General features: G+C 52.7%; 36 protein-coding genes and 2 long non-coding RNA genes across 50 annotated transcripts; 18 read left to right on the plus strand and 20 right to left on the minus strand.

Annotated features, from left to right (window-relative positions):
* Positions 1-1,285: 1,285 nt before the first annotated feature.
* Positions 1,286-3,611, minus strand: LOC309680161. Its single transcript, XR_014269885.1, has 3 exons — positions 3,560-3,611; positions 3,312-3,437; positions 1,286-1,309 (listed from the first exon to the last, which is right to left on the minus strand). It is a non-coding gene; the product is annotated as an uncharacterized lncRNA (long non-coding RNA).
* TPRG1L (tumor protein p63 regulated 1 like) lies at positions 2,601-7,693 on the plus strand. Its single transcript, XM_082493674.1, has 5 exons — positions 2,601-2,805; positions 2,880-2,971; positions 4,322-4,498; positions 5,099-5,252; positions 5,962-7,693. The coding sequence occupies exons 1-5, from the start codon at positions 2,629-2,631 to the stop codon at positions 6,154-6,156; spliced, it is 795 nt and encodes a 264-aa protein (XP_082349800.1). The 5' UTR covers positions 2,601-2,628; the 3' UTR covers positions 6,157-7,693.
* A 312-nt stretch (positions 7,694-8,005) lies between these two features.
* Positions 8,006-25,469, minus strand: WRAP73 (WD repeat containing, antisense to TP73). Of its 3 annotated transcripts, XM_082493360.1 has the most exons (12): positions 25,319-25,469; positions 24,440-24,592; positions 23,633-23,749; positions 16,227-16,299; positions 15,188-15,291; positions 14,213-14,299; positions 13,245-13,379; positions 13,077-13,154; positions 11,600-11,705; positions 10,443-10,568; positions 9,477-9,668; positions 8,006-8,541 (listed from the first exon to the last, which is right to left on the minus strand). In XM_082493360.1, the coding sequence occupies exons 1-12, from the start codon at positions 25,385-25,387 to the stop codon at positions 8,432-8,434; spliced, it is 1,350 nt and encodes a 449-aa protein (XP_082349486.1). In that variant the 5' UTR covers positions 25,388-25,469; the 3' UTR covers positions 8,006-8,431. The 3 variants fall into 3 exon arrangements, with proteins under 3 accessions (XP_082349486.1, XP_082349485.1, XP_082349484.1); XM_082493359.1 differs by lacking the exon at positions 23,633-23,749 and having other exon boundaries at positions 11,606-11,705; XM_082493358.1 differs by lacking the exon at positions 23,633-23,749.
* A 6,635-nt stretch (positions 25,470-32,104) lies between these two features.
* TP73 (tumor protein p73) lies at positions 32,105-59,683 on the plus strand (the record flags this gene model as incomplete). The annotated part of the gene is made up of 13 exons (XM_082493470.1): positions 32,105-32,163; positions 33,599-33,722; positions 39,941-40,186; positions 53,221-53,407; positions 53,548-53,663; positions 54,234-54,343; positions 54,793-54,935; positions 55,400-55,488; positions 55,799-55,923; positions 56,235-56,389; positions 56,643-56,775; positions 57,615-57,708; positions 59,363-59,683. 13 exons carry the CDS (start codon positions 32,105-32,107, stop codon positions 59,681-59,683), a joined length of 1,902 nt encoding a protein of 633 aa, XP_082349596.1.
* Positions 59,684-62,222: 2,539 nt separating this feature from the next.
* Positions 62,223-71,524, minus strand: LOC309680037 (myo-inositol 2-dehydrogenase-like; the record flags this gene model as incomplete). Its single annotated transcript, XM_082493525.1, has 9 exons — positions 62,223-63,816; positions 64,633-64,789; positions 65,529-65,647; positions 66,660-66,767; positions 67,059-67,189; positions 68,871-68,979; positions 69,485-69,555; positions 70,580-71,119; positions 71,280-71,524. The coding sequence occupies 9 exons, from the start codon at positions 71,522-71,524 to the stop codon at positions 63,668-63,670; spliced, it is 1,629 nt and encodes a 542-aa protein (XP_082349651.1). The 3' UTR covers positions 62,223-63,667.
* Positions 71,525-71,769: 245 nt separating this feature from the next.
* On the plus strand, positions 71,770-74,407 carry CCDC27 (coiled-coil domain containing 27; the record flags this gene model as incomplete). The annotated part of the gene is made up of 6 exons (XM_082493526.1): positions 71,770-71,944; positions 72,473-72,603; positions 72,748-72,825; positions 73,138-73,350; positions 73,981-74,085; positions 74,209-74,407. 6 exons carry the CDS (start codon positions 71,770-71,772, stop codon positions 74,374-74,376), a joined length of 870 nt encoding a protein of 289 aa, XP_082349652.1. The 3' UTR covers positions 74,377-74,407.
* Positions 74,408-74,716: 309 nt separating this feature from the next.
* Positions 74,717-81,760, minus strand: LRRC47 (leucine rich repeat containing 47; the record flags this gene model as incomplete). The annotated part of the gene is made up of 7 exons (XM_082493702.1): positions 74,717-76,085; positions 77,029-77,118; positions 77,550-77,652; positions 78,526-78,641; positions 79,701-79,817; positions 80,586-81,032; positions 81,113-81,760. 7 exons carry the CDS (start codon positions 81,758-81,760, stop codon positions 75,846-75,848), a joined length of 1,761 nt encoding a protein of 586 aa, XP_082349828.1. The 3' UTR covers positions 74,717-75,845.
* Positions 81,761-86,763: 5,003 nt separating this feature from the next.
* CEP104 (centrosomal protein 104) lies at positions 86,764-101,582 on the minus strand (the record flags this gene model as incomplete). The annotated part of the gene is made up of 21 exons (XM_082493539.1): positions 101,422-101,582; positions 100,724-100,897; positions 100,265-100,403; positions 99,517-99,582; positions 99,064-99,140; positions 98,727-98,895; positions 98,349-98,507; positions 97,470-97,715; positions 96,393-96,596; positions 95,673-95,840; positions 94,813-94,986; positions 93,097-93,273; positions 92,592-92,798; positions 91,972-92,088; positions 91,307-91,343; positions 90,737-90,818; positions 90,009-90,117; positions 89,563-89,701; positions 89,044-89,111; positions 87,712-87,802; positions 86,764-86,900 (listed from the first exon to the last, which is right to left on the minus strand). The coding sequence occupies exons 1-21, from the start codon at positions 101,532-101,534 to the stop codon at positions 86,764-86,766; spliced, it is 2,853 nt and encodes a 950-aa protein (XP_082349665.1). The 5' UTR covers positions 101,535-101,582.
* An 843-nt stretch (positions 101,583-102,425) lies between these two features.
* DFFB (DNA fragmentation factor subunit beta) lies at positions 102,426-106,182 on the plus strand (the record flags this gene model as incomplete). Its single annotated transcript, XM_082493557.1, is given in 7 exon segments — positions 102,426-102,605; positions 102,608-102,740; positions 102,872-103,060; positions 103,549-103,628; positions 103,795-103,965; positions 104,200-104,300; positions 104,789-106,182. Coding segments are annotated over 7 exon segments (1,071 nt in total). The 3' UTR covers positions 105,006-106,182.
* Positions 103,012-110,245, minus strand: LOC309680069 (UPF0688 protein C1orf174; the record flags this gene model as incomplete). 2 transcript variants are annotated; one of them, XM_082493559.1, is made up of 4 exons in its annotated part: positions 103,012-103,131; positions 107,925-108,047; positions 108,875-109,366; positions 109,982-110,245. In XM_082493559.1, the coding sequence occupies 3 exons, from the start codon at positions 110,243-110,245 to the stop codon at positions 107,934-107,936; spliced, it is 870 nt and encodes a 289-aa protein (XP_082349685.1). In that variant the 3' UTR covers positions 103,012-103,131; positions 107,925-107,933. The 2 variants fall into 2 exon arrangements, with proteins under 2 accessions (XP_082349685.1, XP_082349684.1); XM_082493558.1 differs by lacking the exon at positions 103,012-103,131 and having other exon boundaries at positions 107,623-108,047.
* A 114,340-nt stretch (positions 110,246-224,585) lies between these two features.
* On the plus strand, positions 224,586-264,093 carry AJAP1 (adherens junctions associated protein 1; the record flags this gene model as incomplete). Its single annotated transcript, XM_082493644.1, has 6 exons — positions 224,586-224,614; positions 242,233-242,909; positions 254,333-254,420; positions 256,428-256,670; positions 258,041-258,171; positions 263,625-264,093. 5 exons carry the CDS (start codon positions 224,586-224,588, stop codon positions 258,111-258,113), a joined length of 1,110 nt encoding a protein of 369 aa, XP_082349770.1. The 3' UTR covers positions 258,114-258,171; positions 263,625-264,093.
* A 129,724-nt stretch (positions 264,094-393,817) lies between these two features.
* On the minus strand, positions 393,818-415,781 carry NPHP4 (nephrocystin 4; the record flags this gene model as incomplete). Its single annotated transcript, XM_082493527.1, has 28 exons — positions 393,818-394,425; positions 394,649-394,792; positions 395,640-395,819; positions 396,375-396,546; positions 396,891-396,976; positions 397,924-398,009; positions 398,312-398,468; positions 398,573-398,656; positions 398,816-399,005; positions 399,109-399,335; positions 399,408-399,610; positions 399,817-399,945; positions 401,109-401,289; positions 401,694-401,854; positions 402,478-402,665; positions 403,300-403,491; positions 403,596-403,807; positions 404,538-404,584; positions 406,892-407,021; positions 407,752-407,934; positions 409,946-410,072; positions 410,151-410,317; positions 410,875-411,011; positions 411,953-412,108; positions 412,378-412,442; positions 412,755-412,927; positions 414,923-415,089; positions 415,565-415,781. The coding sequence occupies 28 exons, from the start codon at positions 415,779-415,781 to the stop codon at positions 394,285-394,287; spliced, it is 4,302 nt and encodes a 1,433-aa protein (XP_082349653.1). The 3' UTR covers positions 393,818-394,284.
* A 953-nt stretch (positions 415,782-416,734) lies between these two features.
* KCNAB2 (potassium voltage-gated channel subfamily A regulatory beta subunit 2) lies at positions 416,735-437,574 on the plus strand. 3 transcript variants are annotated; one of them, XM_082493434.1, is made up of 15 exons: positions 416,735-416,758; positions 422,593-422,711; positions 432,812-432,855; positions 433,242-433,279; positions 433,471-433,550; positions 433,639-433,683; positions 433,852-433,896; positions 433,969-434,012; positions 434,128-434,214; positions 435,370-435,455; positions 435,687-435,807; positions 435,968-436,062; positions 436,258-436,378; positions 436,467-436,555; positions 437,011-437,574. In XM_082493434.1, the coding sequence occupies exons 2-15, from the start codon at positions 422,635-422,637 to the stop codon at positions 437,098-437,100; spliced, it is 1,062 nt and encodes a 353-aa protein (XP_082349560.1). In that variant the 5' UTR covers positions 416,735-416,758; positions 422,593-422,634; the 3' UTR covers positions 437,101-437,574. The 3 variants fall into 3 exon arrangements, with proteins under 3 accessions (XP_082349560.1, XP_082349562.1, XP_082349561.1); XM_082493436.1 differs by having other exon boundaries at positions 435,690-435,807; XM_082493435.1 differs by lacking the exon at positions 416,735-416,758 and adding an exon at positions 419,010-419,034.
* A 2,442-nt stretch (positions 437,575-440,016) lies between these two features.
* On the minus strand, positions 440,017-471,539 carry CHD5 (chromodomain helicase DNA binding protein 5). Its single transcript, XM_082493440.1, has 41 exons — positions 471,401-471,539; positions 469,993-470,123; positions 466,824-467,003; positions 465,882-466,000; positions 465,084-465,322; positions 463,635-463,759; positions 461,178-461,301; positions 459,065-459,231; positions 458,766-458,984; positions 457,712-457,921; positions 457,416-457,627; positions 455,788-455,919; positions 455,106-455,214; positions 454,632-454,823; positions 454,346-454,546; positions 453,943-454,080; positions 453,253-453,374; positions 452,480-452,653; positions 451,580-451,721; positions 451,234-451,365; positions 450,625-450,742; positions 450,053-450,177; positions 448,978-449,209; positions 448,763-448,888; positions 448,453-448,625; positions 447,556-447,730; positions 446,842-446,934; positions 446,276-446,364; positions 445,953-446,086; positions 445,405-445,549; positions 445,059-445,218; positions 444,814-444,893; positions 444,562-444,691; positions 443,905-443,994; positions 443,377-443,514; positions 443,043-443,151; positions 442,717-442,849; positions 442,005-442,200; positions 441,559-441,722; positions 441,346-441,460; positions 440,017-440,838 (listed from the first exon to the last, which is right to left on the minus strand). The coding sequence occupies exons 1-41, from the start codon at positions 471,462-471,464 to the stop codon at positions 440,561-440,563; spliced, it is 6,135 nt and encodes a 2,044-aa protein (XP_082349566.1). The 5' UTR covers positions 471,465-471,539; the 3' UTR covers positions 440,017-440,560.
* A 224-nt stretch (positions 471,540-471,763) lies between these two features.
* Positions 471,764-474,558, minus strand: RPL22 (ribosomal protein L22). Its single transcript, XM_082493541.1, has 4 exons — positions 474,448-474,558; positions 473,944-474,048; positions 473,033-473,157; positions 471,764-471,982 (listed from the first exon to the last, which is right to left on the minus strand). Exons 1-4 carry the CDS (start codon positions 474,457-474,459, stop codon positions 471,838-471,840), a joined length of 387 nt encoding a protein of 128 aa, XP_082349667.1. The 5' UTR covers positions 474,460-474,558; the 3' UTR covers positions 471,764-471,837.
* Positions 474,559-475,373: 815 nt separating this feature from the next.
* RNF207 (ring finger protein 207) lies at positions 475,374-480,974 on the plus strand. The gene is made up of 18 exons (XM_082493361.1): positions 475,374-475,418; positions 475,937-476,127; positions 476,407-476,539; positions 476,618-476,762; positions 476,941-477,022; positions 477,093-477,168; positions 477,255-477,380; positions 477,545-477,591; positions 477,719-477,791; positions 477,863-477,931; positions 478,166-478,234; positions 478,350-478,471; positions 479,528-479,717; positions 479,803-479,988; positions 480,071-480,122; positions 480,214-480,331; positions 480,404-480,484; positions 480,572-480,974. Exons 2-18 carry the CDS (start codon positions 475,937-475,939, stop codon positions 480,732-480,734), a joined length of 1,923 nt encoding a protein of 640 aa, XP_082349487.1. The 5' UTR covers positions 475,374-475,418; the 3' UTR covers positions 480,735-480,974.
* A 1,214-nt stretch (positions 480,975-482,188) lies between these two features.
* On the minus strand, positions 482,189-486,190 carry ICMT (isoprenylcysteine carboxyl methyltransferase; the record flags this gene model as incomplete). Its single annotated transcript, XM_082493540.1, has 5 exons — positions 482,189-483,591; positions 484,406-484,623; positions 485,445-485,614; positions 485,692-485,780; positions 485,957-486,190. 5 exons carry the CDS (start codon positions 486,188-486,190, stop codon positions 483,409-483,411), a joined length of 894 nt encoding a protein of 297 aa, XP_082349666.1. The 3' UTR covers positions 482,189-483,408.
* Positions 486,191-486,887: 697 nt separating this feature from the next.
* Positions 486,888-493,271, minus strand: ACOT7 (acyl-CoA thioesterase 7). Of its 3 annotated transcripts, XM_082493677.1 has the most exons (11): positions 493,199-493,271; positions 492,650-492,752; positions 492,438-492,555; positions 491,810-491,966; positions 491,190-491,281; positions 490,941-491,055; positions 490,258-490,272; positions 489,583-489,669; positions 488,666-488,782; positions 488,248-488,432; positions 486,888-487,581 (listed from the first exon to the last, which is right to left on the minus strand). In XM_082493677.1, the coding sequence occupies exons 2-11, from the start codon at positions 492,667-492,669 to the stop codon at positions 487,477-487,479; spliced, it is 1,011 nt and encodes a 336-aa protein (XP_082349803.1). In that variant the 5' UTR covers positions 492,670-492,752; positions 493,199-493,271; the 3' UTR covers positions 486,888-487,476. The 3 variants fall into 3 exon arrangements, with proteins under 3 accessions (XP_082349803.1, XP_082349801.1, XP_082349802.1); XM_082493675.1 differs by lacking the exon at positions 492,650-492,752 and having other exon boundaries at positions 493,199-493,253; XM_082493676.1 differs by lacking the exons at positions 490,258-490,272; positions 492,650-492,752 and having other exon boundaries at positions 486,889-487,581; positions 493,199-493,253.
* A 1,400-nt stretch (positions 493,272-494,671) lies between these two features.
* Positions 494,672-506,256, plus strand: LOC309679967 (espin-like; the record flags this gene model as incomplete). Its single annotated transcript, XM_082493439.1, has 15 exons — positions 494,672-494,965; positions 495,708-495,901; positions 498,077-498,263; positions 498,353-498,535; positions 498,616-498,747; positions 498,821-499,040; positions 499,113-499,390; positions 501,007-501,168; positions 501,245-501,419; positions 501,707-501,733; positions 503,005-503,150; positions 503,246-503,527; positions 505,458-505,537; positions 505,627-505,638; positions 505,745-506,256. 15 exons carry the CDS (start codon positions 494,672-494,674, stop codon positions 505,890-505,892), a joined length of 2,520 nt encoding a protein of 839 aa, XP_082349565.1. The 3' UTR covers positions 505,893-506,256.
* Positions 503,791-504,969, plus strand: LOC309679907 (espin-like protein; the record flags this gene model as incomplete). Its single annotated transcript, XM_082493362.1, has 1 exon — positions 503,791-504,969. The coding sequence occupies one exon, from the start codon at positions 503,791-503,793 to the stop codon at positions 504,967-504,969; it is 1,179 nt and encodes a 392-aa protein (XP_082349488.1).
* Positions 506,257-506,540: 284 nt separating the features above from the next.
* On the minus strand, positions 506,541-510,268 carry TNFRSF25 (TNF receptor superfamily member 25). 2 transcript variants are annotated; one of them, XM_082493384.1, is made up of 7 exons: positions 510,134-510,268; positions 508,400-508,595; positions 508,179-508,310; positions 507,893-508,045; positions 507,718-507,799; positions 507,580-507,635; positions 506,541-507,493 (listed from the first exon to the last, which is right to left on the minus strand). In XM_082493384.1, the coding sequence occupies exons 1-7, from the start codon at positions 510,161-510,163 to the stop codon at positions 506,865-506,867; spliced, it is 1,278 nt and encodes a 425-aa protein (XP_082349510.1). In that variant the 5' UTR covers positions 510,164-510,268; the 3' UTR covers positions 506,541-506,864. The 2 variants fall into 2 exon arrangements, with proteins under 2 accessions (XP_082349510.1, XP_082349511.1); XM_082493385.1 differs by lacking the exons at positions 507,580-507,635; positions 507,718-507,799.
* Positions 510,269-511,352: 1,084 nt separating this feature from the next.
* On the minus strand, positions 511,353-517,585 carry PLEKHG5 (pleckstrin homology and RhoGEF domain containing G5; the record flags this gene model as incomplete). Of its 2 annotated transcripts, XM_082493472.1 has the most annotated exons (19): positions 517,472-517,585; positions 517,168-517,273; positions 517,027-517,087; positions 516,854-516,945; positions 516,639-516,775; positions 516,414-516,562; positions 514,767-514,952; positions 514,414-514,584; positions 514,244-514,339; positions 514,100-514,150; positions 513,831-513,980; positions 513,643-513,753; positions 513,423-513,572; positions 513,203-513,340; positions 512,847-512,966; positions 512,614-512,746; positions 512,427-512,542; positions 512,220-512,356; positions 511,353-512,145 (listed from the first exon to the last, which is right to left on the minus strand). In XM_082493472.1, the coding sequence occupies exons 1-19, from the start codon at positions 517,512-517,514 to the stop codon at positions 511,353-511,355; spliced, it is 2,940 nt and encodes a 979-aa protein (XP_082349598.1). In that variant the 5' UTR covers positions 517,515-517,585. The 2 variants fall into 2 exon arrangements, with proteins under 2 accessions (XP_082349598.1, XP_082349597.1); XM_082493471.1 differs by lacking the exons at positions 516,414-516,562; positions 516,639-516,775; positions 516,854-516,945; ... (1 more) ...; positions 517,168-517,273; positions 517,472-517,585 and adding an exon at positions 515,155-515,292.
* A 6,034-nt stretch (positions 517,586-523,619) lies between these two features.
* NOL9 (nucleolar protein 9) lies at positions 523,620-530,634 on the minus strand (the record flags this gene model as incomplete). The annotated part of the gene is made up of 12 exons (XM_082493413.1): positions 523,620-523,957; positions 524,279-524,412; positions 525,067-525,244; positions 525,612-525,723; positions 526,598-526,886; positions 527,074-527,235; positions 528,029-528,126; positions 528,866-528,962; positions 529,506-529,644; positions 529,832-529,959; positions 530,146-530,371; positions 530,443-530,634. 12 exons carry the CDS (start codon positions 530,632-530,634, stop codon positions 523,829-523,831), a joined length of 1,884 nt encoding a protein of 627 aa, XP_082349539.1. The 3' UTR covers positions 523,620-523,828.
* Positions 530,635-530,734: 100 nt separating this feature from the next.
* TAS1R1 (taste 1 receptor member 1) lies at positions 530,735-535,595 on the plus strand (the record flags this gene model as incomplete). The annotated part of the gene is made up of 6 exons (XM_082493414.1): positions 530,735-530,886; positions 530,968-531,274; positions 531,588-532,364; positions 532,771-532,983; positions 533,375-533,495; positions 534,534-535,595. The coding sequence occupies 6 exons, from the start codon at positions 530,735-530,737 to the stop codon at positions 535,463-535,465; spliced, it is 2,502 nt and encodes an 833-aa protein (XP_082349540.1). The 3' UTR covers positions 535,466-535,595.
* Positions 535,596-535,621: 26 nt separating this feature from the next.
* Positions 535,622-540,702, plus strand: ZBTB48 (zinc finger and BTB domain containing 48). Its single transcript, XM_082493416.1, is given in 10 exon segments — positions 535,622-536,168; positions 536,172-536,434; positions 537,181-537,292; positions 537,691-537,783; positions 538,146-538,232; positions 538,635-538,789; positions 539,347-539,483; positions 539,888-540,052; positions 540,184-540,272; positions 540,360-540,702. Coding segments are annotated over 10 exon segments (1,908 nt in total). The 5' UTR covers positions 535,622-535,655; the 3' UTR covers positions 540,654-540,702.
* Positions 540,703-541,533: 831 nt separating this feature from the next.
* Positions 541,534-551,724, minus strand: KLHL21 (kelch like family member 21). The gene is made up of 5 exons (XM_082493417.1): positions 551,712-551,724; positions 549,507-550,546; positions 547,671-548,076; positions 544,719-544,791; positions 541,534-544,342 (listed from the first exon to the last, which is right to left on the minus strand). The coding sequence occupies exons 2-5, from the start codon at positions 550,537-550,539 to the stop codon at positions 544,049-544,051; spliced, it is 1,806 nt and encodes a 601-aa protein (XP_082349543.1). The 5' UTR covers positions 550,540-550,546; positions 551,712-551,724; the 3' UTR covers positions 541,534-544,048.
* Positions 551,725-552,034: 310 nt separating this feature from the next.
* PHF13 (PHD finger protein 13) lies at positions 552,035-555,085 on the plus strand (the record flags this gene model as incomplete). The annotated part of the gene is made up of 4 exons (XM_082493528.1): positions 552,035-552,073; positions 552,530-552,631; positions 553,068-553,620; positions 554,039-555,085. 4 exons carry the CDS (start codon positions 552,035-552,037, stop codon positions 554,263-554,265), a joined length of 921 nt encoding a protein of 306 aa, XP_082349654.1. The 3' UTR covers positions 554,266-555,085.
* Positions 555,086-560,620: 5,535 nt separating this feature from the next.
* Positions 560,621-583,195, minus strand: DNAJC11 (DnaJ heat shock protein family (Hsp40) member C11). 2 transcript variants are annotated; one of them, XM_082493473.1, is made up of 16 exons: positions 583,058-583,195; positions 579,257-579,386; positions 577,056-577,129; positions 575,780-575,881; positions 570,891-571,019; positions 570,087-570,209; positions 568,701-568,774; positions 566,206-566,395; positions 565,731-565,816; positions 565,168-565,284; positions 564,043-564,198; positions 563,670-563,739; positions 563,489-563,546; positions 562,156-562,298; positions 561,546-561,675; positions 560,621-560,881 (listed from the first exon to the last, which is right to left on the minus strand). In XM_082493473.1, the coding sequence occupies exons 1-16, from the start codon at positions 583,127-583,129 to the stop codon at positions 560,856-560,858; spliced, it is 1,680 nt and encodes a 559-aa protein (XP_082349599.1). In that variant the 5' UTR covers positions 583,130-583,195; the 3' UTR covers positions 560,621-560,855. The 2 variants fall into 2 exon arrangements, with proteins under 2 accessions (XP_082349599.1, XP_082349600.1); XM_082493474.1 differs by lacking the exon at positions 583,058-583,195 and having other exon boundaries at positions 577,056-577,122; positions 579,257-579,297.
* A 150-nt stretch (positions 583,196-583,345) lies between these two features.
* CAMTA1 (calmodulin binding transcription activator 1) lies at positions 583,346-892,887 on the plus strand (the record flags this gene model as incomplete). Its single annotated transcript, XM_082493415.1, has 24 exons — positions 583,346-583,567; positions 587,508-587,601; positions 613,313-613,431; positions 661,753-661,820; positions 695,261-695,396; positions 763,015-763,086; positions 833,310-833,463; positions 843,554-843,694; positions 845,988-847,843; positions 850,858-850,984; positions 851,744-851,878; positions 868,677-868,816; positions 869,062-869,258; positions 869,605-869,683; positions 870,549-870,864; positions 871,254-871,777; positions 872,468-872,655; positions 873,071-873,317; positions 873,802-873,873; positions 874,852-874,872; positions 877,607-877,800; positions 877,992-878,066; positions 883,022-883,052; positions 892,855-892,887. Exons 2-24 carry the CDS (start codon positions 587,535-587,537, stop codon positions 892,885-892,887), a joined length of 4,992 nt encoding a protein of 1,663 aa, XP_082349541.1. The 5' UTR covers positions 583,346-583,567; positions 587,508-587,534.
* Positions 892,888-899,728: 6,841 nt separating this feature from the next.
* VAMP3 (vesicle associated membrane protein 3) lies at positions 899,729-904,197 on the plus strand. The gene is made up of 5 exons (XM_082493660.1): positions 899,729-899,814; positions 901,242-901,323; positions 902,042-902,200; positions 902,877-902,928; positions 903,698-904,197. Coding segments are annotated over exons 1-5 (315 nt in total). The 5' UTR covers positions 899,729-899,812; the 3' UTR covers positions 903,718-904,197.
* Positions 904,198-904,607: 410 nt separating this feature from the next.
* On the plus strand, positions 904,608-928,153 carry PER3 (period circadian regulator 3; the record flags this gene model as incomplete). Its single annotated transcript, XM_082493529.1, has 22 exons — positions 904,608-904,834; positions 905,980-906,131; positions 906,732-906,847; positions 907,726-907,927; positions 908,995-909,043; positions 910,655-910,797; positions 911,158-911,236; positions 911,975-912,081; positions 912,331-912,487; positions 913,444-913,549; positions 913,978-914,103; positions 914,875-915,001; positions 916,451-916,595; positions 917,152-917,279; positions 917,754-917,939; positions 919,524-919,775; positions 920,316-921,052; positions 922,143-922,320; positions 922,895-923,069; positions 923,617-923,767; positions 925,376-925,493; positions 928,008-928,153. The coding sequence occupies 21 exons, from the start codon at positions 904,608-904,610 to the stop codon at positions 925,475-925,477; spliced, it is 3,645 nt and encodes a 1,214-aa protein (XP_082349655.1). The 3' UTR covers positions 925,478-925,493; positions 928,008-928,153.
* A 4,827-nt stretch (positions 928,154-932,980) lies between these two features.
* UTS2 (urotensin 2) lies at positions 932,981-936,866 on the minus strand (the record flags this gene model as incomplete). The annotated part of the gene is made up of 4 exons (XM_082493542.1): positions 932,981-933,097; positions 933,730-933,773; positions 934,360-934,470; positions 936,764-936,866. The coding sequence occupies 4 exons, from the start codon at positions 936,864-936,866 to the stop codon at positions 932,981-932,983; spliced, it is 375 nt and encodes a 124-aa protein (XP_082349668.1).
* A 15,330-nt stretch (positions 936,867-952,196) lies between these two features.
* On the minus strand, positions 952,197-955,285 carry TNFRSF9 (TNF receptor superfamily member 9; the record flags this gene model as incomplete). The annotated part of the gene is made up of 7 exons (XM_082493560.1): positions 952,197-952,510; positions 953,448-953,582; positions 953,809-953,945; positions 954,043-954,109; positions 954,641-954,778; positions 954,975-955,091; positions 955,174-955,285. 7 exons carry the CDS (start codon positions 955,283-955,285, stop codon positions 952,383-952,385), a joined length of 834 nt encoding a protein of 277 aa, XP_082349686.1. The 3' UTR covers positions 952,197-952,382.
* PARK7 (Parkinsonism associated deglycase) lies at positions 954,993-964,200 on the plus strand. 3 transcript variants are annotated; one of them, XM_082493566.1, is made up of 7 exons: positions 954,993-955,087; positions 958,331-958,463; positions 959,550-959,651; positions 960,096-960,155; positions 961,001-961,070; positions 962,712-962,798; positions 963,738-964,200. In XM_082493566.1, exons 2-7 carry the CDS (start codon positions 958,374-958,376, stop codon positions 963,896-963,898), a joined length of 570 nt encoding a protein of 189 aa, XP_082349692.1. In that variant the 5' UTR covers positions 954,993-955,087; positions 958,331-958,373; the 3' UTR covers positions 963,899-964,200. The 3 variants fall into 3 exon arrangements, with proteins under 3 accessions (XP_082349692.1, XP_082349690.1, XP_082349691.1); XM_082493564.1 differs by lacking the exon at positions 954,993-955,087 and adding an exon at positions 956,033-956,116; XM_082493565.1 differs by lacking the exon at positions 954,993-955,087 and adding an exon at positions 956,131-956,242.
* Positions 964,201-976,802: 12,602 nt separating this feature from the next.
* On the minus strand, positions 976,803-980,588 carry ERRFI1 (ERBB receptor feedback inhibitor 1). The gene is made up of 3 exons (XM_082493678.1): positions 980,335-980,588; positions 980,140-980,216; positions 976,803-979,531 (listed from the first exon to the last, which is right to left on the minus strand). Exons 1-3 carry the CDS (start codon positions 980,454-980,456, stop codon positions 978,333-978,335), a joined length of 1,398 nt encoding a protein of 465 aa, XP_082349804.1. The 5' UTR covers positions 980,457-980,588; the 3' UTR covers positions 976,803-978,332.
* Positions 980,589-1,044,535: 63,947 nt separating this feature from the next.
* On the plus strand, positions 1,044,536-1,055,422 carry SLC45A1 (solute carrier family 45 member 1). The gene is given in 13 exon segments (XM_082493623.1): positions 1,044,536-1,044,552; positions 1,047,469-1,047,881; positions 1,048,868-1,048,960; positions 1,049,423-1,049,647; positions 1,050,713-1,051,452; positions 1,052,271-1,052,279; positions 1,052,283-1,052,306; positions 1,052,310-1,052,312; positions 1,052,316-1,052,379; positions 1,052,602-1,052,769; positions 1,053,914-1,054,090; positions 1,054,785-1,054,990; positions 1,055,058-1,055,422. Coding segments are annotated over 12 exon segments (2,394 nt in total). The 5' UTR covers positions 1,044,536-1,044,552; positions 1,047,469-1,047,478; the 3' UTR covers positions 1,055,340-1,055,422.
* Positions 1,055,423-1,057,072: 1,650 nt separating this feature from the next.
* On the plus strand, positions 1,057,073-1,061,603 carry LOC309680073. Its single transcript, XR_014269869.1, has 3 exons — positions 1,057,073-1,057,093; positions 1,057,935-1,058,044; positions 1,059,531-1,061,603. It is a non-coding gene; the product is annotated as an uncharacterized lncRNA (long non-coding RNA).
* A 364-nt stretch (positions 1,061,604-1,061,967) lies between these two features.
* On the minus strand, positions 1,061,968-1,062,665 carry MRPS16 (mitochondrial ribosomal protein S16; the record flags this gene model as incomplete). The annotated part of the gene is made up of 3 exons (XM_082493530.1): positions 1,062,626-1,062,665; positions 1,062,281-1,062,541; positions 1,061,968-1,062,203 (listed from the first exon to the last, which is right to left on the minus strand). Exons 1-3 carry the CDS (start codon positions 1,062,636-1,062,638, stop codon positions 1,061,968-1,061,970), a joined length of 510 nt encoding a protein of 169 aa, XP_082349656.1. The 5' UTR covers positions 1,062,639-1,062,665.
* Between the last annotated feature and the right edge of the window lie 59,767 nt (positions 1,062,666-1,122,432).

Below are 1,122,432 nucleotides of genomic sequence, written 5' to 3' on the forward strand. Positions count from 1 at the left end.
GTATTCCACCACTGAAAGACAGCCGTTGCATCAAGACTAAGGTCACTACGAGCCACGGCCCGAAGTTGGTACTTCTGGAAGAAAGCAGGGCAGCTGCTTTCTACACCTCATCCCGCCCAAAGTCACAGCAGTCGCATAAATCGCTCAGGTCAGGTCAAGGCGCAGGCAGGAGGGGCTAACGCCTTCCCTTGGAAGGATCTGCCAAGCCTAACCGGGGCAGACGGCATCTTTCATTGTTCCTGGGGAAGAAAGGCACCTACATAAAGACGCTTTATAATGATGGAGAGGGCTCTGGGATAGAATAGATTCAGACCTCCATTTTCCTGTCAGGACTTTAAAAGTTAATACTTTTCTCACAGTATAAGACTGGTCCCAGTTAGCCTTTCCGTGCTGCCTTACCGCTGCAGCCCAAAGCGTGCTTTCCCCTCGGCTGACCCTGGGTTTGGGCCCAGCTTTGGCAAACACAGAGCTGGCTACGCAGAACCTGGCCTCACACCACATGCGGGTGAAACTTCGGGGTACGGTTGGGCACCAGTGTGTCCCAGTCCCTCCGAGCGCCCGCTGGCAGGGCGGCAGGCAGGGAAGGGGAGCCGGCAGGCAGCGGCAGAGCCTGGACTGTGGCTCCCTCTCCAGGAGCTCGGGGCGAGAACTCACCCAGCGCGAAGGCAGCGCCACAAGGCTTCAGCAAGTCACCCCACAGCGAGCAACGAGGCTTCCATCTAAACCGGCTCCTGGGAGCGGGGGCTGCAGAGGGTGCAGCAGAGAAAGATGGATACCTAAAATCCAACGCTGTCTGTGAAGTCAGTTTAATATGTTTTCAATTTTGTAGCATTTCCCAGCACGACCGCCTGCCGAAGATGTCATCCTCTGGCTCAGGGTAAGACAGCGCTGGAAAGTGGTCAAAGAAACCATACGGTTCCCCAAATAGCGATGATGATATCTGCAATAACGCCAGAGACCACAGAAACACAAATAATAACTTGCCGTTCGTTCCCCAGCATCATTTAATCTTTGCTATCAAGTGTGCTGAACGTGGCACGGGCTGTAGGGCTCTCAACTCACAGTTTAATAGAACAAGATCAGAAAAGGAAAACAACAATAACAATAGCAACAACAGTAAATAATATACAAGAGGGAAGTCATTCTCACTACCTGGTAAATTGGTGAATTGGCACTGCCCGAGCAGTGATCACGAGTACCCGCCCCCGGCTCACCCCATTTATACACCGACCATGCCATCTGCGGTACGGAACATCCCACTGGCCATTCCATCCTCCTCTCTGTGCTCCTTCTCAGCTGCTATGGGAAGCTGAAAAAAAACATGAAAAATATCAAAGTCACCTGGTGTTATGGTCTGAGGAACCCACAACAATTTATTGTCATTTAGACAATTATTCTATCACCCAATGACCTCTCCCCACCTGGGAAGGGGAATCGGAAAAAACAAGGAAGCCCAAGGGTTGAAATATAACCAGATTTAATAGGATAAGACTAAATAACTAACATTAATAACACCAAAGAACCAATATTGATCCCGATATCAGTATAAAATATATGGGGATCATATCCAGCCCACTCTATCCATAGAAGCTGTGCATTCCCAGCAGAGGGACAGCAAATGCGGGACACTGCAGTGCTGTGGCTTCAGAAGGAAGGGAAGGGCTCAGGGCTCCGGCACTGGGCCAAGGAGTTCTCAGCATCACAGCCATCACAGGAGACAGAGAACTCCTCAGCAAACTTTCTTTTTGGGGCAATCTCAAGCACAAATCCAGGCAGGGCAGAGAATGGATTGAGAGCAGCCCTGAGGAGAAAGACTTGGTGGTGTTGATGGATGAGAAGCTCCCATGAGCTGGCACTGTGCGCTGGCAGCCCAGCGAGCCCCCGGCACCCCGGGCTGCATCCCCCGCAGCATGGCCAGTAGGGCGAGGGGGGACTGTGCCCCTCTGCTGCGCTCTGCTCTGCTCTGGGGAGACCCCCCGCAGTGCTGCCTCCAGCTCGGGGGCCTCAGCACAGGAGAGACATGGAGCTGGTGGAGCGGGGCCAGAGGGGGCCCCGGAGCTGCTGGGAGGGCTGGAGCCCCTCTGCTGGGAGGACAGGCTGGGAGAGGTGGGGGGGTCAGCCTGGAGAAGAGAAGGCTCCGGGGAGACCTCCGAGCCCCTTCCAGTGCCTAAAGGGGCTCCGGGAGAGCTGGGGGGGGGACTCTGGGTCAGGGAGGGGAGCCGTGGGACGAGGGGAGATTGAGACGAGATATTGGGAAGAAATTCTCTCCTGTGCGGTGGTGAGCCCCTGGCGCAGGGTGCCCCGAGGAGCTGTGGCTGCCCCATCCCTGGAGGTGCTCAAGGCCGGGTTGGACGGGGCTGGGAGCACCCTGGGCTGGGGGGGGTGGCCCTGCCCGGGGCGGGGGGTGGCACCGGGTGGCCTTTAAGGTCCCCCCCCACCCCCCAAACCCTTCCGTGGTTCCACGCGATCCGCCCGAAGCACCGCACCCGCGCCGAGGCCGCCGCGGCACCGCCCTCCGGGGCGGGGCGGGACTCGGCGGCGGTGCTCCGCCCCTCCCGGCTCCGCCCCGCCCCTCCCGGCCCCGCCCCGGAAGGCGGTGAGAGCGCGGCCCGGTCGGGCCCCGCCGCGATGCTGCAGCTCCGGGACGAGGAGGAGGGCGGCGCGGCCGACAGTCCCCCGGCGGGGGCGGCCGTGCTGGTGGCGGGGGACAGCGGACCGCCGTTCCCCCCCCGGCAGCGGCTGCGGCCGCTCAGCGTGCGCACTGCGGGCCGCGCCGGCCGCCTGCGGGAGTACTTCGTGTTCCGGGTACGGAGGAGGAGGAAGGGGGGGCCCCCGCCATCCCCCCCGCCCCCTGTAACCTGTTCCTTCTCCCCGCTCAGCCCGGCACCATCGAGCAGGCGGTCAGCGAGATCCGCGCCGTGGTGATGCCCGGGGAGGACGGGGAGGTGCAGAGCGTCTGGCTGCTCGCTGAGTAAGTGGGGCGGAGGGGGGACCTCGGGGAGGGGGGGGTCCCCGGGGGGATGGGGACACGCCGGGAGGTGCTCGACACCCCCCCCGGCATCGCTCACCCGCCTGTGCCAAACCCGCATCTTCCCGAGTCTCGTAACCGTCGGCGCTGGCAAAGCGCCTTGGTGGCCCAGGGCGGCGGGAGCGTGTCACTGGCTCTCCATAACCTCAGCTCGGCAGTTAACTCGCTACAAAACCCAGTGCAATACAGGATTCACGCGTACGCTAAACCCACTAACGCGGCTTTGCTGAACTCCTCCATCACAAGCTGTGCCCGTGCACTGACCCTTCACCCAGTAACTCACCAGTGCGCAAACGCTCAGCTCCCGTTTTGGCACGTGTCTGGACCAGGGCACAGGAGCAAAACACGAGGGGAGTACACCCACTTCTTCGGAACAGTGCTCGACCACACTCGCAAGCCCCGAGCGCTCCTGGGGCGAGCAGAAGGCGGGGGCAGGTTCGGTCCCTTCACCGTGGCACAAGTGGAACGGCAGAGAAGGGTTTGCGGGGGAGACACGCTGTCCCATGGCCTGATCCTGCTGTTCACACTTACCTTTACACAGCGAGAATGGCTTTAGCCTCATCAGCTTTACGTCAGTGTTCCTGTTGAAACTATAGGCAATTTTAAATTTTTGTAAGGAAAGGCAATTAAATCAGTTACACTAAAGTAAGCTGTAGCAGGTACCAAAGGCGCTAGTTTAAAAGCTGAGCCCATTACCCTTAGAGTGAAAATATGACTGCTCTTAGGTTGCCCTAAGGATGAAACACTATTACAGCTGTGATGGTTCAACAACGTAGTCTGGCAAAACACCCGGGGAAAGGTAAGGTCTTTTATTCATGAAATTTGAAGAAACCAACCAGTGTTTGAATGTACGGACCGTTCTTACAGAGGAAAATACTAAGTCAGACCACACAGTTAAAAGAAAACTATTTGTCCCCCCTGAACACGCTCAAATGCAATTAATAATTTATTAAATGTGGTAACACGCTAACAGCACAGTATTAAACACTTACGGGAAGAGTTGTTGGAGACTCATCTACCCCATTAAGTAGCATTTGGTCTCAAATAACAGGAGACAGCACTAAAGTGCTCTCAGGGTCTTCAAGACTTACTCTGATTATCTTAATATTATCCGTGTTGGGACATTCAGCCTCTTGCCAGACTTGCTGATTCAAAGCAAAGGTTGAAACGGAAAACACAGCGTTACTAAGACTTCAGATTTGTTCTCCTTAGCGACTCTTCTATCCGTCAAGCTGTGAAGGGTTTCTAGCCAGCAACCAAAACTGCTAGAGCTCAGTTGCATTGTCTTACCAGGATCGATCACTGGAACAATGAGAAGGAGCGTCTCGTTCTTATCACGGATTGGTCCCTCCTGGTCTGCAAATACAACTTCATCAGCCTGCAGTGTCAGCACGTCACGAGGATAGCCCTGAGCGCCGTCGATACCATCTCTGTAGGAGAGTTTGAGTTCCCACCCAAGTCTCTGAACAAGTAAGTTGACTCAGTAATACTGTCGTGTTGTTGTAGTTCTTGTATTGTTATAATTGTTGGGGCTGTCAGCCTTCGTCACTGACCATTGGACAAGTTTGAGGATTCTTCCTTTTGCTCCTGTGACTTTGTAAACAATTACCGGAGCCTCTTTAGACCCCACCTCAGAGCAGCTGCTGCTTTGCTGGAAGAGTTAGGAGTTACCTTAACAGGGAGTTGCTCAAGGACTTTCATGATAAGATGAATAGATCTGGGAGCAGAAGTTCATGGCCATCGTGTAATGCAGCGGCAGCACCTTAGCCCTACTGGAAAACCGCCTGTAACAGCCAGGTCATACGTAAACGCAGACTGTCACAGGCACTACAGTTGTGTCCGAGGTGTCTAATGAGCCTAACCTTTTTACACTCTGCTGAAAAGAACGTACCTTTGCCTATTTCTGGGGCTGAACTCTTCTGTTACTGTTCTAGAGGAAAAACTTACTGTCAAACTTATATTTCAGCTTCCAGTTTTAAGCAGGTCTTTTTCAGACAGTACATTTCTAATTAAACTCGCCTCAAAGACTCAAAAGTCTTACCATGTTAATTCTGCTGTCTCCAATATCAGGCGAGAAGGTTTTGGTATTCGAATTCAGTGGGACAAGCAAAGTCGTGCCTCCTTCATAAACAGATGGAACCCGTGGTCTACAAACATCCCATACGTCACCTTCACCGAACATCCCATGGCAGATGCTGATGAGAAGATCGCATCCCTCTGCCTAGTAAGGAAGTCGCCTCTCCTATTCTAGATGCCGCGTTGATCTCATAGGCTGGATACGACTTAGATTATTTTGAAAAGATGTAGCAGTTAATTCAAGTAGAAGCAGTTAAATCAAAGAGACAGAACTTTGAGCAGTAAGCCGCGTTTCCCCATTCTCCGAATTGTGAGTTGCCGGGCGGCCCAACCAGCTGGTTTGGGCAGCTCCCCATAAAGGAAGCCGAAACTTCCAAAGTGCGGAGTCCTGTAAAACCCAAAAGAAAATGAATCTCAGTGCTATTCCTACTGTTGCTTGCCCGACTTTTCATCCGGGCCTGCCAGCTGGTTAAACAAACGCTTTAATTGCTCGCTGTAAACCTTCGCTTAGGTGGCGCTCAGTTTTTCTTGCAATAGTTGCTTTCCTCTGAAGGTTTCCTTAAAAACAGAACACTACAGTAACTTAAGTTCAACACCTCAATGGTAAGGGCAGGAGAACTACAGTCAGAAATAAACAATATTAGTGATTGTTAGTCTTTACGCATGGAGCCCATGTATGAAATTACCTGTAGCATTAAGGTTCAACGTCAGAGTGTGAAGTTTCTCACGGCACGTGAGATCCACGACAACTACAGCTGTACTGTTAGTCCTTCACAACTCCACAGCAGCAGCTCTTAACCTAATAATGTTTAAAACAACGGAAAAACATCAAGGTGATCTTTTGTTTTTTCTTTCAGTTGGAAAACTTTAAAACTCAGCTAATTCAAGCTGTGAAGAAAGCCCACAAGGAGTGTCCGTTACCAGGAAGGGCTAACGGCGTGCTAGTGCTGGAGCGTCCTCTTCTGATCGAGACCTACCTGGGACTGATGTCCTTCATCAACAACGAGGCCAAGCTTGGCTACTCCATGACAAGAGGCAAAATTGGATTTTAAAATTCGTTGCATTTAATCTTTTCAAGAGAAAGCGATTTGCTATGGGGTCTCCTGGGGAGAGCACACTGCGTGACAGAATGCTCGATAATCACGGTGAAGCAGTTAGGGAACGAAGCGGGGCTGCAGATCAAACAGTTCGCGGGAGGCACTGGTTGTTACGGTCAGGTCAGATTAATCCGAAGCAGAGGCAAGGTAGTGTCATTCTTGCATTTTGTATCTAATTTACAGTTCCTACTGGTTCTTCTACAGGGCTAGCGAGCAGCGGTACGCGCCGTTTCTAACTGTGTCCTTCCCTGTTAATTAAGTGCAATTGGTGTCTGCTACGAACACCCCGCGCAAATATCCAAGGTAGAGTAGAACATTCATTCCGCATTACAGTTGTATCCCTGTATATGGTGTCAAATCACATAGTGTGCTTGGGATTGAGTTGTATTGTTCAAAGAGGTACTAGTGTTCACAATTACAGTAATCTTCGCGTTTTGATTAATGCCCGTTAAGAATTTTGAAAGCCGTGTCAGTCATTCTTTAGCAAAACAGAGTCAGCAGATTTTGTTAATGCTGTGCTGTTACGTCTGCTCAGAAGCGGTGTATGGCAACTATTATTCTGTAAACCGAAGTATACGGCTGAATGTGTGTTTATTGGCTTTTTGTGAAAATACCTCCCTCTTAAGAACTGAGTCTAACTTCCTCGTTTGTTATACGTGTTTTTGTGCTGCAGCCATAGAATAAAGACTCTTTTGAGAGAATATTGCCGAAAGCCTCACAAACACATTTGCCTTCCAAGCCGTTATTTATAAAACTGAAAAGGAATTCTATTTTGATGAGATTTATATTCTTCGCAATTTTTCTTAAATTACTCTAATTTGGGGCAGCAGCAGTGCAGGACTTTGTAAGGGAGAGAGATAAGACTTTAAGCACTGTACGTCAATCTTGATTTATACATTCTTGCAGTTAACCTCATACCAATGCCCAGTAATGAAATTCAGAAGCAGCATAAGAGACTACAACTGAAGCTGCTCAGGAGGCTGCTCTAACGAGCTTTTTCATGGTGTATGACCTTCTATACAGGCCGTTTTATCAGAGCATTTGCTTGCTCAACTACGATGCTGAATAAATGCTGTGCTGCAGTGGTGTTTTTTTGAACTTAAAGTAGATGTACAGTTATGAAACTTCTGTAAAGCTGAAGTGGTGATGGAATGCAACAAGTTGCATGCCCCTCAATGCATTTTCTAAGATATCTATTTAATTTTCATTAATCTTACAGTAAAGTTAAATTTCAACTCTATTCGTTCTTCATTCTTCATTTTGTGGAGACTGAGGCTGTGAAATTAAGTGGCAACAGTAAAGAGAGCCAATAAATTCCTAGACAATGGGCTCCCTTCCTTGGAAGAAAACAGTGGCTGGCTGCTCAGGTTAAGGATAAAGGATTGTCCAACTGCTCTTTGCTGCTGAACCGTGCGCTCCAATGTGGCACTAGATAGTCGGGTCAGCAGCTTCCGTTTCAGTTGCCTGTAATATATCGTTCCAAAGTCTCAGTTAACGATCCTTCTTGTAAAGACTCAGTATGATACATCTATGGGAGAGCAGGCACAGTCACTGTCACCTGTTAACATTTTAGTCTGGAAAAGCAAAATTATTATAGGTGACTTAATTTGATTTCTGAACAAAGAACTTGTTTTGCATTAACAGGAATTGATTTGCTAGGAAGTATCTTATTGATTTATCTACTTCTGCTACAATATTTAATTCTAATACACCAGAAAAATCTGTTGTCTTACAAGAGCAGATGTAAGTTGTACACAGTTGTGCGCAAATAACTGTTTCCTTGCGCCACATAAAGAGCCACAGGATCACATGACTGAAAATAGAGGAAAAGACTTCAGAATGGAGAAATGCAGGTTTATAGTTAGAGTCATACCAAGTTTGTAACTTATCAAAATATTTATTGGAAATTATAAAATTTAAATAATAGCTATACATTATATACACACGGCTACAATTTTAGAAAATAAAGTTTCATCATTGACAAAAGTTCAAGAAAAAGTTGAACTACATCAATACTGAAGTCTCCTTGAAATCAAGACTTCATTCTCTACACTTCAGTTGCTATGTCACTTCAATCAAACGCAATCACAGTACTTTACACATTGGGAGTTTGGGTGTGCTCCTTCAAATAAATAATTTATAAATACAAAAGCTTCAGATCGGGCAACAGGGTTTGACCCCGTTCCTCATTCCTCCTCAAACTTGCGAGCATTTTTAATGCAAATGATTATTATTTTACCTCTTCTCTTTCTAAGTAACACACACAAAAGTTGTCCTTACTCAGAAGTGCCATGGAGTCTCCACTAGAACGCCAGGAGAGAGAGACAATCTGGAAGTCACCTGCAGAAACAGATCAGTTTGTTAGCAAAGGCAGCCCGTCCTCTTGCTTTGGGAAGAGGTAGCTGGAACAAGTCACACACATTGCAAAAAATACCCTCCCCGCCTCGGAAGCCTTAACGGGGTGTTTGGGTTTGTTCCTGCTGCAGCAGAGCCAAGCTGTTCTCCAACGCAGCGGTGCAGATAAGCTGCATTACTGACTCTGTCCCCCAAGCCTACAGTTACTTTGTGCTCCATACACATGCACAGATTTTGTAGACTCATCATTTTAATGCAAACAGATGCCACAAGATTGTTCCCCGTGCAGAGCTGCATACCCTGAGGATATTGCTGCTCCTTGTGTAGAAAGGAAAAAGTTCAATCTTTGCAATTTCTTTTCTGTTTAATATTCAGAAAGGCTTTTATGTCATCTAGCTAATGGCCTTCTATCATTTACTGCCAGCCATAAAACTTGTCATCGGGCAGGCTGACTTTTTCAGGTTCACATATATTTTTCTGTCTTTCCACATCAGATTTACCATGCGTGTTTTTCTGCATTAGTGTTTTGTTGTAGTTTAGCTGTTGTCAGAATACCCAAAACCACTATAGGTGTTTCAGAGCCTTTACTTCAACACTTGGCATTCTGCACAATTACAGTTTCTCAGTAAATAAACTGATATGAATATAAATTGGAGAAAGAATTCAACATACCATGTGATTAAAGCAACAATTAAATCATTGTTGGCCCCTGTGCTCTTTCCTTGATATATTTTATCATGTTTGCTATGTCTCATTATGAACTCCTCTTTTTTGAAGATAGAAGTACCTGCTTTTGCAAAGCTCCAGGAACACATCTGAGCCATTCACATGATAATGCTCAGACCAGCTTGTAAGTGGAAAAGCATTTTGTAAATAAGAAGCTGCTGATGGTGTGTGGAAGCCCTTGCAGGCAGCCTTACCTTCCATGGGAACCTGCACGGACACACAGCCAGCCGGGGACCATAAGTAGACTTTGCTATTTCCTGTACATACAGCGAGTCGGGGTTGTCGGGGATCCCACTGGAAAGACTGGATGGCACACAGCTGCTCCAAGACTACAAACAGTTTCAGCTTTTGAATGTCCCAGATCCAGACAACGTTAGGAATGTTATCTGTCAGAAAAGGAAGAGGTAATCATGTAAACGCCTGAAGGATAAAGAGATCACATTTTATTTTAAAGAAACGAGCATTAGTTGAGGTCTAACACTACACAAACCGTTTAGGTACACCACGGGTTTAACACCACTAGAGTTTTGCCTAACAGTGCCTTCAATTTCACTTTGGAAAAATTGCAAAAAGGATAAAAGAAGTGACTTATAGTTTGTCTTCCAGTCCTTCACTGGCCTTTATCAAATTATTCACAATTATGCTACTGCTGATGGCTTTTGCCTCTGAACCACAGCCGTTGCACAAACAGCCCTTCAGGACCATCGAAGGGAAAGGCTAAACATTAATTCCATGACTTTCACTATTTGAGGTAATCAAAAGCCCCACTACTACAGGTTGTAAAGAAATCTGCCTTTCAAGAGACACTCTCTGTGAACGGCGGAAGAAGGATTTGTGTATTTCATTTTCTAACACACTGAGCTCATGTACATTTGAGGAAATAACGAAAAGCATACTATTTTCATTAAATACAAAGCCAAGACCAAGTTAATGCGCTGATAAGCAGTTCTGGCAGCTCACAATATTTTACGTATGCTAGAAGACATAGGCTGAATTTCCTCTGCAGGTACACGTCTGCACAACAGAGAGCTGATTTTACATAGGGCCAGTCTTCCCGTAGTGCAAAATAACTGACCAATTATTGTCCTCGTTTCTTTTTTGAAAACACACCACCACCAATGAGTAGCTTTCCCCTTTAATACAGGGCAGTAAGAACTCACCATTTTTGGTTGCCAGGAAACAGTTATCTGGACTGAATGCCAACATCCCAATTCCCATTTTGGGATTTGCCCTGTCAGCAACTGGTTTGATATACTGTAAAGAAACTGGCACCTGGGAAATGTCATCTGGAATTTGAAATGAAAGTACTTTACTAAGCAAGCCTGAACGGACAAAATATTTAAATTCCAACTGTTAAACCCCCCCTCATCTCTGAAGTGATACGACCATATTTTGCTCTTCTCCAAGATGTTCCAATCAAAAACTTCAATCGTTTTAAGATACTGCATCTTCATACAAACAGCTTACTACTCTTGCCCTTCGACAAAAAAAATAAAGGCTGGAAATCCAGGCAAGTCTGAGATTAAACTATGAAAAAAAGGAAAGATCAAGTTTTCTGCTACCTTTTAACTAGCGTTTCAAACAAACACCAATGCAAAACCAAAGGTGATTTACAATACCACAACCAATGCGACAGTTAAAAAAAAAAAAAATAAAATACCAATCATACATTGTCTGCCATCTCTTTAATATTTCAAAGCCTGTGGTCTGGAGCCAAGTTTAAAGTATTGCTACAACTACAGCTTCTCAGACAAAAGCCAAATGGCCTTTTTCATGCTCTGCTTTTATACATGACCTCATACCTATGGGATTAATTACTATGCTGTAACAGACAACAAGACTGTAACACCTTCTGATTATTTTTTAATTATTGAAACTGCCACACTCTATGATAAGATTCTTAATTGCTAGAATCAGATGAACTATTGCAATTATCTGCAACAGTTAAACTAAGTCGTGAAATAACATTGCATAGACTCAACAAATCAGAAAAAGAATCCACACAACGCTAAGACAACTTTTGCAAGCAACTCTGAGACTGAGATTTGGCTGCTGTTGCTACAGGCAAGGAATTACAGTTCTTTTCTACAATATCCCACTAGTCTTTAACCTGCCTTCAAACCACCATGCAGGCAGCATCCCCTCTAGCAGGGTGCTTACTGCCCTCGGAGCTCTTCCGTTAACTTGGGAGCCTTGAGCAGAGCATCCAGAGGACCCATTCCAGTATCAAAGAGGCAGAGTTCACCTATAGTGTTTATTTATAGAAAGACTTCACATGGCAAACTCAAGTGTCTCATTTTAGTAAACTTTGGCTTACATTTACTTTGTGTGCTGAAGCGAGAGCTAGCCAATGCTCTTGTTGGAGGGAAAGAAAGTCTCTCTGTTTCAACAGATGGGGATTTCTCCACTTCTTTATACACAATCTACAAAGAAACAAGTGAGAGTTCTACAGAAGGGCCTCGGAGAATTTGAACATGGGCTATTACCCAATCATTCACATCCCACTAACTCATTTTCAGGTGTATTATATCTCAGCATCCCCTGGTTCATCAGTCGAGGAAAGGGCTTCAGCAGGTAAATACTGAATCCAGCACTCTCAGTGAATCATTTGTTATTTGGAACCATGATCAGGAAAACACTCCTGTGACAAATAAACAAACTTTGAAGTCTACGAAGAATGAGTCTGCCAAAGTACACCTCATTCATTATTCCTAGAGCTAAATCTGGCAGTACATAAATCTTCATTGCAATGGGAACATAGATTCCTTTTTGCAAAAATGAAATCTTTAATCACATACTGCCATAAATAAATGCAAACAAAGTGCAACACTGAAGAAGGAAATAGCAAAAATATTTTAATACTGTGTATACAACGTATTATTCCCAAACACAAGCACCAGGATAAAATGCATTAACTGCAATTCCTGTCTGTATCATAGAGATTAACAGAGCTATTTCCATTTGTTTTCCATTACGTATTTTACACCTAACTGGAAGTAAGGGCATTTTTTGTCGTGAGAAACTTTGCTGAGGTGCATTTAATGGATCGTGCCTTGCTTCTGGTTAAGAGGCATCAACGCAGTCATGCGAATATTGCAGACTTACAGTCTACACATGTAAACGCTTACAGGATATCTGTCCAGACACAAGGCTAGTCCTTCCTCTGCCATGGCATGAAGCACTACTACACTGTGTGTTCTTTTTACCTTGACGAATGAGAACAGCTTGTGAGTTTTGGAACAAAAGCTACGGCTTTCCACCTGCTGCCAGCTACCCAGAATCTGCTGAGCCTTGCATATACGTGTATGCAAGGATACAAATAAATGACGACAGACGTTTAAAGGACACGCTCTTCAGGTGAGCTGGATGAGCTTGTACAAACAAGAAATAAATCTGATCACAATCCAGTTCCAACGCTGTTTAAAGTCACGAATTGTATAAAGCTGAGACAAATCTCTCCTGTTAAGTTTCCCATTGGTCATCATCTGCATACCTAAATTTGTAACGCAATCACCATCTACATCAAAATACACTGGCAGATGACAGAAGTCATCCGAGATCCATTCGTGCTAAAGCTGAGAGGATCATAGGTGCATATTCCATCAAATTTGAAAGGATTCCTCTATTTTTCTTACATCCCCAAATTTTCTTGCAATTTCCCAAGCCCTATTTACATATTAGGAGGGAAAAAAGCAAGGTGTCCTGAATGAAGAGGATTTACTACCATCTTTCAGATACAAATAGCAGTGTCAAAGCGCTTCTAACGATTCAGTGGGTTTTGGATCCATACTTACAGTCGTTTTGTTAACAATGGTTGCTGGATGCTCAAACTCTGTGATCTTCTTCCAAGTTACATGGTTCAAGATGCGCACCTAGTTCAAGAAAGCATCGCAAGACAGAACTGTTATGACAAAGTTCTACAAATGGTTTAGTTAAAGAGAGAAAATAAACCTATTTCTTACCTTTTCATCATAGCTGCCAATTGCCAAAAATTGACTGCTTGGACTCCAGGTGATTGATTTTATGCCTAGTGACCACTGATAAGCCTGATATGTGGATAGCAGTCTGCCATCAAGGGAGTACAGCAATATTTTATACTGAAACATAAATAGATTAATTCTAAGAATAACAATATTGTTAAAAGCCATAGATGGGCAAAACCGTTCCTTCCAAACTCTCCCTTCTTTAAATGCAGCAAGTTAAAAGACAAAGGTCTCTTATCTGTCACTTGAGACAAGAGGCTTCAGACTTCCCATTTGGCTCTCTTGGCACTCGCAGAACGTGTCCACCCTGTCCCCAAGAACACAAATGCCCCAGTGGGCCCAAACAACAGCCCATCCAGCCCAACACTCTTCCACAACATCCATAGCAGATGCCGTTATGGAAGACTGTCACGGTCCTTCAGCATCTGCGAGCCATCTGATTAGGGGTGTCCCCAAGGCAGTTAGTTTTGATCATACTGCCTATAACTTTACGGCCACAGGAGGACACTTTTCTGTCTCTAGGAATTCACCTACTCAGAGCAGAAAGGGCAGCAACGTATGTATTCCTTGCTAACTTTTTGGATGACTAGTTTTACTTAACTGTAAAATTACCATGGAATATAAAGTAAAGTGGCAGAAGAGTCTTACAGAATAATTCTTTCACTGTTCTTTCATTATTTCAATAGTGACTTCTGCAATGTTTACAATTTTTCCTGAGATAAATTAGAAAGAAAGTTAATAAGATGATTTCCTGTCATTAAAGATTCACAGAACAGTTTGACGCGTTCATTGCCAATACAAGTAAAATACTTAAGATGGTTTGAGTTCAGCTTTTGTTATGTTTAAAAGAAAAAAAAATGAAAACACTATTTTAGTTACTGCTTTATGAATGGTGTCTACAAACCAACTTGAATTCTCTGAGAAAATAATCTGCTGCTTCCTCATACCTCCAGACATGTATCCCACACTGCCAGAACACAGCCATTAGGAGCCCATTCAATCCCAAACAGATCTTGCGTTCCAGTGTCAAAATGCTGCCCCCGAAAGAGAAAAACCAAAACCATTTGAAATATTATACTGACAAATACTGTTGCATCCAACCTAACACAGTCCTCAGTTTTATCCTTTTAAGCACTACCACAACGGCAAAAGAACCTTTCGCATGCTAGCGTAGAAACAGAAATATTTTCTTTTGTGATAGTATGTTGCATTCACTGTTTCTTTGGTTTCCCTTTACAGAAAAGGCAAAAAGTTGCTCTACCTTAAAATGAACGGTATTTCATAAGAAAACAAAAGTAGTTACACTGAATCAGTCAAGAAATTTAGCTAGCCCAATTCCTTGCTTCAGAAAGGCCGGTACAGGATCATTAGGGAAGAGGCGGGAAATACCGTTAGGTGCTTGTCGTATTCCCCAAATTTTGCTATCAGCTTCTAATGAGACTCATAATTCCTGAACTAGAAGTGACACTATGTACAGACTAGTTCTTAATGGGTTTTAATTTCTCCGATCCATCCTGTCCTCTATGACATGCTAGTGGGCATCCTTCACACACTAGTCTCATTGTTAAACAGAAAATACAACAATTTATATTATACATTCCAAATGATCACTTAATCAAGCAGTTGATACTTTCATTATTATTAATGTAGCATAGTTTATTGTAAATAAACTCATGCAAGAATTTAAAGGTGAACTTTTGCATTCCATCAGAAATTCTTTGTGCACATATAGTACACATTGGCCTCCTGAAGAGGATACTGCTATGGAAGTATGTCTGCAGGGCAATGAAGGAGCCAGGTGCTGGATGAAAAACACACTGGCAAGTCTAAAACCAGACTATCAAAGTGGCTGAGCTTAAAGCAGTGTGCAACACGTGCTGGCAGTCTGTCCAGAAGCAGCGGAAGGCAAGGACATAGCTTACTCTCAGTAGCTGCCAGTCGCTGCATACAAAGATGCTAATGAAGTCCTTGCAGTCACGTCTTTCTGCTACTGCCATATAGCGTCCATCCCTCGTGAAAGCTATCCCTGCCAACGAGACAAAGTTAATTTAAAGAAAAAAAAAAAAAAAAAAGAGAGAGAAAACAAGACAGAATAGCTGATGGTTCTTCAATAAAAAGCAGTTGCTCCCAATTCAAAGAAGCAGTAAAAGGAGAAGGAAAAGTATCTTCACAGAAGATCACGTTAATCAAGGCAATGCATAGTTTTACTAGTTTGCTTGTGTTGGCTATTCTTAAACTTTGAATATACTACTTCTAAGGATGCAGGTTCACAGCTATTGCAGAACTTCAGCATGCTTCAAACACACATGTTTCATTACTGACAGACAGTGGTTATATAAACCCCACAGATTTCAAACAAACAGTTCATTTAGTCTAGCTAAACAGATTAGTCATGCAACCATCCGTACTCCCCCAACTTCCAGGCATTGGTCCCCATCCACTCGTATTTTATATGTAATACATAATTGTCTTTGTCATATATGGGCTATTACTACATGCAAGCCTCAGGCAGGAAACTGCTAACCACAGCCATGTGGCTAGACAGCCCTGACGTGAGCTTCCCTTTCAAATCTTCTCATGTGTAAAAGATGACAAAAAGCCACTTTGGATTAGTGTTTTTCATCACCAATACATCCGGCTTATTTTAATGTCTTAAAGGACCCTTGAGAGGCGGACACAACAGAAAGATGCATATTTGAAGAACAGGCACGTCGATCAGACGTAATCCTTGATTCACAGGGAGAACACGACAACCCCGGCGCACAGCTTCGTGCCTCGCGGCAGGTGGCACACAGGTACCGATCTCAGAGACGTGCATCCCTGACGGGGAGCGAACCCCTCAGCAGGGAGGGTGCCAGAGCCTGCTCCGAAACACGTGTTTCATCATTACACATCAAATTCATTTTCCCCTTTCTGCCCTATTAAAAAGTACCATTCCTCTGTTAGCTCGGCGGCGCTTACCTTGCTGACAAGCTTTGGGGTACTTGATGTAAGACACAGATTTCGTACACAAGGACCACACAGTTATCCGCAGCTGTCACAAAGAGAAAGAGACAAAGAAGTACTTATTTTTGTAGATAAACAAATTAAGTAAATAGAAACCCATAAGCCTAATTCAACAACACAAAGTAGATCAATATACCTTCCGCGGTTACCTAAACGCTGCAGCTATTCTCTGCAGCTCAAACACAAAGCCCTGAGAAGTAACTTCAAGGAATTATCTCCCAACTGCCTTCAGTTAGTAAGGCTACTTATCCCAAATCAACACGGCAGGCACACCGAATACTCCAGAGGGGTATGAGATGCAGAACAGCAATATGGAGAAAAGCTCTTCATTAACATTGAAGTTACTGATATTGGCATGATTCGAGCTACATCATTGCCAATGTATCACGCACAGACACTTTTCAGTTGGAAAAATCCAGTTTCATCACAGAATCTGGAACAGATATGGGAAGTTTCTTGCATTTATGAATGGATGAGACGTTACAGCAGCTCAAGAACGTGGTATGTCCTGGGACAAGGCTACCAAGTATGAAAATGTAGCTGTATTTTTCAACCTTTAGACACACTCAGCTTTGACAGCTAATTTGCATTTCGCTCTTCCCTCCTCAGCCACCCACAAGAAGGCAACATTGCGCAATTACTGAAAGAATTGGAAAAGAACCAAAACACGCTATGCAAAGCAAGGCATTAAACATCACGTTTGCAGTATTTCTGGAGGCTTGTGCATCCATAAGACACAAAAACTGCAGAGAAGGCAGTCAGCTGCAAAACAAGCCTCTCCGCAGCTCTTCAAGGTCACAGCCTGCATTCTGGAAGCTCTGCGTTGCCATCTGTAGATTATTCAATTAAAAACAAATACTTACTCTCCCTTGGCAACGGCAGCCACACCAGACATATGTGCATTAATCAGTATGTCATGTGAACCTTTGCATTTATATCTGGAGCGAGGAATGTCTCCAGCGCAATTTTTTTTCTCATGTTTTCCTACATTTTATTGCACCAAGGTAAGAGATTCTAGAAGAGACGCAGGTAAGGCTATTTTTGCAATAAAGCACCACAGTCACAAAGCTACCTTCCCCAGAACCACTGCACAACAAAATTCATTCCAATTCATGATATGTGTAAAACTTCAGCACTGTCTACCATCTCACCACCCTCCTGCATGAGACGCAGGCCAGTCCCCAGCAGGCCTGGGAGGAAGTTTCTGCTACACTTCTTCGCACATTTGTCCTCAACGCACATTTTCCTTCCCTGAAGAAGCTGGTACCATTCAATGGTGACAAAGGACCCCAAGGTAGCAGCACCCTATGCATCTGTTCTACCTGGCAATGCTAAAGGCTGTGCGTTGTAACAGAACCTGGAGGTTTCTTTCATCGCTGACAATCATTTTTGCCAGAAAGCACTATTCCAGTAATTGACGTGGTGTCCCAAGCAAGTTACAGAATTCCAGTAAGTCCCGCCTCCCTCCAGAGGTGTGTGCACTCCCAAAGCAGAAGAGCAGCGTGTGCTGCTCTGCTCTCCCTACTGCTTTTTACATACAGAAGAAAATTCTGAGGTTTGAAGAGACAACACAGAAATCAATTCTTTGTCTCCAATTTATTACAGGAAAGAGCACAACCAGACCAGATTCCAGTCTGCTTCTATCCAAAGTTTAAAAAAAGGTATCAGACCACTATTTAATGCAGCCTTTATTATTCTCTTCCTTTATTTTACAAGTATGCAATTATAACTAGACATCTACAATGCCGCCTTTAAGTTTAGCAGGTCCCAGAGGAATCCACTAGATGAACAACATTAATCAAGTTTTATCACTGCAACTGCTCACTTCCGGGCATACAAAAATACAGCATTGTTAGTCTGCTCTTCAGGCAAGATTTACTTTAAAAATACCAACACAATGCCTACTCACATTCTTCTACAGCAACTGCAATAGTGATATGCTGCTTGCTCCTATTAATTGCAGTGTTAAATGAACTCGCTGCTGTTCCTCCCCCGACCAAAACACGCAGCGTACACAACACACATGCTACAGCCACTAACACAAGCTTAGCAGCTGCAAGCTTTGAATGCTGAGGTCTGGATCATAATTTTTCCTGACAAAGGCATCCAAGTTTACATCTGTGTTGCTACTCACAGTCAACTCACCTGCCTGCCACGTGTCAAACGCACTTCCATCCTGGACCACATCGGCTGGCGCAGAGCCTCAGACCAAGGCTCACATCAAGCTCAAGTACATTGGAAGAGGAAAATCTCTAGAGGTGAGAAACAGCACATCACGTGCAGAGCTCTTACTGTCACCTCTGCCTTGCCCGAGACTCCTCCGCAGGCGAGAAAAGGCGAGTACGCCTTCATTTTGAAAAGTCTTTCTGCATCCATCTCTGCTTCATCCTGGGGTGCAGTCCTCTGTTTGGTGTTCAGACAGAAACTTCTCTAAACGGTTTGTAACTCCCCAGAGAAGACACTAATAATGTTTTCCCTGTTCACTCTTGTCATGTTGCGCTTAACTGCTGAGCGTGCACTTCACTGCCACTGAAAGTTTCAGTAACATTCAACAGTGACATTGTTGGAGCAGTACTGTATTGCCCCATGTACCTCCCCAACACATCATTTCTAGCACATATGGCATAAAATGCAACACCATTGCAGTACTGGGGAGAGACTATGGAACACGACCAACACACCCCCATGGGAGGATGTTTACACCCAGTCTACAAAAACCCCACAGAAATACTGCTTCAAACCCAAAGATCTATAATTATACTGGATGCCTACAACCCTTCGATAATCAAAGCACTTCATCTTCAGATTTAATCTAAATCAGTCACAACACGCTCACAACAGTAAGATCGTCTATTCAACTTCAGGATCTCTGTCCCGAAAAGGCTGCTCGGGAGTAAGCGGAGCACACAACTGCAAGTCGGAGACCACGTCTATGCTGTGCCAGAACTTCATTGCAACCTCTCGCCCAAGGCACACAACACACAACCTGAAGGCTCTGGCTCAGTGTCACAAACATGTAAAAGCAAACCATTTTGATTCCCAAAATCGGGATTCTTTTCAGTTGTGCTATTTGTGTACACTCAAACATTTTTATAAACTGAGAAAGTTACATTATGTGCTTAACATATGGACTTCACACCTATCTTACATGAATTAACAATACATTTACAATTAAATTGTGACAAAAAGGGAGAACCTTCATATTCCCAACTGGAAATGAAACATTATTCCACAGTCTTGCCCAAGCTGCCAATGTAAACTAGCCAAGAAAGATTTCACAGCTAGCAGATATGATTATGAGAGACAGAAACAAAATGTACAGAGGGTGAGAAAAAGAAAGCCAAACACTTAAAAAATGACAATAAATTGCATTGCTCTTATTTGCTTTTCTCAAAGACTTTGTGGGGAAAGGACAACTCCTTTTCCAGCAGAAGAATAGATGGTGGTCAATTAAGTCTGCAGCAAGCACTTCCTCAGTGATCATTTCAAGGGGTGCTTTCTCCTTAGTGTAGATGACTCGATGAAGCGGAGTTGTCAAACTCAAATCCTAATGATAATGGTGTCTGAGAAGTTTTCAGCTGTTGTTTTGCAGTGGAAAAACAAACCAAAAGCAGAAGCATTTTTAAAATAGCCTAAAAACAGCTGAGAAATAAAAAGTATTTAGATGGTAACGTGATAAACAGTCTCCAGTGCTGGGTTCAGGACTACGTCCCAATGTTGACAGCTATAGGCAGGTGTACGACTGGTGATTTTCAATAGATAAAAACACACTTTTAAACAACCTTGCATCTCAAATGACTGTCAACTTTTGTCCCAGACTTGACTGGGTCACAAGGCCTCCTTACATAGCAGTGTCTGTCAGCACCGGATTTCAGAAGATTATTCAGAGCACATTCCTCGACAGAAAGCATTTTTCAACCAATGTAGCCATTTACAGTTACTAAGGATTAGCGCCAATATACACAGAAACACACACTTTTTTCCCTGCTGCTGTAGTCTGAAAGAAGCTCCTTAATGCTTCAGTACCTAAAATGGAACTAGAGAAAATACATCTATTTTATAAGTATGGCTCTTAAAAGAAACACTCGAGAATAATGCTGCTGATCTTCAAACTATCACCAGACATGAGAGTCATGAGGAAGCAAAGGATCCCTCTGCCTTCTCCGTATCTTTCATCTGCAGCTCTTAAGCTCTACATATGCCTATAAATTCATGTGGAACGACAGCACTGTAAGAGGGGAGACACCTGGTACACCACCTTCCACAGGACAAACTGATAACGTGCAATCTTCTAGCAATCAGCCTGCTGCGTTACACGCCACATGCGTGCAGAACTGCCTCTCAGAGTGGATTTCAGCAGGAGAGGAAGCACCCACTACAAAATAAATAACAAACAATAGCTATGGGACAACAAGCTGCCTTCCAGTGCACTGCACAAATCAATGCAATTAACACTGTGTTCCAGCTTTTTCAGATTCTAGACAGATGTTGCATAGCAGGCTTTCAGAATGTGTTTTTCCAACTAATTTAGATTTGTTCTTCGTTAGTTAAATGAGAAAAAAGTACCTCCATTTTTTTTCCCCCCAAAAAACACCTGCTTTTCTAACAGAACTGTACTCTGGCTTGGTATAAACAACAAGGTGATGAAAAATTAAGTTGCAACTATTTTGACCACTTCTCACATATACCTGTAAGATATAAACAGACAATCAAAGAAAAAAAAAAATCCTTCTAATTTCAGAAGTACCTTTGAATATATCTGACTGCCCAGTATAACTATTTTTTGCCTGGCAAAACCTACCAAGTCTGTGTCTCACCTTGCAGTTTGCCAGTCTGGACAGCAGCGCTGACAGTCCCAGCAGAAGGAAATCCACCAATCCAGTGTAGCAAGATTTAAGGAACAAGCCTACATCTTTTCTATGCCTCAGCAGGACTTCCACCCCAGATGCTGACAGAACGGCCCCTCCACACTTAATGCTAAAGCTAACATACAGCACAAAGATGCTTTCAAAATTTTGGGGCAAGTAACCACTTACTACACACACTTTGGTAATTAAGCACGGTAAATTCCTCTGCATCTGCCAGTAATCCAATATTGTGCAAAACAATCTGCTAGCGAGTGAAAGGACAGGGTGTCTATATACTTCCCCCGATAAGACTGTACCATTTAGTTGCCTTGCATATCACACTGCTTATTGTATTAACTGTGTAAAGATTTAGACAGACACCTGTGCCCTTCAGTATTACTGTACATTGTGTAGCAATTCCAGGACCTAAAAACCTGCATGTTATTACAGACTCCTCTCCAATAAAATGATCACATCTGCAGAGTTATGTTAATATTAAGGGCATATAGATTGTTGCTGCCCATCTCAAAAGACTGAACAGAGTCAAAATGGATTTTGGACACATGTCAGAGTTCTGCTGCACTCACCTCAAGTTAGGAACTGCACACCAGTCACAACAAAACCCCTGCATTTTGCGGTCAGCATTAGAGTAAATAAAGAACATCACTGCAAGTTAGCCAATGAATAATTTTTCTGAGGGACTAGTAAGTATAGATTGCTAGAAATAAATTAGCACAACCCTACCCTTAAAAAAAAAATAAATATCTAGGAATAAGAAAGTTATTCGTGAGCTTACAGTGGAGCTCACATGTTGACCTGAAGAATTACAAGTATGAGTAATTAGTTGGTGCTGTTTGAAAATGTCAAGCTACCAAAGCCAAGCTGCAGTGGTTGACAGGGAACCCCTAAGCCCTCCAAGCAACCGCTGAATTTGATAACACACATAATACACCAATATTAGGTATCCTGACAGTTTCTGTCTCGAGCACTACTCACGTCTGTCCCACCAGACTGTGGATTTAGCAGAGCAAGAGTAAACACAACTCAGACATCGGCATAACCCGGGCAGCTGTCTGACAAAAGCTAATTTAGCAACCTGTTTACAGCTGGAAAGAAAACTTATCCCAACACAGATGCCAACTTGGCAAAGGCTTAATGAAATCCTCTAAGGTCAAACCAAGTTCTGTTGGGAGGCAATAAATACTTGCTAGTCCACCCCCACACGCACGTGCCACGAGATGCTCACTTGTAGCACATAGCACCAGCCTTCAGTTTGGGTTACTGACTGCAACACTTCTGCCTAACTAGCAGGGACATCCTTACTGACTTCAGGTTGAAATTCTGGACTCATTTTTTTATTTTAATCACCATCAGGGTGATTAATCCCTGGGAAAACTAAGGCCTAAATTCATCACTCCTCCAAACCCACTATCTAAAGGCATAGGGGAATGGAAAAGACTGCTGTATAGCCAGAAAACCTCTACCCCAGTCAGCACCAAAATTCCTTGCCAGCACGAAACATCCCTGCTGGAGAATTCCACCATGTGTGCACCAGGAACTACACTGTAGCTGTACACAAGTTTCTCCACAGGTTCCCTTGAGAGCACCAGCATCAGCACTAACTCCAGCCTGCACACACAGATGACAGTCGCCCATCTATATTCCATTGACATTGGTATTTGCACAAAAAAAGGAAAAATCTTCCAGTGTAACATTTGAATTCAGTGCTAGCAAGGGTTATGACACAATAACCCGTCATCTAAAATCCACCTACAGTTTCGAAAAGATGAAACACAGCAAAGAGAAAGATATCTTGCATGCAGTTCTTTGCTGACTGTTCGGCATTGTACTGAATAACATGAACCATCAGCTCTAATCTGAAGACTATAGAGGTGGAGAGTCAGACTTCCACATGGCTTCCAACAAGCCCAGTGTCCAGCATCCACAAACTGATTGGGATTCTACCTTAGTGCAGATTCCAGAATATGGCTCTCAATCAATAAGCATTTACAGGCGTTTTAATTTAGCAAGTGGTTCTATCAACAGCAGTCTGACTCCTATGTGTAAAATCAACCAATTATGTAAGTATTTCCAGGATCTCATCTCATAAATCAATAAACCTAAGACCATATTTTTTAATTCCATAGCCACTCTTGTTTATGGTTTGGGATTTTTTTTTTTTGCTAGAAATCCTGAGTCTTCCCTGAGCAAATAATGCATTTGATTTCTAAAATTGCTTTGATGAATGCCAGTTATCCCTACACTTTTCTCACATTTTACATTCAAAGCTAAGTGTCCGTTTTCTATCTTATCATCAGAAGCAAGAGGATAAAATGTTAACAGAAGAACTAACATCCAAACTGGAATTAACCTGGATTACATATATGAATATAGGAGAACTTTATCTGCGTTCTTAACACCACTACAGCTTTAAGAGCTTTAGGTTATTTTAAGAGGCAAAGGGCAGACAGCAACATCTGATACCGTCGAGAGCAATCATGACTTCACACTTACATGGAACTCGGTTGTATTGAGAATGTGACGACCATCCGGACTCCAGCATGAAGCCACCAAGCCTGCTGACCCCTCATCTATCTTACAGTGCCAGTCTGGCTGCTCCAAGGACCAGACCTAGGTCGGAGAGGAAACCAGACAGCGCACCAAACGAACAGCTCACCAAAACCTCTGCTTACAAGAGCACGCTACAGCTAAGAAAAGGTTCCTGCATTGCATACCAGGGAGGTCAGGAAACCTCTGAAAGCCCGTGGCCATGAAGGACTGGCGCTGGATCCCACTACAAAAGTAAGTCTCACACCTCTGTGTGTTAATACATATTGTAAAGTAAGGTGTGGTTTTTTTTTTTCCTGTGAAAACTATTCTGAACATCAACACTTTAAAAAAAAAAAGTTTTACTCAATTTAACAAGTTTGCATGTATTTATTTCCTATTGAACTAAGAAACTGGTAAGATAATCTCCAGCTTTGATTTGTTTTGATAAATATTTTTACTCTAAATTTGGTGGGTTGTTGGTTTTTGGTTTGTTTGGGTTTTTTTTTTTTGGTTTTTTTTTGTTTGTTTGTTTTTGTTTGTTTGCTTTTTGGGTTGGTTTTTTTTGTTTTTTGTTTTTTTTCAAACTAAGATGTTTGTCATGGTTTTAAAAATAATGGCATGCTAGGTTATCCTCAAACCACGTGTTACCAATGACAATGTCAGTACCTTTAGCAAAAGCACTGAACCAGTGCTCACCATTAAGAAATGCTCGCTCACACCACACACAAATCCCCAACAAAGAAACATATTTTGTCCTGCTTTTGTCCTTACCTGAACAATCCCACGCTTGTACATGGCACATAATATGAAGAGGGAATCAGAGGACCATTCTATGTACTGGATCTGATCCAGGCAAGTGTACAGCTGGAGGATCTGGAGGGTATTCACATCCCGGACCACCAGGCGGTACTGCACGCAGGAAGCCTGAACGAGAACAAACCCGAAGTTGAGCTGGTGCACCAACACCGGGCAAGAACCACCGTGCCGGGGCAAAGCGCTGTGCCGCTGGCCTGGCACACCTCGGACCCAGCTGGGATTTCTCATTTCAGAAAGGCTTGATGTGCACTGGGCTCTACTGCAAACTACAGCAAAAACAGTTACACCAGGAGGGAAGGGGGGGTTATGTTAATAAAAACAATCCTCGTTCATTCCGGTTAACTAATTCTACTTTTTAAAAAAATCTCCATTTGCCTCGTAACTGTTATTTTATTTGACTAACCTTGACCGGGTCTCCATTATAAACCCTTATTGACTAAAAGCCTCGCAGCGAGCAAGCCGTCCCGCATACGTAGATAAGTTTTTACGGGACCAACTGCGTTGTCGCCGCTTCTTCAGTGCCCGGCCCTGGCGGCCTGACGGCCGGCCCGGGGCGGGGGGGGGGGGGGGGGGCGGGCCCGGCGGGGCCTGTCCCGGCGGCCTGGGGGCGCCTGGCCCGGGGGGGAAGCTGGCCCGGGGGCCCGGCGCTGTACGACACGCACCGGACGTGCTCCACCGGCGAAGCCGTTGCTTGGCGATCGCCCGGCCCGAGCCGCGGGGCCCCGCGCTGCCGCTTCGCCCAACGGTCTCCTCAGGCCGCGGAGCCGCCGCGGGCGGGCGGGAGCGGCCCCGGTTACACGCGACGGCCCCCCGCAGGCGGCAGCCTCTACTCACCAGGCACTTGCCGTCCGGGGAGAACCTGCCGAGCAGCCCGGAGAGCTTGAACAGCTCCGAAAAATTCATGGCGGGGCCGGGGAGCAAGAAGAGGAACGGCCGCGCCGCAATTCAAACCCGCCCGCTCCGCCCGCCGCCCCGGCCCGCGGCCCGCGCCCCGCGGCGGAAGTGGGCGGAAGGGGCGGGAGCGGGTGGGGCCGGACGGCCAATGGGAGAGGGCGGGCGCCGCCCCGCGGCACGCCGGGAGCTGTAGTGCTGGGGCCGGGCGGGTCCCGCCGTGCCGCGCTGACGGGGGGCGGGCGGCGGCGGGAAGCGGGCGGGAAGCCGCCTCATGAAAGTAATTATTATGCAAATGAGACGTTTAATGAGACGCGGTGTGCCACTGTCTGCCTCCCTCGCGGCCCGCCGCAGCCCGCGGTCAGAGCGCTCCCCCGAAAGCGGCGCTGTGCCCCGCCCGGCCGCTCCGGCTAATTACTCCCCCTGGCTAATTACTCCCCCTGGCTAATTACTCCTGGCTAATTACTGACAGCAACGGGAGAACAGGCGGGATGTCCTGCAAGGTTCCCCTGGTAGGACAGAGGGACTGCAAACTGCAGTAGAAACACAGCAGCGCGCAGGATGCTGGTTGGATTAGAATGAATAAATAAATGAAGTTTGGGGAGGAGGATGAGCCCAGGGTGGCCGGCAAAGGGGCAGCAGCCTGGCTGTCCCCTCCTGGGGCACATATTCCCTTGGGAAAGAGCCCCCCAGTGTAACCGGCTGCCAGGCTGGGCGCAGGACCGAGCACCGTGACGGGAACGTCTGTGTCCTAAACGCGGTCCGGTTCTTCCGGCACTGAGCACAAAACCTGGAGGCCACTGTGTCCCTTCCCTCTACCCTGTCACCCCCCCTCCCCCCATGAGGTGTACACAGGTCTCCTCGCTGGGTCCTGCCAGCCTGTGGGCCCCCCGCCTCTGGGGTGGCCACCAGCCCTGCTCCTGTGGCTAGCGCGAGCGGCGCTCTGGTGGGAGCCCGCCTCCTTCTTTGGGGACTGCAGTCACCGTCATGTAAAAAAATAAACCTTGGGATCGGAGCAAACACTCGAGTCTTGTTTTCATTATGGATTAGTCATTTAGGCCCCAAAAAGTGGTTACAGCGACTGCGACGTGTTTAAGGGCTGGTAAAGGCATCTGTTTTCTGGCGCTGCCCATAAGGAGGGGACGGGACGTGACAGCTGCTCTGCGGCCACCGTCTGTCCTGGCCGGCCACCTGTGGGTGCCTGCGGGCAGGGGGTGGCTCTGAATGGAGCCGGGTGACCTAAATGCGCAGCCGATAGTTTCACAGTAATGAAACTACTCGCCGTTTTCCCCAAGTGACTGAGCACGGGCTACAGGGCAAGTGACCAGTGGAACGGTGGCTTTTGAAAACGGGTGGCAGTGAGAAGGTGTATCAGTGAGTCCATCAGCACAGAGAGAGTCTCCTGCCTGATGTTCTTTTATCAGAAATGTTCAGTCTTCATCCACTGCTGCTCCACGTGCATCTTGGCAAGCCATTTCTCCCAGTGCGGGGGACACGCGGTGAAACGCGGGGCCCTCACTGGCCCCCCAGGCAGGCTGCCCCGGTCCTCCGCACCCCGGGAGAGATGAGCTGGTCATTCTGACCAACACGAGCACAAAACCCACTCAGCCATCAGTCTTCGGAGCGGCGGTCTACGTCTCTCCACCGTGATTAACCCTCAGCAGCCGCCTCGGGCACAGCGCTGCTGGGGGGCTGCCGCTGCCGGAGCCCCGAGAGCCAGCTTGCCCCCGAGTCACTTTGGCACTGGTGACCAGCTTAAATCCCCGGCACGCTTGGCTGAGCATTCCCCACCCCCTTGCAACTGCCTCCTATTCCAGGAAGGAGCGCACAAGCCTTTGCCTCACTTTTCACATAGCTTTCACCAGCTCCAATGTCATTGCCTAGGCGACCGGGACGCTACTTGATTGTAGTGCAGTAAATAACATAGATCCTCAATCCCGGGCCGCTCCTGTCCGCGGGAGACCTCCGGGGGAACTCGAAACGCTTGGGGAGCCAGAGCAGGTAGGAGGAAAAAATGACAAAAGGAAACCCCTTGTTATTTGTGTGTGTGAGTTACTCAGCACGACCCTCTCTCCAGTGCTCGATAAGGCAGCTGGAAGATGATTTGCGGCCGCTTTGCTTTGTAGGCTAGTTACACAATGTTAAAGAGTCTTGGAAAGTTTGCTCCCAAGTGCCTTAGATCCGGAGTTAAAGCACTTGCGGAGGGAAAACCGGCCAAGCCTGGAGCGGGAAAAGCAGCGGTGGGGCTGGGGACCGGCAGGATGCTGGGGCTGGCCGCCCGCTGCCGCATCCCTGCGCAGCGCTGATGCTCGGCTGCCAGGGAGGGAGGGAGAGTTGCCTGCTTTAGCCTCCTGCCCCATCACGAGCTGCCTGTTGACGATTCTACCCGTCAGAGAGGATTTCTGGCAAACCTGCCCGCTCCTTGGAAAGAAAATTGTTAATAAGCTGCTGGACCCCAAGGAGGGCAGCTGAGATTCGTGTGCTGCAGGAAAGCTCGCTCGCTCTCGGTGGCTTTTACAAGCCGCGTTTCGCAGGTGTGAATTTAATAATCTGGGAGAAATGAGCAATAGCATGGGGTAGCATTGGCACCTTGGGATTTGTCCGCATTTTGCAAACATTAACTTATTTGCTGCGGGCTGGATGAGCCTGACGGTTCTTGTGCGGAGGAGGGGTGGGGAGAAGGTCCGGGGGCTGGTCACAAGCCATCAGGTGAAGAGCAGCAGCTTGGTGTGAGAGCTGGAAATGGCTCTCAAAAGTCTTTCTCTCTCAGGATGGGCCAAGAGTTTTGAGGGATTAGGAATAGCCCTGTTATACAAGTTTTGTGCAGTTATCTCCCTTTGCGGTGGCTGCAAAACACTGTCATGTTTCATTCTGGGCTGTTAGTGACTGGGTAGCGATGAATATGTTATTGCTCAGTGAAATAGCAACAGACATTTCTAAGTGCCTAAAAGTGAGGCTTAAAGTTAACGGTGAGATCAAAGATGCTCCTTCTAGAAAGTGCAGAAACTCAGCTGACAGGCACCACTCTCAGCCCCTCGTTATGCCCGCGGTGCCCTTCGCCTTATATCGATGAAAGAAAGAAGTTGACTGTATAATAATTCTAAGAATATATTCAGACTGTGGTTGAAACGCAAACCGCGGGCTGAATGAAGCACAGTTGGATACATGTGAGTTCATCTGCTCTCCTTCTCCAGAGAGTTGTTGTTGTCCCATCTCAGGATGGCTGTGGTGGACCTTGGTGCGTGCTCTTCACTCGCCTTGTGTCGCTGGGGCTGGGGGAGAAACAGCCGCTCCAGCTCAGCTGGGGCTGACCTGGCCTTTCGGGTACGGCCAAAACCACAGCACAGGGGAAAACACTAAGGACACCTCGGTGCTAAGCGGGCAGTGGGCTGAGCTCAGCCCCAGCGCAAGCGAAGGTGGCGGATTGCCTCTTGGCAGGCTTTGTCTCGGTATTCCTGGCCTTTTTTTTCCCGTGTGCGGATTCCCTGCAATGCCCTGACTAGCAACAGAGGGAAGCAGCAATCCAGGGAAGGACGGAGCCGGCTCGGGAAGCGGGCGGAGAGCAGCTCTCCCAGGTGAAAACAGGCAGATCGCACCGGCAGCCTTGGCCCTGCTTTGCACGTTTCGGTCTTTCTTCCTCCACAAGTCTGCAATAAGTCTGGTGCGTGTCCTCCCCCAGCCGCCCCAGTGCCAGCCCCGTCCCGCACAGCCACACCAAGCGTCCCCCATCGCCTTCCTGCAGCGTCGAGGCAGAAGGGACAGAGGACCCCTTGCTGCACCATTCCCTAGGCAAAGGCATCTTCCATTTAATTAGCAGGTTTGGGTCTCTGGGGGCGTTAAATCCTCCTGGTGGGCGTTTGGCTAGGGAACCCTTTCTGACAGAAGTCGGGGTGATACCGCAGGTCTTTCCTTCGGTGGTGGGAAGCGGGTGACATCAGGGAGCTGACACGGTTATGGCAGAGGTGAAGCTGCCTCCAAGCAGACCTGGGGGGCTGGAACCCGGGCTGTGGCTGATCTCCAGCTCGGCCACTGCTGGTGTGTTTAGCCCCAGGTTAGTCGCCTCCCAGTGCCATTTACATAGCCTGCAGGCACTGGGAAGGTGATTGCATCCAAGCCATCTAGTAATGCTTGTCTAGCAATGCAGAATTAGTCTCCAAGGCTCTTCCTAGTTCACCTTTAATTAAGCTGTGCCACAGGACCTCCGATGGGGTGTTTTTTCCTTCTGCTGGACCTCACCATCCGAACGCTTTCCTGACTTCCTTGGATGTGAGTGCCTCCACCGTTCATTGCACAATGGGACTCCAGATGGCACCTTGTTTTAGAGTCTATGACACTGTCACCGGCACCACTGCCCACCTTGGGGAACACTGTTTGCAAAGCCTTTTGTGGTTCTTTATCATCTTAGATGCCCGGCTGTCATTCTTGCTGCAGAGATGCTTCCCCAGGCTGCGCAATGCTCCCTGCGGCAGGGATGTGCCTTAACAGCACCGGCAGCCCGAGCTCCTCCGTGTGCCACGGAGTTTACGTCTCAAACGTGAGACGATACTGGCCTGGCTTTGCACGCGCCGGTTGTGCTTTGAAAGAGAAAGGGAACTTCCAAAACGCCCTTAAAATATTCAGATTTTTTTCCTTTCGAAAACGAGTGCAGCCACGTGGTTAGAGCTGGTGTCACCCATCATGACCACACAGCCGGGGCGGTGCGGAGGTGCTTTCTCTGCTGAAGGGAAAGGCCTGGCTCCTTCCGGAATCTGCCGCTGCCCTGGGCCAGGGGAAGCAGCTTGGAAGCAGGGTAAGGCCACCGGCAGTCGCCTGTCTCAGCTCTAGGCTTCTCCTTTCCTCCGAGCCGTGCCGTAGGTCCTTTCGTTTCTATGCGCATCACACGTGGGATGAGGAGGGATGGGAGGACACCAGGCTCTCGCTGCTAGCTGGTCTGTGATGAGACCCGCGGGGAAGGAGCCCTCCTCGGCGGTGGCAAACCCTCCTGGCAGAGCGTCGGCAGATGCCGTGTCTCGCAGATGCGGCAGAAAGCAGCCACCCCCCTGCTTTCGCTTTACCTCCCGGCCCCGCGGCCGCCCGGTCCCCAGCTGACTCAGCGGGGCCCGGGCGACCCTGAGCATCACTCAGTTCGAAAGCGGCTGCCCTCGCGCGCGGCGGCTCCAGCCCCCAAAGCAGGAAGTTTTCAGGCTTTCACTATTAGATGTCGGTACGGAGCTGAAATGAGATGCTAACGCCGGTGTGGGTAGAAGGGGTAGAATGGTGCCCTGGAGCACATCCATGTCAGCCCGGGCAGGGAAGAGGTCCTGCTGCTTCTGGGGAGCGGGTAAGGGAGGAGGAGGAGGAGGAGCGCGTGGCAGGGCTGCCAGCAGAGGAAGGCAGTGTGGGGCTCAAGATGGCTCCGCGACATGTGCCGCTCTCGCTGCCGGGGCCGGAGCGGTGCTGGGCACAAAGGGAGAGCCGAGGGATGCTGCGTGCTTCCTTCCGTGTTGGAAGAGGCTGAGAAACATTGCCAGGAGCAGCAGGAACAGACCACACTGAGGATGACTCTGGCTATGCCAATGCAGTTGTCTGCAGAAGGCTTTGGCTGAAGAATGGGTTTTCCCACAGACTTCCCGTAGGCAGTCCTGGGTAAATTGGTGTGCTTCATTAACGCTGTCCCGCCTGCAAAGCAGAGGCACCGTTCCTGCCTTGCGTTATCTGGGGGCACGATATTCCATTCAGTAATGTTTGCGAGCCGTGGCAAGGTCATTTTAATGTCTGAACAAGTAAGATTTAGGATATCCGCATGGCGGCTCCGCCATAAACTTCACTGTTCATCCGGGTGTCGGAGCTGTCTGTATGCCCTTGTGGCTTTGTGGGCATTCACAACTACAGCTTCCTGAGAAAAAGCCTGGTGGCAAATGATGCTCCTGGGTTAAAAACTTTCCCGTGCCTCAGATGGACAAACCAGGATCAGGGCTGAAGGGCTACGTCAAAACAGAGCACAGGCAGACGTCTTTTGAAGTCGTTTAAGCGGCCGCGGGCGCTGGGGGCCGCCTGAGCTCCTGCGGTGCCTTCCGCTCTGATTCTTGCTGTGAGATTATTATTTTATTTTTTTTTTTGGTTGCCACCTAGGTTGGGGTTTCAGTTTGATTCAGAGAGGCGATACTCGAGAGCTTGGTATTGCTGTGTCTAACCAGAGAGCTTCAGCTCTCTGCTGAATGAAGCTGGTCCAAAGCGATTACTGAGAAGAGTTGTGCGGAGCCTCCCCGGGGCTGGGGGAGGTGTTTGTAGCCGCGCTGGAGCACACCGTAAACATCTTGAAAGGGAGCCTTGAGTCACAGGATGAGTGCTTAGCAGAAATGGGCTGACATCCCAACACCCTGCCGCTTTGGCCCTTTCCAAAATACCCACGTACTCGTAAGAACAGTGGCCCGCGACGTCATCACCGGGAACGCCGCCCCTAGGGAGAGCCTGGCAGTCCTGTTCCGTTGTCTGCAGCCCCGGTCTGAGCCGTCTCAGTGCCGCAGGCTCCGGGGCAGGCGAAGCGTGGGTGGCCCCTCTGCCCTACGCGGGGGCGAGGGCACCGTGTCCCCCCCACGGGCCCTTCGGGGCTCCGCTCCCTGCCGTGCCGCTGGCGGCGAGGTGGGAAACTCCTCTCTGATGTGAGACGGCACTGGAGCGGCGCTAACCTCGCTGTTTCTCTTTGCCCCTAGAGTGATTTACCCTCTGTCCGACTCCCCCTCCGTGAAGATGTCCCAGTCGTCTCCAGCTGATGAAGGCGCAACGTTCGAGCACCTCTGGAGCACACTGTAAGTGGTGGTTGATCATTTGCCTCGAGGTTTACCCCGAGGTAGAAGTGGCTCTTTGCTCTGTAATGTCTGTTAGCACGTGTCATGACTGTGGCCCGAAAGGGAGACAAGTTTCTTTTTCATGCTCCAGTTTTCGCCTGTTCCTTCTCCACATTGAGAATTTTGCTCCCGGACTCCAGTCTCCCGGCTCACACCAGTTCTTTTGCCAGACCCCTTTGCCCCGGTGACGCCGGGCAGTTCAAAGCCCGTGGAGTGGGCAAACGCTGAAAGCAGAGCCCCCCCCCCCAACCTGGTTTCCAGGTGTTGGACACTGTTTCTGAAAAGGGGTTGCGCAGCCACCAGTGTTTCGGATGTGCCCGGGAACCGCAAAGGCTGCGAAGCGCGGCGTCCCCACAGCGCGTGGCGGGGCAGGGTCGGGGCTCTCGCGCGAGGAAGCAAAGGCGTTTAGGGAGCAGAAATGCCTCCACAGCAGCTGGGAAGTGCAGAGCCCCACTCATCCTCACGCAGAGGAGAGCAGCTGGGCCGTGTCCTGCGTGCCCTGCCTGCTGAGGGACCCCACCGCGGCCCCCGTCCCCGTGGGCGCAGCAGGAGCTCACGGCGCCAGCCCGGGCCAGACGCGGCTCAGTACCGGCACACCTGGATGGTTTTCCTGAGCCGTGGCCCTTAGCGCTGGCGTTGGTAGGTGGCACTGTCTGTCTCACACAGAGAAGAGGGCGGCAGAGCACTGGCACAGCTGCACAGAGAGGGGGGGAGTCTCCCCCTCTGGAGCCACTCCAAACCCGCCTGGACGTGTCCTGTGCCACTGCTGGAGGTGCCCCTGCTCTGGCGGGGGGTGGCACTGGGGGAGCTCCAGAGGGCCCTTCCAGCCCCGACCAGTCGGGGGTTCTGTGATTCTGTGAGATGGTGTCAGGGCCAGAGCAAAGGTCCCTTCTTGCCCGGGATGTGGCAGGGGACACTGGGACCAAGCCTGGGAGGATGCGCTCTCACTCGGCACTCTTCACTCATGAGGTCATAAGTCTTGGTGGCTGCCTAATTAAAATGGATCTTTTCTAAAATTAAACATCTTCTAGCCACACCAAGACTTTTGCAAGTCTTCTGGCCTTTGAGCCTCTCGCTCTAATCCAGCAAGGAAGAAGGACTGAGCCTCATTTCGTCCTCTTTCTTCCCTGGTGTCCTCTCACTCAAAGGCGTGCTGAGGGGACGGGGACGCTGCAGCAGTGGGGTAAACGAAAATTCCCAGGTCTCTGCTTGCTTTACCCACCAGGCAACAGTTTGCCTGAGCAAAGCCTGCTCTGCCACGTGACAATAAAAGCAGAGGATGGAGGGAGAAGGTGAGAAGGGAGCCTGGTCCAAGGGGATGCGAGTTGCTGGGTGGTGGAGGTGCAGGCTGCGCTGGAGAGCTGGCAGGCTGACTGCGCCATCCCCTTTTCCACAGGGAGCCAGACAGCACCTACTTCGACCTCCCTCCGTCCAACCATACGGGCAGCAATGAGGTCTCCAATCGCACAGAGGTCACGATGGACGTCTTCCAGATGAGAAGCATGAACGACTCGGTCATGGTGAGTGCGCTCAGACTGCACAGGCGGGAGCTGCGTCGAGTACAAGCCCGTTTTCCCCGCAGTGGGCCGGGGGCTGCGAGGTTGGGAGAGGGATGCTTGCTGCTTCATGAACCGAACACAACTGCTACAGGTGCAGTAGTCTGTGTGGGGTCTGACAACCTGTAATCGACCACTGCGCTGCAGGAGTGCAGCCGGGTGGTACAGTGCGCCGCAGAAGAGCGGCCGCTCGTTCACGGATACTATTGCTGCATGCGGCAGCGGGGCTCTGTGCTGCGGCGGTGGTGGAGCTCGAGTTCCTCGACAGGAGGAGAGTGTAATCTGCTCCAGTATAAACATGCTGCGTAGTAACAGCCGTTTGTAAGCTGCCGGCGAGGCAGAGCTGCTGGAGGGGCACGCTGCGCCCCCAACGCCCAGCTCTGCTCCCACCACAGCCCCCCCAGGCCATTGCCCGTCCCTCCAAGAAGCTGGCATCTCCCCATCTAAGGTGAAGGGTTTGAAAAGTGGCGTAGTGGCTGTGCGAGAGGTCCGGGTCGCTTGTGCATGTGCAGTGCCCGGAGCAGGGTGGCCTCCTGGGAGCATCCCTGAAGCGGCAGCGGCCGTTGGCAGCATCTCCCTCCAGAAAGCCGCCGTTTCCCTCCTCGCCAGCTTGCATCCCCTCCCCCAGCCCTTTTTTCCCTCGCTTTTCGCTTGCTTTCCCTCCCTTCCCTGGCCTTTGTCTGCAGCAGGCAGGAGCCTGGCGGAGGGATGAGGCGGGGGCGGCGGTGCTAATTGGGGAGCTGCCCCTCGCTGGGCTTGCTGTCGCATTTCTTCTTCTTCCCGCTGTCACCGACGCCAAGCCCGGCGGGAGTCGGTGCAGCCCGGGATGCTGCCGGGACCGGGCAAGCCCCGTCCTCGCCGGCTCCGAGCACAGCGGCTGCACACAGGGGCAGGGCAGAGCCGGCTGCTGGCCCTGGCTCGGGATAATGAGCCGGTAGTAAATATTTACATTGGCCCGATGGCACAACCCGGCGCTGCGCTGCTGAGCTCCCTGTGAGCCCCGGCCGGCGTCACCGCGGCGCATGGCGGGCTGACGTGCGTGAAAATAAACGCACAGATAAGGTGATGCTGCCGGCCTGAAAGGAAGGCAAGAGAGGGGAGCTGTGGCGGAGGGGCCGCTCCGTCCGCGCTGGGATGCCTGCTGCGCCTGCTGTGCGGCGGCACTGGCACGGACATGTGGGGAGCAGTGGGTGCTGCAGTGCCCAGTGCTGGTGCTGGTGCTCAGTGGTGCGAGCTGGGCACCCAAACGCCCTGTGACCTGCCCTCCAGACGGGCGTGATGCTCCCTCTCGGCATTGCATGGGCAGTGCATTGCTCCTAAAAGCCTGTTTCGGGGTCCTGTGAGAGGAATTGCTGTAATTAAAGATGTGAACAACCCCTCAGCCACCCTTTTTGCTTTGGACAACAACTCCAGGACTGGCAGTTTGTGCCATGCTTTAGGCTTTACATTCAATGCTGCCGCTGAACTACTTGTGTGTGGGTCCGTGCGTGCACAGCAGTGCTGGGAGGTGGGTGGTGCAGGCTGGTTCCACCCCTCCAAATACGCCATGCCTCATTTTCAACTGCTTATCTGCTTCAACATGCAGCCTTCCACGGCGGGGGCTGGCTAAGGAAACACCATTCCCCCCCCTGCCTCCAGTCAGAAGGACATCTGTCCAGTTGCGCCAGATATCTATCTACCCATCTATCCATCTATCCATCTACCCATCTATCCATCTATCCATCTATCCATCTATCCATCTAGATATCTATCCATATATGTCTGTCTAGATATCTGTTTAGCCATCTCTCCCCATTTATCCATATCTATCCATATCTATCCCTCTAGATGTCCATCTATCCCCATCTGTCCATCTAGGTATCCATCTATCCGTATCTATCCCTATCTATCCCTCTAGATATCCATCTATCCCCATCTATCCCCATCTCTCCATATCTATCCATCTAGATAAGCACCCGTCCCCATCTATCCATATCTATCTAGGGATAACTCCGTATCTCTGAGATATGGAGCTATCTCAGAGGCACTGCATCATGTGGTCGCTGCAGGAGCGGCCACCTCGGTCTGCTGCCAAAGGCTGACGGCCGAATGGGTTTCCAGCCCAGCGCGGCTGCAAGCAGCTTTCTGGAGTGGAATCCGGCTGGGTTTGATGATGGAGCTGGACCCCCGCTCTCCCTGCGGTGGGAATGGTTGGTATCGCCCAGTCCATCACTGGGCAAGCTGGGGCCTGCCCTGTGCGTTAATGAATAGTCATGAGGGACCGAAAGGGGTGGGCCCCGTTTTGTTGTTGGATGCAGCTCGTTGACAGAACTAAGGGAGATGAAAAAGGCAAAAGAGCCAACACACGGCGGCACACGGGTGGCCAGCGCAGCATCCCTGCCGCTGCCCGCCCCGGCCCTGCTCCCGCGCTGCCCCGTCCTGCCTGCCCTCCTGCCCCGGCCGTCCCTGCCCCGACCCCATGACTCCCGCGGCAGGACGCTTCCCAGCGCTCTGTGAATCCCGAGACGACTAAAATGCTGTACATTAGCGACCCGATGCAGCATTATACCACGGTAGGTGCTACTTGTTATTTACGGGTTCTACCTTGGTCCTTGTTATTTGGACTCGCCCCCCCCCCGCCGAGGCAGGATTTGGGTTCCAGGCTCTGGCTCTGCCTGCTGAGCATCCCTGCCCGGGACCCGCCAGGGGCTCGCTATGGCATGAGCCATCCTCCATCCCGCGGCTGCACCAGGAGCTGCGGCGTGGGATGCTGCAGCCTGGGCGCCTCGGTCGGCATTCCGCTCCGGCTTTGCCTGATCCGGCACTTGCACAGCCCTAGGTGTGATTTAAACCTTTGGTGCAAAGGGCCCGGACCCTCTCGCCCGCGTACGTGTGGACAGGATGGGTATTCACCGCAGCATCCACCCCAGGAACGCCCTGCGGTGCTGGGCACCACCAGCACCACTTTGTCTTCCACCAGGGACCCGCTCGGCCGAGCTCACGGCATGCACCCGCGGCCCCGGGCAGGCTTCCCTTCCCCGGGTTCACGTCTCCGGGAGGGTAGAGCGGATGAAACAGTAGCCGCGCTTGCAGCTTTGCATTTGCATCCCCATCCTGAAGCGCTGCGGTTGCTTTCGTAGTCGAAAGGATTTTGTGCCTACTCTCTGGCATTCAGGAAAGCGAGATACAGGCGTAGATGCTGCTGGAGACAGAAAGGTGCAGTGCTGCACTTCCCCACCAGAAATTACTTCACTCCTCTTTTTTTCTCTTGCGTGTGTTGGTGCAAAGCACATAGGTACCGGGGTCGATTTGTTCTGTAGTGCTGTTACTTGGGAGGTCGTTGCTGCAGTCATGTGAATATTTATAGACGTGTGGGGATAAACATCTGTGTGTATGTGTATATATTTACAGACTCACAAACACAAGGGCTGCCTTGGGTTTGTTGACACACACACACACACACAAACAGTCATGCTTTCGGTTTGTCTTTTAAGGGGATGTTTCCAAAATTTAGTCAATTTTTCAAAACAAGCTGTCATTTTTCCCCCTGCACCTGACTTTGGGTGTCTCAGCCAGCCCAGTTCCCAAGCCCCGGCACGGGGGGCGCTGCCTGTGGCTTTGTCCCGGCTCGGGGTGCCAGCAGAGGTGATGCTCTGGGTCTCTCTCGTGTCTCTGTGTGCGAAGAGGTCACCGTTTTCCCGGCGAGAAGGCTCTCTCCCGTGCAGGGGTCGGGATGCTCTTCTCAGTGGGTGGGTCCCGATTTACCTCCCCGTTAAGCTCCGCAGCCACCGGCTTCAGCTGCTCGCGGGGGTGGCTCTGAGCGCCGCGACCTCACACAGCCGTGCGGGGATGACTTTTGGGGAGGATTTTTTCCAGCCACTTCCAAGGGCCGCCTCACCCCTAGCCCACCCTGTGGCTCGGGGCTCCCGAGCAGCAGATATCGCCGGGAGGCGAAAGGCTTCCCGGTTCTTCCCCGTTTCCACAGGAGATGAGCAACCACGGGCTCTGCCAGGCGGTCCGGGCGTACGGAGCCTGCTTTTCCCGAGCACGCGTGTACGTGTGCAAGGGTAGCGCTGAAGTCTGTTGGCCCGTCAAGCGCAGAGCGTTTACTCCCCATTCATTGCTAAAAGAGGCGGGCGGCTGAGCCCGGGGCGCGTGTGCAGCCCCTTCCCCGGGGCCCTTCCCGTGTCCCGGGAGAAGAGGACAGCTCAGCCGCGATGCTCCTGGGTTGTTTGGGCCGTGGATCAGCCCCGACGAGCCGCAATCCCTTTCTCCCTTTGCTGTTCTCCTCCCGTCCGATGCCCGAGCTTTGCTTCTCACAGGTGACTCGTGCCGCACGCCGTCCAGCCGCTGTCGCCCGCCACCGAGGCTGCCCCGGCCCCGCCGACCCCGCCGGCAGCCGGGCAGGTTCCCGGCTGGGTGGCAAGTGCTTTCCACCCACAATTTTAAGGCCCGTTTTGCCGAAGTTTCTTGTAGCTTTTTCTCCAGGTGAAGCCCGGGATTGTGGAAAGCGTGGATGGGGTGGCTTGTCTTTGGCAGGGCTATTTATAGAGCGGCAGGAAGGAATAGAGGGGTTTACGCACATATTTTAGGGGAGAAAACGGCTGTATGTGTAAAAGCAAGCCAGGTCTTGTTCAGCATTCCTCCAGTTAGTCACAGGCTCCAACGACCTTGTGAGAGATGCAGACAACAGGAGAACTTCCCTGGAGAAGGCTGATTGCCTTTGAACCATTATACATCGTAGACGTTTGGGTGAGGTTGGGATCCCAAGTTAAAACACGTCTCCTGATTCCTAAGCTGTGAGCCTTGCAGCCCTGCCGAGGAGAAGGCGGATGGCTGGCCGTCCCCATGGCTGCCTCCCAGTAGCTCCCAGTTTCCCAACTGGTGCTGGTGGCGGGAGGGACAGTGCCCATCGGGGTGCGGGGGCTGGAGCTGGGTGAAGGGGGGAGCGCAGGCGGGCAGCCCCGTTCCTCCTCCGGGGCAGGGTGCTGCGGGCAGGAGGGGTGACAAGTGGCAATGGGACGGCCGGCACGCTGCTGGCTTGGCGATGCCGGGAGGGCTACCCTTGCACGATTCGGGAATTGCAGATTTCTGGGGAAAAAAACATCCCACGTGCTTTGAGAAACAGCTACGTTTGGGGTTTTATTTGTTGTTGTTTTTTTTTTTTATTAGTTTATTTCTCTACTATAGAAAAAAGTGATTTTTTTTTGGTCTGATTTTCAGCTGAAAGATTAAGGCCGCTTTAGCTTTTGAGAACGCAGCTTTGCTTAGGCTGCGCCTGCAGAGAAAAGAGCTGCCAGCTCTTACTGGAAGTATCTGACAGTAATTGTTCAGAAGAGGAATAAGAGAAAAAAAATTGTAAAAAGTCGGGATTTGGTCCCGACAGTCTGGAATAAGAGCCAGCACCTGCGTAAGTAGGTAGGTTTGCTCTGTGACCTTGCCGCAGTGCGCTGCATCACAGCTACGCGCTTTGTAGGTTTGAGGTTTGCCCCAAATTAGCCCTGCATCAGTGAAAGCCACTGAAAGCAAACATCCCGGCGAGGCAGTGAATTACGCAAACCACCATTCAGAGCAGGTTCCCCTATGAGAAACACTTCCAGAAGTGGTGTGCCTGTGAGCGTTCGCGACAAGCGACGGGGAAAGCGGGTCGGACGCTGAGCGGTGCGGCCGCGCTGGGAGCGATGCCTTCGCCGGAGCGCTGGCGGTCACCCGGCGCCGACTACCGGGGCGGCTTCCCCAAACCGCGATGCTCTGCCCGCTGGAAAGGCCACTGTGAGCAGAGCCCTGTGCGCAGGATGGGTCCGTGTCCCGTCCCCCCCCACCGGCCCTGCGGCGGGACGTCTCCCACACCTGAGCAAACCCCAGAAAATCCCTGCCGGTCCCCCGCCGGCGCAAGAGTGGCTCCGCACAGCCAGGCGCGCGGGAAACCCGGGGATGTCGGCACCGCGCTGCCTCCAGTGAGGACGGAGCTGGCAGAAGGGGCTGATTGAGGTGTTTGGGGTTTATCCCTTACACAAGTGGTGACCTGTTCAAACACCCCAGCGACCCGGAGCGGCTCTTTTGGCTGGCTTTCCCGCATGCGGGCCCTTTAAGGAGGCTGTAACAGGACACCTGGAGCCCTGCAGAAGTGTGGCTGAGGTTTCCATGTCTCTAAACTGGCTGGTGTTTTCTTTTTTCCCTCCTCCCCTTTTCCCTTCCTCCAGTCCCAGTTCAATTTGCTGAACAACAGCATGGATCAGAGCATCGGCAGCAGAGCAGCCTCCACCAGCCCCTACAGCTCCGAGCACACCTCCAATGTCCCAACGCATTCGCCCTACTCGCAGCCCAGCTCTACCTTCGACGCCATGTCCCCGGCTCCCGTCATCCCCTCCAACACCGACTACCCCGGTCCCCACCACTTTGAGGTGACCTTCCAGCAATCCAGCACCGCCAAGTCGGCCACCTGGACAGTAAGTTGCACGTCTTCTTGCCTTCGCTAGAGTGATGCTCGCCGCTGCGGGCGGTGTTTTCGGCACGCGCCCCAGTGCCGCGGTGGTGCTTTGCAGCGGGACGCAGAGGGCACGCTGGCGCGGGGGCTGCGGGACCCGGCCACCACCCGACGGGGACTTCGCCTGCACAGGTGGCCCTGGAAAACACAACGTGCAGGGGACATCAGTGCTGGCTTTTCAGGGATTTTCTCCGAAAGGGCTGTCAAGCACAGCAGTTTGAATGTAACTTCTCTCACCGCAATTCCCTAAACTGCGGGTACGTGTCCCTGAAAGTCACAAAGCTGGAGAAATGTCCTGGGGAAGTACCTGCCGTGGTCTCGTGGTGCTTCCCTGCACATTCCCCAGCGACCGCTGTCAGAGGCGAGGCAGCGGGCGAGATGGACGCTTGCTCGCATCTGCTGGGGCCGTTCTCAGCTTTGCTGTAGATTCTTGCTCGTCATTTACAATCCTTTTTCATGTGGTATCAGAAGAGTAACAACATCTAGAAGTCACGGCAAAATAGCAGAGTAGGCTTTTAATCGCAGAGGGGTGGCTGCAGGGCGTCGTGCAGGGGGATGCGGGCGCAGCAGCGTGGTCCTCGGGAGCAGAGATGCAGGGGGGACGCGCTGCCGCTCCGGCCGCTCGTCTGCAGCCCGGCAGAGGTGTCCTCTGCAGATCAGGGACCCGGGAACCGGGCAGAGCGTGTGATGGGCGCTTTGCTTTTTGGGGCAAAAGGTCCTAAATTCACATCCTGGCTGCTGGCTCAGGGCAGCACTCTCCCTCTTTTTAAGAAAAAGTGGCACTTGTGGCCAGTGTCAGAGGGATTTCTGCGGCGGACACCTCCCTGAGCACCCGGGAGAGCCGCTCACCCACATGCTCGAGGCAGGTGGGTTTTGTCCTCCGGGAAATGTTAGCAGAGCAGAAAGGGTGGGACGAGAGAACTGACACAACGGGGGAGCAACGGGGTTTCCTCCGGGGCAGCGGTTTGACATCAGCCCGACACAAGCAGAGCAGCCCAGGAGCGATGTATCAGCCCGAGGTGTGATAATGACTTTTATTTTTGGAAGCTGATGTGTTTAATTGCCAAGACAGTCCTTCCCGCGGCAGACAGAAAGCATCCTCGGATGCTTTCGTGCAGGCAGAGCCGTGGCTGGCGGTGCTGCTCCCGGTGCGCGGTGGCGAGAACGGGCAGGAGGGGACGGGCTACGGCAGCTGCCGCAGCGCCGGGTCTGTCTCCTGCGAAAGCCAACGGGCGCGTGGAGAGGGGAAACCAGCAGTGAGCCGGCGGTGGGATGGTGTTCGGATGCAGATGAATTCACGGCTGGGGCAGCGCAGCTGCTTCCCTGTGTGCGGTCACCGGAGCTTCACAGCTTCACTGCTGAGTGGCACTGAGCGGGGGCTCGGGACCAGCACCGCGGTTAAATACGACTTGCCCTGGTGGGAGCGGTTAAGTCTTCACCCTTTTCCTCTGTCTTTCCTTGCAAGATGACGCTAAAGGATGCCTTTCATCAGGCTTTCAATAAACTGAAGGTCCTCAGGGCAGGATGCGACTCCAGCCCAACCTGATCCCTGCTGGGGGATCGCTCACATCAGTTAAAGGTAAAGCTGCACAGGACCTGCGCGGGGAAGGAGACATTCCCCTGCCACAAAAGCATCCGAATGGAAACGGAACTCCTGCCGATGCAGAGTGTCTTGTCCGAGCTGTCCCGGCGCGGAGGGCCGGGAAGCGTCGGGTGCTTCGCTCGCCACTGTCCCCGGGGAGCGGTGCCCGAGGGACGGCTTTGGGCTGGAGCGGGCACAGCCGCGGGCAGGGCCGGGTGGGCGCTGCAGACACCCCCGGGCAGCGCCGCGGGCAGAGGGTATTCCGGCACCGGAGAGAGCAGCGACTACGGGTAGTTTCTGTGCTCGCTTTAATTAGCAGTAAGGGAATAGCCTTCCCTTGTCCCAGTTGGTGCGTGCTGCAGCTGCAGGGAGTAAATCGGAAAAGACTCTAAGGTGGTTTTGGCCGGTTGGCCCCAGAAGAGCAGAGGGAGCAGCAAGAGGCTCCCCGAGGCAGTCCCACGTGGTGAGGGAGCCGTGACACCCCCCTTCCCGCGCTGGGGCCACCCCAAACCCTGAACTGAGCCCGGACTCTCTCAGCATCACCCTGTGCTGACCGTGCTCCTGTAGCTGTCATGTCCTACTGGGATCTGCGCTAATCCGACCAGGATTGCTTTCTTTCCTCAAGCCTTTGTGTTAAGGTCGCCTTTGTCCATCGGAGCAGCCAGTGCCACACGGATGCTGCGAGAGCCCTCCCGGCCTCGGGGAGCGGCTGGGCTCGAGAGATGCCCGGCAAACATGCCGCGGGCACCGTAAGCACCTGCAGAGGATGCTCCCAGGGTGGGAGCTGAGGCTGCCGAGCTCACGGCTGCAAGGGGGGACCCTCCTGGGAGGTGGTGCGGAGCGGAGGAGTTAAACACCTGAACTGGCTTTAATACTTGGCAGGGCAGTGGGTGAGATGTGCGGCCATCTGACCCGCGCTGCTGGGGTGACCGTGCGTGCCCCGAAGGCAGGGTGGCCGCGGGACTGGCGCCCACCAGCCCAGATCTCACTGCGCTTGATGCTGAGCCTCACAGAGAGCAGAAGTGGGTGGGCAGTGTCTTGCGCCGTGGAGAGCGTGGGGGATGTCTCGTTCGGAACAGGGAGCGCCGAGGTGGGTGCGGACTGCCCAGCTCGCTGGGGCTGCCACACGAAGAGCAGTCCTGCTGTGGTGACAGCCAGAATTGCTCCATCTCCTCCCGGCCGATGGCCGTCGCAGCCACGCCGCTGTGTTTCGCGTGCTGGGAGACGGGGCTGCTGCCTTCCTCCCGCTCGCCTTGAGCTCCCCGTTGCCTCTGCCCCACTCAAAAGTCTGTCCTGGTTAAACATGGAAAGGAGTTCAGCAAAAAAAATACGTTGTATATTGCCAGTCAGTCAATGCACAAATTATGATGTCTGTACGCAGTGTGATTCTCTACATAAACTGTGAATGCGTATGTAGCAGTGTAGAAGACGAGGAAAGCTGTTGGGAAGGAACGCCGAACGTACGGCCAGTGGGGCTGGGGACAGGGACATCTGACAGCCCGGTGATGCTCCAGCCAAGGGGAGTGAGTTAACCATCGCGGTGCGCTGAAGGACACGCAGGGTTTGATTCAGCACTTTGAAAGGAACAACAGTAAAGCAGTGGTTTACACTGCCTGTTTCATCTGTAGCTAGGAGAGCCTCGTGGCCTCGGGATACTTCAAGATTAACTGCACCAACTGCTCCAACGCCGTTGGAGGCGTTGCGCACGAATTCGGCAGAGCATCTTGCCAGGCAGCGTTTTGGAGCAGCGGGAACCCCCCATCCCGCAGGAAGGCTCTGCCAGAGCCGCCGCTCCAGAGGCCTCCTGCAATCTGGGTCTGGATCTCGGAGAACCCGGCCAAGGAGGAGCTGACAGCTGGCGCACGGGCAATGCCAAACCAAATAGTTCGATGCGAGTCGTCTTCCCAAACCATTTGGCATAGTTGTTTTGATACAATTGTAAGCTGGGGTTGGTGGAAGTGTGCAGCCCGATAGACTCCTGGTTTTGAAGGGTTTTGACTGAATCCCTCTGGCTATGCTTCCGGGAGACGTGGCGTTGCCCATTCTCCCGCGCTCGGGAAAGGAGGCTTCTCCGGAGCCCAGGGCTCCGGGCCAAAGAGCGTGTGGAGGTGAGCTGTCTGCACGGGGGGCGGCGTGCTCCGCAGGGCTGGGCAGGCGAGCGTCACCTGGGCAGCGGGGGCAAGGTGCCACCGAGCCCACCGCCCTCCCGCGCACACGCGGCTCTGCTGTCCACACTTCAAACCCTCTGTTGACGAAACAGAGGAGGTTTGGGAGGGAGATCCAAAGAAGATGAAAGATTTGGAACAGATGCCTTGTGGGGCGATACCAGAGAAACCTTCTGCATGAACGGTCTCCATGAGAAGAGTAAGGGTGGCTCGATCGCAGCCTGCAAAGGAGATGGTTTCCGATAGCAGGCAGCTCTTTAATCTAATAGAAAAAGACATAATGAGATCCAGTGCTTGGAAGCTGAAGCCAGGCAAATTCAGACGAGAAACAAGGTGGAATTTTTTTAACAGTGAGGATAATTAACCATAGGAACAATTTACCAAGGAATGCGGTGGATTCTCCAACTCCTGAAGTATTCAAATGAAGAGTCTGCATATCTCTCGGAAGATAAGCTGTACTTCAAGCAGACACCGTTGGCTCCACGCAGAAGGAGCAGGCAGGGGGGCTTGGGCCAGCGGTGAAGGGAGTCAAACCAGAGGATCCTCCTCTGTTCTCGCGAGCTTTAAAATGCCACATTTCTAAATTTGGGCAATGGGTGAATGGAGAAGGGGCGAAGACGTAGGGCAGGGGTTTGGGACTCGCGTTCCCAGCCCCAGGTCTGTCCTTGCAGAGGGATGCCGGGCAGCGGGCGGGTGACGTCGGGTGTCCCCACTGCTGGCTGTGCACCACACCGCGCCGCAAACTCCCAGCCCAAGCGGCCGCGCTGCTCTGCGCTGCGGGACGCCCTCCAGGCTGCCGCCACCTCCCTTTTCATTTTTAATGGCCTTCTTATCAGCGGAGAGCAATGGCCAGATGCTGAAAATAAGGTTTTCCCTGTAGGTTCGAAGCCCCCCTCTGGCAGGCTGCTTTGGCGGGGCTGGGAGGAGGACGGGGAGCTGCGGCGCTGCAAGACGGGGCACGCCGGCAGCCTGCCTGTTTGTTGGAAGCTATCAGGACTCTCGGTTCCCCGGCGCTGCCCGTACATGCTACAGCCGCGAGCTGATCTCGGCTGTTTTCTCACCGGCAGCCCCTCGCCACGCCGGCCAGCTGGTAACTGATAGATAATTAGTATTTTTCTCAAGTTGGGTTTGCGGCGGAGCAGCGCTCCCTCCCCTCTAAAACGCTGTCACGTGCACCGGAGCCTGCAGAAGCGTTAATGGGGTCTTTGGCCTCCCGTGGCCTGGCTGCAAAAGGATGCGGGGGCTCAAGAAGCCCCCGGCGTGGGGCAGCTGCCCAGGCTCGCACACAGCCCCCGGCGCTGGGGGGAGACGGACAAACCTCCGAGCTAAGCCGGTGGGGGCTGCCCTCGCCCGGGTGCAGGCACAGGGGGGGTCTAGGCCACGTCCCGGGTCTTGCCTGCCGCTTCGGGGAGCAAACAGCCTGCGATGGAAGGGCTGGAGGGGTTCAAAGCCGAGGTGAGATGTTCCTGCTATGGTGGACGCTGGCCAGCAGTTACCCACAGCAAACCTGTCCTCCTCCCAGCGCTCGGCCAGTGGGAGGCTGATGCATTGAACTGGTTCCAGTTGTTCTGTAAACCTTGCAGCTGGAGTGTGGGCACTGGGGGAGCGGGGAGCTGAAATGGTTTGTCTGATGGGAACTGAATCACAGCATCCCAGACTGGTCGGGGCTGGCAGGGCCCTCTGGAGCTCCCCCAGTGCCACCCCCCGCCAGAGCAGGGGCACCTCCAGCAGTGGCACAGGACACCTCCAGGCGGGTTTGGAGTGGCTCCAGAGGGGGAGACTCCCCCCCTCTCTGGGCAGCTGTGCCAGTGCTCTGCCGCCCCCACAGGAGAGAAGTCCCTCCTCAGGTTGGGATGGAACTGCCCATGGTCACGTTTGTGCCCGTTCCCTCCTGTCCTGTCACTGGGCACCACTGGAAACAGACTGTTCCCATCTACCTGAGGATGGAAATAACTGGTGTGGCAGGAGATAGGTTCTCCCTTCCTCACTGCTGTCTGAAGCTCGTTGGGGTAAAGGCAGCTGGAAAAAGGAGGGAAAAACTTTCCGGAGCTTCTACAGAAAATGAGCCCCCTCTTCAAATGCTCTCTGGCACCTCACTGCATTTTGGGGAGGTACCTGCCCAACAGTGGCCGTCTGGGGGTGAGCAGGGGGCAGGCACGGCTCGGTACACTCTGCCTCTGAGCCGTAAACGTCTTTGTTTTTATCTGAGTAGCTGGGCAGAAGAGCATGGATATTTTGGCGTGCCAGGAGTAGGAAAGCAACCTCAGCATCAGCCTGCTCCAAAGCCCATTGAAGCCATCCCACTGGAGGCTTTCCACCAGCTTTCGCAGGGCGTGGATGAGGCTCCGGGAGCTCCAGACACAATGGAATTAAGAAAAAAAAGGGAAAGGAATTCAGTGTGCGATGTTCCAACACGATCCCGCTATCAGCTGCACTATCTCGAACGTGTATGGTATGCACAGGTCAAGGGAACGACTTACTGGGAACTGCCGCTCCAGCGGGAAGGCAGCGGGGACTGCTGCGGAGGTGGGCGAGGACACGCCGGGGAGATGCGGTTGCTCTGGCCATCTCCTCTGCGCCGAGATCTGAAACACATGGGGCAGGCGGGGACGGAGGGACCCGCTGGAGGAACCAGGATCGTGAATAGGCTGCAGAAGGAAACGCATCTCTGCGCTCTGGCCCAGTAGTGACTTCGGGCGCTGGGTCCAGCAGAGCCCCGGGGGAGGACGGCGGCTGCATCCCTCGGGAGCGGACACGGGGCCTGCTGCCGCACCGCCGGGAGCAGAGGGGTTTACCCCGTGGGGCTGCATCTCGCACCACGGGAAGCATGGCCAAAAGCATTCCTGGGACCCCCACCTCCAGCACCCAAAGGAGGGGGGGGCAGATGCTGGGTCTGCCCTTGGCAAACCATGTTCCCTGCCTGTGCCCACTCCAGGCAGACAGTGTAAGAACACAGGAGAAGCTGCCCCTTCCTGCCCGGCGCAGCCCCCGGGGATGCTGTGGGAGGCAGTGGTCTCGCCCCGAGTCCAGGTCTCGCGGCTCTGGGTTTTGTGTTTCGTTTCCAGCAGTGATGCGCGACCCCAGCTCGGCCTCTGCTCCCCTCCCCTCCCAGCTTGCTCCCCGTATCCAGTCTCGGTAATGCAGCATGAAACAACCGCATTGCTGGATTTTCAGCTTCCTTTCGGGATGAGGGGAGACTCCGGCGCTGGCTTGGTCGGAGGACCCGAGTACTCAGAGACACAGAAGGAGTCAGACCTACTAGAAGAGAATAAAACCAGCCCCGAGTGTGCCAGCGCTGGCTGGGGGAGCCTTGACTAAGAACGGCCGTGATCCTGGTTGGCAGTTATTTTAAGGATGTGCACAGCGGGGAAGGAAGGGAGAGGACTCCTTTGGGGATGAACCAAGGGAGTTTAATTAGCAGTAATGGCACAATAATAAAGGTGGAAGAATGCAGGCTGGAGCGCACGCAGCCTCTCTGCGCTGTGTCTGCTGCGGGGGCAGCCCCGAGACGTCGCTGGTGGTCCAGCGCTCGTGGGAGCGGTGCTGGGGGACCTACGGGTGAGGGGCGTCCCCCGCAGCCGCCGATGGCCGGACTGAGCAGAGGGGCTCTGCACAGTGGTAGGGGGGCTCCGCCAGGCACCTTGAGACCCCCTGTCCTGGGCATGGCTGGCGGTGCTCCAGCCATCACCCCAAAGCGTCCGCACCATGGGGCAGGGACTGCGGACACGGGGGGGCCGGTGTCGGGGCGTCCCTTACAGTCACCCCCGGGGCAGCGCCTCTGCCGGGCTGGCACACCCGTGTTCCTCGGGCACCGGCGATGCTCTCCTCTTGGGCACCGGCGATGCTCTCTCCTCTCACGCATCAGCGATGCACTGGACATACCCGAACCCAGCTCATAGTAAATGAGCAACAAAGTAGTTTTGGGAGGAATTTCCAGCTCAGTGAGAAGTTATATAGGCCGGTGATTAAAAAATGGTTATTAAAAAAAATTAGAAAGAAAAAATTAGCTCTGTAGTCGGCATGTCTTCCAGGATCTGTCGTAACAGATTCGTCCGAGCCGGTTAACGGTATTTGCGGTTTGCAAGATGCTACATGTCTGAGTAAGATGACAGACACATTATTATCACCTCTCGGCTGCGATCTGTCCGAACCTGTCCCAGGATGCAGCTCCGCAGCTGCTTGCTGGGGAGCGCGAGGAAATTAGCAGCCGGAGGCAGCGCTTTTCTTCTCCCTCTCTTGCCAGGCTAGTGGCTTTATTGGGATCCATTGACTGCAGTCCCGGACACGTCTTGAGTAGAGCTAATGAGGAGACTGGAATGTAGAGGAGGAGGAGGCTGGTAGGGAGGAGGGGGGAGGATTTGTGGAAAAAGTAATTGTTGAGCAAATCATTTCCTTCAAGAGAGAAAGGAGGACTTGGCTGCAGCCCTCCCGAAGCAGGCAAGTCTAGACGCTTCGGTGTCAACAGTTGAAGATAAATAAGATTTTATCAGCTCCGAATCTGTTGGGACACATCCTCCTAGCGGTTCTGCTGCCCAGGGAGGGCTGGGGGGAGATGGACTTTGCCAGTAGGTCCTTCCACGCAGAAGATTCAGGTTATTTTTCGTGCGAGGCTCTCAGCATCCACGGGGAAACCCACCTCTCCCCGCTCTCGCTTCTTGCGCAGGAGAGGCAGCGATGGGTCTGAGCAGTGCGGTGGCCTCTCCCAGAGCGGGTCCGGGTGCTTGCTCAGGGCGAGCAGCGGCGGAGGCTGAGGCTTAATTTCAGCGCTGCTTCCCAGCTGCAGCCGTATCAGTCGCCGTGAGTCAGTGTGGGGCATTAGCTCATTCGCATCTTGGGATGCGTAAAACATTTCCTTGGATACGGCGGCCGCGGTACCAAGATAACCCCGGCAAACCCCCGCCGGGGCCGATTGCACCACGGGGCTCTGTCGCTCCGGTGTGCTTGTTTCCCATTGTGTTCAGCAGCGATGTTGCGTGGTCTCTGTCTCACCCAAAAAGTAGCCACGTTTCAATGCAGAGGTGAAAGAAACCCCATGTAAAGACACTTCGGGGTACCGAGCCCCTAGAGAAACCGAGGTTAACGCTGATATACTGCTAGTGCTGAAATAATTTGGCTTTTCCAGTTATTCCTAGCGCTCTGGGCTTGCACTGCAGGACAGATCACAGTAGCGGGGAAGGGACGGTGACAGAGATGGCAGTATATGGGGGCTGACATCGAAAGCTGCACGACGACAGAAAACACCCGGAGGAATATACGTCCTGCAAGTTTACCTGAGCTTCAGGGACATCGCTCAGTGCCGTTACTGCTGTTTATACTGAACCAGCACCCACAAGCCACACCGACACGGGACCCTGTTGTGCTCTGCAAAGGCGCAAAACCAGACGCTCTCTGGCATTTTCTGTGAACAGAGACGGCTTTGGCGGTAACGCAGCCGGGGCGGCAGACACGACCGGCGCAAAGGGTAGAGCAGGAACTGGGTAGAAAGGCAGGAGGTGCCCAGGGGCAGAACGTACCCAGGCTCTTCTGTAGGTGTGAAAGAAATCCTGGGGCTGAGCTCTGGAGGCACCAGCGCTGGGGACGCGTTCAGGTGCCCCGAGATGCTGTTCCCGTGCCCGGGGGTGGCAGCGTGAGCTCTGGCTGTCACCCAGCTGCCATGTGTGCCCGGCTTCAAGAGGTCAGCTTGGCCAAGGAACCCAAGGAACAGGCAGGGTACGAGTGACAAGCCCGGGATTCACCCCCGGTACAGGTGGCAGAAACGCGGCCATGGCGAAAGAAGAGTTCTGAGCAGCGCGGCGGCTGCGCTGGTCTGTGTGATGGAATATCGGCATTTTGACCTCCCAGGTCCCATCGCAACTGTCCTGTCTCGCACTTGAGGAAAGCGCGGTGCCTTCGCGCTCGCTGCAAGCCGGGTGCGCACACTTCAGCTGCCGCTTGTAAAGGAGAAGTAAATCAGATTGTGTGGCACAGCCCTGCACAGAGACGCGCGTGCGGCGGATCGTTAGCGAGTCCAGATGACCACGTAGGAGCAGAGGCACCTACTCTGCGTGGCATCTGAGCGAGATGTGCCTTTTGCTGTCCCCTATGGAGAGCGTACACTGCCGCGGGCTCTTCCGGGCTGAAAACACAGCTGGGGATGGGGAACCTCCTGAGATCCTAAAACCCATAACGCTCGTTCGCCCGGTGGCCGGGAACGAGCTGTGCCTGCGGGACCGGCAGCGCTTTGCCCCACAGCGGCTGCGGACGGCTGCAGGATGCTGCGAGGAGCCAGGACCGCGGCCGCGCAGGGCACAGCCCTGACTTCTCTTGCCCAGAGTTATCAGCACGGAGTTCCTTAAAAGAATAGTTTGTTATTGTGGAAGGATCTTTGAAGGCAATCCTGGAGCTGTTAAGACACGATAAGGTTATCAGTGGAGGCATGCCTGTGTTGAGCAGCAGCCTTTCTCCCTGCGGGGCAATCGCTCTGCTATTTAACAGAGATTTATCCATGTCATAACATGGTATAATGAGAGAATTTGTTACCAAATAACTTGCCATAATGCACCTCTACTCTTCCAGAGCAGTTATATTTCCCAGGCATGTTGAGGACTGCCCGGGAATGTCTACATGAAAGGATCCTTTGACAGGAGTTGTCAGTATTTTAACACCTGGCAAGGAAGAGCCCCCCTCCAAATAACCCTTGTTTTGCCATGTTTTCTCCTCAAAAGGAGGGTGCAAAGCCCCATCGCACCGCGGGCGAGAGGGCTACGTGGGCCACGGCCGCGCGAGACCTTCCTCTTCCAGCCGGGCAGAGGGGAGTAACTGCGCTCCGAGCAGGACCGTGCTTCCAGCTTGGGCACAATCCCTGCAGGAGGTGCGGGATCGCACCCGGGAAGCTAACCTGGCCATAGAGTCAAGGTGTAGTCAGCATCAGCCGGTAGCAGTGCAAAATTTGGGGATTTCAGCGAAAGGTGGTGTTTCTGAGCATCCTCTCCCTCTGGGCAAGTCCCCACGCCCCCAATACTGAGGGTTAATTCTCGCTGCCGCATTGAGCTTCCCGTTACACCTCCCGATCACACCCTCTAAGGACCGCAGCATCTCCCTGCTCTCTCTAGCACAGAGCAGGCTCTGACCCCCGGGACACGTCCCCCGCCAGCCCACCGGCTCGCCTCTGCGGGGGCTGGTACCTGCCGCCGGCCAACCACGGGTCCAACGCCTCCTCACCCTGGCAGAGACCTCTCCCCTTTACGTCTTCCCTGAACTTCCCTAGAAACACCGCCTCAAAATGGTTTATCTTGTTCGCCTCTTTAGCTGTTCCTGGGTCGGTGGCCCTCCCGGTCCCGTGCTCGCTGCCGAGCGCTGCTGCCCCCCGGCATGGGGCAGCCGGGGCTCAGGACCCCCCCAGCACCGGGAGGGCAGAGCGGGCGGCGGGAGCCTCGCTGGCCCCTGCACCCCTCTATTCGGATGGCTGAGGACAAGCTTTAACGTCCTCGCAAACACTCTGCACGGTGGTATTTTTTTGGCATCAGGCGTTGTGTTGTGGGGATGAGATAAAATACTTTGAGCAGGAACATGCCCTGCCATGCAGGGACTGGCTGCTCTCCGTGCGGCAGGGGTGGGCTCCTGTATAGCAAACACATTCTTTGGGAGATGGAACACAGCGTGGCACTGGCGAGGTGGAAGGCAATTGCACGTCCCCGCACCTGGGAGCCGGCACGCGCCTTTGCTGGGAGGTGAAGGACAGGTTCTGCCTTCCCCCCCCGTCTTCTCGAAGCGGCGCACAGCCTCCTCCCGCCCGGCGCGCTGCCGGCCCTGCCGGGGCTTGTGGTGGGACGGGACCCGGCACCAGCACTGCCTCCCTGCCCCGAGCAGGGCCGACGGGCGCCGCGGCCGAGGGGCTCTGCCACGCTCCGGGCCGGTGCCGGGGGGCTGCCAGCAGGGCCGGCTCCCGGCACAGCGCTTTCTTCAGCCTGCCGGTCCCTTCCCGCCTTCAGTGCCCACCAGGAGCTTCCCCGGTGCTGAGCAGGCCCACGGTCCTTGCGAGAGGAGTTTGCCTCTCGCTCCTAACCCGGCAAATCCTGTTGTGCCCTCACAAGGAGTGTTTTAGTGGTCATAAACCGTTTTCTATTAACAAGCGGCGGCGGGCGCCGCCTTCGGCCACCTGCAGAGCATCCTCCTCCCCGCCACGGCCCCCCGCGCCCCACCGCTGTCACTGCGAGCGGCTGCAGAGGATCGAGTCGTGGTCAGGACAAGCCCTGTCTGTGTCACACGTGCCAGTCAGAATTAAACTCTGAGGTCTTGCATAATTAGCCGGGATTCTGTCCACGACGTTAAGCACGTTTTCCTTGGGCTGTGCTGCGTCGGCGCCCTGGGTGCTCCCAGCGCTGGGCTCGGCCAGGACCTGCGCGCGTTACTCAGGGTCACCTTTCCAAAACGGGCCGAGTGATGTATGAACGAGGGTTTACACTGGTTTTCAGCAAGTTTTCCTCTAAGTCAGAGTGTAGCGGGTGCACAGAGCACTCGGGCTGACGGGGAAACCCTTCCGACGGCCCTGGGCCCAGGAGGTGGATGTGTCTGGTTTATGGGGAAAGTGGATACGACGTAGTGTGTGTGGGTGAATTTCGTCATATTTACATATTTCCAGGGGAAAAACAAATATTGAGCCTAGAGAATAAACAGTTACCGCAAAGACAGGCTGAACTGCTTTGGGTCGTGTCCCCTCCAACGCGCTGGGACGGCGCAGCAGCAGTTTGCGGCGCTGCGATCCGTCGCGGAGCTGCCAGGGAGCCCCGGCGCCGCGGGGGCGATCCCCTCTGCCGGCACACGGAGCAGCTCTGCGCTGGCACAGTCCCTCCGGCGCAGGGCTGCGATACGGTGGGCGGTAATCGGTTTTATAACGAGTCACTATTTTAACTTGCTGCTTTACTGCCCCGCTGGCGTTTCGCGCGGAGTGGTGAGAAAGCAGCGGGTGGTGGATGCGAGGAGCCAAGGGAACAGAAACGCCTGTCCCGGCGCACGTGGGAGCATCAGCCCGAGCCCAGCACAAGCCCCCGAGCGGGGAAGGGAGCCCCACGTTTACCCTGCAACAGCTCTACACCACAAAAATCAGTGTTTTTCGGGTGGAGGCAAGCTTCGCACACGGCAGAGTTGAGTTTAATTGCGCGTACAGCGGCATTCCCTCCTCCGGTGGGGAAGCCGAGAGCGGGCAGGGGAGCCTCCACCGTCCCATCAGACCCGGTGGCATTCACCCGACGGGTGTCTCTTCTTTTCCAGTACTCCCCCCTGCTGAAGAAACTCTACTGCCAGATCGCAAAAACATGTCCCATCCAGATCAAGGTGTCCACCCCGCCGCCCCCGGGCACCATCATCCGCGCCATGCCCGTCTACAAGAAGGCCGAGCACGTCACCGAGGTGGTGAAACGCTGCCCCAACCACGAGCTCGGCCGCGACTTCAATGACGGTGAGTGCCGCTCTCCCCGCTCTGCCGGGGCTGCCCCATCAGCTGGGGGGCCGCGCGTGCCGCCCGGCGCTGCAGCCCTCGCCTGCGCAAGGACGAGCATCCCGAACGGCCACGTCCTAACGCGGCGGTTTGCCTTGCAGGCCAGTCAGCCCCGGCCAGCCACCTCATCCGGGTGGAAGGCAACAACCTCTCCCAGTACGTGGATGACCCCGTGACGGGAAGGCAGAGCGTGATGGTGCCCTACGAGCCCCCGCAGGTACCCGGGGAGGGGGGTAGGACCGGTGCTTGCCTCTAGCTGGGCTACAGTAGTCCTGCCCGTGCTGACGGCGAACCTACTGGTGACAGGGCTGCTTGGTGGGAGACACGCTTGTGTCCTGAGCAGGAGTCCTTCTGGCCCTGGCACGTCTAAGGGCACCCCCGCTTGCTCCCCGCATTGGTGGCCGCTGTGTTCGAGCATCCTCAGCTCCCAGCCCTGTCAGGCATCCCAGAGCATCCCGTTCCTGGGAAGCTGGGCGCAAAGGGAAATCTCCTCCAGTCCAGCCCTGGGGGGGCCCGGGGACCCCGCAATCCTTGTACAGTCCCCCCTTCCCAGCTGGGACCGCCCCCACACCACTCTTTCCCGGTGCTCCCAGGGAAGCATCCCCTCAGAGCTCCCCTGCTCGCCCTGCCACGACGCCAGCCCTGGGCCAGGAGCCGGGGGTCCCAGCCTGCCCTCCCCATCGCTCCCTGGGGGTCCCAGTCTGCCTCCCCCCGCCACTCGCAAGGGGTCCCAGCCTGCCTCCCCCCACCACTCCCCGCTCAGCGCCTGCTCTCCCCTCCCGGGCAGGTGGGGACCGAGTTCACCACCATCCTGTACAACTTCATGTGCAACAGCAGCTGCGTGGGAGGCATGAACAGGAGGCCCATCCTCATCATCATCACCCTGGAGACCAGAGAGTGAGTGGCTGCGGGAGCGGGGACAGGCATCCCTCCCCGCTGCGGGAGGGCTGGGGTCCCTCGGGAAGAAATCCTCCCCTGCAGGGAGCACCCCCGGGGGTGGGGACGTGGCGGCCCCCCGCAGCCCCAGCCCGCGGCCGGGGAAAGGCTCCTCTCTGCCGGCTCGGGAAAGGGCTGGCGCGGAGGGACCGGGGATTCAGCCCAACATTGGCCTCTCCCCCCGGCAGCGGGAGCCTTCCTCTGCCCCAGGAGCTCCTCTTCCCCAGGACACCGCTGCTGAGGGGGTCCCCGCGCTCGGGGCCGCGGGAGCTCGATGGCTTCCTGAGCCAACGGAGGGACGGGGAGGCACTTTGCTGCTCTGGTTGCTGAGCGGGATCGTAACGTGCTGGACTGAGCCACGATGAGCTTCCCAAGCAGAAATAGGGTCACCAACTTCTCTGTCCTCCCAGCGGCCAAGTCCTAGGGAGGAGATCGTTCGAGGGACGGATCTGCGCCTGTCCCGGCAGAGACCGGAAAGCGGATGAAGACCATTACCGAGAGCAGCAGGCCCTGAACGAGAGCGCAGCTAAAAACGGCAACGCCAACAAACGCAGTGAGTGCCCTTTGCTGGGAGAGGGAGGGGGCTCAGGGCACCGCTCCGCCGCAGCCCGGGCTCCTGGCCAGCACCCGCACCCCTCTGCCGCTCAAAGCCAACATGCTTCTGCCTCAGCTCCTTTCCCATCGCACCCGTCGCACTGCGCTCCAGATGTTCGGGCTCAAATCCACATCCAGGCACGATGCTTTGACTTTTCTCGACTAAATAGAAAGGCTCACAAACAGGACTCACTCCCTTTTCCCTCCAGAGTGCAAAGCTGTTTGCGCAGGGCTTTCATGTCCAGATATAGTTGTTCTTCATTATTATTACTAATAAAGGGACACCATCAATGCCAGCACCCCAGGGAACAGCTAGCACCCTGCGTGGCTTGAGCTTAAATCCTGCCGGGAGCCGAGGTGCTCCCAGCTGTGTCCTGCCCTCCCGAGGACAGCACGCTAACGCTCTTCCTCTCTCCTTTCCAGCGTTCAAGCAGAGCCCTCAGAGCATCCCAGCGCTGGGGACCGGCATTAAGAAGCGGAGGCACGGGGAGGAGGAGATGTATTACGTGCCTGTAAGTGTTGCTGAGCTGCACTGCTTGAGAGCTCCCCTCGGGACGGCGGTGGCGTTGTCCCCTCTGCGAGAAACGCAGGACGGGGTGGCACAGTCTCCTGCAGGGCAGCAGGCATGGGGGGTGAGCAGAGACCCGGAGAACAGGAGCAAAAGCGTCTGTGAATGCACGTGTGCAAGGGCGTCCTGGACATAGTGTCCCTGGCCACAGTGACCCTGCGCCTCGTGCGGCTGGGTGGAAAAATGGGACCACGAGGAGGGTGGCCAGGTGGGACGGGAACAGAGCGAAGCCCTGGGCTTGTTCCCTCCTCCAGGTGCGAGGCCGGGAGAACTTTGAGATCCTGATGAAGATAAAGGAGAGCCTGGAGCTGGTGGAGCTGGTCCCGCAGCAGCTGGTTGACTCCTACCGGCAGCAGCAGCAGCAGCTCCTGCAGAGGCAGTGAGTACGGCCGAGAGCATCCCCGAGGGGCTGGGAGCAGCCCTGGCCCTGCGTGGCTGCGGGAGCCCAGTCTGGGGCTGGTCCGCTGGCTCGCAGCACGTCTGCCAGACACCTCCTACGTACCAAGGGCTGGCAGCCGCTGCCGAGCCACTACCGCTGCAAAGCAGCTTTTCCATGCCGCGGTCCACATCGGTGCGGCTGCCTGGAGCCTCGGCAGAGGGGTGTGATGGAGGGCCGGAGGGGAGCTCGGGGCAGGGCGCCTCCATCCCCCCCCGCTGCAGGCTGACCGGCCACTCGCTTTCCCCGAGCAGGACTCAGCTGCAGACGCCTTCCTCCTACGGCCCCGTCCTTTCACCCATGAACAAGGTCCATGGCGGCGGAATCAACAAGCTGCCCTCCGTCAACCAGCTGGTGGGGCAGCCAGCGCAGCACAGCTCCAGCTCCGCGCCCAGCCTGGGGCCCATGGGTAAGGTCCGCACCTCGCCGGGCACCGCAGCGCGGGCAGCGCGAGCAGCGCAGGCAGCCCGGGCAGTGCGAGCAGCACCAGCAGCGCGAGCAGCACCAGCAGCGCGAGCAGCGCAGGCAGCGGTCCGTGCTCGCAGGGGCTCTCCCCGGGGGCCCGTCAGGCGGCAGGCTCCCTGCCGAGGGAGCGGGTGGTTGTCCCGGGTGGGGCGATGTCTAACGGATCTGTCTGTTGCATTGTCATTGCCGCTGCGTAGGACCCGGGATGCTAAACAGTCACCCCATGCAACCCAACGGAGAAATGAATGGGGGCCACTCGTCCCAGTCCATGGTCTCCGGATCCCACTGCACCCCCCCTCCACCCTACAACCCCGATCCCAGCCTCGTCAGGTAGGGAAGGCGGCCGATGCCCTGTCTGTCTTGTCCTCTGACGTTTCTTGCTGTGGTCCCTCAGTCTAACCTTCCGATCTGTCTGCAACTGGTCAACTGGCCACTGGTCCCCACTGAGAAATCACTGCTCACGAAATCACACAGACCATTCTTCTCATCTCGGAAACCAAAGCCCAGCCACCTCCCAGTTAGAGACACCCCGATTGCCCTCATATACCTCTATCTGGGCAATCCTTGCTGAAGTGAAAATTAAAAGCATCCAAACGAGCCTTTTCCTGCATGTCACACCGGCCCGTAGCTGCGGGAACCTCCCCCTGCCCCCTCCTCGCCAGCAGTGTCTGCAGAGCGGTGCCCGTGGCTCATTGCCACCAGGGACGCCTTAGCAGCTCTGCAGCCACTTTTTAACAGTTCAGTCTCTAAAAAGGCCACCGGCGTTCCGCCAGGCGCCGCGGCGAAGCGGTCTGAGGGGAGGCGCGTGGCTGCAGCCCGGGGCGACGCGCAAACCCCCCCTGCCCCACCAGGCTGCCCGCGCTCCGGCACGTCCCCCGCTCCCCCCGCTTATTCCCAGCAAGTTACTCAGCTGAAACCTCCGAGGAGCAGGAGAAAAAGTGTAGTTTTAGGAATGAGCTTCGTCCCACACTTCGCTTTGACGTTAATGGCAGCGGAGGTGACCCGTGGGACGGCAGCGGGCAGGGCCGGAACGCCCGGGGGGGAGCTCCCCGCAGCCCCCCGCCTTTGCCGTGACCCCAGACAGGGTCTGCCCCTGCGGCGATGGTTGCGAGCACAGCTTTTATTCATGAGAAGTTAACGCCACTTTATTTTCCAAATTTTTTCTGCAGTTTTTTGACAGGATTGGGGTGTCCAAACTGCATCGACTATTTCACCTCACAAGGGTTACAGAATATTTACCACCTGCAGAACCTATCCATAGAGGTAAATGCTTTGGGAAGATCTGTTCTTACCACTTGTTTCTATCAGCTGTTGATCTGAAAAGGACAAAAGCGTTTTAAAGGAAAGGGAAGACCGTGCACCAACCCGTCACACAGAACACGTGCTCCCCAGGATTTATCCTTTCCATTTACGCATCCTTTCTGGTCCCTCAGATTCAGCAGTAGCTCAGTCCCCGGTAGCAGCCACGGTAGTCTCCACTGGTTCTTCCAGACTGTCAGAAACAAAAGAGCTAAAAGATCCCCAGACCCGACCTCAGGTAGATTTTCCACCAGACACGGAAAACCCGGCTGAGGCGCTCAGCAAAATGCCCCAACGCCCGCTGAGCCCGCGGGAACACCTCCACTGCAGTTCAGGGAGGTCTAAATCTGATCCTACCTCTTCCCCTGTTAATCTTTAAGGCAAAAGAGGCTGAAATAAGGGAGTCAAGCCCAGGGCACTTGTATTAAGGGAACCCAGGTCAGGCAGAAGCTGGCGTGAAAAACGGTAGAGGGAATGCTAGAAACGCCTGAGCTTGCCCGGAGCGTCTGCTGCCGCCGTTCTCGGTTAAAGCGCAGTCTCTCGGTGGCGCTATCGAGGGTGGCACTGAGGCAGGGGCTTCCCCGGCCCGTCGGGGTGATGAGAAGGAGAAAAAATAAATCGTAAAGCCTTTGAGCCGTAGCAAGCCCTGTGAATCCCAGAGTCGGTGTTTCGGCTGAGCTGAAGCTCCCGCCCCGATGCCGTTGTGCCCCCAGGCGGTCTGTAGCGGCGGTCGCCTGCCTGGCCGGTACGGCGACCGCGAGGCCACGCGTTGGCGATGCAGCCGATGGAGACACGATGATTTTTCATGGGTAGCTGGGGCCAGTTGCGTAACCTTAGCCTGGTTTTGGACCATTTTCTGAACTAACTCCGTGACCGTCTGTGAGCTGTCAAAGGAACTGTTTGGTATGGCCAAAACTCGTACCAGGGCGCTGAGCTGTGTGTCCGAGTCGGCATTTGTAATTACTAATTGTGTACTCGCTGTCTGCTCTAGTTAACACTCCCGTGAGTCTCTGTGTTCAGCATTAACATGGATCTCCGGCAGCTCTCCACTACGAGGGTGACCGTTCTGGTGCAGGGCCCCCACTCCGGAGGTTATCGACCTCCTTTGGCTTTACGCCCACAGCCCGTAGCGTGGTACCCGCCCGCCATCGCCTGCACCGGTGCGTCACTGCGCAACACCGGTCCCCGGGGGCAGGCGCTGATCCAGCCTCCCGGTCCCGGAGCGGGGGAGAAGGCAGCGTGGCCGACGGGGAACAGACACGAGGACGCTTCTCATGGTGCTCTGCAACCTGCGTCCCAAGGGGAAAGGTCCCCTCCCTCCCATCGTCACATCAGTTTGATGTGAACCTACCCCAAAAATGAAAAAAAAAAATAAAAAAATTCTAATCTGCTAAGCTGTATTTGGGTAACTGGCCGATAGTTACGCATGAGGACTGGCCCGTGGGGGATGCACCCGTGGGCTCAGTGCCATGTCCCAGGGCAGGTCCAGCCCCGCCACCGCTGGGTGGCATCATGCTCACGTGCACCCCCTGAAGCACGAGCTCGGGGGTCCGGGGCTCACTCCCGCCGGTACAGCTGTGTCTCTGCCGGCCATGCCTCAGCGGCATTGTTCTTCCAGGATCTCGGAGCACTGAAGATCCCGGAGCAGTACAGGATGATCATCTGGAGAGGTCTGCAGGAGCTCAAACAGAGCCACGACTACGGGGCGCAGCAGCTCATCCGCTCCAGCAGCAACGCCTCCACCATCTCCATCGGCAGCTCGGGAGAGCTGCAGCGGCAGCGCGTCATGGAGGCCGTGCACTTCCGCGTGCGCCACACCATCACCATCCCCAACCGCGGCGGGGCCGACGAGTGGGCAGACTTTGGGTTTGACCTCCCGGACTGCAAATCTCGCAAACAGTCCATAAAGGAAGAATTCACGGAGGGAGAGATCAACTGAGGGTCTCCAGGAGGCAGCAGCCGGAGACCCGGGGGGAAATGAAACCCCCTCTGAAAAATATTTTCAGCCTTGGGTGTCTGGAAAAGTCTAATTTTGTTGTCTGGAGGGGAACTGCAAGCGATGTGAGAAAGTGCAGCCCCGAGCCGCACCGGAGGCAGCGAGGAAACCGCGGTGGCTTGGGCAGAGCCGAGGGGGCGGCCGAGCCGGGTCCCCCAACGCAGCGCGGATTTTCCACCTGCCGCTGCTTTACGCTGGTTTGTGTTTTAAGGGAGGATCCCCGCACCCGGCAGACGCGGCGTAAGGACGGCACACTCCTCTCCACGAGAGCAGCCTTCGTTACCGCTTTCCTACCCCCGTTCCGCGTTCTCCGTGGTGTCCAAAACCGACAGCTCTTCATCCCTGCACGGAGGACCAGCCCTCACCCCTTCCCTCCTCCGTGCAGACATCTGCCAGTGACTGATGCAAAGTGACACAAACTGCTTTCCTGACGGACTGCCAAAAAGTACCCGTTCCCTTCCGTTCTTCGTAGAGCAGAAAAGAACCTGTTTGTCAGTTCCTGATGTGTTCATGTACTTAAATATTTGTGTATATAAACAGAAGCAAATGTACATACAGTATACTCATTGTGCTGTAAGGAAAAAAAGATTTATTTTCATGTAAGCTATAAAAATTGATACTTACTCCTGAGACACTATAGTGTCAAGTAAATTAATTTCATGTTCTAGCATGTAAACATGCCGAAAATCATGTCTCCAGCCTTATCTATTCAAAATTCAATTTTTTTTCCTCCTTTGAATCTCTTTCGGGCAATTGCAGGGGAGGGGGTGAGCCGGTGGCTCCTCCTGGGGGGTCAGAGGTCTGGATAATCCCTCCCGGCTCCCACTGGGGGGGCTGCAGACAGGTGAGCAGGAAAACAGGAGGCATAAATTTGATCCCACTTTGGAACGAGGAGATGGACTGGGCGGCCACGTGAGGCCTTTCCAGTTTTGTTTTCTGTTTCTGGTCATTTTTTCCAGGCGCAATCTGTCTGTTGACTCAGGCTGGAAAAAAGCCTCAGCAGAAAGCAAGGACACAAGCAGGTGTGTTCCCTCCCTCCCCCCCCTACTACACGCTTTGAAAGGTGACATCCCACAACAGGTCTCCAAAAGGCACATGGCAGGGGCTGCCGCCGTGCGGAGGGAGGGCAGGAGGGCGGGCAGGGAGCTGCTTCATCTGCCCCCTCAACCCTGGGTCGCTGGAGATTTCAGGCAGCCTGAGGGGATCCATGCAGAAACAACGCTGCCCGGCACCGTTCCACTCCTGCATCTCCTCCCTGCGTTGCCAACCTCCAGAGGCAAACCTGCAACTATTTCCCCTCTTCCCTGGGCTGAGGAAAGAGCTTGGAGACCCTTGAGAAAGCCCCAGACACTCTAACCAGTAGATCCAGAGCTCAAGTCCCAGCTACGACATTCAGGGCTCGTCCCAGAGAGACGCCTTCTCCTCCTTCCAGGCCGGTGTCTGTCCCCACTCGAAGGGAGGATCATCGGGAAAACAAGTGTCAACTCCATACGTGCCGTAACAGCTGCCCCCGGGCCCAGGTCCTCCCTCCATCGCCTCCATCTGGGTGTCCACCAGCAGCTCCGAGCTGTGGGCACGCGGGAGGTGGTCTCCTCACCCTCTGGCGATGGGCTCCGTTCCGTGCTCCCGCCCGGGGTGAGCCCGGTGCACGCACACCTCCTCGGGCCATCACACCCCTCTACTCCACACTGGAGGAACCCGACTCCTTTGGCGCTGCTGAAATGTGAACCTATGTCTTAAGATAACGGCTAATTAAAGCACTTTAATGCTTTAAAGATTTCGAAACAATCATTCATGTTTTCAATGTTAACTAAGGCTTCTTCCGGCAGTATTAACTGATACACTCCAACCACGGTATGAATGGTATTTTTTGTAATGTTATCTTTGGAAAATGTGTTATTTTTATAGCTGTGGTTTTTGTTTTGGGTTTTTTTTTTTTTTTTGTAACACAATAAAAGCATATGTGGGAATTGTAACATCTGGCAACTAAAGTCTTGCTTATATTGTATGCAAAGTGTCCTCCCATTCCAGCGTAAGCCTTAAAGCGTAAGACCTTGAAGGGTCTGAAGCTGCTTTGCTTCACCAAGCACCCACGAAGCTACAACAAGACGGAGTTCGGCGCAGGAGCAGCTGCCAAAGCACAAGTGCTGCTAACAGGCCCTCTGCTCCTCACACACATCTGGCTGAGGGAGGGGGGAGCTTTCCCCAGCAACTGGGGTTACTGGTTTGGGAGAGCACCAGCAGTTTGCTCCCTGTGCACCAGCAGCCTCCCCCCACCTCAAAAGCTCCGCACTGCCGTCCCTTCCCAGCGCTGCTCCGAGGGGGGCGGACACCCCGCAGGAGTCACGCCTGCACACAGCCAGCCTGGAAACCCCAGCAGAAGGAAAAGAAACCCGCTTGCTGCTAATAAATTGCTGCAGCGATTACAAAGAGGCAAACAGCTACTTCTTCATAGCTAAAACTTTTGTTGTTTTTCAATAAATGACTAGAAAACAGAGAACGAAATTGATAGCAATCTATCGTTAAGACATAGCTTTTCTGAGTTTGAAAAATTACACCGTTAAAAACAATTTCCATGAAAAAACTGTCTTTAGTTACAAATGTCACCGCTATTTCTAGTTTTAGTAATATATATTGCATTTGTAGGAATTGGAAATTGATTGAAGTAAAGAATCTTGCAAGAAGTGTCGTTTATAAACTAACACCCAAGGCGAGAACATTATTTTAATACAATAAAAAAAGCTTTCAGCTATCTTGAAAACTGGCATGTGAGAAACGGACAAGAATAATCGGATCTATACATCTGCAATAAGCTCAACACGCAAATAAAAAGGAACAAAGAACCTGGTTGAAACGCAGACTCGCCTGTTGTTGAAGGCACTATCTTTTTCTGTGGTGTATATTCCAGATCTGCTGGACTGTAAAAAAAAATTACCTTTAAAACACATAATCGGATGTCCTTCCTACACTCAAAGAACACGATTATTAGTTCAGTTTTGCTACTAAAACGTTAACATACAGCATTTGTATTTAAGCAAGGAAAACAGCAGCCGCCTCCTCGCTGCTGCGGTGAGTAACGCGGCCACTGCTCAGCCCGGGCGCGCAATAACCCACCCGGCAGCCGCAGGTCCCAGTAACAGATGTTGTACAGGGCCCCTGTCCAAATTCACAGATTGCATTCTGAAAAACCCCTTTAATAACGCAGTGTTTATTACCGAAATGCCCAAGTGCGTTGTTCCTCCATGGAATAGCCTTAATTTATGGCCTTACTATGAAGTCTCTCATCTCTAATGTCGGGACGGTCGCAGCTCTCCCTCTCTGCTTTTTCATTTCTTTTCCTCACCCCTCAGGAAAGTTATGATCTAACTTCTTACCAAAAAGATTTAGAAAACCCAGTAAAAACAACAAACAAAACAATAAATAGGAGGCCCAGAGGCGAGTTCAGCACAGAAGTCATATTTCTGCACAGACTGAAGGGAAACAAGCATGGACCAGACAGATGCTCCCGTATTTTTTGGGAGCATTACGTCATCTCGCTTGTGAAGCTGCCAGGAAAGCCACTGATTTGCACCTTTCCCATCACGGCTGGTGGCGGTCTGCACCACCTTACCACAGCCTGAGGAGCATCGGTCTTCTCCCAGGGAAACAGAGCTCCACGGCCAGCAGAGCTCTCCAGGAGGAAAAGCCGCCTGGATGAAACTGCCCAGAATTTCTCCAGGGCTCTGGCCGACGTGTTAAGAAACATCCGCAGCCTCAGCGCTGAGCGCTTCTGGTTCAAAAGTGCCTCTGTCTTCTGGGCATTCCCAGGAGAAACATCAAAACCGCAAGTCTTATTATCAGGTTACAGTAGAGACATCACCGGGTGGAACGACTTCACTGTAGCAGAGCTTAACGGTTTTCCTTCACCTCAGGGCCCAGCAGCGTGCATCACATTATCTCCGTCTTGATTACAGATGAATCTAATGCTTCATTGCGCAAGTCAACAGCAGATCCGTTTCTCCAGGACTGTTCAGCAGCTGCAGCGACCTGAATTGTCCAGAGAAACTGCTCTTTGGTTATCACGGGGGGTTCCTTGCCTGCAGGGACAGGAACGAAGCACTGGATGAAACCCATATCATCACCTGCTCTGCCTTTCGGCGTATTGCTGCCCACCACGGCATCCTTCTTCAGCTCCTGGACCCGGGGCATCAGATCTTAGAAAGACAGTTTCAGCCTCCTCTCCTTCCTGTCCTATGACTAAAATCCTGTATTTTTGCCAATGCAGCCAGCAGAACCAAAATATTTGTATTCCTTCTAGGCAGCCAGGCCTCTAGACGAGGGTCTCCTTGCTGTTATAAACAGCTGCTTTCTTCACAAATGCCAGTAAGGTCCAACATAATTTTCCCTCCCAACTTTCATTTCTTTCCAGAACACAGTTTCAGACCAACACTCCGTCCCTCACCTGTCTCACTGACTTGAAAGTGAGAAAAGCAGCGCACTCCCCAACGAAGCCCAGTCAGTCCCGTTCATTTACCGAAACGAGGTTAGCTGTCTGCACTTCCACCCAGCCAGCAGCTCCGGCGGAGGCTCACCGCCCCATGCGGGTTCCACCGAGCTGCACACACCATCACGCTCTACAGGCACCTGCTGAGAACACCAGTGCTCGCCAGGGCGGCAGCCCAGCCCGTGAAACCCCGTGTCTGCTTACAGGGAGCTCGCTCGCCGCCTGCACAACACGGCCTTAAACTTAACCATGACAAATCTCATTCCTCGTTTTCACACCTACTCATTTCTTTTTGGGGTTTCAGGCACAAACACCAAGTTGCAACTGCTATTGGAACAGCTCCAAGGGCAGCTTTTGCCGAAAAGGAAATCCAAAGCAACACCAGCCATTAACGTAAGCTTCGTCCTACCTTTCAGGGTTCTCAGAAAGTGTCGGAAGAGCTCCCTGTGCGCATCTCTGTAGCGATCAGCTTGGGTCTGTGAATATATGGACACCGAAGTCCCATGCTCCGTAATTCCCAGAGGATTCTGATTATCCACCCGTAACGTTCCTTGAGAACCGTGAACCTGCAGAGAGGCAGCAAACAGGAAAGAGAACAACGTTTTTAAGTTAAGTGCTTTTGATCTTAAACGCCTGGCTAGTCTATAGAAGCCCCGGGTTGTACAACCAAGGAAAAAGTAGCTTTTAAAACTAGGAGTTGCAACTGGCATATCCCCTTGTATGGATCAGACACGACAGAAAACATCAGGTATGTGTTGTAGTAGAGTGGCTTCTGCTTATGCGATACCTCCACTTTTATTTTTCCACCTGAGCAAACCTCCTTGTGAAGTATTTAACAGACATTACTCCCCAAATGCAGCCCACGCATCTGTTATAATTCATCACTTTAGGAATTTACAGACAATTTGCCTCTGAGTTTATACTTTTCTTCCCCTTTAATATCCTTAACTCTTGGCTTGCCATAGACCTAAACACACCCTGGAAAGGCAAGAAATGAACTGTGAGAAAACATTTCAGCCTCAGGAGAGCTGACACCAATTCCTGCTCCAGTATGATTGCATGCAGCTTATCACCCCAGCAGAATACATGTAAACAGAGGCAAAATTCGGGTAACAAAAGAGAAAGCGGGTTGTGGATTAACAAGCACAAGCGATCCGCTGCTGCCACGGTACAGAGGTGTTTGTGAAACGCGCTTGCAGGCGTACGCACGGGGCAAAACACATCGTGCCCCATGTGAACACAGACGGGGCGAGACTCGTGCTAGCCTGCGGTGTCGCGACAGACGACTGAAAAGTAAGAACGCACCTCTAGTCTCTGATCACAGCTTTTAGTGCAGTGCTGACTGACGTCCAAAGTAACAATTGCTCCGCTAGGAAATTTCATGCTGACCGCTACAGTGTCTGCATCCTTCAAGTAGGCCATATCTGAGTGACAAAAAAGGCACTCGCTCACACCAGGAACAGCAAACCAGCAAGTACTATCACTACAAAGTGCTCTTCTTCCTTTAAGAGGCGACACTGGCTCTGCAATACCTTCAAACAGGAAGCGACAGCGACAGCAAAGCGCTCTCTGCAACGCACACCAGCGGGTTTACCTTTATCGGCACTGCCGACGGAGAACAAGCTCTGCAGAAACACACAGCCCCTGGGCCTGACCTCCACCTTCCCAGCCCGGGGCTCTCCCTAAAGGCGGCTTCCACTTCTTCCAAACGCATTTGCCTTTGCAGCTTATTACAACCAACATCAGGCAACTTCCAGCACGTAGCGAGAACGAGGCAGATGGTACGAAACCCTCCCCGGGGCACTTCGTTGCATTTCAGTGCTTTACCGCAGATGATAACACTGCATACTGCACCTTCTAACAACAGCCAGGCAAGGTCGGCGGCAGCTGCAGTTACCTTAATTAAAATTTTGCATTTCCATTTGAAAAATGGCAGCTTCCAGTTTTATGGCTAGTTTAAATTATTCTGGTAACCCAGAGCGTGCCCGTCAGTTTGACACGATCCAGAGTAAATTCACATCTTTAACTGTGCTGAGATCAACAGGAAAGTGCCAGAGCAATCGGAGAAAGCAAAGAACTGAAAGAGACTGCACTGGTGTTCCTGTAAGCACAAAGTTGGCTCATTATCTTCTGGACTCTGGTCTTCAAACGGCAAACTTGATATCCCTCAGCTGCCACACGGAGTAGAGTTCAGTGATACCTCTACAGCAACCGCTTCACCTCAGCAGGGAATTGGCAAAATTCAGAAATCATCGCTAAATACTTTGTCCACAACAACTTCTTGAGAAACTTGCCCTCTATTTCACTAGACTTTTTTTCCCAACTGTTCTATGATGGAACAATTATGTCATGGCTGCCGTGCTCTCGTACACTCTTCCCAATATTAGTACTTAAGTCCAGAAGTACACAATAATCTGTCAAAAGATTTATTCTTACCTGCACAAAATGCATGCCCCAGTGAAAATATTGTGTCTGGTGCACTCTCTCCCAACAACAAACTGATAATATCTATGTCGTGCACAGCAGCATTATAAAAAATTCCACCTGGAAGAAGGAAAACTGGGCATTAAGGTCTCCATGTTTAAAACCCACAGTCAATGCACATATCTGAACTGTGCTGAGATTGATATTAAGAGTCCCGTACACAGAAGAAACTAATACTAAAAGCAAACAGAAAAATGCAACAAAGATAAAAATTGGTAAACAAAACGCTCCTCATGCATCTCCATGCATCTTAAGGCTACGCAAATGTAGGGGACGTTCCACCAGAACACAGGGCAAGATACATTTCCAGTCCTTTGAGAATGAACTTTTCAGAAGGACGCTGCTCAGTACCTGATGTTTTAAGGAAGCTCAGAGATGCTGCTGGATAGATGCTGCTAATTGTCGATATCCGGTGGATCCTCCCCAGTGCACGGCTGTCCCGGACTTTCTTGTACAAGAACTGCAGCGCTGGGTCAAAGCGCCTTCAAAGAGAGAGAAGGACTGTGATACAGTGTTTGGAAGAGGAAGAGGTCACCCGGGCCACCATTACCGCTGTGGTGCATGAGGCCGACTCGATGGCAGACAGCGGCGAGCACGCAACACGAACCTCACCAGACAGACAGGGTTAGACACAGCTTTCTGAATTCAGCCACTTATTATGTATGAATTTTGTTTCTTGCAAGCGAGCCTAATATCTGCACTCGTGAAGACTTAAACTAACAGCTTTAATGAAGAAACTAAAGAATTTAAAGTTCCAGTAAGTTACCCACAGGTGTCCTTAGAGCCCTCCCTACAAGTTTATATGCAGTTGAGCGTTGACCAAAACCTCAGCTGAGGTCCATCCTTATGGCTGGGATCAGACCTGTACATACAGCACTCAGATGGAAAAGGAAACTCTACCTTCCTTCTGTTTCAATTATTTCATCTTAAGGGTCCAAATGTAGGGTAACAAGCGGAAATACCACTTTATAAAGACTGATAAATCTATTCCCATCAAATAGGCCAGCAAATTCTAATATCAAGCGGAATTTTCATGGCCATGTAGTTTGCAATCCTAAAGGTTAATAACCCTCAAGCACCATCCCTGCCAAAGGCATTAGAAAGAAGTCAGAGGTAAAACACAGCTCTATGCAGACCCCAGTGCTTGGAAATCCAATTTGAGTGGAAAGTTAAGCAGTGGATGGGGTCAATGTGTCCCAGAGATGGTGCTCTGAAAGGAACTTCGAAAGGTCACTTGTTGTTTTGTTGAAGAGTTACTCCAAGCTTTCACTAGCATTTGATAACACACGTACTTACATTTCACAGGATCAACATCATCTAAGTAAGTGCAGAATATAATTAGCAAATCAGTGAAAATACAAAAAAGTTACAAAAAAGAAAGTTTTCAATATTATGAAAAAATATTCAAGGAGCAGCCTTTTTCTCTGCTATTTTAAAGAACATAGCTAATTCACTACCATCCACCAATGTTAGTTCTCGTTTACCGCAACAAAGCTGCCAAACAGGGAAAGAAGGATAGATACCCTCAGATTCAGAAAAGGTATGGGCAGAAGTTTTGTACAAAAGTCTAATACGTGAGCAAAGTTTAATATGATAGGGCATTACCAGACTGAACAGGGTTGCAAGCTAAATGCTTTCAAACAGAGCAGTGAAAAGCAAATCTCAGTAGCTGCACACTTAATGAAATTACAGATCTACCTGACCTGGTGGTTGTACATGCACACTAAAACATGTCCTAAAACCACACACCAAGAAACTGCCTCAGTGAATGGCACAGCACCGGCAGAGTATTTCCTTCTCTGAAGCTCCAACTAGCTGTAGCGATTGCAAAACCTCCAAAGGACTGCAGAGATGCGGACCCCAACTGCCTTTGGCCATTCTAAAAACAAATGAAGCTTTCACATCTTGAAAGCTTCATCATTTGAGTTCCACTAGCATCTGTTCGAGTGAGCATTTATTTTAATCTCATGACAGCTAGATTTTATCTCCATTAAGCATGAAGAATTAATCCAATCCAGTTAACTCCCAGATGAACAACGTTAACAAGCAGCAGTGAAACTAAGTTTATTTGAGGACAAATTCAGGAAAGCCTGAGGAATCAAGGCTACTTTCAGACACACACTTCTTATCAAGTACAAATCAGAAGAAAAATGCTGATCTTACTTGTAGAATCCACACACCAATGGTCTTCCACATCTGTCAGCTTCATCGAAACAAGCTTCTGCCGTCTGCCTGTCAAAGCTGGGCAGCCTCTCGCAAAACACACCTTTTCCTGTGCAAAACAGTAGAGAACACAGGACTGAAGGCAAGACACGGTCTGCACAAAACGTTTTTATCTTACAATAATCTATAGACGTCATTACAGTCTAGAAAGTATGTTTGATGAGACTGGAGCATGCCTTTTTATTTGTTGATGCTACTAACTCTCTTTTGGCCTCCAGCTGCGGTTTTACTAGCTGGTTACGGACCCCAAGAGGTGTGACTGTTTTATAGACAGCTTTCCTTTGAGTCCGAGCAGTATTTCTAGGACCAGACATGCTGCACGGCCATACTGGGATCAGCACAGTCCAAACTCCATTGGTGTTAAGCCATTAGCATCAGCGTTATCAGTGGACTAATTTTTCTTTAATCATGCAATTAGATAGTCTGCACAACTCAAGGGACACTGCTGAAAGGAGAAAGCATTCACATTTAAAGTGTTTAGCAAGCATACAAGACCTGCCTCAATGTGTGCTACTGAATACAGATAAAAGCCAATTTGCAGCTGTTCTTCTTACCCGCTCGTAAAGCATCTATCACAATCTCAGAGGCTTCTTCAGGTGGCAAACAAATAATGGCTCCAGAGACCCTGCAGAAATCAAAAGAAAGATCTTCAGTGAAGACAGGGGTTTTAGTAGAATGAATAATGCTCAAAAGCTCCTTTCAGTTACAGTTATTTTTATGACAGCCACATGAAACTTTGAGGAAGAGTTAAAAAAAAAGACATAAAATCCCATTTCTCTGGAAAAGCATGTTATGTTATAAAAGGAACTCAATACCTGCTTGCAAGGATGAAATATGGGATGACATATATAGGTTAAAATCACAAGTGGCACAATGGAACTGCACTGCTTTTCCTACATCTTAAAGGAGGAAGTCTTTTAAAGTCGTCCTTTGAAAGCGAGTTAAATCCTGTTAGTTAACACATACAATGAAACTGAAAGTATTTATGCAGTAGAGCTGCTGAACCAGTGATCTGTACATCTTAGCTTATTATCATGCTTTAGTTTCTAATATCAAATCCATCTTTCCTAAAACCTCTGCCTTTCACTTTTGCAATATTTAGAATACCAGTTTCAGAACTGACTGTAACCACATCACTAGATGTCACTTGTTCAGTTTAACTGTAAAGCAAAACGCCACAGTCTTTCCTATTTGCAGCTATCCTCACTTATCTCAAACAGTTTCAAAAAAGCCACCTATGTCGACCAGCTGCTCCAAGGCAGAAAAACTGTCAGGCAGCAGGAAAGTGTTGTGTTTATCACTCTATGAGAATGGAAGAAAATAAGGTGTGTGGGGGGGGGGGTTATATTTCTTAACAAAGCTGCCTGCAACTAAACTCCTCCAAGTTTCCATCAGTTCTGGGCACAGGTCAAGCTAAGTTTCTCAGGGACTTCTGAAGCATCTATGACATACTACGTAAGGCTTAGCCTGTAACAGCCCCTCACTCTCGCTCTGTTCCCATATGCGAAGCCAGACAAGCACAGTATGGGTCTGCTACGGCGCAGTGGCATTTTCCAGAGGGGGGAAGCAAGCAAGCCTCGTGTGGAGACACTCGCCCCAAGCCTCACGGCAGGGAAGAAGCACGCACAGGAGTTAGTGGTGGACAGTACCGCTGATCGTTGAGCGCGATATCGGCGTCCTGCTGCCGCAGCACCCTAGTGCCAGCCAGGAACTCGGCACCGAAGGCATGCTCCACCTCCTCCAGCTGATCCTCCACAACATAAAGCAAGCAGCAGCCGTTTTCCTCCATCAGGGTTTGAAACAAGGCTTTATTAACGAGCCCTATGCCAAAGAGGGCGAGGCCGACACCGCTGCTGTGCCGTAGGGTGGGTGCCGGGCCATCGGAGGCCTCAGGCGCAGCCCCTCTTTGGGGGGCCTGCTTCGATGGGGCAGGCGCGATCCTCATGTGGAAGGCAGCAGGCGCCGAGGGGCGGCTGGCGGAGGTGGAGGGCGTCGGGTCTTCCCTGGGGACGGCCGCGCTCGCCGGGGAGGTGGCGGCGAGGGGGTGGTGGTGAACCAGCGGCTTGTGGTAGGAGGGCGGAGAGGGGACGATGGCGCTGGTGCCAGCGAGGATGAAGGAAGGCTGGGAGAGCAGGGAGGGCGCGTCGAGCTGCAGGGGCAGGCCGCTGCCGACGTCCGGACCTGCAGAGCTGGGCGAGACAGAGGATTCGGGGTGAGCCGCCGCTCTGCCTCGCCGAGCGAGGGGCGGAGGCCCCGCGGTTCCGCCCCGCGGTTCCACCCCGCTCCAACACCGGCGGCCAAACGGCCGAGCCCCGGGCAGGGAGCGGCCGGGCCGGGCCGGGCACTCACAGGAGCAGCGGGGCGCGCAGGCCGTGCTGGCGGAGGAGGCGGCGGTTGCGGTAGTGGCGGCCGGAGGAGAGGTGCTCGAGGATGCGGTCGCGGCGGACCCGCATGGGCAGCTGGCAGGAGGTGCAGTACAGCGTCTCCACCACCGCCGCCTCCCCGGCGGCGCCGCGCTCCAGGAGGTGCCGCTTCACCGCCAGCTCCGAGAACTCGGCCGCGTAGTCGTGCAGCGTCTTCTTCTTCCGCCCCATGGCGGCGGCCCGGCCCGGCCCCGCCCCCCCGACCCGGAAGCGGAAGGCGCGGCCCCGCCGCCGTTGCCTGGCAACCGGTCGCGGCCCTGCCCCGGCCCCGCCATGGCGGCGGCCGCCCGCTGCGTCCTGCCCGGCGCCTGACAGCGGCCGGCGGAGGGGAGGAATCGCCCTCCCGGGCGGCCGCCGCCACCTCCCACCCCAGCGCTCTCTCCACAGGAGCCCTCGCCCCTCTCTGCTGCGCGGCGATGGAAGGAGCGAGCGCGGGCGGTGCGGGCCCCGGCGGGGCTGCCAGCGGTGGCGGTGCCGGCGGGGTCCCGCGGGAGGAGGCGCGGGGGGCAAGGCGGACCGAGGGGCAGAACGCCAGCCCAGAGCTCCTTGAGGAGCTGCGGAAGGCAAAGGATGACTACAACATGGCCACAGGTAGCTGGGCAAGGCGCCCGACAACATGCTGTTATCCTCACTACCGAGTTTGTCTTCCTGCCATTCCGCTCCTTTTACCGAGAAAAAAAATTCTAGGTTAAGTTCTCATGAGGGCAAAACCTCCTGCTTTCAATTGCTGCTTACAGCCTGAGGCTGAAATGCCCCTTGTTTTGAAACCACTTTCCCTCTCCCCTTCCAAGTGAGGGGTGTGAGAAAGCCCCTGAGAAAGCCCTGAGCAGCATTCGGGGCATCCGCCACCACCTCAGCACTTTGCAACTGCCACTGCTAGTCCTCAGAGTAGCTCCTACCTCACACAGTGAAGTTAGTTAAGTTTATATATTTACCACAGCAAACTACTACAAAATGCATCACCAACCAGCGTCACTGTGGCTGCAGCATTAGCTCCCCCCAGGGTCCATACTCTGACAGTCACAACAGCAGCTCTGCTTATTCTTACCTGGAAAAAAGGAGCCAGGAAGCTTTTGGCAGGGATTCGGTTTGCCTAATAATGGTACTCCAACTTTACAGGCACCATCTCTTCCTTGCAAAGACAACTGGAGATCCAAGAATCCAAGCTTCGGAAAACCAAATCTGAAAAGGAAATGCTCCAAAAGAAGCTCAGAGAGCAAGAAAATCAGCTGCAAGACATGTCTACCAAGGTACTGCCATGAGAGCACAGTGACCTTCGGCGTTAGGAGAGCTGGCACTGGGGAATTTGGGGTTTACACAACAGTTCCCTTCCTCATAGACAGGAGGTGCGCTTGTAAACTGCAAGACTGAAGTGTAAAATATTTTCTCTTAAGTTTTGCAGTCTGAGAGACGAACAGAAACACGCAGAAATGATGGTAACAATAGACAAGGAGAACTGCAGTCTTCGACAGGTAAATTTGCTGCACAGCTGCTATAGAAAATTCTTGTATTAGCTGCTTAGTTGTGCTTGGTTTAGATTTGGGGGAGCTTGCCACATTAAAAAACAAAATAAAACAAAACAAAACAACAAAAACCAAACTATTCAATCCAGGAGTTTTAGAGAAAATGCCAAGTAATACTGGTTACCAGCACTGGCAAGGTTGTTAGTCTGTAGACTCTGCCCAGGAAATATAAGAAGCATTTGGACCAGATACTGGGAAGATGTGGCCAAGCCTGCTCACTTTCCTCCTCGCTAGAATGGCTTGATTTATGTACCTCCTCAGGTTGTTACAGAACAGGAATCCAAACTGGCTGAGCAGAACAAGCTGATCAGTGAGTTACAGGGGACAATCAGACAGCTACAGGCAGAGGTTCTGACCGGCCGACACCTCATCCACAAGCAGCAGCAGGCCCAAGAGGCCATTCAGAGCCAAGCCGAGACCCTTCAGCACAGGGAGCTGCAAACTAGAGTGGCACTGGAATGCATCACCAGCAGGGTAAGCGTAGCCTCCCTCGCTTCAGACTCCCACCTCCCTTTTGGGAGATGCTTCAACCACTTCAATCAGAGAATCTGAAAGCGCAGAGACATTCTTGGGCAGAAGCACAGTGGGAGATGCACCAGGGCACTGCAGTCCTTTGCTCTCAGGGCTCGGCTTCCCTTTGCAGCCACGGGACCAGAGGAGCAGGAAGCTCTGTCCATTTGATTCCAAATTTTTTAGCATGTACCTCTTATGTCACTGACAAAGCAAGCAGGCCCTAAATACCAGAAGCCCTTGAGAAACTCGAGTTCACAACAGTTACACCACCAGATTTCTAATATCCTGCCAGACTCAAAGTCACAGATATCACCTTAAAGCCATTTCCTACAGGCTTACGTGCCTGGTAGCAAGCACAGAGCCCAACACGTGGGTGAGGGACTCAGTCCACCCAGAAGCACATCATTATCACAGCACTTGCAAGGAAGTCCAGTCAAACTGCCTGTCATTTCACATAAACGGACTTTCCATTTCATCATTCACTAGTACTTTGTCCAAGTCTGACAGTGTAGTCTTTGTAAATACACGCAAATGCCAAAGATTTGTGTAAAAAGACTAAACACACCTGTTTCTTTCCTCTTTTATCAAAAGTTTGAAAGATATCGAAGCAAAATAATTCAGGCTACGTTCAGTACGGCAGGCAGCAAGGCTCCCCAGGCAGAGGTGACAGATGAGGAGCTGCTGGAGGCAATGCAGGTACGTGGCTCTTTCAAACTCTGCTTCCAGCAGCTGCCAAGGGGCTGATGGGATAAGAGAACACTTTCCAGTACTGCTGTCTGCCTAATGCTTTCCACCCCTTTACACATCCCTAATTTTCAGAAAATAATTAACGAACGGATGGAATTCCATCAGATGCTGAAACAGAAAGGTGTCAAGGTCCCATCGCTCCACAGCATCGACGTGTCCACTTCGTCACCTACCAGTGCCAAGGGACGGAGGAAGAGTCCTGCAAGGCAGCATCTTCTAACGCCTGAAAAGCAGCCCTAACAGCTGAGTCAGAATACGTCACCAACTTCAGGCTTCCGTTCCTTGGTTTTCAGATGGTGACTTACTAACAAATTAAACTCATTTTACTAAAATCAAGTGCTGAGGGAATATCTAATTCAATTGTTTCAACCAACTCAGAGCACAATTCACTGTAAATCGTTGGTCTGTAAAAAACATTTGACATCACAGGGAAGCCAGAAGCACTACTAAGGACTTCTTGCCTACAAGTAGCTAGAAAGCCTTAAGTTACCATTTTTGCAGTACACAATCGCTGCTTTGGCAAGTTTGTATGGTTACGTGACTGGAAAATTCACCAATGCCAAAACAAGTGACGGTGACATATGACAACAACAACTGTTTTATTTTCCCATTCAGTATGCAAGTCCCAACAGGTGGACGTATCTGACACAGTATCTGGAAGTTCAGTTAGAGCTCTATAGAATTTTTAACAGAAAAAAAAGTCAATCTGTAGGTCACCCTAGCTTGTGGAGAGGTCTGCATTCATACAGGTAGTAGCCTGGATGGAAAAGTCACCCGCAGACTGCAAAAATTAGAACCACTCTATTTGTATTTTGGAAGGTGCCCCCAACACTCTTCAAGTGGGAGCGTAACAAAAAGCACCAGGAGGGTGACGCTAGAGTGCTTGTACTCTGGGGAGACGGGGAGCTTTAGCAGTGTCCGTGTAAGGCAGCATTAGCCCTCTGAACGGAACTGAACCTCAGGAGCAAGAATAAATTCAGTGCTCGACCAACAGTAACTCAACAGGTACACAACACAGTCAGTACAACTGGTATTTCCACAAGGATGGATGATGGCTCTAAAATGCACTGGGACACACAAACCCCTGTAGTCAATTCAAATGACTTCACTTAAAAATGGAAGCTGTGTTACTGCCTGAATACAAAAACCATCACTTTAAAACTCATTCCTCAAGTTCTGACAGCAATTACATTTTCACCATTACTCCAGATAAAAAAATAAAATTATGCAGAATGAGATGTTAGCGAAGTAGTTTTGCATTCTGTCTTCAGTTTTGGTACACAGCACGTCACTTATCGGATTTCTCAGTTTAGCTGCCAAAATAATAATCCAGCTGAAACACAGCAGGAAGAAATAGTGATCTTGCAGGAAAGTATGACTGCACTCATTTTATAAACACTAAGATATCATAATGATTTTCCTGTACCAGTTAATGCATTCTGACTTCCAATGCCTTCTCTGCCTTTAAGTTTGCATTTGAAGATGCTGTTATCTCTCCCTTGTCAGAATACTGATGACTTTCTATTAAGGCTGAAAGAATGCAATACTCCTTGCTGTAGCATGATCAAACCTTGAAGTTTTTACATACCCAGGCAGGATGCACGGCATCTTTTCTTTAAAAAAAAAACAAACCACCTCACTGCATACAAGTTGCATTGTTGAATATGGAAAAAAAGAAAACGGAATAATTTTCTTAGCTTTGATAGCTGCTAACGTATTACAGTCAGAAGAGAGGAAACTGTAGTTAGGTCAGTTTTTGAAGGATAAAGTACTTTCAAGTTTCCATCTGTGTCCACGACTCGAACCTGCTCCACTACCAGCGGAAGATTCATTGGCTGTACATTTTGGCTGGGGTTCAAATTCACCGGTCCACAAAGAGCATCAGATTCGTTATCCGAGCCCGAGTCTTCCTTATTTTCCAAGGTAAATCTGTTCAGTTCTGCAATTTTCTGTTAAAAGCAAAATAACAGAAAACAAGATTAATTCTGCAGGTAACCCCTCTGAGCAACTCCAGGTTGCTTCCAAGGTGTGGATCTGGGCAGCCTCTGCAGGAACGTCTGCATGAAAACATTCTTCAGTGGGTTAGGATCTTTCAGGAAACCAAATGGGCTGTTGATGTTATCACTCCTGTGCTCTCCAGGAGGTCCTGCTCCTTCTGAGCAGTTTAATTTTTTGCATTGAATGCAGAACTCAGGCTTTGTCAAAGCACTGGAGTCAAAGGAAAAAGAGCCTGCTGTAGGGTCCCCACCGATGAGTTTGCTTTTGGTCCATTTAAAATTGTCTCTATTACCACCTTGTAGCAACTACACAAATCAGTCAGCCTTCAGCAGCGTGTTCTAAAGGTTATGTTAGCTGGACAAGGAAAAATACACTTCTCTTGCAAAATATTTAACAGCATACTCACCATATACCAAGCCTTTCCATAAGAAAGCTTTACTTAAAAGAAAGCATGTTGAATGGCATTTAATGAGGCTGTCCTGCTGCTAATACAGTATGTGAAGGATAATTCTGTAATAATGATAGGACCTAGCAAGCTAATTGTCAGGCAGGCTGAAGTGAGAAATCTCCCTAAAAGAATTTATTGGCATTAACTCAAGCCATAAGATCACTAACAAGGGCAAGGTGTTGAAAGTCAAACCATAAATTTCTAACTGTGGTAACACAACATTATTTACCCTGGTGAGTTTTGAGGTCTGCCAGTTAGTTGGGATACAAGAATATAAAATCCCTTTGTGATACAGCAAGAATGGAAGAGTAAGTGAAGGAGGGGGAAGAATAATAATACTAAAATACAAATCAACTTCTGTATTCTTCTCAACACATGTGAGCAATTAAACATTTTGTTAAGAAGCACACCAAGAACAGGCAGGATTATTTTACTGAACTACTTACCAGAATTAGTGTGTCCATGACATCTTTGCATATCTGTAAACTGGTATCACTTGTCACTTCCAGAAATAGATCATGGGTGTCTTTTCTAATCTGTAAAGATTTCACAGGTAAAGCAAGTAAGGAATCAGTGCATAATCACCCACAGTCACTTGGACACATGTCAATACGCAAACTGCGTGAAAGGCTTCCATTCAATTCAACCAGAGGCAAAGTACTGCCTTCCTCTAAAGTCAAAGACCATATTCTTGCCCTTCAGAAAAGCTATCTCTGCAAAGGCAGGCTGGTGCCTTTGGAACAGCTTGCCAGAGCCTTACAGATTTACGAAGGTAAAAATATAACTCCAAGATCCATCTCAATCTGACAGTCTAGCAGAGAAGGTTCAGGCTTTGAAGATTTACATTTGGAATGCAATCACGAGTTTCACAGAACTGCACATATTTTTGAATCTGGAGTTAAAGATGTCTCAGTAGAAAGAAACACCATTTAATTCTGATTAACGTATTTCCACTAACAGAGAGTACCTTTGTTTTCTCACTATTGGTTATTGGTGGGAAAGAAATAACAACGCCTTCGGCATCCACGAGACACGGATAGTTATCTTTGCCATCCAATAACTGGAGATACCTGCCAAGAAAAACAAAGCAGCAAAAAGTAAGCAACTGAAACAGCAGCTGGACACAATGGCAGAAAATAGTGTCAAAAATGAGTGAGTGTGTTCCTGATCTACCATGTAGCAATAACAAAAAGTCAGAGAAAAACCAGTATTGTGGTGATACAGCTGAGGAAAACCACCAGCTGCAGGGAATGATGGGCTAGAACCATAAAGTAACTCCCATTTTACTGTCTACATGGTTAAAGCAGATAGACACACTTCTAGTCCTTTCAGAGACCCCTGTGCTCAAACCGGAAAATCAGAGTCCGCTGTCTGCTTCTTCCAGACAGCTCACTTAATTTTCCCTCTTACATACTGTGGTGATACACAGTTGTCTCATCAAGTACTTGGCAAATTTCCCCGAGCTGTGTGAGCAGTGGATGTGGGCGGTGATCTCTATGTGAGCAGAACAGGGCAGTGACACACTCCACTTTACAGTTCCTCATGCTACATGCAGATTTACTGCACCTCTGATTTGCTTAGTTTACTGACTGTGCATGACGTACACTCCATTCCTCTTTGTTTCCCTTCTATTTGCTCTTGTCAATATTTGTTACCTCTAAGAATAACTCGTAAGACAATAATTTACTCTTGATGCAGCTAGAAGTAACAGAAGGCACTCATCATCCTCGTTTCACTCCAGGTTACTCTTTATGCATAAATTCAGCTCAGTGTTTTTCATCCCAACTCGTAAAAGCTCGCGCTGGGTTTGTTAGCCCCATCAGCGTTACAGAACGTGCTTCGTAATACATTCCAGCATGTTTTCTTCAGTGCTGTTTTTCCACACAAGTATGTGTTACCGAAATTCACCTGAGGAAAACCCAACAAGAGATCAGTCTACTGACTTGTGCAATCCAGAAACATTCTGACGCTTCTTCTGTTTCCTCTGCTCATCAGCTTCTGACTGCAGCTGGCGGAGAAGATCCTTTGCCTTGATCTCCTTTCGACCCAGGGGCGTTATCTACACCATACAAGGAAACAAACATTTGAATTTAAGAGTGACTCAAACACTGGGGTTATTAAAACTCTCCTGTAAGCAAGTCAATAACTAAACCCACACTTCTGTATGCCGTCATTCCCAACACCTTATTCAGTATGGAAATACACTTTCTATTTACCATGGACTGCTATGATCACACTGAGTTTAAACCTTTGTGTGAGCTACAACACCCACTTGGAAAACAGGCTCATTCGCTTGTAATAAACCAGGCAGGGACAGATTTCTTAGCTGGTTCCTTCACTGTCATTCCTCACGGAATAGCATGGAAACCTGCTGTCTCGTAACAGAAGCCGTGAAGGAAAGGCTCTGTTAGCCATCAGGAAAACAAGGAATTCATTGCCGAGGACCAGGCCAGGGGCACAGGACAGTTACAAACACAAAGTGTCCAGAGAGCAGAATGTAACAAAAACTTCAGGTCAGCCCCAAAGAGTCAGAGAATCCCGCCCGTCCAGTCCTTCAGCGAGATGGGTTTTGGGGCAGGATACTAACGCACACACTGAAGTAGGCTTAAATAGTAAGGATGATAAAGTCCAAGTATCATTTTTACATTCTGAAGTTACAAGTACAGTCTAAGAGCTTGTCACACAAAATATACTGCAAGCTTTTTCTTTTTTCCCCTCTTCTTTGAAAGCAACAACATAAACCACAAGACAGGAGAAAGGATCAACACTGAAACACCAACACCCCGGTCACCCTAAGCAGAGGCACACATTAAGCAACGTCAGAATGTTTGCAGAGGAAAAAAAAACTCTACGTCTGCTTTCCGTAATTACTTTAAGTCCTCGGACAGAAGCACTCATAACTAGTCCTGGAGCAACACTGGGGAGCTCTGTGAGGCTTGCTCAAGCAGGCTTCGTTACAGCAGGATAGCAAGAAAATTAGCACAGCTGCTAAACTAAAGTTCCTGGAGATAGTTTTCTGGGATCTACGGGGTAAGAATTGTATTTTTTTTCCATTCTATAGAGTTCCAGAAAACAATAGGAAAAAAATGAAAAGGGCCAGCGATGCCACTGGCCCTACCTTCAATTCCTCAGGAGGCTGAACGTCGTATGTCAGAGGACCTTTGATCAACTGCAAGTCGTGGGTGGCAATTGTGGCCGCTGTCCGCTTTTCACAGATGTCTTCATGCAGTTTAGTCTAAAACATAAAGAATACCATCAAAATATACCAAAACCATCAACGCGATTTATTCCTCCTAGGGTTCAGACTCTTTTATATTTGTTTGTAGCATTATCAGCTGGTCGAGTAACCTTTTGCAATAAATGGAGCCCTTCTCTTCACCTGCAAAACAGTTTTACCTGAATTAGAAACAAAACGTAAAGACAGTGAAGCCTAGCACACAATGTGTTCCTCAACTGGGAGATAAACAGTTTTAAATCAGAAAACAATCACAAATACGAGAGTCTCGTAACCTGAAAGAAGCTAACACCTGCCATCTAACGGACAGGCGAGCAGTATGCCAGGGGAAAGTCTGTGGTTACCATACCTCAGTTGGAAGGTTACTCATGGAGGACATTTTAGTTCAGATTAGGGAACCTAAGCTAAACCGGGGTACTTCTAACACGGACGCAGGTTTATTAGTAGTTCTCAACAGGTTCCACAGCACTAACAAGCTGCTGTTACAGAGGCAACACAAACGCATGTGCTTTCATCGCCCTCTCACGGTAATACCTATGCTCCCATTAGGTTCTTCACGAAAACCAGTTTTGCTTATTACAGGCCGACTAGGCAGCTGGCAGGGGCTGGGCTGCACCGCCATCCCGCACCGTGATCCCGCACCGCCTGCTAGGTGAAGAGCTCAGAAGGTTCAGAAGCTTATCTGCTGAAAGGAGTCTAGAATAGACCGTTTCCAAATCCACTAGCAACGTTCCCCTTGCAAATGCGTAACACGAGCGCAGCAGTTACCTGCGCAGACAGGAACCTCTTCAGAGCATTTCCCGGCTTCAAGTTCACTCCCTTCAGCACGCAGCACACGATGAAGGGTCGAACATCTTTGACGCCCGGGCTTGCTTTGACCACCAAGGGCGTCGGGTTTTCAGAGACGTGCAGAACCTTCACCAGCAGCTTGCTGGCCTCCTCCAGCTCATCCTGCTCTCCATCCCCACCATCCTTCTTCTGCTGCTTCTCTCTCTTCTTCTTCCTGGCCTCCTCTCTGGCGCTCTCGGCCTTCCCCTTCCCACGGCCCCCGGCCCGCAGGTACTCCAGGATGGCCTTCGTCTGGCAACCGTTGACCATCTTCTCCAGCCGCTTGTCCTTCAGCTGGTTGCCCCTGAAGTTGGCCTCCTTGAGCCGGGGGCAGTCGGCCAGCGCGGCGGGCAGCTCCCGCAGCTGGTTGTTGGCCACGTCCAGGCTCTGGAAGAGACAGCGACATGGGGGGTCAGCGCTGGCGGCGGGGTCCCGGCTGGGCGGCGGCGGGGGACGGGGGCTCCCACCTTGAGTGCCGGCAGGGCGGCGATGTCCGCGCCCAGCTCCGCCACCTCGTTGTCTGCCGCCTCCAACCGGCTGAGGAGCGGGAAGGGCCCACCGGGGAGGGCGGCCCCGGTGCCGGCGGGGGGCAGGAGCCCACCGGGCAGCGCCCGCAGCCGGTTCCCGGTGAGCAGCAGCGCCTGGAGCTGCGGGGCGGCGCGGGCCAGCCCCGGGCCCAGCTCCCGCAGCCGGTTCCCGCTCAGGTTGAGGCTGCGCAGCTGCGGGAAGGCCGGAACCGCCGCCGCCCCCGCCGGCCCCGCGCCCCCCAGCGCGGCGGGCAGCGCCTCCAGGCCGTTCCCGGAGAGGTCGAGGAGGCGGAGGGCCGGCAGCGGCCCGCCCAGCCCCTCTCCCAGCCCGGCGGGGCCCAGCGCGTTGTCCCGCAGCACCAGCGTGTGCAGGGCGGGCAGGGCGGCGGCCAGCCCCGGGCCCAGCTCCCGCAGCGCCGCGCAGCCGCTCAGCTCCAGCGACTGCAGCAGCGGCAGCGCCAGCAGCGCCGCCGGCAGCCGCCCGCCCCCCGCCGCCACCCGCTCCGCCACCGCCGCCCCGGGCAGCGCCAGCTCCCGCCGCCGCTCCCGCCCCGCCGCCTCCAGCTCCGGCCAGGCCACCGCCGCCATGGCGCTGCCCCGGCCCGCCCCGACGCCGCCGAAGGCCCGCCCCGACGCCGCGCTGCCCGGGGGTGGGGGGGAGCGCCCGCCGCACCGCGCCCCGACGGCAGCCGGGCTGCGGCGGGGAACGGCGACTCAGCGCCCCGCAAACCGGCTGCCGCTATCCCTCCCCGGGGCCGGACCGGCATCCGCTCTGCCCCTCGGCGCGGAGAGCCACAGCGCGACCCCACACCCCGGCGGGAGGAACGGGTAAACGTGGGGGGCTGCGCTTCCACCCCCCGCGCTGGGAGCTCTGCTGGAACAGCCTGAAAACGCAGAGGTACCACCCAAACCTGCCAAACCGTTTTATTTATTAAATAAGTGCAATAAAAATAACATACGTGCTTAACATAAGTAACTTTTTCTCTTGAAACGATAGCGATAAAATCTCTAGGATTTAAATACCTTCTCTGCTTATCCAGTACTTAGGAACCGCCTGAGCTATATAAACACTCCCTTGGGGTAGTGGCACTCCACGTGGTCGCTGGAGCCGAGATGCGCTGCGGCACATAGGGACGCCAGCTCTCCTCGGGCCTCTCTGCAGGTCAGATGGATGAAAACAACTTGGTTGACATTCAGGTACAGTATGCAAAAAGAGATGACAGAAAAAAGCCCATGAGATAGGGACGACAGTCCGTTCTTTCTTTAATAACGATGTACCGTCATTGCCGATTTAAGTTTTCCAGTCCAACAGTTCGGAGAACTTCTTTCCGTTCGCCAGACCTGCACCTGCACGACAGTTTAGCTCCAGAACATTTTACTTGTGAGTTCAACGCACAGGGACAGACTTCACTGTGTTTGTCACACCAGTGTTTGTTTCGCCACTGCAGAAAACACAGGTTGTTTATTAACTGAAAGGAAGCAGCCTGGCGAGCTCATCCTTTAAAGGTGACATCTGGTACCACTATGCTCAAAGATGGTCCTTCCACATCCTAAAAAAGTTTCCATTTTCTCACCTCTAAGTTGTTTCCAATTCGTACCATTGAGTAGTTAATATTATCTTTATACCTCACTTTAGAAGGGTGTTTTTTTAGTCTAAAGATACCCAGCAATCTCACTGAACGTTATGCACACTAAAATACTCCACTGATTCCTTCAAAATGCTGCTGAAAAGCTATTCTGGATTTGACAAAATAAATTACAAGGCCCTAAGATGCCATGTCGTGTGCCCAAGCCTATGATTTTTCTTTTAAAAGCTGTCCGACAAAAGGCTGTGTAACGCGCTTCCCTTGAGCGTATGGGCAGGGAGGAGGCAGGAATCTCCTACATGACAACTTCTTGCTGTGAAAAGGCTGCAGAGAGCTATTGCACAAGCCCCCGAGGCGCGATTCCTGCGCTCTGCACAGCAGCAAAGGGAAAAGCAGTTCCTGCGCTCACTGCGGAGCCCCAACAGCTGCACAGGGAGAGCGGCCGCCCGACCACAGAGCAGCGGGAAAGGTCCTCCTATACAAGTGTGAGCAGCAAGAGCTACCCCAGGGAAAATGCCTCCAAAGAGGAGGAGAGGAGAGAGGAGGTCTGAAACAGTGTCTTAACATGGCTCCCAAACTTGCTGCTGCTCAGATTGGTCAGCGCTGGGAAATACAACCCTCACGATAATTAACAGTGTTTGTGGGGTCTTGGTTTGGGGGTTTTTTTTGGTTGTTTGGTTTTTTGGTTTTTTTTTAATCAAGTGTTAATTCTTAAAAAAAAAAAAAAAAAAACCACAACATGTTTAAAAAGGTTGTCCCATAATGGTATAAAATAGAAAGCACACATCCTGCTCCATGCAGGATTTAACAGATTAAGTACACTTTGCTTGACGGGGTTTAAAAGCAATGGCTGAGGAGCAAAGGAGAGCTGTATTTACCAACTCAATACACATATGATATTGGCCAATCCAAAATACATGGAGGACCTTTGCAAACGGGGTTTTTTTTTTCATTAAAACTCGTGCAACGGAAAGCTCACAGTTTTATGTCCAAAAGGAAAAAATGCTCTGGGCAACAGCTTGTAAGCCTGCAGTCCATCGCATGTGCTGATCTCCGAGGAAAATCAACGGTTATTTTGCTTGCATAAGGAATCAGGTTCTCAAATAGGAACCTGTGTCACTAAAGTAGACATAAAAATACATATATATTTGATTTATATATACATTCCTAACATATGTATATTTATTAATACAGAGATTTGGAAGAGTTGAAGAAACAATTTATATAAAGACTTTCAAAACAGAAGTGCACCGGTCTACCTGTAAAATTCATAAGCTCATAGATTGGCTGCACGCAAACTATAAAACCTGCATATTAGAAAATGCTGTATATACAAAACAATCCTGCAAATTCACTCTGTGGTAGCAAAAAAACCCAACCCCCAAAACTTCTCCTTATATTACCATGATCCCTCATCCTTGTACCTGTGGTGGACATCAGCGTGGGACCAATTAATTCTACCCTGGGAAGCAATTGCCCGAACGGTACAAGTAGAAGCGTCAGGATTGTTGCTTTGGGCACAAAGCTTCACATACTGTGTCTTAATAGAATTTGTTCTCTTTGAAGCTATTAAATGGTCACATGCTGTAGTCTATGGATGTTTATTTTAACCAAGATCTAACTAGAGAAACTCAGTATTAGAGCTGAATTTAGAAGCGAGTGGGGAAAAAAGGTCTAAATTTATTAATTCAAGCCTTTCAGGGCCCCGCTAAGATTTTTGTCTTTTCTTTAAGGGGCCATATCTTGGGGATATACTTCAGAATTAACTGTGAGATTTTAAAGCACAACTTTAATTTCTTCAGCAGCTTCCATCGATACACGCTCTTGTTATGTACCAAATGGGACTCTGGCGGTTTAGCTCAATCCTCTTGTCATGTGGACTAATAAGGCACTTAGTGCACAGCGAGAGGCACCGCGGAGCAGCTATTTCATGTTACTGCCTATGTAGTGGCATGTAATATGGCAATATCCAACCAGCCCTTTAGCTTTTTTATTTGGTGCTAATTCTTGGTGTCGAGTAGCACTTTGGGTGCTGCTCTACAGCCTTTAAAACTCTAAACCTGAAGTATATGTAAAGGCCGGGTTTGCACTGCAAAACCGCCTCCCACCACATGTGGCTTGTGTTCCTCCTAGAGCCTCGGCGGACCCCTGGAAGAGACATCTATTTCACTCAACATTATTAACATGCTTGAACTCATAAAATTACAGACACCAGTACTAGAAAGGCGAGCAAAGTTATCTGTCAAAATAATGTTTCTGAGAGTTTTAAAAATGAGTGGAAACATTTTATAACAGCCCTGATCCAATTCTTTTCCCTGCAGGGTCAGCTGGAGCTCTCAGCCGACTTAGAAGGTGTTCAAGGATACCACTCAGTTTTAGAAAAAAGTACAGTTCTCATTTCCAACGAAGGAACTGAGAATTTTAGAGCCTAGCACAAACAAATGGACTTGTAAGCTTTCACAAACGCTGTAAATTTGCCCCATTTTAGCTGGCAAAATTTATCATGACAAATACAGGGAAGCAAAAGGCAGCTGCTTTAAACACACTAATAGCTTCTTACTGTCAGAATACACGGAATCCTGGCACAGCGGCTTAACTAATCGACAGAGAACAGCATGATTCTTTGACTCACTTCATTATACTCAAGGAGCAGACACCTGCAAAAGCTTTCCATTGCCTAGCCCCACTTGTAAACGTGCGCTAGCTGAAACAAATAAATCCACACTATAGGATCTGCAGCGGAACAAACCAACCTCACAGCTTTCCTCGTCTACCTTGCAATTGCTCCTTTTTTTTTTTTTCCTTCTAGCAAACACATGAGGAAGACTTTTGCTTTATGAAAATGTTATTTTACCCATTAATTGGTTCAAGAGTTTATACAGGATCATACAGGTCTTTCAGATATCGGAGATACACATTGCATACAGCCTGACATGTATTTCCTTCTACACGTGCTTGCATTTTTCGCTCCACCTTATGCCAGCTGCACATCATAGCAGATGGACGATGGTGTTGCGGAGGTACCAACCTCATCGTCATCACATCAAAGGAACCTGCACGACCGCAACAAGCCTTTTTTGTTCATTGTATATCCATATTTTAAACGGTGTTTCCTCAAGTCTGATTATGATGAATTCTCTGTAAATGCACTGATGTAATGCAGAAACACACACAGGCAGTGTATCTCCCAGCCAACCAGTATACACACTTTAACTTGCAACCTGTTTGTCTACCACGAGCGTCTGATGGTAAGACAAACAAAAATTTATGACACTATTACTTTCAGCATGTTATAAAGACAATTTTGGCAGAAAACTATTAGTGATATATTCTGCAATTATAACACTGAAGTGATCAGGTGGTAAAGTCAGCTAACACAGGTATTACTTCCCAAGCTTTCAGAATATGTAATTGCAAACAAGTGTCACACTTAGATCAAAAGAACAAATGCTTTTTAGCTCTGTCCTAAAAGTCTAGTACAATTTCTGCTTGGGAGGTTTCTTGGTCTTCCCCAAAAGAAAGCCAAAACACAAACGACTGTGGCTTTTAGATTTTAAGGAAATTCCTTACTGGATCTCAAACCCAGGCTGTTAAAACCACAGCCCCAGAGCAACCCTGCAACCAGGGCACAGCCTCTCTGCTCACTCTAACAGCAGCTACACAGTGTGCCCATGTTAACGCCATACTTGATGGGGAGTTTTTTCAACATGAAGAACAAGTCAAAGACCAATGCACAGCCCTCCTTCTGCCGTAGAGGGAATGTGGCAGGTCTGATCTGTCCCAGAACATTTGCGTATTTCTAACATGCACGTTTCTAGGAAGAAACCACAGTGCTGCACAAACAGGTAACACAAAAGTTATCAGACTAGGCAAGTACTGCTCGAGGTTGATAAACAGCCCCATGTCGTCAAACGAAAAAGATTATATGAGTTGCCCACCATTTTTAAATAACTATTAATAACTATACGCCCAGTTATTAAGACAAAGGAAAAAATACTTGTCCTGTCATCGCTTTGAGTATGTTTTGCCAGTGCTTTTATTTGTGCCCCCTCTTGGGGTTGGGATCTTGCTTCCTATAGAGGGAGGTCGAGCCTTTGCTCCTGAAGGACCCGGTTTCCTTAAATACTGGCCACCTGTTTTGCCTGTAAAGAGAAAATACAGATATAAGCAAAGCAATATCAGACAGAAGAGGTTAACTCTAGCAATGACCTGAACATGCAGCAGACTAAAGAACCCTCAAAAAAGTCTGAAGGAGGAAAGGTTTTGGATGTTACCGGCCAAAAGAGTTTTGGTGCTGCAGGCAGTGAAAATAGCTTGTTTGTTTAACTTCTGTGTTCAAGAAAGAAAAGGATTTTGCATGTGCTTCATAAATAAAGACTGTTAAAAAAAACACCTGACATCAGCATCAGTTTCTCTTTGTGGGTGAAGAAGCTGCACAATCATAAATTCTGCCTAGCTCCTGGGTCTTAATTGAAAAGGAAAAGCAGTACACGGCACTAACTATTCAATTCATCTTGTAATTAGGATTAAATTAGCATCCTCTGATTGGATGTTAAAAGCTAAATCAGGCTCTTGGTTCTCTGTGTCAGCATTCAGGAGCTTTCCAGAATGTTAACTGTTCAGTATCACTGCTGATTGTTCTATTCACGGTCACACTACTATGCAGAAACAAGGCTGAACTGATCAAATTGTCAAATATGTCACTTTCCCCAATCAACTGAGCTAATGCCCTCATTTTGGAATTATGGTTACTGAATGGTTTTGAGAATTTGCTCCCAAAGTATACTGTAGTCTATACCAGCAGAAGAAATATCAAGTCAGGTTACACAAATGTGGAGAGCACGTTGAACAAGCAATGAAGAGCCAGCTTGCTTTCAAGGATGAAATACTTTTCTTAAGTCAAGGCAACATAGTAAAAACCATAATCATCATTATCACAAAATAGTATCTTACCAGGCTGCACCAGAAGAGTTTTATTTATTGTGGATAACCTCCGTTGATTCATTTTACAGCCATCGTTGCCCATTAGGTGAGACTTCCAGGCCTAAAGTCAATTAAAAAAAAGTGATATTACAAAATTAGCAAAATTATCCGATCTTTTATCTAGTCACTATGTATGCACATATACTTTTTAAAACATGGGGAAGATGAGAGTTCTATACAGACTTTATGGCAATAGCATTTTAATTTGCTCACTCATAAAAGCATGAAAATCTTATGACTTAATAAGTGGAACAGAAATTAATATATCAATTTTTTAAACATAATTTGAAAGGTACAATACAATAAAAAAAAAATCTAGCCAGATGCTAGAAATTAAAAGCAAGTGACATTTGTTTTGTTTTTTAGATTTTCTTAATTAACAACTGAGTTCAAATCAGGACAAAACAATGTACAAATAACACGGAAAATCTGTTCATCTATGCATATTTTAAACTTAAAAAGTGTGGGCATAACTACAAGGTTATAATAACAGTTAAAGCATTCAGCAACCTGAAGGAGTAGGAGCTGCTATTACACCAAAACATGACAGCCTCTTCAAATTAGAGGCTATGTGAAGTCTCTGACTTACAAGAATAATTTGGGCAGAAACATGAAAAAAAATAATCCCCAAATCCAAACAACACATACATTTCTCAAGAAACGTTTCAGTTTCAGGCTTACAATATTTTCTGAGCTCCTCATGCTGGGCAAAGTCAACAGGATATGGAAAAAACTTCATTTTGAGAACAGAAGCACTACTCAACGGTTACATCCCATTGAAAGGGAGAAAATGACATAGAATACACATCAGCCATTGACATTGAACTGGATCTAATACCCAGTACAGAGTTGTTGGCTGCCTCCTGGTTAGGCTTTTTCAGAAAAGTAAATCATACACAGAACTACTTGAATATGATCATAATAAAGTGTTAGTTGATTCATATAAAAAGACTGAAACAGGTATTTTACGTATTTTTTTCAACAAATCACTTTTTGTTTAACACCAATATATATTTTCAATTGCTGAAAGCATATTTTGGAGCTGGCATGCCAGAGATTTCATAGGATTAGGCACTTACAGGGAACAGCATGTAGAAAGGAGAGAGAGACCACCTCAACTCTCTTGACAATTATAGCAGTTCTTGCTTACTTTCTTCATGTCAATTTTTTCTTGTACCCAAATCAACAACATCGTAATCCTGGATGCCCTCTTGGATGTGCTCAGTCTTGCTGCAGTATTTTAAGATGCATAATGTCACCAGCGACATAACAACATCAGGCCAATCTAGAAGGCTGACTTACCTCCTCTCCTGGGGGAAAGTTGTCATGGCACAACGGGCAATGGTTTGCCACGTTTTCTGGTCTGGCAGCTGAAATGATTAGAAAAGTAATGTAAGAATAGCAAAGACAGGCTAATTTCAAATACAAGAGGAGAACTTGCACAACAAAGAGCATAGAACTACCCCATGGGTAAACCAGCTCCTACCCTACTAACTGCTCTCAAAGAAGTCTCGTGTTTAACCATTTACATCGAAACAAGATACAAAGAAACGACAGGGCTTAATCCGCAAGGATGTGGCACAGGCTTTCTGTTCTCCTCACTCGTCTTCCCCACGTGCATTCATAGAAGCGAAGCATTTCAAGCATGGGAAACTCAAGCATTTATTCCAAAAGCGTCCCCTTCTGAGGATTTACTTAGATTTCTGAATCCACAGTGCAGTACCTCCATAGAAGTGGTCTGACTTGCCGAAGATACACCATATTTGGAAGTCTGACTGATTTGACTATTGAAGTTCAACCTTCCTGTTCAGAACTACTCACAATTGCAAGTCTTGCTCTTAATATGTTTGGGCAACTCATCTTTTGGAAGGGCCTCGCTGCATCGTTGACATTTCCCAAAGCTGTCCTTTTTATCACAATCAGTCAACAGGTGCTCTGTCAGGCTTGCTATTTCCACCACCTGCAACAGAGCAAGAGGTACCCAAGAAGGTTTGTACCATACTGAGTAAATAAGGATAGTATTTTAAAAACTGCTTATGTAATTTTTGGAAGTTAAATCTCACTTTACAAAATAACAAAGGGAACATGACATTTTAATCCCGTTATTAATACAATTTATAATGCTCCTCTTTTCAAAAAGCACTACCCGAGATCACGCAGTTGTGTTCAGAATTCATCTACGTTAGCGTTAAATATCTTATAGCACCTTAAAACCAGAATCACAACAGTTAATGTCTTGTAGTATCTCTAGTAAGTTTATGCCTAACCTGTTTGCAGTGCTCACATCTGGTCAACATAGGGCAGTGTTTCCAGTAATGGATATCTAATCCTTCCTCTGTGAAGGATTCGTCCCTTTCACCACAAAAAATACATAAACTAGGAAAAAAAAAAAAAACACAAACGTCAATAACATCACAGAGTGAAATGGATGAACCCTGTTTCTTCTGTTAGAAACTATTCTAAAAAATAGCTATCATCTTGGTACACCTTGTTTTCCCTATATAGTGCTGACCTTAGGATAGGGCATAAACAAATACTATTAAATAATTTATGGTAAATACCACTATAAAGCATTTGTTCATACAGAAAGACGCAACTCCACAAAAGCACTGAGAACAGCTCCTGGAAACTGGCTTTCATGGCTCCAGAATTTTCAAAAGCTTTCTCTGTGACCTTATCCTATAATACACACGAAAGCTGCAATATATCTTTGCCTTATTTTATACCGGCAGCTGAACATTAAACTCCGGCAATTTCTTATCCCGCAAGCAACTGCTCAGAAAACAAGTTCAAGGTCACACTATCCAAGAACTTAAAAAATCAACATCTAGGATCGCCTGGTGACAATTCCAAATCTGTTAGAAATGATTTTCTTTTTCATTGTTTAAATGCTGAAAGTATTGGCTTTGATTTACTGGAAAAATGCTATTAATGTTATTAGCTTGCAGGTTATACTAAGTGCTTAAGGTGATTAGAAGCTGCTCATCTAACTTACTTATCCAAGTAATTTGCAACAGAGCTATGATCATCTGGAATCTCTGCTGCTGCAGTCTGCGGGCTTTCATTTACCTGGTAACCTGTAAAAAAAGAACTATTAAAACCAAGATCACATTTTAATTAGTTTTTGTGCATGCCTAGAAACACTGCTTCCCTGGATCTTAACAGCAAAAAAAACCTAACAGAAGTATACCACATTGGTAAACAAGCACTGAAAGCCAACATACCTGTAGGCAGTTGGGAAACTATTGCTTTAATGATCTACAACAGTAAAATATTTTAGTGATTATTTTTACATGTAGATGATCTGCCTCAGGTTGGGGAGAAATCTAAGGTGCTTTCAAGCCAAGGCATACTCATTTCTTATAAGAAATTAATTGGTTATCTGATGGTAAATTTTCTTCGTGAACATAATGGTTACCTCTATGGTAGATTGAGGCTCAGCCAGTCTGAAGCACTCTGGTACGTCTTTAACTGAGCAAATTCAATAATCCATTAAGCATCTACAGCGTTTCAAAGACATCTTGAAATATCTCTACATTTCTTAATACTATTTGAAATTACCTACCGTGATACTTTGGCTTCTGAAAATCATATTCTTTCTCCTATTAAACAAAGAAATTTAAGTCAGAAATTTGCTTAATGATAGTTATGCTTGCCAGGGAGAAAGAGAACAGATTATATCCTGATTTTTCTCTGAAATTAAAAGCTTAGAAGCAGAGCCAATGCATTACATCGTTCGTGCCTCTGGTCCTACAGCAAATCTCTCGGGTATTGAGGCAGCGATCTTCTGAGGATGGAAAACAGTCCTACTTGCTGGCATTGGGGTACCTGACTACCTTTCTAAGGTTCAGATATAAACCTTAATGGAAGTGCAGTACAGCGTGCTTCTGGAGGGCCTTGACGCACTCAGTACAATTCCTATACTCTAGCTGACACAGAAACACTTAGAACTGTAGAAACACTCTCAAATTTACCATACAACAGACAATGTTATAAAAAAGAATCCAAACTTTATACTATGTTAGGAAAAGTAAGTCCCCAGATTTTATGCTGGACTGCTGAGGATGAAAGTCAGTTAGTGTACGTCATGGAGTCTCTCGCTCTCTCTTCCCCCCCCACCTACCCCCTTTTTTTAGTTTATAATGAGACAACGGTAATGTTAATTATCTAAGCCTGTAATAGCTGAGGAAAAAAAAGGATTAAAAAAAATCAAAACCAAAACACCATAACCTTTCCAGCTTGAACTTCTGCTTGTATCTCCTTTAGAGCTGCCAGCTGCCCTTGCAGAACTTTTATTTCTTGTTTCTTCTGTTTCTCTGCTTCTTCCGTTGCTGCCTTTCTCTGTGCCTGTCAAGAAATACTCTTTCAATTACAAAAGTTGTTGAACCATCTGTCATATAGAAGAGATTGCAAAACACGTCAGCATAGAACAAATGGTCAATGCAGCACAAGAAATATCCTGATGGGTTAAATGATTGGTCTGTTACAGTAAAACAATTCTCTCCTCCCAAATTCCTCTGTACTAATGTGAAAGAAACACACAGCATTTCCTCTGTGCTCGCCACTTCCAAGGCTAGCCAGCATAAAACAGTATATGTGCATTTTCCAAAATGATTGGGTGTTATTTCAGAAGTACCATCTCTGTACTCTTTGGAGGCTTTATTTGGAAGGGTGAGCATATAGAATAAACAAAACACCAGCTTTTTACACTAAGGGATGTTAACGACACACCTTAAGATACTCTGCTACGTGTGTCATTCAATGTCTCATACAGCAGTGAAATCAGTACATTGCTCAGTGGAATGTAATGTTTAAAGTAGCTACATATGCTCTACAATCTTATTACATACCCTAATTTCAGCTTCAGAAAGTTTACCATCTATTTTAGTAAATCCATCAAAGAGTGTTTTATAGAGAACAGTCTTGCGAATGCTTGCATCATCGGGCGGAAGATATTCCAATATAGCAGCCTTATGCTTCCTGTACATATCAAAGATAATCCGCAACGCTACATCACGAACTTCATAAACTCTGTGTTCCAAAGCTCCTGTTGCAAACTGAAAAATAAAAAAAATAATGCTTCTTTTCCCCACATGTTTTTTAAGGACTTGGTTATTAGTCTAATTATTTTACTGCAGTAGGAGAAATCTTCACATAGACAAGATTTTCCAAACGCTTTTTGACCCAATGATTCTTTTTTTTTTCTGTATTGGCATCTTGTTTCCTCACACGGTTGTGTGTTGCACCTCCAAGAGACTCATAAATTCTCTTTTGTAATTCACCAAGCACTCCAAAACAGACAGACAAGTACTAATAAAACAATGACGAAAAAAAGCTGTAAACTCAGACTCCTACCTTCATGACATTGCTGATGGTAAACCCAGAGTTTTCAGTTCCCATGTCTTTCAAGAGGCATTCCACTAATTCCACTTGACTCATTGCCAGATGTGTCGGGGAGTTTGGTTTTAATGGTTGAACCAAATGAACGGGAACAATCTGAAGAGGTTTAACTTCGCTACACAGTGCCATTTCCTATAAACAGAGAGTCAGTGTGCATTTAGGAATGCTAAATGAGGAAAATTAACTGTCATTGCAAAGTAGAGTTATTCTAAGTTACTTATAACAAGTTAAGTAAAATGAAATAAGCCTTCCATAAGAAGTAGCTGCTTATTTGCTACTTTAGTAGCCCGAAGTTGCTTGCAAAGGCTTTAAGGAGAAGATTATACAGACATTTGGTCTCGTTTTTGGCATCACAGAGCTATGGAAAAAACGATAAAATCTTAGACAGAGATGAGTTCTAGAACTGGCTTGTAAGAAAAATTTCAAGAACTCAATCTCACTCTGAAGTATATGAGGAGGAGATAGATGAGAAGTGTCACAAAGGATACAAAGTCTTGACGCATCAAGATGGATTTGAAGAATGCTTCATAAGACATATGCCACCTTAGAATTTCTCATTCTGTTTTGCAAAGAACCTTAAGGACAAAATTCTGCTGTTATTCAAAGCTCAATGTTTATTTCTTTGCGGGTAGTGGAACGTTTAATAACCAAAAGCAGCCCTCCTCCCCGTTCCTGTCAGCAGACAGACACTCCAGCAGATGATGGTGTCCCGCAGTCCCTCTTCCTGAGGGCCAGATGCAGTTGTCACTGGGCTGGCTGGGCTGGTGGGACACACCTATTTCTAGAAATATACAGCACCTTCCCTAGAGAACTGCTTATTCAGGCAGTGTATCATCTGTTAGCACTGATACAAAATAAACACATTTTCCTTCCCTGCAGGCCACGTCCTGCCTATGAAAATACATTTGTTACCTTATTCTCATTTCCTTTCTCATTCAACTACAAAATCTATTATAAACAAGCCAAGCAGTAGTAATAAAGTTCCAGTGACACACCAGACCACTGCACACAATAACGCTGCTAAAATTTTAGTTATGTCTACAGCAAAAGAAAAGTCTTTTCCCTCCATGTGTGGTTGCAAGCAAGGATAAGTAACCCAGAGGCAGTGACTCATTCCATGCCACTCCTGAGACTGAATTAACACATTTCCACACAGAACTACTGTTCTTTCATCTAAATTCTACTGGAAAATAGAGCCTGTACTCCTCTAGCAGCTATTCGCAGCTGCTCTTTGTCAGCATTGAGCAAGGAATGGACTGTGCCTTTTAAAATGGGCATCTTTTTTATGCTTTTGCCAAGTTGAATTTCAAAAGTTGACTGTCAAAAATGCAATCAAATCACAACGCAGTCCAAGGAGTACGCTGTGGCTTCTTGGTCTCATCTCTGTAGACCACTTGCAGCTAAGAAGACGAATACAAGAGTTACACCTGTCTTGTATCTGCAGCAGCTGCTATCTTCCCACACTGTCCCCACAAAGGTGACAATACACTGCTAGAAAAAACACCGCAAAGATATTAAGTTGGTGCTACCACTTTGCCTCCCATGTAAGGCATAATCCTTTACAGCAGCCAACTCTAGACTTGAAATCAAGCCTGATTAGATGTTATCCACCTGTAAGCTCTGTGACATTCCTAATGCAAACCAAAGCGCAATTTGAAGAGAAACACCTACCTGAATGAAGTTAGAACTCACAAGGCGAAGACGGGACGAAGAATCTCCCGTTCTAGAAAGTAAATTTGGAAGCGTTTTTTCCACACAGTGAGAAGTTTCTAGTTTTCCTAGTTTATGTTTTGGTATATATTGTGTAATGATCATTTTTAGAAGTTTCAGGGAAGCTTGAAAAACCTAAGTCAAAAAGAAAAAGGAAGCACTGAGCAAAAATACCACATAGATCCCTGTTTTCAGATAACATTGTAAAATCTTTTCTGTAGTTCTAAAGAACAGCAGCAACAGGAATCTAGAATTACAGTAACACTCTGACTGGAAGCTACTTTAGATATCTCTCTTCCAGAAAACATGTTGCTATGGCTCAGGCTTCAGAATTTGTTTTATGAAGACTAACACAGCTCTTGATTTTTTTCTTTTCTTCTTGTTTAAGGCATATTTGAAGCCTAAGGCTCCTTAGGCTAACTGTAGCCTCTCAAGTTGGAAACCAGAAGTTACTTCACTGCTGTATTTCAACTTTACAAAAAACCAAACCAAAACAAAAAAAAAAAACCACAAGGCCCAACCACACCACCCACTACTGCATCAGCAGTTGTTTCTCAAGCTCATTACTCAGCCCAGGACAGAATTTTCTATACTGCTGAATGCCAGACATTGTCCAGTCCTTGATCCTAACTAAGAGCTGACATTCCAGTTGTGTTAGGGTTCTGGGTATCATTTGGTGTTTTTTGTTTTTTGGTGTTTTTTTTAAACTTACTCAACAGTTTTACAAACTATTTGTTCAAAGTATCTTAAGCACATGGTTCTATGATTTTGGCTGCTAGTTCTTCACCGGAGCATTTCTTATTAAACATATCACAACTTACTGAAGACACTATGTCTTTGATGGCCCTTCTTACAAGAAAAATGGCAGCCCTCAGCATGTTCTTTAAATCATCCTTTGGAGTGTTTACTGACATTTCCATCAGCTTCTTATATACAGCTAGTAACGCATCTTCTCGGTATGACCAAGTTTTGGAATATGCTCCTGAAACCTGAACAAAGAACAAGTTTATCTCTTAAAGGGTCTACACTGACATTTCACTATTTATTCAACGTTTATATACAGAAACAGCTTCAAAAGAACACATGAACTTAAGCATGAAATCCCTAGGTGTTTCCTACAGGAATCTGGTATTTATTAAAAGAGGTGTTTCGGCACATATTTTTCAAAAGCAATGAGTAAAATCGATAAACAAGTCAGGCTCAAGGAACCATTTCAGACACAGTAATGGTTTCTCTCCCTACAACAGACTGTTCACAGTGGGCAAGTTATGGGTATTCTGGTAGGGTGTGTACACTAAAGCAGTCTACCAGACACTATCTGCTTAATAGCTCATCAAGTAATTAATCATAAAAGCTATAGCATCATTTAACCATTGAAAACAGGCACCCATATATCCAAGGTCGAATTTTAATCTCAGATTTTTAAGTAACAGTTCTGAACATGTAAAAATCATATCAGTAGGTCTTTGTTGACAAGGTGCATATCAAGTCAGCTCAACACAGACCACAATAATCTATGTGTTTATTTTGTTGTTCTTTACCAAAGCTTCTCCAAAAACTTCAATAGCAGGGCTGGCCTCCCTCAGTGCCTTCTCAGTCAGTGGTTCTGGTTCCCCAGTAATGCCACTTCTTGGAGTATCACTGATATCCTCTGCAGCCATCTGTGGCTCAAGGTACGCAACTGCTTCGTCAGGCTGTTTACAGATAGCTGGAAGAGGTCTCTCATCATAAGGTAAAAATTCAACCTAACAGAGAAGATAATATTTGTCATTTTAGAAATGACTTAAATGTGAAGATGTTTCATCATTAATTGGATTCAACTCAATACATTTTTCCCTGTCAAAGCAGTATCACTTTACAATTAAGTACAGCTGTTGAAGTTCCCATAATCACATCATGAAGAAATTGAACCAATGCCCATGAATAAAACTTATTTCTTGTCTATAGAATACAACCAAACACACACAAAATGCTTTTTGTGGAAGAGCACACATCTACAAAAGAAATCACCTGTTGATAGGAAGTCAGTAAGTCATAAAGCTTTATTTGTTAAATTATTTTATGTCAACATCCTGTCAAGAGAGAATACTACTGCTATTAGTGTCAATGAATTTCTTCTTTAGCTTTGCCAAAAGCTGGAGCAGCAAAACCTAAAGACCAAGCTAACAAGATACCATGATTTTCTTCCTCTCTTTCGACGTGAAACCAACTATTACCCTACAACCACATTCCAATAAATTCTCTTGCTGTTGTAGATTCATCCAACGTGGTCTCTAAGATTTATTAAGCCACTAATAGAGCAAGCAGAATTCAGCTTCCACCATAATGGCCGTGTGACACTCAATTAGTCATTTAAAGTCTATGTGCTTCCATTCAAGTATTTATAAATCAGGTATAATCCCCTTTTGCCTCAATCTCAATGAACATTTGTAAAAACTTCCAACAAAATTCAGGAAAGACCAATGCCAATTGGCATGGGCACTGCTCAGCAGCGCAGTCAATTTCAGATACTATACGAGCTATGAGAATAACTGCAAAAGACCTTGTTGTTTTGGAAGGTTGAATACAAGATCATTTGCTGTGATAGATTTCTGCAGTAACAGAGGTACACTACTCACATTTTCTTTGAGAAACACTTCCTTGGAGGTTGTGGGATGAGTCACCGGAGGAGGGGACTGATGGGGAACAACGGGCTCAGCAGAAGCGGGATCTGCTGACTTCTCTTCCAGCAAAGGCTCTGCTTTCCATGGCTCTCCTTTTTGCGGTTCTGTGTGCTCACAAGGAGGTGAATTTGTAGCTTTTGTGCACTGAGGATTGCCAGTATAAATCATAGACTGCAAAGGCAATTCAGGTGGTTTTCGGATCTGAGAAATGGAAGAAGATTTTGTAAAGCAAGGCTAACGACGTACTAAAATCACAGTTAACACAGCTAGAACTCTGACAATCAACAAGATTCTGCTGCTTTCAAGTAAATGTAAGACCTCATTTACAGACGTGTCATCATTTCCACTGGATGCAGCTTTATGAAACAATAGAAAAATAATTCTGTGTGGATATGTGTGTGGAGAGACTATAAAGCTTCCCTTTCTGAGAACAATACAAAACAGTATTTTATCACATTAATTCTGTATGGTTAGCCATGATGCCAGCATAAGCCTGTTATGCCCCTTCAAAATACGAGAAAGTACCCTATGAACCTCCATCGTGTGCCCTGAAATTAGGCAAAACATTCAGGATTCTAATGTCATTTGCTTGAGACCTTAACAGTTTAATGTAACGTAATTTATGGGGAACTAAGCACGTTCATAATGTGCCACGTGAAAGTCTTTGGTTGGGAAAATCCACAATCCAAACAGAAAACTTAAAATCCATATGTAATTGTGATAAAATACCTGTGTAACAACTCTTATTCCCTGAATTTATTTTGGTTTCTCTGCCATTTCTATTTACAACAACTGCACGATAAAGCATCTTGAATTAGGAATAACAGTACCCACCATCAGCTCTGCATCCAGAAGGTCGTGGAGCTCCAGTTGCTGATACACCTTCAGGCGATACGCTTCCATTTGCTGTTTCTTCTTTTTAGCAAGATCATAATCCTCTCTCTCTACAGCATAGCGCTTCTCTACCTCATACCGTCCAAGTCGTTCCCCTACCTAGAAGATGGTATAACAAGCTAGCTTGGAATCACATTACTGTATATACGCATACGTTTCAGTATTTCCAGCCAAGTTACTAAAACAAGCTATCAGATTTTAAAATTACTATTTTGAAAATATACTGGAAATCATTACGATTCCACATGAATGCTAGGGTCCCTGATGGACCACTGAAACACTGTTTGACTTAAGAGATAAACAGTCTTTCACCAATACCTTTTGCAAGTCTGCAATAGCTTGTTTGAGTTTCTTGGCATAATCATAGCGTTCATGATGGACAGCTTCGCGCTTCTTCTCATCCAGCCTACGTATTATCTGAGCAACTTCTGGATCCTGGTACATGTCAAAAGCCAAATCATCCAGAGGTGAAATGGAGTCAGGTTTCCTGAAGATATAAAATGGATAAAATAAACTTTCAGCTAATCCAAAATAGAGCAAGCTAAGCATACGTCTTCTCTTGTCACTAGCAGGGAACTTGCAAAATATAGAGACTGAGAACTACTTTAGACTGAGTAGATGTTTTGCCAGGGTATATGCAAAAGAACATCCTTACCCAAGGTAAGTTCCATCTAAGGCAGGGTCATCTGATTTAATTCCTAAGTAGTGGTCTATCAGCTTCTCTCTGGAAGGCTTTGTAAGGGAGAAAAAAAAGTCTTAACGCACATTCATCAATATCAAGTATGTGTTCAGGACAGATACTCTGACTTGCCACAATCAATATACACTACACAGTTTTGGGGCATATTGAAACAAGAGAATCCGGAGAGGTTGAAAACGTGAACATTCCAATTGATTATGTTTTGGGTTTTTTTGTATCTACAAATTAGGCTCAATTTTTGAGAGTTTTCTTGCTTCAAGATGACTTAAAAAATAAAATAAAAATCAATATATGGCAGCTCTGCTACAGCACAAAACTAGTAGAAGAAAGGTGCACTCCATTACCTCAAGAACACTGTAAGTGAACAGGTGTAGCAACAGTAAAAAGATAGGGATGCTTTGCACTTACAGTATTATTGCTGTCATTACTGTAGTCTGCTGGATCTCCAATAATATTTACAGCTACTAGGGCAACCTGGGATAGATTTAAAGAAAATGTAAATGCATAAGGTCATTACTTTTTCCATATCTTATAAAAACTGAAACAAACAAAAAAAATGGAACAAAAAACTGTACAAAAAAAAAAATAGGGCCTGTGGTCTCCAGTGTGGTATGGAAGCAGAGAAAAACACTAAGTGCTAAATGTACTTCATGCTTCATTAAAAATTTATTACCAAATCTACAGACCACTGTTCCCTTTTCTGGTCTGGGATGAAAGTGAAAAGAGCCACTGCAGAATGGAGACAGATATTTGCTTTTCCTGTATCTGGATGGCTGTACAACACCTCCACTTAATGCCACATCGGATCCTAAAGACCAAAAGTGGCTTTTGAGTGACCACAAAGCTGTTCTCAGAGGAAGTACTTTGTCTTCAGCACAGAGCCTGCTGTGCAGTCTAACACTCAGAATGAAAGGCAGTAAGAAAATGTGCACTTGACTGGTTTGTTCTGGATAAGTTGCATGCACTTGGTCATGATTGCAAGGCACTTATGAGCTCTTATTTGTATTTTCTGTTTTAAAAGAAACAAAAAATAAACCCAGGAACTTTCAATCAACATTTTTAGCTTCTACAAATCAAGGGAGCAGATTTCTATGCCTGTTCTGTACTACTGAAACTTCACCTAGCTTACCAAGTAAAGACTCTTAAGTCAACTTACCTGACCATACAAGTTGTATTTATTGACATAATTTTTATGGAAAATCAGCTTCAGGTACTGGCCAACTGCATCCATATACACAGATTTTAACTCTCGTGCTTTGAAATCAGTCTTTTCATTGTCCGAGAGAGGGACGTAACTGAGAAGGAAAATGTAACAAGTAAGCAGGGGAAATGTACGAATACATAGTTGTATTTTTGCTCCTCAGGTTAGTACTTTGATAAGGTTTAAAACCCCCTCATAACTGAAACAATGCATGCTGTCATCTGACAAGAGCGTTCATCCGCATCGCACCTCTCACACCTACGTCTTCAGCTTTGTTACAGACCTAAGCAAGTACAGAATCTTTTTACCGCTTGCAGCACAGCCTATCAATGTTGCATGCAAAGCATAACGATTATTTCTTCCTGAAGCCTTCCTGATTAAGGTAATAAAACCATTTAGAGCTTTTTGACTTACCCTAGTCTGTGAAACCTCTCTGACTGATAAGGAGAAAAGTATTCAGGCAAGCTTTCACTGATGTAGAACTCAATTTTGCTGGAAATCATGTATTGGTGAGCAAGCAACTGCAGTTTTCGTATTCGACATCTCTCCACCAACTGCAGAACAATTTCCTGTGGATACTGACAGAGTCTGAAAACATACACAATTTCTGAATCATCTTTTTAAAGATGATTTCACTTCCAACTTGAGTAACATTTAATTATGAAACTTTTCAAAGTTATTATAGTTTAATTCAGCATTACAAATATTGTAAAAAGAAACCAAAAAGTAGAGTAGAAACATTCTTCTCTCCATTGCATGCACGTGTATGTTAAAGTGCCCCATACATACCTAGAGGATGTGCTGAGAAGACTGGATTTTTAATACTAAGCCAAAGCAGTTGCAAATTACAGGAAGACTGACAAGAACATAAGTAGTTCTCCTTTTTTCTTTTTAAAGGACTTTATTTAAATGCAATGTGATGCCTTTAGGTGGTAACCAAGGTGCTTTTTTTTCACCATGATACGGATTCCACGGGATTAAAATAACTTCTTTGGTTTTATAATCAGTTTGGTCTGGGATGCTGTAAACTCCTCTGACCATGCGCGGTACATCTCCCGCTCATTTTACACTCAGTGTTTGAGAACTGCGTGCATTCCTCCCCCTCGCAGTACCTGGGTGATCGCCATCCATTCACTGTTGGGGCATGAACCATCAGCTCTTTTGCGCTGAAGCCATCTTCATGTCCCGAGGAACTAACAACTACAAAACCAATCTTGTGTGGCATCCTGCAGAAGTGAGCTAGTCAAAGCAATGATGTTTCAAGCTTCATCTTATTCCTGGAAGGACAATAAAAGAATGCTGAGACACTACTGTCAAAGAATTGAATCCTATGGTCCATCAAATCAGTAGATGATGACTACAAATCTACATTTTCTTTAAATAATGTTGGCAACATAAACCACACCATGTTCTCATGCTGAGCGTTTTATTAGTACTTAGTGAAATGAGGGTTTAGCTAATTTGTATAGCAGTTTGCCAAGAAACTCAATTAAATCTGCTAATCCGAGTCAGGGCGTGAAACTATTTGAGTTCTAAAACGCACACAGGAGCGACCGGTACTGTTCTCTGTGTCCTTGAGCCGAAGGAAAAAACCAAACAACCAAGAACAGGGTGAATATTGCTAAAAGCTACCTAGCACCTTTCCACAGCCCTGCATGCACCCGGACTGCTGGCAGGGATGGCAACGACGGGCAGGACGAGCGCAAGCCAAAGACCACCGCTAACCCCCCTCCCCCATGCCGTAGCGGTATATTATGGCACTAATTTCGGTCCCATCCCTCCTCCCCCGGGCCCGGGCCTTCGCCACAGGAGGCGGCAACAGGCCGCGGCGGCGTCCCGCAGGCCCCGGAGGGGTCACGGGGCTGGCTCGGGGGAACGGCCAGGCCGCGGACAGAGACGCCCTGGACGGCGGCGGCCCGGCGGGGGCCCAGGGGGAGGCTCGCCCTAGGCGGAGAGGAGGGAAGAGAGGGGAGAGCGCCGGGCCGGACGCCACTTGCCTCACTGCGGCCCCATCGCCGGGTCTCATGGCAACGCCGCGCCCGCCGCCGCGCATGCGCGCCCGCCCCGGCCGCCCCTGTAGCGCATGCGCGGCCGCGGCGGGAGAGCGGCCGGCGGCATGGCGGAGGCGCTGCGGCCCTTCCGCCTGCGCGGGTGCGGCGGCCCGCAGAAGTTCGGGGTGGCGGCCGGGAGCCTACGCGGGCTGCTGCGGAAGGGCTGCCGGCTGCTGCAGGTGCGAGCCGGCGACCGCGGAGAGGGACCGGCGGTGCGGTCCTCCCCAGTTGCTCACCCGCCCGCGGCGGGCAGCTTCCCTTGGCAGGCAGCCGGCTCTGCCTCTACGAGGACGGGACGGAGCTGACCGAGAGCTACTTCCGCGTCCTGCCGCCGCAGACGGAGCTGGTGCTGCTGGGCCCCGGAGAGACCTGGCGGGGCTGTGAGTGCGGCGGGGCCGGGCCGGGCCGAAGGCGGGGGGGGCGAGGGGGGGGTGTCCCGGTGAGGGGGTGGTGGGTGACGGGGCGCAGCGCCCGGGCCCGGCCGCGTCCCCTCAGCCCGCCCGAACCGCAGGTGCCAGCGACATCGAGCGGTTCTTGGCCGCCTTCTGCAGCCGCAGCGGTGCCGTGGTGGAGGCGGCGCGGAAGCTGCTCTCCGACGAGCGGGGCCCCAGGAGGCAGAAGCTGCTGGCGGATCTCATCCACAACCTGAGCGAAAACATCCTGGCGGAGGACAGGGAGGACGACAAGAAATGGTTCGAAGGTGCGTTGTGCCGCCCGCAGGGAGCGGCCGCGGGGCTCAACCCGCTCGCGGGAGTCGCTCCTTCAGTTTTGCTGTTATTGAAAGAAAAGCAGTTTTAAAATCTGGGATACAATCTGGATACAATCTTTTAACAACTCGCTAATAGTATATTGATAACTTCAACATATCAGCCAGCTAACCTTTCTTTATACTTTCTTTGCAAGTTCCTGTTCCCAAGTCATTGTTGCAGTTCTTACTGAACAATTCAGTTTTCTTTTTGAAATCTCTTAGAGTTTTGCATATGCATTTTAACGAGAAACATTTAACAACTATAATATCAGCTACTGCGTGCCCTGCATGGTCCTTCTAAGTGCTAAGAGCAGGGTAGTCTTGAACCAGTAAAATAAAAATGGGAAAGAAAAAAAATGTGTGCATACTGATTTTGTGAAAATAAGGTGGAGGCACAGCACTGAAAGTACTAAGTTACAACACAATCTAACTCCCTTTAGGTCTAGAGTCTCGTTTTAAGAACAAATCAAGCTACATGCGATACAGTTGTGAAAGCAGAATACGAAGCTACATGAAAGAGGTAAAAGTTTCTGTTAAGTAACTTATTTTCAAGCTTCTAGTAAAAATAATTCTGTTTCCACATGTATATAAGACGCATTTACAGTGCAACACACTGATTGTAGAAAAGAGCTTCGGGCTGCCACAGGCACCAAAGAGTGATCGTTGGGGTTTCTTTCTCCCTCTAGGTTAGTAGTTTTATTTCAAATGTTGATCCTACAGCAAGAGACGCATATAAAGCGATAATTGACCTGATGTCAGAGAAACTAAAATCTGTGAAGTATAATGGATGCTACTTTGATAGAAGAGAGGAGGAGGCGGTCCGCCTCTGCACTACGGAGGGATGGTTCTCTTGTCAGGTAAGTTCAGCCCTGCCTAAGGCAGACAGTCTTGGTTCCAACAAGCGGTGGCGTGGCTCGCAGTGACATTGGAGGAAGGAAATGGTTACTGGGATGCTTGTGTAGTGCAGCATCAGGCTTGGCAGGGTGATGTTATAGCACATGTGATCTGTCTTTGGTTGGTCATAGCAAGTGAAAGGACCGCACTGGGGTGACGAGCAGTACACCTTTCATTGTAGCCATCTTGTTTTACAGGGACCTTTCGACAGGGATGACTGCCCATGTAAGCACTCCATCAACCCCTACAGCAACAGGGAAAGCAGAATCCTCTTCAGTACCTGGAATCTCGATCACATGTATGTACAAAGCATTAATCCAAATTTGCCTGCATTGTGCGCTTCATCTTAGGCAGGAAAGGTACGGCCACTGAGTCTTTGCCCCCCCCCCCAGCCTGCAGTTAGCTCTGCTACAAATAGTGCATTGTGATAAAAGATGCCTGGATGCTGCAGCTGTTTCTGATAACAAAGTCCTGAAGACAGATTATAATGCCATCTCTCGTTAGCTGCTTTGCTTCTGTTCAGATTTTCTTTGTATGGAAACACACACCCCTCCTCACCACGTTATCCTTTGTGAAGGCTCCTCTCTGGCAAAAACCCATTTTCAGGCATTGTGCACTTGTGAAGCAAACAGGATTTACTAAACTAATTTCCTCAGGAAGGAAAAAAAAATCATAAACCTAGTTATGGTGAAAGAATTCAGATTCCACCTGGCTCTGAAAGGAAGATGGAGGCTTATTATGAAAAAACTTCTGATGGCAATATTTTTTCTCTTTTGTGTATTGAAGAATAGAGAAGAAACGTGCTGTTGTCCCAGAACTGGCAGAAGCTGTCAAAACGCGAGGTGGAAGAGAAGTGAACTGGGAATACTTCTATCAGCTGCTGTTTACCGTGGATAATTTAAAACTTGTACATATTGCTTGCCATAAGAAAACCCATCACAATCTCAGCTGTGACAAAACTAAAATTTACAGAAAAAGGAAGCAAAACCACAAGATTTCATAGTGCTGTCTCTGGAAGTGACTCCTGCTTTTCTCAAAATCATGTCACATGGTAGCATTTTTAAATAGCCCTAGTTTCTTAAAGAAAAACTTCTTTAGGAGTCCCTGGCAAAAGAGACTTGCTAAGTAATTCAACTGCAATCTCACAACACATACATTCATATCATGCCTAATTCTACTCTCCCGCCTTCTCGCTCACTACGAGCCTTCCTTCGATTGCACTGTGTGAAGTGAGATAAAATACAGCTGTGAGTCAGAGTATAAAAATAACACCAGAGGCTGATGATGCCCTACGATCTCTTTCTTGCTATGACAAATGTAGGCCCAAAATTCACAGTACACAGAAATGAAACTCAGGCAAAACATTTCTTAAAAACTAATCTCAGGGCATTTGTATATTCGTATTTCTCTGAATATTAGGCCAAAGACTACTGTAGGGCAGTTATTTTGCTCCGTGCCTTTTCCAGGTAGACGGGCACTGTATTGCAGGAATGCCAAAGGGTGGCAATTAAGTGGCAGAGCTGCTGGCTCTTCTGTGCCAAAATACCTGCGCTCACCCACGACCACTCCATTCGCTGCTGCTTTAGACCTGCATCTCTTAGAAGGAAGAGGAAGGCTATGGCATAGCTTTGCTTTTACCCTATTTGTTCTCTGTCAGCTTTCCCATTGATTTCCCTCTCCTTTCAAACAGTTTCTGCCTCTTTAGCTTGAGTTTGCTTGAAGCAATACAAGCAACGTTACCGTATAATAATCATGTTTACCTGCTGCTTTAGAGAATACTGCTTTTGTAAAACACTTCCTACCTCAGGTAACAAAATACAAATAGATCGATTTTTACTTGATTTTTTAAAAAAGTAACAGCTGATAAAAACTGAACTTTTAGGGACTGTCAGTGTGAATAATGTGATTTTTTTTAAAAATAAAAAAAATTACCACCATCTTCCTGTGTGTGTGTATGTGGAAGCAGAGGTGCACAACTGGTGAATCAGGTGTAATACAGCATGGCCAATACAGACTAGAAAGACTGAGCACAGGGAAACATGATTATGAATGAAGCGCTAGTCACATACTGCTAGGTAAAGAACATTGCTAGGGAAGAGCCCTGTTTTCCCTGCCCTTCCTTCCCTGGGCAAATCCAGCTAGTGCACACAGGATGCTGTGTGAGCTGTAACTTAGCTAGGTCTTGGGAATGCGGGAGCTTTGCTACAGAGAGTATTGATTTACTTTAAACAACAAAGTCGATTCCCCTCCCAAACATTTCAATGTGAAAAGTTAAGTAGGTGCACTTTAAATACAGGATTTCTAATACCAATGCACTGAATTGATCTTTCCAAATTGCCTTACTGAATTTACGTCGTCGGTAACTAAGATGGAAATGCACATTACACTGTTCCGTCCCTGTCTATGGCGGGGGGGATTGGAACTCAATGATCTTCAAGGTCCTTTCCAACCTAAACCATTCTATGATTCTGTGACATTGGGGAAGGCAGCACAGCTAAGATTCTGATGACAAACACAATGTCATCTGTATGGCACACTTCCTACAAACTGAAAATCACCATTTTGCACAGTGCTGAAACTAAAATGCATGTCTGTGTGAAGACGTATTTGCTAGAAAGAGACGGTAGCAAACACAGCATTTAAGGAAAGCTGGGAGAGCTACTTCAAGATGGAGTTGTGCTGAAAACCATGAATATGCTATTAAAAAATTAGATTTTTCTGTGTTACAGAATTAGAGTGAAAAGGAGCCAAGAAATATCGTTGACAGAAACAATGCATCAGCTGGAGTGGAAATGTGAATAAATTAACATGTCATGCATATACAATTTGTTTGGCTTACAACTTTTGAATGTTTAACAGACTATAGCTGTAGAAATTAATATTTATTTAAACCATCTGCTGATAACATTTTCTTTATATTTTTAGAAATGTAGAAGAAACTATTTATAACAATAAAGATCTGGAAGCTTATTGCATAATCACACTTTCAAAGAAGTATTATCATAAACATCGAGTGAGTTAACAATTCCTGAAATCATCTGAGGTTGCTTATTATTTTCGAAAAATGCAGGCCAAAATAACAAATGTGGTGGACTGACCCATATCCTTAGCAATCAATACTCATTCATCTACCGATCAAGTCCAACACTGAGAGATTCTTTATCACCACCAATGCATTTGTTTACAAAATTCCTACTCATAACCCATGGAAGTCAACTGAAAATACTGCACAAGCTGCATTACACAGCTATTACACAAGGCAATGCTTACGGCCGCTCTGGTGGAAGAGGGAAGCAGTCAGCTTTGCGTGGTGGTTTAGAGAACTGACACGCAATAAAAACGTACTAAACTTACAGAGGTTAACACCACTGAACTCACATTGACCTCCAGACATTTAGTTTTGCCAGCAGAACTGCATTTTAGAGGTGTTATCGGTTCTGGTTGAGATGTAATCAATGCAACGCAACTTACACAACAGAGGCCGGTGTGCTGCTTTGTACTGCATAGTCAACTGGCTGCGTTACTAACTGCACGCCACAATGGCAGACATCACAGAATTCGAAGAAAAAGGACAGTGTTCTTAAATGGTTTTCTTGGCTATTTTTAAAAAAGGAGTGAGACCAAATATTCACCCTAGATATGGGCTCAAATTATAAAAAAGCAGTAAGAACTTCTATTTTCCCTGTTTTTTTCCTAAATATTAATGGTAAAATGATAAATTACAATTTATTTCCAAATCACTGAAAATTCATTCAATCTTTGCCTCAGATACAGTATTCTCATGTGGTTATCTGCCAATTCTGGAAAAACAAACTCTACCAGTTCCCCCTCTGAGAAAAGGCAAACGCAGACACCTTATGGTAGTGACATAGCCAACCATCATTACGTGCAAAGAAAAAGAAAAAAGGTTTCATTTGTTTACTGTTTGTTGTTAGACAACATCCTCTTCCTCCTCCTCCTCCTCCTCTTCCTTTGCAATGAAATGTAGCCTTCTGAATTCTCGCCTGCTCATCGTCGTGCTTGGGAGTGCAACTGGTGGGAGATCCTTTAAAAAAAAAAAGATAAAATCATTAAGGAAAGTCTGTTGCAGCAAATGGCAGACCTCCTACCTTTTCAACAGTTCACGCACTTCCACATCTGACAGGAGGCACCAACACACACCTCTTCACTTGGAAGCGGTGGCATAAACCTGTAGCTAAAGCAGAGAAGCTTTGAGGGGAGCTTGCCTGAACCCGTCACAGCTCATGGTCAGAGGGCTGGAATTCTTTCCGCAGGCTTGCGGATTCAAAGAGGGTGAAGTGCTCCATGAACAAATCCTTGCTACTCCCGCTAAATACCAACTGTGACTCCTGCTAAATACTAATCGTCATGAAATGCCTGAAAGGAGGCGGCATTACTTGCCCAAAGTTATACAACATTAAAGGCAGACCTGGGATTTGAATTTTAAGTTCTGGCCTTTGATCAGTGCAAAAACAGAGGTGGCCAGAAAACAGGTTCCATTCCAAAGAATTACAGTAAGTACAATAATCACAATAAAGAACCAATGACCAGCAAAAAACTATTTTGACAGAATACCACTGTGTCTCCATAATACAGCTATGTATGTCTTCATGAGTAAAATAATCTATCTTACGGAATTGGACTAAACAATCTAAAAAAGATTTTACATCTGAAATTAACTTGGCTGAGCAATTAATTTCATCTCTGATTGAGACAATTCTATCCAGGGGACAGGGATAGACTCCAGATGTCTACCAATACTGGTCAAGTTTGCCTACAATTTTGCGGCTAGCCTAATTTTATTTAAAGATGCAAGACTAAAGTGGAACAGAGCTGAGTCTGGAAAGTGTGAACAGACTGTCCTCATCTTACCTTTATAAACTCAACATCTCCAAAGAACCGGGCTACTGGCATTGGCTGGTTGCTGTCTTCATCCAAGAAAGCGCTATTGTCTAGTTCTATCGGCTTCTTCGGGAGATCTCCATCCTCCAAGCTGGACCCATCTGAAAGTAAACTCTCACTGCTGCTCTCCTCTTCGCTGCAGACATGATTGTGCAGATTTTCATCACTGCCTGTTTCTGATGGAGCACTGCTTGATTTCACTGCATGTGGCTTGAGAGAAACATTATCCTCCTTTTTCTGTTTCTCTTTGTTAGTCTCTGGAATGCTTTCACCTTTTTCCTTTTGAATTATATTGCAGTCTCCTAGATCTTCTGAATGTCGATCTCCATCAGATGTTTTAGGCGTTTCCCCGAATCCAGTACTTCCACATATAAGTCCTTCTAGTTCTGATTTTACTAGACTGTTTTTTTCACATTTTAGCCTCTTTGAGGGTCCTCTGTCAGCCACTTTGTGTGAAGAAGGCTGTTAGAAAAAATATAAGATCCTAAAGCTTACTCGAAATAAATAAAATCACCATATCTCTTTAGTTGCAAGGTGGGATGTGGAACAAGGCGAGTGGCACCTTGATCCAAAGCTACATCGCTAACAAAAATAATTAGTAGAAAGTGCATATGTAAGGAACAGATAGCTTACATTAAACCACAATGTACAGTCCATCACCAGTGGAAAGCTACTTCTCAAAACATAAACTAGCACCGTATGTGGCTAATCACCATTTTCATATTTTCTTAGGGATGCTGTAGATGGCAATTAACGTAGCAGAACGAACTATCACCTGGTACAGCAAAGCGTCCCGCAGCTCGCTGGCGGCACAGCGCACCGGCTATCAGCCTGCCACCGGCTTTGAACAGCGAGGAATCCAAAAGCTGGCCCTGTAGCACACAAATATATCCCTGCATTGTATTTTTGCACGCAGGCGTCTAACACAGTGGTGGAAAGTCAGGAAAGGCGAAGAATTTACTTAAATTCCCTCATGGTGATGCTGGGTTTGTAGCTGTTAACGATTTAGCTGCACCCCCAGGCCGTTGCAGCCCCGCGGCCCTCTCCCCCAGCCCGCCCCGGCCCCGGCCCTCCTACCGGGCTCGGCTTCCGGGGGCCGCCCCGCTCCTGGCGGCGGACCGCCGGCGGCGCTTCCCCCGCGGGCTCGGCAGAGGCGGTTGCCGGGCGCCCGCCCTCCAGAGACCCCTTCGCACAGCGCCCGGGAGGCCGCCGCTGCCTCTGCCGCCCTGGGAGCTCCGGGCCGCGGGTCTCCGGGCGGCTCCGGCCCCCCGCACCGGCCGCCCGCCGCGCCGGGCCACCCGCCGCCATCTTGGGGAGGGCGCGGGAGCCCGCGCTCGCCATCTTGTGGAGCCTCTCGCTTCAGGGGCAGTCGAGCCTTGCTATCGCTTATCTCGCCGGGGTCCCGGGCGGGCAGGTGGCCCGTCCGGGTCGAAACACGGGCGAAGGGAGGCCTCGTCCCCGGTCGGTGATGGGGCGAGACGGGGCCTGGGCGGGGAGCTCGCCTCAGGGCCTGCCGCAAGCAGGGTGGGCAGCGCGGGCCCACCACACAGACCCAGACTCCAGGCTTGACCCACAGGCAGCCTTACGTTAAAATAAGCCTTAGCAAAGTGAAAACAGAGGAGCTTGCCTGCAGATCTCCCAGATGGGTGGCTGCCTGGGGAAAAATAACCCAAACAAATTCTGCCTGGTAGCTGTATAGGTTATAAACGTTTCAGAGCTTTTGCTTCCCATTGTGTCTTCCTTCTGGAGCAATGCTAGCTCTGGTTATAAGATGTGCGGTTGGGGAGTTATTATTCAGATATGCCTCTCAGTTCGTTTCTACAGCCCTGAGGGAACAAATTATGTCAGTAACTCAAATCCCTCTTTAACTTCAAGGACTCTGATGATAGCAGATGAATTTCTGTGTAGCAAAGCAGCCCGACACCTAGATTTAAGTATGTAATTATCTTCACTTATTTTATTGGGGGAGGTGAGGTAGCACGCTTGCCCGTTTCGAGAAATTGTAGGTGCCGCGTGCCCTGACGGTCTGTGCCAGAGGAGGGACGGCAACGCCCGCCGCCATGAAGCCCAGGGGCTCTATCCATCGCAGTAAAACACAGCTCTTTTGTCTGTTAATTCAGTGTTTTGAGGACGCTGTGGGGATTTTTATAATTCTGTCCAGCTGAGGGTACCGGGGCTTGGTTTTTTATAGCAGCCTTTAACGTCCTTGCTCATCACAGAGCCATACCACAAGTCTCGGTGGTTTGAGGATATTACCTGTGCTCCTCAACTCAAGTTAGCTGATAAAATGCTTGTCCGTTCATCCTGGCCTTAAAAAACATGAGGAACAACTTAAATAGCAGAAATAAGTGGCAAGAATGTACCTATGGGAATATTCAAGTAAGACGTTTTTTCTCAAAAGCATAAAGTCTCCCAGTTAAACGGCAGAGGTTCGGAGACATGCCTGATATGTTGTTCTGCAATTTCCCTTGGTGCTCAGGGGTCCTTCTGTGCTTTGTTCTCTGGCTGAGATAATTCATATTCTCCTCCAAAAGCTTCTCAACTTGCTCCGCTCTCTCACAGTGTTGTTGCTTGCAGCCATGGAATACAGATGATTGTTTTTATTAGGCAGTGAAAACTTATACTGTCTCGTAAACAGGAGAGGACTAGAACTGGCTGAAGAAAGCCTTTCTGCAGCTAGAAGACTTGGTGGTTGTTTTAATTTTGCCAACAAACTGGAAACAGTAAGAAAAATTTAATTCTGGAAATTTTAATACATACTTTTCATGACACTATATGTTTCTCATTCTTTATGCTGCTTTGTAAAATTGACATGTGTATTAAAGCGGTGAGGGCAGGGGTGGCTAAGCCCAAAGCCGCCTCGCATGCTTCGGTGACCCAGCGCAGCCGTGCGCTCGCAGACTGGGGGTGGAGATATACAGCCACAAGTGCAGGGCAGCCTCGGACACTTGCAAGGGACAAAGCACCATGTGCAGATGAAGCCAGGATGCTCCCTCGCAAAGCTCTTGTGTTACGGTCACCACATTCTCCTCTAGAACCATGTTACTGTGTGGGAAAATGGTGGCAATGTCACAGCTGCAGCTGTTGTTGCATTTTCTGAAATATGGCTGATCCCTCTCTGAGAAAACAGCTGTCACATAGCGCAGAGAGCACCCCAGGAGAGGCAAGCGAGAGCGCAGACCCCCTCCGCGATCAGCCCACGTCTCAGCAGCAGGCAGTGTCTCCTGAGCGACTTGAAAGGCTACGCAGGGACTGCTAACAGCCAAGCAGCCCTTAAAGAGAATCAGAGCAGCACAAACTATTTACATTAAAACCACATAAAAGAGGACTTATTTTCAACAATATTAAAAAGTGGGTTTTATTAGAATCTGTTGTCTAAGCAGGCAGGCAAAAAAAAAAAAAGATTTTGTGAGCTCCCTCATTTTTATGAAAGCTGGCTGGCGGGTATAAAGCAGCAGTTGATGAGCTTATTGAGCAGGAAGGGAGGTTCAGGCTGTGAAACTCGATGTGTAAATTAGCTTCTTGCAGCACTTGTCTCTGCGCCTGTCACTTGCACCAGTGTCCCTGTCTGTTATAATCCTCCCAGTTCATTTGGCTAAACATTAGTGACATGATAGGGACAGCAGCCAAAAAAAATGTTGCCTGTAAACATGCTGGCTGTTAACTGTTGAATGAGAGGTCTATCAAACTAAAGAGTCATCCGGCAGGAGCACTGGCTGGTCTTTTCCTGCTATAGGAAAGTTATTTTCAGTTAAGGCAGCTGCATTATTTCTCATTAGCAGCACCTGGGGAGGAAGCAGGAGGATCCACCACCTAATGGCTGGCACAGGGAGCCTCCCTCCCTGCCCGGACCACGCTGTGGCACCTTCCTCCCTCCCCGCTGCCTTCGCTGCCCCTTCGCAGAGCAAGCGCCAGCGGTACGGATTAGTCTTTATCTCAGAGTTGAACCTTTTAGCCATTGTTTTTTCCTGCCAAATGATGTTGTCATATCGACTCAGGTAATGACAGCGAATATTGAACTGCCGATTTTGGGCTCCCAGAGGCTGTGTCTCCTGGATGAATTCCTGATGAGTTGATATCCCGGCTAGAGCCGAAACATTCAGGGGGTCTGCAGACCTCTGATGTGGCTGTCCTGAACGCTGCTGTCTTTAGTACCTGCGCACCACTCAAATTGAATAACACCTTCATTTTCATTACTGAGGAGTATTCACACCAGGAACTAGAGAGCCCTGACACAGAAATAACAGGGAATTTATGATACATAATGAAACTTTATGCTTGCCATGTGAGAAATCTCTTTTTGAGTCTTATTTTAGATTTCTTTCTAGTATCTTATCAAGAACCAAATGTGGAAAGTCAGTATCTGAAGAAATTAATTAACACAACTGAGTGGAATACATAGGCTTTGCAAGAAAGAGCAGCAAAGAGAAAAACTCTGAAATTCATTAATAAAAAACCTTAAGGGACATCTGAGAAAGAACATAGAGAACCCGTCTCGAGTTGGATAGCTGTCGTACGCACCTGACTGAGGAGCTGTGTGGCACCGACCTCCCCATGACGGCTACGGCGGGGGACGCCAGACCCCTGCCCAGGCGGATCCTCCCCGCTATGGATGCACAGACCCCATTTTCCTAACGATCTCTAGTGTTTACGGGGCAAATCCTTTCCAAAGCACTCTGCAAACACAAAACAGTGAATTCAGGGCATCCGATTTGCCCAAGGTTTTCTGCCCTTCCAAAGACCTTAATTGCTATGAGCAGCATATTTTTAGTGTTTCGCAAAACGCAAGTAAATCTCTCCCAGCACAAAGCATCCCACTGAGACCGAATCATTACCAGTGCTCCAGGAATCTGATTACATGGACTGTGGAAACTTAGCCTTGCATTAAAAAGCAACAGCTTACAGAAGTCTTTTCCTGACTTAATTTAATAGTTGCTTTAACTGCAGTCATGCAAACAAGCATGCTCTGCCCACCGCTTCCTTCTTTTTCACATCGCTTTGCTACAGGGATTGTGGTTTAATTTACATCAAAGTTGACAGTCGCGGTATTTGCTGCCCGCTCAGCTCTCCCCCCACCGGCGGCGGGGCCGGGCAGAGCACCGGGGGGAGCCGGGCAGGGCACCGGGGGGAGCCGGGCAGGGCACCGGGGGGAACCGGGCACGACACCGGGAGGAGCCGGGCAGAGCACCGGGGGGAACGGGGCCCGGCACGGCAGCGGGGCTGAAGCGGCCGCCGGACGCTGGGGGTCGGTGTGAGACCGGCGATCGGAGCCCCGCCTGGGCAGCGGCTGCCGGGGCGGAGGGGCAGCGCTCGGGGGAGCTTGCGGGGCCGTCGGGGGCCGGGGAAGAGGCTCCCCCTCCCCGGCAGCCGCCCGGGTGCCCGTTCTTGGGCTGGTTTCTTTGCTGGGGAGCCCCCGGGAGCCGGTGTTCAGCCGTTCCGTGGGGGTCCCGGCTGGCGGGGGTGCGGAGCGGCTGCCCCCCGTTTCCCGCTGCCCTTCCTCCCCCCCGGCCGCAGGTGGCTGTGCCGCCCGGCCCGACATTGCCACCCTGCCCGGCTGGCAGCCCCGCAGACCCGCAACGCTGCGGTCGGCAAGGCTGAGCTCCAGCCAAAATTTGAGCCCAGGGCACTCTCAGCATCATTTGCCTGCTTAGATTACAAACAAACAGATCCGCTCTTCCTCTGCCCAGTAGAGGTGAGGCATGCCCAGCCCCGGCCAGATTTTCTACCCATGACAGGTAACATTTTGGTAAATGTTGTACATTATTTAACATCATTTCTTTGGGGAGATTAAAAACGCTCTGAGTAAATGCAACTCTTCCATACGCACCTGACACTGATAGAAGAGGCTGTTTTACACAAGGCTGATTAAAAATAAAACCACAATGTTGATTTCAGCAGCTTAAATTACTTGAGCCACTGTAATGGGATAAATATTTGATGGTGAAGCTTATTAAATTTCCACAACTATTATGTTGCTGCTAAAAATATAAAGGATTCTTTAAAGCCTGCTTGGTGGTCTCCGAAGGGAGGAGGTTGGAAACCTGTTCCAAACCCGCCTGCGGAGATTGCTTTTGGGATGGGAATGAACTATCTTCTTCCCTCTATTATCTGCAGGTGATAGCAGATTCTCTTGGCTCCCATCAGAATCAGTCAGTCCCCACTAGCAGTGCAAAAATAGCGTGGGCCATGCCTGCCGCTGCCGGGGAAGCGCACCGCACCGTGGCTGAGCTCTGCTGCACCGCTGCTCCCAGTCACGGGACAATGCTCAGGAGCAACGCAGGGGAGCATCTGCAGGAGGGTGACTTCAAGGTGGCCGCTCTCAGATGTTTATCGGTTTTGAAGTCTTTCTACCTGTTGGCATATGCAGATGCTTGGGATGGCGTTCCTCTCCTCTCCCCTGGCTCTTCCCTTCGCAGCGCTCGGTTTGGGTGCAGAAAGGAGTGGACACACATTGGGAGACTGCGTGCTGGGGAGCCACAGACTTGGGAAAGGAACACCTGCATGAACTACACACGCCCCCGAAATCTGGGCTTACAAGGCAGCAGTAAGCACTGCCTGAAGGTGACCAAGGTTCCCCTTGGAAGGGACATGGGGCACGTGCTCCCTCAGAGCCAGTGGCACAGTGCAATGGGGTGACTCAGGGTGGGGGTCATCTCTGCACGCCCTCGCAGCGGCACTGGTCGTCAGCGAGCGATACAGATGGGGAATTCTAAGGAGGGACTGAAAATGAAGATCCTCAGGATATTTTAAGTTCTGATTTGATCCCATTAGCACCTGCCTTTGAGCCTAGCTTGAGACGAGACTCACCTTTTAGCAGAACTGTGGCCCACATGACTGACAAAACCCCATCCTGAAGCGGTGCTCTGTGAGTCAATAGCACATCTCGTGTCAGAGCGCAGTGGCAAGTTTTGCGTCCCGTGTCTATAAATATTTCTATTTGCCTTTGAAATGATTGCTATGCAGTGGCACTCTCCCTCTCTGTCATATAATTAGCTCTTGCTCATTTTCTGTCACTTATCTTGTGATAATTCAATACATAAGGTTTATAAAGCCTCAACAATTTAATTCTCGGCTTGTAAGAGTCACCGATTGCCGGGCAGATGAATGCCATCTCCAAGGACAGAGCTGGCTCGAGCAGCGGCGCGGTCTCCGCTGGTGATCACCAGTCTGAGATGGAGAAGGTGGATGGGCCCTTCAGCACCTCCTGAGCAGAGCAAAAAGCCATCAGTGTTTTCCTGAACAGGCATCTTTTTCCCTGCTCTCTTACAGGAGTGGGAGTTTAAGCCGCTCCAGGAATGTTCTCACAGTTCAATAACTCCCCAAATTAAAAGAGGATAATTACAGTTGGAACACCCTAGAGCGGGCCCATGGAACAGGCCGCTGTGGTCAGTCTCTTGTCAAGTCTCACAGGCTCCTTCCAGAAAAGGAGCACGCTTCATCCACAAAGCACTTAAAATTTATTTTGTTTTTACCCTCCATTACCGATGCCAGAGGTTACGTGTAAAGAGCTGTAACTGTACCTCAGAGAAGACCTTCCACCAGTGGGGATCCGCAGACAGCATCTATCTCAAAAGAGCAGGAAAAAGCAATCAGAGGAGACATGTTCTGTTCATGCAACAGCAAGCAATATTGTACCATTGGCAGGATTCATGCTAAGACAACTGCTCCAGCATCCTGGAGCGCTGTGCGTTTGCGCATTCGCTCCAACCGGGGACTTCAGTGCAACAGGAGCGATTCAGTTATCAGCCCTACGAGGCTCCAGTAATGAAGGCAGATCTTCATTACAATCTGTTTAAGTATTTTCTACATGCGAGTGTGCCTCCATCAAGAACTCGCTGGTGGATCTCCTGTGTACTGACTCTGCTGAAGCAGTTTTTTTCTGGGAGTAGCTCTGTTAAACAACACCACAGCGCTGAAGCCATCTTCCACCTCTTGGCAGGGTCGGCCGCGTGCCCTGCTGTCTGCCCCGCTGCAGACCGGAAAGAAAACGCGGTGCGACTGTGCAGATGCCGTCCTGGTGCGCAATAGCTGCACTTCGCACAGATTAATCACGTGAGTGGACAAAGACTTCAGCTGCGAACTCCTCCACAAGCAGCGAGTTTCTGGGGCTCTGTGCGTGCGCTGATAGTGCTTCATACCTGAACAGAGTCAGAATTAAATAAAACCGAGGAAGAAGGCTTAGAGCTTAGGAGTGTTGTGGTAGCACAAACGCTGCCGTGTAGCTAGGAACCGGACCGCCGCATCTTTCTGTCCCCCTCCTTGACGCTTCCCGCACCCGGGGCAGGTGCGTGGTGACGCGGACTGTGTTCTCCTCCGGACACTGCTGTCTGGGCACACGGGGCCGAGCGCCCGGCCAGGCGCCGGGCTGTCACCAAAGGGGGGTGACCCTATCCAGGCGGTCACCTCACTCGCGGTGGCTCTGCTCCACAGAGATGCAGCAACCACAGGGACAGGTGGTATAATTCCAGTCCTCTCAGATTCTAGTAAAAGCTTGTGCATTAGTTTCTTCTTAGCGTGTGTCTTGGGTCGTCTGCTTCACTAACTAACCCTTGCTGGTTATACTTTTCAACTAAAAATATCTGTTCCTCAGGTACCGGTCCAGTGGCCAGGGGCTGTGGCTGGCACACTGTGGGTGTTATTTTGACACTTTGATTTGATGTGAGGACACACGAATAGAAAGCCACCAATGAATAGAAGAATAAATCTATATATTCCTTGCTGTCACTTCAAGTAGAAAGCAAAGCCGGCAGCTCGCGCTCTTTGGGGAATCTGAGATTATTTGGACAAAGGTTTCCCCATGGGTAGCACACCTGCAGGAACAAAGAAGTAGGGTTCACAGTACGAACAAGTGTCCTACAGCCAGCGCGATCAAAAGCGAGCCCTGAAACAGCTGTAAACCAGGTTAGGCAGGAAAGATTTAACAACGATCAGGCTGCACAAGGAATGTATTCAGATAGCAGGTTCTGAGAGAATTTAAACAAGCTCTGTCATTTCCAGGGACGACTAGTGCAGGCAGACAAACCGCTCCGTCTGCAGACAATAGCAATGTTTAAGGAGAAGCTGCTACAATGCGCGTGGCTGTGATTTTGTCATCCTGCTTAACAGGAGAAGAAATCGGGTTCCTAGGCAGCGCTCAAGGCGGCAGCTGGTAACTCACCCAGTCCCGCTGCCGCCACCATCTCCACGCCTGCCTATGCACTTGCCAAGGCTTGTCCTTGCTTCTTCACGTCCTGCAGAAATCCAGCCACAGCGTCACCAAGGACTTCTGCTCTCACGCTTAACTTGGTGCATTTGGATGTCGGAAGCGTTTGGGGACAGATGTTAGACTTGAAAGCAGCAAACGGCAGAGCTACGCTAAACCTCCGGCTCTGGCTGGTGCGGAGCATCCCGCACTCCTCCAGGAGCCGCACCACCCTCCGAGGTAGCCGCGCTGTTCCGCGGACCGCCTGTGCCATCCCCGGCGTGTTAGCCAACCCTGCTCCGCTGGCACCGCAGCGGCAGAGCTGCTCTGGCCCTGGGTGGGACCCTGCTGCTTTCCCACCCCGCATCCACGCCAGGGTGATCCTCTTGCTACTGGATTTCTTACTGCCAGTGACCGAAATGCAGTGCCCCTCATTGCTCAGCGCACAGCGAAACACCAGCTTCTCCTTCCCTCAGAGCTCTCCAGAGGCAAGCTTCTCTGGCCAAGGAGCCCAGTGGCACATCAGTAGCTACTCCAGCCCCCGGATCTCACCGTTCTCCAGGGAGCACGTTTTTTTTTACTGACATTTCCACCATGTCGTCAAGGTCCAGCTCCCTGCCCTTGGTGTGAAGCTTCCCCAGCACTTGACCCGTGGCAATGCTCTGCATTTCCAGCTACACATTTCTCACTGCTTTGTGCTTTCGGTCACGCTTCTTTGCAGGAAACATGCGAATTCCTCAATTTTGTCTCTACGCTCAATAACCAGGGAAGGAAAAACCCCTTAACAAGTGCCTAGGTTGCATCCTTGGCAAACAGCAATGTACAGGTGTGCACTTCCATAAATATTTCACAAAGGAGTTTATTAGATTCTACTAACACGGCAACTGCTGCATTACAGATGCCTGAGACTCTGGAAGGGAGCCAGCCACCAGTTTCCCCAAGAATATTTTTATCGCCATTGCGCTGTGCCGAGCAGGGATCCTTCTCCTCAAAGCATGGATAGCTGGTGGGGAGGATGAGAGGGGCCACCACAGTCAAGCTGAAGCAATTCTGTCTTCTGTAGTTTAATCCTCTTCCCTCCCCTTGATACGCAGTTTATTTAATTGCGGAGACAAGATGCATTCCTTTCTTGAGGGATTGTGGGAGAATATTTGTAATCCAGGGGCTGTAATTGAACTCAGTAATAATAATTATACTTCTCTTCATTAATGTGTCTTAGAGCTCATTACAAACTATTTTTCTGCCAGCATCTTCGCCAAATCCCTACAGGGTTGGAGATAACTTTTTATTCCGCTACAGCAGCAACTTTAAAGAGTGCTCCTGCAGTTGCCAGGTAGCAGCAAGAACCAAAACCATCCCCTTGCTGGTAAGGCTGCGGAAGCCCGGTCCCAAGCGGTACGAGGAACTGCCCGACACGCTGCAGCCACCGGGGGCTGGCCTAGGACGGGGGGTCCCCGGGCTCGCTGCCACCCAGCCCGCGGCACCCCCACTGCGCCCCAGTGGCCACCCGCTTACCCGAACCGGGGTTGTTCAGAGCAGGGACCTCTTTTAGACACCCATGCCGCGGGCTGGGAACAGCAACCCAAGCTATGCGGCGAATAACAGCACGAGATGGCTCCCTTGAATTTACCTGTCCATAGGAGGGGGCTCTGTCTGGGGCCGCGGGGCGTTCCTGAGCCTTTCTGGCTGGCTGAAGCGGCTCCTGCAATGCAAGCCACCGCCGGCGCAGGGCTGTGCGCGCCGCGGGCAGCGTGTGGGCAGCGGAGCCCGGGGACGCGCCTTGGTTGTCATATACCCTGAGGAACGGATCTAAGGGCGGGTGCTTTTCAGTACAAGAATGTCTATTGCAGATCACAAATCTGCGATTAAGATGAAAAATTCAAACTCATTTTACTTAGACAAGAGATATGAGGGGTGCAGCGCATTAAGATGTGTTCTACATATCCCACATATCCACAAATCCCATTAACGCTGAAGTGAGGTCCCCATGCAAATCCCAGCGTGCAGAGGGGAAAACATTCCCCAGATTTAAGATAATTTTAAGCCCCTCTGGGATGCAGGGATGCTGCTCTTTCAATATTTAAGCTCAGCCTGCGAAACACGCAAGTTATCTAACATTCATCATCCTGTTTGTGCCAGCGTCTTTGCCAAGTCCCCAGTGCGCTGGGGAGAACCATTTTCTCGCTCCGGCACCAGCACTAAGGTGTGCTACTGCAATTACAGGGGAATGTAAATTTATAGCTCTCCCCAAATCGCAGCACTCCTGTTAAAGCAGCCCACTGGCTATGTGCTAAATTTGCCCAGGTGGCGGCACGGCCAGACGATGAAAGCCTGTGGAGATCCTCCAGAACACACCAGGTGCCGCTGAGTTTGCTTTTGGATGACATGAAGTCCTCTTTCACTGGCTCGCCGGCTCGTATCGGTTTCAAGAGGAAAAAAAAAAAAAAAAAAAAAAAAAGGAGAAAGGAGCAGAACAAGTGACAGCAGCCACAATAGGCTTTCTTTGAAGCGATTCTTCCCGGTATATCTGCACTTGCTCCCTAGATCCGCAAGTATTTGTCAAATAAATTCAATTAATTTTCTCAAACAACCCTTACTGCTTTTCATGGGAAACTCTCCTGTCGAGCTCACCTGCGGCATTTCAAGCCCCTATTCCCCAGAGAGCTGCTGTAACAGCGGGGGCTGCGGAGCCCCAGGAGGGCTGCTGGCCACGCAGCCACCGCGCAGGGGACACCACAGCCGCGGAGCCATCACACCCGGCCGCAGGAGCTGAACTGAACCCGCAGCTCCGGGTGGAGTTTGCAGGGACAGAAGAAAAGCAGAGGAGGACGTGTTTAAAATGATGAAGGCAGGAGGTCTGAGTGGCAGGCACACACGCCAGGAAACATCTTCTCTGTGTCCTGTTTTGGAGCAGAGCAAAGCAGAAGACGCGTCGGTGGGCGTGCTGGCCCCAGGGAGACCGTTCCCTCCTCGCCATCGCTGCACCATCCTGAGCTCCAAAGAGAGCCTCAGATCACGCAAGGAACGTCGGAAAGCCGCAGCAGCAGTTCGTTTGGCTGAAGACAGCAGTGCACAGAGCAACAACTTGGAAGCAATTTTTGCCTGTGTTAGAGCTGCCTCCGCGCTGTGAGCGGCGAGAGCGGCACGGCCCTGTATGGGAGGCAGACGTCCGGGTTCAGCCAGGGACGGTGTCACCGAGCTGGTGCCTGTCGTTTCTCTCTGAAGGGGATGCGGAGGAGCACAAGCTGCACGCCTCCGCTCCCGCGGGAGACCCCTCTCCTGCGGGTGAAACACTGGCAAGCGCTCATCCGAGGGACACGCGCCCTCCGTCACCTCCCCTGTCCCAGCCCTGGCGGGAAGGGGCATCAAACCCGGCTCGAAATGGCTGTGCTCCCCACGTGTGTGTTCTCGCATCTTTCTTCCAAGCCAGTTACTTCTTAGAAGATTTTTGCCTCTCCATCTCATGTCTCCTTCCAAAACACCACATCTCCCTTAAACTGACTTGAATGCAAGCGATGCAAATGCAGGAAGAAGGTAATTAGTCTCTGGAGGCTACAGTTGGGATTTCAGCAATGAAATCATTTCGGATGTGTACGATTTCACCTAACTGAGAGAGGAAGGGATCCCTAAAGAGCAGATGGGTTTGGGGAGGTGCGGGGGGGTGCAGCCCAGCTATCGCTGCCCAAAGCGCCGCCCTTTTCTTGCGAGAACTGCTTTGGGTTCAAACTACCTTAAAGGCTTCGCTGCCCGGAGCGGGACAGGAGGACGGGCTGGAGCTCAGCAGCTCCCCGTGACTCACACCATTCCCACCGCCATCTGCTCGCCCCCATACAAACACACCGCCCCTCGAAAACACCCGAATGCTCATCTCCCGCACCCCGGCGTTTGCCCCCGGGGGCTCCGTGTTCCCGCGGCGCCCGATTGCCAGCGGCTATTTCTGCTCTTGGCCACGACTCACCGCCGCATCCCCGAAGTCATCTCCCACCCTGGACCAGGAGCTGCAGCTGCAATCAACTAGCTGGGCTCATATGCTTCAAATCACCCTAATGGCACTTCAGAAATGCAAATAAAAGTGAGATTATGATATTTTACGTAAATAAGCAATGTGGCAATCCCAGGCTGGCTTGGCCTGCCAGGGAAATCCGCTGGAGAGATATTAACATTGAAATATGTAAGCGTGCTTGCATGGAACATTTATTGTATAACGCTGGGCTCCAATAAAGGCTCGTATAAATTATTCATTTTGGAACTGAGATGAAATGCCAAAAACCCCACCCACCAAGGGACTGCTTTTATTACTACCAAAGATTGAGCCTTAGTTAGCAACTAAGCTATTAAGACAGCATGCAAGGTAATTACAAGTGGGAAATGAGCAGTTACCTCCCTGCTGACACATGCCCTACGCTCAGGGCAGCTCCTGGTCATCCCTACGCCGGGCTGTGCTCGGCCGATGCAGGTCCCTGCTTAACCAAGAGTGTAAGCCCCTGCCCGCTGTGCTCATCGCGGGCAGCCTGGGAGGCGAGCCTTTGCTGGAGGAAAGCACAGCTCATGCAAGAGCACGGAGTGCTCGGAGCTGCGGGTGATGAGCGGCCACCTCGGCTGCGGGACCCTCCGGGGCACGGGACCCCCAAGAGCAGCCACCGCAGATGTGCCCATGGAAGCGAGCGGGTGCTGCGGGATGCAGGGTGCCGCGGAGCAGAGCGGGCAGAGGAGCACGACTGCTGTGCCATGGCCGGGCACGCACAGCACAAGCATTTCCCTGTGCCGATTTGCAAAAAAATCCGGGTAGCAGTTACCATGGCAACTCCTCTTTTTAAACACTGCTGTTAAACAGTTGCTTTGAGCCCTCTGCGAGGAGCATCACGAGCCCTCAGTGAGCAGCATCACAGGAGCATCATCGTGGGAGCCGCAGCCGTGGCAGGGGCACCGTCCGGGCTGCTGCGTGGGCTTGTGCTGTTCCCTGCCCGGCTGGCCGCGTCCCAGTGCCGCGTGGCGAGGCGTTACAACAGGCTGCTGCGTTTTCTGGAACCGCAAAGCCAACATTAAAGACCCAGTTACCAATTTGCAGTTGAAAATTACTTTTTTTTTCCATCTCAAATGCCTGCAGCACCCACAGTCCCAAGGTGTAGCTGCAATTAGTCTTCCACATGCCCCCTCCTTCCTCCCACCTTACTCCTCCCCCTCTTGAGTTTCCGGCAGGCAAAACAAAGTGATGGATCCCGGACAAGAACTTGGAGGCTGCTGGCTTTGCTGATTGGAGTGGGGAGTGTTGCAGGGACTCCCTTTTCGAGCTGTGTGGAGCCTGCCCGGACCCCAGCTGCCCCCTGCCCAGCCTCAGCTCCAGCCCCCCCAAGATGGGCAGCAGGATGCGCCTTCAGCCTCTGCACCAGCACATCCCCATCCCCATCCCCATCCCCATCCCCATCCCCATCCCCATCCCCATCCCCATCCCCATCCCCATCCCCATCCCCATCCCCATCCCCATCCCCATCCCCATCCCCATCCCCATCCCCATCCCCATCCCCATCCCCATCCCCATCCCCATCCCCATCCCCATCCCCATCCCCATCCCCATCCCCCAGATCCCTTCCTCCCACCTGCAGCTTTTTATAACCCTGCACCTGAGGTTAATTAGGCTGTGGTGGTACCTGCATTCACCCTCCCCCGGCCGCAGGGTGGGGTGGAAAGGCTGCACGCTCGGCTGCTCAGGGACGTGGCCAGGTACAGCACTTGGGGGTCTCTCTTACACCTCCGTGCGCCAGCCCTTCCCTTGCGATAGAGCTCTTGTGCTGTGCCCACCACCTCACCAGCACCGGTCGCAGCGCGCAGCAGCCGTTAGCCAGCGCCCGGAGGGATGGCGAGGGAGCCAGAAAGCCACGGGTGCCGAGGCGGTCCTGAGACACCCATTTCTGCATCAGCAGCACGCCGCTTGCACAGTCACAGGCATCCCCTACAGCCGCAATAAGTTCTCTTTACCAACTGTAACTTTTTTATATCAGCAGCTGTCTGCCTCCAGCAGTGTTTTATGGATCATGAGAAAGGATAAGTGGAAGTTTTCCTCTTTTTTTTTTTTTTATTATTTTTTTTGGAAGCAGATCAAACAGCCGTAGTCGAACAGCTTCGTGTGGTCCGGAGCGGAGATCTGTGTGACAGCCGCAGGGGCAGCAGGCGGCGGGGGGAGCGCTGCTGGGTCCCTGCCGTGCTCCCCCCGGGAAAGGACACGTCCCCGGTGCCTCGTCGGGAAGCTGCACCGCGGCCCCGCACCGCCCTCCCGTGACACCGCTTTTGGTGTCATAGCAAGTGTGGATGACAAGAGCCGCAGAAAGGTGTCTGTAACATGATGATCTTGTGCACCAGCCTGCTCTTGGCTTGTTTCAGCTGTAGGATGGGGAATAATTTCATTGCAGGGAATGCTAATAAGAGGTTTGTATGAGAGAGAGAAATAGGGAGAGGTGAAGCTACCTATCACAATAGTGAATAATGGGATTAGGAGAGTAATAATTACCAGTGCATGAGATTCCAAGCAGAACAATTATCACAAGGGCTGTATCACTAACTGCCGCAGGTCTCCGCAGACGTCTCCCACCCCTCGGTTTGGTTTAACACCGCACAGCTGCGGGTGGCTCTGACGCTCCGCTACGGCTGCCAGCGGTGCCCTCCTGCACCCCGTGCATCCCGGGGACCGGCGCCGGTACGGCCAGCCAAGGGCTGGAAGAGCATTTTCTTGCCCAGCTGCTACTGCTCGGAGAAGAAGACATATTTTTTTCCTTTATAACCCCGGTTTAGAAGCTGAAGACAAACAAGCCCATGTCTGCTGTTGGATCTCAGTGGTGTAAGACCCCCTGGGCCGGGTTAGAAAGTCAGCCCGGCAACGCTGCCCGCTCCAGCGCTTTTACAACGCTTCCAAAGGCGTGGGCAGCACCCGGGCGGCACGTGCGGGCGAAGTCCGGCGCTGTTATTGCCTGTCCCCGCTCCCGGCGCCCGGGAGAGCGGCTGGCCCTGGGAACGGAGCCCCGCACCCCCGTGGCGTGAATACTTTAAAATAACAATGCATTCTGAATCCGTCTGAAAAATGCATCTTAGGCTTCAGGGGCCAAACCGTGCCACCTCACCGTGTAACGAGAGATGATATAATTCCAGATTGTGGCATCTTCAGTGGGGATTTTATTTCTTAGCCTGCAGCGGTGTGTCTTCGGGAGGGTTCAGTGTTTTGTTAGGGAGATGATCAAATGACTCTGAGGACCTGGAGACAGGCAGCGATGTCAGCCTCTCTTCACGGAGTTTATATTTAAAGCCTGTGCATTGTGCTGGAACACTAATTTGACATATTTCTGAGGACTGCCTCTCCTCGGCGTCAGCCGGGGCTCGCGGGCAGGCGCAGAAGGGACAGCTTTCGGCTGCCGGCGGGGCTGGGGCTGCCGCTCGCCTCTCCGGGCACAGTGGGGGCGCGGAAAGCAGGATCGGGACCTGCCCCTCCTGTGGGAGACAGCGAGCATCCCTCCGGCACCATGCGCTGGCGCAGGGCGCTGAGCTGTGCCCCCCGGCTCGTGGGGCGCATACGTCTGGCATTCAGGCTGGGGGGGAGCGTGTCCCATCACTCAACGCTACGTGGGGGACTTTGATGCCGCTTCCCAGCCAGATCGGGGCCAGCAAGCGCAGCCGTGTGCCCCCCATGTCCCCCATGCCCCCCTCCCTCCCGCCCCGGCCGTCAGAGGAGGGTCTCATCCTGCACAGGCCCCTTCCCACACAGTGCCGCGCAGCGTGCCGAGGACATTCAGCCCTGCAGAAATCCAAACAATGAGGGAAAGTGTCAATAAACATATATTTTTTACAGTCCATTATCTTACCCTTGCCAGCTTTTAGACTGTTATTGCACCAAGCCATTAAATCCCCTCCATGAGCGAAACATGCCATTTGTGTAACACAGCGTAATGGGACCGTTAATGCTTTCCCTCCCCCCGCCGCGGAGCGTTTCCAGGAGAGGCATTAATATCCACATTCACAAAAACAATCCCTTAGTTCCAGGTTATTTGCACTTAATGCAACGATATTGCTAAAATCCCCCCTAAAATTAGCACAGACGATTTTAACAAAACCAATAAGACATATTAATTAATAATCTCTGCGATGAATGCATGAATATAAATAGGTCATTATATCTGTCTAGAAGCTCTTTCAGGAGTGGAAGGCCTTATGATTTCTTGACGATGGTCATCAGAGGACATGAATAATTTGCAGCCTCGTGGCTACATCAAGTCACAGCTGACTTGCCCTGAGAACGGGGGACGCAGTTGTTGCCGTAGACTCGCAACGCCGTCTGTGTTCACTGGTATTTCCATTTACTGACCTCCCAGAGTCTATTTTCTATTTTTTAAAAAATAATTAAACGGCATTTCCAGTTCAATAATGTTTTGCTCTATTAGTGGTACAATCTAAGCTGCGGAATTAAAATAACGAAGCGAAGCCGTCGGCGCGCCCGCTCCCGTGGAACCAGCAGCCCCTCTCCGGGCTGCCGCCCCATCTCCGGGCTCGCTGCTCCCGTTCTCCCCGCTGAGGATGGCTGGTGGCGGCGGGGACGGTCCCTTTGCCGGGCTGCCCGTGGCGCTGAGCCCGTCCTTCTGCGCTGAGCAAACCACCGCCCTGCGCGGCGGCTCTGCCAGCTCCAGCCCCCGGCGGCCCCCGGCTCCCTTTGCGCGCTCCCCCTGTGCCCCAGCCCGCGGCTCGGCTCAGAGCACGCAGCTGAGACCGTTTTGGTCTTTTACTGCTTCTTACGCGGCGGCTGAGGCCGCTGGCAGGGTTTGCCAGCAGAGGAGAGCGGGAGAAGCAGCGTGCTGGCATTGTCACAGCCCCCTTCCGAAAGCGCCGTTATTGGCAGGGTGACACCGGGACAGCCACCGCCGTGCTGCGGGCACAGAGCTGGGACGTGCCGCGGGGCCGCTGGGCACGCAGCGAGCGGTGAGCACCGTCCGGCGCCAAAACCAGCTTGGGGACGCCATGGCTCAACACCGGCTGGCTCTGGCAGAAGCTGGAGTCACCGTGCAGAGCATCGAGCTGGCAGCGAGGCGGATCGACCCACACCACGTCCCTAACGCCGCTGGGCGCGAGGTGCCGCGGGACCAGCCGCCGGTGCCAGGCCTGTGCGCGCCAGCTCCGGCACTGCCGCTGCCGCGCTAACGCACGTTGGTAAATGTTTGGATGCTGCTGAGATATGTATTGACAGCAGCAATTAATCCCTCAATTTGTTTGCTGACCTGCTGCATAAGACGGGTCGTATTCAATTCAGCTACCGAAATGTGCCATTATTGATGGAGGCGGCAGCTCCGCTTCATGCCTGATGCCAGGTTTTAGATTTTATTCTTCTAAATCCTGGCACTAAAAAGCATAACCCCAGGCAGCACTCGAGGCTTGTGCCTGGTGGAGACGGCGAGAAGCTCTCGAGGGGAAGGTGCCCCCAGGACGGCCGGGGGTAACGACACCGCGTCCCTGCCAGCCCCGTGCCCGCAGCGCGCCCTGCGCGAGCGAGAATCAGCTTTACCCTCCTCCTCCTCCTCCACACAGACACGACTCCTCCTGGAGCAGCTTCGGGAAGGCATCCGCGGCGCGGGCACGCCTGCCGGCGGGCACGGCCACCACCCCAGCCCATGGATTTCCCTGCCTGCGAATGCAGTTTGGGGGGGAAAGAGGGAAATCGAACTCGTGTGCCACCACAGCCACACACTCACCGGTGGATCTCGGTCTTTTGAAGACCCGTTGTAGGGATGAGGAGCCGGGACCAGGGCTGGCAACTCCCAGCCGTCCCGGTTGGCTCTGGCCACCCCGAACAGCCCCTGGAGCTGCGGCATGGGCGGGCGGGGGTGTGGGTGGCACTGCCTGTGTCTCTGCAGGGATCCCCGTCCCCGTCCCCGCGAGAGGATTCGGACACCTCGCAGTGACGCTCAATTCGCCCCATCCTCCCCGCTGCGGAGCCCCGCGGCACGGTGGGGGCGCGTGGCCGGAGAGGCTGTGTGCCGGGGGGGGCCGGGCTGGGGGTGCTCCCGCTGCGCTGCCCACTCGGCCGCTGCCCGCGAAGTGCCGAGCGCATCCTGGGAGCGCGACCGCCCCCCCGGGCGGCTGGTCCCGGCTCTTTGCTGGCTTTTCCTTCCAGCGCCGTCACTTACACCTTTTCTATTATGAATTGATTCCTAATCTCCTTTCAGAGGAAGATCAAACGAGCCCTCGTGTCTTTGTTGGCTGCTCCCTTTACTTACTTTTAAGTCGTTACCGCCGCTTTGAAGTAGGACTGAAAGGGAAGCGGGGATCCCGAGCGTGGGGTGCGCAGCTGGGGGAAGCCGTAGTGGGTCGGAAGCACCAGACCCCAGAGACCCCGTGTCCCCACGGCACCGTCACCCCCTGCCCCAGGCGGGACCCTCCAGCCTGCTCACACCGTCCCTGCTGGGAAATCAACGCCCGCAGCCTCGGCTCTTTGCGCTCGTGTTTTATTTCTTGTGAGCCGGGCTCTGTCCTTAGCGTCTCTCCGCCGAGCCGCGCGGAGCAGCCCAGGCAGAGGAGGTCGGAATCCGTAGTGCCATGGTCCCGCATAACTCAGTTTTCGGTTCCAGTTCTGCTGCGGCAGCGTTGCGGCAGACGAGTCCTTTGTGCATCGCCCGGACATGGCACTATGTGTAAAACTACTCCGGCGGAGGCGGCGGTGGCGCCCGGTGCGCTGCCATGCCCGGGCGCGGGAGGGAAGGCTCTGCGCCCTCCAGCCGGTGGCCGGGGCTCCGCGCTGCCGCCGTCCCAAAGCCGGCGAAAAGCTGTGTCTGCAGCCGCAGAACCCTCTGCCGCCGTAGTCCATGGCAGCAAGCGCTTCGGGTTAGATAACAGCCGTGTTTTACCCCTTTATCCCTTACCGCATTGTTAAGGGCTGATTATTAAACAGCAAAGCTGAAACACGCTGGAATTTATGATTTTTATGTACACGCCGTCATCGTGAACAATTGACAGGAATTGGAGAAAGACGATGCTGCTTTTCTCCCGTGGCATCTTGAGGACGAGCCCAGAAAACGAATTGTCTCGTGGAAGACAATGCCCTTGATGCATAATAGCGGAGCCATCTCCGAACAATTGGGGGCTGATTTTTATTTTGGCTTTAACTCAGCTTTCTCAGCGCAGGTGTCCAATTTGTTCCTGCCCGTATAAATCCCACCATTTAAATGACTCAGCGGTTGGCACAAACCAACCCAGGAGATATTTCCCTGGCCGGGTTTGTGCCTGGTGAAGGCAGAGACATCGTGCCCGTAAACCAGACGGCTGTGATATACTCCCGCCCTGAAGGAGATTTACTGGAATAAATTGCACGTGAGGTTAAACCAGTAGCGCATTCCTCCACCGTGGCTTCCAGCCGCGGCTGTGGGTGCCGGGAGCTCAGAGTAAAGGTGCGGGCAGCGGCCGCCAATTTACTGCGGGGGCTGGCGGCGGGTTAAGTGCAATAATCTGAAACAGCATTTCTGTAACCTTACGACAAGGGTAATAAACCTGAATGAGATGCGCGTTCTTCCCTGGAATTTATCAAACCAGGATCGTCTTTCTCTTTCAGGAAAGGTCACCGCACGCCTTATTTTATGGCGTACAAAAGAACAAGGGCAGCTACCCTGGTGCGCGACCGAGTGTCTGCTTAGAAAACTTTTGGGTGAAAAGGCGTTGTTCATGGGAAGTTCGTAGTAAGATGATGGAGAGCGGAGCCGGGCGGCTCAGCCCCGCCGAGCCTCCTCCCGTGCAGTTTTAGCTGGGCGGGATGAACGCATCCCGCGGTTTTCCATCGCCGCTTAGCCAGAGGAAGGAGCGTGGAGCACCGGGGCAGCTCTTCCTCCCCGCTGACCTGGGCCGTTTCTTAAAAACCAGGTAAAAACCAGGTAAAAACCTGACCTGGCGTTTCTTAAAAACCGAGGTGAGGCGAAGGCAGCCTGCCCGCCCTCGCGAGCCCTTCACGGGGATTATTTGCCTGCGGGTGTTTGTGGTGGTGCTGCTCTCCCGGAGGCTGCAGGCACTGCCTGGCCGTGCGCTGGCCGTGCGCCAGCCGTGCCGTAAAGTTGGGGAAACTTGAAGAAACCTTCCCTAAAGGGAATCGTCTTCTCCTTTTGCCAGAGCTTTCTCTGGTGCTGTAGGTCAGCTGCGTTATGGGGGCGGCGGAGCCCCGCTCCCCCCGCGGGTGCGTGCAGCCGCGCGGCCCCGCGCCCGTCCCCTCCGCTGGGCGTTCAGAGGCGGCGTCAGGCCGCGTACCCGCAGAGCCGCCCCACCTGCTCGGAACGATTCCGGGTATCGGGGCGCACCGCTGTTTCTCTTTGCTCCATTGCACCGCGGGCATTTTCCTACCTTTCGCCTCCCGGCCCCGCTCCGCCACCGGCACGGCCGGGGGGATGTTGGCAGGGGCTGGGGGGAGCCGGGAGGTGCCGCCTTCCTCAGCCACCGTCCTCGGCTGCCGTGGGGGGCTCTGCCTGTTTGCTTTGCAAAGAAAGGTTCGACAGGTACCACCTGGGTGCTCCCCTCAGTGCTCCCCCCAGCCGGTCCCCCCAAATTCCTGAGCTGCCCTTCCCCAATTGCCACCCTCCAAGAGCCACCAAAGCCCCGTGAGCCTCAGCAGCTCCAGCAGGAACCGCAGCTGCCTCGAGCCTTGTGTTCTGGTGGAGATTCAGAGGATTTCTCATTGTTTGAGGCCGAGAAGCAAAGTCCGTATTGTGTAAAGTAATTAAATAAAGCCATCGGTCTTCCCTCTGAAGTGGCTGGTACTGCCTGTTTCATTACGGTTTTTACTCTTTGGAATGTGACCCGGGCAATGCTTACACCCTCAGAAGGTCCCACTTCAAGGGTCTTAAAAAGAAATCAATTATTTTTAGAAATATAAATATTTTATGAAGCCGCTTCTTTTTCTAATGATGGAATAAAGAGAAATACAGCCGTTTTGCTCTTTAGCGATAGAAAGCAACGCAGCAACCCAATCTCAAAGCCTGCAGCACTTCACCTGAGTCACCTTCTCCGGGCGTCGTAGGAAGGAGTCTGAAATGCAATATCCTCTGTTCAATTATGCATTCGGGAGCCGGCCGTTCTGCCGTCGGAGCGGAGCGGTCAGGCTCCGGTTGAAGCCTGCCGTGCCCTGGCTCTGCCGGGGGACCTCCCTCCTGCCCCGCTGGTCCCGGTGCCCGGGCAGGGGGATGCTGTTGGCACAAGCAGCCGAAATGCCATGGGGGACCTTCTCACCGTCGGGCGGCGATGGGCGCGCTGCGAGCAGCCGTCATTGGAAGGTGGGTGCCCTCCCGCCGGGGCAGCGCCGTGTCCCTCGCTGCCCGCGCCGTGGCTGAGCCGCCGCTGGGAAGCCGGGGGGTCCCCACTCCCGACAGGTTTTCTGCACCCCCGGCAGCGTGACGCGCGGCAGGGACGCGAGCGGCAGCAGTGGACAAAGGGCAGAGCTGGGGCACGCGTCAAAGACGCCGTCACAGCTACGTGTGAGCCCGAACTGCCCACCCACGGGGGGAACCAGCACTCGGGTGGGCTGCGGGCGCGAGCGGGCACCCAGCCCCCCTCCCCGCCGTAACCCGGGAACCCAGCGCGGCTGAGAAACGCAGGCATCTAGATTTTGGTATTATTATTGTTTATATCAAATGAGTGAATTCCCAGCCGCTTTGGTTGGCTCTTACATAATTCAGACCAATCAGTGCGCTTCCTAACGCAACATGCTCTTAACTTCGCCGAGCCCTAAGGCGTCGGATTTATATTCTGTTCTGCTGCTGCAAAAATGAATGGTGTGACGGTGACAAGGGGAAGAAGGAGCTTTAAAGAGGGAGAAGAAGCCAAAGAGAAAGAAAGATAGTTGAAAGAAGCAGAAAGACAGGGAGAGGAGAAGATACAGAGCAGCAAAGTGGTTTATAATGGAAGGACTGTAATTTATTTTGACACTAATCATGTATTATTCATTCGGAACAAAAATAAACCTTATTAACCAGGAAAAACAGATCTCCCATCTCCAGCCCACGTTGTGACGAGCGAGTCGCGGCGGTGAGGATCCTGACAGCCGCCAGGCGGGCTCTGTGCCGCATCCTGCACCGCGGGCGCCGGTCTTCGCCCGGCGGAGCAGCACCCGCAGGCGCCGTGGGCAGGAGGAGCGCGATGCTCCCGCAGCGGCGCGAGGAATTACTGCTCTTAGTCACGAAGAGGGAAGATGTACTTTGGCTGTCAGGGAGGCCAGATAATGCACTTGTATTGCTTTCATCCCCAGCCGATGTCCCTCGTCTCTGAGGCTCTCGACATCCTTTCCAGGCTATAAATAGCCGAGTCGCTCCGGCCGCCGCTCGGGCACGGCAGTGATGGGTCCGGCAGTAGCAGCACTCAGAAGCGCAGAGGAGAAGCGGAGTGTCCCTGTGAAGCCGCGGCTCAGCAGAAGGGCACGGCGACAGCCAGCGTGCAAACCGGGCCAGGCGCGTCTCTGCCGGGAGGGCACGGCCGTCTTCTGGGTGTCTCGAAGCAGCACCCCGCTGCCTGGGGCCAAGGCTGCCGAGGTGGGGGGATTAGTGAGGCAGAACCCAAAGTACCTCTGGAAACTTTGCCCTCGCCAGCCCGGGAATCGGGATCTGTGTACATATTCTGCATCTCACTGTCGGTACCCTCCTGCAGGTTTCTCCTCCCTGCGGGCGCTGGCTAGATGTCGCAGGGGGGAAGGGATGGAGGCTGAGACTCAGCGCGTCTTTACGAGGGTGTGAAGCTGAGTAACCTCTGCTGCTCCGGCTGTGGGGAAATCCATAGGTTTTCGGTGGAGCCAAAGGGGTCTGTGTGCCCGGACAATGCCGACAAGCACACACTGTTATTTTGCACGGCTGAAGAAGCCTTTCTCGCCGGTGGCACACAGCTGCATCCCACCCGGGCAGCGGGCGATGCTGCTGCTGCGGCACGAGCCCTGCAGCCGGCAGCTGCGGGCAGCCGGCGCGGTAACTTCTTGCTTCACCAGCTTGTTTGCTGCGAGGTTCACGGTGGAATCACCACTGTTATTTCAACTGGCAAAGCTCAGAGGATGAGCACTAAATAACTGTGTTGCTTCCCTGCTTTAGAAATGTGACTGACAAACCCGTAATCTTGCTCATGAGCTGCCTGGGCAATTATAGCCCAGAGTCCCTCTCCGCTGGACTAAGCCAGCCGTCCCCTCCCGCACACAGCGCTCCCGCATCCCATCCTCCACTCCTGCATCCCATCCTGCACTTCCACATCCCGTCCTGCGCTCCCGCATCCCATCCTCCACTCCTGCATCCCATCCTCCGCTCCGGCATCGAAAGTGCTGCACCTCTGGACCCTGCAGGCACTTCCCCTGGATTTTGCCCATTCTTCTTTTCCGGTGCAGCAGATGGGAACAGGCAGGAGAAACTAAAACCACGGCTAATTGGCTTTGAATGGCCCCTGCGAGGAAGGGCAAGCCAGCACAGGGAGCAGGCGAATCCTGGCTTACTGCTCACGCCGCTCCTAAAGCACATTGCAGTGCCACCACTGCAGGGCGCATTCGATGGCGGAGCGTGCCCGCCGTGTGCCGGGGGGACGGGACACACCACCCGGCGCCCCCGACCGGCGCGAGGGCAGCCCTTCCCGGGCAGCCGCTGGAGCTGCCTGTGGTTCCTCGGAGGTCTCTGCCTTCCCCGCCGCGGTGCGACCCACCACTGACGACCGTCTCTGCTTCCCGACCGTACCCCGGGCACAGCACGCCAGAGGTGGCTCCGCCGCTCCCGGCACCAAACCGCCCCTCCCTGGCTCCTGGCAAGAGCTAGAGCGGCTTTTAAAGCGTTATTACTGACTTATGAGGCTTTAAATAATATCGGGCTCTGCATATCTTTCAAACGTACTTCCTTTTAATATCCCTGATCAGGTTTTAAGGTCTAAGCCTGGAGATTTATGGGGCCGTCCCCTCTGCAAGCGTGCGGCTTGCGATGCCGGCGTTTATGTTCCTGGTTTTGAAGCAAGTTGTGCTTCACGCTTTGGGGCTTCTGTTTCAACATGAAAAGCAAACAGGCTTTCAGCAGTGCTTCCTTTCTGCCAGCGTAAGAAGAGCGCTGGAGAGGGAGCTGCGTGTCCCAACGATGCATCCCGAGCATCCCGAGATGGCGTTTCCCCCGCGGGATGCCGAGGCGCCGCGCTGTTCGGGTTTGCGGCGCCCGGTTTCCCACCCCGGGCTCAGCGGGGGCAGGTTGGGAAAGGACTGACCAGCTGCCATCCGGCAAGGCGAGGTTTTTAAAGAATCCAACGGGAGCGCTGGCTGTCGTTGACACCATTCCCTCCGCCGCGGCACTACAGCAGCGTCCCAGCCCGGCCCCGGCCGCAGCTCCGCTCCGACGCTGCGGCAGCACGCCGCGCCGCTGGGTTTTGTATTCACCCCCTCATCTCCACACACTCCGGATCACCGTCTGACATGTTTATTTACTTGTTATAACACAGAACAAATTAAGGTGGGGCTCCCTGAGACCCCTTTGGCAGCACCCGGCGCACGTGGGGAGAGAGCGGCGCCGATGGAGTGGTGGTGGGAGCAGGCAGCGAGCAACAGGACAACGCGCTTCGGGAAGCAACAAATTATAAACTGAGGTATTCAATCTCTAGAAAGCTTACACATTTAATTATCTAGCCAGACCTTCAGGGAAAAAAATTAGAACAATAATTATCAATTTGTTCTTTGTATCCAAGGGCAAATTTAGCATTTAGAGGACGGAGGTTTTGCTGGCTGCTTTTTTTTTTTTTTTTTTCCCCTGCTCTTTGTAATCCCGATTAGCAAAATGTACTTTAGTCTTTGAAAGGAATGATTCCTCCTCGCTGGCCAGCGGAGCTCCTTCCTTGGAAAACGTCCCGGGCGCCGGGGCGTTTGCTGGGGGCAGCGCTGAGGATGGAGCCGGGCTGGAAACGGGCAGGTTTGCCCAAGGGGAAAGGCTGGGGGGGGGGGGAGGGGGGGGTTGCTGCCTGGCCATCCCGCTGGTGCTTCCTCCACCGCTGGGCAAAGGGCTCCCGCATTTCGGAAGCCTTGGGGCAACACTCGGCCAGCGGGCAAGGCCGGGGAAGGGTGATGGGGTTTGCCTCCAAATAGCCCTTCCCGCAGCTTTGCCTGGAGCCCGGTGTCCCCTAACGCTTTCCAGCAGTGCCGTCTGCGGTTCTCGTAGTGCCTGAAGGGCATCGGGCGCAGGTGCGGGGCTGCCGTCGCCACGCAGAGCGTGCATGCCGTGCCGCCGCACCGCGCTGCGCCGGCCGTGTGAACCACCTTGCCGCGGCGGCGTTTCCATCGCACAAGCGTATTCCCTGCGCGTTGTCTCATTATTGATTCCATTTCGTGTTAATAGCCCCCTGTCATAAACCACATCGACAATAATGAGGCGGTTTATGGTGATTGTTGATCTATGGGAATTTCCAGAAACTGCATCCTTTATCTATTCAGCAGCGTAATGGCAATTCAATATTGTAGCTATGCAAATTAAGGGTCTCTTTTCTTTTTTTTTTTTTTTCTTCCGGGCTGGAAGCTGGGCGAGACGTGGTTTTCCAAAGCAGAATTGCTCCCGAGCAGAGCAATGAGACGAGTTGTGTCCATCCAAAGGGTCGTCGGTCCAGCGGTTTCCCTCTCCGTTTGACTCCCTCTCCCGTCGGCGGGTCAGAGCTTGCTCAGCTCGTCCTCCCAGGCGGAGGAAGGCTGCTCCTCCTCCTCTTCGTGACACACGCAGAGCAGTTTCCCCTCTCACCGGCTGTGTCACTGCCTCTCATCAAATCGTTATTGTTCGTTCAGGGTTTGTTTTTTAAGCTGCGTAAAGCATTTTAGAAGAAAACCCCGGCGTCGCCTGGACCTCGGGGGAGGTTGGGACCCCCACGTTCCCCAACCAAACGGGACTCCCCGGGTCTGCCCATGGGATGGGTGGGAGAGGCGGTGAAAGTCGGCACAGCGCAGGGCCCAAGGGCTGCCGGGGCGCCCGGCTGGGCGGTGCTGGGAGCATCCCTGCTGTTTCGCTCGGTATCAAGAAAAGGCTCCTCCTGCCAGGGTGGTCCTGCCGAAACGGCGAGGGCTGCAGGGGCGCACACAAACCAAGGACCTCAGACTGCAGTCCTTCGTGCCGCGCACTTACCCGCTCCTCATGGCTTTAATTTATAGATAATGGACGTTTTTTTTACAGTTATTATTTGAATACATCAGTTTCCACTTGACCTGTCTGAACAACTTCTTGATGGATATTCAACCTCTTTCATAAGCGGAGCTTATCCTTCAGCTCCAGGGGAGAATGAAACATTAACAAGAAATATAAAAATGCAATTTGGCCTCTTCACGAGCAGAATAATTCCCCGTCAGGGCTGGATGTAGCGCCCCCCCTGCGGGAGCATGGCGGGGAGCCGCTCTGCCCGGCGTGAGGGTCCCCGGGGACACGCGTCCCCCCCGGGCTGGCGCAGGCGGGCGAATGCAGCATCGCCCAGCACATCCCCTCCCGCCCGGGGCCGGGGGCGAGAGCAGCGTTGTGTGCATGCAAACACACGCTCTGCTGCGTCCGCTGCAACCGACCGGGCTTTCATGGCTTATTTCTTCCTTTCGGGTCATTTTTAAAAGTGTGAAAAGGATAAAGATGCCGAAGCTGGCATGGAAAGCCTCCCGGAACGAGCTACATTATTAAAAATGCTCAATTTAATTCAGATTGATAACTGCATTAAAGTAGCGGGTTTTCCCTTCCGTAATTGAGTTACACCTACAGCATTGAAGTCAAAATGATTTTAATCACCGCCAGTGTTAGGTGATGTATGCTAAATTCCTGGTGTCAATGCGAGTGCTTAGAAACATCAATTAGAGATGCCGCTTTCTGCTCCCTCCTCTCGTTGCTGTCAAACGCCGCGCGCTGGGGGAGCGCTCGGGCTCACCGGCAGCTCGCAACCCGCTCGCCCTGCCCTGGGCGAGCTCCTGCGACCGCTCCTCACTGCCCTCAACTGCTCCTCGCCTCCGGCAGCATCCCTGCCACCCCCAGCCCTTTCCCAGGGTCCGTGCCTGTACGGATTTGCCCGTCCCGCCAGCAGGTCCCTGGCAGCAGGGAGCGACCCTCGGGGGACGCCGGGGCTGCCCGTGCCGCCAGGAGGTGTGCCGGCCGCGTGGCAGCCCATGGCACCGCGCAGGGGTTGGGCCTCGCCGCAAACACACCGCCAGGGCTGGAGCCTGCAGCTGGAGGGGAGACGGCGCAGCCCCCTCCGCCGGGAGCTGGGCGCGAGGCCGGAGCTGGAGCACATCCCCGATGGTCCCTCCTGCCCCGGTCCCGGGGGGCTGCGGCAGCGTGGCCTCCGTTTTGCCTCTACCACGTGCGTTTGGTTCCCCGGTGTACGACGTGGACACACACAAACACACCGCATCCCCCAGCCAGTGAAAAAAGCCAGGCTCTCTTTCATTCTGACATCAGATAACCTTGATAAATTCTCTTATTAAATTTAATATCTTTGATCAATCACAGTAAAACTTGAGGAGATGAATTATTAAAATGAAGTATTGCTTTGTAGGGTTTATGGTTATTGTGCTACCTAAATTAAAAATGTAGGTGCTGTTATTTAAAAGAAAAAATATTCCCACTGTCCCTAAAGCCATGTATATAATTTTAGCTCCAGCCAGAGATCTCCGATAAGCAGAAATCACATCGCTCTCCTTGCACGCGCACTAATTAAGCACCCCCCTGTTTTCCTACGCCATGAGTTACGGGCGCGAGGCGGTGCGCGGGTCCCTCGCCACGTGGCACGGTGGAGCGGGTCACCTCCCCCTTGCTGGCGTGATTTCTGTGCCAGGGCACGGCTCCCCCGGGATGGGTGGAAGCAGGGACGTGGCTGGGTTCAGCCCCTCGGCTCGCGGCGGGCGAGCGGCTGGGTGGGCGGCTGGCCAGCAGACATGGCTTTGCGTCGGCTCCGCGGCCGCCCAGGCAGCTTTCACAGCAGCCTGTGCCACGCGTGCGGCAGTGAAACCAGCTCACGTTGTTCTGAACCTTCGCGGTTTCTCCACCCCACAAAACATACACAGCTCAGAGCTGAGGGCATTGTCCCTTCTGGTGCTGCGGCTGCTGAGCGCCAAAGGAGATGCGTGAACCTGAAGCCTGATGGCTGCTCCAGCTCCGGGGATGCGCCTGCGGCCACCGGCTCCGCTCAGGGGCTCCTGCAACACGTCCTGCACCCACGACATCCATGGGCAGCCGGCATCACCCGGGTTCTCGGCAGGAGCAGAAATAGCTGCAGCCGAATCCGTCCCCGGGTTGTCAGGGCAGGGAAAGGGCAAGAAGAGAGGTGGCCAAGAGAAGGGGGCGGCCACCCTGCGGCGCCCGGGCTGCCGTCCCCCCCGGTTATCTCGCTGCGCATCTGGTCCTCACCGCTGCTGCCGCCCCGGCGATGGCGCCCTGCGACGCTGCGGGTCCCACCTTCCCCCCATCCCCCACCCGCCCGGCGTTTCTACAAATCACTTACCACTTGCTTAGTTTTTTTCTGACAACCCTCTTGGTTTTCTTCTTCCTTGAATTGTTTTTCTCCACGCGCTTCAAGACATGATCAGTAAAAAGGGGCACTGGGGAATTATTATTAGATGCTGGGTTTCTTCAGTGCTGGGAGCCTCGGGCTTTTTTGGGACACAATTAAGGCACAATTCTCCCGTGCTGAAAGGCAAACCGTTTCTAAAGCCCTGCCTATTTCCGATGCAACACATATTCCCTGCGCCGCACGCGCTAAACAGCAAAAGGCTGGAGTGGGGCTCGCCCGGGGGGGGGGGAGAATTCCCATTTTCCATCTGCCGTTGTAGCGGGTGTTTCACAGCGCGGCGGGAGCGCCGAGCGGGGTGTTGGGGCTGGCAGCAGCCGGGAGACGCACCTCGCCTGGGGACGTCCACGTGCACGAGGGGGTCCCGGGGAGGGTCCCCCATAGCGCTGGGTGCTGCCCGGGTCCCGGGGGCTGCGCTGGCTCCCCGGGGCTGACACCCACCGCGGGGGATGTGGAGCCTGCAGGCGCTGGTGGCTGATTTCGGCTCCACCGGCGAGGTGACAGCACCCCGCGGGGCTTCCTGACATTGCCGGGGGAAGCGCCAGGGCTGTCAGGATCACGACTTACAAGCTTAACAGCTGCACGTACGCAGAAAACTTCAGGGCAGAGAGAGCAATTCCTCCACCCGGGGGACCTCGAAATGAGGTTTAATCTCTTCCAGACTTATTTCAGAGTTTGGAGATCCAGGACAAAACGTTGTGGGATTTTCTTGTGAAAAGACATAGAGCAACTTAGATTTCAGGGTCAGCGAGCAAAGAAATGTCCGGGATCTGGTGAGAGCTGCGCGCGGCTGACTGCGGTGGGGCGAGCGCCAGCGCCGGGGCTCCTGCTTTACCTGCCGCTGCCTGAGCAAGTGACATCGGCCACCGCCGGTGACCTCCCCGGCCGCAGCACCGGCGCTCTGCGGCACCTCGCGAGCGGTGCCGGGAGCTGCCGGGGCATCCAGCCGGGCTCTGCGCCCACGGGGACAGCGGGCGACGGGGACACGGCAGGCGGCGGGAGCCAGCGCGCCCCGGCAGCTCAGCTCTGCCCGCGCCCCTCCGGCTGTGCTGACACCTGAAGAAACGCCATCTGAATTCAGGGAGCTGGTGGAGATACAGCTCCTTAGGCTTAGAAGCTGTCAGCTTTACATTTATTCCCCCCTCCCCCCCCCCGCCCCAGATTGCAGGGAAAAAACAACTAGAAGAGATAAAATGATAAAATCAGATGTTTTTTTAAAAGAATGCGTTATTAGGCGCACGCGGTCCTGCCTCGTCAGGATGAGCTGCGAGGGACCAGCGGGGTTCGGGGTGGATTATGTGTTTAGAGGGATAAAGAGCAAATCCAAAGCTACAGTCCTGTGCGAGGGAGAACCTGCGAGGGTTTAAGTATGTGAGGGAAGAAGCCGAGGTGCAGGCGGGAAATCATAATTACCTGCTGCCGCCTTCCCTGAAACTTTGTCTGCGGCATCGGTTGCGGGTTATTTTGGGAGAGAAGACGCTGACTATGACGGGCTCGCTTCTGCCTTGGCTACCCTGCGGAGAGGCTCGGCAGGCACGTCTCGGGGTGGGAGATCTGTTCCCAGCATCTTTTCAGCTCAGGAAACATGGGCAATGTCATAAGAGATAACGATCAGCCCAGCTGCCAGAGCGAAGGAGCGCACTGAGCCTCAGTATTTCAGGCTACTTAATCAAAGTGAACTTCTACATTTCTCACCCATCACGAATTTTCTCTGTATCCTTAAAAACAGCTTTAAACTGCCAGGCTGCAGATATTTTCCTCCCACTGCTTCCTCTGTGTTGGTTCTTTCCATCACAGCCTGTCAGTCCTCCCGCTCGCAGCTCTTCAGCGGTGATGTACGAGCCTGCCTCCGGAGGACCTCCGGCTGGAGACAGGGCTGCCGTGATGGATGGGCTCGGCGCGGGTTCTCCTGTAGCACCGGCCTTGCCGGCAACTCTGCAGGAGGCCGGAGCTGCGCGGGGAGCCGCGCTTCCAAAGGCAGACCTTGGTGAGGGCTAGCAGGGCACCCGGCCGGGCTACGTGGCGACCGAGGGCAGGGCTGGCGCTCGCGGGAGGCAGCAGTCCCCCACAGCAGCTCCTCCCTGGAGCGGCGACGGCGGCTTTCCTCCTCCTGTGCAGCCTCCCAGCTTTACTGCTTGGGCTGCAACGGGACGGGAGCCACGGCCGTGGTCAGCATCCCCCCTCCGGTGCACCGGGCCGGCGCGTGGCGGTGCTGGGGCAGCGGGAGGAGGCAGTGCGGGAGAGCCCAGCTCCTGGCGGAGGTTTCCCACGTGCTCCCCGGGTAGCTTTGGGCAGATAACCAACCCCCCCCCCCCAAAACCGGGGTCACCTCCCGTCAGGTGGGCTGGGAACAGCGGCCGTGCAGCCAACCCCCAGGAAATATTACTGTTATATTGGCTCCTCCGTTCCTTTGGCACCTGAAATTAATTTTGTATTTGTTTGGACCGTGATGGGCTTTAACCTGTAGCAACAGCAAGCTTTTGCCAACCCCAGGCAGTTTAATAGCTAAAGTGTTTGATTAAAAAATTTAACAGCCCCGGAATGATGGAACAGCTTCTGTCCACCATATATTAAGCTTCTGGCATTCAGATTTATATGCAGTGTAAACTTCCTTTATATGAAAACATTTGTTTCCTTTCCTACATCCGCAGCAGAGCCGACTCTTCTCTTACTTCACTTCCAGCCACTGATCTAATCGCACGTTCCGTTGCAGGTGCCGCCTGCGGAAGGCAGGTTCCAGCTGTGCCCAAAGAGACACCAGCGCCGGCAGTCGCAGGCAGCCCGGTGCGTGGCTGTGTGGTGTGTGGGCTCCAGACGTGGGGCAGAAAGGGCTCTGCGGTACTGCAGGGTTTGCCAAGGAACCCCAAAGCGAGCGGCTTTCCGGTGGAAAAGCTACCGAGGAGTCTTGTGCCATCATTAATTTCTCATTGTGGCCAGTTCAGCTCTGGCTTCCAGGCTCGGCTGAGGGATGCGACCGGTCGCCTCTCTGCCATCCCGTCGAGTTACACGTCCGTACCCCTCTCTCAGGAGCGCTTTGTAGGAGCCTAAATAAACTCTTGCCACTGGCGGACCCCATAAATCTTCATTACTGTTTGCCTCAACCGATCTGCCCAACGTTCCTCCTCTCCCCACGAGTTCCCAAAGTGGCCATAACTCTTCTCCAGGTCAAGGCGTTAATCATGTTTTATAGCAGATGGATACATTCGGTTTATATTTTATTTCTCAGCCTCAAGTTTTTAGGCAAACGTCGTCACTTCGTACCAGAGGAGCAGCTTGGCCCGGCAGCCAAAGCCCAGAGGGAGGGGCGAAACCCGGGCAGGCTCGGGGAAGGGCCGAGGGATGGACCGAAGAGCGAGAGGGAAGGGGACAATTCGGGGCATGGCCTCAGGCTCCGCGTCTGAGGAAGGACATTTTCTCAGCCAGCGTCTCTCAGCATCGAGCCCTCGGCCGGGAGCGGCACCAGCAGAGTTCCCCTCCGCTCATCTGGAGGAACTGGCATTTAATTTCGCACTGCTCCTAATCCTCTTACTCCTGTGGACTTTGAAAGGGTGGATTTTGAGCCGTTTCCAGCTATATCATAATGTCAAGCAGAAACACGGGCTTTAGGCTCTGTTGTAGGACTTAATAGCGATTTTTGTCACCCCGGAGAAGCTCGGGAGGAAGGAGCAGTCCCCCCAGAAGCGCGGCGCAGGGGGCTGGAGGGGGGGCTGCGGCTGGCTCGGGTGGGACGAGGCAGAGGACTGGAAATACCAAGTCCACGTACACGCTCCACAGTAAATGAAACTGCCGATTATCTTCGGTGACGCTTTACGAGTGAAGAACAGTTTGTTCTTACGCTCTTCTGACTGTCTGCCTTTTGTTAGATGAGAAACTATATGAAATATGCTGTAAAATACTTAATGTGCCTTTTTGGGATAATAATTCATAGGCTGTGTTCATAAATTCACATTTTGCTGAAAAAGGGGGAAAAAAAAGAAGCAGGAGCTCTTGGGTAATTTATAACACTTACTCCGTGTTATTACTCCCCAGCTGTCCCGGTGCTGTTGCTCGGGGATTCGGATCCTGCACGGAGGCAGCAGTCGGTCTGCAGTCCTTCATTTCGGTTGTTCAGGCTACGGTAGGTTTTTCAAAGCTGAAGAACAATTTGGAAAACACATAAGCCCAGTTCTGAGAGCTGGAGGTAAGCGTCGCATCCCGGGAACGGAACTGCATTTTTACCTGTGTTGATAAACCGCCCAATTAAGGATTACCAACAGCACTGGGAAGTTCGCATCAAAATGTTGTTTCCATCATAACAAATAGGAGTTTCCTACCAGCGCCCTACCTAGAGGACAACCTCATTCCGTTTATATTTAGACTTTGTCACTGTGCGTATGACTTAAAGCATTACTCACCCAATGATAGAAAATGCATTTGTTTCTCCTAAGAAGATTTTGCTGCGAGCTGAGGCTGAGTCGCAGGTCTGTAACTGGGGACCCACCAGGAGACTCTTTGTTCATAGGTGACTTTTCTCAATTAATAGCTATTTCACCTGGGACTGCAAAAAATGCAACTAAAGAATGGCTGTTGTGCGAGTCCTCCACACAAAGGCGGTAAAAGAGAAGAGCCGCAGCAAGGGGCCGACGGCCGGGGCAGCCCTCGGGGAGAGCTGTGTGCCCCCAAACCAGTTGCCCGCTCCTGGCTGCCCCCGAGGATTAGATAACACAGTGATTTAAGCTCTCCGTTTCTGGGTTAAGAAGATCCGCTCTCGGGGCAGAGCCGGCCTCACCTCCGGGCTCCGCGAGGCTCTTCCTTTCCCAAGGCAAACAGCGGGACGGCTTCTTCTGTTTGCTTTCCCTCCGGCTGGCAAAATTGAATTATTATCCCCGCAATGATATTCTTAAGGCTAAGAACAAATACATATAAGAACACTGTGGAAAATTTTGTCCACTTCGGAGTCGACGGAACAGCTCAATATGTAAAGCCGTCTTAACAGTTCCTCTGTCTTAACAGAAACGTTTTTCATTTCGTTAGCGCCAAGTGCACTCGTCAAGCTGTTATCTTAAGATGAGGTTCTGTGTGAAACCTGAGGAGCCGCCACTTAAGGCCACGCGAGGAAGGCTGCGCCCGCGCGGCACAGCGGCATCCCTTGGCGCTCGCTCGCTCCGCAGGCCGCGGGGGTGCTGCCGCTGCCGGGGTGCCCCGGGCAGGCAAAGCAGGCGGCAGCCAAGCCGTGCCACCCCAACTGGCAGGGCCCCCTCCTAATAAAGCCATAATAAACCCAAATTAGGATTTATTGCGCCAGACAGACATTTCTTCAATACCTCGAGTCAATGACCTCAGTGTTGGTTTTGAGCTATTGTTCAATTTGCACTCATTGCAATCTGAAACTCAGCGCCGTGATTAATCATGGGCCCGGAACATCGCGGGGCTGCACAAACGGGGATATGGAGATTAATTAGCGAAGGGTATTTGAGTGCATGGTTCAGCATCTCAAGTAATCAGAGCTGCTGCATCCCGAATCCTGCCAGCACGTTCCTGACCTGCTGGAGAAGTGCTCCATCTCCTCCTTGGCTTTTTCTGCACCGGTGCTGAGCCGCAGGAGGGACGGGATTGAGTTCCTGGGAGGCAAACGGGGCCCGAGGACCTTCATGTCTGATAATGGCTTCAGGCAATCGCTGCCCCTGGTGAGCGACACCAGGGAACCCCATCAGAGGGGACTTTTCATCTCCTTCTTCGTTAGCGGAGTTACCCACCAAACCTGCCCCTACCCCCTACCTGAGAGCCTCTCAGCTGCGGCTCACAGCTGTCCTTCGTTCTGCCTATTACACTTCTTTAACGAGGAGATGCGTGGCGTTAGCATAAATTGCAGCTCTCCTTGTGTGGGGGCTGCCCAATCTCCTGGTCTTTGCCAGAAAGAAAAGACACAAGAACTGAGTTGTTACTTGTGCACCTCGAAATGAATGAGCCCGGCGATGTCCCTGTCAGAGCTCTCAGGGAGCTGTGTTCTCCGAGCAATTAGCTCAAATGACGAATTGAGAAGACGATGATTGTTTAAAAAAAAAAAAAAAAAAATTATCACAATATATTTGTCATTTGGATTTGCACTTGAAAGTTTGGAGCTTGTTCCAGATTTCTTCCGCCTGCGAACGAATCCCCCTCGCGCCGCCCGAGCCGCCGTGTTCCCTGCTGCTGTTGCCCGTGCTGCCGCTGCTCCCCCCCCCGGGACGCTCCTTTGAAGAGCGGCTCGAGCAGACGGGTGCTTTCCTCCCTCTCGACGCAAAACCTGGGGTTTGGGGTGGCTGGAGGGAGGAGGAGAGAAATGTAAACTCTTTGGTGGCTCGGGTGGGTAGAAAGAGGAGGCGTTCGGGGCTAAAATAGCCTTTGCTGGTGCTGCTTCCCCCTATAAATAAGTGTAAAGTGTCTTTTCATTCCTCCGTACGCAGCCGGTGGGCAGCGGTGCGGGGCAGGGAGCTGGGCTGGGGACTGGCCCTCACCCCGCCGCGGCTCTCGCCGGCCCCCGCCGACACGGAGGTGGTCGGGGGAGTCACCCCGGAGGTGCGGGGGATGAGGGTGTCGAGGGATATCAACGGCGGGGCTCCGCGTGGTGAACGTGAGCTCCCACTTAGCTTTTATTAACCAGATACATCATGTGCCGGCGCAGCCGAGCGGGCGGCAGAAAAATCAATAGTTGAGGGCCTGAGTTATGGGGAACACTCCGCCAGTGGGTGTTGCTTTCTGCCCCCTTCCTTAGCCACTGCTCGGGAGCTTTTATAGAATCACAGGATGGTTTGGGTTGGAGGGGACCTTGAAGATCATCCACTCTCCCCCCCTGCCCCGGGCAGGGCCACCCCCCCCAGCCCAGGTTGCTCCCAGCCCCGTCCAGCCCGGCCTTGAACCCCTCCAGGGATGGGGCAGCCACAGCTCCTCGGGGCACCCTGCGCCGGGGGCTCACCGCCCGCACAGGAGAGAATTTCTTCTGACTATCTCATCTAAATCTGCCCTCTTTCAGCTTAAAACTGCCACCCCTCATCCTATCGCTCCCCTCCCTGATGAAGAGTCCCTCCCCAGCTCTCCTGGACCCCCTTTATGTACCTTGTGTCCGTAGAGCGTGGACCTTCCCGCAGAAGCCCTGATTGATGAAAAGTGTTGACTTACAGGGATTTGTGGACACTTTTGGTGGGAGCGTGGAGCCTTTTCTCCGCTCGCAGCCCCGCAGCGGAGCGGCCCGGGGGAGGCTGACTCTGTTGGCAGCATCCCTGCATGGACACAGCTGCATCCCCATCCCCACCACCAGCGCCAGTTTCACTTCTGCCACTGCACCTCCGTCCTGGGACTGCCAATAACTACGCGAGAGCCTGATTTTTTTCCTCCCAGCCCACTACAGATCTCAAATTTTTTATAAAAATATAAATTATAATCAAAGGTAATGCACAGGCAAGATCAAAGCCCAGAGGTGGTGTCAGTCTTAACGGCTTTATTAAAGTTTTAATATTCTCTTCACCTCTAGCTAATCTTGCAGTCGTTAGGATTAGGAAGAGGAGAAAATGAGGCTGCGGAGATGGTCAGAGCTGTGCCTGGAGCGGGGGCTCACATCTCGGGTCCCCCGGCTTGGCCGCTGCCGTGCCCCCCGCTTTCAGCCGCGCTGTGTCACGCCGGGGCCGGGTCGGGCCACCGCAGCCCCGTCCATTGCTGCGAATGCCAACAATGACATTAAAAAAACCCAGTGCAACCAGAATGTATTGATTCGCTGAAAATGCCCACGCCTCCAGCAGCTCCTGCAAGGACGTACTGCAAAATGGAAATGAAACTCGGAGAAAAAACTAATTTGCTTAAAATAACCGTAGAAGTTGAATTGTTTTGTGCTGGAAGAGCAAATAAACAAATGGAAGTAACGGAGTTTGAGTAACGAGTGCAAGCTTCGTGTGACACTTTTTAATATAGAATTATGGATGGAATCATCGCAGGAGTACATCCTATTTGTATTGTAAAACATGTCAGCTCGTTTAAACAATTGCATCACAGCCCTGAGATCCAGCAGCCGACGCGGGATTATTAATGAGCGCTTCGGCATGACTTTCTTTTGCAGAATTTCTAATAACTGTTTAATAAATATGTAAATATGCCTCCGTCCGCTCTCGCAGCGCGTGCCGGTAAAGCCGAGCGCCGCAGAGGGTGGCTCTGCCCGCCGCCCTGCCTGGGGCCCTGCAGCCCCCCCTGCCCGGCTCTTCCCCCCGCGCCCGCGGGGAGCCCCCTGCGGGGAAAACGGGGCGGCAGCGCTGGGGCTGCCCCGACGCCACTCGCGGGGAGCTCCGGCCTCTCCGGCTGCGCCGGGGCATCGCCGGGGCCAGTCGATAGGTGACACAATTACCGTTTCACTGAATTGCTTTTTCACGGCCGCAGCTCCGGGCGGTAAGAGGCTGACAATAAAAATAATTTGTCGGAGGGCTGTTGATAAAACCCCGCTTATTGCGAGCTGTAAATTCGGCGCAGACACTTCCACCTTTACTTCTCACCCAGGGAACAATATCCCCTCGCACCAAGCCGGGAGGAGAGGGCAGGATATACTGCAATCATTCCGCTCCACCCGTCTGACCGAGGAGCTCGTAAAAATTAAGGAATGTTTTTTATTCAGCAAGATAAGGGCTCTACGGTTGCCAAAAACGAAGCACAAAATTGCTCCAGCCTGAGGAGACAATTGCAGCGTAGCGAGGCTTCCTTTTCCGTGTCCAATTTACCAAATTCTTGTAAACTACAATTAAAGAAGCGGCGGCAATTCCAGATGTCTCGTTAAGCTTTCCCTTAACCCTTAATTTTGTCCAAGGAAGGATAATTTGACATGAGCAATACACTGGCAGCGCGTGGGCTCCGCACAGGGCTCGGCAGCGGCTCCCACGCCTCCCTCCCAGCCGCTGGAGGGGCAGGAATGGGGGAAAACCAGCAAGTTCAGCTGGTTTTTGGTCTTGCTCGTTCTCTCTACTGTTCCAGTGCTTTGCTGAACGAGTCACCGGGCACTAACAGGGCGGGGGCTGGCGTTACTGTGCCCGAGGAGGAACTCAAAATGGGATTTTTGTGGTCCCTCCGGCTGGAAGATGCCTTTCAGCAGACACGTGGGACCCTGAGCGCCGGTGGGAAGCCGGGCGGGAGGCAGCGGTGGGGAAGCGTGCGCTGGCTTCGCCTTGGCGTTTCGGAGGAGTCCTGGCACACGTGGTCGAGAGCTCTTGGAGACTCCCTCACCCTGGCCTCCCTGCCTGGCCCGGAGCACGGGCTGGCTCCAGCCCCGGCTCCCTGTGAGCCTGCAGCGGTTTGGGATGCAGTGGTTTGGGATGCAGCAGTTTGGGATGCAGGGGTTGGGATGCAGAGGTTTGGGATGCAGGGGTTGGGATGCAGCAGTTTGGGATGCAGGGGTTGGGATGCAGAGGTTTGGGATGCAGCGGTTTGGGATGCAGTGGTTTGGGATACAGCATTTGGGTGCAGCAGTTTGGGATGCAGGGGGTTGGGATGCAGCGGTTTGGGATGCAGCAGTTTGGGAGCAGGGGGCTGCAGGAGCATCTCTCGTGTCCATGCAGGTGCAGGCAGGACGGCGGAGACACTCCTCTTCCCCAGCTCAGCCGGGTGAGCCAGCAGGGAGGTCGCGTTGAGGGAGAGACCTCATCAGTCCCATTACTGTTGCCGGGGGGTGAACACCCCCAGCAGGGAGGCTGCAGGGAGCAGAGGGAGCACAGTCCCCAGGCAGGGCAGCGCGAAGGCTCTGCGACGCGTTGGCTTCGCTCTGAGTGGGAGCCCACCCAAGCCCTGAGCTGCTGAGATCGCCGAGATCCCCTTCCCTTCCCTTCCCTTCCCTTCCCTTCCCTTCCCTTCCCTTCCCTTCCCTTCCCTTCCCTTCCCTTCCCTTCCCTTCCCTTCCCTTCCCTTCCCTTCCCTTCCCTTCCCTTCCCTTCCCTTCCCTTCCCTTCCCTTCCCTTCCCTTCCCTTCCCTTCCCTTCCCTTCCCTTCCCTTCCCTTCCCTTCCCTTCCCTTCCCTTCCCTTCCCTTCCCTTCCCTTCCCTTCCCTTCCCTTCCCTTCCCTTCCCTTCCCTTCCCTTCCCCGCCGGGGTCTGCGCTGCCGGGCGGTCCCTGGTGCCCGAGGGGGGGCTGAGATGGCGCAGGGTCTCCCGGCTCAGGGTCTCCCAGCCAGCCCCCCTCCCCCCCCGGCCCAAGGCTGGGCCGAACCTTTCGCCCCTGTGCTTTGCAGTGCTTCCAAATGGCTAATCAATTATTCTTGATTAGGTTTATTTCTTTCATTAGTCATTTCTTCAATGCTTTCAATGTTTCATTCGTCTCCTCTCAAGTTACAGTGGGTTTCCAGCACTGGGTGGAAGAGGATAATTCATTTTATTAGGTCATTTATTTTTCGGGTTCATTTTTAAAGGTCAATTAATCCATCTAAATGGAGGAGGAAGTATAGAATACCATATAGTGCTTCCTGCCACCGCCGCCCGAGAGAGCCCGCTATTAGTTTACTTGCCCAGGTAGGGAAGGATGCGTCCATAGGAGTGAGTGCCGCGTGCTGGCGTGACATATGAATTATGCGTTCACAAGCTGCTTTCGGGGGGGCGTTCACCGGCTCCTTCCTAAGGATGAAGAGCTCCTCTGCCCGAGGGAGGGCGGCCGGCGCCTGCCGCTCATTTTCAGCCCGAGAGCTGGTCAGCACACCCGTCCCGTCCCCCCCCCCCCTCACAGCATCTCCTGCCACTGGGCACCACTTGGATTTGCGCCGATGCACATGAAATCAGGACGGGGATGTCCTCGCGGTCGTGTTGGAAGGGGTTATATTCCGTCTGAGGCTTCGCTGGCTTCGCCCATCACTAACGCTGCCATCGATGAGACTAAATATTGTCGTGCAGGGATTCAAAACCATCATTTTATAAATATTCCCACCAAAGCAAGCGATTTATTCCGTTCTAGGGCCATGATCATTATGGAAATTTGGAAGCGGCAAGCCACTCGTCTCGCTCGTGTGAATCAGCCCATTAATTTCCGAGCGAGCGGCGCTGGCAGGGCGGCGCGCCGGGCCGGGGTGAGCGGGGCCGGGGAGCACGGAGGGACCCGAGCCCGTCCCCGCCGGGGCAAAGCGCTGCCGTGCGGGGCGCCGTCACCCCCTCACAGCTCCCCGGCAATAACCAGGGGTGCCCACGGCCCTGGAGGAGCTTTGGCAACGGCTCAGCTGCGGCGCTGGCCGGCCCCACTTAGACACTTCGTTATTATTCCTCACGGGGAACTGGGGACCTGCCAGTTCAGCCCGGGGAGCAAAAGCCTGAAAATCCATTGCTGCCGCTGCCTTTCCTGTTTGTATTTACATTTTTATTGATGCCCACGGTGTAAAACACCCATTATTTTAACTGGAAAATCCATCGAGTGGTCTAATAAAGCTTCCCTTAAAAAGGGCAGTGTGTGATGGAAAGCACAAACAGGTTGACACCTCCACTGAAACGTAAAAGGTGTGTTTTACTCCAACTGGGAAATACTTGGAAATCTTTGAAAAAATCAAACCCTCTGCCTTGCAGGAGCTGGAGAGGAGCCGGTGTCGCGTCTGGCGAAGGGAAGGCACGGGCTCCCACGCCTTTCGGGGGCACAACGGTGACACTGACCCCGGTGGGAAGATGCCAATTTGCCAGAAAAGCCCTGTTCTGGTGTCAACTCGGAAGCTTTGCAAACCGCCACAGCGCCGATGAGCTGCAGCCTTTGGGGGTCCCTGAAGAGCCAGGGAGATAAAGCAGGGGAAACTGAGGCACGCTGCGTCGCAGGGGTGCCGTCGGGCTGGGAAAGTAATAGTCCAAACACCCCGACGTGACATCACGAGATCGATTTGGAGACTGTTTCTTGGTTGCGTTGTCACAGCTTGGCAGAAGAATACTGACGAGGATGCATAATTAATCCCAATTCATACTAACGACCTGGCCCTGGCGCTTCGCTCAGCCCTTCGCAGGGCGGTGGGGAGCACCGGTGGCTCCGTCTCCCCCCGGGCGGACCCTCCAACAGACCAATATTTGAAGCATGCACAGCTGAGGGGGATGTTTCTGTAATTGAAAAAAAAAAAAAATAATTTTTTTTTTCTTCTTCTAGTGCAGGAACGATTTTAAAAACTCTCGTGATGCAAGGCAGGTTTCAAACCACTTATTAAATAATGCAGAGCAAGAGTTAAAAATTGATGCTAAACTTTATTTTCTTTGGCCTCCTGAGAGGCGCTCGGTGTGTTGCAGCCCGGCGTCTCTGCCGTTTATCAGGAGCAGTAGACTCGCAGCATGTTAATGCTTATCAAAGCTCGCGGTAAATCTCCTCTCTTTCATCTCCATCCCCATCCCCGACTTTTCCAGTGCGATGTCATGCTCGTTCCGGAGGAGCCCCGGGCTGCGGGCTGGAGGGGGCTGGCTCTGCGGCCGGTCAGCCCTGCCGGCCCCTGGGGCTTTTATTGGGAGTAGACGCCTAAAAATGGAAGGGGATAGATGGTGGAAAGCAGAGCTCGGCTCAGAACGGAGCTGCACCGGGGTGATTTATCCCGCCGGCGTTGCCACCGCACAGCTTCTGCCTGCGCCGCGCTGCGAGAAGCCTCCCGGATCCTCCTCAGGATGATTAGGCAGTTAGGCTTGCCCTTCTCTCTCTGCCAGCGCGGAGCTGATGCCTTCGTGGTTTACAGCCAGGCAGGCTTCCGCCAGCTGCGCCCCTGGCACGGGACCGCGGGGGCTCCAGAGGAGGCACTTCGAGAGGCAGCGCTGGCCTGGTGCGGGGGTGGCAGCATCTGCCGGAGGTGATGCTGAAGCCTTCGCTGCACCGGGGACACAGACCGAACCGGTCCCTCCGGCCCTTTCCCATCAAAGGACCCGCGAAGCGGCGGTGGCAGTGGGATGTCCGCGTGGTGCAGTCGCCTGGCAGGGAATTCCTCACGGGCCGTGATCCCTGTTGTCACCGGTGTTGCCATGCGATGCCTGGGAAGATGCGTGGGGTGAGAGGCTTCAGTGCAAGGGCAGCTCCCGTGCAGCCCTCGGGCTTCACCGCACCGGGTGCCTGACAGCTCAGAGGGAAAAACCCCTGGAAACACCCCGTTTGGCTCTCCGGGGGTGCCTGGGAGCAGCAGCGGCCGAGCTGGGAGATAATATCTTTGTAGATGTATCACAAGCCTGCTGCAACATGCTTAGGTTTTAAACAGGCTAAATAAATATTAATAAACCATAAAGAACATGGGCTCCGTTAGAGAAGTAGAGGGTAACAGATGGTCTGTAGTTAACCATAAAATTATTTTCATCTGAGGAGTCGGGCTGGTGTAAGAGACCGTGCGAGCAGCGCTCGAGCTCCTCTCAGAGCTCCTCGGACCATGAGATGCAAACGCTTTGATGAACTCAGCCCATCTGCCGCTCTCGGCCGCGGGCGGTGGGACGGGCGGGCGGCGGGAGGAGCCCCGGGCAAAGGCACCGCGCGCCCCTTCGCCGGGCGAACCCGGCGCTGCTGCCTCGCGTGGGCTGCTGCCACCGTCACTGCCGCTGCCACTGCCATGGCCACGGCCACCACCACTGCCGCCACCGCCACTGCCACCGCCTCTGCCACCGCTGCCACCACCACTGCCACTGCCACCGCCACTGCCACCACTGCCACCACCACTGCCACCGCCTCTGCCACTGCCACCGCCTCTGCCACCACCACTGCCACTGCCACCACCACTACCACCGTCACCGCCACCCAGGTCACCCAGCATCCACTTTGTCTGACAGCAGAGACCAGCGATAAGCAGGACGATCTTCAAAGAAGCTGTCGAAGCAAACGAGAGCAGAAAAAGCCGTTAAGCTTTTCAGTATTTTGTGCCAGGCTTGGAAGAAAAAACAGTAATGCACAAAAGCAGCATCACATCGCATCCTCTAAGCGAGCAGGGAGCCGGGGGGCTCTGGGGTGGTGACTCCCAGGGCTGGGGGGGGCTGTCCTGCGCCTGGTAAAGCGCTTCATGAACGCTGCGCCTGGTAAAGAGATGAAAAGGGAGGGAACGTGTTGAGGGTTTTCTGAATTTGTTTTCTGTTTTCTTTTAGCGGGGCAAATAATGCAAGAAAAATGGTCTGGCCACCTCCAATAATCATCAGAAGGAGATCAGGAGCCTCCCGGGTTCGCTGCCGGTGTGTAGGAGACAGGGAAAGAAGGGGAAAGGATGGCGTTTATAAATTGTGGCTGTTAAATCTAAAGGGGGGGGATGAAACAGGAGATAATTGAGCTAACCAGTCATTGCAAGAATAAGATTTAAATTTCAGCAGTCAGCAAGAAAGTTTTCATAAATAGAAATACCAACTGTTCAGGTGGAGAACTTAAAGATCTCTGCAGAAGTGAATGATAAAAGAATTGCTTGAATACATTCAGAGCCCATTGTTCGGGAAAAGAAAGCAGTAAAGAAAAGGAAAATAGGGCTCCTCAAAGTAATGAGTGGAGCAGATGAGGGAGAACAAAGGCCCGGCAGCTCCCGTATCCAGTTAATTTGTTCCTATCTCATTGAAGAGAGTGAGAAGCGGGCAAGGCGGCGGCGTGGCGGTTTGATGCCACGGAAAGGGGGCCGTTATTAAAGCTTAGATAAACAGCCGGAGAGGCACGAGTCGGGGGCTGATAAAGCAGATCAGGCTCTAGAAACGGAGTTCGGCGTGCAAGCGCTTCCTGAGAGGGTTTAACATCTCTGGTGTCTCCGTAATGATTCTAACGGCGCCCGATCCCGGTGCCTCCGGCAGCCCTGGCGCGGGGCCGCTCGCTCTCGGCGCCGCTCGGAGCTGTGCCGGCGGGGATGCGCCAGCGCCGGCACCCGCGTGGGGCAGCCAGCGAGCCCGCGCCGCGCTGCCCGGCGCTCCTGCCAGCTGCCCGTAACCGCTCCCGCCGCGCTGCGCGTGGTTCTGGGCTGCGCTTATTTCCAATTATCATTCAGTTTATCCCAATTAAATGCCACTTATACTTCAGTGTAGTTATCCAGTCCAATACTCTTAATTAGTTTGTAAAGTATTAGGAGTCAATTTTAATTGTTTCCAGTGGGTTTCAGGGAAATCTCAATTAGATTTTTTTGTGCTTTTACTCCAAGCAGCGGCTCTTCCTTCACCTCCCCAAGTGCCTTTTCCCTCCCCGCGTCTCCCCTCACTCACCGGCGGACCCCGGGCTGAGCCGTGGGGATCCGGCAGAGCCCAACCGGAGCTGTGGGGATCTGTTGGGCAGCCCTGGAAAGTGTGGCGGGGGGGGGGGGGGACCACCCGAAGCAAACCCCCCGGAGGGGCGGCTGGGCCAGGCCACCCACCGCCCCCCCAGCACAGCCCCCGCCGTGGCCGGACCGTCCCCATCGGTGGCTATGGGGCACCAGCGCCTCTGCCCACCACCTGGGGAGCCTCCGCACCCACCGTTATCTATAGTCGTACAGCGCCTTTTTTGGGTAATTGCTTCGCTTTGCGTGGAATTTAATTACAGAGATCCCCATGGGGAAATCGCTGCACGGTTCGATTTTATGTGGCTCGTTTGCCTCATGGCGCAGCCGCTGCCTGGGAGATGGGGCACAGTGTCCCTCTGCTTCAGGCAGCCCCGAATAGCCGCGACTCGCTGCGGAGAGGCGTTGGCCAGAGAGCGGGTGGCACGTGGTCCATCCGCGCTGGGGAGAGGGACCCTGTCCCGGCATCCCCTGCCCAGCTGGATCCCAAACCTCTTCGCATCCACTTTTTCTTACTCATCCCGTGCCAAGCCAAGGCGGATGTGATTTGCCCCAGCTCCTTCTCAGCGTGAGTGGCACTACCTAAAATGATTTTTGTGCGCAAAATCCCTCCATTAAACCCCTGCTTGCCAAAACAGGGTTCACCTCATCCTTAGCAGAGTGCAGCTCCCCCGTGGCTTTGGGCAGGAGCTCCTCGTGCCGCCCCCAACCCACTGCAAGGCCGAGACACGGGGACACTGGGACACGGGGACACTGGGACGCTGGGACGCTGGGACGCTGGGACGCTGCTTCGGACGGCCAGCCCAACGCGTGGCCCTGTGCAGCTCTGGCGCGGGATGGAGCGGACGGCACTGGCGCCTGGTGGAGATTAATGATGTTGGCAAAGCAGAGGAGCCGTGGCTTTGGGAAGGAGCGGATCAGCTTGGGCTTGTTCTGCAGCAAGGGACGCCTAAAGGTGGCTTCAGCCCAGGTCTGGTGCCGACTGGGGTCCCCATACTGTGCCATGCCGTGCCGTGCCATGCTGTGCCATGCCATGATGTGTCATGCCGTGCTGTGCCATGCCGTGCCGTGCCATACCATGCCATGCCACACTGTGCTGTGCCATGCTGTGCTATGCCATGCCGTGCTGTGCCATGCCATGATGTGTCATGCCGTGCTGTGCCACGCTGTGCCATGCCATACCATGCCATGCCACACTGTGCTGTGCCGTGCTGTGCCATGCCATGATGTGTCATGCCGTGCTGTGCCGTGCCGTGCCATGCGGTGCTGTGCTGTGCCATGCCATGATGTGTCATGCCGTGCTATACGGTGCCGTGCCGTGCCATGCCACACCGTGCTGTGCCATGCCGTGCCATGCCACACCGTGCCGTGCCATGCCACACCGTGCTGTGCCATGCCATCCCGGCCACCCCTGACCATAGCACAGGAAACATTTCATGACAGCGCTGAGTGTCAGCAGACGCTGCAGAAGCAGTTCCAAATGGCAATGAGGGGAAAAGACGACTCCTTAAAATGATGAGAAATGATCTCCCAGGTGCCCCGATGAGCGTTGCTCAGACGTAGCCGTGCTGAGCAACACCTCTGTGGATGTCCAGAGTCACCCGGGGGAGCGGCACGCTAGAAACCCTCCTGCCTCGGGTGCTGATGAGCAGCCGCCGGGCCCTCGCGCCTCTTCACGTGCAGATAAATGCTCCTCACTTGATCTTCAAGGGCTGGGAAAGCCGAGCAGCAGCAGAATCCCCCCTTTAGGGTAACAAAATAACAACACCAAAAAAGAGATAAAGCAATTCTCGGCTCCGACTGAAGATGAATCCTCCTTTCTGCTCATTATAAAATACCTATTATCTCCCTTTATCTCCTAGCCAACAGTGTTATTTCAATTTAACAGTGTATGAGAAATGCAAGGAAATATAATAAAAGAGCCATGGATGCACTATTTAATGTCAGAATGACAGATGCTTCAATTAGGCAGACAGGGCTATTTCTCCCCAAAATAGATAAAGATGAAATTTTTATAAGATTGCACTGTTTGTGTTTACGATACGGTACTGTTACAAGCTTTCATTACAATATAAATTAAAATAAAAGCTCCTATTTCAGTGGAAACCCAAACGGATTTGCCAATAATTTCACAAGTCGTCAGACCAGTCGTGCCCTCGGCGCAGCCGGGGCGGTGGGCAGCTGGACGGTCCACGCCGAGCCCTGCCGTCGCCCCGGCACAGCACCGCCGCGCTCTGCGCAGTGCCGGCGGGGCTTCCTCCCCCGTGTCCTCCACCAAAGCTACCGTGAGCGGCTCCCTCTGTAGCTCAGGTGGGTTCGTGGCCCCTCGGCCGTCTCGCCACGCCGCAGCGGTGACCTTCCTGAAGCCAGTGACACCGGCGCCAGGGCTCGCGGCAGCCGCCTCCGGCAATTTGCTGCTCCGGGACGCGCGCGGCTCCCTGCGAGCCCTTGAAATTTCTGAAGGTCTCATCTTTCCAGCGCCGCTAAATTCCGCGGCATATTTGTACAGTAACTGGGTCAAGGAAGAGTCAACAGAAAAGTTATGTCTGTGTTTACCCTGGAATTATATATATAGTTTGAATTATGCATGAATTAAAAAAAGTCAACACAAACGACACAGTAAACACGTTGGCTTTGCCCATGGTTTGAAGAGGGGGGATCAAGTGGGGGCATTGTGCCGGGAAGCTTCTCGCCGTGCTGGAGTCAGAGGTGGAGCGGTGCTGCGGGGTGCAGGGATGCAAGTACCGTGCCATGCTGTACCGTGCCGTGCCGTGCCGTGCCGTGCTGTGCCACACGGCCCAATGGAATGGTACCACCGGGGCCGGAACTGAACCGGGCACGGGACCGCGGAGCATCCCAGCCCACGCGGCAGCTTCGGCGCCCACAGTGCACCCCCGCAGTTGCACTTGTGCTGTTGAGCGTATTTCTGGCTGGAGCCTGGCTTTAATTGTTTCCGTCTTGTATGTTTTAGCCATTTAGCGTGTGTCTGATTTGTCACATAGCGCTGAAGATGTTTTGGTAACTAAGTGCTATAAACATTATTTATTATTATATTTCAGCCAAAACAAGCATTACTCTAATTTATTTATTAATCACTTTTCAAATTCAAAGGAAACATCTGTGCAGATTTGCAATTAAGTGGGTTTATGGCTCGAGCGAGATTTCCCTAGAATTTCTATAAATAGATGTGTTTATTCCTCATTGTGTTAATATTTCTGAACAATAATAATCATCACGACGATCCTTCCAGCCTGCCGTAACCCGTCCGTAGCCCCGTGACCCGGCTGCGTGCCGCTGGGAGGATGCGGTGATGCAGAAGCGCTGCTGCTCCTCTCCGAACGTGTCCCCGCCGGCGCTGGTCTCGCGGCAGACCGCCGGCAGGATGGAAACCTTCTCACGGGAGCTCGGGTGGCTCAAACAGCCCCGTCCCCGCGGCCACGTCTGGCCGCCCCAGTGATCCCACAGCATCACCGCCGCAGTCTGACCGCCGCTGGTCCGCGGGAGGAGTCTGCCGCTGCTCTACACGCCCTGAACAAGTGCCGAAGCCCAGAGCCCCCCGCGCCGTCGGCACACCAGGCATGTCCGTGTGAAACTGTTCGTACTCCTACCTGCCTGCTAATTAAGCCCCAGCGTGTCACTAATCCATCACAGCTTGAAGCCGCCTCTTCCCCGCTGCAGCGCTAAGCTTTGCCGAGCAGCGGCCCCGCTTCCCTGCGGCTTCGGGGCGCTCCGAGCTCCCCACCGCTCCTCACGGCCGCTGCTCTACCCAAAGTGCCAGGTGCCATTCGCCATTTGGTACGGGATATGTATAACCTGATGGCATCCTCGGGGAAAAAAAATATAAATGAGGTGTTACGACTCAGCAGTTTCATCGAGTTCTCAAACTTAATGGATTTGTTAATGATAAATATATTAATGCCATTAGCATTTGAGAGAACGAGAGGATGATGGAGCGCAGGAGAGACCTCAGGACATATAGCCGGCTTAATTGCAAGGCGATGACTTTTGATAGATGGCAACGCGCTGCCTGCACCTTCACTGCGAGTAAACACCTTGACCCGAAGGACATCGCTCCCAGGCCAAGAGTTTTTGTTCTCGCCCCTGCTCCAGCACGTGGGGAGCATCTCGTCTCGTCTCATCTCCTCTCCTCTCCCCGAGCGGTGGCTGCTGCCATCCCACACCACCGGCCACCGCAGCGCTGGCCACGGCACCGGCCACGCCGGCAGTGGGCAGTGCCGGCAGCCCCGGCTGCATCTTCACAGCTGCCTCTCCTGGGAGCTAACCTGCTTCTAAGGACTTTGGGAAAGAGGCTCCATATTTCACCAATTTCTTGCATTTCGCCTTTGGGTCCATAAATCACTGCCTTTTAGCAGGAATTTCCATACTCTGGGCGCGCTCTGCTCTGCCAGTCACCCCTCCGAGCCGGGCTCTAACCTGGTTTGCTCCCCGCAGACGCAACTAACACGTTTAACCTTTTTTTTATGAGGCATATTTATTGCTTTCGGGGGCTACCCCTTCCGAATCTCCTCCAGACAGACATTCGTCTTTTTGAGATTTCCAGCGCTTCCAGAGCAAAGCCTGAGAATCAATACAGCTCACGGCGTTTCAGCTTTCCCAACCGCCAGATCCAGATTGGATTTAAGCCGCGCTCCGGCCCCCGTTTACGCGCTAAGCATCCCACGACGGTGTGCGCTCACGCGGCTTTATTGACTGCGGCGCGGAAAGTGTGATTTATCCTCGCTGATCACCGGCTCAGTTTGCCCAAAGGAACCACTCCGAGGGATGGTTGTAAGTGGGACTATAAACGTATTTCATACTCTTCTCCTGCAGTGGAAGAGGTAAAATATAGAGTAGATGGCTCTATTATATCAGCTTCTGGTTATTCTCTCTAATATTTACTTCAGAAGTCCTGCGCAGAACCCACTTTGTGCGGGGAGGAGATAAACCCGCCTTCGAACTAATTGCAAATCACTTTCATGGGCAGAGGAGCTGTGCAGGGGAGACTCTACTCAAAGAGCGGTGGGGTTAAGCCAGCGTTTGCCGAGCGCTGGGGGAGGCCAGCACGGAGGGAGGCAGCGCCCGGCACAGAGCCGGGCTGAGCTGTGCGGGTGTCCTCCCTCCCCCCGCAGCAGGAGACCCCCCTCTGCCCCGGCTTTTCCCTCCCCGCGAGCTACCGCTGGAACCGTTTTGATGCCATCTCTTCGAAGCAAAGCCGAGAAGATCCTCCCGTCCGTGGGAGCTCGCGCTCCTCATCCGGAGAGTTCGGCAGCTGCTGCTCCAGCTGTCGGTGCCTCTCGCGGCACAGCTCCCGCGCCGTGCCGGTGGGTGGTGCGAGAGAAGCCATCTGCCCGGCGCGGGGCTATCAGAGCCGACGGCGGCTTGCCGAGCTTTGCCGCCGGGAAGCCTGGGGGAGAGCACTTTACCGGGGCGCTGCGTGCAGCTGCTGAGCTGTTTCGCCCTGACGAGCCTGCGCTGGAAAGAACCGGTGCCAGCGCTGGAACTGCAGAAGAGCTGGCAAAGGAGAGGAGGGATGTGGAAGGCAGGCAGGGGGTCCGGCAGCCGCAGCCTGGCACCCTGCTCTCGGCCGGCGGCCCAGCGATGCTCGGCCGGGGTGGTCCCTGGCTTGCGTGCAGCCACAGCGTGCAGCTTACATGCAGTGGCAGCGTGCATCTTGCGTGCAACCGCAGCGCGCAGATTGTGTGCAGTGGCAGTGGGAGCAGAGCGCCCGTGCGTGTCCGGAGCAGCAGGAGAAGCCGCGGCCGCTCGGGTCCCGCTCCCGTCAGGATGCACGCTCTTGCTGCGGCGGCGATGGCAGCACGCGCAGGGCAGAACGCAGCCCCTCCGGGGGCCGATGTGTGAGCCCGGGCTGCCCGATCGCAGGGGGATGGGGACCCCGTTCCATCAGGACCTGGGTTATTCATGGCACTTACTGCGTTTATTTGCCTGCAGATCATTTCTGCAGGAAGTTCTGTTTCCTCCCAGGAGAGGGCAATAACAGGCGACGCCGCGGCCGTCCTGCTGGAAAGGCTCATGGCTGACGGGCGCCGGAGACGCCTCCGGGAGCGGAGAGCAGAATGGGACGCGGCCGCCTGCGAGGCCGCAGCGCGCACTGGCAGCCCCGCCGCAGGCAAAGCGGTTTAAAAACCAAACTTTCGCTGGTCGCCGCTGAAGACGGCTGGAAAACCCCAGAACGGGTGTGCTTTATCAAATCGGTAGAAATTAAAAGAGCTTATTCTCAGGAAATCATCTGTTTGCCAGATAGTCGGGGGCGAGGGTTGCTGGCACCCAGCCAGCCCGCGGTTAACGAGCCAGCCCTGAGTACGTGGCAGCGAGCTCCGAGGCGAATTATTTGTGCAAAGCCAGAGGATTTCATCTCAGATGAGCTGCCAAAGCGGGAAGTTTTAATAAGTGAAATCCTCCAACATAATTAACCGGCGAAGAGACAGGCCCTGGAAGGTTTGAGCGCCGCGGGGCTGCTCGGAGCCGCAGGGCGAGGGCTGAGAGCGGGAGCGGGGACGGCGGCCGGTCCCCCGCCGGGAGGAGCCGGCGCTGTCCCCGAACCGGCCGGGAATACCGGGCTGCCCCGGCGCTGTCTGAAGGGGAGGGCAGGCTCTCCCGCGGGCACAGAGCACCACAAACAAACCGAATAATTCAATTATCTGCACGAGAACACAGGCAGAGGCTTGGCCTGTGGCAAAACTCATTTCCCGCGGCCGACAGCCGGCACCTTGCACCCTCCTCCCGATTTCGGGGCCGGGAAGGGAGCTGCCCCACCTGCGCTCTTTCAGTCGTTTCTCTTTCAGACCCCGTCCAAAGCCGCAGGAGCAGGTGAAGAGCTGTGGTGAGAGCAAATCCCCCCAAACCGTTCCCTGGAGGCGGAGGGGTCTGTGCTTTCCCCTGAAAATTTTGGTGGGCAGAAAGCCTCGAGCAAGGAAGAGGGCAGGTTTAGATTAAATATCGGGAAGAAATTTTTTGTTATAAGGGGGGTGAGCCCCCGGCGCAGGGTGCCCCGAGGAGCTGTGGCTGCCCCATCCCTGGAGGTGCTCAAGGCCGGGTTGGACGGGGCTGGGAGCACCCTGGGCTGGGGGGGGTGGCCCTGCCCGGGGCAGGGGGGGACTGGGTGGTCTTCAAGGTCCCTTCCAACCCAAACCATTCGGTGATTCTACACTAAGGCAAGCCTGAGATGGCCCTTCCAGAGCCGGGTCGGCGCAGACGGGTTCAGAAGCTGGTGAAGAGGAGCGCTGCCCAACGCTCTGATGTGGGATGAGCCCCCGGTCGGGCTCCCGTCGCTGGGCGCACGCGGGGGAGCCAGCGCAGTTCACCGGCGTCGCTGCCCTTCCAGCCCCGCGCCGCTTCCCAACAAGCAGAGTTTCTTAAAGACCCGTATTAAAGCAATCATGTTGTCTTCTCTCCTCTGCTCCGGTGACAGTTTCCCCCTGACACTGCCGTTATTGGAAACTATATTCATGTCACATCAGGAGTACGGATCGGCTCTCTGGAGAGTCCTTCTTTACTGGGAAGTGGCATCTCTGTCGTGTAGTCCAGAGAGAAATCAATGAGAAAACTAGTCAGGGATCAGCAGACGAGGCTGATAACTCTTTCCAGTTACACCGGCAAGCCTCATTTTGCCTTGTTTAAGGGGAGAAATGGCAGAGGCGCGGAGGAGACTGAAGGCGGAGACGAGGAACCGGGCGCCGGGCTTTCCCTCCTGCAGTGGGTCTCCTCTTTCCCATCCCACTTTCTCCCCCCTTGCCTTTCCCAGGCAGCTGCTTCCCCTGGGAACCGCAATATTTCCCGTCAGGAGGTCAGGTGTGCTTGGGGGGAATTTCTTCACGCTCAGCAGGTCTTTCCTGCAGCAAGCAGCAAGAAGGGAAATGGAAGAAAAATGATCAGCTTTTCTCCTTCATTGAAATGGTTGAATATCAGCTCCTGAAATATAAGACAAAGTGGGGGTAAAGGGTCACGTTTCCATTAGATCTTCTTAATTGGGCTTTTTCCTGAAAGCAGAAAATCAATATTTTCATCTCCGCGTACCCAATAAGCTCTTTGGGTCGCCTTTAATCGTGCAAATCTGTCCTTTGCGCGGGGTGTGGGCAGCCGCCAGCCGGGCGCTGGCAGGGTCCTGCCGGAGCCCAAGCCGAGGAGATGCCACAGCCGGCACGGCCCCACCGCACGCCGGAGAAACGCCGCGCGCCAGGAGCTGCCCGTGCCGCGCCGCAGGCACCGGGGCCGTGCCGGCTGCTGGGAGCCCAGCCAGGCACTGGTGGTGTGCGAGTGATCAAAGACTTCGGCGCCGGAGGAAAAACAGCCAATTCTGAGCCCAGCGTCCTCAGTCAATATCTGCCAATTCCTAAGAAACTGGCCACCTTGAAGTAACCGAAGTGACAAAATAGAGCCGATTAGAAAAATTAAACTCAGCCCGAGCTGGAAAAAAAGGTCGTTCAGCTCACTGAAAACATTATCTGCTCTAATTGGAAGCTTTGTTTAATTTGGCTTTGAAATTGAATTCCTTTTCCTTCTCGGAGAACTGTTATTACCTTAATTCTCCGATTTGAATAAGACCATTTATATGGTCAAATACGGCTCGTTCGCAGCACGGCAAACTCACCGAGGGAGACGAGGGAGGGCGATTGCCCTCTTCCGTGCCGGCCAGCGCCGGGCCGGCCACGTTTGCGTCATTCCCTCCTACCGATGCATTTTCACCCTTTTCATTTCGCCTTTGCTTGGTTATTATATCATTCACGAAAAGAGTGAAAGTTCTGGTTTAACTTCATAATTCTTCGGAGGCAGACGCGGGCACTCTCCACGCTCCCCGCCTGCATTCCGAGCAGCAGAAGGGGAGCAGGCTCGGGGGCGGGAGGATCTCCAGCCCGGGATGTCTTCGAGCAGGAGGCTGCAGCCCGTCCCTCCGCGGCCACCGCTCCGGACGGGGCTCCACAGGCTCCCGGGGAAAAGGAGCCCGTCCGAACGCACCCGAGGCTGCTGCTGGTTCAGGGTAGGAATGGCCAAGTGGGTTTTCCCATCTCCGTACCGGCTCCTTTCACCAATTTTAGCCAGCTCGCTGTAGTCTAGCTTATTTGCAGAACGGCAATAGAGGGAAGACAACAGCGTAATGAAGGCATTGCATCCCAATTTCCCAGTGTGGCCAACAAGATCAATCAGGCACTTTGGAAAAATGAAGAACTTTATCTCCAATCAGCCAGCTTTTATCTGCGTAGGGATAAACAAGGCTGAGGAAGCCAGTGATAGCAACAGCTGCATCGTAAATAAGCCTGAAGCCAGACCCTTCTGCTGGAAGTAAATAATTGATCTCAGAAAAATTCTGCTTAGGCGAAGCCATTTCAATTACCTGGCAGATGACGACGGGTGCTGGGAGAGGTTAATGGCTCTAAAATATTTAAAGAGGAGATGTTTGCCTGGGCGCACTGTAGTTTGTCTTTCATTTAGCCAATAGAGGGAGATTACTTGAGAAACTAAGCGGCAGGCAGGTGTGACCGTCCCGGCCCGCTCCGGTGCGATTTACTGGGGTGACCCACTCGCCGGGAGGGCAGTGAGGGGCACCCGCTGTAGGGGTGAAAGGCAGAGGTGGCTCTCACCCGGCAGCGTTCCCACCAGAGGTTTTAGGTGGTCGCACCGGTCTTAACTGGGATTTCTCGGGGCTGCCAGGGTGCACCAAGGGCTGGGCGCTTTCCTTGGGGATTTATCTCTAACGCAGCAGCAGTCAGGCGCTTTGCGGAGCCGGGGGGTGAGACACGAGAGGGAGTTACTGTGAGTGAGGAGCCGCCGTGCGCTATGCCCAGGGGCACCGAAACCCTGGACTTTTAGTTTAGCGCTGCAATATTTCTCTCTCGGCAGAGACAGCGGTCTCCCGAAACCGCCCGTGGCACCGCCGGAGCCGCTGCCCTTGGCATCGCGCGAAGCTGACCTTCTCCGGGGGGCGGGAGGGACCCCTCCTCTCCTTCCCGTTGAATTTCGAAGACAAGAAAGTTTATTGCGAGATGTATTAAATAAGGCATCAGTGAAACGGGGGCTCTCGATGAGCACTGCATGCCCGACTGGCCTCCGGGCGGGTTCCCGGGGGCGAGGTGCGTGCGGGAGGGGGGCGCCCCGTGCCCGGCCGCGCCGCGCCGCTTGCAGCGCGCTATCAAAGCCTGGGTGCTGATCACCGCGGCGGGCGGCTCAGCGATCGGCTTTGGTTTTGCGAGAGCTTTGATCATGATACCTCAGCTGTGGGAAATGTGTAGTTCCCTTTGTTTCGGTTAACTTTCCATTCTTCACTTTCATCCTCATAAATAATTTATTCTTGTTTGTTCTATTCACTTTCATATTTTTGTTTTCTTCCTCATTAAAATTCTGCTTCAGTGGCTTGCGGAGAAACTTTGAAGCTCTCCCTCCCCGTCCTCAACCTTTCTGGAGGAGCAAATTCCTCCCCAGTACGGTCATGGGGAGGGAGACGCTTAACTCCCTGGCTCCCGGCTGCTCTTTGCAAAGCCCCGGCGCTGCCCCAGCCCCGCTCCCCGTGCACCTCGGGGGTGGAGAGCATCCCTGGCCATGGGAGCAGCAAACACGCACGGGTGAGCGCTGGTGCGCTGGGTACCGGGCAGCAGCACAGCTCTGTCGAGGACCCGACCGTGAAGATGAAACTATTTCTGGCATTATAACATGTTCTGCTTTGGGTGTGCTGGGTCAACAAAAGCCTTCTCTAAGGAGGCGTTGCTTCTCTGATGTTAAAAAGATTTTAAATTTTCAAGATTTTAAATTTTCAAAGCAGAGCACATTTTCGGTGGACAAAAATGCCCTTATGCACAGCTGCTGAGGAGGTCTTTCAAAGCCACAGCATCGCTTGTCCTCCATCCTAACAACAGCCCTTAGATGGCTTTTCCTTTCTGCACAGCAGTTTCTTTTGCTGTTCTCTTTATTACAGAGCTCTATTTTTTACCTTTTGTCAATACTTTTTCCCCCATTGAAAGATGGATTTTATTGTATTCACCCTTAAATGAGTCCTCCAAAAATAAACAAGGTGCATCTGCCATTTCCCGTTGTATCTATTACACCCACGTGGCCGTTCCAAGGTTTAGTAACTCCACCTGTGTTTGCAGCAGCATCTGGGTGGGATGGGCTGGGTTGAGACTACCCCATGATGGCAGCAGGTTTTCCTTTTTTTGGCAATCAGACCTCAGGCTTTAAAACCCCTCCCCGGGCTCCAGGTGGGGTTGGTGGGTCCTTCCTGCAAAGGGCTCTGTCAGGGCTGGAGGTGAGGTCGTGGTGTCCAGCAAGTGGGAAAAGATGGTGTTTTCCTGAGGAGGTCAGACCTTTCCAGAGAGGGGATGTTTGTAGAACCGAGACAGCTGATGAAGTACAAATAACCCGGGAGTGGGTCCAGCTACGCTCTGTCGACGCGCTCGGGGAGCGGGGGACCCGTGTGCGGAGCAGAAGATGGGCCGTTTGCCCTCTTGGATAAACAGGTCATCTGCCGCCTCTTACAAGAATCGGAAAGGTAATTACTTGGAGGGGAAGCGAAATGCCTTCGCATTAGCAGGTATTATTTGTTCCAGGGTAGCAAATTGCACTGTCGTTGCTGTTATTGCTTTGACAGCAGCACCCAGGGCCCTGCTGAGCAGGGAGGGGCTGCTCCCGGCCTCGATGAGCGCCGTGTCTCCTGTCTCCTCTACTTACCGTCAATACCTGGAAGTGTGGTGCGGAGAGCCGGGCGCACCTTCCGCTCTGTGGAGGCTCAGTATGTGCCACCTCCGGCTACCCAGAGCAATAAAGGGGCATTTAACAATTATCAACAAATGTGTCGATGGCATGACTTACCCCAGAGGCTCTGGGAGCGCTCTCTCTAAGCCACTGTCCCCAGTCCTGTAGCCCACGGTAGAGGAAAGGGCCCATGAAAACTGACTGAGTCTCACTCCTTTGTATGCCACGGATTCACGCCTGCGAGGCTGCCTCTGGGGAGGTCTTGCTCTGACTGCAGCTCCTGTCTGAAATTTCTGGGTCAGGATTATTGATGGGGATCGTTAATTGGCCTGGGTTGGCGAGGGCTGGGGACGTGGGGCTCCGTGCCACCAAGGTGCCTTCGTAGGCAGATCTCTGCAGCGGCGGCCCCGGCTCTGCTGCTGTATGGGCCTCCTGGAAGATGCTGCTGGATCGTTGCCTTTTCTCTGTCCCTCTTCCACTGCTTATAACCACCGGGGTGAGGCCCCTTTCCTCACCTCCGTCTCCAGGGCTTGTCCCAGACCCTTGTGCCGTACCCAGCTCCCAGACTAACGCCTTGGGCGCAGGTGCCCGGCATCACTGGGGGTCCCTGGGGACACAGAGAGCTGGAGCACGAATATGAGATGCCATCACTGCTGTATGGGTGCAGGAGGTGTCAGCCTGCGCTCCTGAATAAAGCCGGTGTGGTTTTTACCTTCTCCCGCAGGAGAGAGGATGCAAACCCCACTGGTGGAGAGGCGTATTCACTTGTAGGGAAACTGCCTATCTCTGACTCTCATGGCAAATACATTTCGAGCTGAAGGGCTTATGGCAATAATAACACTTGGATATGTCTCTCTTTCTTTACCGCTGTGGGATTTATAACATCCGGAAAACAGTCAAGCCCAGGATAGCACCTTAACCAACACGTATTATGTCAGTTCACACCATGTTACCCTCCCTGCATATTTTCCGTAGTAATCGGATTTGACTACTTCCCTGCAAATTGACAGAGCTCACAGGTTGGCACATAGGCAGGCGCGACTCTTTGAATTAAAAATAGTTCTCTGTGTCAGGGCTCATCTCGGTAATCAGCACTGCCGGGCAGCTTTGATCCCCGTCCCATGCGACCGGCGATGCTCTCCCAGCCCCAGCCGGGCATGGACGCCGGGTGTGCGCACCCGCTGGCACGCATGGGGGGGTGCAGGGAGGGGTGGGCTGCGAAACCCGCCTGAGGGGACACGTTGCGAGTCCCCGTGCCTCTGCGATGTGCCAGAAGCTCCTGTTGATTTGCAGGCTGGGGATCCGGGCTTGAGACCTCCAGAGTCACGGGAGGCACCTGAATTTCCAGATCCCATTAAAAAGAGTGGGGTCGCTTAAAATGAGCCGTCTGAATCCTGGTGGGAGCCCGGAGCGATGAGAAAAGGGGGATAGTCACGGCAGGGCTGCGTCGCCCGCATCGCTGCGGCTGCAGGATCAGTCCTGGCTCTGGCAACGGTGTGTGCGAATTACTGGTGCACCAGGTCAGCTCGTGGCACGCAGGTTTCTGGGTGCTGCCGTAATTCTGCCGCTCATCCTGAGGAGAGCCTCGGCTACCTGGAGAGCAGGGAAGGTTCTCCCGAAAGAGTCCTCCTCGGCTGCCCACGGGGAGAGGCTCTGTGTCGGGGAGCAGCAGGGTATTTCTTGCATCCTGAGCTTTGGGCCTCTTTAGTTGTGACGGGGCAAAGAAAAGGCACTTCCAAGAACCAAACTCACAACAGCAATTTTTTTTTTTTTTTTTTTTTTTTCTTTTCAGAAGCAGTGGCTGGTTTGAAGGAAATTGGATTTTTTTTTAGCCTGGAGGAGGGAGGAAAGACAATAGATACAGTTCAGTTAAACAGTAATCACAGGTTGAGCAAAAGAGCTGAGAAATTTAAAGCTAATTAAAAGTATCTGAGGTTTTCTAAAACCACTTCTAAAGCAGACAAATGGAAATAACCCACTGGGTGATGATGAGCTTTGAGTTTTGTTAGCAATCGCAGAAGAATAAATTTAGCAAATCGCCAGGAAAGCCTAATGCAACATTGGAGCTACAGCACACAGTCGGCGCTGGTAATTCTCCAAATTCCTGACAATTATCCATTTCAGGAGACATTTCCACTTATCTTACCTCACCTTAAAACCTTCCTATTGAACTCTGCCTATGATTAATCCCCGTTCGTGCTCACCTTTCTCTGTTCTCCATTACTGCTTTCCTCCGTTTCTCCGCGATGTCCATCCTCACCTACCCGTCCTTTTTCCTGCTGTTGCTCCATTTAAGAAGGATTAAGCTTTTAATTGCAGGGTGGTGTTTTTTTTGTCTTATATTGCTGCGGCATCGCAGAGCTGCCTGACAGCTCTTTGAGGCTTCGGGGGCAGCTGGAAGCCTTTCCCGAAAGCTGCAGCCCCGTGGTGTCTTCTGGTGGTCCCCGATGGGTGGGATGCTCCCGCCGGCAGGTCCCTTCCAGGAGGGCAGAGCTCGGTCTTGACCCCGACCAGACCCACCGGTGGGGACAGCAGCTTTCGGCTCCGGGACCTGACGCGGGGGTGCTGATATCTTTTTCTGAAGGAATGTGGGAATGGGAATTTTCCAGAAACTGTTTTCTTTAAAGAAGGACAAACCCAGACAGAGAAAACGCGGCGTGAACAAGGACGCCAGCCTCAAGACACCCCGGCCTCCGCGGCGCGCGGGAGGTGTGGGAGGCTGGGGAACGGGGAGGAAAAAATGATGTGATGGCATAGTAAGGAAGAGGAGATAATAATAATAAAAAGGGAAATGAAATAAACGCAAGAAAAAAACCAAGCTGCATCTCAATAGACTGTAGGGTTCAATGAGCAGCTGGGACAAAAAAAAAAAAAAAAAAAAAAAAATGCAAACGCCGCTCTTCCTGAATAATAGAGAGATGGGAGTACAGGTGATAAGAAGGCGACCGAAGGAAGGAAGGAGGAAAAAATAGAAAGGAGAAATTACTGAAGGGAGAAACCTGCAGGTGATGTGCTATTTTGCTATGCTAATAAAGAGATGAAAGCAAATGGAACGGGAACAGAGACTGGCAAAAGTCTTACTTTTGTTGGAAAGAATAAGAGGATAAACGTTTTTAACATTTATGAAGTAGCAAAATAAAGCAAAGAAAGGCTCAGAACATCAAGCTTGTAGATGAGGAAATTAAAGTACATAAAATATTTATTCATTTGTGCTTAGTGGCTGTCAGCCATGCATGCATTGGAGAAATGGTATGTTTCTAGGCACAGTTTTATTCTTGCTCCTATGGTTTTTTTCTCCTCTCCCAGAGATGAACAGGAACAATTTGGTAAATAGTAGCTGAACGCTCAGCTCATTTTCTACATTCCGTTAATGTTTCATTTCTTAATACCCTCGAAACAAAAATGGGAAGTTGGTATAAAACATTATTCTCCTTTCAAATCATGGTAAAAAGGAGCGTGGTTCCAGGCCAGTCGTCAAGATTATAAACTGGCGTCTGTATAAAAATGGGAATGTAGTGCTGATATGTGCCAGATTGGAAGCGGCGCTTTAATGACCCACAGAAAGAGAGATGTAACACAGGTTTTTCGTGTCACCAGCTGTCTCTGTCCCGGCCCGAGAGGGTCGTTTCTGGGGGATGCTCTTGGCTTCTTGTCCTCTGAATGCTCCACCTGACATCCTCGCCGACACAGGCGGCGGATTCCTCTGTTCAGGTGACTTATTGGTTACTGCACTGAAAATTAAAGCATCTTCCGAATTACAGACGCGGGCATTGATGACTTGAAACAGCAGTGGAGCGCAGCGTGTTCCTGAGGTCTTCGTTAGATACTTCTCACAGCGGCACTATGGGACCAGTGCCACCAACGCCTGGCGCTGTGCTCCCGGACCCGGGGATGGGGCGGAGAGGGATGGGGAATTTGGAGGCTGTGGGGAATGCCCATCCCTCCTGTCCTGTGCCTTTCTGCAAGAAATCTGTCTGCACGCAGTGGGCGAGAGCGAAGCACAGGTCATGGCTGGGGGGGGTGGCTTGTCCCGTGGTCAGTGCCTTCACGCCCGGGCAGGGGCTGCCTCCGCAGGGCGCCCATCCGCAGCCCCCACCTCCTGGTGCCGCCCCCGGGGTGCGCAGCGCCACGCGGCTCAGCAGCTCTCCGCACCGGGGGCGCGTGTGTGCGGGGAGGGTTCGCTCGCCGGGAGCTCATCCTCATCATCTGCGCGGCAGCGCTGGCCCCGGGCACGTCAGCCTCCGGCCTCTTGCTAACTTTAATTCGTTTGATGGGGAGTCCCGGGTTGCTGCAGCGACTTGGCTGGCAGCGCCCGCTGCCTGTCACAGGCGTTTGTTCTCCAACAGCAGCACCTACAGCTTACCGACCCTGAGCTATCTTGCTGCTCCTCTTGTCCGGCAAATATTTCTTTCCAGTCGCCGGGCTGCCCTTACCTGTTTACCCACCCATTTGGGTCGTCTTTGGGAACACCGGGGTCCCGTATGGGGCAGCCGGAGCATCCCGGGGGCTGGGCGGGGTGGGATGCAGGGGGGACCAGCCGGGGTGGGGAAGTGCAGAGGCAGAGCGGGGCTCTGTCCCCCCGCGGTGAGTGGCCCGGCAGGTCCTTCTCCTGCAGCACGAGGACCTCCGGCTGGAATAGGCGGCCAGGTCTGGAGATGCTCCTTCACGGGCAGCGCTGTGCGGAGGGACCTGCTTTGTCCTTCCAGCTGAGTCGAGTCGCTGTCTGGTTTTTGCAGAGTTACAAGTGCTAACGTTACGTTACGTGTTCCCCCGGGTCTTTTGGGATTCATGGAAGAGTTGCTTGGTGGCCCAAGGGGTTTTCTAAATCCCCCCCTCCCAGGGGAGGTGTCGTGGGAGAGCTGTGAGTGAGCCTCGGGAAGGATGGGATGGCCCATCTTCTGCATCTTTTACAGCCTTCTGTAAAGCGCGGAGGCATCAATATTAATTTCATTATGAAGCACAAAAAACCTCCTGATCTTGGCTTTATCAGAAGTGATACATTCTTGGAGAATTTCTTAGCGTGGACATTATGGTTTCCAGTGAGATACTCGGATAATGTAAGCTAAAATCAATTCATTGACTTCAGTTGGGATCTGCCAACTCATACCAGCTGAAAAGATGATCTTTTTTTGTCTTCTGGTGACAGTTTTATCTAAGTAAAGCTGACCCAGCCTAAAGGAAATGAGGAGAAGCCGATAACCACAACAAGCAGTTTCCTGCTTACCCAGCTGATGCAACTTTCGTCTCTGATGCGGGTTCAGAATTTTCTCAGAGAGAGAGAAAAATAGAAGCAACAATTTCTCAGGATCACCGCTGAGAAATCACTTTAACAGCTTATAATGACACTTTATGGAAGGCGCACGCGAACTCCCACATCACCGCGATTACAGTATTTCCGAACCGCGGGCGCTGCAGCGCGCGTCCTCCCGCGGCCCGACGGGAAGCGGGGCTGCCCCGAGAGCGGCGAGCGGAGCCCCGGGGAAAGGCGCTGCGGGGGCCTCGCCGGCTGCGGGAAGCGAAGGAAACCCGCCTACGGGGATGGAGCTGACAAGTGCGGGGGGGGGGCAATGGAACCACCTATAGATTTATAGATTTCTGAGCAACTTGGTCCGGTGGGAGGTGTCCCGGCCCGTGGCAGCGGGTGGAACTGGGCGAGCTTTAAGCTCCCTTCCAACCCAAACCGTTCTATGATTTGAGATATACACGGCAAACAGGCTGGTTCGGAAGAAGTCTTCTGTAGGGTTTCCTCCAGATTCCCCGGTGTGACTCTGGCGGTGGTTGACAGCAGCGAGCCGTGTTTTGTGTGTTTGATGGGCTGTCGCGAGGTGCTGCAGGGGTGCGCGCGCGCAGCGGCGGGGCGAAGGCTGCGTGCTTTGCCTCCTGGCTGCGCTGACGCTGCCTGTCTCGCTCTCCGCTGCGGTGCGCGTCTCGTCTTCGCTGGGCTCCAAAGCCCTTCGTATTTCCCCCGTGGCCTTTCTTTGTCAACGTTCTGCATATAGACTCTCTCGCAAGCCCTCGCACTTGATTCAGTCACTGCTTAATTTAATCCTCTAATTTAATCAATACTTCATGAACCAGGTCTTTGTTTTTTAAAAAAAACAAACAAACAGAACACCTTCTAGTCTCTTTTTTTTTTTTTTTTGATTGCTTTATGCAGGTATGATTAGGTTAATGCAATCAGCGGTGATAAAGCTGCCCTCCGTTTAATGAGGGAGCAGCCTCGCTCTGCGTGGCCTGGAAGGGAGGGGAGTCTGGGGAGGAAAACCACACGCTGCCGACGGTGGGTACTTGAGACACAACTGCTGCCATCATCAGATTCACAGAGGTGACCCTTTCTGTTGCAGAAATGATGGGAGGCACGAGCCAGGACTCCACCTCCTCTCCAGATGCTCCCCAAGATGCGAGTGAGAGGCGGGACGCGCTGCGCTCCCCGGAGGCAAGGAAGGATGGAGGAAGGTAGGAGGATGGAGAGAGCGCGGCGCGGTGAGGAGCGCAGGTGGAGGCAGATGAAATGGTTCCCCAAGGCCATGCAGCGCTCATGGTGGGGAGTGCGGTCTCTGGTCACACAGTGCGAAGCTCCTCCTCGTTAGGGCTCCAGTTGTGCCGGGGCACTGGTGCAAGCCTCCCGGTCGCGGGCTCTGCCCTCCCCGTGCCCGCGGTAGCACCCATGGAGCACGTGCTCGGTGCTGGCTCTCCGCCTAAGGAGACGAGGCGTCTGCTCTTGATAAGCATGAATCCTGCAGCAGTTGTTCCATCTTTAATCAAATTTGTAGAGCCTCAGGCCATTCACGGGGAAAAAAAGTGTTTTCCATCTGTAATAAGGGGAAAGTTTGGCTGCCGAGGGGCGCAAATCCTGATAATGAAGTTATCCGTTCTTGTTGCATTCTACCATGAATTTCTTAAGACTACTCTCTGCAAAGTGACGATGCGCGTAGAAAATTTTTCAAGCTCTATGAGAGGGCTGGTAAACGGTAGCGGCAGCTTCCACTTCCCGGGCTTAGCGATGCGTTAGCGTCTCCCCCCAGCTTTCTAAATCACGCCGCGCAAGGCAGGCAGTGAAGCCTGCTCACACGGAACCCTTGTGTGGATGGGGTTTGTTTAAAGGCACCAACGTGCAGCGGGGAGCGGGAGAATTTCAAGCTGCCTCGTCACCCCCTGGCCACAGGCAGCCGGGGGATGCTGCGCAGACGGGACTGAGCTGGAGCGCGGTGGGTCCTGGTCCTGGTGTGGGGCTGAGATCGGGAGCTCCGTGCAAAGTGTGTGGAAGCAGAGCCGTGGCTCTGGCCCCTGCTTGCCGGGATTTTTCAGTCCGAGATTGCACGTTTGCGGATGGCCCTTGCCATCTCTGTCTTCGCCCACTTGGGACAGTCCTCCTATTTTGCCTGCAAGTTTTAGCGCTGTGGTTGCGTTGCTCCACTGAATAAAACAAGCCACAGTAACGCTAGCGAGGAAACAAGCACCCAGAGAAGCTACGGTAAGCACCAGGAGGGTGATAAAAAGCAACAGAAACATCTCTACCTTCTTGTTTTTTTGAGAAAGGTCAATTGACTCCCTGCCACCGTGGGGCCCATAACAAAATCGATGATACTTCATCTTTAATTTGATTTTTCCATTCAATAAGGGTGGTAAGCATTAGCGTCACTGTAATTTTACAGAGTACCGTTAGATAACAAGAGAATATCAAACGTGAAGATTATGAGCAGTATTGGTGGCAAAATATTATACCCAGCAATGATTTAGAAGAACATTAATGTCTCAGGCATGCTATAACACATGTCGGGAATTGCGCAATAAAATGTCTCATTCTTCAAAATAATTCCTCGCCGGCTGCCGTCTGGCTGTTGGGGAGGCGGGTGGGTGCCCATGGAACCGAATACCCCATCCGCAGCCGGTGGGTGACCCCCGTTCTCCTGCGGCCGATCCTGCGCGGCGGGGGGGGAGGCGGGGGGGTGACGGATGCCACACATTTTAAGCCGATCGATAACAGCACCGGTGTAGACCACGGTTATTTTTGTGTTTAATTCACTGAATAAAATGAAACAGGTAAATCACTCGGAGGGGATGTAGCTGATGTTAATAGGCACATTTGCGGCGCTATCTAGAAACGCGTTCTGCAATTACTGACTCACGCCGTCGTTTGCGCGCTGTGGGATGAAACCTCGGTGGCACGGCCCCCCGTGCCACCCCCCACTCCCCCCCCGGGGTGGGAGCAGCCCTTGGGGTGCTGCGGGGGCGACGCCGGACCCCGGCAATGCGCGGCCAGGACGCGCTGTCCCCGCAGAGGCGCAGGGCGCGCTCTGCCTTCCCGTGGCCTCGCGGGGATGGGGATGGGGCTGATCCAGCAGAAAGCGGCGGAGCTGAGCAGCTCCTCTAGCCACGGAGGAGGTCGCCCGCTCTTCTCGCCTTCCTCGGCCGAGGGCAGAGGAGGGAGCAGTGAGCGTGGCCGCGGCAGGGAGCCGGCGACCTGCTGGGCGCTCTCTGCTCCTCCAGCTTCCCCCCAAAGCTTTGCGCCGTGCGTGGCCCAGAGCGCTCAGCTAATCTGGCGCCGCCGCTGCCGAAGGAGCCCGTTCACCCGGGGCTAATAGCGGGTAGCAAAAAGCACAGCCGCTAAACAGCAACTGCGGCTGAGGGCGAGAGACTCTGGGATGAGCGTGAAATTGGATCGGCGCGGCCGTTCACCAGCCAGCCAGCGCTGCGAGAAGCCGTGGCGCTGCCCGGAGAGGAGGCTGAGCTGGCCCGGAGGGTTGCTCACGGGGGGACGTTTGCCTTGAACTGCCCTGGAGGAGCCCTCGTTAGAGCATCGGGCGGCTGTCCGGGATGACAGGAGAGATGAGAGAGACTATCAAATGATTACGGCTGCGTTTTGGCACCGTTGCTATCACCTCCGGCTGCGAGCGCGCCCGCCTGCGGTGCTGCCGGCTTCTGCCGGGCACGCTGCCGGCTCCCTTCGCCTGTGGGCTGCGCGCGGTTCGTGGGGGATGCAGCAACGCGGCTGAGCTGAAGGGGCTGTGGGCAACACCCGGGGGGGGGGGGCAGGTTCTGTATCCCTTCTGCTGACTGAACCACCTTGCAGCACCCCACGGCGCTCGGCGGAGGGGTGCCGGGGTGGGCAGCGTGGGCGGCAAGAGCTGCTGTCTCTGGCTTGCGGTGGGACTGGAGATACCCCCGGCGGTACGAGGCAGCCTGCGCCCCCGAACGCGTGTAAGGGCACAGAAGAGACGTATACACACCCGCACACCTACACTACTATATTTCAGGGTCTGTGCCAGCTCTGCGCCGCTGCCAGATCAGAGGCATGGGTTTGCTGTGACTAATCTTCATCCCGCTGCACTTCTGGCTGCGGCGCTGGAGGCGTTGCCGAGCTCTTCGGCTAGCTCCGCCGTAGAGGATGCAGCGCCTTTCTCCAAAGAACGCAGAAGCTCGGCCGCGGGCTGTGTTTCCTCTTTCTTCCACGGCTGGGGTGGGATGCGGGACCTCCTGAGCGTCCTCAGCCCCGACCCTTCCATGTCTCAGTGTGAGGACCAGCGGTGCCGGGGTGGACCAGGCGTTTGGATGGGTGCTGCGGAGTGCTCTGCCAGCTTCCCAAAATAGCATCCTACGCAAGGACGGATTAGTCCTCCAGGCTGGAGGGAGGGCACAGGGGATGGGTGGTGGGAAGCGCTCCCACCGGCACACAGCGTTCCCACCCCTGCAGGAGGAGAAGTGAGGGATCGGGGACCTGGATGACACAGCCATCAACCCTTTTATCGGGAAGGCGCAGAATTAATCGCTCGGATCAGCAGAGTCATTGTGGCTTACCGAAAACAAAACAAAGCCAATTATTATTCGAAACTTGTCGGGGGGCTGTGGCTAATCTCATTACGTGCAGAGCAGCAAGGCACCGGGGAAATCTCACGGTGCCGATAAAGCGCTCGGCAGCCGCACAAAGCAATTACGGCGAAACCTCAGGGCCGCTGGCGGGGACGTGCTGGGGGCTCAGCCCCTCCTTGGGAGCAGGCAGGGACCCGCGGGAGGGGCGTCCCCAGCTGAGCATCCCCTGCCTGCCTCCGCGGGGACCCCCTCTCGCCCTCAGCGGGGCCATGCCAGCAGGTACACGGCAAGGCGGGTGCTCTTCCTCGACTCCATCCCCAGGCGTTTTCCCCACGCAAACGTCAGTTTGCTGATGCCCGATCAATACGCAGCTCTGCAAAAAACTCTGCCCAGAAGCAAAGCAGTTTGGTGGGGGCTGCAGGACCGGCCCCTCCGGAGCCACCTCGAGCGGGCAACATCCTCCTCGCCGTCCCATGCCGGGGACGGTCATCCCAAAGGCATTGGGCACACAGACCTCTTAGCACTGCGGAACAAAGATGTCTTGTCCCAGAAGGCGGTAAAAGATATTTATGTGTAGCCGTGCAGGCTGTAATTGAATGGCATTAGAGTGGTGCTATTTATTTATTTTTTTTTATAAACCTTAAATCATTCCACAGCTCTCGCTACTGTTTTAAATTGTAACTTGGCTTTTTAAAAGTTTATCGTGCACTAATTCATTCCGCCCGTTCATTTACATTCTGCTGACAGGGTACAAAATTGCTTCTTCTTTCATCCCAGAGAATTCTAACTTTGGCAATTTATGGTGCCTTTTTGATTTAATCAGGATATTTCCTAAACTTCCATGGCAGTAATAATACTTTTTTCAAGAAGCACCTGAGCGGTGGCTGGGCGTTACATTGCCGGTGCACGCGGTATTTCTGAAGGACTTCCCAGGAGCTGCAGGCGCTCGTGCAGGGGCTGGAGGCTGCCGGTGGGGGCAGGGGTCCCTCCAGCATCGCTTGACCGTGCTCCCCAGCAGGACCCAGGGACCTCCTTTTTTGCCATTGTCAAATACGCCCACGTGTCGTTCTTCCCATCTTCCCACCCTGAAGGAGCCCAAAGCCTTCGGGGACCCCCCGGGGAGCGCCGTGGCAGTGTCCAGCTGAGGGACCGGCCACCGCCGGCACATCGCTCGGGTGCCGTGGATGGCGGCCCTTTGGCGCTGCTCTGTGGAGCCAGTATCATGCCGTTACGTGCCGAAACACTGTTATTTCACTCTTCCAAACACTGTCAGAGCAAGTCACAGGAGGGATTATTTTTGGCTCCGTTCAGCATAGTTACCTAGCAATTTGCAGGATGCTTGGTATTACTGGGTAGTTACCCGAGCCGTGCGAGCTGCTTTGCAGCGAGAGATTCATTTGTTGCATTTGGTTCCTTTTACTGCTCACAAATAGTCCAGACGCCAGCTTGGAGTCTTACAAATTTGTTCTCTGTTGGAAAGATTTCAGCCCCGTTGGTTGTTTGTGAAATATTTCCTCTGATCGTTGCTTTTGAGTGCTTGCCGCCTGTAATTCCCAAATCATGCCTGGGCTCGGTCCACCGGCGTGATGCAGTGCTTTTTCTCTGCCCTGTGAAAGGACGGGAAAAACGCAACTTATGCTGATATGAATATTCTGTAGGACATCGCTTGGAAGCATCTTCCGATATTTCGCTTTCATGTTTCTCAGGTCGAAAAGAAATAACGTGCAAACACCTTCCTCTTCCGGCTTCTCGCTGCGTGTGCTCCCATGCACGCACAGCATCACTGCTTTAACGAGCCATAAATACTGTTTATATTCGGCTTATTATCTCCGAGGTAATTTATGCTTTTTTGCTCATCCAGGGTGTTTAAAGGCCTTCTGTTCCCTACAGAACTTGAAGAATTGTAATGAGGAATTGTTATTATTCAGTTAATGGGCAATATTGATTGCTAAAAAGCAAACAAAGTCACCGCTTTCCATCCTCCCAGTGTCAAACTGGAGGGGAAAAGCCCCAGGGAAAATCCCAAGTGGTGCAGAACAGGGAAAATAACATCCAGGTGGCGAAGAGCCATGGCGCTGTGGTAAATTTTCAAGGACCTTAATTAGGAACAAATTAAAGATACTTCAGTTCCACGTATAGCATTACCCACATTGTTAAATTACAGCTAAAAAGAAAGAGAGAAAACCTGCTCTAGACATCTTCCTCTTACGGGCATCTCCTGTATCCGTCCCCAGTGCTGCGGATGCTCCCGGGTACCGGGTCTGCAGCCCAGCTTGGTGCCCGCCCCGGTGGGTGCCCGCCCGCTGCCCTGGCCACGTTTTGGCCAGGCTGGAGGAGGCGGCGATGCTTCTGGTCCCCGCGGGCTCTGCAGGTGCTGCTGCCGCAGCCATCCGCCCGCGCTTCCCCCTCGGCCGGCGGCTCGGGGCGCTCCAGCAGCAGCTTCACAAAGGCCACAGCGGCCGTTCCTTTCCCTTCGGTGTGGTGGCGAGCAGCAAACTGGCCCCATGTCCACATGGCACCGGGCGGTTCCTCGCCCGCCGGCCTGGCGGCTGTAGCTCCTGACAGCAGAGCCTCGGCGCGCGGGAGGCACTCGCATGCGTTGCAGCCCAGGTGCCTGCTCAGCCTCTCGCAGGCAGCAGCTTCCTATCCTGACGAAGCGTTTGGCGTGGGAATAGCTCGGAGCCAGTCTGGCTCACAAGCAGCTTTCGAACAAGGCACAGCCTCGGCGGGTGCCTGCGCCTCCCGCCAGCCCCGGCGTCCCACCGCCTCTGGTCCGGGTTTGCGGATGCAAAAGTGAGGTTTCACTGACTGCTCGGTTGGAGGCTTCTTGCCACTCGGTGCTCACCCAGGCCCAGCACTTGCTGGGTGCTGCTGGTACGTTGCCGGGAGGCTGAGCCCATCCCAGGGTGGCTGTGGTGGGTGGGAACATCCCCCGTGGGTGGGAGCATCCCTGGCGGGTGGGAGCATCACTGGCAGGTGGGAGCATCCCCAGTGAGTGGCGACATCCCTGGTGGGTGGGAACATCCCCCGTGGGTGGGAGCATCCCTGGCTGGTGGGAGCATCCCTGGCTGGTGGGAGCATCCCCAGTGGGTGGGAGCATCCCCGGCTCATGGCAGAAGCCTGGCAGCACGCACAAACTAATGAAGCAATGACCATAGCTGAAGGACACTCGCTTAATCTCCTCAATGTCGCGGCTGGTTTTGGCCTGCAGCGGGCAGCTTTTGTGCGTGATGTTGTTATCAGGTACGGCCGATGCTTTTCAGGGGAAACGTGTTTATGAAACTTTGCTCCCGCGGCACATAAATGTTTGTTAGCTCTATTATCCCGACCATTTTGTTCTCCGAGGTGTTGCAGAGAAGATGAAATGAGAGCGATGGTTCTTTCGGAGCTCCAGCGCGCGCTGGATGTTTGCTTTAAATAGAATTAACCATGCAAATTGAATCATGTGAGCGTAAATTAGCGCTCATTTCGCTGGTGCTCTCGGTATCGCTTAACCTACCATTTACCCCAAGACATCTGCTAAGTGCCATTCTTTCAAGTACTTAAACAGCACCTATTGCTACCAAAAAAGCCCCAGCCCCACGCAACAACAAAGCCGCCGGAAAGCCTGTAATTATCATTAAAGGACTATTGTGCTCCTGGCGCTGATAAAGCCGGCGGGTGAGGCTTTCCAGGCTGGCTCTCCCGCTTGCCAAGGGGAGGTGGAGCGGAGCAGGGGCGAAGCCTGCCTGCTCCTTCCCCGGGAGCAGCCGGGAAGGTCCCGGCACATGACTGCACCGATTTTGCCCAAATCGACAGGGCATCACCCAGCCCAAATCCGCGGGTGAAGCTCTGCAGCCTCGTAAGGGAGCAATTAACGGGGGGCGACCCAGCACAGCCCGCCTGGACGGGAGCTACCGGCTGTGCTGGGGTTTGGTAGAAAGAATCAGCGCTGTGTGGTGGGGGAAGGCTGGAGTGGGGCTGGGCTCCTGCCCGGTGAGCCTCGGGGGAGACCGTGCCTCTGCCCGGAGGCTCCAGCCTCCGCTGCCTCTTGCTGCCATCGCTTCCTCCGACGGCGATGGAGAGAGGGCCCAGGGCTGCAGCAAGCGCGGTGTCACTCCTCCAAGCCTCCTGCAGCATGATCTATTATTTACACGGTTATTTAAGCCTTTGTTGTCATAGCTGGGAGAATTAATGCATTAACCTCGCAGAGAAGATGGAGTGCCGGCGCTCTGCCCTTCAGCGCGGGTTTGCTTCTGCACATCAGATCGCAGCTGAAAGCATGACGGGTGGGGAGGGAGGCGGAGGGGGTGGCATCGCTGGTGCTTGAACGGCTCGAAGGGGTCTCACGGATGCTCAATCTGCTCCTCGGCCGGGCCCCTCGTGGGAAACGTCACTGTGATGCTCATCGGCTCCTCGCGCGATTCCTGCGCCCTTCCCGCAGCGTGAGAAGAGCCATTGTGGCTGGTATGAATAGAGTTGGACACAATTCCTCCAAAGCGGTTATGCAAATTCCCAGCCATAATGACACATTGTCTTGTGTGATCCTGCGAACAGATGGCCCAAAGACAGGCTCAAGATCTGAATTAGTCCTGGGCTCCTGCAACGTAGCCGGGAGCATATGGTCCTCGTAGATTCGTGGTTTAGCCTTAACAGCAAAGTGAACTATTTCAGATTAATAAAGGGAAAAGGAGAGGAGAAAAAACAATGTTGTGGTGATCCAGTAGTACTCAGACTCTTGTGAGAAGCTGTTTCCCTCATCAAACTCATGCTGCCTTCAAGCAACAGATGAAGTTTTGCTGTTGATGGTCCATAAAGACGTGAGCAGCTCTTCTCTGCAGAAATAGAGATCGCTCGGGCAGGAGCCTGTTCCTGGGCACGTCCCGGGACGGCCGTATCCCCTGGGAGAGGGAGGAAGGCCTCCGTTAACACCGGACGGTTAAGCTGGCTGTCAAGCTCACGTTGCCCACAAGCCTGGGTGTAGTGAGCCCGCCCCACGTGGCACACCGGTGGGAACTGGGTTTCACGTGGACGTGCCGGAGCTGGACTCTCACGGAGGCATTGCCTGGGTGTCACGGGCCACATGTGTGGTGGGCAAAGGCTGGAGGACCCCAGTCTCATCCTTACCATGAAAAGCAGGCTGCCGCCGCCTCCAGCACTGCCTTCCCCGCAACATGGAGAGGCTCAGAGGCAGGCAGGGATGCCGACAGGGATGCAGGCAGGCATGCCGGCAGGGATGCCAGCAGGGATGCCGGCAGCAGCACTGCCTTTTGGCCAGGGCAGCTCCTTCGACTCCCACCGCATCGCTCCTGCCACCGACAGACTGTGTGGACCCAGCTCAGAGCCTGCTTCAGACCTGTTATTTACGCTCCGGCTTCCCAGCCGGCTCCGAAAGTACCAGCAGTGGTTCATAATTCCATTTGGCACTTTGTTTTATTGCGAGGCTTTAGGAGCTGCTTTGATAGATAGCTTCTTTTCTCCTGTTTGTCACATCCGTGCTGCATGTTTCATCAGGTGCTGGTTTCCAACTTGGAGCCATCAAGAGGGGCACCTGTTTTGGAAAACGGGGCATCAGATGCTCATTTCTTATAGTTTTGTAAATCCATGAAGTGCTGGGTTTCTTCTAAAGGTATTTTTAAGGCGGCTCATCGATGCTGCTTGGGATTTCTCTGAGGACCAAATAGGAAACTAATACATATGGTGAAAGTGCTGAGCAACGATGATTAATTCTGTCAGTTAAATAGTATTAAACAACGTACGCTGCTGTAAATGCCTCCCCTCTGACATCAGAAGAAGGGTACCCTTCTCATCAGCCGCTGAGCTGTCACTTCAAGTCCAGAATGCAGCATCTGGATGAAAAGGGACTTTGTTTTATTGAAGCTATACTATTTCTAATCAGTTGCAGGTCTGGGTCCTAATATTTGCCTAGAGCAAATTCCTTCCGTGATCTGAGCAAGTGGTCCCCAAGGCTCGGAACTGTGCAAGCGTGCGGAAGGGATTTTGGTGCCTGCGCTGCTGCCGCGCGGTATCATGGTGCTGCAGACATGGCTGCGCCGGGACCGGGCTCTGCCGGCGGCCCCGCCGGGAGCGGAGTAGCGCTGGGGGGGCTGCCCCGCTGCTCCTGTGCTTTCTGCGGTGTTCCCCCCTTCAAAACTAATAAGCAGCAGCAGATGTTCCACCTGATTCAGTTTTTCGTTCCGATTTTTGCATTCGCGTGAGCCAGCTGGGCAGGTCTGCCGGGATTCCCCCAGGACGAGGACACTCTCACGCTGGGCGGGGGAGAAACCCAAAATTCAGCGTCTCCGTGAAAATGAACAGCTCCGGCCGTGGGGGGGACCCCCGGGAGGCTTCAGGAAAGGGCAGGCGAAGGCGCCAGAGGTTTCGGACTGAGCAGAGGGCTCCGTGGAGCGGGTCCGTCAGTCCTCGCTGCAGCTGTGTTTTGGTAATGGCACCTTTCTCTCGCGGGAGCAAAGGCAGAGCTGCGGTCCCCGGGTCAGTCCTTGGGACGCTCTCGGAGGTGGCTCAGGCTGTTACAAGGAACATGAGTCACCTTTCATATCCTTTTCATTACAAAGTGGATTTGTAATTGATTGATCCTGATACTTTCTTGAAGGGGCATGAAAACAAGAGGGCGATGCGGTTTCAAATCAGGACAGATGAAATACCAGGGCAGACGATATTTAATGGGGCAGCGCTGGGAGCCGCTTCCCCGGGCTCCAGGGGGACTCTTCCCCTGGTGCTGGCGAGACTGGTGGACGATGATGGGGAAACACCAACGGGGTTTGCACGTCCTCTTCTTCCGTGTCCTGCAAATACCTGGTAGAAGGGCTTTTCTGACACCCCCAGCCTCAAAGAGAGCCGGTCTGGGGCTCACCTCACCCCTCCCCTCTGTCTGAGCCTGGGCGACCTCTTCCAGCCCCGTCCGAGGGGCGCGAGCAGTGCTGTGCCGTGCCGTGCCGTGCCGGCATCACTGCCTCTCTCCCTGGCCTGCAGAAGGGGGCTCGGCAGAACCACCCCTCATCCCCGCTGCCTTCCCCCGGTCCTGCCGGAGCCATCGCTCCCCTGTCCCCCTGTCCCTCCTGCCCACCGCTGTGACCCGCCGGGCATGGCAGACCTCCGCCAGGACCGCCAGCTTGGCAGCACTGCCGGCATCTTTGGTTTCCATGGCAACGGCAGGATGCTGTGCCGTGGAGCTGGGTACCGGCACACGCCACGGCACCGCCAGCTTCTGCTGGTTCCTTTACGATGCGGGTGGCACGAGCTGCTGCGCAGCCGGAGGAGCCTGCGGGAACCCGGGCGCAGGGCACGGTGCGTGGCTGGCGCCGGCTGCGGGGGATTTATTTCATGGCAGAAAGAGAGCAGAACCTCTATGCTGGAAGGGAACACTTGCAACCCTGCAGAGAAGCACAACACACACACATAAATATATATATATATATATTTTTAGCAGGGCAGCAAGACAAATGAGCCCAGCTCTTGGAACCATTCATCTAACTCCTGTGCTCTGGACCCCTATTGCCACCACAACCTTTTCCAAGTAAATTAAGTCCTGCGCCTGGCACCATTTGCTCTCCCAAGCTGTTGCGCTCCGAGGCACAGCAGCCTGCGGTGGGGTTTTTGGGAGCCCACGGTGAGTCCCGGCTCTGTGCAGGGCCCTCGGCAGGTGGGGCGCGATGCCGAGCGTGGGGCGACAGCCGGTGGGTTTTGGTGTTCGACAACAGCCCGTCTCTCATCGCGGCTGGCGCAGGGCAGGTATGTGCCACAGTTGCTGGGAAAACAGCTTTCTCTGATGCCACCCTTGGAGCGAGAAGTTAGCATTTTGTCCCCTGCCTTAGCCACAGACACTCCGCTGGATGCTCGGGGTGGACCGTGCCCCGCAGTGACCGTGGCTGCCCGCGGTGCTGCCCACAGTCCCCACGCAGCACCGGCAACACCGCGACACCCCCCCCACCAGCGATGCCGCAGGCAGAGTGAGCTCGCGAGGGAACGCAAACTGTTAAAATCCAGCCCTGGTTTGGTTGGAAGAGCAGTCTCCTGGTGGGTGAGACTCCCCGCTGCCTTCCAATCGCTCTTTGCTGACACGCAGCAGAAAAGCCCGAGCAGTCCGGCTGCCGCTGCGGCTCCGAACGTGCTGCCTGTGCCCGTGGCGGGTGCTGCTGCCACCTCCCTTTCCCGGGCAGTACCTGGCTGTGCCGGCGCGGATTATTAATGCCTGGAGCCGAAGGGCAGCGAGAGGCGGGTTACACCTTTTCCACCGGTCTCGGGTAGTCTGCAGATGACTGATGCTTATCTGTTGCCTTAATTTTTGTGTTTCTTGCACCGGGGGCGAGGACAGGCAAAGGCAGTGCGACGCCGAGCACCCCCCGCTGCGGCCGGGGCCCCCCGGGCTCCTGCTGCCTTTGATAGATGCGCTTTCTGTAGATCGTATCTTTTATGTGCATTGTGACCCACCGCGCTTCGCGCTGGCTGTGGGCAGGTGGGATTAATGGACTGTGCGTCGTATTCTGGCGGCATCGCAACCCCCGACGGCGGGGCATCGCCTCCCTGCCCGTTCCCTCTCTTTCTCCTGCCGCCGGAGGTCGGATGCTCGCAGCAGGTCTCGGCGGCCTCCCCACCTCCCCTCCCGGCCCCAGCCAGGCACCGGCACCGCCGCAGATTCCCCGCGCGCACGATCGATGCACCTCGTTCCCTTTTTAACAACCCCACAGCCAATAAAAGGGAATAAAATGTGAAACGCCACACAAACGGCGTCCCCAAAGAGCGGTAAAGCACTAAACTGCTGCTCCGTGCAGCAATCGGATCAGATTTTTGTCTTTAAGCAGATAACCCTAGTTAACAAAGAAGAATATGAATTCTAAGAAGAATTCTATGATTCTATGAATATTCGAATTCCATAACAATGCATTGAAGGAATAGAGGCGACTCCTTGCAGGCGGCGGGATGTATCCTGCGCTCGGCAGCACCCACATCCCCGGGCAGCCGGAGCGCACGCTGCCGGGGGGGAGCGGGATGCGGCACACCGGCCCCGTTGTCCATCCGCTGCTGGAAACAGCTTTAATGTCCCCTACTGCCTTGTGTGAGGCAGCCCAGCACCCAGACCCGGCAGGCAGCGGGTGCTGGTGCCACTGTTGGCCCTGCACACGCACGCTTGCACGGCAGGAGAAACCCCGCGGCAGCGCTTCGCCGGGACTTCAGAACGCTTTATAAACCTTCTATGAAGGTGCGGTGCCCGTGCTGCGCCCCCGGGACCTTCCCGGCCTGGGTGGTGGAGATCGCCAGGAAAGGAGCCCTGCGGCGCGGCGCGGAGAAGAGAACGGGGAAGGCACGGCAGGGACAGGGACGGAGGTAATTTGGGACCATCCTGGCCTAAATGAAGTTGCCTGGTGGAGATGCCCAGCGCGGCGCGGCGGAGAGCTCGGTCTCCCTGGCAATGGTTGCCATGCGATAGCTGCTGTGGCACTGCGTCCGCCTGACTTCACTCAAACACATTTTTTCTTCCCGAGGGAACGCGCTTGTGTCGGAGCCCCCAGGGAGGCACCGGCACCGAGGAGCCCTGCGACGTGGCGCCTCGGGGCTGGGACGGACGGGCCCCGCTGACGGGGAGAGGGGACGAAGGGACAGAGCTGGGGGTCTGAACCCGCGGGTAAAGCTGCCCCCGTCCTGCGGCGGCGGCATCACGTGGATGTCGCGGCAGCAGCCAACAGCCCGGCGCCCGTACCCCGCCCCTCCAGCGGCCTCCCCAGCTACAAAGTCCCATCCTGATGGGGAACGTGACCGTCAGCCGCAGCTCTGCAGCAGATGCTGTTTTTCCAAACATAAGGTGGCCTGGAAGACATTTATAACCTGTTTTTCTGGTGGTTATTCAGTCTGTTCAGGTCGATGCCCAAGCTGCGGTTTGTCACTGTAGTCTCACACCCTCTTCCGTGCTCCAAATCCGATGGAGTAATGATTTTATAGCATTTTTTTCTGTCCCCCAACCAAACAATTAGAGTTACAACGTAAGTTAACTCTGCTTTTTTTAAAAAATAAACCCTCTATGGGAATGTAAGTTTCTTATTTTAAATCCAAATGTAAAAAAAAATATATATATAAAAATCACATTAAAAAAATATATATAAAAATCACATTAATGCAAGAAGGTAGTAGAAAAAGAGTGGGAAGAGGCAACACCCCCAGATGAACAAGCGCTTTGTCTTTTGACATCCCGTGAGTGGTTCGGCTGGGAGACGCGCGCTCATCCACGCTGCGCCACCACGGAACGCCACCAGCGCCGCGGCGAGCAGCGCCCGCAGCGCAGGGGGTGCTGAGGCTCCCACCAGCCCGGGTTTTAACAGGCATTGCGTGCGGAGGGGGACTGGCTTGGAAAAGCATCTGATCATGCATTGAAAGTAATCACATAAATGTTTAAAATGTGTCGAGCAGTACGCAGCAGCTGTTTAGAACAGGGCTGTAACCGCTGGCGTCCATCACCGGGTAGAGCCGGGTCCCGAAGAGCCGCCCGCGCTGGGGTTGTTGGCTTTATCCTTCTCGGCAGCGATTCGAGAGTTGTCCCAACAGAAATCGCCCGCTGTCTCATAAATTACTTGCATCTGATTTTTGTATCCGCTTTTTCGCATGAACAATAACGTGGAACCGAACGTCAGTCATCAGACAGACATAATTGGATTTGGAAAGTGTTATATTGTGAATTAAGTTGACTGATGGGGAAGTGTCAGTTTTATTAACAATCTTCCTTCAGATGATAATTTTATATCTGTAAGGATGAATTACAAAAGAGTACTTGAAGGCATCAGTTCAAAACGATGAAGTCATGTTAATAAAGGCTGACTTTCCCTTTCATATACTTGTTTTTAAATATTTTATCTCCTTGTGGGAAACTATCCAATTAGAAGCCAAAACTGGTTTAAAAAATGCCACGTAATCGAGCGATGAGTTTTGCACGCAGACGCTGGGCACGCGGAGCTGCCGCGCAGCAGCCGAGCAGGCGAGTGCTGCCCGGGGACCCGTTGCCGCCGGGCCGGGGTGACCTGGCTCCTGCAGGCGGTCGCTGCCTCTTTGCTTATTCACGGGAGCAGAGCGTGTTTTCATGTTTGCAGCCAAAATACTTTCATCCTCGGGGGAGCTCTCCGCTGGGCGCGGGGCAGGGAAAGGCAGAGGCGCCGGCCCCCAGCACGGCCCCGGCTCTGGGGTCTGCATCCCAGTTTCCCCCCGTGATGCTGTGGCCTCCAGAAATCTTTTGCTTCGTTTTTTCCCTTCTGAACAGCTTTTGAGGTTTGTTTTTCGCCTTATGCCTGTGGCTGCGGGGAAAAAACAAATGGGCTGAGTTCTCTGGGCAAGAAACGCTGGACAATGTGTTCTGCTTCCAAAAAATAGTCTTTAAGGGGAATTCGCTGCGATACAGCGCTTGAATAAATCCGGGGATTATACCAGTGTGAAAAAGCTGGAGTTTCGCAGTAGAAACCCGTTTCTGTTGTGTATTATGATAAACAGGCATGTCGCACGCAGATAAGGGCGAGCAGTGCTCCAGGACACAGATTTGGGATGTAGTTAACGTCTGAACTAAGCGGCACCAAGCCGGGGTTGGGCGGGAGGCGACGGCATCCCGTTGCACCCTCTCCCCGTGCGTGGGACGGAGCGGTCTCCCCGTGCCGCGCGCCTTCAGGAGCTGATACCGTCACCCCACCAGCGAGATGCGGGAGGGACCGTCTTCGGTCCCGAGTGCATCACCACCGCCTCGGGCAGCTGCCTCCCCCCAGCCCTGGCCGCATCCTCCTCCTGCCCTTATCCCGGCTCCGGGAGGGCGGGAGGCATCCCGAGCGGCGGCAGCCAAGGAGGAGCGGGGCCGCGGGAACCCCGTGCCCGGATGGAGGGGACGGTCCCCGGGGAACGCTGTCCGCCTCAGAGCAGGCTGTCCCGTCACCCCGATTTCCCCCTCACGTCGACGGCTGCCGATCCCTGTTCTCGGGGTGGCAATGCGAGTCTGAACATCGAAAAAATGGACTCCCTTTCGTTGTATTTTTCCAGAAGAAAGAAGCGGGAAACGCAGTAAGAAAACAAGAGGGACAAAACCAAATGCTTGGAAATGTCCCCGACTCCATTCCACTGAAGGAAGTTTATTACTGGCTTTGGGCCCCGTCTTTCGCAGCAAGGAGACGTTCTTCCCCTCATCGTCTCCAGTCACAGTACTGCTGAAGTCAAAAGGGTTTTGGGTTTACACATCAGTGCTCACGGGGTGGCTCAGAGCCCTCTTCTAAAGATGCAGGTCACCGCTTCATTTCCCTTTTCTGCTTAAGCTTATTCTAATTAAGAGTGCCTTAATAAATATTTGATGTGCATTTCAGTTGAGATGGAGGTTGTGAGCCATGCCTACTACAAACACTGGTCAATGCAGGCGGCAATCCAGGAGTCACCTTTGACCACTCATTTATCACCAGACAATGTCCACTTCATTACGTCTCTATTGATCAGTTAAATACTTTGTGCTTTATTTATCCCACCGACAGGAAGGAGTATTGCAGGAACAAAGAACAATCGGGTTAGACTAAAATCTAAGGAAGAAAAATGAGCTGATAAAAGCTGTGCTACGCCCGGCTTCTCTTCCAGAGAGGCTTTGCAGGATTTGGAGTGGGGTTTTGTTAGCTAATGAAAAAAATTGGCTGCAAATCAGTGGAAAAACCTCTTTGGCCAAAGTTTCGGTGTTCTGCAGAGTTGCAAACAATTATGCGCTGTCCCGGGGGAAGGAGAAGAAGGTCTGGGGGAAGTCCAAGGCACAGCCTTGGGTCTCTGGGCTCTTGTCCCCGGTGCTCTGCCTCAGTGGCACGCGGTGCCCTTGGCTGTTGTCGGGTGGCCTTGCTGGGCACGGAGGGGTTTGTAGCCTTGGGAGGTGCTGGGAGCCTCTTGGCCCCGCGGGGTGGCCCGATCCAGGCAGCGGCACGAGGTGATTTAAGTTAAGTGTGCGGGCTTAATCCAGAGATGGTGGCAGCACAGAATACCGGGTGGGAAGGGACCTCAAGGATCGTCTGGGCCAACTTTCTTAGCACAAGCATCTTAGATAAGATGGCCCAGCACCCTGTCCAGCCGAATCCTGAAAGTGGCCAATGTGGGAGAATCCCCCACTTCCCGGGGGAGATTATTCCAAAGGCTCATCGCTCTCTTTGTGAAAAATTTTCCTCTTGTGGGCAATCGGAATCTCCTCAGGAGCAACTTGTACCCATCACCCCTCATCGTTTCTGTGTGACTCCTTCTAAAATGGGAGTCTCCATCTTCTTTGTAGAATCGTTTCCAGAGGTGCCTTTGCCCTGCGCTGCGGAGCGGAGGAGAAGAGCGAAACCCACTCTCCTAAACTGCTGTTGTTCTAAAGTGGGTCATCGGAAAACAACAGGCACTGAGCAGAATCCTCCCTGGCGGCGTTTTTCCCGGCCGTTCATCTCCCTTCCCCCTGTGCTCCTTCTCCCACGAGAAGGCAGCGAGCCGCTCGCACCCAGGACCTGGGGACGGACCGATGGCCGGGACACCCCAGCCGGCTCCCAGCCCCGCGTGGTGGCGGCCGCAGGCAGGGCCGGGCAGCGGCGAGCACCGTGCCCGTGCCACCCCGGTGAGCACATTCACCGGCACAAAACCCCACTCCCAGCGTCACGGCCCCGCCAAGCAGATGGGACGGGTGACCCATTTATTTATATTTTCCTCGAGAGATGAAGGGAGAGAGCCAACTGCTGAGTTGGGCAGTAACGAGATTAAACACGCCTGCGTAGCGCCGAGCAGAAGGGCTCGGTGCTGAGACTGCTATCGCGCCTACTGCTGCTGCTGGGACACAAATTCCCGCCGTTGCGCAGACCTGCCCTGACCCGCCGTGACAGACAGAAGGGCGCTCCCTCGGAGGATGCTATCAGATATGCCCACCGCTTTTCCCCCCCTCACAAAAGGAATCCCAGGTTTCAAAGCAAAATTAGAATTCCGGATGTTCTTTGGTGAAGATCTGAATCTCTGTCTTCTGCTGAAACGGTTTTGTGCTGAAATGGTTTGAAGTCAGATGCTTTAGTGGCACCGAGAGCGTGAGGCCGGATTTGCATGTGAAATGAATCATGCCTGATGTGATTAAGAATGCCATAAAGGTTGAATTTAAGACTTTTTTTGTTACTTACTATTAAATTTTTTCAGTAATTTTCCACCCCCTCAGATGAGCGTCGTTCAGATGAACTGGAGAGAAACTTTCTCTGCGATTCATTACTGAGGGGTCTGAGGGGAATTCTTCATTTTTCAGTGAAAAAGCGAAGCTAAAAATAAAGGGGTTTAAATCAGATAAGTATTTTTGTAGAAGCTGAGATTCCGGGAAACACAAGGGCAGCGTTTTATCTTGTGAATTGTCGGTGGTAACTAATTAGGGAAGGGAGAGGGAGCGGCGTGCGATGGGCATGGCGAGCGCCGGGCACGGGGGATGAGCCGCTGCCATTCCCAGTGCCCTCCAGTGTAGGCAAGTTTGGCGCTGGCAATAGCGCTGACATATTTAGTCTGGAAGACACAGCGCAGAGCAGTGGAGAAGGGCCAGTTTCCCTGCCACGGGGCGGTTCCCTGCACAGCTCGGCGGCTGACCGACGGTGCTGTCGGGCTCTGCCACCGGCCGGAGCATCACACGCTTTATTTGCCCATTTGGCCCATCCTGGGGAAGTCCTGCTTCCATGGGATCCTAGAGATCACCATGGATTGCCGAGATGTACGTTTGGGGGTAATGCCCGGCTGGCCCGGTGAGTCACTGGGCTGCACCGTCACCCCTCGACCTCCTCCTCGGGCCGCCGGCGGCGTGAGCAGCACTCTGAGCACCGCAGCCCCCGGGAGACGGGACACGTTACCCGCGGGAGACGGGACGTGGTGCTCCCACAGCCGCTCTCTGCGCTGTGGGACACGAAGTTGGGACCCGCCTTCCAAGTTTGCTGAATTGGGGGACTTTGGCACAACAGAGGGTTGTGGTGCCCTGGCACGGGGAGGGGGGGCCACGCCGGATCCATGCAGGGGCTGTGCAGGGGCCGCGCAGAGTCCGTGCAGAGCGGCTCCGGGCACCGTGAGCGCGCAGGAGGCCGGGCTGGGTTTGCATTGCTCCAGGTCGACGTTACAGCACTTGAGCACTGCCCGCGCCACCGTTTGGAAAAGCAGCCCCCGGGCTCAGCCTCGGGGATGAAGAGCTGACGCGCTTTCCCAGCCCACTCCGGCACCATTAGCACAAGGCTGCTGCCAACCCTGGAGCCGAATGCAAACACACAAAGTTTGCACAGTGTCTGTCCGTCCCCGCACAACTGGCTGGCACAAATGTGCCTCAGGGCCCAGGAGCAGGTGCCGCCCACATCCCCATCCCTCCCGTATCATCCCCATCCCACTGCATCTCCATCCCACCACATCCCCATCCCACCGCATCTCCATCCCACCACTTCCCCATCCCTCCTGTATCTCCGTTCCACTGCATCCCCATCCCTCCTGTATCACCATCCCACCCATATCTCCATCCCTCCTGTATCTTCATCCCACCACATCTCCTTCCTACCACATCCCCATCCCACTGCATCCCCGTCCCACTGCATCCCCGTCCCACCCACATCCCCATTCCACCCTCATCCCCATGCCCACGGAAACAGCAGTTAGTCCCTGAGGAAAGATTATTTGCATGATTAAAAAAAAAAGGGGGGGAGGAACATCACAGGCAGCAAAGCACATTCCTTAACCGCGCTCTTATGAAACAGATGCGTGTCAGCATATGTCTTAATATGAGTGTCTATTCCAATGATAGCAGAATCAGTCAGTGGCTGGAAGGAAAAAGGAGATATCTCTCCATCTATGTAGATGCGGGGCTGAAAGCATATTTGTATGTAAATGTGGTTTTTCTAAATGCACGTTAACTTACCAGTTGCTACAGGAGATATTGCGTATTCATAGCAGGAGAGCTTTTTACCAGAACAGGAGTTTTCAAAAGTACTTTGCATGATTTTTTCCTTTTTCTCCAAGTGTCGGAGTTTGAGTAACACACTGAAAATTAAAAAATAATTGAAACAGATCATATGCAACTCAGCAGGGGCATTATTTTCCGGTGAGTGGCAAGGGAACGGTGGAGCGGTAATGCGCGGCTTTTGTAGCCTTGTCACTTTGATGAATTCTTTAGTACCATCAGAGGCAGCGCGGGGAGACTCGGGCTTTTCGCCGCCTCTCCCGGCGGGGAGACGCCAGCTGGAGCGGCAGCGCGGGCCGGAGTCGGGGAGCCTCGTGCCGGAGAGGAGCGTATGTGTTTTCCGCTAATCAGCGATATACTTTTTCCGTGTAAACACAAATTGGACATGGGGAAACGTCGTTAGAAGGAGCACCGGATCACGCCTGCGCTTTTCCCCGGGAGCCTTTGGCCGATTGCGGGGGAAATGCCGGGGAGAGGGTCCCCGCACCGCGGCCGGTCCCACCCGGCAAACCACGGCTCCGTGCAAAACCAAACCGCCCCAGAGCAGTGGCGTGTGGAGCATCTGAACAGGCGATCGATGCGAGCAAAGATTTACCTCCTCATTGACCAGGGATGCTGCCCCCCAGCCCGAACGCAACTGATTTATCGGCTCCTGGCACACCCTCAGCCAGGTTCACCTTAGGCGTTGAATTATTCAGCCTCTGTCGTGAAGTTCGGAGCCCCGCGACGGTCTGTGGGGCGAGCGCATCCCCGGCGGGCACCGGCTCCTCGCGGCGCCCGGCTTCACCCCGTCGTTCCGCGTGGGCGGCTGCGAGCGGCGGCTGCGGGCAGAGCTCGGCCGGGCCGGCGGCGCTGGCTGCTGCCCGCAGATTCCGCCAACCCAGACCCCCATCCTCGGGGGTGCAGAGCAAACAGCCACGGGGGCACGGGGGGGGCGGCCGGGCTGGGGCGGTCCCGGGGCTCCCGGTGGGCTCTGCAGAGGAGGGTCGGCTGGGGACGGCTTCCCAGGGAAAATAAAAACAAATCAAGGCTTGGAATCGTATCTGGCTGCGAACATTTCCATACCACATCTGCTGCTTTGAATTAGGACCTGAATATTCATCTCCAAAATGTATAATTTATACTTACAGCAGACAATTCATAATTTAAGTGTTATTGCTCTAAATTAAGTATAACATTTAAGCTGGCTGCGGACCAGATAGCTCAAACCAAGATACCACGAAGAAGGAAAGCCGCGCTCTCGGCGGCCCGCGCCGCAGGTACGGGCTGGGTGTCGATGCCCAAGCACGTGCCCAGGGCGGCCGGCGAGAGGATACCCTGTCCGGAGCGGGACTCGGCTGTGTGCCATGCCCCAGCCAGCACCTCTCCCTCCGACGGCAGTCGTTAGAGAAAGAAACAAAAACAAAACAAAGAGTCACAAATGAAAAAGGAAAATTAAACATGAAAATTTAATTAAATCACCCTTTGATCACTCTGTGTGGAATGGACTTAGTTCAGAGGAATGGACTTAGTTCAGAAGATTATTTGTTGGAGAGCAATAATAGCTTCTAATTAGGATAGGATTCAATGTGAAATGAGATTTTTATTATTACTTTTTTTAAATCAACCCATTTTTCCCCTACAGAAATCAACAAGGCTCCGTGCACGTTACCAGCTAAATATTATTAAAGTTGTATTTTATAGCCCGGTTCCTTGCCATTGTTTATCCATTGGAAAGTCCTGCTTTAACGTCAACACAGAAAGATAATCAAAGCGGTCGATGGAGAAGCGGTTTGCGCTCTGACAGCCGAGAGCGGGTGCCGGGCGCAGCTGTGCGCTGCTGCGGGGAGCGAGGGTGACGGGCAGCGGTTTTCCCCACCAAGTCACCCATCCTCTCCGCCGGCGCTGCTCTGCGGGGTGGCCGGCGCGGCGCGTGCACCCCGTCCCCACCATCCCCGGGGACCTGCCCGCCCAGCCGGGACGGGGGGACGGGGCGCTGGAAGAGCCGGGGCCGGCGGAGCGGGCGGCACGAGGGCCCCCGGCCTGGCGAGGAGCGGGGACGTTGGGCGGCAGTCATCCCCCTCTGCCCGACTGCGGCTCCCGAGCTGCAAATCCTCTGCAAGAGCGGCCGTGGCTGCCTCGGCTTTGTGAATGAGCCCCTTAAAGATTTGCATATATCATAATAAATGTGAGTCATAACCAGCCAGCATTTAAAATGCTCACCGAAAGAAAGAACCAAATATCCCCATTAGAGCTTTTATCCCCTGCTATTTCGTATCACAATAAAATGTCAAAAGGAAAAGAGAAGCAGATTTCTGATATTATTACTTTGAACTTTTCTTGGCTATACTCCCCTGAAGCATGACATTTACCGAGGAGAGGGAAAAAAGAAGAGGCTGGAATATCTCCTTAATCATCTTTATTTCGGCGCTGTGGCATCGAGCGGCTGGACCTCCTCTCCTGCCCCTACGGGAGCGGTGAGCTGGGGCGGCACCGCGGCGCCCTGCGTCCCCCCGGCACCCGCTGGCACCCGCCACCTCCGGGCTGCTCGGCTGGGGCGCAGCCGAAGAGGAGTGATGGGCAAAAATGATGTTATCATCATCATCACCACCACCAGCGTCAATGTCAATATTAATATAACAGCACACGGCATAGCAGAGCATAGTCAGGTAATACAATAACAACAACATTTAGCGTTTTCCAAGGCAGGAGCCGTTGCGCCCGCGGGAGCAGCAGCAGGCAGAGCCGTCCCCGGGCGCGCTGGCACTGCCACCCGGAGGGGTCCGTCCTGGCAGGGCCCCCGAGGTCCGGCTTGGCCACGGGATTGACACAGCGGTGTAAAGGTGTCTCCCGGGGCTTACAAATGAATTGGTTTGTAAAAAAATTTATAAGTCATTAAAAGTTCATAGTGGAAGGAAAAGTGTGAATAGATGTCATAAAAAAGTTAGAAGAATAAAGTGTTTCTCCCATCAAAAGGTTTTATGAGTCCACTTAAGAAATCCATTTTAACTGTATTTTAATTTCATTTATGGACCTAATAAAGTCGAATAGTGTCAGGGAGATTCACAAAGGTGGGGCACTAACACCCTGTACGACTTCCATTTCAGAAAAAAAAACGCTTTTAGCCGCGGCCTGAGTTAGCAGGGGCTTTGCCGGAGGGCAGCGGGGTGGCCAGGGGCATCCCACTGCCCCGGGACTGCAGGTGCCGGGGACACCGGGTGGCACCTACCGCCTTTGGCGGTCTGTGGTGGGCAGCTGAGGAAGAACTGAATAGCAAAGTTGAAACGTTCGTTGTGCAGAGTGGGGAGTGAGGAGCTTCTCGTGGGCTTGAAGGCACTCTGCAACAACCCCAAAGACAAAATCTTGACCGCTGCGTAGGGACGCCCGGAGCTTTGGCATCCCCGCCGGGTACCGGCGTCTCCTCCCGGCGCTCCCCGCAGAGCGGCTCCCAGGCGGAAGGCTCTTTTCCCATCAGCTCAGCGGGAATATTCAAGCCCGGGCTGCGCTGCCAGGATGCATAAATCACCGGAGCTCCTCGCCCTTCCCGGCGCCCCAGCCCACGGAGGCCGTCCACCGAAGGCTCAACTTCACGTCACGTTTTCATCCCAATTTTGCCGGGGTGCCAGTTAATTTTGCAAATCCGGGGGTGCGCCCGCCGAGCGTTCAGGCGCGAGAGAGCTCTTTCTGTGCTTCCACCTTCGCAACGGCCAAACCGCGGCGAGGTTCTCCGGACGGGAGTGCTGAGAGGGCGCGGGGCGGGATGAAGCGAGGCTGTTTAAAAAAGAATCCAACCTTTCGTGGTGAGAAGGAGTGGGAATTAACACGCAGGGGGCATTACTTGGCAGCGTTGGCTCTCTCCCTGCCCTCCCGGCAGCTTCTCTCCCCCACAGCCCGCAGGAGGGGGTCGGGGCTGTGCGGCCGGCGTGGATGGGTCCCACCGTGCCACCACCCCACTTGAGGCAGGGGGAGAATTTGGGGACCTGTTCCCTCGGGGAGCACACGGCACCGTAAATGGGGTTGGTTTTATTTCTGCCAAACTCCCTGACCGGCGGGCAGCGCGCGGCCGTCAGCCCGGGCGGGATGTTTGCAGGGACGGTCCCTCATTCCCCTTCCTGGGGGCTGCGCTCGCCCCCCCTTCCCCCTCCCCGATGTGCGGCTTTGCCTTTGGTCCTGGTGGTGATGCCGCTGGGGCGATTTGGATCCACGTAAGGGAATCTAATTTAGCGGCTTCATCTCTTGTGTTTAATTTTCATGTCAACAGAAACAGGTTCTGCCCTGGCACAGCACGGGCCCGGAGGCGGAGGGGGGTTCCAACAGGCAGCAGCAGCATTAACCACCCTACAGGAGGTACCCGGAGAAGGAGGTTCTCGGGGCGATGTTTTCCCTCTGCGGAGCTTTCAGGGTGATTTAAAAAAAAAAAAAAAAAAAATCAAAGCTCCCGGCATTGAAGAATCTCCTGCCGTGTGGGTTCAGCCGTAGGTGAGGACATTGCCGATGGACGTGTCGACCCGCTCCTTCCAAAGGCGGGAGCGGGCAGGAGCGCTGCCGGGGGGGTGCTGCACGTGGGGCTCCGGCTTCGCGCCGTGCCGGGGCGGTGCGAATCCTCCTCCCAAACTCAGGCCAAGAGCCGGACTGTCAAAGGGCCGCAGCAAACCCCGGCAGCCGTGGAGCCGCGGCAGCGCCGGGGGGTCCTGCCCGTGGCGGGGCCGGTGGGGTTCGCTGCCGGCGGCGGGGGCAAAGGCGGGAGGGGAGTGGTGGCTGCGGAGCGGGAGGAAAGGTGTTGTTATGGTAACAAATGACTTGTATTCTCCAAAGGACGCACGATTTCGGTTTAATAGGGGGAAAACGCGGGGAAGAAGAAAAGGATAATATTTCAAAAAAATTTAATGAGACATGAATTGTACATGCTCATTCTCTGGAGTGTGTAATGGTTCAAGAGGGAGGACGAGCGGCGTTTACAACCCGTCTCACGCGCCGCGCGGGGCTGCTGTGTGCTGCCAGCGCTGCGCCCGCCCAGAAGCCAAACTTCCAGGCGCCCGCTCCGCTCCTCCGACAGCAGCGAGCCGCCCCAGCCGGGATGCCCCGGGGCATTTTATTTGCCCCGAAGCCTCAGCCTCTCCCAAAAGGTGCTGTTCATCCAACAGCGCCATGGGGACGCCAGAGCCGAGGCACCCAGTGAAGGACAATCGGGCAAAGGGGAGCACCGCAGCAGTGCCGTGGAGAAGCTTCCCCGGGGGAAACGATGCTCTGCAGGCAGTGGGGTGGAGGCAGAGCTGCCCTCACCCTGCCTGCCCGCTCGCCTGCTCCAGGAGCATCCCTCCAGCGCGGCACAGCCGTGCCGGTGCGGCCGGCGCCAGCCTGGGCTGCCCGGGCTTCCCTTGCGGAGCGCCGCGCCGGCTCCTGCCTTCGTCTCTTCTACCCGGCAGCGCTGATTTGCCGAGGAAAGGCGGTGGTTGATAACGAACACAATAATTAGGAATGTGCCAGAAACCAGGTATTAATAGAAGCGCTATTAGAGAATTTATGGATGATTTAAGATGCAGCCCATTCTCCTAGTGAATGCCTCGTCTGTTTAAGAGCAGTAATTGCCTATTATCTAGCAGCTTCTGATGTGCTTGGCTCGTGCTGGCATGTCACGCGAAGATGCAGCACATATTTAAAGAGCTAATGCCAATTCAGAGGACCTGCTTGTAATTTTAAACACAAGAATCCAATAAAATCCAAATGGCAGCTGGGAGGTGAAAAAGCGACCGGCGCACAGCGGGCGCCAGATCAATAGGCAGGTGAGTGCCCGGCGGCAGGGAGGTGGGCACAGCCCCTGGTAGCGGCGTGAGCTGCAAACGGCGGTTCTGCTTATCTGTAACGCAGGCAAATTTTACCCCTCCCTTACTGTATGCCGCTTATTTTGTGCCCTGTAGCAAAGACAGTTTCATTGATCAAACAGAAGCCAGTTAATGGCTGAAGGAACGCGAAAAATAATGTAACACGGAGCAAGCCTGCGAGCGTCCTGCTTGTTTATCTGCACGTACGTCTTTTGAAATACACCAATTTGAGGTTTGGTTGGGTTTTGTTTTTGTTTTTTTCACAATATTGCGGAACCTTTTCGCTCTTTGAAGTGCCCCAATCCACCAGAGTAAGCCTTAATTTCTGGCTCGGGGGTGAGCATCCTCCCGCCCGCCGGCCCCTCGGTGCGCCCGGCCCCTCTTCCCAGCGGGAGGAGCGCGGTGCCGGTGCGGGCTGCCCCGCCGGGGCGATGCTCGGGGCGATACCCACCAGCAGCAGCGCTGAGCCAAGTTTTGGTCCCGCTCCGAAGCCCCGCAGCTGAGCCGACCTGCGAATGCCCATTACTTCCAGTGAGGATGGAGTGAAAGCAGCCGGCGACCATGCGGGAAGGAGCCGGACCCACGCGCACCCCGCACCAGCCGGCCCAGGACCTCCTCCTCCAAACCCTCCTCCGCCGTGCCCAGCGCCAATGCCGGGCCCAACGCCGCCGCCGGCGGGGAGCTCCGGTGCCTGCCCGCCTGCCGGCCGCCACCGCAGTGCACAGAGCGCCGCCGCAGAGGTTTTTCATATCTGCTGAAAGGGATCTTTTGGTGGCAAAAAGCTTTCTCGGCAGCGGAGGGAAAGTCCCCGCTGCTGCGCCCGCAGGGCTCCAGCGCGCTCCGCGAGGAAGAAACGCCGTTTGAAAAGGAGCCACCGCAGCCGGGCAGCGCGCTCGGCTGCCGTCTCGGAGGCTTTTAATTTATAGCGCCTGCACTTTGACGCCTTGATCTTGGTGATTGCACAAGGAATTGAATTTGATTCAGATTTATTTGTTCTAATTTGTGCCTCCTGTTACTCATGGCTGCAGCGTCGGAGGCTGTGGATGGGTTTTGCTCAGCCATCCCAATTAGAGCCTGCAAAGTGCAAATACACACAAGAGCAGCTGGAAAGAACAACGAGCAAAGAGCAAACAGGCAAACAAGCCAAACCCCACAGTGACTGCAGAGCCTGAGCCATTTCGGTGCGAGTTTCACGGGGAGGAATTTCGGCGGTAGAACCGGCTCCGTTAGTTTTCCAGGAGCCTCTCCTCCCGCCCCTCTGCCGGCGAGGATTTGCCTTCCCACCGCTCTGCCGCCTCGCTGCGAGCCCGCACGGGGCTGCCGGCAGCCCTGCCGATGCCGTGTCACGAGTGGAAAGTTATCGTGCGTGATCCAGCCCCGGCAAAGGCTTTTGCCGGTCAGGGCGGGCGGTGGGACCCCGCCGGCAGGGCGCAGCGGGGGGTTTGGCGGGGGTCCGGCGCCGCGACCCGTCCCTGCCCCGCTGAGGAGGACTGTGCCACGGGAGCGCTGGCGCTGCTGGCCACCACGGAACGCTGCGAGATGTTTCTCCTGAGCTGCAGCGTCCGCTCTGCTGCCCTGGGCATCTTCCCGCTCAGGCTATTATACGCTGCCTCCCTCCGTCCCCTGCAGTCTGGGTTATTTAAAGCCTCATTTTCGGAGGGCTGAGCACCGGCAATTCCAGCTGACTTCAATCTCCTTGTCTGCACAAAAAAAAAAAAAAAGGGGGACAATGAGAGCGACCTCCTTTATAGAGTACTTGGAGATTTGCTGATCAACAGCTGCATCCAGGAGGTCAGGATTAGCGATAATGATCCGGAGTAAAGATAAAAGGGCTCTGCAGCGTTCAGCCGCGGCCCCTTTCTGGCCAGTGTGTAGCTTCCCCCCTCTGAGCAGCACCCGCAGCTCCCGGGGCAGCGCCTTCCCGGCTCCCCCGGCTGAGCCCCCCGTCCCGCTGCGGTGCGCGCGTGGGGCGGCTCCGGCTGCTCCCTCGGGACAGCAGAAAGGGTCGTCCTCGGGCTGGGAATGAGTCCCTCATTTCTCTCGGTATCATTAATTGCCCACGGTGCTATCGGAGAAAAAGGGCTTCGATTTTAATTGGAGCGTGTCTGGCTTGAATTCCCGTCCTTTGGTTCTCGCAACACTCCTCTGTACCTGAGGCCCCGCGGTGCTGTCCCTCCCATGCAGACCCTCGTGCAAAGGGGCCGTGGCGTCCCTCAGGCTGCTTCTAATAAGCTCGATAGACTGAGCCCTTTAATTTCCTCTGGGGGAGAGATTTTTCCAGCCCTCAACGCGTTTGTGCCTGCCTTTTCTCCGGGAAGAAGCCTGCCTGCCTTTTGTGGAGCGTTTGCTCCACTTCTGCTGCCGTCAGGCGGGATTTTCTTTTCTCCTTTTTAAAAAAACCCCTCTGTGTTCTCCTTGCAGGTGGCACTGTAGAAACCCATAAATAAATAACAATACCGTTCAGTGGCTCTGGCGGGTCGCACCGCCGTACCCGGTTCTCCAGAGTTCAGGAGCTCTGGGGGTCGGCCCCCCCCGAGGCAGGCTGCGAGCGTCGAGCGGAGCATCGCGGGCTCTGCCCGTCCCGGGGAACCCGCGGGTCCCGCAGCTCCCGCAGCTCCCGCCGCGCGCCGGTTACTGCCGACAATGTAATCTCGCTCCCTCCGGCCTCCCGTTGTGCCCAGAAGTGACAATGACATGGCAATCAATGGCAATGATCTCCCAAGTAGCCCGGCTGATAAACACGCTCTCAAGGCTGCTGCGAGCACGTCTGAGCTGCTCGCTCTGAATAAATCGGGCTTGATGTATACAACGCGAGGTGTATATACTTTTAAATTCATTCCTTCAGTTCCCCTTGCTTCTGAACCCCGGCTGCTGCTGCGCGGGTGGGTGGGAAGCGCTGACGAGCTCCCTAACGAGCCGCCGGGGCATGCCCGTGCCTGGCAGCTCCCGCCGCAGGGACGAGAGGGACCCGGCCGCGGGAGCCAAGCGCCCACCTTCGCCACCGCGCATCACCGCGGCCGCCGGGGTTGTGCCTGCGCTCCCTGCGGCTCGGGGCCGAAGGAGTGGTACCCCCGTGCGCTCAGCGTGGGTTTGCCATGAGGACGCCTCTCCCCTCCACGGGCCGGGCGCCTGTGCAAGAGCTGCTGACAGCGGTTATCTCATCTATTTACAATCAGTCCTCGCAGGTCAAGCCCTTGCCTTCGCTCCCACTGAAAGGGTTCAGCAAAAATTGGGCTTTAATGGCTCCACCAAGGCTGCAGTACACAGCAGTGGGAGAGGTGGGGCTTTCCCCCACCAGCCGGGCTGCCGTGCCGGCTACCCAGGTGAACCCCCGCACCCAAGCGGTCCATGGGCCGGGGCGGCTGCAGGCGGCGTGCGAGGGGCTCTGGGGGCTCTGGGGGCTCTGGGGGCTGGAGCTGGGGCCAGGCTGCTTCCCGGCAGGCGGTGGTTGGGGCCAGGCACCGCACCGAGGCAGCGCCGCCGCCGGCCTCATTTGCCTGAATGGTTTGTTTGTGTTTGCTTCGTTTGCGGAGTATGTACGAAAAATTAGTATAAAGGTGCTATGCTAATCATATTTGGTTCTGAATATGAATCTGCCACAAGTATAAACTGAATGGCAAGTGGAGGGGAAGACTTTACTGAAAGACAGGTTTTTCACTTCACCCGGGGGGCTATAACTAAAGCTCGGGTCTGAGAACCTCAACGGGCTTCGTGGTCCAAAGCCTGATGGGGCGAAGCAGGCGTGCCGGGAGGGATGGGGCTGGGAGGCTGACGGGAGCCCAACCGGTGCCCCCGGTCCCCCCGGGGCTGTGTGCCGGGGCGCAGCTCCTCGGCAGTGCCCGAGCGCGGGACACGCTGCCGCAGCCTCCGGCAGTTTGTGTGCCGGTGTCCTGGTCCCCTCTGTCCTCATCCCGTGCAGCTTTATGTAAAAACACAGTGTTTGCACAGGGAAGGTGAGAAACCCCATCTCCCTGCCCCCCCCTCCGTCCCCCAGGTCCTTCCTGCAGGTATCCATCATCTCCTTTGTTTGGTTGCCTTAATTGAGCTTGCTATTTATAGCTGATTATTGGAACCAGGTCGGACTCATCTCGCTTCGATTTCCATAAGGAGAGAGGCAGTGAGTCACTCCGCGTCCCTCCCGCCCGTTGTCCCCGCGCTCGGCGGCCGCGCGCCATTTGGGGGCCGCGCACCGTGCCCCGCTGCTCCTCCGCTCAGCACCGTTACTGCCCTGCACCCCCGTGGCCAGAGTGCCGCTTGAACCCGGGGTTAGCCGCTGATTTACGGGTCTGTTCTGCAGAAAATATGCATTAGCCTTTTGATCCCCGAAGAGGGCTTCTGAGAAGGATCGCGGTAAAGTCTTCAGGATGCGAACACTGAGCTGCGTAATTATGCTCCCGGTAACATAATGAATGGCCGCAGCCAGCAGCTCTCGCTGGGTCTCCGCGTACTTCAGCTGCTGTTTAACACAATCATTTTCTTTTGCTGGCTATAAATATGTTTAAATTCTCTGACCCCGTGAGCCAGCATTATTCTCGGAGGCAGAATTATTTCTTACTCTGTGGCTCGTAGGTCAGCTTTGGCCTTGAAGCTCCCCGGCCCCTGACAAGCGCGTGGAGCCCAATTTACAAAGCAAACGAGACGCGGGCAGCGGAGCTTGGAAGGAGGCAGGGCAGCGGGGCAGAGCGCCCTTCCCACGCCAGCCCTCGCTGCCACCTTGGTTTTATGGTGACAATTAGCCCGTGGTCATCGCCGCCGCGACCGTGGTGCACGTGTGGGCGGTCGCGGTCCCCAGAGCCACGAGGAGGTCGTGGTCCCACGCGCCGGACCCCTGATGCGACGCAGATGTTCGCACACGCGTCGCTGCGCCGCTGCTTACGCTTTCCTGCGCTCCCCACAGCAGCGCGTGGTGAGTCCGTCTGTCCGTCTGTCCACCCCGGAGCAGCCCCAGAGATGCTCCCCACAGACACCCCTCGTCTGGGGCAGAATCCCGCCCTGCCTCGCGTGCGCTGCCCGCTCCTGCCTGCATCCAGCGCTGTGCTCTCCCTTCGCCCCCAGCAATCTGCTTGCATAAATAATTAAGACTACGGTCTCCTATGACTTGCTCCTCGTACTCACCGCTAATCCCAGCGTTTTGCCAAAAACCTGTTTCCTATTAATCGCTTCTGTTTTACAGTAGCTCTTATCTGTACAGTCACTTATTAGCGAACCTATTCCTGTCCCGATGTTCTGCTGACGGTGACCTTGTCCCTAAACCCCTCTCTACTGCTCTTCCCTGCGAAATCACCGCGCCGTAACAGTGCTGGAGTGGAAAGAATTTACTGCTTAAATAATTTATCTAGATTCAGTACAGAAAGTCTTTTGAGGAGATTCATCAGCTAATAAAGAAAATTGATTCTGGAAGCCAAAGTCAATATGGGGTTAGAGAAATGCCACCGCCCGCCATGGGCTCCCTTCCAGAAGCCTCCGCTGCCACATCTGGCTCCCGCTGCCACATCTGGCTCCCGCTGCCACATCTCCCCCCGGGCACTGCCGCCGTTCCCAGGTGGGATGGTACCTGCCTCCCCCCCTGCCAGCCCGGGGGCACCGGTTTCGTCCGCAGCGCTGTGTCTCTGGCCAGGCCGGGAGCTGCGCAGGGCACGGCTCAGCCTGCGGCAGTGGGCAGCGCGAGGGAGATTCACGTGGCCGAACGCAACGCCGCGGGGCGGCCACACCTCGGCACGGGGAACCCCCCCCTCCGCACGCGGTGCTCCTCGGGGCCAGCTGCTGCCTCTCCGATTTTGGAAGACGGTCCAGCACAAGCCGGATCCTTCTGCGCTCAGCGACGAGACTCTGCTCGTGCAAATCTGCTGCCTGGCACTGATTTTTTGCCTTTGCCAGGTCTGACAGGCAGGTGGGCTCCTGCCGCCCCTCTTCCCTCCCTGCCTGCGGAGGCTGCAGGCGAGAGCGACGCACGGCGCCGGGAGGGAGGTGGGAGCGATGCTGTAAATCCGAGCAAGCGGCAGAGGCGGCGCTGCCCCTTCCCCAGCCGGCTGCCTGGGCACCCTCTGCCCGACCCATCCACCCTTCTCACGTTTTTAGGGGATGTTTTTCCTCTGTGTAATCTGGAAGACAAATACGACAAAACTTAAGAAATGGAAGCATCCAGAAAATGGCCCAAAGGGGCCCTGAGGAAGGGAGGTGGGACGCGACGCTGGGTCTGGGAACACGGAGGAGACGGGCACCTTTCGCGGCAGCCCATGGAAGATGAAAAATAGCCAAAGGAAAGAGAGAGAAAAGAGAAAAATTGGCAGAAAGCATTTGGCCATATGGCTGATTTGTACTTCATGTGTGTTTCTCCATATGTTGCACGTACATGTGTTTGTTTACCCCCCGTGCACTCTGCATGCCAGCCATAGTCTCAAACCCATCAAAACCAACTCGTAATCAACTGGGGAGCTTTAGGTGTGCTTTCCTGCCTTCGGCTCTTCCTCAAAGCCCTTTATCCAAACCACCTTGATCTCCTTGAAAAATCAAAGCCGTCTTTGCCCTGAGGGGGCTTTTGCCCTCCCCGCAGGTGCCGTGAGGTGTGCAGAACCGCGGGCGCGCGGTGGGCTCAGCCGGTTAACGCGCTGCGGCCAGACGACGTTTGCTGGGAAGGGAACCGCTCTCGCCGTCTCCACTGCCGCTGCTGGAACCCATGTAGCCATCAATAATTCAGGTGCCCTTACGGCTACCACCAGCACGTCCCGACCTGCCTCCTTCGTGGGCAACCACGTTTCGGTGCCCGGCTCGGGGAGGGGACGGCTGTAGCCGAAGCATCGCTGTGGCGGCAGTGCCAGCGCCCGCGCGGCCCCTCCGGCCGGGGGCTCAGGGGGTGCTGCCCCCCCGCTGGGGAGATCAGGCCTGAAGGCAAAGTCGAGTGTAAAACACGGAAGGAAAAAAAATCCCACGTCATCGCAGTCATTACAAGTGAACGAACACGTCCACGTGCTGAGCCCGCGCTCTGAGCGCGACTCGAGCCGAAAATTCCGAACCGCTTCCTGGTAGAAATCATGCGAGCGGGATGAAACGATCGATGGGAGATACAATCTGCGGCTCCGCTCTGCAGCCAAAACCATCTCATCTGTGAACACAAACTCATTAGGAGCGTGATTAATGGGGTCTGAAGGCGGGAGTCGGGGGATAGCGGAGCCGCCTGCAAGCTCTGCCCTCCGCTCACCCCGCGCCAACGCCGCCACGGCCCCAGGGCAGCCAGGCTCGCTCCCGGAGCCCGCGGAGGGGTGGGGAGCTCTGCCCCGACGCTTTCGTTTCCCAACAGCTTTTTCTTCCCTTGCCGGAGGGAAAAAATTTGGCACTCACCGAGGGGAAGAGCCCGAGCGCTCCGTCAGCAGGAGAAGCCACCCTGGGCTCTTAAAGATAGAAAATACAACCACAGGTGTTCTCGGAGGAGCGGGACCAACTGTGGAAAGACACGCAAAGAGGAGGAATGTGACTGCAATTACCGGGTGAGAGATGCGGGGGCTCTGCCCGGGGCCGGTGTCCCTGCAGCGGCCGAGCGGGGAGCACAGGGTCGCCCTGTGCCGGGAGGTCCCCGGAGCACAGCCCGTCCTCAGCGTCGGTGAAATTGGTATTCAGGAGGGACCTGATTTGATTTCTCTTCTAAATTGCCTGCTTGATGAGATGCATCAAAAGTGCGCTTTAAGGAACAAAGCTCCTCTTGACGCTGTGACCCGGTGCCGGCGCGAGAAACGACCTGAAGCCTCTCGGTTTCCTCGCCCGGCGCTGATCCCGGCTCAGCAGCAGCCGGGGCTGCCTCGGGGCTGCCTCCCGGCACGGCGCGGCATTCAGCCTCCGCTCCGCTCAGCCGGCTCTGGCGCTCCTTTTCCCTCCCCATCTGCCGTGGGACACTCCCGGTACAAACCCTCCCGGGATGCAGGAGGGGAAGGCACAGCCCTGCTGCCCCCCTGCTGCCCCCCTGCTGCCCGCAGACCCCCGGCTCCATCCCCTGCCCGCTGCCCGTGGGTTGGCTGGGGCACGGCAGCGCTGAGCCGCGGGAGCCGTCAGGAGAGCGAGGACGGGACAAGTCAAGCGGGCTTAGAGAAGTGCAAAGCAGGGGGGAAGATTTTAGGGATCCGGTTCAAATAGCGAGGGAATTAATTCCGGAGATGCCACGGAAATGATGGCCCATAAAGTTAATGAGATATTGCAGAAGAAAGGGTAAACAATTAGGACTATTAGCTGCAAAGATAAACCAAGACCTATTGCCCTCAGAAACACTGAAACTAATTAAATTGAAAATTACAACATGGGAGTACAAAAACAAAAGCAAATAAATCGAGAGAAAGAATTAACTGGCTTAATATCATGATGATAATATTATTAGCAACAGGAATCAGGGACTGTATGACTAAAGCTGTTTATTCTCACGCTCCTTCGTGGAAAGCGGGGGGCGAGGGACTCGGGGCAGGCGGGAGGGGACCCACGGCCCCGGGGGGCTGCCTGGGGTCCCGGCCCCACGCGGTGGCCCCGGCGCGGGTGGTTGTGTGGTGCTGGTGCTCTCCCCGCTGCCAGCGCTGGTGCCGTCCCGCCGCACCGGGCAGGAGGTTGGGCTCATCTGCCGGCAAACCTTCCGGCGCCCTCGCCAGCCCCGGCCCGGCTGAGACCTCCAGGAGAGTCATTAGCACTCCGATAATTGGTTCCATTTAAAGGGATTAGAGCCAAATTAACTTTGTGGTTTGCCACCCAGAAATAATCCTATTTTAAGTGGACAGATTCTTCTGCAGTGTCCAAGGAGACTCTGAATGGGCGACGTACTGCCCGAGCGCATTCCCAGCAGCGAAGGGGGGCTCCTGGTCCTCCCTCGAGGGGACCTCTGGTGCGACCACAACTCGCCCGCTCGGGGTTGGCGAGGTGGGGGCTGACGCGTTAGCAGTGGTTTCAGCCGGCAGCCCAGCGCGGGTGACAAATCCGGGAAGAAAACCCAGGTGGAGAATGGCAAAAGGATGCTTTGGGCAGGCGTGTGCGTGCCGCGGAGGGAAAGGAGACAAAACCACGCCGGCTGTTGGCAGGGCACTCGCTCCCGCAGCCAGCCGGCCCTCCTGCCGTGCCCTGGAGGCACGAGCCGCTTCTGCCAGCCGCCGGCCACGAGAGCCAGCGGCACGGAGCCTCCCCGTCCCCAGGAACCACGAGGGGCTTCGCCCGCTCGACGGAGGGTCGCAGGGCAGATTTCCACGTGTCCGAGATGCTCTTTGAGGACACTGATAAAGCGGATGCGAAGGCAGCGACGGCCGCGATGCGGCTTTGCGTCACTCGCGGCTCCTGGCGGGGACGGGGCTGTGCCGCGGGCGCTGGGCTGAACGCCGGGGGTGGCGCGGGTCAGTGCACGGCCCCGGCCGGCAGCGCGGGCACTGCTCTGGTGGTTTTACCCCTTCTAGTACAGTTATCCTCCCCGTTGCACTGCAAACCCGGCGCTCAGGCACGTGTGGCTTCTCTGGAACATGATGCTTCCTCCCTCCCCTGGTCTGAGGGTTTAAAGCCACACGCGATGTCCCGAAGGCCCTTTCGCCCTTTCCAAGAGCAGCAATAAAGCCGAGCAAAGAGGCAGCCAATACGCTGGGAGTTAAACAAAAGGCAGAAAGGGTCCGCAAATTGGGCTCCGGTTTATCGCCTGGTTCCATCCAAACCCTTCAGCGGGCGCAGACAGTCCCGGCACAGGAGCGGCGGTGGGTGGGCTGGACGGGGAGGCGGCGCGAGCCGCTCCTGCCCCGCTGGGCTCGGTGCCCTTGCCCGTGCCTGCGGTATTTGTGATCTGGTGATGGAGAGCAAAGACTCTTTTCGTGGCCGTTTCATTATGACGCTTAATTTCTTCTGCAGAAGCAATTACGTTCCATGGGTGGAAAGCAATATCGGAGACGTATGATTGTTATTGCCATCCCACCGGCTCCTCGGCCGCCGCTGCCCGCGCTCCCGCTGCCGCTGGAATAGCAATCAGGGCTCGGGCTGCGCCAGGACAGATAAGGGATGTCGTGAACGGGCAGATAACCCCGTCCACCGGCCAAATATTTACCTGAGAGGGGGTGCGTATCGCATCCGAAGGATGGCCCGACAGGGGCTGATCAAACACTCGGCGGCCTCTGGGAGCAAACAAAATTGATAACGCGCCCCTGGGCTGAGCTCCTTTCTTCTCTGTTTTCATCAGCAAGTTCTCTAATTATTCAGGAGACACTGGAGCAACGCGTGTGGTTTGGGCTTTGTTTATTATCTCTTACAACATCTTCACCTAACAAAAGGGACTAACGCCCATACGCCTAATTTTCTATTTCTTACAGGCTAAAAAAAAAGTTACTTCTTCATCTGGCTAAATGAATCTGGTAGGAAATAGAATTTTTTCTCCAGCCAGTGGCCCGATCTGCACAGGTATTGAGAGGGTCTAATTGCAAGACGCCTGAACCAATTACGTCCCTTACGGCCATCAAACATTAGTTTGCTGTGAAGATTAGTCTACTTAACCATGTTTTCCCCATAATTAAAAGTAGCATATCAAGGGTTACAGTGCTGGAAAAGCAACTGCGAAGGCAAAGGCAAGAATTCCCTGAGGATTGGCATGGGCTCTGTGTGAGGATACCACCGCCCGAAGGAGCCGGGAAGGTGCTGAGCACATCCGGGACCCCGCAGCGTCCATGGGGGGGACACGCTGCTGCTCCCGGCCGCAGCTCCGGTGTGAGAGATCTCGGCAGGAGGCGGCGGAGAAAGCGGTGGCTGCTGCACGGACGGCGTCCGTCAGGGACCCTCCCGGCTTTGGCTCTCGGGGGCTGAAGGCCAGCGAGTGCGGCGATGGCGGGAGCCGGTGGGATGGGGACGGCTGCGCGGTGCAGGGGCTGGGCAGGACCGGGATGCTCGGTGGAGCCCGAACGGGCAGCAGGGCAGCCCCAAAGCTGACGCGTCGCAGCAGCTCATCGCAGTGTCGTGACATTCCCGGAGCCAAACGCCGAGAGGAGCCGTGGATGAGGATCTCCGAGCGCGTGTGGTGTGATATATGCTGCCCATCAAGAGGCAGCCGGCGCCGAGGTGCGCGCAGGGCTCGGCTTGCCATCCAGTTGTCTGCTTTTAATGGATATAAATGGTTAGTTTTAGCACTGAAAAAGCTGAATAGGTACAAATATTACCAATACCTTAAGGGTGCGCTGGGCCTCATTATCCTTGGGTAATCGAGGTTATGCGGAGCTCTTCTCCTTTATCTGTCACTGTCTCTCTTGGCAATGTGCTGAAGCAGAAAAACCTCGAGGATGAATTGCCCGGGAAGCTGGAGAAGGGCCGGGACCCCGAAACCCCCCTGGGTGGAGGGAGCCCCCGCATCCGGCCTCGCTGCCGGCACGGCTGGAGGGATGGAGGGAGCCCTCCTCCGCCGCTCCTGCATAACTGCTTCCACTTAAAGCTCTGCAAGTAGTTACTTATTCGGTACGTTCTGTTTCTCTCGGTCTTTACGAATCGCAGGCAAAAAGCCAGTGACATTCTCAAACGGATCCACAGTTATTTCTGACTTTCCCTGGGACACGCCGCCGTTTGCGCCGCGCGCACCGAGTCGGTGTCGCACGGGAGAGTTGCTTTTCCTTCCCCGGGTAAACATCTACCTACGTGCCACCCATCGCCGCACGCCAACGCTCTTCTGGAGAGCTACAGAAATATCCCCGCGGTAAACAAACCCAGCGCGACCGAGACTACCCCCGGCAGGGAATTTCAGGGGTTTATGGCTCTGGCGAAGCCGGCTGTGCTGGGGAATCCCATGAGCCACACGCGGCTCTTCCCATTTCTCAGTGGGAGTTATCTCGCAGCGCAAGTTGTGTGTGCTACAGCTGAATCTGTAACGCAGCGCTTGCGACCAAAGGCAGCAGCATTCACGCTGAGAATCTGCTTTCCGCAAGTATTCTTACTAAGGAAACCGAGGCCAAAAAATACTCCTGGAAAGCGCTCACCAAAGGCTTTCAAATACGTCAAATGATGTTTTTCATGTTATCTCAAATTTGCTTTCCGTTTCTAAGGAATGCGCAGACTTTCAGCTTCTCCCCTCCTTCCCCCCCAGCGTACAAGTTGGGTTCGGAAGGAGGGGTAAGGCGTTGTGCCGTACGTGTAATCACACAGCAGCGCACCCCCAGATCTCCTTACCAAAATCTCTCTGAAAACACTGAGCTGCATTTCTGCACTGGAACATGCAGCCAGATTCATACAGCTCCAACTCTATTTACTTCTTCATTAAAAAGGGGGAAAAAGCAGAGTTTCAAATAGTTCTCCTTCCATTGCCCCCTTGGCGGGGGAGATAAATAGTCCACGGAGGCCAAATCCCAGTCCCAAAGCGGCGGGTGACGTTTGCCGGGCAGGACTCCGGCCGCGGCCCCCCCGGGCCATGTGCACCCCGCACCCCCGCTGCCTCTTCTCCCGTCGCTCCCGAATTGCTGCCACGTTCGTCAAAAACCGCTTCTCTGCGGAAAAGCGATGCCATGGCGGAGTCAGTCCGAGCCCAGGGCCCCGGCTCCCTTTTTTACTGTAGGCAGGAAAACCATTAATATGATGAAAATGACCTCAAATTTCTGTTGCTGGATTATTTAATCTGGCCAGGCTCCGTTCGCCTCTCAGCCACCGTAAAAGAAGACAAATTGCCTGTCTGGCGTTTAAAGGTTCAGGAATATAGGACAGCATTGATTTTGTGTATCTGAAAAGGTGACGCTCCCCGGGCTTGCCAGCGAGCGGGGGCTTTGGTGACAAAGCATCCTTCGGGGCTGAAGACCCAAGACCCTGCATCGCCCCTCTGCTCCCAGCCGGGGGCTGGTGGCCTCGTGGCCAACCCAGGGAACAGGGAGAGAAGAGGTGGGATGAGACGATGGGGAGGAAAGCATCACCTCCCCGGGCTCTCTGCGGTCGCCCACCCTCGCTGCCCACCCTGCCCCGCTCCGACCCGGGCTGGCCAGGACCCAGCTTGGCTCCGCGGGTCCCCTCCGTGCCCGCGGCTCCTCCAGGCAGCCAACAGCCGCCCCTCCGTCTCCTTCCCGACGAGCCGAGCAGATGGAGCGCTTTGCCTCTCCCTGGGAAGCATTATTTCCAGTCCCTGACTCAAAGGGGATAAGCGCTCTCCCAATTTCAGGCGTTTACGGAGGCGGGAGGGCAGCCGGGTCCCCGCGGCGCTGGGCTCGCACCGGGGCTGCCTCCTGCCCTCCCAGCGCCGTGGCACTTCTCACCCCCGCCCCGCTGCCGCCCACACGGGTGGGAAAGTCTCCGTCACCCCCCGGCCAGCTGCTGGGCCACCAGCCCGGGGGAGAGCTGAAGTTGCCCTCCAGGACAGGGGGATGCGCACCCCGGCTGCCCCCCACTCGCCTCGCAGCGCGCCGGGGGGGTTCATGGCTTGCGCCTGCCGAGCCCCACTGTGTGCCCCCAAACCAGCGCAATTACACCCCCCATCTAGTTTGCACCCAAAATAAAACTCATTCCTTGTTCACGTTTCCTTCCACAAATTCCCAGGAATAGCCCAGAAAGGGGAAGCTACGAAGGAAAAAGCGATTAATTCTCAGTGGCACATTTAAACACCATTTTTATTACAATTCATCCTTTTCACACACTTTGCCCTTTTCTGATTCATTCTTGCTCTTTTGAGGTGGAAGAAGGCTGATGTTTTGCAGCTCCCCGTTCTCCGGAGGAGTTTTTAACTCTCGATTTGCCGTTGCGGCCGCAGGGGTGAGCGACAGCCGCTCCCTCTGCGCCCGCAGAAGCGGGGGTGCTCCCGGGACGCTCCCTGGGTGCGCTCTGCTCGCCCAGCACGGCGCTTTGCCGCCCTGCGGCATCCAGCCCGGGCATGGTGGGGTGCGGTGGGGTGCGGTGGGGTGCAGCCAGGGGCTTGTCCCCATCTGAGCCACCAGCCTCCCCCCGGGGTCCGCCGTGCCCGTGCTGCGGCGTTTTACGATGCAGCGCAACAAGACCTGAAATGTACTGGAAATAATTCCACTATCAAATGCATTCAGCTCTGTTTGTTTGCTTTTAAATTAACATTGGGGATGAAATAATTCACTGAACTACAAAGAGATGCCTCGACTTGACAAGAATCGCAGGCAGGATTTCTTCCACTCGCAGTTATCACAGGAAAAAACATTTCAACATCTTGTCTGCTCACTGCAAGAAAAATAGTTTTGTACTCCGTGCCTGGGAAACAAGGAGCTTATCAAACAATCTCAGGCATCAGAGGGACGAGATGGCAGAGGCGCCGCGGAGGCACCTTTACTCTCTGCTGTGCGTAACCGGGAGCTGCTGCGGGGAAGGACGGGTCTCCGAGGCAGCACAGGGACGCTCTGATTAACTGCCGGTGTCCCTCGTTAAGGGGATGGGTCCCGCCAGGGCCGGAGCAGGAGGAGCAGTGGCACTAACGGGGTGCTCGGGGCCAGCGCTGCAGCCCAGAGCTGAAGAAACGGGGGAAAAGGGACCGTTTCTCAGTGATTTTCCTGCAGAGAAAAGGGGGGAAATGGCCCGGCGATGCAGGAGCGGGCAGCGTGGCCCGTGCCCATCAGGGCTGCCGGTGCCCCCGTCACCCCGTGCCCTGTGTGCGGATCCCTCGGAGGTCGCTCACCCCTCCTCATCACACGGCATCCTCTCAGCCCGAGGGAGAAAAGCTTCGGATTAAACCCCGGCCATGAGCCCGCAGCAGGACTGCCCCGGGTGCCTCCGCTGCCCGCACACGAGGCACACACGCAGAGACGGCGGTAACGATCAGGAGCTGCTTTAGGTAATGCCCGGGAGCTGCAGCAAAGCAGGCACGGGGGGATAAGCCGGACTAGTCAAAGCGCACATAAGCCTGGAGTCATAATTAGACATGGGGAGAGGAGCCATGACCTTGAGAGTATTAGAGAAGAGGACTTCTAATTAGGAGGCAAAGGGGCCAGGCGCTGTTTAACCTGCTTCTAAAAGTCATTAAACTGCCCCAGATGACTTTATTGCCAAGAGGATTTGGAGGACGAGCTGACAAGCATTACCAAAGCTGACCGAGCGAGAGGAGAGGCCGGGCTGGGAAGGAGGACACGCTGCTCTACAGCCGACCCCGAGCCCTCGGGGCTGCCCCCGCCTCCGGCCCAGCATGCGGTTAACGGCGGATCAGGAACAGCTCCCAAAAATTGCCTGGCAGCGGGAGCGTCCAACAGCTCCGTTTGCAGGACTGACTCCTGCGCAGTAAATATTTCCGGGTGGATTAGGGCTGGAAAAGGCATTTAACTCAGGGAAGAGACTGGTGAGGTTTTGCTGCAGGGAAAACCAGAGACAGAAAGACGGATGTCAGGGAAAGGCTCCTGGAGCCACAAGTCATAAGTTTCCAAACCATTTCAGTGCACAAATCCCTTTGGTTTTGGCGCCTTGGGAGCAAACACGAAACAAAGCTGGGAGAATTAAATAAGCCAGAGGAACTAAAAATGTCCCCGGGTTGGTTGCCCTGTAGGTGGGACGCCCCAGCTGCCGCTTCTCCGGCCGTGCAGAGGACTTCCCGGAGTGCCCCGGCGTGTGATGGCATTTCTTGCATGACACCGACACGTCCCCTGTGGGTGGGCTTCGGGGGGAACCTGACGCTCGGAGACTCATCGACACGGGTGAGAAGCTGGGGGATGGGGAAGTTTAAGCTTTAGGTTGGTGTTTTGGTTTTTTTTTTTTTAATTGTGCTGGTTTGCTAATTCCGGTTTGCAAGCTTCTGACTGTTCCAGAGTCAACAAGGGTACTCGGCAATCAAGCTCTCCGCTTCCATCAGGTCTCTCCCACCCTCTTAATGAAAACAAATGCCACCGGGACAAGGGCCACCCTTCTTTGTCTTCTCAAGCCGTGAGAATGGGCTTGCTTTAGACTTCTTTTTATATATGTTATTTTAACAAATAAACCACATTATATCCCAGCCGCTCCCTGATACATCTAATTCCCAAACCATAATGGAGCTGTTTCTGGTCTCCGCTCATTAATCCTATTAGCGTCAGCCTTTGCGTCGGGTCCTGCGCCGCAAACCGCGGCACTCGGGGGGGCGCACAGTGGAAGCTTTGGGAAGCAGCTTCCCACGCCGGTGCTGCGAAGGGCGGGAGGGTGCTTAGCGGCCAATTAAGGGCGGCTAATTACGGCTGGCCTGCCCTTTGCCCGCACACCTGCCCCCCGCAGGGAGCTGAGGTTGCTGCAGGGCTGCCGGGGGGGGGGGTGGGAGGGATTAGTCCCCTTTATGAAGTTTGTGATCCCAGCTTTGTAAGGAAAGCCAGCGTTCCAGCCAGCGAAATGCAATTGCCTTTCAAAAGCGGAGAATTAAAGCTCCCTCGACAGCTTATGGCAGAGCCGGAGCAGGAGGAAAGCCCGGAGAAGGCAGACGGCGGGGGGGGGATGGGGGATGTGTGTGCAATAAGCCGGTCCTGAGCCGTTGCAGGCGAGCAAATAAGAGTTGATGAGAGTCAATTGGTTGCAGCAGGACCGCGGCTGCAGCAGCTCATATTTCCACAGCATCAAACTTCATTCGCTCTTAAGGACCTCCAAACTTTGAGACCATTTTCCCCCCTCGGTATTCAAGCGCCGGCAGAGGCTCGGGCTTGCCGGCCCCGCGGGTACCGGGGGCGACGAATGAGTGCGTCAGGAAACAAATTGGAAATAACAGCTTATTTTTATTGTGAGATAAAAAAAAAAAAAGAAAAGGAAGACGGGGGAGAGTGGGGAAGTGCTTAAATAAAACTCTGCAGCTCGGGCTGGAAGTAACAGAAAGTGGCAGAGACATCTGAAGCAGGTAACTGCGGGGGCGGCTGTCTCTGCCCCCCTCCGTGGCCGGCGCACGGATCCTGCGGCTGCTGGTCGGTCTGTCTGTCTGTCCGTGGTCCGTGCCCAAGCCCTACCGCGCGGTGTGCACACACACGCGGTCCACAGCGTGGGAATTCATCCTGTCCCGCAGAAGCGACGCTCACAGTAACTGGCAGAGCGGGTCCCCGTCCCCGGGGAAGAGCCGCCCCGCAGCGAGCGGGGGGACTGCCACCGCACCGCGCGGCCTCCCCCGCCTGCGCTGACTCCTGGTGCCCCCGCGCATCCCTCTGGGGACGGCCACGGGGCACCCCAGCCCTGCCCTGACAACAGCAGCAGGTGTGGCAGGAAAAGAGCATTTACTGCTTTGGTTGGGGCAGAGACCAAATATTTAGGTGTTTCTCCCAAACTTGTTATATTTGGCCCTTCTTCTGAGAGCGTTTCCTTCCTCCCTGGGCTGAAAACATGGAAATCCATCAAGCAGCAGCAGAGAGAGCACAAGTATATATCCAGAGGCTGGCAGGAGAACGTAAAGATGTTTTTCTGGCCGTTTTGGAGACGGGGAGCCAGGGTCCAGGGAGGCCCACGGAGGATGGGACGCTGGCTGTCACCCGGTGGGGGAAGGAGAGTGGGACCCTCACGGGGTGATGCGCTGGGACATCCCCTGCCCGGTGCCTCGCTGTGCTGGGGATGGCGCAGCCAGCCTGGGGACAAAGCCCCGTCCCTCGGCCGGAGGAGGGTGCCAGCGAGAGCGGCGGTGTGCCGGGGATGCTGCCCGCCGGGGGGGGACGCCGGGTGGGCACTGCCCTCGCCAGCACAGCGCTGCTCCGGGGCCACAGCGAGAGGGTTTTACCCTTGAGCACTTGTTTTGCTTTTGTTCTCTGGAGCAAGACACCTGCTTTTCCCACAAACAAAGCCATAAATTGTCGTGCAAGCAGGTTTCAAGGGGAAGAAAAAGCGGCGCTGGGATGACAGCGATGGGGAGTTGTGTGAGGAGGTGAATTACTTGAAATATTGCCGAAAACTTCCACGCCATAAATATATTTCTGATCACGGCTAATAAATCATCGTAATTATTCTATAAATAAGGGAAAGGCTGGCTGTACGGTACCTGACTCTTTTCTCCAGGCCTCTGGAGCAAATTTGTTAGCATCTTAAAATAAACTATTTGATCCAGATAGTTTGTTTGTACTCTCCAGGCTGAATTGTCTTCTCATTCATTTTTCATCGCCTTTGGTTTGGTCGTTGGGAATCTTTTTGTGCTTTTTTCCCTGTCTGGCTCTGACAAAGAGATACGGGGCGGGGGGGAGTGCATTTAGAAAACAAGCAGAAAGCGCTTGCTTGTCTTCTGTGCCGTGAGGGGCCCTGGCGGCAGAGATCAAAGTTTCCTTCCCCGTCCCCCCGGGACGGCGAACCGCCGCGTTTGCCTCTCGGATGGGGAAGGGACAAGCTGGGGCAGGGAACGTGCTGGATGGCGGTTATCCCGCGGCGCGGAGCCGTGCACCCGCGCATCCCAGCCCACCCTCCCCCAAACCGCAGACGTGCCCGTCGGCCGTCCCTGCGGAGTGACAGAGAGGACGAGGTAGGAGCCACAGACACGACGGGATGGGGCATAACGGGTAATTCTGCTTTCGTCCCGGCAGCTGCGGGAAGCCGTGTCGGGCTGCTGGGCGAGAGGGGACTCGGGAGGGGGGCAAAACCCACGCGGAGGGTTTCCCTCGACAGGGAAGTGCCGGATTTCACAACCGGTTGCCTCAATGTCCCCTCTTCGGGCAGCTGCTGTTTGTGCTGGAAGAAGCCTCTCCGGGAGGTGGGGAGGGCCGAGCGGTCGGCGATGCCGACGCCGAGCGCTGAGTGGGTCCTGAGCCACGTGCCAAACGTGCAGGAAAACACAGAAGGAAGAAAGGAGGTTTCCTTTCCTCATTTGCTCCATGTATTACTGGTGGAGACCAGAGCTCCTGACTGGCGAGAGCCGCAGCAGGCGCCCCGGTGCCGCGCCGTGATGGAGAACAGCAGGGGAGCACCGCTGCCTCAGATGTCAAATCCTATTTACTTCATTTCGGGTTTCTTCAGTGGGAAAATTATCAATCAACTCCACTTATATTTAAAGTGGCTATTACAGGGAAAGCTTGTACACACGCAGAAGTTCGTTCCCATAGCCCCCCCGGTTGCAGGGAAGGAGCCGCCGGGTTTATGAGTTGAATTTGAGGACAGGAGTCCCGCAGCCTCACGTCACCCAGCGCCTGCCACGAACCGACTTCTGTGGGAGAGTTTCATAAGCGATAAAGGCGATATCGGCCCGTGATGAGGGGAACTGCCTTGCAGCGGGGTTGAGCTCGGGCGGAGGTAGGGGATGCCGGACGCCCCCGCAGGCGGGGGTGAGCCCCGTTCCCCGCAGGTGCCCCCACAGCTCAGCCCCCCGCTCTCCCCAGAGCGCGCCGGGCTCAGGAGGCCCCTCTTTAATGTCCTTTCCACAGGGCTATAAACTCACAACACACCGTTTTTCCCCTTTTATAGATCGGCATTACTAATTTATTGGAAGTTTACTATTTGGAAATGTTCTCATATAAATTAATGGGAAGGTAATATTAAACCTGCGTCCCCGGGGGGAGGAGAAAGCCAAACAAAACCCACATTCCCCGCGCTCAAGGCAAGGCAGCCCGCTAAATCATCCCTCTCGCTCCGCAGAGGCTGTCGCTCCAAGGGCAGGAACGGCACGGAGGAGCGCCGGGGCTGCGGCTCCGGCAATGCCAGGGGTTCCTGCGGGTCCCGCGCGGAGGAGCCCGCCCGTGGCACGCAGGTCGGCACGTGCTGCTCTCTACAAGATTTGCTCCTCTCCAGCTCCCATCTCCCTTCTTCCTAACTCCGGCCGGGAAATACGCACCCTGCCTGTGGTTTCGGTAGTGCTTTCCAGGCGCGCAGACATCTCAAGACACTTCACCGAGCGTTTAATTATAGGCCCGGGGAAGAAGCGCCCGACTCGGCCCACTTCAGCTGCCGCCGCCGCAGTGTCCGGCAGCCCACGGCGCGCAGCGCCCAGAGATGCGCTTGTGTCGATTAAAAGGTATAATCGGTCTGCGCATTCCTTCGCTGAACGCAGACGAATCGGTACTGAGAAGAGGGGATAAGGAGCTGCTATGGCTGTGAGGAGGAGGAGGAGTGGTTTTCTCAGAGGCACGAGCCATTGCGAAAGACTGCTCCTCCACCTCATGCGCTTCAGGGAGCAAAAACGGGAGTTATCTGCCCCAAAACGAGCACCTCCCAGAACGTCCGGTCTGGTGCAAGGTTTCCCGGTCCTGGGGATGCCGCCCCCCGCGCAGGCTGGGATCTGGAGGAGGGATAACTCCACTGGTGCCGGGGCTCCCGCGGCATCCCGCGGCCGGGGCAGGGCTCGGCGCCGCGGAGCTGACGGGGAACGTTGTGTTAATTTACACGCACCTCCTTTCGTTTTACAAAACCATTGCCATTTATGAGAAAAGCTTATTGAGTTAAATCACTTCTCCTGCAGTAATATAAAAATGCCGCGGCTCAGGAATACTGACATGCATGAGAGTTGGGCTCACTTTTCTTGCTGAGCAGATGAGGAACAGGAATCATTATTTTGTATCACTTTACAAAAGAGACCTTACTGTAATATACCTGCTGCGCATTGATAAATAGCACCAGCAGATAATAAGGGCCTAAGGCAAGGAGCAAGGAAGAAAAAAGGCTTTCCAGCATGTGAACACAAATGCTTTAAATGTGAACTAAATTGGCCTGATCATTCCTCAGATTTGCAAAATTAAACTGTGCTCAATTGTCAACATCCCTGAGATTTATGAGACAAATGCAGCCAAAGCAAAGGGAATGGGTAGCAGCCCCGCCAGAGACGCTCGTAGGGCTGAGGCTGCACATACCGTTTATGAAACCAAACGGTTTACCAATGGTATAATCCCGCTATCCCCCGTACCACCTCCCGGCGACGGAGAGCTGGAAAAGTTCATCAGCCGGAGCCGTGAGAGGGACGCGTACAGCGGCACCAGAGCCAGGCGTAGCACCACGCCTCCGCTCTTAGGAAAACCTTTACGGGAGGAGCTGCGGAGCTGGACCCGTGCAAACCATGCACCACCGTCCAGGCGACAAAGGCGTAACGCAGCGTGAGTAAGCGTCCCAGGCAGCAGCCGCCGCGGACGTGCCTGAGAGCGGCGGCGAAGGCGGCACGGGCAGCCACAGCCCGGAGCCCGCTCCCTCCAGCTCTGCCAAGCGCCGGGTTTGCCAACACCCTCTCTTTGTGCCGGGGACAGAGTTTTAATGGAGCGAGTGCTCCGCACGATGCAGTTGCCGAGAGGTCACCGGGAACTGCAAGTGAGCGACGTCAGAATTATCTTCGCTATTGCGCCTTTTCCCAGAGCTCAGACTCCTGCTGGAGCTTCAACTCCTGCAGAGGTTCAGAGAGGACACCGGGTTCGCTGCATTCCTCTTCTCCGACATGTTTACCTTCTCCTGTTTAGCAAAACGGGACCAGATTGGCTTTTCTTTCCCTGCGAGGAGTGGTGCAAAGCACTGCACCCTGTGACGGTACCTCTCCTTTGCGAGACAGAGGAGACCTCTGCTTTAGTTCCACGTCTGCGGGTTGTTAATGTCTCCCAGACGACAGCCCCCGCGCGAAGGAGAGCCACCTTGCTTCACCTTGCAGCCGCGAGATGTAAAACCTGGGGAAACCATGGCAATGCTGAAGTCAGTGTCACCTTTCTAACGATGCCAAGGATTTCTCAGCAGAGTTATCAAAGGCAGGTCACCTCTCCAGCTGTTAAAAGCACAGTTTCCCGTCTCCCGCAAGCGCTGTTTCGGAGGCGTTTGCCTTTGACCGCAGCAGTTGCCCCCCGGCTCTGCGCCGCCCGCCGGCCCTGGGCTCGGGGCCGCAGCGGGGCGAGGGCTCGGGGCCGCGGGCGAAGCCGGCCCGGGGCTGACAGTCTCCTTCGAAACAAAAGGCAGCTGAGCAGCGAGCGCGGGGTGAGCAGGGGGGGTCCGGACGCCTGTGCTGAAGGCAATTAAGCTGCTGCGATACTGATCTGTCCACGGGGTCCTGCTTCAGAGCGAGGGCTGTGCCGCCCGGCCGGGAGGCGGGAGGGGGGATGCAGGCCAGGAAGAGAAAGACGATCGATCCCAGCTCATCCCTACCGGCCGTGCTGGAATAGAGGCAGAGCCGGAGGAGCCCCGTCTACACGGTACCGCCACTGCCTTCAGGATACCTGTGCCTGCAGGTACCTTGCCCGAGCAGCTCATCTCCATCCCGTCCCGTCTAGAGGCGCGCTGAGGATCACGCCATCCCACCCTACCCTAAGCTCCACCGGGGCCCAGGAATGTCAGAAGCGAGTGCTTGAAATAAGAATTCTAAGAGGTCCGGGGAGATCTTATTGCGGCCTTCCAGTCCCTAACGGGGGCCTACAGGAGAGCTGGGGAGGGACTTTTTACTGGGGCATGTAGTGATGGGACGAGGGGGAATGGCTTTAAACTGGAAGAGGGCGGGTTCAGATTGAACATTAGGAAGAAGTTTTTCACTCTGAGGGTGGTGAGGCACTGGCACAGGTTGCCCAGAGAGGCTGTTGAGGTCCCATCCCTGGAGGTGTTCAAGGCCAGGCTGGACGTGGCCGTGGGCAACCTGGGCTGGTGGGAGGTGTCCCTGCCTGTGGCAGGGGGGTTGGAACTCGACGATCTTCAAGGTCCTTTCCAACCTAAACCATTCTATGACCTCAGGGCTGTCGCTAAATATCGAGAAAGCACCGAGCTTCCCGCTCAGCTCCAAACCCAAACGCTCCCCAGCTCTGTCCCCACGCCACCCCCTGCCCAGCCCTCGCCAAACAGCCTGCGGTGGCCTTGGGGATGGCTTAGGAGAGACCCACAGGCGATAACACCGAGCGCCTGAGCCCGGGCAAACTCCGTGTCTGTCGGGCACTGGGGCTAGCGGGGCTCTGGCTTGCTCGGGGGCTGTGTGAAGGGTACAGAGAAGGTAGGCATTTTTCCTTCTTTCATTAATCTCTGAGGCTTTAGCTTAATTATGCTACTGGGCTGCTAAGTCAGGGCTTCGTGCTTTCTAATTTTTCCTTTTGTCTTGCATACACATATGAGACAGATTTTGCTTCCACAAGGGATATTTATAGGACATATGTTAGAGCTTGAAGAAGCTGATTAGCAGTGTTTAGCTTAGAAAAAGCAGGAACTGCAGGAGAGCAGCCTAGCCAGACGAGTACCGTGCGGGACGTGAGCTGCTGGGGAGCGACGCGCTGCCTCCTCTGCTGGTGCTGCGTACTGGGCAGGTCCCGCCGGGGGCACGGCGCCGGGCGCGCGAGGCTGCGCGGCACGGCCGGCCCTGGGCAGCGAAGGCAGGGTGCTCTGCCTCCGCTCCTTGGGGAAGGACGCTGGGGGACAGAAGTGGCTAAATAACGCGCTTCCCTGGCAAAGCGCGCTGTGGCTGGAAAGCTAAGGCGCACCGCCAGGCAGGCAGCCTGTGCCGCAGGGAGGCTCGGGGATGCTGCGGGGGCTCTTCCAGGCAACGGGCAGAAGGCAGATGTGCCCTGCTTAATACTGTCTACCTTTTTCGCATCTTCTGAGCCCCCCCCTCCAGCTCACCTGCCTCTTGACTCTTTCTTTCCAGGGGTCTGGTGTGCCGGAGCCGGCGCTGTGCGTCGCTATACGGTCCCATCACAACCATTAGAGGAGTTTGAGACCTTGGGGGACGCTTTCTTAAGTGAATACGAGTCTCAGAGTCCCCTAAGAGCTGCTCAGAGTATAAAACCTGCTAGGTGTTTTCCAGAATCCCATTGCCTGTCAGCACTGGTCTGAAAAACCAAAGTACGATGTTACAAGGAGGTAGAAATTGCATTATACTCCCCTCTTCTTCACAAGCTCTAAGTAACACTTCTGCTTTTTCCATATGAAAGGAAAATGGGTAATGACAACCTATTTCTATTGGAGAGACAATTTTCACTCCTCCTTGGCAAGTGTAGCCAGGGCAGCATCTTTCTTTCCACTCAGAGGCAAATTAACAGTTTTTGCCTCAAGAACTGAAGTGCAGTGCAGCTGGCGACGGTCACCCACCCCGGCTGGCAGCACCCTCGGGGTGCCCACACCTATTAAGGCTCACGGTGGGTGGGTGGGCGATAACGCAGGTGCTGTTATGGCAAACCTGGGAAGTGCCGTTTGGAAAATCCCTCTTTTCTTCCGGAATATGGGTCTGTGCGAGCATCTGCGACCCGCAGCGCGGCAGCCAGTTCCAGGCAGCGCTTACAGCTTTGCACCAGCGGCAGGAACTTTACTCTCTTGGAAAGATGACTCTGAGAAGAACAAGTTAGACAAATGAATTCGCTAATGACTTCCTTCCCTCCTACTTAAATGGTGGGATAATTCACAGTTCCTGCTCCCGCAGCGGGCTGCTCCATCGCCCGCCACCCGCTCCGTGCTAGGCAGCCCCGGCAGCGCTGCTGAGCAAACGAGCCAGACAAAGGGGGCCAAGATTGCCGATTGGCATCAATCTGCCTTTTAAACCGCCACTAAAAATGGTGCGCTGGCTATTTTAAGCCGGCGCAGAAGCGAGCGCCTCACGTGTCGCCTGGCCCCGCCGCGGGCAGGCAGCGGGCAGGGCTGTCCGCAGAGCAGCGAGGACGTGGCTCAGACGCCCGAACTCTGGCCAGGCATCTCCCTCCCCGCGAGGTTTACACCCCGAGCATCTCAAACCAGCCCTGAACCCAAATAATGGCCTATATATACAAGCTTTGTCTGCACGCTTCCTTTGGTACTGTTGAAAGCCTCAACTGTCCTTTGATACCTCTTTTTTTCTGGTTCAAAAATATTCCGGGAGCTTCTGGCTGGTGCCGTTTCAACGCGGGGCAGAGGCCAGAAGCTCTAGAAGATGCTCGGGGCCAGAGGACAGCTGGGGGCAGAGGCACAGGGCCCTTCAGCACTGGGGTTCACTGCCCTCGCTAACGTATATGGCGCTATAACAGATGGTTATAGCCAAATAAATACGGGCACAGATTCCTGTTGACTTCCAGCTCCCCTCTCAAGCTCGACTTGTGCGGGTCGAGCACGGGAGCCCCGGAGCTCCCCGGATGTGGTCTGCCCCCCCCCCCCCCCCCAGGATGGGTCCCCCAGCACGCAGTCCCCACGCCAGCTCCACGCATTTGGCACAAATGGGGAAATAATATTTTTTTAAGTGGGGCTGAGTTAAGAGGATTTGTTTCAGATACAAGATATCGCTCATTAATGTTTGCTCGTTTGGGTTTATTTAAGCCTTAATTGATTGTCTTCTACTTAACTGCGTTCCAGTATCTCCCAGGCTCCAGAGCAGACTCTTACAAGACTGACAATTGCACGCTCTTCTCTCTAAAGATCTTTCATGTGCGTTAGCCGGGTTTAATGGATGATAACGTCACTGGGCTTGCAGCAAAGCCGAGCTTTCTCTGTCGAGCCACTACACATACAGCCTCCAGAAACCTGCGTCCAGGTGAGCGCTGGGCTCCGATACCTCCTTTTGCCGCAGCTGCTGTCCTTTGCAGCTCTGAACACCACGCGTAGAATCATGCTTTCTCCTGGAATGAACGTCGCTGGGTGTCGTGGCTCCCTCCCTCCGGGCTGCGGGGGGACGAGAGCTCTGACCGGGCAGAGCTGTGGTCCAGTTCGTAACTGGCCTCATTGCGGGGAGGTGGAGAGGGGACTGTCGCCGACCTTGCAGTGTCACCGAATGCGCGCTGCTTGGCCTGCAATTCGGGATTTCATCGGTGGCTCTGAGCGAAGCGTGCCCAAACTGCCCCAGCAGGTCGGAAGCGTGCTTCAGGAGAAATCATTTAGGACACTTGTGTAGCCCTGGTTCTGTTTGGGCTGGAGCAGGAGAGGTCTGTCTCCCCAGCAGCCGAAATCTCACAGGATAAGCTGTTCCTCAGGCCAGCCCCTGAGACTTCATCCTTCCCAAAATAGGTTCCTTCCGACCAGGAATCCAACTCCAAATAACGTGGGGATTTGGATGCTGAACTACAGCACTTCTAGTGGCAGCTGGAGCTGATCCACCGGGAGCACACGTAAGGAGCGGGGACTTGCGAGGCGCCATGGGGACAATGCTGACCTTTCCTCGGGCTGCCGCGCTTAGAGGAGGCTCCTTCTGTTTCCAGAATAAGTTTATAGAGAGGCAGAAAAGAAACCCGGTGACTCAGAAAGGCAGCGGAGAGAGGCTCGTTCCTACTCAAGTCTTGCTTTCTGGCGTGATTGTCTGGAACAAAGCGAGCTGCGGCTGTTGAAATGCCCCTTCCGCGCCGGCCCTGCGCGGAGCTGAGCGCGTCGGAGGTTCGTTCCTGCGAGGGGACCGCCCAGGCAGTTCTGGCTCTGCAAACTGCACTCCTGTTCCTCACTCGTAGCCGGGAGCAGCTTCCAAGAGTCTGTCCCCAAATTCATACAAAAACTTCTTTTATTGCAGCAACTGAACAGAAGCCATCCAAAGCAGCTCGTCTTTTCAAGAGAGACGCTTTCCTTTCAATACACTAGCTATAGGAATAATTTAGCTTCTTACTGGCAGCACCCCTGGAAAGAGAGAAAACGTATCGGGCTCTGATGAAACACCTCTTAAAATAACCAAAGCCTTTCCCAACACGTTCACTTATCCTCTTTGTGCTCTATTGTCTTTAAACGAGCACAGAGGGAAAAAAGGCACGAACTTCCAGCTGAAGGAAATTCGGTGGCGGCAGCGGCGGCTGCAAAATCCCCCCCTGGTTGGGGAGTGTGAGCCGGGGGGGCTGCGCGGGAGATGCCGCTGGCCGGCGGGAGCCCACCGCTCGCACCGCTCCGCATCCTTCCTGCGGAACGGATGTGCGGGATCAGGAGTGGAAACTCTTTTTTAATTTTGGGGTTTGTTCCCCCCCCCCCTCCCCGGTGGGGAGCGGGATGCCGGCGGGCCCCGCTCTGCCCGCCCCACCGGGGCTCCCGGCGCTGCCCCGGCGGAGGGGTGCGGGGGGGGTCCCCGCGGGTTCCCAAGCGCGGATTAAAGCCGCGACCCCCCTCCCCCCCCGCGGGGCTCCGTCGGGAACCGCTTTCGGCGCGGGGGGCAGCGGCTCCGCGGGGGGGGGGGGGGGGGGGCGGAGAAGGAGCGCGGTGACCCCCCCGCTCCCGCCCCGCCGGGCTGCTGAAGGCGCGCACAACTGCGCGGGTTTGCGCAGGTGCGTGCGCATCGCGAAGAGCTACCGACCCCCGGAGCCGCGGACGAGGGGGTCATCCCCCTCCAAGCCCGGGTCCCCGTTCCCGCTGCCCGGGGGTGGTGGTGGTGGGTTCTTCGGCGCCCGGAGGATCCGCGCACAGCCCCGCTCCGTCCCCGCCCCTCCGCGGAGGGGCCGCGCTCCGCCCCCGCCTCCTCCCCGCGCAACTTCGCGGAGCCGCGGCCACCCCCCAACCCCCCCTCCTCCATCCCCATCCCCCCCTTCCCCCAACCCCCCGCCCCCGCCCCGCGGGTGCGCGCACAGGCGCGGGCGCGCCCAGCCCAGCCGAGCCCGTCCGCACCGCGCACCGCGCCCGCAGGGGCTCCGCCGCGCATGGGGCGCGCAACCTCCGCGGGCGCGCAGCAGCCCCGCCGGCGCTGAGGAGGAGGAAGAGGAGGAGGAGGTGGTAGGAGGAGGAGGAGGAGGCGGCGGCGGCGGCGGGGGGGCGGCCCGGGCAGCCGGAGCGCAGACCGCCGCCGGCCCCCGGGCATGCCCGCCCCGCGGGGCGCCGCCTGCCCCGCCGCTGAGCGCTGCCGCGGGCGCGGGGCGGCGCGGCCGCATGGAGAGCTGAGGCGGTGATCCCCGCCGGGCCGGGCCGGGCCGGGCGGACCGGGAGACGTGACGATGTGGATGCGACGGCTCCCGGGAAGCAGGTAGGGGCCGGGGCGCGGAGCGGCGCGGAACCCCCGCGGAACGAAGCAGCGCCCGCTGCCCGCCTCGCCGCCGCTGCGCTTGGGGGGGGGGGGGCTCCGGTTGGGCTCCGGTTGGCGGAGTTAAAATAATGAACTTCGGGGCAGCGGGGCGCGGGATGGGGCGGGAGGAGGCGGCGGCGGCTCTCGGTCCCCCGTTCCCGGCGCGGCGGCGGCCGCTCCGCCCGGGGCACACCGGCGCCCGCGTCCCTCTGCCCGCCGGTCCCCGCCGGGGCGGGGGGGGGACAGCCGGCGGGCGCCTCTCGGGGGATGGGGATGGGGGAGGGTGGATGCGTTTTGGGGGGGGGGGGAGATTAATCGGGAATTGCAAAGCGGAGGAGACGGAGGCAAAGTGTTACGTAACGCGTTTTCATTACCGCCGCGAAGTCATCTGAGCCCAAATCTTGTTATTCCCACGGTCCCGCGGCGGGAGGGCGGGGGTGCCCCCCCCCCCCACCCCCCTCCCGCCCCGCCCGCCCTCCGCCCCGGGGGCTCCGCGGCCGCAGCCCGTCCCGGGGGGACACAGTCACAGCGGCAGCAGCCGGTTAGACGGGGGACAACCTAAGGAAAACTGCGCTGCTGTGACATGCCCCGTCTGTCCCCCTCCCCACCCCCCCAACCCCATTTTGTATTTCACAAGTGCTGGTTTTGAGCCGGGGGGCGGTTGGCGTGGGGGTCAAGCCCTGCCGCCTGCCCCCCAGCATCCCGCCCCCCCGCCAGCGGGGCATCGGGCCAGGGGCGCTGGGTGCCCCCCGGCCGCGCCGAGGCTCTGCCCGCTGCAGAGAGGGGGGGGTCCCGAAACGCGGGGTCCCGAGCGGGTGGCCCCGCTCCCCCCGGTTGTCACCGGGCCCTGCGCCCGCTCCCCGGGGAGCGGGACTGGGCGCCCCGCAGCGCGGCGGGGTGAGCGGCCGGATGCGACCCCACCGGCAGAGCCCCCCGTGCCCCGCCGCGACACGGCCGCTGCTTGTGGGGAGCGCGGGAGGAGAGCGGGCAGGGACCCCCAACGCCGCGGGAGGAGAGCGGGCAGGGACCCCCAACGCCGCGGGAGGAGAGCGGGCAGGGACCCCCAACGCCACGGGCGACGCGAGAGGCCTTTGCCCATCACCCTCCGGAGCCGCTGGGGGGCTTTACCCCTCTGCCCGAGCTTTGGATGGAGTCCTGGAGGGTGAAACTTGAACTGAGGTTTTGCCTGTGCCGAGGGGCCGGGGAGGCCCTTGGTGTTTGTTTTACACTCGCCGGTACCGTGCGGCGTATTCCAGAGGCACGTGGCATACGGGCGCCCGATGCCCTCCAGCCTCGGCCCCTGCCCCCGGCCCAGCACACGAACACCTTCACGCTGCCGCCGGAGACGTCCGTCCATCCGTCCGTCCGCCAAGGATGCGCCGCTGCCTGGTGGGAAGGACAGAGTCTCCGGGGAGTCTGTGGTGATGTAGTGACCTTAGGAATTACTCCCAGGGAACGCACCCGAGGTGTTTTTTTTTGGGGTGCCTCACGTTTGGATTTATTCTGTGGCCGCTGACGAGCCCGGCGGAGCGGGAGAGCTGTGTCCCCGGGCTGGAGCCGGCAGAAGACTGTAATCTCGGAAACAGAGGACGCCCTCTGCTTTTTTATTTTTGTGAAGAGTTTAGCAATGAAAACAGGAGCCTTCCGGTCGCTTCTCTCCTCGGTTCGCCTTGCGAATTTCTTCGCTGTGTATCCCGGATCCTCAGCACCGGGCTGTCCTCTGTACCACCTCATCAGCTTCCAGTCCCTCCGTGTTTTATTTTTAATAAGAGATAACTTTACTGCTAACCTTGCCTGCTGCTCTCGCTTCTCTCCGACTCTAATTGCTTCTGGCTTTATTTCTGACATTTCCCATGTCATTTCCCCTCATTTTCTTGAAGACTGCTAGAAAAAAATAGCTCCGAGAGAAGCAGTAGACCTTTCCGGCACCCGTTTCGCCCGGCGCAGTCTCTGCCTGGAGCTGCCGGCTGCCGCGGGGAGATGGTACCTTATTGCTCCTTTCGAGTCGGATTCTCTGGCCGCGGGCGGCGGGAGCTGCCTGACCTTGCGGGCGAGCCGTGCTCTCGGCTGCGCAGGGCAGGACCTGCCAACCCGCATCGCTTGGCATCCTTCTGCCCTCGCTGTCGCGGAGGGGAGCCTGCCGCTCCCACGGTTGCGGGCGCCGCGGGGAGCAGCGCCGTCCCTTAGAGCCCCCGCGGGGTCCCGGGGATGCTCCGGGTCCCCTCGGCCCTTCGGCGGGCGCAGGCGTGGGTGCTGCAGGGCAAAGGGCTGTTATCTGGGGGGGACGGCAGCGACTCTGCCACGTCCTGAGTGTGCACCGACGTATGTGTGTGCACACGTCTGCGTCAGTGCCTGCGCCTGCCTGTAAGGGCACGGCAGCGTTCTGCAGCGTGCCGCCCGCCCGGCTTCTCGCTCTGGCCCAGGACTTGCCTTCCATCGCTACAAATACAGTATTTTAAACAATATGGCATGACTTTTTTTTTTTTTTTGCAGCGTTTAGCTCCGGAGTGATTTGCGGTGTGAGTAAAAATACTGTTTGCAATTTCTTCCCGATTGTATAAAGCAACTCATTAAAACCACACGTCCCCGCGCATTGGCTCCGGGGAAACTTTATGGGCCTTGTAGTTACTGCCAAAGCAAACATTTTCCATGAATTTCACTCATCAAGTTCACGCTGTCAAATGTAGATGCAGCCGCTCGTCAAAGCTGCAAGCCTTGCAGTCTGGGAAGTAATGAGAGCGGTGAGCAGTGGGAGTTAATGGCCTCCGCTGAGGAGCCCTTACTCATCCCGCAGCCGCGCAGGGGCTGAGCCGGCTGCTCCTGGGTGAATTGATTGCCACAGAAATTCATCTAGTGTCACCGGCTATGATACTTAACAGCCACAATAATGCTTGAATAAACTGCACTTTTATGCAGCGGTTCGTACCTCCTAACTGGCGGCGATCTCACAGATGAGGCAAAGGGAGCGGCGCTGGTCTTTAGCAGCCTCTTCCCCAGAGCATGGATAATTGGTGTAATAACGCCGTGGCCGCCGCCTTGCCTGCGTGGCATCTCCGGCGGGGGGGATGGATGGGAGCTGCCGCTGGCCCGGGATGCTCCGGGGGCTGCCCGGTGTGGCCGGCCGCCCTGCCCGCCCTCGGCAGCGGGACGCGGCACGTGGGAGCCCCTCCGGGCGTGAGGGTGGGGAGGAGGAGCTGCTCGTTTTCCTTCGAAGCCCGGGCTGCGAAGGGGAACCGCAGCGTGGTGGAGACCAGCTCTGCGGGTGGTCCAATAACCCGGTTCCTGCCTGTCCTCCCCCAAGGATGACGCACAACGTCTCCCGGCACCGCCGATTCCCCGTTGTGCCCATCCATACGTGCGCGGGGCGGCGGTGAGCGCCCGGACAACGGCTCCGTCGGGCGTGGATAATCCATATGGCTTCCGACGGGTCTGAGGTTCATTATGGAAATGTATGCACGCTTAAGCCTTTAAATATAGCTAATAGGAGAAGGACTGGGAGGAAAGATTATGGGAATCAATATGCTGAGCCGGAGGAGCGGGAGCTGCTCCGCTCCGGGTCGCAGTACCCGTTATCCTCGTTAGGGGCTGGTGATGACGAAGTGGGTTACGGTGATTCAAACCCGACAGAGTTTGGGTTTGAGACCAAAACTCTTCCCGCAGGGCGGCTCCCGGGAGCCGAGTGTGCTGGGCGGGATCGGTGGGGGATGGAGGGGCCTCCTTGGCGCCTTCGCCCCCGCGTTTAAAACAAAGACTTTTTCCTTCCTTCCCTCCCTGGCGGGGAGGGGGTTCCCCGGCCGAGCCCAGCGACCGCCGCGGGTTTTCGGGGGGACGCTCCCCCGGCTGCCGCTTGGGCCCTCCTGCGCCGTGGGTACACGGTTTTCATCAGGGTGATTTTTTTTTTTTTTTTTCTTTTTTTCCCCCTCACTGGAATAATGTAAAACTCTGGACCTGAACCGCCGCCTTAAAAATGGAATTTGAGTTGATGTGAATATTTCCTGTGGCTCTTCTTACCAGGACCTGCACCTACAGACTTTGATAGCTCACATAATTTCCTGTGATGGAGATGTACTTCATCTAATTTCACTTTGAAATGCGTTGATTAAATCAGAACTGCTGGGAGATTTAAACTGAGTCTCCGTGGCCTGAACTTAACCGGGGGAGGTTTACCTGCCTTCATCCTTCAACGTTAATTTGGTTTTATGAGGATTCCTCGTGAAATGAGGTTTTTGTCTGCCACTGAATTGCCACTGCTTCTCTGGGTTTATCAGTTCCTTCCTCTGGCCTCGGCGGCTCTGCGAGTGGAAGCGGTGCTGAAGACTCCTTTCGGGGCGGCGTCGGGTGCCTCCGCGTGCAGCGGCGCAGCGGGGACCCACGGGCGCTTCTGGCGAGGCGCCGGCTCCCTGCGGCGCTCCGGGGCAGGTTGTCCCAGCCGGAGGCAGCGGCACGGCCGGGCGATGCCGCAGCAAAGCTCTGGTCCAGGGCCGGGGCCGCGTGGTGCAGCGCTCCTGGAGCAGGATGGAGACGTGCAGCGGGAACCCCGAGCGCAGGGGGATGCGTCCTCCGGTCAGTGCCACGCGGTTCAGCCTCCCTGGTACGGAGGCACAGCGGTAAAAGGAAAAGACAGGCGGCTTGGCTGGAGGCGGATGAGCCCTTGGCGTGGAAAGAAGCAGGGACGGGGTCGGCGAGCGCCGGGGCAGGAGGCACAGCACCCGCTGGGGTCCATCCCGGCAGAGCGGCACGTCCCCAGCCAAGCCTTGGATCCGGCCTCCGCTTTTCCGTGCAAGACCACTGACCGCCTCTGGGCCAACCTCCCACCAAGGTTCAGTGGTGGAGGCTTCCCCAGCCCTCCCCCTTTGCTGGCTCTGCTGGAGAAATTAAGTGGACTCCAATAAAAAATAATATATATATATATATATAAAAAAAGAAAACTCATCATTCATAAAGTGTTCATTTTCAACTCTGATCTGCAAAATGTCTCATTGTGGCTTGGAAATGATGTGTAGGCAGGAGATACACTTCAACGCGCGATGATTTGCTCTGAAGCTCCTTCCCAGCAGCTCTGCCCTTCTGGAAGCACTGTTGTGTCCCCGGTGGCGCTGTGTCCATTCTGCCGGTGCGTCCCGGTGAGCGATGCCGCCGGTGCAGTCCAGCAGCATCCGGCTTTGCCCGGTCCTGCGCAGGGGAGCAAAAGCCGTTGCCGGGCGCCGCACCTCGCGGGAAGCCCCGGCTGCAGCGGTAACGAGAGCAAATTGCCGGTTCCTAATGAAGGTGGTGGCCGGCGGCAAGCCGCGGCTGCGGCCCCGCTGTCAACCCCGCGCCGAGCTGTCGGCGGGACGAGGCTCAGCGGCTGCGGAGCGGCAGAGCTTTCCCGTGCCTGGCTGGGGCACGAGCGCTGCGAACTGCGCTGGCTCCCGGATAACGGCCGAGTAAACGCTGCGTCAAGAACAGCGCGTTTTCTGGGAGCGGTGACGTCCTTCCTGCAAGAGAGCTGCGAGCCTGGACCCCTCTGGTGGAAAAACTGGAGTTTGTCGGCGCGCGCGTGCCCTAACGCGAGAGAAGCGAGGGGACGGCGATGTGCAGGCGCGGGGACCCGCGGCGAGGGGGTGACCGTGTGCCTCGGGGCGCCGGCAGCGCAGCACACACGGTCCGAGGGGCCGCACTGTTCCGTGCAGGGATGTGGTTTGGTGGAGTTTGGCTATGGGTCGGCTGCTCCCATCCCTAAGGGGCTTTGGCCGTGCCTCCCTTCCCGCGGCATCCCGGGATGCCGAGGAGAATCTCCGTGCCGTACCCGCTCCAGCCGTGCTTTGTGGCCCTATAAATAGGAGCGGTGGCTGCGTGACGCTCGGGAACCGCGACGGCTTTGGCGGTGCTGTGGGAGGGCTGAGGGCTCCCTGCTCAGCACACGCAGCATTTGAGGCGCCGTTCAGAGCGAGCGGCGTTAATTGATGTTGCCACTTGACTGTGTGTCATGCAGGTTAAAGACGTGGAAAGGTCGGGGGGGGCCCGGCGTTCCCCCCCCCGGGGTCTGCCTGCCCGCGAGCCGTCCCCGCCGCACGTGCGGCTCCCTCGGGGACGCGTTGCTCTAATTGCCGGCGTGCCGCGCGTGACCCCAGCCCCGCTCCCCGCGCCTGCGATAGCATCTCCGCCTCCGTCTGCAGGACCCGAGTAATGAAGCATCAGTTAATTGACATGGATTAGGACATCCACTTAAGTACCCACCGAAACGTGGGTGATTAATGCCGGCGGCCACGTGGCCGCCGTCCCCGCGGGAGCGCGGTCGGGCTCTGCGTTAGCCAAAGCCGGGCTGAGCCCGCCGCAGCTGGGCGTTACGCGGAGAGAGCGTTGCCATTTCGGGTGCTGGCAAGCGTTATTTTAAAAAGAGCTCCCAGGCAGAATAAACTCATCTTCTACAAGTAACTGCCTTTCATGGGTTTTCTTATCAAGTTTTCCTTGGGAAGGATGAGGATGAGTTACTCATCTTCTTGTTTCTTGGCTTTGGAAGAGGCTCTCTACTCCTTTAGCGTGCTGCAAAGTGAAATATCCAGGACTTATTCTGGGTTCCCATCACGGTGACATATTCCCTGGCAAAATCAATTTTGCTAATTTTGATAGATGAGGATGGAAACGTTTCTTATGGGCAGTGTCTCGGGGATGTTCTGCTCAGGCATCGGGTGAGAAGGGATATCACTCCATATCCTTCCCTTTCGTGCCCCCGGAGGTCCGGACCTGCGCGGCGCGAGGCTGCTGGCACGTGGACCCGGCGCGGGGGGCGTTTGCAGGAAGCTGAGATATCGCGAGATGTGCAATAAATGGCGGAGGTTTGCGAAAAGCGGGGAGGGATGCGGGAGGTCTCCTGTCACCGCTGATCTGCCCGGCAGAGACCTCCGTCTCCCCTTCGGAGATAACGCTCTGAAAAGTTTAATCACTCCCACAAAGGGGATTTTTTTTTTTTTTTTTAATTTTTTAAAATTTTTCTTATTTTTAAAGAGCTGCAAAGCACAGTGCTGTCTGACTCACTGGCAATTAGGCTCGGGAGGGTGTGTGCCCACAAACAGCGCAGTGTTTTCTCGGCGCTCCGAGCGCCTCTGGTGACTCATGTTCACCTTGATCCGGAGCGGGAGAGCCCGCGTGCCGCCCGCGTGCCGTAGGCGCGATGAAGTGGCCGTGGCAGGGAGAACCGCTCTTCTCCGTGGAAAAGAAATTGTTCGGTGCTAAAAGGGGATTTAAACCTCTGTATGAAAGGATCAAGAGTCTTTGCCCCGGATTTCATTCTCCCTGCCTCCGCTTACTATTTTTTTTTTTTTTTTTTTTTTTGGCTTGGCTTTTTCTCCATCTTTTTGGGCTGTTCTCCGTGTGTCACGCCGTGAGCCTCCTCCAGCGGCGGGGTGTCCCCGCTGCGGGGCCGGGCAGAGCGCCGGTGCCTGGCACGGGAGCTGGGGGGGACGGGAGCTGCCCGGCCTCGGCCGGGCCATGCGGCGCACTGCGCCGTGCTCCCCTCCCTCGCGCCCCGGCTCTCGTGCCTTTGCTTTCTCCAGGCTTTCCTATTGATGTTTCACACCTTCAAAGAGTGCTCTGCTGCTGCTGCTGCTTTTTTTTTTTTTTTTATTGCATTTCTTGCTCCATAAAAGCCATCTGTCTATCTCGCTGCTTTTAGAGGCTTTATTTCTCTCATCTTCTCCATTTCTGTAAGAGTTACTGGATCTTTTGAAATTCTTTACGCTTTCCCTGTGTTCGTTCCCATGTGCGGCCGCTGAGGTTTGAGGGTCAGCTGCGCATCCCAGGGCTGCCGGGAACCGCCCGCGGGAAAGCCGGCTTTGGATCTCGGATGCTCCCGTGGAATTGTGACCCGGGTCAGTTGGATTTCCCCGGGGGGGGACCGTGCCGCCCCGTGTGGACCTCCGTCCCTCGCCATGGGAAGGGCATGGCTTGGCCCGGTGCCAGTCATCCGGCCGTTTCCAACCGGCTCAGTGGGAAAGCGGAGCTGTTCGGGAGACCGTCATTAAACATCCCATTGGAAGATGCCTTCTCCTGGGGGGTTTTCCACGGCGGTGGTGTTCCCCATTGATGCGGATACCTCGGCGGGCAGACCGCTGGACTCCAGCGTGCAGCTCCTGCGGAGCCGTGTTGTGTTACAACAATGCAATGAACCTCTTTTAATTATTTTGTTCTAAAGCTCATTAAGCCGCTGCTTTATACGTACTGAGCTCACTTATCTCATTTTTTTAGATCAACGCGTTTCCTGCGTACGTTGTAATGACACGCTCGAGCACATTAATTTAGAAAACAAGATAAGCGCTGGGGTTATTTACTGTCGAAGCGGTGTTAAAAGGTGGTGTAAGCAGTAGCGTGTACCATAGTCTTCCTCCCTGTAGGTCCCTTCGGAGCCGGAGGGATGTGTTGAGGTAGTCTCTATCTCTTCAAATCACCGCACCTTTGCGGATATGGCCTTCAGCGGAGGAAAAACCCCTCGTAAGGCTCCTGCTCCAGCCCGGGGTCGGGCACGCTACCGCAGCGCTGGCAACTGTCCGCTCGGCGCCCGGTGGGGAGAGCGCTGCTCCCGCCGTCCCCTCCCGCCGCGCTGGGGCTGTGCGTCCCGCCGTACGCCCGGGGGTGTATGGAGGGCACTGGTCCTCCTGCAGAAACCCGCTTTGTCCACAGGTTGGATATACCGGGGGTGGGCGCATGGGAAGGGAAGAAAATTCCTGGGCGAAGCAGAGGAACGGGAACTCCTTCATTTGTGGCTACAGGGGAAGCGCATCTTCCTGAGCCCGTGGCCGCTTCGAGGAGCTGCTGAACCGGACCACTGTCCTTATTTATTCTGTAGAGCGTTAGGGATGATCTCTAAGCTCCCAGGTTTAGTGCTCTCTCACATATGTCACAGTCCCTTCGGCAGCACGGGTTTTTACAGGGATTTGGTAAAATGGGGCGGTGTTCTCCGCTCTCCTGGTGGTGATGGGAGAGGTGGTCCTGCGCGCCCGGGGACCTCCCGGGGTGGTGTTAGCGAGGAAGTGATTTTGTGGTGCGCACGAGGTGGTGGAATACGTGAGGAGCTGAGATAGGGGGGGAAACCCCCTAATTTCCTTAGGTTTATGGGATTTTTTTTAATATCACCAAGAATGGAGCTGAAGGCTGTGACTCTTCGACAAAATTTTCGGTGGATTTGGAAATCCGAGGGAAACTTGCCAGCGAGTTGTGTCTGAACTGGAGCTGTTGCTGCTGCCGGGTCCCGGCGCTGGTGCAGAATTCGGGGGGGACACACACGAGCGGGCTGCGTGGGCGCCAGGTGCGGGTTTGGGCTGGGAAGCCAGCGCTCACAGACCCCCTTTATCCGGCGGGACAAAAGCCGAGTGTTCTTCTCCGAGGGTTGGATGAAACGCCCCACTGTCCGGCCCTGCCACGCTAAATGCGCGCAGTGTTTGCCCGCCGGCTTTGCCGAGCGGCGGCGGGGGAAGCGGCGGCCGCGCCGTGCCCGTCGGAGGGGATGCTCAGGCGGTACCCGGGCCGCGGGGGCCGAGCGTGCGGCTGAGCCGTGTCCCCCGGCAAACGCTCGGGGCGGTTTGTCGCCCGGCCGGGGCGGGAGGCGGCGTGACCGCCGTCCCCTGCCCGCAGCACGCGGGCAGGCAGCGCAGGCAGCTCGCCCGGGCCCTGCGCGGTGACGGCTGGCAGATGAAACCGCAGCCCGCTGGGTCTTCCCGGGGGAGCCAGACCACGCGTGGAGCTCCTTCTGCCGGGGCGGCAGCGGGTGAATCACCCGGCGCCGGTTTTCGCACAGAAATTTGCCGAAGACGTTCCTCCGTGTGAAGGCGCATGCCGGCTGCTGGGCTTCCCACCCCCGGCGCTTTTCAAATCCTGTCTGAAATAGTGCCGCAGGACCGGGGAAAGCGCTCCGCAGTGTATGGTGGGTCCCTTTGAAAGTCGAACTGGGCTGGCAACCTTGGGCGGCGTTCGCCCGCTCGCTGCGTTAGCTGCGTTCTCTCACTCATCCTCAGACCGGCTGCGGGCGCTGAGCACCCCTTGGTCCTCTCGGTGTCCTTTTAGATGTTTAAAAATGGAAAACGGACTCGAAACTCGAGGTTGAAGTTTGGCTTGGCTTTGGGGGCGGCCGGGCGCCTGGCCACCGTGGAGCAAACCCGTTTGCCTTTGCAGCAATGCCACGTGCACCTCTTTTCTCCGTTTTCTCCTTTTTTTCCCCCCTCTTTCCCGCCTTGCTCTGACCCTGGGGCGCGTGCCGTGGGGTCCCGCACCGGTGGGCTCCGGCACCGCCCCCGGGCTGCTGCGCTCGGGGCTTTGCCCTTTCTGTGCCCGCGGCGAAGGACGGGGCCGGCGGGCGAGAGCGGGGATGCGCTGCGCCAGAGCTGCTCTCTGACAGCCTTGGCAGGGGCTGCGCCTACCGCATCAGCATATTGGCGATACCGCTGGGTATTAATTATGCCTTCCGCACTCGCGGCTATTCAGATGTTAAAATTGTTTATTTGCAGCTGGGTGAGCTCAAGACAGAGGCAGGAAAGCGAGCAGCTCCCCCTGGCCCGGCCGCCCTCCTGCCCCGCTCGGCTCGGCGGGACGCAGCTCCCCCAGCGCAGGCAGGGGCGGATCCGGGCGCCTCCATCGCCGCGGCTCTGTCCCGGGGAGCGCCCGCGGCTCCCCGGCCCCGGCCGACCTCTTTCTGCCCCGTTTTCCCGGGGAAACGGGGGCCGTCTGCCTGGCCGCGGAGGCGCGGGGGTGAGGGTTCAGCCCGGTTCAGCCTTTTGCTGATTCCCCTCCGTGATAAATCCCGTCCCCTCTGCCACGGGGAGCGGTGTCGGTTTAATTACTTGTGGGGAGAAGGGGGAGAGCAGAGGAACTTAGGACTTGTTTTAAATACCACTTTTATTAGTAGGTAATCCTGAAGCTCAGCGCTGTAATATAGATAGGTAGTGATGTGGCACATTTAATTTACCCAGGTGCTACTGTGTGTCAGCTTTTGTGCCTTAATTCCCAGTCCCGGCTTTAAAGAGCTTGGCAGCCATATTTCCTCAAATTTATAATTGTCTTGGAAGAAGTTGGGGCTGCAGACGGCGCAGTGAATAGTAAGTTCCCAGTTCCCCCGACTTGTCCCGGGGTAAAGCGGCGCTTCGGAGGGTGGTGGGTCGGTGGTTCCCGCGGCTCCGCTGCCAGCGGGGTGGGGTGCGGTGGGCGCTGTGCTGGGTGCCCCGCCGGAGCGGTCCATGGGGTCTCCTGCTGATCCCGCGGCGTCGCTCGCCACGTGCCTTTCGGCACCCGTCCATGCCGCCCTGGCACGGGAACGTGCAGATTCCTTCCTCCCAGCCCCTCCCGGTGAGGGTCCCCTTCCGGCGGGAGTGAAACGGTGATGCTCTTATTTCCATGGCGATGGCTGGTAGTGTCACAGCAAAGGACGGTCGCTGCACTGCAGGGATGGTCGGGCAGGAACGCGGGGCTGGAGAGGAGAGCAGCTGCGGCAGGCGCCGGGGCTGCAGTCCCCACCTCGGCGAGGACACGCGATCGCGGGCCAAGTATCTGCCACCGTCGCTGCAACTTTCCCCTCTTCCGCTTGCTCCAGCGTGAAAGTCACCCGCCGAGACGCAGCGGCCTCGTTCTCTCTCCGTCTGAAGCCAGCGAATTCCTGCAAACACGCCCGTAACGTGTCGTGCTCCGAACGCCTTTGTAGGACACGCAGCCGCGCCGCCACGGATGCTGTTCCTAGAGCGTGGCACCCACTTCCCTGCCGCGTCTCGCGGGGGACCAGTGAACATCGCCCCGTCCCTCCGACCACGGCTCCCGCTCGCGCTCGGGGCCTTCGCGGGAATACTTTTGTTCTGTCTCACTTTGTGTTTGGAGATACGAAACGCTCAGAGTTGGTAAATCATCCCAACAAGGACATAACCTCGATTCCCTGTGCGATACCAATAGATTACCTAACAGGAGGCATGAAATGGAAGAATGGCTCCATTTGTGTAATTCTGCATTAAAAATCAGCCTATTCTGCATTTAGCGCTGCCTCTGAAGTGCCTCTGCAGTCAGGGGAGAAAGGGGCCGGTGGCGGAGAGCGAACGAGCGCCTTATGAAAGGGACGCAAAGGGGCGCCTGCGGCCGGCGCTGCGCTGCCCGGGGAGCCGCGCTCGGGGCAGCCCTCGGAGCCCGCGGGGAAATGGGTTACGCGCAAACAGTTTGTGTTCTGCAGTTTGTCAGAGCCGCGCGGTGGCCGTGATCCCAGTTAATTGCTCGGACGGATGACCAGGCTGGGGGATCCCTGGGCGCGCAGCGGTCGCCCGGGTTTGTGGCCGCCGGATTAACCCGCATCCTGCCCGTGGCATCGGGGCTCACCGGCGGTGCCGCCGTCCCCCGCAGGTCTCCGGGACCGGGGCAGAGGCGTTCCCCTCCCGCACCGTGCACCTCCTCTTGGCGCTGGCTGTGCTGGACATTCCGCTTTCCCTTCCTGCGTGCGTGCCAGGGTCAGCAGCCGGTTCCCGCGGCAGCATCCCGCAGCGGCGCTGGGCTTCGCAGCCTTCAGAGCTGCCGTGAATTTAAATCCCAGGCACCGTAGCGAGGCGGCAGCTTCTCTGGAAGCTGCGGGGCATGGCAGAGCGGGCGTGAGAAGCAGCCTGGCGCAAGGGTGAGGTGGCACCGAGCCAGGGACCGGCACTGGGATGCTGCCAGCACTGGGCTTGGGGGGGTTCTCGCTCCCATGGTGCGGCTGGGCGCCGTGCTCCCACAGCCGCCTCTGCCTCTCTGGGTAGAAATGCAAAATGACACGCGGGGAGGGTGGCTGAAGAGGGGTTTTGCTCCGTCTGTCCTCACTGCTCTCAGCTTTTGTCTGTCCACTGCTTTTCCTATGGATTTCTGTCCGATTTCCCCACTGTGCTGGGTGCCGGCGCGCGCAGCTCCCTCGCTTCGAAAGCGCGAAGCGACCCTCAGCACTCCTTCTGGATTTGGAAACGCCGTGTCGTGGATGCGAGCAGCGCCTGTGCAGCCCCTGCATGTGCCTCGGAGCCGCGGCGGCGTTGCAGGAGCCGCGCTGCGAAGCGGTGTCCTTGGGGCGACGGGCCGGGCTGATGCCCCCGGGGGGCGGGTCCGGGTTCATGGCCGGGACGGGGGAGGAGGGGGGTCCGGGGCTGCGTTTCCCAAACTGCTGCTCCACGTGTTCATAAGGTGATCCCAGGACAGAGGTAATCTTGCATCTCCAGCTCTGCAGCGATCAAGATCGCTCGTTGCCAAAGCATTTCTCCTGCTTGTGCGTGTTCCTGAAACTGCTCGGGGGGGTTCTGGCCGTGCATGAGGCTTCGTGGAGGCGGGAGGGATTCGGTCGTCCCGACTTTCCTGGTGGGAAGGAGCTGAAGGCGCGTGGGGTTAGTGGGAAGAGCCGCGTTGTGGCTCCCGTGGGGGCGGTGGGGCCGGAGGAGCCGGGCTGCATCACTGCGTACCGGCCCCGGATGTGGAAGCGCCGTGGCAGCTTCTCCCCGACCAGCGGAGAGCACGGTGAGCTCGCGTCCTCCGGCCTCCTTGAAATGAATCCACCTCCTGGGTGCACCTTTCCTCCTCTTCAAAGCAAACGGCTGCATCCGACAGGGTTCGAGAAGGGCTGTTGGTACTGGGGAGGACGCTGAAATGCGTCGCCTACGGTGGGGCGGCTGCGATGGCTCCATCTGAAACACCTTCAAACGCCCGAAACTCCCATCGCCTTTCAAGCAGAGATTGGCTCGGTCGGGCTCGGCAGCGCGGCCCCGGAGCGCTTAACGCGCACCATCCCTGTAATTATCTGAGTAGGTTCCTTGAAATCTGCTTTTGTACTTCTCGCAAAGCGCAGGTAAATATTTGTGGGAGTTCCCTCCCTGTGCGAGAACACGGCCGCCTCTCCATCCATTAAGCCGTGGGAGCGGATTTGTGGTTTGCGGGAGCAAAGGCTTCGGTTGAGGAGGGCGAAGAAGGGATTTCATCTCCTCAGATACCTCCGCTCCTCGTTTCTTTTTTAACCCAGTTTCAGAGTTTTGTTGAATTTTCCCCTGAGTTTGAGAAATTATTTTGGGATAACGCTCCCATTCGCCCCCCAAGATGGGAAGAGGAACATGGTGAAGATTGCCCACACTCGCCCCATCTCTCTTTGCGATGGAAGAAAAAGTTGTGTGTGTGGAGGGGGAGCCCCGAATGATCAAAATCCCGGTTTGCGGAGGGGTCAGTGAGCGGCACGAGCGCAGCCCTGCGCCTCCCGTCCCACCGCCCCGTGACGTCCTGCTCGCGCCTCCCGAGGGGCAGATGCTCTCCCGCCTGTTTTGGCCATGGGGGACCCCCCGGCGACCGCGTGCCTTTCGGGGACCAGCCCGGGTCTGTGCGGGGGCAAGCACAAGGCGGTGAGACCTCCGGGCTGGACGTGCCCCCGCTCCCCGGGCTGCCCCTGGGACGCCTCTCCCTCGGCGCCGGCTTTGGCGGGGTGCTCGGGGGGAGCAGGGGGTGGCGGGGGGAGGGAAGGGGGGTCCTGCGGTGGAGCCAGGGCCCCTGGGTACCGCCGGCCCCGCCACGCGCTGCCGCATCCCCACCGCCGCCGCCGCGCCCGGCGCATCGCGCTGCGTTGCCAAGACAACGGCAACTCCTACACGCTGCTATTTATTCTGAAGGACACTTGCTCTTATCTGTCGTTGCAAAGCCCTCAAAAGATTGCATGCCACGCAAAAATTCCTCCGAGGTAGCCGGACTCGCCGCTCCCATCCCTAAAGCCGCCTCCGTGAGGACGTGCCAAGCCCGCGGGGTGGCCGGGAGGATGCTCCCTGGGTGACAGCCCCTGGGCTGGCATCGCTGGAAGGGACGCAGGCGGGAGGGTGACCCACGCCGTCCTTGGGGCAGGACGGGGGTGCCGCCGGGGGCTCTGCCCGCCTCGGGCTGCCCGGGACGAGCCGTGGGTGTCCCCGACCGCGTCCCTCCCCGTCACCGGAGGCTCTGACCTGGGGAGCGATGGCAGCAGTGAGGGACAGCCCTGCGCACGGCTGGTGCGGTGGCCCAAAGATGGGGGTTGTGTGTCGCGTTTTCCCCCCGCGTCCGCCCGGCGCTGCGGGGAGCGGGGCAGCGATGCTGCGGCAGGTCCCGGGCGGGGGCAGACCCCCATGAGCTCGGGGCTGCGGCTTGAGAACGGCGTGAGCGCGGGGGGGGGAACCGGAGGAGGGGAAAAGGTGATGAGGGCACTGCAGCATCTCTCTTACGAGGAGAGGCTGAGGGAATTGGGGCTGTTCAGTCTGGAGAGGAGAAGGCTGAGGGGGATCTTATCAACGCTTATCAGTGCTTAAAGGGCGGGTGCCGGGGGATGGGAACAGGCTTTTCCAGTGGTGCCCAGTGACGGGACAGGAGGGAACGGGCACAAACGTGACCATGGGCAGTTCCATCTCACCCTGAGGAGGGACTTCTCTCCTGTGGGGGCGGCAGAGCACTGGCACAGCTGCCCAGAGAGGGGGGGAGTCTCCCCCTCTGGAGCCACTCCAAACCCGCCTGGACGTGTCCTGTGCCACTGCTGGAGGTGCCCCTGCTCTGGCGGGGGGTGGCACTGGGGGAGCTCCAGAGGGCCCCTCCAACCCCGACCAGTCGGGGGTTCTGTGAAAAGTCTGTTTTTCCTGCTGGCTGCCCGTGCCAGGTAGCGAGGGCCGGCGTTTGGGCTTTCGGGAGCTTCCGCGCGGCAGCTGGGATTCAGCGAGCACCAAGTTTGGGCTGGGAGCATCTTCCCTCGCCTCCGGCGGTGGCCGTGGTGCGAGCGCCCCACGCACGGCGGGGGGCGGGGAGGGGGTTTGGGTGCACGAGGTGTCCCCCGGGGCGAGCGTCGCTCCGGGGAGGAGCCCGGCACCTCTCCTTCCTTGCACGGAGACATTTCGGATGGGGTCAGGGAGTCGGGCAGAGGCTGAAACGGAGCCTGACGTGCCGCTGCAGTGAGTAGGAGCATCACGAAGGTGAATCTGGGTTTGATGCTCTCGCTGGAAGCCCGAGCTCCCGACTTCTCGCCGGAGGGGAGCGGGTGGTGCCCGCGGCACGCGGGGGATGCTCTTCGTGCTGCCCCCGCGGCACTGCCACCGCTCTGCCAGCCTCTAAAAAAAAACCCCACCAACAACATGTTTTGGGTGGTTTCGTGTTTTTTGAAGCCTTGAAATCCTTCCTCCCCCAGCCTGAACTATTTCGGTTTATGTTGTCTGTTTCTGGCTCTTCCCTTTCTCCTTCTGCACGCTTTCCCTGCGTCGCCGTGTTCCTCCCCAAAATAAATGCTGTTACGCTTTGAAAAAATACCCAATTAAGGGAAAAAAAAAAAAAAAAAAGAAGAGATCCTCTGAGCAGAAAAAGACTATGCTGAGAGTATCCAGGTCAGCTCCTTTAGCTTCATTTGCTCACGCATGGAGGGAGTGTACAAATGCTTCTGTCAACCAGATGCACATTTTGTTGTGCTACCAAGGACTTTACGGGGCGCAGCGCTGCGGAGGATTAGTCTATTTAGCCATATAAAGCTCTCATTAACTCCTGCTGAGTCCAACAAAAGTCTTTCTTGTGTAAAAGCTGAACAAAATGGAGTAAAGATTTTGGGCTTTGGCCTAATGATTATTTTTTTTTCTGGGGAAAAAAAAAAATAAAGCAAACCAATAAAAATTTGCATAGTAGGCATTTTCTTACCACGAAAGGCCGTGCTTGGTGGGGGGTAGGAGCATCTTAGGGGAAGATGTGAGTGGAGCAGAACCTCGCAAGGTGCGGTGCTGCTGAGGAGGGGAGAGGGCTTTGACGTGCCCGGACCTGGTGGGGGCACGTTACACCAAAGCAAAATGTTAAATACTGAGCCTGCGGACAGCGCGGCGCGATTTCCGGCTATCCTGTGACCGAGAGAGCGGTGCGAGGGGCTGCTCGTCCTTCCCCGCTTGCTTAGGGGCTGCGCTGAGGAGACACCCGGCGCGGTGCCCGGCAAGTCCCCGTGCCGCGGGGTTCGTTCGGCGCCGGGTGCCGTGCCCGGCGGGGGGGGATGCTCCTGCTGCGGCGTGGGCGACCGCCTCAATAGGAGGTGGGTTACGCGTGCAAAGAGACCACGAACTCCTCTGCTTCGGCTCTTGGAGGGATTAATCCCTCTGCCCTCCGCAGGTTTGCTCCTGGTCCCTTGGCTTGGCCAGGCAGCAGGGGCCGGGCTCCCCAGCACCCCGCCGGCACAGAGCCCCCGGGGCGAAGGCTCTTGCTGCTGCCGCTCCGCTCGCGCCATCTGCTTTAGATAATCCACCTAAAAGGGCCGAGTTTGGGTAGCACAGACGCTGGCCGCTTCCTCGGGGCGTTTCGCGGTAAAACCCATTCTTGAGTCGTTCGTGGCATTCGCGCATCGGCTGAGAAGCAGCAAAGTCACGTTTTTTGGATGGGGGTCCTTCATCTGCCCCGTTGGTGGTGATGGGTCCTGCGGTGGGAGGCGGGTGGAGGGGGGGTGCAGGGCACCCTGCGATGCCGTTTTGGGGGGCCCTGTCGGGATCGTGGGGGGAATGATGATGGCAGCGCTCTCCCGCACTGTCGGGTGGGGGGTCGGGTGGCCGGGCTTGGGGAGCCGCTGGGATGCGCTCTGCCTTTCTAACACCGTCGCTGTCTGTCCGCAGGTCAGGTTGCCCGCTCGGAAGCCATGCTTGGATTTTAATAGCCATGTTCCACCTAGCCATGGACCTTGCCAGCTGTCAGCCCCCAGCCAGCGGCGCCGGGGGGAGGCTCTCGCCGCGGCCGGCGCTTCGGCACAGACTGTCCCGCGGCTCGCTGTGGGGCACGGGGAGCGGGGAGGAGCTGCGGCGCCCCGGCCCCCCCTGGACCTGCACCCCCGCACCCCCCCTGCAGAGACCCCGCTCCCGCCGGCCGCCCCCCGCCACTCCGCTGCCCGCCGGCCAATCCCCGCGCCGGCCACGCTCCCGCAGGGGACGGCGGCACTTGCGCGGCCGCGGCTTTGCCCCACGGGACGGGCGGCCCACGGCGCTGCCCGAGGTCATCGTCTGGGGCCCCACGGGCGAGGAGGACTCCCTGGAGAGCAGCACGCTGCCCAGCGCCTTCGCCACCACTGCCGCCACCACCGCCGCCACGACCACCACCACCACCACCGCCACCACTGCCGCCGCTGCCACCGCCGCCACACCACCCCGCGCGCCCCCCAGCACCCCCCCGGCTCCCGCGCCTGGCGGGGACGTGCCCCGCAGCAGCCCCGGCCGCACCAGCACCGCTGAGCCGGCCGCCGGCCACAGCAGCGGCGGCAAGGATGCTCGCCCGCCCCGCGGACTGGGAGACAGCACAGGTAGGGTCTGCCGGGGCGGTGAATCGGGAGGGCTGGGGGGTCCTGGGGCAGAGCGGTCACAATTTCCCCCGGTGGCAGCGCTGCCCGGGGCGGAAATAAGTGCGTGATGTTAAACAAGAGCATGCGCCAGGCAAGCGGCGGCTCTGATTCATTGCCTTTATCGGAGGCGTTCTCCAGTAGCCTGCTGTGTTTTTCCCATTAGCGGCATCCATCCACAGCCCATCTCCCGTAATCGTATTTAGCGCGGCGCTCGGGCAGGGCGATGCGTTCCCCCAGCGCTGTCTGCTGCGTGGACATGGATGGGAAAGCTGCTTCCCATTTATTTCAAATTATATTTGTTATTGCCAGTATTAAACTGTGGGGTACCGTTGTGTAGTTTACAGAATTTATTCACTGTGCATCGACTGCTTTTAGCCCACAGTGATTTTCTAGTTGAATCAAAAAAGAATTTTATGGCCTAATCTTAATCCCAATTAGTTTATCTAGCCTGCCCTGCCTGGCGGAGAGAGACAAGCAGCCGTAATGTTGTTCCTGACTTAAAGGAGTTATTTATAGCGGCGAAAAAGCTCCCAACCTACACACCTTTTAAAAAAATGCTGGAATGGGGTGGATAAATTAGCGAGGGAGTATCGATAACGACTGCCGGCGTGAGCTGCTCACTGCGTGATATGTGTGATGAGATCTTCAGCTTTACCTCCCCGGACCGGCCGCGGTCGGTGCCTCCGGCCTCGGTGGCGTGGCGGGGTGCGGTGGGTCCGTTTGCAGCACGTGGAGCGTGGCCCCGCGCACGCGCTCGTCGGCTGCCTCGTTCAGGCGAGGATGAGCCGGCGGTGCTGCCCGTGTTCCCGCCGGTGCTGTGCCACCGCTGCCCTCCCTGTCCGGCAAATGGGCAGAGAGCCGCGGCCGCGCGCCGCCGGCATCCCCGGCAGCCTCCCGAGGGACCGACTGCTTTAATCTGCCGGCTCTTAGCTCTCATTAGGGGCTTTTTCCAGGGTCGGAGTTTTTGCTAATTAACTTCTTTTTGCCGAGCGGTGAACACGATAAACTCCTTCCCGGGGCTAAAGGACCTATTTGATCTCAGCCCATCCACCCTAAATTGAAAAGCTCCTGAGCTCCAGATCTGCTTTTCCTCCCGCCGCCGGCGCTGAGCGCCCAGCGGAGCACCGGCAAACTGCCGGCGGGGAGCGCCGAGCCCCTGCAGCACCGCGGGACGAGCGTGCCGGCAGCCAGCGGCCAACGCCGGCCGCCTCGAAGCACCGGCCGTGCTCGCGCCGCTTTGGCTGGCGACGCGCCCGCCCGAGGCTGTGCGTTTCTCAAGCCCTGCTCCTCGCTGTTGTATAAGCTGTAGCGGCTGGAAGTGTTTGTTCTCTGCTGGGAAAAACATATGGCTACAAATTAGGATGAGGTAACTCGTCTGTACTTTTTATTTGCCTCAGCGAGCAATGCAAGTCCTGGTCCTGCGAGGCGCCGCGCGTGGCGATGGCGGGCAGGGAGGGATGCTGCTCTCGTGCCTTGCAGTCCTTCCGCTCGCTCTGGGGGTCGGGGTGGTCCCGCTCGCAGCACCCGAGGGAGCTGGGGCCACCCTGGGACCCGCCGAGCTGCCCCAGGGCTCCCGCAGCCGAGGGGACCCGTGCGCCCCGGCACACCAGCGGCACCCTCCTTCCCGCCGCGTCGGGTGCTGCGTTCCCTCCCGTGCCCGTCCTGTGCCATGCCCGTCCCGCGCCATGCCCTCGCTTCCCTGCGTGCATCGCTGGAAAGGGACATGCTCCTCTGCGCCGGGTGATGCTGCGGGACCGCGGGGGTCCCCGGGGCGGGGGCACGTCGGGGACGGCAGCAGCGCTGGCCTGGGTGAGCAGTTAGAGCAGTCGTGCTCCGTTAGATCCTCCTCTCGCCCCACTCCTCCGTGCTGGAGAAGTGAGAAGAAAAAAAAAAAAAAAAGCCTGGAACAATGTCTCCGTGACTCACCAGCAGCGAAAACAAGCTTAAAAAAATTCCCCTGGAATAGCAAATACTCTGCTTGTAGGTAGGAGAGAAGGCAGAGGAGTGATTACTTGTAATGTCCGTACAGAAACGCGGGGCTGGCACGTGCCGCTGTGGTTTGGTGGGTGCCGCCGGGCTGGGGGGGGGGGGGTGTTTCGGGTAACCCCCAGCTCAGGTGTGTTTGTCCCGGTGCCACCTCTGCCTGCGCGGCGCCTGGCAGAGCGCGGATGGCAGTCAGATGGGGATGCAATATGTTCACCCAGGCGGAGTTTATGCTTATGCTTTTCTAAAAAATGTGCTGCCTTTTTCGGGGGCTGTCATAATCGTTTTACGGTGGAGCACGGAAAGAGAGAAATAATTAAAATTCCGGCGTGCTGCTGGAGGCGAGGGCTGGAAGGCGCTCTGGCCGGGGCGGCCGCGCGGCCGCTCTCCGTGCGGGCAGGGCTCCGCCGCCCAGGCAGAGCATCCTCTGTACTGCGGGCTCAGCCAAAAAAAGGGAGAAAAAAGGAGAATGAATCAGAGACTGTCAGAGCGAAGGCATGAATTGCGCTCGCTGGGTTGTCTGAGGCTCTCCTTTCAGTATTATTAGAATAAAGCCGTCTTTAATTAAACCTTTAAGTGCTTTATAAGGCAGAAGACTTTATGTGTCGTCTGCTGCTCTTAATGGTGATTTGATCGCCGGTACGCGACGAGTTTGGCGTCGTGCTCTGCGAGCAGCGTGCTGGTGAGGGAGACGGTGCGTTGGGGCACCTCCCGGGACATCCCCTCCCCGGGACTGGGGCTGCGGTGGGGACGGGGTTCGCCGGCCGGGGGGGTTGTCCTGGGTGGAGGTGAGGGGCTGCCTGGGTGCTGGTGTGGGCACCCGCCGTGCCGGAAGCCCGAGCCGAGCTCTGCTCCCTCCCCGCCACCCGCTGGGAGCGTATCGGGAATAAATAACAATAGAGAGACATTGGTTTCCCCGCTGGGAGGTGACCCTGCCTTGGGAAGGGGTGCGGGAGAGGGGGCGCTGGGTGCGCGGAGATAGCGGATGCAAAAGGCTTCAAAGGAATTAATTAAAGATAAAATGTGTTGAAAAGAAGACCCTGGGCGGTGGGGATGGAGCCGCCTCTTTGATGCGCCGTGCAAGGGCGCGGGGAGCCGCTGCCGGGGGCTGGAGAGGAGGCGAAGGGGCAGGACGGCATCTCCGGGGCTGCCTGTCCCGGGAGGGTCCCGAAGGAGCCTTTGTAGGGCCGCGCATCAGCTGCAGTTTTCCGTAAGGATGGAGGACGATGGCTGAAGCCACACTCTCTCTGGCGAGGGAGAAGGGACTCGCTCCCTCCCCGGGATTAGCCGATGTCGTGCGTGCGTGTGCGCCTTCACCCACGTGGGTCTAAATGATCCAGAAACTCTCCTCTGCTGCTCTCAGAGGTATTTACTGCTCAGTGATATTTGCTGTAACACCTGAGAAGATAAGTCTCAGTGTCTTTAGCATAAGCCTCTAGGATCTTCGTTCTTGGCACGAATATTTCTCAGCAGCAGCAGCAGCAGGAGGAGGATATTCTCCTCCTTTCATCAGTCCAACCCAAAATACCAGCAGGTTTCCAGGAACCTTGGTGGTGGATTTGTTTTGTTTTGGTTTTTTTTTTGTGCTGAAGAGCTGCATTTTCACTCCAGGATGAGTAATGCTCACCGGGCTGGGTTCCGGAGCCGGTCGCCCCGTTTTCCCAGGTGGGGAACCAAAGGGCTTTGCCCAACCAAACTCGGGGCAGTTTGGAGGAGAAGCCCCACGGCGGTTTCCCAGCCGATAACCCGGCTTTGCCCCGGCACAGGGTTTGCCCAGAAGACTCCTCTCATATCTCCTCCCCTGTATCTAACCCTTGTGCTTTTTGTAAATTGGTTTTCTTACGAGCTATTAACCGGCGGTAGGGTTCGTGCTGGGGCAGAGTCCGGCCAATCGCCCCTGGGAAGGGCCCTTTGTGGCCGGGGCTGCAGCGGAACCCCCACGCAACGCTCCCGATGATTGAATTTTTCTGTCCGCAAGCAGCTGTATCGACAGGGTGAGGCTTTCGGGCATCAGATGTGTTTTCTGATGGCTGGAGGAGGTGTAATGCCTCCCGAGTCCAGCCGGGCCTCCCCGCCATGCTCGGGGGGAGGCGGAGGGGTCGGTGCCCAGGGCGCACGAGAGCAGAGGAAGGGGCCTCATGGGAGGGAGGGGGACGGCATGCCCAGCCCCCGAGAAGGCCCTTCGTCAGAGAGGGGCAGGCGGGGAGCCAGGCCACGCGCCGTGGGTAGTCGCTGGGCCGCCCGAGAGCAGTCCGGCGCTGGTACGGCAGTCTCGGGCAGCAGGGACTGGTGTGCCCGTCAGGTTGGGAGATGCGGCGTGACCGGCCGCCCCGCGCTGCGCCGCGCTGAGCCGAGCACAGTGGTGACAGCGCCAGTTGTGGGCTTCTGCGTGGGCTGTGATGCTCACAGTGGAAATTGCTTAGAAGGTTATTTTCATAGAATCACATAACCATAGAATGGTTTGACCTTAAAGCTCGTCCAGTGCCACCCCCCGCCCTGGGCAGGGACACCTCCCACCAGCCCAGGTTGCCCCAAGCCCTGTCCAGCCTGGCCTTGACCACCTCCAGCACTGCGGGGGGGTCTCCCCAGAGCAGAGCGCAGCAGAGGGGCACAGTCCCCCCTCGCCCCGCTGGCCACGCTGCGGGGGATGCAGCCCGGGGGGCCGGGGGCTCGCTGGGCTCCAGTGCACATTGCCGGCTCCTGGGGGGCTTCTCACCCACCCCCACCCCCAAGCCCTTCTCCTCAGGGCTGCCCTCCAGCCATCCTCCGCCCTGCCTGGATTTGCGCTGGGGATTGCCCCGACCCAGATGCAGGACCCGGCCCTTGGCCTTGTTGAACTCCGTGAGGTTGGCACGGGCCCACCTCTCGAGCCGGTCCAGGTCCCTCTGGATGGCATCCCTCCCCTCCAGCGTGTCGACTGCGCCACACAGCTTGGTGTCATCGGCAAACTTGCTGCGGGTGCCCTCGGTCCCACTGTCCATGTCCCCGACAAAGATGTTATACAGCACTGGTCCCAGTACCAACCCCTGAGGAACCCCACTCAGCACTGGTCACCACTTGGACATTGAGCTGTTGGGCACAACCATGGCCAGGAACAATTGCCACAGCACCGATTCCATCTGTGTTTTCATCTTTTACCTCTCTATACGCTCTTCAGCCACTCTCAGAAGCCAGTTTCTTTTCAGTGCTCGTTACTGGGAGCCCGTTTGGGATGGTCTCTGCCCGGCTGGAGGCCATGCTTTGGTTGAGGAGCGAGAGGCGTCAGGGCCTGACCCTGCACGTGTCGGTCCTACTGCCCTGGGCGTATTTAGGAGATTTACCCTCTTTTGGCATTTCGACTCAGTCTGGGAGCTGAAGGCGGCCCGTGTGCGGGCAGGGGCTGCGGTGCCCCATCGCCGCCCTCCCGGCCGGGGGGCAGCAGGATCGGGGGCATCTCTCGGGTTCCTACCACTAATGGTAACTCAGGAGTATACTCTGCAAAATGAAATGGAGCTGTTTTTTCCTTTTTTTAATTTTATGCAGCTTGAGAGGCCTTGACGAGGGTCTTCAAAGAGTTGCGGCTCGTAGCTGTTTTTATTGGGAAAATGAAAAATACGGTCTCCCTAACCAGAGCTGTTGAAATAAAGGCCTTGGGGGATAGAGGTTCTCTTTGTTTTTAATTAAGAGCTTATATCTCCTGTTCGCTGCCATTGCGCACTTCTGCAGTAGCAAGACATTAGTCTCGAATGGATTTTCTCATGGAATTAATTCTGTTGATGCAGAGCTGTCCGGGAGCCGTTTCAAAAGGTGGTCAGTAAGGCCAGAACTCAGTGCTTTCATCTCGGTGGCAAATATGTGGTCTTTAAAATAACATATGAAAAAAAAAAAAAAAAAGCCCTGGCGTTTGCTTGCTTTGAGAAGATTGGGGTTTTTGCCTGGACTCGGGGAATTTGGAGTTGCATTTTGCAGGTTGGTGCACGGCTGCCGCTCGCGGGGATGTTGATGCCGCGTCCCATCGCCGGAGGGGACGACAAGTCCCCGGTGAGAGCGGAGTGTGCTCGGACGGCAGGAGAGTGGAAAAACCCAGCAATATTTCAGCATTTCCAAGGGTTCAAAGAGCGCTTTTGAAGAGCTTTCCCTCCTGGCAGGCGACACATTAAATTCTGCTGCACTAGCAGAAGCGCAGGGGTTTGGACACACTTTCAATTCCATTAAATACTTCTCCTGTAATTACCCTCGAGTTAAATGGTCACTGCGTCAAATTGCCTGGTAAAAGCCTCGTAAGAGGGAGCCGCTCGCAGCCCCTCGCAGAGATGAGGCGTTTCCCGGCGCCGTGGCCGGGGCGGCAGCTCGCCGCATCCCTCCCCGGTCCCATACGCCGGCATCTGCCGCTTGTTTCTCCACTGGTTATTAATATGTAATTGAGTGCCCGCCGGGCTCTGTCACTTGCTGGGGTGGGAGCTTTGCCGGTTGAGATGTTTGCCACGGAGATGAGCAAACCGACCCCAAGCCGCCGTAATTCCGGCGCGCGGGAGCTTTCCTGCAGCCTGCCCCGCGGCGTGGGGCGCAGGCTTCCCCTCTCAGTTACGGGCTCGGCAGAAGGCTTCCCGCGCCGGAGGAGGAGGGTAGTTTTGCTTTATGAGCTATTGATTTTATCCTCCAGGTCCCGTTCTCCAGACAGGCTGGGCTCCTAGGGCCGTGGTTCAAATAATGCTTTGCTCTTCGCAGCCATCTCTCTTTCATCTCGCCTCACCCCCCCGGTGGTGTGTGTCCCTTACGGGATGTTCCCCTCTCCCGGGACGCCCCATCCATTAACACCTTCTCCTGCAGGTGGGATATTTCTGTTCGATTTTGCTTTGTGCGGTTCTATATATTTATTCGAAGGCCTGGAGGAAAGGATCTGATATATTTGCAAAGTAAGAATGAAGATGTATTAGTCTTTCTGGCAGTGGGTATTGCTGTAGGGCTTCCCCGGGAATCATCCCAGTTACCATCCAGTCCCCGTCCCTCTTCCCATCGCTGCCGTGGTTAAAGTGGGTGGGGAAAAACATTTCCCGTCCCCTTGAAATCCCCCCGGGCTCTGGTGCGGAATTAATATGCGATGCAAAGGAACTTTCTTCTATGCCGGTACATATGGCAACTTATGTATGTGATGGAGTCTAAAATTATCCAGCCCTTCTTAAAATCCATGTGTCCTGCTCCCAAGAGCTGCCATCCTTCCCAGTGCTCAGCCACCTGCAATCTGTTCCCATTATGTAAGTGCAAGGATTAATTGCATCGTTAGGTTCTCCCATGTCCCTGCCGCGGCTCCCGTCTTCGCAGAAGGTCGCGCTTCCGACGCCGCTTCTGTTTTCAAAGGCATCGGGCACTGGGCTGGTTTTATTTTATTTTTAGAGTCTTCCCTTTTATCTTTTTCGGCAGTGCCCCACTGGGAGCTGCTCCAAGATTGCCGCGAAGGATGGGGCCGGGCTGGCTGCGCCGGGGTGGGCGTCTCTCCGGACGCGGCACACGCAGGAGCGCCGAAGCACCGGGGCGGGCGCGAGCTGGGAGCGGGGAGCTGCCGCCTGCGCTCCTCGGGTCTGCCGGGACTTGGCTCCTGTCGCGACCATCCTCCGGGGACCCAAAGCATGGGGACACAAGTCTTTTCCCATGCCTTGCCCTCAGCCGGTGCGCTGCCGGTGGGAGGTGGGAAGCCCTGTGTCCAGCTCTGGGGCCGCCAGCGTAGGAAAGACACGGAGCTGTTGGAGCGGGGCCAGAGGGGGCCCCGGAGCTGCTGGGAGGGCTGGAGCCCCTCTGCTGGGAGGACAGGCAGGGAGAGGTGGGGGGGTCAGCCTGGAGAAGAGAAGGCTCCGCGGAGACCTCCGAGCCCCTTCCAGTGCCTAAAGGGGCTCCAGGAGAGCTGGGGGGGTACTGTGGGTCAGGGGGGGCAGCCGTGGGACGAGGGGGAACGGTTTGACACTGACAGAGGGGAGACTGAGATGAGATGTGATGAAGAAATTCCTTATTGTGCGGGCGGTGAGCCCCCGGCGCAGGGTGCCCCGAGGAGCTGTGGCTGCCCCATCCCTGGAGGTGGTCAAGGCCGGGTTGGACGGGGCTGGGAGTGACCTGGGCTGGGGGGGGTGGCCCTGCCCGGGGCGGGGGGTGGAACGAGGTGATCTTCAAAGTCACTTCCAACCCAAACCATTCTATGTTTTTTTCCCCGTGAATTCCCTTGGGAAAGGCAAGCCAGAGGCAGAGCAGCCGGGGAGCCATAATTTGGCTGTGGCTCCCCAGTGGCCCGGAGGTGGCCCATCTTCCCGGCTGGAGGGAGGACGACCCCACCAGCCCTCGCAGCTCCGGGCTCAGCAGCTCCCGAGCAATCCTGCCCACCCGGAGAGGTGTCCCCACGGGTGATGGCTGTCAGTTCGGAGCCCCCCCCTACCCCACAGAGCCACGAACGGGTTCTGCGATGCCCTGCGGGGTCTCCTCCTCGAGGGCACGAAGCCCCGGCGTCAGACCCCTCCGGAGCTGGAGCTGGTGCGGAGGAGGTGGGTACCGGGTCCCCCCGGTCCTCTGCCACCACCGTCCCCAGCGCTGGCGTCTGCTTCCCCTGACCCGCTGTGTGCTGTGGCAGCTGCTGGTGCCAGCCGCGCTCCCGAGGAGCCCTGTCACAGCGCCTTGGAGCCAATTGAAGTGTAATTGGGAGTAAACGGAGGAAATGGGTCATTTCCAAAATAGGTGCTTGAGTCGAGGGAGAAAAAGAACCCTGACGCATCCCATCCCTCCCCGCTTGGCTTCGCCGGGGCGCAGGGGCTGGCGAGCGGCCGTCCCTCTGTCCGGCCGGTGGCTCCCCGGGGAGGGAGCAGAGAGAGAGCCCCAAAGTCCGCGGGGTCTGCGGCACTGTGCACCTCTCTGCGTTATGGTGGGCTCCTGCCTTCTGCCGGCTCGGCACGGGGAGTGTGCCAGGACCCGGCATTTCCGAGGCGTTGGCCTTCGGGAAGTCACTCCTTCCGGGTCCCGCCTCTAGAAAACCCCTTCGCTGGGGATGTCCGTGGCATGGCTGACATCTGCCACCACCTCCCGCTCCGGACCACGTCCTGTCCTTAAAACCAGTTGGGATCCCTGCTCTTCTCCAGCTCTTCTCCCAGATCTCCGTAGCGCATCCACTGCCAAAGTGGAGTAATCACTGGAAGATTCTGGGTGCGTGCTTCCTTCCAGAAACCCTTCTGCTTTTATGCTGGAGGTGAGCGCGTTCGCTCTGCCGCGGCCAGGCCATCGCTGCCCTCCCCTTCGCGCCGCTCCTCCCCGAGCAGCTCTCTCCGCGGCACCCCGGTGTCGGTGGCCGCTGCCCGCCCTGCCGGCACGCCGGCTCCGGGGCTGGGAGCGAAGCCTCCCCTTCGAGCGATCGCTCCCCCGGTGCTTTGTACTGGGCATGTTTTGGTGAATCAGACTCACCGAAGGTGACCTTGGTTTTATTACATTAAACTGTCAAGACTCACATTTCCAAGCGTTTGATTTACGCCCGGGATGCGCCATGGCAGCAAAGTCCACAGCGTTTCCTAAAAAGGTGTCGCTGCCAGCTGGCCTCATTGCTCAAAAAGTGGGATTTTATGGGTCTCCGCATCCCAAGTGGGGATCCGCACCTCCTTCCTGAGGCAGCCAGTGGGGAAGCCTGGATCCTGCAGCATGGCCAGCGCGGCAACGCCAGCACGGGCGAGCTGGGGGTGGAATTCGAGCAAGGATGCTCAGCTGGATCTCCAGCAGGGATGCTTAGATGGATCTTGAGCAAGGATGCTTAGGAGGATCTTGAGTAAGGATGCTCAGGTGTATCTCGAGCGAGGATGCTTAGGTGGATTTCGAGCGAGGATGCTCAGCTGGATCTCGAGCAAGGATGCTCAGGTGGCGAAGTGTGGTGCTGAGGCAGGCGTGCCCACGGACAGGGCTAACAAAAGCCAGGGCAGCCCCTGGAGCCCTGGGTGGTGCCCGCTGGTGCTCCCGAAAGCTGGCAGGCTGCTGCGCTGCGTGCTGGGGGTGGCCATCCGAAGGTGAGTTACCTCTCTTTGTGCGCCCACCCCGAGCAGCTTCCGTCTCCCCTCGGGTGTCACCGTGGGTCTCGGCAGCCTCGCGCAGCTTTTCTCCTGCACTTCCCTGGGCCAGAAGCATTTTCCGTCGTGTTTCTGGGGGGACTGGAGTTGGGGGTGGGTGGGCTGGGGAGGGGGGGAGCGCTGCGCGCCCTGCAAGGTGGCGGCTTTGCCCGTGAGCTCCAGTGGCTTTTCTCCCTTGACGAGCGTCGTGGGCAGCGTGGGCAGGGACCCAAAACCCCCGGGGAGCGGGGATGAGCCGGCGGGGGTGGGGGGATGACGACGAGATAACAAATTTCAAGGGAGTCAAAACTTTTGTCCTTCGAGAGAAGGCAGCAGAGCAGCAAGCGTGATCCGCAGTTTAAAATACCACTGATAAATCTCGTCTGGCCTAATTACCCAGCCTGGTGCTCGGGCGGCTGCTCAGTCTCGTGTGTGCCCGTGTCAGGGTGTGCGTGCGTTCGGCTGCCGGCGCTGGGAGAGCTGCTGCGGCCGGTTCACCGCCGAGACCCGCGGCCATCGGCCCACCGCCTCTCCGTGCCCACAGCTGGCACGGCCGCACCGGCATCCCCGGCGCCGGCAGATGAGCCCATGCGCTCTTGGGTGGGAAGAAGCAGTGATTTCCTTGCCACGCACTCCCGCACGAGCGGGGAGTGCTATGTATGCATTGCACAGATGTGTGTGTGTGTATATATATATATATATATGTATATGAAACTTCTTGTTTTCCCATCATGCCAAGACTTATTTATTTATTAAAAATACCATCCATCAGGAGCTGCAACATCTGCTTGTGAAAAATAGCACATCCTTGGGCTGCAGCCAGGAAAATCATTTCATTACGAAATTGCAACTGTAAAGCGGCACAGAATCGCAAACATACTGTACATCGAGACGCTTTTGTTTCCAAACTGCTCATTAGGAGTGATACGCGAGCCCAAATTATACCCTGTGTAAGGTGAATTACGAGAAAATGAGCCCACCCGACCTTCTAAGTGAGCGGCAGTTAGTGCGGTAATTATTATCTCTGGTTAATCCTGCACCCACTGCAAGGCTGCGCTCAAGTTTCCCTTTCCGTCCCGGAGGGGATACGGCTTCACATCTCTTCCGTTCTTCGTGCCTAATTCGGGCTGACAAGGAACATACTTGAGAGGATAGGAAACGAGAAGCCTGGCTTAAAGATTATTTTATGTAAGGCAGGAGAGAGGATTGCGTCGCGCTGCCGGGGGCTGCGTGCGGCCCCGCGCCGGGACGGGGCTCGGGGGAGGCGGCGGGGGGGGGGCTGTGCGCGGCGGGGGCTCTGCTGGCCGGGGTCCCCCGTGGCTCCCGTCCCCACTCTCTCTCATTTCTTTTTCTCCGCAGGTCTGGCGGTTCATCAGATAATCACTATTACCGTGTCCCTCATCATGGTCATAGCCGCTCTGATAACAACTCTTGTCTTAAAAAATTGGTAAGGTCCCTCCTGGGTCTGTCTCACTGGGGGGGTGGCGCGGATGGGGACAGGGTGGCGACAGCGGGTGCCTTTCCAGCAGTAAAGCCCGTGGCATCCCCTGGGGTGGCTTTGGAAAGGGATTGTAGGAGAAAATGTTTTTTTTTTAATATGGAAAGCTCCAAGGGAGGCGGAAGCGCCTGGGTTCACCCGTGCCCCTGCGGCTCCCCCACCTCTCACCGCGTGGTGGGTGGCTTTGGGGGACCAGCACGTGGCCGGGGGCGGGTGGCCACATCCCACGTGGGACACGTGCTCATCGCTGCCGCGGGATCACCTCGCTGCCGCGTGATGCCACCTGCTGAGGGCACAGTCGCACGTTGGGCCGCGGGGGGTGTCCCCGCAAGGGTGCCGGGACCTGCCCTGCGCCGGGTGACATCTCCTCTGCCGCCTGCAGCGAGCAGCTTTGCTGCTGCTCCTTAAGTCGCCGCCCTGGCTCGGCGGGCAACGATTGCTTCTCCTGACCTTCCCCACGTCTCCGGGGGCTGAAGGGCATCTCCTGAGCCCCGCGGCTGCCGCCGGTGTGAAGCGTGCTCCATCCCCCGGAGTGCTGGTGCGCTCCTCCAGCTCCATTTGTCCCGTTTGCTCTCTCGGCGTGGCTGGGCGTATGGCAAAATAGGTTAGCTTTTCGCTTCAGGCGCTCGTGGCTTTACCTATTTTCCCAGGGAAACTGGCCTACTTTGAGGTCAGTGTTGCCGGCGTAGCGGTAGGGCTGCGGCTGCGGGCCGGCGGGAGAGCTGCCGCGGTGCTGCCGCGCTCGGCGGCGGTTCTCTCCTCCATCCCTCTCCTCCAGCCCGGCCGCCTCCTGCCCCTCTGCCCGCCCCAGCGCTCCCCGGGGGCGGCAGCAAATGTGTTGCCGTGCCCAGGAGGAGACCAGGCGATGAAGCAGCCTGTTCGCTCCCCGGGCTTAGAGGAAAACCTCTTTGCGGGGCTGCGGAGGCACCGGACTCTCGGCGGAGCTGTAGCGAAGCGTTGCGCTGGCCGAGAGCACCGCGTTGCTCGCCCCGCGGACGAGTTTGCTTTGCTGGGAGCGGGCCCGCGGGAGGCGCAGCCGGTGATGCTCGGTTTTGCGTCTCAGACAGGATCTACTTGACTAAACTTCCTTATTCGTAGCAGTGTTTCAATGAAAGAGCATGGAAAATACTTTCTAAAACATTTCTGGGGTTTTTCTCTCATAATGGTCATAAGCAGTATGTGCCATTGGTGCTCCTCGGCAGAACTGCTCGAGGAACCTCATGCTGAAGCCAGAAAGCGGGGAAAAAAATAGAGTGACCAGTGTAGAATAGAAATTGTTTATAATAAGTGAAATTGGGAAATCACTGGAGGAAACCTGCAGGCGAGCGGGGTCAGCAGTCAGACGTGTCCCTCTTGCCGTTACTCCTTCTGCAGCCGTGCCGTGGTGGAGCTGACGGTCGCTTTAGTGGCCGTCTCTGTTGGTCGCATCAGCCGGTGCAGAGCAGGCTGTGCCCCGCTGCTGGCGGGGGCTGCCACCCCGGCCGGGGCCGGGGCCGGGGGAGCCGCGCAGGTCCCCCTCCGCGGGCAGCGCGGGCAGCACCAGCATCCCCAGCTCCCGCTGCCCTCGGAGTTGCGATCTTCCGAAACTCCCGTATTATGACAGGCGCTGTCGATCCTGTTTGGAAAAAAGTGATATCTTAATTAATTCAGCGTCTAGACCCTTAAATAGGAGCAGCCCGATCTGGGGCAGGTTCCCGCCAGCTGCCGTCCTCCTTGTTTCGCACATACGGGACCAGAAGCGTTGCGGAGCCTGCGGTCCCGTGGGACCCCCAGGTGTCCCTCCCCAGGGCAGGGGGGGGACTGGGTGGGCTTTAAGGTCACTTCCAACTAAACCAGTCTGTGATTCTGTGAATTCTAATCTAATATTGAGCGATGTACAATTAATGGCCAGTAATGCGAGTTCCCCTTCCAACACATGACGTGTCCTGTCCCTTCTTCTCTCCCCCACCGCCCCAGCTGCGCGCAGAGCGGCCGCCCGCGGCGCAACAGCCACCAGCGCAAGCTGGACCAGCAAGAGGAGAGCTGCCAGAACCTGACCGACTTCGCCCCCGCCCGCGTGCCCAGCGCCCTCGACATCTTCACCGCCTACAACGAGACGCTGCAGTGCTCCCACGAGTGCGTCCGGACCCCCGTGCCCGTCTATGCGGAGGAGGCGTTGCACTCTCCCGGGGATTATAAAACGACCTTCAATGGAAACAGGTGAGGCGGCCGGCGCGGTTTCCCTGCGGGTCGGGGGGTCTGCGGCCCACTCTCTTCCCCGGGGAGGTGCCCCGGCAGCGTGTGGTTGGAGCTGCCTTCCTCCGGCTCTCCACGCTGCCGGCATGCTCGCGCGCGCCCCGGCTACACGCGGGCACGTCCCCTGCGCCGCTCACCGCGCCGATGCGGGTGGGCGGTGGGCTCAGCAAACCCTGTGCCAGCCTTCGGCCCCGCACGTCTTCCAGCTCCCGGCTGCTGCTGCCAGCACGTAAGTGCGGCTGGATCCGTCCTCCGGCACTCGTGCTGTCTCCCAAGTGGCATCGGAAGAGCTGCTGGGTTGCGAACGAGCAGGGTGATTAATGGGGGAGCGGGTGGCGAGAGCCAAATGAACCGTTTGTCTGGTGTGAAGTAATGATGCATTAACGAGGGGGCTTAATAGCAGCTGGCGGCGCGGGGTCAAAGACGCGAGCCCTGGCTCTGCGCGCCCCTTGCCTGCCTGGGGAGGGGGGGTGGGCGAGTGACCACCCCGCACCCAGGGTGGCTCCCGGAGCCCTTCACCGGGCGCTGGTGCAGAGCTTCGCCACGTGGTAAATGCGTGTCCCCCATCAAAAGCCAGAGGAAAAATCGGGAGGAGATGAGCAGCTAGTGCTCCGCGCAGCCCGGCTGGACCGTGGCGCGTGTGCCACCCGCACGGCGGACAGAAGCCTGGAAGCCAACGGCTTAATAGTCATCTTTTTAGCCATCACCTTCTGCGTGCGCGTGGGGTTTTGCTCGTGCGCATTGCCCAGGGCTTCCTCGGGTGGCGGAAGGCAGAGCGTCGGCAGGGATTTTCGAAGCATTTCGGTGAACGTATGCATGCGTTGATTTTGCTGTGAACCCCCGCCAAGCGATGTGGGGGTGCCCTTGTCGTGGCGGGAAGGGGTTTGTTGTCTTTCTGCCGTCGGGCGATGCGTTCTGGGACCCCGTTGCCCTCGGTGCGCCCGCGGTGCAGCCTGGCGGAGCCGGCGCAGGCGGTGGGCACGGCAGCCCCAGGCGGGACGCGCGGCGGGGGGTGGAGAGCCGGGGAGGCGGCAGGCGGGAGACGCCCCGCTGCCACGCACGGTCAGATACCCCCGGGGCAGATGGCTGCGTTAAAAGGTGCTCATGCACAGCGGTAAAAAAGTTCAGTATTGCCCTCCATCTTTTTCTTCTCTCTCTGCTGTGCACCACCGGGTTTCCGAGGCCAATAAGCCCATTCAAAGCATTACTTTAGAGATACTGTTGGTTTTTTTTTTTTTCCTCTAAAAAAGCTGATTTTTGCAGCAGGCCACCTCGGCTTGCTCCTTGTGTGTTATGTACCAGCACGTGCAAGCCCCTCTTTCTGCTCGCTGCAGACCCTCTTCTTCTGACCGGCATCTTATTCCCGTGGCCTTTGTGTCTGAGAAATGGTTTGAAATCTCCTGCTGACTGGCCGAAGCCTGTTTGACTCCTGGGGGCAGGGCAGACGCCATCGGGCTGTTTCCTGGTACGTATCGCGCTCCCGCCACCGCCCCCGTGTCCATCACCCCGTGCCCATCGTCCCCTGCCCGCCAGCGGCCGCTCTCTTCCCTGCCCGGTGCCATCCCCCCGCTTGCGCTTCTTCTGTGCCGTCGGACCCGAGCGGGGTGGCTCAGCCGGACGGGGTGGCCGGAGCCATCCCCCGCCGCGGAGGGGAGGTGGGGTACCAAAATGGCTTTTCCATGGAGGTGGATTACAGACTGGCTTGAGCTAAAAGGGAGGGACTGGGATGGATGTGGACTTGAGAGCAAAGTGTCCCCGGGGCAGCCTTGAACTTCAGCCTGACCCTGTGGTTCCAGCCCACCTCTCAACCTCGACAAGCGGTGGTAATTTCCGTGCCGTGAAATGGCCTGATCTGTAATTAACCTCTGGTTGCATGATGGACAGCCCGTCTCGTTCAAGAGTCACGCATCCGACATGCACGCTCCGTCGGTACCCGAAAGCTCATTTGGTGATGTTTGCTGTCATGAACGCTTCCATGCTCCCACTGTGAGGGTGCTGGGGTCCTCCTCCTCTTCCTCCTCCTCCTTATCCTCTGCCTCCTCCTCCTCCTCCTCCTCCTCATCCTCCTCGTGTGCCCTCCTTGCTCCATGGGAAGCCAAGCCTGCAAGCCCCCGTGCGCAGCGCCCAGCAGCCGGGTTCGTGCCTCGGATGCTGCTTCAACCAAAGGAATACCACAGTGCTGTACTGGTTTCAACAGTACCTCGTTTGAGGATGTTTTTTCATTTTTCTGAACTAGCTCGGGCCGCTTTCACCTCCTCGTGCTGCTGTCGGAGGTGGCAGGGCTGATAGCGGTGGCAGGGGAAGCAATCAGGGTTCACTGCGTGCCAGCTCACCGTGGGGCAGTGCTGCCCGTTCGAGCCACGCGCTCAGGTGAATTAATTGGTCTGTCCCAAGTCCCCGCTGTAATGAATCATATATTCGGCATAAATGAAATTTCCAGCCTTCCCTGACTGCAGCTTACTCGGAATAGCCTGTTCAACATTATGCTCAGCTATTGAACACAGAAATATAATTAGATTAGGATGGAAGGGAAAAAAACCAGTCCGTGGTCTCGGCTGTGCCGGGGGATGGCCGTGCCTGGGCAGGCTGGGCGGGGGTTCAGCCGTCTGCCCACTGGCGTTGCTGCCGGCAGGGTCCCGCTGGCCCCGCGGTGCTGCCGGGGCGGCTCTGCCCCCCGAGACCTCCCTGGCTGGAGGGGCTGCCCGGCTCCGTGGGAAAAGGCTCTTACTCCCCACCTCTTCGTGTTCTCGCGTTATTTCTCCGACTCTTTTGCTGTGGCTGCTGCCCGGGGGGCACAAAGCGCCGAGGTCCCTGGCTGGAGGGCTGGTGGCAGTGAGCAGGGATGGAGGATGGACGGGAGAGGTTCTGCAGGTCTTCCTCCGCAGCGCGCGCGGGCGCCAGCTTGGACAGCAAACAGCAATAATCCACTGTCCCTTTTCCACCGTGAGCGTTGCAGTTCGTCGTGTCTGTCTATTGGATTGAAATGATTTGGAAAAAAAAACAAAAAAACAACCAAACCATGAAAAAACCCCAGCACAAAACCCCAACGCAGTCATGCTTGGATGCCATCAGCCACTCTGGTGCCTGAAGCAGAGGGAAGGAGAATGAGCGGCTCTGAGCCGCCGCCGGCTGTGGGAAACCTGTGCGATTCCCACCGCTCCTGCCCGAGGCCCCATGAACCTCTGCCAAAGCCCGTGCCCTGGTCATCCCCATAGATTTCTTTAAATAGTCCAAAGCCGGTCCATTATGCCTTATTAAATCCTTGAAATTCTCATTGACCCGTTTTCATGGAATCCATAAAACGCGTATTGACGCGCTCTGGAAAAATCTATCCGAGTCGTACCTGCCGCATTAGCTCCTTAACAGTGTTTCAATTATTTATACAGTTCTGGAAGCTGACGTTTGGTTTCATTGACGTTAACAAAGTGAAATTAATCCAAAAACTGCTCTCTGCGTGTGTACCCGTGCATATTTGTATTTGCACCAGGCGATTGCCATAGATCCCCACTGTATGTGGGGAGTAATGCAGAGAATGTCACCGCGGCACAGACAGCGGGAGGAATTGCCCTCAGCCCAAAATGGGGTCAACCCCAAATCCTTTGGAAGTTCAAAAAAGGTCGCTTAGTATTTTTTTCCACACCGTACTATTCCCCACGCGCGTGTGCCTACACCCTCTGCCGGGGTGCGGTGGTTGGAGCGAGGAGCTGCCATGGTCACGGCGTGGGTGTCTCTGGCGCGGGCTCTGCTCTGTGCTGCGGTGCGGCGCTGCGCGGACGTCCCTGCAGCGCACGGGGCAGCCGGCGCGGCTCCTCGGAGCTTCCCAGGAGCCTGAGGTCGAAAGATGCGTCGCAGCCCCACGCAAAGAGCGTTTTGCATGAACGCGTGTGTGCCAGTTGGGACATCCCACCGACAAGATGAATATTTCAAGTTTCACATGTCACTGTGTAAGGTAAAACCTTCCGAGAGCAGATGGTGCTGAGATAAGCTCCCGGTAGACTGTCCCCTGTCACCACGGCTGCCGTGTACTGTCACCGGACAGATGCTGCTGGGCGCGGGAGGAGCGCTGGGACGGAGGATGCCTTTCCAGCGCTCATTTCTCGAGGAGAGTCTGGTGGGAAAGGGGATGCAGCTGCCTGGGGCTGCACCGCTTGTGGAGGGGCGGCCGCGTTCCGGGCTGGCTTTTACAGCAGCAGCAGCACAGCCTGAAGGTGACAGTAGATGTTGACCTTGGCAGAGGTGGAAGGATGCTCTAGAGCGCGCGGAGCCTCCTGGCTGGAGGGGTTACCTGGGGCTTTTCTCTTCCCAGCCCCTCTCCCTCGGCATATGGAGGGGGCAGGTGGGGCTGTCCCCGCTCCGCGGGCGCACGGCCACGCGCCGGCAGCGGTCAGACGCCGCACCACTCTCCGCGCCAGAACCCTCTCTCCTTGGAAAGCCTCAAAGCACTTGGCAAGTTTTAATTGATGGCACTTCACAGCTCTTAGCTGTCTAATAAGCAAATTAGTACTACCGAACGGGCAGAGCCGGAGCGGGAGGCGCAAGACTGACGATGCGGCCGGGGACAGGCAGGGCAGAGAGGGAGTGCGGGCATTTCGGCTAGACGAGCACCACGAGGCTGGTTGGAGTTTACCGTGGATTTTACGTGCTACAGTCCGTCAGCACTGTGCGAGTGCCGATGGTCGTGCTGCCCAAGTGGCAGCCCGGCCTTGGGGGTGCTGGTGGCCCCGCAAGGCTGCGCTGGGCGCTCGCAGGGAGCAGACGAGAGGCACGGCGCCGCGGAGCGGTCTCCAGCCTGGAGAGCTGCAGGCGGTGTCGGGAAACCTGCTGAGACTCATCTGGTTCCACGGCAAGCAGATGTCGAGGTTATTTCCCGGGGTCAGATTCATCCCCTGACGACAGGAGGGGTCCTGTGCCGCCGGTGCGGTCCCTGCCGGGGCACGGGCTCTGCGGGAGCGGGCGATGCCGCCCGTGGGCAGCAGCTGTTGGAGCTTCCCGGCAGATCGCCGGCGCGCTCGGGGCTGGCCGTCACCCCGCGGCAGAGGCAGCCCGGCGCGTGGGTGCCGCGGTGGCCGCCTGGCCCAGGGCGGATTTTGGGTGAAGAGCAGAGCAGCCAAGGACAGGATTTGTGCCGGGCAACTCGCGGGAGATTCGTCTGCACGGAGGGATAAGGAGCAAAACTCTCCGAGCCCTGACAGCGGCGGAGGACGGAGGGACGCGGCGCCGCGGCGGAGGACGGAGGGACGCGGCGCCGCGGCGGAGGACGGAGGGACGCGGCGCCGCGGCAGAGGCAGGAGCGGCCGCCGGTTTGTGAGGCGAAAGGTGGAATTTGCCGACGGCTCGAGCGGCTGTGGCCGGGCCCCCAGCGAACCGCGGCTGGTTTTGGTCTGATTGCACGCTGGCTTCGGGGCTTTCCGAAACGAAGTTTGAGATTTCGCATTATTCTTGCCCTTAATCCCACTCTCTTTGACTGAAAAAAAACCCCATGGAATGAGATTATACAAAAATCTGTAAGGTTGATCAAGTGCTGACCTACTTTGCACAAAGAGGCTGTTTGGAATACAATACGCATTTTACATTCCGCAGCGCATGCATTAAGCAGTATTCATCCGGAACTATGTAAATGTTGGGCATTGCTGATAGGGAAGTGGCGATTTGAGACCTGCGAACCGGACTGGTACGGTAACGCCGGCCCGACCCTCGCTTTTGCACAAGGCAGTTAAAATTTACGGCATTGTATGGTAATTCCCTGCTTGGAACATGGCGAGCAGCTGCTGTGATGGCCCCGTTCTGCCTAACAGCAGCAAATGGGTTGTATTAACATTAACAGATAATGAGTCATCATAAAAAATCCGGGCTTGTCTTCGGAGGAATAACAGCAGTCCCAACACAGCCCCGGTGCAGGAGATTAAGGACCCTGTAAAACCTGTCTCGCTAATTAAGGCCTCAGCGTTGTTCTTGGAGATGGTCTATATCGGGCGTCCCGCTTCAAAATAGTGTTGAAGAAGGAAGCCTTGGCCGTGGAGCGTATTGCGTCTCCAGGCACTAATACCCGGCTGGTCAGAGGTCACAGCGTAGATTAGGGCATATCTGTCATGAGCGCACTGAAGGCAGCGCTTCTGCGTGCGCTGCGTACAGTGCGCTGTGCGTAAAGCCGGCGGGGGGGGCTGCCCCGGGCGCGCTGGGCTGCGCCACGGCCTCTGTCGCTGTACGGACCGTCACGAACACGTGAAGCAAGTGGCCGCACGCCAGTGATGGGGAGTAATTGTCTTTGCATAAAGGTTTAAAGATTACGTAGGGGGAGGTATTTCAGAGGACGGCGAATAAATAGCTTAAGAAGAACCTCAATAGGGTCTCTGGGTTTGATGCTTAACCAGTTCTCTATTGATTTCTTTAGGGCATTTAACTTTAGAAAATCTTGTTAGTACTCATCATCGTCTTCTCATCTGCCAGAGCACTCGCTGCTCTGAGCCCGAGTATGAAAAGCTGCAGCACTCGAGGAGGCTCGGAAATAAATCGCCCTTTGCGAAAGGCCCCCGGGAGGTAGAGGTGTGCAGTAAGGCCCTCCCGACGCCCCTCAGTCGCTCCCCCTGCCCGCCAGAAGCGTCCCCGTCCCAGCGCCCGCGTCCCCTTTCGGGAGGCTGCCCCCCGCGGGGGCTGGCCCAGGCGGGGGCTTCCCCAGGGGGGCAGAGGAGCGGTCCCGGCGCCCCCCGGGGAGGGGGAGGTCGCTGGCATCCCGCTCCCCCCGCGCCCCGCGCCCCCGGGGCGCTCTGCCGCGGCCGTGGGCGTTCGCTGCCCTGAGCCCCGCGGGGAGGAGGGGGACGGACGCCGGCGGGCTGCTGGGGGGCTGCGAAGAAGCGACGCGAGTCGTGACGCGTGTCCCTGTCATGATTTAATCTTTGTTTTTCTTCTCGTCCTTAACAGGATTCCATTGGTGAACCTGTAAAAAATATAAAAAAATAATGGGTTACCTGTACCTACCATTTCTGTTTACCAGTAGGAGACTCAAAGAGCAGCGTTCTATGGGCCAAATATATTTTTATAAAAATGAACACGCCTATAGGTAACTGCGTTTTTCAAAGAGCGCGTTTTTTGGAGAAGAGAAAGGCAAATGTGTGAGCGAAGAATCCCGTGGAGGAAGAGGAGCCGGTGGGGGACCGAGAGGGACAGACGGACGGACGGAGCGCCTGGAGCCTGGACGTGGACTGTGACTCTGAACCTGTGCCAATAATACCATTATGTGCCATGTACCGATGCAAAGACTTCGCGAGAAGCCGAAGCTGAGTCGCTAACGCCGAGAAACGTTGTGGAGGACGAGTGGGGTGTCTCTTCTGGTGGGGTCATTCATTCCGGTCCATACGCATACATACATACGATATATGTAGAGAGGAAATATATATATACACACACAAACTCTTTTTGTACTGTAGCAATTTTTGAAGATCTTAAATACTCATTTTTAAAGAAGATGTCATGGGCTAAAAGTCTCATTTCTTTAACACGCATAAGACGAACTAGGTGAACCGATGTTTTCTACTTGGGCAGCTTGCCTTTCAAACCTATATGTGTATATATAGGTAGACATATATACATATATATACGTGTGTGTGTGTATGTATAAACATATATATGTATGTATACATATATATATATATATATATAGTTTTGGTTCTTTTTGGAAATGCGTTTCCAGTGGTGGTGACGTGACTGGACCGCGGCGGTGGGGGACAGCCGGGGCTGGCATCGGTGTGCACCGCGCTGCCAGCGCCGAGTGGAGCGGAGCCTGCCCGAAAAAGAGGAGGAGCGCGGCCGTGCTGCCCCGTGGTTCCTCCGGCTCTGGAAGGATCAGCGGAGCGCTCTGGAGGCTGGTCTGGAACGAAACGGGCATGGAAACGGGCTGGGATCGTAGCTAGAAGGATGCGTCGGGGCCAAGTTCACAACGTGCGTTCCCGCGGTCGGGGGGCAGAGGCAGCGTAACGGCGCGGTGAGAGGAGGCGCTGCGGGACCCCTTTCCCTGATGCGGAATGCCGCCTGTGCCGGGCGGATCCTGCTCACGGAGCCCGCGGCTGAGACGGCGCTCCTGCAGCGTGGCGTGCCCAGGAGCGGGGCAGCGGATTGCGGTGCGGGGCAGGGCGCGCGGGACGCGAGCGGGGAGCTCGCAGCAGGCAGGTCCCCTGGCTCCCGGCAGCTTGCGGCGGCTCGAGGCGGTGGGGAAGGGTGGATTTGGCAGGGTGAGGGGGAATGGCTTCAGGCTGGAAGAAGGTAGGTTTAGACGAGATATTAGGAAGAACTTCATTCCCGTGCGGGCGGTGAGCCCCCGGCGCAGGGTGCCCCGAGGAGCTGTGGCTGCCCCATCCCTGGAGGTGCTCAAGGCCGGGTTGGACGGGGCTGGGAGCAGCCTGGGCTGGGGGGGGTGGCCCTGCCCGGGGCAGGGGGCTTGGAATGAGGTGGTCTTCACGGTCCCTTCCAACCCAAACCATTCTGTGATTCTATGGTTCTATTTCCAGACTTTTGTAGCCCGATACATCATCGAGGTAGACAGGAGGAAGCCCAAAGCCCGTGTCTGCCCTTCGGTGCGCAGAGCTGTGGTCCCCGCTGCGCTGTGGGGGGCTGGCCGGGGACGGTTTTCAGCACGGACTTTCAAAGGATGGGCCTTAATTGGCACAAGAGACCGACTTCGGGAAGTGGAATGTGGGAGGTTTTTTTTGGAAAATGGTTCTAAGTCGGTCACAACACCAAAGCACGCTCAGCCCCTTGTGAGGAGCAGGAGAGGAGCGAGCCGGTCGCCTCCTGAGCCAGCCCAGGGCCAGCGGGCGCCGGGAGCCTCTTCCTTTGCTCTCGCGGTCTTGGCTGGGTCTGCCGTGGCAGGAGAAGGTGCAGCCCGCTGTCCACAAACACGGGGATCATTTAACAGCATTAAAAAGGGAATTTTGCCTCAAAAGTTTGCCAGAGACGTACGGTTCTGCTGGCTCCGGTTTGTTGTGTTGCTCTAGTGACACGTCCCATCGCCTCTCCGGCTCCTGCTGGCGTGGGTGGGTTTGGTGACAAACACACCGGCCTGCCCGCAGTTCCCCCTGTCCACGTCTTGCCACGGAGCGGGGTGCTGCCGCCGGTGCGGCTCTGTGTGCCGTGTGCCATGTGCCGTGTGCCGTGCCCCTCCGAGCGGTGCCGCTGGGAGAGCCGGGACGGAGGTGGGGGGATGGCAGCAGTGGGTTGGGGTCTCCCATCCTGCCCGGTGTCTCACCACGGTTCGCTTCTGCTCTTTGACACGTGCCCTGCTCCCGCGTGGGTCGTGCCCAGGCAGAGCGTGCGGAGGGCTCCCGGGCGACTGCGCCGTACGGCCTCGCGTGCGGCTCTGCCTCTGGTGGGCTCGGTTGGGTTGCTCCAGCGTTACGCAGGTGGGAACGACAGAGGAGTTCAGACCAAAGTCCTCCAGTTCTTTTTGTAAACCGCCCTTCGTAACTATTAGCGATTTTTTAGAACTGTCCAGATACACGTTTCTACTCATCTGCTAATTATTCAGCTCCATTTCTTTATTATAATGAGTCTGCAGTTAAAAAAAAAAGTAGAAACATTTGGTATTGCACACAGCCACGTGTGCAGTCTCGTGTTTCTGTACCTTTGCTCTCCTTTCCCGATGGAATTGCACAGTCTGGTTTATTTTTCCCAAATTTTTGGAAGCTGCCTTGAAGTCTTCCTTGCCGGACCTGACGATTACCGGTGGGCTTGAACCAAACATCTCCGAAGGCATCGGCAACGTTCCCTGCCGCTCCGCTGAGCCTCGAGCATCGCCTGGGGCGCGTTCTGCAGCGGGGTCACTGCAAGGGGCAGCCGGAGGGGAGGAGGGGGGTTCCCGTGGCTCTCGGTCAGGTTTTAGTCCGTGACCGAACCCGTTCCCTCTGCGGAGGTGGTTTCTCGTGAGCGCTGCGCTGGGCGGGCACAGGCGGCAGCGGGGATGGTGTCCCTGGGGCTGGGGTTTGGTGCGGGGGGTATGTAACGGTCCGTCAGCTCCGTATGCTGGGGCTTTTGTCTTCTGCTGATGGAAACGGTGCAGCCCCTGCGAATTGCCCTGCTGGCCCGGGGTTTGGATTCTCCTCCTTTGTTTGACTTCGCTGGCATCAGTCCGCTCCAGCTCCGGAGCCGCCTCTGCTGTGCTTCACCCATCGATCCCCCTGTTTGCCCGTCGGTGCTGGCTGCCCCCGGTAGTTCGTGTGGGTATTCCAGTGTGGTCTCCATAGCAATTTGATGTCATAAAATATATCTCAACTCCCTCGTTCCCGAGCGTTTGAAGCACCGTTCTGTATTGCTGTACGTCTGTATGGAACCCGCTGCCTGAAGGGGGGTCGCCGGGCGGAGCTGGGGCTGGCAGTGCCGCACGGGCAGCGCCGGTGATGGTGATGGTGGCGGTGATGGTGATGGTGATGGTGATGGAGAGGTGCCCTGCGCTGAGCCCAACACGCAGCTCCTGCAAAATCCCCCGTGGAGCTGGGGGCACGGAGGGGGATGTGTGTGTGTGTCTGTGCGCGGGTCAGGGAGAGAGAGAAAGGGCAAAGGACTTTGACCTCCGAGGACGGGAGCAGGTTCCTGGCGGCAGGACTTGCACGAGCTTTCCACATAGTCTGCAGAAGGACACGTCCCCGTCACCGCGAGCTGAGCGGTGAGCCGGGGAACAAACGTAGATGCACAATCTTCCCTTATTTATAAGGACCAACAGCACTTGCACTTTATCAGAGAAACCCTCCCATCCCTATGCATGCCAAGCACACCGACACGGGACAACTGCCGGGAGGAAGGGGAGGAGGACGGGAAGGCCGGAGCTGGAAAGGCTGGGGGGATTCACGAGGCAGGTTCCTGGCATCCCGGTGTCTTTTCTAGTAAGGAGAAGCGAACTGTGGTTATTTCATTCCCTACCATTGATGAAAGCCAAAAAAAAAAGAAAGAAGAACAAAAACATAAAGTCACTTTTTAGTGGAATAGGCGGATTGAGCAGATCTTTCACAGCGGGGTAAAAGCAGGCAAGCGCGGTGTTTGCAGGCGCGTTCCCGGGTGGGCTTTGCCACGTCACGGCCCCGCCGTCTCGCCCCGAGGTCTTTGGCTGCTGCAGCCGCAGGCGATGGCTCCAGAGGGGCTCCTTCCATCGCTGCCCTTCGCCGGACACGAAGCTTCATCCTGAGCTGGCAGGAGTGGTGCCGGTCCCGTTGGCTCGAGCTGTCCCAAAGCTTATTCAGCAATAACGGGGGAGGTTTTGCCAACGCTCGTGCCACCGGGTACTTTGACTCGTGTGGAGCCGCTCGCCCGGGCAGCGGGGTCTGTGCGGGGGCCCAAAGGTCTTGGGCACCTTTGGAGAATCAGCGATGTTTCTGTTGCCATCCAGTAGCCGAGCCCATTTTCCAGCCCGATGGTGCTGTGCGGGCAGTAGGAGATGTTCCACCGTGAAATACAGCCCCGTGCGCCGGGCGGCGGCGTTTGCCTTGCGCCGAGCGGAGGGGCGGCTGGCGAGGTGGCGCGCAGCCCTGGAGAAGGTCCCCGCTGTGTGCGCGGCGGCCACCGCGCTGTGGGCGCGCTGCGCTCTGCGACTCGAGGGAGGTACAGCGAACCCGGGGGAGCAGCCGCAGCGCGCGGGGGGGTCCGCCACCGCCTAGCGAAACCGTCCCTCCGGCGTGCCCTTTCCTTGGGAAAAAACGGAGCTTTTTACTGTGTTCTGTTTCATTGTGGATCTGGCAGCTTAAAAAAAGTAAAAAAAAAAAAAAAAAAAAAAGTTTTGCACCTTGCGTTGGCATAAACATCCGGCTGGCTGCTGCTTGGTTCTTTTCGGTTCATTTTACGGATCTCTTAGCCCCTCAGTCCTCACTAAGGGACGCGTCACGGCTGCCGAAAGGCTGCCAAATCCCCTGGTGTGCAGTGGTGTGGCTGTGCGGTGCTCGTGGCTCTGCCTTCGCGGGAGAACGGCTTGGGGCGAGCCCAGCTCCCCGCCTGCCTCTTGCCCGGAGCCGGCAAAGCTCTGCGGGACTCTCCTCTGCCAAAACTCCTCGCGAACGCCGAGCAGGAGCCGCAGGGCTCGCTGCTGCTGCCGAGCCGGGGACTCGGTGGCACTGCGGGCGCTGCGGGCGCTGCCGGTAGGGCTGCTCGCTGCCGCCGGCGCCGGCGGGCTCTTTTCTGCCCCAAACTGGGCTGATTTGGGGCTGCTGGTCCGGGCGTTCCTGGGTACGGCAGGCAGGTCGGTTGGGTTTGGTACTCAAGCCCCCGCTTCTTCCAAACCGGGGTGTCCCCAGGGCGGCGTTTGCCCGTAGCGTCCCCGGCAGAGCGGGTCCCGCGGCTGCCCATCTCCCCAGACCTCAGCGTTTACCTCCGCTCCGTCTTCCCGGCCGGGGAACGGGCAGCCCGGCGCGGCGGCGGGGCAGAGGCCGTGCCGGGGACGCGCTCCCCGGGGCTCTCTCTCAGCCCCCCGCGTCCTTCGCCGCGCCGTGGGGAGGTCGGAGCAGCAACAGCAAAGCCGGCGCGGGAGAGCGCGCAGGGGCGGATTTTGGGTTACCTCTTCTCCATTGGCAGCTTGTTGCGAAGGAAGGTAGTCCAGCTAAAATGGTAGTTAAATAGTAGATATTCTACACATATTATATATTTTGTAAAAAAAAAGAAAAAATTAAAATAAAATAGAACAAAAATATATATATACACACTATCTCAGCCCACCCATTTCAGGACGAATGTGGTTGGAATTTTCATTCAACCAGGTATAAAATCTCTAAGCGATTTTTTCAAAACCAGCAAGAAATCCCTCACCATTTCCGAAGTCCGTGGGTTTGGTCTCCAGATCTCATGTAACGCTTCTCACACATTTTTAAGAATTATTCTCAGCGTTTGTAGGTACATTTTTAATAGTGTCACGAGTGGAGATAATATTTACTTTGAGAAAAAGTATATGTTGCACAAAAATGTACACTAAGGGCACAGATTTCTGACCCAGATTCTTCTATTTTAGGTTCCGAGGGGTTTATTTTTTTGTTTGATAGGACATGTACAGTGAAGTTTACACTTTATTTTTATTTTGCCAAAAACCGTTTTCTAACATGAGACAGCTTTTACTTTGTAACCGGTTTTACATCACTGAGTACTTCTTTATTTTCCTGGGAAAATCCTGCCCGGCCAGACCTCCGGCACGGCCGTGTGCGATGCTCTTGCAGGCGCCGCTCGCACGTGCCGCCCTGGCAGCGGCGGCCGTCGCCCCTCGGCGTCGCGGTTGCCCCCGGCGCGGCCGTGGTGCGCGCCGGGGCGATGGCGGGTGCCGGGGCGATGGCGGGTGCCGGGGCGATGGCGGGGTGCCGGAGCGCCGGCTGCCCGTGGGGCGACGCAGGTGAGAACTGTTTTCTTCCCGAGTGGTTTTTAATTTGTCTCTGTACTTCGAAGCTGTGTATTTGGAAGCACTGTAAATGCCACCCTATACCGATTTCCCTGTGTATATTTAGTACTCTGATGTTGCTATTAAAACTGATATGACAACCGCGCAGCCGGGTGCTGACTGCGTTCCTCTGCGCGGCGGCGGCGGCGGGCTCTGGGGAGGGGATGGGGTGGTTTGGGGGGCCAAATGGGGAGGGGGTGGCCCCTCGGCGAGAAGGAGCCCAGGGGCTTCCCTGGAGAAACGTCCCTGGCTCCCCGGCTGCGCATCCCTCGGGCGAGTGGCTGAGAAATGACCGCCTTGGGGTCTCACGCATCCACTTGGGGTCTTCTGCATCCGCTCGGGGTCTCCTGCATCCCCTCGGGGTCTCGTGCATCCCCTCGAGGTCTCGCGCATCCCCTCGGGGTCTTGCACATCCCTTCAGGATCTCACGCACCCCCTGGGGGTCTCCCACATCCCCTCGGGCTCCCCACTACCACAACACCCACCTCCCGACACTGCGGCAGAGGCGGGAGCGCGCAGAGTCCCCATCTCGCCCAAGTGTCCCCCGGGGCTCGGGGGGGGGAGGGGGGGGGGCGACGCACACGTGCATCGGGACGAAGGGCTTGATAGAGGGAAGCCCTTTAATAGGATGGTTAGGGAGTTAATTAAACGTCACTAATGATGTTTTAAACAAACAGCTATGCAATAAGGTAAGCAGGCGTTACGGAGTTGCTTAACCTAGATACATGCTTCACATAAAGAGAAATTTTTTGCCGTGAGCAGTTGCCTATTAAAATGGTATTTCTTGTTTGCAAATTCGCTTTGAAATGGGTGATGATGGTGGACGCTGGGGCCATCGTGCTCCCTCCCCGGTGGGGCTGGCGCTGCCGCTGCACGGCCGCTCGCCGGACAGACGGACGGCCGTGGGGCCGCGGCACCGCACGGCGGGGGCTCTCGCGGAGTTTGCCGGGCAGCGGGGACAGCTTCCAGAGCCCCCCCGTGCTCCCGCCGGCGTCCTCCCCTTCCCCGCGGCACCGCGGGACGGCACGGCAGCGATTCTTCGAAACGCCATCTGACCCAGAAAGGGGGAAAAAAAGCCTTTTTCAGTCTCTGCGTCGGCTTTGAAGAGGGATGACCTGAGAAGACAGAGCTCGGCACAGCCGCCTGCTGCTTCCATTCCCCAGCGGTGGCAGCAGCCCGCCCGCGGCGCCCGGACCCTTCGCAGCTCTCCCTGCCGGCACAGCCGCCTGCCGGCACGCCGAAACGGCGGCCAGGGGTGCTGCCCGTCCCCAGCCTGGCCAGATCCTCCCCAAAAGCTCTCTTCTGGGGGAAAATATATGGGAAAATAGGGAGGGACAGCGTGAGATGCTCTTAATTTTAGGGCCAAATTGCCAGCTTAAATCACCGTGACTGTGTACAGGCTAACAGGGTGCGAAGGGCCCCGAAGCTGCATAGCTCAGCCGGAGAGCTCTGTTCGGTTCCAAATACGAGTGGGATTTCAGCGCACGAAATACAGTGGTGGGATCTCATTCCCCACTATTTATCACAGCCGGACGCGTCCTCGCCAGCCCGAGTTGTTGCGAGTGCCGCTGCGGCGAGCGAGGAGGAGCAATACCGCGCGGAGCCGCGGGGCGTGGGAGAGGGGACGCGGGGGGCGCGGCGGAGCCCAACGGGGCGGGTTGGCGGGTGGGCGCCGCGCGGCGCTGCCGGGGTTTGCATGGTTGGCTCAGGCGGATCGCGGCGGGCGGCCGGTGCGGCTGCAGGAGGAGGCGGCAGCTCGTCGCCGCGCTGCTGTTCGGGTGACTTCTTGTGCTCCGTGAAAGACCGTTGCCGCAGGAGCTCCTGCCCAGCCCGGCCAGCGCAGCTTTCTGCATTGCAGCCGAAGGGCAGGATGAGCCAACGCGGCGTTCCCGCAGAGCCGTTCCCGCAGAGCCGTTCCCACAGAGCCGTTCCCGCAGAGCCGCCCGTCCCTGTCCCCCTCCAGCACCGCTCGCCCCCGCCACGGAGCGGGGAGCATCCCCTCCTGCTGCTCGCCCGCCCGGCCGTGAGGACCAGCGCACAGCCGCCGTGTGCCGTGCCCCGGGGTAAACGGTGCCTCCAGCGGTCCGCGGGGCCGGAGGGGCCTCGGCTGGGTCACCGTCCCCTTTTCAGCGCCGGGGGCCGCGATCTCCGCGTCCCCCCGGGGCTGCCTCAGCCCAGCAGCCAGGCGGGACTGAAAAATGAGGCTGGAAACAAAACACCAGTGCGCTGATGCCGCAGCACACAGTTCTGTTAAAAAGTAGGACTAAGCATTATCCAAGTTTAATTATTATAATTATACCGGGGCAAAGTAATTGCTGGAGATATTTTAAGCATCAATCAACATGCTAATTTGAAAAACGAAGCCCTGATTTATCCAGGGCTAGGTAGTAACCATCGACAGGCAACAATGCTGCCTGCGGGAAGAGGAGCCCACCAAGAAAGGGCTTTGAAGCTGGTCATACCTTCTTACTTTGCAAATAGGGATTTGGGGCGGGGGTGAGGCAAGAAGGGGGAAGGGGGGAAGGGGTCCCCGGGGGACCGGGAACCGGTCGTGCCAGCATTCCCGTGTCCCGCGAGACGTGCGGGAGGAGCCAGGCTCCCGGTGCCGGGCCGGGCTGCGGGAGGAGCATCAGTTTCGGGGAGAGGATGCGGTGACCCCACCTCGGCGGTGGCTTTGAGGAGGGTTGGCTGGGGCTGGATGATTTAGCGATGCTGAAATCATTTAAGCTTGTTATTGTGGTTTCTATGGCTCTCTGGCTGGATGCAACAAATTGTCTGCATCATTTTCCAGATGGATCATTCTTAAATCATCCAGGACAGGCTTCGGGGCTCAGCACTGAAGCAGTAGAAGGCCCTTCAGTTCAATAAATGCTGGAAATGTGCTGTATTGGGTGCTATTTCTTATTAAAAGTACATCATCCGAGCTGATGGGTCTCACAGCCAAGATCTCTGTGCTTTGCACCCTTTCTACGTGCCATTAGTTCCCCGTGGGGGTGGGGGAGTGGGACGGGGCCGTGCGTGGGTGCCCGTGGCTGGAGGCAGGGCGGAGGGGACGCTGGCAGATGAGCTCGGCCGGCAGCTCGTCCCTACCCTCAGCATCCCCCTCCTCGGATGGGTACCAAACTCCGGCGGGTGGCGTGGCCCAAACGTGTCTGGACTTTGGGCTGAAGAAAACCTTTTATTGCGATTGGAATTATTTGATTCGTCAAAAAGTCCCGTTGCAAAACGGAGGGGTTTGTTACCGCCGTTATCAGGCGCTGAAGCAGACCGCGGGTCATCCACCTCGCGCCGAGCCCCGGCGGCAGCAGCCCTGCGGTGGGGCGTGCTGCGGGGCGGCAGGGCTCGCATCTCGGCATTTGGCCACGGCCATGCATGCCCAATGAATGACGAGCGCTGAGAGAGCGTTTTATTACTGCCAGGCAATTTGTGCTAATAAGCAGTTTGAAGCAGCAAAGCCTCTCAGCAGAGAGATGAGTTGTGGCAGGAGGGCGTTGGAAGGGAAGAGCCCCGAGGATGCCGCAGTGGAGGAGTCCTGCACGGAAAGCGCCGGCACAGCCTGCGGTGGGGTCAGCCCATGGTTGGGATCAACCTGCGGTGGGGTGAACCCATGGCTGGGGTCAGCCCATGCTTGGGGCCGGTCAGCAGTGGGAACAGCCCATGGCTGGGGTCAGCCCATGGTTGGGTCGGCCTGTGGTGGAGTCAGCCCATGGTTGAGGTCAATCCATGGTGGGATCAGCCCATGGTTGGGATCAGCCCGTGGTTGTGGTCAGCCCATGGTTGGGGTCGCTCCATGGTGGGGTCAGCCCATGGTTGGGGTCAGCCCGTGGTTCTCCTCCGCCTGCCCAGCTGGGATGGGGAGCACAGCGGCTGCCCACGGCTTGCACTGGGGACCTGCCCCCCGATGGGACTCGTGTCTTCTCCTGAAGACTTGGGAAGCACGTACGGATGCGATTTGCAGGATTCAAATGCCAGGCTGGTGTTAGATCTAATCTTGGGCTTTATTGACGCTGATATGACCTGAGCCCTGAGACTCCGGGACCTGCTCTGCTCTGCCAGGAGTGACATGTCTATATGTTTTTAATAAACTTACCAGAATGAAATCCTCGCTGTTCCTCTAGCTCTGTTCATCCTCCGAGCATGATATTAACTGAAAACTCACATTTATCTTAGTTCCTTGTCAGGCCAAAACAGGGACAGAGTTTCTTCGGGGTTATTATTATCTTTCCCTTGCAGATTTTCAAGCGCGAATAAGGGATGTGACTGGAGCGGAGGACGGGAGGCAGGAGCTGGTGGCGGGCGTCCTGGCAGCCATCTCCGCGCCTCTGCCGCGGCAGAGGACCGGCACGGGAGGAGCGTTAGCAGAAGCCCCGGTGGGACCTCAGGGCTCGGCAAGGCAGTGTCCCCGTGCGAAGCCCCGTGCGAAGCCCCGTGCGAAGCCGGGGTCGGCAGCAGGCTGGAGCGGGCGGCACGGGGTGCGGGTGCCCGAGCCGGGTGTCACTGCGGCAGCGGTGCCAGGGGAAGCACGTCCACCTCCGCGGGCGAGCGGTGTCCTCTCAGGTGCGGTATTTATTGACCTGTCAAAGGGCTTAGGCATGGCTGACCGCGCTTCCCCTGCAGCCATTCATTTCAGTCGGCTTAGATCAGGGAACAGTTGATTTCTTTGCCTGATACTCACTCTGGCCTTCGATAGCGCGAGTGTTTGGAAATACATCACCCGATTCCACTGGCTGGAGAGCATCGCCTGGTGTTTCCAATGGGCAACACTACCACGTATGGCCCGAGCGTGGCCTCGGGGCTTTACTTTCCCAGAAAAAGCCATAGTTCAGCAATGCTCATTCAGCCTCTGGTTGCCACTGAGTGCCTCCGAGTGCTCCGCGAACCCAGAGCACCGCTCTGTTCCTGATGGTGACGGGGGGGCCGACCCTCCCCCCATTTTTGCCTGAAAAGTGGGATCCGCTCCGTGACAGCTCAGCGCTTTCCCCCGAGCCTCCTCTCTCCGACCCGGCTGGCTGCGTGCCCGCCGCAGCCCCGGAGCGGCCCCTGCCCGGGCCGTGCTGGGAGGGACGCAGCCCCTTCGCTCTCCATTAGCGCGGCCCCATGCGGGGAGTCGCAGCGCAGAGCCCGGTCCAGGGCTGGCCAGGGGTCCCCATCGCCGGGTGGCGGCGGAGCCAGCGTGCCGTCCTCCCCCGGGCGCGTTTCCAATTACCAGCACATCTTTCTCTACCTCTCTGCGTTTAAAAGGCTGGCCGGCACTTTGCCCTCGGTCTATAAAAAGCACAGCTTGACATTTGTTTTTCCCTATCTATCTCTCGTTCGTGTTTTCCTTCTCCTTGCTGCAGACTGCGCTGACATCCAGACCAGCCGCGGTACACAGGGCGGTGGATTGCAGCCAGCGCCATTTATAAAATGGGTTTGTGAAGCCATGAGAAGAGCGATATCTGTGTAACACTCCATAAACCTGTACATCGAAGCAATTAGCCGTGATCGCAGTCCCTGGTACAGAAAAGCCCCACGTTCACCAATTTGCTTTCAATCAGCCCCGAGAGCCGCTCAGCTGGGAACCATCCCGCAGCCGGCGACATCCGTCACTGCTGCTAATGCTTTGGGCTGGTATGTTGGCACTGTCCCTCTCCCGGGGTTTTGGAAGGCAGGAGCCCTCAAAACGTGGCTGTCGTGGGCAGAGAAACGGGGACAATGTGGGCTTTCCTGTGGCCGTATGTCGCACCTCGCCCGGGCAGGAGCTGGCTCCTGCGTGCACAGAGGCGCTGCCCTTATCCCACCAACGTCTTTGCAAGTCAGGTGGAGCGCGCGGCTGAAAAGCAGGAGCCAGGGCTAATATTTAAAACGCAAATAAAACCTTTTCCCTCGGCGTTGGCAGGTTCTGGTGCTGTCTGCATTCAAATAATTGATTCCCAGAGCTGCCGAGGCTGCCTCTCCTCGGGCAGAGCAGCGGCCGCTTACCCTTGCCAGGGTCTCCTCCGCCCCGGGAGCCGCTCCGCGGGCGACGGGGGACGAAGCAGCCGAGAGCCCCACAAACCCTCTGCTGAGCCCGCATCCCTGCTCGGGGCCGCGAGCGTCCTGCGGGTCCCTTGTGCCAGGGAGACTGGGAATGGGAGCGAGCCGCTCGGAGCAGACCCCGTCCGGGGACACGGCATGCTGGCAGGGACAAAGCCCGGTGACAGCTGAGTGACAGCGAGCAGCGGCCGCCGGAGCCCAGGAGCATCCTTTGTCCAGGGGCTGGGAAGAGAGCGGACAGCGCGGCCTCGCCGGTGGCCGCCAGCCAGGAGCGCTCAGCGCATCGAATGAGCAGAGACAGTGGCGGGACAAAAGGCCCAAAAGACGCTGTGCTCACTGGAGCCCATCCGAGCGCGTTTCTAACCCCCTGAATTGATTTGGGACACTTTTCTGGCCGAGCGCAGCCCTGCAGTCACGCTGGGGCTATACAAGCGGAGTGTCAGCCCGAGCGAGGTTTGAGGGATGGAAAGAAAGAAAAGAAAAGAAAAAGTGACGGTTCACAGGCGCCATGAGATCCCTTCCCAGGGCCCAGCTGAGGCTCCCCGCGAGCGGGGGAAACGCAGCACCCCGGCAGCGGCAGGGCCGGCGACACGATCCCCAGGGCAGCGAGGAAACAGGGGCTGTGTTTTCAAGGAGAAAAAGATGAGAAAGGGGAAAGGAGGTGGAGAAAGAAAGGAGGAGAGGCGTCGGCGGGATGCGGCAGGAACGGCACCAAATGGGCCCTTCTCAACTTAAGCAAAGTTTGGAAGAGCTATTAAAGCAGGAGATCAGTGAAGGGGGAAATTGAAATGTTAGGGACTGGAACGGAAAATTAGGCACAGATAATGGCACAATAGCACTCGGGTTTAAAGCACCCTCCGATAATTTGTTGTGAAGAGCTGTAAAACGCTCCCATGTGAGATCGTCCCTCTAGCCCGGCACCCGCCGAGCAAAATCCCCAAAGCAGCGGCGTGACGGGCACGGCTGCCCCCGGCGTTACCCCTCGTGCTATAGAGAGCAGGATAAAACCCGGAGATGAGGAAGGGGCCGGAGCTGCTCGGGTGAAGCAGCAGCAGCAGCAGCAAGGTCTGAGGGAGCCGACTTCCACAGCCCTTTCCAAAAAGCAGCAGGAGGTGGTTTGGCCGCCTGAGGCTTTCTGGACTCTGCCCCTTTTGCCACGGCTCTGCCGGAGGAGACGGGGCCGCTGGTACCCGCGGGGGCTCACACGCTCTATCAGCGAATGCAGGCGGGTGGAGTGTGGATGTTAACACAGAGAGCGGCTGCAGAGCCTCTCCCCCCTCCTGCGGGCTATGGGAGGGAAGCGGAGGGAATCGTGGCCACAACACACGTAGAGGCTGCGCAGAGCACGTGGGAGCTGACGGAGCGACCGCGAGCGGTGGGGAGGGAGCGGCGGCGGGGCTGGACGGAGAGCCCATCCGTCACGCACGCGAGCAAGAAGGGCTTTGCCATGGCTACGAGGACTTGAAACACCATTCGGTCCACGAAGCCAGAAAATCCCCGCAAAAAAAACTGGCTGCAGCAGCCGGACACAGCTACAGCCGGACACAGCTACAGCCGGCCGTGCCGCGCCGCAGCCGAAGCAGCGCTCGCCGAAGGAGCAGCGCTCTCGGCAGCCCAAACCCGGGCGCTGCCTCGCGGGGGCTGGGGACCACCGGTGCCCGGGGCACGACCGTTTCAGAAAGAGCAGCTTTTGCGTGCCAGGGCTGGGCAAAGCCGGTGCCCGCGGTCCCCCGGCCGGGCTGGGTGCTGAGTCAGCCCTTTCCCAGGGGCGGGCAGGTGGGCAGGCGGGCAGGCAGGCAGGCAGGCAGCTGCCGGTGGGGAAGGCTTAATTGGGCTGGGGGAGAGGTTATTTAACACGCAGGTGAGCAACCAGCACTGCCTGGAGCTCAGCCCCTGCTCGTCCCCCGTGGGAGCAGGGTGAGAGCTTGTCCTCCCTGGGAGCAGCGTGTCCTGGGGGGTACCTGGGGCTGGGGGGGCATCGCCCGCCCTCAGAGGCTGCCATCGCCCGCTCTCCCTTCCAGCCCTCCAGCTGCCGGCGATACACCCGGTTTAGGGAGATGCGCTAATCCGGCAGTTGCTATGAGACCCACTTGATGTTTTTGATGCGGCGTGGAGGCAGGTGAGTCATTAAGAGGAATGTTGTGTTTTCTGGCACCCTTTGAGGAGCTGCAGAAGTTTCCCGGCGGATGGTGGGACGCAAACGCCGAGAGCCACGGCGGCCCCTCTGCGGCAAGGGCACGCGCCGCCCGGGGGAGCGGGGGGCTTCTCCCCGTCCCCATCTCTCTTTTCTGTGTGCCTTTCCAGACTGTCCATCTCCAGCAGCTGCTCGCTGCTTACAGGAGAATATTTCCCGGGGTTAACTCTGAGGAAGAGAGAGATGAATACGTGCTTGGCTCTGATTGCCGCGGCGGGCTCTGCCAGCAGAGCCTGCCTTCCTGGGCTGCGGCCCGGCGGCTCCCACTCTCCGTCAATCCCTACGGCTCCTCTCCCAGCCAAGCGCCGATGGAGAGCCGGCGTGGCCGTGGGCATGCCGCCAGGGCCAGGGGACACCGCGTCCCCCGGCAGCGGGAGCTGGGGCAGGGTGGGGGTCCCGGCCCCGGGCGGGAGGGGAGGGCAGAGGATGGCTCTGTCCTCACGGCTCTGGCTTTTACCGGAATGGGAATCATCACAGCGGGGTCTCGGGCTGCGGCACTCACCATGTGCAGCAACTTACGTAACGGGCGGAAGGAACCAGCGCAGCAGAAATTTTTAATTATGTATCTGACACTAATATTCTCGGTTTGAGTTCATGCAACGCTGGTTAGTTACCCCAGTTAATTAGAAATTTTACAGATGGATAAAAAGTTTATAAACCACTGAAAAGAGCAGGGCAGTCGAGATGGCGACGGTCCCTCCCTCTGTTTGTTCCGCAGAAGCGAACTGCTTCGGAGGAGCCGTGCCCGCGGCAGAGCCCCCGTTCCCGCTGCCCCCCCGAGATGGTTTTGCTGGAGGATGCGGTCCCGCTCCCCGCAGCGCGTGGGTTCGGGGCCCCTCGCAGGGCTCGGGGCGAGCTGCGGGGCCAGGCTCGGGCATCCCCTGGCGGGAACGTTAAATGAAGCACAATCCAGTGGTGATTCGCAGTCGCGCTAAATGTGATCGATGGGCCCCCGCGGTGGGGACGGGGCAGCCACCTTGGCAGCTGTGATTTAAGAGCGGTCCAAGGCCGGAGGACGGTCGATTCGGAGGTTGTGCAGGTCCCCCGGCGCTTATCGACACGCCCCAAAGCGCTAATTCAGGTTTAGAAAATAACTTTTTTTTCCTTCCTCGCTGGCATCCCTTTATTGAACTCTGATGGAGCAGAGGTTCAGGGAGGATATTAATGCTGACTGTGACGTTATCAGCGCATTGAGAAATGGGCGTTTGCTCCCTCGCTGCCCGGGCAGCGTGTGCCGGCGAACGCCGGCCCCTGGAGATGCTGATTCCGCTGTGCCGGCGGCGGCTGCTGCTCCGCCGAGGGCTTTCTGCGGCAGTAACGCATCCGCTCACAGCGTTCCGGTCCTCGGGGGAAGAGGGATTCAAGGAGGGAAACATAACAATACCGCCTATTGTAAAGGAGTCTAACAGCCCAGGCTATTATTTACATTTGAAGGAATAGCTCGGCGCTGCGGTGGCTCACGGCAGCGTGTGCGGCGTCCCCGGGCTGCGCGCGAGGAGTAACCCCGACGGATGCCCGCGCTTGGCCTGTGTGAGGCTCGGGATGGAGGGTGCTCCTGTGGCTCCGGCGGGCGCTGTGAGGCTGCCGCTCGCGGGGGCTGGAAACCCCGGGGCAAACACCCCGGGAGCCCCCGCCGAGGTTTGGGCCCCGTTGGAGCCCGGAGCTGCCCGGTGTGGTGCGTCTCCTCCTCCAGCCGGGCTGGGCTGGCATCCCTGCGGTCCGCGCAGCCGCTCATCGTCCCGGCTCGCGGCCGCAGCGGGAACGGTCCTCTCGGGGCGAACCTGCAGGAGATCCCTCTCCAGACAAACTCTCATCCCTAGAATTTTAATTTTTTATTTTTTTTTTAAAGCCTGGGTGATTTACAGATTTGGTGCCACTAATAAACAGGAGCAGTTAGCACAGATGAAGGTTTTAAAGTGGCTGGTGGTTCATGCGGATGCTAAAGTCTCCGGTGAAGTTTACAGCCTTGCGAATGGCATAAAAGTGTTTCTTCTTTTAAAGTATTTGAAATCAGTTTTATTTATGTAATCTGACAAGTTATTATGCACAGTCTGTATCTGACTTCATGATTTGGGGGAAAGATCCTTAAATCTATATTTAAAATTACTGTTAAACAGAACTTTTTGCCTCTTCAGCTGAGATAGAAGCACCATTAACAGTTGTTGCCCTAGAGCTCAAGTACTTCATTAGTTTAGGAAAATTAATTTTTTTTTTCCATTAAATCCCTGGGATTCTGATGCTATATTTGCTTGTAAACTTCCAAGAATAAAGAAAAAGTCTTCTGCTAGTGGTGATCTTTGGTTTCCTTGTGCCTTTAAGGTTTTGGCTATGTGCAACCTGTGGCTGCATCGTTTGGCGCTGGGTTGAGCACCGGGAAATCCCGCTGCCGTCAGGGGAGATGTCTGTAGGCAGAATCAGACCTTGTAGCTGAGGAGGGGGGAAAGAAAATCACCACCTGATGTAGAGAAGCTCACCTGGAACCGCTGCGTGTTTAGATTATTGCGCTGCTCTTTCAGAGGGTCTCTGGAAAAGCTGACGTTTCTGTGGCCGGGCTCCGAATTCAGTCTGGAAAGCCGAAGTGTGCTTCAGCAGCATCGTCACCCGCGTCCGCCGCTCGCCCTGGGACGCAGCGCCGCTCCTGTCGCCCCCTCGCCCAGCCTCCTCCCCGGCAGCGCCGGGGCCTCTTTGAGGGTCCCTTCGGGTCTCCCCTCTGCTCCTGCGCCCCCCCCCCCCGCCCCGGGGCGCACAGCGGTGCCTCCGTGCCCGGGCACCCGCGCCTCTCTGCGGCGCCCTGCCCGCGCCGTGGCGTGACGCAACGCCACGCCAGGCTGTGTGCTCCCGTTTCTGCTGGCTTTCGCTGCCGGAGTTCAAGTGCCTCTGCAAAGCAGGAGGAGGAGAAAGGAGAGCAGCCGCCCGAGAGCTGTGGGCGCAGGGCAGGGGTGTCCCAGCCCCCCCCCCAGCCCTGGGGGCGATGCCGCCCGCCCGAAGCGCCCGCGGGCAGGGCACGAGCAGGGGCTGCGGCCGCTCCGGCATCCTGCGACGCAGGCGGGCAGGGGTCGGGGTCGGGCACCGGAGCCCCTCGCACTGAGCGGAGCCCCTTTGGCTTTCCCAGCCCTCCCCCGGAGCAAAACCCCGGCTTCGCAGCGGGCCGCGCGTGGCCCTCGCGGTTAGCAGGGCGGCTTCACAGAGATGGGGGGGTTTATTTGACACTGAATAAAGAGTAAAGCAACCCAAGCGGAAGGGGGGTCAGACGAGAGGCGGTAGCTGTTTAAGATGAGCCGGTTGCCCAATGCCCCCGTGGTGCGCGTGAGCAAAGCATCACAAACCCGACGTGCCGGTTATGGCCTTTACCCTCTCTCCTCGCGGGCAGCAAGAAGGGGGCAGCGCCGAACCGCCGCCTGCCCCGGGGGAGAGGCGCGGCGCAGCGGGGGTGACCTGCCCTGGGGGGGCCGAGGGGCAGCGATGCCACGTGCCGGGGGGGCGCCTCGACCCACCCCCGCGCGGCGGTGGGCGGTTGCGCAGAGATGCTCTGTGGAGGCTCAGGAGGTCAATTCAGGTACCCAAAACTGATCGATCGCACTGAAAGAGGGCAGCGCCACGGGGTGAGGGTGGTGCGGTGCGGTTCCTGCCTCCAGGCCGTGCTGAAATAACCATCTCTCATACATATCCATGAAACTCATTTGAGCTGGGGAGCTGACGGAGGCGGCGGATGGGATGTTGTCACTGCAGGGCACCGGCCACCCGTCACCAGCAGCGGGTGGCAGTGGCGTTTGCCTGGTGCTGTGATGCCCAGGTGGTAGGAGATGCTCCAGGAGTGCTCTGTAAGATCACGGTGCTCCTCTTCTCCATCCATCTGCCACTCAGATCCTTCAGAGAGGTGGCTTTTCAAGTGAAGATTAATCTGAATTAATTTGGTGTTCTCTTCGTGAGCCCAGAGAAAACACCAAAGACTCTTCTCATGTGTACAGCTACTTCTGGCAGGTTCGAGGTCTTGTCAGAAGACGTGTTGCTGTGCTCGTGCTCCTCCGGCTTTGTAACAAAAGAGCTGATAGCGATCGTGCATATATACACGAGCGTATTACTCCTGGCCTGGAATATTAATTTATATTGAATTCTATCACATTTTCTTACATCTTTCTAGTTTGACTTTTTTCCTCTCCTACTTGGACGTTGTTCCTACATTTTGATTCAGAAGTCCAACACTTGCGTCTCTCCCAAGGATGCCTCCAGTGTTTTATCTGGAATCCCATAGGGACTGCGGAGGTGAGGACCGCCTCTGAAACAGAGCTGAGCAGGGAGGCAACGGTTGTGTTTCGGAGGGCCGACCTGTGCAGTAGGGTTTATGGAGAGACTCGGTGCTTTGTGGACAGCACAGTAAATTTCTTTTTAATAGAGCCTTAAATATTCACTCGCAATATTTACATAAGCATTGTAACAGCTGCAAAGGAGTCATTAAGGAATACTTACAGAGATAATCCTGATTTTAAAATTCCTGCAATGTGCATTTCCAGAGAGATTACAGCCGCATCTATCTGGTCAATAAACGGCACGTGCGCCTCCGCAGGGTTTGGGGGCAGACCAGGGAGGCGATCAAAAATAACTGGGCAAAACGGATCCGGATTAAGCCGTGTTTGTTTCTGGCTTCCCTTGGCTTAGTTTGCAGCCCAATGCCATTTCAAAGGAATACCACGTGCGCTAATTAGGTACCGAGCCTGAGAAATCAAATGCACGACTGATAAAATCAGTCAATGCCCCCGATCGAAGGTTTTCCTCATCCAGTTCCGTCCGCTGGAGTTACCCGTGCGGGCAGAGGAATGAAGGGTTTCCCGTCCTCTGTAACTAAGTTTTTCCACTTGTACTACGCGAGCCGGGACTGCTGTTGTGGGGAGTTACTGATCATTGGGTGTTTCTGGGGCCGTTTTGCTGTGGTTTATCCCGTTTCCAGTTTTATAACCTTCCCCAGCATCCCCTGGCCAGGACGGGGTTTGCCTGTGTCAGACTTCCGATGGCAGCACCGAGTTCTGCCAAAGCGCCGTGCTCGGGGCCGCGGCCAGGCTGCGGTGACTGCCGTCCCTTCTCCATCCCGTGTGGAGTTTAATCCCCGTGCGGAGCCCGCCCTGGGTCCCCTGCGCACGCGGGCTGTCCCCATGGCTGCTCCGACAGGAGCCGGGTTCCCATCCAAGAGGGGATGGAGACCGGAACACCTCCTCACCAATTCGGCAATAGCACCGTCTTTTAATGCAAGTCAAACAAAACGTAAGGATTTGAAGGTCCTGACTCCTTCCCCTCTTTCGACGTTTCACTTGGCCGTGTGTGGAAAGACGCTGATTCGAGCTGGCAGCAATTCGTGTTCACTCTTCAGGCCAACGCGGCATCAGAGAATAGGCAGGAGCGGCGCTGGGCTGAGGAGTCGCTGAGAGGCAGAGGGGAGGGACGCGCGGGGAGCTGCGCACAATGCATTCAGATGAAAAAAGCAAAACTTAGGCTGCCGGCCTCTGCCTCCCAGCACTCCTGGGCTCGGAAACGCTTTTGCAGAGATTTTTCGTGAGGTTTTGATTTTTGTTATCCCGGAGGGGCAGCAGAGCTGGGAGCTGGGGGGGGCAGGAGTCGGGGGCAGACGCCGGCGAGGGCAGCGTCTCCTCCGCGGGCACTTCGCTGTGCGGGCGGCGGAGCAAAGCGGAGAGCGGGGGCTGCTCCCAGACCCCACCTGCAATCCGCCGGCAGAGCCGGCAGCAGCAGCACGGACCTTTTTCCCCCTTCCCTTAAGCTTACAGAATGGGAAAATTTCACTTGGAATCGTGAAGAGATCATAAATATGGATCGTGGTGCTTTACGAGTTTCCTGCATGGAACAGCACTTTAAATTAAGCGCTGTAAAGCGCCACTGAATGTAACGGGAGAACAATTCTGGGTTGAACTGAACGCGTAATCGCCTCTCCTTTCCCTCTCTGTCCTTTCCTTCCCTCCCCACTCCTGTTAAAGCCTGGACCCCTCCCTGCTCCTGCTGCGGTCAGCACCGGCTGTGTCCCGGCAGAGCGGGCTGGTGCTGCGGGAATCGCTATTTCGGGGGTCAGTCTGAAGCCGGGGCGCCGGCGGTGCGTCCCGGTGCCGTGCCGCGATGAGATGTGCGTTTGGCGGCTGCAGGGGAGGGAGAGCAGCTCCCGGCGTGGGCGTAGGAGCAACACGGGGCACAGCAGGTTGGGGGCTGTGTAAGAGCCACTGATGCTCATCGGTTTAACGCGCCACCGTCCTTTCAGCCCACACGCGGTGTGTCATGCACGCGCTGTGCTCGCGCACCCGCTGTCCGTGGGAACCGTCGGCTCTGGGTGCCCGCCGTGGCAATCCCAGTTTCTCAAATTCCTTGACTCTGAACCTGAGACTCTGGAATGTCATCCCTATGACAGATGGGCTCAGACTGCTGTAGGCTTTCCCGGTCGCGGTCCCCCGAGCGAGCGGCGGCTTGCCAGGGAAGGTGGGGACGCACCGGCCTCGCCGTTCCCGCAGCGCCAGCGCGTTGCCTGTCAATTATTCATAGGTCGCAGCAAAGCCCGGCTTTGCCTTTCCATCGAAACCCTCATCCTGCAGGATTTGTACTTCTCCTGGTTATAAATATTTGATCGTGGCTGGGACGTCGGTACGCTATGAGCTGTGGGGACGCAGTCGGTAGTCGCCCCCCCCCGCCCCGTTCCCGTGTGATGCTCCCCGCGGGGTTGGGTTGAGGCAGTCGGGGCAGAGCTCAGCCCCAGCCGCTCACCTGAAACGATTACCTGGCGTTTTACACGGCAGCTCAGACCCAAATCTGCCCGGCGAGAGCGATTTCGGTAACTCTGCCCTGGCTCTGAACACGCAGAAGTTTACGGCAATAAACCTGTTCGGCGCTGGAGCTGATCTGAAATGGCTTCACTGAAGAGCCCGGGCTCCCTGAGCCGGCGGTGTTCGCTTCGAAACCTCTCCAGCCCCGTGAACTTCTCCTGCCTCCCAGGCCGGGGTCCGGGCCCGGCAAGCTGCCCCGCGGCGAGGGACCCGCTCCTGTCGGAACGAGCCCAGATTCAGAAAAACACGGGGCTTCCTCCCCCGCCAAACCTCGTTGGCTCTGTGCTGCGCTCCGTGCCCGCACGGGCTCGGGTTCCCGCCGGCGATGCCCCAGCACTGCTCCTCTGTGGCGCTCTGGTGGAAAGCTTTGGACTGGGAGGTTGCTCCCTTGAGCTGGTCCTGGTGGAGGGGGGCACAAACCATCCGGGGGGGGTTTCTCCGGGTGGTGCCGCAGAGACGCTGTGGGGGCCGTGCGGGGCTGGGGAGGAGGATGCTCTGCTCAGGGGCAGACCCGCAGGCGGCCGTCGGGATTCGGCTCCGTTTGCGGGGTCCGGGAGCAGTTTGGTTGGCGCGTCCTCTGCTGGACCAGTCCTGCGTCCTCTGCCCCGAGGAGATCGCCGCAGGCAGAGGTGAGGGCAGCGGGACCGCCCCAGCAGTGCCACGGCCCGCTGCAGAGACCCGCTCGTTCTCACGAGCCCGGCTTTCCGGCCCCCGGGTACGCTTCCCTCCAAGCCTAATTCTCATCCCTGGCGTAAGCAAACGGCACTCCGCAGAAACCGCGTCTCTCCTGCGCTGTCAAATATTGTTTTGCCTGTACTCCCGGAGGAGACAAATGAAAAATTTCAAAGTAAACACTTGGGAATAGGGGTAGGGGAGAGGAACCGGGATCCTCAGGATATTCTCCCTCTCTGCCGAGACTATACACGCTCCTTTTTAATTTCAAGAGGTATTTATAGCTCCTTCCTTCCTTCCTTTCCAATTATCGCCGGGAGAAGGCGGCGGAAAGGAGGAGGAAAGCGGGAGGCAACCGGCTCTGAAGCCCGCGGACGCGAGCGGGGGCTGCCTGCCGTTTCCCCCCTGCTTTGCCCACCGCCATCCCACCTGTAAATGCGGGATGCCGGACCCGCCGGTGCCGGGGAACGCATCGCCGCGCTCGGGAAGAGCCCGCGAGGTGCCGGCTCGGGCGCTGCCGTGTCCCCTGCGAGCGAGAGACCGCCGGGGGAGGGGGACAACGCAAAAGCCAGAAAACAAACTGCAATTCCAACTTGTAATTCTACTTGGTATGTAATAGCTGAAGCAATAATTGTATTTGCGGAGCTGAAAAGTGAAAGGAGATAAATGGTTTAATTTGGATCAATATTAATTTTATGCAATTTAACTTCTTACCACAGCAAATACAATTATCGTACTTGGGATCCATCAAGAGAGAAAAAAAGCCCTTTTTAGCTCAGAAAATGCTTAGCTAACTAGGCAGGCTGTCGGGGGCCGAGAGAATTGTGTCCCGCTTCAGCGTGGATGGGCTGCCCGCCCCTGTTCCGGGGGAGCGGGTCCCCGCGGGAGCGGGCAGCAGCGCGGCCAGGACGCGCAGGCAGCGCGGCGCCAAGCCCGGCTCGGCACGGCGGCGCAGCACCGCAGCCCGCGCTTCGCTGCCGCCTCTTCCCCGGCACTTGAGGCCGCCGTAATAAGGGAGGTGTCTGAAAATAAGAAATGAGACCTCTGGCATCGGCTGAGAAATAGGAAGCGAGAACCCGTGCCCGTTGTCGTCTTTCTGAAGAGGCCCCCGGGCAACAAGTGCTGCGGGAGCCTGGTTTGCGTCTCTCATCCCCCTCCTCGCCGGGACTCGGGCAGGAACACCCAAAGCACGCGAAATTTGCCATTGCCCAATACGGGACACCCGTCGCACACCTCACCGCAGCAGCCGTCGATGATAAAAGGCTTTTTAGCGATGGCATCCCCTATCCGTGCCGGGGATCAGAGCGGCTTTCACAGCCAAGCCGCGCTGTCGCTGCGCAGGCGCGTGGGGCAGAGGTGCCGAGCGGTGCCCGCGGTGCCCCTCTCGTGCCCGCGGGGACTGTCGGAGCAGTCTGGGGTGTGCGACCCGCCGGGTCAGAGCCGGCATCGCCGCTCTCAGCCCGCCTCGGCTGCCGGCGCCAGCGGACGCGAGATGGCAAATGCGTTTCTGGTTACACCCAAATAACGCCGTTTGTGAATCGTGTAACCGGAACCGAAGGAAGCACTGCGGCTCCGCTGTGAACCTGCATGTCTTGCGATCGCCTTTTAAAAATATCAAAAGGCTGCTTCGGACAAAAATGATCTTTTTCCCTTACAAGGCAAAGCTACCTGCTGCCCTTTTATTTTTTTTTTTTTTTTTTTTCCTCAAGTTTAAAGATGTGAGACGGTCACCAAAACTGGCCCAGGCTTGGCTGCAGCAGTGCCCCAGTGCCGTGCTGGTCCCAGCACAGGTCCTCTGAGGGGCTGCGGGGGCCGGGGGGGGACCAGGCAGCGTGTCCTTGGCGCGTCCTCGGGGCTCAGCAGTCTCCATGCGGCGTGGGAACCCAACTCCCCCTCCCGCGCCTCCCTGCATCCGTCCTGGGGAAACCCGGGCTCGGAAACCCGGAGTGGCGGCTGCGATGTGCAGTGTCGGCGTCCTGAAAAAGCGTCAGTGTAAACCGTTGTAAAGCGAGTCCTCGCCGGCGCCCGTTTCATCTCTTTCTAAAGTGTCGCTCCTCAAACCGCGCACCAGTCGAGGGGCTGCGTTACTAATGCAGAGGCATTAATTGGGAAACGCTGGTGCCGTCTCGTATACACCAAGGACAGCTTCTTGAACAATCATCGCTGCAAAGTATTAAACACAGCATTTATCTTTCTGAAAATTGGTACAGGCTTTGAACACTGATTTTTACCTTAGGGCTAACGCGTTACTTTGGGGAAATGGCTGTAGAATAAAGGATGTTTTGATCTGTTTTGCTTTAACCTTTTTAAATACATCTCGAGCACAAATGCTGACTGCTCGTTCATTACCCGGTTTTGATCGCCTGCAACGTTTGGTGGGAGAGAGAGGGGGGGAGATCAGAAGGACGGAGCGGTTATTGCTGCCGACAGCAGCTCGTGTCCGCAGGCTGCGGCACAGCCTGCCTCCCGCTTGCGCCAGGACGCTGCCGCTCGGACGCGCGTGCCGCGGGGACGGGCGCCGGGCAGACGCTCAGCCCGCGGCCGGCAGGACCAGCTGCGGCGCAGCGCGGCGTGTCGCCGGGGTACGGCTCTTTGTGCTGACTCGGGATTCATCTGCGTAACGTCAGGGGGGCGGAAGCCCGGCGCATCGCTGGGGCTCGGCTCCCCCAGCATCCCCTGCAGGGACCCAGGGATGCTCGCCGCGGGTTTCGGGTGAGCCGGCTACAAGCACCGGCGTGTCCTCCAGCACGTGCAAGACATCGCTGGTGTCCTTGGCTGCGCCCCAAAGCCTCGCCAGCGCAGAGCCCAGGGATGGGGCAAATCCGGAGTGCATAAAGTTGGGAGAAAGATCTCCCGTTTGGCTTCGCGGAGCTCTCGGATGGGCCCTCGCGGGTGGATGCGGAGCGGCAAAGGGCACTTCTTGACTCGCTGACAGAGGGATGCTCAGGCACTGACGTAGCCACGGGTTTTTGGCAGGAATAGCGGGACAGCCAGAATAACTCGTTCTTTTCGCACAGGCCTGGGGGAGGTCTGTCTCTGTTACTTCTTTCTGAGGACCAAAGAAAAACCCACTAGAGACAGATGTCCAAATCTTAAGGTCATTTTTTTCCCTTTTATATGGTAATGTATTAGCTGAGCAGAAGCAATCCTCAGTAAGTGCCTTAGGACAGAAGAGCTGTTTTTCGGGAATTGGCTGAGAGATACTATCTTTCACTTAAAGTGCAATAAATAAATATACTTTCCTCTTCAAAATACATGGGGAAGCTATGCCATGAATCTTTCAGAAAGTTAGAAGACCTTTGAAGCGTTCGGTTTTAGACATAATCAGTCATGTTATCCATTTAAAAAGCAAGCAAACTGGGAAACCAAACTGCGAACCTCTCTCTAACGCGCAAAAGTTTTGGCGAGTTCCATTTTTCACGGTGACGGATGGCTGAGCGGGCCCGGCCTCTTGCGGACATCTGCATAAAGATCGCATTATGGTAAAATTTATGATTTCTAAACATATCTTTCGCACGCTCTGCTAAATTCCTCGCTTTTTCCGCCACCTCCTTATCAGCGCCGGGCAGGTATTGTATAACACGGAGGCTCCGCGATGTTAACAGCCGACTGGACGAGCTCTGGTGCGCTCCACTGCTGTGCGCTGCCGCGCTGGGAGGGTTCGGTGCCGCGAGAGTGACGTACGGCCGCATATGGCACGGTCCACCATCCCTAACCCCCCAGCGAGGGGGCTTCGGCTGCTGCCGCCGGCGTCCCCACCGAGCTGTGTGACCCTCAAGGAGACGATGTCTGCGATGACATCTCACCACACCCCGTCCGGCAGCGCAAGTTGGCTCCTCCTTGAAAGCGAGAGGGTGACTCCATTTAGAGGACACATCTTTCCGTTGCGATGCTGCTCCTTCCTCTAACGAGTCAGTGGTTTGAGTCGCGTTCGGCCCGAGGAGCGGTGCCGGCTGCTGAGCAGCCTTTGGAAGAGCCGCACGATGTGGTGTCGCTCATCCCGGCGTGCGCCGGTCCAGACCACGGGCAGGGGCCGGGCAGGAGGGGCCGGGGCCGGCAGCCGGCGCAGGGTCCAGACCCCCCCACCGACACGCAGCCGGTGCCACGGCGGAGGCAGCGTTACGGGCTCTGAGCGCTACAGGCTCCTGCCGGGGCCGATTTTCACGGATGCCGTTTCCCTCGCAGGAGGTCACCAGAGTTCTACTGGGAGCAGAGGCAGGTCGGCACCGAGCCGCTCGGCGTGCCAGCGCCGGGGCCCGGGGGCAGCCTGGCGAAGGGGCTCACCCTCCAGCGCGGCGATCGCTAAATGACTGTATTCATCAGCGAACACAAAACAAGGGAGCGGAACCAACCAGGATTTTTTCAGGACAAAGCAAGCGGGTATAAAGGACCGTTTGGAAATAAAACTTATTTGGGATTCATTGTTCCCTTGGAGCAAATCTCACTTTTGAGGTAGAAAAGCCCTTTGACTAAGTGCAAACGCATGTACTGCGTTCTCCTGAAAAGGAAAATGTGTGATTTGCATCGCTTTTAGTGCAAAATCCTCCCAAACCTATATAGAAAGTCTGGGGCAGCGGCTCTGCTTGCGTGCCCCCGTCTCACCCAGGGATGCGGCGCAGGACGGCGGGTGCAGCATCTGCCCAAAGGTTCCCAAAAATGCTACTGGGGGAGACCAAGCGCTCCTGCCCAGCGTCTCTGCAGCCTTCCCGAGACCGGGGATCAGATAAAGGCTTCCCTTCACCTCCCTCTTTCTCCTCAATCTAATCACTCATTAGAGCGCGTCTGCATTCCTGCCACGGCGTTTTCGCTTCAAGTGCGGCTGAGGTCACGAATTCCAGGAGCAAACAGCCTGGCAGCTGTTTCCCATGAAATCTCCCCAAAAGGAGGCCAAGCGGCAAAGCATCCTAAACGTCTCCGTGAGCTTCCCGCGATGTGTGCGGTCTGTTCTCGGTCACTTTGTCCGAGCTCTGCCAGTGTCCCGTGGGGAGGGCGCCGCGCGTGCCCCGGTGTAACCTGCTCCTGGGTTTTAAGAAGGAAAGGGGAGCGGGGTGAAGGGGGGGGGGGGGGGAGAAAAGAAAAGGTGGTTTAAGGATTTAAGCAGAGGCTTCTCAGTGATGGAGGGAGCTGCCGGGGGCGGTGGCTTTGGCCGGGATGTCCTCGGGCTGATGGGTCTGGGTACCCACCGCTGCCCTTCTCTGCCCACCCGTCCGCAGCTCGAGGGGTGGGAGGGGGGTGAAGCCCCCCCGAGGAGGGCGAGCAGGGAGGGGGGTTCGGTGGTCTCTGCGCTGGCCGCTGCCTCCCCTGATAGCGTTCCCGTGCCTGGCGCGCCGCTCCAGCGTGCCGTCAGCCCCTGCCCTTGAAACTGCAATTAAAGCGAAGGGAAAAGGTACAATAACGTGGATGTATAATAAACACAATCCTGCATCCGCTCCCGCTGATAACCAGAGGTTTTCCAGCAGCGCTCCCCAGGCTGGCACCCACTGCCGGGGCGGTGGTGGAGGCAGGAGCGGGGCTGGACGGCTCCTCCTCGCCGGGACCGCGGCGGTGCTGCTCCCGTCCCGGGTGGCAAACCCCCGGGGAATTTGGTTCAGAGCTCATCAGCGCATGATGATTTGGTTCAAAGCTCATCTTCAGCCCGGAGAAGAGAAGGCTCTGGGGAGACTTTATAGCGGCCGTCCAGTACCTAAAGGGGCTCCAGGAGAGCTGGGGAGGGACTTTTTCCAAGGGCATGGAGTGATAGGATGAGGGGGAATGGCTTCAAACTGGAAGAAGGGAGATTTAGATGAGATATAGGGAAGAAATTCTTTGTTGTAGGGCGGTGAGCCCCCGGCACAGGGTGCCCCGAGGAGCTGTGGCTGCCCCATCCCTGGAGGTGCTCAAGGCCGGGTTGGACGGGGCTGGGAGCGACCTGGGCTGGGGGGGGTGGCCCTGCCCGGGGCAGGGGGGGTGGAATGAGATGAGCTTCAAGGACCCTTCCAACTGTAACCATCCTGTGACACCCGGGGAATCTCAAGCTGGGTTATAATGATGTTGGTAATTCAAGATAATGATGAAATACAACATGTTGTGTCAACAGCTATTGCTTTCTATGGCATTTGCTGTTCTAAGGCAGCAGAGTGCACAAAAACTCTGAAAGTTAAGTGGAATAAGGTGAAACGGCCCGTTTCCCGCAGCCGGTATTTCCCAGCAAGTTTCCCTGATGTCAGTAATGTAAAAACACTTCAGTATATTTCTGACATTTTCACATCAAAACATAATTATGTTTCGCTATTCAAATATTTAGAGGAAAGTTCTTAACCAATCCCTGCTACATTAATTATTCCTATTAATTATGTATACATTTATAAATAGCAATATAATTAATATTTAACAGTATTTTTATTAGAGAATTTCAAAAGTGTGTTAAAAATCTGCATAGCTGGAACACTACCTTTTAAATCAAAGGACAGTTTTCTTCTTCATCTTCTTCCTCACTGCCTTATCAGCTTAAACGCTGTCCACGCTTCTCCCCGGGGATGATATTTTTAGTTTGAGTTTGTTGTTTTTTTTTTTTTTTTAATCGTCATTTGCAGCAGGATGCATAAATTGGGTGCTGCTAATTAGAGCTGATCCCGTGCAGGCGTTACTCCCGGGCGGGCAGCGGGGTGAGGGCTGTGCCTCTGCCCCCTCCTGCCCGGGGGACCGCTGCACCTGCGGCTATTGCAGGGTAATTAATCACCGTGAGGCTGATTGATTTCCTCCCGGGAGGGCTCAGAGCAGCCGGGCGATGCCCTGCTGACGGCAGGTTTGTGGCGGAGCAGCGGCTTCCCTGCATGCAGCCGGGCTGGGTGGCCGCGAGGCTGAGATGCGCCTTTGGTTCCCGCCGGTGCGAGTCCTGCGCGTCCCGCTCCGCTCTCCAGGAGGGCTCTTCTCACCGGCACCGGCACCCGCTGAGGCTGAGCCACCGGGAAAGCCCCGCAGCTCCTCCGTGGGCTGCGCCATTCGGAGCCCGGCACGGAAAGCAGGGGCGGTGTCAGGCAGAGGGGTCTCAGTCCTACCAACCCAGCCGGCGAGCGCAGGCTGCCCGTCTTCGCCGCGACTTTAAAGGGGCTGTTGGTTTGCCGCGCGGGAAACAAAGATGACTCGGGATAGGGACAGAAAAACCCCAGAGGTTCCGTTTGTGACTCATAACCAGCCCGATGCTCTGGTCCCTGGCCCGCGGGCAGGGGACCCGGCTGCCCCTAGGGATGCGTCTCCAACCGGTCCTGTGCTCGGAGGAAGAGGAGCGAAGGCTCTCTCCCTGCGGAGGGGACAGGGCAGGAGGGTGGCACCTTCCCCAGGGAGGCAACGCACACCCGGCCACCACGTCCCCGGGGCTCTGCTCTCACCCCTGCACCGGCTGTGCTGCAAACACAGCCTGAAACCGGAGCGTGGTCCCTCCTGCCCACCGTCCTCCCTCGCCGGATGCGGGAGTGGGTGCCGGTGCCGGCGGTGCAGCCCCGCGGAGCCGTGCCAGCCAAGCACCCGGGCTGCGGTGGAGCCGCTTACACAAATCACCCGGCTCCTGGGACGCAGAAAAAACCAAATCAGCGCAAATCCTCCCCACCGCATCAGGTATGTGTATTTGCTCTATTAACATAATGCGATCCACCTGCCTGCAGCGCACGCATTTTATCTTGATTTGCGACGCCTTCTACTCTCCCGACGGCACCCCCCGCCACCCGGGCGCGGTATTTCTTGCCTCCGAACATCGGCGTGAACGTTTCTCAGCACGTGCGTTAGCTCAGCTCGGGGATGGGCCCGTTCTCGCTTGACTCATCGCTTTCTGCCTGTTGTCTGCAAAGAAATTCCAGGTTTTGTTGCTGATTTTATGCGGAGCGTAACATCCCGGGAGTAGCTGGCGTACCTCAAATGGGGCGTAGCATCTGCCTGGATCTCTAAATTACGGTGTTTAAGTCCCTGCGAGGGCCGGTCCCGTCCGCACGCTGCAGCTGCGCTCCCCGCAGCAGGGGGTCCCCGGCCGGGCAGTCCGGCGGGAGCAGCGCCCCAAGGTGCGATTTTGGTAAAACTGATGAAACTATCTTCTTAAGAGAATGCAGCTCTACCACAAGAGAAAATAATAGTCATCTTCTCCCCTGGCCTGTTCTGCAGACTAGAACAAATGAGGGGAATGACCCTCGAATGAACTAATGGAAAAACTCAGTGCGGTTTTCAGCTGAGGCGAAGGAAGCGGAGGCGACTCGCTGGTGTTTCAAGGCGGCGTTATCCCAGCGACGGTCCCCGGGAACGGGCCTCGGCGACCGGTTGCTGCGCTCCTGCCTCGCGTCTTGAATTGTTTCCAGTCTTCCATCACCTTGAAAAAATCTGCATATGGTGATGACACTTGGGTCATCAAGATTAATAACGATAGGCTTCTGCTGGTGTTCAGTCAGGGAAAAACACCTGGAGCTGCTCTTTTATGACTGATTAATTAGGGGGAAAAGAACGCCGTGGTTCTAATTGGCATTTGAGTTCTTTCTGAGTTTTAACATTCATGCTATGCAAATATATCAATTCCTAACAATGTCTAACAAGATCATTTGAAAATGAGTCTCCCTGGGGGATTGCAATCACGGCGTTGGGAAGGGCCTGAGCCTGGTTGCCTTCTGTCGTGTGCTGACGGAAACCCGCGGGACGGTCCGTATCTCCCGTTCAGGTCCCGCGCGCATCCATCGGGCGCTGCCGGGGGCGGCCCCCGGCCCCCACCTCTGCACCGCCCGCTCTGACGCTTGGGGAGGAGATGCCTTCCGTCTAACTCTGGTTTCCGCGCCCAGCGCTAAGAGCAAAGACGGGCTCTGGGCTTTTTTTGTCTTCATCTTCACACCTCCCCTTTGCTCCGTCCCCGCAGCCCGCCGCGGGAGCCGGCGATGCTGCTCTCGCAGCCCGGGCAGAGGGGGCTCCGGCCCCGCTCCTCCCTGCCTGGCACCAGATGTTTCGGCAGAGGGAACAGAATCGCCCATGATTAATTCATCCTCATGAAAAAGCCATGTCTGACTCCGGCTAATAGCTGGTTTTAAGGGTGTTGCGTAACTTGGCTCTGGAAGGGAGACCGCCGGGGCTGTCTCGGCGGTGGAAGGTGTTCCTGGGGGGGTCTTGTTTACATCAGAGCGATAAAACAAGTCCTCAACGTATTTTAATGTGCTAATTGGGGGTTATTACGGCCCTTTTTATTTACGATTATATTACAAATGTAATACTCCGTCTCATTTTGCTCTGCACTAAGAGCTTTGAAAGGATGATAATTACCTCTCATGTAAACCTATACTTATATAGAAAAAGTGACGTGTGAAATGAAAGGCCTGAAGAAACGGCATAATCTGTGTGTGCTCTGCGTAGACGTGCAGGATAGGCGCCCGCTCCGGGATGTATATCCACTATTCACACTGCAGCAGCTCGTTAGCGCCGCTGCCGCACTCGGGCACCGAAGGCGGCACGAGGGGACCCGCGTCCCTGCCACGTCCATCGGGTTCGCTTAATATTAAGGCAGCCCTCTGCCTGCAAGTGCTGCCTGGGAGGGGATGAATAATTCATCGCCGGCACACGGAGCAGACGGATTTTGCCTCATTTTCCTGCCTGGTTGAAATCCTGTGTGCAAAGGGCATCATTGCCCGCCCCGGAGCCTGTCGCAGCCTCCGGAGCAGAGCCGAGGTGTCGGGAGAGCATTGCCTCCCGCTCTTACTCCCCGCGGGATGCGGGCTCCGAAGCCGTCGGGGTTGGAGGCTTTGCTGGCGACGGTTTGCGCTGCTCCACGCTCAAGATTGCCTCTGCATCTGTTCGTCTGGTTACACGGAGCGCGTCGTGCCGCAGCGTGAGAGATTAGGCACGGATTTAAGGGGAAAAAAAAAAAAAAAGGGAAAAAAGCACCCGGGCAGGTTGCGACTCCCTCCCTCGGCAGCGCGTCCATTCCCTGTTCCCGCGGGAAAACCGCGTCAGCTCCCGGAGCTGGCGAGGGAGCTCGTTGCCGCAGCTCTTCTCTCTCGCCACCTTTTCTGTTCCTTTTCCCCTTTGTTTTTTTTTTATTTCCGAGGCCTCGGGGCAATAATTATTTTTTGACTGGAACAGTAAGCCAAAGCTCAGCGATGGGCAGGGATAAGTTCGGGCTGTTATTTATTTTAAATGTCTGAGCTGGTTTGCCTAACGCTCGTCGCTCAGCCGGGGATGCGGCAGGGGCGGCTCCGCTCCACCTCTCGCTTTGCTGCCGCGGAGGAAAGGTAAATATTTCCTCGGGCAGAAAGTTTCTCCGAGCCTTGCGAGACGTGGCAGCCGCCGCCGTCCCGCGCAGGGCGAACCTGCGGCCGGCTCGGATGCGCAAAGTAAATTTGATAGGGACTCTGGCCCCACCGCTGTCACCACTACCCCGGAGGTCCGTGCGAGGGTCTGGTACAGCACAAAAGCCTCAGAGGACGCGGGTGATCCAGGAGAGAGCTCAGGGCTCCCAACGGCGCCTTCGTCTTCCCCTGGGAATGATGGCAGAGAAGCAGAAGGATGAGATGGGCCCTCTCCATCCCCAGTGCCGGGATGCGAGCATCCCGCGGGCGAGGGAGGTCGGACCCCCGGTACCCACAGCCCATCTCCGGCAGTGCCGCCAGCAAGAGCGTGTCTCAGTTCCATCAAAATTCTAATGAAATTTGAATATTATTTTTTTTCCTTCTGTTTTTGAAGTTTGCCAGGAAGCTAGTTAAGAAGGCTAATACGGAGGTTGAAGCCTTCTCAGAGCGAAGCCAGCTGACCCAGTTAAGTCACCTGTCCCCCGGCGTAACAGGATCTCTGCTAAACCCTTCAGTGCCGCCGAGGAACCGCTGCAAATCCCCCCGACGGCGCGCTGGGGGGACAGGGGATCGCATCCCGTGGGCTCCATGATGTGTTATCCTGGAAGCAGGGGATGGGGAATGGGGCAAAGCATCCCGCAGGCTCCGTGCGTGTGTTTTGGTCCAGGGAAGGACTGAGATCATCCCTTCATCCTCAGGCTCGCCCAGCGCGATGGAAAGGGTTTGCCTTATGGAGGATGCAGCTCAGCTCTGCTGTCGCCCCGCTGCACGCTTGCCTCTTTTGGGTTTACTTTATTTTCCCAAAGCGTTCACAAATAAGCCGGTCTCCGCTTTACAACGCTGGCAGGCGGCAGCTTTGCCGCACGGCTGGCTGCTGCGGCTCCGCAGGGCCTCCCGCGCCGGCACCCGGCTCCAGCGGGCACGTCAAGGGCGCTTCATAAAAAAAACCAAAAAACAAAAAACAAAACAAAAAAAAACAACAACAACAAAAAAATGCACCCACCCAAACCATTTCTGTCTGCGGCGCGCGGCGCTGGTCTGCTCCTGGGGTGCCGCAGCGGACAGGGCCGTCCAGCCGCCGCGGGCTCGCCGAGCATCCCTGCGCGCTGCATCCCGCCGGCAGTCGGGGGAGATGCTGACAAACCAGGAGTGGATGTTTTACGCCTACGACTGGGCCGGGAAGCGGCTCCGGCACGAGCTGCCACAATCCTCCCAAATATTTGCATTGCAACAGATGTTACTTTATACATTTTTCCTTCCCTTAAGCCTGTGGTTATTGCGGAGAGGCAGTGACGCCAGGTGTGACTCTAACTACCAAAATCAGGACTCGTTCAGTGCTTTGATGACATCAATTAGCTCCGGGGCGCAAGTGCCAAGATTTCTCCAATTACGGCAGGTAAATCTCTCAGACTATAATAATCTCATCTGAAGTGGTTCAAATGAGTTCAGTTCCTGTTATACGGAGACATACATCCACGTGCACCTATATGTGGGAAGTAGAAAACTACTCGCTACCCCGTGAGTTTTGCCTACAAAGTCTGTGTTTACATATGCAATAATTTTTCTGAAAACAAAACTCCCTTTTTCCGCTGCCATCCGTGCGGCGCTCGAGGCCCCAGCGAGTCGCCAGCCCGGGGAGCGCTCTGCGAGAAGAGGGACGCCTTCCCAGAGCGAGCCGAGGCTTCCCCGGCGGCCGCTGGGAACTTGTTCCCAGATCAATGTGGGAAGAAACCTACAGAATTATAACTAAACCAAAAAAAGCACCGAATCAGTCAATTTTCAAGACCTGGAAGATGAATCTCAGACTGTCTGGGGAGTCTCTTCTTTCGAGGACTCCGTAGCTGGATGAATAATAATGCAGTTTTCAAGAGCTTTCGCGAGGAGGGGGCGGTCGGTGCTGCTGCCGTGGTCCGTGGTGGCCGAAGGGCATCGGGATGACGGATGGGCGTCCAAGGCGATGCCTCCGCGCCGGGCAAATTCCTCTTGAGCAGTTCAGCCCAAGCAGGAGAAGGAGGGAACTCCAGAGATCAGCTGCACAGAGGGAATAATTCATGGGGCGTTCTTGATCTGGGAAGTCCTTCATTTAAACGTGGTTGAGAAGTGGCCCCGCGTCACTGCCAGCGCTGGGCGCGGGGCGAGCAGGGGCGGCCGTCCCACGGAGCGGCCCTGTTGTCCTTGGTCTGACTGTTGGGGGGATAAACAGCCACGTTTAATCTGCACGGCTTTCGCTGAGACACCTTTCATCAGAACTGCATTAACTGCTTTTCTTTTTCTAATGGGCGAGTATTAAATCTGAGAGGATTTGCAGCAGAAGTGAGTTTCATATCCCAATTTCCGCACCCAGGAAATCAACTACTGAGTCCAATCGTTGTCAGAAACAGTTACCAAAAGAAAAAAAAAAAAAAAAAAAGAAGAAGAAGAAGAAACTCAAAGTCTGCACAGACGAAGAAACACAAAGTCTTTGGTGTGAAGGGAAGAGGCGTATCTCCCTGGAGAATATGATAATTTATAATGAAACATTATCTACAGACCCATATGTTACATTTTCTATTTCTGGCTAATTTGCTTAAGCATTTATAATGTGCACCCCAAGGGAGGACAATTTGTCTTTGGGCAGCTGGCTAGCCAGGGAGGGAGGAACCAGCGCGCTTGTTCATCTGAGCACGCCGGCGGCAGCAGCACCCGCCAGGCACGGTGCTGGGGGGCACCTTCGGGGAGGCAGCTCGCGCCCGGGGACGGCTCCCGCCCGGCTACCCACGGCGCAGCCGGGATGCTCGCCACGGCGGAGGGACCCCGCCGGGGTTGGGGGGGGGACGGGGACAAGGGGGGAGCCGGCCGCCCTGAGGGTCCCTCGGTCCCCGGGTCGCCGCCGCAGCCCCGGGACTGGTGATCCCTGAGCTGAGCCGCGGGCTGGGGGCTGCCCCCGGCACACCCGCGGGCTCCGGAAGGTGACCTCCCCCGCTTACAGTTTCTGGTGTAAAAAAAAATTAAATAAATTAGGAGGCAGCTTCTCCCGAGCCGCCGGGCATCCCTGGCATCTCCCACGAGCATCTCATCCCTCCTGGCTGGACCTGCTGAGGCTGAGGAGAGGTCTCCCCAGCGCGCCCGGTGCAAGCAGGTGGGAGCCGGGAGCGGCGCTGACTGAGAAAGCCCCGCAGCAGCCCAGAGAGCATGTGGGAAAATGATGAATGCTCCTCTCAGCCTTGCTACGAGGCTGAGGAGATCCTGGGATATAAACATGACAGTTTATACGCCGGGTATGACTGCTCCGCTCTTCCCGGATGATATTCAGCCACAAACATTTCAATCACATCCTCAGCGAGGGGTGGATAACCCAGATGACTCTCTGAATCACTCTCTGCATCACTAAAATATTTTCAGATCTGATCCTAGACGTCTCAACAAGATGTTCACAAATCAGCCCAGGAAGACGTCTCCCTGCCTCTGATGTTCAAATTTCGCCCTTGAGCTTTCAGAGGGAAAGAAAAAAAAAAAAAAAAAAAGGCTTCCGAGACTTCCTCCTGCTATTTGACCCAGATGGCTCCTCACGAGCACGCGGAGCTCGTCGGTGCGTGGGAGCCCGTCCGGAGCCCAGGGTGTGTTGCCCCCACGCTGTCGGCACCAACGGCCCCACCGCAGAGAGAACTCCGTGCTGTGGAGCCAGGTCTGCCTGCACGGCCACCGGCCGCGCACCGCAGCGGTGGGCTTTTCCCTCGGAGTGAGGTGATGGCTGTTGTGCTGCAGTGAGAGTTACGGGTGCTCTGCACCTGCGGGGCTGCGGCGGCGCGGCGGTCCCCGTTCTGCAATTCCTCCCGTGCCTGTGGCTGGTCACGCGAGGACGGAGTACGATCGTTACTTTATCGGCGCCGGGCGGTATCGGTAATAAGCTCGATCACGCTCTCCTTTTCAGGGAAAGGAAGATTACGAGTCTGGATGGCTGCTCTGATGACCATGTGTGGCGATGCACGGTTAGCTGGAATGTGGGTCCTTGGGGAAAGGCGCCGGTGTAGCGCTGGAGCTGTACCTAAGTGTACGTGCCCGGCAGTAACGTGCACTTCGGAAACGACACGGTGTGTCAGTCAGCTCCCGCTTTCCTCTGGCCCATTACATCCCCGTCCCGCTCAGCAGCAGGGGAGAGCCTCACCCTCCCCAGGTCCTCCGATGACGGTTTTGTGGCTACTTCGCGCCTCTGCGACATCGCTCCAGCGCTCAGCTTTGCCCGGGTTATCGATTAAAAGCATGTTAATGATGGATAGCTGGTCTAATTGCACAGCTGCTGTAATGGCCGCCTCTCGCATCTCTCCGTGCCCGCCACGGCCGCGATGCTCAGCAGCGGCGGCGGCGGCGGCAGCAGCAGCGTGCCATTCCCCCTCCCTCGTGCCCTGGAAGCTGTACAGCTCCGTGATGTGTGACCGGGGATCTCGCATCTCCCCGATACAATATCAGCCTCCTGGAGTTGATTTCAATAGAGGAAATCAAAGTGAACTATTAAAACTCATTACCATTTTTATCTCAAATGCTGCAGATTCTATTTGCTATAATTTTATTTGAATCTGAATGCACATTGTATTTGCATAGGCAAGAATACGCTCTCTTTCTCCCCCTCATTTTTGTTCTAAGGAACACTCGGTCGTAACCGTAAGGGAGAACAGCAGCCACACGCATCCCTTTCACAGCCGGGCCCCGCAGAGAAAAGCGGGTTTGAAGTGCTGGAGCTGGGGGGCTGCGGCGCCGCTGGGACGCCTGGATGGCGGAGGAGGAAGTTCAGTAATAGGGGCGGGCGTTTTAGCATGTTTAAGTATTTTGAACCAGTCAGCAGCCGTGCTCTTCTTCCGTGCTTCTCCCCATCCGAGTGCCTGTTGTCTCCGAGCTGCACGGGGACAAACAGACGGGCTCCGGTAGGCTGCGGCTGGGCTCTGGGACCCGCCGCCTTCCCCTGCCCTCCCTCGCACCGCCAGCCCGGGCGTCTTCTCCGGGCCACACTGAAAGCAGATGCCGGAGTCGCCTCCTTTTGCCAGGCGCCAAGTTTCGTGTCTGTGTTTAGAGCGCATCCCCAGGCCCCTTCCAGCGCGGTGCCTCGGCCGTGCTCCGAGACGGACGCAGCGGGGAGCCGGGCGCCGAGCAGCCGCCCCTGTCCCTCTGCGCCCCGTGAAGCGGAGGGACGGGACCCCCGCTGCGCTCCGGCTGCTTCCCCAGCCTTTGGCACGGCCTGGGACACGGGACGAGGGGGCTCGAGGGTGACATCGGCAAACTCGACGCATCCCACCGGGGCTGCTGAGAGCGACCGCCGGGAGTGCGACGGTCCAATTCCCTCCTGGGTAGAGCGATGCCGGCGTGTGCCGCCAGGAGCCAGCTTGGCAAGTCCCCGCCAGCGCGCCGCTGCGGGGGGGTCCTGCCGGGTGGCCCCGACATGGGCACGGCTGGGTGCCCCATAGCGGCCACCGGGGTCTCGCTTCCCCTCGCCCAGCCGGGGCGGACTCGTCTTCACACCCGCCTCCTCCCTGGGAGGAGCCGCACATTTTCCCTCACATCATGTGCGAACCGCCTTTCGCTGCAGCCCACATGCTCGTTAAAGTTAGAAACAGATTAACATGACGCTAGCACCGAGGCTTTGCGGCACGGAGAGGCACGGAGCACCGCGGCTCGGGGGCCGTGCTGAGCGGCGAGCTGCAGGGAGCCGGGGCGAGCCGGGGGGAGCCCCCCCCGAGCCCCCACAGTAGCCAGGGGCTGCCGGGCTGGGATGGGACCGGCAGCAGGAGCATCCTGTGGGATGCTGGAGCTCGGGGTCACCCCCATCCCTGGGCATCCCGCAGCGGCAGCAGCACCAGCGCCGCTTTTCCCGCGCTGCTAAAAAAGACCGTCAAGTGGCAGATTAACACACACCCGTAAAGGCGAAGAGCTCAGATCCTCCGCCAAGGCTGGGCTTTGATGTTTCACTCAAAAACACAAGGAGAAAGTGCCAGAAAGGGAGAGCCACACGCCGGTATTTTTAGAGCCCAGCGTGTGGCTGTTGCAGCTGCTGAAGCCGCGGTGCGTTTGGGCTTATTACAAACAGTTTGCGCGTCTCCGACGGCAGCCTGGCCACCAGGATGGAGCGACCGCGGCCGTGGGAGCAGCTCCCCGCGGCTCCCGCCCCGTGCCGCGAACACGAGCTGCTTCGTCCCCGCCGCTCCAGCGGGCTGCCGGCCCTGCTGCCGCCTGCGCCGGGGCTCGCAGCGTCCTCACCCACCGGCCGCCGCTTGATGAGAAAATGCTAATAGGGATTAAGATGCAAAGCCGTGAATCGTGAGGCGAAACGTCGCCTCGGTAATTTGAACATCAGAGAAAGGAGGCGAAGGAGTGGGGGCGGCCATCGCTTTTACCTCTTCCCGCCTGGATACGGAGCCAGAGCTCTGGGACCGTTTCCCTCCTGAATTAAATGATGCCCGGTTGTGTTCGCACTCTGTGCTCACCCGGTCGTTGGTACCAGCAACCAAAATGTGATAGTGGGGGGAAGAGCGATGTTGCCCCATCCTCCAAGCCTCCCGGGTGCAGAGGCAGCCGAAGGCAGTGATGGAGACGGGGCTGGGGGACGGCGCGGCAGGGAAATGGAGCGCTGATGCCACGGCCGGAGAGCGATGGCGCTGGCTGGCGGGGCAAAGCCTCTCTGCCCTCTTCTGAAGACGTGGAGGGTCCGGGAACCCTCATGGGGTGGGGGCGGGGGGTGTGCGGGCAGTGGGACAAACCCAGCCGGCACCAGGAGAGGGACACGACCACGGTGGGAGGTCACGTACACCTTCCCATCCCTTGGTCTCCTTCTCCTCTACCCAACGCCAGTGTGTTGCCATGATGGCTTTCATTGTGAAAACGATATATTTCATAGTTTGCCAAAAGAGAATAACAGTATCGATTTACCCACAGCAGCGCGTTTCATTTGCCATTAAATTTTTGCGGAGCATAACGAGCTGTGTGGTGGGTGTGATCGTTCCTGAGCATTAGTGTAACGCCTTGAGTAGATGGGAACATCACCGGTAAGAGCGTTCATACAGATCGGCTGCTCCGTGGCCGCCGGGTGCTGAAGGCTCTCCGGGAGCCTTTTTGCTGCTTCCCAGCGAAAATCCGGCAGCTCCGCACCCGGTCTCCGCTTCGCTGTCACGCTTCACAGGCGGACCGAAAACGGGAAAGGATTCAGAGCGGCAAAAAGAGGCTTATTCTCAAGGCGGGGAAGATGCTCTGGAGCAGCTCGCTCTCCGGCGCAGTGAACATTTAGTCTCTGAAACAGTTTTCCACCTTCCGGCTGTTTACGAGTTGCCCTGAGACACACTTCTGTCTGTCGGTGCACAAAGATTTGTTCTCTGCTACCGCACGTCGGGGCTTCGTCTCGCTGTGGTTAAGGCTCAGGGCGCCCGGGGGTTGTTTTTCCAGCACGGGCTGCTCAGAGCTTTTCGTCCCGTGTGCCCCAGATGTTAATTCCAGCTGTAGCCCGTCTGAGGGCGCAGGGAAGCGATTTACAGCCGGGAAAAGGCGGTCCAGCTGAACGCAGGTAACTTCCAAAATCTTTCCTAAGACGTATTAGGCAGCTTTCCGTGATTTCTCTGTATAATTTCTCACTGTTATGCCGCTGTAAATTCTGCCTGGCAATAGGTGCAGCAGATGGTCGGTGGCGATTTACATTTTAGGGCCCAGTCCGTGCATAAATGTGCCATATGTAAACCAGAGGTACAGGTACGCTCGGCCTCTTGCTGAAGACCAGGCTGGCTTTCTGGCCCGTGTCTCGCTCGCTGGCAATATCCTGTCTAATAAAAAAGTCCTGGCGTTTCTTAATTGGGCCGCGACCCTCCCGTGCAGCCGAAAGCCTCGGCCGTGTTAATTAGAGTTGCCCGTTCCTGCCAGCCCGGGAAGCTGAGCTGCAGCGGCGTTACACAGCTACCACGCCGGCACGTGGCAGAGTAATAAAAACTGTGTAGTGAAGTAATGAAATAAAAGAAAAAAGCTATCAAGCAATAAGCAAAGTAATTAAAAGTAAGGCATTGCACGTGGGACACAGCATAACGTGTCCCCTTCGTCTCACTGGGAGGCGCAGAGGCGCACCCTCAGTGCAGTGGGGTTACTGACGCGGAGGAGAAGAACCTGTAGGAGACTTCTGTGCCATTTTCCTACAGAAAGCAGCACTGCCCGTCGGGAGGGGGATTCCCGGAGTCGCTGCTGCCGGCGGCCTGGGACACGCGGTGCCTGGCCGGTCTTCACGACTCGTGCTCAGCCCGGCTCTGCCAAAAAACCCCGCGGACCGATGGGTGCAATGGGGAATGTGGGCCTCTCCGCAGGCAGGCGCCCGAGCCCAGCCTGCCCCCTCTGCCCTCTGCGTCCCGGCTGCCAGCCCTGCCCCCAGGACGCACCGTGTCCTCGTCCTCGCCGTTCCCCAGGCCCTCGCCCGGTAGGAAAAATCCTTCAAAAGCAAAGTTGTGCTACAGCACGCGTCGGGACGGCGTGCGGCGCCTCTGCTCTCCCCCGCGCAGGTACCTACAGGAGGACATGCGGGCTATCCCAAAATCGCCGTCCTTTCCGGTGAAATCCTATCCCCTCTCCAAGTTTTAGCACGGGAATCTCATCTTTTGCAGTGAGCAGAGGTTCTTTTTTGACAGCCAAATTAATATTCATTATTCATCAGGGAAGAAAATGCTGAGCTGTTTATCATTGCTTCATTAGATTTAGCCAAATACCAGCTAAACATAATTACTTGCATAAACTCCGGTGGCAAGGCTTGAAATTTGTAGTCAGAAAAGGAAATTTAAGGAAGGGTGGTGGAAATCGGCGTGGTGGGTCCGAGCAGGGGCCGGAGCTCGCTGCTGGTTCCCGAGCCGGACCGCTGCCGGAGGAGTGATAGAAAGTTATCTCCCCGTCTGTGCCATCTCCTTTTCTGTTTGCTTATAACCAGCGAGAAAAAATTCTAGCAGCAGGTCCCGGACCTGCTCTGGTGGCGCCTGTCCCTCTGCAGCCCCAGCAAGGGACGCTGCGGTGCGGCGGCAGCTCCAGTCCCGGCGGGAGGCAGGGGCAAGGCTGGGTGACACGGCAGCGCCCGCGCCTTCCCTGCCCCTGCCGGGGCCGCGCGCCTGCCGTTGTTGCCCCGAGGAGCTGTGGTGCCCCATCCCTGGAGGTGCTCAAGGCCGGGTTGGACGGGGCTGGGAGCAGCCTGGGCTGGGGGGGGTGGCCCTGCCCGGGGTGGGGGTGGCACTGGGTGGTCTTCAAGGTCCCTTCCAACCCAAACCAGTCTATGATTCTATGGAAAACCTATGACATTCCCCGGGTAGAGCTCAGCCCCTCGAGGAAAGCAGGGGGAGAAAAACATCCTCACTTGCTGTCTTCAGCTTCGGTTGTGTTTGGCTGTGGCTTATCACAGCTCTGCCCACGGGGGTGGCGGGGAGGCTGCACTCCCCCCAGGCAGGGGCCGGCAGCCCCCCCAGGTGCTCTGGTTTGGTTTTGTGGGTGGGGAAATGTGACCCCTTCTCCCATCCTACGCACTTAACCTAATCAAGCCTTCCCCCTGCCCCTCTGCCTCCCTGCCCATAAACGCAGTGGTGCCGTGTCCCACTGCAGCCCTGCTCCGTCCCAGCCCGCCCGGCGGAGCCCACCGGGGATGCCGTGGGATGCTCTGCAGCGCGTGTGTAAGTCAGGTCACCTCTCCGCCTGCCCCGGGCCCCGGCCAACGTTAAACACCTCTGACGGGCTCCCAGAGAAGAGCGAAGGCTCTTCCCTGCCTTCCAGATCCACTTGCTAATTACAAACTGCGTTCATTTTAGCACCCTGCTATCCCATAATTGATGTTGGATACCTCTCACAATGAGCCTGATTTAAATGTATACATGTTTCTCCTTCTCCTGAAACCCTGCTGGCTGTGAGACACCTAATTAACAGCAGAGCTTTCAAAGTCTCCCTAACAAATGCATCCCTGTGTTTCTTAGCACAAGGACTCTCATTAGCGAAGCTGTGCTTTGTGATTATTTATACCCCTTCTATAATTAAAAATTCTGAAAGCTAATTACAATTATCCATCAGTTTTTCAACATACCGGGACTAGAGATTTTAACCTCTTTTACCATTGTTTCTCTTTGTTAACCGACATCCCCTCGTCCTCAGGCTGTGCGCCGACCCCCTCCCCGGCTACCCCTCTCCGGGTCCCTCCCCGCGGCTCCAGCTCGCCTCCCCCGCGCGCTCCGTAGCCGCTGGTTATTTGCTTTTACGGCGTGCTTTGCTCCGTTGCGGCCGGCGATGGTGTTTGCTTTGGTATGTGCGAGTGGAAGCGAGCGGCACCGGTTGCTCCGGGCTGCCGAGAGCCGCGGGAGCGTGCCCGGTGCTCGCGGGAGCGCGCGAGGTGCTCGTGGGCGCCGGCCCTGCTGCCGCACCGAGGGATCGCGTGTGGCAGCAGTTGGGTTCCCCTCCCCGCACCGGTTGCCCACATGCCCCTTCTCTTTAGGTTTAGGCCAGTTATCCCCATTGCCATGGCAACCCACGAGCTGAGCTGGGGGCTGCATCCCCATCGCCGCCCGTGGGTGCGTCGCCCCCCCCACACACACACACTCTCCCCCATCGTGTCGTGACTGCCCATAGCACCTTTCGGGCTTTCAGAGCAGGACTGAAGAGGGACTGTGAAAAATGACTTTCGAATAGAGCGTGTTCCCTGCACGGGCTGAGTCTGGGAAGTCATAATCTTAATATGAACATCTTTAAATATCCTTACTAATGGGCTCATTCTTTAATTTCCTGAAGCGATGACAGTTTCAACAGACCCTATATCACAGCTAAGATGGGATCTGTCACTGAATGGCTGAATTATATTTCATCCTTTATTTTTATCAGCTCCGCTGACTTATTTATTACATTTAGAGTCTCGGCTGGCTTTTGTCTGGCCTGTACTTTGCTGCTGCTCATAGAGGAAAAAGCAATAGTTTATAAAGCCATTTTCACAGCGTCCCCATAATTTCAGGCCATGTCTGAGGCTTCATTTTGAATGAAACTCTGTAGATAAACTGTTATTCATGGTGATGCCTGTGAAGTCCTTGGCAGCCCCCAGAGAACGCCGCCTGCTTATAAAGGGCTTTCCCTCAGATTTATTTTTGAAGAACAAAGGGCAATTTTCCCATCTCCGCGGCAGCAGCCCACGTGGCAGATGCCGCTCAGGGTGTTATCTTGCAGCACTTTTTTTTTTTTTTTTTTTTTTTTTTTGGAAAACGTAATAAAATCCCGGGCTGCACGTGGCCGGAGAGCGAGCCCTGGGAATTGCCTCCCGTGCCGGAGCTGGCGTGTTTGCAGCCGGCGGCTGCTCCACGGGTCAGTGCCGGCGCCGGTTCCAGCCGGGCTCCGGGCAGGGTGGTGGGAAAGCCCCCGCGGGTTTCCCTGTGGGGCATCCCCCGGTGGTCCTGCCCCGCTGCCGGCTGTGGCAACCGCTGCCTTCCCACCCGAGCCCTCCTCCGAGAGCCTCGCTCCGCAGTTCCGCCTGAAACAGAATCCCCACCAGGATTTAAGCACCTGGCCCTGACGGATGCGGGGGTTGTGGAGCCAACACAGCATTTGGCCGCGTTGTCCTGGATGCGGTCCCCGTGCTCCCCGCTCCGCTCGTGTCTTGGCTCCGGTGTCGCGCCTGTCCCCGGCAGCGGTGAGCGTCTCCCAGCCCGGGCGCCGCCAGCACCGCGGCGGGCACAGCTGCTCCGCGGCGCCGGGACGGCTCAGCGCCATCTGGGAACCCCGCCGGCCCCTCGCGCTCGCCGAGCGTGTCGGGGCAGGGCCCCGCGGGGCGCAGAGACGAGCTGCCGGCAAACGTGGGTGACCCCCAGGCAGCCACAGCTTTGGGGACAGGGAACTTTTCCAGGCAGAAGAGGAGAGCAGAAAGGAGCCGGGGGAGCGGAGGTGAAGCACATGAGCAGCTCCGAGAGCTTCTCCCGAGACCCGGCAAGTGCCAAAGTTAATACATTTAATATATTTTGTACGCGCTATGCCAGCCATTAGAAATGCGCTTGTTCTGTCATTGCTCTGAGGCAATCACGGTGAAGCATTCGTCCTCTGAGTGCACCGGGAAAAATTAGAGTGCCCTGAGCTGAATTGGTCAGCTAAAAATAATGTACAGCTTCATCCTTGGAAGGAAATTGGGCATTGATTGGAGGACAGAAGTTCGGTGCAATACTTAAAGCAATGTGACATTTCCATACATTAGGGGAGCGCGCGCGGTAGGCGTAATTCAGGGCGTAAATCACTGGTTCCCGGTCACGCTCTTGCGCGTGCCTTCACCCGTGGCCGGGGGAGAGCGGCTCTGGCGGGGCGCCGTGTCCCGTCCCCGGCTCAGCACAGCATCCCACGGGAGCAGCCGTGATCCTGCCGCGGAGGTCGCGGCAGGGATCGGCGATTCAGCACCGCCATAAAACCTTGAGCGGGGGAACGACGGGAAAGCTGATACCGTCATTAGCACATAGTGGTTTGTCGGCGTTGGGGGGGAGGCGGGGGAGCAAATTAGCTTTGGTGTAAATGCAGGCAGCTGCCAACCTGGACCCGGCCTGACCCGCTGCCGTCCCTCCACCGCTGCTGTACAGCTCCGCAGGGGCAGGGTGGGGTGAGACACATACGGGGAACTGCTTCGGTTTTCAGGTGTATGGGTTTTGCATCACCGGCGTATTTCCAAGTCTTTTAGTATTATTCTTATTAAAAATCTCCTTAGCAAGTGTTTATATTCCTTCAGTTCCCATGCCAATGGATATTGAGAAGGGAAAAAAACAACTTCTGGCTTAGGTAATTGTGAGATTGCTTCTATTGCTGCCGGCACAACGGTGGGAGTATCCGAGCTCGATTGCTTCCCGGAGACAGGCTGAAGAAAGAGCCAGAAGAGAGCCTTTGCTAAAGCATCCTGCTAGCGCGAGGCGCTGGGCAGCTGCCTGCACGCTGCCTGCACACTGCCTGCACGCTGCCTGCGCAGGCTCGCGGCTGCTCAGCGAGTCCTGGCGTGCTGGAAGCGGCAAGCCAGGCGCATCCACTCTCCGCTCTGGGGAGCGTTTCCAGTCTCCTGGTGGGAGGGAGGAGGGAATGACCTGTTGCCGCTTGTGAATAAAAGGCCTATGGAAGAATTCAGCCTGCGGGTTTCCCTGGGAGCTTGTCCGAGGTGGCAGCTCCCACAGCCCTCAGCAGCCCCGCGGAGGCAATCTCAGTTCCCGTGCGTCAGCCTGTCTGGAGAGGTGGAAGTTCAGACTGGGCTGGCGCTCGCCGGAGGAAGTTCGCGGTCGTCTGAGCGGCAGCTGTGTCTGCGCAGTCGCAAAGCCCCTTTGGGAGCCCTCGGGGTTCGCTCCCGCGGCAGCGGTGCAAGCGAGCTCATGTGCACCAGGGCGAGACCGCACTCACCGTGGCCTTCCTCCGTCCCGCCTCACCGCAGCTAAAACCCGGAGCAGCCACAAAGCAGCGAAGGACCTGGAAAACCTGCCGAGGTGTCCACCTCCTGCTCTCCGGTGGACGGTCCCCCGATGGCGTGTTAGCTCCCAGTGCCGGGCTGGCGCTGCCACCGGAGCGGGCTGGCGAGCGCCGCGTGACCGGCACAGCGATGCCCAGGCTGGGATGCTCCTTCGGGGACCGGCGGCCGTGGGGGGAGAGGCTGCCCGGACCCTTCGGCCGGAGGTGCTTTCGCAGTCCAAACCATGAGAAATTTCTCTCAGCTCTATGAATATTTAAAGTAACTTGCAGGATCTCAAGGGCTCCCTATCTACCCTTCTCAGGGACGGTAATGACCTCTGAATATGAAATTAGGAATAATTATAATCCGTTCATCCCTTTAGTAATGAGTCAGATAATTCCAGTGCTCATCAGCAGAAGTTCTCTGGAAGTTTTCCGTCCTGCGTGAGCTGAAGCAGTTTCACTGCCAGATGAGTTAGCAGCTTTTCTCTTTGCGGCAGCTCAGGACAGTCCGGCCGGGCGACGTGTGTCCCGGCCGGGCGACGTGTGTCCCCGCCAGGGTGCGGTGCCTCTGCGCAGGCTGTGTGCCGCGGCTGCCGCACGCGCTCCGGCTCTGCCCCGCCGGCAGGGAGTTTCCAGTTCCTCTCCCTGCGTGGGAAAAAGGCATTGAGAAGTCTCCCGCTTTTCATTTAATTGATTTTGCTCTGTTTTTAATTAGCAAAAGGGGGATCAAGCTCCAACTCTCAGGTAACGAGGGCATTGTCTGTAGCTTATTTATGTTTTTCCATTTTAAGCGCCTTGGTTTTTATCTCATTGAGTTTTTCCCCTTCAAATAACTCACTCGTAATTAGCTGTTCTCATACGGGTAGGATGCTTCCAGTTTATCAGCTTGGTTTTTTAAAGGCTGCTAATAGCAGAAACGCCGGAGAGACTCGACACCGAGTGACAGACGTCGTGTCCTCTCCTGCACTGAGCTCCTCCGTCTGACGGGGCATCGTCGGGGTCGGCGGCTCAGGGGCACGAAGCGCCCGCGAGCAGCGGCTGTGAGGCCATCTGGAGAGGCAGAGTGCTTTTCTTTCAGAGCAAACTCTCCAGTTCCAGCAGTAACTTGAGGAATTCCCAGGCACGTCTGAGGACGGAAAGACAAGTCCTCCATTCCCAAAGCTAATATATATATAGACAACAAGAGAAAAAAGGAGCTTATGCCTAAACATTACAGTAGCCTGAAGAGCACAGCAGTATTTTAAGCTGCTGCCTGTTATCTTTGGACTGTGACTCTCTGATGAGTAACAAAATATTTGCTTTTTTTCCCTTTATGGGTCTGTCGTTTCACCGGCAGAATCTTGTCCTATTGACCTGAAGAACCTCAATTTCAAAGCTATTAAAACCTAATTTTCTGTACCAGGCTCCTGAGACAGGCACTAACTTTCATAGAATAATTCATTTCTTCCCTCTGAAAAAAAAAAAAAAAAAAGAAAAAAAGAAAAAAAAAAGAAAAAAAGAAAAAAGGAGAGCAGAGAAAGCCGTTTGAGTGCCTATTCAGAGGGAAGGCCGGGACGGAGCCGGGCAGCGCCTGCCTGTTTGCTGCTGATATTTCCCTCCGCAGTGTCCTTCCAGGAGAGGAGCAGAAACACTCCTCGGATAAATGCCCGTTTAGTAGCCACAGTGCATCAGCTGTATTTGCACAAGACAACTGCCGTCTGCTGATAAAAGCCAAAGCCCGTGCCGCCGCGCCGTGTCCTGCCGGCGGGCAGAGCCGGGCAGCCGAGGAGGAGCCGGAGACCTCCGGGTTCGCTTTACGCCAGGCGCTCGGTGCTGCTCTGTGGCCAAGCCTGAAGCTCTCCGTGGCCCCGTGCCACGCTGGTGCGGCCGCCACCGGGCTCCCGCTGCTCCGGGAGGAGGACTGGGGTCCTGGGGAGGTGTTGGAAGAGTTTGTAGGTTCTGGGTGAGTCGATCCCTCATCGGTGATGTTCTTTGCCAAAATATACACACAATGGAAGAGAAAGGCATGGCAGAATAAAGCCTAAAAAGCATTTCGGCACCTGGAGGAGGTTTTGCTGAAGAGCACAGCCATGGTTCCCACGGGGGACGCGTTTTCCTAATCCATCAGGGAGAAAGCAGATTTCGAAGGCTGAGGGCATCTGCGCTGCCAGGACCACACTCACGGGTTTAATCCCCGATCAAAGCACCTGAGGAGGGTGGGGATGGTCGCAGGGAAGGAAAACATGACTTTTTCTGGGGCTGGCACAGAACCATAGAATGGTTTGGGTTGGGAGGGACCTTGAAGGCCACCCAGTTCCACCCCCGCCCCGGGCAGGGCCACCCCCCCCAGCCCAGGTCGCTCCCAGCCCCGTCCAACCCGGCCTTGAGCACCTCCAGGGATGGGGCAGCCACAGCTTCTCAGGGCACACTGCGCCGGGGGTCACCGCCCGCACAGGGAAGAATTTCTTCCCCATATCTCATCTAAATCTCCCCTCTTCCAGTCTGAAGCCATTCCCCCTCTTCCTGTTACTCCATGGCCTTGGAAAAAGTCCCTCTCCGGCTTTCTTGTGGGCCCCTTTCAGCTACTGGAAGGGGCTCTGAGGTCTCACCGAAGTTGTCTCTTCTCCAGACGTCTCCTTTTGGTCAGTGGGTACCCGGTGGTTGAGCAAATGTCCCACTGCTCCTTCTGTGGGAGGACCAAAGGGAGCGCCTGGCTTGGGGAGGCGTACGAGGGGGAGGCGGGGGGCACGGGGAGTGCCGGGCGTTGTGTCCCGGCAGCAAACGGAGCAGAGTGAGTCGGGATCTTGGGGAGTCCCCACTCGGGTGTGAGGAAACCCGTGGGGGCGCGGTGGTGCTTCGCTGGGCTGTGCCGTAGCGGGGCCGCGGGGGCGCCCCGGCCCTCCCCTCCTGCCGCAGACCCCTCGCCGCGCTCCCTCGGGTGCCGGCAAACCCTGCAGCTGGCGGTTGTCCGCCGAGCCACCCTTTAATATTCTCAGTCGTGATAACACTTTGTTGGATAAGTGCTTTTTAAACCCTACAGATAGATAGAGTATCTGGAGTGGCATTTTAAAAGAGAAAATTGAGACAAGATTCATTACAGGCACCAGTAAATGTCAAACATTTTATCAACTGTGTAAAGTGCCGTGTTAAGCTGCCTTCTCCCCCCTCCCCCCCCCCCCGCGAAGCTTGATTAAAACTATAAATGCCTTTTTAATATTAATATTATTCTCTTCTCCGTGCTGCTTGTTTGGTTATTTGCAGTGGCAAGAAAGGGCGGGTGGTTCGGGGAGGAGGCAGGGCAGGCAGCGGCGCAGGCAGCGGCATCGCTCAGCCCCGGCCATGGGGGTGCCTGTCCCGGGCTGAGCCCTCCCGCTGCGGGACCCCCGTCCCGGGGCGGCCGTTCGGGCTCCGTCCTGCTGTGAAGCGCTCCTGCGCGCGTCCCCCGTACGCGGGGAGCTGTCTGTAACAGGTCCTTCTCGCTAAGCTGTGTTTAATTAAAAGCTGGCCCTTTGTTGCATGTGCTAATTGCCACTCCTTGCTTGGAGGCTCAGACTCAATCAATATCTGAATCCGTGGTCTAAACCTGGCGCATTAATAAATAGCCGTGCGGGCTGTTTCACGAGCATCCCAAAGCCGCTGTCGCCGTCGTCGTCTGCAGCGTGAGTTCAGTTCTGAGCGGGTCGGCCAGAGCCGACCCACGGGGCTCGCACAATTCCTCAGACTCCCTGAATTTGCAGGAAACATGCACTTTAATCTAGTTTTCCTCCAGACGTCGCCTGTGTTTCCAGGCGGGAGGGTAGCACGCCTTGGGCAGAGCCCTCCGGGTGTACCTTACCCGCAGGGCACTCGCCTCCCCCCTAAAGCACCCGCTGCGGTCCCCGCAGCATCCCTCCCGCCGCAGAGCAGAGCAAGCCAAACCCCGCTTCCTTCACCGGGACGATCCGAACCAGCCTTTCAAACAACTTATTATAAAAATTACTTCTGTTACAGATCCGTCTGATCTTCTTAAAGGGTGCGGTTTCTGATAGCGGAACGAACTCATGAAAAATACATGACCTGGAGCGTCTCTAGAATATTTATTTCTCCAGCAAGTCTCGCGCGGGGCGTCACGGCGCTGCTGAGGGTGCCCTGCGCTGTCGGGCACCGGCACCAGTGACTGCCGCCACCGGAGCCACCGGCTCTCGCCCGGCCAGACCTGGGTCTGGGGTTTGGGCACGGCCGGCGATGCCGTGTGCTGCCCGCCGGCGCGGCGCTGAGCAGCTCTGAGTCGCCTCTTGGGCACAGGATGAAGCAGGGCACGCGGAGCCCGCGCTGAACAGCCGGCGTCGGGTCTGCTAAGGAGGTTTCGGGGGAGGCGCGAAGCCGTGCTGGGAGGCAGCAGCCTCTGCCCCGCTCGGTTCCCCCGGCCTCGGGGGGGACCGCGGTTCCTCCTGCTGCTGGACAAGGCTGAGCCTGTGTTTTTCCTGCGTTTTCCTGTTATTTTCCCTGCGAGTCGCTCTCGCCAGTCCGGCAGCTTCAGCCTGGCTTGCTTTCCCTAATTGTGTTAATAATACCGCCATGCTGTCGGACGGACGTGCCGACACAATGAGTGACGCTGGGCTGTGGTGTAGCAACAAGGCGATCAATTAATTTCGTAGAGAGTGATAGGTAAAATAAATGACGGTAAATGAATTAACTCTGTTTGAGGATTAAGGCTGCCTGTGCGCAAATGGAAATGCTCGCGCTGGCCGGCGTTTCCCGCTTGCGCCGGCCCCGGTGAGGCGGGGGGAGGACGGCGCAGGCACCGGCAGCCGGCGTGGGAGCCGTGCCCCGGCTGCCCCGGGAGGGGGGGCACCGCGGGAGCCGTGCTGAGCCCCGAGCACAGGTCCCGTCACCTCATTCCAAAATTGTAAATGAATTTTAAGTTCACGCTGCTGTGTTAAATCTACAAACTCGTCCTTAAAGATCAGCGCTTTACCAAAAATGATGTGGTTTACTGGTAGAGATATCAAGTGATGCTCCCGAGCTGCCCCTCTCCGGTGCTTGTAGCCCTGGCTATGGGAACGCCATTTAGCAGAGCCACTTAAAAAGACGTGTAAATCGAGAGGAAAAAGGGATGCGGAGAGAAGCCCGGCGAGCGCTGGGGAGAGCCTGGAGGTTGCTCAGTTGTGCCAAAATAGGCATTTAACGATTCCGGGCAAGACTGATGTGTGCTCCGTGGGCAGGGTATGATTCAGTCCCGGTGACTTTGCCCTCAAGCGCTCACGCTTTATAAATGAGGTAGTTGGGAACTACTTTGTTGTCACTTAACAGCCTCGATGGGTTGGGGGCGCGGTGGCCTCCTGCCTGGCGCCGGGTGGGAGCGGGCACATCTCCCCGCGCACCCGAAGACGGTCCCCAAGTGATGTCCCCAAGGGAGAGACGCGGGATGGCAAACACTCTTCGGGGATAACTTCATCGCTGCATCAGCACTGATACTAACCCGCCCATTAAACTGGAATATCAGACTCTTAAATCCCAGACTGAGAGCACCACTGAAGTGGATTAGAGGCAGACATTTAATTACCAGTGCAAGGTTTTTATTTATTTTTTAGGTATGGGCTGGGAGCGGGAGGTTCACGCGAGCACAGAGAAAACGGATGGTTGGTAACTCCCATCTGTGCAGTCCTACAAATCACCCGTGATTCACAGTTACATAAAGCTTCTTATATAGTAAACAATCTTGTTAATAAAAGCAGAAGTACAAGGTCCAATGTAATCCAGTGAGTGTGACTAACTGGATTTATAGGCTCCCTCCCAGTGCAGAAGCAGAAAGATTCCTCAGATCTTACAGGAATTAATTTTTGCAAAGATCCTCAGCAGTGATTGTTCCCCCCCCCGGAGAAGGGGCAACGGAAATAGGTTAGCCTGATTTATTATTTCTTTTTAATTTGCTCTCCCAGGGTCACAGTTTGAACACCGCACCGGCACTGCCCACTCTCCGCCTACCGGGGCTCTGCATCTGGGGGGGGGCAGGTCCAGAGCCCAGCTCCCACCTCCCCCCAGAGCCGCCCCGGGGGGAGCCCCCTCCTGTGGGGCCGTTGGCGGACCACCGCCACTGCCCCCCCTCCTCCTGCGGCCCCTCCTTGTGCACCCTCGAGCCGCCGCGGGGACAGCCCTCGGTTGGCTCCAGAGGCGATGCTTCCCCCCCCCCCGATGCTGGTGCTGCCGCTCCGGTGCCCCCCAGCCTCGGCTCCATCCCTGGCGGACCCCCCACTGCCCGACCAGCCGCTGTGCTTTCTTGCTGGCTCGCTGTCAGGAGGGAAAGCTCTTTTTTCCTTTGACTGAAGCGGTGACTATGGGGTGGCTGTCGCCCCCCGGGGTGCTCTCGCAGAGATCGGTGTGTTCCCGTGATCCGCGGCGCTTCACGGCTTCCCCGTGGCCGGAGCTTTTGCAGCTTTCCGTCCCCGGCTCTGGGCCGTGATGAGTTGGGTCCTGGCGTGCCCGCGATGGTTTTTGTTCGTGCCGTTTGTCACCCCTGGAAGGAACAGCGAGCTTCGGTGCGCGGGCTGGAGGGAGGAGTGGGCTTTGGGGAGGGCTGTTGGGAAGGAGGCTTTGAGAACAGCCAACATTTATAGAATATTACAGCGATGGCATTTGCAGATAATTTTGGATATTAAGGGAAAATAGCAGCGTTTGCTTTCCCAGCTACGCAGGGTGTTTGTGCTGACAGCCGTCCCTGCGAAGGCACCGTTCCCATCACTCCCGTGAAACCTCTCACGACTTTTTGTTATTCTCAGAGACGGCAAATAGGAGAGTTTTATCCTCCCAGAGGCGCCGCCAGCCTCAGCGCTGCCTCCAGCCCTCCCGAACTGGAAGCCCCGCTCGGAGCCCGCCCTGGGCAACGGCACAGCCCCGCCACGGGGGTCTCGGCGCTGAGCCCCCGGCCCCACCGCCCTCCCCGAGCCCCTCGCTCAGACTGTGATGCCCTTTAGCGGAACAGAGAGTAAGTGGAAACAATCACATTAACTTAAGCACCTGCCAGACCTCCGCCTTCGCTCAAGTGGAATAAAATACTATAATTACACGAGTGCGCTTTAATTGCGTGTTTGAAGAACCAGAGGTTCAGCTTTGGCGTGGACAAGGGGGAACCTGTTAATTGGGTTATTTTATCGCCCGGTGCCGGGCGGCTGCGCCGGGGCGGCACGGGCAAGGCACAGCCGGCAGCATCCCGGTGGGAGCGGGCGCCCTCCCCGGGGAACGCCGCTCCGCTCTATTTTCCCCGGCCCCACCAGTGTCGATTACACCGTCGTAAGCTGAGGTGCCATATGCCATCTTTTCCTACAGCCTTTTTAAAGTGCGAAGAAAGAGACAACTGTGAGAGATGGCATTTCCACTCCCGGTACCGCAACATATGCTTTTCGTGAATGAACTCAGCCTATTATAATGCAGGCAACAGGTAGCGCGACATATTGCCGGGCTGTTCCGGAGGCGCGCAAAGCACGAGCCATGGCCTCCGAGCCGGCCCTTGCGACGGCGCCGCCTTCCCGCCGTGTGCTCGGGCTGGGGGCCGGCGGGAGGACAGCCATACCCCGGCTCCCGCCCGCCCCACGGCTGCGGGACGTTCGGGCTCCCCGTGCTTGCAGCGGCCGCTGTCGGTATGCCCTAGAATGCTGCAAGCCCAGAAATGCGGCTTAGCTCACCCACACAAACCATCTTGCCAGCTCATTTGGCTGCGATACCTCTTCGGGCCGCTGGCGTACGGGATCCAGCCGCCGGCCGCGGGCTCCCCGCTCGCCTAATTTCCCGTTTCTCTCTTTCCTTTCTTTAAAGTGCTGCTTAGCGCTCCCCGGGCGCAGGAGCCATCGCAGCATCCCCGGGCGGCCGTTGGGGCCGGCTGCCTTATGTAAGCGAGGGAGGGACCTCGCAAAACTTCCTCCGTTCCGAGGCTTAATTTAATTAATTAAGCCAGTTTTATGGTGCATGCGCTAATTATAACTTTTTAGACCAGAGGATCAAAATGAACTTGTTGCTTATAATTCTATAATTCAAATCTGCTGCAATTAGTTTGGAGGCTCAGAAATTTTCAAAATTATTCATCTATATAAATGCGCTTTGCAGAGATGATTTTTTTCTCCCTTGAACTTTTTTGGTACGCTTAGATGCAAAGGAAACTGCCTGAGGATATGTTTCTTGCAAAACTTGAAACTATTGTGCAGGCGAACAGTAATAATTATCCGTGTGTTTTTAACACCGCAGTGTAAGATACCGCGGGCAGCCGAGCATTGCAGAAGGGGAAACTGCCCTGGGGAAACACCGAGCCATTTCCTCTGGTGAGAACAGCAGTGATTTCCCATCAGGGTGAGCTCTTGAGACTTCAATTTGGTGTTTTCCTTGGAGGTACACAGGCTGCCGAAAAGCCGGACCCCGTCTGTGATGGAAGGGGAAAGGGTGGGAAAAGCCAGAGGCCGTTAGTCCCCTGTCAGCAACATGCAGGTACTTTCCCTCTCGGGCAGCTTGGGGGATCCGTGGCAGCAATAAAGGCGATTTCAGGGTTTGGCCCCAACACTTTCTGAGTAACAGACAGGATTTGGGGAGGTTTGAGGTGCCGGCTGGCAGAAGGGAGCCCCGCGAGTGCACGGCTGGTGCGGGGACAGCGATGCCGAGCGCCCGGGGCTCGGGTCCACAGGGATGCAGCGTGTTCTCCCTCTCTCCATGGCTGGAGGCGTTGGCTGTTGTCTGTGACAGTGACAACAGAGCCACCGGCCAGACGGCCGCTGCGGTCCCCTTTGCGGTGCCCTGTGCCTTTGCCGGTGTGGGTTTGGGGGTGGGTGTATCACAGCCCTTCCGTGCAGAGATCCCGTTGTCGGAGCGTGCGGTCCCTTTGCCGTAAGGCAATGATGATTCCAAATGACATCCGCATCCCTCCTGGTGTGTACGCTATGAATCGCAGTAATTCTGTGTCGTAATGAAGCCAATTAGCACCGCGGCTCTGCCGGCACGGGAGCCCCGGGAAGGCGTGCTGGGCAAGGATGCCCGCGCATCCCAGGAGCGACCTGCCGGGCACACGCCGTGCCGGTGCCGGAGCGTAACCCCACGCTCCCGGCATCTCCCCCCCACGCTGGCACGCTGCTGCCAGAAGCCACGAATCGCAGAGCCGCGGGGAACCGGAGGGGTCTTGCGAGACAGCAGCGCGTCACCTGCCCCGGCCGCGGGTAAGTCACAGCCCCCGTGGCACGTGCCGCGGCAAAAGCACCAACTTGCCCCGCGCGTGTTGAAAGAGCCATTCGTGGCCTCTGTATCAGTCCCTTTGGTCAGAGCAGGGAAGCTGAAAGGGAAAAAAATAGCCTAGTCTAATTCCGGAGTGGAAAAAGGGCAACACTGAATTTATTCTGGAGAGCGGAGCCGAGTCTCCCGAGTAGACGCAGCAGCTGTTTTTCCTGAACGCGCAGTGAAAGACCGGGGCAAACTCTCCCGGGAGTTTTCAATTTTCTCTCCAGTGATTTCGGAGCGGTTTCCATCCCGACGCGCGAGGCACGGCTGATGGCGCAGGAGCTGCCGGCAGCAGCGCTGGCTGTCCCCGCTGCGCCCCGCCGGCACTGCCGGCCCCGGCTGCTCCTTTCCCAGCGCACGGGTCGCACCCTCCGGCTCCCTCCAGGGGCAGCCCCATGACCAAAGGACGAGGAAGTGTTTCCCACCGAACTGCAGCCCCCCTGGGCTCCCCACCACGCACCGCGCCGAGGTGGTGGCAACCAGCTGGGCAGCCTGGGGACACCTCGCACCGGCAGCCCTTGCGCTTTCAAAATCACTTATTTTGATAAAACAGACCGCTCTGGGGGAGGAAACGGCCGTCTGGCCCTTTTCGGGCTGATTTGGAGGAAATCGGACACTGTTTTTTCCTGTAGCCCGGTGACTTAGGGATGCCCGTGCTGGTTTGCCGTGCATCCTGAGCCTTTGGGCAAAAGCCGAGTACAAAGTGCCGCAATGGGTCCCGTTGGCCATCGGTGAGCGGGCGCTCGAAGCTGGGCACCGGCTCCCAAACGCCACCAGCAGCGAGCCCGGGAGGGCGAGTCGCATACCACCGGTTTCTTATTCTGCCCTTCCAGGAGTACCTGCAAGGAGCCGCTTGCTCCGCTTCCGCTGGGGAAGACGATATTTTTGCTTCAGTTCATTATAAATAAGCATCCAGGGAAATATTAAGTCGGGCATTAAATTCCAGCTACTTATGGGATTGACAGGGGAGTACATCATCTTAGTCTGAGGGGTGAGGCGACAGAAGCTTATGTAAATGGAGCGGCTTACGCGGGGCTCCGGCTCCCGGCTCTGCGCGCACTCCCTCCGCCCCTGGATGGGGATGTGGGGGCACAGCCCACCCTCCCCAGCACCCTCCCGGTGGGCTCAGCCTCTCCTCGCTGCCGGCAGCACCGGTGTGCGGGGATGGAGCACGCGCTGGGGCCTGCCCGGTCCCACCCACGGAGGGGAGAGCAGAGGTTTGGGTCACGCGGCTCGTCCCCATCCTTCGACGTGTCCTTCCTTACGTCTTGTGCACGAGGAGTTTGCGTTCAAAGGGGGGAACCCAGTAAAGCTTGTTGAAAAGGTTGCAAACTGTTAATAAGTAAATTGCTCATTTAATTGTCTTAATTATGGTTTCACTGAGCTGATGTTATTGCCAATACAAAGGTAAAAAAAGGGAGAAAAGAAAAAAAAGTCTCCTGGGTTAGCAAAGCCTCAATTACGGGCAAGTGAGCAACATGTTTCTTTTTAAAGCCTCAGTCGCTCTCCGCTGCACTCGATGGGCACGGGCTGGTGGGAGCGGGACAGAAGGGGGGTCGGGCTGTGGGTAGCGCTGGTATCTGCCTCACCGCCGCGGGCTCCAGGCACGGCAGCAGCTGCTTTTGCACTTGGATTTTCACCGGCACAACATTCCCCAGCTTGGAAAAATCAGGGCAAATGCACTAACGATGGCTAGAGCCAAGGAGCGATGGACTGCCGCGCCTCGGCGCCTTTCGCCAGTGTGGTCACACAGACTCTTTAATTCCTCCGTGTTACGGTAAACTGATGCGGTGCTGCTACCAAACCCCATACGCGGTGCCTGGCGTGCCGCACGGGCGCTTGCTGGCGGATGGTGACTTTTCCAGTTCACTCTGCGGTTTCTCGGCTGCCATTAGACCTGCGTGTCCTCCTCCCTTGGCCGAGGAGGGGCAGTCGCGGAGCTCCAGCGGGAGATGCTCTCTCGGGGCAGCATCCACTCGGCACAGCCCAACACCCACAGCTCCGTCCTCCCCTTCCTCCAGCGTTCTGCCCCACGCAACCGTCTCCGCAGGAAGATGCGACTCTTTCAGTGGCTGAAACTCGCTCCGACTCCGCAGCGGTTGGGATCCCAATAACCGCCAGGTTTTCCAGGTGCACACGTGTCCGCCTTCCACCAGCACAAGGGGAACCGGGCAGGACACGGCCCCGTTCAGCCGCCTGCTGGCAGCCCTGGCAGAGCCCACCACCAACAGCGATGTGTTCAAGCATATGCTTAAATGTTGCACTAATTAGTGCTTGTGAGAACATGTGTGGTAATTACATTTTTTTGCCGTTAAAACCGCAGCTACTGTTATTGTATAAATAGACGGAGCAAAAGCAAATATGTTTGTTTCTACCTTACCTTGTGCGTTACAGAAAGAAGCACCAGCTGCCTTAAAAACCATATTTATTATTCACTCAGAACACACTTTAAAAAAAAAACAGGAATAAACAGCGAAGTCAAAATATTTGGTTTCCACAGCGAGCGGAGGCTGCCGTAGGACATCTCGCGGCGCGAAAGCCGAGGAGCCGTGTGCCGCTGAGCCGCGGCGTAGAACCGAGGGAAGAACGCTTTGAGATCAAAAAGTTCCCGTTCAGCCGGGTGTACTTTGGCATCGAGCTGTCGCGGCGCCGACTGCTGTCGTTCCAAGGGCGCAGATCCACCCCCCGCGACAGAGCTCACCGCCTCCACCGCTCCCGCGGGAACGAAGCTTTTCTGAAACCTTCCTGTTCGGTGGCTCTTCGCACCCAAAACACCCCAAGAGCCCCTTCCGTGGCTCAGTTCAGCAGCAGTCAAGGCACCGCCAGACCTTCCACCACCCTGTGACCACAGCGGCCACAATTCCTCAGCTGCTGCATCGCGTTGACTGTGCTGGTGGGATCGGAAGTCCTTGGCCGGTACCCACGTGGACACAAGGCACGTCACTGCGAGCATTTGCCGGAAGGGATGCACATATGGTAATACCGGCTATTTGATCTGGACACATTTAGGCATTTTCTCCTATCAAACTGGGGCCGTTTTCAGTTTAAACAATGATAATGGGCTTTGGAGAATGAGTCATGGGCAGCGGGGAAAGCAGGAGGCTCTGGAAAACCAGAGAAAAGGAGAACTTTGCCTCGCGGCAGGTGATGCACCACATCCCCCGTCCCTCCTCCTCTCTACGCGCTTCTCCCCTCCTCTGCTTGGCCTGTCCCCATCCCGGGGACATGAAACAATAGATAAATAAGAGATAAATCGTAAGTGCTGCGCCGGGTGCTCCCGGCAGTGGGGAACCGGGTCTCGGCACCATTTCGGAGCAGCAAGCCAATCTCCGTGACCCACTCGCCAGCCCAAAGTTGGCCAAACTTTGCTGCGCTTCAGAGGCCCATTAGCCGGGTGGGAGGTCTGGAGTGGCCGACGGGCACCCGTGGAGAGCTGAGGGGTGCGCGGTTCCCACCACCCACCTTTCGCACGCTGGGAAGCCGAATAATCCAGTTTTCCCCACCCCCAGACAGAACAAGCACGTCATAAATATTCATCTGCTCAAATGAAAGCATTAGCCCTTGTTTCCTCGAGTGGAACTAACTGAAAATTGATGACAGTTTTCTGAAAAATGCAAGATTATGTACACAGAAGCAATTATATATAAACTTATCAATTATTTAACAGCTTGTTAATGAGCAAGTTTCAGTCTCGTAGCTCGGGCCGTCCCGCCCGTTTGCTGCTGCGGGTGGCCGGGCACGGGGAGCCGAGGGACCGAGAGGCACTGCGTGTGGAGCGACGACCTGCGGAGGCGGCGCTGCGGGAGGGGCCGGCGGAGGGGCCGGCAGCGGGGCCAGGGTCCAGCGGCCCAGCAGAGCTCTTCATCTCCAGCTCCAGATGCCTGCTCGCAGCCTGGAAGCATTAGCTGCATTATACGCTCTTGAAATTCTCATTAAACATGTATAAATGGAAATAATTTGATTTTCTAATGCAAGCGAACAATTTGCATTGATAGAAAATGCGTGTTCCTTGAGCAGCACTGATGCGCCGGAGCGGCAGGCACCGCTGGCCGGGCTGCCGTCCCCGCTTCGAGCCTCTGGAATGGAGTTTCGCACTTTTATTGGAATTCCCAAACATCCCCGGCTCTGTTAGGAGCTGTCAGCGTTAACTGTTCCGAGCTGTTCGGCATGGGAGGTCTCGGTCAGGTCTGCAGTCACTGCGCGCTGCCGTCACTTTGGAGGCGACAGGGATGATAAAGTTTATTTCAGTATCTGCTGTGGTGCCGCTTTCAGAAATGTTTTTTACATCATTATGACCCATGCCAGAATTGAGATAATCAGTGCATGGCACGTGGGGACTTGGGGCGAGTGAAATCCAGCGAGCCAGCTTCCTTGAGCTTGGTGGGAGATTTGTGCGTAATAAAAGTGAAAACGAATAAACACTTGCAAATGCAAATAAGGGCAGATACATTACTTACGTTAAGCAGATTATGTGCATTACTTACAAATAGATTACTCATGTGCCAGTGGCCATGGAAAGCAAAATATTCCATGGAATTGTACATGTGGATTCCTTTACCTGCAGAAACGCCCCGGCCCCGCTCGCACCGTGGGACCCGCATCCCCCACAGCCGCAGCCGCGGCCTGGGCCTGGGCCGGGGCCTGGGCCTGGGCCAGGGCCGGGGCAGGGGCAGGGGCAGGGAGAGGGGCCTGGGCCGGGGCCTGGGCCTGGGCCTGGGCCTGGGCCTGGGCAGGGGCAGGGGCAGGGGCAGGGGCAGGGAGAGGGGCCTGGGCCGGGGCCTGGGCCTGGGCCTGGGCCTGGGCCTGGGCAGGGGCAGGGGCAGGGGCAGGGGCCTGGGTTGGGGCAGGGGCAGGGGCAGGGGCCGGGTGGGCACAGCGCTGGTGTGGGAAATTGAACTCAGCTGCAGAGGAGACTGCTTTGATGGCAGAGGGTGAAGCTATAAATTACCTCATCAGAGGGCAAAGTGCCTCTCAGCACCTCCACAGCCTCTTTCTTTCTCTCTGCCTTGTCCCAGAGCAGAAAAGCCTCCCTCTCTCTCGCGAAGGAAAACCTGCCAGCCCGGGGAAAGCTGCGTTTCCCTCCCGTTCTGCGTGGAATTGGCGTTCGGGGAGAAAGGCAGGAATCCGTCACAAAGTGAGCAATAACGGGGTGGCCTTCGGGCTTCCTCCTGTGGGCAAACCATGTCCTTTCTCCATGGCAGAAGGACGCCGGCTTTTCCCACCATGTGTGGTGCTTGGCCCGATGGTGGGGACGTCGCAGCCCTCGGGGACATCGCTGCCCGGGCCGGGGCCTGGGTGGCTCCCTGGGGAAGGCAGCTTGGGAAAAGGCAGGAGCAGGTCAGGAAGTGGCCTAAATGGTGAGCAAAGCACGAAATGGTGGGCCGTAGTGTGGCGGGACGGGCAGTGGCGTGGTGGCCGGGCACACACTTGCCCCTCTGCTGGGTCTGGCTGATGCTCGGTTGCGGAGAGGTCAGGCAAAGCCCATCTCTGCCAGGTGGCCCCTTGCAAGGCACCCATCAACGAGTTGGCACTTTAATTCTCTTTCCTCTTCAGACGAGAGGACATCTTAAAATTAAATGTAATCTAGATTATTCAAATGTAATGTAATCTGCGTCCAGATTTCAGAACCAGGCTGACAGCGATGTTTTTTCCCCCGTGAGCTAATTCGCCTATTCCTAAAGGAGGAGATGCAAGATCTCGTTAATGGAAGTCCGTAGACATTGTGTTTTCATTTTGGCAAACGGGAAAGCTGTCAGGCTGCACTGTGAGCAACGGGAAAATTATTAGGAGCGTTATTAGAGATGCATAAATCCCATTAGCATCAATGGAGGCAGACAGGCAGGGTTTCGGGTGTCCCGGTGACCATTACTGGGGAAGCGGGATTCCACGTCAGTCAGGAAAACGCATTCCCGTTACTTTATTGTTCGTTATGAACATGACGAGCACAGTGGCTGTGACTTCTTTGCATTTTAAACATTAAAACCCACTGTGGGTGCTCGCTGGGCCCCGGGCAGGGCAGGGATGCTCCGCAGGCAGCTGCCCACAGTCTGGCAGTGTCATTCCCACAGGCAGGAGTTCCCTCCCAAACCTTCATGGTTAAAAAGTTCTTTTAAAAGCTGCTGGCTGAAGCTGTTGGCAGCAGGTATTTAGGTGTCTCGGTGGTTAGACTTGCAGAAGACGTGTAGGCTTAGCGGGGGGGGGAGGGGAGAAGAAGTCCTATCACATTTTTGAATATGTATCGCTGATGAGGAGTTTCATTGCATTATTCATCCTGGAAACTGTGTAAACCAAGAAAGTTAAAAAGAGGGAAATCGCTGCTGTAAGCCGAGGCATTTTAAGATGCAAATGATGGCTTTTATTCCTAGCGCTAGAACTGCTAGGTTTTTAATTTTACACGCTATGCGCTCGGTTCGCTGTCTGTGCAGACACGGCCGTCCGTCAGCTCGGACTGGGGTCCCCCTTATTTCCATTGCTGTTGAGCAGCTCTCAGATCTGTGATAATTTAATTAACCTGCCCTATTCTGCCGCCTCTGTTGGAGCAGGGGAAAGGATCCGGGCACCCAGGGAGTTACCTCTTTGCCTGAGCACATACGTCTCTGATACAAAAGTGGCAGAACAGCAATTTCCCCACCTGGAGATCTCATTGTGGGTTTTTAAATTATACATCACTTTCACAGACATGTGCCAACTGCTCGGGGCAAGGAAGGAAGCAGTCTGTTAGATGGACTGAGCGCAGTCACGTCCGAGCTGGCCCCGCGGCGCGGCTCTGGGGGCCGCTGGCGGCCAGGGCTCACGGGACGCGCTGCGTGGCGTTACTTTTGATGGCCGCCTGGAAAACCAAGGTGCTTGCACAAGGGCAAAGGCGTTTCAGAAGTGTAAAGGTAAGCTTTGACCCCGCCGCTTGGCAGTGCGATGCTTCGGAGCTCTAAAAATAGAGCCCCTCCGACGGAGGAAAGGTATTTTGGGAAAAGCCGGTGACTGCGGCCAACCTTGCGTCGATACCGCAGCCCCGGCTCGGAGCCCGCTGCGATTTCCTTCTGCGCGTAAGTTTTGTGAAGTGCCAGGAAAGAGCTGACGCACGCCCTCCCGGCAGCGGGGGGGGGGGGCCGGGGGCCGTCCCCAGCCTGACGCGGCCGATGGGCTGTTTGCTGCTCTTAACGAACCCCCAGACCGTAAAGTATGGCTGGGGACATCCATCCAAGCTGGCCCAGCATCCCTCTCTGCCTCTGCCCGAAGGGTCGGAGAGCCGGGGAAGCTGGGGGGGTGGGGGGTGCAGGGTGCTGCCGGGGGAAGGGAGCCCACGGGGTGATGCGAAACGCCGTCTTCCCCCCCAGCCGGCCCTGCGCAGAGGTGAGGGGCGCCTGCTCGTTAGAAGCAGACTAATGAGCTGCTCGCAATCAGGTAGTAGGGCTGGGAAGTGGAGGGAGCCCCCAGAGATGCAATTAGTCATCGCTTCACTCAAGGCGCTACAGTGAAGCCTCATTTGAACCATCAGACAATCTGATCCCGTGGGTCGTGCACGTGCCCAGTAATGAACCGGAGGGAATGCCCCCGGCAGTTTATTTACCAAAATCACTGCTCAAAACGCGCTTTGAGAGGGGCTCTAAATACAGGGAAGTGGGTAGGAATGATGAACTCCAGCCAGAAGTCTGCTCAGAGGGAGCAGGCACGTGAGGTGTATTTTTCTTCTTGTAAATGAAAAAAGAAAAATATACTCTTCTTGCTCTTGGCTCCCGGCAGACAGCTCGTGCCAGTGCTGCCACGTCTCCCTGATAATGATGGAAACCGCCTCGGATGGCTCTTACAAGCGCTGAAATTAATACCGTTCTTCATTGGAAGTGGCACATCCAACTACTCCCCAAAAGGTGAACATTAATATTCTGATTTTCAGTGCTTAGACCCGTGCTCCAGCCTCGGAGCTGTGGAGATGGGGGAACGAGGGAGGAAAGTGCAGCTTTTTTTTTTGGGGGGGGGGGTACCCTGGCTCCATCCCCGCGGCATCGGTGGAGGGAAACGCCTCCGGTGAGGCCTGATCCCATTCGAATGGTTGTTTCGTGACAGCTCCTGCATCTCAGCGCTGTCTCGGGGTGTCTTCAGTGCACGAAAAGGAGAGATAAATCTTCACGGATGCAGCCTCATTATCTATGTGGCATTTAAACATAATTTATGCCCAACGTCTTGCCGCTTCTCTGGTAGAAAATTGCATTGTTGGTTCCCCAGCTCTCAGCTTCTGCGGCAGCTGTGTCAGAAATATTGAAATAAATCGATCCGACTTGAGTTCCCTGTGCATTTTTATTGCCGATTTGTCAATGCGGGCATGGCACTAAACAAGTTATGTTGGCAGGAGGAGGAGGAAGGTGAAGCTGTGGTGGCCTGGCTGCCTGCACCACCGTTAAAAAGAGGTTTGGGCGTCTCCGCAATCTCAGCAATCCCACTAGGGATGCAGCTGAACGTCGTACCTCAAGTTTTCCTTTTTTGCTTTTTTTCTTTTTAATTGCATCCTAATTGTGGCACTGGCAAAAGCTTTAAAAAAAAAAAAAAAAAAAAAAAAGGAAAACAAACAAACAAAATTAATGAGCAGCATCAGGGGAGGGGGGAAAAAAGCGTTTTCTGGCCGGAGTCCTTGGCACGGGTAGGAAATAGCTGCTCCTCTTGGAGAGCGTTTAGTCTGCTGTGAGCTGCCGCCAGCTGAGGAAGTCAAGTGCAAACCGAGTGCCTGGAAGCCGAGTTCGCTCGCTCAGCGCCTCAGCCCTCGCAGTGGGTACTTGGATGTTTATTCCCAGGCTAGATTGCTTTTGGAGCTCCGACCCCTTTGTCAGCGAGAGAGGAAACAAGCTGTCGTTCGGATGAACAGCCTCTCGCAGCTCCTTCTCCGGGTTGGCTGTGCTCACGGCAAGGAGCCACGCGGTGAGCGTCCGCAGCGGGGCCAGTGCCGTCCCCGTCATGAGCGCTGCTCGGGCTCTGCGGTCGAGGCGGGTGGTGAGCGGGGAGGAGCCCTTAGCATCTTACTGATTAAATCTCTCCGTAAAGACCCGGGTTAGCATCTGGCCCCAGGAGCTCTGGCGGGGCTGACTGTGCCACCCCTGTGCAGGAGTCCCCCCGAGCGTCCCGGGGAGCAGCCCGGGCTCCCCCCTGCTCCCGCCCAGCCGCGCTGCCCGGAGCTGTTTGGCACCAACGTTTGCCAGCATGGAGAGACGGGCTCCTGGCGCTGGCACCCGCGCCAGAGGCTGCTGCAGACGGGGTTGTGCAGCAAAGCCACACACTCTTGCGGGGAAAGTGTCACACATCTGAGAGATGTCGGAGTCTGTATCAGACCTCGGAGCTTCCCAGTTCCGCTGAGGGACTGGCTTTGCTCAAAACAAACCTCGCCAGGTGCTCACACAACCCGGAGGCTGTCTGGGACAGACTGCGAGAGAAGTAAGAGTTGATAAACCTCCTGCAGTTGTTTGTATATGCAGCTCCTGTTTGTATACGGTGTTGGGCAGCAGCGCGGGGTACGAACCTCCTTCATCTGCGTATCCCCCTGTACAATTCAGGGGTTGGTTTTCTTACTCTTGTGCTTGATTCTTTCTGGCCAGTGTGTATTTTGGGGTTGAATTTTTTTGCGTGTTCTCACTTTGGGGGTTTTTGGCTGGTTGCCCTCTCTTGCCCGTGGGGAGCTGGTCCCTCCGAACGCTGAGTCTTGCCTTGCCTTTGAGCATCACCCGACGGTGCAGACAGCCACGCTGCCGGGCTGCGGCCGAGGAAGCGTGTGACGGTGTATCAGTAAAATGCTGATGCTAGCGGGTATTTCTGGAGTTCCCAGAGTCATTTTCTGTGGCTTTAAGCCTCTCATTGTGAAGGTTGTCGCTATCATGGGCTACTTCTGCAGCCAGTGCTCCCTTACCCACGGCAGCGTTGCCTTTCATCCCAAGCAGCAAACGTCTTCCTCGCAGGCTGTGTGAAAAACTCATTACGGGGAAAAGATTCATAAAACCTTACCTTCATCCTCAAGGTCTGCTTCACAAAGGTAGCAGGAGGGAACTCACTGGTTTTCACTAACTCTGCCATGTATTGCCCCGTGGGCGTCCTTGCTCCAAGCAGAGCGCTCCTCATGCACCAGAGTTCTTCCCCTCTCTCCCCGTGGGCCGTCCCAGCTCTCCAGAGGAACCAGCAGGTCGTTTCTAGTCCGCGGGGAGGTGATGCTACGTTCCTTTTTTGGCAATGCTCCTTTTCACTAGAACTCTCGGTTTTGCCCCAAGTTTTGGGTAGGAAGAAGAACATAGTTTCCTTGCTTTGGCATGAAGTTAGGAACCCAAATGGAGATGTTTAATGCCTCACAGGGATTATTAGAAACAAAAAGCATCAGAAAGAAAGCACGCCGTAAATCCAAGCTTTTCTGTAAGCTCTAAATCTGTTACATGTTAGACCGTAGTCTTCTAAAACAAAAGTGACTGCACCAAATAGAGACTGTTATTGTTTAAATATTTCTGCTGGGAAATGCTGCACGAAGAGAAGACACAATAGCTGCCCTGACGCAGGATTTATTAGAGCAAGTTGGCACCAGCCTATTTGTAGGGAGCGGAATACGCTTGTAGAGATTATACCAGATTTACAATGATTAATAATGGATTGGACATGGCAGACTTCAAAGGGCTTGGCTCCCTGGCAGTTTGGTGGTAGGTTGAGTTGAAATCAAATTGCAGATTCGCTCCAGTGGTTCAAACGAGTTGGTTTTCTTTCTCGGAGAGCGAGGCTTTTGACCAGACAGCGTCAGCGAAGCCCCGCTCCTCCTGCCCTCGCTCCCCTCGGCTTTGCGCGAGCAGCGCGGCCAACGCGGCAGCACGCCGAGGTTGCCACTGCACTGGGCACGGGTCCCTGCGGAGACCTGCTCGCCACCGCGGCCGAGCCCGGCTCCGGTGCGGCATCCGGCCGGCTCCTGCACCCCGCGAGGTGCCCTGCTCCTGCGGGGGGGGGGGGGAGCAGCCCGAGGCCCCCGAGCCCGCGGCTGCTGGGGAAGGTGAAGCCCTTAATTACGGGAAGGGTTCTTCTCGGAGATGGAACGGGGAGCTCACCTAGCAGGAGGATGAGCGGGGATTTTGTCATCAGTCTGAGGGATTAAGCGAGCCGGGAAATGTAGGGCATCCCTCTCGCTCACAATGTCGTCTGTGCGCACACAGACCTCGAGCTATTTTTAAAGACCTTCCACGTACTCTGTGGCTGTAACTTTTAGCATTAAACACTCGGAATCTGCTCCTTGCAGCAGGAGCTCCTTCTCCCCCTTCCTCTGGAGGCTCCCAGCCATGCTGAGGACAGCACAACAAACAGAGGTCAAGACTTCTGAAACTAATAATAGTGTTATTAATTATGCATTGTTATAAATACGCCCTCATTTGATCTTTGTCAGGCAATTTAGGGGTGTCCCGCATGCAGCTGCGATCGCGCTCTGCCCAACCGCATCGCTTCTCCTTCTCCATCTGCTCGAGCACCGGGATGTGCGCCTTCAGGGAAGATCACTCAGGCGAGCGAGGAAAAGGCCAGGGCAGGCGTGAGTTCCCGAGGAGCCACAGACAAATGTATTTCATAAGTGATAAATACTTTGGCGTTAATCACGCGTTATTGTGCCTTATAGTTGGGAGGCATCTCCAGCTAATGAAGGCGTTTTCCCTCTATCTGCCGGTATCTGGGCGCCTGGAAGAGCTGCGGAAGAGCTCTCATCCTGCTCTAGGCAGAGCTGATGGGATTTGCACCGGTCCCAGTTGCCATGGAGAAAGTGTTAGATGGCTTTAATACATCTCTGCGAATTTCTCCCCGGAGTTTTCCCGTGACAAGCCGGACTGGAGGTAGAGTATAAGAAGCTATAATCTTCCAACTCTATGAAAAAATGATTGATGGAGCGTGAGGGGCGTAAACAGCTTACCGGGGCTCTGGCAGCACGTGGCGCAGCGCGGTGGGGACCGGCCGTGGTCCCCAGAGACTCCCCCGAGGGATGCACCCCTCGACCGGGGCTGCGCTGTGCAGCCCTGAGCCTCTCTGCCACCCAAACCCGTGTGTCGCCCTCACCCCACGCCTCTCGGGGGACACACAGACGCGTCGCCCCAGACCTTTGTGTGTGGGGCAGGATGGGGACGGCGCCGTCGGGCAGCCCCTCGCTGCCCTTCCTCATCGCCAGTCCTGCCGCGCCTCCCATTACCCCCGCTTCTGTCAGCAGAACACCTTCTCATTAACATGCGCTCGCCAGGAATTAAAGGAAAGGAAATCAAACCTCTATTTGCTTTCGCATCAATGTATTCCCATTTAAAAATCCTAATGTTTACATTTGCCTGTTTGCTTTTTAAGTTGATGAAAACATGAATGATTCATAAAAAAAAAAAAAAAGAGAAAAAAATAATAATTCCCAGCTCGGCATGCCACGAAGCGAGTCATTCGCCTGCCCGGATCGCCCGAGTTTTCATCTGGGGCTTTTTCCCCCCGGATTCATCAGTCTGCTCTGCCCTCACCTAAAAGAGTACCAGACGCAGACCGGGATGGGATCAGGTACACCTGAGCTGGATGTTTTCCAGGAGAACGGGGGCGGCAGGAGAAGCGGGAGGAGCAGAGGGAAGGGCTGGCACCCGGAGCCTGCAGGGACGAGCCGCGGGCCGGCGGGGTTGGGAGCCAGCCCTGGGGCCAGCAGGGAGCCGGCGGCCGGTTCGTCGGTGCCGCCTCCTTCCTCTCCCTTTTTGCCTTTTTATTTTATTATTTTTACCCCCCACGCATCCCCGGTGGTACTTCTGGCTGCTTTAGATTCTCTAAACATTTTCTCGTCGGCAGCTCATGGGCTTTTGAAATATGAAGTCCATCAATCACCGGTTAATGTCACCTCCGCAGCGGTTTCTGCTCCCGCGCAGCCTCCGCCGGGGCCGCGCACCGCACGGGGACAGATGTGGTGAGCGGCTGCTGCCGTAGCCGAAAATGAGGTTACCCGGCTGCTTGTTCTCTTCTTCCTTTGTTTTCCAGTGGTTTTGGTGAAATGCCCGGCAAACCCGGCCGCTCGGCTGGAGGCTGCCCGGGCGCTGGGCTCGGAGGACGATTCCCGTGGAGTGCCGTGGAGAGGAGAGGTTGCACGGCAAAGCGTGTGCTTCAGCTGATGTGCCGGGGTTAAAATGTAATTAATTAGCAAGTTTATGGTGTTTTCCCATCTGAAATTAAAAACAAAAATTATGCAGAACATACAAGGTAATTAGGAAGCAGCAAGCTACAACACACCTTTAAACGAGAGCTCTAAAAGGCATGTTGTTCGGCAGCGAGTTTTTAATGTAACAGCTAATAAAGGCTCATACCCTCCATCGCGTTCCTGGGAGCATTCATCACGCTTCGCCCTTCCCTTACCGATCCAGGTCGGGCCCCAGCAACACCCAAATTTTTAATATTCTCGGTGCTTATCCATGGTCAGGTTTCCCATTTAAAATCTATTAGCCAAGATGAGAAAATTGGTTCATATTTTATGTGCCTAGTTTAATTTTTTTTTTTCCCCTTGCATTTACAGCTGGCCCCTAGTGTTTCATCCACCCCCTAATGATTTAGCTCTGCAAGATGTTCCACCAATTTATTAGCGTGGCGTGCATGGAGCAGGTCGTGCATATTAAACGTGAAGTTTTTACTACAGTTGGATCAATAATGTGAAAGGAAAACTTTTTTTCCCCTCTTTTTTTTTTTTTTCCCCCCCTGTGTACCAGCTGCTGCTTTAGGCCGGGCGGTTTCTCAGCCTGGCGTCCGGCGATGCCCGTGCGCGTCCCGGGGGAGCGGTGCCCGGCGGGCACAGGGCATCCCCTCCCTTCCCGCTGCGGGAAACCCGCTCTGCTGCGCGAGCCGAGGTGACGAGGGCCGTGTGGACTTCACCGTCACCTTTCGGGAGGTGAGGCGACTCTTGATCCATACATCTCTCTCTCAGTGCTAAATCAAAGCTGGAAATTGAGCGTTTGCTCTATTTTTCCTGCCGGCCAGCTCCATCAATGCCGGCAGCAGAGGGGTTTGCACGGTGCCCCTCCCCCTTTGCCGCACTCGCCTGAACCCGTCCGTGTGGAGCCTTGAGAGTTTTCCTCCCGGCCACCTTCCCTTCTGCCGGCATTTCCAACGGCTCCTTGGTTTTCCACAGGAGGTAAAGGCTTCCACAGGAGGAAGGGGCTTCCCGGCCGGCGGGGCGATGGGTGGTGATGGCCAACGGCCACCCCAGGCAGGCGGCCGGAGCCACTCACCGAGCAGCAATATTTCCCCGTCTGGGAAGCGTCGGCATCCCCACAGCCCCACTGGTGTTCGGCCGCCGCTCAAATTTCCAATTGCACTTTTGTCACCTGTATCCATCATCGCCTGCTCCTACTCGCGGGCCCGGAGAAAAGCTTTGGTTAGACGGGGTTTGACTGAAATGATCTTGCTTAGGTTAGCCTGCGGGATGCTGAACGCCGGCCCGAGGCGGGGGAACCGGCGTGTCCGGCACGGCTCTGCAGCCCCGACCCCGCTCCCAGCCGGGCAGGCTCTCGGCTGCCGGGTCTGTTCCAACACCGCGAGCGCCATCGGGGCTAATATATTCCCGAGATAAGGCTGACTAATTAACGCACAGCCAATTGCTGCTGCTCTGCTTTCCCATTTCTTTTGCTTGTCAAGCTCAGAGTTGTATCGTAATAGGAAATTTTTAGGAACAATAATTTTACCTGAAATACTGCGTTTCCTTTTCCGGAGCAGCTCGTGGTCCCGCCGTGGCCGGTGGCTGCTGTTTGCTTCCCACCGGCACCGAAAACACCGTGGGGGTCGTGACTGGCAGCCGGCTTGAGCAATTAGCCATGGCGTGGCTGGCTCCCCTCCGAGCCGACTGAGGCAGCAGCGAAAGGGAAAGGGGAGCAAACAGCCCAAAATATGGTCCGAGCATCTTCTGCTGTGCTGGGCTTGTGGTCCGCTGGCCGCTGGTCAGCAGCAGTGGCTCATAGGGGACTCCTAAATGAAATTTCTGATTATTATGGGCAGTAATCGCATTGGTTAAATGATTTTAAAGAAAGACCATTCTTTTTATTGCATTTCTTAATGGTTTTCCCTGTTTTCCCCCCGTTTTCCAGCCTGTGCGGTTGAGCGCAACGCCCCTCGCAAAAGGGATGGGGGGGATCGGCATGAGAAATGGTGGCGACGTGAGCCGAGCCAAACGGACGGCGGAAGAAAAATCATCCTCACAAAAATGCCAGCGTCAACCCTGGCAGGGAGAGAAGGAGAAAGATGGTGTTTGAAGGAGGAAAACATAAAAGCCTCTGTGGGAACGGCACCTGTGCAGGAAATATTGCCCCAAACTACAGTGTTGGGGGATGTCAGAGGTAATGACTCCTCTCTGCTTCGTTAGCTGCACACACACGCTCTGGGTAACGACTGATCGTGTTTATACTGCTGTTTCCACAGTTTTCTCTGTATTTTCAGTTTCTATTTGCTTTCTCCCTGGGTTTCCCCTCTGCCTCTCTCTCTTTCTGCTCTTATCTCTCTTTTCCTTTGATTTTAGGCTGCTCCCTCCCAAAGAAGACAGGCGCATCTGTATTCCCCGCAGCAGCCGCCTTATCTCCCGCCCCCAGCGCACCCTCGCTCCTCGGGCGCTCCCGCAAGCTCGCCCGCGCTGCGCTACCTGCGGCGTCCGCTTATCCTTCCAGGTAATTCACTTAATAATAAGTTTTGGGTTTCGGGTGCGTTTTCCGAGGCTGCCCAGCCGTGCCGACCTTTGCGACACCGTTTGCTTGTCCCAACACACTTGACCTGCAGAAATAACGCGGGGGATCCCGCGTGCACCAGCTCAGGTGGGTGGGGGAGACTTTGTGTGATGAATTTGCTGCAGGCGAAGGCCTTTTATTTCTATCCCGGAGCTTGTGGGTGGAAAGGATTGGAGAAACGCAGTGAAATGCTGGTTTGCTCTCCTTTCTTCATGACAACGTGAGGGCCGGACTGGGGCGGCGTGGGGGGGAGGAGGAGGAGGAGGAGGAGGAGGAGAGACCTCGTGGTGGTGAAGTCGCTGAGGATGGTGGATGCAGAGCAGGCACCGTGTGCGCGTTATTAATTTGGTTCAGTGCCTGCAATCAATATGAGCTTGCTCGGGGTAATTTTTTTTTGTGTCTTTGGAACAGTTTATTTGGTTTCTGAAGTGCTGGTTTTCTAGGGTAATTTCTCAAGCCTTGTCCGAGCCTCTTGTCGTGTCTGCGCTAAGTGAGTTTGAGGGCTATTTTCTAGTCCGCTTTGTCATTTCTATTTTATTTTTTGGTCGGCTCTAAATTTACATTGAAGTGTAATTCTGTTTTGTTTTGCTGACTTGGCCGTGAAAAGAAACGCGTCACCATCACCCAGAAACCCCTACAAGGCGTTAATCTCTCGGGCAGCCTGCTGAGCTGCGGGGGTTCTGCTTTTCTCACCCCAAGCGCTTCTCCCCTCATTTCCCTTTCGTCGGGCTGGGGCAGTGCCCGGGGATGCGGGGACGGGGGGGATGCGGGGACGGGGGGAAAGCAGGGACGGGGGGGATGCGGGGACGGGGGGGATGCGGGGACGGGGGGATGCCGGGAGCCACACCAGCCCTGCTGCCCCAAGCCCCTCTAAAAATCAAGCAGTAAATTAAAGAATGGCCGATGAGCATGGAGGAGGGAAGAGAAAGCCTGATCTTTACAGATGACATTTAAGCTTGTGGAAGGACGATGTATTTTACCCACTGTCACATTTAAAAGGCACTGAATTCATTATACCATTGAATAAATCATTTTTTTTTAAAATGTATTTATCCAGAGAAGAGCCACTGCTTTCCAGTCAGGTGCACCTCTTGCCAGCACAAAAGCTTCCAGCGTGGGAGCGAAGAACCCCGCTCCCTCCTCTCCTGCGACGCCCGCGGCTGGCCTCGGGGGGACGAGGAGCCCAGGCTTTGCCTGGGGGAGCGACGGAGGGCTGACAAGGCGCCGGAGTGCTCGCGCTCCTCCACCGCCGACAGTCGCAAAGGGTTAATAAGTTGCTGAGACGGAGCTTGGTAAATCAGGCAGGAAAATAATCAGCTCCCAACTGAAGTGAGGAGATGCTTGATATTTTACAGCTCCTTTCATACACTTTACAGAAACTAATGGTTACACAAATAATACCTAGGGGATGATAACAGGCTATAAATAATTCAGGGTTCTCCGGCACAGAGCTGCCGTGCGCAGGTTTGAGGAGCGCGCGGGCGCCGGGGGATGACTCGGGGCCCGGTCCTCCCGAAGGAGGCACCACGGGGGAACGGTGCCCTCCCACCGGCCCCGCAGCCCTCTCGGTGGTGTCTCAGCCGTTTTCCCGGCCGTTCCGGACCGGCTCCGCTTCCTCTGCTCTGCCCCGACGACACCCGCTCCCCTGCCCGCTGCGGTGGTTGTCGGCGATGCCCTTCGCCGATGGGGCCGGGGGAAGCCGGAGGTTTCCCGTGCATGCTGGGACCGTGCAAACAGCTCACCAAACCCATCGCCTTCCACGCAGGTCTGTGCATAAGTTGCTCTGACGTCCGCCTGACCCAAAGGAAGGGATGTGTTCCCGCATCTGAGCTGAGCATCTCAGCAGAGCCACCGCCTCCCGCTCGCCGCGGGTCACGGCCGGGCACGCGTGGGGAAACGGCTCTGCACCGGCGCGGCAGCGTTCTTCGCGAGTGTTTGAGGGGTTTTTTTGAGAGCCATTGTGCAGAATTCCCCATCTGCGGGTGTAGTGGTTTCAGTTTAACTCTGCCGCTAAATATTTTGACAGCCTCTCTTCTTACAGCCTCACACAGCGTGTCATGTTGTACCGTAACAGTCCCCTCGGCTCCCCGCCGCGGCACGCCGGCACACCACGCGCTCCCTGATACCGGAATGGCTGTGCCGGGTGGCCACGACCCTCGGGGGGAAAAACGCTGCCGGCTCAAACCTCGGAGACAGGAAAGGGGATGAGGGATGAAGGAGAAAGCCGCTCCGCAGCCGGCAGCCTGGAAGCGGGGGCAGGCTGCCTGCCAAAAGGGGGGCCCAGCTCAGCTCCCCCAGAAGATTCTCAAACATCAGGCCCCCCAGCTGCCCCAACGGCTATTTTATTATTTAGGCCACGAACTTCTCGCTCTCTTAATGAGAACACGACCACAAAAGTTGGTGGCAGGACCCCCCAGCTCAATAAACCAGGAGAACAAAATCCTCCTACATCACGGTTTGGAAACGGGTTTTTTCTCAGCCCGTTTTGCGGGGAGGAATTGATCTGTCTAATCTCTTATCTGTGACTATGAAATTGTATTTCCCTCTTAATAGGCCTACAAATGTTACAGATGAATAGTTCGGGAGACATTGCGAACGGCAGGAATACTAAAAAGGGACGTCAGGTTTTGCTCACTTTGGGCTGCGGAAACCGGCACGCAGCAACGCCGGCGGCCTCGGCCCCGCTCCTCGGGATCCATCTCAACCCCCGACGTTTGCGCCCGGTCCCTGCTGAACTCGGGCCGGGGGGGTCTCTAAGAAGCCGTGTTTAGTTGAGGCACCACGAAGCTGCCCCGTCCCCTCCTCGCCTCGTGCCCGCATTGCGAAGGAAGAGGAGGCGGCGGCAGAGCCCTCTTGCTCTGCTGATCCCAGTTCCCATGTGGAAAGGTACCGAAGCCCCATTTTCCCGCGCTGGGACGGCCACCGAGTGCCTCGGGATGTAAGCCCCTCATCGGAGTGACAACCGCCCCCTTCAAGGGAGCGGAGGGGGCCCCTGCCGCCTCCCCCGCTGTCACCGCTGCGTCTTCGCCCTGCGCAGCTCCTCCGGCCGCGTTCCTCCCCAATCCCTCTTGCAAGTTCGCAGCCGCTGGCTCCGAGCTTCGATGTTTGGGCTGCAAAAATGAGAGCTGACGGGGAGAGAGGGGCTCTCGCTTGGCAGCCTCTCCGGCGTGGCTGCGATGAGTCCATGCGAAGCGCCCCCAGCGCTGCCCACCCCCTCCGCTCTCACCCCCGGGAGAGGTTCCCGGCACCCAAGAGCAGAGGTGGGAAATGTTTGCTCCAGCCCGGGAATTTGGGGCTGCAAGCAGCAATCCCAAAGCGCTGCGAACTGATTAAGAAAGAGGGGAGGGGAAAGTCATCCTCCCTCCCCCCTCGCTGCACAAGCAGGGAAAAGGAAAAGCAGGCGAGCCCCCGCCACGAAGCTGGGTGATGAATGAATTTGGAGCGGCCGAGACGACCTTTTCAGGAGGAGATGGATGCCGTGCCCATCCCTGCGCATCCCTCCTGCCTGCCCCGGGTACCCAGCCCTCGGCAGGGCACCGCGCGGCAAAGCCCCCACCTCCGCCGGGGCACCCGTCGCCCAACCGTCGTGGTATTTGCATACGTCAGGTTAATCACTTTATCATCCAAATACAGGTGGATTAATGCAGTCGCTTAATACTCTGTTTAAGCAGCTGATTTTCAAAAAAAAAAAAAAAAAGCTAAATAATTGAGGGAATTACTGTAAAATTAGAAAACTTAACAGTTTATTTGCTGCTTATTGTCAGAGCTGCTGGCCGAGCAAAGCCGGGAGAGGCACACTGCTGCCCCGGCTCGGGGGGGCAGCAGGGACGGGGGGGCTGCAGGGACCGGGGGGCAGCAGTGCCGTGCAGCCCCAACAGTGGAAACCAGAAATGCAAAAAGTGACATTCCTCTCTTTCCCTTCAGCCTCCAGTGAAGTCTTTGCAGTGATTGCTCCTGCTGGTGTAGCCGAGTCCTGTTATCTGAACGAAACTGAAAAGGTGAGGAAATAATTAAAAAAAAAAAAAAAAAAAAAGCTGAGGCACTGCTATTTTCTCCAGATAAAAATACTTCTTTTGGTAAAAGTGGTATCAGTAAGCTCTCGTTTCATCCCCTGCAGCCCACCTCTCTTCAAACAGCCCTTCTGTTAATACACATCTGTGCTTTGTTTGTCTTGACTGTGCCCAGGGCAGCTGAGCCGGCTCGGAGGCGTCGGGGTTTTCAGCCCCCTGTGTTGGCATTCGTTTATCAGCTGTGGGCAAAGGCATTTTTTTTTTAAGAGGTCTCTATGTTTTTCCAGTGAGAAGAGGCAGCTCCTCCAAAGCCGCTGTGGGTGGTGAAACCCCCGTACTCCCTTCTCAGGCGGCGAGAAGAGGGGGGTGCGGAAGGAAGTTTCTTGGTGGCTGCTTGCCCGCGGTGTGGGCTTCGTTGCCGCAGGCGAGCAGACGCTGGAGGCCATGGGCCAGGGCCAGCCCGGGCTCCAGAAGCCCTTTGGTCCCCCCAGAATTTGGCCGCAGAGCGGGAAGCGGCTCCTGGAGCTGTGGATCGGTCCCCTGCCCGGACCGCTGCGGCTGAGACTGAGCCGCGAGTGTGAAATAACTCTGTCGTGGGAAGAAACGAGCTTCATCTCCTCCTGTTTTAATACGGGAAATGTCACCTGCTCCTCCGGCTCCTCTCATAAACAGAGAATTTATCTGTCAGCAAGATAAACCAATATAAGTTGAATAATATTTGTTGATTAATGTAGTCGATGAATTTCATATTTTCTTTAAAATATTTGCTGCATATTTCTGTAAATTATTCATCCGGTTTATAAGGCAAAGCAAATATTTGTGAATAGATATGAATTATGTGATTTATAAAAATGAAATATTCATGAGTCATTTTCATTATTCACCTCGTCCCGGAATTGCTACATCAATCTGATCAAGCAAATAGATTTGGTGAAGCTCAGCCTGAATTTACAGATACCATGGAGCTGGCTGGCTCCCGCGGAGCGAACCAGGGCGGACTTGCACCAAACGTCCGGGTGCTGTGCTCGAGCTGCCGTCGTCCCGCGGCTTCCAGGAGAGGTGGGAAAGGAGGCGATGGCTGAGCCCGCTGCGTGCTCTGCTTCACGCAGGAGCCGGCTTTCGCCTGAGTTTCGGCAGAGGGAAGGGCAAGAGCAGCACACGAACGTGTTCCTGCCCTGACAAGGACGCCGAGGATGCCAGCGCTGCCGGGAGGTCGTGCAGCGCCGCGGGGAAGGGCGCCGGGGAGAGGTGTTTCCACTCGGAGGGACGACAGCGGGAGCATCCACCGTGCAAAATGAGTGAAAAACTGGATGAAAAGCCTTGCCGTTGGGCGGCTCTGAACCTGGCGCTGGCGGGTGTCCTTGGCCAGCCCTTGGCGAGCGCGGGGTCGGCGTGGGCGTGCTGTCGTGAGAAGTCCCACTGCTGGACGGCGAGAGCAGCGTCTGGTGAAGGACGTGTTTGAGCGAGGGGCACTTATCTCAGCCTGTGCTTTCCAGAGACCAAAAAGCGCCTGGGCGTTGTCGAGGACAAGTACGGAAAACGCTGACGGCAGAGCTGTGACTCCAAGGGAGAGCCCCCAGGACAGCGGGGGACCGCGGGAACCCCGGCCACAGCTGCCTCGCAGGGTCAGGGTGAGTCCGGGAACGAATCTGGCGCCAGTCTTGGTGTTAAAAATAAAAATAAAAAATTTAATGTTAAAAAACTCAGTTAAGCGGATGCTTAACTTTCAGGATGCGAGTAATGCCTCCGACTACGCTGGGACTGTGGGTCTGCTTAAAGTTATGCGCACGCTAAGTGCTGCTTGGAGCGGTGCCACCCGGCGCTCGCTGCTGCTCGGTAATGAACTCGGCTTCTTTGGAAGCTGCAAAATGAGCACTCAAAAATTCAGCTTTGGGGACCTTCATATTTTCCAAAGTGTTAAAGTGCTTTCTTTTTAAATAGCAAGCTTCCATTTAGAAAATAGACTGTTCCACAGATAGCATTATACATCTTCTGCCACCGGGGTGTTTTGCTCAACACTGCGCGGGGACATCATAAAAGCCATGTGCTTAGCCAAGTGGAATTGCTGACTCTATTACCCTGGTCAGAGAAAACCATCTGTCTTCATCCTCCCCCTTATCCATCACGAAGGGGACGGCGGTTCGGTGCCGGTACGTACTGTGCATCCCAGATCTGCAGCCGGAGCCGACCAAGCTGAATCTTTGAGGATGCAGAACCCGAAGCCGTGGCTCCTCTCCGCGTCTTGAAGAGGTTGGATGGACCGGTGCACCCCACTACCCCGGGTGGGCGTGCGGGGACCCCCGGGCACGGGGCACCCCGGGCAGCGGGGCCAGTGGCCGCACCAAGGAGGGACAAAGGAGCTTTGGATGCCAGGCAGCTCCCTCCAGGCGACTGGCATGCTTTCTGGCAGCCCCTCTGCCAAAGGGCACACTGCTGCCCGCAAGGCAAGAAACAGCGACGTTTTATTCTGGCCAAGGCAGTTCCTGAGTTTTCGCACTAAACTCCAGACCTGTTCAAGCGTGGGATGGCATTTTTCCCCTTCCGGCTCTGGGATAGCCACAGAGAAGCCATTTATCAGCACCGTGTGTGCATCCAATCTCCGGGGCTCTCTGCTTCGCCTCCCGTTATTGCCCGTCTCCGCGGCACTTAATGAAGCAGCTATTTTGAGGGGACGGCCTAATGAATTTGAAAAGTTTTTGACCCTTTTATTGCAACGTCTCAAATATCAGGTATCTGGAAAACAGTTTTAATGTTGCATAGACCATTATGAGCCAATGTATTTATTCTGGGTATTCTGCTCTGAGATGTTTCACGGAGCTTTGGGACCGCAGCCGGCAAACCGGAGCGGCGGGAGATTCGGCAGGCACGGCTTTCCCTTAGAGACATGTCTCCACTTACTGCTTTCCCCCCACATTCCTTCTCTCCCGTGCCTGGCAAGCACGTCGCTGCGTCGTGAGGCTGGAGGTCAAAGCAGACTCACGGTTGCCGTGGGAAGAGCCGGCATCGGCTTTGCGGTCACGCCGAGGCTGGCTGTTCCATGGCACAGCTGGCACCGAGGAGCTGCCGGCCCCGCTGGTCCTTTCCAAAGGGAAGGGTCTGTCCCTGCCCAAAATCCGCTGCCGCTGGACACCTGCAACTCAGCCGGAAACGAGCGGACTTACTCCGAAGTGTAAAGAAATAAAGTCTCCCTGGAGACGTTGGGGAGGAGCAGGAGATGCCCGTGGGCGCCTTTCCCCCCTGGAAGACGGGCTGCCCTGTCGAGCGCGGGGCGAGAGCGGGGAAGGCAGCGGGAAGCGGTAGCTCACCCCTCTGCCGGCCCGGCACGGCACGCTTCACGCCGGCACGGCAGCCCCGGGAGGGCAGGTCTGCTGCCGGCCACGGGGCACCGAGAAACACAGCCTCTCTTTTCCAGAACACCGGTGTTTCCGTAAATACGCCTTTCCCGTGGGAGGGCGCGGCGGGATGCTAAGCTGCCCAAGGCTGCCAGCCGCAGGCGCAGGTGACACGGCAGTGCCGGCAGCGGGACAGACGGCTCACCGGCGGTGTGTCCCCACGGGGTCTGGCCGCTCCTGGGTCTGCTCCTGAGCCTGTTCAACCCCCTTTGCGGTACCTGTGTGGCTGCGCAGAACGCGTTCCCTCAGAACGAGCTCGTCGTCGGGAAGCCCTCCCCGCACCAGCGGTGTTTCTGCGGGTTCTGAGGCAGCAACGAGAGCACAAAGCCCCGGGGAAACACTCTTGCCGAAAACGGAGCAGATTCTCCTGCATCTGCACCTTTGGCAGGAGAGCACGTCCGGCCCGTGTGCCCCGGGGGGTGCGCTGGGCACAGGCGGGACCATGCGGTGCTCGTGTCCCGCTGCGTCCCCATCACCCCTCTGCTCCTGGACCCGTCCCACGGGCACCTCTCCCACCCAGACGCGGCTTTGGGGGAGGTTGAGCCAACCTTTGCAGGTGGGTTGAAACCACACAATTGTTTTGTTTTTTTTTTTTTCCCAAAGCAGGAGGGAGGGGGTGCGGGGAGGTACCCGCTGCAGTGGGGCCACCGAAGGAGGGGACGGAGCTGGAAACCCCCCGGCACGACCTGGCCAGCGGCTGGGAGACGTCTCCATGCTTTGGCCCCATCTCAGTAACGAGTTTAGTGACACGGGTTTAGTAACGCAGAGAAATTGCAGCCCCGGGTTAGCGCAGGTAGAAACACGCCTGCCCGCATCGGCCCGCGCGCGTTTGGGCTTTTCCCTCCGAGCTCTACACGCTCTCCACGAAACGAAGCACAGCACGCGGGCGGGCGAGCCGAACTCGGGCAGCAGGCAGCGTGGTGGCTTTGCACAGTACAGAATTTTGCACAAGCGAGTCAAGAGTTGGGTGGCTCGGAGACAACCGGGGCTTTCGAGGACAAGGCAGTAAATTGTCCCTCGTCCACAGCACTGCTCCGCAGCGACTGGGGCTGCGTCTGAAGGGCATCGCGGGTCGGGGGCTGCTCACTGAGTTACCGCCAGCCGCCTCGGCGAACGCAGCAGCCCGCGTTCCCGGAGGCACGGCGCGGGCAGCGGCAGCCCCCTCGCCCGGCCGGGGGCACATCCCGCCCCGCCGCTTCCCCGGGTGCCGCAGCACCACAAGCAGCTGCCGCAGCCTCCGGGATTTCTGGTTTTGAGTTTCTCCTTTTCCCCCATCTGCTGTGTCGAAGGACTTTGTTCCTTAGTCATTCCTTCTTTAAAAGAAAAACAAGATAAAAATCTGCAGTCTTCCAAGGGACATTAATTGCTGCTACTTTAAAGCGTACAGGACTGGTAATTATATTTTTTGCTCAGCAGCCGATGGACTTGGAAACCGCTTTTAACCCTGAGGAGGAAGGGAGAGACGTGCCATCTCCCCGGTAAACCATGAACGCGTCTTCACGCGCTGGGACGATGCCCACCTTCTCCAGACAGCAGGGAATCCCACAGCACGGGCTGAGCGTGGTGGAATTAAAGCCCCAAAGGGGCCCTTAGAGGAGGGGGGGTCTCTCCCCACCTTCGCCTCCACAAGCGCTTCTGGCAGACCCCCCTGGCCGCCCCTCGCCGCCTCCTCGCGCCGGGCGGGGTGTTTGTGCGCACCAGGCAACAAACGCGGCCAAAGCTGTTGTTAGCTCATGGCAATATCGGCTATAATTTTAAGGTCTGTTAAATATGATTTAAATATTTTTTTACTCATTAGCAATAATTTAGAATGATTCTCTCTTTTTTTTTTTTTTTTTTTGGAAACTTCAAGTATGATTGTAATAGCTTTGTAATTTTGGGCTCTATCATTAAAATTAATGATATCCTAATGCTCTATGTGCACTAGAAAAGTCTGATCAGTTTTTTCCCCTTTATATATCATTACTAATAGAACATTTTAATGGCTGTAATTTCCAGCCCTGTAGATGGAAACCTAAAAATAGGAAGAAAGCCTATTTCATCACGCCACGCCAGCCCCTAAATAATTCAATTACATAGACCGGAATATCTGAAGCCGGGTGTGTTCCCAGCCGCAGATAACCAAAAGCGCTCGATATTACTTTTAGAGCAGGGCTGGTTATTACAAGGTCTCGCCCTCCGGCCCCCGCCGGGGACGGATGCCAGCGTGCGGCCGCCGGGACGCCAGCGTGCAACCGTCAGCAATGCCGGCGCGCAGCCGTGCCGCGGCAGCAGCTTCCCCTCCCCGAGGCGGGGGCTGGAGGCGCTGCCGGCGGATGCTGCGGCGGGGCAGGAATGGGGCTCCAGAAGTTCAGCCCCACTGGTGGTGAGTGCAAACCATCCATCACCGGAGAGCAACGCCTGCAGCCAGCGCCCGGCAAGGGCTCCTCCGCAGATCCCTTGGGCTCCTTACCGAGACGGTCCCTCAAACGGCCCGCGCTGCGTTTTCCCTGCAAGCAAAGTCTGTCTCTCCCAGCTCTGCTCTGTTTCGGGGAAGAGCGAGAGCATCACCATGACCAACGCCTAAAGCTTCCCTAAAACCGTGCTAAGCACCTGGTTTATTACTCCCCGTGGTCCTTCTCCTCCTTAGGTACTTCGAAAGCCTTTCATCATCCGGCATACGCCTACCTACAGCTAACTCGTTTCACATCTTTACCTTGCAGAGTTTATAAGATGGATTTCTGCTATTTATTGGTTTAAGCCTTGCCTCCACCAGCAAGAGTTCGAGATTAAATTCTCACTTTGGGTTGGTTTGGCTTTTTCTTCCTTTGGTTGTGGGGTTTTTTTTGCTAAGACGGTGAAAGATCGTTCTCACACGTTCATGTGCAGAGCTGATATCTCCCTTCGGCAGCCGGACCCAAGCGGGGGGGGGGGGAGGGGAGGGCAGCGCAGGTTGCTTTCCAGCCTACACCTTTTCTCACCTCGATAACACACCGTTTTGCTCCAGATCCGCCGTGTCGCCGCCGGTCCCTCGTGAGCAGAGCCGAGCCCCGGCTCGCTGAGGCTGCAGCAGAGGTGGTGGCCGTGCCATCGCGTGCCTTCGGTGCTGTGAACCCATCGGCCGTGCCTGCCGGCGGCTGCCCATCCCGCCAAACTCACCCGCGCCGCGGCTCCGGGGGCAGCACGTCGGCACCGGGCAGAGAGTGCTACCGGCCAAAAAGAAAGAGAGGTCCAGGACTTACCTATGGAGGAAAGAAAAGCAACTTTTATATGTCTTTTTATAACTTTTTATAACAGTTCAGATGTGCACTCCATCCCGCTGCAGCCACGTGAGCAGCCCCAGGCCAGGGAGGACTCTGCCAAGACCGAGGTTAGATGCTCACCTTTATGCTGAATATTTGGTTTACAATAATTGCCTACTCTGAGCTTTTCTGTGGGTCCCCCCCGAGTGCCAAACCCCAAACATCACCTTGTACCTCTGCGTAGGAAGGGAGGGTCGGCCTCTGGAGGGGACAGGGCAGCGCTGGGACCTGCCCTCCAGTGCCGGCAGCGAGCCCTCGCCAGCAGAGGGATGGCAAAGATAATTATTTAGTGGGATGGACCCAATTTCGCCCCCCTAAAAGCCAGCAGACTGCCACAGTTAACCCCCCTCCGCAGCTGCAGGTACATAGGCACGGGCAGCCTCGTAGTGTCTACTGGCAATTAAACACCACCTTTTTGTCTCTCCTGAAGGTCTCCTCAGGCTCCATCATCATTTACTGCCTAATAAGGAGAGCTTTTATATTTTGACATTTCTTTTCCCGTGGTGTTATCGGCGGTCGGGAGAAAAAAAGCCAAAGCAACGGAGAAAATCAGCGCAGCCACAAGTCCTTGGGCTCGAAGCAGGACTGAGCGTGGGAGCGCCCCCGGTGCGCGCTGCGGGAGCTCAGGCTGGGGGGCGGAATGGGCGCCAGGCGGGAGCGCGTGAATCCCAACCACCCCTCCAGCGCGGCCCTTCCCTCGGCCGTGGGGCCGATGAGGTTCACGGGGGTTGGAGCCTCGCCTGAGGCAGGAGAGCGGAGGAAGACGCTGGAGGCAATTAGGGAAACGTCAGAAATTGCCACATTCGAGATGAAAACCCTCCGAGCGCGGATCGGCGCGAGGCGGCTGGAGCGAGGAGCGGAGCCGGCCCCGGCGGGGTGGGGGTACGCCGCTGGGCGGGCGAGCGAGCCCTGCGCGTTTCCAACCCAGACCTCGCGCCTTCCCAGGCTGTCGCACACACCATCCTCTTCCCACAGGGAGCCACAGGCTCGGCTGCAGCTTTTCCCGCGTGCTCGGGGTCCCTTGCGGGCGGGCGGCAGCATCAGGACAGCCCATGTCCCCCTGTGAGAGCCATCCGGTTGCCCACAGGGTCACAGCATCCCCAGTCCAGCCGTTCCCAGGCTGGAAAGGTACAGCAAATTTACGCGGAATGTAGTCAGAGGGACCTCAGAGGGCTGTTAAATCAATTCAGCTGTTCTCAGGTATCCACGTCAGAGGGAAAAGAGGCTCCGCCGAGAAAGAAAAATCAAGGGAGGTTGGGGAAAATTGCATTTATTTTCAGGTGGGACGCAAGCGAGGGCAGCTGGTGGTGGCCTCAGCCTGGCAGTATTGCCTCAGGTCTCCAAATCAATGTTTACCACAGGATGAAACATTCAATGTAGACTATTCCGAGGAGCTAATATTGGCCAGCTGCTAGCTGTGTGTTCAGGAAAGAAAGAAAACACTTTCATTCCACCTCGTCTTTGGGTTCCCAGCGTGGCGATGCCGTAGAGCCAGTCCACGTTTCGGTCTGCCTTTTGTGTCAAAGTTTGGCTGCCAAAGGGAAGACGCGATTGCCCGCCGAGCAGCATCCGCAGCCACGAGCTGTAGAATAATACATCAATTTCAAATTGGCGAGAGCGGGCTGAGTAAAACAAGGTGCCGTTCCTGCCGAGACACTGATTTACAATGCATCAGCCCTGACCCCGCCGACACTTTCCGCACGAAAGGAAGTGATTATCTGCTTCCAGCCCTCCACCGAAACGCGGCGCGAGGAATTTTAGCTGCGATATTCTGTATTTCAATTACTCTGTACAAGTGGTTTGCCCGAGTTCCTAAATGACTCGGGATGTGTTTCGCTACAGAGCCGCCGGCGCTGGTCCAGCCCCGCGCGCCCGGCCCGGCCCCGGAGCCGGCAGGAGCAGGCAGAGGGGGTGCGGGCACTCGGATTTTCGGGGGGGACGAGGGGGTGGATGGAGCTGCTGCTCTGCTCCAGGCAGGTTGTACCGCGCCGTTCCCCCTGGGAGCCGGGCAGCAGAGTCAGCGAGAGGAAGGCTCTCCACCCTCTGCAACAGAGCAGAAAACCACAAAATCTAAACGTTTGGACTTGTTGTTCCCAACCTATTGCTGCGTTAAAATGTAATTAGTGCATTAAGGACACAGCTTTTAAAGGCACAGGTACCTGAAAACACCAGGGTTATCTCCTGAATGACACAGATCTGAAAATGTGATATTCTGGCTGTTGAAGGGGAAGGATTTCTTCTTTATTACGTTCACATTAGGGTACCCTGATGCTCCCTGCCTGCCTGTCCCCACCTTGGCTGCACTCCTTCCCGCAGTGCCCGCTTGTCCCCAGGCTCCTGCTGTCCCCACTGCTCCATGGCAAGGTCACGGGCTGCCATCGTAGCTCAGGGAGAAACCCAAAGCTGGGTCTTTTCAAGGCGTTTTAAGAGACTCTGTCATTCGGTTCACACAAGAGTACATTGCTTCCCACTTGGGAAAAAGCAAACTGGGTCCACAGGATAAAAAAAAAAAAAAAAATTAGAGAAAAATTCTGGCCAAATTACAGTATCACAGTATCACAGTATCACAGTATGCTAGGGATTGGAAGGGACCTCAAAAGATCATCTAATCCAATCCCCCTGCCGGAGCAGGAACACCTAGATGAGGTTGCACAGGAAAGCGTCCAGGACGCTTCCCAGGAGCAACGTCGATTCATCCAGCACGGGGCCCGCAGCGATGCCGTTCCCAGCCAGGAGCCGGGCTGTCCTGCGTCCCCCGGCGCTGCACACGCCTCTCGCCCAGGCCAGCGTCCCCCGGGATGCAGCTCATCCCGTCACCGCGCCGCAGCGACGGCGAGTGAAGCAGGTCCTCCTGCACTTCGCAGTATTTTCCCTGTGTAGAGGGATCAACGTTTTCTTAGAAAGTGAGACTTTACCATCACCCTTTTCCCCCTCCTTTCGGCAGCGGGAGGTTTTCCCGCCCAGCACGGGAGAGGGCAGAGAAGAGCACGTGAAATCGTGGTGTGGCCCTGCTGAGCTCCACGTGTGCCGTCAGCAGCCACGGGACGGTCAAGCTGTGAATATAATACCTTCCTACAGCGATATATTCAGCATCTGTGTTCAAAATTGATATGCTTTTCTATCTTAAATCTACTAATAGGTTTTTATCACTTGCATCAGACTCCTCCATGTGAGTACTGCCCAGCTATCAGCTATATGAGCATTACGGTGTGGTAAGAGATATTAGAATGTATTCAAAGCTGTATTTTGCTGCTCCTCTCCTCTTTGGAAACTCAGTTTCAAGTGGGTTCTCCAAACGCCGGTTCTCGGGTCCCCCACCCCTATGCTGGGAGCACGGCCCTGAGCCGCGGCCCCACAGGACCCGCCACCGCCGGCGCTGGGACACGGATCCGGCCACAGATCACCCACCGGCTCCGTCCGATTGCGCCCCGTTGCCTTTAGTGCATTCCCGGTTCTTGGCCAACGCTCTTTGAAGGAGACTCCCAAGTGCAGGAGAGGGGGACGGCTGTGCCCTGCAAGCAGCGGTCTCTGAGCCTGTAATTCTCGGCATAATTCTCCAAAACTTCTCTTCTCACAACCGGAGAAAGTGCTCAGGGCAGCTATTAAAGCGTAATCAATCAGTGTCAAATAAAAGTCATCAGAATATGACTAAGAGTCTGATTGCCTGTAACCAACATAATTAGACGGTGAGGATTTTCTTTCTTTTCCCTTTCTGCAAGAAGGCTAAAAGCCTCCAAAATTGGAGCTAATATCCTGTGTCTGGAGCGAGGTGAATTCACATTTGACCTATTGTTCAAATAAAAATTCTCCTCAAATCCAGCCCAACCTGGCGACGGCAATCAGGGCAGGGGCTTCCGCACAGACCTATCCGAAGAACAGTGGAGAAAAAAAAAAAAAAAACTAAAATCCCTGAAATTTGTTTCCGTTTAGTATGCGCAATCGGGCAGATTTCAAGGGTGACAGGGCAGGAGAGAAGGTCTTTGTCTCGCTCATAAATCACCACCGTGCGAGCAGCCTTCGTCCCAGCGTAGGCGGGCACCAGGCTGGAAGCATCGGCTAAATGAAGCCACGGCTGTGGCGGGGGCGCGGAGAGGGGGGCGCGGAGAGGGGGGACCCCCAGAATGAGCCCTCTCCCCATGGCCCCAGTGTGGCAACATCTCTGCTTGGGAAGGCTCCTTCCACGGGACAAAGGGCTCCTGCTGGGGGGTCCCTGGGATGGATCTGGGGTAGACCCGCTGCCTCCTGCCCGGGGGTCCCGGACTGGCACACGGAGCCCGGTGCCGCTGGGCTACGGCAGCGAGGGGGGTCTGCCTTGGCTGCGCCTCATGGGCTCTCCCTGAAGGGCTTTCCCTCTGTTCTCTGCAAAGGAAAAACTCTTTGCTGGGAAGAAGATGAGCCTTTAAACGCGACCCCACGGTGCTGTGGCGCTGCGGTCCCTGGCCGGGCTCCATCCCCGCACGGTGCCGGCGCGGCTGCCCGGGCTGGTCCCAGCCGGGGCGTCACGAGCCGCCCGTACCAAAGCAGTCATCTTTGCACCTCCGGTAACGCCGTACCCATTTCCTCAGGCTGACAAAAGTAGGCCGTGTTTCCATATTCCCTGTCACCGCTTATCTCTCTCCTCTCACTCTCCAAATCCTCTTTCCATTTATATTGGCTTTAATGAAGTGCTGCCGTCCCGCAGCGCCATCCCCCCTCGCCCGCCCGGCGCCGCCTCGCGTACCGGCACCCCGACACGTCCGGCCGAGCCCAAGGCCAAAGTTACGGCTCTTACGTGAAGCGCGAGGTTTTCCGCCTGGTTGGCCATGCTGTCTGGCTGACGTTTAGGTGGTTTGGGTTTTTTTTTCCCTCCAGCTATTTCTTTTTTATCAGATATTTGATTTTTTCCTCCTGTCATCCTGCCTTTAAGGCAACCTGCGAAGGAAGCAAACAAATGAGGCGCTCATTATTTTGCCCTTTTTCCTTCACTCCTTGAATGTTTTATTGATCCATTTCTTCCTCACCTCATTTGTGCGTGTTTTGGCATGGAGTTTGTTCGGGGACGTTTATGGTAGGAAAGGCCAATTCCTTTCCCGATGTAATTCAGCTTCTGCTGAAGCCCGGGGGCTGGCGGTGGCAGGATGCTCTGGAGGAGCCGGGTGTCGTGGTGGGCTCCCAGGACCAGGTCGCGGAGCCCTGGGGGTGCTGAGCAGTCCGAGCGCACCGGACAGACAGCCCCTGCCGCCGCGCTGCCGGACCCGCTGCCGGCTTCACCAGCCGTCCGGTCCTCAGCATCGCCCCGAAAGGTCCACGGCATCGCCCACAGCCTGTGCCGAGCATCACCGGGCCGCCACCACCAGCAACCAAACCCCCCGACTGATCTACTTTCCTAAGCACTGAGTAATTAAAAAAAACAGCAAATGGAAGTAATTCCCACTTACGAGAAAGGACCTGCTGGAATTCGTGATGGGAAGGAGACATTCAACAGATGCGCATTAGCATAATGTGGAAATGGCGTGAAGCACGGCGCTATTTTTCTCCCTGAGCCGCTTACAGTAAGCGGAGCTGCACCCCCTCCGCCTCAGGTTTTCCCAGCGAAAAGGAAAGTCAGAATAAATGGACCCAAGAAACGGTGTGGCTGGGAGTCCCGGCCAAGGGAGCAGCACCTTTCTGCCAGGACTCCAGCGCGGCTGCAAACCGGCGCAGCGTAAGCCCGGAGAGGTCTCCTTCGGAGGTGGAGGAGGTGGGCGAGCCGAGCCGGGGCAGTGGGAGCCCTCCCCGGGGCCCCCAGCCCCCTGCTCCCACCGCAGCCCCCCCCGGCTGCTGACATTTCTCCTCAGGCTCTGGCATTCATTTTAATCCGTCTTGGTTTTGCATTTCCCTCTCAGGATTAACAGGCAAAGCAGCGAGCCGTCCATACAGAAAGATTCATTCACCCGGCGTGGGAGTCCCTGCCGTCAGCCACAGCCCGCCGTGCGAGAGGGGAAACTGAGGCAGCCTCAGCATCCCCTCCGAGGGACGCGAAGCCCCCCAAAAACCCTGCGGGGCAGTTATTCGTGCCTCTGGAGTGCTGGCAGAAATCATCTGTGGTTAAAGGCTGTGCTTGCTGCTGGTTTACCTTGAGATGGCATCCCTGGACTCGTGCCCCGCTGGGCTGTCAGCTCGTTCGTGTGCTTAGGGCTGGAGGGCACACGCGTGTGCGCACACGTGCTCAGACACACGTGCACACACGCGCCCAAGGGCCGTGCCGGGTCCCCACGCAGCTTGCACTGCAAAGCACGACGAGCCACGCAGCCGCTCTCCACCCCTGTCCGGGCACCGCCTGGGAGATGGGCAGATGGACAGACAGACAGACAGACAGGCCGCTGTGCATCGCTCTCTGGGCAGTGCCTGGGCGACAGATGGATGGACAGACCACTGTGCGTCGGTTCGGACGGACGGACAGCCGCTTGCCATCCGGCACCCAACTGGCGGCACATCATCTGCCCGCAGGCTCCATCTTGTGGAAGATGCTCCCCAGAGGAGCCGGAGTGGGCGGCCGCCCCTCGGCGTGGGAGCCGGCGTGCGTGGGTCCGCTCGGCACCACCGGCGGGGCCGCGGGGTCCCCGGTGGGCTGGCGGTGCTGGCACCCAGCCGCACCCCGGCTCCCCCGCTCTGCCTCCGCGGATTTCATAATATATTACAGCCCCGTACAGTTAACCAGAGAAATACATGCGGTGGAATTTATTTCAACAGATGGAGGACAATTTTCTTCTCATCATTTACCCGGCACACCGAGCACCTCCTTCGCAGGGTCCCTGCGCAGCAGAGAACCGGTGCGGAGAGCAGGTGGATTACGCCGCGCTCATCCTGCTGCTCTGCTACGGGGAGAATTTATCTCTCCCTACTTAGGGGAGTTTAGACTCAGCAAACAAGAGGAAGGAATGAAAAATGGTGGCAAGTCCCGCCGTGCCATACCAGCTAGCAATTTCTCGGGTGCGGAGCGGCAGCACCGGGGCTTTGCTGGCAGCGGCACCGGGCAGCTCCCGCCGTCCCGGCCCCCGGCACCCCCCGCGGCAGCAGAGCAGCCTTTCCCTCGTGTACCTCTCAGCACTCCGCTGTGGGATAAAACCATGTGTTTTTCAGTCTGCGGGATGTTCTGCCTTCACTGAGGTTTATTTACCATATAATGTGACACAGTAATTTCACTGTATATAATTTAATGACGCATTAGGAAAGAATTAATTGTTGGAAGTGGCGGGGGCTCACGCCGGAATGCTTCGCCGAGGTCTGGCGAGAGGAGCCGCGCTCCCATCCCTCACCGCCCGGTCCCGCGCGGTGCGGCCCCTCGGGAGCGAGGGTTCGGTGGGCAGCACCGCAGCGGGCAGGCAGGAACGCTGCCGGCACCCTCGCTGCTGCCTTTCTCGCCCCGACCAGCCCCGGGTCCCTTTGCAATCCGGCGCCCCGAGGCTGGGGATGCGGCTGGAGGGAGGGACGCGGCTGGAGACGGCGCTTGGTAGGGAAACAGGATACGCAAACATCTCAAGAGCACATCTAATTTCCACTCATTAAGCCACAATTTCCATCATTTTAATTACATAAAAGGCAGATAAATAGCGAGTATGCTCCTACTTGTGCCTTTTCTCTTAATTATTAGTCCTTTGCACGGGCCAGTTTGCAATGAATCAGCCTTTAAACAGTGTTCAATCGGAACATGTTCTGCTTTATTTGAATTATCTTGTTGGCCGATCATTCCCCAGAACATAATAAAACAAACATTAATTACTACTTCAGCGGGTGTAATCTTCTTGAAAGCACTCAACGCCACTCAAATGCCATTGTAGCCTCATGCTCCGCACTTTAAGGCGCGCGGGTAAACAAACTCATCCGGCAGGTCGGGACACGCAAGCAGAGCTCACGCCTGCGGCTCACAACAGGCAGCTTCGGAAAAGTTTGGGAAACGCAGGGATACGCAAAGGAAAAAGCCAAACCTGTTGTCCAAAGAGGACGGAAGACCCGGTGGCTCGGTGGGATGCAGCGGGATGCAGCAGGGTCAGACCACGCCATGTGCCGCAGCACGCCGGGCTACCGGCGCTGGGACGGGAAAAAGCCGCAGATAGCCCTGCCGACGCTTGCGTTTCAGCTTGCACAGGGCTTATTTGGGTCTTGCTTCAGTCTATTTGGAACATTTTATGTACGTGTAAATGGCAACCTCTAATCTCCACTCAGTTTCCAATGGCATTTCCAGCCATTTTCCACTAAAACGCCCCAGGGGACACGGGAGATCCAGGTGCTCGGCATGCTCAAATGTCTGCTAAAACGCGAGCTGATGGCTCAGGATGGGATGGGATGGGATGGGATGGGATGGGATGGGATGCGCCTCGGGCTCGCCTGTCCGGCTCCTTTACCGGCGCCAGCAAGGTGGGTGCGGAGGCAGGAGGGCAGGAGGGCAGGAGGGGCAGGGGGTGGGATTGCCCCCTCCCTCCCCCCTGGGGATGCACACAGCTGGGGGCACTCAGCACTCGCCTACAAAGGGCTGCTGCAAGCCCTGGAGGGCTTTTGGGCTGGAAGGAGAGCTCTGTGGTGTTTGGGCTGCCCAGCTGGGGTCACTCCTCCTGCGCAGCTTTGCTTCGGAAAACCCCTGCCTGGTACAACCTGCCCAGGACACCTCCAACACCGGCTGCCGGTGGGGGTGCTGCGGGCTCCGTGTGTGGCCAGGCTTTGCGTCCCCGGGGCTTCCCTGCCCTCCAGGAAGGTTTCCCCACCAGCAAAGTGACGAGAGCGCCAGGAAAACACTGGTGTGGGGCAGGGAAGAGGATCCTCCAGGAGCAGCGAGCTTTGTCAAACGTGTGAAGCCTCTCCATGGTCACCCCAGGCCAGCTCTGCAGACACAAGGTGGGTCGGGGTTTGGGCTTTCCTGGTTAGGGAGCGCTGGCTCGAAGGTGGCGTGGGAGGTCTGGTGGTCTTAATTGCCAACACTGAGGTTTGAGGGGGTCCTGTCCCCCAGGGAAGAAATGTGGGGAGGCAGAGTGAAGGGGAAGGGAAGGGTGCAGCCCACAGCCATTGCAACGCCGGTCTGACTCGGGCAGTGCCGGGATGGTTTCTGTACTGGTAACTGGAGGGATTTGTTCTGTTGGGGACTTCCAAATGCAGAGGCGAGAGGAATAAATCTCAATTCTCGGCACCCTTCTGCCACACTGACTTACAGCAAAGCAGTGCGCATCCGCCTAAGTAGGAGCAATATTTCTGGCAGTCGAATTTCTTCCCTGACGAGATGAGTGGGATTCCTTCCCACCGGTGCACCTCAGACACCCCCTGCCAAGGGACCCCTCCGCGCTCCTGCGGATGGTGTAACCCCCCCCTTTCCTTGGCAGGTCCTGGCTGAGGAAGCACCTGAGTTGCTGTTGCCTCTTCCCACACCTCTGCCCTTGGGGCACGTTGCCCCTGGCCCGCCGCTGCCCCCGGGACAGGGATGGGCGCTGCCCCGGAGGGTGCCACCTCTCACCAGCCAGTTTGGGGATCCAGTATCGCCTCCGGCGTTTTGGCTGGTCTGCAGGCAGGGAGAGGTTTAGCTCGGTGCAATCCAGCCGTGTTTTAGCTGGGAGAGGGAAGAGACGGGTCTAAAGCCAGGCAGCAGCATGACATCTTTCCAGCAAGTTTAAGTTCAACATCATTAGACATTCCTCCTACACATATCGAGGCACGGGGAAGTTTTGGCGAGGTCTTTCCCTGGCGGGGCTGCCTTCTCTGAAGCCGCTCCCCACCTCCCTCCCGCTCCCCCACCCGCAGGAGCCCAGCCGTTCGCGTTTTCTCTTGGAGTTACTGAAAGATTTAAAAATAAGGGCAATTTTCCTCGCCCGTAGCCCCACTGCCAGCTGCAGCGCATTTCCAAGAGGATCTCTGCATTTCATTAGACGCAAAGCTTCTGTCTGAGAGAAATCAATTGCAGCCTGAATCTTAAAGACAAAAATCAATTGTAACTCCGCTTTCCAAGTGTGGGCTCATATGCATACATCGACTGAAGAGGCTCGGGCAGCCTCTGGGTCCGAAGGGACCCTTATGGACTGTCGTGTCAGGCATCTGCAGGAATAGAAATCAGATATGAATGCAAAGAAAGCACAGGCTCTTCTTTGGGGTACAGTGGTTTCAGGAGCAGCTGATTCTTGCGAGTGTGGGAACGTACCCAAAGGCAGTGAAAAACCCATTCTCCGTGCAGGTTTCCATGGAGATCTGCGTGGAATCAAAACTTACCCTGTGCTGCCGTGCTCAGGTGTGCCTATTCAAACACAGGTACATGCCGAAGAGAAAATATCTTTGAGTTTCCTAAATATTTGATACTGTAACTTTTAAAGTCTGGGTTTGCGTCTGTGTAAGAAAAAAGGAAATTAAGCATGGTTTTAAATAAGGCGGCTCTTTCAGGTCGTTTCGTTAACGTCCCACCCACCCCCGAGGGGCCGCGTGTTTCTTTCCCTCCGGCGTTTCCCCGAGCAGGGTGCCGGGAACGGGGGTGAAGGGGCAGAGGGCGGCCAGGGAGAGCCCTGGTCCAGCCCCGGCATCCTGCAGGGGAGGAGGAGATGCTCTGCGGATAGAGCCATATGTTGTCAAGTTAATAAAAGACCTTGGAAAGCATAAATCCTCTGTATGCTGGCTGCTAGCCCAGGTGCATAATTTCCTTGCCATCGGGGGGGAGCAGACAGCAGCTGTACAGCTCCTGTATTGTAAGCTAATGAAAAAGCCCACAATGAAACGCTCCATCCCCCAAGGACAGCGAGGGAACTCGGCGCTCTCCGTCAGAGCCATTATTTGTGTTGGAGGAGAGCCTGGCGGGCTCGAGCACGGCTTCCTCCCGCTGCCCGGCCCGGGGAAGGACTATTCCTGCTGCAAACCGCTCCCGGCGCAGGGGCGCGCGGCCGGGGGTGCGGGGAGGCACGGCGTGGCGAGCGGCACCTCCGCGGCGTGTCCCCCCCGGGGAGCGCACCGTGGGGGCAGTGAGCCAGGACCTCGCCTGGGGCAGGGAGGGAAAGGAGCCCCTCCTGCAAAAGGGGGAAAAGCCGGTTTTCCCCCTGCACGTAGCTGAGGTGCAGAACCCGTGGCTGCAGGAACCAGAAGTTTGGGATGCACTGGATGGGATGAGCGCGGAGGAGAGGAAGCAGCGAGGGCTGCGGCACCCCGAGACCTTCGCTCTGACCCAGTCAGGTGCGTTGTCAGGCAGCCCCAGGCCCTGCCGACTGCGGGATTTGTTCCAAGAAACTTTTTTTTTTTTTTAAATCAGTAAAACACATTGTCAATGACGCCCCTGAGGCTGAGAAGGAACAGGGAAGCTGTGGTGTATATGACTCAACCATAATGCAAAGCCATTTCCTTTCTCATTTGCCAACCTGAACCTTCAGACATACACAAATTAATGAGTATTATTATGAGCCTCATTAAAAGAACTGTTCTTTGGGGGGAACCATCTTCCCCAATTCAAGCACTGTGTTCTGTTTGCTCGGCTATTAATTGATGGCAAACTGTGAAATTCTCAATTTCTTCACGATAAACTTCTTGTGCAGCCTGTAACTTGTCGGCGGTTCGCCTGCCCGGTGCGCGCGGCGATGGTGCGGGGCACTGCGCGTGGTGGCGCAGGCAGAGCTGGCTTCAGGGACTGCGTCCCGCTGCGCTCGGCCGAGCGCGGTGCCGCTCCGAGGACAGCCCCGCACACCCGACACCCAGCAAATTCACTTTGCTTCCCGCAGCTCCGGCAAAGGCGCTGGACTTTTTAGGGAAATAAGTACCACGCTGGGATTCTTCTTCTCCTCATCCTCGTGTGGATTGATCTGACACAAGTGTTCATCCTCGCCTTAAGTAGGGAACCGGCGCCGCATCTCGAAGCCTCATTTTGCCTTTTGCCATTAAATTATATTAAAAGGGCTTTCATGTTATCCCTTAAGTAGGTGCTTTTCATTCCAGCCACACTTCCTCCCTTACCGCCAGTCTTCTCTCCTCAAGCAAGAGCTTTCCTTGCGTGTACAGAAATAGACGGCATCTCGGTTATTTCTCTCACGCAGATTTTAGGCACCTTAAACACCGCGGGGTGTTACGATTGGAGTGACCACCTCTTTCCCGTGGGCGTGCGAATAGGCGTGATCTGTTCCCACCCCCGCGCGTCAGCCCTGGGGCCCCCCCACCTCCCGGCGACCCCTCCGTCCCCCGGGGACTAAAAACGCTGGCGGTGATGAGCTGACCACCAGCGTGTCCGGAGCCGAACTCCCTCCCTGAGGTTGAGGGGGGGGTGTTCTGCTGCCTGCCCATCTCTTACAGAGGTGCTGCAAATCGGCAGCTGGATGTGGGTCCTTCTAATTACAAGTCATCAGCAATTCTCTGCCCATACGAGGCCGTGCTTTCCGTGCGGACCGGGCCCTGGGGAAGCAGAGGCGGTGCGGAAGGGGCTGCTCCTGCCCTCCCGCCGTGGTGGGTTTCCTTCAGACGCATTAATCGCCGTGAGAAACCGGGAGAACAGGCCGGCTTCCCCCGCACGCCTCCCGCAGCCTGCTGACCGCGCTAACGCGGTGCGGTGCTGCTGAGTTACCTCCCGGTTACCTGCTGCTCCCGGAGGACGGCGTCACCGGGGAGCGGGAGCCGGGACCATCTCTGACAAAGTCTGCAGGTGAACTGGTGGAGGAGGAGGAGGAGGAGGGATGGATGGCTCATGACCTCGGCCACCTCGCCGCTCCCTTGGATGCCCAGGATCCACTGACTAATTGGGAGCGATGCTTGGCCCGCGCCCCATTTGAAGTCTCAAGCAGATTCTTCTTTTACAATGGATGAAAAAACTCAATTTTCAAGAAGTGCATCAAGCCCTTAATTGGGATTTTAATTCCTAAATGGCAGCAGGCACAGCGAACCTGGCTCCCCAGGCTAATGCATCCTGGTTATTAGAGAGCAGATACCCCTCGAACGGAGGAGAGGCGGCAGCATTTGCATAGCAATGAGGCGCTCTGGCAGCCCCCAGAACCAAAGTTGATTTTCTTGTGCATCTAAAAGCAGACATGAGTGGTACTTATTAATTTGAGTCCACCTCTGAATGCACTTAACGATTCAAGTCCAATTAGTTTTCAGAGTGTCCAGGTAGGAAGTAATCATTAAAAACATGTAAATTAAGTTACTGGGGAGCTTAATAGATTAGTCATTGACTTTCTAGCTTATGTTGGCTCTTAACCTTCAGCTTCAATTAATCACCAACAATTTCTCTGAACTGGCTACAAAAGGTTAGAGCCCGGGGGCTGCGGCATCGCCGGAATGAGGGCTGACCTTGGTGGCGAGCGGGCAGGGACCGGGCAGCCGCACCGACCAGCGGAGCCCTCCCTCGGCATCTCCCTCGGGAAAAGGAGCCCGTGCCGGACGCCGAGCTGGAGATCCCCTCTCCTTCCAAAAACGAAGACCCTGGCTGCTGCAAGCGCTTCGTTTGCGGGTAACGAGCTGGTGCCCCCAAGCCGGGGGGCCGCCTGCTGGCGGGGGGATGCCCATGGCCATCAGACCACCCCAGAGGTCCCGCTCCTGGGATCCACCCAGATCCAGAGCCCAAAGCCATTTACTGCATCCTGAAATGATCATTTCATTAATGTGCGAGCGGCAATGTGTAACTCGAATCGGTGCCCCAGGGATGAACTACTTATAAGTGCAGGTCTCCGTCTAATTCTCCGGCTGGCATCTCTTTCGCCGGGCTACTTTCCCTCTGTGTATCACTAGTGCGTTTCCCACCCTGCAATAACTAAATCGCACTTGCAACTGGAATTAATAAGAGTTAATCTGAAGTTATTAAGGGACTCCTAATAGATGCCCTAACAGATTAGGAGGCGCCTAATGGAAAGATGGAGTCTCCTGGAGTGGCACAACCCTCTCAGCCTGTGAGAGGGGAGCACCCGCAGAGCCCCCGGGGCACCCCCGGCCCGCCTGCCTGGGGCACGTGCCACCGCCACCGTGGGCAGCAACTTTATCACGGAGGGGAAAATGAAGGAAATATCTTCTAAAAAGATATCAGGCTGTGAGCATTTGAAAAAGCTATTTCTAAAATTGCAATTACCAGGAAAGAGAACAAATTACCACTTCAGGGACCGTCACACATGGAGAATCAGAGCTTTGGGAAATAATCAGAAGAATATATTCACAGAAGTGCATTATTTATATTGAAACATTTTAAAGTAAAGGTCACAAGGAGAAGCTGAAGATTAGTAAATAGGAAAATGCAAGGATCACTTTACTGCCGTAATGATTACGGTCCATTTTGATTATGACTGCATTAGTCACCGAGACACACCAGTCACCGCCGACCGGCACCCAGGCACAGGCTTTCAGGAGTTAAGGGGATGATGGGTCCTCGCGCACCCCTCAGCACCGCCTTTGTTTCATCTCTAGAGGTCCCTTCCAACTCTGAAAATTCCGTGACTCCCGCTCCGGACCAAAGACTCGCGCCCTTGGCCTCCTCGGCAGGAGCCTTCTCAGCGGAGGGCAGGAGCTGCCCAGCGCTCTCCCCCTCGCGCCCTTCGGGAACCTTCGCCTCCGAGAAGCGGATTCCCCTGTCTCTGCAGACCCTGGACACGGTTCCCAGCACCTCTGGGGTCCCACAGCTCCTGCGCTCGCAGGTAACGCACATGGACCCTGCGCGCACCGCTCTTCTGCCGCTCACCTCGCGTTGCATCGAGGCCTTGGCGGTTATTGATGGTACCGACCACCTTTATCAAAAAATCCCGAGCACGGAGAGTTTCTCTCTCCCCAAACCCCACAGTGTGCGTGTGCGATACAGCGGATATGCTAATCCTGTTCCCTTCCATGCCTGTCAGAGGTGACTTCTTGCAAGACAGCGGTCTCTTTTGCCTCCCCTTTTATTATCATAGATCACTTTTAATGCTGCGCCAACCTGCCAAGCTTCCCCTGGCTCCATCCGAGCTATTCCGAAGCCCTTAAAACAGATATACAGAGACAGTTCTTCCTGGGTGGGGCAAAACCCCAAAGGAGGCAGGAGATCAGGGTGCTGGGCTGTCTCCCGAGCCCCCCTTGTGCATCCTCCGTGGGATGAAAGAGCCAGCTGACCCGGACCGCGAGGCCGACCCGGCTGCGCTCGGCTTTGCCAACAGCCCCCGGCTCCTCTCCTCCCCCCTCCCTGCCCCGAGAAAATATTTGCCATTTATACGCAGTGAAAATAGGATTGATTTACTGTAGCGACATCTCAAAGCATGAAGTGGCACTTTTACACTCGTATCACCCATTAGACATCTGAAGGCATCAGCACAGCCCATTTCATTTTTAAAGATGTACAAAATGCTCAGAGGAAAGCGTTTGACATCCCCATTCTGGGAGCTATGATAGCGTGCTGAAAATAATACAAATGCATCAGGAGTCTTACGTCTGCTCGTTTCAGTCCCCGTTTTCCCTTCGAGTTGTGTCAATACGCTGCTAAAGAGCTGGTAAATGTTGCTCTGTAATTTTTCTATATGTCACAGCTGTTGAAGAAGCCGCCCATGGACAGTGCACTTAAAATGAAGTGGCAGTCGCGTCCGCATCCGGTGGGGGCTCCAGCCCCGCGCGCAGGGAGCATCTCATGGGAGATGCCGCTGCACCTTCCATCGGAGCTGTTTCTGCGGGCTTTGTGTCTGAGCAGCCTCTGCTGCCCAAGAGGAGGAGAAAGGCACTTGGGGTGAGGAGTTTCCCTGCTCTTCCCTGAAGCTGCTCTGTGAAAGCCCCCGAAATTGCTGCCCCGCGTGGGGCATGCCACCCGTGTCCCCGTGCGGAGGAGCCCAGGGTGCGACACCCACAGCCTCGGGCACCCCGGCTGCGGGGGGGCTATTTCTCACCCTCCGGCTCCGGGGCTTTTCTCTCCGGACCTAAGCAGCAGCTCCGTGCTGGAAACACACTCAACTTTTAATGGTATTAATCTGTCACCAGGTGCCAAAGGGGAAAAAGCCTGACTGTGTTTCTGAACGGTAATAGCTGCGCACCGAATAGCGCCGGCCCTGATTTATTAACGAGGAGACTTCACAGGCTACTGACAAATGGCCCCAATTTTAACTGCCCCCCTCCCCCCCCTCCCAAAATCAATACCTTTTAATCAAATCCAATCACTCCAAATGAAATTAAGGAAAGTGTCCAAAGTAACCCCAAAGTGCTGGGGGTGCGGGTCTCGGCACAAGCCGGTGTAGGGAGCTGTGGGAATTCATCACCCCTGTGGTGCCGGCGAGAGGAGCCACGGGGGCCGGGCAGGGGAAGGAAAGGCAGGTTGTGCTGCTGCCCCTGTCACCGGCGTGGGGAGCCGCCCACTCCATGCAATGCCCAAATTTCCTTGCCTGAACTCCAGCAGCCTTCCTGAACGTACCCCGGACCTGGAGATGCTGGAAAGCCCATTTAATTACGAGGTTTCCTGTGGCCAAGGGCTGCTGGGGCAAAGGGTTTATACCACCCATGAAGCAACATGCCCAGGAAACAAAAGGACTAAATATGTATATATATATTGACCGTACAAAACTAAGGGTGCTGTTTCTCTGGTGTCCAACTTGGCGTAAGCAAATCCAAGGAGCTGCATCCTTCGGCCGTGCAGAAGGAGCTGGTGGGGAGGATGGGACCTTCCACCTCTTCCCAAGGCTTTCCTCACTCCCTCTGCAATCCCGAGCGATGGCACAACTTACAAGAACTATCTTGGAATATTTTTTATCGTTGCTTCTGTATCGCTCTCGCACTTCCGTCATGTTTGTGCAGTTTCCTTATTGTTCCTTGGGGTTTGCTCTATTTAGCTGCTCATGCTTCCACTAAGTTTTAGAGCTATTTCTGCGTATGAATTATTCTCTGACATAATTTTGCAGCACTGGTTATATTTAGAGAGCTCGTTCATTGGGTGAGGCTTTCTCATTTTCCGTTTCGTTGGGTGAGCTCCTCCGATTTCTGTATTCCGTATTTCAGGCTCCAGTTGATGTGCGTTAACTAATTACATTGTGGGATGCCAGATGAGGCCGAGCTTGTGCTTCCTCTGGTTTTCGTAGTGATATTTATTTGTGATAAAGCAGAAGACAGCCGTGGAGAGACACGTCCCCCTGTGTGCATGTTACAACTGTATCAGCCTGCGCTAGATCAGCTATGAAAGAAATTTTCGCCATGAAAAGAGAAAAGCTGTTGCAGTGGGACCCGGATTACTTCATTATGCTTTCTGTCTATTAGGGGCCCGGCTCTCCGCTGCCGTGGCTGCACTTCACGTCCTCAGCCAAGCACGGCTCTCTCCGGGGCTGTCCGGATGGCTTTGCGGGATGGCCAGAGCCTCCGGGCCCCCGGGGGGTGGGGTCCTTGGGGGCTGCGGCAGTTTGTCCGTCTGTCCTCACCCGGCTGGACGCTTCCCCTCCACCTAACACAGCTTCTCATCCGCCGCTCCTCGCACGGGCTCTCATTTCCCCAGCCACCTCTCTCACCTCGTTACCTTGATCTATTTTTAATGCTGCTCTTGTTTTTCCTCCTCATGCTTCTGCCTTCCGTAAAACACTTGACTTTTCACAACGTAATTGGCATTTCAGGGGTGCTCCTCTTGCCCGTGCCCTGGTTGCCCCGACGGCTGCTCCGTGGCTCTCAGGAGCATCCTGGCAGCGCCGCTGCTGCCTCCCCAGCCGCTCGCCCGGCTCTGGGCACCGCTGACGTGCCCCGGCGGGCGCTGCGGGCCCACCGCGTGCAGCGTGACCTTGCTCCTGCCAGGAGCCCGTGTCACCCAGCGGTGGCATCGGTGACCGGCCTCTCTCCCGGAGCTCCTCGTCCGGGCCCGTCATCCCAGCGCAGCCTTCGGAGGCGAGGGCTGGGCTGCTGGAGCTGCGCCAGCTGCGGCAGCTGGAGCCTGGCAGAATTAAAGTCTTAATTGCCTGTGATAATTAAAAATCTGAGGAAGTTTCCCCCAAAGCGCGAAGCTGTGTCCTGGCCCAATCCGAGCGTGCGCGGTTACGGGCGGTGGAAGGATGGGCTCGTTTGTGCCTCCAGATCAGCCCAGAGGCAGTTTGGGGACAGTCGGGGCTGTGTTTTTCGGGAGTCCTGCGGCGGGCGGTGAGGTGAAGCTGTCCGAGCCCTTTTCCCCAGGAGGGGGTTTGCTCCGAGCCCTGGGCCAGTGATATCGTACAGGCGGCTTCTGCAAACTGCGTCGGCATCCTGGCCAGCAGCTCCTGGCGAGGGGGCTAGCGGTGCTCATTAAGAGTGGTGCCAGCCTGTGGCTAATTAATGGCTCAGTGGGGATGGCAGCGCCAGGAGGAGCATAGGTACCCCAGCCCCCCAGCAGGCTCCAGCCCTTCGCCGGCAGTTTGGGATCCACGCGGGGTCGGCCCCACATGCCATGGGGAAGGTGCCTTTAGGGCGGCGTGCGGTGACAGACGGTGACGGCGCTGTAGCGCGGGCGCTGGCTCCGTGCTCGCCGCACACACCAGGACCAGTCGGGCCACCAGCGAGGGAGACCGTGCAGGAAAGACTTTAATAACCATCTTCAGTCCTGTGCATGTGGTTAACTGCGGCTGCAGATTTATGGTTCCAATTAATTGTGCGAGTAAATTAGAGGCACCCAGGTGAAACCACAGACAGAAGACGTTTTCTACGTGCTTTTCCTTCCTTGGCGCTTGCCCATCCCTGCCCGTCCCTTGGAGGGCAGGACAGGCTCCTGCAGAGCTCCGTCCTCCCCTTCCCGAGGAAGGCGTCGGGGACGCTGGTGTTTGTCCCCGAAGGCTGATGCTGCTGCCCGGGTGGGTCCGGCTGCCCCCACCCCCATCACCCCCCGCACTTCTCCCAGCCGGCTGCCCCCCGGGCTGGCCCGTTGCTGCCTGTCCCTCCTGCGTGACAATCGGCTGCACAGGGGCCAGGCGCTCCCAGGTCCATTCCAGGGGGCTGATCCTGTCTCTGTGTGGGTACAGGGCCCTGCGAGAGTGGTGCGCAGCGCTGCGGGGCAGCCCCTGTGCTGCAAACCCCTGTGCAGGGCCATCCCGGGAGGGGGGGTCATCTCTCGTGGTGGGGGCTCACAGGGTCAGACCGGTGTTTGCAGCAGCCCTGCGACCTCGCAGCTCTCCTCCCATTGCTGCTGGGGGAGGATGACCTTGCCGTCCCCGCTCCTCCGCTGCCTCTCCTCGCCAGCCCTCGCCGCCGCGGGTGAGCCGCCGCTTCCCGGGAGAGAGCTCCATCTTCCCCGTCGACAGTGCATCCCAACTCCCAGCCATCAAGCAGATCTCATCAAGCTCCCTCCTAACCTTTGCGCAAAGGTTGTGAGAAATGCCAGGGCCGTATTTCACAAGAAATATGAGTCCGAGCGGTCCCAGGCTCGTAAAGTCTCGGGCAGGGGGTTCAGCGGGGCGGCCGGGCTCTGCCTGCCGGCGGCGGGAATTGCTCAGCCCCTGACGAGTGCCACAGCCGCCACGTGGGGACGGTTTGTTTGGAAGGGGCCGACCCTCTGCGGCGCGCTGCGATGGATTAGGGGAGCCAGGCTTGCCTGTGCTGCCTTATCTGCCCAATAATTGAACGGAATAAGCTCTCTTATCTCTGCGGTCCGGCTTTTCCCTGGCAGCCCCCTTATCTCGCAGCCCTTGGAGATTGCGAGCAGCCGTCAAACCTCTCGCGAGGGTGCTGCATCCATCCGCTTCTGCCGGGCTCGGGCGTCCCGGCGCGGTGGGGGGCACGGCCCCTCCCCTGACCCTCATCCCGCCCCGGAGACACAGGTCCGGCCGGAGGGGCTGTCCCGGGGGATGCTGCAGGCGGTGGCTGGGGGAGCGAGGATGCTGCTGGGGCTGCAGGCCGCCAGGGAGCAGCGAGGGATGCACAGAAACCTCGTGTTTTCAACAGGACCAGCACTGGAAAGGCAGCGAGGGCCCTGCCTGAGTGCCCGACTGCCCAAGGTTTCTGCTGCTTTCACTGCCTATTTTTCATCCGCGCTGTACTCTGCTGCACGGTTTGCTCGTTGCCTGGGAAATACAGAATACAGGGGGAAACTGAGTCTGCTGCTGGTTACGGCTGCGGTTCTGGGGGCTGTGCGGGAGGCTGGATGCCTCTCCGCTCGGGCAAGGGCAGAATAGAACTCGGAAACCAATCCAGAGAACCGGTGCATCCTTTTTGTCACAGACCACCTCTTTGCTCTGCCTTTGGTCGGCACCTTTCGTTGCAGGCGCCCCAGGCCCTGTCCCTCAAGCATCTTCTTGCAAAGATTGCACAGAAAATGTTGAATATTTGGGTTTAGTTATTTTATTATCAGTTATTGTCGATTGTATGAGAAAATGGAGGATAGAAAGCAGCTGTGAGTGACTCCCACTAGATGGCAATTAAAATGTCAATGGGTCTTGACACAGGCAGCCTGGCAGGGCTGGTGGCCCTGGGCTGCCAGCGGCTCTCTGGGGACATCCCAGCTGCTCAGGGCCCCCCAGGAGTGAGCTCAGCCCCGGGGCCGGGGTACCCCTGCGCCCCCGCAGCCTCCTGCCCATCCCCCGGCCCTCCTGGGGAACCCAACAAAGCAGAACAGAAACAGTTCTGCTCTTCATTTTTTTCACCCAAAGCCTTGAAATTGTTCCCCTGCCATACATGGTGCCGGAGGAAACCTTTGCCGCGGCCGAAGCGGCTGGCGGCGGGGTTTATTTGCAATGTTCAGAGTCAGCCCGCTCGGAGGAAAGCACGTAATTGGGTCTCTTAGGTAAACTGCGCCGGATTGAAGGCGGCTGCAGCTGTACGGAGCTGATGGACCACTGAGGAGACATTAGCATGTGAAATGATGACCATTAACTTGATTAAAGAAAGGACACAACACGCATTTTGTTCTTGTATCGAAGCGGCTTCTTCCCATGAATTGTTGGTTGGGGATTTCGATTTCCTTATGCCAGGAGACAAAACACCTCGGAAGCGGTGGGTAATTGCTTACAGGCTGAGTTTTTCTAGGCTAACCTAATCTTGCCAGGGATTTGCTTTTAGCTCGAATGTGAAGACGGATTTTCTTTAAGATCAGGATGAAAAACACTGTCATATATTAGAAGCAGAATAAATGACTTGTGAGCACTGGATTTACACAGGCTTTTCTTAAGTGATGGCTAACCCGAAAAAGCCATCCCCAGTCCTATCCTCAGGGATCTGAGGACCAGCCGCAGCGGGTGCAATCCTGACCGCGCCGTTAGCCCCTGGGAAAGGGGCTGTACGCGTGGGAAAAACGGTTGGGCATCCTCCAGCCCGGGATTACGGCACGGGAAACTCTGCCCCTGGAAAACCTTCCCCTGGGGATGGCTGGGCGGCATCCAGGGCTCACTGCTGGGGACCAGGAGGGATGTCCCCGGGTCCCTGGAGAGGGCTGTCTGGCAGCACTGAGCAAGCCCCCCTGCCCCATCCCTCCCTCCCTCCCTCCCTCCCTCCCTCCACTGGCCCTGACGCTGGCACGGGTCAGCCGGGACGCCGCGGGAGCGGGCAGATGTGCTCGTAATTAGGATGCATCAAATCAGTTAAAGCTGAAGACAAAGAAAATTAGAGAAAATGAAGAGGAAATGAAACGGCTCGCACAGATGCAGGAAAAATATTTTTAGTCCTTCTAAGTCCATGGTGTCTGTTGTTTTTGAAGAGTCCGTGCTGAATCCTCTCGGGACTTGCTTCCTTTCAAATGAGGTTGCCATCTCCCGGCGCTGCAATTAGACATGTCCGCACAGCTTCTATTTAGTACAACCAAAACACTTAATTTTCATTAAAAAGATGACATTGTGAGTAGTTATGAAGGACAGGCGGCAGCCACTGGTACCCGCGCTCCTGAGGACAGAACGGGACACACAGATGCATAAATTATCGGGCTCCTTTTCCGCGTTTCTTCTGCTTTTCTGCAAAGATCGACTCGATTGTAGGTGCCTCTCCTGATGTCTCTTTTTAAATCCTATTTACATTTGTGTTAGATAATTCAGTATATCCATAAATTAGTGTTGAACATCAGTTTGTTTTATGGAAGTGCTGAATAATCTCCGCCTCATGTATATTCATGGTCCATCGCAGGATCCCCAGCGGAGGCAGGGGAGGCTGGTGCGCGTTCACAGAAGGGACCCCGTCCTCCTGCCGTACCCCTGCGGGCTCCCACCGATTTACTGCTGACCCGTCGCAGGCTGAGGCGCTGCCCAAAGGCCAAAGCCAGAAGGGCATTAACAGAGCCCTCGCTCAATTTTAGCTCTCTGTAAGGTGGGAGGTAACGGGGTTGCGCGCATCTCCCTCGGCATCGCAGCGGGGCGAGGGCTGCCCTGGCTCCAGGAGCGCTTCCCTGCCCCGCCGCAAGCCAGGGATGCGCTCAGCCCCCGGACGCCGCGTTTCACATCCCACCCCATCCTGCCGCTGTGCGCCGTTCTCGCCAAACATCTGCAGTGCCTTTTCTTGCTCCTGCCAAAACATTGCTGGTTTTTAAAGCACAACCCCCGGCGCTGCTGCCTGCCGTGGGGGGGGGGCAGCTGGTACCCAGCTGACTCAGCCACGACCGCGGCAGCCGGCCGGCTCGCTGCGCATCGCACGTATCGAGGTTTACGCGCAGCGTGGCCAGCCTCCCCGGGAGCAGCAGCGGCCCCGTGCAGCCACGCTGGGCGAAGGCAGCCGTCCTCGCGCGCTCCAACACCGGCCCTGTGACGGAAACCTCGCAGGGTGCCGAGGGGGAGAAACCAGGGCTGGATAAAATAGGGTCATTTTTATTTTTCAAGTTTTCCACGTTCATGAAAGCAAAGATTTGTGTGTCTGAGCCTGAAGACACACTGCTTCAAAGAGCAATTTTAATTGAAATGGTAATGACGAAAGGTTTGCAGCCAAAATTGAAATATGCGTTGCAAGCATTCCCTCCTCCCGTCAAGGGCGTCCATGAAGAGCAATAACAAAAATAGGGGTCTTTCATGAGAAAGGTCTCAGTCTCCAAGTGGTGGCAGTTTGCTCAGTCCACGGATTATCTCTTTCTCTGTAAAAACTCCTCTGCAGCTTTTCTCATGTTCCCCCTCTCCCCGTGCTCCGGGCACCCGGGCTGGTTGAGCACCGCTGCAGTGCTCCCCTCTGCCCATGCCCGGCCGGGTGCCGTCCGCCCCGCGTGCCGAACCGCAGCACTAACTCCTGCTGATGCTTTTTAGCTCTGCTCTTGCTCTGACACCCATCACGGGCAGCGGTGCTCAGAGCTGAGGCTGTGCCGCGTATCACCGCGCATCATCAGCGTAACAGCCTGCCGTGACGTACCACGCAAAGTGCTGCCGTCCCGCTGATGCGCAGAGAGTCCCTCGCTGGAGGCCAGGCTGCCATAAGTGGCCTTGAAAGGGCAAAATTTAAGACATTTTTAGAAAGGAGAAGGCAGAGATGCTGGGGCCTCAATGGGTCCCTGCTGCGGAGCACCGGTCTCTCCGGAGCAGAGCCGTGCGGCAGCCCCCTGCCCCGAGGGGGGTCCCAGGGCTGCAGAAATGCCTCCGAGGTTTCTGGCATTGCTTTGCTTTCCTATCAAAGCCCCCGGAAAGGGTCGGGGTGAGGAGGTGGAAGGAGAGCCTTCGTCTCTCCCCGGGAGAGGAGCAAGGCAGTGAGGAGGGGCCGGGGTAGGCAAGCCTGAGCATGGGGATGCGGTCCCGAGCGGAATAGCTCTCGTCTGATTTTGATGAATAACCATCAAAACCAGCAATGATTGCGTTTCAGCAGTCTGGCACTTGGGGAGTTATGACTTTGTTTCTAATGAAAACAAAACCGACTGGCGGAGCTGATGGGGGAGAGCGTACATCGGCGAGTGCCGGTCCTACGGTGGGGCGGGCAGGGGACGCTGCCGGGGCGGAGGAGGGGGCTCAGGCAGGCTGTCCTGCTGCCGGCACTCCGGGAGCCCGGCTGGGAAACCGGACCAACCTGTGCCCCCGCAGCACTCTGACTTTTGGGTCTGCACCCAGGGGATGCCCCTCCTGCCTTCCCCGTGCAGGCAGCTGCCTTCCCGCTGCCGGCATCCCCCGGCGATGCCCAGCACTGCGCTGCTGTGCGGTGCAGTTCTCCGGGTAACATCACGGAACTTTCTTTGGGCAAAGACCGTCAAAAAAAAAAAAAAAACACCAAAAACCCCCTAAGTTCCAAAATGTTATATTTATGGCACATTCCTGTGCAACCTGTGACTGCCCAGAGCGATGGCCAGATGATTGCCCGGCGCCAGGGACTTGTTGCGCTACAAAGCCGGGAAAGAACAAAGCAGCATTTGACCGGGGCTGTTATGGGAACGTGTGTCTTTTAAGAGCTAAGCAGAACAGCAATGCATCTCGATGGAGCCACTGTTTTACCACACGGGGAGTAGAGGGATGTTGCACTGTGGGGTCACCGCAGCAGGAGCAGAGGGTCTGCGCAGGGCTGCAACGGGGACCCTCTGCTCCACACCTTGCTCCGCCAGCAGGTTGTGCTGCTGTTGGATTAGCAGATGAAAGCACAGAGTTTCCAGAGTGGGATGCTGCGGGATGCTCCCCACAGGGGCAGCTTGGCCCCCAGCGTGGTCGGGATGGAGCCCCCAGGCCATGCCCCGGCTGGACCGCTGCTGGCTCCTGGCAGCAGCCCGTGGGCCCGGGGGGTGAAGAGCTCCTCCACTCCTCAAACAGAAAATGAATGCTGGTTCCCCTCTCCTCGGCATTAATCTCTGTCCCTCCTGGGAAATTACGCCATGATAAATCTTTATTTCTCATGATGGCTTGCCAGCTTTAATAACAGTTTTGCGGGGGACAGGAGAATCCGGCGAGCCGGAGCCGGAGTGAGGGCTGGAGGATGCTCTACTCCCCCACAAACACCGACAGGTCAGGACTGATTTATCCTCCTTCCCCGAGCCCTGTTTGTCCAGCTGTCGCACAGGGCCAAGTGAATAACTGTTTCTGCAGTAAATTCAGCCTCCTCTTAATCTTCAGGCATCCATGATTTTCTGGAATTTACTTGCTACCCAGATGGATGGCGAGAGGTGTAGGTCTTCACACCGTGCTTGTGCAGGATGCCCACCTCACTCTTACACCCACAAAAGTGGGCAGAAGAGTGGGTCCCCGCTGGGTGCGCTCCTGAGCCCTGCCCGGAGCCTCCCGCATCCCGCACTGCCGGCCCCAGCACGGCTGCGCAGCACCGAGGGATGGCGGCTGCCCGGGGTCCCCTCCCGACCACAGGGCGCTCTGCCGCACCACGCAGCAGTACCTGCGCCCCGATGGGCCGGAGTCTGGCAGGAAAACACGTTGCATTGCAGCACCTCGAAAGCATTGCTCGCTTGCTTCATTTGCTTGAACGTATGAATGCTGCGGAGCCAGGGATTTTTATTGTTTTCTAACTCAATACAAACCATTTGTAGGGCTGCGTGTAAGAAAAATGGCATTTGTTCTTAGTTCCCACGGTATCTGACTGGCGAATGTGAATAATTGTGTTTTCTTTTATTTGTGGAAGTAACGGAATGGCCAAATACAATTACTTCTGGAAATTCTGCCGCGATGCCGAGGCCAGCATCAGCCCCAAACCGGCTTTCTCTGAACTGGGGTGGCCAAAGGCCAGCGATCCTGGCGAGCATCGGGATGCTCAATAGCCAGCCTGCCCTTGGCTGTCCAGCTGCCTCCTGCTCCTCGTCTCTGAGGAGGAGGATGGGTGGAGAATATACATTTAGGCCAATGAAAACATGACCCGCAGATGAGGAAGAAGACAGAAATACGCTGCGCAGGGAGAAAAGACCTGTTGCCTCTCATCCCGGGGGCCGTGACAGCCGGTGTGCGGGGCTGCCGTGCCGAGCAGCCCACGGCGCCGGCGCCGGGCTGGCAGGGCGCGCACCTCCCTTCCCACCTGCCCGCCGGCGTTTCTCGGGGAAATGCTGCCAGATAAATAAACCCCAAAATGGGGACGCTGCCCCTGTGACCCATATGGTGCTCATAGTGGCTTAAAGCGGGTTCTGTAATGGACGGAGAAAAACGGTCGCGGGGACTCCTGGGCCAAACGCGCAGCCGGGGGCTGCTCCGCTCGCTGGCAGAACAGCTTCAGCCGGGGTGAGTGTCAAATGTTTTAGCAGGGAGTTACTATAGAAACTATCTCGACTCTCTTCTTTCTGTGCAGCCTCGTTGCTACTAATAAATAGCCTCATTATTTTGCAAAAAGTGCTTTGGAAACCAGCAGCACCACAGTTCAGGCCAATACAAAATTAATGATCGAAAATAGTGGGGCCATTTTTTCCCTGTACCATAAAAAGCGGGGAGGCCGGGGTTTCCATTAGGGAGAGTTATGGCTCATTTCTTCGCTTTTGCTGTATTTATGTTTTATGTATTCAAAAGTGATTTCAGCCACTATCACAAATTACTAATTCCCACATTACATTAAAGGTCTGTGAAGAGGAATGGCTCCTGCCTATCAAAATAAACCAGTAAGTTACGTGCCGGCGGGGACCCGGCTGGGGAGCAGCCCACGGCTCTGGCGGTCCCGGCTCCTCCGTGGCACGTGCCTGCACGGCGGCTTGGGCGATGCTCCCGGGGGGCTGCCGGCCCCGCCGAACCCGACTGATGCCGGGGGGACCGCTGGTGCCCGAGGCAACGGCAGCCCTAATTTCCGCGATGGATTTCTCCCTTCTCCGCTGCTCCAGCGGTCGCAGCCACCTCCACCTCTTTGCCAGGCTACTTAAAATATGTAATTTCCTTTTCAATTCAAGCATGCTCTTCCCGGTGCCTGGAGCAGCCCAGGAGAGGACAGTTAAAAATAATAACAGGAATAACACAACCCTCTGGAGAGAAGCTAAAACACACGTTGCTCTTTGTATATCAGTAGGTCCTGTTGCTAATCACGTTTACTGCTGTTTTTTTCCCAACTGGCACCGTGTTCCCTCCACACAGGGCAGTCGCTGTGCGTGGTGTGTGCTGGGGAGTGCACAGGCTTTTAGGACTGGCGCTGGGGTCTTAGATGTTCGTGGGCATCAGCCCTCTGATCGGCTGGATGTGGTCGCCATCCCGTTGTACGTGCCTGAAAATCAATCCTTTGCTGGTCCCTTCAGTGCTGGAGACTGCCACAGCTTCCCCTGGATCCGGAAGATCTGGTCTGACTCACGCTGTGAGATTCCGCTCGCTTGTGCCATCTAGAAAACTTCTGGATTTGGGTATCAAAAGCTGGAGCGTTTTGCTCGCGCAGCCAGGCTTCGCTTCGTTACAAATAGCACCCGAATTACCTTAGCCGCACGCAGTCGAACACACAGTTCAGCAGTGAGTCACTCTTGTAAGTGAAAATGGAGCATTTTTAGGGGAAAGCTCCACAGCCAGCCCTCAGACCATGCTTTCTGGCTGTGCAAAGCCTTCAATGGGAAGCTTTGCATTTTGCTCCTCGCGTTTCACACTGCCCTGCCCGTGGCTGCCAGGCTCTGACTTTGCAAAATTGCGTGTTATAATTCATGGACCCCAGAGGCAAATATTGCCCAGGAGAAGGTGAGCTCAGTATTTGCCTCAAGGGAGGATGGAAGCTGATAGTCCCCACAATAAACCATCAGCGTATGTAGCGTTATCGCTGTGCGCCTCCCCCTGCGGTGCCTGCAGGCATCTCCTCCGTGCTACCAGTCTGCAAAGCCTTCCGCAGCCAGAGACTTTGCTCTGCTCTGCCTCGTAAAAGCTGGACGTCATTGTTTGTGTTCTCATGCCATGTCTCTATATGTAGGCATTTTTGTAAAGATCTGAAAGAAAACTAGAATTGATCACACTGGTTTGCCCCTGGCATGAATCACCACATACAAATAGGAAATACTGCTCTCCACGGCTCTTCTTGGAGATCACGTTAATGACTTTCTGTGGTGCAGACCCAACATCGCGATGGGAGGCAGCCAGGCATCAGAGAAAATGATGGGGAATATAATGAATCATTTGTCTTCCCCGTAGAAGGAAGAGTGGCAGTGGAAAAAACAGACCCTTAACTCTTCAACAGCCAACTGCTGCCGCTGCTGCTGCTCTCCTGTTCCCGGGGTCTCTGACGGACAAGCAAAAGGGGGGGAAAGGAGCAGGGGAGACAGATGAAAGAGGACGTTACCACGCTGGCGTGTTTTCAGTATTTAAAATGGATGCAGCCTTGCCCTCCAGAGCAGCCTGGATGTCAGCAATTGCTTATTTTGCTGTTAACAGTATAGGACCGCTTATGGAAAAGGATTTAACTTTCTCGATAACGGTAAGAAAGTGGATTTGGCTCCGTGCGCAGCATCTTTCATCGGAGGTCCTGGGGATGCTGGAGGCACCTGGAGAGCTTCGCCTCCAACAGGGGCCGGCAGTGGAAGAAGCCACATCTGCTGGGAGAGAGCTGGGAAATGAAGGGGAGGAAAGCGCCAGCCCCTGCCCGGAGCTGCCCAGTCCACGGGACGCTTCTGGACCGCACCACTGCCGCTCCTCGGGGCGGCTCTGGGAAGCCACTGCCTGATGCCACGGGCTTCATCACCCGGCTTTTGGGCTTCTCTGCCCCCCGCGGGATGCCCCACCGGGATCTCCCTGCCTGCTGCTGCCTGGGGGCCGGGCTGCCCACCCCGCCGCCAAACCAGGAGCACGGGGCGGGTTTGGACACGCCAGCGACCGCTTCAGCGCCTCGGGCACGCGAATTGAGTGGTTGCGTGGTGGTGCGTTGCAATATGAAAGGGCACGAGCCTGAAAAGCCCTGCGCTTAGAAACACAGTGACATGCAGCTAAATTAGAACAGTATTTGCTCAGTGTGCTCAGCACCAGCCCCCTAATTACCGGTGGTGAAAGAGCGATTTTACGCAGCAGCGCCGGGAGCTTCATTATATTGGGTTTGACCTTTCCTTTATTGGACAATAAAAGTGAAGGCGCAGGTGAAGGGAAGACCGCGCGGGCAGGGCAAAGGTAACGCCTCTGGCCAACCTGAGCGCCCTCGCGATGAGGGATGAAGGGGTCGGAAGAGGCGAGATGGGGGCGAACAATCCAAAATTACATGATAAAATTTTATTACAAAATCTGCTAAAGTTACTCCAGCTGCACTAACATATTTGCACATTTTGTAAGCGGTGCTTTTTGGGCAGCGAGGGAAGTATGGAGCACGAGGAACCGTAGCGTTGGCCACGACCATGAACAAATGACTTTTGGGTCTAATTAGGGCATGGAGGGGCCTCCCCAAAGGCAGACCCCAGCGCCCCAAAACCCGGGCTGGTCCCCCCCCGCCACCCTGCCTGAGCACGGGGTGGACACGCTGTGGCAGAACAGTCTCCCTTCCATTTAATTTAAAAATACAGCACAAAATCTATTAAGATTTTACTCGCTACCAATTAAACTGATGCGGGGGAGGGAGAGCCCGGAGCGAGTCCATGCCAAACAGCGCATCTGAGCTCCCGAAACAGGGGGGGGTTCTCGCTGTGACCTGGATAGGCGTAGAAGGGACTCATTTACCTGTCTGCCTGGGCTTGCCTTGGCAGAACGAGCACCCAGAGGCCGATTTCAGGTCCCTTCTCCATCCTCGCCGGCGACAGCCGAGGGCAGAGCGGGTTCGGGGGGGTTTGGTGAGGGCCACCCGCCGGCACGGGGGGAGACGGGGCTGTCAGGGCTGCAAACTTTCTGAGGGTGCCTGAACCGCTGACGGCTGGGAATAAATTACCAGCTCCCATTTAATCAACTCTGCTCGTTGCTTCCCGTTGAGTGAATTAAAAAGCTTTCAGCGGCACATACAAATTGCGGTCCAAACTCACGACTGATAAATGTTCCTTTTGAACTTTAGCACAATAGGGGAGCTGATTAAACTTTTAACATTTTTAATCATTTAATTTATATAAAATGTATTAGCTGAAAGAAAAGAAAGCGGAAGATTTTTTTCTTTATTATTTTCTTAAGAGGAGTTGATGTTAAGGATAGATAAGATAGCGTGGTAAGCTTGGCTCTGACGTTACCGTTCAACCCGAGACCCACAGCTCGGGCTGAAATTGCCAACTCTCAGTGAAACCTGGGAATCAGCTGGGGCAGGAATTTCACCGGCAGTTTGGCAGCATTCCGCCCCAGCAGGTCCCATGGCGGAGCGGGCAGCAGGAGCGGAGCCCGTGGCTCTCTGATCGTGGATTTACACAGCTCTTCTCTAATGCCAGCTCCTCCGATCCTCAGTCGGAGTGTAAAGGTAACATCACCCCTGACGGCAACGACGCACCTCGCAAGGCAAAACGGAAATGACAGCTCCCCGTCTCTGTTGATTAAGGAATTAAAGTTGTTTCCCTGATAAACCACTCAAAAAGAGAAATGATCAATCTCAAGCAATTTCATTAATACAGACACGATCATCTTTTTTTCTTTTCGATAAAATGTGACTTGTCTTCCTGAAATCCAGTTCTGCATTTTAACTCAACTCATGCTGGGACGAGTAAGCCACTTCACCCTTGAGGTCTGACAGCATAACTAATATTTGCAATTTAAATAGGGTAAGTGCTTGCGGAGCATGAAACGAACATTGGACAGCTAACCACTGCCCGGTGCCGCCGCGGTGCCGCCGCTCTGCCCTTGCCCTGCAAACCTGCCGTCCCACAGGGGTTTCCGAGCCATACGGACGAGTACCATAACCACCGCACATCCCAAATGGAATTTGCATGGAACAGCACAGCGTATACATGCATTACAGCCCAGCGAGCTTTCCGTGATTATTGTTATTACCATAATTACCAAAGGAATTAGTAATGATAAACCGTTGAAAGTTAACGCACTGGAGCCTAAAAAGAGCTGTCCGATGCATTGAAATGCTGGGAAGCATTTTCCCAGTTAATAGCCATACAATATTTACCCGGCATGGCGAATGGGAGAGGGCAGTGAGTACGTAGGGAGCTTGGCACGGGAAACACTCGCAGGACGCTTGGAGCATGGAGCAGAGGCTCTGGGCTGCCGTCGCACCGACGGGCATAAGCGACACTTCTGTTCACAAGGCTGAAAATCAACACAAAAAGAAGGAAAAAGGCCAAGTGTCTGGGTTTGGCAGGCGGAGCTGAATCCTGCTTGCCGCAGACCGGTAGCAGGAACGCAGCCGTAATTCCCTCCTGGCTGACTGCTGCAGAGCAAATCCGGCTCAGCACCAACCCTCGCCCCCAGCACTTGCCATGAAGCAATGCTTGGGTTTGCTTTCTTCCAGCCGCGTTGCTGCCACACGTCACCGAGCTGATGGCATCACTTTTACACTCCGGCTCCAGCCAAACCAGGGGCGCGTTCTCCCTCCCGGAGCTCACCGTCTCCATTAAGCAGCGTGCCAGCGTGGCCGGCACCGGGTGCTCGGGCGGTTCTCGTCACCGCGCAGCTCCTACCTCAGGCAGCAGCCCTAAGCCCAACCTCTCGATCTTTTTGACAACTTAATCTTTATTTGCTACTGACAACAATATATGTAATTGCAGCCCTTGACAGATCAGATAGAAAGAGCACTCCAGACACCGCAAGGAATAAATAAATGGTAATGCCTGGTTCGAGCCCAGCACATTTTCACCTTTTCTTGAGATAGCCTCAAACTCCGCTGCGACGACAGCAGCAGCGAGAGGGCGATGCTCCTGCCGCGCAGCGCTGCGGGCAGTCCCTGAGCCCAGCCCTCTCCTGCAATGGCTGAACTTTCTCACCCACGGGAAATTCACATTAAATCCAGTGGACACACCAGACCCCCACACGTCCCAGTGGTTCCAACAGGCACGGGCACTCCAGTGGTGTTTGTGCGCTTCCATTTTTGGGGATGAGGAGCGGGTGCGCAGCGGGATGCTGAGCAATCGCCGCCTCCTGCAAGCCGTCTCATAATCGATACCCCTGCCAACAATGATGCCAATCACTTTAATTCTTGATAAATGGCAGGCATAAAACTGAGCTATTGTGTTGCTAAAAGAAATTTAATTAAGGGTGAACAGAAGGGATTCATCACTTGGCAGCGTAGCTGTTGAAGTCGGCTGGTCGTCCAACCCCCATCAATAGCCTTCCAGCAGCTCGTGCTGGTAGCAGCGTATCCCTGGGTGTTTGCTGCATCAGTCCCGGCTCCCTAAAACCAGCCCGTTCCCATCACACAGCTCAGTGCCTCTCGTTGCTGTACAGCCAAGCAGGTCCCCAGCCCCCTCAGCATCCCCCGTCGGCATCCCCCCTCAGCATCCCCCCCCTCAGCATCTGGCCTAGTCAGCAGGATGGCAAGTATTAGCACGGATTATTTCCGGAGGCATGGTGTGAATCAGCATCCCAACAACTGGTGTAATTGGGAAGCCATTGACGAGCACTTATGGAGGGAAGCATCAGCCCTAGGCATTCCCAGAGCCGCCGTTCGAGGTCAGCCTGCTGGTATTGAGGCACTGCCTGCTACCCACCAAGTAGCAAAACATTTTACTTTTTTACTTGGTCCCTGACATTTTCTGGGTGGAACCACAATTTCAGCATTATTTAGTGCTTGTCACACCGCTGCTGCCACTTCCCTGACCTTCTCAGGGGAAGTCCCTCCAATCAGAATATCATCTATATATTGGTACAGTTTCACCTTTCGGAGGAGTGAGCTGCCTAGAAGTTTAGCAAGTGCAGCACGAGCCATTGTGGGTGAGAGTTTATACTCCTGTGTGGGTCTGTTAAAGGCATATTGTATTCCCTCCCAAGTGAAAGCAAACTTCTCTTTACCCTCCTCCTTCAAGGGAACCATAAAGAACGTGTCTCACATCCAGCGCTGCCATCCATGGGCGTGCGGCTGCCTGCAAAGTAGCTGTGAAACCTGCAACGTCTGGTACAGCGGCCGTTCGCGGGGCTGTATTAGCGTTTAGGCCCCTATAATCAACAGTTAAACACCACCTCCCATCTGGTTTCCAAACTGGCCAGACAGGGGAGGGGGTTCTGGAGACAATTTGCTGTTTCTCCAAATCAGCCATGACTTCAGCCACAGCAGTGCTGCCCCCAGCTCCAGAGGTCCCAACGTAGGAGAGACACGGAGCTGTCGGAGCGGGGCCAGAGGGGGCCCCGGAGCTGCTGGGAGGGCTGGAGCCCCTCTGCTGGGAGGACAGGCTGGGAGAGGTGGGGGGGTCAGCCTGGAGAAGAGAAGGCTCTAAGGAGAACTTATAATGGCATTTCTATATATAAAGGGGGCTTAAGGAAAAAATGGTTTTTGATGAGGGCGGTGAGCCCCCGGCGCAGGGTGCCCCGAGGAGCTGTGGCTGCCCCATCCCTGGGGGTGCTCGAGGCCGGGTTGGACGGGGCTGGGAGCGACCTGGGCTGGGGGGGGTGGCCCTGCCCGGGGCAGGGGGAGGACTAAATGATCTTTAAAGTCCCTTCCCACCCAACCCATTCTATGATTCTATGAAATCCCATTTTGTGCTGCCGCAGAAATTGAGTATTGCAGTACGTTAGTGATTGTTGAATCTGGGGGTGCGGGGGCTGCGCAGAGCGCACACACCGCGGTGTCCCCATCTCTGCCCGGGTTGGGGGGTCAATGTTTGAGCCAAAGGACCACACGCTGCCGTCCAGCAGGTGCCAAGGTCGGCCGGTCATAACACTGAAACCTCTGAGCAGGAGTTTAGAAAGCAAAGGGGTCCCCTCTGAACCCCGTGACTCAGCGGGAGGGTGTCCTCGACGCGTCTGTCTGCCCCTGTCCCTGTGCAGTAAACGGAGTGTGCCCTGCCATTGAGTCTCGTGGCACCAATGGCCGTCAGACTTTGTTAACTCACTGTGTTATAGCAATAAAGTATATCATTGCTTCTCTCGTGCGAGTGATGTGCACCACTCTATCGCGATAGTGTGTCATCGTCGTCGTCCCCCGCGTTAGGGCACATCCCGGCACTGGGGGCTCCAGCACTGGGTGTCACCCATGGCACGGGGGCTGCCACCGCTCGCAGCCACCACCAGCCCACCCTGTGGCCGTGGGGCTGCGTGGGTCAGTCCTCTGGGTGGGCACAGAAGGGATTTTTGTCTTTGCTAAATTTTTAATTACAGGCAGCCTTTTCTTTGGGACAGACGCTTATTTATGTCTGATTATTTTTCTTAATGCATCTGTGACATAATCAGGGTTTCCTCTGCACACACAGGAAGACTTTCTTCATTAGTTATTAGATTTCAGCCCCTGAAGAGCGAATTAGGGGACATGAATATGCAAATGTAATGCTTCTAAACTGATAGCACCAGAGCTTCCTCCAGAGGGGATCAAAGCTGCGGTGACATTTGGCTTCCAATTCTTTGCATTCTTGGGGGTGGGGTTTTATACTGTCTTTAATTTGGTTTTTTGCACTGGAGAGAGCTAAAAATAAAACTTCCACAAAAGTTGTTATTTTTCTTGCTTGGTTGCGTTTGTTTTGGCTTTTTTCTGAACCATATTTGCACCGTGTTGAGGGAGCTGCCCGGCTTTCGGCTGGCGGGGCTGAGGCTTTTCCAGCCCGTGCTCAGGTGACATCCCAGCAATGCTCTGCCCGTTCCTCATTTAACGCCGCGGCGGGCGGTGACACGAGCACGGCTGCCACGGTGAAGATGATTTAGCACGAGGGACAGCTTGGGGATGTGCTGGATGGCAGAAACTGTGCGGCATCACAGATGGCTTCAATTTGGGCCGTAACTTCCCCAAACAAGCCATTTCCCCCCTTTAAGCCTTTCCAATCCCACCCCTGGGAATCCCGCGGCGGAGCAAGAGAAGTCAATTAAAAGAGCTGCCGGCAGGGCTGGCTCGCCGGGGCTTGCTTTGCGAACCAGCCCTCCGCAGCCCACGCAGGGTCAGACTCGCTGCCAGACGCCGGCACCTGATACGGGAGGGTCGGCTCTAATTCCGAAGTAATTCAGCAGGGAGGACAGTCGGGCTCCCGGACTGAGGTTTTTTTAACACAACGCAGGGCAGGGGTGGTTTCTCCCCACCTGTCTGTGCTGGCACAAGCACCCGGTGTCGGGTCCGGGACAGGCTCCCAGCCAGGGCCAGGATCCCTCCCATGGCACTGCCGCATGCCGGCGTGGCACCGGCTGCCCCCACATCCCTCCCGGCCCGCGGTGCCCCTCGGTGGGGGCTCCGCGGGCAGCAATGGCAGATTCAACCACAACAATTAAACCAAGGACCTCCAGAGGGCAACAAATGAGGAGGGGAAGAAAAAAAAGAAAAAAAAAAAAAAGAAAAAGGAGGAAGAACGTTAAATTCTGCACATGGGGAAAGAGGGATATTTTTAACAAATACTCCATTAGCTGCCAGCAGGATTTGATTTTTATTTTTTTTCTTAGCGTGCAAAATGCTCGGGGAGCTTCAAATGGTGGCAGCTTGGCTCCTCCACTCCCATCTGTGCGGTGCTGCCTTCAAATCAACAGCTACGCCAGAGCAGCCCCCAGCCCGATTGACTCCCCCAGCCCCCCTCCCAAGCCTCCCGCGTCCTCCCCTCTGCCAACGCTTCGGGTCTGCTCGGCTGGTTTTGCACACCCAGCCGGGAGGCGCGGGGGGCCTCCGGGGCTGCCTCGCACGCCAGCACGCAGGGATGGGGGGGCAATCATCCTCACCACCGCGTTATTTCGTTATAAGAGCAAAACACCCCCTCTGCGTCCTGGCCTGGCTGTAAATGAGGTCAGTGCCGCCGGGACAGTCGTCAGCGCAATCACCACGAGCAGTCAGAGTTTGTATCTTCTCCTGACAAGGGGACTCAAAAATGAGCCCAAGAAGTGAAATGAGTCCCGCTGTAATTATTAACCACCCCGGGGATGCAGGGGAGAAGTCAGTGGACAGTGGGGGGGGAGGTGGGGCGGGATGCGCTGAGCCCCTCAGCCTCCGCTCCCGGGAACAGAAAAGAAAGAGAAACAGTGATGGACGCAGACCCTGGGGGGAACTCTTGTACAGCAGGAAAAAAAGGCAGAAATTTACCAAACCTCTTTTATCTATATTACGTGGCACTCCGGAAGATTAAAGATCCCACAGAAGCCAGCAGCCCCCAAATTATCAGTCTCTAGGAGGAAATACGAGCTCATAGGAGCTGTGCCGTAGACGTTTGCAGAGCATCGGTGGTAATGGATTTCATCATTCTTTGCTGTGGATTGGGATAAAACAGCCTTTCCATGCGGGAGGAGAGCCGATATTTCATGGGAAACAGGTATTTGCGAGATCATCAGACAAACCAGCATAAAACCTCTGGAGGAGCACTGCAAACCCACAACACTTTTGCACATGTTCGGAGTTAACACCCCGGAGATGCCGAAGTGCCTGCAGGGTCTGGACCCACTCCTGGCATTGATGCACCCCACACTCCATCACTCGGGAATTTCTGCCACAGAGACGTGGGCCCGCGTGTCTTTTCCCTGCCGTATAGTGACTTTTATCACGGCGCACATCTCTTCTGGCAGAGTTCATCCCGACTTTGGAGGCTGTGGAGGCACGGGCTGTCCCAGCGGATCTCCCCGCGGCCGCCAGCGATGTGCCTGCGAACGGGGGGGTTCCCCACGCGTCCCACCTCCGCCAAAGCATCCCTCCGAGCCCCAGGACCCCCCCGGCCCCGCGCCCACCCCCAACATCGCTGCTGCAGGCAGCTGCCCACGGAAGGCACCGTCCCCCCCCGTCCCCTGCCTACACTCATTAATAACGTGCTGTAAATGCAAGCCGGCACGGCACTCTCTTTGTATATCTAACTGCAGTGGGGAGAATTATAGCTGCTCCGAAACAAATGTTTATACTTTCTCTGGATGGTTTTTGGGGGCCCTCACAGCCAGCGACCGCGGGGGCGAGGCAGCGAGGGGGGCTGACGCTTATTTGGGTAGAAGACGCCGTGTCCCTGGTCTGAAGGCGACCACGTGCCGATCCATCTTCCTCTCTTGAGAGAATTAAACGCGAGAAGCCCCGTGTATTACAGAGGGGTCAATAAAACAGCAGTGCCAAGAAGAGATACGTTCCCACTTGCCGCAGGCGAGCCAGGCTCCAGCCCGTGAAACCCTCCACTCCGATAACACGGGAGCCCACCGGGTTTTCATCGGTTTTCATCCCTGCAGCTGCGCGCGAAGCCCCCGCAGCGCGTCCCACCGTCACAACCAGCAGCCAAACATGCCGGGCTCAAGAATGCGCCGGTGCCGGGGGGGCTCGGCTGGCAGAGAGGGCTCCGCACCGTCGCATCCCGCACCCCCGTAGGCATCCCCATCCCGGGGACTGCCGAGGTGACTCCTTGGGAAATATTGGGAATGGGAGGGGGATAATGAGGAACTCCAATAACTCCCCACCAGCAGCAGCTGTGAGCTCATGTACTGCCCCCCAGGGCTGTAAATGCCCTTGGCTGGCTTTCGCCCCGATCTGTGCCAGCCCGGCCTCTGCTAATAAGTAATTAGGAGAAATTAGGAGATAATTAACACTTGTAGCATACAGTGAGAAACATCTGGGCCTGATATCATAGAAGGAACCTTCGAGGGTGATTAATGGAGTCGGAAGGAGGGAGAGCTGCGGGTGGCTTGGCAGAGCATGGCGTCGGTGGGGACGGGCTGGGACAGCCCGGGGGGGGCTCGGGGATGGGGACGCCTCTTCCCACCCCGTTCCCCAGCAAGGAAAGCAGCATCGTCCCCCCGGGAAAAGGGTTTCTCAGTTGGGCGCCGATCACTCGGAAGCAACGCAGAGGAAAAAGAGGGCTTTTGGTGGAGCTGGGATTTATTTCGTGTGACTCCTACTTAATTAAGTACTTCATTTGCATAACCTTGTGCAGTTACTCATTTCTGTCATCATGAAATTCAGCCATGTGCAAACAGTTAGCAAAAATAACAGACATAACTCAAACTTATGTTTGTTGTAAAAATGGTTTTACACGATGCGGTTAAACGGGCCTGACACACAGCCCAGAACCGTCTTTCCTTCCCATTTAAAGAGAGGAATAAATCTCCGCATTGATTTCTGAGGAAATTATTTCAGATTTTGCTCGCCTCCATCGACTCCCCTTCGGCAGATTTCGCTTTCTATCTATCCGGTTGCTCCGCAGCGAAGCTTTGCAGCGGAGGGGGAGCCGCCGGGCCCCCCACAACACAGTTATTTCCCTGTAAATTAGCGAAAGGCCGAGCCGAGGGGTCCTTAAGGCCTAATGTAACCTTATTAAACCTTTCCCTTGCACTTAAAGGTTGCCGGTGTTCAGGTCTCTCCCGCCTTTCAACTAGCAGCATGCGTGTTGAATAATGAAGCAGCCAAAAATACATACGTGCGCATACAGATATATGTATTTTTAGGGCTGCTCTGACCTTCTGCAGCTTGCTGCTGTCCTCCCCGTGTGACACCAGGAGAAATATTCCCGGTGACACTCAGCGGCCGCTCGCCCGTGGCCTGCGAGCCGGCAGCAGCGCGCCGTGCCGCACGGGCTCCTCGGCTCTCGGGCGGCGGGTGCCGCCAGGAGGGCTGAGCGCCGCGGGATGCTTTGGCAAAGCCAGCTGACGTTCCCCAGCGCGACATTAATCAAGGTGGGCTTGAGCGACGAAGGGAGCTCCGGAGGCGCATCCCTGGGGAGGGGGCCCCCGGACTCTGGATCAGACCCCAGTCTGCTGGATCCTGCCCTGCTTTTTCCTTGTCTCGCCCGTGATGGAGCGATGGTTAAAACCGCGGCTCCGCACGTGCCCCTGCGCCCACCCCGCCGGTCCCCGGGCTCCCCGCTGCCCAGCACGGCGGGCGAGGACCCTTCCTCCAGCCTGGCAGTGCCGGGGCACCCGTGTCCACGGCAGCTCGGGCGGCGAAGGACTCGCCAGTCTCACGGATCGATGCTGCAGCCGAGCCCTCCCCCGGCTTCTCACAGCAAAAAGGCCCAGCGTGGGGAAAAGCATCCTCAACAGGCAGAAGCTTTTCACTGGTATCTGAAGGTTTCAGAAGCGTTTGCAAAGTTTTAACGTGCTCAGCATGAATAAGTCCGGTTTACCACTCTCTTTGCCTCCCCTGGGTGGCTGCAGCATCACTGCTGAGCCTGGAGGTCGGGGTTATTTCCAGGCAGCCAAACGCCGGCCGAGGGCAGTCCCCGAGACAGCTCGCCCTCGGATGTCCTCACCACAGAAAACTCATTTCAACGCGCCCTGAGAGGGCCCCGTAAGCAGCCGAGCCGGGGATGCCCCGACGCACGGAGGGGGTGCACGCTGCTGCTCTGAACGCCCTCGTAGCGGTATTAGCAAAGAGCATCACCGTCACCCCCACGCTGGACTCCTCTGCCGGGGCACCTGCCCGCCCGCACCGCCGCGAACACGCACACTTGTGTCTTACAGCGGGGGAAGAACAATTCAAAATGCCTATAAATACCCGGGAAGGTAAATGCATTAACCTTATCTTGATCCCACAGTGTAATTACATGAAGCCTGGCTCCCAAGTAAATTAGTACATTAATAACAATTTTGTTCCTGTAATTACTATCATTTCTTAGATCTCTCAGCTATTTGCTAACTCAGCTGCGCACGAGGGCATTTCCACCACCAAACCTGCCGCCACCCGCGATGGTCCGGCCTTGGCCAAACAGCTCTGTGCAACGCACAGGCTCTCGGGAAACCTATTTTTGGACTACAAAAACTATTCATAGTTTAAATAAAGATGCCAGAAACAAATCAACCCGATTCTCACCCAGTGAAAGGGCCGGTCCCCACCCCAAGATAAGGCCTTCTGCCGGCCCAGGTCCCCGGGGAGCCGGGGGGACAGCTCCGATGAGCGAGAATAACAAACCAAACGAGAAACCCGCATTCATCAAGCTACTCCTAACCTCCCCCGGTGGCAGCGGGGATGGGTCCCGAGCCCAGCACGTTACAGGCAAAGCAGAGGAGCCGCGGCAGCGCCATCATGCCGGGACCAAAGATGCCGGATCCACCACCAGCGGCTGCAGAGCCCCGGGATGCTCAGGGACCCCCAGGCTCCCCCACGGTCCACCCTCAAGAGGGTGCCTCTCCATCAGCTCCGGAGGAGGAAGGAGCATCCACGCCGATCTCCATGGAAACCTGTGCCGAGCGGCGGGGAAGGCTTTAATTTGAAGTGCTGATTTGGCTGAGGCCCTGGGAGCAATCGGCAGGAGATGAGCTGCATTAAGAAGCAGCAGGGGTGGGATGCTTCTCCGAAAATGGGTGCCAAAAGAGTATCTGATACCATTAGGCTTGAAAACCTGCTTCCGAAAGGCAGGGAGCCGAGCTGGGCGAGCCCGTCACAGCAAAGGATTTATTTAGTTCATTTGGCCCCTTTTTTCTCTTCGCAAATTATCCATGAAAAGATTTTAATTATTTTTTTTTTCTTTCTGAATTTGTTCATTAATTTGAAATGAGGGGCAGATGGTCTGCACAGGCAGAGCTCAGAGCATCCTCCGGCATGCAGTGCAGGTGAAGGCAAACCCCACCACTGTCCCCATGCAGCGGGGACCTCGGCCACCAGTCCTCCAGCCCAGTGAAACACCCCAGAGCTGCAAAACCTGTTCTTGAGAAACACGCAGGGCTCCAGTTTTGGGGCAGGTACTCCCAGGGCCATAATGCCAGCGCCAGCTGCACCCCCATCCTCCACCACCGACAGCTTGCGGGGCTCGCCCAGGAGGACCTGACGTGCCAGGTAAATTATTTCCAGTTTGCCAGTGTTGGAGTTAATCACCAACAATTAACTGGGATGGGATGGGGTGGGGTGGGGATGGGGAGCCGCACAGAGCCAGAGCCTGGGGCCGTTGGTGATGCTCAGGCACCCATTGTTGGAGGGGCTGAAGCCAGAGACCCCCGAAGCCGAGCAGAGGCGTCCTTCCCACGGATCTCGGGGGGCTGCGGGGGCAGCACTGGGGGCAGAGGGAGCCCCGGGCAGAGAGCCCCACCTGCAGCTGACACCCACGCAGCGGAGCGAGGGCTGGCAGTGGGTAATCCTGGAATTAACCCCCGGCAGCAGATGTAAACGTTAACCTCCATCCCAAGGGGAGTCTAAACCCGCGCTGACAGCAGAGGACAGCTTTTATGATCAATTCTCTTTTACAGCCTTTCTCCAGCAAAGCGGGTGTAACGGCAGGGCACGGCTGTTCCCGAAACCCTGGGTGACACTGCGTCAGATGCCAAGAGGTGACTCACCAGAAATGTTAAGAGATTTCCAGCCATAAAAGCAAAGCGTGGCACAGTGGATAACCACATGTGCCGTAACTCGGGCTAGGAAGGGTAGGTTTTCAGCAAAGTGGAGGTCTGGCCTTTCTATAGTGAGGACACACCTTTTCAGGAGAAAATATGAAGTGTGGAAGTATAAAACTCTCCATGATAGATGGAGACACACAGCAAAACAAGCAGAGACCTGGCCTAGCCCTCTGGCATCTCCCGTTCCCATCTCCCACTCCATGTATATTTTGGAGATCAACAGAAGGCCGTGGCCTCCAAGGCTTTTACTCCAGGACTTTTCATTTAATTTAATTATTGAAGTATGTTTCCCCCGAGATAAGATCTGTGTGACATTTGACAAGCTGTACCTCCTGGCGTAGTCCACTCTCACACAGCAGCTACCAGCTGAATAGATGTACAGAAGCTAATAACCAGGTCTTACATTGCAGGAGGCACAAGCAACCTCACCGGGAGGACTCTTGGGGCATCTCCGTTGAAGACCATGAGCCAGAGGGGTGACCAGCTGGAGGAAAGCCGGAACCCAATGTTAATCTGGGCTGGGAGATGATGAATGGCTGTCAGTGCTTGGCCCATTGTGCCCCTAAAGTCAAGGGCTCTCGAAGCGTGAATTCGGGGCACGCTCTGCCGTACCTGCCTTGGAGCCTCCATGCTGGACTCCCACTGACGTGCCAAGTGATCCAGTCTCGCTCCCAGGAACGCCTCGTCGTCATCCGACGGGAGCTGCTGCAGGAGCAGGAGTCATCTGGCCAGAGGTGCCTTCCATTGCCTTCAGCACCCACAGAGTTTATTTTAAAAGCTTAAAAGTATTTGGAAATAACAGGTGAACGCTTTATGCCTTTGACTTTCACTAGAATGGACACTGTTCCCCACCTCTGTAAAATAAATTAATTGGTAAATGAACACAAAGCCTCAATTCTTCATCAAATGTCATGTCTGGGACAGAAAGAAGGGAAATTATTTCAAAGCAACCAGCAGCTTATAAAATGCTACAAATATCTCATTATGTAGCTCAAATTATTATCAAAAACTAATCTGCATTTAAGCGTTGGTCTACCTGTGCAGAGCAGTCCGGGGTGGAGAGGCCCCGTCTCCTTCACCCAAAGGCTGCAGAAAGTCCCACCAGAGACCCCAAAACCCCTTGGAGCAAGTTCGGAAGCCCCATCGACTTTAAGCCCAAGCGGGAGATGAGCACCGCAGGGAAGCAGCGACATTTCTCACGGGGGATTTTGATGTGTATTTGTGAGGATCCCCTCGCCACGGGTCCGGCTGCGCCACCCAGGCTGCGGAGGTGCTGCCCAAGAGCACCCAGCTCCCCCCAGGCAAAGCCACCGGTTTAGGGTATTTCCCCTCGGAGCCCGAAGGGATGGCTCCCGTCACTCCCTTCCCACCAGCAGCTGGTTAGATAGAGAGGACATGTTTTGAAAATGCCCTTCACATCTCATCCATCCCGGCTGAACGGGAGCGCAGCAGCCGCAGCTCGGAGGCTTTTCATCTCTTCTGCCAGCCCTCCTTTCTGCTGGAGATGCTAATAAAATGCATTTCCTACAGCCATTGTTTCACTTATGGAACCTTCAGCCCGGTTTTGATTGAGTGCACTTAATATAGTTGCTCTTGTAGAAAGGATTTTGAGCCTGGTATTTGACAGCCTTGATCTTAAAGAAATCCATCAAGAGCAGCTTTATCTCTGGGTTTTCTAACCATTAAATCATTTTTTTATCAAGTCGGTGGTGTGCTTTCAGGAAGACATGTTGGAGAAATAGGGACTAAACCTCCCAAACTCCAGCACTGGGGCTGCTGGGCCATATTTGGGCTACGTGTTAATAACCAAAAGGGGATTTTTCTCTATGGAAGAACGTCTCACACCTCACTTTGGAGAAGTACAGCACCTGAAATTCCAGAGGACGAGAGATAATTGTAATTGGCCTAATCATTATTCCTTAGTGTAATTCCCTTGGGAAGGTGAGCACTGGGAATCATGTCTGGCTTCAGACACGGGACTGGTCCCGGTACCAGCAGCCACAGGGACTACAGGTTCACATCCTGTTGGAAAAACATTTTCTTCCTTCTCAGATAGGAAAATTAATGATCCTTGAAGATAAAGCTTTTCAAAGAAAGTTTTCTCTAAAAGACAAGGCGCCGGCACCCTCCCTGGGTGACGTGGTGCCTGGTGCGGTCCAGGCTACGCCGCGGGAAAGCAGCAACGCTGCCTCTGCGCCTCAGACAGCAGCGCTTTGTTCTTCAGATTTTCCTCTGAAAAACCATCCCGAGGAAAGGGGCAGGCAGAGCCCGGGCTCGGTTTGCCCGACCCTGCCAACAAGCCCGGAGGGGAGCCCACCGCCCACCTCCATGATGCTCTGTCACCTCTGGAGTAATTTGCTTGTCTTAAAGCTAATATATAATTACTACCGGCAACTACTTCTGCACCATGAAGCCCAACAGCTCCCTGGAGTAATCTACCGGTTTTCTGAAACGCTTTCTCTAATAGAGAGTGAAGTATTCCAAGCTGTGCTGAAGGAAAGGCTGCAAGCCCTCGGCAGCACCCCCGGCGCACAGCCGCTCGACGCAGGAGGGATGGAAAGGTCACTTGTCCCACTAATGGCACAAGAACGCCAAGATGATCTTTGGCCACGCTGGCCAGTGGCCCCCACACCTTCTCCTCGCTTTCCGACACATTTTCGCTCTCCCAGTGCACAGAGGCACTGACCCCGAGGAGGGTGATGGGGAGAGCTGGCAGCCCAGGGGATGCTCTGCCGGGGGCACCATCCGCTCCTGGTGCCTCCAAAGAGCTTCTCCTCCGAGGGCAGCCGGGGCCACGGGAGGGCGTTTAGCTTCCCTTGGGTGAAACGTACTGTTAAATTAAGAAAGGAAGAGACATGTGGAACCTGAGAGAGTACTTGCTGAACCTGCAGCCGGAGATGGTTTGTGCAACCTCATTAAAGGTGGCTCGAGAAAAAACAAAGTCACTGCATCTGCATATAACATATATATATATATATATATATATATATATATATATATATATATATATATATATATATATATATATATATATGATGCTTTGCACTGCATGCATCAAAGTGAGCAGAGCAGCACTCTGAAAGGCAGAAAAGTTACCCGGAGCTGACAAGCCACTGCACGGCTCCCACACAGCCACCAGCAGCCTGGCGGTGGCCACAGCAGCACCGCAGTGTGCCGCATCCCACGGCCGCTCGAGCCCACTGCCCAAGCACTGCCCACCTCGGCGGCGGCACGCTGCCGGCAGGTTGAGTTACCGTGTGCCTGCCAAAGACAGAAACTAATAAATTCATCCCAGGTGAATTAAAGCATTTCATTTAGATTTTGACCTTTTAAAAGAAAATGAATAATGCATTTCAAAATAAAAACTCATTTCAGACTTGAGAATCAAAACACTTCCAGCTGGAAAGGCCAGGGCGACCCATTATAACACCAAAGCTGTTTGATTCCTCAGGTGGAAAGAGCGCTCCCTTAAATCTTGGTGCCCGCAGCCGCCCCGAGGGCAGCTGCCCTGGACCGCTGGCTTTTCCCCACCAGGCTCCTCGGGGAACTGGTGGGAGCCGAGGGAGCGGTGGTTTCCCCCAGTGTCCCCGTCACAAGGCACAGCGTCGGCCTGCCAGTCACCCCGGGCTCCGGCAGCGCCCCCAGCCACGCTGGGCACCCAGCGCAGAGACCATCCACCAATAAATTCATAGCATAAACATCCCTCCATGTATTGATTAATTGATAATGGACTTATGTTCCAGGATGTCATCACCTCGAGCAGCACCGGGACGAGGTTTTCGCCAGCCTTGTGGCCAGTGATGGGCTGATGGCGCCCACACAGCCCTGTACCCTGCAAAGGGGCTCATTCAGGAGCCCCCCATCGCTCTGGGCACCACTCCTTCAGCCTGCAATTAGGCACTGCAAAAAATCAGCTTCAGAAATAGCCAGAGAGCCAAATCTGCTCTCCCGGCTGCGGTCACTGCCCCGCCGCTTGGCCAGCACCAGCCAAAGGCTCCATCAGCGGGACGCGGTGTCTGCCGAAGAAGGTGCCGTGCCACGGGGGCTGGCACCGCGGCACCTTCCCAGCCCCCGTCCCACGCTCAGGGTGACAGCAGCCGCCCTCCACAGTGGCCAAAGCTCACCAGCAGGTTGTGGAAGTGCTTGCTTGATGCTGCGGTGCCACTTTCAAACGAGTCTATCAGCTTTCAATTTGGCAGAGACTCTCAATACTCATTTCTGCTAATAAAGATACCCGGTAATGTCATATTACAAGGCTGGCAACATCCCAGCAAATATTATGGTGAGCCTTTGTTTAATTAGGGGTTTCTCAGGCAGATGCAATTTTGTCCTCATAATGAGAAAAATAAGTTGGGTTTAAAAGTTTGCGCCTGATGCGTACCCTGCTGGAGGACGGGCATCTCGGGAGCCCATCCCCCAGTTCGAAAGGGCATTTTGCTGCTGCAGCAGCTTTTCACCCAACTCCATTGTTTTTGGGTCTTTTTTTAGATTTTTTTTCTCATTTCTGCTTGCCATTTTTTAGCAGCCCCCTCCCCGCCCCGGGTGCGGGTAGCGCTGGCCAACACAGCGGGGAGCTGGGGGACGATTTACCCACTTGCCCTACTGCTCTGCTGCTGTTCCCACAACGCTTCCTGCCTGCCCCTCGCCTCTGAAAACCTGGCAGTACCTCCAGTGGGGACCCGGTGGCACCGGTGCCGGCGTGGCGAGCCAACGCAGCTCCTGCGGGAAGGCAGCGCAGGCAGCCGTGCACCAGCGCCAGGCAGGGCTCTCTGCCCGCTCCTGCCTCCCCTGGGTGCCAAACACAGCCCCACAAAGGTTGTTTGCTCTGAGAATCAGTAAAGTTCAGCCGCCGCCACAGCAGCGCACCGACGACAACTCCTGTCTGGGTAAGCAAATGAATTTTGATGGGTTTTCCACCCACCCCGCTCCGGCTGAGAAATGCCAGCGCCGGTTGGCAAAGCTCACGGAGAGCAGCCCACGGAGGCAGCAGGAGCCGGAGCCGTCCTCGTCACCTCCCCGCAGCGCAGCCGCAGCCGGGGAGGGCAGAGAAAGGCGGTGGAGCAGCAGCGCGGTGGGGCGCGTGCCGGCATCCCTCGACGTTCCCAGCATCGCTCCGAGGCGAGGGGAGCCCACATCCCATGGCGCCGGGGCAGCCAGTGCCGTGCTGGACGCCTCCAAGCAATGGCTACAAACTCCGTGGGGACAGAGATGCCTGGAGAGGCAAAGCACGAGCAGAACCAAGCCGGGCCGCGGAAAGGCTGCGTGAGGCACCCGGCAGCGATGCAGAGCGTTCCTGCCTTCACCTCCCGTCAGTTCGGCACCCGCGCCTGACCCCCACCAAACGAGCTCAATTAAAGAGGCGCTGCGGAGCATTGGCTCTCCCTCGGGAAACGCCGGGGCCAGGAAACCCACACAGCAGCAGAGCTCCGGGGGGGGCAGCAGGGAAAGGCAGCCCCTCGCCAGGTCCCTCCAAGGATTTGTGCTGCCTCGGGAACCCAGCCGGATCCACCGGCATCGGCGCCCATCAGCGCCCCGGCGGCGAGAGGCAGATTGAAGAGACCTGAGGCCGCCCGGGGCGGAGCGTCGGCGATGCGAAGGCAGCTCAGGTCCCCGAACGGTCCCGATATAGTTATTGAAACCACGGAAAGTGCTTCCCAATCTTTTCTGCCCTGTGCACTTCCGTGATGAGACGTGAGCCGGGATTTTTAGGGCAAATTAATTATGTCATTACTGGAATCCAATTTTCTTCCTGACATGAATGAAACAGGAAGAGAACAACAAGTTGCACGCTAGGCATGGGGTGCTACAAGTTTACAGGGACAACTTCATTAACAAGTGTGAACGCAAGAAGCGGCTCCATCCCAGCGCCTGCCTGGCGGAGCCGGGGGAGGGGGGCAGACACCGCTCCTGCGCTCGCCCCGCGCTCCAGCAGCAGCGGCGGCATTTCCACGGGCTGTGGTTTCAACGCCAAGCAGTGCCATGCGCAGCCACAGCCCCCTTTGTGCCGGGCTCTGGAGCGCTCCCTGCTCACCTCGCGCCTCCGCGGAGGCTCTTTGCTCTCTGGCAGGAGGGGGTCTCACGCCCTGAGCCCCCTTTCCCCCAGGGCTGCCCCTCCGCAGCCCCCACCGCACCGACAAACCCGCTCGGATGGGCCACTGTGGATTGCTTACAGTCTAAGAAATTAAATTGTTTAATTAAAGCTAATGTAGCGAAATCAACCTAACAGGCACCAGCAGGGCGTATTAAAGCTCTGCAAAGATTTATGGGCCCGTGTGCGCCCCAGGAAAGGGATTCTGGGCTGGAGGAGGCAGCGCGGCTCCTGCCTGCTCTGCCTCCCTGGGCATGCCGGGGAGAAGGGAACCCCCAAGCCGCCAACCGGCTCCCGGTTTCCCCCACTCCCCTGAAACTCCGCAGCTAAACAGAGGCATGCGTGTAAATAATCCAGCCACCTCAGCACACCTTCGTCGTCTCCAAGAAAGCCACCGGCATTACTCCAGGCCGGCCAGCAGACAGCTCACACCAGCTCCATCACGGCGCGGACATGGGGCTCTGGGGAGTGTTTTCCCACGTACCCTTACGCCACTAAGAAGCAACAAATTCTCACTCCGGTTTCTTAAATCAATGCTGTCGGAGGCTTTATTTACCAGCCCTTCCTCCTGGCCACGGGCAGCACCACAAAGGAGGAGCAGCAGTGGGTGCCCAGGTCCCTCCCGAAGGAGCCGGGATGCAAGACATCTCCGTTTCCCAATGGAAAAGTCTTTTTCAACTTTTCTTAACAGCCTCGCCAGTTCTGCAGATTTCAGGTCGGAGCCACGGCACAGCCCTGTGTTTTGGGGGAGCAGGCAGCTCCCTGCCCGCATGGCTGCTGCCCACCGGGCGCACCGTACGCGCATCGGCGAGCGAGAGCCAGGCGCTGCAGCGACCGGTCACACTTAACGGCAGTGCGGCAGCCGAGCCGCCAGCTCAGCTCGAGACCCCCCCATCACCGTCCCCTGCCCGACGGCACATGGTTTGCTGGCAGCCGTGAACGCCGGGCACTCGAGCTGCCTCCTCGGCCGAGGGTACAGCGCCAGCTCGTTCATAAGCCTCAAGAAATATCATTGTATGAAAACGTAATGGAAATTATTCAGCTAATCTACTTTAATAACCCGACTTCGGGGCCTCTCTTTGCTGCAGACAGTATAATAACTTTTAAAATATTAGCTGTCATTTCTGATCAGTCCCGGAGAGGCAGAGGAACTCGGCACACAACTTCATCGGGGCTACTAATTCACCAGCCTGGGACCCGTAAAGAGCAGCGACGTGGGGCTCAGGGGGGCACAAGTCTCCTGGGGGTGGGGGGCTGCCCACCGGGGCTCTGCCCGCCGCCCGGCCACGGCAGCAGAGGGGCACAGACCCCCTCAGCCACCCCCACAGGAGACACCCCCCCATCTGCCTGCCTCAGCTGCCTTTTTCTAACCTCTTTGGGTTTCCCCCCTCCACAGTGATCCTAACGCATCCCGGCCGTGAGGGAACAGCGACAGACGCGCTACGAACCAGTGAGGAGCCTTTCAGTACCCAACAAGAAGGATTACAGCGCACTGGGACGGGGCCATCACCCCTCAGCCCCGGAGGCATCAGCCCATGCTTTATTTTGCCGTCACTCCCCTCTGCGCTCCCTGCCCCGACACCGACCCCTGGGATGCCCCGGGCGATTGGGGGTGGCACAGGGGACCCCCAGTGCTCCCCACCACGGGACCGATGGCACCGCAGCTGCGGGCAGGACGAGCCCAGCACTCACCTCTGCAGGACGGGACCCCGAGGGTTTCCGCCTCCCACGGAAGAAAATGCCGCCACACTCTGCCAGCGAGCGCAGCGAGTTTAATCAATCAAGGATGAGTAAAAAGTATTACAAATCCCAGAAAACTGCTTCAGTGTGTGCAAAACTCAGTGTAGAATATAAAATACTTTAAAAATATTCTGCAGAATCAGATCTGCAAACTTTTTAAGTTAAAAAGAGATACCAACATATCCAAAATATAGTAACACTTAAAAATAAAGACATCCTGCGTGGTAGCAAATACATTCACCCTCCCCGATTTGAGCAGACGGAGCTGCGTGGTGCCACCGGCACTCCCGGCAATGCCCGGGGATCCCGGCAGCCAGCGAGACCGCCTGGCTTGGTGAGGTGACTACGAGGGGACCGAGCTCACCAGCCCCTGTCTGCAAACAAGGCGGCCGAGGAGAATTCAGAGAAAACGCAGAGATGAGAAGTCAGAGAGAGACGCGTGCGCCCCTGAGGCGGCGCTGCCGGACAGCGCAGGACCTGCTGCTTCGCTGCGGCGGGCGGCCTCACTGGTAGAGGACCTTCACACAGAAGGTTTCCTCATTCTTGTCCTCGTGGTCGTTGATGTGAATCAGGATCTCCTCCTCACCCGCGCTCTGGCTCGGGGCGAACCGCAAGCCGATGGTGTACACCTCCCCGCCGGCAACCTGCGGGAGAACGGGCGGGAGGAGAAGCGGCAGGACCCGGCACGGAGCCCCCGATGCGCCCACCCTCCCCAGGCGAGCATGGCTCTCCTGCAGCGGCACGCCCCACGTCTGCCGAGCATCGCGCCATGCCCTGCATCCACCGAGCATCGCTCTGCGCACCGCGCCGTCCAGCTGGATGAGGGCAGGGGTCTGGCAAGGGGGGACCGGTGGCAGGAGGACATACCTCGAAGGAGTCTTCCTTGAACTGCAGGAGGTCGGGGCGGTTGGTGCACAAGAAGTAGAGCCTGGGCGAGGGGTAGGGGTTGGTGTAGGTGATGCGCTTGTTGCAGCCTCTCCCGCCTCCCGCTGGGAGCGAGATCTCGAACGCCTGCGGGTCGAGCACAAGCCATGGCAGAGGTGGCACAGACTTGGGGGGGGGGGGGGGGGAGGTCAGAGGGAACCACGGGCTCTCCCCCAAACATACTACAGAGAATCACCTCCTGCACGGATGCGCCACAGGGGACATCGTGGGGGACACATTGCCTCATGTCCCCTCCTCCTCCACCCTACATTTGATTGATCTCTGCCAGCAGGCACACAGAAACCACCTTCGAGTGAAAGCGTTCTCCTCGCTGGCACGGGCACATTCGCAGAAGTAATTACGAGCCCGAACGACCCAGGGCCAGGGGAGCAGCTGGGACCGGCCAGCTCATTCTCCAGCTAATTAATGGACATCCACAGGGAGAGCTGCAGCACTCGCTCAGGTAACGCCCCGCAGCACCGGGAGGTGGGCTGGCACTTGGCAGGACACTGGGGCATCGGTTCAAACACAGATCTGAACTTCCCTTGGTACCGAGGGTTTCGGGAAAACATTTTTAAAAGGAACACATTAGCCAGGAAATCTAATTTTCTACCTTTGAGGCAAGCCCTCCACCAGCACAGCACTAATAGAAAGCAGCATGCTGCAGCTTTAATTTCACAACCCAGAATACTTCAGAGTTGACAGTCCTCAGCGTGGGACTGCCTTCAAAACAGCCTGAAAGACATTTTCCTGTGGTCTTCAGTGAGATTATTCGAGCACCGGAGGGCCAAATGTGTGCTCAGGGTGACAAGTGTCAAAACCCCCATAGATGTAAAGAAAGGAAGAAGCAGGAGACAGCCCCGGGTTATTGGCCAGAGCACCGCCACCGGTCCAGCACTGTCACCGTGATCTTCTGGCGCGAGAGCCACCATACCTTGGAGATGAGGGGCTGCCGGCAGGACAGGCAGAGCAGCCAGGAGGACACCAGCTGGTGGGACTCCACATCCACCAGGTTGAGGTAGATGAACCTGCTGCCGGCCCGCCGAGGCCGCACGCCGACGTACAGGTCCTGGATGCCATTGGGAGGGAGAAGGAAGGCGCCATCCGGATCCACCTGCGGAAACCAACACCAGGAGCTGCAGTCACCTGCGGTGGCTATTACACCTCCACGACGTCCAGCTTGGAGCATAAACTAGACCTGATTGTTCCTAAAAACTTGCGCGACTCTGCCACCACTATTGAGTCCCCCCCACAGGAACACACTGGGACTGGCGGAGTGTCGGGAACTCAGGGACTCCCCCCCCTCGCAGGCTTCGCCCGGGGACACTCCTGCTTTTGTTTATGGGACAGTGATGGAGTTTTCGTGCCTTTTATTATTCACACTCGCAATTACGGCCGAACGAATTCTAAGGAAATTGTTAGTCTTCAGATGGTCTCATTAACGCAGATAATTTGCCCTCCGGGGTTTCGTGCCGATGATCCTACACATGACAGCTCTAATCAAAAGATAATTATCACAAACACTTTACAGCAGTAAATTGTTCATAATTCCGAGTGGGCTGCCTTTCCCTTTCTGGAGGGGCTTTCACCGGGCTGGTCCAGCCCGGTCTCCCGCTCGCCGCCGCCACGACGGCCCTCGCCAGACCCGTGCCCACCGGTGGGGGGTTACCTCCAGCTCCTGGGGGTGGGAGGTGAAGACCCGCACCCTCCGTGGGGCCGGGGTGCCCCGCAGCAGCAGGGAGAGGCGGGCGAGCTGCCCGGCCGTGCAGCTGACGTCCAGGCGCTGCAGCGAGTGCAGGTAGAACTGCCAGATCTGGACGGGCGCCGCCAGCCAGGCGTCCCTGCAGCAAAGACAGACGGACGGGGCTCACCGACGGCTCCTTCTAAGGAACCCACTTCGGTCCCACCCGTTCCTACAGCATCATCGGACGCAGAGATAGCCCGGCTGGCTCAGGAGGCATTAGCGTACGCACCAGAGATGCTCTGGCCAGGGATTATTCAGAGGAGAATGATGTAAAACCCTGAGCTGCACACATTTTGGGAAGCCTCCTGCCCGGCTCTCCGCTGCTGGGCGAAGCCGGCCGCGCTCAGGGAGCTGCAAGCACAGACAGGGCGGCACAAGCTCCCCTCCTGCCCTGCCACACGCTCGGGGTGTTTCTCGCTTTTTTGGGGTCGTGCTACTTACACATAAATAGCAACATAGAACTTTTTGATCTGCGGGCTGGGTCCTCCGGCTACTTTTAAGAAGATGTCCTGCGGCTCCCCGGGCCCCTGCATGCAGAAATCAGAGCATCGTTCCAACAGTTAACCTCGAGATCAAACCAGCTAATGAGGACTCCAGGGTTTGCTTCCCATTAACGGAAAAACCTGCCACCAACCCACTTACAAAAGCAGATGCTTTCAGCATCTAGTTAAACTATGTTATTAAGTTATTATACAGCTTGGCTGAGCTCTTCCAGTATTTTTAATTACAAAAGAGGATACAAATGACTATCGCATTCCAGGTCTGCATCTGTAATCAAATTTTGGCAAATTTTCCCCAAGTTTTCTAACAAGCCGTAATCCAATTACCATACTAACATGTTCCTGCAACAGCAATTAGCAACTATCCTTCGTCACCATCTGCGAGTACGTGCCCAAGTTTATTTCTCCTTCCTTCCTACCTCCCCCAGCCACAAAGCAAGGGCAGGAAACCCGCGCTGGCCATCGCACAGCGAGGGCTGCGCTTGGGGAGGGAGGCAGAGCCACGGCTACGCTCGGCCCAAAGACCACCGCAGCCCGGCACAGCCCTCCGCGCCGCCCCAGCATCACCCAGCGGAGAGAGATGCTCCGCCGTGCGCTCAGAGGACGCGCCGTCCCCCCGCCACACGCCTCCCGCAGCCGCCGGCACCATGAGCAGCGGGGAAGGTCTATCCCACACCCGACAAAAGGCTGCTTTTCCCCAGCGTCTTAATCATCTGGTGTTTGCTCAAAAGAACAAGTGAGTACAGGCTGCTGCACGATGCGATAAGGTGCAACATTCAGCTTCAACCGCAAAAACAATGCGGCTCCTTTTAATTGGGAATAAAGGGCAATTCTGGCTTCATCACCACCAGCGTTTCACTACAGGGGCTGATAAATGGGGATGCTCCGTGGGTGCAAGTCACGCCTCTGCCGACAAAAACAACCCACAGCAGAAGGACACAAAGGACAGACTGATGCCAAAGCATAACCCGTACCATATTTTTGGTTTCGCAAATGATGTCAGGGTCACTGCAGCGAACAAACATCTCAGGCTCCCCCCCCGGCATCCCCACCGGCGCGCCTGCGGAGGAGAGAGACCAAGATGAAGCCATATTCAGCGTTTTCTTGGTGCTTGCGACACTGCACCCCACGCAGCCACAGACCCTTAAGCTGAGCTACGAGCAAACTACACAGGCGTGCGGGTGCAGGGAATTAAGTACAAAATTAATGCAGGCAGCAGATGAAGAGCAAGCGAGGAGCACAAGGGTGCCAAAGGGTGAGGAAACTGAGCTGTGCTCTCTGGATGCTGCTGCACCTCCAGGAAGGCCCCTAAGAATTAACGAGGAAGAGCCCGGGCCCCCGCAGGGCACGCTGTGGGCTCACCGGGGAGCGTGTGCCAGGGGGGCAGCCGAATGGTCTTCTTCAGGAAGGTGAGCTCCGGGTGGTAGAAGCGGAATGTCTGGTCCACCACGTGGGGCTGCGGCTCCACCTTCACCCGCAGGAGCGCGATGGGCTTCCCCCCGCTCACCTGGAAGGAGACCTGTCCCGGGGGGGCAGCGGAAGAGGGACGGAGTTTTTTTTACAAGAGTGATGCTTCTCCTGCCACACAGTCCCTCGAGCTGTGTTTTCACCCGGCTCCCTCACCTGAATGTGCTTTGTCCGCCCGGCCCCGCTCTTCCCCAGGGAGCGGGGAAGCGTGTCGGCATCGGCACCCAGCCCAGCCGGCCCCTGCGGGGTGCAAGAGCAGGTTGCCTCAGGACGCACCACGTCTACGGCTGCGCAGTGCTCCCCATGGCCATACGATCCTGCCCTACGTAGGCAGGGAAACACGCAGCCGAGGGAAACGCTTTCTACTGGGAACAGCTCAAAATGGGAGTCTGCACATACCTGCACCGCGACAACAGCGGGGTCCGCAGAGAAGGTCTGGTACTTGAAGGGGATGCGGACAGTCTCGTTGGGGCGCAGGTAGACCTGAGGCCTGAGGTCATTGCGGAGGTGGAACATCTCCTCCTCCACTGGCGTAACACTCTTGGTCAGTTCCTTGAAGTGACGCCACTCTCTCGGGTCCAGTATGACGCTGAGGGAGTGAGTGGCAAAGATGCTGGTGAGCACTGGTCAGGAGCTGGTGCCACCCCACTGTCTCCCTACACACATAAGAGAGACCCCACTTCGGCCCCCACCTGAGGTCAGGGTGGTCGACCTCAATGGTCACAGTGTGCTGGACACCGTAGGGGTTCTTCAAGGTGAACTCAAAGAACTCAGCCGTCCCCAGCACAGCGTGCACGGTGTGGGTGGCGGTGATGGCCTGGCTGAGCACCCGGGAGATGCTCTCGCACTTGACATGCTCCCGGTAGGCGTCGATGATCTGCAGCTCCCGCACGTGCCGGGCGCGCTGCTCCTGCCAGCCCTGCCGGGAGAGAGAGGACCATAAGCCTGGAGCCACATCGGCATCCCCGGCCCCCGGCGCCCCTCTCCTCACCGAGAGCTGGGGCGTCTTCCCACCGCCGACGTCCTCCCGCTGCCGCACCAGCACCATGCGCCGCAGCTTGCGCCGGCGGGCAGCCGTGGCCTCCCCGGGGGCGGCTGGGGGGGTCAGCCTTGCCTCCGGCCGGTGGCTGCACAGCGCGGCCGCCAGCTCGCCGTCCACCTCAGCCAGCCTCCGCGCCCGCGACACCCGCCTGCCTGTGGGGACAGCACCGTGGCACCCCCGTTAGAGGGGCCTGAGGGGCCCTGTGATGCTGCAAGGCTGCGAAGGGGAGCACTGGAGGGGGCAGCCACCCCACGGTGGGGGCACAGCGCCAGCACCGTGGCGGCAGAGACCAGCCGAGACCTTGCCGAGCCAAACCCAAGCGGAGGGACGGGCCGAGCCTCAGCCCGGCAGGACTCACCACCAGCAGCGTTGAGGGAGAGACAGCTGCCGGCTGCGATGCTGCTGGCGCCGTCCGGCACAGGCACCAGGCGGGAGCGGGATGGCAGCGGTGATGGCAGCTGCCCCGGAGTCTCCTCACACGGGTGGCCTGCCAGGAGCGGAGAAGGCAGTGAGCAGAAACTGTCATCGTTATAAAATCTACTGCAAATTTTTATCCCCACTGCAGCTCTTTACAGACAATTTAAAAAAGCAGGAGCAAATATCTGGTTGCTAACGATGCTCTGCGGTCCCTACGGCGCTCCCCCCGGTGCCTACTGCTGTTGTCACCATACAGCCGTCCGCCCAGAGACGGAGTGGCACGAAAAGCACAGCGCCATCCCAAGCGATTCACCGCCAAGCCCCTAAACCAGCTCTGGATTTCATTTGTGTTCTCCATCCCCAGGCTGCGGTGCTGCCGCCGGCACAGCCACGCGCCACTGCGTCTCCCCACTCCTGCTGCCACTCGTGCTCCCACCAAGGCTGTGCCCGGCAGCGCCGGACAAGGCTGAAAACCCACCGGTATTTACTCAGCCTAGAAATCCCATCCCCATCCTCTGGGCAGGGGCACTGTTTATAACCACAGTATTTTGAAATTTAAAAAAAAGAGGCCAGGAAAAAAAAAAAAAAACCACAAACAAAACAATGAAAGAGCGGTGTTGTCGTGGCGCAGCAACTCTGGTTGCTCTCCCCCTCCTTTTGCCGGGTGTGAGTTAAACCTCTCCCAGGGTTGTGAATCTCAGATTCTCCTTCCCAGGAGCTTATCATCCCCTTGCAGGCAAAGTATGGAAACGACGATTTAAGATATCTTATAATGGAGCTAATCTTTCTTCTGAAGGTAAGATTTTAAAACCTGGAGTCACTGCACATTTATAGGATGGGAAATTAAATATATAAAATAGAAGCACCCAGCAGGTTCTGGGAGGAATAACATTCTTACAAGCATGGTTTTCTTTCGGGTACAGCCCTGTGCGTGCTGCCCGTCTCTCCCCGCAGCCTCATGCTGTTTGCTAGCACCTAACCGCACGCTGCCATCCCCGCACCGCCGGCCTCCCCGCCGCCTTGCACCAGCATTTCCAGCCGAGCAGGCAGGAAGGGAGCGCAAGCACAACCAGGAGCCACATGCCTCTGCCCGCAGCCCAGCCGGTGCCGCAGGGAGCCGGGGCCAGGACGGGGGCTCTGAGCAGCACCGGAGGTACCCGGTGAGGCGCACGTGCCGTGGGGCACCAGTGCTGGCACCCAAGCCTTTTGGCCGCGTGCGCAGCAGGCTCTTACCAATGTTGGCCAGGCAGAGGTGGAGGCGGCCCCTCACCACCACACGGACACCGAGGGGCCGCAGGGCGCCGTGCCGCAGCGCCTCCCGACCCATCACCGTCGCATCCGGCTCGTACTCGGTCGTGGCCACCTCCAGCTCGTGGTGGGTCCTGACGGCTGCTCGGCCCTGGCGCAGCAGGGGCTGGGGACAAGCAAGGACAGGCGAGGGGTAACTGGGGAGTTACTGGGGAGTCCGGTCTGGGTGAGGGTGCCTCTGTCTGTCCGAGGTCTGGGGGGTTTAGCCCTAGAACACTGCAGGAGTTCTAGGGAATTGGAAGGAAGTTAACATTTTGCCATCACTTTTGAGGAGAAGATGACAAATCCCACAATTAGGGGCTTGTCAGGCTGACATCGGCCTCGGCTACGCAGAGGGGCTGACAGCAACTCGATTACTGAAGACAGGAGGGTAACGCAACAGCATCTCAACACGGGACCAAAGGAAAAGTCAGCCTCTTCCTTGACACTCCTGCACGCTAAGCAGGGCGTCTCCTTCATCGTTAGCAGTCCTGAGGGCTTAAGGGAAAAGATCTTCAACGTAACCAATACCTCCAGTTTGACGGCAGCGGACCCAACGAGGAGCAGGGAGTCTCCATCCCAGACGTCAATCTGGAGGCTGTGCTCGGCCAGGTAGCGCACAAACCAGCGCTGCTCCCCGGGGCGCAGGAAAGCGGGATCCACCATGTACTTCAGCTGCAAGCCCGGCGGTCCTGCGAGACACAGGGCATCGTCATGGCAATGGCACTTCCGCCAGCACCAGCACGTCAGCAGGGACAGGGACACCCTTCTGCTCCGAAGCAGCCTGCCTGCTCGGACCCCCTCTCCTCCACTTATCAAACCCATCGGTCAGTTCGTAAGGTCCGAGGGCCCCCAGGACTGGCAGCCTCACACAGAAACACTCCGTCTGTACGGATCCCCCTCTCATTTCCATTAACAGCTCCACATGGAGAAGGAGCTTCATCAGCCACAAGCGCTTGGTGTCTCTCGGGACCAGAATTTAATAAGACACAGGAAGAAATAGAGGAGAGCGTTCAGCTGGGCAGATCGGAGCCGCTCACGCCGGGCGCTGCGCTCTCACGTGTTGTCTTTCTCTCCAGCGGCACTCAGCTGCAGCCGGAGCCGGCAGCCCCGACGTGCAAATCACGCCACCAAAACTTACCAGTGTTTTACTTCAAACATGAGACATTTTAAACATTTTTCACGATAGGCCACGCAAACTAGTGAAGGGTTGCCACTAAAGCAGACACCGGCCCATTCCTCTGCCCAGAAACAAGCCCAAATCTGACAGACAGAAGAGAAGCAGCGGCACAAGGATGCTAAAACTGGAGCTTACCAGTGCCCAGGGTTCCGTCCTTGTTCACCCGCACGAGGAGCTGCGCTGGCACAGCCGCCCCGGCCGCCGGCCCCCCGTCTGTGCTGACCAGCTGCAGCCGCGGCGTGGTGACCGGTGGGAAACGGTAGAACTGGAAGGTGAGGAAGACAGTCTTCGGCCACGTCCCCTCCGCACCGTCCCGGGCATCCCTTGAGGGAGAGAGGGGTTGGGGTTAGGTCGTGGCATGGTGCTGCCTCCCCATCACAAGCTCCTCGTGCGTTTGGCACACACAGAGAGGCAGAAGAACAAGAGAAGATCAGCAGCATCACAAGTATTTGGACTTCTCTGAAGACAGCAGGCATATGGTTTGCCTTCGCTTTCCAAAAAACTTCATAATTCCAGCTGTCTCCCACCATATGCTGCAATGGAGGAGCCCAGCCAAGGCAGCGCTTTACCTTCGCACAGCACATTGACATCCACGGAAAAAAACACAAGTGGGGCCTTATCCAGCCAAACCCACCCCCACAGGTGCCAACTTTCTCGGCTCCATATGCGTTTATGGAGACACCCTGCATTAACTAGCTTTTACATCACACTGTGGCTAATGGATACAACCAAAAAAATGGCAATATGATTTAAGAGTGCCCAGAAAGGACAAGAGCATCATCATAAAACCCTCCGGCGCTTTGCCTCCATGGCAAGTGCTGGAAGAAGCAGCATCTTTGCAAGGACTTCTGCTCAAGCAGGGAAGCAGGTTGGGGGATTTCGGGAAGGGACTGTCCCTGAGAGAGGAGGCCCCTGGGATGTGCCTGCAGAAGGCACCGCAAAGAGCTGCCACCCCACCTGCCAAAAGCCAGGAACTGCAGGATTATTTCGTTGCCTTGCAGAGGGTCGGCTTCCTCCAGCCGCAGGCTGAAAGTCGCCGGGTCTGCCGGCTCCGAGATTTCCACCGGCAACTCATTGTGGTCCAAGATCTCCGGGAAGCCGGCGGTGTGCAGGCGCGCCAGGGAGGCACGGGAGAGCAGCGTGCAGGAACTGACGGAGAAATGGGGGTGAGCCGTGCAGAAGCGGCCGCAGGGGACCCCGGTGAGCCGGGCGAAGGGGGCACACGAGCCCGGGGAAGGGCAGCCGAGCATCACCTGCCTGCCTGCAGCCCCACGGCGGCGATGGGCACCTGCAGTGGGGCGAAGGGCAGCGCCCGCAGCTGGTCGTTGGCACAAGACTCCGGGTCCGGCGAGCCGAGATCAGCCTCCAGGTGGGTGATCCCCCCATCCTGCCGAGGGCCGCGGCCACGCGGCACCGGGAACTGGCCCCTACCCCGCGGCGGGACCGACAGCTGCGACACCGAGAGCTGGCGGGAGAGCGGCAACCGTGAGTGACCGCAGTCCTGCGCTGGGGGAGCAGCCCCCTGAGGCAGCCCGCCCCGCGGGGACCCCCACGGTGAGACAGGCCCGCAGCCCCCCTCTCGCTAAAGCCGCTCAGATGCTGCACGCTCCGGCATCGCCGCTCTGCCAAGAAGCGGCACAGCCCGGCTGCCCGTGGGTTCGCACCTCTGCTTCCCATTTAGCTGCTGCGCTTTCCCTGGCAAGGGGAGGGATGAGAACATACAGCAGGAAGATCAAACCGCTTAATGCAGTCTTATGAAGCATTTCATTTAATCAAAAATATTTGTGTGCATTGATCCCTGCATCAAGATATAAAAAAGGCAAAGAGGGATCTCTGTATTCATAGCTCTCCTTAAATCCCAGTAGCTCCACATGAAAAAGCCATGCGTCACTGTCAGCACGTATCGGGGACAATAGCACCCAGCAAATCTGAGCTGTCAAGAACCAGAACTGCCCTTACAAATACATTTGGGGTGTTAAAACTGCTCAGGGAATCTTGCCCCGCACGTTATAGGCGGGACGCATTTTGCCGCCCCAGGAGGAGGTGGATTTGAGCAGGATGCTCAGTGCCTCTCGGCCACAGCAGCCAGGAAAACTGGCAGAGGAGGGGACCGGGAGCACATTCTCAGTGCGCAGACCATCCCCTGGGAACGCCGCTGCCCACCACCCGTGTCCACTGGCATGGATGGCACTTACCCCCGGTCCCCGCGGGGAGGCCGCCATTCGCAGCGGGGCCGGCGAACCTGTGGAGGGACAGGAGAGATGGTCTACCGGAACCGTCACCCCCAGGACCCACCACCGCGGCCCCTCCAACCTCCCGCTGGCCCTTTTACTTTTTGGGGGTGGGACCAGCTGATGGAGGTGCCTTACCATCTCTCAACCACATATTTGACTTATTTTTTCCAATCAGACTGTTGCCTTGGGTGGGGGTGGGGTAGGGAAATGTAGCACGTCTCCAGATCCATCCATTAATTTCCTGGGAATTAGGCTAACTCTGCCGTAAAAGGCAGCTCCTCCATCCCCAGACAGTGCCGCAGTTCCCCTACGGCCATGAGGCGCAGCCTAAGTGGGATGCTTAATGAGACGTGAAAGTTTTAGGATACTTAAGGTTTTTGGCGCTCCTCCGTTATTTCTTGTCACTCCCTTCATCTGTTCGTGCGTTCGTGCCCCGAAACGGTACGAGCTTTATCATGTTTATACTTGGCTGCTCGGCTCGCACGCCGGCACAGCTGAGCTCGCTGTGCTGCGGAGCCGCGGGTCCTTCGGAGCAGACCAGGGGCACAGATGTTCTCTCTGCATCCACGTGATGCTGAGCCCTTATTTTGCTTTCACCACCACGTATATTCCAGCTATTTCATGCTGTCTGCTGTGCAAAGGAAACCACCCTGTCTCCCTTAGGTCTAAAACATTGTTTTCTTTCTGTTAGGGTGGCTTTGGCCAGAGTGAAGGAGACGATGGACAGATCCATCAGCATCAGCTGAGGCGACAGAAGACGCGCTCGGCCTCCCCTGGCCAAAAGGCCCAGATGGTGGCATGTTTTCCAACGGAGCTCTACAAAAAGTTAACTAAGCATTCTTCTCAGCAGCTCGGGGTGGAGGCTGGCTCTCACGTGTGGCCATCTCGTGCACGGCTCCAGGACCATCGCTGCACTTCCCAAGCTCCCCCAGTGCTTCCAGCCCCCCCGGAGCCAGGGAAATGCCACGCAGCTCATCCCCCAGCATCGCCCTGCCGGGGCATCTCCCCTTGTTGGGCACCCCATTGGCGCTCCAGCACGTTCTCCCCGGGCAGGAGCGTGCCAGCCCAGTGCCGGACTGGAAGCTCACCGTCGGTGCGCACTCACTTCTCGCTTCACCGCACTGCGGCTCTCAATGCCCTGACCGCCGCCGGCTGAAGGGCGTCCAGGAAAACCTCTTGAGCAGCACCAGCAGCGATGCTGAGCAGAGCTCAACCCAGCGCAGTCCCAGAACTGCCAGAGCCCTCCATTTCACCCCTGAAGATCTCTGCTCTAAAGCCCCCTACAACCAGCAAACCACCTCCTCACCGGCGGAAAGCCGGGACTCACCGCAGCAAAGCCATGGTGCCACTGCCATCTCGTGGAAGGCACAGCAGTACCGGAGCCAGCACAGGAATGGGTGCCCACCGCACTGGGCATCACCCCAACCCCCAGGCTGGCAGCTACCGGCTCACCAGAGGGGCTGGATAAGCCCATAAAACACATTTAAACATTGTCAGGTATCTGGAGCATCGCACTGAGCCCTGCACCAGGACCAGCACAGGAGCAACGCCGCAGAGGAAAGGGGAGCTCGCTTCCCACCGATGGCGAAGGGGGGGATCAGACAGAAACAAGCCAGAGAGGGTTTCCAGGAGCCCGGGGCATTGACTCAAGCCTGTGCCCAAGCCCAAGCACACGGCAGTTTGCTCTCCGTCTCCAACACACACAGCAGACGGGCACTGAAACCACGACCACCCGGCACCCCCGCGCTATAGGCAGAGGGATGGATGCGTACGTGCACACACGCGTATGCAGCCTGGTTTTCCCTAGCGAGGCGCTGGCACAGCCCGTGCACGACGATCGAACGTGTGCTGCTGTCACCCTCCCTGAGCCGCAGCGTGATGAGATTATTATTTCTTCCCCTCAGTCTATAATTGACATATCTCCTGTCCTCATGTCTGGAGAGATTCAGAGACCAGAGAGACCAGCAGCGACACTGGCAGAGAGCAATGCGGTGCTGGTGCAGCCGCTGCGCCCATCCAGCTGCTCTGGGTGTTGAGCACGGGAACCCCAACGCCGTCAGAGCAACCCAAAGTGGGATCGGGCTGGTGCCATCCTGAAAATCCCTGGGAATTTTGCACGTGGCTCAGCATGACTATCACAGGGGAATTTTGCAAGTTAAAAAGTGAGAGCTGAATTCAACTCAATGGAAACTTGGTTCACTCCAGTAATTCATAAACTAGCTCACTGAAACTCAGCAAAGTCATGTTTTTTCTCCTGAGCAGACACCAGTGCCACACTCTATATTTTAAATGTCAGCGATCTGGAAAACACTCACTCAGCGATGGCGTAGGCGGCTTCTCCGACTCGTCCCTGTCTTTACGTAGGATCTCCGCAGCAGTTACAAGATGTTCTTCCGAATCAGTGGAAACATGGAATTGGACAGTCCCAGACTCCACGTGCTTCTCCTGAAATTGGAACTGGAACCCTCAGACAGCGTGCTGCACGCAGCCTCCCTCGTCCCTCCGAGACACGCTTCCCCCGCCCCGCAGCCGGAGAAACGGTGGTGCAAGCTGGAGGCAGAGCTAGCAAGGGGCCGTACTTTAATTTCTGACCAAATACCTCCGTCCTTGCAGAGACACACGCATACAGACCTGCCAACTCCACCCACTGCCACCCAGTTTAAGATGTCACTGAGCAAGTTCTGCAGACACCCATCCACCTCCCCCCACAGCAGAGCGTGACCCCTCCAGCACAGCACCACAGCGTATTTCGGCCACCCCCTCGTGACTCCCTCACCCCAGCCCCGAACCTCCTTTTGCTGACAAACACTTGGGAGTGAGGTCTTTATCTTATGCGCGTGCATCTCTCAGAACAAACCAGCTCCGGTCACGGTGACCCCCCGAAGTACCACAATAACGAACTGCGTTGAGCAGCTCCACGGGAGCTCAGTCTGCAGTAACTCAAGTCCGGCACCCCCGGGACACCAAGTGCATTATCCATCAGCGTAGAAACTCACTGGCAGGGGGTGGGGGGCTGTCACCCTCTTCCCATCCCTCTTCTTGCACTCACACATTCCCAGAGCTTCCCCAGTGCCTGCCACTTAAACAGGTTTCGGCAAAGAGCCCCTCTAACGGCGAGCCTGTCCAAGCGCCAGCAGCATCCCCGTGCATTTGCAGCACCGAAACGAGCCCTTACCTGGTGAGACCTCCTGCTGCTCGACGGGGTCCGGTACACCAAGGTTTGGCAGGGGCCACGGCGGGGGCCGCCGCGCAGGGGCAGGACCACCTCTGCCTCCCTGGCGCTCAGGACGGGGCTCCAGACCGCCCAGCGCACCGAGCGCATGTCGGCCGCCTCGCCGCGGGCACTGCCGGGCAGGACCTGGGGGGGAGCGGGGGGAGCACGGTGAGCGCCCGGCACCCCCACCTCACCGCCGGCACGGGGAGCGGGCGCTGCCAGACAGACACAGACTCGGGTCTCCCACAGAAAGCGCTCCCCTCCACTTTCAACCCCTTCTGAAGACATTGCACTTTCCAGCACCTTATTTCTCTTTTTGCACCCATTTTTTCCCCCCACTGACCACATTATCTGCTCCCATCCCTTCGCAGGCTCTGAGGAGCGCCAGGAGTGCTTCTCCGACAGAGGGGCACACGTCGGTCCCAGGGAGGGGACGCGGGATCATGAGACCTCTCCGTGAAAGAGCACTGACAGCCTGTGCGGCGGCGCGGTTCGCTTCTCCCGCTGCCAGCGGTGCCGCAGGTAGAACCGGCGCCTTCCTCCCGATTTCCCCCCCCCAAGGCTGACCACAAATCACACCACAGCTGCCCACAGGTACGAATCCCACTTTCTCCCTGCAAACCCCGCACCACCCTTCCCACACGGGCACGCTGGGTTTTCTCACACGTACCCAGCCCGCGGCTGACGTTACTGCCCTTCCCGCAGGCTGCAGCACATCAGGCGCCCGCGCTCCAGCTAATCGCACCTCATCCCTTCGCCGAGTTACACGAGGGACTACGCCTCTGGATTACGGATCAGCATAATATAACGCTGATATAATACATAAGCATAATACAACGCTTTTCAAAAATCACGGGGGTTCCATCCCTCGTATGCCTTTAGCACGCGTAGGCTGAGGCAGACACCGGCCAAAGGCTGTCACCCCCTCACTCAACAGCCGCGTTAAGGGATATATGTGCGACCCCCAGCCCTGGCAGACAGAAAGGGCAGCGTAAAGGCTTCCACTTACCCAGGCGTGTCCACAGCCTCCCCTTAAACTGAAGGAGAGGTACAGAAGCAAACCGAGAGGTGTCTACCAGCGCCCGCAATCACCCTCGCAGACTGCTAATTATGGCACAGAGGACGCGGCGATCCGCTCGGCAAGCGGCTTTGGGATTAACAGCTCTGCCCAAGGGCTGCGCCACAGGGAACCAGCCAGCGCTCCCGGCACCCAGCACAGCCAAACAGATCTGCGTCTGGAGCCCCAAAACCCCACGGGTTTCAGCTTTTTAAAGGAGTTAACACCCAACACTTAATTTCCAACGGCACCACTCAGCTTCTCCTGCCCCCACCAATACCAATCCCCTTCGCCCAACCGCGTGTCCCACTCTATGAATACCCATTTTCCCCCCAGTTTTGCTCCATACAGTTCTAAGGAGAGAGGACACCTGCTGCATTTTCAACAAGCATCTTAGCAGGATGATTAGGGACTCCTAATGAACCCATCACCATCGATTCAGCCACGCTATGGGCTGACAGCTGGAATGGAAAGGATCTCTGGAGGGTTGGGAACTGCTCACTAAGCTGGGTTTAACCCGTGGAAAGGTTAAACTGAAATACATGTAAATGGTTGATAAACAGGCGTTCGCGAGAGTGGTGTCTGCAGTCAACACAGAGACTTCTCCTGGCTTTAAGGTCCAGAGAACATCAGACTGAAGCTCCCAGAAAAAACTCAGCTTTCAGGGAAAAATGAAAAAAAGGACATGGATGGTTAACTTCTTTTCAGCACAAATGCTAAATTCTAAAGAAAAGTCTTTTCTAAATTAAAAAAAGCTGAAATTTTCTGACGGAGCTTGCCAGAACGCTATGGGACTGCTGCAGGCTACATTTCTTCATATACATGGTGGAGAAATGCAGCCACCTGTAATTAAAATGATTCAATAAGCCCATTCAATAAGCAGGATATTTCTTGCAGCACTGCAGAAAGTAGCTGGACACTTCATGGGGCCATTCATTAGGCAGTACGGCCACGCCATGAGGAGCTGCTATGTCTTGGGGGTGCGGGATGGCGAAACGCGGGCAGAGGACGGAGTCAGGCAGCGGGGCTCACTCCCCCCAGCAGATCTCCGCTCTTTCATGAGGCACGGAGAGGAGGTGCGTGCAGGCTCGGCCCTACCTTCCCACCGGCTCCCCCCGAGCTGCAGAAGACGTACTCCAGCTGGAAGCAGACCCCGAACGCCGGGTGAGGCACCATTTCGCTCAGGTGGATGCGGCTCCTCAGGACCAGGGCTTGACCTGCGCCCCTGCGACGGAGAAGCAGCTGTGGGCAGTGCCCGAGGCAGGAGGGAAGCGGCACTGGCAGCGGAGGGTCTCCCCCTTACCTGTCTCCAGAGCCGGGCACCCCTGGGCAGCTGCCCTGCGCCGCCTCCGCCTCTGGCACCAGCACGGCCACCTGCGGCGCCTGGACGAAGCGCAGGCCATTGTGGACGCCGACATGCAGCCGTCGCTCCCGAACCGCCACCCCGTCGCCGTCCGGCGCAGCGTTAGCCTGCGACAGACAAGTTTTCCAGCTCGGGCAGCGAGGCGGCACAGCATCCCTCCCTGCACCGCCCGCGGCCAGGAAAATTCAGGCAATCCATCAGAAACTCAAAAAACGGGACCCACCCCACCACGTGGCTGATAAATAGTAAAATCTTTCATCTTTATGGCAGAGTTGGTGCAAATCTGGCCAATAAAGAAGGACTTGGCCAGCAGTCCTTACTGCACACCAAGCGCTGCCATTCCTAAACGGACGTACTCAGTATGCACTGCATCTTATCTTTGCATTTTCCATGGCAGAGCAAACCCAAATTCTGCTTATTAGTGTCTGGATGTTCAAAACAAAGCCTACACAGAGCACCCATGTGTTAATCCAGCAGTAAAGCAAGCAAAAGGCTTGCACAGGAAAAAAAAAAGAAAAAAAAATATTGGAGGCTCCAAGCAAAACAAATACACAAGTGCCATATATCTGAATGTTTCCACTCCACCCAAAAGCGAAGCACCGGCACTACTGCTTGCGCACTGCACTCCCCTCCCCCCTCCCCCCCGTAACCGCATCGGCAGTACCTGCAGTAAGCGATCGCTGTTCAGTAAGTCCAGCAGCTCTTCCTCGAATTCCTCCAGGGAAGGGTACAGCCGGACAGACAGCCTCTCCAGGTAGCAGGTGACCGGCTTCATCAGCCGGGGTTTCTGCAGGCAGTCACCTGAAAAGACAAGGTGGTGGCCACAGGTCACGCTGCGGCCGAGGGGGGACACTGCTGGGAACGCAGGGGCACCCGCAGCCGGAGCTGAGCCAAAAGCAGCACCAGGGAGAGGTCGTGGTCGTGAGCGGGATCCCCAACCTTCCCGGCACAACACAGGTCTTTATGCGCGGAAGAGACCCAGAAATACCCAACGCCTTCGGTGTCAACGGATACACTCTGGTTGTTTAACACAGGCACCGCCACCATCGCCCTGAGGCGCCCTGCCGTGCCAGACGCTGGCTCTCCCCTCTCCCGTTTTCACGCAGTGGCGTCAGCAGCTCCAGGGACTCAGCTGCTTTGGAGACCTCACTCAGCTTTAACACGAACAGCTACAACCCCCAAAACGGTTAGCAGGAAGGCTTTCCGGGCCACAAGCTGAAGAATAATTCAGCTGCAGAACTGAAAGTACTTTTTACCCTCTGAATCTTCAGATCACATAATATTAATTGCAGCAGCTCAAACGGCAACCCACAGGGAAAGCTTAACGAGGGCTGAGCGCGTGAGAGCTCGTCCCCCCGAACCTGCCAGACCCCCAGCGATCCCGAGCCCCACCACCGAGGAGGACTTTAAACAAGCTGCGAGGGCTTCTCCTACGGCTCCGCTGAACGACTGTAATTAAACCAGCCATCACTTATCCCTAGCAGCTTCCCAGGAGCAAAGCAATTAACAGAAGGAGAACGGACCAAAGCCATTCTGACATCTCTCAGGCTGAGCTATGAACGAAGGGCTGCGGCCTCGCCGGTCCGCACAGGGGGAGATGCTCTTGCCAAGGGGCAGCACTGCTGAGGACCCGTCGGTGCTCCCAGAAACCCCACGCCAGTGCCCTGCCCGCAGCCTCCCCAGGGACCCGCCGCCTTCAGCGGGAGCGGTGCAGGCAGCAGGGAAAGGGAAGGAGCCCTTACTCGCATCTCCGTGCGCCGGCACCAAGCCGGGAATGGTCTGCAGCCCAGATGTCAGCAGGTTTTCGGGAAGAAGGTGAAATATCGTCTCCAGGGGCTGATGGGGCTTCAGGGCGTACTGCACATGGCTCTTCTCCATCACCGTCAGGTATTTGTTCTCTGAAGAAAAGAAAGCATCCCAAAATGACCAAAACGAAGGGGAGACAGCTTTGCAATGCCACTGTTGAAGAAATTATCTACAAATGCACATGTTGGGAGCAAAGGAAAACCCGGGTTCGCCCAGCCAGGCTTTTCCCGGCTGGCAGTAAGACACATGCGCTTAGCACTACCAGGGCACGGAACATGCATCGCATCGACCAGGCAGACACGGCACTCATTTGGGTAAGAGAGGCCACCAAGAAAGGAACGAGACGTGGGGCCTTGCTTACTTTCCACAGGGTCCTGGAAGCGCGGGTGCAGTAAGGCACGTGGCGTCCCGTGGTACAGCTTCAGTCTGAATGCAAAGAGCGCACACACGACGGTCAGTAAATCCACACTGAAGCGCATCTTCATCTTCCACAATGCCTCTGCTCAACACTAAGAGACCACCTTTGTACTCTCTACCCACAGAAAGAACCCTGTCCTTCAGGGCAGGCATCACCTACGAACCCATCACTGCTTCCCCAGCAGTGAAGAATTCCAGGGCTCTAAACACTAGTGTTGTTTCTGCAGCCCCAGGACCACACTTTCTCCCCTAAAAGCAGCTGTGCACAGTGCCACCCCAATTCCCGGCGTGCCCCATCACGTGGCAGAGGGGGGGACCTACGCTCTGTCCTCGGTGGCCGGGTCAGTCGCCTCCGACCCGCTGCTGAAGAGGGGGATGAGTCCAAAGCCGCAGGAGAGATGTTGAGATCCCTCATCCCCTTTCCCGGCCGTCGTCACCACTTCCACGACAGCGGTGATGCCAGGGTGCTTCAAGGAGGTGTGGAAGTAAACGGTCTGGGATGGGAAAGGAGAGAGGAAGGGTATGTCAGAGCCGGCGGCAGCAGCTGCAGGCAGAGCAATACCTGCCGCATTCGGACAGCCAGCGGGGCAACCAGAACATCCTGTAAAACTTCCAGACAGCGGCTCACGGCAAATGACTGGCGGCACCACTCGGAAATCTCAACCTCCTTAAATCTCAAACATTATTCACTTTTTTTTTTCTTTCCCTTTTTTATGTTGCTAACCCGCGTTTTCCAGAGTAACTCGCAGGCTGCAGACCCCGTAAGAGCAGGGCTTCGATGCACCCCTGACCTTACAGCATTACAGCAAGCCCCACACCGGGAGAGCCAAAGGAGCTGGAAACTCTCCTGCTGCGGGGAGAGGAGACAGGGGTGGCCCAGACCTGGGGACAGGAGGGGACAGGACACAGGTCACCTCCCCAGCACAGGATTTAAAGCTAGGTTAATCTTTCTATTAAAAACACATTACCACAGTGTCCCAGGGAAAACGTTTACAGCAATCACAGGCTGTCAGGAAAGGATAACAGAGAGAGACATTACCACACCAACCCAGGGAAATAAATCGTTATTCTATTATCTTTTATTGCAAAACATTGAAATAATGACCGCTGGCTGCAGACCGATGCCTCACCTTGCAAAGACAGAGAGCCCTGAAAGCGGATCCCTCATGAAGCCCAGCTCGCCGTTCCCTCCGGGAACACTAACAGCGGTGCGCAGCAGCGTGCTCTCTCCCCTAAGCCCTGTGAGGACGATGCAGGGCAAATCCTGCCAGCAGGGGCACCTTGAGCTGCCACAGGCGTGCAGACCCCCCCCCCTCCACATGGGGATACCACGGGAATGCAGTACCACCAGGGGATGCGACACCAGGAGGTGGCTCTCCAGCCACCAGCAGCATCTCCTGCGGGAGGAGCAGTGCCTCTCCTCCTTCCTCCCCCCTTGCACAAATCTACTGCCTCTGTACCTGAACCCTTTGCGGCACTAAACTGATGAATATCACAAAATTGAAAGATCCCAGTGCTCAGCCGTGATGGCAGCACCACATTTTTCTTGCCGCAGAACTCTCTGCCATAGTTTTTTCTCCGTCCCTCTTCAAAATAGCAGGGGTCAGCTGGTGGAAGACATGCACATGTCAGCACCCCTCAGGTACTGCTAACCGATTTAAATGAGTGAAGGAGGGAGGCTCTAATCAGTGCTAAATTTCATCTGTGGCACAAAACACGGGAGGAAGTGGAAGCAAAAATTTAATTAGAAAACATGACATCTCAGCTGTCGTTCACGCTATGGGGCAGTAGGATCTCCCCAGTACAGGGGCACCCCACTTTGCCAGTATCAGCAGCGGATGGAAACACCGCTTTGGGCAAGTTTAGTTTCCAGGTAAGGAGAGAGAAGCGCTGTGCGGGAGGGCAGGCGGCTGCTCCTTCCCTTCCTTCCCACTTGTGAAGAAACACTGCTCTCTGCCGCCGGCTCCGAACACAGCAGGCGACACACGGCAGCACACCACGGCACACCGCCGCTCCCACACCATCGCCCGGCCCCAAAGGTAGCCCAAGACCCCAGTTTCCCCATTCCAATAAACCACACATAAAAACTTAATAATCGGGCAGCATCTGGGGTGCCCCCTGGGCAAAGGATCGGGAAGCGTCGGAAGGGAAAAGGGGTTGCGGCTGCCACCATCTGCCTGCATGCAGGAAAATGAACTGCCACAGAAGGCTCAGCAGCAGCCGACCCACCTCGGGCCAGAGCCCGTGCATGCTGAGGACTTGCTGCTTTAAAAGGCTCTGTCTACAGCGAGCTGATGGCAGGCTCCCGGAGCTCTCCGAGCTCCACATCCACCAGACTGATGGAGGAAACCAGCACCAAAGGAGAGCAGCTCCAGGGTGAACCCAAGCAAAGACGTCTGTTCCCTTCACGCATTAAAAACCTCCCTTCTCGGACTTGACCCAGCCGGCACAGATGCTCCCCTGCCCACCCGCAGCCCCTGGCACCCTACCTCGTTGAAAGCCGCCCTGGTCGGGCGCGGTGGGGCAGCGCGGGCAGCTCGTCGGACACTTCTCCACGTCCTCCCGAAGAAGTGGTGGTAGGTGGTATCGAAAAGAGAGAGGCGCAGCTGGTACTCTGCTCCCTGCAAGGCACAACAGGACAGGAGGCACCAGCGTTCTGGCCCGCTTGGGGACACACCAGCTCAGCAGCCCCAAACTGCAGAAAACACACTTCAGTAAGAGAGGACAAGTCATTCCTGTTTTCCGGTTGATGCCCAAACCAGGCATGCGGCCGCGTACAGCTTTGTGCATTGCTGGGGAACCTTACTGAAAGCCAGAGGTCAAACACGCAGAGCAAAAGGGGGAAAACTGAACATTAAGTGTACAATAAAGGGGTAGCAGACTTTTAAAGCGTTACCCAGGGATTTTACTTTTAAAATGCTTACCTAAACTAAAAGCTTACAAAAGTTAAATTAGAAATTAACTAAACCCTAGCTCAGATTTGCGGGTAAAAACGCATGGGATTGAGACATGACCCCGATTTGTGTTTCCAGGTGATTCACAGTTAGTTCCCCCCAAAACAAGTAAAGTTGTTTCGAAAACCTCCACCTTTACGGGCTCCGGCCGGCACACCCTGCCAACCCCGGCGGCACCGCGGGACGGCGGCGGGCAGACGCCGAGGGCCGGGCCCGAAGGCAGCGCTGGGCTCCCCTCGGCGGGGCCGAGCCCCCCTACCTGGGCGAGCGCAGCCCCTTCCAGGTACTTCAGGACACAGCGGAACGCGGCGGAGCCCGGCGGGCGGGCCCGGCGGCGCTGCCGGTGCGGCGGCACCGCGCGGTTCCGCACGAACGCCCGTTCCCACTCGGTCATGTTGCTCCCCCGACGGTCGCCTCTCCCTCCCGGCGTCGGCTACGGCGAGCGCTCGGCTGGCAAGCGGAGGAGGGAAACGCACGCTGCGGGAACGCCTCGGAGCCGCCGAGAGTGGGGACTCCCGGGCCCCGCGGCGGACGCGCCGGCCCTCCCGGCGGAGTTGGGCGGCTCAACGGGGCACCCGTCCGGGGCCACAGGCGCGGCTGAAGGGGCCACCACCGCTCCCCCCCGGCTACGGTGAGCCGTCGCTCCGCCCGGCCACCTACGGGCACACCGGACCCCCGTCCTGGTGGCCCCACCGGCCACGGGCCGCCCCTCCCGGCGGACCCCCGCGGCCGCCGCCCCTCCCATACAACCAGACCTATATACTTACGTACACGTGCGCATACAGACGCCCATACATGTATGTCCACGTACGCACACAGACCCACAGACACACGTGCAGACATACCGCCTCCCACCGAACGAACCCCCCCACGCACTCACCGCGCCCCGACGCCATCTTGTCGGGCCACACCAACCTTGCGTCGGGCCGGAGGGGGTGGGGGGGGGGAATGGACGCGCCGCCGCCGCTCACCATCCCGCCGCCCGCCTCGCCCTCCCCCCTTCGGCGAGCGGCGGAGACAGACCGTGCTGCAGCGATAACGGAGCGGGGCGGGGCGCGGTGGCGGCGGCGGCGGCGGCGGCGGTAGAGGTGGCGGCGGTGGCGGAGGCCGTCCTCCCCCCCCCGCGCGGGTGGTCGCGCCCGGCTCAGCATCGGGTTACTAGGGCGATGGTGCCGCACCGCGGGGGGCGGGGCCTGGGCGTGGGACCCTGCCGGCACTGCAGCCAATGGGAGCGGCACGGGAGCCTTCGTCATTTGCATGCGGCGGGAGAGGCGGGCGGCGCGGCCAATCGGCGGCGGGTGGGGCGGGGCGGGGCCTGCCCCCCACGAGGGCGCCGCGGCGGAGCGGTGGGGAGCGGCGGACGCCGGGCAGGTGCGGGGACAGCGGGGACCGGGCCGGGACCGGCGGGGGGGCGGCAGGGATGGCGATGGGGGCGATGGCGATGGAGATGGGGGCGATGGCGGAGCCGGGCACGGCCGCGGGCGGAGCTGCGGTAAGGCCACGCCGCCGCGCGCCTGTCCCCGTTGTCATCCGGTAACGTCTGGCTCGTAGCTCGGGAGCAGCGGGGGGGCGAGGAGGGGATGCTGCGCGGAGCAGCCGGTGCCCCTTTCCCGCGAAGGGTCGGCTGCATCCCGGACATCCTCCCAGCGCTGCCCGGGCGTTCTCGGGGGGCGGCCGGCGCAGGCGCGGTTCCGGCGGCGCTCCGCGGGAACGGAGAGGGATGCTCGGGGCGCGGGATGCGATGCCCGCCGCGGCCCCGGCGGCAACCTGCTTCTCCCGGGCAGCCCTCTCCGGGGCACTGCTCCTCCCGAAAAGCTGCGGATTCGCGCACAGGCTCCGTTTTGTCCTTTCCCTGGCGCCGGGCGGCGCTTCGCTCGTCCCCGGTAACGGCGCCGCTCGCTGCCGGTCCCTCGGGTGGTCCCTCGCCCCGCCGCCGGCTCTCTGCCCAGTGGGCCCCTGTCCTCGTCCATGGACCCCCGCTCCGGGGGGGGACGGTGGGTTCTGCCCACCCGTGTGTTGCCTGGCGCGGCAGGGCAGCCCGGGGGCGATGCTCTGGCTGCGGGCGGCCTGTGGCCCCTCGGCGTCGCACCGGGGACAGGCCAGCGGGCGAACCCCGGTGACACAGCGTGCTGCCAAACCTGCAGGCAAGAGAATGTCATCGTTGTTTTATTTTTCCCAAAACATCCTGCACTGGTTTGTAACCAGAGCCGGTTGGAGCACAGCAAAGACAAAACCATCATCTTTTCTACAGAAGATGGTGGCTTCGTTACCCGAAATGACACGTAGGGTCGTTGGAAAGGAGGACCCCCTCCCGAGGACGCTCTGTCCTGCAGCCCAGCTGCTGCCAGCACTCCCCTTGGCCTTTCCTCCAGCCAGGCCCCAAACTCGTGGGTTTCTTTGGCTCACGAGCCCCTCTCCAGCCTCTACTTTTTAAGGCAATGGGGGAGTGGGTTTCCCTTGCAATGGGGGAGTGGGTTCCACCGCCTGCTGAGGAAGCAAAGCCTCTGCCGTGCTGGTGCTGGGGAGTGCTCTCCCAACGGGACGGGGTTCACATCCTTCCCTGCCTGTCGCACACTGCTAGCGGAGCTGCCACAGCGGGGAAACTGGGGAACCTGCTGGGATCACCCCCGGGCGGTGCCGAGTGGGTCCCCGCCAGTGCCGGTACAGTTTGGAGTGGGCACCATGCTTGCTGGCCCCATCGCCGGCAGGACCGCACTGGGGGGGCAGAGGAACTGGCAGGATGCTGCAGTGAAGTTAAGCGGGACTCAGTGGATGGAGAGGGACCAGATTTTCCTAATTTATAAATGAAAAAAGTGCTGCGGCGTGCTTCTGAGACCCTGACCCCTTTTTGCTGGCTTGGCCTCTGGTTTTCATGTTCATTCCGGCCACCGGCCACATCAGTGGTGTTATCGCTGCAGGATTACAGTGCTGTGCTGCTGCTGGGGACCAACATGCTCCCATTATTGAGGTGTCTCTGAACCACACGGTCTGGGATGCGTTTTTTGCCCAAGATGGCCAAAAAGCAAAAGCCGATGAGAAGCGGAGGAAGACGGGTGGCTGTCCGCAGGACGCGGCGGCTGGGCCAGCCCCGGTGCTGGGAGGCAGCCCCGCAGCATCACCTGCGGACACACTGATTTTATTTTCTAAGAGAAACACCCAGCATGATTTAAAGGCATCCGGCAGTGGAAGCATCCTGCTCCCAGCTCCCCACGGCTGCTGGACGAGCCTCCTCTCTTGCTCGCCCACGCATGCTGCCGGTGCCGGGCTGTGGCGCCGACACAGTTAAGGCACCGGCAGGATGGGGAGCCGGGCTGCACGCCACGGCTGCACGCCACGGCGGAGCCAAACTTGCCGAGTCAGGATGTGAGAGCAGCAGGGACCGCTCTGCAGCATCCCTGGGTGCTGCCGCATCCCAGGGTGCCGAAGGCTCGGCCTCCCTCCTCTACTGGATGCCTTTTCCCAGGGACAGAGCAGGAATGGGGTAGGAATCGGCACCTGCTAGGTTTGCCTCCGGCTGTCACGGCTGCTCGGCACCGGCACCGCTTCCCGGAACCTGCAGAGCCTCCAGCTCTGCCGGCAGCTGGTGGGGGTTATTTCATTTGTTTTTGCTTCCTGGCTGCACATCTCCGTTAGAGCACCGGAGCCAGGTAGGTGGGCTGCCGGGGGGGTCAGCGCTGCCATGGCAGTAGCTCAGCCGTGCGTGGCGGGGAGCGTGCCTGCGGGCTCGCTGGAAGGGGCGCAGGCTGCCGGTGCTGCTCACCGGGGACCCGGGGGTGCTCGGCAGCCTGACGGACCCCGTTACTTTCATGCTGGTGTACGTGATGGCAAAGCAGGAATAACCCCGTCTGACGTGTTGCGCATGGTTTTGGGCTGTGTCATTGACTCGGGGAGCCGCACAGCGCCGGGTGCCTGCGCTTTGGCGCGATCTCAGGCGACCTCACGTGTCGCAGCTCAATCCCCAACGCCTGCCGTGTTCGTTGTCTTAATGACCGGCTTGTAAACATGTCCAAGCCCACGGGCCGCGGTGGCAGGCGGGGGGAGGCTGCTCTGCAGCAGAGGCTTCCCCGGGCAGAGGGAAGGGGCAGGGCTGCTGCTCTGCGCATCCCTGCAGCGCCGGGGCTGCAGCGGGGGGGGCACGGCACCCCGCACGGGGCACCAACAGAGAGGTGGGGGCAGGAGGCACCAGGTCAAAAGCCATTATTTGCAATCAGAGCGGGGCAGTGTAGGCAATTGGGCTAAAGTCACCTTCCCCGTGGTGGTTTTTTTTGGGGGGGGGGCGGTATTTGCTGAGGGTGCTGTTTGCAAACCTGGTAACATAGGGGCAGAAATACGGGGACGGGGACCCGGAGTGGGGAGATGCTCAGCGCTGTCTCCCCTGCATCCCTCGTGTGAGCACCTGGGAGGGACGCTGGGGTGCCTGGGGCAGGGGTCCCACAGCTCCCCCCATCCTGATGCCTCACCCACAGGGGCTCAGGCTCATCAGCAGGTGCAGAGGCTTCGTCCCTATATCCAAATTAATTCTGTGTGCAGTTTCAGCTCCCCTTGCTCTGACAGCAGGGTGTTTGGGAAGCTGCGGTCTGCAGAGCATCCCCGGGGCTGGCCCAGCAGAGCTTTGGCTCCCGGGGCTCCCCGGCCATAGAGCCTCCCAGTGCCTCAGTGCCCGCACTCTCCTGCCCCATTGTGCTGGCCAGGGATGGGGGTGGAAAGGGACCCCAGTGGGAGCACAAGCTTTTGGGGCACCCTTGCACCCACATCCCAGGCACATGCCGCAGAAGAAAACACTTTTATTCCCTTTCTGTGCATCCCCCTGCAGAAACTCCTGCAGTTGCAGACTCACTGTGCAGGAGTGGTCTTGGGGAAGCACCAAACCACCGACACAAAGGGAACCGGGCTTTCGGCAGCGCCTTTGGCTCGGAGGACCCAGAGGTGCGGGTTGTCCCAGGGGCCGGGATGCTCCGGCTCCTCAGGATGCAGAGCCCTGCCCCGTGTGCCAGGGGTCCAGTGGCGCTTCCCAGCAAAGTTCCTCAAATGCTGCCGCAGACTTGCCAGCCACCGGGCTCAGTCCCCCCGGCATTACCGTGAAGTGACGGATGAGGGGCATCGGGTCCTGCTGAAAATTGCGGAGGGCTGAGCTCATCGAAGAGCTGAGCTCATCGCACCACGGATCCCCGGGGGGGCAAACAGAGCCAGCCCTAAGCCCTGCAATAAGTTTGAGTCTCGGCTTGTGGCAGTGCAGGCAAAGAAGCCGCGCGGCTGCCCCCGCTGCAGCTGGGGCAGGGGGGGTCCGGCCATCCCTCCTGCAGGCGTCCCCCCAGCTTGCTTCAGCTTCATTACACTGCCACTGATTAAGTGGCTCTGGGTGGGCACGAAGTGACTTGCCGGAGCGTGTAAGGCCGGTGGCTGCTGTTGCCCTGCGTTGGTGCAGGCAGCTGCCTGCTGCCAGGCGAGGGCTGTGGGGAGCAGCGAAGGTGACACGAGCAGTCCCCGGGAGAAGCCGGGGGGAGATCACGATGGCTTTGGGGGCTCGGCAGGGTCCTCTCGGGGCGCGCAGTGCAATGGTCCGGGGCCACGGGGGAGCAGCTCCCTCCTGCCCTCTCAAAAATAAACCCAGCTTTATTGAGCCTGCCTGATCTCCAGCCCCGGCGCGGCTGCGGCCAAAGGGAGACGCGTTTTTGTGGTGCTCAGGGGAGGAGGGAGATGGGGCTCTGCACCGGGGCTGCGGCGGGGCTGGAGGCCGCAGCGGGGCCAGGGGCTGCGGTGGGCGGGCAGGCGGCTCCGCAGGGATGGGCTCGGCTGCCGCAGCCGCTGCCATTGGGCCGCGTGGGCTGCAGGGGCTGCGCCGGGATGCAGGCATGCCGGGCCAGGATGCTGGAGGGATGAGGGATGCGGGATGCAGGCATGTGAGGCCAGGGTGCTGGAGGGATGCAGGAGGGATGTGGGATGCAGGCACAATGGGCCAGGATGCTGGAGGGATGAGGGATGCGGGATCCAGGCGTGCGGAGCCAGAATGCTGGAGGGATGCAGGGTGCGGGATGCTGGAGGGATGCGGGATGCAGACACGCCAGGCCAGGATGCTGAAGGGATGAGAGATGCAGGATGCAGGAATGCTGGGCTAGGATGCTGGAGGGATGCAGGATGCTGGAGGGATGCAGGATGCAGTCACACTGTGCCGGGATGCAGGATGTGGGAGAGGTGGAGGATGCAGGTATGCCCTGCTGGGATGCAGGCAGGATGCAATATGCAGGCACGCCATGCTGGGATGCAGGGGGGATGCAGGACGCAGGCAGGCCATGCCAGGATGCAGGCAGGACGCCTGCCAGGACATTAGCATGCTGTGCAAGGCCACGCTCCCGCTGTGCCCAGGGCAGCCGGGGAAGGAGCCCAGAGATCTCTCAGTCCCTTCCGGGGAAAAAATCAGCTCCTGACTTGCGGCATTTCACAGGCCTAAAGAAAGATCGATTAAATTTAAAATTGAGCCCCAGTTTTGTAGGAAAGTGTTGTGGTTTTCTGTGATACTGGAAACTGGGGAGCAGGAGCAGGACCATGGCTCCCTAGGGAGTCACGCCGGACGCCCCCCTGGCGAGGGGATGGGGACAGGGAGGGTCGGGTGCCTGGGGGCGAGCCCCCCTTTCCCTCGGGGCTCCTGCACCCCCACTCACGCAGTCACGTGCGTGCTGCGGGAAAAGCCGGGCTACTTTCCTTTCCTTGGCTTGTCCCTTGCAGGGGGACCCTCGGGGGGCTGCTTTAGTGTTAAAACACCAGCAAAACGTTTAATTTTTCAGGCCTGCATTTCTTCACCATTTCCTGATATGTCGTAAGCCCTCCACAGCGCGGGTCAGTGCCTCGCTGCCGCAGCTGGGTTGCCCCATGGCATGCCCTGCTCGCCTCCCATGGCCAGCGAGGTCACCAGTGAGGTGGCCAGCGAGGTGGGCAGCAAGAGCCCCGCTCTGCCGTTCCCGGGAGCCCCAGAAGTTTTGGGGGAGAGCAACCAAGCTGGGGGTCATCAGCACAGGGCAGGGGTGGGATCGGGGTGGGAGCCATGGGGTCTGGGGCCGGCAGGGCGGCTGTGCCCTGCCTGCCGCTGCCTGCACCGCTGCCCACGCCGCACACCCATCCGGCTCGTGGGCTCCTGCAACAGGAAGCACCATCATGCGCGTGCCCCAAAAAGCCCCATTTCTTCCTCTTTTTCTCTTCCCCTGTGGCAGGGGTGAGGCGGCGAGCGGCTCCGGGGAGCCCAGGCTGGCTCCATGTATCCCGAATCCACCACTGACTCCCCAGCGCGACTCTCGCTGCGGCAGACGGGCTCCCCAGGGATGATTTACAGGTAAGGGTGCAGGGCGGCACGGGGTGGGGGGGGCATCTCCGGGGCCTCAAACCCGGGGCCATGGCACCCCAAAACCGGCCCGGCATGCATCGTTCAAAAACTTCCAGGACGGCAAAAACCCACATGGCAGCAGCAGCAGTTTTGGGTGCTGTTATGGAAAGAGTGGGTATTTTTGGGGAGTGTGCTGGTGCCCGCTGCACGGTGTCCCCGGGGCTGTGGCATGGGTGGGCACCACCAACCTTTCCTGCGGCCACCAGCTCTGCCACTCGGTCCCGCTCCACCTTTCTAACCGGGTTTGTGGCATCTTTCTTCTTTCTCCCCTTTGCTGTCGGAAGCGCGAGGTACGGGAGCCCCAAGCGCCAGCTCCAGTTCTACAGGTAACCCAGCCCTCCCCCTCCCCAAATTCCCCCTGGGGAGCAGACATGGCCAAAGCCCCGGTGGCCCCTGCATGGCCAGAGGGCTACTTGGGGGGCAGCCACCGTGGGGGTGCGGGTCTCAGCTCAACGCGGGGGGACCATCCTGCACCGATGCTGCGCTGGGAAGAGCCCGTGGGCTTTTCCCCAGGGCAGCTCCAGGAACCCGGCCAGCCGCTCCGCTGCTCCTTCCATTAAGAGAAGCGTCATTAAGTGGTACAGAAGGCAACGCTTCCCCCCGCCCCCCTCATCCTTTTTACCGTCTAAAATGAAGGCGGCACTTTTCCCCGCACACTGTGCCAGCAGCTGCTTCGGTGCTCCCGGGCGCTTCGGGTCTGGCCCAGCGCGTCGGGGTGGGGGACGGCGGTCTGTCCCCCAGAGGAACCGTGGCCTCCGTGCTTTGTCCCCGTGCGCAGCGGGAGGAGAGGCTGGCCGGCACCGGGGTGGCTCAGCAGCACCGCGAGCGTGCCTGTCCCGGTGATACACCGCTGCCGGCACTGGCGAGCCCAAGCCGCGGGTGGGTTTTGGCTGCCAAACCATCCAGGCACAGCCGCGCACCTCAACCGCCGGACACCTGTGGTGTGACGGGCTACCAAGGCTGACAGGCAGGAGCCAGCTTGCCCACGGACTGCCTGCAGGCAGCTGCCGACAGTGTATGTCACCCACTGCTGTTTCAGGGCTCCCGCCTGGATGAGTCCATGTTTCTGTCCTGCCACAGCCCAGCTCCGACCCTGCCATCGTGGGGACCGTGGGGAGGGCTGCGTCCGCCACAGGGCACCGACTCTGCTCCCCGATGGCCCCCGTCTGCCCCTGTGGCTCCGCACGCCGGTGGTGCGGGACCTGTCACCGCGGGGCGAGGGTGGGCCGCAGGCAGAGGCAGCGATGCCAGGTTTCATAAAGCAGCGGCGCATCCTCAGGCTTTTAGCGAAGCGGCCATGAATAATTTAGCTCCCCTTTGCGAGGAAGAAATTCCCCTAATAGGGCTAATGGAGCGCGGTGAGAAAGCTGGGCTCGGGGGGGGCCGTCACAGCCGCCAATTGCTTTGGACGCCGAGCGCCGACACTCCCCTAATGCAAAAAAAACCCCATCGGCCGCGCGTCTCTTATAGCTGCCCCGGGGCAGCCCGGCCGCCCAGAGCTTTGCCACGGATGCACAGCATCCCCGGTGCGCGGGTGAGTCGGGGCCGGCAGCGCGGGCGGCGAGCGGGGACGGGCACAGCCCGCTGCGGGCAGCAGGGAGGATTTGCTGTGCGGGGTGACTCGGGATTTGTTGGCTTGGGGAGGCTTTCGTTTGGCATTTGGGGGCTTTTTGGTTTTCGGCAGGCTGTTGATTGCCATCAAGTTCCCAGCTTGGCAAGCCGGGCTGGACGGGCGCCTTTCCGAGCAGCTGCCCTGCACACCCCACTGTCCCCTACTTGTTGTGCCCCTGACGTGTGGTAACGGTCCCCTGTTATCCCACAGAGCCTGTGTCCCATCCCCATTCCCGCTCCTTCCCCACAAAACAGTCCCTCCCGCTTAGGCACGGCGCTGCTTGGGCTTCGGCAGCTCCCGCAGCCCCACTGCTTCTCGTCCCACAGGCAGTGTCGGCATTTCTGCTAACGAACAGCCCGTGGATGAACCCGCTGCCTCCGCACTCTCTCTGCCACCCCATAACATTGCTCAGCCGAAAATCAGGGAGGTGTCGAAAGGAGGTGGCTGGTGGATTCCCGCCCCATTCCTCAGAGCAGCCCAGACCAAAGCCCCCGGCTCCGCTTGCTGCAGCCGCTTCATGGCAGCGCGGTGAAGCTGTAGAGCAGCCAGCTTGGGCTTTTCCCAGCCACTATGGGGCAAAAGGATCCCATTGGGTGTGAGAGGGTCCCGCTGGGGACAAGTGCATCCCCCCAGGGCTGGGTGCTGTGCCCGTGCCCGGCAGAACCCACCGGCACTGCCCTAATTAAAGCCACCAGCCGTGGAGAAGGTCTGGTGCCGGCGGTGCCGGCTCCAGACTCCGTCTTTGAGGCACAGCAGGCAGAGGAGGCTGGTGGCCAGGATTCACTTTGGCTTTGCCACGGGAGAGGGGTCCCCTTTTGCGTCTCCCTGCACTCCCAAGCCCTCGCTATGAAGCAGGAGAAGCGCAGGAGGGTCTCCGGTGGCGTTGGGTATCGCAGGAGCTCCCCAGGGTTTCGGCCACCCCTTGCCAGCTGCTGCTCTCTATCTTCTGCGGTTTCATCTTCTTTTTTCTTGAGGTCACACCTCATTGGGAAAGTGCACTTTGCTTTTGGCTCCTGCTACCGCAAATTTGAGCTTCACAGGGAAAGAAAAAACCACTGATGGGAACTCAGCCGGAGTCTGATGCCGGAGCAGCTCTGGCACGGTGCACTCCCGGCTCCCAACAGCCGCTTCGGCACCAGCGCCGTGGTTTTGGCCCCGGTCCCCCACTCCTTCTTTCAGACACTGAGTGCGAGGGACACTGCAGAGAGCGGCAGGGAAATCGATGCCAGTGCCACCACCGGTGAGATCCCAGCCCGAGAGGCAGCGAGCACCTTCAGGGTGCGAGGAGCCCGCTCTGCGGTGGGCTATTTTCGGCAGCCCGCACCGGCTGGGAGGATGCTGCCGCGGCTGTGGGGAAGCTGTTGGCTGGCGGCACGGGTTGCGGCAGCCTGCCGCAGGCACGGCAGCCATCGGCGAGCACGCAGCACCCACAGCCCCTCTGCAGATGCCTGCCCTCCCCAGAGAGCCCCACAGCACCACCTTTTCCATCAGGACCTCTCCCACCCACTGGCACGTGGTGCTGGATTGTCACTGGCAGTGCTTGTGCCACCACTCACCCCACCTCAGCCAGCTCCAGGGGCTCACCGTGTCCCTCACAGGGATGCAAACCATAGAATCATGGAGCATTTAGGTTGGGAGGGACCTTAAAGGCCACCCAGTGCCACCCCCCACCCTGGGCAGGGCCACCCCCCCCAGCCCAGGTTGCTCCCAGCCCCGTCCAACCCGGCCTTGAGCACCTCCAGGGATGGGGCAGCCACAGCTCCTCGGGGCACCCTGCGCCGGGGGTCACCGCCCCCACAGGAGAGAATTTCTTCCCAATATCTCATCTAAATCTCCCCTCTTCCAGTGTCAAACCGCTCCCCCTCATCCCATCACTCCCCTCCCTGACCCAGAGTCCCCCCCCAGCTCTCCCGGAGCCCCTTTAGGCACTGGAAGGGTCTCTGAGGTCTCCGTGAAGCCTTCTCTTCTCCAGGCTGACCCCCCCACCTCTCCCAGCCTGTCCTCCCAGCAGAGGGGCTCCAGCCCTCCCAGCAGCTCCGGGGCCCCCTCTGGCCCCGCTCCAACAGCTCCGTGTCCTTCTGCTGTGGGGACCCCCCGAGCTGGAGGCAGCACTGTGGGGGGGTCTCCCCAGAGCAGAGCAGAGCGCAGCAGAGGGGCATAGTCCCCCCTCGCCCTGCTGGCCACGCTGTGGGGGATGCAGCCCGGGGGGCCGGGGGCTCGCTGGGCTCCAGTGCACATTGCCGGCTCCTGGGGAGCTTCTCACCCACCCCCACCCCCAAGCCCTTCTCCTCAGGGCTGCCCTCCAGCCATCCTCCGCCCTGCCTGGATTTGTGCTGGGGATTGCCCCGACCCAGATGCAGGACCCGGCCCTTGGCCTTGTTGAACTCCGTGAGGTTGGCACGGGCCCACCTCTCGAGCCGGTCCAGGTCCCTCTGGATGGCATCCCTCCCCTCCAGCGTGTCGACTGCGCCACACAGCTTGGTGTCATCGGCAAACTTGCTGCGGGTGCCCTCGGTCCCACTGTCCATGTCCCCGACAAAGATGTTATACAGCACTGGTCCCAGTACCAACCCCTGAGGAACCCCACTTGGTCGGTGGCAGCCCAGCTGGTGCGAGCTGGGACACAGCGCAGCCGGAGCACGTGCCGGGCTGCAGCGCTCTCTGGGCTCGGGGCGGCTGTGGTGGGCGCCCGCTGCAGCCCCATCTGCCCATCGCCTCCCTTCCTTTGCTCTTTGGCTCCGCCACCACGGCTTTGCTCCGCTGAAGCGACTGGCTTTGCCAGGGGTCCTGCTCTTCCCTCCTCATGCCGTAGACCCGCCGTGGATCCTCGCAAGGGGGGGTGCCGCTGGGGTTCCGCTATCGTGGCGTGGGCACGGCTCTCCCGTGAGCGGCGGCAGAGCCCAGCGTGGCGGCGTGGTGCTTTCCCAGCTCTCTCCGTAGCATCGCTGAGGGGGCGGCAGCGGGGCCGGCCCGCAGAGCCCACACCCGGGCGGCGGGATGCTCTCCATGACGTATAGCGAGAGCCTGCGCAGCGTGGCCAGCCGGCACCCCCCGGAGTGGGGGCTGCCACCGGCCCCCCGGCCGGCGGATGGGCTGGAGCTGCGGCGGCTGCGGGACGTGCGGGCAGCAGCACGGGCGAAGACGCTGGAGGAGTTCCTGCGGATGCACGGGCTCTCCCTGGCCGACAGCACCGCCCGCACCACCGGCATGAAGTACAGGTAAGGCAGCGCCGGTGCCTGCCAGGGCAGCGAACACGGCGAGGGCCAAGCGCACCCAGCCCAAGACGTGGGGACAGATCGGGGATGCTGCTTCGCGCTGGATTTACACCTGCCTTGCAGGATTTCACGGGTTTCCCTGTGCCACGCCAAGGTCGGGAGGAGCCGGTGCCCTCGGCACAAAAGGTGATTGCATGGTGTGTGCAAGAGCAGAGCAGTGCCGTTGCCTCGTGCTTGCTCGATGGTCTTTGAGCTTCTCACTTGGTTTTCCTTTTTGCTGTTGGGAAGTTGGAAGTGCAAGCACGCTCTGTGCTTTTAAAGATGAGGCGGTTGGAGCGAAAGGCTGCAGAGGTGCGGTATCCGTCTGACGAGCATTCATGGCAGAGCTGGTGCTCCATTAAATTTGCAAGCAGGGCATGGGTGCAGCACGAGGTGTATCAGGATTTCAGGCGACTTTTGTCCTTCCCATTGCCCGCCCGTGCCAGGGAGGCCGTGCCAGGCAGCCGGTGAGTCGCGGCTCCTCTGAGGGCACGAGTCTTTTTGCCCAGCACGTCCCTTCCCGCTCTCCCCCGGCAGCTCAAAGCCCTGTCCAACCATCAGGACAGATTGGACCACAGAGTGATTTAGTGACAAAGCTCTGCCACCAAAGACCAAGGGTGTACGTTCCCATCTTCTCACAAAAAGAGAAGTGTCTCAAAGGCCACTAGTGGTCACATTTGTCTCAAGATTTCAAATATCTAGAGTCAAGTGGCTTCACGTGCTCATAGAAAAGCTTTCCCTCCTGCGGCCGGTGGAGCAGGTTGCCCCAAGAGGCTGTGAGGTCTCCGTCCTCTGAGGTTTCTGAGGTTCCCGAGGCCGCAGGAAGCCCTGCAAGACCTGGTGTGATCCCAGAGCTGACCCTGCTCAGAGCAGGAGGTTGGAGCAGAGCTCTCCCGAGGTCCCTTCCAGCATGAATCACCCTGGGTGCTGAGCATTCAGCCTCCCTCCCTCCCTCGTCCTCCCTGGGACCCCAAAGTTAAGCTTTCTCTAGGGATATTTACACTTGTGCCTTATCATTTTCTTCCGAAAGCCTGGTGACACCAAATGCCGGGGTGCCCTGAGCCCCCCGCTGCAGCAAACCCCCCGGGGCCGGCGGCTCTGCCGGCTCCTGCCGTGCCATGCCGTGGGTCAGGTTCCCCTCCGCTCACAATAACAGAGGTAACATTTACACGGTGGCAAGAGCCCATCTAATATTCATGAGCCGGTTATTTATTGATGGGGAGAGGCTGGCACAGGGACCCCCAGCGATGCTCCTTCAGGCACATGCCTGCTGTGGGCTGGGGGGCCATGGGGATGCACCCCCAAAATCACCAGAGGTTTCTCCGCCTCTGGGGAGCTGCCAGTTGCTGCCGCGTCCCCCCCTGGGGCCGGAGCTGGCGGGATTACCCAGCTAAGGAGCTTTGCGGCAGAGGGAAGCGGAGGAGATTACAAGATTTCTCATCAGGTCCGGGCCGAACGTGCGTGATTTCCCCTGCAAGCCGAGCCCCAGCCCCGCTCCCTGCTCCTTACCGGGGGATCACGGCCGGTGCGGTCCCACAGGCAGCCCTCCTCCCTCCTCCGGTGGGAGATGCCAACAGGCTTCACCTCAATCCGCTTGGCTTGTGCTGGGTGAAATTTGGGGGATGCACCACTGGGGCCGTGGCCCCGAAGGGGGCAACCAGTCCCTCTTTGGCACCCCTTCGCTTCCCCTCCCTCGCGTTTAAAGGATATATGGTAGATAGAGCTGGTGAAGGATCAGTGTCATTAAGGATCTGTCTCTCCTCAAAAGCAAGATCATCTCTATTTCTAACTACTGGTTAAACACTTAATTGTATTTAACACAATAATTATAGTAAGAGTGAGCGTGTATTTGATTGACCTCAGATTTTCCCAAGAACATTTCTATTAACATGTTGTGAACCTGAGCTCAGAATGAAAGGATTGCTCTTTCATTTTTTTGCCATGACAGAAAATAAACCCGTGCTGGTAACGTGGGGGCCAAATATCCCGTTTCTTCTAGCTCCTTCCCCCAAAACCCCTTGAAAGCAGTGTGTGGGTTTTTCATATTATTGGGGTTGGAACAGGTTGGGAAGTTTTAAATTCCTCCCACAAGCTGTTATTTTCTGAGTATCAGGTGTTTCATCTTTAACAATTTATGTTATTGCATTATACGTGATAGTGAAAGCAGACTCGAGGAGGGAATAGCAAATATTTTATGTATTTTTGGTTTCCGTTCTTCCCATTCTCTCCTGCTGGGAGATTTTTGTTTCGGACTTGCATCCACCGGAGCAGAGGGATGCTGTGGGGAGGAAGGATGCTATGGAGCGGAGGGATGCTGTGGGGAGGAAGGATGATGAGGGGAGGGGGTTGCTGTGGGGAGGAGGGATGCTGTGGAGCAGAGGAACGCTGTGGGGAGGGGGATGCTGTGCGGCGCGGAGGCAAGCGGCCCCTTCGCCCCCGGGGTCCCAGCCCCCCGCTGCGCCCCAGCCCGCGGCTGGGCGGGGATGCCCGGCGGGGGGGGGGTCACCCGGGGGGGGGCCCCGCTGCGGCGCTCCCCGCGGCGCCCCCCCCGTCCCTCCGGGCGTCGCTCGCTCGCTTCCTGAGCGCGTCGAATATCGAGGGCAGGAGGGTGCCGGAGCGGCCCCCGCCGTCACGTCGGCGGAGCGGGGGGCGGGAGGAGCTCCCCGCCTCCCCCGGGGCGCCGGCTAAATTTAGGCAGCTGGCGCGGGGGCCCGGCGGAGCAGCATGCAGGTCTCCTTCGTCTGCTCCGAGCACAGCATCAAGAGCCGGAGCGCGGAGGACCGGCTGAACCGGCAGAATGCCGGTAGCCCCAGCCTGGGCACCCGCGGCAAGTTCCGGGCGGTGGCCATGGTGGCCCGCAGCCTGGGGCAGCTCTCGGTGCAGAACGCCCCCTCCTCCAGCGAGTCCAGCGGCAAACAGCCCGGCATGAAATACCGGTAGGAGACGGGCGATGCCGGGGCAGGCGGAGCCGCTCCCGCCCGGCTGCCCCCCGGTCCTCACCGGGCGGGGGGGGGGGGGGTGTGGAGGGGGGTCCGGCAGGGTTCGGGGGGGCTGCACCCCCCTAATCCCCGGCTCGCGTCCCGCTCCGTGCGTTTCTCGGTGCTAAAAAGTGCTGACCGTGCGCCTCCGTCGCCCTCCGCGCTCTTCGCTCCTCTCCCCTCTCGGGGCGGCTTCGGTCGGTAGAACCCGCGGGGCGGGAGGGGGGAAAGGGAGACTAAAATTTGGGGTGGGATCAGTAGGATCCCCAGAGCCTGCCGAGCCGGGGCGGCGGGGGGGGTGTCTGAGAGTTGCATTAATCCGCGGGCTGCCACGGCATCGTTATACGTTCGCCGCCCTGCGAAGCGTGCGCAGAGCCGCAAGCCAGGATTGGGCCCTTGGCTGCCCACGGTGGGTCTGGAAAGGAGGGGCAGCACGTGCATGTTGTGTCCCCCCTGGCCAGCACCCGCTGGGTAAACGCGCTCCACATCCCTGGCTCTGGAGCAGAACGCTGGGGGCTCCCCCCACCCCCCCGGGATGAGAGTGCACCCAGGCACGGGGCTGGGGGCTCCCCCCGGGGTGAGCGTGCACGCCATGGTCCAGCTGACAGCCGCTGCGTGCCCCCGCTGCAGCCCAGATGTGACCGACATTAGGCACAAAGCGCATCGGGCCAGCAGAGCGCAGAAATGCATCCAGCCGTCACCCACCATCATCATCCAAATCAGCCGAGTCCCCTCGCCCGGGTGCTGGGGAGGGGTCCGGGGTGGCCCCATCCAGCTCTCACACGCCGAAGCTTTGCGGTGGCAACGCTGGGGCCACGCGCGGTGGCATCCTCCAAACTCAGTGCTCGCGCCCCATAGTTGTAGCCCAGTCCGAAGGAGGAGTGTACCGGGGGCCACCATCTCCCAGGCGGGGGGTGACTGGCTTGGGGGTCCCTGCCAGCGGCTGCAGGGGGGGATGGTGGTGCAGGGAGATGCTTTGTGCAAATGGATGGGACAGGAAGGCCATGGCACAGTGCGGGGGGATGCTTAGCCACCCCCAGTATCTGCCAGCACCTCCATTGTGCGACCAGGCAAGACGCGTTTGGGCAGTAAAGCCGGGAGCGGCGATGTGCCACTGGTGGCCACCCGCACAGGAGGACCCTGGCGATGCCCCCGCAGCCTGGAATGGCCAGGACAGGGCTGGTGCGCCCCCGCTCCCTGCCGTGACCCCCCATCATGGGGTCTTGAGCCGCTGCTGCCCCACAACCTCTCCCCGCCATGAAACATGCTAAAAATAACGCAGGGTTGGGGGGAAGCGCCCGCGCCTCCAGATGTTGGGCAATAACGCGGTGGTGCGGAAGAAAGATGCCCCGACTCAGCTCAGCCCACGATTCACCGCTGCTGTCGGACCACGGCTGCTCCCTGCCCGGCTCCCCGTGCCCGTGCCAGCGATGCCGGCGGTGGCGGTGCCTCGGTTGCTACGCGACACCCGCGCGGGCGAGCTGCCACGGCTCACCTACACTTTATTTATTTTAACACTCGTTTCTCGAGCCTTTGTCATTTTTAACAAGAAACTGGCTCTCCATCACCACAGCGAAGGCGTCTGCCAGCCCGGCCCCCTTCCCGAAAGCTGTTCCCTGGCTCCTTGTGCCGGCCAAATTTTCAGGGGTGCTCCATTTCTCCGGGACGCTGCTCTGCCCCCCAGCACCCTCTCCCCATGTGCTCCCCTGTGACACTCTGCAAAGAACGGCCACAGCTCATGCCACATGTGGGATGCCCCAGGCCTGACTGCTGCCGTGCCATCTCCCCTGGCTCCTGCCCCGTCCCCCCACGCCAGCAGCACTGTCGCAGGAGCCGGACACCCCCGCCTCGTCATGGGGAGTTGCTTTAACGAGGCCGCTGCCTGCTGCCACTCTCGATTACCCTGGCGGGCACGGCAATTATTTTGCGTGCAGGAAACAGCATCACTGCGCCAGTGCTGGCCGTGCCGCCGGTGAGCCGCAGCATGCCTGGCCTGGGATGACTTTTTAATCAGTTGAGGGGGGACCCTCGCTGCGGGACCACCCCAGGCAGGGATGGGGATGGAGATGGGGATGAGGGATGGGGACCAGGGATCTCCACCAGTGCTCCCAGCCCACGCGGATGGCACACTCGGTGGCACATGGATGCATGAGATGGCATTTTGGGGCTTCCTGGCGGCTTTCCTAACGGGTCTCTGTCTTCCAGGAACCTCGGGAAATCTGGGCTGCGCGTGTCCTGCCTGGGCCTGGGTAAGTGCCAGGGTTTGCCACAGCTCCTCAGCATCCCCCTGGTCCTGCGGCTGCTGCCGGCGCTCCGCAGCGAGGGCGGCGCTCGCCTGCTCCGGCGACGCTTTGTGAAGGGAAGGAAAGGGTTTTCCTCCAGCCCGGGGCACTTTTGAGACGCAGCCCAGAAATTGTCAAATTATTTTCTCTTTTTCTCCTCCGACGTGATAGGAAGCGACCGGGCTGTGCTGGGAGCACCGTGCCGCACGCGGCGGGGCCAACTGCGGCTGCCGCGTGCCGGGGCTGTGCCAGGGCAGCCAGGGTGGGTGGCCGGGGGCTCGGGGCAGCGAGCGGCATTCAGCGCTCACTGTGCTCACCGCATTCACCGTGCGTGCACCCTCTCTCCTCCACAGGGACATGGGTGACTTTTGGAGGGCAAATCACAGACGAGGTAAGGATCATGCCCCGTCCCTGCCCAGCCTTTCCCGAGTGATGTGGGGAATGGCTGGGGCCGGCGCAGCCGCGGGTGCTGGTCTTGGTGCACGTGGTGCACCGGCGTTCACCAGCACTCGTGAGCGTGCGCCTCTGTGCTCCGGCTCTCAGCCACCCCCTTCACCGACCCTCCCCGCTCTCCCCTCACAGATGGCGGAGCAGCTGATGACTTTAGCCTATGACAACGGCATTAATCTCTTCGACACGGCAGAAGTCTACGCCGCCGGCAAGTAGGTACCCCACTTCGGCAGCAGCCCAAGGGGCTTCACCCTGCGCCCCGGCCCCCGCGCCGGCGGCTGACATCTCCTTCTCTCGTAGGGCCGAGGTGGTGCTGGGGAACATCATCAAGAAGAAAGGGTGGAGGTAAGCCCGACTTCATTCCTGTGCAGCAAAGCCGGTCATGGCGGTGCCGATGGGCTGGGGAAAGCTGGCAGAGCAGTCCCAGGCGTGAACGCGCACAGGCAGGGAGCGGGCAGGGAGCACGAGGCTTTGCGGGTGCCACCGCCACTGACTCTCTCTTTCTCCCTGCAGACGGTCCAGTCTGGTGATCACCACCAAAATCTTCTGGGGAGGAAAGTAGGTAGCGCGCCCGCCCCGTGGCAGAGCGGCCGGAGCATGCCAGGCTCTCACCCACCTTTCCTTTTCCAGGGCCGAGACGGAGAGGGGACTGTCCCGAAAGCACATCATAGAAGGTAGGGATGCTCCCGTGGCGCTGCCGGCCGCGGCGCCAGGCTGTGCCTGCACCGGCTGCCTTCACCGGCGGGTGGCACAGAGCCCGGCACACCTGACGGTGTGTTGGTGCGGCAGGTCTGAAGGCGTCGCTGGAGCGGCTGCAGCTGGAGTACGTGGACGTGGTGTTTGCCAACCGACCCGACCCCAACACGCCGATGGAAGGTGAGTGCCACCCCACGGTGCCGTGCTCCTCCCCACCGCCTTTCACCACCATCGCACAAGCCAGGCTTTTATTTCAAGGGCTTTTTCCCTTCCTGAGCAGAAACCTCTCCTCCGCCGCCACGGTCAGCCCACACCACGCACCACTCTGCCGCCCCCAGCCCGGCGCTGGGACCCCCCTCGGGCCGCAGCGGGGGTGGGTTGGTGGCGCAGTGGCAGGACGCTGCCCCTGTCCCGGCAGCAGCCAACCCCACTCTATCTAAACCTCTCTTTTATCACCAGGGGACCCATTTAGTTCCTTCAAGTCCAGGACTTTCATCGTAGAAGGTACTCCCTGCCCGCACTCTGCCCGCCGGCCGCTGCCTGAGTCCCAGCGGCAATTCCTGGGGCAGAACCCCCACTCCTCTGTGATTCCCATCCCTGTCCCCCCGCCCCGAGCAAACCCCGCCATAGGATGCACAGGCAGCAGCAGCACAACAAAAACACTCCCCCACCCCCTTCAGACCATCTTGCGGTTAAAGGGGGGAAAAAAGCAGAGAGGCTCCCCAGGGTCCTTGCCACGGGGCACCCTTTGCAGCCGTGCCAGGACCGCGGCAGGGTCCGTCCTCGCCGGGGCAGCTGTGAGCACACCGGGGAACGCTCCGGTGCCAGCCAGGCGAGCCTCGCGCCCCTCGCTCCCCCCCTGCCCGCCTTTGGCTGCTGGAGCGCACCTTGGCTTGGCCCCAGCCCGCATGGCTCAGGGCCGGCTCCCCCCGGAGACCCCCGCACCCCTCACAGGGGGTCTGGGGCTCCCTCCCTCTCCTGGGTCTTGGCATACCGGCGATGCTTCAGGTCCCTCCCGCCGCAGCGGTGCCAAGCATAGTGCTGGTGCTGGTACCCCGCAGAGCACAGGGCTGGCACTGGGAGCCTCGGGCTGCTCTCTGTGCCCAGAGAGCCCCGGCATCGCCGGCGGCATGTCAGAGTTGGCCGTGATCCCCGGCATGTCTTAAGCAGCTGCTCCCTCGTCCTGCTCCTCTGAAAGCATCCTCCAGACGCAACCCAGCTCCTCGGCATTGGGGAGCGGGATGCTCACCAGCCATCGACACGGCACGAGCCCCCTCCTGCCAGCGCGGTGCCCCGCTAACCCCTGCCTGCCGCTCTCCCCTTCCCTCCCGGCAGAGACGGTGCGAGCCATGACCCACGTCATCAACCAGGGGATGGCCATGTACTGGGGGACCTCGCGCTGGAGCTCCATGGAGATCATGGTAGGGGCCTGGGGGGCCAGGGGCGGCCGCGGCGGAGCAGCCCCGGTGCCGCCGGTGATGCTAATTTAATTAGACAGCAGCTGTCGGGAGCCAAGCGCTTGCAGATGCACTTGAGCCTCAATTATTTTCCAGGGCAGCTCTCGGGCTCGGCCGGGGGGCTCAGGGAGGGGGTCAGTGGAGGGCTCGGGGCGGGGGGCGGCGTGGCACTGAGGCCCCTCGGCTCTTCGGCAGGAGGCGTACTCGGTGGCGCGACAGTTCAACCTGATCCCGCCGATCTGCGAGCAGGCCGAGTACCACATGTTCCAGCGGGAGAAGGTGGAGGTGCAGCTCCCTGAGCTCTTCCACAAGATAGGTACAGTGGCGGGGGTCTTGTCCTGGGGCCCCCAAAGCACGGTGCTCCCCAAAGCCCGGCGCTGCCGCAGCCAGGCGGGGCATGGCGCGTGTCCCCAGGGCCGCCCAGCCCCTGTGCCGCAAAGGGGGGCGGCAGCATCATCCCCCTGCTCTGCCCGCAGGTGTCGGAGCCATGACCTGGTCGCCGCTGGCCTGCGGCATTGTTTCGGGGAAGTATGACGGGGGCATCCCCCCCTACTCCCGCGCCTCACTGAAGGTGAGCCCGGCTGGGGGGGGGCACGATGGAATGGGCAGAGCCGGGGGAGCGGGTGGGGGTGTCACAAGGTCCCCATGGGAGCGAGAGGTCCGGGAACCACGACCTGGGGAGTTTGGGGATGCCCTCCCTGCGCATGGTCCTGGTACACCCCAATCCCACTATGACATTCTCTCCGAGCCCCCTCCTGCCCCCCAGGGATACCAGTGGCTGAAGGACAAGATCCTGAGCGAGGAGGGCCGGCGGCAGCAGGCGAAGCTGAAGGAGCTGCAGGCCATCGCCGAGCGCCTGGGCTGCACCCTGCCCCAGCTCGCCATCGGTAAGGGGTTGGGGGGCCGGGGGCAGCCGGGGGGGGCTGCTGGGGGTTGCCGGGCTGCACTCAGGCTCTGCTCTCCCTCCTTCCCCAGCCTGGTGCCTGCGCAATGAGGGCGTCAGCTCCGTCCTGCTGGGTGCCTCCAACGCCGACCAGCTGATGGAGAATATTGGAGCAATACAGGTCAGTGCTCTCCACCGCATCGGCACGCCGGCAGCGCGCGCCCGGGGGAGGCTTCGCCGCGGGGAAGCGGGCAGACCCCAACTCACGGGGCTTTAACGGGGTGGTACCTGCCTGCGCGTGCCTTGCTGCTGCGACACAAAGCTCAGGCGATGCCCAGCCCTGCAACGCTCGCTGCTGCGTCGCGCTGTGTGGGAAAAGGAGGTTGCGAACCTGCCTCGATGCAAAAATTATGAGTTTTGCTTCATCTGAAGCTGAGCGGAGGAGATGAGGCTTTGCTGGGCTGAGCCCAACCTAGGCTCTCCGTAACTGGGTCACTCAGCCGGCAAGCTGGGGCTTGTAGCACCAAGGTGGCAGGGTGGAGGCGGTGAGCGCGGCACGGCCTCGTGCCACCGGCAGCTGCATCCTCCCATGTGCACCAGGGGCACGATCCTGACTCCCAACGGTGTCCCCCACAGGTCCTTCCAAAGCTGTCGTCTTCCATCGTCCACGAGATCGATAGCATCCTGGGCAACAAACCCTACAGCAAGAAGGACTACAGATCCTAAGCGCGTGCCCAAGCACGCCGCCCGCCGCGCAGCCCTCGCCGCCCGTTCGCTTGCTTACGCTTTGTTGGAGCAAAGTGGAGAGTGTGGTTTGCACCGCGAGCCCGACGCGCCGCGAGTGCCGAGAGCCAGCGCTCCCACCCGCGCTGCCCCGGACCATCGTACCGCTTCCACCCGACCTGGCTCTGGGGCACAGGGACGGCCGCTGGCGGGGAGCGCGCCAGGGCGAGCTGCCCGGCTACCCTGCCCGCAGCCAAAGCCGCCGCGGGTGCCGCCGGTGCAGCACGGGGACCCGTTGCATGCGTCGCTCCCGCTCCCCGCGTTGCTGGAGGCGGTGGGCGGGGGGGCGGGCGCGGGGGCGCGAGCGGGTGCTGTACGCCCACGAGGCCAACAACACGAAGCTGTTCCCCAGCCTGCGCCCCGGCCCCTCGCCTCTGCCCTGCCTGCCGCGCCACGGGGCCGGCAATGCCCACCCGGCACCGGCACTATGGGGGCTGCAGCCCCCCGGGAGCGCCCGGGGCAGGGAGCGGGGTGGGGGACGGGGGCGGTGGGACGGGATCAGGACGGGGAGGGGGTGCGCTGGGGGTGGGGGCAGCCCTGGCCGAGCACGGGGCTGGGCTTGGGGCGGGGGGGGGGGAGGCAGTGTGAGTGTGTGTGCAAGTGTGTGAGCGCGTGTGTGCACAGACCCACAGACACACCTGGGAATACACCTATATTCGTACGTTTTATACACCCGTGTGCATCCATCTATATGCATATCTATAAGCAGCTGCGTAGATACGATGATGTATCTACAAGTGCCTTTAGCTATATTTACATATAGATGTATCTATATATGCACGCACACATATAAATCACAAGTGTGTACATACATATACACATACATCTACAGCGGTATATATAGATGTAGGTCTATCTCTATGTATATCCCTATAGTTATACCAATCTTTACACAGGTATCAATACCTATTTATGTATAGATATATGTATGTAGCTATATATGCACACATCTGTAAAAATTACATATATGATGTGTATACAAACACACAAACGTAAACATGTATTGGTGTATATAGACACATATATATGTATATATCAGTATAGGTAGATATATAGATTTGTCCATATCTATGTAAATATACTGACATAGCTACATATATATTTGTATTATACATATGCGGACATGAAAATTACAAATAGATATATACATAAATGCATGTATATACAGATATATGTGTATATACAGATATATCTATTATCAATACCTAGCTAAGTAAGTATATATTCATATCTCTACCTATATATATGGACATAAGCATATTTGTAATTTAGATATAGCTACAGATATCTGTCTATATCTATGCGTACTCTCTCCCCCTCTGTGTGCAGAAACACACTTATCTTTGCCAATACCTATATATATCTATATCCATATATATAGACATACAGACACGTGTCCCTATATGTGCACACACATAAATGTAAAAGTGATGAATTTATGTAAATCTATGTACAACACTGTAGCTCTACGCATAGACGTGTATATACGTGTGTGCTTATCCACTATATATGTAGACACAGCTATAGTGATGCCCCTACCATCAATGTGTGTGTGTACATATATAATACGTGGCAGGAGGTGTATGTGTACACACACACTCCCCTTGAGATACGTTGATTTATCTGCACCTTTACCTACATAGCTTTATCTTTATACGTGCATCTATTTATATATATATATAACTACATAGATGTCTCTATGCCTACTTAAACATATATATACACTCATATATATGTATAAAATTACAAATATATCTATATGCGTGTATCTGTGTATACACACATACGTATACTATATATGTGTAGCTATATATATACACTTTTGCCTATTTATATCTGCACTGATGTATAAATATACAAAAATTACAAATACATGTGTGTATATATACAGATCTATATGCCTATATGTCCATATAGAGATATCTACATATGCATATGTATATATATGCACATACACAAATTACAAATATCTATTTGTGTATATATACACACAGATACACGTGTACATACACCCATGTAAATACATATCTATACATCTATACCTACATGTATGTCTATGTCTACCTGCAACTATGCCTATATATACACACACCCATGGATTTTCTTATATATGTACATAAGCATATATAGACATATGAACACACATGTATTAAAATTACAAACACATATACACACATGTATAAAAATACATAAATGTGTGTGTATATAGCTGTACACAGCTTCACAGATGTAGCTGTACCTAAATACCTACACCTTTAGCTACATCTATATATCAATACCTATTTATACCTATGTATGCTCATATATACATGCGTGCACACGCAGAGAATCAGAGACTCGTCCAGGTTGGAAGGGGTCATCAAGTCCAACCATCAACCTGACACTGCCAAACCCACCACTAAACTGTGTCCCTGTAGCTAAAAACTACAATTGTATCTACGTCTACACCTGTGTGTATACATACAGATATATACACATTTATATATATATCTGTAGAGGTATATACATACATATGTATGTAGATATCTGTACATATAGGTATGTGTATATGCAACCATATAAAAATTACAATATACGGCTACATATACACACACACACACACACACATTTATGTCCGTCCGTGTGCGTGTGCACAAAGTGGGGGGGGGACGGGGACGGGACTGCTGCACTGGGGAGGGGACAGCTCTGCGGCCCCCGGCCCGTGATGGACCCTGTGTGTGTGTGCGCGTGTGCACACACAGAGTGACCGCAGCCAGGACCCCCCCCAGGGCCACCCTGTCACCACACACCACGGCGGGACCCCCGCCCTCGCGCCCCCCCCCCCCCCCCATCCGCTCGCCCCGCCAGGCTCCCGCTGCATCCTTCCGAAAGGATTTATTAAAACACAGAGAACAGAAACCGGGACACACGGAGCACGACGTGAATGCGGGGGTGTTGCTTACAGCTGCCGTCAGCCTCCGGCGAGAGGCCACCACTGCGGCGCAGTCAGTGTCACCACGCTCGCAGGTGCCCCCATCCCAGCTCCTGCCATCCCACCGTGTCACCTCCGCCCACGTGCCCCCAGCCTGGCACGCCGGGAGCCCCGGCCTTGCCACGGCCACGCTGCCGGGACAGTGCCGGGGCTCTGTGCGGCCGCGCAGGCACATGCCGGCGCTGCCGCCGGGGCTGGGCGGGCAGGCTGCGGCAACGGGCAGGCTGCGGCGGCGGGGCTGGCAGCAGGCATGCACTTGCTCAAACACCACGAGGACGTAGAAATGGACCTTACGGGGAAGCTCGGGAGCCAGCTCGGCCCCGGACAGGCGCCCTGGAGCAGCCGGGCGGCAAGCAGGGCACCCGCCGGCCTCCCCTCACCCCCCACACGCGCCAATAAAACCAGACATGAACACCGTGACTACCTCCCTTCTCAGCTCAGCCCACCTTGCCCACACAAACTCTTCAAGTCTTCAATAAGAAAGTGCAAAAAATGTACACGGAAATGAAACCCCCGTCCCAGCCGACCGCTCCGGAGACGGCGGGGGGGTCGCGTCGGTCGAAGCACACTTGAAGCGGGAGCGGGAGAACCCAGCAGCGCCGGCGGCAGCTCGTCTTCCACGCAGGCAACGCCACCGCGCTTCCCCTGCCCTTCCTCCAGCGACGGGGCAGCTTTCGGCTGCGGGGCCAGGGAGCGGCCCCCGGGGGCTGCTGCAAGGAGAGGGGAGAGCTGCCCATCAGCCGGGCTCCAGACCCTCCCCACGTCCAACGAGGGGTGAGGGGATCGCACCGAACCCCCCGAGCAGGGGCAGGCAGCTCGGGCATCCAGCCTGAGGGCTTTGGGAAGGATCCTGCCCCTGCTCCCACCTCCACTGCCGGTACCCACTGCGGTTCCTCGAGCCAGAGGCTGCGTGCACACACCGGCACTCGGGGGAGGTAGCCCAGAGCAGAGCCCTCGTATGGCCCCTCCACCCCCTCCTCGCCCATCTGCACACATGTTCCCACAAAGCTCCCGCAAACGGAACGCGGAGAGCAGCGAGCGCAGCCTTACCCCAGCTGGAAACGGGAGCTGCAGAGGAAAATCATGGGAACGGCTAAATATCTGTGAGGAGAGAAACACCCTGCTCACCCGCCATCCTATGGCGATGCTCCTGACCCGCTCAAATCCACCCCCTGAATTTCTCTGCCCACGAGCATCTTCTCAAAACCCCGACCTACCGGTCACGTACGGTCCCAGAGGCATCTGACTGTAGTTGACAATCCCGCCCGGCCCGGGACCTCGGAAATTTGGCCCAAAGTTGTTGTTGTAGATCTGAGAGGAGCTGAAGGAGCCCTGGGGAGGTACGGAGGGAGAAGAGCCGCTGACCTGCAGCCCTGGCCCCACCGCCACCCCCGGCGAGGGGCTCCGTCCCCGTCCCTGTCCCCGCTGACCTGCTGGACGGCAGGGTCCCCCCCGCGGGTGGCCAGGCGGCTGAGGATGCTCCGCTCGGACATCTGCAGCCGGGCGGCCACGGGCGGGATGCGGGACAGCATGGAGGGCAGGCGCGTCACGTCGGCCTTCATGTCGCTCAGCAGCTCCTCGAGCTGGTTCAGCACTGCGAGCAGAGCGAGGCGGCGCTCAGGCGGGGGGCTCAGGCAGGAGCACCCCCGGGGACTGGCAAGCCCCGGGAGCTGATGGCAAAGCACGCTGCGGACCCCTGCCACTGCCGGCCGCAGCAGCAGCACACTGCTTGCCGGTGCCCTCGCCGGCAGAGTGAGCTGGGGAGGAGCAGGCGGCTCCTGGCTAAGGGAACGCAGGACGGGGACGACCTCCCGGCTGGATTTCCCCTGGGTCGGGGTGGCAAACCTTTCCCCCCTCCCCCTCAGCTGGCACGCACCCTTGTGCAGGACGGCATTCGCGGGCTTGTTCCCAGCCAGGGACTCTTTGGAGAGATGCTGGTGGCTCTCGGCAAGGCACTCCACTTCAGCCAGACGGGCGTTCAATGCCATGGCCGGGTGATTGGGGTCTTGGGTCATGTTCAGGTACGCGGCCCTCCGCAGCTGCTCCTCGATCACCAGGGCCTGCTCCAGCAGCTGGGAGGTACAGCAGGGGAAGGATTCAGGACCAGACCCCACACCAGTGTAAACCAGTACTCCAGCTGGCCACACAGTTCACGCCAGCACAGCCTCTGCCCTGCTCTGCTCCCCACTGGCCCCACTCCCAAAAACTCCTGGGAGAACAGGCTCAGCCCTTAGGTTTTCTAATCCTGTTCAGATGCCGAGCACCCCAGAAAGGGATGTAGGCAGCATGTCCACGGCACGGCACGTGTCAGGGGCGGGCAGAGCACCCAGCCCAGCCCACTCGCCACGAGGAGCCCAGGGCAGCCAGCGCTGTCCGGTGCACCATGCCGCAAAGCCTGCGAGCTCCCCGGGACCAAGCGCCGGCTGCCAGGTGCCTGCTCTCCTGCGGCAACCACGAGGCCCTCGCAAAGCCCACGGCCACCCCCTGCTACACTACCAGAAGGTGCTGGTGGGCTCCCCATGGCTTTGGGGCGCCGCTTTGGCCCCCCCCACCAGCAAGGACTCACCAGCCCTGGACCTGCAACTCACCTTGAACCGCCGGGCAAGGAACTTGTTCTTCATCTCGAGGTAGTTCCCCTTGTGTATCTCCGACTTGAACGGCTCGTTCAGGATCACATAGCGCGGGTCGTTCTGGATGTCCTGCCAGCGGGCATAGCCGTGACTGGTGAGAAGGGGGTGTCAAGGGAAGAACCAGCCAGCCGATGGCGTGCCCATCGTCCCACAGCGATACCGCATTGCCAAACCCCCTCCCTGCTCGTCACCGCATCTCCCACGCCCCGTAGAGGCCTCCCTCGCCTCACCACCTCCCTGCCACCCGACAGCAGGAGGGACGCTCCCACCAAGTCAAAGGGTACGTGACAATTCCTGCCAACAGCCAGTAGTCGTGCCGGCGGTGCCAGATGTCATAGATCTTGCCGGAGGAGATGGCAGCCCTCTCCTCGTTCTGCCACAGCGTGTGCAGCTCTGCGGAAGCAGAAGCGAGACAGCCCGGTCAGGCAGGAGGGCTGCCTGGGACATCGCACAGCGCATCAGGCAGGGTGAGCGACGACAGTTCCCGGGAAGCCATGGGCACAAGGCAAAACCGGGACACCTTGCTGCTTTTTAAATGATTCCCATTTCTTGCACAGGTTCAGAGCTTCCGTGCAGAGGCTCTGCAGGAGCAGCCGAGGCCTCGTCTCTTGCTCTTACCTGTAAAGCCACCATCAGCAATGTTGAACATGAATCGGAAGTTCACGTTTCTGTCATCCTTCTTTCCATCCTCCTCTTCCTCTTTGTCACCGTTTTGCTGAGCCTCGCTTTGCTCCTTCTCCTCCGCCTTGGCGTCCTCTGCTTGGTAAACACAAGAAATTGCTCCTCCGTAACCATACTCTGCCCCGGTGTCATCCTTGCCCCATCAGCTGCCAGAGGAACTTCCCATTTAAAGCCACTGTTGGAAAAGCCACCAGCCCACTCTGCTCCACAGCAGTCATCCACCTGCCTCTTCCAGCAGATCCTACTCTTTGCACGGCAAGTACAGGCAGTGCCACCGTAGCAGGGTCTTGTTCCCGCCCATAGCTTCCGAGTATCGCCAGAAGACAAGCACCAGCTGCCGCAGGTGCTGACAGCCATCCTCACCACCGCACCGTGCACACGCTGCCTCGCCTCCGTGCCAAGCACCTGCCTTGCTTTGGAGACCCTTCACACCACTTCTCATCCCAAAGCCTCCCTGCACCGCACCTGGTTTGACTTCTTTGTCCTCCCCTTTCCCTGGGCTGCTGTTCAACTCCGGCTTCTCCAAAAGTTTCTCTTTCTCTTGAATCCCCTCATCTGCAGAAGGGAACAGGACATGAGAAAAGCTTGATGTGCAAAACACTCTTCGGGGAACAAGAACTTACTGCCTGGATAGACTTTCCCTTTTAAAGCGATTATGCTGTTTGTACGTTCAAGGCATTCAAACAATTTCAAACAGAATATTCTTCTGCATTTTATCAAGAAAACTTACTTAGTTTTCCTTCTTCTTTGAGATATCTGGAGGAACATATTGCTAGGAAGAGAAAATGCCCCCCAAAATGAGCATTTCTCCTTATTTACAACCTGGAATTGTTGTTTTTCCAGGAACTACTACAGGACCTTGCGACACTCAGGTATCCCACTGTGATCTGGAGAAGAGGAAGACCCAGGCAAGATGCAAGTGCAGAAGCCTCCCACCAGAGGGAAAACCTGTCTGAGGCTGAGAGGGTGCACGCCCTGGTGTCCACACAACTTCAGCTGCAGAACTTCCCCAGTGCGAATCGATGTCATTGCTGGGTGCCACAGCCCCACAGAAGTCCCAGACACAGCTCAGAGGGGAGCCCACACACAGGGGTCACATTCATCTGAGCTGCAGAGACTCACCTTTCACCAGGGGCTCAGGAGAAGGCTCAGCCTTTTCACTCTCCTCTGGCTTCTCTTCCCTCGGTTTCTCTTTGCTGTCGCAACTTTCTGGGTGCTCTTCGCTTTCCACCTTCTCTGCACTCGCAGGCACCTTAACGTAAAGCGCCCACACCACATCAGCCCAGCCTTGCCCCCTCCTCAGGGAGTGCTCTGAGTTTCCAGGCAGGCTATGAGAAGGGCTCCCGGAGGAGATGCTGAAAGAAGCCACCCCACCTGGCTGTCAGACACCTTCCTGGACTTCTGCTCCACTTGGTCCTTTTCCTCCTGGAACCCGAGTTGCGTTTCTATTTTGTCTGCAGCAACAGCAAAGCAAGGAAGCCGTTGACAGAAGCCCCAGAGGGCTGTGCACACTGCCAGGGTAAGGCAGACACCTGCAAAACCTTCTGGTGTCTAAGCCCACCTCCCTTCCCACGCCAGACCAAGGCCACGATCCCCTGGCAGCCTGTATGCACACCCACCTGCAAGAGCCACAGGCCCCGTGTGCATGTGTGCTGGGCTGGCCGGGACAGGGGTGTTGGGATCTGAAGACCCAATCTCGCTGGACTTCTTAATCTCCAGGCCCTCGAGAATCAGATCTGGGGTGCTGTACTTCCCATTGACATGCTCAAACTCCTGGACCTGGGGCAGATGAACACCGTCAAGTCAAACACAGCAGAGACATTTCCCACCCGGTCATAAACAGACGTGCACTGAGCCTGGGAGATTCAGCCGGGGATCCTCGTCGAGAAGCATTCAGCAGCCAATGAAACCCACAAGACTCCAGAACTTACCTGAAATGGGAAATGTAAAATTTTACTCACCCACCTTCTTCCTTACTAGTGACATGACTCCTATCCGAGTCAGCACGTGCTGCCGCGACAGCCCTTCCCGGGGAACGCCGTCTGCAAAGGTCTCGGCACCGTCTGCCCCAGGTTCACACAAATGTCTCATGAAGAGAGACACATATGCCCTGCGGAAGGAAAGCCAGACCTCAGTCCGGCTTGGCCCACGCACTCCCCGCTGAGCCGAGCACCCACACTGTTTGCTTTCACCCATGGGCGAGGGCAGTCTCACGTCCAGGCTAAGATTTACCCTATCATATATGAGAATGACAGCAACCCGCTCGAATGAAACAGGTATTGCCTCCCCAAAAAGAAACCTTGCTGGGGGTGAGCAGGCACTTGGGCTACTGCTACCCAGCTGTCTTTGTCACAGCACAGCTGCCACCTCGCCCTGGAAAGCACAGCAGAGACGGTGACATGGGAGGACAACGGGGGGATCAGAGTTCATCCTGAATATGTGAGCTAAGTGTTCACCACAATCAACCAGAGCCCAGGACAGACCTTGCCCTAACTGCTCGGGACACCCCATACCTGAACTCCTTCTCACTCTTCCCTCGCAGATCCCGGACCAGCCAGTGGGAGTTGAAGGCATCCTGGGGCGGCATGCCCCAGCGCATGATGGCGTTGAGGAAAGCCTTGCGCTGGCGGGCGTTGAAGCCGAGAACCTGCAGGGAGCGGAGGTGTTGGTGGGATCACAACGCGGCCTCAGAAGCGTGTAGCATCTCGGAGCCTCGCTTGCGGCTGTCACAGGCGTGCTGGACCAGGACTACCAGCACAGAGGAGTGCAGCCCGCAAGCCCAGGGCAGCCCTGGCACAACTGCACCAGACGCGCTCTGGCTGAGCCTGACACTCACCTCGATATTCCCCCCGACTCTTGCCAGCAAAGGGGGGAGAGGCTTGTCCCGGTCACTCTTGAGCTGCCTCCGGGATTGTCTTCTGCCACCTAGAGTCAAGCAGCCGCAGTGAGGGATGGGCCCAGCCAGCGAGGAAGGGTGGCTGGAGGGCTCACACGGATGGCTCTGTGCCCCAGCTTTCCTCCACTCCCTCCTGATGGGAGCAGAACCCGGGCAGAGCAGCAGCCCAGGCTGCGAGTCCCTTCCACCCATGCCACTGGCCTCCCTGAGCCGGGGCACTCTTCCACCCTTACCAGGCAAGGGGGTACCATGCCTGCTCCTCCTGCTCTCCCCATCCTTCCACCGTGAGGACCAGAGCACAGTCCTGCAGCAGCCCGTGAAGGAAATAGCCAGTTGCCATCCCTGTCCCAGGAATCTCCTCACCTGACAGGCAACTGGGGACACCTCCCTGGAACGGAGGCCCAGAAGCACGCCAGTCCCTCCAACCCAGATGGTTCTGCTACACCTGAGTGCCAGGAACACCCCGCAGAGCAAAATCCCATGGAGTATCAAACGCATTAACTCACTCTGACCTTCTGGCCTCTCTTCAAAGTCTTCATCCTCATCCTCAGAGCCAATGGAGTACTCCGACTGGTTGTCAGAGAGCTCATCCTGCCACTCTGCAGACCACAAGGGAGGCCAGGTTAGAAGAGTGCCCGAGCAGTGGGACCCTGCCCGGGAGGGACATGCAGGACAGGCAAGAGTCTGCCCACAGGTACGACTGGCGTCCACTGCCGGGCAGCGAGAGAGGAATCACGGAATCTCCTAGATTGGAAAAGACCTGTAAGATCATCTAGTCCAATCATTAATCTAACACTGACAACCCACCACTAAACCATGTCCCTGAGCACTATAACCATGTCCCTAAGCACGATAAAGACACAACAAGCAGGAAATCACATTCTCGGGTTTTCCAAAATTAGTATTCTCCTATACAGAAAAAAAATCCCATTGGAAATATTTTGCCCACACACATGTTTTTCCTCAGCTCTTTGGACAAAAACAGAGTTTACAGACCAAAAAATAAAAAGAAAAAAATCTTTGAAGAACTTCCATCCTGGTAAGTTTAGGAATCTGGGAAGGACAGTGCCACACAGTCTGCCAAACTGCAGAGAAACGCCAAGCAACAACTCAGCCAATACGTCCATTAGGGAACCCGTCGGTGCAGCTTTCCAGAGCCGGCACACAGGGCCCGCTGCCCACCCCGAGCCCAGCCAGGAGCCGAGCGGCCGCAGCCGTACCTTGGTCCTCCTGCGAGGCATCGTTGTAGTTGACCTGCTTGCGGATTCTCTTCCCTTTCCCCAAGTTCCTGGCCAGATCTTCCTGCTGCTGCTCATAATGGTGCCGCAGCAGCTTCTCCCAGTAGTCGGGGTCCACGTTCTCCTCTTGCTTGATGATCTCCCGTTCCACCTCCTCCTGCAAAGCACGAGACAAGAGGCTGGAGATCGGGCAGCCACAGAGCGGCCTGCATCGCCCCGCTGCCTGTCCTCTAACGGCGCTCCAGGGACAGAGGGAGGGCACTGAGCCACTGGCTGGAATTCGGCTCCTGGGTCTTTGCCCAAACGTACTGCCCTCGGTGCAAGGTTGTCACAGGGCCGAGACAACCTCCCCCCCAGAACGAGCTCCTCTGAACGCTCCATCCATCCCGCCCTGTGGTGCCCACGCTCACATCGAGGGAAAAACTACAGATCTGCAGAGACCTCCCAGAACAGCAGCCGACTATCGGCTTCATCAACACGTGGGGGAAATAAGTCAGTCAGCTACCGGGAAAACAAATGACAGCAGCGCGGTACGTAAGCAGCACCATGCCCGTTCCCAGTCTGCAGGGGAAGCGCCTTCAGAAAGACGGGAGAAGGTGCCTACAGAGGCTTTGATCGAAATGAGGTCCTGTGCCAAGAGGGACAGAGCCCGGCTTGCACCATGGGCTGCACAGGACAAAGACAACTGCGTTTCCTCTGCCTGCGGTCCCATCAGCCCCGGGACACCCAAGGCTGGAACAATCCACAGCGGTCATAGACAGAGCGGGGAGGAGTCCTGCCCCACGCCAAAACACTCACAAAAACACAAAAGGGAGCGGAAGAAACACATAGGGACATACAAAGAGGTGCGATTGTAAGACATGATACTAATCACATTACCACACCATCCTCTTCTCTGACAACATACTGGGCCACTTTAAAGGAGCTGAGATACTCGTTCATGTTCTGCAGCTCCGTGTCATCTGTCGCATCCTGGTTTCGGTCCAGAAGCTTAGAGATGGCAGCGTCGTCGTAGTGGATCACGCTGCTGTCATCCACGTCCTTATTGTCACCTGGAGAGCAAAGCGAGGGGAATGGAAGCACAAATCCCCGTGGCGGAGGCAGCCTGCTCCCAGGGCCAGGCGAGCTCAGGGTGGGTACAGGGCCAGGGAGGGGGACAGGTCTTCCCAACAAGGGGGGGGCTACATACCTGGTGGGGTGCCACCGTGCTTTTTTTTCATGCCGGGAGTCACTGCACCCCCTTTGGTTGACAGCGTGTCAGAGAAAGGGGTGACAGCATCCGGCATGGCAATCCGCTGTCCCTGAGACACCATGCCTACGGGCATAAAAAGAGGAGAATGAGCCTCAGCAGCTCAGACGGGGCCCCCCTTCACACAGAGCACCCCAGCACCTTCCCGACTTCACCTTCCACATCATCCTTGAAGAGCTCTTCCGTCCCAAACTTGAGGATGTCGTCCAGCTCTTGCTTGGTCATGGAGCCCGACTTGGAGCCGAGCCCCGGGCGGACCACCAGGTGGGTGAGCATCATCTTCCTTTTGGCCACCTGGGTGATGCGCTCTTCAACTGAGGCTCTGGTCACAAAGCGGTAGATCATCACCTTCTTGTTCTGCCCGATACGGTGAGCTCTGCTGAATGCCTGTGGGCAGAGAACGAAACTGTTGAAGGCAGGACTGTGCCGTGCTGGACGAGGAGTCCGAGTTTCTCACCCCTCTGGTCTGCACAAAGGCACCATGAGGGCACGGCTGAATTCAGCATTCAGGCTGCTATGGGGCGGTGGAGCGAGAGGGGCTCCTCAGATGCTCTGGCCCCCTCCACTGACTGCTGGCAAGCCAGTTGCCCCATGCAGGCTCCTAACTGAAGGGTCTGAAGGCAGCAGCGAGGACACGCTCCCCTAGGAACCCTCCAGCTGCAGATTCACCGGGGCCGTACTGCTCCTTCACCGCCCTGCACCAGCACATCCTCTTGCCTACAACCCAGGGAAAGGGAACACTGGCACAGATGGATGGCAACAGCAGAAGTAGATTTGGAGACCACCTCCTGGCCAGGGAACATGGGAGGGATAGGCATTTCTCTTCACTTTTCCATTATTTTCAGAGGCATTGGCTGTTTGCCCACTCCAGCTGCCATTTCCCCTTGGCAGTCAGACCTTAGCCAGACTCTGCCCTGGCTTTTGGAAACACAAGTGGAAGCTCCCCAAAAGAGGAGGAGACACCTGGTTGTGAACAAGCAGGAGGAGAAAGTGAGAAACCCGCAGAAGAGAGCCAGTTGTATGTGCCCGGTCTCTCCCGTGCCGCAGACAGGCTGCGACGAGGCTGGTGGAGGAAGGAAGAGGGCGGCTGAGCAGAAATGCGCCCCACAAATACAGCAGAAAGAGTTGGCAGCTCTCGAGAGAAGAGACCGACCCTGTGCAGGTGTGCAAACAGAGGGCAGAGACAGAGAGGTACTTACTATACGGGAAGGAAAAGGAAAAGTCAGAAACCTGGATGTCATTGTGGGGATTCCAGTCAGAATCATAAATAATGACTGTGTCGGCCGTAGCAAGGTTTATGCCCAGACCGCCGGCGCGGGTAGAGAGGAGAAAGCAGAACTGCTGAGCACCAGGAGCTGAGAAAGACAAACCCACAGGTGGCAACCGGTGAGACAGAAAGCAGCGTGGCTTACGTGGAAGGCACGGTACCACACTTTAGGGATAAAACAGGGGAAACCATCAGCCTAAGCCAACAAGCAGGGAAGGCAAGAAGTGAAAATACATCGTTCCCTAGGAACCAATTACTGGAGAAAATGCAGCTCCAGAACCAAAGGGGAAGCTCTGCCATCCACTGAGGCCTTGAAGGGAAATGCAGGAGTCCCTCAAACTAAGCAGCCTGCCATTGGCACGCTCAGGGTTCATTGCGGGACACAACTCAAGGGCTTAACGACGCGGTACGAGCAGCCCATGCTGCACCGCAGGAAGCTGGATCTGCCAGCGCAGCACAACCGATGCACAGACAACCCCTCACGGCTGCAAATCCACCCCACACCCTCTCCTCGGCAAGGCAGAAATGTGAGTACCGTTAAACCTGTCTATGGCCTCCTGGCGCAGACCGCCGGTGATGCCCCCATCTATCCGCTCATACTTGTAGCCTTCGTACTCCAGGAAATCCTCCAGCAAGTCCAGCATCTTCGTCATCTGCAGGGCAAGGTGACCCTGGCACGATCGGCTCTGCACAGCCCTGCTCCCCAACTGCCCCGTGCCCCCCGGGGACCTGCCCTGCCCCGGCCAGGCCCATGCCCTCAGCCCAGAGACCACAGTGGCAGCGGTACCACCAACAGCAGAGTACAGCCAGAGGAGGAGTGACACTCGCATCTCCTCCTCTACAGGCAGCTTTGCCAGCAGAAGGGAGTCGTGTCTGAACGGCCCTCCCTGAAGGGGAGCACTATTACTATTATCTCCTATTTTTCTACAGATAAAAAGAGGTTTTAAGCATTACAGGCACTCCCTCGGGACAGAGCTGAGATGCAGTCCATCCGTCTTGACTGCCACAGCTGCCACGCTATCTGGGGGATAAGCTGTCACCAGCTCTTCCACCCATCTCTATCTGTTCCTGGCATAAAATTCTCATACAGAAAAAAACAAATCCTTTAAAAATATATTTATTATTAATTCCTCCCTACACTCACTTGGGAGAAGATCAGAACTCTGTGACCCCCATCTCGCAACTTCTTCAGCATCTTTTGGAGCAGCATCAGTTTCCCAGAAGATTTGACCAAAGAATTGCCATCATAGGACCCATTGGGCAGCACTGGGGCCTCCTGCAAAGGCATCCTCGTTAGCCTCCTTGAGGACAATACTCATTAACTTCACAGAGAAATTCACACGCATTTCAAAGACAAAATCTTTGTATGAAACCACTCTCATGAAAACCCGCAGCACTAATGAAAGCAAGATCATGGAAACAGCCCCCACTGACAGCTTACACACAATATTCTGAGAAATGGCTCCACGGTGCAAATACAGGTGACGTACCACCGCCGCCACAGGAAAGAGGTACGGGTGATTACAGCATTTCTTCAGGTCCATCATGATGTTGAGCAGCGAGACCTGGTTCCCACCACCCTTCGAATTCAGGGCTTCAAAATTCCTCGTCAGTATGAATTTGTAGTACTTCCTGCAGGAACAGGGATAGGACAGACACCCTTGTTAATTCGGCCAGATGTGGGACCGGCATAAACAGGACAGGAGTGAATTAAACACCACGCGCTCCACTAGAGCTTCAAAAGAACCATTTGGATGTTTTTAAAAGTGACGGTTCAGCAGCCTCAGCCCACAGCTGGGTTTATTCGATTGCTCTGTGGACATCACAGCCCCTGTCAGCAGGACAGACTTAGGGGTACAGCAGCTAGGAGCGCTCCACGCTGCTGGGTGTAAACAGAGCCTACTGCGCTGGGAAGAAGCGCTGCGCCCTTCCCTGCAAGTCCCCCAATCTCAGCAGAAGACGCCGCTGAAGCTGAGCAAGTTGGCCCAAAACAAACAGAGCCGAGCAAGCATCCCCCAGGGCAGCAGTGGTGCTCCAGACTGATGCCAGGCAAGCTGGCAGCACAGGCCGGTGCCCCGCTGCCGAGAACAGGAGACGGGGGCTCAGTCTCAGTGTTCTGTCTGCAGCTCCCAGAACCAGCAGAGCCATGCCAACAGGCTGCCAGCATCAAACGCGTCCCACTGAGCCGCCAGGGCTCCACGGAGCCCAATTTAACCAGGCTGAGCGCGCTCCCCGGTGAGACAGAAAGCGCTCCAGCAGTTCCCACAGCAGGCCTGAGGACAGCAGGGTCTTGCTGACCCGTCAAACCCCACTGACACCCCACCGTGCTGCAGATGAGGCGGGGTGAGGGAAGCCAGGCACCCCGGAGGAGCAGCGCTGGAATTACTCACTTCTGCATCTGGCTCAGCTCCACTCTCACAATCAACTCTGTCTTGGCCGGCATGTTCTTAAACACGTCCGCCTTGAGCCGCCGCAGCATGTGGGGACCCAGCAGATCATGGAGCTTTTTGATTTGGTCCTCCTTGGAGATGTCTGCAAACTCCTCCAGGAACCCCTCCAGGTTACTGTGAAAGCAGCCAAAACCACACAGTGCTGAGTGACAACGGGACACAAGAGAGCAAAGATATCTGTTTCTTTATGACTTAAAAACAAGGGCAGAGCTCTCATGATATACGAGAGAACACTGCTGTGCCTGTATCCGAGCAGAGAGAATGCCAGACCAAGGGGCTGCACTGATGGCTGAGGGGAAATTCACACTAAATGCACTAAGAGGAGGTCTGAACAAGCTCCCCAAAGTACCTCTGTCTCCTCAGAGAGAGGGAAGAGAAGGCAGGTTTCAGTTCCTCGCTCACAAATCTCCTGACCAATAGCAAGGCAATAGCTACCCATAGGACCCAGAAAGTAGTAGTCCATGGGAATAAATCTGGGGTTATGTAAAAAGTGGATGTAGCTGCTATGACAAACCATGGGGGTGATGCGCTTTGCCATCTGCCTGCCTGCGCAGATCAGTGACACTGGCACAGCAGTAACTGGATCTGGGCAACCCCCCGCAGACAGGAGCCCCGGGAAACTGGAAAACCTCTGCTGAGCCACCCCGATGGCCAGCAAGAGAGCAGGTCCCAGTTGCTCTCCCTTTTTGGAACGGGAAACTAGTGTAACTTACTTAAACCTTTCAGGAGTCAGGAAATTGAGCAGGTGGAAGAGCTCTTCCAGGTTGTTCTGTAGCGGAGTCCCAGTGAGCAGCAGCTTGTAATCGATCTTGTAGCTATTTAATACTCTAAAGAACTGGGAAAAGAAATGAGGTTAGGTAAAAAGAGCTCAGAGGAGCCAATTAGTCATCTGAGGACCGCAGATTGCACACACAGAGACTCCGCAGTGACCTCTCCCCCCCCGCCGGGCACGCAGAGCAGACCACAGCTTGCATGTCCTGCTCCGAGCCACCCCCATCGAGCTCAGGCAGCAATCCTGAACGTCCTTGGCTCACACCGCCTGCCTCCTCCTGCACTGGGGATTGTGTGAAGGTCCCAGGGGCCCGGGGGGTGCATTTAGCCTCAGGTGAAGGGGAGAGGAAGGAGAGGGATCGATTCCCTTCCATGACAGCCCATCCAGGGACTGTCAGGCTGCCAGGCAGGCAGCCGGGCCGACACCTCATCCACTGCTGAAGGACTTAATGCCAGAGGATGTTAAAGAGAGCAAGAAGAAACGTGGGTCCCAGGCAGAGCCTATGTGAGGTGAGGACATCTTTCTGCCCCCAGGGAGGAAAGCATGGAGCCACAGACCACCAGTGCGGGGGGTTCTATCTTTATGGCACCAGCTACACCACAAAAATCGTTCACAAACGCCTGCTACCTACCTTGGACTGGTTGTTCTTCAGCCGGTGCGCTTCATCCACCACCAGACAGGCCCACTCGATGGAGCCCAGCACCGCCTGGTCAATAGTGATCAGCTCATAGGAGGTGAGCAGGACATGGAACTTGATCTGGGCTTCCTTCTGGAGGAGCAGAGGGAGAGAAAATCCAGGATAAGAGACAAGGAACAGGACCTTTGCTGCTGCTGTACGTGACCCAAGGAAAAAAGGGGGGATGGCTGCAACCGTACTGCACAGCACCAGCAGCAGGGCCGAGGCACGAGTCGTGCCGGCAGAAAATCTACACCCGTCTGAGCGTTAGAACCAAGTATGGGACTACAGAAACAGAAAAGGGTCTGTCAGAAATCTTTGAAGCTCTTTAAAAGTAGGGCACAGACTTAGCTCCCACCTTCATCCGGAAGACTTTCTTTCCACTCCGGATGGCGTTGTCTTCAAAAGAAAATTCATTTTCCCGGATGACCGACCGGCTTTCTTTGTCCCCCGTGTAGGTCACAACATAGAAGTCGGGTGCCCACATCTCAAACTCACGCTCCCAGTTGATGATGGTGGAGAGAGGGGCACTGACCAGATACGGCCCTTTTGAGTGGCCCTGCTCGGGGAGACAAAGTCCAAGCTGTTCACCCCACACCCAGCAGCGCCCACCCACCTCGGGGACTGCTGGATGCTCCACTCACCTCCTTGTACAGGGAATACAAGAACACAATAGTCTGCACAGTCTTCCCCAGCCCCATCTCATCGGCCAGGATTGTGTCAGTCCCTTGGGCCCAGGAAAATCTCAGCCAGTTTAGCCCTTCCAGCTGGTAGGGATGGAGCGTGCCTCCCGTGGCGTCAATGTACCACGGCTGCTTGTCAAACTTCACTGTAGGCTGAAAAGAGAGAATCATGATGTGAGAACCAACTCCCCCTCCTTTCTCTGTGGCCAAGCACATCCCTCTTTAGCCTCGTGACACGGAACAGCCCCAAAAGAGACACAGACACAGTGCCCGGCACAGCCCCCAGACTCCCCACAGCGAAGCCACTCCAGAGCCTTGAATGAGAAAACCAGGAAGGTACTAGAAGAGAAATATGTAACAGGATGGGGGGGCCAGACAGAGCTCCCTCCCTCTGGGCTCACGCACCACTGCGCCGCCGCCACCATTCCTACTCACATCCACGAGAGGTGTTTCTGGAGGCTTTTCCAGCTTCTCCTCTTTCAGCTTTTTCCCTTTCTTGTTCAGCTTCTTCAGAGGGCGCGTGTCCTCCCCCAGCATCAGCTCCCTGCAACAGCCAGTGCGCGTCAGGAAAAGGCAGGCAGGCATTCCTCTCCCAGTCCTCAAGCCGAGGGACAGAAACGCCTCTCAAACTCTGCTGCCTTCTCCCCACAGGAGCTTTTCTGGCCCAGTTAGCACGGGCACCCATGGAGTGTTAATTTTCCCCTCCCAACAGTCCACGCAATATCATTCAAAATAAAGAACAGCAATCTAAACAGAGTACCGTGGTTTTCCCCCAAACCAGACAGGCAGCAACACCATGCAGCCGCCCCGAAGCACAGCGAGACCATGGCACTATGGCACTATAAACACAGGGGAAGGGGAGCACAGGCTGGGAAACCGCAGGCAGGCAGGGTTTCCCAGCAGCTCTGAAACGGCATTTCAGGAGGGACAGCTTTCCGAAAGTGCTAGGCCACTGCCCTCTGAAGAGAGGTCCCTGCGAGCGGTGTCAGTATGTTCAAAAGGGAACAGCTACAAGTGCCCGGCCACCCCAAACGCCTGCGCAGGCTGCCCCGGCTCTGCCTGGCTCTCCCAGGCTGCAGCAGCCCGGCTGCGGTCCCACCGCCCGGCTGGCTCGTACCTGTGGTTCCAGTAGAGGTGTTTGAGGTTTTCATAGTACGGGATGTCTATCTCATCGATCTCCCAGGTGCACTGGTCATACGGCAAGTCTTTCCACTTGATCAGGTAATGGATGTCTCCCTTTTTATCAAAGCTGTAACGTAGGGCATGAAAAGCCTATCAGAGAAACGACGCTGGACCCCCTGGAGGCAGCCGCCCATAAGCTGCTTCCACAAACCTGGATGCTTCATCCTCTGCTTTTACCTACAGACCACGACATTCAAGCAGAGGTAGAAAAACACAAAGAAAGTATTGACACTTTCCAGCACAAATGCCTACAAGTCTGCTGTGTGTGTTAAATCATTAAGCTTTAAAGGCTCCTTTTACATTCCCCTGAACAATCTCGCTTTCCTGTTTTACCAGCACTGGATGAATACCAGTGTTCACCCTCTCTCCTGCAGCATTCGCTGCTCTATGAAGTTTTGCTTACACTGAAAAATGAATAAACACACTACCGAGTCTGATTACATGCCTATGGGGAAAAAACCCTTGCCTTATTAGCAGACAATGTAAAGCTCGCATGAAAATTAGCCAGGCAGCTTTATTTATTTTCTGCCAAGCAGCCTTCAAGCAGAGTTGCCACTTGAAACTTCAAGCTGCCACAGGAAATGTAGAAATTCAGCAAAAAGGTGTCTCTAGCTGCTCGATGCAGAAAAAACATCTGCACAGCACATTTCATATGCAGGTAATTTCTTCCACAGAAAAGAAACGCAAATGTCAAGGGTCTGTAAGGGAGTCAGGCACCTGCCCAAACTCCTCTCCTCAGGCACCGTCCCTATCAGCATCAGGAGAGGTAAGCGGGAATAAGGCGCCCCTCAGGTACGCGTAATACACACATCGCTGCTGGTGCCTCACCTTTGACGTGAGTGCAGAGGGGCCGTGTGGTTTCTGAGAAGAACAAATGACCTACATGGAAATCTGCTGCTGTTCCAAAGCAGTTTAGGTGAGCGGCTGCAGCCGTGGGGCACAGTCAATGGAAGCAAGACCCAGCACCGCGTTGCAGCAGAAATTTACGGAATGATTAGGCTGCAGCAGGGACCCAAACAATACATCGGTGAAGAGTGGAACACCTCTGTGCATCCACCTTTGGGAAAATTTACCATACCTATTTTTAACGTGCAACGGAGCAGAAATTAAAATGAGGCATCGATTCACTTCTGGCCTTGGCTTCACCTCAGGAGCAAACCTCCAAGGCAACAGAGACTCTGAAACAAACCAGCAGCTGAAATTCCACCAGCCCAAGATTTTGGCTTTGCAGAAGGACGGCAAGAACTTCCCGGGCCCAGAGGAGAGAACTCAGCTGAGCACAGAAATCCTGCAGCAGGCAGTCCCAGAGGCTCAGCTAACCACGTAACCCGTCAGTGTGAGAGTTGTGCAAGAAGGGAAAACCCGCAGAGAGCACAGACTCACTGCTCAAAGCTTCATCTGCAGAACTCGCAGGGGTCCTGGGGAGCGCAGCAGGGCTCACCCTTGCCGTTTCCCTCCCTGGCTTGCAATGGCACTGCTCGGCGCCAGCACCACCAGGGGCTCAGGTGCTGCGCGCACCTTTCCATGGCCTGTTCACACACATCCCGCTACGCAGCTCCTCACCTGTGGTTCAGGATGCGGTGGATCATCATCCACTCAGGTTTGATGCCATAGCGGTAGAACCGCTCCTCCATCTTGGCGTACTGTGGGTCTTTGTTCTTCCGCTTCTCCCTCTGGCTGTCCTCGTCCCCAGAGCCGTAGTCGAAGGCTGGCGGCTCGTCCATGTCGTTCTTCCGTTGGTAGTTGCGGTACATCACGGTGTGGTAGAGCTCCAACTGCAGCAAGAGGGAGCCGCGGTCAGCCTGTGGGCAGCACGGCAGCGGGCTGGGCAGGGGCACGCCACCACCACGCTGGCTCACCTGCAGCTCCTTCACCCAGGAGCAGTGCCAGTAGGAAAGGCCTGCCCACTTCACGAAGAACTCGCGCTCCGGGATCCCCTCCAGCACCTTCGGCGGGGGGAGAGGCAGCTCCGCATCCGGGGCAGGCAGCGTGGGCGGGAGCGGGGCGGCCGGCGGCTCTTTCCAGGCCCAGTGCAGGATGCGTTGGACTTTGCCCTTCAAGGGAGGGCACTGGGGATAAAAAAAGCAAACAGGCAAGAGCACAGAGTTTAAGGTGAGCCCCTGCCAGGGGCTGCGGGGAGAAGAGCAGACCTGGAAGGCAGAAGGGGTCTCGCAACGCCAAGCTGACGGCAGCCGTCCAGAAGCAGCAGGGAGAGCATGGCCAGGGCTCCGGAGAGCGCGCCAGCACAGCCTGTGCCAAAAGCTGCTGCCAGAGGGAAAGCCCAGGGCAGAGAGTGATTGTGGATTCGCCCCTGGACGCAGGGAGCCAAGCATGGCAAACCGGGTGACCTGAATGGTCCCAGTCCCTGCCCGCATCTGCCTCACCCTGCCAACGCCCCTACCGCCCCCAGGCACAGGCAAAGCGCTGCCCACGTCCCAGGCAGAGTCACTCCTTCGCTATTTCTAACGGGGCAGACAGAAAGGAGGCGGTGAGGGTGCGTGGGGTGGGCAGAGGCTGGCTGGCGCAGGCATGCCCGAGAAGTGTCTGTGACACTGCTGCATCCCCTGCGGGGACAGGCCTTGCCACCAGGCAAGAAAGGTCCTTCTACACAGACCATGCATCAAATGGGGCTTAACATCCCATCTACAAACCAGCAGAGAAGCCGCCAGCCAGCAATCCCCATGGGGAGACCGTGCAGGCAGCAGAGCCATCCAGAGCCACCCAGGGCTCTCGGGTACACGCGACCGGCAGCGATGCCCCTCCAGGGAGGGGGTTTGTGGCAGAGGGCAGGATGCCAGCCCTGCGGCAGGACTTGCAGGGAGGGTACGAGGGGCAGTAGTGCCTGGGAGACCCGCTCCCGGGCTGGACAGGGGCGAGAGCAGGGACAGGGCGAGGAATGCTGGTAACACTCACTGTACAGCGAGGGCAGAGCCATTCACCGTTTGGTATTTCTGGCAGCGGTGGGTTCAGGCAGTGGAGGTGGTAGGAGGACGGGCAGGTGTCGCAGCACAGAAGCTCCCCTCCATCCTTACAGACCCGGCAGAACTCCATGTGGTCATCCTCCTCCTCCTCACCGCCTTCCTCTTCCTCCTCCTCCTCCTCCTTCGGCTCCCACTGGATGCCCTCCTTCTCCTGGTGAAGCACAGCCAGCGTAACGCTGAGGGTTCCCACCAGCTGCCCACCCGCACCCACAGGGCCCCGACCCCACTCACGCAGTGGGGGCAGCTCCACTTGCCCTCGGGGGCCTTCTCCAGCTCGGGGTCCAGGCAGACGAGGTGGTAGGCACGAGGACAGGTGTCACACAGGATGATCTCCCCTCCCTGCTGGCACACCTCACAGTAGTCCTGGTGGTCTGTCTCGTACCCATCCCCTTCTTCGACTGCAAGCAAGGGACAGGCACACAGTCAGAGGGACGGCAGAGCTGCCTGCTCGCCCGGGAGGGAACGCAACACTTGCTCCTCTACGATACGGTTAAGAAAATAAGGAAAGCATTTTGTCTCAGACCCCTCCTGTTACATCCCCCTACCTCTCTGTCCCTCAGCACCACAGTTCATCTTTGCACACAGCATCATCTCACCTCTGTCTCTCTTTCTCTCTCCACACTGTATCATCCTTTGGTTCCTTCAGGCTCTCAATGGAGAATGCCAGAACCTGGAGAGGTTGCAAGGGAGGCCAGTCAGAGAAACCTCCCCGGGTACCAGCGCCACCAACTGCAAACGCACCATGCAAGGGTGACACGGCCAAGGAGGAGGACTCCTCTCCTGGGACTACTCTGCTCTTCCTGGATGCTCACTGGCGCAAAGACAGAAGGTCTCTCAACTCAGAGCAGATGGGAAGAGGAATGGAGGGACAAGGCCTTGCAAGTGCCAGAACAGCTTGTCTCAACGCCCAGCTCTGCCACAAACTCCTGGCGCAGACCTCCGACATTCCTCTCCTCCAGCGCACCGCAGGAGCTGCCCAGCTCCAGCACGAGCGCCCTCATACCACAACAAGTTGGGAGGAGAAGCGATGCCCTTCACACGCGAGACGTGGAGCCAGTCGGCCAGCCCTACCATGTCAACCGACGGGGAAGCTGGCCAGCATCACGCCCTAACTGTCCCCCAGCCCAGAAGCCACCCTTCCATTTCTCAGAAGCAAAAACCCATCTGCAAAGCTAAAAAGCCAAAGGATGCACCTGGATCTGAAGCATCTCATCCCAAACAAGGACGCAAGGGAGAAAGGCAGTATGGACCCTGCAGTGGCACAGGAGGCAAAGGCGGCATGGGAAGCCAGGCAGGGCAGCACCAGGCCCTGGCAGTCCCTGTTGGCACTTGGAGCCGCAGCAGGGCTCGGGGCAGCTCTGTGCAGGGGCACTGCTCTCGACAGCGGTGAGGGGATGGAGGTGCCATCACGCAGAATGCACCCACAGCCCTCCAAGAGGGAAGGGATGAAGGAATACGCACACAAACGTAGCCACACAGCTGCTGGGAGACCCCGACAGATGCTACTCATGTCCCTCCTTCTTCCAGCATTGCTGTCACAGATCTACCACCGATCTAACACCTGCCCGCTGCCTGATTGTACATCTCATGCAGACAAAAAGTCCCTTGCCTTAACGCTTGCTCGCCCGCAGCCTGCCCTACTCCACTGGGAGCTTGCAACAAGCCATGTCTCTCCAGGGACTGCTCCTCAGCAAATCACTTCCCTGGGAGCCCCACAAACTCTGGAACTTTGCTGCTAGAGGATAAATACCGACGGGACCACACGTGCAGGCAGGGTGCCAGCTGCCCGTGCTGCCTGTGACGCAGCCCGGTGCCCAAAGCACAGGCAGGGTCCTAGGGCGGGTGGGGGGCTCAGCCGCCCCGGGTGGCCGAGGCTGCGAGCAGGCAGCGGGACGGGGCGGGAAGGCTTTGCGAGCTGCGGCACTGCAGCAGGACAGGGCACCGCAACCATTGCTCTCCCGAAGCAACTACAAGTGGTGACACAGCGCTGGCTCAGGGGCAGATGAGCCCCAGGCGGTGGCTGATAGCTGGAGAGAAGCCTGGAGGGAAAGCTGACTGCGGATTGATGGAAAAGCTCTGCCACTGGGGGCTCTGCTGCCACCAGCACTGTGGGGGTGAGCCAGTGCCCTGCGGCGGGATCTGCTCACTGCCGTCTTGCAGGCACGAGCCCACCAACAGCAGGGCCTGGACACCATGAAAACACCTCGCACTCCACACACAGACAAGCACATCCTCTACCACAGAGCCAGCGCCAGGCACAGCCTGGAGCTGCCAAGGCCAGGAAAGCACCACCTGAAGAGGGAAATCCAAACAGAACAGGAACAGAGTACAAAGGATGGCCTACTCCTCTTTTTCTTTCTCCTCCTCTTCCCTCTCTTCCCCAGGCCAGCCGAGCACTCGGAGCGCACTGAGGAGCTGTTGATGCTGGCACTGTCAAAGTCGGATTCCTCCCGTTCCTCCTCTTCACTCTGCAGAAGGGAAAACCAAAGCACACACAGTGCAAGCACCGGCATCCCAGCCATCACTCCCAGAGAACACCACTCTGCAGCAGAACAAACCCCCAAAGACCCACATAAACCCATGTGAGATCATCAGCCAGCGGCTGAGCTCCTCGGGGCGCCCTGCTTTCCACATGAACAGACTAGCCAGAGCAGCAGCGATGGTGGCAGGGCGAGCGCTCTCCTGGCGCAGACAGACAGGGTCCACAGGAGTGTGTCACAAGGCATTAGGAAGCAGGAAAATCTCCTCTATCATATCAATGTACCCACCAGGCAATCAATCAGCGTAGATCTGGACTACCACCAGAGCCTCAGGCAATCACCTTGCACTGCTCAGCACAGGGACAGGTTGTCCACTTCACAGCACCATCGATGTGCAGTCACTGAGCAAATCTCAGCGCATATTTAAAGTACACAAATCAACGTGTCAGGTCCCTGCTCGGCCTCCCTGGCAAGAGGCGGGCACTGGGTTTCCCCTGCAGCCTGCCATCCCCGCTGGCACAAAGTGCAGAGGTATCGCACGGTGCAGCTGGCCAGGCACGCTGGGAAAGGCTCAGCACCTCGCAGGCACCAGCCAGCTGCAAGAGCCCACTGCTGTGATAGCGTTATCCTGGGTGCAGACACCCGAAACAAGAGACACATTGGGGGACAACCCCTTACTCCCACTCCTGTGCAGTCAAGGGCCCTCTTCTCCGCTGCTTGGCAGAACTTTGCTCCCTCTCTCTCTCAACACCCGTTTCAGCTTGTGTCAGCCTGTTTGTGTGCGTGCACGTAGGCATTCACGCTTGACCTTCCTTATAACATGAAAGGAGTTAAACAGACCTGGCATTCAATGGCGTCAAAACACAGCAACACGTCTGAATTCTTATTCTGGAGACTTATGCATGCAAATCCCTGATTTGCACACTATTAATCAGGTGCTTAGCGCTCCAGCTGCAGCAGCAAGCCCAAGCTCTTTGTAACTGTCAGAAACGTAAGTGTGCAGATCTAGAGTGCGCCCAGAGACGAGGTGAATTTTCCATGATGTGTGATTGAAAAAAGGCAGCAGCAGCTGTGTCCTGGTTTCACCTGTGATAGAGTTAATTTTCTTCCTAGTAGCTGCTGTGTTTTGGATTTAGTATGAGAATAACGTTGATAACACATATTGTCTTAGTTGTTGCTAAGTAATGCTTATATTAAGTCAAGGACTTTTTCTGCTTCCCACAGAGCTGAGAGGGAGCACGGACAGGACAGGCCGGCCAAAGGAATGTTCCATACCACAGCCACGTGCTCAGCATGTAACTGGGGGTTGGCCGGGGGCAGGGATCCGCGACCACTGCTCGGGACAGGCTGGGCAACCGATCATCAAGTGATGAGAAATTGTATTGCATCACCTTTTTTTTTTTTGTTTATTCTTTTACCATTATCATTATTACTATTTTTCTCTTCCATTACTGTTCTATTAAACTGTCTTTATCTCAGCCCATGAGGGTTTTTTTTCCCCTTTCTCTCCCTCTTCTCCCTATCCTACTGGGGGAAGGGGAGGAGTGAGTGAACGGCTGTGTGGTCCTACTTGCCGGCTGGGGTTAAATCACAATGGAGTAGCTGCCTCGGATTGCTCCTTTCGCTTCAACCTCTGACGCACAAAGGTATTTACAACTTGTCACGTGAACTAAAGCTAGAGAGTCAGTGAGCTCCAATAAGGGTGAACTAATGGGATTTTGATCAATAATATTATCAAGACCTACAAGACTTCCACCCAGTTCAATACTTATTTAAGAGATTTATTCTTTAAAATGCTCTGCTATTCTTTAAAACGTGCCTGATATTCATGTGCTGACAAGAGCACAGCACACAAACTGCAGTAGAGCCCTGTTACCGTGCTCTTACTGGGAAGCTCTGGTACCTCTGGGCTATGCTGCAGGACCACAGATGCCCGGAGGCAGGCTACGCTAACATAATTAAAGTATTTGATAATTCCCTTTGATGTACAGTTCAGCTGGAGTGCAAGCCCTGAAGAATTCCTTTGCCAATGAAATCTGAAATGATGGCATTACCAACCTAATCACTGAAAGTAAATGTGGTTATACGGTTTTAGCAGAAATCATGCTCAGACACGACGCCTTTACAAATCTGAGCCTGGACACAGCTCTCTATCAAAATGATAAACATGCTGATTGGAGACTGGTGCCTCGCAGAGGGGCACAAACAAGGCTGTGACACCCCTACATGAGGGGGCTTCTAGGGGAGGGCTTGTCCTGGCGTTTCCCTGCCGCGCTCCCCGCACCCAAGGCCCCATACAGAAAAAGGCAGCGTGCACTTACAGAAGAGCCCTTTTTCCTTTTGCTGGGGATTCCTCCAAACCGGAATTTCAAGCCTGCCATCTTTTTCCCCTTCCCCTTTTTCTTCCCGTCTTTGGAGCCCTTGATTTTCTTCCGCACACCCGGACCTGGAGAAACAGAAGACTTGTTTGGTACTCTACAAACAGCTGTCCCCCAAATCAGCCCCAACCCCAGGATTTACACAAAGATGAGAAAGCACTGGACCCTGGGGAGCAGGGCAGCGGCTAGCACTGCCCACAGAGCACGTCCTTTGGGGCAAAAGGCTGCAAGCACAGACCCAGCCTTGCAAAGAATCGGGGGAGAAAAGCCTCTGCCCTGGGATCCAGGAGGGGGACTGCAGACCACAGGGCTGCGAGTACCAAACAGGGACTCAGGGCTCTGCAAGGCGGGGAGAAAAGAGGCAAAAGAGGCAGCCACAAAGAGACAGGAACGCTGCGCTGAGCCCACCGCACGAGAAGGCTGCTGCAAGCTGCGCTCTTGGTCAGCCGCCAGCTCTGAGCCACTTGTTCAAAACCTCTCGAGGCATCAGGAATTGATGACTGCACAAGTGGAACAGCAACCTTCGCGAGGAGGAACATGGTGCAAACAAAGGGAGATCCCTCCCTTTCCCACTACTGTCCAGCTTCTACAGTGTTTTCCACAGTCCCTTCCAAGCGCAGGGAAAGCAGCACCAATCTGCCATCAGAAACAGGAAAACGTTGACAGCAAGAGACCCTTTTCAATACAAATCAGACTATTTCCAGAGGAGGTACTGCAGATTTATATGGTTGGGTCGCTCCTTGCAAGAGGGCTTTGAAGGCAGTTGCCTTTCACCCAGCTGCCAGGAGAATTAATCCTTTTTTCTGAAAAAGACCTGCAGCCTTACTGGCCAGTGCCTTTCCATCACTGGACTCCTTGCCACCTCAGACACAAAGCACCCGGCTCGACTGCCAAATGGTGCACGTTCATCTGGCCAGACCACACCTGCTTTGCCAATGCACCTCTGCCCTAACCTTGCTAACCTGCAAATCCTCTTCAGCTTGGACACCAGACTCTGAGGATACTGCTGGTTTCTGGAAGGCTTTACAATCCTGCAGAATCCCCCAGAAGAGAATACAGCAGAGAAATACATGGCCCAATCACTTATTTAAGATATAAGAATGAAGTTGAGCATTAAGTGCCACAAACTGCCAAAAGTCCAGAAGCTGCCAGGGTGATCTGCCATGGTACACAATACACAGCCCCCTCTAAGACTTCTGCAAGGGAAACAGGAGCTGCAGACACACCTCTGGCAGTACCGTGGCCTCCCCAGTTTGCTGAAGCATGTCTCCTGCCTGGAGATGCTTTGCCAGCCTGAAGATGCGGCTGGCTAGCTCTGCAGGCCCAACGGGTGGGCCGTACGCCACCAGTGAGAGCAGTCCCTCTGCTCAGCCCACCGCGGTCGGCACCTACCCTTGCCCTCCTTGGTCTTAGCCTTCCTGATGACGGTGGGAATGGCAGACTGCTGGGGGCTGGCGGCGAGCGGCGGGGCAACAGTGACGGTCTCTACAGCTGCAGCAACAGCTGCTGCTGCCGCTGCTGCCGAGCTGCCCTTGAACGGGTTGTTGGCACTGAACTCTCGCCACTTGGCACCAAGCACGGTCATCATCTTGGACATGGGGATCTTGGGGTTCTTCTTGGCAATCAGAGGCCTGCAGGGCAGGGGAGAGGGAAAACCACACATTAACAGGAACGCTTTGCTGCATGTCTGCTCCTGCTCACCATGTGCTGGTACTTCAGCCCAAGAAATGCACCAGCAGTGCATGCTTCACAGCAGCAGGTTGCTGTGACCCACTCGTAGCAGCTCCATTGGAAAGGCGGCAGAAACCAGAGCTTTCTTAAACAAGTAAATATACATAAAGGAGCACACTTAAACTTCCTCAGAGACTGCCTTTCCCTGAAAGACTTGTATTTGGAATGGCTCGCAGTATAAGCAAAAATTTGTTATTGTTACTCAATTTTTTTCATGAAACTTTTCAAATAAGCACACACAAAAAATAGGGGTTTGGAAAGAGGAGAGAGAACACTTCCACTGTTTTCCAGTCAATCTTGCAATTAAAATGAAGTCCTGAGGACCATTCCTAATCAGGCAGGGAGAAGGAACAAGGAGCTGACAATGCAGAATTTACTTCGCAACTTCACCCACTTGACTAAGCAACGCCCAAACCTCAGCCACCACACAAGGCCCCATCCAGACCTACAGCTTCCTACCTGAGGAATTGGCTGAAAGCCTTGTAATTAGTCAGGGTATGATAATCTTCTTCTGAGAAAACATAATCTACATCATCGAGGCCCCACTCCTCCATCAGCTGGGCTGAGCTTTTGGGCTCCTGTAGATTTGCAGAGAGACATCATTAACATAAATGACCGTGGCTCCGCAGATGAGCAGCGCAAGGCTGGGTTTGTCATGTGCTCCGTATCAAACGCTCCCCCTAGTCAGTGACATGCAAGGATTTGTTTCTGTGATTTACAAAACAGAGTATGCACAAGTGTTTAAACTAACGCTTCACACACTTCTGAGAAGCAAATTAATGCGGCACCATCCAAATGCTCCCTGTGCCATGTAATACAACACAAAGCCTTGGCAGGTTTCACATCTCCGAGAAACTCAATTTCCCTCTGCACCCAAGATAAACAACAGGGAAACATCACCTTTCCTCTCCCAGTCGTTCACCTGCAATCTCTTCCTCACCAAACCCAGGACAAGTGTCTCATGAAACCCCCAGGCCACCTTCTCTAAGCACAAGCTGCTCTGCCACTCTCTACCCCCATGTTCAGTGGACACGTGTGATGAACCTGTTACTGGCAGGATCTGCGCAGATGATTCAAGAAGGCAAGTTGCCTCAGACTGAGAAGCTGCCATTTGTCAGAAGAGCCACGCTACCTGACTAGGTCCCTAACCTCAGAGTAAAACACACTGCTTTCATTGTGAGGACTTGTGAGAGCATATTGCCATGTGGCTACATCAGTTAGCCCACTACAGAGCGCTTTGCTTATGCTGCTGTGCTTTACACAACGGAAATGTATCCACTAGCACAAGGTGACTGGCCAGAACACATGGCTCGGCTCTGAATGAGGTAACTCACAGAGATCTGGCCACATCCTGAGGTCTCATGTTGTAGCACCAGCTCAGTGTAAAGGAATCTTTGGTACCTTTAGACCTCCATCCTCGTTGTCATCCTCCTCTTCATCCTTCTTCTTCCGTTTTGGCTTTTTCTCCTTCTTGTCTTTCAGTTTTTTCTTCTTCTTTTTGTTGGGGGAATAGTCACTCCCTTCACTCTCAGATTTCTCCTCAATCTCCTCTTCGTTATCTGTCATTTCATCATTGCTCCCCTAAAACGAAAACCAACACTGGCGAAAGAGCAGGGCGTGCCCCTGGCTCTGCTCTGCTCCAACAAACCCTCCCAGCCAGCGCGAAGCAACTGCAGTCACCAGCCAAAGTCAGCCCTCCTTTGAATAACCCTGCTGTTACACTGGGGGGCTGGGGGAAAACACCATGAAAATCAGACTTGGGATCGGCAGGAAGTCCCTGACCACAGGAGACACAGACAGACAGAAACCCTTCATTTATCTGGAATTGTTTCTTCAGGGCAGTTTGGTGATCCCTAGCCAACCTTCTGCCCCAAATCCCCACCTGTAAATGGAGCCATTCCCCCTCTCCCTTCCAAGAGTGCCAGAAACACATCTGCTCATGCAAGGCAATCGATGCCCTGTGGAAGCACTGGAAAAAAGAGAAGAATGTGATGCAATACAGATAAAAACTGTATTTTGGAAAAGCTTGTGTAGGCCAAGATATATATAGGCTTTTGTCTCAAGACTCGTTCACCAAGGTGGCCAAGGTCCCAAGAGAGCCTGCGAGAGGCTGCGTGTGTTAGCCGGGGCGCTCCGGACCAGGACGGCAGAGCCCTCATGCCGGCGTGCAGGGCAGAAAGAGAGGCGAGCGGGAGGCTCAGCACCGCGGACAGCGCCCGGCCCAGCACCGCGGACAGCGCCTGGCCCCGCCGCCGCCGCCGCCGCCGCCGCCCACCCGACAGCGCCCCCGCCCCGGTAACGACGGGAGTTTATCGTAATGCCCCAAGCCAACGGCTGCTGCGGTGAGCCTTCGCTCGGCGGCCATCACGGAGTTCTCGGCTCAGAACAAACTGAGCCTTTCCTTCTGCTGGGTTATAAACAGTTGTAATTTGGCATGGAATAATTGGTTGTCATGGTAACTGCTGCAGTACAGGTTGAAATTCCCCCTCTCCGCTCCCTTCTCTGACAAGGACCTTCATTTCCATGCACTGAGGTTCAAACTGCAGCATGGTTATTTTATGCAGATTTTTCTGGGGGTTTGCAGCACCAACTCCTGCACCAGAGCTTCCATCAGTGTCGCCGCAAACCAAACGAGTTCCACTGCTGCTGGTGCAGGCAAATTCCTGTGCAAGTGCACCCCTGCCCCATGCCCCAATGACAAAACCACTGGGGACTACAGGGTGTCAGTCAGTCACAGTGCAGGCACTGCCCCATGTCACAGCCTTGCACCTCACTCCCACCTTCCTCTAGCAGGGGAAAGTCCACTTGCCCCAGAACTTTGGAGGAGGAGTTTGGGAAAAGGAAGCCCTATCTTTTATCTCCTCATCCCAAAACACAGCTTGGGTGCTGTTGGGTGCCTACTGACAGCTACAGCACCAGGTTCTCCCTGGCTTCAATGGACAAGGGAACAGTCTCCCACAGGCGGAACCAAGGCTGGTTAACACTGCCAACACAAGGCATTAATTAAAAAAACAAGCGCACTCAACGTTCAGCCTGTTATTTTCTCCCCACCCCCAGTAAGGCAGCAGTCAGACTCAGCACAAGCGGCACATGCTGCTGGGCTCAGGCAGACCAGCATCAACAGAGAATGAACAGAGCAAATACCACGGGGTTTTTATTTTATCTTTCCCCCTACAGAAAAGCAGCATAGGAAAAAAATATGTCCAACAATGGAAAAGGGACAGGGAGGCAGAGGGCCCGAGCCAGCTTTGTGTGGTATCTGCAGAACGAGAAGAGCATCACCATGGCCACAAAGGAGGGGAAAAATCTTCCTCAGGGCCACATCTTCTGCAAAAGGCTGGCAGGCAACACAGTGCAGAACGGAATCAGCTTTTTTTACATCAGCAGCTCATCATACTCCCATCAGTAGCAAAAGCACTTTAATGCGCTATCTCGTGAAGCCAATCTGTTTTCACAGATCCCACAGGGAGCAGCGGTGATGGCTGGCCGATAGCAGCATCGCTCAGCCCCAGTTTGGCAAGGGAAGGGGTGGGGATGCATCCAGTTGTGCTAGATGAGCACACTTCTCCCCTGCCACAGCATCACTGGGGAAGGAAGGGGGTTGAAGAACCTCCGTTGTTCACCACTGCTTCCTAGCAGCCTATTTGCATTTAGGCACCTCTTCAGTCACCTTTAGGCCACCGCACAAGATATCTGCTCCCATCCCCACATCCAGCACTGCCCAGGGACAGGAGAGCAAGAGGCAGAGCCCACATGGCACAACATGGCGGCAAGTCCTGCTCTGGCACCGCGCCATTTCCAAGCCGGGTGCTCTGGCAGAGCAGACACAGCTCCGGCCAGCCTTTCTGACCAGACACACCCTTGGGGAAAGCCTGACCCTCAAGGACATGATATCCCACTTTTGTTATCCTACAGAAGGCCAAACAGCCCTTCCACATGCCAAATCCTAGAAGACCCTACGCTGTCTTACTTGCAAAATGCCCTGGACGAACAAGGCTAACACTGACCTCTGCAGAAACCTCCAAGCCCTGCCCCAGTCATGCCCCCAACGTGGCAGTTTACATCTCCCTCCTCAGAAACACGAGCCCCAGATGCCACATTGGTACAGGACATGCCAGAAAGAGTTACTGTCTGAGCCTGGAGACAACAGCAAGGAGGTGGTGCACAGTGCAGGTGGGAAGGCTTCAAACCGGGGTGGACAGTATCATTGCACACATGAATGTATGCACCACAGCCCAGCCCCTCCCAAGGAGGGGGCAGCCACATCGCTGCCAGAAGCCCTGGTGGCCACTTCTTCCCCCTCAGCCACTCTCCAGAGAACACTCGTTGGGCAGATTTCCACCCCAGAGCACCCAAGCTAGACAAGAACTGCTCACGCCCTGGCTCTGGGTCACCTCTCAGGGCCAGGAGAGCACCTACTCAGCAAGGGAACACCCTGATAACTCCCCCCCTTTCCATCCACAGACACCCAATAGGTGCTTGCCAGCAGCCATCAGTGCCCTGAGCAGCCTGCCTCTGCGCCATGGCTCATAGGAACCCCTCAGCCCAGCGTGAAAGCATGCAGCATTACCTCCTTCTTCCTCCTCTTGATTTTGGCAGCCTTGCCATCTTTCAGCTTCTTGGATTTCTTCTTTTTCTGCACAGCCACTTGTTCTTCTGCGAAAAACTCATCCAGTCCTTCCAGCACCCCATCATCTTCTTCTGGGGACAAAAGGACGGATTGCACAGGCACACAGGACACTACATTCATTATTATCCTCTCAGGGAGCAGACCCGAGCAGCAGCATCAGGTCATGAGACACGGAGCTCCCTGGCCTCGAACCGGCAGCTGGTCCACTGCTGCCCCTCGAGGGAGTCTGGGCAGAGTCCTGCCCAGGAGCACCTGTACCAGCACTTTTCCTGCCCAGCTCCTCACTGCCGCTCGCACACGAATACCCGAGGTTTTGATGGTCTGTATTTTGCTCTCAGGAAACAGGGGCACAGGACACCCCCACGCACTGCCTGCTTATACTGATCTGGGCCCACAGGTAATTAGGGAGCATTAGGCTTTTACCTTTCAGATCTCCAAGTAGAGCCCATTAAATGGATTCAACAGAAGGTGAATGGGGAAGAGGAATGTCTCATGTGGAAGACATGTCATGGCTCACGGGAGGTTGGTCTGCCATGGCTCCACGCTCAGGGAGGGCCATGGGCACCTGGCCAGGCTGTGTACACCAGCTCAGGGACCCCAGCCCCAGGCAGAGGCACCAATCCCACCACACGCTCTCACCTTCCCATCATTGTTACCTCCCCAAACCCAGCACTTGCCAGCAAGTCACAGCATCCTCTCCAGGCTTTGCATTTCTTTAAGGCCTATGTCAGTATTTTTAATTTCTGAGCTTATATAATAGTAACACTCCAGAGTTGTAGGGACATATCTCTTGTTCGACTTCAAGCCGGTTTAGGCTCCACCGAGGCGGGTGCCTGAGCTCCACTGAATCCACCGGGGAGGACGGGAGCCGGGCAGTGCCGGGAGACCGCCCCTGGCCGCCGTCCTGCGGGAGAAGGGGGTCTGGAGCCTGCCCTCCACCGCGCTCGGAGCCAGGAGGGGGATCGGCTCTCCGGGGCGCGAGGAAGGACCCGGGCCGCCGCCGAGAGGAAACCGCGGCAGCCCGGGAGTGCCCGGCCGGGGACCGCAGCCCGATGCTCAGCCGGAGCCGCCCTCAGCCGGGTCTGCAAGCGGGAGGGTCCGGCCCGGCCCGGGGACAAGCGCGGCCCTCGGAGAGCTGCCAACTCCGACCGCCGCGCCCGGGCACACCCCCCTCGCCGGTGGCGGCCGTTCCTGAAGCGCGGGGATAGCGAGGCTGAGCCGGAGGAGCGGCGCCCAAGCGGAGACCGCCCCGGGCCGGGAGAGCGAGGCCGGCTGCCCCCGCCGGGGCTCGCCTCAGGGCAGGCCGCGCCGCCGCGCCCCCCCGCCCGCTCCCCCTCCCGCCGCCTACCCGAGACGTCCTCCTCGTTCTCCGCGTCCTCCAGCAGCTCCCGGCCGGCCGCCGGGCCCCGCATACCGGGCGGCGGCAGCGGCCAGCGCCCAGCGCCGGGCGAGGCCGCTCCGCGCCAAGATGGCGGCCTCCGCGCCACGCCCACCCCGTGACGCGCTCATGTCACACACCACGCCCCCGGTCCCGCCCCTTCCCAGACCACGCCCCCCGGTCCCGCCCCTTCCCAGACCACGCCCCCCCCCCGGTCCCGTCCCCTCCAGCCCTGCCTCCCCCGGTCCCCTCCCCGCCGCTCCCCGAAAAGCCCCAAATTCCCCCCAAATCCGCCCCCCCCCGGGGCCCGCCAGCCGCCAGCGGAGCGCGGGGTATCAACAACTCTCCCCGCCGTTTATTCCAGGAAAGCAAAACTGTACAAAATGGCGGCCGGACGGCAGGCCGGCTCAATCCTCCTCCTCCTCCTCCTCCTCGTCCTGGTTGATCTGGAAGTAGCGCAGCTCGTAGCTCTCCTTGCTGTTGGCCACCACACGCAGCCAGTCCCGCAGGTTGTTCTTCTTCAGGTACTTCTTGGTCAGGTACTTCAGGTACCTGTGGGGAGAAGCCTGGCTGAAGGTGGTTCTGCACCCCGACCCGCAGCGTTCCTCCGGCAGCACCCAGCTGCCTCGCCAGGACGCTCCATCCCCCTGCAAACTCACACAGCGACTCCGGCAAACACAAACTCCCATTCCTGCAGGCTTCCACTACCACTGGGAGCAATGCATCCCATCAGGCACGTCCCAGAAAAGTTTCCGCCAGGAAACAACGCCACCAGAGAATCACACCAGCAATGCCGCGACACGAAGCCCAGGAAATCATTTCCCTCCCCTCACCCTTTCAAGGCTGAAACCACAACACTGTATTCCCACGCCACCGGTTCAACACGCCGCAGTGTATCTCCACTTGGATGGCAGCTAACCACTGCCGGCTCTGACAGCGGCTGCAGGGATGTGCCGGGTGCGGCACCCACACAGAGAAACCACATCAGCTGAAACACAGGTGCTTACAGAGCAGGGCACTGCCCCAACATCACACACGGTTTTCCTCTTCCCACTGTTTTAGACCTCCAGCTGCCTCACAGTGCTGTCTCTGTCGCAGCAAAATCCACATTTATCGAAGCCAGACAAAGGGAAAGCAGCCACGAGAAACAGGCAGCGGGCAGAAGCCCAGCAGGACAAGGAGCGGAAGAGCCTGGCTGAGGATCAACCCCTAAACTCTGCACTTGGCATCCTTTCAGCTGCGTGTCCTCCCCAGATGCCCACCCCACCGGCCTTCCCAGCAAGAGTATTGACCACGTATCTCTCAGAAAGATCATGTGAGAACGGGCAGCCGCTGCACCAAGCATCACACAGCATTTGACCAAGAGTCTTGCTTGGCATGACTCCTGCACCGAGACATCTCTTCATTTCCGGTCCCTCCTGCCCACCAGGCTCCCGTCTGAATGCTGGTGATCAGGCTCCCATCTGAACAACCAGACTTGATGATCTCAACCTAAATGATTCTATGATCCCCCCACCGAGGGCCAACTGCTGCCGGCAGCAACCAACTGCAGTTCTGGGCACTGGCAGCAGCCTTGTGATGGCACTGGCACTGCCACCTCACCTCTTTGAGAACGGGACCTCCGATGTGACCGTGATCTTGCTCTTGCTCCTCTCGATGGTCACCACACCCCCTCCCAGGTTTCCCGCCTTGCCGTTCACCTTGATCCTTTCCTGCAGGAACTGCTCCTGCAAGAGAGGAACGCCACCGCTGAGCTGGGGCCATGAGCTCCTGCTGGAGAAGGCCTCCCCAGCTCACCCATGCCCAGCGCTTCATTTTTTTGTTAGAGCTGGGGAAGAGACAAGTGCTGTTATGTCCAGGGGAAGCAGAGGAAAACCACCTTCCTGCAGGCCAGGAGACTCCGAGCCTGCCAGCACTTTCCGCAACTAATCCAACTGGCCCATTCAGAGCGGCGCGTAAGTAAGGTTCTCAAGCACAAATGCATCAGATTAACGAGGTAGGGACATGTTTCCTGCCTTTTGAGGGCACAGCCAGTGAAGTGATGGCTGGGTTAAGATCCTCCGAGAACACCTCCGCCACAGCCCTGCACTTGAAACCCACAGTCGAGCACAGTTTGAACAAAAACAGGCTCATCAGAGAGTGCTGAAACACAGTGCTCCCTGCCCTCACCATTCCTCACAGCGTAACAGAAAACTCACCCCATGAGAGATGAATTGTAATACTGTTTGACAGGTAGGGAAAACGCTTGCACTTCAAATACAAAGTGTTTTAAAACAATAAACATCTCATAGCCGCCAGCACCACCCAGGTTCCCTTTGTCTGGAGGGTGTTTCCCAGCGCTGCAGGCTTTTACACTGAACCGGCGAGGGGCAGAAACAGAGAGCAGGGGCAGCGGGGGCTGCTGGGCCGTGCTCGCCAGCATACTCTTGGAAGTGGAGCCAGCAGCACCCCCCCAAAAGGCCCGGTGGGGCAGCGAGGCCATCCCTGGGGTGGCAGAGAGGCTCCGCACTCACAAAGTTGGCGGCGTCCATGATGCCATCCTCCACGGGGTGGGTGCAGTCCAGGGTAAATTTCAATACCTGCTTCTTTTTTTTGCCACCTTTCGCTGCGGGCTTCTTCTACAGCGGGGGAAAAGAGAGAGCCGTGAGGAATCGGCTCCAGGCCACGGGCCCGGGGACAGCGGGGAGAAGGGAGGGGGGCAGACCGAGCTTGGGGCTGGAGGCGAGGGGACCGGGCCAGGCTCCGGGCAGACCTAAGGGAAAGGGCCCTGGCCAGGATTCGGGCCGGGGGCAGCAGGGAGAAGGAAGAGCCTCCCGTCCCTCCAAGCCGCACGCCCGGCGCTTGGCGGGCTAGGCCCGGAGGAGGCCCAGGCCCACGCGCAGGCCCGAGCCGGGCCGGAGGGGAACGGGCTGGGGCAGGACAGGGCGGACGGGGCCAGAGAAGCAGGGGCCCAGCAGGCCCCGTGCGGGAAGGGCAGGGAGATCCAGCCCGGCAGCCCACCGCCGACGGAGACTCACCACGGGCGCCATGGCGGCTCCAGCGAAGGGGCAAAAAGGGAGGGCCGCGCCGCACGCATGCGCAGAAACACCCTCGGGCAGCCAGGGCGCATGCGCCCTCCGCCGCGCCGCCTGCGCCCACGCCGCCGCCGGGCCGCGCGCAGGGCCGCCGCTCGCCGCGCGCCGCGCGCAGGCTAACCTAGCCGACCGCCGAGAGCGTCGATGGTTTCCGGCCCCTCCCACGCACTCCCCTGCCTGCCCCGCGAGCGCATAGTGCTGCCTGGCTGGGCGGCGCACGCGCGTGGCGGGCAGCGCGGGGGCGGGGCCGGGGTACTGGGGCGGGGCGCCGGGCTGTGGGCGGGGTCTTCGGGCGGGGCTTTGACCTGGGGCGGGGTTGGGGCGGGGCCATATAGAAGTGGGCGGGGCCGGGCTGCAGCAGTGGGCGGGGGATCACGGGCACCGGGGGACCGGGAGCATCGGGGATGGCAGTGAGCGGGGCCCGGGTGATAAGGGCCGGCAGTGACCGGAGCGTCCAGGGATCGGGGCCGGCAGGGACCAGGGGATCAGTCTGGCAGGGACTGAGGGGTTGGGGCTCTCTGGAGCACAGGGTGCACCCCAGGGTGCCTCTCTGCCTGCGGGGTGCACATGTCCCTACACCCCGGTTACTGCCCGCAGGGTGCACCCTCACCCCCTGGGGACTGTCACCAGGCCACATGGATCCCCATGTCCCCGCAACCCAGGTGCACCCCGGGGCCATGTGGTCCTGTGTCCCCACACCCCGAGGGCCCTCCATGCCGCCAGGCGCCGAGGAGGTAACAGGGCTATTTTTGGGCTGTGGCGTGGCAGCCGTCCGGCAGTGCCAGGGGGCCCTGCGTCACGGGGGCGGCTGGGCCCTGCCGCCTCGGCATCGCTCTCATTCCAGCCAGCGCACGGGGAGCAGCGGCACGGCTCGGCACAGCACAGCCGATCCCCCAGCTTACAGACAGGGAGAGGTAAAGCCTTCACCCAGTCACGGTGCCCCCCTGTGCCAGGGACTGGGGCTCCCCAGCATTGGGGCAGCTGGCTGCCTTCACTGCCAGGCTGCTATCACAGGGGCTATCCCAGGGCAGGGGACACCCCATTGTGGGGGATGCTCCCTCCTGGGAGACACCAAGCCCTGGAGCATCCCCCACCCCTGTTCTGGGGGATGCTCTGTGCAGGGTATGCTCCTTTGCATGGAACACCCCATCCCAGGGGATGCTCCTGCTCTGGGGGCACCCACCCTGGGGGATGCCCCACTGTGGGGGCCATCCCACCCAGCCATGCAGCCCTCAGCCCACAGGGCTGGGGAAAGGGGTGCGTTCGGGGCAGTCTCATGCCATACTGCTCATAGCCTAAAAATAGGCGGCAGCTCACAGGCCCTGGGGACAGGAGTCGTCTTTTCCGTGGAGGCCACAGTGCTCTTGTGAAGTGGGGCCCGCTGGGCACAGGGGGTGAAGCGCGGTGTGGGGGGCCTTTCTCTGCCCTGCAGATGGCTGGCAGCATCTTCTCCCCACTGGGGAGCTGCTCAGAGCTGGAGAAGGCCAACTGCCACCCACTGGTCTGCCTGCTCTGCCACGAGCCCTACCAGCACCCCTGCCTGCTCGACTGCTACCACAACTTCTGCGCCAGCTGCCTGCGGGGCCGCGCCAGCGACGGCCGCCTGCACTGCCCGCTCTGTGGGTAAGGGATGGACCCTGCCCGGGGGGATGCCGGGACCAGGTCACATAGCACATGGCTGGCAGCCTCTTGTGGCACTGCTCCCAGTGTCCCCAAAGCTGCCCCCACCTGCCCTGGGCGGGTGTCCCCATCCTCATTCCCATCCCAATCCTGTCCCAATCCCATCTGCATACATGTCTCCATCTCTGTCCCCACCCCTGTCCCCATCCTCATCCCCATCCCATCCCTGTCCCTGTCCCATTGCCATCCCTTCCATGTCCCCACCCCATCCTGTCCCCGGAGGCATCCCTCGGTGGTGAGGGGGGGTACAGGGCTGCCCCCCGTGGACCGGCTCCTGCAGTTCCTGGTGGACAGCTCAGCTGACGGCGAGGAGGACGTGCAGTGCGCCAACTGTGACCGGCGCTGTGCCAAGGCGGTAAGGGCAGTGGGGCAGGCAGCCAGGGGACCCCACCGGGGCCATGCCCACTGCCAGCCGCCCCCTCTGGCTGCGCAGGAGCTGGACACCATGTACTTCTGCAACACCTGCGGGCAGCCCCTCTGTGCCCCTTGCCGTGAGGAGACCCACCGCGCCAAGATGTTCGCCCGCCATGAGATCGTCTCCCTCTCCAAGCGCACCAAGGACATCCACAAGAAGTGCCGTGAGTGCCATGCCGTATTGTGCTGTGTTGCAACACACTGTGCCAGGCTGCACCATGCCATGCCATGCCACACCGTGCCATGCTGGGCTGCACTCTTCCATGCTGCACCACGCTATGCCGCGCTGTGCCAGGCTGCACCCTGCTTTGCCATGCTGCCTGACACCCTCATCCCTTGCAGCACTGCACGAGGAGCCCTACATCATGTTCTCCACCGAGAAGAAATCCATGCTCTGCATCAACTGCTTCAGGGACATGCAGGGGTGAGCAGCCCTGGCCCCGCGCCTGCCCCATGCCTCATCCCTTCCCATGCCCTGATGCCCATGCCCACAGGGAGAGCCGGGCGCACTGCATCGACATCGAGACGGCGTACATGCAGGGCTGCCAGCGACTGGACCAGGCAGTGATGGTGGGCAGGGGCTGGCAGGTCTCAGGGGAGGCACGGTGGTGTGGTGCTGCCCACAGCACCGCAGCCGCCCTGCTGCCCCTGGGCAGGCCGTGAAGGAGCTGCAGACCTCCACGCGCGAGGCCATCGTCCTCCTCAAGGCCATGATCGAGGAGGTGCGCAACAGTGCCAGCGAAGAGGAGGCAGCCATCAACTCCCTCTTTGGCCGCATGCAGGTGCGGGGCAACCACCCACACATCGTGCCCTGTGCCCACGGCTGCCCGATGCACGGGCACAGCAGAGCCAGGGCAGTGGGAGGGGACCGAGGTGGCCGTGGGACACCGAGTGGCCATGGGACATGTAGTAGCCACAGAACACAAGGCAGCCGTGCCATTTGCAGGAGCAGCTCTCTGAGAGGAAGAAGACACTCCTGAAAGCTGTTCAGAGGTGAAAGACTGCAGGTTGAGCCCCCTCCTGGGGGTGTCCCCCTGTCCCAGGACATGTTGGGGTGCCCCGGGGCTGGATGGCTCCCTGGTGCTCTGTAAGGGCTGTGCCATGCCCCGCTCTGTTGCAGCCAGCACGAGGAGAAGGAGAAGGCATTCAAGGAGCAGCTCGCCCACCTCGCCTCCCTGCTGCCCACCCTGCAGGTAGGGCCCCAGGCTGGGCAGAGCTTCTCCAGCCCCAAGGGGCACCAGCAGTGACACCCCCCCACACACAGGTCCACCTGGTGACCTGCTCAGCCTTCCTCAGCTCCGCCAACAAAGCCGAGTTCCTGGACCTGGGCTACGTGAGTGGTACCAACGCTGCGGGGCAGCTGGAGCATCCTGCCACGGTGCCATGAGGTGGCTGGTGCATCCTGCCGCAGTGCTGGGGGCAACCGGTGCATCCCACCACAGTGCTATGGGGTGGCTGTGGCTTCCCGCTGTGGTGCTGTGGGGTGTCTGGTGCACCTTGCAGTGGTGCCAGGCTCCCGGGGCAGGGTGCTGGGCACCCCTCACCACACCTCACTGCTGCCTTTCAGCAACTGATGGAGAGGCTGCAGAGGATTGTCAAGCTGCCGCATCGCCTGCGGCCGGCCCAGACCAGCAAGGTAGAGCCCTGCCGCCCACCTGGAGCACAGCCCCTGCCCGCAGCTCCCCATGGGCAGCCCTGGCTGCCAGCTCTGCCCCAGCCCCAGCCGCGCTCACCCTCATCTCACCCCCCAGATCAACAGCGAGTACCGGGCAGAGTTTGCCCGCTGCCTGGAGCCCCTGCTGATGCTCAGCCCCCGCCGCTCCGTGGTGGGCAGTGCTGGCACCATCGGTCCTGGCATCACTGGCGCAAACATGTGAGGTGCTGGGATTGCACCCGGGGCCGGGGTGCATCCTGCCACACATCCCCCTGGGCATCCCACTGGGGCCCCCACTGTGCCAAGCTTGCCTCCGCGGCTGCCCTTGAACCTGTCACCTCGGTGGTGGCGCGGGGACATCGCGGAGCACAGCTGTGCTGATGAACGACAGACATAGGGGCTTCAAGTGACACTTCTGGGAAGCAGGGCAGGCGGGCGGGCAGCGGGGCTGGCAGCAGTGTGCCCGGGTGAGCCAGCACCCCGCACCCCAGCCTGGCTCCACGCCACGGTCCCCAGAGAGTTCTGCCCCCATTGCTGTGGGTGCTGCACCGAGGCCAGCTCCTACTTGCCCGCACGCCCGCAGCGCCGCAGCCTCTTCGCCCGCCACTATTTTTATCAGAATTTCAGGGAATTGCCCAGCACTTCCTCGCCCGAGATATATTTAGGCCCGTTGATGTCACAACAGCGCTTGGCCCTGCCAGGCGCTCCCGGCCGGAGAGGACAAACAGGCACTGCCGCCCCATGGGCGCTGCTCCTTACCCCCAGCCGGGCTCAGCACCGCAGGGTGGCTGAGCTCCTGGGGGCGGCTGCCGGCCCTGGTGTGGGCAGGGGAAGCACAGCACTGCACGGTAGGACCGATGGCGGTGGGGCAGCAGAGCCGGGGCGGTGGGCAGTGCAGGGAGGCTGCGGGATGGGGGGAGAGGCAGGGCCAGTGGTGCCCACCAAGGGGCCAGGAGATGCTGGCAGTGAGGGAACCAGCTGCATCCTTCCCTTTAGAAACTGGAGTGTGCCAAGCTCAGCTTCTGCCTTCTCCCTGCCACAGCTGGTCCCGAACCTGTGGACATTGGCAGAGCAGCCCACAGAAACCTGATTTTTGGGGCAGCATAAGGCACCTCCGACTGACCCCGTGTGCAAGGGAAGGGACGTGCAGGGCTGGCACATCCCCAGGCACCCCGGGGGCAAGGGGTGGTGGGGCTGAGCCGGCCGCACAGCCCCTGGCACCTCGCTCCCACTGCTGCTTGCCTGCAGCACGCTGCTGTCGCCCTCTCCACACAGGCTCCCTGGCGGCCAATGCTCCAAGACCCTCATCGTGCCTGGCTGCCCCCCTGCCAGCGATAAAATGTCCACCGGCCCCATGGTGCGGAAGCCGACGATGCACCGGTACATCAGCACCAAGGTCCTGCTGGCCGAGGGGCGCGAGACCCCCTTTGCTGAGCACTGCCGCAACTACGAGAACACGTACCGGGTAGGGAGCACAGGTCGGGCTGGGCTGGGGTGGGCCAGGATGGGAAGGTGCTGCTCATGTGCCGGTTGCCCCCTGGCCCCCGCAGATGCTGCAGACAGAGATCCAGGGCCTGAAGGACCAGGTGCAGGAGCTACACCGCGACCTCACCAAGCATCACTCGCTCATCAAGACAGAGATCATGAGCGAGATCCTGCAGAAGTCCCTGCAGATGGACGTGCAGATCGCAGCTCACTACTCCGCCGTGGAGATGATGCGCAGCGTCTTTGAGGAGGTACGGCTGGCACATCCCAGCACAGCCGGGTCCCTCCATGCCGCGCCATAGCACACTGCCCAGCTCCCTCTCTCCCTTGCAGGTCTGGGAGGAGACATACCAGAGGGTGGCAAATGAGCAGGAGATCTATGAAGGTACCGGTGACCCCGCTCCCCCGGCCCCGAGTCTCCCATGTCTGATCCAGGGGCGCAGCCATGGCCACAGCCCACCCCTCTCATCCCCCAGCCCAGCTCCACGACCTGCTGCAGCTGCGGCAGGAGAACAACTGCCTGACCACCATCACCAAGCAGATCGCACCCTACGTCCGCTCCATCGCCAAGGTGAAGGAGCGGCTGGAGCCCAGGTAAGAGGCACGGGGGGGTCTTTCAGGGCTGGGAGAGGGACACAGCCGTGGCTCACACCCATCCCATCACAGGCTGCAGGAGCCCCGGGACCCCAAGGAGGAACAGGCGCAGATGCTCCTCAAGATCTGCGATGACAGCGAAGCAGCACCAAGGTAGGCAACAGCAAGCACCCAGGTGCTGAATTCCCCCCGTGCCCTTTCCTAGCTGCTGACCCTGCCGAGATGCCTTCCCTTCCCCAGGGACATCTCATCCAGCGGCAAGGATGGGTCTCCAGCCAGCCCTGGGGAGGGCTGCGTGCCCAGTGGCACCACTGGAGACCCCTCCCCAAAAAGCAAAGACTGCTGCAAGGGCCAGCAGAAAAGCGGGGCCGAGAGCACTGCCCGGAAAGAGGTTGCACCATAGAGCCCAACACCGAGTGAATGTGCAGAGCTGCTTGGCGCTCGCTGCACAAGCCGTGCCCTGGTTGTTGACCAGCTCCTCTTGCCTTGTGCAACAAGCGAAGGCAGGAAACACAGCCCGGGCACACAGTGTCTGCAGCATATCAAAAGCCTGCCTTAGGGTGACTTTGTTCATCTGAAAAAATAATTGTCTTTATACTCTCCCTCTTGTGTGTTAGAAGTGAAATAAAAGGGCGCAAGTGTACGTGTCCGCCTGGTTCTGCGGCTCTGGACAAAACAGGCCAGCCAGCTTGGGGTATCCAGCTGCTCTTAAAACCACAAATTTGCAAACATGTGGGAAAAAAAAAAAAAAAACAAACAACCAAAACCAAAACACCCTGGGGTAGGGTAGATCCAGGAGCTCACTGCAGGGTCTGGGAACGTCCTGCGAACTGCCGACAGGCAGCGGAGCAAAAACACAGGCAGGGCACCAGAAAGAGGGGCTCTGCTCCTTGTGCACCTGTGCCATTTGAAAACTTACAGACTGCTGCGGTGCGGGAGGGCAGGGTCTGACACCTTACTCCTGCATTTCACTAAAGAGTCAGACGCCTTCCCCAAGCCTGGTGAGTTCCTGTCTCCTCACTGAGCTTCCAGTCACAGGATTCAGGAAAATAAAAGATTAAGAGAGGCTGCTGGTCTCCAAAGCACCCAGAGGGCTCCGAAGATTTTGCTTTAGGTGAAATTTATCCCTTTCTTTTGGTGCCAATGCATCTTGCCTTGGGCAGACCCTGCCACCGCACATCTGGAACCTGGGTCAGAGCTAACACTGGCACACTCTTGCAAATTAGGATCCAGGTGCATTTACTACAAAGAATGTCTTGAGAATAAAGCTTCGTTTCCATCATCAGCTCAAATAAAACCCATGCGACAATCGCTCGTTTGTTTCAAAGTACACTTGTGCAAGTTCACAGCAGAAATATTAAAGCCTACAAAAAAATTAGTTAAAAATTAACTTCTCTGAGGCACATTGGCGTTTACAACAGCAGGTCACAGCTTCCATGAGGATGTGAGCTAGAGGCACAGAAAAGCCTGACCAGGAGCCTGCAAGTGACTACACAGAGAAATCAGCGCTATCCAGCTGGTGTATTTTCATGTTTGCTCTTTTCTCCAAAGTTAAAAACATGCTCGGTAAAAGATAAATTACCAGCAAAGGCATTAAGCTGACGCTCCATGCAGAACACACTCTGCAATACAAAGCAAACCTGGCAAAGGAAGGACTCTGCATCAGTTAGATGGAGAATTCACCCCATCTCAGTGGCTGCACAGCCATGCGAGTCACTGCAAGTTGTGGTCGTGCTTCAACGCAACACTGGACTGTACTGAAAACCCACTGGGAATTGTAAAAGTAAGATTCCAGTTTCAATGTCATCACCAGAACCTCAAGGGATCTCCAAATAACCACAAGAAATAAGTTGGCAATGTTTTTTCTTGTCTTTTATAAAAAAAAAAACAACCAAAACTAAAGCAATTTCCATCAGTGCCCCCTTTCCTGAGCCATTCCACAGCACCTTCACCAAAGCCCAAAGCGTGAACTGACAAGCAACTCGCTTCCATTCCAGCTAGGAAGAATAACATAAAACTCAAGAAAACAGTGAACCTCTTTGGTATATAACGACAGAATAAGTTATACCACAAAGCTTGAGTAGGAACCATTTCCAAAATGGTAACATTTAAAATAGCGTTAGCTAGCCAAACTTTTTTCCCCCCATTTGGAGAATTTCCCTAGAAGCACCTCCTAGTCAAGCCGACATCCCAGGTTTCGCCAAAAAAAGCAGGCAAGGATCTCAAGCACTAAAGCCCTCGGCAAGCCCAGTAGCTGCAGTTCTTTCTCAACCCAAAATCCTGGGATCTCTGCAGGATGGAGGCAGCCTGGCAGGATAGGAAGCAGCATGATTTGGAAGCGGGAAGAGGGAACAGAGGTGGCGGTGGGAAGGCTTGGGAAGGCAGCGGCTGAAACGGTGACTCCCGAATTCACAGCAGCAGCTGAAGGAGGAGGGAGTGGGCTCTCTCTCCTGCCGTGTTTCACAGAGGAGCTCATGATGCAGTGGCATGAGACGAGCGGGAAAGGCTCCCTGTGAACTTAACACCTGGTGGAGAATTGATTGGTGCCGTGCTGCTGGCTCTGTGGCAAGCAGGGGGTAGGCAGCCCTGGAGGCTGCTCCCGCAAGCTGCCTGAGCACCAGCTTGCAGAATCGGGCCTAAAGAGATTAAAGCCACGCTGCCTGGCTTGCAAGGTCAAAAAGCTTTAAAATTGAATTATGCCACAGGAACAATCCGCTGACCGGCGCCTTTCCTGCATGGGGGCGGGAGGGCAGAGCTGTTCTCTGGAAGAATCGGTCCGGAGGTGTTTCAGTACTATTCAGCCACTGCAGGCAGGAGGGTTCAATTCTCTTTAGGTCGCTACAGGCTAAGTTATCTGGAAGATCCCTGAATGTGCAACGAAGGAACTACCTTGAGGAGGACGAATGAGCTTCTGATCTGCTAGTGACCCGGCAGGCCGCCCAGCTCCACAGCCCTCCGCCAGCTCCTCCTGGGCGGCCAGGAAATACCAACGGGCTACTCCCGGCACCGCACATCGTCCCTTGCCCGGCAGCGCCTGGAGCTGGGCATTCACTCAGCCAGTCCAGTTTTTGCCCATGTTACAGTTCCACTTTGACTCCTTTAATAAAAGGGAGACCCGATGGCACCTTCCTTTTGTACTCCAGATACTCTTCTCCAAAGAAGTGAATGAGTGTGATCTCCTCCTCCTCAATCCGCTCCCTGAAGAAGCGCCAGGACGCCAGTGCATAGCCCACCACGCAGATGGGATTGCAGAGTAACACCTGCGAACAGACACTGGCGGTTAGAGTCCCCTTGTCTCCCAAAGAAACTGAGGCTGTCCCCCGCCCCCACATGCTAATCACCCTTCATTAAGTTTGCCACAAGGTCTAAACGCTCTCCAAAGAAAAGACAAGATCCCAGCACTTTTTTTTGAATTTCATTCTGGGGAGAAATTAGTGCTTACGAAGAAAGCGGTCCACAGGCAGCTGCCAGCTCCTGCCCTGGCTCCAAAGAGCCCATGCGTGGCCATGCTGCTCCACTTTCAGTCTTTACAGTCTCTCTCCAGAGAAATAAACTCAAATGCCAACCACGAGAAGAGCACGACTAAGGCAGTGCAGAGTTACAGCTCCACCGCAGCTGGCTTCCAGTTTACCCTCCAGCCAGGGCCCTGAGCACTCTTAGAGGGAGTTTTCATTGCCAGCCTGGCACAGGACCGGTATTTGGCAGGAGTGAGGTTGAGTCTGATCACTTACAGAAGGCATTTTGGCCATAGGGATGCAAGAAATCTCTGGACATCAGCTTTAGGCTAGCAGCAGATCACGTCCTGAGCCTCTAAGGGCCTTCTGGCTCAAGCCCTGCTGCCTCTGCTTATTCCACACAGAAAATTAAGGCGATGAGGTCTTCCCAAAGATCGTGCAGGGCAGAGCGCTGACCCCCCACAGGCCAGTGGTGCCAGTGCAGGAGGTGTCAAAATCCACGCCCGGGCCACCCTTGCCGCTGACCAACGGTTTGCATCCCGTTACAGGTGTAGGGCAGCATTAAGAAGAAAGACCCAGGTTATAAGATTAAAGTATCTGAGCATGTTGTATACGGTACCTGTGTTCCAATACTCCAGTAAAACCATCCCACGTAAGACGGGTGCCGGAACCACCCATACACCCCACTTGTCACCAAAGTATGAGTATCCGATTTCTCATTCTGAACAATATGGTTGAAGTTGGAGCCAGCTGTGAGCATGGCCGCTTTCCTCAGACAATCCCCAAAGATCACCATCAACAACCCTACAGTACTCAGCCAGGTGATCTGCTTCAGCTCTGCAAGTGAATAAGGACGGGTCACAACAGGTTCGCACAGGTCACGCTCGCGGTGCGGGGGGTCACGGGGGATTGGGTCACTGGGTGGGCTTTTCCCCTCCCCATCTCAAAGCACAATGTGTAAAAGACAGCCAGTGTTCCATGCGCTGCCATCCCGCCACCTAAACAAATTAAAATAGCGTCCCCTGCCACAGAGTCACCCCCGATGCGGCGTCTGTACATCCTCACGGCGGATCACCCTAAGGGGAACCCGGCACCAAGGCAGAGCTTGGCTTAACGGTGTAGAGTAAAGCCGATGTAAAGCACAGCGCAGTGCACGCACTTGGCCAGACATGGGGAGCTCTGCAGCCTGCACTGCCATTATTAAGCAGAGAAGAACATCTCCCCTCCAAAAAAAAAGAAGCAACCCAGATTCGGCAAACAGCAACAGTTTGTGCCTATTTGATTGTATTCCAGGTCAAAAGAAGACGCCCAGATGTAACTGAAGCATCATTCTTTGTACCACCATAGCAGCTTGAAAGATGCAGCCAGAAAAGGGCTGAAGACCAGCTACATGGCAAAGACAGCCTGGCATGCCAGAACGAGGAGGTGCTCCCCCCCCAACCCCCAACCCCAAAACCGAGAGGCTTTGAGCACAGAGAGCTTAAGACCACATCAAAGCCCCCCTCTGCTGCCAGCATGGGTCAGCTAAGCAGGGGTCACCAGCACTTTGCTACCAGATGGGTGGGCGTCGGGTGAGCCACGGGCAGCCGGCACTACTGGGCACAGCCAGGGGACGGCAGGCAGGAGGGCGGGTGCCAGGGAGGGGCAGGGTGGCCAACCTGGGAAGAGGAGCTTCTCCAGTGTGAACTCCACCCAGGAGGAGAGGGCGGCCAGGTTGTATTCGAAGCTGTGGTTGAGCAGGAAGGAGTCCAGCGAGAGGCTTCGCGGGTTGTTGATGGCCGTCACCAGGTACTCCGAGTAGTGGAAGAGGGAGAGGGAGCACATGTACCTGCGGCAGGAGGAAGGCAACGCTTGGCAGGGCCGGGGGCCATTGCAGCTGCCCGGCTCCCCCGGCTCTTCCCTTACCATCCGAAGTGGCGCCAGGCGGAACGGCCGGCACTGAGCAGCAGCCCACAGCCAAAGGCGAAGCCCAGGAAGCAGGCCCGGACGGCGATCTGCGAGCAAAGGGAGAGGAGAGAGAGCTGCCGCCTCCCGGGTCCGGATCGCCCAGGCCTGGTATCCCCCGACCGCCGTCCCCCGAGGCCTTTCCCCGCCCCCCAGGCCCGCTCCCTCGGGGCCTGCCCTTCCCCGCCGCCCCCCGGGCCCGCTCCCCCGGGGCCTGCCCCCGCACCTTGTAGAGCGGCCGCGGGTAGAGCAGCAGCAGCGCCGCGTTGACGCCCGCCACGTGTAGGACGAGCGCCAAGCGGCCGCGCAGACCGGGGGCGGCCAGCAAGGCGGGGGAGGAGCCCAGCGCCACCGGCAGCGCCGCCACCGAGGCGCCCAGCAAGAAAGCAGCCAGGCTGGCGCGGGCCTCCCGGCCCAGCCGCCCCCGCCGCGGACCCGCCGCCGCCGCCGCCGCCGCCATCATGGCGGCGCCCACCCCGCCCGCGTCGCCCGGGAAACGGCCGCGCCGCTCTCGCGAGAGCTCCGCCCCGCGCAGGCGCAGTAGCCACGGGAGGCGTGCCTCTCTCGCGAGAGTTGCGCCGCGCAGGCGCTGCACGGGCGCAATGGCCGACCCCGGTGAGACCGGGGAGCTGACGTACCCCGGCCGGCACCGGCGCGTCACCCCCGGGCTGGGGCTGGCTCTGGGTTTGGTTGCTGTTTAATATCGCAAACTGGAGCAGCCCCTCCGAGGGGCCAAGGCGTCCTTTTCGGGGGGCCGGCGGCCCCCGTCCCCTCACCACCCGCCGGGCCGCGGCCTGCCCGTCCTCTCCCGCTGCGGGCCCGGCCAGGGCGTTCGTCCCCGGCCCCGGGGCCCAGCACTGCCTACACCGGCCTCCGGGCCCCAGGGGGACAGGCTGTGCGGCACCCCCCAGGGCCAGCCGCGATCCCCGGGCAGCCATGGTGCTCGTGGGGTCGTGATCCCCAGGGCCAGCTGCCAGAGCTGTTCTGGGATTCCCACTGAAAGAGGCAGACTGCCTCAGAAACACGGGCAGGGGCCCACTGTGCCCCTCAGGGACCGTGAGAGGATCCGGCGGGAAAGGCAGGCGGGGGAAGCAGCACGAGTCTTTAGAGTAAAGCACCTAAGCCAGAATTGCTGCTGCTCGAGAAAAAAAAGAAAAAAAAAAAAGCAACAAAAAAAACCCACCACGCAACACCCATTTTATTTCAGTCAACGGCAACAGACTTTATTTATGCCACAGGATTCCTGAAATAACTTAGATGTGCACAGAGAAACTACCTAGAGATGTCAACAAAACGGTCCTAGACATTCAGTACGATACTGGGGCGCGTTTCTCATCGCGAGTATCGTACGTAAGCTTTGGTGTGCAGTTTTAGGACATACTGGCAAGTTTAACACAGCATCACAAAGACTCGTGGCCTCGCGTGTCCCTTGTGCCGCCACGTGCCTCTGCCCCACCCCAGCATGGGCGGGAGCTTCATTTACGGGATTGAACGGTGAAAAAAGGGCTCAAGGGATGAATGGCGAGCGACCAGGAAGGCTCCCGGAGGCTTTTGGGGCGCTTAAGCCACCTAAAGCACAAGGTCTACGGCGCTAAACCGATCAGCAGCAAAGCAACCGCACCACCACGGCAGCTCCGGTGGCAGGCTGGGGCGGGCAAAGGCGCGAGGCCCGGCGCAGACCAGACACAACACTTAACGAGAACCAGGACGTTTGGCAGGCGAAGGCTGCGAGAGCGCGGGGCGGGATCACTGCTGGGCAGCCTGCTGCATCTGCGCCTGCCGCTTGGCTTTCGTCTGGAGGTACCTGCCCTTCCCTTCCTCGAAGCGCCGCTTCTCATCCTCCGTCTCTGTCTGCCAGCGATAGAAAGAAAGCAAAGCCGCCAGTGTTAGCTGCCTTGGGGCAGCACAGCTCTCCCACACTGCACATTGCAAGCGTGTGCAAGAGGGAAACACGCCTCCCCTTGCAGGAAATGTAAAGAAAAACCTGCACTCCATTAAATATGTGTTTTGACAGCTAATGTATAGTTAGCTGACAAAACACTCTGGAACACAGAAGAGTACAGAGATGAGACCTACGCGACATAAACTATTAATCAAGAAACAGCCCCTAGTCAGCAGCACCGCATCTCGTGTCTGCAAAGCCCTGCTGGGATCAGCAGAGCTAAAAATAGGCAGAAGGGCTGGAGTGGGGATGCAGTGGGGATGGGGGATGCAGGGGCATCTCCAGCATGGGCAGGAGGGAAAGCTGCAAAGCTTGTACACAGCCTGTCCTCAACCGTGAGAAAGGAAACCGCACCCAGTCTCTGGCAATTTTCAAAAGACATTTAAAAAAAACAAACAAACAAACAAACAACTGAAGCCTGGTCTGGAAAGGCTCATTCATGCTCATGGTTTTTTTGCTGAATAATTCAAGGTAAGAGGATTTGTTGGACAAAAAAGGCAGCTGGGGTCTGCCTTGGGAGGATCAGGAGAGGAACTGGCGCGGCTGGCTCACAGCCTGGTGGGGAGAGCTCTTACCAGCAGCTGCGGTACGGGCAGGGGCTTCCCCTCCTTGCTCAGGGAGACGTAGGTGAAGAAGGCGCTGACAGCACGGTACCGCTCCCGAGACTCGTCCACAAATGGGTCAGCATCCACAAAGACTTCGATTTCCATGGATTTATTGCTTGTGAAGGTCATGCGCCCCGAAATGGTGATGACGCTGCCTGCAAAGCAGAGAGGGGCCAGTTAAGCAGACAGCCCCTGCATCTGCTCAGAGGAAGGGAGCAAGGGGTCCTGCTTGTTTTACACTTAAGCCACATCTTAAGCACAGTTTCTTGGTGCAGGACAAGTCTAACAGGGAATCAATTTCTCTGTCAGTGTGTCCCAAGTGCGCACTCAAGGGAGCCAGGATGTCACACTGCAGGAGAGCAAAGTGCCCACCACCACAGCCAGGTACCTTTTTTGATCTTCTCATGGAAGTTGATAGCATCAACCGAGGCGGTGACAATGTTGGTCTTGCAGTGGCGGGCAGCCACAATCCCAGCGACCTCATCCATGAGCTTCATGGTGACACCTGGGGAGGAGGCAGAGGATCTCGTCTCAGGGAGGCAGGTGGGATTTGCGAAAAAGCCACGTGTAGCTTGGTAAGGACTTTGCATAACCAAAGCTATGCTGAGGAGTCAGACAGGAGACTGAATCCAAACTGCAGGAAACCCCCAGTACCAGCACAAAGACTCCTGTCAAGAGTAGTACACTCAGGGCAACATCCTTGCAGACCTGGGCTGAAGATTTAGGCCAGGTCTGGCTCTCCCAAATTTCTTTGAGCAAACCTCAAGCCTTGCAAGGCAAGATCAGTCCCACAAACCTCCTGGTTGGAAAGAGCTCTGAGCCACGTTGTTTGGGTTATTTTTGTTTTAAAGGATGCAATTAGATGAAAAATGGCATCCAGCGTCATCCCAGCCCTTGGCGAATGTGTCTCTCCCCAGGCTCACACCGCACACGTCCGCCCTGCCATGCCTGCCCAGCAGGTAACAGGTGCTGCCAGCCAAAAGGAAACTACTCCAGCAAATTGCAGTCATTGTACGCCGGGTGTTTATAGTCCGAGATTTGCAATATAAGAGATGATGACAAAATTGTAGGATTTACAGTTCAAGTATGTCAGTTTTTGAGACCTTCTTTAAACATAGGAAAAGATGAAGCTTTTGTCTCAGCTGAAGCAAAGCTGACTCTTACAGACGGTGGAAATGGGCCTGCACACCTCCACAGGCAGAGCCCGCTTCCCAAAACCATCGAGATGCATCAGTTGTTTTCAAACTGCACTTCTGCTCCGGGGAGAAACCAGCCCAGCTGTTGAACGGGGCAGTGCTCACTCACCTCCATGCACAAAGCCCAGCAGTGTGCAGTCCGACGGTCCCACCAGGTGGATCAGGCTGGACTGGCTGTAGCCAACAGTGTGCGGCTCTGGTTAGAGAGACAGAACAAAGCAGCAGTCAGAGCTGCTCAGCCAGCACACATACACTACTGTACACCTATGTCAGCCCCGAGAAGTCCTGAGAGCAGAGACTATTCACCACCTGACAGGTTGCCACCTCCCTCTAGTGCCTATCCATCAATTTTATTCCAGCTCAGCTCGTTTCTTCTTTTAAAGCCTTCAAGGGCCTGGAAGCAAACAGGAGTGAACCGGACAGACGCATGGCTGTAACGCTTTCCCTTCTCAGGCCACCAGCCGCAGACGAATCTCCCCAAACCTGCCACTTAGCAGCATCTCCAAAGGACCACACTTTCCCCGCAGTGTGAAAACCTCAGCCTCCACATCCCCCAGCCCTGGCACATGCTGGTGACATCTGACTCGCTGCTAAATTCAGGCAACAGAAATCGCACCCTCTGACTGCTGACAGAGGAAAAATGCTCTTAGGGGTGGCTGCATTTTCCATCTAACGAGAGATGCTAAAGGTGCTTAGTGCAGGGAAAAAAACAGCTGAGCCCCTGACTACTCGGCATCACGTCTTCGGGGAGGACACCCGCACGGCAGTGCCCGCAGAGCCTTACCTTTCGTCTGCCTATCTGTGAGCAGGGAGAACAGAGGGGAAAAAAGCATTTGAGCAATTTCCATTGCACATCAACCCCCCCAACGATCCCCATGCGCCACCTCTCCACCTCTGCCTGAGGACCATGGCTGGTCCCAGAGGCCACCAGCCACTCGCCCCTTCAGCTCGCCATCAGCACTGCCGCCACATTTCCAGAAACCAGAGCAACGCTTTTGGTAGGAAAGGGATCCCCAGCAATCCCCCAAGGAGAGCGTGACCCCCAGCTCCTCCCCATACCTCACCCTCCCCTTCAAACACCAGCTGATGAACTTCTTGCTGAAAACTGACTTCCAGAGAGGGGCTGCAACTGAAGAGCGTGCAAAACCCTTGCCCAACACTTGTGTTTACCCTACGCTGAGCAAAACTAGCTCCTATTGCCCTGGAGCACACAAGGGATGCAAGGAGTGGTGGCAGGAACCATGTTTCAGAAGACGGCATCCCACCCACCAGCTCAAGAGGGAGATCACAGGTGCCCACCCAGCTCCCCCTCTGCTTATGCATCGTGGCTCCAAAATCCCATCCCCAACGCAGCATTTCAGAGCGCATGCTCACAGCCACAGGTGCCCAGGGATAGTCAAAGTTGCCTCGGGGACCAGTTCAGCCTCCCAGCACTGCAGGGCCATTTCCACGGGCCACCCATGTTACCTGGGTTGATGATGGGGAAGATCACATCACCGTTTCTCTGCTTAGTTTCCAGCCGATCCAGCTTTTGCTCCTCGTAACGCTTTTTCCCCTCATCCTCCTGCTCCTTTCTTGCATACTAGAAGGAAAGGCCAGTAAGAACGGTGTCAGCAAAGTCACCGGCACAGCCGGGCGTGCCGATAGAGCCAGGTTAGTGCCATTACCTGAAGAGGGCGAGTTCTAGTTTTCAGGGAGCAAAGCGAGCCATCCTACCTGGATGGAGGGAACCTCGAGGACTTTGTTCACGTTCTTCAGGGACAGTGGCACATACCACAGCGTTGCCTTGTTCGTCACCTTCTTCGCCCCTGGAGGAGAGGGGGTCAGAGAGTGACCACGCCAACAGCAGCAGTGCTTTGCCTGCAACCGGCACCGCCATGGTCCAGGGCTAGCCACACGCTGATGATGCTGCCGGCACAGGGCAGCTCCCCACCCTGCCGGCTCCTGCCGGGCTTTGGCTCAGAGCGGATGTGACAATGCACTTTTGGGAAGGCATCCGGGCAAGCGGAGCCGGTTGCCACAGCAACGGCAGGAAAAGGGCCTTTTTCAGGCCAAGTCAGCTGCAGGGCAGCAAATTAGACAGGAACAGTTAACAACAGATTTTTCCATTCTCTGCTAAAAACAATCAATGGAGCTGTAATCCCCAGGGAGCCTGCTTGGTTCCCTTCCCAGCACTGCCCCTCCCCACCGCCCCCCGCACTCTCAATAAAGGCAAGATCTGCCCTCTGCCCAATGCTCCTGGTGACAGTAGGTGGGGAGGGCAGGGTCACCATGAGGTCTCAGCTTGTCATGGCCATTCCTGGAGTCTGGGGACAGAGACACCAGCAGCCACCCACCTGTTAAAATGTTTTCAGACATCACGTTGACCTGAACTTCCACGGAGTGCCGGGAGGTATAGGTGATCTCAGCACTAACATTGGCCACCTCACCGATGCACATCGGGGAGAGGAAATCCGTCCGCTCCACCCGCGCCAGCGCGGCCACACAGGGCTCCTGGGGACAGTGGGACAGCGAGGGTAGCGGCCACAGCCACACCACGCAGGACCACAGCCAGCATCTCCCTGGGGCTGGCCCATGCCATGTGCGGCTCTGGCACTTAAACCCTCGCCTTATCAGCCAGTGGCTGTGTTTCCTTCCCCACCCGTAACTGACGCCAGGGCCACCTCTGACTCGGCCTTCATTAGAGTTAGAACATTAACAGCGGCACAATAACATTTCTGCTCATAAAACACAATTTCAGCAGGATGCTTCCGGTTACTGGGGCCACACTCTGGCAGCAGCCGGAGCCACCGGCAGTTTGCACACAGGAGCAAGCGCTTCCTGTGTGGGGAGACGACTGGGGAGGCCCCAGGGATGGCCAGCAGTCCCGGCACACCCCCTGCTCTCAGCTGACCCCTGAGGTGCAGCTGGAGGGTCAGAGAATTGCCCAACCAGAGCCTGGCAGGCACTCCAGCATCTACTCACCCCGGCCTGAGAGTTGCAGTGACGGGTGCTGATGATGGCTCCTGCCTCCTCAATCATCTTCAGGATGGTTCCCCCATGGACATTCCCCGCGATGTTGGCGTCATCCGGGCGCATGATCCTGCCAGGGAAGGAACACGAGAGCTCGCACCCCCCTGCCATGCCCCCAGACCAGGTCCCGGCACAGCCGCCCGGAGGCACCGCTATCGCCCTACCGGATGAGCTGCAGGGCCATCTCACCACGCTGATGCCGGCAACGTCACTGGCGCTGCCTGCACGCGGCTTCCTGCGAGCGGCGGTGGAAACCGCCCTAAATTACTGCGGGGAGTGGAAGGAGGCATCACTTCGCTGCCGGGGTGGCCGGCTGCTTGGCTGGCACCGCAGCTGGCTGCCATGCCGCTGCAGCAAGGGGAGACTGAGCCGGGCCCGTGCCACTGCTTGACCCGGGTTCTGCTGGAGCAGCAAATAATCGACCGGAGGACGGAAGGCGAGGCACCGTGGCGACGGGGCAACGGCCGTGTGCCGTCCCGGAGAGGAGCCATGCCGGGGAGCCGCAGCAGGCAAAGGCAGGAAAACTGCCCTGCCCGCCCTGCCAGCTCACACGCACCGGAGCAAGGGCGCGGCGCTGCCGGTGCCGGCCGCAGTGCAAATAGGGCCGCCGGTCGCACCCCGGTTGCAGGCTGGCCCCGGCGCCCGCCCGCGGTCCCCCCGCCAGCCTGCCCTCCCCCGGGTCCCCGGCAGCGGGCGGCGCGGCAGGGCCGTACCTGGAGACCTGGATGGCGGCCGGCCCCGGGCCCGCGGCCCCCGGCTCCGACATGGCGGCACCGGCGCCCCGCCCGCAACGGCGCTGCGGCACCACCACGCCTCGCCACGACACGCCCCACCCCGCGAGACACGCCCACCCCCGCGCCTCCTCATTGGCCGAAAGCGCCTCGCCACGCCCCCGCGCCGGCAAAGGGGGCGGGGCCGGCGCTCTGCCGGTTGGGGGGGGCGCAGCGGGGAGCGGGTGCCCCCGTGCCAGGGGGGCGGAGCCCCGCTGCTGCCTGGGGGGCGGAGCTCCAGTGCCCGGGGGGTGGAGCTCCGGTGCCGCCCGAGGAGCTGGTGCCCCGGAGAGGGATGGACGGGGCGGACTGGCGAGGATGGAGGGGGTGCGGGCCAGGGTCGGGGGGGGCAGGAGGGTTGGAGGGGCGGTGAGGGCGGGCGGGCGGCCCGGGGGGCCGGGGCTCTCACCGTGCGCAGCTCGGCGGCGGCGGGAGGGGGAAGCGGGGGTCGGGGGTCCTGGGGCGCAGCCCCCGGTGGGGACATGGTGCTCAGGCGCTCTGGTATCGGTACCTCCGCCGCCTTTATGGGCCGGCGAGGCAGGGTGGGAGGGCCTGGTAGAAAGGGCAGGGCTGGGCAGGGCAGGAGGGAGGCAGGACAGGTGGGCAGGGAAGGCAGTGCAGTACAAGCAGTGCAGGCAGGCAGTGCAGGCAGGCAGGGCAGTGCAGGCAGTGCAGTACAAGCAGTGCAGGCAGGCAGGGCAGTGCAGGCAGTGCAGTACAAGCAGTGCAGGCAGGCAGTGCAGTGCAGGCAGCGCAGGCAGCGCGGGCGGGTCAGGGTGGTGCTGTCCGCGGTGCTGAGCGCTTCGCGCCGCCGCTCTCCGCGGTGCTGCCGGCGGGCGTGTCCCTCCCCGCCTGCTGCCCGTCCCCGAGCCCGCGGTAACCGCCGCTGCTGCCCACGCGTCCCGCCGTCGGTTCCCGCGGTGCCCCCCCTTACCCCCTGCTCATGCTGGTCCCCCCGCGGCAGGGGAAGGCAGGGCAGCCCGCCCAGCATCCCCCGGCTTCTGCCCGTGTCGCCGGCACCGGCAGGTGCGCGTCGGGGCTGCCGGGGGAGGCCATCACCGTCGCGCCTCTCGCCCGGGGCGGGGGGGCAGCAGCTTCCCAGGGCCGCGGACGGCAGCGCCGGCAACCGGGCACGGGACGCTCTTGAGATCCCCCGGGGCGGCCCCTGTCCCGGCCGCATCCCGGCAAAGCCCGGCTGCCCGGGCGGGGGCCGGGGGAAGCGGCGCGGGGGACCCGGGCAGCGGGGCAGCGGGCAGTCGCCGCGCCGTCGGGCGGGGCGGGCGGAGGGGCGGCCCCGGGGGAGGAGGAGGTGGAGCCGGCGGGGCCGGGGTGCGGCGGGGCGGGAGCGCCGCGCAGTGCCAAGCGGCGGCCGGGGCCGCCGCCGGGGCCGCCGCCGGGGCCGGGACCGGGGCCGGGATGGCGCTGGAGCGGGCGCTGCTGGCGGCGCGGCAGGGAGACGTGGAGGCGCTGCGGGGGCTGCGGGCGGCCGGGCTGCTGCGGCCGGGGCTGCGGGACGCCCTGGGCGCCTCCCCCGCGCACCATGCTGCCCGGGCCGGCCGCCTCGCCGCCCTCCGGTACTTGGCGGCCGAGACGGCGCTCCGCGGGGACGCGCGGGCGCGCAACGGGGCCACGCCAGCCCACGACGCCGCCGCCACCGGCAACCTGGCCTGTCTCCAGTGGCTGCTCACGCAGGGGGGCTGCGGCGTGCAGGTGCGAACGGGGGCGCGGGGGGCCGGGGGAGGGGGGCAGCGGGCAACGGGGCCCACGTAGGCACGGGTGACCCCGCGAGGTTGGTGACGGCCGCGGGGAGACGATCACACGTGGACCCTCCAGCTCTGCCACTGGCGAGCTGGGGTCCCGGCCAGCACGGGCAGGACACCGCCGTGCGGAGTGGGGGGACCCGGCATCCCGTCGGGGCTCAGCCCCGAGGCTGGCACAGACCCTCCGGGGCCGTGCCCGGGGCTGTCAGCTCCTCCCGGGGGTTACACAACGGCGGGACCGGGGCGGTAAGCAGCTTGCCCCGGGGCCAGCCGAGAGCTAACGACATGTGACGGGCCGGAGGAAGAGGAGGCGGCGGAGGGGCCGGGAGCGGGGATTAAGCGGGAAGGACGGGGTCAGCATGCTTCGGTGCCCTCCTGGCCCGGGGCCAGCTCTGGGGAAGCCAGGCCAGTGGCACAGCGGGGCTCCGCAGCAAGCCCCCATGGGGAGGGGCTGCCGCCACCAGCAGAACAAGGGCGACTTTGTGCAGCGCTCCCTGTGTGCCGATGCAGGCCACTCCGGAGAGCAGACACGCTTATCCCATGGCCCTTTGGATGGCCCATCCCCTCCCTCCAGCCCTGTTCATGCAGATGGGACCCCTGTGGCAGTGAGCCCACCCTCCCCGGGGCCACCCGTGGTCCCCAGCCGCACTCACGCTCCCCGGTGCCGACAGCCACCCTGCTTCCTCCTGCAGGACACAGACAACTCCGGTGCCACCATCCTACACCTGGCAGCCCGCTTCGGTCACCATGAGGTGATCGACTGGCTCCTTCGCTTTGGGGGCAGCGATCCCACAGCAGCCACTGACACGGGAGCACTGCCCGTCCACTACGCCGCGGCCAAAGGGGATTTCCCTTCCCTGCGACTCCTCTTGGGACACTGCCCAAGGTAACGGGCTCCACACTGGGGCCCACCAGCAGAAGAGGGGCTGGCAGGGGAGCAGGGTGCCTGCTGCCACCCCATCCCTCCCTCCAGCTGCCGGGCAAGGTGCCCGCAGTTACTCTCGTCCCCCAGCTCCAAGGGCAACACGGATGTGTTATCAGGTTGGGCAGCCAGCTGCACCTTCTTTATGGCCCAGAGAGAAAGGGCGAGTAGGAGAGCAGCGAGCGCTGGCAGAAATATTGCTGCCAGCCGCTGGGTTGGTTCCCGGGGCTCCTGGCGCAGGGCGATAACACAGCCGCCTTTGTCTGCTGCCGTTATGTAAATGGATTAGGCTGTCCGCAGAGGAGAGGCCACTACCCTGCCGGAGGCCACCTTCCCGCCTGCACAGGGCTGCGGGCATCGCTGGAGGTGGCAACCCTGCTGGGCCAGCACCACCGTGGCAGCATCCCCTTTTCGCCTCCCGAGCAGTAGCGGGGAGGGGTTGGTCCCCAGGGGTAGGCAGCACAGCACCCCACCGTGCACACAGAGCCAGGCGTCACCTTGGGGCTGTGGTGAGTGATCAGGCGACCCCTAATCTGATTGCCTGTAGTGGGCAGAGACCACTGGAAATAACGCACAGCCCCAGCCAAGGGGGAGCACGGGAGACACTGCCAGCCCTTGCTGGGGCTGCAGATGCGAGGGGGTGCAGCTCCCCCACATCCAGGGGGGTCCCAAGGCAGCAAGAGGTGAACCAGGGCTCGGCACCCCTCTGTCCTTGGGTGCCAGATATCCCCCTTCCTCCCCACCAGGCAGGGCCATAAAGCCCATTGCAGGGGCCCTGTTCCCCTGTGGCATTCACCGGCCCCAGCCCTAGCTCTTTATCCCCTTGCCCAGTTGGGCCCACTCAGCCCTGAGAACCTGCGGAGATTAAAGCCCGTGGCCCACAGCCCAGCCTGGTGCCCGCAGTGTTGGCCCCAGCATGCTGTGGCAGCCTTCCCGCTTTGACTTTCACGGTTTCTTGCTGGGGTTGCTTCACTGCAGTTGCCACCTTCCCCCTGAATTATTTACAGCTGGCCCTGCTCCCAGCCCTGCACCCGCCCGGAGGCTCCGTTACAGCCACGAAATCCAATCCCCGGATGCTGCTGTGGGATGCTGGTGCTCCCAGCCCACCGTCGCACTGGCCCGTGGGGTCCCCGGCAGCTGGCAGCATGGCGTGGGGTCACAGCCATCTGGCAAAGCAGTTTACTGGCACTTGCCCAAGTGGCTTAACCCCTTCCCGATTAGTGGGAGACGGCAATCAGGGGCTGAACATGTGCCCGTGCCCATGCCCCCGCCAACCCCTGTGCCCCGGCCCAGCCTGCCACTGCCCCGGCCCCTGCTCCGGGAGCACCCAGCGGCACGGCACGGTGGGAAGGCAGCACTGGCTGCGGCCCTTCTCACAGTTACAGGGATCAATTATTAAGGGCCTGCGATCGTTGCGATAACAGAGGAGAGTATTTATTGCTCTTCCTTTTTTAAATATTCAGCAGGTTTTTTTTATGGAGCACTTAATAAAACAGCTTCCTGCATGGCAGGCATGTGGGATACAGGGATGTGGGATGAAGGATGCAGAATACGGGGCTATGGGATGTGGGAGGCAGGGATATGGGATGCGGGATGTGGGCTGTGCGATTCAGGATGCAGAATGTGGGACATGGGGATGGCAATGCCTGCCAGCGCGGCAGGGGAATGCCCATGTCTGGTCGCGGGTCTGGCGGGGGGCAGCGGGGCCGGGCAGCGCCATGGTGCACGTTGGCCTTTCCCTGCTGGCTCCCCCGTGGCCGGTGCTGCCTAAGCTGCTTATTTAAAAATACTGCTAAATTGCAGTGTCCAAAAACAGCCGGAGGAAGGAGCTTAGCCTAAGCAGGCTGATTAACTTAGTGACCTCCCACCGCAGCAGCCACTGCTGTGCGGTGTCCCAGCAGGGAGCCGAGGGGTGGGAGCTCCCAGCCCACGCTGCCCACGCTGCCCACGCTGCCCAAGCTGCCCACACTGCCCGGCCCTGGTACTGCCCTGCCTGCCCCTGGCCAGTGTCCCCTGTACCCTGTGTGTCCCCACATGTCCCCATGTCCCTGCAACCCACGTTGTCCCCTGTACCCACCTGTCCCAGCGTGCTGCCGGTGGTGGTGGCCACGGGTGATGGGTGCTGTGTCCTGCTTACAGCACGCTGAGTGCCCAGACCAAGACAGGGGCCACCCCGCTGTACCTCGCCTGCCAGGAGGGCCACCTGGAGATCATCCAGTACCTGGTACAGGACTGCGGGGCTGACCCCCACGCACGCGCCCACGATGGCATGACCCCACTGCATGCTGCCGCCCAGATGGGCCACAACACTGTCATTGTCTGGTTGGTAAGCACTGGTGTGGCGGTGCGGCAGCACAGCGTGGCAGCACAGCATGGGGCTGGCAGCTCCGGTGCTCAGCCCACCTGCCCACGCAGATGAGCTTCACGGCGGTGAGCCTGTCGGAGCGGGACGCCGAGGGGGCCACGGCCATGCACTTCGCTGCCAGCCGTGGCCATGCCAAGGTGCTAAGCTGGCTACTGCTTCACGGCGGGGAGATCACCACCGACAGCTGGGGTGGCACACCACTGCACGATGCTGCTGAGAACGGCGAGCTGGAGGTGGGTGCTGGTAGCTGGTGGGGTGCCGGGGCACAGGGGGGGCACCATCCAGCCCTGCCACACTACACCCGTCTTCCCAGTGCTGCCAGATCCTGGTGGTGAACGGCGCTGACCTCAGCATCCGTGACCAGGACGGCTACACGGCGGCCGACCTGGCCGACTACAACGGCCACAGCCACTGCGCCCAGTACCTGCGCACCGTGGAGAACATGGTACGGCGGCGGTCTGGGGAGCGCATGGGGAGCACACATGGCCCCACCGCCTGACCATGCACTGTGCCAGCAGAGTGTGGAGCACCGCGTGCTGTCGCGAGACCCCTCGGCGGATGGGGAGTGCCGGCAGCCTGACTCGGGCATGTCATCACCCAACACCACCGCATCAGCGCCCCAGGCACGCTTCGAGGTGGGCTCCCCTGCCAGCACCCTCTCCAACTACGACTCCTGCCACTCCAGCCAGTCCAGCACCGGGGAGAAGAGGGGCGGCCCCCCGGGGGCCCCCGCCGCCCGTGAGTGCGGGGCAGGGGGGCGCAGGGCAGGGGGCACGGGGCCGGCCCCCCCTGACCCCCTGCCCTGTGCAGGGGTGCCCGAGCCAGCGCTGGCGGACATGCAGGCCTACATGGACATGCTGGACCCTGAGACGCGTCCGCGGGGCCGGGGGCAGGCAGGCGAGGGCCCCCCACCACCACCGCCCCCCACCTTCCCCCCGCCGCCGCCCCCACCCCCCGCTGCCCAGCCGCCCCCACCACCCCCCGGCTACCCTGCGCCCGCGCCCCCCACTGCCCCCCACACTGCTGACATCTACGTGCGGGCCAAGAACAACCTGCGGCACGTGGAGAGCCAGGCGCTGCGCCGAGAGGTACGGCCCCATGCACCGTGTGCCCTGCGCCGCATGCACAGCTGCTCCTGGCCATGCAGCTCAGGGGACCTGCCACCCAGGGGAGACATGTTGCCGGGCACCGATCCCCCCGTGGGGAGCTGGTAGCACCGGGAAGGGACAGCCCTGGCGTGAGGTCATGTGCCCATGATGCCGGCACTCACCGGGGGGCTGGTGTGCAACTGGCTGGCAGCGAGGGTGCAGCAAACCACAGCCAGTGATGCTCCAGTGCCTCCGCGGCACCGGGTGGCCCTGCTCCACCGCGACACAGGCCAGGGCACCAGGCGGCACCGAGCAGGCCAGCGCGTGGCCAGCCATCGCAACCGCACCCACGTCACCCCAGCGACGCCACCGGCGCCATGCCGAGTGGGGTGTGGGCGGCTGCGCAGGCTGTAACCCGAGCGGCCGGCTCCAGTGTCGCCCGCGCTGCGGGTGTCGGGTGGCACAGCCGGTGCTGCCAGCAGCTGAGAGGGCTCAGCCGGGCGTGCACAGGTAAGAGGGGTGCAGCCCCCCGGGGCAGGCCAGGGGGGCATAGGGATGCAGTGGGCTCGGGGCTACCCCAACCCCTTACCATGGCTTTCACCACCCCATCGGGGACGGGAGCCCAGGGCATGGCCATGGCTGGGGGACTGGAGAGCACAGCGCCGCAGGGGACCGGGGCACATGGGATGGGGGTCTCGGCAGAGCAGTGTGAGCCAGGCCCGTGCAGGGCTCAGGATCCCACGGTGTTCATTGTGCTCACCCTGGCTCGTTAGCACTTACCAGTGTAACAAGCGGCCCTGCCCCGGGCTACCGAGCCGGGCTGCCCTGGAGAGGTGCAGGAGTGTGCCAGCCCGGTGCCAGAGCAGTGCAGGTCCCCCGTGCAGTAGGGCTGAGCGACACGGACCCTTGCACCAGCCCGGGGCTGGGGCTGCCGGGGCGGGAGCCGGGCTTGGCACAGCGCCTGTGGCAGCCAGAGCAGGAAGCACTGAGCTGGCGCTTGTTGACTTAGCTGGGGCTGGCGGTGGCGGCGAGCACCCGGATTCGCCATGCAAATGCCACAGACGGAGGTGGCACACGGGGAAATGCAAATAGCAGGGCCCCTGGCACAGGGAGCACGTCTGTGCCGCTGTGGCACCCCAAAACCAGGGAGCGGGCACAGCCCCCTGCAGTGCTGGTGCTCGGCATCACGACCCGCAAAGCCGCTGCGGTATGTGCCAGGGTGAACCGAGGCTGCACTGCCTAAGAGCCCCGTTCAGAGAGAGGTTTGGAACAGGGCCCCAGCCCCGCGGCGGATAAGCTCATGGTAATCCGCAGGGCTGGGGCTCGACACTCCTGTTCCCAGGGGGTTATCCCGGGGGAGGCTCGGCCGGGCTCCCGGGTACAGGCTACGAGGTCACAGTGCCAGGCGCCGAGGGCGCATGCTGCCACCCTGGCATGCAGCCCCTGGTGCAGCCTCATGCCAAGTGGACCCCTGGGGCATGCACCTGCCATCCCCCCAGCCTGGCATCTGCCCCATGGCCACCGTTGGCACAGCCCTGCTCCAACATGGCCCTGCCCCACAGCCACCCCAGTCCCAGCCAGGCAGGGCTGCCGCTGAGCCACACTCCCCATTGCAGCTGGCGTCACGGGAGAGCAGCCCCGAGGGCCTGCGCCGGGCCGACTCTACGCGGCGGTCGAGGAATTTTGGCAAGCAGCCGAGCACCGGTGACTACTACAAGCACCTGGGGCACGGTGCAGCTGAGCAGCCCAGCCCCCGGCGAATGGCACACAGCGAGGAGGTGAGCCCCTGGCCCGGTGTCGCCAGCCTGCACATGGCACCGGCACCGGGCGACACCAGCCCTTGCTCTCTTTCAGGCAACACCCATCTCGGCGGATACCATGCGCAATGGGGAGAGCAAGCCTGGCACCGAGCTGCCACCACCGCCACCACCACCGCCACTGCCTGATGCTGCCTGCCCGCCGCCCCCACCACCACCCCTGCCAGCCGAGAACCCTGCTGGCCCCCGCCGCTCCTCCTCCTCCACGGGAAGTAAGTGGCGGGGTGCCGGGCGGGCACGGGGAGCAATCCCAGGCACTGTCCTATCGGCTGCACCGTGGCGACAACCGCCCTGGTGCATCTCCTCCCTCAACACTCTTGCCGCGTGGCTCCTGACAGCCTCTCTGTCCTTCTCTCCTCCGGTGTCGGCGCGGGGGCCCCTATGCCCGCCCGCCCCCGCCTGCTCTCACTCCTGGCTGCTTCTCTTCTCTCTTGTCTCGCGGTGGCCAAATCCTTCCTCTGCCGCGCGCCCTGCGCCACCTCTCTGCTTCTCCCCCTAGGAGGAAAGGCGCTCAGGCAGATGAAGAGTAAGTACCGTAGCCCTGCGCTCCTCCCAGCTCTGGGGGTGCCCTGCCGTGGGGCTCAGATGGTGGGGCCCGACCCAGGGCATCGAGGGCCGCCGGGGCGGGCAGCTGCCCACAACCCTCCTTCCCACCGAGCCCTCGGGGCCACGTTGCTGGGCTGGCGTGCCATGAGGGCAGCCGAGTGCTGGCGTGGGGCTACCAAGGCCGCCGGGCAGGGGCCGGAGCCCTACGCCCCCCGCAGCCCTGCCGCGGGCCCAGCGCACAGAGGGGCCTTTGTCTGCGCTCAGCCGGCCGGCGTGACCCCGCCACGTGAGCGCACCGGCCGCTCCCCCGCCGCTGATTGCAGCCGGCAGGCTTGGCCGCTGCTCGGCCCCCGCTTTATTAGTGCCGGCTCCCGGGGCTGGGGGGGTTCAGCCAGCACTGGATGGCAGCGGGTGCACCCCACTGGGCCCTCAGCACCCGCAGCCGTCTGGCCCCAAGCGGGGCGAGCTGTGGGCGGCAGGGAGGGGGCTCTGCCTTGTCACGGCACCATGGGCCATTAGGGATCTACACATGGCTGGCACGGACGGTGGGTGCTCGTGGGGTGGGTGGCATGGGCATCTCTGGGGGCACTGTCATGCCCTGGTGCCAGTGCCGTGTAGCCCCTGGGGCTCGGGGCTGGCAGTGGGGCTGGCTCAGGCTGTTGGTGTGTTGCTTCCAGGGGCTGTGGGGGAGTTTAGGGGGTGCAGAGCTCCCAGTGGGGTGGCATGGGGCTGTCCTGCTGGGGCTGCTGCCAGCCACAGACCCATCTCTGCTGTCACAGCACGGTGCTGTGGGGTGGGTGGCACTCAGGGCTGGGGCTGTGCTGGCACCCCAGGAGCTGGGTGCTGGGGTGCTGCTCCAGCGTGGCCCCGTGGACCCAGAAAGCTGGGTGTTGGGATGTTGGTCTCATGGACCTGGGGAGCTGGGTGCCAGCCTGCTGGATGCTGGGGTGTTGCTCCAGTGGGGTCCCATGGACCCAGGGAGTTGGTGCTACGGTGCTATTCCTATGGACCTGGTGAGCTGCGTGACGGGGTGCTGGTTTGGCAGGGACCCAGGGGACTGGGTGCTGGTGTGCTGGTCCTACGGACCTGGGGTCTGGGTGCTGGGGTGATGCTCTGACGGGAGTCCCAGGGGCTCCCGGGTGTGGGGGGCATCGGCTGGCCACCCTGCCACCCCCGTGCCCCGTGAGCCGGCAGGGGGTCCGGGGGGCTGCCGCCGGCGGGGCCCTTACTGCCCGCCCTGCCTCCCCCCAGGCACCAAGTCCTTCAACATGATGTCCCCCACCGGCGACAACTCGGAGCTGCTGGCTGAGATCAAGGCCGGGAAGAGCCTCAAGCCGACGCCGCAGAGCAAAGGCTTCACTACGATCTTCTCCGGCAGCGGCCAGGCGGGGGCCAACGTAGGTGGCTGCGGCGAGGGGCCGGGGGGGCCGGTGGCACGGCTCGGCGGCCGCCCACCCGCCCTCCCTCCCTCCCTCCTTCCCTTCCTCCGCAGGCAGAGTCGCCGTCCTCCTCCCCGTCACCCACCAGGACGCCCACCCCGCCGGCCACCCCCGAGGCCGCCGGGCCGCCGCGCAGCCTGGCGGGGGGCTCGCCGGAGCCGGTGCTGAACGGCAGCTCGCCGGTGCCGGCGGCGGGCGCCGGGGCGGCGGTGGAGGCGGAGGCGCTGGTGCCGAGCCACGACGAGCAGGGCCGGCCCATCCCCGAGTGGAAGAGGCAGGTGATGGTGCGCAAGCTGCAGCTCCGCATGCAGGAGGAAGAGGAGCAGCGCCGCAAGGTACGGGGGACCGGCGGGCGGCGGCGGCGGCGGGCGCGGCGCGGCGCGGGGACGGGCCAGCGGCTCCGGGCCCGGCGGGACGGCGCGCGCGGCATCGCCTCCGGCTCCCGGCCGCGCCGGGGGACCGCCCCATCCACCCGTGAGCGGGGGCGTCGCGGCCTCGGGAGCCCCCCTCAGGAGCCCCCTCTCTCCCGCCGCAGCCCGGGAGCCGCTCGCCGCCCCCGTGCCGGCGCGGGGGCACGCCGGGACCCGCCGGGCAGCCGATGCGGGAGGAGGACGTGCGGCACCTGGAGAGGCGGCTGGGGAGCCTGCGGGTGATGCCGGAGGCGCAGCCGCGGCCGGGGCGGCCCGAGGAGGAGCTGCCGCCGCTCCCGCCGCCGCCCGCCGTCCCGGCGCCCCGGCGCTTCGCCCCCTCCCCCCGCGAGGACTCACCCACCCGCGGCATCCGCCCCCCCGCGCTGCCGCCGGCCAGCCTGGGCGGCCGGGAGAGCCCCGAGACGGGGCGGGCGGCGGGCGGCCCCGGCGCCCCGCACGACGCCCGGCGGGAGATCCTGGGCTGCGGCGTCTCCGTGCGCAGCCTCAAGGCCAACTACGAGGGGCCGGGGGGGGCCGCCGCGCCCCTCCCCAGGGTCCCCAAGCGCAAGCGGGCGCAGCCCCCCGGCGGCGCCCGCCGGCCCGTCCTGGAGGAGGAGTACGGGGACGGGGCACCGCGGCGGAGCCGGCCGGCGCCGCCGCCGCAGCCGAGCGCCCCGCGGGAGCGCGCCGAGGCGCGCAAGGAGCGCGCGGTCCTCCTCTTCTTGGAGCACTGGAAGAAGCGGGCGCTGGCGGCGGCGGCGGCGGGCGGGGAGGAGCGGTCGCGGCGAGCGGGGAGGCGGCGGGCGGCGGCGGGGCGGCTGCTGGCCCGCTGGAGGAGCGTGGCCCGCCGGGTGCCGGGCCGGCAGATCCGGCGGCTGAACCGCGCCGCGGGGCTGTACTGGCCCCAGCACTTCTTGCCCCACGTCGGCGGCTCGCCCCTGCCCCACGACAGCCTCCCGCTCGACCTCTTCATGCTGGGCTACTTCCAGCTGCTGGAGATGCCGCTCAGCCCCGAGGAGCGGCGGTTCCGCCACCTCCTCTGCTACGAGATGTTCGACCGCCTGAGCAGCCACAGCTGGCCCCGCGTCCGCCGCTTCCACGGCGCCGCGCTGGAGCGGGTGGAGGCGGGCCATCGCCGCTGGCTCGACGGCTTCCAGGACCTCGTGCAGGAGTTTTTCGGGGAGGGCCCCGCGGCCGTGGCGGAGAGCCCGCCGGAGCCCTCCGCCGCGGCCCAGGGAGGGGAGGGGGCGGGAATGCCGGTGCCGGTGCCGGAGCTGGGCGAGTTCAGCGAGGAGGACGTCTGCCGCTTCATCGACCGCAGCTTCTCCTTCTGGAAGGAGAAGGAGGCGGAGATGTCCGACACCTGAGCCCGGCGGGATGCTGCGGGCAGCGCCGGCGGCGCGGCGCGGGGCTGGCGGGGACCGGGCACCGGGGGCAGCCGGGGGGCAGCGGGACGCGGTGCCCGGGTGTGCTCAGGCGGCTCTGGCGGTGCCGAGGCTCGGCTCGGCGGAGGGCTCGGTGTAGGCCGAGGTTGCGGTGTGCCGCTTGCCGTGGCTGTGTGTTGTGCGGGGGGCGCAGCGCCGGAGCTGCGCTCCCCTCTGGCGTGGCGTGTGCGGTGCCGGGGCGGAGTGGGCCCCCGCGTGTCGGTGCAATAAAGCTGTGGTGTGCTGCGAAGGGCTGGCCGCGCCGCGCACTCCTTCCTCCTCCTCCTCCTCCCCGCGCCGGCGGGAGGCGGGCGGCGAGGGGTGAGCCCCGGGACCGGCGAGCCCTGTGCCCGGAGCGCGGCTCCGCCGGCGGGACGCGGTGCCGAGGGCGGGCTCCCGGCGGTGCCGGTAACGCGGCTGTCTTGTTGCAGGAGAAGGAGGAGGAGGCGCGCCTGGCCAGCATGCCGGCCTGGAGGAGGGACATCCTGCGCAAGAAGCTGGAGGAGGAGAGGTGAGCCGGGGCCGGGGGACGCGGCACCGGCCGCCCCCCGCTGCCCCCCCGCGGCTCCGCTAACCCCGCTCTTCCCTTTGCCCCCGCAGGGAGCAGAAACGGTGAGTGAGTGCTGCGAGCCCCTTCCCCCGGCGGGCGGGCGGGCGGGCACGGCGGCTCCGGCGGCTCCGGTGACCGCGGCGCCCCGTGCTCTCCGCTGCCGAGCAGGAAAGAGCAGGAGAAGCTGAAGCGGGAGGAGGAGGAGAAGGAGAAGGAGCAGTCGGAAAAGCTAAGGACTCTCGGGTACGATGAGACAAAGCTGGCGCCCTGGCAGCGGCAGATCATCCTCAAGAAGGGGGACATAGCCAAGCACTAGCCACGCCACGCCGCGCCCCGGCTCTTCGCGGCGGGAGGAGGCCCGGCGGGTCCCACCGCGCACCGGGACGCGCCTCGGCACCCTCCTCCCGCCGCGGACGGCCGCGTAGCCCGACCCGGAGGAGCCCCCGGGCACCCGTAGCTCCCGTCCCGCTGCCGCCCGCCCGCCGCCACCCCGTGCTGCCCTTCGCAAAGCGAGCTGTCGCGGCCCGGGGCACGCGGCACCCGGCTCCCCGCCGGCACCGCTCGCCATTCCGGCCGGCGCGCTCGCCTCCGCTCCTGCCCTTCCCGCCTCCGGAGCCGCTCGATGCCGGCTGCCGGCTCGCCTCCGCCCCGGACCGCCCGCCTTTCCAGCGATTAAAGCGATAAACCCCGCCAGCAGTGCCCCGCGCCTTCCTGGGGCTGCCCCCGTCGCCCGCCGCCGCCGTCGCCCGCATCACCTGCATCATCCCCGTCACCGCCGTCACCCACATCGCCGCCGGCATCACCTCCACCACCCACATCACCGCCGTCACCCACATCGCCCCCATCACCTGCGGTGGCCACATCGCCGGTGGCGGCCCTGATGCCGGCGGTGCCCCGGCGCCCGGCCGGGCCGGCGCAGCCCCGGGAAGAAGGGCCGGGGGCCGGCGGACGGAGAACACGCCACTTTATTGGGGCGGGGGCAGACCCGCCCGGCGGCGGGCGGCCCCGAGAACTATCCCATGGGTTCGCGGCGGGCTCGGCGCCCGCTCGTCCCGCGAGCGGCCGGGCAGCCGGGCGCGGGGTCCCCCCCGGCCCTGGGAGCAGGGGGACATAAATAGGGGAGATGGGGGCGGGGGTGGGGGCGGACGGGCGGGGAGGGGACATAAAACTGACATAAAATGTCTACACGGCATAAGTAACAATACTTAGGGGTACGGCTTGGCCGAGCCGGCGGGGTGCCGGGACCTCCCTCTGCCGGGGCGGGGGCGGCGGCGCCGGGGAGGGGGGGTCAGGGTCCCGGCGGCAGGGTCCGGCGCAGCGCCTCGGCGCAGCCCGCCAGCTCCATGCGCTCCAGGGCGGCAAAGACGCGGTCCAGCGTGGCGCTGGTCTGCTGGCACCAGCGCTTCAGCATCTCGTACTGCTGGTCGCGGATGTGGGCCACCTCCAGCTCCACCAGCTCGATCTCCGCCTCCCGCAGCTCCAGCACCCGCATGAACTCCTTCCAGCGCCGCACCGGCACCGCGTCGATGACAGCGTAGAGCTGGCTGCCCTGCAGCAGGCCCCCGCGGGGCTCCGGGGGGGCGGAGGGCTCCCCCTCGCCACCCGGCCGGGCCGCGCCGCCGGGCCGCTCCCGCAGCAAGGCCTGGTGCTCGGGGCTCCGCATCGCCGCGCCGGCGGGATGCTCCGTCACCTGGGGGGGGCAAGGCTGGGTCCAGCGCGGGCCGTCCCACCCCCGGGCACTGACCTGGTACCACGGCGTGGCCGCAGCCCCGGCCGAGGGGGGGACCGCCCGCGCCGCGGGGAGGGGGCCGCCGGCCGGGGCACCGTGCCGGAGCCGCTCCCTCTTGTGGTAGATGGCGAGAGCGCCCAGAAAGAGGGGCCCGGTCAGCGCCAGCAGCACGTACTCCAGCCCCGAGCCTGCAAGGAGGAGCGGGAGCATCCCGGTCAGACGGCCGGCGCGCGCCCTCCCCCCCCCGCCGCCCCCGGCCCCGCCGCCCCCGCACCTCCGCCGCCGCCGCACGCTCGCTGGCACTCCTTCCCGCACGTCTCCGGGGGGGTCCTGCAAGGAGAGGGGAGCCGTGGGCGCCATGCCGCGGGTCCGCACACGGCCCCGGCCGGGCAGAGGGAGGGTGGGCGCTTACGGGCGGCACGGCCGGCACTCGCCGCCCTCGGCGTAGAAATCGGGTTTGCAGCCGCCGCAGAGCGTGTCCTGCGCCTCCGAGCCTGCGGAGGGGCGGGCGTGAGGCCGGGCGCCGAGGCCGGGGCCGGGGGGGGCAGAGCCGGGGGGACGCGCCCTGGCCGTCCCGCAGCACTCACAGGGCCGCTGGATGAGCCGCCCGGGGCAGGGCTGGCACTGCCGGCAGGAGAAGTCGCTGCAGCGCTCGTCGAGGCAGTCGCGGTAGTGGCCGGGCTCGCAGCCGCAGGCGACGTTGGTGGTGGCCGAGCAGTTGCTCAGCACGCTCTGGAAAGCTGCAGAGACAGCAGCATGGCACGGCACCGTGAGGCACGGCATGGCACGGCACGGCACGGCGCTGCATGGCGCAGCACCGTGCGATATGGCACAGCACCGTCCAGCATGGCATGGGGCAGGGAGGCAGCTCACCGTGGCGGTCACACTCGTAGCAGGCCTGGCACTCGGGGAGGGTGTTGGGCTGGGCGCGGAAGGTGCCGGCCTGACAGGCGGCGCAGACGCTGTCGTTGCCGTGGCTGGAGCAGGGGGCGTGCAGGAACGTCCCTGGGGGGACAGCGGGGGTGACGGGGAGCACGGCCACCCGCTGTGCCACGCCGCGCCGTGCCGCGCCGCGCTGGCCGGGCGGTTCTCACCTGCGGGACACTGCGCGCAGCACCGGCGAGCCCCCTCCACCCAGTTCATGCCGGCGGGGCAGGGGGGTCTGGCGGCGTGTCTCCGCGGGCGGGGGGGCGGCCGCACCGGGACCCGCTGCCCCCGAGGGACGGCGCGGTCCCGGCACCCCGAGGGCTGCGATTCACAGGCAGCCAGCCACAGCGCTGCCACGATCACCTGTGGGCAGGGAGAGCGCAGGGATGCGGGCAGCCCGTGCACGCGGGGGGGGGGGGGGGAGGGGGGGGCAGCCCTCGCCCCCTGCTCCCACCCCGCCAGCCGCACAGGCTGGGATACCGGAGCCTGAGCCGAGAGCGGCCCCGGTGCCCGTCCCGGGCAGGGCGGGCGGAGCCGCGGCCCCGGAGCTGCGCGGGTGTGCGGTCCCCGGGGCCGGGAATGCCCCGCGGCAGCCCCTGTGCCGCCCTTTCCCCGCCGTACCCGAGCAAGCGGCTTCCTGCCGGCGCCGCGGGGGCCGCCGCGGCCCCCCCGCCCGGTGCTCGGGACCCGCCGTCGGGTGCCCCCCGCGCGCTTCGCAAACGGTGCCGCCAGGCTGGCTGGGGAGCGGGACCGTGTCGACGGGGACGGGGGAGTCGGGCGGTGCCGGTGCTCCCGCTCACGGTCCGGCCGGCCCGGGGAGGTGCGGGAAGCCGGGCGCGGGAGGGTTAACGCTGCCGGCGTTGGCTTTCCTGGGGTTTATCTCCCTCGAAGAGGAGGCGATTTCCTCCCCTAGAGGAAGCCGTGCCCGCCTCACGCTCTCCCCGATGCTATCGCGCCTCGTACGTGCGTCCCTAACTAGGTCACCGCTCCCCCGCCCGGAGCGCGGGGCGCTGCACCCAGGGGAGCCCCGCTGCCCCGGCGGGGCACCCCCCGCCCCGGGGAGGGCAGGGGGCCGGGGGGCCCTGGGGGGGAAGGGGGCCGCGGCGCCGGTAGCGCGGGCAGGGAGCCAGGGGATTCCTCGCCGGGGGCTGGATTTCCCAGCCGCGATGGCCCCGATTAGGGCGGCTGAATCATTTTCTATTAAACCCGGCGGCGTCGGACTGGAAACTGCGCACGGGCCGCCCCGCCTGCGGAGCGCTGCCGGTACACACATCAGAGCGGCCGCCTCGGCCCCGGCACGTCTGAGTCACCGCCGAGGCACGGCCTTCCGACGGCGGGGCCCCGGGCGGCTGCCCCCTTCCCTCCCCGGCACGGGGAGCGGGTGTCCCGCCGGCACCGGGGCCGCCCCACCGCCGGCCGGGCGGCGGGCAGAGCCACCGACCGCTTCTTGCCCGTAACGCGGCCCCGGTGCAGCTTCCGCTCCCGGCGCCCGTGTGCCCGGGACAACCCCCGCCCAGCCCCCGGGTGGCCCCCTGGCAGCCGCCGCCGCCACCGGCAGCCCAGTTCCGGTGGCAGTGCCCCGCCTGCAGCCCTGTGGCTGAGCCCCACGGTTCCCACAGCTGCACCGCGGCCGCGCCCGCAAGCCTTCGTGGCTGTGCCGTGCTTGGTGGTCCCCGTGCCCGTGCCCGGTGGTCCCGGCGGCCGTGCCACGCTGCAGGCGCTTCGGCACGGCAGACCCCAGTCCCGGGCATTCAGCGGCGGGGGGCGAGCGTTTTCGGCACGCTTGGCTTCCCCCCAACTGCCTCCTTCCGACCCTCCCCCCCCCGCTGCGGCCACGGCCCCGGGGCGCCCCGGAGTTGATGCCGGGGGGGGCCGCGGGACCCCGGCGCCGCCTCACTCACCCAAGCCGCCCCCGGGCAGCAGCACTTCATCCTTGCGGCCGATGCGGCTGGGTCATGCCGGGGCGGCGAGGGGAGCGGGGCGGTGGGCGCAGCGGGGTGTCGGGGGGCGGCTCAGCGCCCGGGCAGGGTGCCCCGGCACCCCATCGCCGGCGCCGGCAGCGCGGGACGCGTGGCGAGTGAGCGCCAGCCCTCCCCACGCAGGCTTTTACACCCGACCGCGGCAGGAGGAAATGCTTTTTTGGAAATGCGTCCGGGGGGTGCGAAACCCCATGACGGGAGCGCCGGGCGCGGGAGGGACCTGCGCCGCCTCGCCGCGGGCCGCCGCCTCCCCCCCCCCCCCCCCCACCGGGGACGCGGGGAGATCCGGGGTGCGCGGGGAGCAGCGCCGACGCCCTCCCCCGGGCCACGTCCCCACCCCGAGCCCCCACTGTCCCCGCGGTTTCTGCCCCGGCGGGGCGTCCCTCGGCCGTGCCCCCCGCCGGCGCCGCCGCGGCCGAAGGAGAGGCGAGGCGGGCCCGAGTCTGCACCAGACGGGTTTATTGCTCGGCCGGGACGCTCCGGCCGCCGCCACGTCCCCCCGCAGCTCCCACCCTCCGGCCGCCTTCCCACCCCGCAGGGCAAACCCGGCCCCGGCCAGACCCCGGGGCCGCCGCCCGCCCCAGCCCGCCCCCGTCCCCTCCTGCCACCAGCCCCAGCCGCCGCCCGCAGCACCGCGCCACCGGCGCCGCGTCCCCCTCAGCACCTTCCCCACTCACCACCGCCGACGTCGTCATCCCTTCCTCCCCCACCGGAGTCGCTCCACGGCCCCCCGCACCCGCCAGGGCCACCCTGCCCGACGCACCTTGGAGCGGCTGGGCTCCCCCCGATGACCCTCATCGCTGCCGACGAGGGTCCCGCTCCGGGGAGAAGAGGGCAGCCCCGCGCCGCCATGCCCGGGGCGCGTCCCCCCCGAGGGGACCGGTCTGCATGCCCACCCGTGTCCCCACCGGCGCGGCCCCCCCGCGCCCGCTCTGCCCGGCCCCGGCGTTACGCTGCGGGTAGAAGCGGGAGCAGCTCCTCGGCGCGGCCGCGCGTCCGTCCTCACCGCCCCGACGGCGCTCACACCTCCCTGCAAGACACGGAGCGGGGAGAGAGGCCCTCAGCGCCGGGAACCGGCCCCGGGCGAGCGGTCGGGGGGGGGCCGGAGCCATCCTCCGGGAGCCCGCGGGCGGGAGGGCGCTTACGAGGCGGTGAGCGTGGAGTTGAGCAGCAGCGTGGTGCGGAGGCGGTAGAGCTGCGCCAGGGTCAGCTTGCGGTGCTGCGCCGGCTGCGGGTCCGAGAGGGTCCGGCGGGCAGCGGGCTGGGGGGGGCGACCCAGCGGCTCCCCTGGCAGGGACGCCGGGCTCTCTGCCGGCTCCTCCGGCTCCGAGAGCTCGGAGGCGGAGCTGCCGCTGCTGCCGGGGGCGGCCGGGGGGCCGGGGGCTCGGCTAGTCCGGGGGAGGCCGGTGCAGAGGTCGGAGAGGCTGCGGCTCTGGCAGAGGGGGGCCGGAGGGGCGGGGGGCAGGAGCCGGGGCAGGCTGGCCTCCGACTTGGACTTGAACACCCGGGCCGGGCAGGGCAGGAGCTGCACGGGTGTTCGGCGGCGCAGCCGGGGCGAGGGGGGTCGCGGGGCCGGGGGGGGCTCCCGCCCCTCCTCGGCCACCCCCTCGGGCTGCTGGCCGAAGTCCCGCAGGGAGGCTGGCGAGAGCGTGCCATAGGCGCTGTCGATGGAGGACGAGCGGCAGCCGCTGGCCGAGGGGGCCGCGCCATGGGGCAGGGGTACAGGCAGGGCGCCCACAGGCAGCTCCCGGGTGGGGATCTCGGCGGATGTGGGGGTCTCGGCGGAGGTGCCAGTGCCAATGGAGGTGCTGGTGCCGACGGAGGAGCCGTCTGAGGTCGAGCCGAAGGGCCCCACATCCCAGTCCGGAGAGGAGAGCTCGTCACCGCCGTCCACTGCCACCACGGCAAGGGTCTCGGTAGAGCCGTCAGAGGGGCTGCGGGGGTAGCAGGGTGAGGAGGGGGCTGCGCCGGGCTGGGGGGTGAGCAGGGCCCCCCTCCCACTCCCTACCACCGCTGTGAGTCTGGGCTGGCGCTGCCACGGCGCAGGACGGTGGGTGAGCTGGCAGCTGAGGTGCCGCTCTCTCCTTCCTCCTCCTCCTCCTCCTCCTCCAGGCGCCGGCGCTGCCGCAGCTGCTGCAGCAGGTTCTGGGGAGGGGAAGGATCAGAGAGGCACGAGGTGCCCGCAGGACCCCCACTCACCCCCTGCACCCCTCACCTGGGCGTTGCGCACTGCCTCGACCCAGCTGCGGCACAGCGACTGCCCACTGGCCTGGAAGGTGTAGGCGGCCACGGCGCTCCCCAGCTCGTTCAGGTAGATGAGGAGGAAGGAGCCTGCGGGCAGGGGCTGTCAGCAGCGTCCAGGGACCCCGCAGCGGTCCCCATTGCCCCCCGGCGCCGCTCACCCGGGTCCCTGAGCTCCCGGCAGACGACCTTGTCCACCAGCAAGGGCTGCCGGATCACCTTGGTGCGCTCAGCCTTCTTGAGGGGCTTGGTGATGAGGAAGAGGTCGGTGAAGAGGAAGCAGTAGACATCCATCTGTGGGCAAGAGTGGAGCTGTGGGCACAGGCCAGTGCGGTGGGCAGGGGCAGGCAGGCAGGAGCAGGGGCCAAGGCTCCCCGTTCCCCGCGGTCCTCACCTTGCTGTCTTTACCTTCCCGCATCCGCAGGCTGCCCTCGAGGAGGAGCTGCCGGGTGTCGTCTGGGGAGGTGCCGGGGATGGGGGCTGTCAGGTCCAGCCGCAGGAACTCCTTCAGCAGCTGCCGGGAGCCCCTGGCATCAGTGCCGGGCATGGGATGTGGTGGCATGGGGTAGCATGGCATGGCATGGGGTGGCATGACATGGCATGAAATGACAGGGTGGCATAGCACAGTACAGCATGGCATGAGGTAGCATGGTGTGGGGTGGCATTGAGTAGCATTGCATGGCATGACATGGCATAGGGTGCCAAGACATGGGGTGGCATGGCATGGCAGCTCTGCCATGCCCAGCCTACCTTGTCCACCTCGTCCGTGCTGCCCTCCACCACCTCGTAGGCATCGATGCGGTCGAGGATGGCAGCCAGGCGCTGCCGCTCCTGCCGCTGGCGCATCCGCGAGTTGACGTGGTTGATGAAGTGCTCCACAGAACCAATCTGCGGCCAGGGCAGTGGGTGTGAGAGGCTGTGGGGGACCACCCCACGCTGCACCCGCTGCCCCACACCCCCGGCCCCTTACCATGACAGTGATGGAATCGCGGGCATGTGGGTCGTCCGTCTTCTTCAGTACGGACTTGAGGAGCAGCGGGTACTTGGTGAGGCGCTGGTGGGGCTTCACCAGCATGTCGCTCAGCTTCAGGCGGCTGCACTGCTCGTGCTTCTCAGCCCACTGCAGCACGCGGGCGTCAGCCCTGGCACTGGCCACAGCCCCAGCCCTGGCCCCGGCCCACTCTCCTTACCGTCACGTAGGTGCGAAAGAGCTCACTGTCCCGCAGCAGCGCCCGCATGTACTCCATGCAGCCCTCCTCCTCCATGCAGTACCGCACGTAGGGCTTGAAGAGGGAGCCAAACTGGGGAGGAGCAGGGGCGTCACCACAGGGCACGGCGCAGCACAGCCCCCCCGCTGTGGCACGGGGTTGCCACTCACCGTCTTGAAGCCGTCAAGGAAATCAATGGGGTCAAGCAGTGCCCCAGTCTGGCGCGCCTTGGCCAGCACCGGGGCCATGACACTGCGCCACAGCTCGCAGTGCAGCCGGATGATCTCTCCAATGTTGCCGAAGAGCCGCTCGGCATCTACCTGCGAGGGCGAGGCAGGAGCTGCACGGGGACGGCACCTGCATCCTGTCGGTGTGGCCAGACCGGGGTCCCATCCCTGACCCAGGGGGTCCCTGGCCCCCGCAGCCCCCCACCGCTCACCTCGCAGAGCAGCCCCGATTCCTGCAGGTTCAGCAGGCAGCAGAGGAAGAGCTGCAGGGACAGAGTGGGGCGCTGATGGCGTGCAGCTGTGGCCCTCAGCCCCCCACCGTGGTGCAGCATGGCACGGCTGCCACTGGCACTTACGTCGGTGATGACTTTGAGCTTGCGGATGTAGGTGGCCTCGGTGTGCAGCAGCTCCCAGATGGCTTCCTGCTGGTGGCACTGCCGGCGCGACAGGGCCTGCCGGGCTGAGCGTCAGCACCGTGCCGGTGGCTGGGCCAAGCCCCTGCAGTCCCCCGGCCCCCCAGGCCTACCTCCGCGCCCCGGATGATCTGCTGCCAGCTGTCCTCCAGCGCCAGCCCGGCCTCATCCCCGTCCTCCTCCCAGGAGTCGCGGTCGAAGCGGAGCTGGGGCGGCAGCTTGGGCAGCCCGAAGGTGCCATAGGCGTGCAGCCTGCTTGCCAGCTGCTCCAGCTTCTCGGTCTCCTGGCCGAAAGCAGGGGGCAGAGCGGCTGGGCAGGGGACCAGGGGCACAGGAACGTGCCACAGACCCCCTCACCCTGCCTGTGGAGCTGCAGGGGCTCGAGCCCCGGGGGGACACATCCCAGCTCCCCAGCATCGCCGCAGGCTGCTCCTGCACCCCCTCCCCGTGTCCGCATCCCACCTACCCGTCCAAAGGAGCCGGCGCCAGTGCCGGAGCCAAAGAAGCCACTGAAGCGGCTGGCGGCACGGTTCTTCCAGGTGTCGGTGCCATTGGCAGGCAGGGAGCCGCCACCATGTGGGGCTGGCTCAGGGCCGGGGATGCTGGTGTCCCCCAGGAACTCCGTCATGTTCTTCCTCCGCCGGCCAGGAGCCTGCAGTGGGGGACAGCCCGTGCCCCCCGGGTCATGGCCTGGAACTGCGTGCCTGGGCCACTGGGGTGGGGACAGCAGCATGGTGCAGCATAATGCTACAGTAGAGCTGACCTCAAACACCCGTGGGACAGACACCCAGACAGCACCCCCGGCCAGCTGGGTCCCCCCCGCCACGCTCCCCTGCCCTCACTGACCTGCCTACCTGCATCCTGGGGGCGCAGGGCCCCGGGTGCTGCCTGGCCAAGCCCAGCCAGTCGCAGGCAAGCAGCCCCGGTAGCGTGGGGGCTCAGGGCATCCCACGGGGTGCAGCACCCCAGCCCAGCTGCCCGCCCAGTCGCTCTCCCAGCCGGGATGGCGGAGCTGGAGCCGGGCAGGCAGTGGCCGGACTCCTCCGAAACAAAAGGAGGTGGGGCCAACGCCGAAAACCTAATTTCCCTCCTCGCTAGATAAGCTAATCAGAGCTGAACAATTCACCGGCAGAGATCAAAGCCCCCCGGCCAGCCGCGAGAGCTGGGTCACAGCCAAGGGTTCCCACCAGCCTGGGCACCACTGCACCAGCTGCCTCCCTGCATGTCTCTGAGCTGTGCCGGGACGTGGCCGCTGTCATCTCCTCACCCCGGCACAAAGGGCAGCAAGGCCAGGGCTTCCTGCCTGCCACCGAGCCATGGGACGTGGCATGCTGCCACCACTGCCCCACGCCCCGCCACGTCCCCATCCCCGGGTGGGAAGAGCCACTGGGGCACCATCCCCGTTACTCACCGTGCTGCTGCCAGCCCCATCACCCCGGCGCAGCTCAGCTCCTGCCTGCCCCCAGAAAGGCAGTGGGAGCCGAGATGCCCGTGAGGGTAGTTGGGTGCCCCCTGGCCCCCTGGCCCTGCTGGGGCCCTGCTGGTCCTGCAGCCAGGCATTGTAGTGCTGGACACGGGCGGCCACCAGCCCTGGCCACACAGCCAGCTTGCCACCTTTAAGGGCTGCTGGCGTGGGGCTGAGCACTGCGTCTCCCCTGCAGCCACTCCCCGTGAGCATGGTGGCCAGCCCGGCCCCACGCCTTATCTGGGGCCAGGGTCCACGGGGCAGGACCGATCTGTGCTTGGCAGCTGCCAGGCGCCACAGCGAGAGGACTGGCGGCCAGGGCAAGCCCCAGGGCCCCCGGGGCTCCTGCTTGCCTTTGCTCTGGTGCTAGTCTGTACATGGCACAGCCGTGGGACCGGTGCCACTGGCTGAGCTGTCGTGTCTGGCACAGTCACCATGGCACAGTTGGCATGGCACAGCCAGCACAGCACAGCTGGGAGCTCTTCTAGCTCTGGGCAGGTCTTCAGCCCACACCACACAAGGCCACCCAGGAGATGTCATGCTGCTGCCCCATGTCCCCATCTTCCTGTCAAGGATGGCTAACAGGGTATCCCGTGCTGTGCCACCCCCTCCCCAATTCCTACCCCCAGGACTGGCACTGGTACTCACCAGGCTGTTGGTGCCCTCCCGGCATCCCGGCACTGGCTCCGGCGCCAGCCCGAGGAGCGTGGTGGTGCTGGTGGGGTGCAGGATGGGCAGGCTGGCCGACCTGGCATCCCGTGCTGTCTGCTCCACCTTCAGCTCATCCCCGGGCTTGGCTGCGGAAGCATCGAGCTGTCAGAGTCCCCTGGGAGCCCCGGGGTGGCTGAGCCTCCCGTCAAGCCCCTGCCGCACCTTTCACTCGCAGGTAGTGCCCCCCGAAGCGGTACGCCTCGAACTGGAGGGAGAGTGGCGTGTGGGACTGGTCCAGGTAGATATCCACCTTGCCCGGCTCGATCGCCTTCCTCTCGAAGACTGGCAGCAGCACCTCCCTGCAGGGACACAAGAGCCACGTCCGTCTATGCATCCATCCCTGCATCCATCCCTGCATACGCCCCCGGCAGACTCACCCCAGGGACTTCTTCTTCACGGCTGGCACGATCTCTGCCTCGATGTCGACGCTGAGGTCGAACTTCAGGGTGAAGCACTCCTTGCTGGGGTCCTGGAGGGAGGTGACGGCCACTCGCCCAGGGGTCCCACCCACCCACCAGGGCCACCCTGGGGAGAGGGGCCGGTGCCTTACGTCCGTGTGCCTGCGCCAAGCCTTCTTCTTGGTCACCTTCAGCGCCGAGCTCCTCCGCTCCCTGCAGGCACAGGGCGGGCAGGGTGACGGGGACGCCACGGGCTGGGGATGAGCAGGGGACATGGAGGGCCAGGGCCTCACCCTCTGCTGTCCGGCAGTCCCTCCTCCTCCTCCTCCTCCACGTCGGAGGCAGGGCTGGTGCGCGGGGGACATGAGCGTGTCGACATGTTGCGGGCCAGGATGGAGCCTGCAGATGGGTGTTAAGTTGGCTGTGCCGGCACCCCTAGCCCCCTGCCGGCTTTGGCTGTATCCCACTCCCTTTCCCGTGCTGCACCAGACCCAAGCACATCCCACTCCCATCACTGCACCGTGCTGGCCCCGAGCGCACACCACAGCTGCAGAGCCACCAAACGCAGCGGTGCCGGCTGCCTCCAGCCCGGCTCACCTTGTGGGGGCAGGTCAAAGCGAATGTGGCCGTCAAAGTGCATGGCGCCATGGAGGTGGCTGTCGCAGAGCTCACACAGGCTGAGCGGGCCGCTGCGGTTCAGCTGCCGGCACTCCGCATGGTGGCATACCTGCGTGGGGACAGGGACAGAGGTGAGCCGGACAGGGGCTGCCTGGGAGCTGCCAGCGGGAGGGACGGGCAACACCACAGGCAGCGGGGACCCCTCTTTCCATCCCGCACTGCTGCCGCACACCACTGGCGGGCAACGCTGAGGCTGGAGCAGACGGGGAAAAGCAGCGTGAGCAGGATGTGGCCAAGAGCCAGGGGGGCTGCACTGCACAGCCCCCTCCCCGCTGCGCTGCGCAGGGACCCCGGGGGGGCCACACATGCCTGTGCACAGGAGGGGAGCGGGGGGACAGCCACCTGCCCCTCGTCGGGTGCCAGGGAGGCCGCACTCCTGTGCCGCAGCCCCTTTGGGCCGGCAGGAGCAGCGTTCCCGGGGCAGGACGGAGGAAGCAAGTGTCTGCAGCCAAACAATGCTCGAAGCCGGCACGTTTCCTCCGATTGTGCGCGGCCCCAGCCCCGCCGGGCATTCACAGTGGGTTATTTTTAAACCCCCGGCCGGGCCCCCAGCGCGGTGCACAGCCCGTGACCCCCGGCCAGCACCCGCCTTGCTGGGGCCTCTGGCTAGCTCTGCTGCCGGCAACCGCGGTGCTGCCGGCTGCTGCCGGTGAGCCCCACTGCACCGCCGGCACATCCCCATCCCTGTGTGGGACCCCCATTGCCACCCTGCATGCAGAGGGGTGCGAGGGGCTGCCAGGGAGGAGGGAGTGCTGCCTGGGCCTGCCTGCAGTGCGCCATGCCGCTGTGGGGAGGAAGAGCCCATGCAGCCCCAGCCGCCCCTGCTTCCTGCCCTCCTTCCTCCCGGTGCTGATGAGGTCAGAGCTGATGTGCTCCCGCCACCCGCGCGCTCCTCGAGGGGCCACCAGCACCTCTGTGGCACCCACCAGTGTCCTACCCCCAGCCCTAGAGACGGGTCAGCCCCAGCCCTCCTTTCCCACCGCCGTGGCCCCAGCCCAACACCGTCTCGGCCACCATGGCACCTGTGAGATGGGGACCACAGCCATGGGCTCCAGGCAGTGACCGCAACAGGCACTTGCTCAGGGACCCCCAGTAGCTGCCCCGCTGGGGTGCGGGGCTCTCCATCCACCCCATGTCCGCCCCTGCAGGGGACCCCAACCCAAACCCCTCTGCCCACCCCAGGGATCAGCTCCCGGCCACACCACGCTCCCAGCACCCCGCAGCTGCCCCACAAAGTGAGGGGGGATGTGATGCAGCTCCGTGCCGCAGCAGGACGAGCCCCAGCCTGGCCAGGACCCCCACCCCATACCCAGCCAGTCGCTAGGAGAGAAGGGACCCTAAATCCACTCCGGTATCATGGTAGTGAGCAGGGGGACAGACGGGCTGGAGCAGATTAGCCCGAGCCACACCAGCGAGGGGAAACAGGCAAGCTGCCGCGCTGATAAATGCCGGCAGGACCACAACACCACTGGGGAATGCATGGCCAGCACGGGCTGGGGGGGACATGGCTGGCAGGGTGCTGCTGGCCATGACAGGGAGAGCTTCGGGGTGCGGCAGGTCAGGCAGAGCTGCCCACTGCCCCTTCTCACCCATGAGCCCACCACAGGCACCGGCAGAAAGCAGCTGCCCATCTCTGCCCACCAGCACACAGGACCCACCTTGGCCGCCCTCCTCTCGCCGCTGCAGTCAGGGTTCTGGCAGCGCAGCACAGTCTCCTCCGGCGGGCACGGCTCAGCTGTGGGAGAGAGGGAGGTCAGTGCCGGGGTGCCGCGGTGAGCCCCCCCCCCAGCCCTGCCTGTGCAGGGGGGTCGTGCCGAGGCTCCCCCACCACAAACCCATGGTTTAAGGGCTTGGCAAATCCCTCGGGCTCAACTGAGGCTGGGTCTGCCTGCGCCCGCCTGCCCCGCAGCCCATCCAGGGGGATGAAAAGCCATGCCCAAGAGCCAGCGCTGCATCCCACAGTATCAGGATCTGGTACCTCCTGTCCGGCACCCTGAGTCGCAGAATCAGGACACGGACCTGACCCAGGGCCGGCACGGACCAGGGCTGCAGCAGGAATTCTAAATCTACCACTTGCCAGCCTCCAGTGGGGCTTAGGAGCCACATTAAGCTTTGACAGTTAAATCTGCCTTAGGGACAAATCCTATTTTGAAGGCTTTTGTTATGTGTCATGTCTAATTGTTTAAAAATAACAGTCTCCAGGGCAGCTCGCAGCAAATGAGCAGCGCGAACACCCTCCTGTGGGGTGGGGATGCTCTGGTGGGAGATGGGAAGCTGCCCTGATGCTCCAGTGGGACGCTGTCTGCCGGGCACGGAGCCGATGCGGAAGATGTGGAGAAGCCAGGTGGCACAGCCATGCCAGAGAGCACAGCCACACCAGCCACAGCAGCAGGGCAGCAGGCACAGGGGCTTCCCCCGCCACACTACCCTGCTCTCCCGCATCCCTCCTGCCAACAAAAACAGCATCCACGCAGGCCTGAGCTGGACTGCGGCCAAGGCTGGGGTTAGACTCAGTCTGTGGGAAAAAACGTCTTTTGGGGCAGAGTCGAAAAAGCTGCTGCTTTGGCCCAGAGAGGGGAAGACGATCCGGACTGGTGCCGGCCACCCCAGCTCCCGGCCAGGCAGCGATCCCGGGCGCAGACAGGACCCCCGGGCCATCCCATGGGAGCCGGGGCTGCCGCGCTGCCCCCGTGGCGGGAGCACAATGAGGGCTCTGTCCCCGCAGCCCCTGCTGTGCTGGGCCGCCCCCCGCTGCCGCTGTTTCACTTGACCTATCGGGAATAATAACGGAAACAAACAAGAAATTCTTTCATGCACCCGAGGGAAAGTTTTCCAAACTCACCGAAGACTCGAGGCCGGCCGGAGCAGCTGGCAGTGCCGGGGACCAGCCCCACACCGAAGCCGCTGGCACGGCCAGAGCTGCCTGGCTCTGCCCCAACGCTGACCCCGGCAGCAGGTCGTGCACCCTGGGGAGCACACGGGGCCGGGGGGGCAGTTTCTGGTGGTGGCAGGAGGGTGTCCAGGTCCTCACTGGACACTTCAGGAGCCAGAGGAGGGATCCTGTCCCCACTAGCTCCTCTCCCGGTCGGCCAACTCCTCCTCCGGCTCCTGCTCCTGCTGCCGGCTGTGTTACCGTGCCCGGCTCTCCCGGTGATAGCAAACCAGTTTGAAACCAGACCGTCCTTGCACCAGAGCACACCGCGGCAGCTCACTGAGGCCTGGGCCGGAAGGGAGCGGTGCCGGTGGCACAGGGTGGTTTGCTGAGCGCTCCCCGGCTGCACCTGCAGCATCCCCGCAGCATCCCCATGCCGGCCAGAGCTTCTCCTGGCCCCCCTCACCCTCATTGCCAGGGCTGGAGGTTTTTAGCCAAGCACAGCTGCCCGCAGCCCGCAGCCCGCCGGCCCCCCGGCCCCCCCAGCCACCTACCCCCGAGCTCCTCGCTGATGTCCAGGCTGGAGCTCCAGGAGAAGCGCTCCACCGCCCCGTACTCCAGCCCCGCCATCCCGGCGGGCAAAGCCTCCAGCTCGTAGGCACCCCGCTTCCTCCAGTACAGAAACATCCTGGGGTGGCAGCCGGGGGCCCCCCGGAGCCGTGCCCGCCCCGCCGGTGGGACTAGCCAGGGGAGCCCAGCTCCGGCTTTAAGAGCGGGTCCCGGTCTCCGGACAAGCGGTGCATTCAGGCCGGCAGCGGCAGAGGGTGCCCGGGAGGTCGGCACAAAGGGCCTTTCTTCAGCCTCCCACAGACATTGCACAAATTTCACTTTCCGTCGTCTATGAAAGACATTCGGCCACGGAGACAAGACGTGCTTGTGATTAAAATAATCGGCATGAAGAGGGGGGCTGTTTGGCGGCTCCACCGTCAGACGGCTTTTGGGGGGGGGCAGGAATGCACCGCCCCGAGTCCCTGCTGCACCCCCGCACCCGTGGGCACGCTGGGGGGCCCCAGCCCACGCGGGAAAAGCCAGGGGTCTTTAGGGAGGGGTTGCCCCTGCTAAATCTGAGAAAAATGGGAAAGCACCAGACAGGGCTTAAAACCCGCAAAGGCAGCAAAGGACCGCAGCTCTGTCCTGCCACAGGCAAAACTCTCCCCAAAACAGGGGGAAAACATAACATGGTGTGGGACGATCAGCCAGGCTGAGACCACCCCAGCCCCCAAACACATCTGCATCAACAGCATCTTCTCCTGAAGGTGCCACATGGTCCCCATAGTTTTGCTGCCTCTAGGTGCCCTTTGCCAGAAAAGGTAGCCAGAAATTTAAAGAACAAACAAGCAAAAATATAAAATCACTAAAGAGTTAACAGATCCCATCATTAAACCCCCAACCATCCCGCTTAATGCGGCACATCCTTAATGCTTTAAGTGCCGAGTAACCGATTTCCCATTGATCACACTACCGAGTGCCCCCACCCTTGCTGGGGGGTGCCACACCAAGGTTTATGCTCTGAAGCCCCTGGTTGCCCCGTACCACTCTCCCCCCGGAATAGACCCGCCAGGACTCTCTGCCAGAGGCTGCACCATCCACCTCCGGGCCCTGGCAGGCGCCAGCAGCTCAGTGATCCCCTGGAATGACCCAAACCTGGACACTTGCAGCTCAGTGTGGGCACATGGGGGTCACGCGGGCCCCAGCTCCGAGGAGGGGGGTACCCCTGGCTGGCTGGGGGGACCGGCAGCAGCACCAAGGGGGATGCTCAAGCCCCGGGTGTTTCACCCGCGCCGCTCGCCCATCTCACCTTTCCCAGCGCCTTTTCTGCCTGCTCCCCTGCGACTCGAACCCCCGCCTCGCCTGGGATTTTTCCCCCGGCTGCACGACAGCCCCCGTATTTATTTTAGCCACCGTTCAGGCCAGGTTGCCAGCCAAGTCCTTCCTGCACTGCCAGACCCAGCCAGATGGGGATAATTAGGCCTGGATTAAGTTAAAGCTTTAACTCTTTAAAAGGCAGCAATGCCCCACAGCGCTTTGCAGCTCCTCTCCAGCAGTCATCTGGTTTAATTTGTTCCTTTACAGGTACGTGTTTCTGGTGTGCAAGGAAATCTCCTCGCAAACCAGATAAAAGCATTTTTCACACATTACTCACACCCACAGCAGCGGCCAGCTGAAAAGATCCAGCACTGAGCAGCGCACCATGTCCCTCCTTCCTCTGTGGGAGAGACCTGGCCACAGGGGATGTGACCGGGTGCCTGTCTCAGGGGCGCGGACCCCGTGGTCAGACTGTCCCCCTGCTTTGGGACACAGGCAGAGCCACACCACGGTCACAGGAACCACCGTTAGCTACCAGGTTATTTCTGCAGTCATGAATCCATTAAAAGTGATGGTGTTACCCATCAAGAAGTGGTTTTGCCAAAAAGGTCCTCAACTCAGCCTGAGACGCTCACTCACCTCTGCGTGACTCCCACCAACCTCATCTTCACTCAGGAGCAAATCCCTGCCCTGACAAAGAGCTGGAAAAATAAAGAAAAAAAAGAAAGTTCCTCTGTCTTCCCCAGGGAACAACCCAGCAGCCCGGCGCACTGTGCAGCACGTGAGTCCGGAGTTCCTCCCCACTCCTGTCCCCTTTTAGCCTCTGCCTGTCACACAACCTATTCAGACATTCCGGCTGGACCCAGAGCTCTTCCCAGACTGGTGCTCAGGATCTTGAACTTGAACCATGAACTTAAACGCAGTGGGATGATACAGCGTCGCCGGGCCGGTCACAGGCGAGCTGTGGCAGCACAGACAGGCAGCGAGTGAGTGCCTCCCTCCAGCGGCCAGAGCCGCGGTCACCCCGGGGGACAGAGGATTTTCTGACCTGCTCCTTCCTCCCCGTGTCCCGGAGGAGTGGAACACCCAGAGCTGCACGTCAGCCGCAGTGCCAGGGAGAGAACTGCCAGCAGGACCCCGTACCAAATGACAAGCAACCCAGGGTTACAGCTACCATGCCCCAGGGGTCATTCTCCAAAACCCAGAGCTAAGTGAAGGCAAGGCTTCAAACGGAGAACTGCTTCCGATCTGCAGCAGAGCACGCGCTCCCTGGGAACCACCCCCTGCTTCTGTCAGCCGTGTCCAAGTCAACAGAGGCCGAGGAAAAAATTCAAGCTAAACCAACGTTTTTAATAGATATTTATTACAAAACAGCAAAATACATACTGAAAATATAAAACATTATCAAAAATGGACATGCTGCAGTATCTCCACTAGACACCTCTCCGGGGTCCCAGAGCTCTGTAGCACCAGAGCTTCTGTGCCCACACCGTGCTCTTGCCAGTCTGAGGACAAAACAAATCCCACCACCCAAGGCTTCAGGCGTAATCGCACTCGAACGCGTACTCCCTCCTCTTGAAATGCTTCTTCTTTTTCAGCTTCCCAGACCCCAAGATGCTGTAGTTATAATCAGATGTGACATAGGGGATCTCTCCCTCAACTCCTTGCTGGGAAGAGGAAAAACAAAACTTTAAGAACTCGTATCTCCAATGGCACAAGCAGCACCTTCCCCTGCAGACTGACAGAGCTGACTGGTGGAAAGGAGCAAGCTATCGGCAAACAAACCCCACTCTGGTATCTGAAACACGAGAAGAATGTTCTCCTCTCCCTTGTTTCTACGTGTTAAGGACAATTTCCTACAGAGATAACCATCTGCAAATGCCCAGGCATCTCTGGGCACACATAAAGCTTCAGAAATCAGAAAACGGAAAACCTGCCAGCCAGCCTAAGTTCAGCCAGCTCCCACCCTCTTCCCGTGCAAGTCCTACCTGGCCCACAAGAACGCAGTTTGGGATAGCAATATTTCCAAGGAGCAGACAATTCACTAGTCTCAGGTTCTCCGGAGGCACCGGCGTCAGAATGTGGTAAAGCTTCTTTTCCATCTCAACCCCTCGGACAATTCCTGGAAAAAAAAAAAAAAAACAAAAAACAAACACACCACAAAAAACCATGCAAAGTTCAGTCTTAACTCCACCTGATCACTTTGAACTGTACAACCAGACACTGCTGGAGCCCTTTGAATTAACAGCTCTTATAGAACAAGAGAAGGATTTGAGACACGTCTTGAGAAAAACCTGAATTGCTGTATCTCAGCGTACATACAAACAGCGAACTTCCCAAACCATGCATCCCTGTTCACTGGCATGTTCCAACAGAAACTCAAGGAGCTCAGGATCAACCTCCAAGTCAGAACTGTAACGTTAAAGTGAGTCGTAGAAGCAAACTGAGAGGCAAGAGAAGGAATTTCACATAATCCATGTGGCATCTGTTTTTGAGAATGTGTATCCAGAAAGCAAGTAAACAGTCGAGTTACGAAAGAGCGAGAGCAGCAAGCTGCAACAGGCGCCGCTCAGGGACACTCCCCACAGCTGTTACAAGTCAGTGGAAAGCAAAGGACCTGAAGTACAGCTTGTAACAGAAGAGAATATACGACTATTCTTTTCTCTCATGCCACTTTTTCAGTCGTTTTTGAAAGAGTAGGCAATTCCGTCACTCTGCAACCTATCTGTCAAACGCGACAGGTGAGAAGGCAGCTCAAGGTTTCTGAGTGGCTCACCGAAGCCAAGGCAATCACAGACCGGTGTCTGTGTCAGCAAGACCGGCCCATCTGTTTGGCATCTGATTTCATCTGGTATCCTGCAGAGCCCCACCCAGCTGGCGTTCACTGCATACATGATATTGGTAGGAGCAACATCGGTGTGAATAACCCTGAGTGCAACAGCACTGAAAGGTACCTGAGGGTGTGAAAAAAAGAAACCGTTCATCAGCTCAACATCAATTTAGTTCCAGTTCGGAGATAAGCTAATGCTAAGTACACAAAACCCAAGAGCTCCAAACCCACACCTACAGACAGGCATTATCTCCACAGCAAAAAGAACCAGTTTCAACACTAACAACTGAACACAAGAGAACACGTGCCACACTGACACCTCAACAAAACCCTCACTTATAACAACTTTATTCAGTGTTTCTAGCTTTTTGCAGATTACAGAACCTTTTTCCCTCTTCTGAAAAACATTTGCAGTACAAGCAGAACTGTCAATTACTTCAAGCCAGGCTCTCTGCAACATCTCCAAGCCTTTTTTAGAAACGCTCATTTACCTGATATGGCACAAGACTGTGCAGGGGAAGCACGGCCCCAATGTCTGGGGACTGCAGCTGACCCAGGTAACCCAGTATGGACATGTCACGCAAGATGCCGCTATGTACTCGCCTGGAAAATAACCCCAAGAAGTCAAGGGAAGGCAGCACACCCTCACACAGCGACTCCAACCAGCCACCCCGGACAGTCCCGAGAACGCCATACAATATTAGCTGCTATTTCACACAAGTTTAGTTTTTAAAACTTCTACTGCTTAAGAAAATTTAGAGCCGTGTTTTTACTACCTCTAAGGGATCACAGGATTTAGCGCATTGTTTCAACTGTAAAAAGGTATTAATTAACAAGGATGGTGTTTAGTTTTCTATTTAACAAAGTCTGTTATTAGATAACAGCTCCCTTCTCCAACCCTGACAGCCACACACCTTTCAGTCAGTCAGCTGCAAAACATAGTAAATTTGTTTTCTTAAATAACTCATTAGCGAAGGCCAAGCCAAAAAAGCAGCACTTAAAATTGGCAAGAAAGGCCCAAGATCCAGGAAAATAAGCATTTCAAAGATGCTCAAAGTACCAGTGAAATTAAGAAATAATGTAATCATCATCTAGGTCTGTAAGAAATGGGTATGGAACATTCCAATTAGAAAAAAAGAGAGATGTAATATTCAATGATTCCAAGTGGAAGTCAAGTCCAGTGTAAAAGTAACTGTCAGTAGTCACTGGGAGTAGGGAGGAACAACCCCCTCCCCACCAATCTAAAAAACCAATCCTACCCAAACCTTCCTATAAACACCGCTCCCCCAACAAAATACCCAGAAAACTGAAACAACCAACGCCACACAACCCCCTAATAAGTAAATTAATAAGATCTGACCAATTTAATGGAGCTCTTTAAGCCGAAGCCAAAGCAAAGCAAGAGCCTTTGCCATCAGGACTACGTATGATTTTGTTGAGCCCACTAACCACCACATAGCGATAAACTTTTACTTACGCTTCACCTGCAACCCCTGCTCGAGGGAATTCCGGATGGACGTACAGCAACTTATACTCGGGAGCCAATGCATCTCCCCCAGCTTCAGAGGGCTTCCAGTTCTCCGCTCCACTCGTACCCATCTGCTTGCACTTGGCTTGCTGTTTGCCCTTGGTGTACAGGCCAGGTGTGAGATGAACATACTCCGGGGTGAGCGGAGCCATGGCTTTCCAGTCGTACACATCCATCTGAACAATGTGACTGGGCGACAACAGCCGAATGATATCAATCAGGAGCAGCAACCCCTCACCTTTGGGGAGCAGAGAAAACATGATTGCTGCCATGACATAAACAGGTCAGAACACTGTTATGGAAGACCAGTACTAGCTCAAGGTAGGTAAGACGAATTTTCTGGTTCTGGACTCTAGAAAGCATGGTTGTGTACCACTATGATTATTACCTTCCTGCCACACCACCTCTTGATTGATCCTGTTTACCTTTCACCCAGCCCATGGTGTTGACCACTAAAGGCACTTCCTTCTTGTAAGAGCTGAACACATACTTCACAACATCAAGGTATCTTTCCGTGTCCTGCTCGCAACTAGTCTGTCCGTAATACACCATCTTATGTGGTGTTTGTTGATGAGTGAACGGCGGACCTGAAAAAGCAAGCAGCAAACTTCTAGTGGTTTCAGTAAGTCAAATCAAAAAAACTCTGATTCCTGTAGGACCTAATGTAATCCCTTCCAAAATAATTTATCCTCTTTCACATGCTAACAGCCCTTCTTGTACAGCATGCACCTACGGAGAATTTTTTGTCACTTGCAAGACTCCATGCTAGGAAGTTTTTTTGTTTGTTTGTTTGTTTTGTTTGTTTGTTTGTTTAAAATAACTGGTTACACACTTGTGAATTTTAAAACAAGTCTTCTAAGACAGACCATCCAAAGAGTAAACCAGTCTGGCCATATCCTTTTCAGACAGTGACCCAAATCCACAAGACCACAAATCGAAGCAATTTCTCTCACTCTAGCTTTTTTACGCTCCTAACAACAGCCCCCAACCTGTGTGGATCCCCATGTTATTTCTCAAGCTAGTTTTATCTATGGATGCTAAGAACTGGGGAAGATTTTTCCAAAGAGACCTTTCAAATCTGAAAGGCTGAAAATCTGCTTTGACATGCCACAGCCTGTTCCCCCACTTTATATAAACAACTATCTCCTCTTTTAAAAAGAGACAAAACAAGCAGGGAGATATCTCTGTGTTACTTAGGGAGATTATCACATGGAGCTTAGATGCTCCTAGCAAGAGACCTTTAACAGCCTTTGTTTCATTTTCCATATGCACCTTTGATAGCTGTGGCCAACTTCCCCTAAAGTACAGCCTATACTCAGAAAGCACCTTCCGGAAATGAAACAGGTTTCTGGCAACTGCAGAAAATGGCAAAACACATACCGAGAATTGGCTCTGTTATTTTACTTAAAGACACGCATCCAGGTGGCGTAAACTCAGTTTGACCTATGTCACATTCCATATATTCAACTGAGGGAAGGCTGCAGTGAAAGAAGCCTGTATATTAGCGTCCACTAAAAAAAGAAACAGGACATGACCTGGAACACATCAGAAACACAAGCTGATTTTGTTCCAGGTTGTCAAAATTAAATTCTTTAACAAAATCAAACCACCACTCATCTCTCTCCTTCCCGCACTTAAGAAGGTATTAAGCAAGAACGCAAAAAGCTCAGCTACAGTTTATTATTATATTACAGTAGCTCCGTACCTATTCAGCTTTAAGGGAAGTAGCTAGAACAATAATCAGAGGTGGTACTGATCAGTGTACTGCCTCTCCCACATTAGCTGGGAATCCTGAGACCAGCCATTTAAGATTTGTAACTTTATAATCTTCATTTAAGCACAGAGTGGTCAGGGGAATAAGCTTCTATGCCTTGCCCTGCCAAGAATCTTCAAAGACACTAACAAAAACATGCAGTAAGTTATAACTTAAGTGTTATAACCCCCAATTCCTTACTGAACCCTAACTGCTTGGTGCCCAATTAGTTCACATATTTCAGTACAGCAATTTAGTAGTAGTTCGATGGAAATATTTCAGTAATCAACTTTTCTGAAAGGCACCCAAGACAAGAATGCTTATTTTTCTGAATTTTTGTTTGTTTGCTTTTAAACAATATCCACCTTCCAGTTGTAACAGCTTTTCTGAAAATCTTGGCAGGCAGTTTTTCTTTCTTCTAAAACCCATGCAGTACTTAACTTGTAGAACATGAAAAGACTCACCGATTCAGTAACAAGTTAACTAGGTATCTGTTAAATGTCGATTTCCCAGTGTTTTTTGGGCCACACACCAGAACCACAGGAACACCTTCATCTTCCGCTGCAAAGACAAACATACTCTGAAATGGACCAATGCTGTCAGTTATTCTGATGTGCCCTGTTTACACAAATTTGTTAATAAAATAGCTCCCCAAACCCTACAAGACTCTGTGGTCTGACTAGGATATATTTTAATTAAACCGAAAAAAAAAACAAACTTAAAGAGAAGCATGTTAAGCGTACCCGTGTAAAGGAAAAAGGCTCCTGAAGTGAGAAGCAAGCCCTAGCACTACAAGCCAGCACATATGAACTCCAATTGCTCACAGTATTTTAGATGCTGCTGGATAAGGATAAGCAAAATGAGTTCTGCCATCAGACTGGGAAGTGCCTTTACAGCAGTGAGCTGCCTGCCTGTCTGCCAGCACAAGCACAAACCCACGTGGGGTGATGCATGAGATCAAGAGTCCCACTCTTGAGGAGAAAAATACAACCCTCTATCAGTGCCTGTCACAGGGCACGCTCTCCCCAACTTTAACTCATGGAAAGCCTCGTGAACTTCCTTTCCTCAAGCTACTAAAGCTCCTGGTCTCACCAAGCCACTCACCACAGCACGCTTGAATCAGCTCCTCCAGGGCCAGGCACATGCTCTCTGACACCAGCAGCCCACGATCAGGGCTGCATTTCACAATGCCAACAGATGCCAGAACTGCATCTTCTGGTGTAAAGCTGGATTCTTCCTTTTTCTAGAAAAAAGGGAAAAATGCTTCGCAAGGTGCGTGCAAGGCCTTGTAGCTGCGCTGCTGGACGCCGACAAGCACGCTAAGCGGGGCAGCCGGCTCTCGCTCTGCACAAGGCCCGTTGTGGGGAAGGCACGGCATCGGCGCTGCCGCCCGGGGTGGAGCGGGCATCACGACGCCCTCTGGGTCTCACCTGGGGCTCGAAGAGCCGTGACAGCGGCGGGTGGCTCAGCAGGAACCGCGTCACCGGCGTGTCCAGGTGCTCCAGCAGCACCACGGCGCACTCCGGCGAGAACTGTGCCATCACCTTCACCCGCGCCTCTGCAACGGGGGGAGAGCGCCGCCCTCAGCCCGCGCCAACGGGCGGTGGCAGCGCCGCCCGCAAAATGGTGGCGCCCCCGCACCGCGCGCAAAATGGCTGCCGCCCCGCACCGCCCGCAAAATGGCGCCCGCCCCGCACCGCCCGCAAAATGGCGGCCCTCCGCTCTCCCCGCGGCTGGCACTCACGGCGGCGGACACTGTGCGCCCGCATGGCGGCGCGGGCGGCGGCGCGGAGCTGCCGGAGGTCGGCGGCGGGCGGGCGGTCGGCGGGCAGCGCCTCCAGGGTGAGCGCGCAGTGGGTGGCCGGCGAGAAGACCGGCAGTCCCGGCTGGTGCGAAGCGACGGCGAAGCCCAGGAGGCGGACGGCGCCGTAGAGGCAGCGCAGGCGGCATTTCCCGGTGAAGGTCAGCGCCTGCGGGGGGAGAGAGCGGTGAGGAGGCGGCGGCGGGGAGGGAGCGAGCTGCGGGGCCGGTCGGTGCCCACCTGCCGCGGCGCCAGGAGGAGGACGGCGGCGCCCTCCGCCGCCTCCACGGCCGCCAGGCCCAGCTCGGCCGGCGGCACCATGCCGGCGCGGGCGAAGGAGGCGGCGAACTCCCTCCAGGCCGCCTCCGCCCGGCCCCCGCGGGACGCGGCCCGGCGGGGGCGGCGGGACGGTGGGCCGCGCCGCGCGGGCATGGCCGCCTCAGCCTCCCTCCGCCTCCTCCGGGGCCGCCCCTCGGCCCGGCGCCGCCCGCCCCGTTAAGAGGCGCCGCCCGCCGCCCGGCGCCGCCCCGCCATGCCGCTGCCCGCCCTGCTCTGCCTCTGCGCGGCCGCCGCCGCCGCCTCCTCCTTCACCAGCCGCGGCGACTACTGCCTGGCCGGCCTCTTCCCCATACACGCCTCGGCGCCGCGGGCCGCCGCCCGGCCGCTGGTGCCCGGCTGCGACCAGTGAGTCCCCCTCCCCACCCTGTTTCCCCTCGCAAAAAACGCGTTTTTTCCTCCCTGAAAATCACTTTTGCGTCCGCACAGCGCCGCCACCTTCAAGAGCCACGGCTACTGCCTGTCCCAGGCCATGCGCTTCACCGTGGAGGAGATAAACAACTCCAGCGCCCTCCTCCCCAATGTCACCTTGGGCTACGACATCCACGACACCTGCTCGGAGCCCGCCAACCTCCACGCCACGCTGCGTGCCCTCGCCCGGAAAGGCAGCCGGGATGTCGAGGTGCTCCCCACCTTCCGCCACTATGAGCCCGAGGCAGTGGCTGTCATCGGGCCCGACAGCACCCGGCTGGCTCTCACCACAGCAGCCATCCTCGGCGTCTTCCTTGTACCAGAGGTAAGCGTGGCTCCCCCGGCAGATGAACAAAAGGGCTCCTGAGGAGTAACAGTTGGAGGGAGGATGGGCTTGGAGCTGAGGAGACAGGCTGAGCTGGAAACGCAGCCCCTCCGTGCTCTTCCCAGCTGGCAGGCAGGAATTGTGGCTGGCTCGCTGTCCTTCAAAGGTTTCCCTGGCGGCAGCGCATTCGGCTCTGCGTCTGCTGCCTGCCCAGCCCCAAGTCTCTTCAGGTGATGGGCTGCCTGTGCTGTTAGCTCCCAGGGTGCTGCTGCCTGGGGGAGCGCAACCCCCTTTCTCTTGGCTCCCTTTGCAGATTAGTTACGAAGCCACCTTGGAGACACTGAGTCTCAAACGGTTCTACCCCTCGTTCCTGCGCACCATTCCCAGCGACAGGCAGCAAGTGAAGGCCATCTTCCTGCTGCTGAAGCGGTTCGGGTGGACTTGGGTTGCATTGCTGGGCAGCGACAACACCTACGGCAGGGACGGCTTGGACGCCCTCTACAAGCTGCTGACTGCAAGCAACGTGTGCGTTGCCTACCGAGGCATCATCCCTGTCAACAAGGACGCCAGCAGCCCGGAGCTCCACAACCTGGTCAGAATTCTCACGGATGTCAGGGTCAACGTCACCGTTGTCTTCTCCAACAGAAAAAGTGCCTGCCCTTTCTTTGAGGTGGTGGTCCAGAGGAACGTCACAGGCATGGTGTGGGTGGGCTCTGAAGACTGGTCATTAGCCCAAACAATCTGGCAGGTGCCTGGCATCCAGAGTATTGGCTCGGTGATTGGGATGTCTGTTGAGAAGATAGAATACACGATGCTGGAGCGCTTTGAGTCTTGGAAGGCAGCAGAGGAAAGCGCTGCGGCTGGATGTACTGGCAGGACAGAGGCAGGCGGGGGAATCGGAGGGAGTGCCCAGCTGGACTGCACCCAGCGCTGCACCAGCTGCCACTTGCTCGCCGCTGTCCCCGACATGTACGATGCTCAAGCCTCCTTCAACGTATACTCAGCTGTGTACGCCGTGGCACACGGCCTCCACGACCTGCTGGGCTGCGCCTCGGGGGCATGCAGCAAAGGCAAAGTCTATCCCTGGCAGGTAAAAGCAACAGGAGGAAGGATATTCCTTGTGGAAGAGGATCCATGAGGATCTGTCCTCACAGGGAAGGATTTTCCCCTTGTGCCCAGGGGTTCTCTGTCCCTCTGAAAGGCTCATGTCCCAGCTGAAAAGCCTCATGGGCTTCAGCTGCCTGTCACAGTTGAAGCAGCCTGGACCTAGACCCAGCCCCCTGCCCTAGATTGCTTCTGTTCCTCTACCACCAGCCCTTCACAGAAACCTGGAAGGGAATTCCTGCAGCTGGGCATACACTAGCTGTTGGGGGGTTGGAAAGAGGAGCCAGAGCAGATAAGGAACCCCCCTCTAGCACATCTCCCTCCTGAGACAAGGCACTCCTGAGGGACAGTCTCATCATCAGGAAGGGTTCTCTTACTATTCTGTTTTACAGCTCCTACAAAAAATCAAGCAAGTAAACTTCACCCTGTACAAGAGCCACATCTCTTTTGATGCCAACGGGGACATTCGTAAAGGCTACGACATTGTCATGTGGAACTGGAGTGGCCCGAGCTGGAGTTTCAATGTGGTAGGAACTTTCAGTGTGAATCCCGACAGGCTGAGCATTGACCAGGGCAAAATGCTGTGGCACACAAAAGATCGCCAGGTACAGTTCTGCATCCAGATCTTATTTATTGCTCACTGCCAAGCTAGCTGCATACCCAGCACTGCCAGTTCTGGGGTATTTTCCCACAGCAGGGCAGACAGAGGTGGTATGGGGTGTGTGTGTGATCTGTGTTCTGAGTATCAGCTTTCATCCTTCCAAAAAAACCCCAGGGCATATGAACCAAAAAAGCTCCTACTTTTCCTTTAAATATTGTCATTTTCCTACCACCTCCGTAAGCACCACAATGTGGTGAGCTCTTGGCTCCTGCCCAGGGCCTGTCCTGAAAGCTGGCAGCAAGCTGCCTGAACACTGCAGGTCTGGGCTGGTGCTCAGTGAGGTGTCCTACTGCCTGTCCTGCTTGCCTGCCTGACCCTCGCCGCACTCCCGACAGGCTCCTGCCTCAGTGTGCTCCGAGGCCTGTCGACCTGGGGAGAAGCGGCTGCAGCGGAGCCGACACCGATGCTGCTTTACCTGTGTGGCCTGTCCAGCAGGAACCTTCCTGAACAGATCGGGTCAGTATGCCCTAGGGGGTTTCTCGCTCCCCTTCCTTCCTGCTTGGCTCCCCTGCCTCTTCCTCCTCCTCCTCCTGTCAGCTCCTTGCTTCTACCTTGCTATTCCCCCAGCCTCTTCCCTCCTGCTTTCTTTTTCCTCCCTGTTGTTGGTTAAAGCCTCTGAGCTCACCTGAACACGGTCGGTCAGACTCCCCTGTTTGCTTACCCATGGGTATGCAAACCCCACGCCCTGTGCTTTCCGGGGAGCGCTGCCCACAGGTGGGCCCACACAGTCAAACAGCCAGCGGAGATTGTGCCAGCAGAGCCCCTTCTCCTGCAGCCAGGGGACGAGGAACATCCGGACCAACAGCTGTTTCTTGCACCGCATCCTCCGGGAGGGAAATTTGACCCGGTGGTTGCCTTTGTGCCCCAGATGGCATTCAGGGCTTCTGTACCACGCGGTCACCAGCAGCTGGCATATGGAAATGTCCCCTGCCTGGGACAGGCAGCAGGAATCTCCTGTCTCAGAGTCACCAGCCACAATAACAAAACCCTTGCTGGCAGCTTGTCATTCTGCAGCCTTGCCCCGCACTTGAGCTGAGAGGAAACAGCCAGCTCCAGGTAACAGCAGGAGTAGGGAGCCCCCAAATGTTACTGTCCCGTACCCAAGCCTGCAGAAGGGGGGCTGCTGCAGACCCTTCCCAGCCTTCACAGGTTACTCCTGAAGGCACAAGCCTCTTCCCACCCACAGCCCACACACCCCTGAGTCTCGGCTCACCCAGCTGAGCTCCTATGGGCCTCAGACCTCTCGACCCAAGCAGCCGACTTCTAGGAAGTCCACTGGGGGGACTTTTGAGAGGGTGTCTTTTGGTAAAAGAGACCCTTCTGCACCCCAAGGCTTGGAAATGCCCAAGAGGAAGGAGGACGCAAGGAGTGGGCACCTCTCACAGACAGCTCATGGAGCTGTGGGGGCAGGGTGCTGTACTGCAGCACATCTCTTACCCGGGTCCGTGGTGTGCAAGGTGCCTCTGTCACTGCCTGGGCTTCTGTCCTCTGCAGACCTCTACAGCTGCCAGTCCTGCAGGGTAGATGAGTGGGCCCCGGCGAGGAGTGAAGCTTGCTTCAACCGCACTGCCGAGTTTCTGTCCTGGTCCGAGCCCATCTCCTGGGCACTGCTGACCCCCACCATCCTCCTCATGCTGCTCATGGCAGGGCTGGCCATCATCTTTGGCCTGAATGCCTCCACACCGGTGGTCAAGTCTGCAGGCGGGAAGATGTGCTTCCTCATGCTGGGCTCTCTGGCCTGTGCCTGCAGCAGTCTCTTCTGCTACTTCGGGGAGCCAACCCGGCACACATGCCTGCTGCGGCTCCCCCTCTTAGCCATCAGCTTCACCATCTTCCTCTCGTGTGTGGCAACACGCTCCTTCCAGATCATCTGCATCTTCAAGCTGAACGCGCGCTGGCCAGCCCTCTACGAGGCCTGGCAGCGGCACAGGGGACCGGTGCTCTTCATCGCCACCAGCACGGCGGCCCAGGCGGTGCTATGCCTGGCCGCGGAGATCGCCAGCCCCTCGGTGCCGCGCAAGGACTACGGCGCGTTGGCCGAGCGGGTGGTGCTGGACTGCGGCCCGAGCGTCGCGGCGAGCAGGACCGCCGCCACCGCTTACAGCGTGCTGCTCAGCGCCTGCTGCTTCGCCCTCAGCTACGCGGGCAAGGACCTGCCCGCCAGCTACAATGAGGCCAAGTGCCTCACCTGCAGCCTGCTCCTGCAGCTCGCCTGCTCCGCCGCCGTCCTCTGCACGCAGGGCGTCCTCCGCGGCCGGGAGGCGGCGGCGGTGCGGGTGCTCAGCACCCTCTGCACGCTCGGCGCGCTGCTGGGCGGCTACTTCCTCCCGAAGGCCTTCGTCATCCTGCTGCGGCCGCGCCTCAACACGCCCGAGCACTTCCAGATGGCGATCCAGCGCTACACGCGGCGCCTGGCCGACGCCTGACCCGCCGGGGACGGGGGAGGCCCGACCCGCCGCCTCGGCCGGGCCCTGAGGCGGCAGGAGCACCCGCCTCCCCTTCGCCCGCCGCGCCCGCGCGCCGCATCCGGCGCGCCGGCAACCGTCGCACGCTGACGCCACATCCGGAGCGCTGCCAAGATGGCGGCGACTGGCGGGGCCCGGTAGCAGCGCGGCCATGGCGGCGGCGGCGGCGCACAGCGTCCGCGTCCTACGGGAGCTGAACCGGCAGCGCGCGGCGGGGCAGTTCTGCGACGCGACGCTGGGCGTGGGCGGGCGGGAGTTCCGCGCTCACTGGCCGGTGCTGGCTAGCTGCTCCCGCTTCTTCCGCGCCCGCGGCCCCGGCGGGCCGGTAGCTCTGCCCGAGGGCCTCGCCGACACCTTCCAGCTCCTCCTCGACTTTTTCTACACCGGCCGCCTGGCGCTCACTGCCCACAACCGCGCCCGCCTCCTGGCCGCCGCCGAGCAGCTCGGCGTGCCCGACGCCGTGGCGCTCTGCCGCGCCTTCCGCCCCGCCGCCCCCCGCCAGCGGCCCCGCCGCGCCGCCTCCCCGAGCCGCCCGGGGAGGGCGGACATCACGGCCGCGGCGCCCCCGCAGCCCGGCGGGCAGGCGGTGCGTGAGGGGGACGGGAGGGGAGGGGGGGGCAGCAGGGAGGGGGGGGGGGTCGGTCGCCCGTTAGGGGAGGCGCGGTGACGGCCGCCTGTTCCCTCGCAGGCCACCCCCCCGGCCCCGGAGGAGGCGGCGGCGGGCGACGGCGGGCGGGGGGACAGCGACGGCGAGTCCCTTCCCGAGAAAAAAGCCCTGCGGAGCAAAAAGCACCCCACTCCGGGGAAGGCGCCTGACAGTGCAGGGGCAGCGGGGACGCCGGGGAGCAGAAAAGGTACAGCGGTGCCGGTTGAGTGCCCCACATGTCATAAAACCTTCCTCAGCAAATATTACCTTAAAGTGCACAACAGGTAAACACTCCGACTTTTCCTTCCCCTTGCATTTGCGTGTCGGGACCTATGCCATGCTGCCCCACGATGCTCAGCCCCTTCCCGCCTGCTCCTCCATGGGGGGTGGGCAAACGGCTGGTCTCAACACCACAGTGTCCCCTGGGATGGAAAGGGAGGTCTCCTCTGTCCCCCGGGGTGGGACTGCTTTGAACTGGGGGGGTTATACGTCTCCAGAACCCACGACAACTGTCCTGGGCTTCTGCTCTCAGGGGTGGGAGCCAGCCTGGCTCAAAAATAAGGCATTGAGAGGCTCCTTCAGGGGATGTACCAGCTGCAGGTGGATGTGGCAAATCTGGGCTTTCAAAGTCTGCATGGGCTGTGGGCAGTTTGCCTGGGTTGGGGGAGCGCAGTGCACCAGCCTGGATGGGCGCTGTGAGGAGCTTTGGGGTTGGTAACTGAGAGCAAAGCGGGTGCTTGCAGAGAGGGCACGAGCTCCAGCTTGGCATATCTGCACGGGGCAAACCTTAGCCCCGTGAAATTGAGGTTTTGTGAGCACAGTGGGCACCAGCAGCTTGACTGCGCTCTGATGGGATCAGCAAAGCTGGCATAAAAGGTGGCTTTTGGGTGACCGTGAATAATGGTGCTGGGGGGGTGTAAAAGCTGCCGGGATCTTCCCTCTCCCTGCCCAGTGTCCTTGCCGGGCCTGTTTGTGCGTCTCTGCCATCGGGCTGGCAGTGATGGGTGTTCTCCATTTGTATTCCCCCTAGGAAACACACTGGAGAAAAGCCATTTGAATGTTCCAAATGCGGCAAATGTTATTTTAGAAAAGAGAATCTCCTGGAACACGAAGCCAGAAATTGCATGAACCGATCTGAGCAGGTATCTTTGGGAAGCTGCTACCAGTGATCTGGAAAGTGGGTGTCATTTTGCAGGGGTGGAATTAGGGCGTTTTTTCACCACGGTCCATGTCACACTCAGCTACCGAACAAAAACTCCTCATCACCACTGTGCGTACCACAGCCAGGACCCCTCCGAGTCTGCTGCCGATGAGGACAGCAGCAGCTTTTGTCTGATTTACCACACAATTCTCATTTTGTCTGTTTTTCTCAAGCATGTGAGGTTACTCTTTGTACCGTAAAAGACCCAGATCGCTGTGGGTGCGGGTTAAACTTCAGATCCAGGTCCCAGTGCCTGAGTGCCAAGCGCTGGTCTGAGCTGCGGGCTTCGTGCCGGACTCTTGGTTCTGCAGAACCTGATGCCTCCCCCATCTCTTGCAGGTATTCACGTGCTCGGTCTGCCAGGAGGTGTTCAAGAGGCGAATGGAGCTGCGGCTGCACATGGTGTCACACACAGGGGAGATGCCGTACAAGGTCAGCAGTGCCTGCCTTCGATGTCCCCACAAACGGCTGCTAGGTGCTGGCAAGAAGGAGGAGGGGGCAAGCCTTTCTGTGTTGGGGCAGCCTGGCCCAGCCCCTCCGGGGAGCCGAGTGCACCAGCTCCCTTCCCCGGCCTGCGGCAGCCCACTGAGGGTCATTCCCCTTCTCAGAGCCCGAATGTGCTCCAGGGAGGCACCAAAGCCAGGCGCTTTCTGCGGCCTTACCTGGGATTTGTGTTCTGTGTCAGGACGGTGCTCCCCAGCCCTTTGTGCCAGCATGCTGCTGGTCCTCTCCTCACACCGAAATCACTCCCTGGGGGGATGCCTGGAAGCTGACCCTCCTCTCTTGTCTTTCAGTGCTCCTCCTGCGCCCAGCAGTTCATGCAGAAGAAGGACCTGCAGAGCCACATGATAAAGCTGCACGGCGCCCCAAAGCCCCACGCAGTAAGGGGAGCGGGTGGGCAGTGGTGGGCTTTTGGGAGGGAATTATCCTGCGCTCAGGCCTGGCTGAGGGAAAGGCACCCGTTGTCCTGTCTGGCTCTGTTTAGCAAGGCAGGCAGTTGGAGTTACAGAGCTGCTGGAAACATTCTTTTTTGGGGTACAGGAGCAGCCCTTGTTATTTTTTTGGTTGATAGACTCAAGTAGTGACCAGCATTTCGCCTTTGTCAGGCTGCCTGATCCCATTAGGTGTCTTGGAGCTGGGGGTGCGGCTGCAGGGAGGGCCCCAAAGCAGCAGCGGCAGGTGAAGGGACGGGTTGTGGGTGGTGGGTGGGTCTGTTGCAGGCGTACGCTGCGAACTGCACCTGGGCGAGCTGTCTAACTCCACGCTCTCCTGTGGCCTTGCAGTGCTCGACCTGCTCCAAGTGCTTTCTGTCTCGGACAGAGCTGCGCCTGCATGAGGCCTTCAAGCACCGGGGAGAGAAGCTGTTTGTCTGTGAGGAGTGTGGGCACAGGGCCTCCAGTCGCAATGGCCTGCAGATGCATATCAAGGCCAAGCACAGGTATGACGTGACCCATGGCCTCCCCTGCCTCACCCTGGCTCTCCTGCCTGTGCTTCCTCCACCAAGGGCTCAGCTGGGTGGTGCTGGGGAGAGTAGTTGGCTGGAGGGCAGCAAGGACCCCCTTTCCCGAGGTACTGGGCTTAAACTTCTGCCAGGAACCTGGTTAGGGGCAAACCAGCATTTTGCTTTTCTCTCTTCCAAAGGCAGTGCAGATTGTAAGCACTTCCTCTGAGTGTGTGGCTATAGTAATACAGGCGATGACTGAAGCTCATCAGCCTGGCTAATCCATGCTCTTGAAGTGGCAAGCGTGTGCCAGCTCACCACACTCATCCTTAGCGTTCTGTTTGCTGGGCTGGTTATAACACCCGAGGGTTGGGAGGCATCAGCTTGGGAGCCTGTGGCTGCAGAATAGCATTTGTGGGCCTCCAAAATACTTTAGTTTGAGAAGGGTTGCAGTAGGATTTAATTACAAGAACTTTGGGCAAGCAGCAGCAGCTAACCTGAGGGGCCGAAGCTGGCAAAGGCAGAGATGAAGGTAATGTTTCCCCTGCCCACAGGAACGAGCGGCCGTACGTTTGCGAGTTCTGCCACCACGCCTTCACACAGAAAGCCAACCTCAACATGCACCTGCGCACGCACACCGGTGAGAAGCCCTTCCAGTGCCACCTCTGCGGCAAGACCTTCAGGACGCAAGGTATTCCCCGAGGCACGTGGCTGGGGGTGGTCGTGCCAAGCAGTGCACGCTGGCATACAGGACCTCCAGAGAGCAGCTGTGCTGAGAAACCTGCTTTCTCCTGCCCGCTTCCCCTGGGGAGGAAAGCCACGCTCTTGAGAGTGTGCTAATGCTGAGGAAGGCACATTCCTCTTACCTCCATTACCCTCGTGGCACAAAAGAGAAAGAAGTTGAGTTTTCCCCAGTAATGGTTGGCCTGGACCAGCAGGCTGCTGCTTTACTGCCTCTAAGCCCTTCTAACCAGCCTAACTGCACCGCGTGTCTGTGGGCTTCACTGCGGCGTGGCTCGTACCTGACCCTGAGACAGGGAGCACATGCTGCACCGCTGACCCGTGGCGCTCTCCCTCTCCCCCTGCAAATGGCAGCGAGCCTGGACAAGCACAACCGGACCCACACTGGGGAACGCCCCTTCAGCTGTGAGTTCTGTGATCAGCGCTTCACAGAGAAGGGGCCCCTGCTGAGGCACATCGCCAGCCGGCACCAGGAGGGGAGGCCCCACTTCTGCCAGATCTGCGGGAAAACATTCAAAGGTAACGGCCGGGGCGTTGAGCTTTCGCACGGCTCTTTAGAAGCTGCCTGCCTTTCCGCAGTGTGGGTTGGCATTGCTGTAAGTGGGTACAAGGCGGTGCCGCCGCCAATGGCCTCTCGCTTCCCTTCTCAGCTGTTGAACAACTGCGCGTCCATGTCCGCCGGCACAAGGGTGTGAGGAAGTTCGAGTGCACTGAGTGCGGCTACAAGTTCACACGACAGGTGAGGCCTTCCCTGCTCTGGGGACCCCTGCTGTGCTGGGGCAGCTGGCCCTCACCAGGCCCCTCGTCCTGCCTCTTCCTTTCGCAGGCTCACTTGAGGCGCCACATGGAGATTCATGACCGGGTGGAGAACTACAACCCCCGGCAGCGGAAGCTGCGGAACCTGATCATTGAGGACGAGAAGGCCGTGGTGGTGGCGCTGCAGCCGCCCCCCGAGCTGGAGGTGGGCTCGGCAGAGGTGATTGTGGAATCCCTGTCCCGCGGCTCCCTGCCTGAGGAGATCCCTGTGCAGAGACTCTGCTCAAACGAGAACTTCTCTACGGCAGATGTGATCGAGCAATCACTAATTATAACAACAATTCCCGAAGACTGTGAAACATAGCGGAACTGCCTGCGCGTGTCCTTCCTACCAAAACACAATAAAGCATTAGGCTGGAGCTGTTCTGTGCCACGCTTGTTCTTTTCTAATTGTGCATCTGCCCCTTCCCCTCCTTCCCTGCAGAGCTCCCACCCCAGGCTGCAGGGAAATGAAGTTATAATGGGGTCTTAAAGAAACAAATGTGAAACTATTCAGAATGGCAACTTAAACGTACATACGCTGTATGAGACAGGATGTGACTGACAACTATATGTGTAATACTATATGTGTAATACTATAAATTGCTTTCTAATGAGTTCTCATTTGTGGCCGGAGGCACAGCTGGCACTCGCTGGCAGTTCTGCCTTTGGGTCTGAAAGCGCACGATTAGAGCTCACCTTCCCCAGGAGAGTGCGGCTCTGCCCCTTTCCTTAAAGGCTTGCTGACAGCATTGTCTTGTCCATTAAATTTGTGCCTTGTTTCTACTTTGTTTTGTCAAGCTTCTGCCAATTGCTGTTTCTTTACCACATTAAAGATGGGTATCACCAATACCTTTGCACCATTGAACAAATTTAACCTTACTTGAAACACATTATCCCAAGGAGCTGGCCACTGCTCTAAGCTCCTGCTTTCAGGTGTGGAGATTTATATTTGTCTGAAATAACACGATCCAGGGTTGCTGTGACACTGAGAACTGTTTCCTGAGTATTCCCAGGGTGGGGGAAGGTCACCAAGTGTACCCACATGCCCCAAATCACAGCTGCACTCACTTCCCTTTCCCTCTTTTACTCACCGGGAAGCAGAAAGTCTCTGGTTTAAACATACCGCAGGCCTAGAACGAGAAATGTCGCAGTAAAAACTTACTCCAGTAATCTTCCCCTCAAAGACGACAGAGAGATTTATGTCACGTGTTTTATTTAACTTGACTGCTGCAAGTAAATTTAAAAACAAACTATGAGAATAAAAATACATTATCTGTAAATGTAAAATGCCTTTGTTTCAAAGGATGGTATTTAAACTGTACTCGAAGATTCAGACACAATGAATTTTACAAAAAATAAATACTGTAACTGTTCAGCCGGTTGGGGAATTTGGGGGTGGCAGGTCCAGCAGCAAGCACTACAGTATGAGACACAGTGTGCGTGCTATTTATAGTTCGGCATAAATACTTCAGTCTGCAACACGAGTTCAGCTGCGCAGCGCACGCCGTCTCTCCCCAGGCACAACACGGCGCCACAGGGACAGGCTGCTTCAGTAGGATGCAGCTGTGACTCCCAGAAATGAAGGAGCGTCCCCGAATCCCAGGCCCCCGTGCATCCCCCCCACCCGGCTCCTCTGCCCCAGGGGGGCCCCACTGCACCCCAGCCCACGGCAGCGCTGAGGGGGGTTTTAAACAGAGAGGCTGCCGTGGCTGGGCGAGCTCCCTCCACCAGCGCGTGATGGTTTCAAGGCACTGTCAAAGTTTCAGACTTGGAGAACAGCCCAGATTTCACGAGCGGCGTTCCCCAGTTCCACAGCTGAGGAGTGTGGCATAAAACAGCATTCAAGGCAAACCAGAGTCCTTTAAAGCTATGAAGACGCTGATGTTGTGGAGATGGGGCCGGACACTACTCAAGCCAAGGGCAAGCCAGAAGGCGTGCGATCAAGCATACGGGCTTTCCATCTCTGAATTAGGTTTAAATTCAATTTGTTTTCCTATTGGTTAAAATAAAAGATGAAGAAGCGAACGCATCCAGATGACGCTTCAGCCGTTGTCACACTTTACAGTTTTCCCGAAGGTGCGACGCTTGTTGCCAGGTGAGCCATACCGCAGTTTTAGCTGTTTGCGTTTTCAAGAAACATTCCATGAGTAAACCGTATGCAGCTTCTCCTCAGCTAAGGTAGATAGAGGAAACAGCCCAAGCTAACGAGGTCACTTGGGTGCATATAAAGGCAAATCTTACACAGGCCAAAAAAAAAAACCAACCAGCAAACCCCAAACAAAAAGAAGAAAGAAACCCTAAAATAACTACCTTTCAATCTGCAACACACTCTCTAACTCCTATACCTTCACCAAAACACTTCCGTGGCATTTTCCCGGGAGCTCCAGCAAACTGGAGGCGCGACAGGCAGGAGGCCCACCGAAGGTCTGGTGGGATCCTTCGCACAAGGTGATGCATCTGAATGCAATTCTGCAGCAAAGTACCTAAGTACCGCCAGCAGTTCTGCAAACCTGCGGTGAATCTCCTGAGGAAGCTGCACTCACCTTTCCCGGTAATGTTTCTTTTTCTGAAATAGTACAACGCTGACTTAGCTCCTTCAAAATGGTAAAGAACTAAAACCTCACCCTTGCTGCACGGGGCCTCTGCCCAACCCAGCGCATTGGCCGAGAGCTCGGCACCGGAGAACCGACAGCAAACAGCCCTCGCCACAAGAAGCAGCTTTTTTGGCCTAGTTCAGCTCCCTTCCCAGTGCGGGAAGGGAGAGCAGCTCCTCCCTGAGGGCAGCAGTGGCAGCCCCAAGAGTCGCTCCTCGGGCCGGCGAAGAGGGGTGCCTGCTTCTCCCCTCCCCCTGAAAGGAAGGTGCAGCCGGGGTGATCAGAAATGAAAACAATCTAGCTGTGAGAATGTGATTGAAAGATAAAGAAGGGCTTTTCTTCTTAGAAGGAAAAAGTGCTCTGCTAGGAAGGGTTGGAAAACAAATACCTGCAAAAGTTTAAATGCTGCAACTTAAAGCCCACCAAAATACAGGAAGAACTGAAGTTCAGACAAAGGGAAAGGTGAAGCTGCGTAACTCAGCCTCAGTGAGCTCCCTGCTGCCAGACGTCTGTTCCTTCTGAAGGTGTGCACAGGAACCGAGGACCACAGCGGCAGCGCAGGGAGGGATGTGTTCTCATAGGAACCTCTCACCCCTAACAGGCCTCCAGCTCGTGTGGGAAGGCCTTTCCCCCTCTAACCACGCAGAGGACAATATGCACAGGAGATCTGTCTTCCTCCGAGGCACAGAACAGAGGTGGGTGTCCAGACCACCGTCCTACCAGACAGACCCCTCCCGAAAGAAACTGAAGAAAGGAGTTTGGTGGCAAATGAAGCATTAGGGGGTGAAGGAGCTCCCAGTGAAAGGCGTCTGACCAAAAGCCATAAGCTGCGATGCTGCGGTGATGTTCAACGCAATTGCTTTCCTCAGAGTTCGCCTCTTGGGTCTCCTCTGCGGGCAGTGCGGTGCCTTCTTCTGCCCCAGAGAAGCGCCGAGGGATGCCGCAACAGAGGCCTCGCTGTCTGCCAGCTGCAGTTCCGCAACAGCACGTCAAACATTCAGTTTTCACTCCCTCTACAATCAGTACGTTTTCCAAGCACCGGTTTGCCTCTGCCTTCTCTCAAAGCAACACTGGTTCTGGATAACAAACTCGCGTTGAGCCTGGGGAACAGTGCCTTCCCCTGCTAACGAAGCTCGTTAAGGTTCTGGTTGTGAAGGTTTTGGCGCTGCCTGTTCAAGTTGATGGTGTTATCCAGCGTGATGCCGTCATCCTCCTGCGTGGTTTCCGGCATGAACTGCCGGAATATGCTGACGCTGCCGTGCCAGAAGATGGGCTCGGGGAGTTGGCCCACTACGCTCCATGTTCGTGTCTCGGGGTCGTACGCCTCCAGGACATCTGAGAGCTCAAATGTGTTATCGTAGCCACCGGAGACATAGAGCTTCCCGCCGAGCACGGCCACGCTGCCCCCAACATGAACCTACAATTTAAAAATAAATGTACACAACAATTAGAAAGGAGGGTTTTGCCCAGTTAGGCAGACGATAAAGGTGTCGTGTACTGTCCTGCAACTGCTCGCTTGGACGGGACTCAGCGCCCACCAGCTGCCGACTCTGGCTCTGAACCTGCGCTGCCCAAACACCAGGAGGAGACAGAGCTTTCTAGCTTTGCCCAGCTCTGGTGTGCTGGGCTGAATACCCAGCAACGCAATCACAGTCCGGGATTTTTCCTTCCAGGTGACTGTGCTTAAATGCACTCCATGTGCAAGGGGTTATAATCTGAAGAGCACCTGGTTTTCCAAAATTAAGCCAATTTTTAATGCTGAGAGGCATCCAGTAGGTCGGTAACTGTCCTACCTGAAGCATGGAGGGAATTTTATCCCATTCATTCTTCAATGGATTGTAAACATCCACTTCAGCCGAGTCATCTCTGTGGGAGATAACACAAAATTACTCTTCTGCATTCTAAAACCCTCCTGCCTTGTGAATCCCCCAGTTCAACAGCCTGAAATGCTGCCATGAGCTCTTCTGCTCCAAAGCCATTACATGTATCGGAGACCAAAAGGTTCCTGTACAAAGGCGCAGGTCTCAATGCGGACCCCAGCCTCCAGCGTGGGCTTCTCCTGTGCCAGAAGTGACATTCAACCCCAGTAAACACCTGGACCTCCCTGCTGCACCCCTGCCCACGAAGTGGGCTGGCACAGACATTGCACACCTACCACATATCAGTGCAGGAGCGCTCCCCTCATTCTCAGTGCCAGTGACCTACAGCCAAAGAGCCTGAATGCCCCTTCTCAGCTTCTCTACAGGGAAAGCAACACACTTTACACTTTTTGGTGTGTGCTGAGTTTCAGGGTGCTGCCTAGGAGGGAAGGCAGGCAAGATGACCGGAGGCAGAGCAAGCTGACAGCACGCAGAGTGTTCTACCTCCCTAAATTGGTTGCTCCACCCGAGATGGTGGGGCGAGCTGCTCTGGACTGTGAGCCCCATTCAGAGTCCAGCATGTAGCTACACCACTGCTGGGTCGGAAATCTCTGTGCAATCCCGAGGGCTTTCTCAAATCTAATATTTTTTTACATCTGCATCTATGGTAGGTGTGGCCACAGACTAACTTTCTGCAAGTCTGTATTTCACAGACTGATCTGGCTTTGGTGCCAAGTGCTTCAGGGTCTGGAAGAAAAATGACTGCTTTTCTGGAGAGGCTTAAACCTCTGTGCACTTCACAGTATCGGCATCACTACTGCTTGAATTTTTCACCAACACCAAATTTAGATGGGCCAGCGGAGTGCGAGAGACGAGCTGGCGGGGGCAGCATAATCCCCCAAGGCTTCTCCCACCCGCTCCACTCACAAGACGGGAGGGCGACAGCGACAGGTGAGGGACGTTTGCAACACAGAAACGCACCCGCTGACACAAGAATATGAAGAGGACAAGGTCAGGGCAGCTGGAAAAGTGCTGTCACTCCAAGACAGTCCTGTTCCAGACGGATTCAAAAGGCGGCAAGGAATATTTGATTGTCTTTGTATCTACTGTGACATCGCACATTGCCATACATTGTGTGGGTGACAAGGTATCGCTATTGATTGCTGATATGAATCTGAGCAGGGGAGGGAATGAAAATAAACGAGAAATGTCACCTACAACAGCAGTTGTCTGTTTAGCAAACCATTACCCCAGAAATCTGTCTGCTGAGCCTGCGGTGAAGCCGAGAGGTGTGCTGGGGGACCTTCTGGTCACGCTCTGGACAAGCATTCCTAAGGTACCCGTACAATCCACACTTTAAAACCAGTTTCTTTAGTTTGAGTTACTTTTGCAATGTACCTGGGACTGAACTGACATTCACCTGAATGAAACACCTTTAATGTAGGCACACGTGTCCTGGTTTGAGGTAAAACAGGACCAGTTTTGTTCAGTAACTTCACTTTTTAGCTGGGCCTCTTCTAACTACTGAAATTAACAGCATATTGTGCAGACACTACTCACTCTCAGAGTGATCAGATCTATGGTTATAGCTGATGCCAAAGCATGGGGTGCAGAGAGGCTCCCGCTCACACTTATTGCTCTACCAGCCCAGGACAGGTAACTCAGTTATTTGCCCCGTTGGAGGGTCGGAAGCGGAAAAGCGTAAAGGAGTCCCACCTGCAGGGAGCAGGAAGAGATAAGGAAGAGCCTCTCTGCACACCATTCCTAGTCCCACTAGAGGGGACCGTCGATCACAAGCTTTAATCTGAGCTATTAAAACTAACCAAAAAATGAGTTTGTGACTTTTATTTGTGACCTATTCCTCTGTCCTCCAAAGATTATCTTACAGCTTTATACAGAGCAGGAGTCCACGTGCAGCATGTGAAATGAGGGGAGAAAAACTTGACCCCAGTAATCTCCTCATTAACTCCTGCAGATGCATGTGATCAGAAATCCTGAAGCGTCAATCATCAGTATTTTAAAATGGATAAGAAAAAGGAAAACCTATAGAATCAGCTTGCAACAAGTAGCCGAATAGCTAGAACACCCCTGCCAGTATTTACTGAAAGGCATGTGACCCAAAGCGCTACCTGCAAACAACTGCCAGGAACCAAGACACTCAGCTGAACCCAAATGAATCAAATAAAAGGTCTTGGGCAGAAGTTGCTGCTTTATGCAAAGCCAAGAGGAGATTAAAAAAAGAAAAACGTCTGGAGGCTATCACAGAAGTCTATGTTTGCTCAAAGTCAACACAACAAGATGAAATGCTTCAGTGCTAGCATGCCTTTCAGTTTATTTTTAATTAAGTGGATAACCAAAGTATTTGCACCACCAGGACAGCTTCAGATGGGTAATTAAGTCCCAATTTGGAAAGGCGCTTAAAAATAGTGACCAATCATTTCATCTTCAGTGCTCTTATCTCTGCTGAGATGGAGGATGTCCTCTCCTGTGCTACAGTTTAACGTTTTCTTGGAGCTTACTCACTTATTTTTAGCAACAAGGGGGGTTGGAACCAGAAGCCAAGAAAACCGAGAAGTCTATTTCCAAGCAGCGCTGCTGACTTCAGCCAGATTTATACCTGGCCATTCCCCAGCCCGTGGGTTTAGATTGAGACATTTTTACACAATTTTAAGTGTAGTTCTTTGAGGTCTAGCTACAACAGAAGTAAAGGAAAGAGGTGTGGCGGTTTACAGACCCACCTGCACCATCAGAGGAAGCACTGCTGTGCTTTCCCAATGCAGTGCACTCCTATGACCACCCACAAAATCCACACACCTTCCCGGGGAAAAGGTGGGCTTGCCTGGTGGGGATGTGGGGAGGGAGGCGATGATCACCCCCATTACTCACCTTATGAAGTACATGAGGCCGTTGAGAGTGACGGTCTTTGGGGCAAAGGACCAGGGGGGCAGGTGGCCGCAGTTCACGAGGGACCAGAGGTCGCTGTCGGGGTCGTAGCACTGCATAACCATGGACTCTTTGCCAGCCAGGGAGCCTATGGCGAACAGCTTGCCACGGCACGAGGTGGTGGAGCAGTTGTCCATGGGGTACAGCATGGGCTGCAGAGCCTCCCAGCTGTCCACCGAGTGGTCGTAACGCTCTGTGCTGTCAGAGGCGATTACGTACAGCAGCCCGTCCAGGACTGTGGAGCTGTGGTATTCTCTGGCTTTCAGCATGGGAGACACCTCCGTCCACTCGTTCACACTGGAATTGTACCTCCAGACGCAGTCATACAGCCTCGACCCGTCTGATCCTCCTGCAGCACAGCACACCACATTTCAAAATGTGGTTTCACAAAGGGAAATACTATGGGGTGATGGGAGAAGAGGGCTTGGGTCTGGACCTGGGTCTTTGTTATGTCTTCCAGCTACACCCTCTTAATACCCATATGCACTTTTCTGCTTCCTAGGGCTGTACATTATAAAAATATTTCAGTACTGGGGGACCACAGTAGTGTGCACTGCAAGGATTTTAACAGAAGTTCTGCACTGTTTCTTTCCCAGCAAGCCAGGAAGGATTTCTCCCACATTGTTCCTAGTCTGTACTCAGCCATAGTTCAAAATGAGCCTCCCAGGTTTGACTATCTCCATCCTTCCAAGTAACTGTTTTCTTTCCCATTTTGCAACCCCTGCTCCGTCGCTATCCAGAAGCTGCTGTGACATAGTGGAGACTAACACTCACCAGTGCCTGGCTGCCACGGCAGCCACCGGCAACACGGAAATCTTCCAACCCTTCCTGCTGCCCGCACTATGACACTGACACTAAGCAGCATGACCGAAGATCCCTGCCAGCAGCAACCTCGCCAAAGAACAGGGCTCTCGGCAGTATCGGTGCCCCCAGACCTGCCTGGGATTGCTCCGGAAAGCTCCCAAGGGACATTAAGGGCGCCCATACAGAGCTGTGTGGTAGCCCATCATTTTTACAACTCTGCCCTTAAAGCAGAGCCTTGTTTTCTGCTCACTGACTAGAGAATGAACAGTTTTCTGTTCACCTGCATTTGACCTGCTCTTCAAATCTTTGTCAGCGCGTCCTGCACACCCAGAGCAAGCTGTTCTGCAGTGCATGGTTTCCCACACCTTGGTTTGTTACGGCTGCTGCAGGGCTGCCGCTCCAGCTACAGGGATGTACTTCAAAGGAGGCATCTACATGCAGATTAACAGCCAAATTTACACACCTGTGTCACCTTGACAGAAGTAATTATAGCCCCAGTGGACTGTGATGAGGCAGGATTTGTGCTGGGGAAGGTACCATGACTCATAGGCACTGGCTGGTTGAGGAACCGGGGGCTTTCTGACACACCTCAGCCTCGAGCACGCGCTTGGCTTGTGATTCATGGGGCTCTGACCCAAACACCTTCTTCACAGCCAGAAATTCAAAACCCTCTCAAGTCATTCCTGTTCCCCAGAGTGAGCTATTAGAAAGTTCCACCAGTACAAGATCTGTGACTTCTGCCCGCGTGCTCGGGAACATTTGTCATGACAAAATAGCTCCTGGATTGAGACCAGCTGCTAAATCCAGCAATGACTCCAGGAGTCCCTACGCCTGTCTTCAGGCTGCAGTCGTACTGAGCCCGAGCGGAGTTTCAGACTCTCTGCTACCCTGAGAAAAGCCAAGTCTCCCTGCTAGAAGCCATGTATTTTCAGTGGAAACCTTAACACTGGTGCTTTTGTGCCCCCAACACCTTACCGGTGACATAGATGTCATTGCCCAGGGCAGCGACGCTGTAGCCCCCGCCCAGGTGCTCAGGGAACTCGGCCAGGTAGCGCCAGTGGCCAGTGCGTGGGTTGTAGCAGTCAACGGTGACAAGCTCGTCGCAGTCGCGGTCGCAGCCGCCAACGAGGACGAGGATCTCAGCCAGGCCGGTGGAGGGCCGGGGGCGCATGCGTGCGCAGGGCCCTCGGTCATGGCGGTCGAGGCGGGCAGCCTGGAAGTCGCGGGCCTCACGCAGGAGGCGCAGGCAGGGTGGGCAGCGGGCCACCAGCGGCTCCCCTTCCACGTGGGCCAGCAGGTAGAAGCGGCGCACAAAGGGCAGGCGGACGTGGGCCAGGAGCTGGGGCAGCAGCGGTGCGCGGGTGGCAGGGTCGGCACGCACCCAGCGCAGTGCCAGCTGAAAGGCGGCCTCCTCCTTGGGGACACAGAGCCCGTCGTCCCGCAGGTAGGAGAGGAGGCGCGGCAGTGGCAGCCGCTCCAGCTGGGCGCCCAGCTCACCCACATGCCGCAGGACAAAGCGGTGGGCGGCAGCCGCCAGCGCTGGGCAGGCAAAGGCCTCAGCAAAGTCCTGCATGTCCAGGGCATTGGCGGGCTCCAGCTGGCGTGCCAGCCAGGCACCACAGGCCTCCTTGACAGCGGGGAACTGCAGTAGGTCGGCGGCGCGCAGCAGGCGTTCGGCGATGTCAGGGCCCAGTCCGCCCACCCGGCCGGTGTAGGCGAAGTCAAGGAGGCGCGCCAGGCACTCGGGCTCCACACCATGCAGCCGCACCCGCTCGGCCCGTGCCTCCCGCAGCGCCCCGCCGAACATGGCACGGAAGTAGCCGGAGGCAGCAGCCAGGACAGCGCGGTGTGCCCCAAACTCCCTGCCACCCGCCACCACTGTCACATCCAGTAGGCTCCGCTCCGCTCGTAGTGCACTCAGCCCCCGCAGCAGCGACACCGCGTGTGCCGGCTCCCCTGTCGCGGCTGCCGCCGTCCCACCACTGCTGCTGCCAGTGCTCGCCGCCATGCCGTGCCTGCAGGAGAGCACACACTGCGTCACACCCTGAGTGGAGCCCCTCAGGATACAGCCCCGAGAGCAGCTTACAGGACAAAAGAAAAAAAAAAAAAAGAAAAAGGTGGGTTAGCTCAGGGAAAAACGTCCTCTGGCTGGGAAGCGGGATAAACTAAACAGCCCTCAAAAACATCCTCCTTCCCCCGTCACAGAGGAGCGGCAGTTGCATAACCTGCTGGCGCTGCCAGCAGCCTTCCCTGCTTAGTCTAATTATATTTTTAAGAAGCCCCTATTGAAGTTTCCCAGGATTAAAGCAGCCTCACCAGAGCCAAGCATAGCTTTGTAAACCCGACAGCTTTGAGAACGTTGCGCCAAAGCCCCCGGGCGCCTGGTTTCTCGGATGGGGTGCCCAGCAGGAGCAGCCCCAGTGCTATTTGAGGAGGACAGTGGGGTCTTACTCAAAAGTAAGGTGCTGAGGGAGGTGTTCCAGGAGGCACTCTCTCTGAGCCCCCCGGCTCTGTGGTGCTGCCCCTTATCAAAGGAAAGACTCAGCTACATAAATCCAGAGACCTCCAGCATTTGGGCTGGACGCATTACGGCTGGTGTCCTGCCAGGCTTCCCTGTCCCTGCTCACATCCAACTAGCTCGCCTGCTAATCACTTCCAGTCAAAGAAATACCAGAGGAACAGAATAAAGTCTTCTTTGCTAAACTCGTGGCTTTTTCAGCCTTTTTAGATGCAACGGTGCTATGTAACGCACGTCACAGCCTGCAGAGTACGTGTGGGTGCGATTACAGGATTCCTCCACGCAGAAAATGAACCGCACTTACCGTTCGAGGGCCGGCACCCGGCGGGGGCGGCGGGAGGAAGGGGGGCGCGGGTCCCTCAGCCCACGGCTACTGCTCCAGGCCCCTCTCCGGGACCTGCTCTGGGGCCCAGGCCGCGGCGGCTCCACGGGCCGGGCCGGTGCGTCGCAGCGGAACCCTGCGAGCCCGCGGTCGAGGCTCGCGGGTTGCCGAGAGGCGGCCGCCCTGCCCGCCGCTGCCCTTCCCCGCGCCACCGGCCGGGCCCTGCCCAGCGGGAAACCGAGGGCCCACCCCGTCCCACCAAGGCCTACCGCGACCCTGCGACGGCGCCGGCGCCTCGCAACCGCCCCGGTACCCCCGAGCTCAGCTCACCTCACCTCACCTCACCGCTCCGCTCCGCTCCGCTCCGCTCCGCACCGCCGCCCCGGCCCGGCCTCGCCCTCCAGCGGCCGTGCCCCTACCGCCGCTCCCGGCGGCCCCCGCGGCCGCCACCGCGCACGCCCGAACTACTACTCCCGGCGGCCCCCGCGCAGGAGGACTACCGCTCCCAGCAGCCCCTGCGTCGGCGGACTACCGTTCCCAGCAGCCCCCGCGCGGGCGGCCGCCCCTTCGCCGCCTCCCGCCGGTACCGAGCGGTTCGCGGGTGTCGGCGCTGCCCGGTTGCCGCTGCCGCCCCGGCCCTGCCTCCGCCTCCCGCGCCGGGACATGGACTCCGACTCCTGCGCCTCCCCGTTCGCCCCGGAGGTGAGCCGGAGCCCCGGGGGAGGGGGAGGCGTCTCCCGCCGCCCGGCCCGGCCCGGCCCGGCCCGGCCCGGCTGCCGGTGCCTGCTCCCCGCCGCCGCCCCACCGCGGGGCCGGGGCCATCTTGTGCCGCCCAAGCGCGGAGGACCGGGGCGAGGAATGGCGGCGGCGCGCCCCGCCGTGTCCTGCCGCGGGGGGCGGCCCGCCTGCGGGCCCGGTACCGAGACCGGGGGTGCGGGGTTGGGGGTGTGTGTGGGGTGTGTGTGTTGGGGGGGGGGGGGGGGGGCGGCAGCGCTGCCCGGCTACCGCCGCCGCGGGGGGTGGGGGTGGGGCGGCGCGGGGAGCGGCGGCGGGCGGGGCCGGGCTGCGCGGAGCAGCGGCGGCGGCGCCTCCCCCCGCCACCCCCCCCCGGCCGTTCCCGGCCCCGCGGCCGCCGCTGACTCCCCCCCTCCCCCGCAGGACTTCTCCTCCGCCTCCCGGCGGCACCGCACCGTGGAAGACTTCAACAAGTTCTGCACCTTCGTCCTGGCCTACGCCGGTTACATCCCCTACCCGCAAGAGGTGAGCGGCACCGGGCACCGGGCGGCCTCCCCGGCCCGCGACGGGGCCTCCGCAGCAGCGTCTGCCGGGCTTTTTAGTAAAATCCGCCGCCTCCGCGCCCTGTCCCTGCGACAAAAGGGGGAACTACAGCGGCCGGGAGGGCTCTGAGCGGTGGGATGGGTGGCTGCTGTTCGGGCGGGGTGAGAAAAGGTGGGGATCCCGGAATCGCTCCCTCGGCCCCCCCGGGCCTGGGCAGCTCCGGGCCGCGGCTCTGCCCGGCTGGAGACCCCTGCGGCAGCGCCGGTTACGGGGCGGCGCGTGGGGAGAGCGGGTGCTGGAACTCGGGCGAGATCGGCCGCGCGAGGCAGCGCCTCAGGGGAAAGGGCGCAGTGCCTCTGCGCCGCACGTGCGTCGGCTCCGAATTAATGCTTTTATCCGCTTTCTCGGCGTTTTCCAGGAAACGCCGCTGAGGAACAGCCCCAGCCCTCCCAACAGCACCGGAGGCACGATTGACAGCGATAGCTGGGATCCACGATTCAATGACATCCCCTCTTCTGTTTCGCTGCCCACCAAGAACAGAAAGAACTTTAGTCAGCTTAAGCGAGTGAAACCGTACGGTTCTCTTTTCCAGCGGGCAAAACCCAGCAACTTCCTGCCGGAGCGAAAGCAAATCGATAAGATCAGGAAGAAGAAAAAGCTGAAGAGAAGGGAAACAGAGGTGTCTGCAGAGGAGGACTACGAGGAGAAGCTGCTGGAGCTGGAGGGGGAGGACTCTTATGTAGAGACGCCGATGAGCCCCTCGTCTGAGGGTGACCCTCAGTCTGCGACTGAGCACTGCTCGGTGTGGGACTCTGACACACCTTCCAGTGTCTCCTACCCTGCCGTGACGGCCGAGCAGACGGTGGAGATCCAGAGCGTGGGCAAGCGAACGGTCATTCGGCAGGGCAAGCAGGTGGTCTTTCGGGATGAGGACGGTACTGGTGATGACGAGGACATCATGGTGGATTCGGGTAGGTGGTCTGGCTGTGGAAAGAGGATTAGCCAGGTGGAAGTGGTGCTGCTGTTGCCGATCTCTTTGGTACTTTATTTGTAGCATGAGGATAATGGCAAGGTGCGCTGCCTGGGCAGAATTAGTGGTTGGGTTTTTGGGGGAAAGGGGTGGGTTGTCTGCTTTTGCAATAAACTGAATGAAAAGTTGTGACTTTAAAGAAGCAGCTGGTTCTTCTCTCCTGGATTATGGCCTCTCATATACTGCTGAGAGTCTTTTCCCGCACAGGAGAGACTAGTTTCTCTTAAGATGTGGAAAAATCGGCAAAGTGCCTGTCTTTGAAATCCAGGTACTTAATTTAGTGCAAAAGGAGAGTAAATTGCTGGTGCAGGCAAAAGGCATTGGCTGTTAAAAATGTAGTTTGCTGTTTTGCTTTGCAGATGATGATTCGTGGGACCTAGTCACTTGCTTCTGCATGAAGCCTTTCGCTGGGCGGCCGATGATCGAGTGTAACGAGTGCCACACCTGGATCCACCTCTCCTGCGCCAAAATTCGCAAGTCGAATGTCCCAGAGGTCTATATATGCCAGAAGTGCCGGGACTCCAAGTTTGACATTCGCCGTTCGAACCGCTCCCGGACGGGCTCGCGCAGGCGCTTTCTGGACTAAAGGAGGGAAGCTTGTGCTGGTGCGCTGCTTGGGCGGGCGGGCGAGCTGCGGACACCGGCTGCGAGGCTGGAGAGAGCTCACCCGAACTGCTGCTGCTCAGGCTGAAGGGCTGCCCGGCCGGCCTGCGGTAACAGGGACGAGGAATCGCCAAGTCGTGGGCAGCCGGGGCTGGAAGAGGCCGACTGGTCAAAACTGCTGCTAGATACCGATTAGCTCAAGGGACAGACTAAGCTCTCTGGGTTCGGTGGGGTTTTGTCCGGTTACGACTATGAACTGGGTGATGTCTGGGGAATGTATGATACCTTTGCCACGTATGTTTTCTCATCCCAACGGGAAACTGCAAACCTTCTCTGTGCTAGGAGACTCCTCCTCCTCCTCCAAAGAGGGAGGAGGAGGGAATCTATGTGAAGAGTCTGAAAAGTAAATGGCCATGTGTTTTAATTTTAATGTAATATTATACCTGCCCATTTGTCCGTATATATCCATCTTAGATACTCTAAGGCTCTGTAGGAGTGAGCGTCAATGCATACCGACCCTGCGCGATCTGCCTCTTCAGCGGGCCTGGGCAGTAGGGGAGTTCTGTGATTTGGCATCATTCAAGTGAAAACAGGACTTTTTCCTGCGCCGAGGGACCGGCGCGTTTAAAGAAGGGAGCAGCCCTTTTTCTGGACAGGCAGTGCTGGGGATTAGCGACATCGGATTTCTTCCTAGAAGGTCTCTTCTTTTTTGTGACTTTGTTTTGCATGATTGGCTCAAATGTGTGTATGGGGGGATACTGTTTGCTCCATTTCCCGGTCCTTCGTTAAACTCTAAGGTGCTGTTTAAGAAGACGATGACTCCCTTTCCTCAGCCCAGAATTCAAATGCAGACTGTAAAGGGGCCATAGTAAACTTAGAACCTGGCAGGTCTGGTTTGGGATTTGATCATTTCCATCCAAGTACTACAGCTGAGTTGACTTTTGTTTTCGCTGTTTGTTGAGAATGGATTTGTAATCAAAAAACCAGAATCTTTAATCTATTGGTTGCAGATTATACAGATGAAAGCAAATGCAGGCTATGCAGCTAGCAAGATGAAGTGCAATGAAGATCCATCTGGCGTGGGGGAGGACAGGAGAGCATTGACGCCCCCCCGACACTGTGGTCCCTCAACAGGACTTCCTGGGGCCTCAGCCCAAGGGAAAACTGTTCAGAAACATGACAGGGAGTTGAGGCCCGTATGCAAGGCCACTGACATGGCGGCGTTGTTCCTCAATGACCAAACAGAGCGAGCTGTATGTATTGCACAAATTCGGTTTATGTTTTGAGGTATTTCTCTGAAGTTATGCCTGACGAGCAATGTGTGCTCTGTCCAGTGAGACCGTGAGGCAAGAGGAGTCACCGGCTGGTACTGTGGCTGAAGCAAGACTAGCCGTACTGGTAGGAATGTGCCCATGTTAGTCCTGCAGATACACCGCATTAGACCACCGCCTTATCCGAGTACTGGCTCATCAGGAGATGCATCCTGGTGGTGACCAAGGGTCTTTCCAGTACACAGAGCCAGGTGCCCTCCTTCAGATGTCTGACACGGGGCAGCCGGAGCTTCATGGCAGACAGCCTAGCACTGCAGTGCCCTGGGGCTCTTCTGCGTGAGATGCAGGGGTGCAAAAGGTCTGCCAGCACGGGCCAGGATGACGGAGCTGCACAACGTGCAACTGCTCTTCTGTCCTGCTTTATAAAAATCCCGTTCCACCAAGCTGCAACAACTGACTCTGGGTTCTGAAAACCAGCTCCAGCTTCTGTAAAATCTTAAGACCATGACCGTGGTACGCTGCCTTCCAGAAGCTACGTGGAACCACCGAGGAGTTTGCCAAAGACTTGCCCCCGAAGGCTGCCTGACTGTTCTTTGCAGCCAGAAAAATAACCAAAGTTCTCAAATGCTGCCATTTCACTCTGCAAACAGAAAGACTTTGGAAGATCCCGGTCACAAGCTGCGTAAGGGTTGGACCTGCTCTGAAAATTGGTATCTCTGTGTTTACAGCCTGTCTGCAATTCAACTGGACCTCTGTGGAACACGTTCCTGAAGCTTTTATGGGAGAAATGGTGAACTGCCAAGCGAACTGGCTCTTTTTCACAGAGGTTCAATACTAATCAATGGAACTGACTCTTGTTCTGTTACCTTTCCAGATTTATCCCAATAGATGGTGTCTGACAAGTCCAGCACGTTACACTATCAGCAGAGAGAAAAAAGAAAGTAACATCTCCATACTTTTAGTTCATCACTTCCAGCCATGTATAATTATAGTTTAATTCAGAACTTTATTTTTTCATTAAAACTGTTTTAATGAAATATGTTTTTTTCTTAAATGTGCAACAAGTGAACAATGATTTTGTTTTATTCCAAACTCAGGAGTCTGTTGTTATGATTTACTGGGGTGTAAAGCAGTTGTTCCAGGTGGCAGCAGGACTTGATGCTTCAAGTGCTCTTCCCTAAGTGATACACAAAGCCAGGTATCTCTTTCGTTTGCTGGCAGGTATCCCCACCTCTCTTTGTAGCAGCTGCCCCTTGCCCAGCCTCTGCTCTGAGTAAGGTAGATTGCGGTGGAGCGCCGTCGCTGGTGCAGGGACATGCATGGGGCAGGTGAAGCGACGGAAGGCAGGCGATGCCTGCTGCTGCAGGAGCACAGCGTGGCTGAAGGCAGCCGGGACACTGTGCTGGGGATGCTGACAGGGACCTGCAGAGAGGCGTAAAGGCTGGCGTGAGCCTGGGGGGAGAGGGCTGGGGTCAGGATGCCTATGGCAGCGGCATTGCACAGTCCTGGCAGGGGTCGCTTGTGGAGAGCGCCTGAAAGGCAGGCTTGGTGTGTAGAAGCTGGGCGCGGGGCTGGGCAAATCACACCAGGTGAGACCGCTGGCCAAGGTGATGCCATGCCTGTCTTGCTTACCCAAGAGCCTGGTCCCTGCAGGACCAGACACTGCAGCTGCAGAAACAGACCCTGGGCTGTGCTGCATCTGCCTCGCAAACACTGGCCTGCTCAGCCAGACCCAACCCAAAACCCCTTTAAACCCTCTGGGAGCTGTGCTGAAGGAGAGCTCCTGCCCTCCCGCGCCTGCCCCACCGCAGGGCAGCACTGAGGACCCCAATCCACCAAAGGGATGCTGGTGCCACCTCTCAGCTCCTGTACATGCCACAACCCCGAAGGCACTGCTGCTCAGCCAGCTGCGTTCAAAGCAGCAGCCCTTACACCATGGCAAACTTAAAAGATGGCTTGCATCTTTGGAAATGGCACTGGATCATATTCGAAACTAAGTTCTGGTTGCTTCTAGCTTTCATTTTAATTCTATCTGTAATTTTGTATTTTATAGAGTGATAAACTGAAGTCCCAGGGGAGTTGTAGCTGCAAAATGGCAGCTTCTCACAGCAGAAATGGTGGTGGTGAAAGTAGCGGTTTTTTAAGTTGGCCTATTCTTACAGTCTCTTTAAAACTTTGCACTGATAGAAAATAAGGAAGAGAGGAGGAGGTGGGCTGGAGTAAGCATTCAGCAGGAGAGACCGACCCAGTATCTGGGTGGAGGGAGGAGACAACAGGACAGGGAGCAGACTCCACCGTGTGGACACAATTCAGCAACGCTTGACAATTACAAACACTGCAGGGAAACACAAATGGAGCTCAGGCACCAACTACTGTAGAGAAGAACCTGCTGCAGCAGCCTCAGGGATGGGGAAGGGCACTCACAGTACTTGAAAAGAGGGGAAAAGCAAGAGTCTGAGTCCTTAGTGGGCTGATCTGGCAGGAAAAACCAAGATGTACACTTTTAATGATGTTTAGCCAGGGCGGGGGCGGGGCCTGTATCGATATTAATCGTGAGGGATTTTACTTTAATGAAAGTCAGAAATTCAGATGCTCAAAGTGAAGGTTCATCTGCCCCTTGTGCAAACTTCTTTGCAATTAGAAAGAAGGATAACTCTGAGGTGCTGGGGGAAGACAGCACGGGGGTGGTGGCAGGAGAACGGAGTGGGTTCTCTGACAAGAACACAGCTGTGATTAAGAGGAAAGCACCCACTCGACTCCAAGCCCTGACCAGGCAGCTGAGCCGTCTTCAGGCATGGACATACTGGTTGAGTTGCACGGGAGGAGGTCTGGATGCTTTTCACAGCAGAACTGGTGCCTGGAGCTGTGGCTCCTCGTAGCCTTTCACTGGCTGGGCCACTGAAGACGAGAGCACGCACAGGAAGACGAGGGAAGACTCTAAAAAGTAAATCCTAAACCTGTATCTCCACCTTGAGAATTTCCAGTTTAAAGGCTCTGGCTGAAAAGACTAGCACGTGTTCCCAGATCCTTATTAAGGTATTTATGCATTTGCTGGGACAATTAGAGACAGATGTATCACCTCACATTTCTATGGCATTTTAAAATTTGCACCCAAAGATGCTACCCTGTTACAGGTTTCAACTGCTGGAGTAGGAACAATGCACTCTGCCTCTCAGAAACGTTATTTTTCAAGTGTAGCAATCCCATGGGACATCTTGAAGTACGGAAGCAATTTTTAGAATCACGTTGCTATTTCTCTACATTTTAATGTAGACAATATGCAAGAAAACACTTCCACGGCAACAGGAACTGTCTCAGGAAGTTGTCAGAAATGAGAATTGTTTTATTGCGCAAACTTTTTTAATTAAATCACTTCTCAGGGTCATTGCTCTGCTAGACACGGGCTATACCGAGATTATTCTTTGTAATTAGCATCGAACGTGTTGTCACTATTTTGCATTTGCATATGCAAAACTTAATTCTCAGTACTCCTCCTGGGAGTATTTTGCCACATCCTCGTCACTATGGACTGGCTCTTACTCTTGACCACACACTTCATGCAGTGACAAGACATTAAAAAGGAATTTCCAGTGCAGATTTCTGCCCAGTTCAACTCGTTAAACAGGCAACTACAGGCAATCCAGGGAGGTCAATAAGCAGGATGTGCCAGAGGGTGCAGTTACATTTACAAAACTTGCAACCCCTTGCTTTTCAGGAGTTTATTTTCAAGTGTCCTACAGATGCAAAGGGAACATGGGCTACTTTTCAGCTGAATATAATTTATTGCACATTTTACATTTAATTTCAGATCAACAGAACAGTGGTTGTAAGTGGAATAAAATCCTGCACCAGGAGCTGGTCACAAATGAAGAGTTTTGTTTCGTTTTTAATAAGAACAAGTGAATACCCCTTCATTGTATGAACTTGTTTTTTAGAGTGGGGGGCATCTCTTTCAGTCTGGCTCAAATAAGTCTGCTTTTGGAAATCTAATTCTCCTGTTACAGTGACTCGAGCAAAGAGAACCACCGTTGCACAGAAAAAGGGGCCAGGTACGTGTCAGGAAATTATTTATGGTAGTTGTTGTCAAGAGCAACAATACACGGCCAAGATACGTTTTCTTTCCCCCGTCTCTCGCATGTAAGCAATGAAGGCTGTTCTGGGACTCACTGAGAGCAGAACTGTGCCTGAGAAACAGCCACGGTTATTCCTTTTCTCTGTGAAAGCGCCTCGGTACTGTTGATGTACACAGTGCGTAGTAGATACTACAAGGCTGCCGTTTCCATCTGCTGTGTCACTAGAGCAGGACTGCCCTTTTCACTGTCAAATAACTGGCATGGCTTCTATGCAAGATTAATCCAATGGATTTATGTCATAACTGATGCTTTTTAGAAAGGGCGGCTGAATTGTACATTTTCAGCTCTTTACCCATTTGGCATCTCTCCTCACTTTGGTCTGGTTTACTTGTGTAAACTACGTTCCTCTTTTTCCTAGAAATAAATAAGATGGGAAGAGATAGTTGCAGCATCAGAATCAAATTAAATTAATTGCTGTCCTTCTCCCCCATTTGCTTTCCTCTTTTCTTGAAAACCTTGATAGTACGTGGTTCTAGGTGGAAGAAGAATTGATAAGACCATTAATAAGACCTGTGTCCTCATCTTGAATAGCAGTGTTTGAAATGAGCAGCTGGATGGACTCATGCTGAAGAGGTCCGTGTTACTACAAAAGGCAAAGAACTTCATTCCAAACATACTTGTTCTTAACAAGTGCATTTCAAATACAGATTTGAGATGGAAAACAATCTCTTTCCAACAAAAGGATTTACACAGAGACCTTCCAGGAGGTGTCCAGAGAACTTAACTTCTCCTCAGGAGCAGGAGAAGGTATGTTACCTACCCCAGGAAGTATGTGGAGAAGTGAGAACAACAGGTTTTCTTCCCTGCTCAGCGCAAGAAGATATACGTGAGACCGCACAAATGGACTGTGGCCAAATCACAGCAGCAAGACTTGGCTGCACGACGAGTGGTGCTCAGTGCCCGCTCGCACAACCTCAGCAGAAAGCACTGCACATTCAGAGTCACGTTGCTTTATTGGTTACTGAGCCACAATTCAGAGAAGTATTGCCTTGGAGCCACCTGTAGAAGCAGGTTCTCTCATTTTGTCTCCTAACATAACTGGTAGGACACCACCTGCTATAGAATAGTAAAAATAAAAATGTCTCTGTTCAAACTTGTAGCATCCGGGGGAAGGTTTTGTAGTTTCCGTTGACCCAGGTACGGTAATGGATGTGCACACTCTCACCAGGTTAGCCATCCGCATCGATTCTGTGAGCTGTTGGATGAGAACAATAAATGGATACGTGCCACTTCTGTCGGACGAGACACATCACAGCTTGGACTTACTACCAGGGACAGACAGGAACATTTCTGGCTGTAATTAAACACGATTCATACACACTTCCAACGGACTTTTGGAAACTTTGTAAATTGGATACACTGCTTAAATTGGGCCAGGGAGCTGGTCTAGAGTAAACCTGAGGTTTGTGCCCTTTAGCCAACTCCTACAGGGATACCAGTAAAACTTGTCATGAGCAGATATTGGTTTCACAAAATTATTTTCATAATTATTTGCACAATTTCACAGGAAAAATGTTTTGGCAGATAGATAAATGGGGATGAGAAAGAAATATGGCTCGGGCCTCCACCTTGCCTTCATACATTAAATTCAGTCCTCAAAGGGCAATCCACTGCTGTGAACTGCCCAGCAGGGACACCAGCAGCTGTAGGAGGCCTCTGCTTTTAACTCCAGTTAGATATACAAGGTTAGATGGTATGAACAGCTGCAGTGGTGCTGCTGAGCTCTTTTAGGTCATACTCCAGAGGTATATCATAGTCAGTCCATTTCAGTAACCCCAGTTCTGTGCCTCGCCACATAGAGCTGAAGCAATCCTTTACTGGTCCCTGAAGGAAGAAGGAGGGCAGTCCTTGCTACTTACATTGCTTTGGTATCCTAAGGGCCTCATTGTCAGCTGACATCACTTGGTGCAGAACTCCTCGGAACTGATAAAGCACTTTCAAACTCTTCTCCTCACCCACGCAGGGGTCATAGAAACCTGGCAGCCCAGCCTTGAACCAGAGAAGGACAGACTCAGCATCAAGGAATGGACTTTCACAGCTCTTCAACTGACCCAAAACATTCACGAGTGCTAAATGAGGTGTCATTAAAAAAAAAAAAAAAGTTTTGTTGCCAACGAGATGCAATAAGAAGGTAAGGAATCGCCTCCCCAATAACAAGTTCTAAATGCAGAAAAGAGTGAATCAGGGGGGTGGGAAATTTCTGGTTTACAACCCCTGAGTCTGTGACACACACTGTCCCACGCTGAAAACACGGAGACACTGTTTCCTTGGCACTGGAAATGTCCAGAGAAACAGAAGTTCCTGGAGGTTCATAACACTTGGTATGTAAATGGCTTCTGTAAATTGATCTAGAGTCACTAGCTTCAAGCACACTGGAGAAATCCCCCGGTAGGACTGCATACCGTTCAATTGAAATTCTGAGTCACACATGTGAGCTTGAGTCTGGTCTTTGACAGAACAGCTACGTACCTTGGATGCCTCTGTAAGGATGAGTTTAGAGTCTTTCACCAAGCACTGCAGCGGCACAGTCACATCTATTACTTTCACCTTCTCATTCTTCCTGCTGTTGTCATTAACAAACTTCCCATACCAGGCGTTCACTACAATCAAACCTGCATTTCACAAGAAATCACAGATGTGATGAAAGGCTTCCCACCGACAGCTGGGCAGGCGCTGATGAAAAGACCATGCCAACATTTTCTCTTGCTTTCGATGGTATTTAAATTTTCCCTGCCTGGACCCATGCTTCTCAAGACAGAAGAACATTCCTACGTGGGTGTCTGTTAGCAATCTTCAGCACTAGGACAGAATGACATGGCTTCAGTGTCACACTGATGTGACAGTCCAAGTGGATGTCAGTCCACTTTGGAACGCTCTATTGCAAATTGTTAGCAAACATCAGAATTCTGATTTCCATTATGATTGTCCTGGTTTCAGCTGAGATAGAGTTAATTTTTTTTCTAGTGGTTGCTGTGTTTTCCGATTTGGTACAAAAGGAATGTCAATAATGCATATTGTTTTAGTTGTTGCTAAGTGATGTTTATACTAGTCAAGGATTTTTTTCAGCTTCCTGTAGAAGCTGAGAAGGAGCACAGACAGAACAGAACAGCCAATGGAATATTCCATACCAGAGACGTCATGCTCAGTGTATTAAATGGGGTTGGCCAGTGGGGGGAATCCACGATCTCTGCTTGGGTGGGCCTAGACAACCAATTCACCAGGCAGTGAGACTGACTTGTGTCTTGTATATTCTTTTACCCTTATTATTTTCCTTTTCCGTTATTGTTCTATTAAACTGTCTTTATCTCAACCCATGAGGGTTTTTTTTCCTCTTTCCCATCCTTTTTTCCCTCTTCTCCCTACCCTTCTGGGGGGCCAAAGCGGGGGTGAGCAAGAGGCTGCATGGTTCTAGTTGCTGGCTGGACATGACAACGATCCAGGAGGCAACTGTGTAAGCTAGAAACCAGTGAAACCTAAACTTCAGACTATAATTTTTGCACATATTTATACACACACTTCTTTTTTGTGAAAAGGTGAATCCAGACTATTGTCTTCAGCCTGTTGATCCACCTCACAGCATGTCCCAAGGTAATATTCAGTGGATCCCTACTAAGCTCAGGCACCAGAAGCCAAATCATAATGGAACTTCGCCACTACATGCACAACAGCAATTACACTGTGCTTCATTAGGGGTGGAAATGAAGAAACAATACCTTGCATTTCTCCCCATCAACCACCCAGCCTTTGTATTGCTCCTTCCTCTCCCCAGATTTATGGAGCAAGTAAATGGTGTAATCTTTACCCATTCTGGCTTCCTCCGCTTCAATTATCCTCCGGACAGACTCTTGCATTAACCGGACCTGTCACAACACCAAGGGCACAGCAAAAATCAAGCAGTGTCAGACACTGTGTCCAAAAGAGAAAAGCCCAGAGTGAAAACAGCTTCCTTTAACCAAGGGGGATGAGTTACGGGAAAGACTTACCGCAGCTTCAGCTTCCTGCTTCTTCTGAAGGATGTCGCTGGCTGTATTCTCCCTTTGCTTTTCCAGCTCTCTGGCATTAGGAAGTGAACATCACATCAGGTCTACACAGTGGATGGGATTCAGCCACAAAGTGGCAGATGTCCACTTACCCGCCCCAATTACAACTGACCCACAACTTGCACAAATGAGCTCGGTTTTAAGGTTCTTCCCCACCTTTCAAGATATTTTTGTAGGCTTCTAGAACTCAGTCGTATCGATGATACAGTGAACCACAGTGCCTCAGCCGGATAGCCCAGCCTCTGCACCAGGCTCCTAGAAGCACTTGAGTGGGACTTTGCAGCTCTGAATTTAAAACACGGTCTTGCAAACTCACCTCTCCTTTTGTGCCCTGAGGTAGGGTTTGATGATTAGCCTATGCATGGCGAAGTAGATAACTAGAGGTCCCACGGTGGCATAGAATACAGCACTGGGAAGCAGCTGATCCGTTAGGTGGACAGGGAAGAAGTAGGTCTGGCTAGCCCTATTCAACCTGGAACAAAAAAAGAACAGAGTGACAGGTAAGCGGAAATGCAGAGTTTAATGTGCTTAGTTAAGTACACTTAGCAGCAGCGTATGCTGCTGAACAACTGCTGAACCAAAGGAGAGATGAATGAGCTCAAAAAGGTGAAAATCTGATAAAACGAAACAAGACAATGCTAAGACAGACCGCTGACACCACCCACAGCCAGACTTTTATGGAGCAGATATCTCTTGTGATAGTACCTGACCATTCTAAAATGCTTTTTTTATTCTCAGAAGAATTTATTTGGTCATCAATTTCACCAGGGAAAGGGACCAACACCATCATAAAGAGAAAACAAAATGCTTACAGAGAAGGTCTACGCTCACAACACTGGCAGGTGCCTTCAAGGAAGGAGCACATTGATATTTTTCTGATGCTTATAAAAATACTTATTTTAGAAAACATTAGTTTTCTTGGGAGAGCAGTCTCTGGCGCGCCCTCTGCTGGCACAAATTGAAAATGCACTACAGTATATGAACCCTTAGAGCTCTGCCCCTCTTTGTGAGCTGCACCTTATTAATAGTGCAATCACCTATATTAGTTAACGACAGTTCACTAATTCAAGTATATTCCTGTGTACAATGTTATAAAAACATAATGCAATTAAATACATTTCTACTAATAATATTTTCAGAAATCTTGTATCCATAATGCTCCAAACCTTACTTTAAGCTGTACTTTCATAATATTTTGATGCACCCACACGCTAGTCCTGAAAGAGGTGGCTCAGGCTCAGAGTAACACCAGCAGAAGGCACACATTGCTTCCGACGGGCACCACGTGTATTAGAGGTGAGAGCAGCTGCAACCTCTCATAGTGATATATCAATATACCTGGATTGCCCTAAGACTGGGACCTTCCCACCTGAATATTGGAAATAGAATAATGCGGGTTATGGTCAGCCCCTGCAATCTAGAGTTGTAATATTGAACTGACTTGATTTTCAAAGACACTCCTTGGGGAACACCAACACTGACAGTGGCTCCTAAAATGCTGTGTCTGGAAATCTTCCTCTCTGCTCCGTACTCCACTATGGTCCCAAAGAAACCTGCCCTAGAAAGACAGAACCAAAAACTGGTAAGACAAGGAAGACTCTTCAATTCCTCTTTACTGAATCCTGTAATTCCTAAACAAATAAACCATGGAAATACATCTGTGTGCAGCAGATGTTGGCTACTGGAAGATTCACTGTGTATCTGCAAGACGAGATTAGCCTTTTCACCTTGTAAAGTAGTAAACAGACTACAAGAACTTCTCATTTTCTTATTGGTGATGATGTAAAGGCATCACACAGGTATTTTCAGTCCCACTTATCCAAAGAGGCACACATAGCTAAGCCTCCATGACATTCATTTCAGTGGTTACTAGACTTAATTAACAAAAAGCAGATTCCCAAAGCCCACAGAAGCATTTGATTTGCATGGAACCTGGAGGCCCACAGCAGCAGATGACACATTCTTCAGGCCGTGAGCAATGTGAATTTCCTCTTGCACACTTACTTGAGAGAACCCTTCACGCGTGTTTGATCCTCATCCTGAAACTTATGCTGATAACTGACCATCATGAAAGAATGAGGGATTCCCAGCTGAAACACAAGAGGCACAAATGTATGAAAACGTACCCTCGTCCACCACTGAATGTTGCCCCAAATTTCCTTTCTTATCCTTCAAGTGGCACAGAAAACATCGCAATGCTTGCCGCTTACTCGTCACAGCCTGCAACCTCTGCAGTCTGTGTTGTGCACCCTGACCCTGATCTGAGCTGATCCACATTAGATATCACCATTTTGGGTGCAAAGTGTTGCGCTCTGCCAGACGCAGATGGTTCCCTACATTTCATGTTCGTATGAGACAGTACAACTGCTGCGTCATTCTCTAGTCCCAAGCCAAAATACTGCTGGGGCAGAAAGGCTGAGGCACTTCTCTCCCAAGGGATGGTACCACTGTTTCTTGTGTACAGCAACAAGACTCTCACCTGTAATGCCACGGTGAAATGGCTGGTTTTTGTATCCCGGACAATACTAGTGTTCATGGCAGACTGGATGCCCCACCGCCACTGTAAGTACCCCATCGTGTTCTTGTCGAGGTTGCGGGCTAGGACCGTGGTGAGGCCTGGGCGGATTCCACGGGACGAAAACTGCAGGGCACAGTTTGTAGTGATGAAACTAGGAGAAATAAGGAAAACCTCATCAGTGATAAAACAAAGGCTCCCAGACGGCCTTAAATTCCTTCTTGCCCAGAAGCCTTGCTGCATATGCAGAGATTATCCTGCAAAGAGCATGACACCTGAGGGTTTCAGGAAAAAAGAAAAACTAATTTAGACTGTACTGACTACAGCACTGCCCAGAAGAGCAGGCTCATGCCCCAGTTTATTTGTCTGTGCCACAAGGCTGCAGCCAATGCAGCAGGCTGCCCTCCAGCCTTTACACTTCTTGCCCATGGCAGATAAAGTTCTGGTCTTCTGGAGAGGCAGACCACTTGGCTGCTAGAAGACAGCAGCCCTGCTATTTAATAATCCTCAAGCATCAGCTCCAAAAAACAGCATTAAAGGACTCTACGGGGAACAAGACCCCAGTATAAGCTCTGAGGAATGGCATATTTACTAACTTGGAAAATAAAAAAAGAAGTAAGTCTACACTGGAACCTACAATACTGTAACATACGTCTTCAATCACAACCCTTACCTTGTACTCTCCTTTGCAACCTGACACTTCTACTCATTTGTAAACAGACAGCATGCTAGTGGCAAATTTGGCATTATTTCCCTAAAATATGACATATCATCTCCTCTTTTGCTGTCAGAAACTCCATCTCACATATGGAAGTCCCAGAAGAGCTACAGATGCTGAGACTAAAACCCTCGGGAGATTTATTTACGTGCTATGTTTCACAATGATCAGAAAACTTTTGACAGCACAATCTCTTGAGCTCCCCCTCATCATTAGTTTGCAGAAAGCCACTCATACTATTCTCATTTGTATGGTATTTTATAAACCATTGTGTATTTTTCTAATGCCCCTCCCTCACACTTGAGTTTAACATCCTGAAAATTGCTGGTGACTGAACTACTATTAATGTAGGATGCAAGAATGTCACAAACACATCTGTTTTACACATTTTTGTCTTAAAACCAAAATGAACAGCAGTTCAATTTAGTCTTAAAATTATGCTTAGAACTGCTTTGTTACAAAACTAGCTAAAGAAATGGCTGCTTTTCACTGATCTGTTACTATCCAGAAGCTGTTTCTCCACCCCATCTGTAGAAGTGAGAAAAATACCATCTCCTGGTCAATAGGTAGCACTTTATCCAAGTAAAGCTGTATGTAAAAGATACCTCTTCTGAAGTAGGAAAATACAGTAACGACCACCTCCTAAAACACAGCATTTTCACAAGAGGTTTAAAAACAGTTTGTAAAAACTATAAAGACTTCTCGGTATCTGCATTAAATACAGATTTTGTATCATGAAGGAGATTTGACATCTGTAACGAACTGTGAGAGGCACGTTAAACACTGCAAGAGCTTCTAGAGCACGGTACGGACCTGAACACAAAGACCCTCTACAATTAATCGTCTGTGGGCCTGTAAACATGCACACTATAGTTTTTTGGCTGACTGCAGCAAGGTCAGCTCCCCAGTTTTTTGTTCTGCTCCCAAAGCAAACTTCCATTGCTCCGATTGTGAGATCATACCTCAGGTATCATGAATTCATGACAAGATCAAATACAAATCTAAGGATGTGGAACACAGATCTTCCTTAAGCTGGAAGTATGAAAACGGAGGACACAAATACACAAAAAGAATACAAGCATTTTGATCAGTACTAAAGCACGATCTTAAGTCTAAAGAAGAAATATCTTATTTTGTAGGTGTCCTAGTTTGCTTTCTAGCGGTTGCTGTGTTTTGGATTTGGTATGAGAGGAATGTTGACAATATATATTGTTTTAGTTGTTGCTAAGTGATTTTTACGTTAATCAAGGACTTTTTCAGCTTCCCACAGAGCTGAGAGGGAGCACAGACAGGACAGGCTGGCCAAAGGAATGTTCCATACCACAGCCATGTGCTCAGCATAAAACTGGGGGTTGGCCGGGGGCAGGGATCCGCGACCACTGCTCGGGACAACTGGGAACTGATCATTGGGGGATTAGAGCGACTTGTGTTGTATTACTCTATTTTGTATATTGTTTTACCATTATTATTATTTGCCTCTTCTGCTACTGTTCTATTAAACTGTCTTTATCTCAACCCATGAGGCTTTTTTTCCCTTTCCCCTCTTTTTCTCCCTCTTGTTGCCACCCTAATGGGTGGCAGGGGACAGTAAGCAAGCGTCTCTGTGGCCCTAGCTGCTGGCTGGGGTTAAACCATGACAGAAGGACAGAAAACAAATCCAGAATTAACATGGAAGAGAGTTCAGGCCGTTTGGTTCCTTAGTGCAGAATATTAACCATTAAACAATTTTTCTAATATTTACCATCTTGGTGTAAGATTACGGAATATCTTCAGACCGAAGAGAGGTCCCTGAAGGTCTCCTGCTCCAAACTCCAGCTGTTTAAATGCACAATGCCAAATTGTTAGAAGAAAACATCTTTTACAACAGTGACAAAATACTTCACAAGCATCACTTACATTATAGACATTTTACTCATCTGAGTAACATTTACCACATATTTCAGCATCCTCTCTTTTCTGCTAGCTTTGCGTTCAGAATAAGAGGTGTCTCACTGAGTAGGGTCCTCATGAGTAAAACAAAGCCAGTTTCATAGCGCTACAGGCTGCTACTGTCACTAGCACCCGGTCTGGTTGCTCCAGCGCAAATGGAGAAAGCACCTCTATCACGGCCCCACAACAGCGAACAACAAGGTTTGGCTGCTGCCCCCTGAGGCTGAGTCCTTCTCAGGACAGCCTCACAGTACTGTTGTCAGCAGTTCTGCTGCTGCACCATCTCAGTGTCTGCAAAACGCGCCTGCTGCTTCATCCACCAGGCTGGGTGACTTCCAGGGCTGCTATTCAATGTTTATTTGGTGCTGTTCGGTCTCATGAACGGAAGCAGTTCTTAGACCTGACACTGTTCGTGACAAAACCTGTGAAAGCAGTTCCTATTACATCTGCATGTCCCAAGTAAGTTTACTACATTTTTTTAAAAAAACTGACACATAACAATATCCACAAGCTCCTGCACTACCAGTGTTACAAAATCCTCATGCAAATCAACTGCCTCCAGTGTGTGACTTCTCAAACAAGAGGAAAACCCCCATTTCTCACAAGCTGAGGAAAGGGATTAGCAGGAGCTAGTGTGCAAAAAGGAAGGTGCAGAAAGCAGCCACCTGCCAGCCATAGCAGTGATGCCACGAGCATCTCAAACAAAGCCACCGGTCCAGCGAGGCACAGCTTGCAGGTGGTAAGGTGGGACCTTCCAGCTACTTAGATCGTATCTCCCTGAGAGTCAAACTATTTGCCCCCATAACTTCTTCGCTTGTGAACAGAGCAGTTCTTGAAGCGAAGGCAAACTATCACGCTGCCCTAAGGTGCATGCTCACAGCCTCCCGAAGGCACCTGGGAGGCTTCAGACAGTGAAATGAGAAAGGCCCTGGAGACAAGAGGTAACAAACCTGTCAGCATAAGTGAAGTCCAAAATGCACAGCCAAATAGAAAAGGGAAACAATTAAGGAAAAACAAGGTTTGGCATTCCCTTTTTCTCAAATTCCTTTGAGAATTCCTTTTTCTACATTCTACAGAATGTAGAAAATAAGAGCTGAAACAGAGCTAAAGTTCTCTAAAGAAAATAAACAGGAGGTAACTAATCCAAGCAGCCTGAAATAGACGGGATATAAAAATGCGTAACAGCTAGTACTCCTACCTCTCCCCATCCCTTGGCAGATGTCACTCGTCTCAGAGCAAGATTAATCGATCCACCTCCATTCCCATTCTGGGTGGAAAGGTTGCCAGACAGTATTGCTGTGTCTGTGGCAGTGAGTGGTGCCTGAAAACCAAATATATACCAATTACTTTGATCCCGATTCACACATTTGATGCATATTCTGCAAGGACACAATCATGACTGCAGGGTGTAAGTGCAGGGAGACAGGTGACACTCCAGTCGACTCCTTATCATCCCCTAAGCCCAGCTGTTTGAACCACGCTTGCTCTAAATTTTGTAGTCATGACCAGGTATGGCAAAAAGTGAGATATTTCTTACAGTACCAGCTATTTGTGACATCTTTAATGCACCACCTTGAAGTCCTGACCCTGAACTGCAAAGCCTTCTAATCTCACTAGCAGACAAAATTTCTTCAACTCTGGAACAGAAGAAACACTCCCCCTTCTTCTCCTTACCCACATCCTCAAAACTGAATGCCGTTCATTTTCATACACTAAATACTCTGCGTTCAGTGAGAACCAGATACCTGTTTTCCATCACGACGGGGCCTCCCTGCTAGCAGGCAGGCAGGACCGCTGTAGTCACACAGACGCATGCTGTACAGTCAACACACTGCGCCGCTGGAACTGAGCTTCCTCTCCCCACCCATGCTGGTAATCGCGTCCTCCCATAAATGAAGATGAGAACCCGCTGAGCAGCGTTTCATTTTCTGTTGCTTTGCACTGTAGTGCTTCATTAGCCCGGGCCCTGCTCCACACCAGCAGCCGCGCCTGCCCTCCTTACCTCAATGGACTGGGATATGTGCATTTTGTTTATCTCAATCTGGGGAAAGCTGCTCCCCGGCACATCTTCGTATTCTTCGTCGTAACGATCAAAGAGGTCAGTGGCATCTATTCCAACACTAATTGTTCCCTAAGGAATGACAAGTGAAACAAGTACTTAGCATTAACACACATCCAACAAACATAGGCCAAATGGCTTAAACCATCCTTGTGTACAATTACATTTTTTGCAGTTTTTTCTTCTTCTGCAATTACTTTTTCCACTCTACAATGCATTTCTTACGCATTCAAGACAAACAAAAATGAATGACTACAACATTCTAAACCAGCAATATAAATAATAAAAGAAAGTGGATAAAAGACAGTTTTTCAGCAGGAATGCAACTTGTAATACTAGTAGGTAATTTTTCTATTGTGACACATTACAGAAGTAGGTAGAACACTTACACACAGCAGGCTTCTTCCCTCACAACTGACTCTGCTCTATCAGTATTTAAAAGTTTAAATAATATATTTTAGAAATTGGCTTTCTTCAATGGAACTTGACCAGAAATCCTCTAAATGTTTTCTTCTTATGAGTTATCTGAAACAATTTAGTTTTGAGCTTCATGATTCATTAGCAATTCACCTCATTTCTCAAAAAAATTTGTTTTCCTTTTCCTAGTTTATATCTTGTAATCAGAAGAAAAGCTCGACAAAGATAGACTTTTAGCAAGTGGTAAATATTTCCTTTCTCAGACCACAGAAAAGCTTATTCCTACAAAAAACTAGACCACAGCTAAACAGTCTGGCTACCCGCTGCTGTGCTCACTCAGACTAACTGCAAGAGAGGGTTTATTTGAAAAGGGCATAATTAGATCCTTGACTGGGTCATGTAACTTCTAGAGGCTTTGGAAACCTCCCCTATAGACCTATTAAATGGCATTCCAGCTCACATAAAATGTACCAGTTGCAATAAAAACCCCTCCTCTGTGCACTAGCACAGAACGAACTCTGAGCAATTTGAATAAAGACACTCAATAGCTGGGTAGGTGCAAAACCCACTCACACAGTGTCCAAGAATGGATGGAATAAATCCTTATTTCAATCTGAAAGAGCATTTTTCTCTGCTCACTCCACGCTAATCAAATGCCGAACCATAAATATTGGAAGAATTGCAGAGTTTGACAGGACTCAAAACTTCTCTCTGGTTTGGCTCCCAACTATTTATTCACTGTGGAGATTCCCGACCTCTTCTCAATGTTTATTTTCTGATTTCTTACACAGCAAAAATTGGATAAATGTTTTAACACAGGAGGGTGCGATTATTTCGCAGAGAACTCTGGAACAGGGGCTGCGCCCCGGGTGTTTACAAACGACTCTGGGCAGGCTGGCAAATTTCAAAGCAATTACGCTAAAGGTTCTGTTTGTGGCAGCACCACAGACCAGCTCCTGCCCTTTATGGTGACGGCTACTTTTCAGGAACCGTCTGCAAAGTCACCTTCAAGGGATCTGCTCTCCAGATGCTACAGCTTCTTCAGTTTCAGCCCTCTCCCACATTGTGCTCTTCCTTGAAACGAGGCGAAAACAAGAGTGAAGCAAGGCAAAACCGCCAACTGCCTAGGAAGCGGCACAGCCCTGTGCGTTCCCCAGCCCTGGGGGGAGACACGGAGTAGAACAGTCCAAGAGAAACAGAAGTGCCAACTCCACTTGACGAAATTCCAGCAAATGCACTCCAGACTGGGGAATAAAATATGTCTAAATACAGGTGAGCATTTATTTCAAGAAAAGAAAGTACTGTTTCCATTTTTCCCTGATGCTCTTCAATTCAAAGAAATGTAAAACCCAAGATCCTTCGTTGCAGAGACAGGATGGAAAGAAAGGTTTTCCACTTGGAGTGCCACATTCAGCGCAGAACCTTTGCCAGACTGCAACTTTAAATTCCAAGTTAAACATTTTTAAACAAGGGATATCATGCTGAGTAGTAAGTGTGCTGAATTTGAATGTCAAAAAGACAGAAAATTTCATGTTTTCAACTCAGACAGGAATATAAACAGCAGTAAAGCTTTTTCAAGAACTTGCACTAAAAAGACGCACTAAAAAACATCTTGCTGTACTATGTTTATTCATACTGCAATGGTTGTACTCTTCGTAAAGATGCAACGAGGTCTACACACATCCCTGAAATTCATTCCACCTCCTTTCTTTCAATCTTACTCAAAATCTTATGATTTCCTTTTTCACATGTATGAATTTTTAAACAAAGACCTTCCCAGTGAGAAAAGGAAAACACCTGAACCTATCCATGAAAATCCACAAAACCCAGAGGAAAGGAGCATCTCCGATCCCTCCCCGGCTCCTCGGCAGATCTTCTGTTTAGCGGCCTTTCCCTGAAGCGAGCGGTGGACTCCATGCATTTTACCTCCCGCCAAGCAGCTGAAGTCACCCTCAGAGGTCTATAGATCCTGGCAAGGAAACTGGCTCAGGTGCAAGCACAGGAAAAGCAGCAGATGGTAAAGTTAAAAATATTCCCAGAGAACGACAGCACCCCCTATGCCACCGGATAATAGAGAGGGGACCGCTGCTGCTCGCAAGGCCCCATCAGCCACCCGCTCGGACCATTGGAAATGAAAACGCCCTCCCAAAGGAAGAGCAGCAGGGAAAAAGCTGTGAAGCTCTGCTCTGAGGTTGGTGGCGCACGGGCACAACGCATTGCGAAGCGCACCAGCTCGGCAGGGCAGGAAGCTGGGCAACGGCACTGCAGAACCATCAGAGTTGTTATCTGGTGTCATCTTTCAAAATCACCTTTATTTGCCATCCTGTGAATAGCAAACAGACTTCACTGATATTAAGAGGTGTGCCAGAGAAGAATATACTCCTTTTTTCTTAGGGATTTACCTTCTGGAAGGTGACATATGGAAGCTGTGCAAGACTAAGCCTCGAGGGACCTGCATTTCTTAGATGTTGACCTTCCACAGCAGGAAAATAACAGGAGTTAATTTCTCCTAACAGGAAGCGGTTCTTCTCAAATCAAGTAATGAACTTTTCAACCCTTCCGCATGTCTTTGAAAGCAAAAACAAAGCTATAAAAGCAAATAATAGACTCAATTCGAAACCTGCCAAATTGCCTACATCTGGTTATTGCTCAACATTTCTGGTTAAAATGCTTTATTTTGCTGGAACTGTTTTAGAGAACTGACAAAATGTTGGAAATTTTAAAATAACTTGCGTTCGTGTATGAAATGATCACAGCTGCGCTACCTAATTCCACAGGAACACTGCCTGGAGAGACATTTCTATAGGCTGCCAATCAGCAATTGCTGTAAACACCCAGATGGCTAATTTTATCACAGGACACAGAGGCTGAGGCTTACAGTGCAACTCTGCTTTTTACTGCTCGCAGCCACGGCGAGGCGCCCAGATAAAATGTCAAATTCCTAAAGCCACAGAGAAGCATGAGGAGGAGATAACCATGCCCCTCTCCGAGAATACCCTTCTGACCCCAGTCACCCTCATCTCCAGCAGAGATAGATCGACTTGCCTGTTTTGTGGCACCCAGAAATACCTTCCTGGCTGGAATAATGTTGTCAGCAGATACTCATGCTTATTTACCCTTCCAGTATAAACAAGTTCTTAGTATCTGTGCGCTATCCACAACAGCCTGGTGACCTGTATTAGTCAATTTGCTTTGCTAAGACTGGTGCAGATCCAATGTCTGTACTGAGGTATCTCAAAACATCACAGGTCTTCTCAGATGGACATTTTTGTATACGTAAATATCTGCATGGTTACCTTGGCGTAGATAAAGGAAAATTAAGGCTCCCCAGCATGGACCATTCCTATATTGCACAGAAGAAACGGATTTCCAACACGTTTCAAAAAATAGGTAAAAATGGTTTCTGATAGTTTAAGCAAAAAAAACCCAAGAAAAATATAGATACAGGTAAACTAAAGTATGAATATATCTGGTGAACGTAGATGCAGCTCTCGGATAATGTTATACACTGCACGGGAACGAAGATTTTTGTGATTCAACATGCTCTGAAACCTCACACACAAAACCTGTGTTTGCCCAGCATACTTATCAAGCCAAGAGCAGCAAGGCCATTTGCATTCCAAACTATTGGAGTATTTCAGTTGCAGCAGGTGACAGAGGAAGCAGTGGTCAATCGTCATTTCCACCTCTCCCTGCCATCCCAATGCTACCATGAGAACATCATCCTCAACACGGTATTCTTGATCGTCTCTGAACAGCCAAAAATCAGCCACGAGGTGGGTCATTTACTCTCAGTTTATGGCTGCTCAAACAGACAGAGAGATGGGAAGGGAATACTCGATGATCCTCATCCAGAAAGCACAATCAAGCTTTCCTAGAACAGGCACTAACTGTGAAACTGGCAAGGCCCCAGTCCTGTTCAGGTTGATTTTGCTTGCTGTGCTGCAGCCAGAAGAGTTCTGCTACCCATCTGGTTTGGTAGCTGCCTCACATTTTTTCATTGGTTTCAAAGCTGCGTTTGAATATCTCCCTGCATTGTTGTGACAGTACAGCGGTGTTGAAGGGAAAACCTGCCAGGTAACTGCAGGGAATTTCATTTTATTTGGGATACTTGAAAGAAATCACAAACATTTCAGTGTTAGCTCTGTTTTCTTGAAATTGCTAAAAGAGGTATTTTGCTTCTACATGTTTCACTAAAAAAGAAAACTTTCAACAGAGGATTACTGTTCAAAGAATTAGCTGTTTTCCTTACATTGTCCAGACAAACTGCATGTGCAAAAAAGGAAAAGTAACTCACTAAGCGTAGATTCATAAAGGGCTATTTACTATAGCCCCTCATCTAGGCTCATCACACCTTGCATATTCCTAATAATTTATGGATTAACTCTTGAGACTGGCACAAAGTCTTTGCTTACCTTTGGATTAGTTCGCTGCTGCAGTCTTCTCTCTTCCCTCTCTCTCTGCAAACGCTCAAATTCTTCCCTGATTTCAGCTGGAGTTCTCTTCCTTTCCACAACCTGCTCAAAAAGAAACAAAACCCAAAAGATTATGAGACAGAAGACATTCAGGGTATTGCATTGCTGTTGGTGCGGAGGTCCACTGACCTGGTACGCTCCAACGCGTTGCCCCTGCTGCTGCTGTAACCACTCTGCACGAATTTCAGTACTCAGGGTTTGGAAACAAACACCTGGGCCAGATCAAATGGCAGGCATGAGAGAAAACCCCATGCTTTGAGAGAAGGGAAAACGGTCTTTTTATTTCTAATCCCTTGACAAAACCAGGGCAAGTAGCTTTCTGACCACAAGGACAAGATACTGCAGCGCAGCCGCTACCAACAGCTATACATTAACTTCTCTGCTAGGTGTAGACACATAGATGAGAACGACTGAAAGTGCCTGGCCTGAGGTAAACTGATTAAGCAAGCGTTTTGTGATTTTTGGCTACGCTGATTCACATCTGTTTACCTTACATGTCTGAGGGAATGAGGGTTTTAAACAGGTATGGTTCTCGGTATGGACAGAAAGAGTATTGGACTGGGGTTTTCAAAATAAGATTGTCTGCCACAAGCAGCTCAAAAATGTCTGTTACATGCTGCTGCTCCCCCACATTTCTTGCTACAAACTCCAAACTTGACCTTGGTACTGACCTGACCCAATGCAATACGATTCTGCAGGAAGCAGTGTAGCGCAATCGACTACGACTGGCAGAGGCTAGCAAGGGGACTTAACAACAGGAAAGCTATGAATGGACAAGCTCTCTTTGAAAGCCCATAAAAACTGAACAAACAAACAAACAAAAAACCACTAAAAGAACAGAAAGAAAAAGTAATATCAAACTCAGAGGCTGGTTGATGCTGACAAAAAAGTTTCAGATGAAAAAGATGAGACTAGATGGACAATAACGACGCATTTGTCTCAGACAAAGATGTTGCCTGTCACAGTAATATCCTATTAGGGAACTCTGAATGTCAGGTTTATTGTTCTCTTCTCAAGTAAAAAACCAAAGTATTCTTTGAAAATCCATCATGGCAGAGACAAAGAGAGACAGAAATAACTAAACAAGGATGCCTTCAAACAAACAAACAGGCATTTATTACCATCAAGGTGTCAGTGCAGCTCGATACAACAAGAATGTCAGATAAAGGTGGGTTTAGTCAATTCCACTGGCCATAAGGTGCTAAATTTCTCTCACCTCCCATCCTTCCATTTCCAGTCCTCTCCTCCCATATATGTCATAGATGGCTCTGGTCTGTGGATCACTAAGCACTGCAAGTTAAAATCAAAAGAGAGGAGAGAACTCATTTTGTGGTCTTGAATTTCAGACCAACACACCAGTGTTATTGGGAATTCAAGCACAGACCCTGGAAACATGTTCTACAATTGCATCCAATTTTTACATTAACTCCCTTTTACCTTTTCACATGCTTTATTAACAGGACACATTGACTTTTCCCCCCAGCAAATTCCTTTTTTTTTTAAATCAAAAAGGGAAAAGAGCACAAGAGACACACACAGACTAATTGAATATGCTGTGGGTTTTTTTAACATTGCTTTCTTTGACTGAAGGGTGACTTAAGCTCTCTAACAATCAATGGGGTTATTAGCAACTCAGTGATAGCAGTCCCTAGAAACTACCTGAGGAGGAAGGACATCTACCTCTGCCCAGCTTTCAAAGCTCTTTGGTGCTTTGCGACCTGTTTTGTATCTTCCTTACTATCCGTGTTCACTGATCCTTTCTCACCCAATCCAAACGTGGTACATGCCAAGCACCAACAAAGCAATTTCCATGAGGCACTTTGTGCCTTGCCAAATGTCAGCTACAGGGTAATTGCAAAATTGCATGTAGAATTTGAATCTCCCAAAAATTCACCCAATGTAGTGGAGAAAATACACCAGGAGACTGCAGAGCAGTTACTTTGGAAAAAGACTGCACATAGAATTAAGAAGAATCTCTAAAATGCAAGGCACGTATAAATGCATAATCTCTCATACCACACCCTTCCTTAAAAAAAATAATTAAAAAATCATGACGGGGTTCCAAGACCAGCTTTATCATATCTCTTTTGACTGTGGAGGAACTGATGAGTCCTCAGGGAGCTGGGTGGGTATATTAAGGCAAAAAGAGGCTTATACTACTAATTGAGCTTTGATCTGAACTACTTGAAGATTATTGAACTTGCTAAATGTCACAGGCAGATACTATATTTTATAAATTCTGATAAAATAAACATTTTGTTGTGTGATATTAAGGGATGGAAGACTAGGGGGAGAAAATAGACAGGAGGTGGAGTGGCTTATTTTCAAGATGTCAAAATTTTTGTTTGTAAAATATTACACTCACATTTGGTACTAAATGAACAACGATTTACATATACGCCATTACACAGAGTCAAGCAAAGCTACGGAATTCAAAAGGAAAGCTGACTTTAATGTAAGACCTACTCACCACATTAAAATGAAATTATTGAAACATCCTGAGTTTTTATTCCCCATGTCATCAATAAGACCTTCACTGTTCTCCCCAGTAAAAGCTTCCATATGCCCTAATGCCTTACTCAGGACAATGTAAAAGGCTCCACCCACGTTCAAGTCTAACTGCAAGAAACAAATGCTTATCAGTTAGAAAACATGAGAGTAAGAAAAAAAAATAGCTTATCTTTGAGGTTTAATAGAATAATATTTATTCCTTGCTTTGCTTTATTTTCCCTTTAGGCTACAGGACCAGGTATCTAGTTTGCTGTGCTGTTTTTTTAATGCAAAAGAGTCCTAACAGCTTCCAATCCATTTGCATTCTAGGTGCCTCTTATCACATTTCCAAAATGCTGTAAGCTAATTCTAACAAATCACTGCCTTGTCCCTCAGTTTCACTATGTATCACCTATGGTGACACCAGGATTTAACAAAAAGTTGGCTTAATTCAGAATAATTTTAATATTTTCTCATCCTTGGATGAGAAAAACCCTCTAACTACTAGTTACTACTACTCAGTCTTAGCATATGGAAGAACTTGCTGAAGAACAATAGAGACCGCAACTAGGTGATAGAGAACAGAAACTCAGGATGTATCAGTTCAAAAGTAAAATATGAAATTGTCTTTCTGTTTTTCAGTCTTCACTCTCTTACGGGATAATCTTTTCAGAAGTAAGGGAAGTGGTGAAAAGACTACAGCATGAAGGAAATAAGACAGAAACCCCACATCTTGTTCATTGCAGAATTTATGCTGCATTGCTCCTGATTTACAGGACAGAAAGGAAAGAAAGCATCACTAAGTATCAGCAAATTTAATTATTAATTTGTAATAATTTATATCTTCTTCAAAAAGCACGAAGACACAGCCCTCCCCCCTAGAAAACCTCTGAAAACTGTTTCTGCAAACTTTAGATTTCTACTGACCTTCATAAGCTTGGTGAACAAGGTTAAAGAGCCGCTCAGCTTGTGTTTTGAGCTCTGGGTCTCTGTGCTTGTCTGGATGGTACAGCATACACAGCCGGCGGTAGGCAGCTTTTAGCTCTTCCTGAGAGGCCTGTGAAAAGCAGTAAAATGCTATTTAAAAGACCGTTCTCAAGATCAGATCTAAAAGAGAAGTCCATCAGATATTAAATTACACTAGTTTTACTTACACAAAATCAAGAATTGACTTTTGTTTCATTACAGAAGTTAACAAAATGTTCAATTATGCACACCAGTATTTTCCATGCTATTTATAGTGCAACAAGTAACAGCAACAGCTCATCAGTGTATACCTAGGTATAAGAAGGTAAGTAAAAAAAACCCTAACACAAACACCCAAACAATCTGTGTTCATACATTATTTTTGTTAGGCAACTACTGTCTCCTCAATTCAATGCAGAAGAGCAAGAAAAATTGAAGTCACCTCAGGATAAAAAACACTTAAATCCAGACATGTACATTGAATTCTACTCGTATTTCAATCTTAAACCCTCAAGTAAACACTTTAACTACTGAAAAGCACTGACTTTCCACAGCAGTAAAGGTAAGTAATGTAAACCTACAGTTTTCCGTTTGTCCCTTCCCTGCTGTGCTCCCCAGCCCCCCCCCCGCCTGGACAGCAAGGGCTCTCTGTTGTGCTGTGAGAAAGGAGAGAGCATCGTCTGCCCGCAAAAACACACGGACCTGCCACAGATGGCTAACCAGAAGAACAGTGTGTTGCTAAATGCATCAAGAAAAAATAAAAAAAGCCCTGTTCTTTACCACAACCACTCTGGAATTTTAGATGGCACCTGGCCTCATTCCAAAGACACATGGTGGAAACAGATTTCGGACGGCTCTTTCAGAATCAATAGAATAAAACCTCCACTGCCTTCCATTATCATCTCTCCGGAGACAACCTCACAGCAATATTATTTTTTGAGTCTAGAGAGCCCTGATAACTTCCCCTTTCTCACCTCACTCCTGCAACTGTGCTTATATTGCAGCAGCTGTCTATTCCTCGGACGCTGGTTAACACCTATTTAGCAGCGCAGCTGCCAAAATCAACCAGAACTTCCCCAAAAGACACAGGTAGCATGCAGCACCACCAAGCTACCAACTACTGGCCAGTTACACAACTGGCCAGGCAAGAATCAATTCCTGGGTGCAGGAAGCTGCTTCTCCGCACCAGGAGAAATATGCAGAGTAAAATAACTGAAACAACATGACGGGTACTCGCTGGCCTCCTTCAAGCAAATGCCAGCCCTTTTGTCACAGCCGGGGGTTACAACGGACAGGAATACAACGCCAGCAAGCGAGAAAGGGGCATCCAGAAAATGACTTTCAAGAACAGAATTTAAAGACACAAATTCCATTTACTCTTAATTCTCTTCAGTGACGGAAGCTTTCACAGTTTCCAAGCTTTCACCATGGAAATAAAGGCCCTAAAAGTTTGTTTCTCAAAGTAACATCTTTTCCCTACTTGTGGTAAGGAGAGTGCATTTTCATTGAAGAAATGCAGTCATTTGTGTACCAAAGCTAGAAACCAGTTCCATTTTGAGGACAGCTTAAAACAAATGTTTTTTCTGCCCATTTGTACTATTCCATATTAATGTTTCTAAATGATATAGCAAAAGGGGACCTGCCAAATTTGCTGGCCCCAAGACAGTAAAGGTAGCTACAGATTAGCTCTTTTCTTTTTGCTACCTTGTGCTTTCTCAGACATTGGATTTAAACTGGACTGAGAAGGCAGGGGAATGTATAAAATGGCATTCTTTAATCAAATTAATGATAAATGGTTTAATGTGCTATTGATTGTATAATAGAAATGAGCAGTTTCATTTTTCATAAATGCCATGTTCAATAAAACGTTAGATTGGGCCTTTCATCATCATTGAACAGCCTGGGTCATTGGTTCAATATTTCATGAGCAATAGCCTCTTAGAAACTGCTAAAGAAATACTGACATCATTTCAAGTTGCAATGACACACATAAGTCAGTAATAATCATATGTAAGTTACATTTTTATTACCAAAATTCCAGGCAAAATTAAAAGGCGTCCCATCTCCCTGTTTGGGTTTTAAATGGCTTCATTTAATGTCTCAAATGTGCCACCACATTTTTAGTGGATTGAAATCTCTAAAAGATTAAACATCTATGTACATACATACATGAAAATCACTGCTGGGCAGGCTTACTCTGCTGCAAAGTTCAGTGGTTAACTATTATTTTAAGCTCAGCTGCCACATCACACAAAGTTGGCTCAGCGCACAGAAATGCGAGTGCACGGCATTCCACTGCTACACAGAATAGTACTACTGAATTTAATTAGCAAGGGGTAATTAACAAAGCAACTACTACTCAGTTGGAATTACTCCCTTGAAGACCATTTTATCTTGTTTTCCAGCTCCCTGCTGTACCAAACCTGAATTTTCTGGTCTCTAGCGAAGAGCTGAAAGCCTAGCAAAGTTAACTATTAAGCCTTCGCTGTTCATCTCCCAAGCAGTCGCAACCCGTGTGCCGTTCCTACCTCTTCCTTTTAACCTCTACACCTGCACACTGCTGACATTCGGGAGGGTGAATTACACAAGCTGTCGAGTGATTTAAAAGCACAGCCCACTGGCTTTCAACAAGACTCAGGCTTGAGTCGCACCGAAATTTTTAGAAAAAGAGCACTTTACTGCACGGCATTAGAGAGTTGTGCAAACGGAGCTTCTGTCATGCATCTTTCCTCCAGAAATGATTTCCACAAATAAGACACAGGAGACTGCCACTGAGGCCACAAGTGCTGGCTCTAGCTCCAAAGATAATTTTTTCAAAGCTATCAGGCTGAATTGTTTCTAAGTCTTGAAATCCCATTACACGCAGTAGTACTAGTGCTGAAGAGTCCCTCCTCAGCTCAAATTGTTAACACGTAGGCCGTAGGGCGCTGTGCTTCAAGAGAAAAGTCTGGTTTTATGTATGTGTATATAAACATACTATAGAATCACAGAATCATTTAGGTTGGTAGGTGGAGATATATATATATTGGTTGGTAGGTATATACATATTGCTATTGCATTTGATGAAACTAACTACAGCACAGCCTATACATTCAGATCTTTGGTGATTTGCCTAATCATTACTATAAAGGAAGCAGCTACCTCCTATTAAGTTCCAAACTGTTCTAGCATAACAAAACTGCATCAATTAATACCGATCTATTCTTAAAAACGAAATTGAGGAGTACTGATCCTCCTTTTTTTGATGAGTGGTGTTTTGCAAAAAACGTGGGCATTTCCAATTTGGAAACATTTGGAAAATCCACATAGCGCTGATTAAAACAAGAACGAACACGCGACCCGAGAGATAAGTATATTACACATACAAGTAAGAGATGAGACAAGTATATTACACATGTAAGTGAAGAGAAGGCTCAGACCCAGCTGTCCCGTACACCAGGTGAAACCCACTCAGGAGAATTCCCCGCAAACCCGCCCGCCCGCCGCTCTCCCCCGCGCACGCAGCCACCAGACCCGCCGTTCCCCTCACGCTGCGGGCCTCCCGCTCGCGGCCTGCGGCCGCCTCAGCCCGACCCGGAGGACGCTCCCGCCCGCCGGGCCCCGCAGCGCCCGCGGCCCGGCCCGGCCCGGCCAGGCGGGCACCGGGGTCACGGCCTGCCCGGCCCGGCCCGGCCCGGCCCGGCCCCACCGCCCCGCCCCGCCCCGCCCCGCGGCGGCGCCCCGCCGCCCAGCCCCGCCGCCCGTCGCCGCCGCCAGACCCACCTCCCGCCGCACGTTGAGCAGCGAGTAGTAGTCCTCGTTGTCCGGCACCTCCTCCCCCAAGGCCGCCGCCATCTTTCCGACCTCTCACCCCGCGCCGCCGCGCGGCCGGGAGGCGCGGCGCCGTTTACTGCCGCGCCCCCTAGCGGCCCGGAGGGCTGCGACCCCCCGGCCGTGTGCACGGCGGACGGGCCCTCTGCGCATGCGCGGACAGGCTCCGCCCCAGGGAGCCGTGAGGCGAGGCGGGCGGCGGCGGCCGCGGGATGCCGCGGTGAGTCCTCGGCCCGGCCCGCTCCGGTCCGCCGCGTCTGAGAGAGCCGCGCGGGATAGGCGGGTCCGGTCGCGCCGCCCGGCCCGGGCGGGAGCGGCTCTGTCCCCCTCAGCGGCGGCGGCCCGGCGCCCTGAGGCGTCTCTCCTGCCGCCGTCGCTCCGTGCCCGCTCAACCGCCTCTGCCGGCGGTTGTGACAGGGCCGGGCCCCGGGCGGTCAGGGCCTCTGTCCGCCCCGTTCCTAGGTAAGAGGAAGAGAGGCGGTGCCGCCCGCCCTGCTCAGCGCCCTGCGGCGGGGCTCGGCCGCAGCGCTGCGCGGTTTGGCGGCGACCGGGGGGGCTACGGTGGGACTGCAGCGCGTCCTCCAGACGTGCCCGGAAAGGGTGTCCCTTACCCAGGTTATTCACGGGACGGGACCAGTAGCCGCATACGTTGTTCTGAGGCCTCTTGCCTGGCATAACAAGAGGATCATATCCAAGCCATTTTGTGACCAAGACGCCTTTATTTCAGGGGTAACTCCTGGCTCTTAGGAGGTTGACTTGCAGAGGTTATGTGAGAAACGTTGCAGCCTGTTACCACGCTGTATCGTGAGGTCAAATCTTCTGACTTGCACAGAATACGAAGGTGGGCAAAAGGTTAGATCAGCAGTGTTAAACCTGCTGGCACAGAACAGCTCACGGGGAGTAAACCGTGGCTAAACCTTGTTCTCATTTGTCACCAGTATAAATCTGGAGTGGTTTACTTCAGTCAATAGACCTGCTTTGGCTCTTCACCACAGAGCAGAGAACATGGCCCTGGAGCGTATGGTGTGTTGCCCTCCAAAGAGCAGAGAGTCTTGATGGCAGGTTAACCATGAGACGACACTTGCCAAGTCTTACCCAGTAGGGAGATGAAAGAAAATGGTCAAAAGTGTGGGGAGTAGACAGAATTTTTAGCAGGTAGGCTTCCCAGTCTGTGCTTAACCTGTGCCTTGTTATAAAGCATGCTGGCAGGCCAACTGTGCGTTTGTTGGCATTATCACTGTGATAAGGCAGCCAGGAAGAAAAGTAAGGCCTTTCCTGCTCATGGTCAGGCGTTCCCCAGGGACTGGATCTGATGCTGGTGTAGAGGGTGCTGGAGTGATTTTAGAGAACTGCTGTCCTCAAAGTGGAGCTTTTGAAAGACCACTCGTGAACACCAGTACAGTCTAGTGTGAAGCTGAAACTGTTTTCCCAAAGCTCAGCTAATCTGTTTTGGATTTTATCTTCACCTAACTTTTGTTTGAAAACAGGAATGATTTAATATTTAATAAGTTTTTTTCTGATCCAAACGTAGTTAACAAGGAAGTATTGATTGTGTTATAGAAGTTCCTCTGCGCTCATAGTAAGTGAGATGCAGTGCTTGGAACAAGAGGTCCACAAAGGCTCACTTTCTGAGAAACCATATAGAAATGGCTCTGTTTTACAGGGAATCACCTGGCAGCATTCTTCTCCTGAATGAACCCACCTGCTAGACTCATTGTTTTTCACATGGTTTAGGAGTCATTGAGTCTGTGCAAAAATGCAAAGACGACTGGAGTTCTGAGGATGTCAGTTGCCGTGGCAACATTATTTCCCATGGATTTTGGTCCTGTTGTAATTGTGCTCTTTTTCTAACGTGGTCTGGGAGTTGTGCAGTCCTCGGGGATGTTAGTGGCAGAGTTACTGGGAATCCTTCCCTGTACCAGATTGATCTAACACTTTCCTGAGAGACACAGCTGCTCGTTGCCAGCTCTGGCCGCTGTTCTGCATGCATCACAGATGATTCAGGGCAATTTTTTGGGAACAGTCCACAGATGTCACATCTTGGCAGGGAAATATAGGAAGAGAGAAATATGACTTTATGGAGCTAAATATGAACTGTGCTTTCTAAGCATGTAGAGATAGCTCTTTAAACCCTAAATTATAACAGAAGAAATGTAACATCTATGGCAAAAAGCAATTTGGGGAGGGGAAAAAAAAAAAGAAAGAAAAAAAAAAAGTACTTGTTTGTGCTTTACTGATTTGCCAAATTTTGGTTCAGAATGCAGTGTTCCTCTTGTCCACGTCACTACTTGCAGATTCCTGACACCACACAAGAAAGCATCGTGGTGCTAGGTGGGACGTGATCATTGTGATGAGAGAAGCAGACCCCAGGACTCAGATCCTGGGTTTAGCCGGCCTATGTGCTGGCAGAAACGTGGCGCTGCAGCTTCTGCTCCAGTGTGCGTAGCACGCTCCTTTTGTAAACTGTGAGTAGCCTTACTAGTGTCCTGATACAGCTCTGGTGTTTTCCAGAGGTCACAATCTACTGGTACATCTCCTCCTCAGACGTAATTGGTTGGGATCCTTCTTAGAGTGGACCATATGATCCATGGAAACATAAGAAACTCTCATTGTTACTTGTTTTTTTTTCCTAAGCTTTAATGTCCTAGATTTTTTTGTAGACAGAAAAGAAAATATGTGCTCTGTTTAAAAGAAATTGAGCCCGCACCCAGAAAGGGAGTTGAGCATAATGATCCTGAACATCACCATTCTTAGCTTAAGGTGTCGAGTTTGTAAACTTGGCTTAGGTGCTTGCTCTGGATAAGCAGTGGGTATTGGAATGTGCTTGAAAGGGTTTTCAGGAGGGCTTGCGCAGTCGATCTGGACAGGTTGGAAGGGTGTGTCTGAAGTGCCAGCGTTTCTGAGCTTAGGCACCAGTGAACAGTGCTCTGTGGTGAAAAAGGGGGCAGAAAACTGTCAACATCCCTGTGTGGAAAATTTGGTTTGGAGCTAGAAGTTGTTTGTTTGTTTGTTTTTTTTAAGACAAGGGAAGCATTTTGGATGCTAGTGACTCCTCTACAAGGTGCAGAGGTGTTCCAGAATTGATTTACTTCTGCTGCTTTAGAGCCAGAGATTCCTTCCATCTACTGCCTCTTTCACCTAAGCTAGTGGGCTGGGTGGGGAACCATCTTCCCTAGTCTAGTGTGAGAGTGGCAAGTGACTGCGAGGAGGCCTTGTTTAGCAGATTTTCTTAGTAACTGGAATCATGTAGTCATTGCTGGAAAATTGCCCCCGCACAAAGTGTTTTTGCTAATATTAACTTTAGTTCCATCTCGGCTCAATGGAGGGAAAAACTAGAAAGTGCCATAAATTCAGCCAAGCTTGTCAAAGCTGTCAAATTACCACCTGATAAAGCTCCTACCTCCTAATGATTACAGCCATCAGCCAGAGAGGAAATGTATGCCGATGGGGCTTTCGAGCGACAGCGCCAGGGTTCAACATTGTTAGACTTTTAATGTAGTGTCATCTGGGGGCTCTTTGGCTTCAGTGGAGGGTGAAGCTCTAAGCAGAGTTATTTCTTTAAAAAAAAAAAAAAAATACCCAAGGATGTAGACTAGCATACTACCCCTCTCTTATCAGGCAGATTAATGCTGACTACTAAATTTTAGTAAAGGTCTTCTTTGGTACCATTTGTTAGTATTAGGAGTCCATGGAGATGATGTCTTATCACATATAAAAGATGCTATTGATTTTCTGTTACTGTTGTCCTGAAATGTGCACAGTGTGTCTATGGAGCAGTGACAATTCTCCATCACTAGCTTTATGGGAAAAGAATGGTTATTGAATCTCTTCCCATAAAATATAATCTCTTTCTCTCTTCCAGAATTTGCCAGCCCCTGTGGGAGTCCCTCATGTTATCTCTTTGAGAAAATTGATTTTTTTTGTCTCCGCTTTGTACACTTGTGTTTAGTTTTATTTTTAATTTGGCTCATGTGATATGAAATGAAGGCTTCCTTAACATTAAGCGTGCTTTCTCAATGTTGTATTGCTGCTTTTTCATATAGATTAACACTTTCAGAATGTTTTAAAATAAAATAAAGATATTTGCTTGGCGCAAGTCTCTCTTATTGTTGCTGGGAATTTTTTTACTCTGGGTGAGTCATTGCCCTGCTCTTTCTTTCCAGGCAGGTCTGAGATACTGACAGCTTTTCAGCTGCTTACAGGTAAATTTGGGGTAAGTTTCTAGAGTCAACACAGGCTGATTGATTTTGGATGAATCACACCGTAGCAGAGAATACAACTGGCAGTACTGTCTGCTCAAGGAGCAATGGTCTTTGAACTTGAACAGTGGCAAAAATACTCTGTCAAATATGTCCTTTCCTCTGTGTAGCAAATGACTGACGATGGGACTTTTTCCTTTCAGGGAGGAAACGGCAACATGAATTCATAGATGATGAGTAGGATGCCAAAGCCAGAGATGACAGTGCTCTTGAAGAAATGCTGGGTAGAACAAAAAGGTAAAAGGAACAGCTAATTGAGTGCATTTTGGAGCCTGTGGGACATCATGTGGTACCTTCCCTCATGAGGCAAATGGCACTTCCCCTCAAACTGTAGCTGAGTTTTCTGAATTCCCTCCTCCTCCATTTTGCATGAAGTCCCAGTGATGCCTCTCACTCTCGACTTGCTCTTTCTATGCTTAGGTCTTCCCAAAGCTGCATTGTTCTCTTCCTAAACCCCCTGTGAGACTCATACTTTTGAATGTTCCTTGCATGCACACGCTTGCAGGTCTAGCAGCTGTCTCATCCCGACCTGCAGGTCCCACTACCAAATTGGTCTAGCGATCACACCAGGTTGTCTGCTGCCATGTTTCGTGATGAGAGCAAAAAGAGAAATAAGAGATGAACTCAACCAGTTAATTTGCAGCCAGTGCCAGTCTCTGGAGGTGACGGTTCAGTGCAGCCATTGCCTGCACCGTCTTCTGACTTAAAACTGGGCAGATACACGTGGTTTAAATGTTTGAAATGCATTGCAAACGAGTTGCCTCCATGAGGACTAAATTGCTTTCTGCTACTCTGATGCTTTTTACTGCATTTTGTGTTAATGCTGTTGGGATGCCCAAAGGAATCACTTCTTATTGGCTCTTTCATTCTGAGAAATTATCTCTGTAACTGAGGCATGATAGTCCACTTGGGGACTTTGGGAAGTAAGAGGCAGATTTAATCACACCTGCAGAGAGCCATGCAGCAGAAAGGCCTTGGTTACACTCATCCAATGGCAGCAGAAGTGGCTGAAACAACTGACAAGAAGCAAGAATATCTTCATTAGTAACCTAGCTCTCCTTGGGATATTTTCATGCTTGTTTATGGAAGACTGACTTTAATCCCCCAAAAGTCAAAAGCAAACATTCTCCTTGAAAGTGTTCCAGGTTTGTAGTAATTATCCACACGTTGCCCCCTGCCTCTCGGCTCTTTCTGGCAGCAAGTGTATGGGACAGAAGGGCATTTCTGTGGCAAGCAGAAGGTCTTGACAGTATAAGAAGCAGAATAAGGTGTGAATGTTGATATATGTAAATAACAGTTCTATTCTGCTGGAAGTGTCATCTTCAAAACAACTATGAGGGAGGAATTTGCTATAGTTTAGATGTTGGTGCCAGTTCTAATTTTTATGTGCTTCAGCTGTTTCTAATCAAGACATGGTCTGTCACACAGAGCATTGTTCAGGGCAGGGTTAAGGCTTTTGAATGTGCTAACACCACAGCCTTTCCTAAAGATCATTAGTGCAGTTTTGACAGTGTCAGAAATTATTTCTTCAGGCTGATACATATTGCTAGGGAATCTTCTGAAAGATCCAGCAATTCCGCATGTGCACTGGGTGTCTGGGAAGGGAGACGCTGGCTTTCTGTTGATCTTTCGCACATTGTTGTTTCCCGCTAAAGTGTATTTCCTGCAACGGTATAGCTTAAACCAGTGCTCTCGGTGTCTTTGGATCCTTTCAGCCGAGTGCGTAAAGAGTCATGGGGACAGCTCTGCATTAGGGCATGGCTTTCATCTGGTAAAGCTGTTTTCAGAACACGTAGAGCTTGCTAGAAAGCCAACCAAAGTGTAAACACTGGGAAGATGAGAAACATATAGGAATTACAGATACTGTTTGCCATGGAGAGCTCTCTGGATTTTGTGCAGAGTTGGTGGCTGGAAGCTGGGAACGCGTATTCTCTACCAGCTCTTCTCTTTCCAAAATCAGCTCCCCACTTACTTCCAGTAGAATAGTTCTCTGAGAAGTTGTCAATGACTTCTCCAACTGTGTCAGTGAGAATATTATTTGGGCTCAGTTCTATGGTTCAATTTTGCCTCTGTTTAATAAAATACTTTCCCATTGTTGCCATGATAAGGAGCTGCTCTGGATGCTACAGGATATCCTAAAATTCTTGTTATGTTTAGGCCATATGATGTCACAGGGGAGGAACAACACCAGATTCAACTCTTTTGGTGAAAAAGTAGTAATATGTCCTGTGTCATATGGGAAATGTGGCCTTATTTGAAATATGTATAAATATCATATGAAATACAGATTGTTTCTTTGAAATGGTCGTAACTTCCATAAGCTATCATCTAGTTAAAATATATGATGATATAGTTTTTAATTTAATAACACCGGAGGTGAGAATTTAGGCATACTTAAAATAGTAATTAGCAAGTTTCTGTTGTTGTCAATCCATATTTTGGGAGATCTGATAGTTTCATTAATTCTTTTTCTGCATATGTGTATGTTAAGGCTGTTGCTGTATTCAGCTATTTCTATAAACTCGGATATAAATCTGTTATGCTCTTTGAGTTTTGAAATTCTTCCTCATCAATCTGGAAAGCTTTAAGTCTGCTAAAATTGGAGTGCAGTCAGTGTTGGCAAGAAGCCGTGTCCTTACGGTTGTGCTGGTTCCCCTGAGCCAGGACTTGTAGCTGTTCCCTGTTCCTCCGGCTCACAGTTCGGGGCCCTGGAGCCCAGCCAGCACGGGCCGGTGGTGGACTGCAGCACCCTGTGCATCAGGCATCGCAGCAGGCTGGGTGAAACGGGGAACCGGGAGTTGTGTTTTGGTATTTGCTGTGATTTTGACAGAGCGCACTATATACACATTCTTTTGCTAAACTAAACGTTAGCTCAAGGAAGGTGCGTAGTGCTATTGCTTTAAGGTGGCTAGGGGCCACTAGCTGTGCTCAGGATCGCCTCTGCCAGCTCTGGCATCACGGCACGTGCTGTCAACTCAGCAGTGGCTGGAAAGCTCAGATAGGACCGGATTTGGCATCAGCGTAATCACTTCTGCAGGCATTGTGCTTTAGATGTTGCCAACTCCTCACTGTTTCTTCTCTCTTCCAGCACGTGGTGTTTTATATGACCCTGAGGATAGACTGTTGCCTACTAGGCTAGCTTGTGTGTTTATGTTTTGTTTTTTTTTTTTTTTTTTCCCCTCAGTCTTGTCAGCATTCAGGTTTTCAATTGCAGAGGAGCACTGGGAAATAGGTATTCTGTTTTGCTTGCTGTCCTGCTAACGCTTTAGCTTGCTGGAATCGGTGAGAGATGGCAGCAGTGGGAGTTAGTGTGCTGTTAGTCATTCAGGTGACATGGTCTGATAGACAAAGCTCTTGAGCTAGTAAAGGAGGATGCTTATCTAAGAGCGAGCCACATCCAGTCGTTCGGGGTTGTGTAGCCTCACCTTACCACTTGATGCAAATTCTCTTACTCAAACGCAGGTGGAGCTTTTCAGAGCACCTAATATGTTCATGTTTAGCCTGTCTTGAAGCATACAAGAAAGGAAGGTGAATCACTGACTTGTATACTTTGATCTTACAGATAAGAAATAATACTGAACTTTAAGTGGTTTGTCAGACAAAATTTCTTAGTCATTGTATTTGAAGATCTCACCCTCAATGTCAGAGGCAAGGCAGGTGGAGGAGATGCAGTTAGAATTCCTCCATCTTTGAAATATTTGATTTGGCATGGACTATTTAATGGACCCATCCATGCGTTTCAGTAAGACCATATCAAGTGTCCGTAGCTGTTACTACTGTTGTTGTTACTAGAAGGTAGGGCTCCAAGGTCTTCTGGTTTTGTTTGTGGAGTTTGGTTTGTTTTTTCCCCCATGAAATTGTGGACATTTTTCACTAGTATGGATTAGTTCCTCAGATGAGCCATGGACGACATTTCACTGGAGCTTTGGGTGTTTTACTCCAGATACTTGCTTTCTGCAAGCTTGCTATGAGCCATACAAGCACCTTTTGTGCAGATAAACTTTCAGTATTGCTACTGAGAACATAAGTTGAAATTTTGATTCTGTGGAAATTATGATGATGATATTAATATATCTGCCACATGATTTGTCTGCTCCCAACCATGCTCTTCTTAAGTAAAAGATTGCCCTTTTTGAATACAAGCTGGCAACAGACTGGCATGAAGTAAATGAGATATTTTTAGAGACAGGCAATGTAGCTTGTCCTGTAGTAGATGGTGGATACCTGCCACTAATGCACCGCTTGCTTTACGGGATTAGTGCGGCTAATGAGTTGTTTATAATAGTTTAGTAAATAAGAGCTTTTGTAGAGTCAGTGCACAAAGAGGAAAATGCTAAGAAGTCTCCATCATGGTCTGGGATATCTTTCTTTGAATGCCATCACACCAGTTTTTCCTTGTAAAGGATGAAGAATGTTTTCAGCATTTCTTAATCATTGTTGCCCATAGAAAACTTACTTTTATTGGAAATACCCACCTGACCACTGTGAATGAAAATCCCTCAGGGAGAAAACCTGTCATTGATTGAGGTACAGTGACTCTAACTTCAGTAAGCACAAGGTTGTCGTGTGCCTTATTTTCCCAAAGAAGTGAATGCTTTGGGATTAATTAAACTCTTTTCAGTCTGTACAGCAGCGTAGCCTTTCTTTTATGCATCTTAAGGCTTGCACCATGTAAAAAGTCAAATAGTCTATCTGCATGACTCCAAGATAAATGACTTAGGGTAAAATAATGTACATTCTTGAAATGAGAGAGAGTTGCAGCGCATGTCACGTGGCCCAGAGCACTGGCAGTTCAAGCGTGGCGGTGCTGTTCAGCTGCAGTTTGTAGACTCTCTGCACAGGAGAGAGCTCTGTCTTTCTCAGTCCATCTGGAAGTCTTTGTTGGTGAAGTGGCTCCTACCTGGTGCTTTCAACAAGCCTTCCACCGTGTGCAGTTTGCATAGCTTATTTCCAAATAACCATTACATGCTACTAAAATCCTCTTGGTTTTGTTGTTTAAGCCTCTTGCTGTACATAAGCAAGCCACGCAGCCTGTTCTGGGCTGTTTGTGTAGCATTAGTACTACTCCTTAGCTGCCATCGTTAGAGGAACAGGCTAACAGATGCAGCTTGCTCTGTCTAAGAGTGGCTGGTCAGACGTGTACGTACTGCTTTCGGAGTCGCAGGCTGGTTTGCGGCTGCACGACCCACGTACGAGAGGAGAGAGCGCTTACAGAGGGGAAGGGCAGTTTGAGTCAGGTGTCTGAAAACACTTGAGTTCAAAACAGACCTGAGGAGCAGTTCTTGTTTTAAGAAGGTATCTTTGTGTGGTTCACCTTCCTCATCGCTCTGACTGATGTCTGACTGGGCTTGAACTTGAAGTGGGGCTTCTCACCCTGTGCTTATTTTTCCTGAGTATCCAGTCAGGTGACTAATGGTACTGGGTTTAAAGTTTTCAGATGTGAGAGGTTTAGACCTCAATGTGAGAGGTGTAAAGCACACATTCATGTAGTGCTGGCATAAAGACCTTTAGTGTTTTGGCACCTCCCTTAATGAGGGCGAGCGTATCCCATGTGAGGAAGGGAGCAGGACAGAGCTCTGTGGGATTCCACATGCGAGGAGCTTCCTGGTAATGACGATGCATACACAGAGGCATTTCGCCTCTCACATCTTAAATGGTGCAACAAAGGAAGGAATGTTTTCTGAGCAAACAAATGGCCAAATGAGGTGGGAAATACTTTATTTCCAAAATTCTGGGATTATTATAGACAACAATAACCCATCTATTAAAAGCAAGCCTGTACATTCTTTCTGATTTCATACCTGAAACTTTGTGGTTAGTCTGCATAACTGGAAGTCTCTGTGCTGATGTGATTGTCTCACGTAACACTGGCCGTTGTAGTGAGCTGATTCCATTACTGGCACTTACACCTTTGTGTTCTTCATGCAAAACATAATTGTTTGGATTGTGATGGGTGCTTGAGGTAGGGACATAATTTCATCCCCTGGGCTTTTACCTTAACTGTAAGGGCTTAATGCCGAATACACCAGAAGTAAGTGCAGTCCTTAGATGATATTCCTAATCGGCACTTGAATTCAGAGGCAGACCTTGCAGATTCCTTTCTGAAATGTACTCTTCAGGCTGCTTATCCACTATCACTGATCCCATACTAATTTCCGCGGCTGAAATCTGTTTACTTTTTATACTTCTAGTTGATTTTTATCAGTTGGTAATCCTACAGAAGGGTTAACTTCTAGTTTTAATATTATTATAAATCTACTTAGTTTTTTTTAAGAAGGAAGAGGTCTTATAAAAATTGACATTGTGCACCAGTAGGTCACAGGTTTTACTGTTTAATCGGAGATGGAAGTTGAAAGACATCATTGCAGGTATAAAAGCTAATTCCAATATTAATAGTTCTCTTACCATATAAAAAGAAGTAATTTTATGCATAATTCTTTTCTTTAGGAGTGCTTGCTAATTTTGAATGCGTCTCCCACTCTAAGGAATCAGTGGAAGTTATTTTAAGCTGTGTTTTGTGGTTACTATAGGTGAGTTGGTAGTACATATCTAATCCTTGGGCGCTGCTATAGTGTTGCTCAGTGTTGCATGGCGAGGTCTTTTCAGCACCATGAGAATGGCAAAGTTGCAGTCATTTGGAGCAAATCTTAAAATGAGCATGACAGGCTGTTTGTAGATGTAAGTGCGGATAAAGAGAAGGTCGTGGACTTCATGTAAATATTCAGATGAGGTTATGTTAACTTGTGTTTTTCAAAGATATTGTGAATTGTTTCCCTGGCAGCAATAGCACTTTAGATAAATGTTAAATATAGACTGACGCTGTCAAAAAAAGAGAATGCATATCACTTAACACCGAAAGTGACACTTCATAAGGACCTTTTTCAATTTATAGTTCAATAAAAAGGGTAATCTGTGCAGGGATATTCTGTCCTTGCCTACAATTCTGCAGTTCTGACAGGATCACGTTCCTGGTTTTACCTTCATGCTGTCCCAGGCTGAAATACTTCATATTTAACACTCTGGGTTCTATAAATAATTGACGTGCCTGTCTTAGCAACTGCAGATCAGCAGCAAATGGTATTGTTGTTGAATAATAGGGTTCTTCTGCATTCTTTACTCCTTTACATCTTAATTTTCACTCTGCTACTGAGAGCGTAGGAACTGGTTTACTCCACTTCAGGAAAAAAAACATTACTCTTCCAGTCCTTCAGGGGAGGAAGTTCAGGGGAAACTCAAGAACTTGCAAATTAAATCATCTTGTAAAGACTAGCTATTTCTGCATATACTGTTTGTATATGTTTCTCATTCGGTGCAACTCTTGTGGGTCATATGGGAAAGAATTGTTTTAATAGTTAGGCAAGGTTTAGGCAAATCTAGAAAGAAAACTCTGCTGTATAACTAAAACTAATGAGAAAATATTAAAACAATCATTTTTGTTTATCAGAACTACTGCGTATCCTTGATGACAGAGAAGAAAGGTTTTGTGTAATAAGGCATCGGACAGGCACCCAGGAGATAATTTGAGTAGCTGCACTGCCATAGTACCACTGTACCCAAGTTGTGATTGATTCTAGCTTTTGATACTGGAATTATATTTCCATTTGGTTTATCTATTCAAAAATAATGATGAAAAAAGTCAGGGAAGTTCCTTCTCACTGTGAATTTATAGCATGGTAGAACCCAACTGTGGTGGAGTCCTTTAAAGATTTGACATGAAGATTTCAACAATAATGCTTTTTAATTGAAAGCGTGAGTGCTGTATTATTTGTTAATGATGCTTCTCCATTACGCATACACAGAATAAATCACAGGAGTGTATGAATGAAGACTTGATTTGGTAACTCCAGGACAGGTTTTTGGCAAAGGGCAGAGCCTGGGTGGTGCTGTCATCAGAAGCTCCTTGGGAGCAGACTGACTCAGTTAAATTTGACTTTGCCTCTGGCTTCCAGTTCCTGAATCTACGTGGCTTTGAACACCTCCTGCCTCTGTTTCTGTCATCAGTTTCTCTTCCTTCATTCTCCTTTTGTTCTTCTGTTGTCGTCTTCCATTACTCATTCTTGTGTTTTCAGTGCCTGAGGCTGACATTTTCATACCTTGGTGACTAAAGTTTGGCTCCTAGATCTGTATTTATTCAGTTAATATAGACAGCAGGCCAATTTCAGAGGAGTTAACTGTCCTGGAAAAGATATTTTTTTAAAAGTGGGAACAGAAATTTAGGAGCATACCTTTAGGGATCTTAGACTTAAACATACTTTCCCATTACTATTTGCTTCAACTATCGCTAGAGATCTGATACAAACTAACCTGAAGATTACGCTATCTTGTATGTGTTGAGGGTAAAATAAGAATTATGGAGAATAGCCTTTCCCTCAAGTAATATTGGTTACTATAGGAGTTTCTGTGCATGCTGTTGGCTGGGATTCAATGAGCCAGCGCTGCCACCTTTGTTGAGCAGCGTTTCCTGGCCGGTCCCGCGCTGGGAGCTGTTCATCCACCACCCAGAGCAGAGCCAGCAGTGTGCCAACACTGTGCACGATAGCTTTGCGTTACTGATTGTTTGTAGGATTTACACTTTCTTCTTGCTTCTTAGGTAGCAAATGCAGCTTTGTATACTAGCAGGGGAGAGGGGTTAGGATATGGGGGAAAAACATTCCCAGAGAGCAGCAGCCAGGCTACACAGCTTGTTACAGGATGATGGCAGCTTCAAAAAGAAATAAATTAAAAATAATCCTTCCATGTACCTTATTGAAGACTGCACTAAAATTATAACTGAGACTACCATGGATGACAATCATATTACCTCCTTAAACTAAGGAACTTGATTGTCTTATTGTAACAGAAAGCAAAGAGAAATGTTCTGAATATACTGTAGGAAATTGTCTTCACTAAATCTAGCCCAGCATTTATGAGCGTTGTATATATTATTTGATTTTGCCAGAATTACATAAACAGGGGGGAAAAATTGTTAATGTAAGTTGACTACCAGAGTAAATCACAGCCTAATTATTCTTTTTTTCTGGCTAAAATTAGAATTTGATATAATGGTCAATAGACATTTTCTTTAATTTTTGAGACATAATTTCTAATAGCTAATCCAAACAAATTGGAGAAAGTTGCTGCAGAATTGAAAAAATAAATTATCTGAATTTTATGGTGACTTACTGGTAAATCCCCTTAGTTGAAAGTTTTAATTTACCTCATATTTCAGTTTTTTCCCCTCTAACTGGCTTATAGGTGTATATTAGAACAAAATAATTGCTATTTTCTTGGTGTCACCAAGGCTCTTGGTGCACGAACCAAAGTGAAGATAGAACCTGGCCAGTTGTCACTGGGAAATAAAGGACTAAGGACTTCACAGGGAGTAACAGCAGGGCTTGTGGCAGAGGCAGCGTGCTGCGGTGCATGGCGTGGCAGGCGTTCTCCCGTGGCATTGCTGGCTGCAGGAAAATGCTGGAGGTTGGCACCCATGTAAGCCAGTTCTGAAGCTGTTTGATGTTTAACCGGAACAAATTGGGCTCTGGCTTTGCAACCCCCCGGGCGGCCACTTGTTTCCCTTCTGGGGTTGGTGTCAGTGTAGGGAGACAAAGCATTTTTGCCCTTGTTCTTGGTTAAACAGGTAAATAATGGGTTTCGTGTTGAGGCTACTGACTTAAATATCTACAAAAACTTCATGAGGCTTTGCACAGCAAAACCATCTTTTCTCCAGGGTCCGTTAAAATCGTTTGGGCTCTGGAGTTATGCTTCAGTTTAGTCTGGTGTAAATTACCTATAGCCAACAGAGTTTTACTAGAGATTATTTGAATGTAGCGTTTGTATTTCTAAGGGAAATAAATGGACTCAGAACTGCAGAAGAAATGGGGAGAAGAATGTGTCCAAACCCCAGAATATGGAAGATGACCAGGTTCAGCCTCCTGCAAGGGTAGTAGGCAGTTTCATCCATTCTGAGTGTAACCAGTATCTTTAGTTCCTGGTAATGTATATTCTTCTTCAACTTCCACACATCATTTTGGGCAAATTATTGGGTGGCACAATCCTAAACAGAGTATGCTTCTCTGGAGAACCTTTCCGAAGAAACGCATGTTTTGAGATATTTGTCTGGTTTTGATGAACTTGTGAATTGGCAGTTAGCCTTCACAAATGCAGCAAAGGATTGTGAAGTAACAGTGGATTTATACCTACACATTGACTTGGCTGTCTTGGGTTTATTCCTAGAAGAAACAGCTTTTGATTCTGTAAGTGGAGAGAGGAAAGGGCAAAACCATTTCATTTCTATCATTGTGAGGGGAAGGAGCTTAAGCATCTCTATTCACACTTTTAAGAGTATTTTTGTAAAAACACTTGGCATTCCCTGCTTCTAAAGCATGGAGTAACTTTGTGCAAACAATTCAAAAGAAATGGGGTTCCAACATTGTCATTATAGCTATTAAAACTGTCTGAATTGTTTTGCTTTTTGATGCTTGCCATAGCAACGGTGGATGTATAATTTGCTGAATATCCATAACAGGATATTTGAATGTATTCTTTACAGTTTTACTTCTGCATATAACTAAGCACACCAAATCATCACATTAACCCAATTAACCAAGCCAGACCCACATCTGCCATGGAACGACAATGAAGATTTTTTTTTTTTTTTAAGAACTTCCTATTTCACCTCCCTCTTAACAAAAAAACCCAAACACTGTACATCAGAATAGCAGTAGCTTTCATCAGTATGCTGCTAAAAATTATTCATGATTCAGACTGCAAAAAAGCCTGGCACATCTACGTCCTTGCCGCTTATCAGCTGGAGGTAGCTCTGTGTTTGTGCCCCTAGAAAGGTAAGAGCGAGTCAGTTTATCCTGTACCATACATGCACAGAATCTTTTGCAGTTCAGTACCTCTGTGCCTTAATAGTGATTAGACCTTTGATTTTTAAACAGTGGGGAGCTGGGAAACTTGAAAGATACTAGCAGCACTTCAATTCAAATGGCTTCTTTCTTATCATTTTATTGCACGAGGAATTAAATGAAAATATTTGGGATTCTGCTGGCATGTTTGATGAAAAATCCATGTTCAAATAGCATCTGTAATATTACATAGATCACATTGCTGTAATAACCTATATGCTACTCTTAAAATTATTTATGGTTTCAGGTATATAAGATTCAGTTTATGAGTTGTTGGTTTTTTTTTTTTCTCTCCTGGTAGAAAAGCTTATATTGAGGAAGAGAATAAGTTCATTAGCCACACGTAGCAGAGCTCATACAGTACTTCGATAACCCCTTAAAACTGCCTTACTCATCCTCATCCACACTAATTCTCGTCTTTATGGACCAGGAAGGATCTAGAAAGCCAGACGGTGCTCCCGAAGACACTTCATAGAGCAGGTTGCACGCTCCTGTAGAGCCAAGGTAGGTTGTGTCAGTTCTGGAAGCAGAGCTATTACCAGGCAGTGCAGTGGAAGTGCCTCCTTCCCCAGACTGTAACGGCTGAGAGAAAGCAGCTGGTGTCCTGAACAACCTTGTCAATCAGACCACATGGACCTCATTACTCTAATGAGCCATAGAAGCACATAAGGAACTACTTGAGCTTTGGAGAGAAGAAAGAGATGGACACTCTTGTGCACACATGTAGCTGATTGTGCATTTAATTATGTTTCTGGGTGATCTCAAGGTCTAACCCCATGTGGAGTACCTTATGGTTATTTGTTCTCAAGAGTATGTAAGTGAATAATGCAGTGAGGGCTATGACAGAAATAAATGTTTGTGCCCATCTCCCTGAAAAGGACAAGAAAGACTGTTTGTGCAACAGTTGCTCTCTGGGTACTTGGGAGCGGCCTGGGTTCCTGCTGGTGTTTCAGCCACAAGCACTGGTGTCTGCAGAACCAAATCCAAATACCTCTCTGACACTGTATGTGGTAGCAGAGTGAGCATCTTTGTAACTCAGAGGACACTCCTTAGCTCCACCATTTCACTCATCTCCTTTTCATTACGTAGTCTTGGCTGAATATCCATATGGAAGCTCGAGCCCCTTCAGAGTACCAACCTGACATTAATCTTGAGCAGGAGACAGACATGCCAGGAGATAAGCTGGTTTGGAGGAGAGAGGCAGTGGATAGGATTGGCACTCTGAGGGCACCGCAAGCTGTGCTGCGTGGCTGATCCCAGTGCCCGGTTCTTGCTGAAGGAGAGATAGCAAGGCAGGGCTGTCCGTAGAGGGCAGATACTGGCATCTGCTGCTCCCTGTGGAACGCTGGGGATGGGTTTGGTGTGGGCTAGCCCTCCTCTTAGTAAAATGTCACCTAAACATCTGATACTTGCTTCAGGAAATTGTCTTCCGTCTCTTAACTGCAGAGGGATACCTATTTTTAATCTAGAATTCTTTTTTTGTCATAATGCAAACTGTGAGGTGCACTAACTGTGTGGCCTCCTCCTGTCTTTGCTAAGTGCACGGGTGATCTTGGAGGAATATCCAAGGAGGAGACACAAATTCCCTAGAGCTCATCAAGAAAATGATAGTTCTCTGCCAGGTTCGCAACTAGAAAAGTTTCCAGTGTATCTCGAACAGCTGAAGGAAACAATTACCATAGCGGGTCCTGTAGCTACATTAATATTTGTGTGCATTTATAGGACAGAGTATACTAGGTTAGCTGTGTGACCGTTGGGAGTGAGCCTGTCATTCTAGAGCCTCTTCTTCAATGTGCCTTTCACGCTCCATGAGATTAGCAGCCACTGAAAATAGGAAAAAGGAATTTTCCTTTCTTCTGTCTTAGAAGAGACCCATCATACCGTACTCCTCTTTGGTCTTGGCTTGGAAATGCCTTCGGTCCTTAGCAAAACCAGAGCGCCAACAGGTCTTTTTAAAGAAGTTCCACTCTCATGAGGTTCTAAGGGGAAATATCCTTTTTGGGTGTTTAGTCACACACATCAAAGGAAACAACTGTTTCAGTCTTCATTTGCATTGTGCAGGCATTAGATGTGGTCCAGTTACACAGAGCTCTGCTTGAGAAGGCAGAAGTGCCAGTGCTCTTCAAGCTTTGATGGAGATGGGGAGAAAACTTGGCCAGGCAAAGAATATATCACTCTTCCAGGGCACTTTACGTTTTTGAAAGGACAGAGCGATTTACTCGGTTTCTTGGGAGACTTGACAGCAAAAGCTCATTGCCGTCCCGAGCCCACAGCGCCGTGCTGTATAGGGTGAGGGGCCCGTACAGCCGCACACCGCCAGCCCTTTCCTCGCAGAGCGCCCGCGCTCCTCACGAACACAGTCCCGTGTGATCTGCGGGACACCCTCAAATGTCTTACATCTGGTGGGCGACAGTAGCCGGGTGCTCTGCAGGTCACAAACCCTCGCCTCGTCGCCTGCCGAGAACGGCAGCCCCGAGTCCACCCCAAAACGCTCCCGCTGGGGAAGAGGGCTCTTTCCGCAGTAGTGGAGGAGGGGGGGAATGGCCTTCGCAGGCCCGTGGCTGCTGTTGGGGTTGGGGGTGGCCGGGGGGGGGCAGGGAGGGAGGGGGGGGCCCCCCCGCAGCTTTTGGGATCAGACCAGAACGCCTGGGGAAAGGCGGGGGCCGCACTAGCGCTCTTAAAAGACGGTAAAAATCACTGTATTTCCAGACACCCCCTTTTTTAAAAACAATTCTTGACCCTCTCCCAGCGTGAGGTTTTGTTCGCTCGCTTAAGGAAACAGCGCAGCGTCCGCCCGTCCCCTCGAACGCTGCGGCTCCTGCGCTCTGCCGAACGGCCGGACGGCGGCGGAGACGGCCCTCGCCCCCCCCGGTGTCACCGCCCTGCCGGCGGGCCGCAGGGGAGCCGGCAACGGCGGCGCGTTCTGTGTGCCGGGGCGGCCGCTCGCTGCCGGCCCAGGGCCACGCGGCTCTCGCTGCGCGGTAGAAGGGGCGGCCTGGCGGTACCGGCGCCGCTCCCCCGCCCCGGAAGGGCTCGGGCCTGCCGCTGGCCCCGGCTACCGCCCGCGAGGGGGCGGGAAAGGCCGGGCCGGGCCGCGGGGCTGCCCCCGCCGGGCGGGCGAGAGGGGCGGGGCGGGCGTGGGGATTGGCGGGCGTGCCGCCCGCCGCGCCAATCGGCGGCTTTGTTTAGGGTTACAGGGCGCGGAGGGGGCGTGCGCCCGCCGGGGCCGCCCGCAGCCAATGGACAGGGCGGGGGGGCGGGGGCGCCGGCGGTCGCTCGGCTCGCCCGCCCCATTGGTCCCGCGCGCGGTCAATCCGGCGGAGGGCGCTCCTCGTTGGCTGCCGGCGCCGGAGGCGCCGTGCGTCAATTGCGCGTCCCGCTTCCTCCGCGGCGCGGTTGGCTCTGGCGGCCGTCAGTCGCTCGGCGCCGCTCCCCCAGTGGCCGCTGCGGCCGTCAGTAAAGCGCTTTGTCCTGCCCCCCTCGTCTTCCCGGCGCCGCCGCTGAGTGGCTGCGGCGGGTGTCACTGAAGCGCTGCCGCGCTCCCATTGGAGGAGCGGGCTGTCCATCGCGCCCATCCCCTCCGGGCGCCCGCCCTCCGTCCGCCGCGATTGGCCACCGCGGGTGTCAGTGCGGCGGCTCCCCCAATGGGCGGCGCGGGGTGTGCGCCGTGCGCGCGGGGTGGCCGGCCCGGCGGCGGCGGCGGCGGCAGCGGGAGGAGGCGGCGCGCGCCTGGGTCCCGGTCGCGAGGAGGCGGAGGAGGATGTGGCGCGCGGAGGGGAAATGGCTGCCGAAAACAAGCCGGAAGGTGAGAGCGCGGCCGGGCCGACTCCCGCTCCGCTCCACGCCGCCGGGCCGGGCCGGGCCTGCCCGCCTCTACCGCCGCCGCGGGGCTGTCGGCGCGCCGGGCCTCCCGCGCCCCCCGCCGCCCCTGCCCCCGCCGCGGGGCGGTGGCGGAGGAGGCCGGGCCGGGCCGCGCGGCGCGAAGTTTGGTGGCGGCGGGCGCCCCCGCGGGGCCGGGCCGGGGCGGCGGGCGGTGGGCAGGCCATGTGCGGCGGACAGGCCGCGTGGCGCCGCGGCAGCCGGGCCGGGCCGGGGCGCGGGCACGCCTCCCGCCGCCCGCCGGCACGTGCCCGCCCGCCGCCAACATGGAGGCTGTGGCGGCACAGCCGGCGCAGGGCGCGGCGCGGGGCTCCGGGCCGCTGCTGGCCGCTGACGGCCTGGGCCCGCCGCCGCCGCCGCCCGGGGGTCACGCCGCGCCGGGCCGGGCCTGGCCGCGCCGCCCCCGCCCGCCCTCCCCTGGCCGCCCCCCCCCCCCCCCCCCCCCCTCCGGCGGCGGTGGCGGCGGCGCACGTGCCTCGCGGGCGCGCGCCCGTCACGAGCGGGGCGGCCTCGTCCGCGGCCCCGCCGCACCGGGGCCTCCGCGTCGCCGGGCAGCGGGCGGGCCGGGGGTGGGCGCTGCTGGGGCGGGCGGAGCGGCGGGCCCGGGGGTGAGCCGGGGGAGGGCCCGGCCCGCCCCGACCGCCCCCGCCGGCGGCGCGGGGGGAGCCGGGGCGCCCAACTCCGGCTGAAAGTTACCGGCGCGGTGGGGAGCCGGGCGCGGCGCGTCCGCAAGGGGGAAGCGCTGCTCCGCCCGTGTCCCCCCCCCAACCCTCCCCCCAACCCCGGCGGGGCCGTCCGGCGGGAGCGCAGCGCCGAGCCGGGGGGGAGGGGGGGCGCACGGGCGGTTTCCCGGGGCCCGTTCGCGTCGTAGTTCCTATTTCTCGTTATTTAACCAAAGTTTGTCCGAGCAGGCCGGCGGGAAGCGCTCGCGGCGACTCCTGGCCCCGCCGCCGCCGGGACCGGCACCGCGCACCGGGACGGGACGGGACGATCGTCACCCCGAGCTGTGTCTGAGTCGTGCCGGGGCCGCGGGGCCGGGGCTGGCGTGGCGCAGCGCAACCGGTACCGGGTGTCAGGGCCTCCATTTTCCAGGGGCGGGAGGAGGGGGTGGGGTGGGTGGGTTACATCCCGCACTAACCGGTTGCGTAACTAAAATCCGTAAATTTCACTAATGGCTCTTGGATTTATCTGGCTGCGGTTGGGCACCTCAAATGCCTCTATTTAATCGGGCTAATATGGATTTTTTCCTTACCTGCTATAGCAAACATGTTTCCTCACTCTTGAACCATTTGCACTCTTTGCTGGGAAACTCCTTCTTAGGGTACCGGGTCGTTATCCCACCTCTTCCGCTGGATTTTTGCTCCAAGTCCTTTGAGAGTATCTTTTTTTTTTTTTTTTAGTGATTTCTTTTAATTTAGCAGCCCTAGAGCATCTGTCGGCATGGCCACCATCGGTTTGCTGTTTGCCTGTGCCTTGTCCAGCTGAGTGCTCTACAAAAACGTAAATTTTAAGTAGTAGCAGTGATTATGAATGTTGTCAGCTTCATCTTTTACTAATCTCTTTGATGCTCCCAAATTCATTAGTTCCATCTTTCGTGTGCTCTGGAAAACACCGGGTTCATTCTTTTCTCATTTGTGTGTTGAAGTAAATGATTAACTCCACTGAAGTAGTAAAATGCCAACTGGTTAACGGGTGTAAGTGAGAAGAGAATTAGCCTCTGTCTGGACTTCATCGCTCAGATGGTGAAGTTTTGGTTCTTAGTGGATGAAAGTATTGTTATCAAAGCACACTCGGGCTCGATTCCCTTTTCGGGCTTCCTGTGTTAACATACGACGGCATTTTTTTGACATAAGCACAGGTTTCAGTATATTCATTTCTCTGAGGCCACAGCTTTACAGGGCTTTACAGGGCTCCTCAATTTGAAAGGTAGTTTGGCCTTTACGCGTCTTATTTAATGCAACTTTTATCATGTTTTGTATTGGTAACTGATTTCTGTTGAAGTGTGCTTTTGCTGAGGAGATGGGTCCGCAGCGGTGTTTGCTTTTGTACTGTAGTGCTGTGCACAAGCTGCTGGTGTGACTTGTGTGCCCAGCGTCGAAACGCGCCCACCCGGCGCTGTGACCAGTGCTTCCCCGGGCTGGTCCGTGCTGGGTCGCCGCTTCGTACCCGTGCAGGGCACGGGCAGCGTCGCCGGGTGGGAGCGGAGCATCTTCGGCTCAGCACCAGCGCCCATGTTGTTCTCGTAGTAAGCGCGCAGAGCGGCTCCCCGCGCTGACCTAGTTCTGTGGTATATTTTCAAGGAGGCAAGATATAAACCATTCATTCCTTAAACTTAAACTCCGCCTGTCAGAAACTTAAATGGGAATCATTTTAAAGCGTGGTTCAAGACCAGTGTTTCACCAGCAGTACAGATGCTGGAGGAGAGAACGCAAGTCGCTTTAGGTTTTTGTTACTTAAAGAATAAATGTAAATGGCAGCTAGCAAGTTAGTTGTGTGGAGAAGCACTGCTTTTATCCGGGAGGAATCTGCTCCGTCCGCCCAAAGGGGTGCAGGAGGACGAGTCCTGTGAGCAGCAGCGAGCAGCTCCACAGACCTGCCTGGTCTTTGAGCTTCCCTGTCACGCCTCGGCCGGGGCTCCTCTGCCCAGCCAGCAGCAGCAGAACCTCGGCGGGAGGAGAGGGTTTGCAGTGAGGCTGGCGGCTCTGCTCCCTGCCTGCAGGAGAGATTTCCACATCTTGGAAAACGTGGGTGAGTTCCCTCTTTTCTGGTTTCCTTAGGCGGGATGAAGCTGGGCTCGGTCACCACCAGCTCTTACCATCCCTGCCATAGGGGGGTTGTGGCTTTTGTAGTTTCTGCCACATTTTGTGTGTCTGAACTGAAGTGGGAGGACTGCCCCTTGGAGGTGCCATCTTGGCAGCTGTAATGGGCTGCGAGCTTGATCGGGGTGGGGGATCGTCTTTAAATTAGAAAAAGAAAGTTTTTTTTAAAAGTTCAAAATGAAGGAATGTGCGTAGAGAACCTTTCTTTAAGTATTCTCACAGACGGGTGTCTGAAACAGATCGCCGTAGAGGAGTGCCCACGTCTGAACGGTGGAGCTGGCGCAGGAGCTGGCGCAGGAGCTGGGCACTTTATTTGTCGTGCCCGCTAAGCTCGTTTATATGCGGTGGTTGAATTTTACGTCTGTTGATTCGGGCAGGGTCAATAGGTGGGAAAGGCAGGAGGTGGGATTTCTCCCCGTAACTCCCCCGTGAGCCGAGGACGGCGGCAGGGATTCTGGCAGCTCTTCTGGGTTTGTTGTTGATACTGACCGAGAGGAAGTTAGAGCTGCAAATATTATTGAATACTGAGAGGCTGTTTGGGCAACATACCTTTTAAAAACAAAACATTCTTGATTTGGTTGTTAAACAGCAAATATTTACTTCCCTCTGCGGAAGTGTTGCATAACATTTTATTACTTAAACAAACCTGAGCTTATTGTGAGCGTGATGGATTGGATTTTGTGCCGTGCTCTCTGTACTGCTGTCCTTCTTGGCAAAATTGGACTGGCTCGGTGGAGAGGCAGGGTTTGACACCCAGCTCAGTCTGCTCGTCACCTTAGAATTTTTGCTGAATTTCAGCAGTTGGGATTTTACTAAAATTTCTGTTGTCAAACACAGAAGGGAACTGCCTTTACTGAAGTTTCTGGACCCACTCAGAGTGCTGTAAGCCAGCAGGGCAGTCTCAGAGAGTGGACTCGATTCGCTTTTTACGGACAGCAGGAACTACATGAGGTCAATTTTTTTGAGTCCTTTTGGTATTATAACTGTTGTATGTGCAAGATTCCCGGTGTAAGGCGTGGGGCTTGTTTAAAGCTCTGTTTTTTTAATCCAATTCCACATCTTGTGTTGTTAATGATTTTCCCAAACGCTTTGCCTCAAAGGGTTTTTGGTTTATTTGTGTGGGTTTTTAAAGCTACTTTTGTAGGAAGGTTTCCTACAGATGTTGTAACTTGAATTTCATTTCGTGTGTCTGGAAACAGTGGAAGGATTGTGTACAAGTAGGGTTAAACCAAATGTTTTCAAAATTTAATCTTTCTTTTCTTGGTGCTAACTTTACGATACTATTGTTTTTAAATGGTTCTTCTCAAACATGCAGTCTTTTAGAGACCTGCTTAGAAGGGGGTATGTCGTCAGAGGAGGGGGCAATAGCTGTCCTATGTCTCTGCGCAGGCTGCCTTCAGAAAGCAGGAGCTGGAATGTGACCTTCCTTTTTTAGTGTCCCTTCTGTCTCTCTGCTTCAATAAACTAAATGTATCTGCAGGGGGAAAAAAAACCCAAACCCAAACCTTTCCATGGAGCGAAATGAGGCTGGTAGAGTGTATTGTGGAATACAGTGCTGGTTAATTAAAATGCAGTGCTTCCAGCAGCTTCTTGCATCTTCCGTGTTTCCTGGCTTCCTCTTCCACACCTTCCTGAGTTCTTTCTTTTTAGTTTTTTCCCCTCACTTCATGTCCTGTTTTCACCTTCCGTGGCTTCCTGCGCCCCTTCAGCCCTGCGTTGTGATTACCCTGTTTAAAACCCTGCAGGGTTTAAAAGGCACGTATGCCTGCGGGTCCTGGCCTCCATCTTAGCCCCAGGTTTTTGGGGTGCAGCACCCTCTTCCTGGGGCAATGCTGAAGGTGCGGCACAGGGTGAGCAAGAGCAAACTCCCATTACCACTGGGATCTGAGAGCTCAGTGTCCTCCTCCTGCTCGTTGCATCTTTGGTTCAAGGGGGTTTGGTTTTTTTCTTACCTTCCAGCTCTCCAGGTGGTTTTCCAAACTCAAACTGTTCATAGTTTAAAAAGAAAAAAAGTAAAAATATCCATGGCTGGTGGGTGCCAGTGTATGGGCTCAGAGTAAGTGATTTCACGAGCCTTAGCCAATACTTCGGGACTTCTAGAAAATTTGGTGTGGTGTTGAGAATGTTTGTAGAATTGAAGACTGTATAAATGGGTGGTTTATTTTTGCTAGGCTTGACTAATAATTTCCATCTCTCCTTAGTTTCATTGCAGTTGAATTTGATGTGATTTTAGAGAAAACCAAGGGATGAAGGAATTGATGACACGTCTAAAACACATGAATTGTTGGCGACGGTCAGCAGCGGTCTGATTCTGTTGCGCTTGTCGTACAAGCAAGATGGTGAAAGTCATGCCTGAACACCCTTAGGAGCTGCAGGAGAAAGTTGAAGCACTGCACTGTTTTCGTGCTCCTGAAGATTGCTTTTAAAATAGTTACTTTTGTGCACCTTCTGAATGTAACCAGATTCTCCTGTACGGTTAGCAGGGTGCTTCGACCGCCGGCCAAGGGGGGAGAGGGAAAGAGGCGCCTGTGAAACAGAGGAGCCGGTTCTGTTGGTTGGGGGAAGTAGGCTCCCGAGTGCTGAGCACAGTGATAAATGTACAGCAGGAGAAAAAAAGTGCCTAATTGTGTAAACCAGACCTTTGCAACCAGCGCGTAGGCTTTCATTAAGAAGAATTGTGCTATCAACCCTTCCCCTAAATGCACCATGTGCAGTTTTACATAAGTGTGGTGTTTAAATTGAATTCAGTTATAAAATGTCAAGAAACTTTCTGCTATGTGAAAAGGACGCGGTAACTTGAAGTAGTGCATTATTGGTGGGGAGAACCGGGATGACAATGTGCAGCGCCAGAGTTTTAGCTATGTTTGTATTTCTTACAGTTTTGGAATGGTTTGTAGAGCTTCTCATAGCAACAAAGTATTTTTCACAAATATTCCAAGAAACTAAGCTAGGTTCAATAAATGACTAGAGGAAAATTGTTTTGTTGGTCATCCTGGATACTACTACCATTCCAAAGACTTCCTCCTCATCCTTTCTGGTTTTCCTCGTTCCTCCCGTTTTCCCCGCAGGCAGCAGTCACAGCTGCATGCGTGCTGGCTTGTCTCATCCCCTCTTGCTCCTATTTAATGTTTTTTACCTTTGCCCAAACTGTTTATGCTGTCCTTGTGTCCTGCCCTCAGCTCCCGGGCCGCCTTTGGGGCTGCCCGCGTCCTTCCCGGTGGAGGATCGGGAATGCCTTTGCTCGGCCCGTGTTGAGCCGAGTGCCGGCATCCAGTGGAACCTTGCTGGGAAAGCAGCGCCAGAGAGCTGGACCGGGTTATCTTATCTCAGCCACCCTCTATTGATATTTAGAAATCTGCTTTTGTTGCCAAGAGATTTACAACTGTAATCGTCCAAATATTTCTAGAAAAGCTGTTGGGTTTGCTTATATTGCTACTTGTTTACTGATTGAAAATGCCAGGAACAAAGTTTAACTATGAGAAATAGCATGCCAGTCCTGCAGATATTTGGATCAGGGATAATTTTTTGCATTCAATTCTGCCACGTTGAATTCACTGTTTTTATTCTGTGTCCAGAGGTCAGCAAATGGCAGAATGTAGGACTTTAAGGGGACACCCCCACCCACAGCCCAGGAACCAGTGGAGCTGAAGCAGTACATGGGAAATAAGGATATGTTAAAAAAAAAAAAAAATCTTTTGACTAAATCTAGATATCCTGGCTTTCATTTTTGCCTATGTCTTCGTATATCATCTTTAGAAAAATGAGTTATTGGAGGAGTAGCTTTTTGCAAAGGGGAAGAGTTTCAGAAAAGCCAGTAGGGTTGGGAACCGCAACTCCAAAGGAAGGAGAGCGAGTGGGTACTTTTGCTTCGGGTATTGGCGTAATCACTCCTGAGCTCTCTTAAATATGGCCCATGGTCGTTGTTTTCCTTGCAAGGAGGACGGGTGTATGGGTTCATACTGTATTACACTGGAGACTGGCTGACTTCGGGTGCCCTACGTTTGCTGTGGTCATACCGGTGCCACTTCTGAGCTGTATCTACTCGGTGCTGCTGCTTAAGCTGCAGCGTGGGGAGTGGCGGCGTGGTGAGCTTGATGCCCTCCGGTTCCATTTAGGTAGTTAATAATTACATTGTGATTTTAGCTGTTTGTTTTATATGGAAGTGCCTATTTGTAACGTTTAAACACCTTTTACCTCTCTTGTGCGGTAGTTAAGAAGATGGCCAACCCTAAGTTATTACTTCATAATAATAGGTTTATAAAACTTGTGTTTGTAATTTTATAGGTTTATTCTTTATATTTATTTCCCGTATAGAACTGTCTGCGAATCAGCAGTTGATCAACACCCATTCAGGCATTTCTGTGTACTCCAATTATACGTTATATTGATAAACTGCAGTAGTTAAATGGTCTACAGATCTAAATTCACCTCCTGGATCACAGAAGATTTAAGAACCAGTTAAAGAACAAAAAAAAAGGAGGGGAGGGAGGATTGTTTGGAGAGCCAGGGTAGAGCACTCGCTGTGTGATTTGCTGTTGTGCGCTCTAAAGTTTTATGGCCCATGTTGCATCCCTTGGGAGGATAAAGTGCAAGGAGCATGAAAAAACCCCATAAAATTACGAAGGGTTTATGTGGTATAATTAATACAGAACTTTCCATGAACTTTATAATAGTTGTACTTTCTTAATTTTACGTGAGTTTTTGGTTTGCTAATAAGTAATTTTGAAGATTGCTAATGGAACTTCAATTTGGGATTTTCATACTGAAATATAACCAGATCCATTGTAGGCTGCTATATTATAGTATATAGCTTCCTTATTGTAGTTTTCAGGATTGGCTGTGTGTGCCTTGGGAAGCGTTTTTGAGCTGTGGCCAGCTTTGCACTAAAAAAAACCCCATGTCGATACAGCTTTACTGGCAAATCCTCCTTGTGCAAGTGCAGCTTTGCTTGCAAAAGCACTTTTTATTGACACTGGATGGGTTTGCAGATCACAATGTCATAAGTCGCGCCCACAGCAAAAATAATAGGAGGAAGAAAGTTCAAGTGCAGATCTGGCCTGGATTAGCACAGTGAAATCAAATAAGCATTGCGAAATTGCAGCTCCTTTTTTTAACTACAGAGGAAATTTTAGTTCTAAATAAATGTGCAATATTCCCTCTGGAACGTGCTGGTTGCTCTGTAAGTTGGACGTGGACGACGAGCGGTGTTGATTCTTATTCCTCTGACTAGCAGAGGACTCTGCGGTAGGTGAGTGGGTGCGTCAGGTTGACTAGAAATGATGGATTTGATTCGAGCCAAAGGAGAACCACTTTGTTTTTTGCTCCACCTCCCTAAAGCTTGACGTGTTCTCGTTGGAAGGATTGTGATTATTTGTGAGGAATGTGAGTAGTGAAGCAGTAGCTGATTTGGAGGGATGTGAACTCTTGGTAGCCTGTCTGTAGGTGGGGGTGACAGATCCTGTGCGATGCTTGGGGGATGGCGAAGGGCGCTGAGCCCCAGAGCGGAGGTCCAGGGGTGACCGAGGTCTGCCGGCAGCCTTAGTGCAGCTGGCAGAGCAGCGCTGCTCCTCTGGGCCTGGCTTCCCCCTTTCATCTGGAGACTTTCCTCCGCTGGGGAACACGTCATGAGCGATTCCTGCGGGCGGAGAAGCGAGCTGTAAAGCAAGTGTGTGTGCGTCGTCTGGGGACAGGCACTTTCTTGTTCATAACCCTCGCAGCTGGTTGGCCAACTTTGTCCTTTTCCAAGGTCAAACCTGTTTTAGAGGTCAATGAATTTAGGATTTGCTTCTCATAACATGATTATTGTGTGTCATTCTGACCACGTGGCTAGAGGATTCTGTAACAAAAAGCCTGTCAGATCAAGGCAGGTGGCAGTTGTTGTTTTCCATGTTGGGGATTTTTTGGAATGAAGAAGTGTCATTGCTAAACGCAGAGAAGGGAATCGTACATGAGATGAAGTCACATCACAGGATGATGAAAATGACCTTCCACTGCTGTAACAACACGGAGGTATGAGGTGCTAACAACGGGAGTTGGAAGGTTTAGAGTCAGCAAGTTCTGATAACTTCTACCAAAACATTTTTAGGGGATCTATTATCCATCGGCACTTTCTGGATTAATAATACTGATAATTGATGACAGTGGAAGAAAGTTAATAAAACGAGCTGAATAATTAGAGGTCTGCCAGCCCTGCAAAATAATGGAATGAATGATAGAAGACTTGACTGATACGGAGGTAAGGGGAAGTAATACAATTAATGTCAATTAAAATGTGCCCATGGAAAATAAGCTGATGAGATGTAACTGGGGATGTAGTTTGGCTGATAAAAGCAATAATGTGTGCTGTAAAATACTTTGCCGCCTTAATGAATTGAATGTAGTGCAATGCAGTATTTTGAATGAGAAATGAAAATGGTATAAAATTAACGTAGGGAATATTAAGTAGGAGCCGGCTAAGTCGGATGGTGGATCTGAAATACAGGTGGGAGTGGCTGGGTCCTGCGGGCGCGGGGGTCCTGCTGGTGCGGGGGTCCTGCTGGTGCGGGGGTCCTGCGGGCGCGGGGGTCCTGCCCGGCTCCCTGCTTTGCCCCAGGCGAATCGGTGTCTTCGTGGATAATCCCAAGTGTCACGACATGCGTGTTTGTGAAGCTTTGAGTGGCCGGACGAAATAGCAAAGGTGACAGTCACATGTGCAGAATATTGACTGGGAAGAAGATATGGCCAAAAAGCCCTGTAGAGTAACGGTCTGGGATACTCAATGGCAAGTGGGAAATCCTGGAATGGCACGTGAAAAATAATTGAGAGAACCTTCTTCCTGATTTCTTTATCAGTTCGGCAAAGATCGATACTGCCCAACTGCTCCTTCGCCCAGGTAGAAGTGTGAAACTGGCAACCCTGTTGATTTAGTCTAACGCAGTCGTATAGTAAAGTTCCCAATAACTCAGGGAACGCACAGCACTCATAAATTATAGAGCAGCTCACGATTATCATACACATCGCTGCTTATCTTGTAAACTCATCTGCTGTGCTTGCACGAGTAGTTGATTTAACAGCATGTATATTGTTGAACTTGACACATCCAAGAGTATAATCAAGCTTTAAAAATACTAGGGATGTCTGGCTGCTGGTTTGTGCTCTTCGCCCGCCTTCTCAAACGATTGTGGGACGGGTTCTCTCTGGTTTGCGGCAGGTCACGGGAGATTCCTGTCTCGTGTGTGATTGCAGAGGAGTTTTATCATGATGCTGGCATCTGTTTAATGACATAAAATGATTAGATATGTAAAAGGAAAAAGTTAATATCCTTTTTCTGTACACTTCCAAATGGGAAATGACTATAAATTAATTTTGTAGGGTAAAATGCCAGTGAATAAGTGTACTTCTCCTATATGGCTGCCCAGTATCTGTCATGCGAAGTGTGCGAATAGTGGAAGAAGGCAGAGATGGGGGGTTTAGAAGGAGAATAGTACAACTCCTGTGCTGTAGCTGGGGTGTCTTATCCCACTGTTTCGGTTCCCTTTTCTGTGGCAACTGATTTGGCCCATAAACATGCGGTTTGTGGGTGCTCCGATTCTTTAGGTGGTGATGGAGACACAATCAGGTTAATGCTGCTGGGACTTCTGCGGGCTGTTGTTGGACTTTGGGGGTTTTTTGTGTCTCTTTTTTAAGGGGAATCGATGCACCTTCTACGTTTTTAGCAACAAAAGAAGAATTTTGTGTTCTTCAGTATTTCTGCTTTTGAGACCCCTGGGCATGGTGAGGGAGGAAGATTTCCGTCCCTCTGCCTCACTCTCCTGTCGAGGAACTACGTTCACTTTCTGAGCTGTCTGTGGAAAGAAAAGTAACCTGTTTTTAATCGGTACAGGGCATTTTAGTTTTAAATGAACTAATAGACCTTGACTTGCATTTCTGCTGCAGCTTGACAAAATTATAGCAGGTACTGGGTCTCTGTGCTTATTTACTTGCAAATCCTGTTGAGCGTGAACTTCATTTATGACTTTCCTGGCAGGTCATAGCACTGTGGTCACAGCTTCTATAACGTTTTGTCGCTATTGCTTGTAAAATTTGTCACTGAGGGAAATAATAGGCTAAAATAGGCCCAGGTAAGCACCCACACAGGCTGCTCGTCCACAAATCCGTCAAAGCTCTTCTCAAACTTTGCAACCACAAGGAATTAAACTATATTTATATTTCTGAAATAAAGGTGCAGTTTCAACAGAAAGCTGTGTGCTTCTTTGCAGTGACAAATTGCCTGTTCGTGGACAGGGGAACTGGTGGGTTTCCAAGTCCTGTCGTAGCTAGGGTCTCCTCGTGGAAACCACCGATTCTCCTGTGTATGCATCATGTGTCTCCTCTTTTTTCTAGATGATCACGGGAACAGCAATGGCAGTCATGTAAAAATCTTTTTACCGAAGAAGCTGCTTGAATGTCTACCAAAATGTTCAAGTTTACCGAAAGAGAGGCACCGCTGGAACACTAATGAGGTAGTTAAATCTCTTATTTATTCTTAAACATACCAGCTTACTTGATGCTTATGGATTATTTTTTGAGAGCATGCCATGTAAGTTACAGAATATGAATTTCCTGGCTCTGGAACCTGTTTAAATAATAAAGTCCCATTACATGTTGAAAGTGAGCTTTAAACTAGACTTGGAGACAAACGTGGAAGCTGGCTGCTAGCGTAGTAGGAGTCTATTGCTCGTGTGTGTGTATGTCGCTTGTCTCAGAGTCAAATCTTGTATCATCTTACCAACATGTGTCAAAATTGTTTAAAATTAGATAGGTGTTTTGGTACTGTGCTAAACAAAATGTTATTTTACTATGTGTAAAGACTTCTGAACAAAAAAACCAGTGCATGTTCTTTCCTGCCAAACAGGGTCCTGAGAAATAACTAGCTTGCTCCTGTCTGAGAAATCTTAAGAACAGGGGACACAAAGAATTGGGCGTTTTATACTGGAATCCAGTTACTCTGGGTCCTGGATATGCTAGTTTGCATATCTCCTCTTAACGCATCATGGTTGGGTTCATTGAAACGAAACGAGTATTTAAAATGCAGGTGTCTGGTGGGCCAAGGTGAAGTTGAACAATTCAAATAGGTCTCCGACGCCTTGCCTTCGTTCCTTCTGGGCAGCAAGGCGGGAAGTTACACGGCAATACCTGCAGTATCATTTCAGTTTTTAGTAGCACTGTCTTACAGTACCTTTGCCATATTTACGGGAATCATTTAATAATAGAAGCAATCAACTTTGAGAAATTACCATAAACCTCCAGTTAGTATCTGCCTGTTGCAAGCTAACTGTTCTTGGCCCTCTAATCAGTCATTTGTAGCATCTAAACGTGGTAACAAAAACTGTACTCATGAATTTAACGACTGCAAGTGGCAAGCTGAGTGCAGAAGCAGATATGGATCAGTTCATGTGTCTGTTTGCTGCGTACAGAATCAAATATGGGTCACTTCATGTGTGTGTTTTTCAAAGTTGGGGTCCTTCACTCCCCCTCCTTTTGTCTGAAAGTTAAAGCCAAGTATCCATTTTTAGCATACTAATTACTGTGACAGTATTAACCGGGTCTTTTGGGGCGTTGCTGGCATTGGCTCTTTTGTGTAGCTGTTTTTGTCTCGGGTCATTTGAATTGAAATGTAAATTGTAGAAAATGGGGGTTGCAGTTTATTCTGTGATAACGTTTATACTAACGGGAATGGGGCATGGAGTAACAGCAATTCCGTTGGCTCTAAAACATGATGTTTTGACAAAGGCAGTTGAGAAAGCAAGCGCTCTGCACAGGTTGTGGCAAAACGATGCTCCTTCTTGTTACTGGAAACAGCTTGTTGGTTTGTAGTCACTTTTGCCTAGTGTTTCCGGGGTCCCTAGTTTAGAGCCCCGTGTATGCATTGGCACACTCAGACTTCAGCTTTTCTTTTTGGGCGGTGTTTGGTGTTTGCAGCCTCCCAGGGTACAGGATGTGGCAAATGAAGTTAATCATATAGCTGAAAATCTTTATTGTTCATAAGCAAGATGCAAAGGGGAAAGCGTAGGTGCATGCGAGGTGTATTAGGCTGGAAGAAAAATTTGGGAGCATCGCCTTCCTTCTGAGAGGGGGACAGGGAGCGGTTCTGATGGTGCTTGCCAGCGTCACGCGGGTGTAGGTTTGTCTCGTACCGTCATTCTGGAGGGATTGTTTGCTAATAATCACAAATCATCAGCTAGCACGTTAAAAAATGAAAACCAAGCCGCTTCTGTCTTTCTGAATGTCAGATTTGTCACACTCATTTGTATCTTTCTTTCCTGCAAAATCTGTCGCTGTGGCTGCCACGCAGTGGGGACGAGGAGCTGGTTCTGTGCGTGGGTTATTACTGGTGCTGTCTCTGCCAGCGTATGTGGTGTGTCGGTTGCAGTTTCCCTATTGCATTATTTAAAAGGAAGAGCTTTTCTTGTGGCCAGAGATTTTTGGCCTCGTTAGCTCAGAGGAAAGGGGGGAAAAAAAAAAACCAAACCAAAAGAAAAAGGCAGAATCTTGTGCCTAGATGAAAATTTGTCTTAATTACAGGGGAGGAGGGAGCTTAGCCTACAGATTTTATTTCCCTCCCCACCCCCAACCTGCAAGTTTAATTTTGTTCACTGTTATAAAACTTGAATTTTTCTTAGGGTATAATTGAATAATAATGTTGGACTACATTTCAGAGTCATTCCTAAGGGAATATATTTTTTCATCTGAGTACACAGGTGTTCTGTCTATGCTGGTGAAGGCACGAGTTGTAAAATATAGAAGAAAAAGATGTATTTTATAAAGTGGCACTTGCAGAATCTTCGCGTTAATTTCAGGATCACTGGTATTCCTTGCGAGGTGTCTCACCCATAGGGAGGTTTATTAAAAGGTATAAAAGAAATAAAATGCGTAAAGTAACTTATAGATCTGAACATGTCTGTGACATTGCTGACCTCCCTCAAACTCAGGTGTTCGGACAAACTCACGGGTGTCCGGTCTCACCGTGGACTTCTCCGGAGTGTGTGCGCGGTGGGAATTGGTGCGGGATGTGGTGCGGGATGCATGCCGAGGGGCGGCCGGGGCCAGTCCTCCTAACCCAACCGCGACCTGGCTCCTTTCCAAAACCCTTAAGCGTTGCTTTTGATGCTCCTTTGTGTGGGGATGTTTCAAGGAAACTTAAACATGGCCCTTGTACGCATCTGTGGGTCCTTGAAATAAAGGGCAGTCGTGTTGTGATGCGCCGGGCTGGTAGGCGGCAGAGAGGGCACGCGCTGGCCGCTGGCCGGTGGGCTCGGCGTGCTGGCGACTCCCGGCACCCGCAAAGGAGACGCTGCTGAGGCGTAACGTGGAGGTCAGGGAGCAGCTGGGGTTTGTTCTTTCCTCTACCAGGGCATCGCCATGGGAACGCCGCAAATAACTTTAAACGCCTTCATCTGCAGATGCAGGATAATGGTCATGTGTTGCTCCGGATTGGGTAATTGGGATGGAGAAACAATATCCTTTGAGAGCCGAATAGGTTGTGGTTGACTTTACACTTAGTAAAATGATGCGATGAGCAGCAAGAGAAATGGAGCATTTAAAAATGCTTAGAACACGTTATCGAGATGTTTGCTTTCCGTCAGATCATGCAGTTTTAACTGAAATGTTTGATGGAAATATATTTCCATATCAAGATGTCATCTCATCTTAAATCAAGTTTATAGTGGTTTTATATTTCCTAGTGAAGGAAGTGTTCCTTCTAATTCAATTTTTTTTTACCAGAGATACAAAATCATAAGTTTAGCCAAGCAATTTAATTACAGATTTACATTTTTTGAGATGCCTGTGAAAGTGCGTGTGTGCTTATTTCTCTTGCTCTGGGGGAGGATAGAAAGGGGATTTTCATATGATTTCTCATGTTAGGACAAATCAGTTAATTGCCAGAAAATTCTGCCACGCTCTGTGCATGTGAGCGAGTTCCTTGCTCTGGGTTTTAGTTGTCATTCATTTTGAACTGATTTAGTGTTTGTGTCGTGCGGATCTGGTGTGGCTTTAGTGGGCGGGTGGAGCAGAGGCTCCCCAGAGCGTGGGGCTGCTCGTAGTTGCTTGCCGTGCGCACGCTGCGCACCCAGCCTGGGTTTCGCCGGCGCTCGGCTCGGTTCCCGCTCCTCCCGCCGCTCTCGGCGCTGCCCCGATGGAGGTGGCAGAGGTGGCTGGCTCGTTAACCGCCGATCGAGAGCCGCTGTCGGCAGGAGATCATAGAATCATAGAATTAGTGAGGTTGGAAGGGACCTTTAAGATCATCAAGTCCAACCGTTAACCCACCCTGATAAAAACACCACCACTTCTAAACCATGTCCCTAAGCACCTCATCTACCCTTTTCTTAAACACCCCCAGGGATGGTGAATCCACCACCTCTCTGGGCAGCTTATTCCAATGTTTAATAACCCTTTCCGTGAGAGAGATGCGTCCTGCTCCTCGCTGTGCAGCGACCGGGCTGTCCGGCAGCGGCAGCTGCCCCGGCGGCCGCGCTCTCCGGTGCGGACGGGTGCAGGGGCTCAAGGGTGTCGGGGTAACCTTGTCTCTGCTCGGCGCTTGCCAAAAGCGGGATTGCAGCTTTGAGCAGAGATGCCTTTCGTTAATGGAGTTGGCAGCCGCAGTCATTAATCATCCTTGTAAACACTTAATGACACAGTACGAGAAAGAAGAAAAAGTTAAACATCAGAAATGTAAAATGCTACCTAGGGCTTTTGTTTCTGACAGTACTCCATATTTACGTTCTCTGCTGGGAGAAGCCCAGCATTTGCAAGGCAGGAAAAACCAGTGGTAATTGCTTCATGTGCTGGAGCTCTTCTTGAGGGGCGATGCAGAAGCGCCCCGCTTTGCAGTGTGGCGTCTAGCATCAGCTCTGCGCGGATCTCGGGCTTAGGTGTTGCCTGGTAGTATGCACATAAGTGCAATTACCAAACTCTCTATTTGAGCGTTATTTAGCATAGGAAGAAATTCCCTAACGGTGCTGCGCCGGGGCCCTTGAGTCGCGCGCTCACTGGCATCTCTGATGTGGTCTCGCATTTCTGCTTTGCTTGCGTGACAGTGACGTTCTCCTTTCCGGCTTGACATCAAGTTATTTCCCGTCTTTTCTCTAAAGCGCGGAGAAGATCTTGAAGGTTTGGAGAATTGCCTGAGGGACACAGGGGACCCAGACTGCTTGGGAAGTGAGTCTGGAGCGTTTGGGCCGGCTGTTGTGCCACGAGACGCCGGCGAGGACGGGCGAGAGCGGTGCGTCGTCTGCCACCTGCACTCCGCTCTCCCCGGCAGAGAAGTGTCAGGCAGCCGGTTACCGGCACGGCTCCTGTCATCGCCAGTTTGTTCATCAAAGTACCGCTCTGGGTGAAGACTGAGCGGTACAACATGCTACTACTTTTTTTTTTTTTTTTTTTTTTTTTTTAACTGGTTTTATGTGCCTTGTAGAATTAACTTGTGCCTGAAAACTTAAACCAGCTATTTGTTTTCAGGCTGCCCTGGATGGTATGGTCCATTGTAACACTTTGCTACATTACTGTACCGGTTCATACCTCATTCACCAAAGTAGCTGAAGGTGTTACAAATTCGTGGGGTTGGGCTTTTGTCCTCACTGCAGTCAGGGCGCGGAAGGGGTGTCCGTCCTGCCCACGGCATCCCCTCTGCCGGATCCCCGCAAGGTGGCAAAACCCTCTGGGAAAGCAACAGCGCTCGCTACAGTTTCCTGAGCACTGTAAAGTTGTTCGCGTTCTGTTTAATGCTTTCCATTGAGCTCAAGTTAATTCAGATGTTTTGTTTAAGCGCAGTTTCCCGAGGCCAGAGACTGGCCGTTGTCGTGAGAGCTCTGCGGCTGTGGAGCACTTACAAAGCGGGAACATCCTCGCAGTCTGCATCGGCGCTCCGATCTCTCACGAGCAATGGGAATATTTAATTTTGACTAATTGCCTGCTGCCCGTGTGATCACAGAGTGTAAAATATTACGGTGGTATTGGCAAATGCTGTTGTTAGAAGTTTTGTTGCTCTGTGTCTCTCCTGCTGACCCTCTGCTGGAGGAGCAGTGGGGAAGCCGTCACCGTCCGACCTGTCCACCGTTCCTCCCTGGCGTCTCCTGCTGCCACCGCTGGTCTGGCATGCGGGGCCGCCCTGGGTTTGTGCTGAGCTGGGGCTGAAACGAGCTGTCGTACGGTGTCCTGAATGAAAGGGAGTGCCTGGGTGAGGGCAGCCAGAGCATCTGTAAAATGGAGACCGTCGGTGCCGGTTCCTGTCCCTCGTTTCAGGTGGTGGCCTTCTGCGAGCCCTGGTGCCTGGGGAGACCACGTCCCACCCGAGCGCATCACTGGCTGGTTGGACGCTCGCTCTGCACCCGTTGGTACCCCGCTCTCCAAAGCATCTCCATTCTCTCGGCCAGCAGCAGGAATCGGAGAAAACTTACTTTTTTTTTAAACGAGAGGAAAGCTCTCTGAATGTGAGGTGGAAAGGGAATGACATTTACACCCCGAGTGGAGCAGAGTCGGGACTGACCTGTTCCCACACCCGACTGGTGCGGCCGCGGGTGGGTGGCTCTTCCCCTGCGCCCGTCGTTAGGGCTTGAGCTCATCACTGAACGAGGTGGGGATTTCTCTTTAACAGAAGCACTTCATTATGGGTTTATTTTGTGAAATTAATGAAATTCTGCGCTTTGCTTAATGTACAAAGCAGAAAATCTGCTGCTGGCTTTGCTTTTGCAGTTTCTCAGTCGTGTTTACATAATTAGTAACTGTTGTGAGTGGGCTCAGGGATTTAGCAGCACTGAAGGGTTACCCTTCCTGGCAATTTCAAACAAAAGCAGTAATACCTGCCGTGCTGTTCATGCTGTAACAGAAAGAGATTCCTCACCTTCCTCTTAGGAAAATCTAACTTTTTTTACCTTCCCTTTCGTTAATGTTAGGAGCAACGTTGTAATTGTATAATGATAATTCTTTAAAAATGGCTGATTTTGCAAATCTATGCAGTTAATGTGTCGGAGTCCTGGGACCGGATTGAATGCTGTAAAGCATAGCAAACAGATGAAATGTATTGTTTTGGATACTGTGCTGCCTTCCTGGTTTTTTTTCTTTTTCCAAGTGAATTCAGTTGAATGATTTAAATTAACTTTTTTACACTTAATGATAGCTAAAGAAAAAAAATCCTTCATAATTAGTTTTAGTATATTGTACACAAAGTATAAAATGCTGATAGTATTTAACTCGCTGGCTTTGTGACATTGGTAATGTATCAGAATACCTCTGAATATTTTTACAAATTTTGAAACTTTTTAGCAATTAGTTTGGAGTGGAACTGGTCCAGTTTGTGTGGAGTGCCGAGCGGCGGAGCGGAGGAGAATGGCTCTTGGCTATGAAGATGAGACCTCCCGACAAACCCAAGTGGCTGTTTCAGTGGAAGGGGCTTTCTGTTTTTCTGCCGTGTCGGCACCCCCACGTTCCCCCGTGAGAGCGTGTCCCGCAGACATCTGTTCTTCTCTGTAAGAGCGGGCTCTGAATCCTTCATCTACTATATACTTAACACAATTACAAAAGAAAAAGTACCATAGATTGCTCTAGGAATGCGGGGGAATAAGGTGGAATATGATTTCCTCCAGTTGATTAACCTGGTGTGCTTTTCCGAACCTGCGTCATCTGTTGGGGCTCATCCTTTGTAGTGGTACTCTGGTATGGTTACTCTGGAGTACAGCATCAGACGGGAATGTGGAATGCGGTGTAGGGGGAAGGAAAAATTGGAGCGACCAGCTATGGAAACCCTTCAAATGTCAGAGAATCAGCAGCGTGCTTTAATTTAGTTGTTATTTAGCTGTTTATCTACGGGAACACCAGGAGTAGTGGTAGGTACCGCTGCATCACCTATTTGGGTCTGTGGCTTGCTCAGCACTGAGTAAAATACTCACTGGTGTGTTACGCAAGTTGTACTTTGTACCACATTTTACAAGGAAAATGTTACAACAAAGTCAATTTACAAAGTCAATTTAAGTGTCTCTCTGCCAGGGACTGGCATATATAAACACAAATGAATTGGTTCACTTGTCAAATGAATGGAAACTGAGGATATTACATTTTGTAAGTGATTGAAATCCTGTCTTCTCGGTCTCATGTTCGCTGCTTCCAAGGGTGGCTGTTTCATTTTGAAGAGAAAAATCAGGGGATTTAGATGAAAAAGAAAAACTAGATATGAAGGAAAAATTAGTGCCAATAAAAGCACAGATTTTATGCAGGGGTGGTACTTAAGAAAAAGGACTAAGAGTGAAACCAATTTGCTGGAGGGAGAGGGGAGAAATCTGTTGTGATAGGGGAGAAATTAAAAAGAAAAAAAAGTCTTTGTGTTCATTCCTTTGGAACTGACCCGATTGTTTTCGAACGGAGGCAGAGGAGCAGGAGGTGATTGCCGGCCGGCGGCGGGCAGAATGCTGGAGAGGTGTTGGGCTCTGCGGGTTGGTTGCCATCCCAGGGGTAAAATGTGCTTGGAGTTGTTTAAAACTCATCTTAGCGCCAACCTTGTGCTCCTGGGCAGCCGGGGGCTCAGGCTGGTGTGGGGGATGCGGCACCCGTGGGATGGAGCCGCGCCGGGGCTGCCGTGGGGGGACGGTGTGCGGTCCCCAGCTCTCACCCCTGCGGGGCTCCGGAGGTGTGGGGCTCACGCTCGTACCTTCTGGGCCGAGTGAGCTGCTGAGTCACTGCAAGTCTCTGACTCTGTTGTTGAATTATTTCCAAGTCGCTTGGTTTCCAAGTCGCTTTCCTCCAAAATGAGGTCATCTGACAAACCTGTAGTGCAAGCGGTGGTTAAGGGACCCGGCCTCGGCAGGGGGTGAAACAGCAGCGGAAAAATGGACTTTTCGTTTCGGCTCACAAAAATCAGAATTGATAAATGTTGGAAATAATGGCAAGAATGGAGCTTTACCTCCAACGTGCAGCAGTCACTTCAGCAGGAGAGTGTGCCAGGCACTGCTGCGGAGGGGGTGTGGAGGGTGGAGATGTTCTCGCTTTCTCCAGCGGGTTCTTGACTGCGACACACGTGAAGCAGGAGCCGTGCGGAAAGGTGCGGTGGGCTTTCTGGAAGATTAGATCGTTGCACTACACTTGGACTGTGAATATGGTGATTTTCTGTCATCGGTGGCTTCTTTGCCTTAGGAGGACGCGGTTTTGTGGGGTGGGTTTGTTTCTTGGCTTCAGGCGCGAAGCTGTTTTGGTCCAGAGGAGAGACTCCCAAAGCCCAACGCCTTCCCAGGGCGGGGAGAGGCGCTGAGACGGAAGGGGATGTAGTGCCCTTGGTGGGTGTCTTTCTCCTAAAGTTATCTGATGTAAATATTACGCTCTCTGCATAAATTTAGTATAGATAATTGACTGCATCTTGCTTGGAAGCTATAAAAAAAACCTTTGGTACCCATTTCCGTGTAATTGAAATTCCAGGAGGAGAGGCCTTTGTCTGGGTAACCACATTTGAATTATTTTTTTATTGTAGCATTAAACCAGTGCGTTATGATGTTAGGAGTTCAGCGTGTGTGTGTGTCAATAATTACTATATTTCCACAGTTACCCTGAATAAAGCAAACTCTTGAGAAAGAGCGTGTAATACTTACCCTGAAACCAGATGATCTACAAGTTGTTCTGACAGCGCTTTGTGTTCTCACGCAGCAGCGGTCTCCCCGCGGCCGGTGGCCTGGGGGTGCTGGCGTGGCGCAGCGCGGTGTGCCGCGCAGCTCGGGCTCTGCAGCCGTGATGGCTTTTACCCTCGGCCCCAAAAACGCGTTCTGTGTGCTGAGAAACCGGGGCACCGATACGGAAACGGGCAGACCTGTAGAAACCATTCAACAGGGAGGTTTATAAATAATGATAGTAATAGAAAGAAGGTGCTAGAAGCAGGACGGACCCCCGTAGCCAGGGTGGTGGTGGCCGCAGAGGGTCTGCCGCAGCGTGCCGGGGGCGGCCGCCGGGCGCACCGCGTGCTGTGTGTGAATTGAGAGCTGTGATGTGATTCCATGGAAGGTATTAGTTGTACTCACTGAAGCTCCTTTGTTTTGCAGAGATCTTGATGCAGACGCCCTTTTGGATTTCTTTTTAATAATGTGTGACCCTTCACCTTTGATCCCTTGACCTGCATTACTTTGGTAACCATTTCATTTTTTTAATTTCATTCATTTTTAATTTTGGTGTGCAAGCTGTAACATTTCATCATTTTAAATTGTAGCGTTCTTTGACCTCCCCAAATGTCTTTTTTTTTTTTTTCCTATAAAGATATGTAATGTTGGCTTTTCTTGAATAAAAATTATTTCAGTTGTTAAAAAAAAATAAAGTATGTAATGTTCATTGGTTTTTGCTTCTTTTAAGTTTATCTGTGTGTATGTTTCTTGTATAGTACTTTACTTTGTTTGACCTGTGTTCTTCCAGTACTTAATCTAATTTATTTTGATATTTCTGTACATCTTTGGTTTTAATTTGCATTTCTCTACATTTCTTTTGGTCATTAAGACATATGCTGTTCCCCACCCCACACACCACCCCCCGGTCATGTTTTGATAGCCCAAAGTAATCATGGGAGCATTTAAGATACTCCTATGCATAAGAAATACTCTATTGTTAACATTTTGTTCCCTGTCCTGTAGATAACTTTTCCTAACCTTCAGCTAAAAACTGGTAGCTATTCTAATAAAAGATTAGGCTTTAGACCAAAATGAAAATTTCAAGCGAAACTCAATTCACTTATTTTTACATTATCATTGAAGCCAAAAGGAAAGTTATCAATGCTCTGAGATGTGCTTTAAGCACGGATGTGATGAACGAAGCCGTACCGCGTGGACGTGGGGTAGCAAAGCCCCCAGAGTTTAGTATCTGTCTCTTTCCATTCTTCTGGTGAAAGGGTACTGGAGTATAAGACAGATTTTGGCCAGATTCTATTTTTATCTTGTAAATGATCATATGAAATCTACTGAGCCCGGCCCACTGAAGCACAGATTATTTTTTAAGTGTCTCATTATTTTATCCTCTAACATTTAATGCTGAAGTTTTAATTGCACACAGATGAAGCTGCTAAATGAGCACCGAAATGGATTTAGGTCTTCTCTGAGCCTCGTTGATGCTTATAAAACTTCATATCGTTCATTAGAGCTACAGATTAAAACCGTAGTGAGCTGTTCTCAGATCCCAAGTCCGCTCCGCCGACCTCACCTGGCCGCTGCCCGTGTCTGGCCGCTTCTGGAGGAGCCGGAGCCCATCTGCCAGCCCTCCTGCTGGTGGTGTCCCTGCAGAAGCAGAGGCTGCAGCGAGCTGCGCTGCTGGTTTGCTGGGGGTGCTGCCGCCCCGCGGGGCTGAGCCCGCCCTGCCTTAGTCACCCGCGAGTCCTCGGCGAGGCGCGGGGACGCACCGTCATCACCGGAGTCTGTTTCCGGAAACATCTTCTATTTTTACTTAGCATCCATGCTTGAGAACATGGTATTTCCAGCACTAATCTTTGTGCTTAAACTGCAAGATCTCTGTTTTCAAACTGCCCTTCGTAGTGTTTGCAGAGTCACCCGTTTAAATAACGTGGCAGTCAAAAACAGTATTCCCGAAATTCTGCTGACCAGTATCTCCTCTGTGTCGATGTACGTGTTTCTCTTTGAGCCAGTGGTCAGGAGCCAAGATGGACCATTGCAGCCTACATCACTGTTTGAAGCATTGAGGTGGTTTTTTTCCTTTTCCCCTCCTGTTCCAAATTTTAGCTGTAATAGTTTTTGTAGGCCCAGAGTCATCAATTGTGCTCTATGAGGCTGCTGCTCCTACAGCGGCCGTGTTTTGGATAGCTGGGATTTGGCTTTTACTCCGGTTTTAGTGCTGCCTGTCAGCCTGAGAAGTATGATCCTCCAAAATCATCTCGAGCTATTTCTCCAGTCTCCAGAACAGGGTTTTTAGAACTCAGTGGCAAAAATATTTATTTTGCCCAAGAAAACTCCTTGAAGACGATTTTTCTCCTCCTTGTAACACATATTTTATATCAGCAATAGTTAGATGTGAACGCCTTGACTTTCTAGGAAACCAATTTTTAAGAAACCTTTATTTAGACATCTGGAAAGCAAAGGGAATCTCCCTCCTCTGCACAGAGGGCTGCTTTCAGCTGCCTCCTGGTAGAACAAATAGCGAGGGGAAAAGAAAGTGCTGGAATAAAAATGCCTGATGTTGGGAACTGGAGTCAATAATATAAAACCACGTGAGGTTAAAAGATGGCTAGAGTTTCTTGTTTCAGGAGATATTTTATCATGTCCGTCCTGCCTCCTTTCCGTAAGGTAAGCGTCCGTAGCGATGGGAAGAGTTGGGAATGTCTCACGGGGTCTTCGGGTGACACAGGATGATGCATGCTGTCTTTCCCACAGTCCTTCCAAGTGTTCTGTTAGATGCAGATGGTTATTCACGGAAATCAGTGTAATGAATATGCATTATGCCTGTTTAGCTGCTGCATGGGCTTCCAGGATGCGAGAGCTGCTGAGGAAGGAGGAGGTAGAGCCCTTGGAAAGGGAGGATAGGAATCGTTCTCAGTTTCCTGTATAAACAACAGTAAATAATAGCAAGAAAAGCTGTTTAATTAACATGGCAATAGCATTACCGTTTACCCGAGCTTAAAGTCTGTCTTTGGGTTTCTGCTGCAGCGTTACTGGACGGCAGTAGGTAATACCAGCAACAGTTGTCCATTTTATGGCAAGAGATGATGGAGCTCAATTCATTTTACTGAGCTTGTTTTTTACTGAACAGGAACTTAAATACATGTTTTCTTCAAACACTTCATCAAAGGGCTACACAAATGCTGCAAAATGTTGGCAAAGCAAAACATTTGTCTATTTAAATATTAAGAGAATACTCTATTGAGAGATTTGTTCCTGCTTATGAGGTTTTTCTGTTATTCAAAGCCAGAGTATTGATAACATCTGCTCCTGAAGCAAGTCTTAATTTTGAAATTCTTGCAATATCTTCTACTGCTGGATGCTTTTATATGCTACCCTTAACACAAGGCTAAATGGCTGGAATGAAATACTTGGCACATTTACTAGATTTAGAACATTGCATGTCTTGCAGTTCAGGTAGTGCAGCTGGGACGGGATTAACCTAATCTGCCTTATTCAGCCCACTAGACACGCTGGTGTGTCAGTCATCCGCATGCGCCGGTCATGCCATAAAATATACATAGGCCACAGACAAATTGCTCACTTCAGTCTGGACTACTTTGAAAAACAGATGTATCAGTCAACCCAAGCAAACGTTGGTGTTTTTCTATTAATAATAAAACTCATCCAAACGTGTAGGTTAAAAAAGCGTACAGGACAGATTTCCACCCCCACCCCCCAGTCTGTGTCTGAGGAAACGCAAATTTCGGTACAGGTGCTGTGTATGCAGTGAGCTTGGCAGGGGACGGCTGCCCGTTTGTCAGTGTGTTTGGGGCTGGCGGCGTCTGGGCGAGCGTCCCGCTGCTCGGAGGGGAAGGGGGATCCTCGCGTCCCGGGGGAGCCCCAGAGCTGCTCCGGCCTCACCGGTGGCTGCGCCCGCCGCGGTGCCCGGCACTTGGCGTCTTGGGGCGCTTCTCCCGTGGGGTTGGGGCTGAATTTCCCGGGCTTCTCGCCCCGCTTGCTGCTCTGTGCGTATGTTGTTTTGCAAAGTCCTTAAATAATTTAATTACTGCTGTTGCCTTAATCTTTAAATTCTCAAAACGCATTAAGGCCTTTGATGGCTGAAGGAGTGAGCCGGCGCCGGCGGGCAGCCTTCCCCGACGCGGTCCTGCGCTTCTGCTTTTACTCCGCTTACGGAAGTAGAACTCCTGTAGCAACCGAACCCCCGCGTTTGGCTTTCTGCGCGTGCTAGAGCTAGGGTGCTCTGTCTTTCCTTCGCTCTTAGCTGCACACCTCGGGTGAGACAATGTTTGGTGATAAAAATGTGTTTTTATTTCTCCTTCAGGTTTGCCTTGTCTGCTTTTCAGCTCTTCTAGACATTGGAAATTCCAGTTTGTATTTATTTTCGCTGGATTCCTTCCCACGAGACAGAAGTGAATTCAGCATGGATTATTGGGGAGAGCCTTGGCTGGGAATAAGGATAATTGCAGTCTCTGGCTGTGCCGCAGATTTACTGATGATTTCTTTTAAGTTATTCACCTGCGCTGTATCAGTTTCCTCAGCTGTAAAATATGGGTAATTACCTCCATTGTAAAATGTTATGGGGTCTGCTGGTAATTATATGAATGAAGTGCTAATTACAGTGATTATTACTTGGACCTAGTCTAGATCTGGGCGATGTTCCTGTTGTGATGAACGTATGAAACAAACACTACAACTCGCCTTTCTCCATCCTTTGCGAGGGACCCGCAAGGGGAAGGTGCCGCAGCGCTCAAGTGTAAATTCCTGATGAGAAGCGCTACTACTCTGTCACCCAAGTCAATCTATTAACTTCCCACCCTCCTACGCTGGCGGGGCAGTAGGCTGAGGAGAGGCTAAGAAATTACTAATGCAGTAGTTGGATCCACGTGTAATTTGGTAACCAAGGGTTTATGTTTTGGCATTCGCTTTTGCTGTCGGAGATGGGTAGAAGCAAGCAGAGTGGGAACGGTACTCTCCGAGATACCGCTCGGGTTGGGGCCAGTCTGCATGCCAGCGTGTGGCCTCGGTTCCTTTGGAAGACGTGACCTTGATGCGAGAAAAGGTGTCCTTCCAGCTGCGGAGACTATTTCCCTCCTGCAAAAGACTACAGCTTGCAAGACTTTGTCATCAAACATTTTATTTGCCTTTCTCTTCTCCTTTCATTTAGGACACATTTTCCGTGTAGCTGGGAATAGCTCTGCTGTCCGCTAAGCAAGGCTGGTCAGGGGAGGAAGAATTAAAAGTCTTTAAGGTGGAGATGGAGTGTTCTCATCCAGGAAATACTGCTGCTACTGCCCGGGTGATGCTGTAGTTTCTGCCGGTAGTAATAATGAGTAATGTCTTACATCCGTTAACGATGAGAGGCTCCTACCCAATACCCGCCTTTCCCGGACACACATTTCGTGGCACAGTAACAACAAAAATCGTGTTCTTGGTTCGTCTTGCTGCAGTTCCTGCCTGCTCTCTTCTGCCACGTCTGCTTGCTCTGCGGGATGGGTTTCAGCCCCCACCTCCACGTGCCGCTTGCCGTCACCCTCAGCCTTGCTTTGCCCTGGAAGAGCAGCCGTGGATCTCAGGAACGTCCTCAGAATTTGGTAGCAGGCCAGAGGAGACGGGCTGAGCAGCTCTTCCTCTCTCCTAGTTTCATGATTGCAGTGAGTTTTTAACTTTCAAGAGGAGGGTTTAGTTATTGTCCAATATGATAATACAAAAAGGCTTTCCAGCAGTGGAAAGGCAATTTTTAATTGCAGTTTTGCACTTGAATTTTCCAAAGTAGACGCTCATCCCTGACAGCTTATTGCCGATAGATTCTACATGTTCAATCTGGAGTATATCACGTCCTCACAGAGTTTCAGTTGTTGGCAATGCAAAGTCCATCTAATGCAGCTTATTGGATTATTATTCTGTTTGGGGATAACTAAGGGAGACAAACGGTTCCAAGTACAGGTTTTTCCCAGGGCTTCTAGGTTTAAAACTTTTAAAACCGTAACTGAAAATCCACCAAATACTTGTATTTCTTTACCGCTTTCTGGATGTGCGTGCATTGACGTGTACATGGACATTGACGCACGTCGCAGTTCTGTCGGGAAGCGCTCCGGCAGCCGCCCTCCTCCACCGCCCGCCCCTGGGCAGCCTCTGCCGCCGCAGACGGGCGCTCCTGTGGTTTTGCTCGAGACTTCGTGAACGACCCCTTTGCTTCATGGCAGAATACTTGTGTGCTCCAGCGCCGGGCAACGCAGACGAGTGAAAAGCGGTCATGGCTGAGTAATAAGCGTATGGAAAGAACATACCTGGTTAGGTGGAAGAAAAAGAAAAAGGGAATGTCATCCCTCCCGCAATCACTCTTACCTCACTTTAAAGCATCTAAAATATCAGGTGGTTGTCTGTGTGTATGTGTGTCTCTGCACTTCACCCAGTATTCATGTGCTAGATTTTATAAACAAAAATCCCTATTGGTGTGGGAAGCACAAAGCTTGGTTCGTTCCTACAGAAGCATCATCTATTCAGATTAATTAGGTGTGAGACGCTTCGAAAGTGAATAATGCGGTATAAATGTTCTTACTGTACATTGCACAAGTGAGGTGATCCGTGTGCACTCTGCAGGTCTTGTGTGGTGAGGCACAGTAAATTACTGCCTAATCTAAAGGATAATCAATAATTCAGATTTGAGATTTATTCAACTCTAATTTTATAGCATTCTTGCAAAAAGTGGGAAGGTGTATGGTATCTATGGGATTTCTGCATCTCAGTATCACTGCTGTAAATCACACTGTAAGTAACATATGAACTTTTTTTAAAATTGTGTTTAGTAACGTAATAATTATAAAGTCTCTGAAGTCTTCCTCCTCTTAGAAATTAGCGAACTGCCTGGTTTTCATTGTGGTGGCATAGTGTTGCATAAAACCACTGTAGCTTATAAAAGTGCTTTCAAGTATCTGAATTAAAATGTAGCATCCCCACGAAAACAAAAGTATTGAAGTGTGATTCCAAAATAACTTGCTGCTAAATGGAGATTTCTCTAGTTTTGCGAGCAGGTTTTTAAACATTAACACATTAACACACCCCGTTTGGGTGGCAATTGCAAACCCCAGTGAAATCACCGAGGTGGCGTTTTTATTCGTCAGCGGTTGCTACAGGAGAATTTGCTTTAACCATTTTTTTTTTATGTTTTTAAAATGATGTGTCATTACTTGGCTTTGTGAGTCGGTAGCTCACACGCAGAGACGTTGGATGGTTTCAGGCTGTGCCGGCCCAGCAGAGGAGCGCAGCGGTGCCGCTGCCCGCGGCATCCCGTTGGCCGTGCCGGTGTGGCGCGGTCCCCACGGGCTGGGCTGGGCGGGGGCCGCGGTGCCCTCGGCGTCGCCTCGTAGCCCCAGCCCCGCTCGGCAGCGGGAAGGCGGCGTGTGCCGGCCGGACAGCCCGGCGCGCTCGCAGCTGCCTGTCCCTGCCGCACGGCCGGAGGAGGAGGAGGAGGAGGAGGATTTCCTTCCTTCGCCCCATTCCTAGCTGCCCCCGTCTCTGTACGGACGCGGAATCCCCACAGGAGGGTGCTGTGAAGGCATTTAATGTGCAGATTTTGCAGGGAAGATGGGAGTTTTGAGGAAACAGCAGTTCTAGGGAAGGCAGAGCTGTGTGGTTCTGGCGAGGACGGCGCGTGCGTTGTCCCCGGGGAGGGACGCGGGCAGAGGGCCCGTGTTGGCGCAGCCCTGCGGCAGCGTCCCGGCTGCCCCGGCGGGTGCGTCCCGAGGGTGTCGGGGCGGCGAGCAGCCACCACGAGGAAGCCGATGCGCTCGGGCGCCGCAGGGTCGAGCCCGTGGTAACCGGCACAGCACCCCGGGGCTGTCAGCGCTCACGGCGGGTACCGGGACCCTTCACAGTGTCATCCGTGGCCCACGGGTCACCCAGCTTCTCGCCCGCCAGCCTTGGAGCTGCTCATCTGCTTTCCCGTCTGTATGTAGAACATTTAATCCACCTAAGCTGCAAAATCCATTTGGTTGCAAGTAGGACCTCTATCTTCTGTCCTAAAATACTTTGTAAATGAGACCGTTTCATTCAGCGTCATCAGAAAGGCTCATGAAAAATAACAGAGAAAGCTCTCCTTAGTTCTTGGCTGTAAAACTTTTCTTTCAAATATTTTAAATAAAATAGGTTATTCCTTTTGTATAGTGTATACTTGTGCCAAAATACTTTCATGTGACAAGGCCGGTTAGATAGCGTTTCCCGCACGCTGCTTCCTTCGGCCGGGGTGCTGCTTCAAACACAAGTGCAGTGTGATGGTTTAAAAGAAGACAGAAGACCCCTCCCGGGGGGGCTGTGGGCTGTTCGCCTTCGCCTCCCGCTTCCCCTCTGCCCCCACCCTGCCTCCCCCTCGTGCTTCTTACTGGGTTTTTTAATAAAATGTTTAAAGCGAGGATTATAACTAAAATAGAGACTTATCTTTGGGACGACCTCTGGAACACGTGGGGGGATTAAATCCAATTCTGTTACGCAGAATATGGTTGCTCTGATTCTTTAAATGGCAATGAAATAAACTGATTGAGCTGTATTATCGTGGGGACTTTTTAAATGTACTGGTCATTCAATAAGAGTAGATCACTCTTAAACTTGGTGCGCGGGGTCCGCGTGCGTTCGGTGCGCTCTCCCGCGGGGGCTGCCCGCTGCCCGCGCCTCTTCGTGCCGGATCTTGGATCTCGGGTGTTTGGATGGAGACTGATTTCGGCAGAGAGGGGGCTTAGTGTCAGCCTGCTTTTTTGGCACTTGTCTTAAATCGCATCACCTAAATCTTTTGACGGGATGGATCGCCACGAAGCTTACCGAATAAGCCCCGTGGAGGGACGGTGCCCTGCAGCAGTGTTGCAGCTGTGCCCCGGTACCGGGGTGGCGTAACCGAGCCGTTCCCGTGTCCGTACGTGTGTTAAATTGGCCGCAGGTTATTGCAAATAGACTCGGATTTTGGCTTTGTAAAGTGAGACTTTCTGCTTCCCAGAGGAATTTTGGCTTAGCGGTAACCTTCCATAGTCTCGGTAGTTTCTGGTTACCAAGCACAGGCTATTTGCATGTTAGAAGATTAGAGCATAAATTCTTACACCAATCAGCTGTGTCATGTGCGTCGCCTCCGTGACCTCCGACTGCTCTTACTTCAAACAGTTGCCGTTAAACACAGTCGATAACACCCTTATGTATTCTATAGGATCTTTTCCTCCTGCCATCTCAAATGAAAAATAAACAAAAGAGCTTAAGCGTGCAACGTGCTAAATAGACTAATAAGCTGTGAAAATATTTTACGGGGAAATCTGGGGCAGGAGCTGTCTGCTGAAGCAAGCCTATTAGACTTGGCAGCAGAAAGGCTTTGGGAGGCGTTCTTCGGGAGAGATAATTGAAAGATTTTTTTCAAATGTATGTGTATTATTTTTTTTCCCTTTCTGAGTAGTTTTAAGAAATCCCTCCCTCCTTAAATTGATTACCTCTCAGCATCAGAACGCCTTGGCTTTAAGTACCCGCTAAGCTGCTCCTCTGCTGATTTGACTTTCCCTTTCTGTTAAATGTAAAACAGGTTTTAATCTTCTCATTTAGATGTTTTAATAGAAAGTAAATGTTTAACTTGCTTTGCTGTGGCATCCAACCCTTTAATCCGTGGGAACGCTTATAATGAATCGAAATTGTGCTTTTGTTTAAACGGGGCGTCACCGGCCATCTGCGGGGAGTTCCGAGGAGCTGCAGGCTGGGTGGGATCGCAGGCGCGCGGCTGCTGTTTTGGGGGAGGCGGAGGAGGGGCACCTGCGCAGGTACGCGGCGGCGGCGGCGCAGCAGCACACGGCCACGAGCAGCGTTTTGCTGAAAGAGGCTGAAAAGAGATGGACGGGCGGACGGTGGATCCTGTGCGGAAGGGCGCGGGGTGACCTGCCCGGGGTGGAGCTGGTGCCCCGACGCCGGTGCCGGGACAGGCAAATAACCGCCCGTGGGCTGATTGACTGGTGGTGGATGGGGAGAGCGGCGAGAACCCCATCTCGGGACAGTTCCCAGCGCTGGGGAACGGGGAAAGGTCTGTGAACGTGCTGTAGATTACGTGTTTGTGATTACTGCCTGCGAGTTTAATCACAGCTTTTTCTGGAGGTTTGTGTTTGGAGATCACATACCTGTTGTGGTGGTGTGAAATTGCTGCGGTAGTCATCGAGCGCCGGAGCAGGGCGCGCGCTCAGGCGGCTCCCAGGGCTCCCAGGGCTCCCAGGGCTCCCAGGGCTCCCAGGGCAGGCCGGCCTCGCGTTCGGCTCCTCTCGCACCAAAGGGGGTTTCCGCTCTCCTACAGCCTTAGGCTTAAGTTTAATTTCATTTTTTAAAAGAGGCATTTCTGGCTCTTGGACACAAATACCGCTGGCAAATTAACATGGCACATCCAGAATTCATCAAGGGGGGGAGGCGCAGAGCGAATACGGGCAGACGCCGTCTCAGGTGCAGGAGCAGCCGCTGGTGCCCGCTGTGGTGGCGAGGGCAGGAGCGGCAGCTGCTTATCCCTTCGGATGCGTCATCTGCCTCAAATAAAAATGGGAATTTTTTTCAGGCTGAAAGCACAGCGAGCCCTGGGAGACCAAGAGCGCTGCCAAAGCTTTTACCTGCGTGTTTCTGACCGGCCCGTGCTGTCGGGGGGGAGACGGCGCTTGGGGCAGCTGGATTCAGAGGCACCTACAGACACTCCGTAAACACGACTTCCGCCGTCTTAAAGATAACTCCGTTAGTGTAGGTTTGTCTGGATAAATGAAGTGCTCCAATTCTCAGGCTCACACTGTGAGCTGACCGGCTGTAATTATCTAAGCACTGGCACTGTAAGTAGCCGGTGCATCCGGCAACCCCCGGTCGTCGGCATGCTGAGTTACCCTGTGCACGGCGCCGAAATCCGGCAGGGCGGTTCTCCACCAGCGTTTTGGCGTCTCCACTCACGCTCTGTGCTCCCGCCGGCCCGAGGTGGCTGTGGATGGTCCCCGTCCCCGCGGAGCGCAGGGCCCGGGATGGTGGTCCTTCCCGGGGACAGGGGCGAGCGCGGGTGCGGGAGTGTCTCCCGGCACCCAGATCTGTACCCGATCTGTGCCTCGGCTGGGCTGCCTCTGGAAGTCAAAGAGAAGAAAGCTTTCAGTAAAATAATAAATCTACTTCAAAACAAAATATGAGTGAATATTGGGATTAAGCGCTTCATTTGGAAAAATGTAAACTCACTGTTTCAACTTTTCAAACAAGTTCCTGTGCTAGAAATCCCAGAATCTCAAATTGGTCAGGGTTGGATGGGACCTCTGGAGCTCCCCCAGTGCCACCCCCCGCCAGAGCAGGGGCACCTCCAGCAGTGGCACAGGACACCTCCAGGCGGGTTTGGAGTGGCTCCAGAGGGGGAGACTCCCCCCCTCTCTGGGCAGCTGTGCCAGTGCTCTGCCGCCCCCACAGGAGAGAAGTCAAGGAAATCCCTTCTGCTGGGTGAAGGCTCCGCTTGCTTCTCCCAGGCGGTGGCAGGGCTGGACGTGCTGCTTCCCACTTTCACCGGGAGTTTGGACCTCGCTCTGCAGCGTCAGTGTGCTTACGGGCTGGCGTTGCATCGCAGGCGGGTGCCGATGGAAAGTGACGTCACGTGGGGCATCCCGGCAGTGTCTCCAGTGAAGAACTTGCTGTTCTTCATGAGGGGAACGACAAGTGGTTTGCATCCATCCGCAGGGAAACGGAGCTGCTCCCTCACTGAGCGCCACGTTTACACGTTGGGTTTATGGCGTATTAACTTACATGTTTCATTTTCTTAGTTGCAGTCATCCTAATTAAATCCATTTGCAGATTCCGCCTGTTTGCCGTTTTCCCTTGACGTTCTTTGAACAAAATCCCAATACCCGTGATGGGTGGCGGGCGCCCTGGGGTGCTGGGAGAGCCGGGGGGGTGGAGGAGCGCAGAGCCGGCGCCGCGGTGGGAGGGTTGCAGTGGGAGGGTTGCGGTGCGGTTGGCAGCGCCGCGTTCCCCGCGGCCCGTAGGAGCGGATTGAAAACCTGCATCAGACATACCTATCACCAAAATAATAAAAGTATTGCGAAAGGGGTCAGGTGTAAGTTACCCACTTGGCACGTTCGAGGCAGCTCCTCCCCCCGGGCAGGGCCGAGCCACTGAATCCATCCCCCGGGATTTGGCGTGAAAACGTGTTTGCTGCCAGCTGACAAAGGAGTCGAGCTCGGATTTATTACACCGGCACCTGCAGTAAAAAATGACAGATGATGAAAACATATTTAATTATCATTCAGCGCCACATCTCTGTCTGCTCCGGTCTTGGGGCGGCAGCTGTTGGCACACGCGGTATTTTAAAGTCACTGTGCTGGTCTGGAGGAGAGCCCCTCTCCCCGGCGGGTGGGCCGGGGGCCGCGGGGGACGGCGAGCGCCGCCGAGGCGCGGACGCGCACGGCAAATGCAATTAAACAACCGTGCGGCAGTTGTTACGGGCGGGAAACGCATCTCAAAGGCGACTGCGGTTGGAGCAAGGTCAGGGCAGACGAAGCGCGTCGTTACTGCAGCAGGGCTCGGATGAGTCTCGCTGCCACATGACGGTTCCCCCAGTGTTAACTTTTCCCGTTGCAATACAGAGCTGCGCACAGCGCTGGGGAGCCGCCGCCTGTGTCGTGTGCGTCGTGTGTGTCGTGTGTGCAGAGTTCCGCGGGGGGGGCACACAGAGGTGTGGGGGAGGACACCCGTCTTTGCCCCCGTGGCCGGAGGTGGCCCGGGAGCGGCTGCGCAGCTGATCCTGGTCCCGGGAGGGGCGGCCTCTCCCAGCTGCGCCCAATGGAGCTGACGAGGGGATGGGACGGCCCAGCACCTCACCTCACCTCACCTCACCTCACCTCACCGCACCGCAGCTCAGCCCACCTCACTCTGCCGGAGCTGCCCTGCGGCGCGCAGCGGTGCTCCCGCGCCCCCCTCATCCCCCCGCCGTCACCCCCGCGGCTCCCTGGATGCCGGTGAGTGCTCCCGCTGGGGCAGGTCTGCCCACTGCCTCCGGTTGTGGCTGGTTTGGGGCGAAACCAGGCAGTTCAGAGGCGAGCTGGGGTGTGTGTTGCCTGCTGTCGCCGCTGTGGGCTCTGCCATAAGATGGTGGTCGCTGTTGGTGCCCGTGTCGGGAGCGCCGGCCCGCGGGGATCGATGCTGTGCCCTGTGGCTCTTGGTGATGGCAGTATCGCGTCTGAGGAAATTGCCGGGGTAGAAAATGCTGTTTTCTGTTACTGGGAGCATAGGAACACATCGCAGACACAGGTGGGTGCATAATTCCCTCCTGCTCTCCGCAGCCCGTGGCACTTTCCACAAAACCCTTCCAAAAAAACCCCAACAAATCTAGGTTTTAATCGGGACATGCGTATTTTGAAGGGAGCTGGTGGGGAAGGGATCCTCCACCTCTGGTTTCCTTCTCCTCGTCGCGTCCCCGGGGCTGCTCCTGGCTCCCGAGGGCGGAGGGCGTGGGGTCGCTGGGGGGTGGTGGCCCTCACACTCTACAGGAGCAAAAGTTGTTGTCAGTGCTTCGTTACCGCTTGTGTCTTGTCTGTGCTCACCAGACCGCTTGGGAAAAAAGGTTTTTGGGGAGAACTAAGACATCTGATCCTCGATGGCTTCTGAATAACAGTGTCGGCTTTTTAGACGTGAACTCCAGGAGCTTTGCACCATGTGGAGGAAACCATAATCGATGAGTAGGGGCAGTCAAAGGAATTGGCCAGAAGCCATCAGAAAAATCTGATTTTCTGCAAAGCTTAAGAGGAAAAACTGGAATATTTTGGTCTTGCTAAAACACTTGCCATTGGAGCATTTTCTTTGCTTTTAATAATGATTTTAAAAAATACTAAGTTGAAAGCAAAAACTACAAGTGATCTGGAAGAGAGGCGTTTCCTTAAATGCCCTTTCGCAGGGTATCCTTGCCTTTGTGTGCGGAACAGGGAGACGTTTGCTTCTGGGGGAGACTTTGCCTGGCAGGAGAATCTCACACACCAAAACTCGTACTTTTTTGGTGGATGCAGAGGTTTTCCCCTGTGCGTTGGCCGGAGGAGCCGGGCAGGCGCGCGGGGCTGTGCTGGGGGGGCGCTGCTCTCCATTAACCACAATAAAACCCAAGTTAAAAAGTTGAGTGATTTGCTCAAAACCAGGGACTTTTAAGACATCTCCAAAGCTTGTGGTGTCAATGTTCTCCCTTCTTCAGAGTTTGGGGGCCACGGGGGGCTGGGGCATCGCTGTCCTTCCAGCCCCTGACCGCAGCCAGTCTGGGGGCGTTTCAGAGCGGGCAGTGAAACGGAGCGGCTTTTAGTATTCATGAAAAATGCTTGTGACAGCCTTACCCCAAGTAATGAGAAGCCACCTGCAGTTCGGAGCAGTACTTGATAATGCCGTAATTAGATTGGAGATGCAAAAAAGCTCATTAAAATTAAATAACATATTTGTCACTGTTTTAAGAGGTGCAGATTGCCTCGAACCATGCTGGTCTCTTGACCTTGAGTATTTTGGTGTAGTCCTCGCTATCAAGAGCGTGAAAATAACATCGGAGCGTCCCACCGGTGGTGTCGTGGTGGGGGATTTCGGCACAAGGTTGCGGGCGCTTGCCGTCCCTGGTCGCATCGTTTGGCACCAGCTGGTTTTCGCTGCGCTTGCCGAACGGGGCCGTGCTCCCGGCACCTGGACATGGTGTGGGGGGACAGACTCATCCCCGCGGTTTGCAGGGGCACAATGGGCGGCCGCTCTCAGGAGAAACGGTCCCTGCCTGGCTCCACGCGTGGCGCAGGTCCGCACCGCTCTACCCCCATATCTTCGTAGGTTTCTCGCAGTCAGGTCCATCCCTTGTTAGGTGAGAAGGTGCCTTCCCATCTTCTCGAGGGCGGACACTGCCTTTTGTTGTCAAACATGTAGAGAAATTCCAGGGTTTCGTGGAGTTTGGGTAACTTTTCCAGCTGCTGCCTGCTGATGGGTTCGGGCAGGCGGCGATGAATTTCCCTCACCTCTCCCACACCGTGGTGGAAGACCGGCTGAGAGCTCCCGCTGGAGCAGAGCGGGGAGGAGCTGGCGCTGGAGACCCGGCAGTGCCAGACCCCAACTCTCCAGAAATCCCAACGTGTAACGGAGAGTGATGTCGGACTGTGCTGAACCACCGCGAGCGAGGGGTGGGGAGGCTGCTTGCGAGAAGGTGGGAGAGTCGCTCAGTGCAATGGCTTTTCCTCCTTCCCACTGCGAATTGCGAATGCAAATGTGCTCGGGTTGTGAATTTGTGCAATGCAGAAACGCAGCCTTCCGAAGGCATTTGTCTCTCTCTCTTCAGTTTTTGATGCAATACAATAAAATGTGTTTTAAATACTCTTCCTCCCTCCTGCCTGAAAAGGAACATGCAAGGCCATAACAGCATCTATTAACAAGACTGTAATTTTCCAAAATTAATTTTTAATGACTAATTTGTCTTGTTTTCAGATGTTTTATACAACACCTATTGTTTAAGCCCCATTTGTTTTTCCACAATGTCACCATGAAGGAGACCAGTGCTGGTTCAGGATCTCCAGCTCGAGCCTCCGCCGCTGGCACTGCTCTCGCCTGGGGGGGCCGCTCCCCCAAAAGGGCTGCACCTGCCGAGGAGAGGGGGGGGGCGCTCTGCGGAGAGGGAGAGGTCACTCTTGACAGAAGGGATTTCCCTTTTTTCCATCCCAAAATGGGGCTGCTGCCCAGCTGTTCCCCTCGCGTGGGGTCCCTCCCTCCCCACCGCTGCGGCCACGTCTGCCGTCGGGGGCTTCCCTTGCCATAGCTTTTATGCACAGAGAAGAGAATTCAAACCAAAAAGTGGGTTTTTCTTCCTCCTCCTCCTCTCTCGTTGTGAGTAATTACATGTAGGTGTCTCGGAGTGGGAGTGTTTACAGATACTCCGTGTTTTCGGAGTGTGGGGATTTTCCCTTTGTGGCAGTCGCTTTGTGAACGGCCCCAGAGGCGCCGCGGCTGCTCGGCCGAAGCATGAACCGGTTTTTTAAGTTGCGGGGTGGGTTGGGGGGTTGGTTTCCTTGTTTGGGAACTGGGGGAGAGGAGGGAAAGGCGAGTGTCCCGTCCCCGAGCTGCTGAGGAAAGAGCATCCCTGCAGGATCGCTGCCCATGGGGGTCTGCGTGGGAGGGCAGCTCACAGCACAACTTCTGCCGCCTTACGAAGAAACTTCGTTTTGTTTAATAATGCTTTTATTCCCCACTTAGTAACTTCTTCGAAGGGCTAAGAATTGGGTGTTAGCAGCTTTGCAGCTGGGCACACTGCTTGGTTTTGCTTATTGCCTGTCATGTCAGTGTTTTCTTTTATATTCCTGGCACCAAATGTGATTTTTTTTTTTTTTTTCGGAGCTTGCTCTGACTAATGTTGATGAAAGGGCAAAAATTCATTATTAGCGAGAAATAGCTGATGCTAGGCTGGTGTTCCCCAGGTGGGTGAGTAAATATCGGGGAACTTCTGTAGTGGAATTTCCTCTGCCAGAGCTCGCGAGTGGCAGATCCTGTGGGTGCTGTGTGGGCTGAGCTGCGAGACCTGCGCAAACCCCCACCCGCAGCACCCCCGCGTCTGCCGCGGCCGCGCGGGCACCGGCCAGCTCCGCCGGCACAAGGTGGCTGTGCAAGGGTCCCCAAAACCAGTACGAGAGCCCACAATGGGCAGAGCTGAACCTGAGGAAAATAAGACAAAATCAGGTGTTCTCACAGGCCCGTCCGCCTCCCCCTCTCGGGCTGCGTACTTGATTATTAGCAGAATAATCCTCCGCCATCATCCAAGCGAGGGAGATGGGAGCGAATGGGTCTCACCGTCGATGACGGGTATTTCCAGATAAACCGGCAAGCGCGGCTCCCGTTGTGCCGGAGCGGAGCAAAGGGCTGTCGCTCTGCCTCGGTTGGGCTCCTGGTCAGATCCACACCATCCTTTGAGCAACTCTCCGGCAGCTTCAGAGGGAGAGAAACAGCCCAAAAAACCATTTAGCCCATGTGGTTGTACTGAGGAATCTGCTGGAAGAGTAAACCCTGGGTAAACATCCTCAATTTTCTGCCTCCTGAAATGGAGCAGCTTTTAGAGTTTCAAGCCACAATTTGTATTCAAATGAAGGTCATTTGAAAGGTGTAACATAGTAAACAGCCATTATTTCATTTTGATAGTGGTACTAAAATTATAGTGTTGGTTGAATTATTTTAGTATAGGACCATTACCATCTCCCTAAAACACTTATAGGGATTTTTATATCGGTGCTGCAGTCCTGAAATTAGAGGAAAATTAAAAATCACACGGCTGTGGTAGGGAAGTAATTTTTTTGCGAGCATGCCTTCGTTTTATTGTGCATTCTCCTTCCCTCGCTTCCCTGCCAAAAGAGAGATGCACGTCTTCTGTCGGGGGCTGCTGCTGACAGATTGCTGCTGCTGCCGGTCCTCTCCCATCTACTGCCGTGAACCGCTTCTGCTTCGGCTGCGAATTGCGCCGGCGCAGTATCCTCCTCCCGTGGCAGGCTCCGTGCTGCTCGGCATCTCCCGGCGCACCTTCGTGGGGCTCCTGGCTTGAGAATAACGTGTCTGCCGTCAGCGGTGCCTCAGCGGTGATCAGGCTTCACGGGAAACGGCGTTCATGCTGTGCGTCCAGCCCCAGGTTTGGCATGACCTCAGGGTAAGCGCTGCCCAAATGCCGAGTGTGTCACCATGGACCTTGATAGCGGCCACCATCACTCTACAAAATGCATTTATTTACACTAAATTTAAGGTATGTACAAGGGAGGGACAGCCCTAATGATGCACTCTATGCAGCGACACGTGAGTGGCTATGACAGGAGGAGAGCTGGCAGTCACCATGGGCAGCCCTCCGAAAACGTCGGTGCCCAGCGGCAGCCGGAAGGGCCCGGCACCTCTGCTGCGGCCGGCTACCCGCGATGCCTGCCGGGGATGCGAGCGTGGGAGGTGTTGGGGGAGAGCAGGAGCCGACTGTCTCCCAGCTCAGAAACGGTTCCCCAGGAACAAATTTCCATGCGAGAAGGAGCCGGAGGGAACGCGCCTGTGCCTGCAAACCCGTAAAAATGCAACTGTGCCGCCACGAGCCCCAGTAAATACGCCAGCCGCTTCCAGGTGACCACCGACCGGTCAGGATGTTTGGGGGGGATGGAAGGGCATCGAGATAATCTTGGTGACTAGCTGAACACTTAAGAAAAATCGCCGCTCTTCCAATTTGAGAGTTGACCTGCGTGGTTTGACTTCCACGGCACGCTGCTCTGCGCCAGTAGCTCGTTACGCCCCTCGGTACCCACCCGGTGCTCTCGAGAACCGGACAAGCTCTAAAGGCTCCCCGCGCTGCATGACGGGAGGACACCAGTTTCCCACGAGTCAGGGCTTTCATGAGCCACCTGTAAAATTGAGTAGGTTTTTTAGTTTTGGGGTTTTTTTAATAAAAGAAGGTGCCATGGTATCGCCTGACTTCAGTGCTCTTTGTCAGCGTATCTAAAAAATAGGGAGTACATACAAACTTAAAATCTCTCTGCATTTCTTTTCTTTTAGGAATACATGTAATAAAAGTTCAAGTTAATAGAATGACAGTAATTTCCCCTATCAGGGCCGCCGGGTGAGGGTGGCTGGATGGAGCACAGCAATTTCGGCTGCTGTTAGGTGGAAGGGTTGATGCACAACGGGCTGCGCGTGAGCAGGGGCTGTCAGACGTGAACAAAATCTTAATCGTGAAATTCCCGTAGATTATTATAGCTGCCTTCATTAACATTTTCACACTCGGCTGGCTAACAAATGAGGAGAAGGGCTTTCTGTACCGCTGGATTTATAACGCTCCCACTCCGTGCCGTACCTCGGCGTGTGCCAGAGGTCTGCGCCCTCACCCTGCGGTGTGCCCGTATTGAAGCAGAAGGGCACGTGTGCTTTTTATGGAAGGGGGAGAAAATAACGGCTGTTCTGTGGATATTTTTAGTGAAAATCTTTATTGGCGATAAGCTGGTTCTCGGTGAAACAACGGCATATTTTGCAAATAAAATTCCCCTTAATTTATAATTCCTCCAAGAATTTAAGATGTGAAATTTCTAGTTTCTAGCTGCATCTTTGTCAATGTTCAGATTGGGTTTTGGGCTGTTTTTTACGGTGTTTTGATCTGCTACTGCTTAAACCCCAGGGTTTTTTAGTTGCACGAGGAGGGTGCCAGTGTATATCCACTGGGAAAGAGCGTAGGCTCTTAAACCTTGGAAGTTATTCTGCTTTAATGGTACCGAAGCTGACACAAATGGCGCACCGGCCATGGAAGGTGTTGGCCACGGAAGGTCACCACGTCATGTTGCAGGTTAAGGACATTGCTCATGTCTCTTCCCCAGCCTCGCCGTGCCCCGGCTTGCCCCGGAGCGCTCTGCGCTGGCAACGTGAAAATATGTTTTCATGGTGAAATCGCGGGGCGCTCAAGTGCAGGGCGACGTCGGGGTGCACGGTCCCCATCCTTGGGTGAAGGATGGGTGCTCTTGCAGAGCGACTCCTCAAGAGGCTTCAAATGGGGGGGAAAACCTGCAGCTGGATTGGGATGCCCTCGGAGATGAGCATAGCAACCTGTTCCATATTTATTATGGGCAACAATTTGACTAAGGGAGAATTTAGATTAATAACATTCAGCCTGGAGAAGTAATTTCCTTTGAGAAAGCGATTTACATGCACTCTGCCAAAAAGAGCCGTCACCGCGCGCTCTCGTCGTGTCAGCTCCAATAATGAAGTTGGAAATAACATGGGAGGTTAATAGGTCCTACTTATCTCCTTAGCGCCGGAAAGGAAGATTTACAGTGCGGAGCCTGGTTTGCATATTTCCATTGGAAATGGCAAGGTTTTTCCCAGCCGAGATTGATGAGGGGTTGTGGTTACAGGGTGTCTGCTGAGCTGCTGCTCACGGACGAGGCTGTAAACCTCCGTCCCCTGGGATGTGCTCTCGCCGGAGGGGGCCGCCTTTCCCCGGGTCACTGGCCAGGGACTTATTTAGATGCCTGTGCCACCGTTCCGGCGATAATTATTTTTAACTGGCTATATCTCCTCTAAACCGGGAAGTTCATACAGACGTGGCTGCCCCGCGGTGGTTAGGGGACAGGTTGGAGCCCGGTGGGTTTTCCCGGGAGCTGCCCGTGGCGTGCGAACGGGAGAGTCCTCTGGAGATGCAGTGGGAGGAGGCAGCGGCGCGGAGGACAGTGGAGGATGCCCGCGTCGCCTCTCGGGCTGCCACTTGTGCGACACCATCCTCTGGGCACACGTTAGTGTGATGTATCCTGCCTTACCCCCCGGGGAGGTGACGCGCGGGGTGGTCCGTAGGGCTGGGGGCTGCCAGACTGCTGCTCTGTTAGCCAGGACCCGTTGCCTTAATTAGAAATAGTAATGACCTTGTCGTCGCTGGCGAGGACGCGGCTGCCTTGGCTTTCGGTGAGGCTGGAAGTCGCTGGAGCCGCCCCTGTGATTGCACCTTCCCCCCGCCCCCCTTTCGCCTTGCTGGCGTAGGGATGGCAGCGGCGTGCGCAGGAGGGGCGACGCGCGGGCGTTGGAGCCCTGTCACTTCAAATTACTCTTATTAAATTCCCGAAGGACTCGTGGCACGTTATGGGCTATTGCGGGAGCTATTTCGTTTCAAGCAGCAAAGCTATCCGTGAGTTACAGGAGTACAAAAAAGCTCTCAAATGCTTCTTCTGCTCTCCTTCCCTCCCTTAGCGTTTTAGAAAATAGCTTTCTAACAGCTCTTCTCTCCCAGCAGATTTCGGTTTGGGTCCTGGGCAGGTTGGGCTCTTCCTTACTGGGAGTGAAAGAAACTTTAGAAAAATAAAAAAAATAATTCACTCTTGATAATTTAAGTCACATAGTGCACCGAAGCCTGCTGAAAAGAATAACTCTAAAAGGGATAGAATTTTTAATAAATGTTCTGTCTAGCATAAACTGTAAAATATTCATTTAAAGTCGGTTATTTCGCATTACCGAGTAAGTGCAAGAAGAATTAACTTTCTGAACAGCTTAAGGTACGATTCAGTAATAACCTGAGCCATTTAATGAATGAAATATTTAACATAATTTGCGTACATTAAGTGATGGGATACAGAGTATAACAAATGAAGGTCCGGGTCGGAGGGGAAAATCGGGAGGAACAAACAGGAATCCCTCGGCATGGACCCGGACAGCCTCTGCGCAGCGGCGCTGGGATGGGGACAGAGCTGAGCTTGGGGACCGTCACGTTGGCAGCCTCCGAAGTTGGAGGATGGACCACCTCTGCGTGGTGGTACTGGCCGCCCCGCTGCCATCTGCCGGGGCAGCCCTCCCCGCGCGGAGACCCTCCTCGGTGGGCGAGGGGGAGCGACCTCTGTGCGTTTGGCTGCCCTGGAGGGCATTTTTCCACTTCTCTGTACTTCTTGTATACCCGCAAACACCGTGGCCTTCCCTCATCACTTCTCGCGGTGCTCGTCTCCAGGGTGGGGGTTGGGGAAATGGTGCTTTTTCCTCCCCGTTTTGCCTTTCCCACGTGGACCAAGCCAATGGAGACGCTGTCTGAAGACAAGGGCATGAGCAGACTTGGCCAAGCTGGTTTTGGTTGGGCAGCACCGATCGGGGCGAGCACCGCTTCTGCTGCTTTTCCTCCTCTTGAAAACTCCCAGTGCCACAAAACACATTTTTTAATTTGCTTTATTTTTTTTTTTTTTAAATCAAATGGTATTCTAAGTGCAGACAAGAAGCTGGAAGCTCTCCCCGTGCCAAAGATTCCTCTTGGCAGCACGATGATCAGTGTGACGCCATGGAAGGGTCTGGGAACTCCCCTGTTCCGGAACATTCCCGCAGCGCTGTGGCCATGGCAGGGTCGAACGCACACAAAGCCCGTCCTTGGGACGGGGCTGCCGGGCTCTCCCTGGCCACACGCCTGCTCCCGGCCGTCTCCGGCTGTGCTGTCTCTCTGCGCCCGGTGCGTTCGGCATTGCCGGCGTGTCCTGGAGCCGCTGGCTGATGCCGCTGGCTGACGCGGGCGTTTGGCTGAGCCGCCCTGAGGGATGCTGAGCGTGTGGGCATCCCTGAGCCAGCACTGCTTTAGGATGGTCACAAGGCAAATTGGGGCCAATTAAGGCAGTGAAAACCCCAGGAAAGGAAAATGAGAGGTAAACCTTGATGCTTTCCCCCATAAAAACAGAGAGCGCTTTAACAGGCATTAGGTGACCAAGCAATTTGGTCTCAGCAGGTGACTACAGGAGGAGGCGGTTGCTAATCTACATGTGCCCAGAAATTGCAGTTCATAATCAAACCAGTGGCAGGGTTGGAGTCTCAATTATGCCCATTTAATGTGGGACTTTCAGTTAGTTTCCCCTAACTGAAGCGCACTTTAATTCATTTAATGCTTTTTCTTCTTCCCTGTAAGTGGCCGCCCTTCTGGAAACTGTATAGTGAAATCAAGTGTCCCAGGGAGCTGTGTGTGTATATCGATATCATCTGTATCTTTATCTCTGCATCTCATGGGTGGGGACGGGGGTGGCCGCGCGGTGACTGAGCCCTGGGGAGCGCAGGGACGCGGTACGGCACATGGTGATGCAGGTGCGGCAGCACCGGTGACTCGTCCAAAGGCTCTATAATCCTTTATTACTTTATCCCGCTCCTTTTGCAGCCCGGCCCTCCCCGCCTCTCCCCTATGCCCCGCGGCGTGCTGAGCGGGGGTGCCCATCGTGCTGCACACCCCGATGCTCTTGAAGCACCCGGAGGTGATGCCATTAACGCACACCTTCGTCTTTCTCTTCCGATCCCCGTTACTTTGCTTTTTATTCTTTTTCCCACCCGCGCCCTCTGTTTCTGTCATGTTGATCACTTGCCCGGTTTGCAGTGCGTTTGGGGCTCTCAGCTGGTTTTCCAGCCTGTCTGATCCTCACTGGTAAATGCCTTTTGTCACACTCGCGTGCTTCCCTCTCCCTGCGCACCGTCCGGGCCGTTGGTGAGTGTTGAGCAACGCGGGGTGGGGGCCGGGGACTGCGAGGGGAGTCAGAGCCGGGCTGGGAACGCCCCGCTCCCTGGGGTCCGAACTGACTCCGAGAACTGTAAATGCTTAGATAGAGAAGAACAGAGTAATTCGGAAACACATCCCTGTCTTTTTAAAAAAATCTCGTTTAGACAAAGGCATATGTGTTAAAATAAGTTATGAAATGAGCCTGCCCTTGGGGGCACGAAACAGGCTTGGGTGAGTATTTGAGGTCCCCTCTTGGTGACTGGATTTGGACTACCTTAAAAGAGGGAGGGTTGTTTTCCTCCCTGCTGTCATCTGCCTTGACAGCGCGTTAAAGTCAATATTACCCTAAAAACCTTCTGCTTTCATAACAGGCAATTTTGTTTGTGTTGAAAATGCTTTGTTTGATTTCTGGAGCCATTCATTACAGGATCAAGGCTTCAAATTTGAGCCAATTAGGTCTAAGAGTTGCTTTTAAAAAGCTTTTTCCGAACGCCAACAGCTTGAAGGTTAAAACGCGCTGAACTGAGCATCGAGCCCCGCACGCCGGGAGCCTGCGGGCGGCCGCGGCGCCGGGTACCACCCGGGGCCAACATTGGCATCCCGCGCCGGGGCTGCATCCCGGCGGGAGCTGCTGGCTGCAGTCGTGCTGGGTACGGCGGCTCGCCCTTTTGCTATATTTAGTTAGAAATGCATCAGCATCCCTTTCCCTCCCCGAATTCCCTCCGGGAATGGAGCTAGTAAATAGCTGTTGCACTAAAAATAACACCTGCAGCAGCCCCCGGCAGCATCTTTCCCTTCCCCGGCTGAACGCGGACCCGAAGGGCTCCCACCCCGCGAGCAGATGTTTGGGTTTATGATTATTTTTGTTTAAAAAAAGAAAAGAAGCAGAAATCAGCCACTTAAAAATGGAAAGACCATGAAACTGCCTGTAATGCTTAACCTTTGGAAAACATTATTAGTGCTGTCAGCCGCCTCCTCTCCATTCAATAAAGCCCGAGGCAGCCCGGCACAGCCTGCAGTGATTTTCCAGCCGTCGCTGGCAGCCAAAAGGTGACCCGGGACTGCGCAGGCAGCGCGCCGGGAGCACGCGTCCCTGGTAACGCGGGCATCGTCCCTGCTCTTACACCAGCCTTCTGGTCCCCTCCTTTCCAAGGAGAAACGCGAGAAATCCTGGGCAATTTGCTGCCCTGGTGCTGCTCAGAATTGTAAACGGCTTTTATCACACAAGCAATGTCCTTTTTCTTTTTTTCTCTTCTCTTTTTTTTTTTTTTTTTTTTCTTGTCCTTTTTTTTTTCTGAAATGTTTTCCTGAAAGTGAGGAATAAGTAAAATCTCAGAAGTCTGAAAATAACCTGCAAAGAATTTATGGTTCCCTGATGCCACTCTGGTTTTGGGTTGTTTACTTTCGGTTCAACACACCAAATAATTCCGGGCTGGTGGGTGAGTTTCCAGGGGATGAAAACCGTCTGGGACAGCAGCTCCCGCTCGGGGGTCAGAGCTGCTGCGATGTCCCCGACTAACGTCCCCGGATTGATAGTGGTGGCGGACACCGGCCTCGAGCAGAAATGTTTCCACTTTGACGCCCCGCACGCCCCACGCAGAGGGGGGGCGGTTTGATTGCAGCCAGGAGCGTAACGAGTTGCACAGGAGCTGATCCCGGCTGCTAATCAGCATTCCTGAGCTGCTTCCAGGAACTTGACCTGTCCTTCCCATCTCTGGGAAGAACCCGCCCGTTTACTGGGGGAGATCTGGAGGAGAACCAACCAACCAACCAAAAACCGCCACCAAAACCGACCAACCCAACAGCGCCGGCCGGGAATTGGAGATTGCAGCCCAGTTCCCGTACTCATTTTTCATGAGTTTGGGGTTTTGGGTTTTTTTTGTATTCTTTCTAAACCTCAAGTCACAGTTAAAAGGCGGAGGAAGAACTTAACGAGCCATGAACGCTTAAAATGAGGAAGGAGAGCCTAGCACTTAGATTTGCAACAAACGGCTCGGGTCTTGGCTGAGCCTGGGAGCAAACCTCTGCTCTCGAAGGTGTTTTGGTTTTTCTTTTGCTGTCGCCGTTGCTGCCGGCGGGGAGGGTCGGGGGCGCCGCAGCCCTCCCGGCGCTGATGGCCGGGCCGCGGCTGCTCCGTCCTGCCCGGCGGAAGGAAGATGTATTTCTTAATTGGCTGTGTAATGGCATCGTTTATAATGTTTTAGGTAATAATACCAACAATTTTGAAAGGTCTTTTTTATCCCGTTGACACCCTCGGTGTTCTTTGAGGTTTATTTGGATTAATTGGGCGGATGTTTGGGGAAGAAAACAAATACCGGCTGGTGTTTGATTTTGCTCACACAGCTGTGGGATGAAGAGAAATGGCAGCGGAAGACCTTAAACTCCACTATATTGCCGCTGGGAGGTTTGTGAGGCGTAGTTCGGTCCTAGAAATAGAGTTTCGCAGCCTCGTCACCACAGCTAACTGGAGGGTTTTCGGGTCCGAGCATCGGGGTGACCCAGAGGGGCTTTAATGAGCCAACGGGCGTCTTGCGTCTCTGAGGGCTGCGCGGCAGAGAGCGCTCCTTTCTGCCAGTAGCTCTGTGCCTGTGAGTAATGAGTAATTTATATTAAGAATTGAATACTGCTTTTTCTGGCCGCCTCTACTTATTTACTGCTATATTTCACATTGGTCCTTCTTCCATTTTGATTTTTTCTTATTTCAATGGAGCAATACAAGGCTATGGCCTCTTGCTACAGATTGGCACCTGGCGATGCGGCGGATGCGCCTCTAGGAAGGAAAACCAAAAGCCATTAGTCTCTCGCAGGCCCCGGTTCTTCTGGGGTCTGGAATACTTAATAGAACACTTGGGAATTGTATCGGCGCACGGCACAGCTTCATTTCAAACGCTTTTCATAAACTTTGACTGTCCTCGCGGTGCTCAGGTATGGGGCTGCGAATGCGGTGATGCTCAAGACTCGATCAGTACAATTTTATCTGTTCACAAGTACGAAACACTAAAAATTATTATAGGACTGATAATAATGAGTAGCGTTGGTAACTTTTTTTGAGATTAAATGTTGTTCGCACAGTGATGCAGGGGCACTTGTGTGATATTTACAGAGCACTTGGAGAGGTGGGAGACTTCAGTGTAAATGATACAAAAGGAATAAAGCCATTAAATAGTCATTTAAGGTAAAGCAACTCCTCTATTTTGCCAGACGTTCAGGAGAAGAGAGATCCTTGGGCTTGGGGGGCGGGAGGGGGTACACGAAGCATGAAAGCAGCAGCAGCCACGACTCCATTTTACACTAATTAAGATACGGGGACTGAGTTCATCGCAGGACAGCGCCGCTTTAGCCGAGAGAGTAAAATGTGCCAGTTCCTGCTATTTCCAGATTTCCGTGCTCTGTGGCTCCGGGTCTGACCAGCACCATCATTCGAACACAGCTTTTATCATGATTTAATATGTATCTTTTCAGAAGGATTTTAATTCCCTGTTTGAAATAAGAAAACGCCATAAATCAGAGACAGAATCTTTTAACATTTACAGTTTTAAATGAATTCCTGTTGAGAGTCTCTTAAGCCAGATTTATATCTGATTCTGCATTGAACTGTGTCGTTATGTGGGACTGAAAAACTCTTACAAAATTAGGCATAATGCAAAAACATGCTGAAAAGACAGTTCTGCAGGAATGTGGAACATTATTATGTTAGAGAATATTGGAGTGAGGAATATGCAGAAAGGGACAATTACCGTGGATATTTTCCTTTTAATGAACCTTGCACAATTCTTTGGTGGAAGGGTTTGCTGCTGTCTCTGTGCAGGAAAGGCGAATTGAGAAAGCGCGGATGTTTTCACCTCCTCTGGCGGCTCGGCGTTGCTGCCTCCATGGGAAGAGCAGGACTTTGTGTCACCGGCGTGGTGGGGAGGACGAGCCGGGCCGCAGGGGGATGCTCCCAGGGGCTGGAGGCGAAGGGTCTGAGGGACCACACCGCAGGCTCGTTAGCGAGGCCACCGTCTTCCTAATGCGTGCGGCGGGTCCCTGGTCTCAACTGGGAAGCAGAGCTGGGGCTGGCGGGGCTTTGCTCTGGTGCTGGTTGGAGGTGCCCCCCCGGGTGGGCGTGCGGGCGGTACCCGCGCAGCGTCCCTGTAGCATCCTCCCAGCCCCGCACCGCCGGCTGTGGTGTAGGACTGCGCTCGGCAGGTTGGAAAACAATAACCGCAAGTACCGCGCAGATGTCCTGCTCCGAGCAGTGATATTCACTTCGTGTCTGTGTTTTACTCTTTGGAACCCAAAAGGAGGAAATCTCCGTAGGCTCCCAGCCCAACGATCATGGCAGCAGGTTGCAAATAAACAAAACCAAACATTTTCCCCCAAAATGTGTTCCTCAGGCCAGCAGTCCAGTTTCTTGCAGCTTAAAATCCACCCACATCCTTCAGCGTGCTCGTTCACCGGGGCTGGAGACATTGGGCTCAGCCAGTCATGACTGGAGACACACAGTTGCCTTTGGCGTGCGAGCGCGCCCGGTGGCGTTGACGGAAGGTGATGGGAACAGCTCCGCGGGTTTCCCTCCGGATCCACCCCGGTGTCTGCGTGGGGTAGCTCCCGTGATGGGGCAGCAGTTTTAGGCGCTTCCTCGCCTGCAACAAGCTGCTGCTCGCCCTGAGAACATGGAAACTGAGTGGGTTTGAACTCTTCCAATTTGGATGGAAAATAAAAAGTTAAACTTAGCGCATTTGCTGATGAGGTGGTACTTAAACCTGAATAAAGTAGGAAAAAAAGATTAGTAACGCAGATACTGCCTGAAGTATTTCAGCCACTGCTCTTCCAACTGAAATAAACTTGGCTGTTTTACTGAAACAGGCCAAAAGATCTAAATATTCTCAATTTGTCTTGGTCAGTTGAGGAAGACAATGAAAATGAGGTACTGTCTGGAAGCTGTTTAATAATACCGTCTACACGCCGTAGCTGGGGGAGAACAGAGAGGTGAAGGGGAAAATCCCTATATACATCATTAGGTGGCGTGTTTCATACGGAGACCCCTTGTGTTCTGCCTCACGTGCGGTGGTCGGTCTGGGCTCGGTGGGGGCTGCCAGGGGAAATGCGAAGCGATTCAATGGCAAAATCATTCAGGGCCTTTTCTCTCCCAAACCTGTGGTTTTCCGAAGTTTTATAGGCGAAGAGTGCCCTTCGACTTTTGCATTCAGCAGGGCTCAAGGTCTCGCCTTGCCGCCAAAGGCAGGTGAACAGGAGGGGATCTGCTCTGTCCCGCCGCGGTGCACCGAAGCAGGGTTGGGGTTTGCTGCTGGGTGGAGGAGAGCTGCGGAAAATTAAATGTTCCTCTTTGTTTCTGTTGGAGTCGAGGGCAGGGAGCATCTCCCACGGTGCGTGCCTGCTCCGGAGCACGGGGACGCACCTCGGCAGCTTCAAACCATGCGACTGTTCAAATTGTGCAAAATAGCCAAAGTTTTTACTATTATGCAGTAATTAAAGCATCGCAGACACAGGTATCTTACTGAATTTTCTTTTCTCATCCCGCTGCATATTTGACTCTTTCAGGCTACGGAAGAGCGGTACTAAAGCTAACGGCAGCAGCAAGACGATGGTTCGCGTGTTTCTTTAAATCACAGGGTTTAGTCCAAGGTCATTTAAAAGAAAGTATAATAATAGTAAAATAATCATATAATGATCTGTGGGTATTTTCCAGTAAGTAAAGATTGGGCATTATTTAATATCGCTCGGTTTTACTGACTATCCCTCAGTTTGGGACTTAAATGGAAGGTAAAATCTATCCTAATCCCATTAGGCATTGGCTTTGCTAATACTTGCGACTAACAGTACTTCCAAGCCAAGTGGTTCAGGACGAGCTTTGCTAAGTGTGTTTGTGCAGAATTACGGTCTCGCTGTTGTAGAGACCCGTTGCATATTTACCTTCACTATTTTCCACGGGTGTCTGGCAGGTGAAATGGCTGAGCAGCTCTCGTTTAACTCTGGTGTCTGTTCACCACCACAGAGTCACATGGTTGGGTTTTTTTCTTCTTTTTCATGTGTTTTAGAGAAAATTATTTATTTTCTTAATCCAGTTTCTTCGTACCAGGTTTAGCCTTGGAAATAAAGCATTTAAGTCATCTTCTTGCTACTTTATCAAAGTTTAAGAGCAACGAGGGCTAGCGGCTTTGAGCTCTGGGCGCGCGGACCGGGAAGAAGTGCCGCGGTTGAAGCGAGCTGAGCCTCACAGGTCCCTACAGCTCGTCCGCCGTTTTCCTTCTGGTAATAAGCAACCCCCAGGAGCTTCTCAAATTTAATGAAAAGTATAGCAGAGTGGGCCGAAGTCTTATGTGTGCTGGAAAAAGATCTATGAATGCAGTCTAAATGGGATCGTGTAAAATAATCGCTAATTATTAATTATCAGCGCCGAGTGCCTGACTTTGCTGGGATGCAGGGCAGCGGGTGGTAAGCGGGGATGGCACGGGGCACCTTTGACTGGAGAGATCAAGTTTTCCATTTCAGTGAAGTCTCCCTGGGAGCGTTTGGCGTAGGGGTGAAACCTATTGTGGGTGATTAAAACCTGTTGTGGATGATGTTGGCTACACCTCTGACCCTTTTTTTGCTTCCTTTCCTTTGGTTTTTGTTTCCTTTCCTTTGGTTTCCTTTTGTTTGTTTGGATTGGGTTTTTTTTTGCTTGTGCACTCCTGTAAGTTTTCTTTAGGAACGTGTTGAAGCCTGTTTGATGCTGGTTTTTGCGTTGTGCTGAGGCTGCTGTTGGTTTTGCTCTTTTACTCCTTTAACTTCAGGGGTTAAAGCACGCCGCTGGAGTGCCAAGGCTGGAGGGGCACCCGCTTTCGGCGGCGCCCTGGGCGCGTGCTGCCCTGGCACTGCCGCGAAACGCCCTCGCAGGCAGACGACTCGATCAGCTACGGGTGCTCAGGATTCCTAAATGTCATCCTATAATGTCTAATTAAGGTTGCAGTTTGAAGACATCATGTACTTTAATTGAAAACTGTAAGAGTAATCTATTCCATTTTTTTCTGTTAAATTAATAGCGTGGACCTTTAGCAGATGGCTAGCGAGACGCTGTTATTAACGAGACCGTCCCACCGCCTGCAATCCAGCCGCCTGTCACCGTGCACAACGCGGAGAAACGCGGCGTACACCTCCCAGCCAAACGCGCTTTCCGCTCCGTGGCTTTATTCTCCTGCGGTGCCAATTAGCGGTCCCAGGGCTGCCATTGCGCCTCTTTTGCAGGATTTAAGCTCCGCGGAGGTGTTTTGTGCGGGGCGAGGGAGCTGGCGGCAGCCGGCGGGCTGCGGGTCGTCTTCTGCGCTCTGGCGAAGCAGGGGAAAGCAGGAAACGCTTTGGGCCCCCAAACCTGTTTTTTTGCATCCATGAGGGTAACAGACCAAGTGGTCTGGCTTACGCTGTTTAATGATATTTCCATGGGTATGAATGAGTGCCTCTGCGGTGTGCGAGCGTGCGCTGTGGTGACAGGGGTGGGCTCTGCCCCTCTGTCCCCGTGGTGAACGTCACCGGGTCGTGTTCGCCAGTCCCAGGTTTTGGTAACGAATCTCGGGTTTCCCCCTTTACGCTCCCTCTCTCCCCTCTGCTATTGCTTCCCAGGGGGACAAGCAGCAGCAGAGGAGACTGGGGAAAGCCGGAATATTTATCGCTCTCTCCTACGCAGAGGCTCTAAAACAGCTTCTGCAAAATAAATCTCCTTTAAGACCCTTCCGGAGCAGGGTTTGGCTTATTGCTCCAGGAATAAAGAAAAGCCTTTTCTTCCCCGGGCGACTCGCTGGGACCCCGGGCGGCCATGGCTCGGGAGGCCGCCACGTCCTGGCGACTTGTGGTTTTCCTGTCTGCCAGAAAATGAGCATTTAGAAACCAGCGGTTTGCTGGGGAAGTGGAGCGCGGGGCGAAGCAGAGCGTCCTTGTGCAGGTGCCGTCAGGCGGCCGGTGGAGAAGGGCGTCCCCAAGGCTGGAGCATCGCTCCGGGATGGAGGATGCTCGGAGGGAGGAGCGTCAGGGATGCAGGGATCCGCGTTCCCCAACAGCGCCTCGTCTTTGCGGGGGAGGAATTTGCATCGGCTCTGAGGAGACGAAGTTTGAGTCCTGACGAGGCAGAGGCCTCGTTACAAAGCAGCTCTCTCCCCCCGAGGGTGCTGCGGAACGGGGACTGGTGCCAGTTCTCCAGGCAGGGCACAGGGCGCAGGGGGGTCTTGGGCACTGCAGCCCCCCGGTACCGCCTCCCCCTCCGGGGCCGGGAGCCCCTCGGCACAGCGGGGACTGTAAGTGATTCAATTAGTTAGCTGCAGATACTGATAATAAAACCCGGCTTCCATCTAATTAGATAGAACATTAGTTGGTGTACCCTTACTCAATTAGAAAAATACATTTTAAATGAAGTTTTAATTTATTTTTGTCTTTGCCTCTTCCATCGCGATGGAATTAATGTAGTAACCGGAACTCTTGCTTTCGGGTACCTCGCAGCAGCCGCCAAACGAGGTGACGCCGTGATGCCCTGCCTCTCCCCCCTGTGCTTTTGGGGGCAATTAGAGCGAGTCCCGCCAAAGCGCAGCCGCTGCTGGGAGGTTGGGTGGGTTTTTGGAAGAAAATTCATGGCATGCTTTGGAACCCAAAGGCACTCAAGTCCAGCCTGACAGCCTGCTCTGGCTTCTCTTGGGAAAATGCAACAGTAGGACACCTCTCTCCCGTCGGGCTCCAGCGTGTGTCGCTACGGCAGGTTGTCAGTAAAGCCGTAGGAGTATTTGGGTTTATTCCCCTTCTCAGCTTCGGAGTGTGCAGAGCAGGATTTCTGCTTTGGAAAGTTGCAGATAGGTAACACTTCGAGACCAAAAAAAAAAAGCAGTGCTGTCTGCAAAAGGAAATAAAACATTTTGTTTAAGTGCTTTTAGTTGTTGGCAGGTATTTGCCAACCCGGCAGCAGCTGAGTTGCCCTTCTTTGCCGGTGGCTCAAAAGCTTGGTTTGCTTCTCTCTTGCTTCTGATTTCTCCCCAGCTCACCGAGCGACGTCCCTTTCCATGCCATGTTGCTATTTTAGGCCAAACAACTGGACGAATGAAACGGTAGTGCAATTTTTTGTTCCAGTGGTGCTGAACAAGGTAGTGAGAACCTGCTCTGTGTGGTTTGCAGATTGGTTTGTAGTTGTATTATTCAGAATATTAATGGCTTTGAGAGCGGGGATGGCTAGAAAATGAAACCGGCGTGATCCCGGCTGAGAAGATGCTACATAATCAACATGAATTTGTATTTTCATTTCAGAGTGGAAGGACGATAAGGAAGCGATGGGCTGGAATTTGTCTTTATAGCAGCGAGGACGTGGAGATTTCCTAAGAGAATAAATGTGCTTGCTTAAGAGATCGCAACTTTATTAGCTCTGTGGTATAAATCCAGAGATGTGTACAAACTCTCCTGCTTTCTCTTAAAACCTGCATATATTTTAAGCTTATTAATGTGACGCGTGTAATTCATATGAAGTAATAACTTGAAATTCAGACTTTTTTTTTTTTTAACGGATGATTTATTACTTTGAGACAAGCTAGGTGGCCGAAGCTACCTGGCACGGGGAATCCTGTTTGGGTTCCAGTTTCTCTTTTTCTTTTGAGAGGTCGGGTGGGAATTGCTGATCCCCCTCGCAATGATGCAGTGATGACCTGGAGGGGGCTCGAGCCGGGAGAGAGCTACCGCTGGAATCCATAGCGTGGGACAGCATTGGTATGAGAGTAATCCCAATTAGCTCGTGCCAGCAAGCGCCCGTGCTCGGGTTCAGGCGAGAGTGCTGCGGGACGATCGCCCGCCGGCTCTGCCAGGCGATGCCCCCGCGCGTGCAGCCCCGCTGTCGCCGGAGCCCGTGTCTCTGCTGGCACGTGAAGCCGTGCTGCTGCGAGCGTTGGCGCGCCCCGGAGCGCCCATGCTGCTGCGGACGCTGCCCCTTCTCCCCACGCCTTCGCTGTGGGGCGGGAGGCTCCGTCCAACAGCATCGCCGGGAGGCGCGACTACAGCTGCTTCCCTGCCACGGCCTGTCCTTGCCTCTCCTCCGGGCTGAAATTCCGATTCAGAGGTCGCCTTCTGCCAGGCACGGGTAGTCATTGCAAATTTCACAGATTTTTATAACTTTTTGTTTTTCTTCCAAACAATGTGTGTGCTCCACTGCGAGTCCTTCGGCTCAGAGCAGAACGGAGCCTGCAGCTCTCCTGCGCCTGCGATGGGTCACGGGCCCCTCCGGCCCCACCGGTGTGTTGGATGGGAGTGCGCCGGCCGCTTCCCCGCTCGCTGGCGGGGTCTCCGCACTCCTGCGGAGAGACGACTGCGCTTCGCAGGCGCTGCTGCGCGGCACGCGGGGAGGAGTGCTCCGCGGCGAGCTGCCCCCGGCGCTCCTCGTCCCCCGCGGCAGCGCCGCAGCTCGTCCTCTCCGGCAGCGGGGACGCGGGAGGTGAGATCAGGCCGCCCACGCCGCTGCAGATCCGTCGTTAAATATTGAAGCGGCGGAGGAGATGCAGTGCCATAGGGGTGGGTGGGAAGCCGGTGCTGGCTCTCCTGCCACCGCACCCCCGGGTCGGGGCCCCCGGCGCAGCGCCCTGCGCTGGTCACGGCTGCGGCTCGTTAGCGGATAACGTCAGCAGCGCGTTCCTCCGCTGGGCTCGCGCGAGGCTCAACGGTGCAGCCTCATCACGGGGCTGTTGGGGTGAAGCCGGAGGAAGGGCTTTGGTGGCCATTGTCTGGGGACGCCATGGCCCACGCGCGTCCTGACGAACGCAATTAACTCGGCGTTACAGCTGATGGCTCTTTGGTGTGTTCGAACTCGTAATTTTAACAAATGGGGGAAGGCAAAATAAAAATATGTGTTCATTTATATAAAATGCTTTCAGCCTGAGCAACAAAGTATGAATTAAACCATTGAATTATATGACCAAGTTTAGGATAAAACATAACTCATGTGATTTTAACGTTAAATTATCTAATTGCTTTACGAGGCGCTGCCATTAGCTGATCAAATTAAGCCTCTTTTCCTCACTGGTGTCTCATAAGCTGTGAAGGCACGGCGCAGTCCCGCAGGCTCTCGCTTGGGTGGAACGCCGGGGGCCGAGTGGCGCCGTGAAATCGGTGGGCAGCGTCGCAGACGGATCTGGGTCTGCCCGACTTTCGGTGCTTCGGCCTTTCTCAGCAGAGCTCGCTCCGTTTGCTTGCTGCCGTTGTTCCCAAAGCCGGGCTCGGGAGGGACCGCTGGCCGTGGCGCACGGTGCCATCGCCCACAGAGATGCGCTTGGGTGGCCCTGCGGTCCTCCCCGTGCCGCTTCTCCTCGCCGCTGCCGCGGGGGGGGACTCGCCAGCAGCGATGAGTTGGGCGTTCATGGCACGCGCCCTTTTATTTCCTTTGCTGGCGTTATAATTAAACAGCGGCGCTGAGGACAGGGAGCTGGGGTTTCAGAGCCGGCTTTGTCTCCTCTGACCTTGCTGGTGCCACACTGCCTTTTGTTTGTAATCTCGGGCAAGAAGCAGCCCAGAAAGGGTTTGATAGGAGACAAAAGCAAACAATAGCCTCGCTCCAAAGATAGGATGAATGGGATGTAATTGAATTTTTTGGTGAAGACATTGATTTGACCCTGGAAGACACACAGAGCGAATCATTAGGGGAATTAACGCACATTAAAATGCAGGGTTTTTTTATCAGAGGGCTTTTATTGTGCCTGTAGTTTTGTTTTTAATTATGTAATGACTTTGTGTCTTCTGGTGATAAATCTATTTCTTCCCCCCTTTTCTAAAAGAAAACCGGTGTTGGCGTGATGAAGGGGTACATGCCTCGAGCAGCTGATGAGTACCAACCGGCTCTTCGTTAGCGGCTGTGCTTGTGCCCCGCAGCGCGGACGGCCACGCGCTTTCAAAAAGCGTCTCTTGCAAACTGCTGATAAATCACCAACGTTAGCCTGACCACTTTTTTGGGCCTTTTAGAGCAAAACCCCTGTAGGAATTCATGCTGTTTGGGAGGAAAATTTCCAAACTTGAGCTGCTCGGGTGGGTTTTGACAGTGGGTTTTTGGAGTGCCCACCACTCCCAGCTGCAGCTCCTTCTGTGCCGCTGGTGGCTTCAAGACTTCTCACAAACCTCATCCTTGTATTTTGCGTCTCACAGGTGGTGCTTTCCTCACCACGCTGACCGATTTGAAAAAAGTAGCTTTTTGTATGACTAGAGCTTTTTGGGTTCACCCTTAGCTTGGTTTGGGCTTTGCTTGGAGGAGCTGCGCGGCTGTGTGCCGCCCGCGTCGTCTCTTCCATGCAACGCATCTCCTCTCGCTCCTGCCTCCGAGCTCAGGGCAGACACCGCTGCACGTGCGGTACCCGTCTGTTCGCTGCCCGCCCTGGGTTCTGCGGCTTGCTGGGACTATCCTGGGCGACGGACACAAAGTCGTATAGTTACAGAAAGCAGAACGTTTAAAGAAGAGGATTTAAAGGGGTTTTGCTGCTGACGGGAAGAAGCCTTCCCGGCACATCCCCCTGGTCCGGTGTGTCCCCTCCATGGGACGGCCCTTCTCCGCCCAGGCTGCGGGCGCCGGCACGAGGCGTCTCGCTGCTGAGCCCCTCCGCCGCCTGGGGCACGCAGCTCTGCTCGCTCTTCCCTTTGCAAAACAAGCATTTGTGCTGCGTGGCGCCGGTTTAGGGTTCGCCCTGGTGCCTTTCACTGGAAATCCGCCTTTTTGCCTGGCGCTGTGTGTGTGAGTTCGCCGCGAGCACCACTGAGCATCACTGAGTCATCTGTTTCTCGCAGTTCTGCTCCCGTTCGAGGTGGCAGACGGGAGATTATTCTCCCAGAGCCGGCGCTTATGTAGCGACAGAAGTTGGCACAGAGGTGTCAAACCATAAACAGGGATTTCTGCTCTCTTCTGCCCTGCGCGGTGCGGGTTGTGGGGCTGGGATGGCGTCCAGCCGCTATGGCAGCAGCTCTCCTGGCACCAGACCTGGTGTGGACTCTGCGTGCCCGGTTTCAGCTCCCCCCGCACCGGTGGTCGTGTGAACCCGATCAGGGAGCCGAGAGTGCGGTAGCTCGCGGTGCTGAGTGTGCCGGCCCCTCCTCGCTGGTGATGCCGGGACGTCCCGGTGAAGGATGCGGTGCTCGGGGCGATGGGGCTGCAGGCAGGCGCGGGCAGGGCGAGCAGACAGTGCAGGAGTTCTTTGGTTTGTGTTTTTTTTGGGGTGGAGTGGGGGATTCGGGGTTTGTTTGGCCCATTTGTGTGCCAGTCCTGGTAATTCAGAGTACTCGGGGCACAGAAGGCAGCGCGGAGGATTCACTGTCTCTCTGCTGTACGTGTTAATTTATAGCGCTGCCGTGAGCTAGATTTTCCTTGTTATCCGAGGTATTTCCTCTGGAGGAGGGAAATCAGGCTGTAATATATCATTAAGCAGAAAGCCTGGGGGAGCTCCTATCCTAGTTGATGCGGGTCCTTCTTTTATCCTGTTAGAAGAATTGAATTAGACGTTTTGAGTTGTGTGAAGATCCAGCTCGGAGTCGGGTTGGAGCGCTGGCGTTCCCTCCCGCCGCGCAGGGGCAGGAGGTGCCCGGCCGTCGCGGTAAGACGTGCGCGTGTTGCGGTGCGTCACCCACGTGCCTGCGGCGTCGATCGGCAGATTATTGCCTGGGCTGCCCGAATTGGCTGCGCAGGCCCGGGCTGGCAGCGTGGAAGGAAACGTTCTGCCTCCAAACGGGAGCATCTCGTTGCCACCGCTCCTCTGGGCAGTGACAGTTTGGGGTGACGGTTCGGAGCGTGCAGGGTACACACCGGCTGGAAGGAATAAAGTGAGCAAGCCCTGGGTAAGATTAACGTTCATTTACCTGAAATACTTTGGGTTTCTGTGCTGTAGCAATATGTTTATTCAGCTAGAAATTGCTTTATTCTCCTTGCAGCTAGTTGATTTTTAGGAGGAATAGGGAAAATCCTGTGCTAATCTAAACTCCCCCAAAACCTGCCTATTTTTGCAGGATTTTGAGGGTGAATCTGCCGAATCCACCTCTGCATCACAGGGATTTGTGTCTGTAAATACAGACTGTCCCCCACGAGCGTCTGGGGGACCAGGGTGTTGGGATGGATAGAGAGATCCCTCGTCAGCATCCGCTGGCGCTTGGTCCCGGTACCTCCAGAGCTCCTCCGGCTGTGCGGCGCGAGGTGATGCGGATTTGTGACGTAGCGAGTCCAGGATGTAACGCGGATGGGCTGGGAATAAAATTCTGCAGACGGCAGCACATTTGGTGGAAATACTGTACTGGCTTTAAAAAAAAAAAAAAAGTAGAGATCGCGTTTCATATTTTCTGAAGAACTGTAGTTGCAGAGTATTTTATTTCATATATATATATATGCATAAAATCAGCACTTGGCTCCTACAACTCGCACCCTGCATCAAAGCCGTGAATTACTGCTGCGTTGGTGGCTCTTGCAGGGAGTGATGGGCGATGCCTCTCCGGAGCCTGACGGACTCCTGGCACCAGACCTCTCTGTCCGACTTTTCAGAATTCCGTCTGAATTTTAGCGCTTGCATCAGATTCCACTGCGGCCGCTGTAAAAGTGCGAGGTTCGGCGTGTTCTCTGGGAAGGTCGCGCGTGTAGGTGCTGCGCCAGTGGCCGACGTCTCAGTGGAGGGCTCAGCGGGTTATTTTGATACTGAATTTTGCGCAGCAATTAGCCAGAAATTAAGAAGCGGTGTTTCCAGAGGTTCGTGTCACTGCTCCTCCTCCTGGCTCACGTAGCAGCTGTAGTGCCCCCTTACCTGCTGCTGCCCTGATGGTTTGGAAATGCAGAGTGGGGCTTGGGAAGCAAGGGCTGCGGCGGTGGATTCTGGGAGAATTTATTTGCAGTGTAAACATGTTGGTTAGGAGTCATTAATATGACATTCACACAACTCTAATAAAGTACATAACACGGAGATCTGGCACCGCTGCAATACCCGGAGGACATTAACTATGAGTCTTAAAACCAAGAGTATTGGAAACAAGATATTTTTACGTCTCGTTTGGGAGTAATATAATTGCATTTTGTGGCTCTAGCAGATGCTTGGGCCAGCTGGTTGGAGAGCATTGTGGATTTTTTTAGCTTTGGTACTATACAGCTACAACCCTTATATAGAACTATCTTTTTTAAAAAAAAAAAAAAGGAAAAAAAAAAAAAAAGGAAAAATCATCTCCTGGCCAAAAGACTCATTTCTTGTGTGTGTGGTACCTTTGTGATGGCGCAGCCTGCAGACACTCCTGTTGCAGCGGCTCTGGAGATTAAACTGGACGTGGGTTTTGGGTCTGCTTTGGGGCAGTTGAACGTTCACTGACCTTTCTGCTTAGCTCGCGCTACGGCGGGTCTCTCTGAGAAGGGAGACTCTGGGCCCGGCTGGGAGGCAATTTTTGGAAGAGAGCCATCAAAAAACTACATATTTCTGAGTAATCTTCATGGGTGGGGGGAAAAAATCTTGTTTCCAGCAGCCTGTGGACTGCAGCCCCATGGTCCCTGGCCATCTTGAGGTGCCGGGACATCGCTGGTGTGGTGACGGCTGCCATCGTGGTTAGGGACAGTCACTGGTCCTGCGTCTCCTCCGGCGCGGATCGCCTCGGCCTCTCCGGGGCTGCCGAGGATGCTCTGCCTGTCCGCAGTCTGGCTGGTCCAGGCATCTACCGCGGGAGCTGGTGGGCGGCCATCCCACGTTCATCAGGCGTATGTACGAGCACCGGCGTGAATTATCTCGCCGGCGCCGATAATTTCCTGCAAACAAATCGGTTCTGATCTGGAAGTAATCGCCCGTATCATTCCTGCAAGTGGGAGCGATGACTTATGTTGATGTCACCCGCTGGCTTTTTATGGCAACGATTAATAATTCAGTAATTCTCTCTGCAGTGATGCTGTTCTATTTATAAATATTTAATTTAGCTTCCCGTGTCCAGGTTGTCGCTGCCCTCCCCTTTGCCTCCTGACTAACGCCAGGCTCTCGGCGATGCTGCGGTCACCAAAGTTACCAGCAAATTGTCTGTGCTGGAAAATGTTAATGCCTTTCCTCATTTGCATCTCTTCGTTAGGTTATTTAAGTCGGGCTCTGGTGGCGTGAATACAAATGTTGACCAAGCGCACTATTTCAGTCAAAACCTGATTTAAGCCGCAGACCCGGCCCGGGGCTGGCGACTGCTTGTCTCTGTTATAAAACTTCTCTGTTATAAAACTTTCCTGTTTCCAACACAGCCATGCAAATAACTCTTTTTTTCTTTCTGCATTTCTCTTTCAGGAAATTGCAGCTTATTTAATAACATTCGAAAAGCATGAAGAATGGCTAACAACTTCCCCTAAAACAAGGTAACGTTGCTCGTGCTTCAGCACATTGACTCATTCTCGCTGATGACTTGACTCGCTAATCAATGCGTTGGCCACCGAGTGAAAACTCCCAGTCATGCTTGATGGCTTGTGACACCAAACTCTCATTAATTGACTTAATGAGCATTTTATTGAATGAAATCAGATTGATTAAAAATGGAACAGCTGCAGTCTTGACAGGTTAAAGTTTTAACCCGATTGTTCAGGATTTAATTGTATCCCTTCAGATGAACGGGTTTGAGAGCCTCTGAGCGAGGTCGCGGGCTGTTTGTCCTGACGGTGCTCCCTACAGCCTCCAACTTTAAACAAATAAAAAAGCGCAGAGCCCTCCCCTGTGCTCTGCCCGTTTCACGTGGGATTGTTTGCGTTTCGGTGTTTTTCTTGCTGGGGTTAAGTGTTTGATGGCGAGGGGATCCCAAAAAGCCGCATTAACAGACATGTTTGCAGTTTATTATTCAGTAAATGTCATGTCTTCTTCACGCTGCCATAAATGTTTAACTCCTGCTCCCCTGGGAAGCCATACATGAAGTTTCGGCTGCGAATGTTCTCTGCTGGTTGGGCTGTGTTCAGGCTCGCAAACTTTCTGCGCATCTCACTAACACAAAAAAGGACTCCTGTTTTTTAATAATGTTGTTTTTTTTTAAAGGACTCCTGTTTTCTAATGTTGTTGGGATTTTTTTTTTTTCATTTTTTTTTCCCAGTCCACCGCTTGCCTATTGAAAAGGGCCGGTTTATTGGAGGGAGCCTGCGAGGACCAGGGGGCTGCACCAAGGCGGGGGGAAAAGCCCTTTTGCAGCATCCCGCATCCCATCGCCATCCGCGTGCAGAGACCCGCTGGCGGCTCAGGGCCAGAGGCGTCGCTGGGTTTGGCATCGCCTCCCGCTGTAATTAGCAGGGGCAGAAGTTATAGTGAGGTGCAAGGACCAGTACCCTAATAGTGCCGATTAATTCCCGGGGTGTTTCGGAGCTCCAGCCGAGGAGGGGACGGAGGTGGAGGGGGCAGTGCGGCAGGACCTGCTCCCCGTGAAATACGGGGAAACAAGAGCTATGTAATGTTAGGATTTTTTTTTTTTTTTTCCCAGCTGCTTCTGTAGTTTTTGTGGCATCTTTAGGTAATTCATTTGCCTGTCATATTAAAAGGTGACTGTAGTACCTGGACGGGGAGACACCTGCAACCCGATTGCTTTCTGGGACGGCTCCCGGAGAGCCCGAGCTGCTGTGGTGGCTGAAGGGCCCTTAGATGGACCTTTCCCGCTGATGGCAGCGGAGGGTCTCACCTTGGCGAGCGCATAAATGCTTTGTTTCACCCCCCTTCTTGGCTGCAGGACAGCAGGTAATATGATAATATTAGAGGAGGCTTTTTTCTGACCTGGTAATGCAAGTTCCAGAATTAATGCAAAATAATTTCTTGCTGAACCTTTGCCCAATAAGCCTATTAAGTGGTCAGAAAACTTATTAACCAGCCTGGGTATACATGGCGACATTAAAGAGATGAGATTATAAATGTTTTTGTAGCAGTGTCTTTATGATTTTAAGAGTTTGGTTTGCTAAAGGCAATGCATGAAAAATAATTTTCTAATTAATATTACAATACCTTCCTCTTGTGTGCTTACGCTTGAAAGAAATAATGTCCCAGGAGAAGGAAAGTTGTGATGGCTGTTCAAGGACCTTCTTGAATTGTTGAGTTAGTTTTCTGTCTTTTTTTTTTAATACAAAAATTAATGGGAAGAGTTAAATGCTGAGTTCATACAATCAGGGCTCTCGGTATTACAGAATTAATGACATTGATCCGTTGCTGAACTGGAACACTCCCCATTCTTTGTTTGCTGCTGTGGGTGCCGCTAATTTCATCTCAGAAAATTAATAAAAATGAATTGCACCGCTGACACTTACGGAGTTTCTTAATAAGGTGATGTATGGTGTGATTTGAGGAACGGCTGCGGGGTGGATCGCTGCGGTGGATGCGGAGAGCGGCCAGAGGATGCCCTGTGGGAGCTGGCAGTCGCTGGAGCTGTGGGCTGGTGGTGGATGTGGGCGATGGGGGTTCGCTGCCGCCCCGTTCAGCCCCACGCAAAGGAGCTGGCCCGGCGCGGCGCGACCCGCCAGGCGGCCGGCTGCGAACTCCTCGGGTTGCTGAGCTGGTGCAGAAGGGGGCAAAAGAGAAAGAGTTCGTTTCGAGCCATGCCTGCCATTCCTCAATGTCTTCATCTCTTTCTCATGAAGTTTCCATCTTCATGGTGCGGCACTGTCAGATGCTGCTTTGGTGATGGAAAGAGGAGGAAACCTCTTACGGTACCATTGTGGTGGCATTAGAGGAGCTATGCGAAAGCCTTTAAAGGTCTCTAAAATTGCTTTTTTTTTTTTTTTTTTATAAAACTTCTTGTCGAATGACTCGAGTTGATAGAATATGCTGATATAAATATACTGAAAAATTATTACAGCAGTCTTTTGAGGGCTCCAGTTTATCAACATAAATTAACAAGTACACCTCGCAAGGCATCGACCTTGATGTTTCCTTGAAATGGTGTTTGGTTACTTGATAGTGTGCCAGATAATCCACAGCGGGTATTCCAGTCAGCAGGGTGAACTGGGGAAGCTTTCTGCTAATGCAGCGAGGCTGAAGTCTCTGACATTTCCAAGTTTAAATGCAAATCATGACGACAAAAAAAAAAAAAGACTTGACATTTGTATATCAAGTAGAACTTAATTGTTATTTACATTGGAATTTCAATGACAAAGCTGACTTTCTTAGTCCAGAAACGTTCTGCGAGATGAAGATACTTTGCTTATCTGTTTGTTTCCAAGTGCCTTCTGTAATTATCGTTTTTAGAGTATTTTAAAAATATGCTTGGGCGATCCGATGTAGCTTCACCTGTGTTTCACACGTGAGGCGCAGGCAGCCGAAAAGCCTTGGCCATGCCCAGGAGCTGCAAGGTTAGTTTCCCAGCCGGGAATGCAATTCGGAGGTGTTTATGCCGCTTCCTGCATTGCGTTTACATTTCTGCTGCGCGGACGGCAAACCTGGGGGGTTTTGGGTGCGCGTGCAGCAGGTACCAGGCTCTCCTTTCTTCCCTGCAAAGCCCAAAAGATGGCTGTTTCTCGGGGAGTGTGTCAGGCAGCTGACGCCGTGATAAGCCGTCACTCGTGCCGATACGCGAAGCGGCTGGGGAAATTCCCCGATGCGGGTTTTTCAACCTGGAAAGAGCCAAAATGCCGTTTTTAGGCAGTGAGACTTGGCAGTGATTAATATTTCTGAAACTAAAAAAAGTTGGGTGGCAGCCCGCTTCTGCGAATCAATAGCGATTTACATACGCCGTCAGTATCCATTTGGGGTAATTCAGTTTTACTTCTGCTGCCTACTGAGTTACTTTTAGCATTTTAATTCCACTCTCCTGGCTTCGGGAAAGCGAGCGTCGCTTTTGGTGTAATAGGCAGGGACAGTGGGCTGCGCGGTGTCTCCCACTGATAAATCCCAACCTCATAAATCGCAGAGGTGTCGGGACCCGGTTCCTGACAGCGGCAGCGACAGCAAATCCCGCTGAGCCCCGTTTGCCCGTCGGGGTGGAGTGGGACGGGCTCATCCCCCGTCGGGGTGCGGAGGGGCGATGCTTCGCTGCCCCACGGCGATCCCAGACCTCGGGGCGGCTGGGCCCAGCTCGAGCCCTGGGGAAGTGCCAAGGTAGTAAAAAGCAGCAAAAAAGTAAGCGACCCGGCTTTCTTCCGTCATAGACGTCGTGTCTTGGAGAGGACTATTCTACCGTCTGTTCGCCTCAACTTTGGCTGATGCTGGTTGCTGAAACAGGGGCTGCGGATTGCATTAAACTGGTTAGAAATCGCTTTTCCCGATCGCAAATGCACTCGCAACAATCATTGTTTTCCTCTGCCGCTTTTTTAGCAATTTTTGCTGGCTCCAGAGTTTCGAAATTTCCTGAGAAGATTCAATTTGTTATGCCAAATGTGGGCTCGTGCCTGGGCGGGAGCGGGGGGACCAGCCCGCAGCGAGACTGAGGGGGAGCCCTGATGCGGTGGTTGTTTCAGCAGAGCTGCCGGGGGGGCGTCGGAGGAGAAGAAACGCGCCCGTCTCCCCGGAGAGCACGGCCGTGCGCCCTGCTGCGCGCCGGGCCCTCCCTGCTGCCGGCCGTGGGGACGGCATCCACCCCTCCCTCCGCCGCAGGCGCGGGGCAGGCCGAGCGCGGTCCCTGCAGGTCGCCTCCTCCCCGTCCCGCTGCCCACCGCCCACCGAGCGTGCCCCGTGCCCTCCCTGTCCGGCGGTCCAGCTCAAGGAACACATCTTGGATACCTTTATCAGGGGCTTCTTAAATATAAGTTAGGATCTTGCGGTATATTAATTTTGTATTAAATAATTAATAGTAAAATTAATTGAATTATTCAATTTTCAGGTAAAAAATAGGGTAATAAATATTCATAACTTGTTTCATTAAGGGAATTTCCATTTCCTATGTCATTAAAGTGAGATTAACTAAGGTTGGGTTTAAATGAAGATTGAAAACAATTGTGCTTTGGAATTAATTTTCTGCGTTAGGTCGTTGCCTTGCGAGGCGGCGCTCCGGCGCGCGCTGTGCAGGGGCTGTCCGGCTCTGCCGGGTGGATGCTGCTGCCGGGATGTCATGGCACTTGCGGAAGAAGCGGGAGGCTCTGTGTTGAGAAGCTCCTGTGAGCCGGAGGTTGTGAAAAGGCGACTGCCCAGAGCTCATCATCGATGGCAGTTCTGTCTGTCTCTCGTCTGTCTGTTGCAAATAAAAATACTCTTGAAACCCTGTTTAGACTTTCGAGGCACGCCTTAGAGGTCCTTGCTTCCTCACGTAGCTCGTGCTCTCCACAGATCCAGGACCATCATCCTCACCCCTGCGTGGTGCCGAAATTTTGGGTTTTCTGGTTGTGTTGCTGGAGACTCTGTTTACGTGTTTGGGGTCGCGTATGACCTATTTTTCCTTCATCAAAGGCAGTGTGTGTGCTGTCAGCTCTTTCTGGCTTGGGATGCTGCTTGACATAATCCCTGCTAAATGTGGCACATCTCTCTTTACACTTTAAAGATTTCATGACTCCCAACGCTTTCTTCTCACTGCTCTCAGTATTTCCTACTTTTTTTTTTTTTTTTGTTCCCCTGAAGAGGATAAACAGTACAGAGTTTAAGAGGCATTGATTCATATAGATTTTTAGCTGCTGTGGTCCAGGGCTGTTGCAATGCCAATAATTAATTCCTTTAACAGCTCACCCTGTTTGTTTTAACATGACCTAGCAGCAGAATTGCTGAGAGCCATCAGGATGCCCTGGCCCAGATCAGTTGATGGTCTTCAAGTATTTCATGCAAACCCTTCCCATGACTGACCCGGCGTGGGCAGCGGGTGGAAGCTGGTGCTCCGGCAGAGCTGTTTCCCTTCGTATTTGACTGGCGGCTCAGGAGAGCTGCGTCACGGTGGAAGACAGTACCGGCCACCTTGGACAGCCGAGGCGAGATGTCTCTGTCCGTTATGGATGCGTTCACCTGGCAGGGATGCTGAAGGTTGGCTCCCCAGCCTGCTCATCTCTCTGCAGCCACCACGTGTGGTCTCCAGGCTCCAACTTTGCCACACATCATCTGGGTATGGTTTCAAAGACAATGGCTCCATAGCCGGTCCATGCAATGGACATCTCCTGTCCCCTCTGCCCGGCTTTGTGGGGGACGGCAGTGCTGGGGTGTGAAGGCTTCTGCTCCTCTTCACACAGAGTTGGGAGAGTCCTGCTGCGTCGCCCCTTGGAGAGGCAGAGAAGCCTGGAAAACATGGAAGCGTCAGAAAAAGCAATTATCTGATAATAAAGTGATTAAACTATTCAGCAAACTACTGTCTGCCTTCAGCGAGGCTTGGTAAGCTCTCCCTGTCGATAGATATGGCCCAGGAAAATATGTGGCATTTGTTTTTGAACAAAACTGACATTCAAAATTTGGGCGGGCTCTGCTGTTTCTAGATGAAACGTTACGGGGGTGGAGGACACTCAGCGTTTCAGAGGCTGCTCGGTACAAGTGAATCCCCCCGTGTCTCGCGTGTGACCTGGGTTTGGTGGGCTGCGAGCCAAATACGAGAGAAGCTGCCTTCCATCCGCTCTAACCAGGACAAAGGCAAAAACGTGTAAGGAGAGATTTTGGGTTGTGGCTCCTGATGGCCGGAGCCAGACCCGCCAGACCACCCAGTGTTTTCATGTGTTTTATGCTCCCGGCGACGGGTACCGAGAAGGATGGAGGGTTTCGGTGCCGTTGTGGGACCACTCTGGAGATGCCCTTTCCCACGTCATGCGCAGAGGCTGCAGAAGGGCTGCGAAAACTGGTATTTGTTCGTACTGTTCTAAACAGCAACAAAATTAAAGTCTTTGTCACATTTTAAAGGCTTTGTGACTTATTTATATTCTGGTATGGTAATGAAAAAGCATCTTTTGTCCAGGAGGTGAGATATGCAAAAATAACCTTTAAGTTGCTCATAATTAACCTTTAATGATATTCTCTCATTTTTTCCAATACATTCTCTGCATCAAAAACAACGTACAGAAAGAGTGCCTGAGACTGCTTGTTGCATCTTAATGGCCTGCAAATACCGGCTGATTAAAAATAAACTATTTATTGGGATTATTTATTGACAAAGTTCTCTCCCTCCAGGAAATCCGTCCCTGCAGTCGCAGCGCTGGGCTGGAGCGCGGCGCGGCGGCTCTCCCCGCTGTCCCTGCCCAGCAGAGACCAGGACGCCCCCGCGCCGGCGCAAGGGCTGCGTTACGTCCGGAGGGTGGATGCGTCACCTGCAGACAGGAACAATGTGATATTTATGGCAAATACAGCACGGTTTAAAGTGCGCATCGGTGCGTTAGCAAGCGAGTGCTAGAAATCTGAGAAATCTGGAATTGGGGGGATTTTTGTGCCCCGCGTGTGTGCGGGGCAGCCGGGAGCCGTGCATCACGGAGGGCCTGCTGCTCCGATCGGAACAATACGGATCGATTTGTGTAACAAATTTGTCAGAACGTGAGGAGCTGACTACAGAGGCTGGTGGTTTTGGTTTTTTTTTTGGTGCTGAATAGCCATGTCTGTAGGTAACGAGCAGTTTATCTTGGTGCGGCACGAGGAATAACTTGCTACCCTGCTAGCTGGCGTGCCGCGCGGGCGCACGTGCTGTCCGTGTGTGTGCTGCTGCACTTGTGGTGCCCTCTGATTTCTCCAAAGGCATTGTGGTCTTCCTGGATGTTTACAGAAATGTGAAATTACTCCCTTTTTTCCCCTCCCAAAAGGTTCCGTCCCTTGCTCTAGGAGTTTCTACTTTGGTTTCTAGTGTAGCTAAACAGCAAAAGGCTTCGTTTCTCCCGCTGTGAGGTGCTAACTTCAGCCTCACATTGTGCTTTTCTGTTTCCTCCCCTTCTCTCTGAGCTTTTTCAGCCACGTCCTTTGGCGGTTGATGTGAACTGGTGCCGCTGAGTGAGGTTTGTCACCGCTGGTGCAAGCGGTGCTGTGGGGTTTAATTATCGGACCACCGGGCGATGCCCGGGAGCCGCCGCCCCTCGGTGCTGCGGGAGGATGCTCGTGCGAGGGCGCTGCTGGCGGCTGCCTGCTCTCCCTCCAGCTCAGTCCTTGCGGCTCTTTCCCCGGTTCGTCTTCCCGGCCCCTTGCTCACCGCTCCGCCAGCTGATACCAGTTCCCGATGCTGATAATTCACATTTGGTTCCCCGCAGTTCGCCCTCCCCTTTGCTAAGGCATCGGTTCAAAGCCCCCCAGTCCTTGCTGGGGTTCTGCAACGTCAACATCATAACAAAGCTAATTATGACTGTCCTTCTCGTACTGTCACCCTCAGCTATGGAGCGACGTGTTCTGCCATTTCGCTGCTGCTGCTTTTCTGGGCTTCACCCACGGACCGCTACGCCTGCGGTATTCCCTTCCCACGTGGCTTTACGCATTTCCCGTGGGTGTGTGGTTGGTTTCCCAGGGTCTGTATGTCCCGTGCTTGCGTTTAGAGAAAAATCTTGTGGGACACCCCTTGTGCGTAATGTGGCGACGGGGAGCGTGGCTCCGGCTCCCCGAGCCTGGTGGTCTGCGTGGAGGCTGCCGCCAGTACACACTGCTATTGCGGCCGCCCACCGCGCTGCAGGCGGCGGTGAGAAACGCTGGAGAAACACACGGACCCGCTCGGTCCATGTGTGCAGGACTTTGGTGGGTGAGCATCAGTACAACGGCTGAGAGTGTAGTTTTTTTTTTTTGTTTCTCAGTCCTGAGAAACAGATCTACAAAAATTCTCCTGGAGTTACACTTGGGTGGCATTCTTGCTACGTGCACTGTAACAATACTTTAATATAATTAAATTTTAAATTCTGTGTAGAATCTGGTGGGTAGGCAGATGTACCGGTATGTTAAGCTTTATGTCACTTAAAAATGGTTTTCAAGTACATCAGAGGGAGACCATCCAGCCGTAAAATTATCTGCTTTATGACGCTGCATCGCTGCTTTGGTCTTTTTGTTTTAATTAAAAATGTACCTTAAATCTCACACCCTCAGATAATTTCCACCATGCCTTTTTGTTTCCTGTAATTTACTGACAGAACGAAAAACAACATGATTCTTCTGGCCGTTTTTGATATGGTTTATGGGGAGGGGAAAGTTTGCTAATTTGGATAAACCCTTTCCTGCTTCCCTTAGCTGACCTGGTGCGGGATGTCCGTCTGTCCGGCCATCTGAGCGGCAGCGCTGGTGCTCGCCGGGCTGCCCGAGCTTGCCGCTCCCGTGCTGATGCCCGGGGCTGCCGCTGTGCTCCCGGGAGAAACAGCCCCTTCCCGGGCTGTGCTGCCTCCAGAAGGTCCCGCCGGAGTCTGCCGGAGCTGCCGCTGCTCCTTGCTGGGCGCGGGAGCGTTTCATTTCCCACTCGCGGTGCAGCTGCTGTACCCACCGTTATTCTTCCACATTAACAGCGCAACCTTGTAAAGCGCTCTTGGTCCGGGGGCGGTGCAGCCCCGACGGGTATTTTCAGTACAATAAGTAGTAAAAAAGGGGCTTCAGGAGCTGCGTTGCATCCCGTGGGCAGGCTGGGCGCGCGTCGGGACCCGTGTCGGGACGGGAGCAGCCACCGCAGCCCCGCGGCTTTGCCTGACGGTGCGGGGAGCTGCTGCCGGGTGCTGGCGCCCGCCCGGACACAGCGGGCTGGAATAACCTTCGGCTGCGTTTGCTCCGCCGGTAAACCGTAACTGCTCGGCCAACGGCGGCCGTGCTTGGCGTGGGATGGAGATCTCCAGCGCCACGAAATAGGAGTCTGCTAAATCGTTAACGGTGCTGTTTCTGGAATTAAATAAAAGGTCTGGTCCTGAGGCGTCCTACGTGACGATTCGCCAAGTTTTGCAACGTGATTGATGTTTGGCCGTAGGATTATTGTTTTCTATTGATTCTGAGGGAAATAAAGCAGCAGTAAAAGCCCATTGTGAGTCTCCTGGTGGAACGTGAGAACTGGAAGCTTTCCTGCCAGAAATCCTGTTGTCTCCTTGGCGGTGACTCTCGAACCGCCCGCCCAGCCGGTCCCAAAGCGAACATCACCTCGTGCTCCTCATCCTCCTCCTCTTCAGCATCGCCCGGCTCTGTCCGGTGACGCTGCGCCTGGTGCTGCTGTGGCCGTCCCGCTGGCCCCAATGTGCAGATGGGGTTTTAGGCACTTGATTTGGGTCCAGCGATGCTGAAGAGGCTTCCCGGGATCTTCCCTACCATGTCACCGCCAGAGGTGATTCCCCCCACCCTCTCCTGCCCCAACTTTGTCACAGTGTGAAATGAAAACTTTCTCCCATGGTTCATGATTTATTTTTAGTTGTGAGAAATGAAGTTTTGCCTAAAAAATGACTCCACTTAACGGGAAAGGACTGATTTTTTTTCCGTCTTCTGCAGCGTGCTGTTGTCCTGGGGCATCTTGCTTGCTTGCTGCTCGGGTGCCTGGCGCTTATCCAAAATGACCAGTGAAATCCATCCGCTCTGGCAGAGCTGTTGTGCCTTTTCGCTGTAGAGCCAAATGTGCTGGTGTGTACTGTTTGAATGTTTTTTTCCAGCCTAATTTAACAATGCCACATGCAGTCTGAAGTTGCCGAACAGTGTGGCTATATTTTTAAAACAATCAAGTGCTGATAATTCCCTGAGCACTGGTCAAGATAGGGGTAAGCAGCTCCTCCCAGGAGGGACAGGTAACAGCCGGTGCTGGTGCACGCACCGAGCGGACCATGTACGGCTGCAGAGGTGGTTTGTGGCTTCTTGTCATCAAAAATACCGAATTGGTGGATGTGGTGAATCAGATACTCCTCCTCTGATGGAGCCGGGGACCGCTGGACCGTCACAGCTGCACCTTGGAGTGCTGCAGGCTGTTAACTTCCCTCTCCGCAGACGAAGCCGACGTGGAGGCGTGCCCGCCGCAGGATGTTGGCGGACGGGAATGTTTAGGGGAGAGGTACCGTGGATCCCGCCGGGATCAGCTGGCACCGTCCCGCTCCTCTCCCGGCCGGCGGCAGCAGCAGCCCTCCCTGTACTTCATCCGAGCGCGGGTGACTCCTGCTGCCGCCGGAGAAACTGGATGGTGCCCCTAGTATTATTTCTGTATTTATTTTACAAATGTCAATGATGAACTAAATTAAGATAAATAAGGCTGCTCCCTCTCGCTGTTTAATTTACAAAATTTTAATGAGACTAATAACATCTGTACTTGTTCCATCTTTCGGCTGGCTGGAAGACGCTTAGTGGGGCTGACAGCTCTCTGCTCAGCTTGTCATCCGGTAACATTTAAAAAGGGAGGATTTTACAAGTGTGGTATGAAACCATTTGGTTTTGTCTGTGCTTCATCTTGCACCGGTGGAGGAGTTGACGGAGTGATGCAGATGATGGAAGAACACCCCATTTACAAGTGAAATGGTATTGTTTTAAGCACTATTGTGAAATGCAAGCAGTGGGCGCTTGCGTCACTCTGGATTGCAGTGATGGAGATGGGCAGAGGTGGGAGTAACGTGTGGCATCTTATCTGCAGCCCTCTCTTCTCCATCTGCATGGCGCGCTTGTCCTGGCAAGGGCAGCCACAGTCTCCTGTGGTTCCCCTGGAGAAACGGGGAGCCGGTGCTCACCCTGCCCGCACGGCTCCAGCAGCTTCTTGGCACTTTCCTCTCTGCACCGTTTCTTTGTGGGTTTGAGGACCAAAGCGGCGTATGGAGCATCCCTGCGCCGTCCCTGCGGTGCCCTCTGGAAGGTGACCATTCGTTTCCCATCAGTTGTGCCTCCTGCGCAGCAAATGGGTCATGCAGGGGAGATCTTCTTGCTGGATAAGCAATTAGCTAAAATAAACTACTCAAAGGACAAATTATGCAGGACTCTCACTCTGTAACAAGTGAATTAATTGACTTTGGTGTTTGTGGGATGTTCCCTCTATTTTACTTTGCTCTCTCTGGCTAAAAGGCTCCTACATTTCCTCCTGCTCTTTGCTGCTGCAGTGAGCAAACAGGGTATTAGAAGCTGATTTACCTGGTGACAATTAAGAGAACCTTTGTACGTTTTCTTAAGAGAGACAAAACTTCTTCCGGCAGCGTGTCCAGGAGCATCTGTTTGACTCGTTGATCTGGGGTGTCACCAGTTCTCTCTGCAGCCTCACAAAGCTCGTCCAAAGCCGCCTTCGCCAGAAGCAAGCGTGGCGGCAAGGTGGGGGTCGCCATCCGCTCGCTTCTGCGAAGGCTTTGGGAATGCCGATGTGTCGGCACGGCGCCGAGTGGCCGCGGGTCGGGAGTCACAGCGGGCTGCTCCCGGGTCGGGGATGGCCATCTCCGCGTCACTCCAACGGGGCATTAACGCCAAATACGTTTTAAAGGCTTTGTTGGGATCCTTGGAAGGGCAGGACGCGATGAGCAGTGCCTCACCCGGGGCTGTGACACGGAGCTGCGCCACGTGCTGCTGCCGGGACGAGGAATGCGGTTCTCTGGGCCCTCGGCAGTGCTGGCGACATGCGGAACGACCCGGCTACGCTGCCGGGTGTATTTACAGTGAGTAAATGAAAGCCCTGGTACGAGTCTGTGCTGTGTAACAGGATTTGCAAGCAGTGAAGAAGGGTTGAAACCGTTGGACCAGTTACCAAGAAAATAATTTGTGCGTAAGAGGGGGTTCGGTTCTCTAACGCGTTGTCCCAGCCGCCAGCGCCAAGGTGAAACGCGGCCCAGAGTCGGGTTGATGATGACATCGTGGAGGAGAGAAATTGGCTGGGCGTTGAGCTGCCAGCTTCTTTGTCATAATTCATCCGGCTGCTGCCTTCTCGCTCTCTGGTTTACGGCGCGCTTGTTTCTATGCCGTGCTGGTGCTGCGGGATAGAAAGCTTTCATCGAGCACCCAACAAATGCGGGACAGACGTGATGGCTCCTGAGCAGCTGCCACCACGACATCGCTTCTTCCCAGGTACCCACCAAGACCTTTGCTTTGGCATCTCAATCCATCTATTCCCATCGTAATCCACTCTGGGTTTGGGAATGCAGAAGAGCTGTGTTCAGAACAAAAGTTGCTGTCCTAAATGTTCCAAATGTGGTTATTCTAGGAACTTTTCACAGGTCAGATTGGGAAAGATCCTCAGGAGGAGAGTGTCCAGGACAGCATCCTCAAACATCGAGGGCGTCCATAGAGGAGAGAAGCCTGCCGTTTGTGGCTTTGGGGTTTTTGTTTGTTTGGGTTTTTTTTTATGGTTTTAGGACTCTTTTGGAGAAAATGATGTATTTCTTGTTTTGTGTCCTGAGCTCTCCAGAGGCCGCCTCTCCCTTCCTCAGCCGTTGGCGGCAGTGGTGATGCCTGGTGCCGCAGGAGCGGCCGTGCGCAGCCTGTCCCGCTCAATCGGGCTTCCATTTGCTCTGCGTCGCGACCCCCCCTCTGCCCGGCGGGGCCTCTGCTTCTGGGGGGGGACAAGAAACGCCGACACCGGGTGCCAGCGGCAGCTGCCCGGCGCTGCGTGCTTCAGGGACGCGTCTCCCGGCTCAGCGGCGTTCATAATCCGGCCCGTGGTAGAAGATGCTGGCTCTAAATTGTTCAGCAAACATTTTTTTTGATAAATCATGCCTTTTGATAACGGTGCCACCAAACAGCAGTTTGTTGCTTTGTGCTCCGCTTCAAGTTTAGGATATTAACGATTGGGAGGATTTTATAATTGTGGCTCTGCTTGCTTCCCCTGCCTCCTCCTGTGCCCCCGGTTTTTCTCCCAGGCTTTTCTAAACGCCGCTCGGTTCGTTGTCATCTTCTCTTCAATCCTCCCCCTCATCTCCTTGGCACCTGAAACTTAAAAAGAGTCACTTCTGAAGCCTTCAGTGCCGCTGCACAGATCCCGGGTCTGAAGGGACCGTTATATCTAATATGACTTCCTTTATTCTGTCCGTCTGCCTCTACAGAAATCCCCAATTTTGGGTGAGATTTCTTAACCGGAGGCTGGTGAAGGCGGCTCTCCTCTGCGGGCTGGCGGGGCACAGTCGGGCTGTGATTGCGGCTGCCTCGGGCAGGGACGGAGTGACGGAGAAACACAAGCGTGGGCCCCGGGGGATGCTGCGGGGTCCCGCCGAGGGCTGGGGATCCTACTGGTGCTGGTGCCAGCTAAGCCAGGAACGGTTTTAAGCACTGGAAGAATTGTTGGTATTGGAAAAAAATCCCCATGCACATATTCTGTATTGTGTAACTTAAAAGGAACAGCGTTGCGACCTGTGCCTGCTGCCCCGACCCTGCCGCTCGGGGAAGCCTCCTCTGAAAGTGAGGGATGAAACATGGCAGAGTTTGGGGCGCTGTTGGACCTGCCCGTCGTTTGCTCGAGCTCTGGGTGTGATCAGGCACACAGGAAAAACGTGTGTATTCCATAAAACGCAGAGGGCACAATTTCTCCAGCAGCGCTTTGGGCATCGGGTATGAGAGTTGTTGACCGCTTGCCCCGGGACCCGGGGGATGCAGGCGATGGACCTGGAGATGGACGTGGCACAGAGCAGGATTTTCTTGTTCAGGCTTTCCTACCATCACCATCACCATTACATCTCTTTTGTAAATTACTATTTTAGCTTTGTTGCTGGGGGGCCGAGATCCTCCGGGGGTTTGCGGTGCCAGGCTGGTGCCACGGCCTCAGCCCGGCTGGGTCCCGGCAAGCTGCGGGCACGGCTGGCTCTGCGGGGCGCCAGGCTCCGCCGCGCCCTTCCCCTCGCTGCTTGGGTGGGGTATTTTAGTATTTTTTCTTAAATCCTCACGTTTGCCTTTTGTAAGAAGATTTTTGCAAAGAGAAGCACTCTGGAAGAGATCAAGGCTTGACCACTTCTCTTTTGGAGTTTGTTGTTGTTGCTCCCGTGGGAGCTCCGTCGGGTTCCAGAAGTGGTTGTTGCTTTTGTTGTGCTGCCCTCGGTGCTGCCTCCGTGTTACGTTTCTGCCAAATGGCCTCGTGACATTCAAACTAACAAGCAAACGGTGCATTTTAGGTTTTTTTAATCTATTTTTAATGATTAATCTTGCTTCCTACTGTTCAGGAGCCACTAATGGCAATGCAGTCTTTTGACAACTTCAAAAGAAGTCTCATCTGAAGTAAAAAAAAAAAAAAACAAACCAAAAAAAACCCAAACCCAAAACCCACCCAAAAAGGCCCCCACGCTCGTTCTCAGGACTTTCTGAACTATTACCAGGTTTACTTGAAGCAGTTCAGTCTCTCCACCTGCTCAGTTGAAAGTAAAACTGTGACGTACAGAGAATTATTACTTTTTCATCGCTGTTATTATCTATCACGTTAGTTCTTTCCTAAGCTCTGCTTCATCAGAGTTCAGTCTGTCTCCTGGCCCATCGCTGCTGCCCCATTCCGCGTGGATTAATGTTCTCGCACCGTGGAGCTTTTTTGCTCCATCCCAAATCTCCTGGTGCAGCCGACTGCCCTCTGATAATAGCGGAATCCCCTGGAAGAGCCCTCCTTCGTTATCGCCGTGACTGGCTGGCAATTTGCAAAGTCACTTCCACAAGTTTCAGTACTCTCTGGCTGAGACTCCTGGTAACAAATGCATTAGATCTTAATAGTGTTATCATTCCGTCAGAAGGGGAATTAGAGCGGGTAATTAGCTCCAACTTAGGGGTAGGGGAGCGCCAGGTGGGAGACCACGGCGGTGGCGCTGGAAAGCCTGCTCTGCACTGGAGGCATTTGGGGTTCCGTGCTGCATGTGGCTGTCGCTGCCGGTGAGCCGTGGGATGCCCGGGCTGCCGGTGACCACTGTGCCACGGTGAAACCATGAGCGTTTTGCTGCGGCTGCCCCTCCGCGTGCGTATCTATCTAAATGGAAAAGGATTGGGGAACCTTTCCTGCCTCTGCCGTCTCGGGTAGAGGCGTGAGATGCTCCAGTTGTGTTTTAACAAGGGCCGCGCTCAGAAGCCCCCTCTCATCTCCTCTGGGTCATTAAACCCCCATGAAACAGGGTAAGATGCAGGATTATCATCTTTGGGCTTCCTTGTATCTTTTCTGCTTGTTCCCAAAAGTTTACATGTGTGTTTGAGGTGAAACTCAGTGAGAAAAGAGATGCTGAGGTCTTGATGATATGGGGGTCACGGCCAGTGCTCGGCCCCGGGCGGTCGGGCTCCCGTCTCGTTTGCCAAATCCGCACGGCATCGGCGGCAGAAGTTGGGAGAAGCCGAAGGTCAGTGACGTCGTGGGTGCCTGAACCGCCATGGGGTGACCGCAGGAGTGTTCGGGTGCGGCGGCTTCTCAGGGCGCTGTTGGGGTGGGAGCTCAGGGAATGTCCTGAACTTTTCAGTCTCTGCTGCGTTTGGAATGTAAAATCGTGGACCTTTAGTGGCAATACTTTATATTCACAAAGGTGTGGGAGAAATTGCTGTGCTGCACAGGGAACCGCCGTCAGAAGAGACGGCGAATGCCTGGAGTACGTTCAGTAACGCGGGATGGGGATTCACGCGGTGTATATCCAGGATTTCTGTGTGCCGGATTGGAAGAACGTGTTGGGTTATTTGCTGTGCAGGACTGGACTGGGAACCACAGGCTTTGCCCCGTGGGTCGGCCTGGGACAGTGTCCCGAGGGCATCAGTGGGGCATCACAGTGACAATTGTGTCCGGAAACTGGGAGATTCCTCAAGGATTTATTACTCCTTATCCCAGCGATTATAAACCCAAAGCAGTAGATAGGCAGGCACGGTCTGACGGCTGTAACGGTAACGTGCTGCAGCGGGCGCCTGTTAAAGGGGGTTTCTGCCCTTTTAAAGCACTTCAGTGCACTCTCAGTAATATATACAAAAGATAAAATAAGTAGGAGTTTTCTTTCCCTTCAGATTATATAGTTTATATGGAAGCTAACATTTAATCTTAGTTTCTCGCTGATATTAATCATAGTTTGGTCAAGGTTTAGAAAGTGAAAATCTTGCACAGCGCTAGCACAATTACGGCTATAACTCAGTTACAGTAATTAGATTGAGTCTCCGAGCTTGGCACGTTAAGAAAGCAGATTTTGAACACGCACCGGATTTGACGGTGGCGTTGGATGACAACTCGTGGGAGGCGGGTGGGAGCGAAGCTGTGGTGCCCGTGGTTGGGTTGGGGCCTCGCAGGCGCGCGGGGAGGGAGGGGGGAGGAGGGGAGGGGGGGAGGGTGTCCCGGCAGGAGGGAGGGTGCCGTGCCGGGCGGTCCCGCGGGCAAAGCTCCACATCCCACCGGGTCCCGCCGGGCGCAGAGGGGCTTCGGGGGGGTGGTGTGGAGGGCGGCCGAGTGTCGGGCGTGCTTCAAGCCGGTATTCCTGTCTCACGCTTCTCCTCTGATTGCAGACCTGAACTCTAATTACAAGAACATTTCCCTTCGATTCGCTGAAATAAATCTTGTTTCTGTTGTACGCCCGGTGGTTGTAAGGGAACTTAGAGAAATGTGAAGTGTCTGAGTCGCTCTTTAAAGCGGTAAAGATGACGGATCCCCATAAACGCGTCTTTTCCTCCGAGAGCTGCAAACCCAGAGCACTTATGGCCCAACAGCAGTGAGTGCCTCTCTCAAACCAGGGCACTATTCGTGTCCCCGGGGACGGGGAGCTGCTCTTGGGTGGGTGAAGCCGTGGCCTCTGCTGGGAGGACAGGCTGGGAGAGGTGGGGGGGTCAGCCTGGAGAAGAGAAGGCTCCGGGGAGACCTCAGAGCCCCTTCCAGTGCCTAAAGGGGCTCCGGGAGAGGTGGGGGGGGACTCTGGGTCAGGGAGGGCAGCCGTGGAGTGAGGGGGAATGGTTCGACACTGACAGAGGGGAGATTGAGATGAGCTGTCAGGAAGAAATGTTCCCCTGTGGGGGCGGTGAGCCCCTGGCGCAGGGTGCCCCGAGGAGCTGTGGCTGCCCCATCCCTGGAGGTGCTCAAGGCCGGGTTGGACGGGGCTGGGAGCACCCTGGGCTGGGGGGGGTGGCCCTGCCCGGGGCAGGGGGGTGGCACTGGGTGGTCTTTAAGGTCCCTTCCAACCCAAACCATTCCATGATTCCAAGCGCGGGCTCCTGCTCGCTGTCCCAGCAGCGGGATGGCACAGCTGAAGCTGGCGAGCATTGTCCCATCCGCTCCACCGGCATCCCGCGCGGAGGGAGGGGGGGAGGGAGGGAGGCGTTACGTTCCTAAAGCACGGCTGCTGTAAAGGGGCTCCTGGAATGCAGGAAAGAAATCTAGTTATCATCATAAACCCTGGAATTAACCGGGTGGATATGCCATAGAAGGATTTTATATGAACGGCGGGGGGATGAGTACCAGTCCTGGGAACACTTCTGAGTGTGTTTGGCTTGTCCATCTCTGCCTGCCGGAAAGCGGTTATGTAGATTATGGAAGTAACGGGCACATGGACTCATTGCTGCTAAGCGCAAATGATAGCAAAATACCTCAGCTGCAAAGACAGCGAAGAACCCTAATCAAGTGATAAAATGTGTGCTTTTCAAGTGAAAATATTCAGGATTCTATCAATTCAGTTTAAGAAAGTATTCATGAGAGGATTGTGGTTTGTTTTTTTTCCCCAAGTAAATAGCCAGAATGAAATGATAATTAAATTTTTTAATTGTTTCTGAAAATCTTGTGTATGTAAACATATACAAGGCTCTCAAGGCTCTTTTTCTTCTTGGGTTGTTTTTTTTTTTTGTTCTAGTGCTTTTTTTAAACAAACAGAAAAGGTCGTGCCTGCCTTAGCAGCTTTTCTGGTGCCAGTGCGTAGGGAACAGTCACTGCCTGACTCTTCTCTGTCGACCTGGGCTCGGAGAATAACAGAGGAAAGAGCAAAACAGGCGGGTTTTCACAAAAGGAAATTGGGCAAACTTCTACCCTGCGATGCCCGGCGCGCCGCGCTGCGTTTGCAGACAGCGAGTGCGGCTTTACCGGGGGCTGTGACAGGAGGTTTAAGAGAGTGATTCACGCTAACTTAGATGGTCCCAAATTAGGGCATGATGGAAAAAGGATTTTCTGTTATCAAAAGTTAGTTCAGGCTAAATTAATCTGAAAATGTGTAATTTCATCTCAACTAAAAATACTGTAATGTAATTAAATTCAAAAGTAGGATGAGCTGAGAGGGTATAAGAAAAGATAAGCATCGGAATAAGACAATAATTGAGTTTGTATTGTAAACACATTCCTGTAGGAATTGGGGATTTTTTTTAAGCTGCTTCATTATAAATTTTAAGTCGAGAGTGCTTAAGAGCTTTGGCATATTTTGGAGAAGTGGTTGACTATATTTGTTTGTGTTCTTTGTTTGCAGGACTTTCTATATTCGGGTTTAATTCTCTCTTATTGTCTACTAGTTTATTAATATGTTTGAAGGTGAATAAGGCTTAAAATCAGAAAATGTGTGTTTCCATGTGAAACTGGTTGTTTTGTGGATTCATGTAAGCTTGTCATCTAGTTTTCCTAGTAATTGGATCTTTAACATATAAAATTGATAAATTAGATGAGTATCATTAAAATACTTGATGTATTAATTCTGAAGTGCGTCACATTAATTATTGGAGCGAATAAGTCGTCTTTTTCTGGTGCACAAGTCACTTGCTCAGTTGCTCGAGCCGGCGCCGTAGGAAAGGAGTCGGGGTCAGGCCGCGTCGTGGCATCCTTCCGCGGGGATGGTCCTGAGCCCGCGGGCAGGAGAGCTGTCGACGAAGATGAGCGGTATATTAAGTCATCATTTGAATAAAATTGTAGCACACTGATTTGGAGACTTTCAGCCCCAAAATGATGACCAGGGTGTTTGAGGACCGCTACAGTTAGCGGTTCGAGATTCGGCTCCCCGGGGCTGGTGTCTGGGTCTGCGCAGTGAGTGTTGGACGAGGGGTGGAGAAAATCGACGCTGCCTTGCTCTTGGCTCGATCCAGAAACCATCCAGCGTGGGGAAGGGAGATGCTTAGGAAGCTGCCTTGCGTCTCGCTGTAGTGATAATGGCTAATTTAATGCCTCTTTTGTGACAGCGCACAATCTGCTCGGTGCTGGTATGTTACATTACGGCACTCTCGTTTTTTGCTAAGGTTTGCAGGAGAAATGCAGAAATGTTTCCTTTCCATTTGCTAAAAATGCTTTACCCTTAATTCTGAAAAATTACTTTGCAGGTCTTCATATTTCACAGACCATAACTAGATTACTACCTTTTACTGGAATACTTTGTGTTAATGAAGACCGATTGGGATTACATAATAGATTTCCTCTAAAGAAGGCATTATGTGGTTATTTTTTACTGTCTGGTATTCTAGTTAATTGCCTTGTCATCATTAATTGATGGGACTAAATTGATATAAATAAATAGATTATATTCCTGAGGTTAATTTGAAAGAGAGGAGGGGCTTAAACCAGGTTGCTGCGGGGTGTTTAAGCGCGTGCCCCGAATGCAGCGCACAGTTAGTGACCGTCGAAGAGAGCTCCTGCGCCGAGGGTCGCCTTGGCGCTCGCAGATCCCCTTGGGAGATGGATGCGGCCGAGCTCTGCCCTCCTGGGGAGGAGAGGGAGCGCCCGCTCTTCCCGGACGAGGCCGGGGCAGTTGTATCGCCCCATCGTCTTAAAGCCAGCCGCAGCCGCTGGCTCGGCTCAGCCCGGGGCTTCAGCCCTGCAGAGAGCCGCCGGTCCCGGATGGGGACTGAAAACAGCCAGCCCCGTCAGCCCGGCTTCTTTCACAGCTTGAGCGCCTCTGGTCTCCGGGTTAATCCAAATTTGTGTACGTAATTTCTATTAATCAGCAATCAGCTGAGTCCATGGGAAAATCAACATTTTTTTAAAGTAGATTGAAATATCGCATAAAATACTTTTGCCTGGAAAGAGAGAGTCGGTGGTGGCTGATGAGCAGCGCGGTGTCTCCGTCTCGACAGCGCTCCCCGGTGAAGCGCTGTGCAAACCCCTGCTCGGGGGGAGCGTTCCCCGGGCCTCTGCGGGAGGTTTCCTCCCGCTCCCTCCTCATCCCGAGAAGAGGAGAACAACCCCGGGGGCCCTGCCGGGCGCCGGGAGGAGGCTGCGTGCCAGGGCAGGCGGGACGCCGGGGCGGCCGCATGGGATGCGGGCTGCGGGGGCCGAGGCATGGCACCCTGCTGGCTTGGGGTAACGGAGGAGACGCAGCGTCGCTGCTGGGGAGAGGACACCTTGGCGTCCTCTTCCTCCTCTCCCAGACACCATCAGGCCAAACATCTTCACTTCTCCTGTAGCAGCTGCTGCTGCTGCTGCTCTGTTCTGCGCATGGCGCATGCAGGATGCAGTGCTTCTCCGTGGTGTTGCCGTCTCTGGAGGATGCTCGAGACCCGGCAGTGCCCAGGGTTTGCGCTGCTCCTTCAGGTTCACTTTCAGGGGTTGCAGTTGCTCTGAAAGGCGGTAGATGCCAATTCGTAAGGCTTCAAAACCATGGGAGAGAGCAAACAAATGGCTCCTTGCATGCTTTTATGCTTAATGTAGAATCACAGACCCTCCAGTCCCACTCCCCACCCCAGGCAGGGCCACCCCCCCCAGCCCAGGTCGCTCCCAGCCCCGTCCAACCCGGCCTCGACCACCTCCAGGGATGGGGCAGCCACAGCTTCTCGGGGCACCCTGCGCCGGGGGCTCAGCGCCCCCACAGGAGAGAATTTCTTCCCATGTTTGGCATCCCACATGCTTCCTATATGCTTAGCACCTTCCCTGCAGTCCCCACTGCCCTCGCCTGTACGTTGTCTATAGGGGTCAGTCTGCACCCTGTGCTGGAGCAAAGTTTGGGAGTTGATTCCCGTCAGAGCATCGCTGGCTCTTCCAGCCGGAGCCTCGCCTCCCCCCGGCTCCTCGGTCAGTCTTGGTGCTGCCACACATCCAAGGTCTCTCCGGATGCCCGCAGGATGCCGAGGTCTGCCATCGCTGTTCTGCCAGCCGTTTTGCTGGCTGTAGTGTTGGAAGTTCATTAACTGTTGAACTGCAATTCCGTTTTGAAGTGGTTCTCAATTAAAATTTATAATTAACAAGATATTATTCAATTTTCAAATATTTACAGTTTTTTATAGAGTCTCAAGTCATGAGCCAAGCTCCGCGCTGGTAGCGGAGGAGAACCAGAACCCTCTCCCTTCCTCTCAGCACTTTCTGAGCGTGGCACAGAGCTCCTCTCTCCTCCCGTCCCCTCTGAGGTTTTCCCGATCCCCGGCAAACCCTGCGCAGCTCCCGCCTGTCGGAGTCCCAGGAAATGGGCATCGGTGGTGTCCTGGCGACTCCCCCCGGAATACGGTATTTGTGACTAAACTGAGGTATGGCCCCACTTGGTTGGGGAAAGCCTCGTTAGCCCCGAGCCGATGGCTGCAATGCGCAGGGACGTTGAACGGGGAGTAAGTTAACTAAATAGATTTTTTTTCCCATTGTCTCCCTCCCCCGTAAGAATACGGCAGCCCGTGTGGGTGCGGGTGTCGCCGCTGCGCTGGGAAGTGGCCGTGCTTTCAAGCTGACGTCTGCCTTCCGTAGGGCCGTAACCAAAATAGTGCCCGCAGAACCCGGCCGCCAAAGAAGGTTTTTAAAAGTTCCTCGGAGCCGCAGGCCCTTGCCGTAACGACCCGTTTCCACGGGGAGGGCAATGGGTAACACGCACCGGCTGCTGGCACACAGCGGATGGGGAACCCCTCAGGCGTGTGGGAAGATGGAGATCGAAGGGGGCTCCGCTCCATACGCTAACAGACACCGGGATGATTAATCCGAAAACAGTTTAAAGCATTCATGAGTTGTAAGAACTAATTCCCAATAAATCAAATGGCATCCCCGTGGGAGTGAGGAAGAGAAATAAATGAGGGCTAAAGAAATTGATAAAGATCCTTGAGCAATAAAGAGACGAACACCAGTTCTTTTAAAATTATATTTAAATGAACAAAGTTGATTTAACTGTCTTTTTTCATGCCTTGTACTAAGATTTAGGTCTATAGCATGTCATTATATCAAGAAATAATTTGCCAAAATACTTTTTAGCATTTCGTGTGCATTCTACTTAATGACAACTTTAATATTCTAGCTTTGGTCCTATATTGTTATGAGGAGGTTTCAATTGCTCGGCAAACTGAGGAGTTCATAAAGATTGTCTCTAATTTCTTTTTCAAATCTGGTATAGAGTTCAGAACCATCAACACATGAATGATCACGTTATTCAGTACAAATACTGGGAATGCTCTTGTCGGCTGCTTGAACTAAACCTCCCGGTTCGGGCAGCGCGGTTTGCAGAAGGCCGTTGCTGCCTCGCGAGCCTCCGGCCGCGGCGCTGGCCCGAGTCCTGCCCGGCCGCGCTGCTGGACAGAGGAGAGCTCTCCTCTCTGGGCGTACTGGGAGAACTGGGCACGCCAGCTACAGCTGCCTTCCCGGCCTCGGCAGACAATACCAGGCGTGATCTTGCCCGCGAGCGTGTTAAAGTGTTGCTTCAGAGAAGTTTATATTCTCTTGGTGATCAGAGAGCGTAAGAAGCCGTCAACTGGCCGAACTTCTGCCTATGGATCGCGTCCCTTAGAGATTGTTTTGCAGTAAGTGCACCTCCACATGTGACTCTCCGGCTCTGGGACCTCCGTGAGGTTTTGTCATGTGTTTTCCTACTCCCCTCTGCCCCCAGAATAAGATGGGTTGGGTTTAGCTTCTCTTTTTCCCTTGGTCAAATGACTCTTTCTTGCCTCGTTACCCCAAGAACAGCAGGATGGGGGTGGCTGCCCCCAGGCAGTGCCCAGCAGCATCTGAATTTACCCGGGGAGCGCTCGGGGCTGCGGGCTCCCTTGGGACTCCAAACCCCCAAAGCTCAGGGAATTCCTTCCCCAGCATCCAGGGGTTTGGATGAGGTTGCTCTGCCAAAGAGCTCATTTGGAAGGCAGAGACCGGCGCTCCCAAATCAATACGGCGTGTGTTTATAGCAGGGGGGTACAGCGGGCTGCCCGCTGCGCGGGAGTGATTTAAGATAACGCGTAACCTGGAAACTCCCTGGAAATTCCTCTGACCTCCGTAATGAAACATTTCTTCAGCAGATGTTTATTTTCTTTTTGTAGATCTGTTTATGGTCTGGAGGTACAGATATTTGAGTCGAGAAGCAGATCTGATAACTGGAGGCACAGGGACAAGCCAGGGTGGTCCGGGACCCTTTGTGGCTTTGCCGGTGCGCAGTCTGGCCATGGGGCTGCTGCACTTCCCCATTTCCCTCCTTTGGGAGGTTTTTAATAGTCAGCATTTTGGGCTGCTCAAAATCGTAATGGCACAGAGAAATTATTTCCTGCAAAACCCACCCACTCTGACTCGGAGTTTGGCAGTTGGTACTTTCACAAGACCGCGGTTCCTGGCTGTGATGTGCCCTGAGGTGTAAAGGGGGAAGGAGGACATCCAGGTGATGCTGTGGAGGGAGGCACAGGATGAGGAGGACAGAAACCAAAGCAGGGAAGGGGGAAGGTGCTCATCTCTTGTGTCAAAAGCACTGACGATACGGCCTTTTTTCTCTTGATTTTTTTTTTATTGGCTCTAAAAATAAGAGAATTGTTAAGGGTTGGATTAATTAGGCTGAGTAACCATGATCTGCAAAGATGCTGGATGAATCTTTCGTGGAGTTCACTCTTTGGCAACAAAACACACTATCATTGAGCGCAAAAGACAGCAGAGTAAATGTTTACTGAGAAGTCAAATCCTATTATTAGTTGTATTACTATTATTAGTGCTGTTATCACTGTTCCCCGTTTTCCAGTTGTGTCAAGAACAAGTGTGGAGAGCAAAATCGCACAGCCTTCTCCAGCGCATTCACAAAAACAGGTCTTGGCACGGGAGCAGTGGTGCCGGTGGGAGTTGTTAACTGGAGACGGCTGCCCCATCGCTGCCCCGTCGCTCTGCGTCCCCGCAGCCTGCGGGGGACGCGTGTCGGGAGCACGGGCAGGGCTGTGCTGCGCCGGCGCCGCCGTGCCTCCCACTGGTTGGGTTGTGCCGCGGAGACGTCGCCGCCGGGAGGGTGGTTTGGGACAGCCTTTGCTCCTGCCTGAGGCAGCAGAGCCCTGCGTGTTGCTTGCTTTAATCTCTACTGCAATGTCCCGAGCAAAGAGAAGTCTCTGGAGGATGAATTTTCGCGGCACTGGCATCCTGGTGACTCCTTAAATAGCCCCAAGGAACTGCTTTTGGGGTATGACTTGTCAACGGGTGTCCCAGCACGCACCAAGGAATGCCCAGCGCTTTTCTAGTGCTTTGTAGCTTGTGTTTCAGCCTTCAGATTTTATCCTGCTCTTACCAAACTGCTGTACTGGGCAGCCCACGAGCAGTGCTGTCATACGGTACAAAAGCCAACGTCGCACTGGCATGTGCGTGGTCAGTCCCGTTTGTTGGAGCTGTAGGTAATTACTCCCGTACTTAATGAACAGCGTTACTTTTATTGATGAACACAGAGGCTCGTGCTGGAAAGAGGAGGTAAGGATTAAGTTTTATGGCCTACTGCTGCTATGAAAAGGAGCATCTAGACCCCAATTAATGTCCCCTTGATGGGATTAGCCATTGCATTAACTGCAACTCTTGATAAAATTGCTAAGTTCATTATTTTAGACTTCTTAAGTATTGTAGATACAAAATAAATTCACTTTCATCTTAAATGCAAATGACATTTAATTTGAGACACAAAAAAAAATCCAGTGTATTTACATTTTTTTGTGATTTATACCTCTTCCTACACGGATAAGAAGATTTATTCTGAAGTCCTTATTTCATCTCTGCAGAGTTCGAAGGTCAGGTAAATTTCAAACATGTAATCTGAAATTCCCTCGCTTGCCACACCAATAATCTCAGCTTTAAGTGAGGATGACGGGGGCTCTAAAGGCAGTGCTCTCTCCTGCAAGGTGACGCGATGCCGGGTCCTCGGCGGACACGGTGCACCTGAACTTCTCTATGAAGTTCTTGAGGGGCTTTTGTTTTGTTCGTGGTCCCGCTGAGAAAGGCTGACCGTGCGCTGGGGTCTCGTCTTCCAGGGTGAGCGCGAGTCACTGCCTGAGGGTACAGCGAAGCGTTTATTTGGGAGGGGAAAAAAAGGTTGATAAAACCAATTCCGGTGTGATCTGCCAGTGATACAGCTGTGATTTACAAGTTCCCCAAAGTCTGAAAACATTTGTCGGTGTAAATGTTATTTTAAAGCGCTCTGTCTGTGTGGAAGAGAGCTGTAGGTACCTCTTAGAGCGTCCCTCAGATCTTCCTGGGGTGGTGGGGTGGCACATGCCCTCCGACGGGTGTCACGGCTGCGCCTCGCCGGGGGCGACCCCTTCCTTAATGCCGACACGTCTGTCTCGGTCACCCCCTAACCCGAGGGCGAGTGCCCGGGTGTCGGTGTGGCCGAGGGCGGGCCGGCTCTGGCACGGGGGTGAGACGTCCCAGCCCGCGGCTGCTCGAGATTCCTCTTTGGGTCCGGCGTAGGGGATTTAGTCTTCCCGTCAGCTGCTGGTCCGGCGGAGGGGAAGCGTCAAGGTAAATGAAGGCTTTGGAGAGCAGCGTGTCTTGGGGGAGAAATAACTTCTGTCATCAGACTTTTTTTCTTCTGTAGAAACAAAAAATGAGAGATGAGGTATTTCTGAAACACTGCTGTCAGTCGGGAGCAGTCCCCACCGACAGTCCCCGTGCGTCCCCCCTCGCCCTGCGAGAGCGCTGCCGTGCGAGGGCGTTAGAGCCGCACACTGCACAAAAGGAAACAAAAAAGAAGAGGAGGAATTAATAGATGGTTACTTGAAATCCATCACCTGGAGTGTTTGCGTGGTGAGGCCTTGGCTGGAGCGGGAGGTGCGGAGACCTCTCACTCCTGACGCTTCTCCCCATTCCCAATCCTGCCAGCGTGTCCGCGTGGGTCTTCACTCCTGACACTGCGTGCTCTGTGCCCCTTCGGACAGACGGGCAGCGAGGGGACGCCGCGGGCAATGGGTCTCTGCTGCCGGGTGAGATCCAGGGGAGACTGATGCTGTCAGGTACCGCCAGGAATGACCGAACGTGATTTCCAGCGAAGCAAAGCGAGTCAGCGACATAAACTGAATAGATGATGCTTTTAAGCAAGTTGTCCAAGTATCAGATGAGGGAATTGTGGGCATGCGCCAATCTTTTCAGATGTTATTATGTACGCTCTGTATAATTTTAAAGTGCCCCGTATTGGTCACACAACTTTCCTGTGAGTTCAGAGAGGTACATGATTGCCTGTGAGCATCGTATTCTCAGTCCTCTCTCTTTGCTTTAATTAACTTTTGAGAAGAATACTTTGAGGCAGATTCTTTTTCCAGTATTTGCAGAATACTTCTTACGAGGATAACCCTTTCCAGAGCCACCTTCCCCTTCCGTTGCCCCGTGCTTCTGTTGCAGCTGTCGTCTTGGTGGAGCGGTGACGGCGTGCAGCGTGGTCAGTGGAGCCCACCGGTGGGCTTTGACCCGTCTCTGCTTCATGAGCTTCCCTACTTCTCCACGAAGGCGTGTGGTAGGGGAGAGTGCCCCGACGGTCCTGTACAATGGGATTCTTCATTATAATCATCTTGGTGGGATGTCACTTCCCTGTCTGTGCTGTGAGCCAAAGCGCAAGAAGAGGAGGACGTGTGTTTTGCAAGTTTGGAGGCTAAAAATTTGAAATATCCTGTAGTGTGTAATAGCACCGGCTCCTGACACACAGTGCTGCGTTGTGTGACATGTCATGACATAGCAGTGTCATGTTGCATGACGTGTCATGACTTGCGTGTTGTTTTACCCCAGATCTGGGAAGCTTCCCCAGACATGCTCAGCAGGAACGATCGCACTCCTCTTCTAGGAACTAACACAAAACTGTCGAGGAAGGCAAGCGCGGCTAACCGAGACTCCTGCTCTAGCGCTTGCCTGGATTAGCTGGGACGCCGGTGTGAGTGATGTCAGCGTGCTGGACCATGATGTCATCAGTTGGTGCTGCTGCGCTCTGGGATGCGAACGCAGCGCACTCCGCAAGCTCCTACGTGGCTTCAGTTTCCAGCAAGACAGCTCCTCGGAGAAGGGTGTCCCGTGCTCGTTGCTGCCTTGTGTTACACCCGTGGGAGGAGTTGGGGTTCTCGGGATGAAGGCGCGTTCAGGGACTTGGTCCTTTGTGTTCGTTGGGAAACGCGGGCAGTGAGTCAGTGCAATGATTTCTTACAAGGCTGTCTCTCTTCCCAGGGCTTCCTCCACAACTCCGGCTTTTCCCAGTCAGTTTCTGCATCAGTAGGCTGCTCCTTTGGGAGAGTGGAAGTTAATTTCTCATTATTATCGTGCATAGATTCAGAAGATGGAAGATAGTCCCCTTTCGCTGTCCCTTGACTCCATGATAACTTCATAGCCAGAGAAAATAAAGCTAACAGTTACACAGGATAAAAAATAGCATAATCAAGGCTCTTAGCAGGAGCCATTTCTCAGTGCGGTGTTGGCAGGGAGGGAGGAATGGATGGAGGGATGGATGGATGGAGGGATGGATGGATGGATGGATGGAGGGGGCTCCATCCCCTATGCTCAGGGGGCGACTGCTGCTTATGCATTGGTACAGTACAGAAAGTGTCCGGTGTGTGATACCCTTCTGCTTTATTTCTTCATGGCAATAAATTGAGGGTTTCACCAGCTCTGCCCGGGCAGCCTTTCCCCCCGCCTCTGCCACCTGTGGCTGGCTGGGACGGCGCTCCTCGCGCTGCCGCGGTGCGGTTCACAGGCGCTTCCCGGGCTGGTGGCAAGCCCTGGGACTGCTGGTGCCGCCCGGCTTTGGCAGCGTCCCCCCGAGCAGCCTCACACCTGATTTTGTGTTTTTACTGCAAAGAACTGAGCTGCTTTAAATGTCCTCCGTGGCAGAGAACTGAAATAAATATAAGATGATAAAATCAAAAATTAATTTTGGAGCCATGGACCTTCTCGAGGAAGGGTTCTGGCTGATCTTATTCTGTTGTCCTGGAAAAAGAGTCACTTTTGGCTTTGCAATATTTGCAATTCCCTTTTGGCAACCCGAGCTCCCTAGGCAGTAAAACATAGTTTTCATTAAATGATACATCTGACATTTACCAAATCTTGATGTGGCAATTTAGAGGGAACTAGTTGCACTGAGAGCCTTATTAATATTGCGGTAATGTGATTAGGGGAACATCTCGGTTGCTCAGGCCAAAGGGACTGTAATTTATGAGCAAAATGGAGAGGCAGATACGAAGCATTAGTTGCCAAAAATATCCTAATCTTAACTTGTTTTCTGTGTACTCCCTCCTTGTGTCAAGTGCGTATTCGTGATAAGATAAGTTGGTTTAGATTCTCATTATCCAAGTAAGGGACTTTATATAAAGAAACAAAACCCCCTCGGAACGGGGCTTGGAGCTGGAGGAGGGTGTGCAGAGCTGAATTGGGTGCCAAATCCAAACTGACGTTTCTGGAAGATCTTCCCTGGAAGTCCCCTCTGTTTCCTGCCGGTGCGAGTGCTCCGTTACCGCCTCTCCCCGTGTCGCTGAGAGAAACTCTGGTTTGTCCGGCGCCTGGACCGCTGCTGAGCTGGGGGTGAGCATCCCCGGGAGCCCCGGGTGGCCCCAAGTGACCCAGCAGGTCCCGAGACCCATCAGCCGCGGGGTACGATTGTTCGCTTTAAAAATAAGTCTGAAAATGGAATGTAGTATCATCTTCCCGGCTGTAGCAGGAACAATTTGGGCAAAAGTAGCTCTTACGCTGTTGTGGCAATTTATGTGAGAGCCGTGGTGGCAAATAACGTGAGGAGAGGGAGGGAAGCATCTCCGATCTCATCAATAGGTGAGACAAAAGGCTCTCTGCTCTGCAATTACTCTTCCTGTCCTTTCCCCTCCGTCCCGCAGGCAAGAGACCGAAAATAGAGATCAGGCAGCTTTTAAATGCCACAGGCTCATAAAAGAGAGGAAACTCCGAGCTGCGGCTCTGCCGTGCGCTGTTTGGGTCTGTAGGCGGGTGGACCATCCACCAAGCTCCACACGGTGGGACCACGAATAACGGCACCGTCCCCGCGGAGCTGCCCTGGCCGGGGGCTGGGGCGCTCGCTCCCGCGCGCTGGGGGACCCGGACGAGCCACCAGCCCGGCGGCTGCCACCGAGGGCACGTCCCCGCCGTCGCGCCCGGGGAGTTTGGGGGCGTTTTGTGAATTTGAGGTGCCCGTTGCGAAGGTTTGCTTGTTGGTGTTCGCAGCCTAAATTAAATACAGCGAGTTACTGCGCGGGAGCAAGGCCGGCGGGGCGCTCGCCTCCTCTGCCCGGGGGGTCACCTTCCAGCAGTGCTCCATTCGCCTGTCCCCGGCCCTTTTCCTTTTGTGCGCTGCCTTTTTCTGCAAGACCGACAGATCCTTTCCTGTCTCATTGCAAACAAATTTATTGTGAGCGGAGGGGGAATCGCTGTTGATGTTCCCGGGTGACCCCGGGGGTCGGCGGGAGTGAGAAGCGGAGCAGCCCGGTGCTCGATGCAGAGCCGACACCGGCGAGGCGACCTGCTGGGGCATCGCGCTGCCATTTCACGGCCACCGCTCCGGTTTTGTCACAGGCGGTGCAAAACCCACAGCACTGGGCTGTGGCCACCCCCACCACGGGGGCACGAGGAGGGGGACAGGCGGTGGCCGGGCTCCACGGGGCTCTCCCGGCCCCTCCGGCAGCACCAACACCGCATGCTGCAGGCACAAACGGGCTTCTCGGCGGGTTTAGAGCACTCTGGCTCGCTTCCTTTCAGCAGTACCGTAATATTAAAATACTATTTTATTATTTTCCATTTAGTCCTGCATTAATGAAAAGAGCACTATGTAGCTGCAAAGTAGTAGCTAATGAAATCAAGTAAATTGCCTTTAATGTTCCAGTACTTGTTATTGCCGTGGTTCCAGGTGGGGTTTAACAACAGAGGAAGGCGATGGCTTTCCGTGCCTGACGGCGCCGGGCAAGCCGCCCTGGCCTTGGCGGCAGCCGTCCCCCCCCGCGCCCGTGGCAGCCCCCGCGGATTCACAGTCCCCGGTAGCGCGTGCTCAGGTGGGCGGTTTCGCCCCCTCTTCTGCAGCGGCACACGTGGAATCCCCAAATCCAGGTCGAGCAGCAAAACCTCCGGAGGAGATCCGGGTTGGGGTCGCACCCGTCGTGCGTCGTGGGAATCCCCGTCGGACCTCATCTGCTGAGTCTTCCCGCAGCCATCGCTTTGCCGCTCGTGGCTGTTTGTGTGCCGGGGAGATAAGCGCGGGAGATCTTCCCTCTCTGCTCTCTCTTAGAGCAAGAGAAATACAGTAGCAAAGTATATCGGGTTAAAATTGCCTCTCATTTTATGAAGATATCTTTAAAAAACAGTCACTTTCTATGAGCCTTAAAGCAATTCGATACACTCTTATCAAAATCGACAACTGCTCCAGAGATCCTGAAGAGATTTTGTTCCATTGTGCTTTATTTCGTATAAATCTTGTTAACTGTTTTCCAGCGACCTTTTACCATGTTCTTTTTTCATCGCAGAAATAAACCAACAGAAACCGGGTTCCAGCCTTGCAGAACAGCAGCGGCGCTGCCGAGCTCAGCTCTGTGGTCCCTCCGCCCGCGCGCTCTCGTGGCACTGAATGCGAGAAAAGCAGTACGTTCCTCCCGTCAGAACACTTTCAGGTCCTTGGAGTGTGTTTTCCGAAAAGCCGCGAGTGCCGAGGCGGTCGGCAGGGGTTAAGCTCCCGCGCTGTCTTTGCCTTTCTCGCCCCAGGGGCGCAGGTGACGCGTCAGGCGCACTACGTGGGGCAGTGGCCGATGCTCTGAGAAGGGTTTGAGCTGACGTGTGCAGCCCCGGGAGGTTTATAGAATAAACACCGCAACAAGATATGTAACATCTCCACTGAATTAATCGTGCACTCTCTACGACGCTGTCAAATAGGCGCCGTGGCTGCGCCGACACCCAACCGTTTGGTTTTGGGGTGATGTGCAGGAGTGGAGAGGAGCCGCCTCGCCGAGCCTTGGGCCGGGCTGCTGGGACACGGGCGGCGGCAGGAGGAGGAGGAGGAGGAGGCGATGTACTTTGGGGGAACAGACCTCGGGTTTATAAAAATAAATATTTTTACATGCAAAATTAATATTTGCATGTATGTGGGGGAAAAAATAATCTGTAATTTCTGTTTTAGTAAAAAAATGTGCTAATAATCACTTAGATCAAGGATCGTTTCCGTCTTGCAAATGCATGTGGAAGTAGAAAGTCTGTTTTCATTCTGAAAGAGACTTTGTGCAGTTTCCGTCCACACTGGTTAAATTTGTGATGGGCACACGCGTTCTGGTGGGCAGATGCTGAGCGTAAATCAGGCAGGACACCCTTCTGCCTGTACCCGGAGATGCGTACGTCCGAGCAGACAGGGGAGAGGGATGGGGTTTTGGCAGCAGATCCCGCGATCGCTTACGGTGTTGGTTTGAGGGAGGAGGGGTGTTGTATTGGTCGGTCTAGGTAATTTCAGGCGGCTGATGGTGGTAGAAAACCATCATGAGCTTGTTTTCCTCGCTAGTAAGGAGCCTTTATGCACTTAATGGAGCATTGGGATGAGTTACTCTATAATTAACAGCTTTTACATCAACGTTACTGCCCTATTATTATGTGATAAACATGGGCGAAGGCGGCTGTCTTCAAATGGAGTATTTTGTTAGAGAAAAATGAGAAGAGGGTACCTGCAGAAGCTTTTTCTTGTGCGTATTTCGCAGCATCGCGCTGCGTGAAGCAGAGGCGGGCGGGAGGAAGGACGCTTTTCCAGCTGCGCCAGGCACTGAGTTTTGCACCTTTGGCACGGCTCTGAAATCGCAGCCCAGTGTTGCGCGAACACAGACCACTTTGGCTGATTTATTTGAGGAGCTTTCTTGGCTCAGCTGGCCTTGCAACCATTCGGTGGGGTTTTTGGCAATTGCGGGTACGGCTTTGCTCTGTCCGGCTGCTGAGGCCCGTGCCGTCGGGGGCCGCGAGGAGCGATGTGAAGTCCGGCCCGGGTGGGGCCGGGGGGGTCCGCGCTCTCTCGAGGTCTCTCTCTGTCCGTTTGCTCCGTTTGTACACGTTCAGGCCCTTTACATTACCGAAAGGCTCCAGCCGAGGCCTTCCTGTGAAGGTTGTTTATCGCTGCTGCTGCTAATGTCGTTGTTTTTCTTCCTGTTCCTGGTGTCCTAAAGCCAAATTACTGTGACTAATGCGCCACTGTAAATGTCTGCGGCATCTGCAGCACTGCTGCCTGCGTGGGATGCACGCTGGCTTTGCAGTCACGTGTTGGGGGGGTAATTTAGTTTTTATTTTTTAGTATTGCAGCAGAAATGCCCCTTTTGTGCGTTGGCTTAGCAGATGGCAAAACATTTCTGTGAAATATTGCCGTACACCAAAACCACGTTGGCTCCCGTCTGTTGGGCGAGCGTCAGCGTGCCTCTAGAGCATCTAAAGCATCGACGTGGTTTCTACGCGGAAAATGCTTTCATGTGTCTTTGAAGTCAAAGAGGTGCTCAGAAGAGGGAAAGTTATTCCATGTCTAACACGGATCTGAGCAGGAACAGCAAAACCAATGTATAAGCTAATGCCTTTCTTCTTCCGTTCTTTTTTGCTTGTTTGTTGCCTTTTTAAGCCGACGTCCATATGCTGGTGCTGCGTTAGAGGTGGTTGTTTTCTAATCCTGCTGATGCATTAAAAAGAGAGAGAGAGTCTATAATAAAATAATAACAATCTTTTTTTTCCTTAACCTTTCTTTCCTTCTAATTTTCAGCATGTAGCTGAGCCCAGTCATAATATATCCTGTGAAAACGCTGGCTATTTTATAAGATAAGCTGTTTCCTTTTTTCTTTTTTCTTTTTTTTTTAAACCTCTCACTGGCTTGCTTCACTAGGTACAAGATTCTCAAGTAAAATTTTGCAGATTGCGAAATACCGGTTAATCCAGTTAACAGCAACAAAAGGTGAAAATTTATATTACGCCAAATACAGACTATTGCTTTTCTGTAGGGGCTTCCGCTGGTCTATAGTGCATCGCCTCAGAAACTCTCCTAGAGTGGTTTTGTTTTTCTTTATGTAATGCAAAACTGTTTCTTGTTTTCAGGCCACAGAATGGTTCTATGATCCTGTACAATAGGAAGAAGGTGAAATACAGGAAAGATGGATATTGCTGGAAAAAAAGGAAAGATGGGAAAACCACCAGAGAGGATCACATGAAGCTGAAGGTCCAAGGAGTGGAGGTAGGAGCCGGAGCGGCGGGTTGGGGTGATAGGTGGGTTGGGAGCAGCCGCTCCCCGGGGTACGTTCAACGCAAATTTGTCCACACATTCAGAAAAATACTGTATTTGCTGGATTCCAGCTTTTCCCCCTGCCCCCCCCCAAATTCACACGTGTTCTTTTTTACTACTTTGAGCAAAATTTGACTATAGCTTCACCACCTGATTGTGTCACTGCTCTGGTTGTCACGCGGTTGTACAGCTCCAGAGTTGCAGAAGGACTGAAGTGTCCTCACACCGAATATGTGTGGAATATGTGCTTTTTGTGACTGGTGCTTCTCCGGGGTGACCAAAGACCTCAGCCTGGGTTGCTAAGCGTTTTTTTAAACTGTGTAAGCTTTGCATGTGTATGATTTGAGTCTCACAAAATACCGGGTAGTTTTTGGTAGCAATTGCCGTAATCTTCCGTATGCTTATTAAGTGCTGGTCTTACAGCATGCAGAAGTAGAATTGCTGTAGGATTCAGACTAGAATTGGACCCCGTTTTAGGGCGTGTTTTGAAGGAGTCCATTGCTCTACTGGTGGTATTGAGCCATTCAGAGATTCAGATGGATGGTTTCACCTGACACAGTATTTCTGGAATAAGCCTGTTTGATCTAAAACATGTTGTTGTTTGACATGACTGTTCTGTCTACTTGATCGCACCGATGACTTCTGATGTTAAAGATCTGCACAGATGTGGATAAGAAGTACATTTATTCAACTTTTTCTTTTATATTTTATTAAATGGGAATGACGTTTTCTGACAGTAGAAGTCCAACGGCGGAGCTTTGCCTGGCTCGGTTCCTAAGACCGCAGGGCTGCGTTCCTCACCTTTGGTACTGAACTTGGGGCCAAAGTGGTAAAAGGGTGTTAAAACGTGTAATTGTAGCGTTTAGCTGTGTCATCAAGAAATGCTCTAATTTCGGCAAATAAGTAGCGAAGCCATAAGGGTATATATTTGTATAAGCTGTATTGATCTCCGCAGTTAATAGACCGCGCGCGCCCCTACGGCTGGGAAGCTGCACCCAGTCCCGCGGGCGAAGCGCAGCCCAGTTTGCGGCGTTTGGAGCAGCTGATGCTGAGGACCGGCAGAGCTCGACTGCTGCCTCGGGCCGTGGCCGACACCTCCTAGGCTGGACCTGGGGCTCAGTCTGGCTTTCCACCCCACCCCAGGCCCGTCCTGGCAGACGTTCTGCATGGCATCGACCTTCCCGCGCCTGCGTGATGGCACCCGGCGCTCGCGGCGCCGGCGTCGGGCACCTGCGCGGTGTTACCGGATTCAGTGCGGGGGACGCGAAGCGGCCAAGCGCCTGGAGTACGTCTCGTGTTCCAGCTTCCTGCTGGGTGATTTGTCATTCTTAGGTTCTGTCTGCTTTAATGAGGTTTTTGGGTTTAAAATAGTATTAAATGGATTGCATTATATTACACCAGAGAGGCATAACTCTGTTCCATAATTTTTACATCCAATAACAATGTTTTATTATGACAAGCCAAAAAAAAAGTCAGCATAATAGAAATTGCGCGTTGTTTTTGTTTCGGGTTTGCAGAGCGTGATTTAATTAATTTCTGTGAGCCTTAACAATGCAGAACACCAAAGCCGGCACGGCAAAGCTTACCTGGAGGAGGGTGGTGGTGACCGTTGGCTACCGCACATACACGTGATTAAATAAATACTTTCTGACGTTCTTTCCAAGACGGACCCATCACCCCTAGAGTGCCGGCCTGCGTGGGTGTGCGTGGCGGTCACTTTTAGCTCGGATAGCCTGCACTGAACCCAGTAATTTCTGTTTTATTGAAGTGTGTCTTCTGGAAAGCAGCAGATCTGAAGCGGGCGGTGTGGGGAGCCGGAGGACGCGGAGCTCTCACGGCTCCTTCCCGTGGCCGATCGCATTCGCCACTTCAGAAAATGAGCGTCGAATACTCACTTTGTGATTTGGATGTGCCGGGGTTCGGCCACTCATTCCTACGTCTTTCTCCAGCTTAAGAGCCCTTTAGTACCTGATATTTTATCTCCAAGACGGTACTTACGCCCTCTCATCATCGTCCCTCAATCTTCTCGCTGCGCCGCCCGGCAGAGCCGGCTCGAGTCTCCCGGCTTTGGCCGCCGCGGGATGTGGCCAGTCTCACAGCCGACGGCTCTCGCAGCAGAGAAAGCAGCAGCCGACGCAGACCTGGCTCCGGAGCCAACGCTGTGAACAATTAATGGCAATTTTTAATGGGGCTCAGAACTGGAGCAACACAACTTCTACATAAATCCATGCGTTAAGTAGCACCAGGGGCGTATCGAAATCCAGATCGATCATCCAAGTGTTGAAAAGAAATTAGTATTTTCTTCCCCGGGGTACCAGAGCGTACAAAGGGACCAAAGAGTCAAGTCATAGGAATTTATGTATGAAAAGGCGGAAGAAAAGAAACCAACAGGAACGGGCAAATAGAGATTTGGGTCTGAAATTTAGCTCCCGTGTGAATCTGGGTCCGGAAGAGTCGTGTCTGCTGTAGAAACATCTCTGGTACCGAGCGCGCCTGAAAGTGGGTCCGGGGTGTCCCAGGGCGGGAGGAAAAGCTGCAGCGAGCTGTGCTGCGCCCCCCCCTCGCCGACCGGCCCCCGGGTCCCCTGCCGTCCCGCCTCGCTGACCCCGCGGCGTCCCAGCGGCTGCTGCCAGTCTCCGTCCTGAACAGGGCAGGAAAAGTTCATTTTCTTGACCTCTAAGCGCTGCTTGGGCAGAATTATGTGTTTTTAACCTTCTTAATTAATTACTCGATCGGTACACTGTGCCGCTTCACAGAGAGCGTTATGGGTTTATGTTTCTGGTCCCGTCCTAATGGGAAGCGATGTTCTTTACTTGGACACATAAGGCAACAGATTTAAAATAATAAAAAAAGCTTTTTTCAAAGTTGGAGTGATACTGTAGTTAACCACATTAGGGTTTAACAGGGCATGAAATAACTGTCTGCCTTGTGGCACTGCCAGATCATCTCAGCGACTCTTGCAGCCAGAAGATAAATAGGTATCATCGTCGCACTGATGGAAAAATACTTGCAAAGCCGACAGCCAAGAGCGTCGCGAGCTCCGAACGAGCTTTGGAAACTGCCGCTAGCGGGCAAGGAGGAGGCACACGGCCCGGGAAACTACCAGCCAGCCAACTCTGAAAAGGGATTTGTATTAGTAGATTTAATAATTAATTATTTCCTGACTGTCATCAGCGTAATGGCTCCTGCGTCTTTCCAAGTTTGGGGTACGGGAAAAAAATGCATTTTGAAACAAAAAGTTTGCACCGGATACTTGGGGACGTTGGTCGATCTATCGGTACCAGACGGGAGGATTTGGTGAGCGTGGACAATGCAGCTAAAGCAAATTAGGACATAAATAAGAAATAAACTAATTTAAATAGGAATGCACTAATTTAAATAAATAAGGAATAAGAGGAATAAACTAATTAACCAAGCGGATGTTAAATGATAACTGGGTGAAATCCTCAAGCTATTGTCTTGGTTAGCGTCACCGTGGGGGGGGGGTTTAGGTATTACTTGGTTAATCTGACGCACAATCCTGTTGGAAATCGCTGGATAAACCAGAAAGGAGAAGATAATTTGGCCTTTCCCATAATATACCTCTTCGTGCAATTCTTTGTGGAATCCATTAAAAATCTTCAGTCCGTGATCCTTTTTAAAATTCTAATTAATTAGGATCCCTGGTGATGTGTTCCTAATCAATTCACATAATTAAAATTTTTAACTAATAAATAATAGTAAGGGGAGTGTTGAAATAGCCTTAGCATCACTCCCGATCGGTGCTGCTGCGACGGCGCGGACGGACGGCGCAGCTGATGCGTTTGCCTCTTCTTGTGCGTGAACCTTTCTGGGAGCCTTGAAATGGCGCATTCACGGGAACCCAGAGTAAACTGCTGCTCAAATTAAAATGAGGTCGTACTTTTATAGTAAATTTCCCTCTTGTCCTCTGCGTTTTGGGAGGTCGGTGCCAATTCTGTTGCTATTTGTCCTCTGCTGAGGATATTTTGGTGCCTGAGGAGGAGTGAGAGGAAGGGGTTCGCTCGGACTCTGCAGCGGTGGTGGGACTTGGCCCAGTGTCCGGCGGACCCCCATGCTCTGAAACCCCAGCGGCTCCGGCAGCGGCTCCGGCAGCGGCTCCGGCAGCTCCCCGGGGGGGTCGTCCTCAGCCCCGGTTTGGTCTGACACCGCTCGTTTCAGACCGGAGAGATCAGAGGATGAGGTGAATGCGCCAGAGCTCATATATTTGAAATATCTTGTTCTCTCATATATAGATGTACGGTACCTCAGTACAATATGATAATCTCTATGAATTCCTTAAAAAAAAAAGAAAAAGAAAACAGGTAAAACTTGATTTAAATCTTATTAAGAGAGGAACTCCTTGTGGAGACGGAGATGCAGAGTATCAATTTTGTATGCGGGACTTGTATTTAATTATTATCATAACAGTCCCTTAACACTATTACAGATTAGTCCACGAGGACAGGAATGGAAATTTTAGATTATTCAATTACTGCTTAAACCCTGGGACATCGCTGGCAAAACTTTGCGAAGGGTTTCTTTAGCGTTTGGGTCTGAAAATGCGGCGTACCTGAGCTCGGTCCCGCGCAGGCTGTGCCACCCGGGTGGGAATAGCGCCATTTGCGCTTCGAGCTCCTGCGCGGGAGTACGTGCTAAGAACAAGATGACTTCTCCTTTAGTAAATGACCAAATGGGCTTTTCTGTATTATGTGAAATAACCCATCATGGAGTATTAAACTGTAAAATGTTTTTACGTCTCAATTCCCTGCTATTGTCGGCGAAATTTACTTGTAAGTTATTACTGGAGGGTGAAAGCAACTTGTGAGATCGCACGTTCGAGCAGCACTAATCTGGAGAACTATTCCTAGGACGGTCTGATCCAATTCACTGTAATTTACATGGGCTTCGCTCGCCCGCAGAGGTGAGCCGCGTAGTTTGCAAACTAATTAGGATTGCATTGTTCAGTGGGGCTGCTTAATGCATTCCAGAGAAATACTGCGGAATGGCTTTGGAGGAGAAACGGGAGTTTAATGTGAAAGGCTTTCTGAAAGTATGACACACACGTGCGCATACATTAACGCAGACAAGCGCAGCCCTGAGCGCGAAGGAGAAAAACTGCTGGAGGGGGAGTGACAGTTTTTATACAAATCTATTCTTTGCCGTCGCTACTAAGGGTAGTTTCCTTGCATGGCTCCTAATACTTGACCGTAGCCGTTTCTAACCAGCCTCTCCCTTACTCTGCCGTAGCTCCTTAGAGGGCCCGGAGTCCGAGCGCGTCCCCCCGCTGCGCCATGGCGCGCACGCCTCTGCCGCGAACGCGGCGGGCAGGTGCTCCTGCAGAAGCGTGGAAGGCGTTGACTCCTCAGGAGCTGTGGTTGGATTTTATTCCGTTCCCTGTTCTAGGTGGTGTTTACGGCATCCAGAACGGAGGGTTGGATGGCGTCTTAATGATTCATGCGTCTGAGGCGGTCCTGGGGAAATCAGAGAGCCGGTTTACCGTTTCTGAAGGGGAATATGGATTATCATTAAATCTGGAATGGGTCTCCTGAGAGTCGCTTCTGAAGGGAACATACATATCAATAATTCGTTTTCTATATCGGGATCCTGATGTATTCGCTTGCAGTAACATAAATTCACAGCAAATGGTGGTGGGTTTTGGCATCTTTTCCTAACGCCCCTTACGTGTCCAGGAGATTTCATTCTTCCACAGACCTGTAACGTAACTAATTCTTTAATTGCCGTAGCTTATTTTACGGCGTCTAACTTCAGCAGTGAAAGCTGCCTTGACGTCTGGGTGTCTCAGCGTGAAGACTCAGCTGGGACCAGGGCCACCGTCCCGCGTGCGACGCTGGGGGAGATGCTGTGCCCGGGGCTGGCAGTCGGGACCGCGTCCGCCTGGAGCCGTGCCTCGCCAGGGAAACGGAGGCGCTGGTTGGTGTTTTAGCAGGCATTGCTTATTCGAGACACGCTATTAAATATTTGGCTGTATTTCCTGCGTGGACAAACTCACACCGAGCCACCGGCGCATTGCTGTGCCACACTCCAGGAAAATGCCTCTTTGGGTGAGAACTTCTAGAGCCGAAATGCTCCAAACTCGCTGCTCACCAAGCGGGTTTAGCAGCGTCACTTCTTCTGGGCAGCGCAGTGAGGGGAAGACCGGCGAGGGGTAGCGTGAGATGTCAGCAGATGACGGCAGCTGTCCTGGGGGCGCTCCTGGTGCGGCGGAATGAAGGTGTGCGTGGGGCTCGCGGGGGTCGGGGGACCACGGGCTTGGCGGGGTCGGGTGGAAGAAAGCGGGAGCGGTGATTTCTCGCTGCCCTGGCATGGGCACAGCTGTCCTAACGGCGGCTCTCCCCAGGCGACCTCGGCCCGCGCTTGATTTTAAGCATCGTGCGCTGATATTTCCATTTGGCCAAAGTCTGAAGGGCTCTCGGCTTCGCGGGAGGCGGATGGAGGCAGCGCGGCGGCAGGTTGCTTTTCCTCCCCGGCTTTTCCCCGTTCCCAAGTGCCGTGCCGGAGTACGGGCCGTGCCGGGCTGGCTGCCTGCCCGCGGGAGCCCCCGTCCCGTCCCGTCCCGTCCCGTCCCACAGCCACCGCCGGGGAGGGGTTTGCTGGAACGGGTGAGTCAATATTGGTGGGAAAACTGCTAAATCTTGAGATGCTGTATTGAGGCTTTTACGCTGCGTTTGCTTCGCGCGCTCAGCCTGGCAGCGTCAGTGCAGGGTAACGAAATGCCACCGACCGACCAGATGAACGTGTTTCTCTTATGGTTCGTCGCGGGGTCTGTAAATTTGGGTTCCGGGGAGGCTTCCAGGTGGGGACACTTGGAAATGGGGGGAGCCGCCCACTGCGAGAAAGGAAAAGAAATTCACAAAGAAATAGAGAGACTGTTTCTTGTTCCTCCTTTTGTGAATAGTTTTTCCAGTGAGGTGTTGGGAATGGACTGAATTACAGCAAAGTCAGGAACGGGGGAGAGCTGCGGGGAGGAAGAACAGTCGTTACCTTTAACGCATGTAATGCCAAGCAGCTGTCGTTACACTCAATTAATTCATGTGTCGTTTTGGACACGAACCAGAATGGATAACGTTTTTGGTGTTGTGTGATTAAGGGAGAAAAGGTGGAATAAAAGGACTGAACTGCTTTCTCAGGCTTTTCCCCCTCGTGTTTGATTCCTCCCACCGCGGTTTGCTGTGATTTCGGTGGGGTGAGGGACCTTTTCCCTTCCTCATCTGCTTTCAACAAGAGGCAGCTTTCAAAACTTAACGGCTTGAACTTTCTTTTTGGAAAACAATTTGCTTCACGGCAACAACGGAGAGTTTTGCATAAACATTATGAAGCAAAGCGGGGAGCAAGAGCTTTTGGGGTTGCGGCTCAGCTTGAGCATATTTGTGTTGAATTTCAGTGGCAGATCAATGGTGTGGTGGGTTCAGCGTTTGCAAAGGCTGAAGCAGCAAAGGGTACTGGCGGGGCAGGTCTGGCTCTGGGCCTCGATTGTCCTCGTGGCTGAAATGCTGTTACAGTGCCGTTAAGCTGTGAGCAGGGTAACTGCTTGTATTCCAGCCAGGATCTTTTGAACACAGTGAAAAAAATTACCTGTGGGCTTTTAAATGTAGTTTAGCAAACAAAAATCTTTGTTGCAGTAAGTTAAAAAAACTAAGTGATGTTTTGACTTTACAAGTCATCTTAAAACGCACTGGAGAAGCACAGCAAAGGCGTTGGGAACCGTTCTGTGGCTTGGGAAGTTTCTGAAATAAGATGCCAAACGGCTGCAGCCCGTTCCAGCGCGCGGTGCGGCTCTCCAGGAACGGAGGTTGGTGAAGATCGCAGAAAGGCTGAGAAAAGGGGGTGAACGGTGTATAACGTGGATGCGGTGTGGTGCCGGGCGAGGAGCCCTCGAAGCCAGCCAGGAACGATGGGGGGATTCTTTCGCGCGTAGGTGGGGGCCGTGGGGGCCAGGACCCCTGTTTGGGTGACGGCAGGTGGCCCGTGGGCAAGTTCTGCCCCGATCAAGGGCAACCGTCCCTTCAGCGCAGGGCAACAGGTTTGCAGTAGCCGTTCAGGTAATTGCTTTGTAATTGACTGCATCGCCTTTTTCCCCCCTGTTTAATAAATAGCGCGAATAAAGCTGAGCCACATGTGGTGGGACTGTAATTCAAACCCCATTCACTAAAGTCTGCACATTTTTCATTTAGCATGTAAAGGCAGTTTCGGTGTGAATTATTCCAAAAGGATCTCTGTGGACTAATGACATTAGCGTCGAGATAGATTGAAATTGTTTGAGGAATTGATGCTGCAACTGCACCCCGTACTGGGGGGGAGAAGAGGAGGAGCCCGGTGACGGAGTGTGCGCTCCTCTCTTGCAGAGCATCGGGGGGCGGAAGGTGCCCCGCGGCTGTAAGGGCAGGAGGTGAGGGACCCCAGCGCGCGTCGGGCTCCGCGCCGCGCACGGCTCTCCTTCCGCTTTCTCCAGCTCCCCCCGACCCGCCTGCAGAGCGGTGCAGACGTCAAACTTCTTTCTGGACCCCCCCCCAAACACGAAGCGGAACACACACAAAAATTTAATATACATATATTTATATATTATTTAGCCGTCTTTATTAAATAAAACGTTAGAACAAGCGTGCAGACAAGAAACAAGCTAACGGGCCCCCCCCGTGTCCCCCTCTGAAACGTGAGGTTTGTGTCACTGCGAAGGCTGTGCAGCGCAAATACGCGTTGACATTTATATTGACGATTTCAGTTTAGAGAAATTCAAAATTAAATATATTTTCTGCCAGCTCTGTGGGAAAATCCATTTACGAAAACAAAATCCAATAGGAGATCTAAAGATTGGTGGCCAGAAATGAAATATTTTAAGAATAAAATATATGGAGATTGGATTGCTGGATCTGTGGTCTCGGTTTAACGCGCTGGGGGCGGGAGATGGGAGGGGAGGTTTACTGGCCCAGACTCTGTCCCAGCGTTTGCAATTTAGATGAGAAAGTTTACAGAAAAAAAGAAAAAAACTTAAAATACGTTTTGGACCGGAGACAGTGGTCTGCTTTTACTTTTTTGACCACGTAGTTGTCTTCCTGTGCACGCGTAGAGGAAGCAAGCCCTTAACGGCGGTCGCTCATCGCGTTGTGGTGGGGTGCAGCGCGGCGAGCTGAACTCGCTGCCGCTCCGCGCGAGACGAAGAGGTTTCCTTTTTCCGTGGGATCCCTGCGACTGCACGGAGGATCCAGGTGCTGAAGCAGCGTGTGCCTTGTAATCTCGTAATTGCACTGCGGGCTGTGACGGAGATAAGGGCTTCCACTGGAAACGCGGAGCCTCAGTGTCTCCGCGTTACGCGCCTGGGTTTTAATGTGCTTGTTTATTTATTTATTTATTTCACCGCGTGTTGGAAAGGAAAGCAAATCTCGTTTGCTGTATTGCTGCTAATTTTGTATGCACCAGAGATGCATTAAACATTTTAATTTCCTGAGTTCCTGTTGGAAAGACGGATATCGCTTGCCAAAGCATAGTGGGGAGGGGAGGCAGCAAGAGCAGAGTTGTGTCAAGAGGTTTGAAGGTGCCGGAGTTCCTGGAAAAAAACTGGTGTTGTCCCCAAAACACAGTACAGGCACAAAAGCTGGCAAACAGGATTTCAGAGCGTGGCCCTGTCCTGCACGTGGGCACGTTTTCATGGCCACCGCTTTGTAGGATCTTATTTACTCACTCTTTTTATAGGCAAGAGGTAAGAATTAATTAGCCGGTGTTTGTACAGCTCTTTGGAAACAGAAGCATTAATGGCATACTGGTGTGCTGTTGTCAGAAAAGAAGGGGAGCGCCGTGGGGAGGAGCGGGGCCAGGGTGGGCCGGCAGTGCGTCCCCTGCCCTCGCCGCGTCCCGGTCGGTCGGTGTCCCGTCCCGGGCAGAACACCATTCCCGTGAGAGCCGGACACGGCGGGCGCAGACCGACAGCGGCGGCAGAGCTGGTTCGCTTCTCCTGCCCGTACCCCTTCGGAAAACGCGTGGTCTCCGGGAAGGGCGTGTACCTGCTCTTAGCGGCAGAGATGCATGAACAGAGCGGGGGGGCGGAAGCCCTCCGGGGAGCGGGTGGGATGCTGTGTCCGCGCCGGGACGCCATGCGTCTGTCCGCCGCAGGCGGTGAGAGTTCTACTTATCGGTTCGGCTTGATGCTTTGTCACGGTTTTATAGATAGTCTCACCTCGGGTACCAACTGTTTGCAAAATAAAAAAGTGCCTCAAACAGCTCCTGGAAAATAACCTTGTTGGGGGGGAGGCAAAAAGCAGGCGAGCGCCTTAAACAAAAGGGCACTAATGAGATGTGGGCCCCTGCTAAGGTGGTTGAGGTAACGAGTGGCGGTGGGACGGAGCTGACGGGAAGAGGATTGTTGGTGCTTTCCGCTTGCTGGAGATGCCGTGTTTGAAAGCGTGGTACAGCCCGCCGTCGAGCAAACCAAATACTCTATTTCTTAGAATAAATTAACCGGTGTTCTCATGGGGGCTCAGGTGGACTCAGGTTGTTCAGCACTTTCCAGGAGACGCACAGCACCCTGCAGGATAAGCTCGTAGCCGAAACGGAGACAGGTTTGTTACCCAAAGCTCAAGGAATTAGTTTGAAACAGGAGCCAATCTTACTGCGTCTGCTGTAGGTCAAATTAAAATGAAAGATTCATAGGGAGAGGGCTGTATTGTATCCATGCTACAACCAGAAAGCACGAGTGACACTATTGGCAATTAAAGTAATGGAGCAAATGTAAATTATTGTATTTCAGAGGTAAAAAATTATTTTTCTACTCCCTGCTTGTCTTAAAAATGTCATATACGTTGGGCTATGTTTAGCAGTTGCCTCAGCTTTGCAAAATATCTTTTCCTTATAACTGTATGATAATGTATTCGTCCATTCCGGCGTTCCCATATTTCTGCTGCCATCGCGTGGCTGCTGGGGATTAACCGCGCTCGCCCGTGCGGGGAGAGACCCCGCGCCGTCCCGGGGGGCTGCTGCCCACGCAGCCGCGGCCGGACCCCCCCCGAGACCCGCGGGGCCGCGGCGCTGGTCCCCAGGGCGGCCGACATCCCCCGCCGTGCCCTCCGCGCTGGAGCCTCCCTCCAGGGAGGGACTTGTGCCGATGCTCTGGACAGAGCCCCTTTTGCTTTTCCTCCCGGGCCCCGCAGCGCCCGCTCCCCGCAGCGATGCTCCCGGGCTCCTGCAGCTCCAGCCGCCCTCCCCGCCGGAGCCGGTGCCGGTGCCGTACTGCCGGCGGTGCCGTCCTGCCCTTTGCGTGAGGAGGATGCAGGATGCGATGAATTTGTGCGTGCCGTGAGACAGAGCCCTCCCTACGGAGCTCTGCGCTCCCCTGGCAGCCTCTTCCCCGCGTGGCGTTGTCGCCCACCGAGCGAGCTGCGGCCGCAGCCCAGATGTCCGCCTGCCTTCGCGCCCGGTCGGGATTCACCAGGCGGCGCTCCCTGTGATTTCCAGTGACCCCCCTCAAGTGTTTACTGGAGCATGCTGAGAAACCGCCTGCTGACCTTGGGCAACCTGATGAGGCTTGAGTTTATTTTTTCCTCCCTCTTCTACACTGGGATGAAAAAAAAAAAAATTGTTTTCAAGGGCGACCGGCCTGGGCTGGTGCTCCCGTTGCCGCTCTCAGCCAAAGCAGAGCCTCAGCCCGCGTGCCGTAGCCGGCAGGCTCGGGGTGCCCTGCGTGGGACCTCTCCTGAAACAAATTTAGCTAAACCTGTGTCTAAGCATCTCAGTTAAGCGTGTGAGGGGGCCGATAGCAGTGATTTGTGAGAGCAGAAACTTTTCTCATCACTGGCTAAAATATCTCTGCCGCCCTTCTCTCAGGGGGTATTTACACGTCCACGCCGAGCGCAGCGGCGGGCGGGAGGGTTCAGCTCGCGCGGTCGCAGGGAGGACCCAGGTCTGATCTGAGACCCACCGCCCTCACTGCGCCTCAGCGGCGTCCGCACGGGTGCGCCGGCGCCTCCCGGGCTCCGGCTCTCATCTCCTCTGCAGAAGCCTCGAGATCTCGGGACTCGTACTGGGGTGCGTTATTACCCTGACTGCCCACCTCCATGGGGCAACTTCCAATGTCTAGAAGGGAAAAACAAAAATTAAAAAAATAATCGTATTTCAATTTTTGCTTACGTCATTAATTTGGAGTGCTTCCTTTGAAATTATTTTGAAAGAATAAAAACCTGGTAGTGACACAAAAATTCTGCGGCTTGGAACCAGGGAGGACTTGATGTTCATCTGTAATCGCAAAGCTTTGCAAGCGACGCTTGGTTTAACGCGAGTTCTCAAAGTAAGGTGAGGTAACCCTGGACTTTTACAAGATAACCGGGTTGCACGAGGGTAAAGATTCAGATCTCCAAATTAATTGATAAGTTAAGATTCAGGTCTCCAAATGCGAAGCGGAGGGCTGGCGCTGGCGGTCGCGGCGTGCCGCGGCCACGCCGGGGGCTGCGCGGTGGCGGCTGTGGGGCTGTGCCAGTGCAGTGCGCCCGTCCCCGACTGCCGCCGGCCCTGACCGCGCGTCCCCCTGTGCCCCTCCGGGCGGCTTTGCCGTGACTGCGTGCGGCTGCTGCGTGTCACTTACCACAACAAACGTGTTGTATTTTTCCAAGAGAAGGCCCCGTGCTACTGAGGACTGCAGCGTTTTAGAGCGCTATAAATATGTTTCTGAAGGTTATGCCTTCTGTCTGACCGGAGCGTATTCTCTAATGCTGCGTGGGTGTTTCTGTTGATGGTTACACTTTGCCTGCAGTTTTTGTATGCCTGTTGCCATAAACAAATTTCGAATAAAAGAAGAAAGAGGAAATACTTTCGTGCTCAGGCGCTGAGGTTGGTTACAGCGGTGCCGGTGGGTTTGCGGCACTGGCTCTCCCTCCTGCCGCTCTTGGGTGTGAGCGCGCACCAGGCACGCGGCGGCTCGGCCCCTTCCCTGTCCTTTCTCGGTCAGACTCGCTGTCGTCCTCGGGGGCAGTTTCCATTTGGTCTGTAACGTCTTCCCTGCCACAGCCAGAATAATTTATTTTAGCTTTTTCCTCCTAAAGGGAAGCATGTTTTTGAGCTTAAAAAGAGCTCCTGCCTCCGCTGTGCTTCCCTTCACGCCCATCCTCTCTTGGAGAGGCGGCTGTGTCCAACACTTGGGCTTAATTTTTAACGAGAGTTTCCCTTTGTTCTGCTTTTGTAGGCTCTATGTAGCTCTTCAAAGACAGAGCTGCAGACTCGTCGGAAAACAGTTGAGTTGTATGAAACATAACAAAACTTTGACATGCGTGTCGCTGAGCTGCCCTGTGCTCTGCACAATGCGAACCCATTAGGAAAACAAACACGTCTCTCTTAACTAATGGTTAAAGTATCTATTTATACCATTCCTGTTAGATTTGACATGTGTCTGTCTTGACGTTCAGCCTGCTCCTTTGGGTGCTGGGCTGGGGTTGGGTTCCCTGGGTGAGCCCGAGATGCCGGCGGGCGAGCTGTGCGTGCTGCCACCGCGCGTGCTTGGGGACCGGCGTCTGGCGCCCGGGAGAACGGCTTGGATTTTGGTCGCTAATGATGATGCTCTTTTGGTTCATTGCCTCGTTATCCATCTATCACAACAGAGAATTTTGTGCGGCTAAACACGTGAGCGGCGGTTGCTGCCTGGGGCGTGCGAGTTCCCTGCGCCGGCACCCCCAGCCCCCGCGGTGGCCCGTAAGCGCCGGTGGGAGGCAGACGAAACTGCCTTACGCACTGCTTGTGATGGAAGGTTGGGGATGAGATACGCGCTGGATAAAAATAAATTTTGAGCATTAACAGTGGTGTATTAACTTGAAATAGCTGAGAAACATCCATCTAAAACCCGCCAGTTTCTTTTCCCTGTTACTTTCATACTAAGAGGTATGTTTAGACTTCGGGGTCTTTTTAATCTCTCCTTGTTGGAATAGTAAAAATAACCATTTATAATTACAAAAGCGTGATCGATTTTTGTGTGAAATCGTGAACTTTCCTGGGAACGCTTGCTGGGTTTCTGCCCCTGGCTCCGAGCCCGGTGCTCCCAACCCGCGGTCCTGCCCCGTCTCCGTCCTTGGGGCGGGCGGAGAACGCGCCCAAACCCCAGAGGGTTTCAGTGCCCGGTTTGTCACGCTTTTGTGTTAACGCTTTTTGAACTGCAGTAATTGTATAAAATATATGGAAGGGGTTTGATTACAAATCCAAAACCTGAAGGTTTATTAATGGTTGGAGGGCACTGGGATTTAATACTTGCATGTTGTCTTGTCAATTCACAGCATTTAAAAAACCAGCGGCCGTTGAGATGATTCTATATATAGCAACTTTATTTGAATAGTCTGCATAGCTTTCAAAGTAAATATTAATTCCATTATGCTATAAACTGTTATTTATCATGACAGAAAGCCATAAAGTTCTTTTACTAGAATACAGCCAGTAAATTCCATATCCTAGATGAGATACAGCACGCACTGAATTCCAGCGGCAATTACCAACACACTTTGTACATGTCGGAGTTAAACACACGTAAAGGTGAGTCGCGGAAACCCCTCTTTAGCCCTTATCCACCATCAGCAGAAGACGGCACTCGCATCACCGCGAGCACCAGACGGGGTCGGAGAACAAAGTGCCACGGAGCAGTAACTCCCTGATACTGCTTCTCGCGTATTATATGTTTGACTTCTTTAATTACCTAAATTACTCATTAAAAGTGCCTCATAATTGCCTGACTCTGAGGTATTGTGAGAAGTCTAGCTTTTAATTACGTTTTTTTTGGTGTTGTGGGTTTTTTTTTTTAAGATGTAGTGCGTTTAGACTTGTACGAGGTGATTATTTCAAAAGATGGGTTTTCACTAATTGTTGTTCTAGATGAGGGTAGGTGTCCCTACCGGAGGTGTGGACCGCGGGCGAAAGTGGGCAGGACTTTATCCTTTTTCCTAAAATGTGGATGGGTTAAACGGGCTGTGCCGCAGCTTCCCCGGCGCCGCTGTGACCCGCACATCAGTTCTCTCTCCTGCCCGAGCGGCGGTGCAGCGGGAGAGCGGTGCTCCAGCTGTGCCGCATCCCGGGCAGAGGACACGGCAGCACAGCCGCTGCTGTGGCAGTCCAGAGGATGTTGCACAATATTACACGTTTCTGTCGGTTTCCAGAACGCTGTCACTGATTGCAGCCTTCGGTGCGGAGTGACCTTCAGCGTAGATTAGATCTTCCATTTTAGAGCAGAAAACAATACCAGGGAAACATTAGGGCTCATCAGCAGTTGGATGCGCTTGTGCTAGCAGAACAGTGAAGGCTGCCTGCCAAAAATTACTGACTTCTTGTTGACTTTTATCCACAAAAATAACTGGTTTTGTATATAACCTACGAGAGCCGTGCAGTGACTGGTCTTAGAGGAAAATCCCAAGAGAGTATTGAATAAAATAATTAGTTTTAAAAAATTTTAGGTTTAGTTCCGTTTTCTTGAATGACTAATAAATGTCAACTGCCTGTGTCACAGTGTTGCCCAAAGCAGAACAACAACATAAAGTCTGTTGTGTCATATTTGTAAATATTTTATATATTGTGTGAAAAATGGAGAGAGAAAAAGGCTCATTTCGTCAGAAATACGTGTAAGATCAACTAGATTGCCTTCAATATCAGAGAGATTAAAACCACGAGATTGTCATTGGAGGACTGTTCAGATATCAAAGGATCTTCTCAGCGTGCAACCACCCAGTATTTGAATTGTAAAAACACCTTTGAAATCACTCAACTCTTCATTAAACAAACAAAATCTGAAGTGGATTGGGGATAGTTCATGATTTTAACGTTAGATTATCAAAATCAAAGAAAAATGTGTACCAATTGTTGAAAGTCCATTTTAGGAGGGAAAACCCCAAGCAGAAGATTGTTAGCTGTAGCGTTTCTGGATATCCTACAAGCAGGAGGGTACGTTAATTAAAATACAGATCGCAAGGTCAAGAGGAACGACTGTGATCATCTGACCTGCGCAGCGCACGTCGGAAAATTCCACCCACTGGTGCCTGGATTCCGTCCGTGGCTTCTCGTTGAGCCTTTATCTTTCAAAAGTATGTTGGTCACGATTTAAAGGTAGGAAAGGACGGAGAGTCTGCTGCACGCTTAGGGATGATGCTTCAAGGGGCTGATTGCTCGTACTCTTCCAACGCTTCGTTTATGGCTGCGCTGGCTCTGGCCCTGCCTTCCAGGAGCCTGCAGCTGGATCTCCTCCATCTGGCAGTGTCTGCGGGGCCGCGGGTAGGGGAGGAGAGGTGCTCGCGGCAGCCCAGTGCCTCTGTGAGCCCCCCAAGGAGACGGGGCAGCGAGGCGGGGGCTGCTCTGCGGGTGGTGGGCAGGAGGACTGCAAGTCACCTCTGGGAAGAGCGCCCGTCCTGGGACTGTGGAAGGCGCCTGTGGAGGTGACTGTCCTCAACCTCGCGGGGCTGAAGAGAACCTCTCCTCTGCAGCTTTCCGATGCCCTTTTCACTGGGGTAGATTGGGATTACTGGAATGACACCCAGGCAGGTTTGACGGACTACCTGTATGCTTTTGTGAGTCTTCTCCCAGTTTCCGTCTGGTCGATGTTTCGGAGTTTATACACCCCAGGGTTGTGTGAGAGCCTGTGCGCGGCACGGACTGCCCGAGCCCTGCTGCTTCCCTACCACCCACCCCTTGTCTGGGGGATTCCTGGCTTCCATAAAAAGTTCCTCCCACTTATTCCCAAGGTCTGTCTCCCTCGTTCCCAGACTGCGTGGGTCTTTGGCTGCGTTGCAAGGCTCGTCGTTCAAAGGGGCGCTTTTTCTCAAAGAAAAGCAAAGCTCTGTTCTTGTTCAGAAAACCACAGTTTCCTTTCTTACATTCTTTTTTTTTTAAGTTTGATTTTCAGGTTACAAGGAATAGCTTTATTTAAAATCTGTTGGTTTTTTCCTACTGAAAGCTCAGGCAAGGTCTGCGGTGGCTGATGCCGCTGCGCAGCCAGAGCCCTTGGTGATGCACGGGGGAAAAAGGCGTTGTAAACCTGGTGTGCGTAGTGTGGAGCAGTACCCCAACTGCTGGCAAGAATACAAAGCTAGAGAGAGACTCTTCCAAATAAAGCTTAATTATAGTAGGTTGTAAAAGTATCACGGTGGAAAATTTGCAAGGTAGGACAGCGCGCGCTTGGAGCAGAATCGGTGGAGCTGCACACCAGAGGTCAGGCTGTGGGTTTGGTGGGGAAAGGCAAAACCGTCGGGAATTCATCAATGGACGTGAGCAGAGTCTGAGGCGGGCGCTCGTCCCTCTGCGCGTGGGAGAGGGTTGGGAGGGCACGTGTCCCACCCGACCGCTAACGAGGTGGGAGGGAAACGTGGTCATATCGTGGAGGCGATTCCCAGCCCAGAGGACAGGGAGCTGCTCGACAGGCTCTGCCTCGACACCAGCGTGGCCGCTACAAACAAGCGCGGCGGCCCCGGGCACCGGGGCAGCGCAGGAGGGACCGCTCGGCTGTCAAAGGCCGACAGACTGCCTCCGTCAGGAGCTGTGTCCGAGCCGGCACGGCCGGGGACGCGGCGCCGGCCAGGAGATGAGTGGAGGCCGTGCCCTCTCCGGTCCCCGTGGCAAGAGGCGCGGAACCAACCCGGCAGAAACAGAAACGGAGCCTGAATTTTAATGCGGGTTTATAAAGTACTTCTGGTGGTGTCGCGTGGCAGGTGGATCAGTTCCCCACTTTCTGCTGTGCCGCATTACTTCTTTTATGTATTATTTCTGATCCAGGCAGTCCTGCGAGTTGTTTTAAAACGCTTTTGTTGCTCTTTCTAGACAAGTTACTCGTGTTTCCCCGTTCCCTCCAGCCGCTGTTGCCTAAAGCCTTCCTCCCTGCTCCGACAACCTCCTTGTCCTTCCAGCAGCTCCCCTCGAACCGCTGACGCCTGGTCAACTTGGTCCTTGCCCACCATCCCAAATCTGCCGCCTTTTCTTTGGATCCCATTGGTGGCATCTTGGCTCTTCCTGCACCTGTTTCGAGGCCTCTTCTTCACCTTTAATCTTTTTAGAGTTTTGCCCCGGTAACCTGTTCTTGTCCTGATTTCCCACTTGGTTCTGTAATTCCCTTCGCCCCTTCCAGTTCTGTCCCCTCGTCCGTCATCTCTTACCTCTCCGACCCTGTCCATCTGAGGTTGTATCCAGTGTCTCTTCTCCCTCTGCCCTTGTTTGCCTTCCCTGCACTACACTGCGTGTTCTTTGGGGCACACGATGTGCCTTCATCTTTTTTCGGAGAGTACTGCGTACATCTGCAGGGCTGTATAAATGATTAACTGCGCTGATGATAAAATGTAGGGCATGGTGTGTTTTTGGATAGGAACTACATTGCCGTTGAGGATACATTTTGCTTCGAGTGATGTAAATGTCTTTCACCAAGTAAAAGGAGCGTCCAGGACCTGCACGGAAGTCCTATTTTTACTGCACGAGGCTCAGGGTAACAAGCAAGACCTTGAAATGCTCCATCTGTACGGGCGAGGGTTTTTTCTTATTGGAGGTAAACAGGCATAGCTCCAGCTCTGGATTTTGGGTTTTTCTTCCCCGAGACCCTTGAGGAACGTGCTCAAGAGATGTGCTCTCAGGAGCGCCCAGACATCTTCTGATCTTCACTTTTTGCAGGTCGCCATTTGAACTATTAATCAGGTAACCATCTTGTTCACGATGGAGGAGTTTCAATAGTGGTTTGCTCTTGCACTAAGCATAACAAGTTTCAAGATGTACAACTTTTCCACGCCGGACTGTGGCTTTCCACACCAGACTTGAGATGGCAGAGAAGCGCGTGGCCGGGAAGCGGCGAGAAGCAGCAGTTGGGCTCGGCTGTCGGCAGTTGCCCGTGTAATCTGGGAAAAGAAGACAGCGGCCCTGGGACAGGCTGGGGAGAAGCTGCGAGTGGAGGTGTAAACTGAGCACGGGGTAATTAAAGGAGACGGCGCTTCTGCTGCCCATGTGGCGCATCCAGCGAGATGCTCCCCGGCGGGTCTGAAGGTCGTACCTGGAAGATCTGGGAAATAAAAGCAGACCGCCTAGCTGCTTCCTTGCGCCTTCCCTACGTAATTAATCAACAGTTACAGCCTGTCAATTAGGCTAAGTGGGGAACAACGTGTTTCTGTCATTTCAGCAACTTCAGTTGAAATGTGTTCCCACGGGTCGGGCTGGCAAGTGTAATCTGGTTTTGTTTCCTTTTTAGAGCTTCTGTCCGCTGGTTGGCAAATGAGGGAATTGGGTAAAACGGCCAGAAATAGCACACGCTGTGGATTGGCAGGAGCGACCCTCTGCTCTTGGAGCTGGTGAAGTTCTTGGGAAATGCTGGGAAGTGCCTTAAAGGAAGTTACAACTGTCCAAATGGTTAAAGTTAAGCTTAATAAGGTCAAGATAAAATTTTTGCAGACCCTCTAACAAGATTCCCAAAGTGCTACTTTTGATCTTTATCAGAGTTGAGGGAAGACATGAGTGCACCATCGCCTGCAGCTTTGCGTGGGATCCATTGCACGGTGTCTCCGCCAGACAGCGCAAGAGCCTTGGCCGCATTTTCGCTCACCTTACTGCCTTCGTACGAGGGAAGTGGGGTGTCCCTATGCACCCGTGTCACGCTGCCGTGGCCAGGACGCCGTCGCTCGGCAGGCTGGTTCCACGGCAGCACTGGCCGTGTTCTGTAGCACGCGGTGGAGCAGGACCCCCTATGGCATCATGCCATGGGGCTGCGTTGACTTTGGGTGTTTTATGGTCATTTTTTGAGCCCGGCGTCATCAGACCATCCTGAAAATGATGGAGGAGTCCAAGTGAGGAATCATAACCACCCCCACCCCCCCCCGTACTGTGGTGCTGTGATGAAGTGTTTTCCACCCAGGATCTTGGAGGAACATCCCTATTTTATGAATGACTTTAGGGAGAGGAGCAATCCCCACCAGGAAACCATCGGGGAGGGTGGATTTTATTATATTTTGCCAGTAAACAAAACCTGGTACATTTAATACTTGCCCAAGTCCTGTGGGATCTCTGTGACTAATGCGAAATGACAGTTGTCACAATATTCCGTATAAATACCCATCTATTTGCAGGTGTCTGTTCTATTTTTAATGTGATCCCACCTTTCTTGCTGTGAGGGAGAAGGGGATGATCGATGGACTCTGCACCTATGTCTATCATTTATATTGTTGTTCATCAGAATTCAAGGATTTTAATGGACTTGCTAGCTTACCGCGGTAATTGTCATTCACGTAATTTAGCCGCAGAGCGCGGATTGACGAGGGGGTGCTGAACTGGTTGCCCGGTGGCTGTGCGTAGTGACGCAGTCGGGGGGGGACTGCAGAGCTCCTGAGCAGAGCCGTCACCGGGGGTCAGACCAAGGTGCCGTAGGTCGGCTTTAGGGAGAGTGAAACATGAAGTGGGGAAAAAAAGCAACTTAAAAAAATTAGGAGGATTTGTAGCATCTGATTCAAGTGCGCATGGTACGAGGACGGCTTTACGCCGGATTTTGATAAATTTACAGGCTGTTTCTTTAGTTCCAGTCTTACGTGTTTGATCCGGTATTAAGCAAACATTCTTATGTGGCTGGTATTTTTCCTTGTGGATGACTTGAGCCCTTAATGTATTAATTTGCATATATACGTATCTATTTATATACATATATATATTTACATTGCTATAATTTACTTGCACGCATCCGTGAATTATTCATGAGGGACGTTTTGAATTTTAATTCATCAGCATCTTGCTTAGCGCAGAGCGTCGGTGTATTTCTGACCTCAGAGATGGGAAAATTCACCGCGGTATTGGACATGTACGCTGCCCCGCAGCGTCGGAAGGGCTGCTTCGCGCCTGTATAACCGTAATATTGACCTCTAGCGGAACGCGCCCGCTGACGTATTTACATATCGCGCCGGGTTTGAGCAGCCTCAGACAGCCTTTCGCTTTGACTATTGAATAAAGCATTTTTGTAGCCTGCTCAAAGTCCTCTCGCCGTGTTTACATTTTAATAGGCGCTGCTGTAGAATAGAACATGTTTTTATTGCTTACATTTATCAGTAAGAGCAAAGACCGAGTGCCTGGTTGCAGCTTCGCAGAGAATACGTTCTTCTAAGTAATCAGTACATGAAACTATTTAGGGGGAAAATACCATAGAATTTTTAACTTGGCAGATGACTATGCTGTGCCTGCATTTGATTGCTGATATACATTATCTGGAAGAAATTCTATTAAAAACGAAATTTTCAGCAATGTCAGCGTGGAATAAAATGACGGGGAAGCGGAAAGTCACATCTCTTTGTTTCACGCCAAGAGGGAAACCTCTATTACCTTCATTTAAAAAAAAATAAATAATAAAATGAAGCAAGGTATGGTAAGCTTTAGAAATTGCTCGTTCAAGACACGTTGCAGTTGAAGGATGGTTTTCCCTCCTAACGGCACTTGAAGCATTTTGTCCAATACTGAAGGAAGTCTGGAGGGGCAGGCAGAGCTGTCCCCGTGAGGACGTTTTGGTGGCATTCCTGCCTTTTCGGTGGGAAGAGCGTGGCTGGTGGGTGCAGCCGAGGAAGCGGTGCGCGGTGGTGCCCCCAGAGGTGCTGTGAGCGGGCGGGGGCTGCGCGTCCCCCGTCCCCAGGGCAGAGGCTGCGCAGCGGCGGTGGTGGTGGGTGCACCATGGGCAGCGCCCGCTGCCGCCGCGCAGCACCGAGCCAACGGCCGGATTCCGCAGGGACGCCTCTCCGTCCGCTCCTGGCGCTCCCAGCGGCAGCTCATTAAAACCACCCATGCAAGTGAAGAATACACTCGCCAGATGTCTGTTTCAAAGGACCGACGGTGGCAGCAGGACCAGAAGGGGCCGAGGGTGGGTGATGCCGTGCCCATCCTGCCAGCTGCCGCTCCCCGCACTGACGGGGCGCAGCGGAATTTCGGAGCCAGCCCCGCCAGGCCACGAAGCAAACCGCCGGGGAGGCAGCGACCCGCCGGCAGTTGCATCACCCATCACCGGCAGCGCCTGCGAGCGCCGGCCCTCTAACCGCAACGTGGCAGCGCGTGAATTAGGAGGAAGCTGGGATTTTGCAACCTGCAGGCAATCTGGGCTGATGGATCTGCCCGTAAAGCGAACAGGGTCTGGGCAGGACAAACAGCTTTGCCTGCAGAGCCCCTGCCGCGGCTCTTCTGGGCGCTGGTCTGATGGGAGGCGCGGTGGTGGTGGACGGGCAGCATGCCACGAGCCGCGTGTTGCTCGCTTAATCGGGTGCTTACAAAAATTAAACCAAAGTTTTGGGGTTGAATGTTGGATCGTTATTCAGACCCTGTTTTCCGTTGGAAAAAATTAATGTTGATGAATCTAATTCTCTCTAATCAATTTCTTTTAAAGCAAATTGACTTTGTATTTTGCTTAGCATGACAATTTGTAGGCAAAAAATACCTATTGGCACATTTACGAAAGAAAAAGTATGGATTAAATCACAGTTAAAGTAGAAGCTAGTTTTCAATATATACTGATTTCAAACTCTTTTGGTAGCCAGCGTTGGGCAGCTTTCAGCTCGCGCTCCTGTGAAGCATCGGCTTGTTGTGCTGTGCCTTTTCTGAGCCACTCTTCGACGTGCAGTGCTGCGCCGTGTCTCAAGGTGTGTTCTTCACCCTGGGGAAACACACAGATTGGGGCGTCAGGAACAAATTGCTGTCTTTTTTTAACATGTAAAAACAACAATTTAGATTCGAGGAGAAGTTACCCAGATCCTTCCCGCTGTACCAGGCGCGAGCAGCGGCAGCGCATTGGCGCAGGTGACGTCCAACGCCCGGACTGGGACCATGGGCAGAGGAGGAGCTGCGACATCCGCCTGGGGACCCTCTTGTGCCCGCGTGTCTCCGGTTTGTTGTGCGCCTGCAGCAGTGCCCATGTGCGGAGAGCGCTGTGCGTGCCCCAGGCAACGCCTGCCACGTGCTGCCTTTCTGTCGGGTTCCCCACTGGCCGTCTCTGGGAACGCTTTCGCCGCTTCGGGTGCAGAGAAGGCCCCAGACCCTCCGGCAGGATTGTAACGTCTGTGTTGGGAAGCCGCGGCCGGAGGGGCTGTCCCGCAGGGAGGAGGGGAGCGGACGGCGGCGCAGTGTGCAGCTCCCTCTGTGTCCCCGCGCCGCATCCGAGCCCACGCGCTTTCCCCCCGCGGTTCGCGCGCCCCGGGCGGATGACGGCTCACCGCCTCTCCTCGGACCAGAGCGCTGCCCGTAGTGACCTCACTGGTTGCACCGTTTCCTCTCTAACATCACTGTAACTGGAAACGTGGGATTAGAGACTGGTAGGGAGATAAAAATATAACTTAATGGGGCTTTAAAATAGCGTTGCATTTTGACATTCAAGGTGAACTCAGCTAAATGACCTTGGAATAAGCCATTCCCTTCCTGCAGAGCAGTGACATTTTTGAGGCTGTAGAGAATTAAAGAGGGAGAATTTTCCTTTCTTTTTTTTTTTTGAAAAACAAGGGCCTGACTGTAGCCAGGTTTCCATGTCACGGTGGCTGTCGGTCGCTGGCTGCACGCGCAGCCCGGGAGCGGCCGCTGCTGCCCCTGCCTCCTCCGGCAGCGGGTTCCCTGGCGGGCCGAGGGCGTCCTCGCTCCTGCGCCCTTGTTTTGGAGCGGCTGCAGGAGGGCGGCTGCGGGAGCTCGCCGAGTCCGGCCGGCTGGTACCGAGGCAGCGCAAGATGGGCTCAAAACGGCTGCGCGATCGTTCTCCCTCCCCGTGAGCATCGTCTGTGGCATTATCTGCCGGCGGCGCGGCGCTTTGGTTGGCGTCCAGCGGCTCCTCTGCAGCGTGCTCCATCCCCGCTGTCTCCGTCTGGGCGTCCTGCCCTCTCCGAGGAGTAAATAAGGCTCCAAAAGGGACAAATGTGGTGGCTGACACAGCAAAATGAAGTAAAAATGCAGTAACAATAATAGAAGTGCTTATTATAAACAGAGCACTATAAAATGGGAAGGGGTGTTTGATTATTGAGGTTGAGAAGTCTCTGTCAGCTGCTAACAAACGCGGCATCGCTGGGATTCCGTCTTGCTTCTTGCTCTAACTTTTTGAATGTTACTTTCTTTTTATTTTTTTGTCTGCACTTCTGAGGTCTTTCCATGTGCTCCATCTGCTTCGCAGCCTTTTGAATGGTATTTTCCCACCTTAGTAGGGACAATCTGTCACATTCCATTGTGCCGCATTATTAAGGGTACGCGGAGCCCTTTGAGCCTGGCGATGCCGGCCTTGCTGCCGAAAACATGCATCACATGGCAGGAGCCCAGCGGATCTTTTTCTTCCGACCTCGCTCACGGCTAAAATATTGTCCTGTGGATATCAAATGAAAAGGGTACAACCTTATTTCTTCAAAGATCAGCCGATCTAGCCCAGAGGCGTAATAAAATTCCAAACTTTGCTTTTAGGAATCATCTTTTATAAGTAATATTTTTCAGAGTTAAGTGGTAGGTACACAGTTGAGAAATAAAATACCGAGGCTCAGTGCCTTGGAGCAGTGTAGGGCTTTATGTTGTGGTGATGGCTCGGTTTCATTAGCAGACTTACACGGTGTAATGATGATCCCTTTTTCTGTGGAAAGGGCTTCAGTACCAACTTAGTCCAGTCTTGCTGCTGGTCCTCTCACAAGAAGTGTTGTATGGCTCTGTGCTGGTGCTCTCCACAAAGACCTTCAAACGTTTGGTCTGAAGCTTTCTGCTCAGGGTGGAGATGCTTTCCAGTGGCGCACATTAATCTCGAGAACTGTGAATACCTGGATTTGTTGTTAGGGTTGAAGCAGGGGCAGAGGCATTGGGAAGCCCCTGGTCAGCAGGACCTCAGCCTGATCATGCAGAGCCTGGCTGCGAGCATCCCGCTTCATGAGCGTCCCGCTCCATGAGCATCCCGCTCCGCAAGCATCCCGCTCCACGAGCGTCCTGGTCCGTGAGCATCCTGGTCCGCGAGCATCCCGGCCTGTGAGCATTCTGCTCCATAAGCATCCTGCTGCACGTGCGTCCCGGTCCGCGCTGGCTGCGTGAACTGAGACGGGGTGGGCAGGGAGGACAGGGCTGCTGGGTGAGAGCCCGAGTCCTGCCCGCACGGTCTGTGCTCTGACCGTTATTGGGTGAACGGAGAGGGCCTTATTTCAGTTTGCGTCAGTAAGAGCGCTGCTGTTTTTCATGCCCAAAATGGGCCGTCTGTTGCCAAAACAGACTCTTGCCGTCTGCCTACAGGTCTTGTGCCATCAGCAGCTGCGTTCATGGGGAGGTTTTAGGGCCACGTGTTGTCAGACGACAAATCCGGGTTGCCAGGCGAGTGTGGTCGTTAGGATTCTGTGCCTTTGCCTGTTAATGGTACCAGAGAATCGTGATAATTATGCAAAGCATCATTTAACAGTATTGCCAGTGTGCTCTACGTTTATCTGTACACATTTTCATTCAGTCAGCAGAACCCAGGCTCTAAAAAGCACCCGATAAGTGGAGTATCCCATGGCTATGACTCCGTCACTAGGCTGCAAGTATTGCACTTCAGCTTGTTGCGCCGTACGCCATTCTCTGAGTTATCCGAGGGGGACTTCCGTTTCTTTTTATTCTCGGCCCACCCTTGCGATACTGGAGGACCAGTTCCTGAAGATAACGCCTGCCGCTGCTCACCTCTTCTCAGGAATCCATTAAACGTTCATTGAACGTGCCCCGTGCCACCCAGCACTGCGCCTTCAGGAGAAACAGAGAGTATTTAGTACTTCTTGAAGCTTTTTTAAAAGCCATGGGTAAACCCCGATGTTGTGGGATAAAATACAACTGTTATACGTTACTTCGGCTTGACGTTTACGACAAGTATAAACACTGTGCTGTTACAGCCAAATCACAAGGCTGAGACCGAGGGGAGATGGAAGCCGGCGGTGGGACCGAGCGGAGCCTTTGTCGAAGGAGTGTCGTGACGGGCTCTGGCTCTGGATCGCCGGGCGATAAAGCAGAAAAGCGAAGAGCAGAAAATTGAAGCCATCACGAAAGCATCAGGTCTGGGGCGTTTGCCACAGCAGTCTGCGCTGATGGATAAGTGGCACGTGTGCAGGATCGGCACGTGGCTGGGGGAAGCGCTTGGCGCGTTAAGCTCCTGCAGCAGTGATGCTTTCTGGGAGGTGCGGGATCTCAGACGGGGGAGACGCCGCTGGAAGCCCTGGGAGGGGAAGCTGTGCCGCTGCCTTCCGAGCTGTGCAGGCGCAGGAAAATTCACTCTTGTCTTACTGTCCGTGTTTGGGACCTGCAGCCTCCCCCGGACAGCCTCTGACACCGCCTGCCCTGGCGCGGCGCGGCGCATGCTGCGAGCACGGCAAGGGGCTCTGTCCCCCGGAGTGGCAGCACTGCCCCTGTGCGCATCCTGCAGCCCAGAAGAGTGGGACACGCGCTTTAGGACCGCGCCACTGCGGAAGCCAACCTTTCTCTGCTCTGTTTATAGCTCTTATTCCCATATTGCTGCCAGCATCGATACCTAATTTGCATTTATTTAGGAGCAGCTGGTGCTTGCTCCTATTGTTCTTGGATGAAAAGCCAGGTTGTCCTAAATATTATGAGACTTTATAAGTTTTGTAGCTCTATATGTAGACTTCCCTTGTCTCTAAAATGAACTTCAATTTATACTTATTGATAACCAGGAAGGTAAGCGACAGTCACGGTCTCGTACGTTCCTTTTGGCTCTGTGGGAAGCAGGAGGCCTTTGGTGGTTTCCCTACATGCGGTTAAATCTCTTGACTTGTTAAACGAGAGATGACCTTGAAGTAAATTTTCTATTATCTGGAAGTTGTGGAAGCAGATATTAAAAATGGACTTCATTTTATTTTACAAGGAGTCAGGGCATGTCAGGCTGCTCGTAATTAGTAATAAACTTATCTCTGCCTGACTACTTTTTATGATGTTTTTATTTTTTATTGATATAATCACGCTTATGCCAGTCGTTCCTCGGAGGCAATAATAGGGTCACTGTAACAGAAATGTCTCCTGTTTTGTCAGTGGGATCTTCCAGGTTTTCTTTTGGTTTGGCAGTCACCAATAACAATAACACCTCTGTTGTTTGAGTTCATCTTTCTGATTACTCACACCTGAAGATGGATAAAACAGATCGCGCTTTGTTTCCTGCAGTAGCGCGGAAGGACTCGGAACGCTCAGGCGGATGGCAGGTGCCTTTTCAGATTTTTAACTTATAACAAACTGAGATCTTCTGTACTCGTGTTTCTTTTTATGAAAAGAATGCAAAGAAATATCCTCAAGGTGAAGCAAAAAAAAAAGCGATCAAATGCAGATTTTACTCCATGGGCTTCTGTCTCGGAGCCGAGTGTCGCGGTGCTGATCTGCGCAGCGCCAGTACTGTGGCCAAGCCCAGAAGTGGTAGCTCGGTGTTGAACACCGGTACCTAACGCCGTGCAGAGATGCTGAATGATAGATTTGACTGTTATTTTTGGCAAGATCTGGAGGTGTTCCAGATACGCGGATTCCCATCTGCTTTTTTGGCTTCTTGTCGCCTTGCTGTATCTGACCTGGGCCGGTGCGGCTCCTTCCCGAGCACCCCTCGCCCGGTGGGGAGGGGATGCTGTGTGCCGGGACTGCCGGGCGCGCAGCCGGAGCCTCGCTCTTTGTCTCCCCCCGCACGTGAACTCCACATTTGGAGGTGAGCCTGCTGCTCTTTTTCCATCCGGCGAGCCTGAAAGAGAAAGCACAGAGATACTTTCCTGCTGCAGCAGCACCAAAGGCTGCTGTGCTCTCCTCCTGCCGGCCGCCCTCCCGGAGGGGAGCAGCTCCCCCAGCTTTGGGGCATCCCGAACCCGTCCCGGCCGGGGCCGTAGGCGGGCGGTGGTTCGCCCGGCTGGCGAGGGCAGAGGAGGCTGAGCGGCTCTCGGGCAGGTTGCCCCAGATGGTCCGGGGTGGCCGTCGTCTCCGGTGCTGGGTGGGGGGCGAAGGGGAAGCAGGGCCGTCAGGGGCGTCAGGGATCGGGGCAGGCCCTCCCTGGGCCACCGCCGAGGGGGACGTGCGGGGTACCCACGGTACAGCCAGGACTCCTGCCGCGGGCATCGTCCCTGCGGTGGGGGGGCAGCAGGACGCTGCGGGTCGGCACCTGGACTGCAGATATGCCAACAAACAAGAGCTTAACCAGACCTGCGCCGGAGTCTTTCTCGGCGCGGTTGGCGGCTCCTGCTGCCAGCTGGGGAGGTGGGACCCGCTCCGCAAGCGGGTTTGCTGCGGGGGGTCGGGGTCACGTTCTGTGCGGCTGAAGTCGCCGGCTCCCGGCAGGGGGGACGCCTCTTGTTAGCGGGACTGTCATTGGCAAATATGAAACTCTCTTTCGGTGTTTATTGCATTACAAAAGCCATTCCACAGCTGCAGAACAGGAGAGGGTTTCTGCCGCGCTGCTGCGTTGCTGTGTTCGCCGCGTCCCTCTCCCACCGCTCTCCCCTCTGGAGCGACGCAGTCTCTGCTCAAACGTCCCCGGGAGGACGGAGGCTCGATGAGGCGGGTTTCCCGTCGGACTTGGGCAGAGGTAACCCGTGCGCTGGTACAGCCGGTGTAGACTGTCACAGACGCGACCTTTGCTGTCTTCTTCTGGGTGAGAGATGGAAACTGTGGTGAAGAAGTCTCGGTCAGCGGGAGGCCAGGCAGGCGAGCCGTGAAACTTTGCCATTTCGTCCTCCCTTTGCAAGTTGTCCGTGCACTTGTGAGCATGCGCGGCCGCAAAAGTGCCGTGCAACATGTTGGAATCACTTTGCAAACTCTTTGCTGTACCTGCAGGAGACCTTGAACTATAAAATAGCATTTTATTATCTGCATAGCGCTGGACTCTTGCAGTAATGCCAATGTCAGAAAGATTGTTAATAAATAATGAACAGCAGAATGAGCCAAGGGTTGACCTTTTGTAGAGCACCATCTGTCACCGGAGCTTCACTTGATCTTTACTTCCAGCACTGGTTTCTTTTCCCATCCCCCTTTGGGAATGCTGTGGGTTTCACTCTTATTAATAGCTTTTGTCTGACTTGTAAAAACTCTTGTAAAATTCCGAACTTTCATGGGAGACAAATATTTGGGGAACTAAATCACAGATGTTTGTGGAACTGCCGGTGACTATAAGTGACCCTCCCCGGACCAAACCTGTGTGGCGGAGGAAGACTGCTTGAAAACATCCCCGGGTCCCGGGAGTTGGGGAGAGTGTCCAAGAGCATCTGTAGATCATAACCTGAATTTACAGCTGCTGTGTTTTCCACGTTCTGTGTTGTCTGGCAATGGGAAGGTAGGAAAGAAGGCAAAATCCGGGGAAAGAGCTTGCCAGGTACTTTAAGTTAGTGGTTGCTCGTGTGCTCGTAAGGAATGGATGCAGCCCGCGGCAGGAGGTGGCCTGCAGGTAAGGCAATGAGTCACAGGGAGCGCCTGCTCCTGGTCCACTGTGGGCGAGCATCGCGTGTGTCTTGTCACACAATTTGGGAGGAAATTACAGGGAGATAATTGCTGCAGTTTTTCAAACTGGTCATAAATAAGTGCTTGTTAAAAGAATGTAAGTTCATCCCCTCGGGTTTGGGGCGTAAGTGGCCTATTTGGCAATATGGTTCAGGTTTGCTCCCCCCAACCTCTTTAGCCATAGTGCTGTCAGTTGAAGGAAGTCATAATCAAATGTGATCTATACAAAATTTCCTTCCTTAATTCTTTGTAATTTCCAAAGCCTTGAATCACAGAAACCAGATGCAGGGAAAATCTATTAAGCGATTTCTCCTGCCTTTCGAGCCAAAGGTGGATTATGCCCTGCAGTGTATTTTCTGACGTTGTGCAGAACCTAAAATGTTCCAAATGATGAAACTTCCACCACTGGCCCAGGAGGTGATTCTAAAACGTAATAAATCATATTGCCGCCAAGGATTCTGTGATGTTCTGCCTGAGTTGAGGAAGAATTTCCTTGTTTCTGCCTACAGTAAATTTCCTGCCATCTACAAAAATCCTTGTCTTGATGTCTGATGGTTTCTTTCCGTTGTGCTTCCCAAGCGCATCCTCCTTCCCTCCATCCCAGCGGGGTGGTGGGCTGGGGCTGGGCTCCTTGGGCGGTGTTGGTCTTTTTTTCTTTCTTCTTCAATGTTGGTTATTTTGAAGGTGACTTAGATTTAGCTCAGTTCAGCCTCTCTATCTTGACTCAGCTGGAAGGAGGAATGTTTATAGTATGACTCTCTACATTTTATCTGTAACTTTAAATGGAAGGATTTTCTAGTTAAATGCCTTGCTGGGTCCTATTTTAGACGTGTCTTCTGCTTTGACTTGGCTGCAGTTCGGATGCAAATCATTCCCCTTCCCACACGTTAGCACAAGCTGATGGTTGTAATTATATTTGTAACGTTAGAGACGCTGCAGAGATGGGTCTGTCTGCACGGATCGCAAGAATTCTCCCGGGATGACGTCGCTTCGGTGTTATTCACCCTTCGGGCAATGCACCACAGGGGTTTGCTGATTTAAATACAGCAGTGCTGGAAGCCCCAACCACGGACAGTACGTAAAATGCCACTTTCACGGATGGGACGGGACAGTGGGGTCCCGCCGGCTGAGCCGGGGGTCCCTGCCCCGCACCAGCAGTTCCCTGCCGGGTCCATGTGTGTCTGGCATCTCCGGGGTCGGTATTTTCAGGAGTTAGTTTTGGACCCGGCCGTGCATCAGTGGCCCTCTGTGTCAGAAGCGACCTTTGCCCGCACCCCCCCATTCCTGTCCTCCCTTCGCAGTCTCTCCTGGAGAGTGCTGACGGGAGCTCTCCCCTTCCTTGGCGGTTTGGAGATCATCAGCGAAGCCAGTGGAGAGGTGACCTCCGCCAGGAGAGCGCAACCGGCGCTGGACGCAGCCCAAGCCAGAGCCCTCTTCTGACGGCCAAGGTGGCTCTGGCCTCACACCCGCGCTCTCGGCGGCTCCCTCTCCTCGGGGGGATTTCCTTCGGCGCGAAAGGTCCCACGTGCTGTGGAGGGCAGAGCTGCCCCTGAGCCCCCGGCCCGAAGGGGCACCAAGGCCAGCCTCCCCTTGGTGTGCCGGGTTGGTGTCCCGTCGGGGTGTTGACGCTCTGGTTCGGCCGGCGAAGGCCACCACTGCCGCCCTGACCCGCGCCGCCGGCGATGCGTCGCGCGTGATGCCCGTGCCTTGTTGTACGGGTTTCCAGGGGGGTTATTGCTCTGAACTGCTCCTCAGCCGCATGCAGCCATCGCCCCGCGGCTTCCCCGTGGCGTCGGCACTGCGGCCACGGTGCCAGCCTGCGGGGCCGCCGTGGGTGTCCCGAGGGAGCCAGGGAGCAGAGGAACCCTGCTTGGAATGGAGATGAGGTAGAGGTAGAGAGGTGTAGGTTTTCTGGAGCCAGGCGTCCGTTAAAACTGGCTTAAGCCCCAGAACACGGTTCGGTTTGATGCGGCGCTGGCCGGGAAGCAGCTCGTGAGCCCGGGCCAGCGGCTGCGCTGCAGAGGCGGCAGCAAGCGACACGTGTGAGGTCAGACCGCGTGCTCTGCGTGTGCCACCGGCACAGGGACGTCCTTTCAACAACCGGCGCCTCCATGTCCCAGGCGGGAGCCGCCGCGCGCCAAAGGGTGAGGGGCTGCGAGGGACCGGGTCCAGGCGAGCCCGAGCACGCTCCCGCGCCGCACCTTGCTTGCCACTCACATCAGTATTTGGTATTTAATTTTTTTGCCCTTTTTTTTTTTTAAGCTAAGTGTAGCTGGAAAAGACAGAAAATTTTAGAACTTTCCTCCTTTGTCTCTGATGGCCACGGGCACCTTTAATTGGATATCTGGACTTTTGCTCATGGAACTGCGTCTCATCAGAATGAGATACTCCACAGTATCCTCCTCCTGAACTGCGGAAACAACTTGATTTGATTCAAAGTACGTGGAAAGATAAAACTTGAAAGTCAATTGACTTAAATGTGGAAAAAAATGCAGCTTGGTTATTATGGCGTATGCTAAATTTTAATAGCATTTAGAAAGTGTTTTGTGGGGTAGAAAGGAGAAGCAAACCCATCAAACCTCAGCTGCGTTCTGGTTTATAGTGCAGAACACTTTTCTGCTGCCATCCAAAGGTTTTACAATGTAATAAGGCACAGCGGAACCCAAGGGTTTCAAGATATATGTAAAAAGCATGCACATAAAGGAGGAGAATAAAGGTTCCACTGCAGAGCAGGTAGGACTTAGGCTTTTAGTGGAAAGCCTCTTTGACTTGTTCTGTTTCCGAGATAATTATTTACTAACATGTACCACTACTTAAAGAATAACGTTTTGAAAAGTGTGGAAGGCCTGGGGTATCTCTAATGCATTATGGTTCTTCTGTTAAAAGAAACAAAAACAAAAACCCCAAACCCCACCACAATTGCGATAATGTACTAATCTGAAAAAATCAACAAGCGAAGCTGCTGTTCTTTGCTTAAAAAAGTAAACCTGAAGAGTGATATATTTCATCAGTTTGAAATATTGGTTGCCGTTTCTGGCTTGAGCAAGCGCTGTCACAGCTGATGCCTATTTTTCATCTGCAATTTTATTTTTCATTGTATTTCTTTTTAAAGATACTGTGCTTTCTTGCACAGATTTATAGTCCCTTCATCTTTATATGCTAATAATATGTTGTTATGCGCTTTTTGCAAACTACTGCATAGAATTAAGCCCGTAAGTCTTTCTCTGATATTAGTTCAGGTGTTCTGTCCTGTTTCTGAATGCGTTGCTTTTTAGTAACGCCACTGAAAACAAAAGGCAACCTAAAAAAGAAAAATAGAATCCAGCCTTAGCTGGATTTTGCTCTTACTTCTAGTGATGTAGCCAACAGCTGGAGTGGCTTTCCCTCTTCTCTCAGGTGAGTTATCAAAAATTTTTATTTGCAAAATGGGAGCCATGAATTTGCTCAGTTACTTGCTATTTTAAAAACTCGATTCCTGAGTATCCGGGCTGGTGTCTGTGCCGTTCGGTCCCCTCTCTGTGGCTCGGGCTTTCCGCTGACTTTAAGCAGCAGTCAGGATGCCAAATCGAATACTTTCCTTTAAAAGTAGTGGTATAAATGCATATTTTACTGAAGGTTACCCCGATACCGCCTGAGAGCGGGAGCCGCGGTCGCTGGCCGGCTGCCCGAGCGCTGGCCCGGCCTCGTAGTGCGCGGTTGCGTTGGGACGGAGCCGTTCCTTCTCCCGGTTTGCGGACGGTGGTGGCTGTCCCGACGGGGGGCTGTCCTGGCCTGGGTGTCTCTGTTTTGCTGCGCTGAAGCTCCCACCATCTCTGCGTAATAAAACGTTACTGCATGTGCAGACTGGATAAGTTTTTTAAAAGCTTTTCCTTAACTGTAGCGGCTCACCTCCGTCTGTTAGTGGTTCCACGGAGGTGAGAGCTAGGGGCGTTAACCCCTCTGTCTGTATACACCTGAAAACGGGCTGCCTTTCGAGGCGCCGTTTTATCACATCAGACCTCCTTGAGACGCTGATGTGACGCTGGTGGAACCTGCGCGTCGCTGTGAACAGCAGGATCGGGCCCCACGTACCCGGCCCCCGTCGAGGGGGGGAGAGGGGCCAGAGGGAGCGAGAGGCACCCGTGTGCGGGGACCGGGGGAGCCGCGTCCCTCTGCTGCCGATGCCGCGGCTGCACCGCGCTTTGGGCAGCCAGCGGATGCCTGGCCGGGGCCGGGGCCGGCCGTCCTCGCGCACGGATGGGCTCAGCTGTCCGACATCTCGATTTCCAGTGTACCGTCGCTGTCAGCCACTTGGGTGTTGGCTTTGTTTTTCTTCTTTGGACTTGAATGCAGGTGCCCTGCCTGGAGAATGGTATAAACGGGTTACTGAGGCAGCGGTCCCAGGAGTTTCAAGTGAAAAATGGTAAGCAGTGGAACATGCTGAGTGGCAGCAACAAAATTAGATGCTAGAGATGAGATACTTTGACGTGTTTGTTGCAGCATTATTTATTAAAATGTAAATTATAATTGTATAGCTAAATCATGTTTCTCATAGATCTCATTCTCTCTGCCAGTGGAGTAGCTACGGAGTGGAAGGTTCTTAGGATTTAGGGTTATGCCTTCAGGAGTTCCTGATGTCTCGTGCAAAGGCCTTTCACCTTCCTCCAGCGCATCTCACGCTGGCGGCTGTCAGAAACGGGAGCCCAGGCTGATGGGGGATGGACGTAGTGTGATGATGTCTCTATTTCACGTCTGCCAGTGGATAATCCCCCACAGATTAAATTCCGAACGTGTTTCCATGAAGATTCGTTTACTGACATACTGTAACAGTGTTCCCTTCGTGCACCCGCACAGACGCACGTGAGTCGCGTGGCAGCCGGTGCGGCGCTCCCGTCAGAAACCCGCGATGGCTGAAGGGAGACACAAGGAAGAGCTGATGTTCCTTGGACTTCTCTTGGGTCTAGCTGGGGAAACCTATACATTGTCTGAGGAGCGGTATTAATCCTCAGCTTCTGAACAAAGATGCTGCCTTTAATAGAGCTTGCTTCTGAAACATGGCTCCTGGAGTTGTACAAATACCCCATCAATAGTGCGGCGGCTCATTGCATTGTCCCCAGTGCATGCAATCTTCATTATTTGCACTGTTGGTAAAAGGCGGCGTTTCTAGCAGATCCGCACTACTCCATTTAGCCGAGAACAATGATTTATTCCCCCCTCACCATCGGACACCCTCTGTTTCCCCGGCTAATAACGAACCCTGGCTGCGAGGGAGGGGACGGGGAAGGATAGCTCTGCTGTGAGGAAAGGCAGCAAACCAGACGTTGGGAAGAAAAACTCCCACTCCCTGTCAGATGGTGTTAAAACACGTATACGTTGCTTAAAGCCCTGAGTTATCTGCCGATGCGGACGTTACTAAAGCAGGCTTTAATTCCGAGCAGTCTGGCACCCTGAGCAGGGCTGGGCATGGAAGGTGCTGCCGTAATGCTGATGGTTTGGGGCCACACATCATAGAACCATAGAATCCCAGGTTGGAAGGGTCCTCCAGGATCATCTGGTCCAACCGTTCTTGGCAAAAGCACGGTCTAGGCGAGATGGCCCAGCATCTTGTCCAGCTGAATCTTAGAAGGGTCCAAAGACGGGGAACCCAGCGCTTCCCTGGGGACATTATTCCAATGGCTGATGGTTCTCATTGTGAAAATCCCCTTCCTCGTACCGCTGGGGCTGCCCCTTTCTTTTTGTCCTTCTGCCGATGCTGGGACTGGAGTGGGTACAGCAAGCCTTGCCGCACACCATCGGCCTGCTGCTGGCTTCTCCCGTGGATGCCCTGCCCTGCACTCGCTCCCGGCGGCTTTCCCTGCGGAAGCTTCTGGGGGCAAAGGAGGGAGAGAAAGCGGGGGTGTTTTAGTGGGTTGGTTTGTTGTTGAGCTGTGGAAATCACGTTAAACTCCCAAGACTCAGCACTGTGGGCCTTTGGGATAACCTACTGGAAATGCAAGAAATGCGAGCTGCTGCCGTCCGAGGCATTAAGAGGGGCCGTTGGCAGCTGAGCGCGAGCCTCGCCTGGGCAGGGCGCAGCTCGGGGCCGGGGCCGGACTGCCGGCACGGATGCGGCTCTTCCTGCTGGCGGGAGTCCCTGAGCATCCGCTGCTGGTGGTGGATGGAAGCAAATACCGGGGACCTCTGGCTGCCGGGTGTTTCTGCCTTTTTGGCTTCCCAGCAGCGAGCTCACGTGTGGGAGGGTGGATGGAGCGCCTGCGTAGGGTTTGCGGGCCGGGGCAGAGGGTGCCTGCAGTCCCGCATGGCCGCGCGGCGCCTTCGCGGCAGCTTCGCAGCGCGTGCGTGCTGGATAGGCGCAAAGGGCGCCCGTGTCCGGGGAAGAGGACGGGGAAGGGCATCCTTGCTGTGCCGCTTTAGACGCTTCCCCTCTTTAAAACTGCTCTAACTGGGCAAACTGGTACGGCAGAGCCGTGCGCTTGTCACTCGGGCAAAGGAAGAGATGTGTTGGTGTCTCTGTCCGGCTGTCACGCAGAAACCTTCACCAGCCGCTTTCCTCCGCTGTAAGTGCCAATCATGACAGCGGTTCGGTTTCACGGCTGCATGCACATGTGGGCTGAGTCATTTGCCCACTCCAAAGCCTTAACTCTTCCCGAGTCATTGCTTTCCAGGGTACAGCCTCCTCCCCTAGAGCTCGCTATTCAATTAGAATTCCCAGCTGACCGCTGCGTTTGAGATCTGTCAGCTCGCCAGCTTTTAATCCATTAAATGTGTGTGTTGCAGATAATGTATAGCGGTATTTTTTTAATATTAGCAGGCTGTTTGGTTCTAATGCTGCACAAAATGTTACGTGCCTTACATATATGCTGCCTTTGTCAACCAGACTTTGAACCTCCTCAAAGAATGGAATCAGGATTCTTGACAAGAGCTATTTCCCACGAAACCAGGTTGGTGAGCATTAGTTGTAGTCACATCCTTTAATTCCTTATTAATTGAATCTCATATCAGTTTTTCCGCTGCTTTGCCTGGGACTGATGTTAGACCAGTCAGCCCAACGTGAAAGAATGAGAGGTTCATTCTGCCTGACCTTTTTGGATATTGATTACGAGAGAAATTGTACAGAACATCGCTGTTACGTGTGATTAAAAGTTAGTAGCCCTTCCCGTGTTACAAGTGGCAAACATGACAGTCTATTTACTTCCTCTCATTAGGTATTGCGACGTATTGCATACAGATATTCCATGTAGTTAATAATTAATGCCAGCCAAGAATTAGTGTTTCTGGTGACTTTATGAAAAGCAGAGCACCGTGGTGTTGAGAACAGCAAAATCTCTTAACAGTCCTGCAAACGTTCAACGTGTGCGTTGTTACCTCTGTGGCTGAGATAAAAATCTGTAAAACTGGGCAGGCGGCAAAACCCGAGCATGAGTGAGCGCGTGGCCAGAGCCAGCGATTCGGGGTGCTCGTCCTTGGGCGGCACAGGGGAACTAAACGGATTGGGAGCGAAAGAGCATTTGTGTTGGGCCCAGTGGGAGATGTGTCGGCTGAAGTACATCAGGTACATCAAGGCAGATAATACTATTGTGGTTCCATCCTGGTTTCATTAGGGAAACAAAAATACCGGTAACTGGATTAAATTTTTGGCTTCATCCAGTAATATATTAGAATAAGCCAGCAGAGGAGCCTGCAAGATGTGGTGGTGGTTTGTTTTTTTTTTTATTTAAACATTCTTGCTTCAAGCTTAAGAGTGTTCTTATTTGGGAGTATGTTTCCAGTTATTTGCAATGTGCTAATTACCCGGTGGCAGAACCTAAGTGGGTGTAAATTGTCATATCTCTGCTGACTTCAGTGGAACTGTGGCAATTTGCACTTCAGGAGGATCTGTCACCTAGATTCTTGCCAAATTTGAAATCCCTTCGCTCTAGCTTGGCTGGGGAGCCTCAGGCTCGTGGGAATACAGAAGAAAGCGAGCGTTTTGCAGGGCTTAAAATTCTGCGCGTCTCATTGATTTGTTAGCGTTTGTGTTTGTTATTCAATCCGCCACAGTAATGTGTAATGGATACTTGAGCCATCTCGACTGATGAGAAAGGAATCCTGCTTCAGATCGGCCGTTGCCATGGAAACCGCTGCGGCGGTACCCGCGCGGGCTCCCTGCGAGCTGGAGGGGGCATCGGCGATAATTCAGTGCAGAGGAGGCGGCATCACGCACAGCCTTCAAAAGCCTCTGTGAAGCTAAAAACGTGTTAGAGGCTTGTGCCTTTTATTGCCTCTTTTGAGGTGACCGTGCATCGGGGCAGGACCTCCGCGTGCCCGCGGGGGGTGGGGGGCGGCAGAAATACCCTTCCTCCCCAACCCCCCGAGCCTCACAAACAGCTCACCTGCATTTCCAGAGCAGACTAAATGAGAGATGACTCAGGGTGATGGTAAATAGCAAGTGGGGAATTCCAGGCAGGAGGGCATAAATACAGATTTGTGTGGCCATCCAGCATCCTGACGTTTCCTGCTGTAATGGCCTTTTAATTGATTAATCCTAATATAAAAGATTCATGTTGTCAGCTCCCTCCGCAGCTTTTTCAGTTCGGTGTCATCTCGGAAGCCAACAGAAATGGCTCTCACGTTGATGGGAGCTGTGGAGAAGCTGGTGGTGACGGCAGAGCTGGGCATGGGCGGCCCTGGTGGCCCTGCAGCAGCTGGGCGCCAGTCGCCTTACCCGCCTCGACAGCCCTCCGCGTGCTGGTTGGCACTGCCTGAAGTTGTTCTGCCGGTTGAGTGCACCGGCGAGTTGTCTGGTGGTGAAGACCGGCGAGAACACGGGGCTGCAGGTGGTGAACTGCTCTGCCCGCCTGTGGCTCTTTGTCAGGGCAGGGTCTCCTCGTTGCCCAAGCTGTTGGTAGGACTCTTCCTGGCCGCGTGTCCTACCTTGGCATGTCGGCCGTGAACCCTTCCCCATAAATCCTGCGGTGCCTACCAACCCGCGGAGGGGTCTTCCCCCGGGATGTCGCAGGAGGTGCTCAGCTGGTTTCCTGTGTCTACCAGGGCTATAAAAGTGCTTGAGGTGGTGGTATCACCAGCAGGACGGTACCCAAGAGCCTCGTGAGGCTCTGCCCCTGCATCTCGATGCATCGGGCAGCTTCAGCCAGAATTTGTCTATTGGAAGAAGAAGCAAGAGGAGAAAGTAATCCTTTTTTCCCCTTACTCTGTTCATTCCTCAGTTGCATCAATGTTTTCTCAACATTTTAAAAACAAATGGCGGATTTCCCTAAAAATCACAGTTACAGGAGTGCTTCTGAGAAGATTTCCTTTGCAATTTTAAAGATATTAATGTCAAACTTTGCCTTTCCCTTTGTAAAACAAAGGAGCTGCATCCCTGCCTGCCTCTTCTCCATTCTCCCTCTTGCGTCTGACCCCGCTCGGCGTGCCCTGCCCTCTCCCTTTACGCTCGTCCACAGTCATCTTTGCTCAGGTGCTTCTCAGCCGCCCTCCCCCGCCGTGGTCCTTGCCGTGTCTCCAGCCTGGGACACCTCTGACAGCCTCTCCCCTCTGCGCATCCTTCCATTTGCAGCTCTTTTTTTTTCTTGTTGGCGTATCTGCCACAGGGTGCGTATCTCGTTCAGTGTTCAGAAGCTCATTTTCGCCTCCCATTAGCCCCCGGTGCCAAACGCCCCCGCGCTCGCTGCCTGGATTTGCTTTTCCTGGTGCCTTTCTCACAAGTGTCCGGTGAGGCGCATCCGTGCTCCTCCTTCCCGCTGTCCTCCGCCGGGGCGCCTGCAGAGAGCTTGCGCGTGCTTCGTCCGATGAAGTGCTACGACCGCCACCTCTGAGGCGGAACATCGTTTTTTCCATCGCTCCTCTGTCTGTCTTGCAAGGTCTCTTAGGTGACGCGACAGAGTCCTGTCCCCGTCCGTTGTGTCTCATGTCCACAGCAGTATTATAACATTATTCATAGTCGCAGTGAAGGACCCGGGCCCCTTCGCTTTCCTGTGTAGCTTAAATAAAGGTGGGGTGAATAATGACTTTCTTACTCCCTCTGTGCTTTAACTCTTGGTATTGTTAAACGCCGACATTGTTGTTTCACCTTGTCTGATGGTAACTGTATTTATTCATATTACGTATTGCCTTGAAGGCGTCGTTATTTGGCATTCGTTCGAGTCAGTGGCTCAAATGATGCAGCCCCTTCTGCATTTCTGTTGCCGCCCGCAGGTACGTGGACGTGAGTGTAATGGTCCTCTAGCGAAGTGGGCAGACCTGCTTAAAGAAGGTAAATCCACAGGCAGCGAGAGATTTTTCCAGAATCTTATTTCTCGGCCATCTGCTTGCATGTCTCATCGCTTTCCCATCCAGGGGAATTTAAAGGCTGTTAGACCCCATTTCCAGATGAAAGAGGGGCAAATAGTGGGGTGGGGAGAGCAGAACGGGCTGCCCGGGTGGGCTGGTGCCAACGTCTTGGAACTTACCCTCCCTGCCTGTCCCGTGTTTATGAATGACCAAATGTTAAAATAAATATACCCATTGATTTCGTGAACAGGTGTAATGTACCAGGTAGCAGATTTTTATCTACTTTGGGCCTAATTCATTAACATTTTGCTTGTACAGGCATATCGTTATCTTTATGTGGCTTCTCTGGTTGGCCATATGGGTTTGTTGGCTGCATAGTATTTTTCAGCAAGGATGCAGCAAACTTGCCATCTGGGTGACGTTTGCCAGACTACTTGAAATAGTTTTTCTTTTTTTTAAAAAAATACGGACATAAGAAGTTTCTGTTATCCCCCGTTTTACCACGGGTGGTGCGTATTTTGCTTTCCTCAGCACTGAAGCACCGGGCAGCGGTGGCCGGCGTTTGGAAGGGTTTGCAGTGTGGGGTTGTGATCCACCGCCCTGCAGCGCGCAGCAGACCTCGCTGCCCTGCTCTGCGCAGCGCTGGCCAGAACCGAGCAAGCTGGCTTGGGAGCTAATAGAAAAACAGTTTCTTTGCAAACAAACATCGATATTCCAAAAATAAGGGTGCATTTTATTGCACCATTCCCGGATTGGTACATCACGTATAGCTGATTTATGAACGCAGAAGCGACAGCAAGTGAACTGCAGGAGCTGTCGGTACCGGGGGCGCGAATGTGCCGGAATATGCCTCGGCGGCGGGAGCTGGGAGGATGCTCCTCGTACCGGGAGTTGCTGGCTGGGAGCGGATTTACCTGCCCGGTGAATGCTGCGCCCACTCGTGGTGACGGGACGCGGGTCTGCGCAGCCGGGTGGATGGTGAGCACCGCGGCTGTGGTCTGTGGTGCCCACCTCGCTTCGTGCGGCAGGAGAAGAGGGAACGCACAATACCGTGTTACTAAGCAGCATCTGGAAAATTGCCCTTAGGTCTTACATTCATGTTTGTAACCTTTGTAAAAATATTATTTCCCATTGCTACCCGGTTTTTATAATGTCAATATACTAAGCTCTACCTCCCCGTATTACATCTTACACACAGCGCTGCCTCCTTTATACCCTAGAGCACATGTGTTTTCTAAGCTGGCTTTCAAAAATAGCCAGTTTTGAAAAAAATAGAATTCACGGGAGACTTTGCTGTTGGCAGGGAAAGAAGTTTTTATCGTGGTCTGGAGCAAAATACACAGCAGATCTTTAATTGAAGTTCACCTTTAGCATTCAGGGTTCTTCTGGCTCCAATTTGAAAGCCATTGCGGTGGATCGTTATCTGCGGAGATCAGCTTCCCTTTGGGACTTTCTTCTGTGCTGCAACTCCACTGCACAGGGCCAGAAAAGCCACCCCCGCGCGGTGTGTCCCGGCCGCCGCCGGCGAGCCCTGGCTCTGGTCGCCCCACGCCACCGCGGGCTCCCGCGCGGCTGCCGGGGGTGGTGAGCCCTCCTGAGCGCGGCGTGCGGGGGCTCGTGCGATGCCGGCCGTGGCGTCGCTGCCTCCGTCGGGGTACAGCATGTGCAGTGCTCCAGACCTCCTTCCTCCTCTGGAAAAACGAGCTTCCCTTCACGTTTTATCCCATCTAAAAGCCTTATCATCGTCCCGTTTTCCCTCTGTGAAATGCAGAATTAAGAAGCTGCATTTAGATTATGGAAAGGATTGGCCAAAAATATGCGTAGCCAAAAAGGGCAGTTCCTAATCAGCAGTCATAACTGCAGTAAATGTAACAGTAATGCAATTAGTTGTACAATGCCACTGGTGGTGATTGCATTCTGTGGAGTTGCACTGGAATTTAAGGAAATTAATACAAATCATGTATAACACTCTTAGTAAGAATACCAAATCCCAGCATCTTATGTTTTGACATGTCTATTATTTATATGCAAATTCAGTCTTTTCTGCAGAATTTCCTTGGAGATAAACATTTTATTAGGAAGTTAAGGAAGAGGACACAATACGTTAATGGAAGATAATCAACACGTAGCTTGTGACTGGGAATATAATGACGAGGAAGAGGGAGACAGCTTTTATATCATTTTTGTTCGTTGCGATGCGTTCTCGTTTCCCTCTGCCCCCTGTACGTTCTGCTTGCCGGCTGTGTAAATCCGCACTTTGTTAAATTGCAGGTATTGAGCAATACTTGGCACGCCGGAAGACCTTTGCAGCTGAACCCAATGTCTCACGCGTGCACACAGGGTGGCTGTTACACGCAATTGCGTGTCGTCGGAGTTTGTTGGCCTCGGACGGCGTGTGCTAATTGCTGTTTTGGTGTGTGCATTCGTAGGGGGCTTCAAAGGAGGAATAATCGGTAGCCGTAGGGCACGACGAGGCCACTGAGCAAGGTGGCATTACGTTATTTACAATACGATATACAATGGAGGAGAACAGTGTTCAGGAAACAGCAGTGGAAAGCAGAGCAGAAAAGGACAAGTAGAACTGATCAGGAAAATGTGTTGGTTTATGAGCGGAAATAGAAGGCTTGTTTGGCTTGTTTAATCTGGCAACACCAGGGCTGAGAGGTGATACGGCGCCCCATGCACAAATGTCAAAGGAACAAAGTGGGGAGGTGAAAAGCCGCCTAAACTGGAGGACGGCGTCGGCACAAGAATTACCCGGAGCAAGACCAGCTGCGGGTGAGCACGCTGAGGAGGAGGAGTCGGGCTCTGCTCATCTGGGAGCCGCGCGGCTTTGCAGGAGCCTTCTCGCAGGAGCCGGGGTGCGAGCCGCGGGGCTCGTGCCGGGACGGAGCTGGGCGGGAGCCGAGGACCGAGGTCGCCCGCGGCGTCTGCACGTGGGAGCACTGGGCTCCATGGCCAGAAGCGGTCGGTGCTGGCGAAAGCTACGGCATGGGCTGCTCCGGGCAGGAGGGTCCTTGTTTCCTTCTTTTTTTGTTTCTTTTTTTCCCCTCTCCAGAATATAGTTAGATTTTTGTTGTCTGTTAGGACGTGCTGAAACATGGTTTGCTGGTTAATTATGCTTAGTAGCAGATTCATCGCAAAACACTGGGAAAGCCAGTGGCACGATCTGGGGTGGCACGGTCAATATTTCGAAGGCTCCAAAAACTGCAATTATCTCTGTACTTTAAAAATACCTGTCTACGTTACTCTCCAAATGCCTCCATTTCACACGCTGCTGCCGTCGCCGTGATGAATCATTTCATGTACAACTTTGAGACGATGACTGCTAAATTTAGGGCTTGGCTTCGTGAAACCTCCCAGAAAGTCCATACGTGATAAAGAGCAATTTTACTTGTAGGTGCCAACAGCTGAGCTGGACAGCGGGGCGCTTCCACAGGCTCGTCCCACTCAAACAATTGAAGTTTGGCTTTTGTTTACATAAATATTGTGTGGTTGGATAAGCTGATGGATAATAGGTACCTTGCTAGAAAACCCACTCTTGCTGAGTCAGCACCTTCTGCAACTGAAAGTGGCTCTTCTGTACGTTAAGAGGAAGAGAATAAGGTGAAGAGGATGGTCACAACAAATACACACTACCTGCAGGAAGAAGTATTTTTATAAAGATGCTTCTGCAGTTGTGCAAGCGCAGGTATTTATTTGTGCTGGTTGCGTTGTGCTTGGAAGGGTTTGGGGGTCAGATGATCCTTCCACAATACTTTGCATCTTTGCACCATTTATTGTGTGTCTTCAAGCTACCTGAGGGGACTTCTGCATTTCAAACCGGATTTCTGCCCTTTGCAGTAGTAGTACAAGAATTAATAATTACATTTTTGTATAATTAATAGTTACATTTTTGTAGAATTTTTCATTTGCAAAGTGCATTACAACTGGTCTGTAATTAATTGCGTACCTGTAACAACACAGAACTGTATCAGAGGCTCTACAGCAAGAGAATTACAGAGGCACTTAAATTTTGGGAGGCTGCTTTCTTTTCTGTCTCCCTGGGGGGCTGGTGTCAGTGCAGACCCAGCGCTGGGTGTTACTGGGGGGACTGGAGGTGGAGGGGGCACTGCCTGTGGGAACTCATATTCCACATAACCCAACAAATCATGTCATGCAAATGCTGGGGAAGGTGGGAATTGGCTTTTTGGTACCCAAGCGGTGCGGAGTTGGAGGGCACCTGGGCCGCGATGGCTCTCCAGCGCAGCTCATGGGTGGCTGTTGCTGCATGTTTGATGTCCTGAGGATGCTCGTGGAGCCCCGATCCTCCTTTGCTCACTGCACGCAGCGGCGTGTGCCGCCTCCAGCCCCGCGTGCGCCGAGGAGTCCCGCTGCCCGCAGGAGACGGTGCTCTCTACCCCGCCTGGCAGACTGCATCTCAGCTCTGCTTTTATTTTAGCGCGTGTTGAGCTTTCTTGCCTGTACCAACGATACGGATGGGTAAGGCACCCTCTCCAGGAGATGGGGGGTGTTTGGTCCTGGGCCCGATAGGAGCATCCTCGGGTCCCCATTGCCGTCGTGGCTGCATCTGTATTGCTGTGGCTTGGTCCTTTTGTTTGTTGACTATTAATAGAGTATTTGATCTTAGCTGGGCGACAGCAACCAATGCTTTTTGGATAAATAAGTCTGCACAGGTGTTTGCTTTAGGCTTTTAACTTTCAGCTTGAACATATTTATTTCAGCTTTTTTGTTTGAGCATCCTCTCTGTAGGGATAGTTGGAATGTTTAAATTTCCTCATCACAAGCAAAGGCTGTTACGCGGGTGAGGCAGATGTCTCGGGGAACAGTTCATTAAGTCACCCCCCTCTGGGTGTCGGAGGGCAGCACCGTCAGCTCGCCGGTAAGGAAACTTGGGGCGCTCAGCGGAAATACTCGCAAACTAGAAAGGAAAAGGATCCTCCTACTCTGTGAATAACACTATAGAGACACTGACAATGTAAATTTAGGTGAGTTATTTAAGCTTGGTTTGTCATTTCTAATAGCAATTCCTGAGAGCCAGGGAAGGTATTTTGTAGCAGCGGTAACCGAAGGGGTTTGGGGTCCCATGTCCCGGAGGTGTGCGCAGCCGCAGGGGGATGCTCAGCCCACGGCTGCTCGCTCCCGGCTCGAGCTCGCCTGCGCCGCGCTGCTGTTTGGGGAAATATTCCCCTTCACCGTTTGCTCGCCGTGTTGGTGCTCCTCAGACCCAGCTGCTTTTTCCCAGGTGCCGGTTTCCCTCGGTGCTTTTCCTGCTTTTCTCTCCTTAGTTCTGTTCCCTTGTCCGCTCGCTGAGAGTACGTGTTACGCTGAGGATGGTTTTTCTGAGCTGGTTACTTCATTAGGTTTTGAACTATGTTCATTGCTGATGCATTTACTTGAGACGGTAAACGGCAAAGCAATGAGGCTCTAGCTGAGCGTACCTTTGTTTGGTTTAAGTATTAGAACCTGAAGAGGTTCATTAAGTGGCAGAAAATAACGCCTGCAGTGCAGAGCAGGTAGCGCGGGAGCGTGCCGAGCGCTGGGGGCTGCGGTGCCTCCCTCGGGGCGAGGGGAGGTCGGTGCTGCGCAGCCTCAACGCTGAGGCTGCCAGTGACCCCGGCACCGGCCAGGGTTTAAGTGCATCGTGTTAAACCCCCGCGCTCTGCCCGTAGCGATGGAGGGAAGAAGCCCGTGAGATGTTTTTCAACTTTAACGTGGACGTTTGGGAAATAGGGCCAAAAAAAAGAAGAAAATCTTCAAATGATGTGTGAAAGAGTGATCGATGCTATGCTTGGACCATCTGCTACGGCATGCAGTCCAAGACTGAGGCCCTTTGCGTAAGGAAAATCCACAGCTCTATAAACATTTTGCTGGGAATTCTTTAAGCAAAGAGTCCACAACCAGTCTTGGACTTCTGTAGGAATTTTTATCAAGGAAAGGAATACTTAATGTACTATAACACAAAGGCAGAAACAGGGTCATGTGTCCCATGAAAATACATGAATGAACACAGAAAACAGATTTCTAAATATTTATAGTACTGAGATAATATCAAAGAATATGCACAGATGTGCGGAGAGCTACAAATGAACTGAGTTTTAAAAAATACTGCTGTGAATGTTCCGGAAAGATTTAGGTTAGACCGAGTCCTCCGAAGCCCTTATTTTTTAGGAAGTTTTGTCAGGTTAATTGATTATTACCCTTGCGTCTTCGTATATTTCAGAAATAATAACCAGAAAGCGTAGTTTTATTGAAGTTGTCCCGCATTTCTATGCCATAGATGCCTGCAGCTCCCAGGCACAGCTTCAGCGCAGGTCTGCTCGGGCACGTGGCCCTGAAGTCAGGTGTGAGCCCTGAACGATTTGGGTAAATGCTCATTGAGGGAAAGGGGGGACGAAGCAGAGAGGACCGCGGCTTCCCCCGTCATCCAGCCTCTCTCCGTTTCTTTCCAAGTCGGGTTTGTCTGTGCGCTCCACAGGCCCAGTATTGGCACACTGTAAGGGCGAGATTAGTCTGGCGGAGTAGGTGGGTAAAATAACGTGATGGATGCTGCTGCGCCGCAGGGTGAGGCGGTCAGCCGGGGCGCTGCCAGTGTCATCACTCCAAACCCTGCCCGAGCTGACGCTTCAGATATTTGATGAGCACCCTCATAAAGAGAAACATAAGCCAGCGACCGGATCTGTGGTCAGCCCGAGCAGGCGGTGCCAGCCGTCCTCTCGGCGCCCGGAGCCGCAGGCGGAGCCGTGCATCGCGCAGCGCCGGCACCAGCGCCGCCGTCCCGCTGGTGGTCTTCCCCGTGCTGGCAGGTCACATAGCACGGGCAGCGGCCACGGTCCAGGGGGCCCTCCCCACCCAGGACTCGGCCACTCTCTTCTCCGTAGTCACAAACAGTTTCAGTATTTTATGAGAATTCTGTCCGCTTAGAATAAGGTAATTGATAGAAGCAATTTCAGTTCCCTTTAATATAACAGATCTCAAGTGTGAAACCTCCTTAGTTAATGATCAGCATAAAATAAAAGTCTTTTTTTAGTGTAAGTTCTCCGTTAATTTTACAGTTCGGTTGAAGTGAAAATATCATTAAACAGGGTAGCATTAAACTTTATACTTATTGGACCTCCCCTGCTCTGCAAGGGGGACACAAGTTGGTGTCTCAACAGTCGCCGTTGTGAATCGATCATTCGCCAATCGCCGTTCCCTGCACATGTCTGACTGCCGACGTCGCGAGTGTGAAGGGGCAGGAGGAGGAGGAGGAGGAGAAGGAGGAGGAGGAGGTCTGGGTCGCGAGCATCCCTCCTGGTGGGCAGACTCGGTGCAAGCTGTGAGGGACACACAGCCAGGATAGGTCTGGTTGGTAGAGCTGCAGGAGGACATGTGAGAAAATAGCTATTTCTCGGTGCCAAATCACCATCTCACCTGCTGCAGGTGTCACGTAGGGCAAGATGCAAAATTAAGAGATGCTTTGTACTGTGGGGTACATTGATGACAGCAAAAATATGTCCTGCGGGAAGCATTTGGGATCCTAAATTGCGTGGTGTTTGCCAGCAGTGCAAGGCACTAATGGAAGGGATTTCATGCTCCAGATGAAGGATGCGTTTGGCCCGGGAAGGTGGATGGCACAGGGCTCCCGCACCAGCGCGGTTTCTGGTTGCTCTCGCTGAGGGCGGTGACCGTGGCCGCCCGGTGACAGATCTTATCCCTTCTCACCCTCTCACCTCCAGCCGACGGTCCTGGTTTGGTGCTCTGGTCCGCGCAGGCTCTGGGGGTGGAGCCGAAGCGGGATAAATCCCGCTGTCCCGGATTTCTGCCTTACAGAAGCTGAGGGTGACGCGGGCCGGGCGGCGCGGCAGAGGGGGGCTCGCGCGCCGGGTGAGGGTCAGACCCACCGCAGGAGCCCCCGGAGCACCGCACGCGCCCGTGCCGCGCAGACTCTTTTGTCAAATAGCTGAAGATGCCCCAGATTGACCAGAAATGGTACTAAACCGAGGGGACTGCTGTTCTGGCCTGGGTTTTGGTAGGGTGCCCAAAACCGGCTCCAAACGAGCACTGGGGAACTGGTATGGTTCAGAAGAGTCTCCAAAAGTACAATATCCTCCCCAGACGCTGCAGGGATGCTCAGCTGATAGTCACGGTCAAATCCAGCCTTGGCGCGAGTCGGTCCCTCTCTTCCTTGACGTCATTAGAGCAAACCTTTTTATTCCAAATTAAATTTGCAAACCAACCTTGAAATAAAGCAATGATACCCGCATTTTATAGAGCAAGGGCTATCATTGTGAGGTGGCATGCTTAATATTAAAAAGGTAATGCCTAATTTATTAAGAGTGCATAGCGAATTTAAAAAAAGAAGGCTTGAAGATAACCTGTATCGATGTTGCTTTCAGCTGTAGTCCTGTTCAGTTGAACACCGAACGGAACGGGGTCGTCAGTGCTGACGCGAAGGCTGCGCTGTCCCGGGGGGGGGGGGGTGAACTGCGGCGGAGGAAGCGCGCGCCGGTCCTCCGTGATGGCGTGCCACGCGCCTGCGAGGAGCAAGGAGCTTTGAAGGGTACGGGAGCTGCGGAGCTTTGTGCTGCTGACAAAGGACAGGGGATGTGGTTTCGGCTCCTCATGCCGCCGCTTTCCCTTCCTTCAAGGAGAGCGTTAATACGGGTTGTGATTGATTTTGCAGTGAGGCGGGGAGAGCAGCCTCCTTCCTCGAGGCAGCATGAGTAAACGGCCGCGTTTGCTGTTTTTAAACCTAAACTAGGCTGTAAGCTAGACTGTGTCAAAATGCAACATTGCAACAAATGAGCTTGGAAAAATGAAGGCGAAATGACAGGTTTTATTGTTTAAAAGAGAGTTTAATGCTGTAAAAAGATAATGAGGAAACAAACTGCTATTTGCTTGAACTCCAGGAGACAGTGTTGTTAGAGAAAGAACCGTGAAAGGTGCTCTGTTGATGGGGAAAAAAAAGGAGTTTGGGGAGCCGAAAGGTCCCGCTTCGTGAAGGCGGGCGCACTCAGTGCGCGTTACAGAGCGCTCTGCGGCGATCGTGGGCTCCCTTCAGGTGTCAGCTTCGCTCTGCGGCGTCTTCTGTATTTCCCTTGTTTGTGTTTGTTTCAAATTCTTTGTGTAATTCTGTAAACATCTCCTTGACACTTGCTTATGGTCAGGAAAAGTGCTCTAGAAAAGGAGCCTTTAAGTCCTAGGAGTAAACTTGAAAGCAAAATAGCGTCCGCTGTTAGATTTTGGGGGGGGCTGGAGATTTTTACCACTAAGGCCCCAATTCATTTATCTTTAGGGTTTGCTTGAAGCAAAACACAAAGAAAACCCTTAAAGAAGCAAAGGGTGAGTTTTTAAGGGATGACGCCACTTGTTTTCCAATAAAGGAATGTTTTATAGCATTATGCACATTAAATGTGCAGTGGGGTCTGGCACGGGTCGTGGTTTCACAGGAGATTCTTCAGTCTGAAAGTTTCAGTCTTCTCGCGCGCAGCTTTAAACCCAAATAAATTTTGGGCAAAGTAGTGTCCTGGGCCGTGACACGGTGACAAAGCTGTCCCCGTCAGAGGCGCCGCTCACGGCACCCACGAGAGCGTCCCCGTCCTTCTCCCCGTCTGCTTTCACCTTAACGATGCGACATCTTCATTAGCCGCCCTGGTGGTAATCTGCTGCTGATGGAGATTAATAGAGAAAATATTTTCTAAACACTTCTGTATGCGTTTTCATCAATCTATGCTCGGAAAATTAATCTTGTGGGGCGACCTGCAAAAGGTGTTAATTGCAGTTTCAGAGGAGGATTTATCAAAAGTTTGAGGAGGTGCAGCAAGAACCGCGCAGCGGTGGCAGGAGTGTCAGAGGGAACGTCCCTGTCCTTCAGCCCCTTATGCTAAATGCAAACACTTCTTTATAAAAGCTCTTTGAATAATGCGAATAATTTATTCACATATGAACAAGGTGAATAATTGAATTAATATCCATCCTTAGTACTGTATCGTTATTTTTGAAGAATGCTCAAACAGGGGTGTGAGGTTGTTGGTTTGGGGGTTTTGGTGTTTTTTTTTTTTACAGTTACCAGTAATGAAATTTGACATGAAAATGAAACTGTGTGTGTTACGTGAGTGGCTTCGGTATGATGATGATGATTTATTGTCCACTTTTGCTTATGAAAGCACACTGGGTAAATTCCTTGTGATTTGTAAACCTACAGGCAACGTATTGGATAAAAATGATGAATTGGAAGGCTGAAGGAACAGATTTCTGTCCACTCACGGGACTCATTTTTAATGGCACTTTTTGCGGTGTTACTGTGAGGTTTGAGGAAGCGAGCAACCCGGAATTTTCTGTGTGTTCTTCTGCCTTTCCTCGAATCTTGAACGTGAGTTGGTTTCAGTGGCTGAGAAAATACTGCTTTTCGATTTTGCGCTGTAGCCGGCTTAAGTAAGACTCGGCGCGCGGTCAGTCGCAATGAAGCGTTTTATCTCGGCAGTAAACAAGGGGATGAGCGCGTATTCCCGCCTTTTCTCCCAAATGCTGAAAGCCCTCTGTTTACAAAAATGAAACAAACAATGTTTAAATTTATGCCTGTCGCTGCGGATCTTGTGATCTTGTGATCTGTTGGACACCAGGAATGTCTGGGCGCTGTGAGTTACATGTGGAAGCGTTGATCTTCTTTTGCGCGATATTGAGACAGTGAAAATTTTCGAGAGTGTTTGAAGTTTCTCTGTACAGATACCGGTTTTGTACGAGGGGACTGCTCCCAAGGGATGGCATTTCACCATTTCAGTCTTGAGAAAAGATGAAATAGTAGGTAATTTTGTGTTCAAGTAACATTTCAGTCCTTGCTTAGACGACACTAAACTGGGGGGGCGTGTTGATCTGCTTGAGGGTAGATTGGCTCTGCAGAGGGATCTGGACAGACTGGACAGATGGGCTGAGGCCAATGGTATGAGGTTCAACAAGGCCAAGTGTCGGGTCCTGCACTTGGGTCACAACAACCCCATGCAGCGCTACAGACTGGGGGCGGAGTGGCTCGAAAGCTGCCTGGCAGAAAAGGACCTGGGGGTGTTGGTGGACAACCGGCTGAGCATGAGCCAGCAGTGTGCCCAGGCAGCCAAGAAGGCCAACACCATCCTGGCCTGTATCAGGAATAGTGTGGTGAGCCGGACGAGGGAAGTAATCATCCCCCTGTACTCGGCACTGGTGAGGCCTCACCTCGAGTACTGTGTTCAGTTTTGGGCCCCTCACTACAAGAAGGACATTGAGGTGTTGGAGCGTGTCCAGAGAAGGGCTACAAAGCTGGTGAAGGGTCTGGAGGACAAACCTTATGAGGAACGACTGAGGGATCTGGGGTTGTTTAGCCTGGAGAAGAGGAGGCTGAGGGGAGACCTTATCACCCTCTACAACTACCTGAAAGGAGGTTTTAGAGAGATGGGAGCTGACCTCTTCTCCCTGGCGACAAGTGATAGGACAAGAGGAAATGGGTTCAAGTTATGTCAGGGCAGGTTTAGATTAGATGTTAGGAAGCATTTTTTCACTGAAAGGGTTATTAAACATTGGAATAAGCTGCCCAGAGAGGTGGTGGATTCACCATCCCTGGAGGTGTTTAAGAAAAGGGTAGATGAGGTGCTTAGGGACATGGTTTAGGAGTGGTGGTGTTTTTATCAGGGTAGGTTAATGGTTGGACTTGATGATCTTAAAGGTCCCTTCCAACCTCACTGATTCTATGATTCTATGATTCTATGACATCCCTAATTAGACGGGTGCGTCTCGCTTTCGGGGCGCAGCGAACGAAGAGCAGCTCTGAAACAGAGCAGTCAGCCTGTACAGAGGGCAGCGCGGACCTCGGGGCGATGCTTGCAAGAACTCAGCTGTTTGTCGTGCTGGCAGTGGAAAGAACAGGAATGACGTGGAATCGCTGTTCCCCAGCAGCTTTGTCTCCTGCGCCCGCCGTGTCCATCCCTGCAAAAGGACAGGGTTTTGGGGGCACCTCATCTGCAGGAGCGGGGGAGCCGTGCCGTGGAGCCGCCGTGCCGCACACCAGCCGTGCTCGAAAGGAAGAGCGTCTCTGCTGTTTGCATTGGCGAAGCTGTACTGTGCACTCGCGCTCAAGGAAAAAATTGTTTGGGTTGAGAAAAATGCTGCTCTGCCGTACCCAGTAAAACGCTCAGAACGAGGGGGACGAGGAGAACAGACCTAATGGCATAAAGCTTCAAAGTTTATTTCATTGAAGTCTCATGATCTTTTCCAATCACCGTCAGGCAAGAAGAAGTGTTTTGAATGTTTTAATTGTCTGTGATGGGGAAAACGGAAGATTCCCTCTGTGTGAGAAGAGGTGATGTTCCAAAAATGATTCAGCATTCTGTTTTGTCAAATATCTCATCAGCGCTGTGTTGCTTTTATTGAGAAAATATGCAGAAAGCACTTTAGCAGCAAAACTGTTGACACTGCCAGCTGATCACTTGACTTTCATTTGTCAGTGCCCTCTGATCGCCCGGGTCTCCTTCCTCTGCGCCGTCACCAGCGCCTGTTGGCGCGCGGGAGCCGCAGCCGGGGACCCACTGGGGCAGTGCCGTGCCGCCGCCCCGCGAGCAGCGAGGTCTGGGTCACCGCCGGCGGCGAGGACAGCGCGGGCACGGGGCCGCTGCAACCCTCGTTACCTGCGGGATGACCTGCAGAGTCGGTTGATGCTGTTTGTTAACTTTTTCAGCTGCCGGGACATTAGTTAAAAAGTACAGAAGGCTGAGGAGGAATGAGTAAGATCCCGTCTGTGTGAGCAGAGTTTGTAAGATTAACTTGTGTGAAGGTTTGCATCTAGTTAATCCATAATTAATCAGCAAAGCCCACCGGTCCTATAATTGGATGCTAGTGACGAGTTAGTTAAAGCAAAATTAAATCCCTTCATGTCACGTTTGTGTATGGGCGGCATCGCAGGCTGTGTGGTTCATCGATGCGCCTTTGCCCCGGGTCGTCGGTGCCGCAGCCCGGCGCCGGGGACGTGTGGGAGCGTCCTGACCGAGGGCAGCTACGCCGTCCCGGCACGGTGGAGCCGAAGGTCTCGGGGCCACGCGGTGGCTGGTGCTCCACGGGCAATATGTGGCAGGACGCAGAGTGTCTTGTCCAGGGGACTGGTCGTGCAGAGGAGCGCAGGGACAGCTCTTGGTGGTGCTCTGCCCCCGGTGAGGGCCTCCGGGGCAGGGGGAAAGGGACGGTCCAGACCTGAGGTCCCAGATGCCACCGCCTCCAAGTCCTGTTCCACCTGAAAGAATGCAAATAAACTTTTTGTTGGCAAGGTGTAGGCAAATCCTCTTTAGACATCTTCGAATGCCAGTGATAGAAAGTACTATTATTTTACAAATAAGAAGAAAATTTGCTCTTTGCTTGCAATTTTTGCTTGTATTCTCCATACTGTCTTGGGGCACATGGAAGATATTTGCATTTGTGTTGGAGTTCTGTTTTCCTTCCTCAACAGTCCAAGTGTAATTACTGTTAAATAGTCCTGAAGAATTCTTCAGAAGGCGGAGCTATAACTTGCCAAATCTTAGAGCTAACGGCACCTCAGGAAGACATGAGGAAGCTCTCTCTTCTGCCGGTGTTCATACGGAGGATACACCACCGGTCCTGTGTATCTTGCCGTAGCAGACCTCTTCCAACATTCATTATCTATCACAAAAATGAGCTTCCCATTCTCTGATCAAAAATTAATACGAGTAAAACGTCAACCTTTTAGCTGCTCATTGAGTGTCAAAACCACTCAGCTGTTTGCTGGTGAACTTTGGTAAATTTAGGCACACTAATCTTGAGAAATTGATGCTTTGCTGTTTGGGTTTTTGGGACAGGAATGAAATATATATAAGTTGGTTGCGAGCAATATAAACTTAGTATTTCTACAACAGATTGTCCAGAAAGACATTCTTAAATGCTTGTTTGTGGTAGCTCCTGCCATTGCTTTGGAGTGATAGCGAAGCTCTAAGGATTTTGAATTGGAATGGGGAGATTTAGTATTGGCATACACAATAATTTGCTTTAGGTTGTGTAAATGCTTTTTAATTAAGAGATTGGTTGGAAGGAGCTTTGAAGGTCAGGTCCTTCCAGGTTTTCCATGCACCTAGATTCAATTTCCGGAATTCAGGAGCGGCTGAACACCTTAAATGACACCCTGAAATTGGGAAGGGAGTATCAACTTCTGAAGCTCCCCCGGTGGAACACAGGTAGCCTTGCCACGGCCATGATCTCTTTCCACTCAGTATTTTTATGCTGTAATACGAATTACACCACCTTTGCAAAGAACTGGAAGTGACCAGACGGGAAAGACTTCGTGTTGATTGTTGAATCACTGACTTCAGTGGCTTCTGGTCTTAAGTGTAAGTAAGCGGTATAAGAGGACCAAGAAACTGGGTATTTCGCAAATGAATGTGTCACTTCGTAGGTACAGCGTAGTATGTCTGAGGATAACTCCAGGGCTAATTTTGCACAGCAGAGGCTGCCAAAAAGAGATTTCAGCTAAGGCTTCTGGTCCATTCCAGCACAAAATTAATCCAAGATAAAACTGTGTGTACATTTAATAGTTCCCAAAAGTTCTTTTAGATATTTATATATTTGCTTTAAGTTGTATGTGTTAGACTTGTCCTTATTTACCCAAATCTGAAAGACGGCGAATGCATCAGACCCGTGTGCCTCGCGCGACCGCTGTGCCCTGCACCCGCCGTGGTCATTAGCAGATGTGGCTTTTTTCTGTCACGCGTGTGCAAAAAATACTGTCTCAGCCTGCATTTCCCCAGGGCACTGTCAGATTTCGTCTAGTTTCCCCATGCTGTAATGGTCGTCTTTTCCCCAAAAAAAAAAGTATTCAGCCGGATGATAAAAATTTTTCTAAGTTCTGCACAATCTGCCTGCGCAGCCTGCCTGTGTGACGGCCGTGGTCAAGGCAGGGGGGCTCCAGAAGGTGGTGGCGGTTTCCTGGCAGTTAGTGGGTATTGGAGCCGTCCCGGTCTCTCTCCCACAGACCCGGTGTCCGCTGTCCGCCCTCCCGCCGGGTGTCCCGTGGGATTCACTTTCCCCGCTCTCTCCCGGGGTCCCCGTGGAACAGAGCGCAGCCGGGAGCGTCCCCACAGGAACCCGGGGCGAAATCCAGACCCCAGCTCCGGCAGAGGTGTCGGTGCTCTCCCTGTCGATGCCTCTTGCCCGGTTTCGGCACAGCTCTGCCGAGTCGTTGCATTATTCGTCCCTTTGCAGTCCGTCTCTGCCGTCGGGCTCCCCCTTCTCCACAGCGCTGCTTCCAGAGCCTGGCTGTCCCCTGAAAAAAGAGTATTCCCTCTTTGTTCCTTCTAAGTTTATCAGACATAATTTAATCAAGAAACCCTTTGTTCTTTTCTTAGAGCAGATGTTAAAACGGAATGACTAATCACTTTCTAAACCTCTTTATAATTGTGTATTTGCTACCTCAGTCGAGTCTCCACTTCCTTTTTTGTGCAGTGTTGCCTCAGATATAAACATATTTAGACCTCTATGTACGTTCATTAACCTCCGCCGAATCCGGTGGGTCTCAGCCCCCACAACAGCTGAGATGACCAACACAGACATAAATGGTTTATACAGGTTTGTATCTGATTTTCCATTTACATTGTAGTAGACATGGTTAAAGCCTTCGAGTGAAATCACAGCTAAATCCTGTCATAACCTAGCCCGTTATTTTTTTGTTCTCCTATTAGGATTTTAGGCCTTTCTTTGACATATTTTTATTGCCGGATTAGGAGGAAAACACTTGACTTGTTTGCAACGTTCTCATTATATTGTCTTTATAACATTTCTAAAAGAGAATGCGTATAAAATACTTGTGCGTACTGTGGTCGTATTTCAGTCTGACGTTAATATGCTCCGTGATTTTCCAGCTCACAGTTCTTCTAACCTTGGGGTGACAGCCCGGGAGCCCGCGCACCGGGGGGGCGTGCGGCTGCACACGCTGCGGGACTCCGGATGATGTGTGGGGACACGGGTAACGTCTCTGTCCTGTGGGTTTTGTGTATCCCACTTGAGTAACTGCTGAGACGGTGTTGGGTTAGAAAACCGCCTCCTGGAGCCGAAGCAGCCGCTCGTGCCGCTCTTCCTCTTAGGAGCCCCCGGCTGGTGTGGGGCCGCTGGGATGCTCTCCCTCACCTGGGAATAGGGGAGTCCGAGTTTCGCATTCAGCTTACGTCACCCAGATCTGCTCTTACTAATCGCTTGCACGCTCGGGCTGTTCCGTATTTAACAGGGCGTCACTGGACCGTCCACCCGCAGAGCTCGTGCCGCCCCGTTGTGCCCAGGGCCGAATGGGACGTCTGTCCCCGAGTCCCTCCCAGGTTAGGTGGTGGGGTCAGCGTTGGAAGTTGTGCCCAGTGGGAATCCCCGTATCCCGCGTACGCGGCTGTGCGGAGTGCGTGCGGCGTGCGCCGCTTGGTCCCTCCATGAGTTCTCTTGCCCTGGTGTGACCAACGGCGCTGTCGGTGCCCCAAACGCCTCCAATGGTGCGGGGGCTCTGACCCTGACCTGCCCCTGCGGCTGCCCAGGAATCTTACCGAATATTCCCCGTGCCCCCACGGGAGGGTGAGAGCGCGGGGCCGTTGGTGATGCGCAGGCTGACGTCGTGGTGCCACACAGGTGACGTATCTCTCCTCGGTGCCCGCCGCAGCCTCACTGGGTTTGGCTCCAGTGCGCGTCTCGGGGGCAGCTGGGTGGGGAAGAAGGGAGCGGGAGGTGGAGATAAGAAGATCCACCTCTCCCAGAACTTGTTCTAGTAAGGAACCTTTGATATTCCCAATGGGCAGTTTTGTTTCAATTTAAATTTGTTTGGCCTTGTTTTCTAGACATTCATCTATTTGTCTTCCTCTCCTCCATTAGCCACTAAATACCCAATGGTTTTTTTCTCCATTAATACTTTTGGTAAAGGTATTTGGTTACTGTGAACTTTTTGCACTACGTTTTTTAAAATAAGCAAAATGGACTGTGCTCCAGCTCTCCCACCGCAACACATTTTTTCTAGTCCTCTCCTTACGTCACCTCCAGCTTTTCAGCTGCGGACACCAAATCCGTTTGCTTCTTTTTACGTCTGGTTTCCTTCACCTCTTCAGCATCCCTCCAGTGTGCGCCCCACAACCATTCTCTCCCTTCGCCCTGGTCGTCGCTTGAGGCGGTGGGAGAGCAGTGGCTGTGCGATCCTTTCCAGAGCCCTCCTCACCCTCCGAGAAGCGTTCCCCCATGCTGGAGATGTGATTGCCCAGGTGCACAGTTTGCTTGAAGGGAGTTAGTCTTCCTGAACGCGCCGTGCCCTCCGCGTGACGCCGCTGCCCGCGCTGCCCGCTCCTCCACGCTCCTTTGGTCACTTGTAACTTTTCTTTGCAGCAATTCCCTGTTTGTCGTCAGATCGCTGATGCAAAGATTTAATAGTGCTGGGCTTCGATTCCTGAAGAGCGTGATCGGGAGACTCTGATCTTAATTTCCAGTGAGTGGCCACGAGACGAGGCTTGGCAGCAGGACAGCTGTTGCTTATTTTGAAGCACTATTGACTGGTGTGTCCGCAAGATGCCCATTATCTTAATATTCAGAGCCAGTTCATGACGAACGCCTCCTTCTTTGTCATAAAGTCCAGCTGTATCTTGCCTGCCAGCCAAGAGCGGTACTTCTCTGTAAACTTCTCTTTCATGGAGGAGAAGATGATGTTATTCCTGAGGTTCGGGTGTTTTATAGATTATTTTGGTTTTATCACATCATTCAGAGCATCCCCAAGAGTCGCTCTAGAGCAGCGTTCACACTGCATGGCCTCGCTCCTAGATGATCCTCCTAGAAACCGGTGATTTATAGTCAACCTTGCTCTTACTCATCATCTGAAACATCTCTCAGGTCTGCAGAAAACCCTGGAGATTATTCTGGAACATGCAAGCTGGTGGTTGCCAGGCCACGGGGGTCTTTGTGGCACAGGAGAGCGATGGGCAGAGCTAACTGGGAGCAGGGTGCCGCGCAGGGTGCCCGGCCGGGTCATCACCGTCGTCCCCCGGGGGGGTTATGATTGATGGTTTGGGGGTTTGTGGAGAGCTGTGCGGGTACCAGGGAATTAGGTGGATCAGGTGAAGCCTTTTGTTTCGGTTTAGCAGGTGGTGTGAAAGGGATATTTCGTGACTAATTGTCCGTGACCGCCGGCCCTCAGGAAACTTTCGGCTCCTGGAAAGCTCGTACTGCCGTCGAGGATGCTGTGTGCGCTCCCCGCTTGAATAGTTCCCGAGGGAAAGCTGTGACGTTTTCCTGCTATGTCTCACAACTTTGTCCCTATCCAGGCAGCATCCCTCCCCTACGGTTCTCACCGAGGCCGGGGTGATTAAGCACTTCAATTGATTAATCAAATTTCTTGTGATGAGAACCACTGTCATTCATTAATCTGAATGGGATTATAAATAAGAGTTGGCAGATAGGGGAGACAAACATGTTGACAGATAGACCTGCTGCTTTGAATACAAATTACACCGCTGCATCTGGAGGGTTTTAGCTCCTGGCAGCCTCAGGATACGGCTTCCCTAAAGGTAAAATTAGACTGAGATTAAAGTATCCCCATATTAATAACGAAATATGCATTTATGAACAGGCAGCGGCTGCAGGTGGGTGTGCGGGGCTGCATACCAATGATCCTACAGCAGCACCGGGCTGTGGATTTCGCTTCCTGTGGAATTCATGAAAGATTTTATGAGGTTAGTTGTAGTCAAAACTCAAGGATAACCCAATTGCAAGTGTGTGGCTAATACCAATTTGAGCAATAAAGGAGCAGGCTGGCGTGGGCAGTTCCTATTGAATCGTCCTGCAGTTGACAGCATCGCAAATAGCAGAAAATTTGTATCAAATGTTGCGCTTGTAGAGACACTGTCCGATGTTCGTTTTCTGGAGAAGCGGCGCCTTGTGCTCTTCATCACATGCCTTAGTGCAGGACATGGTTTAGGCGACTCAGGGAGGACGTTGGGACCCCCGGCGCGGGGCAGCCCGTGGCAGAATTCCCACCGTGCCGCTGCCGGGGGATGGGGTGGCTCTGCAGGTCGTTCCTCCTGGTTCTGGAGCGTGTGCGGAGCAGCGGGCAGCATCCCCGCGGGGCGTGCTGAGATTAAAGCCATTGCTTCTTGTTGAACTGGCCTCATGCGTTTCTTTGCATAAATATTTAAAGAATTCTTATTAAAAGAATTACCAGTATAAAAAATTAAGAGTTTGATAGCTGGCGCCTAGCATGCTGCGGTGTTGTTTTAGTCCGTGGCGGAAGGTCAGGACGCCAACGCGCTTCTCGCCGTCACGGAAAGACGAATTTCTCCGTGCTGAGGCTGCCTGCGCCTGCCCGGCCGCACCGCAGGCGGCGAGCGGGCCGGTGGCCGGGCTGGTGGTGGGCGCCCTCGGAGGGGAAAGGCCGGGGCTCGCGCGGGGCGGGAACAGCCCGCAGGAAGGTTTGACCTTGGACGGTAATTCGCTGCGGAGCTGCAGGCGGGAGATCAATGGGTCAGAGCTGGAGGACGCGACAGCCAGCGCACAGTGCCGGTAATGCTCTCACTGCGAACGCGCAGCTGCCGGCGTGACGGCCAGGTACGGAAAAGAGGGGTTTGGGCAGGCTGGAAAATGCCGTTACCGCCTTGTTTATTATTACAGTAATTTAACCTGCTGCGTGACAGCCCCGCTGGATTTGTAATAACATTTCTGCGGAACTTTTCCTTTGTGGCAAGTGTGTCGGAAGGAATCCCGTGGTGCCCGGCTGCGCAATGGGCGCTGAACGTCTGCGCGGGGCTTTGATCTCCGAACCCCTTCTGCCGGGAGAGGGGCCGCGCGCCGTTAGCGTCCCAACGGGAAGGTGGGAAACCCAGCGGGGCTTTCCGCCGAGTCCCCGGCCCCCTTCTCTCCAACGTGGCAGCTCTCCCTGTGCCGCCTGCGCGGCGAACCTCAGCGACGGCAGCGCGCCAAATTCCTGGGTTTTTTGGACTGGGGAAGAAACCCACATTCACGTTAAAAGAGGAAATGTCACTATCCTTCACTGTCGAACAGGTAACACAGTTTAGCGTGTCTCTTTTTCACGCTTCGACATAACACATAGAGCCTAAAAACTACACCTAAAGGAAATAGCGCTCACCGGGAAAATCAAGGGAAGATGCTAAAATGCATCGCTTCCCAGGGACGGCTCTCCCTCCCGCAGGTAAGAGAGACGCAGCCAAGTGTGCCAAAGACGGGAGTCGCTCACAGGACCCGACAGTGAAGAGCCGTAGTCTGTGCGGTGGGACTATGGTAAAGAGAGGTCTGAGGATCAGATTGGGAGGGTGGAGGGACGTCTGTCAGGCAGACGGTGTAGAACTGCAGGCATAAAATTTAAATTTTAGAATTTGGGGCACTGAAGATCGGTACCCGTATATGCAGATTTCTGCCAATTAGCCCATATTGTTAGAGGACTCATTTCTGACAGTAAGAAAGTTAAAACCCACAATCCTTGCAGTGACTTCAGAACTCCACAGAGGGAAAACGGGGGTTGAAAAAGAACCCATTAAACATTTAAATATTTCACTAAATATTGAACGTTTCAAAAATTGCTTTCTAATAAATCCCAAGGTAAACAGAACAATATTTGGTAACAAAAGCTACCAGAAGTGACAGGGTCCTGCATGGAATAGAGCTGGGCTCTAGATTTTGAGGCTGCGGTACCCTCTGCTCCCTTGATTAGCCATCAAACGGGATCCCTGGGCTCCGTCCAGAAACCGTTATCTAGCTATAACTGCTGGTGACATCAAGGGCATCAGGAGGGTTTGAAACACGTCAGAAAACGAGCCAAAGGATTAAAACCCAAATTCTTGCAGCAGGCTGAATGCCTGAGTGGCGCCAGCGCCCGATGCCGCAGAGAGCTGCGCTGGGATGCTGCAGCCCAAAAGCGAGGGGTGAGATTCTCGGGGATTCTGCGACCACGACCAATTTTAAGGTGGTTTTTGAGATCTGCTGTCAGTACGTAGGGACTCCTTACCCAAACTGGCAAACTATAAGCAATTGCTTAAGTTTCGTTGACATTGAGAAAAGGCAAACCTGGCCAGCGGTGCAGATCAGCCCAGCGCTGAGAGCTGAGCACGGTTTTGTGCTTTGCTGCATCGAAGTTACTATCTATAAACAGAGGAAATTCCAAACCTGTCTAAAGTCCGTATTTCAATAAGATCAGGAGTGAGAAAACATGTTTAGCAGTGTTTTAGTCGAAGGTTTGCTGCAGTAACGGGAAATTTTGGATGCCTCCCCATGTTATGACACTTTTTTCCCTTTTTAGATCAAAATAAGACCTTTGGGTGCAGCCCCCCCCACCCCCCCCGGGTGACTCCGGGCACTGCAGGGTTCAGCCGCGTTACACCTCCCTGTTTTAGAAAGGTGAACCGGCGCCGATCTGTACAGAGAAACATTGAGGTCGGTTTCTTGTTGTGTCCCCGTCGACTTGGTGTCACCGTGCGTCACTCTGCCCCGGGAGAGTTGTCAGAAACCCGCTCCTCCGCTCGCTTGGCCGAGCCCCCGGCGCTGCTCCCCCCGCTCCAGCCCCATCTCGCCGCCGGGGGAGGAAAAGTAAGATTGATGGCACCAGGTTCCCCGTGCGTGGTGTTGGCATCGAGTCAGGAGGTTTTATAGCAGCACGTTGGCTTTTCTCGCTGAATTTTGATTAATGGAGCAGGCGGGAGCCGCTGCTGTCTCCCGGCTCCGGCGGCTGACAGGGGTGAGCCTAATCTGATGTTTAAATGGATTTGGAACGTGTCCGTGGCTTTAGCATCCCTGTCCTGAAGGAAGGACCATCTGCTACAAGATAACCCGATCTCGGAGGGTGCTTACTTCAGGTCTGTTTGAAAAGAGAGGTGACACACATAAAATTTGAGGGGTTTCCCCAGTGCTTGCTAATTTGGCGGCCAAGAGGCAGCTCACGTTAGAGACTTGAGGCTTTCAGTCGCGTTCCTTCTCCAACCGTGCTGTGCCCTGTCCGAGAAGATCGGCCGAGAATTTTGTGGGTACTTATTACAGACACAGATGGAAAATCGCCCCTGTGTGTAAAACAAATGTATTAGTACAAACAGCAAAGAAACTTCCCTGATCGTGATTTGTGTGAAATCCAGAGAAATCGGTTTCAGGAAGATTGGATAGTGCCTCTGCTGGGATGTGAAAAAGTTGGTGAAAAGAATGGGATAACAGTGGTGTTTATATGAACTTACATTGGAAATGTCTGGGATAGGGGTGGGAGAGTGGGTTTTATTGCTGCATTTTGACCGGTATCTCCGAAACACAGGTTACCGCATTGAGGGATTCCGAGAGGAGAACTTAGAAGCTGCTTTTCTATTTTCCCTTCTACGTCTGAGAAACCGCTACCAGAGGCAGCCTGCGTGCTGCTGCGCGGCTGCAGTTCCTGCGTTGTGCCTCTCCTGCGGTGCTGCGTGGCTGCGCCGGTATCGGGCAGGCTGAGGGCAAGGGCAGAGCTTGATTGGGCTCAGATACAGCCGCTAATTTAGGAGACCTGTGCCCTGTCATCAGGGTGATGAGAAGAACAAAGCTGACGCCTCATTTCGCTTTCCCGGGCGGTTTGATCCACGGCGGCAGCGCTGCCGCTGCAAGCGGTGTGCTATTCCCTGATGGAGATTGGTGAAGAAGCTCTGAACTCATCAGTGTAATTACAGAGGGCGATCCTGCGCGGTACGGTGGTGTAACGGGGGTGCGATTTGCTGCTCGACTTGAGCGCGCGCTGCCCCACGCCACCCCGAGAGCTCCCGGCGGCGGCGGCGTTCCATCCTCCTGCGCTGCCGGTGTCGCGGGCCGTCGGAGCGGTTGTTGTCCCTGTCCCTGCTTTGTCACACATCGGCACTACGTTCCTGCCGGGGGTTTTGACGTCCTGCTGTGGGCCATGGGGAGTGTTAACGTTCGGTTTTCGGGCGGTCGGCACCGGAACCGGCTTGCAGCGGTGTGCCTTTGCTCGCGGCGCCGTGGCGGGACAGAGGTCTCGGCAGAAGCCGTCGCATGTTGGAGCACGTGTCCGGGCAGCGCCTGCGGCTGCCCTCGCGGCGGGCGCCTGGGATCTTTGGTGGCCATTTCTGCGTGGGCTTCTGGCTCCCCCCACGCCTCGGGCGCCGCGGGCAGCGGCCGTTTCTTCTGCAGAGGCGTTTACTTGATTCAGGAGCCTTTTCATAAGGAATTTCACACCCCCTTTCTGATGATTTCATGCTTTTTTCCTTTTGTTCTTTTTCTTTTTAAACCGTGTTTGGACTTCACTTGTCTGGTAGTCAGATTCCATTACTTGGGGCATTTTCTACTGCTGTTGCCATGAGCATGTTTGTTTGACAAGACTATTTGTTTGGGGATTTCGGTGCAGGTCCCGAGCTGTTAGGGTTCGCACGGGGGGCGCCTGCCCTTTCCCAACGAGTTCGTTCCTCCCTCTCTTCTTTCCTCTCCGAAAGAAAGGAGGAGGACCTGAAGCGCGTGCTGGCGGGGCGCGAGGGACGCCGACGCAGCTGCCCCTGGGGAGGACGGGGCCGTCTCTGACGCCCGGCGCTCAGGGCTTTGCTGCTCAGGATCGTGCCCCGTGGCGCCGCGCGAGGAGCCCGGTCCATCCCCGCACTCCCGCGGGCAGAGGGCACCGTCCTCTTTCCAAAATCACCTGTACAGCTCCTGCTTGCGATGTCTGCAGGCTGCCGGCGCGTTGCAAGTTGAAGACTTACACCATAAAATTACTTGAGTATATTTTAATAATTTAGAGCCACAGGTCTTACGTGGTTTGTTCTCTAAAGATTGATTTAGCTTCTTATTAAGGGAATTGGGAATTCAGTGTGAAAATCTGAACAAAATCTAGGCTTTTTTTTTTTTTTTAAATATCCACTAGTGTAACTCACCGGGGAGAAGAATTTCAAAGCCTGTCCAACCCTATCTTGAATTTTTGATTCTCTTGCTTTCCTATTTCCATTCCCAAGGTGTTCTTGTTAAGGAAGAACACCTCAGCATTATTGTATTATTTTTAAATAAGCCACAATCACTTTAAGGAGCTCAGGATAAAAAAATCCACTAATACTTTGATTCTCTCCCCCCCCCCCTCTGGTTTTCAGAAGTTTGGTAACGCAAGATGTGGTCTGCATATAAATGGCGGGGTAGGCAGCTGTAATTGCACAACTCCCCCTCTGCCCAGAGAAGGCCCTTTTCTCTTTAATTATCCATCCATTTTAAAACGGTGCGGGACGCAGTGGAGCTGGCGGGTCTGGCTCTGCGGGAGCAGCGCGGGGGCTGCCGAGGAGGCGCTCGTAACCGTGAACTTCAGAGGCAGGTGCGGATCCCGCTCTCGGCGAGCGCTTCGGCGCAGAGGGGGTTCCCCCACCACTGCGGGGCTCAGGACGAGCTCTGTGCTGTGCCCCCCCGGCTCCGAACCCCGTGTAACCTGCGGGGACCAGCCCCCCCCTCCCCGACAGGCGACCGCAGCGGGAGCCGACCGCGCCGCTGCCATGGGCACCCCAGTCGCGCTGCAGCAGCGGGGACGGGAGCGCTGCCCGCGGGTCGGCGTCCGGGTCCCTCGGCCGGTGCCGCTCGGGGCTTCTCCGGGGGAGAGGCTGACGGTGACTCCCGCGGGAGGAGAGAGCCGCTCACGTCTCGGCCTCTGCTCCCGACACAGAAATCGATAAGCTGCTGAAGTGGCGTTTCTCCTCAGACGGTTCAGGAATGCCATTTCTTTTCTCCTGGAGATTTTCTAAACTTAAAAGAGAATCATGAAAAAAAAATGTTCTCCCCTGTCCAGCCCATTAATTCAGCCTGCTCAGGACAGAATTAACCTTGGCAAGCCTTCCAGAGGAGAGAGTCATTCTAACCTTAAAAATCTGCTGATTAAAGCTGGTTTCAGGAATTCGATTTCACTTAATGCGTTGGCTGAGCGCCCAGCCTGGCATTAACATAGCCACAGACGCACGGGCCGCCACATTCTACCTCCCCGATAAAAAAAAAGAAAGAAAGAAAGAAAACCCGACTAATGCAACCCCTTTTGCCTGTTTTGAGCAAGAATTCACGCTAAAGGCTCCTTTAGCTAAAGGCGTTGTGTGCCCTGGTGACCCCTCTCCCGAGGCCGGCCAGGGCGGCAGTTCCCTTCTCCTGACCCATCGCGGCGTCGCGCTGTGCTGTGCTGTGCCCGCGGGCGCGCGGCCGCCCGCACCCGGCGCCAGGCAGAGGGCTTCGGCGCTGCCACGTCGGGCGCGCAGCCGAGCGCGGGAGAATCGCCTCTGCGCACCCTCTCGCTCTAAACCCACACGTACCCCACTGCCGAACCGTGCGCTGTGTCATCTATCAGCGCTTAACCCGTTAACCTTGAAAATCCTCCAAAACAGTGAAGCTCAGATTTCTAAGGTTTCTATTTATATCTTAAACATTTTCTTACGCCTTTTTATCAAAAAATTAATGTAGTTTTTATTGCTGCCATCACTCATCTTGCCTTTACTCGGGAGGCTGGGCTTCCAGGGTGTGTTTCTCCCACCGCAGTGCATTTCTCCGCAGCCGTGTTGTCTCGCGGTGCCTGTGAAGAAGAGCTCCCCGCTGTCGCTCGGAGCCCCGGGGTTGGCTTGTGCGTGGGCCTCCTTCGTCGCACCACCCAGGCTAGAACATCCAGCCCCAAAACGGCAATCCAGAACTCGATTCCCATGTCGTGCCACGGGGGGCGGGGGGGCGGAGGGGAGGGGGAGGAAAATAAAAATTAAAAGAAATCACTTCTGTATTTTGGATGCTTTGTAAATTCTGGGAACCATTTGGGTTTTCTTAATGGTTTGCTGAAATGCTGAAAACCAGTTTCACGGAGGTGGGATGCTTTTATGTAATTCATTATTGACACCTCTGGAATTACAGGCGAGACAGATCCGGAGATAGAGAGCAGCGTTCCTGGCTGCTGAATGCAGCGCGGTAGAGGAGCTCAGCGTTAGCGCTTGGCATTAGGTTTTGTCGTAATCGTGGTGAAGTTTCGATCAACTCCACAGCGAATCGGGGGTGATACACATTGACATCTATTGCGTGAGGCGCCGTGGGGGTTCCTCGCTTTTGCGGGGGCTCCTCCAGCACTGTGCTCCGGACCAGCTCTCCCATCCCCCCTGGGAGGCGGGTCGGACTGGGGGATGCTGCACCCACCGCGCTGCTCTCCAAAGCCGGGGGGGACCAGCTCTGAGTCAGCAGAGCCAAACGGTAAAGACCTTTTAATGCAGCCCCGGTGCGGTGCAGGCAGGAGTTGCTGCCAGGGATTATCTTAAACAAACGGCGGCTGCTTCTCCCCAGGCTGAGTGGTGGGATTTAAATGTTAAGCTTTTCTTGGGATTATTTGCTGCAGGTTTTTTTTCCTTCTCTATTTTTCCTCCCTCCTTTTTTTGTGTGTGGACTGTATCCTTGACACATTTAAAAACATTATTAATCTTTGTCACTCGTATTTTAAAAATAACTCGGTGATAGCAGCCAGCAGTCCTTAAATCCTTTTTAATTCAGGCCGACCTTGCGAGCGGTGATCTCGGGAGGAGACGCTGCCACCGGTCTCCCCGCGCGCTCGCCGGTGAGCCTGCGCGTTCGACGGCACACCGCCCCGCTCGCCCCGCTGCAGGGCGCGCTAACGGCGCGGGGCGGGAGCGCTTGCTGCTTGCAGAGTGTTTTCATAGTTTGGGAGGAGCCTTCCAGAAGGATTATGAATGAAGACTTACCCGTCCCTTTGTGTTCCGGCACTGGGGGATGGCACGGACGGAGCTGTGTACCGGCCCAGGCTGGTGTGTGGCCGGGATAACGGTGTCACCGCGGCACTGAGCGCGGATCACCCCCGCCAGCACCAGTAAAGCCCTGATGCCACACATCAGCCTTCGCATCACTTCTGGTGCCGTGGCATCCCTGTCTGCAGAAGCAGGTACTCGAGACAGCTGGGATGGTGACGTACCGATAGGTTTTTCCAGCACCCATCCGCTTTGGTGCCATTAACACGGTTTAAAGTCTTGCTGAAGTCCAGCCGGAGCCGGGCCCGTCCCGTCCTGCAGCCGCCGCTGCCGGGAGGATGCTCAGTGAGGATTCCCGCGCCCCAGATCGGTGTGGACCCCCCGGTAGGGTGCGGACAGGGCTGCGAGCGAGCAAAGAGCGTGTTAATTGAGAGAGTCGTCATAATCGATGCAGTCGCTGCAGTAAGACAAAAAAAGAAATTCCCCTTAAAGTCCCCTGTAGTTGAATTTATTTATTTTTTCCTTCTGTAATGACAGAATACTGGTGTGCCTAAAATACGCGCGGCCCGTGATCTTCCAGGGGGAAATAGCAGAAGAAAGCCGCGAGCAGACTGCTGGGCTGTTGCAATCTCGCATTTAAGTAAAACTAATCACCTTTGGTATTGGAGAGTATATCATTACACGCACACCCATCCCCCATGTGCACTATATTAAAAGCCAGCAGAGTCAGAAAGTAGTATTGCTTTCTTAATAATAAACAAATCTTGTGGACAGGAATTGTACCGGGATCTTTTAAATTAAAACCAGTTTTGTGTGTTTGGTTTGCGCCGGGCTTAGCTTCCAACCGACAGCGGTGTTGAAAAGTTTTAACATACTGGAAATTTGATTTTTTTCCTGCAGAAAGAATTCCTTAGCCTTACTGATTTCAGTTAATCAGAGAAGCAGAGTTCATTTAAAAAAAAAGGAAGGAAAAAAGGCAACTGTATTTTGGCATTTTGCTGTATAAAAGGTGCAGCAAAGGGCGAGCGCAGCCTGCGGGGCAGCGGGGCTGGTAGGAGAGGGACTCTGTGACCTGTAGCGATGCTTAAAAAATACGTTGGGGTGCTGTAATGTGGTGTGTGGTGTTACCCGCCGTGGGCCGACTTCAGAAACAACACCCTCCGGTAGCGGGTGAGGCGCTGCCGCCCCCGTCCCCGGCGCTGCCTCCGCGGGCGATGGTTTCCTCCGCTAACCCCACTCTGCTTTCTCTCTTTTTGTGTCCCCAGTGCTTGTACGGCTGCTACGTCCATTCCTCCATCATCCCCACGTTTCACAGAAGGTGCTACTGGCTTCTGCAGGTAGGATGGCGACAAACTCCTCTCTGCCGGGGGTGATCCGGTCGAGCCCGGGGGGCCGTGTTCGACTGCTGCGGGGGAGGCCGGCGGTCCCGTGTCTCATTGTTTGGGGGGATTTTGTTTGTCTGAAGGGGATGTGGGTTTTCCTAGTTGTCTGTCTCTGTTCTGAGGGGTGATATATTTTCTGTGGCAAATACAGAGCTGATGCCAGCTCAAATGCTCCCAAAACAGAGTCAGCTCAGGTGAAACTTTTTTAAGGTTTTTAGTTGGGTTTTCCCATCCTGAAGACTTTCGGGTTTTCAGCTGTGTTTCCCGTTCCGAAGCGAGGCAGGCACAGGAGGTCGGGAAGCCGACTGCTGTACCGGCACGCGATGGCGTCGGGGAGGAATCAGCCCTGTGGCTGTGTTGGAATTTGGGGTGAGCCTTGTGGGCAGCCTTGCGGTGATCTGCCCTCTGCCGGTGGGGGGTTTACTCTCAAGGGAGTTTTTGGGGGTCACTCAATGATTTTTCTTCTGGCTGTTGTGGGCACAGTGAAGCCCCTGGAGGAGTCGAGCGGAGTTTTGCTCTTGTTTCTGCAGGGTTTGGGTAGTGCCGTCCCCCCCAGGGCCCCCCGGGCTGCGGCGGGGGTGCTCGGGTTCGCGTGCGGGGCTTTGCCCGGGGCGGGCGATGCCAACCCCCTTTGCGGAGCTGTTCATATTACTGACTGGTTACTGGTGCTTACAAGTGGAAGCGATTTGTTTTCTTTTGTTAGAAAACAGCATTTGACACATATTGTAATAATATTATTGTTTTAAAGATTAAACCCCACACACACAAGTCCTGAAAAAAACAGGTCTGAGGAAAGTGACATCTGTTTCAAGAAGCAAATGGAAAATAATCCCTTTTTCCCCCCGGTTTTGCAATTGTGCTTCCATATTAAAAAAGGCGATGCTGTTGGTGTCACTGCCGCGTGACAGACGCCCCATGGCCCACAGTGGACGGTGCCCACACTGTGGACGCAATCAGAGGGAACATGCACAAAATATCCCTGTCCTCCGTCACGTCTGTGTGTGTCTCAGCTCTGTTTGCATCCTCTGCCTGTAAATACCGTGTGTAAGGAAAGGGGCCGACGCGTGGCTGCAGCGGTGGGAGCAGTATTTCACCTCCACGGTGGAAAGCTGTGACTCCACTGAAAACGCAGCACAACCACCTCGATCCTGCAGCATTTAGCGCTTTTTCCTGCAGCCGAGGTCCCGAGCTGCGTCCGTGGTCGGATGCAGTGAGCAGTGAGGAGAGGGGGAGCGGGGTGTAGGTACAGCTAAAGGAGCCGTTAAATGTCCACGGTTCAGTGCGCCAAACTGAGCAAAACCTCTAAACTTACGGTCCGGTTTGCCCGGGGCGGCACACAGCTGCTCGCGTTGTTGTTCAGCATCCGGCTTTGACAGTGCCCGTGACGGATGGTGTGACACGAGAATTCAAAGGAGACTCTGAATTCCCTGTGAATAACTGCCGGCACGGCACGGCGGTGCTCCGCGAGCCAGCCTCTGTCCCGGCTGTCCCTGCCGAGGCAGAGGGGACCGCGGCGGGCGGAACAGCGGGTCACTTGGTTCCTCTGCTCTTGCCCACACAGGGCAGGAGTTCGGGGCTTGGTGGAAGCATCCTCCATCCAGCGCCCGGGAGCTCGGGGAGGTACCGGTACTGCGGAGGGTCGGACGGTGCCGCGGGTCCCCCCGTCGTCACGGGTGTGCAGCAGCCCTCAGCCCAGGCACAGCCACCACTGTTGCCGGGAGTTTCCGGCATCGCTGAAGGGTGGTTCAGCTCATGAAATGTTTTCTCATAAACGGAAAATGTTAGGGCATGCCCTTGTTTCTGAAGAAATTCAGAGCAGACAGCAGAGTCCTTCCTATTAGATCCCACGAGGAACAGATGACGCAAAATCAAACTGCTGAGCTCCAGCCTAAAATTGGGCTGTGACCTTTAGGGAGGTTCGCTCCCAAATCGCAAAGCTTTTTACATTACCTTTGAGAGAGTATTTTCTAGCTTTGCCCATCTTTCCATCAGGAAATTTCCCGTGATTTTGAGCCGCTACGCAGCAGCCTGAGCCATGCCGGTGTAGCCCGCGTGCTCCCCGACCACGGGCAGTCCCCAGACCCTGCTCCGGTGCGGGCTGCTCGTCCCCCCGCAGGTCCTCCCCTTGCCTTCTCCCTGAAGACTGGTCAAAGGGATAAGCAATGAAAACCAGTCAGCGTGAACCATCAGCAGGCAAAATGCAGTTTTCCGAGTCCCTGTGGGAGACGTCACCCTGCGGTGGGCAGAGCCTGCGGCGCGGGGACCGACGGCAGGCTGCCACCGAGCAGTTGCGACGGCACGTCCGCTGTACAGGGCACCACAGCTCAGGTCTCCTCCTCTCCCTTCTGAAGGGGTTTTGCATTTTTGAGACATTTCAAGCTTTCTTGGTAATGGATTTTAAATGCTGCTTTACCCCAAACACCTTTAATATTTTTAGTAGATGGTGTAATTGCCGAGCAAGCATTGTAGTGTCCTGCAGGAGATGGTCCAGCCCTGGGCACTGACAGCTCTCACGTGGACCTCTTGGAGCTGAGTGAAGGAAGTGTGACCAAGGCAGTGGTGGTGTTTTCCTACATTGGGTTCTCATATTTTTCTTTCCATTTTCTGATACCGTGACTGACGGGCAGAGGAGAGGACAGGGCTGAGGATGCGGGTGGCCTCGGGGCCGTCATCACCAGGGGCGCTGGGGAGGGCTCTTCACTAGCACTTCTAAAAAAATTCTTCTGCACTACCTGTTGGCTTCCTAACAGCAGCAATCCCCTAGCTGTTCGCAGTTAGCCAAGTGCAGAATGACGCTGCTGAAGCCTTTTTGTAGGTACGAGTGGTGGCAGGTCCCCAGGCGCCTGGAAGGGCGTCAGCGCGCAGACACTGCCACTGGGTGTGTTGGCTCGTCGGCCAGCAGGACGCGCGGGCACCAGCACCCGCGCTGTGCATGCTCAGACCTTCAAAATGGCACCAGATTTTCCGTCAATGGAAAAAAGCCCTGTTTGTACTCGTAATGACTAATGCAGGGAAAATGTGGATTCTCAGATCTAGACAATTTTCAAACATTGGCACAGCGGAGCAGCAAAACGCAGCGTTCCCTTCTGCGGATTGGTAATTGGCACCCCAGGAATTCAAAATTAATCTAGCTGCCAGGCTCCCGGGGCTGGCTGCTGTTTGCAGAGGTTACTGGAGGCGTCTTTGCCCGTGAATAGTGATGCAGCTCTTGCTCTCTTCCACGCCTGTGCCATACAGCTGGAGACTCTGCGTTTGTTGGACGGTCTTCATTTTCCATTCAGCCTTTAGCAGATTCTGATGTCTTTTTTAGTGCTGGTGTTAAGGTGCTGTGGTTATGGGAAGCAGTGCATTGAAAAAAAGTGTTTGCCCTTTTTCTTAACGAAGAAGTACATCAACTGTGCTATAGGATCATGCTAAAAACTTTTTACTAATATAGACAGCGGCTAAATATTAGTTCTCTGTGACATGGGTCAGAACTTCTAATATTGCCATCTTTTCTGTAATTGTTTGCTTAAATATGGGGAAAATGTGCATTTTAGGCACTTGGGTTTCATTAATGTTATTGTTTGGTTTTTTGAATGACTCCCCACTTTCAGCAGCAGTCACAGCAAGGCGAGATCAGGAATATTCAACAGTGCTGCTGACATGATAGGACATCTCCCGTTCGCTATAGAAAAACTGGAATAAACTAATACGCATTTTGATCATATATTCAAGTAAAGCCGATGCATTTGTTCAAAGAATGTTCATTAGCTTGTTTGTTTGCCGGTACCATTTGCACAGGTGAGATTTTCTTGATGAAGACACTTGTGGGGATGGGAAGTGCGGGGAATGCTGATACGAGTGGGTGGGGGCGTTCAGCCCGTTGGTGTGTACCTATTCATCTCGGCCAATCCAGCACATTAAGACTAACGAGCATTCGAGAGCAATATCTAGGCAGATACCTGTTTCACATGGTATGCGCATTAGCTGCTCACTGAATAATTCAGAATTGATGAAAAAGCGTGTAAGCGACCGTGTTCTCGCAGGTGAGCCGGAGAAGCAGAGCGGGATGCAGGCTGAGCTGTGCCGGGCACGGGGAGACGCCGGAGCCCCTCGGAGCCCCTCCTGAGTCGGGTGTTTGCAGTAATTGCTGAAGTGTGATAATCCAGTCCTGTAGGAGCTGCAGGGAAAAAATCGCATTTCATCTTTATTGCTTGCACACTCGCAGGGTGCTCTCGGCAGCTACGGGAGTCACTGGGATGCTTTACCGCGGGGTAGAAAATGGCAGGGGAGAGTCGGGGGACATCAGAGTGATACCAGTGGCGATGTCCGGGCAAAGACGTCTGTCCTGGAAGGAGCAAGTGGGAGATGCTGAAGGGGACACTCCAGCTGGGCAGTGTTCTGTTAGCGGTCTTTAGTTATCTGTCATGTGGCTCTGCATGCGCCAGCTGTACCCTGCGGAGCGCCCATAAGCACTGATTTAATGCCAGAGGCTTAAATCTTAGCATCTGCAATATTTTCTCTTTAAACCGTTTTTTTCCTGGATTCTGCCTTCTGATACATTTTGATGTTCAGCTGTTTATTACTATTAATGTCTACACTGATGCTTGATGTTCCCGGAGTGCTCCCTTCCTAAAACACAGCTCGTCTGAAAGCTGTGGGCACAAAGTTTCAAGGCCTGAAAGTCAGTTAAAACCTTTCACGTGAGGTCTGAGGCTGTCCTGCGGATAGTTGGTGTTCGTTCTGTCATTTTTTTTCCTCAACTTTTCTATTATGTCCTAAGTGAGTGGAAAACCTTCCCATTTCTGTTTGATGGCGCCGCGGCAGAGCGGCATTGCCCGTCTGATCGCTTGTGCTGCGCCACGTCAGCAGCATCTTCCGCGTCGCTGGCTGGAGGAGCGACAGACAGCTTGAGGATTTTGGTCTTTTTCAACATAAATTGGAAGCATTACAATCTCATAAAAAATCCTGAGACTTTTGCTTAGTAGTGGGGTTTTATTTTTCATTTGGGTAGAATAGTGTGCGCATGGAGCTATGCTGAGAGAGGAGACAGTAAGTGTGGTGGGAGCACACGGCACTGCCAGGAGAGAAGAGTTGTCTTTTGCATCAGTTTGGCTCTGAGCTGCAACAGAAAAGGCACTTTCGATACCCACTCTGGGCGGGAGTCGACAGGAGGCAGCAGCCGGTCCCCTTGCGCCTCTGCTGGCCTTCACGATGCTTCCCTGTGCAAAAGCATTTTCGGAGAATGAAAAAGTTGTGGATACCCTGTTCAGGCTCCCTTAGTGTTCCTTTGACGTGGTCTCTCTGAAAGACCGCTCTCCCCTTTCTCTCCTTTCATCTCCTCGCCAGCTCCTTTTGCAGGCACGCTGCTCCTCGCCGTGTCTCTGCTGCCTTGCCGTCACAGCAGCAGCCGCGTCTCAGGACTTCCCATCACCTTTGTCAAAGATCTGAAATACTCTTGGAATCAGTGGAACTGTGCAAAAAATATTGCTCAGTCCAACTGAAATTCCAGGGGTTTTGTTGACTCTTTTGTAATAATTTTCTGTTTTCATAATTTCAATTTCAATAGTTTTTGTCACATTCCTAACAAGTATTTACTCCTGAAAATGAATTTCCAGGAAACCGTGTAAGAGAGGTGTTAGCTGTGCCTCCTGCAAACACCGTAGTGCTTTTCATTCGTCTTGGTTGGGGATGGAAGCTGCTGCCCGCGTTAGCCTGGTGCCCGGCTGCCCGTCTCCGCAAGCCGTGGTCTCCGCCAGGATCGCCCTCGGCAAAGCTCTGTTTCGCAGTGGGATGAATAGTTAAACGGGTTTGAAGGAGCCTTTTTGTGGCTCTGCACATGGCATAAAACTCAAGTTCCATTTAGCACGAATGCCCCAAAACTTCATTAGAGATAGCTTTAATGATAACAGCTCGCATTGTGCTCTGCTGTACTCCAGTGTTTTAGTGAAATAAAAACGAAGCAGAAGCCGCGACGCTGGAAGACCTCTCTCCTTTGCCTTCAGCATCGTCAACCTGAGCGGAGTCATTTCTCTTTGAGAGGAGACAGCTGCTGCAGGTCCGCTCCTCCCGTCTCCCTCCCAGTTGCTCCTGCGTCTCCCCGGGGCGCCCGGGGCCGCTGTCGCTGCCAGCGCTGGTGATGGGCACTGAGATTCACCGGCAGTGACAGCCGCCCCCGTCTCCCCCACGCTCGCGTCCGCTCGCTGCCCCGGAACGTCTGCTGCTCTCTGCGGCGGAGCTCCCGCGGGTCGCGCCGGCCGGGGACGGGGTCGCTCGCAGCTCGTCTCCGGGAGCGGTGCCTGGGCCGCCCGGTCGCCCGCTCCGGCGCGTCGCCTGCCGGTGTGCGGCTCCTCCTGGTCAGGGCGCTCGCCTGAGCGTGCCTGGCTGTTCTGCCCAATTCCGGGCGGGCAGAGCGCAGTCGGCGCGGGCGGCCCAGGCCAGGACGGGCGCAGCAGCGCGGAGCCCTGCAGGGCTGAGAGCCCGGAGGGCACGTCAGTACCCGCAGTGGTTCGCCTGGGGGGTGCCGTTGAGTAACGCTCTGTTTTCCACTTGTCTTCTCATCCCCGGGCCTGCTGTCAGAGCAGCGGTGTCCATTGAAACCCACTGTCAGTATTACAGTCTTTTTTTTTAACAGGCAAACACAGGATCTATTCCAGTTAAAGCTATTTTTGCTTAATTTTTTCTCCTTCAAGTTTTACTTGCTCGCTAATGTTAGCTTCGCATAGAGTCTTCAGCTTCACTAAAATTAAATTCCATCTGGCGGAGCTCATCACAAGCTGTCTGCCTCCCAACCGTCCCCGTCCCCTTCCTTGGAGCGACGCCGTCCCGCGCGCCGTGCGCCAGCGTCACCGTTTGGTTTCACAGGAGGCACCTCCCGTTCGCTGTTGGGGGAAGGGCAAAACACCGGATGGAAGAGCATCCACGAGAGCCCTCTTTTTGGGGAGAGCCCGCAGCACGCCTGCGCTTTGCATCCATCCTCGTGCACAAGACCACAAAAATAAATCAGGATGTTGCTTTCCTGAAAAACACTTTTCATGACAAAAATCTGTAGCAGATAAAACGGAGCTTGCAGCGCAGACTGGGCCATACCCTTTATCGGTCCGGATACCTTCAAAACAAAGATGTGTTTTGACACCTGCAGGATGAGTAAAATGGGACTGCGGAGAAAAGCAGCAATAACCCTCTGCTGATGTTCCAGCGACGGGGAGGCGGAGAGGATTACAAATGAACTGGTATCTCGGAGGCTGGAAACATTTTAGCAGGAGTGCTTTATCTTTTGTAATGTTTTTATAAATTATTTATTAACACACTTGCTGCATTTTCCTGAGAAATTGGATAGAAAAGCAAAATGTATAGCCGGCAGATTATATTCCAGAAGAAAGACGCCAGTGATTAAAAAACAATTTCCAGCCCTTTCAAACACATAACTTTATTTTAGACGAGGAGTCTGCTATTTTTGTATTGCTCTCGACCATTTTAAAGAAAATCCCGGATTCGTTCCCTAGATATATGAGGAGACTGACGTTAATGCGAGCGAACTAAAAAGCAGTCAGAGTGCTTTAGTTGTTGCTTAAATAATCTGTTGTCATTTATAGAAGAGATGCATTTCCCAAACTGCTGTGGGACGTGCCCGGGTTGCTGATCGAGAGGAGTTATTACAGGGCGACGTAAAAAAGTCCAGAACACGGCCAACTCCCACACCAATGGAAAGCGGATTTTATGCTTTTGGCTCCTGGTGGGAATGATGCACTGCTCGCGCTTTCCGCCTGCCTTGGGGGGGTGGAAGGCAGCGCCTCCGTCGCGCTGCGGTCGCTGCAGTCGCGCCGCGTGCCGGGGACAGCCTCCGTGCGTGACCCGGGCAGCGCGGCGCGGAGGTGACGCCGGCCGTGTGCCAACAGCCGTTCCCCCGCCCGTTCCCAGCAGCTCCTACAGCAGCACCCGCCGCATCCAAAACGCGTTTTACCCCCGTGGCTACAGAGGGAAGCGAGAGCGGGGTTGGTGCGGGGGAGCCTGGGGACCCTGCCGAGGTCCCTGCCGTTGCTGGGGAGTGTACGGCGGCACCCGGGAGTGACGTGACTGGAACTGGATTGCTTTTGCTCCAGCGTACGCCCGCCTTCTTGCCCGGGACGACCCCAGAAAGCGGGAGCGTGCGTCTTTGCGGATTCTGCTCCGGTTTGGACCGGTGATGCTATCAGCGAGATATCCTCACGGCGGGGATCGCAGTGATGTGACAGCACAGCTCAGCTGGAAATTAAATCAAACCACAGGCTCCGAGACACTTATTAATATGCTCTGTATACTGAGGATTAGGCTTTTGGTGACACTTAAATTGAATTCTAATGCTATTTTGAAATATATAATACACTGAATTTACTTCACCTCAGGTTTGAGTTAATGGTTTATTAAATTACGCACCTTGCAGTGGCAAAGCTGTTTCCTGGTGTAGGACACTGAGGATTGCAGGAGCGGTGCCGCAATTGTGCTGATCTCATCCACATCCTCCCGGGTCAATTATTAGGTCTGCGGGTGTCTGTGAATGTATCATACCGTCGGCTGAAGTTTCACCCTCGCTGAAGAGGCATAACTGGGGATTGGGTTGGAAGTTTCCCTGTGAAGCAAATTACAATTTGAGTTTAGCAATTTGGAGTTCGTTTTGGCGTGGGCAGTGGAGGACGTGTAGCAGATGCTGCCAGGACCGAAGTCTCTCCTTCTAACACGAGACATTTTCTTCTTTTATTATGCAGTGTTTTGGCCTGCAGTTTGTTACCCCCCTTTTGTATTTTATCTGTTAAGGCACGTTTTTATAAGTGGTTCGGATAAATCACTTCCCTGCTGGTGCCTGCAGTTTTGAATGCTTTTCTTGCTGTCCCTCTGCCTGCATGAACGTCTCGCTTATTACCCCGGTTGCTTTTGTTCTCAAAATCATCTTTTCTTTCTGAAGGAGTGTCTCTCTATCCCCTTTCTCTTGCATGGCTGCCTTCGGCTGTCGCTGATGTCCTGCCACCTGCCCCCACTTAATGAAGCTGGGATGCCTCTTCCGTCCCGCCGTGCCCCGCTGGCACGAGGACTCTCTGTCCAGCCACCGCCCGCAGCCGCCACCTTTATCTCTGCATCCCTCTCGCCGGTCCGCGCCCGCAGTGACATCTCATGTCAGCCCGATGGATGGGAGAGTGTCTGTCGCATATGCGAATGTATATATGGTGCACTACCCTTAGTGAAAGTCAGTAAAGGTTATTAAAAATGGCCACGAGTTCACAGTCTGTGCCATAAAATGATGTGCCACCACCGAAGCGGTGGGGATGGTGCATACAGACCGTGGTCAGTCCTCTGCGAGATCGTTCGGTGGTTTTCTTTAACGTATTAGTGAAAGGGCAAAAGCCGGAGGAGAACGACCTAAATGGCTTTCCCTCCTGAACAGGCGTCGTACCTCAGGCATCATTTTCTGCGTCAAGGAAAAAGTGCAAGATTTTTCTTATCAACATTTGTTTCAGTTAAATGTCAGCCGGTTTGCATCTGCTCCTCACGCCGCCACAAGACGTATGTCGAGTGACAGCCTGCTAGCTCGCACCGGAGTTATTAGCCATCAGCAGTAAAGGAAGCGCCGTTTGGAGAGAGTGAAATAGAGGTTGAGGTTTTTATCAGTTTAGTCTCTGTAAAATGGGACGGCCTCTTCCCGGGAAATTAGATTTCCTGATAACGCAACCAGCACAAAGCAAGTCTGTTGGATTGAATATGTCTCCACATCGTCTTCCTTTTACAACCAAATACTGCAAAAGATTCCCGAGAAAGGTTGAAGGCATTTCTGACCTCCTTGCAGCAAGTGGAAAGAAGGCCCTCACCTCGAGGAGGGGTGGCAGGAGGACAGCCCGGGAGACGCTCCGTCTGCCCGCGACCCAGCGCAGCGCGCGTAGCACGGGCGCTCAGGTGGTGTCTGCCCCCGGTCCTTGGGGACGTGCAGGACAATATTCGTGTTGGAAAAATATATTTGGCTGGCGTCACCAGCACTGGATTTGTTAGTAACGATGGCTGTTAGCTCTGACCAGCCTGGCCCGGCCACCTGCAACAAGATGGGTTTCTGAGTATGGAACAGCTGTTGCCTTATTAGGGGAGGAAATTCAGAAGATCAGATGGGTCTGCGTGACCTGAGTCTGCCTTTCGGCTCAAGGTACGCGCAGCTTTTTGCTGGGAAGAGCCCTGACCCAGCGGAAGGATTTTGGCAGCGTTGGTGCGTCACTTGCCAGCGGGCGTTGGGCAGAAGGGCGCAGTTCTGGCTCAGGTGCCGTCAGTGTGCGCGTGCCGAGCGCCGCGAGTGTGCAAATACTGCTAATGGCGCGCTGCAGGTGTGTGCGTGCCGAGCACTGCCGCTGTCAGCAGATTGTCTGGTGTGGAACATCCCGGCGTCTGTCTGACGGGATGCTTCATGAATGGAAGTACTTTCAGAAAAAGTTGAGGAAAAGGGGTTATTTATGGATGGTGCGTGCTGTCACGGGGCGTACGGCTGAAACGGGTGAAGATCGAGGAAACCCACTTCAGGTGGAACAGAAGGAGAAAAAGAAATCCAAGCTTTGGAGCAGTCATGGGAGAGCGATGAAATGCAGAGTATTTGGGATATTGAAATGATATTGGGTGATCGTCTAGGGTTAGAATATTTTCCACAGAAAACAGGTCTGCATTGCTAAATTAAAAGGTTTTCTTTCGGATATTTTGATATTCTGTAGAAAAATAGTGCTTATGCCTGCCGTGTGTGTGTGTGTGTGCATGCGCCGTAGACGGCCGTTAATAAGCCGCCATCAGCACCAAGCAGGATAAAACCAAAGTTTTTTTCTGGTGCCACTTGGTTATTTCTTAGAAATTCAGATAATGCTCTTTCAGTTCGCGTTACGTCCGTATGGAGATGGGAGATACCAGAGATGCTCTTGGACTGTCTCATTCCTTTCGTTCGTTAGTTAATATACCTATGGGTAGCAGGATCACCTTGGAAAAGGTTTTTTATTGTATTAAGACAAAACTAAGTATTCTGGCAGAATCCTGCCAAGTTTTCAAATAGCAGATGATTCTTAGAGAATGCTTTACTTTTTATTATCTGTAAGTGTGACACCGCTTTGGTTTTGCTCTTCCCTGGGTTCAAACTGACCCTTGTTGCAGTAAGAGGGGACACACCACCGCCACCCCCAGAGCAGATACTGATGAGGAAGGGACAGCAACATGCGGTGCTGCCTTTTAGGTGAGCTAAAGGCCGTTTCCTGACACGAGACTAGGATTGAAAGTGATTTTGTAACTTCTTCAATGTTTTTAAAAACAAAAACCAAAAAAGAACAAAACAAAGCCCCACCACCACCAAAACAAAAAAACCCACCTGATTTACCGATGGTTATAGAAACGGTATTTTTCTTAGGTCAGAAGTACTTGCTCTGACAAGAGAAGGCCATTCCAGAGCTTTACTTTAAACGTGTGGGATCAGACGGGTTAATTAAAACCGTGGTTGCAGCAAAGGTCAGCCAGCGGAGAGATGAGCTGGTAAATGCTGGAGCCTCATCGAGGAAAGCACGAGAACTGTGAAGGAAAGGCCGGCAAGAATATCGCATCGTGGACTAAAACCTGCAAAAGAATACTGCATTACAGACTGAAACCTGCAGCACAATACTGCATCACAGACTAAAACCCGCAAAAGAAGCTGCGGCGGCTCGTCCCCGGCCGGGCGGGGGAGCGTGGACTGGGATGCTGCAGCGCTGCAGCCGTGTGCTCCTCGTTGCACCAAAAAACGGAGTCTCCGCTTCCACCCCCCACGCGTGGCAGCGGGACCGGGCTGGCCCGGCGGAGGGGTGGCACGCACGCCCCGTCCCTCAGCTGCCCTTTTGCTTGGCGCTTGTGATAATCGCCATTTATAATCCAGCGAGCTGTCGAGGGCGCTTTCGGCTGGAAGAGGGAGAGGAGGCCGCTGGGATTTTCACCGTTCCTCATTTATATCTGTTCCAGGCGGTCTTTAAAACTTGGCATCAGCGGGTCCATAATCGCAGCCTGTATTTACGAACGCAGAACACTTGTGTGCCTTTCTCTCCATAGCCTACACCTGAGCCTCCTTCTTTAGGGGCTTTGCTGTTTTTAAGGTGCAGCGCTGGTGCCCGTAGTGCCTTCAGCGTGCAAGGACGACCGCGTCAGGCGTGGGGCAGCCACGCGTCACCGTGTGCTTCAGCCTCCGTGGTGCCCTGTGGCGGCACCGTCTGTGCAGACACAAATCGCGCTCTTTCTGGTGTCTGCACAGAGGTGTTTGATGCTTTGGAGTGATGGATGATGACTGAGCATGCTTTCCTCAGTCAAATGTTGCTCATCTCATGTTTTTGCATTTCATGCATGTGTCCTGCTAGGAGTTTTGCTAATGTGCATAGTGTAAAACTTCGTAGGAAAAAGAATCCGTGTAGAAAATTAATCCTCAGCCTACGGCGAAGAGAACAGAGCCACAACATCAGTTTTGCTGCGAAGGTGTTGAGTGCGGTGCAGAAATCAGCCCGGAACTCCTCCTGCAGTGCCTGGCACTTGCACAAATAACTCGAGCCTCAAATGATGTTATTCTTTTGGTTTTATTGAACATTAAATCCATCACAAAAACATGCAGAAAGAAAAATGAATGCAACATCGTTCAAGGTCACTTGTTTCTGCGGAGGCGATGTAACCGCACTGGGCTTTCTGTATCAAAGCGGCGTCGGTGCAGGGAGTCATACATGTCGTAGTACCAACTCCAAATCGCGTAGCAATCTTCCTCCTTTCATGGAAAAACGCAGCAAATACGTCCTGTAACCTGCTACCTGTGCAGTGAGGCACTCTGACAAACAGCAATTATAACTATTATGGGATGTCATCTCCTGTCTGCCATTTATTGACCTTTTCTTCAGTATAATTTTCTTCTCAGGAGCCCGGGTAACGAAACACCCCGGGAGAGACTGCCTGTGTGAGCGTCTGGGACGGCGCAGCAGCCGAGACCCACTTGGGTTCTGAAAGGTGCTCGATTTTAGACCCATTTAATATTTACATTATGCTGACAAATCTGGAAGCCTTCGAGAAAAGAAGTTTCTTCTGAGTTCACCTTGTAGTCATCGGGGGAGGCTACGACTGTCAGATGCTGGGAAGCCGCTAAAAGAAATTATCTAAAATAGCTTTTCTGTTTGTAATATCATTTTAGATCCTAGAGCCTTTCCAAGCTCAAAGTGACCCATAATCTTGCTTGTACAGTGAGAAACATCATCCTACCAGGGAACTTAAACCCTCGGTTTGGGGTTTTGTAGAATCAAATATGAAATCCATTACAGATTCATAAATTAATATGATAAGCATAATTTTTGGAGGGGCAGCTCTTGAGTTTGGGGAAAGAAGTGGCATCAAGTTTGGGTTTCAACAATGTTTTGCTGAAATTGTGTGGATTAATATAATGAGCTAAGAACATCAGTTGCTTTAAAATGTCAGCTGCTTCGTAGCTTCGCTATGCGTGAGGCAGACGTCGGCACCGTCTGCCGGCGTGGCGAAGGGTGGATAATCTGTCCCCCGCGCGGTGACCTTCAAGCGGAGCATCCCTCTGGCAGAGGCTCCCGCCGCCGCTGGTGCTGCGGGGACCGGGGCTGCCCGGGCTGCGCTTCCCGGCTGCCGCTGGTGTTGCAGGGCAGGGGGAGGAGAGGACGGGGAGTGCGCTTGATTAAAAAGTGCTTGTGCTTTTTCTCTTGAAGGATATTTGCAGTGAAAACCGTACATGAAATTTATGCTCCTCTCATGCGATTTTGACTGGTTTTAGTACACAAATTCTCAGTAGAAAATGTATTCAATAAAAGTTTGATGTGGAACTATAGCTCAGCAGAATCTTTTCTAAGAAATCCAGCTGTGGAATATTTATTTTGTATCTAGTTTCAGTTTTAGTGCCTATTCCTTCTGCAGATGCCCTCGTTAGCCTGCTAACAGTTCATGAAGAGCTCAGCATCCCGGCGTGCCCGGGGCGTTTCCGCCGGTGAAGTTTCCAGGGGAAGGCGCATCCGCGTGGCGTGCTCCTTCGGGCGGCTGCTGGCTTTTTCTGCAAGCAAAGCCACGCTCTTTGCTAACAAAGAGACTGGAGGCCTTTGGGCTCGCTTGAGTACGGGGGCTCAGCCTGCGCTGGGGAAAACGTCACCGTGCTGGTGGGCAGTGATGCGGCCGACAGGGACACCGTGCGCTTGATGTATAGCAAGTCTACTGGGAAAGAGTTTTAGCAGGAAAAAAGCAATATATCTGGATTTATTCTCCTTTGATGCTCACATGCAAAAGGAGACTGTTCAGGGGAAGTGGGAGAGGAATCTGGGATGGCCGCAATGAAAATTTCAGGGTAAACCTGACAGCTGTGAGCCCTAAAGTGTCATTCCTTGCTGTGGAATAACATCCCTTGGGCGCGAGTAAGCGGGGTAATCCCTGTATCTGGGATGGGTTAACTCCGATGTGTAGCGGAGAAGGGACTTTTCTCCAGGCTTTGAAGCAAGTGACAGTGATGAATGAAATCCTTGCTCACCTTCTCGATTTATTTCTGACCGTTGTGCCAAAAGGTTCCCGTTTGTTTCCCCAAATTGCAAGTGAGCATCACTTTATTAGACGGCCGTCTGTCCAGCTCTCTGCTCCCGCTCCGCACTGGGAGAGGCATCCCGGGGCAGGGGTGACCAGAGAGGCACAGAGTGACTCTCCAAACATCGATCCCGAGGTGGGAACCTCTGCTTAGCACTTCGGGTCACCGTAAAGATTTCCAACAGGTTTCTGGACCGGCGTACTACAGAAAAACAGATCCCGAGCAGGGAGACAAAGTGCTGCCCCTGTGAACTGCCATCTCCTCAATAGGTTTTAACACAGAGCCGGAGGCTCAAAGCACCGAGAGCTTTTTCCTAATGTTTAGTGATAAACTTTTGTCTCCTGTGAGTAAACAATCTGCTGGCTTTGCCACTTTTTTTCAATTTAAACGGGAGTACACTGAAGCCCTCTTGCAAAAACATTTATTATGTCAAGCAAAACTGGAGGGTTTGGGTTGTGTTTCTCTCGTCTTTTTTCTTCTTTACTTCCAGTGTTCTCAAAAAATACTGCCCCGAGGCATGGGAAATGGCACATGGCTTTATGAAATATGCTCCCATCCGAGGGAACGCCATGTTTTTATTCTGTGACAGTCCAGGATTCAGTGCGTGGCCTAAATATTGTGGCATCCTATTTGATTTTTGAATTGTTGGACGGACTAGACGCTATAGCTCATGGACAACGTGACCATTTTTCCTCGTGGTTTACCCTTTTTCTAGATTACTGTCTGTAAGTTTCAAAATGGAACAGGATTCCTCCGTGGTTTATAAATTAGGGCCATATTACAGCAGCACCCAATAGTGCTGCTATATTTTAGATGGTGTCAGGGTTTCTATTATAAACCTCATTTTTCAGAGGTTTATAGCTCAGCCATAAAAACTCACTGTACGCCGAGACTCGGAATGTAACAGCTGCATCTCAGCCATGCAGAGGATGTGTTTGCATCTTTATTTTACAAGCAAAACAAAGTATGCTTTGTGTGCATGTTTATACACAGAGGTCTGTGTAATTATATTAAAACTCAGTATAAATTTATCCTAACTTCTGATTGCAAAGTTAGTCTCTTGGAAGTTAGGAAATGGCCCCTTGTTGGCAGCCTGTGCAGCTCTAATTCTTCCTGTTCGCCGCCTGCCCGCCTGCTGAGAGGGACGCCGTTTAAGGAATAACGGGTGGGGGTGTAATTAAGGGCTGTCTGTGATTGCTTGTGCCCAGAGAGCCGGGGCACGGCTGCTGCCCGTGGGGAGGGAGCGCTGCAGACACCGCTGGCGGTGGGAATGGCTGTGTCGTCGCGGCGGAGGCGGCGGCTGAGCCCCGTCCCGCTCCCCTCCGAGCATCCCTGCGGGACGGCCGTGCAGTGCCGCCCAAGAGGACTCTGGGACCACTGCGCACCGGCACCTCTCCCAAACACCCCGACGCTGCGGTCTGACGGTCCAGGGCAGGTTTTCCTTGGACCAGAGCGATGAGACAGGATGCGACCTTTTTCAGGGCAGAAGCTAATGGATCTGCTGGTAGCTTTTGCTTACTTGGAGTGATGAGCTGGTGGCAATATTAATCGTAAGGGCCGTTGTTACTGAGGGGCATCTAGCCCACACAGTAACAATTGTCCAAAAAGAAACCCTGAAAACAGATTTGCAACACGGGCTATAGCTCCAGTATTACCTACATGCTTAAGTGCCTTTGAATGTATATAAACAGTAGGTTTTCTTATGTTGACATATGAATAAGACACCAACAGCCTCCTTTTAATAGCCTTGCATAATGCGCACACCTGCTCTGGTATAATTTGCTGCATTTCAACAAATAAGCTAGCTCAAATGAATGAAGAATATCTTTCCACAGTGCTGCAAGCGCTCCTGTCAAAAGAAAACAAAAAGGTGCTATTTGTGTCGCCGCACTACGTACGGCCATCACACGGTGGTGAACATGTCTTTGTATGTGCAATTCAAAGAGTCGTCAACACAGAATCGGTTTCATATATACAGACGGTCAAATAGTGAAGGAAGGACACAGACTCAGTCTGAATGTTAAAAAAAAAAAAATAAAAAAAAAATCAGACCACATCTTCAGGCGCTGTGGTGGCGAGAACACGTCACGGGCTGGTTTTGCTGTAAAAGTCGTATTGAATTACTGTGGGGAGCACACTCCTGCCATCTCCTCCCCAGGTGCTCCTCAGTATTTCCCATCTGAATTCAGACCTGAGTAACAACGTGCTGTTACGTGTGTGGTGTGCAATGACAGGAACGTCGCCGTCGCAGCGCGACCGGGGTGTTCCGCCGCAGCTAACCCCTCGCCTGGCTCCCTGCAACGCGCGCGGGGCTCGGCTGCCTTCGTGAACGCACCTGCACAGCCTCATTAATTAATATCATGTCTTACATTTTGTTTTAATAAAGCCTTTTCATTACGGAGCTTGTTCCCAAGGTAGGAAAAATTGAAATTCTTTGCGAGAGCGTTATAATTAAGCTGTAGTGCAATGGGAGGAATGTGTCTTCCTTGGAAAGTGTCTGTCTAAGCTGTCTCGTGGTGAGGGCGATGCCAGCAGACTCGGGCAGTGCTCCTCTGCCTGGCGCTTTGGAAGACATCCATCCGAGAGATCCCATCCATCCAAGAGATCTTGTCCATCCACGAGATCCCATCCGTCCGAGAGATCCCGTCTGCCCGAGAGATCCTGTCTGTCCGGGGCGTTGCACCTTTGCTTCCCGTAGGTTTCAGCCTCAGGTTGTATTTCACAGGCTGGAGAGGTGGAAAACCTCTCTAAGGCAGTAGTTCCCAAATTTTTGGCTCGCTGGACCACTGCAGCTCTCAGAGGGGCTCGCGGCTGGCCGGGGCAGCCACAGGGCAGCAGGTTTTATCGCCGAGCGTGGTCCTGCAGGTTATTTGTTACTGTGGGCTGCAGCCCGGGGTGCTCCCGGCCGCCGCCGCGGCGGGGATGGGGGGGTGAGGGGTCTGCCGTACGGAGCCAGTTTGGGGGGTTTCTTCAGTTCAGTATAAAATACCAAGCCTGGCAATGTAGGAGGTAAAATACTTTGTTACTTTAGGTCTGTTGTGGATTGCTCCTGTAGTTTAAAAACCAACATACCCGGTGTATCCACAGCTGTTCCTAACAGGGAGATCCGTTTTGAGGAGCGTGAGGAAACCGGGGCTCACAACGGGGTTAAAGCACCGCCGTTCAAGAAAGGCAACTCAGGAAGAGGAGTTAATTAAGTTGTGTCAATTAGTTGTGAATTTGGAAACAGATTTTTATTTTCTCTTTGACAAAAAATAGGGTTTATAAAATGAGACAAAGCCTGCCCAGGAGGAGCCGTTCTGTTCCTGCCTGCGAGTGCGTCCCTGACCTCAGAGATGCTTATTTACGGGCTATATGGCAAGAAGATTGAAATGCTTCATTAGCAAGCAGCATCGCGTGTTATCTGGAGAAGATCCTAATAGAGTAAATTAGGAGGGAAACATCTGTTGCTTTCTGTCTCGGTTTTAGTGCTCAATCTGGTGCTAATTCTGGCCTTTCGTGACCTTTTTATATGTCCCTTCATCCTAAATCTGAGACACGTTTTGTTCATCAGCTGCGGATGTGTGTTGCAGCCTTTGAACTGAAATGCTTCAGAGCTCATCTCTACCCTCCAGGAGAGATTTGTTCCTTTCCTATTTTCCTTCATTCCTGAGGCCGTACAGACAAAGTGCAGAGGTGGAGTCGGAGGGAAAGGAGGCGGAGAGGCAGTGAAATCCCGAGCCAGGCAGAGAGGTGTGTATACACACACGCACACAGGGTTCTGCCCTCTTCCCCCTTTGTGTCATGATTTTATAGTAAAAGAATAGCTACAACTTGTGACAGAAGATTGGACTCTTGCTTTACCCAAATTTCATGGCACATTTAGGAAAAAGTATTTCTCGCAGCTTCACGTCTAAATACCCAGGTTTGGTGCAAAGAGAGGCGGCATGCAGAAATTCTCTTCCGAAGTCATACTTTTTCCACCAACTGATGTGGCACGGGCCGGCACGGAGCCACTCAGCTCCTCTGCCGGATTCGGCACAAGGTGCCGCCGCAGCGGCTGGGCCGTTCCCGCTCCTGTTTGCGGGGAGCGGCTTTGGAGCTGGGGGTGGTCCCCGTCCCGTGCGGGACAGCATGGGTGCTGTAAGTGCCGCGTCGCGGCCGTCGTCCCCATTGCAGGGGAGTTTTGTTCAAGGCTTAAAGCACTTGCTCAAATTAATGACTGAAAATGTCAAATGTGTCCACAGCTAATTATTCATTAGATGCGTAATTAGTGTAAGATGGTCGTGACATTTTACTGTTACTCATTTTTATACTCTAATAGGAATTAAATCACTCCACGACCACAGAACACCAGTTTGACTCCGCGCTGGAGGTGCCCGTTGCTGGGCTGGGGGGATGCTCGAGAGCCCTTGCGGCCACGGGCTGCGCGCTGGAGCCCGGGACGGCGTTACACCGCCCCGTTCCATAGCAGGGATGCAGATGGGAAGCATCACCCTGCAGGGATGTGGGGGGAGGCCGTGGGCCTCACGCCAGATAGCGAGGTGCAAGGTTTGCTGGCAGCTTGCAAAAAGAAGTGAAATGACAGCGAAAGAGCTGGGATTTCACTTGAGTTTGTTCTGAAGGGAGTGGAGAGAACTGGCGTTGGTGAAATCCTCCAGTCACCCAGCCAGTCATTACTCTTAGGTCATTTAAGGCGGAGATATCCTTAAGTTTATTGCAAACAGTGGACAAAGTATTTTGCACTGTAACACACCTTATCCCTAGACAGTGTACTCTAAACAAACACCTTCTGCCCAGATAAGACTTTCACTTGGCAGTGGTTTCCCTAATTGCAACGTCTTTCAGTCCTTGCTGGGAAACATGCCTTGCAGATTCAGTATTGTGATTAATTTATATGAAAGATGCAGTGTTGAGTTTCGCGGCTTCTTTTCCCTCGCAAATATATTCATTCCTCAAAGGATGTTTCGAGCTTTTACACCAACAAAAATTTGGGATGCTCTAGCGAGTGTAAAAACAAATAAGCCTGAGATGCAGCATTTCTGTGAAAAGCATTTTTTCATGCGATACTGTACCACCGATCAGCGCTGAGACTCTTGTAAGGAAATGTGCCGATGGGTGTCCATATTCTGTCTCCCTCCATTTCCCATCAGAAGAACGTAGGAGATACCAAACCGGGAACCTGGGCACCATCCTGATGTGGTCAACCCAGCAGCCTTAGAGGAGCGTGCGTGGAGGGCAGCCGCTGTCAGCCAAGGACTGCTGGCGAGAAAATCTTCCCTCTCTCCACTCTCTGCGGCGGGTGTCCTCCACTGTCGCTCACGGATGCCTTACCACAACCGTTCTGCAGGTCCAGATTAATCTTTCCAGCAGGCATCGTCCGATGAGGAGAGCAAATGGAGTTACACGTGACCATGGCAATAAAAATATAACGATGAAGGGACTGCTGCCAAAAAAGAAAATTTCCTGAAGAAATCCTTAGCAGACAGAAATAAAGGTGTTTCAAAATTAGGTGAAAGTTTGAGATTATAAGAATTTAATAATATAAGCCCCCTTAAATAAAATGTAGGATTTCCTAAGCATGTGGCTTTCTTCATAAGCTTGGCAAGTTCTGCTGCTGAAGTCATGGTTCTGGGGAACACATTAAAAGACCTGTCTCTCCAAACAATAATTCCTCAGGCAACAGGAATTTCCTTGCACGGATGTCTCCGTTGATGTGGGGAGTGACCCGGACAGTGAGCAGTAAGTGGCATTGCAAGCATAGTTCAATGTATTAACTGCAAATGAGTAATTATTTCTGCACTTTGATTTTTAAGGCATTTTGTTCTGAGAGAGTGTTGACACTGTTGGGTTTCCTGAGGTCAGTTTTTAACTTCCTGCTCTATCTCTGCTTTAAATAGAGAGTTGCGGGGTGCAGGTGGACAGACTGAGCCTCCTAAATACTGAGCTTCGTTGTCTTCATTAAAGTAACGATAAACTCAAAAAGAGCAAAGCCAAACGTATTGGGTTCTGTTCATTAAGAGACTGGCGGGTTTCTGGCTTTGTTGTCTTTTAATACACCAAGAACAGATGCGGGTTGACAAGTGGCACCAGCCAAGGGACACGGCTTTGTAAGGTTGTGCTGAAGCCGGGCTTGGAAATAGCCAGCTGAAATCTAATTTGTAGCCAAGTGGAATAAATTGGAACTGATAGTTATTCAATTAATGGCACGGGCAGCAAGGTGAGGTCTCCTCTCAAAATAGCAGAATAAGGTTTCTTGACAGGGAGGTTTGGGAAAACGGGGCACGGCACCAGGTTTTCAATCAAATTCAGCCATTAATCATCTAAGTAGCAGGAGGGAGATGTGATTATTATAGAGAGGCTCAGCAAAATGGTTTGAGTGAGCACTTCCCAAAATGCCATGGAATGCAAGCCCGAGCCAGTGGACGTGCCCCGCAGCCTGCCTGGACCGAGGGTTTCCTGGACAGCACCACGTAAACCGGGAACCTCTGTCCTGCGAGAAGCAGAGGTGGGCACCAAAGGCACGCTGTCCTCTTCTGGGGTCCTTCACCAGTGGCATCCTTCTGGGATGCACCAGTGGCATCCCGGGGCACAGAGGCTCGACCTCTCCTGCCATTCACCTGCTAAATTAGAAGTTCCTTTTGTATCTGAAAGTGTTGTGGTTGCCTGCTGAGGAGTTCAGTAAGGGACAACTTTAGTGCCTTTTTAGTGCTTGTTGTGCATCCAGTGATGCAGAGGAGGTGGTTCGCTAATGTATGCGCCAGACTTCTTGCAAACTCCCGCGGTGCGGTGTTTCAGATCTTTGGATAATTTGCATAGTGATGAAACTGCCATAGTTCTTCCACCACAAGCAGACCAAGAAATATAGAAAGACTTCTTTTTTTTAAGTCAAAAGAAAAATTTCTTCCTATGCAAATGGCCTCCGTAATAATATTATCAGTGTTGCCTCAGGCTTGCACATGCTGAATGGAAGAGAAGTGGGGTTCATGATTTTCAGCAGAATGGTTTTAAGCTTTATCAGTTCAGTTTATAAGTAGGAAAGGAAGATGCATTTTACCTGGAATAATGGGACTCTCTGGTTGCATTTAAGGGCAAGCCAAACAAATAAGTTGACAGGAAAGTTCATTGTGGCTGGAAGCCAGCGGGATCATCGCTGTGCTGCTGTGCTCAGGGCACCGAGGGCTCGGGCAGCCGCGGCTGTGGGTACGGCGTGTGCGTCCCCTGGACCGTGGGGCTCAGCACTGCTCTCCCCGTGCACGGCGCGCCGCCCCCCGCATGCAGTGCCGAATGCTGCTCGCTTGGGTCGTAGTGACATCTCGGTACGGCTGCGTTGGCTTGCAGCACAGAGCACGAAGCGCCTCGGCAGCAGAGGGATGGTTTGCCGCGTACCGGTGCACCACGGGCATCTCGGTGGGTCCGTGGGCACGTGCTGGGCTCTGAGCCGCCCACAGCAGCAGCAGGGAGCAAAAAGCTTGTTCAAGAACATGATTAATCCCCTCAGTCCGGGCTCTGCAGTCACTGGACTACCGAAGCGCGACAGCAGGACGTTCCTCCGTCGGCAGTGCTGCGTGTGAGCCTGCCGCCCTTCCGCGTTGTCGGAGGCTCAGCTTTCCGGGCGGGAGCCGCAGCGCGCATTGGCACGTGCACGAGATAGTGAAGCAAAGTACGCCGAGGCTTCTTCCAAAGCCTAACAGTTCTCCTAACGCGAGGTTTTGATGGTGTGGCGGCTGGGGCTTTGCGGTGGGTACCTGGCTTGATTCGGTCTCGGTGCAGCGCGGCGCCCTGTGCCGTGGGCTCCCGAGCGGCAGCGCCCGGCACGCTGTTCCTCACGGAAAGCCGGGGTGCCAGCTCTGAGGCTCTCTGACTTATGCTGGCACTCTGTTTCCAGTTATGAGTGTTAAAGAAGTCATGAAAAATGCCTCAGCAGTAAACAGCAGGGCTGTTGTGGGGTTCCCCACAGAGGGTACCCGGTTCTATTCGGGTTTTGGCACAGAGACCCTCTTGGCTGCTGCGAATGAGTACAATTGAAAATTTCTGCAGATTAGCTCAGATATTGAGGTTGGCATAAATGAACCACATAGATGAAGTCTAAACTATGAAACATTTCTCAAGTTGTAATCTATAGTCCAACATCTGTGGTCTTTCATTAAAAGTGAAGTTATGAGAGTGAGATTTCACTCAGCGACACTGATTTGGTGCCTGCGAAATCATTAACAATTTGATATTGTAGCTTTCTCATTATAAACTTCTGTGGGAAAGGGGAATTAATTTTTCTGTGCCGTCAGAAGTTGTCAGAGGAGATCCCTCCCTTCCTGCATAACCGGATCAGAAATTCCTCGCGTGCGTGCATTGACCCCCTCTCTCTGGGGAACACATTACTTGAAGTCGCACTTCTAATTAAACTTGTGCTGCAGAAGAGGAGTGTAAAAATAATGCAGAATAACAGTGGCAGGCCTGGAGGAATTTGTAGGAGTATTAAGCGAGGCAGAGAGCAATACACCAGGCGGCTCTCAGATGGGGACTCCGAAGAGGAGGCTGCTCGTGGCAAGTTTTCTGCTTGTACGTAGGATGTTTTTCTGTAAGCGAGAATGTGAGGAAAGTCACTGGATCTTCCTGTTGTGGCAACGTCTTGAGCCATCTCTTGATGCGTACGCACTTTGTCACCTCTCTGGGAAGCAGAAGGCGCACCGGGATGAGAAGTGGTTCTGTCTCCACCTCTGTACGTTCCGGTCCCTTCGCAGCCTTTGCCATGCGCGCCCCGTCCCCGCTCCCCGTGCGCACCCTGCGGGGCCACAGCCGCCCGCCAGCGCGGAGCAGAGCGCAGACCCGCTCTTGTCCCCCCCTTGCCTGGCAATCCCTTGTCTCTCTGACTTAGATTAACGTCTGCCAAGAGAGGAGTGTAAATTCGGCGCACCCGGCCCCTCTGAGAGACCCGCCGCCTCTCTGGCTGCGCCTGCTTTTGGGTTTGCTGATGGTCGCTTATCCCCACTTGCTCCGCATCGCGCCCGCAGGCAGCGCCTGGGACACGGCGCCTGGCGAAAGCAGAGGCGCTGCCGCGCGCTGCCGGGGGAGGACGCGGGTGGCGCAGGAGGGACGGGGCAGAGCCGCCCGCTCCGGCTGGCACGGAGCGTGTCCCCAGGCTCTCGCCCCCGCCGCAGGCACCGACAGACACCGTTTGCCAGGGCCAGCCTCTTCCCCAAGCTGTCTGTCCGTAGTTTGGGATGCTCCGTTAGCATAACTGTAAACAAAATGTGTGTAATTCCATTGTGAAGAAAACAACTTACATAACTGGGGAAAATGAGAGAAGGTGCAAGCGCTGATACAAAATTGACAAGGTAGACACGGCCTGTATTCTCAACGGTGCTTCCTCTTTCCCGGTTGAAGTAGTAATGATGAATATTTCTCTTTGGCAGTGGGATATTGACGGGAGGATTCGCTTTGCCATGGTTGTGCTCTCATAAAAGCTCAGGAGAGCTCCAGGTGTTCTCTCTTTAATATTGCATTGAGAGCCTGATGGTTTCTTGCTGACAAAACTTCTACAGTTCTTCATATCAGCCTGTCTGCATTCATCAGCTGCAAAGGTTTTCCCTCCTGTCGGATACTGGAATAGCATTAGACAGAAAATGGAGAAAGCGTAGGCAGCCAATACGATCATTTTTTAATCTAACCCCCCTGTACCCGGGAGTTGGCTGTGCTGTGACGGCTGGAAGTTGTGATGCAAAGCGGAGAAATACTGGATGTCATTGTAGTGAAGCTTGTGGAAATATGTTTTTCAGTATTCTGCATGTGTCCGGCTGCAGTACTAAAGAAAATAAGCCCACGGCCTGTGCAGCACTGCTGTGCAGGTGCTGTAGGGAGCTGGTGGGGAATGTGCTTTAGGAACACGGGGTGGGAGGTGGAAGGAGCTACAAGTGCCATTCAGCAGTCCGTGTGGATTCCAAGGCAAGGAATATCCGCGCCCTGCTCGGGCATCCCTTAGGAGTTACTGTCTTCGGGAGCCACTGTCACCCCTTTTATAGACCGTCCCATCATTTATCAAGGAAATACTGTGCAATACCATCAAATTTCAAACTTGATACTTCTCTAGTGTCCCCAGAGGTCTGTTCCTGCTGGGCTGCAGGGCAGGGCTCGAAAACGTCCCGCTGGGGAAGGATCGGGCGTTTGACTTTTAACCACAGTCTTCACTGGCATAAATGTTAAAGCCTCGTGCCGGGGTTATCGGACTGGCACGTGCCCCGTAGGCTGCACCAGCTCTCTGGTGGATCTCGCCACTTCCCTGTTAATGGGAAATTTATCAGTTTGTCATGGCGGTTCTGGTAGCATCCCTTTGAGACTGGTTTTGAGCCCAGTAATATTCAATATTTTATCAACCATCTGAAAGAAATTATAGAATCATTACCTACAAGTTTTATCACCACTTCCATTTGTGAAGTTGCAGGGTAATAAATATTGATGAAGATTGGTCACAGAAATTAGTCTGAACATGGTTATTAGAGATGGGTGGAATTATCAACGTGTGTTTGAAGTGAAAAGCAAGCTTTTGCATCAAAAAGAAGGGTGAGAGGAGGCTCACAGGGTAGCAGCAACCAGCGGAGTCTCTGAAAATGGCTTCCAATCCACAAATGTCCAAATCTATGGAAGTTAGGACTTTGTACGGTTCTGTGATGAGTAGTGCTAGCACATACCCAGCCATGGTCCTTTCACTTTTAAAGGTGGAAAATTGCAGAGGTTTGGGAGGAGAGCTTGCAGTGAGAGAATAAAGCAGCTCAGAGAGGAGACTGTGCAGTGATTTGATCACAGTCCATTAATTGCACTTGTGTTTAGGCAGCTTTAACAGACAAAAGCTGAACAAGAGATGGAGTCCTCTGAGCTGAAATCAGCAAAATTAAAACTTTGACTTGTGTTTACCGTTTGAACGGTAAACACAATTATCAAGAGAGCGAGCTATTAAGGGACTCCCCTTGTGGACTTTGGTGGGGTTTGAGATGATGTGTGTCTGGCTCGGCCGGGTTCCTGGTGGGGACCAGCGCCTGGAATACACCTGCCCGGGGGTCAGGCTCAGTGTTAGCAGTGCTGTCCTCTAGCCTTAAAAGCTAGAAAAATATGAAATGTGAAAAGTTTGCGAGATGGGCATTGAGCTCTGCAAGACGTTTGTTGACAGCTCTTGGAGCCTGCAGATCTGTGGGGTTTCTGCCCAAGTCTCTTGCACAGCACAAGGGCCTTTGCGAAAGAAGGGAACCTGTTGGAATTGCACGTAAGGGATGTCTCTCGGAGGGGTCGAGGCAGCGATGCCGGTGCGCCTGCCGGCCCTGCCAGCCCTCGCATGCCACCTCTCAGGCAGCAGGGAGGCCAGGAGATGTTGACACTCTGCCTACCTGGAGAAAAAAAAAGCAAAGGGAAAAAAGCAAAAAAATCCCCATCCCAGCCAAATGGAAGCCCCTCTTCGGAGGATGCTGCCAGGGCAGAGGCTTCTGTGGCACTGGGCAGCGTGTGCCGGCTGTGGGGCACAGGCAGCGAGGCGCCGTCCCCGTCACTGTCCCCACTCCGGTGCCACGGTGCCCGGCTGCTGCCCGGAGCAGCAGGAGCCGCCGAAGGCTGCCTGCGGAGCGGGGAGGGGGACCGGGGCTGCGGGGATATTTATGCGTGAAGGACTGTCAGGGCTGGAAAGATGAAAATCTGTTGTGCTCTCCCAGGGCTCCTAACTTTCTCCCCTCCAGGCAGCTGGCAGGATTTCTCTAAATATTTGAGATGGTAAAGGGCTTAAACTGGATTACTCCTGGACATGAGCAATTATAATTGTAAATGCACTATTATCTGAGCACTCTCCTGATGCTATTTCGGCACTGACGCATGACACAGTGACAGGGAGGGTATGAGGGTCAAGTGCAATGTAAGGAGAGCCCTTCCCTGGTGCCTCGCTAGATGGTTTGCAGTAGACCTGACCTACTGGGAGCCGTCCCTTGCGAAGCATCTCTGTCCCATTGTCCGAGAGCTGCAGAAAGGGCTTCCAGATGCCTCAGGCTTCAATAATTGCATTGTGTTGCAACTGTATTTATTAAATGGATAAATACCAATTAGGAACAAGTATAAATCCAGTGCATTTTACTGTATATCAGTTTCACTTGGAGTTTTCTGGACGTGAATGTTCTTTTCAGAAGGCTTGGATGGTTTATTGGAACAAAGCACAGCCTTCTTTTTTTTCTGAAGTACGGTAATTAGATATATTTACACGTATTTAAAGCTATGCCACTCGACCGATACTAATGTAAAGGGGGAAAGTCCGTATTCAGAGAGCAAAAATAATGATGGCGGAAAGGATATAAAACATCCATTTCAATACACGTGTCGACCAGCCCTCTGGGAGCTCAGGCAGCAGCACACAGCCCTGAGATTTATCCTGGTGTTTGGTGCTGCCGGGATGGACGGCGGCTGGGGAAGGAAGGTGGTTGTCCTGGGCAGAGGCTGGCTGGACTGTGAGCTCCGTGTTTCAGCATGAGATCTGTCTCTGCCTCTTTCCTGCCTCTCCGTCTTGAACTCCAGTATCGTTTCATGTTTGAGGGGAACACAGTGTTATAAGAACCTCACATTTTCAAATGCGTTTGTATTTCAGTGTTGAATTTAACTGATCCGAGAGATTGGCCATTTATTGTTAAATAGGAAATCAGTCTGTTGGGCACAAAGCGAGATCCCTGTTCCTGGCAGTAAAGGATGCACTGGGAGGAAACGTGCTGCACACAATGCAGCATTTTCTACAGCCTGGTAGCATTTCCCTTTTCAGAGCCAAGGGGTCGGGAATTTACCTCCTGCCTGGTTTCCAGAGAGATCCCCATGTTTCTGTCACACGGAGGAGAACAGATCAGAGGACGTTCAGCAGGAGCTCGGGAGACTGGTGATACATGAGCCTTTTGAATGAAGTGTTTGCATATAGTAGGGTTGGAAACAGGTAGCCAGTACTTTGCACGCATGCACACCCATGCGCTCAGCATCCTCAGCATCTCTCCAGCCGCTGGGAAAACAGCTGCCTCCGTTGCCAGCGGTACAAGCCATGCGACTTCAATGTTCCCCCCTATGAAAAACAAGGAAAAAGATGATGTGCGCGAGCATCCGGCACAATAGGAAGGACCATGATGTCCCATCTGCTTGTCTAGAAGGCTGGGCAAAATCATCTGATATAATTTTTGCTATGATTTCTGTTGGGAAAATGACATAGGGGTTTAAGCCTAGCTTTCAGGAGGCTTGATTGCAGCTCTTTAATTAGCTGCCTGGCACGGCTCATCCCTCTGCAAACGGGCGTCACCAGTGGTGGGCTGCACAGCAGGAGAGCAGCGCCGTGATGCCACCGATATTTGGGTTAAAGCCCGGCATATGTGCAATACAGAGTTTCCTTCACAGGAAGGGTTGATGGGAACAAAGACAAGACACCTTCAGTGTGTCCCTCAAATATCTGCTGATCTCTGGTGCCTTGGTTGGTGTTTGAAAATGGTTTGAAGTCGAGGTGTCGATAAAAGGAAAGCTTCATAAAACAATGCCAACAAAAATAAATGAAATCCTTTTATCTGATTCCTCGCGGGTCCCCCGAGGTTCATGAGACGTGGGGTGGGGGGACCGCAAGGTCATCTGCAAGGAGTAAAGCTGGAAAGGCTTTTTTTTATATCTGCATGAGCAGTTAACTGGAGCATGCTGCAGAGTGTTTACGGCAGGATTTTGGCTTCACAATGGATTAAAAGATTTTAAAATCCATCTGCAGAATATCTTGAACTTTAGTGTTGTTGTGTGCTCAAAATAACGTTAGTCTTTTAATGTTTGATGCGCTAGGAGCCTTGGGGGGAATCAAAGGATTTTGAAGAGGTGGGAGAAGGGGGAGTGTGGCTCTTGGCATTAGTGGGTCCTTTTGGGATCGGTGACAGGGGACACCCTGCCTGCTGCCAGCGGAGACCCCATGGCCAGCTCAGGTGCCATCCGTGCGGAGCCAGCGCCAGGGGATGGCCCGGGCGCCACCGGGCTCAGCTCAGGCGTGGGAGTCGCTCCTCAGCCTGCGCGGTGCCCTCTGCCCGGCGCGGGCCGCAGTCCGGCTGCAGAGCTGTGGCAGAGCCCCCGGCCCTTCCCCCGGCCGCTGCCAGCTTTGCTTCTGCCTCAGCGGCTGCGTTTTACCCGGAGCAGCTGCTGTGCCAGGGCGACGCCGGGGCCGGGGCTGCGGTACACACTCTCCATGGAAAGACACCATTGAAGATCCAGGGCTGGCCTCGTCCGGGACGGCGTTCCCTGTGTTCAGCAGAGCTCTCCCTACTGCTCTGCGTTACATTCAGTGATTATCCAGTGTCCAGAGCACCTTTGCGTGCACGTGCCCCCTCCTTTGCATTGTTGCCATCTTGCAGAAGACGTTCTTTTCCGTACTGGGTAGCGCAGGAGCCGGAGACGTGGAGGAGGAGGAACATTGGCGCGTTCGCATTGTGGGCACAGGCATGGCTGAGTAGGATGGGGAGATGGAGGAGACAAAGTTTGCTCTCTCTCTGGATAGTGCTCTTGCTCCGCCTTTTCAGGGGCTCGTGTGAATTTGGGAAGCCTCTTTTTAAACCCACGTTTAAGCCAATTTTCAGAATTATTCAGAAATGTCACCAGAATTAGTCCCCAAAGTCCCACAAGTGCGTGGCCGCCTGGAAAAGTTAAGGCGTCAGTAAGAGTCCGAGTGGGCAGCTTTCAGGGGCCGGGGGTCCTGCTGCCGCTGGCTGCCCGCGCTGCGGTGACGCGGGGCGCTGGCATGCGCCGGTGCTGCTGCCGCTGCCCGGACCCGCTCCCGCGGCACCGGCACCGGTGTTGCTCCTGCCGCTGGCTCCCGGCACCCTCCGCTCCCGCAGGCCGCAGCAGAGCCGGGGGTGTCTGCCAACACGGAGCTGCGCGTCTTGGCCTGTGACAAATTGCTTTTTAATTGCCTCAAGGAAGAAATCCATTAGTCTTCCCTTTACGTGAGAATCATAGCAAAATTCTGCTAAACATGAGCAGATGATGCGCTCCAAATAACGCGGGCTCTGCTGCTGCATTCAGTTTACATCACTGTCCAGTTTGGAGCATAAGGTTTCAATCCAACAAAATTGAACCGTCTGAGCCCCCTCCCGCCCCCTCCAAGCTCTGCTGACACGGAGAACGGCGTTACAGTGATGCATTAATTGCCAAAGAAATCTTGTCTTAATCCCCAGTCCTTGCGTTGGGTTTTTTGGTTTATTTTTAAAGCAAATGACACTCCTTTCTTTCCTCAGCAGTGCAGCCAATAGGCCCTGGAAGGCTCTGGCCCTTCTGGCAGCGACATCCCTTGGCTCTACCGCATCTCACGGTTGCAGCAAACAGGCAGAAACCTCAGAGCACATTGTTATGGCAAATTATTGCCCTGCCATCTGAATTTAAGCCTCGTGCTCAGAAGCACCTCTGAGCTGTTGACAGCCATGGCAATCACAGACTGCTTTTGCTGTGGCTGGTGGCCATTTCAGCCAGGTTTGTTGCTATTTTTAGGTATTGTTTATAGGAAGAAATCCAGTCAATGGCAGAATCTGAGTCTTACCAGTCCATGATGGTTTTTCTCTCTGGGTTTTTCCCATTTTCTGAGGAGTCACTCCATCCTGGTGCAAGTTTGGAGCAAGACAGCAAGCTCCAAGGTGTGGGAGTCCCTGTAAAACCACCCTCTCTGTCTGCTTTTCTACCAATAGCTGGTGATTTAGCGACTGATGTTCTCTCCATCGTGCTTCGTCTTTACAGCATCTGTTGTGGGTGGGAGACTGGGCAGGCGGCTGCCAACGCGAGCATCCAACCCAGTGCCGATGCTGCCGGCAGGGTGGGAGCAGGAACCAGCCCAGTGTGGAGCGGCATGCCGCCGTCTGCTGCTGGCCGTGCCCAGCGGTCCCTGCGGCGACGGCTAAAAGAGGCAAAAGGATGAAAAATCTGGGTGGAAGGCATGCATGGAGCCTTGATCTTGCTGTGTTCAAATGGTTGCCTAATCTCAGGCAGAACAGTAGCAATAAATAGTACTTCGTACCGTACAATTGGGACATAAAATGCAGGGAGGACCATTCTTCCAGACAAGGAATACCATTGTTGGATGTTGCAGTGTAAAAAGCGAGACCAGAAAAGGGGTTGGTAATTGAAATTTGCTGTGTAGAAAAGGATCGGTGCTACAAGGAGGCATCTAAGGTCAACACAGGTGTTTTGCTAACCCTCTGCAAATTTTACTTTGTTGACTCTGTTACTTAACTTTACTTCTAAGTTATTCTGTAGAAACAAATCTCTTAACGCTCAAGCGTTTGCTGTGCTCTTATAAGGAATATGTATCTTTAAAATTGCAGATTAACATTATGTTAAAATTCATTATTATAATGTGCACAGGGAAATTATACTAATATAAACATTTATGATAGAGTGTAATTGTTGAAATTTCAGCAAGTAGTCCCAGTTTAGTACCCAACCTGTAACATGAAACACTCCTCTGGTCACAGCTCTTTCTTGCTTATGGGACCAATAAATGAATTCACATTTGCAAGTTAGATAAATCCTTTGAATGTATTATTGATGCAAACAAATGAGGACTGGGGCTCTAGACAATACCTAATGAAGCTGACTCGACACAGGCTGTTCCCGCTGAAGGGTGCCAGGTTTTGGTGCGGGAAGATGGATGCCTGTTTCATCCCGTAATTATCCCGTGGCTTACACTCGCTTTATACATTCCTTGGCTAGGCACAAAGCTAAGGGCACCACGATAAGTAATTAATTACTGGGGATCCACTGGCAGCTATTAAAGAAAGCTCATGCTCAGTTGATAGTTTGTGACTGTATCTGCGCTTTGATCTCCTTGTAGACCCAGCATGTTGACTCTCCCAATTATTTTTTCTGGTAAATATTGCTAATCAGGAGATCTTTTAGAAGAGATTTGTACCTTTTCTGAGGATGGTTGCTTTTTTCAGCTGCAGACTCCAACTGGTGCTAAATGAACTTAGTTAAAAAGCCCTGCTCTACGCATGTGAATTATAAATAAGGTGGGCACGCTGAAGTAGATGCCAGCTGAAGGGCTGCAGCAGTACGCGGTGGAAAGCACCTCTCACCTGCTGGAGAACTGAACATTTCCCTTCCCTGACAAGAGAACCACCTGAGAGCCAAAGGTTTCTCTCCTCTTACGCCGTGAAGGAAGGCATTCCCGGCTTCAGGACTTAATCCAGAAAGCAAATCAGACGCTTTGCTCTGCAGGGTGGGGCGAAGCTGCTCTGTGTGCTTCAAAACTGCGTCCCCGGGGTGCGAGAGCCAGCGATCTCCACGTCGAAAATGAATGTTTGTGGTATTGTAAAGCGGATTCAGCCCAAGTTAGTAGGGCCCTGTTTTCTCTCCAGGCGTTTGGGGTCTCGGCTCGCTTCTCCAGGCTGCGCACTCGCTCACTCGATCCCGCACGCGGAATCCATTAGCCTGCTGCGGCGTGCGGTGCGGCACGGGCGTTCCTCGGCCCGGGGCTGCGCGCAGGGGCTCCGGCTGCGGGGCACGCGTTCCTGAGCTCGCCTGGAACAGGTCGCTCCATCTCCCTTTCCCTCGGACCTCCAGCTGCAGGAGGTCCCAGCCTTTCCCTGAAGTGTCTGGGCGCAGTCAGGGGTTTCGGGTCGGGTGGTGCAGGCGCAGCAGCGCCCTGTTCGCGTGAGCCCCGTGAGTGTCGAGAGCCCGGTGGGTACCGGGACATTTTATTTCAGCCGATAGGGGACAAGCGCAGTACTGTGGAGATCCTCTCAAACACAGAGGCCGGACAGCCACCCCCAGCACCTTTCAGGGGAGGTTTGTTTCCTCTCCTCCTCAGGAGGGCGAGCACAATTCCAGTGGATAGCACTTCTCCTTCCTCACGTAATTCAGAAACCAGTCCCCGTGCCTGCCGAGGCCGATCAGCACTCTCTTTAAGAATCGAGGGGAAATTTGTGCACGTACCTTTTTGACTCTTCCTCTATTAACTGTCCTTTTTCAGCACCGTAATTCAGGTGCCTCAGAGAGATGACTTCCCAAATAGCATTCCTTGATGGGCCACAACAGTGGTGCTTCTAATTAAAGGGTATGTTGCCTGAAGGTTCGTTAACTGCAGAAAGACAGCAGCGTTCTAGGGCAGGCAGGGATGCTGTTGGGTTAACGAGACCCCAAATGCAGCTCCATTCGCTGACTCTCCTCGGGCACAATGTGGCAGACAATGTTGGTTGTTCTTGTGTTCCTCTCAATTTGAGGATACACTGCTGGAAGCAGTACATTTTAGAAAAATCGGCATTTACTGGTCAACTGTGGGGAACCGCATTTCTCTGGACCTGTCGGCAGGAAGGTGTCCCCATGGGAATAAACGCAGCACAGGAGTTGGGATGAACTCCAGAAACACCACCAGGGATGACAAGTTAAGTGGGGCTGAGCTGGAGACTTGTGCCCTGGGGCCAGGAGAGAAAAATACGAGTTTGCTTTGAACACCTCGGTCCAGAAGTGGCAGCTGGAGTTTGCCTCTGTTTCGGCTTTAATTCTCACTAGCAGCAACTTGAATTCATAGACCTAATTGCTGGTTCTCTCTTCTGTGCAGGTGGCAACCAACTGGCCGGTTGGCAATGAGTGATGCGTTGGGTTAAAGGCTTCAGAGGGATAGTTACGTGGTCAAAGAGGTCACAGAAACTATTGTCAAGGCCTAAGCACCAAATGGAGCTATAGCAACGTGATTAATTGGCTAAATTAGAGAGGCTTTGACCTACCTCACAGAAGTTTAATGAATTAGTTGATTAGTTACAGAAAGTTGTTTCACCACAGCAAAGCAGGGAAGGTCATTGGTCTCCAGAAAATGACCTCCACTGGAATCTGCCAGAACGATGCTTTTGGGCAAACTGTTTTTCTCACTCTGGTGGAGTGAATGAGGTTTCCAGACCCTGTGCAAAGCACAACAGAAAGGAGCGTATTAAAATTCTGCAAATCCTGCAATGCAGGGGACCCGGCGTCACTTTTCAGCATCCCAACGCTGGGCAGAGTAGCTTGCTCGCTCACGGCTTGTGCATTCCTCCTTTCCACCCTTCTTCCCTTCTTTTTACCTCTTCGTTTGCTGTGTTGATGTGTTTGAAAAACTTGCCACCCTCTCTCCTGTTTCGCACTAGCTCTGCGTTATATGCAGTAGGAACGCTCGTTCTCCAGATGCTACTTGAAAATGACCTAAACAGATAATTTTTGACCACGAATTAAAATCTGATTATATCTCCAAAAATACCTTTGTCAATAGCAGCCTATCTCTAAAAGAAAAATGTTATCTCTTTCATAGTCATTGTTGGGCAGGAATTCGTGAGTTGGGATGGGTAGAAGGGTCGGTATCACGGCCCTCAGACCTGATTTGATCAATACAGCAGAGTGCCTTCAGTGAAAATAGAACAGCAGTTGCGAGCATGTTGGACAAATAAAGTAATTGCAATCTGTTGTACATGAAATGTACAGTTTCCTTATGAGTTATTAGAATATTATTGATTATGCAAAAAGCACAGATATTATTCATTTGTATTTTATGAATTTGTGACCTGCTCTGTTGTGTACAAGAAAATAAAAGAGTGTATGGAGATTTGGTAAGTATGCATTGGTGATGCAGTTACAGTTTTCATTCAAAAATGCCCGATAACACTGTTCCTGCCTGGGTTTAAAAGCTTGGTACCAATATGCACCACAGAACGATGCTGCAGATCTGTTTCTGGTTTGGCATACTGCAGTGTGGTGGTAACAGTTTGAGATTAATCATGCTTATGATATAACAGTTTTATGTGGGGATGCTACAGTGCAATAGCGTGAGTTTGGGCTTCTGCCTGTGTTCATCATTTTGGGGAAAACGCAGATAAAATTGGGTACAGAATGTCTGCTGCGAATTCAAGGCAGGTTGCTTCCCTCTGATCTGCGGATAGAAGACAGGATGGGAACGGAGCAGGAGGACACTCCTGTTTTGGGCTGCTCTGCGCCGAACTGCGAGGGTTCCCCGTGCCCCGACCTGCTGCCTGGGAGAGCTGCCGGTGGCACAGCGGTGCCGAGTGCTCCTCGGGGCGTGGGGTTGGGGTTCCTTTGGTTGGTCCCTCTCCTTTCTGGCTGATCTCAGACCCTTTCTGGGATGTGGTGGGACCCTTCGCATAGCTGTCAAATGCTTTGGTACACCCAAGCACCCAAGCACAGGAAGAGTTTTCTCTTCCCTTCGACATGCCCAGGTACAGCTCATCACCAGGTGCTGAATAAAAAGGGACTGCTAGGATTAGCATTTTGGAGCTTGCTCATTACAAGTCGTTGCACTTTTGAAATGAGTTTCCATTTACATTTTTTGCCAAAAGGCAGCTGTGAAAAAGCCCTTGGACTAAACTCTCTCCTTAGGGGGTAAAGCAACCCCCAGTATATTTTAATGGAATCTTGTCAAATTACTGATCAGAATAAATCCAAGTGCTCTTGGAGACTGAATGTTTCTTGTTAAACTCTCCAAAAAAGAATAGGATTGATTTGGAAATGTCACTTGTGATTTAAAAGCTTAAAGGTGAGAACGTCAGGATATAATTAGCAGCAGCTGATTTTGCTTTTATTTATTCCTTGTTGTCTGTGTGAAAATGTGATGCCCCCAAGAGTCTTTCTCAACCAGCCCAAACTGGTGACCAGCAAAGGTGGTACCTGCAGGTGCAGAGGGGGGTCTGAGATCTCAGTTGTCTCCCATGGGTCAGGAAAACCAAGCAAATTCAAGTGATAACAATGTGAGGTGGACACCTCACATTGCCTTCTTCTGTGCCACTTTCTGATTAAGTATTTTAAGTATTAAAGTTATCACACGCTGCAGGTGATCTGTTCTCCCAAGTCGCTCCCTATGTTTCCAGCCGGACACATCCCATCTCACTGTGGGGCAGCTGCTCATCCTTCACCTCTCAGCACCTCCTCGCCCAGCACATTCAAAACCTCTCCTCCCTTTTATGTCTTCTTTTGCAGCCCACGAGGAGTTATCATGACCTATGGTCCCAGTGCGACCATCACCTCCCCGTCCGCAGGCTCCTTGTCTCTTCCCAGCCCCTCTGGAGCAGGGGAACCGTCACGGGAGCCCAGCCTGGACATCTCTGCCAGGCTGGTTCAGGGGCTGAAAGAAGCGGGAGAAGGAGACCCGTGTGTTCCAGAGGGATCCCCACCTCTCTCCTCCTGCTCTGGGTTTCGTGTCGGTTTCCCTTCGCAGGAGAGACGTGGAGCCATAAGGAGTCACGGCCGCTCCCTGCTGAGGCACAGCGATGAGTTCAGGCTAACATTGGACCCGACTCAGTGTCCTCTCCCTGGGGGATAAAACACCTGTGGAGAGAGAGACCGATTCTCTTTTCTCTTTTAATGCAAACGTTTCAAATCAGGATTTACCACTTTCTGTCATATGATGAAATCAGCATTCCCCTGCAAAAGGAAAGGCAGCAAAAAGTGATGATATTTAAAGAGTAATTTTAGCAGGCAAAGTCAGTATGATAAAAGGCCCACTAATAGGGAGAAACTTATTGGGTCCTCAGTTCTTAATTTAATTGGATTCTTTCTTAATTTAAGAAAAGAGACGAGGCCCTGCGACACTGCACTGATTTCCAGCATCAGGAAATATTGGTGTGAAATACCAGTGTCATACCCACCCCAAAGCCAAGAGGACGGGAGTTTCAAAAAGGAAAGGAGCGAGGTGTCTCTGCTGGGGAAACGCGGCGAGGAGAGGAGCGCTGTGCTGTGTTTCCCCATCTGATCAAGATGCGCAGACGTTTGGCGGACGGGACGCGAGGTGGTCCCTTGGCTCAGCTGGGTCCCTGCGCCGGGAGATGGTGTTTCGCACAGGAGCTTCTTTATCAGTGCGTTGCTGCGTCTCTCCTGGGTTTGCTTTCTCAGCCACACATGGAGCATTGACCTTCTGCCTTCGTGGGTTCTTTCTGTACCGGGGAGAGTGCACACGGACCGTTTCTTGCTATCTGAGCATTTGCAAACATAGCTGATACTTTCTGAAATTACATGTGCTACAACAAAAAGTCCAGGGTTGCTGCCCTGACTTCAGGAGACTTTTTAAAGAGATCTTCTGCCATTGGAATGCAATCTTGCAGCAATTAATCGTAAAATTACATTTCAGGTGAACAGTGTACATCGTTTTAGAGATTAATTCTTCTGGAAATACGATCTTTCATCACTCTAGGTATTACTTTTGAAATAAACTCCTTTAGTTCTCAAAAATAGAATATGAGCCTATAAATAGAAATCATATTATGAATTCAGATTTTAACTGACATCATTGATACAAAGTATTCAAGATACAGTCTTTGAAAAAGTCTGATTGTGATAATCCCACGGCATTAGAATTATATTGTGCCGCCAAAGGTATGAAAAGACCTGGTCTCTCTTTTTTTTCAAATACCGTAAGTGTAGCCATTGATCAGGATCACCCGGTCCATTCTCCATCCTCGCTTTGCCCTGATGATGTGCATTTCTTCTGCTCATATTATCTTTATTGAATTTGAATAAGATTCAATTTCCTGACATCTAAGGCTCTTTGTACCTTCCAAATTGTTATCCTCAGTTATAAAAGAGGACACATTTATTCTGCCCTCCGGTAACTGTGGACAAAGACACGTGCCGAGGGTGCACCCCTGTGATGAGCACACGGCAGATGCGGTGCACCGCGTGCTCTGGCGGTACCGTGCAGGTACGGGGCTGGAACTGCTCCCGGCACAGCTTACACATCGCCTCTGTGAAGTCTGGATTCCCTTGAGGGGGACAGGCAAGGAAAACATGTCCAGGCTTAAGTTTGCAGCGTGCTGGAGGACTTTGCTGAGGTCGTGGAGGGCAGAAGGGGATGCCCGAGCGCAGCTCAGGTTTAACTTTGAGTGGTCTGAGAAACACCCGCACTGGGAAATCCCTCGATGTCGAGGAGAGGAGCGGGAGCCATTCCCAGTGCCAGAGTCAGAGGTCGCAGCCTTCCTATACCTCACCTCAGTGATTTCACATACATTTCCGTTTCTGTTGCGATACTGTACATGTATGTGAATCCCGCACTAAATGTGTGTGGTAGCAGAGTTGAAGGAAGTACTGGATGCTGTGCCGGGGGCGGGAGGGAGAAACTCCCCTTGTTTGCTGCTGCTGCCAGAGCAAGCAGCCCCCGCTCCCGGGCACAGGGGATCCGTCGCTCCGCAGCTGCCTGCGTGCTCCGGAAGAAATTAAATATTGGACAGGAAGAATTGTGTGTCGATAGCAGGTCTTTGCCGGGAGCTGGTGCAGACACTGGGTTACTCTCCACGGCGCCGCCTCCGCGCTGGTGCGTGCAGCCGAAGACGCGGGGCTGAAACCATCCGTCTGTCCCAGGCACCGGTGGAGAATGAGCCTGTCCCCTACGTGTGCCTCTTCACCCGGCGTCCGTACAGCGAGGCCGGGGAAACACGGCGATGGAGGAGGCGGCCCGGGGCGGGCTGCGGCAGCACCACAGCTGGGGCATCGCTGGCATCGCGCTGGGGGAGCGTGACGTGACACACGCTCCTGCTCGCCTGAACCGGGGGCCTTTGGCCTCAGCCCTTCAGGGAGCGAGGGAGCGTGCGTCTTCCGCTGACACATTGGAGTCATTCCGAGAAACCACATCCCGGTTTGATTTTTGTTTTTTTTAAGGGAAAACCCCATCTTTGAAACAAGTAAGAATGACTGTGAGCAACAGGGGGAGAATGTTGATGTTTCTCTGATGGGAGCAGTGCGGCATATGGGTAGTGCGAGGCTCACCACACCTGCGGGGAGCAGACAGCAATATTAATGCCTTTTACGTCTGCCGAGGCAATTGCCGGAAAACTCCTTCCATGAGTCCTTGCTCGTTGGCAGGGCGAGGAGGATTTTCGGAGCAGGAGGGTGCTGTGCTTGGCAGCGTGCCTGACCCGTGTGTCTGCAGGTGCTGCCGTCGGTGGGCAGAAGCGCCGTGCCTCGTCGGCACTTGGCCATCAGTATTGGCTTTGCAGCACTGAGGATAAAGACGAGGACGGTGTAGCCCACACTCCGCACCGCGCACCCAGCCCCGGTGCCGAGCCCTGCGTCCCCGCTCCCCGCGGTGCTGCGCGAGAGTCAAGGATGTGTCCTTCTTGTAAACGGCTGCTTTTCTTTTTACATGGCAAAGTCACACATCGCACAGCAGTCCCTGGGCCGGGGTGTGATTGCCTCAGTTCTGGTATGGCAGGTCCGTGCATCCCTCCATCCTTGTAGCACGTTACCCTGCTCTCTCCTTCCCAGGCCTGGCAGCGTCGTATAAAGGCTCTGAAAGTGTCCTTGCGGAGTCCTTTATCCGTCAGTGTTTTTCTGGTGCTGCTCTGGTGACATAATGAGCCTTTGTCAAGAAGTAAATGAGTTTAGCGCAGGAATGACCTGACCCAATGCTTTGCAAGTGATTAGCGGTGAGTGATGCTGCCGGGGCTGCAGCAGGACGAGCCCACCGGTGCCCAACGGAGGCGGCTTTTCCAGGACCATAACGCCGGTCTCTGCGGCAGCTGGGACGCCGTCCGTCAGCGCAGACTGGGGATGGGGAGCTGGAAATTACTGCAGTCCTTTCCCTGCTAAATACAGGTTGAAGTGATTAACAGGGAGAAGCATCTCCCGATTCCCTGGATAAAAGCTAGGTTTTCCTGCGTCCCAGATGCTGACATCTGGTTTCCCTTTAGCGCCCTCGCAGCCACCATGGTCTCAGGAGGGAGGCTGCAGGGATCGCGTTGAGGAGGTGGACTGGGTCTGCCTCTGCCGTAGCTGCGGAGGATGTAAACCCTCGGTGCTTGCGTGCTTAGTTTCTGCTGCCTTAGCCATTTTTAAGAAAGAAATCTACATTAGGCAACCGTTACTCAGCGTATTTGATGGTATTTTGCCCTGGTTCGAGTGTGTAAAGTTACTAAGCTGTTTAATTCAGCACTTTTCCTGTGTAGTTGGATGGCAAAACTCAGTTTGAGTTCAGCTTCTGTAGCAGCAGCGTGGGAAAGGGACCTCAGTTTGGCAAAACTGATCTTTGATTCTTACCCACAAAACTCCTGCCGTGATGTCGGTGTCCCTCTGACAGGTTTGCTGAGCCACTCTCACGTGTCGTGGTGAGAGTTGGCCTCTCTCCAGCTCCTTTCTGATACCCGACCTGTACTGCCCTGAAGAACGGCATAGGGTCTGCTGGTTGTTCATTCCTCTGGTCTGTTCCCTGCTGGTTCATTGCTCTTAACTCTTTATTTGTTTTTTACATTTTCCCAAAGAACAAGGGGCATAGCCGCAATGACAGCCAGCGGGTTATTAACCTCACCTCCAACCTGCTTGCACGTAGTCTCGGAATGGATCTGGCTGTGGTGCACATGCCATGTTGTGCCAATGCGATATTTAGTAGGAAGCAAAGGATTTCTTATGTGCCCAGCTCTGTATTCTCACGTAAGTGTCCAGCCCTCAGGACGAGGGCACAAACACACACAAACATACACACACTCCTCCAGCTTATCTGTTAGCGGCTCCCGGTGTCGATGCCTCCTGACTGGGAAGGCGTTGCTGATGTGCTCTTTGCTGGGCTGTGTGGAGGTGACCAAGTCTTGAGCATCAGCAAAATCCGTCCCTTTTGCAGCCCAGAGTTCAAGCTCACCACAAAAGCCCTTTGTTGTATTGCTCAAAGCAGAAAATCATTTCCTTCGGCTCCTGTAAGACACCGTGGGAAGGACTGCCTTTAGCGTGGGATTCCCTGCGACGAGGCAGCAGGGGGTTGATGCAGCAGGAGGGTCGGAGTGGTGCCCGAGCCGCATCTCAGGGTAGCAGCCTGGCGGCGCCGGCGGGCAGTGTGACAACGGCGCGTGCTTTGGGAAGGGTCTTCCCAAGGCATCCCCTGCCCTGCCGGAGGCTCCCGCCGCAGCATCTCCCCCCTCGCAGAGTCTTGGTGTTTGAAGAGCGCGCGCAAGGCTGCCCTGATTAAAATTTAATGAGGCTTGGTACTACTGAGGGCCCTTTAGCGTCAGTTCTGCGCTCATCAGCAAATAAATACATCAGCCGGTGCTGTGGGGGCGACCCCACCTCTGCCCACAGCCCGGGCGGCCGCAGGGCAGGTTCTGCTGGAGAGGACGGGCGGGAGAGAACGGCTCGGGGCACGGTGGGGAGCTGGGCGGCTGTTCCTTTCCTCTCCGGCAGCTGCTTGGAGCAGGGGTTCCCTTTTATTTGTTATTTGCATACTTTAGCCATTGGAATTGAATTTGTGCCCATTAAAACTAAATTAGCACTGCCTGGAATTTTAAATAGGCTCTGGCAGAGCAGCCCATTAACTCTATCGGAGCGGTTTCTGCAGATCCTTCCTCAACAGGCGCACAACGCACCCTGGAAACCGCTGCAAAATGTTGATGATTTGCATGTTCCTGAGGATAACTGGAGTGCCAATATTAGAGACAATGTATTATGGTTTTGAAAGCCATCAGCATGGCTCAGAGCGGGGTTTAACTTCCTCTGCTTCTAAAAAAGGTATGGTGTAACGTCTCACCTAATCAGTTTGCAATTCCTTGGGTTTAATACTGTATTAATGCCACGACCTCCAGGTCGCTGTGACCCCATCCCTGGCACGGGGCTCTGGCTCTGCCCTGGCAAGCCAGGGGTGTCCCCGCTCCATCCTTGGCAGGTCCTCTGGCACCCCCCGACCCGGTCACTTCTTCCTCTCCCCCCCCAACAGCCACGCTGCTCTTTCGGGGCCCCCATCGATGCCGTGCCTGGGACGTTGGCTGCTCAGACCTCAGGTTCGCAGCCTTGTAGGCTGGGACCCCGGGACAGCGCTGACCCCGTGCCATCTGAAGGGATGCTTTCTCTGCGCCTTCCTCCCAGCCCTCATCCCCATCCCAGGCGTGGGAGTCCCGCGCTGGGTCATTCGCAGCCCAGTCCTGGAAAGCATTCAGGACTCAGTAGCCTTGCCAGGTCTGGCAGCACGGCTTGCCCGGCAGCTCCAGGAGTAAATGGATGCTACACGTTGGACTTGCTATTAAAACAATCTCTTTTGTTCAATAGTCTCTAATGAGAAAAGAGAAAATACACCTGAGCGAAACAGTGCATCTTGTTTACAGAGAGTGGAATTTAATTTAAAGCTTATTCTTTGCAGAAAAAAACACCATGTTTGTTCAGCCAGATCTACTACAGCAGAGTTTATGAGACAAGGCTTGGCTGCCTGTCCCTGGTACCAGCCAGGATCCTCAAATTCTGTTGGATTATGTTCTGGATATCTTTCATGATTATGAAATAAGTGAATGGAGCATCACACTGGTGTTCTTCCAATGTTACGCACTTCTCGGCAGTCCCTGCTCCAGACATTTCCCAGGCACGCGTCCATGGGGCCCCTGTGTTGGATTTACTCTGCTTGGCTACACACGTGCGTCTGTGCAGCGTAAAACAGCCGAGGAACTTTCTCGTTTGAGCCCAGAGAAATGGGTCAGCACTATACTGAGACAGACATCCTTTTAATTTTTTTTTTTTCCTTCTGGAGCCGAGTCTGTTCCTGGAATGTCCACAAATGCTTTATGGCTTTCCAGGCCGAGGGAGATCACACAATCATGGGGCGCGTTGTCCCCGAGTACAAAATGACACAGTGCACATCCTCTATTGCTGCTGCGACCCCCCCGTCCTGGGGCAGGTGCTGCACAGAGATGGGACTGCCCATTTACCGCCTCGGATGACGAGTCTCCGTCTTGTGGTCCTTCCTCGTGTAATAATAAAGAATGCACTATAGGCATCAATCTACAGTCAATAAATTCATCTCCTTTCCTTCTGCAAAGCCACGGCTCGACCTGCCCCGCTGCCCCTTTCCGGGCGCCCACCAGGCAGCGGGAGGGGAAACGGCACCGCGGCTCGGAGCGCTGCAAAGCAAAATTTCCCCTAGAATTCGATATAAAGTGGCCAACACGACTCCTGTGTAATTGCTTTGAATCCAATTAATGCTGCCTGAGTAGATGTTAGGAATTATAAAGAGGAATATGAGTCTGAGCTTGTCACCTAAACTATGATAATATTCCTTCAAAGGAGGCACATTTGCAAACATTATTAATTACCTGGGGAACAGCTCAGGGTTTAAACTGAATTAGAGGGGGAATGTGTTTTTGTGATTTTGGGTTTGATTGAGAGAGAGAGAGATTACCGTATTCTCGAACAATGGAGCATTTCTTTGTTGCAGACCTGGCAGCAAAATACAGGGAGTTCGTCTGCTCCGAGTCCCCCGCCCCACAAAACCAATTTACCAGCAAGGATGTTATGCCAGGAATTACCTGGGGCCAAAAGAGCTTTTGGAAGTGTTTAGCACAGGCTCCTCTAATCAGAAAATCCCAAGAGTGCATAGCTAAAATTTGGCTTTTTTGTTTCCCGTGAAGGGTTGTTTGGCTTTAGAGTGCGTTGGGGCTCTTTTGGGTTCGGATGCTCTCGGAGTGGGCTGTGGGTGTCCTTGTGGGGTCCTGCAAAAAAAAACCCAACAAAACCCTTCAGATGGAAGCGGAGGTACCTGACTGGTTTCCCCGACAGCTTCTGGCAGACAGGCGGCAGCGAAGGATGGCATGACACGGGGGACAAGGTCAGACAGGTCCGTGGCTTGTGTGGGGCCGACAAACCCCACGTGGTGTGGGCAATGAGAACCAACAGATGCAGTAAATGAGCTGCAGCACAGTCTGCGGGGGAATTGCATACAAGACGGGTGTGAGAGCAAGACTGCCTAGACCTCGTTAGCCAGGGAAATACCTGGGAACTCTTTTTCTTTCTTAATCTTTTTTTTTTTTCCTGCCCTCAGTATGAAAAAATCATCAGCTTGTCCAAAATAACCCCATCCTAAGTCAAAACAACCAGGCAGGTCTCAGCTTGTCTGAGGAGGCACCTGGAGCTGGTTCCAGCCCCGGGTTTTATGGCATCACTGCACCTGAATGGATTCAGAGCAATCGGGAGGTCTAATTACTGTAAGACAGAGCACAGCTGTGTGAGCCCTTTGTGAGCGTGCCCTGGGCCGTACCCGGACAGCTCTGGGGGACACTCGGCAAACGTGGTGTCCTCCTTCATCCAGACCTGTGTGGCCATAGAGTTGCTATGTTGATATTGGGGTGACTTTTCCTACAAGCCACAGAAACCCGTCCCTCCTTAATTGCAATGTGCAAGCTGCACTTGAAAGTACTCTGGGAAGACATTTGCTGCTTGGCTCAGCTGTGAGCTGAGGATTTCAGGGAGTTTTGCATGGAAATAGCATCTTCCTTCGGCCCTTGAGTTGCTGCTGTCACCAGAAGGTAAGTTTTATTTTAATTTTACAGTGGTGAAAGCCCCGGCACCTTTGGTAGCGCATGAGGAGCTGCAGTCACGGCCCCTGAATCACTAAGCAATGCGGCTCCTTCGCTCTCCCGGACCAAACGGAAACATTGATTTATCTATTTGTTTTGCAGCCAACACCGGGGCTTCATTACGCCCTTCCCCGGGGACGCACTCCCGTGTGCTCAGGTTGGGAATTAACTCCTTTTACCACGAGCATGCATGGCTTCGGTTTTAATTTTGAAGGAAAGTCCAGAAGCGTGACGCTCGGCTCGCTGAGTGCTTGCGCGTGGCCGTGGGCTGTTTCTGGGAGAAAACGTGGAGTCTCCCTTCCCCGGGCTGGTGGGTGCCGCTTCACATCAGCTCTGGTCCAGGATGGCATTTGAGCCTCATGTGCCTCTATAGGTCTGTGCCGTACGCTGCTCGCCACCGCGCCGCGGCTGGCCGTTCCGACGCTTAGCTGGCGGCAGAGTTCACCAGCAGCATGGTCAGAAATTTAAGATGCCCGTCCAGGGCAAGTGACGGAGGGGAGCAGTGTGCCCCAGAACTGGCACGGAGCGGGCGAGGAGAGGGACGCAGGTGCTGAAGCAGCGCGGGAGTCTGTTCGACAAGTGCCAGACTTCGCGCACGATCATTGGGAATGTTTTACAGAAACTATCTGCCCACACAAATGTGCAAATTTGCATGTCGCGTAGGCAAAACACAGCAGTCTTTGCTTTACAAAAGGGCATAAAAGCTCGGCGGCGGCAGCCTGTGCTCCGGGGCGCTCTGCTCGCCAGGCACCCCGCAGCCTAGCCCGTGCGGCGGGACTGGTTTTGGGGACAGGCCAGCGCGGTCCGTGGCAGAACGACTCCTCCGTGCTTTGCTGAGTCTGCTGGTTGTCCTGCAGCTCCGGAGGAGTAAAGGTCTGAGAGTGGGACTGCGATTTGCTGCAGGTGGGAACCACTGGAGGTCCCCAGAGGGGATCAGCGTTTCGGCCCAGTGAGCCGAGACAAGTGGCCACCGCAGGAGCCGCTCGTTGGCACCACTCACAGCCATCTCCTACCCCAAACAGTAAGATCTACTTAAACTTTGTTAAAATACTGGGAAAATGGAAACATATGCATACAGAATTAGGTGGTCTGTTCCCTTGTGTTGAGTGTTAAAATATATAATAATGTGATATAATGCTTAATTACATGAGTGAATATTTTGTTCCATGGTTGGGTGTGTTCCCATATGGAGCATAACTAAGGTTTGAATGTGGGACTTTTGGATTCCCGTGAGCTAAAGAAATACCTGACAGCAGCACTGAGCTGCTGCTTTCGGCGTGGACTGGACCCTTGGGCGGTTACGGCACACGGCTTTGTGCACAGTACGTGGTTTGTACGTCAGCAGCTGGGAGCTGCAGTGCTCTTGAACGGGGCACCGGCTCCAAGAACAAGCGCTGGTTGTCACTGGTGTGGCACAGACTGTCCTGCCCCGAGTCCCACCAGTGCTGCTGATCCACCTCTCGCTGGCGTTTCTTTGCCGAGCCGCACCGTTGGGCGTGCGGAGCACACGCATAGTGGACCTGCGCCGTCCTCCTGCACGTGGACCTGCTCCGTCCACCTGCAGTGCTTTGTGCGCCCACAGCCCCCCACCTCCCGCCACGTGCATCCACCCGTGCACCTCCTCTGCTGGGCCGTGCTGAGTTTGGCTGGTAGGTATAGCGCTTGCGGCCAACTTTTGTTACCTCTGTGAGATCTCCTGTGCCCGTGATGCTCTCTCCTCTCGCACCACCCTCTACTGATCCACATGTGGATCAACATGAGGATCTGCTAGCCCATCACTACTCGCTTTTGCTGTAAACTCTTTGGTCCAGTTTCTCCCCAGAATCTGGTTGCTTCTTTTCTTGGTGACCAAAGTTTCCGTAAGCAAACAGAAAATAGATTGTAGTAAATCTGTAATCAAGCAGATTTAGCTTGATGAGCTGAAGCAAACGGTAAAGGTTGTGGCAGCTGCAGTATACCCTTCTCATAGGAACCAAAACCAGAGGCTGTCTCACAGCTGCTCCAAATGTCATCTTACTGCACAAAGATATTTTTAATTGGCATCTGGACTCAGATCTTAGCTCCAAAAATACTTGTGGCAAACGAATTTAAGATTTTTTTTTTCCCCTTCCTCCCTAGAAGCATTAAAGCTGAACTCTTCCCTGCATCTGTGGCGTTTCAGCCACCTCTCGCAGTGGGACGGTATGGTCCAGGGACCGCTCTAGGGGATCCAGGGAAAGGACTGGAAGAGAAAAATGCAGAAAGGTTCTGCTTAAGGATGAATGAGGGACACCTGTGTTCATTCTGCGTGCTCTTGGGGGTTAGGTCTGCACCTAAACTTGTCCATTTTGCTCCTAGAACTCCTGGACCTCCCGAGAGCACGCTGTGGAGCCAGGGAGCAGGGGGGCGCGCTGCTCTCACCTCCCTGAGCTCACAGTGCAGAAGGAACCTCTGTTGCGTGTTCCTGAGAGCGTGCACCCTGTGCGACCTGAACTCCTGCAATCCCAACACCTCGGCTGCGCTTTTCCATGCCTTTCGGGTAGCTCTGTCCTTCAGAACCTCTCCTTCAGGTCGAAAGGAAATGGAAATATATGGGGAAATAGGAAGAGGAGGAAGCCAAGAGGGTACATCAGGTTTGAGGAGCCTGGCATAACAAATTAACAGATAAACAGGCTGTCGATTTGATTGTCTAGAACTTGCCCCGTGTCAATGAACATTAAGCCCAAACCATGGTCACGATTGTTACTTTCCTGAAAATACTTTGAAAAATAATCTTTAAACTTTCTCCAAGTGCTGCTCATCCTGAAATTTCCTTTTGGAGTAGCTGTGCATTCCAGCTCCCCAGCCGCGCTTCAGCTCCCTGTTCCTCACATGCAAAATGCATTATTAAAATGCACTTAAGCAAAACAGAGCAAATGGCCTCTCTTCTCAGATGGAGCAGAGCTGGCTGCCTCTGCCCGTACCAATGGCAGTTAGCTGCTGAAAGAAGAGAAACGATGAAGTATGAGGTTATTTAAGGCTCAGTCTGCCTTGGCGGAATGTGCTTAAAATGAAGATGTTGCTGATGAATAGAAGAAGAAAGAGGGAAGAGTAGGAGGCCCTGGGCCAAGGGAACTTGGCAACGTGGAGGTATTACTTGGTATTATTTGAAGAACTACTTAGCCAGTGACTAAATGGTGTCTGGCACCTCATTCGAAAGTTTCAGGGTCAGAGGGCAGGACATCGTAACCTAAGACTGAGGGGGTCCCATGCCACGAATTTCTTGACTGAGGCATCCAGTGATACCTGCAAAGAGTTACGGGTCACCGTTTTGCTGTATTCAATCTAACACACAGGAAATTACTACTCAGGTTTATTTAAATAAAATTAGGGCTGTTCTCTGGGTTTGCTGACAGTCTTGTCATCACAAGAGGACATTCTTGCAAAAACATTGCTGTCTTAGGGGTCCACCCCGCGTTCAGCTGGCAATCGCAAGGGATTTCCTAATAGTGAAAACAAAGCTTCAGCAGTGTCTGCCTGTGGCCTTGCGCCCTGTAGGAGAGGTGGGCTTGCTTTTCTTTTCTTCCTTGCCCCACACACCATCAAATACCTATACAAAACCATAAGTTATTCCATAAAGGAAATTAATAACCCATATCCTCTTTGGTGTTATGTCCTGTTAATAAATGAGTATTACATGTGCTGCGTATTGCAGGGCAGCTCTTGCGAACTGATAAATGGGGACATATTTCTGTTTGCTCTCCTTTCCCATGGGGATGCCGCAGTGCTGGTGAAGATGCTCTAATCCCATTGTGCTTCGGTCGCAGTATCCGGGATCTCCTCTGCCCCACGGGCAGTTCTGGGAGCCATGCCGTGAAGCACGCGCCTCTGCAGCGTATGGGGCTGGCAGTCCAATGCACTCGATCCCTTCTCCACAAAAAGGAACACAGCAGACAGATTTTCCTGCACTTGGAGTCAGTTGTCTGTTTCAATTCCAGCTGAGAAACCAGGGCAAGGAATATACATCTACACCATACCGGCACTTTCTCAATCACCACAATCAAGCTTAAATTCTTCTTATTCTTCACTGTAAACCTGTCCTAAAGTAGGTTAGTGGATCAGAGCAGATCTGCTCTGTATTATTTATAGGTTGTTTCCTTTTGGTTCTTGCTGCTTGGCTGGATCCTGCTAAAGAGGACTCCATGTTCCAGCAGTCTTTCTCTGCTGCAGCTTTAAAACTTTCTATTTTTGTCTGTAGGAATCCCAGCTCCCCAGCTCCCTTCCCTGCTAAAATCAGCACATTGGCAATGCTGAAAGTCTTTCATCACATGCCATGCCAAGATCTGAATACGATGAAAAATGCTGTGCCGCTTCATTAGCGGGTGAGCACAGGCAGCAGCAGCACGGGTGTTCGCCTGCCCTGCACCCGGGGCCAGCGTCCTTCAGGGGACGTGTTCAGGGAAAGCTGCTTTCCTCGGCCAAAAGGATGCTTTGGCCACGGTATTGCTGCACAAGCGCTGTCACCCCCTTTGCGCCAGATGACTGTTCAGGAGCACTCACAGCAAAAGCAGCAGTTGTCTTTGGCTACGAGGACGTTTGAATTCGGCAGGATCCAGCAACCCAGGGCAGGGCTGCCCTCTCGGCAGCGCAGGGCAGGAGACCTCATAATTTTCAAGGAGCCAAAGAGCTCTCATGATTTAAAACCACTGTCAGGTGAAGAGACTCTATGCAGCAACCCAATGTGATAGGCAGGGTAGGGCTGCATAATTTATGAAAGTGCATTTCTTTTTGATGAGATTTTGAGTCTAAAAGCTCTGGGAAGGGTGTGCTATTTTTTATTGCGTCTCTGAACTCATATTATGTCAGATTCTGTACGCACAGTCTGTGCTTGTGTAAGAAAAAAAAAAAAAAAGATGAAAATAAAGAAGTGCAGCCTTGGATGGCTCTGGCTGCATGAGCACTCCTGGTCCAGCTCAATGCAAAGTAAAACAGCTCCTTCCAAATCTCTGCCGAGAGCTCCCAAGGATTAGTCTCTCGGTATCCGGAGGGAGCGTGGGCTTTAGCAGCGTGCCAGGGATTATACGCACATCCCCGGCAGTCGAGTGCCGGTCCTGCTCAGCCACAGGACACCCGGGAGCTGGTTTGTTCCCAGGTGCTCTCTGCTGTATCCAGAATTACAAGGTCCAGCTGTGTGTACTTTTAAATGCCTTGGCTTGGATTACCCTCGTGTTCAGTATCTCTCTGTCCCAGGCCCCTGTTCTGTGTATTGCATGATCTGGCCGGCCCTCGGGTCCAGCACTGGACTGTGAACGCTGCCCAAAGCAGCCGCCAGGATCTTCCTTCCAGGCGTTGCATGGCCCTGCTTGCACAGCAGCATGACACACTCATCACAGGTTAATTCCCAGCCACACCATAGCCTCTTAAAGGATGGAAATTCATAGAATCATCCAGGTTGGAAGGGACCTTGAAGATCATCAAGTCCAACCATCAACCCAAGGCTGCCTAAACCACCACTAAACCATGACCCTCACACCACGTCTGCGCATCCTTTAAATACTTCCAGGCATGGTGACTTCACCACGTCCTTGAGCTTGATAACCGTTTTGGTGAAGAACTGTTTCCTAATCTCCATCCTAAGCCTCCCCTGGCACAACTTGAGGCCGTTTCCTCTTGTCCCATTGCCTGTTCCTTGGGAGAAGAGACCAACCCCCCCTTGCTACACCCTCCTTTCAGGGAGCGGTAGAGAGCGAGAAGGTCTCCCCTCAGCCTTCGTTTCTCCAGGCTGAACACCCCCAGGTCCCTCAGCCACTTCTCGGAGGACTTGTGCTCCAGACCCCTCACCAGCTCTGATGCCCTTCTCTGGACACTGTCGGCTCTTCTCCTGCGCACTGAAGGTCGTTGTGTGAAAGAAGTGTGGACAGTCATTGCTTTGAGTAAATATCAGCGCATCAGTCCAACAAATTCTGGTTTTCACTGCAAAGATGAGTGCCTGATGTTGGGAGGGTTGGAGGTAGACTGCTTTTGGTACGAGGGTTCCCTTATTGAGTGGAATATTCCAAGTAAATATTGCAGGCAGTACTGCTTGAGGTCGGAGAGGCTGATATCACCAACTGTACTAATGTGTAAGGATTTGTGAGACATGTTGATATTTTCTGGAGATAAACCGCTAGAAATCGAGAAAATGTTATAAAATGTGGTCTAAGTTCCTGTTCCCTTATCTCTGCATGAGTGTTATCAAGAGTTTAAAATATGTCTGTGATAAAGCACTTCATGGAGCAGTTGCACTGATGACGTGTCCCGGAAAGCATCTCTGCCCTCCTCGGGGACGGGTGAGCGCAGGGACGCAGTGCCGCCAGGATGGAAAACGCTGCTTTCGGTCAGATCGGTGTCGGAGCACGGGATGCTCTGGATACTGGTCATCAAGATTCAAGACCTTTTATAATGTATATTTTTAATGCCGAGCTGGGAAAGAGGAAGAAAACTGGAAAGTTGTTTCTTCATCCTGTAGGTGTTCGGTTTTGGGGTTTTTTTTAAGATATTTTTAAAGGCAGTCATGGGTTGTCAGTGTTTCTCTCAATGTGCAACTGAGGTCAAGAAGCAAAAAAGATGTTTCCATATAAATAAAAAGCAGGGTGATTGAATAGAACAAAGTCTGTGGCAATACCATTCCGTAGCTCGGCGGTGCAGCCTGGTCTGATGGGCTGTGGGTGACACGGGACGGTCCCGTTCAGCGGGGCTGGATGGGGGTTTGAGGGGGGCAGCAGAGACCACTCCCTGGAAAGGTCCTGTGTACAGAGAACTGCAAAGATTAGTATTCACTAAGGAAAGAGAAAAGATGTTATACAAATACTGTGTAAGATGAGGAATTGTTCCCAAAATTGTAGAGAAGGCACTTCTGTCCTTTTTATCTTATAATACTGAACAAGGGGACAATGAATTTTACTAAAGGGCAACAAAACTAAAATCTGATTTAAGAAGAGGAAATACTGTGAAACTGTTGTGAGATGTCATTCAGTTCTTGAATATGGTAAACTCAAAAATGGAACAAAAATATGCATGGAGTGTGACAACATCCAGGGACGTGACAAGCCAGCTTGTTAGGGGTCCTGCCAGGGAGGACAGCAATCCTTGGACCTGAGACTGGCCGCACTTTTGGGGCCACTTGGGGCTCTTGGTCAGTGTCCCCCTGTGTGACCTTCCCCCCCTCCCATGCCACGGCACTTTCTTGGCTCCGTCGATGAATTTCCCCCCTGTCCCGGGTCCAGCCCGCTGCCGTCCATCACTTCGCCTTTGGTTGGAGTTTGCCTGTTGGGGCGGCCACGTGGAGCTGTGCGGGCTCAGGACGCTTCCTGCCAGCGCCGCACTCCCCCTGTGCAGCCCACCACCCTTCCAGGGAGGGATGCTGGTTCTCCTCACGGGACCAGAGCGTCTGCCGGAGACCCGACTGAGATCCCTAACTTAGCGCTGCCGTCAGCTGCCCAAAGGTAATTGAAGGCAACGGGGCTAACGATGGTCGGCGTTGCTGGAGGCCGCCCAGCGGGGCATGATTGGTGCTGAGCTGACACCAGTGCCGGGCTCGATCAGTGCACCGTTACGAGCCCGTGCGGGCTGGGACCTCGCGGCAGCGCGGATTTGCTTTGCGCAGGGACGTGTCCTCGCTCCGCTGGGCGCTCATCGAGTTCGTCGTGTTAACGAATGGCATCCCTAATCAAGATGTTTTTCATAGGAGCTCTGGTGATGGCATGAGCAGTATCAGAAGCCGTTAATTCTGAAACGTGGACTCTAGGGGATGCTTAGGGCAAGTTCAGCCAGCAAAAAACGTTCCCTTGCTAATGCGTCCCCCATTTCAGGGGTGCTGGACTGACAGCCACCCACGTACAACCCTCCTCAGAACGCAGCTCGAGCGTCTCCCTTCTGCACCATCCCTCCGAGGCAGAAAGAGCAGAGCATTCCCTAAGCCCTGGCAAAGCTCTCATTTCCCCTGAGATAAGTATTTCTTTAAGATAAAATGGCAAGCTGGCTCTCACTTATACTCTTTTAAACCAAAGCATCACCACCTGATGTGGTATGTGATTTTTTTTTATTATTTTTTCTTTTTTTCTATTCGTGATGATGCATCCTCTAAGGTCTTTCTAATGTAATTTGGGATTGTTTGTGACTTCCGAGGTGTGAGCTCAAGCTGCCTCGCTGAGGCCGCCTGTCACCCTGAGCAGCGGTTGGAGGATAAGGGCTTTCTGATCTGATGGCTTTTGGTTAGCAAGCAGGGAGGCAGTACCTAATACTCAATAAAAAGCCTAAATCTGCCCTATGAAAAGGAATGAGTTCTTTCTCAAGTGCTTCAGTGTTGAGACACATCTAAATCAAATTATGGGGCACGGGGTGGGTTCTGCCACGGGGCTGGCAGCTTCCCGCGAACACTAACTGCACGCGATGCCTGAGCTGAATACCCTTCAGAGCTGCTTAAGAGCTTCTCTCTTCCATTTTGGTGATATCTTTCTAAATTATACATTAAACTTAGCAGGGCGAGTAATGCATCACAGCTTCCCCATGTCAGACTTAATGTTACTTACTCAGCTGTAGCTTTGTGTTTGCCTTTCCCTTCCGTTTATCCTCAGGCGCTGTGCTAGGACGGAGCAGACCCTGGGTCCTCCTTACCAAAATCTGTCTGGCGCCGCGGTGTTGTGTAGGAAACCAAAATAGGACTGGTCCGAGCACTCTGGGGCAGCGGAGCGCTGCCCCAAACCGCAGCAACGCTGAGTCGCGGGAGCACAATGCACCGCGCTGTAATTTCTGTGAAAGGTCCCGGGAAAAGGCTGTATTTGATTGAACCCATCCTGCTGTCCTGTGGGATGCGGGTGCTGTGCTGCACGACGGTTTGGGGAGTACATAAGCCAAACCATCCGAAGAATTTGAGCCGCTGCCCCAAAAGGCAACGTGTGGGAAGAAGAGTCACAGCAACTTATCAGCTCCGTGACCACCGATTTTAGGTAACGAGGGACCAATAAGATAGCTGGTGTAATTTTAGGTGCTACAGGAGAAACAAGTGCCAACACGTCTGAAGACAGATAGTGTTTGGTTAAGTGCAGCTCTAAAACTGAAACCCAAGCAGTTTTCTGCCAGTGGCTTTTCAGAACGTTGTGCAGCGAGACGCAGCTAAGAAGAAATGCGTCTCTCTGTTTTAAGTGCTATGCATTAATGCTGGTTTCTTTTGCGAAATTACCAGGCTTTGCTGAAATTCTGCGCCTATTTCCCTCTCGTTGAGATCATATCTCCGCTTTAAGCACTGACGACAAGTGTGTTTCCAGAGCTGCTACAGCTTCTTCTGAAACATTGATGTTGCACAAGGATGACAAAGGAGGAATTCCTGATTTTAGTTTTTTTTTCCTCTGGCAATCCCCTTGTGTTGTGACGCCCTTTGTATTTCTTCTACCAGCTGTTAAACCATTCACTCCCAGGAAAGCAACTGGAGTTCCCCCTCTTTCCTCTCTCTTTAGCTCCCTCTGCCCGACTCTGCTGGAGCTACTGCTGTCTTCGGCCGCATCAGGCACGTTAGCATGCGGATGGTCTGCAGGACTGGTGCCGTTTCAAACAGTCCTTTTATATTGTTCCACTTCATTTTATTGTGATGTGTATATATAAATAATTGGATGCCTTTAGTAGGTTGCAACTATACTCCTGAGTCACACTTCCACCATTTTTTCCTCTGCTTTTTTTGCAGAAATCAGTAGGCAGACGGGGAGCTGGCACTGCTCTTTCAGTAGATGCCGTCACTCAAATGTCTTTTGCACCTGAGTGGGTTTTTTTTCTGAACAGCAGTCAGCTTTTGCTATTTGTATCACCCTTTCACCTTATTATGTTTACATTTCTATAGCAAAACACTGTATGTTTTCAGCAAAATTAATCAGTATAATTATATGTGATTTCCAATGTCAGGTTCAGCTGAAACACTGATTTAGGGTGGTGATTAGCCTTATCAGAAGCAACGAGGATGGAGAGCTAATCTGTGCCTAAAACTGTTATTTTGAAAGATGCCGTTTATACTCTATTCATAAATTCAGTATTTCCTCTGACCCCCCCCAACCAATTTGAATAGAAAATGTGTTTATACTAGATGGCAGTGCACATTGTTTGTTTTAGATTGCCACTTTGCTGCTGTTTGCAGAGGCTGCCGGTGCTCAGACAGAAAGGGGTTGAGCTGAGCGGGGTATTTATTAACACCGCACCTTTGTAATTTGGCTGAGGTTATACCAAATGAAATTATTTAAATCTGCATAGTCTTTATCATCTCCGATCCCAAAAAGAAATAATAAAATAAAAGGTCCTGTGAATATTATTTACAAGTAGCGCAGTAAGAGTAGGCATGTCTTGAAATTGTGGTGTTCCCGTGTAAAGTCCCGGCCGGTGGCTGCTGTCTCGGTGCATCCCTTGACACGGAAAAGTCCTTGAACCCTTCCAAGGTTCGTGAGAAGGTTCAGGGGTCGTTACAAACGTGAATGAGCTGTGGGAGTGTGGATTTATTCTTCACTTCAACCATGAAGCCTTTCAGAATAAGCAGCATTTTAAAGATTGCGAGCTCCAAGAGTGATTAATTTGCCATTTTAGTCCTTTAGAAAGTGCAATTATATAGAAACGAACTTCCCGCATCGTAAAAAAGTTCAGATCAATTAAAACAATTTACTTTGTTGCTAATGATTTCAGACCATTGTAATTTATTGGTAAATAAGTGACTTCAAAAGCGCATTCATTCAGTGAGCGTGCGGAGGAAATGTTAACAGGTTCTTAGATAAATGAAGTCTCGAATTTGGGAACAGACTCTTGCTGCAAACCACTTTGGGTCAGCTCAACCCACTGCTTGAAGGATTCCCAGTTTTGGAGAACAGCTAAAGCTTCCGGTGGGTTTTCAGTGTCCCGACAAACACAGGCGTGGAGGGAGCGCTGGTGGGCAGGACTGGGAGCAGCCGCGGTGCCGCCGCCTGCCGGGCCCCTGCGGCGGAGGGGCTGCTCTCCCCCGGGCACCGCTGGGGGATGCGCCCCGTCCCGCCATCCTGCTGCGGTCGTCCATGCCACGGGGCTGCCCAGAGCCGGGGGGTTTCTCCTTCGGCGCTGTGGCCAGACCCGAGCCCCATCGCGTCCATACAGCAAAGGGCGTGTGGGCATCTCCCCTCCGGCCTCTGACAGCACTGGGCTTAACTCCCCGCTGACGTCTGCGGCTTCAAAGCGCGGACCCTCCACACTGTATTTATTTTGAAAACCTAATTTAGTTTGGTTTTCCCTGATTATTTCAGTTACAAATAAAAATGTGGGGGGTTTTCCGTATGTGGACAAGCAATATTAACAAGGTGAGGTGCGTCCGTTCAGCAGCCGTGAAAAAATTACTGGTGTTAGAGAACAGGCTGAGTCCACGCGCTGATGTTCAGCAGAGGCGAGAAGTTAAACAGCAATTATTGAGCAGCTGTTATGTCAGCTGCGAATATATTCTGCAGAATCTTTTGAATGGTCTTTCAAAACGGGCCTTTTTTTGGTAGAACTGAATAGCATTAAAAAACTAGGAGTCGGTACCGGTTTTGTCAGGGTCTCACTTATCCCGTGGACGAGTCTGCTGCAGCTTCAATTTGCCTGCGTGGTAAAATAGGCTGTCACATGCCAGGGACAGCCAGATCTGTCAACCTCCACACAGTTTTCCTTTATTAGTTCTATTGGTTTTATTGCCTTTCTTATGCTCTGAGGGATGATGGTTGTTTAGTGACAAGAACCTGGAAAATCATTCAAGTTGACAGTGCTTTTTAGATTTCATTTTTTCCTTGTGTCTCTATCTATAAAAAAGAACGACTTGATGGCACACTGAACTTAGCGGGGAGTTTGCGGTACCGCGGAGAACTTGCCTTCAACTTCTGGGATCGGCTTTTGTTGTCGTCCCCACACTACCGCACCACGGAGACGTACGGGCTCCTGCCCGGCGTCCTGGGAGCCCCGCTGGGTGCCTCACAGCTTTTGCTGTGGCGGGGCTGTGCTCTGTTTTTCAGCAAACAGGGACAATCTGGCTTTAATTTCCGTAGGCGTGGCGGTTGTTCTGGTCATTTCCAAATTGCGTGTGCAAGTCGGGAGGGAAGATTTTTGTGACGTTTTCCAGTTTCTTGCAAAACTGAGCTGGGTGAAATGCTTCTGACTTAACGCCAAAACATCAGGAAACCTGGAGAAGACAAAATTCAAACGAGCTGCGAGGGAGGATCTCCTCTGGCGGTGCACAGGTTTTCGTCATTAAACACTCTCTGCCTGAAGAGAGGGATGCCGCGTTCCTCAGAGTGCGCTCCTAACTCGGAGCCAAAAGGAGACTCTGCAGGGACTCCGTGCCTTCGCCCACGCTGGTGTTGCTGTGTGTCGTCTCATTACGTATTCCCTCGCAGGTTTCTTCAGTGCTCCCGGCTGCGGCGGGCAGACCCGCGTACGGCGGGCAGCGCCTGCCCTCAGGCTGGCAGAGCAGGACACGCTCTCCTGCCTTGGCGTCGCAGCGTCCTCCGCCGCCATGGGGTGGGCAGCGCGGCTTCTCCAGCCCCAGCGCGCAGCAGTAACGCAATCAGCTTTTTGCACATGTAACGAGAGCGGATTGCCTTTGCTCTTTTGCCGTCCTGTGTCTGGCACTGAAGGCGCGGTGGTGGCGGTGGTGGTGGTGGCGGTGTCACCACTTCAGAGGGGCGGTGGGCGCAGAGCTGAGCCACCTCAGAGGTGTCTTTCTGCTGACGCGCGGGCACTCACACGGGGAATCCCGGTGAGCTGAATTTCTGCTGTAGCTGACGTTCCTGACGGCTCTCGCGCTCTGCAGCCGCAGCCGGTGACAGAAACACTCCTGATGGCAGTAGAAGTGTTCCTGAGGGGCGGGCGAGGGCAGCCACGGCTCCTGTGTCTCTGCCAAGATGAACGTCTTTCCTGTTGAGCTGTTTGCCAGGAGGCACAACTGCAGTCACCCCAAATCGCGCTGTTGCTGAGTCAGCACCAAGTCTCCATTCCGGCAGTATTAGAGAGTAACGGTCTGTGGCTGCGTGAGAGGAGACACTCGTATCCAGCACCAAGCGGGAGGCGCCTGGGCAGGGTCTCTGACTCAAAAGGCACTCTTTGCTGGCGAGAGAAAAATGTTCCCAGGCAGAAAACCTGTGCAGGATATGTACAAATGCTGAAATGCTAAATATTGGCATTTTCTGGCAAAGCAGAGCATTGTATATTTGCTCAAGGTAGGTCATGCTATGACAATAGCTCAGTAGCTTTGCAAAAAGTGTTTTGGTGGATTCCGTCCCTTAAGGTAAGGGATATACTTGTACCCTTAAGCTGGAGCATAGCGGAGTTGAACTGGTACAAGGGAACTAGAATTTGTCCCAGGGAAAGGGAACAAAAGAGAAAAAGATACGCTCTACCGTGAGTGTCCAGTAACCGCCAGGAGGCACAGGGGAACGTCAGTGTTCCTCTCAAAAATAATCTTATCTGCAGTAATGTGTGACACACTTAACAACAGAAGCTCAGATCAATTCTCTTGCTTTTATCTTTTCTTGAGGCGCTGCTTGATGAAAAGTGACCTGTATGCGTGGTTGATAAGTAGCCAGAAACCCGCTGCAGCCGCTCTCACCTGACGATCTCCAGCAATTAGCGCTGGCGCGGGGCACAGCCCCGGTCAGAGCCCTCAAGGGGTCGGGGGCTTCGGCGGCCGTCCCCGGGGCCACGCATCCCGCGGCAGCAAACCTCCTCCGCCGGGGGAACAGCAACGGTCCTTACGGCGGCACCAAATCACGTTCCTTCTCTTTCTTCCTCCTCCGTGCCCCACACCTGCAGGGGTGGCCTTTCTAGCTATTAATGCTAATTAACAATACTAATAATAGTGTTATATTCTAGTAATTCTTCCTACCACTGGAAGGGTTGTAACTGTGCGTGAGAGACGCTGTCTGATGATGAAGGTCAAGACGTGAGATGTGCGAGCTGAAGAAGAAAAGCCAGTCTATCATTTTTAAAGGACAGTAAGACAAGGGTCTCCATTCCTCTTCTATGTTCCGTGCAGCCAGGAAAAAAATGAAAAAGCAGTAAATTTGGAAACTCTGGATCGTGGAGAATATTGCTGCTTCTGGGATTTCAAGGGCTCTTCCCATAAGCTGTTCATTCCTTGGAGTTACCCATTCTTAGATGCTACTTCAGCTGCATCGATGCCTAAGCTGAAAACAGCCCTTTGATCTGCGCTCACTTTCCCTTGCATTTACAAACTTAAAAGTGCTTGCTTTAAACTTTAATTATTCCCGTGTCTGGCACTGGATGTTCCGACTACTGCTGCTTTTTTGGGATCTCTCAGAAGATAACAGTATACATAGCTGGGTTAAGTAGCTGATGGGTAAAATGAAAAATTACTTGCCGTGTGTAATATTCTGCGTCTGTTATTGAAATTTAGCAGCTTCCGTCTCTTTTCATACTTTGTAAGGTGTACAATGTTGTTGGCATTGTGTGTTCTTTTCTCTTGCTAATGTAAGTGTACACCACAGGCAGCAGCACTCAATTTATAAAAAAAAATTAAAAAAAAAAAAAGGAAAAAAAAGGAGAAAAGAAAATGGGAATTTCTGTGTATAATAGCAAATGCATTGCTATTTATTCTTCAGAAGACATTGCCAAAGCATCGCTATTGTTGTTAGAGCATACTGCAAAATAAAAAGATCAGGAGGCTCCGAAGGGAGAAGGTGAGACAGCCATGGAGTTACCAAAGAAGCTGGTAACTCTTGTGCCACGTCTCCAAATGCTCACCTGATAAATTTGCTCTCACTGCTTTAAAAATGTAATTGGATGTAGCGTCGGCATCTGTCATCCACTCAGCCTGAGCCCGAGGGCTAAACAAAGCTCACCTTCTTCTGCTCAAATAACTCGGCTTTTGAGGTTATCGGTGCGCTGTCAGCTGGCCGGGCGCTACCGGCCGCCCCGTGCCGTGGGTCTGAGGCTGATGGATGAGGCTGAAGGGCAGTTGACTTTGCCATAGCCGGGTTGTAGCACCGCTTCTGCTCATGGCAAATAATCGTATCTCCGGTGAGCAGCCAAGTTGCTTGTTCTGCCTTGGGAGCTTGAGGCAGGACGGGCTCGCTCCCGTTTACTGATGCCTTCTCTTGGAGACACCTGGGAAAAGGAGACCTGATTTGGGGCAAAAAGGAGCCCGGAAGGAACATGCGCTCCTCTTTTGAATTCCACGCTGTCGGTGCCAACCCAAAGCTGTTTGTCCATCCTGGGAGCGGTGCTGTGTTTGCTCTCTTACGTGAAATAGAGAACAAAATCTGACTGTCAGATGGTACGAGAAGATCTCCCTGAAAGAAACCTGAATGCCTGCACAGCTGGAAAGGACTCGGAGTCCTCGGGAAGGTCTGATGAGGAGATATCTCTGCTCTCAGCGGCAGGTCGGAGAGCCCCTCGGGGCCATGCAGCCACGTGGGGTTCACGTTCCTTTTAGGATTTCAAGACATCCACTTGGGAGTCTACAGACGCCCACACCGCAGACCCGGAGAGCGGGGCTCAGTTGAACACAGCCTGCAGCGGGAGCTCTCAGATGCTAATCTCTGTTTGTTAATCTCCTCTGTCTGGGGAAATTCGAGGCTTCTGAGTGATAGTTAAGAAGAAAGAAGGGTGTCTAATAATCTTTTTCTTGCAGTTTGGAAGAAATTCAAGTCTGATACTTTTTTTTTGCCTTAGGATTCAGTGTTTCCAGTCTAAAGTGCTGCATCAGTTCCCAGCCGGCTGCTGTGAGTCCTCTTTAGGACACCAAGCCTAACGAGCAAAAGCCAGAAGCTGTAGTGAAAATGGAGGAGTGCTGCGTGTCCTTGACGTGGCAGTTTGGCGTGTCCCGCGTACCTGCCCGACTCTGCCGCTGGGATGGCCCCGCTGCTGCTGGCCGCACCGCGCATCTTTAGTTTGGACTCTCCTTATCTCTATGAGTCCTCACGTCCAAGGCAGAGCAAAGCTACAAAGTATGTACCACAGGAGAACTTTGGATTCCCTGGCACTGGGGTGACTCTTGTCTGGAAAGGTCATCCAGGCACAACACAACCTTCAAGGAATTACCTATATGCTGTGTAGCAGTGTCATAACAGTTACGCCATAGGAACAAAAGTGTTGCAAGACTATCAAAGCCAACATTATGAAAGCATTTTGAACATTATTGATGTTGGTCCTCCGGGAATTGTATTACCAGTCACTGCTATCAAAAGTAACAAATCTAGAAAACCTGTTAATGACAAAGACCTCAGAGCCAGACCAAAGAGTGAAAATAAAAAGGACTCATTGGCTTACCACGTACCATATAGGCTGTATGGAACATTAAATAACATAAATTTAAGTATATGCATTTATACTATATTATATTTATATTATATATATTGTATATAATTATATAAATTTACCTATAATAAACATAAATTTGTCTCGTGTTCCTCCAGGCGGGCAGCAAGGTCATGCTTGTAGCCTCTGCCGGCAGCAGCAGCCCCGTGTCTCTGCCCTGGCTGTGCCATGCAGGTGTGCGGGAAGGGGCTGGGGCTGGTGCGCACCGTGTCCTGGCCGGGGAAGGAGCGACCCGCGCTGCGAGGGCAGCACACCCCCCTCGGGCTTGTCAAAGCCATTCCCCTGATCCAGACGCCCTCCAGAAGTAACGGGCGGGCACGTGATGGCAGAGCACGGCTGTGTGGGGACCCCGTCCTGCCTGATGGTGCGCAGTCCTGCATCCTCCTGGCTGCGCGTGGCCGTGGGAAGCCGCGGCAGAGCCGGCTGCTCGGCACAGCTCCGGCCCTGGGATGCTGCGGGAGCTGCCGTCACCTTCCAGTGCTGCAGAAGCTCCTTTCCTGGTTGGCATGGGTGGGTTGTGCAGGGCTGGGCATCCACGGCACCCTGTGAAAGGCCGAGGTGCCGGTCTTCTCCATCTCACACACGTGCAAACCCCTGGACGCGTCCTTAGTCCTTCATCCTCCGCTCCTGCATGCTGATGCTCACGTGCTGCTGCTCTGGGGAACATGCACGTTTTTGAGGGGCAATCAGCTTCCAAATGTTTTTAACGCATTTGCATACATACAAAAATAGCTTAGAGCTTGATGAAGCTTTAGGAGCAGCACTGAGGGACAGCGCGTCTCTGGAGGGAGGGCTTATCGTGAGCTCTGGGTACGTTCTCCTGGGGCTTTCTTGTTTGGTGTTTGGGAATGTCCCAAATGTTTGCTTGGTCCGCCTACAACACCGCCAATATAAAAAATAAAAAGTGGTGTATCTTCAGGTACACATTGAACTGTTCTTAATTCACAGAAATGCATTAATATTTAAAAGTTAATAGTGTTATTGAGGCAAACTAGGCCATCAGCACATGAGAGGAAAAAATTTGCACCATCTGCATTCAAACCAGGATTTGAAGCAGTGCATTCTGTTGATATAAACTTTGAAAGCACTTGGTGAATGTCAGCAGAGCTTTGAAATTAAAATTTCTCATTTCAGACCAGCTATTGTTGCATCTCTGGCTTGGGTGAGCTGGGAAAGGATAGAAGCCACTTGGGGCATCTTTATAACGCTGGCATTTCTGGACGGTGGTGAAGATGGAAGTGTTTTGAGCTTAGCTCTGTCTGAGCCCGTTTGAAATGCAATGACAGAATTCCCACGTAAAGGTTGCGATAAAAACAGAAAGAGGGAGAAGAGATTCTGTGCTTCAGAATGAAGAAAATATGAAGTCCTCACAAAAGTCAGCTGAGGGATGTCTGGCTCAGACTTGTTGGGGGAAAATAGTCTGAATGCGGCAGCAAATCTCAACAGAGCAACAGTCTGCGACGAGGCTGGCACCGCTACATCATACTCAGTACCTCGATATTTACGTCTGTATGTGCTAATTTGACATGGCTTTGTTCATGCTTGCATGGGCAGCAGAACGTGGTTTGGACTATTAACGCAACTGCAGCGCAGAACTCTGCGTCTGCGGCTTTGGTGGCCGTGAGGTTCCTGCTGACACTTTGGGTGCTATCAAGCATTTGCTTTGTTTTACCCCAGAAAGAGCTGTGTTTTGCTATTAAATCAAGTAATCCTGGTATATAACTTTGGCTGTATGGGTTAGCAAATCCTTTGAGACGTTCTGAAAATGAAAAGCACAATTCAAGTGTAGGACACTGCAATATAAGATGGCTTTCATTGTCTCCTCTGCACCACTTTACATGCAGAAGAAATTACACTCTTCTGGAAATGGTTGCAATATGCAGGTTTAATATAAGAAAACACAGAGGCGTTGTTGAAGTGTCAGTCTTCAAAGGTGGAGAGTTGGAGTAGCAGTATATGCACAGTATAGCAAGAAATTTGTATGTCTGTAAGAAGCCTCATTTGTCAGGAAAGGTACCTCGTAGGAATTCAAACCCAAAGAAACCTTTGCTTTGCCCTCAGAGTTATTGTTTGAAGAACCTCAAGGCTTTGCAGAATGAGTTGTAAAACCTTGGACAACTGGAGAGAGCCAGTGACAGAAAGGAGGAGCAGATGCTCCAATGATTTCCATGGCAAATTTGTCTCCTTTAAAAGGCAATCGATACTAGCTGCAGCAGCTGGGTTAAACCCATCCATTGCCATTATTACGTGATTTTCATGAGCAGGGTGTGTGTTAAGAAATAATATCTCTGAGCAAGCCGAAGCAGGGTGAGTTGCTATCCATAAATTTTCTCTGCACACTTCTATCATGGTTATGTTTTTATACGTGAGCACTGGCATAGCTTTAGAAGGTTATTAAACCGACCCCACCAGCTGCCCAGGCACCTCCTGTGACCGACTGCTCAGCGGCTACTGAAGTCTCGGGCTGCTCTTTCAAGAATCCGGCTGTACTGTCATAAAGGATTGAGTGGAAAACAGTAAAAACGATGGTTTTGAAAGAGACAAGAGCAGCTTTTGCTCCTCCAGGTCCTCTGCCTTGCTCTGTGGTTTCAAGTCCGGAGCCCGCGGCCGTTCTCCGGGAAACCCCCTGGTGGGTTGGACCCAGCCGTGCGGCGGTGGCAGTGCCGCGACAGAGGGGTGCACTGCTGTTTGCGCCCCACGAGCAGCGTGTGCCAACCTCGCCAGCGCCGGGTGTCGAGGACGCGAGTCTCCTCACCCTTCCTGGGAGAACGTTCCTGTGGTCTCCAGCGGGTTCGTCGCTCCAGAGCAATGAGCAGGACAGGAGATGTCCCTGCTGCACGTCTGTCCGCGGGCACCGGGACACAGGATTTCTGCGTCAGCACCTCCGGCTCTGCTGGGTGTTCCTAGACAGACAAAGGCAGTCCCAGCTCACGGCAGACTTACCTCGTCCCTGTCGGCTGCCCGTGTGAGTTAAAGCTTCCAGCTGGGAGTGGTGACACAGACGAAAAGAAATTTCCATCGTTCAGAAGAGTAGTACCTGTGTGAGAAAGAGAAGTGCCTTTTGTTTCATTTTGCTGCACGTTCCTGGTTGCGCGGGATCGTCCTTCTCTTATGCCTTTTAGGAGTACAAGAGGCATTGCTGTGAAAGATAATAAGCAACTCGGAAATCAATTTCTTCTTGGAACTTCGGAGGCAAGAAATTACAGCGCTGTATGTTTCTTTATCTTTCAAAGTACATCTTAAATAAACGTGATCCCCAGGAGTATTCAGAGGCAGCTCTTTGTATATAAAATACCTTCAAATATATCACATTCGATGATGTATTAGTAAGTTTTTGGTATTTGTTCTATATTAAGACTCTCTTACTTTGCTGCTTGCAGTATTTGAATACTGCCTGATGATGACCGGGCCGGTCCCTGTGCTGTTCGTCACCCCATGGGATTGCTGCTGTAGGCTCACCGCACACAAAAGCTTCCTCGGAGATCTTCTGACTTTCCCCTGGACAGGACTCTGCTTGCTTCTGGCGTTGTCTTGGGGCAATTCAAATCAAACCACCTGTATTGCTAAATCCTGAATGCCACCCTGGACCTTTCTTTTAAGGGAGAGAAAAAGACTTCAGGACTGTTTCTGCTCCCTTACTGCCTTCTCCCGCGGCTGTCCGGCAGGATCCTCTGCGTTCGGCGCTGCTGGAGCTCGGCCACAGGCGATGCTTCTGCAGGGCTGGAGGAGAAGGCACTTGGGACGGGGCTCTCGCTCCTGTTTGTGTTCGGGTGTCACCACCAGCGTCAAATCAGCATTTCGGCCGAGGATGCTCTTTGCAGGCTGGCTGTTAGGGACCCGAGGGCAACGCTCCGGAGCAGCAAGGGGGATTTGCCTGGGCCGTTGGTGGTGTAGGGATGGGACAGGCACAGTTTGTTACTGGGAGAAACATACGGGTTATCAGGGTATGCCAGGAGCAGACAGAGGAAGAATAGAGATAAAGAGGTATTAAAAAATAAAATAACAAAAGGAAAGCCTGTATTTTTCTAATCCAAACCCTGCCCTGCGGTGGCTGTGTACCCCCTAGTCATTCTTTTGAGACATGAAATGTAGAACAGAGTGCAATTACTTCCCTGATTACACTCTATCTTCCCTTACCAGGGTATTGAAGAGGAGCTGGGGAGCACATTATAAAGCATACAGCCCTATTAAATCTTGATTCCCTTTACAAGAATTGCAGGAAACCTCACTCTTACAATTACATGAGGGTCAAAATAATTTTTTAGCTTCCCAAGCCCTTTCCGATTTGTCATTCCCTTGTTTGCGGTACACGGAGCAGTATCAGCTTGTCACCAGTCCCTTGTCTCAAAAATTAGTGGATTTAAACAAAAAACCTCAAAACGCTTTGGGCTGAAAAACTGGCAAAATGAGCCAGTTTTGGAGTTGTGGGCTGACCGACCTTTGCGGTATCCGTAGGGTGTAAATCCTACAATTCCAGACACGGCCAGGATGCAGCAATGGAGGGGATGGCCACCAAGATGAAGGAGGTGGCCACCACCCCAAGAGGGGACCTGATGCTCCTGTGCCCAGCAAAGACGATGGACATCTAGCAACCGCTCCTGAGCTGGTACACATCAGGATGCTGATTTAACCAGGTTTAAAACCAAATACACACCAATGCCCCTCTGCCTGGCCAACCCCAGGTGTCCTCTCCCCCTGAGGAAGCTTCTGCAGGGACATAAGTTCCCCCAGCTCTCTCCTGCAGCAGGAGGCACCGGATCTAAGGTTAATTCAGGGAGCTGTACAGGCAAAAATGCATTTCCCAGCAGAAGGGGTCCTTCTCTGCAGTGCGAGTTCTGCTGTTGGGTCCGGCTCTGGGGTCCCTCTCTCTTCCAGGTGCTCCGGTGCTTCAGCTCTCAAGTGCCAGGGCTGTGCTACGTCTCTCTTAATTGTCTCGTTCTTCCTAATTAAACATGCCCAGCTTGAGATAACTTAGGGCAATGGTTTGTGTGTTTAAAGTCAATGTTAGATTTTTCTGGTTTTCACTGTTAGTGTGAAAGATTAATATATTCTAATGCGTCAGCCACCAGGTTGCCTTCCATAGCATGACCTCAATTAGAAATTATTTCAAGGAAAAATTGCTGGGATTCAAACCAGTAGTCCTGTCCAAAGCTAGCATCTAGTTTCTGGAAGGGAAAAAGTCCCATTACTTCTGTGTCTGTGTTGTGTGTTTGTGCCTTGTACTTCAGCTGTCCCAGGCTCCGCTCTCAAACCATTAAAAATCCAGAGGAAACCGTCCCGATAGACACTGCTATAAGTAGCAGAAGAGTCTATCATCCGCACCTCCGTATGTCTTGGAATGGTTTAATTCTACGGTTTTGTTTTTAGATAATATATAGATGATACACAGAAACTCCCAGTACCTGTCTGGAGTTACCTGTGGGTGCTGGAGCATCACGTACCAGCAGCCTCCCAAAACCATGGAAATCTTTTTGTGTTATCTTTTTCGGGGGGATAATCTGTAAGGTATTAATCCAGTCACCGCACAGCGATGGATGTAAATTATGTTCCCAGAAAGCTGAGATTTCTTTTCAACCTTTTGGATGGTTTGAGGAATACAAAGTAAACCTCATGAATGAATAGCCGTTAGAAAAGAAAAAAAAAACTTTATAATTTTGGGGGTGAAAGGGGAGGGAGGGGGGCACAGGAGCTGCCCCTGCATCCCCCGGCCACGCTCCTCTGCTCCTTCTGCCCTTTTGGTTCGTGGTTTAGCTGTTCCGTCTGGTGAAAGGCTGGCTTCACCTTACATGTTTTTAATAATGCGGAGTACTTTGCAAGGTCGACACAGGGAAGTGACGCGGGTACCCGGCGAAGGGGATGGCGATGGGCCGCACGGCAGAGCGGAGCCGATGGCTGCTGCTCCTGGGGCCCAGTGCTGCATTTGGGGTCATTTCCTTGTGGGATGGCTGGGATTAAATTCACCAGTGCTCATCGTCTCCAAGGATGATTTGTTTCCTTTCATCCTTCCAGCAGAGAGTACAAATGCAAAACTTTCAGCTCGGAGGTATTTTTCCAAATAAAATACCTTCCGCTGTGGTCATTGGTGATTTGGAAGCCCCTGCCAGTGAGAATTACCCTTGAGCTGATTGCCATTGCCCAGCAGCTGAAGAGCAGCTGAAAGCTGGCCAGAAATAGGGCTTGATTTTTGCTTTTTTAAATTAAAAAAAAAAAAAAAGAACAAAAAAAAGCATGCTTTGGGATGGGGACATCAAAAAGGGAGAGGGTTTTTCGTGATTATTCTGCCCTGCCTGAGAAGGGAGACTTCCCCTTGCATGGGGGACTGACTCTGGCTAGTAACGAGCACACAGAAGGTAAGTGCTGAAATGAGAGAACGGTTTCTCCTCCGCAGCCCTGCGGCTTGGAGCGCTGGCGGTACCTGCTGTTCCCTCGTCCCGGCATCCATCAGCCCTTCGCGCGCTGCCCGCGCTCTGCGCTGCACCTCTGCCCTCCCCACATGGCAGCAGCGCGGAGCTGGAGCAGCCCGGCGCGTCTCAGCCTCGCGTGGCTGCCAATGTGAGGGATGCAAACACGGAGTGGGCTGGTGGAACAAACAATAGCTGATTTACTTGGTTAATTTAAATAGTGGGTAGCGCAGGGAGGCTGCATCGCTGCTCCAGCCGTCGTGCTGGGAGGGAGGTCTGCAGTGCCATTATGTGCTATTATTACTTTCTGGGTAATGTATACACTTTCACTATCACATAGTTTTTCTCCTTCATTTTTCATGAGAACTGGCACTAGATTAATGGTTGAGCCATGGAAGAAACGTAACGCCATGCCAGTCTGATTTATTGACCACTTAGTGCTGATGAAGCTGCAAACAAGAGTCAGACAGATGTTGCAGCTGCATTTTTCTTTATCAAAACTAACAGCTTTTTGTGTGTGTTTAACCACTTCTTGCGCCGTCTCCTGCCTACCCTACAGCACCAGGGCACTGCAACAAACCCCTCCACCGCCCCGTAAGGAGGCTCCGCAGAGGGGGGGGGCAGGAGCTGCCTCCGGTGCCAAGGAGCCCTGCACGGGTCAGGGACGGGGGGCAGCGCCTTTGACGGGGGCGTGTGGGGAGCGGAGCAGCCCCGGTGATGCTCTGTGCACTGCATCCATGGGTGGTGTTCCGACAGGCACGTTTCCAGAGCCGTCTGCAGGTCCAGGGCTACCGTAGGACCTCCCTGCCCCCCAGGGAAGGGCTTCTCCCGCGGCACCACCGCTGTCCTCGCACGTTTCCCACGTGGAAGTTCCATCTGCAGTTCTTCTTTCCATCTTTCACCACTCCTTCGTTCTACTGGGAGGTCTCCACAAGGGAGTAGTGATTCTCTGCTGATTTCAAGTTTTCCAAAACGTACATATTCTCTTAATTTGTGTCAGAACATTTCTCTTTACACGGTAGATTGGCATTCATGAGACTTGCCAGTCTGAGGTCAACTTTTAGATGTAGACGTAAGGAACAAACCTGTTGGTTTTGTGTTTATTTTATACGCTTTTATATATAAAAAGTATAAATTCTAGTGCAAACCCACTGCTGAGGTCCACTTGCTTCTGCTGCAGTGAAGCCGGGAAGCCCCGTTGTCCTGACTTGCGTGGCGACAAACTGACACTATCAGGCTGTGAAAAACGCAGTTTATCTGAAATGAAGGAAGACGCATCTGCAGAACTGCCAAATGGCCCAACACTGCGGCGGCAGCGTGTCCTTGCTCTCTTCTTTGAAACTTCTCCGAGAGCAAGAGGTGTCTTTACACGAAATCTCTGAAGCATATTACTTTTTATTACTTCATCATCTAAATCACTAATTACATTAAATTAGCTGATGGAGACTATTTGGGTGTGTAGGTAATCATCTTTATTATCTGAATCTTTTCTGAATTATGCATGAGGACCGTAATGTTTCAGACCTCCCGTTCATCCCCTCCCCAGTCCTGAGCAGTGCCCTCCGCTCCTGTTGGAAGCCTCTCAGCCGCCCCGGTAATTCCCGGGAGCCCCGGCTGTCACCTCTGTCGCCTTTAAAGGGTAAAACAGGAGGGCTGAAAGGAAAACGTGGCTGCATTTTGCGCGGCAACCTGAGGATTTGCACTGCGGTGTGGAAGGAGAGGATACAATGTTTTAACGTGTCCTTTGCTGGCCATCTCTCCTCCGGGGCAGATGGGGCCTGTGAAACGGGAGGTTTTGAGTGTGTAAAAATTGAACATAAAAGGCCCAATTGTTTGTCTCCAGGAGAATCTCAGGAATAGAAGAGGCAACAGTTTGCTTTGCTTTAGCGCTTTCCAAAACTGCTCTGAAATAAGATGTTAGCAGTTCCTTACTAGGTTTCCTTGCCTCTTCCCTGTGCAATACTCTTTTTAACAGAGGCTGCAAGAATTCGATACTGCAGTCTAGCAGAATCTTCACTGAAAATCCCCCACTTGGAGTTTCCTTCAATAGAGGGAAAAAATGCAAGCTCCTGCTTGCGTGTCTTCCTAACTTGAAAGAGAGCTCCTCCAGACGGAGGGATGCCCCTGGTGACTGGAGCCCTGCTGGGTACCAGCGTGCAAGGGGACGCAGACAGAGGGAGCGCGCGCTCCATGCAGCCGCTGTGCTCATCACGCTGCTGTGCGCGGTCACCACCTGAAGGGGTGGCCTTTCAGCTGCCAGCACCGTCTTGGCAAGCCTGGAGGAGGTGGGAGACGTGACCAGCTGCCCCCTCACCTGGGGGGCGTGCAGGACGCTCCCCACGCGCGGGGTGCACGGTCAGCCCTGCACCCGGCAGCACTGAGCGCTGCCCTGGGCTGGCTCCGGGAGCAGCTGCCCCGCACGCCGTGCATCACCTCAGCGCCGTGTTTCGCCCGTCAGAAGGGATCTTCCACCAGTCTGTCCTTGGTGCGGGTGTCCACGTACTGCTCCAGCTCTCTGCGGGTTTCATAAGCAAGTGCTCCCATTAGCACAACCTTTGCAAACGAATGATGGCTGCTGCTCCCTCTCCCACTCAGAACAGGGCTCTAACAGCATTAATGAAACATTAGAGTTTTAATTACACCATTATCCTATTTATTTTTATAAATAATTCCAAAGCAGTCATTAAAGTTTGTGAACTTAGGAGTAAATGACTTAAGGGAAAGAAATCAGCTTCTCAATCTTGTTATTATGTATTGTACAGTCTCCCTGGGATGCTGTTGGGAAACTAGCGGAGTTGTTTCTGTTGCTGTTGTTAAGATGATTCATTTACTCGCAGGGTGGCAACACGCTGCTCGGCTCCCTACTTGAAGCGCCGGTGTCAGTGGGACGGCGCTGCAGTGCGTCAGAGCAGTGCTGCATCCCCTCTCTCGGCCCCCGTGAGGAGGTGCCCGGGGAGAGAGAGGAGCGTTAAGCAGCCCTGCGGGAGCGAGCACCTTGCAGCTCTTCTGCAGCAGTTCTGCAAAGGACGTGGTCTCTTCCAGTCCCGACCTTCTGCAGTTCGCTGTTTTCATCGCAAAGCTGCAACGTCTTCAAAAGACAAGAAAATTCGGGCTTGTCTGACAAGAGCCTGTCCTTGGGGCGCTCCGTAATACTGTTTGTGAGCCTCCTGGGCTCCTCCCTCCCTCCTTCTGCCGCCGTACAGAAAGTGTGGCTGTTACTGATGTTCTCAGGTGAATTTCCGTATATTCGAAATAGCCCAACGTGGACCAGAACTGGTGAAAGCACTGGATCAAACAGACCGCAGGTCCCTTAAACCAAAGCAAATTGCCAGGCGTTTGTTGCGACTGGTGTTGGCGGGACTCTTGCAAGTGTTCGGTGTTGTACGGGTTGGAGCAAAGGCTCACCCTGAGCGCGGGAGAGGCGGAAGCAGAGGGCACTCGGGACAGGGGCAGCTGCATACAGACTGTCGTGCCTCGTCTTTTGGCATGTCTCTTAAAGAACAGCTCTGATCTCGGGGAAGACTGGCACATACTGGGATCTAATTATGATGCTTTCTGTCATAGTTTCAATTAGGAAGGCAAATACAGAGAGCCCTGAGCGGAGGGAAGAGGCCCAATGACATAACTTTTGCTCTGCTCTCCCAACAGAACCCAGACATCGTGTTGGTGCACTACCTGAACGTCCCCGCCATCGAGGACTGCGGGAAACCGTGCGGCCCCATCTTGTGCTCAATAAACACAGACAAGAAGGAATGGGCAAAGTGGACAAAAGAGGAGCTCATTGGACAGCTCAAACCGATGTGTGAGTATCTGGAGGCTTTTTTGCTCTTTTGCTTTACAAAGGGTTAATTTAGATAACGATGTCCAGCCTTCCCTGCAAAGGAGTCATTTGTCACTGTCAAACTCAACTTACATCTGCATGCACTTTCTTTCTTCCCGCTATTCAACATTTCTGGGATGCATAGTGTGAGAGCTGCCCAGACTGTCTCCGAAAAGGTCATATCCCCAAAAAACGTCCCCTCCATGCCCTGGGAAAAAATTGTACCTATGGTCTTGCCTTTTCAAGCGTCATTTGTTGGCACCTACTGGGTTGCAAAGAGCCTTTGCAGTATTGGCAGGTGGGGTTCCCCCAAGGGCACTCCGTGTTCGTGTGGTTCAATATCGGATCGGAATGGGTTGCTCTTGTTTACAGATGGACTCCGTGGAGCTGAGTGTGTCAGGGTGGGTATCCTTTACTACTGTTCTAAGCTTTGCAGTCTCAAGAGAAGGCTGCTGAGGTGCGCGGCATGGTCAGGAAGTTTGCTCTGCAAACAGGCAGCTCTACAGAGTTCCCTGCATCCACCCTGGAGTATATTTTCTTTTACATCCCAGTCATATTGTAAGTCTTCCTCTGGAGACTATGTCCCAATGTGCTCGCAAACATCTTTTTGCAGTGAAAGAAAGATCAGGCATAACGTGGGTCCCTAAGCAAGAGAAAATTAACTGCGGGAGCCACAATACTAAATCTAGGTGCTTGCATCTGAGTCAGCAAACACCAGGTCTGCTTTCCTCCCGCGCCCCTGCCCCGGGTCGGATGCTGGTGTCATGCCCGGCTCTCTGTAATTAGAGGTCACAGCCGTGGAGTACAATCTGGTGTGTCTCAACCATCAGTGGAAGATGATCAGTCTCACGCTGACCACAGCATTAGTAATCTAAGTTCGCACCACTCCTTTGCTGCATCCTGAGCTCTGCGGGCCCACGTGTTCCTTTGCCATGCAGAGTTGGAGGGCAGAAGAGAAGAGAGAAAATGACGCATTTGCCAAACAGAATATTGCCCCCGGGACCGATAACCTTAGACAGAAATCCAAGATGTTGAAGGTGTAGCTGAGACTGGACAAGTACCTTAACATTAAACAGGAGAGGAAGTGGCAGCCTGTTAAAAAGTCTGCAGTGCATCAAGAAAATTATGTGAAAACTACAACAAACTCGCTGTAAATTTAATAACACTTGGCTCTTTTATGTCTCAGGAGGGAAGAGTGAAATTCTGCACAATTATTCAGAGTATATATGCATGTACACGTCTCTGTTTATGGGTACATATCTGGGAAACGCATCCTTAGAAATGTAGCTAAAATAAAAGCTTTAGATTCTGATCAGACCCAGAAAACAGAGGACAGATAACCGTGTTCAGGGAACACAGAGGGGCACTGCTCGCCAAGAAGCTATCAGATTTGGTTCCAGTGTTGGGTGTGCCATGAAATTCTGGAGCCAAGCACGTTAGTTTCATCACATTTTTGCATTAATCACATTCTTTCACAGACATCACAGTTTGATTGCCTGATGTTTCCAAATTTCTATGCCCTAAAGCAGGTTTGTCAATGACTTAATCAAAGCATTGTGTCACTGGTGAAGTGACAGTCTCCCCCTTTTAGCTGCTCCATGTTGTGGTTCATCTATTTTTATTCCTCTGGACTTGGGAGCTGTGTGAGGTTTTTGTTGATTCTTTTGTTTTCTTGGTTGCCATTTTTCACAAGAACTTCACGCTTAAGACAAGTTAGTGATGATGCAGCCAGGGTGTGCATGGAGGTCCGAGGCCAAATGCTGTACCTGCAGGAAGAGTTTTGCATCCTGTTTCAGACCATTGATGTCATTCAGAATTAGGAGGAGAAGCTGATACTGGTTCTGCCTTTGGGGAAAGTGCCTCCTCCTGGTCAGAGGATAGTGACAGCGTCCAGTTCTCGACTCGCTAAGAACAAGTGCTGTTTGTTCAAGTCCTACTCAGCCTAGACCGGAGCCGGGTATTAAAGCTGTTGACCTCTGACAGGTGTTAAAGCTTTTATATCAGAATCTGGGACCGCAGAGAGTCAGTGGTGTGGCAGCCAAAGGCTGGGAGCGTGTTCTCTTGGCCGTGTGTGCCTGGAGAACTAAAAGTGATGTGGCAGATGGCTGGCAGGGAGAGAGGCATCGGTCTGAGAGTCCGAGCCAGACAAATACATCAAACCGTTTTTCCTGAAATGCAGAGAGACCCTGACTGGGATGAGCAGGGAGTTTGCTCACATTTCTTGCATCTATAATTCACTCAGTCCCTCTTCCTTCCCCGCTGCATCACCCCAAAGTCAGTCCAGGCTGCAGCAAGTGTTCGGCAGGCGTCCAGCACAGGTGCCAGGTACCAACTGCGTCCCCTCCATCAGCAGCGCCGTGCACAGAGGTCTGAGCTGCTGAGAGGTGCCTCCTCCTGTCTTTTAAGGAGACCTCTGCGAACCCAGAGCTTCTTGACTGGCTTCAGAGGTGTTTTTTCCTAATGCTGTGACTGTGTTTGTACTGGTGGTTATGGGTGAAAAAAATACCTTTTCAGGGTGGCCTATAGCTCTGAGAGCTTTATGGAAACACCATTAACTTGTTCTAACATAGCTGGTCTGTGAACTAATTAAGAGAGTGAAATTAACCCATCTGAACATCCAGGAAAGGTAAATACTCACTGCAGATGCTCTGAGGATTTGGGGGGTTTTCAACAGTTCCAACTGAGTTGAGACCATAAATAATTAATCAGCCTGACTTGAGTTTTCATGGCTTTGGATTTTTGGTTTAGTTCTGATAAATTTGTCACCTGCCTTCACGCTGGGGCATCTGCGACTTCCTGATTGTCCTGTCTGCAACATCACTGTTGGCTTGTCAGACCTCAGCTTGGCAGCGGTGGAGGCTGAAGCAGAGAAGCCTGGAAGGGCTGCATATGCTATTCACGACCCCCAGCAGGATGATTCCTCTCTCCTGCCAGGCTAGGAGATGGGGCATCGTGCCTTCGAGGTGTAAGCGTGGTCAGGGAGCACAGGGAGAGCTGTAAAGCCTCCGCTGAAACGTCCCGCTGCTGATGGCAGACCTGTGATGATCTGACTGTCGGCAGCGCCCTGCCTGGTTCTCTGCATCAGAAGGGTCGTCATGTGTGTTGCTTCTGTATGAATGCAGCCTTTCGGGACACTCATGCAAAATGAATAGCAGTAATACATGAAATTCTGCGGGAACGTTGTCTGAGACACCTGTAAGTCATTTCAGGATGCCTGGTATGAAGAATGGGCTTCAATTTGGCATTGCTTTCAATTTTTACCCCCTCTTGTGCCCCGTTATAGTCTTGCTTTGAGATTTCTCTGAACAGATTAGCAGATGTCCTTAGAGGCATCTGGTGGTAAACGCAAAATGCAGTGGCAGAATCCAGCACAGCAGAATTCTGTATATAAACTCCATATGATCAGCAAATTGTGGGCCAGCTCATGTTGGGGGTTTCTCCAAATCATCCCCTTTTGGCTTTCTCATCCCTCAGCTGGCAAAGTATGAGTTACAAGCTCACAGCTGGTGCCACGTTGCAATCCTTGTTTCAGGTCCACTATAATTAAGAGCTATCTTTCTTTTGGAAAAAAGCTTTTTTCGTTCCTCTGCTGCTTGGAAAATGATTGCTGCTGCTTGTGCCACTTGCAGGCAGCCGCAGCGGGGAAACAGGAGGTTTCACATGGCACCCATCAGACTTAATACCTTTGGGCATAGGCAGCTCTTGCCTCTCCCTGGAGTCCCCAGTTCTCTCTCTTCCATCTGTGTAAATGAAATGATCGGCAGCTCTTGGAGGTGACCTGAAACCGCATCCCTGTGTTGTCGCAACTGGAGAGGTTATTAAACGCTCGTAGCCCAGAACAAAGTTTAAATAGCAGTAATCGGCATTAAAAAGGTTTGAAGAATTGAGTTGTTGGGTATTTTTATCTTCACTTAAGTTTATATTCCATTTCAGTAATTGTGTTTAAGGTGTTTTTTTTTATATTTAATCTTAAAAGATTAAAGTACAAAAGTGCTACATGGGATGATTTTTACCATTACCCTACTGGTTCATCAGAGCTACAAAGTGACCCTCAATGGAAACAGAAGCTTGCCAGCTTAATTCCAACTGACCTCCACATAAAAAGTAATTTAGATTCTTTAGAAGAGTTTGGGTTTAGTAAGGCAGATGTCCGGTTTTGCTGGAATAGTACTTATGTGCTACTATAATGGGCTGTGGTTTTTTCTTAAAAAGGTAATATAATAGTAGTGCTAGACAGGTTCTTATGTCGGACTTTGAGTGGCTGCTCGGACTTTGAGCGCCTCCCGTTCGCATGGGCTGCACCGCCAGGATGAGCCGTCTGCTCTGTTTCTCATTTTCCCACCAAGATGCATCCCATAACCCGTTCGTTACTGCTGGTGCGCAGCTCTAAGCACGGGTCACACGCAGGGATTGCACCTTTCCTCACCCTCTGCGGTCTGTGGTGGCCTTTATGTCCCCAGAGGAGCTCGTTCCCACGCCCGTATGGGACACTCCTCAGGGAACGGGGTTTCCCTCGCGGGTGAGTTTTACCTGCAGAAACTGTAGAAACTAATTCACTGTAGAAAGTTCCGCTTTGCCAAAGGAAGGAAATTAGTAACCGTTTGTCACCTGGTGCTTCGGACAGCCTTTCAGCTGCGTTTGGCGATGCCACAGTGGCGTAATCCCACCAGCAGGAATGGGGCGTTGATGGTGTGAACCGCACTGTTGGCAGTAACGGAAAGTGACTCGGGGAGAGCGACACCAAACCCTTTCCCGTCCCCGAGCGGTGGGTATCAGACCAGACGCCGCAGTTACGGAGCCCTTCCGAGGACGGACCCGGTACCGCCGCTCCGCTCTCGGGGCGGTTCCCCCGCGGCGGTGGTGACGGCCGCGCTGCTGGGTCGGGGCCGCGGGGGGCGCCAGGCTCGCTCCCGGGCCGGGCGAGAAAACGTGAAGAGAAGGAAAAAAAAAAAAAAAAAGAAGAAAAACAAACAAAAAAAAACCCAACACCAAACCAAAAAGGCATTAAAGCCGGTGCCGGCCCGGCCCCGCCGCCCCCCGCCGCCGCCGTTCCTTATGCGCGGGCGCCACCTGGCGGCGCGGGCGCGGCACCATCCCCGGCGCCGGCGGAGGCCCCGACCCAACCCCGGCCCGGTCGGGGGCTGCCGCCGCCGCCCCCCGCTGCGGCCACACCGGCCCGGGACAGGCGCTGCGGGCGTCGCCGGCACCTGCGGCAGCGCGGAGGGGCGCCGGTGGGAGCAGCGGCGGCGCGACGGGCCTCCTCGGGGGCTGCGCTCCGCCAGCGGAGGGCGCCCGCGGGTGAGGGAGGGTCGGCTCGGGCACCGCGCTCCCGCCTGTGGAAGCCTCGAACTTGCGGCGGGTGTGGGTAAAAAACGGCTTCGGCTGTAAATGAGCGCCGCGGGAGCCGCGCTCCGACAGCCTCAGGAGAGCCGCGTCCTCTCCGGGGACGGGAACCCCGCACCGCCGCGGGGGAGCGTCCCTGCGCCCGGCAAACCTTCGAGGAGAGCTCTCGTTTGAGGAAAAGACTTCTCGTCAAAGAAAGGCTGAGTGCGACACGGCTGCGCGAGTCCTTACAGAGGTATTAAAGTTCAGGAAGTGTCGTGCAGACGCGGCGATGTGCGTGGGGATCTTCCCCGCCCGCGTCCCCAGCGGTGGGGCTCGAGACATCATCCCTTCGTAACCGATAACGAGTGGAAGTGGAGGGCTGGAAAATCAAAGCTCAATTGTGTGGGGGCATCCGGATACGAAAAGATAAATCTAATGAAAATCTCCTCCAGCTGAACTGAGAAATCGGAGCAAGGCCTTTACTTCCGTCAACACCAACGCGGTGAAAATGGAAGGGACAGTGCTGCCATTTCCAATTGACCATTGCCATGGAAACGGCCTCCCGATGTCAACAGTTGGTGGAGCGGGATGTAGGCAGCAAAGCAGGCATTCGTTCCCATCAGCAGGGCGGTGGGACAAAGGACCCGCTCACGCTACGGTCAGTGCTTGAGGGTTTCTAAAGCGCTTTGTGTCGATCGGGAGCAGCCCAGGGCAGGACTGTGTTGCGAGGGTTTGCAGCGCGCCATCCGAGATACATCAAGAGGGAGATGCAAACAGAAACCTGACCTTGATTATTCCAAATATTCCAGCTCTGTCAGTCTATCCAACTTACCTGTTTCACATGTGAGATGTCATTGTTGTCATTCAAAAAACAAGACAGGCCCTCCTGTCAAAATGGGGCAAAGGAGCAGCCAGTGGGGTGTAGGGAATGGCTTCACTGCGTAGCGTACGTGTGTCTGTAAGCTGTTATGTATGTACGGGATACAGAAGAGCAAGAGCTTTGGAGTAGTAACAGGAAGCATAAAATGGATGAAGTGGCAAAGAGGAACGTCTAAGAGCATTCAGAAAGGGTGAAATGGTCAGATTTAGATGTGGGAAGGTATTTTAGCGACACGTTTTGCCTTAGGGTGGAGGAAACCACAGAGAGGGAAGACGTCAGGGTTTCAGCCGTTGATGGTGTTCGGTCTGGAGCGAAGGTGAGACAGCAAGGCGGGCTTGAGGTGATGGCAAGGAGGAAGATACCTGCATGACAGAAGGGCTGCAGGCCAGATAATTATGGAAGACTGAGTACTACCAGCAGCGGAAGAAGGCAGAAATAGCTGGCATGTTGTAAGAAACCTGGACAATCATATTTTCCTGTGTGCGAGTTTCCTGTGGCTTCTAAGCTGCCTTGCTGGGAATCTAGATCACTTTTCTTCCCTTTGCTCGTGATCATCAAAGTCCTGACAGCGCTAAGGAACGGGGCGCCACTGAACCAATACTGGAAGGTCATTTTTATTGTCTTTTCTTCACAAGGGGAGAAAAAGAAGGACGGTGTGAGTCCGTTCTCACAAAAAGTGGTTGGAGTCATCTCTGCAAGGAGCAGCGCTACCACTCTGAATTGCGGACTCTCCTCCAGCCTCACTTCTCTTCTTCAAGCACCCAGTGAAATACCGGCAATTCTCCCCGGCTGTGCTGCCTCGGTGCAACGGGCGCTGTGCAGAGGGTGCGTGGCAAGGAATGTGTTGCTGCTGTAACACAACAGCATTTAGACCCATTCGTGGTATCACTGGAAAGCAAAGTGTTATACCAGTTCTTAGCTTTCATTTTAAAATATAAGAAAATGCAGGAGGAGTCTGAATGGAAACCCAGATTAAAATACTTTCCAGAATTTCTGTTAAGCTTCAGTCTTTTTATCCTTTTTGTGTGTGTGTGTTTCTACACTATGACTATATTTAATAATACATAGTTCTACAGTGGTTTCACTTTTTGAACCACTTAGAAACAGGAAGAGCGTGTGTGTGTGTGTGCTTTTTGTTAACCTTCTTTTTATAATGCACTTTCTTCCCTATAGAAATCTCCTTTCCTGCTGATTCATTATGTGTCAGGAAGCCAAGCGTGACATGTTAAAAGCCATCTTGATAGCATTTGGTATTCAGTACTAACAACTCACCAGCTCACAGGAGTTTTTCTTTAAAAGGGGGAGGGAGAAAATCTGCATATCGGATGTGCCAAGATAGTGGATAATTTGCATTAAGCATCCAGACGTTCTTTTTTTGCAATCTGTCACCTTTCACTGGCTTTTTATTTTATAACCTTCATAACATACAGGGAGCATACGCACTAAAAAAAGTTGCGGCACGTGGACCCACGCTGGAGCCGGAGCCCTTTATATCAGCTGGAGCAAGGTTAGAGAAGGACCTTTCCTCAGCAGCAACAGATCCACGATGGGGCTTTGTTATACTGGAGGGACCTGCAAATAATAGGCATGCTACTATAAGTACCCAGCTATAAAGCTGTCCGTTATTTCTTAGCTTCCAGCTCACAGCTTGATTCAGGCTTAAGAACCATCATCATGAATACACAAACCATGAGATGTGATTCTCTTACCAGACTTGCCCCCTGTAATACACTGCACATCCCGGGATTTAGCAGCAGTAGGGAGCAAACTCTGACATACTGCTGTAAAAGACACTTTCCATATCTAGCAACGCATATCTGAGCTCGCTTCTTTAGCAGAGCATTTCTGAAATAACCAGAAATAACTTAATGCAAAGTTTCTCAGTAATAATTACAGTTCAGAAACTTTATATAGTATAGCCGAAAGTATTCCAAATATGTTACTGCATTTTCATCTCACTGTCACTGTACTTTTTGCAAAACTGCTTTTTGAACATCACTTATTAGGCATAACATCGCACGTGACAGAATAATGTACCTAGAATAATAAAATGAATGTGAGTGGAGGTACTGAAGCGGTAAGCATGTATACACTTAAACTTAGACAAAATAACAGACACTGAGCGTTAAGAGGAAATTCAAAATTGTGAACGTACTAGAAAGCAAAATCTGTTGGGTACAATAACAATAAATGTGGTTTTCAAGCAGGCATAGAGGGACTCATTACTAAACTAACTGCAGCACTTTAAATAGCGATATGAGGAAGAATACTTGTAAACCTTATTTCTGCAAGTTATCAGGCCCGGCCAATAAAAATACAAATTCTGTAATATAAAACTAGACCAAGATGAGATGCCGTTAGGCAAAGTAACATCAGCGGGTGATGAGGCAACACAGCAACAGGTGATAAAAAAAGCAGTAAAAGTGCTTCACAGAGCAGATCCAGGCACTCTGTCCCTCCGGCTGCTTAGGGCGTAACTAAATAAGCAGCGTCAAAGGGGAGAACGGGAGATGCACGTGACACCCTGCCTCTTTGCCAGGGGTCACTAGCTGTCGTAAACGTGCCCTCATTTGCTCCGGGTCCTCTCGCACGAAGCAGCTTGCAGCTTGTTGCTCCAGAGTCTGCAGGTGCTTCTGGGGGTGTAGAGATGATCAGCCCGACGTGCTGTTGCCAGCTTCCCATCGAGAGGACCTTCACTGCACAGGGATCTGTGTATTTACAGCTTGATCCTACCAAGTTGAAGGCTGTGGGCCTTTTAACTTTGATTCTGTATGTTCTGGTTAAGGATTTTAGAATACAATGTGCAAGGAACATGCTTTGCTGGAGTATGACAAAGGCGCTCCTGAGAAGAAGCAGCGGTTCAGGCCTGAGCTGCCAGGCACAGGGACATACTGGAAATGATGTTGCCATCAACCAGCACTTCCCAAAACCTGCAAGTGAGCTGTAGTGCACACAAAGGATAAATAAATAATATGCACATATAAATTGCTTAGAGAGACATTAAAGGAGACAGAAGATGCTTTGAGTTAGTTGTTATGGAGAAATATTTTATAAATGCTATTTCCATTGTAAGTCAGGTTGAGACTATCACTGTTATGTGAAAATCTGCGTCTAAAACATTCTGAGAGGGAGCCTTTATTCAAATAATTTATATGCATGCAGTTTAGCATTCTTGCTTTAATAGCTAACAGGCCAAGAGAGTCCCCAAGAAAAGAGACCTACAGTTTGCAGCACGTTCTGCAATGTCACCCTCCCGTCCATTTTCCCAAATTACAAAAAAATTGTCCAAGTCTGAGGAGGAACTCACACAGTGTCTGTTAGTGACTCCCAAAAAATGAGTCAGTCTTCACTGCTGCCAGCTGGGATCTGACAATGAAGACCTGGCAAAAGGTTTGTATTTGCTGTTACACTGGCGTATTGTTGGCTGCTGATTATAAAACTGACTAATTTTGTTTTCATATTAGACAGAAAAGGAATCTAAAATGCTCCTTGAATTGTACTGTTTTACTTCAGTAAGACACAATTAGTTTGTTGCTTTCAGGTTTTTAATGAAGGTTACATGCACTATTCAGAGTGTCCTTACCATTTTTCAGCTTAGAACAGAAAACTGAAATAGAGAAAGATATTCTATAAAGTTTTTTGTCCTCTGTATGTACCTAATCCAGGAATTGCACTTGGAAGCCTGTGGATATCAGGGAGCAGAGAATAGTAAAACAATAACCGTTACTATTGCATTGTATGGGTCTCCTTCAGTTCTGATAAAAAAGCTGCAGGAGCGGGTTTCTGCTGTTCTTTTGGAGTGGCTTTTGATGGTTTCTGGCGTGTCTTTGAAGTTTCTGATGGGAGGTTTTACTGTTCTCTTCACAGTTCATGGCATTAAGTGGACATGCAGCAATGGAAACAGCAGTTCAGGGTTCTCAGTGGAACAGCTCGTGCAGCAGATCCTCGATAGTCACCAGACCAAACCGCAGCCTCGGACACACAACTGTCTCTGCACTGGTACCTTGGGTGAGTTCCTTGGGAGGGCACAAAACGATCACAGCTTACTCCAGACTTGGAGAAGGGTTTGTAGTACTGAAGGGGTGAAAGTGCTGTGTCCTGAAACGTTGAGACACAATGAATTCAGAGGTGACACAAGAAGGCTTGAGTGTGAAACGATGCAGCTGGAACTTCTGGAAGAAACATCAACACTTTGTAACATGCAAGTTCTAATAAATGTTCTCTGTATATGGCCTGCTCAAAAAGGCATATTGTCTTCTACATGCTCAGTTTTTATTACCAAAGCCTCAAAATCTGATGTTCTTCCAACTTCATGCTCTGAACTCCTTGCCCTGCAGCCCACTTTGCCGAGGTAGTTAATTACAAGGTATCACTGGAATAAGGCAGGTTTTATTTAGGTATTGTGAAAACACGGGAGATATCTTTCCTGTTAAAGGAGATGGCTTTGTTTTGAGTGCAACTACGACAGCGAGAAACAGCATCCTTAGTATTAGCATTTTATAGAGTGGGAAGCTGAGTGAATCACTTTTCCAACTCATCTGCTTTATAGCCCCCCCTTTCTAGTACTTTGGTCAAGTAAATTATATCACACATTATTTAGTCTTTAGCAAAATTTATAATGTAAAGCTGTCAATGCTTCAAAGGGTTTATTTTTTCGTCTCTTTTTGGGCAGTTGCATTATACAATCAAGATTTAAGTAAGAACGATGACCTCTGAAATACCTGAGTTTGGATTAAAATTCAACCCTTAAGGCTCAGCATTTGATCCAGGCTTGCAGAGCTGAACATGAATCCTTTTATTCTTCCCTTTGATGTTTTGTCTTGTGCTAAGTCTACTGCATGCTTTTTAACATAACAGTATCACTTTGTTTTGTAACGGCTTGCACACTGACACATACATTCCCAATTCTTTACTGTCATCTGCAAAGACAGCAGCCTGAAAGCCTCTCCCTTGTTCCTGTTCATCTCTATTCCTAGGAGAATAGAGAGATTTAATATTGCGTTTAGTCTCAAAAGCACTGCCCTGAACTACTTTAAGTGACCTGATTCAAATCTTGGGCACATAATAGAGAAGTTCCCCTTCAAGGGCAAGGAACAAAAGATTTAGCAAATTGCAGCAGCTACACAGAGGCTTTATGTTACCCAGAAGATGGCATTTATAATGGTAGCCATTAGCTATAAGGGGGAGCTTTCTTTCCCCCTTCAGTCATTATACAGTACCATAATTAATGTTCTTACCTCATTCTAGGGAAAATGAATCAATTAAGGAAAGAAACATCAAAAATTCATGGGCTGTTCTTTAATCAACAAAAGCAGTCCCTGCATCAGAGTTTGTGGCCAAGATGCCTTTGCAGACAGAATTGTTCGCTTCATCCCACCTGATTTCCAAGCTCCCGGGAACTCGGGTGATGTTCGTCTCTGTCGGGCCATAAAGACACCAGCTGGCCAAACTCTGTGGAGGTTTGTCTTCTGGTGACCTTTGCTTGAGCATTTTTCAGCCGCTCCGATACTAATCGTGAGCTCTGCGTGCGACCTCCTAAAATACAAAATTTTTATCTGTCAGCGTATGAATGGCTTAGAACAAGAGAAACGCATCACCATCCTTATGGGAGGGAAAGCTTTCTTTGTTCTGGCTAATGTACTACTTTAATAATTTGATTGGCAGCTGTAATAGGCACAATGATGACAAGAAGATAAGGGCTGCAATCTAGATGGCAGGGTAATGCTAGGGACAGGAGCACAATATGGCATCTGTCACCTCCAGATTACCAGTCAGCATTCAGCCCACGAGAGCAGTTGTCAAACAACCCAACATCAGCCAGTGTGAAGAGCCGAGCATCTGTGTCGTGGGGCGCTGAGGTCTTGTCCATGGTACAGATGAGCCACAGCTGACAGGAGCAGCCCTCGCTTTGCAGACTTTGCACTGAGACGCAGGCATTCACATAACTCTGAAACTTGTCATAAATGCCAATTCCTCTCCTCACATGTTGTCTGATGGGGCAGGAGGGAGGGGGGTAGGTGCTATGTGGGGTGAGGGGAAGGGTGCACATGTGCGTGTTTTGAGGTCACTGTCGTTGCACGCAATGGATGTGCCCATTAGACGGAAAGGGAGCTGTAAATCTGGCACTGGTGAGAAATTAATTTTATTTCCAAGGTCTCTCTTGCTGTCTCGTATGTGTGCTCGCGCTGTCTCACACACATGTGCATAAGCACGGCTGTCTTTCACTACAGCCATAAGATACACGACTAGCAGCACCTTAATTTTGTATTTACTGAATGGCAAATGTTGTTTTCTGGCACAGGGGCAGGAAGCAGTGTGCATCACAAGTGTAACAGTGCCAAACACCGCATTATATCACCAAAGGTCGAACCAAGGACAGGTGGGTACAGCGCTCATTCAGAGGTACAAAATAATGACGTCTCTGAAGGCAAGAACGAGCACAGTCATGGCAAGGCCTCCAGCCGAGAGAAGAGGAACGGCAAAGTGGCGAAACCGGTGTTGCTCCATCAAAACAGCACTGAGGTTTCTTCCACCAACCAAGTGGAGGTCCCTGACACAACACAGAATTCTCCCGTGTCCATCAGCAGTGGATTAAATAGCGACCCGGATATGGCAGACAGCCCGGCCGTCACTGGTGTGTCCAGTATGGCTGTAGCATCAGTTATGGGAAGCTTGTCACAAAGTGCCACCGTATTTATGTCAGAAGTCACCAGTGAAGCTGTGTACACCATGTCACCCACCTCCGGCCCAAATCAACACCTTCTGTCCTCAGATGCAGCTGCACAAGGACTGGTACTTGCTGTGAGTTCAGATGGACATAAATTTGCTTTTCCAACCACTGGCAGTTCAGAGAGCTTGTCGATGCTACCCAGCACTGTCTCTGAGGAACTCGTGCTCTCCACAACTTTAGATGGAAATAGAAAAATTCCAGAAACCACCATGAATTTTGACCCAGACTGTTTTCTTAACAACCCCAAGCAAGGGCAGACTTATGGTGGAGGAGGTATGAAAAGTGACAGCATCAGTACCAACATAAGGCAGTCACCTACAACGGAACGTAGCTTCAACTTCAATACAACCCTCACAAAAGAAATTAAAACTGAGGACACATCTTTTGAACAACAGATGTCCAAAGAAGCATTTTCCTCCACTTCTGCATCTAACACTCTCACCCTCACTACTGGTTCAGGTTTGCTTCCATCTGGAGGAGGTCTGAGCCCAAGTACCACCCTGGAGCAGATGGACTTCAGTGCCATTGACTCCAACAAGGACTATTCTTCCAGCTTCAATCAGACAGTCCAGAGCCCTCACGTTCATCAGACCCCTTCCCCCAGCTTCTTTCTGCAGGATGCCAGCAAACCTCTTCCCCTTGAGCAAAACACTCACAACAGTTTGAATGACACAAGTGGCTCGTTTGTGAACACATTAGGAATCCCCAGTGTGAAAACAGAGTCCTCCTCCCAAACCACTTCCAACTGTAATGGCACAGTGGAAACCAGAATAGAGTCCACCTCCTCTCTCCAGCTCATGCAGTTCCAAGCAAACTTCCAGGCTATGACTGCAGAAGCTGAAGTTCCCATGGAGACCTCCCAGCAGGCAGAGGGGAACGAAAATCTACTTAAATCAGGGGACCTTCAAGCCTGCAGCACAGAACACTACTTGCAGCCCGAGGCCAACGGGGGTATCAGGAATGGGAACAATCTCCCTATTCTCCAAGGAAACATGGTACAAGGACTCTATCCTGTGGCCCATCCCAGCTTAAATAACTCCTCCAACATGGAGCTTAACTTGGACCACTTTGACATCTCCTTCAGCAACCAGTTTTCTGATCTAATTAACGATTTCATATCGGTAGAAGGTGGGAGCAACACTCTCTATGGACACCAGCTGGTGTCAGGGGACAGTGCCGGACTGTCTCAGCCTGAAGACAGTAACAGAGCAACCTACAACCAGGCTGAAATGTGCATTCCTTGCTGCAGTCCTCAGCAAGCCAACATGCAGCTCAGCAGCACGGAGAACGGAGCCAGCACCATGGCATACATGCATGTGGCTGAGGTGGTCTCAGCAGCTGCGGCACAAAGCACTTTGGGGTTGCTACAGCAGAGCGGGCGCTTGTTCATGGTGACAGATTATTCACCAGAATGGTCTTACCCTGAGGTGAGTCTAGGGCTTTTACTCATTTACATTTACTGCTTTCTCTTTCATTGCTTTGTTAGTAAGGGCTCCCAAGAACTGTTTTGTTGAAGCTTTGACAAGGCTTTTGAAATATTTCTCTTGGAAGTCAAAGCATCCAGGGCCATTTGCATGTCTGAGTGTACTTTTAATTAAGCACTTCATTACCCTGACAGGGCCCTTTCTTCACTTAGGAAGCATTGGAACAGAAATGTTTTGTTTCATTGAAAAGCAGAGTATTTCCCACATGATGGCTTCATGGTGCTACCCAGCCCCATTAGAGCAACAGAGTTTGCAAACTGGAGCTAATCCTTAAATCTGGCTCTGATGCTTTTAGTAGCATAATTCCTGACCTGCATTGCCTTAATGAGTTCAGCGTTTACCTCCATCCCACAGACTCTCCAAAATCAGTCACGTGCACCACAAGGTAAAAACAGCAGCAGCACAGACTTTCCTGCTGTGAAGGAATGCGAGAGGAAAGAGGCTGTTCTGAGCCAGTAATGGAGAGGCGGGTTGTTCTGAATTAAAAGAAATGGTCCTTTGTATTTTTGTAATCCCAGCCATGGAACACTGTTGTATCTGTTACCTTACGGAGGTGTACAATAATTGCTCAGGAAAAGCTCTCTCTGTTCCTGTTGACTAGCGGTGACCACCCCCAGTAAGTCTATCTCTGACACCACTGGATGGCGAGTTTGCTAGCGGATGAGGCAGCAGAAATATGCAATAATAAGCAGATGAGGTGGCTTAACCTTCAGCTGAATGGTCCTGTGACAGCTCCAGGAGCAGGTGATGAGTTGGTATCCAGTGGCTCTGCAATATGGGACTTGGTGTGAAAACATGGGTGTTCACTCTGCAGATGGAAAGAAACTGAGGTTGCCAGCATGCAGGAGTGGCCGATGGGCACTGATGAAAAGCCTTCCATTTAGCTGCTCTCTCTCCAGACAAGTCCATCGTGGCCAGCAGGGTGGTGGTGCAGGCCCGGGCACGGTGGGCAGTTGGAGGCATCCCACCGCTCGTTACAGCCTCACGACCATCTCTGCAGCCTGCAGCTGACAGGGCACTCGGGACCGTCCAGGGCAGGAGATGCCCAGCGTCCTCACCTCTGCCCACTGCCAAATGCAGAGCCCTCTCTGAGAGACAGGGTGGTCGCTGATCGTCAACCACTCACCACCGGCTGGAGTTTACTTTCTCCCGGTTGTGGTGTACAATTGGGTCTGAATGCCGTTCCTGAGCTTCCCCGGAAGCTGACACAACTGAAGTGTCAGCGCTGTGGTGGTCACTCCTGGTGCTGCCTGACTGGTGAGCATGGAACAGTAATGCCATGGTGGTCTGTTAGCGACTGAACCCAGCCAGGCTTCGTGTGCAGGAGGTGCTGTGTTTTGGGGGCATTTGGCTGTGTTGGGCACAGACAGTGGTTGTGCCGTACCTGTTGTCTGGACAGCCGGTCTGACTCTCTTTCTTGCGTAGAAGGCCCCACAAATCAACAAAAAGGCCCTAACAGCAAACCTCTGGCATTTCTGGTGCAAATCTTTCTTTGTTGCCGCTACCATGGGAACTTTTTTATTTGTTGGGGTGTTTTTTTGTTATCCATTCCTACACTAACGAGCTGTCCGACTCCCGCCGGCAGAGCTCGTTTTATTCGTGTTTCATACAGACCAGAGGGCCTGACGCACCGGCGCAGCCCCGCGGGGCCGTTGTTCAGGGCGGCACAGCGCAGCGCCGCTGGACGGTCGCGGGTTCGCAGCGGGAGTCCCAGGCTCGGCTCGGAGCGGCGCGGAGCGGCCCCGCGCTGTGCCCCCACGCGGTGGGCGCCGGTGCCGGCAGCGCCGCGGGGACCGGGCGGGCCCCGGGCAGGACCGCTCCTCTCCAGCCGCGCTCTGCCGCAGCTGCGCGGCGCTCCCGGGCCGCGGCGCTGGGTGCCTTTGGCCTCCCGGGGCCTCCCCGCTGCCGCCGCCTCCCGGCCCTGGCGGCGCCCTCGGCCGCGGTGGGTCCGCCAGCACAGGCCGCGCTCCCGCCGGCGGCCGCCCGAGGGCAGCACGGCCGCGGGGACGGGCAGGGCCGGGACGGGGGCGGGGCGCCCGGCGGGGAACGGAGGCCCCGCCGGCGGTGGGGTGGCTCCGGGCGGCCCCGCTGGACTCCGCCGTCCCCGGAGAAGGCGCGAGGGTGAAGGGGCGGCGGTCGGGGCGGCCGCGGGGCGCCGGCGGGGGGAGGGCCCGGGACGGGGGGGCCGCGCTGCAGACGCAGCCCCGTCCCGGGTCGCCCCGCCGTCCCCATCCGTCCGCCCTCAGCCGAGTGCCCCGCTCCCACAGCAGCGCAAGTTGTGCGGTTGCTGCTTTGAGCTGCGATGTTCCTACATGGCGGTGTGGCGGATCCGTGGCCCGGCTCCTCTCGTGCCTCCAGTTGTGGCCTCGGAGGCGATGTGTGGCCTTTTGTGCCCTCTCCATAACAGCAGTTTTCCGTCGGTGTCGGCAGGGCCGCAGTGGCGGTGGTGAGCGCATGGCATGCTTGCCATGACTGTCCAGTGGCAGTCCCTGTGGCAAAGGCGGGGCCGCGGCCTGCGCGGGGGGTGATGGTGGGTGCGAGGCACGACGCGGCGCCCGGCCGATGCCGGGAGGTGCCTGGCGGAGGGGTGTCCGGCCTGCAGCACTGCAGAGGCTGGCCATCGCTGACCCAGGACCTGGCAAGTGACCAAAAGACAGGCAGGCGGTCAGCAGCGAGGGTCGCACTGGCAAAGCACAGGGCTTGAGCGTGTGGGCAGGAGTGGGGAACAGAGCGAGTGTGGAGAAACGAAGATGCTCTGCTGGGGAATACTGCTTGCATTTCTCCCACAGTGCTGGGAGACTGCGACACCGGTGTTGACTGGTGCCAAGGATCCACGGTAGGTTGGCACTTCTCTTCGCCCTCACAATGCTGTTTGCCATTCAGCCATTTCAGTGCATGGTCCTCTCTGGGTATGGCTTTGTCTGTAATGACTTTTTCCCCCCTTCTTTTGTTCACAGGGAGGAGTAAAAGTCCTAATTACTGGTCCATGGCAGGAAGCCAGCAATAATTACAGCTGTCTGTTTGATCAGATCTCAGTGCCTGCATCTTTAATTCAGCCAGGGGTACTGCGCTGCTACTGCCCAGGTAAGGAGCGCTTCTCTTCTAGAGCTTGTGGTTTCAGAGCAAGTTCTTAGCCTAGTCGTGTCATCTATATGTCTTGACCAACCCATTGTGAAAGATAGTGCATAAACATTGAGAAGCTTTTCCTTTTTCTTTAACCTATTTAGTGTGCAACAGCAATTTAGGTTCTTGATACATCACAACAGATCACAACAAATATTATTTAGAAGCTCTGAATTAGCTTGAAAATAATTATTTAAATTAATTCTAAACAACATTTCTGTAATTTTGAAAGAGCAACTGTTATTCAGGGGTGCATTCACTGCTCTAGTGACCCTTAATTTGCCGATATGCTGCACTTTGTCCTTGGTACTTATAGGATGAGAACACCTCCAGCCTCCCTGCAGAGATTTTCAGTAGTGCTGGCCCTCAGTATATGACTTTAAGTGTATGCAGAATAATGCAGCTTCATTGTTAGGCCTCAGCTTCCCACTGGCGATGTAGTGAGGCTGGTTAATCTTTAGAAACACATGTGATTCTGCCCCCTGCCAAAACAACCTGTTAGATGACTCTTAAGCTTACAACCTTCATGTTTGACAATACAGATCAGCATTTTGGACTCTTTAGTTGTCTAGTTACAAAAATATTGTCAAACGCCCCCTCTCCTCTCATTGCATCTGCTCTCAGCCTGCCACTTAGCACGTGGGGAGATCAGCAGGATAATACCTAGCCGTGCATTTCTGCGGGGAGGTCTCTCTCTTACCATGTGCTTTTTCCTTTTAGCTCATGACACTGGGCTCGTGACTTTGCAAGTTGCCTTCAACAATCAGATCATCTCCAATTCTGTGGTGTTTGAATACAAAGCCAGAGCTCTGCCAACCCTGCCTTCCTCCCAGCATGACTGGCTGTCCTTGGATGGTAAGAAGCATGCGATACTCTCTAACAAAGCTCACCAAATGGCAGGGCTGTGAATGAAAGGAGCAGCTCCTGGCATGGGGGAGGCACGTAGAGGGGCAAGTTTGTGCTGTGGGGAAGGTCTGTTGCACAATTAATCAAAGACCTCGTGCTGAAATTCCTTATTAATTCTTTCGGTGTGAACAAAATGTGGCTGCATTTGATGGGAAGGAGACAAAGGGGTGTTTTCTTTGTCTGAAGAGAAAGCCGATTGTTTCCCCAAAATGGGAACTACCCAGTCCCTAGCAGGAGAGGAGCATCTACCCTGCAGTTGTCTTCCCTGAGAATTCTAAAACTTGAGATTGTCTAGAAAAATGTGTATTTACATAAGCAGAAAGTGGGAAGGCGGTGAGACAATTTAAGGAATGAGGAGACTTCACAGTCAGCCACTGCTATGATGTCCACATCCCGCCTTGTTAGCTAGGAGTCAACAAATGGATAGAGATTTTGTCACTCGAGGGTCTCAGTGCCAGAGCAGTCTGTGCTAATGGCAAGCCAGGCACGCTCTGGCACATGACAGCCACAATCAGGCTTTTTAGACTGGTAAGAGCATCCCTTATACCTTGCGGGGATGAGATGGACACCCTAATAGCGTTAGCTCTTAGCCAAGCAGTTGGTAGAAGAATCCATGACTGATCAGAACAGATCTCTGGTACCTAAATGTCACACCGAGGGGTGGGAACACAGGCTCTGGATTTGTATGGCAGCTCTGTCCATGCAAGTTTTAGGTTCAGGTAACCCTATGCCCCAAAAATGCATTTTATAAAGGAGCAAGGTGAGAAGGATAGGAGGGGAACTTTGGAGCCTGAAATGTTCATTTCCCTTCCTGAGTGCAATTGCTAGAGAGATGCGGCTTCTAACTCGGACCAAGGAGATGCAGGGGAAGAGCTGGTTTTTATGATGGGCTGGGAAAGGGCCAGTAATAATGCTTTCATCTTCATCAGATAGAATCAGCTGCTGGGGCACCACGTTTTCTGCAATCTTAGCAAAGTCCCAATGCTCCTGCTTGGTGATCCATTTGCTAAGTGTCTGTTTTCTCTGCTAAATACAGGAGACAAGCATGGTAAAGTCAAATTCTTAGTCTTCAGAGATTTCATAGCTGAGAAATTAATATTAATGTTACAAAGCGTTACACGAAAGAAGTCACAGGCATAGTTGTTTGCACAGGGCCATACTGAAGGCAAGAGAAATAATGAGCTAATATACTGGTGCGGTTTGTTCCTCAGTCAGTTGACCTCATCCTATTTTGTCTGTCAGCTGCAAACACGGTAACTGTAACACAACATGTGCTTTGGGAAATCTGTCAGGGATGTTACTTTTGATACCAGTTTAATGCCTTTAAAATATTGCTGTCATTACAAAGATTGGAAGCATGTGTCACTGTTGTTATTTTATAGCTTTGTTGAACATGACAAATACTTAGAACTGGTTTACTTTAACTGGAGAAACATTGAACAGTTTTAAGCTTAATTCAGGCCAGCTACATGTCAGTGTAGGCAGGTGGTGTTTGAAAGGTTTTTGGTGGGCTCCCTCCTTCTGTTGGGGAAGCCCTGACAGGAAAAGCTTTCTTCATTAAAGCTTTCATTAGAAGCTTTCTCCCTACCATTAGCAGCTATGAGCCTAGGGACTAGTCCTGCGTGTCAGGTCTGAGCCCCCTGACACGGCTGATCAAAGCATCCGCAGTTTGTCTGTAAACCATGAGCGCCAGGGGCAGGTGAGGAGGAGCCACTTCTAGCGGGATTCTGGCAGAGCGGTGCATGTACGTGTGCAGAGTCTGAGCTGATGCTTTTAGAGACAATTGGGGGGAAATAATAAAAAAAATAGCATTTCCTTCAAAGTAGCATCAGGCATGATTTCAGTGGCATAGTACCTGTATCTTCAGCTGTTGAAGGTTACCCATTAATATGAGCAGCAGACCGATGCATCCTTCCCTGGCTGTCCCCCTGCCTGTAATGTCACGGCACACAAACATTTAGTTGTCTCTGCTTTCTGACCTGTAGCTGTTGTGTTTCTTACACCACATACAAGAGGGACATTTCAAGGAAGTCAGGAGGGCACTGCTTAGGACATTTGTAGACACGAGTAGAACAGAGACAAATCACGGTGGGTTTTGCAGGAGTAAAGAGAGGCTTGTGGCTTGGCTGTAGAGGCATACCTGCAAACAGAAATGAAAATAGCTCTTAAAGAGGAAGCGCACATGGTCTTATGTTCAGCATCAGAATTGGGTTTGCTTGACTTCTGAGTATTCAAGAGTCTGCAGGTGCTTTTCATCTGCTACTGAGGCTGCACCTTGCATGTGAAGTACAGCCAATACTGATGTGATGGAAATTGATATTCAGCTGTTAGCAATCTCTCCAGTGTGGCATGCAAAGTGGATAGGTTTTAAAACCCGTTTGACAATTCCCTCAGTGCTGGTGAATTTGGAGGAGCTGCCAAAGTTGTCTGTAAGTGCTGTCTCTGGTGTTCCTGCAGTTTGTCTAGGAGCTCCTGGTTAGCGGGCAAGGTCTCAATTAGAGATTGCTATGATGTGGTGATGGTGGAAGGGAGGGGGACTGCAGCAGTGAACAAACTAGGGCATTGCTAACAGGGAGGGGAAAAAAAAAAGTAAAAGGACCGCTGCATTGCAGAGGCCCTTCAGGGAAAAAGACTGAATAATTATACTAACCGTGACTTATCAGGAGCCTCTGCCTTGATGCACAGGGCTCCAAAGGGAGCGACTTACACCCTTATTTAAAGGACCAGCAACATCTTCCTGTTTACTCTAAGAGAACAAATGTTAGCTTAGCTAGCTAAGGTATAAGCTAATGTGAGTTGGTTCTATCAATAGAATAAATAACCAAATCCCTGTCTTCTTTGTTTACTTTAATTGACCGGCTTCAAATCCTTGCCCTACTGCCTGTTATGTAGTCTTGAGGGAAGGATTTCGAAGAATATTTGTAGTCCCAAAATATTGACTAGAATTCTAAAATTCTCTTTAATTAACTCAATCGAACACTTTGAGTTCCTTTGCACTACCCTGTTAAAACACAGTTAATGATTCCAGCTAGTATGACCACCGCAAGAGGGGCAGAGTTAACAGTCAGCCATACCCCAGGAACAGCATAGTAAAAGGATAAGCAATTTCCACCTTATGTAAGTTTTAGGTAAACTGTTTTCTTCTGCAAACCTCTTTAAAATAAAGACAAAGGCATCTCATATATGAACTGTATATTTTCAGTTATATTAAGGCAAACATTAATTTGCCTTCTTTGTTCAATTCTGCAGATACCTGAAAATGTTTCGCCTGTTTCTTTTTTAAGGGGGCAAGTGTTCAGCTGCCTGACTGTGCCCAGTCACAGTGTAGTGACTCCAGTTTCTCCACAAGCTCCTCTTGAGCACTGTGTAGTTGTTGTATGCCTTTGCAGTGACAGGCTGTGCTTCACAGGCTGTAGCATGGCTCCAGATGTGAAAGGACACGCTTCTAAGTAGTAGCTCAATCATGAAAGGATATGGTATAAACAAAGCCAATAAATAAAACAGATATGTACATAAAATTGTTGCTCTCGGGCATGGATGGCTCCCAGTTAATGCTAAGATAGTAGGCACACTTGAAGTCACACCTCTCTAGAAATTTTCAGATTTCAACAATGATGGGTTAGCAAAGAAGCATCTGAAACCAAGCATGCAAAACCAGAGTTCTGCAGTGACCATCAGGAAAAAGCAGCACAAACTTTTTTGCATGCTGCACAGCGTTCAGTGCAGGCTCAGAACAGAGACGCTGCTCGCTGGGGACATTGCTGTACCTTCTGTCACAGAGGTATGCCATGAGATACACGCTTGTGCCTGTGCAACATCTCAGCAGGATCTGCTTCCATCTGGCTACTGCGGTAGCAGAGACCAGCAGTGGTATGGCATATCGTGCTTCCTTCTTCTAAGCGTTTACAGCAACTTTTGGTTTAAGTTTTTAAATGCAGGTAATTCTTATCGTTATTCAGGGAACATTTAACCAGTGCCTGTAGGGCTCTGGGTCTGGGAGAGATATGATGAGCAGGAGGGAGTTTTGAGTGAAACAATAGGAATTGTGTTTCCCAGAGAAAAACATTTCATGAAATAATTTCCTGGTTTATAGTAATTGCTACTCTTGGAAGTAGTGAGCTTGGGACAAGGATAAAATCCCACCTTTTTGAGCACAGAGCAAGTATTGGCCATTGGGATCAGGGACCAGTACTGCAAATGACTGGAAAGTGTTGTGAGACCATATCCCTCCATGCCTCCTGTTTACAGAACTCTATCAAGCCGGGGGAAGCAATGTGCAGAGGAGTGTTAAGGGGCAGCACGTTGGCTGGGGCCATCCTTGGAAGGGCTTCGTCGTTTTCCAGCATCTACGCTGTGCTATAATGGATAGTGCACCCTTTTTGGAGCTATACACAGCCACCCTTGTTGTGTTCTGCATTTTCCTTGTTTTACTCCACAGATGAGTTAGATCTTTTACAAATGGACACCAGCTGCTGATGCTCTTGCATTTTTTTTCTAGTTAATTAGAATAGTGATGTTCTTTCTTTTCAAAGAAAGCCTTTCTTCTAATAAGGGAAGCACTCCCATGTGATCCTGATCTCCTCTGATAAACTTGGCAGCCTCTTCTTCTTTCTTGATGAAACTGACAGTTTCCAGAAGCCATCATGTGCTTCTATAGCCATTTGACCTCACTTTTCATTCACTGGCTGTGGAGAGGTTCTCTTAAGTAAGAGAGAACAAAAAGCAGACAAGACCCCTTCTGAACTGGAGGACAGAGATCTTCTAATGGCAGATGCATAACAAATTAGAAAGACTTTTTAGTACAGATTTCCAGTGGAAAGCACATGTTTGCCCTCTGCTGAAGCCTTTGCTGCTTTCAAAAAGTGTCTGTAGAGATGACGTTTCCTAGGCATGGGACAGGACCAGAAATTCCAGGGTGACTGGTATGAGTGCTCCTTGGCATTATGCTTATGCATCAACAGGAAGGAGGTTGGGGAGGAGTTAATTGCTGCCATAGGGAGCCCAAACAGAACTTAAAAATCTGGGCAGGCAGCATGTGAATTGATGAGTCAAGAGTGTATGGGATGGACAAGGGTGTGACTGGTACTGAATGTAAATGGTACTGACGCAAGAGAGCATAACAGGCAGCCTTTCAGCTCCTCTTGGATTCCCAGTTTAAGATTTGGCTGCCTTTCCCACCTGGAAAACAAAAAGGACTGGGGGGTTTAGTGGCTCCCTCACGTTAGTGTGACGTGGCCATACCTGCGGCACCCAAACTCTCACTTTGGCATGCGGGAGGTAGATGGGATCACATGCAGTTCAAGTTATTTGTGACAGTACGGTGTGTGCGTGCTACCTGTGGCATTTCACAGCTGGGCAGGTATGGGATTTCTGTAATGTGGTGGTAAGTGTGCAAGGTGGTAGCTGTTTGTCACCAAAATCCGTGGAGGGATGTCTGTTCACTGGGACCAGATGCCCCTTCTAGCCTGCAGATGCGATGCAGACAGCACTGTCTTGTAGGAGAGGCGTGTTCGGGATCAGTGAGGTCCCTAGAAATGCTGTTTTGCAGCCATAAGAGACTTTTGGTAGAAAAAAGTCCACGACCATGAACAGTAGCACTGTTCACCACTCCTCCCTCCATCCAAGTAGAGGTGATTGGATGTTATCTTGGATTTTACCATAAGAGATGATATCTTGATGGCTGTCTTTGGGAAGAGGGATGAACGCTTTGTGCTGTGTTAGGGGGCTGAGGGTGCAGCGCCAGCATTGCCACGGGACGTGGATGCCTGGTTCCTTACTAGGAACTACACTGATTCTGTTCACCCTCCTCTCTTCTCTACTGACTCCTGGTCCGTGTGGGAGCTCCCTCCGTTTTGTTTATACCCCCGTTGAGATCGGTTGTTTTTGTTTTGGTTTTTTGGTTTTTTTTGTTTGGTTGGGTTTTTTTGGTTGTTTTTTTTTTTTTTTCCCCTTTCACACACTAAGGACAGGCTGCTCTTGCCACAGTTGTTTCGGAGAGATTCCCTCCTCCTGCGTTTCCCAGAGCGTCCTTTTCTGTTGGCTGTAGTGTGACGGGATTGGGGTGAGGAGCGTTCCACTTTCCCTTCTGGGTGGCGTGTTTTGGGTCAGCCCGACCCCCCGCCCGGCGGCTGTTCCTGCGGAGGGGCCGTGTTTGCCCTCGGGGCGGTGGCGGGAGGTGCTGGGGAGAGCCGCGCCGGGTCCGCCGCGCTTCTTCGGGCACGGTAACTGCGCAGTCAGTCACCGGGAGTTTATGTCGGGATTTCACGTTCTGCACATGGGCCTTTTTGGGGCAATTAGCACACGCGTGATCACTTTGCGCGCAGCGCGGTGAGAGCCTGCGGGCCCTGCGCCGCACGCGCGCTGCGGACCCGCGTTCCCGTGGGCACCGGGGGAGCGGGGGGCGGACCAGGCCCCGCACCGACGGTACCGCGTTACCACTCTCCCGCCGAGCGCGCGCCGCGAAGACGGCGGCGGGCGGTGACGTCACCGCCCGGGGCGGGGCCCGGCGGGGAGCGGAGCGGGGCAGGGCCGCCCGGCCGCGCCGGCACAGACAATGGGAGGCGGCGGCCGCAGCCGCCTCCCGCCGCCCGCGGGCACAGCCGTCCGCCGCTGAGCGCGGGGCGGGGCGGGGCGGCCGTCGGACCGGGCTGGAATCCCGCTATGGCGGCACCGGGCGGCACCGGCGTGGGCTGAGGGCGGCGGCGGAACCACCGCTCCCCGCCGAGGCAGCCTGAGCCGCAGCGCCCGGCGGTGGGGTCTCGGGGCTGCCCCGTCCCGTCCTCACCCCGGGGCGGGCGCCAGAGGGTGTCGGGCGCGGCGATGGGCCGTGGGGCGTAACCGGGGCCGCGGCTGCCTGACCCACCGCCCGGCACACCGGCGCCTTCGCCCGTCCCCGCCGATCTTGCCGCGGGCTCCTCCGCAGGCTCCGCCGCGAGGCGCGCCGGTGGGCGGGCGGCAGCCGCGGGCCCGCCCGTGAGCCGCCCGGCGGCGGAGAGCCGCGGAGGCGCGGCCCGTCCCCGCACGTCTCCCACATGCCGCACGGCGCCGCGGGGACGGCCGCTGACGGGCGCCCTTCGGTCCCGCGGCGCGGCCCCCCGGCCCCGCGCTCCGCCATGCCCCCGGCCGCCGCACGGCCCTCGGCCTCCCCCTCTGCCGCGGGCGGCGGGACCCTCCCGCCTCCCGAGCGCGCCGGCGAGCGCTAGTCCCTGCCCGCTGTGGCCGAGGCTCCCGCAGCGCTGCGGGGAGGCGGAGGAGCTCCGGGCGGCTGCGAGGATGCGCCAGGGGCCGGCCGCGTCTGGGGGAGCCCGCTCTGCCCGCCCCCGCCGCGGGTTCTGCACCAGGCGCCGGCCGGAGCCGCCGCGGATGCCGCTGTAGACTCCCAGGTCAGTCCTCTGGTGCCCGACGCCGGTTTGGTTACCGGGAAGCAGGTAGAGGTACCACAGAGGGGTCTGCGGCCCCCACCCTTTGCAGGTGGATGTGCAGACGTGACAAAGTACTGCTTCCAGTAAGTATTACAGGATGATATGTCGCAGTATTGGTTTGGGTTTAAGTCTGCATGCTTCTGTGTTGTCCGTCATTCTGCTGTGCCTGCGATGTGAATGCGCGCCTTTTTGAGCTCGTCGTTGCTCCCCCTTCTTCTCCCTGTGCCCCCAGCTGTGGGGCGCGGTGGCGTTTCCCTCCCTTGTCAGTGATGTTATGATGCAGGCTCGGAGTTGTGACAGTACTTTTACTGTAGCATGGTTCATGCAGAAGGATGGATAGCATCCTAACAGCTCTAGATCACGGTCCTGCGTTCTGGGGTGGTACGGTGTAGGATGAGGTCAGTAGCCCAGAGCTTCCCTGGGGAGTTTAGGGATGGCTGAAGCACACGCCTGCTTCATGCCAGGTTATTGCAAAACTTGGTTTGCAGGGCGCTTCGTCAAAAAGAGTAGGACTGGGAAGGGGAATTCAGAAGACCATGTAGGCCACTCCCAGTTTAGAGATGGGGTAAATGTGATGGGTGTCTGACTTTTTGAAAGCTTCCAGTGAGGGAGACCTCAGTCTCTTTTGCTGACCTGTCCGGGTGTTTCACAGTTTTGTAGCTTGCAGCACTTCCTACTTACCTAATTTTGCAGCAAATAAAGGCCATTTTATATCATTCTGCTCATCAGTCCGGTGACTTCTGGATGAAAACTTTGAGTTTGCAATTTTTATGAGAGAAAACTTGGGTCAGAGTATTTACTGTACGTACAGTATCGTAGCACAGATGCTGCGTAGTGCCTTTTAAGGTGCTTTATCCCTGTTTATAGCTCCTTTAGCATGTAACCCTGGGAGGAGGGAGTCTCCGTGGACAGTGGGTAGCACTGTGCAGGTGGGCAGCAGTGCAGCGTGTTCTCCTACGCTGTTGCTCTTCGCATACATACACACACATCTTTCGAAGCGTTGGCACCTATGGGAGAGCACAGCCAATTTCTGACCTGAGATGCAAAGGGTGACCTTAGGCAGCCTACTGTTTTTATGCAAATTACTTAATAGCACAAGAAATGACATCTCTAGCAGTCTGCCCTGCCTCTAAAATACATCAAGTCCACATGGCATCTCCAAAACTTTTCCTGATTTGCTGAAGTAGCTGTTCCTGGATAATGTGAAAATCTTGCCATCCCAAAGCTCTGGGGAAGAGAAGCCTGAAAAAAAAAATAAATAAAGGCAGCAAGGGCTTTATTGCTGTTGGTATAGAGACTGGCACTTGGGGAAAAGTAGCCTGGGCCACCCCCTTTCTCCTCGTCTCTAGTAATGGCATGATAAAGAAAAGTAGGGGGAAGTAGCATCTTCTGAGGCAGCTGGGGACGACAGAGAGGAACGGAGTAGTCCCAGATGGCATGGGAGTAATAGCTGAAGTCCTTCACCATTGGAAGAACTTGGGGAAAGTGTTGCCAGTAAGAAGTCTTGCCCTGGTAGGTGCATTAATGGCTTAAAATCAGTGACAATGCCTATATGTGCAGGTCTGGATTACTTTGTTATTCCTGCCCGTGCCCAGTAGTGTTTATTTCTTCTGTGAAAGCATGGGCTTCCTTCAGCTGTTGCATGGGCTCAGTGTAAATAGAGTGTTTTCCTCGTCTTGTGCCTCAGTAATTGTGGCATTTCTTGCTAATCAAAAGGCGTGGAAGTGACTTGCCTTGCTAGCACAGATGCGCATTTGTCTTAGAATATTAAGTAAAAAATTTAAATGTTTTCATTTGCTGGTAGAGACCATGACCTGTAATAGCTTACTGCTAATCAGAGCTTTTTGTAAGGTGCATTGAGGATGCTACCGCAGCTTCATTTCAGAAGTATGTGTTTCTGCAATGATGACACCTCAGAAATAAGTACTAAACCAGATCAAGTTGATGCTGTGATGTGGAAGGTGTTCAGGATTTTTAACGTGTAGAAGAACTGAGCAAGATTTCATAGGCAAGTGACAGATGATTTGTAAAATAGGAACAAAGCAGTGGCACTCAGAAGTGATGTGTCCATAGACTGCTTCCATCCCCACCCACAGCTTGCATTGGGTGAGAGAATGTGGTGTCTGACTTGCTCTGCAAAACAGAAAAATGTCTTTGCACTGCATGTTTTTTTACAGTGCTCAGCTGTCGCACTTGCTAAATTCAGTCTGCGTGTGTTCTTACAGTGAGCATAACACAGAAACTGCCATTAAAGACACTGCCCATGCTAAGGAGCCAGTGGCCTCGGAGTTGCCTCTTGCCTCCTGAGTATTGAAGCCCAGTACTTGGGAACATGTGCAGATGCAGATCTCGCACAGCAGCATTAGCTCAGTGGTTAGAAGTCTGCGGGGAAATAATTACATCCTGGGCAGATACTGCCCAAGTGGAATGTGCAGGAGATGATGCACCCTCATCCTTTAGTCCTTCCAGTCAAATACAGTCTGTTATTTAGGTTGTGCAGCATGGTGGAAAAAACCCAGACCTCCAGGTGAGAGCGTGAAAAAAGAGCAAGGGGTATAGACACTGCTCACTGCTAAGAACCGCTGATTTATTTTTCATCAGTGCAAAGCGGTATTTCCTCTGTTCTAGCTGTGCTGCCGTGTCATGAGTGGTACAGACAGTTTCTTGCTGGTTGAAGCTTGCTTGGCGAAAGGATGGAAGAGGTGATCCTTTTAGATATTTACTTGTCCAGTAAAGCAGTGTGCAGAGATTAAAAAAGCGGCTCTATGCTAATTTCTCAAACTTGGCTTGTCAAGCGAGGGAGACCTTGTCACTTACTGTATGGTGGTGTCCTCTTAGCTCCATACCTGGACCATCGTGATGTTTTAGGTACTACACAAACAAAGTGCAAGATCTGTGACTCGATGGCTGCTAACATGTGGCTTCACTACATTTTGTAATAAAGCATGAGCAGGAGGCAGTGGTTTGAGCCTGTGCCCACTGATTGGGACCACTGCTTGGATAGCTCAAAAAGAGAAATAATGCAGTGTCTTTGGAAGAGGTCTTTGGGCTAGAAGCTGGGGAGGGCTGTGCAGAGGAGTGGGCTATCGCAGGGGGCAGGTGAAGCATTGCACTTGTAAATAAGCTCTGCAGCACAGGCATTTCCCCCAGATTTGGTCCTTGTTTTTCTCAACTATTTAAGGTGGGAACTCCACCCTTATTCTTACAAGTCTAGAGTGTCTTGTCTCCTGCTAGCGGGATGATGCAGCTGAATGAGGGAGTGGTAGAGGGTCTTTTCAGTAGTTCTGCAGGACCTGTCCCGCATGGTGTATAAACACAAACGTTTCTGGTAGCAACCCTCTTGCCTTTTTGCATGGAAAAAACTTGTACAACATTTGCAAGTGCTGTGTTTTAGCTACCCATTCAATACAGGGCACATGTAGCCCGGAGCTGACACAAGCTGCTCACAGGCTTTGCGGGGGCTTCTGCCATCCTGGGGGAAAGCTTGGGCACCGGGCATAACTGCAGGTGTACACGCTGTAGCTCTGTAAAATGCCAGCTGATGTAAATAACCATGCGTCCTTAAAAGACTCATACCAGAATAGTTTTGCATCTCTAGAAATGTTTTGTCCATAACTTGTGATCGTTACTGTAATCAGTAGTAGGCTCCTTCTGAGTACAAATTAAAAAGAAGCTCATTCTGCACGCAAATGATGGTTCATGTTTTAGGGAAATGAGTATGATGTTCAAACCAATTTCTCAGTACAAGTCAAAATCTGACCGAGCAGCTCTTTGCAGTCCCTCCCTGCAGGGGCAGTCAGGGTCTCCTCAGAGCAGCTCAGCCCCGACATGACACTGGAACAACTGGTCCTCTCAGGAGGACCAGACCCTGCAAATAAACGTTGTTTCCTAAGCTCGGTTTGGAATCTGTGGCAGAGACGCTCTCCTGTGAGGGGCTGAGGACAACAGAAGTGGAAATGGCTTTGTGTGTGATGGAACAGGTCCCTAACAAACACATGGAGCTTGCCAAGTCACAGGGCGAGAGGTGTGTGCATGCGAGTAGCTCCATCAGATCCCAAAAGCTTCAGAGCTCCTGTCAGATGAAAGCAGCGGCTGTGGAAAAGCTCTGTGAGACCAGGCTGTCCTGCCGTGCCAGCACTGGGTCTCCTCACAAAACAGGCCCCTAGGGCCTACAGCCACCACCTCCTCCTGTTATGCCAAGGAATAATGGTGAGGAGTAATCTGGATGTTACATTTTATTGTTAATTTGAAGAATAATAATTTCCAGAAAAAGTACAATGTTCAGAGTGTTTTCTGGGAATTTATGAGGTGTCTTGGAGATGCAGAAATGCAGTCATTCTTATCACCTTTGTGGAGACGGCCTTGAAGAACAGCTTCAGAAACCTTCTTTGTGGTTTCTTAGAGACTATTGTAATGTTTCTTCAGATTTATATGTAATGGAAAAACTCAAGAAATGGAAAAATTTGCAAGTCTAATTTTTTGACTCACAAAAAAAACCCTGAAATTTGATCATCAAAAGCAGAGTCCTTGGGTAAAACCTTAAATACATGGATATGTTTGTGTCTGAGTTAGGGTGCTTCCAGTGCAAGACATCTTGTGCTGGGCTGGAGCTGTTTAGATTTCCTGTATAATGTAGCAGGAGAAAAGCTTATTTTGACAATTGGATTTATATTCTGTTGCGCTCTTGTCTTCACTGCACTGAGAGATAGGTAGTTGTCATGAGATCTTATGTTGAATGTAAAAGACAAGAATGTGGAACCTGTGTTCCTGTAACTTTGTTGTCTGCTGAGCAGGTGGATCTGCACAGACCCCTAAGTGAGCAAGACAGAAAAGAACATGACCAGCAGAATAAGAAATAATAAGGGATAAAGGGTCCTGAACTTCTCAGAGTGAAACCTTAACGTTCAGCCCTCTGGCATTTATAGCCCATCTCTTAATTATTGCAAGGTAAATTGCATAACTTCAGACAGCTCTTTTTCATGGGCACTTCATTTTCATCCTGTTTGGGCTGTGCTGACAGCGCTGTTTTGGCAATTCAAGTTTACACAGGAAAATGTGTTAGACAGCAGGACTGGGTCAGGTTTTATCATGTTTTCTTTACCAGAAATATGGTTTTCTTTTGGGATGAAGTACAGTACTTTGCTTAAAGAATGTGTTGTGGTGCTGTCTGATACCTTTATTGAGCTGGAGGATCTTGTTTCAGACCTCAGTTATGTTTAGTACATAACACACATGAAAAAGCCACCCTTTGTTTCCCAGAATGTGAGAGGTTTTCTTCCTTCCCAGTTCCTCTAAGTTTTACACAGCTGTAGCAGTCATCCTTCTACATCGGCTACTGACATGGATACAGATGCATCGGTTTTAAAGATAATGGGGTGTATCGCATATGACTTGTGGTAGGTAAAGCTGACTTTGGTTTTGACCCTGTTGAACCCGGGACTATATAAAGGAAAGAAAATGTTTTCATGCCAGTTTCTGTGGTGTAAGTTGTACTTTCATTTTCAACATTATGCTGCTGTTCTTAGGCCTGAAGCCGGCCAAGTCCTGTTGCTGAGAATACAGAAGTGATAATGTTTTGATGCAAAATGACGAACTTGGGACTTATAGAATATTGATTCCTTGGAGGTCACTTAAAGACTTACCCTTTGATTAGGCTGCTGCAAAATCTAAGTTTTTAAGGTACAAGATCATCTTTGTTCTTAGTAGCTTAATTTTAATGGGGTAGGACTAGTGCAGCCTGGTAAAATAGTTTGAAAGTTCACCTGCCTGTGGACAGTTGATTTTTAAAATGATCCTGAGAGATAATGTAGGAGTGCACCGAGAGGAGAGTGTGTAGAAATCGGTATTTGTGGTTTACCTTTGGGAGCCTAACGGAAAGCAGACGGGTTCCCTGGCCCTGCTGTGAGTGAGGAGGGAAGGCAATGTGCTGTTGGGGGGTTGGATGATCCACACAAAGAGACATGCAGTGCCCTCACTGCAGCCCAGGCCGGGCACCTCTTGGCTGGTGGTAGTGTGGGAACTGTGCCCACCATGCGCCGAGTGCTGTTAATCGGGCACACGTCCAGGCTGGACAAAGAGGAGTCCCTTGTCTCACTGCTGAGTCCAGAGGGAACCTTGGGGGAAGGTGTCCTTCCCTTTGGCTGTTCCTCTGTGCTTAGGTGTCCTTGTTTTGCTTTGTTAAGGACATACTCTTGCAGCATAGCTAGTTGCTCTCTTCCCTTTTCTGTTCTCACTTTCTCTCTGCCCCCGTTCTTTTTAATTATTTTTTTTTTTTTTGGTACATAGTGCAGCGCATGCACTTCAAGTGACCGGTTGCTTTTGAAGGGGACACCTTGGTGTACTTGATACCACAGAATTTATTATGGAGACACTATACATAAATAACTTTGAAAGTGCCATCTTAGGTAGCCAGTTTAATCACCTGGAGATGGGCAGCATAGAGATCCTTTCCATGCACTGCCACCCCACTTACCTTATTTACAGCCCAGGGCTTTCCTGTCCAAGGGTGAGCTCTGCAGGGCAAGCGCCAGCAAGCTGGGCATTGAGGGGCTCCCTTTGCTCTGTGCCACCATGCCAGAACGTTTGTTTGCCCTTCCCATTTTACTTACAGAAGCGTATTTCTGACCTGCTGTTAGACTGAGCAGCAGTTTACAACCATCTATGAAAAACATAGTTGTCTTGGTGAGATGGTGCAGGGTTACAGGTTACCATGATGAGTTTGTGATGTCTGTCCTTCAGACACCTGTTAAGTCAAGCAGACACTCTGCTCCCTAAAATCCAGTAGTCCTGCCCTAAGTACTTCTTGGGAGCACTGTCCAGGTGTCTGAATAGGAATAGGTTGGAGCACCAGATGCTGTTTCAAATTCTGTTTCCTAAGAAAAGTTCCCTGCTTTTCTTTGCTTTGGTGTTCCCATCTGGGGACAGTGGTGGTGACAGATGTCCCTTTAGTAACTTCAGTCCTCCAATGAAAAGTGCCAGGAAGTGCTCGGTGTTGGGCAAGGTGGAGGCTTCACTCATTAGAGATCACGGATCCTAGAGAGAAGAGCCTCGAAAATAGACACAAACATGGGGCCCTCTGTTTCTGTTCCACAATGGTTTCAGCTTGAAAAAAAATAAAGGGAAAAAATAGTAATCTGCACAGTGTACTTCTGCATCTCACTGGAATCATTTTCTTCTGCTGTTTCTGTCTGTGCAGAGTAATTATTCTCTTTTGACAGCTAAAAGGGTAGGAGCAGCAGCTCTGGGCTTGTTCTAGAACACCAGTTCAAGCCACATTTCTTCTTTTAAAAAGATTCTACTTTTGCCTGTATGAGGTTGAAGGCTCAGATATGATACCCGGTGTGTGTTGCTACTCTTTGCTCTAATAACATGCGACTAGAGTGCATAAATGTGCAGAGCGGAGCCGTTAGCCTGCATGGCAAACACAGCCCCTTTTCCTGATGCCCAAGTTGTAGTGGCTCCGTTTGACACAGGACTCTGGTGAGAGGGGATGGCTCAGCCGTGCCAGGTCTCCGTCAGTCTCTGCAGCGTACGTGCTCTGCCTGGCGATGGGGGAAGGAGGAGACGGTGGCGCGGACTGCACTGCAGCACACTGCAGCACTCCCGAACAAAGACTGGCTGAGAAAACAGCTGGTGTCGCTGCTGTGGGCTGACCGCAGCTCTGCGACGGGGCCCTGGGACTGCGTCTGCGTTGTGAATATTTCCTCACATAACTGTCAGTCGCTTTCCTGGCGGCTTTGCAATTAACAGGACAACTGAATTACTAATAAGGCACTGAAAATAAGTAATAGTGTTTTGGACTGAGTGAGGAAAGATGGTAGTGAGCTGCCCTCTGAAGCAAGGTTGGTGGGTGCCGGTCGAACTCCTTTGTCCCTGGCTGGTGAGCAGCGGGGGTGGGATGCTGCATTAACACCTGTGGGAGCGTGCCAGAAGGGAGCAGAGCTCTTGTCTGCTGTCAAACCACAGCAGCCTCCCGTGGAGAGGGAGTGCCAGTGAACTTGAGCTGTCTCTGATCAGTAGTCTGCAATATGGTCTTCAGCGCAGTACGGCAGAGAGATGGTATCTCTCCAGTACCCTCTAGTGAGAGCTGTGCCCTGCAGAGTGTAGCATACGCATACTCCTGCAGCCTTCCAGGGAGGACTCTGCATGTAACCAGCTCACTGGGAGAACACTTTCTCTTTTAAAACCTCATCAGAGCTCGTTCATTTTGATGCACAGATTCCTGTTACTGGGCTTTGTTCCGGGGTAATCAGTGCTGTGCACCACCACATCATCACTGTGGATGCATGAAACCAAACAGCATGAGGGTTGTCTTTTCTCCACAGTTTATTATCTACACTGTTAGCATGATGGCAAGATTCATTAAATGTTCCCGATGCACAAAATTATCCTGCCCAGCTTCATGTGAGCTGAATGAAGCTTCTCCCATATGGGTCACAAGACAGAAGGAGCGCTCTGTTTGCAGCCAGTTGAGCTGCACTGACTGGCCCTGGACACAAAAAGATTGCTTGAGTTGATCCCCACAGCACCAGGTTTAGCAGTGTCCTATTAATCTATCTAGATCTCCCTGCTCCGCTATTCAGACATGAGTAGCTGTATCGTAGTGCTCGGTTACAATGCAAGGAGGAGAAAATAACTGATGCAGCCTTTAGACTTCTGCATAGACCAGAGGGCTCAAGCGTTACACTGCTTTTCAGAATGATGTACTGGATTATCAGTGCACGTACCCTTTGATTTCTGGCACTTGGCTAAAGCTGTTTTCCAAGAAAAGGAGCCTGTCAGGGAAGGAGCAAGTGCCTTTTTAAAGGCTCCTTTTTTTTAAGCACAGAAGGAAGTAGAGGAGTCTTTTTCCTCCAGGTACCATTGTTGCATGGTTTCAGGAGGCAAGCCAAGCTGAGTCCAGGACTCTTGTAAAGTAGGGGGATTGACTTGAGAACTGAGAGTGTTTTGACAGATATGATCCTACTGAAATGCTGGCTGAATGCTTGTATTTGCTTAGGGTTTACTTGTGTTTTCAAAGAAGCTGCACTACCCCAATCCTTTATCGTGTGGATACAGCTAGAATCACAAGGGAATGGATCCATCTTCTGCCTGTGTTTTTAATTTTTGTTTTCTTTAAGGAATTTCTCTGGAACTGCAGTCAAAGGGCTGCTACAGGAACTTGAAGAGCTAGGCTGCTGCAGGGCAAGTGTCCCTGTGTGTTGCCAAGCAGAGCAAATCTCCTGTGTGACTTCCAGGATAGTTGTTTCTGGCTTCCTGCAGTAGGCTGCCAAAACCTCAGCTTTCTTTCCATGGAAATATCCTTATTCTGGCTTTCTCCAACCTAGATAACCAGTTCAGGATGTCAATATTGGAGCGACTTGAGCAGATGGAGAGGAGAATGGCTGAAATGACAGGCTCCCAGCAGCACAAACAAGGAGTAGGAGGCGGGAGCAATGGGAGCGGGAATGGAGGAACGCAGGTGCAGGTATGAACCCTGCTGTGTTCAGCCACAGCAACTTAATGCTTTTTTACCAGAATTTGGTTTTGGGGTGGTTGGAAAGGATTATAGTTTTTCCTAAACAACGAGTCTGGTTTGTGGGCGTTTTTAACAACAGTTGGGTTTGCTCACATTTGCCACTGTCTCAGTACTTCTAGAAGTGGAAGACTGCCTGTTCAGGGCAGGTTGCAGCTCCCCTCAGTGGTTAAACTGGGATGTGTGTGGTGTTTCAGTGCGTTTCTGGGACTGGGACACTGGGCAGCTGCTTTGAGAGCCGCGTGGTGGTGGTGTGCGAGAAGATGATGAGTCGTGCTTGCTGGGCAAAGTCCAAACACTTGATCCATTCAAAGACTTTCCGAGGAATGACACTGCTCCACCTAGCTGCTGCCCAGGGCTATGCTACACTGATCCAGACCCTCATCAAATGGCGGTAAGACCCAGCCCGTTGGACTCTTGGGTGTCAATACAGGCATGACAGAAGCATACGTAAGCTCTGCTTGGTCCATATTTATGTTTGTCTCTTGCAAACAGCCAAGTCCCTGAACTTGTTCCTGACCCATGATGTGACAGGACCTATCTCTTGAGAGAGCGAGTCCAATCACTGGATGTATCATACTCTTAAAGTCTCTGGTGGGGGCACTACCTGTAGTAAATTTGTGTGTAATGGGCATATGCGTGGCCACGTCGTGGTATGGTGCACTGGGTAAAGCTGTGCATTTAGGCAATGATTCTAACATGGCTACAGAGCATCATTTGTTCTGTTGTTTCCTCTGCAGCACCAAACATGCAGATAGCATCGATCTGGAGCTGGAAGTTGACCCTTTGAATGTGGATCATTTCTCCTGCACTCCTCTGGTAAGAGCAGAGCCTGAAACTTCAGAGAGAATCTGAGGACCCTATGGAGTTCTTCGTGATGTGTTATTTTCCTAATGTGTTTCACACTCTGAAGAGCAGATGTTTCTTGTATATCCTTGCTGTGTAAATGGTCAGACACAGCACTGTCAGCTTCTTGGCATTTTGGTGAGAGATACCACACAGGAAAAAAAAAAATGGTCGTTGAGTAATATGAGGAAAGGGGACAGATGGGTGTTTCTGGTTTGTTTTACCCAAAATCTAGTCTCCAGTATTGTGCTGGGAAAGCACTTTACGCACCTTCTTTCAAGTTGTTCTCTTTGACTGATTGACTATAGAGGTTGTAAAGTCATTACAATATCTTGGACATTGGAATCATGAAATCATGACTGAGAACTTAGACAAGCAAAAAGCCAAAGCAGGTGGAACTAGAAGTGCCAGTTTACAACAGCAGAGTGTTGATTTTATTGTTCCCAACCTTTAGTCCCGTCTGTATGTTTCTGATCTCAGAGATTCCTTTGCGTATGAGTCTGTTCTGTCTCTGCAGTGATGCCGGCATCCAAAAAAAAAAAAAAAAAGGCGAAACCCAAAAAAGTTTATTACTAAACCAGAAACTATCAAACTTCAACTTCATTTGGCAGATGGAGGTTTCTCTGTCACAGGAGAGAATGGCATGCACCTAATTCTCTGTAATGGCCTTTTGTCGGGATAGAACATTTATAAAAGCCAGTTGCTGGAGTTCAAGAGTGTTATGGTTTTGCTTATTGGAGTCGTTTCTCCATCAGCTGGGGAGCAGACTCTACTGTGTTAACAAGGAAGGAAGGAGAAGGCAGGTCGCCCAATGGGTCAATTGTCTTTTCTTTTTTAGATGTGGGCATGCGCCCTGGGCCACATGGATGCAGCTGTTGTGCTGTACAAGTGGGACCGCCGAGCCATCTCTATTCCGGACTCCCTTGGGAGACTGCCGCTGGCCATTGCCCGGTCTCGAGGCCATGTGAAGTTGGCGGAGTGCTTGGAGCAGCTCCAGCGAGATGAGCAAACTCAGCTTGGGCAAAACCCCAGGATTCAGTGCCCCTCAAGCACAGACTCCAATACAGAGAACTGGGTGTCCCAGTGGCACAGTGAGCTGATTGCCTCTCAGGAGCCTCAGAAGGGAGTCACTGTGATTTCCAGTACAAACACAGGTAAAAACAACCCAGATGGCACGTACTGCTTTGCTGACATTTGACATCTGAAAACCTGGGGGCAAGAAGCTCACCTGGGTGGCAGATGCCACCTGTAGCCCTGCTGTCCATGCTGAATTCTTTTCTTATGGGCTGTCTGTTGTGTGCTTCGTGCACGTCCATAATTATCGGGAAGAGAGGTGAATGCCTGCTTTAGAAAGGCGTATGTATCTTGGGAGTGGTTGAAGTAGTATCCTCCCTGGGTGATAGTTACTGCCTTTGTGCATACTGTCGGATGTCCCAGAGCATGGCACAAACTTCCACCTGCAACTCTGGCAGAAGCTGTTGTAGTTCTTACAGCAATCATGAGTTGCGTGTTTCATTTTGACCATTGATCTGTTTGTTTTCAGAGCTGAGACGACCAAGATCAGAACCTTCCAGTTACTACAGTAGTGAGACTCAGAAAGATTACCCTGCACCCAAAAAACATAAGCTGAGCCCTGAATATTTTCAAGCCCGGCAAGAGAAGCTGCTTTCCACTGCGCTGAGCCTGGAACAGCCGAGCATCAGGAAGCAGAACTCCAGCTCCAAGCAATCCGCCACTGAGACAATCAGCCCCAGTGAAGGGATAAGGGACTACGGCCGGGAGCTGTCCCAGCACATCCCAGAAGTTACTGGGTACCGGGGCTCTGGCAGCCAAACAGGCATCAAATGGAGCCCAAAAGACATTTATATTGGTGTGTCTGCAGTGCAGGTGGCAGGGAGCCAGAAAGGGGCTGTGCTGGGAAAGGACACTGTAGCCCATCGGCTACGCCAGCGAGAGCAGATGAATGTGCTGATGATGGCTGACAGGGAGATGGTGGATGCAGAGCTCTTGTCCTATAGGGACAACGCAGGGGATGAGGACTGCTTACACCATATGGATGACTTGCAGGTAAACATAACTGTAGCACCAAGATCAGCAGTCTCAGAGAATATGGTGGCTGCACAGAGGAGCCTAACTGTGGGAGGTTTCTGTGAAGGCCTTTAGAGACTCTGTGACATGGTCATACAGTCAGTGTATACCATCTTCTGGTTTCAAAGGGTATCCTTTCAACCCACACGCGAAGGCTAAGGGTTAGCATTTCGGGTCATGCACTGGCATATGCTTCAACAGTGTACAGAATGCACAAAATTGTTTGCAATTTTGCAAGTAAAAAGGAAAAATAGGAGCCTTCTGGTCACATCAGTGAATGAGACTAAGGTGGCCCCATAGTCTGTTGGGAACTGGGAAGCAATCCCTATGAAGACCTGAGAGAGGCAGTGCTGTATTAAAAATTCCTGGGACCCTTGGCAGGCTGGGGGATATGGTTCAGAAGCATTCCTGATGAAGCTGTGGTCCCGAGGGTTTTAACTTCTCTTAATGTGCCTTTATTGTCCTGTCATGCTCTGCTGTGCGTCTCAGTGAAAGGGTGGCGAGATTGCTTTTCCTTTGGGAACAAGACAGTAGTGACAGCTGTCAGTAGCGTACAGCAGAGGTCCAATGACATAAAAATGGGGCAGTCTGCTAAAGCTGGGCTGTAGCATACAAGCACAAGGCTCCCACTACCAGGCAGCAAAAGTGCTCTCTTCTCCCCCTTCCCAGGTGAACATGATGACACTTGCAGAGCACATTATTGAAGCTACGCCTGACAGGATCAAGCGGGAGAATTTTGTGCCAATGGAGTCACCGCTGGTGGAGAGAACGGAGAGTGCTGCCATGAGCACCACGATGAGCTGGCTGGCCAGTTACCTTGCTGATGTCGATCATCTGCCGAGTGCTGCACAGATAAGGTCAGTGAGAGCTGTGAAGTCGCTCTGGGTCTTTGAGTGGTCTGAGTGCTGGGCAGCATGCAGTGATTCTTCAGCCTGCAGATGCTGTTTCTCAGTGGGACACAATGCTGGTGTTCCAAGCCCAGCCACTCTTGTGGTGAAACGTGTCATTGCCAGTACAGGTACACATTGGTGGAAGAATGGGAGTGCATGCAGGAGGGGAAACTGGCCACAAGGTCTGACTTGTGACTTCTCTTCCAGTGCAAAGTCTGCCCAGTGCAGTACAGGCGGGCTCAGGAGTGTGGGGTGTTGCTTGGAGAGCGAGAAGAGAAAGCATGAGCTTCTGCCTTGAAGTCAGAAATGTTGTAGTCCTTGTCTGTGATGCCAGCCCAGGTGCTTTGTGAGCCAATAATTGCTACTGTGATTGGTATTTCAGAAGTCTGTATAGCGAACCCCTGACCCCTTCTTCGAACACCAGCTTGAGCCCTGCAGGCTCACCAATCAGTGAAATAGCTTTTGAGAAACCCAGCCTTCCCTCGGCAGCAGACTGGTCTGAATTTCTGAGTGCATCCACCAGCGAGAAGGTAGAAAATGAGTTTGCACAGTTAACTCTGTCTGATCATGAGCAGAGAGAACTCTATGAAGCTGCCAAACTCGTCCAGACAGTGTTCAGGAAATATAAGGTACGTGGTGAAAACGTCCAGTGTCTGCCTTGTTAGGTGTACGAAAGTATAATTTGTTACAAAACAGAATGTGGGTAATATCTGCTCCTGGGACAGAAGTACAGTTTCTGTCATAATCTTTTCAATGCTTCTAGCATTTGCTTGCTGATGTTTACCCAGCAACTACCATACTAGAGAGAGTGTGCCGTGCCATAGCGTGCCTTCTGTGCCGGAATAGCACTCACAAAGCATATCCTCAAAGTGTACCCCAGAGGTTCTGGTTAGTTGTCTGCCTGGTGTAAATATAATATTTGAGGGTTTGTCCCTCATGTGAATCGACAGTAGAGGTGTCTCCAGGAAATGCCTAGACCTGAACTGGACTAGGTAGCACTGATGGGAGAGGTCTAGAAGTAGGTGTCCTGCAAGCTGCTGTGAGTCACTTAACATCATCTCTCCTGTTTTGGTGCGCTCTGACTACTCATTGCTTCTTTTCTTCTCCACACAGGGTCGTCCTCTCCGGGAACAGCAAGAGGTGGCTGCTGCTGTTATTCAGCGTTGCTACCGAAAATACAAACAGGTAATCAAGGAAGTGAAATTTTATGGAACACACGTAAGTGCCATGAACGCCGCCCTTTGTAATGGGAATTATCCCACTCTTCCTCTTGTATGCTTTTCAGCATGCTGTAATGAAATACCCTGCTCAGGCAAAATTTAAAGGGAAGAGAATTATTGTCCTGAATCTTAATTTTGGAGGGAATCCTTGAAAGGATTTTGTTTGTGATACCTGCATTTTTGCTATGAGATAGAGGGCAATGATGTATTCCATATTGGCCTTTATGCATGCTATAGCCTGGTGAGACTATTCTCTGACTAGTTGCTTGCCAAATTTCATTGTGAAATTGAAGTTGGTTTTGCCTTTGATAAAGGCAAAGATGAAAAATAGGTTGTTTTATTTTGCACATACTAAACTTTTAAACTGTGTGAAGTCACATGTTTTAGCTTGATGCAAGTTGTTCCAGGACTAAGACTGGTCTCCAGACTCTAGTTGGAGATATGCTTTTAGGCTGAGTTCTCAACCCCAGAAAAAGAAGATACTTTTTTTTCTTTCCTTTTTGGTTGGTTTTCTGTTGTGTGGTTTGTTTTGTTTTGGTTTGGTTTTTTTGTGGGGGCTAGAGCCCACGTCCCTCTTTTCTCTATACCTTGACAGATTCAAGCTGTCTGATGCCTGGCGGCATGTTACATAAAGTGAAAGGCAAGATGTCTGTGCTCTTTTACAACCTTCAAAAACATTTATTTGGGAAGCCTTTCTAGTGTTAGGTGACTGCATCATGATTCACATTCAGCCTGTCACATGACTGTCATTCTGGAGTGATGCTTCCTGTAATAGGGAGGTTTCGTTCCATTCAAAAACTGAGTGACAAACTGCTTTGTCTTGGATCCTAGAATCACTTCTTTTTGAAAGAAGATGGTTTGGGGTTTTTTGTTGGGTTGGTTTTTTTTCATTCTTTATTTGCAGAACTAACATTAACTATGTATTTTTCTGTTTCTCCCCAAGCTTACTTGGATAGCCTTGAAGGTAATACAAATACAACCACTATTTTGGAAACAATTCCCCGTGGGTCACTAACTTTCACATTCAATATAAACCATGAGAACCTGGCATTTAGAGAAATGCTTTAATAGTATCCACTAATAAATGCCTGTGGTTGAGAAATCACTGACAAACCAAACCTCATGGGATATAGGTAGGGACTGCTGTGCCACAGTGTATCAATGTAGTATTACAAGTAAAAAAAAAAGTCTCCTGCTTCTACAGGTACCCATAAGCAGTGGGCTGAGGTGTGGGGAAGGTTTTAAGCTGGTTATCAGAGGACAAGCTTTCCTTGGTTGCTGCTGATTAGCCGTCACTCAGTGACCTTTGTCTCAGCATTTGGGGAGCACAGGAGAACGTTTATCCCACCCGTGCAGCCAATGTCCTCTGCGATCTGCCTGCCAGCCAAAGTATTTTGAATGTTCATCTTTGAAACACCTGTGCCCTGAATTCCTAAGGCCACCACCTTATGCACGTTGCTTGTCATACTGGAGGCACGACTGTTGATGCCAGTCTTAAATTGTTCATGGCCAATAACTTTCTGCTGTAAAGATGGACTTCCCAGCTGGCAACATCTTGCTGTCATCAGGTACTAGAATCAGCTGAGCTTCTCTGAGCTGCCCAGGAGGCAAGGCATGCTCTTCCTGGAGAGAACGTGTCCTCAGGGTAATTTTCCATTGAGGGCTTCCTCCTGCACCATGGTTTTGTATCAAAGTAGTGCTCTATCAGCACACGTGAGCTGAGATATCCAGGGCTGCTGTGCTAGCTGGGGCTTTCCGCTTCACAGAGGTTATGTGACTTCTCCGGTTATCCCTTTCCCAGCTGGGGGGAAAGAGGAGAGGAGAGGGAGCAGCTGATCAGCTAAGTGGTTCTTAAGAGTTGAATGTAAACGTACTGGGGTCTAGTCTGTCCAGTGACTGCTATTTTCTATTTCAAATGCCTTATTCCTCTATTATGTTACTGTATTGTTGAGCTCAGCACAGGCTCATGACTAGATTTGAACAGTCATAGCACACATCACGGTTTCCTGTTTGGACCCTTCTATTCAGGGGTTTGTAACTCAGCCACAGAAGTCCCATCTGGGCTAAAAATTGGAAGGAAAACCATGATGAGCCCGTGAGTGGACTTATTTAAAATAGCTAATGTAAAACCACAATCTGATCAATTTAATTAAAAATGTTAAAAGGAAAAAAGAAACAAAAAAAAGGAAATTAATATTGGCAAAATATAACTGCACCTAATGACTGCTTCAATTCCAAAAAGTGAAATTTGGTAAATGGTTGTCTATGGTTACATTGGAGAGGTTTTTTTTGTTTTGGGGTGATGTTGGGGGTTTGTGTGTGTTTGCTTTTGAGTTTCTTTTCCTAATAGCTAGGAAAACTCCATTGAGATCTATTAGGACATTACCCTATACAGGGCAGCGGGTGCTATTTCTGTGTCTCATCTGTCAGATAAAGTAAGCAGAGGTCATAGCTGATAAAATATGCAGGAACAACAGACACATAAGTTTTGAAACTTTCAAAATAAGATAAGTAAACACTGAAAACCTCCGTCATAGTGTTAGTTCAGCGGTATGAGTGCTTCTATATGTTATTCTACATCTCTGTCTTAAAAAGGACTTAAAAATATGCATGAATGCATAATGTTTCTGTTAAGTGGCCATCTTACTTGCATGCTTTAAAAGGAAAAGGATGTAGAATAAAGAAGATTTTCTTCTAGAAATAATGCAGTGCTAGATGGAATTTTGGATGTGTGACTGCTTATGCAAATTTGCAAGTTCAGTGGATGCTTATTACAGACTTCTAATGAGATTTAGTTTTGCCTGTGACAGGCTCAATATTAGACTTGCTTAATTAACTGTTGTGGTTTAGGGGTTTCGTTTGGGTTTGGGTTGGGTTTTTGTTTTTTTAAGTTATAATCCTATGCTATTCCATTTGAAATGCTTGGATTTTAATGGATATATGAACAATCAAAACTTTTGCAGTATTGTGCTAACAAGAAATTAGCTGTTTAAAAGTTAATTGTCCTAGGAAAGTGGAATACACTTGTGAACAGCAAATTCAGTTCTTAAAGTAAATTGTTTAAAAGATAGTTTTAAATAAAGACAAAAAAGTGTATTTTGGTTTTAGTTCATTTGTTAGCGTTTTGGAATAAACGTTCACACTGCTTTATCTGTATAGTCGCTTAGGTGGGCGTATTTTGCTGCTGCTGTTATGAGTCTTTACAAACAATGGCTGCATAGAAGTGAGCATCCTGTACTTTGTAATGAGATTTCTGTACGCAAGGGAAACAAACAATTCCTCTAAGTGTAGTCAGTTGGTTTATCTTGAATGTGGTACAAACATGAAGCAGTGTAAACATGACTCCAGATCATCTCCCTTTGTTCTGGAGTTGTTTTTAAGTGTAGGACAGCTGGATCTGGTCATTAGCACGTACATGTCGAGCCTCTGCTAGCTAGGTAGTAAATAAAACCACTCCTGTCAAAACTCTTCCAGGGGCAGCAAAACAGGCAGTTGCTTTCTTGATGTAGACTAGGTTCTGCACCTAATCCCCCAGTTGTTCCAGTTTGCTGTCACCCTTTTCTCACACAGTTCCCACTGAGCAAGCAGATGCTCATTTGCTTCTCATCATGTCTTAGTGGTACAAGAATCTTACTGTGGCAACCTGCTTCTTGATGGTTTTATTGGAATGCCTCAGCTTCTCTTTGTTTCTCTTGTAGTATGCACTTTATAAAAAGATGACGCAAGCTGCCATTCTTATCCAGAGCAAATTCCGAAGTTATTATGAGCAGAAAAAATTCCAGCAGAGCCGACGAGCTGCAATGCTGATCCAGCAGTACTATCGCAGCTACAAAGAATGTGGGAAGAGGAGGCAAAACCGTCGGGCAGCCACCATTGTACAACAGAAACTCAGGTGAGCTGTTTGGATATCAGGTGCTACCAGGACCTTTATATATAGTTTTTACACTGATTAGGGCTGTGCCGTAATTTACAGACAAAGGCCAGTGGGAAAAGGACAGTGGTTCATAGGATAATTATTTTTGCATTTAGTATTAGTCTCCCCAGTTTTCTTACGCTTCAGTGTTGGATTTTTTTGTGTTTTAGAAGCAGTCTGCTTACCAAGAAGCAGGATCAAGCTGCTCGCAAGATTATGCGGTTTTTACGACGCTGCCGCCACAGGTATGACACTATCTTTTGGTACCTGTCCTTCATTAGAGCAGTACAACAATATTCAAGTGTGTCAGCAATGAGTGCAGTGTAAAAGATAACAGAATGAGCTCACTACAGATTTTTTTTAATCAAAAAACAAAGCCCAGCTGCTTCCAAGGTAGACTGACAAAAATGAAATCTCTAATTTAGGACTGTCGCTGAAAGAGAACCATGTTCAGCTCTATTGGTGATATGGTAAAGCAGGCCAGGTTGTGTTGGGCAGACACAGAATACGGAAACTTTGAGCAAATCAAGGCACATTACTTCAAAAGTTGGACTTAAAGACTGAAAAAATGCTTACTGAATTATAGCTACAGGTTGTAAGTGCTACACAAAGCATTTGTGGTATGTGGGAAAGTGCAAAATGTGACAACATCTGGTGTACACTGGAAATGCCTTTAGTTTGGTCACAGGATCATTTGGTAAATTCATCAAATACGGGTTCTTTTTAATGTGGAGAGGTGGAATGTGCCAACAGAGCAGCAGACAAGTTCACGTCAGCCACTCCACACATACCTCAGTGAGCTGGGAGTACAGGCACAGACATGAAGATGAATCCTCTCCTGACAGTGTGGGAACCTGCGCAGGCTTGCCAGCGTGCTCACGTGTGGCAGCTGGCGCTACATACCAGTACTCTGCTACATGCAGGGCGTTTGTTTTGATTTTTCAATGAAAGGATCCCACATATGATCAGGTTGCAAACTGGAACTTTGCCTAGACAAAAGTGAATTCAGACGTTTCTGACTCTGCTCCCTCCATTCTCACCACACATGCATTTCATCCACTCAGGAGCTCGTCAGACCTGGTGCATTTGGAAGCCTGTCTAGTTCAGCCCAGTGATGTTGAACAAGGAGAGCTCAGAGAGGCATGTGGTAAACTTGATTTTTAGAAACAGACTCGGTCATTGTTGTAGGATTTCAGAGCTGCAGTTTGCAGGAGGTCAGTGTGGCTCATGTTGTGGAAGGACATCTTAACTTGCAGGTTCAGTGAGAAGTAACATGTGTGGACAAGAAAGAGGGCTTTATAGTTTCCAGGCCAATTCCAAATGCACTTGAAACAGCCACACTGGTTCATGAAGAAGCACCAGTGGCTTCTTGCTCTCAGCAGGGCATGTGGAAGAGACCAAGAGGTTTGTTTTGTTGTGTTTGTTGGGCAGCTTGTCCCACTGAAGCAGGTGGAGGCTTGGAAGTTCTGTGTCCTCTCAGATCTGCTTTGAGATCCAGGCAGTCCCTGGGGAAGCCAAGCCACATGCCCGTTTCCGTCCGTGGAGGCTCTGGGGTCCACCTGGCAGAGGCTTCTACAGCTGACACTCGCGCTTGAGCCCAGAGCATATCACACAACTGGCTCTGTCGCTGCGTTTCCCAACAGTATCCAGGGCGCACCATGCGCTTCAGCCACACTCGGTTATGTCTCCAGCTGTCGAGTAACCTAGACTCTCCAGGGCTTAAATTGCCCATGATTCCAGCAGTTTTTCTTGCCTTCAGCTCATCACCTTCCTTTTTCTCAGCATCTGCTGTTTCCTTTGTAGAGCGAGATCCTACTCGTTCGCATCCCTGAAGTTTGCAGGCAAGTCCATCCCCTTTGCCTGTAGTCACTCTCCTCTCTCCAGCAGCGTGGTTGCTGCTGCTGCGTCTCTGGGAGATGGGTTTAGGTCTTGGGTATTGATAGGAAAGAAAAAGAAGCAGCAGAGGGGGGAATCCATCGTCAGTAGGCTCTTTGGCTTATGCCACACTGCGCAGTACTTGAATTTCTGCAACAGTGCTGTCCTGTCTGTGTCCATAGGCACTTTGTTAGCAGCTGTGGTTACTTAGGAATTTGTTCATGGTTCTTGGCTAGGATGCAACAAAAGAAAAAAGTAACTTATTTCCGCTGAAGATGTTAACTGTGCTTCAAAACTGCTTTGCTTTTCCTTCCAAAGTAAAAGCGATCACACATTTGTGGCTGTGTACTTTCTCCAAGCAACAATAAGGGTTTAAAACTGTAACTAATATTAATAATTGACACAAATTTTAACCACGAGCATTCTGGCATCGGCAAATGCTAAAAATAAAAGCAAGACTTGCCAAAATGACGAAACCAGGATTTAGGATCTGCTTGAAAAAGACCTAAATTTACCAGCCTATTAGTTTTACAGAACTGTTCAGAAATGTGACAGGTTTGGGCCTCTTTCCCCATATTCCTCCTGCTTGCCAAGAAAGCTCTAGCAAGGAGTTGCAAAGAAAGATGTTTTTGAAAACACTTTGTGCTCTGTGCACTGAGGCTGTGTCTGTGATCCCGGGGTCACACTGCAGGAGTGTCTCACAGACCCTCAGACTCTCCTGGCTGACGGTACCATACAGAGGGATCTGGTCCCTGTGCTTGTTTGCGCTCAGTGAAGAAAAGCACAAATCAGGTTCTTAGACCTTTATTGCCACACGGGATTTTGTAGACCAACAGATTGAAGTCTTTTGCTTGTGTAAAAAACTGCAAAGGAAAAGCGTAATACCGGAAATGATACAGATCTGCTTATTAAAACAGAGCTTCACTTGCTTCAGCGTCTCAGCTGACTCGGACTGAGCGGTTTGCCTACTCGCCCCCCACCCCAAGGGGGAGATCCACGCACTTTCCCCAGCACAGCCATACCCTGGCGAGACCACCTGCATTCACTCCTTCCTACGCTTGGCTCTGCGACCCCCTTTCTAAGCTGCCCTGTTGGTGGTGTGTGTACGCTGGGGTGCCGGGTGGAAGATGAGATAATTGCTTCCTTCTCATCTATTCTTCAAGCTTTCTGAATTTTTTTTTCTGTGTCTTAATAATTACATGCATTCCTCACTGCTTGACTTCTCTTGCGTACCTCTTTCTATGGATAGAGTAATAAAACTTAGGATGTTAAGTAAGTTTAAAACCACCTCTATATAAGCATCCTAATTATACCCATTCTGTCTACTGTGCATCCTGTGTAATACCCACACAGGATACAACTGATGGTGATGTGACTGGTACTTAGGTGAACAGCCCCACACACTGCTTCAGAAGTGCTGCTTGTTGGAATCCCATAACAGACTCCTTAAAATGCTCAAAGTTAGCACACTGCTGCTATAAACAAGAAATTAAGCAAGCCCCAGGCTCCATTAAAAAATATTTCAGCCATCCATGCTCCTGAACATCCAGGGGCAAGCCATAACAACTACCGGTATTTAATGCTCTGTAGCGTAAAAATGGCACTAAGGAGCCACTTGTTAAACTTGTATGCCTTGCCAGTACGAGGGACAGAAATGACATATTTTTGGAAAATGTGAGGGAGTAAGAGAAAAGAGAGCATGTACAGGAACATCACAGAAACAGGATCTTGTAGCAGATTTCTGTCAGCTGATAGAAGCGGGGGAGGAGGCTGTAAAAGCCACTCGCAGTCCGTCATAAGGATAGTGGGTTAAGTGAAAAGGCAGTGAATTCTTAAAGTTCAGCAATTTAGCCTTAAAATATGAAAATGTTTAACCTAGGGTTTTTTTGTCCACACGCAGGTTCTGTTGCTGGGCCAATAAGACTCTTAATAAGAGCTTATTCTGTAGCCTTTAGGCAAGATTTACTCAGGCTTTCCTCTGGCATCCATCTGGTTGGTGGTTGTTTTCCTATTTTAAATTGATCAAAGTCTACTTTAAGCTAACTATGAGAACTCTTTCTCTGCTAACATTCAGAACAGCTAAAATGGTCCTCTTGTCCTATTTTGCTTATTAGCTTTTTGGCACAAAGGCTCAGTAGCTTCCTATCAGCTTGAGGCCGCAGGGAGCATGTTGGTCTTGTGTTTTCTCATCTCCTGAACTTAGGCTTGGTGCCCGATCAGACAGTATTTCAGGTGTTTAGAGAGAGTTAAAGAGAGGTTCTGCAGTTTGAGTTCTCTCAGGAACGCATGTGTAGACATTGATGAAAATCAGAAAAGAAATGTAAGTTTTGGTTGAGTGTATTCTTAGAGAAGATACTGGAGCTCTAGTAGCTGAATATGATCAGGGGTCATGGAGACAAAAGTCATTCATCAGCAGCAGTCATTCTGACGGTCAGGCATGTATCGTTTCCTTTCAACTTTGGGAAAAGAAATATGTATTTATCCATCTATTGTCATACACTCAAAAAGTCTGGTGAGAAACATGCATCAGCCATAACATGGTGTCAGCATGACTTGTCACTTGGTGTTTGTTGAGGATGAGAAAGGGGAACTTCCCGGCCTCCCAGCAAAGCTTCACCCATCTTCCCATGGTGCCCAGACCTGTTGGCTGGCACTTGACTAACTTCCAAGCTAAAACTTGCCATTACACCAGCTGTGAGTTGAGCTGTCTCCTGGCACACTGTCCTGTGTGAGTCAGAATCAAGGGTTTGCATATTTAATGGTTTTGGGAAGACTCTGCCTACTTAGTGATCCCCAGATATGACACATCTAGAGCTCCAAGGAAAGCCAAGAGCTCCGAAGTGGGTTTTGGTTTTGCTGAGCTGAATCCATATATGGTCCAGGCAGTCAGGTTTAGTGGGAAGGTAAACTCCTATTTCCTATTCTTCCTCTGATTCTCAGGAAAAATTTACTCTTCTGAGAGGTACCTACACGATTGCTAGGCAGTGATTATGATCCACAGTGTTTTTTATGGAGTAGCGCTTAGAATGAGGTAGAAAACCAACAGTTGCTGCAAGGGAAGGCAGGATGGAGGTAGAAATGCCATGGGGTTGACAGCATTGGGTTTCTTTTACTTGCTTGTTACTTCTCGCCATAAACCACCTAAACACAGGACTGCTCTTCCCTGGTAAAGAGGAGGAGTCCAGTAGGCAGGAGTGGGAAGGGTTCTTTCTCTCCAGGCAAGCAGAAGTGTTGTCTCCTCCTCCCTGAAGTGAAGCTCTTGGTAAGGTATGGTTTTTGCCATGTGTGTGCTAATAGCTCTTTGGTGTTGTTTTGCAATCTGAAGCCCACTGGTGGACCATAGGCTGTACAAAAGGGTGAGTGTAGCTGCCTGCTAGCCAGTTCCTCTCTTCCATTTTAAATAATTTTGCTTTCTGCTTGCTTGCATGGGGCTGCAGCCGAGATATGCTAGTAAGTTTCACCTCCATTAATGATATAAAACAGAATCCTGTATAAACTAACCCTACTGCAATGACTAACACTGCTGCTTTTATAACAGGACAGAGCTCCGCAGTAGATGTTACCAATGCATGAATGTGTGAAAAGGGACACGTATATTCATCATGGGCATGCTTAGGCGGCATTGTTGGTGGGGCATTTTTTTCGGTATCCAAAATGGCTGTTAGTAGATTTTGGAACTTGAATGGGGTCTACACTCGTGCACACTCAATGAGTAACGATGTCCTTTGTCATGGGACTGTGACAGCATTCAGGCTAGATTGTGGGAAGCTGCAGCACAGATACAGCCTACTCTAGATGGGTATTTGTTTCTGCCTGAGCCAGAGAGAAGCAGAAGAGCTCTTCACACTGCTTTTTACTCCCTAAGGTGATTAAGTACCAATGCTTATCTTCTTGAGGTTGGTCTTTGGTAAGTCACATGTCTGGTTACCTTACTAGGGCCAGCTTTTTGACAACTGTTTCTCTCAGCTGTTAATCTGCGTAGCGGGAAGGAAAACTAAAAACCTAACATGAAGATGCTATAACTGTGTTATAGTAAGTGCCAAGTGAGCTTCTGTCAGGAGTCGCATCCTCAGCCTGAAGAGAGTCCGCTCACCTCTGTGCTCGGTCACGTTAGAGGGCTGTTTGCTCCCCGACAGCAGGGTGGGAATGTGTGGAAGCGTTCCCATGGCAGCTCACAGTTCCTGTACGAGCAGGGAGTGCGGTGACTTTCAAGACACATGGCTGAGTTGTCAGCAGGAATGCTCAGTACCACCTTGCATTTGAGAGGTTGTAGAACAGCAGGATTTTTCTTTGTCAAAAACTGCAGTTGGAAATAACACCATTTGTGTGCTTATTACTACTATTTCAATACAGGAGGAGAGGCAGAGGGAGGGATGACCTGGACTCCTGCTTCTGTGTAACATTCAGAAAATAATACTGAATTGTTGATTGTGGAGTTTTAGTGACTTTGGATTGCAGAGATTATTTTTATGACTTAGGAGTGAGAGTATGAATCGGGGCTTAAGCCCGCTGGAGGCATCGTTATTTGTTTAACTGTTAAGCATGACAAAAAGCAATAGCTAATGACGTTTATTTCCAAACTATGACTTTCATGCTACCATTTTTTGCTGCATATGCTGAGTTTTTTACAAGTAACAATTTGGGTTCTTTACTAATGACAAATTAAGTAGGAACTGGATGAAACAGGGACAAAGGCCCGGATGTGCCTTAAGTGCTCCTTTCATGGCTCTTGCCCCGATGGAGGAAGAGAAAACATTAGTCCTGATTGCGGAGGCTACAAAACTGTGAAGTTATTATTCAAAAACTATAGCTCCAGGTCTTACAATGTATGGTAATGTGCTTTATAACTAATGCAGATTAATTCAGGAACAGTGTTTAAAAAAACAAACAAACAAAAAACCCTTCTATTCTCATAATGATGGAATGACTGGGTGACTTGTTTTTGACTGATCTGATGCTTTGTGTATAACTAGGGCTGGTAATTTTTGGTCTACTGTTTTAAAAGCCTCTTGAAGAAAAAAGCAATTGTGAAAAATAAAATTCACTGTAAGTAACTTAAAAAAAAGTCATTCTGATTAGATAAATTGACCTTCCTCTGTTGTAAGGACATAAGTGTCTACTTTTATATGAAGAACCATTAACAAGTTTAACCATCTTTAATCTTGGGGTCAGCTGCCATATCCATGGGACAGTAAAGAGTGCTGCAGACAAATGACATTTTATTTAGCACCAGTAGAGCAGTGTGCTGCTGGGCAGAGCTGCCAGGGGTTGGGGCTGCCTCAACAGCACACCTTCCCTCCCCAGCAGGCAGCGTCCCGACCTCCCTCCTCCTGCCCTGAGGTCAGCTGGAGCAGGGGCTGCTGCTCCTCAGCCCCCATGGTGCAGTGCACGCCTCTTGTGGCTGGAGCCATGACCTCTGGTGTGCAAGCCTGGCACCATCCTAACAGCCCCCCGGCGTGCGGTGGGTCACGGGACAGAGGGCTGAGCTGCCGGGGCCGTACCAGCCAGAACGGGGGATGCACCCACTGTCGTTTCTCTGAGCAAAAGCTGAGTGCCGCAGTGCTGCCAAGGGTGTGAAGCCCTTTCAAAAGCAGCAGAAGTGGAGGAAACTGGTGCACGATAGGAGTTGCAGGAAGACGAGAGTCGGATTGAATGTTTTTGTCCCTGCACTGCCTCAGGCTCGTTCTGCAGCAGGGGGCTTCCTGGCAAGACCTGTTCTCTAACACCGCCTGGAGATAACTGGGGGTCTCCCAGTCTTTCCTGGTTTTGCCTGGCTAGCTGTGGACCACGTCACACAGTGTGTAAGAAAAGGGACTGGCATGCATGTCCGCAGCTAGATGCTGGGATGCTCAAAATACATTCCTGCCTCCAGCTACTCCTGTTCTTGCAGTTTTGGTGTTCTCTTCTTAGTCTTCCTTCTCTCCAGGGAATTCTGCTTAACCGCCTGGGCTGGCTGCATGCAGGCATGCTGGCACAGCTCCTGCCGCGTGCTGCTCTCGGGCACCTCCGTCTGCCCTGGCGCCCATGGGCTCAGTGCACTCTGCGGCCCTGGGAACGGCGCAGGCTGGAAGCCGTGCATCGCTCCCACCAGCAATGCTGCGTGTAACCTTTGCGTGCCAGACAGGAGGGGAGATGTTTTAAGACCTTTGTTCTATGAATAGGAAAAATAATTTAAACTTAAAATGTGCATACCAGAGTGAGCTAGTTGGGTTCAAAACTGAAAAGAATGGGCAACATACAACTTGAACGTAGAAGAATAAAGCAATTATGCTATTATGCCTTCCCATTCAAGGCTAGGATTCCTATTAAGAGCGCAGATGCAGTCTCAAGATGCACTAGAACTGACCTGTGTTGCGTGGTCGGCGCACCAGTGGAGGGGAGCAAGCGCAGGGTCCAGGTGCACAGCCACTGCACCGCTTGAGGGGAGCCCTGAGGGCGCGCTCCGCTCCGCAGAGGCAGTATGGTGACTCTGCTGTAGGGGCAGCTGCCAGGATAGTCAGCAGTACTGGAGGAGAAGGGGTTGTTGCTCTTTAAGGCTTTGGGTATGTAACAGAAATTAGCAGGAAGCAGATTCTGGAAGTTCAGTAGCATTTGCAGGTTTTGCCTTTAATGGCAAGTGATGTGGGATTGATCGGGAAATTGGGGAGTTCTCTGCTTATCTGGGAAGGGTAAGCTATGAACTATCACAAAGTGTATTAGCTGCTGTTCTGCCAAAATAAGTCTGTTAGAGCAAATGATTCTTTGCTGCATTGCATTCTGATAGCAACCTACGTGCATACACTGCTGACGTGCATGCACACAAGAAAAATATTTCTGGCCCTTCTGATGTGCGCAGGCTGACAGGTCCATATATGCCAAAGGAATACATGCAAACATATGTCTGCCTGCAATACACAAATTTGATGTATTCTGTACAGTGACACTGTGCTTATGTAGTCTGGTTGTGCAGATAAATGATCACAGCGTTTGCTTCTATGTTTCAGTTTGAAAACCTCTTTTCAAATTGATTTCATTAATTTCTGGATTTACTTGGGTTACATTACTGCAGGATCAGGAAAGAGGGAGAGGTGGGAGATTTTATTGACCAACTTATGTGAGACAAAACTAGCTGTCTTTCTGCAGTATAAATTAAAAGACTTCGGGGGGACCACAATACAAAACATTACTATTGCCTTCAAGTAATAGTTTTCAGGGGGAAACCTGTTCCAGTGGACATATTTCAGCTCATAACAGTCCCTGCTACACAAATGTTTCCCTGCTCTTTGGTTAAACCGTCCACTGTAGCCTCCTGTGGAGGAGACCTTGGCTCAAAGTCCAGATACAGGACATGAACAAAAACACATGGCCGCTTGAACACGGCATGCTCTGCCATGCTCTCGGTAGGCAGGTGATCTGGAGCAGATCATGAGGAGGAGCAAGTCACTTAACATCATTAGTCTAGCTGATCCCTTTCTGCCTATGGTGAAACTTCTGTCCTCTCTGGGGCAGAACAAGTGCCTTTGTGATCATGAGTAATAAAGAATGTATTCACGTACAGCATCTTTCATTTAAAAATAGATCCCCTTACCCCCCACCCTGTTTCTTACGGTTTGATTAAATGCTGCTCTCCAGTTTGGGGAGTGTGCATGTAACGCCTGAAGTCAGTTCCTCCGGTAAGTACAACTTTATTTCATACCTGAATAAATAACATCTACTACATTTTGTTGGTCTCTGCAAACCCTTCCGTCTTGGCGTTTCAGCAACAAACCCTTTCCTATTCCTGCGCACCTAGGACTTGTATTTTTCGTGTGATTTTATATGTGCTATGCAGCAGCCATTGCATTTAAGTACCCAGTTTCTTATGTCTCTTAGTAAGATTGAGAATGGGGGAAAATTTTAAGGGATTGAGAAGTCCTGTTGGTTTGAGTTCAGGACGATGTGAGAAAATGTCATATTGGGATATGCATCACTGTGCCTGCAACGAAAGTTTTCAAAGTAATTTCTTTTTTCATTTACCTCTTGCAGGGGCTGAATGTATTTGGAGCTCAAATGTGTGTGTTAAATCGTAGACCGCGTGCTCTGGGGTGTCATTCTTATTGGGCCTTTCTGTCTTTTTTGTTTTGCTGCCCAAATGAGATACCTGGAAAAAGGCAAGAGCTCCCCTTTCTTAAATGTCCCACAGGCCATTTCAGCTCTCAGAGCAACAGGTAACTCGCCAGCCAGCCTTCTCTGGCTCCTGCACCCTGTCCTTTATACTGATCTTCAGCATTCAGATTCATTAAACATTTCCCTGGCTGGGCATTATGGAGTAGATTTGATGAAGCAGCTTTGTGTTACGCTTTACCATGAAGCCATTGTTTGCTGTAACTTTTTCTGAGTCGGCCCAATTCATTTGCTGACACACTCCCATATGAAACTGGGGAGGGCGCGTGGGGAGAGGAGCTGCTGCTGCTTCTGGGGCTGTTGCTTTCTACATCGCTTCAGCACGTAACGATGCAACCTCCTGTATGGCGTCCGAGTGAGTAACGCAGTCTGAAGGGCAGAAGCTTTGTCTGGCTGGAGCAGTCTGGGAACTGGGACGTAGCTCCCACGTGTCAGGGTTCAAAGCTGATCGTTGACATCATCTTCTTTTCCCTTTTCGTGCATCAGCACCACAGCTGTGGTTCAGACACCTTATCAGTGGTCATCTCTATTGCACGTGCTTTTTCTGTCCATCTGCTCTTCAGCAATTGCTGAGGGAATGACTTTGTCCCTTAGAGGCGCTTACCATCTAGAGGAAATGTCATTTGAGGAGGTTTTTGTTGAAGGTTTCATCAGTGCCAAACTAAATTCCCAGTCCTTACAGTTCTGTGCATGGTTTCAGCAGCTGCTGAAGTAGGACGGCACTTCTTGTGTGGAGTCTTGCAGCAGCCAGAGCCTGTTACCCCTCCTGGCGCGCTTCGGCTTGCAGCCGTGCATCAGTTGAACTGTCCTCACCTCCAGTCCCCGTGCAGCTGGAGGCACTTCCAGAAGTGATCCAAACCAGTGTACCGGTGCCTGTAGACGTCTGGAGAGGGTTGTGCACCATCCGTCAGCACGTGGCCTGCTGGTGTTACTTGCTCTCAGCGCTCTCATTTTTTCTGTGTTTTGGCACTTTAAAAAAAAAAAAAAGTTTCACTGTAAGTCTACCAAGCTGGATTGAAACATCTTCTCTAAGAACATCCTTTCTGCTGTACAATTCTGTAAATTCCAGTAGTGTTCTTTTCCTTAGAGCAGTTTATTAATGCTACACTTGGGCCCTCTCCCCCTGCCTGAAGCGAAGAGTGGAAAAATACGAACCAAAGAAGATGACCTTCTAGCAGGAACACAGTGCTATATTGGTCACTGAAAAGCTCTCCTAGCAGCACTTACTCAGCGTATTTCTATTTTCAAGGGTCCTAATTTGTGCAAAATTCTTCCCTGGTCAAACTGTATTTTTACTGCATTTGAAAACTTAGAGGGTTTATTACACCAAGCGTTAATGAAGAGGAAATACCAGCCCCACAGTCACGTTGACATTTCATATCGTTGTAACAAAATCAAATCAAAGTACCGCTGAGTAAGGAACTTACTCAAAAAGAAAAGTAGTGTTAAATGAGGACTAAAAGGACTTTTAAGACACAGGAAAGGCTGCAGTACAGACTATCCAATAAAGAATTAATTGGTTGAAAACAGTGAATTTTAGGTTCACTTGGTAAAGCAATTCAGAGGGTTGTTTATGAACAGTTACTTTAAATGATAAATAGATTACCTTGGTCTGGTATCTAGCTTGATGCATACACTGGTTCTGGCGCTTCATGTTTAGCCCTGGTTTGGGGAAGAAGGCAGCTGTTCACAAGTGTCAGTCTGGCTGTGGATTTGCTCAGTTGCTGGTAGCAGTTAGAGGTACTTCAGTTCCACTCCGGCTGTGTAGTGCTGCAGATCCTGCGGTTGAGTGGGGCTGCCTGGAGCCCGCTGCCAGGAGAGGGAACAACTTCTCTGGCCTCTCGGTGCCAGCTCTGCCGAGCAGGGAGGTCATCAGCCACAGACTGAAGGTCTTTGTACCTGCTGGGCAGTGTATTATACCAGTAAAGGACCTGTAGTACCTACTTGTGCTCCCATTTTTAATGTAACACGCGCACAATTATGTATACTGAACACGTAGGTTAGTTTAATAGAAAAAATGTGGTAGCTTCATAAATTTGGATGGTCATCATCTTGAAGCTTACGTTTATTAATGCTGTGGAATGCAGGGTTTATTTTAAGCCATTGCATACTAGACAGCATCCTTCAGTAACGTATCCGTGACGAATTCCAAAGTCTGCAGCTTTGCTGTAGGGAAATTCTGTACTAGTATGTGCTTGTGGTTTTAAGCAGTAAGTATCCCTGCACTTGCAACATTTTTATAAGCCTGTAAACCAACGTAAAGCACACTTGGCCAAGGAAAGCGTTGCATATTTCTGAATAGGATCTGTACTAGTGCAAATGCTGAGTGCTGTAGTAATTGGCTTTCATTGGCATGTGTGTTCCAGTTAAACAGATTCAATAGGTCTGCACCAGTACAGATATTGCATGTGGTAGGTTGAAGTTTGCAGCAAAGCATGTCTTGCATTCTTCCAGCAAAAGTGCTTCATTAGTGTAGCCCTTGCATGTCGAAGTGCTAAACGAAGGTATAGCATGTCTCAGTGAAAGAGCCACCAGCTTATCTAATGTGCATGTTCTCAGCAAGAGATCTATAATAACAGGTTAATTTTACATTACAGTACTGAAGTGCAACAGAAAACACTTGGAAGTTGCACTGCAAATCATGCATTAATTGATGGTATCTTGAACATAGTTGATCTAAGCCTTAAAAATCACCTAGTGCGCAGGGGCATGCCACATTTCTCTAGCACAGCAGGGACCTTGGCTCACCTTCCGCTTCTCAGCAGTGACAGTAATAGGAATATTAGTAATAATTTCAAGGGAGAGGCTGCTTTTCTCCTGCAAGAAAAGAAGGAAAATGAAACATACTGAAAATGGTCAGTTTCTCATTTGTGAGCATTTTCAGTTCACTCTACCGGTCCTCCTGTGGTTCCTATAACGAACAGATGATGTGGATGTACCCAGCAGTACCACCATCGTAGGTCATCACCAGCGGGGGGTGAGCAGAGGTTTGCTGCTGCCTTCTGTGCAGTCAAAGCCCCCGCTTCCCTGACGTCAGGAGAGTCTTTTAGACACCAGCTTGTGCAGAGCCAAAATTTCCCCCAGAGAATTTCTCTGTAAAGTTGTAGCAGGTGTCCAGGCTCGGCATAGCACTTAGCCAGGTAGGAGTTCAGAACCAGTGGTGCCGGTGCTGCCCTGTCCCTCCTCAGCCCGGGGACCAGAGCACTTTTTGGCATCCGGGAGAGCTGTACTGCGGACCCCGCTGCTGGACTCGGATTCAGAGGAGTGCAGTGGCCCCTTGGGTGTAGGTCGTCAGGCTCTGAAAACAGCGTGTGCATTTGGACTAGCAGAGCCCTCTGTCTTTCCTTACATGGTAATCAAACAGTTTGGTGAAATTAAGGTAATTAGCAAAGGTCTGACCTGCATATTGTATAGTGTGATTTATTGATTGACTCCTGTTTCCCTCAGTTTCACAAATAAAGACAACGCCTCGGAGTGCTAGAGCTTTGAGCCAGCTCCCTTTTGACTGTGATTCTGAGTAATAGTACATGCAGAAAAAAATAATAAATAGTGAAATGGAGGTGTATTTATAGAGGTCTGTTTATAGCCTTCATCGTATCCTTATATTAGCAGGCTGGTGCAAGAGCTAAGAGAGGATGCGTGAGTGGAAGTCTACATGCAGAAGCTTCAAAGTGGCATTGCTGCTGCTTAGCTCTGCCAACATCTTTTACTGTCTGTATTTACTTAGGCTTCGTTAAATTCATTCACTCCTAGTTGGATGCTGTTACACAGACCTGCAGCTCTGACACAATTCTTCGTTATTTGTCCTTTCAAGTTTTTGCTACATCAGTTGGGCACGTACATGCTTCGCTAAATCAGCTTAATTTAGGCTGTGTTCTACTCCTTTTGGGGGGTCCTCTCCATGCAGTAGCGGAGGAAGGGCACATGGAGGCAGGTGGCATGGGGTCGCGCTGCAGAAAGGGGCTCCCTGTGAACGGAGGCAGAGCCGAGCTGCCCCGAGCTCAGCTGCACACCCACCTTCAGGCTTAGGGGCCACCGGGGCAGTGCCTGTGGATGTGTTCGGGCTCCTTTGCAGGGAACCTGCACTGACGCACAGCCAGTTTGTCAGCCTGAGCTGAGGGTTGCTGCTACTCCAGCACCGATGCAGAATTCTGCTTTACCTGGTGGGATTGAAATTATTCCCTTCTCTTCATCCTTTTAATTTAATTATTAATTATTTCAGCTTTCAGTGATGATTTAGTTCTTACGCTGACAAGTGCTAGAGGAGGTAATGTATTGCATGCATTTTAAAGAGCTGAGAACTGAAGCGTAAGGCCACATGTAGGGAGAGCGACTCTTCCACATTGTAGGTTCATCTCCCGTGGCACGCATTGTCTGCTCTCACTGGGAAAAAAGATGAATCTACTAGCAACGACGTGCCACAAAATACATCTGATAATAGCTGGAATAAGTGTGAAGTAAATTATCTTTCTTCACACCCATCCCAGTTCTTCTGCTCATACGTAAACACTTTGTTATGTGAGATTCTGTATCAGCATCAAGCTTCCCTTGTAAGTGTGACTGACTGATCACCCTTACTGTGCTGGGCACGACATCGGGTCGTCCCCGCTTCGGCGATGTAAGGAGAAAAGAGGTCAACGCTGAACAGCCCCTTTGCCGTAACAGCTGGAATAGCCAGCAGCTGCAAAATCAGATAATGAACAGCAGTCCAAAAAAGTCCCAAGCAATTAAATAGGCCAGTACCAAAACAAAGTCCAGCTTTAGTTACAAATATCGGGGAAAAAAGCAGTAGCTGGAAATAAGTATATATTTCCAAATGTGTTTTGTCCCGGATTTCCAGTAGCCCGTTCTTGCGCTTCCAACTGTTCATGGTGTCAGGAACACATTACCCTCCGGTCGTTTCTCTGGCAGCTGGCTCTTTTGCACGGGAGGTCAGAGTGAGGAATCATTTTGGTTTTTCTGTCTTGAAAGGGATTTGCGATAGAAGTGTTATATAGCTCCTCTTTGTTTTTTCAGAGTGAAAGAATTGAAAAAGGCCAAGGAACTTGAAGATACGCAGCAGCATCCCGTAGCAATGTGACATTGCTTTTCAGACTGTTTTCATTTTCTGTTTTTAGCAGAGACATGCAACAACAACAAAAATACCCACTGCAGTTCTGGAAGTACCAGCTGCAGGATTTTAACAGTAATGTTTTGGTCATTGCATTTGCACTTTCATGGACAACTTTTAATTTGTTCAGCAAGACATCTTGGAACTCAATCTTCTGTTGGATCATGGGGAAAACAAAAGACACCAGGAGGAAATTGTGAGTTGCTTCATTCTCCGAGAAGGAAGAAGCGATTAATTATTCTTTTCATATAGGGCTGTATTAAACAACATGTGGAACTGTACAAATATTATACCAAAAATATTGTTAAGAAAAGGTGGGAATGCACAAGCAACACAAGAATGCTGTTCCTGCACCTGTCAGTCATCTCCAAGAAACTGAAGCTTTGAGAGTCTCAGTGGAGGGGCTTAGATCAGTACATCTTTATTGGGTCCATGCATCCTCATTTCCTTCGCACTTCTGTCCTTTGTGTTTTATTTAAATCTCTACAGCACACTTAATGCAACTTTTTAAATCTGCAGGTTTTTAATACATCCCGTGGGAACTTAGAGAAGGGGTTGGTGTATGAGATAAACGGGTAATGCATGAGGATCGGAGAGAGCAGCTTAAGCAAGTTTTAAAACGTTTTTTTGGTATTTTTACTAGAACCTGCAAACATATCAATTGTCATGTACTCTCATATTCAGCACTTTATTTTCTAGCCTTACTTTCATGTACGATTATGTTAATTAAGTTCTTAAACTAATTTGTAAAACATGTAGCTTTTTATCTTAAGTACTTGTCAAACGTCTTGTCATTTGCAGAGTCACATACATATGTTGCCTGGACATTTTATACCACCTAAAGATCAGAGTGGTGCTGCATTCTGGCCAGTAAATTTCTTATTTTGGCTACTTCATCAAAATCTGGGCAGTTTCTGTATATATAGAAGGTAGAAATGGAAAATGAGAAAAAATATTTGAAAGGGAATATATTGATTAATTACTAAATATTTTATTCACAAAGGGTCAATAACTTGGCAAGATAAAATTATTATTTGTATAGTTTTGTCTGAATGAACGAGAAGAGTGTGGATGTATTGTTTGTACATATTGTATATATTAAAACAAAGAGATATGTGCATGAACTCAAGAAAAAGAAATGAACAAAGCAAAGCATTAGTGGCTATGGTCTGTAAAATGAAACAAAAACTTTATTTCACTATAAGAAACTTTATTTTAAATGTTCTTTAGAAGAACATTTTTGCTAAAGCATGACTAAATGGCAAAAAAGAGCTACTGTATTTAGACTTAGGAAAAAAGGCAGAGCAACATTACTTTAAAAAAAAAAAAAAGAAAGAAAAAAAAGGATATGTTTACATTTGATTTTGGCTACCAGGAGTTTCGTTTGGTTGGATTTAATTTATGTATTCCTTCCTTCTTTTTTTTTTCCCCTGACTTTTTTTTTTTTGCCAATGGTGCCAAGTAATGTGAATGCTAATATTGCTTAAGAAAATTAAGTTACTTTTGCAAAGCAGATAATCATAAGAGTACAAAAATCGTATCTAGCTTAACACCATACACTCACTCCAATAAAGAACACTTAGAATGAACATAAAATGAAAAAAAAAAAAAAGAAATAGTACGAAAGTAGAAAAATATGTCTCACATTTTCATATCTCCTGCTGGAAGTCAGAAAATGTAATAAAAATTGCACAAAAAAAAAATTAAAAAAAAGTAATTAAAAGTTTAAAAAGATGCAAACTGATCTTGTAGGGGTGTCATGGTATATTGCTATTTCCACATAGTGAGGAGCCAAAGAAATTAGATTTTTTTAAATTGAACTACTAATTTAAAACTGTCACAAGTTCTCGACCATGGGAACCAGGTTCTGATCTGTATTACACAGGAATGCAAGGGAAGAAACTCCTGAAGTCCGTGTCGTTACTGTGGGGTCTGTACGTGTGTCTGAGATCAGAAACTGCTCCTGTGTGTTTGTTTCGCTCGTGGCAGTTTAAAATTTCTGAATGGACTGGTGTAAATTTGAGATTGTTAGTTTTGGAATAGTTGTTCTTGCTTGATCCCGGCCACCAACTGCAGTGTTTAAACGCAAGGCTTGTTGTGAAGCCTAAAAATATTCACACATAAGAAGCTTTTAAACTGGTGTCTTTAAAAGAAGAGTAAAAACAAAGATTGTGGCAAAAAAACTGGGGTCAGTGCTCTTGGTGCCTTTTCTATAATTGTACCTGTTTTTAATTACTTCTTTTCACTGCCAGCATTGAATTACAGTAGATGTGCTATAGCTCATTATCAGAATTCTCTTGTACATTTTTGAACTGCTGCTTTATGACCTGATTCAATTTAAAAAAAGGGAAAAAAGAAAAACGAATGGCCTGGCGCTCACGCTGTGCCTGTGGGCAGCCTCGTAGCCTTGATTTACTGTATGGAATTGGGACCTTAACCATTAAATTTTACTCTCACGCAAAAACGGAATGGGAGATGCCGAAGAATCTCCTTTAAGATGAATTGGAAATGCTCTGTATTAGTACTGGAAGAACTCTGACGTTTTGAGACCGAAATGTTGCTCCCATTAACCAATACGTGACAATATAGAATCGACCTTTTCCTGACAAGAGTAGTGACCTCAGTGGAAATGTTTTAACTCCCTGTCTTTACAGAAAATGATTCAGTGATATACAGAGCTATTTCAAATTACTCTTCCAGATCCATGGGCCTGGTGGTGTATCTACTAATCTAGATCCTGCTTCAGCCAAACGTTTAAGCGTGTACTTGCTGTTAAACATGCAAGCGATTCCACGGGCGCAGCAGAACTACTTGCATGCTTAAAGCTAAGTACGGCTTCCGAGTGCTTTGTTGTGTCGGGCCATAACCCTTCGGTGTATCACTGGGGAGTCAGAAAGACTCCCCCCGCAGTGAAGTGACTCCGCTCACCCTTTTCTTGGTTGTGGAACTTACATTTTCACGAAGATAAGTAAGTGCAGCTTCCCGGGAAAATTCAAATTCCCAAGTGCCAGGAGCCAGATCTTCTGTCTTCTGATAATGGCATTGCTCCTTTGTGAAACACATTCGACAGCAGTAATACTGTGTGAAAGAAATACAGAATATAACATGAACCCCCTCTCTGGTTGCACGCTTATGGCAGTTCCACACAATAGCTGGTGCCCAATGGGGGGTCCCCAAGACTTGCATGTAAAACTAGTATAGATGTCTTCTCTTTTGTAAGTTTTATTTTTGTAACCGTGCATGTAAAGCATCACTGAATCAATGGATCTGTTGAAGAACTCAGCTGCTGGAACCATGCAAAATGTTTTGAATTGCCCTTAAAATATGGAAAATGTTTTCTGAATGCTTTATATTCTTTCTGCTGTAAATTAAAAACAAAGAAAATTTCCCCATACAAAGGTGTGCCTTTTTTTAAACACGTCTCTTCCATCCTAGTTTAAGAGTGATGTAGTCCTTTAGTCACTGTAAGTAACCATAAAAAAATGTGTTTCTTCTACTACATGACCTGCTTGTAAGTAGCATCTAGCTTCTTAAGGTTATAAGCTGAACAGTCCTCAGCCTACCGGCGAGCGGGTGCGCAGCCCCTGGAGCTTGGGGGGGTTCACTAAAGGCAACAACACGGTCTATAGATGCACAGCCCTTTCTGCTGCTGTATTCGAGTGTGTGTAACCTTTGGTGTATAAACCAGCAGGTTTGAGAGGAACTCTTTTTCTTCTGGGTCTCCTGCTGAAGATCGCCGCTGACCAGTGGTGGTCCGCAGCTCCTGTGCGTGGCAGTGCCAGCCCAGTCCTTCCCCAGTTCAGAGGCCATTCCAGAGCTCCATAGCACTGTTCTGCACTACTGGCGCGGACACGAGGCCCTGCCGGTGGCTCCCATGCCAGCAGCTGCTGGACAAAGCCTGTATGTGACAGCCACCCTCTCTGTTTACGCCCCGAGGCACTCGCCCCAAGGAAGAACTTTTCCTCTTGGGTCTTGTCCACACCCTTAAACCAGAAAGGAAAACTGTTTTAAAACAACAGATGCTGGGTACCCATCTACCCATAATACCCGAGCTTCAAATTACAGGTTTTGCTAAGATGACTGAACTACAGAAAAGCATTAAAAATCCATTTGTCCTTAAAATACAGGTTCTGCCCAGCTGCAGCTTGCAGCATGGTTTGGTGGAAATGAGTTTTCACAGCAATATGCTGTAGTTTATCAAATTTGGAAACATTCTGTGAAGTTATGTAAGGTGACATGACACTACATACTTATAAATATTTCACCAACCCTTGGCCTCAATTCTGATTAGGTTTTCTAACACAACTTAAAGCAGTTCTATATAATCGTATACACGTGGCAGATACATACTCATCTATGGACAACTAGCTGTTAGATCAAATTACTTGCCGTTCCTCTTCACCAGGCAATCACTTTCTGGGCAGGGTGTCTGGGCTTCTCGCAAGAAACCACACACACCTTGTAGTAGAGTGATAATGTTACACTGTGCACAAAGCAGAGGGAAATCTGAGTAGAATTCAAGAGGCCTGCAGATGCAGAAACATAAGAGGTCACACTTAATTACACAGTAATACTAATAACAGAGACTTAATAGCTAACTATTGCACTGAACAAATACATAGGTTACATGAACCAACTGTCAATAATGCAAATTTTGTACCCGACTACAAGGTGAAGCTAGCAGGAAAAAACAGCTTTAATAAATTAATAAGCTGGTCTGTGAAAGACTATATTAGTACTATTAGGAGTAAGTTCTTCCAAAACCCAGGACCACAACAGAGAATGAGATTTCATTAAGAGAGTTTCTTCTGGACTACAGAGAAACAGGTTTAATTATGTTTCTCTTTAAGAATAAATCAGCATTTAACTCCCCGATTTGCTTACAGATACTTCCCCAATTTTCCATTTTACGTGCCTGTTAATTCCCAGGTTCTCCTTTGGCATCATGGTGGGTTGATGCTGGCGAGAAAGTACCTACCAGCTGCTTGCTCATTCTTCCACCTCCTCCCTTCTCCCCAGCAGCATCGGGGAAGAGAATTGGAAGAGCAAACGGGAGAAAAAAATGCCTATGGTGAGATAAAGACAGTTTAGTTAGTGAAGGCAAAAAAGGGAAAGAACAAAAAGTAAGAACAAGTGATGCAAAGGCAGTCACTCACTGCCTCCCACCAGCTGCCTGATACCCTGGAAAGACCAGCCGCCCCCCCCAGCTTTACTGGTGAGGATGATGTGACCTGGCAGGGAAAGAGGCCCTACGGGAAAGCTGGGGAGGAACTATTGATCAGCAATAGGATGAGGGGGAATGGTTTTAAACTGAAAGAGGGGAGATTTAGATCAGATGTTAGGAGGAAATTCTTTCCTGTGAGGGCAGTGAGGCCCTGGCCCAGGTTGCCCAGAGACTTTGGGTATCAAAAGAGCTATTTCCGCTCACTATGACACCACCACTGTTGTGGCTGCCCCATCCCTGGAGGTGTTCAAGGCCAGGTTGGATGGGGCTTGGAGCAACCTGGGCTGGCGGGAGCTGTCCTTGCCCAGGGCAGGGGGGAGACTGGATGGTCTGTGAGGTCCTTTGTGATGCCAACTGTTCTGTGATTCTACAATGTGATGAACGGCCCTTTGGTCTGTTTACCCAGCCATATCCCCCTGCAGCCCCTCTCCCACCCCCAGCCCGCTCGTTGTGGGGACACCGTGGGAAACAGAGGTGGCCTTGGTGCTGTGCGTGCATGGTTCAGCAACAGCCAAAACATCAGCGTGTTATCAACACTGTTTTGGTCACAAACCGAAAAGACAGCAGCATACAGGCTGTGATGAAAACCACCGACTCCATCCCAGCCGAGTGCAGCACAGGCATAACCCGCCAGGGCTCCGAGGAATGAGCCGTGATACCTCTGGGCTTCAGCCACACCAAGAGCCCTTCACAGCCCGCGAGAGCGACAGGAGCAAACCAACCCACCTCGGCAGGCCTTCACCTGCCGCATCCTCCCCTCGGGCGGCGCAAGGCACATGCTGGTACGATTTATAAAAGAAAAAAAAAAAACAAACAAAACCAAACACGCACACACTTTTACCACTGTATGAGCACATAATCTCCGAACTACCACCCATTTGCGTGTTTGCTACTACGGCACTGTAACTGCACCACTTCCGAGCGCGCTCCGCAGAGAACGGGGCCTCGTGGGACGCAGCAGCCCCGAAGCGGACACCGCGCCCGCCCACACACACGAGCCCCGGCCGGAGGGGCCGCCGCTGCGCTGCCCAGAAACTGCCTGAGCGCCTGCGGCGTGCCTCGGCCTGTCACCCGGCACCCCTCGGCCCCGGAGCGCCGCCGCGGCACCACCGCACCGCAGCGGAGGGAGCCGGGGTGGGGGAGGGGCGGTCCGTTCCCGGCCCGCCCGCGCCTCAGGCCCGGCCCACCAGGCCCCGCCACGGCCAGCGGCAGCCCGCGCTCCCGCCCGCCGCCCCCACCGCCGCCCGGGGCCGCTCCGCTCGGGGCGGTGGGGGGGACACGGACCGGGGGGGTGACACCACCACCACCACACCCCCCCCCTCGCGGCGCCGGACCCGGCGGTGACAGCCGCCGCCGCGCCCCGCAGCGGCTGCACCGCGCGCTCGCTGCCCCCACCCGGCTCGGGGGCGTGCTCTCCGGGCACCGCCCCGCCGTGAGGGCGTGGTCCCGACATCACGCTGTCGAGGAGGCGTGGCTCCCCTGCACCGCCCTGCAGGAGGCGTGGTCCTCCGGCCCCGCCCCTCGGCGCCCGGGCCCCGCCCCGGTTTCCCGTCACATCCCGGGCGCCGCGGGGTTAGCGCGCACTTCCCGTCGGAGTCGCCCGGACGCCGCTGCCGCGTAGTGTCCGACCCGCCGCCAGGATGTGAGTGCGGGCTCGGTGCGTCTCGGGGGGCACCCGCTGTCGGGAAGCGGCGGCGGGCACGGCCACGCCCAGGCGGGCGGCAGCGGTGGGAGCAGGGCCGGGTCTACTGCGCAGCGCGGGCGGCCCGTCCCGGCGGTATCGGCCGGGTGCCCCGGGGACGGCGCCGCCCGCGGGCGGGGGCTGCCGGGAGCGGCTGTGCGTGGAGCCGCGGGCTGTGGCGGGAGGCCGGGCCGGGCCGTCGCTTGGGCTCCACGCCCCGAGCCGCAGCGCGGGCGGCGCCGGGGCTGTCCCGGCCTGGCGGCGCTGGGTGCTCCGGGCGGGGCTCGGGCGGCCCCGGGCGGCTCTCTGGAGCGGTGCCCGCGGAGCCGGAGCGCCGAGAGAGCGCGTTCTGGTGGCTGTCCCGTTGTTGCGCTGGGAACCGCGGCTCTCAGGAAGAGGTTTAACTTCACGGAGTTCAGTCTGGGACCGGCGGCGAAGCAGCGCGAAGGGTCACGCGGGTGTCCGAACAGGGGCGCGGTTACGTTGTGTTGTACCGGGACTGGTCTGGAGCCTCGTCACGCGCCTCCCGGTTTGCTCGCTGTGCGGGAATACGTTTGTTTTCGCTAAATGTAAATTGGAGGTTAATGTGTAAATGCAGCCAGTGCTCTGATTCAGCTCTTCCGATTTTAGGATGCGCTAAACAGTACACGCTTCTGATGCAGAAGAAAGGAAAACATGGAAAAGCAAATTGAGTGCAGATGGTTCTAGAGACATGCAAATAAAACTTGGTAAAGTGGTGAGAAGCGTGTACAGAGGCTCTTGTGTCCATTACAAAGATGCAGGGTGTAGCAGCGGGTAAAAAGAACTTGACTGCCTGAGGTTATGAATTCAGAGCTGACCAGAGGCCGATCACTGTACGGGCTGAATGCTTTTTTTTTCTTTTCTGTACTTTCTCTTGCTCCATGTCAACTCTTCCAAAAGAATGGAGACAGATGCAATCACTGGAAGAGCACATAGTTAGACTAACCATTAAGTTTCTGTATTTAACTTTTTGTAAACTGCTGCGGCTTGAAGCTTAGTATTTGTGTTCATACTGGAAAACAACAACACCCCTGAGCTCAAACTCTTGAATGTTTGAGCCCTATGAACCATTGCGGTAGTTGTCATGTGCCTTATTATAAACTATAGTTGTAGCAAGCCACTGCTGTCTTTAAGCACGTCAGGCGATTTGTTGGCTGGATGTTGGGACACAGCATGACTTAGCCCTATTATCAGCTGTTAAAACATCACTTCTCCAGTAGGAAACTGCCCCAAATTTATTACAAGGATACAAGTTCCTTGTTTTCAGGAATGCGAGATAACTTGTGTACTCTGAACACATCCACTTAAAATCAAAACCACAACCTATCAAAAGCTAAACAGAATAATGATGACTTTCTTTACTGCAGGTCAGCCAGTGCCCCTGGAAGCTCAAATGTGGCTGCTGGCAGTAATCGTCGTCTTCAGCAGACTCAACACCAAGTAGATGAGGTAAAAGTGTAGTTTGATAGCAGTGTAATCGTATTCCTTCAGGAAACTTCTATAACTAAAGGGATATTCTGGCCAAAGCAGCTCCCATTTGTATAATGAAGGGGAAAACCTAGTGTTATTCAGCTTGCTTTGTTATACTTGTGTTGTCTTAACTCTTTCAAAGGTTAAAAAAAAAAATAAAAATGTTTATTCAGCTGGATGGGGGAAGTAGAGAGAAACTACCAGTGACCAAACATTAGCTAAAAACTCAGTGCTTGAGGATTTGGCATAAGTAAAGATAAAAACCTTTGTTCTAGCAGAGAACAAGCTTTTCTGTCATCAGTAGCAATGAAGGCTGACTGCCAAGTATGACATGTCCAGATTTCTGGGGAGTCCAAAAGCCAGGCTGGCTACCAACAGTATTTTTTTGACGTGTGGTTGACTATCATGTTTATGTACCTCAACTCTTTCTGAAGCAAGTCAGGAATTATTTCCCAGGTTTAAGGGAATTCCAACACAACTGGCACACTGACACTTTAAAGTAGGTGTTGGGGGCTTCCAGCCACAGGTGGATTTCACGGTTTTGTTTAAGCTTATGACTGGATATACTAAAAGGCAATAGCTCCTGCTTCTGAAAGAGAATACTGAGAGTACCATGTGTTGCTATCTGTTGCCTTCAATTAAGTTCCACGGTCGGTGATAGAACTGATAACTTACTGTAAGCATTAAACTGATGTAGGTTGTTGACATCATGAGAGTGAATGTGGACAAGGTGTTGGAGCGAGATCAGAAGCTCTCAGAGTTGGATGACCGTGCTGATGCACTGCAAGCAGGAGCTTCCCAGTTTGAGACCAGTGCAGCCAAGCTGAAGAGGAAGTATTGGTGGAAGAACTGTAAGGTAACCGTGGCTTGTGTATTTACACTGTGCAGTATTGCCATTAGCACTGTTATGATCAGCATCTCAAAAGGCTGAAGCAAAAGTGACTTTAGCCACTGTTACTTAAGTTATAGCATCTATTTTTTTAAAAACATGGTATAGTGTTTAAGTGAAGTAATCGAAAGCTGGAATACCAGTCGTGCTGCTTGATGGAGGAAGACATCGTGTAAGATGGTAATGCCCAGAGGGAAACACCTCAGTCATCTGAGGCTTTGGGGAACAGGAAGAAAAAGGCAAAAAATGCATAGGTTGAGTTAATGTGCAGGAAGTATTAGAAAGCAGAAGGAGCTTGTTCAGACTCCTGTACTCATGGCTGTTCGCAAAGGTTGGAATCATCTCTGGTGATCAACAAAGGCAGTGAAAGGTGTGGTACAGGGTAAGAGTAGAAGTGATGTTCTTTACTCCTGCTTTATCGTCACCCGAGACAGGCTTTGCACGGAGGCACAGTGGAAAAGAACCTGTTGGTCTGCTCTTCCAGTGTGCACAGCCCACTGTCCTGAGTGGTGACGGTGAATCGAACCTGATTACTGAACTTTTACTTGCCATGTCAGATCTAGCATGTGGTGCAAAAGTACCTTGCAGGGGCTGCTTTCCTGCTGCATGGCTTGTAGTAAGCATTGTATGGCTTTTTTCACAGATGTGGGCAATATTGATAGCTGTTGTTCTCATTATCATCATCATCATTATTGGTAAGTTTCACCAAAATGGGGGTTTCTTCTGGAATTGGAATAGATGGTGTTAGTTCACAGACTGGTACAGTTTAAAGGCAGGATACTGAAGTGGAAGTATATACAACATTAATTAGAAACAGCAGTGACTGCTTTAAGGATGGCTGCCTGCAACGAGTGGTAAACCGTGACCAGTGTGGGAGCTGAATCTCAGACACCTGTGCAGAGTGAAACAGGTGAAAGTGGAAATAGCAAAGACTTAGAAATGAGGAACAGCCTTGGTTTTTTACAAATGTGTGTTGCAGAAGTATAAGGAGAAATACCATATACCTCCCTTGTCTGAGAACTGTCTTTCATCGGCCTCGGCTTCTTGCTAGCTGAGTCCTTGGCAGTGCGGCGCTTCCAGCTGCGCTGCCGTAGCGGGCAGGTGTCTTTAAAGTAGGAACTCTGCTGCGGGGTGAACTAATGTTAGGTCAGGACAGCGAGCCAGGGGATGTGTCATTCAGTCTTTGGCTTGAATTCTCGTGTAATTCCCCAGGTATTTAACGGGAGGACAAAGTTTAAGTTTGTGCTGTAATAACAGCAGCAATTGCTGCAGTAACTGTTGGTAACAGAGGCACAGTCCCGGGTGAGCAAGCAGAAAGGAAAACTAAAACCAGGAAAACCAACACGGGAAACTTGGCTTCCTCTTTAGCTCTCTCTGGGACCCTGAATTCTTGAAGTGCGGGGTGGTTGTGGTGAGGGGCTGGAGGAGACTGTCCTTTGTCCAACTTCTTTCTTCTTTTTGTAGTCTTGAGTGTGCCTTCATGAGTTGCGGGAAGACGCTCAGACCAGCTGAAGGTGCCCGTCTTCAGCCTCTCCGCTGCAAACCTGCTGTATTTTCAGCCCGTTTACTGCTGTTCAAAGCAAAACTATTTTGATTACTGAAGCGTTAGCTAACTTTACCTGGTTGCCTTAAGACACTCCTGTCAAACTACTAACGAGCACAGCCCCCCACTCGCACAGTGCCTTCATGAAGGGGCGGAGCGCTGCCGCTGCCTCCGGGGCGGCGCGGGGGGTGTGGGGCTGACACCACACACAGCCCCCACCCCCCGCCGCCGCGTGCCTGCCCGGGCTGCCCCTCCCCCCCCGCCCCTGTTGCCGCTCTCCGCGCGGGGGCGGGGCCGCACGTGGCGGCGGGGCTGGCGGGCGCACGGGGGCCGCGTGCGGCGGCGCGTGATGGGCGGGGCGGCGGGCGCTGGCCCTGCCCCGCCGCGCGTCCTGTCCTCCAATAAAGTGCCTCTGACCTTCCCTCCGCCTCCTCCTCTCTGGGCGGGGTGGGGCGCGGCGCTGCGCACGTGGCCGCCGTGTGTGGGAGCGGGGCCGCCGCGTGCGGGCGCTGTTACGTAACGGCGGGGCGGGGGCGTGGCGGTCGCTGCCCGCCCGCGGCAGGAAGGGGTCGGCGGGAGAGGCGCAGCCTCCGCGGTGCTCGGGGTGGGGGTGGGGGGAGAAGGCGAAGCGGCGGCCGCCCGGGGACTGCCCCTGCGAGCGGGGGTCGCCGCCGCGAGAGTCGCGCCGGAGCGGGAGAACCGGCCCGGGGGAGGGGACGGGCCTCCGCCTCCTCTCGAGGCGGTGCCTGTGTCTCCCGCGGGAGACCGGCGGGGCCCGTGTCCGGCCGTGGCGGTCGATGCCCCCGCGCCGCAGCCCTCTGCGGACCGGGGATGGACGCGGGCGAACTTGGAGGCGGCGGCTCGGAGCGCGGCGGGAGCCGGTCACCGGCCGGCGGAGCCGGGGACGAGCGGGAGGAGGCGGCGAGCCCTGGCGGGCGGGGGGTGGGAACCGGCCCTGGCGCGGAGCGGTGCAGCGGGCCGGACGCCGGCGGGACCCACCTCCGCGGGCCCCGGGGCCGCTCGGCTGGAGGTTCGGTGCAGCAGAGCCGAGCGAACAGGTAACTCCCGGCGGCGGGTGGAACCGGCCGAGCGTCGCTCCGCTCAGTCGGTGCGCGGAGCTCGGGCACAGCTCCGGTGGCAGCCGCCCCCGCCGCCCTGCCCTGCGCCTGGTCGCTGCCGGACCCCGCGCCGCCCCCCCGTCGCGGACCGGTGTCGGCGGCGGTCCCGCCCGCGGGTCGGGTTGGTGCTGCGCGGTTCCTCGTCAGCGGTTTGCCTAATTATTAGATTGGCTGATCCAGGTACGTCATTGTCCCCTTTGTGCCTTCTGTATATACTTAATTTAAAGACTGCGTTCAGCAGTAATAAAACAGAAATTACTTAAATAATATTCTTCCCGAAAGTTCAGAAATTCAGTGAGGTGCTAATTCCTTTTTTGTTTAAAATAAATATTAAAAAAAAAAAAAAAGCAGTTAAAGAGCTATAATTCATGCGATGTTGAACTGGCACATAAAGTTAACGTGCAATACTTGAACTTGACTAGTGATTTATGTAGTAAGGGAATGATATTAATAAAAATGCCGAATGGACAAAAGTTATTTAAAATAACAGTGTTTGTATCTCGTCTGTAGGATTAGAATCAGTCCATGTTTTGAGGATATTGACTGCTTATTTTTCAGTCAGTGAAATAAGTTAAAGTAAGAAGAGGGAGATTTTGCTTGTTAATAACCTTGCAGCTGTTGAGGCCAACGACTCTGTTAAAAGTATACTGAAGACTCCCAAATCACGTGAGGAATGAAATCTTTGCATCAGGTGTATTTTGAGGACCTTACGTTTCCCTGAAGTGCTTATAATCAGATGCAGACTTTAAGGCTAGAAAAATGTGCATACATAAAGAATCAGCATCTATTAATGATTTTAATACCAGAGAGATGTAGAAAATCTAGAGTAAACATCAGCTTATTTTTAGTTGCTAAGCATCTTGGCGAGCAGATTGGTTATGATGTGACTTTGCCATCCGTGACATGTTGAAAAGGAGGAAGGTAGAGGACAAAAGATACAACAGGAAATATAGTGAATGAGCATTAGGACATTTCTGGATATCCAAGCCCATAAAATGTTAATTTAGTGAATAATTTTAACTAGTTGACAGAAAAGAAGCGCCTATACCAGAAGTCTCTGGTAAAGTTTAATCTCCCTTTTACAGCGAGCAGCTGAATTGGAGCCAGTCTCACAGGGATCTGATGATGATGATCCAAGAAATGAAAAGATCTTTGCCTGAAGAGAAAAGGAGTACCAGCAAGCCCAGTACCATCAGTGCTCTCAACTATGCCTTGCAGTGTGTCCAGCAGGTCCAAGGTATGCGTGGAAAAAATCTGCAAGCGTAGAAGCTGTACAGCAGCTTAGTTTGAATAATGTGTCTGGCAACAAATAACATAAAAACAAATGAAAGCATTCCAGTTATCCTGCAAACAATTGACTTTCTGAAGCACTGTGGGTTGTTTTTTTAAAAAAATAATCATGTTATCTTTTCTACTGAAATGCCCACCTACCGCTTCTCTCTTCTTCAGAATCCTATAGCTAATAGGTGCTACTAATAACTTTCTGTTTATACTGAAAAAACAGCATCTCTGTCCCACTTCAAAAAATTATTGGATAGTCTGTGTTTTCCAACAGAACTAAGTAGCTAAAATTGTTATTTTGCCATCATGTTCTGTCCTTTCTACTTCCTTATGCTCGTTTTCTGTAACATAAATAGGTCAATCCAGTAGTATAATCAGTATTTCTTTTTCCTTTGTCACTACACAGACCTTCCTCATCTCACCTTGGACTTCACCAAAAAGATGACAAAAGTACAAGGGCTGTAAGAAATACTTTCAAAATAGTCTCCTTACTGACTTCCTTGTGTTTGTTCTGCTTTTCCTTTTTTTGTTTTTTTGTTTTTTTTTTTTCAATTAGCAAGCAATGACTTTTTCCAGGCTCTGAATGACCGAAGAGTGTTTCAGACAGATGTGATGACATACAGCATAGAAGAGTTGGTGGCAGTTGCATCTGAACACACTCCAAAAAACACTGTAAGGAATTTGGTCACACTCAAGGAGTTCATCATTTGCCGTTTCACTCTCTATTTAGTCTTCCTATATTGTTTTGTGGAAATAGAATGTGTAAAATTGAAAAGCCTTTAAGTTTTAGCCCAACAGGCCTTTGTGTTTTTAAAGATAGATCAAAACTACTTCTTATCTGTGCTGACTCAGGGTACCCAACACCAGTAAGTGAAGACATACTTTTTTTTTTTTTTCTTTTTTGCCAGAAGCAACACATACGTTTTTGAGAATCTTATTTGAGAATTCATTTACAGCATAGTAATCTCTTGAGACAGGCTTAGCAGAATGTGTTCAAAGTTGTCCATAGTTGTGAGGTACTTTATTTTCTATCTGTACTCCTGGATTTATTTATTTTTTTTTTTTAATTTGCAGAATGTGTCATGCTTTCTGGCTCTGCTTCAAAGAAAAGAGTCTTTCTTGATATTCAGTACTGTTAGGTGCCATATCAGAAATATTGCAAATGCTTTCTACTTGAAAAGTTCTCAGAATATTTTTGTATATGGAATTGTGGTGAATACTCTGAAATATGGGCAGAAGTGTGTGGAGTGATAGCCAGTCATTCTGGACAATGGCAAGCGCCACTGTAATCTGTTCCAGTTTTGATATTGCAGTCTTACTAGCATTTGTAAATCACAAGTAAGCTACTATAGCATTGGAGATTGTAGTAGCTTACACACAACTTTAATTGGATGCTAACTTAAGAACTTATTTTTGAACCTCTGTCTTCGGTTGTGGTGTGTGGTGGGTTGGGTTTGTTTGTTTTGGCATTGGTTTTGTTTTTTTTTATCCTTAGAATATTGCTATCATGTGTTGGGGTGGGATCGCATTTAGCAATGTTTGTTTTGCAGGACACGTTTGTGGCTGTGTTTTCCTTGCTTTCGGGACGCATGGTGCATATTTCTGATCAGGCAGCATCCATTCTAAACTGTAAGAAGAAAGTGTTGGACTCCTCCCGGTTTGTAGAGCTGCTTGTCCCTCAGGACGTGAGTGTGTTCTACACACACACCGATCAGTCCCATCTGCCGCTTTGGAACATGGAAGGTCAAACAGGTGGGACTTGGCAATGCTCCCGAATGCTTTGTGTGTCTTTCTGTCTTTGCAGAATGAGGATAGAATAGTTGTTAATTTTAAATGCTTCTGCTAGCAATACACATAAGCCACGCTTGTTCCCTTTCCACTTTCAAACCGTGTGTAGCTGTGCAGCTAGTCCTGGCTCGTCTTCTACAGGCTTAGCTCTTACTTGGGGTAAGTAAAAGGCAGGTGCTTCGTTGTTTTGTGAACCGTCTTACTCAGTGCAAATACTTCTGCTTTTTAAAAAGAAACTAAAGGTATAATTGTGAGTTTAAAGTTGTTTAATCTACATGTTACGGTTGCTTAGGTGCTTTGTCTTTATGGTCCGCTCGCAGCCTGCTGTGAACACAGCTTGCTGAACCCAAGTTTTAAGCTGACTTACTATTTAGTGCTGGGTGTGCCTAAATGATGACTTTTTGAGTCCTACGTTATTTGTGAGCAATTCAAGTACAGCTCGCATGCTGAGGCCATGTCTTGTGCCCACCTAGCTGTGGGGCTTTTCTGGCATCAGAGCTGGGAAGTGCAAAATCCTTGCTACCAAAGGATGTGAGACATCAGAGGCTGCTAACGCGAACATGCCGGGGATTCCACAGCTCATAGGCCAGTCATGTGCTTGCCCAGCAGAGCAGTGGCACCCCTATGGAGTTGTTATTTTCTTGCTCTGAACTGTTACTGATTTTTTCCTCTGCCCATAACTCTTGGCTGTGTATGGTTTTTGGTACCTGGCTCATAAAGCCAGGAATTTTTGCCTTTCCTTTCCATAGTGATGCACTGGTGAAAGGAGTTTTTTTAGATCATATACGTTTCCCCTGAATTTAGTTCCAGGTCAGCCATTTCTACAACAGTGAGTGGGCTGGAGAAGAGAGAAAACACTTGCGGTGGGAGCAGGCTGTGGAATAGCTAATTCAGTAGCTAATGAAGAGCGGGTTGTGAGACTTTGGTCTTGCTCAGAAAGTCTGGAAAATGCAGAGTTTAAAATAGTTCTGATAAGTGTGACCTTTTTAAGAATATTAACTGATACTTTCGATGTGTATTCTTCTTATTAGCTTCTCTGTATGAATACGCCCAGGTGAAATCCTTTTTCTGCAGAATCAGGCAAGTACATTATTATAGCTTTATGTTTGTGAAGGCTGGGCAAAGGGTACAGTACTCTGCAGAAAGAATGTTCTGTTACAACTGACCAGTGTGAGCTCGTGGAACTCCATTACAAAATTGGCTTATTGTGTTTCATATTGGCATCCAGCAGGACGTTTTGGCTGTATTTCCCATAGTGATGCTTAAACTTGCGTGGGGATAGAAGGAAAAATGTTCATACATGTTTCTTTTGGACCTATCAGTTTCCTTCAGTACTGTTGTGCAGGAGAAGAATGATCTTGTGAAAAGTTACTGCTCCCCCTTTTACTGTTTGAGAGTGGAGACAAAGGGTGGTTTTGCTTGAGATTGCTCAAGAGTTTGTGACAGAGGTGGTAACAGAAGCTCAGTCACCTGAGTCCTTGTTTGAGACCTGAATCATGAGATACTACTTGCTGTCACTATAGATGAGTTTGTTGCGTTGTGTCTGGCTAATTTTAGTGCTAAAAGAAGAAAAAAAAATTGAGGTTGGCCTGTAACCTTCAGGCTCGGGTGGTCTCTTGTTTTCAGTAAGAACTGTCTGCTTCTGAGCAGATATAAGACTTCATCTTTCAACCAATCATTGATTCGTTTATCTGTGTCTCAAAAACCCGAGCTCTAAAATCACCTTTGTGTCTTGAATTGTGTAAGGGCGCTTGGAATAAATATAGCAGGACAGAGATCCTTTTGATTATGTGGGCTTCGTGAGTAAAAATATTTTTTCACGAGCACACACTAGGCTCAAGTATGAAAATGTTTTTTGTGGGTTAAGCTTCTGCTATATTGGATTTCCATTTGTATGTTTTTCTTTTCCAAAAGGGGGAGCTGTCAGTAGTATTTTTTTTACATTAATTTCTCTCTACAAACACTTTACAAAACTAAGTGTGGAATAAGAAAGTAACTTTTAGTGCAAGTGATGATGTCCAAAAATTTATCTCAATTCTTTCTGTTGGAGCTGGGTAAGATACTGCAATTATAACAAGTGAAAACCCACTTGCAATAGAAACAGGTGATTGCTAATGCAGTTTTTACAAAACCCTGGTTAAGATCTCGTCTAGGGTGTTAGGTGCTGCTACTGCTCACACATGTTATAGGAAGACAAATTCTCATGGGAGGAGGACAATCGAAGAACAACAACTATTTGTGAACTGAGGCTGGAGGAGTCTTATGTAGGTCAGTGAAATAATACTTGTGAGAGACGTGTTTTTTTTCACTCCTAAAAGTGGTACAGAATAAAAAACAAACAGCAAAAGAACTGTTTAACTTGAGGGAGAGCACAAGACCAGAGGAGTGGTTCTCATGAATACATTCAGACTGAGAATTAGAAGGTGGTCTTTAACCATTAATGTCATTTCTAGAACAGCCTCTGAATGCAAGTATTGGAGGCAAAACACCTACTTGTTTTTAAGGGGAGTGAGATCAGTATTGCTGAATGTGTTGGCCTTGGATCACAAGGGAGTGTGCGTAGGACCTCGAGAGATGGTGATTATCTGGTTCTCTGTGCTCGGCATAACTCCTCTGGGCAGGGCTCTCTGCCCTGGCGTAAAGTGTCTGAGTCTTGAAACCAGTGCGTTAATCCCTTTTACTTTTTCTCAGGGCTGGTAAAGATCAAGAACAAGAAACGCGTTGTTACCCCTTCCGAATCACCCCATACTTGGTCCACGTGTGTACTTCTGTCCATGCGGATGCAGAATCCTGTTGCTTAGCTTTGGCTGAGAAAATTCACTCTGGATATGAAGGCAAGTCAGGAGACACCAGTGGAAAAAACCAATCCAATAGGAAAATGCAGTATATGAAAGTCTGCTTCCTTTGTTTAGAACTTGTGCTTGGGTAGTCTTACCCATGTAACTTCCAGTTTGTCAGTGTGTGCATGTGAATCCAGAGCATCTGTGCCTTCTTTGGAAGGCCTCAGAGCATTTGACCTCTTCTCACTATTTTTATTTTTGAGGTCTGTAGCACCTGTTTCTATGAGTTACTGGTTGGAAAGCAGTGAACAATTAAAAAGTTCAGGAGCCGATAACTTTTTATCGTGAGCTAAAGTAACAGGTTTTCTGTCTTAGTGCATATTTTGTTTCAGCAGATATTTCTTTTTCTATTAGCTCCTCGAATTCCTATGGACAAAAGAATCTTCACCACGACACACACCCCTGGGTGTGTTTTTCTTGAGATAGATGACAGGTGAGATTTGAATCTTGAAAACCTGTGAGGTGTGTATGGAGAGGTTGCAAAAAATCCGTTGGTGATGCAGCTGGAGACCCACGTAAACTAGTTGAACTGTGCAGTTGGCAATAGTTGATTAAACAAAATAGTTTTGTGTTAGTCCACTCATGGAAAAACATCTAGAACTCCACGGATGTAATCTCCTTTGTTGACTTAAAATGTGAATTAGACAAAACTGCAGTTGGTTTTCGTTATCCAGGGCAATGGGGACTTGCGGTAACACAGACAGTGGAAAATCCACATAATGCAGAGGTCTGGGGATCACAGTGTGGAGATACAGCTGTACTGAGCTGGGTCAAATAAATTTGGCCAGACTAAAACTGTCTCCTACAAAGCCACAAAATGTTTTTACAACATGCTTTGCAGCGTCCATGTCAGATTTCTTACTGATGTTTTGCCTGTGACCTGTTTCTTCAAGATCTTTCTTCTTTTTTTTTTTTTGCTTTGCTTATAGAGAAGCAGAAAACTGCTTGCAAATGTGAAAATCTGTTAGATCTCCAGGCACAGAAATGTTTGTCATTGGTATTTACATGTCTGCATTGGACTGGAGGATTATTAGATGGGCTGGAAAATGTTCTGTAGCCTTAGTTTGTGCCATTGTAGATTGTGCATGGGGACTTCACTGATAAGCAAAGGGTTAAGGAAGTAAATATTCAAAATGGTATTATAATCAGTGATAATGTGTTTGGGTTTCAGAGCAGTGCCTTTGTTGGGTTACTTACCTCAGGATTTAATTGGAACGTCCATACTGATGTATTTGCACCCAGAAGATCGTCCTTTGATGATTGCTATTCATCGGAAAAGTAAGTACTGTTGCTTTAAGAGGAATTTCTACTGGTTTTAAGATTCTTTCATTATCATTGCTTGATGTGAGTGATCTGCAGTCTAGACAAAAATAAATTAATTAATGAATTAAAGCAACCAGGTTGAGATCAAAGCAAATTCAAACCCAAAGTTTTAAAGGACCCCCATCATTAGTGTTTGTGCTTGCACTACTGTGTCATAACGTAAACTAAACCTTGTTTCTTGCTTGTGGTTTTTTTTTTTTCCAGTCCTGAAATTTGCTGGCCAACCCCCTTTTGAACATTTACCTATTAGATTTTGTACTCAAAATGGGGATTATGTCATACTGGATACAAGCTGGTCCAGTTTTGTGAATCCTTGGAGCAGGAAAGTAGTGTTCATCATTGGCCGACACAAAGTCCGGACGTAAGTCAGTTGTAGAATTGATCTATTAAAGTGCTTTTGATCGAATACTCCGCAAAACAAAACAGTCTCAGTACTGAACTAGAGATGTAATGTTGCTCCTGCTGTCTGTGACAGGTCCCTCGCATCTGTCTTGCAGCCCATTCCTTCAGAATAGCATCAGTCTTGTTTATTAAGTATGAAAATAAGTAAATTAGGCAAAGTCAGCATTTTTTTTAGTGTATGTTTTTGCATATGCTTGATGTCCAAATAGAGTGACAATGGACATGTCTAAATCAAAATATCAGTTTTAGACAAGCCAAGTAAAAGTTAAAAAGCAACATAAAAAGTAGATCACTTTAACAAATAATTAGTTGACTTTCATTCATGATTGGCTCACAAAAATAAAATTGGCAGACAGATGTGTTGCCAAAGTCACCTTCTGGCTTGTTTTCTTCTGGAACATTCACTTTATACAGATTCTAAATATTTACCAAAGTAACCTCTTTTAAAAATGCAATTAGTATTGAATATGCAAGTTATTTTTTCAGATGTTTTTCCTTAGTTTCCAAGAGAGTTGGAAATATGACTGTCTGTCTTCCTCTTGGTTTCTTTTCTAGGAAATGGCTTTTTGGGATGGCCTTTTGACTTTTAAAAGTTATCTTTTATTCAAGATTTTACGGGGGGTGAATTTGTCTCCTGAGTGAAGGAGGCAGAGGGGTAGATGGTTGTCAACCTGTACTCCTGTCTCTGCAGTGGTGTGTGGCCTTCCCTGGGGCTTCACGTGAGGCACTGATCTCGCAGCGCCGCCCCGCGATGCAGCAGAGCTGCTAGAGGAACAGATTACATCCCTTTGTGTTGATTCAGTGAAGCAGTCAAAATAATGATAATTTAAAAGGAAATCTGTAGCAACTCTGTTGATGGCTACCTTTTCTTCATCAACTTAAAATTAACAGTGAAATTTTGTTGGGTCTCTCCAGAAGCCCTCTGAATGAAGATGTCTTTGCTGCAAGAAATAAAGAAATGAGCAGTGTTGAGAAAGAGATAAGAGAATTGCAAGGACAAATTTACAAGCTGCTTCTTCAGGTAAAGAAGATGAAAGAATTTCAGAACAGTGGCTGGCCTTCCGAACAAGAGGCTGAAGAAACTTGGGTCTGTTTAGCAGACTACTTTGGGGATGATCTTATAAAAGGACTGAAAGGAAAGTTTAATTGGAGACGGGCTTGTGTGACAGCACTAAAAGTATGGCTCTGAGTAGCCCACCTGATTAGAAAAAAATATTGTTTGACATATTTGCCAAGTCTTTAGATTGAAAGATAAATCTGCATCCTGAAGCAGCTTTAAGCATGGTAGAGAATTTTTCCCAAACAAGTGGTAGACCCCAGAGCAATACTGACTTTTCCCTTAATTTTCTTGGTTTACTTGAAGTTCTGTGTTGCAAAGTATATTGTTCCCTTCTTTTTGTTCTCTGTGAGGATGATTTCTTTAATTACTCTTTTTTTCCCCTCATTCAGCCAGTTCACAGCAATGTTTCCAGTGGTTATGGAAGCCTTGGAAGCAATGGTTCTTATGAGCACTACATCAGCATAGCATCTTCAAGTGACTCCAATGGGAATTGTACGGAGGAAATACAGGAACCAGTAAGTCCATAGATGTGTCACTGCCTGTGCAGTAGGAAAAATACAGTTTAAAAATGAAGATTTTTACTGTGTACGTATGTACAACTCATGAATTTTACTGGAGTGAGAAGATACAGCTGCGTTCAAGCTAAATGTACTTAAACTGGTTAATTATGGAACACTGGCTTTTGATTCTGCTCTTAATTTTGCTGGCTAAAATGAGCAGATAACTTACTATGGTAGTTCACTAAAGTAAATTGGAGACTTGCTTAAGATCAGTCATCTCAAAGAATCAGTGGACTCAGAGGAAAAAAAGTGGAAGAACTGTGCAACCAGAAAGAGGATTGATGCATGTGGAGGGGTTTCTGTTTGCTTAGGATTTTCCTTTTAAAAAGGGCACTAAAGTGTACACTGTATATAGAAGTATAGAAGTATAGACTGCTATAGAAGAGAGCGGAAACAGTGCTCTCCTAAAACAAGTATTGCAATTACCTAGTTTCCTTGTGAGGCTCCTGGGTAAGTCATTGGCTTGATCCCACTCTCAAGGCTAGAATCAGTATTAAAACATTCAAATGCTGAGGCTGTTCGAGCTTTATCATGGTTAATTTAATTAAATTAAATATAGATTTAATAGATTTATTAAATTTACAAATACCAATAGACACCAGGCTTAAGCTGACAGTCTACTCCCTTTTGGTTTGGAGAATACAAGAACCCAAACCCATCTTAATGGTCTCCTGTGGCCCCTTTTTATTCATTTTATTCTGACTTCGTGTTTTCTTGTATCTCAAGATGACATTGCAACAAGTTTGTGCAGATGTCAACCGAATAAAGAATCTGGGACAGCAGCTGTATATTGCATCAAGGAGCAAGCCGCAGAATGGAAATGAACAGGCTGTGAGCTCTGAAATGCTGGGAGGTAAGTTAATGTAACTATGATCCTTAAGGTAACAGGAACTCCTGTACATCTATAGCTGTGCGTTCGGCTAGCTGCTGTTAAGTGCTGAAGAACTTAAGACAGCATTTTAGCAGGGCTTGAATGTGGGAAATGTTTTGTTGTTTGATTTTTGGTTTTGTTTGTTTGTTTTTAAATCAAAAAACAAACAAAAAAGCCCAAAACCTACCCCCAGAAAAAAACTCAGCCGATGCAATAACATTTAACTGCTCCCTGAGATATGGAGGAACATATCTGTCCCTTTCTAGGTTAATACTTTTTTTTTTTTTTTTTTTACTTTAACATTTTCTAGCGAAAATGCAGACTTGCTTGTAGCAAGTGTAAGTCTACTATGGAAGCTTCCCTTAGCTACTTTATGTGGACTCTCAGAAACAATCGTAGAATCATCCAAGTTGGAAGGGACATTGAAGATCATCAAGTCCAACCACCAACCCAACACTGCCAAAACCACCACTAAAGGATGTTGCTCAGCACCACGTCCACCCATCTTTTAAATACCTCCAGGGATGGCAATTCCACCACTGCCCTGGGCAACCTGTGCCAATGTTTGATAAGCCTTTCGGGGAAGAAATTTTTCCTAATGTCCAGTCTAAACCTCCCCTGGCGTAAGTTGAGGCCATTTCCCCTTGTCCTATCTTTTGTTACCTGGGAGAAGAGACAGCCTCCCCCCTCCCCGCCCCCCTCGCTACAGCCTCCTTTCAGGTAGTTGTAGAGAGCGATAAGGTCTCCCCTCAACCTCCTTTTCTCCAGACTAAACATAATCCATAGGCTGGAAAACACTGCCCCACTTCACACTGAAGTAGTGGTTTAGTTATTGAGTGCTTAATATTACGCTAATGCACATTATTTGCAGTTATAGCCTAGCACAAATATATGGATAAAACTGGATACTTCCTCAAATATCATCGGAATCTGTATTAAAACGTTTTGCACTGTGATAATCTCTACAAAAGTTTGATAATGGACTCCTAGTCTTGTTGATAAGAGGACTGCACTGGGAATGTTGATACTACTCTGACCAGTGTACCTATGCTATAAAAAGCTGTAAATTACTGTTAAATAACAGGTTGAATTCTGTGATATATAAATTGAGAGAAGTGTAATATTAATTGCAGCTTTGTGTACGATTTAAATGCAATGCTTTTTTTTAATGCTCTTTTCTTTGTGTTTACTAGTTGTTCTGAGTGGATGTTTAAGGTGTTGTGTGGAGTTCTTTTTCTTTTTAGGCATTCATTCCCCTGCCTCGAAACATTTCAATTGAGAGGAAAATGCAGAATAACTTAGTAATGAGAGCTGTGCTGTCATAGGCCATATATGTATAATATACATAACCCAGTGTATATATGTGGGTGTCTCGGTGAGGGTAGTGTTTAGATGTCTTTGAGAGGACTCTGAAGATTTCTTCTTTTCTAGGGAAGAGGCACAGTGCTTCCTGTTTCCTTCAGACAGTGAGAAGTGATAGCACAGAAGAACCAGGCAATGCATTTTATGATGATTCAAAGAAGAGTCCGCATGTTCCTTCCTATCAGCAGATCAATTGTGTTGATAGTATCATCAGGTAATAAACTATTAAGCCATTTTAGTGATATAAGTTTAAGATTAATTGGTGGAAGGTGACTGATAAATTGGGATTGTTTGTAAAGTTTTCTGCCTCTCTGGCCAATCCGTCCTGTCGCTCAGTCAATCTGAATCACACAGTAATGAAGAATTTAGGGCCTAAGATTCTGTTTGCAGCTATTGACGTTTGTCTACTGCTAGTTTCACCATTGGTGCAACAGGAGTTTGAGAATTTTGATGGGCATAATGTGTCAACATCTCAAGATACGCTTTGAGAACATCCATATAAACCAGAAAGTTGGTATAATTTATAAATGTCAGTAATTTTTAACCCAGTGGATAATGTAATCTTTTTCTTTTTTATAAAGAGTAATTGATAGATTTTATTTAAAATACTCCTTGGAAAGTGGATATGTGTCCAGAGCTTCCTGCAGTGAATTTAAAATACTAGTTGACGACCCTTGGATCTCTAATTTGGATTGTTCAAATGTGTGTTTTTTCTCCATTGGAAGAGACAAAAAGTAGTAAGAGCTTCCCATGATATGCTTTTATTTCAGATATCTAGAGAGCTGCAGTATTCCAGCACTGAAAAGGAAATGTAAATCTTCTGCAAACACATCATCGTCATCTTCAGAAGATGACAAGCACATCCAGCAAAGTCAGCAGGAAGTTGAGGCTTTGGAAGGTAACACAAAGTATACTGACAATCATAACAGAACTGCAACAACGGATTTATTTTTAATGTACCACGGTTGTATGTTCCAAGGTTTATGTCCACTTTTTAAATTGTTGTCGCACTAACAGCACAAATATTTTGGTTATGTGGTAAATATTTGCTTACCTTGTCTAGATCTCACAATTAAGCATAAGCTACATTATTAAGTCTTTTAAGATACAATGCATCAAAAAATCTATTGTTGATTGTTGCTGATTGAACCTTTGGTTGCTCACTCATTTTGTGCCATGTTTGGTATGTGCTGACATTGCACTGGCATATGAATGTTACAGTTATTTGTATATAGGACTGTCTTACTTAATAGTCTGCGTAGTTACTGGTCATTTCTGAACAAGTCAGACTTGATGAGTTGGGAGCACAGTGCTTGGAATGAAATTCCGTATAGGAACTTTGTCATTTACCAATAGATACTTTTTTTTTCAGCAGTTAATTCCCAAACTCCAATATCTGCTGATCGGGAAGAGACACTGAAAGACCAGACAGCTGCAGGTGTGGTTGGAGCTCCTCTGGCAGACCTGACCCTGTCCAACAAGGCTCCGAGTGTGGTGTCCATCACCAGCCAGTGCAGTTACAGCAGCACTATAGTGCATGTCCCACACCCTGAATCAGGTACTGTTCGCACTTGCAAAATACTGACTTGACTCACTGATTTTTAAATTTATATGATGTTTCCACACTGAAGTACACAGTGAGAAACTTTTCTCCATTTGAGTTATGTTCTCATGAATATGAACTCTGAAATATAATTAACGTACTTATAGGCACACTGTGAAGAAAGCTTGAGCCTGGAAATTTTTACTGTATTTTAATAAAACCCAGTTCTAACAGAGTGCACTATTTCCTTTCCCTTTTAATGTCATCACATATATAATGTCATCTGTTCAATATATTCATCAACGACTTGGATGAGGGGATAGAGTGCACCCTCAGCAAATCTGCTGATGATACAAAGCTGGGAAGGGTGGCTGACACACCAGAAGGCTGTGCCGCCATACAGCGTGACCTGGACAGGCTGGAGAGTTGGGTGGAGAGGAATCTTATGAAATTCAATAAGGGCAAGTGTAGGGTGCTGCACCTGTGGAGGAATAACCCCATGCAGCAGTACAGGTTGGGGGCTGACCTGCTGGAGAGCAGCTCTGTGGAAAGGGACCTGGGAGTCCTGGTGGACAACGGGATGACCATGAGCCAGCAATGTGCCCTGGTGGCCAAGAAGGCCAATGGCATCCTGGGGTGCATCAAGAAGAGTGTGGCCAGCAGGTGAAGGGAGGTCACCCTCCCCCTCTACTCTGCCTTGGTGAGGCCGCACTTGGAGTACTGTGTCCAGTTCTGGGCTCCCCAGCTCAAGAAGGACAGGGAACTTCTGGAGAGGGTCCAGCATAGGGCTACCAAGATGATTAGGGGACTGGAACACCTCTCTTATGAAGAAAGACTGAGGGAACTGGGTCTCTTTAGTCTGGAAAAAAAACGGTTGAGGGGGTACCTGATCAATGCTTATAAATACTTAAAGGGTGGGTGCCAGGAGGATGGGGACAGGCTCTTTTCGGTGGTGCCCAGTGACAGGACAAGAGGTAATGGGCACAAACTTGAGTATAGGAAGTTCCACCTAAACATGAGGAGGAACTTCTTTACCTTGAGGGTGGTAGAGCACTGGAACAGGCTGCCCAGGGAAGTGGTGGAGTCTCCATCTCTGGAGACATTCAAAACCCGCCTGGATGTGTTCCTGTGCAACCTGCTCTAAGGTGTCTGTGCTCTGGCAGGGGGGTTGGACTAGATGATCTCCAGAGGTCCCTTCCAACCCTATGATTCTATGATATATCTCAAACACAGCAATGTGCTTTTGGCCATTGAGGATTAAAATAAAAATGGCTAATGGGCCGGTGTTGCTTCATTTTAACGCAGAAAGAAGCATAAAAATGAGCATTTAACTGCTATTGTACTAAGAAAGTATGAAGAAAGAAGTGCCTCTCTAACTTTAAAATGAATTTTAAGTTTTCCAGACCATGCAAAGTAATTTGCTCAGTTGATGTTAGTGTAACCATATTTAAGTGTGAAGGGTGTTTTCTGCCCCCGCTTCTGCAGCCTGTATCTGCTCAGTAGCTCAGACGAGATTACTTTCTGTGTAACCCTCTGGGTATTGTGGGAGTTCACACCAGAAGCAGAGAGTGAGTGATTTATTTTCTTCCCTCTTCAAAGAAGTGACTACAATGGAAGATACTACTGTTGGAAGTGAACAAATTGAGCTGCCTCCTGTGAATGCTCAGAACCTCACTGTGGTACCTGAGGACTTAAAGCCAGTTGGGCTAACAAAGGAGACGCTGTCAGCCCACACTCAAAAGGAGGAGCAGAACTATGTTGACAAGTTCCGCCAGAGGATATTGCTCTCTCCATTTAGGACTTACCTTCAACAGGGGAGCAGAAATAACAATGGACATTCCTGTGGCCAAGGTAGGCAGCAGCTTTGAGAAATTAAGGCCGATTTGATGACTTACAAAGACTAACCTAGCAGTGGAGTCTGGTTCTTCTTTATATGATTTAGCGAGTATCTTACTATGGCTGCAAACGGAATACTTCCTCTGGACTGCCAAGGCTTGACAACAGCATTGCCCACACGGGTGGTCTGCTCCATCTTGGATGTTGCTATCTTAGACTTTTCACAAAGCAGATAATTATTGCAATAAACCCTGCAAATCACAAGTAGTTTATTGCCTCCCCTTGAAGGAATGTAGAAGATCTGATTGGGATAAGCCAAAATGATCAATAAGAAAATTGATGACATGAAGAAAAATATTGTAGATATGTCAGCAAATCCATTGCTGTAGTGTATGGAAGAATTGTCCAAAGGAAAATCAGCTCTCAGAATAAGCCATGCTCAATTATCTGGATGTTTTCTATTTTCTCTTCTTTTTTTCTTCTTTCTTTCTTTTTTTTTTTTTTTCCCTAGGTCGGTCATTTCAGTGAATGTGTCTTTTTTTTGTTCCTCCTTAGGAGATTCACCTTCCAAGCAGATGAGCCTGGCTAGCTGTAAAAAAGGCAAACATGGAAGATTCAAGCGTCAGAAACCTCAGAGACAGTCCTCAGATAGTCACTCTTCTAGTAAAAATAGAAATAGTCTTCCATGTGAGAAGAGAACAATTCAGAAAAAGTCATTCTCTCCCTCAGAAGTGTCCTATCTGAGCTCCTCCAGTACAGATGTCCATCCTCCTGTGGGATTTCCTGTCTATTCAGATCCACTGTCTGTTTTTCCAGCCTCTTCTGTAGGAGAGGAGATTGCCATCCACTTTTTAAAACCTGGGCCCACGTCACTGTCACAACGGTGCTGTGAAGCGCAGTCGTGCCCAGCACTTTATCCCCCAAACATAGGCTCATTTATGGCTGTATTTTTTCAGAGTTTCCCCATGTATGCTCAGATGCCTCAATATGTCTTTCTTCCTAGTCCTCAGTGTGTTTATCCCCCCTCCTCATACCCGTGCACGACACTACCTCCAGCCCCGCCTCCTCCTGCTCCCTCACCAGCAGCCCCACGCGCAGTGGCTCAGCCCTCTCTGTCCCCTTCTGCCACCTCCATGGCGGACCAGCAAGAGGCCCAGCATGACCAGGCCCTGTTGCCGAGCGGCTCGCGAAGCAGCTCCCCACTTCAGCTGGATTTGCTTCAGGAAGAGATGTCAAAACCTATGGAGCTTTCCATTGGTACTGATGTTAAAGCACGTGCAGCTGCTAAACATGTAAGTAACGCAAATTTTTAATGTAGAGAAGAAACTGACTTCCATGGCCTTCAGCCACCAAAACCAGTGATGGTGATCTGTGTTTCAGGGTCACCAGGTTTTTAGCTGCGTTTGGCGGTCGCTGTGCTGTGTGGACTGGGGCACAGGTAGCACCGGAGGCGCAGAGAGCTGCTGTCACTTGTGCCCGTGGGAACGTGTACCAGTGCAGTGTTGGCACGTAGCAGATGACAGAAATGAGAGATCTTCTGGTCTAGGCTGCCCAAGCCACCTCTGCTCAGCATTTCAGCAGCAGCCTTTTCAATTAAATTGTCGGCAGGGATTTTGGGTTTGGGGCTTTTATGCATGTGGAACGTGGTTAGTGCTGCGCAATTCGCATCCTTTTTCACCCCATCTCGCAGTCTCTGGAGAACCAAAACAAAGGGAAGATACACTTCTAATTACTCCCTCTGTCTCCCAGGGATGCAGCTAATGAATGAAGAACAGGGATCCGTGTGGGTCGGTTTCCATACATGGGCATAGAAAAGGCCTCTCCAACTTCCGCGGTAAACTCAGAGGCAGGAATCTGAGCTCTGCAGGCAAGGAAAAAAATGTTGGCTCCTGAATCCAGATTGGGCTGGAAAGGCTGGATCAGCTGAAACCGCAGGGTAGGGTCCTGAAAGGGGAGTTGGTGTGCCTGTGGCTGCTGCAGTGGTGAGCTTCACGCAGGGAATCGGGGGAAGACTCACATTTTCCCTTTGGTGCACCACTGCTTATGTGTGCGGCTGCTTCATGCCACGTAACACGATGTGAAGGGAACTGACTCCTGCTCTCGTCAGCAGAAAATCTTAATGCAACAGTGGAGTACCTTGACCCAGTCGGGAAGGATCTATAGCAGAAATCAGTAGAGTCCAGCTGCTTGTTGATTTCACCTGTGAGAGTGCTGTCCTGAGTTCTAGACCCGTCATTCATTTTCAGAACTAGAAACTCCAAACCGATTGAATTGATAAGAGATTTTAGTCAACATGTGACAAATTCAGTAAATGCATGAACTTCATTTTTCAAACTTAAATGTAACTTTCATGGATGTGTTTATTTTGACTTTTGTCTCCAGAACAATGATCCAGAAGATAGTGGTAACAGTGGTAGCTGTTGTGCTTCTAGTGAATTCACTGACCACTCGCTGTACGAGGACTCCCAGTCGGGTACGGGTTCAGCAGCATCAGGCAATGGATCGGCTTTATCTGATTCTTTAGGCTCTGGCTCCAACGAGACTTCTGGTTGTGGCACAGGTAGGGAAGTTTGAGATTTGGATGTTTGGTGCTAGATGGCTTGCCAACATAATAATGATTCATAATTAATTCATAACAAGATACCGTAATGGGAATGGGAAATTCCAGTAAAAGGATCTGTAGTCTTTTCACCAGCTGTCAGCATTTGAAGCCAAGTTTGTCTCAGTCATTGTAGTTGGAAATGGGAATCTAACAAGCTATTCCTTTAACCTATAAGTCACTCTTTCATTTTGCTCATCATCACTTTTCCCCGCATTAGATACGGGCTTACATCTCATCTGATTAAAGGCAAATCTGCCTTTAAGAGCAGGAACTCTTGGAACAGAAGCAGAGAAGTTGAGGCAATTAATTTTGAGAAGAGTAAATAGAGCTTTGGAGATCTTGAGTAACTTAATAGAATACACTTTATCTTTGAATTCTCAATAGGTAGTAATCACTTGCTAGAGCAATCATCTGGGAGTACCTGTGTTCACATTACAGCACTGACTCACAAGAGTATACTGGTGTTCTTTTTGTGCTGAATTACTAGGATTTCTCAGGCATCTGCATTCATTTTTGTCATGGTAATTCTCAGCAGGTAGTGGCAAAAGCAGCAAGTATTTTGCCAGTAATGATTCTTCGGAAGCTTCCAAAGAAGAGAAGAATCAGGAAGCAGAAGAAAAAGGGACAGATCATAAACATGAGTCAGCCTGGGTGATGACGGATTGCACACCTGAGCAAGTTCTAATGACTTACCAAATGCCTAACAGGTTGGAAAACATCAATGATTTCTGACATGTAGTTTGGAATTCTGCATAGAACTGTAGAGTTAAAAATGGAAACAGTGCAAATACACCTTCTAGGAGTTTCATTGGTATTAATTTACTGTTTGTGCATTTTACGCCCTGGTTATTTCCTTTCGTCTGTTTCTTCCCCATTTCCCCCATCAGTTAAAATATGGTAACATGTAACCTTTTTGCTGAAGTGTTAAGGGGATTGGTTATTGTCCGTACTTTGCAATTAGCTTATGTATCATTTGTAATGAGATTCCATATTTTAAAAAAAGAACACCAAAACACACACAAAAAAAACCCAAAACCAAAAAACAAAACAAACAAAAAACCCTGACAGACCAGTGTTGAAAGAAGCCTTCCAAAGCAAATAAGGTATAACAAAGTATAGTTTGTTTTCAATAGCTGATGATGTCTGGACTTCATCCATAGATACTGGTGAAGAAACTCTCCCAGTGTGATTGTGATCAGTGCCTACCTTGCTTTGTTTAGTGCAGCTGTGTTCACAGGTGTCTGTTACCTGCAGAATTAAAGAGGAAGTTTTAAAGGAGGATCTGGAGAAGCTGATGGTCATGCGAAAACAGCAGCCTTGGTTTACGGAAGGGCAAAAGAAGGAGCTTGCAGAGGTGCACACATGGATCCGGACCCAGACTGTCCCTCTGCAGATCGGCACCCAAGTAAGGAGTTGCGAAAGGAATCAGCGGCTTATTCATGCCTTGGCTAGCCAGAGGCAGTGCCGTTTCTGACCAGTGCAGTCTTATAGTGCTGGGATCACTGATGGTTATTACTTGTAAGTATAAGAAGGAAATGGGCTCAAGTATGCTAACCAGATGAGAAATGCCAAAATATAGGTTGTTCCGTTGTATTTTTTTGCAAGATGTGCAAATTCTGTGTAGGAACCACCTGTAGTGAAGTCCCTTCAGTAATATTGTTGGATGAATGGGAATGGTGCCATGCTCTCCCACGAGAGTCCATATCTAGTGACATTTGTCCTGTTGGTGTTAGGTTTTCTGCTTTTTTTTTTTTTCTTACAAAGTAGATTGCTGCTGTGATTGAACAGCATATAACACTGAAACATTAGTGAAGATTAGAGCAAGTGTATTCAGCAAACTGAAAAATGGTCATAACCACAGAGGAGGCTCAGGCATATAGTAACAAACAAAAATAGCTCTGTTTTTGTAGGTGGTTTAATTCTTTAAGAAATTTAGTATATTATGCCTGATTGTTTTATCTGGTATAACTCTCAGGCACTCTGACTTATATTAGTATGTGTTAGAGAATGTTGTAATCAGTTTAAAGTGCTTGCAGGTGCTATGGAGAAGAAAAGAGCAAGGCAGAACTAGTCCTGCAAAGATCTAGAGCTCCACTGGTGAGTTGTACAGAAAATTTCAAGGCAGAGCGGGCTGCGTTCATGTACTTGTGCAGCAGAAAAATCTGATGTCTGTTACAGCACTGCGTGCTCTATGTGCTAGTATTTTCAAATGTGGCATTCTGAGCTGTTGTATGTATTCTTGGAGCAGAAAATTGAGAAGTCTATGTCCTTGGCTCTGGAATAAGACCAGAAAATTAGTCTTTGTTTTCCTAACACCTTGTTGATAAAAATCTTGCAGTTAGGACCACGTGTTTGATTCAGATAGCAAAATGGTGTCCAGTGGTCTTGCAGAAAATTCTGTTGAATGTTTACATCTCAAATGTTACGGGATGTATTGGTATGGAAATATAAATGTTTGATATCTAAGGTGCTAAAACTGTTCCCGAGCACTACGTCATGTTTCCAATGTAGATTGTCATTTTGCAAATGCAGGCAGGCTTCTGACAGTAGAAAGAAATGCAGGATTTCTGTTTTAATGCTTAATTTCAATATTGTACTACAATTTCTCAAGAACAAGAAAAATCTAGTCTGTCAATACACTCGGGCGTTTCAGCCTTTTTTTGTTGGTCGGTGTCGTTGCTGTTCGGTTTGCAGTCTAAATCCTTAATGATCAGCTTGCTCATAAAACTGAAAGATAGGGCCTTCAGATTCCAGAAGTTGCATGCCTTTTTATCTCAAAGCTAAAACTGTATGTTACACTAACCAAAGAATTCATTTCTGGGACAAGATAAGTTGGATGTGTGAGTACCTGCTTCTGAAAATAAGATATCTGTATGATCTCTGCTTTTGAAGAGATTTCAGTCTATCAGTGAGAGGTTTCAAGAGACTGCAATGTATCGTCCTGTCAGGATTTGACTCTGAAATATACTCATAAAAAGGAGAATTTAAATTAGTATGTTCTTCTTTTTTAAAGGGCTGTGTTACATGTGACATCAGGGAAGCGAGTTGTGAGGCTGCAATGGCTGATGACAATATGGAAAACGAGGGAAAATCGCCTCCGCTCCTGCAACGCTGACGGCATCACCACTTGTGTCAGTAAAACTGCTTGATGTAATTCCCATTTTCTTTTCCTCTGGCTTTGCTACATTCTAGCGGTGAATCTATCTGGCTGTCTCTTCCCAACACAAGCAGTCACACATGTGAAACTAAATCTTCCTCCATTACTCCTCTACTTCTGGCATGACACTGACGACAGTGCTTCACTGGGAGGCTGTTTCCCTTACTGACCTCACAGACTTGGCGCAGAATAGGTTATGTTTCTAACGTTTGATTGCTCAATGATGAGCTAAATACAAAGGTTTTTTTGGGTGGGTTGTTTGTTTGAACTTGGCAAGTACGAGTCTTGAAAAGATGCATTGGTTAAGAACCTACAGTGATGACCCTAACAAATCGGAGCACGTGTACTCTCCGAGTAAGGCAGACATTTTGAAAGCAGCATTGAAACCAAGCTACAACAGGGTGCTCTTCATTTTTGTTTGTTCAATATTTAAAGGCCTAAACTGAAGATCCTGATACTCTGAGGCTGCAAAGTCACTGTAGCTGGTGTGAGAATCCAGTAGGCTTTGTAATGAGCAGCTGAAAACTGGCCAAGTTATTCTGCATCAAAATGCCTTTCACCAGCTTGTGCCCATCAAAAAAGTAAACTGAAGTGAAAAGAAGCAAAGCAATTCCCTATGTTTTTCATGATAAGTGTTTTGGAACCAAGTTGTTTTATAGCTTTTGCTTTTAAAGCTGTGTTTCTCAGGTTAGGTGTTTAAAATTAATTGAGGGTAACTGGTTTGCAAATGTGTTAGAGATTAAATTATAAATAGCAATCAAAAAAAAAATAGAAAGAACAATTCAGGAGTTACTTCCTTACACAGGACCTGCTTTTTAATAAAAAACATGTGGAAAACCTTCCCTATCAAGGCACTATGGCTTAGTTATCAATTCAGTTAGCTATGTGCAATCTTTTATGTTGCTAGTGGTCTGGAAAGCAGATTTGTATCTTAATTTTTTGTTGTTGTATTAGAGTAGTTAGATGAGGTGGATCCAGACATAGCGAATAGGAAATTTTGAGCCAGTTCCCTGTTTTGTTTTTGTTGTGGTGATGCCAAAAAGAAAAAGAGTTTGAGGTTCATTTCTTCTGCTTTCTTGAAAAGTCACATGTTGTGGAGCCAAACTTGAACATCAGATCCCACATATTCGTTATTTCTGGTCACTGTTGACTTCCTGTACAAGTTTTAACCTCCTTCTTTATAATGGAGTCTCTGGCTGTTGAAATACGTGGACGAAAAATGGGTTTGTGCATAGAGTGAGTTTGTTATTCAGAAAACGGTAACCACTTTCTCTTTCAGTATGTAAAAGGACTTGTTCTCGTGTTAATGCTTCTAGCTTAAAGCTGATGTCTCAAAGTGCTCTTCAGGCAGGACACGCTTCACTGAAACCTAGCAAATCTTGTCTGATTTCCCCTTTGTTTATCAAAAGCTGGATGTAATCAGATTTCCCTTGAGGTGTTGATTAATCACCTTAGCCTTCTCAACAAAGAGTTTAAGAATGTAACGCATTATTCTCCCTTTTGTTCTGTGTAACTCTTCTGCTATGTGAAGGATTTTCACTTTCAGTTTTACTAGTAACCTTCAAGTTATTGAGTGAGTTAAAAATACTGTGATTGATCTGCAGATCATTGAAGGAAAACTATATTTATCTAAAGGTTTTTGTCACTGAATTGATTTTCAAAAGTAACAATCTTTGTCATTAAAGCTTATTTCAAGGAAAGCTATTTTTACAGAATTTTAAGTTTTCAAGGCTAATTTGACTCTGGCAATGTTCTTTTTTTTTTTTTTTACAGTATGCTTGTCTGCTCTGTTTATACCTATTGCTTTCTATTTATTCTTAAGCTGCATTTCTTTATTTGTCTTTTATTTTTTTCAGCTTGAACTTGTTTTTTCTTAAATGTTCTAAATCAGCAGAGGTCCACACATCCTCAGTACTTGTGTCCAAACTTTAAACACTTTTTAAAATAAGAGACTTCAGTAGGTGTTTACGTATATCAAGTTATGTACTCAAGTAGGAAAATGTGGGCAATACCTTACACCTGTCCTAGTCTTGTTCCAGCACTTTCCAAATACGGTATTCTGCTTTATAACCACACTGCCTAAAATATTTGCTCTAAAACATGTAATAAGATGCTTTGTGTATAGGTTCTTTTCTTAATTGGGAAGCTTCTTAACTAACTTAACTGTCAAATCGGACTGATACACTAGAATCCATTCTAGATAGCTGTGCTTAAATTGACTGCTTTAGTGTATTTTGAGACATAGCAAAACAATTTGAATACTCCAGGTAAGGACCTCCATCTCTTTCAAAATTGTTTAAAAGTGTAAGCCAGAAGCAAAGTTTAGATAATCAAATCTCTTGCTGTACATTATTTCCACTGTTTATCTCCTGAGTATGAAAATGAGATGGTTTGTGATGTCTTAGCAGGCATACGTGTCATCCATTTTATAAAACAGTGGGACTTAGTTTAGGAGACCTAATGCTTGAATAATGCTTTTCATTCATAGGTCTGGAAACATGTCAAAAAGATGACTATAATTATCCCAGTTGTATAAAAAGAGGCAGAGACGCAAAGGAATTGCACAGATGCATAGCCCCAGTTCATACCAAATCCGGGAGTATAATTTGGGGATCTTCACTCACTGTATCCTATGCTGTCTTTGCTACGAGTGGTCAAGATGCTGACCTGTATGTAGAAACTTGATCATATTAAATGTGTTTCTTGTTTGTAGATGTTAACCCTTCTTGTACCACATACTACTACAAATTTGTGCCCAGTAGGATCATAAAGCAACAGAAATCCTAGACAGTTTTTGTAGTGCTGTGAACACGGTACCCTAGGACTGTACATAATGAAGGTGCATGTGCCTAGGGGTTTGAATTCAAAGTTTGTAATCCTGGCTACATCTTGGGTGCAAGATTCTTTGTCTGGGGCTATGCTAGTCCTGGGTTACAGAAAAAATGGCATGGGAGAAGAATACTGTGAAATGAAGAGGTGAATCAGTGCCGTGTGTGACAATGAAACTAAATTATTTGCCCAAAACCACAAATGGTCTTGGCTGCAAAACCGGGTTTAGGACAAAAAAGTTTCCCAAGCTACTCTTTATCCCGCTAGAACCACAACATCTTGCAATCAAATGCCTTATCAAGCTTTTTGGGAAGGACCTCATTTCCATAAGTTTTCAGGAATTAGTAGTTTTTACTTCAGCATATATTAACCTTTCAGTCTTTGTAGTTTGCTGGAGTAGTCGAAGTGAGATCCAGTTCTGATCTGGAAGACCAATGGAGTCAATATTGCAGCCAGATTTGCACGTGCTATTTTGCTTACATGACTTTGTTTTGCCTGGCATAATTGAAATGTTGCAGACAGTTTAGAGCTGCGTGGAAGGTCACTTTTTTGGTGATCAAAGGGAAAACGCGCAAGTACACTAATGGTGCAGTTACTACCCCCTGTGGGGGCGTCAGCAGTTCGGAAACCATTGCTGGCAATTTTTTTGTTGTATTCATAAATATAGAATTATGTTTTTAAAAGATGACTTAATGTGTGACCATTTTCATGGCGTTGCTATGAACAGGAGGGACCCCTGTGCATTTTTACGGTGTGCGATAAATATTCACTGAATATGTAATGTATTGGTAAGTTTATCTTCCAGCTGAATTGAGTTTTAAATCACAATTGAATGAATTTTTACATCAGTTGATAGGAATATTTTATTGAAATAATATTCAGCTGTGGTTGAATTTACAGTTGTGATTTTAACTGTATACTTTAAAGGAGCTTCTGGTTTTATAAATAAAACTGAAAAATATGCTGCAAAGAACTGTTTCAAGTGTGTGTTTACTTTTGTTGTTTGGTAGTTTCTAGAAAATAGACTTTTAAGCAAATATTCATTACATTTTCCTGATTGTACATAGTTGTTGAGGTTGTGGGTACAGTGAAAATGGTGATGCAGTGGCCATTCATCCTGGTTTGTGGTTGTTGGGGTTTTTTTATCTCACTGTACCTTACCCATTTCAGGATGTGTTATTTCCGTTCTAATTGCACCCCACGAAGAAGGGCAAGTACCTTTTGAATGTAAAGGATTATATTTGGATGTGCAAACTGTTGGGGTTTGGTGTGCAGGATTTAAAGCTTCTGTCTGTGCTGATTTTGTGAGAAAAAGTAAATAATAAACACCCTGAGAGCAGTTTGGCTTCACCATGCTAATATTTGTGTTCTAGAGGAAGTACAAAGAAACAATTCACAGATTTAATTTACTGGCAAGTCTCCTAGAGCAATAAAGTTCTTAACTTATTGCAGAGAAACAATTTACTCTTTTTTTTCTGCTTTAAGGGACTTTAGAGAGAGGTGTGGTCGAAAGTGCTTAAAGAAGCCTGCAGGAGAAAGGCAACATCACTGCAGGGAGTACAAGGTACAAATCAAAAGATGTAGCATCTTATTACAGTTGAAAAAGAAAGAATTAATCTTAGATAATTATGTAGCTAAAGGTGCTTCCAGCAAGGTAAGTGATGCAGTTCCTTGAAATACAGGTGTCTCGAAGGTAACAACGGGTATATTTTTGCTGATGATTTGTTAATTTTTAAAAGGGTGATTTGGTCATTCTAAACAGACTTACAAATGTGAGCCAAATTAGGTATTTTTGGTCCAAAATTTATGAGACGTAAATAGACTTGTGAAATGAAAAAATTCAAGATGGTGCTATGTTTTTATTCAGGATCTAGGCAATGTCAGTCCAGCTACGTGACTGGTTTGTCAGTCGTCCTCCTGTCAGCTGAAGTTCTTGCTTGCAGTTGAAAACTTGTAGCTCTCGCCTCTGTGGATGTCAAAGATGAGCTGAAAGATGTACTTCTGTATTGTTGGCGGAGGGTGAGAGAGAGGTGTTGGACCTGTGATTCTTTTACACTCCCAACTTCAAAAGTAATGGGACCGTAGCTTTTTTTGTAGTAGGGTTGCTCCGTGGTTGTATTCGCTCTCAGGATATATATTGCATACTGCTGCTGTGCAGCTCACGCAGGTGTCTGCCCGCTCGGCTCCCATTTGACACTCCGCTTTGCTGCCTGAAGGCGTTACTGGCAGGCTGAGGCTGGTGTGGATTGCGCTCTGGCAGCTCACTTCCCAGCACCCTTCTGCCTGCACCGAGAGCTCTGCTCTGCCTGGTGGAAAGACGAACAGCCTGGCCTGTGGAGCTCTCCCTACAGCCTCTTTGGTTTTCTGCAGCAGCTCCAGCATTCTTGTCTCTCCTCTGCAGAAGAGAGGACAAGCTCAGAGCGGAAGGCTGGCAGGAGGTATAGGTTATAGCAGGATGGGGGAGAAGTGGAGTTTGCCCTTCTCTGTCACAGTCTGGACGGGGTCTCCGCTCTTGAGCCCTGGGACTGAGTTTATCTGACATCTGCCATGAACTTTTCCTTCAGGAAGGAGGCAGTTGGGTGTGCAACGGGGTCTTGAACGGTTGTCTTTTTGAGAACTACTGGTCATGTCCAAGGATGCAGCCTGAACTCCCTACCAGAGGGGAGGGCAGTGAATGACGGGAAGTTTCAGGCTCCACTGAAATTCTGTTGTATTAAAATTAGCTGAATTCCACCCAAGCTGTGCAATAAGTTGTTTGAGTATTGCTTCTTTAGATGCAATAACTGCTAGCAAGTATTTTTTCAGTATTGAAAGGTGAAACAGTTTGATGGTTTATAGTGCTATTACCTTATCTTGACTCTGTCCTCACCACCTGACAGCTCTCTTCATTCCTTTATTCTCTTATGTGGATGGGTAGTGAACTTTTTAATACTTGTAATATTTTTAAATTAATATTTATTGTAGTTTTGTTTAATTTTGCTTTATGTTTGCAATTTTTGAAGTGGGATTGAACAGATATATTTTTCTTCCCAGATTTTCTAGGCTCTACCGCTTTCCCTGTCCATGAAATAAATCTGTCTTGGACAGTTATTCATTTAGATAAAGTCAAAGTCTTTTCTTACAAGTTTTTATTGACAGATGAGGTGGCAGGAAAAGAGTAATTCCCAGACAGGCACTGACTTGCTGCGTTGTGTAAGAGAAGGATGAATGTTCAGAAGATTTCAAATAGCTGCACAGTGCATCCAGCTGCTCTGCATTCGTAAGGACATTTTTCTTTGTTATAGTTGGCTTCATCTGTCTTACAGCTTGTTCACTTTGCATAAATTGTATCGAGCCTGTAGGCCTTGTTGAAACAGCACAGTCGGAGATTTATGATGTATATTATTGAGATCAATGTAGCTTGCGTATCACTGTTAGGTGAAGTTTACTATGCTTACTTCAAGCTTTCTGAGAGCTGTGATTAGCCAAGGTTTATGTGAAGTGTGTATTGAACAAAGTAGGGCTTCACAGCTCAGACTATTTGTGCATATTACCAAGATTGCCATCCCCCAGAGGCAATTCCGGGCTCCAGCTCTAGTCATCACAGATACTATTAGGAAGTATCTGGGGCTGAGAAAGTATGCTGGTACTCCGCATACAAGGGAGTCAGACTAGAACCATTTTGCAGGTGCTTTTTTGTCTTCTCCCTCATTGACTTTAGATGCCAAGATACAACTGCATTATAAAAAACATGTGGTGGCTCAGGGGACAAATCTCACTGCCCCAAGTGCCCAAGCAGGAGGTGACTTGTCCTAATAATGCTTGTGATCTGCGTCCACGCATCCCCTTCCCACATCTGTGTGTGCAGCCGGGTAAGTGCAGGTCACAGTCATAGAATCTTTTAAGTCATGTTGTCCCTGTCTGTCTTCAATCTGGGTGTAAAGCCTCAATACTATGCTTGTCAGTGTTTACCTTCCGTGCTGTGCTTGATGGTAATCAGACACAATTCTTAAAGCCTGCGCGATGCACAGGCAATCCTGTTGTCATGGGCAGCTGGGACTAGGCAAAGTGCTGCAAAGAAATAGATTTGTGGGTCTGTCTTTAGGAGTGACCAAGAGAAACAGTTATCTCTCTCCAGTAGTAGTGGGAGCAGATGCTCGATCCTGACACGCACTTATTGTGTCAGGAGGGGACTGGGCACTGTTAATCTGCCGTCCCTCAGTGGCTCATCATCATCAGGGAATGCAGCAATGGCCCTTTCTTCCTGGCACCCCAATCTCCATCAGGTGACAAGAGAAAAAGTCCTCTTGCCTGTGGATTTAGAGGCAGTTGAGGCATCGCTCTTCAGGGAGGTTTCACGCAACCCCATGGGAATCTTGCTTCCCCTCCCTGAGTTCTCTTCATGTTGCATATTTATCTGTTTGTCCCACTACTTTGTTCCTGTTGTACTGAGCTCTAAGAAAATACTAATCTGCTCACAGCATAATTGCAAAACATCAAGAATTTATTAACTTCCAAGTAGCATGGAGTCTAAAGTTAGCAGCTGTCTTCATGTTTCTTCATTCTCATTTTAAATCAAGCAAATCTATATACATATTTTCAGACATCTGTATAAATTATGCAACCAAAGTCAGGGAGAGTTTCTTCTCCTGTTTACACACAGTATTTCCAGAAGCACTCGGAAAGATTCCCACGTTTCTTGTACTGTTTCCTGTCCTTGGTCAAGAAGCGGCTCAGCAGAGCAATTCGGGGATGATTTCCATAGAAAGTCTGAAATCAAACAGCATTAGAGAGGTTACTGTTGGATAGTAAATGTTCCCAGCAGGAAAGTACGCTCTTCACTGCCCCAACCGGTCCCCAGCCCTGTGTTCCAACTGGGGGAGGAGAGGCGGCTGCCCATGTGCCCTCTGATTTAGATGATGCACTAAAACTAGTCCCTGTCTTCTGCCTTTGTATTTAATTCATCAGATAAGTGAACAAGAATGATATTCTCCATTTAACTAATGTGTCCTGGTTTGAGGTTCATAATAAACCTGATAATACTGTGTAGCCCATGTTGCAGTGGAGGAAAAAGTGGTTTGCAGCTAATACTGGTTATCGTACTGGCCTGGCCTGGTGAAGCTGCAAACTGGCCTTTATTTAGAAAGCTGTTTTTCTGGGGAAAAAAGGTGGGGGGATTAGAATGAAATGCTCTGGATTACTTGCTCTTTTTTGTTTGTTTGTTTCTCTCCCCTGTTTATCTAACTGCTAAGTGATTCCAGCTTCAAGAACACTGGCATACTTTAGTCTATACTGTTTATGAAGTCTGAGGATCTTAAATGATGTCTCAGTAACAATTTTGTGTAGTTTAAAATGTGGAGTCTTATTTTTCTTGTTTCGGTGACAGATGGTCATTTACTTACCTCTTTGATATTTTCCCTCGGGTTGTAGCTGCTGGGGCTGAGACCTGGTAGAGGGGAGACATAGTGAAATGTTTTACCATTTAGAAATCGTGAACCTACGTGAGTCATCCTTGTGTGCCACAGCGTTATAGCCAGCAGAAGTCTTGAACTGGAGTGCTCAGAGGACCAGACAGAAAACCCTTTTGCTGCAGCACAGCCAGTACCAGCAGGGTCTGGGACTCTGAAGACAAAGGCTGTACTGTCCTCTTCAGCAGGTATCCATTATGTCTGTTGCCCCCCAAACCATCTATTGCTGTTGATTCTGCACTTTCTGAAAGTACTGATGTTTTTTAAGAGACTGCTGTTGTGTTTTTTCTGCTGGCTGCTTCGCAGCCAATCTTTGCCTTGCCCAGGTTTTGCTATATGGTGGTTTTGCTAAACTAATTTGGAGACTTTTCCGGCTGGTATTGAGCTGCAGGCACAGCTGCTCAGCAGGTTTTCCCAAGGTCCCAGTGACTCAATGACAGCTGTCTGTTGCCTACACATAACACTGTATTTCAGTGAATACCTGGGAGTTGGGGCACAATATCTGGGGAAGGTGGACATGCAAACCACGGGCACTCTCCCGTAAATCGCTGTGGTACATCTCACCTGCTTTGTTGTCTTCAGCCAGTGTGCCCAGGAGCTCGGGCAGAAACTGGAGCAGGGACGTGCTTCCTAGGCTGCCTGGCTGCTCCAGGTTTAATCTCGAATCTTCATCAGCTGTAAATGGAAGATGACAGAAACAGGCATAAGGTAAACCTTTTGCTTTGAATCCCCGTTTCAATCTGTCTCAGATGATTTCTGATAAGGTCTGTTGGCTCCACCTGTTGAAGATTGTCATGAAATCACCAATCATCCATCCTCATTTAATGAATGTAACAGGGTATAGCTGTTTGGGTTTTTTTCCTTCCAAAGCTTTGAGAAAAGATACCTTCCTGACATTAATCTCGGATTCTCATTTCTGTGGCAGATCTTTCTTGAAGGGTGTTTTCTGACCAACAGCAGGCCCTCCCATTGCTCAGGGAACTCGCAACCTAATCCTCCTGGTACCTGGCTGTAGGCAACCCAGACTTGTATATAATTTATTTTTTTTAGTCCATTTCTTTATCAACAAGTTCCTGTGCTGGAGCTTTTCTATGAATAAAGACAAAACTTCCTGTTCAAGGCCTATTAACCTGTCCGGTTTCCCAACTATTAAAGACAATAAAATGGGGGGAAGGGCAGGAATAAATGTAGGAAATCTTAAAATATATTTTGTCAGCTATGCTTCTCAGTGCATTTCAATCATCTCTCTCATTTAATGTGTGTACCAGTACAGATATTATTACTTTTTCTGAAACAATAGATTGTTGATAACTGATGGAATTAATTTGTATGTACATAGAAAATTTAGAATTCTGTAACTAGCCTGTACCCCAAGGCAGGTTGCCAACAGGAGCCCTTAGCAGTGTCATACTTAAGGCTTTTGTAATCTGAGCAGTAAATTCATCTTTGCTAATATATAGCAGACATTCAAAATTGTGGGCAACAAGAGAGTGCTGTTATCAAACTCTAGTTGTATAGATGAACATTGTTTTGTAATTGCACTTTTAGATGATACTATGGAGTTTTAGTTGCCCTTACCTACCTTCCGGGATGGGTGAGACTGTATAGTTCCTCAATAGGGAATACATAAGAAAATAAACGGCTGAAAATAATCCCTGAACATTTCAAAAACTTGGACCAAGATCAAAAGCTTGAAGACCTTGGAAATCCATGTTGTTAGTTTGTTCATGGTACAAAAGGACAATTGCAAACAACAGTGGGGATTTAAGCCTAAGACTCTAAATAAGAATACTGTAACTTCCCTGTGCTATGTAGGGACAATTAATATCTCTAACCTTGTATTATTTTTTTAATGCAGAGCAGCAGTATCAGTTAAATTTGCTTTGAGATTTAAAAAATAAGCAAACGAACCCTCTTTAATACCAAGTTCTACTTCTGTCTTACCCAGGCTAGAGACTCTATATCAGCAAGGGAGATTTAATAAGCCCAATGGGTGCCTTCAAAGAAGTGCAATAATTATTAAAGCCAGCTTGTTCACCCTGTGATGTGATAGATGTTATCCATACTGAGTCATGGTTGCCTGTAAATGCAAGTTTCGTAACAGAAGGCTTGAGAAGATGCTGGCTTAGTGAGTCCAAGATTTTCAAAGCAAACTAGGAACTACTGATACCTGTAAACCATCACAACAGCTATTGCACCTGCAAAGCAGGTAAGAACAGCCACTTTTTAATAGTCAGCTTTATGCAATAACTTTGGGTTTGATTTGCCTGTTCTTGCAGAACTCATTTCAGAAACTCTTCCAGCACAGGACAGGTCTGATGACAGTAACCTTCCTGACTCTGTTTTGCGTTTTTACAGAGCCATTCCAGTCTTGGTTTATAGTATAATTTCAATCTTTGAGGAGAGCTTTTTAAAGCAAAGGTTTATTCTTTCACTGGAATGAATGGAATCTGCATTACTGCAAACAAGTAGCATGATCAGTACATTGCTGTTCTTGTAGTGTAAGACAGACTTGCCTGTTCTTGATCTAAGTAGGACTGCATTAATCTTTGCAGTAGGTTTCCCCCTTTTTGAATACAACTTCAGTTAAATATAGCTCATTTTACAGTGTAGCAAGAGGAGAGACTGTAGAGCCAAGTTTCTTTAAATTACCCGATGCCTACTAATGCTGCTTCAAAGACAGACGCTGTGTGTGCCAGCTCACTTCCAGTGCTAAAAGGCTCAGATACCTTTGTCTCCTGGATCTCAAAGCAGCGGGAAGAAATACTTAGGGCACTCAACCTCCCAATTTTACAAGACTAGCACCCACTGATGATGTCACTTGTGCTGCCGGTGTTCTGAAGATATTCCTGCTTTTTCTACAGCTGATCAGCACAGACAAAGGCCCCTTGCAAAGCATACCTGCTTCCCTTCTGGTTTTACTGCTCCAGCCCCTGCTTTACAACCATTAAAATCAAAAGACTCTTACCTGAGAGTTGATAAGACATCTCACTGGCGTTGATGATGGGGAGAGATGAGAGAGGACAGGAGAAGATGATAACAATGAGACAGCAGAATACCAGCTTATGCATCGTTGCTGTGTTGAATATATTTTGTCTTTGTCTACCCCTGTAACTCCAAACTGTCTGACTGTTGCCTCTGCTCCCAGTTTCACCCGTTATATAGCTGCTTATGACCTCATAAATATCATCATGTTCTCTTCCCCCCTCAAAAAAAAAAATCCAATGAATTTATTGCCCATTGATTCTAAATGGAAACCACTTTGCATTGATGTAATTTTTCAAGGTAACAGTTCATAGACAATAAATTTACTGCCTTATAGCTTGATGTACAAAATGGATATTATATCAAACCAAGCACAGTAAAGTTTATAAATCTGGCATTAAAAAAAAAAAAAGTAGCTTCCAGTTATAAATCATGAGTTAACAAAAGGGTCAGACATTGGTTGAAATGACCAGGGCACTAAGACAGCTGATTTATGAGCCTTAGCAGGCTTGACGCAAAGCTTCTGATATGAAATGTACTTTTTTTCTTCCTTTTGTGAGATGGATGGATGTGTTGTGTTGTATTTGGGGCTCTTGTGCCAGAAAAAGTAAAAGAGAAGGGGGGTTAAACATCTAGTTAATTTACAAAGAGAACGTTAGGGGAGTTCAATTTTTTTTTTTCTTTGTAGCATTTCACATCTATTTATTTGAGAAGACCTCATCCAATGTTGCCCCAGAGAATTGTCTTGGCAGAGAAACTACAGCTTCCATCTGGAGACTTGCTTGGTACATATAAACTACTTTGGTTGATATTAAACACAGGTCCCTCACTAGACTGGAAGACCCTTTTCCATTTCACTTATCTTCTCATTCCTTCAGTTGGAACTAATTACTTAATTCTGTGTGTGCTAGTTAGGGTTTTTTCCCTGTTTGCCTTTTGCTTTTATTTAATGCTAACACTGTGGTTGCTGTATGTAATTTTATAACTTTAGGTTTTTATTTCCCTTCATCTAGCATATTTTGTCTTCTCTACTTACAATTTCATTTTTCATATGAAAGACTATGGACTGACTGGACTGGTCCCTCACCTTTGTTCTCTATGAAGCATTGTATCCAACTGTATGGAGCCTTGAAAAGTAAAAAAGTAAGTTTATGACAATTTTCTCTCCTTTACGTGTTGAGAAGATTATGCCTGTTCGGGTTCATAATAAATTGAGGTTTGGTAATTTTCTTTCCTACCTCTCTAATGAAATGTTTGTGCCTTCAAATGCTCTTCAAAAACACTATGAAATCCAACTAATGTTACTAAATTTCTTTCCCGATGCTGAATTGTGTGATAATTATAAGTTGCAAAAGGAGTGAACTTATCTGCTTCCTTTTTCCTTCATTAATGTTTCCTGTTGAAGGTTAATTTTAATATCGTAAATCCTGTGGCTCCTAGGACTAACGTCAAGCTAGCAACATTGGTCAAGTAGAATAGATGTATTTCTGCTGCAGGTCTGATTCAAAGAGAGCATTCCCCACACATGCATGGTTAACAGGTTGTCCAGAAAAGTTGCAGACCCTATGAATCACAGAATGGCTGAAGTCAGAAGGCGCCTCTGGAAACCATTTAGTCTAACCCCCCTGCTCCAAGCAGGGTCAGATAGAGCAGTTTGTCCAGGAGCATGTTCAGTCAAGTTTGAATATCTTCAAGGACAGAATGGGACAGAATTTCAAAACTAAGCTTGACGAGGCTCTGGGCATCCCCATATAAGTTCAAATGCTCTGCCTTGAGTGCAGAGGTGGGGAGTGGGATTGGTGAGAGAGGAACTTCAGAGGTCCTTCCGACCTAAACTTTTCTGTCATCCTGTGTGTACAGAGAGGTCTAGTATTGGCTTATAGAGCACATGCTGCAGGTGTCTGAGCTACAAATCCTGTTTCTCTGGACTTCTCTTTGCTGAAGTGAGTGGATATGACAAAAGAATTTCTCTACAGAATTAACCTAATACATTTTATATGCCTCTCTCCCTGTGCTTCCCTACGAGAGAAATAAGTAGATAGAGAGGAATTCTCTCTCCTCATCTGAGTCATACAACTCTATGTTCCAAAACTGCAGACAGTAATTAGGTCTGATTTGATGCATGATCTCACTGTTGGTGCTGGATGCTCTGTACAAATGCTTCTCCTTCAGTCAACTATCAATGACAATGGCATTATCAATATTCACTCTGAGCATCCTCCAAGGAAAGCTAATGAAGCACTTTTCACAAGCAAGTAGTGTCCTTTGTCTTCTCTCAAGGAAGACTCAGCCTCTTAGAGCCATCATGAAGTGCGTCATGTGGAAGCTGGGCAACTTGCCCACAGCTTATTGCCTTTACTCAGATTTGAAGTTGTCACTTAGACACTTTTTCCTCCACCAAAATGTCAAAGGCATTTTCCTCAGGGGACAGCGCACACGTCATCATGCAAAGCAAAGAAACAGCTCATCCTAAACAAAGGTGCAAAACCCTGAATACATGGGTGAGGGAAGTAAATGTGAATTCCACTTTGAAAACTTGGAAATTTAGTTGCAAGAAACTTTTAATTTTTATCAAAACTACTATTTTGTGGGAAAACGTTTTTAAGTTCTTATTTATGCTAATAGGCTTTATTTCAAGTGCTTCAGTTTAAAATAACAAGGCAGCAGTACTCCAGATAAATTACTGAGCAGTCTGAATGGTAAGTATATGTTACCCTATCATAAAATATTATCCTTAATTATCAACAACTATCCTTGGTTTAAAATGTCTCATGAAGAATAAGTTGCTAATGAATTCAAGAAAACTTTTTAAAAAAAAAAAAAAAGACACAACAAACCCAACAAACCCACCCCCCAAAATTATCCACCTTCTGAGTAAAATAGTACGGATGAATTCTAATCTATAATACAAAAGTTCTTTTTCCTGTTTTACATTGCTTTAGGATAAGTAAGCACAAGTTATTTTAGTCAGGTATTGTTGGCAAAAATAGGAATTTCAGAGAAGACATCATTTAGCAGTAGCATTTGTATGAGGGACTTTTTCCTAGGGTATAACTTTTGGTGTAACTTTTTGGCTCGAATTTAGTTTGCATAAAGAGGCGTGCAATAGAATGTTTTTGTATTGACACTGTAATTGCAGATGAGCTTATTATTATATAAATGTCCAGCTCTTCCTTGAATTTTACTAGAATTTTTGACTTAACATTTTGTTTCAATGAGTTATACGTGTTGGCTGTGTGAGAGAAAAATTATTTGTAGTGTTATTTCCTTCCCTGTTAAAGTCTAGCATATCATTTAGGGGGGTTGGGATTTTTGCTTTGCTGTCATTGCTGCTTTAGCACATCAGTTCTCTCCTCATTAACACCTAAGAAGTTAGCTTTAACTTAAAATTTCTCATTTTAGCTAATTATTCAGCTTCATAGCACAATTATCAAATCTGTTTTGCATACTGAAATAGCTGCGTTCTGAGACCATATGTGCAATAAGTTTTTTTCCTGCCACTACTTTGCATTGCCTTATCTATAGTCTGCATTTTAGAGTATACTGAAAATAGCCTGTTGGGACACTCAGCGGATCAAAGGAAAACACTAACGATAACTTGGGCACTTGCTGTTAACTTCCTTTTTTGAAGATGCTTCTTCTGCCCACTGTGTCCAAACCGCAATGTAGCGCGTGGTAGATAGTGCTATTTGGTTATACAGAACATCTGGTGTATTTGGGTACACACAGCAGTATTTCCATTTTCTGAATTTCTCTCAAAGTTATGTAGGATCTCTGAGAGGTTCTGACGGAGGTTTTCTTGTTCTGTGGTGGGCTGAAGGTGCAGAGGTGAGTATGTGTGCTTAACTGAACACATACCTCTGTGTAAATGAAGACGGCAGGTTCGTAGGCCTTTCTGAAGATATTTTATTTTGCAACAGAATTGGCAAGTGCTTTAAAAATTCTCTAGTACAGGATCACAGCTGCCAAAACATTGCTCCTTTGTAGTATAGTTTCCACCAGTATGGGGGAAAAACCCTCTTGATTTTTTGCCCTGCTGGCCTGGCACACTGTAGTCTGGATATATTCTCCAAGTGAAGCTTGACAAACTGGTCCTTAATTCCCCTGTCCTCTCAGCACTACAGAATTAGCAAACTGAAGCTTCACACTGTTTGACATGAGGGAAAGGAAGTCTGGCGTGACTGGAGCTTGGAAATATAGTACATTGATATCTTATGGGAATCAGATTCCGGATAATGCATCCACAAACAAAGGAGCAGAGACCAATCTTGAAATAAGGTTTCTTCCACAAAAAATGTAATGGAACTAACTATGCAATTACAGTTTATTTTTAAAACTGAAATTATGAGAGCAGACGGTATGAGGAAAGAGAGGAAAGCTGCTGCAGCAAGCGTGCAATTTTCTCTATACCTTTCTTCCGCTCTCCCAAGGTACCCCAAATAATCTGGTCAACCATAATAAGAAATTATGATCTGGACAAAAGCAGAGTAAAAACTTCTTTATCTCATTTTTCTGGTCAGCACAATGCACAGAAAGGAGTACAGAGCATCCTTGCTGAAAGGCACAGGCTTTTAGTCAGTGACTCTTGTTTCATCAGTCCCAGCTATAGAGCAAGCTGGAGACTTGGGCTCACTTTCTTCAGAGGTGCACGTCTGCTTCCGCAACACTGCTGCACTTGGAACCTGTAAAAGTTCCCAATTTGGGCTGCTTTGTTGCAGAGACGTCTGTTGTGAGGCATTTTCAAGGTGAAGTGCTGGATTTTTAGAGACTTTCCAATAGTCCAGAGTAGTCCAAATCAGCTCTAGCCCTAGACACAGCACAGCAATCCTTCTCTTCCGGGTGCAGGGAGCGCAGGGAGAGCACTGGGATGTGTGACTACGTTTTCCTGCTTGGCTTTCTGAATTGGGCTAGATCAACTTTTGTGTGGCTGTATTTTTTTGACAGCCAGCCAGTGCACCTCGACCAGTAGCGGGTACCTTGTTTTTGTTCAGACTACATTGCAAAGATCGGAACCCTTCTCCCTCCGCTCCTGCGGGCTTGGTCCCCGGTGGGCTGCGGGGCGCTGAGCTCCCTCCCGGGAGGGGGCGCTGAGAAACTTCCCGAAAGGGCCGGAGCGCTGGAGCAGGCAGTGAGGTAAACTTCGGGCTTGGGAAAGGTAACTAAATTGGAGAAAAGCAGCCGGGTGGTGTTGGTTTTGTGTTCGCCCCCCCCCCCCCCCCGCATTTTTCTCTTCTGAGAAAAAGGTTTTATTTCTCTTAATTTCTTGCATATGTATCGCTTTCTCAGCTGAAGAACTCTACCTTTTTTTTTTTTTTTTTTAAGAATGATTACATAAAATCAAGGGACGTTTACTCTGGAGGAAGTATCCACACAATGTGTGTTGTTTTTTCTTATGTAGCTTCACTGATGGGGGTCAGCATCACTGCTGATATCGAACTGCATCGAAAGCTCAATCTACTGAAGAGCACCACAACAATTATGTGGATCAAAGTAAAGCACACAATTGGTTGAGAACAGTCTTCACTCTTGAATGGTTCTTGGATGAAGAGTGGTGTGATTTGCTCTGCTTTCTCATTTACTACCATCTTTTCCTTCTCCTAATGCCTTCACTGTCTTGTCATTTCTAGAAGCAGTCCAGGCTTCTTCTCATGTTAAGCTTGGAAGACCTGCCTTTGCCACCTGGTTTAACTGTCTGAAACCACAGCTAAAGCATTTTGTGCAGGATTTTGACCTTCATGGGACTTCTGTGTAGCAGCCCCTTTGTTAGTCCTCTGTTACACCTTGTTCCGTTCCATGTACCAGTTTACCTTTCTTCTCCCTTCCTGCTTGTGCTCTTGTTAAGTTCCCGGCACCATTCCTCTGTTTGTCTGTTTGCCACAGGTGGAAGTGCAAGGAGTGGAAAGAAAGAAGGAGTTTTTAAAGGGGGGCTGGGGGGGTGGATGGGTGTCGGGAAGGTGCCTGCAGGACTCGGTCCTCGTTCCAGCGTCGTCACAGGACCATGGACAGGGAGCGGAAGGTGACCCCGGGTGGTGCTGGAGCCCTTGTGGCTGCTCCTGTTGACGGTGTATGAAGTAAGGAATATACCGAAAAAAGCTTCTCTTCCCCCTCCCCTCCCCCCCGCCTTACCAATTGTCTTCTAGTTTGGTGAGAAAATGGACACCCTCAGCAAATAAAGCTATGGAGTTTACGATTGCTTTCTGTTCCTCTCCATCCTTGACCGCATAAGCTTGGTCACATCTCTGCCTCCCTGCGGTTCTGGTCTCAAGAGATCCCAGCTTCCAGTCAGCCTTGGTCACATCCCTGCTGGTCCGTGTTCCCAGGCTGTCCAACAGCATCTGTAGGGATGAACTTAGCAGTGGGGAATACTTGCCAAACTATCCAGTAAGTTTGCTATATTTGTTCTCAGGATGATTAGCTTGGATGATTCCCATCAGCTATGGTCCTTTGTAACTGAAAATATAGTGTATCATGTTGATAACTTTTTTTTTTAATTAACATGTTTAAATAACTGGTAGGAACCAAATACTAGTTTTAATTAGTATTTAATTTGGACAGGCTTTGAAACAGAGCCTTTGCTCATTGTAGAGCTGAAGACCATGAAGGAATGCTCTGAGGGCAAGATAATAAAAACTATATGTTGATATATATCGTGACATTGCTGGGGATTCATATAAAACTGCTAGATCATTTTTTCTACTACTGTCCATCCCTATACTATCTCAGCACAGATCGTGCAACTTTTATTTTATTATGAGTTAATTAAATCAATTTTTGTCTGTCTGCCAGAGCAAAAGCACAGGCTGTAGGCCTTGCGCATGGCATGAAGATACATATGTGGTCTAGGGGATATATCAGGGAGCGATACTTGTTGAGATAGTTTTGGGGATTGCCTTGGAGAGAAGGAATCAAATTTTGTGCCTGCTGTGTGTCTGTAGCAGGTTTTGCTACAAATGATGGGAACAGCCATGCTTGAATCTCCTGTCAGAGGCAATTGATTTGCTACAAAACAAAGCTCACAAGTGCACAAGCTTATGTTCACGGTGGCTGATTGGGTAGGATGATCCTTTTAGAAAAACAGCCAAACACAGTGCAGGCTTAACAGTACCCTTCTATCTGTGCATGTTACAGTACAGACATGCAGACCTTAGTAAACATAATTGAATGATTACCTTTGGTTTTGTTTATACTGCTGTGTAAGAACCTGCCTTTCTCTGCAACTGTGGATCACGTGTACCTTGTATTCCTGGATATTCACAGTAGTTTTTCTATTCTAGGGTATCTTTGGACTTTTGTATAAGCACTGTTGTTATATAGAATATATGTATATTTGTAGTTTTATCAGCAGTAGTTATTATATTTTTTTTTTCTAAAACAATAGTGCAGTCTTCCTGAGGTTTAATTCAGGCTGTAGTAAGAAATTAGCAAGCTAATCCTGCTGCAGAGCTAGGTGACTGCTGCCTACTATGATATCTTCACTCTTGTTATGTTCTTAAACTCAGACCATTCGTTATTTTTTAAGTAGATTATTGAGGGTTTTTCTATACAAATTATTGTTCTGGAGCTGGCCCACACAGACATCTATGCAGCTGAGGATTTGAAAAAATGAACTTCAGCTTTAATATTTCTGTCTGCTCAGGCTTCAAACACAACTTTTAAAAAGATGGCACTACTAGTGTCAAAAAGGGCAATACCCTGCTGATTCTTTTCTTAGTGGTTTGAATGATGGGGTGGGCAGGCCAGGCTGTTGTCTTGCATTTTTTCTGGCTCAAAGTGAAGAAGTACAGAAATACTAAAGCAGCAGGTTGCAAGAGACGGATGATGCATAAGAGCTGTCTTCCAGATTTTCCTGCTTGAGACTACTCTGTTACCTGCAATGGGCTCTGCCTCATTATTTTCTTATTACAAACCATTTTATCAGAAACTTATTAAGATTTTGCTGTCTTTGAAGATGGTGCTCTTTTTCATTATCTAAAAGAGCAAGAGGATAAGTGCTTTCATCTACCCTGGGGATGGAACAAAGGCAGTTTTGTCAGAGGTGTCCTTATGCTTTTCTTTATTTTCCTGTCCAGATTTTCACATTTGTTGTACACACGTTCTTCCTGGTTTTACCAGAGGCTTAGGATCACTTACCACTCTAATATCCACAGCTGATACTAGAGGACAAATTTCAGGTAGTTCTGTAGAAGTTAAGTGTGTGGGCAGGAACCACTGACTAATTAAAGAGGTATCCCAATAATCATTGGCATTTAGCTGTCTTACTTAGCGTAGGCAGTAAATGAATGGCTCACAAAAACATAGTTTAATTTTTTACTGTGCTTTCCAAGTGCATAATCCCTTTAATCCTTCACTACCTGGAGGTTTTTTTGTTAATTAAATGGAATCTCTGCAGGCTCGGTGATTCACATTTCAGGACAAATACGTGTACTTAACAGGGGGAAAGTTGGCATTGGTCTCACTGGGCAACTTGAGGTTTAAAGTGGTTCTTTCAAGGTTATTTTGTAAATGAATGCATGTTTCTTGGCAGTCAGCCACATAGAATCTTCCCTTCACTGCTTAAGAGATGGATTCCTGTTTCTCAAATAATTCCTGCTGCAAGCATTATTTTTCTCTGGGAGGACTGACTTTCCAACTGATGTTGACCAGAGGGAAAGCTGTCCCTGGGGATGGGAGTGATCAACAGCAGTAGGCATTAACAAAGGTTAAGGAAGCAGATATCAGATCTTTGTCTTGTGATTTGGCAAGTTGAATGTTTCTGGAACTAAGTAATGGGAGCAAAATCCCATTTCCTGCAAGAATTCCCAAGACAGATTTATGATATAAGAGAGTTCCGAAGAGCAGTCAGTGTTTCGCCTGTTACTCTTGTTCCTTTGCTACGCATGCATTTTTTATGAGTAAGGCTTGTAACAGACAGGACCAACTGGTTACTTCTGAGCAGAGTCTGCAGAAGAGATATGGAAATAAGAAAAATCCACCCGTGGATGGAAGAATATGGTTTCCATGCTTGGAAGCGTGGGATTAGGACCTGTATCACAAGATAGATACCTGATGTGCTAGTTCCCACACAGTCCTGTCTTTTCTCTTTGTGTTCTCGCTGCCAGCTGTGTAGCTGCTTGCTTCTAATGTGCAGAAGGACCATCTGGTTAAGAAGAAACTCATATAGCAGGAGGTGAAGGATATGTAAGACCAGGAGAGCAAATGCGGCAGATCTTTGCAAAGAACAACACTCAAACTAGCTTTTAGATGCTCTTTATGTTCCTGCTCTCATTCCCTCCATTTCTCCACTAGTCCTTGTGACAATCCTCCTTCCTTAAGCAGGAGAGGGTGGTGGGGAGGTATTTCTGCCTGTTTGTAACTGCTCAGCTGTATTCCTGGCCTTTTCAGCTGAGAAAGTGGGTTGCTTTACAAAGCCTAGAGCATGCATATAGTAGTATCCAACCCCAGCACTTGAGTAGTTTTTCTAAAAGCTTTTCTATACAAGACAAGCAGGAGTTATGCTTACAAGGAGGTAATCCATTGCCAACCACCATCTGTGGAAATAGTGGATAGTGCAGGAAGCTTCCAAAGCCTTCTTCATTTACTACTCGTTTCTGCCACCATAGTAATATTTGGTTTACATTATGATCTCTTTCTGTGTCATTAGGAATGACTGGAAGAAGGTGCAGAAACAGTTATATAAGGTAGGATAAGTAGTACTGCCACAGTACAGTAAATCCTTTCCCTGTTCTGTAATTCCCTGAGGCATATTTAATCACTCTTGAAAAGCACATAAATGTTCCATGTTTCAGCCTCACTGTTCCATGTAAGAAGCATTCTGATCACACCGTACTCTATTGATGAGTGCAGACACAGTGAGATGCAATGACGAGAGAATATGTTACTGTCATATCTGCTGGCTTCCTGCAGAGAGTGCCTCTTCACGTTTCTAAATCCTGTAACTCTCAAGTTAAAGAACAGCTGCTTCCTTTTCTCTTATTAGAACTCCTAAGTTTGAGGGAACCATCAAGCGTTTTCTGTGGTAAAAAAACCTCTACTTTTTGAAGGTAATACACTTATTAAGGTGTACCACAGCAAGTCAAAAAGATGCATTATTATGGTTGGCTGTAACACTGATAATGTAGATGGGGGAAAAAAAATAAGCTCTTTGGCCTTCTGGTGAGATTGTAGCTTGACAAGACAACTGTGGTGCTGAACTGCAGCTCATATTGAGTTAATGTTTCCTTCTACCCCCCCTTTCATATACATCTCCACTGTATTTTCCATTCTAGTTTAACAAAAATATATTATGCTTTAGATATCTGAGTAAATTTTGCTTTTGGCATGTATGTTCATTGTCTTTAGAATTGTGTTCTACTCTTTCAAAGCTGCTCTAAAATTTGTATAAAGGTGCATTGAGTAAAAGTAGTGTGATACCTTTGGTTTGGTTTTGGTTTGTTTTTTTTCCCTGCTTACAGGACTGTATAGTGTTCTCTTCAAGTTAAATGGTTTATACCTGTTCTAAACGGAAAGTATCAAAATATCAATACTGTGAATATTAGAAGAATGATTTTTTTTTTTTTAAATAGAAGTTTCTCAAGTCTATAGTGTTGTAGTTAAAGGCAGATTGTCTCTTTCACCTCTCCATCCACCTTCCTCTTTTTTTCCAGAATTGTGTTTGTTCTAAACCTGCTAAAATGCTTGTGTACAGGAGAACATTGAGCTAACGTAATCTAAGATTCGGTTTAAAACTGACTTAAATGGGTAACTCAGACATTTTATTTCAGTTTTAAAATGGTTTGTTTCTATTTGGATTATGTAAACTGAGAGTAGATTTAACAGGTTATGGTAACTATGATAAGTCATCCTTAAATTGAAGTAGGTGTCTTTGTACAGGGTTTTGCACTTGGGAAATCAAATAAAACCTGAGTTATTTTCTTAATGCAAACAGGTTAGACAAACAGGAGAGGTTTTCCCTGATTTCAGTGGGTGTTCAGCTGGTGGTTTTTTCATTAAAATACAATCCAGTTTGCTTCAGAGCGTCACAGGAATAGTCTGCTTCTTTAACTGGCAGGCACCCAGGATCTGGAAGGTGAAAGGAAACATAGTAGGTGATATCATAACAAACTCTTGCCAAATTGAGGTTAGAGGGAATTTCCATTTTCTTTGTAGATGGTATTAAAAGTTCTTATTTACAGTGAGGGCAATGACGGTATCCAACAGCCTTTCTCATGCCAGTTCCAGGGATAGAGGGATGCTCAGCCATCTGTTCCCGATGAACAGCTACCACAAAACCTGTGGGCTGGAGAACCTCCTCCGACAGACTTTGAAGAAAGCAGTGTCTCAGGGACAACTTGCTCATAGGAACAGAGGTAACGCTTGGTGACAGAATAAGACTTTGTATAATTTCAGTAGTGAAAATTACCTTGACTTTTTATCACCTGTTTAAAATGCAAGCAGAGTGGCTACAAGTTACCTGTTTAATACTATTTCCTATGCGTTAAGTCTCTTCAGAGCGGACCATCTCCTATGGAGGTGTCGCGGTTTGGGCTTTCACATCATTAGTGTTAGTGTCAGAATGACTGTCAGAGAAGACTATGCTTCTATCCTATGAAGGATCTGACAGAAAGACTGAAAATAAGAAATCACGTTCTCCTTTTAAAAAAATATACGATGTTTATATGTTTGAGCTACAAACCTTTTGCTTTCCTTTGCCACACTCTTGCAAGCAATTATGAAGTCAAGACATGTGACAAACACTGTTTTAATTACTGATGCCAATGACTGTGCCAGGAAATGGTGCTGGTTCTGGAAGCAATAAAAAAGCAGTAGGCTCCCCTGGTTAAACTTATCTTTAAAGAAGTTTTGTCTCCTTTTTCCATGCCTTCAGAACTCTGCCTGACATCACCTGGGCCTCCACACGCAATCTGGCTAAGAGGACACTTTCTGACTTCCAAGAAAAACAAATGGAAATGCAAAAATCTTGCATCTGGCCTGTTACCTCATCCTTGGCCACCTGGGCTGCTTGAAAGTCATCATGGCATTCCCGATTCCTTTTTGCTTGCTACATAATAAATTAAAAAGACTGTTGAGAAAAGAGACATTCACAGAAAGCAGACAACATTTAGGGGTCAAAGAGTCAGAAGGACCGATCCGCATTATTTCTGGATGAACTGGTAAGTTTCTTCAGGTATTAAAGAATCTATATGTTCAATAAGAGCTCTCTGTGAAGCCAAGATGCACCCGATCTATGAATTATTTGCCATCACCAAAAATATACTTGTTTTCCACAGCCCTGTTCCTGAATTACGGACAGTCAGGCTTTACTCCTTCCTTCTACCTTAACTACCAGTCATCAAAGACACATAGTGCAGTTTCTTCCTCTTCTTCCTCACTGGATGGAGAATTTTACAGTGCTCAACATGCATGCAGGAAGGCTGTCATCCTCTGTGTTAAGAAACAGACAAATTCAGCCACAAATTCTGTTCTGGAAAGCTAGTAGAAGCTTAATTCTGACAACAGTGTTTCTTTTAATCTAGTAACTGAAGATCCCAAAATCATACTGTGCAACATTTTTTCAAAAACTTGAGAGAACAAAACTTTCAAAAAAATTGCATGTGGCATCCTGAATGATTTTGATCAGATGCCTATACCATTTCTGTTTCTGTGGCTCATATAGTACCGCTTGTCAACTGCTGATGTGCACGTTATCTAGCTTTGACTGAAGTTTTATTAGTGGCTATGGATTTTTTTTCAGAAGACAAAAGAATAATTTAAAAATGAAAAAACAGGAAGTTACAAATGTGTGGCTTTTTTCCAGATGCAAGCTTCTGAACAAACTTAATTGATGGGTCTTCCCATCGCATTTCCATAGCACACTGCCAGAATTGGTTTTACAGCTGTATCTGCTACATGCATAATGAAAAGGAAGATTTAAGCAAGTTCTTTAGTACTTTTAAATAAAAATATCTGTCTATGTGGGGTCTAGAATAGGAACAAGCTTCTGCTACATTTGTTCTATGTGGTCACAGTGAAGACAAATTACACAACACACAACAATGAATTATGTTTGAGGAAGCGCATGATTCTATGGCTATAATTTAAGTTCTTTATAGCAAGCCACAATTCACAGAACTTGAATATTGTATAAATCTGAAACTGCTAAACACTCCAACTATCTTGGTAGTTACAGTGCTGCTTTTGTTATGAACTGTAATGTCCTGCTCTGCTGTTTAACGGCAAAACAGATTAATTCACCTATATTTATTTTCTGTTCTATGATGACCACAGAAAATACAACCGCTGCTGCCAAGGCATTCTGGTAGCAAGCACTGCAGTCTGTTGTGTAAAGTGCCGCTGTATTCCCTTTGCATTTGAACCATGATTTATTTCACTTTTGAAAATAAGGTATCTTTCCTTTCAGGGCTTCTTGGTTCTTATTTGTAAACACGACTGCTTTGTAGGTGTAATTGAAGTACTTCACAGGTACACACTCAACCAATCTCTTACTCTGCTCCTGTGGCCAGACGGTGTGCGTTGCTGTGAAATGAAATCTGCATGCGTTTAACAATACATTCTTGTGCCAACAAAATCTGTTTTATCATTAATTCAGGCTTCCGCACTCTCAAATGACACCAGTCACAGCTAGAATTATCTACATAATGCTTTGATTGAAAGGAAGATTGCTCCTGACATTTAGTTCAGAATGTATTTTCTTTCTGTGAATGACTATTCCTTGAAATAGCCCAGAAAGTCAATTTCAATGTAAATGTGTCCCTTATTCTCAGAAATCAATTGGCACTTATTTAGGTGGGGTTTTTTCCTCCAGCCTTTTTTTTTTTTTTATTGATTCATGGGAATTTTATGCCACTCCTGAACACAGCAAAATAAAACTGTCTGGAAAAAGTGTTGTAAGGAGCACCTCACTGTTCAGTAAGTAGATTTCCTTTTGCTTCAGGTACAGAAAAGGAAAATAAGGGGTTTGCACTGTCTTCAGGGCATTTCAAAATATATGTAGACTGCACCGACAAAATGTAAAATTCCAACTGGTGTCTCCTTTTCCAAAGAGAAAACACCAGTTGTTTTGAGGTTTTTACAGGATGTGTACACTACTTCTCATACCTTATGTGTGGATTAGAAACTAACCACAAGCAGAACTATCTTATCCTGTTCTAAGATATCGTCCACTGGTGCAAAGGTCACTTTTTGACTTATAAATAGATTGGTGTCTTTTCATGTGTCCTGTCCATGCCTTTGTGAACCTGACATAATAGTCGCTTACTTCTTATGGTTGAAAGTACTAATAGGAGACCTGGGTTAGGGATTAAAAGAAAGATTTATTTAAACATACTGAACGTCAGACTTTGGTATGACATTTATTTTCTCACATACTGTTTTATATGTACTTGTATACAAGTTTATCAAAAAGTGTAAGTGGTGTTTGGTGAAAATAATCTGCTATCATAATCTGCTATCGTAATCTTCTGCTGAATGGAGAGATAGCCTGTCATTCTTCAAGCACAAGAATAGCGCTCTCTAAGTTGAGATCACAGGGGAAAATCACGCTTTACATGACACATTGGTGGGGTTTTGCTAGAACATTTACTGAAGAAATAAAATATTTGGGTTTGTGAAAGGTTAAAAATGATGTTGCAAATGCCATGACTCAAAAGTGCATTTTCTTTTTTCTCCTCAAGACCAAAAGTAACAGTAATTGATCAAAGAGACAGATACTGTGTCTGATGTTAAAATCTTTCCAACCTCAGTTACAAAAATAGTACCAGAAATGTATCACAGCTTACATGTACCACATCTGCAATGTACATAATGTGTTTACATCACCTAAAAGATCAAAGCTGAATGATGTAGGACTGAAGGTGGTGCAGTCCAGCTGCGCAGTAACATCTATTTCTAAGATCAAGTCAACCACAGCTTTTCTCAGTGTTTCCACTGCCTCTCTTAAGCCAATCGATGTAATGCCACAGCAGATGCAAGCTATTGCAAAACACTTTGCAGCTCTAGATTTTTACGGCTTTCCCTCTCCTACGTACGAGGAGGTGTGCATTGGTCAGGCCAGGGATCGGTTTCTAGGGCTGATGGAATCTGAAATGTCTATCTGTACCTGCACACGAAACCCAAGGCTGTTGGGTTTGAGCCAAACTTTAGGAGGAGCTGCAGCTCTGCTCAAGAGGACGGCAGGTAATGGTAACAGAGACTATGTGTGTCACATGTGGCTCTACTACATGCTACTGATCGCCTTTTTAGCATCAAAGGCTTTCAGACTGCATGTAAATTATGGCTCAGGCACCCTTTATAAGAGGGACCAGAAAGCGATTCTGCCCTTCTATTACTGTTTTTAAGTGCAGTACTCCTTTCTATGTGTAGATCAAGTACCACTTCTTAGAAATATGATTCCTAGTCCAAGAGGAAGAAAGTCAGCAAACTGGTTTTTTTTTTTATTATTTTTTTTTTTTAAAGAGATGGAAAAGACACACTTTTTCCTCAGTGGTTAGGCTATATAGCACTCTGAAAATCCCAGGTTCTGATAGCCTTCTCTATTTACATAAACAGGTTCTTGTTCTGTGTTCCAAAAGGAAATTCAAATGTGGTTGACCTGGACAGTCCAATTCCTAGTTCACCAGAAGATCTCTGAATTCTGTGGATTTGCTAAGGTCCTGATATTCACCTTGTTCTTCCTGGGGAAAGCGGCAGCTGCAGGCATCATCTTCCTGAATTGACTGTTCAGGTGTGGTATGCACTAAAGAAAGAGATCAAATGTTCACTTTCTGTTGCATTTATCCAGACATCTTATTTCACCCTTCCTCAGTCACAACTGCAGGAAGTCAGCAAGAAAAATTCTTCCAAACGATTCAATAATCTGAAATTATTCCTCTACAGCATGTACATCTGATAAAACTAACTTATTACACTTTGGTTTCCCTAATGCAACAGGGGCTGCTAGTGCTGTTTGCCATAGGAATGAAAGGAAGACAAAGATAGAGTTCTTAAATTTTTGGAGTAATGCTATTCTCTCCTGTGTTCAGAATTACACTAGAAGATCAAACCTTTATCTCTAGGAAAGGGGAGAGGAAGAGAGAGAGAGAGACAGAAAAACCCAAACAAAAAATCCCAACTATGTTGGATGCAATTCCACCTCATCTTTGTGAGGAACTCTTGAGCTTCCCCCGGGCGTATTAGCTTTCAGAGGGCAGTGCTGGATTCAGGCTGATTCTGCATCTGTGCAGCAGTATGTCCTGACTCATATCCCCTCTTCTACTGCAGCCCAAGTTCAAAGAAGTTCGCTCCAGTCCATGCATACTGTTTCAGAGCAGACAGAACTGGAAAGCGCTATTGCCATGCGTGCCAACTATGGTACTTGGAAGTAATAAACAGAACTGACCCTTAACCAGATCAGCAAGGCTCAGCTGAGCTTTTTTACCTCCTATGAATACTTCACTTCTGTAGATATACATGCAGTTGACCTGCAGTGGTGACAGAACACCCACAGGTAATTAAGTGCTTTCTGCAATAAAAATTCCAAAAATTTTCCTTTCGGTTGGTTTTTTGTACTGACAAAGGCAAAAAATGAAGCTATCTGCAACTATCTTTGAAAGATACTTAAAAACCTGGATTCCCAATTACTGTCTAGTTTCAAAAAGAAAAACAGAATTGAAGAGCGTATCATCTTATCTTACTTTTCTTGAAGACAGCATGTAGTTTCTTTTTCTGCCAGATAGTGAAGCACACACACGAAGGCAGCAGAAACACTATGCACAACAGCCCAGCTACAGCAAGAGAAATTCTGATAATGTCCATCTGGAGGTCCTTCCCTAGGAAGCAAACAACATTCTCTAAAAAGTGTTACGGAGCGAAAATCTACTGCCCTCAAATTAGCTGTCAACTTTGTCTCCAACTCTGCTTCTGGATAAGTCTGCAACACTGGAAATGGATGGAGGAAGAGACTCTTGCTTTAAATGGCAAATGAATGAGCTATAGTATGCTTTGAAGCAGGTCATAATTCTTTAGCTTTATAAGCAATACTATACAACGACTCACCTGGCACGGTGATAGAAAATGGAACTGCAGGAGACGTTGTAGGTAGAGTAGTGACTAAAGTGGGATTATCTGAAGCGTGCTTGCAAACAACATCTTTCTCTGCAGTTCCAGGCTCCAGGACCTCGTTTGCAGAGCACCTGAAAGATATTTAAAGCAAAACAGAAAAAAAAAAAAAAATGGAAAAAAAATCCAGTCAAGTGTAATACCTGTAGCACTTATTTTTAGATTACTTACTTTGTCCAGTTTTTACAGGAGCCATTGGGCTGATCTTTAAAAGTTCCATAGCGGCAAGTCTGGCAACCTTCAACAGACAAGGACAGGTAAATTTGTACAAGATGATCATTTAAAACACCATGTAAAACATTATTTTTGCCTGCTTGCACAATGACTATGATCCCCATTCATAGAATTACTATTTTATAAGCTGTTCTGAGTATGCAAGGCAAGTCTTTCCCTGTGAGCTACGGAACAGTACAGCACACAGTGACAGAGCCAGTTTATTTGGCACAAGACGACACAAATCGTGTCTAACTCCAGAGTTCCCAGCTCAGTCTCCCAAATGCCGGTGACAAGAGCTGTCATGCGAAGGGAACTAACTGGTGCACAATGTGAGCTGCAACAAAGCCCAGAGTTCAGTGGGTTCGTCTGCTGTGGTGCTTGCTACACATGCTGTGCAAACTGTCCTGCAGCAGCTTTTACCTTGCGATGTCCTTACTCTAGGTGTTTCTGCGCTGTGCACGAGGCAGTACTGTGTCCGGTGCAGTGAGCGCAGAAGATTTAAGCTGTCAGGGAACGGCAACCTTACGGTTGCAACGAATGGAAGCAACCTTACCGCTGCCGGTGCTCTCCTGTCCCACGCCGCAGCTGTGGTCGCAGCGGGAGCAGCCCTCGCCGCTGCACCGGTACCCCTCCCTGCACGTGCATTCCGCATCGCTTTTGGAGGAACACTCTTTCAAATACCGGAATCTCCCTGGAAGGTGAAACGCGGCTCTGGTTTCGGCGCGCTCGGACGGACCCGGCGCTCCCGGCAATAGGGCCGAGTGCTCCGGCGAGCGGCGCCGCCGCTGCCGTCTTCACTCGCGGCGACCCGACAAAGCACCGCACCATCTGTCGCCCCGGGGGGTAACGGCGGGGCCGCCGCCCCGCCCTGACCCGCCGCCCGGTACCTTCGCACTTCCGGCAGAGGGTGCAGCCGCGGAGTCCCGCCGCTCTGGAGAAGGTGCGGGGCGGGCACTGCTGGCACACCACGTCGCGCCCGCAGCCGCCGCTCACCACGAAGGTACCTGCGGGAGGAGACAAGAGGGTGGTTGCTGCGGGGCCGCGCCCGGCGCCCGGCGCCCCGGTCCGGCCCAGCCCGGCCCTCACCCGCTGGGCAGTGCGCGCTGCAGGGCAGGGCGGCGGCGGGCCCCGCGCCCAGCGCCAACGCCAGCAGCGCCGCCGGCAGGAGCGCCCGGCCCGCCCGCGCTGCGGGTCCCATGGGGTTGGTGCGCGGCGGCGCGGCCCCGCTGGAGTGCGCGCGGGGCGGCGGGCGCCGGCCCTTAGGGGCCGCCCCCGGAGGGGCCGGCTGCGTCAACCCGGGGGCGGCGGGGAAACCCCGGCCTGGCGGGGCTTTCCGCCCCCACATCCCCCCCCCCCCCCCCGCGACCCCCGGCTCTGCCGGGCAGCGTCCGCAGCCCTCTCAGCGCTGCCGGGCAGCACCTGCCGCTGCCCACCGGGGCTTCCCGGCGAGTCCTGCGTGGAATCCCCGCGGTGATTTGGCGGCGCAGCCCCGACCCGGCAGTGGCTGAGGGGGGAGTCTGAGCGGCGCGGGTGGAGGGGGCAGGGCCGCGCTGACGCGTCTGCGAACACCGCCGCGGAGGGAGATACCGTGTGTGAAACCCGCTGGTGCCGCTGCGCTGCGGTAGCCGAGCGCGGGTCCGGGGGGGATGGCGGAGAGCGGCACCTCCGCCGCGCACAGAGGGCGCTGGTGGCCGCAAGCGGGAGGTGCCGGCGCGCCCCACCCCCTGCGGCGTCCCGCGGCCAATCCCCGCCGCCCCTGCGCGGGCGCGTGGCCGGGGGTGGTGTTCTGTGGACGCGTGGGCCGACGGGAGCAGGCGGGGCTGCGGAAACGCGGCGCTTTCGCCAGCGCGCTCCGGGCGCGAGGCGGACACGCCCCTCGGCTCGTGCGTGCCCGGGGTGGGCGGTGCGACCCCCGGCAGGGACACCTCTCGCGAGAGCAGGCTGCGCAGAGCCCCGCCCCGCCCCGCCCCGCCCCTTCCGGAGCACCCACCGCCTGGGCCGCGGCGTCACCGTCCGCGCAGCTCAGAAGGTGCGTTCTGAGGGGCCGTGAGGAAAGCTGAGAGTTTGGCAAAGGCAGACGCGGGCGGGGCGGGGCCGGGCCGGGCCGGGCCGGGGGAGGGCGGGGCCGCGCAGAGTCATCCGCGCCTCGGCAAAGGTGAGTCGCCGCTGCGGCGCGGCCCGGCGAGGGCGGATGGCGTGGGTTCGGCGGCGTTCGCAGCGCTCCCGAGGTCGCGGTGACTCCACGTGGCGTCCGGCGGCGGCCGCGGGCGGGGGAGGGGCCGCTCGCCTGTCGTCCCGGGACTGCCCCCCCTTCCCCCGCGCGCCCCATGCCGCCGCCCGCCCTCTCCCGCGGCCGCGTCGAATGGCGCCGTGACCTGAAATACCCACGCGAACGTGGAGGGATGCGGCCTTCCGTCCGTGCTGGCCGAGCTGCGGAGCCGCGCGGCTGCCCTCGCCCCGCTGGCCGGCGCCTTCAGGGGGGAACTTGTTCAAAGCTGGAGTACAGCTAGAGTCCCGGTTCGGCCCTCTGCCAGAAGGCGCCATCTCGGGAACCGTGCGCGTGCCCACCGGGGACACGTTCAGCTCGGAGGTTTGAGGCCGCCCGTGTGTGTGTGGGCGTTAAGAAGCAAATGGAGGACTTGTGTTTACTACGCCTAAATAGCTTGTTAAGTGAAGCGGCTGTTGTGTCTGTCACTCGCTTCTGCCTTCTCGTAAAACAGTCTTGCCCTGACAGCATTACAGCGTGACGGCTATTTATGTCTGCACCCACGTAAAGACAGTACTGATGGTCAAGAATTTGTCAGTGTCTAAGGACAGTAGGGAGGGACTGCGTTTTGCTAGATTAGGGGTAAAAGAAAAGCTTTCAGGAGCAGGTGCCTATTTGCATCTAAAGAACTAATGAAAGAGAGGGATGCAAACTATGATTTAGAGTATTTTTCTACAATAAGAAGCAAGTGCAGTATTTCTGCTGTTCAGGTAGCCCATTGCTAGTTAGTCAAATTCATACAAAAAATAATTTTGCAGAATCAACATAAACCTTCAAGACGAATTATTAAGAAGCTCCAGGTTGTCCTGAAGTTATTGCTAATACCTATGATTTGAACGTACTTGTTCAGTTGGCCTTGTGTTTGACAGTACATAAAGCTGCTCTGAAAGTAGGATCGGACTGAATTAGTCTGCTTGTGCTGGTTCTGCGTGCTGCGGGGACATTCTACTGTATATTACTGCATTCTAGAAATAGCATCTTTCCAAATGAGGCTAACAGTCGGGAGCGAACCTGAAAATAGATGAAGTTGAAGCAGGATGAGGAGATGGTTTTCTTTCATGTAGGCGACTAAACATGGATCTTATTTTATAATGAGCTCCCAGGTGCTATGTGCATTACTGGATGGAAAGTCCCTAGATAGGAAAAAATCCCTGTCTCATAGAGTGGATGAGCTGTGAAATGCCTTCTCACACCACAGATGCTTTCACAGACTTCTGTTGGACCAGTATGAATTGGTGTGTATTTTACGTAATGTAGTTAGAGTTACTTTAACTTAACCTTCAAATGGAAATTTGGCCATTCACCTCAGCTTGACTTTAGGAGCTAAAAAAACCACCAAACCAGTCTTAAGCCTAGTTTGTTCCATTTGCTAAATTCTGTGGTCTGCTCTCCCCCATCACACATGTGCACACACATTTCTCCCCCACAAAATTGTGAAATACCCAGAAAATCTATTGCTCAGGTTTTGCAGGGGCACTGGTTGTGCCATTATAAGTCACAGGAAACTCTTCATGAAGCACGCTGTGTGGAAACTAAATACCAGACATGAGGTCAAAGCTCATGCAAGTGCTTTTTATAAATGCTGACCTGGGTAGGAGTCAGTAGTCTGGGTAGGAGTGAGGGTGTGCAAATTGAAAACAGCTTTGCCACCCACCTTGAGCCCTTCTCTCTGTCAGACGCAGGTCTTGTGAAGTCTTGATTAGGCCAAGCTGCTTTCTCTTGTGGTGCTGATGTGCTGTATCTCCCTCTGCACAAATCTTGTAATCCCTTAATATCATCATGCATTCTTTGTAAAAAGCTGTTCAGTTAAATGGGATTGCTTTGAATTTTGATTAAAGCTAGTGAACCATTTTGAGGTGGCTTAAATGAAAGATAATACAAAAATGCAAATTACTCACTGTTAAACTTCACCGTTAGGAAGGATTCATACTAGGGGGTTTGCCTTCTAACCACATTGTCATTTTCTACCCACCTCAGCCTCCCTTCGCAATCATTGCCCGTAATAGCAACCCCTCAAGATATGGCCTCGAAAAGAGCATTGGTGATTCTAGCAAAAGGGGCAGAGGAAATGGAAACTGTCATCCCCACTGATGTTATGAGAAGAGCTGGGGTGAGTATGCAGACAATGAACTATCTCCTTGTGAACGCTTGGTCAAGAGAAAATCTTTGCCTCAAGTTGATGTTCATTGCTCAGAGTTCAAGGTGTAGTCTGTTGTGTGAGATGAAAATTTACCTGTGCCTTCTTACCGGTTAGCAAATATTTGTGCCATGCCCCAAATAAGCATGCATGACAACTGACATTTGTGTAAAAGATTTAAAAACTTTTAAAATACAAGCCTAATGTAGAATGGAGCAGATGTTTCAAGTACATCTTACCTGTCAGAAAACATGTCTACTCCCATGCATCATAACACAAACTGCTTTTTTTGTAGGGGTCTGAACAGCTCAATACATTACAGCTTGTGACATGTAGCTTTCCTTGAGCTACTTTTAAAATTCTGTTATTAACTAGAACTCTGTCTGGTGGGATTCCTCATGCTGTTTGTTACTTTCGCAACGGTGGTGGTACAGTATTACTGTTTGATTAGGTATGAAAATAAGACTTTAAACAAACACACCAACTTCACATGTGTAGCAATGACTAAAATAAAGATTATCTTCTCCCACCACCTTTGTCATTCCATTAATGTACTCCCCATGTTGGCTGCCATAAGAATCACAAGTTTGTTTGCTTATTTAGTGAATGTGAGCTGTGCCATGTACATCTAAGATGATATGACCAGGCAGCTAAAAATCAAGGGAGAAAATCAGACACACCATAAGTGTGTTTGGGAATGGCTTGAGCCTGCAGAGAGGCTTTAATTCATTATCTGATCTACTTAGTCTGGCTCTCCTGGGTTGTGTTGTTTTGTTTTGTTTAAAACCTGTGCGATCAGATATTCTCTAAATGTCCTGTTCGAAAAGTTGAACTATTGGAGGTATTTGTTAATCTCTAGGTGAATATCACTGCTTATCTTGTGCGTTTGGACTTAATCATGGTTTGGGGAAGCTTAAGTGTTGCTCTGTTCTTGACAGCTTTCAGTAGCGCTTCGCTCATTCTGTTAACTGCTTAAGAACTAACACTTAGAACTAACTAACGCTTAAGAAAAAAGCCCTAAATTCTTTAATTGTAATGATATATGTATTCTTCTGTTAGATCAAGGTGACTGTTGCAGGCCTAACAGGGAAAGAACCAGTGCAATGCAGTCGAGATGTCTTCATTTGTCCTGATGCCAGTCTTGAAGATGCCAGGAAAGAGGTTGGTCATCACCCTGATCTGATATAATGGCCAGCATAGCCTGTATCACAGTTTTGGAGGTGAATTTGGAAAGCTTATGCATTACCTTTAGAAATACGTTGCATGTTATGTTCGCTCTATGCACTAGTGAATCACAGAACTGCACGTCCCGCGGTGTTCCCCTTCAGTGTTGTCCTGCTTCATAGCATGCTATGATCAGACGGATTTCTTAATTCTGCACGGTATTTGTTCTTGCAAAGCATCGAATCTAGAGCTTTATTTTGCGTGTTAGTCAGCCCAACCAAAGACCAAGATTTGGAACTGGTTCTCTGATTGTAAAGCGTTGTTCAATGGAAGAAAAGGTAGATCCCTTTGCTTCTCACACAACTTGGCTATATTAGCCTTAAAACAGTGTAATGAATTTACCAGCCTCTGCTCAACAGAACAATTTTATCTTTTGTTTAGGGGCCTTATGATGTTGTGGTCCTGCCTGGGGGTAACCTTGGAGCTCAAAACTTGTCAGAGGTAAAGTTCTGGTATCTTAAAGATTCACGGGTATCCTCACGAGTAGTTGGTGGTCTACACTTGCTTAGTAATCCTACAGATTCAGTTCAGCATCTGAAAATTCTCTTCTGAATGAATCAGTAAACTAATTGTTAATTGTCTTAAGCCTTCTTGTGAAAATATATAGGTGGGACAACCGGGTAGATTATTGGACTTGAGTACCTAGTTAAGCAGAATAAAAATGGAAGGGTATTCTGAGAAAAATCTCTGTTCATAATCATATGAAGATGAACAGTTGCAAAGGAAGATTCAATTCCATGAAACATAAAACAGGCCGAACCCACAGGACTCTGTTCCTTTGCTCAATAATTCTGTTTCTGGTGCAAAAGTGTTGTAGTGGCGGTATAAGTACCTCGTGGAAGGCAGGCAGACAAACAAGTTAATCTATCATATAGGATTTAAGTAGTATCACACAGTTTGTAAGCCCTGGAATATGAGACACATCCCATATAAATCTTAAGAATGGTAGAGACTGTCTGGAGGTATCTCATGAATACTCTTTCCTATTTGTCTTGTGAAGTTTTTGAACAACAACTTCCTACAGCCATGGATTAACCAGCTTTTCTGTGGGCCAAATACTTCCTTGCAGATCCTTCTGATTTCCTTGCTCTTTCCTTGTGGGGCAAGTATTTATTGGTTTCAGTTTTTCCCCCTTCTTAGTGTTTTCATTGCCCTCTGTCCTGAAGCAGGATGGAGAGTTCTCAGCTGGTTGTCTTTGTAAAGCTTGTTTATTAATTTGCAGTGGAAAGTACTTCAGCAATGCTTCAAGTAATCAACCCCAAACAATGACTTGTTTCTTCATACAGTCTCCTGCTGTGAAAGACATTTTGAAGGACCAGGAAAGCAGAAAAGGCCTGATTGCTGCTATATGTGCAGGTGGGTTAACTAGACATCTTGCTTTGTAAAACATTTGGATATTTTGAAGGGGCATGCAGACAGTTTCCTGTCTTAGCAATCTGTATTTCTGTAATTTAGTAGCAGGGATTTGTACTATACATGCACCCCTCAGCATTTGAATTTTTGGTAAATATAATAGCAGAGGAATCTCTAAAATACTGTGAACACTTATCCTGCAAGTTCTGCTTGGTACTTGGTTCTTTCCAGTCGCTTGTGTTACTGTCGTTAAAATAGAAAGTGAAAGGTAATGTGCTAGGATTTTTTACAAAATATTTGCTTATTCTGGTGATCTTCCTGCGAGGACACAGTGCTGGCAGAAAATCATTGCTATAAATTTATCTCACATCTCCTCTCCTGCCCTTTAGCTTCAGAAGGAAGGCTGTAAATATAGAATTACAGGCTCACCCTTCCTCATCTGAGTGGTAGCAAAAGATGGAATTACTCGGAGGAGAGGTTTGTCTGCTTACATATTCTGCACAGCTAGGTATCCAGTTCATTCCTTTGTAAGATTTGTATGTAAAAATGCAAGATGAATAATTGCTATTACTCCCAGCTGAACTGAGAGGCTGTCCTGGGTACCCGTACCTGAGAACGAGGAGATGGCAGCGAGCGTGTAAAAGACAGTCTAACAGAGTGTGTTTGTGGGGTGTATTTTCACTTTTGTTTTCTGGTACGTTGCTAGGTTTTTTTGCTTTCATTTTTCATTTAGGTGATACGCATACAGAGTTGTGAACGTTCTGAACTTGGCAGTGGTAGTCTTCTCTATCTCTTGCAGAACAATCGCAAATTCACAGTTGCCCAATAAATGTCTTTGCTTGTAATTAGGGCAGTTCATTTATTTTGATATAATGCTTCTTAGTAGCTGATGCCAACTGAATGCAAAGAAAGTTATTTCCTGGACTATATCTGAAATGAATCAAATGTACAGAAATGAAACTCGCACTGAGCAAATCCTGCCTTCAGTTTCCTTTGGAATTCCCGTAAGGATTTTCTGTCAGATGACCTAAGACTTCTTGACACAAACTCCTTCCTCAATTCAGGCAAAGGAGGAAGTATGAAAAGAAAAGAGAAAGACTGTTAAACCCAAAAACTTAGCCGTTAGGCCACGATTGGTCCAAAATACTGCTTGGCACACAATTCCAACATGTAAAGGCTTACTCAAATGAAATTTTACCCATTAAGTCTCCAAATTCAAGGCTTTAACAAGGTCATAAAGTAATTGTACCTAGTTAATGTTCCGATTGAAATGCAGACTTTTTGTTACTTAGTTTCAGTCAGTTTTAAATAAAGTGTATTATTTGGAAGTAAAATGACCATTGTTCTCAAGTCCTTCAGAGGCAGCACAATCATTGGTAGGACAGCTGTGTGAACTGGATGTTCTCCAAATCGTCTCTTTTCTTCATCCGTTTCTTTGCACAGGGCATTTTGTGTAATAGAACAAGAGAGATGTTCTTTCTTGAGGCTTTTTGCTTCAGAGATAGGTTTGGTATCAGTTTTGTAAAAAATAGTCTGCCCACAGTGAACTTTGGCCCCTTGAGGGCCTAGTGCCTCAATGTGTGTTCTTGAAAGTGTTCATAGCAGAAAACAGTTCCTCACTGGTGCACCTTTGTGTCCTTACAGGTCCTACTGCCCTTCTGGCACATGGGATAGGGTTTGGAAGCAAAGTCACAACACACCCTTTGGCCAAAGATAAAATGATGAATGGAGGTATGTAATGACTTTTATAAGTTTCTCTCTAAACTCTTCTCACAATTTTCTTTTTTAGCTGAACCCTTGATTTAAAGAGAGGAAAATAGCTTTTGTATCTTACTTTGTATCTCTGAATTTCCTTAATGCTTTCCTGAACATAATCACAATTCAACTGAATATGCTAAGACTGTATTTCTCAGTCTGTTTAACCTGAAAATACAGGGTGTATTAACATTCTCATCCTTGGGGAAAATACGCTGCTGCTGTCATACTGGGAGAAATTTTCCTCTTATTCTGAGGCTGAGTGGTCTCTTGCCCTTTTGGTTCTTTGCCTCAGTGGTCCTAAGCAAACCCCAGCAGCACCTTTCCTGCTCTCCCATGCATGCTATGAGCCGCTGATGGATCCACGCTTCTTTCTCATACCTAAAGGAAGTGGTGCTGAAGCACTATTAAGAAGTCATTCTGTGAAAATTAACAAGTCTGAAGGTGAGCAGGAGATGGCAGGATTCCTCCAGTTTCCTCTACATACATTTGGAAAAAAAAGAAAGTTGTGAACAGCTACACAAAAGCAGTCTGACTTCCGAAAGTAACCTCATAGGAACTGACAGGCACAGCGAACGCTTCTTGATGAGCTTGTAGAATGAGAGGTGCATTCCCATACCATGTGAATAAGCTGCCAGAGCTCCCTGTGGGCCCTGTTCCTCCCTGAGGACTGCAGGCAGCGATGAGCTGCTTGGTTCCGGAGGGGCAGGGGTACAGAGCCTGAGGCGGGCTGGGCCCACATGGGTGGCTGAGGCGCCTTCTGAGGAGCATGATGCTGTCGGCAGGGAGCTGCTCCTTGGCTGCTGTAGCCTGGGGGGCAGCAGTGCCCCGCGGCAGGCAGGTCTGTGCTCTGCAGCAGCTGTGGGCACTGTGCTGGAGACTGACCCTGTTTCTGTTGTGTGTGTCCCCCCCAAGCACACTACTGCTACTCTGAGAGCCGTGTGGAGAAAGATGGGAACATCCTCACCAGCCGCGGCCCTGGTACCAGCTTTGAGTTTGGGTTGGCCATTGTTGAAACGCTGATGGGGAAGGAAGTGGCCGAACAGGTGAAGGCACCCCTAATACTGAAAGAGTGAAGTCCTCGTGTGGGACAGGGAGTAGCACAATTCCGGATGGAGAGTCTTGTCCTTTGTAGAGTAACTGTAAGAGACACTGTTGTAAATACCATTTAATTGTGGGTGAAATTAGCAACTGTACTTACCTAAACTGTGATACCTTAACAAACTAGTAGTCTTTATTTCTGGAAAAAGATCCTGTTGGAAAAAAGCTTCATCACAAAAAAGCAGCTGTCATCTGATAATCTTAGTTAGCTCTTGGATGGCATTTAAAAATCACATGGGAAAATGTTTACCGAGTAAATAAAAATGAAGCAACCCTGCTTGTGTGTTTTTTCTTTGTGTGTTTTCTCCCGGCTCAGACCTATGAAACCTTTTTACCACTATGGCTAGCAATGTATTATTCAAAACAACTTCTGTCTGGAATCTCACACAGTTGTTCTGAACTGTGAGCTGAAATGAGAAGGTGGTCAAACAACTGGAACAAGCTCCCCAGGGAAGCGGTCACGGCCCCAAGCCTGTCAGTGTTTGAGAAGCCTTTAGACAATACACTTAGATACATGGTTTAACTTTCAGGTTGCCCTGTGCAGAGTGAGGAGTTGGACTTGATCCTCAGGGGTCTCTTCCAACTCAGGATATTCTATGATTCTATGAAATAGATTAAGTTGTAATTTAGAATTTGTTAAAACAGTATCTAGTTTCCTGTGTACAAATAAGGCAAATAATGAGTATCAAGTCTAAGCATGGAACTAAATTAAAAATAGGAATATTCTTACCTTTGCAAGGACCCTGGAGTTCCTATAGTTAGCAGGTTGTCCATCATACTGTTGGAATTTGTCTTCTACATTAAATGACTGCATCGATCCATTGAGCTATTTAGGCAGCTAATAATCAGCATAAAGCAGGAGGTTTGGACTTAGTAGCTTACCACCAGTAGCAGTGCTTGCTTCTGGTTACTATAAATCGGAACTTGCTACAAGCCTGGCTTAAGTGAGCATGTGTCAGTTTAGAGGAGTCACTGGACGGGTCTCTGGAGGAAGTAGTGGAACTGTATCCCCATGAGAATTAAGAATTTGGGATAAATTTTTGTTTTACTACCTTTCTTTTACTAAATAACTCTGCTGTTGTCTGTCTCTGTCAGCAGCCATGCTTACAGGGTGGCACCTCACTGGACTCTGATGCTGGCACAGCATCTGGAGACTTGGTTCTGCATACATCTGAAGTGTACAGTCTGAACTTTAGAAAATGACTGCATAGGTGCCTTTATGCTTGCTTATTTTAATGGGAAACAAGTTCATTCTCAATCACTACATTTTTGGTAATGAAATACATAGGTACTTTTGCAAATTTGGAATTAAGAAATGTCTCTGCATTGTTAGTGTCTACTGGAAGAACTGCTTTAGCTGTATGCTCTGCCTCTAATTTGTTTAGAAAATCTTCCATATGTTTCACTAGCTTTGAAATATGCTCAAGATATGCAAAAAGTTGTAATCTATGTAAGATTGGACATGTTTGTGCGTTAAATCTGCACGTCTAACTGGTATTGCCATGCAAATGTAAACCAAATGATGGAAAGATTCTTTGTCCTAGAATCTGGAATAATCCCTTGGTTTGTTAATGGGCATGATTCATAATACAGGAAAAGCAGTGCATTCCTGGGCTGTAGTACTGCTTTATAGCATTAGAAGAAAAATATTTCCATGCTTGTATTATTAAGGCTTCCAGAAATCTTCTAATACAAGGCGTTAACGAAGCAGCCAGAAATTTGATTATGTATTTTTATTTTTTATTCTAAGGCTGAGAGTTCAGTTTACAGAAATGAGGTTTTCAATGTGTATGTTTGGGCTTTCACACTCCTATTAAAGTAGTAATATGAAAAGCACTCAGTAAAATGAGCTTAAGAGGCCGTTGTATCTGGTTAACTTGCAGATTCTTTTATTGCATTCAGCAAAAAGGACTGTTAATGAAATGTGGTAATGCTGCTTGCATCACAGTTTTCTTCATAAAGCTGACCCTGTTCTTAACCTTTTACATTGCAGATGTCCAGCAATTCTGAATTTACATGGATTTACATGGATTCTCTGTTTCTGCCAAGGTGTCATTAACTCAGTCTTTATTAGGGGAGGTGTATCAACTAAGATTATGCTAATTTTCCTCTTAGGGGAAGTGTTGAGAAGCAATTTGCTGATTTGAGGGAAAAAAATTGTTTTCCAATTTGTGAAATGTTTTTTTCCTCTCTCCTTGTCTGTTTCATACGAGGGTTCCCTAGCTGTTACATATCTCTTGTCCTAAAATCGCCTTTCTCTGCTGCTGAAAGTTGAGATGAGATACTTTTCTGCTCAGTGTTTCATGAACGCTAGAAACTTGGTGCCCTTTTATTATTGGCAAGCTTTAGTTTTAGAGCCTATGGTAACTGGATATTTGCTGCCACAGAACTTGGCTTAAAATGAAGAGAATGCATCTACTCTTCTCTAGCTTTGTTCCCTGGCAGTTGGAGGACTTGGGGGATTGTTTGTTTTCCTGCTGAGAAGGTAGTTAGCATCTGCTGTCTGCCTCGTATCATCTCTCAAGAATACCGTGGGGTTTTTCTCTTGATTCTGGTTGTTGTATAGGCTTGAATGCATAATTGAGGGTGAGCTCTTTTATTGAATTGGGAAGTATTACACGACTTCGGAACAGGAATGCACACAAGATGGCATAGATGCTAGTGCCAGCAGTGAATACTTGCAATGCTGAAAAATACTTTCCTTTAGAATGAAGGAGCTCATAAATGAAGAAGCAGCTCTGAACCGGAAGAAACTAAGAATGTGTGGAGAGTGAGCAGTCTGGTTTTGCTGCAGTTCTTTGGCAGGTTTCTTTCCAAAAAGGCAAAGCAAAGCAGACAGCGCTGTACTGTAAGCAGGCACCAATCCTAACCCAGGAATATGTCCCTCCGAGCAACAGAGAAAGGATCTTCTTCTAGAGGGAGAAAGGCATGACTTTTCAAATAGGTGGAGACAAACACAACTGTAATGGATGCAAACCAGCCTGCACACTGATACTTAACAGCTGTAAAAGTACACAAGGGAATATGCTTCATCCAGTAATTACAAGCCTTGGACAGCTTGCTAGCCATGCTGTTTGGTGTGACCTAACTACAAGGCATGAAACCCACAGTAACTGTCAGAGCAAAGAATGGGTATTTAATCAGATTATTTTGTTTGTTCTTTCAACAAAAAAGAGATGCATTGTGATGCAAGATATAAGCAACGATCCCAAAATGATAAAAGCAGTCTTCCAGCAGCCTGGATGACATGTGACTTGGTTGGAAAGGTAAGTGTGTAACAGAGGAGTAGGAAGGTTTCAGCCACAGAATAATCACACACACTGCATCCATATCGTCATTTGGGTTCCCATACTGTGCCTCCAGAAAAAAAGGATGTGTTGCTGTTGTGTGGAGACTACATTTTAGTAGGACATGGGATGCGATGTTTGAAGTTTGAAAAATAAGCAACAAAACACTGAGTGAATGAATAAATTGTTGCCCAAAATTTTAAATAACAGTTCAGCAAGTTTAGAATGTGGTCTTGCATGTGTCTTGCACTACATCTGTGTGAAAGACAGTATGGAAAGAAAGCAAAATGTGTAAAATGAGATCCTAGGAGGCCTCAGCACAGATGTGCCTCCCTGCTGCCCTGATTTCTCAGCTGAACCACTTACTCTGCTAATGTTCCCTGGCTGTGAACTTCCATGGAGTTTCTGTAGTTCTTGCAGCATCGTCACATGGCGGGAAGTTAAAAGTTTTCTGGGAAGGACAGCAAAAAAGGACAGGGTGGTGTGGTGCTCTGTGCTGTGCTCAGTCTCTTTAGCAGCTCTACAGCCTTTGTGCTTTCTACAAAACCGTTCTCTGTGTTAAAGGTGTCACTGGCTGAGAGGCAAGGTTTTGTACTTGGGCTTGTTCTTTTGCTTAACTTAATTCAACAGCTTCTAATTATACCCTTTGTATAACCTTAAATATTTCCTCCCTATGTAGGGTTTACAGCCCTTCGAGTCCTATTGATAATCATATACCTTTAACACTTCAATTCAAGGCCATTGCAGTAATGGTAGAGGGAGGAAGAAGTAAAGGTGTCCGTGGAGCTCATGCAAGTACTCATATTCTAAAGAGCAGACTTATGTCCAGAGAGACTTCTGTAACAATGGTGACACTGAAGTTTTCCTCAGCTGCTGAAGTTTCCCAGCAGGATGAGGGACATAATGATTTTATGAGCAAATCTTTCCAATTTCTAAATATTGATGGTGTAACTATTTTTACAGTTTACACTGGCAACAACTCTGAGCCAAAGCCAGAACTTGCCTGCAGTTCAGGTACTCAGTTCAGTAACAGCTCTAAAGCCTACAACTGTCCTCTCCTCATTGATGGTTATGGTAGAATTTCCTTTGGGATTCTCAGTGTTCCTTGCAATCTTCTAGAGCTGCTGTTCTGAATCAAAGGAATCCCCTGAATGCAAATGGGGGTGTTTGCAAGTGCTTCTGCGATGAAAATTCCATCTGCTGTATGTTGAACAGAGGATATCTTCCGCTATTAGCTGCGTAGTTTGACTCTTGACTATAGCCCCAGATATTTAAAGATATTATTTTTCAACAAAGTATAAATTTAAATTGAATTTTCCTTAATTCTGATATTTGGGAATTCCCAGGGCCAATTCTCAGGTTTTTGGTAAGAGCTTTTGAGGTTGTGTGCATTACAGCACTGCATGCTTGAGACAGACTGCTTTCTACTTCAGGGTACACAAAGTATGGGCCTAAATTTGCTGGCAGTTCCTAAAAATGAAAATGTTCTCACATGGCTACCATTGTTCCTTCAAACAGCTTGGAAGCAGTTTTTTTCCAGGGTTGAGCAGCAGCTGTGGGCACTGAGAGCCCATCATGGCCCTGACCAGCCTCACCTGGGCTCCCTCGGCCCCCGCCCACGGCCAGGGGCTCCATGTAAGCTGAGGCTCCAGCCCAGCTCTGGTCTTTGATGAGCCTTACTTGCTGAGGGGCCTTCCGGGCTTGGCTTGGGACTTGCCCCTGCTGCAGAGCTGCTGGGCAGTTGGTTGCTGGACTGCTAGCTGAAGATGCCACTCCCCCAGGACCTGCTCGGCTCTCCCTGCTCAGGTACTGTGGGGCTGTGCCCCTGATGGCGTGGGGCGCTGCCTGGCTGGCGTCGCTGCTCTTTTGGCTGTGTTTGTCTGCTGCTGATGGAGAAGCTGCTGCTGTTGCTCTCTGCCAGGCGGAACCACTGTGTTTGCCCTTTAAGAACTCAGGGCTTGGTGCTGGGCAATAACAGTGTCGTTTGCTGGCTCTATGTGTGGCAACCGGGATACTGTCTGCTCTGTAGCTTAGTTGGGAGCACTCTGCTCTTAAAGCCTCTGTTCGTGGATTTTTGCTTCTAGAATTCAGGAATTTTTGAATTGCTGGACTCTTAAGAGGTGTATTTCTGTTGAGGTTTTTGCAGTTACAGCTCTTATTTTAATTGTTTAGTTTCTCTGTGCTGTTAAGTTTCAATGAGTTATTTTGGGAGACTGGTCTTTATGTACTTTCAAAACCACTTTTTAAGTTGCACACATTGCGCTCTTAAGTACTGTCAGCTCCAGGACCTGCCTACTTTTGTACACTGAAACATTTCCAAGTTAAAATGAGTTATAAGAAAGCATTGCTTACTTGCGCGTACTCTGGTCTGGGGCTCCCACTTTCTGCTGTATTGTTCTGTACATAAATTGGAAAAAGCTCTCTCGCACTGCAGTCACCAGCTAGGCACGATAGTGACTGGCGGATAGGCGGGAAACTGCCTCGAGCTGTGGTGAGTCTGACCACCGATGGGCACAGCACTGCCGTTTGCATTTTTAAGAGGAAATCTGCTGTTGGGTGGGGAATTGCTGTCTCTGAGAGAGCTGGCAACGGACCATGCAGTTACCTGTGCTCACTTCTCTCATTGCCGCATCTGATGTGTTAGCTGGTTGCTCTTCCACTGCGTTTTGCAAAGGAGTACTTTGCCTTCCTTTTGGTTGTGCAAAAGAGAAATAAATGTTTGTACTTAGAAACTCTGGGAATAATGCAGCTCTGTAATCCTGTATGAGCTTACAAAGACACAGGCTTTGCCATCAGCTTTCAAATTATCCCTTGGAACAAAAATAAGGGGGGTGTTTTGTGGTTGGTTTGGTTTTTTTCTTTTTTTTTTTTTTTTTTCTCCTTCCTCCGCGGAGGACTACAGAGTATTAACACCATAACATAACTTAAAAAAAAGACAAAATAGGGAAGAGTTACTGCCGTCCCCGAGGGTGACCTGTCCCGGCAGCGGGTGCCCGCTTACCCTTCAGCGCCCGTTGCCCATAACGCGGGGGGGCGGGGCCGGGCGCGCTCCCGCCGCGGTGGTCTCCGCGACAGCCGTGTCCGCCGGGGGCGCGGGGGGGCCGCGAGCTTCGGCCCCTGTGGCTGCGGGCGGGGGTCGCGGCCTCTCGTGCGTTTCTTGCGGAGAGCCCGTGGGGGGGACGGGACGGGCCGGGCCAGGCCGTCCGTCCGTCCGTCCTGGCCGGGGTCCCCGGGCCGCAGGCGGCGAGCCCGTCCTCATCCCGGGGGGCTGCCGAGACGTTGTTCTGTGTCGGTGCGGCGCTGGCCGCCGTCAGGTGCCCGACTGCGCGGCCCGATGTAAAGCCCGGGCGTTAAACTGCAAACTGGACTGCTCGTAACGCAGCGCCTGACCGCTCCTTGTGCTGCTCCGGGGCAGGCGATGGCGTCCTGCCGTATCGCAGAGACTGCTTTTGATAGAGTTAGTCTGATTAAGCTCAGGTGGCAGGAGAAGCGTGGCTGGGGAGAGGCAGCATGTCCCACACACCCCGCAATGGGGCAAGAAGCTGAGCAGTCTTGAGCTAACTGCTGTGCGCCGTGTCCTGTTGCCCACAGCCAGGGTGGGACTGCTGCCTGTGTCTCAGCGGGGTGGTGGTCAGCTCCTCCAGTGGAAAGGTTGCCTGGGGAGTGATGGGACCCTTGGCCAGTCCCACGGAACAATGCTGTTGTGCATTGTATCCAGCACAGGGCATCATATGACTGATAAAACCTATAGAAGAAAATGGCCTAACGTAGTCTCCTTGCCCCTAAAGAGATCTGTGTTTAGACTGTCAGTCTTTAACAAGACGCTAGCATTAAGGCATTTAATTTGAAGCTGAGAGGTAAACAGTCCATCCTTCCTTCAGGCTAACCCTTCATCTTCAGAGCCCCATGCTAGTTGTCCATCAGCCTCTTTATAAGGCAGGAGCTCCCTGGCACTCTCCTCACTGCCATCCAGTTTAAAAAGTGTGTGTCTCGGACAGGGCTGTCTGTCTGTCTGTGTGGCTTTTAATGGAGTGATCAGTTCATTGGTTTTATTTCAACATGATGAGAAGATACTCTGTGAGAAGACAGCCCTCCCTCCCCCAGCAAAAGCAGTTCAGGCTATTTTAATTCCATGAGCAATAGAATGTGTCGGGCTGTGCAATGTAATCTCATCTCCACCCTGAGTTGTTAGAGGCCTCTGCGTTGCCATGTGCCTGTCGCTGCGCTAGAGCAACGTAGATTCTGCATCATAAGAGCACAATCCCAATTCAAATTGCTTAAGCTCTAAGTGCAGGGGCGTGCAACCAGGATGCAGGAAAACTTTTCTTGAATAATTTGTCAACATGATTGATGACAAATGAAGTCACTAAGTGCAACCTAATATGGTTGGAGCCTTGGGTTTCCTCTGGACGTTGCTTAACAGCCGGTAAATGACAACACAGGGATCGCAAGGCAATGAGTAACTTTGCAAAGGTCCACTTGCTGGTTGCTTGCCATGTGACAGTTGGATTCAGCGTGGCAGGAGCTGATGTGGTCCTTAGCATGAACTTCCCTGGAGCTCATAAGTTCCCTGGGAGCTTTATGCCTACAGACTGCGAAGTGTATAGGGCTGGTTGTATGTTCAGTTGCCTTCAGAAGGGCACTCAGTAGTGCTGACCCTGCCCTTGAAGTTGTTGTGAGCATAATAAACTCATTAACAAAGGTAAAATAAATATTTTGGGTAACAGGAACATGACTCTGGGTTGTGACTCTGTCACCTGGGTAGGTGGCAGGCATTCTTCTGGGTCAGGCCTGATGATCCTATGCTTTGTCCAAAGACTTCATACATGGAAGGCCTCATAGTATTTTATCATGATGGCTCGATGTGCAGTGTATCCTTGATCAGATTTGGGGTGGTGATGGTGGGGTAGTCTGGCATGGTTTTTTCTCTGGTGTTTTATGGCAGTATATTTGCACTCTTCCTTTGCGGCTTTCACATGCTAACCATTTGTGGGTGACATTTTTAATCTTCAGCAAGAAGGTGAAGGTTGTAAACATAGAAGCATCTCTTCCTCTGAGTCGCTTTGTAAGGAAATGAATAGCAGTAATGGTTCCCATGTTTCAGTGGCATGCCACTTGAAATATGGAATACATAACACCTTTTCCAAAATTAACTGCAACTGGGATCAAGGTGCACACCAATATATAAATAATATAGCAACAGTCTATGAGCAATCACGGGTGTGGCTTCCATATATGATTCAGAAAAAATAATGAGCTGTGTGGATGAAAATAGGCATTTGGGTGGGGATTATGCAAGGCCTGAATTACAATGCAGGATGGGTGGGGGTAACACCTCTTTCAGCTTACAAATGCTAATCACAACCTCAGCAGCCAGAAATCTCTGCAGCACTATTTAACAAATATTAATAAGTATAATTAAACTTCATGTGCTAGATTTTCAGTGCCAAGGAGCTATGAGAAACAGAAAATTTGCTGTATGTTTTCAGTTTTAAATGAATATAACCTGCTTTGGAAAGCAAGCTATCAAGAACAGAAAAGATAAGGCTACTTTAAAAAAAATCAAAAAGTTTACCCCAGGAACCTTCAACGCACACACAAAAAATTAACAGGTTACCTAACTGCAGAGACCCTACAAGCAGATAAATTTATACATCTTGTTACCTCCATCTCAAATTCCCTTCTTGAGAGTAATCTAGAGAGTATGTCTTTAACATACAGCTTGTAATACTATTAAAAGTGTTTATAAGGGCTGCAGTCTGTAATCATGAGTTTGAAGGGTGGGAATTCCATGACTGATCTGGTCATCATCGTAACCCTGAATTCCTGACAAGACTCTGTTTGAACACCATCAGCAACTACTCCCTCTTGTAATAACTGCCCTTACAAAATTGGTGTCTTTGTCCTGGACTAGATGGATGCTTTCCTTTATCACGTCAAACCTGCCGCAGCGCTCAGACTGTTTAAAAACAAAACCAAGGCTGCAGCAAGAGGAAATGCAATCGCTGTGAGAGCACTTCTGCAGTTTCAGTACAGCAGCAATTGTGCCTATTGCAGTCTGGGAGTGAATGAAAATGAATGACAGCAACAATGATGATCAGTAATTTTAAATGATTGCAGAGTTTAATTAGGTTGTCAATCAGCATGCTTCCAAATCAGGTTTATTTTCTGTTTTGATTTCTCTTATGATGCAAGAGAAACTGACGATCAAGAGGTTTTTAAATGACCTCCCACTACCACTGTGTATTATTTCCTGACATTATCTGTTTAAGAGCAAGTGAGCATGGTGGAGAAGTTAAGCTAATGGCTTTTTCAAGTCAACAGGTACTAACACAGCCTCTTCCTTTCAGGAAAAGGTGTACTGAGGCAAACGTCCTACACCTTAGCTACCAGCTGGACTCAGCTCCTCTGGGTTGCTTTGCTCGTCTGGAACTCGCCAAGTAGGGGGGTGTTTCACCAAGCAGCACTGGGCAGCGCTGACCCTTATGCAGGGTAGATATGAGAGGTGCTTCTTGCTGCCACTGGTTACTTACAGTGTGCTTTTGCTTGTGGTATTGACAGTTTTGAGCCTTGGGGAGAGGTCACCCCCTCACGCACACCCCTTCTCACCAACTTTGCAGCCAGCCACATCTCACTGAGGTCTGCTCAGTGATCCTGGGTTCACCGTGGGCTGCTCTGCGTCCAGCCCTCCTGTTTGCTGCGGTACAGCTCCCTTTGCCGCCTGGGCCTTGCAGCTCCTCACTGGCATGGCTGGGTGGTCACAACTGCACTGCTGAGGTGAGAGACTGCTGGGGGGGCGAGTGGTATGCGTAGCCCCTTTCTGCAATCAGGAGGCTGTGGGAAGTATTGCCTTTCCTTAGTTGCAGATGTTTCTTCCTTGCTTTAACACGAATTCCTTGACTCTTCAGACTTCAGTGTATCAAGTCATAACTGCTTTGAAGTGTGATTATTCCAGTCAAATCTATCTGGCAAGGGGCTTTCTCCTCAGAGGCAAGCTGTCAGGCCTTGCCCAGGTGAGCCCAAGCTCTAAATATTCAAACATGTGATCGGGCTGTTGCAAAAGCGTGTTGTGTCCTGACAAGCCTTATCATGTGTCAGGGGATGAGCAGAGAAATCTCTTCTGGCCAGAACCTGCAAAGCTTCCCCCACAGCTCTACGTCCTTAATTACTCACTTGGAAAACGAAATACAGTTTTTAGATCGTGCAAACTTTGTCCCCCAAAGCACAGGAATCTGTGTCTGAGAATATACAGGCGAGGCTTCCACCTGCCTTTGTCAGTGCCCCCCTCATCGTCACCCAGAGAGAACCACTGAACTGTGGACCAAGTCCTCAGTGAAAACTTTACTACTTTGGATTTTGAACGCGGAAAATGGCCAAGATACTTAAATACTGTAAGACTTGACTATAAATGACTTTCCTCATACTGAAGAGGCACGTGAGATCTGTAGCCTACCTGAATGTCTCACTCGTAGCCAAACAGTTCCAGTCACTATTTGCAATTCAGGTTCAGTCTGCTTTACTTCAGTTACAGTTGCACTAAAGTTCATCATTTAACTTCTGGAATGAGACTTAACGCTGTGCTGTTACTCAGCTGACACACATTGGGAAAGATAGCACCACTACAGAGTAATTTTAATTTTTTTTTTTAATACTCAGTATTGAGTAGATAATACCAATACTTTCAGGAAAGGAGTATGCAATGCTCTTTTTTTTTCTAGGAGAAAAAATATAATGGAGGTTAGGTTGAAAGTCTTACACTTTTTTTTAATTTCAGCAGAGGTTATGCAAGACCATTAAAAAGCACAAGTTTATAGGTTTTTAAAGCACTATAAGTATGAAAATAGTTTGTACTCAGAAGTAAGTCTTATTCTGAGGAAGTAAAAAAATGTCTTGCTGCTACATTAGCAGAAAAGGTTTTAGCCCAATGGCTGGGGAACTTCCACTGCTAACAGAAGTGAAAATAAGTGCTGGGGTGTGGGGCTGGGGAAATTGTAACAAATACCCCATTTTAAACCAGAGGTGTTCAGCTGTTAAGTCACTTTAGAAGTCTCTTTGGCCTTGTGCAAACACTAAGCAAAGCATCAGGCCGGCATGAAGTGCAGTGAGTTGGGACAGAAAGCTTATCCCGTCGCTGTGTCCACAGAGAGAACAGTGAACGAGACCTGGCAGCAACTGTGATGGCCACAGCAACTCACAGGTCCACTTCATCCGAGCACGATGCCTTACACATCCAGTGACACCGAGTACCTGGGCTTGCCTCCCTGTTGAGGGGTTCACTTCTGAGTGAGCACCCTAGCCAGATGGCTCTTCCCCAAATGCTTTAAGCCAAGACAATCCCACTGAAAGTCAGGAAGATGCTGACTGTGGGGGATGGGGAAGCTTTCTTCTTTTTCCCATCCAAGAGTGGCTTTGCTACTAATTTGAGAGTAAATGCAGGGCAGAACTGAGACTTGAAGCCCTGGGGAATTCAGGTGCTTCCAGGTAAGGAGAGGAGAGCAGTGTGTTCAAGCACAGGAATGTGGGCTAAAGGGGGGGTTCCAAGTATCAGAAATGGAGTGGGACCCAGAGGCAAAAGCTAGAAGAGATTTGTAGGGTAGTTGCTTGATTTCAGACTGAGTTCTACTGCAGTGGTAACTACTGAGTCTGTGCTAAGTCTCACAATTGACAAGGAATGAGCTGCAGCCTTGCAGTATTGATCTGTCTGCCTGCAGCACTGGTTGTATAACCGAGGTTTGTTATTTTGGGGTCCTAGGGTTAAAGCTGTTGAGATTTACAGGGAAGGCTGCAAGTACTAATTTGACTTTTTCCACCTTAGAAAAATCTAGGGGGTGAAGGGGAAGCAGAGCTTTCAGTAGGATGAATATTATAGTCAACAGCCTTGCACAGGATTAGGTAATTTGTTTATGTTTTGGAGGCCAATCTGCGTGGGTTCTTAGCAGTGTTATAGCACAGCAGTAGGTTTTTAAGCACTTACATAAATAAAGCAATCTCTCCAGCTATAAAAGCCAAGTAATGAGGCATTACTGAAAAACTACATCTGATTTTTTCCATCAAGTATAATTCCAAGGATGGTAACCTGCTTTATTCTGAAATAGGCTCATTCACAGAAAATGTGAGGACTTCAGACTGCTAGATCAGGGCAAGTATTTACCTGCATGCACAGCTAAAAGATCAAAGTTGTGTGATGCTTTATATCTTCAGAAACCTTATCCATAGTTTACATACTACAGTTAAATATACTTGCTTTGTGATGACTATTTGCAATTTCTTTCTCCTCTTAAGAAAAAAAAAAATTACCATGCTATGCTCAAGATTTTTTTACCCTCAGAATATGTGTAGCTCCTCTTCAGTCACCCTTAATGTACAATTTAGTTGTTTTTTAACAGGTGAGAAATTGAAGACAGGAATGCTTCTGCCCTCTCTTTTCTGTACAATGGTGCATAACATGCTATGGGTGATTCTAGATATAACAAAGGTATTAATAATGATAGGCTGAATAACTTAAATCTTACAGGATGTTTTATTGTCAGCACAAAACTATAGACACCATGCTACCTGGCAGTACGAAGGAATTAAAATTAATGGTGTGCAATGTGAGTTATTGAACGCTTCTGCAGAAATCTTAATTTTAATTAAATGCAAGCTGAATTCAACATTTGTTGCACATTTAACATTATTCACTTTGAACTCTGCAGAAAATGCAGAACTCAAATGCACAATTGCATACACTATTCAATAAAGCAAAAACCAAAATGTATCATAAATAAGTATTTTATAACTTTATTAAACTCAAGACATGACAATATTCAAAATACAAAGTGAATTCTTTTTTATTCAATACTGTACACAATGCAGAAATATCAGTGCATTTCTATAGCATGTATTTTACCTTCATTTAGTTTGTACTAAAACAAATAAAAAGTAAGCTTTAAAATAGCTCAAACATCTCATTCAGCAGTTTAAACTGTAAACAGCTTGTTTATTTCTGTTAGGAGGAACACATTCATCTTCTGTACCTCCGTTAATGAGCACCCTTTCTCTTGTGCTTATCTGTAAGAGTATAAATGTAATCACGAGCATAAGAAACTGCTAACGCACAAATGTGGCACCTCAGTGAACCTTAGTGGTTCGCTGAGGCACAATGAGGAAAAATTAAACAGCAAGAAGCAGCGTCTGAAGCAGCGAGAGATGGGACTGACACTGTTCATAAATGGAATCATCTTTTTTTCCTCATACCCTCCTCCTCCTCTAAAATACTGAATAGAAACCATAACACAAGACCAGCTTGTGCTGTGTTTCTGTATTTAATACAATCAGGATTTCAAACTCCAGGTGAGCACTTAGTTGTTACTGCCTACTTAATAGCAACTGTATAGCTGCTCGTATCCTCTGCCACTTTCAGGACACTTTCACACATTTCTAGGATCCAGAAGGAAAAGAGCAGCAGCAGCTTAGCAATAACTGGTCTAAGTCTCTCCTAGGAAAAACTGCAAAATTGAACCAAGTGTGTCTAGCAACTGAAAGAATTCACAAAACCTAACTCACTTTAAAAGTCTACTAGTGTCAAATTAAGTTGTAAGATTCATCTTTTGAAATGCACTTCCAATATGCTTGCCAAGTCTTGGAGTGGATATCAGATCTTGCAGTTACCTTCTCACCAGGTTGGCATATACTAGTCAAAGAGGATAGAGTCTGTTCTCAGCATAGTTACTGTGTGAAAGAAGTTTTGGAAATGCCTGATACAAAAACTGTACTGCATTATCTGCTCTGTTGTCAGCTTTTAAGTTACTCGTAAGCAAAGCTAGATTTTTTTTTTTTATTTATGATAACATGACTACCAAATAAGTTCACCTAGGTAGCATATAACTGGCCAACTGTGACTACTATCCCTCCGTATGTTTCTGTGGAATCCTTGTAGGTTTTTAGCTATACATACCAAGACAAAAAACGGTCTTAAGAAACATATCAGAGATATGCAGCATAAGAGGACTTTATCATCCACTTTCCAGTTCTCGGAGGACAAACTGGTCCTACTTCATTATCTGAGAACCTTAAGAACTTTGTAACATGATAAAGTTCAGGTCCATCCTGAATAACTGAGCAGAGACTGTGCTCCCAGAGACTATGGGGAAACCACATAAGACAGGTGCTTTCGTTTCAGATGACCAGCTATGTCCATTCTAGGTTTTGAGTCCAATTTTGTTGGGACTGAAGTGGCTGTGCAGTCACCAGACCAGGACTGAATGTCTGTGTTAGAGCTACTTTCTTCTGCTTCTCTGAAGAATTTCTCGTACTTGTCCAAATATGGAGGCCTTTCAGGCAGCAGATAGTAGTGAGTTGAACTGGCCTTCTTACCATTTTCAATAATCGGAAGAATGCAAGGGACCCTGTTGGAAGATCCTTCACTATTTTGTCTTTGTAGAGCTTTGCTGCTGACGTACTTAGGATCAGGTGCAAAACTCTGGGTAGGGGGCATAACCCCATTGAGGTATGATGGCAGGCTTTTGGGACTTGGTGTACGGGAATTGCTGCGTGATAAAGGTTCTCTTGGGGGCACTTTTGGAGGCCTATCTTCATCACTGTATGCGCTAGAAGCAACTTCTGCTGACCACCTTCTGTAATCTGGTTTGAGAGCCCTTGGAGGTATGGGAACCCTTGGTGGAATCTCTGGTTTATCTTCATCAGAGTTTGGAGAAGACCTGTTTAAGTGTCCAGATAGTCTTACTACTGGTTTATTAAGAGAACCAGCTGGCCCAGAATGGGACCTTCGCAAACGTCGATGCAGCTGCTGTGGAGGAGGATAAATACTGGATATGTATCCATTTACGTTTTGTGTAGGGTTGGCATCTTCTGGGTTTGGTCCTGTTGGAGTATCAAAGTATGCATAGTTGATTTGTCCACAGCCCCTAAAGCTCCGCCGGCTTGGAGCACTGGATTTAAAAGGAGGAAGTTCATAATCTTCTAACAAAAAGTCAGTATCTGAGCTAGTCAGGAATTCCACCTCTTTGTCAACCTCATCTGGAGTAAGGTCTTCAGCAATAGGCAGAGGGGGTAGTGGTCTGGAGCTACGGTCATTGGAAGATGCAGACAGAAAGTGAATTGGCCCATTTTTTATTGGCATGTGAGGAGGTGTTTCTTCAGAAACACAGCCCATGGTTAATGACAGTTTACTAAAGCCAGGAACGAGATGGTCTTCGTATCTTGAATTTGGCTGATCATTTTTGGGACTTACAGGAGGTGGACTGGATTTCTGAGACGGGACTTGGATGCAACTTTCAGCAAAGCTGTGGTCATTCATGGAAGCATGGTTGGAAGAGTGCCCTGAAAAAGTGAGAAAGCCTTAGAAACACTTTTCTAAGTAATGCTTTTGGGCGTAACTTTGCCACTGCATATTTAACTATTAAATGCCTTCTAATGCAACAATAAGTAATGTCTGCTTAATGACTCCATTAACAAAACTTAGGTATTATAGATATATTCTGGTCATGGATTTATGATTTTAGTTAAGAGAGCAGCTGATTACCTTATTGTTTAGGCCAGTGCTGCAGTTAAATGAGCTGGTTCAAAAGACCCCAAGCATAGGCAACAGTACAGAGCTACAGCTACAAAGATCCCAGCAGAGCACTACAACAGAACAAGTGCTATTTTCCTACATGGCTTTTCTGTCAGAAGTGTAATGGCAACTCAGAGGCCTCCAAGTACAAGGAAAATGTTTTGTTTGTTTGTTTGTTTTAACTTGATCACGTTATTTAAATTTTGTTGTTGGGCTTGAATAGTAGTATTTTCTTGAAATGTTTGCATTCCGTCACCAGAGGGCAGCCTTATATCCAGAATGAGAAAGCATTTAGTGTCTTGGTGAAGACTTAAGAATTTTTTTTTTCCCTTCCCTAACGCTACCTAAACACATATGTATTAGTCTTTATACTTACCAATGGGTGGTAAATGTTGCTCTGTTGATGGATTCAAATTATATGCCACTGCTAGAGGGTTCACATTAAAGAAAGTACTGGAAAAAAAAAAAGCCTTCGCTGTAAGTAAACCGTAGGTCAATATTGGTACAAATATTCTTAACGCTCATCTCATATACTTGAAGATGAAATAGATCAAATTATAGCCTCACTCACTTTTCAAATCCACTGTGGCTACCCCAGCAGGTTTTCAGACTCCCCATGCCTTGACTAGTGTGAAGAAATCCGGTTTTTAATGGGACTCTCATCTCCTGAGCAGCAACTCCTGCAGTTGACATTGTACACTGCTCGCTGGTGATGTTTCACGACCCTAGAAATTCAGTCCTTAATGGGTTTCTTGCAGTTTTCATTCCCTTCAAAAGAGAGAAGGACATACATATCAGAAATGCAAACTTGTTGAGTTCACCTCTCATCTGAGATTTCGGTATTTCAAAGAATGAAATAGCTCTGTAGAAAGGCCTTCTGTCCTAACACTTGCCAATAGGAAAACTTTACCGAACTTTTTATTTCATGTCTGGCTGCAAAACTGAAGTATGAAATAGGTAAGAATACTTAACTCCTACAGAATTAAACTGTATAGAAAAAAAGAAAAATGTTCAGTAAAGTTATTGATATATGGCAACTGTACATCAACAGCTTCAGTATCTTGTACCTAAACTGCCAGTTATTCAAGCAAAATAAGTTTTCCAGAATGTTCTCTTTAACTTTCTATTAGTCATCTATCTTTAGTTGTATCTTTTTGCTAATGAGTTTATGGTTTCCTGTGTAGCCAACACTTAAGTCTAGTCTGTTTTTAAGTATTACCTTCAATAGCCTTTGCTCCAGTAAACAGAATTACTGACTACTTAAATCAGAATTCCAAAACTTCTTTTATGTAAAGCAGTCACTATTATTAACAAACTTAAGCCTTAAGATACTTTAAATCAGCCTCAAGTCTTCTAGCTATTTCAAACAAATTGGAAATCTAGTGATTTGCAATAATCTCATTTTAAACTGTCCTGCTGTATTCAGATTTATTTTGAATGTGTGAACAATGCTTTATCTGGCCCATTTACAACAGAAAAAATGTGTTGGCAATTGCTTTATATTGAATAAATAATCGTAGTCTAAGGAAATTCAGAATGGATTATTGGGGGGGACACAGTGTAAAAGTAGTCAACATTCCGAAGGTAGGAGAAATTAAGTCTAAGACTATAAGCAGAGATGTTCTCTGGGTCTGTGTTTCATCTACACAAATATCCTAAATTCAGCAAGTACAATATGGTGTTATATGGCTGTTCAAAAGAAAAAAGAAACTATTAAAAAAACCAAAACCAAACAACAAACCAACCCATCCAAAAGTTTAGTTTGTGTCTCTCTGGAGAATCAAGAATATGACCAGTTCTTTAACGTGAACTTCCTTCCTTCTCCTCCCGAAAGAAAAAATGCCACCTAAAGAAATGTCAATCAACAATTGAGGGGCGGCTACATCAGTGCAGTATACATGTCAAGAATACCCCTTCACAGTATGGCACTGAAATAAAATGGGGTACAGAAACAAGTAATAGCTTATGCTTATGGTAAATCTGTTCAAAATCAGGCATTCTATGCAGATGTGTAATTCTCCTTTTCCTTTAAGAGGAAAGATCCATTATACTTATTTGCAACACGAGGGATGGGCAGACGCCTAAGCAGGACTGTAAACCAGGTGCCTCAAGATTGATTTGCCATCTAACACCACTATTTGCCTTTTATAAACACTTGTTTGAGAAAGAACAGCTCTGCTTTTCCAAATTTGAATTGAATCCAGTATTGATCGTGCAAGCAAACTGTATATGCAAAATAGCTTCTGACTGTATGTATGTTTATAATGTGCAAGGCCTAATCACATTCTCTTAAAGAGTGTGACGGTTTTATTGATCGTGACTACCAGTGACCACCTCTGTGTCAACAGAAATGGGATATTTTTATTCACTACCAGATACCCAGTGTATTTTAGCCAAGCATTTAAGAACTCCTCTAGACAGAAGCTTTAATAAGAAGCGAACAAGAGCTAAACCCATACTCTGTCTGCTGCAGAAGAGCATTAGAGTCTTAGTCCTACTTACTTCAGCCCTCCCAATTTTAGTAAAGACTATGTTCTTCTTCCTTTTCAGACAATCTCCTTAAAAGCTAGCTTAATCCTGGAAATTTTTGCATTACACAGTCAAGTTGGACCCTTCCCAGTAATGGGAACTGCAGATTTTCATAGTAAAAAAAAAAAAAACAAAAAAAAACCAACAATCAAACCAAAACCATACAGCCCCAGGAAGCAGTAACATAGTTCTGATTAGCAAATGAGTTCAAAATCTCTACTAGTCCTGTAGCAGCAGTTCTTCCTTACAGTTCTGTGAGTGCAAACAGAACCATTGTCTGTGGAGGAGCAGAAGAATGGAGAAATCCATTTGTCAAATAAGCAGCACAGTACAAGTATAGCACCAATTCTAAAATTAATTCCTATCATGTTAACACAGTTCACAAATAAAACATCTATCACATCAGCTCACACTGTATTGAGCAGTGATTTTTTCGTGCCTCACAGTTCCTATCCTATTAGTAATGAATCTGCAAAAGAAATGAAGGAGACTGAATTAGTGAATTTAAGGCTAATGCCTATGAAGGAGTTCGCACTTCTATTTCAGTATTTTTTTTCAAGTCAAATGCAAGTCACCAAGTTGAAAAATCACTGATACAGAACACTGATTAGTCAGCAAATGATAGTACTCCACCTCAGCGCACATACAAGATCTGACAAGACCATGAGTGAGACATTGATTATGATACAAAAAATGAGACAGGAAGGGGGGGTGGCATTGCTGTAGTTTGAGAGCACATGTAATGTACTTGCTATGCTAACGTACAATCCTTGCAGGGCTTGTTAAGAAGCCCAACCTCCATCAGATCCCACGCCAAAACCACTGCTGGTAATTACTGTGTCAGCTTTCTGAATGCTGTCTAAATCTCGGCTCTCAAGACTGATAGTTGCACAATTGCCTCTGTGAAATCCCTCTGGAATGCTAAGCTCAACTTCTGAAATGGACTTAAATATTTACATACTCTAGGAAAAGGTAATATTCATTTATTTCAATCAACTCTTTATTTTTTAAAAATAAAGCACAGGCAAATTTTGCAGCCATAAAACTTGCTTGCTTTTAACAATAACTTCTTTGTGATTTCACAGGAGGTGACTTGCCTCGATATTTCAGTGACAAGTTGTGAATGGACACAGTTATGAAACTGTCCTCCATGCCTTAAGCTAGGAGTATCCAGAAAGGTAAGGCATGTGCCCTTTCACTAAATCACCTTGGTACTTTTTCAGTGGAGTCTAGAGAGTCAGTGCTTATATTTTAACACATGCATAAGCTTGTTTGAAGAAACAGTATCTTAAGAGGGAGCCGTGAGGACATGTAATTGAGGAGGACGAACTCTGTATTTTACACAGTGTGCTCTTAATAAAGCTGAGCATATTTCATGAGGCTACCATCTTCTAGTAATTGGCTTTAAAAGTCAGTCATGAAGATATAAACACCAATGGTTTCCACTGCAACTGTTGGCCCAATCCTGCCTTCTTATAGACTTAAGGATTTAAACCATAAGAAAAAAAAAAAAAAAATCAAACTATGTTTGCTAAAGAAAATGGACACTATGCAGTAATGAAACATTCTGGATCTCACACTTGTTTGCCGCTTGTGCACAGAATGGATTTCCAGTTACTCTGCTTGCACATAGATTATGGCCCTTACAAAGATCGAAGCACTTTGATCACTTTTGAAGATATTATAGTTTCAGTGTTATTCAAAAGAAACTGAATTAGTTCAAATTAAAACTATGGCTAGTAATTTCTACAGAGCAGATACAAGCCAAGGCAATTCAAAGGCTGTCTCGGTGCATTAGGAAGCTATCAACACCATCCACTGTAAGGCAAGGTAACTGTGCAAAGGAGATACTTTTTAATCATTCATGCCTGCTCACGTTAACAAATATGAATTATTCCAAATATTGGAGATAAGATTTTTTTTTTTTTTTTTTTTTACAAGGCCAAATATACCTTCAGACTATTGAACTGATGAGTGATGAATAATAGGATGGATATGTGTAAACTGAAAATGGTCAAATATATCCATAAACAGTAGGGAATCTACATAGTGAGGAATGTATATGGGGAATATAGCAGAAATTTTTTGTGACACAAAGTTGAGTTACATAAAACATACCAAATATATAGTTTTCATACTGATACATATCACTAAATGCTTGTGTTATAGCAACAGCAATCCTCTATTTAGAAACTAAAGCATTTGAATACATTCTAGCTCAACACCTATTACTGATCACAGAGACTCTCGTTACTGTTCCCTGCTCTCCCAGCCCCGATGCAACCAAGTATTTGAGGTGAGTTGGGTTCATAATAAAGAAAACCTTTCTCGTATGCACAGTAGACCAAAACATGCTCTAGAATGTTTCACTTAATGGGTATGGCATACAGCAATTTGCTGTACAGATTTTTGAATGCCTGCACAGATTTTGGACAGATTTTGGACAGATTTTATAAAGGCAACACTCTTGACAAGCAGCTTATATACTTCTAAGAAATGGGGGGGGGAAGTAAGACCTACTAACCACTTTTGGGGAGGGGAAGTAATGTCGCTGCCTTAAATCCACAACCTATTTTTGCTCACCTTGCCATCACATATCTTTAACAAATCTCAGAAGCAATTCACAGGAGGAGGGGCACATTTTTGCACTACAAGTCATCTGCTCCAGCTAGCTGTTCCTTATTTGACAATGTGATGTCATTTCCTTTTTTCATTTGACTTTCTATTTAACGTAAGTACTTAAGATGGAACCACCCCTTTTAATATTTAAGTATTTCAGGCTTCTAATTGGATTTTTAAAAGCCTAAGAGCTGTTAGTATACTTTCTGGAACTTCACATACTTCAAAAAAAAAAAACAAACCTGATTCTCTAGTGGTCATATCATCCCTTAAGTGCTTTTTCTTTGCAACTAGATGAATGCTCAGCAACCAACACCTAGCAGACACAGCCTCACAAAAAAGTTAGTTTAAATGTATTCATTTAATAAATAATTAGATCTTATTTACTATGCACCAAATCTCCACAGTGCAGTTCAGTATTCCTCTGAGTCACAAGCCAAATCATGCTCAGATACAGGCCTTGGAAGATGTTTCCCTTTATAGGAATTATATTCTTTACAGTTATTATATAAGGCATATTCTTAACTTTGAGAGATTTTTCTACACATTCTACCAACCAGAAATGGACCATTCTGTGGCAGAAAAACTAAGACTATGATCACTTCATGAAGATGGATAAAAATGCTGCTCAAATCATAGGAGGTTGCAAATAAAATTAATTATATCGGTATACCCCAAATGATGATGGGCATAAATTTAAAGAGGCAAATCTACTGAAGAGAAGACAAACAACGTATTTAGATTATAATAGTCAGCTATTTTGGAATATATTCAAAGAACTGCAGTTCATCAAGGAGTTTAAGTTCAGTTAAAATTTGGGCTACCATTTCATGGTCCTACATGGCAACTGGGAGGAACCTGTAAATTACCAGTAGAAAACTAATAATTAAATAGCAAGACAATTGCCTTGCCTTTGCTTGTCAGATTTCAGATGCATGCTTAAGGTATAGTACTTCATCCTCCTGAAAATTTTAATATGAATATAGCCAACTTACAGTCAGGAAATAAAAATTCCTTTATAGCTGACTCAGAGTCATAACCATAGTGTTAGACATGCTGTGATAAGTTTTAATTTTGTTTTCCACTACAGAGAAGTGGAACTGTTTTCCTCTGAAATACTTCCTGTATTGCAGAGGATGGCAGACAAAGGGCTTCACCAAGAATATACGCACCCTCAAAAGGTAGGTTTCTATTAAAAAAAAAATAAAAGGAAAGAAAAATAGGTTTGTGCATAAAGTAACACGGGTGAATTGAGCAGTTTGGTTCCCTCTTTCAGAGTTTTACTAGCTTATAAATGCAAGTCACAAATGTGTGTGTGATGCAGAGGCATCCTTCACCTGTCATTCCAGTATGACAAAGATTAAAGTATTGCCAAACTGACCAGAGACCTTACCCCCACAGCATTTCCCATCCAATTAATCAATATATAATTGTTATGTTTAGATCAAGCATAACAATTTTTTTGTTTGTTGCTTCAGCAATACTGCATAAGGTCCTCAGCCTGTGCTAGTGACACGAGACCACTGAAGTCTCAGTGTCACTCTAGACCTCTCGCTTTGCCTCTGCGTGTCCACAGTAGGCAGATGAACTGCATATACTTGAACGGCAGAGTGGCATCTCCAGATTTAAACACCGCAGACTGGCTATTTTAGAAAATCGAAGGTAAATGCGTACTGGGGTATTAAGTCCTGAAAAAATGTTTATTCTAAATTAAGCCGTCCTAAATTAGAGTGCGAAGAGCAGAGCCTGAGCCCACGATGCGGTCCCTGTTCACTCACAGGAGCGAGAGCCGCAGCTCGGAGGGGAACGAGAGGACGCACCGGTACCGTCCCGGATCAGGACGGAAGCGCGCGGCAACGCCGCCCTCACCGCCGACAGCGCGGCCGCGGGCTCCGCGCGGTCCCACCCGGAGGGGCTCCTGCCGCCCAGGCGCACCCACGGCGAGCGGGGCGCGGATGGCCCCGAGACGCCTCCCGGCCCAACCCCGCAGGTAAGCGACGCGGTGGCGGCAGCTCTGGGCCCCCCGGGCCCCCCACGCCCAAGCCGGCACAGGGGCAGAAAATGCGCTCCCGCTCCTCCCCGGCGCGCCTCCCGGGCCGCGGCCCGCCGCCTCCCCCCGCGCCCGCTGGCGTGGGCCGCACCGCGCCGGGACCGCGGCTCCATGCCAGGGGCCTGGCCAATCCTAGCGCCGCGGCCCGGCCGGGCCCAGGCGACCCGCAGATGCCGCCGGCGGCTGCCCGCACCGGCCTCCGCTCCTCTCCCCGGCGGCGGGGCCTGGCGCGGCAGGTACGGGGCGGCCCCCGGACGCAGCCGAGCCCTGCCGGGCGGCTCAGGTGCGCAGCGGGCGGGGGTGGCCTCGGCAGGCCGCGGCGGCGGGGGGGGCGCTCCGCCGCTATGGCAACGAGCGGCGCGAGCGAGGTGCGGCGGGAGGTGCCGCCGTGAGGCCGTCACTCACCCCCAAAGCGTCGCGCAGCTCCGCATGTCCCCGCGCGGCTGCAGGCGCGACACGCATGCGCCAAGCCGCCACAGCGCCCGGTCACTGCCGCGCAGCCTGCCGACGGCCCCTCTTATACCGAGGGGCGGAGCCGCCAGCGAGCCCCGCCCCACCCCTCCGCGCGTTGTCCTCTCGTCGTGAAAAGTCTTAAAGGGGCGATGGCCGCGCGTTGCCGGTAAAGGTGCTGCGGCGGTTTCCCGGCGGGAGGGCACGAGTGGGGGCTGCAGCGGGCCCTGGCAGGAGCCTGGGAGCGGGCGGCGCTCTCCGCTTCTCCGGGCCCGTCTGCGGCAACGGCCGCCTCTGCGCCCTCCGGGCAGCGCTGCCGGTGCGGCGCCGCCCCCTGCCCGGGCCTGCGGTGACCGCCGCCTCCGTGCTGAACGAGAGGCGCCTTCGCCCAGTACGCTCCGGGCGGCGGTGACCGGGGGGGGGGGGGGGGGGAGAGGGGGCGGCGCGCATGAGGAACCGCTGGGGACGGCGGCGCGGCTACGCGGAGCACCGCGCTGGTCGGGACGGTGTCTTTCTGCGCGGCCCTGTTTCCTCGGGGGTGGTGGCCGTTACTCGTTCCGCGGCGCCCCGGCCTGCCCGGGTCCTGTTCCCGACACTGCCGGGACCGGGCGGGCCCTCCCCACGGCTTGGGAGCCGTTCCCCGGGGACGCTGCCGCCGCCGCCGGGGAGCGCTCGCTCTCCCGCCCCGAATCCGCAGCCAGCGGTCCCGGGGCGGGGGCGTGCTGCTGGCCCCGCGCCTCGGCCGGTGGGGAGCCCGGCGGCGTCGGCCCCGCGGTCCTCTCTCCGCCGGCCCCCGCGTTCGGGGCGCGGGTGATCCGCAGTCAGAAGGACCGCGTGTCCCTTGGGGCCGCCGGAAGGACAAAAGCACCAACGCTGTCACCGTTGTGGGAGTGGCTACTGTGAACGTCCGTGTCCCTGAATTTGCGTTGTAATAAACCCGTTTTCATGTGTAATGATTTATTTGGCATCTTGAGTAAGCACGTTTGGGCTATCGCTGATGTGACAGTATGTTTTGTGTCTGGACTCAGCGTTTGCGATGGTAAAACACAGTGGTTAGAGCAATAGGATTCTCGGTGAGAGCTGCTGTGTAAAGACTTTGAGCATTTGCAGGTGATACTGTCTATTAGAGCATGAACGACATGAACCTGGGTTTTGATCAGTTTTGCTGTCAGTGCAATCATTTCTTTGTTGGACAAAGGAATGTCAGTGTGGGACTCAAACTCCTAGCACTGCAAGTTGCTGACAATAGGATTAACACAACGCATCCACTATTCTCGTTGAGCTGGAATAGTTATTAATATTACTAAGAGGGAAGAACACTTGATTTCATTGCATGATGTGATGTGTGTCTGCAGTTGACTTCTGCTTTCTCTTTTGGGGTTTTTGTTGACCTCTAGTGAAGGTCTCCCATCTGCCCTTGTTCTTGGGGATGGTAAGCTTTCCTATGGCATACTTGTATCATAAGAACTGCTGTATTGCTGTACAAGTGAAGGTGATGGGAGAAGAAAGGGAAGGAATATAAACTTAAGATTTCTGGCGTGGGTTTTTTTGTTTCCTTGGATATCAGAAATGAAGATGTCTTCTAAAGTTGACTGGACATGTTATGCAGATGAGAGAAAGTGAAAGAATATAAAGAAAGAAAGGAGGAGAGCAGACAAGTAAGGTTTTGTGTTATTGATGAATCAGGGCACACTGTGTCAATGGTGACACTGCGCTCTGTTGAGTTCTGTACATGTGCTTAGAGGGGGAAACAGCTACTGATGATGACTTGCGCTGCACTGTACGTGCTCAAAGACTTCTTCCAAATGCTTTCTGTGCTTGTGTTGCTCTGGACTTGAAGACTGTGACTAATTGTTTCTGAGGATAAACTGTGCATGTGACATCGCTCTATCTTAGATTTAAATTGTCCTGATTGTATATATGTGTTGAGAAGAAAGTTTTCTCTTTTTTTCCTTCCCCTCTTTTTTCCCCTTCCCCTCTTTTTTCCCCTTCCCCTCTTTTTTCCCCTTCCCCTCTTTTTTCCCCTTCCCCTCTTTTTTCCCCTTCCCCTCTTTTTTCCCCTTCCCCTCTTTTTTCCCCTTCCCCTCTTTTTTCCCCTTCCCCTCTTTTTTCCCCTTCCCCTCTTTTTTCCCCTTCCCCTCTTTTTTCCCCTTCCCCTCTTTTTTCCCCTTCCCCTCTTTTTTCCCCTTCCCCTCTTTTTTCCCCTTCCCCTCTTTTTTCCCCTTCCCCTCTTTTTTCCCCTTCCCCTCTTTTTTCCCCTTCCCCTCTTTTTTCCCCTTCCCCTCTTTTTTCCCCTTCCCCTCTTTTTTCCCCTTCCCCTCTTTTTTCCCCTTCCCCTCTTTTTTCCCCTTCCCCTCTTTTTTCCCCTTCCCCTCTTTTTTCCCCTTCCCCTCTTTTTTCCCCTTCCCCTCTTTTTTCCCCTTCCCCTCTTTTTTCCCCTTCCCCTCTTTTTTCCCCTTCCCCTCTTTCCTGGTTTCCCTCTTTTCCTTTCCTCTTGTTCCCCCCCCCCCCTTCCCCCCACTCTTCCTTGATGTTTCCCAGTTTCAATACTTAAAATTTTTGGTTGCTATTTCTGTTTGTCTTGAGAGGAGAAAAGCATAAACATAAGCAGCACCTGGAGAAGCAAAAGGCAGAATCTCCTTAGGAAGCTAGAAAATGATTAAAGTAAAATTTCATACTGAAAGACTAATGTGGGAAGTAATAGATACATACTTTTTGTATAGAATGTCTGATATAGCTCTTGTATGGTCATTCTGTCGTAATTTTTTTGGTGAGCCAACTTCTATAAACAATAACTTTGTTTTACAGTAGCTGCTGCTGTACTATTGCTTAATCCTACTTATTGGTGGCAGCTGCTCTTGAGCAGGAAGCTTGGGATCTTTTTCCATGTTTTCTGGTAAGCGTGCCTCTGGTCTGGTTATCTGAAAAGGAATGTAGCTTAGACACTCTTCTGCCGTGTTGATGACTAGAAAAGGTAATTGTGGTAAATCATCAGAGAGGAAGAGCTTTTCTGAAGAGAGGTAAACAAAGTGTAAGTTGAATGCTGTGGTGCTAGTTTTTGCATGACTAGTTATGTGGATGAAGGTGGTATAGATACACTTCTACAGCACCTCCAGAGGTGCTTCTGCAGAGCTGAGACCATCTGTCACTTTAGTTATTTCAGATGTAGCCTTTACGAACCCTTTAGTAAGGGTTTGCTTGGGAGAAGCAAACCCACCAAAAGCAATGCAGAGGGTGGTCTACGAATAAATCTTTCCATCGTGAGAAGTCCTGAATTCTGACATTATCAAAGATAGATTCAACACATCGGCCTTGGTTTGGATACTGACTTCCAAAATGAATGAGTTGTCACGTCCCTCATATCTCTTTCTTAAAAATCACAGCCTTTATCTCAAACAAAATCAAGATGTGCACAGTAGAAGTTAAACTGTGTGCAATCATTACATTGTTTGATTTCGTAGGTCTTTATCTTCTGTTTTATGGTAGTCTGACAGAGTGGATCTACAAGTGAATATTGAGGTTAAGGAGTCTTCGTGGTACCCTCTAACTCTAGTGATGTGTGCATTATGACAACATAAACAAAGTACACACATAATTAAATTCTTGGTTACCTAAGTTTTGAAAATCTATCACCCGGAAGTGAGGGAAATAAACTTGAGCATCTGTTAATTCGAGGAGAAAATACATACGGGACACATTGGAATTGCTGCAGTCTCACTGAACAAATAACAAGTCAGTGACTGGTACAGCAGTGGTAAACTCATGTGCTGGTACATAAGTGCAGAAACATATTGCATAAACTACAAGCAGTTAAACTGTATACATCTTCTATTCTTACTGTACGGGGGATGTTGTACAGTGTAGTGTGGTACTTACTGTGGGACAGAGAAAGACGTGTAGGTGTGCGAGGAAGGCACAGAGACAAGAGTGTGAGTGTAAGGCATATCCACAGAATAACAGTGCAGACTCTAACATTGCAAGGGTAACAATATACTACTGTGCAGACCTGAAGCTGAAATTCAGCCTTGTGCAGGGGCCATTACTCAGGCTTTGTGCGAATTCACCCTATACAAGACTTTAAAGCAGTTGGATAATGCTAAATTGCCTCTTAAGTCGTCTGTAGAAACTGACACAGATAGCAAATCTTTTATGCTTCAGGCATATGGAAGTGGTTTGTGATGCAAACATACTATCTAAAGTGGAAGTATGGTATGGCTTTTGTGAGCTCTCACCTGTGTACCTTGATTACATCTCTGTCTGAACTGGCTGCAAATGCCAGAAGTTTTACACGGCTTCAAAAACTAGGCACAGAGAGCCTGATGAAAGAAAAATCAATTAAGGCTGTAGAGAAAGTGCCTTGTATCAGACTGCTAGGAACTGGGAGAGAATGTTGCCCACTGCCCTGAACATCTCTTGTTTCCTTTTTTTCCCCATGCTAGGGCAATATTGGGTTAGGTGGACCTTGGGATTTGAGGCATTGTGGATGCTGTTAGGATACATCTGTATTTTTTTCTCCCTTTCATATTTCAGTCAGCCTCTTCCATCATTTTCTGCCTACATAACTGGGTACACAATGATTTAATTCTGTTTATAAGATTCAGCTCAGGACTTTGTCCCTGCAGATGTGTACTGAATCCTTCCAGGAAAGGACTGCATGCACTGTTCCTGGAGACAGCACAAAAGGGAACAGGATTGGGAGAGCACTACAGAACTTTCTCAGTGTATGGCTTTGTCATTGCTGTGAATGAATTGCTGTGAACTTGCTTGCTTCACTGGTCAGATTTGTATGAATGCAGTTACACCAGGCAGGTATAGGGCAGAATGAGTGTGTTGCATTTCCAGTTTAGCCAGAAGACCCACAGAAGGGAGGAAACTCATGGGTCAGTAAAGGAGGGCTAAATTAGAGGTTAGCATATTCAAGTGTCTAGACAGCAAATACAGACATACTGCAAAAGTCAGTCTGTCAGGGAGTGGAGAATCTAGATTAAAAAGCCATTTCAAAGGCATGTTGCCTGGATGGGGTAATCATGTGCTCAGATTTCTTCAGTACATAAGCATAAACTGAGTAAGGGAAGAGATCAAAAAAGGACACAAAGATTGACACAGATTCTGTAGCAGCTTAGACTTGAATGGAACTTGATAAATTAAAAATAGCTGGTTGTTCACACTTGTGTTTCCCAGAAATGGCCATAGCCACATCTGGTTTTTAACATCCATTCTGTAATATTTGAATGCCTCGCAGAAACATTACGTCCATCCTGCTGCTGTAGGGACATTGTTATACAGTCCTCCCAGGCTGAGTTCATTCTTGCTCTCAGGCACAGAAACTGGTCATCAGGAAGCCGAGCTGTAGTCTGGTGAAATACCCAGAGCTCACTTAATCCCTGTTATATTGGATGTTTTAAGGGCAGTGTTGAGAGACGCTCCACTGTAGGATGCTGGGCGGATTGGCAGGAACAGAGGAGCTGACTCAAATCCCAGTCCAACTGCCCTGTTGCACCCCATCTCCCTCCTCGCAGAGCCAGAGGGCTCGCTGTCAGCTGAGCAGCTCAGCTGTGTTTTTATGCCCTTTAGGCAGAAGGTTTCATGCAAGTGTATTATTACACATAATGACAGTTTGGGGGAAGTTCCAAGAATCTACCCACATGCAGTGTTAGGGTCTGCAGCACCACTGAAGTTCCTTTTCATCCTTCCCAAGAACATGTCGTATTCTCTTACCTTTGTCTTTTATGCTGTTTCTTTTTCAGTGTGCTTTGTCTGCTGTGGTCATCACGTTGCATTGCACAGTGTGAGGCGTGTGGATTGCTGTGGCCAGACCCTTGTTCGTCAAGACCGAACAGGAGCTCTTGAAAAATAACTAAATATTGTGAGCACATATAGCTGTTGAAGCCTAGAAGTCATCAGTCTTTTACAGTCATAATTGCAGGCTTCACTGAGATTGGAAAGAATGGTAGCAGTCAGCTCTTTGCTTTTGTTACGCCTTTTCCTGTGGCTTGTTCTATCCTCTTTAGCTATTAAAGGCAATGCCATAGGCTGTTCTTTTGATAAAATTGTTTATTTATAGAGTATCATCAATAGGTGTGCCTTAGGATCTCTACAAAATAAATGGTAAGCAAAACTGAGAGGCTGGAAGTGTAGCATGCCATTAAAAACATAACCCAGGGAAGCTTGGGATGCCTTATGTATCAGGTGGGTATTTGTAAGACCTCTGAAAGCAGGGGAAGGAGATTTAATAGATTTTACAAGATCTGAAGGTGGAATAGTGTGTGGCTTTGGTGAGCCAGGGAGGTAAAAGCAGATTGAGCAGGAAGGACAGTGGGAATAAAGCTCAGCTGGTTCTCATTCTAAACCAGTAATTTCAGTTGAAAAGCTATATATATAGAAATGGTATTTGGAAACAGTTCTAAGTGTATCATTGTATAAATTAATAGTTTTGTAATTTGATTCCCAAATAGTGCAAAGTTAATTTTATTCCTATTTGAGATTCTGCCTATATAGGGCATGTGGAGGGGGCCACAACAGTCTGCTGAGCATTTATATTTTGAGATGTATGCTTGTATTTGCTGATTACTGATCCCTTGCTACAGACATCCCCAACAAAGTGAGACTGTGCTGCGGAACTTGCTTCTGTTTTTTTTTGTCATGTCAAAATCTGACATGTGTTTTTAATGCCTATTTATGAATGACATCTTTAATTCCAGAGCCTAATGCTTACTTACCTGAGTGCGTCTTTGTGCCTACTAATAAAACAGTAATTTTCTGAGAAGCCAAGCACTACAGGACCTAGTGATTTTGTTGGAAAAAAGTTTAATCAACATAGCTGATATTTAAAATATTTATTTAGATGTATTTTTAAATGTTGGTGTCTCTAGTCCCCTGTGTCTAGTTAAAGATTTATATGTGTTGATCTAAATAACCTTTGTGAGGTTTAGGGAAAAAATGAAGGTCATGGCTTTAAAATCAGGTTGTCTCAAAACATTTCACATTGGGCATCTCAAAAATTGAGGCATGAGAACAGCTTTTCACTCTTAAACATGTAGGTCACATGAATGTGTACATATGTATGCATGTGTGTACCAGACAGGTCTTAACTGCGCTTGTGCGTAGCAGCAATGCTGCAAGCAGATTAGAAGGGGAAAAAGCTGGTATGATCACAGTAATTCTCAACAAACTTTTTGTATGACACTTCACAATCTCTTTTATCTCCTGACTTGTCTCCCCCTTCTTTTCTTAGTGTTTGATTTACTAACTTCATTCACCAGCTTCATGTAGTTGGACAGAAAATGAGATTCCTCTTGCGCTTGCACCCAATGCCCACATAGCTCATGTTTCAAGGCACTGAAAATACTGCAGAGCAAACTCCTGGGCTTGGTTCGTGCTTCTGAACCTTGTGGCAGTTGGTGGAATCTCCCAGTGTCATCAGTGCAAGCTGGTGGGAAAAGCAGAGCTGGAGATGTTTTGACTGGCAGTTAGTGGAAATCCTGACAGACAGATACCTTTGCACATAATTGCATTAAAATAAGCTACTTGATTGCTTACAGTATTTCTACATGATGTGCACTTGATATTTTATGTGTATTTGCTCTACTGTGAAGTGGGGGGGGGGGGGATTCCAAGGTAAACCAGAATTTATTAATGTTGTAGGAATAATAATCTGCTTTTAGGAGTGAGAAATATGACCTTTTGAGGGGCTTGGTCTGCTGTTCAGTATCTTCACACCTCATGAAAACATGGATAGAATTATAAAGTTGCAAATTAAGGGAATAACCTGATTGTGTGTTTCCCTGCTCGCCCCTCCCCCCCCGCCCCCCCCCCCCCCCAAAAAAAAACCAACAAGCAACTAAACCAATCAACAAAACCCAGAAAACTAAAAAAACACTTTGTCTTTCTTTAATATACCACATGGGAATATATCCAGCACCTTTTCAAACTCTGAATTGAATTCCCTTCTTTGTTCAAATTTAAGACATTTACAAGGGATAATTCATTTGTGCAATTTATTGGTTTTAAGTACATTGCAGAAAATTCATGGGAAATATTTCACCCTTGATTTGAGGGGTGAATCCAAACGATGCTGGAGTTTTTCTGAGCAGCTAAATAGCTTGAGTTTTTAGCACATCTTTGATTTTAACTACTTAAGTTATATGGTGTTTGTTCTGTTATATGCATCACCTTCTAATTGTTAATCAAAAGGGGTGAGTACCATAGTCAAATATGTAACCTTTAGTCAGTTCAGAGGCATTAGAGTTTTACATTTTTAGTGTAAATTTGTGGTAACGAGATGGAGTGGCTGAAAGTAGATGTGAAGTGTAAAGTGTGATTGAACTGAGTTTGCTGTTGAGCTTAAAATGCGGAGAGGAAAAACGTATTCCTGTTGGATCACTGGAAGTGTTGTCCCATCAGAAGGAGCTCTGCAGGGAGAGCTGTGGGGTGAGGTCTGGGTGGTGAGGCTGCACCCGCATGGTCTGTAGAACGGCCAGAACCCAGCATCCGCCAGTCCCAGATTCGCTGTCCTCTTGAGACTGTGGTCCCTTCCCTCCTCTGCAGGGTCACCGCAGGTTTGGGAGCTACTGTTTCTTTGTGGCAACGTCTTCTCTTCCTCCCAGGATCTGCCAAGTGTCTTCAGGGACTCAGGGCAGTGCAGCTGGTCCTCAGTGAGCCCACACAGCTGGCTGCAGCTTGTGTGACTGATGTGCCCAGCCTGCAGCGGGCACGGACCCTGCTGGGCAGGGGTGGGAGGTGGCGGCGGCAGTGGAGGTGACTGTGGCATGGAAACTCCTCTCTGGTCCTGTTCCTGGGTCGCTACGTGTTTTGTTCTCTCTCTGTTGCCTGCACTTCCTCCTTTGCCGCTTCTACGTGCTCGTGAACACAGGAAGAATAATTTTCTTTGTAATTTAGCAACTGGGAATCCTATCCCAGATAAACTTTAACATTTCCAGGAAGTCATAGGTACTTCTCTTTAAAACATAATGAGTGTGTCTTTGTTTTCTCCTTCTCTAATTGGCACTTTCCATTCTAATAAACCAACACCCACAAACTATGCAGCCACATGATCTTTTCAGTTAATACAAATCGTCATTTCCAGTCCAATAGACACAGTTAATTGTGCAAACCTGTAACACACCCATAAAGTGGCTATCTAGTTTGTTATGCAATGATGAATCATGAAGGAAATGTGGAGTGTAATTAAATACAGTGATGCAAAGATAGTAGTATGAAGCCAAAATCAAAGTATAAGTGATAATCATCTGTATTAAATGTTTGTTTCTGCATGTTGTTTTCAGAAATTACTTAAATGATACGTTATCTGGCTGCTGCACACATGCCTGGCATATGTTTTGACAAGTTAAAAAATGACCTGCAAACCTGTAAATAAGCTGAACCAAGGCTGCTATCAAAATAGCCTTTTGGGGAAGGAAAGGTATGTGGCTTAATGTCAGACATGGCACGCAGGCACTTTCTAATTCTGCTGTGATCTCCCACGTTTTCTGGTCTTGCTGGAAGCAGTAGCTTCAAAGTAAAGTCTTCATGAAGTTTCTGCTGTGAAATGATTTCTAGTAACACAGACCTTGTCTCCAAGTCACTTTAGTATCCCCTCACTCTAGGAGGGAAAGATGTTGTCTGTATATTGATGGAGAACTTTGGGCTTACACAGAGTGCAGGTTTCCTGGTAATGTGTCAATGATTTCTCTTAAATCCCCTTTCTATAACTTTGAAAATAAGCTTTACATATAGAAATGCAGACATGCAGAGGGGTGGCTGCACAGTACTCTGCAAATATGTTGTTTTGCCTTTTCCCAAGATGCTCACTGTGTGAGAGAGCATTTGTCTGCTTATTTGCTTCTCTTACACATGCACCAAACACTGGTGATAACCTCTGGCACCTCGGCGGTAAACACATTAGGAATTGTTTTCCTTGTCTGTCAGATGGTATTGTATTCCAATGCAGCAGCTGACAGCAGTTCAGCAGCATTGTCTCCTGGCTGGGTCCCAAAAGACAGCCCATATTTAAATGGAAAAAAGACATAATCCAGAAGTATGTGTAATGAAAGTAACATCCGTTCAGGATCTCATGCGTGTGTGTGAATATCGAGACAGTGCACAAACTGAAGTTCTGAATTTGAATCTCCTGTATAGCTGTGGATCCAGCTAAAGCCGAGAGATTTGTGTGTGGGAATAAAAATAACATGAGAAATGCCTGAATGGGTCAGACCGAGAGTCCATCGAGGCCAGTAGGCAGGCTCCTGTGGGAACAATAGGAAAGGCTACTTTGGGGAAAGCTTGCAAGCCCAGACAATTTTGTGGCCCAGTCTGCCTGCACTCCCCCAGAAGCCACAGCTGTTGTAGCCGGGTTTCATCCCTGCCTCATCCTCTATTTTCTGGTTACAGATCGGTTTTCCATGCGTTCATCTGGTCCAATTTTGAACCTCCTGAGCATGGCGGCTTCCACAGCCACTGGTGGTAGCAGGCTCTGGGAGTTCCCTGCTCACACTGTAAAGTGTTTTCTTTTATCTGCTCTAACCGAATTTGCTGCTAGTTTCTGCAGGAGCCTGTACTTTTAAAATTACAGGATCTGGCAAATAACTACACCTGGGGAGAGCTGCACATTCAGCTTTTGCTTACTGCCTTCATGGGTTTTGTTAACCTGGATTGTAATCCGTCCAGTCTCTGTACCCTTCTCCCCTCCAGATGGCAATCCCAGCCCCACCGGTCTCTCCCTGTGAGCCCCCGTTCCTATCATAGAATCACAGAATGGTTTAGGTTGGAAGGGACCTTAAAGATCATCTCGTTCCACCCTCCTGCCCTGGGCAGAGACACCTCTCACCGGCCCAGGTTGCTCCAAGCCCTGTCCAACCTGGTCTTGAACACCTCCAGGGATGGGGCAGCCACAGCTTCTTGGGGCAACCTGCAACAGGGGCTCACCACCCTCAGAGTGAAAAGTTTCTTCCTAATGTTTAATCCAAACCTGCCCTCTTCCTGTTTGAAGCCATTCCCCCTCATCCTATCACTACATGCCCTTGTAAAAAGTCCCTCCCCAGCTCTCCTGTAGCCCCTTTAGGGACTACAGGAAGGCCACAATAAGGTCTCCTCGGAGCCTTCTCTTCTCCAGGCTGAACAACCCCAACTCTCTCAGCCTGTCCTTGTAGGAGAGGTGCTCCAGGTGCTTTCATCGTTGTAGTTACCTTTCTGTCTGTGTCATCTTCTGTGCTGATGCCAGAGCCACGTGTGGGACAGAGCCTCTCTCCAACCAGCCGTGTCCTTCTACTTTTTGTTGTCTGTTTTTGGCAGCTTCCCCAGTTTGAGCTGCTGATTGTGGAGGGCTGTCACCTGTGACCTGGTGGTCTCTTTTCTGAGTTGTAACTGCGAGCTCTGCGTTCAGCATGGTGCAGGCCTGGCTTATGCTGATTTTTCCTGAGATGTATAAGCTTGTGTTATCTGCACGGAAGCTCCTCTGCTTCCTAAAGCAAGTAGAGACCGTAGGAATTACTTTCTCTGCAGTGTACAAGTAATGACTTCAAAATGTTACCACAGCCCCTATTGAGTTGGTGTACTTGGATAGTTCTGCTTTTACAGAAATTTCTCTGAGAACCGGCAACAGCCATTGCTTGTTTGTGATTACTGTATTACTGGTTGGAGGGAAGGAAGATTAATTTATTTACTTTTTTTATTCAGCTCCTTCAAGCATTTTCAGTGTAAAAAGAGATTGCTGAGGAATAGAAATGTATGCTTGTGTTAGCGGGAGTAGCCAGCTAATTAGTCTGAAGCGCAGCAGGTTAGGATGCTGTTCCATACACTGGGATGGGGCACCACCACTACCTGAGTGAGAAGCGGGAACACAGGTAGCAGATTTCAGCAGTCAGCACAGCAGCTGTTTTCATGCTTTGCAGTTTGTTTTCCGGGCACTTTTCCGGAGGGTATGCTTTGTTGGAGGGTATGCTTTATGTTTTAAGGCTTGGAGGTTCTTAAGTCAGTCTATAGCATGAGTTGGTTATGGGTTATTTTCAAACAAACACTCAGTGTAAGGAACAGGTGGCTTTAAGCAGTCTGCGTTGCAGTGCAGTCACCAGCAAAGGTGTCCCTGCAGGGCAGGGTTAGCTCACAGCGGCTCTAAAGGTCCGGTCCTGCGTGGCCCACGTCTCGGCGGCCAAGGGAGGAAGAGGAGAGCCTGGAGCAGGTAGCCGATCGTCTGCGACATGTCTCTAGAGCTGACTGTGGAACCCCTAACCGATGGTGGACAGAAGGTGAAGGTTCCTCTGTGACATTTGTAGTGTATTTTATTTCCACGTTTGCTAGTGGGTTCTGTCAGAGGCAGTACATAGGGATGGAGTTGAGTGGGGTGTTCTGTATTATGTAAACCAAATTGTGTTTGATATAAACCAAAATTTACAGTAGAGCATTAGAACACGTTGCCATGTGGGGATCAAACAGTTCTTGGGTAGACAACCCTACCGTAGGGCACTCGAGGAGAAGGATATTTGCAAATGTCCCAGGGATAGTGCCTTCCTTACCTGTTTGCTGCTGAGGAATTTCTGTGTGATACCTGACACGCTCCCTAGTGCTCTTCACTACATGCTTTGAAATTGCCATGGGTAGTAGGATAAATTAGACTCAGCCTAGATAAGAGAAATTATTTTAAGCTTTCCCTTTTCCTCTTTGAGGTTGCATGAATAGCCAGTCTCCATCTGTATCTGTGAGGCAGACTGGTCTGTAATTCACTTGATTGCCAGATGAGGTAGCAGGGCTTTGCATCTCGCCTCAGAGCTCCAGGATGCCTGTGATTCTCCAGGGTATTTTTGCTATATGGCATTTTCAGAGGCCACTTTGCTTCTTTTAAAATGGAGATGCCTAAGAATACTCTATGCCATAAAAGTTACGTTAAGTATATTTAATAACTTGAATTTAGAGTTTCTGTGAAATTACTTAAACTGTACCATTGCTATCCGTACTTGAGAGGAGCTGGAGCAGCTTGCTTGTACATCGTGTTCTAGTAGCTGGTGTTTATTTTGTAAAGAAGATATCAACAATGTTATTTGGCAAGCAAGTGAACAGGAGTAAGTGTCATGAGAGTCATTATTTCTTGGTGTCAAAGTGAAAGGATTGGCTTGATAATTTGTCCTGATAGCTGAGTAACCCTGAGTCACCTGAAGTAAGACGTGACTGCTGAAGTCAGATTTAAGGTAGCTGGGATATCCCAGTCTGTAATCTTTTTTGTTGTTGTTGTAAAGTTGAAATCCTTTTCCCCTTGGGTGGGGGTGGGGAAGCAGTCTGTCAGCATTTTCCATACATTACTATGAATTCACCTGGAATTCCTTCAGGGGTGGTTTGCACAGCTGGGCTACATCTCTCATCTGCCCAAAGTTCTGTAGAAATTAGTATGTGCCACAGGTGTCGTGATAGTGTTGCCTCACAGTAGAAGTTGTGGTTTCATCTGCACTGCTCTGTCCGGTAGTTTCCAGGGCAGGAGCTGTAAACACGGTAGTTGCTGTTCATGGTGTCTGCTTATGAGAGATTTTTTGTGACACCCTGAGGAATGCTGCAGAGGAGAGGAAGGAGATACTCCAGTGCCGCTTGTGGATGTGGTTACCTGCAGAGTGAAAAAGTCCCGGGCATCCTTTGTCTTGCATTGGGGAATTCAAGCAGAAAAGGTGACACGGGATCTTTCTTTGCAGGTGTCTGCAGGCATTCTTAGAGCTGAGAAGATTTAAGGAGTAAATTGAGAAGGGAACAAGAGCAGAAATCCCAGGAGGGTTCCTAAGCAAAGAGCAGCGAGCTGTTTTAATTGCAGGGGATGGTGTGGTGAAGGTGTGCAGTCTCTGTCCCTGGAGGGTTTCGAGACCAGAATGAATCAAGCCCCGAGCAACCTGGTCTGACCTGATGTCTGATGATCCTGCCTGGAGGAGGTTGGACTAGAGACCTCCTGAGGTCTCTCCCACCCTAAATTGTCATACGATCCAATTTGTACTAAGCACAGGAAAACAGAAAGCTTTAGGAGTGCCTTTGTCTAGCTTGCTTTAATTTCATTTTTCTGGATGACCCTGCCCAGAAATATATGTGCATTGTTTGCTTTCACAATACTTAAAACCAACACAGTGTTTAACTTTTGAAAAGTTCCCTTCTGAAAATGCTAGACCGAGGAACCACATGTATTAGTGTAAGCTCTGGTACGATTTCAGAAGAAATCGTCATCCCCAATAAGATGCTAAGGACAGAAACTTCTGAGTGGCTGCTGTGTTGAAAGACAATGAGTTTCACAATTGCCAGTCCCAGCTGCTGATAATATGTCCCAGGAATTTGTTTGAAAACTTAGTTTAACTTTTTTTTAAAATCAGCTAGCTGTGGTATTGCTAGACAAATGTTTATAAACATCTCAATTTACCATGAAGTTGTGGGATTCTCTGTCTGAAAGTCCGTCTCTGCAAAGAACCTGGATTCTGTGTGCGTGTAAGCCTACGGGTTGTTATTTGGGCCCAACAGTAAGAGAGAAGAGGACATTGCTCACTCGGCTGTTCCTTGCAGTTGAGTCAGGAGGGGTGGAACAGCGCGAGCAGTTGGCCAAAGGTGAGGGTGCTGCTGAGCCGCTCCCCAAGATGGGCTGTAGGCACTTGGCACAGCAGCCTCTGGCCCTGGGGACACCGGGGAGACTGCACTTCCGCAAGACACAGCCGGGCATCTGACTTGGGGTTTGGAGGGGACTATACTGATGGCAGTTGCTGCAGAGCGGTACGTTAGGTGTGCTCAAATGGAAAGAGAAATAAAAAGTTGTATGTGAGATCGTCTTTGTTGCTAAGATGTCAAAATATCTGAAATGCATTCTGGCAATGTGGGAGGGAAAAGGTTAAGCAAAGGTACTGTGTGTAGTGTCACAGTTACAGCCTCACCTGGGCCTCTGGCCAACAAAGCCAGTATTTCAGGTCGGATGGGATTCAGAAGAGGCTAGCCCTCCTCTTAAGTATGTTAGATTTGGCTGCTGTCTCTGAAGAAACTAGACTGGGAAACAGAAATGAGAGAAAAGCTGAGTCTAAGTGTGACCTTCAGTGCTGCTTTTCTGTGGAAACAGGGAAAATGCAATTGTGCTTCATCTGTGTATAACCGAGCGAGAAAGATCATGCCACGTGCAATCTTCAAGGCTGCTGTAGACTTGGCTTCGATGACTCCCAGGGCAGCGCCAGCCCTCTGAAGACCCTCGCTGGCTGCCAGTGGTGTCAGAGGGGACAGTCTGCAGGTGCTTTGTGTTGGCGGACACGCTGAGCTGTCTGCCCGTGGTCCTTCGCAAAGGGTGACTCCAGCCCCAGAAAGACTACCTGTGACTAGCAGTTCTTACTTTTGTTTGGTTAGGCTCTTGCAGTACTGTGTGTTTAAAGTACCATTGTAACTAGTCAGCAGAGTTCCTACAGAAATTCCCTTGAGAACAGGTAAGCCCTCATGGGTAGGAGGGCAGCTTGCTGAGCCATATTAACCCCACTTCTATTTTACCTGCAGTTGAGAGAGGTGTTATCTAAAACCTATGTTAGAGAATTTCTTAAGTACTGGCATTTCCACCTGTGATCGATCATGTCTTCTCACCAGCGGTCCCCTCCTGCGGTCACCTGCTGATTGTCCTTAATGAAGGATTAATTTTCTCCAGTCATAAAACTACTCGCTCAGACGTTCGCCAAGGTTACGATGTGGGAGATGGGCCTTTAAGAGGCTCTGGCATAGGTCTGTTGGTGGTAGTTTTTCCACATCAGAGAGAGGCATTGAAGCCAGGAGGATCACTTAGAGTGCAGTGGGCATTGTTGGCTTTTTTGGCTCAAAGTGATGGGGCATTGCACAGAGGAAACTCAATAACCAGGTTAGCTCTTCTCTGTGAGGAAAGCTCTTATCTGTAGGGCTTTATTTTACATCCTGCTTTAAGAGGATGGTATTGGCAGCTCCCTTAGGCAAGACACAGAATTAGATGGATCCTTTTTTTTTTTGGTCTAGAATATCTACTCCTTTATTGCCAGTAATGGAGAGACTACCTCTTTCTGTGCTTATGCAATGACTGCCATTATTTATTGTGGTGCTGTTAGGAAGTTAGAGCAGTTTGCATTGGGCTCAGCACACAACCTCTGGAGTTGTCACAGCAGGCAGGTCGAGTTTGCTTTGCAGCTTCCCCTTTCTGTGACGAATGTGTTAACTTCAGAAATGTTGTCCTCGCCTCATGGCCTCTTTCGTAGTTAGCCTTTCACAGAACCAGATTTGCATTGCTCCAGCTAACATTGCTTGCCTAACCCAGATGTTTCTTAAGCAATCCCAAAATATGTGTGGGGCTTGCCACGTGTAAACTTGTGTGTGTGTTAATCAGAGGAAAAGGAAAAGAAAAACCCTTTGTGACTGATTCCTGTGCTTGGAATGCTGAGAGGGAAAGCTGGAATGGTTACTGAGCCACCAGTGATTCGGAGAACAAACCATTCCTGCTTCCTACTGAGTGAAGAGACTAAGGGAATGGAGAAGTTTTGTAAGGAATAGTCAGTGTGAGGTTAATGTGTCATCTGTTGTTTTATTGAAAGTTGGCAAGGCAAGGTATAATTTTAATATCTGCCTCCTCCAGCCCTTTCTAGAATGCGCTTATGCCCATGAAGGACCAGCAGTGCAAAGGTCCTGAGCTGATTTTTATGAAGCTGAAACACCATCAGGCTAACTATCTGCATCCTTAAGGCTAATAAAATGGAAGTCCACAAAGCTGCTGGTGAGGAAGAGACAAAGATTTGCACAAATACAAAGCAAAAATTGGAGATGATCAGTCTCCAGTGATGGAGAGCTGAGGGTTCACAGAGGGTCATGTCTGTCTGAGGTGGGAGGCAATGCATATAGCCCAATGTGTACTGATCAGAGAGGAATTCATTGCTCAGCTGTTTGTCCTTCTCCCTCCTTAGTCTGCTCCCACACTTTGTTGCAAACACTGGATATCAGAGCTGCACAGAAGCTGCAGCTTCACTCAGGTGACTCAGAGGATATTGGGAACCACTTACATATCAGGCAGATGTCGCTGCCTGTCTTCGAAGAGCACGTGCAGTTAGTGAGGGTACTTTATTCAGCAGTGTAAGAAACTGCTTGCTGGGGATCCAAGATTTTTACGCATTACTATTTGTCCTTTTTTTCATTTAAGCTCATTTACCACTCTGATTTAACTGTATAAACTGTAGAGGCCAGAGAAGCATTAACCCAGGTCTGCTGTCCAAATACACATAAATTCCCAGCTGCATAGATAACAGCAAATTCTTTTTCTTAGTTGAACATGCTAATTCCTTTTCTTTCCACACCAGATTTAAGAGATCTGGGCCTGTGTGGCTGAGTGTCAAATATGATTAGTACCGTTGGTGTGTGTTGGTGCAAGGGAGCAGTTGTAGTTCCTTGACACAGAGATGGACATTCACACTGCAGCGCATCCAGGGGTGCGTTACACTGCCACAAAGTGTAATGGGAAATTCCTACGGAATGCCAGCAGCTAGCATGGATTTGGGAGGAAACAAGGGAGTTCATTTTGCAAAGAATCAGCTGTTTGAATTGCAGATAACATAGCCAAGGGTTCTGCTTGCCTCGATGATACACTTAATTCTTCTCTGTTCTGTTTTTTTCATAAGAGCTTCTCGCAGAGTCACCTTGCATAAACTTGCCTGCTGGGAGTGTTGTGGGATCGCTGCAGTTTCAATCTTTTTGTTGTCTTAGTGATCCATGCAGAGAAATACAGCATCAGAAAACCAGGAAGGATGGTAGAGTAAACCTTTGCTTTTGTGTTTTGAGTAGAGAGAGGAAGTTTTATTGAATTAATTGTCAGTTTAATAGCTATAAATTCTTATGCATCTCCGTTGAGATCTACTATCAGTAGTGACTGAGACAAATACCAACTTGAAGAGTGCTGCACTGACAGGAGATAAACATCTATTCCAGCTGGCATTCTTTGTCTGTTTTGGAGATGTTAACTCTCTCACGCTCAACTTCTGAACCAGTTCTGACTTTAAAAAAATCTAAAGCCCAAACCAAACAGACAGACTTCCCCTTTTCAGAACTTACGAGTGATACATTCATCTAAACGTTGACTGAATCTATTTTAGTCTGTAATTAAATACAACAGGCAATCCTGCCTTACATTTCTTAAAACTATTAATATTGTGTAACTGTAGCATACATCCTGCATTTCTAGAGGCCCTGCCTTCCCAGTCACTGGCAGATGTCTCCAGACTGTGTTTAGTCCTTATTTTAAGTGAATTAGAAGCTTTCAAAAGGTTCTGTTGGCAATTTCTGCAGGGAAGGACCAGTAGGAGACAATTTGGTGAATGGGCTTGACAAATATCCAGATGTTTTGAGGAGGCTTGATGTCAATCTACAGTGCCTGCTGTTTGAAGGAGATGCTTTCAGAAACATCTCCCAGGATGTTAGGTTTTGAAGCTTGCCTTTTGACAGAAGGATTGACTAAGCCAGTGAAAACTGCGTAATTGGAAAAGTGCTGTTTGTAATTTGGTAGATTTAATGAGGGACTGGAAATGAATTTTATTGATGCAAAACACCTACAGGAAGCACAAGACTAGACTGCTTAACTTAGACACTTGAATTGTCTTCAGGTGAAGGTTAGCTGGATAAAGATCCAATACAGAAATGCCTCTGTTTTAATGGATAGATGGATGTAAACACAGAGGAGCACAGATCATGGAGTGCTAGTTGATCGGGGCGCACTTGGATGCAGTAGGGATGTAGCCAGCATCTTGGATGTGCTCATACTCTGCATCCAGTTTGGGAAACATTGGCTTGTAGCGGAAGAACGTGAGGAGGAGGGTTACACAAAGCTGTAAGAGATGCCAAGTCTCTCTTGTTCATGACTCACCAAGGCAGTGGCAGCTTGTACTCGCTGCTCCCTGACTAATGCAGGGGTTATTCCCGAGTGTTCAAAGAATATTGGAGGTTACTAGTTCAGAATTTTTATGCATTACATCATTTTGTTGCAATGCCTGACTCATTGGGTCAGTCTATTTAGCAAGTAGGCAGCGGTAAGCAAGGGAACTGTAACAGGGTATACCTGCATTGGCTCAGCTGACAGTACAGTTTGCTCCCTGTTCTAATTACTTCTTGATAAGATTTATCTCCTTTCCTGGAGGCAGAGAGAGCACAGCGGTACCTGCAGGCAGTCTATGAGTCTTAAACAGAAAACCAGTTGGTGGAGGGGTGGGGTGGGATTTATTTTGTGGATTAAAAAAAAATAATCCATTATTTCCTGAAATCTCATTTTACTGCTTCCTGTACACAAAGCCATGTATCTGTTATCTGTAAAGCAGCATGCTGTAGGCTGCATGGAAAGGGAAAAGGCCAACCTGAAAGAATCAGTGTTTAGGTGTAACACATGCTCTGAGGCACATTTGTTACTAAAGATCTCAGTTTTTCTGAGTGTAAAATAGGCATAGCATCACCCAACACAGACAAACAGTTAAAGGCAGTTCTGATGTCTTCTTTTCCCTGAGCTACTTAAGTCTTTTATGAGTCTGTCAGTCACTAGCATCAGGAACGGAACTTTGCCTGTATTAGTAGGGAATACTTGCATCATCAGGAAAACAATTACCTGGATATATATTTGTTAAAAGAGAGGATTCTCATATGGGAAGGCATGCCTGAGAAAGTAGGAAAGTAGTTCTATTCCTCCAAATCTTTTCATTTGTAAGATTATTAACTTTCTTGTATATTCTAGTTAGCTACCATACAAGTGGCCTAAACCACGGCAATGGTGAAACTGAATGTTTACAGATTTTCAGTAAGACTTTGAAAGAAACAATGCAGAGTGCTTTTTTTACCTTGGGCAGAACTCTTTATGTAGAATATAGGCCCCAAGTTGTGTGAGTTTGTCCTGCATCCCCACATACGTGGCAGCAGATTTTAGACATAGGTAAATCCTTGTTAAAATTATTTTTTAATTTTATTTATTTTAAAACTTGCCTGTGATGATACTACCAGCACTTGAGTTTGCTGATGCAAGGTGGCAGATCTCAAAGGGTTCAAGACTCAAGACAGATAGGTGTATTCCATATGCCAAAATGTGTTAAATCATGAGGAATACTCCCTATTCTGAAGCAAAAAGAAACTGCCTTACTTTCAGTTTCACCAGGACACAATTGAGTTTGATCTGAGCACATAAAAATATTCCAAATGGAAGACATTTTTACTGCTTTCTTACATAAATTACTTTGCGTGTGTCTCTAGGTTACAATGAAGACATCATCTCTCAGAGAAGCAGCTGTAGTTTGGAACCTTCTGTAGCAGGGGAATATAATGTAATGTAATATAATCTTTCTAACAGGGTTTATGGTAATCAGCTGGAATACATTTAACTGGTGTTGCCTTTTCAGTTAGGAGTGGTGGGCTTCACTGCTTGTAAAAACACACTGAATTTACTCTGATTTTTCAGATGTGGCAGACGTTTGTTATGAATCTATGTACGTTCAAGCCTTGCCCATAGAACTGTGCTGCCATCTTTGTGATGATGCTGTTGACTGCCCCAGCACAGTAACTGCACTGCGGTTTGCAGAACTGCACTACTTTATGTGTCGTTGATACACTGCTATGGACACATGTCCTGATGTCACTTTTGGTGTCATCTTCTCATGAGGTTATCGATGCTCTCAGCATCTTGCAGCAGAAAGTTGCAATCCGGAAGGATTTGCAACTAGAGTACTGTGGATCCATCACCTCGAGGAATACCACCGGTGGAGTTAGGCCTTTGTGAAGAGAGTGGGTAGAGAGAAGACTGATAATCTGGGTTGTGCCTATGGGTCACCTGCACTCCTGAAAAATCAGGCAAGATAAGCTTCCTTCAAAGGAATGTGGCTTAGAACTATTTTAGCATGGATTAGAGGAACTGATTTGGTTTGAATTGATGCTACCAAGATGCTGTTACAGAGCTGAAAGACCTTAGGCATTTTAGAGGGCTTATCTTCTCTTCTTGCCCCAGGACCCATCATGCCTTTTGCTATATGTGCATTAGCTGAAGAAGTCAAATTCACTGAACTCCTTGATTTGCAGTCCCTCAGTTTAGAAGGTGACTTAGAAAGCTATGTTCCCTGCCTGATTTTAGCTCTTGTCTGCCACAGGATCTTTCTCCTGATGTGGGGAGAAATGCTGTTACAACTGGAGCCCAAGGCACTGCTGATTCATGTACATTATCTGTCTCTTGCACTCTGAAATCACTCAGCACAAGCAAGATTCTCCTGTTGCAGTCTGCCCCACCCTATTTAGGCCTTCTAGAAAATATCGTCTTGTGAAAAAAAAAAAAAAAAATTGCCTTCTGATTTCTGTTGTGAGACAGAAGAGTCGATAGCTTATTGCTGAAGGATTTGAACATAGGCAGTTTTCTTACCCTACAGGAAAGGCCTCCCAGTAGTGAGGCTTGTGGCAAAATTACTAGCATTTTTTGAGGAAGGAATATTGAAGGCTCTGTGGACAGTATTGAACACTGGAAAGCTAGCAGAAACGGGCACACGAATCCCGCATGTGTGGTAACGACCATCATGAAATGGGAGACTATTAAGACTCCATGTTTACCTAAAAAGAAAAACTGTGTACTGTTTTTTCAATGAGCTGTGAGAGCATCTTGAAATCTTTACTAAGACCTCTTCCAAACAAATGGAAGCTTTCTCCGAGTCCAGTGTTGTGTTGGGTTTTTTTTTTATCCTCCCCTCTTCCTTTGTGAGTTGTGTGAATACACATGCATTAACCTTTATGGTTAAGAACGCTAAATCTTTGCTCTTCAGTTTTTTCTTCAAGACTCACAAACTGTGGGGAGCAAGAGAGGAGTGTGCTGATTACTTGGGATGTAGAGATTTCAGTGAGAGTAGGCAAGCACAAAGAATCATGAGAAAGGGAGCAGTGCAGAGAAGCATCCCTGTTTGATGCTCAGCAGAGATCAGATGCTGTGTCCAGATTAAGGAGCAGACACTTCAAGATCCTGCTTCTCCAGTCATCCAGGTCAGGTACCTAAAATAGACGGTGCTCTGTCTACCTGCTCGCGTGCATATTCCTTTCCGTGTCTGTGGAGATGAAGCGGGGATGGAAAATGAATTACTAGCACATGCCCAACTCTTACTTCACTGTAGGGTCAAATTGTGGCTGGAGCAAACACACACTGTGACTTGGCCTAACTGTTACAGATTTTGCTCCACGAGTTTAGAGTTTAGGCAACCTTGTAGACATCATGGGAAGGAAAAAAGAGACTAGTACTTGTGAAGATTTTTTTGTGAATGTTTTGCCTTTTGTATCTATTCTTGCTTTTATTGCCTAGATGTCTGAGCAGGAAGAGAGAATTCACTGTTAACTCTCTGTTATAACATAATATAATTCGCTGTTATTCACTGTCATTATGATCGGGGCTACTGTGGCAATCGAGGAACAATTTGTGGCCTTCTCAATTGTTTCTAGTGTTTGTTTTTAACGTGGGAATGCTTAAATTATCTCCTTTAAGGGACCTCTGAGATTTTTCTTCCATCAGTTAAGCGATTACAAGTCTAGTGGAGAGGTGTATAGGTAACTATTAGGTGACTATTAAGCACCCACTCTGCCTGAAGAGTGGAAGGAAAAATTTAAGAGCTTGGCTTTGGTTTGGTTCATTCTCTGAGTTTACTCCCAAACTTGGTTTATCGGCGACATGCTCCCAGCAGCTCTAAGTCTGGCCAGACACAGTGACGCAGAAGTGGGCATTGTTGCTTACAGATTGTGTTTTTTGACAAACGAATATTTCTTGCCTAAAAGGAAGAAAAAGCATAACCTAAACATGCAGCATTTTCTTAGCAATTTTGCATTATGCTTTTGTCACTAGTGCAGGAAGTGCCTGAGGGGTAGACGAGGCTTCTCCTGGACTTTCCTGTTTGCGCTTCCTGTGGTCAACTTAAATACAGTGCTAAAAGATGTTTAGAAAGTTTTTAAAGAGGCAAGGTTAGCAAGAAATTACTTTGAACTTTACATAGATAGTTGAGAATCAGCCTCTGTATTTCCATGTTGTTGCTGCCTCAGTGAAGCTCACGGCTTCTTTTTGGGAGCAGTGGATTGCAGTGTAAAGAGCGAACTGATAACCATTATTAGTGGGCAGAGCCTAAAAACTTTAATCCAAGGCTGTAGTTAGATACACAGGAGCTGTACTCTGTAAACTAGATTAAACAGGCGGTGCCCCCTCGCCTCTTCTGCCAACGTTGTGCCAGAGTTAGTGTGGCACCACTGTGGACTGGCGGCTTGGAGAGCTGCCGAGCTGTTGGACCTGTGCACAAGGAGGAAAAGCAGTGGTGTGGTGGAATTTGTGTCACTGTGTACCACTCGTATAGCCTTGCAGTTCTTTCCTTTGAATTTCCACAGATGGTCTGAGGCTGTTTACCGCAGTTCTGTATGGGTGCAGAGTTCACATGATGGGCAGCGCAGAGTGAAGCACTGTGTGGGTTACTCAGGTGAAGGTGAGGGCAGCATGGGTGAATAGGCTCTGTTCTGGTCTTGACTGCGAGTGCTGCACAGTCATCTAGGAGTGATGGCTGAGCCAGTCCCGGTCTCTAGCACCGCACAGCGGTGTGCAGGACTCAGCATGTCAGAACTACCGAAGCGCTCTCTTTCCTTGTCTGTTGTAAGCCTAATGCTTTGGGGTATTGGTTGCCGCAAAATAAATGTGCCGAGAGACAGCTTTTCTGGAATCTCTTCCATGTGTGAGGAGCTGACTGACAAGATGGTTGATATTTTCTATGTCACAATTTGTACTCAGCTCATATTGCTTGTTTTTAGTTCAGTTTGCCTTCAGCTGTAAACACGCGTGTGAGGATATGAAATTACATTTCAAAGACATTGCTAATCTCTCATATATAGCTGTAACTATAGCAGCTACTTTTCAAAACAGGCATTCTCTGGCAATTCATGTAAAAACTGTAACCAGACCTGGCTAACTGACACTGTTAAACACCAGGGTTTTATGAGCGTCACAGTTCACTGCCATCAGGTTGTGGTTACTAAAGGTCAGTAGAAGCGTGATACGTGTGCATTAGTGTTTCAGTATGAACCTAGAACCCACAGACATCAGAGTTTGGAGCACCACATTCTTCCTCTGTGGTTCAGTTTTTTACAGTCTTAAAAATTCATTCATGAGCAGTTTTACTCTGATTTCATCATAAGAGGGGCCAGTGGCCCCTTGATGTTTTCTGACAGGTGGATAAAGAAATAATCCCCATACAAAAACTACCAGAGAGTCTGTTTTATAGTTGTGCCCATGTCCTTCTGGCCTCTTCTGGGAATGCATGAATAATGAAACAAATTCTCGGTGCACAACATAGCCATGACTGAGGAATCGCCTTTCGTTTCCAGATTCCACCTACATACTGTCATGGACCACTTGCCGTAAAGAACAGGCATTAAGACTGGGCAGGAGTAAAGCTCTAGGAAAGATGAAGTATACTTTTAGCTTGCTTAGAGTGTGCGTTGCAGAAAATGACTGTAGCATATGTCTATGAATTATATACTGTTTGGATGATGCTCAATCTATAGCAGTACTTAGCATCCAGAAAGCAGCTTAGCACTGGTATGCTTTTATTAGTACTCAAGTTCCTGAGGGGAGGAAAAAAACCCACACTATAAACAAAACCCAAATTCGTAAGGTGCCTTGCCTGGAAGACCTTTGCAGATAATAGGTAGTGCTTTAAAAATATTTTGCGATATTCATTCCTAGGTGTGAGCAAATGGTAGATAATGTTAATCTTTGTAATCAATATTTTGAGTGTTTATACTTATAACAGTGTGGGGGTTTTATTTACTGTCATAACATCGGCAAAGTGTTATTTGCATTCGGTCGCATGGTAATAGACTATTTGAAATATGTTCATAATGTACATGTAAAAGTAAATATGGCCAGTGAAACAGTGTGTGCGTCCTCAGTACCCTGAGCCTCACCTCTCACCTTCTCACAGTGTCTCTTTAATCAGCTGACAACAGAGCTTGTGTCACAAAGCAATCAGTCTTAGAAATAGTTTTGGTCTTGTAGGAATCCTGCTGAAAGACTGTAAGGTCCACATAGATGGTCTGGAATGGGAGTAACTTCCTCATTCGCTTACTTACATAGAGGAAGTTCCCATAGAGGAACAATTTTATGACTTTTCAATAATGGATTATGAATCATCTGGAGGAATGTAAAGGAAGATGTGTGGCATTCGTTTTCATGCCAACACTCTTCTCCAACTGTGATGGGATATTAGTGAATTGTAATCAAGGGAGAAGAACACGTGCATGAACATCTGCAGGAGCACTGGGACCTCACAGAGAGTAGAAGTGGCAAAAAAAGATGGAATTTCTTTGCTTTCTTTTTCTTGTTAGAATTTTTTGGCTTTGTTAGAATTTTTTGGCTTTTCACATCAGTATTTCTTTCCTTGAATCAGTGGCCTGTTATTCATGTCATGATGATTACGCTTCTGTCGACAATTTTGCTTTTTCTTATCTTGCATAGCTTTAACTTGTATACTTTCTCACACCTTAACAGCAGTCTTCTCAGCACAACACAGCCGAGGTTACACACCTATGTTGTATTAAATTAGGCTTTGGATCTCAGCCTGAAATGCTATGTTGAGTGTTACAGAGGGCTAGAAGAAGTGTCCCCACTACACTCCTCATTTTAATGTGGTCTGCACTGCGACGTAAGCATGAGATATGGGCTCTACTGAGGTGGCATTTCTTCAGGGTCTTCACAAAATATATTTGATGTTTGTTCTGTTCTGCTGCTGCATGCACTCAATTTTCCCTTCTGAGAAGATTCAAAAGATGAGGGCAGTGTCCTAATGGAGCACAGCTCATTCCTGTCACTGAGGCTCTTCTTGCTAACTTTTGCCCCCTTTTTTGCATGAGAGACAAGTCATTACTGCTTACTTGGTGTCATCAAGCTGTAATGATTCACCATTGAAAAGGTGTATTTACAGTCAGCCAAATGAAACACACAAGTACACGTAAGTGTCTAAAGCGGAGGGCTTGTCCTTCTGATTTTTAGAATAAAATATGGTGGTGTGTTCTAAAAACCACTGTGGATATTCCTATTTGAATTCTGTGTTAGCCAAGAGACTGAGCTACATGTAGTTCTTGAGTAACACAGCAGATGTCTAATGTTCAAAAAAATCTTGCTGACAAATTTTTTAGTGTGTCATGGTCTTTTCTGAGTCACTTTGAAGAAAAATTAAATATTTTCCATATTGTACATGATTTTAGGTGACACTGTGAGCAAAATGTAAATTCTAAATCTGCTTGCATTATTTCTGCAACAGGAGGTCAGTACTTTTTTGCATAATATGAAATTACTAATGCATCTCAGTTTCGCATTTTGCAAAATAGAGTGATTCAGTGGAATTAGAATGGAATACAGTAATAATGTTAAAGCACTGTGTATCATATTACCCATTTGCGAGTTATCAGTGGTGGTGTTTCAGTCTCCATACATAGCTTAAAATGCAGTTTGAATAGGGTAGTATGGGATATAAGATAGTTTGTATGGGAAAATGTTTTCTTTGCTCACTTAATAGTATTGACTTGGGGATTAAAAACCTGTTGACTTGTCAAAATGTACCCTCAGTCATAAGGAAACTTGAAGATTATTTGAAGACTTTTGACCATTTTGAAGTGAACAGCCTGGTCTGGCTGATCAGGTCTGATCTGTAAAAAACTGAGCTTTGCCTCCTCACCTAGGGGAGTCTACTGGCATAGGTTGCTGCGAGTGACAAAGCTCATACCCAATGATGAGGAGAGTACTTGTGGCCAGAATAGCTGCCCCAGGAATGTTCCCGTTAGCTTTGTGAGGAATATTTTTGAGTCGTGTCCAGGGATTTTCAGTGTGTCAGAGTTATGTGGCTGGCTGTTTATAGACCGGACAGTCCTCAAGAAATCTGTGCTTTTCCAGTCAGATGCGTAATCCTGCTGCCGCCTTAGGTCAATGCTAGATTTTTCAGCCTCTTTAATGAGACTAGGAGTTGGATACATGGCTCGCTATCTCAGAAGAGTCCAGTTTGAATGGAGCTCCCGTGCTTTTAACTGGCTACAGAACAAATACTGCTTACTTTATGTGTAAGCAGTTCAGAAGGTGGGAGGTTTCATTAATACATGTCTGCTCAGTCAGCTGTGGTGGTTTTTTTTGGGTTCCCCGCCCCCCTCCAGATTTGGGGATTCCCCTGTGTATGCTGCAAAAGGTCTCACTTTGTGTTTTTTAGGTTATGGTCTTTTGGGAAGATGAAATTTCCCAGACTCTGCAGGGACACCAGTCTCTTCAGGTCCTATAGTTGTTGATTAATCTGTGAACTGCATGCTGTGCTCAGCAAAGAACAGAGCAGGAAGGATTTGCCTGTCCAAACATAGACTTCTGCTTTGGACCTGGTTGTCTCGGTTTCCTGGGTAATCAGTGGAGAGAAGCAGGTGTTGCTGGAGTATGACTCATCCTATCCAAGGCTGTGTCCCAATAACCGTCTGGCCGCTCAGACCTCAGAAGCAATGCGGTCAAAGTTTCATCGGAGCAGGACTCATTCATGCTAGGACTAAACTTTCCACGTTTTCTTCAGGAGCTCAGAGCGTGTTTGCAATTAGCTGAAAATTACATTGTGTTTGTTTGACCCATGGATATTCCTCTTGAAAATAATAGCTTGATTACTATTGTGATATGTTTTAATTGGCTAAACTCGCTGGGTTTTTTTCCTTGTGTTAATTGGACAGAGGAAGAAAATAAGTACAGGTTAAGAAAGTTTTTGGCTATTTTTAATGGATTATGTGGCCAGGTGGCTCTCCAAGTGAATTCATATTTCATTGACTAAGGGCAAAACTGCAGGTTGTCCATTCAGAACAAGCCAAGAATAACACACAGTCCTATTCTTATTAAACGGTTGTTCTTATTTTACCTTAGTGCTGGCAAATGCAGCTTCTGAAGGACTCTGAATTTGAGTAGAGTCTTCACCATTTCAAACAGAAGTTTTGTGTCACAGGAAGCTCTGTACGCTTATGGCTCTGTCTTTACTATAGCTCTCATTTTCAAGTGTGCCGAAAAGGCTGGTCTTCAAGGGTAGTCTAAGAGATTAATGTTTCTCCATTAACCAGTCTTGGTGAACAAATCCTGGCAATGTTCCCCTTTCAGGATCTTGATAGAATACTCTGACTTCTAATGTTTCTTCTAGGATATGAGAACAGACTGGAAGAATTGCTGGAGTGTTAATTTACTACCTGGTGTTTGTCTCCTGGAGGAAGAGGAAAAAAAACCTGGAAAGCAGCAGTGTCCCACTGGAATCCTGGCTTGGGGTGAATAGATGAATGACAACGTCTCTGTTCTGCAGTGGGGCCTCTCTGACCTTCGCTTCCTGTTGAGTTGTGAAACAACAAAGTAAACATTTAACTGAATGTAGCAGCCTGAGACAATTGGCCTTATTGTAGAAGGAATGCCAGTCCCTTCTCTCTCTGCATAAATTCTCTTAGCTGGCAATGCTAATAGAGCTGCAGTGGAAGAAAGCCAGGCCTTTCATTGGGCAAGACCCAAGTTTAAGCAGAAATACAAGTCATGTGTGGCTTGGTCCCTGGAAGTGTCCTGGATGCAGCAGAGCGGCTGAGGATAGCCCATGGTCAGAGCCCTTTCAAAAGTATTTTGTTTGTAGCATAGGAAATCAATTTGCAATACAGAAGTCTTCAAAGCTGTGCCATGAGGGTTGGTGGGAGTGGTTGGATATGGCATTATTTTTTTTTACTGATCTCACCATTGCAGAGTGGGATTGCTGAGATGTGTTCCTTATATAAAGAGGAGTCATTCTTCGAACACATGTCCTTGATCTCATAGCACTGCCATGACTGCATTTCCAGCTGAGGTAGGCTTCTCAGCGTGAATAAAACCGCGAGTTCTAAAATGCTGTAAATTTACCTGAACTTATTGTTCATCCAGTTCAGATGTAAGTAGTCTGTTCCCTTGTTCCAGGCTCACCAGTTCGTACCAGCCTTCAACTGCGCTTTGTGATGACCTGTCATAATGTTGGAGCCTGCATAACCTCCTGCTGAAGAAGACCTGGCTAATACTGATCCACTACTGCTGACCTCATGTATTTCCAGATATAGTCCATGAGAACATTTTGTCCTGCCTTTAAAATACTGTCTACTGTACATGTGAGTAAACATTACAAGTAGAAAGAGATAGTCTGGAAATATCTTAATTTTAACAGTAATTCTGGCCATCTCATAAATCTGCTGCCCTACTGTATTTATGGTGGGCTTTTTTATTTTAGAGAAGATTGATAAGTAAATGGCTTTTAAACAGATTACATGTCAGTAAGGATGGCACATGTTTCATGGACATTTAATGCCCTTAAATTTATAAGGAGTTTTACTTTCTTCTCTTGACTATGCTAGAATGCAGATGCCAGTCTCTTCTGACTTCCTGTAATTAATTTGACAGCCAGACTGAATCACATCTACATTTGGAAATACTGTTGCTTTCAAAGAATTTTGGCCTTGTGCAAAAAAGGGAGTGTATCAGCTGCATGAAGATCTGCCTTGTATCCTTCCCTTGATCCCCAGAGAGCCTTTTCCTCTCTACAGCACCTGTATATTCTCAGCCTATTCAGTCAGAGAGTTGTCTTGTGGAGTATTTTAGTTTGCTTTTATTATTGTTTTCATATCAAGTGGAAAAAAAGATATTTGAAGTGGTGTTCATACAGGTGAGGGGCACTTTAGTATTATCTGCAGGTTTTCTGCTTGCTTTAGTTTTCGATTAATTTTGTGCACATATCTAATTAGTATACTGGTAGTCTTTCTGCAGATGTTTCTGCCAACGTATCTTTGCAATAACTTTTCTTAGTGAAATGGGTCTGCACAGACAATCCTTATCTTAAAAAGTTAAGGGAGTTAGGGGCCAATAATGTCTGCGTATTGTGCTCTCTCTCCCATTGAGCTGTAGCTACAGACAGCCCTTGCTTTGGGTGATCCTTGAAATTCATTGCTTCTGTCATGTGTGTATAATTAGAGTATTTCAGGGAAAATGTCAAAAAATCAACAAAATAGGTGGCATATACACAGCTGACCACTGAGCTCTGCCATTTCATGAACGGGAAAGCCTTAGTTAACTGTTTTGGACGCCCTTCCTGGATCCACTTTCTTTTTCTCTGAGACTGTGTCCCAGATGGCTTTCACAAGCATGTGTTTCACAAGCATGTGTTTCCCAAGGGGGACTTTTAAATGTCATGTACTTTGATCTGCCAAGTCCCTACCCTGGCAAGGCAAGCTTGCCACTTCTCTGTGAGAAAAATGAAGGGCTTTAAAACTGACATTTCTCCAGTTTTTCAAACATACTGCTGCTCTGTTTATTCTTCCAGCACCACCCAATGTAAATGAGTTCCCATTAGTCACACACAAATTTTTAATGAGCCACTATGCAAGGATGTGTTCTCAGTCCAGTGTTCATTAAATTGTTGTACCTTCATGTTCATTACATCGTTGTACATCAGTTCTTTGTCAGATGGGCATCTATAAGCTGCCTAGGAGATCTCTTCAAATTCTTGTGACTTAGACCTGCCAAAGTTCTTATGTCTTCTGTTTTGTGAAGCTCCATTTGAATGAGGATTAACTTCAAGAGCTGTAGTTCAGACAGCAGTCTTAAATTACTAAGCTGTCATTGAAATTCATTTTCTTCAAGGTTTGTTGCTTTCTCACACTTGCCACCATGATAACTGCTATGCTGAGCTCTTCTAATTTTTTATTACTGCCTGCTAGTGGATCTTCTAGCTCTTGTAACTTGGCGGTGTTTTTGATAGGTATACTAAAAGTGGACTGTGCAAAAATATTATACTGTATACAAATCATAATACCTATTACTTCTGCTCTGTGGCTTAAAGTGGACCACTATGTTGTTTAAAGAGAAAAGGAATCCAAACGCCTGAATTGTTTGAGCTGTCCAACTCCTAGCAGTGAATGTTACAGCCCAAGGCTGGCTTTGCTGGAAGCACAGACAGGACAAAGCCACTCCTGCGTGTTTTTCTTCTTTGTAGGAAGCAGATTAGTTCCTGAAGTAGAATTTTGATCAAGGCTGGGCATGGAAATCCTGTCTTGCCTTTGCTTGTGTGGATGAAGGTTTATGGGAGCAGTTGGTATTGCCAGTGAATGCCAGATGCTGATTGATGCTGCTTCCATTCTAGTCACTTAAAACATTTTTTAAGTTTTTAAGTTTATGCAAACGAGCTGCTGTGCCCTCTTGTTTTTACCACGCTTGAAATAATGGAGAAGCTAACTGCCTAGCAGAAGTGATGCAACAAATTTAACTGTGCATATTTGCCTCACTTTCTGTTTTATTTTGTCACTGTAGTTGCACTGATTTTTTTCCCAGAGCTTTCCAAGGCTTGTTCCTAATGCTACACCTTACAGGCTTCCCTGTCTGTATTGCTCTATATTTGGGTAAATATTTCTAAACAGAAAACATTTTCCAAAGTCAGGGAAAAAAAAAAGAAAGAAAAAGGAAAAAAAGAGTGACTTGACTCGACTTGACTCTAGGAGCTAGAATGTAAGAGAGTCATCATCTCACGTGGAGATATTTAAATAGTTTTGTCCTTTTGTGCCTTTGGGGAGACAGGCTCTTTGCTGCTCATGCTAGGTCTTACCTAAAGATTGTGTGGGATTGTCCATCTGCGTGTGGCCCTCTGTGTGTGTGCAGCACTGCAAGTCACTTACAGTGGTTTTGCTCACACATTCTTTCCCTACTTTTCCCAGAGATGTGCTTGCTCTGCTTTAGTCTTTAGTCTCCAAAAGATTATTTTAACTTCTCAAAATTTAATGGAAGACTGTGCAGATGGATGGCTTAAAATCTGTTGTTCAGCTCCTTCCCTCTTGAGAAGGTTTATTGATGTCCTGTTGGACAAGCAAAACACAGCTCTTTTTTCCAGAAGCAAAATTTATGATTTTTCCTGCCTGTTTAAATTCACTCAGTCTTTCTGGAGTTCATCCAACCCTAAGTTTTCAGACTTGAAACAAAACACTGGCATTGGTTTGTTTAGACCTATCTTGAGAGTTTTAAAGCTGGTATTTCTTAAATACTTTTCTGCTTCTCTAAATAAAGAGCTTCGTAGGACCAACTCCAGGTATTTTTTTTGATACACCATGCTGAGTTCTTGGATTGTCTCCAACTTTTCCAGGAAAACTGTGTGTAAACTGTCAGGATTAAAGACTGAAAATACGTATACGTAAAACCAAATCCCATAGGCCTTTCCTTGAAGAAAAGTATTTCATTCCCTAGTTCTAAAAAGTTATTAAAGGCACAGTATTTGAAAAATGCAGATGATTTGTCACTAGTCCTTCTTATTGTGAGGTGATTATTGTGTCATTTGAAATTTGTAAACATTTGTTTGGGCTTCTTCCTGAGGATTTTATCGTGCTCACACTCACTCTCTGCCTTCAGAAATGACTGTGTAAAACTTTAGGTCTCCACAGTGTCAAATCACAGCAGAGTATCATTGGTCTTCTCCAGATTTAAATTCTGATAATTTTCTTTTTCAAGATTCACCTGTCAGACAAGTTTTGTTACTTACAAGAGTTAACTCTGTAGAAATTTGAAGCATGTGTCGCTTTTAAAATGAAGTCGCAGAAACCTTTTGGAATCTCAAAACATTAAGGCAGAACAAGAGACAGACAAAGGTCTTGTGCTGCACAAGAATGTGGCAGAAGTAGAGAGCTGCTGAAGGGAAAGGGTGGGTGTTGGGTCAGAGGAGGGTGGTTTGGACGGCAGATCTGTGGACAGGCGGGGAGGATGAAGGACAGGGACTGTCCTCTCCGGCACCTCTTCTCCTGGAGAGGAGGGGAAGGTATGTACAAGCCCAGGCATTTTTCAGCCTGTGGAATTTAACATTTATTTTTACTCCTGCCTTTTTCCCAGTCTCCAGCAATCCAGTCGTCTGTATGCATACCCTCCTTCTCACCAGAAAGAGCCGCTCTGTGCTGCCTCAAGGATCTCTGCTTTGCTTTTTGTGGAAGTGTTAACAAAGCCATTTCCTTGTTCCGTCTCCTGCAGTTCTGAAAAAGAATAGCAATTTAAACATGCTACAGGAGGTTTTATGCAAGCCTAAAATATGCCTTATGGACAAGAGTATTGTGATGTTACTTCTTCAGGTGGCTTTACTGTCACGGAAGTTTGCAGCTGCAGGCATGTAGGCTTCGGATGGGTGGTATCTGTCATACAGTCTGTAAAAAGACTTAAAACTGAGACACAGACTGCCAGATCTATAACTAACTCAGGCTTTAAGGGAAATACTGAGTCTTTGGGGGTGGGATTTTATCTCAGTCTTTTACCCTCCAAAGGTGCCCAGAGATGCCAGTTACCTGAATTTTAATGAAATGAAATGACAGGATACCAAGGGTCAAAAGGGGGGACGTTAGATTCTGTTTTCTCTTGATAACAGGGAGAAGATTTTTTTTTTTAATAGAAATGAGAACTCAGGTTGTGTGAGGTAAATTTATTTTTTTCCCCTCAAAAAATAGTATTCTTTTGAATAAAAAACTCTTGAGTTCTCAGACTGCCTATTTAGTATTTTTATATGTCCTAATATTTGCCTTCAAATTAATTGAAATGTTAGCGATTGAGGTGTAATACTTAGTTCTATTTAATTTTTGTGTTATTAATATTACTTGGGAAATAGGGTAAATGGCAAAGCAAGAGATTTTGAATGTCAGAACTTCATCTCTTGTTCCTCAAAATTGCTTTTTAGATAGGCATTTGAGCATTTGGAGGATGAGTGCAATCCCATCTATGACAATTTCTAGCAAATCGAGAAGAAATGTAGTCTTAGATATAATTCTTTTCATATACATTTTGGAAAACAGGGAGCTGTTGTGCAAGAATGCTCTAACCTTGTCAAGTTTGTCTCTCCACACTTTTTGTCAGCTGGTTTCTCTGAGCAAGTGTGTTACTTCACAGGAGACTATTGTGATAGGAAGCAGAAGACAATTTTATTGGCATGAGTTGAGGACAGTGGAGAACTGTAAATTGGGCAAAAGCCCCAAAATCCATTTAAACCTGGGTTCTGCTACTTCTGCTGCTCACAGAGCTGTTTTCTTTGATAGGTCAGTCAACTCTCTTTTCTACTAAAATGGCAGTGTAACAAACTGCACGGTATGTATTTGATATCTCCTTATTGGTCAAAAGAGCATCCTTTTACTGCGAGGGCAGGCCAGGTAGAAGTCAGTTCACAAAATCAAACAGACACAAGTGCAGCATCAGCAGAACAAAATTAGGTGGTCAGGAGAGATGCCCAGTCTTAATAGCCAGTTCTAGTACACGCCTCTCTGCAGCAAACTATGTCGTTAGAAATGCCTCACAGTGAATGTGCTTCCAGAGCTCAGTTTGCAAATACACACACACGCAGAGGTAACGAGAGTTTGTCTTGGAGTCGCATCCAGTCATGTCAATTAGAATGGCATTCATTCACAGTGATCCCAATGGCTCCAAATAATACCATTTTGTTCATGTTCATCCTGAATGCAAAATTTTGGGATATATAAAATACCCATGTTACTTCCATATTAAGTGACCCAAATGTCCTTAGGAGTGCTGCACTGCAGTCAGCAGATCCCTTCTCATTATTGCCCCAGCATTCGAGCACCAGCATTCTTACTGGATATACTGTGTGTGTAAATTAGCATTAGCTTTAAAAAATACGTAAAAGAAATAGCATCCCTGACCAGAAAAACAGAATTTGTTGCTCAGAAAATCAGTAATCGAACATTTAATTATTTTTGTGTAGGATAAATAGTCTCTTATTAGGATTATGTGCTCTTAATTCTACAAAGGTGCAGATTTAATATGTGTTATGATGAAAGGTTAAAACCACAAATCCCGTTTAGTAGCGGATATCCAGCAATAAGTAGCTATGTAATTTTATGGATAATGTCCAACATGAGAGTTAATAGTAAGGACACTTTTGTACCTGTTCCACAGTGAAGACTAACTTGAGTATTGCCTGTAAGACAGGAACCATACACTTGCTTATATGTGGGGAACATGGCTAAACATTCCAAATGGCAGCACTTAGTGTTGGAATGGATAAATCATTTTGCAGTACTTTTGCTAATTATTGATTAATTTACCTGTTTAGTTTCAGAATAGGTCTCTTCAGACTAATTAAAATGTTCCTGTAAAATGTTTTATTGCAAATTCCTGATGGTCAGTCCTGGTTCCTTTATGCTACAGTATATGTTACAAAGAATATATGCATTTGGTTTGACACGGCATTTGTCCAATACATTTATTTACTGGCTCTTATTATAAAATCATAGAATGGTTTAGGTTGGAAAGGACCTATATTATAGAATATAACTCCACGTTAGTATAGCTTTTGAATTACACAGTTTAAGGGGGTGTGTGTGTCCCCGCCAAGTGTGCTGACACAGTTTCAAAAATTTATCTGTTGGGTATTACACAAATGGGGCAGAGGGAGAAGCATTGAGGCACTCTGTAAACTTTTAGCAACATGGTAGAAATCAAAGTGACTAAATAAAAACCTGTTATCCAATTTGTGAAAGCATGAATAAGCTAGATGGGGCTTGAAAGAGGATTTGCTGCTGCTGGAATATTCCCTTTCTCCAGTGGGTATTGTGCATACTCTCCGGGTCATGCATGGTTCAGGAGGCAGCAGTGGTAGAACCCAGAATTTTTGTGAAAGTTATCTGTGAATCTGTGGTGCTAGCAGTTAAGTGGTAAGTTTACTTATAATATGTTCTACTCATAACAGTGTCAGTGATTTGGAGCCATATTTGGTAGTTTCCTAATACGTGGAAGTAGAAACACAAGGTTTTGAGATTAATTTAACGTGCCCAAAAAACCAAAACCTCCTGCACAAACCCAGAAAAAACCCAGCATTTTTAGTACAAAACATTAACGCTATGACCTTAGCATGAAAATACAGAAAAATAAACAGTTGCCACATTTGCTGATGTGTAAGAAACATAGCAGTAGCAATAAATGAATAGCTTCTTATGAGCAGTTAGTCTTAACAAATGGGTCGGTGTGTTAGCCTTTCCCCTGCAGTTTTTTCCTGTCTTTGGCAAGGTGAAGGGTTTCCTTTGGCAGGGGGGTCACAGGGCTATCTGTTCGTATGTCTTATAAGCAGGTTTCTTGTATTCGTCAGGGAAATACAGTAATACAAACTCTACTGATTGGTTTTAAATTGACATAGGGTTTCCAGAGCAAGACAAAATATACATGTGTAGTCTGGATTCAGTCCAAAGCATCTTTGCCTGTGAACTGGTTTAGGCCAGAGAGACAGGATGTTCCACAGAGCAAAAAACCATGCGATTAAAGAGCATGAACAAACACAGAGTGTATTATTAACAAAACACCAGACTGCATTTCATGTTGGGATTTCTGGCTGGTGACCCATGGAGCTGACTCAAAAAGTTAACAGAGAGACAAAGGTCCAGTCTGTTCTGACGTAACTAATAATCACAAAAGATTCCCTGAAGCCTTCTTACTGTATGGTGGTCTAAAAAAGCTGTTCACACTGGTCCTGACAGTGGTACTAGTACACCACAGCGAGGCTGTGCTGAGAGAACGTTACAGCATCTGCTGTGGAGGGCTTTTACCTCAATCCACCATTCTGTATGTGTCTAGCAGTTAGGCTCCTGGTTATCTCCGGGCTTCTCATGCTGTTGACAGCACCTTTCATTTCTCCCTTGGGTTCTGACTCGCAGGTCTGTCAGTGCCATTCTCTCTGTCCTAGCTTGTGGCCCCTTCCATTTTCAGGATGTGTCTGATAGCTCCTCATCCTCATCAGCAGCTGTCTAGGCCATGGTCCGTATGGGCTGACAATGAGTCACTGCTTTGTGGCGAGGATGCATGTAGTAGAGGCAGGAGGTGAAGGTTATGTGGTGTTTGGAGACTTGTGAAGCACTTGACTAGCAGCTGACAAGAAATTTTAGTCATAAGCGGGTAGATAAGATGCAGTAGTCTTGGCTGGTCACATGCAAGGAAAAGAATTGAAAAAAACTGAACCTTTTTTGCAGTTGTTGATAGCATTGGGACATTCTGCTCCTGGGAATTTGCATGCTTTTGACCCCAGAAAGCCTGAAGAGATACATGAATATTCACCATGTAAAAGTTTCTTCAGGAAATTCAATCAAAGAGTGTCAGAACTGCTGGGTCCCATCCTGTCCACGTGCATGCCTGTTCCTGGGAGGCTGCACTTCTGCTCTCCTCCTCTGTTAGCAGAGGGCTGAGGTGCCGGTGGGCCTGTGAACACATGTGAATCCTGGGGGTGGGTTACAAAAGCTGCTTTCTGCTCTCTGGACAGTGTGTGGGGATCTTGGGAAGGGGAGCATCAGGCCCATTTGTGTTTATTTTTCACGGAAGGTGACTTTATTATGGAATCACAGAATCTTCAGAGTTGGAAGGGACCTCTAGAGATCATCTAGTCCAACTCCCCTGCCAAAGCAGGATTGCCTAGAGCACATTACTCAGGACTGCATCCAGGCGGGTCTTGAAAATCTCCAGAGAAGGGGACTCCACCACCTCCCTGGGCAGCCTGTGCCAGTGCTCTGTCACCCTCACCGTAAAGAAGTTTTTCCGTGTATTTGAATTAAACTTCCTGTGTTCCAACTTGTGCCCATTGCCCCTCGTCCTGTCACTGGGAACCACTGAAAAGAGTCTAGCTCCATCCTCCTTCAACCCACCCTTTAGATACTTGTATGCCATAATAAGGTCTCCCCTCAGCTTTCTCTTCTCCACGCTAAAGAGTCGCAGCTCTTTAAGCCATTACAAATGGACGTAGGTATCCTGCAATTTCTTTTTCAGGGCTTCACAAATACTGTCAGTTTTTCCATTTGTATTTAACTCCTTTAGCCAAACAGAGAGCTCGAGCTGTAGTTTAACTCCTCTTTGGTGTTGCAGGCTCATCATGTTTAACGTACAGTTTAGCTGGGAGGGAAAGGCGCGTTCGGTGTTGTGGCAGCAGTGGGTGTCGGGTCCCTGACAGGCAGCGCGGCTCTTGAGGGCAACAACTTTTCCTGTGCTGCCCTCAGCACCGCTCGGGAATGTGTTTCCTCCCTCACAGAGATGCCGGCTGCCGTCCCATCCCATCCCATCCCGTCCCACTGTTAGTCAGCTCGTCAGCAGACGCACTACACTCCTCCGGATCCAGAGTTGAAGATACTTTTGCTAATGCCTCTTCACTTTGCTTTGTTAACTAACTCTTCTTTCTTCCTGCTGAGACTGAGATTTCCCAAGGCACTCTGGGCACGGGGTGGCTTTGAAGGCAAGGGGAGGTGCCGTGGGCCGGGGAGCTCTGAGGGAAGGCCCTGGGGTGGCCGCCCGGCAGCAGTGGGTGCGGGCCTGAGTCAGGAGCTGCAGAACCGGGAGGGCCGTGGCCTCAGCCCCATCCGGCCTGAGTCACTTTCGCCAGCAGTGGTCAGCGGACGGACAGCTGCAGCCTGGAGTGAGCACTCATAGCTTGCCAGCCAGCACGCAGTCCTACAAGTGAATAACTGCATTTCATCAGCACCTCGTATTGTCTGTCTGAGAAATGGTATTCGGTTGCAGGTAATTGGTAGTGCTTTGGTTTCCTGTGGCTTTCCACCTATTAATTTGTGTTGGGTCAGCTCCACTGCTTTATAAACATGGAAATGTGCTTGAAATCTGATGAGCTTGCAACACAAAAGAAAAACTAAAATGCTATTAGATCTCAAACGCCACAACTGTGGGGCTTTCTACCAAGCTCTGGTTCAGGTTTGCATGTAATGGTGAAATTAAAACTCGGCGCTTCTTTCACCTTCACTCAGAGAATCGTTCCTAGGTACTATAAAACAATTGAAGGACCAAATTATTCTTCGGTACTTGTGTTCTTCAAAAAAAGACAAATATGTGAGAATCCTGGAGTAGTCAAGAGGAAACTGTGCTACCAGTGAAGTCAGCTGGCATAGATATTGTTTCATGTGTCCTTGGTATGAAAATGTATTGAAGTTTCGCAACAAAATGGCAAACATAACATACTGTGACCTGTTTTATAACCCTGGGACAAGATTAAATTTGAACTGGTGACAGGTATCAGAATATTTGCCTAAGCAAACACGGTAAAAGTTGTGTTAAGCCTTTTGGAATGTTCAGTCACCCACTTCTGCGTGATTTGCATAAAATCTCAAAAAATGGAATAGAAACACTTTTCATATGTAAAGTAACAATCATCAAGTTTTTCCAGAATGTTCTATGTTTATACTGAAACATTCTGCAGATTTTTCTGTAAGTTAGGTGGAGTAAAAAGGCAAATTTACCATCTTAAATGTGGTTTTCTGATTGCATTCCAAATACATTAGGCTACAATTGTGTTTCCTTAATCCAAATGTTTTGAAATTAAAATTTCTTTTACTTGGAGTTCTGTCACTATTAATGTCACAGCATTTTATTTACTAGCAGAGAAGTTCTAGTCAGAGGCTGTAAGTCACAGGTTTTTGTCTCATTGTCTCTTCTTCTTGCAAGACCTCCTGAATTCTTTATGACTCTTAAAAGTATTCCTATTTTACAGTAAACAGTTTTCCATGGTGCAGACTTAGAGGTGTTTTAGCTGTTTCCAGGTTACCCTCTCCAAATACTTGAGAGATTATTTTGTCCCAATACATTACTGCACTGATACCAAACCTTGTTTTACAGCCCAACATCCTTGCAGCTCAGTGTTCATCCATGAACAAACTCTGCCACCTTTGACGTAGGTGCTCTCACCAGTCAATGGCTGCGGAGCATCTTTGACCAAATGCAGAACCCTGACCATTTCTTAGTGAGGCCTTCAGTGAAAATGTTGGTGCCTGCAGCTTCCTGGGAAGCTGAGCAGTTTGGCAGCTCACCCTAAATCTGGGTGGTCTGCCAGGTAGTGCCTAGGTGGGGGCTGCTTGCTTTTGGAACGCCCTCCCTCCTTTTGCAGAAAGGGAGTTCATTCTCCCGCTGTTGGACTGGTGTTGAGCTTAGTCCTGGATTGTCCTGTTTATACTTCTAGAAATTAACTTTCTCTCTGACTTATGGAGCTTGCTTACTTTTCGATGACTTGCAGAAATTCAGTGTCAGCAATCAGATCTTCAGACATCTGTGTCACTGGGCTCAGGGGTGCTGATTCCCCAATATCTCACCTTTGGTACTTTTTAAATATCAGTGTGAGTTATTGGTTTTAAGCTATGATAGGATATGCATCACCTTGCAGTCCAGAGCAGAAATAACTGAGAAATAGCTACCTTTTCTTGACAGATTTTTACCCTGTGAATGTAGTAATGGACAATCTGATTATTACAGATGTTTTTATAGATTGTTACATTTGTTTTTTGTTTTTTTTTTTTTCCTTATGTATTTAAACAGTTCTGATTGTCTTTGCTGGAAGGTGGGGTTTTTTGTGGTGTTTTTTTGTTGTTGTTTTGTTGGATTTTGTGTTGTGGTCCTCATCCCCTGTGTCCCGTCCCGTCCCCTCCCCCCGCTTCTTACTTCTGTTATCTATTTCCCAAGCTGGTTGTGTGTAGTTGCTGCTATTTTTAGCTCCTTTCTGGCTTCCATTAATCTTGAATTTCCAAGATTGTCAATACCACATTTGGGACAAGTGTTTTCTAATTAAATTCACTTCTTCTGAACTGTCCTGATTTATAGGGTCCAACCACGAAAAGATGTATTTTAAATATAATTTCTGATTGCTAGACATGCACTTTTCCTGCCACAGGTATAGTCGGCAGCCCAAGGTTTGGCTACAAACCTACTTTGTTTCTTGTTTTTCAGGTCAAAATAACATCCAGTCAGACTTTGCATGGTATGGGGCGGAAACAGGATTTTCTAGCACGGTGAGTACTTGCAGAATCAACAGGCTTATGATTTCTAATGACCAAGAATTCAGGAGACACTGCATCCTAAATAAAAGCAAAAAGGGGTCAGTAATTGCTGAGTAAATTCTGTTTCACCTCTACCTTTTATACAGGTGGCTTCAGGGAGTAATTTAGGAAAGGTGCATTGCGGAATGACTTAACGTGAGCTCTCAAGATGATCGCAAGGAGCACTACCAGGGGAAGTTCACAAATGGAGTTTTGAAGGAGCTATTTAAAATTATAATATGGGTAGGGATTTAATGATGGTGTTAATGAGAAGACCTTAAATAGGGGTCATGTAGCAGAGGATGTTTTTCCCTTTAGCACTCACTGTCTTTGACTTAAATTGTAAACTCTTCTCTTTTGTCACTTTGCTTGATGCAGACTTTTCAAGCCTCTTTTGGCTTTTTTTTTTGCTTCCACAGCTGAACACAGACCAGAAGTGTCTCTTCTACCAATTTTTAGTTTGTTACTTTTCCAGGCAATTTTCATTGAGTGGTTCCAGGAAAAGCTAGAGCAGACCTTTCAAAGTCACAGAGTTCCTTTATTTCATCTCCTTGGCCTAAGGCAGGATCTAATAACCCTAAACTGCTCTCAAGCATCCTGGCAGATGATCTTAAAAGTGTCCATTGATAGAGACTCTCCTATCTCCCTAACTTAAAATTATTTTTAATAGGAATTTTTGCCCCCTAACTTATAAATAATAAATAAATAAAACAACATGATTTCATTAATTGTACAGGAACACCCAGGTTTTGATGTGGGTGGCAGAGGGAAAGTGCTATGAACTTGAGTGCTGTAGCTTCATTTTGTGTTCAGGTGTGACCCACCAGATGAAAGAGGGCACGATAGGTATGTGTAGTTTGCTGCAATAATGACGCCCCTGCTCACCTCTTGGCCCCTTGATTTTCTTTTAGGTTCTGTACCCTGAAGAATTCTCATTTATTCTGATGTGTTTTCCTGATTTTTGCTCATGCTGATTTCATGAATGAAAATTTATTTCCTGTCTCCAGTGATGATTGTTAGTAAAACTGGTGTTGCAGAAATACAGATGGGAGAGAGACAGGAAAGAGACTAAATTAGACCCGGGCAATACACAGATAAATGATGCGCAGATTAGGGTCGTATTTCACAGCAGGGCATACAGTAATGATTTACCACAGAAACACATGGAGAAAGTGTATTTATTAATATTGTTTCAAATTAGGCCCCAACAGTCGTACAGTGAATGCCAGTTATTTTGTGCAAACTGAGTCTCTGTCCATTTGGTCCTTTTTATTGCAGTGTAGCCTGGGATCACTGTGATCCCAAAACAGGAGTCTGAGAAAGCCACTGTCCAGAAAATGCTTTAAGTCACTTTCAAGCTGTGAGGGAAAGAGGGCAAGTGTCAGTACCTATCCAGAGATAGGTATGAGCGAGTATCCGGAGATAGGGATGAGCAAGTCAGATTTTCTGGTCGTGGATTGGTTCAGTGGTGGTGAATTTATGGGTGGGCAGAAGCAGGCACTCTGGTGTAAAGTGCAGGGCAAGAACCATTTAGAACAGAATTGCGTGTCAAATGCATTTATTCAGATCCAGGCCCTTCCTACACAGTAGCCAATCTATTGCAAATACAGATGCCTCTGGTAACCACATGTTCTTTGATTTCTTTGAATGCTATGATACAATTAGTTTCTTATGATCTAGGTACCTGCAGTACACTGAAGAGTTGATTCTGCAGCAGAAGTAATTACTTTCTTATTAAGTCTCAAAAAATTAGTTACAAAGTCCATCAAGTTGTACGGGCTATGTTCATTGCAACCAAACGCCTCTGTGCTGTGGTCTGTTGTTGCACAAGAGTCACACCCACAGGCTCACAGTCAGTCCCGCTCTGCTCCAGGATGTTCAGGAAGTGCCACTTTAATGACATCTTTTCTATTTGCCCCTTGGCTAAAGGAAAGCAATAGTATAATGTTCAGTGATGCAGCAGATGTTTCAAAGTCCTGATCAACGATATTACCCTTTTGCCTAAATTAGGCATATTATGGAATTTTGGAAATGCAAAAAGAAATGTCCGAGTGAGGTTTGAACCGGCTAAGAAAGCCTGGGGATTAAACCATGTAGGGGAGGCCTCCTATGATCCTGGCTTTTGACCAGAGTTTTATGGTCTTTTATTTGTCTGGTGCCTGTTCTGTCCCTAAAACACTAGTGCAAGGAGCAGATCAGCAGAGAAAATGTACAATGCAGTTGGTTTGCTGTAGAGGAATCATTTACCTTTGCGTTGCTTACTTGCCTCCTGTCTTCTGATTTACCATGACCTGCAAGGGAACATTCCTCTACCACAGCCCAGGCATTCTAATTGAACAATTAAATTATCGGGTGATGGAAGTAAAAATCTCATCCACACAGTGGATGGATTTAGCAATCTGACTCCTTTTAGTTTGACTTCATATTATGTAAGGTGTGTGTTGCCACAGGTGCACACTGTGCAAAAGAAAGAGGTAAGCAGCTGTTCTGACATACATGTCAGCTGACGTGGGGTTCATGACTTCTCTCAGCGGACCATAGAAGAAGGTGACAGTGGGGGTTTCTGAGGATAAACTGTGAATGTGGACAGTCCATTTAATAGAACTTCCCTTCCCAACTCCTCCTTTCTTGAAAGTCTCCTGTTCAGGAGTTTGTAGCTGTGGCTGAGCTAACAAACACATGAAAAAACCTTTCTTCCCAGTCGTGTGCATTTCACCTCTAAGTATCTATGAACAAATGTGCAAAGCTAGGCAGTGTCCAAGTGCCGGTGGGCTTATACAAAATTGCAAAGGGAAGCAAATTCCATTTTGGTGAAGAATAACAATGATGATGATGATGATCTGGCTGAAGATCCATTTGGCATGACAAGTAGAGGCAATCTAAGATGCGTGTGTTTTCTGAGAACATCATAGAGGTGTGACATTTTTCTATGCCAGCTGTCCAATTTGGCAATTCTGGGAATGATGTATGTAATAAGAGCACATCAAAGTTCTAGCTCCTTCTTCATGTACAGAACTACTACTACACAAGTTGTTGTTCTAGCTGCAAGGTCAGTAATGGTAAAAAACACACCTGTGCACAGCAATGCCATTGTTATTAAACAGGTAGAGGACAGGGCATTAGAAATGCTGTTGCAACAGACAACACAGGGCAACCTGAAACCCTAGGATGGAGGACTGAAAAGGATGCCACATTCTCACCGGGACAAAATTCTACAGTGATGTTGGACCAGGGTGTAATGGAGAAAATGCTGCTGCTGGATAGATCTGCTTTGCTCCCACGATAGGAGTTCTGTGTGTTGGTCTGATCACATAATCTCAGACCGTATTAGAATAGAGGAGAGAAGAGAGTCTCTTGGCTTGGTAGAAAGGTTTGATTTTAAATTAAACGAGATGTTGCAAAAGGTCATGAACATTGACTCTGCAAGTTAAAATAGGTTGTTTCCTTCCCTTTTATTAACAAAACAGAAGGTCTTAAAATTGAGTCTACGTGTTTCTGCCCTATTGAAATTCTCAAGGGAAGGTAATTCTGAGGGGATGTCCAGACCCAGTGTGGTCCAGTATGCCTTAAAGCTGAGGGAGAGACTAGCCCTGGTCATCTCTTCTGTTGGGGAGAATGCATAGTATGCACAAAGTTCCCAGGACCAATATTATAAGACTATGTGCTCCTGTATCTGTGAGCTGGGTGTCCAGGCTTTATTGTTACATCCATGGAAAGTAAAAGGCAGAGTCTGTCTGAGGTTCATGGACTAGATTTGGTGGCAACATTTCTCCTTTAGCAAGTAGATAGCTTGAGAAACTGTGCAAAGGCAGGTAACAAGTTAATCTGCAGGATGTCACTTCTATCAGACCTGTTTTTCTCCTATCCAACTTCCTCAGAAACAAAAGATAATGACAAAAATCTATTTTATGTTGTATAAGTCTCAAATATTTATTTTCACCTCTGTCCTTTGTGGCTGTTCTTCAGCTGCAAAATCTGATCTCTATATCACATGGTAAAGATGTTTATTTGATACTTGAAATTTAAATGAGCCCATATTCCAGTATCTTAGTATGTCCACTTTATTTTTGATCAAAAAGTTCTCCCATTGTATTATCTCCATATAGCCTGATCACATAAGCAAGTCTCCTAGTGCACCTGGATTTTTAATTAAAAAAAAAGAAAGGGGGAGGGAGGGAAGGAGGATGGAAGCACTTGTCACTTGGGCACGTGAAGGGTTGTCCAGTATCTTGGCCAATGTGAAAAGGACAGCCAGGAGAATATGGTCTGTTTGAGGTTATCACATCCTCCTCTCTGACCATAAGACCTCAGAAGGACTTTTTTTTTTTTTTTTGACTTCGCAAGAGATGCTAAATTGGCATAGTGTGGAGTGGATGTGATCTAGCTTTGTCCCTACTGTCTTTGAGAAGAGATTGGTTAGATAGGTGCAAAACTCTCTTCCTTATGGCTGCAAAGGACCATTAGTCTCATGGACTGAGCTCTCATATAGCAAAACCACCTTTCACCCATGTTCTCTTTTCTTCCAGTGATTTCTGTTTGACTAATGCATGTATTCCATAGAAGCATGCATGTCTACTGCTTCCCAAGGTAGCTTATTGCAATGGTTGATCTCTTCTAACCCTGAAAACCATGCATTTCCCTTGTAATTTTGATTTGTTTGGCTTTAATTTTCAGCCCTTGATTGGACCAGCTACTTTGGAAGCCCTTGCTCTGTGTCTTGTTCAGGAATTCAACAGATAGAATTCTTTAATTAGATTATTCCAAAATGTTTTCCAGCTCGTAAATCATTTCTGCCACTCTTCACCCTGAGTTATTCAATGCAATCTTTCAGCTCTGGACCCCAGAGCTAGGCTCAGGCTCCAGTGTCATCTTCATCTGTATCAGACCTAGAAGGGAAAATACTCCTTGCTGGTTAAGGTATTCCGGGGCTGTGATCAGACCCCATCCTGGGGAACACCTCTGTGTGGCTCAACCTTAGAAGAGAGGAACCAATTACTCATTTACAGATTCCTACATGTTCAGTCTTCAGACATAAAGCTGACCTAGAAGTTGCACTAAACTTTCATAAAGAATCAAACCCATGAATTCTTGGGAAACTCTGCTAGTCCTACACCCAAAGAGTTGGTAATATTCCTGAGAAACTGAGTAACTGCATGCCTGCAGAAATCACTTGTTCCTCATGTGAGAGGGAAAAAAAATAAGTAGAGAAGTCAAACTAACAGCAAGCCTGTTTTTATTCTACCAGGTAGGAGATTAATTAGATTACTTTGAGGCCTGACCTGCAGTTTTGTATCCCAAGGTCATGGCTCTTGGAGAGATCAATTAATATGTCAGTGTATCAGGCTCAACACAGAAATGCCATCCAAACAGTGTACAGGGAACCTTTGTGTACTGTGTATTTGCCCTAGCAGATAGTTAATCTGGGTTCCTGTTTGCTACCTGTTCCATTTCTCTTGCTCAAGAGCGTTGGCAAATGTTTATTTGACAGAATGTTCTGTTCCTCTCCTCTCCTCTCCTATTTTTTTTTCTTTTTTCCTCCTCTCTCCGAAGAAAATGCAACCTCACAGCAACTCCAGTCTGCAAACATCATGCTGCAAGCTGGACTCTAGTCAGAGGAGTTTCTTTACTGCTGATGGGGGAGAGCAGAAAAGTTCTTGAGAATGATCAGCTAAGCAGGGAAAGCACCTTTAATCAAAGGGTAAGAAATTGGAAGAAAGGAGATACTTAGAGCATTCTGACTTACCTGAAAACGCTCAACAAATTGAACACCAAGGTGAATAATCTATTTAGACCAGTAGAAGCAAAAAGCAGGCTTGTGAATAGCAGCAACTGAGTGTCCACTAATAGCCCCTGTTGGCAACAGGACTGCTATCTGATCTAGTATGGCTGCCTTCTTGTTGTTTTAGTAGGAGGTTGTGTTTGAAAGATCTCACTAAAAGATCTCCAAAGGCCTCCATAGTAGTCCTGCAGGCATTGCTTTCCAGTGTACTGATTTAATAAGTTTTCTTCAAATGCTGTTCATATGCTGCATTGAAAGTGTGGAGCGCTATACAAGTTCATATCGTTCCCCTGTGTACATATGATGCAGAGCAAGTGGTAGTTACCAATGCTGGTTAACACTTGAAAGTGATGGAAATCCAGGTCGATAATGACAGAAGGGGAGTGGGAGATGATAGGCTAACAAATTACTTGTACGATATAAATGTTTGTTTCCAACATGGCTGGAATACCACTGCAGAGATGGACATTTAGGATGGAAACAAAATAATGATAAGACGCTAGAAGCTAGAGCCATTTGACCATGCTCCAGGGAAAGGTAAATTGTACTCCTCACCCACCAGATGTTCTCAAATTTGTTGAGCCATGTATACTTGTCAAGTCAGGATGCACAGCCCAGCCTGTTTCTGCACTCTGCATAAGTCTGCTCATGGCCGTGCTCTGCTGCTTTGAAGGTTGCTTTGGTGTTTCAGGCAGTCAGAGGCCTTGAAAGAGACTGCCAGGCTGTGAGAGTGGCATAGGGGTGTCCTTTTTCTGTTCATCTCTGTCCTTTGCTTTGCCTCAGTGGTTGTGAGAGGCAAGGAAAGCTGTCAGAGTGGCTTTGGGGCCATCCAGGAATATTAAAGCACCTATCTGTATCTGTTTACACCCTGTTTACACCAAGTGGCCGTACCGCACCCCAACATCTGTCTCCATAAGTTAACTGATTGTTTGGGATGGCACGTAGACATCCCTATAGTCTCTGCCTTGTTCTGACAACTAGACTCTTTCAGGCAGAAAGGGGATGACAGCCCCTGCCTCTCCTGTCTGACAGGCACTCTGTATGGATGGAGGAGGCTAAATTAAAACCAGCAGAAGTAGACTTTCTGGTTTTTCTTGATAACTAGTATAAAGGAGAGAAGGGAGCAGTCTGTGCACTGCAATTAACATCGAGTGCTATTGCAACTCATCCTGTAATGCGATATAGATACAATCTCAGCAGAAAATTGCACACTGCACTGAGTCAGAAACATAGAGCAATGCTGGGTTTTGAAGAAAGTAATTAGCCCCAGGGAGCTGGTGGTTTCTCATTTCCCCTGTGGTAAACACAGGGAAGTGGGGCAGTACTTCCCATAGGCTTCCAAAGTCAGTTTAGACAAGGTACAGAGCCAATTTATAAACCAAAGTTTTAATGAACGTTTCGCAAGAGGCAGGCACACCTCCAGTCTTCCTGCAGTGCCCACCACGTAGCACTCAGTGCCATGCTGCTTTTCTTCCGTCAGCTCTGAGTACCCTGTATCTGTCCCAGCGCTGCCAAACCAGCCCGAGCTCCTGCTGTTGCAGCACCACTTTGGTACCCTTCACCACCTCTCCAGCCAAGGGTGATGCCCTGTGGCAGAGCTGCTGGGATCACCATTTGCCATGCTTGCCTGCAGCTGGGTGCTGTGGCCTGCCCTCTGCATGGTGCTTTACCCCACCACCTCTTCCGTCAGTCCTCTGTACAGCAGTGGCCCCGGCCCTTCCTTATGCTGCCTGCACTTTGCCTTCACAAAAGCAGTGATTTGAGGTTTTCCAGAAATCCCTGATCATGTGAGTTCTGCTTTCCTTCTCCAATAGAAGATCAGAAGTGTACTGAATCACAGAAATAAGACACCTGGTAGCCAAGAAAACTTTGATCTTACTAATGACAGGACCTACTGGCTTGAAGCTGCAGCTCACAATTAATACGAGAAGCAAGGAATTGAGCTGTTCAGGTAACATAGCAGGGATGGCAGTAATCTCTGTTTATGCTCTGTCTTTAAATGAAAATTGAGTTTAGTTCTAAAATATAACTAGCCTGTGCCTGCTCTCAGTGACCACAAGTTTCTGTATCCAGGATTCTTATTCCTGCTTTCTTAACATACTACTTGTCACCTTTCTGTGGTTTGTCACATCCCGAAAAAAAACTGCAGGGTCTTTGGGGCATAGTCACATCCTTGTCTTTTGTGAAATGCATAGTTTACTTGAGGCACCACAGTGAAATGAAATGCTGTACTTCAGTGAATTTTCTGCACTGCTTTGTGTGTTCCTGCATCTCTTTCCCCAAGCACCCAACAGCAACACTTAGAACCAATACCTTGCATGGTAAATATCTTACATGCCTGCAGTTAACGCTTTTGTTCAGAATTTGTCCAGAATTGCACGGTCAATGTAGCCTAGCACGTGTTGCCTCAGAGGAGAGTTTTTCCTCAGCCTTCTTTCATTCAGTTACTGGAAAAATAGGAGATGATAAAGGTCTTAGAAAATAAAATTATTTCTATGGTTTGGTGTCTTAAAGTGTTGGTCACAGGATCTGGTTAGGAAGTAAACACAAAACTTGTTTGGACTCTTTAAACTGTTTGTAGGACTAGTCTTCTGATATCAAGGGCATTGTCAATCTTCCGGATTCTCTGAGTGCCCTCTAGTGACTAATTCTCTGAACTGTGTTGGGTTTTCATTGTCGGAGGTACACCAGCCACTGAAGGGGTTGGTGTCTGGTGAGGGCTGGAGCAAGGTAAATGGTGTTCATATTATTTTGAGAGCAGCACTAGTTTGTCCTGCAGAAGCAAATAGAAATGCTCACTGAGCAGTCACTGCATAAAGCTCGGGAAAGCAAACGATAAATGCATGCACACTGCTATTGTGGAAATTGCATGTCTGAACTGAAACACAAGTCAAATCAACTGCAAACCAGTGGAAGAAAAGCTATTGGGCTGTGCACAACACTTGAACAGTGTCAGTGAAGCGTGTCATTAGCGGATTTTTTTCTGAATAATTATCCTCTAAGGTTTGAGAAGAGGCCATGGCATTCTTGTTTTCGTTTGATATAGCAACTGTAGACTAGGCTGATAGATTACTGACGATTCATTTGTACCATGACAGCATTCTAGTTTTTCTGAAACCAAATTGGTTCTTTACTAAAGATTTGGCTTGTTTAGAAAAAAAAAAGTTCCAACCTGTTTTACAAAACAGTTTGAATTACAGTCCACGACTATGTCCTCCTTTGTGTATTTGTCAATAGTGGGGGCATTTCTGTCTCTTCCAATTATTAGAGCTCTATGCCCAGTGTTGTGCATTGTAGTTGCCTGGCACACTTGTCAGGGGACATCTTGAAGATACTTCTTAACAGGTTGTTTCAGGAGCATGGCCTCACCTCACACCTGCAAAGAATAGGGTAGATTTGCACTGTTCCCAGAAAGGATGGGAGCAGACACAAATTCCTTTTGTACTTTGTTATATACATACAAGCATAGACTTACAAAGTGCAGACAGCAGTTGTCAGAACGTGTATACTTGTTTCTTCGAAAATTCGTGTTCTTATCTTGCATAGTAGTTCACTATGTTGAATTAATTTTCTCAGTGAATTGACAACTCAATGCAAATGGATCACGGCTGTTACCATTGTTACTCATTCTGCAGCAAAATACTGGGTTTCATTTGTGGTGGTGTTTTGGGTGTGGGTTTTTGGGAGGTTGGTTTTGGTTGTGTTTTTCCTTCTTTTAAGTAAAAATCCAAGTGCCCTTTTAAATGTTTAATTGCATCCATTAATATAGCCAGCATAGGTGTTTGGTGAATCCGGATTCAGGAACTGATTTATCTGAGTCATATGACAATATGCTAAGGGCCAGATACGGAGGTGGTGTGCAAACTGGCATATATGAGACTTCTTTATGTTCTTACATTGTATTAGCCTCCCACCAACTTCCTTACGCCTACTCAGTTGACATGTAAGGGATGCTAGGGCGGTGTAATTTACGTGGTAAGCTCCTCTTACCATATAAGCATTAAGAACGTGTAATTGAAATGCACCTCAGCTTGTTTGAACTTGCTTCTTTTTTGCTGTCTTGCTCTGTATTTGCACCATGTTCAGTACTGTAGGCCATAGACCGTACTGGCATGACTGGGCATTTACAGAAATATAAATTTACTTCTTCAACTGATATCATAAATGTTGTGAAATGCAAAGTTTCTTTTGGATTTAGCAAAGGAGCAAAAGCTCTCGTGTACCTGGAATACATGTACAGGAAGAGTTCAAGGGAAGAGGGCAAACTGCCATTGGCTCTAGAAATGACCTGGAAAAGTGGATTGTGGAAGGAGCAAGGACAGTTGGGATTTAGAGAGTGCTTCAGCCTGTATGATGAATGCCTGCATTCATGTAGGTAACTCCAGCAGTAACCAGCGATAGGACATGAAGAAATGGAATGAAGCTGAGTCAGGGGAAGTTCAGACTGTACGTTAAGAAAAGGTTCTTCACTAAGAGCGTGGATGGTCACCAGAAGGGGCTCCCCTGGGAAGTGGTCACAGCACCAAGCCTGTCAGAGTTCAAGGAGTGTCTGGATGATGCTCTTAGTCATATGGTTTAGTTTTAGGTAGTCCTGTGAGCAGTAGAGGGTTGTAGCCAATAATCCTTATGGGTCCCTTCCAGCTTGAGATATCCTATGATTCTAACTCTTGCAATTTTTGTCATTGGCAGAACTAATTTTATATAAGCATAAGACTGTCATGAACTTGCCATTGAAGAAATGTCTTGGTCCCTGGTTTGCAAACTCATCACTCTTACAAATAGTCTAGGGCTGAGCTGGCACCTGTTTAAATTATTCTAGTGCAAAAGAACGATAGCACCGAGAAAGCTGCAACATTGCCCTAAGAAAGTTAATTAATGATGTGACTGTTAACTGAGCTGGACAGAACGAGAAATATACTGTGTAAAAGAAAGAGTTGCATCAAGCTTTCTGAGGGATTACAGGAATATTTGGACCCTTGAACTTGCTTGGAAAAAGACTGTATTTGAAAGAGATTACCCTGATGCCTAGTAGCAAGTGTAGCAAGCTTTGCTTATAGCTTCTTAATTAATCATACTGCTTTCTAGTTCTCAAGAAAAAAGTCACAGGAAATAGAATAGTTCCATTTGAAGGGATCTACAATTATCATCTAGTCCAACTGCAGGACTGTTTCAGGGCTGACCAAAAGTTAAAGCACACCATTAAGGGCATTGACCAAAATCCTCTTAAAACACTGAGAGGCATGGGGCATCAAGCACCTCGTGTGTGTGTGTGTGTGTATTTTAATTATTTTCTTTTGCTACAAAAGTACTGTGAAAAATAAATGGGCTGGTTTTGTGCATATGGAAATATCTAGAGTCGTGCCTGTGTACAAGAGGAGGTGATGCAGATGCTGACGCCTTGTTCTGTGAACATGAGCTGAGATCTTTGTATCTCACTTCGCCGCCAGAAGAGTTCCTGACTGTAGCTTTTTGAAAGCATGCATTTGCTAAAATACAAACAGTGTCTAAGTAGAGTAGGAAGGTGCAACAGACTGGGACACTGTGGTTTCAGAGGCAGTAAGCAAACAAAGAAGCTGTTGTACAAAGAAAGCCGCATAAGCTGAGTGGTTGTTTCTCCTTTAATCTTTTCTAAAAACTCACCAAATATTTCTTGGGCAATTTAATTTATATCAGACAAATGTCTTGAATACATGGCACTAAATCCTATACAGCTTGAAAGAACCTTAGAAAGTCACTGTGTCTGTATACATCTCTCTCTCTCTCTCTCAAAAACTACAAATGCACCAAGTGTTGAAAAGTGTCCGGGTCGTATAGTCTCGCTAGCAATGAGTTTGCCAGACCAGCTGTGGTACTAAGGCCTAGTGCACTAGAGCTGACTCTGTCAAATAAGCTTTCAATGAGAACTAAACGTTGGCAACAAGTGGGTAAGAATCTCAACTTTTTCATAAATTCTGAGTGTTTTCTTTAATCTAAACTTTCCACTTAATAATTAACTAATAAGGAGTGGCACCCCAGCCCCACCACCACCCCCTGCCCTTGCCCCTGCAATCTTGAATCTCATTCTCCCAAACAAGACAAAGGCTTTTTTGTTTTTCCTTTTGAAAGACTTCAGCGCATGGACAATAATTAACTTGTCACTTCAATGTGGACTAGGAAAAAAAGGATATTTAATTATTTCTGTATTATTGCCAGGCTGGGGTGGTCAAAAATGACAGATTAAGCTAGACCACTTATTCCTTCTAAGGACCAAGAAACATGCAGTGTTTCATTCTGGGTACAGGGAAGCTTTCATCTTTTCCATGCTACGGACAGGAAAGTTGTCCGGTATGTGACAGCATCACTGACTTGGAAATGGTGCAAACTGACTTGAGATAGGCTTGGCAATAATTCTTCTGTAACTTACGCTGCTCTGGATTTTCCTCACCTACTGCCCTGCCACCCCACCTCCTATATCGTGGAGCTCAGGAGGGGACAAACTCAAGTCCTCCAAACTAAGCAGCTTTTCCCCCCTTTAAATGAAGTGAATTCTCCTAAATTAGAAAAGAAAAAAAAAAAAGGGGGTCACTTCATTTGAGACCCTTTCCCCTTCTTTGTGTCTTCAGAAGGGAATACAGTTTCTGAGGTTTTCTTAAAATTTTGGCACGGCAACCCTTTTGAGTCAAGGGCAACCAGGCTGTACTACTATCACAAGCCTGTAGAGTTTGTTCTGAGGAGCTTTTTCCGGCCGTGCCCATGGTCTCCCACAGAAACACAGGAGTGCAGAAGGTGCATGTTCATGGCCTTTCTGAAGAAAGAGGGGTCATGTGGGATCTCTACTGGCGTAGTTTTTCCTCGACTGCTTTGCTTGTATAAGAGGGGGCTGTCTGCTGTTCTGCAGGAAGTGGAGGATGTCTTGCAGAGGGCATGCGCAGGACCCTCCGCAGACAAAATCTTGGTAACTCATCAGGCCTTTCCCTCTGGGTCATTGAGCGTAAATTAATCTTTGCTCCAGGATTCATGTGGCCTTTGGGTGTTCTGAAGCAGCAGCCCCTAAGCACAGAACAACTTTCACAGCATGTCTGTTTGGTACAGACTTTGTATCTCCCCCAAAAAGAATCAAGTCATGCTTGGAAAAGAAGCTGCCAGTTCCAGGTAGATGACTGAAATGACATTGCAGAGCCGCTGAACCTAACTGAAAGATGTTTTAAAATGAATTTTATGATGAAAAAAGAAAAAGGAACACCCAACATCACACAACCAAAACCCCGTTCTTTAAGACAGAGAACAACATACTCTCTGTTGGTGGCTTGCACAGAATTTCACTCAACTGGAGCTAATGTTTACCTCGGAGAAAAGGATTATGAGGATAGCAAGAGAGATTTCCAAGAAACGGACGAATGGTACTAATGTGAGAGAGGCAAATAATGAGATCTGCTGGCAAATGAAACAACGAGCCTAACATGGAGCTGTAAATGAGCAGAGAGATGAATACGCTGTCAGAAGCTGCTTTGTGGAAAGACTTAACAAAAGAGTTCAATGAATGCAAAATATCTCGCACCCAGAGGATGTAGGAGGGAACAGCACAGATTCATAGCAGTAGGTATTCATCACTAAAACTCGCTCTTTTGAACACTGTTGGGTTAAATTAGTACAAAGTAAATGAGTATCTTTACATTTCAACAACAATTTATGTGCAAGCTCACAGAGGAGAGGAGATTTGTGGTTTTGGTTTTGTCTAAAGCCCAAAGGATGCTGATAGATGAATGCACAGCAGGAATTGCTTTCGTTCTCTCCATTGTTGTTACCCTGGGAAGGAGTAGAGTGCCTTGTCCCACCGTCCCAAGTGGGCAAACTGTGCTAAATGGTGTAGGAGTTAATGCTTGTAAATTCTGAGCAGACAATTTTATTTAATTGAACATGGAATAAACATGAATGTAATGTCTCAAACGTGTTTACAGGGAACAAATGCTCATATACAATGGCCATGACTGCCTGCTGGCATTAATAATATAACCCGCTCTCCGTGCCCAGGTGGAACAAAAAGTTGTCCTCGATGACAAGGAATGGGGTGCTCAAATGCCCCATTCAGCTGCTCAGTGTTTGTAGAGCTCTCTAGCACACTGAGGCTGGCGTTTGCGCTGTGTTCTCACTGTGGTCACTGAAGCGATGGCCGTCTCTGGGGCTTGAGCAAAGGTGGCTGCAAACAATTGTGGATGGTCCAGCACCCATAGTCTTACAGCCCATTTAGCTGTCCCTGAGCAGCAGAAGCAAGGTGGGCAGTAGCTGGTGCTACTACAACTACTGCTGAGGGTAATGGCTGTTCCCAGTAACAGCCGTCTCTTGCCCCACCTGTCTGATCCCTTTGGCAGGCAGTAGCCTTGCTCACGTTCTCTTACCAGCTGTGGCACCTGGCTGGACTATCCCCTGTTCCTGCTCTTTGTCCTTAGGGTTGCAAATCTTCATGTTTTTTGCCTTTGCTGCCCAGAAGCATGAGGGATCTTGGCTGTGGCATTGGAGGCATGTAAATAAAAGGGATGCGGTCAGCCTGTGGTTTTGAACGAGAACATGATAGTTTTCTTCCAGAGCCACAGACATGGTTTTAATCGATCCATTAAGAATGTGGCTTCTAAAACCAGTTTGTTCTTTCAACAGGCAGCAAATGGAGCAGTGGCTGCTGTATCATGGATGAGACCCTCTGGTAGGAGGAGACACAGCATCCCGCTGTGGTGACAGCCATGTGCCATCAGCACTGAGAAGTGGCATGTGACAAGGCTTGGTTGATGTAGTCTCTGGAGGCCCCGTATCTGGGGAGCTGAAAGGAAAAGCTCAGCACAGACAGGTGAGGGACATCTCAGTACCAAAATTGCCTCAAATATGCCAGGAGTGGGAATAGATTGTATGATGAGGAACCTGCAGCAGCATCTGGTGTGGCAGCAAAAGAACACGTTGTTTGGGGCAAACAGGTGTATTTTGGGATGATTCCATTACTTAAAGATGTCTCTGATGTCAGACTGACTCTCCCATCTGTGTTTAGTTTAACTGCATGAGCATTTTGACACGGGTGAGGGTGAAAAGGTGAACTGGATCAAATAGCTGAGAGCAACAGTGCCGGTGCTTGACAAGTTTCTTGCTCACTTTTACCTAGCCTGGCAGAATTAGGCATGTATCTTAGGGTCAGTTTGGAGCAACATGCTTATGCAGGACACTGTCTTAGAAAGCAGTAAAGGGAAAAGTTTCACTGTGATTGTTGACGTGCTGTTTGGGATGTGGTTTTGAGGATGAACATTTGTGAGGATAGGTGAGGAATACAGTCCCACTTCCATTTAGAGCAGTACAAACAGCCTTCTGCCCTACAAATGTTGTTGTGCTGTGAGTGAATAACCCTTAGTGTTGTAAACAGGTCCTCTGTTGGATTACAGAAACACTGATGAATGATACTTGACCAGTATAATGGCCGAATTGACATAAAAAAATCGAACACAGATCAGGTGACAGCAGATCCATAGTGATAAGAATGTTTAGTGGTCTCTTGCACCTGTCCTTGTGTGCTGCAAGATTACCCTGATTTCACATAATTTCTTGGGGGTTTTGGAGGGGGGGGCTTATATGAACTTGTGCGCTAGCTGAACCCCACCTGCCTCGAACAGTGCTCTGGCATCTTTTTCAGATTTGTGGTTGCACCACCTGCAACATAAATGAGAGCTAGTTTTCTACAGTCAAATGGTGCAACACTTTATTCTTACTGTGACTGATGATTTATGTGCAGGTAATCCATCGTTCTGCTACAATAAATTCTATGAGAGCTAAAGACTAATATATAGTGAGGATTCATGCAGTGTTATGGTAACCTTTGGACATAAAATTAAGCATGCTTAATGCCCACAGTTTTAAGTTTTTTGAAAATACACAGAGTAGACTGCACTACATAATGACATCTTTGTTTGCAAACCATGAGTAAATTTGGCACATAAGAGCCCATAATGTGGCGCTATAAAACAAAGTTGCCAAATCGCCTTAACCAAGGAAGGGGAAGACTGAACACTACTGATAATTAGAAGAGAAAAAAGTGCAGCATCGCCTCCGCGCCGGCTAACAATCTTAGTATCGTGATCCCCTTCCCCTGTAGTTCCCGGGCTGAGTCTGTGGAAACGAGGATGTCCCTGCGCATAGCAGGGGAGGGTGGACTGGACGGCCTTGAAAGGTCCCTTCCAACCCCAATGATTCCGTGATTCTCTGCAATGCCGGTACCGCAGCTCGCAGCTGTCTGGGCCGAGCATCGCTGCAGCAACCAGGCGCCCCTGCCCCGGCTGCGGGAGTCCCCCGGGGCGGGTGCGACCGTACCCGGGGCCGGCGGAGCTGTGGAGAGGCAGCGCTAGGCCGGGGCAGCGCCGTCCCGCCGCCCGCTCCTGCGAGGGCAGAGGCGGCCGCGCTGGCGGTGCGGGGGCGGTGCGGGGGGCGGGCGCTGCCGCCGGCGAATCGCGGTGGGACGACGTCACCGGGGCGAATGGCGTCATCGCGCGGCGCAGTGCGGGGCCGGGCCGGGCCGGGCGGCGCTGGAGGTGAGGCTGCCGGGCGGGTGCCGAAGGGCGCGGGGGTCGCTCGGGGCGAACGGCGTGCCCGCCCGCCCCAGGGCAGGTGCAGCGCGGCCCGTTCTCGGCTGACGGGAGCGGTCGGGAGGCGGCGGCCCTCGCGTCGGGTCGGGGTCGGCCCTTCCCCACCACGCTGATGTCTGTAGTGTGTTTCAAACCCTCGGTGCCCACCGCAGAAAAATTGGGATTAGATTCCGCCAAAGAAGGAACCGTTCATTCTCGGCGTGGAGCGCCCGGGAGGAAGGGTGATGGCTGGTCCCTACCCGCCACACGCGTTGGCTGTGCAGGTGGCAGGCGGCAGTGCCAGCATCGGCGAGGCCCTGCAGATAGGGATGCGTGGTTGGCGGTATAACAAAGGGCGAGTGCCAAAAATCACAAATAGATATTGACAGTGAAAGCAAACAGCCACGTAATAGTTTTCTGTGCTGAAGGAGAGGTTTCCTGCTTTGACGCTGAGGTAGATTCACCTGAGGGCAGTTATGTCCTCTGGTGAACAATTTGTAAGTTGGGAAAAACTGGCGATGGGGAATATAGGCTCAGCGCACAGTTTTATGCTGACTTTCTGCTGGACCAGCGACATGCTGTCGATAATAGCCTTTCATTCAAGTAACTGTAGATCACCACGTGTATTTTTGAGCCACGCAGAGGGGCTCTTTCCTTATGTCACTAAAATGTTTCCATGTACAACTTGTGATACTGTCTCCGTGCAATGCAAAGTACAGAGCAGGAGGATAAAGGAGGATCTAGCATGAAATGAAACTAATAGGTGAATATAGGGAGATCAACACCCTGGGTGCAAAGGACAAGGTATATCAGTGGTAAGGGGAGAGCTAGCACAGCTGTATCGTCATGTTCCTGTGAAAGGGTCGTTGGAGCATCTGTTGTGAATCTGATTAGGTTTTCATTATGTCTTTTTTTTCTGGTATCTCTCCTAATTTTTAACAAATTCTCAGGGATTTACTTTCATCTGAAGGCTGATAAAGGTACTCCTGCAAAGTAAGTACTCTGCTTATGAAAGACGTGGGTCATAAGAACTTTTCAGTAATTTGTGAAAACAGCATCAAGGGGAACACTGGTGCGGGCATCTTCACAAAGTCTCCGTACACTTGTCCTTCTGTTGGTCTGTCTCTGGGACTTTGTGTCTAATGAGCTTTCCCAACAAAATGCAGCTTGCTGTCAGTGCCTTGTGAGAGGGGGGTTGTCGAGGCATGTGATTACAATTATGAGTAGCTTGTTCTCTGTTACATGGTACACATCTTGATCTGAAGAGAAGCAGTCTCGAGGAAACCTCTGGTACAATGTTAGCAATACTTCAGTAGATGTCTTCTTTCTCCCACCCTTCCTCATCCCCCTCAGGCCCCAAATACAGTAAAGGTACCCCAACTGCAGTCTTCGGTGAGGCACTTGGCATTCAGTTTTGCATTGTGAAATGTCTCTCTTTAGACGCTTGTGTGGAGCTGGGGATCGTTCTCTGTAGGGCATCATCCCACCATGCTTAACAATTACTGTGTCAGCGTGATGGTAAATGTGGGTTTACAGAGTTCTGCTTTTGATAATAGTTGGGGATACGCAGCAAAGAATGACATTGCGTTGACTAAGGGCTACAGGAAGACAGGTGCATGAAAAGTGCTGGAGGAAGTAGCAGAAAAAGGGCAACTTGTGGGACTTCTGTACAGCCAAAGTAGCAGAACAGCTGGGAGTCTTTCCCCCAGGGAACTGTAAATAAAAAGAGATTTGTTTTGCTTACTAGTGTGCAGCTGTGAGGGTTTTCCTGAAGAGGTGTGGGGTGATGTGGAGCCATTCTTGTGCAGCAGCAGCCTTTGGTCCATGGGCAAGAAAGCATAAAGAAAAGGTCAGACTTCACTTATAGGCTGTTTCCATTTTTGGCAACAAGAGACAAGAAATCACATGTGATTCATCAATTCAGTAGATCTGTTGGCATCTATCTTGAGATGCTATTTTGGAATCCATTTGGCTGTTTTATTCTCCACAGCATGTGTGTTTTGGCTATAGGAGTGGTTCTGATGAGACTAGAGGAGGCTGTTCAGCACTTAAATGCCATTAATCTCTGAGAGAGGAGTAGTAGTGCTGAGGGTGGCTTATTGTGGGGTACATATCATCTCAGGAATTAGTTTGAAACTTCAATTCCTGCACTGAAAAATGATGTCAGCTTCTGGTTCCAAGCATACTTGTCAGCTGACTTCATCTAAGTGTTCAGCTTGTGTAGTCTGAACTTCAAAACCACGTTTTTTGGGTGCTCTGGTAAAGTCTTAAGGGAATAGAACTAGCAAGAATCAGAGGATCAGACCCTGTCCTTGCAACACTGAATTCGGGAATGTAAATAGGAAGGAAACCAAACTCAGTCATTGTGAAAAAAGTTTCTCATTAACCTTTGGCCTCAGCAGAGGCAGCAGGAAGGGTAGGATCAGTACTGAAAGGTGATTTCACATTGCAGCAGGGTTCTGGATCTGCAGCCAAGCCACAGCTTTGCTTTGTTATAGACTTAGGCTGAGGCCATGATTCATCTTAATTTAGTTCAAGTGAATTGCAGATCAATTTAAACCTATTGCTGTTATGGGAACTCCTGAGAATTGTGATGTATCTGACTGCTAATTGTTTTAAATAGTTCCGTCTTAATCCTGATTGATGGTAGGCAATGCCTAGGTAACCCAGATGGGATCTCTGGTGTCTCATTTGTGCAAAGAAGGAGGAGACATGCCCAGAAAACATATGTCTCACGTCAAGATATGGAGAGAAAAGATTGTAACTAGTACAAACCCTGCACTCATCACATGAAATGTTGAGAAATGGCTTGAGCTTCAGTAAATGAAATTAAGCATAGTTTTTCTTACTCGACCATTTTATTCTGAGCTATTTTTCTTCCAGACGCCTACCCATGATGATTCCACCATCTGCAACAACCCCTGTCAGTGATGCTGCACTTTTGCCAAGTGTGGCTTCTCAGGAAATCTGGAGGTCACAAGTTCCAGTCTTTTCTGGATCAGTCACACAGCACATAAGTCATCGGGCCAACAATTTCAAGAGACATCCGAAAAGGAGAAAACACATCCGCCCTTCGCCGCCACCACCGCCAAATACTCCATGTCCTATTGATTTGGTTGATTTGGGGGATCTCCAGCCTCAGAGGTCTTTCCTAGAACTCCTGTTTAATGGGTGCATTCTCTTTGGGCTCGAGTTCAGCTATGCCATGGAAACAGCCTATGTTACCCCTGTGCTGCTTCAGATGGGGCTTCCAGACCAACTGTATGGAATGGTGTGGTTCATTAGCCCCATATTAGGTAACTTTTCTTTATGCTATTTCTTCCCTCTTTTTTCCATTGCACACGTTACATGTTTTTGTTTTCTCTACCTCAGCTGTTCATAAATACATTCTGTGTGCTCTCGAGATTAAGAAGCGCTAGCCATAATTTTAGACAACTGAAGGGAGAATAATTCTTGCTATGGCTTGCCTGAAATGAACCCAGTGTGATCAAAAGGTCTGTTCTTTTAACCAACCTCTTACATCTTGTGCAAGGGTAAGCTTTGGTTACTCTGTTCCTATATTTAAAAACTAGCAAAAGAGGATTGGTGTATCGATTTATGTCCCTATGAAGAAAGGCATACAGAGACAGTTCACAAGAGTGTGTGAAAAGAGCAGTGGGATTGCATTCTCCTGTTTAACTTTCTGAAACAAATGAATTGTTCCAATGACGAAAGACCATTGACCGCTACTGTTACTGGGATCGTAGCCATTACTATGGGAAGAACCATAGGATGGGCTATTACCACTTGGAAACTTTGTTCTGCCTGTTCTTCTACTCACGAGATGTGCTTCAGAAGAAGAGAGTAGATAGGCCCCTACTCACAGGCTGGCCCAGAGTAATACAGACACCTTTCCAACTCATGCAGTTGCTTCCTCCTACCTTCCAAGCTAATGCTGCAGGGCATCTCCTAGCTAAAATGGGGTAAATGGAATAGCTTGCAAGGAATGGAGTCCTTTAGAACGTAAACCTGTTGTACTCTTACTCTTCACCTTATGTCAAACTCTGCTGTATTAATGACGCACTGCCCTGACAGCAAGCAGTGGCACATTACGTTATTCACTCCTTGACCTGGGAAATGCCAGGAAGTACACTGTGTGTGCACCTGGGTGACTAGTATTGACTGGGAATATCACTATGCCATGGTGTCCTGCATTTAACTGCCTTTTAAGGTACCTATTTTAATTTTCCTGTGAAACCAGCTTGTAGAAAAATGCTACTTAGTGGTGATTTCTTTTTTCTAGGGTTCTTGCTACAGCCTTTGCTGGGGGCCTGGAGTGACAGATGCACATCAAGATTTGGGAGGAGAAGACCTTTCATTCTGGTCTTAGCAGTAGGTGCGTACAAGCGATGGGCATAACGCTTGTAAAGTAGAAATATTGTGCATCTCTCTTCTATGACATCCCCTGTGGCACTAGGCTGAACTAAATGCCTCTGAAGCATTGGGTATTGTGGGTCTGAAGAAGGTGGTGAGTGGCGCCGAGGTGATGCTTTGGCAGCCGGAGATCCGCATATAAAAGCTTCTCTCATCAGAGTCTGAAGAGATGATGTTTTGAGGGTCAAGAATGTTTTTCTTTGGCCGAAACCAACTCCAGACATTTGTAAACTTGAACAGTGGAAAAGGATTATGTACATCCTGTAAGCCACACTCATTCCCCAGATTGTGATGATCTGAACAAGAGCAATAGTACTCGCGGCAAGGCTGTGCAGGTAGTATAATGCTTTTAGAGTGTTTTAGATGCAAGGTTTTTTACTTACAAGCAGTTGATTGATTGATTTTGTTTTGGTTTTATTCCCAGGAGCGTTGCTTGGGCTCTCGCTTATGCTGAATGGCAAAGATATAGGGAGTGCCCTGTCTGACACTGCGAATAACCACAAATGGGGGATCATTCTTACAGTCTGTGGCGTTGTCCTCATGGACTTCAGCGCAGATTCAGCAGACAATCCCAGTCATGCCTACATGATGGATGTATGCAGCCCAGTGGATCAAGACAGGGGCCTCAACATCCACGCTTTGTTAGCAGGTATGCTTTCTTGGTGCTTCCTGGGTGACGTGAACCCTAAGTAAACACGCCCTGCAGTGAGAAAGCAGAGTCCAAATCACTGGTCTTTTCCCCTATAAGCATAATAACTGAATACCTGGAGAGGTAGCACTAGTTAAATTTGAAAACGAACTTCTGCTTACTGCAAAAGGCTTTGGTAACAACCAAAAGTCAAACAGGACCTAGTTCTGGGTTGTTGTTCATCTGAAGGTCCCTCACGTCACTTATAACACCTATGGAAACAAAACTGTCCCTCAAGGGAGCAGGTTCAGCTTCCTGCAGGTGTGGAAAATGCCTTTTTTAGTTGCTCTGTTGGAGGGGAAGTGCATACTGGGCACTATGATCCCTTATCGCTGTCATCTTCAATTACTGTACTGCCCTAGTCTAGTTTTCTTCTCCATCAGGACACTGTTTCACGCTCTTGAATGTGTTTGTAAGAAAGAAAGGATAGCATTGTAAGGCTTTCACCGTGTGAATGGAGTGAGAAAGGTATCTGGTGCTCTCAGAATTTCTGTGTTCATCAGTAGTAATGCAGCAGCAGTTTTGTATACTGTCAACACATTGCTGAGTAATGAGCTTGCTACCCTTCTGAAGCGATTCGGTCTTTCTTGGACGCAGTTAAATCTGCGTTCCTCTAACTGAGTGAGGAAAATGGATTTTCACTTACTTTCAGGAAAACAGTCTTAGCTGACTGATTGCAGAGCCTTGCCACGAGGCTGGTGGACACTTCTGTTTTACGGACTGAAATAGCTGAAGGTAAAGTGGTTTGTTCTTGGCAAAGGAAGAACTACCGTTTAAAATTATTTGTGTCATCATTTTTACAGCACTGACCTTCTCCCTCTTTCTGTACCCTGCTTGTACATCCAGACTGTCCTTGTGGCCTGGATAACTGTGTTTATTACTGCATTTGAATTGAAAAGTGTTGAGTAGTGAAACAGAAGTAACACGTGGGATTCTACTCACAAATCATTAGACAAATGGTGCTGTGCTGTTACTGACTTCCAGGATTGGCTAGGGAACATAATCTCAGCTCTGTTTTTCCACCAGGTCTTGGAGGTGGCTTTGGTTATGTTGTTGGAGGAATACACTGGGATAAAACCAGTTTTGGAAAAGCTGTGGGAGGGCAACTTCGCGTCATCTATGTCTTCACCTCAGTTATACTGACTATCACTACTGTGCTGACTCTAATTAGCATTCCAGAAAGACCCTTAAGGTCCTTTAGCAGGAAGAAAAAGGTGATGAAGAGTCCAAGTCTTCCTCTTCCTCCTTCTCCACCTTTCTTCTTTGAGGAGGGCGTAAACGAAAACTTTGCTTCTCATAACTCAGCTGACTTATATGCAAGTTTTACAAGTCCTGTTTCTCCCCTCAGCCCACTCACGCCCAAATATGGCAGTTTTGTCAGCAGAGACAATTCCTTGACGGGAATTAATGAGTTTGCATCATCATTTGGGACTTCGAATATTGACAGTGTGCTTATAGACTGTTTTACAGGCAGGCACAATAGTTACTTAGCACTTCCAGCTAGCTTGCCGAGGCAGCCTGTCAGTGTCAGCTTTCCTCGGGTGCCTGATGGCTGTTACCAAGGAGAAAATGGAGTTCTGGAGCAAGGGGAGAGCAGCGTAATGCCGGGGCCTGACGGAGAGATGCTAAGGGTGGGCTCACTGGATGCGATAAAGCCACAGTCATCAGGGATCCTGAAAAGACCTCAGACCTTGGCCATTCCAGATATCGTAACAGGACACTGTCCAGAAAATAGCAGAAGAAGAAATGTAACCTTCAGCCAACAGGTAAGGGCAGAAAATCAATTATATAACCACGTAAACCTGAGCATTTGTTAATCTCTTCATATAGTTTTAAGTGTGTGGCATACAAATTCATCATTAAAGACTGCTCGTGACAGTTTGCTCATAAAAGTCATTATGGGAACAGCATACCTGCTCTGACTGTATTGGTAAAGTAGTGGGTAGGATGTGAATTATGACTGGCAGTCTGTCAACTGCATTTGTTAAGGTGGCAGAAATGGGAGCGTTCTGCTCTCACTGGGCCACGTGTGAAAGGTCTGTATTTTTAGCCCTGCCTCACCCAGGGAGCTACCACGTAAGAGCAGAAAAAAGACACGTTTTTATTGAGCCTGTATCTTCCCTTTCCACAGAATTACCTGCAAGATAGGGCCAGGGATAGGATTCTCCCATGAGCTTCTCCTTATGGCAGTCATTACATCTGGTTCCATCAGGGAGGTGAGGTTTCCCTTACCCAGGGATAAGACTCTGACCTCATCTCCCACTGTTGGTGATAACTTGGAATGTCTGAGACCTCTGTATGCTGGCCCATTTTTTTATGATCCGAGATGAGGTAAACTGTCCTCTGTTGGTTTTGGTTTGGTTTGGGTTTTTTTGGGGGTGTGGGGGGAGGAGTGTGGGCTTTTGTTTGTTTTGTTTGTTTGTTGCTGTTGCTGTACTTTGACTCAGGTTATGAGAGCATACTTTGTTAGGGCAAGGATTTTATGTACTGTGCACGTAGAGATTGAGCATCAAGGTTAGCAAGCAATGAGAATGCGTTTCAATTAAAACTGGCCTCTTCTTCCTCAATTTCTCTAAAACTTCAGGAACCAAATTAACCTGAATGCAGATACAGCTCCTATTAAATGTGATGGAATTTATGCCTTCCCTACACTAGCATCTGGATGTGGTTGTCAAATACCCTAGAGAGGCAGAGTACTGTTTCAAGTATACTGAAAGCTGCAGCACAGTGCTGCCATTTAACACTTGTTCCAAGGCTGAACTTACAGTTCAGCTAAATACGCTGTTCTTAATCTCCAAGTCAACATCCTGCAGCAGCAGAGTTTAACTTTGAGATGATCAGATAGGTGTGTAATATTGCATAGGTTTGCTCAAAGGATGTTTGGGTTTGTCTTACTGTATTTGTTGACCTGGGAGTTGTTCTGATGCAGGTTGCTAATATCTTGCTGAATGGTGTTAAGTATGAGAGCGAGCTGAATGGATCAGGCGAGACTGCTGAGCAACCACTGTCTGTGAAACTTCTTTGTTTGACCATCTGCCGGATGCCCAAGGCTCTTCGTAACCTCTGCATCAACCACTTCCTAGGTATTTAGAAAATGCCATCTTGCTTTCACCATGAAGTAATTTACCCTCATGTGAATGTTTTTAAATATTTTATCCATCGCTGCAATGGCTGCTAACTAGAGAGCACACAATTTGTTCCATATACACTCACCAATAAGGTACTTTCTGGTATTTAGTTTATTAGAACACTCAGAAAGGAAAAAAAAAAAAACCACCACCGCAAAACAAAACAGTAAAACCTACATTCCTAGAAAGGCAATAACAATGGCCTAAATCAGTGCATCTGTTAAATTGAATGTTTACACCAGGATGAGAAATGCTGCTGAACTGAGCACTTGAAACTATCGACCTTTTTTTTTTTTTTTTTTTAATGCTCTGAAACTGGCATCACAGAGCAGAAAGACAAGATTATTTGTGTTTCCCTGCTTACACCTGAGACCAGCATTCACTTTCCTGCCTTTGACAGCATGTGTATAGGGGTCCCAGAACAGGCCGTGAGGAAGTGCGAGCGCAACACTGCAGGAGTGCCTGTAACCAGTGCACTGTTACCTTTACTCTTAGCAGTGCGTGGCTCATGGTTGGGAAGAGCTTGCAAGCAATCCAGTTTATACAAAATTGGATGGGAGGTAACAGGTAGTTAATACTCATTGGCTGTGAAAGGAAATACAAGATTGCCTGTATCAGTGGCCCTGATCCCAGTTTGTGAGTAGGAGTTTTTAACTGTGTCAGGAGGCGCTCTAGAGGCTGCAACCATGACATAAGAAGCATTTCTTCCACCTCTATGTGGGAGGACAACAGCAACTTGAAAGGACTATGTGATGAGAGACTCTGAAACCAAGCGTTGTGTCCTGTCAAAACCTGAAGGCAGCTCAGATTGCTGTAGTCTATTTTTCTGTCTTGCTAAACCAGTATTCTGTGGCCTGTAGTCAGCCTCTAGGGTTCTACTTAGGAGTTCAAAGGTTAAGTCTTAGTCTCTTACAAACATTGTACCATGATGCATGGGGAACAGCAATCGGAGATAAACGTGGCTGAACGTTATGCAATACTCGCATTGCACTACCTGTCTTCAGTTGTGATTTGTAATATAGCTAATAACATCCATGTAAGCTTTCAAGGGGAAACGGATACTCTGCAGTCCTAATAGGTTACTTTTGGCTTCTTTCAGGATGGCTTTCGTTTGAGGGGATGTTACTGTTCTATACTGACTTCATGGGAGAAGTAGTGTTTCAAGGGAATCCGAAAGCACCTCACAACTCAGATGAGTATCAGAAGTACAACGCTGGGGTCACCATGGGCTGCTGGGGAATGTGCATCTATGCATTCAGTGCTGCTTTCTATTCAGGTACTTAGTACAGCTATCTCAGCCACTGCTGTGAGAAAGATGCACCTGCTCCTTAACTGGTGTTTCTGCAACACGTAGCCCAGCATTTATGTTGCACATAGCCTACTGCATGGCACGAGTGCTGAAGCAGAGCATTCTTTTTCACTATATTATCTCTGCTAGTTAGCTTGGCATGCACTGACAGCAGATGAAGTCAGCCACATCTCTGTTATTATACAGTTCCTTTCACAAGTGGCATTTTCAATGTACACTGAATCCAGAAATACACACAGTCACAATAGGCACAGTTCTGTTGCAGTAGCACTCAGTGCCCGTGTGCCCCTGGCAGAGCGTCCTGGTGTCACACACCACCCCAGCACCTTGTCATGAGCGTCGTGTGTCCGCACCTCCCCTGCTCCCCACCAGCAGTTCCCATTTACCCCTCTGGGACAAGGGGCACTGCCAGGCTTCAGCTCTGCCATGCCCTCCACACAGGTAGGGCAGCAAGGCTGCATTGTGGCAATGGTATTTGGAAGGGGTCCTTGGTGCTCATGCGTGAGCCGTCAGTTACTCAAAGGCATAATGGTTGCTGCCGGGATGCGGCTGCCTAACTGGCTGGGCAGTGGGGCCTGAAGGTGCTCCCCTTGGCTCCGCTGACTGGCGAGCAGCAGGGAGGGACGCAGTTCACCCTGAGTGCCATGCCATTGTCTTGCAGCCCTGCTGGAGAAGCTGGAGGAGCGGTTCAGCACACGGACGCTGTACTTTGTGGCATATTTGGCCTTCGGGCTGGGCACAGGACTGGCCACGCTCTCCAGAAACATCTATGTGGTACTGTCACTGTGCGCTACCTACGGCATCCTCTTCGCCACGCTCTGCACACTGCCCTACTCCCTGCTCTGCGACTACTACCAGAGCCACGAGGTGAGCCCCGGGCCAGGGAGGGGGAGAGGGGCTCCCGCCGCACCCCCTTACACTGTGTCCCCCGCAGTTCATAGGCTCACAGGCAGAGGGCACGCGGCGTGGGATGGGCGTTGACATCTCCCTGCTGAGCTGCCAGTACTTCTTGGCGCAGATCCTCGTGGCCCTGGCCATGGGGCCGCTGACAGCAGCTGTGGGCAGTGCCAGCGGTGCCATGTACTTCGCCAGCCTGGTGTCCTTCCTGGGCTGTCTCTTCTCCTCCCTCTGTGTCACCTATGAGTCGCCACCCACCGAGGAGCTGCCACCTGCTGAGGAGCAGCGCCCGCTCTTGCCCCGTGCGCGGAACGAATAAATGGGAGAAGCCACCACAGCCTCCGCTGCCTCATTGTGTCGCCCTCAGCCTCCCCATCACAGTGTGGTGGGCTCATGTGCCCCTGGGACGGTAGCAGTGGGCATGGCAAACAGCAAGAAGGTCTGCGCCGGCTTCGCTCAGCTTTCCCCTGCCCAGTTTGAGGGGCAAGCCGGCGGTGCCTGGCACTGCTCACCCTTCCCCTGACCCTGAGGTGGCAAAGGCCCATCTGTGCCCCTGGGGCCATGGCACCAGGAAGCGGTGGTGTCAGCGTGGGGCTGTTCCCTCCAGCTGCCCTGTGGGGCCGTCATTCCCGGGGGGGATGAGTGGCAACATCCAGCCTGAGGCAGGGGACCTGGAAGTCTGGTGCCTGGGCAGGGCGACGGCGAGCTGCAGGGCTGCACACCGCTGCAGGCACCACCACTGCAGGAGTGCTGAGGCTGTGGTGCTCCACCAGCTTCTTGGGCAGAAGGTGCCATCATCTCACAGCCAGGCAGAGTGGCCTGGTCCTCAGTTGCTGAGGGCAGCAGTGACTCCCGTGAGGCCTTGGGGAGCAACAAGGCTGACCTGCGGGTCCGAGCCTCCACCTGTGGTAGGCCTAGCTCTGGAGGGTGCATTTCAAAACTTTGGAAAGGCTGAGAGTGATTGGTCTTGCTCGGGTGGCGTAAGTACTCTGTCAAGTGCCGTGGCTGGGCTCCTGGGTGTACAGAGCTCCCACCAGCTGAACTGCTCCAAGGAGCTGCTGTGGCGTGAAACCGCAGCAGCCTGGCTCCCAAACCCTGCTCTGTAGGTTCTGGCTGTGGTCCACGGTGATGGTTGCCAATATGTACGTATTTCCTTTTGCTTTAGACTTTTAACTAAGACTACAAGGGCTTGCAATGACTTAGCAGGAGGATGGGCAGTTGTCCAAAACCCAGCTTCGGGGAGAAGGGTTTTTTGTATCAACTTCCCTTGGGTAGAAGCTTGCTGTTTCCCTTGGGTAGAAGCTTGCTGTCAAAGTTAAGTTGAGAATTTAAGAAAAATCATTTGTGTGAAAGCCTGCAGCACATCATCCTTGTTTTTCATCCAGTTATACCTTGTGACATTTTAAAATCTGCATGGGGAACAGCGATTAAGTACTTGTCAGCTACAGCTGCATCTTCCATTATCTCATTGAAACTAGTAAAAGGGCTTTGGGTGTCATTATCTGTGAGAATACTTAATTATTCTGATTTTGGAAAGTGGTGAATGTGTGAGATCTTGTAAAAGTTCCAGTTAAGCCCAAGAGTCTTTTAAGTGTTGAGAGCAAAGATGAAAATGGAAATAAAATTAAAACTATTTCTAGGATTCCTGTCAGCCTGCCTCCGTATTTGGGTAGACAGCCAATGTTTACCAAGGTTGATAGGCATTTTGATCTTTACATGTGCTGTGTGTTGCATCCCTGTAGAGGTTATTTTTGCTTACCTGGTCTTTAGGTCCAGAAAAAGGGTTTTCTCTGGAGTGTCACTCCTTATTAAATGAGTTGTACATGACTGTTCACCTAAGTTTATTCTGACGCTTGATCTATGATGCTAAGATAAAATAACTTTTGTAATCTTTAGCTGTTGTGGGATACTATACTCCAGTGCTGAAAGCACAATGCACAACTTGTAAGAACGGCTAGTTTTTATCATCTATCCCCAGGTATTACCTTTTTTTTTTAGAAGCAAGTTTCGTGATACTCGGTATTTCCTTAAATGGAGGAGCACTGCTGAAGTTACCAAGTCAAGCACTCAGAGGTAAAAGACTGAGACTGATGAGCGTATTCATCTTTGTTTTCTTTGTTTGGGCTTACGTAGTGTCACATCTGCAGGAATGTCTGTGACGCCATTTCCTTGGTTATGGGATAGCTGTCTCCAAAAATGTTCAGGATGAAGCTGGAACAGACTAGCATGAGAAACTGTACATTTGGTGCTTCTGATTTCTGACAATCTGAAGACTTTACTTTGGAGAATTTTTCTTTTCTTGTTGGTCTGCTGTATAACCTTAATTTCTCTTCCTTATCAAACTTTTAAACTAAAAAAAAATTTTTTTTTGGTTGCACTAGCTAATGCAGTAATAGTTCTTAAAATGTTTTCTGAAGTTTTGTAGCCAGCATTGTTGCACTAGATGATCAGGAGCACTTTCCTTTTCTAGGTAGCTAGAGTTGCAGATCATTTTGTTGTAAGCGAGGATCTTCAAAAGAATCATAAAATTTATGAAATCAATGTATTTGATGGTAGTGTTTCTCTCTGCTTCCATCTGTAAATAATGTTATGAACTACATTTATATAGTTATAAAACTATTGCTATGCCCGTATGCATTGCCTAATAGAATATTACATTTTCTGTTTTACGGGATATGCACTTTATTTTCCATATGTATTTATTTAGTGTTAACATACATAGTTATTCTTAAGTCAACATCATCGTATGTTCATTTGGGGCTTTGGGCAATACTGGTGGTGTCTGGGAAAAACCCATAGCTTGCCACTGTTGTGCAGAGTTGGAAGTCACACCAAATCCATAGAAGTAACTCAAAAAAGACGCATTGCTTACTTGCTTATTCTCTTCCTTTGTCATACATTTTCTATTTCACAGACATTACTCTATGTGGTCAGTGTTGAACTGTGAGCTGCAAAGTGACGTTTACCTTTTGGAATCCAAATGCTTCAAATATTCTGTCTAAATCTGCGAGCTGCTGTTTAGAAGTAAGATGCATGAGTTTAGGCAGGAAAATGATTTTATGCCATGCTGTAGTTTAATCTCTTCAGCTATGCCTAAAGGTTAATTTTGATTAAGTCCTTATCATTAAAGGTTGCTTGATGGCAGTTATTTGTGGATGTTCATAATATATTTATAACACACGTAGAGAAGTGGGGAAAATGGGGAGAGGGATGGAGAAAGCACCTAATCAATTCTCTCGTGTTTGTAATTAAGCTAGCAGCTGTAACCATTTCAGCATGTGTCTGCAGTTCACTTGACCTCTGCCGTGTCTCTCAAAAAGACAACTTAACCATTTTGGAACTTCTGCTGTATCTTTGAATGAAGAAAATAAGCCTTTTCAAGAATCAGATAAAATAAAATCGCATGACTTTATATAAAAAATCTACTTTGGGAACTATTTGAAAAGAGCCGTCTGGACAATTTTTTTATCTACTACTGAGTAGTTACTCATCTTGTACTCTATAGGACATGCACTTTATTTTGTCTTCAGGTGAAAGGTGGCTTTCTTAATGTATGTTCTCCCTCCCTCAGACTGGAAGACGGCCTTAGTGAGAGACTTTTAGATGCCATTACCGTAACACCACCCAATAGATTGTGTTAAGTACAATAAAAATCTTGAGAATTCTATGACTACTGGAGCTGAAATGCCAAGGGAAATCTCCAGCATCCATTTAATTTATCTAAATTTACGTTTTCCGTACCTCTGGTTGTTAAGACATGATGATTCATTTAGCCTAGCTTTTCTGCTGGGAAGGTTTTTGTTGATGTTCACTAAGGAAATGACTGCCGCAACTTTCCATTGCTGTTCCTCTGCCCCAGGCTGCTGCTTCTGTAGCAGGGTTAGTGGAAGGGAAGGCACTAGTTAAAGCAGACCTGCATTTAGGCTGGCAAATTTCAGGCTGCAACACCCAAAACAACAGCAAACGCTGTGGGGCAGCAGCACCAGGACAGGCTAGAGGTCTTTTAATAGAATCTTTAGTTTTCGTGGTATTGCCATCCGTGCTGTCTCCTGACAGGTTTGAAGGTTCTGGGAAGACAGCGTTCTACACTGTCCAAGGAGTTCTTCATGTTAAAAGCCTTGCCAGTACACTTGCTTTCTTTCATATATCCTGTGCAGAAATGGTAAATGCATGGGATAATGCAAATTTTTGGTGTATGCAGCTTGTTGCCTAATGTCCCCCCACAGTGGTAGCCAAGAAATTTTACTTCAGATCTGAATGGCAACAGCATAGTCCAATACCCAAACAGCGCTAATAATTAACAGTAAGCAAAGGGGAGACTGCTTCATCAGCTTGCTGGGTGTATGGAAAATAAAAGTATTCTGGGAGCAGGAAGAATGCATGCAATGAGTAACGTTAATCAGATGAGAATTCAAATGTGAAATATGCACGGAGGAGCAGTCTGCAATGGGTTATGATGCAGTATTTGCCACGTATATAAGCTTTTTTTGTTTGTTTTTGCTTTTTCTAGGATCTGGCAATAGCTTTCTTGAACAAAGGATAACAAGTTTTGTTGCAATAGCCAATGGAACGGCCAACAAAGGAAATAACAGCATCAGAGCAGAAATGAAGATTTTGGTTTGTGTGAGTACAGTGTTAACCAAGCTTACGGGAGCTACTTAAATAATGAGGAATTTAACAGTATTGCTGTCAAATGCTATGAAGAATTACTAAGCTGGAGATTCAAGCTTCATCTGTATCTTTCTTCAAGCCTAGCATTTGCTGTGTGTCAGCCTGATGATACTCTACTGTGCTTCTGACTTATGCTCACTCCTTGTATGCGGTTATGTTTTTTAGCCCATACAGCTTTTGGAGGAAGAAGGGAAGGCAACAATACAGCCAAGTAAGTTTAAGAGCTTCCTCCTACCAAGAAAAGAAAATTCTTGCTCCTTTTGCCCTAGCCTGTGCTCTAGAGAGACTATTTAATGCAGTGTTTACAGTAACACATATACCCTTGAACCTAGATCCCTACACGTTACATTACTATGTATGGACCCCTTAGCAACAGGTCATCATGGCACCAAAGAAAGGTATCAGCTAATGTCTTAAAAGGTAGGTTCAGCCCAAAGCGTAAATGGAATTCAGTGCTCATGGCTAACAGCTACTGGTTTTCTCCAGCAAGCTCCAGGAGGCATCAGCCATACCCTTTTTCCAGCACTGCACCTCTCAACATTTGCAAGTTACTAGAATTGCTCGCAATTTGTTCGCAGCCTTCACCTACTGACAGCATCATAGCAGTTATCTGAGAATTACGCTTTATAAGCTCAGTATGACTTTTTGGTTTTGTTTTTTTTTTTTTTTTAATTTTTATTTTAAAGCTGGGGCTGTCCTGTACTAGTGCACAGTACTCTGCACCTGCACATAAAAATGCACTGCTTCTGTGGCAGGTTGGGTTCACTGTGGCCCAGAGGCTGTGCGTTGTTGCACAAACTTTTCTTCCTCTGATCCAAATGCAACAATTTAGGAAACCTGACAGTCATTCTTTCGGTCCACAAGCAGAAACAGACCCACCGCTTGCACGGATAACGAAGAGGGAGTTAGGTGAAGAGAAACACACTGTTTTCTGTAGCTGCCCTCCAATCAGTTGCACGTTCTTTCTCAGTGTAAGAGGCAGTCAGGGCAAGAGACTAGCAAGGAGCCACTGCGGAAAGCATGACCTCAGCACTGCCAGATTCTCCTCTTAGTACTTTCTTCATTCACTGGTGTTATTACCGTGCCTTGCAACAGCAGCATCTGATGCTAATGGTCACTCACCCCACTGCATTACAGAGCACCCCTGTAGCCACTCAGTATTCAAAAGGTCATGAAAGCAACTACTTTACTGCCTTGTGTATGATTGTGGGATCCTTTATTTAATAACACAGTAGTATTTTTTTTAATAGGTAGAAAGCTAGGCCTCTGTGAAACTGGCTCAAAAGAAACCTTACAGAGCTACCCTCTTGTGTTTGAGGCAGAAAGCTCCTGAAAGGGAAAGCTGTGTGGTACCTTTAGATTACAATAGGAAGAACTGTACAGATGCAAACCTTTACCTTTGAAGCAAAGAAATCTGGAGTAAGCTACAGAGGAACTGCCTAGAAACCTTGTACCAGAGTAGAGTCACCATTTTATATAAAATGTGACTCCAAACATAGCAACAGATGGAAGAAGGGGGGAGGTATCAGAAAAGCAATACCCCCTTTCACAGCCTCATCTACTTCAAGTAATAGTTCTTTAATCATCTAATCTTTCATCCATACGCAGAAATAAACCCACCCATTCTCAGTACTGTGATTTTTTTAAAAAGCAAGCAAACTTCTTTCTTAGTGTTTTGTCTGTTCTTCCTCTAGCTGGGTGGTTATGCTACAAGCCTAACTGGGATGCAAAACTTGAAAACTTGTCTTTGCCTGACCTTCATAGAATCGTGTAAGAATTGCACCAAAGGGAACCCCAAAAAGCAAGAGGTGTATCTAAGGTAGGAGAGAGATTTCAGTGGGTTCCTTGCTTCTCAGGATAGGGTCAAATATGTGATGAAGTAGTAAGGCTCGTATCTCACTTCATGCAAGCCCCACTCCCTCTTTACCTGAGACTGAAGGCTTTCCCTTCTGCTTGTAAATGAACAGATAGCCCCAGAACCTCTCTGGAGAAATAAAAAGAAACACAGCCTAGAGAGAAATATCTGCAGTCCCATTTGCATTTGTCTCTGCCAGGCCTCTCCTGGACCATCCCATTACAGTAAATCAGAGTCAGGAGTTGAAGCACTTGACGAGTGGAGCAGGCAAATGGAAGCTGGCAGCAGTCATGCCATTGCTGCAGAAAGCAATATGCTAGCACTAGTAACATGCCTTTAGGAAGAGCCCTGTGCGCTTCCTGGAATGGTTCCATACGTGCGCTACCGTAGGAACGCCTTTTTCAGATCTGCTGCACCATCGCTATGGCAGCGATAGTAAACTTTTCAGAGCGGAGGCTGGAGAGAGCAGCACAGGGACAGTGTAGAGTGTGCAAATGACACTTTTAATGATACCACGTGCGCCGAAGGGGCAGGGCGCGTCGCCGGGCCCGGCCGATCCGTCCGTAGGGGCTGTGGCTGCCGCCCGCGCCCGCCGCCGCCGCAGCCTCTCAGCGCCGGTGACCGTCATGGGGTGGAGCGGGAGGAACCCCGCCAGGCCTGTAAGGGGAGACGGTGAGCCACCGCGACATGTCCCTCCCCGCCTCTCCCCGCCCCCCGCCTCTCCCCGCGCCTACCCAGCAGCTTCTCAGCGGGCCGGGAGAGCTGCGCGCCGCAGCCAAGCCAGTGCCGCAGCCGCTCCAGGTTGAGCCCCGCCACCCGCTCGCCGTGGGCGTTGGGCAGCGGGTCGAGGCAGCCTAGCTGCTCCAGGTACTTCCCGTCGCGGGCGCGCCGGCTGTGCGCCGCCACGATGCGGAAGAAGGGCCGGTTGGTGCAGCCCCCCAGGGCGAAGCGGATCACGACGTGCCCACCGCGGTAGCCCTTCAGGAGGCGGCTGCCTGCGAAGAGAGTGCGGGGCGGTTAGGGGCCGGGCCGGGCCGGGCTGGGCTGGGCCCCCGCGGGCCGCCCCCGCGGGCACTCACCGAGCTGCACCATGGCGGCGGCGCGGCCCTGTCTACGTCGCGGCTCTGTCTACGTCGCGGCTCGATGACGCTGGGCGGGGCGGGGCCCCGTCGGTGGGCTCTCGCCACACCTGCGGCTGCGCTGTGGAAACGGTATCCTTTTCGACATCTTTCTCCACCTCTCTTTCCTGATTCTTTAATTCCTCCCGCTCTGCTCTGTAGTCCATCGCAGTTTTTTTTCTTTCTCCATCGCTATCTGTGTGGTTCTTTGTCCCTATTGTTTATTTTTTCTCTTTCTGCCCTCCAGCCTGTCACCATTTTCCCGTTCTCCATCTTTCTCTGTATGGCGCTCAGTCCCTACTTTTTAAAATCCCTCCCTCTGCGTATCGTAACCCATCGTGGTTTTTCCAGTCTCAGTCTCTCTCTGTCCAGCCCCCAGTCCTTTTTTTTTAGTGCTTCCATCTCTGCCCTGTAGCCTATCGCTATTATTTTCTTTCACCATTTTGCTCTGTCTGGCTCCCTGCCACTATTTTTCATCTCCTCCATCTCTGCTCTGCAGCCCATTGCTATTCTTCAGTTCTCCATCTCTGTCTGGTTCCCTGTCCTGGTTTATTAATTCCTCCATCTCCAACTTGTACTTTGTCTCTTTTTTTGTCTTTCTCTCCATGCCCCTATTCTTTCTTACTCTCTCTGTCATACTGCCTGTCCAGTTTTCTTCTGCATCTCTGTCCTGCTCCCTGTCCTTCTTTGTTGGTCTCTGTCCTGCTCACTCTCCCTCTTTCTGCTGCCTCTCTTCCTCTCGCTCTGCTGTTTCTTTCTCCATCTCTGTCGGGATCCCCGTCCCCATCTTTCTCTTGCTGTCCCATTCCCTTCCTGGTCCTTTCCTGTTACGTGCCCCCTGTCTAGCCGGCTGCCCCTTCCCCCCACCCCGCCTCTCAGTCTCCTGTATCCTGCTCTTAATTTTTGGCAGCCTCCACCTCTGCCCAGCAGCCCATCGCTCCAGGAGCTGGCTAGCTGACCATCTGTTCCCTGCCCAGCTCTGGGAACGACTGCCAAGGTGTCGCAGGGTCAGGGGGAGCATCAGGGGCCCCGAGTCCTGAAGCAGACTTGCTCCCGTGACTCATTATGCATGTGACTGAATAAACACACACTCCATGTCCTTTGCCTCCCAGCTGCGTTTGCACCATGAGAGGGGGCTTGTGATGGAGCACAGGGGAGGAGGTGATGCACTGGGGGGGTCAGCCCACTGTTCCTGCTGGGCTCCAGCTGTGGGCTGGGGCTGAGGAGCCCCAGGGGCAGGTAGTGAGGCAACACCCCCTTGACCTGCTAGCCATATGCATTGGCAGAACAACACATCCAGCCTACAAAGTATGGCATGTTGCAAGTGGAACCATGATGCTTGCCAGCAGGAGTGGCAATGAGAGCAGAGCTATGCTCCTGTACATAGCTAAGATGGAACCTCCAGGGCTCTACGGCCATCTGCTGAGGACATCTACTATACCAAAATGCGTTTTTACTTTCCCTCCTTCGTGCCTTTCCCGGCAGGGCCGGTTCCAGGGTGGGTGAGTTCCGCAGAGCGGGGTGCCCCCCGTGAGTCACCCGCTGGGGTTATCCCGGCCGGGTCCCCTGGGGGAGGTCCGTCCCCGTCCTGGCCCCCCCCCACCCCCACGCAGGGGGGTTGTAGCCCTCCTTAGTCCCGCCCCCCCGCCCCGCCTCTTGTTTCCATAGGCACTGCCCCCGCTGTGCTGCCGCGCCTCCCGTGCTTGGCTGGCCCCGCCTCCCTCCGCGAGAGCCCCGCCTCTCACCCCGGCTCCTCCTCCATCCTCTCCGAGGCCCCGCCTCCCAGGCTCTGCATAGCCGTACTCGGCCCCGCCTCCCCCCGCCCTTGCGGCGGGGAGGTGCGCGTGCGCCGTACGGCGCGCCTCTGACTGCTCTCGCTGCTGCCACCAGGCGACCAAAACCCGGTCCTGCACCCGGGGAGCCGCCGATGCGCAGTCCAGCGGGGGTTTTGCACGCTCGCTGCTGCCACGGCGCGACCGAGCGCCGGTACTGCAGGCGGGGTCCGCGCATGCGTGCTACAGCGCGATTGTCTGCGCTCGCATCTGCCGCCTGGCGGCCGCAATCCGGTACTGCAGCCGGACGGCCGCGCACGCGCAGTACAGCGCTCTCGTGGGCCCTGCCTCCTATTCCGCCTCGGCCGCGCCTCCCGCCCTCCTCGGCCCCTCCCCTCCGCTCGTCACGGCCCCGCCTCCCGTCCCTCCTCGGCCCCGCCTCCACGCTCGACCCGGCCCCTCCTCCCTGGCCTCTCCCGCCCCGCCTCCCTCGTCTCGGCCACGCCTCCCCGCCCGCCTCGGCCCCGCCCTGCAGCGCCGGCCCCGCACGGGCCGTTGCCGGGCACCGGCCCCGGCGGCGGGGGAGGGCCAGGACCACCGGGGAGCCCAGCGGGCTCGTTCGGCGCGCGCGGGGGTGTCTCCCGCCCGCTGGCCGCCCGGCGGTGGAGGGGCGGGGGCTTCAAACCGCTGCCTGCGGCAGGCTGCCGGCCCGCTGGAGGCGAACCGGCTCCGGGTAGCCCCCGGGCGTTACCCGAGAGCTGACGGAAGGCAAGAGGGGACGAAGGCGCAACGGGTTTATTTTGTGCCGTCGCACGCAAATCCATCCAGTTTTGAAGAAGAAAAGGCCGGGGTTTGGTAAATCCGCCCCCCCCCCCCCCCCCCACACACACACACTCCGCGCCGCGCAGGCGCGACCGCACCTGCCCGTCGCCCCGGCAACGGCCCCGCGCAGCTGCCGCTGCCTCTTCACCGTGGCAACCGCTCCCGAGCGGATAGGCGGGAGGGCGGGCCAATCACAGCGCGGGAGTCGCGCTTCGATTGGTCGGATCGCCTCGCCTGGGTGGGGCGCGGTGGGGATTGACGGCAGCACCGAGCCAATGGAGCAGGGGCTCTCAAGGAGGGGTGCGAGCGGCGGCCAATGGGCGCGCGGCGTGGGCGGGCCGGGACGCTCCGGAAGCCCAGGGGTCGTGCGGAAAATGGCGCCCAGTTCGGAATCGGAGCGGGGCGTCCTGGGGGGAAAGAGCAGCCCGGCGGGCAGGTGCTGTAGCGGGCCCGGCCCGCGGGCCTGTCGCGAGGCAGCTGAGAGCGCGTCAAGGTGAGCGGGGGGCGGTGGGCAACGATGCGGGAAGGCCTGAGGGGGTCCCGAGGGAACATGGCGGGGGGGCTGTAGAGGACCCGGAGGGATGATGGGGCGGGGCGCTGGGCGGGGGCCTTGAGGGAGGCTGGGGGAGCGGGGGGCCTGAGGGGGGGCACTGTAGGCTCGGAGCGGGTGTGGCTGGGCCCGGCTCCCCGCGGGGTGCCTTCGGCCTGGGGGGTTCGGGGTGCGGGGCTGGTGGTGCCGGAGAAATAAAGGCCGAACGGGCGATAGCGAAGCGGCGCCCGAGCCGTGCTGGCGCTTTCCCGCAGCAGGGGTCGGGCCCTCCGCACTTGCCCAGAGCTCCCCAAAAGTGTCTGCGGGCCCTGGGGGTGGCGAGCTGTGGGGTGGCGAGCTGTGGGGTGGCGAGCTGTGGGGTGGCGAGCTGTGGGGTGGCGAGCTGTGGGGTGGCGAGCTGTGGGGTGGCGAGCTGTGGGGTGGCTGCGCTCGGCCCGGCCCTCAGCATGGCTCGCGGGGGCTGCCGAGGGGGTGAGGAAGCAGAGAGGGTGAGCTGGTTTGGGGCCCAAAACGGAGAGCAGGTCTTCTGCCCCGGGGGCTGGAAAGCAGGCTCCTGGGGCTGGTTTTGGGCTCAGAAACAGAGAGAGTTGTGTGGGTTTGGGCTGAGGAGCGGGGGTCCAGTCCTGCGTTTTTGGGGCTTGAGAACGGGCCCAGCAGCTGAGGTTATGGGCTCAGAAAGGGGCACTAAATGAGCCGGTTTGGGGGCCAAGAGCGGATTCCAGTTTGGCTGGTTTTGCAGGGGGCGGGAGGGCGTTGAGGGCTGCGGGGAAAAGCACGGGATGGGCGAGGTGCGCGGACCCTCCCCGGAGGTGGGGGTCCGGTCCCCACTCGGGTGGGAACCCGAGCTCAGGAGGCCGGCGTGCAGCAGGCTGAACTCGGTGTCTGCGGGGGTCTCGTAGGGGGGGGTGGGCGGGGGTGGGAAGGTGCTTTGCAGACCCGGCACGCCCTTTTCTCTTTGAATCCTGCGCTTCTTTGGACATTGCTTAGCGCAGTCATGAAGTAGTTAATCATAGAAACGTACGGATATTTGTACCGTGTAAAGCCTAACACTCAAGTCAGGATGCTGATTGGTTGACGACCTGGTCAAAAGCCCGGCCTGTTGCAAATAGGGGGAGCTCATAAGGAGGAGCTGAAATCAGCTGGAGCTTCAGGGCAGAGCCGGGGCTTCAATTAGCCAGAGCCTGGCAAGCAGGAGCTGGAGGAGGTGGGGTGTCCGTCCTCTGTCCGGAGCACGCATTAGCCGGAGCGTGTGTTGGCTGGAGCACCCCCGTGCCGGACTGCGCTCCCCACACGGCTGAAGAGCGGCCGGACGCAGGCCGGGCTGTCATAAGCGGGGGCCTCGGGGCAGCGGGGCGGCAACTGGTTCTTCTGCCAACGGGGAGCCCGGCCTCTTGCTGGGGGGGTTAAATCCCTGCCAGGCACCTGTCTGGGCCCCGCTCCCGAGGGCAGAGGTGGGGTGGGGGTCCCCCGGCTTGTGCCCGTTGGCTGGCTGTGACAAACAGGGTCATTTCTCGCCTCCTCTTTTCCCAGTGTCCCCTTGTGTGTCCCGGGAAGAAAATCCTGATGGGTTGGGGTTGATTCCGCCGACTGCTCAGGTAAGGGCAGGCGTGGGGCTGGGGGGGGGCGGGGAGAAACGTTTGCGAGTTCAGGGGCGCTACAGGTACTCCACGTCAAACGGGCAGAAAAGGCAAATTTGCAAATTTTTCCCGATGCCCCTTCCCGGGTGGGGAGGGGTCGTCGGGTGATAGAACGATTGTCTAAAAGGCAGTAAATTGTTACGGGTCTCTCAAACCGTAACAGATATTTAGACCTAACAGAGGGGTTTCGGAAGGGAAGGAGAAAACGTTCTCAGCCCTGACAGAAAACAGGCAGACCCTCTTCTCTGTCTGCGGCTTTCCTGTGCGCTCGAGATGAAGCTGTTTTATTTTTCTCCCTTGTGCCTGCTCTTAATATCTCTGAAGCTGCTGCTGCGGGTTTGCAGTTTGTGTTACTGTGTGTTTGTGGAGTTCTAGTTACGGATATCTTCTGCTGTGGCCGAGTGTCAGGAGGCGGTTTTCAGTTTAAAGCTTCAGAAATGGCATCCCCTGAAATTGGAGTAGGTGAAGCTGATCCTGCGTGTGCGGCTGCGCTCGCGGGGATCCTCGGGGGCTCCTCGTACAAAGAGCGAGGTGCGCGTGGGCACCGGCTGGGTTGCGCTGGGGTCTGGGCGCGTGCCGTACTCCTGCTTTTGGGAGATGGCAGAGAGCGCGTGCCCGGTAAGGCCGAGGGCAGTCAAAAGCTGGCAGGACCCCTGAGCAGGTTTGGTGGCGCAACGGCAGTTTCAAAAGCTCTTGACCGTTTGGAGAAAGGGCCTGGGAAAATCATTGCTTTTTTGGAAGGAGGCGGTAGAGCGGGACGGTGGGTTGCTGTACCCTTTAACAAAAATCTTCACCTTGGGCCGCCTAGGGTGAGGAAGTCTTGGCTGTACATAGGCTTGAGAAAACGTACCTGTCCGTGTCTGTCGCCTGCGTGCAGCCGGGAAGGTGTCTCTAGTGCAACTGAAGCTGCCGGTGAGTCAACGGAAGGTAAATGCAAGAGCTCTAGTGGCCCGCACCAAGAAGCGTCCCAGAGGTGATGCCGAGTACTTTTTCCTCTGCTCAGCTGTTGTCTGGGCCAACCTGCAGGGAAGAAGGCAGCTTGAGATTCCTCCCCAGCTTTACGCTAAAGGGTTTTTCCCTCTCTCGGCAGATTGTCAATGGCCAGCCTTTCTCCGCAGTCGCCCTTTCTTCTGCCGTGACGGTACGGGACAGACGGAGAGGATCCAGAGTGGTCTGCGAGGACGAGGTACGTCTCCCGTGTGCGTCTGCCTTTTTCCTAAGGTCCTTGTCGTGTGGACTTTGAAGGTAACGTGAAGGATGTGCCGACTTTCCCCCTGTAGTTTTTCGATGAAATATTTGAACGTGAATACTGAAAATAAGGTGTGTTCTGGAGCATGTTGCGCCCATGCAAAGCTTGCTTCCCTCTGCTTATTTTCTCCTCCCGAAAGCATAATCTCTTTCTGTGTGCTTACCGTTAACTGGCACTGTGCACTGGTGTTTTCGTGGTAAAAGCTTTATGCTTCTTCAGTCCACAAGTTTCTAAAGTATCTTCTAGTAGTACTGGAAAACCTTACTGAGATGCTAGCCTCTGTACAAAAAGCAGGCAAGGTCAGAGAAGAGGCATGGACAAAGAGGGGTGACTTCTGCGTGTTTTCCGGGCTTTGCCAAGAAGCGTTACAGCCTTGTAAGTGGTGACAGCGAGTCCCGATGTGCTTTTGGCGAGCTACTGCTTCCCAAATGTCCTTTTTCGGCACCAAGACTTTGCACTCACTCTCTTGTTCTTTTTTTTTTTTTTTTTTTTTTAAACAAAGTGCACTTCCTTCCAAAAGCCCAAGCACAGCCCGTCTTCCGAATTTGGTGGCATCGCCGGTCTTTGGGTTCTCAGTCGTAACAGGCGAGATATCATCAAAACACGTTCCTCTGCGCGTTCAGCAAAGCTGAAAGCATCAGCCCATCTGCCGGTCCTTTTTGGTAGCCTTATGGATTGCGGGAGCGGGGATTTGATTTCCCCCCTCTCACCCCCGGTAAAACCATATGGGGGATTTTTCATCTTGCTGATTTTTCTATCCTAAATTAAACTTTAAAAAAGGTTAAAACTGTAGAATTTACAAACGGACTTGCGTTGTTTAAACTGCAGCTGCCAAATGGCTGTAGCATACAATGTATTCGGTGTACTTTGGCAATGAGGTATTTGTTCTAAAGCTTTAAAAACAGGGCCGTTTTTTAAATTACATTTAAACGTTTAGCAAAAGCAATGTTTAAAACCAAATGTTTAAACAAAGGATACGTTTAAAAAGAGGCAACTGAATGTGAGCGGGGCTTTATTGCCAACCTTGAGACGCAGCGCTCTGAAGTTCTTGATTTCTGTCTGGCTGTCAGCGGCGCGTTTCCCCGGCGGTTCAGTAGCATCTCTCCTGGGCAGGGCAGCCGGCCAGATGTCCCTGCTAATTGTGCAGCACCCAACCCCCCCCCGGCTCCCCCCCCCTCCCCGAGTCAAATTATAGCTGTGTATTTTGGGGATGGATAGTTTAATGGTATGGATTGACAGCTGGGCAAGTTCATTTAGTGCCAAAGGAAAGTCAAGTAATCTTGTCGTATAAAAGTATTTTTATTGCAGAGAGAGAGAGAGAGAGAGATATCTCTAAGCATACGTGCACCTCTTCAGCATAGAGTGAAGGACTGATGTTTGTTCTTCCTTGTTCATTGCACTCTTCAGAGTTTTACCCTTCCCTTTTGGCTGTACTGACCCAGCAAGGTGTGCAGCAGTAGCGGCGGCGGCGGTGCGAGGGCTGTAGCTGTTTGAGGGGGTCCGTCACGTCGATTCTGGTCACGGCCCAGCCCTGTGCAGCAGCCTGGCAGGTGGAGGTCCCCGCGGCAGCGCCGTAAGGAAGGGAGGAGGGGTTTCCCAGGGCCAGCCCGAGGGTTTACTGTTGTGCTCAGAATGGCACCACTTAGTCTTAATACTGACCGGAAGAGTTCCAGTCGCTCTGGCTTTGAAAGGCCGCGCTGTAGTTTGCGCTGAGCTGTTTCCCTGGAGTCCTCCTGTAGCTCAGCTGCTGTCCTGTCCCGTCCCTCGGTGTGAGGGAATTCCTCTGCTTTCTTCTGTGCTCTTTGTTAATCTGCTGAAATATAATTGGGCCTTTTTGTGTTTCAGGTGTCTCGCCGTACAGTTCTGGCGCAGCTCAGTAGACTCCCCCGCCGAGGTTTGCCTGCCGGTGGTTGAGCGCCCCGAGGGGATGGGGCCAGCCCTGGGTTCGGTGGCTCTGTGCCCTTTTTTGAGGGGGGAATCAAAAGGGTGTGTGTGGGGGGGGGTGGGTGGGTAGTGATGTCGTTTGGGGCAGCCTAAGGTCCCCGGGGGAGTGGCGGCGGTGATGCTGCGGAGGAGCAGGTGAGTGGGGGATGGGGGGGGTCACATGGGGGTCGCCTGAAAAGAGGCGGATCACAGCCCCAAACTGTCTGCAAATTCGTGCGGGGGGAGGATTAGCAGACTTTACAACCCCTAAATATGGGTGTGGGGCATTGAAATAAAGAAAAATCTCACATTTTAGTCTCTATTAATAAGTGAATATTCATTTCTTCATGTAGGAGGAGTTCAAAATAAACCCCTAGATCTACTCTGTTACATAAAGGATTTTAGACTATAAAAAGGTGTGTCCCAGAGCCCATTTTTGGCTCTATCGTCCTCTCTCTGCCGGGCTGCCCGCCCCTTTTCTTTACCTGCTCGGTCTCTCCCCTTCAGCTCCTCGAGGTTTTCCGGTATTCCTCAGGCTTATATTTACCCTAAATATATCTATGTCTGTGTGTAAATGGGTACATAGATGAAATGTCTATTCTCTGTAAGGTTTTTGAAATGCAAGGAAAGCCTGTTTATAGAAAGCACTTAAAACCTCAACACACGGCCCTGCACCCCTCCCCATTTTTTTTTTTTTGAAGACGTAAAAGTGCTTTTAAAAGCTGCCCCTTTCCCTTCTCCCCCTTTTCCCATCCCAATTTGGGGCTGCTTTCCCCTGCCGGGCCGTGCACACAGAGCAGGAGTTGCCACCACAGCACAAAAATACCCCGAAGCCCTGCTTCTGGGTCTGCATTGGGGAGAAAAAACCCAATTTTCTGTTTTGGGAAAAAAAGAAAAAAAAAAAAAAAAAAAAGAAGAAAAAAATCTCCCAATTGGGTGCTCCTGGGCAAGCCCCATGCACCTGTATTGGTGCAGCTGGAAAGCAAAAAACCCCACCCCTTTTTCACGCACAGAAGCAAAAATCCCCAATTTCTGCGTGGTGGATAAGCGCTGAAAAGCCCCAAACCTGAGCATTGTGGAAAAGTGAAGACACTCCCACCCCGATGCGAGGAAAAGGTGGGTGCAGTGGTGGCAGTTTGGTGGCCGCGGCAGGGCCGGTTCCAGGGTGGGTGAGTTCCGCAGAGTGGGGTGCCCCCCGTGAGTCACCCGCTGGGGTTATCCCGGCCGGGTCCCCTGGGGGAGGTCCGTCCCCGTCCTGGCCCCCCCCCCACCCCCACGCAGGGGGGTTGTAGCCCTCCTTAGTCCCGCCCCCCCGCCCCGCCTCTTGTTTCCATAGGCACTGCCCCCGCTGTGCTGCCGCGCCTCCCGTGCTTGGCTGGCCCCGCCTCCCTCCGCGAGAGCCCCGCCTCTCACCCCGGCTCCTCCTCCATCCTCTCCGAGGCCCCGCCTCCCAGGCTCTGCATAGCCGTACTCGGCCCCGCCTCCCCCCGCCCTTGCGGCGGGGAGGTGCGCGTGCGCCGTACGGCGCGCCTCTGACTGCTCTCGCTGCTGCCACCAGGCGACCAAAACCCGGTCCTGCACCCGGGGAGCCGCCGATGCGCAGTCCAGCGGGGGTTTTGCACGCTCGCTGCTGCCACGGCGCGACCGAGCGCCGGTACTGCAGGCGGGGTCCGCGCATGCGTGCTACAGCGCGATTGTCTGCGCTCGCATCTGCCGCCTGGCGGCCGCAATCCGGTACTGCAGCCGGACGGCCGCGCACGCGCAGTACAGCGCTCTCGTGGGCCCTGCCTCCTACTCCGCCTCGGCCGCGCCTCCCGCCCTCCTCGGCCCCTCCCCTCCGCTCGTCACGGCCCCGCCTCCCGTCCCTCCTCGGCCCCGCCTCCACGCTCGACCCGGCCCCTCCTCCCTGGCCTCTCCCGCCCCGCCTCCCTCGTCTCGGCCACGCCTCCCCGCCCGCCTCGGCCCCGCCCTGCAGCGCCGGCCCCGCACGGGCCGTTGCCGGGCACCGGCCCCGGCGGCGGGGGAGGGCCAGGACCACCGGGGAGCCCAGCGGGCTCGTTCGGCGCGCGCGGGGGTGTCTCCCGCCCGCTGGCCGCCCGGCGGTGGCGGGGCGGGGGCTTCAAACCGCTGCCTGCGGCAGGCTGCCGGCCCGCTGGAGGCGAACCGGCTCCGGGTAGCCCCCGGGCGTTACCCGAGAGCTGACGGAAGGCAAGAGGGGACGAAGGCGCAACGGGTTTATTTTGTGCCGTCGCACGCAAATCCATCCAGTTTTGAAGAAGAAAAGGCCGGGGTTTGGTAAATCCGCCCCCCCCCCCCCCCCCCCCCACACACACACTCCGCGCCGCGCAGGCGCGACCGCACCTGCCCGTCGCCCCGGCAACGGCCCCGCGCAGCTGCCGCTGCCTCTTCACCGTGGCAACCGCTCCCGAGCGGATAGGCGGGAGGGCGGGCCAATCACAGCGCGGGAGTCGCGCTTCGATTGGTCGGATCGCCTCGCCTGGGTGGGGCGCGGTGGGGATTGACGGCAGCACCGAGCCAATGGAGCAGGGGCTCTCAAGGAGGGGTGCGAGCGGCGGCCAATGGGCGCGCGGCGTGGGCGGGCCGGGACGCTCCGGAAGCCCAGGGGTCGTGCGGAAAATGGCGCCCAGTTCGGAATCGGAGCGGGGCGTCCTGGGGGGAAAGCGCAGCCCGGCGGGCAGGTGCTGTAGCGGGCCCGGCCCGCGGGCCTGTCGCGAGGCAGCTGAGAGCGCGTCAAGGTGAGCGGGGGGCGGTGGGCAACGATGCGGGAAGGCCTGAGGGGGTCCCGAGGGAACATGGCGGGGGGGCTGTAGAGGACCCGGAGGGATGATGGGGCGGGGCGCTGGGCGGGGGCCTTGAGGGAGGCTGGGGGAGCGGGGGGCCTGAGGGGGGGCACTGTAGGCTCGGAGCGGGGGTGGCTGGGCCCGGCTCCCCGCGGGGTGCCTTCGGCCTGGGGGGTTCGGGGTGCGGGGCTGGTGGTGCCGGAGAAATAAAGGCCGAACGGGCGATAGCGAAGCGGCGCCCGAGCCGTGCTGGCGCTTTCCCGCAGCAGGGGTCGGGCCCTCCGCACTTGCCCAGAGCTCCCCAAAAGTGTCTGCGGGCCCTGGGGGTGGCGAGCTGTGGGGTGGCGAGCTGTGGGGTGGCGAGCTGTGGGGTGGCGAGCTGTGGGGTGGCGAGCTGTGGGGTGGCGAGCTGTGGGGTGGCGAGCTGTGGGGTGGCGAGCTGTGGGGTGGCGAGCTGTGGGGTGGCGAGCTGTGGGGTGGCGAGCTGTGGGGTGGCTGCGCTCGGCCCGGCCCTCAGCATGGCTCGCGGGGGCTGCCGAGGGGGTGAGGAAGCAGAGAGGGTGAGCTGGTTTGGGGCCCAAAACGGAGAGCAGGTCTTCTGCCCCGGGGGCTGGAAAGCAGGCTCCTGGGGCTGGTTTTGGGCTCAGAAACAGAGAGAGTTGTGTGGGTTTGGGCTGAGGAGCGGGGGTCCAGTCCTGCGTTTTTGGGGCTTGAGAACGGGCCCAGCAGCTGAGGTTATGGGCTCAGAAAGGGGCACTAAATGAGCCGGTTTGGGGGCCAAGAGCGGATTCCAGTTTGGCTGGTTTTGCAGGGGGCGGGAGGGCGTTGAGGGCTGCGGGGAAAAGCACGGGATGGGCGAGGTGCGCGGACCCTCCCCGGAGGTGGGGGTCCGGTCCCCACTCGGGTGGGAACCCGAGCTCAGGAGGCCGGCGTGCAGCAGGCTGAACTCGGTGTCTGCGGGGGTCTCGTAGGGGGGGGTGGGCGGGGGTGGGAAGGTGCTTTGCAGACCCGGCACGCCCTTTTCTCTTTGAATCCTGCGCTTCTTTGGACATTGCTTAGCGCAGTCATGAAGTAGTTAATCATAGAAACGTACGGATATTTGTACCGTGTAAAGCCTAACACTCAAGTCAGGATGCTGATTGGTTGACGACCTGGTCAAAAGCCCGGCCTGTTGCAAATAGGGGGAGCTCATAAGGAGGAGCTGAAATCAGCTGGAGCTTCAGGGCAGAGCCGGGGCTTCAATTAGCCAGAGCCTGGCAAGCAGGAGCTGGAGGAGGTGGGGTGTCCGTCCTCTGTCCGGAGCACGCATTAGCCGGAGCGTGTGTTGGCTGGAGCACCCCCGTGCCGGACTGCGCTCCCCACACGGCTGAAGAGCGGCCGGACGCAGGCCGGGCTGTCATAAGCGGGGGCCTCGGGGCAGCGGGGCGGCAACTGGTTCTTCTGCCAACGGGGAGCCCGGCCTCTTGCTGGGGGGGTTAAATCCCTGCCAGGCACCTGTCTGGGCCCCGCTCCCGAGGGCAGAGGTGGGGTGGGGGTCCCCCGGCTTGTGCCCGTTGGCTGGCTGTGACAAACAGGGTCATTTCTCGCCTCCTCTTTTCCCAGTGTCCCCTTGTGTGTCCCGGGAAGAAAATCCTGATGGGTTGGGGTTGATTCCGCCGACTGCTCAGGTAAGGGCAGGCGTGGGGCTGGGGGGGGGCGGGGAGAAACGTTTGCGAGTTCAGGGGCGCTACAGGTACTCCACGTCAAACGGGCAGAAAAGGCAAATTTGCAAATTTTTCCCGATGCCCCTTCCCGGGTGGGGAGGGGTCGTCGGGTGATAGAACGATTGTCTAAAAGGCAGTAAATTGTTACGGGTCTCTCAAACCGTAACAGATATTTAGACCTAACAGAGGGGTTTCGGAAGGGAAGGAGAAAACGTTCTCAGCCCTGACAGAAAACAGGCAGACCCTCTTCTCTGTCTGCGGCTTTCCTGTGCGCTCGAGATGAAGCTGTTTTATTTTTCTCCCTTGTGCCTGCTCTTAATATCTCTGAAGCTGCTGCTGCGGGTTTGCAGTTTGTGTTACTGTGTGTTTGTGGAGTTCTAGTTACGGATATCTTCTGCTGTGGCCGAGTGTCAGGAGGCGGTTTTCAGTTTAAAGCTTCAGAAATGGCATCCCCTGAAATTGGAGTAGGTGAAGCTGATCCTGCGTGTGCGGCTGCGCTCGCGGGGATCCTCGGGGGCTCCTCGTACAAAGAGCGAGGTGCGCGTGGGCACCGGCTGGGTTGCGCTGGGGTCTGGGCGCGTGCCGTACTCCTGCTTTTGGGAGATGGCAGAGAGCGCGTGCCCGGTAAGGCCGAGGGCAGTCAAAAGCTGGCAGGACCCCTGAGCAGGTTTGGTGGCGCAACGGCAGTTTCAAAAGCTCTTGACCGTTTGGAGAAAGGGCCTGGGAAAATCATTGCTTTTTTGGAAGGAGGCGGTAGAGCGGGACGGTGGGTTGCTGTACCCTTTAACAAAAATCTTCACCTTGGGCCGCCTAGGGTGAGGAAGTCTTGGCTGTACATAGGCTTGAGAAAACGTACCTGTCCGTGTCTGTCGCCTGCGTGCAGCCGGGAAGGTGTCTCTAGTGCAACTGAAGCTGCCGGTGAGTCAACGGAAGGTAAATGCAAGAGCTCTAGTGGCCCGCACCAAGAAGCGTCCCAGAGGTGATGCCGAGTACTTTTTCCTCTGCTCAGCTGTCGTCTGGGCCAACCTGCAGGGAAGAAGGCAGCTTGAGATTCCTCCCCAGCTTTACGCTAAAGGGTTTTTCCCTCTCTCGGCAGATTGTCAACGGCCAGCCTTTCTCCGCAGTCGCCCTTTCTTCTGCCGTGACGGTACGGGACAGACGGAGAGGATCCAGAGTGGTCTGCGAGGACGAGGTACGTCTCCCGTGTGCGTCTGCCTTTTTCCTAAGGTCCTTGTCGTGTGGACTTTGAAGGTAACGTGAAGGATGTGCCGACTTTCCCCCTGTAGTTTTTCGATGAAATATTTGAACGTGAATACTAAAAATAAGGTGTGTTCTGGAGCATGTTGCGCCCATGCAAAGCTTGCTTCCCTCTGCTTATTTTCTCCTCCCGAAAGCATAATCTCTTTCTGTGTGCTTACCGTTAACTGGCACTGTGCACTGGTGTTTTCGTGGTAAAAGCTTTATGCTTCTTCAGTCCACAAGTTTCTAAAGTATCTTCTAGTAGTACTGGAAAACCTTACTGAGATGCTAGCCTCTGTACAAAAAGCAGGCAAGGTCAGAGAAGAGGCATGGACAAAGAGGGGTGACTTCTGCGTGTTTTCCGGGCTTTGCCAAGAAGCGTTACAGCCTTGTAAGTGGTGACAGCGAGTCCCGATGTGCTTTTGGCGAGCTACTGCTTCCCAAATGTCCTTTTTCGGCACCAAGACTTTGCACTCACTCTCTTGTTCTTTTTTTTTTTTTTTTTTTTTTTAAACAAAGTGCACTTCCTTCCAAAAGCCCAAGCACAGCCCGTCTTCCGAATTTGGTGGCATCGCCGGTCTTTGGGTTCTCAGTCGTAACAGGCGAGATATCATCAAAACACGTTCCTCTGCGCGTTCAGCAAAGCTGAAAGCATCAGCCCATCTGCCGGTCCTTTTTGGTAGCCTTATGGATTGCGGGAGCGGGGATTTGATTTCCCCCCTCTCACCCCCGGTAAAACCATATGGGGGATTTTTCATCTTGCTGATTTTTCTATCCTAAATTAAACTTTAAAAAAGGTTAAAACTGTAGAATTTACAAACGGACTTGCGTTGTTTAAACTGCAGCTGCCAAATGGCTGTAGCATACAATGTATTCAGTGTACTTTGGCAATGAGGTATTTGTTCTAAAGCTTTAAAAACAGGGCCGTTTTTTAAATTACATTTAAACGTTTAGCAAAAGCAATGTTTAAAACCAAATGTTTAAACAAAGGATACGTTTAAAAAGAGGCAACTGAATGTGAGCGGGGCTTTATTGCCAACCTTGAGACGCAGCGCTCTGAAGTTCTTGATTTCTGTCTGGCTGTCAGCGGCGCGTTTCCCCGGCGGTTCAGTAGCATCTCTCCTGGGCAGGGCAGCCGGCCAGATGTCCCTGCTAATTGTGCAGCACCCAACCCCCCCCCCCGGCTCCCCCCCCCTCCCCGAGTCAAATTATAGCTGTGTATTTTGGGGATGGATAGTTTAATGGTATGGATTGACAGCTGGGCAAGTTCATTTAGTGCCAAAGGAAAGTCAAGTAATCTTGTCGTATAAAAGTATTTTTATTGCAGAGAGAGAGAGATATCTCTAAGCATACGTGCACCTCTTCAGCATAGAGTGAAGGACTGATGTTTGTTCTTCCTTGTTCATTGCACTCTTCAGAGTTTTACCCTTCCCTTTTGGCTGTACTGACCCAGCAAGGTGTGCAGCAGTAGCGGCGGCGGCGGTGCGAGGGCTGTAGCTGTTTGAGGGGGTCCGTCACGTCGATTCTGGTCACGGCCCAGCCCTGTGCAGCAGCCTGGCAGGTGGAGGTCCCCGCGGCAGCGCCGTAAGGAAGGGAGGAGGGGTTTCCCAGGGCCAGCCCGAGGGTTTACTGTTGTGCTCAGAATGGCACCACTTAGTCTTAATACTGACCGGAAGAGTTCCAGTCGCTCTGGCTTTGAAAGGCCGCGCTGTAGTTTGCGCTGAGCTGTTTCCCTGGAGTCCTCCTGTAGCTCAGCTGCTGTCCTGTCCCGTCCCTCGGTGTGAGGGAATTCCTCTGCTTTCTTCTGTGCTCTTTGTTAATCTGCTGAAATATAATTGGGCCTTTTTGTGTTTCAGGTGTCTCGCCGTACAGTTCTGGCGCAGCTCAGTAGACTCCCCCGCCGAGGTTTGCCTGCCGGTGGTTGAGCGCCCCGAGGGGATGGGGCCAGCCCTGGGTTCGGTGGCTCTGTGCCCTTTTTTGAGGGGGGAATCAAAAGGGTGTGTGTGGGGGGGGGTGGGTGGGTAGTGATGTCGTTTGGGGCAGCCTAAGGTCCCCGGGGGAGTGGCGGCGGTGATGCTGCGGAGGAGCAGGTGAGTGGGGGATGGGGGGGGTCACATGGGGGTCGCCTGAAAAGAGGCGGATCACAGCCCCAAACTGTCTGCAAATTCGTGCGGGGGGAGGATTAGCAGACTTTACAACCCCTAAATATGGGTGTGGGGCATTGAAATAAAGAAAAATCTCACATTTTAGTCTCTATTAATAAGTGAATATTCATTTCTTCATGTAGGAGGAGTTCAAAATAAACCCCTAGATCTACTCTGTTACATAAAGGATTTTAGACTATAAAAAGGTGTGTCCCAGAGCCCATTTTTGGCTCTATCGTCCTCTCTCTGCCGGGCTGCCCGCCCCTTTTCTTTACCTGCTCGGTCTCTCCCCTTCAGCTCCTCGAGGTTTTCCGGTATTCCTCAGGCTTATATTTACCCTAAATATATCTATGTCTGTGTGTAAATGGGTACATAGATGAAATGTCTATTCTCTGTAAGGTTTTTGAAATGCAAGGAAAGCCTGTTTATAGAAAGCACTTAAAACCTCAACACACGGCCCTGCACCCCTCCCCATTTTTTTTTTTTTTGAAGACGTAAAAGTGCTTTTAAAAGCTGCCCCTTTCCCTTCTCCCCCTTTTCCCATCCCAATTTGGGGCTGCTTTCCCCTGCCGGGCCGTGCACACAGAGCAGGAGTTGCCACCACAGCACAAAAATACCCCGAAGCCCTGCTTCTGGGTCTGCATTGGGGAGAAAAAACCCAATTTTCTGTTTTGGGAAAAAAAGAAAAAAAAAAAAAAAAAAAAAAAAAAAGAAGAAAAAAATCTCCCAATTGGGTGCTCCTGGGCAAGCCCCATGCACCTGTATTGGTGCAGCTGGAAAGCAAAAAACCCCACCCCTTTTTCACGCACAGAAGCAAAAATCCCCAATTTCTGCGTGGTGGATAAGCGCTGAAAAGCCCCAAACCTGAGCATTGTGGAAAAGTGAAGACACTCCCACCCCGATGCGAGGAAAAGGTGGGTGCAGTGGTGGCAGTTTGGTGGCCGCGGCAGGGCCGGTTCCAGGGTGGGTGAGTTCCGCAGAGTGGGGTGCCCCCCGTGAGTCACCCGCTGGGGTTATCCCGGCCGGGTCCCCTGGGGGAGGTCCGTCCCCGTCCTGGCCCCCCCCCCCACCCCCACGCAGGGGCGTTGTAGCCCTCCTTAGTCCCGCCCCCCCCGCCCCGCCTCTTGTTTCCATAGGCACTGCCCCCGCTGTGCTGCCGCGCCTCCCGTGCTTGGCTGGCCCCGCCTCCCTCCGCGAGAGCCCCGCCTCTCACCCCGGCTCCTCCTCCATCCTCTCCGAGGCCCCGCCTCCCAGGCTCTGCATAGCCGTACTCGGCCCCGCCTCCCCCCGCCCTTGCGGCGGGGAGGTGCGCGTGCGCCGTACGGCGCGCCTCTGACTGCTCTCGCTGCTGCCACCAGGCGACCAAAACCCGGTCCTGCACCCGGGGAGCCGCCGATGCGCAGTCCAGCGGGGGTTTTGCACGCTCGCTGCTGCCACGGCGCGACCGAGCGCCGGTACTGCAGGCGGGGTCCGCGCATGCGTGCTACAGCGCGATTGTCTGCGCTCGCATCTGCCGCCTGGCGGCCGCAATCCGGTACTGCAGCCGGACGGCCGCGCACGCGCAGTACAGCGCTCTCGTGGGCCCTGCCTCCTACTCCGCCTCGGCCGCGCCTCCCGCCCTCCTCGGCCCCTCCCCTCCGCTCGTCACGGCCCCGCCTCCCGTCCCTCCTCGGCCCCGCCTCCACGCTCGACCCGGCCCCTCCTCCCTGGCCTCTCCCGCCCCGCCTCCCTCGTCTCGGCCACGCCTCCCCGCCCGCCTCGGCCCCGCCCTGCAGCGCCGGCCCCGCACGGGCCGTTGCCGGGCACCGGCCCCGGCGGCGGGGGAGGGCCAGGACCACCGGGGAGCCCAGCGGGCTCGTTCGGCGCGCGCGGGGGTGTCTCCCGCCCGCTGGCCGCCCGGCGGTGGCGGGGCGGGGGCTTCAAACCGCTGCCTGCGGCAGGCTGCCGGCCCGCTGGAGGCGAACCGGCTCCGGGTAGCCCCCGGGCGTTACCCGAGAGCTGACGGAAGGCAAGAGGGGACGAAGGCGCAACGGGTTTATTTTGTGCCGTCGCACGCAAATCCATCCAGTTTTGAAGAAGAAAAGGCCGGGGTTTGGTAAATCCGCCCCCCCCCCCCCCCACACACACACACACTCCGCGCCGCGCAGGCGCGACCGCACCTGCCCGTCGCCCCGGCAACGGCCCCGCGCAGCTGCCGCTGCCTCTTCACCGTGGCAACCGCTCCCGAGCGGATAGGCGGGAGGGCGGGCCAATCACAGCGCGGGAGTCGCGCTTCGATTGGTCGGATCGCCTCGCCTGGGTGGGGCGCGGTGGGGATTGACGGCAGCACCGAGCCAATGGAGCAGGGGCTCTCAAGGAGGGGTGCGAGCGGCGGCCAATGGGCGCGCGGCATGGGCGGGCCGGGACGCTCCGGAAGCCCAGGGGTCGTGCGGAAAATGGCGCCCAGTTCGGAATCGGAGCGGGGCGTCCTGGGGGGAAAGCGCAGCCCGGCGGGCAGGTGCTGTAGCGGGCCCGGCCCGCGGGCCTGTCGCGAGGCAGCTGAGAGCGCGTCAAGGTGAGCGGGGGGCGGTGGGCAACGATGCGGGAAGGCCTGAGGGGGTCCCGAGGGAACATGGCGGGGGGGCTGTAGAGGACCCGGAGGGATGATGGGGCGGGGCGCTGGGCGGGGGCCTTGAGGGAGGCTGGGGGAGCGGGGGGCCTGAGGGGGGGCACTGTAGGCTCGGAGCGGGGGTGGCTGGGCCCGGCTCCCCGCGGGGTGCCTTCGGCCTGGGGGGTTCGGGGTGCGGGGCTGGTGGTGCCGGAGAAATAAAGGCCGAACGGGCGATAGCGAAGCGGCGCCCGAGCCGTGCTGGCGCTTTCCCGCAGCAGGGGTCGGGCCCTCCGCACTTGCCCAGAGCTCCCCAAAAGTGTCTGCGGGCCCTGGGGGTGGCGAGCTGTGGGGTGGCGAGCTGTGGGGTGGCGAGCTGTGGGGTGGCGAGCTGTGGGGTGGCGAGCTGTGGGGTGGCGAGCTGTGGGGTGGCGAGCTGTGGGGTGGCGAGCTGTGGGGTGGCGAGCTGTGGGGTGGCGAGCTGTGGGGTGGCTGCGCTCGGCCCGGCCCTCAGCATGGCTCGCGGGGGCTGCCGAGGGGGTGAGGAAGCAGAGAGGGTGAGCTGGTTTGGAGCCCAAAACGGAGAGCAGGTCTTCTGCCCCGGGGGCTGGAAAGCAGGCTCCTGGGGCTGGTTTTGGGCTCAGAAACAGAGAGAGTTGTGTGGGTTTGGGCTGAGGAGCGGGGGTCCAGTCCTGCGTTTTTGGGGCTTGAGAACGGGCCCAGCAGCTGAGGTTATGGGCTCAGAAAGGGGCACTAAATGAGCCGGTTTGGGGGCCAAGAGCGGATTCCAGTTTGGCTGGTTTTGCAGGGGGCGGGAGGGCGTTGAGGGCTGCGGGGAAAAGCACGGGATGGGCGAGGTGCGCGGACCCTCCCCGGAGGTGGGGGTCCGGTCCCCACTCGGGTGGGAACCCGAGCTCAGGAGGCCGGCGTGCAGCAGGCTGAACTCGGTGTCTGCGGGGGTCTCGTAGGGGGGGGTGGGCGGGGGTGGGAAGGTGCTTTGCAGACCCGGCACGCCCTTTTCTCTTTGAATCCTGCGCTTCTTTGGACATTGCTTAGCGCAGTCATGAAGTAGTTAATCATAGAAACGTACGGATATTTGTACCGTGTAAAGCCTAACACTCAAGTCAGGATGCTGATTGGTTGACGACCTGGTCAAAAGCCCGGCCTGTTGCAAATAGGGGGAGCTCATAAGGAGGAGCTGAAATCAGCTGGAGCTTCAGGGCAGAGCCGGGGCTTCAATTAGCCAGAGCCTGGCAAGCAGGAGCTGGAGGAGGTGGGGTGTCCGTCCTCTGTCCGGAGCACGCATTAGCCGGAGCGTGTGTTGGCTGGAGCACCCCCGTGCCGGACTGCGCTCCCCACACGGCTGAAGAGCGGCCGGACGCAGGCCGGGCTGTCATAAGCGGGGGCCTCGGGGCAGCGGGGCGGCAACTGGTTCTTCTGCCAACGGGGAGCCCGGCCTCTTGCTGGGGGGGTTAAATCCCTGCCAGGCACCTGTCTGGGCCCCGCTCCCGAGGGCAGAGGTGGGGTGGGGGTCCCCCGGCTTGTGCCCGTTGGCTGGCTGTGACAAACAGGGTCATTTCTCGCCTCCTCTTTTCCCAGTGTCCCCTTGTGTGTCCCGGGAAGAAAATCCTGATGGGTTGGGGTTGATTCCGCCGACTGCTCAGGTAAGGGCAGGCGTGGGGCTGGGGGGGGCGGGGAGAAACGTTTGCGAGTTCAGGGGCGCTACAGGTACTCCACGTCAAACGGGCAGAAAAGGCAAATTTGCAAATTTTTCCCGATGCCCCTTCCCGGGTGGGGAGGGGTCGTCGGGTGATAGAACGATTGTCTAAAAGGCAGTAAATTGTTACGGGTCTCTCAAACCGTAACAGATATTTAGACCTAACAGAGGGGTTTCGGAAGGGAAGGAGAAAACGTTCTCAGCCCTGACAGAAAACAGGCAGACCCTCTTCTCTGTCTGCGGCTTTCCTGTGCGCTCGAGATGAAGCTGTTTTATTTTTCTCCCTTGTGCCTGCTCTTAATATCTCTGAAGCTGCTGCTGCGGGTTTGCAGTTTGTGTTACTGTGTGTTTGTGGAGTTCTAGTTACGGATATCTTCTGCTGTGGCCGAGTGTCAGGAGGCGGTTTTCAGTTTAAAGCTTCAGAAATGGCATCCCCTGAAATTGGAGTAGGTGAAGCTGATCCTGCGTGTGCGGCTGCGCTCGCGGGGATCCTCGGGGGCTCCTCGTACAAAGAGCGAGGTGCGCGTGGGCACCGGCTGGGTTGCGCTGGGGTCTGGGCGCGTGCCGTACTCCTGCTTTTGGGAGATGGCAGAGAGCGCGTGCCCGGTAAGGCCGAGGGCAGTCAAAAGCTGGCAGGACCCCTGAGCAGGTTTGGTGGCGCAACGGCAGTTTCAAAAGCTCTTGACCGTTTGGAGAAAGGGCCTGGGAAAATCATTGCTTTTTTGGAAGGAGGCGGTAGAGCGGGACGGTGGGTTGCTGTACCCTTTAACAAAAATCTTCACCTTGGGCCGCCTAGGGTGAGGAAGTCTTGGCTGTACATAGGCTTGAGAAAACGTACCTGTCCGTGTCTGTCGCCTGCGTGCAGCCGGGAAGGTGTCTCTAGTGCAACTGAAGCTGCCGGTGAGTCAACGGAAGGTAAATGCAAGAGCTCTAGTGGCCCGCACCAAGAAGCGTCCCAGAGGTGATGCCGAGTACTTTTTCCTCTGCTCAGCTGTCGTCTGGGCCAACCTGCAGGGAAGAAGGCAGCTTGAGATTCCTCCCCAGCTTTACGCTAAAGGGTTTTTCCCTCTCTCGGCAGATTGTCAATGGCCAGCCTTTCTCCGCAGTCGCCCTTTCTTCTGCCGTGACGGTACGGGACAGACGGAGAGGATCCAGAGTGGTCTGCGAGGACGAGGTACGTCTCCCGTGTGCGTCTGCCTTTTTCCTAAGGTCCTTGTCGTGTGGACTTTGAAGGTAACGTGAAGGATGTGCCGACTTTCCCCCTGTAGTTTTTCGATGAAATATTTGAACGTGAATACTGAAAATAAGGTGTGTTCTGGAGCATGTTGCGCCCATGCAAAGCTTGCTTCCCTCTGCTTATTTTCTCCTCCCGAAAGCATAATCTCTTTCTGTGTGCTTACCGTTAACTGGCACTGTGCACTGGTGTTTTCGTGGTAAAAGCTTTATGCTTCTTCAGTCCACAAGTTTCTAAAGTATCTTCTAGTAGTACTGGAAAACCTTACTGAGATGCTAGCCTCTGTACAAAAAGCAGGCAAGGTCAGAGAAGAGGCATGGACAAAGAGGGGTGACTTCTGCGTGTTTTCCGGGCTTTGCCAAGAAGCGTTACAGCCTTGTAAGTGGTGACAGCGAGTCCCGATGTGCTTTTGGCGAGCTACTGCTTCCCAAATGTCCTTTTTCGGCACCAAGACTTTGCACTCACTCTCTTGTTCTTTTTTTTTTTTTTTTTTTTTTAAACAAAGTGCACTTCCTTCCAAAAGCCCAAGCACAGCCCGTCTTCCGAATTTGGTGGCATCGCCGGTCTTTGGGTTCTCAGTCGTAACAGGCGAGATATCATCAAAACACGTTCCTCTGCGCGTTCAGCAAAGCTGAAAGCATCAGCCCATCTGCCGGTCCTTTTTGGTAGCCTTATGGATTGCGGGAGCGGGGATTTGATTTCCCCCCTCTCACCCCCGGTAAAACCATATGGGGGATTTTTCATCTTGCTGATTTTTCTATCCTAAATTAAACTTTAAAAAAGGTTAAAACTGTAGAATTTACAAACGGACTTGCGTTGTTTAAACTGCAGCTGCCAAATGGCTGTAGCATACAATGTATTCGGTGTACTTTGGCAATGAGGTATTTGTTCTAAAGCTTTAAAAACAGGGCCGTTTTTTAAATTACATTTAAACGTTTAGCAAAAGCAATGTTTAAAACCAAATGTTTAAACAAAGGATACGTTTAAAAAGAGGCAACTGAATGTGAGCGGGGCTTTATTGCCAACCTTGAGACGCAGCGCTCTGAAGTTCTTGATTTCTGTCTGGCTGTCAGCGGCGCGTTTCCCCGGCGGTTCAGTAGCATCTCTCCTGGGCAGGGCAGCCGGCCAGATGTCCCTGCTAATTGTGCAGCACCCAACCTCCCCCCCGGCTCCCCCCCCCTCCCCGAGTCAAATTATAGCTGTGTATTTTGGGGATGGATAGTTTAATGGTATGGATTGACAGCTGGGCAAGTTCATTTAGTGCCAAAGGAAAGTCAAGTAATCTTGTCGTATAAAAGTATTTTTATTGCAGAGAGAGAGAGAGAGAGAGATATCTCTAAGCATACGTGCACCTCTTCAGCATAGAGTGAAGGACTGATGTTTGTTCTTCCTTGTTCATTGCACTCTTCAGAGTTTTACCCTTCCCTTTTGGCTGTACTGACCCAGCAAGGTGTGCAGCAGTAGCGGCGGCGGCGGTGCGAGGGCTGTAGCTGTTTGAGGGGGTCCGTCACGTCGATTCTGGTCACGGCCCAGCCCTGTGCAGCAGCCTGGCAGGTGGAGGTCCCCGCGGCAGCGCCGTAAGGAAAGGAGGAGGGGTTTCCCAGGGCCAGCCCGAGGGTTTACTGTTGTGCTCAGAATGGCACCACTTAGTCTTAATACTGACCGGAAGAGTTCCAGTCGCTCTGGCTTTGAAAGGCCGCGCTGTAGTTTGTGCTGAGCTGTTTCCCTGGAGTCCTCCTGTAGCTCAGCTGCTGTCCTGTCCCGTCCCTCGGTGTGAGGGAATTCCTCTGCTTTCTTCTGTGCTCTTTGTTAATCTGCTGAAATATAATTGGGCCTTTTTGTGTTTCAGGTGTCTCGCCGTACAGTTCTGGCGCAGCTCAGTAGACTCCCCCGCCGAGGTTTGCCTGCCGGTGGTTGAGCGCCCCGAGGGGATGGGGCCAGCCCTGGGTTCGGTGGCTCTGTGCCCTTTTTTGAGGGGGGAATCAAAAGGGTGTGTGTGGGGGGGGGTGGGTGGGTAGTGATGTCGTTTGGGGCAGCCTAAGGTCCCCGGGGGAGTGGCGGCGGTGATGCTGCGGAGGAGCAGGTGAGTGGGGGATGGGGGGGGTCACATGGGGGTCGCCTGAAAAGAGGCGGATCACAGCCCCAAACTGTCTGCAAATTCGTGCGGGGGGAGGATTAGCAGACTTTACAACCCCTAAATATGGGTGTGGGGCATTGAAATAAAGAAAAATCTCACATTTTAGTCTCTATTAATAAGTGAATATTCATTTCTTCATGTAGGAGGAGTTCAAAATAAACCCCTAGATCTACTCTGTTACATAAAGGATTTTAGACTATAAAAAGGTGTGTCCCAGAGCCCATTTTTGGCTCTATCGTCCTCTCTCTGCCGGGCTGCCCGCCCCTTTTCTTTACCTGCTCGGTCTCTCCCCTTCAGCTCCTCGAGGTTTTCCGGTATTCCTCAGGCTTATATTTACCCTAAATATATCTATGTCTGTGTGTAAATGGGTACATAGATGAAATGTCTATTCTCTGTAAGGTTTTTGAAATGCAAGGAAAGCCTGTTTATAGAAAGCACTTAAAACCTCAACACACGGCCCTGCACCCCTCCCCATTTTTTTTTTTTTTGAAGACGTAAAAGTGCTTTTAAAAGCTGCCCCTTTCCCTTCTCCCCCTTTTCCCATCCCAATTTGGGGCTGCTTTCCCCTGCCGGGCCGTGCACACAGAGCAGGAGTTGCCACCACAGCACAAAAATACCCCGAAGCCCTGCTTCTGGGTCTGCATTGGGGAGAAAAAACCCAATTTTCTGTTTTGGGAAAAAAAGAAAAAAAAAAAAAAAAAAAAAAAAAAGAAGAAAAAAATCTCCCAATTGGGTGCTCCTGGGCAAGCCCCATGCACCTGTATTGGTGCAGCTGGAAAGCAAAAAACCCCACCCCTTTTTCACGCACAGAAGCAAAAATCCCCAATTTCTGCGTGGTGGATAAGCGCTGAAAAGCCCCAAACCTGAGCATTGTGGAAAAGTGAAGACACTCCCACCCCGATGCGAGGAAAAGGTGGGTGCAGTGGTGGCAGTTTGGTGGCCGCGGCAGGGCCGGTTCCAGGGTGGGTGAGTTCCGCAGAGTGGGGTGCCCCCCGTGAGTCACCCGCTGGGGTTATCCCGGCCGGGTCCCCTGGGGGAGGTCCGTCCCCGTCCTGGCCCCCCCCCCACCCCCACGCAGGGGCGTTGTAGCCCTCCTTAGTCCCGCCCCCCCCGCCCCGCCTCTTGTTTCCATAGGCACTGCCCCCGCTGTGCTGCCGCGCCTCCCGTGCTTGGCTGGCCCCGCCTCCCTCCGCGAGAGCCCCGCCTCTCACCCCGGCTCCTCCTCCATCCTCTCCGAGGCCCCGCCTCCCAGGCTCTGCATAGCCGTACTCGGCCCCGCCTCCCCCCGCCCTTGCGGCGGGGAGGTGCGCGTGCGCCGTACGGCGCGCCTCTGACTGCTCTCGCTGCTGCCACCAGGCGACCAAAACCCGGTCCTGCACCCGGGGAGCCGCCGATGCGCAGTCCAGCGGGGGTTTTGCACGCTCGCTGCTGCCACGGCGCGACCGAGCGCCGGTACTGCAGGCGGGGTCCGCGCATGCGTGCTACAGCGCGATTGTCTGCGCTCGCATCTGCCGCCTGGCGGCCGCAATCCGGTACTGCAGCCGGACGGCCGCGCACGCGCAGTACAGCGCTCTCGTGGGCCCTGCCTCCTACTCCGCCTCGGCCGCGCCTCCCGCCCTCCTCGGCCCCTCCCCTCCGCTCGTCACGGCCCCGCCTCCCGTCCCTCCTCGGCCCCGCCTCCACGCTCGACCCGGCCCCTCCTCCCTGGCCTCTCCCGCCCCGCCTCCCTCGTCTCGGCCACGCCTCCCCGCCCGCCTCGGCCCCGCCCTGCAGCGCCGGCCCCGCACGGGCCGTTGCCGGGCACCGGCCCCGGCGGCGGGGGAGGGCCAGGACCACCGGGGAGCCCAGCGGGCTCGTTCGGCGCGCGCGGGGGTGTCTCCCGCCCGCTGGCCGCCCGGCGGTGGCGGGGCGGGGGCTTCAAACCGCTGCCTGCGGCAGGCTGCCGGCCCGCTGGAGGCGAACCGGCTCCGGGTAGCCCCCGGGCGTTACCCGAGAGCTGACGGAAGGCAAGAGGGGACGAAGGCGCAACGGGTTTATTTTGTGCCGTCGCACGCAAATCCATCCAGTTTTGAAGAAGAAAAGGCCGGGGTTTGGTAAATCCGCCCCCCCCCCCCCCCCCCCACACACACACTCCGCGCCGCGCAGGCGCGACCGCACCTGCCCGTCGCCCCGGCAACGGCCCCGCGCAGCTGCCGCTGCCTCTTCACCGTGGCAACCGCTCCCGAGCGGATAGGCGGGAGGGCGGGCCAATCACAGCGCGGGAGTCGCGCTTCGATTGGTCGGATCGCCTCGCCTGGGTGGGGCGCGGTGGGGATTGACGGCAGCACCGAGCCAATGGAGCAGGGGCTCTCAAGGAGGGGTGCGAGCGGCGGCCAATGGGCGCGCGGCGTGGGCGGGCCGGGACGCTCCGGAAGCCCAGGGGTCGTGCGGAAAATGGCGCCCAGTTCGGAATCGGAGCGGGGCGTCCTGGGGGGAAAGCGCAGCCCGGCGGGCAGGTGCTGTAGCGGGCCCGGCCCGCGGGCCTGTCGCGAGGCAGCTGAGAGCGCGTCAAGGTGAGCGGGGGGCGGTGGGCAACGATGCGGGAAGGCCTGAGGGGGTCCCGAGGGAACATGGCGGGGGGGCTGTAGAGGACCCGGAGGGATGATGGGGCGGGGCGCTGGGCGGGGGCCTTGAGGGAGGCTGGGGGAGCGGGGGGCCTGAGGGGGGGCACTGTAGGCTCGGAGCGGGGGTGGCTGGGCCCGGCTCCCCGCGGGGTGCCTTCGGCCTGGGGGGTTCGGGGTGCGGGGCTGGTGGTGCCGGAGAAATAAAGGCCGAACGGGCGATAGCGAAGCGGCGCCCGAGCCGTGCTGGCGCTTTCCCGCAGCAGGGGTCGGGCCCTCCGCACTTGCCCAGAGCTCCCCAAAAGTGTCTGCGGGCCCTGGGGGTGGCGAGCTGTGGGGTGGCGAGCTGTGGGGTGGCGAGCTGTGGGGTGGCGAGCTGTGGGGTGGCGAGCTGTGGGGTGGCGAGCTGTGGGGTGGCGAGCTGTGGGGTGGCTGCGCTCGGCCCGGCCCTCAGCATGGCTCGCGGGGGCTGCCGAGGGGGTGAGGAAGCAGAGAGGGTGAGCTGGTTTGGAGCCCAAAACGGAGAGCAGGTCTTCTGCCCCGGGGGCTGGAAAGCAGGCTCCTGGGGCTGGTTTTGGGCTCAGAAACAGAGAGAGTTGTGTGGGTTTGGGCTGAGGAGCGGGGGTCCAGTCCTGCGTTTTTGGGGCTTGAGAACGGGCCCAGCAGCTGAGGTTATGGGCTCAGAAAGGGGCACTAAATGAGCCGGTTTGGGGGCCAAGAGCGGATTCCAGTTTGGCTGGTTTTGCAGGGGGCGGGAGGGCGTTGAGGGCTGCGGGGAAAAGCACGGGATGGGCGAGGTGCGCGGACCCTCCCCGGAGGTGGGGGTCCGGTCCCCACTCGGGTGGGAACCCGAGCTCAGGAGGCCGGCGTGCAGCAGGCTGAACTCGGTGTCTGCGGGGGTCTCGTAGGGGGGGGTGGGCGGGGGTGGGAAGGTGCTTTGCAGACCCGGCACGCCCTTTTCTCTTTGAATCCTGCGCTTCTTTGGACATTGCTTAGCGCAGTCATGAAGTAGTTAATCATAGAAACGTACGGATATTTGTACCGTGTAAAGCCTAACACTCAAGTCAGGATGCTGATTGGTTGACGACCTGGTCAAAAGCCCGGCCTGTTGCAAATAGGGGGAGCTCATAAGGAGGAGCTGAAATCAGCTGGAGCTTCAGGGCAGAGCCGGGGCTTCAATTAGCCAGAGCCTGGCAAGCAGGAGCTGGAGGAGGTGGGGTGTCCGTCCTCTGTCCGGAGCACGCATTAGCCGGAGCGTGTGTTGGCTGGAGCACCCCCGTGCCGGACTGCGCTCCCCACACGGCTGAAGAGCGGCCGGACGCAGGCCGGGCTGTCATAAGCGGGGGCCTCGGGGCAGCGGGGCGGCAACTGGTTCTTCTGCCAACGGGGAGCCCGGCCTCTTGCTGGGGGGGTTAAATCCCTGCCAGGCACCTGTCTGGGCCCCGCTCCCGAGGGCAGAGGTGGGGTGGGGGTCCCCCGGCTTGTGCCCGTTGGCTGGCTGTGACAAACAGGGTCATTTCTCGCCTCCTCTTTTCCCAGTGTCCCCTTGTGTGTCCCGGGAAGAAAATCCTGATGGGTTGGGGTTGATTCCGCCGACTGCTCAGGTAAGGGCAGGCGTGGGGCTGGGGGGGGCGGGGAGAAACGTTTGCGAGTTCAGGGGCGCTACAGGTACTCCACGTCAAACGGGCAGAAAAGGCAAATTTGCAAATTTTTCCCGATGCCCCTTCCCGGGTGGGGAGGGGTCGTCGGGTGATAGAACGATTGTCTAAAAGGCAGTAAATTGTTACGGGTCTCTCAAACCGTAACAGATATTTAGACCTAACAGAGGGGTTTCGGAAGGGAAGGAGAAAACGTTCTCAGCCCTGACAGAAAACAGGCAGACCCTCTTCTCTGTCTGCGGCTTTCCTGTGCGCTCGAGATGAAGCTGTTTTATTTTTCTCCCTTGTGCCTGCTCTTAATATCTCTGAAGCTGCTGCTGCGGGTTTGCAGTTTGTGTTACTGTGTGTTTGTGGAGTTCTAGTTACGGATATCTTCTGCTGTGGCCGAGTGTCAGGAGGCGGTTTTCAGTTTAAAGCTTCAGAAATGGCATCCCCTGAAATTGGAGTAGGTGAAGCTGATCCTGCGTGTGCGGCTGCGCTCGCGGGGATCCTCGGGGGCTCCTCGTACAAAGAGCGAGGTGCGCGTGGGCACCGGCTGGGTTGCGCTGGGGTCTGGGCGCGTGCCGTACTCCTGCTTTTGGGAGATGGCAGAGAGCGCGTGCCCGGTAAGGCCGAGGGCAGTCAAAAGCTGGCAGGACCCCTGAGCAGGTTTGGTGGCGCAACGGCAGTTTCAAAAGCTCTTGACCGTTTGGAGAAAGGGCCTGGGAAAATCATTGCTTTTTTGGAAGGAGGCGGTAGAGCGGGACGGTGGGTTGCTGTACCCTTTAACAAAAATCTTCACCTTGGGCCGCCTAGGGTGAGGAAGTCTTGGCTGTACATAGGCTTGAGAAAACGTACCTGTCCGTGTCTGTCGCCTGCGTGCAGCCGGGAAGGTGTCTCTAGTGCAACTGAAGCTGCCGGTGAGTCAACGGAAGGTAAATGCAAGAGCTCTAGTGGCCCGCACCAAGAAGCGTCCCAGAGGTGATGCCGAGTACTTTTTCCTCTGCTCAGCTGTCGTCTGGGCCAACCTGCAGGGAAGAAGGCAGCTTGAGATTCCTCCCCAGCTTTACGCTAAAGGGTTTTTCCCTCTCTCGGCAGATTGTCAACGGCCAGCCTTTCTCCGCAGTCGCCCTTTCTTCTGCCGTGACGGTACGGGACAGACGGAGAGGATCCAGAGTGGTCTGCGAGGACGAGGTACGTCTCCCGTGTGCGTCTGCCTTTTTCCTAAGGTCCTTGTCGTGTGGACTTTGAAGGTAACGTGAAGGATGTGCCGACTTTCCCCCTGTAGTTTTTCGATGAAATATTTGAACGTGAATACTAAAAATAAGGTGTGTTCTGGAGCATGTTGCGCCCATGCAAAGCTTGCTTCCCTCTGCTTATTTTCTCCTCCCGAAAGCATAATCTCTTTCTGTGTGCTTACCGTTAACTGGCACTGTGCACTGGTGTTTTCGTGGTAAAAGCTTTATGCTTCTTCAGTCCACAAGTTTCTAAAGTATCTTCTAGTAGTACTGGAAAACCTTACTGAGATGCTAGCCTCTGTACAAAAAGCAGGCAAGGTCAGAGAAGAGGCATGGACAAAGAGGGGTGACTTCTGCGTGTTTTCCGGGCTTTGCCAAGAAGCGTTACAGCCTTGTAAGTGGTGACAGCGAGTCCCGATGTGCTTTTGGCGAGCTACTGCTTCCCAAATGTCCTTTTTCGGCACCAAGACTTTGCACTCACTCTCTTGTTCTTTTTTTTTTTTTTTTTTTTTTTAAACAAAGTGCACTTCCTTCCAAAAGCCCAAGCACAGCCCGTCTTCCGAATTTGGTGGCATCGCCGGTCTTTGGGTTCTCAGTCGTAACAGGCGAGATATCATCAAAACACGTTCCTCTGCGCGTTCAGCAAAGCTGAAAGCATCAGCCCATCTGCCGGTCCTTTTTGGTAGCCTTATGGATTGCGGGAGCGGGGATTTGATTTCCCCCCTCTCACCCCCGGTAAAACCATATGGGGGATTTTTCATCTTGCTGATTTTTCTATCCTAAATTAAACTTTAAAAAAGGTTAAAACTGTAGAATTTACAAACGGACTTGCGTTGTTTAAACTGCAGCTGCCAAATGGCTGTAGCATACAATGTATTCAGTGTACTTTGGCAATGAGGTATTTGTTCTAAAGCTTTAAAAACAGGGCCGTTTTTTAAATTACATTTAAACGTTTAGCAAAAGCAATGTTTAAAACCAAATGTTTAAACAAAGGATACGTTTAAAAAGAGGCAACTGAATGTGAGCGGGGCTTTATTGCCAACCTTGAGACGCAGCGCTCTGAAGTTCTTGATTTCTGTCTGGCTGTCAGCGGCGCGTTTCCCCGGCGGTTCAGTAGCATCTCTCCTGGGCAGGGCAGCCGGCCAGATGTCCCTGCTAATTGTGCAGCACCCAACCCCCCCCCCCGGCTCCCCCCCCCTCCCCGAGTCAAATTATAGCTGTGTATTTTGGGGATGGATAGTTTAATGGTATGGATTGACAGCTGGGCAAGTTCATTTAGTGCCAAAGGAAAGTCAAGTAATCTTGTCGTATAAAAGTATTTTTATTGCAGAGAGAGAGAGATATCTCTAAGCATACGTGCACCTCTTCAGCATAGAGTGAAGGACTGATGTTTGTTCTTCCTTGTTCATTGCACTCTTCAGAGTTTTACCCTTCCCTTTTGGCTGTACTGACCCAGCAAGGTGTGCAGCAGTAGCGGCGGCGGCGGTGCGAGGGCTGTAGCTGTTTGAGGGGGTCCGTCACGTCGATTCTGGTCACGGCCCAGCCCTGTGCAGCAGCCTGGCAGGTGGAGGTCCCCGCGGCAGCGCCGTAAGGAAGGGAGGAGGGGTTTCCCAGGGCCAGCCCGAGGGTTTACTGTTGTGCTCAGAATGGCACCACTTAGTCTTAATACTGACCGGAAGAGTTCCAGTCGCTCTGGCTTTGAAAGGCCGCGCTGTAGTTTGCGCTGAGCTGTTTCCCTGGAGTCCTCCTGTAGCTCAGCTGCTGTCCTGTCCCGTCCCTCGGTGTGAGGGAATTCCTCTGCTTTCTTCTGTGCTCTTTGTTAATCTGCTGAAATATAATTGGGCCTTTTTGTGTTTCAGGTGTCTCGCCGTACAGTTCTGGCGCAGCTCAGTAGACTCCCCCGCCGAGGTTTGCCTGCCGGTGGTTGAGCGCCCCGAGGGGATGGGGCCAGCCCTGGGTTCGGTGGCTCTGTGCCCTTTTTTGAGGGGGGAATCAAAAGGGTGTGTGTGTGGGGGGGTGGGTGGGTAGTGATGTCGTTTGGGGCAGCCTAAGGTCCCCGGGGGAGTGGCGGCGGTGATGCTGCGGAGGAGCAGGTGAGTGGGGGATGGGGGGGGTCACATGGGGGTCGCCTGAAAAGAGGCGGATCACAGCCCCAAACTGTCTGCAAATTCGTGCGGGGGGAGGATTAGCAGACTTTACAACCCCTAAATATGGGTGTGGGGCATTGAAATAAAGAAAAATCTCACATTTTAGTCTCTATTAATAAGTGAATATTCATTTCTTCATGTAGGAGGAGTTCAAAATAAACCCCTAGATCTACTCTGTTACATAAAGGATTTTAGACTATAAAAAGGTGTGTCCCAGAGCCCATTTTTGGCTCTATCGTCCTCTCTCTGCCGGGCTGCCCGCCCCTTTTCTTTACCTGCTCGGTCTCTCCCCTTCAGCTCCTCGAGGTTTTCCGGTATTCCTCAGGCTTATATTTACCCTAAATATATCTATGTGTGTGTGTAAATGGGTACATAGATGAAATGTCTATTCTCTGTAAGGTTTTTGAAATGCAAGGAAAGCCTGTTTATAGAAAGCACTTAAAACCTCAACACACGGCCCTGCACCCCTCCCCATTTTTTTTTTTTTTGAAGACGTAAAAGTGCTTTTAAAAGCTGCCCCTTTCCCTTCTCCCCCTTTTCCCATCCCAATTTGGGGCTGCTTTCCCCTGCCGGGCCGTGCACACAGAGCAGGAGTTGCCACCACAGCACAAAAATACCCCGAAGCCCTGCTTCTGGGTCTGCATTGGGGAGAAAAAACCCAATTTTCTGTTTTGGGAAAAAAAGAAAAAAAAAAAAAAAAAAAAAAAAAAAGAAGAAAAAAATCTCCCAATTGGGTGCTCCTGGGCAAGCCCCATGCACCTGTATTGGTGCAGCTGGAAAGCAAAAAACCCCACCCCTTTTTCACGCACAGAAGCAAAAATCCCCAATTTCTGCGTGGTGGATAAGCGCTGAAAAGCCCCAAACCTGAGCATTGTGGAAAAGTGAAGACACTCCCACCCCGATGCGAGGAAAAGGTGGGTGCAGTGGTGGCAGTTTGGTGGCCGCGGCAGGGCCGGTTCCAGGGTGGGTGAGTTCCGCAGAGTGGGGTGCCCCCCGTGAGTCACCCGCTGGGGTTATCCCGGCCGGGTCCCCTGGGGGAGGTCCGTCCCCGTCCTGGCCCCCCCCCCACCCCCACGCAGGGGCGTTGTAGCCCTCCTTAGTCCCGCCCCCCCCGCCCCGCCTCTTGTTTCCATAGGCACTGCCCCCGCTGTGCTGCCGCGCCTCCCGTGCTTGGCTGGCCCCGCCTCCCTCCGCGAGAGCCCCGCCTCTCACCCCGGCTCCTCCTCCATCCTCTCCGAGGCCCCGCCTCCCAGGCTCTGCATAGCCGTACTCGGCCCCGCCTCCCCCCGCCCTTGCGGCGGGGAGGTGCGCGTGCGCCGTACGGCGCGCCTCTGACTGCTCTCGCTGCTGCCACCAGGCGACCAAAACCCGGTCCTGCACCCGGGGAGCCGCCGATGCGCAGTCCAGCGGGGGTTTTGCACGCTCGCTGCTGCCACGGCGCGACCGAGCGCCGGTACTGCAGGCGGGGTCCGCGCATGCGTGCTACAGCGCGATTGTCTGCGCTCGCATCTGCCGCCTGGCGGCCGCAATCCGGTACTGCAGCCGGACGGCCGCGCACGCGCAGTACAGCGCTCTCGTGGGCCCTGCCTCCTACTCCGCCTCGGCCGCGCCTCCCGCCCTCCTCGGCCCCTCCCCTCCGCTCGTCACGGCCCCGCCTCCCGTCCCTCCTCGGCCCCGCCTCCACGCTCGACCCGGCCCCTCCTCCCTGGCCTCTCCCGCCCCGCCTCCCTCGTCTCGGCCACGCCTCCCCGCCCGCCTCGGCCCCGCCCTGCAGCGCCGGCCCCGCACGGGCCGTTGCCGGGCACCGGCCCCGGCGGCGGGGGAGGGCCAGGACCACCGGGGAGCCCAGCGGGCTCGTTCGGCGCGCGCGGGGGTGTCTCCCGCCCGCTGGCCGCCCGGCGGTGGCGGGGCGGGGGCTTCAAACCGCTGCCTGCGGCAGGCTGCCGGCCCGCTGGAGGCGAACCGGCTCCGGGTAGCCCCCGGGCGTTACCCGAGAGCTGACGGAAGGCAAGAGGGGACGAAGGCGCAACGGGTTTATTTTGTGCCGTCGCACGCAAATCCATCCAGTTTTGAAGAAGAAAAGGCCGGGGTTTGGTAAATCCGCCCCCCCCCCCCCCCCCCCTACACACACTCCGCGCCGCGCAGGCGCGACCGCACCTGCCCGTCGCCCCGGCAACGGCCCCGCGCAGCTGCCGCTGCCTCTTCACCGTGGCAACCGCTCCCGAGCGGATAGGCGGGAGGGCGGGCCAATCACAGCGCGGGAGTCGCGCTTCGATTGGTCGGATCGCCTCGCCTGGGTGGGGCGCGGTGGGGATTGACGGCAGCACCGAGCCAATGGAGCAGGGGCTCTCAAGGAGGGGTGCGAGCGGCGGCCAATGGGCGCGCGGCGTGGGCGGGCCGGGACGCTCCGGAAGCCCAGGGGTCGTGCGGAAAATGGCGCCCAGTTCGGAATCGGAGCGGGGCGTCCTGGGGGGAAAGCGCAGCCCGGCGGGCAGGTGCTGTAGCGGGCCCGGCCCGCGGGCCTGTCGCGAGGCAGCTGAGAGCGCGTCAAGGTGAGCGGGGGGCGGTGGGCAACGATGCGGGAAGGCCTGAGGGGGTCCCGAGGGAACATGGCGGGGGGGCTGTAGAGGACCCGGAGGGATGATGGGGCGGGGCGCTGGGCGGGGGCCTTGAGGGAGGCTGGGGGAGCGGGGGGCCTGAGGGGGGGCACTGTAGGCTCGGAGCGGGGGTGGCTGGGCCCGGCTCCCCGCGGGGTGCCTTCGGCCTGGGGGGTTCGGGGTGCGGGGCTGGTGGTGCCGGAGAAATAAAGGCCGAACGGGCGATAGCGAAGCGGCGCCCGAGCCGTGCTGGCGCTTTCCCGCAGCAGGGGTCGGGCCCTCCGCACTTGCCCAGAGCTCCCCAAAAGTGTCTGCGGGCCCTGGGGCTGGCGAGCTGTGGGGTGGCGAGCTGTGGGGTGGCGAGCTGTGGGGTGGCGAGCTGTGGGGTGGCGAGCTGTGGGGTGGCGAGCTGTGGGGTGGCGAGCTGTGGGGTGGCGAGCTGTGGGGTGGCGAGCTGTGGGGTGGCGAGCTGTGGGGTGGCGAGCTGTGGGGTGGCGAGCTGTGGGGTGGCGAGCTGTGGGGTGGCGAGCTGTGGGGTGGCGAGCTGTGGGGTGGCGAGCTGTGGGGTGGCTGCGCTCGGCCCGGCCCTCAGCATGGCTCGCGGGGGCTGCCGAGGGGGTGAGGAAGCAGAGAGGGTGAGCTGGTTTGGAGCCCAAAACGGAGAGCAGGTCTTCTGCCCCGGGGGCTGGAAAGCAGGCTCCTGGGGCTGGTTTTGGGCTCAGAAACAGAGAGAGTTGTGTGGGTTTGGGCTGAGGAGCGGGGGTCCAGTCCTGCGTTTTTGGGGCTTGAGAACGGGCCCAGCAGCTGAGGTTATGGGCTCAGAAAGGGGCACTAAATGAGCCGGTTTGGGGGCCAAGAGCGGATTCCAGTTTGGCTGGTTTTGCAGGGGGCGGGAGGGCGTTGAGGGCTGCGGGGAAAAGCACGGGATGGGCGAGGTGCGCGGACCCTCCCCGGAGGTGGGGGTCCGGTCCCCACTCGGGTGGGAACCCGAGCTCAGGAGGCCGGCGTGCAGCAGGCTGAACTCGGTGTCTGCGGGGGTCTCGTAGGGGGGGGTGGGCGGGGGTGGGAAGGTGCTTTGCAGACCCGGCACGCCCTTTTCTCTTTGAATCCTGCGCTTCTTTGGACATTGCTTAGCGCAGTCATGAAGTAGTTAATCATAGAAACGTACGGATATTTGTACCGTGTAAAGCCTAACACTCAAGTCAGGATGCTGATTGGTTGACGACCTGGTCAAAAGCCCGGCCTGTTGCAAATAGGGGGAGCTCATAAGGAGGAGCTGAAATCAGCTGGAGCTTCAGGGCAGAGCCGGGGCTTCAATTAGCCAGAGCCTGGCAAGCAGGAGCTGGAGGAGGTGGGGTGTCCGTCCTCTGTCCGGAGCACGCATTAGCCGGAGCGTGTGTTGGCTGGAGCACCCCCGTGCCGGACTGCGCTCCCCACACGGCTGAAGAGCGGCCGGACGCAGGCCGGGCTGTCATAAGCGGGGGCCTCGGGGCAGCGGGGCGGCAACTGGTTCTTCTGCCAACGGGGAGCCCGGCCTCTTGCTGGGGGGGTTAAATCCCTGCCAGGCACCTGTCTGGGCCCCGCTCCCGAGGGCAGAGGTGGGGTGGGGGTCCCCCGGCTTGTGCCCGTTGGCTGGCTGTGACAAACAGGGTCATTTCTCGCCTCCTCTTTTCCCAGTGTCCCCTTGTGTGTCCCGGGAAGAAAATCCTGATGGGTTGGGGTTGATTCCGCCGACTGCTCAGGTAAGGGCAGGCGTGGGGCTGGGGGGGGCGGGGAGAAACGTTTGCGAGTTCAGGGGCGCTACAGGTACTCCACGTCAAACGGGCAGAAAAGGCAAATTTGCAAATTTTTCCCGATGCCCCTTCCCGGGTGGGGAGGGGTCGTCGGGTGATAGAACGATTGTCTAAAAGGCAGTAAATTGTTACGGGTCTCTCAAACCGTAACAGATATTTAGACCTAACAGAGGGGTTTCGGAAGGGAAGGAGAAAACGTTCTCAGCCCTGACAGAAAACAGGCAGACCCTCTTCTCTGTCTGCGGCTTTCCTGTGCGCTCGAGATGAAGCTGTTTTATTTTTCTCCCTTGTGCCTGCTCTTAATATCTCTGAAGCTGCTGCTGCGGGTTTGCAGTTTGTGTTACTGTGTGTTTGTGGAGTTCTAGTTACGGATATCTTCTGCTGTGGCCGAGTGTCAGGAGGCGGTTTTCAGTTTAAAGCTTCAGAAATGGCATCCCCTGAAATTGGAGTAGGTGAAGCTGATCCTGCGTGTGCGGCTGCGCTCGCGGGGATCCTCGGGGGCTCCTCGTACAAAGAGCGAGGTGCGCGTGGGCACCGGCTGGGTTGCGCTGGGGTCTGGGCGCGTGCCGTACTCCTGCTTTTGGGAGATGGCAGAGAGCGCGTGCCCGGTAAGGCCGAGGGCAGTCAAAAGCTGGCAGGACCCCTGAGCAGGTTTGGTGGCGCAACGGCAGTTTCAAAAGCTCTTGACCGTTTGGAGAAAGGGCCTGGGAAAATCATTGCTTTTTTGGAAGGAGGCGGTAGAGCGGGACGGTGGGTTGCTGTACCCTTTAACAAAAATCTTCACCTTGGGCCGCCTAGGGTGAGGAAGTCTTGGCTGTACATAGGCTTGAGAAAACGTACCTGTCCGTGTCTGTCGCCTGCGTGCAGCCGGGAAGGTGTCTCTAGTGCAACTGAAGCTGCCGGTGAGTCAACGGAAGGTAAATGCAAGAGCTCTAGTGGCCCGCACCAAGAAGCGTCCCAGAGGTGATGCCGAGTACTTTTTCCTCTGCTCAGCTGTCGTCTGGGCCAACCTGCAGGGAAGAAGGCAGCTTGAGATTCCTCCCCAGCTTTACGCTAAAGGGTTTTTCCCTCTCTCGGCAGATTGTCAATGGCCAGCCTTTCTCCGCAGTCGCCCTTTCTTCTGCCGTGACGGTACGGGACAGACGGAGAGGATCCAGAGTGGTCTGCGAGGACGAGGTACGTCTCCCGTGTGCGTCTGCCTTTTTCCTAAGGTCCTTGTCGTGTGGACTTTGAAGGTAACGTGAAGGATGTGCCGACTTTCCCCCTGTAGTTTTTCGATGAAATATTTGAACGTGAATACTGAAAATAAGGTGTGTTCTGGAGCATGTTGCGCCCATGCAAAGCTTGCTTCCCTCTGCTTATTTTCTCCTCCCGAAAGCATAATCTCTTTCTGTGTGCTTACCGTTAACTGGCACTGTGCACTGGTGTTTTCGTGGTAAAAGCTTTATGCTTCTTCAGTCCACAAGTTTCTAAAGTATCTTCTAGTAGTACTGGAAAACCTTACTGAGATGCTAGCCTCTGTACAAAAAGCAGGCAAGGTCAGAGAAGAGGCATGGACAAAGAGGGGTGACTTCTGCGTGTTTTCCGGGCTTTGCCAAGAAGCGTTACAGCCTTGTAAGTGGTGACAGCGAGTCCCGATGTGCTTTTGGCGAGCTACTGCTTCCCAAATGTCCTTTTTCGGCACCAAGACTTTGCACTCACTCTCTTGTTCTTTTTTTTTTTTTTTTTTTTTTAAACAAAGTGCACTTCCTTCCAAAAGCCCAAGCACAGCCCGTCTTCCGAATTTGGTGGCATCGCCGGTCTTTGGGTTCTCAGTCGTAACAGGCGAGATATCATCAAAACACGTTCCTCTGCGCGTTCAGCAAAGCTGAAAGCATCAGCCCATCTGCCGGTCCTTTTTGGTAGCCTTATGGATTGCGGGAGCGGGGATTTGATTTCCCCCCTCTCACCCCCGGTAAAACCATATGGGGGATTTTTCATCTTGCTGATTTTTCTATCCTAAATTAAACTTTAAAAAAGGTTAAAACTGTAGAATTTACAAACGGACTTGCGTTGTTTAAACTGCAGCTGCCAAATGGCTGTAGCATACAATGTATTCGGTGTACTTTGGCAATGAGGTATTTGTTCTAAAGCTTTAAAAACAGGGCCGTTTTTTAAATTACATTTAAACGTTTAGCAAAAGCAATGTTTAAAACCAAATGTTTAAACAAAGGATACGTTTAAAAAGAGGCAACTGAATGTGAGCGGGGCTTTATTGCCAACCTTGAGACGCAGCGCTCTGAAGTTCTTGATTTCTGTCTGGCTGTCAGCGGCGCGTTTCCCCGGCGGTTCAGTAGCATCTCTCCTGGGCAGGGCAGCCGGCCAGATGTCCCTGCTAATTGTGCAGCACCCAACCTCCCCCCCGGCTCCCCCCCCCTCCCCGAGTCAAATTATAGCTGTGTATTTTGGGGATGGATAGTTTAATGGTATGGATTGACAGCTGGGCAAGTTCATTTAGTGCCAAAGGAAAGTCAAGTAATCTTGTCGTATAAAAGTATTTTTATTGCAGAGAGAGAGAGAGAGAGAGATATCTCTAAGCATACGTGCACCTCTTCAGCATAGAGTGAAGGACTGATGTTTGTTCTTCCTTGTTCATTGCACTCTTCAGAGTTTTACCCTTCCCTTTTGGCTGTACTGACCCAGCAAGGTGTGCAGCAGTAGCGGCGGCGGCGGTGCGAGGGCTGTAGCTGTTTGAGGGGGTCCGTCACGTCGATTCTGGTCACGGCCCAGCCCTGTGCAGCAGCCTGGCAGGTGGAGGTCCCCGCGGCAGCGCCGTAAGGAAAGGAGGAGGGGTTTCCCAGGGCCAGCCCGAGGGTTTACTGTTGTGCTCAGAATGGCACCACTTAGTCTTAATACTGACCGGAAGAGTTCCAGTCGCTCTGGCTTTGAAAGGCCGCGCTGTAGTTTGCGCTGAGCTGTTTCCCTGGAGTCCTCCTGTAGCTCAGCTGCTGTCCTGTCCCGTCCCTCGGTGTGAGGGAATTCCTCTGCTTTCTTCTGTGCTCTTTGTTAATCTGCTGAAATATAATTGGGCCTTTTTGTGTTTCAGGTGTCTCGCCGTACAGTTCTGGCGCAGCTCAGTAGACTCCCCCGCCGAGGTTTGCCTGCCGGTGGTTGAGCGCCCCGAGGGGATGGGGCCAGCCCTGGGTTCGGTGGCTCTGTGCCCTTTTTTGAGGGGGGAATCAAAAGGGTGTGTGTGGGGGGGGGTGGGTGGGTAGTGATGTCGTTTGGGGCAGCCTAAGGTCCCCGGGGGAGTGGCGGCGGTGATGCTGCGGAGGAGCAGGTGAGTGGGGGATGGGGGGGGTCACATGGGGGTCGCCTGAAAAGAGGCGGATCACAGCCCCAAACTGTCTGCAAATTCGTGCGGGGGGAGGATTAGCAGACTTTACAACCCCTAAATATGGGTGTGGGGCATTGAAATAAAGAAAAATCTCACATTTTAGTCTCTATTAATAAGTGAATATTCATTTCTTCATGTAGGAGGAGTTCAAAATAAACCCCTAGATCTACTCTGTTACATAAAGGATTTTAGACTATAAAAAGGTGTGTCCCAGAGCCCATTTTTGGCTCTATCGTCCTCTCTCTGCCGGGCTGCCCGCCCCTTTTCTTTACCTGCTCGGTCTCTCCCCTTCAGCTCCTCGAGGTTTTCCGGTATTCCTCAGGCTTATATTTACCCTAAATATATCTATGTCTGTGTGTAAATGGGTACATAGATGAAATGTCTATTCTCTGTAAGGTTTTTGAAATGCAAGGAAAGCCTGTTTATAGAAAGCACTTAAAACCTCAACACACGGCCCTGCACCCCTCCCCATTTTTTTTTTTTTTGAAGACGTAAAAGTGCTTTTAAAAGCTGCCCCTTTCCCTTCTCCCCCTTTTCCCATCCCAATTTGGGGCTGCTTTCCCCTGCCGGGCCGTGCACACAGAGCAGGAGTTGCCACCACAGCACAAAAATACCCCGAAGCCCTGCTTCTGGGTCTGCATTGGGGAGAAAAAACCCAATTTTCTGTTTTGGGAAAAAAAGAAAAAAAAAAAAAAAAAAAAAAAAAAGAAGAAAAAAATCTCCCAATTGGGTGCTCCTGGGCAAGCCCCATGCACCTGTATTGGTGCAGCTGGAAAGCAAAAAACCCCACCCCTTTTTCACGCACAGAAGCAAAAATCCCCAATTTCTGCGTGGTGGATAAGCGCTGAAAAGCCCCAAACCTGAGCATTGTGGAAAAGTGAAGACACTCCCACCCCGATGCGAGGAAAAGGTGGGTGCAGTGGTGGCAGTTTGGTGGCCGCGGCAGGGCCGGTTCCAGGGTGGGTGAGTTCCGCAGAGTGGGGTGCCCCCCGTGAGTCACCCGCTGGGGTTATCCCGGCCGGGTCCCCTGGGGGAGGTCCGTCCCCGTCCTGGCCCCCCCCCACCCCCACGCAGGGGGGTTGTAGCCCTCCTTAGTCCCGCCCCCCCCGCCCCGCCTCTTGTTTCCATAGGCACTGCCCCCGCTGTGCTGCCGCGCCTCCCGTGCTTGGCTGGCCCCGCCTCCCTCCGCGAGAGCCCCGCCTCTCACCCCGGCTCCTCCTCCATCCTCTCCGAGGCCCCGCCTCCCAGGCTCTGCATAGCCGTACTCGGCCCCGCCTCCCCCCGCCCTTGCGGCGGGGAGGTGCGCGTGCGCCGTACGGCGCGCCTCTGACTGCTCTCGCTGCTGCCACCAGGCGACCAAAACCCGGTCCTGCACCCGGGGAGCCGCCGATGCGCAGTCCAGCGGGGGTTTTGCACGCTCGCTGCTGCCACGGCGCGACCGAGCGCCGGTACTGCAGGCGGGGTCCGCGCATGCGTGCTACAGCGCGATTGTCTGCGCTCGCATCTGCCGCCTGGCGGCCGCAATCCGGTACTGCAGCCGGACGGCCGCGCACGCGCAGTACAGCGCTCTCGTGGGCCCTGCCTCCTACTCCGCCTCGGCCGCGCCTCCCGCCCTCCTCGGCCCCTCCCCTCCGCTCGTCACGGCCCCGCCTCCCGTCCCTCCTCGGCCCCGCCTCCACGCTCGACCCGGCCCCTCCTCCCTGGCCTCTCCCGCCCCGCCTCCCTCGTCTCGGCCACGCCTCCCCGCCCGCCTCGGCCCCGCCCTGCAGCGCCGGCCCCGCACGGGCCGTTGCCGGGCACCGGCCCCGGCGGCGGGGGAGGGCCAGGACCACCGGGGAGCCCAGCGGGCTCGTTCGGCGCGCGCGGGGGTGTCTCCCGCCCGCTGGCCGCCCGGCGGTGGCGGGGCGGGGGCTTCAAACCGCTGCCTGCGGCAGGCTGCCGGCCCGCTGGAGGCGAACCGGCTCCGGGTAGCCCCCGGGCGTTACCCGAGAGCTGACGGAAGGCAAGAGGGGACGAAGGCGCAACGGGTTTATTTTGTGCCGTCGCACGCAAATCCATCCAGTTTTGAAGAAGAAAAGGCCGGGGTTTGGTAAATCCGCCCCCCCCCCCCCCCCCCCTACACACACTCCGCGCCGCGCAGGCGCGACCGCACCTGCCCGTCGCCCCGGCAACGGCCCCGCGCAGCTGCCGCTGCCTCTTCACCGTGGCAACCGCTCCCGAGCGGATAGGCGGGAGGGCGGGCCAATCACAGCGCGGGAGTCGCGCTTCGATTGGTCGGATCGCCTCGCCTGGGTGGGGCGCGGTGGGGATTGACGGCAGCACCGAGCCAATGGAGCAGGGGCTCTCAAGGAGGGGTGCGAGCGGCGGCCAATGGGCGCGCGGCGTGGGCGGGCCGGGACGCTCCGGAAGCCCAGGGGTCGTGCGGAAAATGGCGCCCAGTTCGGAATCGGAGCGGGGCGTCCTGGGGGGAAAGCGCAGCCCGGCGGGCAGGTGCTGTAGCGGGCCCGGCCCGCGGGCCTGTCGCGAGGCAGCTGAGAGCGCGTCAAGGTGAGCGGGGGGCGGTGGGCAACGATGCGGGAAGGCCTGAGGGGGTCCCGAGGGAACATGGCGGGGGGGCTGTAGAGGACCCGGAGGGATGATGGGGCGGGGCGCTGGGCGGGGGCCTTGAGGGAGGCTGGGGGAGCGGGGGGCCTGAGGGGGGGCACTGTAGGCTCGGAGCGGGGGTGGCTGGGCCCGGCTCCCCGCGGGGTGCCTTCGGCCTGGGGGGTTCGGGGTGCGGGGCTGGTGGTGCCGGAGAAATAAAGGCCGAACGGGCGATAGCGAAGCGGCGCCCGAGCCGTGCTGGCGCTTTCCCGCAGCAGGGGTCGGGCCCTCCGCACTTGCCCAGAGCTCCCCAAAAGTGTCTGCGGGCCCTGGGGGTGGCGAGCTGTGGGGTGGCGAGCTGTGGGGTGGCGAGCTGTGGGGTGGCGAGCTGTGGGGTGGCGAGCTGTGGGGTGGCGAGCTGTGGGGTGGCGAGCTGTGGGGTGGCGAGCTGTGGGGTGGCGAGCTGTGGGGTGGCGAGCTGTGGGGTGGCGAGCTGTGGGGTGGCGAGCTGTGGGGTGGCGAGCTGTGGGGTGGCTGCGCTCGGCCCGGCCCTCAGCATGGCTCGCGGGGGCTGCCGAGGGGGTGAGGAAGCAGAGAGGGTGAGCTGGTTTGGAGCCCAAAACGGAGAGCAGGTCTTCTGCCCCGGGGGCTGGAAAGCAGGCTCCTGGGGCTGGTTTTGGGCTCAGAAACAGAGAGAGTTGTGTGGGTTTGGGCTGAGGAGCGGGGGTCCAGTCCTGCGTTTTTGGGGCTTGAGAACGGGCCCAGCAGCTGAGGTTATGGGCTCAGAAAGGGGCACTAAATGAGCCGGTTTGGGGGCCAAGAGCGGATTCCAGTTTGGCTGGTTTTGCAGGGGGCGGGAGGGCGTTGAGGGCTGCGGGGAAAAGCACGGGATGGGCGAGGTGCGCGGACCCTCCCCGGAGGTGGGGGTCCGGTCCCCACTCGGGTGGGAACCCGAGCTCAGGAGGCCGGCGTGCAGCAGGCTGAACTCGGTGTCTGCGGGGGTCTCGTAGGGGGGGGTGGGCGGGGGTGGGAAGGTGCTTTGCAGACCCGGCACGCCCTTTTCTCTTTGAATCCTGCGCTTCTTTGGACATTGCTTAGCGCAGTCATGAAGTAGTTAATCATAGAAACGTACGGATATTTGTACCGTGTAAAGCCTAACACTCAAGTCAGGATGCTGATTGGTTGACGACCTGGTCAAAAGCCCGGCCTGTTGCAAATAGGGGGAGCTCATAAGGAGGAGCTGAAATCAGCTGGAGCTTCAGGGCAGAGCCGGGGCTTCAATTAGCCAGAGCCTGGCAAGCAGGAGCTGGAGGAGGTGGGGTGTCCGTCCTCTGTCCGGAGCACGCATTAGCCGGAGCGTGTGTTGGCTGGAGCACCCCCGTGCCGGACTGCGCTCCCCACACGGCTGAAGAGCGGCCGGACGCAGGCCGGGCTGTCATAAGCGGGGGCCTCGGGGCAGCGGGGCGGCAACTGGTTCTTCTGCCAACGGGGAGCCCGGCCTCTTGCTGGGGGGGTTAAATCCCTGCCAGGCACCTGTCTGGGCCCCGCTCCCGAGGGCAGAGGTGGGGTGGGGGTCCCCCGGCTTGTGCCCGTTGGCTGGCTGTGACAAACAGGGTCATTTCTCGCCTCCTCTTTTCCCAGTGTCCCCTTGTGTGTCCCGGGAAGAAAATCCTGATGGGTTGGGGTTGATTCCGCCGACTGCTCAGGTAAGGGCAGGCGTGGGGCTGGGGGGGGCGGGGAGAAACGTTTGCGAGTTCAGGGGCGCTACAGGTACTCCACGTCAAACGGGCAGAAAAGGCAAATTTGCAAATTTTTCCCGATGCCCCTTCCCGGGTGGGGAGGGGTCGTCGGGTGATAGAACGATTGTCTAAAAGGCAGTAAATTGTTACGGGTCTCTCAAACCGTAACAGATATTTAGACCTAACAGAGGGGTTTCGGAAGGGAAGGAGAAAACGTTCTCAGCCCTGACAGAAAACAGGCAGACCCTCTTCTCTGTCTGCGGCTTTCCTGTGCGCTCGAGATGAAGCTGTTTTATTTTTCTCCCTTGTGCCTGCTCTTAATATCTCTGAAGCTGCTGCTGCGGGTTTGCAGTTTGTGTTACTGTGTGTTTGTGGAGTTCTAGTTACGGATATCTTCTGCTGTGGCCGAGTGTCAGGAGGCGGTTTTCAGTTTAAAGCTTCAGAAATGGCATCCCCTGAAATTGGAGTAGGTGAAGCTGATCCTGCGTGTGCGGCTGCGCTCGCGGGGATCCTCGGGGGCTCCTCGTACAAAGAGCGAGGTGCGCGTGGGCACCGGCTGGGTTGCGCTGGGGTCTGGGCGCGTGCCGTACTCCTGCTTTTGGGAGATGGCAGAGAGCGCGTGCCCGGTAAGGCCGAGGGCAGTCAAAAGCTGGCAGGACCCCTGAGCAGGTTTGGTGGCGCAACGGCAGTTTCAAAAGCTCTTGACCGTTTGGAGAAAGGGCCTGGGAAAATCATTGCTTTTTTGGAAGGAGGCGGTAGAGCGGGACGGTGGGTTGCTGTACCCTTTAACAAAAATCTTCACCTTGGGCCGCCTAGGGTGAGGAAGTCTTGGCTGTACATAGGCTTGAGAAAACGTACCTGTCCGTGTCTGTCGCCTGCGTGCAGCCGGGAAGGTGTCTCTAGTGCAACTGAAGCTGCCGGTGAGTCAACGGAAGGTAAATGCAAGAGCTCTAGTGGCCCGCACCAAGAAGCGTCCCAGAGGTGATGCCGAGTACTTTTTCCTCTGCTCAGCTGTCGTCTGGGCCAACCTGCAGGGAAGAAGGCAGCTTGAGATTCCTCCCCAGCTTTACGCTAAAGGGTTTTTCCCTCTCTCGGCAGATTGTCAATGGCCAGCCTTTCTCCGCAGTCGCCCTTTCTTCTGCCGTGACGGTACGGGACAGACGGAGAGGATCCAGAGTGGTCTGCGAGGACGAGGTACGTCTCCCGTGTGCGTCTGCCTTTTTCCTAAGGTCCTTGTCGTGTGGACTTTGAAGGTAACGTGAAGGATGTGCCGACTTTCCCCCTGTAGTTTTTCGATGAAATATTTGAACGTGAATACTGAAAATAAGGTGTGTTCTGGAGCATGTTGCGCCCATGCAAAGCTTGCTTCCCTCTGCTTATTTTCTCCTCCCGAAAGCATAATCTCTTTCTGTGTGCTTACCGTTAACTGGCACTGTGCACTGGTGTTTTCGTGGTAAAAGCTTTATGCTTCTTCAGTCCACAAGTTTCTAAAGTATCTTCTAGTAGTACTGGAAAACCTTACTGAGATGCTAGCCTCTGTACAAAAAGCAGGCAAGGTCAGAGAAGAGGCATGGACAAAGAGGGGTGACTTCTGCGTGTTTTCCGGGCTTTGCCAAGAAGCGTTACAGCCTTGTAAGTGGTGACAGCGAGTCCCGATGTGCTTTTGGCGAGCTACTGCTTCCCAAATGTCCTTTTTCGGCACCAAGACTTTGCACTCACTCTCTTGTTCTTTTTTTTTTTTTTTTTTTTTTAAACAAAGTGCACTTCCTTCCAAAAGCCCAAGCACAGCCCGTCTTCCGAATTTGGTGGCATCGCCGGTCTTTGGGTTCTCAGTCGTAACAGGCGAGATATCATCAAAACACGTTCCTCTGCGCGTTCAGCAAAGCTGAAAGCATCAGCCCATCTGCCGGTCCTTTTTGGTAGCCTTATGGATTGCGGGAGCGGGGATTTGATTTCCCCCCTCTCACCCCCGGTAAAACCATATGGGGGATTTTTCATCTTGCTGATTTTTCTATCCTAAATTAAACTTTAAAAAAGGTTAAAACTGTAGAATTTACAAACGGACTTGCGTTGTTTAAACTGCAGCTGCCAAATGGCTGTAGCATACAATGTATTCGGTGTACTTTGGCAATGAGGTATTTGTTCTAAAGCTTTAAAAACAGGGCCGTTTTTTAAATTACATTTAAACGTTTAGCAAAAGCAATGTTTAAAACCAAATGTTTAAACAAAGGATACGTTTAAAAAGAGGCAACTGAATGTGAGCGGGGCTTTATTGCCAACCTTGAGACGCAGCGCTCTGAAGTTCTTGATTTCTGTCTGGCTGTCAGCGGCGCGTTTCCCCGGCGGTTCAGTAGCATCTCTCCTGGGCAGGGCAGCCGGCCAGATGTCCCTGCTAATTGTGCAGCACCCAACCTCCCCCCCGGCTCCCCCCCCCTCCCCGAGTCAAATTATAGCTGTGTATTTTGGGGATGGATAGTTTAATGGTATGGATTGACAGCTGGGCAAGTTCATTTAGTGCCAAAGGAAAGTCAAGTAATCTTGTCGTATAAAAGTATTTTTATTGCAGAGAGAGAGAGAGAGAGAGATATCTCTAAGCATACGTGCACCTCTTCAGCATAGAGTGAAGGACTGATGTTTGTTCTTCCTTGTTCATTGCACTCTTCAGAGTTTTACCCTTCCCTTTTGGCTGTACTGACCCAGCAAGGTGTGCAGCAGTAGCGGCGGCGGCGGTGCGAGGGCTGTAGCTGTTTGAGGGGGTCCGTCACGTCGATTCTGGTCACGGCCCAGCCCTGTGCAGCAGCCTGGCAGGTGGAGGTCCCCGCGGCAGCGCCGTAAGGAAAGGAGGAGGGGTTTCCCAGGGCCAGCCCGAGGGTTTACTGTTGTGCTCAGAATGGCACCACTTAGTCTTAATACTGACCGGAAGAGTTCCAGTCGCTCTGGCTTTGAAAGGCCGCGCTGTAGTTTGCGCTGAGCTGTTTCCCTGGAGTCCTCCTGTAGCTCAGCTGCTGTCCTGTCCCGTCCCTCGGTGTGAGGGAATTCCTCTGCTTTCTTCTGTGCTCTTTGTTAATCTGCTGAAATATAATTGGGCCTTTTTGTGTTTCAGGTGTCTCGCCGTACAGTTCTGGCGCAGCTCAGTAGACTCCCCCGCCGAGGTTTGCCTGCCGGTGGTTGAGCGCCCCGAGGGGATGGGGCCAGCCCTGGGTTCGGTGGCTCTGTGCCCTTTTTTGAGGGGGGAATCAAAAGGGTGTGTGTGTGGGGGGGTGGGTGGGTAGTGATGTCGTTTGGGGCAGCCTAAGGTCCCCGGGGGAGTGGCGGCGGTGATGCTGCGGAGGAGCAGGTGAGTGGGGGATGGGGGGGGTCACATGGGGGTCGCCTGAAAAGAGGCGGATCACAGCCCCAAACTGTCTGCAAATTCGTGCGGGGGGAGGATTAGCAGACTTTACAACCCCTAAATATGGGTGTGGGGCATTGAAATAAAGAAAAATCTCACATTTTAGTCTCTATTAATAAGTGAATATTCATTTCTTCATGTAGGAGGAGTTCAAAATAAACCCCTAGATCTACTCTGTTACATAAAGGATTTTAGACTATAAAAAGGTGTGTCCCAGAGCCCATTTTTGGCTCTATCGTCCTCTCTCTGCCGGGCTGCCCGCCCCTTTTCTTTACCTGCTCGGTCTCTCCCCTTCAGCTCCTCGAGGTTTTCCGGTATTCCTCAGGCTTATATTTACCCTAAATATATCTATGTCTGTGTGTAAATGGGTACATAGATGAAATGTCTATTCTCTGTAAGGTTTTTGAAATGCAAGGAAAGCCTGTTTATAGAAAGCACTTAAAACCTCAACACACGGCCCTGCACCCCTCCCCATTTTTTTTTTTTTTGAAGACGTAAAAGTGCTTTTAAAAGCTGCCCCTTTCCCTTCTCCCCCTTTTCCCATCCCAATTTGGGGCTGCTTTCCCCTGCCGGGCCGTGCACACAGAGCAGGAGTTGCCACCACAGCACAAAAATACCCCGAAGCCCTGCTTCTGGGTCTGCATTGGGGAGAAAAAACCCAATTTTCTGTTTTGGGAAAAAAAGAAAAAAAAAAAAAAAAAAAAAGAAGAAAAAAATCTCCCAATTGGGTGCTCCTGGGCAAGCCCCATGCACCTGTATTGGTGCAGCTGGAAAGCAAAAAACCCCACCCCTTTTTCACGCACAGAAGCAAAAATCCCCAATTTCTGCGTGGTGGATAAGCGCTGAAAAGCCCCAAACCTGAGCATTGTGGAAAAGTGAAGACACTCCCACCCCGATGCGAGGAAAAGGTGGGTGCAGTGGTGGCAGTTTGGTGGCCGCGGCAGGGCCGGTTCCAGGGTGGGTGAGTTCCGCAGAGTGGGGTGCCCCCCGTGAGTCACCCGCTGGGGTTATCCCGGCCGGGTCCCCTGGGGGAGGTCCGTCCCCGTCCTGGCCCCCCCCCCACCCCCACGCAGGGGCGTTGTAGCCCTCCTTAGTCCCGCCCCCCCCGCCCCGCCTCTTGTTTCCATAGGCACTGCCCCCGCTGTGCTGCCGCGCCTCCCGTGCTTGGCTGGCCCCGCCTCCCTCCGCGAGAGCCCCGCCTCTCACCCCGGCTCCTCCTCCATCCTCTCCGAGGCCCCGCCTCCCAGGCTCTGCATAGCCGTACTCGGCCCCGCCTCCCCCCGCCCTTGCGGCGGGGAGGTGCGCGTGCGCCGTACGGCGCGCCTCTGACTGCTCTCGCTGCTGCCACCAGGCGACCAAAACCCGGTCCTGCACCCGGGGAGCCGCCGATGCGCAGTCCAGCGGGGGTTTTGCACGCTCGCTGCTGCCACGGCGCGACCGAGCGCCGGTACTGCAGGCGGGGTCCGCGCATGCGTGCTACAGCGCGATTGTCTGCGCTCGCATCTGCCGCCTGGCGGCCGCAATCCGGTACTGCAGCCGGACGGCCGCGCACGCGCAGTACAGCGCTCTCGTGGGCCCTGCCTCCTACTCCGCCTCGGCCGCGCCTCCCGCCCTCCTCGGCCCCTCCCCTCCGCTCGTCACGGCCCCGCCTCCCGTCCCTCCTCGGCCCCGCCTCCACGCTCGACCCGGCCCCTCCTCCCTGGCCTCTCCCGCCCCGCCTCCCTCGTCTCGGCCACGCCTCCCCGCCCGCCTCGGCCCCGCCCTGCAGCGCCGGCCCCGCACGGGCCGTTGCCGGGCACCGGCCCCGGCGGCGGGGGAGGGCCAGGACCACCGGGGAGCCCAGCGGGCTCGTTCGGCGCGCGCGGGGGTGTCTCCCGCCCGCTGGCCGCCCGGCGGTGGCGGGGCGGGGGCTTCAAACCGCTGCCTGCGGCAGGCTGCCGGCCCGCTGGAGGCGAACCGGCTCCGGGTAGCCCCCGGGCGTTACCCGAGAGCTGACGGAAGGCAAGAGGGGACGAAGGCGCAACGGGTTTATTTTGTGCCGTCGCACGCAAATCCATCCAGTTTTGAAGAAGAAAAGGCCGGGGTTTGGTAAATCCGCCCCCCCCCCCCCCACACACACACACTCCGCGCCGCGCAGGCGCGACCGCACCTGCCCGTCGCCCCGGCAACGGCCCCGCGCAGCTGCCGCTGCCTCTTCACCGTGGCAACCGCTCCCGAGCGGATAGGCGGGAGGGCGGGCCAATCACAGCGCGGGAGTCGCGCTTCGATTGGTCGGATCGCCTCGCCTGGGTGGGGCGCGGTGGGGATTGACGGCAGCACCGAGCCAATGGAGCAGGGGCTCTCAAGGAGGGGTGCGAGCGGCGGCCAATGGGCGCGCGGCGTGGGCGGGCCGGGACGCTCCGGAAGCCCAGGGGTCGTGCGGAAAATGGCGCCCAGTTCGGAATCGGAGCGGGGCGTCCTGGGGGGAAAGCGCAGCCCGGCGGGCAGGTGCTGTAGCGGGCCCGGCCCGCGGGCCTGTCGCGAGGCAGCTGAGAGCGCGTCAAGGTGAGCGGGGGGCGGTGGGCAACGATGCGGGAAGGCCTGAGGGGGTCCCGAGGGAACATGGCGGGGGGGCTGTAGAGGACCCGGAGGGATGATGGGGCGGGGCGCTGGGCGGGGGCCTTGAGGGAGGCTGGGGGAGCGGGGGGCCTGAGGGGGGGCACTGTAGGCTCGGAGCGGGGGTGGCTGGGCCCGGCTCCCCGCGGGGTGCCTTCGGCCTGGGGGGTTCGGGGTGCGGGGCTGGTGGTGCCGGAGAAATAAAGGCCGAACGGGCGATAGCGAAGCGGCGCCCGAGCCGTGCTGGCGCTTTCCCGCAGCAGGGGTCGGGCCCTCCGCACTTGCCCAGAGCTCCCCAAAAGTGTCTGCGGGCCCTGGGGGTGGCGAGCTGTGGGGTGGCGAGCTGTGGGGTGGCGAGCTGTGGGGTGGCGAGCTGTGGGGTGGCGAGCTGTGGGGTGGCGAGCTGTGGGGTGGCGAGCTGTGGGGTGGCGAGCTGTGGGGTGGCGAGCTGTGGGGTGGCGAGCTGTGGGGTGGCTGCGCTCGGCCCGGCCCTCAGCATGGCTCGCGGGGGCTGCCGAGGGGGTGAGGAAGCAGAGAGGGTGAGCTGGTTTGGAGCCCAAAACGGAGAGCAGGTCTTCTGCCCCGGGGGCTGGAAAGCAGGCTCCTGGGGCTGGTTTTGGGCTCAGAAACAGAGAGAGTTGTGTGGGTTTGGGCTGAGGAGCGGGGGTCCAGTCCTGCGTTTTTGGGGCTTGAGAACGGGCCCAGCAGCTGAGGTTATGGGCTCAGAAAGGGGCACTAAATGAGCCGGTTTGGGGGCCAAGAGCGGATTCCAGTTTGGCTGGTTTTGCAGGGGGCGGGAGGGCGTTGAGGGCTGCGGGGAAAAGCACGGGATGGGCGAGGTGCGCGGACCCTCCCCGGAGGTGGGGGTCCGGTCCCCACTCGGGTGGGAACCCGAGCTCAGGAGGCCGGCGTGCAGCAGGCTGAACTCGGTGTCTGCGGGGGTCTCGTAGGGGGGGGTGGGCGGGGGTGGGAAGGTGCTTTGCAGACCCGGCACGCCCTTTTCTCTTTGAATCCTGCGCTTCTTTGGACATTGCTTAGCGCAGTCATGAAGTAGTTAATCATAGAAACGTACGGATATTTGTACCGTGTAAAGCCTAACACTCAAGTCAGGATGCTGATTGGTTGACGACCTGGTCAAAAGCCCGGCCTGTTGCAAATAGGGGGAGCTCATAAGGAGGAGCTGAAATCAGCTGGAGCTTCAGGGCAGAGCCGGGGCTTCAATTAGCCAGAGCCTGGCAAGCAGGAGCTGGAGGAGGTGGGGTGTCCGTCCTCTGTCCGGAGCACGCATTAGCCGGAGCGTGTGTTGGCTGGAGCACCCCCGTGCCGGACTGCGCTCCCCACACGGCTGAAGAGCGGCCGGACGCAGGCCGGGCTGTCATAAGCGGGGGCCTCGGGGCAGCGGGGCGGCAACTGGTTCTTCTGCCAACGGGGAGCCCGGCCTCTTGCTGGGGGGGTTAAATCCCTGCCAGGCACCTGTCTGGGCCCCGCTCCCGAGGGCAGAGGTGGGGTGGGGGTCCCCCGGCTTGTGCCCGTTGGCTGGCTGTGACAAACAGGGTCATTTCTCGCCTCCTCTTTTCCCAGTGTCCCCTTGTGTGTCCCGGGAAGAAAATCCTGATGGGTTGGGGTTGATTCCGCCGACTGCTCAGGTAAGGGCAGGCGTGGGGCTGGGGGGGGCGGGGAGAAACGTTTGCGAGTTCAGGGGCGCTACAGGTACTCCACGTCAAACGGGCAGAAAAGGCAAATTTGCAAATTTTTCCCGATGCCCCTTCCCGGGTGGGGAGGGGTCGTCGGGTGATAGAACGATTGTCTAAAAGGCAGTAAATTGTTACGGGTCTCTCAAACCGTAACAGATATTTAGACCTAACAGAGGGGTTTCGGAAGGGAAGGAGAAAACGTTCTCAGCCCTGACAGAAAACAGGCAGACCCTCTTCTCTGTCTGCGGCTTTCCTGTGCGCTCGAGATGAAGCTGTTTTATTTTTCTCCCTTGTGCCTGCTCTTAATATCTCTGAAGCTGCTGCTGCGGGTTTGCAGTTTGTGTTACTGTGTGTTTGTGGAGTTCTAGTTACGGATATCTTCTGCTGTGGCCGAGTGTCAGGAGGCGGTTTTCAGTTTAAAGCTTCAGAAATGGCATCCCCTGAAATTGGAGTAGGTGAAGCTGATCCTGCGTGTGCGGCTGCGCTCGCGGGGATCCTCGGGGGCTCCTCGTACAAAGAGCGAGGTGCGCGTGGGCACCGGCTGGGTTGCGCTGGGGTCTGGGCGCGTGCCGTACTCCTGCTTTTGGGAGATGGCAGAGAGCGCGTGCCCGGTAAGGCCGAGGGCAGTCAAAAGCTGGCAGGACCCCTGAGCAGGTTTGGTGGCGCAACGGCAGTTTCAAAAGCTCTTGACCGTTTGGAGAAAGGGCCTGGGAAAATCATTGCTTTTTTGGAAGGAGGCGGTAGAGCGGGACGGTGGGTTGCTGTACCCTTTAACAAAAATCTTCACCTTGGGCCGCCTAGGGTGAGGAAGTCTTGGCTGTACATAGGCTTGAGAAAACGTACCTGTCCGTGTCTGTTGCCTGCGTGCAGCCGGGAAGGTGTCTCTAGTGCAACTGAAGCTGCCGGTGAGTCAACGGAAGGTAAATGCAAGAGCTCTAGTGGCCCGCACCAAGAAGCGTCCCAGAGGTGATGCCGAGTACTTTTTCCTCTGCTCAGCTGTCGTCTGGGCCAACCTGCAGGGAAGAAGGCAGCTTGAGATTCCTCCCCAGCTTTACGCTAAAGGGTTTTTCCCTCTCTCGGCAGATTGTCAACGGCCAGCCTTTCTCCGCAGTCGCCCTTTCTTCTGCCGTGACGGTACGGGACAGACGGAGAGGATCCAGAGTGGTCTGCGAGGACGAGGTACGTCTCCCGTGTGCGTCTGCCTTTTTCCTAAGGTCCTTGTCGTGTGGACTTTGAAGGTAACGTGAAGGATGTGCCGACTTTCCCCCTGTAGTTTTTCGATGAAATATTTGAACGTGAATACTAAAAATAAGGTGTGTTCTGGAGCATGTTGCGCCCATGCAAAGCTTGCTTCCCTCTGCTTATTTTCTCCTCCCGAAAGCATAATCTCTTTCTGTGTGCTTACCGTTAACTGGCACTGTGCACTGGTGTTTTCGTGGTAAAAGCTTTATGCTTCTTCAGTCCACAAGTTTCTAAAGTATCTTCTAGTAGTACTGGAAAACCTTACTGAGATGCTAGCCTCTGTACAAAAAGCAGGCAAGGTCAGAGAAGAGGCATGGACAAAGAGGGGTGACTTCTGCGTGTTTTCCGGGCTTTGCCAAGAAGCGTTACAGCCTTGTAAGTGGTGACAGCGAGTCCCGATGTGCTTTTGGCGAGCTACTGCTTCCCAAATGTCCTTTTTCGGCACCAAGACTTTGCACTCACTCTCTTGTTCTTTTTTTTTTTTTTTTTTTTTTTAAACAAAGTGCACTTCCTTCCAAAAGCCCAAGCACAGCCCGTCTTCCGAATTTGGTGGCATCGCCGGTCTTTGGGTTCTCAGTCGTAACAGGCGAGATATCATCAAAACACGTTCCTCTGCGCGTTCAGCAAAGCTGAAAGCATCAGCCCATCTGCCGGTCCTTTTTGGTAGCCTTATGGATTGCGGGAGCGGGGATTTGATTTCCCCCCTCTCACCCCCGGTAAAACCATATGGGGGATTTTTCATCTTGCTGATTTTTCTATCCTAAATTAAACTTTAAAAAAGGTTAAAACTGTAGAATTTACAAACGGACTTGCGTTGTTTAAACTGCAGCTGCCAAATGGCTGTAGCATACAATGTATTCAGTGTACTTTGGCAATGAGGTATTTGTTCTAAAGCTTTAAAAACAGGGCCGTTTTTTAAATTACATTTAAACGTTTAGCAAAAGCAATGTTTAAAACCAAATGTTTAAACAAAGGATACGTTTAAAAAGAGGCAACTGAATGTGAGCGGGGCTTTATTGCCAACCTTGAGACGCAGCGCTCTGAAGTTCTTGATTTCTGTCTGGCTGTCAGCGGCGCGTTTCCCCGGCGGTTCAGTAGCATCTCTCCTGGGCAGGGCAGCCGGCCAGATGTCCCTGCTAATTGTGCAGCACCCAACCCCCCCCCCCGGCTCCCCCCCCCTCCCCGAGTCAAATTATAGCTGTGTATTTTGGGGATGGATAGTTTAATGGTATGGATTGACAGCTGGGCAAGTTCATTTAGTGCCAAAGGAAAGTCAAGTAATCTTGTCGTATAAAAGTATTTTTATTGCAGAGAGAGAGAGATATCTCTAAGCATACGTGCACCTCTTCAGCATAGAGTGAAGGACTGATGTTTGTTCTTCCTTGTTCATTGCACTCTTCAGAGTTTTACCCTTCCCTTTTGGCTGTACTGACCCAGCAAGGTGTGCAGCAGTAGCGGCGGCGGCGGTGCGAGGGCTGTAGCTGTTTGAGGGGGTCCGTCACGTCGATTCTGGTCACGGCCCAGCCCTGTGCAGCAGCCTGGCAGGTGGAGGTCCCCGCGGCAGCGCCGTAAGGAAGGGAGGAGGGGTTTCCCAGGGCCAGCCCGAGGGTTTACTGTTGTGCTCAGAATGGCACCACTTAGTCTTAATACTGACCGGAAGAGTTCCAGTCGCTCTGGCTTTGAAAGGCCGCGCTGTAGTTTGCGCTGAGCTGTTTCCCTGGAGTCCTCCTGTAGCTCAGCTGCTGTCCTGTCCCGTCCCTCGGTGTGAGGGAATTCCTCTGCTTTCTTCTGTGCTCTTTGTTAATCTGCTGAAATATAATTGGGCCTTTTTGTGTTTCAGGTGTCTCGCCGTACAGTTCTGGCGCAGCTCAGTAGACTCCCCCGCCGAGGTTTGCCTGCCGGTGGTTGAGCGCCCCGAGGGGATGGGGCCAGCCCTGGGTTCGGTGGCTCTGTGCCCTTTTTTGAGGGGGGAATCAAAAGGGTGTGTGTGTGGGGGGGTGGGTGGGTAGTGATGTCGTTTGGGGCAGCCTAAGGTCCCCGGGGGAGTGGCGGCGGTGATGCTGCGGAGGAGCAGGTGAGTGGGGGATGGGGGGGGTCACATGGGGGTCGCCTGAAAAGAGGCGGATCACAGCCCCAAACTGTCTGCAAATTCGTGCGGGGGGAGGATTAGCAGACTTTACAACCCCTAAATATGGGTGTGGGGCATTGAAATAAAGAAAAATCTCACATTTTAGTCTCTATTAATAAGTGAATATTCATTTCTTCATGTAGGAGGAGTTCAAAATAAACCCCTAGATCTACTCTGTTACATAAAGGATTTTAGACTATAAAAAGGTGTGTCCCAGAGCCCATTTTTGGCTCTATCGTCCTCTCTCTGCCGGGCTGCCCGCCCCTTTTCTTTACCTGCTCGGTCTCTCCCCTTCAGCTCCTCGAGGTTTTCCGGTATTCCTCAGGCTTATATTTACCCTAAATATATCTATGTGTGTGTGTAAATGGGTACATAGATGAAATGTCTATTCTCTGTAAGGTTTTTGAAATGCAAGGAAAGCCTGTTTATAGAAAGCACTTAAAACCTCAACACACGGCCCTGCACCCCTCCCCATTTTTTTTTTTTTTGAAGACGTAAAAGTGCTTTTAAAAGCTGCCCCTTTCCCTTCTCCCCCTTTTCCCATCCCAATTTGGGGCTGCTTTCCCCTGCCGGGCCGTGCACACAGAGCAGGAGTTGCCACCACAGCACAAAAATACCCCGAAGCCCTGCTTCTGGGTCTGCATTGGGGAGAAAAAACCCAATTTTCTGTTTTGGGAAAAAAAGAAAAAAAAAAAAAAAAAAAAAAAAAAGAAGAAAAAAATCTCCCAATTGGGTGCTCCTGGGCAAGCCCCATGCACCTGTATTGGTGCAGCTGGAAAGCAAAAAACCCCACCCCTTTTTCACGCACAGAAGCAAAAATCCCCAATTTCTGCGTGGTGGATAAGCGCTGAAAAGCCCCAAACCTGAGCATTGTGGAAAAGTGAAGACACTCCCACCCCGATGCGAGGAAAAGGTGGGTGCAGTGGTGGCAGTTTGGTGGCCGCGGCAGGGCCGGTTCCAGGGTGGGTGAGTTCCGCAGAGTGGGGTGCCCCCCGTGAGTCACCCGCTGGGGTTATCCCGGCCGGGTCCCCTGGGGGAGGTCCGTCCCCGTCCTGGCCCCCCCCCCACCCCCACGCAGGGGCGTTGTAGCCCTCCTTAGTCCCGCCCCCCCCGCCCCGCCTCTTGTTTCCATAGGCACTGCCCCCGCTGTGCTGCCGCGCCTCCCGTGCTTGGCTGGCCCCGCCTCCCTCCGCGAGAGCCCCGCCTCTCACCCCGGCTCCTCCTCCATCCTCTCCGAGGCCCCGCCTCCCAGGCTCTGCATAGCCGTACTCGGCCCCGCCTCCCCCCGCCCTTGCGGCGGGGAGGTGCGCGTGCGCCGTACGGCGCGCCTCTGACTGCTCTCGCTGCTGCCACCAGGCGACCAAAACCCGGTCCTGCACCCGGGGAGCCGCCGATGCGCAGTCCAGCGGGGGTTTTGCACGCTCGCTGCTGCCACGGCGCGACCGAGCGCCGGTACTGCAGGCGGGGTCCGCGCATGCGTGCTACAGCGCGATTGTCTGCGCTCGCATCTGCCGCCTGGCGGCCGCAATCCGGTACTGCAGCCGGACGGCCGCGCACGCGCAGTACAGCGCTCTCGTGGGCCCTGCCTCCTACTCCGCCTCGGCCGCGCCTCCCGCCCTCCTCGGCCCCTCCCCTCCGCTCGTCACGGCCCCGCCTCCCGTCCCTCCTCGGCCCCGCCTCCACGCTCGACCCGGCCCCTCCTCCCTGGCCTCTCCCGCCCCGCCTCCCTCGTCTCGGCCACGCCTCCCCGCCCGCCTCGGCCCCGCCCTGCAGCGCCGGCCCCGCACGGGCCGTTGCCGGGCACCGGCCCCGGCGGCGGGGGAGGGCCAGGACCACCGGGGAGCCCAGCGGGCTCGTTCGGCGCGCGCGGGGGTGTCTCCCGCCCGCTGGCCGCCCGGCGGTGGCGGGGCGGGGGCTTCAAACCGCTGCCTGCGGCAGGCTGCCGGCCCGCTGGAGGCGAACCGGCTCCGGGTAGCCCCCGGGCGTTACCCGAGAGCTGACGGAAGGCAAGAGGGGACGAAGGCGCAACGGGTTTATTTTGTGCCGTCGCACGCAAATCCATCCAGTTTTGAAGAAGAAAAGGCCGGGGTTTGGGTTTGGTAAATCCGCCCCCCCCCCCCCCTACACACACTCCGCGCCGCGCAGGCGCGACCGCACCTGCCCGTCGCCCCGGCAACGGCCCCGCGCAGCTGCCGCTGCCTCTTCACCGTGGCAACCGCTCCCGAGCGGATAGGCGGGAGGGCGGGCCAATCACAGCGCGGGAGTCGCGCTTCGATTGGTCGGATCGCCTCGCCTGGGTGGGGCGCGGTGGGGATTGACGGCAGCACCGAGCCAATGGAGCAGGGGCTCTCAAGGAGGGGTGCGAGCGGCGGCCAATGGGCGCGCGGCGTGGGCGGGCCGGGACGCTCCGGAAGCCCAGGGGTCGTGCGGAAAATGGCGCCCAGTTCGGAATCGGAGCGGGGCGTCCTGGGGGGAAAGCGCAGCCCGGCGGGCAGGTGCTGTAGCGGGCCCGGCCCGCGGGCCTGTCGCGAGGCAGCTGAGAGCGCGTCAAGGTGAGCGGGGGGCGGTGGGCAACGATGCGGGAAGGCCTGAGGGGGTCCCGAGGGAACATGGCGGGGGGGCTGTAGAGGACCCGGAGGGATGATGGGGCGGGGCGCTGGGCGGGGGCCTTGAGGGAGGCTGGGGGAGCGGGGGGCCTGAGGGGGGGCACTGTAGGCTCGGAGCGGGGGTGGCTGGGCCCGGCTCCCCGCGGGGTGCCTTCGGCCTGGGGGGTTCGGGGTGCGGGGCTGGTGGTGCCGGAGAAATAAAGGCCGAACGGGCGATAGCGAAGCGGCGCCCGAGCCGTGCTGGCGCTTTCCCGCAGCAGGGGTCGGGCCCTCCGCACTTGCCCAGAGCTCCCCAAAAGTGTCTGCGGGCCCTGGGGGTGGCGAGCTGTGGGGTGGCGAGCTGTGGGGTGGCGAGCTGTGGGGTGGCGAGCTGTGGGGTGGCGAGCTGTGGGGTGGCGAGCTGTGGGGTGGCGAGCTGTGGGGTGGCGAGCTGTGGGGTGGCGAGCTGTGGGGTGGCGAGCTGTGGGGTGGCGAGCTGTGGGGTGGCGAGCTGTGGGGTGGCGAGCTGTGGGGTGGCGAGCTGTGGGGTGGCTGCGCTCGGCCCGGCCCTCAGCATGGCTCGCGGGGGCTGCCGAGGGGGTGAGGAAGCAGAGAGGGTGAGCTGGTTTGGAGCCCAAAACGGAGAGCAGGTCTTCTGCCCCGGGGGCTGGAAAGCAGGCTCCTGGGGCTGGTTTTGGGCTCAGAAACAGAGAGAGTTGTGTGGGTTTGGGCTGAGGAGCGGGGGTCCAGTCCTGCGTTTTTGGGGCTTGAGAACGGGCCCAGCAGCTGAGGTTATGGGCTCAGAAAGGGGCACTAAATGAGCCGGTTTGGGGGCCAAGAGCGGATTCCAGTTTGGCTGGTTTTGCAGGGGGCGGGAGGGCGTTGAGGGCTGCGGGGAAAAGCACGGGATGGGCGAGGTGCGCGGACCCTCCCCGGAGGTGGGGGTCCGGTCCCCACTCGGGTGGGAACCCGAGCTCAGGAGGCCGGCGTGCAGCAGGCTGAACTCGGTGTCTGCGGGGGTCTCGTAGGGGGGGGTGGGCGGGGGTGGGAAGGTGCTTTGCAGACCCGGCACGCCCTTTTCTCTTTGAATCCTGCGCTTCTTTGGACATTGCTTAGCGCAGTCATGAAGTAGTTAATCATAGAAACGTACGGATATTTGTACCGTGTAAAGCCTAACACTCAAGTCAGGATGCTGATTGGTTGACGACCTGGTCAAAAGCCCGGCCTGTTGCAAATAGGGGGAGCTCATAAGGAGGAGCTGAAATCAGCTGGAGCTTCAGGGCAGAGCCGGGGCTTCAATTAGCCAGAGCCTGGCAAGCAGGAGCTGGAGGAGGTGGGGTGTCCGTCCTCTGTCCGGAGCACGCATTAGCCGGAGCGTGTGTTGGCTGGAGCACCCCCGTGCCGGACTGCGCTCCCCACACGGCTGAAGAGCGGCCGGACGCAGGCCGGGCTGTCATAAGCGGGGGCCTCGGGGCAGCGGGGCGGCAACTGGTTCTTCTGCCAACGGGGAGCCCGGCCTCTTGCTGGGGGGGTTAAATCCCTGCCAGGCACCTGTCTGGGCCCCGCTCCCGAGGGCAGAGGTGGGGTGGGGGTCCCCCGGCTTGTGCCCGTTGGCTGGCTGTGACAAACAGGGTCATTTCTCGCCTCCTCTTTTCCCAGTGTCCCCTTGTGTGTCCCGGGAAGAAAATCCTGATGGGTTGGGGTTGATTCCGCCGACTGCTCAGGTAAGGGCAGGCGTGGGGCTGGGGGGGGCGGGGAGAAACGTTTGCGAGTTCAGGGGCGCTACAGGTACTCCACGTCAAACGGGCAGAAAAGGCAAATTTGCAAATTTTTCCCGATGCCCCTTCCCGGGTGGGGAGGGGTCGTCGGGTGATAGAACGATTGTCTAAAAGGCAGTAAATTGTTACGGGTCTCTCAAACCGTAACAGATATTTAGACCTAACAGAGGGGTTTCGGAAGGGAAGGAGAAAACGTTCTCAGCCCTGACAGAAAACAGGCAGACCCTCTTCTCTGTCTGCGGCTTTCCTGTGCGCTCGAGATGAAGCTGTTTTATTTTTCTCCCTTGTGCCTGCTCTTAATATCTCTGAAGCTGCTGCTGCGGGTTTGCAGTTTGTGTTACTGTGTGTTTGTGGAGTTCTAGTTACGGATATCTTCTGCTGTGGCCGAGTGTCAGGAGGCGGTTTTCAGTTTAAAGCTTCAGAAATGGCATCCCCTGAAATTGGAGTAGGTGAAGCTGATCCTGCGTGTGCGGCTGCGCTCGCGGGGATCCTCGGGGGCTCCTCGTACAAAGAGCGAGGTGCGCGTGGGCACCGGCTGGGTTGCGCTGGGGTCTGGGCGCGTGCCGTACTCCTGCTTTTGGGAGATGGCAGAGAGCGCGTGCCCGGTAAGGCCGAGGGCAGTCAAAAGCTGGCAGGACCCCTGAGCAGGTTTGGTGGCGCAACGGCAGTTTCAAAAGCTCTTGACCGTTTGGAGAAAGGGCCTGGGAAAATCATTGCTTTTTTGGAAGGAGGCGGTAGAGCGGGACGGTGGGTTGCTGTACCCTTTAACAAAAATCTTCACCTTGGGCCGCCTAGGGTGAGGAAGTCTTGGCTGTACATAGGCTTGAGAAAACGTACCTGTCCGTGTCTGTCGCCTGCGTGCAGCCGGGAAGGTGTCTCTAGTGCAACTGAAGCTGCCGGTGAGTCAACGGAAGGTAAATGCAAGAGCTCTAGTGGCCCGCACCAAGAAGCGTCCCAGAGGTGATGCCGAGTACTTTTTCCTCTGCTCAGCTGTCGTCTGGGCCAACCTGCAGGGAAGAAGGCAGCTTGAGATTCCTCCCCAGCTTTACGCTAAAGGGTTTTTCCCTCTCTCGGCAGATTGTCAATGGCCAGCCTTTCTCCGCAGTCGCCCTTTCTTCTGCCGTGACGGT

Source organism: Vanellus vanellus (assembly GCF_965231255.1).
Source record: "Vanellus vanellus genome assembly, chromosome: 20".
NCBI classification, from domain to species: domain Eukaryota; kingdom Metazoa; phylum Chordata; class Aves; order Charadriiformes; family Charadriidae; genus Vanellus; species Vanellus vanellus.

Bases quoted from the DNA above. Each gene is read 5' to 3' on its own strand.
- TPRG1L (XM_082493674.1), top strand. From the start codon at position 2,629: ATGCTGCAGCTCCGGGACGAGGAGGAGGGCGGCGCGGCCGACAGTCCC. The intron at 2,806-2,879 runs GTACGGAGGAGG...CTCCCCGCTCAG, and splicing joins GGGAGTACTTCGTGTTCCGG to CCCGGCACCATCGAGCAGGC. The intron at 5,253-5,961 runs GTAAGGAAGTCG...TTTTTCTTTCAG, and splicing joins AGATCGCATCCCTCTGCCTA to TTGGAAAACTTTAAAACTCA.
- WRAP73 (XM_082493360.1), bottom strand. From the start codon at position 25,387: ATGAATTTTTCGGAGCTGTTCAAGCTCTCCGGGCTGCTCGGCAGGTTC. The intron at 16,300-23,632 runs GTAAGTGTGAAG...TCTTTGTGACAG, and splicing joins TCAATACAACCGAGTTCCAT to CTGCGGATAACTGTGTGGTC. The intron at 11,706-13,076 runs GTAAGTATGGAT...GTTTCTTTGTAG, and splicing joins CCATTGTTAACAAAACGACT to ATTGTGTATAAAGAAGTGGA.
- KCNAB2 (XM_082493434.1), top strand. From the start codon at position 422,635: ATGTATCCCGAATCCACCACTGACTCCCCAGCGCGACTCTCGCTGCGG. The intron at 432,856-433,241 runs GTAAGTGCCAGG...TCTCCTCCACAG, and splicing joins CGTGTCCTGCCTGGGCCTGG to GGACATGGGTGACTTTTGGA. The intron at 435,808-435,967 runs GTACAGTGGCGG...CTCTGCCCGCAG, and splicing joins TGAGCTCTTCCACAAGATAG to GTGTCGGAGCCATGACCTGG.
- CHD5 (XM_082493440.1), bottom strand. From the start codon at position 471,464: ATGCGGGGCCCGGCGGCCGGCCGGGAGCTGCTGGAGGACGCGGAGAAC. The intron at 463,760-465,083 runs GTAGGTGCCGAC...CTGTTTCTCCAG, and splicing joins TAAGACCAAGGAGGGCAAGG to GTCCGGGTGTGCGGAAGAAA. The intron at 454,824-455,105 runs GTGAGTAGGAAT...CTCTCTTTTCAG, and splicing joins CAGAAACACCTCTCGTGGAT to CCTACAGTGAAGTTTGACAA.
- RPL22 (XM_082493541.1), bottom strand. The intron at 473,158-473,943 runs GTGAGTGCGGAG...CCTCTCTTGCAG, and splicing joins TCATGGACGCCGCCAACTTT to GAGCAGTTCCTGCAGGAAAG. The intron at 471,983-473,032 runs GTGAGGTGGCAG...TTCTCCCCACAG, and splicing joins GAGGTCCCGTTCTCAAAGAG to GTACCTGAAGTACCTGACCA.
- RNF207 (XM_082493361.1), top strand. From the start codon at position 475,937: ATGGCTGGCAGCATCTTCTCCCCACTGGGGAGCTGCTCAGAGCTGGAG. The intron at 477,792-477,862 runs GTAGGGCCCCAG...CCCCACACACAG, and splicing joins CCCTGCTGCCCACCCTGCAG to GTCCACCTGGTGACCTGCTC. The intron at 480,123-480,213 runs GTACCGGTGACC...CTCATCCCCCAG, and splicing joins TGAGCAGGAGATCTATGAAG to CCCAGCTCCACGACCTGCTG.
- ACOT7 (XM_082493675.1), bottom strand. From the start codon at position 493,251: ATGTCGGAGCCGGGGGCCGCGGGCCCGGGGCCGGCCGCCATCCAGGTC. The intron at 488,783-489,582 runs GTGAGTGAGCAC...CCTCCTCCCCAG, and splicing joins GCTGGGCTTTGTGCATGGAG to GTGTCACCATGAAGCTCATG. The intron at 487,582-488,247 runs GTAAGAGCTCTC...TATCGCTGGCAG, and splicing joins TGCCCGTACCGCAGCTGCTG to ACAGAGACGGAGGATGAGAA.
- TNFRSF25 (XM_082493384.1), bottom strand. From the start codon at position 510,163: ATGAAGTGCTGCTGCCCGGGGGCGGCTTGG. The intron at 508,596-510,133 runs GTGAGTGAGGCG...CCCTGCCCACAG, and splicing joins GCTGCCCGGGGGCGGCTTGG to GTGATCGTGGCAGCGCTGTG. The intron at 508,046-508,178 runs GTGAGCTGCCTC...CTGTCTCTGCAG, and splicing joins CTACGAGTGTGACCGCCACG to CTTTCCAGAGCGTGCTGAGC.
- KLHL21 (XM_082493417.1), bottom strand. From the start codon at position 550,539: ATGGCGGCGAGCACTGGCAGCAGCAGTGGTGGGACGGCGGCAGCCGCG. The intron at 548,077-549,506 runs GTAAGGTGTTGG...GCTGTGCTGCAG, and splicing joins CAATGACATCTATGTCACCG to GAGGATCAGACGGGTCGAGG. The intron at 544,792-547,670 runs GTGAGTAATGGG...TATCTCCCACAG, and splicing joins GGCCTCATGTACTTCATAAG to AGATGACTCGGCTGAAGTGG.
- DNAJC11 (XM_082493473.1), bottom strand. From the start codon at position 583,129: ATGGCGGCGGCCTTGGGGGAGGAGGTGCCGGACAACGAGGACTACTAC. The intron at 568,775-570,086 runs GTAGGAGTACTA...GCATTTAAACAG, and splicing joins CTGCCAAGGGATGGGGAGAG to CTGGAGTTTGGAGCAGGAGA. The intron at 564,199-565,167 runs GTCAGTTCAATA...TTTTTGTTCCAG, and splicing joins GGAGTGTCTTTGAAAATCAA to GTTGAATAGGGCTAGCCAGA.
- VAMP3 (XM_082493660.1), top strand. The intron at 902,201-902,876 runs GTAACCGTGGCT...CTTTTTTCACAG, and splicing joins ATTGGTGGAAGAACTGTAAG to ATGTGGGCAATATTGATAGC. The intron at 902,929-903,697 runs GTAAGTTTCACC...TTCTTTTTGTAG, and splicing joins TATCATCATCATCATTATTG to TCTTGAGTGTGCCTTCATGA.
- PARK7 (XM_082493566.1), top strand. From the start codon at position 958,374: ATGGCCTCGAAAAGAGCATTGGTGATTCTAGCAAAAGGGGCAGAGGAA. The intron at 959,652-960,095 runs GTTGGTCATCAC...TCTTTTGTTTAG, and splicing joins TTGAAGATGCCAGGAAAGAG to GGGCCTTATGATGTTGTGGT. The intron at 962,799-963,737 runs GTATGTAATGAC...GTCCCCCCCAAG, and splicing joins AGATAAAATGATGAATGGAG to CACACTACTGCTACTCTGAG.
- ERRFI1 (XM_082493678.1), bottom strand. From the start codon at position 980,456: ATGTCAACTGCAGGAGTTGCTGCTCAGGAGATGAGAGTCCCATTAAAA. The intron at 980,217-980,334 runs GTGAGTGAGGCT...TTTTTTTTCCAG, and splicing joins AGCCACAGTGGATTTGAAAA to TACTTTCTTTAATGTGAACC. The intron at 979,532-980,139 runs GTAAGTATAAAG...TCACTTTTTCAG, and splicing joins GCAACATTTACCACCCATTG to GGCACTCTTCCAACCATGCT.